Here is an 868,200-nt window from a genome sequence, read left to right as displayed (position 1 = left end):
CCTAACCTAACCTAACCTAACCTAACCTAACCTAACCTAACCTAACCTAACCTAACCTAACCTAACCTAACCTAACCTAACCTAACCTAACCTAACCTAACCTAACCTAACCTAACCTAACCTAACCTAACCTAACCTAACCTAACCTAACCTAACCTAACCTAACCTAACCTAACCTAACCTAACCTAACCTAACCTAACCTAACCTAACCTAACCTAACCTAACCTAACCTAACCTAACCTAACCTAACCTAACCTAACCTAACCTAACCTAACCTAACCTAACCTAACCTAACCTAACCTAACCTAACCTAACCTAACCTAACCTAACCTAACCTAACCTAACCTAACCTAACCTAACCTAACCTAACCTAACCTAACCTAACCTAACCTAACCTAACCTAACCTAACCTAACCTAACCTAACCTAACCTAACCTAACCTAACCTAACCTAACCTAACCTAACCTAACCTAACCTAACCTAACCTAACCTAACCTAACCTAACCTAACCTAACCTAACCTAACCTAACCTAACCTAACCTAACCTAACCTAACCTAACCTAACCTAACCTAACCTAACCTAACCTAACCTAACCTAACCTAACCTAACCTAACCTAACCTAACCTAACCTAACCTAACCTAACCTAACCTAACCTAACCTAACCTAACCTAACCTAACCTAACCTAACCTAACCTAACCTAACCTAACCTAACCTAACCTAACCTAACCTAACCTAACCTAACCTAACCTAACCTAACCTAACCTAACCTAACCTAACCTAACCTAACCTAACCTAACCTAACCTAACCTAACCTAACCTAACCTAACCTAACCTAACCTAACCTAACCTAACCTAACCTAACCTAACCTAACCTAACCTAACCTAACCTAACCTAACCTAACCTAACCTAACCTAACCTAACCTAACCTAACCTAACCTAACCTAACCTAACCTAACCTAACCTAACCTAACCTAACCTAACCTAACCTAACCTAACCTAACCTAACCTAACCTAACCTAACCTAACCTAACCTAACCTAACCTAACCTAACCTAACCTAACCTAACCTAACCTAACCTAACCTAACCTAACCTAACCTAACCTAACCTAACCTAACCTAACCTAACCTAACCTAACCTAACCTAACCTAACCTAACCTAACCTAACCTAACCTAACCTAACCTAACCTAACCTAACCTAACCTAACCTAACCTAACCTAACCTAACCTAACCTAACCTAACCTAACCTAACCTAACCTAACCTAACCTAACCTAACCTAACCTAACCTAACCTAACCTAACCTAACCTAACCTAACCTAACCTAACCTAACCTAACCTAACCTAACCTAACCTAACCTAACCTAACCTAACCTAACCTAACCTAACCTAACCTAACCTAACCTAACCTAACCTAACCTAACCTAACCTAACCTAACCTAACCTAACCTAACCTAACCTAACCTAACCTAACCTAACCTAACCTAACCTAACCTAACCTAACCTAACCTAACCTAACCTAACCTAACCTAACCTAACCTAACCTAACCTAACCTAACCTAACCTAACCTAACCTAACCTAACCTAACCTAACCTAACCTAACCTAACCTAACCTAACCTAACCTAACCTAACCTAACCTAACCTAACCTAACCTAACCTAACCTAACCTAACCTAACCTAACCTAACCTAACCTAACCTAACCTAACCTAACCTAACCTAACCTAACCTAACCTAACCTAACCTAACCTAACCTAACCTAACCTAACCTAACCTAACCTAACCTAACCTAACCTAACCTAACCTAACCTAACCTAACCTAACCTAACCTAACCTAACCTAACCTAACCTAACCTAACCTAACCTAACCTAACCTAACCTAACCTAACCTAACCTAACCTAACCTAACCTAACCTAACCTAACCTAACCTAACCTAACCTAACCTAACCTAACCTAACCTAACCTAACCTAACCTAACCTAACCTAACCTAACCTAACCTAACCTAACCTAACCTAACCTAACCTAACCTAACCTAACCTAACCTAACCTAACCTAACCTAACCTAACCTAACCTAACCTAACCTAACCTAACCTAACCTAACCTAACCTAACCTAACCTAACCTAACCTAACCTAACCTAACCTAACCTAACCTAACCTAACCTAACCTAACCTAACCTAACCTAACCTAACCTAACCTAACCTAACCTAACCTAACCTAACCTAACCTAACCTAACCTAACCTAACCTAACCTAACCTAACCTAACCTAACCTAACCTAACCTAACCTAACCTAACCTAACCTAACCTAACCTAACCTAACCTAACCTAACCTAACCTAACCTAACCTAACCTAACCTAACCTAACCTAACCTAACCTAACCTAACCTAACCTAACCTAACCTAACCTAACCTAACCTAACCTAACCTAACCTAACCTAACCTAACCTAACCTAACCTAACCTAACCTAACCTAACCTAACCTAACCTAACCTAACCTAACCTAACCTAACCTAACCTAACCTAACCTAACCTAACCTAACCTAACCTAACCTAACCTAACCTAACCTAACCTAACCTAACCTAACCTAACCTAACCTAACCTAACCTAACCTAACCTAACCTAACCTAACCTAACCTAACCTAACCTAACCTAACCTAACCTAACCTAACCTAACCTAACCTAACCTAACCTAACCTAACCTAACCTAACCTAACCTAACCTAACCTAACCTAACCTAACCTAACCTAACCTAACCTAACCTAACCTAACCTAACCTAACCTAACCTAACCTAACCTAACCTAACCTAACCTAACCTAACCTAACCTAACCTAACCTAACCTAACCTAACCTAACCTAACCTAACCTAACCTAACCTAACCTAACCTAACCTAACCTAACCTAACCTAACCTAACCTAACCTAACCTAACCTAACCTAACCTAACCTAACCTAACCTAACCTAACCTAACCTAACCTAACCTAACCTAACCTAACCTAACCTAACCTAACCTAACCTAACCTAACCTAACCTAACCTAACCTAACCTAACCTAACCTAACCTAACCTAACCTAACCTAACCTAACCTAACCTAACCTAACCTAACCTAACCTAACCTAACCTAACCTAACCTAACCTAACCTAACCTAACCTAACCTAACCTAACCTAACCTAACCTAACCTAACCTAACCTAACCTAACCTAACCTAACCTAACCTAACCTAACCTAACCTAACCTAACCTAACCTAACCTAACCTAACCTAACCTAACCTAACCTAACCTAACCTAACCTAACCTAACCTAACCTAACCTAACCTAACCTAACCTAACCTAACCTAACCTAACCTAACCTAACCTAACCTAACCTAACCTAACCTAACCTAACCTAACCTAACCTAACCTAACCTAACCTAACCTAACCTAACCTAACCTAACCTAACCTAACCTAACCTAACCTAACCTAACCTAACCTAACCTAACCTAACCTAACCTAACCTAACCTAACCTAACCTAACCTAACCTAACCTAACCTAACCTAACCTAACCTAACCTAACCTAACCTAACCTAACCTAACCTAACCTAACCTAACCTAACCTAACCTAACCTAACCTAACCTAACCTAACCTAACCTAACCTAACCTAACCTAACCTAACCTAACCTAACCTAACCTAACCTAACCTAACCTAACCTAACCTAACCTAACCTAACCTAACCTAACCTAACCTAACCTAACCTAACCTAACCTAACCTAACCTAACCTAACCTAACCTAACCTAACCTAACCTAACCTAACCTAACCTAACCTAACCTAACCTAACCTAACCTAACCTAACCTAACCTAACCTAACCTAACCTAACCTAACCTAACCTAACCTAACCTAACCTAACCTAACCTAACCTAACCTAACCTAACCTAACCTAACCTAACCTAACCTAACCTAACCTAACCTAACCTAACCTAACCTAACCTAACCTAACCTAACCTAACCTAACCTAACCTAACCTAACCTAACCTAACCTAACCTAACCTAACCTAACCTAACCTAACCTAACCTAACCTAACCTAACCTAACCTAACCTAACCTAACCTAACCTAACCTAACCTAACCTAACCTAACCTAACCTAACCTAACCTAACCTAACCTAACCTAACCTAACCTAACCTAACCTAACCTAACCTAACCTAACCTAACCTAACCTAACCTAACCTAACCTAACCTAACCTAACCTAACCTAACCTAACCTAACCTAACCTAACCTAACCTAACCTAACCTAACCTAACCTAACCTAACCTAACCTAACCTAACCTAACCTAACCTAACCTAACCTAACCTAACCTAACCTAACCTAACCTAACCTAACCTAACCTAACCTAACCTAACCTAACCTAACCTAACCTAACCTAACCTAACCTAACCTAACCTAACCTAACCTAACCTAACCTAACCTAACCTAACCTAACCTAACCTAACCTAACCTAACCTAACCTAACCTAACCTAACCTAACCTAACCTAACCTAACCTAACCTAACCTAACCTAACCTAACCTAACCTAACCTAACCTAACCTAACCTAACCTAACCTAACCTAACCTAACCTAACCTAACCTAACCTAACCTAACCTAACCTAACCTAACCTAACCTAACCTAACCTAACCTAACCTAACCTAACCTAACCTAACCTAACCTAACCTAACCTAACCTAACCTAACCTAACCTAACCTAACCTAACCTAACCTAACCTAACCTAACCTAACCTAACCTAACCTAACCTAACCTAACCTAACCTAACCTAACCTAACCTAACCTAACCTAACCTAACCTAACCTAACCTAACCTAACCTAACCTAACCTAACCTAACCTAACCTAACCTAACCTAACCTAACCTAACCTAACCTAACCTAACCTAACCTAACCTAACCTAACCTAACCTAACCTAACCTAACCTAACCTAACCTAACCTAACCTAACCTAACCTAACCTAACCTAACCTAACCTAACCTAACCTAACCTAACCTAACCTAACCTAACCTAACCTAACCTAACCTAACCTAACCTAACCTAACCTAACCTAACCTAACCTAACCTAACCTAACCTAACCTAACCTAACCTAACCTAACCTAACCTAACCTAACCTAACCTAACCTAACCTAACCTAACCTAACCTAACCTAACCTAACCTAACCTAACCTAACCTAACCTAACCTAACCTAACCTAACCTAACCTAACCTAACCTAACCTAACCTAACCTAACCTAACCTAACCTAACCTAACCTAACCTAACCTAACCTAACCTAACCTAACCTAACCTAACCTAACCTAACCTAACCTAACCTAACCTAACCTAACCTAACCTAACCTAACCTAACCTAACCTAACCTAACCTAACCTAACCTAACCTAACCTAACCTAACCTAACCTAACCTAACCTAACCTAACCTAACCTAACCTAACCTAACCTAACCTAACCTAACCTAACCTAACCTAACCTAACCTAACCTAACCTAACCTAACCTAACCTAACCTAACCTAACCTAACCTAACCTAACCTAACCTAACCTAACCTAACCTAACCTAACCTAACCTAACCTAACCTAACCTAACCTAACCTAACCTAACCTAACCTAACCTAACCTAACCTAACCTAACCTAACCTAACCTAACCTAACCTAACCTAACCTAACCTAATAAATAAAATCTAAAAGTACTGCTAAAGACAATCTAAAGAATATCTAAAAATCTGCAAAAAATCTATGAATTCTATTTGCTAAAGAGATTCTAAAAACAATCCAAGACTAAAAACAAACATGACCAATCTAGAGAAAATATTCTTAAACGTCAAAGAAAATCCCAAAATTCAAGAATATCAAAGAAAAATGTAAATATCAAAAAATTATATAAATTATAAATTTATATAAGTATTAAATTAGGTTAGGTGATTTTCGATTAAAACATTCAAGAAAATTTATTCTCACAAATGTTTTTGAATCTCAACTAACAAAATTCATCTTTCTATATAAATAAAATAAATTTTGACAAATGTTTCAATTTTCAAAATAAACCGGAATTGTATCGAACCAATTAAGCAACACAAGACACAAAGCACGACGCCGTACAAACACAACACCACACTGATTTCATTTAGACTCCATCCAACTCGCATTCTATTTATTCAAACTAATATTTTATATCAACTCAATATTAAATTGCAAAATATGTTATGTTAAATAAAGTGTAGTTAAATAAAATAGATGGAAGAATTATTATTACGAGTTTCAACTGAGGCGCAACCTCGTGTACCATTTTTTTATTTTCTACAGCCAAATTCCCGAAAAGTGTCAACTTCTCTCAAATCCTAAATAAATATTTTTCAGAGTTTCCATATTTTCTGTGCGAAAAACAAAATAATAAAACCAAAACAAATATTTGACAAATTGGGAATAAATTAAAGTCTCAACGTATTTTTTATTAAACAGTGAGCTGTTTGTTAGCTTCGCTTCTACTCTCCCGTCCTAGAGGCTCGAAAGAGTAGCAAGTTACTGAGCCACTCCACCAACTTCAAGGTCTTACAGCTCCCAGGAGTGGACCTAACCTAAGCTTACTAACTATAAACATTACAAATCATTAAAGTCAATTTCCTAGCTCTTACAATAAAACTAAAAAAATTACATCAACACATAACAACATAAATATAACATAACACTTCACTTCAACTCCTGCTGCCTCCTTAGCCATTACACAAACTTCCGGGACGCTAAAACAAACAAAAATTAATACAACTCTTTCAATAACTTTTCAAATAAAGCTAATAAAATTTATTTCATTTCCTAATTAATTTTTTGTCCATAAAATTGTTCAAGTAAACACTTACCTTCAAATTAAACACAACACTTTAGTAACTTTACGTTAAAAATTAGTAGTTAGTAGTTGGTTTTCGCACAGAAAGTGGAAGAATTAAATGGAAAGATAAAATCAAAAACATTAAAACACTCAACTCTAGTAATACAATTCCTTACAATTTGTTACAACTAGTTCTTACCTTAAAGTTGACGAAAGCTATAAAAATAGGAATAGATTTGATATTTACATTTTTCTTTGATATTCTTGAATTTTGATATTTTCTTTGACGTTTAGAATATTTTCTCTAGACTTGAGCATGTTTTTTTTAGTCTTGGATTGTTTTTAGCATCTCTTTAGCAAATAGAATTTTTTGATTTTCTTTAGTCGTTGGAATTTAGATTCTCTTTAGCAAATAGAAATTGGATCACTCCTAGGGAACACAAATGAAGCAAAACGAGAAACAATGAGAGAGTTGACTGCATGGATGAATGAGAAATGGAATCACTCCTAGAAGACACAAAAGAGGAATCGAAACAAGGAAGTTTGAATTAATTGAAGGGGAAAAAGAAAAATTATTCGGCTGAATGTTTGATCGAGAGGAAAGATGTAGGTGCAGGTGATGGATGAAAAGCAGGTATAATCGGTGAAACCCCAGGTATTAAGCCTCACAAAACTATCTCATCAACCTAGTTCTTTTGATCAGACTAGAAAATGAGTCGTGGGGCGCGTGAAATTTCTATCAACAATCCCTTTCGCTCATATATATTAACTGCTATTTTTTTATTTTACGCCGAATTTCATTTTTAGTCTTTTCAAAAGGCTCTAAGATCGAAGAGAGTGGAGTGTAAAACAAACTACCTAGGACCAATTACCCAAATTGCTTTTGTTTACATCAATTCTACACAAATCACCAATCCGTATTCCCGATAAAAACAATCAACGTGAATATAATGGAGAAAATTTTGGGATTTTCGTACTGGAAAAGAATGTCAAAGACGATTTGAGGAGACCCACCAACACAATTGGTTTCAAGATAATAGAGGAAATCTTGTGTTTTCCGCACGAGAAAAGCAGAGAGAAAAACAAACCCTGATGAACTACGTAGATGAATAAGAAAATGAATCACTCTTAGAGGACACAAAAGAGGAGTCGAAAAAAGAAAGTTTGAATTAATTGTAGGGGAAAAAGAAAAATTATTCAGCTGAATGTTTGATCGAGAGGAAAGATGTAGTGCAGGTGATGGTTGAAAAGCAGGTATAATCGGTGAAACCCCAGGTATTAAGCCTCACAAAACTATCTCATCTATCGAGTTCTTTCGATCGGACTAAAAAATGAGTCGTGGGGTGCGTGAAATTTCTATCAACAATCCCTTCCGCTCATATATATTAACTGCTAATTTCAATTTTACGCCGAATTTCATTTTTAGTCTTTTCAAAATCCTTGATTGATGGAAAGAAGTGTGAAGAATAGTACCAAGGACCAATTACCCATATTGCTTTTGTTACATCAATCCTACACGAATCACCAATCCGTATTCTCGATAAAAACAATCAACGTGAATATAATGGAGAAAATTTTGGGATTTTCGTACTGGACACGAAAGTCAAAGATCATTTGAGGAGACCCACCAACACAATTAGTTTCAATATAATAAAGAGAAACTTGTGTTTTGCGAATGAGAAAAGGAGGTAGAACTACAACCCTTAGTTGACTACGTAGGTGAATTAGAAATTGAATCCCTAGGGTACACAAAAGACGAATCAAAACAAAAAAATCTGAATTAATTGGAATGAAAAGAGAAAAATATTCAACTGAATGTTTGATCGAGAGGAAAGATGTAGTGCAGGTGATGGATGAAAAGCAGGTATAATCGGTGAAACCCCAGGTATTAAGCCTCACAACCTAGTTCTTTTGATCAGACTAAAAATGAGTCGTGGGGCGCGTGAAATTTCTATCAACAATCCCTTCCGCTCATATATATTAACTGCTATTTTTTATTTTACGCCGAATTTCATTTTTAGTCTTTTCAAAATCCTTGATTGATGGAAAGAAGTGTAAAACATAATACCTAAGACCAATTACCCAAATTGCTTTTATTACATCTATCCTACACGAATCACCAATCCTTATTCTCGATGGAAACTTTCAACGTGAATATAGAAGATGTTTTGGGTTTATAGCCCAGGAAATGAGACTGAAAAGAAAAGGGCTCCTTACAATTTATGTAAATGTCAATGATGATTTGAGACCTTCAACTAATTAGTTTTGATTTTATAAAATAGAGAAATTTTGGGGTATATGATTTATTGTGAAAGAACAACCCTACATCGACTACGTAGATTACAGAGAATATTGAGACGATGACAACAATAAGATAAGAGAGCCTAAAGCAAGTCCAACGGTTCCAATTTCAGAAGGAAATAAAATTACCTACTTCATAGGGGGATACAAAATTTGAATTAAAACAGGAAATTTTCAATTGATAAAAGTGAAAAGAAAAGAAAAACCCATTCTTCAGTTCAGTTAAAAGTTTTATAGGGACATTTTTTGTCTTCAATTATAATAAACTACTTTTATTTGTCTTGCACATAAAATCAAAATAAGGAGTATCTTGAGGTTAAGCATTTCAATTGGTACATGATTATTGAAAATGGTTTAAAATTGATTAAATTTTGGAATCTAGAACATGAAGAAATAAATTAAGATGTGCCCAATTCTTCCGAAAATGGAATAATTTATCTATATTTAAGAGAGTTAATGCTTACATCCCAAGTACCTACCGGTTATCGTAACATTCATCATCAATCTGGGGTATTGATTAAACTAAAATATGTATTTGTTAAAATGAAAATTGAAATCTGGATATTATATTAATGGCAGTTAATATATATGAGCGATAGAGTATTGATTTTAATTTCACGCACCCCACGATTTTAGTCTAATCGATACCTCAAACTGATGACGAATATCATGATGATTTGTAGGCACATAGAAATTTGATAAAGATAAATGTTTTTGAAGAATGAAATGTGAAATGATCAAAATGAGTTCGCTAAAACGTTCATAGATATTTTTTCATTTGTTGTTAAATAGAGATTGAACTGAAGAAAATACTAAGTTATATAGAATAGAGAGCGGCAATAAAATGTCATGACCAATTTCGAAGATATGATTAATTTATGAAATGAAATTGTAAGTAGTTCTTGAGCCCCAGTAGTATTAAGATTATTTTGAAAACAAATATATATATAAGTAGCAACAATACGTATGTCCCATGAAAATGTTCAATATGATGAAATAAGAGAATATTTTGAGTTTTACGTTTACGAGATAATAAGACTGAACTGAAGAACTCTGGAATCGAGAATTTCGGAAAAATTCGAAGCCCTAAATGAATTTGATTAGTTTAAAAATAATACATTTCGAGTATTTCGCACCACAGAAAATAAGAAACAAAAAACGAGACTATGTGTATGACCAACAATTTTGGAAAATTGGCAAAACAATACAATTATTTACTCCCACTTTGGAATCCGGACGCATCGGCACAGCGACGAAATTGGAAACCCTTAGTCCAATTCACGTTGCCTCGATCCGATGCGGTGGTATTTCACCGGGCGATGCGAGTGGGTCACATCTACCACATCAATGGAGGATGAAAAGAAAATAATGGGACTGAAAAACACTCCGTGGAAAATTGGAAATTTCGAAATATGAAAATTTATATGATATCCTGAAAACATGAATGAATAATATAGAGAATTTTTAGTTTGCAGCACAGAAAAAAAATTGTTATTCACGGTTTGAGTTTGTAAATCTGTTTTAATGAAATTATTTAGTATATGTGATATTTGTTTACCAATTATATAATACACAACAGTGAATATGAATGTTTTTTGACATTAAATCCCTCTATTTATCGGTATATAATAATCTCTGAAATGATGGAATAAATAATAAGAAATACTGAGAATCATAAATCTACTCTACTCTACTTATTTCTACTCTATTCTATTCTATTCTACTAACAAAAAAAAACCAAAGTGGCAATCGTTGTCCCCTAACTAATCTCACCTATCCTGTACGGAGTGTGTACGAAAGTGAAGACCACATTCCAGTACGAAGTATATGCGAATAACAAGAAATTAAAATAATACAGGGTGTAGCTAGAAATTAGATACCAATGATTAATGTAGATGATTGAGGAATGAAACCACTCCTTGGGGACACGGACACGATAGACGAATCAAAACAGAAAAATCTGAATTAATTGAAATGAAATAAGAAAAATATTTAGCTGAATGTTTGATCGATAGGAAAGATGTAGTGCAGGTGATGGATGAAAAGCAGGTATAATCGGTGAAACCCCAGGTACTAAGCCCCACAAAACTATCTCATCAATCGAGTTCTTTTGATCAGACTAAAAAATGAGTCGTGGGGCGCGTGAAATTTCTATCAACAATCCCTTCCGCTCATATATATTAACTGCTATTTTGTATTTTACGCCGAATTTCATTTTTAGTCTTTTCCAAATCCTTGATTGATAGAAAGAAGTGTAAAACATAATACCAAGGACCAATTACCCATATTGCTTTTGTTACATCAATCCTACATGAATCACCAATCCGTATTCCCGATAAAAACAATCAACGTGAATATAATGGAGAAAATTATGGTATTTTCGTACTGGAAAAGAATGTCAAAGATAATTTGAGGAGACCCACCAACAATTGGTTTCAATATAATAGGAGAAATCTTGTGTTTTCCGCACGAGAAAAGCAGAGAGAAAAACAACCCTTAATTAACTACGTAGGTGAATAAGAAAATGAACCACTCCTAGGGAACACAAAAGCAAATCAAAACGAGAAAAAATGAGAAAGAACAACACCATTAGTTGACTGCGTAGATTAATGAGAAATAGAATCACTCTTAGAGGACACAAAAAACGAATCGAGAAAGGAAAGTTTAAATTAATTAATGTGAAAAGAAAAATTATTCAGTTGAATGTTTGATCGAGAGGAAAGATGTAGTGCAGGTGATGGATGAAAAGCAGGTATAATCGGTGAAACCCCAGGTACTAAGCTTCACAAAACTATCTCATCAATCGAGTTCTTTTGATCAGACTAAAAAGTGAGTCGTGAGGCGCGTGAAATTTCTATCAACAATCCCTTCCTCTCATATATATTAACAGCTATTTTTAATTTTACGCCGATTTCCATTTTCAGTCTTTTCAAAATCCTTAATTGATGGAGTGTGAAGAATAGTACCAAGGACCAATTACCCATATTGCTTTTGTTACATCAATCCTACACGAATCACCAATCCGTATTCCCGATAAAAACAATCAACGTGAATATAATGGAGAAAATTTTGGGATTTTCGTACTGGAAACGAATGTCGAAGATGATTTGAGGAGACCCACCAACACAATTGGTTTCAATATAATAAAGAAAAACTTGTATTTTGCGTATGAGAAAAGGAGAGAGAACTACAACCCTTAGTTTACTACGTAGGTGAATGAAAAATGAAATCACTCATAGAGGATACATAAAATATGAGTCGAAAAAAGAAAGTTTGAATTAATTGAAGGGGAAAGAGGAAAATTATTCAGTTGAATGTTTGATCGAGAGGAAAGATGTAGTGCAGGTGATAGATGAAAAGCAGGTATAATCGGTGAAATCCCAGGTACTAAGCTTCACAAAACTATCTCATCAATCGAGTTCGTTTGATCAGACTAAAAAATGAGTCGTGGGGCGCGTGAAATTTCTATTAACAATCCCTTCCGCTCATATATATTAACTGCTATTTTTTATTTTACGCCGATTTCCATTTTTAGTCTTTTCAAAAGGCTCTTAGATCGATGATAGAGAAGTGCAAAACATATTACCTAGGACCAATTTCCCATGTTGCTTTTGTTACATCAATCCTACACGAATCACCAATCCGTATTCCCGATAAAAATAATCAACGTGAATATAATGGAGAAAATTATGGTATTTTCGTACTGGAAAAGAATGTCAAAGATAATTTGAGGAGACCCACCAACAATTGGTTTCAATATAATAGAAGAAATCTTGTGTTTTCCGCACGAGAAAAGCAGAGAGAAAAACAACCCTTAATTAACTACGTAGGTGAATAAGAAAATGAACCACTCCTAAGGAACACAAAAGCAAATAAAAACGAGAAAAAATGAGAAAGAACAACACCATTAGTTGACTGCGTAGATAAATGAGAAATAGAATCACTCTTAGAGGACACAAAAAACGAATCGAGAAAGGAAAGTTTAAATTAATTAATGTGAAAAGAAAAATTATTCAGTTGAATGTTTGATCGAGAGGAAAGATGTAGTGCAGGTGATGGATGAAAAGCAGGTATAATCGGTGAAACCCCAGGTACTAAGCTTCACAAAACTATCTCATCAATCGAGTTCTTTTGATCAGACTAAAAAATGAGTCGTGGGGCGCGTGAAATTTCTATCTACAATCCCTTCCGCTCATATATATTAACTGCTATTTTTTATTTTACGCCGAATTTCATTTTTAGTCTTTTCAAAAGGCTCTAAGATCGATGAGAGAGAAGTGTTAAACATAATACCAAGGACCAATTATCCATATTGCTTTTGTTACATCAATCCTGCACGAATCACCAATCCGTATTCCCGATAAAAACAATCAACGTGAATATAATAGAGAAAATCTTGTGTTTTCCGCACGAGAAAAGCAGGAAGAACAACAACCCTTATTTAACTACGTAGGTGAATGAGAAATTGAACCACTCCTAGGGGACACAAATGACGAATCAAAACGAGAAACAATGACAGAGAGAACAACACCCTTAGTTGACTGCGTAGATGAATGAGAAATGGAATCACTCCTAGAGGACACAAAAGAGGGATCGAAACAGGAATTTTTGAATTAATTGAAGTGAAAAGAAAAATTAATCAGCTGAATGTTTGATCGAGAGGAAAGATGTAGTGCAGGTGATGGTTGAAAAGCAGGTATAATCGGTGAAACCCCAGGTACTAAGCGTCACAAAACTATCTCATCAACCTAGTTCTTTTGATCAGACTAAAAAATGAGTCGTGAGGCGCGTGAAATTTCTATCAACAATCCCTTTCGCTCATATATATTAACTGCTATTTTTTATTTTACGCGGAATTTCATTTTTAGTCTTTTCAAAGGGCTCTAAGATCGATGAGAGAGAAGTGTTAAACATAATACCAAGGATCAATTACCCATATTGCTTTTGTTACATCATTCCTACACGAATCACCAATCCTTATTCTCGATGGAAACTTTCAACGTGATTATAGAAAATGTTTGGAGTTTATAGACCAGGAAATGAAACTGAAAAGAAAAAGACTCCTTACAATTTATATAAATGTCAATGATGATTTGAGACCCTCAACATGAAAATGTTCAATATGATGAAATAAGCGGATATTTTGAGTTTTACGTTTACGAGATAATAAGACTGAACGGAAGAACTCTGGAATCGGGAATTTCGGAAAGATTCGAAGCCCTAAATGAATTTGATTAGTATAAAAATAATACATTTCGAGTATTTCGCAGCACAGAAAATAAAAAACAAAAAACAGGCTATGTGTATGACCAACAATTTTGGAAAATTGACAAAACAATACAATTATTTACTCCCACTTTGGAAACCGGACGCATCGGCACAGCGACGAAATTGGAAACCCTTAGTCCAATTCACGTTGCCTCGATCCGATGCGGTGGTATTTCACCGGGCGATGCGAGTGGGTCACATCTACCAAATCAATGGAGGATGAAAAGAAAATAATGGGACTGAAAAACACTCCGTAGAAAATTGGAAATTTCGAAATATGAAAATTTATATGATATCCTGAAAACATGAATGAATAATATAGAGAATTTTTAGTTTGCAGCACAGAAAAAAAATTGTTATTCACGGTTTGAGTTTGTAAATCTGTTTTTATAAAATTATTCATTATATGTGATATTTTTGTGTATAATTAGAAAATCTTTCTCTTCAGTATTACCAATTATATAATACACAACAGTGAATATGAAGGTTTTTTGAAATTAAATCCCTCGATTTATCACTGACATGATAAAACAAATAATAAGATTTACTGAGAAACATAAATCTACTCTACTCTACTTATTTCTACTCTATTCTATTCTAGTCTATTCTACTAAAAAAAAACAACCAAAGGGACAATCGTTGTCACATATCCTGTACGGAGTGTTTACGAAAATGAAGATCTTATTCCAGTTCGGAGTGTATACGAAAATTAAGATCACATTCCAGTACGAAGTGTATGCGAAAGACGAGAAATTATAATAATACATGGTGTAGCTAGAAATTAGATACCAATGATTAATGTAGATGAATGAGGAAATAAACCACTCCTTGCGGACACGGACACGATAGACGAATCAAAACAGAAAAATCTGAATTAATTGGAATGAAATAAGAAAAATAAATAGACGAATCAAAACGAGATAAAAGAGAGAACAACACCCTTAGTTGACTGCGCAGATGAATGAGAAATGGAATCACTCCTAGGACACAGAAGGCCAATTGCAACACGAAATTTTGAATTAATTAATGTGGAAAGAAAAATTATTCAGCTAAATGTTTGATCGAGAGGAAAGATGTAGTGGAGGTGATGGATGAAAAGCAGGTATAATCGATAAAACCCCAGGTACTAAGCCTCACAAAACTATCTTATTAATAGAGTTCTTTTGATCAGACTAAAAAATGAGTCGTGGGGCGCGTGAAATTTCGATCAACAATCCCTTCCGCTCATATATATTAAATGCTATTTTTTTATTTTACGCCGAATTTCATTTTAAGTCTTTTCAAAAGGCTCTAAGATCGATGAGAGAGAAGTGTGAAGAATAGTACCTAGGACCAATTACCCATATTACTTTTGTTACATCAATCCTACACGAATCACCAATCCATATTCCCGATAAAAACAATCAACGTGAATATAATAGAGAAAATCTTGTGTTTTCTGCACGAGAAAAGCAGGAAGAACAACAACCATAAATTGACTACGAGGATGAATGAGAAATTTAATCACTCCTAGAGAGCTCAGAAAGTCAATCGCAACAGGAAAGTTTGAATTAATTGAAGTGAGAAGAAAAATTACTCAGCAGAATGTTTGATCGAGAGGAAAGATGTAGTGGAGGTGATGGATGAAAAGCAGGTATAATCGATAAAACCCCAGGTACTAAGCCTCACAAAACTATCTTATTAATAGAGTTCTTTTGATCAGACTAAAAAATGAGTCTGGGGCGCGTGAAATTTCTATCAACAATCCCTTCCGCTCATATATATTAACTGCTTTTTTTTTATTTTACACCGAAATTCATTTTTAGTCTTTTCAAAATCCTTGAATGGTGGAAAGAAGTGTAAAACATAATACGAAGGACCAATTACCCATATTGCTTTTGTTATATCAATCCTACACGAATCACCAATCCGTATTCCCGATAAAAACAATCAACGTGAATATAATGGAGAAAATTATGGTATTTTCGTACTGGAAAATAATGTCAAATATGATTTGAGGAGACCCACCAACAATTGGTTTCAATATAATAGAGGAAATCTTGTGTTTTCCGCAAGAGAAAAGCAGAGAGAAAAACAACCCTTAATTAACTACGTAGGTGAATAACAAAATGAACCACTCCTAGGGGACACAAAAGACAAATCAAAACGAGAAACAATGAGATAGAACAACACCCTTAGATGACTGCGTAGATTAATGAGAAATGGAATCACTCTTTTAGAGGACACAAAAGAGGAGTTGAAAAAAGGAAGTTTGAATTAATTGAAGGGAAAAAAAATTATTCAGCTGAATGTTTGATCGAGAGGAAAGATGTAGTGCAGGTGATGGATGAAAAGCAGGTATAATCAGTGAAACCCCAGGTACTAAGCCTCACAAAACTATCTCATCAATAGAGTTCTTTTGATCAGACTAAAAAATGAGTCGTGGGGCGCGTGAAATTTCTATCAACAATCCCTTCCGCTCATATATATTAACTGCTATTTTGTATTTTACGCCGAATTTCATTTTTAGTCTTTTCAAAATCCTTGATTGATGGAAAGAAGTGTAAAACATAATACGAAGGACCAATTACCCATATTGCTTTTGTTATATCAATCCTACACGAATCACCAATCCGTATTCCCGATAAAAACAATCAACGTGAATATAATGGAGAAAATTATGGTATTTTCGTACTGGAAAATAATGTCAAATATGATTTGAGGAGACCCACCAACAATTGGTTTCAATATAATAGAGGAAATCTTGTGTTTTCCGCAAGAGAAAAGCAGAGAGAAAAACAACCCTTAATTAACTACGTAGGTGAATAACAAAATGAACCACTCCTAGGGGACACAAAAGACAAATCAAAACGAGAAACAATGAGATAGAACAACACCCTTAGTTGACTGCGTAGATTAATGAGAAATGGAATCACTCTTTTAGAGGACACAAAAGAGGAGTTGAAAAAAGGAAGTTTGAATTAATTGAAGGGAAAAAAATTATTCAGCTGAATGTTTGATCGAGAGGAAAGATGTAGTGCAGGTGATGGATGAAAAGCAGGTATAATCAGTGAAACCCCAGGTACTAAGCCTCACAAAACTATCTCATCAATAGAGTTCTTTTGATCAGACTAAAAAATGAGTCGTGGGGCGCGTGAAATTTCTATCAACAATCCCTTCCGCTCATATATATTAACTGCTATTTTGTATTTTACGCCGAATTTCATTTTTAGTCTTTTCAAAATCCTTGATTGATGGAAAGAAGTGTAAAACATAATACGAAGGACCAATTAACCATATTGCTTTTGTTATATCAATCCTACACGAATCACCAATCCGTATTCCCGATAAAAACAATCAACGTGAATATAATGGAGAAAATTATGGTATTTTCGTACTGGAAAATAATGTCAAATATGATTTGAGGAGACCCACCAACAATTGGTTTCAATATAATAGAGGAAATCTTGTGTTTTCCGCAAGAGAAAAGCAGAGAGAAAAACAACCCTTAATTAACTACGTAGGTGAATAACAAAATGAACCACTCCTAGGGGACACAAAAGACAAATCAAAACGAGAAACAATGAGATAGAACAACACCCTTAGTTGACTGCGTAGATTAATGAGAAATGGAATCACTCTTTTAGAGGACACAAAAGAGGAGTTGAAAAAAGGAAGTTTGAATTAATTGAAGGGAAAAAAAATTATTCAGCTGAATGTTTGATCGAGAGGAAAGATGTAGTGCAGGTGATGGATGAAAAGCAGGTATAATCAGTGAAACCCCAGGTACTAAGCCTCACAAAACTATCTCATCAATAGAGTTCTTTTGATCAGACTAAAAAATGAGTCGTGGGGCGCGTGAAATTTCTATCAACAATCCCTTTCGCTCATATATATCAACTGCTATTTTTTATTTTATGCCGAATTTCATTTTTAGTCTTTTCAAAAGGCTCTAAGATCGATGAGAGAGAAGTGTAAAACATAATACCAAGGACCAATTACCCATATTGCTTTTGTTACATCAATCCTACACGAATCACCAATCCGTATTCCCGATAAAAAAAATCAACGTGAATATAATGGAGAAAATTTTGGGATTTTCGTACTGGAAAAGAATGTCAAAGACGATTTGAGGAGACCCACCAACACAATTGGTTTCAATATAATAGAGGAAATCTTGTGTTTTCCGCACGAGAAAAGCAGAGAGAAAAACAAACCCTGATTAACTACGTAGATGAATGAGAAATGGAATCACTCATAGAGGACACAAAAGAGTGAAAAGAGTGAAAAGAAAAAATATTCAGCTGAATGTTTCATCGAGAGGAAAGATGTAGTGCAGGTGATGGATGAAAAGCAGGTATAATCGGTGAAACCCCAGGTATTAAGCCTCACAAAACTATCTCATCAATAGAGTTCTTTTGATCAGACTAAAAAATGAGTCGTGGGGTGCGTGAAATTTCTATCAACAATCCCTTCCGCTCATATATATTAACTGCTATTTTTAATTTTACGCCGAATTTTATTTTAGTCTTTTCAAAATCCTTGATTGATGGAAAGAAGTGTGAAGAATAGTACCAAGGACCAATTACCCATATTGCTTTTGTTACATCAATCCTACACGAATCACCAATCCCTATTCTCGATGGAAACTTTCAACGTGAATATAGAAAATGTTTATAGACCAGGAAATGAGACTGAAAAGGAAAGGACTCCTTACAATTTATGTAAATGTCAATGATGATTTGAGACCCTCAACTAATTAGTTTTGATTTTATAAAATAGAGAAATTTTGGGGTATATGATTTATTGTGAAAGAACAACCCTATATCGACTACGTAGATTACAGAGAATATTGGGACGATGACAACAATAAGATAAGAGAGCCTAAAGCAAGTCCAACGGTTCCAATTTCAGAAGGAAATAAAATTACCTACTTCATGGGGGGATACAAAATTTGAATTAAAACAGGAAATTTTCAATTGAAAAAAGTGAAAAGAAAAGAAAAACCCATTCTTCAGTTCAGTTAAAAGATTTATAGGGACATTTTTTGCCTTCAATTATAATAAACTACTTTTATTTGTCTTGTAAATAAAATCAAAATAAGGAGTATCTTGAGGTTAAGCATTTCAATTGGTACATGATTATTGAAAATGGTTCAAAATTGATTGAATTTTGGAATCTAGAACATGTAGAAATGAATTAAGGATGTGCCCTATTCTTCCGGAAATGGAATAATTGATCTAAATTTAAGAGAGTTAATGCTTACATCCCAAGTACCTACCGGTTATCATAACATTCATCATCAATCTGGGGTATTGATTAGACTAAAATATGTATTTGTTAAAATAAAAAAAGAAATCTGGGCATTATTATTAATGGTAGTTAATACATATGAGCGATAGAGTATTGATATTAATTTCACGCACCCCACGATTTTAGACTAATCGATAGCTCAAACTGATGACGAATATCATGATGATTTGTAGGCACATAGAAATTCGATCAAGATAAATGTTTTTGAAGAGTGAAATGTGAAATGATCAAAATGAGTTCGCTAAAACGTTCATAGATATTTTTTCATTTATTATTAAATAGGGTTGGAACTAAAGAGAATATTAAGTTATATGAAATAGAGAGCGGCAATAAATATCATGACCAATTTCGAAGATATCATTAATTTATGAAATGAAATTGTAAGTAGTTCTTGAGCCCCAGTAGTATTAAGATTATTTTGAATACATAAATATATATAGATAGCAACAATACGTATGTCCCATGAAAATGTTCAATATGATGAAATAAGCGGATATTTTGAGTTTTACGTTTACGAGATAATAAGACTGAACTAAAGAACTCTGGAATCGAGAATTTCGGAAAGATTCGAAGCCCTAAATGAATTTGATTAGTTTAAAAATAATACATTTCGAGTATTGCGCAGCACAGAAAACAAGAAACAAAAAACGAGGCTATGTGTATGACCGACCAACAATTTTGGAAAATTGGCAAAAAAATACTATTATTTACTCCCACTTTGAAAACCGGACGCATCGGCACAGCGACGAAATTGGAAACCCTTAGTCCAATTCACGTTGCCTCGATCCGATGCGGTGGTATTTCACCGGGCGATGCGAGTGGGTCACATCTACCACATCAATGGAGGATGAAAAGAAAATAATGGGACTGAAAAACACTCCGTAGAAAATTGGAAATTTCGAAATATGAAAATTTATATGATATCCTGAAAACATGAATGAATAATATACCTAGAGAATTTTTAGTTTGCAGCACAGAAAAAAAAATTGTTATTCACGGTTTGAGTTTGTAAATCTGTTTTTATGAAATTATTTATTATATGTGATATTTTTCTGTTTAATTAGAAAATCCTTTCTCTTCAGTTTTACCAATTATATAATACACAACAGTGAATATGAATGTTTTTTGACATTAAATTCCTCTATTTATCGGTATATAATAATCTCTGAAATGATGGAATAAATAATAAGAAATACTGAGAATCATAAATCTACTCTACTCTACTCTACTTATTTCTACTCTATTCTATTCTATTCTACTAACAAAAAAAAACCAAAGTGGCAATCGTTGTCCCCTAACTAGTCTCACCTATCCTGTACGGAGTGTGTACGAAAGTGAAGACCACATTTCGGTACGGAGTGTATGTGAAATTGAGATCACATTCCAATTCGGAGTGTTTACAAAAATGAAGATCACATTCCAGTACGAAGTATATGCGAAAGACAAGAAATTAAAATAATACAGGGTGTAGCTAGAAATTAGATACCAATGATTAATGTAGATGATTGAGGAATGAAACCACTCCTTGGGGACACCGACACGATAGACGAATCAAAACAGAAAAATCTGAATTAATTGGAATGAAATAAGAAAAATATTTAGCTGAATGTTTGATCGAGAGGAAAGATGTAGTGAGGTGATGGATGAAAAGCAGGTATAATCGGTGAAACCCCAGGTACTAAGCCTCACAAAACTATCTTATCAATCGAGTTCTTTTGATCAGACTGAAAAATGAGTCGTGAGGCGCGTGAAATTTCTATCAACAATCCCTTCCTCTCATATATATTAACTGCTATTTTGTATTTTACGCCGAATTGCATTTTTAGTATTTTCAAAAGGCTCTAAGATCGATGAGAGAGAAGTGTAAAACATAATACCTTGTACCAATTATGCATATTGCTTTTGTTACATCAATCCTACACGAATCACCAATCCGTATTCCCTATAAAAACAATCAACGTAAATATAATAGAGAAATTCTTGTGTTTTCCGCACGAGAAAAGCAGGAAGAACAACAACCCTAAATTGACTACGAGGATGAATGAGAAATTTAATCACTCCTAGAGGGCACAGAAGGTCAATCGCAACAGGAAAGTTTGAATTAATTGAAGGGGAAAAAGGAAAATTATTCAGGTGAATGTTTGATCGAGAGAAAAGATGTAGTGCAGGTGATGGATGAAAAGCTGGTATAATCGGTGAAACCCCAGGTACTAAGCCTCACAAAACTATCTCATCAATCGAGTTCTCTTGATCAGACTAAAAAATGAGTCGTGGGGCGCATGAAATTTCTATCAACAATCCCTTCCGCTCATATATATTAACTGCTATTTTTTATTTTACTCCGAATTTCATTTTTAGTCTTTTCAAAAGGCTCTAAGATCCATGAGAGAGAAGTGTAAAACATAATAACCTAGGACCAACTATCCATATTGCTTTTGTTACATCAATCCTACACGAATCACCAATCCGTATTCCCGATAAAAACAATCAACGTGAATATAATGGAGAATTTTGGGATTTACGTACTGGAAACGAATGTCGAAGATGATTTGAGGTGTCCCACCAACACAATTGGTTTCAATATAATAGAGGAAATCTTGTGTTTTCCGCACAAGAAAAGCAGGGAGAAAAACAACCCTTATTTAACTACGTAGGTGAATAAGAAATTGATCCACTCCTAGGGGACACAAATGACGATTCAAAACGAGAAACAATGACAGAGAGAACAATACCCTTAGTTGACTGCGAAGATTAATGAGAAATTGAATCACTCCTAGAGGACACAAAAGAGGGATCGAAACAGGAATGTTTGAATTAATTGAAGTGAAAAGAAAAATTACCCAGCTGAATGTTTGATCGAGAGGAAAGATGTGGTGCAGGTGATGGATGAAAAGCAGGTATAATCGGTGAAACCCCAAGTACTAAGCCTCACAAAACTATCTCATCAACCTAGTTCTTTTGATCAGACTAAAAAATGAGTCGTGGGGCGCGTGAAATTTCTATCAACAATCCCTTCCGCTCATATATATTAACTGCTATTTTTTATTTTACGCCGAATTTCATTTTTAGTCTTTTCAAAAGGCTCTAAGGTCCATGAGAGAGAAGTGTGAAACATAATAACATAGCACCAATTATCCATATAGCTTTTGTTACATCAATCCTACACGAATCACCAATCCGTATTCCAGATAAAAACAATCAACGTGAATATAATGGAGAAAATTTTGGGATTTTCGTACTGGAAAAGAATGTCATAGATGATTTGAGAAGACCCACCAACAATTGGTTTCAATATAATAAAGAAAAACTTGTGTTTTGCGTATGAGAAAAGGAGGGAGAACTACAACCCTTAGTTGACTGCGTATATTAATGAGAAATGAAATCACTCATAGAGGACACAAAAGAGGAGTCGAAAAAAAAAAGTTTGAATTAATTGAAGGGGAAAAAGGAAAATTATTCAGGTGAATGTTTGATCGAGAGGAAAGATGTAGTGGAGGTGATGGATGAAAAGCAGGTATAATCTGTGAGACCCCAGGTACTAAGCCTCACAAAACTATCTCATCAATCGAGTTCTTTTGATCAGACTAAAAAATGAGTCGTGGGGCGCGTGAAATTTCTATCAACAATCCCTTCCGCTCATATATATTAACTGCTATTTTGTATTTTACGCCGAATTTCATTTTTAGTCTTTTCAAAATCCTTGATTGATGGAAAGAAGTGTGAAGAATAGTACCAAGGACCAATTACCCATATTGCTTTTGTTACATCAATCCTACACGAATCACCAATCCATATTCCCGATAAAAACAATCAACGTGAATATAATGGAGAGAATTTTGGGATTTACGTACTGGAAACGAATGTCAAAGATGATTTGAGGTGTCCCACCAACAATTGGTTTCAATATAATAGAGGAAATCTTGTGTTTTCCGCACGAGAAATGCAGGGAGAACAACAACCCTTAATTGACTGCGTAGATGAATGAGAAATTGAATCACTCCTAGAGGACACAAAAGAGGGATCGAAACAGGAATGTTTGAATTAATTGAAGTGAAAAGAAAAATTAATCAGCTGAATGTTTGATCGAGAGGAAAGATGTAGTGCAGGTGATGGTTCAAAAGCAGGTATAATCGGTGAAACCCCAGGTACTAGGTAAGCCTCACAAAACTATCTTATTAATAGAGTTCTTTTGATCAGACTAAAAAATGAGTCGTGGGGCGCGTGAAATTTCTATCAACAATCCCTTTCGCTCATATATATTAACTGGTATTTTTTATTTTACGCCGAATTTCATTTTTAGTCTTTTCAAAAGGCTCTAAGATCGAAGAGAGAGGAGTGTAAAACAAAGTACCTAGGACCAATTACCCATATTGCTTTTGTTACATCTATCCTACACGAATCACCAATCCATATTATCGATAGAAACTTTCAACGTGAATATAGAAAATGTTTGGAGTTTATAGACCAGGAAATGAGACTGAGAAAAAAAGGACTCCTCAAAATTTATGTAAATGTCAATGATGATTTGAGACCCTCAACTAATTAGTTTTGGTTTTATAAAATAGAGAAATTTTGGGGTAAATGATACATTTGTGAAAGAACGACTACATACTATATCGACTACGTAGATTACCGAGAATATTGAGACGATGACAACAATGAGATAAGAAAGTCTAAAGCAAGTCCAACGGTTCCAATTTCAGAAGGAAATAAAATCACCTTCTTCATGGGGGGATACAAAATTTGAATTAAAACGGAAAATTTTCAATTGATAAAAGTGAAAAGAAAAACCCATTCTTCAGTTCAGTCAAAAGTTTTATAGGGACATTTTTTGTCTTCAAGTATAATAAACTACTTTTGTCTTGCAAATAAAATCAAAATAAGGAGTATCTTGAGGTTAAACATTTCAATTGATAAATGATAATTGAAAATTGTTTAAAATTGATTAAATTTTGGAATCTAGAACATGAAGAAATAAATTAAGATGTGCCCCATTCTTCCAAAAATGGAATAATTGATCTATATTTAAGAGAGTTAATGCTTACATCCAAAGTACCTACCGGTTATCATAACATTCATCATCAATCTGGGGTATTGATTAGACTAAAATATGTATTTGTTAAAATAAAAAAAGAAATCTGGGCATTATTATTAATGGTAGTTAATACATATGAGCGATAGAGTATTGATATTAATTTCACGCACCCCACGATTTTAGACTAATCGATAGCTCAAACTGATGACGAATATCATGATGATTTGTAGGCACATAGAAATTCGATCAAGATAAATGTTTTTGAAGAGTGAAATGTGAAATGATCAAAATGAGTTCGCTAAAACGTTCATAGATATTTTTTCATTTATTATTAAATAGGGATGGAACTAAAGAGAATATTAAGTTATATAAAATAGAGAGCGGCAATAAATATCATAACCAATTTCGAAGATATGAATAATTTATGAAATGAAATTGTAAGTAGTTTTTGAGCCCCAGTAGTATTAAGATTATTTTGAATACATAAATATATATAAGTAGCAAAACAATACGTATGTCCCATGAAAATGTTCAATATGATGAAATAAGCGGATATTTTGTATGTTACTTTTACGAGATAATAAGACTGAACTGAAGAACTCTGGAGACGAGAATTTCGGAAAGATTCGAAGCCCTAAATGAAATTGAATAGTTTAAAAATAATACATTTCGAGTATTCCGCAGCACAGAAAATAAGAAACAAAAAACGAGGCTATGTGTATGACCGACCAACAATTTTGGAAAATTGGCAAAACAATACTATTATTTACTCCCACTTTGGAAACCGGACGCATCGGCACAGCGACGAAATTGGAAAACCTTAGTCCAATTCACGTTGCCTCGATCCGATGCGGTGGTATTTCACCGGGCGATGCGAGTGGGTCACATCTACCACATCAATGGAGGATGAAAAGGAAATAATGGGACTGAAAAACACTGCGTAGAAAATTGGAAATTTCGAAATATGAAAATTTATATGATATCCTGAAAACATCAATGAATAATATAGAGAATTTTTAGTTTGCAGCACAGAAAAAAAATTGTTATTCACGGTTTGAGTTTGTAAATCTGTATTTATGAAATTATTTATTATTTGTGATATTTTTCTGTTTAATTAGAAAATCGTTTCTCTTCAGTTTTACCAATTATATAATACACATCAGTGAATATGAATGTTTTTTAACATTAAATCCCTCTATTTATCGGTATATATTAATCTCTGAAATGATGGAATAAATAATAAGAAATACTGAGAATCATAAATCTAGTCTAATCTACTCTACTTATTTCTACTCTATTCTATTCTACTAACAAAAAACAACCAAAGTGGCAATCGTTGTCCCCTAACCTATCCTGTACGGAGTGTATACGAAAGTGAAGACCACATTCCAGTACGGAGTGTTTACGAAAATGAAGATCACATTCCAGTACGAAGTGTATGCGAAAGAAAAGAAATTAAAATAATACAGGGTGTAGCTAGAAATTAGATACCAATGATTAATGAAGATGAATGAGGAATTAAACCACTCCTTGGGGACACGATAGACGAATCAAAACAGGAAAATCTGAATTAATTTGAATAAAATAAGAAAAATTAAAAGACGAATCAAAACGAGAAACAATGAGAGAGAACAACACCCTTAGTTGACTGCGTAGATTAATGAGAAATGGAATCACTTTTAAAGGACACAAAAGACGAATCGAAACAGGAAAGTTTGAATTAATTAATGTGAAAAGAAAAATTATTCAGCTGAATATTTGATCGAGAGGAAAGATGTAGTGCAGGTGATGGATGAAAAGCAGGTATAATCGGTGAAACCCCAGGTACTAAGCGTCACAAAACTATCTAATCAACCTAGTTCTTTTGATCAGACTAAAAAATGAGTCGTGGGGCGCGTGAAATTTCTATTAACAATCCCTTCCGCTCATATATATCAACTGCTATTTTTAATTTTACGCCGATTTCCATTTTTAGTCTTTTCAAAAGGCTCTAAGATCCATGAGAGAGAAGTGTGAAACATAATAACCTAGGACCAATTATCCATATTGCTTTTGTTACATCAATCCTACACGAATCACCAATCCGTATTCCCGATAAAAATAAAACAACGTGAATATAATGGAGAAAATTTTGGGATTTACGTACTGGAAAAGAATGTCAAAGATGATTTGAGGAAACCCACCTACAATTGGTTTCAATATAATAGAAGAAATCTTGTATTTTCCGCACGAGAAAAGCAGAGAGAAAAACAACTCTTAATTATCTACGTAGGTGAATAAGAAATTGAACCACTTCCTATGGGACACAAAAGACAAATCAAAACGAGAAATAATGAGAGAAGACCCTTAGTTGACTGCGTAGATAAATGAGAAATGAAATCAATCATAGAGGATACAAAAGAGGAGTCGAAAAAAGAGAGTTTCAATTAATTGAAGGGGAAAGAGGAAAATTATTCAGCTGAATGTTTGATCGAGAGGAAAGATGTAGTGCAGGTGATGGTTGAAAAGCAGATATAATCGGTAAAACCCTAGGTACTAAGCCTCACAAAACTATCTCATCAATCGAGTTTTTTTGATCAGACTAAAAAATGAGTCGTGAGGCGCGTGAAATTTCTATCAACAATCCCTTCCACTCATATATATTAACTGCTATTTTTAATTTTACGCCGAATTTTATTTTAGTCTTTTCAAAATCCTTGATTGATGGAAAGAAGTGTGAAGAATAGTACCAAGGACCAATTACCCATATTGCTTTTGTTACATCAATCCTACACGAATCACCAATCCCTATTCTCGATGGAAACTTTCAACGTGAATATAGAAAATGTTTATAGACCAGGAATTGAGACTGAAAAGGAAAGGACTCCTTACAATTTATGTAAATGTCAATGATGATTTGAAACCCTCAACTAATTAGTTTTGGTTTTATAAAATAGAGAAATTTTGGGGTAAATGATATATTTGTGAAAGAACGACTACAGACTATATCGACTACGTAGATTACCGAGAATATTGGGACGATGACAACAATGAGATAAGAAAGCCTTAAGCAAGTCCTATTACCTACTTCATGGGAGGATACAAAATTTGAATTAAAACAGGAAATTTTCAATTAATAAAAGTGAAAAGAAAAGAAAAACCCATTCTTCAGTTCAGTCAAAAGTTTTTTAGCGACATTTTTTGTCTTCAATTATAATAAACTACTTTTATTTGTCTTGCAATTAAAATCAAAATAAGGAGTATCTTGAGGTTAAGCATTTCAATTGGTACATGATTATAGAAAATGGTTTAAAATTGATTAAATTTTGGAATCTAGAACCTGAAGAAATGAATTAAGATGTGCCCCATTCTTTCGGAAATGGAATAATTGATCTAAATTTAAGAGAGTTAATGCTTACATCCCAAGTACCTACCGGTTATCATAACATTCATCATCAATCTGGGGTATTGATTAGACTAAAATATGTTTTTGTTAAAATGAAAAATGAAATCTGGGTATTATATAAATGGCAGTTAATATATATGAGCGATAGAGTATTGATATTAATTTCACGCACCCCACGATTTTAGACTAATCGATACCTCAAACTGATGACGAATATCATGATGATTTGTAGGCACATAGAAATTCGATCAAGATAAATGTTTTTGAAGACTGAAATGTGAAATGATCAAAATGAGTTTGCTAAAACGTTTATAGATATTTTTCCATTTATTGTTAAATAGAGATGGAACTGAAAAAAAAAATTAAGTTATATAAAACAGAGAGCGGCAATAAAATATCATGACCAATTTCGAAGTTATGATTAATTTATGAAATGAAATTGTAAGTAGTTCTTGAGCCCCAGTAGTATCAAGATTATTTTGAAAACATAAATATATATAAGCAGCAACAATACGTATGTCCCATGAAAATGTTCAATATGATGAAATAAGCGGATATTTTCTATTTTACTCGTACGAGATAATAAGACTGAACTGAAGAATCGAGAATTTCGGAAAGATTCGAAGCCCTAATTGAATTTGATTAGTTTAAAAATAATACATTTCGAGTATTTTGCAGCACAGAAAAATAAGAAACAAATAACGAGGCTTGTGTATTACCAACAATTTTAGAAAATTGGCAAAACTATACAATTATTTACTCCCACATTGGAAACCGGACGCATCGGCACAGCGACGAAATTGGAAACCCTTAGTCCAATTCACGTTGCCTCGATCCGATGCGGTGGTATTTCATCGGGCGATGCGAGTGGGTCACATCTACCACATCAATGGAGGATGAAAAGGAAATAATGGGACTGAAAAACACTCCGTAGAAAATTGGAAATTTCGAAATGTTTAGAATGTGGGACCCTGAATTTATCAGTAATTTGATTCCTTATTTTTGACAATCCAATTACTGTACATATACAAATAATAAAGTTGAAGCAGGAAATTTCAAATACCTAAATAAAAGTTGAAAGATAAACAAAACCGTTTGATCAGACTAAAAATTTGTCTTTTGGCGCGTTATAATTTCTTCATTCTAACCGCTCAGAATATGAGTAAGTCATTTTTCATTTTTTCATTTTATCGTAAGCCTAAGTGGTGGAAAAAATATTGAAGAGTAGTTCAAAGGACTAACTACCCACACATATTGCTTGACTTTATTGACTATACATTAAAAATTGCCTTGTAGTTTTCCAATAATTTCAAGTGAAATGACGACGCATTTCTATTGAGAAGAAAAATCATTTTATTGAGTAATTAGTTCTGTAGATTCGACCTACCAATTTTGAAAATTCGATTACATACAATATATAATAAAATTCCAAGTCATTATCCTTAAACCCTAGTACTTAGTATTTAAATTATTTTGTATATATGTTTATTGACATTACTACAATCATCAATCATCCATATATTTCAAAGAATTGCTGTGATAATAATAATCAAGTACCTATATTTTACCCTCAAATTAATAATTGAATATTTTTTATATGGTATTTGTAGTAGACTATTCACTGAAATTTAAATAATTACGTATTTGCTAGCTTTCGAATTTCATGAAGAAAAATTTCATGTTGTGATGAATTTGTTAATGACATTTTTAGGCATAAAATGCCGAATCCATTGATATTGTCTGAAATGTCGTTATTCAAATCGAAAGGTCCATATGAATTTTTAAAATATAATAACTGAAAAGTAAGTGAAATTCCGTGAATATTGTTATCTAATGCATAAAAAAATAGCTTGAAATGGTTCATTTTTTTGAAATGGAGTAATTGAACAAAGATATTCCCTAGGTCCCGAGTAGGTACCTACCTACCGGTTATCATACCACTCAACATCAATTTAGGGTATTGATTAGACCAAAATATGAATTGGTTGAAATAAATAATGAAATCTGAGTATTACGTAAATAGCAGTTAATATATATGAGCGATAAAATATTGATATTAATTTCACGCACCCCACCCCACGATTTTAGTCTAATCGATACCCCAAATTGATAACGAGTATTGTGATAACTTAGAATAGAATATCTATCAAGATTAGTTAGATATTAGATTAGTTTTTGAAGAAAAAAATGAACATAAAGGGCTAGCTAAAACTTTGATAGAAATCATTTTATTGGTTGTTGGCTTAGAGAGATGGAGATGGAGAAAAAATTTTCTATTGAGAAGAAAAATAATTTTGAGCAAAAAGAAAATAGTTGGGTAAACTCTACGTAAGTACTAATGGCATGACCAATTTAGGAAATTTGATTAGAGTATGAAATTTTTGCAAGTCGTTCTTCTTCGCCACTACCATCTAAATTATTTTTAATACTAATACTAATGTATATTGGCTAATATTTTAATAGAATATCACGTGACTCTAGTGTTTAATTTTTAGTCTGATCGAAACGATGATTGTTATGAATGATTAAATACAATTTTCTACCTTTCGATGATATACCTCTGGTGCTTTCATGTTTTTCTTGTTGTTCCTGCTGGTGTTTTCTTGTTTTTCTCACTGTTAATGCCACTAAACTACTTAAAATATCTACTAATTACCTTCCAGCTTCTAAATTTTAGGCTTGTGATTGGATGCTATTAACATCTGTATTCAAATTATTGTCAAGAGAAAATGTGTATTACATTACATAGACGTAAATTATCAACTAAACCAACAATTAAAAGTTCAAAAATAGAAAAAATTATAAGAGTTTATTTCATTGAATAGAATGTAGGATGTCGATTCAATTTTCAATTTTATAAAAAATCGTTCAAGAGATTTTGGATCAATTAATTTTTATGAAGATTGATATTTTGTTTTCATAAGAAATTATTAAAATACAATGGTTAAAACTAAATAATGCGCACAACAGAAGATTATTGAACTCAAAGAAGTTGATTAATAATATTGGAAACCTGTCAATAATATTTTAAAAGCCAGAAAGTAATTTAATCCTAGCTACCAGTAATCATTAATCTTAAAATCTGAACTAAAAATTCGTATCATGTGTGATAATAATTCTTAAATACTGTTGATATGTATATATATGATTTTATATGTGTGGATTCGCACACCGCGATTACTTTCTGATAGATGCCAATTATAAGATTACTAATAACTAGGATTTAACTAATCTCCCAAGTTCAGCCAATTTCTGATAACACAAAGTTTTCATTTTTTATTTAATTGGTATAACTAATTGCACGTTAGCATTTTTTTTTCAGGAGAAAGTAAAAGAAAACTACTTGTAGTCCAACGAATATATGATGGAGGAAAATAAATAATTTCTGTAAATAAAATTAGCAAAAACAAAGCGGAGGATTCTAATTGGAAAGCAAGACAAAAAGGATGTATGAAATAATGTGATAGAATTTGATAGTTGATAGAATTTCCAAATTTCCCACGATTTAATTTCTTGCCCTTATTAATGCATTAGAATGATGATGGGTATTTTACAAAGAAATTTTGTTGAGTTAAATATTTCCAAGAATATTTTATTAACCGTAAGTTGTGTGTATGGATATTGTATGGTTGTATGTAAAAAAAAACTATAAAAATTAGTTGGAGAAAAAATTGAATTGAGCGGCTCTCTCTTTAAAAGAATCATGTAGAAAGATAATAGTTCATTATTCGTTATCACTTATCTCATCACTCCTCATCAATCTAGGATATTGATTAGATTAAAATATGAAAAAGTCTTAATTATGGATTTTCAGCACAAATAATAAACGAAAATGATGTTTTTCATAAAGTTGTTGATTGATTGAAAAGGTACAATCTACAATAATAACTAATTATTATTAATTGAGAATAATTTGAAATATTTCTTATAAATGGCAGTTAATATATACGAGCGATAGAGTATTGATATTAATTTCACGCACCCCACCCCATTTTAGTCTAATCAATACCCTAAATTGATGAAGAGCATTGTGATAATTCGTATAACTGATTGATATTATCCAAATTAATGGAAGCGAATAAAAGAAATTATTCATTCATTTTAAGATACACAACAAAAAAAATTATTTAATTATATTGGCTTTTGTCTTGGAAACTATCCTTGCTATATATGAGCATAGATAGGGATAGATAAGAAAAGAAACCCAAACAATTGAAACTTTTCTATATAAGAGAAGGATATAATGGACCAAATTAAATGAATATGTGACATTGATTCTTAATAGGAATTTCACGCTATCCCGGACCCCGAAAATAATTAGTAGATTTCTACCTATTACCTACGATTATGGTATGGCTGGAACTTGGGAAGTGTTATGATGACTGATACCTAAGATTTACCTAATCATTTTCCAACTTTTAAATATAGTAATTCAAGTATACGTAATTTCAACTAATTAGAGCTATTTTTAACAAGACAAGTCGGTTGACTTTTGTTTTTGATATAAAGTGGCTAGATCTAGTTATTTCTTAACGTTTTTGAGCGAATAAATATTCACTAATAATATTCATCTACATATTTAAGAAATATGCTATGCTTTCTAATAAAAAACTATTAAAATTAAACAGGTGAAAAGAATATAATAAAATAATATATAATATAATAAAATTTAATAAAAAGAATGAATTTCAAGTCAGAATATACTTGATTACCTTCTAGGTACTGATCATACCACGTCAATCTAAAGCATTGATTGGACAAAAAATAAAATGGCATTGAAATTTGAATCTAAAGCAAAAAAATGTAAATAGCAGTTAATTTGATATGAGCGTTATTTTCCTTTCATGTAAAAATCAAGCACAAGAGGATAAACCCCATTACACTCGAGTAGTTCGAGTGTGGTGCGCGCCTCGATTGTAAAGCTGATATTGGTTTGAATTTTAATGTAAATTGTATTGTTCGGAAAAACGTGCCTTAGTAGCTGATTCCTCAGGCTTGCACTTCTCCAAAGAAAGGAGTTCCGTTAAATTCCAAAGTTCCGGGCGTCTGCAGACGAGCTCGATATTCACGAGCCGCGTCCGTCGTCTTCTTCCTATCCAGTTTGATTATTGATAGAAATTTCACGCACCCAACGAATTATTTCAAGTCAAATTGATGTATTGGATTGAGTGGTACAATGATGCAATTACTCAGAGATACAAACAGAGTGAAACCGTAATAAACTGCGTATAAATTTTTAAAAGAAAATACCCCATTGAATATCAATGATTCGATAAGGTTAAACTTGAAAATATAAGAAAGTGTCAAATCTATTGAAAAGAGGACAATCATTATGTAGATAATATACGGACGTTGGAAAATAATTAGCTAGCATTCAAGTACCAGTCTCATAAACAACAATGTATGATTCTATTTTATTCGCATCAAAACATTGATAAAAAATTTATAAAGTTACCTAAAAAGTATTTTCCCGTTTTACAAAGAGGATGCTGTGTTGAGAAGCAAAGGGAAAGGAGCCATTTCTCAATACGATAGAAAATATTGATGTCTCATAAATAATGTCCGTTTCCAATATTCATTTCGTTTGTTAATAAATCATACTAAAAGAAAGCCTTAATATTCAAAATTAGAGCCGATCGTACCTAATCTATGGTTTTAACCCAACATTCAGCAGGATCTTTGAGAACTTAACATAAAACCTCATACTCTTGAATCAGCTGCCTACTATATACCTCGGCATAGATAACTCCGCCATCTGGAATAATTTCAATGTACACTTATCTTTCATAATTCCACCAGACATACAACAAGGCTATTCGCTTGAATCGATCTTTTTTTGCAGCGGGTTCTGGTAATTTTCCTTTGTCTAACCACTGATTTTCACGTTTTGGTTGTTTCGATAAATCCATTTTCAATCGCAAGAGCAATGTGTTTAAATAATCGATCATCTTTTGCCAAGATAAGGAGCTGTTTATACACATCTATTCCAAGTTTCGCTTGAATATCGGTTATACCTGTAGCACTGTTCCATAACTTTCATAGATCCTAGCCAATGATTTCAAATAACGATATATGATATCTTCAGAAGCCCTAAAGGAACCCGATACTAGCTTAATTTTCTCCTGCTTCTCTTGTAACCAGAATATTCCACGCAAGTGTACAACCTGAGCGCGATCCGATCGATCTTTAAGTATAAAATCGCCAATAAACAAAGAGAGAGTTATTGAAAAAACTAAAAAAAAGTCGCATTTTTAAAAATTGTAACGTAGGAATTTTGATACATGAAAACAGACTGACTACTGCCCGTAAGCATTGGTCAGGTCCAATGGTCCATTGGTTACTATACAACTAGAGCTTCCGGAGTTTGCCAATAGAAAGAAAATCAGGCCAGGCCTTACACCAGCATCCAAAATTAATCATTTGTTGCGTCGTATCGTATCAAATCGTACAGCCATGATACTGCAAAATCTTACAAAAGCCTCAATGTACAAAATAAAAACTCGTCGAAAATCATCACCTCAAATTTATTCCCACTCCGTCTCTGATATAGAAATAAATGTCCACAAATATCCAAGATAAGAAATGAAAGCGCCTATGTGCTTACATAGATTTTAGGAAACAAATATTTCAACAAACTTTAATCAAGAAGGGCAAAATACTTTTTAGATGACTTTATATATTGTTCATAATCATGCGGATAACTCAAAAAAACTTACCTGTTGATCGGGCTGCTAATATACGCCGTTGATATTTCTACTGAGACATGTTGATCACGATAGTGTTCGCGGCACAACACTTTGTTCGATTACTCATTCACTCGATCGTGAATGAATCAAGACCGGTACGCGGGTTGTAACTTATTATTTTGTTTTCCAATTTTATATAAATTATGTTGGTACCTACTTTATCAGATCTCCTCAATTATAATCAAGCTTTCAATTTATGTATGTTAAATAACTTGAATGTTTATATCCAATTTTATTACATCTTGGAAAAGTGATCGATTTGGATTTCGTGTACAAATTTTCTAGAAAAATTTTTTTACCCCGAAAACTTGAAAATATAATCAACAAAAAAATATGTTTGTTAACTTTATCAACTGAAAAATAGTGAATACAGTCTAACCTTAGTATCAGTTTGTACCTGAATTTATTTCCCACATCGAAAGATTAAAATGTCAAGTTTTTATATAATTTTGAAGTATTAAATGTTTGTGTAGCTAATTAAAATCCTAACTCAACCTAATAAGAAATAAGAATTTAATAATTAATAATATTAATAAGAAATTAATATAATATATATTAATATAATATTAATATAATAATTAATAATTAATTAAATTATTAAATTAAATTAATTAAATAATTAATAATTAATAAGAAATTAATAGAGAAGACTAAATATCAATTATATTATTGGTCAATTGTTATTAACTCCTAAAATGGTGTACCCCGTGATTTAATTTCTTGCCTTTATTAAAGGCACTAGAATTATGATGGATATTTTCCAAAGAAATTCTGTTGTGATGGAGCAGAATATTTCCAATATGTTATTAATAAGATGTGTGTAAGATGTAAGAAAATTATAAAAAGTAGTTGGAAATAAAGTTGAATTGAGCGGCTCTCTCTTTAAAAGAATCCTGTAGAAAGATAATAGTTTATTATTCGTTATCACTTATCTCATCACTCCTCATTAATCTAGGATATTGATTAGATTAAAATATGAAAAAGTCTTAATTATGGATTTCCAGCACAAAAAATGAACAAAAATAATGTTTTTCATAGAGTTGTTGATAGATTGAAAAGGTATAATCTACAATAATCACAACTAATTATTATTAATTGAGAATGATAGATTTTATGTAAATAGCAGTTAATATATACGAGCGATAGAGTATTGATATCAATTTCACGCACCCCACCTAATAAATACCCTAAATTGATGAGGAGTATTGTGATAATTCGTATAACCGATTAATATTATCCAATTAAATCGACGCGAATAAAAGAAATTGATTATTTATTGTGAGGTGAACGAATAAAATTTCATTTATCGAGAGACACAATTAGATTGACTTTATTTTGGATGTTGTCAGATAGAGAGCTTTGCTTGCTGTATGGATTCTGGGTATTGGAATTGATGAAGATAGAAACCTTAAAAATTGAGCATTTCTATTTAAAAGAGGGATATAATGAACCAAATTGAATAAATATGAATAGAAATTTCACGCGCCCCAAGTCTAATACTATTGATAATGTGATTTTACTCTAAGATGCGTGTGACTGTTACCTACAACTTTTCGATTCAGTTTAAACTTTCGATTTCATGATTGAGCAAAGTGTCTTTAAATGTTAGGAATGAAAACCCAAATAAATTCAGAAAAAAGTGAAAATTAATCTGAGATTTTTCAAATAATTAAGTAGTAGGTCATCATGAATTCTGATTACTATGTAAATAACAATGTGACCATAGGAACGGTCGACGACTACGCGCGAATAAACTTTCTATTTCATTTCTAATATGAATCAAATTTTGAAATTCAATGTTTAATAAAGATAATTTAATTTATCCCTCCTTTGTGTCTGTATATTATCTTGTGTGTGTGTGTTTGTGTTCTTGGAGTTGAGACCTTACCACCTAACAAATTTTTAAGAGTTCGATTCATTACAAAAATTTACTAATCGATCATATTTCCAAGCCTTGAAAATATAAGGAAAAACTGAAAAGTTCCATTGAAAATAAAAAATAATCATGATATAAAAAAATGTGATGAAAGCCAGATAATAATTGAGTAGAAAGTAGATAGGTACAGTAAGTTATTCATAAATGCGATAGAGCATTAATAAATCTGTTTCAAGTCAAAAAATAGTTCTTTATAAAAATCTTATTTGTTTATAAATTTTTAGCTGCGAAATTTTCCATAGTGTGTTTCGCTCGATATCTAGCATCTAACTAATCATTTTTCGGTGAATGTCTTGTGGACGAATCTTAAAAACTTAATGATTTGAATTATTTAAGAATTAGCTAGGTCCTAAGTAACTAGTCGAAATTTAACCCTTGATTAGACTAAACCGTAAGATAGTGCATCTTTATTTAATATATATATGTATGTATATATGGATGCAGTTATTGAGGCCTCTAATTGAATATTGCAATTAATTATCATAACTGCCTAGTTTGCCATTGGTTGCTTCAGAGACAGATCCTAATGCCTTCTGAGTATATATTTCAAGTTAATCAATTAATGATTGTATGAATAATAATAAAAGTTTTAAAAATTAAAAATGAAAGATTAAATTTGCCAAATCTCTTGAAAAAGATAATTTTGATTAATAATTAATATTAACGAAATAGTAGGTCATAAAGAAATCTGTGTGTAATGTGTAAAAAATACCGGTGTGACCTAATAAGAGCGGTTGGATCGTTGATAGAAATTTCATGCACCCCACGATTTATTCTCTAGTCTAATCAGAGTCTTGATTGGAAAATTAGTGCGATGATTATTTATTACCAAAAGCAAATTACCAATTTGCAAAGTTGTTGAACATGTATTAGTTTTGGAAGAAACAACGCTAACAATTATTACTCTGTCGCAATTATAAATACAGTACGTGCATAAAAAAATAGGACGTGCATCATTTATGAACTTTGTGAATATAAAACAAATTTTCAAATTTATTTCAACATAATTTGAGAGGTTAATTGTTAATAGAAATTTAATCTGTATAATATAAATCCCAAATTTCTCCAATATTTGAATGACAACTTCAGCAATGTCAGCGATAGGTGGTTAGGTTTCTTCTGCGATCTGCCATATTTCGTCCAAAGCTGTTCTCGGATTTATTTATCACAAGCCGCTATTTATCGTCTTCAATCTTTTAATTAATTCATTCTCCTCATTTATATGAAAATTTGCGTAAAAAAATGAATTAAACAGGTTCACCCTCCCTCATTCATATTTTTCTTCCTTAGATTCCAGTTTTTATTCCAAGATCCTAGTCACGTTTTTCACGCCACGACATGCTAAAAAACTTGTTTCACATGCTATACCCTACGGTAAATGTTACGAAAAATGATGATAAAAAAACTTCCATTATCTTCAAGTCCGCACAATAGAAAGATGGAAGCTATAGACCGGCTGAAAACTGCTAACTGTCGAAACGAGACGTCACTAGACACAATTACCCGACTATGCACCTAAAAATCAAACAAGTACCAGCACCAGCAGCTCAAAATCCAGAACGGCCTGTCAGTAAAGAATCGCAGTCAATGAATTTTTTTGCAGAGAATGATGCACCAGCCCAACCACAACAAGATGTCGCCATTTTTTCTCCAATATTTGAAAAACAAGTTCAGTTTTTTCTAACGATAGATGGTTGTTTTTACTGCGATCCGTCATATTTCGTCCAAAGTTAATTCTCGGATGAATTTATCACAAGCCGCTATTTATAGTCATTATCTAGCCTTTTAATTAATTCATTCATTCATTTATATAAAAGTATAACTTACTGCACCCCAATATTTTATGATATATCCCAAAATTTTTTATGTATAATAAAAATGGTCGACAATAATTTCATAACACAAGTGAGACATTAATTTTTAAAATGGAAATACCAGTCTAATAATAAAAAAAATATTCATTAATCCCTAATACCAAGGACTTTCCAATAGTTTAATTATCCCTATTTTTATTGGCTAGCAGGTAGGTAATTTTATAAAGGGGCGGATAAAATCAGTAAATTTTATGGCCGAAAAGTACCTGAACTGTATTATTCAGAATTATAAACATAAAAATAACATTAAAAATTAGTATTTTGTTGAGTTTCTTCTGTTCATTATGCAAAAAGTGAATATAAAGACGAAAGTGTCGAGTCAAACGCGCCGCAGTTCATTTATGGTGAAAATATATAAGATTTAAAAAAAGTGAAATAATTTTTTTCAATAAATATTTTACAAATGAATATGATTCTGAAAAACTTAACTTAAGTGTTACTATTATTTATTTTTTTCATATTTTCCATTTTATCACAATATGCTATTCATTCTTGTGTTACTTCAAAAACATTTTTTTTGTCGACCATTCTAATTATTCATATTCAGATAAATTTTAAACATTAGTAAAAAAAATAGAAACTATAGAAATTAAACTCAATATAGGGATTTTTTACCAATCAATCTTGGACGGAAAAAACTATAAAAATCAAATTGAACATTTCTATAACAACCACCTCTCAAAAATAAAAAAAAAATATATTAAAAATGCAATATGAGACAATTCCTGAATTAAGAGAAAATTTTGAATTTGTGAATTTACTTCTGGATTTGGATACAAGAAAATAATAAATTTTAATAAATTCTAACGATGGTTTAGAAAATATGTATTCTTAACAAATTTCATACAGATATTATAATGAAAAAAATTGTAAGAACTCAAAACGAAGATGACAAGATCTTCTACGGGAAATAAAATGTATGCAAGTATACAGTAACAATGAATAACTAATTTCAAAATAACAATTGGAAATCTGGAATAATTATACAGTGAAAATTTAACATTTATCCACAAAATTGCACTTGAAATTTAAATATAAGAAAATAATTGAAGATTGGAAAAAAAATTAAAGAAAAAAAAACAATTTTAAAATATCACAATTCCAGAAATAAAAAAATGAAATAAGTCCAAAAGATAAAAATATATCCAGAATATTATTTGAGAAATAAATTTTATATTCACAAAATTATTAAACATCAATAATACAAAAATGAAAATAGTAAAGACAGAAATTACTTACATTTGTAAATGATGCACTTCACAATTCACAAAAATTTTCAAAAGGATTTAGAATAATAAGTTACAACGTTAGCTTAAGCGCCGCGAAAATTTATAATGTAATGACATACAATGGATGAAAACGACGTTTTTATAACAGAGGCCCTTTTTCCTTCACCCAACTTTGTTCTCGGCCAATCGAAACAAGGGTTCGAAAGATGTAGCCAATCCCAACAAAGCGACCAGAACATGTGGGGTGGGGCATTTTTCATTCTTCTTAGTATTTTTGTGGTGAAAGGTTCAAAATTATGAACACCAAGACCGTTTGTCCCAAAAATTAATAGAGAATATTCTACCTTTCAAAAATTTAATTTTATAATATTCTACATTGAAAAAAAAACAGTGTATAATAATTTTATAATTCAATTAAATGTTTCGGAGTTTACGTTAGATATTTATCACATGATTTTATATCTTCAAATTTCAAATTTTTAAGTCGATAATGGAAAAGAAGGATGAACATTTATACAAATGAAGTAGCTGTCGATATGAAGATTGGGAAACTTAATTTTTTACACAAGTTTGCTTCCTATTTGATGGACTTTGGAAAATTTCCATTTCGTGAAAGGTATTTATTATTATTACATACATACTTTCTTCTGTTAACTTCACCAGAGAATATTAAAAAAGAATAGAAGAAATGGAATTTTACTTTCGAAAAATTCAATTTTATAAAAATTTGTTTTAGAAAAAAACCATGTAAGATTTACTTTGAAAAATTTTTCCAAGTCGTTTATATGATAAAATAGTCTAGAAAATGATTTTTTTTCAAATTATTATTAAAAACATGGAATATTAGTTTCGAAAAATTCAATTTTATAAAAATTTGTTTTAGTAAAAAACGATGTATAACTTTGAAAATTTTTTCCAAGTCGCTTATATGATAAAATAGTCCAGAAAATGATTTTTTTTCAAATGATTATTAAAAACATGGAATTTTAGTTTCGAAAAATCAATTTTATAAAAATTTGTTCTAGTAAAAAACGATGTATAATAACTTTCAAAATTTTTTTCCAAGTCGCTTATATGATAAAATAGTCCAGAAAATGATTTTTTTTTCAAATGATTATTAAAAACATGGAATTTTAGTTTCGAAAAATTAAATTTTATAAAAATTTGTTTTCGAAAAAAACAATGTATAATAACTTTGAAAAATTTTTCCAAGTTGCTTATATGATAAAATAGTCCAGAGAATGATTTTTTTTCAAATGATTATTAAAAATATGGAATTTTAGTTTAGAAAAATTAAATTTTATAAAAATTTGTTTTAGAAAAAAACGATGTATAACTTTGAAAAATTTTTCCAAGTCGCTTATATGATAAAATAGTCCAGAGAATGATTTTTTTTCAAATGATTATTAAAAATATGGAATTTTAGTTTAGAAAAATTCAATTTTATGAAAATTTGTTTTAGAAAACAACGATGTATAATAACTTTGAAAAATTTTTCCAAGTGGCTCAATTAATAAAATAGTCCAGAAAATGATTTTTTTTCAAATTATTATTAAAAATATGGAATTTTAGTTTCGAAAAATTTAATTTTATAAATTTCTGCATAAGAACAAAACAGTGTATAATAATTTTATCAATCAATTATCAAAGTAATCCACAGATTTACAATATTTTATATTTTTAAATTTCAGGTCCAGTTTGGGAAAGAAAGACGAAAATTTATAACAAATGACATAGCTGTCGATATGAAGATTGGAAAACTTGATTTTTCACACAAGTTTGCTTCCTATTTGATGGACTTTAGAAAATTTCCATTCCGTAAAAGGTATTTATCATTATTACATACATACTTTCTTCTATTAACTTGATCAGAGAATATTAAAAATAAACAGATTCAGTGTTTTTTTTAAATGATTGATATATATTAGAAATAATTTACGTTTGAAAAAATTTTCCATTTAATTTAACTAACTTGAGCAGAAAACATTCAAAATTAAAAAAGAAACAGATGCAGTTTTCTTTTTTTAAGGGTTGATATGACTTAGAAACAATTGACGTTTGAATAAATTGTTCACAGTCGATTATAAAATAAAATGTCCAGAAAATATGTTTTTTTTTTTCGAATTATTATTAAAAAAATGTAATTTTCATCTCGAAGAATTCAATTTTATCAATTTCTGCATAAGAACAAAACAGGGTATAATTATTTTATCATTCAATTATTATCAAAGTAATTCACATATTCGAAGTTTACAACATTTTATATTTTTAAATTTCAGGTCCAGTTTGGGAGAGAAAAACGAAAATTTATAACAAATGAAGTAGCCATCGATATGAAGATTGCAAAACGGAATTTTTTACACACGCATACAAGATACAATAATTATCACACACATACTTTCAATTTACTTAACTGAAAAAAACAAACATAAAAAGACAAATTCATACGAATATTATTCTCCAGATATCTATAATTTTTTTTATATTTGTAAATTTAATTTGTAAAAAATTTATTACATAAAATTTTTTTTTTTCTGACAGGTTAAGTTTTGGAAAGAAACGTGACACAGAAAAACGATAATAGAAAATAGAATTTTACATGTATTCATATATTCCTCATGCAGCAGCATTTCCATTTTAGAAACACATATATTTGTAATTTAAAATACATATTTGTTACAAAAATTGAAGAAATATGTTTTATTGTTATTTATTCAACAATCACCTTCCTTTTGGCAAACCGCTTTATCGATTCGCACACTATATATTTTTCGTTTCGTTAACGGGTTAAAATTTCGCGTCGAATCGCGCACAAACACCTAAAACAAAAAAAAATAAATTCAAATCTTACATTTTTTAAAATTGTTTGAAAAATAACCTGAGCGTTAATACGAAATCAAATAATTATAATACATAGATATTATGTTTTTTTTTTCAAAATTTCCGTTAAGCAATTTATTTAATCTATTTTGATAGACATTACATTTTGTCATTAGAGTTTTTGTTGTAATATCTAGTTGAATTAATTACAGAGCGTTCTTTTATTTACCTACGATTATCATATAAATTTACCCACACCTCTCAAAGAACTAAAAAAAACCTCATCCTCATGTTTTTATAATTATGTTTCGCTTGTTCGAAATAATTTCAAATTATGGACCTCAAAGACATCTAATAAAAAATGTTTTTGATACGTTTTAAAATGAACCCCTAATATTCAAATTTTTAGCTGCATTGGCACACCCTGTATATCAATATAATTTTATATCAGATACAAAGAGAAGTAGGCACTTAAAAAAAATGTTTTCTACTGAAATTATTACTGAAAAGTAATGAAATACAACTTTTCAATAAGAGGTGGCGCTATTGGGTATTCGACCATCATCAACAGTTCGAAGAGTGTTTTTCAATTTTTAGACTTTTCTATTTACATTTTCTTCATAATTAAATCATTAACTCAATAAAAAATATGTTTCTACACTTCGATACAACTTTAGTTTTAATGAAAAAATAAATTAGTGTGAAAATAGCGGACGCCATCTTCCTTCCAGTTTTGTAAATAGGTGACGAAAAGTCGAGAGTCGAGACATACGAAATAGTAGATATTAATATTAAAATAAGCTCAGTATGAGCTTCTCTGTAAAGATGGCGTTGCTAGTGCTAAAAATCTAAACCAAAAATTATTTCATTATTTCTTTAAACTTCTCATAATAGGTAATTGGTTTGTGGTTATTAAATTAAGAAAATCCAAAATTGTGAAAAATAAACCGTCAAAACTTAAAGCTGTGGAAGCTGGAAAGAAAACTTTGTATTCCAAAAGCATAATACGAATAACCTTCCTAGCCTTCAGATCTGGCATCTTATGAAATTATAATATAATTTCATTTATCATCGTGTAGTTTAAAATAAGTGAAAAATTCGTCCCGCTCTTGCTCGCTCGCCGAAAGGAAATTTCCATGATAAATAAAACAAGAAAAATTATAATTGGTTCTTGGTTATTACAATAAGAAAATCCTGGATACAATATAAACATCATAATCATTAGAAAATAATAAGCATTCTCAATATACACCTAATAAGTAACACAAATGAAATCATTTCAATGAAAACTACGAAACTAACTGAACTTTCATTTCCCAAAATTGAACTTTTGTCAAACTGTTGATGGGATGGGTATCTCAAATTTTTATTTTGCCTTTATAATATGTAAAAATTTAATTTGGTGTAGAGATTATAAATATTTAAATCCTTTCTTGGTATTCTATTGCAAATGAAATTTTTTTACTGTATTTTTCAAATGATAACGCTTTGCAGTAACATTGAAAATATGAAAGCTACTGCAGAAAGTTCGTATGAAAGTTTTACATAAAAGAATGTTGTTGCAATCCAAATAGAGTTATAGAATTAATTGATATTTGAAATTGTCCGAAGGAATCTTGAATATTTGAAATAATTTAACTTCACTATAAAAATTTCTTATAGAATAACCATTGTTTTCCTGAACATATAACTATTGGCTAAAATTACTAATCAGTGAATAGGATTTCATATTATAATACATCTTGAATGATTTTTTGAAAAAATTGAGAGAATGGAGCACGAAAAGCAACATTGGTGTTGCCGTATATACAGGATGATTAGCAATTATATTTCAAAACATAATAGTAAAAGAATGACAGTGTAATATTTATGCTGTGATTGGAAAATTTTTTAAAAATATCATGTGGTCCTCGTTCCTATCTTTCTATTTTTCTTTCAAAAACTTACGAAAATATGGTATGGACACGTATATTGGAAACTATCTGTAACAATTTTCGGAAAATTCATAAACGGGAATTTTCCGTGAAGCTCGTTTTAGTTGATTACCACTAAGATTACATCAAATTTGTTTTTAGCGCTACCGCGTGTTTCAGTTTTTATAAGTGAATTTACATTCAAATTATAGAGAAGAAAATGGTTATTTTCCATATAAAGATACACCTCCATAATAATTCAGGAATTTTGAGGAAACCCCGCTTTATATCAAACTTTATCAGAATTGATTGTACTTTCATATCTTAGTTTTTCCTACTACTTTGTTTTAAAGCCTTATTTTCAATTAATGATTACAAGTAATTTCAAATAAAGATATTATTTACTTGGTGAATGTAAAATTTAGACACATTAGTATCGGGCGGTTATCGTTCTTAAATAACGATTGAGAGGATATAAAATTTTGTAAAATAATAAACATGAAAGGATCAAAAAGGTTCCATCGAACGTGATGTTTCTAGAAAATACATAATTTTACATTTCGGCAACAATAAAAGTATAATAAAGCTGCAATCCCTCAAAATAATAAAAAGGAAGTCCATCATAAAATATTAAATTCTTTTAACTAAATACCGACATCGATAGAACGAATCTATCGGTATACTAAAAATAAGTTTGGGTATTTTTGCAAACTCTGAAACGTGTATTTTTGAAAAAAATGTACAAGACTTTTATTAAGGATTATTGAGAAATAGCATTACTTGATCGTAATAAGAATACTTTTATTATTGATTTATTGACAATTAATTTGATTTGACATGGATATTTTGGACAGCAGATCATGTGTATAGGGTAAGTTACATGTTACAATTCAGTTGTTTCTAGTAAACAAACTGTGCACAAATTCAAAGTTTATTCATAATACGGTATATACCAAAATTAGTTGAACAAATGAAACATATGAATCACATTTTTGAATTTTACACGGAAACTAAAGTCAACTCTGAGAAAAGTTTCATTTACCATCAAGTTTAAAAACAAAGAATTGAGAAATTTTTACCAATAGAACAAAAAAATCACGAGAGGACACAGTTAGGTAATTACAGAGTACCTTATATCAGGGAAAAACGAGAGAAGAGTCCTTAATTGATTCACAACAAAAATTGAAAGATGGGCTAAATACTTTGAAGGAATTTTGAATGGAACAGGAAGAACATTGTGGATCTCGTGAAGGAAACAACAATAAAGACATATCAATGTGTGGTGCAGTAGTACAGCTAAGAGGTGGTGGAATATGTCCAATATTAAAGAAGAAAGAAACGAGGTGTGATGAAACCGAATTTTCATTAATAGAAATATTCGAATAGTTGTTTAGCTGATATGTTCCACTCTTTGAATACAGAGTGTCCTTGTATGGACAATAATTAGAAGTTCAATGCTGAAATATACAAAAATTTTTGTTTCGAGATTACTTCTAGTACAAATAACATTCATTATTTTCAACCATTCCAAATTTTCTCGTCTCCCTGTAAATCTAAATAACCTACATATTTTCTAATTTATTATAATAATCATTAATAAATATAAAGCAAGAGATTTCTTAAATAATATTTCAAACGACGTTTTAAATAATTAGTGATAATTAATACTTATAACTATTAAATGGCTATATGAGGAAATGTTTTGAGCAGCATAGAATAGTAATTTCTTTTTAAAACACAATGTATATACTTTTAATTTTCCTACGATATATCTTCGTTTTTGGAAATAGTAATTTCATGAGTGATTACAGGTACATGATAATGTTTCTTAATTAAAAAACGTAGAATTTAGAACAATGTTACTGACTAAAACAATTTCAAGCTTCAAAAGAATGGCTGCATATGAATCAAAACATTTTTGTTAACTTGGTATTATTTTTGATTGTTTATAGAGAATACTGTGAATTGAAAATTTCCCCGATTATTTATGTAGAATACAGTGATTTCAAAATTTCTCATAGTGTAGGGTGGTCCTTATCTCCAAGTTAAATAAACATCCTGAAAGGATTCTGTTGAACGTCATCTCATATATATATAAAAAATATATATATTCCAAATATTAAGTGAACAAGAAATTCTTTCAACAAAAACAAAGACATATCAGAAGGTGCTTCACGGTCAATTTTCGTTTATTAGTAATAAACCCTCAACATGTATAGTTATTTTGGTATTATTATGAGTATGTATCTAGAATACTGCGATTTTAAAATTTCCCGTAGTGTAGGGTGGTCCTTATCTCTTTAACAATTCTGTTGAACGTAATCTCATAAATGCCAAAAATAAGATTGAAATGTAAATACACAATTCTTCGAACAAAGACAAAGGCATCCAAGAAGGGTCTGCACGGTCATTTTTTGTTATCGGTATTAAACCTTCGATATAATGTAAACAAACTATTCTACAAACAGATAAAAAAGGTTCCTAAACTGCACCGCACGTGTTGTTTTTCAAATATATTATACCTCTTGTAAATTCTCGATAACCAATGTAGAAAAATAAATGAAGGATACTTTTAACAAAAAAAGGGTGTAATGATGGTCCGTAAAATATATCTAAAATAAACATACCAGACTCCATAGTAGTAAACCATTAAAAACATTGAATTCTAAACAATCTACCTTCACTATAAAAATTTCTTATACAATAACCATTGTTTTTCTGAACATATGATGGCTAAAATTACTAATCAGTAAAAAAGAATTCATTCAGATTATAAAAATCCTTGAGTAAATTTTTGAAAAAATTGAGAAAATTTTCCAAAATGAGGTTTAATTTTAAGATCTTTGAGTATAAATCTTGCTTGGTTACTAATTATACAGAGCGTTCATTACTTTTCAATAATAATGTTTGAAGATGGTAAAATTATAAAAAAAATTAGTAATTTGACTTACTATGCAAATATTATAGAAAGTTTATGATTCAGAGTTAGGAAGTTAATTTGATACGTAAAATCGTTTGTACTCACATAACTTTGTCTATATAGGAATGCCCCCATATCCATTTTCCATCACTTAAAATCGAATCGCGGCACACCGAAACCGATACCGAAAATTACGAATCACTTTTCCATATCGCGGCGGTTGCCTGCCTCATTTATGACATTCATCACACAATCATCTCATTAACCCAACAGATTTGTCTTTAAAGTTTAGGAAAATCTCAACAGATTACTCAGAAAGTCATTTGAATGGAAATCACATTTTCAAGTTAGTTAATTATCTAATTATCATTTATATTGATCAGAAGGATCCATGTACTACTATTTCGAATCAAAGTGAATTTGAGGTGTATTCGAGCAATTCTATCATATGATTATCATCATAATTATTCATCAAATATTTACTGGACTTAAATATGTTACAGTAAACGCTGAAAAGAATTGATCAATCCAAAATAACAACGTCAAGATTTTATTTGATCAGTATCATATAATAAGAAAAATTAGCTTTGGTCATAAATATTAACAATCTTCTGTTTGGATCTAAGGGAGTAGTCGAAATTTGGATGTTTGTTAAAACTTTCTGAATGTTAAAAAAGTTATTCAAAAATAAATTCAATCTATTTTTCTTCAATAATTAAAATCTGTAACTGTATTAATCTCAACAAAATATTCTTAGAATTCCCAAAAACACAAAAACCAACAACATCTGATCAAAGTTCTGCTCACTCAATAAGTAACAAAAAAAATCATTTCAATCAAAATTTGATGCAATAATTCGGATCAAAATTTCTAGAAAAATTTGAATACAAAGTTTTAATAACTGATTTTAGTATTTCCTTCATACGAGGTACATCCACAATGTAAGTTCCTTTTCTAAGTCGCAATGAAAACCTATATTTCGAATAGTCATAGGGGATGAAATTTTGGTATCTTACGATACCCCTAAGCAAATTTCGACACCTCGACAACTCATTTCCACCGTTTGCTCCGACGTTTTGCCGTTTGATTTAGGCACATGCGTAGAAATTAAGAAACAGGGCAAACTCCGAGGATTACATGTCAAATGGTTTTTGTTTTTGTTTTCACGATAATGCCCCATCTCACACTGTGACGTGACAAAAAAACCGCTCCAAGAATTTGGCTGGGGTGTGTTTGATCATCCTCCGTATAGCTCGGACCTCACTCCTACCGACTTTCATCTCTTCTTATACCTGAAATCTCTCGCTCATAGTTGAAACGAGCCGGAAGAACATGGAGGAGGCATACAAAAACAAGTGTTTAAAAAATTTTCGAAACTACATAAAAAATTAGGTTAACAGCATGAAAAATATGTTTTTTGACCTGCACGTATGTTCTTTTATAACCAAATGGAACTTTCTTTGTGGATATACCTCGTATATCATATTGAAATTGTGTTACATTCAATTTTTGGGAAAAATGTCAATTTCTCAGCATAAATTTTGGAATAATGGATGGAGAAAAATTTTTTTGATTTAAAATATTGGAAAATTTCATCGTACGTTTAAATGAATTGAATTATCTAGCAGTACCAAGTAGAAACGTAAAATATGTCGTTTGAAATATTTGTTATGAAAAATGGAAAACCATTTTTTTTGTTATTTATCCAACAATCAACTACTTTTTGGCAAACCGCATTATGGAACGTGCACTACATTTACCTTTTGTTTCGTTAACGGGTTAAAATTTCGCGTATAATCGCGCACCAACACCTTAAACAAAAACATGAATTGTAATATTTTTTCTAAATACCCTTGCAATTAAAAAAGTACAAAAAAATTATGCAAATAGATTGTGGTCCCCTTTATTTATTCACGTCAAACCATTCAATCAAACACTATATTTATAAACAGATTGCCCCTGTATATGTATAATAAATGAAAATTATGTAACAATATATTCAGAAAAAAACTTTTATTACTTCTTAAATCAGTCAGACACTAAAATTTTCCGCCTCGTAAATATCAAGTCCACAATTTTTAGATGGTACCCGGTATTATAAATTCAAAGTTATATTACCCAAGATGTTGTAATTTATTCGACTTGAGTGAGTTAGTTATAAATGAAAATTATATCAATAAAATCAAATTTTCAAAATGAACTTCACAAAAAATATCCGTGTTGTAAGCAAAAAAGTAAAAAATCACCCAAGTAATCACATTTGTCGAATTCGCCTTCGTGGTTTTCAACAAAATATAACAAGAAAATTTCTCACGGAAAATTACTTTTTCACTAAATTTGCGATTCTCAAATCAAAATTCCTACAAAATTATACAAAATCATTCTCAATAAAACTATATTTTAAAATAAAATGCTGTTCGCTTCCGAATTCCAATTATACAAAAAATTCCTTTTTTGTTTCAAAACTTGATTTTATTAGTTTTTTTACAACTAAAAGTTATTTTTTTTTATTTTTTGTTATTTAACAGAAATTTTTTTACCAATTATGATATACAGGGTTTTTCTCAAGTATTTTATATTTGTATTTTACGATATAATATTAGAAAAATATCAATCATAGATATGTTTTCCAAAAAAAAATCCGTTCTTACAAACACATTTTTTTGTAAATGCCTTGCAAAGTAGATTATATATATAGGGTGAGTGTTCTATATTTGAGATATAAAAAAAATCATTTTCGTAGCTATTTGAACATCACGGTTACAATCTAAACTTATCTACAGGATAATCAATCAAACCAAATAGACGATCTTTAACTAATTATTGAACCATTCTAAAAGGATATTGATATCTCATGATATCAAAGTAATTTTACCAATTCATGTATAAAACCTTTTTATATCTAGTTATTTATTTTTGTCTTTTAACATAATATAGATATTGAAAGAGTTACACAGAGTGTACCAAAAAATAGTTGTGGTCATTAAAAATCATATTTTGAAATTATCTCGAACTATACAGAATGTTGCAACTCCTTTACAAACCAAACATATTATTTTGTAGGATGGGAGCTCCTGTATAGTATACCGGATTGATCACATTTTTTGAAGAAATGGTAATAATTACGGTTTACAATAAATTTGAGCAATTTACTTATAAGTTTACGTATAGGGAATACTAAAAAAAATTTACACGAAGATAAATTACCGTGTGATACATTCGAAAGAAGAAATAATATAAGAATTTCAATTTTAGGCTCACTTTGTATATAAAATAACAAATAATTACAATTTAATCGACTACGATGATATTGCATCTTATCAAGAAAGTCAGTTAAATTCTTTTACTTAACTTACAATAAGTTACAGAGGGCTCTTTCATTTACCTACCTCTCATATAAATTTGTATACAACTCTCAAAGTACTCAAAAAATTTTAATCTCATTTTCAAAAAATTATGTTTAAAGCATTCAAGATAATTTCAAAATATGGACCTCAAATAAAACTAATAAAAAAATGTTTTTGATACGTATTAAAACGACCCCCTAATACTCAACTTTTCAACAAAATTGGCGCACCCTGTATATCAATATAATTTTATAATGGAAACAAAGAGAACTAAACATTTAACAAACAATGTTTCCCAATGAAACTAATACTCAAAATTTATGGAGCCGGGCTATTCCATAAGAGATGTCACTATTGGGCATTCGACCTTCAACCACTGTTCGAAGAGTATGGGATTCAATTTTTTAGAAGTTTCCATTCATATTTCCGTGATGGTGGACACATTATTCTATAAAAATATGTTTCTTCACTCTAACACAACTTTGGTCTTAATAAAAAAATAAATTGGTGTGAAAATAACGGACGCCATCTTCCTTTCAGTTTTATAAATTAGTGACAAAAAGTCAAGAGCTGAGACATACGAAATAGTAGAAACTAATATTGAAATGAGTTCAGTATGAGCTTCTGTACATAGATAGCGCTGCTAGTACTAAAAATCTAAATCAAATTCATGTTTTGGAGTTTTTGTAAATAAAATAAGTGACGCAATTTGCTAATTTGTGCCCCTTTCCATTTTGCAAATCCATTCGCGAGTATTTCGTTACTCGGTAGGTAAGTAGAAGGAAGTCACCACAGAAATTTCTATATCTCAATTTTTTGAACTTTTTTTTATTTGAAGAACTTCAAATGCAAAATTTTTAAAAATAAACCGTCAAAAGTAGAGGGTATGAAAGCTGCAAAGCAAACTTTGGTATTCCAAAAGCATAATACGAATAATCGTCCTAGTCTTCAGATCTGGCATCTTTTGAATTTATAATATGATTTCATTTATCATCGTATAGTTTGAAATAAGTGAAAAATTCCTCACACTCTTGCACGCCGAAAGGAAATTTCCAAGAAAAATAAAACAAGAGAAATTTCAATAATTTCATAATTTCGTCCTCATTATTATTTGACAATAAGTACAATATAAACATCATCATCATCATAAAAAAAGACAAAAATTTTCATTACACACAATTATACAAAAATGAAAATATTTCAATGATAACTATGAAAATAACTGAGGTTTAATTTGCCATGTATCAACTAACTTCTATAGATATATCACCCTATAGTATAATAAAATAAAAAATACTTAAAACGCCGTTTTATTTGAAACAATTCTTTTCTTTTCTTTTCGAAACTATAGATTCTGAGAGAAGCATAAATACAAATTTGATAATAAAGAAACTAAAAGTTACTATTGTCCGGGTGATAATATCTTAACGATTGCACGAAATTTCTCTGCCTACTGAAATTTGAAATAAAAAAAAAAACTCAATTTAAGATCTCAACATTGTAGTTGTGATATCTCCAAAAAAAAGGTGGAGTGAAAATAATGTTTCATCACTAAAATCCATCTTACTTTTATACAAACAATCATCTCCTATACATTATTATTATTAATATATGTAGATTAGAAGTACTTGAAACAATAAAATAAAACATTTTAGCAAAACCTAGACACATGGTAATTTACACAAAACTGACTCATACTTTTCATGTCGAGTTGAAAATTTGAACAAATAGAACATTTCGTCTAAAAAATTTATCATATATTTGTTATGTTCCATTACTTTCGGGACATCCTATTTGCCAAATAAAAATATACATATTCTACGTATTCGTTTTTAGAATTAGTCATTTCATTAGTGATTACAAGTAGGTACATGAAAATGTTTATTAAGTAAAGAAACATCGTAGAATTTATATAGTGTTAAATTTATTTCAAGTTCAAAAATTTCTGTTTCATTTTCTACGCAGTAATAAATAAAGCCTTTATCAAGAGCTAAATTTTGGATACATTTAGAATATGAATAACAAAAGGAAACATCTAGAAGAGGTATATCAGTTTGCTTAAATAAACAAAAAAAGGGTGGTTGGTTTTCAAAGATATATAATACCTAATTTCACTATAGATCATTGGAACAAATAAAAAGTAGGTAGTAGAGGGTTATTTTTCAATAACACATTTATATTCTTGATATATCAAATGTAGCAAAAAAAAACTAAATTCTAGGAAGGATAAAGAAAGGGTCTGAGAAGGTTCCACAATTTATCAAAATATCGATCATAAATATTACATTTGGACCATAAAATAAACATAAGATTTTAAAAATAGAATAACAATCCCTCGGAAGATATTGAAATATCAAATCTAAAAAATATCTTCCACCTACCTACGAATTATTGTACCCCGAGAAGCTCATACAAGAAATTAAATAATTGAAAAGTGAATATTGAAAGTTTTGACTGAACAGTTTTCAAATTGCAAATCAGTCACCTGAAAAACATTCTTGATAATTTCATTAGCTCAAAATTTTTTCTATTTGAAAGAACAAAGATATTGAAGCAGCAAAGCACTAAATTCAAACAACAAATTATCTTCTCTTTCCTATACCTACCAATTATTGAAAAGACGAAAAAATACCAGAAAAAAAATATTTGAAACCTTCACTTGGAAAATTTTCTATGAAACAGAAAACTCAATTATTAGATTAGTAACAACTCTTTAGCTAATTATGTATTGAGTATCTATCAATCAAAAAAAAATATGTGAAAAACGATTAGATTAAGTTTGTTTTATTAAAAGATCCCCAGTTTAATGCGCTTGAAATTTCGAAGTTCCAAAAGAATGGCCGCATATTACCGATATATAAAAGAAAATAGTTTTCACTTCATAATCTGAGACCAAATGACAAGAAATATTTAAGGTAGTAAATTTAAAATCAAATTAATAAGACAAAAAATCACTCACCAGTTCACAAATGAGGAAATGACCATCTTGGTAGTTAAGAATTTTCTGGGTATCCATGATTTTCACCACACAATATTGTATTGAAACACGGAAAATTCTTTTATTGTTTATTTTCAATCCGTTTCACGAAAATTTTAAAATAAAAACTATTTTTTATCGATATACTGAAAATTTCCAAAGTTTCCAATAAAAATTTTCAACATTAGTCACATTTTTAAAACTAGAAATCGAAAGATTTTTTTGTCGTTATTAAACAGATCCGGGTATCTCTGTATTTTATTTATCTAATAATAACTATTTTGTACTACAATCGAAATAAGGTATTTTAATATTAATATCTATATATATTTTTATATGAAAAAACACATTACAGTTGAAAAGATTTGGCGTGAACAATAATTGCGTCGACTTACAAAGATGGCCGATAAGCTGTCTAGACAGACAAGGATAAACGAACTTTTTGATGCTATATTTTAGATAATCGTTTATTTAATGTTCATAAGTAAATCAATGATTTACACAAGTTCAAATTATCTGTAGAAAATGCTTAATTTTTATTACTTTGAAAATATTAAAAAAAAAATTATAAAACCTTAGCTTTCCATAAAATGTAATACACTGAAATCGTTTATTTCCCTGGAAACTTAACTGGATAAATCTCGTTAATTTTTACATTGAGAGAATTATATCTTACCTATATCAATAAGAAAATAGTTTTCACTTCACAATCGCAAAATTACACGAAATTTTACGATTAGAAAATTTAGCATCAAATATGTCTGCCCGAATTTGTAATACTGTCAAAGTTTCATTATCTCAATAATTAAATGCATTGTTTAAAGCTTGTGACTTCAACATTCACAGTGCGCAGGTCAAAAACAAGTCTAGACATTCGCAAAGAATTCGAAATGGGACAATGATCTGAGAAGGTGTAAAGTTTTTATTTATTAAATAATAAGTAATTAAATATTACATATTTTGTTATGTAATTTCCATATTGAATAAAATAGTGTTTTCAAAGATAAAATAAATAAAGCAATATAAAGCAAGATATATTTTTAATAATATTTCTAAGAAAGTTTTAAATAATTATTGATAATAGATATAATACATACAATAAAATATGGCTTTAATTATAATATGGATTTAATTATTACAATTCACAATAACTTAATATTATTAAATGACTATATAAATATAGGTTGTAGGCAGCAAATAATAGTAATTTCCTTTTGGGAATCTGTATACTCTTAATGTTTTACGACATAACTTCGTTTTTCGAATTAGTACTTTCATTAGTTATTACAGGTACATGAAAATTTTCTTATTAATTGAGGATCGTAGAATTTGAAACAATGTTACTGAAATTTATTCCAAGTTCCAAAAAATTAGCTGCATATGTATAAAGACCAAATCAAAACATTTTTGTTATCTTGATATTGAGAATTCTGTGATTTTAAAACTTCGCATAATGTAGGGTGGTCCTCATCCTATTGAACGTTATATTTCCTAAGAATATCAAAAATCGATTCCAAATGTAAAGTAAATAAAAAATTCTTCAAACAAAGACAAAGGTAAGTAAGAAGGACCATGCACGTATAATTTTTCGGAGTTTCCAGTAATAAACCCTCAATATATATTGTATTATTTCAATTAATTATCGAGAATACTGGAAATTTCTCATAGTGTAAGGTGGTCCTTAACTCCAAATTGAATAAAACAATTAGAGAGAATCGTAGTGAACGTTATTTTTCCTTACGCCATATCTACGTTTTTTAATTAGTAATTTTATTATTGATTACAGGTAGGCATATGAAAATGTTTATTAATTGAAGAACGTAGAATTTAAAATAATGTTATTAAGATTTATTTGAAGTTCAGAAAAATAGCTGCATATGTATAAAGTACAAAACAAAATATTTTTGTTATCTTGATATCGAGAATTCTGTGATTTTAATATTTACAGTTCCTATAGTGTAGGGTGGTTCTCATCCCCAAATATATTTCCTATAAATATCAAAAATAAATTCGAAATGTGAAGTAAATAAGAAATTCTTCCGACAAAGATGAAGTCGTCTAAAAAGTGGCTGTACGTTCAATTTTCGTTATCGGTATTAAACTCTCAACATGTATAGTTATTTTGGTATTATTACGAGTATGTATCTAGAATAATGTGATTTTAAAATTTCCCATATTTGGAGTGGTCCTCCTACCCAAATTAGACAAACATTCACAAAGGATTCAGCCGAACGTTATTTCATATATATAAAAAAATATATATTCCAAATGTTAGGTAAACAAGAAATTCTTCGAACAAAGACAAAGGCATCCAAGAAGGGTCTGCACGGTCATTTTTTGTTATCGGTATTAAACCTTCGATATAATGTAAACAAACTATTCTACAAACTGATAAAAAGTGTTCTAGAACTGAACCGCACGTGTTGTTTTTCAAATATTTTATACCTCTTGTAAATTCTCGATAACCAATGTACAAAAAATAAATAAAGGATACTTTCAACAACAAAAAAGGGTCTAATAATGGTTCATAAAAGATTTCTAACATAAACATACCAGAATTAAAATATTTGGAACCCAGAAATTTTTTTTGGTACAGTTTATTCAAAAGTAATGTTTTGTAGTTATCGAACTTGGTGGGCTTTTATATTCTTTTTCCGATTACTATCGATCTGCATTCGAAATTCTTTATATACTTGTTAGAATTTGCATTTTGGAGAATAAATATTGCGATGTCGAGTAAATAACACTCAACTTTGTTGAAAATTCGTAAGAAAATTAAATTATTATTTTAGAATCAATCAATTTTTATACAAATATGAAGAAAAATGCTTTAGTTATTCGATTGATAAGAAGGGAAAAGAATTTTTTGTGTATAAAATGTGAGAAGCGATTCTAAACAAATGAAGGGGTGATGACAAAAAGTTTATTAAATGAAGAGATAATTTCTAACAGTAACTGTTTCATTGGAAAGTCATATTTTCTCCGTGTATTTATCTTACAGAATGATTTGAGATTATTTCTATATTGTTTTCAGTAAATAAAAAGTGTGTACAAATAATTGATTCCGCACTAATACAAAATGATGGTTATTAAAAAAATGATCTCTATTTCCTCCAAAATAAACACCCCCACTTTGTAACATAGCTGCAATAATATAATCAACGATTTTCTCTAAATTGGATTTGAATGGAAGAAGAAGATGCTTTATTAAACCACTCAAAAGATCTCCAGTTTGTGAATCCTCGAAACTTGATTAATTAACATATTGTTTTTACAAGTTTAAACAAACTTAGAGTTTAACAAGAAAACAATTATAAATTAGAGAAGAATTTTTGAGACATATATTATTTTGGAGAGACGGTAAAAATATCAGCATTTCCTCAAAATTTGATAATCAAGCTTGCCAAATATGATAGTGAACTATTTTCTTTTGGTCAGCTCTGTACAAAATGTAAAACGGTCCGAACCCATAATATTTATTACTTTATTATTTTGTTATCTGTACATTTTGAATGGGTCTTATTGGAAAAATCCATATCTTTACTACCTACTACTACAGAAATAAAACATCTTGTTCACAGATGTGAGAATATTTTTTCGAAAGGGCGTAATGGACTATAACTATAGAAGCCTACGACATTTTTTATAAATTATTAATATGAAATATAAACTAATTTATTTACAAATTTTAACAAAAATAAATTTTGATATTGCCATGTCTTGATACTTGGACAACTTGTTTTATAATTTTGAATATACTCAAAAGAAAAAGATATTTCGATTAAATATAGATGAAACCTAAATTCACCACTCTTCGAATACAAAGTGTTCTTGTGTGAACAACAATTAGAAGTTGAATGCTGCGATATACAAGAATTTTTGTTTCGAGATTACTTCTAGTACAAATAACATTCATTATTTTCAACCATTCCAAAAGTTCTCGTCGCCCTGTAAATCTAAATAACCTACATATTTTCTAATTTATTCTAATATCGTATAACCATTGTTACATTATCATTTTCTAACCTATATTTATTTTCCACAAATAATTATATATAAGTCATATTTCTAAACTGTTACTCCATGTATAAATTATTATTATTATTATATGTAAAAAATAAATAAATAAAATCGTAGCTTTCGATAAAATGTAATTAACTGAATTCACACAAACTTTAGATGGATAATTCTTGTTGATTTTACATAGAGAGAATTATTATATCTTACCTATATCAATAAGAAAATAGTTTTTACTTAACAATCTAAAATGAAATTACACGAAATTTGACTAATAGAAAATTTAGATGTCTGCCCGAATTAATAACAATGTCAAAATTTCACTATTTAAATAAAAAAATGAATTGTTTAAACTTATTGATGTCAACATTGGTAGTCAATAACAAAGCCACGCCACGCCACGAATACGAACATCAAAGAAAAACAAATAACTTTTAATGTTTATTTTCAATCCGTTTCACGAAAATTTTGAATTAAAAACTATTTTCTATCGATATACTGAAAATTTCCAAAGTTTCCATTAAAAATTTTCAACATTAGTCACATTTTTAAAACTAGAAATCGAAAGATTTTTTTTGTCGTTATTAAACAGATCTGGTATCTCTGTATTTTATTTATCTAATAATAACTATTTTGTACTACAATCGAAATAAGGTATTTTAATATTAATATCTATATATATTTTTATATGAAAAAACACATTACAGTTGAAAAGATTTGGCGTGAACAATAATTGCGTCGACTTACAAAGATGGCCGATAAGCTGTCTAGACAGACAAGGATAAACGAACTTTTTGATGCTATATTTTAGATAATCGTTTATTTAATGTTCATAAGTAAATCAATGATTTACACAAGTTCAAATATTAAAAAAAAATAATAAAACCTTAGCATTCCTTAAAATGTAGTACACTGAAATCGTTCATTTTCCTGGAAACTTAATTGGACAAATCTCGTTAATTTTTACATAAAGAGAATTATATCTTACCTATATCAATAAGAAAATAGTTTTCACTTCACAATCGAAAACAAAATTACACGAAATTTTACGAATAGAAAATTTAGCATCAAATATGTCTGCCCGAATTTGTAATACTGTCAAAGTTTCATTATCTAAATAATTAAATTCATTGTTTAAAGCTTGTGACTTCAACATTCACAGTGCGCAAGTCAAAAACAAGTCTAGACATTCACAAAGAATTCGAAAGGTGCCAAAGAACTAAGAAGATGTAAAGTTTTGATTTATTAAATAATAAGTAATTAAATATTACATATTTTGTTATATAATTTCCATATTGAATAAAATAGTGTTTTCAAAGATGAAATAAATAAAGCAATATAAAGCAAGATATATTTTTAATAATATTTCTAAGAAAGTTTTAAATAATTAATGATAATAGATATAATACATACAATAAAATATGGCATAGATTTAATTATTACAATTCACAATAACTTAATATTATTAAAAGGCTATATAAGTAGAATTTATGGGCAGCAGACAATAGTAATTTTCTTTTGGGAATCTGTATACTTTTAATGTGTTACGACATATCTTCGTTTTTGGAATTAGTAATTTCATGAGTGATTACAGGTACATGAGATTGTTTCTTAATTAAAAAACGTAGAATTTAGAACAATGTTACTGACTAAAACAATTTCAAGTTTCAAAAGAATGGCTGCATATAAATCAAAACATTTTTGTTATCTTGGTATTATTTTTGATTGTTTATCGAAAATACTGTGAATTGAAAATTTCCCATGGATGGGGGGTGGTCGCCATCCCCAAATTAGATAAACAATATCAGAAAATATTCTATTAAACGTTATGTTTCTCAGGAATATCATAAGAATAGCTGCATATGAATCAAAACATTTGTGTTATCTTGGTGTAGGGTGGTCCTCATCTCCAAATATCAAAAAGATTCTATTGAACGTTATATTTCCTATGAATATCAAAAATAAATTCGAAATGTAAAATAAACAAGAAATTCTTTCAACAAAAACAAAGACATCTAAGAAGGTGCTTCAGGGGCAATTTTCGTTTATTAGTAATAAACCCTCAACATGTATAGTTATTTTGGTATTATTACGAGTATGTATCTAGAATACTGCGATTTTAAAATTTCTCATAGTGTAGGATGGTCCTTATCTCTTCAACAATTCTGTTGAACATAATCTCATAAATGCCAAAAATAAGATTGAAATGTAAACACACAATCCTTCCAACAAAGACAAAGGCATCCAAAAGGGGCTGCACGGTCATTTTTCGTTATCGGTATTAAACCCTCGATATAATGTAAACAAACTATTCTACAAACAGATAAAAAGTGTTCCTAAACTGCACCGCACGTGTTGTTTTTCAAATATTTTATACCTCTTGTAAATTCTCGATAACCAATGTAGAAAAATAAATGAAGGATACTTTTAACAAAAAAAAGGGTGTAATGATGGTTCATAAATGATAAAAGATTTCTAAAATAAACATACCAGACTCCATAGTAGTAAACCATTAAAAACATTGAATTCTAAACAATCTACCTACACCTTAAGAATTTCTTATAGAATAACCATTGTTTTTCTGAACATATGATGGCTAAAATTACTAATCAGTAAGAAGGAATTCACTCAGATTATAAAAATCCTTTGAAACAATTTTTTGAAACAATTGAGAAAATTTTCCAAAATGAGGTTTAATTTTACGATCTTTGAGTATAAATCTTGCTTGGATACTAATTATTCAGAGCGTTCATTACTTTTCAATAATAATGTTTGAAGATGTTAAAATTATAAAAAAAAAATTAGTAATTTGACTTACTATGCAAATATTATTGAAGTTTATGATTCAGAGTTAGGAAGTTAATTTGATACGTAAAATGATTTGTACTCACATAACTTTGTCCACATAGGAATGCCCCCATATCCATTTTCCATTTCCATGATTTCCATCACTTAAAATCGATACGCGACACACCGAAATCGATACCGAAAATTCTTCAAAGTTTGGGAAAATCTCAACAGATTACTCAGAAAGTCATTTGAATGGAAATCACATTTTCAAGTTAGTTAATTATCTAATTATCATTTATATTGATCAGAAGGATCCATGTACTACTATTTCGAATCAAAGTGAATTTGAGGTGTATTCGAGCAATTCTATCATATGATTATCATCATAATTATTCATCATTTATTTACTGGACTTAAATATGTTACAGTAAACGCTGAAAAGAATTAATCAATCTAAAATAACAACGTCAAGATGTTATTTGATCAGTATCATATAATGAGAAAAATTAGCGTTGGTCATAAATATTAACAATCTTCTGTTTGAATCTATGGGAGTAGTCCAAATTTGCGACATATTCTGAGTAATCTGAGTAATAATTTAGAGAATAAACTTGCTTTAAACACGAGTGAATTATGAATTTTATGCTCAAATGAAATATTTAAATTTAACTTCACATTTCAAAAGATCCCTAAAGATTTCGAAAACATTGTTTAGTAAATATAATTGGATGTTTGTTAAAACTTTCTGAATGTTAAAAAAGTTATTCAAAAATAAATTCAATCTATTTTTCTTCAATAATTAAAATCTGTAACTGTATTAATCTCAACAAAATAATCTTAGAATTCCCAAAAACACAAAAACCAACATCTGATCAAAGTTCTGCTCACTCAATAAATAACAAAAAAAATCATTTCAATCAAAATTTGATATAAAAAAATATAAATTAATTCGGACTGAAAATTTCAGAAAAATTTGAATAAAAAGTTTTAATAACTGATTTTAGTATTTCCTTCATACGAGGTACTTCCAAAATGTAAGTTTCTTTTCTAAGTTGCAATAAAAACCTATATTTCGAATAGTCATAGGGGATGAGATTTTGGTATCTTACGATAATTATGTAACAATATATTCAGAAAAAAACTTTTATTACTTCTTAAATCAGTCAGACACTAAAATTTTCCGCCTCGTAAATATCAAGTCCACAATTTTTAGATGGTACCCGGTATTATAAATTCAAAGTTATATTACCCAAGATGTTGTAATTTATTCGACTTGAGTGAGTTAGTTATAAATGAAAATTATATCAATAAAATCAAATTTTCAAAATGAACTTCACAAAAAATATCCGTGTTGTAAGCAAAAAAGTAAAAAATCACCCAAGTAATCACATTTGTCGAATTCGCCTTCGTGGTTTTCAACAAAATATAACAAGAAAATTTCTCACGGAAAATTACTTTTTCACTAAATTTGCGATTCTCAAATCAAAATTCCTACAAAATTATACAAAATCATTCTCAATAAAACTATATTTTAAAATAAAATGCTGTTCGCTTCCGAATTCCAATTATACAAAAAATTTCTTTTTTGTTTCAAAACTTGATTGTTGTTGTTGTTTACAACTAAAAGTTTTAAGATTTTTTGTTATTGCGAGGACCACATTTTTTATTTCTGAAATTATTTTTACCAAATTTTTTTTACCAATTATGATATACAGGGTTTTTCTCAACTATTTGTATTTTACGATATAATATTAGAAAAATATCAATCATACATATGTTTTCTAGTAGTTTTCCAAAAAAAAATTCCGTTCTTACGAACACATTTTTTTGTAATTATTTTGCAAAATAGATTATATATATAGGGTGAGTCTTCTGTATTTGAGATATAAAAAATATTCACTTTCGTAGCTATTTAAACATCAATCACGTTTACAATCTAAACTTATCTACAGGACGTCCCCAAAATAATCAATTAAACCAAATAGACGATCTTTAACTAATGATTGAACCATTCTAAAAAGATTCTGATATATCATGATATCAAATTAATTTTACCAATTCGTGTATAAAAGTTTTTTTTATCTAGTTATTTATTTTTGTCTTTTAACATAATATAGATCTTGAAAGAGTTACACAAAGTGTACCAAATAATAGTTGATGTCATTAAAAATTATATTTTGAAATTATCCCGAATTATACAGATTGTTCCAACCCCTTTACAAACCAAACATATTAAATTGATAGATAGGAGCCCTTTATAGTATACCGGATTGACCACATTTTTTGAAGAAATGGTAATAATTAGGGTTTACAATAAATTTTAGCAATTTTCTTATAAATTTAACGTATAGAGAATACTAAAAAAATTTACACGAAGATAAATTACAGTGTGATACATTCGAAAGAAGAAATATAATGAGAATTTCAATTTTGGGCTCACTTTGTATATAAAATAACAAATAATTACAATTTAATCGACTACGATGATAATGCATCTTATTAAGAAAGTCAGTTAAATTCTTTTTCTTAAATTACAATAAGTTACAGATAAGATTATTTCAAAATATGGACCTCAAATACAACTAATAAAAAAATGTTTTTGATACGTATTAAAACGACCCCCTAATACTCAACTTTTTAACAAAATTGGCGCACCCTGTATATCAATATAATTTTATAGTGGAAACAAAGAGAACTAAACATTTAACAAACAATGTTTCCTAATGAAATTAATACTCAAAATTTATGGAACCGAGCTATTCAATAAGAGATGTCACTATTGGGCATTCGACCTTCAACCACTATTCGAAGAGTATGGGATTCAATTTGGTCTTAATAAAAAAATAAATTGGTGTGAAAATAACGGACGCCATCTTCCTTCCAGTTTTGTAAATAGGTGACAAAAAGTCAAGAGCTGAGACATACGAATTAGTAGAAACTAATATTGAAATGAGCTCAGTATGAGCTTCTGTACATAGATAGCGCCGCTAGTACTAAATATCTAAACCAAATTCATGTTTTGGATTTTTTGTAAATAGAATAAGTGACTCAATTCGCTAATTTATGTCCCGAGTAAATACTATTGATTTCGTTACTCGGTTAAATAGATACGTAGAAGGAAGTCACCACAGAAATTTCCATATCTCAAATTTTTGAACTTTTTTTTTATTTGAAGAACTTCAAATGCAAAATTTTTAAAAATAAACCGTCAAAAGTTAAGAGTATGAAAGCTGCAAAGCAAACTTTGGTATTCCAAAAGCATAATACGAATGACCGTCCTAGTCTTCAGATCTGGCATCTTTTGAATTTATAAAATAATTTCATTTATCATCCTACTGTTCAAAATAAATGAAAAATTTGTCGCACTCTTGCACACCGAAAGGAAATTTCCAAGAAAAATTAAACAAGAGAAATTTCAATAAAAAGAATATATGGAATGCAACCAATTTTTATTTAACTGTCAAATGTAGTTAATGTAAGTTGACGTCTGTCAATAGATCTAATCAATCTTGCTCTTTTATGTTAAGACTGAAATTACAATAAATTGTTTGTTCTGAAAATCATATCAGTTATTATTTTCAAACCACGTATTTTTCTTTATTGTAGCAGAGCGTGGTTCTGTGGAAATAACAGAAGACTGAAGGAAGTGATTATACAACTGTTAAAATTAAGTTAAGTAATTTGGAAGTTATAAAACTTCATCTTCAAAATGGGTTCAAATTTGTCTAATTTGGAAAAACTAGTCGGAAGAGAAAATTTTACCACTTGGAAATTCACTATGAAAATATATTTACAGCATGAGGATTTGTGGTGTTGTATCGAACCGTCTGATAACAAACCAATTGAAGCAAGTAAGGATGTAAAGGCCAAAGCCAAGTTGATTCTACTTCTGGACCCTCAAAATTATGTTCATGTTCAAGATTGTTCAACTGAAAAAGAGGTATGGGAATGTTTATAACAAGCTTTTGATGATAAAGGACTCACACGAAGAGTTGGCTTACTAAAAGACTTGATAAATACTAAATACTACATTGGAATCTAGTAATAGTGTTGAAGAATATGTGAGCAAGATCATGAATACTGCTCACAAGCTGTGTAACATTGATTTTGACGTAAACGATGAATGGGTTGGTACTTTGATGCTGACAGGCTTACCAGATGAATACAAGCCCATGATTATGGAGCTTGAAAGCTCGGGCATTAAAATAAGTGTTGATTCAGTTAAGTCTAAGTTAATACAATAAATTAGTACATCAAAGTCAACAGTCTTTTATACAAATTATAAGAAATCCAGAAGTAATACTCAGCAAGTTAAAAACAGAGGACCAAAATGCTATAATTGCAATAAATATGGTCATTTTGCTAAACTATGCAAACAACCAAAGAAGTTAGCAAATAAAGGAGAAGGTTCAAGTTTTGTAGCTGCTTTCCCAGTAACTGTTAAACAAAATGTGAGTGATAAATGGCTAATAGACTCAGGAGCATCTTTGCACATGACTTGCAGAGATGACTGGTTGTATAATGTCACTGAGCCAACTGTGAAAAGTGTTACTGTGGCAAACAGAGAGCCATTAACTGTAAAAGGAGTTGGATGTGTGGACATTCAAATAAATCAGAAAGATAAAATACAAGTTAAAAATGTACTGTTTGTTCCTGGTTTAGCTGGCAATCTCCTTTCAGTCAGCACAATCGTGAAGAAAGGGCATAATGTTATATTTTATGACAAGGGATGTGGCATTCAGTATGCTAAAGGAAAGGTTATCTGTAATGCAGTATTAAAAAATAACCTATACGTTATGAACATAAGTGGAGAAGAGGTTCATCTAACTTCAATGACATGAATAACTATGAATTCTAATGACACTTATCTGTGGCATCTGCGAATGGGACACTTGAATTTTTCAGATATTAAGAAACTGCCAAATTGTGTTGAAGGTGTGCTTTGACTTCAGACAAAGGTAATGTGATCACATGTATTTATTGTTGCGAGGGAAAACATGCTCGGTTACCATTTAAAAATGTAGGTTCAAGAGCAGTAAGACCACTTGTACTAATACATTCTGATTTATGTGGCCCTATGGAAAATATTTCATATGGAGGTAAGAAATATTTTATAACTTTCATTGATGACTACACACGAATGGTACATTGTACTTTCTTAAAGATAAAATGAGTGTACCTGGTACGTTCAAAAATTTCAAGTCAAAAGTAGAGAATGAATTGAATTGTAAAATTAAAAAGTTACGCACAGATAATGGTAAAGAGTACTGTAATAACAATTTGGAGAAATTTTTAACCAATCATGGTATAATTTATCAGACATCTACTTCGTATACTCCAGAGCACAATGGCTTGGCAGAACGAATGAACAGAACACTAGTGGAGCGAGCAAGGTGTATGTTGTTTTATGCCAACCTGGAGAAGAAACTATGGGCTGAAGCTTTGGCAACTGCTGCGTATATTGTAAATAGATCTCCTACAAAGGCTTTGGAAGGTAAAACACCTTATGAACTGTGGAAAGGTAAAAAACCCAATTTATCTCATTTAAAGATTTTTGGTTCTGTTGCTATGATACATACCAAAAGAAAAACGTCAAAAATGGGATAAAAAATCTTAGAAAATGTTGATGGTAGGTTATTGTGAAAATTCCAAAGGATATCGATTAATAAATCCTTTAACACATAAAGTAGTAAAAAGTAGAGATATAACTTTTATTGAGAAGTATACTGAAGATAATAATATACTTATACCTTCCGATGTTGAAGTTGCAGACATGGAGGGCCGGTCAGCCAGTAATAGCACTGCTCCTACCAGTAATGGGATGTCATCTGATATTCAAAATCAGGAAATACACACTCAGGAGTCATCAAGTAAGGAATTGGATGAACCTATAAGTAGAAGCGAAGACTCACTTGGAAAGTCTTCTATGAAACAGAAAACTCAATTATTAGTTTAGTAACAACCCTTTAGCTAATTATGTATTTCAAAGTTCCAAAAGAATGGCCGCATATTACCGATATATAAAAGAAAATAGTTTTCACTCCATAATCTGAGACCAAATGAGAAGAAATATTTTAGGTAGTGAATTTAAAATCAAATAAAAAGACAAAAAATCACTCACCAATTCACAAATGAGGAAATTACCATCTTGGTAGTTAAGAATTTTCCGGGTATCCATGATTTCCACCACACAATTTTGTATTAAAACACGGAAAATTCTTTATCGGATTATTGTAAACACGCCACGAATACGAACATCAATCCGTTTCACGAAAATTTTAAAATAAAAACTTTTCTATCGATATACTGAAAATTATAATTATGTATTGAGTATCTATCAATAAAAAAAAAATATGTGAAAAACGATTAGATTAAGTTTGTTTTATTAAAAGATCCCCAGTTTAATGCGCTTGAAATTTCGAAGTTCCAAAAGAATGGCCGCATATTACCGATATATAAAAGAAAATAGTTTTCACTTCATAATCTGAGACCAAATGACAAGAAATATTTAAGGTGGTAAATTTAAAATCAAATTAATAAGACAAAAAATCACTCACCAGTTCACAAATGAGGAAATGACCATCTTGGTAGTTAAGAATTTTCTGGGTATCCATGATTTTCACCACACAATATTGTATTGAAACACGGAAAATTCTTTTATTGTTTATTTTCAATCCGTTTCACGAAAATTTTAAAATAAAAACTATTTTTTATCGATATACTGAAAATTTCCAAAGTTTCCAATAAAAATTTTCAACATTAGTCACATTTTTAAAACTAGAAATCGAAAGATTTTTTTGTCGTTATTAAACAGATTCGGTATCTCTGTATTTTATTTATCTAGTAAGAACTATTTTGTACTACAATCGAAATAAGGTATTTTAATATTAATATCTATATATATTTTTATACGAAAAAACACATTACAGTTGAAAAGATTTGACGTGAACAATAATTGCATCGACCTACAAAGATGGCCGACATGCTGTCTAGACAGACAAGGATATCTATATTTTAGATTATCGTTTGTTTAATGTTTATAAGTAAATTAATGATTCACACAATTTCAAATTATCTGAAGAAAATGCTTAATTTTAATTACTTTGACAATATTAAAAAAAAATTAATAAAACCTAAGCTTTCCTTAAAATGTAATACACTGAATTCGTTCATTTTTCTGGAAACTTTAATTGGACAAATCTCGTTAATTATTACATAAAGACAATTATATCTTACCTATATCAATAAGAAAATAGTTTTCACTTCACAATCGAAAACAAAATTACACGAAATTTTACGAATAGAAAATTTAGCATCAAATATGTCTGCCCGAATTTGTAATACTGTCAAAGTTTCATTATTTAAATAATTAAATGCATTGTTCAAAGCTTGTGACTTCAACATTCACAGTGCGCAAGTCAAAAACGAGTCTAGACATTCCCAAAGAATTCGAAAGGGGTCAATGAACTGAAAAGATGTAAAGTTGTGATTTATTAAATAATAAGTAATTAAATATTACATGTTTTGTTATATAATTTCCATATTGAATAAAATAGTGTTTTCAAAGAAAAAATAAATAAAGCAATATAAAGCAAGATATATTTTTAATATTTCTAAGGAAGTTTTAAATAATTAATGATAATAGATATAATACATACAATAAAACATGGCATAGATTTAATTATTACAATTCACAATAACTTAATATTATTAAATGACTATATAAGTAGAGGTTAGGGCAGCAAATAATAGTAATTTCCTTTTGGGAATCTGTATACTTTTAATGTTTTACGACATACCTTCGTTTTTCGAATTCGTTCTTTCATTAGTGATTACAGGTACATGAAAATTTTTATATTAATTAAGGATTGTAGAATTTGAAACAATGTTACTGAAATTTATTCCAAGTTCCAAGTAAGTAAATAAGAAATTCTTCCAACAAAGACAAAGGCATCCAAGAAGGGGCTGCACGGTCATTTTTCGTTATCGGTATTAAACCCTCGATATAATGTAAACAAACTTTTCTACAAACAGATAAAAAGGGTTTCTAAACTGCACCGCACAGTTTGTTTTTCAAATATATTATACCTCTTGTAAATTCTCGATAACCAATGTAGAAAAATAAATGAAGGATACTTTTAACAAAAAAAGGTCTAATAATGGTCACTAACAGAATATAATATAAACGAAAGATTTCTAAAATAAACACACCAGAATCCATTGTAAACAATTAAAAATATTGAATTATAAACACTCTACCTTCACCATAACAATTTCTTATAGAATAACCATTTCTGAACATACAACCTACACCTTAAGAATTTCTTATAGAATAACCATTGTTTTTCTGAACATATGATGGCTAAAATTACTAATCAGTGAAAAGGAATTCATTCAGATTATAAAAATCCTTGAGTAATTTTTTGAAACAACTGAGAAAATGAGGTTTAATTTTACGATCTTTGAGTATAAATCTTGCTTGGATACTAATTTTATCATTACTTTTCAATAATAACATTTGGTAAAATTATAAAAAAAAATAATAATTTGACTTACTTATGAAAATATTTAAGTTTATAGTTTAGAGCGTAAAATGATTTGTTATCACATAACCATGCGATAACGAAATTCTAATCACAACATGATCAATTCTATCGAGATTAAGAACAATAAATAAAATATTCAAATTTAACTTTATATTTTAAAAGATCCCTAAAGATTTCGAAAACATTGTTTTTTAAGTTTAATTGGATGTTTGTTAAAACTTTATGAATGTTAAAAAAGTTATTCAAAAATAAATTCAAACTATTTTTCCTCAATAATTAAAATCTGTGAGTGTATTAATCTCAACAAAATATTCTTAGAATTCCAAAAAACACAAAAACCAACAACATCTGATCAAACTTCTGCTCACTCAATAAATAACAAAAAAAATCATTTCAAACAAAATTTGATGCAATAATTCGGATCGAAAATTTTATAAAAATTTGAATAAAAAGTTTTAATAAATGATTTTAGTATTTTCTTCATACGAGGTACATCCACAATGTATGTTCTTTTTCAAGTTGCAATGAAAACCTATATTTCGAATAGTCATAGGGGATGAAATTTTGGTATCTTACGATACTCCTAAGCAAATTTCGACACCTCGACAACTCATTTCCACCGTTTGCTCCGACGTTTTGCCGTTTGATTTAGTCACATGCGTGGAAATTAAGAAACAGAGCAAACTCCGAGGATTACTGTCAAATGGTTTTTGTTTTTTTTTCACGATAATGCCCCATCTCACACTGTGACGTGACATTTTTCAATAACACATTTATATTCTGGGTATAACAAATGTAGCAAAAAAAGTAAATTCTTGGAAGGATAAAGAAAGGGTCTGAGAAGGTTCAACAATTTATCAAAATATCAATCGTAAATATTACATTTGGACCATAAAATAAACATAAAATTTTAAAAATAGAATAACAATCCCTCCAAAGATATTGAAATATCAACCCTAAAAACTATCTTCTACCTACCTACGAATTATTGTACCCCGAGAGCTCATACAAGAAATTAAATAATTGGAAAGTGAATATTGAAAGTTTTGACTGAACAGTTTTCAAAATGCAAATCAGTCACCTGAAAAACATTCTTGATAATTTCATTAGCTCAAAATTTTTTCTATTTGAAAAAACAAAGCAGCAAAGCACTAAATTCAAACAACAAATTATCTTCTCTTTCCTATACCTACCAATTATTGAACAAGACGAAAAAATACCAGAAAAAAAAATATTTGAAACCTTCACTTGGAAAGTTTTCTATGAAACAGAAAACTCAATTATTAGTTTACTAACAACCCTTTAGCTAATTATGTATTGAGTATCTATCAATAAAAAAAAAATATGTGAAAAACGATTAGATTAAGTTTGTTTTATTAAAAGATCCCCAGTTTAATGCACTTGAAATTTCAAAGTTCCAAAAGAATGGCCGCATATTACCGATATATAAAAGAAAATAGTTTTCACTCCATAATCTGAGACCAAATGAGAAGAAATATTTTAGGTAGTGAATTTAAAATCAAATAAAAAGACAAAAAATCACTCACCAATTCACAAATGAGGAAATTACCATCTTGGTAGTTAAGAATTTTCCGGGTATCCATGATTTTCACCACACAATATTGTATTGAAACACGGAAAATTCTTTTAATGTTTATTTTCACTCCGTTTCACGAAAATTTTAAAATAAAAACTTTTCTATCGATATACTGAAAATTTCCAAAGTTTCCAATAAAAATTTTCAACATTAGTCACATTTTTAAAACTAGAAATCGAAAGATTTTTTTGTCGTTATTAAACAGATTCGGTATCTCTGTATTTTATTTATCTAGTAATAACTATTTTGTACTACAATCGAAATAAGGTATTTTAATATTAATATCTATATATATTTTTATACGAAAAAACACATTACAGTTGAAAAGATTTGACGTGAACAATAATTGCATCGACCTACAAAGATGGCCGACATGCTGTCTAGACAGACAAGGATATCTATATTTTAGATTATCGTTTGTTTAATGTTTATAAGTAAATTAATGATTCACACAATTTCAAATTATCTGAAGAAAATGCTTAATTTTAATTACTTTGACAATATTAAAAAAAAATTAATAAAACCTAAGCTTTCCTTAAAATGTAATACACTGAATTCGTTCATTTTTCTGGAAACTTTAATTGGACAAATCTCGTTAATTATTACATAAAGACAATTATATCTTACCTATATCAATAAGAAAATAGTTTTCACTTCACAATCGAAAACAAAATTACACGAAATTTTACGAATAGAAAATTTAGCATCAAATATATCTTCCCGAATTTGTAATACTGTCAAAGTTTCATTATTTAAATAATTAAATGCATTGTTCAAAGCTTGTGACTTCAACATTCACAGTGCGCAAGTCAAAAACGAGTCTAGACATTCCCAAAGAATTCGAAAGGGGTCAATGAACTGAAAAGATGTAAAGTTGTGATTTATTAAATAATAAGTAATTAAATATTACATGTTTTGTTATATAATTTCCATATTGAATAAAATAGTGTTTTCAAAGAAAAAATAAATAAAGCAATATAAAGCAAGATATATTTTTAATATTTCTAAGAAAGTTTTAAATAATTAATGATAATAGATATAATACATACAATAAAACATGGCATAGATTTAATTATTACAATTCACAATAACTTAATATTATTAAATGACTATATAAGTAGAGGTTAGGGCAGCAAATAATAGTAATTTCCTTTTGGGAATCTGTATACTTTTAATGTTTTACGACATACCTTCGTTTTTCGAATTAGTACTTTCATTAGTGATTACAGGTACATGAAAATTTTCTTATTAATTGAGGATCGTAGAATTTGAAACAATGTTACTGAAATTCATTCAAAGTTCCAAAAAATTAGCTTCATAGGTATGTATAAAGACCAAATCAAAACATTTTTGTTATCTTGATATCGAGAATTCTGTGATTTTAAAACTTTAAAAATATTCTATTGAACGTTATTTTTTTCATGAATATCAAAAATAAATTCGAAATGTGAAGTAAATAAGAAATTCTTCCAACTATCGATTATTTATGTAGAATACTGTGATTTTAAAATTTCTCATAGTGTAGGGTGGTCCTTATCTCTCTAAGAATTTTGTTGAACGTAATCTCATAAATATAAAAAATAATATATTCGAAACAAACAATTCTTGGAACAAAGACAAAGGCATCCAAAAGGGGCTGCACGGTCATTTTTCGTTATCGGTATTAAACCGTCGATATAATGTAAACAAACTATTCTACAAACAGATAAAAAGTGTTCCTAAACTGCACCGCACGTGTTGTTTTTCAAATATATTATACCTCTTGTAAATTCTCGATAACCAATGTAGAAAAATAAATGAAGGATACTTTTAACAAAAAAAAGGTTTAATAATGGTCAATAACAGAATATAATATAAACGAAAGATTTCTAAAATAAACCCACCAGAATCCATTGTAAACCATTAAAAATATTGAATTATAAACACTCTACAAACATCATAACAATTTCTTATAGAATAACCATTGTTTTTCTGAACATATTATATTGGCTAAAATTACTAATCAGTGAAAAGGAATTCATTCAGATTATAAAAATCCTTGAGTAATTTTTTCAAACAATTGATGTATTATATAGGTTATCAATTATATATTTATTTCATAGCTATCTCGCCACCTTTGTACGAGTCAATTAAAAGTTACAATTAATTGGCTCAACAGGCATGGGGGGTTGAGGCCAATGTTTTGGACTTGAGAAAAGACGATTCCAATACGCGGCTTTTGTTAACAGGTTCTAATAAATACAAGTGGTGTTACATTAACAGATTAGTTTTATTTTAACAAAATAGCTCGGATTATGGAATAATACATGGTGTCAGGTGTAAAAACTTGATATATAAGTTTGAGTAAATTTCGTACATTCGTACTTAGATATTAGTAAGCTGGACTTTGCTGCGCGATATAAGTAGAAACCAATAGCAATGGAATCATACTTCAAACCTCCAGATCCTTTATCCATTGAAGGAAGCCTAGCTGATAACTGGCAAAAATTTGAACAAAAATTCCAAAATTTTCTGACTGCTATAAGTTTAAGTAATGAAAATGATGATAAAAAGGTTGCAATTCTATTGAGTTTGTGATGATGGTCTTGATTTATTTAACTCTTTTGATCAGTTACCGGAGACCCAGAAAACTCTTGATAATGTCTTGAAAAAATTTAGAGATCACTATGAACCAAAGAGAAATGTTATATATGGAAGGTTCTTATTTAACAGTATAACACAAGAAGAGGGACAAAGTTTCGATAATTTTCTGACAGAATTAAGAACAGAAGGAAAAACAACTGGTTATGGTAATTTATTAGAAGAATTCATAAGAGATAGGATAGTGATGGGCATCTACAACCAAAGCACTAGAGAAGAATTGTTAAGAAAATCTGATCTAAAGTTGACATAAGCAATAGACATCTGTAGAACAAGATAAGTTAGTCAAAAACATTCTGCAAATAGGCTTTGCAGAATAAAGCTAGTGTAAGATCTGTAAAATCTAAGCCCTTTTTGAAAGAAAAAAAAAGAAGGGAAATGTGAATTCTGTGGCTATGTACATCGAGAGAAAAATACATGTCCTGCTTGGAATAAAACGTGCGCAAAATGTCAGAGACGCAATCATTTTGCGAATGTGTGTAAAAAAGAGTATAATATTAATCAGTCTGAGAAGAAATGGGAGAAAAAGAAGAGCTATAGAGGATCGGGCAGAAGAAAAGTGAATAAAGTAGAAACTGAAACTTTCAGTGATAGTGAATCAGAAAATATTGAGTGTGAGAGCAGTTCAAATGAGTTATATGTTCAGTCTATAAGAAAAGTTGGTTCTGTTAGTAGCGTAAAGAAACCATTGTCATGGTTGAAGAAAATTATTGTAGAAGGTCATAAGGTAACATTTAAGCTAGATACAGGATGCAAAGTAAGCATTTTGACTTTAAGTATTGTTAAAAAACTAGGGCTTCTTGATAAAATGCAAAAATCTAAAGTCAAACTAGCTCCGTATGGCATTCGTGATTATGTATTCGCTCCATTAGGAGAAATCCAAGAATTTGGCTGGGGTGTGTTTGATCATCCTCCGTATAGCTCGGACCTCGCTCGTAGCGACGTTCATCTCTTCTTACACCTGTAATCTTTCCTTTGATGATCAACACTTCAACTTTGACGAAGAGCTGAAAGAACATGTTACAATATGGTTCCAAACACATGCGGCAACCTTCTATGATGAAGGCATACAATAACTTGTGATACGCCATGACAAGTGTCTCACTAAAACTACTTAAATATTTTAAATAAAATTCGTCCGCTTTCGAATTCCAATTATACAAAAAATCCCTTTTTTGTTTTTTTGTTTCAATACCTGATTTTATTAGTTGTTTACAACCAAAAATTTTACGATTTTTTGTTATTTAACAGAGGCTCATATTATTTTAGTTCTGAAATTATTTTTGTCAATTATGATATACAAGGTTTTTCTCAACTATTTATATTTTACAATATAAGAAAAATATTAATCATTTATATGTATCCTAGTAGTTTTCAAAAAAAATTCCTTACATTTTTTTGTAAATGCTTTACAAAGTAGATATATATATATATATATATATATATATATATATTTATTTATTTATTTATTTATTTATTTATTTATTTAGGGTGTCTTCTGTATTTGAGGTTTAAAAAAATTCATTTTTGTAGCTATTTAAACATCAATTACGGTTACAATCTAAACTATCTACAGGACGTCCCCAAAATAATCAATTAAACCAAATAGACGATCTTTAACTAATTATTGAACCATTCTAAAAGAATATTGATATCTCATGATATCAAAGTAATTTTACCAATTCATGTATAAAACCTTTTTATATCTAGTTATTTATTTTTGTCTTTTAACATAATATAGATATTGAAAGAGTTACACAGAGTGTACCAAATAATAGTTGTGGTCATTAAAAATCATATTTTGAAATTATCTCGAACTATACAGAATGTTGCAACTCCTTTACAAACCAAACATATTATTTTATTGGATGGGAGCTACTTTATAGTAATCCGGATTGATTACATTTACATGAAGATATATTACAGTGTGATACATTAGAAAGAAGAAATATAATGAGAATTTCAATTTTGGGTTCTTTGTATATAAAATAACAAATAATGACTATTTAATCGAATATGATGATATTGCAGTCAGTTAGGTAAATTCTTTTTCTTAACTTACAATAAGTTACAGAGGGTTCTTTTATTTACCTACCTCTCATATAAATTTGTATACATCTCTCAAAGGAGTCAAAAAATTTTAATCTCATTTTCAAAAAATTATGTTTCGCTTGTTCGAGATAAGTTTCCATTCATATTTCCGTGATGTTGGACACATTATTCAATGAAAATATGTTTCTTCATTCTGACACAACTTTGGTCTTCATAAAAAAATAAATTGGTGTGAAAATAACGGACGCCATCTTCCTTTCAGTTTTATAAATAGGTGACAAAAAGTCAAGAGCTGAGACATACGAATTAGTAGAAACTAATATTGAAATGAGCTCAGTATGAGCTTCTGTACATAGATAGCGCTGCTAGTACTAAATATCTAAACCAAATTCATGTTTTAGAGTTTTTGTAAATAAAATAAGTGACGCAATTTGCTAATTTGTGCCCCTTTCCATTTTGCAAATCCATTCGCGAGTATTTCGTTACTCGGTAGGTAAGTAGAAGGAAGTCACCACAGAAATTTCTATATCTCAATTTTTTGAACTTTTTTTTATTTGAAGAACTTCAAATGCAAAATTTTTAAAAATAAACCGTCAAAAGTTATGGGTATGAAAGCTGCAAAGCAAACTTTGGAATTCCAAAAGCATAATACGAATAACCGTCCTAGTCTTCAGATCTGGCATCTTTTGAATTTATAAAATAATTTCATTTATCATCCTATTGTTTAAATAAGTGAAAAATTCGTCTCACTCTTGCTTGCTAGCCAAAAGGAAATTTCCAAGAAAAATAAAACAAGAGAAATTTCAATAATCTCATTTATTTCATAATTTCGTTCTCATTATTTTTTGACAATAAGTACAATATAAACATCATCATCATAGAAAAAGATAAATATTTTCATTACACACAATTATACAAAAATGAAAATATTTCAATGATAACTAAGAAAATAACTGAGGTTTAATTTGCCATGTATCAACTAACTTCTATGAATATATCACCCTATAGTATAATAAAATAAAAAATACTTAAAATGCCGTTTTATTTGAAACAATTCTTAATCTTTTCTTTTCGAAACTACAGATTCTGAGAGAAACATAAATACAAATTTGATAATAAAGAAACTAAAAGTTACTATTTTCCGGGTAATAATATCTTTACGATTGCACGAAATTTCTCTGCCTACCGAAATTCAAAATAAAAAAAAACTCAATTTAAGGTCTCAACATTGTAGTTGTGATATCTCCAAAAAAAAAGGTGGAGTGAAAATAATGTTTCATCACTAAAATCCATCTTATTTTTATACAAACAATCATCTCCTGTATATTATTATCATTAATATATGTAGATTAGAAGTACTTGAAACAATAAAATAAAACATTTTAGCAAAACCTAGACACATGGTAATCTACACAAAACTGACTCACACTTTTCATGTCGAGTTGAAAATTTGAACAAATAGAACATCTAAAAAAATCATCATATATTTGTTATGTTCAATTATTTTCGGGACATCCTATTTTAAATCTTAGTTTTTCATTGTATTTTTCTAATGATAACGCTTTGCAGTAATATGGAAAATACTAAATAAGCAGCTACAGAAAGTTTATATGAAACTTTTACATACTCCATTCGGTTTTCCACCTCCTGCAGACTCTTATATTCCTATATTTCCACTGAGCCGAAAACTTTTGTTAAATGAAAAATAAGGCAAAATATTTCTTCTGTTCTTATTTTCATATTAATTCGATTACTTGCTATAAATTTATTGAAATATATTATAATTAGTTTTTATATCCGGATGGTATGTTGTTGCATGTTGTCCTTCCAATTTACTTTTACGTATTCTCTTTTCCAGAAGTTTAGTGTATAATTTTTAACCTTTATTTATAATACTTTAATTATTACTTTTGCAATTTTGCTTCGGTTACAACAATTTTAAAATAAAACACGCCTGTATTAAAGTTTTGAGAATATATCCAATTACAAATTCATGGGAAACTACTAACAGAAACATTAATCTCATTTGCTATATGATTCAGCTTTTTGTATTAGTATGTATTTCTATATTATCAGGTCAAATTAATGTTTATTGCTTACAAAATTATATTTATTTTAGGTATTTGGCTACCCATTAAATTAGTAATTGTGTAAATGGATATTAAATAAAATTGTTTGTTTTGATTTTAATGATTTCTAGTGGTTTCTGAAGAAACAACAGTTTAATGTAAGAGTTACGATGGTCATCAAATTTATATTGGTAAGTCCTTCTATTTTTCAATTTTCTTGTTTAAAGTTGCAATTTCAAATTTCTTAATTATATCTAATCTTGTTTTTTTATTAATACACATATAAAATAGATCCAATATTTTATTGACACCTTAGACGGAAATTAAATTAAAAAAATTAGGTAAATATTTGATATTGTTTTGATTATAAATCACGAAATATATCTCGAACTATAATTTTCGCCATTTGATACGTAAACGTTTTATATTTTAATAGAACTATTATTTTAAGGTAAAATATATTTGTTGCCACTTATTAATAATAACAATGAAATTGCGTAGCCTTATTTACAATTTGGCCAATTTATTAATTAATTAATTAGGACGGTTAGATTTACGAAAGAAGATGAAAAAAATTTAGTAGCGTGATCATCTATGAATTGAGCTTCTTTTGCGCATGCTTTTGATGAAGCAGTTCAATGCATTCATACTTTGACGAATTATTTTATAATAATATTATTATTATTATTCTATGATAAGTTTAAAAAGTAATAATTTTATTATCATTCATTTCAACGAAAATCGTGAATATGAAGATTTTTATCAATTATTCAAATTAAACTAAGCTAATCCCATATACGAATTCACTAAAATCAAAATTTTTTGTAACCGTACGATCGAAAATAATAGATAAGTAATCTAAGAGGGTGTTTTGTGAATTTGGCTATGAATAGGATAAAAGTTCGAACGTGTTATCCCAAACATGTTCATTTTATAAAGGATCTATCTATTGCAAACGTCAAGTTGATTCAAAGGCGATAATTCTTTTATTGTATTATATTTACTAAATTGGTTGAGCACATTCAGTGTATTCAAGTTTCGAACTTGCAAGTAATTCGTTATCACTGAAGACGAACTAAATCATTGTGCTATTCGTAGCATTAGGAGAATGTATTGATATATATATGTAAAAACTTGTTTAATTATTTGTTGAAAATAAAAATATATGGACAGTAATCAGTGGAAAGTGTGTATAAATAATTTATTTTGTAAAAAAGTAAGTACAGTTTATTAAATTGTAATATCGTTAATAATTGTCCATATTAATATTTTTCATAAATCTATTTCATTTAAATTGAATACTTTGAGTTGCAATTATGTAGAATATCATAAAAACCTGGTAATTCGATATATAATAAGGCAGAACCGGCTTGAGTACAATGTTAGTTTTGTGACCGGTTGTCAGTTTCTTATAATTTAATTTCTTCACATTGTTGATATAGATTCTGAAGATAAACAGCTAAATGGTACGTTCCAATTAACACACCCGCAATGCTCACGTCTGTTAACGTTGAAATTCCTATTTGATTAGTGAAAAGTGTGGCTGAACTTTAGACTATAGTCCACCTAATTAGATATTCATATTTTCATGGCGAATAGTCCATGAGGTAAGGAGTTTATATATGAAATTTTAAAATGTGAAAATAGATTTTGAGAAATTCATTTATGAAAATGTGTGCTTTTCAGCTTTATGTGAAGCGCAACGTACTCGTAACTCGATTAAGACCTCATTTTGTATTGTGTCATATATGGCATGTCCAATGTTGCCATTAATCATTTAGGAGTTGGATCATGTCTTATTTAATGGAATTTTTCCAATAATACTATTACGGTAACAATGCCATACTTCAATTCAGTTTGTAATTTCCATTTTTATTTTACAAATTTAATTAACTGGCCTTTAAATTAAACCCCATTTATAACCCGAAAATTTGACAAAGGGTTTGTAATACTACGGCGTGATATTTTCAGTTTTTATTCTTCTTACTTAGTTGAGAAAGTTGGGTTAGGTTATGTTATTATTATTATTATTATTATTCTGTATTTTATTTAAAACCTCAACCAACTTTATCTAAGTTATTAATCTATAAGTACCATGTAGCCAGTACTGATATCCACTCATTATAATCACAATTTAAATTATTTAAAGAAATGCTTACTTTACAGTGATCTCTCAGCTCTTTCCGAATGCGCAGATAACTTCTTTATGAGACTCCCGCGTCTATCAAACTAGTCATATTGAAATTAAAATATATTGATTTTTATACCACATATATTGGAGAATTAAAATTTAAAATTAATAAATTATGATCTAAAACAACGCTTTAAAGTTGTTAAATGAAACGTTAACATTTGAGCAATTCTGATTTAATATGTAATCAAAGAATTTAACTATGACTTCCATAAGAGTTCATGTTAAAGGAGCGAACTTTGAACTCAAATTTCTTTAGATTTTGATCGATAACACATAGAAAGAAGGGTATCGCTGGATTCGTCAAACTATAAACTATCAAAAAATATAATATCTTGTTTTGTGACGTTGTGCACAAAAGCCTTCTTAATACGTTTGATCAGCACGGATTTATACTCGACATAACCTCACACTTTATATTCTAAATAAACATCCATAATCTATTGTTTTATCTAAAGTTTTACTGTTGGCGTTGTAGGTGAATTTGATTGGAACGCGAAGTTCGAATATAACATGGATTTTGTAATAAGTCAGTTCATTGCACACATCAGGGGTTTTCTATGATCGGGTTAACTTTTATGATCCGAATGTTCGGATCACGTTAATTGTTGTTCGGAAACTGATAATCCTTTTTATAGTTCTTCCAATATCAATTGCAGATTATAAAAACTTATATAATCACCCTTGCCGACAGTTTTGTTTGATCTACCATAGGCGTAGATACCTACTTTTATGAATTTTTTAGGACATGCGTGTACTTTCTACAGGGAGTAAATAAAAAGTAACTTCTAATGATGAAACGAAATTGTATATTATGCTTGGGTTTCCAGAAAACCCATATGATTCTAGTAGAAAGCAGCTCCATTTTTCAACATTAGCCACATATCAATTTTTCGAATATTGATGGAAAATAAAATGCGTCCGTATGAAATGATACCAACTCAGGAAGACTATGTCGTTAGGAATAATGGTAATGCTAGATAACAATGTGAGCCAATTAGAAGATGTATTGAATTATAATGATAACAAATATACACCTCTCGGTCATGTTAATAATCAAAATTGCCCCTATTGGTCTAATGAAAATCATTACTGGATGACAGAAAAACATACGCAATATCCTAAAAAGTTTAATGTTTGGGCAGGAATTATTGGAAATCATATAAAGGTCCCTTCTTCATTGATAACAAATTTAATGGAGATACGAGGATGTATTAATATCTAGTTAGCCTAGACCAGTTCCATGCATAAACAAAATATTGCGTTGCCATAGCAACGAACAATAACTTATTAAAAGTGTCAGTGTAAAGTTTGACGTCAAAAAAATAAACCAGACTTACGCAATAAATTAAAAGAAAAAAGATGTCCACCGAAATTGTGAAAATCGAAAAATTGGGGTATCGAGCTATCAACAAGTACCTGTATTTAAAAGGGTTAAGAGGTAAGCAGATATGCTTAATACCCTTGGGGATCAATGTCCTTCTTATGCGACCGTGAAAAATTGGACTGCAAGCTTCAAAAGAGGTAAATTTCCCATTGAAGATGATGACCCATCGGGATGGCCAGTTTCTGTGTCAGTCCCCGAAAATATCGATGCAGTTTATGACACGATTTTATCACACCGTCGATTTGGGCTAAAACGGATATCTGAATCACTAAATATTTCATATAGTTCACGTCAATTTGGACATGAGAAAAATTGCTGCAAAATGGATCCCTAAATGTTTCAATGTTGACCAAAAGCGTGCAAGGGTAGAAGCATCGCGTTCGATCTGTGCTCGATTTGAAAACGATGTAGACTTCTTAAACCGAATTGTTACTATGGATGACACTTGGGTACATTTCTAAGATCCAGAAACAAAACAACAATCGATGGAATTGCGACACTCTGGTTCTCCAAGTCCTAAGAAGTTTCGTGTCCAAAAATTTGCTGAAAAAGTTCTTGCTTCAGTTTATTGGGATTGCCATGGAGTAATCATAATTGATTTTTTTTGATAAGGGTAGAACAATAACTGGTGATTACTATTCGTGATTTAGGGTTTGAATTACTACCCTTATTTACCAGATTTGGCTCCGTCCTACTATCATCTATTTCCTCAACTGAAAAAAAGTTTAAAAGGTCGTAAATTTTCTTTAAACGAGGAGGTAATAAAAGCAGAGCAATAAGAAACATTTTTGATACAGGGAGTTGCATATAAAATAAGAAAGTTGGTATTGACCAGTGTCATATAACACATCCTTTTATAATTTTTTCTCAATTTTCCTCATTATTTATTTGGCTGTTTCATACCGTATATATTCTTAACATTCTCACATAATTACAATTGACAAAACTTCTACTATTGAAGTATTAATTGTTTTAGGTACAAAAGCAGTAAAAAATATGGATAATATTGATATATCTACCTCTCCAGGAAAAGGAAGCTCGTCATTTAAAGAATGTAAAACTAACGACAAAACAAACGTATCTTATAGAAACACTGAAAATAACAAGGTAAAAGAAAATTTGTTATATAATAGAGCAGCTACAGTAGATCGTATACAAATAAACAAGAATAGACTATCCACATTAACTCTAAATACTGATAGTGATGGTAGATTTATTCAAAATAATTTTGGGAACGATGTCAATCCAAAAGAATCTCATCAGGGAAGTAAAAATAAACGCCCCATAATGGGAAAAACGGCCTTGTTGAGAAATAGCAGTGTGGAATCAAATGATTCTGCAATCATTCAAAGTATTATACTAAATAAATATGAAAATATTTTAAATTACTATGTAAGTAGAATGTACACACGCAGGATTTCAAGAATAAGTAATAATTCTGAAGAAGAAACAGTGGCAAATACAAATAGCGATGAGTGTGGATCAATAAATACATTGGACGGATATTCGTTCATAAAAAAAGATTTAATAGGATCCGCTGATTTTAATATCGAATTTACACAAGATATCTCGAACGATTCGAATTCTTCTGAAGTAGATGTTATTTCTTCTTGTTCTGAATACGACCCAAGAAGTTTTTTGGTCGAAGCACTTGGAGACGCAGCTAGTTTGAATGAACTAAGTGCGTGTAACGTAAGTATTCAATAGATAACTTTACTTAACTCAACTCACAGCGGCGATCAGTCAAAACAGTGAGATCTTAGGATGTTTTTAAGACTATAGAATGCAAATTGCAATTTTTTTTTATTTCACTCACGGATTCTCGTGAGCTGTGCTCTTATTCTTTTGATTTTTGCATATATTATGGCTTAAATATTATAAAATTAAGTTTTCCCGTCATGTTTAGGCTTCTTAGCACATTTTTTTACCTAATACCATCAGGGGATCGCCACTATCAGAACCTTTACCCTGCAAAACACTTAAATCTACTACAGAGTGTTCCGGGACATTAAAAAAATTCGGGAGTGAATAGATGACGTGAAAATAAGCTGTGACATTATGAATTTTTCATGGACATACGTATATCCATCTAGTGTGTTGGAATAACTTGCACAATCTGAAGATAGCAAAAATAATTTTTTTAATCGATTTTTAAACGAAAAGGTTTAGGAGATATGTATATTTTTAGATCTTTGTACATATTAAAGAAACATATTTTTAATTGAACTGCATACTGTCGACCAATGTGTTACGTAAGAAAAAGATTGATATGTAGGGAAATTTAGTTGATTAACCTACAATATATCAAATAAAAACAAAAAAAACTGATAATAAATGTTCGCAGTGGGCACCTTGCACTTCTACACACATCCGAAGGATATTTCTTGGAATAACATTCCAAGATTCTGTCTTATAACGTCACAATGGAAGTTTATTCTATCGTTCCTTATGTTTACCGGTATTGCATATATCAAGCTTTTGTTATATCTCCAAAAAAGTTGATCCATTCTATTTAATGCGGGGAACGCGATGGCCATGCAAAAGGACCTCCTCGACCTATCCATTTATTAAAAATAAGTTATTAAGATGATTTTTTACATCATTTAAGACGTGGGGAGGAGTTCTAGGTTGTCAGACTACTACTATAGTTGCTTTAGTTTTTTTTATTACAAGTTTTTATTAAAAATCAGCATATTTTTTTACATTCTATGGGTTAATTTGCTCGCAAGTGTCAGATAATCTAACATCTATAATGTCTTGGTGAGGCTTACATCCAGTGATGCCTCTTATACCTCATATTAGGTCTATTGGCCTGGTAAAATTTTCAGACTTTTCCTCATTAACTTTTGGGTCTGTGGTGATCTTGCACAACACATTAAGTTTTATCTCACATTGAAAAAAATGCCAAAGAAGCACGCTAAATATTGAAATCTATCTATAAACATTTAGTAGCTTTGATAACTGTTTGAAATTAGAATTGAGTCCGTTGAAGCCAACAAATGGTCGGGACATCCTTTGACCTCAAATATGAAACATTTGCAAAGAAAAATGGTCAATAGCTTTCTTTTTCGTCAAGATAACGCACCTTGTCACATGTCGCTTTTGATTCAGATATTTTCGAACGCTAAAAGTCTTCTTCTCTGCCGACATCTAACTTATCACATTTTGCACATAAGACTTTTAGCTTTTCCGGCAAATAAGAAATATACTGAAAAGTAAACAAGTCGAGATTCAGAAGACCACGACGAGAGTAGAAAGCTATCCTGAAATTATAGTAAATGTAGTACTTTAAAAAAAGTCATTTTTCTTCTATACACCTTGGATTTCAGTCAAATTGTGAAGCTCTTTTGGTCAGTGATACTATATTATTTTATAGAATATACAGAATTGTACAAATTTATATGTCATTTCCTATGATTATTTAAGCGACTTTACCTATGACAAGGATTGTCTTCAGCATAGAATTTTCACACCATAAGATTGATGGAGACTTTAACAGCAGATTTCTCATAAAAAATATGCTAAAAGTACGGCTGCAGCAGTAATCTTTGGCACCATTTCGTGACATATTAATATTGCTTCATACCTCTTTGTCGAGCGGCAGACAAGCAATATTTGTTGCTTCTTCTATATCCATTTAGATTTGGGTTATACTGTCAGCTTGACGTTGATAAAATATTAATGCTTAAGATGCTGTAGAAACCGGACCATAATTTCATTTGAAAAGTATCGAATTAAATTAATAGATACATCAGAATTAATGTTGCGTGAAAAGGAAAAATTTTTTCTACATTTCACGGCATGTAAGTATATTTACTAGTCTTGAACTTTATTATTAGCCCTCTTTATGGCTTGGACGCAAATTAGTCTCAACTAGTAAATGTTACTTACATTCCTTGTAATATAAATAACTATTTCCGATTCGCAAGAGTTTCAAATTCATGTTTCGGGAATCATTCAAATTAATATGAAATTATGGTATTTTTAGTGTGACTCAAACATGGAAGCATGTGAAGAAAGCATTGGGACTTCAGGAATATCTTCTTTATTATCAACTACCTCTATCGGATCTTCTTTAAAACGAATTTTGAAACGTAATAAGTCAAAATGGACGTCTCGTAGTGATGTTACCAAAAATGAAGAGATTATATTTGATGAAAATAAGGATTGTCCATCGCCTGAAAAACCTATTTCCACTCTGGATCAATATAAGTTGGAATTATCAAAACAACATTCTATTATATTTCAAACGTCTAAAGCTCTCAGTTACTGTAAGAGTTCAAAGAACTTCATCGTTGGAAGAGAACGAATAGAAGCAGAAAGAATTTTACTTATTGCGAGTAGGTATTTTATTTATTTATAAAATATAGATAGGAATAATTATGTGATCACTTTGATTATCAAATTAAACATTTTATTAATCGAATTATTACTACTTGTATCTGAAGAAAGTGAGTTTACCATCTTTATTGATGGTGATCTGTTGCTACTACGTATTTGGGTGTTTATTGGGGTGGCTGATTCGAAAGACGACACCAGTGTGCTATGGTCTGCGGCTTTGCAGTTTTGTGAAGTAGATCGTTTATGTACGAAAGAAAAAGAGTAGTATATAAATAAAAATGTATAAAGTATTTATTAAATGAATGTTATAAAAATTTTATAATGTTATGTTAATTTGTGTTAAATTTTGTCTTTCAAATCCTTTTTAAATCACTCAGCCACAGGTTCTAGAAAAAATGTAATATAATATGAATATCAGAAGATGCAGGTATTATACTGAATAGTTCAATTTAACTTTTACACTTCTCACTTTTTTCAGGGGAAAAAATTTATTCTATCGGTTCTGGTACACGTGTAAAACTTGACAAACTGACTTCTGGTTTTTAGTAATGCACACGTGATTTTCTTAGATGGTTTATGCCTTATTCTAGTGCTTCACAAAAAATAAACTTTTATCATCTACACGATTTGTTCCGAAGTATATTCAAATATTTTTGTTTTCAGCTATAACAAAACAAGCACTCGTAAATGAAATAAATGTAATAGAATTTGAATCATATGTCTCAGCTGCCGATAGTAGATGCACAGGAGAAATACTGTTATCAGATGTTACTTTCACTCAAAACAAAGAAACGACCTCGAAAAAATTCACAGATTGTCAAGAATATTTTATAGTCGTTCTGAAAAGTGGAAAATACGTTTTAGATAGTGGGATCATTGAAGATATGGATAGAACCGTTAGTGTACCAAAAACATTCAAATTTTCAAAATTACATCAAGATTTCGACATTACTATTGCCGTCTACTCTTTACTAATAGTTGATGAAAACTGTGTATATCAGGTAAGTGCTAAGATTTATTTAAATGTTTATATTATATGGTTCCAAGAATAGACATTTCGTTCTCAAAAATTTGATAATTTTTACTCAATGACATCGTTGCTGGAGTGTGATGATATTTCTATTTATTATCTCACTCAACATAAATAACTAAAAACATCAACAAATGGAGGCTAGTCACTACCTTAGATTGTCAAAAATTCTATATACAGTATCGAATTTTATCGAGAGTACATTTTTGGTGTGAAATTGAATAACTTAAGTGCTTAACCTAACTTTAAAAGTTATGTTAAGTAGTACTTGATATGAACCGTGTAATTAACGCCCTCTATGAGAGTCAGATATAAAAACAAACGCATGAGGCGTATCAGCTTCCAAAACAGATTCGTATAAAATTTTATAAAAAAGTTTCTGCAAAATTGTAAGAAATGTATTTTTTCAACGCCCTTTATCTTGAATAGGAATGGCATTACTAAGTGAACCCCAATTATTTTCAATTTTCAACCTATTTTAGAGACGCTGTATAGGGCGTTTTATTAAAAAAATCGAATGCTACTTTTGGGACATCTTGTATAGCTTGAAATAATTTTATATGGTAGCTCTTTTCAATTTCAATTGAATTTTTTGTAGAAACTATTTCTCCTCCCATTATTTCAGTAGCTACATTTTTTTTTGTTTTCTAAGGATATTTCTACATATCCTTCAGCGACACTACTGGATTTCCATCCATCATGTCGATATTCAATGGGTTTCCCATCTTATTTCGCAATATGAATCTTTACGACACTTTTATCGTAAATATCTATTAAATGTTCACTAAAATGAATGTTTTTTGTTCATATTCCAGAATGGTAAATGCCCATCTCCGAGAAGTATCATACGATGCAACAAAAATCTGAAAAGCAATCCAAGGAATACCTTTATCCAAACAGAAAATACTGCTTTCAATCTAATTGGTAAATGCAACATACGACATTCAGACTTACGAAAAATTAGTGATGATGGAAATCTGCATGTAAAATGGGATTATATTTGTTCCAATAATCCTCTTCAACCATTCTTCGATGTGAACGTCCAATATACTTATAAATTAACCAATAAACTAACTGGATTTCTCACAGTTGGAATAGAAAACGGCGTAATAACTTGGAATAGAAGATGGTGCATATTGGATGGATTTATTTTACAATACTGGAATTACCCATCTGAAGAATCAACTGTTCCCATTGACGTTGTAGATTTGAGATATTGCACGGAACTCAAGATAACATTCGCCGATAGAAGCGCTTGTGCTCGACCGAGAACACTGTATTTGCCTTTGCGGGATTATCTAGATATTAAAAAATATTTTATTTCTGCTGATAATTTATCAGATCTGAAAGCATGGGAAAGTGAACTGAACTTCGTTGTTCAATCACTTCTAAGTTGGAATGGTTTGAAAAATAATATGTATTCCTAGAAATTATTTTTTTTATTTACTGATTAGTTGTGTTATTTTGTTTGTTAATAGATTTCACTGTTTTTTATATAGTTTCAAATACTGGATTAGTTTTATATATGGGATAACTCCCATATACTTATTACATATTAAACATTTGAAACGAAGTGACACTATGCGATAATTTGTAGAAATTTTATTCATCTTAACATATTAACGACCGAATTATGATTATTTGGTAAATAATACAAAAATGTTTTGATTCGTAGTGTATAGTGTATCAGCTGTAATACAGAGTTATAGTTTTAGCGAAAACCAATGGATATGAGATAAAAGTCTTTACATTTATGAAACACTAGGATAATGTGCAACTTTTTAGAATCAGAATTGACAAATTCACTTCGTTTAGGTGAATAGATTTTCATAAGAAATTATAATTTTTGACAATCACAATCTTGTAGATATTATATTTAGCAGCTCGTAGACTACCATATATATTGAATCAAATATCGCTATAGTCGTAATACTATCTTTAAGTTGCCTTTCAACAATGTGAGTAATATTTTTGAAACAAAGCGTTATCAGGATGTATTTGTTAACCAACAAAATTGAGTTATAATGTAATTTGAAACAAAATTATGAAACATGGATATGAACTATTGTACCATTCAGAAATATTTTCATTTTAATTAATAAAAACTTTTTGGCATAGTAGCATTATCGTTTTTAAAGTGTGTTATGTAATAAAACGTTTATTATACAATCTGTTATTTTTTATTTAGGGTTATTTGTGACTCAATACGATTAGTTGTTTGTATCAAATAAAGAACTTTTGACAATTTACCTACTCCTTTTATTTTCTAATAAATATCTATTAAAAGAAGCTCTAGAACAGAGAGTGAAAAATGGTTTATTGACAAAAGCTTGTAAAAACTAGAAAACAAACATAAAAATAACTAAATAAAGATACTCATAAAATAAAATTTCAATAATGAATGAATAACAAAATTATATGTAAAAGTAATAATTAGTATATGTCTATAGAAAAATTAAACTAGTATGCAGCATGCCTGGAATTAGATTTTATTATTATTAGAATAGAAATTTTCCAGTAAATATGTCCTCAAATTATTTCGAAATGCAGGAAAAGATGATAATGATTTGATTTTAATTGGCAAGTGATTGTGCATTTTTTGCATTGTAAAATATTTAGCCCTTGACTAATTCTAAACGTGGAGTAGATAGGTAAGCTAAGAACCCTCTTGTAGTTTGAAGATTCGCGAGTAGAAGCCTTGGACTCCGAAAAATCTGGTAAGTACTATAATTTTTTCCTATATTTCTATATTTAAAAATAATAGCGATTTTAATATTTTTGAATTGTATCTAATATTTCTGTATTTAGTAGAAAAACGTGAAATTGAGGTAGAGTTAGAATGAGGATGTTGATAAATCGATTGAAAGCGTTCGAACTAGTATTAAACAACACAAATTCAACATCAAACTCCAACTTGAATTATACAAAAAAGATGTGACACATGAGATCAGAGACTTTATCAATTAGCGAATTAATTCTGTTTTTTCTAATGCAGGGAATATAAAAGTGTTAAAAAAATGACAATTTCATTTTTCAGTTGATTTTTATAAGCCATAAATAAGTACAAAAATAAAAATTGAAAATTATAGATATAAAATATAATGTGTATATATAATAGATAAAATATTATGTCATAATAGATAAAACTTGGGTTAAAATTCCCAACTTTCCATCCATCTCAGTCCATGCATGGTGGAATTCACTTCATTGGATGATGGTCCTACCATTCCATAAGCAAGAGGAGCAAATAGATAAAAACTGTAAATTATTGTCGACAGAACTAGTCCTAGAAGTATTTCATACACTATTTTAGATGTGTTTGGTGAAAAATAACTTGGAATTTCTTCTAGCAAGTAATCAATTAATATGCCTAAAACAAAAAAAATTTTAAAATTATTTAACTAAATTTTATATTCACTACATTTCTTAACAAATATTTCCACTGTTGCGAGGGTTGGTGCTACTTAAGTTTTGAGATAGACAAATAAAAACAAATATAATTAGTTTTTTAAATAATTTTTAAAAGATAAAAATTGACGTTTCAGTCTTTATCAATTTAGTCAAAAATGTTAAGAAACCTTTTTTGTATAGTATTAAATTTCTGAAGAAAGATTCACGTGATGTTGCATCAAAGAATACGAGTAGGTTCTTGGATGGTTTGTAAGCAAAAACCGAGTTGGTTTTTATTGAAACTGGTAGTGGAGTAGCATGGGAAAAAGTAATTAAGTTCACAAGTCCTTAAAACTATTAGTTAAAGCTTATCATATATTTAGTAAAAAAACCAATATCATTATTTCAATATTATTATTTAAATTATTTACCTGTTATCATGGAACTAAATAAAAGAGCTGGAAAATAATGATGGAAATAGAGTACACGGCCCATTGCCCAAAACGGTATATAATGTAACAACCATCCTAAAAATAACCAAGCACAAGCCGACAAATTCTTCTTATAGGAATCTAAAATGAAACATATATGCATAAAAAATAAAGGAATAAAGATGAAAAATCAGTAAACTTTCTCCTTTGTCCGGTTCAGGATCATAAAACAGGTTAGTTTAGCGTTTCTGAAATCATAGAATCCATTTATCCAATTAATAGAAATGTTTACTTCCGGTTCGGTTTTTTGAACTGGATTTATTAACAAACGAAAGGTTATTTAGGAGGGCCTATATTTGGGATATGTGGGATTGGATTGTGAGAAAGTTTACTTAACTTTTATTTACATTCAAATGGGGGACTGTCTTATGGATGTGCGTGCGAATGTGTGTGTGTGTGCGCGTGTATGTGTGTGTTATGCCAAGAGAGAGCTAATATTTAGTGAGAGGGGAAGTTAAACTCAATCGAAGAAATATATGTTATGCATCGATCGATGCATAGTCGAAGCTGCAAAATGGAAACAATCATGATTCAATTCGTTATAGTTGCTGTGTATCTTTCACTATGATCTAAATTTGTCAATCTGGGCTAGGCGTGAATGACTATTGTACTTGCTCAACACTCTCTTCACTAACTCTTGATCGTCCTGTATTCTTTCATTTACTAAGTAAAATGATGATACTATCTGTGGATGTTCTTATAGGCAGGAGAATCACTACGGAACTTAATACGAAACGAACGTTGCACAGTAACTATAGAATCTGTCTCTGCAAACCGTAAAAAAATTTCTGTTGTTGTCATTCTCGCTACGGCGCTTTCTGAGGAATGGCGGCGGTAATATTGCACTTTAAACCCACTCTTTGTTTTTGATTTTGTTTTGTTTAAAGCATGTGGTTGGGTGAAAGTTGGATCCGTTTTATTACAATAATTAATTCCTACATTTATTCTTATTTTCAATTAAAGCTGAAGAAATATTTTCATGATACTGTTCCTGTTACTTACCGCTTGAAGAATTTACATATCCTCTTTGTACTTTGATAGCATGGACACCAAAAGCTAATAAGAATATTATAATAAATATCAAATTCCCCCACCATATTACAGGATTTCCAAGCAGATATATTCTAAATTGAGTTCCGGAAAAAAATTGTCCCTAAAAAGGAATAAATAAAATTATATATATATATATATATATATATATATATATATATATATATATATATATATATATATATATATATATATATATATAGACCATACTCTATAATTGATCGGCCATTGCCAAGGACGTGATGTAATTTCTCCTTCTTTCGGTTTTAAACCAGCATTTCCTTGAAACATTACGGCGTGAGATTCGAGAAATCGTTCCAAAAAACTAGGGGCGTATACTTCAAAGTTAACATTCGGTACTAAAAAAAAAGAAACATTATTCAATGGCGATATTTCATATTTAATATCATAACCAAATCACAAAAAAATTAGAACCTTTATTCGACGAAAAAAATTTTGAAAGGGAAGATTTTCTTATAATGTTGCATTGTAGATTGTTTGAGCGAATAGTCACTTTTGGGAAAACTTTATGGATGCACAACAATGAGGTGCAGAGTCACGCACAAAATACCTCTTGGTCATTGATTACAGCAAATCATTCGACAACATCAAACACGACAGGCTGATATCGATATTACAAACTATTGATCTAGATAACCGAATAAAACACCACCTCTATTACAACAAATCAGCCAATATTAGAGTGGGGAGTGAACTAACGGAAGAAATAATAGGGCTGCATATTATCCCCTCTACGCAGAACAAGAAAGGTTTTAGAAAACAGCAAGATTGGACTTTCTGTGAACAGTGAAATATGCAATAAAAGATATGCAGATGACATAATGATATTTGTAAACAGTCTAAAGGCCTACAGACTTTAATTACTCTCGTAGCAGAGTGTAACCAGCAATATGGTGTTAACTTTAATATAATTAAAACTAAGTGCATGATAATTAATAGAATTCATATTACTTACACGAGCTCACAATAAACTAACAATAAAAAAGTGAACGCTGGTAATATTAGGAACATATATAAATTATCAATGGGATCACTCTGTGAAAATAAAAATTCCCATCAAGGCTAGAATATCATCTTTCAAAATTAAAAGCATCATAAATTTTCATATAAAAATTAATAATTTTTATTGTTATTTCTAGATAAAAAAAGTGAATGCCTGTCGTTTTGATTTAGCTCAGTGCTTAATCCAAGTTTAATTCATGAAGATATATTGGCACAAAACACTCTTTTTATTTCGCCCAAGTTGCTCTAAACAGCAAAATGAATTATGGATTCATTGATATAAAGGAAACGCCACCAATTCATGACTTTCCGAATTGTTTTTAGTTTTCTGCTGTAATCGCCTCTTCTGAACGTTTTGTTCAAAAGCATTATCAGTGTTTGTACAGCCATATTTAAGTTCTGCATACAAGTTAATGATGTTAGACCTATTAAGTTCAAGAGAACATTCATTTTAAAAATATCGATTCAAATAACTTATCATAATAAGGAATAGAATAATATCTTTACATGCTTCAAAAATGTTTTCTTCAACGTTCCAAATTCCATTTTGATCTCTCAAATTTGGATTACAAGTGACTTCTTGCTGTTCATAACCCCATTTCGGCAGTTGTTTGCCGGTGGTAGTTAAAATACAGGATTGTAGATAGTGTATGAATTTCAATTTACTAGTTACTGCTGTAACATCTGCTCCGACTTTCGCTCCAACAACCATTATTCGCCATACATCATTGGCATCTCCTGTTCCATTTTCTCCGTATCCGGTAACCTGAAATAAATACAATAATCCGTTTTAAACCCATAATAGTTTGCAATAATTTATTATTTGTGGCAAACATTGCTATAGCTACAGTGAAAACTGAAAGACATAAATAAGTAGTCCATAAAATAGCATTTGTCCATAGGTAGGTCACGCAAATAGCTGTAATAGTCATGTGGTTATGCAATATGGATCTATCTAGAACTATTTGTCAGTGAATGGCAGCATCTGTTGAGTTTGGTATATTTACATTAAAAACTTTTTCAACTGATACCATAAAATAGAAAGTCCATAAAATAAAATTAGGTTTACAGGAGGTCATTCCAATAACTGTAACGAAAGGATTCTAAGTGGACTATACTACTGAGCACTCAAACAACCTGTTAACATCAGTGAATCTAACTAATAAAGAATCGAAGGACCCCCGGATCGCTCCTGATTAAAAGAATGAAAAATTTAGATGGTTGTCACTCATTCATGATTCTTTGTTATAACTGGCAGCATCTGTTATGTGAGCTTGGTATGTATATGTATACATATTTAGATTTGGGGTCTCGTATACCTATTGTGTCCCCTTTCTTACTACGATACTGGAGAACCCTGTGTTTACAGCTAAACCATTAATCCACCCCAGAAAACCATTCCAATAGCTTCAATACCCCTTTAATTATACAATATGTCTTTACCTGAAAATATTTTTTAGTAATTGGAGCTTGTTCTTTATGTGAATGTAGATTTCGTCGAGTAGGAATATGTTCTAGACGAACCAAATCACCATTTTTTACTATTTCAATTCCATCATATGATTCAGAGTTGAATTTTTTTATTAACCATTTGTTGTTATCATCTTTATGGGTGTATGTTGTGATCTAGGAAAAAATAATTGAGGTTAGTTGATATTATAAAAAAAAATTGATATAAAATTAATTTGAAAAATATAATTTCATCCATAGAATACATTTTTTCGAAATGATTACTAAGCAAAAGATCTAAATGAAGTTAAATCATGTAATAAAAATAATCATACATAATTTATGTAGAATGGACAATTTTCATATAAAAAAGAATCTCTAAACTTACATATCAAATTGAAATCTTAAAATGATTTTACAAAATATTGAAATGGGACTATATAGACCAGGGATGGGGAAACTATGGCCCGCAAAGCGTTAAAATCCGGCCCGCGACCAACAAAAAATCAAGTACAGCTTTCTTATTATCAGAAATTACATTATTATCAATTGGCAGTAATAACAGTGCACGTCGCACATAAAACAACAGATGCGAGCGCGGACGGTGATATGAGCGAAAACCGAAAATGAAGCTCGAGTAGGTGCGTATGTCGTCGAACGCACTACCCAATTGAAGCAACTATTTCTGAACACCAGCAAATTGGAATTTTATAAGTCCTCATCTAGGACACAATACCCACATATAGTTGCCCACGCCCAGAGAATAATGGCTATGTTTGGTACAAGCTATTTGTGCGGACAAACGTTTTCAATAATGAAACGTTGATTTAATATACTTGTGATCTATTGATTGATACAATTATATGACCGCAATTGAGTCGAAACATCAAGGATATTATCCATAAAAAAAGCCATTAAAATTTAGTAAAAGTATATAAAACTATTGTGGTAAGAAAATTTTTAATTCATCAATCAAAAATTTCGATCAATTTTCAGAAAAATATATTTAGTATATTTGGTTGTTATTTTTGTGTTGAATACCTTTGTAAAGATTATTTCTTGAGTGTGTAAAAATTTTATTTTGGAAATTAATAGAAAAATAAATTCAAGCATCTTCACCTGTTGTTGCCTGGCTCCAATTCCTTCGGGATATAAATGAAAATGTGAATGTAAATATCCCCCACCGGTACGATGATTTTTAATTGTAATTATCGCTCCATAAGCTACTTGATGTGGCATACTGGCATTATGCAAACTGTTACCTATTAAAAACCATTTTTAACAAAATAAATAATTCTACTAGAAGACATTTTGCATATAACTTCATTCTACGATATTTGAACACTAATTTTTACTTACCTATTAATTGAGACTGAAAAGCGGAACTGTAAAATCCATCTCCATTGCCACTAAAATTTTCAAGAAATATCAAAAATTATCATCAAATAAAAGCGCTATCATGTCTTAAGAAAATTGTTACAAAACTACACTGTTGTTTATCAAAGATTGAAGAAAAAATAAATTCCTCGAAGATGGCGAAAATCTCTAATAATGCTTATTCAATGAAATCAATCTATAAAAAAAATCTAGAAATTTTATCACACTGATCACAATCTTAAGAATACCAAGAAGCTCCATAATAAGATGTTCAGCAGTCAATGCTTCTTTATGGCATCTGCAATGAGTCTAAATCGCATTGGTTGCTATTTACCGAATGAGAACTTGAAGTCTTTTGTTTCGACCTGCTATTGAACCGCTACTCTCAGTACATATTCCAACACATTTTTGGCACGTTAATATCATGCAGACTCATAAAGTTATCTGAAATATCGAAAAGATCTGGGCCTGTAGTAGATTCCTCCATTTCTTTGAAGAATAAAATATCTTCAGCATACTCTTCCATTCGAAAGTTTTTGTCTATCATATAGTTGCGTGATGCACAACAAATAAAAATAATATTGATATTTATAGTTAAAAATTTTGATATTCATATACTGAAGAACATATATAGATAAGAATATAATAATCATAAAACTACAGTCTGTAGTATTATATATTTAGATTTTTGTTTCATCGATATAATATCCTTTTGCTTTCATTTTTTCGATCCACAATTTTGAAAATCTCTGTAGAGGTATTTGATAAATGACAAAAAAAACGTACCTTCTGTTCAAGACTCGTAAATGGATGTAGAAAAATGTAATATACAGTAGTACCGGTAGTACAATTAAACATAGAGCTCTGGCCAATAGATTCTTCAATGTGTGACTCTGAAATTATTGAAAAAATTCTCATTTAATAAAAGTTGAAATATTAAAATACAAATTTTAACGTCGACAAACACCAAATCATTAAAATATATTACATTAGGAAGTGAAACTTCTTTAGTTGCAACTAAAAGAGTATGTAACTAAAGAACTATTATCATTACTGAAGATTTCTTTGGAGAGCTCATTTAAGGAATACTTCTTTAGTTGAAACTACTTTAGTATCTTTGAATACTCTTTTAGTTTTAGTTTCAATCAGCATTCATAACCTGAAAACCGTGGTTTGTGTTGGGTAGCTTTAAGAAAAGTGTTACTAATTAATTCTAACAATAATAGCCGCTTAAATATCTATGTTCAACAAATCAATTAATGAGATTTTAAATGATAACCTGGGCATGAAAACTCAACTAGTGGTAAACAACTTCGAAATGGCCCCTTAAAACTCAGTCGTAATTTAAAAAAATGCGCTAACGACTATGAAATTGAGGATTTTGCTTATAGTTTTACTTATTATTGTGGTTTCGAATACCCGGAATTTTTGCCAGAAGTATAATATCAAAACGTACTTCTATTTAATGCACTGTTGTACAAATGTGAATAATTTTTAGCGAAAGACTTCAAACATTTTATCAAACAAATCGTAAATTTCGTTAATATCACCTTATTTCGTGAAATATTTTTATATGAAAATTATTTATCTAACACAAATATAATGGCTCTTATTATCTATATTCGATAAAAAGAATATTGAAATTTGTATACTGGTCACAGTATGTCACAGTACCCTGTATGTTTAAGTTTTTTTTATAAAAAACAATAATAAGTGTTAATTAAATTGATATTATATTATAAATATGTAAATTTGATTGTATGTTTCTTAAATTGTTGCTTGATGCCTAAACAGACAAGGCCATATGAAAAAAGCACACTGAAAAAAGTCAATGTCAAGTCCAAATGATATAACCAACACAACTTAACCTAACTCGCACAAAGAAAATGTACCCGAAAAGATAGTGGAAACAATTTAAATTCAACATGTTATCAAAGTTAATTACACGAAATTATATCAGATATACAAGAATTTTCGAAAGTAAACTTCAAAATAGTTTATCGGCATTCAATTCCAGCTATACAAATCCCACATTTAAGGAAACACCATCTGATAATAAATCGTTAACTGCAAAATTAGTCAACAATTCACCAAAAAAAGTTCAGCCATATTTAAAACTAGTGAGGTTTGATAGACCTATAGGCACGTTGTTATTATTTTGGCCATGCAGTTGGAGTATTGCTTCAGCAGCAGTTCCAGGTTCTATACCAGACCTGTCCATGTTATCATTATTCGCAACAGGAGCATTAGTTATGAGAGGAGCTGGTTGCACAATAAATGATATGTGGGATAAAGATATTGATGGAAAAGTCGCAAGAACCAAAGAGAGGCCTTTAGTGAATGGTGATATATCTATGAAGCAAGCATTTGTGTTTCTTGCTGGACAACTAAGTGTAGGTTTAGCTATTTTATTACAATTAAATTGGCCTAGTGTATTTCTCGGTGCTAGTTCATTAGCTTTAGTAGTTACTTATCCTCTTATGAAAAGAGTTACATATTGGCCACAGTTAGTTTTAGGATTGACTTTTAACTGGGGTGCTCTGCTAGGTTACAGTGCAATACATGGATATGTTGACGTACCAATATGTGTACCTTTATACTTAGCTGGTGTGTGCTGGACTATTATTTATGATACTATTTACGCCCATCAAGATAAATCAGACGACTTACGATTAGGGATTAAATCCACTGCACTTAAATTTAATGATTATACCAAAATATGGTTGAGTGGATTTGCTTCAACAATGATAGGAAGTCTCATACTATCTGGAATTATGAATTCGCAAACTTGGCCATATTACACTGCTGTGAGCTTAGTATCTTTACACATTGCAAATCAAATCATTTCATTAAAAGTTAATGATGCTAGCGACTGCTCTAGAAAATTTCTTTCTAATTCTACTGTAGGTTTTATTATATTTTGTGGCATTACTTTGGGGATATTATTGAAGAAAGAAAAACCTAAAGAAAATAAGGAAAAGAAATATCTGTTACCATTAAATTTACAATGAGTGTGAAAACAATGTTTTATTTATTTTTTTTATTATTTTATTTTAATTCATCTAATATTTCCAAGTCAAAATAATGTGTCATTGAAGAAAATTAAAAAATAATAATTGTTTTAATGAAATAAATAATAAATTATTGTCCATGTTTCATTAAAAACTGATTTATTAGTAGAGATAAGGAAAATGAAAATTTATTGTATTTCTTTCTTGCCATATGTTTTAGGATAGCTGAAGTTACCCAAATAAAGAAACTGCTTAGTATGCATCTTATATCTGTTTATGTATATAGTATATTGTGTAACTAGTGCAGAAAATATTCTGCGGATGTATGGTTTAATATGATATCCATGACTATTGTATACAGTACCTATTATACATCTGTTTATTCGACTTTAATAATATCCTAAATCCAGTAATCACTGCTGTCAAATGTTTTGTTCATTCAACTATAATATGGTATTGTTTTGCTACAACAAATTACTCCTAATGATAGATTAGATTGATAAATTAGCTTTCCAGTTCACATTTATTCACAATCGATTTTTAATTTTAGATTATTAGAAATAAAATGTTTCTTATCAAAGCTAGAAATTTTATCAAATTACAGAGAAAAATAATTCAAATTATTTTTGAAATTATATTATCATAAATCTTTTCAATTGATTAAATTATTTAATAATTCTCTCTTTTGTAGACTTATTAAATAATCCCCAGTTGTTGATCTTTTGAATAATCAAAGCAACTATCTCTGTAAATTCTTATTTTCATTGTTCATTGGCGTATAGCTTCCCAGTGGAGTGAAGGACCTAGTAACTTTGGTAAAATGATAAGATCACTATAAGTAGTTTTGTGGGTTCCATCTAAATTTTGATGACGAGGGTTATCCATTTTTTCTGTTTCAGTCTATTTCTGTAGCATCTTTCCATATTAAGTTTATCTATTACAGTTCTTTTCCATATTCGTACAGATCACTTGTTGTATAATAATAAAATGATTGTATAGTTATGTTTGTTGCTGGTTGTCATAATGTATGACCTATCCTGCTCCTTTTTCACTTTGTAATCCTTATGTCTATTTTCTGTTTTTTACTTATGTTCCAAAGGTGGCAATTATTTATCCTGTTTGACCAACATATTTTGAATGTAAATAGATAAATGAGTGAACTTTATGGAACATCTTTTTTATATTTTCAAGTTTTCAGCTTAACCTTCTTTGAAATAGTATGACAAATATTTTACTTACCACAGATTTGCTCAAGTCTCCAAGAATATTCCAAAGATCAGAAACAGTCATTAAACCTACTAGTAACACCACAAATAGTCCTACAAATTTGACGGAAATACAACAAGCTAACATAGTTCCAGTGAATATTAGCCAGAACCACCATTTCAATGAAAATTCTTTTGTTTTGCTGGAAGATACTTTTACTGCTCCCATAAAACTGCCCATCATGAAACATAATAGTAGCGGATCCAGTAAAATGTACTGGGAAAGCGTAATAAGACCAACATCTGTAAAAAAGTATTAATAAAATAACTGTAATGATGAAATTAATAAACTACTCTTAAATTTGTGTATTTAAAAAAGCACTAAACACAGTGTCACACACACTTAAATTTGCAAATATAATAAGTTTTAATAATTGATAAGAAAAATTGTTGCTTTGCTATATGAGAAAGATTTTGAGAACAAATATTTTTCTATGAGGTATCATACAATATAAATATGGGTAAATATATTACTTTTGCTTACCAAAAAGGATGAGCAATGAAGAAAAAAAAGCTGCAGATATGTTATCAGTCATTCCCTCTATTGCTACAAATGTCATTGGTACAATAGAAGCTCCAAGAGCACTGCAAAACTATAATCAAACAACTCATCTTGAATCTTAACATATTTCATAGATTAAAAGTAATACAATGTTAGATTAACCCTTTAAACGGAAAATCTGTCTGTCAAACAGATATAATTTTCAGATTTAGTACTAGTCTCGCTAGAGACTGAGTAAAGAGGAAGGGTTTCGCATGTGCATCTGCAAAAAGGAAATTTTTGCACTTTTTAGCTCTTAACTTTTTAAATTTACAACTTACGATAAAAAGTCATATTAACATAATTGTAGTCAAAGCGATTTACCACAAATTAAATCTATACAAATTTTTCATATAATGAATAGTTTGCGAGATATAACGAAAAAGGTCTTTATAGACCTTTTTCTAAAGTGGCGGCCGGGTGACAAGGGTTGCAACCCCACAAACTTGGAGTTAAGCTCCAAATGACCCCTCCTTTGCTTTAGGTTTTGAAAATTCCGCTAATTCTTTAAACACTCACTTCAACACACCTTATGACATGGGTCGCCGTAAGCTTTGCTCATGACGTCATTAGTGCCATGTGTATTTCAGGCACCGAGAACGCTGAGTGGAATACACCTTTGATATAAGGTCTTGATATTATTTCATGGTCCCGAGTCACAAATTTCTATTTCCTATTTGAACATTTCATAATTGAACAGAAGAAAAATATTGACATTCATATTATTACATTTTCAGTTTGTTTATGGTAAACAAAATATTACCAGTTGACTTGACATTTGGCTTCTATCATTGAGATTATTCTTTCCTTATCAAACATTCTGAAGTTGAACCTCTACATCATAATGAGCTTTTAAAAAGGTTTATCTAAGATGTGTCAATGGTCAATAAAATCTATCATTAGTTGAGTTCTAAGAACATGTGTATTGTTAGTTATTATTCTCATCATTCCCACTATCCCCTAACAACATTCAACCAGTGCTGACAAAGCTTCTGTACTTGAAGCTCAAAGTTAAAAACTGTTTTAATTGTTTCCAAAAAAAACCCTTTTTTTTATATCTTGTGCTTATTCAATTGTAACGATTTAAAATGAACTGCTGAATAATATTTTCATTCTTCAAGTCTTCTGTATCTGATTTAAAAATTTTCCATTTTCAGAAATTTTTGAAATTTTTCAATTTTCTACCGTTCCCACTGTTTGAAAGGTTAGCAACTAATTTGCAATCACCGTCTATATTGAAAATATATTTGCCAACTTTATTATAAGATTTGAATTTTTTTAAATGGCAGCAACAACACAAAATCAATTTTGCTGTAACAAATTAGCTACAACATAAAAAGTCATGTTCCGTCTGAAGTGTTAACTATTTTATCTACTTTATTAGCTTATTGGAAGCATTATAATTGACGAAAACTTGAGATTTTATAAATAATGATTGGTGTTACTTACAACTCTCATCCCTAAATATGACGTATTTTCATACTTATCACCAGGCTTATCAAAAGCAAATTTTCCATCATAGCCAGTTAAATAACCAGAAAGACCAATCAACATCTAAAAACGAATAATAACCTACCCTCAGCAGAATTATAAGTAACTTTTGGTAATATTTACACCTAAAGGCGAAGTTCAGTAAAACTCATTTTTTAATTTGAAACAGAAAAAAAAATGACTTTTATCATATTGAGCACTAATTAAAATTGATAAACTTTCCCCTAGGACCAAATTTTTTTTATGTTCTCAGACCCTATATGGAATCTTTTCATTATATTTCTTTGGAGGTACACCCTACTTGCAGTATGGAAAAACTGAATCTTATTTGCTTTTCTATTCTTTGAATGATGATTCATGTTTTTATGTGAAGTATACAAACATGAATGATGTGTTTTGGAATGTAAAGACAGTACAAATTGAAAATTTTAACCAAATATTATTTGAATCATGTTGAAGGAAACAAAAAAATATAAAAAGTGAGGTTGTTTGTTTTACAATCGAGTTAAAAATCATGAAAAAAAAACAAATGGAATAAGTGTTTCAAAGACCCAGGGTAGTCCAACCGAATAGTGAAATATTTAAATATGAAATGAACTACCTCTGGTCTGAGCTGTGGAGAAAGTTCAGTTGTGGACCTATTGACCTAACTGAGGCTCAACGTGTTAAATGATCATATGTAAAATATGATCAATTTTTAGTACCCATACTTTGAAAATATGCTTCTATAAAATCTATGTAGCATACCTTTCCTAATGGTGGATGAACATCAAAAAAGAAAGTTCTGTTAATATACCAACTTCCCATTTTGCCAAAATGGGTTTCATCCCAACTAAAATAGTTAATTACCAATTACATTTCATGGATGTGAAAACTACATTATACATACATATTTGTAATACTTACCAAATATGATCTGGCTCACTAATTTTATAAAATCGTGTAAAAATACTGAGAATACATAGTATTCCAAAAATTGACCACCATGTCCTAAAATATTACAACTAGAGTGGCTAATTATGTTAAAGATATCTTACAACTACCTTGTCGATGTATCATATATTTTTTGGGCCATATTTATAGCCAATATTTTTCATTTGATATTTCAATTTTACAATATGTATGTACATAAATGTAACGTGTATGTATGCGGACGTGCAGGGAAGTTCCGTTATTTACGGGAAGATATTTAGCAGTTGATAAACAGAGGTTATTTCGCTCATCTCAATTTTTATATAACTTTAGTAGTTTCAAACGTTAATAAAACCTTGTTCCTGCTTAATCTCAAGCTATTTGTTGTGAAAATCAAATTGAAGGTTAATATCGCTATCAAATCTTCTTTCTCATATATTTTAATACATAGGCATACTTCATTTATTTGTTTTGGGATTATTTATATTTTTTTGGAAATCGTGGCATAGATCACAGAATAATATCCAGGTGTAGCATTTTGGTTTTGTGATTTCCCATGGATTTTTATACGGCGTCATCTATTTGGCTCTCTATAAGATGTAAGTATTTACTAACAGTTACTGTAAAACTACTTTAGAAACTAATATAACTTCATATAGGTGGCACTCTCGTCTAAACCAATGAAATGGTTTGGAATGTCTCTGTTGATAGTTCTTACTTATTTTATTTACCACTACTTGTAAAATGTCCGGTGCGATGTATATTTTAACCCTTTTTATACCTTATTAATTATCTCGATAACTATTATAATATTTTTATATCTGCTATTGTGTTAGAAATAATCAACTAGTTTTATTGTTAAGGATTTAATTCTAGTGTTGTGGTTTTTGTAGAAGTGTACTACTCGGTAACGGAATTTGTTGATTGATGCCGTGGCCATTCCTGTTTTGTTAATTTATTATTACAATTAGCAAGATTATCTGCAGCCTTCCTAATTAATAATTATCCATATTGTAACGCTTATCAAAATGGTGAGTAGGAAATAAATTACTTTAATCAAGACCAACCAAATGTCAAATAGGTTAGTAAGTCTAAATGTTATCAGTACATATTTTTTATAGGATCCAAAGAATAAAATTATAGGAAACGGCGAAAATGATGTAGAGGTGAGTATTTCATATTTTTAATTAAATAAGTAGGAAACGCATTACATTACGAGTTGTTAGTTTACATTAAATGCTATTTTTAGACCAGGAATCTGTTGAAATAACTTTGCATTTTTAATAGGAATTTAAGTATTTTACTTTTATTTTTTGTGTTCATATCAACATTTCAATGGTTCATACATAACAATAATAATATTGTAATGGAAATCTATTATCTACTTGTTTGGAATGAGCATCACATTTTTGTTATGGCTTGCAAATTTATCAGAACCTACTTGTAAAGTGTATTATGTTGGTTGTTTGTTAATATTGTTTTTATTTTCTTATATAAATAATCCATTTAAGTCATGTATGCTTTTATATTCGGGTGTATTTTTGATAATTATAATTGAATCTTAGATATATTATTTCCTTAACAATGTGATAAATTTCTACACTTCAACTTTGAGTTAAATCCTTATTTTTTATTGTAAAATTTTATTTTTGTCAAATCTTATTGGTGATAATCTAATTGACATAAATGATAATGAGTGTTTAAACCCACAGCATAAATTGGAGAAATTTTTTTATAAATTATAGTGAATAATAATAATCTATTTTCTATATTAACGTATTTTTAGAAGAACATTCTTGACAGGAATTATAATCAAACATACTTTGGAATTTTAATTAATAAACTGGGTTAAAGCGAAATGAAATAAATTAATTATTTCGGTTACTGCACATATTTATAAAAAATCGCAAAACACTAGAAATTTAAATTGTAAATTCACATTCTTAAATCAGTTTTATATAAATTCTCCATTCAAAAATGTTATCAACTTGCAGAAATAAAAATATGATTACATAAATTTGATATACTCAGATTTTTAGTTGGTATTCATTAAAAACACTTCAAATATTTTCAGTGGCAACATCATTTTGTTTAAAACACCTCAGCAAATTGTTTTATAATTATAACAGGCCATTATCACAATATTAGTTTGAAATTAGATATCTTCAATTCTGCAAAATGATTTGATTAACGGCAATACATAAACTGATTGGTTAAAGAGATAAAACCTAAACACAAGTAACTCGCCTACTCCATGAGTAGATTTCCTTATGGAAATTGGATTTTGGCCAGTTTTTCTGAAATTTGGCACAATGATAGTTTGAAGTGTCTTATCGATTCAAATACCCATAAAGCAGCTGGTAGAAAACTATCTTCACTACCAATGTAACAAATTATATTAGTCTCTGTCCTTTTCCTAAAATTAAAATTTATATTAAATATAAAATGTGCTATCAATTGAACTCAAGTCAACGCAATAATAAATAATAGTAAAAAAATCTTTTTAGAAACAAAAATGGAAGATGCTCAAATAACTTGATATTTAGAATTCGATAAATAAGTGAGAAATTATAAATAAAGATAAGGAAATTCATATATTATTCATACATACACAGACAACTGAAACTAAATGAAAACTTGCGAAATAGTTTTCTGAATTATTACCTACCTGATGGATTTTCTAATCCGGTGGAAAGTCCATTCAACAATGCTTCTCTTGAGGATTGTATGAAAGAGCCCTCCCAAATCTCCCATGGAGATCGTGAATATAACAGTAATAGGATAATGGATAGTGGACTTACCCTCACTCCGCTTCCACAATCATTTAGAACTTTCTTTACACTCACACGGGGCCCAACGCGAAAGACGACCTCCTGCCAACTTAAGAGTCTACATTTAAAGCTGAGTAAAAAAAGATAATTGTTTATTACAGTCGCTACGGGATGGGTTTCGTGAATATCGTCCAAAATCGGCTATTGTGCTAGAAAACATCAATGCCGTGCGTAAACTGATATTGCAAGATCGTCATGTACCATACCGTGAGATTGGTACATACTTAGGCACTAGTTCCACTCGCAAACATTTAATATTGCAGCAAAATCAATCGCGGTTATTCAAAAGACGTCTGTAAGATCGTGACAGGCGGCGAATCATGGATCTATCCATATGAAACTGAAACTAAACAATAATCTACTGTATGGTTCTTTCGAGAATAGCCAAATCCAATATTGTTTTGTCGGAATAAATAGACATATCGCCAACGTTCCATTAGAGCAACGTAGAACGGTCAATTCCAAATTATACATCAGCATTTGTTCATCAGAAGTATTCGAAAAAATACGGGAAACCAATCGTAGAAGACGAATCATTCTCCACCATGACAATGCGTATCACACCTATGGTCAAACAAAAACGTTTTTGGAACAGTCAAAAGATCGAATTGATAGGTCATCCGCCATATAGTCCTTGTTTGGCATCCAATGATTTCTTCTTATTCATACAGATGAAAAATAAATTGCGATGTCAACGTTTTTCTACACCTAAAGAATGATGCGTTCAAATCATATGTTGGTAATCGGTTCAAACGCATTCAAAAATGTATTGTAATGGAGAATATTTTGAAAAACAATAAAGACATATCCAATTATAAATATTTGTTTTCATTTGTCTATCTCAAAACTGAAATAGTAACCCTTATAGTAGAGATGGAACGACCGCTCAGTCATGTGGTTTTGAAACATGTCGCAAATTGAGTTTCGCGCTGTTTTTGACTAAATAAGGATTAATACCAACACAAATCAAAAACTGGAAGCTGTTTACGGTGACTTGTGTCCTTCATTTTCAATAATTAACAATCGGTCTAAGTTGTTTCGCTAGAATCATGAGGAGATGACCCACTTGCGGGTCTCCTAAGCAACGTCGAGTAGAATGTTGTTAAGGATTTTTAGAGCTTTGTCGCGAGAATCAAGAAAGTGTAATCCCTTCAGTTGTAACGCATGATGAAACTATGATCTTTTACTATGATCCGACATCCAAAAGATATTCAATGGAGTGGTATCGGAAAAGAGAGCCCGTGTCTAAAAAAACAAAGGTCACGAAAACTCCGTATATCCCTGATCTAGTCCAGTCCGACTATTTGTTGTTCGCAAAGCCGAATAACAAGTTAATGGGCGGTGTACGAATATTTTGACTCTAAAGATGCATCATATTTTTATAGTGGTCTAGAAGCTTTAGTCAGACGTTCTGAAAAATGTGTGGAAATAAAAGGAGAATGTATTGAAAGATAATGACATTTTTTTTTTATTTTTCACCTTTCTTTCTATGTTCGGCCAAGAATTCTTGTGTATATTGAAGTTATAATAAGCATGAATCAATGTTATTATCAGAGGTAATAATTTAGAGGTGTTAAAACATCAAATATTCATTGACTGGCCTATATTAAAACGCCACTATCCCATGGAAATATTTTGTTTTATATTTAGTAGGCTAGTACCTATTTACGCTGTGACTTAGTGCATCTATTTTAAGATTTTGTTTACTATTGGCGATGATATTCACAAACCACAATTTTTGAAATTGATAGTTTTTATTATTTTATAATGTCATTAAGTAGCATATTTCGTAGGCGAAAATCAGTAGATGTGGCATTGGTAATAATACCTAAAGAATGTGCATGCGGCCTGTGTAGTTATAGTTGGTGTTTTTTCAGTCTAAAACCGTTTCTGTTCCTCCCCAGAGTCCTATTAACAAGAACAAAATGACGGCAGGAGCAATTACAAATTCAAGAAAAGAGAAGAGACAGTCCAGATTCAACATTCCCAAAAACCAAGAGTTGGATGTTTTGCCGCCGTTAAAAGGTACGTAGAATTTTGAATGATTAAGTCGACAACTGTTTATATATGTATGTATCGGATTTCAAAATAAATCGTACTGAATTGTTCTCACTACGCCACAATGAGTTATTTATATCAAATTTATTATACAACTTGTTTACTTTGTTGATATTAAAAAAGGGAGTTAAGGTATTACAAATCTATTATATTTCTGATTTACTGAAAGTCGTAAAATTTCAAACAATTCATACTATTTCTATATCTTTAGGATGACCTAGAAATTCATCAATTCATCAACAAACGGAATAAAATTTTAAGATTTTAAGATACACTACCGGTCAAAAGTTTTTGCCCAAATCATAATCTATTCATCAAATTTCAAAATAATAGACTTTAATAAATTTCTCTTTCATATTGTCAATCGAAGATCAAAACGGTGTGTTACGAACCAAAAATAATAGTGTCCATTATTTGTTTACTTTATACGAGCGCTTTTGAGACACAAGCACATGCTGTTGATTGCACCAAAACATGTTTTTGTGAAATTCGTATACGAATTGTTTTCAGATTCAGATTTGGTAGTTTTAAAATGTGTAAAACCAAGGAAATATCGATTGAAACTCGTGCCTTAATCGCGAGTCTTCATAGTATAGGCAAAAGTAACCGTACCATTGCCGCCGAATTATTAATATCTCGACGTACTCTGGACTACAAAGTGAAAAAATATGCATCCACGATGACGATAGAAAAATCACAAACGCTAAAGATTAACTTATTGTATTGATCAGTAAACGTGATCGACAATTCACGGTATAGCAATTCAGATCAATGAATCTAGAGATCTGCCTCTTAGGCCAAATTTTACAATTGAAATTTAAACCTCAAAAGTCGCTTTAAACCACAGGAAGTTAGAAAAGCGTTGGAATGATTGTATTGCTCTTGAAGGAGATCACATTGACGAATAAAATCTATTTTTGGCAAAAAAAGTGTTTTTTTTAGTCACTTGACTTATAGAGTGATGTATTATTTTTCGTTATCCTTGAATTATTTTGTTCAAAATAAAAGAAAAATAGCTACGTATGAGAATGTCAAGATGACGTGTTTTTTACAACTTTGTAGCCCTTCCTTTTCTTTACGCTGCTTTCAAATTGTCAGATTAGTGGGATATACACTTTTGAGCATGTTTTTGACTCACTCTACCTTAATCTGACGCGCTCGAGAATTTCTGGTGATCAATTTTTTTCACTAATATGATCCTTTACTTAACCGTGTACAAGATATCTCCTAATATAAATAAACTGAAAAATGAAAAGTAATCATTAATATAAATAAAATAACCGACGAGAAAATAAATGTCACTGTTCTAAAAGTTACAAAAGTTTCACCTCTATTACAACCCTGTTATTTTTTTCCCATAATGATGAATAAACAATTGTGGATAAATATTTGCATCGACTAGCATCTTCCGAAATGAAATAAAAAATTATCTGTTCCGTTTTAATGATATGCTAATAGCTGTTAAACATTTTAATCATTATATATTTTTGAAATTAGGTCAAATATTTATTTTTACATTTTTTGATAGTTAAAAAAACTCGGTTATCACTTTTTTACGACCTTGACTCTTGCATAAACTTCTGAATTATCATATCACCCATTGCCGTTATTATTGCGAAAGAAAAAAGTTATTCACACGAATATTTTTTGTTTTTGTTAGTTAATCCTTACTTTCTGAATAAATCGGAACTGTTTATTCGATTTCCCGTCGCGACTGTTTATTGATTTTTATTTCTGTTTGTTTAATTTCCACGGAAATAAACGTGTACCATGGAACAAAACGTCACCACGTCAATACCTCATTATCTCACAATATTATTTTATAACTGAATTAGATTGGATCGCGATAAAGAAATTGTCCTATATTAATAGAGCATTAAAATAAATTTTAGGTACGTATACCAAAAAAAAAGCTCACATACAAATCAATTATGACGTAGAGATTTCAAAAATCGAGATAAATTATAGTCCAAAAAAATTAAAAAGGGGTTTACCAATAATAAAACTGAAAAATAAAATTTGTGTAATATTTGTATAAGAATAAAATTACTGAAGAAACATTTTTAAACTAAATTTGCGATTTGTATATCCAATAGATCTAAATCTGATTTCCAATCCGAGGACTGGCCGAATAATTTTTTCAGTTAAGGATTGTTCATAAATTACGTAACGCTGAAATTTCAAAATTTCATGGCCTGTCTGCCTGTCTGTAAAGCTACCGTAACAATCGTACTCTACCCTGTCTGTCTAGGATAACGTAACAATATTGCAAGCTAAATAAATTATCTAATGTCATATTATATGACTGTCGAGATATAATGATACATTTTTTGTCTTATTAAATAATAAGTAAATTTTAGAATGCGGATTATTAAACGTGATTTTGGCGTATCTTAAGTTATACACTCATTTTAGATTAATAAGTAAAACCACTCTTCAAGATTTCTGGAACAGAATTTTTCTCACGTTCATAATATTATTATTTATTATATTCAGATTTTCTATATCAATGTGCTCTTCGTCCACCCACTCGACGTGTTCTGATTCTGCTTTTTTCTTTACTAATATTTACTCTTTCTGATAACGACACAGATGAACCATGTATGCTTTGCTTATGAATTTTGAGATTTTTTTTTGTAGCGAATTACAAGCCACACTTGTTGGGAAGAGCTTGCCTTCTACACAGTTTAACAGGTGAAATTTTCTGTGCTCCTGATACGCATGTACGATACCAACATGTCGTTATTTCGTTCAACATCCCCCGACTAAATCCATATTGCCGGCATACGTTTGAACGTTGTTGCCACATTTCAAAAAACATTTCGAGTCGAATTCTGCACTAAATCTACACTCAACAATATTGAAACTTGAAAAAATTTCTATAATTGTCTACTCCCTTTAAAATGATGGTTTAAGAAAAACTCCTCAGATCAACGCCATAATGCGCAGTTACAATAATTATATCTAAAACAACCTTGTTCTTCGATGACTATGACTGACTCTTACAACCTTCTCAATGGAGAACTACCAACTTACGAGGATATATTGAAAATTTCTTAGCCCACTATAAATAGAACTAAACAAAATTTCAATGTCAAAATATTTTATTACTCAACATATTCTCCTCTTCTTTTCCAATTTGTCTCTACAAAGGAAACGAAGTGTGAATTTGGGTACACATCTGACATCAATTCATGTGTTGTATGTCACAACAATGCGGCGCAAAAATGTATGCAGGGAAACGGATAATGAAACGATGTAAATGATTGCGTCATGCGTTGTGCATTGATGTTCAGTCTGTACGTCTGATTACAAATTGATGACATTATTGTGATTTTGTTGAAGGCTACGGCGTTCTATTCACATATAGATTCTTAATCCAAACAACGTCTCCTTTGTTTACCTTTCTTTTTGGTAATGATGTGATTCATAATGATGAAAACGACACATTTTATCTTTAATTCTAATTCAGCCATTTGGTAGTACTGAAAACACAAAAATAAATAAAACACAGAGCAAGAAAGACCAAACTTGGGTATCTCATCCAACTTCCAAGGTATTTCGCTCTCTCCTTTTGTTCCAGAATATATCCGTTTAATATTACAGTTGGACAGGCTCCTCCCCGCTGGGTATATGTAACACGCACATATTTATTTTCATTTACTGTTATTCTCTAAGTTTTTAGCCAAAAGAAAGTAGCGTCTAAGTTTGTCTGCAATATGTGAGAGGCCATAGCTGGGTCCTGGTGAGATACTAGCGCGGCAGTGTTATCTGCATATATTGCGGTAGTTACGTTGTTGTGTGTAGTAATATCAGCTGTGTACATAAGATAGAGGATCGGACCAAGTGCACTTCTCTGTGAAACTTCTGTTTCTGTTCTGCAGGTAGGATTTTACGATTTTGAAAAGGTTGTGCGGGAGGTTTATACTCATTTTGTATAATAGTCCATCGTGCCAGACTTGTCGAATGCCTGGGCGGTATCTAAAAAGGCAGCCGAATGATATGGCGGTGTGCGCAGCACAGTTACACTATATTTTTCTGCTACATCTTCCACGGCGTATTTCATAAAACGATGTTTGTGTAAATTTGCTGTAGCTAATAGTTCTTTTTTTATCAAATCTTCAAATTCAATACTTTTGGTGGTTAACCAGTCAATAATTTCTTGTTTTCTCCAAGATGAAGTTGGAGTCTTCTTTATGCGTCGAGAATGATAACTTGCGTTATCCATAACTACTACTGAATCAGCCGGAATATATTTCATCATTTCACCAAAATAGTCTTCAAAAACATCCAAATCCATATCCGCGTGGTAATCTCCCGTATGGCACGACTGAAAGGTTAGCAAACCTTCTTTTAAAAATCCATCTTCGCTTCCAATATGGACGATTATTATTATTATTTTCGTCGCCAGCAACCAATTTCATCGCTTTCCAGTAAAAGTGCTTTACGGTTATGCTTTTCCCAGGCAAAATCCATATTTCTCAAAGTGATCCATAAAAATTTTTTAGTTATCAACGGAATACTGTCATCCTGACCAAGCTCCATTGAAATCTTAGCTAGGGTGGGTATTTCTTTTTTAAAATAAAAAGAGTGAAACTTTTCTTCGAATTACACTTTTGGTGTCTTCATTAAGGACTTTTACTAGTCTGGCTGAACTTTTCTTGGGAGGTTCCACTTGGCCTGCTATCTTTCTCCCCCGCAATAATTTAAAAACGGGAACAGTCTTTCGGGAACATCGGTCGACAGTTTCTTGTACAGTAGAGAATTTCGGTTAATCGTATTTTATGCAGTCGTGTACATTTAAAATAATAAGTTTTTCATTCACTAATAGTGGTGAATTATTGGAACATCTTTTCGTTGATGTAAATGTCGCCATTTTATTACTAATCTTATAATATTGTGAAGACTATTTCCGGCTCAACAAGAAATACTGATGCGTTAAACTAAACAAATGTATTATAAAGGTCTAAAAATTTTGGGTAAGGCACCATTGCCCTTACGGCGCATGGTTAAGCCGATTTTATATATTTTTAATGTCATACGTAGACGTGTTATATGTCAGACATTTTCCATCGCACAATTGGGCAACGTTGCGTCTTCGTAACCCTGTCTTCTTGTGAGGTTTGGCTATTTCCCCGTTTTCCCGTTCAGTCTTTGCAGTCGAAACAAATCCCCTTTAGTGTTTTAGTGACAATGAAAATTATTTCATCGGCGATGTATAAATCAAAGTGAATTTATATTCCCGGGAGTGCCGGAGAGTGGCGTTGTGTTCGATACAGACAAACATCATTGATAATAATTTGTGTCGAATATGGTTCATTCAACTTACGCCCAAGGTCATGTTATGGGAGGTCGGGATAATAGTCCTTTAGGTATTCCGAAATCGCCTTCTTTCCATAGCGGATTAGATCTTGTAGCTTCTGCGAGTATAGATTCTCTAAAAGCTGCTTATGATTTACAACAAAACACCGGCTTTCCATGTAAAATATCCTTCTGGGGAAGTACGATGACCGGAAAATCGGCGATTGGACCGATTGATGTGGCGGATAAGATTTTTATTAAAAATTCGTTAGCGATACGTAGTATGCAATCTTTGGGACGCCTTCCTGTGTTGAAAGGTGAATCATTTTTTTTGAAATTAGATCCGAATGACTAAATATCTATATTTAGTGAAATTCAGTGTGTCTACAACTTTTGTTTCTATTCTACGAATTATACAAGATGGTTCATTAATATTTGTAAACATTTCAACTGTGGATATTTGAGCTCAAAAAATTGAAATTTAACCTAAATTATATCAATTTTATTTGATAACTTCATTCATAAGATTCATATGTAAAAAATTTTTTTAAAACATGCTCATATATATACAGGGTGATTGATTACTGTTATAAAAATCAGAGCCTCCTTTGTGCTTTGAGATATCAATTTGAAAATTTGCGGAATTGTAGCCATCATCAATCTTCACATTTTAATACTATTCAAAATTTTACAAAAACTTTTCCAAAAACTTGCATATTTTTTTAATTAAACACCTTCTATTTTATTGCATATTTGGAATCAGTTTGACTTCCCTATCACTGTTCTATTAGAGCAACGTGGAACGGTCAATTCTTGAGCGGCCGCCAATGATTTCTTCTTATTCCCGCAGATCAAAAATAAATTTCGAGGTCTACGTTTGTCTACACCTGAAGAAGCGGTTGACGCGTTCAAATCATACGTTTGGGAGGTACCTCAATCGAAATGGAAAAAATGCGTAGACAATTGTTTTGAAAAACAATAAAGCCATATCCAATTATAGATATTTGTATTTATCTGTCTCAAAACAGTAGTTTCGTTCACAATAAAATAAATGTATTGATTTTCTTCGATCTTATGTTTAATACAGTCATCATTAACTTGCATAAATGATAGTTGAGAATCTTTCATTTATATATTTGAGGGAATTTTAAATATAATCATCAAATTCTTTACAAGGATTCACAGACTAGTATTCTGTTTAATCAAAGCACGTTCGCAAGTTTGACACCAAACTTTTTGGAACATTGCCCAATGTTTCTGCAATTTGTGACTTTCGGGATGGTATATTACATTATGCAAAATACTAGGAAAATATGAGGGTCAGGGTCGTGGAACTCAGCATATTATACTGATGTGTATACGGTGTGGAAAAGCCCAACTCGCTTGTAAATAACTGAGGGCAAAAAAACATCAATATTCATGTGGGAGATATTCAAAATGCTCACGGCGATTTTATTTACCAACATGATAATTACCGCACCGCCCGCATAATTCAACAATAGTTTCGATAAAACAATATTGAGACTTTACCGTGGCCGCCAAAGAGTCCTGGTAAAAATCCCAATAAACATTTCTGGGGGTGGTTGTTAAAAAAATTTACAAAAGGGATTTTCGTCCCAGAAATCAAGAACTATAGGAAGCAATTGAAATAGTGAGGAAAAACCTTAATTAAAATGGAAATATTTGTCGGAATTTAATTCACTTCATGCCAAGAAGATAAGAAAAAGTGATTGAAAAGGCTTACAGACGTTGCTTGTTCCCTGTAATCAATGTATACAATTAAGAGGAGAATATGTCGAGTAATAAAATATTTTGACATTGAAATTTTGTTTGGTTCTATTTATAGTAGGCTAAGAATTTTTCAATATATCCTCGTATATATGGTTGAGCTCTATTGGTACAGTTGAAGTGTACATTATTGTAATCCTCCACTTTTTTGCCCACTTGTCTGTGTTTTGAATTGATAACTGTAGTTTTTCTGTCGCTTCTCTGTGGCTACTACTAGTGTGGCAGTATCGTCTGCAAACATAGATAAAGTAAAATTTCCTTATTCAGACATGTTATCAGGGTAAAAGATGAAAAGATTTAATATTGGAAAATGTATTTAAATTTTTTTTTCGTATAGCTCTTATTGCATACACAAATACCAGTTAAAAATGCAACACCACTTCCATGTATTTTAAGCGTTTCTAAATACGTTGTTTTGAGAAGTATTTATAGTATTTAACTGAACCTTGAAAAATTAAAGTTTATTCAAGAATAAGACGAAATGAATTATTTATCATCAAGATATGTTAATATTTGAATAAATTAAACAAAAAAATTAACAAACTACTAAATTTATTATTCAAAATTAACAAATTCATATTTGTTCTACAACAACGCCGACGTAGAAAAATGTGTATTATGGATGATGTAAAAAACGATCTAATTAACATCGAATGCTACACTTTTTACATTCAATACATTTTTGTTAATACATGTATCAATTTGTGGAATAAAATGCAAAAACTAAATGCTTTAAAGAGTATAATATCTAGAAACTATACGAGGGTTGCTAGTTAAGTATTTATATTTGGTTACACTCACTCAAATATGTCAAATCTGACATTACCATCATAAAGTTTAACATTATTAATGATGAACGTACTCAGAAAGTAATATTTGAAAAATATTTTTTCGAACATATTTTATAAAATTAATTATTTGCTCAAATATAATAATTATTATAAGAAACAATACACTCTTTTTCGATTAACTTTTCATATATTTTCACCTTACTAGCTACGTTTATGTTACTATTTTTTTATCAGTGACCTATAACCTATAAACGTAAATCTTTCGATATTCGATACAACGACGGTTCTGCTAATTTAGTGAGAATACTTAGAAATGCAAAAAAGCTTTATTTGTACAATTCGCTTTCTACGATTAATCAAGAAAGTGATGTGAAACGCTTACAGTGACATAAAAATGAGACAATACGGCATTGTGCCCAAGTTAGTGATATCACAACATTCAGAAATTGGAGAGCTAAGAAGTATGTACCTATATCTTAAAAATATTATAAAACAACAAAATAAAAGGTATTGAATTAAAAAGAAACAGGATAATAATGAGTAGATTTCAGTAAATTAAAATCTAGTAAAAAATGAGTCATCTAAAAAAATATTCATCGTGCTGAAATTACGTGTTTAGTGCGACATGCATATAAAAAATGATGTGACGATCAGAAACGATTCTTTCAGATATTAAAAGATAAATACATCAACTTTTCAGTTCTTCTTTAGAATTACAGAGGATAGGTATAATTAGGTACTCTCCAGAGGTATAGAACTGTTTTTACAAATAATTAATTGGGAGAAGTGTCAAAGTGTCAAATATTTCTTCTTCTTTATTGCATAATAGATTAACAGCCTGTTTTTTCTTCGATATTTATCCCCATCCTAGCTTTAGATTGTCATTCCATCTCTTTCGTGGTCTCTCTCGATCTCTACCGTGTTATAATTGGAGGTTTATCTCTTGCTATAGTCTATTTTTATTAATGCCATTGGCACTTCTTTTAGTAGACAGTTAAAATATTTTTTAAGTTATACCTCAAGTATTTTCGTCTGAAATAAGATTTGTATGAATTTGTATAATTTCTTATTTCTTAGACCTTTTGATATATGTTTATGCTTCTTAATGTTCTTCATTTTAGGTCTCTTGTTTTTTTAATTTTTTTTTATAATGTGACATCAAGAAACTTGATTTTATTATGTTGATCGATTTCGATTGTGAATGTTTTTTTATGATAAGAATTGAATTTTTTTTCAGTTTGAGTCTTTGGTGCGGCAGTAATGCAATTATCTATATATTGGTAAAAGAATGGAATGTATTAGTTTTACCTAAGTAACCTGCATATAACTTCCAAACAACCGAAGGTAGAAAAATGCAATTTTTTTAAAATGTTTCATTTTGACCACACACAGTATTTACCACATCTAGCACACAGTAACTTTTTCCTGTTACCTTGAAATTACAATTGCAGGAGAGAGATTTTTATCAGAGGAAAATGTTGTCACATACTTAAATGTCAATTTTGAGAAGAAAGATGGCATCTGTTATTTGGAAGGGTCTTAGTGTATAAACATAAAAAGGTTGCTATGTTCAAAATTAAAAATGATTATAGATATAAAATGTCTTGTTCCTTTGTTATGCTGGGAACTTTTCACCCTCGTAACAATCGTAAATAGGGTCTAAATTAATATCCTAGCATTAATTTGTCAACATCAGTGTTAACTTGTCCAAGTTAACGAAACTGGTAAATAAGCCAGATTAACAATTGCATGTAATGTCCGCCGTGGTTGTTGTCGTGAACAATAAAGATATTTTTAATGATGAACATCTGTTTTTGGTATCTAGTTTCTAAGTATAGCAACCCACGAATTACCGATATAATTTATACAATATGATTCTGTAATTTGCAATAAATTCAAAATTTAATGTTCATATCCGTCCTTCAGTACAGTGTGTAAAGTTGTACACAACCGCCAATCGCGTTTAGAAAATTTTAAACTAGTTAATGGACAAAACCTTAGAAATATTTCCCTAACTGCAATAACTTAATTGAATTGTTTGATTACATTACTCATAACTTTGTTACTTTTAATTACCTTCCAAATGGAAATTAATGAAATTTTCATTAGCATTCGAAATTACAAACTCTCTCTGTAGTTATATTTTTTACGATTGCATTCTATTTTCATTGTCAAGTACAAAAGATAGAACGTTATAATATTTGTTTTATACAGGCTAATATTTATGTATAGTTGGAACTGCGTAAAATTATATCGATCAGAAAACGTAGATAATATAAATCAAAATTACAAAAATAAATGTGGTTTCCTTTTCTTTTTGATCATCGAATAATATTTGTGATTTAGTAAATGTGGAACGTGATACTGCAATGCATTGCAATATTTAATAACGCATAAATATGCTAACTAGTAACACATTTGCTGATTAGATAATTTGTTTTATCTCTAGAATGTACAACAGCATAAAATTTATAGATAAAAGAAAATATTTTATTGTTAATATACCAGGGGACAGTGGCGGCTAGTGCTAAAAATTTTAGGTTTTCTGCATTGCTTCCAATAAAAACATACCGTGAAGGTTTATCAAAGTTCTATAGAGTTTATTGTTGCCACTCAAAAAAAATATAATATAATATACTTTTATTTAGTTTAAAAAAAATCGCAATATTTCAATTTTTACAAATATCCTAAATAACTTACGATTTAGCACGTCCAGTAATCATATGGTGTAGTAATGTGACATTATTGTACATAAAAAAATCGATTTTTAATTAAAAAATCAATTAATAATACTTCTTAAGAAAATAATCGATGTTGTTATATTTCTCGTTTTTTACTATTGTCTATTAATTTTACAATAAACGCTATAAAAGTAATATCAATAGATATATTAATTAAAAATAAACAACAGAAATAGTTCTTATATAATCAACACAAATTAAAATTTTAGAACAATCAAACTATAAAAGGTTCAAATTAAAATGTTTTTCAAGATCAAAATATTGACGCCAACTACTTGTCGTATTTTATTTTATGTACCTTTCTCAGTTACACTCTTATCTCTGCCACTTCGTTTTCAAAAAATCAAAATGCAACATGATGGTTAGAATCCCTATTTTCTACTTGGGTAATCTAGCATAATTTTCGACTTGAGAAATTTTCAAAAATGTTATATTGGCCATATAAGTACTTGAAGTTTCAATGGATATATTTCATCACTCGCCATATAAACAAGCAAATCCAACGAGAGATTTGTCGTTTGTGTTATCATCAATATTTTCATGTATATAACACACATGAACTACTTCTTAGTTTCAAATTTTGAGGTTAGGAAAAAGTGCTTGAAGACCAATCTGTAGAGAATTTTGTGCTGTACATTTTTTCTCCAGCACTTTTTGTCGAGTTATTCGCGTTTCAAAATATTTTTGAGTCTATAAACTCATTTTAAGATAAAAATTTTGAAGTTATGAAGAAATACCATGGATAGTTTTTTGTAGAGAATTTGGTACTCTACACTTTTTGTTTCGGCAGTTTTTCGAATTCCTCATAGTTTTCGAGTTATTCGCGTTTCAAAATTTCGAAAATCCGTGCCCGTAATTTTGTTAAGAGTTGCTAGACTTCTTATTCAATATCCCAAAACCTCCCAGAATCCAAAAAATGAAAAAATCGTCCAATTTAATTTAAGGTTTTAGCTCAAAATCGCCTAATTTGTCTGTACTAAAATTATACCATCACCAATGCAGAATATTAAATTGATAACCGAACTTAGCATTTTCTGATATTTACTTCAAAAATTCTTTATGTGAAGTTAATGATGTTGTCATGTTGAAGAAGCCCATGATATCGTGTTGCGAGAGAGACGTGCGGATATTAGACAAATAGTTAAAGATAGTGATTTATCATACCATGTGGTTATATACTTACTGCGAGCTGGACGTAGTTACCACGATAGATAAACACAAACAAATTCGGAAGACATTCGCGGTCGTCTTTCAATGCGGTATAGACAAGCCAAAGAAAAGGTTAGTAACAATGGATGAATGAATCAATCACTATATTGTCGAGATCAAAATGCAGAGTGAAGAGTAGTAACATCGAGGTTCATCGCTGGCTAAAATATTGAAGATGTAATCTTCGACAAGGAAGATCATGGTAACTATATTTTGAGATGCTGATGCGTAACTTTAGTAAATTACCTGCAGAAGGGAGTCACAATTACAGGTACTCGTTATGTCAATTCACTTCCAAAATTATTAAAGGCGATGAAAGAAAAACGCCAAGGGAAGTGGCGCAAAAGTGTTCTAACATCAGGATAACGCACTCGATCACAACTCCGCAATTGCTCAGGTAACCTTAGAATTAGTTGAGCATCTGCTACATCACAGACTTTTTCTTAAACTTGAAGTACAATTTCGGTGGTAAACGATTTTCCTCGGATATGCGGTAAATCAGTAGTTCTCAGAGATTGAACATATTCATTTCGATAAGCTTTAGGGGATCGGGAGCAGAGTAAAGGGATGAGCTCTCGTCTTATCTACAAACATTTGTTGAATAACAGATTTGTATAATACTCATGAAATATTATTGCTTTTTAGATGCACCTTCAGACCAAAGGGAAGAACTTTTCATACAAAAGCTTAGGCAGTGTTGTGTTTTATTTGATTTCGCATCTGATCCACTTTCGGATTTGAAATGGAAAGAAGTTAAAAGGACCGCTCTCCATGAAATGGTAGAATATGTCACGACACAAAAGGGTGTAATATCTGACAACGTGTACGGAGAAGCTGTAAATATGGTAATATTTAATAGATTTTTATAAAATTCTTCAGTCAATGGTTTCAGAGTCAGTGATGGACCCACTGAACAAAACGAATTTATAATGCTCAAATCCGACATTAAACTTTATCATAATCATTGTCAGTTTTGAAATTAGTTTGAGAAATGGTTACTAAGTTGGAATTTCTGGAACCGTTGACGATATTCATACTGAATACACTGTTTACACCAACACTTAGAATTACACTGTTTCGATAACCAAATTATCGTCTTCAGAGACTGAGAGTAAACTAAAATCTAGTCACTCGACTTACCCAATAAACTTTCTCCCGCGAAAATTGATTCCAGGAATCTTTACATTTACATTCATTCCTTGACTACTAAACTATAGAGTGAGCTGTAAAGAATTGGCCCTTTGTCCCTATTTAAACTGTTCTTAGATCTTACAATTTCAATGCTTTCAAATGCATCCAATAATTCATTATTGGACACATTTTTCAACAATTTTTCATTATTAATATTTGTTATGATTGTGATCGGCAATACCTGATTTACCGGTCCGTCCATATTTCAAATGAGCTATGTGCTCTTTAAACCGGACCATAACGAATCTCTTAGTCTGCCCAATATACTTTCGGTCACAACCATCACAGCTAATTTCATATATTCCACTCTTTTCCAAAGTTGGTATTTTATTCTTAGGATTGCCCAACAATTGTTTTAATATATTGTTGGATTTATAAACCAATTTAAAACCTACTCTGCTAACTATTCCTTCCGTTCCTTTTGTATCAGAGCAAATCGTAGGAAAATTTAGAAATAAAACGGGTAAGTCAAGTGATTAGGTTTAAGTTTACCTTCTGTCTCTGAAGATGGTAATTTGGTTATCGAAACGCGCGTCAGACAGTATAATTGTGAGTATTGGTGTAGTGGTGGTATAAACAGTATTTAAGTAGTCGTGACTGTGTATCTTCATTCATCTTCTAAACGTTTATAAACCATATTATGTATAATTGTATAATGTCTTCAAATCATGTTAATGAGTGTATGTTATGTATATTCAATGTTTGTTTTATCGGACATAATCTAACATAATAATGAATATTTTAGTTTGCTGTCAACCTCTTTCGGACTCTTCCCCCATCTTCGAACCCCAATGGTGCCGAATTTGATCCCGAAGAAGATGAACCAACGCTCGAGGCTGCCTGGCCCCACTTACAACTCGTTTATGAACTCTTTCTTAGGGTACTCGAAGCACCTGACTTTCAACCAAATCTTGCAAAACGGTAAGTTAACAAAAAACATGTACATATTTTTTAATCTTACTTCAACTTTTACTCAACAAATAGACAGGTCAATATTAACGGAGAAGACTCAGACACTTTCTGGATCAAGTCTATGGTACCATAGGGCAGTGTTCCAGGATCACTATTTTATTTACTATATATATCAGATTCTTCGATGACAGAAAATATTTTAACAGGAACATTTGTGATAATACAGTCATTTTTTACAGCAACTCTGACAGCTCAGCTCCAAAATCTATAAGATTGGAAGTGGAAAATAAATCTGCACAAATAACACAAACCAAAAACATTTTTGATATGAAATTAAGTAAGGGCTGCTAATTTTACCCCCGTATATTATAACATGAATATGGAAGAAATATCCATAGTTAGTCCTTTGCGAGTGCACGAAAATTACTGAATTTCAAGTTTCTAGCAATACTGACATTTTAGAAAAAAAAATAGGTCACCAAAGGGTGATATCTCGGAAAGGGTTGGGCTGAGAAAATTTTGTTATAGGAAAAACCCATGTTAATTTCATTCAAGCAATCGCCTCCTGAATTTAGAAACACTCTGTACGCTCATTTTCAATCCTTATCTTTATTTTTGCATCCCATTATTGTTTTATTTAATATGTAGTTAATTTTTGTATATATTTTCTTGTTTTCTTGTTTTCTGTCAGTATCCTGATTTTGAAAATATCTTCTTTTCTTTTTCATTAAATAGAAATCTGTCCTGTTCAATACTGAATATTCAGCCTGCTCCTTAGTTCTTCTTGAAACGCTGAGCTCCAACTCCAACCATTTTTCTAGAAGTCTGCCTATAGATCTATGTGTTTGATTTCTGTTTTTTATCGATCTGTTCTGTCTTTTAACATAATTTCTCCAACCTCGTTTACAATCTCACCACATGCTTGACATTATTTAGAGATATTTGAAAAAATAAGATTTTCAGTTCACACTTTTAAAAAGTCCTTCCTTATTATTCAGTTTTAGAAAAACATTATACATAAAGAAGTGCCCTTATTTTTGAATATATTTTATGGTCTTGAACTTTTATACACCTTGTATAAATAATCATCTACATATTGTACCATTACTTTACATATCATTCTTTTTACAGATATATAGACCAAAAATTTGTATTACAATTATTAGATCTGTTCGATTCGGAAGATCCGAGGGAGAGAGATTTACTCAAGACTACACTACATAGAATATATGGCAAATTTTTGGGCCTTAGAGCTTTTATTCGAAAGCAAATAAGCAATGTGTTTTATAGGTTTATTTATGAAACCGAACATCACAACGGCATAGCCGAATTATTAGAAATTCTGGGATCTATCATAAATGGATTTGCGTTGCCATTAAAAGATGAACATAAGGTAAATATGTAGTATAACTTTTGTTTGTCTTAGATAGTCAGAAGGAGAACTAACAAGAAATGTCCCGAAGCACAGTGGGACAGATGGAATGAAAACCTGGTCGAAAGTCCAAATTGTCAAGTGTTTAAGGGGGTGCAAGAAAATATACCTGAAATGTCCGCTTTTCTCATTTTTGGTCACAGTACGCATTAGAAGTATGCTCAAAATATTTTGTTTATTTTTGTGTTTTCGATATTATCTAGTTATGGGTGAAAGGAATCTGGCTACTTAGTTTAATATTAACTCTTTGCATTCCAGCCTAATAACTCATAGAGGTTACCAATAACTCCAGCACTACATTAGTTACAAGTACATATCTGTAATGTAGAAGAAACATGGAGTCTTTGCAATAAAACAAAACATTTATTTCCCAGCATTTCAATGAAGAAATATTTTCTAAATTATATTGTAAAAGAATAACATTAATTTTAGAGCTTAAGATTTCTTAAAGTGTGATAACTTTCAAAACAATTACCCATATGTATGAAGTTTCAGCTGTCTATTAGAACACACAAGACAATCAATTTTTTTTCTTACCTCTTTGCAATATGTGCAGTCTTTTGTCCAGGCTTGATTATTCCTTTGTTCAAATTATAATTAACTTTCATCATGTTTTATTTAGAAAATGTGTCTCTTTATTGTTTATGGTACCTCGAATTTTATTACCAAGGTTTTTCTATAACTAGTATCATAGAAGAGATATCAACAATATATACTGCGAAAATTATTAATTGACAAATAAAAAAAATCTTGTACTTTTTGTTGAAACGTCAAGTAGAAACTAAAAGTAATGATGAAATCAAATTTTTAATAGTTCTATTCTAATAAAATTATTGTTACAAATTCATTACTCAAAGAGCTATTCACATATTTTTCAGTATTTGTAATAGAAAATTATTTTTCAATATGTTTTAGCTATTTTTATTGAGAGCATTAATGCCTTTACATAAAGTAAAAAGCCTCTCGGTATACCATGCTCAACTGGCCTACTGCGTAGTTCAGTTTTTAGAGAAGGATGCGTCTCTCACTCAATCTGTAATCCAAAGTTTGTTGAAGTATTGGCCAAAGACCCACAGTCCGAAGGAAGTGATGTTCCTTAATGAACTTGAAGAGATACTGGATGTTATAGAACCAGCAGAATTCCAAAAAGTGATGGTACCTTTGTTTCGACAGTTATCAAAATGTGTCAGCTCTCCACACTTTCAAGTAAGTTTACAAAAGTAGTTACTTCTTTTAAGCAGGGAAAAACTACTACCCAGCCTGCCTGGAGTTGGTTCATCATTAACGGAAATAGAAATTCTATACCAAGATGTGGCAAAAGCTCAAAGACTGAGACATAAATAAAGCCACTGGCGTCGAACCAATTGTATTGAAGAAATGCCCAACCATTGCCAAGGTCATTGAGAAAGTTGTTAACAATCAAATATTGAAATGACGAGTCTGCTGGCATCATCAGCGATCATCAATACTGCTCTAGTAGCTTCATCCATCCATCCAGGTCTCTATGGAAGGACACACCTCTGAAAGATTTAAGGTCAACGCTGGTGTTCCTCAGGGATGCATCTTGTCACGGACTCTCTTTCTCTTGTTTATCAACGATATACTCGACAAAACTGCAAACTCCATATATAGCTTCGCCAACGATAGCACAGGAGTCTCGTTGTTCAAATGAACCGCCTCAATAAACTCGACCAACTTCAGGAGAAGTGGTTGTGTTTATATTTATTTGACGAGTAAAGAAATCACTGGTTCTAGTATAGTCAAGTCTGATAAAAATACAAATGAATAGGACTTTGGGTCAGATACCTCGAAAGGCAACCATAAGCCTATTGAGAAAAACATAGTGGATTGTCGTAAGCTTGGATGTCTAAAAATAAAACCCACTGAGATCGTGTGGAACCATGAGTGCATGCTGTAGGTTTAAGGTGGAGAGGAATGAATTCTACAAGTAATTGGAGCCTTGCCAGTAGTGTTTAATCATTTCAGAAGGAATCACTAAGGAGATGGCAGTATAATGTAATTGGTGTGGTGATTCTTCTTTGTCTTATAACTTGGCATTTGTGTATATGATCTCACAGCTATGATTATTCTGGAGTGCTATTCTGTTTCTAGGGTTTGAAAGACCTATTCTAATTGGCTTTAAAAGCAGAGTAAGTCAAGAGGGAGGGAAGCAATTTGGCATTTGGAATTTTAATATAACATTAACATTTTCGTTAGAAAATTGTAAACTTTAATTTCTGGAATAAGTGGTTGTATTACAATATATTTAATTGATCGATATAAATAAATAAATAGACTCCATTTTTCCTCAAAAAATGGTTTAGCCACTTCGATGTTTGTACTGCCACAATTATACATTCATATCCGCATATCTTCGACCTTGCAATCATAAAGAAATCAATTAACAACAGTATGCAAAATCCTTTGCAAGTTAAACAATAATATTTGTACCACAACAAATTCAAATATTTGATTATTCATTTGCCAATGGCATGCTAATTATATAAAGTTTTGATTTTGTTGTGTAATTTTTTAAAATACTGAATGACTTTTCCATTATTCTCTATGCTAAATATTTTGCTACCCAAGACAAATAAAATTAATGAAAACCACCCTACTATGATCACTGATTTTATAATTTGGAGATTTCAGCTTATTTTCATTTCTTGTATGACACAGCCTAGCATACTCTAAGTAAAATCGTTTATTCTAAATATAAAATGTCTTAAATGGTATTTTTTCTTTTATTAACGATTATCTCTCCTTATACAGTGTTGAACAAAAATTTTGGAAGGAGCAATTAATTTAACTCGAATAGAATTTGTTAAATTTTTATAGACCAAACTATATGTTGAATTTGAATAAATCCAACTGTTTTACTGGATCCTCACCACACTAGTTATTATTAAATGATTATTGCACAAATTTATTATTATGAATTAAAATTTAACCTGAACCACATTAATGTAGCCATATGTCTTTATTCTTTATAATCCTTATTAGTTTTCATATAATATTTCCTATTTGTATTTGATTTTGTGCTCTGTGATATTGATTATAATTTATCTAGGTGGCAGAACGTGCGTTATATTACTGGAATAACGAATATGTGATGTCTTTGGTATCAGAGAATGTTGTAAAGATTCTACCCATAATGTTTCCAAGTTTGTACAGAAATTCTAAGACTCATTGGAACAAGACTATTCACGGGCTTATTTATAACGCTTTGAAGCTGTTCATGGAAATGGATCAGAAATTATTTGATGATTGCACTCAACAGTATCGGCAAGAAAGACAAAAGTAAGAATTATATCATTTTTCTTTTTACAATATAGATTTTTAAAACAAATTTTTTCAGTTTTTGAATGGAAAGACAATGCGGAAGTGATCAGTTTTATTTCTGATTATTTTGACTTATTTTCAAACAGATGTCATATCTATTTAATGATATTTGAATTATACTTTGAAATATGAAATATTAAATTGTTTCATTTTGCAATACTCGATTTTTTGTCATATTTGGTTCAGATAGTGTGAACATGAGAGCATATACCTCGTACTGATGAGATGCAGTGACTGGTGTAAAATTATAAATATAAATAAGTGAAGATATAACAGAATTTTTTGTGTGTCTTAGTTCTTTTCAATACCCAATACCAATTGTAATTTATTTAAAAAGAATAAATATTATCAAAAGAAACAATTACTATGGTAAACTGAAGATCAATTACATCAATACAAATATGTCACTGATAATTTCAGAAAGTGTCTGTAAAATTTGTTGCTACAACTTAATTGTTAATAGATGGAAAGCTTTTCAATCGACCTAAATGAAATATAGCTCATTTTATTTGTTATATCTTCGGGTATCAAAATTAAGAAAAAAATTGAGATACTGTTCATTTCATATTTTTAATGACTGCTTTAACAAAAAATATTCTTGATAAAAATGTTTTTTGTCAAAATGTTTTGAATATCTCGTGAACCATAAGACTGGTAAAAAATTTTATAACGATTTTATTAATTATTTTATTCTCTATCCTTATGTGTTTTTGTTGATTAAATCAAAGATGTGGCTCTCCAGTTATCTGTTTATCATATTTAACAGTAAAACTCAAGAACTAGAGCACCCTATGTTTTATAGGCATTGGAATACCATATGCATACAGATTGGCTGAAGTACACTCTTGTGCTCACGAAGCAGATTATTCAAAAATGTGATACACACATAGAGTTTATCAATATAATAGATGTTTACTGAACTATCTTTCATAGATAACATTAATTTATTTGCTCCAGTCATGATTATATTACGATTTCGAAAATACAATCATCCATCATACATTTTTGCTTAGATCTTTGAAATTCTAATCTTGGAAACATTATTTGACATTATTTCCAATTTATTTTAGAGAAAAAGAAAGAGAGCATCAACGTCAAGAACTTTGGAATAAAGTAGAAGTACTGGCATCAAGAAAACCCGAATATGACAGTGTGTCAAGAAACTATAATTTGATTAACAGCATATTAACTAGCCCTGAAAATGATGAAGACCTAAATATTAATAACTTGAAAGATGAAGATCCAGAAGTAAGTGGTACATTTAATAAGTTTCATTGATCAAATTAAATTGATACATAATTTTAATTTAAATTATTCAGACTGGAAAACTGGAAAAAACATTACATTACCTCACTCTCCAAGGGCAAACTTATAAAATAGTTGCCGAAGAATGAAATTTGTTGCTTCAGCTGATTCCTAATAAACCACGTTAATGGTAACTTAATAAGATGACAAAAATTTTGGAAATACATACAATAATATCAAATGGCAGAATGTGGGGAAATATGTTGCTAATTAGTTGTCATACAACTCATGTGTTCTTTATTGTTTGACATATATCAAGTGTTACTTCCTGTAATTAATTAAATGTAAGGTTAAGGTGTGTGAATATTAATTTCAGTTTATCAGAAAGCATTTTATTCAATAAAATATAGAATAAACTTCTATGGTTCGCTACTCAACTCAACCAAATTTAGTCTTAAAATTATATAAAAAATCATTATTTTTACCTGAAAAGCAACGTTTACCGGCAACCATGTGGCCGGCACGCTGTTAGGGAAGTCATAGAGAAAGATATATTAAATAATCGTTAAATTTTTTTTTGAAAAAATTTTAGAATATCCATTAGTTGAAATAGTAGTACTGTTAAAAATCCATCAATAATTGATAGTGAATTTGCTTCGATGCACTAATTTTTTTGTATTACCTCTAGTTTAAAAAAAATTATTAGATTATTCTTTCACTAAATCATGTCACATTAGTACATGTATCCTATTTAGCGAACGGAAATCGTGGGTTGTTGATATCAAGCACTATAGTTTTTTCTCTTATAAACTATACAATGAATGTATTGAGTTTAATTGATGTATTGTTTGCACCTGATGCCATTGACTATTCAAAGTTCACAAACATTGAGAGTAATTTAAAGTAAATTGATGTTTTAGTATAAAAGTTTGTAATAAATATCATAACATACTGGAGACTCTATAAACTAAACTAATAATTATATAGAAATCACAACTCATAAATTGAACTTATAACTAAAAGCCAAGTTACATGGAAAAATAATAATACAATATACTTAAATTTCCATCTGACATGTGTGCTGCGAGCGATAAACACTGTTTAATTCATGCCTTTTTATAAATAATAAGTAATAATTCACTCGCTAAACATTCGCTATATAACACAGAAATTTTTACTGAAATGTAACAAAGTTGCTGCTTTTCTATGAATTTTGATACTTTTATAATTCTCTAAATTTTTGGGAGTTTATTTAGTCTTTTGTTTTGTAGGGTATAAAATACAATTCAAGAAAAAAAATTAGGTTGGGTGAGTATACATACTTTTTTTATCATTAAATTGAAAATACCCATCCCAGCACCAAATTCGAAAAATCAATTATCCAACTAAAACACATTGTATACAAGAGCAACAAAATCTGTGTTATTTTAGCAAATGTTTAATGAATTGTGTGAAATTCTAAAAGTGTTAAAGAACGTTATGAAAATGTTGAATCATTTTATATTATCAGACAATTCATTTGATTCAATTTCCAGCAATAATAACGCATAATTTCGATTTTAATCTTATGAAATATTGCAATGAATTTGGGCAATAAATTATTATATAGAATTTTAATTGAAACTTCACAAATAATAGATTGATATATTTTTAATAAAATTAGAAACATACTTAATAGTAAAAAATGTTGATGGGACAATAAAACAAAAGAATTTGTTGATGAAAAAAAGAGATTATAGCAAAATGACTGAACACAAAAGACAAGGAAGACTTAAGAAACTTCAGGGAACAAAAGACAAAGAATAAGAGAAAGGAAGTTTGGAAGCTTGGAGATTTATTAAAAAAGTAAAAACAGATGAAAAGCTCAATAGTCCGTTGCAGTTAATTCCGACAAATAAACGAGTAAAACACTACACAAACCTTCTTACGGAAAATAGAGACAATTACAATCATAGAATGGGCTCCAAATCGTAGGTGAAAAAATACATAGATCAAAATGCAGTAAAAATGCAATTAAACATCTAAAACATGGTAAAGAAACGGGACCAGTGAAGATAAACGCAGAACAACTTAAAAGTGGAACCGAAAAGCTGTACCAGAAGATAAAAAATTGGCCTTTATAACATCTATACACAATAAAGGCAACAAATTAGACTGTAAAAACTATCTGTAACTAATATCATATGGAGAGTCTATGGAAGAATGATAAAAAATCTTATAGAAACAGAATGTAAACACCAAAAAAGGAACAATTTGGTTTTAGTGCGGGAAGAACTTGTACAGATAATGTATTCCACCTAAAGCAAATCTATTGTTCATTGACTTACAGAAAGCTTACGATAACGAACTCATTACTAAATTAGAGAAAGTACTCCAAGAAACAGCTAAAAGTCATTCAGAATCTATACGCGAATAAGAAAACTTTTGTAGAAATAGGTAATAAAATATCAGAGCTATTTAGAATTGATAAGGGTCTGCGAGATACATTTTAAGATATATGTGGCAAAGGCACTAATTCAGTGGAAAAGAAAATGTAGAGGAATGGGGATAGAGATTGACGAAGATATCTGCTTCTATACTCTACAATTAGCCGATGATCAGGTGATGTGTGGAATCAAGAAAAAGGATCCTGAATACATGGCCAGAAAAGAGTACGAAAAACGGGGTCTTCAAATCAGGCAAAACAGATAATGAAAGCATTTAATGGAATTCTCTATGACAAATGAAAAGAAAAATAGTAGCTACATTCTAGCAAATTTATATGTTTTTTCAGCAGCAAAAAGTATTTATAAGAAACTAATTTGATTTTATGTAGAAATGTTACATTAACAAAATTAAACTAGTAACCTAATCTTATCAAATGTTTTAACCAAATAATGAATTATACGTTAACTGTACTGGGAAGTATATAATCAGTTTTCTTGTTTTTTTTTAAGATGTTTCAATATATCCCTTAGTTTTCTATTTGTCAACATATATGATCGATCATATAAATTCGGATCTAACAATAATTTAATTTGTGGTTCAAAAACAATAAAGTAAATGAAATTTATTATTTTCTACAGAGTAAAAAACAGCGTAATATGAACAAACCCTTAATCCGTCGTAAATCGGAACTGCCCCAAGATACGTACACGATGAACGCATTGTCGGATCACAAGAGGGTCGATGAGTATTTAGTAACACCTCCAGATGTCAACAAATGCTAGTCTCACTTCACGCTCCCCTTACTTTAGTGAGAATTGTGCCAATTGACGGAGCAAATCAAGATGTCGGTATGTCAACTGCCGTGGCAATCAGTAACCGAACGAGTCACCGTGCTTATCACTGTATAATATTTATTTTGTTAGAAAATGTTATTTTTTTATGATTTTAGTAGTTATTTATGTATATGATTTATACGTCAATGTTAACATCTCGAGTTAGGATTCCACAGAATTATAATTCATATGCCAATCTTTATCTAACACTCTTTTTTATATTTGTATATATTTAAATGAAGTTTCAAAGATGAAACAGCTCAACTTTCACCACTTAATCACATATTCAACAAAATCAAAATTTTTTTCACCCCTGACCAGCATTATTTTTTTGACTATATTGCAAAGTGCATTACTGTACATCGGATCATTCAGCAGCCTGTCAAATTAAGAAATGTAAGTTATTGATATGTAATTTTCAAATATAAATCTTTATATACTTTTATTTTCTTTATACAATGCTTTTAAATAAACTATATTGTATTAACTGTCGATAGATACATGGTGGTATTTCTGTGGATATTTTTTTTGATTTACTGACTGGGTCAGAGTAGGGCAGGTTAATATTTTTTTAAGTGTCATAAGTAGATTTGACTTCGGTAGTCAGAATTTGTAAATGGTCAAATTTTGTCTATAAAGATATAAATGTATTGAAAATGTTACATATTTTTGTAGAATATATATATTTTAATTTAAACTTTATTTTTATTGACTTATTTATCCTTAATAACAGTATAATTAATATTGTATATTTGTTCAACCGTTCACCTTTCTCATTATAATAAATTGCTATAAGAAAGAGAAGGTTCGTTGAAAATTAGATTAAAGCGTATACAAAAAGATAAATTCGTAAACTATTTGTATTTGTATATTTTTGAATGTTTTCACTTGATTTTTTTTTGTTAAGAAATGTAAAATCGTTTAAATACATGCTCGGTAAACGTTATAATAAATTATAAGAATCATTTTGTTTTTTAATATCCTTCAAATTTATATGCTCCTGGTTTATTTGATTTTGAAGATTTAATGTGTTATTCTTATTATTTGAAAAAATATTGTCAAAGTTCGAGGACGCATAAGAGCCAATCTTCATTAGGCCTGTTTCATACATATGCGGTTCCATTCGGTTCGTTTTGGATAGAAACCAAAAAGAAGAAAGACAATAATTTATTGGGTACATCCTCTCTTCACTTTGCGGCAAGAATTTGGAGCACACAAAATCACTGAAAATTTCAACACAAACGTATTTCCATATTTTCTGCGTCGAAGGACATTCCTTTTCTGTATAGAAGAATGAAAAAACAAAGAAGAAATAATAGAATTTATTGGGTGCATCCTCTTATCAGTTTGCGGCAAGAATTTTCCCGAAGCTAAGAGAAAATGAAGACCAAATGAATTTTTCAATAGGCACTTACCCAATTCCACTTTTTTAGTAGTACCAATTTTATCAAAATCAATAAATTGATTTTGATATGATTCTATGAGTAAATGATTCTATGGGTAAATATAAGGAAAAAAGTTGGTATAACAAAACTTCCAAAAACGGTTTATAAGCGAGTTATGGTGAGCGATAGATTTCGCCCGGATTCCAAATTTGTTTGGTCTATACGGTTTTTGAACTGAAAATTTGAGTAAAAACAACATCGTTAAATGTAACGTTACTTACACAGTTTGCTCATTTTTGTTTTGATTTTCATTCAGTAAAAAAAAAGATATGTTCAACTTGCATTTACTTTTTATTTAGGTTGTACACATCATTCTCTTCAGAATTAAATTTTCTGTAAGGTTTATTTGAATTTATTAGGCATTTAACGAAGTTATTTTACTCTAAACGTAGAAAAGTTTATGTTGATTTTTTTGTACGTTACGTCAGTTAATGTAAAAACTATTAAAGTTACAGATCTGAGACCTATTTTATTCAATTTTTCAGATCAAAGACCAAACAAATTTGTATGACAATTTCAGACTCGAAACATTCAATATCACTCACTATAACTCGCTTATGAAGCGTTTTTGGAAGTTTTTTTATACCAACTTTTTTCCTTATATTTACCTATCGAATCATTCCCCGAGAAATTGGAGTGCTATTCCGAAACACCTTGTATAAGCCAGACCAGTTTAACCTAAATGGCGCTGTTTTCTATGCAATAGATTCACTTCTAAAAGTATTGTAATAAAAAATATTAATGGAATGGAAACTGACAATGACAAACTGAGACATGCTTTTACTGTAACCCATAATGCACTAATGCATTACTAAAGTAAAATAAAAATAAATTCGCAAATTTTAATTACGATGTTAATCATTAGGCATTAATCAAAAACATGTAAATATATTCTCAAACTCAAATCATTTGTCAAATAACTTAACCGTGTTATCCGTAAAACAAAAGTTGCTACTGCATCCTCAAGGGGGGGGGGGTAAATATAATAAATATCTGATTTTGAGGAAAATTGAATGAGCTTCAATGAAATGAGTTCAAATTATCTGAGATTTCATACAAAAGGAACACTACTATTATCAATTTTGTCTCTTCTAATAGGTCGCCAAATTAAAATATTGGTAATTAAATATCACTTCAGTTTAATTTAAGAATTAATTTTATACTTTGGAATTAACAAAAAAACCCGGACTTTCTGTATGTCAAAATCTGTTAGCTTTGTCATCTTTTATTAAAAAATATTTTAAGAATTTGTAAATACCATTTACAAGCAGTATTGGAATAATTACGATTCCGAATTTAAAAATTCTAAATCAGGCATACCATTAACAAATATATAAACTTCTGGAACTGGAATTATTGTCTACCTACTTTAAATCTCAATTTTTTGTATATTAATAAATAAAAATTATATTTAATGTGCAAAAATTTAAGTTTGATATTATAACATGTAACACATACGTTTTTTTGTCCATATATTTAATAAAATATAAATAAAAATATGAACGTAATTTTTATAACGTTTATAAATGTTGGTAAGCTTTGCTTCCTTCGTGGTTTCTCGTTTGGTCTCGTTTGGCGGTTTTCTCTGCATGCGCATTCTCCATAGACGCGAAGTTCACCATATTGCCATTTACGTTAAGAGAAAGACCGGATCACTTGCACTTAGGACCGGTTAATTGATAGTTTCTTCCTAATTTTTCATATAAAACGATATTTTACGAGTAATTGCTTGAAATTAAATAGTGCTAGTCATTCGAAGTAGTGGAAAACACAAAATGAGTGCCGAAAACGCAAATCTTTTAAATGTGGAAAAATCCACTGTTATATTACTGGACGTCGCCGGTACAATGGTTTCTAAAACGTTTCTGAAGGTGAGTAACTGTTATTTACATTTTGTTAATTTCTTCTTTGTTTCAAATTATTTCGCAAATAAGAACTTTTATTGATTTTCATTGGATCGTCTAGGTGGGCTTAATGAATTTATTTAATTGTTGACAATTTCCAAATATTTTCTGCGAATATAAAATTGAAAACCTAAAAATAGATTATATTTTTGACTACACATGTTTTCAAGAGACAATGCTCTAGCTTGTCGTCCTTGAATCAGGTAAAAATCAACCCTTGATCCATACATAGTGCGTTCACATCTGTGTACAGTCTTTGCAAAATGTTTGCCACAAATTCGCAGAAGTAGCTCTTTATCAACGGCTCCTTTGTAGATTTTATTTGATTTGACCAATTGTTACGTACTGCATTTGAAAAGTTTCCATGTTATTGTATCTTTTGTTATCTTTTTTTTTCTTAAAGTCTGACACCTGGACCAGGTAGTCTGGGATATAAACTGGTAACACGTTTTATAGTAAACATTTTTGCATTGCATAAATATAAAGAATTAATATTGTTGCTAAGTGGACGTCAGCATGAATTGTAAATTATAATTCATTTAGTTGATATTACATTGATTTTTTATTGTCTTCCATAAAGTGTATTTTTGGAACTTGTTGATACAGGAAAAGGTTAACGATTTTTTTAGTTGTGTAGTATGAGATGATATATTTTGGTTTTTTGTATTAAGAATTTTAGCAAATTGAAAAGCGCTTTGGCAGGTAAAATTTCTTCACAAAGAAAAGGATTATTTATGAATAGAAATTCTATTTTTTCTGGTAGGAAAAATTTTATTACAGATCATTTGTCTAAAAGGTTTTGAATGTCATACAATTTTATTTTCTCTGAAGTTAGTATAAGGTAACAAAAATAAATTTTTGTTAATCATAACTTAAATTTTCATAACAGTTATAAATATATTATTAATATTGAAGATGAGTGTCCTGTTATTTTTAAATTATTAGCAACAGTTGAAGCATAATTTTTAAACCTGTTTTATTAAACTTAACAAATATGCATCACATTTGAAATATTCTTTTTCTTCACTAAACTAACTTAAATTTAGATATTCTAAACAACTTTTTTGTAAAATACTATTTAACCATCCATTGAATTAAATAATCAAACCCTTTATCAACCATTTCCCTAAAACCACCATCATGAAAGTATGATTGGTAATTAGGTCTTACCATTGAATGAATCTGAAGTAGTGAATTTTAGTTTTAATTTTTAATCGTCTGCTACTCCTTTTATTTTCTAAACCACTATTTCCTTTTATTACATTGGAAGGGTTCAATTTAAAACTGGGCTCATTTATTATTTCTCCTCAATGTTCTTGTTCAGTTCCATAGTGTCATGTTTCTACAATCTCAATTTTCTTGTACTCGAATGAGGAATAGAATTGGTTTTATTTGTTCATAACTAAAGATATAATAAAATTCTATACTATTTTTTACTGAACATAAGTTTGGTTACTATAACTATTATTAAAGAGGAGACTATAGGCATTTGTTATTTTTCATATTCGAGAAATATGTTGAGCAAACAACATCAATCTCATACTTCATACAGTGTACGACAACCAAAAACTATATGCAAATCATTTATGTAAATATGAATAGTGCTACTAGAACATACAAAGCATGAAACTATAAAACATGATCATAATATTAGTTTACAATTAGTGGATTAATAAAAGCGATGTATTTACATTCATGAACCTTAACATTGACTCGTAAAAATAAATCTTATCATCCATATTCAAAAGTGTTGTAACCAATGGATTATATTCAAACATTGGAACATTATGTAAACTCGTGCCTAGATGTGACACAAATAAAGTAATATCACTAGCTGTGATTAGAAAAATGACCATTCCAGCAGTTAATGTATGTAAAGCATGAAATAGCAAATCATTTAAAATGATTTTTATTGAAACAAAACAACAAAATATTCCAAAAGTATGAACGTAAAACATTGATATCAAGTAAATAATAACTATTTTAACATTTTCTGTTTTAATTGCTAATAAATTTGATAAAATTGTAAAATTATCACAGGATTTCAGAAATTTGACTTGACTATGTTTAATATACATACATTTAATTTCTGAATTTTAATTAGGAAATATAACAAACAACAGATATTGTTATTTTATTAAGAGTATGTTGTTACATTATTTATCCTACAACCACTAAATTTGAATCTATCAAAGTTTCATTTATAGATAATATTTTACAATGAATAAACTAGTTATTGATTAAGAATATACTTCTTAACCAATTAATTTTTATAACTATCAAAATATTTAATATCATGATATTGTTGAAGCTTTTTTACCTTTATGGAATCGGGATAGGCTTCTTTAGAAAATTAACAAGGAAAAAATTTAGAAAAAGTTTGATCTCAATTTGAGTTATGTTTTATATTTTGTTCATTTTGACTAAGTGTAAATATAAATAACAATGTATAAAGTTCCAAGCAAACTTAAAATTTTTAAATACTGCTCTAAGATGAAAGGTTGTTCATAATAGAAATTTCAAATTATAAACTGAGTTGCTACTTTAGGGCGTGGTGGATAAGTTGCAAATGGGGACTTTCAAGCTACCTTCAAAGGCTAGCTTGTACCTACTAATTCTGAATATGTTTGTACGATTTGTAACTCAAATACACAACCAACAACACATCAGCTGGACAGATAGTGTATAGAGAACTAATTGTGATGCTGAAAGCCTACAAAGTAATTGGACACCCTATACTTCCACGAGATACACCCTTAACAACGAATGGAAAATAATTATACATGGTAGGGTGGAGCATCACCCGTACAGGTGGAAAAAACCTGTTATATGGATAGTAAGTCTTACTAAAAACACCACAAATTTTCAGGCGGAAGTAATGGCGATCCACTACTTGTGAAAGAAATCAAAAGGTGGGCAAGAACATATTGCTTAGTGACCATCTTCACAGACAGACAAATAGTGCTAAAGGCACTCGATGTAATAGAGTATTTGGGCACAAAGGACAACGAAATGGTGAAACAAGTTGTGTCAATGGCATTTGTTGAAATGGGACCTTTCTGTGGCATTGTATAATGAAAGTGCCCACTACTAAATGAGTTCTTTATGGAGAACTCACCAGATCAAAAACAAGGGAAATATTTTATATGACAGGAAAGTTGATAGGGTGGACAAAGGAATCCTTATGTAGTTTCTGATCTGATGGGAAACTTTCAAGCACATTCTATGTCATTTTATCAGTTTGATAAGCTTATTGTAGTTATTAATAAAAGGCGTAGGTGCTGATTTACTTCATGGAAACAGTTATCAAATTTACTACAGGCAGTTGCAACGTTCATTGCTACATATACTTTTTATGGTCTTAACCTTGTAGAAATCTATTATTAGCTCCATTATTCCAATTATTTTCCAAACTTTATATACCATTCTATATCATTTTTTGACAGTTATATTATTGTATAATTGTTGATTAACATTTAATAATTACAATGTTTTGGTATACTTACTGCACTAACATAAAAAACTTTTCCCTATTGTGATTTCAATAATATGATATTGTTATCGAGAAAAAGTTGCTGGTTTGTTTATACTTTAAATCAGAGCTGTCCAATATGAGATCTCGATTTTATCAACCTTGATAGCAGGCCTCTGAATGTACGAATTACCTATGAATATAAGTTATGCACAATTTTTATATCAACTAAAGTACAATAAAATAACTTATTATAACTATTATTATTATTAGATGAATAATAACTTATATTAAGTTATTATTCATCTATTAATTAGTGAAAACAGACATCTTCAAAGCTCCAAATTATTAGTTTGTAATTTAAATAAATTGAAATAATTATTCAAAGGCTTTATTGTGTATCCTATCAGTTGAAATTCACGGATGAAATTATATTTTATAATTTAGCCCTCCAAACTGTCCTGATACAGATAACTTGACCTAGTATCATATATCAACACATGATTATTATAATTTTGTAATTATTCTGTAGTGATTAAATTAGTAATAAATTTTTGCATATAAATTGATACTACATTACATTGGTAAGTTTCCAAATCAAGTGATTTCATTATATGGGTCAAAAATATAAACAAAAAATTGTGTAATATTATCAAAATTTCGTAAGTATGGAATCGATAGAGAATTCTTCAAAGTTCGTATTCATATCTAATGTTTATAAGTGAAAAAAATTGGATTTCACTAGTGTTCTTAAATACGAGACATGTTAAGAGAGTACCATTCATCATTAATTTGTTAATACAGAAGTGAGAATCGATCATTTTTCTATCTTTATCCATGACTGTTGTATAATGTATACATTATACATATTATACGTATTAATAAATCCCTAATCACTGCTGCCAGATACTTGATTCAGCTATATTATATTGTTTTGCTGCACAAAATCGGTTTTTATAAAGTAAAATATTACTAAATAAATATTTATAAGAAATAATATAGTATTATGAGATATGGTATAATTCTGATACTGGATATACTTAAAGGTGGGTGAATTTGTTTAAAGAATGGCAAATAAAAGCACCATTAAATAAGAGGACAATGTATTACAATAAATCAGGCCGGATAAAAAAAGCAAATGTTGCTTTTAACCCTTTGGTTATAAATCTAAATGATGACAACAGTGACACTACACATCGAATAGCCGTCAAAACATTTTTTTAGTAATCAATTAATAAAATTTTCAATTTTACAATCCTATATTCAAGTTTTTATTTATTTTACAATTAAAATATTGGTGTTGTATAATCTAATTTAAATACGACATTAAGTAGAAATAAATTTACTTACGAAGTACGACCCGGTTGCTGCTATTTGCAATTAACAGCTTCCAAAGATTATTGTCAGTTTGCAGGTGAGATAAAATACATTTTTTCAAACAAGTATTGTTTTAGCTTTAATACGGTTAATAAAAGATAATAGTAAATCCACAAAACACCAATTAAGTACTGTGAAGTAATAATTTTTTTGCAAAGACTACATTGATTAGTTTCGAAACTTCTACTCGCATAAGTTGGCGTGATGTTCTTTGAAACAATAGTTTGCAAATTAATGTATGAAACAAGAATGAAGAGTAATATTTTCACAGTCGAAATTTTGCTCTCACCTTTTGATAATTTCTGGTTATTCATTCCTTTTTCATTAATATCTATTTGAACGACACTTTTATTTCCGTTTGTTTTACATTTTTTTTCCTTTAATCTTATATGAGATTCGGCAGTTAATACTTATTCAAATTTTAAGTCGTTAATAACATTTGGAACGATCGACGAATTTATTCATAGTTTCGTTTAAACACCTGTGTTACAGCTGCTTGTATTGATATCTAAAGGGAAGAGAAAATAATCGTGCGATGATAGGTCAGGCGTAGAAGGCGGGCGGTCGATGACACAAAGCAGTCTACCCATTGACTTTTTTTGATCTTACATATTATTTACTAAAACAGTTGCTTCTATTTTGAGATATACGGGTCTAATTTGAACAGTTTGGAAGACAAATGATAAAATTTCTAAATACTATTCTTGATTCTTCATGACCCTAAATATTTTTTTCGTGTCAAGATTTTATAACCCAAAAAAGCGAACTTTCGAAAATAATCGTATTTGAAACCAGCGTTACTGGTACCGACTAAATGCTATGGAATTTAACAATTAAGTACTCCTCAACTCTTAATTTTACTCGCCACAAAGATAGAGACAAGATTTCAGTGATCTTTGTTAGTTTCCTTTGTCTGTGGAATAGGGCTAAACAGCATCATTATGTATAAAAAGAATGTGCTATTTGAAACGAATGTATTATGGGCAAAATGAATATTAAATACAAGTCGTGAATAGATGCCCGAACATTAGCCTATTCCTTATAGACATTTAACTAGGACTTATGGAAAACTCTATGATAGCGATAAACAACAAATATTACCGCAAGAAAACTAAAAGATAAAATATTTGGAGGTCCACAGATCCGCAAAGTTATAAAAGATCCTCAGTTTATTAGAGTTTTTGAAAAAAAAAATGAATATGTTGTGAGTGAAGATTCATTACATTCATTACATTTGAATGTTTTCTATAGTAACATGATTCAAACATTTTTGGACGTTATCAGGGATTATGAATGAGAATGTTAGAGGATTACTATTGGTCTTTATTAAGAGAAACTGGCTCAAAAAACTATAAATAGAAGGCCAAAATTTGTCATTTTTAATTATTTTGATATTGTTGATACCAAACTAACCAAGTTTATAAATAATGAAGTATTTCTAAAACTAGACGTGAAAGAACATTTTTATTATCCTTTCTGGTTAATAATTAACTAAATACACAATAACTAATAACTTTTATTAATAATATGGTATAAAACCATGTAAACTAGGGTAGTTTGTAAGTTTACATTACTAATTTTTAACACTTCACAATAGAGGTCTTATTTACTCTCTTAGTGACTAAAGTCATTGTTTACATGTTTTATATATATATATATATATATATATATATATATATATATATATATATATATATATATATATATATATATATATGTCATTAATTTTTTTTTCAGGAAAATTTATTCTCATATGTTGACAAACAAGCAGAAACTTTTCTTAAGGAAGCCTGGGAAAATGAGTCTGTTAAAGAGGCCATCAAATCATTAAAAGATGATGACATTGATCAAGAGGCAGCTACAACTCTGATTAAGGAACTTACCGAGAAAAATAGTGAAAACAAAGGTTTGAAAACCATTCAAGGTTTAATTTATGAAAAAGGATATAAAAATGGTGAACTCAAAGCACAGTAAGTTTTCTTTTCATTACTACGTTAAGAATTAAAAATTTTTCACATAATGATTCCTTACATTTTCAACAATTCATTTTTCAATCATTATGTTCATAACAGATAGATATTTCAACACTTTGTGATTTGTTACCATCTCTTGAAGTTTTGAGGTTTATCTCGATTATTTTCTTTATAGTATTATGGTCTTCTACCCTATGAATGGGATCAAAGCATCAGAGTGTGTGCTATTTAACAAAATTAACGATATCATCTCTTTTCCATATGTCACTGAAGTTTCTCAGTTGTTTTCAGTGTACAAACATGATGGGCATACCAATTTATATTTCTCTTTGAATCTTTTTAGTTTTTATATCTTTCTTCGTATGTGTCTTCATTTCTTAGTATTTTGTTATTTTTGGTAAAATAATTTCATTTTATATTAAAGATAAAATAAAAATTTGTAAATCTCCCTTAACCAGAATCTTTATTCCTTGGTAAAGGAGACTCCTTTAAATATTATTTTAAAATTTGAAATATATGTATGATTCTACAACTTTGGAAGGAACAAAGTATTTGATTCCAGGATAAAATAATAATTGCTTTAAGAATATCAAGTTTTTAATGAATTTGAATCCTGGAAATGTCTCAATATGTGATAACAGTTATTGTTTGAAATTAAATCTTTACATTACCAGCCCCTTTCAATAAAATATATTAAAATTTTATTGTTGTGACGAGTCTCTCGTTTGAACTGATGATGGAACATGTGTTGTCTATTAAATTTGGCAGGAGCTAGTCATGTGAATGTATCTTCCATATTTTGTTTTCCATAACCCATAAAATTGGATTGTGGCCTAGTGCAAAACTGAGTAAATTAAAAAATACTATGAAAATTGAACTATCCATTAACTGTTTTCTTTTTATTAGTGTATTCCCGGACGTTCCTGCTGCTTTGGATTCGTGGGCCAAAACACGAGTAATTGCTATTTATTCTACTGGTAGTCAAAAATCTCAAGAGCTTTTATTCACTCATACCACCGAAGGAGATTTATCTCAACGTATCTCCAAATATTTTGATCAGAGTATTGGATCCAAAACTGAGGCTGCTAGCTATGAAAAGATATGTAAAGAAATCAATGTCAAACCAGAAGAAGTTGTATTTGTCACTGATGAGGTAGAAGGTAATTAAGAAAATAATTATTTGCAATTATGAACCAGCAACCTGTTCAAGATTTTCTTAATATTTGTTACCAAAGCCCTATATTTATAAATACCAGAGAAAAAATTGATTATTTATCAATGAAATGGTTAAAGGTCAAATTTGCTTTTATTTCCAATTGAAGTCAGTATAACATGAAAGTTCCTACGTTCCATTTACTGATTTGAAACAATTTTAACCACAATTTTTTAAATCTTGAAATAAAATGCTTAACAAAGAGTTTGCTAAATATTATTTAGAAAAGGAAAGCTTTCAAACATAACTTTTTATAATGGAAGTTGTCAATATTACTGTAGCTCTTTTTGCCCTAAAGTTGCTACAATAGTCATTATTCTTAAAATAATACCGTCAAAAATAATCTAATCCTTGAAAATATTTCCAAAGTACACTTGACATAATTTTATTCATTGCTATTTCATAAAATAAGATTTCAGTTTTTCTCATAATAGCATCCATCGCATTAATAATTTATTCTGGTCTCCCCATAAATTTTTTTCAAATTCTCATATTTTTGTAAGTTGATTATTTTCGACATCCACAAATAATCGTTTCAATTCAATTTGAGAACCCGTTTTATAATACTGTTTGATTTTGATGCTAAATAAAACACAGCAAAGAATGAATGGGGAAGATTGAAGTGAGAATCTATTTGATTTTATTATAATTTATCCCTGAAATATACAGTGATAGATTGAATTTTTTTTTGGTTTACAAATTTATTAATGAATCTAAAATCGTATTTTACCATTTTTAGAAGCCAAAGCAGCCAAGACCGCTGGAATTATTGCAATTCTTATTACTAGAGAAGGAAATGATGTTTTACCTGAAGAATCTTCCAAGGAATTTCCTGTAATTTCCAGTTTCAAGGAGTTATCGTTTGACAAACCAACCAAACGTAAAAATGAAGAGGAAACTACACCAACAGAGGTTCGTTCAAACAAATCTAGAAAACATAAGTAGATATTTTTTTTTTAATATTTTTATTTAAGAGCAAAAATTAAAATAAATGCATTTCTAAAATGTTTTCAATTGAAATAAGATTGTTGTTGATATGAAACTGTTCAAGGAAATTTTTGTTCATTAATTTTATAAAGGACAGCTCTAATTTAATAAAGCTAAATGGTACCTGTGTTGTATAATATTTAGTGTCATTTAACATGTGAAAAAGTAGTTTAGTGACTTGCAATATTTTTTTGTAAATAATTCTTAAATAAAAAGTCTATAACTGTTAGTATTTTTCTCCAAAACACTTGGTGTTTCAATTAATAAAAAAATTAATAGATCAGGTATTTTTCAATTGACTGATCCATTTTTATATGCTTAAACTAAGAATATTTGTTGATAATTTGCTTTTTATTTATTTACAGTTCAAGGATAATTATAATAAACAAAACCAATTTTGTCTCTTGTAAAATAAATATATTTTAAATTTTTGAAAACAAAATTTACATTTATACTTAAAAGCACTTACAATGCCTTGAAAACCCATCGTATCTAATCTGAATAAATGAAAAGTTCACCTCAATATATTCAAACTTTGATGATAAGATGTTAGGCAAAAGGATTTAAGTCATATTATCCAAATTCTTGTAAAATATTGAACATTTGAACAATTACCTCTTTTAATTAAATGAAGAGTCATGTAATTATGTTTAGATACAAATTATGTTGATCAATATACAAACTGAAAAAAAATGTCTTGAGGTTTTAAATATATTCATATGTATCTATTTATAATTTATTATTCATTACCATACCAATTTTGCGGGCAAAATTTCATCTTGATTAAAACCATTTGAAAGTGATTGTGGTGAGTTGCAGTTTGAAAAATGGTTAGTGTTATGAAGGTGTAAGTAAAATAATGAAGATCTTATAAGCTTTACTTTAATTAGCTTCGCTTCATATCTTAAATGTTGCTTCTGTTGTGCTTTAGGAATAGAATTACAACCTAACATTTTAATTCCAACCAAACTATGGATCCAGTGCTCTTATTTACAGATTCCTTCAATACAGGTATTTTCAATGACTACAACAGTTGAGGTTATTTTCAATTGACAAATTAATATTTGCTTTGTCTGCATTTACATCCTTTATGATTAATTATTTTTCTGTAAACTTATGTTAGGCTTAATACGTAACATTCAAATAGTTGCCTTCTACAGCTACAGCTGTTTTTGTTTAAGAGGCTTCATGTTTTTAATTAGTTTTTATATTTGTTTTAGAAATTAGTTTGAATAGAGAAAATAGTGAATATAAGACTTCATGTTTTTAATTTTTAAATTTGTTTTAGAAATTTGTTTGAATAGAGAAAATACTGAATATAAGACATTTAAACAATTGAGTTTTTTTACATAAAAATAAATATGAAGAAACCCTTAAAAACTTCCTATTGAGAAATATTCAAATTTTGTTGAACACACTGACAAAATATTCATTCCTAGAAAAAGAATGAATTGCATCTACTTAATTTACTGTTAGAAAATTATTAGGAGCAACCTTAAACTCAGTTCCTTCGAATCGAAACCCTTTGAGTACTGCAATTTTTACATAAAGAATAGTATGTTTATAATGCTTGTACCTGAACAGTAGTCTATATAATTATTATTAAAGTCATTTGGCTTAGTCATTGAAGATACCTCATAGATTATCGATTATGTAGTATCAAATTGTACATATTTAAAAAATGTTTTAAGTAAATTAAAAATAAATTGTTGAATTACATTTATTTGGTTTACCGGCCACCACTTACTTATCCTACCCTTTTTTAAAACTTATTATCAATTTGCGTGTCAAATCTAAAAGTTAGAAATTAACTTGTAATATGATATTAACATAATAAACTAATATCTTACTATGCTTTATTAAATCGATGTTATACGGAAATTTTTTTTACTTTTTTTTTTTAGTTCTATCATTGTGTAATATTTCGTCACTACATTAATGGTATTCTACATTTCATTTCAATTAACATCAGTTCAATCGACAATTTAATTTCATCAAGCATTAACAATTTTCAATCTGAATAGAAAAATTATATTCCCCCATCTGGCAATATTTTTTGGATTGAATATGTGTATTTCACCATTCTCAATTTTAACTCGTTAGACTATTTATAGGTAACTGCTGTTTCTGTCAGAGCATCGCACAATACTTGCAATTGAAAGATGCATAGAAATATGCCTGGAAAGAAATTGACAATGGTTCATTGTGATAGTCAAGCAGCAAAACTTGATGAAATACTCAAAAATAATGGTCTGAACTCCTATCCTTAAAGTAATGAAAGAAAGTTTAGAGCAGCTAATGTGCTTGTCAGATAAAGATTTCCATTGATTGGCCTAGAGCCTTTCTGGAGAGTGCTCCTATAAGAGAAAGTGTAGGAAGTAGAGAAAATTGAGAAAAGAGCACCCCAGCAGTGTATTCCAGTTAAAAAAGTGTTTAGATTTGGATCTAAGCAAAATCAAACCACACTTCCTCACATGAAGCACCTGATGAGAATAGATCTAGCAGAAATTGATATTGTAGATTGTATGAAAGAAGTACAAGCCATTGCAAGCAAATGAAAAAAGTACTTAGGCTAAACCTAAAGAAACCTCATTTTTAGCACAAAACTGGAATTTATTAGAAATCTGGAACTGGAAATATTATTATGTTCGCTATTTTCAATTTTTCCATTCTGTGGAATATTTCATCTCAATAACTGGACATAGACTTTATTGTCTATAAATACTTCTGACACTGCTAGAATATGTAGTAAAAACTTTGATGACTTCCTCTTCGGCATTCACAATGATAATCACTAACTTGCCCTCTCACTCTCATAGTGAAGAAATTTCTCTAATAACCTCTTGTAATCACTTTTTGGGCATTAATCAGTAACAAGTCGTAATTCTACATCCATATTCAAATAATACATACATAGAATCATATAATTTACTTGGTAAAGTTTTATGTATTATCAAATATTCAAAGTTTATAGGATAAGAAATGGATCAAATACCAAAGTTATCTGGTGATATACGAAATAAACTTCTGTTATGTTAGCATCTGTTTTATCATAGTCTAATATATTTTTATGTGCACAACAAATCATTTTTTAACCAAAGAAAGCTAATTAATTCATTGCATTTTGTTATGTTCATTATTTGTCTATTAAATGTATCAAATCATTTTCTCATTTTATCATGTCATCCATCATTTTGATCTTTTCGTTCAGGAAGAACGTCCTTCTAAGATTGCAAAAACTGAAAATGAAGTTGAAGAAAAGCAATCGACAGTTTCTGAGACTCCGTCTACCAGCAAAAAAGTTGAAGATGAAGCCATGGAAGTAGATACACCTCTTGAAGCAGAAGGTAATTTTCAATATCAGATAACAATATTCTTTCCAAATTTCTTCATTTATTATCAAAAATTTATTTAGGGTCGTTACTAAACTTGCATGCATAGAAATGGATTCTCTGTAAACTTTTGACTTTTAACTATATTTTGATTTTAAATTATCAGATCAAAAGAAGAAACATGTGGTTTGAAAAATAATTTAATATGCTTCAATTTGAGTTTAAATTTATCCGCAATACTTATCGTTTATATGCGTAGCAACTGGTAACCAAATGAACGTGTTTATGTGGTGATTGAAAATAACAAATTTGTCATATATTAAAATTGTTGCTTTTGCAACAGAAATTTACATATTCGTTTTTTTATAATCGCACGAAGAGTGTGCCAGCGTTTTGAGGAGAAAGGATCCTTTAATAGGCGACCTGAAACAGGCAGAAGATAATTTACAACGCTCGTGATTATCGCTTTATCGTGTCAATATCATTAAGAAATTGTCTCCTCCTCAATATCGTTCATGTGCAACGACAGCTCTGTGAGGTGCGAGGAGTGACTATTAGTCAGTGAAGACGAAGACGAAAACTGCAGAAAAATAACCTGACCCCTGAAACACATGCGCCCCAAAATTTACTCCAGCCTCATCGGCAAGCACGCCTGTGTTTTGCACAGGATCATCTGCATTGAACGTTGGAACAATGGGGATCTGTTCTATTCTCAGATGAGACCAGAATATGCCTCCTTGGTAGCGACTGAAGAAGGAAAGTGTCCTGAAGACCCAGAGAGCAATTTGCAGACTGCTGCTTTGAACAGTGGAGTGCTTAGGGAGGTTGTTCCTGCCTAATCTGGGGTGCAATTTCTATAGGAGCAGGGGCGATCGTGTTCACGGATTTTAGCAATTCATGTGGTACATAACGTCGACTACATTGGAGACGAAATTACCTTTATGCATACAAAAACTCCAAAGTGCCAACTGTTTCAAATGCCCATGTATCTTTTTCTCAAACTCACTGGAACTCCGCAAATATTGTAAAAACTATTAAACTTTATAACGGCAATGAAATATTAAACTTGAAAACTACAGCGTTGCCAGCTCACAAAACAGAAGTAGTGACCCTCGTTTCTATTTACACTTTGGTTCAAGGTTCAAATATGTTACCTGTACAAGTTCTATACAGTATTTTTCTTACTCCTGCAGTTTTAGTACTTTCTAACTCCACTGTCGTAGAGGGTACACCTCATTGGTTAACTACATGTTTTCGACATTTCTCATTCCCATCAAAACTCACCAACAATAATATCTTCTCGTTTTCACTAGACGCACCCGACTGATTTTGGTGTATACATTGTTACATCGGGGTAATTTTGCTTAGTTTTTTTAAAAAATGGTTTCTGATTGTTCTATAGCTTCTGCATCAAAATATTAAAACTTCTATATCAAATTTATTCAACTTCAATATCAAATTTATTCAACTTCAATTAGTATCAAACTCATTACCCCTGGGAAACAAAATATTAGTGATAAATAATTTATAATATATAGGCAATGTTAACACTGTTTATGTAATCTAAATTGAATTTGCAGGGAATTCTGAAACTGCTAAAAAGACTGAAGAAATATTTGAAAAGAAGACTGAAACTACTGCCACAAAAATGGAAGAATCTTCAAGTAAACTGCAAGTAGAAGACAAATCTATGGAACCGGACAATAATTCTGCTGGAACTAAAAAAGATGCGACTGAGCTACCAAAAGTTGACTGTAATGTCAGTACTACAGAAGTTCCACCAAATATTAACGAAAATGAACCAGATGTTGCAAAAATGGAAGCAGAACCTGTTTCTGGAGAAGCAAATGATAAAATTGAAATTGATAGACCAAAATTAGACAGTAAAGAACAAGAAAACACTAAAGAAGACACAAAAACAGAAGAAGCGATGGAGAAACAACAAATTGAAACTGTCAAAGGGGACAAATTAACTGTAAAAGAATCGAAGGATGCAGCTAATGCAGATTCACAAGAAGAGACGAAAAGTAAGAAAATAGAAGAAGTTAATGTGGCGAATGAAGATAATAAATTGGAAATTAAAAAAGGTGTTGATTTAGAAACAAAGGCAGACTCAAAAGTTGAAACAAAAGAAAATCCCAAAGAGAAAAAAGAAAAAACTAAGGTAGAAGAAAAAGAAGTTTTGGTAGGAAAAAAAGACCATAAAGGTGAAGCTAAAGATGAAACCACTGAACAGGAAATTAAAGAGGACTTAGCAGAAACCAAAAAAGATGTTAAAGTGGTAACTGAAGTAAACACAAATGCACAAAATCCAAGTGAATCTGATAACAAAACTGATGCTAAAAATGTAGAAACAGAAAAGCAAACTGAAGAAACTGCTATTTCTAAACTTGATAAACAGTCAATAATGGAAACAGATGAGCCTAAAACTGAAGAAACTGAACAGTCAAGAAACACAGGATCTGAAGAGGCGTCAAAAATAGAAAGTTTGGAATCAAAAATGGAAACTGAAGAATCTACAAAGACAAAAACAGACGATTTACAGAAGCAGGAATCAAAAGAAGTAACAAAACCCGAAATATCAGAAGAATCCGAAGCTGAAGAATCGGCAAAAATGGACACAATAGAACCAACAAAGTCAGAATTAGATGAAACTAAATCGAAAGCAGAAGGGTCAATAATAATGGAAACAGTTATTTTAGCAAAGACAGAAATGGAACCAACAAAATCTGAAACAATGGAAACAGAAATATCTACGATGAAGGAAGAATCTCTAAAGACAAAAACCATAGAAACAACAAAAACGAAAACTGAAGAATCTATAACTAAAACTAATGAATCAACTCAAACAGAAATGAAGGAATCTAAGCAGGAAAATAGTGGACTAGAAAATAAAGAACAATTAGAAAAAAATCATCCTAAAGTTGAAATTGAAAAGAACTCCACAACGAATGAAGCATTAGAAAAAGTTGTTCCCAGTAATGAAAAAGAAGACCCAAAATCAGATTGCGTGGAAAAGTCTACAACGACTTCGCTAGAAAATGGGGAAGAAGCAAAATCAATAGAAATTAAAGCAGTTACTGAAAATAATGAAGAAAGTAAAATAGAAAGTCAAGAGACCGTATCTACAGTAGTCGAAAAAGAAAATAAAAGTGATTTGGCAAATGGCGTAGACAAAGAAACTAACTGTACTGCAAAACAAGAAACAAACGGCACTACAAAAGAAGAAACCTCCCTAATCACAAAAGATGTATCAAACGGTACTTCAACCACTGAAGAGAAACAAAATGGTGAATCTAGTAAGCTTGCCGATAGTAATGTAGAAGATATTAAACTAAAAAAAATTGAGGAGCCCACTAAAGAAAGCACACCTTCAGTAAGTGTTGAAGTGTAATGTGTGATTTCTTTTCTTATGCCTACAAACTTCTTAATTTTTATTTTATATCTTATTTATTTTCATCAATATTCAACGATTTTATTCTTGATTTATATCACATAAAGAATGAGGTTCGCATTTCTATTTTTGTGATGTAGAATAAAATCTGCAAACTTCACAAGAAACTTTGGGAACACTGGTACAATTATGATAAAATGTACTGTGGAAAATGAATCTTCATTTGAATAATCAATTTTAATGGTAGGTTAAAACATTCCTGTCTCATTTGGACTGAATATTGGATCTCGAAAATTTACATCTAAGACTGAAATGTAAATATGTTGATTATCTTTGCAAACTACTGTATGATTTGAAAAAATGGGTACACATTTGTTCATGTACTAAAATTTTGAAACCAAAATCCATTTTGATTATGAGGGGTTTATTCTTCTAAGATTCCGTCCTTCACTGCTTCGATTAAATAACTATTTAAATGTATAAACACTGTTACAGGATTTTTCACTGAATTGCAATATCATTTTTTTGATTGATTTAATTTGGATGTCTTGTAACATTATTGGGCACATTTCTGGAATCTCTACAGAAGCTCTATGTTGGAATTGCTGGTTATCCCCTAGAGTCGAATTCCGTATGTCCACATCAGTATATGCTTCTATACAGTAGCACTTTGTTTTTAGTTGATAGCTTGGATTTCCTGTCTATGAGCCAGTACATTTAGTCTAGTTTTAGACCTAACTGCTTCTACGTGATGAATATGTGTTTCTGCCAAGTTAGTCTTCAGTCTAAGTAAGGTCCTTAGCACTGTTAGCTAGTGGGAATTCAGTCTCGATTAGTTTTGACGGGTCATGTTTCATTTCAAATTGGGATTTGTAAACTTTAATGCGCCGCAGTTTTAGCAAAATCTGGATTTTACATAGATTAAACAGGGCTTCTTTAGGCAGATAACATAATAAAATAGTTTTGGCATCTAGGCGCCTCATACCTGAAATGTGTCTCATATCTCCCTGACATATTGACGAAAAAATGACAATTACAAAAGAAAACCGTTGCTTTGAAAACATCGTAGAACCTTGATACAGAAAATCTTTTCAACATAATTAAAATGTTTTTCCTCTCTGTAAACGAATGGGGTAACAATTATTCAAAAAACATGAACAAATTGGTACTACATTTATTTTGATGAATCTCTTGTTTGTATTTAGGAACCTTTAATATCGGGGATACTCTAAAAATTGTATTGAATCTGTTTGTGTAGGTTATAATTTCGTATTAGAATAATTAATTTCTATCTTAACTCTTTTCACCAGTGTTTCCAGGTTACATACTTTTGAGTATTACTCATATTTTGTGATCTAAATTGTTCCTGTTAGTGTAAAGGGTAACTTCCAAAAAATAAGTGCCAACAAGTCAAAGAAGACTGGATGTAAAGACTGCGAATGAATTGGCATTTTTTTCTATATCAAATTATCTGTTTGTAATAATTCCCAGTATTTGAGTATTACTCCATTTTAAGACTGTAAATTGTAGCTGTAATTAGGGGAAAACGTTATTACCCCGTATTTAATAATTTTGACGATAACAATTTTTCTAGTTAGTTTTTGTACTTAGTGTAAAAGTAAACATTCCTTTGTGATTATTTGTTTTTTTTTTAATTTGAAAATACTCAATCATTACAATTTTCAATTGAATTGTGATAATAAATTTTGCTGTAACTGTCATTATTCGTATTTTTTTTTTCGTTTAGGTTTTAATATTTTGGTGTAACGATTGGTCTAATAAGAGGCCCTATTTATTGTATACGTTTAAGCACCATAATAAAAATTTTGTAGCGTTAAAAATTGTTTTTATTTGTAATCCCAATCTTTTTAATGTCAAGGATATTTAATTTTTAAAAAAATCTGCATCGCTGGCTAAAATGACAAGGAACATATACGTAGAAAAAAACAAAAAATTAGGAATCATGATTCTTACAATATTAAGGGGGACCTGCTTTAGAGGCTTAAAAACGATTTTATGCAAAAATAATTTGCCAAACTATCCAAGAATGTGTGCTAAAATTTCAGAAGGAATACATCATATACACTGCGACCCAAAGGATCTATCGTGTCCCCCCTTTCTTGCTGCGATACTGGAGAACCCTGTGTTCTTCAGCATTAATCCCACTCCTTTTAAAAAGTCTGAATGTGGGATAGCTTTAACTCCCAGGTGTAGTGCTCTGGAGTTTCTTAGTGTTTCGGTGCAACAAAACCTGCACGCCGCAATATCTGCTAGGTCTAGTGTCTTCAGGTGTTTGTTGAGGCGACAGTGCCCCGATAGAACGCCTGTTAGTATTCCCAATTTTACAATCTTTATTATTCAGTTTCCAAATTTCACTAGAATAATCGTTCCACAGAAGGGACTTTCGAATAAGACTAGAATACCATATATGCAATCAGACAATATTATTTAGAAATGTATATGGAGCTTTTTCGTACGACTCCATATCACCTTTTCTTTGTATCTCTATTTTTATACTTCACATATCTTTTTGCGCTAGCCTTCTCTCTATTTTCGAGATTTTTCCAGTTACTTTCTATAAAACATAGAGGTACTGGGCACTACTTCTTACTATTTTCTTTTGGGTCGTCGTCTCTTTTTCTTTCTGCTGCCCTCCAAGCTATTCTTTTACATCTCTAGCTTATATTTTCCAAATTAATTAATTATAATTGAGGTGAGATACCAATTGCAAAGAAATTTGGAAAAAACAGGAATGTTGAAGGAATAGCTTGGAGCGTACTATAAAGAACGAGAGAAAAAAAGAGAAGGACCTAGAAGTAATTGAAGGTGATAATAATTATTTTCATTTCCTTATACAGTTAATATGCTTCAATGATTATTCTTTCCCAGATTTTGAGTTTAGTTCGTTGTTTATCATCCATAACCCAGGTTCGTTTCCATTCACGAGTCTTATTATTTTTATGTAATTATCTTTGTTTCTCTTGATATTTGTTTGATTTGAAAATCTTGTGCAATCGGCCAAAGCACCTACTAATTTGATTGCAGTTAATACTATAAACGCATTTATTGTAATTTTGTATATTAGTGTGAAATATCTTCTAAGAATTTGTAAAAGAAATGAAACAACCCAGGAAAATGGCATGTATGTATATTTATATAATTATGTATATAGAGTGCATTTTACAATTCTTATACATACAATGTGTTCATCTATTCAACAAAATTTTGTAATAAAAATATCCAATATAAATACAATTTTGTTAAGTTAAAAGATAATAATTCATACTAATGAAACAATTTACAATGATCCAAGACATAAAATCAAGCATGTATTCAAATCAATGTACTGTGCTCTTTATACCTATAGCCTGTAACAAATTAACATGGCCTTAGTGCATTGTTCATTTAAGTATACTAAACAATTATAGTAGTATACTTAAATAAAACAAAGCAGACATTAAACATTGTTAAATGTGCTTGAACAAGTAGTAGTATTGACTATAGGTATATACCTATTTATTTTTTACACCAAAAAGAAGTCAAACTACATCTAACTTGAAATTAATTCTTGTCTCGCGTTCTCAGGAAAATACAATAACTTCGCCAAAGTTATTTAATTTGTAATAGCTCAGAAAACCAGTACTTTAATTTAAACAATGCCATAATAAAAAAAATTCTAAAAAATTCGACCAGTCACACAAAACTCAATACATGCAGGTAAGTATGTGGGATATTTTTGGACGAGTTCACCTATAGAGTACATATTTTATTTGTACAAATACTGGTCATACCAAAGAATTGCTTTCTGAAAAGACGATAAACCATTGCGAGCAGATTTTTTTTGTCATGGATTAATAGTTATCACTATGGCTTGCAAGTAAACTTATTACATCGGATTATTATATTTAAACCTACTTTTCTAGACACAAATGATTCACTGACGTTTTTAGCAATTGAAAAATTATACTAAACTGGAATAAATATATTAAATACAAAACAAAAATAAGAGAGCAAGAATAAATATATTTGCTAATATTTTTCTCATAAATGTGGTGGTTTTATGAACTTTATTGAAAAATAGAATTAGAAGATGTTATAACATTTTTTCTATATTTATTGGACTAGATCGAACCATTTTGTGAGAAGTATATCTACTAAATTTGATTGATTTTAGAAGTTTTTATCATATTTATTATAAATTTTCATTATTCTATGATCCACTTATGTTTCTCATTTATGAAAAAAATATATAGTAGTGAATTAACTTAAGTATACTTTAATGCTATTGATTTAATGAGGCAATTTTGTCTTACCAGTGCATGTTCACTATTTAGTGCATTCGTACAACTTAGCACTACCATTCAATTAAACTATATAAAATTGGCATTTCAAGAAAAAAAAATTGCACACTTTTAAATTTACAAGCTTAAAATATTCAGTAGAAATTAAATTTGTGGCGAGTTTTGTCAAGATTTTGAGAAAATTAATAATTAATTAACTTTTCTACGAGTCAGCAGCATAAAAATTAATATTTTCATTTTTAAAAATATTCTAATTTTTCAAAAGATTTGTGCAATTGTTAAATATTCTCTTAGCAACATGCTGAATCAAAACTTTTTGTTGTGTTAGTTTTAGTTTTTAGCATTAATTTAATTTGAACAGTTTCTATAAAGCAAAGGTTCAATGAATTTTTTATATGCCAAAAGTAACCAGTATTCTGAAAATATGGATTCAGTATTTTAACATATTTTCACACTTTTTACGACGATGGAAATAAATAGAACTACTAAAGTTGGAACGACCAGAAAAATATTAAATTACAAAATTAACCCAATCAACGAAAGCATCTAGATAATTTTAACAATACATCAGTTAGAATAAAGGTAAGAAAGAAGTAGCTTGATTAAATTTGGAAACAAATAAATACTCTAAGTCGCCAGAAGTTTTCAAAACATTCAATTTTGGAAATGAATGTGAACCCAATAAATAATCCATTAATATATGTATTATTCTCGAATAATTAGAATTCATGTATTCAAGACATGTACTTGTCCTTGGGGTATTCCTGTTCCCTATTGTCAGACACTTGTTCACTATTTCATGATTTAAACTTAAGGAAGAAGTTCTTAAGAATATATCAACTGGAGATAAAAATGATACTAATGTATTTATCATGAAATTATTCTTTACTTATTTATGTGATTTCCAAATCTCGTATTTTGAAGAATTTTAGTTCATTTATAAATGTAATGGGGGAGGATTTGCCTTATCATTTCAACGGTTTCCAAAGTCGTTTGGATTTTTAAGTGTAATTGAAAGTTAAACATTTGGTTTAAGACTTGTATTTTCAGCTTTTTTCTTCAACATTTTTCCATTTTACCCCAAGTAACTATAAATAAGGTTTTATTTCACAAATTTTTACTGAATGCAATCTATTTACAAAATTCCAGTACAAAGACTGATGAGTTGGTATGTTGATTAATAAAAATATCAAACTCATATTACATTTGTGTACCCTACTAATATTTAAATCTGCAAGTTTTAATAATTGTTAACTCACAAAATATTTCTGAAAGGTTTTCTATCAAAGGAACTCGCTCAATCCTTATCGAAATTGGGTTCGGCCAATTTTTCACCCCAAAACCCACCCAAACCACCAAAATTACTACTGAAAAGTCCCGTCAAAACTACCCCTGAAGTGTCCGAAGGTACCCTGTGAGGAAGGGAATTGGTTTTGGCTAATTATTCGTGAACTTGGCACAATGATAGTTCCAAGCACACTAATTAAAAGTCTCAATGGGATAGGCAAGTTGCATAAGTAACTTCATAAACATTTCTCATACAAATAAGGCAAGATGAAATAGTCCCGGCCACTTAAGACAATGTTGAACAGTCCCGACTACTTAAGTATGACTATAGCAGTCCAGTCATTTATGACAAGATTAAATAGTTCCGGACTCATCGGAGCTTTTTTCGGGGGTTGGGGGTTTATTGGGTTTCATGTCTATTGAAACTTTTAATTAGCATGCTTTGAACTATCATTGTGCCAAGTTTCAGAACAGTTCGCCAAAACAAATTCTCTTCCTCACAGGGTACCTTCGGACACTCCAGGGGTAGTTTTGATAGTGCAAGTCGTTGGCAGACTTGAGTACTAGTTGGTAGATGATCAAAATAAAAAGAATTAATCCTCTGATATTTTGAGAGAAACGTAGTTAATAAACAGTTGCACATTGCTTAGATTACCATTCTTTCAGTAATGTATTATTAAAATTATGGTTATAATATGTACATTGCTTTTTGAACAACTATTATCCAATGTATTCATTTGTATAGCACATTATTTATTTCATAGAAAGCATTCAGAATAAATTTTTCGCTTATTATTTGCATGTCGTATTTGTATATTTAATGAAACTAATATCAAAACTTATGTTGGCCTATTTAAAAAGCTAAAATCTAATAACATTAATACAAAAATGTTACCAATATTAATACTTATAAGAGAAAATCGGCTGTTTTGTACTAAAAATACAATTCAAATGCATTAAAATTGATAGAAAAAACAAAACAGTTTTGTTAAGTTTATAAACTGCATAAAATCATCTTTCAAAAAATGGCAAGAAATAATACATGGCAAATTATATTAAATAATAAATTAAATCTCTATGGATACAAATATTTTAAGCGGGTTTACAATGATACATATAATTCAAACACTAGCTGAATTTGGTTCATTGGCAAAACATCGGACAGGAAATTATAAAGTATTAAAAAGTAACATAGTGGTTAGCATAAATAAAAACCTTCACCAGAATTGGGTTGAGGAGTGGCTTTGATTTTAATATTCAACATTTGTAACCCATGAAATTATTCACTGAAAAGTATCTACAATATTCACTGGTGATATTGAATTGAATGAAACATTATTTCAGTGAATATATGAAAGTTTCACCATTTTTTATTCCATAATTCAGTATTTATTTGAGGAACTAATCATTTTTAATGTAATGCCCGTTTCATTTTCTGTTAAGTATTTTCTAACAAAATCAAAATTTCTACAATTTAAAATAAATTATTCAAGTAATTATATACCCTTAATTAATATTGCATCTGAGCATTTTTGTCTTTATTTTGTGTAGCAGCTCATATTTACCTACTAATTCTGAAAGGAATATAATAAAATCAAGAAAATAATTTCATTTATAGCTATTTTATATGTCCTTAGAAAGTATATGCATAAAAAAATTACTTGGTTCTTTTTCTTATAGAAATCATTTGTAGGTAGTGAAGGTATATTAGGTTAGATAAGCTTCGGGTAACCTCGACTTAAATTGGTTGGGATTACTCGGAGGCCTGAGGTCCACTATGTTACCATATATTTTCCACAATTTGGAAACTACCGCTTTATAGCTTATTTTTAAACGAAGGTATATAAATTGAGTCTAGATTCCACCACAATTTCAAATTATGGAAAAAGTATTTGTTGAATTGAAAATTGCTGATCTACATAAAGCAATTGTATTTTCTACTAAAAAGAAGAGTGAAGTCTTATATCAGTTTAACTATTAAATGGAGAATATTTATGGAAACTATTAAAAATATTTCGTTTGGATTATAACCTCTATACAAACAATTATAAAAGTACAGATTAGACATATTGATCCATTTCAACTATCCAATATTTTTTAAATAAATTCGTTTCAATAGGAAAATATTTTGTAGGAACATTTGGAATGTAATATTCACAAAACTATGCATAAATGTTTATTTGTATTTTATAAATGGTTTTACATTTACTCTCACTCAACAAACAAAATTTTTGGAAGGAACTTTAAACAATTTTGTCATACTTTTATAAGAGCTCGTTTCAAAGAAATTTTAAATTTATACTATTTTAAATTGTTCGAACCTAAAAAATTAGTAGATAGTAGTTATTAATTATTAATCAAAATCATTTTTTATAGAGGGTAAATATTTCTGTTTATTTTGATATTCAAATAAAATAAAAACAATTCATAACCAATAGTCACACTTATATCATAAATTTTTTTAAAGGTCTAAATTTGCTTTTATTTTTTCTATTATTGATGTATTAGGTCAGTGGAGTTATCTCAAAGCACGAGATAAAGAAAATTATGCAGTTAGATATTCTCACAAGAGTTGAAGGATTATAAAGAAGTTTCAACCTGATTGCATTTAAATTTAATGTTAATACTAACTAGGATTCAGAAACATAAGTGAACTAGCGTATACTGAGAAATTCTCTAATAATACTAATAGTATGTCAATTTGAATAATTGTGACTATTTCCTTCGAAAAATTTAAGCCAACCAAAAAGCTGTAATATTTTATGTTTACCTAGCAACGATCAAATTTCAGCGATAATACTGCACTAGTGCAAATTATCGATAATTTGCACTAGTGACAAATTTTCGTCTAGGATGTAAACTCATTTTGAAATATTTTTTCACGAACAAAACTGTTGACAATAAGTTACCGTAGATACCAATTCAATGCCAATATGATGATCGTCAACTACGGTATAATTTAAAGAATAACAAATTTTAAACACAGAATTAAGTTTATTTTAAATTAAATTTTTCTCAGGAAATAGTCTGCCAAAATGCCCTCTCGTGCATGTCAAATTGTCTCATAATTTCCTCTTGTGCGCATTCGCGCACTCGAGAAAATTAAATTATCGACAATTTGACATGCACTCGGGACATTAATATTGACAATCATTTTTTACTGACAAAATTACTTTTTCTTTATATTATGAAATTTTATTATGAAAATAAAGTTACAAACAACCCGTTAACTTATTGAATGTTTTAAATTCTCCTATCCACAATTTATATTTTTTTTTCTGTCAACGAACAGTTCTTTTATCTCATTGTATGATTTTTTGTTTCACCCCAATTTCAATCACTCCTTGATAGCTTTTTTCCTGTTTCTTCCTTCCAGATGTTCAAACCAGAAGCTTATTATCTGTTTCATAACAAACATTATTCTGGTAGCATTTATTGTAGATTCCTTTTTTTTCCCCACAAAATATATTATGCATTCTTAGGGTTTTGTCAGTCTTCGTAATTTTATTGGTATGTTTCCTATATATGAAAAGATAGGAATTGGTTCAATGTTCCTTTTATGTTTTTGTTTGTAATATAGCATTAATAATATACATATCAAGATTTTCTGGTAACAGTTGACTTGAAATTTTTTAGAGACATTCTAATAAGAGGACTTAATCATCATTATTTAACAGATTCAAGTGGATATTGCATTCCGTATCCACAACTTTTATAATAAAAACTTCTTTGAGCTGTTTTACCAATTAACATACAATTTGGAATGTTAATAGAGAAGTTTGAATACTTCTCACTATTGTGTTTTGTAAAATGTTTCGCGACACCTCAAATTTTTTTAATTAAATTTTTAAAATCTTCAATATTGTTCAAGTCAGACAAAAGCCTTCTCTGTAATAAAATTGTTACACCCCAATGTACCTTTGGCTTTATAACGTTTAGTTGAATAATGTGGTTTAAATATTATCTTTGGAATGCGTGTTAGCAAAACGTCGTTTAAGATTTGCATCGCTAGGTTGAAGAAGATCTCTCATAATAAGTCGTTTAGATGAAGGATTAGAAGAGCTGCATAAAAACCTTATTTCAGTCTTCTGATGTAAAAATAAGAATGAATATTTTAGAGGAAAAGAAAAATTTTATGCATACAAACAGGGTTTGCCAGGTGAAATTATTTTGCAGCGAATATTTCGACACCATTTCTTATTTTTTCAAAGATTTTACATATAGCGGCTCTCAGCTATCTCTATATATAAACAAAGGAATAGAATTTAATAACTATTTGTAAATGAGGTTCGTTTATATTTGTTTCTATTTGAATGTCGTAAGGTAAAAATTATTAGGAAGGGTACCAGAGCAGTAGATGTGCTCATTTTTATTAGAACTTTTTTTCCAATGATGTAAAAGTTTGGATTTTTTTTAGTTTTCTCGTTCGTTTCATTGGCAATAAGATTTTATAATTGTCTTTACATACCTACTTAGGTCTTAACCGCCAATTTTCTAATTATTTGCTTAAAAAAGCCTCCATTGGCAAAAATATTTGTGGTTTTTATGATGTTGCCAATTTTTGTTCAATGTTCAAAGAGGTTGGCAAACAATGATTAACTTTTTAAACGATGCAATTGAGTGTTAGTAAAAAGTGTATGAATCACACAAAAATCCCAGTTTCAAAATTCATCTATTAAAAACCTTCAAATTCTTGTTAAGAATTTCATTGCATTTTGTAGTATTCACTTAAGGTTCATTGGTAATTTTTCTTGATAATTCCAGTCTGAAGGGTGACATTTTTCTCACACTGATCTCTTCAATCCATTAGATTCTAGATAGTAAATTGATCCACAACAACAAATCTGTTGGAAGTGTTTTAAAAACAAAGCAACAAAAATATTTTTTAGATTATAATTAGAAGTAAGACAATATTGATGACAATTTCCAAATTTTTCCATGCACTATAACATTACAACCAAACTGAGTGAGTGAATTTGTATATGATTGAAAAAACTATACATAAGTTTAACTTATAAACCATTATTTTTTTGTAGATGTTTGAAATGGTCAAATAGTCTTATATAAAATAAAATCACAACCATTATTGAAACAAAAATAAGTACTTGCATGAAAATCTGCAAAAAGGAGGATAGAGCTAAAAACGCCAGTAGCCGAACTCTATAAGGATAATACTTCATATATAACACAATAAAAACTAGTTTCAGTCTTCACAGTTATACAAATACGCGGTTATTTCAAATGTTCAACACTGTTTATATACTAAGAAACAATCAACTGACCGAAAAATATAACATTTACACATTTTTTCTTCTTTTTTAGTTCGGAATTGGTCACTATGCGCTCATTTTATTTTACTACGCATAAAAAATTATTATTATTATTGGGTTCAATCAACACCAAAACTGTACACCACCAATTCTTTCAAACAAAACGACAATTAAATGAAAAATATTGTCTAAATTTGGTCGTTGAAATTTTACTCACTACTCAAACTTTAGGCCATTTATGAGATTCTATTCTGAAAGCATTTTAATCCAACATAAAATATTCAACAGCTTGACGATTCCTTTTTTATTAGTAAATTTATTTTTCATATTTATTCTTCTTACTGTTTTCATATTAATTTAAATTAAGAGCTGGGTAAAAATTTATAGAAAAATTCTTAGTTTACATATTAGTATACATAAACATATTGAAACATGATATACAACAATGAGAATATTGAATAAATTCTATAAAGTAAGCAGAATAAACATATTTCTATTATTCAAGAAAATTTTGGATGAAAAAAATTTTAATAACTTTTATTGCTGTTAATTGGAATTATTATAAATTTTTTAAATGCTTCATTTATAAACTTTTCAAATTATTTGATCTTAAGACAACAATAAATTGACTTAATATCCATTCATCTTCACTCGAATTTATTTTACTCGTAATCTCTTTATATTATTGGTGACGTTGGATTGAGTGAAGACGCTACTAAATATCTCAGTTTCCAAATTTGTAAAATAGCCTCATTCTCTTTGCTTTTTTTCAAATTTGTTTTAAATCATTTATATAAGTATAGAATCAGATTATTTTCAATATTGTAGAATTTTCAAAACTATTTGATAACTTGCAACTATATTACATAGATTCTTTTTGACATTAAAGTTAACTTTATATTTACACCTATTTATATTGCATTATACCAAATTTAGACTAAGATTCTCAATTGATTGATACATTGAAAAATTTACTGTAAGTATATCATACCTCAAAAAACGTTTTCTTCAGCTTAAGGAAATATTCTTCCATTTTTTACTTTTTTGCCCTGTGTTTTTATTTTAAAACCAACCAAACAGTAATATTTCGAGTTATGTCTTCAATGCTACTGAAACTGCTTTCAATTAATTTCAATCCCCAATACATGTAACTTTCCATAAATTTATGTTATAATGACTTACATGAAATACTTAATATTTCACCTTATGAAATAGTGTGGAAAATTGTGTATTTTGCACTAGTGTGAAAAGAAATCGCTCCAATAATGGAACTGGGCAAAGTTTTAGTTCCTATAGATTGACTAAAAACTATAGTATACGAGTACATCAAATGTGTAAACTGGATATTTCACACTAGTTGAACAATATATTATTTTATCTTGGTTGAATTAACATTTTGTGTTACCAATAATGAAATAATTTGTTAGCCAGCTTTGGAATAACGTTTTTGTTGGATTATTTTCCTTCAAAATAGTTAAAACAATTTCAAAATAAAATCTCAATCTTCTAGTATACATTAGCCCACTTATTACAAATCACAATAAAAGACATCTGATATGTACATACCTGGTAATTGTATGACCATATCATTTCAATCATACAAACAAATTATACTTCATTGAATACTATTATACTATTTGATAAATAAAAAAAGAATTGGTTCTATCCTGATAAATTATCACTATCAGATATGGGCCACTCATTTTGCTTTAAGATAAAACCTAGCAAACAAAGGCTCTTACTAGACTTTTCTTATAAAACGAACATTTCTATAACAATATTTAATATTGAAGACATCTTCATTAGGAAAATCCGTATGTCAAAAATATTCATTCTCTCATCTATTTTCTTTATTGAAAATTGATAATTTCCTTTGTACTATAGCAAAACTTGATAATTTTTCAATACCTACAATATTTCATGGCTAATTTCATAAGAAAAGTCCCCCATAATGTTTTTCCGACAGATTCTGTATTTCAAACTTCAATGAATTAGTTCAAGTAAATGAAAATCGATTTACTAACATATAGTAAGAAACTATTGTATTTGTTTGTACAAGGAAGCTTATTCAATTCAAAATTTTAATTAACTGAACTAAAATCAAATTGTGGATAATATTGAGATAAAAAAGTATCAGGTGGAATCGATTGAATCTTGCTATATGTGGTTATTATTGATGGAGACAGAAAATAGATGTAGTGAAGATAATGACATTGAGTAACTTTTATAGCTTGATACAAAAATTTGAGGTTGTAGCATAGGTTACAAGTAGAGAAAGTAATTAAGATTTATTTCCAAAGATCTGATGAAATAAAAAAACTTTTGGTATATCTTGTATTGAAAAATATTAGTATAGAATCTGATCATTAATTTGAATATTTTTTTTTTTTTATAAATGGGCTAGAAATACTTTCAATTTTAAATAAAAAGTTTCTTTACATAGTGAAAAATTGTAAATATTTCAAACACCCCGTATACATTAACCTTTATTCCAATTTATTCTTTAATATAAACCATTGCTATTTGTAGATGAGAACAAAAGTTGGCTGTAATGCATTACTATTGTAGTTAATAATAATTTGTTTGTAGTTGATTGATATTATTAGATTATAATAAATGAACTTTTAATAGGTTTAATTCAATGTATTGACACAATAACTAATTAGAACTGTTTCATTACAGATAAAGTATAGATTATTTATAATAATAGTTATTACTTTCACGAAACACGTAATGTTTATTGTGATTTTAATAGTTTGCTTCATAGAGGATTCTTTGAAAGTAAATGATAATGTGAATTATTACTCATATTAATAGTAATACCTACATTACTTCATAAATTGTACTGTGCTGTTTTCAAATAATAATGTGTGGGAGTGTAAGATATTTTCCGACGACTTACACGGAATAATGAATACATCCCTCGACTAGCACAGAAGTTGTGTACTAATAAACCAAAATGCACAACTTTCTGCGTAAGTTCATAAAGTATTTCAGGTATGTCGTCGGAATAGTATATTGTTCAACACGTGTGGAAACTGGATATTTCATACTTGTGTAACAAGATGATAAACCACTCAGGCTCGTGATTTATTGGCTTATCACACTCATTTTCTACACAATTTGCACAATATACTATTTTCAATCCAAATAATGGTTAATAACCAATATGGAAAATTCATATCAAAATGTAACAAAACGATTTCATTGGAAGCCACATAAATTTTATGGAATATGAATTTGGATTTACATTATAAAATTGAGAATTTTTAAGAAAGTTATTGCAATTTAATTAGAGGATTTCATATAATTATTTTTGACATCATCCAGTATATACTATTGAGAAACATGTGTTCAAAGCATAAGAATATCAGTATCAAATCTTTAACCAACTTAATTACAACTTTCCAGTATAAGTAATACTTAACTTTTTCATTAGATTCCCACTCTACTTTACCAGACCATAGTGGTATTCAGCTTTCATTAATTAAACAGCTATCAGCTGAAATATTGTAATTCTAAAAAATGTAATCGAAACTATTTCCTATCGAGAATATTAAACAGATGCAGTTTTTTGAAAGTATGGTTCAAAATGGAGAAGAAAACTTTCTTAAAAACCTTTCTAGATGTGTTTTAGCAAGGCTGTTGTGCTAACAATAACTAAGAGGTTAAATATTATTTGGAAAATACTTTTTAACAATAGCATTATTTTTTATTTTTTTATGAGGCTACACCCAGATCCCCAGATTAATCTCCAAATGAGTTTTTTTCTTCAGGATTATTTAAAATGAAATGTTTATTGACATGGCTTCTTAACAGCTGAGCTGTATCCATATATAATAGATTTGTACATTGTTATTAATAAAAGTGGAGTATTTGAGCTCTTATTACAATATGAATCTGTTAAATATTTCCAAAAATTTCCAATTTTTCTAAACCTCCCTATTGCTTGATACTATAATTTATTTTGATGGTAATAAAATTACAGAAAAGGGTAATCAAACATAATCAAAGAGTGGATTGAGGATCAAGTGGAACAGTTATGTTAATTATAATTTATAGTCACGTTTTAGTGAAATTTGCACTAGAAAATTGGAATTAATTAGGTTAATGATTTTATTGAAATTCTCAATTTAAATATCGTATTAACTATTTGTTGCGGCAATATTCGAGGATACAATAATTGTCAATTAGTTAATGGATCCCAGATTTGTAAAAGGGGGTATTACAATTTGAAAACTTGAGGGAGGGAGGGCCAGAAACATTTATTTTAATAATAATAGTAAGAGTTTTTTACAGGCAATCAGTAAGTGTTTAAATCTATGTACACTGTATTTGCCAAATCATATTTTAGGATACCTGTGAAGAAATAATACATTGAAACAATGTAAATTATAGCAGTAGTTGTTGGTGAACATATTTTGTAAAGCATTAGGAATATTTAACAATTTTTGGGATCCAACTTTAAATTATTGATCCTTGCAAACATTTTCATTGGACATTTACAAGAATATTCAAACAAAATCAAATACAATTATAAAACTTGTTGCAGTGGCAAAAAAATGGATAAGTAATCTATATAAATGGTCAAAATATTTGATAGGTTAAATTTATGGATATTTCAATATTGGATGATTTTAAACATGTTCAGTTACTTAACCTTTTTCACTTAAGTTATCTTTTTTAGGGGGCATAATTGGAGAGTGTTAAGAACTTGACGATGTCTTTTTTGTATAAAATATAAATTATAGTATTATATACAGTAGCCAACTTTTTATTTAATCATTTTTATATTTAGCAAAAGTTCTTGAGAATTTTTATACTTACGTTACTGATGGTGATTTGAGTGTTAATCTACATTTCTATGAAACTTAAAAACGTTTGATTTTGAAAAATAGAAACACACATTGATTGATCAGTTTCAAATGATAGTTTCATACACATAGATATCCACAATTATTTCTCTTTAGTATTTTAGACTTATAGTGTCTTCAATATTTTTAATTTTCACATCAATTGATTTAAATCCAACTTCTGTTTTTCTGTGTGAACTTTATTATAGATAGCAATATTAAAAGAAGTAACAAATAAAAAATGTAGTTTGTTAATAGATATATCAATTCAAATAACTAGATACTAAAAAACTGTTTGGAGGTTCTAAAGATTACAGTTTTTATTATAAAGTATTTTTGATATGATTTCAAAACATAAACACCAAAAAAGGTAATAGTAACAAAAAATACCCGAATATAAATAGGTATTCATTTATTTGAGAGAATATATTTAATAGTACACTTATATTTCAGTGATTGATACCATTCTAATAAATGGTTTATTGAATGATTGTCATCTCTATTATCTGTAAATCCTCTTTAAAGCAGACTAATTGTTAAAAGTAATATATATGTGAAATTGTAAGTTAATTTGCAATAATATAAGACAAAAATAAAAATATAAAATGTGCAGGGTTGTATCGAATATCACACTTTTTTGTAAAGCAGTCTATATTGTAATACCTAATAAATAAAATCGTTGCATTAAAGCAAAATTGCTAGACACAAAAACAGTGTTCGAAAATTTAACGTTTTCAAAACTTCAAGATAATAATGTTGCTTCTATTTATCACATGAAAAATATCAAATAATTAATTAATTGCAATATGCACACTTGAAGCTGTATAATGCATTTCAAGTTTCGCCACATTAGTTTGAAATATAAGCAAATCTTGATAAATTAAACCTCGGCAACGTAATTACCTCTATAAATTCATAAAATGTGAGTCCAAAAACTCTTTTACTTAAAATATAGTTATTATTGAATATGCAAGGTTCCCTGTTGTTCCCATTGTTTTTGCTTACACATGCTTAACAAATGATTTCAAAATACTCTAAGGTCTAAGTACATTAACTCATTTATATGTATGTATCAGTAGCTTTCAGCTTTTGTTGCGAGAGCATTTCTTTGCACACTGTGAGTGAAAATGAATTCAAAACGAAAAGTGAAAACACCAACAACTGAGAAGTTGAAAGCGATCGAAACAGTGAAAAGTGGTTTGAATAGGAAAGCCCAGTTTGTAATATATGAGATTACATTATCCATCATAATAAAAAACGCACCTGAATTATTGAAAAAGCAAGAATCGGGAGAAAGCTTTTATGTAAAAGATGAAGAATTGCTGAATTTCGAAAAGAAATTTAGAAAAGCTGAAGAGTATGCAAGTAATGCTAGTAATTGTTGAATGGAAATTTTCAGAAATCGACGTAATCTGGCCTTCATGAAAGTGCAAGTGTAAGTAAAGAATTTTGCACAGAATGAAACAGACAATTGGAAAGTTTATTTAATGGATACGACCTTCATTACGTTTTTAACGCTGACGAAACGGGACTATTTTTCAAATGCCCTTCTGACAAAACATTAACATTTAAAAATGGAAAATGTCATCGAGAGAGTCATAGCAAGAAACGACCAAAGATTCTGCTTTGTGCAAATTCTACAGGTAAAGAGAAATTCAAGCCAATAATTATTGGTAAATTAAAGAAATCTCGTTACTTTGCGAGCTGCAGATCATTGCCTCTGGACTATGAAACCAATAAAAAGCATGGATAGCTAGAGAACTTTTTTAAAAATAGCTTATTAAAATAGACAAATAAATGATTACCGAAAAAAAAAACATTTTCTTCATACAATACATGCCGGCAAACACAAGATCACAAATTCGAACGCTGATTTAAGATATAACCAAAAATATCAAAACCTTTTTGCAGAAAAGGAAGTGTAAAAAAATGATAACTGATATGGAGCCAAATACAGTTTCTTCTATCAATGTGTTGCAAGCTCGTCTATCTCTATAAGTTCTAAAGAAAGCTCATAAACGAACCTCTGTAAGTGAAAATATAATCCAATAAAAACTCCTTAAAAAAACTTAAACCTTTAGTAAGTAAAAACCTCCATTACTTACATTATTTAACGGTGCCCTTGGTCTTTATTTTATCTAGGTTGTACTGTATGAGGAATTTTTCTAACAAATATTATGAAAAAATTATGACTTGTATTGTTATACAATTATTATAAATATAATAAATGCGAGGAAGTATTGAAATTTTTCACAATTACTAAACATTAATTTAAAAACGCTTTTTACAAATATTATTAAGGGGAAGTGGATTTTTGAAAAGCAAAAAGTTTCCTGGAAATGGCCATTGAACACAATACATCTTTGAGGGGTGAAAAATCATGGAATGCAACAATAGGAAATTTGCCTGCACAATGAAATTGCATGTTAATATACTTAAAAATGTTATTTTATCCTTAAGCAAGTTTGGTAATTAAAAATAACTATATTATTTTGAAGTATTGAAAAGAGTGTAACAATATTTACATTTTGATGATATAAATAGAGATAAAAATTAGTTTAAATAAATATCTGTTTTTGTAGAATGACACCAACCCTGACAATAACATTAGGCATAATATTAGAGAAATGCATTGTAAAATGTCTCAATAAAAGATTAGGAATTGTAAAATTCCAATGACTAAAAATAATTTACCTTACGAATTAGTTACCAAATATATATACAGGGTTTTTGCCTAAGGCATCTTGGAAATATCACAGCTATCCAAAGAACTGGTTTAAAAAAAATGGTTGCAACTTTCCAAATTTTTATAGTTGTCAAAGAATATTATTTTTTTCATCATTATGGTAAACTCTCACAGATATCTAATAACTTATTGAGACAAATAATAATGTATTCATCAAAACGTTCAAACAATGCTGGACATATGACGTTTGCTATACTGTGAAAATTTATTGAACTTTCTCAAAACACATTCATCAGATGTAATATAAAATTAACTATTCACACAGCTTAGGCCTTACATATATACAAATTCAATAAATAATTTTGTATTTATTAAATCAATTCTTTAGAGCCGCAATAAGTACCTAGACGATCGATGGATCTCAAATTTTGTTTATAAATTAGAATAACTTTAGGTCATAATAAGAGTCATAACCTACGGCAAGGGGTATCAGAACACATAAAGTCTTATTGATATACTCAGAAATATAATCCAAAAAACCAACAGGCGCGGTATGTTCGGAAATTTCATATATATATATATATATATTGTATGAGGAGCTGTCAAGTATTTTTTTTATATCGTTTATACTCAGAAGGGTTCTGAGCTCGAATTTCGGGAATTAATCAAAAATTTCATCGTATAAATAACGCCGCCAAGCACGCGACCACTATTAAATTGGTGGCGGTGGGTGCACCACCTCCCAGTGTCAATTCTTCACTTTTCACTACTTCGTTGGGATGTTTGTTGTAAGTCTTAGACTTCTTAGTGGTAGTAGATGACGACACCGTGGTTGGAGTCGTCCAAGTTGTTGAGGACGTGGTGGTACGTGGTGATGGTACGGACCACCAAGATGGTTTCGCCGTTATTGGAGGGGGGACAGCTGTTGCGGGTGTTGATGGAGGTCCCCACACTTTAAAAATTATCTTCATGTTGTGGGTTGTACAGCGACCTCCTATCCTCCTATGGGGATCATCGCTTGTAGATGTGGAAATGAAGTAGTAATCTTGACCTGCAAATATATAATAGTTAAATGAAAATTTTACTTGAAACCTAAACACTAATTTACAGATTCACAAAAATGTTAAGTTGAGTAAGTTTTTTTGATAATATGTATGATGATAACCATCTATAAAGTATACTGAATATACTGTTCATTACCCATCAATATATTTGTTTAAATAGTGCAGTACTTCATAAAAAAGAATGTGATTGTCCTATGATCGGTAAACGTGGCTAAATTTGACAAAATAATAAATTTAATAGATCATGAAAAACTGAAATTATATATAGTTTAAAAAAAAATATGTTAATAAGTTTTTTCGGCATAACAGAACACCTTGTATACTTCTAATTGACTGCAGATGGCCCAAATTATTTGAAAAAACTTTCAATTCATTTTTTTGTAAACCTAACGTAAATAGAAATAACAAATAAATATTATTAATGGAAAGTGTTGTGAAAAGACTGATCCAATCGTGAATTCATGGATAAGTGCCAAAATGAGGATTGTAGTTTGGATTTTTCCATGTAATGATAAGCATATAGAATTTTGGAATATATATATATATATATATATATATATATATATATATATATATATATATATAAACCATACATTAGAAAATATCTGCATGTTAGAATATGTTTATGTATTTGAGTCTTAATAATATATTATTAATAATAACATATAAAAATGAAATTTTTTAACATTCTTTTCTTTAACTATGTCAGGTAAATAAATTAAAGTCGCCTTTGAACATAATAATTCTGGTTATGGTACAAACATACTTATTGTTCAAGGAATTCATAATAATTTATTTAATAATAACATAGAATTTAATTACGTTGTTTATAGTACTAATATTAATTAATAATAGTGGGCAAAGAAAGCTTTTATAATAAAAATAGAATATTAGAGATAAAAAATAAAGAATAAATCCATTTCAAGTATGTTTATCAAGTTTGAAACGGATTTGAGGTGTTCAAGTACTTTGCCAATTCACTTACAAATAAACATCGAAGCAAAATGAAGAACAGAATGTAAATTATTGAAAAAAAAATAATAATAGTAATATTATTTGTGATCGGTACTCATTTTGTAATTTGATTGAAATTCGGATAATATCTCTAGAATGTTGACAAACAAACCACTAATTATATCCCTGTAATGGTAAAGAATGCGAATAAAAAGATTGACCGTAATTAAATAGATATGAAACTGTTGAAAGAGGTCGGAATAATTTAGACCATCATTCATGTGTTGATAACATCAAGATTAAGAACGTTTTTCAGTGATGATTGATTAGGTAAACAGAATGTGGAATTTAAGGCACTGCTATATGGGCGAAACTAACGGTTGCCAAATAAATAAAATCAAAAAATCGAAAAAACAGGTTCTGTATAACATCTCCAAAAATTTACTTTAGACACACACACACACACACACACACACACACACACACACACACACACACACACAAACACTAGTACTCAATCAATTAAAAAATAAATGAATTCGTTAAATGATAAGTTTACTAAGTTTAAAATTGTTTTATATCGCAATATTGGACAAAAAATAATAAAAGTTTTCAACTACTGTTATTTAAATACAAATGAAATAAATTATAAGAAAGTAATATTAAACGGTATAATAAAATGAGTCATGCTATTCACAGAAATCGAATTAGATACATTCTTACCATTGTGTATATATGAATGTAATATCTGCAATTTTTCTCTTATAATAAGTGAAATTAAAGTCATTTCATGCTGTGTGAACACGAGTTCGAAAATTTCAAATGACGTTTGTTTATTCAATTCCGATTTGGTTAGTTGCTTTAAAAATATGTAAGAAAGTTCACAGACATTAAAAAAATTAGCATGCATATAAAAAAATTCGAAATACGTGAATACTCGTATGGCTTAAACAGGTTTTCCACAAAACACAACATGTTGACTATTTAGCATAAATTAATTTGTGGACATAGGTGACTACTTTTTTTGTTCCAAATGAATTTTGTTATATAACGATATTTTATTATTCTAGAATAGTGCGAAATGGGTAAAAATTATATTAGTTGCCAAAAAAATCGATTTTGTTGCTCTATCAGACCCTTAAAAAGGCCAACAATGCTAGTTAACCTAATCTAACCAACATTCACGGCAGGAGGTTCCAACTAAAAACGAATTATGTATAATAATATTTAAAAAAAATTGTCATGCCACTATAACTCTCCATTTATTCATAGTAAATAAAAGGAATAATTTTTTTACTCATAGAAACGATGATTTTAGATATCTCAAGAGTCAGTAAAAAAGGATGAGTCCAACCGGTCTTCTCATAAACTAGCTTAACTATATCCCAATAGTATTTAAAAATTTTGAAATATGTTTGGCCCTGCAACCGATAATTTAAACCACTCGCTTTATTAGAACTCAAAACGTTCATAAACTTTTATTTCCCACAGTTTCGAACTCAAAGTTTTTACATATTGTCTCTTTATCAACAAAATAACTTTATAAATATTTGAAATGAGGTATTTTATAATGCACTTATCCAAGTACCAAAACATTATTATCTTAAAATGATCCGACGTTATGCTAGAAAAACTATTTTATCATTTTTTTACAATCTAATAATTCATACGCCAATTTATCGATTTTAACTAATAAGAGCTGTACAGTTTTCGACCTAACAAAAAAACAAGACATTTTTTCCATAAACACTTTCACATTCCAACAAAGTTTTCTGTATACATTTTTTCCAGCAAATCTTTAACCGGTTGGACTCATCCCAGATATCTAAAATTTAAGTGAGAATCTTTCCACACAAACGCTAATATACTTATATTAATTAAGTTCTGAGATTTTCATGATGAAGTCGGAAATTTTTCAGACAACGCTCGTATAAATTGTCCAGTTATAACAAATAACTTTAAAATAGGATATTTGAAAATTTCCTTTTTAAAAGAAGCTGGAAATGTATCGTAATTTATTATTGATTTGATTTGGATACGAAAATACTTTCTCGGGAGATAGAGTTCATTGAACATAGCGTCTTTAAAATTTGGGTTTCTAAATATATCAAAAGAATATGATACGTTTGAATTTGGTTAATTGATGAATGACAAATCGGTCCTACAACATCCGATTTCTAGGATTTGTTGAACAGAAACAGAAATGAAAAATTTATTAGAATTTATATTTAATTATATCATACATTTCAATATACGATATGTGATACGATAAATCCGATTCTACATGAAGATATATGGTGTTATAATTTGACAATTTGCAAAAATGCTTTCATAAGCTCTCGAATAGTCAATTTGCTGTTTGAACTAACACATTTGTATACTTTTTAAACCGTTCTTGGTTATTATCTGCCTTTTGAATAACTTGTACCATTGTTTTTAAACGTTTACTATATTGATATCACAGACATATCAACACTTCACTGGTACTTTTCACGAGACAAAATTGTTTAGATCAGATTAGCTGCCAAAGATCTTCACCGTTTTTTTCATACGCTCCCAGGTGCAACGCTCTGGAGTTCCGTAGTCCCTCACAATTCGAGAGAGTGGTAATAGAGGTTTCGTCCTGTACGTAGCAGAATCTGCATGTTGCTAAACCTGACGTTATAATTCGTAGATTATTCTTACCTAGGTTGATACATCCAATAGATCTCCTTGGAGATGGTTTGTGGTGTAGTCATCATGGAGAAAACGCCATGCTTTTTCTGTATAGAAAACGAAGGAGAAATACAAAAATGTATTGGGTGCATCCTCTCATCCCTTTGCGGAAAGAATTTAGAATTCTATACTATTTTCCCGAAGTCAAGAGAAAACGAAGACCAATTTTTTAAATACTTCCAACTAAATCGTTTGATGAATTTCTTGGCAAGTTAAAGGACTGTCTTCAACGCCAAAATACATTTATGAGGGAATGTATTCAAACTATTCAGAACATGCTTGTGTCGATGGAGTATTCGGTGCTGTACTGTTTCTATTAGGTAGCGAATAGAGACCAAAGCATCGTTGCCCCCTAGTCGGTTGTGATCGAAAAGTACCCGATAACGAACCGAACTAAATACGTTGGAAACAGGCCTTACTGATGGTAAAGGTAGTCTTGACGTGGAGATATGGCTCGTGTTTCACAAACAAAATCAGGATGTTTATCAGCAATTATAAAAAATAAAAATGAAAGTTTGACAATAGTATAATATGTCAAAGAAAAAACTGTTAATCGGCTAGCTAATGAAATTCAAACACGAATAATCAGTGTGTTTATAACTAATGACGAGTAATTATAATGGTTACAGAGCAGACCAATTTCCTTTTAAATAAAATTGTTGAGACTCTTTACCCAAAAAAAGAATAGTAGATGTATTGCTACAATGAAATGTCTCCAATAAAATAGAAATGTGGTATTTTAGATGACAAAAATCTAAAAGGGGGAGCGAATAAATCGATACCGTGACGGGTAGCTCAATGAATTTTTTAAGTATGGCCTATAAAAAACGCCTTAGAATATTTTCCATTAAATATTCTCTGCAAACATCAATACGATGTGTAATGAATAGGCCACCTTTTCAACATAGCAATTTACTTAATGTTCTAGGTGTTTTTACTTCAAATAGATTTTAGAAATAATTATTAGTTTGTCTTATATGAAATTGTTATTGACATGTACATAATATATTCGGTAATTACTAAGTTTTGATATTTTCTTTCTACTAGAGGTTTCATTGAGAATGTAAAAATGTATAAGCGACATGTTTTTTTAAAGATAATTGTACTACAATTATTAACAAAACATTTCATTGTTCATATTATATAGTTATTGATAATACTTAAAACTAAGCACTACATGTTTATAGTACTCATCATTACTAATAACAACTTGAGATTATATGTCTAGCTATTATAGTTAAATCAACTTTTCATTCTTCAACTTCGTTAATTTAAACATGGGCAGAATCGAAAGATAATTACGGTTAATGATGTTCATAAAATTATTTAAATAGCTACCTTAAAATACAGGTAATAATGCGGAGCCAGGACACTAAAATACAAAACACAAATCGTAATAGAGGAGCCAAATAACAACAAGAAAACAGAGAAAATTAGATCTTCTTCTATCGAACTCTTTTTGTCCTTTGGAGCATCAGAATATTGGGGTTTTAGTTTTCATTCTTCTTTTATCTACTTTTTCTGGGCCTTATTTCCCTTCATTTCTTATATCCTGTTGCTTCTGTCATTTTTCTTATAAGGCTTTGTGGTGTTCTTCCATTTATGTTTCCGTACCGTTCCATTTCTCATCCTGTCCATCCTGTATTGTCTTAGTAGTTTTATCTCTATATTATTCTAAATATTTTTGTTCATTCCCATGTTTCACTTCCATATATTAAGTTAGGTACTGTTATCGATTTGTATACTTTCATTTTTATGTTTATGCCTATTTTCTTTTTCGTGATTATTCACGATTTCTGTTTCTGTTTTTCCATCTTACGTCAAAGTAACTCCCAGGTAATCAATCGATTGATGCAACTTAAGGCCACATTTAAATCGCTCATATTATTTGTAAACAGTCTACATATTATATACTGACATTTTGTGTCTTTTTTTCGAACTTATTTCTTTCCATTTTAATATAAATGCGATGTTCAAGGTTCATGTTTCGACATAGATGCTGCAAGCATGATCTTCCTAAAGCGACTACGGTAGCGGTCTGACAAGTGGGCAACGGGGAAGTAATTGCTGGTTATATATTTCATTCTTCGTATTTTATGTTCACATCTGGTATTTTCTGAAAAGTGTTTTATATTTTAGAGTGGAAATTTGAGAGCTAGAAATTTTTGAACAAATATTATGCAACTAAAAAAAATAACATTTTTTAAATACAAAATATAACTTTTTAATGTAGCGCAGATAAGAGTGTCTGAATATACCTAATTAAATAGGACTGGGCATATAAACAGACATAAAATGGATTTAGTGGAATGATTTAAGGACCACTTTCGAGAAAGAATAAGAACTTTTAGATGAAATTTCGTGAAAGAGTTGAGAGCAATAAAATACGTTTATGACTACTCATTTGAAATTTTTAAAAATACATTTCTTAATGCATTTGAGCAATGAGGCTCAATTTTGTTAATACACGTAACAACTTAAGGTAACAACGGAATTGTTTGTTTGTACTCTCTTGACATTGTTAATGTTAAATTTATCGAAACGTCCGTCAAGCATGTAAAATAAATGATTTACCTTCAGAAGCAGAAAAATGCCAATTATGCTACAAATGACGAGAATATTCTCCAGTAAAAGTACCTAACTTTGACTAAAGAAGATATAACAAAGTTTTTGTAATGAATATAAATTTATTTAGAAAGGAAGCATTTTTAGAATCTAATTTTATTTTTTCCTTGAATTAACATCATTAAAAATTCTATTTTAAATTATTGTAGATAGATATTTGTACTTATAACCAATACATTTAAATCAATGGTCAATGTTGCAGTGGATTGGATGTCCGCTTGGAACTCAGTAGTCTCGAGTTCAAAACTCTCGGGTGGCAAGAATTTTTTTGTAAAATTTTAATTTTAGCTTTTTTATTTGTAGACAGCAATAGCTATAGACGTAGCAGGGGCATGTCGTAGAGAGGAATTGTGAAAGTTAAGAATCAATAATTTAGAGGAATTAAATTCAGCTTTACTTGTGAAATTAAATAACACGAAAAAATATGCTGCTCTTCGACCGATTGATTTGCCAGAAAAACATTTCTTTTTAAATTACCAACAGGTCACTGCTTCAGACTTTCTTCGGCAACAATTTTAGTAAAGAGGAGACATATTAACATTAAAGCGCTACGGCAGAAAGATACGTCGAAAAGTCTGTTAAAATAAAATTAACGTTGCTAAGAAAATCTTCAACTCAATTGAAAAATCACTCGAACCTTTTACAGAAATGGAGACAGAAAATACACCGTATATGAACGATCAACCCTCAACAACATCTAAAATTAACATAACAGAAAATTTAATAAAAAGAAATGACCTTCCAGGTTGAACTATACAAATTGTAAAAATTTCACAATTTTAAATAATATTATTTAACAGTTAAGAGGATACCTTAGTATTATTTTGATTTTACTAATCATAGAAATAAACATTACTTTTCATTACTTTTATTATTTCAATTTGTGCAGTTGTAGAAAAAGTATAGTATGCAACTCGTGTGTTTGCAAACTACCACCTTCGTGAGAAAAGTTGAACTTTTTTCACCTGTTGCACAATTTAATAGAGACTATACTGAGAAATGAAAACTATATCTTTACCATTTTTTTATTCAAGAAAACGCATACGCTGAATTCCTGAAACGATTAGCTGTTGAAATGCGAATACAACTTATGAATTGAAGAAATGTAAATATTCTGACAAAACTATTGATGATAATAATTTAAGATATTATTTTCATACTAAAAAATCATTTAATTATACTTTCATGATATTGGTAATATCGACATATTATAATTAAATATTCTCTAATTGATGAAACTAAATTCAATATCTACCAGTTAAATCTCCGTATTGAAACTCGTATATGATTGAAACATGATTACAAAACCATAACGTAAAGTTTTCATCAATTTCAATTATTAGTAGGTAACTTTATTAATTCCAACTTGGAAACGAGTTAATAACATTTATGTTACCAAATTGTTATACAACTTTATTAGTAGGCAATAATAGTTACGCATTTTCAAAGGGCCTTTGATACATCAAATACCTTTTAATCGGCAAATTATCAGAAGCAACTTTCAAGTACTGAAATTTTTTATCCAATGATTATATCAAATGGAGTTAAAGGGTAGCGAATTGTTTGTATTTTTGTAAACGGATAAATGTATTCTGTCAGTGGGAATAGCTAATTGATCACCAAACATTTCTAAATTAACCAGCAATTTATATTTGTACCAAAAGATCCCAATCACTGTCAGTCATTTCGATCGTATCAGTTAAAACGGTCATCAGTTTTAACTGATGCAACGCATGTGCAAAGTGCATATACTGTATGTTTTGTCATTTATAATGAAAAGATCGGTTCCAACTTCCAAGCTGATTGTTTCGACAGTTTTGTGACATGGATAGCGAACTGGAATTAATTTTGTTTCTATACTGAATGTTTTTTCCGCCTGAGTTCCGATTCTATTATATTCCTGAGTATTCTGTAGTTTTGGCCAGTAGTATCTGTATGTTATTTATGAAAACTGATAGGCATTTCTTTTTTCTTATCGTGTAGGTCACTGGGGATGATTTCTATTCGTTTATCTTTATTCTCCACTTCTGTCGCCATATTTGGATATCCTTTAATATTCATAATTTTTCAAAATACTCTCCATTTTTTCCATTTCGATTGAGGTACCTCCCAAACATGTGATTTGAACACCCGCTTCTTCAGGTATAGAAAAAAATTGACCTGGCAATTTCTTTTTGATCTACAGAAATAAGAAAAAATAAATGGGTACTAAACAAGGACTGTACAGCGGATGGCCCCTCAATTCCATGTTTTGACTATTCTAAAACGTTTTTGTTTGAACATATGTGTGAGAGTTCGCATTGTCGTGATAGAGAATTATTAGTCTTCTGCAATTGGTGTACCTGATTTTTTCGAGCACTTAGGTGAACAAATGCTGATGTACTCGTACCATTCAGAATTAACCGTTCTACGTTCCAAAGGAACCGTGGCGAAATATTCACTTATTCCGAGCATTTGCTTCGAAGTGCTTCGTGCACTAACAACTTTTTTTTGGATTTGACTCGTCTTGTAAAACGCATACAGTCAATTGTTGTTTATTTTCGGGAAAATCATTCTGTAGAGAACCACGTTTGAATTCGGAAAATCAACGAAACATGTCAAAGCGAGTTAATCGGCACACTTCTGTTGATTCCATTTTTTGACACGTATGACTACACGATCTGAGTACGTTCACCATTGAAAATGGTAAACTTTATGGTGGTAATGTCAGATTTTACATATTCACACAGTGTTGCCGAATCTAAAAACTTATATAGTGGTATCGTGAATAGTGTGTTCAGTAGGAATTACCATCGGGTCAATTCCAAATTACATTGCTGTCGTTTGAAGCTTCATAGATGTTTGCCGCTTGCCTATAGCCGTTTGACCGCCAACTGTCATGGGATAGCTTTATAGAAAAGAATCTCGAAGATAAACAGTTAACGAAAACAGAAGCGGCGATTCTATCAATTGATGAGAGAAAATGGGGAGAATTAATCCACGAGACAAATTAAAAATTAAAGTATTTTCACAATATGGCTGAAAATATTATAATACATTCCTTTTTTTTTCGAAAGTTCAGTTATGTAAATTTAAGCTCGATCCCTATTGAATGACTGCATGGATTGATTAACTTAAAAGCATCTTCTATTTTTTTATGTACTCGTTATGAAGTTAACAGAGGACCCCGAAAATATTTGGCGGTTGAAATTGTTTGAGTTGCCTATTAATTTTATGTTTTAATTTATAACTCGGCAGCAAGAGCGCGAACGGCGTGAAAAGTAATTATTTCTAATTGATAATTAGCCGGAATGTGCGATATTTTCGAAATGATGTTTGTTTTCCTGCTCTATGACGAGCTATAAAATCTTTTACTGGTTGTGCGGGATTGTTCCGGATGTAGCATTATACACTTGAATCAGAAATAAAAGGCTATTATTTGTTTGTTTTAGAAACATTCTAGGCTTCTGGGAATTTATTTTATTATCTTTTAGACTTTGTCAAACGTTTAACAGATATCTTTTATTTGATCAATTTTATCAATAGTTATATTACGGCTAAAACTTTGGATAATATTAATTTCGGAGTTTACCTTTCTAAGCTTAGTATCATCCAAATCTCTCTATATAAAGCTGGAGTATAAAGGGAATAAACGAAAAGTTAACAGCAAGTTTGTTGCAAATAATAAACAAAGAAACAATTACTTTACTCCTCAAACGATAAATATTTTACGTTATAAATAAATTTTATACTGTTATTCATCCATATCCATTGTGTCGTTTTACTTAAACAAATTAGTAAAATTGTCATAGAACCTTTTTTTAAAGAATACATCAAAATGAAAATTAATATTCAGTGGCAAATCGAGTGTCAAGGATCATTTCAAAAATTAAAATAAATAAAGGAAAGGATGACAATCACCGAAATGTGAGAGGTTGCATTGTTCTAATGAAAAAGCATTTTCTTTCTTTTTTTCAAATGGTGTCGCTGTTTGCAATTTTCCCTCTACTTTATCAATCATCTTTGCCGTGTTTGGAGTAGGTTTGCCTATCGCAATCCACTGTCTTGACTAATTTTTTCTTTTCAGGAGTGTAGGCATGGATCCAGATATCATCTATATATAAATAAGTTGACGCAATAAATCTGACGTATGGTATCAGTAAGGCCTGGGAAATGTTTATTTGAATGAACACTTGGTCCAAACTGAGCGAACACGGCACTAAACGCGCAGATAGCTTACGCATGCATATAATACTCAAGTCAACAAGTGGCAAAAGCGTTCTTTTGTTATGCAGATAGCACTTCTACTTCTTTGACTTCTTTTACGCCACCAAGATGACTTTGAAATGTGACTTCAGCTTCGTAAATAAGAAACCGTCGCAAGGAGCAATATGGGGATTATAAGGTGAGTGCGGATGTGGATTAGATTGTGTTTTTGTGTCAAAACTTTTTGTAAAAAAAATGAGAAATGGACAAAACTATAGAGGCACTAACTTTGTTTACGAGTCTCGACATAACTTATACCAACATCTTTGCGCAAATTTATCGCATGTTTAAATCTTCGTGTAATATAATGCGAAGGATTTCGCAGATTTGACAGAAAATTGAACCTCAACACGTGAGTCATTCATTTTTACAACGTGCATGATACCTCTGAACGTTCCACCAACGAACCGTAAACTCCTTTTCGCGGGACAAAATACCAATAACTAACTTTACGGCACGAATGATTTTGAAATTTATTTAAAGATTAATAAACCCTAAAAGTTTGGATTTACTGAAAATAGAAAGGTTTCCATGATTATTATCAAACAACTATTTGTCAAAAAAACCTTGAACAAACCACAAAAGGAAAGTAGGTATATTTCCGTCTAACTACAATTTACCGGAGTCAGAATATTTTTAATGAATTATTGATTTCAAGTTGTCGTATCGAATTTCACTCTTCTTCTTTAATTAAAGGACAACATTAATTTTTATTATGTGAGGAACCATTTACTCACTTGACAATTTTATTATCAATAATATTAATTTATGGATATTAATCACAAATTATTGCTATGGATGACTACAAGAATATTGTAACTAAGTGAGTTTCTAAGTGAATAGCTAAGTTACAGACAACTCAGTTAGAGGTTGAATAAAAAAAAACGATGAAAGATCGAAAGAGATGTGGTTAAATTAGTGGTGCGTGCAGAATTATTAGTTATTGACGACTCAAAGCGTAAAAAAATAACTTGAAAGGTAAGAAGATTTAATTTTACTATAATCAGACATCGAAAAGATATTCCATGGAGTTGCTTTGAAAAGGAAAGCACGTAGCAAAAAAGCACTAAAAACTGATGGCTACAATATTTTTGGATTGCGGCGGTATCTTTTTGATTTACTTTAAAGAATCAAATACAATATTACTCCAATTTAATAAGGCAGTGTTTCCAGTAGTATTGAATGTCTGGATCCAAGCTTCAATATTTGCATTGCTTGGAGCTTCGGCAATGTAGTGCAGTAAAACGTAGCGTTGCTCTCCCGTGTAAGGCATAATGGCAACTAATAAACGACCCCCGTCCCTTGTTTGCTTCCCACTCACTCTTGAAATAGTTGGATTGTTTTGAGACACCCTGTATCATATTTATCAATAAAATTTAGAAACCCTTACGTTCGCGCTCGTGACGACGTTCACGTTCACATTACGTTGAAGTTCAGCTATAGAGTTTTTGAATTTCTTTTGTCGCTGGTAATTTAATTGGTTGGCATTATTTGGAACAATCAGAAATGTAATTTCACATAACCACAAAATATGTTGCGTATTTAGATATTTCATTTGTATTGTAGAAGAAAAATATCCTTTCTGCATCGAAAATGAAAATTGGCCGCCCTCAGCGCGAACTCGAACGCGAGCGCGGGCGTCTGTGTTTATAAATAACATTTCCTAATCTGTTTAATTTATTATTAACGCAAACAAAGCCGTCAGAGCCGGCGCGAGCGAAAAAGTTTATAAATTTATTTTAAAAAATATGTAAGTTCCAATTTTTCTAGATTTACTACTCCAGTACTTTCCAAACGGACCATATTTCGGTACAGTTTTAGAAACAACTGTATTGATACGAAGAATTGATAGTTTTAGAAATATGAAAAAATACTGACGCATGGATCAATAAACGGTTGATGCAGTGATAAAATTCCCCTAGTGGATAGGGGTCTCTAAAAAAGAGTAGGTTAATAAATGTCAAATGACAATAAGCCATTGAATAGCTTATGAAAAGACAAATGGAATGAATTGGGGATGTAGTTGAAATGACATCCCACATCACAAACAATTTTGTGGTATTTGTGATATTTATATTTCTATTTTAAATCATGATTTTTATTATAGGATGTGAATTAGAAAAATATATTATGCGTATTTTTGTTGATTATAAATATATAAAATTATTCAATTTATTGAAATGATAAGATCAAGTCAAGTAATCTCGATATTCTAGCAATTTCTTATATTGGAATTCAAACTGAGAATTGAACTATAATATTTCCCGAAGAATTCTTCAACTCGTTATTCCTTGTATCGATTATAAGATCCTCGAAATTTTTCAATTTTTGACTACGAATATGTTCACGAATGCCGTTTAATTGGAAATGTTATTCCAAATGGTCCTATGATCAACTTTGCCTGGATCTGGAGAACCTCCAAAGACTACTGATAGTATAGAACGTCGTTTCAAGGCTTGGTTACAAAAGATAATTTTTCAACAATTCGATCAATTGAAAATGATTGGATGAGACGTGTAGGAGCCAAAATGTGAAGATCATCTATTTATCGATGGATGGGCTACGTTCATATAGTTTATTTTTATATCTTCCTCTTATATCACTTAATCTTCTATTCTATATAAGGTCATGACAAATCGCAACATTCCATGCCTATTGCTAGTAGGCACCTAATGAAGAATTTCTGTTATTAGTGGCGTTATTCTGAGAAAATTATAATGAAAACTAAATAGCTGGCCGCTAATGTGTAGCGATTAGTGAATTTATAGATATGAAAAATCGACCGAATCCTGCAATATTCATGAGTGTATTAGAAGAGCTCTGGTTACAATACTCGTTGTTATTATAATAAAAAAACTTTCATTGCATTAATCACAGAGGTAATTCAGCATTTTGTATTGCATTTAAAAGATCTTGAGCACAAACAATAGCTAATTTCAAATGTCTTATTTTCTTTACACTTTTTTGTATCATTAATATTGTGCAGTTTGAGTAAAAAATAAAAGAGCAAGACCGTCTCTATAAAATAAATAAAAATTTGATCTCAGGCTACAAGTTAAACACCTCAGTGACATTATATAATGTAAAAGGTAAGTAATCAAGTGACTCATGCATTTGAAATAAGAAACCGTGATCTCAAGTTTCTCAACCGCATCTACACACTTTTTTTTATAAGTAAAGGAAGTCGATAAAAAATGATTTGTTTGCTCGATCTCCCCCAAGCATTCTTTACTTCCATATTGTCCGACAATGTTCACCAATGACGTTGATTGTAAAAACAGCCATCTTGTGAACCTTATAGGGTTTCAACACCATACTTTTTGTTCTTTCTCGTTCTTTTTAAAATAAAGGATGGACATTTGTACCCATGGAAGACCTTTGTTTTAATAAATAAAGAAGTCAGACATGGGTGTGAACTTGTGCTCCCTCTTCGTATGGGTCTCATGAAGGGCTTTTACACCATATTTATAATACGCTGCATACATACACTTGGTTGAATTTCAATAAGGCTACCGCTTTTTTATTTTTTAATTACTATAGGGTTTCACACATGTATTCAGATACTTTTTTTTTATTTTATACAGTTTTTATGAAGCGCGTTCAACATAAAAGTAATAAGATATTCAATTACACATGATAGCAATTTATTATTTGAATTCGAAAACTACTGTATTTAATACAAAGTAGGTATTCCAAAATGTTTTTCTCATTTCAATAAGTTATAACTCGGCTAAGAAAATGTGATATACATTTTATTTCACAACAAAAAGGGATCATTTAGAGATAATAACGTTCGTTACCAATCAAATCTCCTTTTCGTACTTCTATATGCCAATGATATATCGTTTCCCTTATAACTTTCCATATTACTACCCCTTACCCGCCCATTCTTTTTTCAAAACTATACTCTTATTTTATATACAAGTGACTAAATTCATATTATCATTACATACCATGCATTATAACAAAAAAACTTAATGAGTAGGTATTTATTTATCCCTTACTAGACAACTAGAGAATTCGAAAACAAAACGTAAGCGAACACCAGCCCTCTCTTTACCCCGTTCTGCTTTGAAACATTATCAAAATGTCTTCCTTCGCGCTGCTATAAAACAGAACCGATAATGTTCTATTACTGGCCGATGCGATCTAATAGTTTTTTTTCCATCGGTTTAAATTTCTTAGCATCGTGCTGTAACCCCACAGAGAAAAATCCATAAAAATGATTCTGCTGATGAATTGGAGTGAGTATGTGAGGTGTCACCATCCCAATAGTAAACCAAGTATTATAATCGAATCCAGCAAAATTACAGAGCTCTGGTATTACAAAATTATTCAACATGTAACAAAGAGCAGTAACCGGAAGTGCAATACTGTTAGGATTTTTAAAAAAATGATCCGGTCTGATAAGTAGCGAGATGCTCATTGCAGTCTAGCCGTTACTTTGGCTTAGAGCAGTGGTCTTTCATTTTTTCATGGACTATTATAGGCAGGGCTATATGGTTTAGGATCATAATGAAAACAAGTAACTTAGTTTAGCATTTTCGAGATCGTACAATCAATTTATCAAGGTCCCGGTTGTCGGAAATAAGTACTGCCAATTTAACTAATAATTGAATTGATTGACTTAGGGAACATTATGGAATTAATTTTGAGGAGATGAGGGCTTGGATAAGAAAAGAAAAGACGTACAGTCAAAAATAAGTGTTGTTTATGATTTTATTTAGTCAACGATCCATAGGAGTGATGTATTTAAGAAGAACATTGGAATCACAATCCAATATATAATACGAAACGTAAACATAAGAGAGAATAATTGAAAATTCAACCAGTATTAACTATGTATGGTAAACACGAGAGAAAATCTAAAATAATAATGGAAAAGAAAGCCGAAGCAAACATGGAACAAGACGATAGTAGGAATGCTGAGTAGGAAAAGAAAAAAAAGGAAAAATAGATATCATAGTAGGGATGAGAAGAGTGGAATAAATTAGTGACACAATAGACCTATACCTATAAAGAGAGTTGTTTTCAAAATACGTAGACTCCTTCTAAAAGAGGTTTCCTTATCTCATTTCCCGAGGTGTTGGCAGTACTCTTCCGAGGCTTTTTATTGGAATGCGTAGCCTATCGTCCTTGACGGGGCAGTGACCTCAGACAGACAGACATCTAATTCTATAGGTATCTGTTCAGTTCGTGGTTGATGTGATATCTCTTGAGGTCACAGTAGAGTTCTCATCAAAAATATGAAGTCGCTGCTCCTTTTTGACAAGGTTGTCTGCTCCATTATTGTCTGATAATCACATTAGGCCACATTGTTTCTGTTAGCTAGTGCTTTTAGAGTTTGTTTATACTCCCACGCTAGCTTTGACGTGCACTTAAAAGCCATCAGGGTCTTCAAGGTCATTTGGTTCGAAGAGAATGTGTTTTATAGCGAAGGAAGAATTATGAGTGATTTTCCTAGTGGTACGGAGTCCAAAAATGCCCAATCCAGTTCATTGTGCTAGCTTTGAATAATCTTTATACGCTAGAGATGCATTTTGAGTTTGCGAATCACGATTGGTGGTCAATGATTATCACTTCTAATGAGAAATAGATTATTATTATCTTTTGGTACCAGAATAACAGCAAAAATATCAAATTGATGAATCTATAAGTCCATTGCTCAAAAATGAATAATTGAACTTACCCGGCAAGAATTCTAATCCTCCAGGTTGTGGGGTGAACGGTCGAAAAGTTATGGTAAAGTACATAAGTTTATATGGCTTATCACAAACCGCTATTATCCTAGGATTGGCATTCGTTATCCTACACGTTTCGTATTCTTCTTTGGAAACGTTGTAAATTATATATTTTTCTATTTCTTCGTCCCGTGTGCCAGGCGAATATACCGGACAAATTAGGTCGACCTAAAAGTTCACAACATAATTAATATCGATACGGTATGTTACATGCAAAGGTCGAAAATTATATTTGACACATCGATATAGTGGACAGAGCCAGGCTAGATTTCAACACGTACCTAAATATTTTTCAAATATTTTGTAGGTTACAACAGCAATTTATGTACTACATTTGAACCAAACAACAATTAAATTTGAAATTAAACTAATAAAAGGTAGAAAGCAATATAATTAAATCTAAACAGTTGTACAGTATAGTTATATCTGAGAATCTGTATATAATTCATATTCAAATAATAATGGTTGAGAAATTTTCTTTCGTATTAAAAAAATCTTCATATAGCACATCGAGCTAAAAGTCTATTGTTTAGTAAACCAAACACAAGTTTTTTAGCCTAATTTTGTTTTATTCATTAATACAATGAGTACAACCCTTTTCCTACATTCCGTGTCATTTTTATAGAACGATTTTCATTGGACCTCAAAATAGGATTCTGTTTAGTATTTTCTGATGCACAATGGGTCTCAGTTCTCCGACCAATCTAGGTAAAAGTTGTCCGTATCAACCTAACTTAACGTACAAATTGAGATTAATGAGTGCGCAAGTTTAATGAAAGTAATAATAATTCAACTTACCTGATCATATTCAAATTTAACGTTATTTCGATTAACGTCAATTACATTGTCAGTATTGTCGATGCGAAAAATGGGGTTCGACGAATTCCAATAAATTGTATAAAATTTGGCGTTGCTTGCTCCTGGCATTGTTGCTAGTGCGAACCAATGACAAGTGAAGGCTAAGAAAATGACGGCGTGCAGAAGCAGCCGGCTGGGTTCACAACATTGCCATCTGGTTGTCATCGTCATGCTGCCTCCTCCGCCGAGGATGAGGGTTTTCTAATTGATGTAGACGCCGCCACTAAGGGTGGTCGTCTAACTGATAACGTCCCCGTCGTTAGTGTTGCCACCGCGTACACCACTCGATTATAATCTTTAGAGACATGGACACCGTTTACATGACTAACAAACCAACCGGATACCTGAAAACAAACACTATAATTAGTAAAAATTCAATTTTCAAACATATGTTGGTTAGATATTATAAAATAATGAATAGATAAATCTAAAATGTTTCATTTTTTATAAATTCTCGAAAATACAGAGTTCTGGGTTTATAAATATCAAAAGTTATAAATGAAATAGACCAATCACACCATCTGGTTCATGAATTCGACACCATCTCATGGATTTTTTCTATTCATTCTATTTTTTCGGAAATAAGAACTACATTCATGAGAGACTACAAGTATATACTTTTTCACTGAATATTTATACTAGAAACGACTAAAGCATTAAGAATATTGAGGAAGTTGAATATCTAGGTTGGGAAAAGTGGCTCAGAGCAACGAGCTCAGAGAAGTGAACGGGAGGTTGGTAAAATGGAAAAGAGTCATGCCAAAAATTTGGATATAGAAATATCAAGAGTTGCACAAAAAAGACTATACAGGATAAAAATAATTGAATAGTGGACATTTAATAGAAAGATACAGGGAAATAAATAACAGATGAAGAAGAAACTGATTAGTGAAATTTTGGGATTAAGAGAAGCAGAATATGTAGAATTGGTCGATAGGTTAAGGCAACTATGCTACGGTGATTATAATAATACTAGAAACAAGATAAGAGAAAAATGCACTAGAGAGAGAAAAAAATGATAAAAGATCGAGAAAAAAATGAATATAATATCGAGAGGACTTTCTATGAAGTATCAAGGAGATAAATCTATAAACAGAAAACATTGGAAAGTTTCGAAACAGTGGGTCTCTAGTACCTACATAAATTATTCCAGAACTAACTATTTTGAATAAGAAAGTTGTTCTTTTTGCGTTTATTCCATATTTCTGTTTTGATTTTGAGTGCAAAATGATACATATAAAAACTCTGAATAAAATATCTGGACTGAAAAGAATTTTCACGATAGAGATATGGAGTTGGAATTTTATTTTCAATAAAATTTTAACTGTTGTCTACTATTATAGGGAGTTTTCTTTGTATCTTTATAGAATAATAATTGTTTATATCTTGTTTTATGAGCTTGAAGAAACAATTTAAAGGAAAATAATAAGCACACAATGTCAGCAATAAAAACAACATTGTTGTGTAGCGTTAACCATTTCTATAATGTAAAGTAAGCAACTTGTTTTCTTTCATAAAAAGTAATATGTTTCCATGTAAAAAATAAAAGTGTAATGTTAGTATAAGCAACAATAATATTATTAATTTCTGTAATAAATATTCATTTTAACAGATTTTTAAAAATTATACGCAATTTCTTTCAGAGTATTGGTTTGCAGACGATTAGTGACTTAAAGCCTTTTGGCAGTAAATTGCAGTGAATTTCACATTACATTTTATGCAACAAGTTTATCCTAATATAATGTTATTGTCCAGTTTAACAGTAAATATTTCTTCGGTGTCTAGAGATGGAAACTTTCAGTTTGAAAATAACATATTTCCACACCAGATTTTTTCGGTTTTTTTATATAATTATGAGAAACAACCACTTTTCTAGCTACATGTGGGTACGAATATTGGTGTAAATGTTCTCTCACAACTGTGGTCGATATATAAATCGATTTACGCTATCCCATCTACCCGTTTTATCTCTGAACTTTTAGACTTTACAATAAAGAATAGTTTTTGTTCAAGTTTATACCTTGTACGTTAAATTAAGATTTGATTTGCATAAGATTAGGGTAGATTAGAAGCCCAAATACGAGAGTCACATCTCAGAATCAAAATGGATCGTGTCGAGGCGGAGCACAGGTATCAGTTTTAACGTTACCTGACATTGTTAGTGTAGTTATGTTCACATCTTTTATATTTCGACCATAAATACAATTATTATGTTGAGTATTTACGTTTCGTTCAATTTTGTTGATGGTTATATCTATAGTGTCTATCCATGTTAAGTTTATATATTGCAGTTTTTCATCGATAGTTCCTCTCTATATTCATACAGGTCTGCCTCTTTTAATTTGTAGAATAATTCAAGGCATGTTAGGTTATGTTTGTAGCTGGTTTCCGTAGTATATGACCTATATATCTTCATAGAGTAGTGTAAACAGTGTGTTCAGTATGAATATCACTTAGTAATAGGCATCAAATGCATTTTCGAAGTTTTCACTCTTTTCTTTGTTCCAATATTATTTTCACTGACGTAATATGGTCAATGCAAAAGTTATCACTTCTGAATCCATCTTGGTTAATGCGTAGTTTGTCGCTTAGTGATTCTCTTATTCTTTCCAGAATAATTCTAGCGATGATATCACACGCAACGTGACGTTTCGCCAGTTTTCATTTTTTGGTGGTTAATAATTGTCCTTCGTTACAGTTTTTTGGGATTCTCTTAACATTCCGGATTTGTATATGAGAAGTGGGTGAAATATTTCTGTTGAAAGACATGTATGTGCATATACTAGTTCTGCTAGAATACCGACATGGCTATCTGCTTTTCCTTTTTCGGAGTAAGTATTTATTGTATTTACTTGGTTATATTTATTACAAAAAGGCGACAAAATATACTGCCTCGCCTTACTATTTTATACATCTACTCGTCTTATCTTATTTCACACTAGACATTTTTTTCTAAACATTTCACCTTATACTTAACTAGAAAATTTGCAAATAATGCCGAATATTTCTTTATGAAGTTTTTTTTGTTTGAATCTATTAGAAAAAATCTTTCAGGTATTGGGTAGTTGAGATTTTATTAACAGCTTGATAATTATCGATGTTACTGAATAGAAAGAGATTATTGAAAATTCCAACAGAATTAATCTAAAGATACCGAGCAACTAATGAACTTCCTCGTAAGAAATTCCGTTGAGACTAAGAGAGAAGAAAATTCTTTAGTAGTGTCGAATAGGGAATTTCAAAGTTTTTTGTTTTTGAGTGTAGTCGATTAGTTAATTAACGAAGCCTGATATCTTAAATCTCAAATGGATCCATTGCTACTGATTGCTTACTCGAGAAATCTCTTGCCAAATCTTTTGTAACTTAGAGGGGCGCTAATCCATTTACCGATTGATCAAGATTGTGTAGAAAAAAAATTGAGAATATTCTGTGGTTACTAAAATTGCAACAAGAGATTTTATGTGAATGAAAATGAAGACGAAGGGATTCATAGATTTGGTGTTTTTAATAGTATTTATAATGATTGTACTTTCATTGTATATGTGTCCGACACTTGAATATAATATAATATTTTATCGGCGATTTATGAACATAAAATATAAGGATAAGCGTATTAATATTTAAAAGTATTTGGCAAAAAACAAGTATAGTCGCAAGAACGCAAACTTTATGCATTGTAAATAGCTGAAACGTCACAAAATGTTTGTGTCACCAAACATCTTATCTTTGAATATAGACCAAAAATTCTTTATTATTGAATATATTAGTCTATTATTTTTGACATGAACATAGAAAAATTAAAAATTATAGTAGACCGAAGATTTTGAAATTTGGTATAAGAATCTAAATTTAAAACGAGAGTAGGCCTATGAAAAACATATTGCAGCACTTGCATATACGGACAAGTATTGGTAAATTGGATCAGGTACTACCACAGTTTCAGTGCATTCTTATGGCGTTATTTACGATCATTGTAAATCTAAAAACAAAATCGGGACGCATCAATAATATTTGCTCGAGTTAAATTTTTCTCGGTGTACTTTTATCATTTTTTCATTTTCTTCTATCAGTATTCAAGCAAAAGATGTATTGACAACAAAAAATGGAACTTTTTTCATTAATATTTTCGGAAAGATACAGAAATCAGAATAATTTTAATCGATTGCTATTTGACATCCGATGTCCTACTTTTTGTTGAGTATAAAACAAAGGATTCAAACTGAACTTCATCGATTTACTTCCTCGAAAATGGTCATAATTTAAATCTCCCTCTCACATTCTTGACATTATCTGAATCTAAGATCTATATTTCGACATTTTTCTCTATTTCATTAACTTTTCAGCTCTCTCAGTATTTTTGGCATGTGTGAAAATCATTCGTTCTCATTTAATATCGGCAGCAGTTTATATCTACATTTCATAAAATGTGTTTTTTTTATAGTTTTTTCTAAAACATTCGAACTAGGATATTCATTTGCTGTAGTCAATAACTGATATAAATTGGATCAAGACTCTAGAAAATAATATATGAGAGCCATTTCTTAGAATAAGAATCATTTTGTAATGGAATAGGAAAAAATGTAGTTATGTACGTAAATTGTATCATGAATTTCAATTTTTAACATAGTTACCATCAATATTTAAACATTCAATTCTTGCACCAGCTATCGCAATTAGTAACAATTTCCTTTGTATCCAAAACCTTTCTCGCCATTACACAAGGCACGGAAGTTTTTAGCTTTTTTATGGACTGCATCACTTCTGAACAATGCTTTCCACAGGTTTGGCATCAGCAGTCATCTCGATAAAAACTCTTGAAAACCCATTTTGTTGCAAGAGTTTCTGATCAAGTTAATGCTAGAAAAATTCTTTGTTGTGTGTGATACAAGGTGGAATTATGTTGTTTCAACAAATCTTGAGCATATTGCCCTTGAATACAATGCACAGACAAATCATGACTTGAAGCATTTCGGGAAGACTTTTTCCGAATGGTTTTCATTTGCTCAATGGTTACAAAACTTTTCTTCCATAGCACATTTTTTTCGGGTGTTAGAGAGTTAGAAATGGTGAGTACCTTTTCAGGAGAGACAGGGGCATTTTTCGGGGCCAAAAACTCGCGATAGATCAATACTCTCACAATCGAATGAAACAATGGCCATTACCTTTATGTAGGACGTTTTTTACAGGGGTTTTTGGGTTGATATATTCCGTTTAGAACTTTAAATTTTCAGTTAAAATAATAGTAGTAAATCCAACTTCCATTTTAATCTGAATTAGGTATCAATTATCTTTTAGAATGTTATGCATGAATCAGTTTGTAATTTCTTCATTAAGCTCTCGAATACTCAATCGCCTGTTTGAACATATGTCAACTGTAACACATTTTATCTGTTTTTTACGTCCTCGTGCTTGACTGACTCATTTTCAATTTCAAATTGTTCATACCATTTGTAAACTAACTTAATACTTTATCACCAAAGAGAGATATAGCATTTCGTGTGCCATTTTTTTCAATTTTCATAATACTACTATAAACACGATGTCACTGCTGTAGCAGCAAACTGACGAGACGAGACGGGTCTTAACTTGTGACTGCTTCTCTCAACATGTGACGACGGTATAAGACATAGTGGCAGTTGACATAGTTTATTTAATGTTATATTTAAACCGAGTTTATTTATAAATCTATCGGTTACTTAATCGATTAATTAACATTTTTCAGATAAGTTTTCTTGTTTTCAAATATTTTTGTTTGCATTAGATGAAAATGAAAATATAATAGTAAAAGCGTTAAATGCTGTTTCAACATTTTGATACGATTACAATCTAATCTATTCTTCGGTATATTAGTTATTCCTTTTCGCTTTTAAAAATATTTCAAGATGGATTTAAAATAACCATTAAAAATAGATATATTGGTTAGATTATCTAACAACAAAACTTTTATTCTTATTGTTGTTGTGTCCTTTCTAACTGAGTATTCCATTAGCATCAATCCCCTAATTGTTTTAAAGATAAATTGAATCGTTTCAGTTTACATTTTAATATTTTACGTTGTTTTAGCACTTAAAACGCATTAAAACTTTTATTGTTTGTTTGCAGTAGGAAATGAGTAAAACGTAATTACGTAAATATTGTATGAACAGAGGATGATTCTTACTGACACATATTCAGAAACATTTAATTGAACTCACACCTCAAATTTTCTATTTTATTTAGTTATTTCACGAAATTTGGATATACAGTAGATTCTTAAGTGATGGATGAGTTCATTTTATGAAACAGATAAATTTTTATATGTGAAACTACACTTATTTTCCTGCTCGTTCAACTTATATTAAAGTGCTTAATAATTATTTCTATCAAATTTTCAAATGATAAGGGGTAGCAGGGGTAGCTGGGTTCAAATAAATTCATAATTTTTTAACACGCAATATACTTCATACTCCATACATATATGCTAGTCTTCTATTTATATTTCTAATAATAACTAAAGTCGTTCTTTTTTATTTTTAAAAAAAAGAAATTTGAGCGTATTTGTCTAGATATCGTTAATAATTATTTATCATTTATCCTATAAGGGGCGCGTAGAATTATTTTAATTCGGAGGGCGTATCGATCTGGAAGTACAATTTTACTGTATATTCTAGTTTTCGATTATATATAAAACCAATACAAATAAACGTTTAATTATGAAATACTTGTACAATAGAATAACCGTAACAAAGAAAAAACCTAAAAATATTATTAAAAATAAAATTAAACGTAGTAAGACCCAAATACTACATTAACACTATTTTATTTTCATAATGTCATAACCAAGTCAACTAGTATAGAGAAAATGGACACGGAATCATTGGTCCGAATTTCATCGACATCGACGTCAATTATGTTGTGCGCATAATATTGCATTTTAAGATCAATATTTTCAAAAATGTATGATTACCAAACTAATATACATTTTTATGTTCATGTGAATCGTCGAAAAAACGATTTCTAAGCTTCACCAGAACCGATGAGGTTTAAAAAGTTTCTTTCTGGACACGGTATCATTGTTTCGTAATTCATGGAGGGGAATCGCAGTTCGTCAATTCCTACAGGGACATTTTCTGAACAGATTTAAAAATTTAAACTCATTTAAAACTGTTGAGACTTGTTTTGTCCTTTAACATAAGTAATAACTTATGCGATAATTATTATTGCCGCACGCCTATGACACGTACATTTTCTTTCCCTTGAACCTGCAAAAGTTTACGTTGAAATATGAGTGATTCTGTACATATACTACATTAGCAAAAAACTTGAAATTTGTATTTCTCTATAAGCCAGGATTTCACAATCATACTAACAAAAAATTGAATTGCACATAAGATGAAAGGTGATTGATTTTACACACCCTATCCTCTGAGTCCACGTTTGTACATTTCTAACTTCAAGAACACAAATAGCAGCGGTAACTGCGGTTGTTGTGGCATTATTTGCGTAAGGTCTATACTCATCAATGCGCATCTGAAGTCGGCAATGATGATAAGGTCAAAAAATATAGGCGAGATTGTACTGCATTGTTCTTTTAAAAAAAATCGGGGGCTACTAACTTTAATCAAATAATGTGCTTATGAAAATTTATGGAGAAAATTAAATCGAAATAGGAATTTAAGTACTAATAATCCTTTGATGTTATCATATATGGTTGTTTGATGTAGCTTTCATTTTACGAATAACGTATTAGCTTTTTGTTTTAATTTAGTCATTTCATTCATCGTGTACATTGAACACATCAATAAATCGTTAAGTTGAATCAAATATAAATTAAAATTGCACCCCATTGAACGTTAAATCTATAAAGTGAATATGAAATAAATGTTGCCTGGATTTATTATAAATAGCTAGTATCTCAATTTAGTCAATAAAATTTATTGTATAAATTCATTTCAGGTCGAATTCTGAATCAAAACATCAAAAAGTATTAATTGTACTAATTTGTCCTCTCAGTTCGAGAGGGACTGTATCATTTGCAATTATTAGTCATAAACTCATCCACCTTCAACGGTTATAAGTTGCATTCATTTAGTTTTGAATCTCTTAACTCGAATTAAAGTCCGAAAGCTAAGCTACTACCTTAGTTCACATAGCTGAAGTAATTTTTCTTATGCGTACCAAACTATGTGATCTATTTAAAAAAGCAGTAAGTTACTCCTCCCTGTTAATAGTGTAACCTTTGCTTTAATTGGGGCGTCTTTTGTCCTCCACTCCATAGAAGCGCGTTTACTATGGTAAGAGAACATGTCCGCGAAAAAAGCTATTGGTAACACTAGTTCTGGGGTACCGAGCATGCCACAAGTTTACCACCACTTTCGGCCCTTTCGAAAAGCGGAACACCATTCATAAACTTAAGTCTTGGAGAAGCACGTATCCCCGAATTTCTCGAGTTATTTTCGACAAATTTCCACGGATTTCACATTATTTTTGATGCGTTGGCAACAGACACTTGTACATCATTCTCGCTTATGGGTAAAAGTACACTAAAAAACGAGTTTTAGGACACGAAATTTTTAGTGCTTTCATTCAAAAATTCCGGTTTATATTTGACTCACCTTCTATTTAATTTTTTTAACAGAGTATATTTAAATGAAATTATCAATGTTCATTACAAATGTAAAGCAAAAAAAATCACAAAGATTTTTTTCGCATTTATTATTTTTTTTTTCTAAGCGAAGGTAGGTACATGGAAACATCAAAGTGTTGATAATCGCGGTAAGAATATGAATGAGTTGTTTTTAAAAAAAGCCAGCAAATTGTAATCGAGAACAATATGGTGCAATTAAATGTTTCTCTTGAAACCCACTAGAGATTGAAATCGTACATTATATTCATATGTTCCCATATTTGATGGTTGATGGATATTAAGTTTGGCGTTGTTTTGTCTTTATCAGATTTCGCAATATAGTTTATGTCTGAAACCGTACAATGACTAACTCATGCAGCAATTTACTTTATGCAATGTTTAATGTCTGTACCATATTTGTTAGAGAGTATGCTGATTAGTTTATATTAGAAATTCCTTAAAGCAAGGAGAAGCAGGCTGTAGGCAATAAGATATAAACTGTTATAGTCTAGCTTTTATTTAAATACATTAAGTAGAGGAGTGTGATCTTAATTTACTCCCATTTTTAACTTATTAAAATAGGTTAACCACTTTCTTAATTATTATTAATTAGGGTAATTGATAAATTTAGTAGTGGTAATTGAAGTAAACACTCTCAACAGGGTTCAAAATATTAAACGAAAATAGACCATGAAATGTAATGATTTTCTTTTGAAGACAGAAATAAACCAACCACCCTCATAACGGTATTATCATTAGGAAATGTTAGAAATATACGGACGTAAAATATTTTTCAATTTTACATCAAGCCTACAATAATTTTTTATATTACAGATCGAAATTGAGCGTTTTGAAAAACAAAATTAGTGTTATTGCGTTTTCAATCTTAGCGGCAGATGTAAACATACTGCTTCAGAAACCCAAAGAGTGCGAAAGATTTTAATAAATCGGCGATTAACCGTTATTTTACATTTATTTAAATGCAAATATTTTATATATTCACAAAATGAATCTTGATTTTAGAATAAAACATAGCACACTACAGAATGAGGTTATACACTTTCTCCCTCGCTGCATTTATCCATTCATTTCTTTTATTCAATTTTCATTTAGCTACTGAAAATATGGAAAATTTACACTTACTGCTTCTGCCTGTTTTGTACCACTCAATACCACAAAAACTATTATGAACTATTTTTGACGATAATTTGACCACATCAAGCATTTTGATCGATTCAGTATACAGGGTGTTCCGGGACTTCATGCAAAAAATTCGGGAAGTGAGTATAAGACGTGAAAATAAGGCTGTGACTTAAAAAAAAGTATCACACGACGAGTTGTCTTTATATCAGAACTTATTTTTAAGTATATTTTCTAAATTATACATTGGAACATTATGAATTTTCAATGGATGATTATGTCCATAAGGTGTCTACTCTGATTTCCACTACATTCAGTAATGTATCTAGCTAGGAAAGGAAAGTTCTGTTACTGCAAAAGTTGAAAATCGGAAGCACACATCCCATTATGTCAGTAGTTGAAAGAAGAAATATGTAACATAAATTTTAGTATGTTTCATGAAATAATAATAGATATCAAGAGAGATATCCAGAACAGATTCCAGGATTCTGATGAATACAACTCCATGGACTTGTGTGTGATTGTAAGGGAAGTTTCGTGTTGCTTTCAAATAAATAGTTATCTTCAGGTAGACCCATTGTACCAGAGTAGAAAGTATGATGTTTCCAAACGTTTTTAAAAACTGAACAGTAATCAAATTTGAAGTACTTTATTAAAATCAAGATTTTGCCTTTCTGAAATTTACAATGACATTAATACATTTGTATCGGGAGAGCAATAATTGTAGAATTTAATAAAATGTTATAGAATTTATTTTCTTTCAATAGAAATAATATAACATTTATTTTGGTATATACTTCAAAGATTAATATTTACAGGTACCTACTAGTTGAGCGTGAAAAGCTGGGCATTTCTGCTTGTTTTGTTTTCTTCCAACGGGCGTCTGTTTTATGTGTTCTAACAATCTATATTTTGTAGTTATTGAATTCAATACCATCACGTTATCACGTTCCAATAATAGTAATAAAATAAAGACGATTAATAAGAGAAATAGTAAAATTCCATATTAGTGATTGAAAGAATTAAAAGGATGTTGATAAGCAAAGAGTAGGAGTACATTGGATTCATTACATATTTTTCGTAGAGAATTGCTTTTTTAAGATGATATTTAGTGTTGTTTCTAGAATTCTAATAATAGTATTGAATATTCCTCCCCATGTTACTAAGTATTTTAAAGAAGGTTCTGGTTACGTATTTAGAGTATAAAGTAGATTTTTTGGTAAACAATATCCCTGAGAACATAAAAATTATGCTTCAAGGTTTCTAGACTATTGCTGACATGAATAATTTGTTCTGACAAGAGTAGGTATTGGTAAAGTATTATACCTAAATATTTATTTATTTATTTATTACCAATTACAATCTATTTTTAGACAATAATTAGTATGCAATCGAATTATTAGATAGTTTAATGATAAGCTAAACTTATTTGTCGCAAAGCTATTTCTACGGCGACTTTAAATCCTTCCCAATTTTTCTTAGTGCAAATAGAAGCTCCTCAACTTTGTCGAATCCACAAAAGCAATAATAATTTATTAAATTGATATACGGACGGTTTTAAGAGCTTAAGTGGTGAAAGAGCAGCGTTTTATATTCCTCATCTTAATTATTTACATCTAATTAAAATTCACGAGTTGTGCAATTGATATAAAAGAAGTTTTGAAACTATATATTCAAAGCAACATCCGAAATGATGTTATTTTAAGAGACTTTATGTCGCTTCCACTGATCATAAACGAGAATAAATAACCATTTTCAGTCTAGTATGTGAATTATGTAATAAGATTTTTGAACCTAATTACATTATAAACATCAATATAACATTTCAAACCCGTTTTATGGCAAACCAGTTGATTATGTTACCGAAGGGCAACTAATAGGTATGTCGTTTTAGATCCAACTGGACGATCTTTCATTCAAGTATTTTGGTTGAAATATTGACTTTTTAGGCTCAGAAGTTCCCGTAATGAAGCTGTACATTTATCTACCACGTGAATCTTTTTGTTTATGTCTTCTAAATGTTTGGTATTATTCACTAGCAGATAGTACTATTACTTATAATGAACAATTATACATTACAGTGAAATTTATTTTTAATCTTATAAGTATAAATTAATATCTTCGAAAAGCCGAGAATATTGACCATGACATATCCAACCTTAATATTTTTTAAATAACAACCAAAATTTTATTTTAATACGACGAAAGTCCTGAATGTAAGTTGTTTATGGCGACAAGTGGTTTTCGCTTTTGTATCAAATGTACGTAATCCAATATTTTAGTTCGGCTCCTGTGACTGGTTTTGCAGTCGTGGTCTTTTGAATACCAATTCTGTTAATATGGTAAATGGTAAATAATTGTCGAATAAGATGCGCTACATGTCGTAAATTAAAGATAATCCAGATTTAAGGATCTTTAACACAAATGTTTTTTTTTTTTGGAATTTCATTTTGATTCTTTATAACAACCAGTACTTGGTGCTACGAAGCGTATTAAAATTGAACAGATTTTACAGGGTGGACTTAACAATATACTGAACAAATATAGAATGAGAAAAGAATAAATTCATTTTTAGTTTACTCTACATATATTTAAATCATAAATTTACTTTCTTCAACGTTATCACAAATATAACCTACAATTTTTTAAATTGGAAGTATTATCTCACGAAATTTCGTTTCAAAAATCTCTTTAAAAACCATAACATTGTTCTCTTTAGAGGAATGTCGTGGGTAATACTCCAGCAAAGTCGGTATGTTTCCTGCAAGATAACAGCACCACTACATTTCCAAAGAAATGTTTGGCAGTACCTCAACACTATTTGTTCAATTGCGATGATCGATAGTGTGGATAGTGGGATTACATGACCTAGTAAGTACCGTTAAATACTTTTAACCACATTGTTACCTTGTACAGTGCCCTAGGAAAACGTAAAAATTGTTCTTCCATCACACCAACTTCTACAAGTATTTACGAGAACAATCCCGTAAGTATTTAGTTCAAACTCCTGATGACGCCTGTATCGTAAGAACAATTTATTGTGTCATGTATATCGTGTCATGTAGATGGATAAAAATCCACAACCTCGTATTGGCAGCCCACCAATTGAAGGTGCGCAAGATAGCTAATGCAGTAGATCATATCCTAAATGAAATTTTGAGCATGAGAAAGCTAATGGCGGGATGGGTGCCGCGTTTGTTATCTCAACAACAAAAGCAGTCGAGAGACTACTCTAAACGCTGTCCAAGTACAAGCTGAAGTTTCTGCTTCGTTTCGTGATATAGATCCACTGGTACAACCCAGAGATCAATGAGCAGTCGAAGCAGTGGTATTCACTTGGAGACTCGCCCAGACAAATTGGTCGAATAAGTCTACGAGCTGCTGCCTAATCCGTCGTATTTTTCAGATGTGACCCCGAGAGCTTTGTCTTTCACAAAATTGAAAAAGTCAATGGACAGTATTTTTGCAGATCTCTAGAAAATGTATTTTTTAGACTTTGAAGCATAGGTGGGTCAAGGGTAACGAATTATATTGGAAAATACTTTTCGAAAACTTTCTTTTGTAGGATAAGTACTTATCAGACCACAAGTTGTAGCACTACCGTATTTTGCAAATAATTCCTTTGTAATGAATAGTAATATTATATTTATTGTTTATTAAGTAGTCTTGTAGGGCAATAAAAATTTGTAATTTATGCTAATTTATGTTACTTCTTCGAAAATTCACATACTACAATCAGTTTGTGGATTTTTTAATGAGCCTCTCTCCATATTTCGCCCCCTAAAGAAAACATATCAACACGAACGTGTATAAATCAATAATAACGCAAAATCAGAGTCAGAGGTGTCACCAAAAAGGATTGAATAAGAATCCAAATAATAAGAGAAGAAGAGAAGAAATGCTTTTGGACACCTTTGAAGAATGGAGATCAACAGACCGACAAAACCATATGGTAGTCTGGAAAAACGGGAAAAAGGAAACCAGGATGCTTTAAAAAATGTTGGGAAAACACAATTGAAAAAAAAAAGAATAACACACACACACGAGACTAACAGCAGATATACATGGGTTTATGACATATATGATTATATGAATATAATACCAGGCATTCCTTTTTTCCTTTTAAGATATTAATCGTGGTGCCTACTAAAAGGATGAGGTGATCTAGACGAAAAATAAATTTTTCTTTTAAGGAAAAACTCATTCTCCTTTAAAAATGTTTCTATCGGTAGTTTTGCTCGAATAATTGAAAAAAAATCACGCGTCTTTTGATTTTTGGCTCCATATTTTCCAGAAGAGAAGAAAACAAAGTGTTTTTTTTTCATGTTGCTTTCAAGATTGACCATAGAGTCGAGTCACTTTTTTCCATTATTTTCTCCACTTTTCTGTGTTGTTTGTTTGTCTCTAGACAAAATTGTGATTTGAATTTTGTGGTACTTAAACACCTCAAATCCATTTCAAACTCAAAATGGATGTTTTTTTGTTCCTTATATTCTATTTTGATCTGAAAAGCTCATTTTAGTCACAATAATTTAATAAAAATGACATTGATGATTGATTTTAAGCCTTTTATATTTAACATATATGAGTAAGATTATTTTGAAACGAATTCAATTTATTTAACTGACGTATTATATAAAAATAATGATTTAAATATATTTTTATATGGTGTTATTATTAATTCACAAAAAAAATATAATAAAACAATTTTCGAATAATAAGATCGTTTAATTTTCTTGTTGGAAATTCCTCAGACTTTTCATATTCATTCGTTGAAATTTAGTTCGGAATTATTAGATACATTCATTAATGCACAAGCAGAAAATAAATTCAACTATAAAATTTATTTTGCACGTTTTTATGGAGTCCTTGGTACCAAAAATATGCCTTAGTAAGTGATGCTTTCAACGCGTACCAAATAAAATATATTTATGAATTAATTGAGCCCAATTTTATCATGAATATGATACTAGGTATCTCAATAAGAGAACATAATTTAATTTTAGAATTAAACTTTCCTAAGCGAGTGAAGATATTTTTATTGCAATATATTGGAATAAATAGTGAAAACATGTAAACCCAGTAGCTGTGCATACATATCCTTGCTAATTTCATAAAATTTTCCATGATAGTTTGAGTGGCTTTCTCTCATCGATGACACGTTGTATCTCGGTCTTGAGCACAGTTAATAGGAGGGTTCAGATTATAACAAGGAGTTCCAGTTCGATAGAGTACTAGAGTTTGATTACCTGGAAATGACGGTAACAAGTGAAAGGGACGAAATTGGAAAATTCGACAGGTCCAAAAATATCTCAAGGGTAGCGATGCTAAGAATTTGCAGGGCAGTTATACAACCTACGGTGTTGTATGGTAGTGAATGCTAGGTCATGAATAAGAGGAAAGCAGGCTAAATGCATGGGAGGGAGGAGTGTTAAGATAGAGACAGATACGAACTGGAACAAGATGAATGGAGGAGAAGAACGAATGCGGAGATTAAAAGGTTATATCGTCAGGAATATAGCAAGAATGGAAGAAAACAGGTGGGTGAAAAGTGGAGACAAGTGAAGAAGGCGCAACCTTCTAGCAACACAGCGCTATAATGACGAGAGGCTACAGCTGTCTGTCTAATGTCGAAGCTTGTTCACTACTATCTAAGTGCCTCAACTTATTTTATCGCTGTTTCAGGGGTAGATAATAAACTTTTTTTTACGCTCCTTTTTTTTAATTTTGTTAATTTTCTTCACTTTTTGAAAAGCCCTAGTAATTTCAAAAATATTATCAAATCAATAAAATTTTATGCTAAAAATGAAACCTAAATAATTAAATATATATACTGTTACTTATAGCTGATTAATTTATTTTATTAGGTTATTAGGTTTGTTAAGCTGAAGTATGACCTGAAAGTGATTTTACCAAATGGAATAGTTTAAAGTCAGATATTTTTATCCGTACTTTATTATGTTGTATTCAACTCTCTCGGCTTAAACCAAGCTATTCTAGAGGATTTCGACATTGCTCTCAAATGAGTACTATATTATGCACTTTGCTGCTCTTGATGGTTTGCGAATTCAGTGGTGTACATCACATATTCAGGATTATTTCTCGCTAATAGCGTTTGTAATTTTTATTCAAATAGAAAATTTGGTTGAAAGCTTTATTACTTCCGTATTTCGTTCAATATTATACGATCGGATAATTTGAATACCGTCCATGAATTAATATTGAAGCTGGTTTCAATATGGCCGAATACGAAATCTACCTACCAACTATTGTTTTGCTCGGTATTGATTTTATTGTCTATTGTTATATACCAAGAACTTTTGAACTAAATTTGTTCGAGTAGTAAAAAATAAAAATGAAAGAATTCCTTTTTCGTTACGGGAGCGTGACTTTTTGGATGAAACCCAGGTATTTGGATTGAAAATCATTTTATCATTCTATGTGCACCTTGTCTAATTTGATTTTGTCTTTGAGCTTTGAATGCGCGTTCGTCACGGGTGTCCACAATTGTAGCAGCTAACATTCGTAAATAAAACGTTTGTTAAAAAACTGGTACATTCTACGAAAGAATTTTTAATAAAGAATTTAAATATCAAGCATAAGATTTTAGATAAACAAGGTTATTAAGTAGTGCTGCATAATGTATTTGAATATATGGCTTTGGAGGCACAGCAAAAAGTTGCATCATTGATCATCATATCTGTGTATTGTCCAAATTTAACTTATCAACTCTCCTAAGTGGTTATCTCAATAAAAATAATTTGAAATTACTCGTACTAGTAGGAATTTCTGGAACTAACCGTTACTGATATTCATTCGATATCGATATCTGAAGAAGTTAACTTTGTTCTCGAAACGCACTACGGACAGTGTAATTGTGAGTGTTAGTGTAGTTGAAAACAATACAATTTCTAGAACCGAGAAAATAGATAAGTATAACTAATTAATTTTTCGATAAATCGTACCTGAGAATAAACAGGAATTGTCCTGCCACGTATGAATGTTTATTTTGATTTTTAATTTCCCCGCACATTTCACACTTTCTTATTCTTTGGTATTCAATATATTAGCTTTCAACTGGTTTCATATGAAACTTTACTTATTCTTAATCTCTACACTTGGCCGGTTAAGTTGTCTCTGATAACAGTTTTGTGCTATATCATTTGTCCGCTGTTTGTACACTTGAGTGATTTTAAGATATTTTAGCACCCACTCTCTTTGTCCATTTATCCATATCTCGACTAATGTCATAGGTGTGTTTATTGAAATAAAAAAAATATCTTGCGGTTACAATATTTACCAAAACTACACAAGCTTCAATTCGAAACTTATGTTATGTATAGGTGACAAATTATAGATGAAAATCGATTTGTTGCATTTGACATTTAAACTCACAGCAAAGGAATTTAGACTTGTATGAAACTGAAAACCAGTACGGGTCGTAGGATGAACAAACGTGGATTAGTTTTTGTACATTATTTTCTATCAATACAACAGTTGAATAAATTAAATTTGTCTCAAGGTAAAATCAATACTTAACATGATAAATATTGAATGGCAAATGTAAATGACTCAATATCAAGCCTTAAATTTATGTATTTTCTTCAGAATTTTTCTTTATGGCGAACGGTTTCCTAGGCGTGTACAACGATCAGAAAATCTACATATCACGTCATCTATTCACTCTCGAATTTTGTGCAACGGAATGCAAGTCCCGGAACACCCTATATATTTTGTGAAGTAATTTTGACAAAAATTAATTAATTTGGTGAAGTTTTTCATAAAATATTTTTATTTATTTCTATATGTTTGAGAATTTAGCAATGGAGAGTCTAAGAAAATTATCATTTGTACAACTTTCCGTGAAAAATTATATTGAAAACTGCTTTAAAATTCGTTCTAAAGTTTAAGATGGACTGATAAATGAACAAACGACAAATTTGATTTTATTTTTCTTAGTTTCTAGTTATGAAAACTAAAATTTTGTTATTTCAAAAAACGTATTTGCAGTGTAGTTCCTCCACTCTGTAGGTATAAAAAACTCGTTTCGCCTCGTATACCATTAGAAATCTAGCATTCACATTCGAGAAGTCGAGAAGGCAGTAATTTTTCATATTAATATGTTCGGCAAAGAGCGTTTTCAGCTTTATATTTTCTTGGAATAATGAGGCTCATCCCCCCAGTAACTAGAAAGACCATTAAAAATCGATCTTTTGGAGTTTAAACTTACTCTGCCACATGCACTCCTCACTTACTATGATAAATATCGCATGCGTTTTGTTTAGAATATTATTTGTATGACGAACTTTTCAAATAAACACATCCGTATGCTCTTTCTCTTCGCAGTGTTGTACTAAATTTGAATCTTCAACGAAATAGAATTCGTTAGAAAAGCATAATAGGTAAATAATATTTATAATTTTTTTGTAAAAATATTTATTTAATGAAGTACGAACAATGAATTTAGCTGATAATAATGTTTATAATGAAAATGAGATTAACACAAATAGAAATGCAAAATTAGTCCAGGGAAGTTGGGAAATATATCGACTCACCATCATTTTCCTGAATTCTCTAATAAATTCTGCTGGAGTTTGCGACGCAGCTTGCATCGAAAATCGAGCCTTTTTAGCTGACAAATTTCCATTTTTGTTCCCGCAAAATAATATAATAATAAGTAGATTTAAAAACAAAAATGTTCCACCCTTAATTTTCCGAAAATTGTTGAATAAGTTTAATATTTTCTTATTTATGCGGCAAGTTAATCAAAATAATAGAATGAAATTAATAAAATAAGAAAATATAGAGAAAATGTTTCTTGAAAGTAGGTGTTTGCTAGGTTTTGAAAAGTCAAAATGGGGGCTGCATAAACTCACTTTTTATAGTTTCGATGTGCCGAGATAATAAAAGTAAAAGTCCAAACTGTAAATTATTGAATTTTTTCATTGTCATAGCATCATAGACCAGGGTCGATAATTTTTGAAACCAAAAGAATGTGAGGAAAAATAATTTACGAGCGATATGAGATCGGGCAATGGAAGGGGGTCAGTTTGAAGAGTAAAAAACGGTTTATCTCGATTAGTGGTAAAACTACAAATTCTGTGAAAAGAATTTGAATAGAAAATTTTTGGGTAATAATTGATTACACTTTTTTCGCATAACATAAAAATTTATGTGAAATTGACTAATCAATTTTGGTTTGTTACATTTATGTTTGAAAAAATTACGAAATTCAGTGAAGAATCACCTTTTTATGTCTAAACTGGAGATAATTGCTGTAATTAGAGCGAGGGGCGGCAACACACGCTATTAGAAATTCATTGGCTGGTTTTAGTTTATGCACCGTTCATTTTTTATGTATACCTAGATGTTTTGTACAATTTTTTTGATATTTTCTATGTTTTGGTAAATCAAACTTTTTGTCCTCTGCAGATTAAACTGATATAAAATAAATGTTGCAAAAGGTGTATCTATTGGTGTTTTAATTCATAATAATAGTAAAATTTGAAAAACAGGCAACACATTTAAAATATTTAAAAAATAATTAGTGATGCGATAATTTTTGTAGGGTGATATTATTTTAAATGGATATTATTTTTGTTCTCATATTTTATTATCATTTTAACCACAATATCTAATTAAAATAAACACTATTATTTCAAAATGGGAATTTTTTCCACACACACATACAGAGGCTTTGTGACACTCAATATATATCATGTTTGGAATTAATATTACTCACCTTTCTTTTTCACTAAATTCAATTAATTTTCTCTTGAACACGGAAAAAAAAAATTCACAATAAACATTAAAAGAATACAATGAAGCTTTTCCTGCCTGTGAAAAATGCTGTGAGTCAGTTTTTATTTCAGTTCAAATATTCTCGGGTCGCTATTAAATTTAGTTTCTATTAAATAGCAATAAAAACATTCCGGCTTTCTTGCCAAAAGTTCAATTAATTATGTTTAAACGTGAAAGTGAAGTCAGCTCTCGTGTACATAAACATGCAGTTCATAGTTTTATCAACGAGCAAAGGTAAAAATCAATGTAGATTAGTGAACATTAATGAAAATTTATGTAAATCTAATTATATATAATCAACAATAAATTTTCTAGCAAAATGAAAAGAGAATTTGAATGAATATTGAACATTAACACAGAACAAACCAAGATGATAATCAGAAGCACAGAAACAGACTCACTGCTTCAAAATTAGAAATAGACAAATAGAGCATTTCAAAGATGTACCAGAAAGAGCAGCAAACGCAGGGAATCTTTCTAACGCGATAAAAACATCTTTTCTAGAGAATAATGAAATACTCAAGGAAATGAAATTTCTAAATGAGTTTTTATACCCATACTAAATATGGTTTCGATACACCGAAACACGCAGGAAAAAGATATAAACATCGAAATGATATTCCCGCGGAAATTTGAGAACCACATCAAAAACAAAACATACAGGTATGTATAATAAATACAAAACCTGCAGAACAATATAAAGAAGAATATCAACTAAATGGTCAGGACATGTGAAAAGAATGGGCGTAGGGAAGAATACAAGAAGAACTCTAGAAGCTCAAACAGTAAGAGCGAGAAACAGTGGAAGACCAAGGAATATCTGTATGGACAAAATCAACAAAGCTACTGAGAACAGAGGAAAAAAGTTACATGAGGTACAACCACAAAGAAAAGACCCAGAAAAGAAGTGGAAACAATTTTGGAAGAAAGATTTGACGGTAAAAGAAGCTCAACCCCACATCTTACGCCCGTAGATAGGGTAGATAGATATGAGAATTAAGTAAGTAAGTAACTTCGTATAGTTTATTTCAGTTTATTCAATATTATGTGATTCTACTACAATCAATAAATGAAGCTTTCCCTCCGTTTTAATTTGTCTTTATAATTGTAATTATGTTGGTAGTCCATTACTGCATTCTTGTGATTCTTAATGTTCCCCTACTCTACATTTTCTTTTTCCCAACTTCCTTGAATAATCGCTCGTTTGTTCCATTTGTTCTCGTCTACAGTTATCTGGATTTGTTTCCAGGAAACTTTGAGACCGCGTCTTTGTCAATGAATAAATAACTTTACCAAGTAAGGTTGACAACTTGAGGTTACGACAAGTGTAAATTTCACAGTATTATATTTAACTTTTTAACATTTTGTTGATTATTAATAGGTGTGAATGATCAATAAGCATCGCATCAAATTAATTCTCAGATATGATTATAATCAAATATTCCTGACTTCTACGATTTCCATTTAAAGGATGACAATTCTAATATATATCTTCTTCTATATACATATGAAAATCGATTTGTACTATTTAGGTCCGTGATTCCCAAAGTGGTCCAGGGCTCCACGGGAGACTCGGCGAGGGTTTACGTTGGGCGTGACACAAAATTGCGGCTGACAATCGTATGCGGAGTTCCATGAAAATGTATTTGGTTTCGATAGTCAAGAACTAAAATGTTAGTTTGGTTTTTCCTATCAATATTACGGGTAATATTTTAAAAAGCTCAACGACTGTTACTTGTAAAACTTTGCATCTTCCATATTCAGTATAACGCGTCGAGACTTACCGTTACCGCGCCGGCCGCCGCCCAATCCGCAACGCTTGTTCAGATGTGCAAATGAATATGACTCGTGGTATATATTCTTACCATACATGAACTTGTTTGATTCTTCACCAATATAATACGAATATCAAGGATAAACATTTCATTAAAAAAGTGCTGACCAATGACGGCATTTGTTTCGAGACTTTCGAAAAGAAAAGTCAGATTTGAAAATTTTTAGTCGTAATGAATCGGCTAGGAATCTACTCCTTCTAGAGACTAAGAAAAATACAAAAACCCAACGCGAATGCTAAAACTAAAGATAAAAAAGTGAAAAATGAATGAGGATAGCCGAACGCGAACAGCAGAGAAGAATGATAAGCCCACGGCATGGGAAGATATATGAGGGCTTTTGCTTTGAGGAATTCATTTTTGGAGGGTTGTGATCATCTCGGGTATGTCCAATATCTGCGACAATGCTTTTTGAGTGTGAAATTTCATGTACGACAGTTTTAAGAAATAAAGAATGTCGTAACCTCCCTTATACTACCCTTCACCTACTTCTAATATTCGGTTATTGTCTAGAATCAACTATAAGTTAAGTTCCGGTACAGACTCTGTCTGAAGTTTTCTATTTGAATAGATTTTCCTGTGGGTGTCTTTCTCTAGCATAGATTTTACTAAAATATTTTGCATTCAAATGACTATACGGCGGATTAGAATCGTAAAATATTAGAGAGATTATTAGATCGCGATGGGGAGAATAAGGTTTCAATGCGACATTACAACACCGATTCAGAAAGTGCGTAGAAATGGTAATAGGGAATATCTATTTTAGTAGTTTAATTTTTTATTATCTATTGTTTCACCATTATTTATTGACAATCAAAAGGGCTTAAGATGTATGGTTTTTCAAAAAACGTTTCACTTCAGTATAAATATAAAAATTCAAATTTCTCCTGAATCGATTAATTTTATCGAGAAGCAAGAGGAAGTTAGCTGTGAACCATACAAGAAGCAAAAAAAATTTTTCAGTGAATTGAGATATTCATCTTTACAGAAATATTCTTGGCATGTGACTCCCGTTATAGGAGGAAAAACTATGGTTTGTTTTGTTAATTGTCGGCATTGACCAAATGCACTTGAATACGCTAGCTCGGAACTTCAATTGGATATCATTTCTCTTGATTACTTTTCCAAAGCTTTTCTTATAAAATTAGTTAGACCACTGGTATATTTTGTGCACCTTTAATTCAAATTTATCAGTACTGAACTCAGGGAATTAACTACAAATCGATCATTAAAACGAAATTAATAAAATATTAATAAAAGTTATTTCAATATCATTGATAGGACAATTTTTAAAACCTAGGAGGTGAACCCCATCAAACGTAAATGCCTGACCATTTCAAAATAGAATGTTTAGCATTATTTGTTATAAAATAAAATCTTTTGTTTTCTTGCTTGATTTAATGAAAAATTCAGTTCCAATAATTTTGATCAACAAAGTCAAAAATATTCACAACTCAAGATTAATTTAAATTTTTAGTCGGTAAAAACTGTTAAGTAAATTATTTTAGACAAGATTCACAAAGTAGAAATTATGGAAAGTTCAAGAGAGGGAGAGATTGGTGATCGAAGCAACAAAGAAGATCGAAGCAGTCTAGAAGAAAAACATGTGGAATAAAATGGAACAAGAGCAGGGTAGCTTAGGCGATGGTAAAACAACGGCCAAAGGTACTGATGAACATGTGGTTTCTGTCGAAACACCATAATCCCTGGGATGCGCAGTAGTCCGTGCGAAAATCAAATCACCCTACTTTGACGGTGAATCGTCTTGGTCTACCTTCTTAAGTCCAATGTTGTAACCGATGCTAATGGATGGAACTACATGGAGAAAGCTATGTAGTTGATAGTTGCTTTTCGAGACGATGCACTAGAAAGTTTACGAAGCATTCCAAAGGGACGATAAAAAGAAATTGAATTCCTGGTTGAACATATAGAACGGTGATTTGGAAACCAATATATGTAATCATTGTTCAGGATCCAATTCAAAAACCAGAAAAAAAGAGCCAATGAAGAAAAGATGGAAGCACCTGGAGGAGTCAAGGTCCACATAAAAATGAGAAGGTTGCCGTTTACTGAAAGTGGAGAGATAAAGAAATGATAGATGCTTACTACAGTTTGTTTTAAATTTTACGAAAGACTACCTCGAAGGAATGACTGCTGATGTTGCCTATGGTAGTTCCAAACCTGGTTAACAATAACAAATAGCAACTAATGTAGCTTCTAAATTAAAAAAATAAAACAATAAATCTACTCGAAGCCAAAAAGATGGACTATGTGAGTAGTTGTGGCTAGAATTGCAAGATGTGGCAGACTTAGAAATAAGGAACATGCTGCGGCATACAACAAAAGAATAAAAAAAATGATTTAAACACTACTAGAATGGTAAATCAAAAAGAAACTTGAAGAGAGAGTACCGATAAGGGATAAGATCATGAAACCGGTTTCGAAGCTTGAATTCAAAAATATTCATTAGAAATTTCCATCCAAATCAGATTTGTAAACCATAATCTACTTATTAATTTTTATTTTAATGAAATGTGTTGTTACCAATTTTGAAATGTAAATTGTTTTCTTAAATAGATCCAATACATTGAATACGAAAGTAAACGTATATAGAGCGTTACATATTACTAATAGACTAAATTGCTTTTGTTGTGTAGAAAGGCAGTAAATTGGAAAACGATAAAATACAATTTATGTTTATTGACAAAAAATGAAAAAAAAATATCTAATATTTCAATATAGTAAGAATATATTTCAGGAAATATACTTGCAGTTGATAATTATTATAATAAAGTGATTATTAACTTTACTTACTTATTGTTTACCTATATGATACGACGGTTATCGAAGTTAGCTAAGTTTGCTTTTCTCCATTTAACTTGTCTTTGTCTAAACTATATAGCTGTCAAATACTCTGGATATATTTTATGAATATAATATTTCTAGTAATAAATGTTCTATCAAAGATAAACTAAGTATCTACACATGTAGTGCGAGTCAATCGGGAGAAATAGTGATTGCTACCGTTAAGTTTTGAGAGATCTTATTTCTCTTAAAAATTTTATGTGGATATGGCTTCCTAATAAAGGAATATTTTCTAATGCAGGGCTAGGTTGAAATGTTTGTTAGAGTGCGTATGCGCGTATGAATTCAGGAATTATTATATTAAAGAAAAACAAATTCTATTAAAAAAAACAAAGCTTAGTTAAAAGAGATAGAGTGAACAAGTAGGGTACATCTACATTATCATCTTTAGTCGATCTTTTTGCCGTTGAATGAGTTCATCAGGGTACAAGGAAAATGCAGAAACTCGACGCGTGGCCTTTAAGATGTGAATTTCATCTTATGACAAAAGGAAAATCGTAGAAGTTGGTGATATGTCGTTGCTAGTAAGAGAAAAGGAGAGAAGGAGAAAAGTATCCTTTTGGGTTTCGAGTAAAGTGTACGTCCAGTAATAAATGGGATGAGAAGTGTGCTTTAATTGGGCGAAGTTCTGTATTCGATTATAGGTAAGATGTAAGTTTTATGAGTTTGAAGAAATTTGCTCCGCGTCGAAGTTTTGACAGTGCTGGAGTGTAAAATATCAACAGTGTGATAATGATTTCACATTTGTTATTGTAGTTTCATTATAATTGCAAATTCTAATAAAAAATTCGTAATGTTTGATGTCTCACTATACCATACTTACGTGAGTATCAAAAATCAAGTATAATTGTAATACTAAACAACAAAGTTGAAATATTTTGAGCCGTTGGTGATATTCATACTGAAGTTGAACTGTTTACCTTCAGTGTAATTGTGAGTGTTGATGTAGTGGTAGTGTAAACAGTGTGTGTTCTATTCTAGTAGTTATCTAAGTTAAGTACAAAACAATGATATATAAATATATCGAAAGTATGCCAATGCAACAAAAACATTTTTTTTTTGTTAATAAAGACAGTTTTATGATAATGGGATAATTCCTTAATTCTTGCAACTAATCTAAGTTCAAAACCCTCGTAAGTTACAATATAAATTATCTCTAGACTCCGAAGATCATTTGCTCGTTACTTAAATAGAAACTGCTCCTCCATAGATCTGACAAAATCATATGAGAAAAAGAGAAGATGTATGGAAAACTTTGAGTACTTGGAACATTAATCAATGAACGTTTACAAGCAAATAAAAAACTATGTGAGAGCAAAAGGGAAGAGATTTAAAATTAATTTGAGAATGGAACAAATATTCCCTCTGAGTTCACTTCTTGTAATGGATCAACACAAAAGAGGGGAACTATATGTAGAACAGTATAGAGATGACATTTAAAAATACATGGTGCGATTAAAAACATGAATAAAAAATATATAGTATGTTACAAAAAATTATAAAATATTTAACACCAAATAAAGTATCTTATCTATTTCTAGTCATTTTCATAGCCTCTGTTCAGTATATTGTTTTTCTCATTGCTCTCCATTCTACAAAGATTCAATCAATTATTTCAATTACAGTTTCTATATCCAAGTCTTCTCTTAGGCTTCAGTTATTATTCGATCTCTTCTTGATCTGTATTTATTTACCAAAGAATGAAATTAAGAATTAATTTGAAGATAAGGAAAGCTAACATCTAAATTTGTATCCCATGTCTTTTTGTTTTTATTGTTGTTTATCAACTGCAACTGTTAATACTGGCCTAATATTCTAACAGTACCATTAAAATACCTATGGGTTGATTGGTCACTTGGTGTTAATTGAATTGATTTGAAATATTATCCGTGTTTTCATTTATCTAAATCACATGAAGAAATATGTAGATTCACTAAAAGGAAACTAATAACCATAGTCGTAGTTTGTATAAATTTTCAGAAGGAATATCATGATTATCGGGAGAAAACTTTTTTCTATATTATGGATAACTAGAATATACAGGATTTCCTACGAGGTTTGGGTTAATATACCAAATTCATGCGACAAAATTCAGGAGGTGATTGCTCATATGAAATTAAGTCTTCCCCACAACAAAAGTCAGCCCACCCCTTTCTGGATATCACCCTTAAAAGGTGGTGACTAAAATTGATTTTTTATTTATTTTCTAAAATTTAAGTAAGTCTCAACACGACCCTGTTACTATTTACTTTAATACTGGCAATTTACAGCTTTGTTGTCAGGTGGTAAGTCAAGAGGAAATATCTTGGAACGAACTATAAATAATTTAACATCGATATTTGCTTTGCTTTAAGATATAAATTCAGATTATAACAAGAATTAACATCGTACCATTGTCTCTAAACGTTACTTTGAAGTTAAATAAAACAATTAGTTCAAATGATGGAAAAGTAAAAAAATCTTGAGCAGTACTTTGTTCTTACACTCCTTATTAGAAAACCCATAAAGAATCATACAATGGCAGAGTTATCTGAGTTATGCAGAGGCATTTACATATTTATATTATGGGTGTAGAGATTTTAGCAGTAAGAAAAGACTCTGAAGATGTCGTACCATAGGCGTTTTGTTTTTTATTCGTTCGATATATCAAAAGAAGAAAGAAAAAGAAATTAGTTTTAGAGCCAGAAGATTTAAAAACCGAATCGGATATAAAATCAAGGAGATGATATTTTCACAGATATAGATACAACATAAATTTGAAACATAATGTACACACAATATATTAAAGAGAATGTCAATATAAAACTCACTTTTCTTCATTCTTATACCCTGTATAATTACAAGTGTAGGTTGATGAATGTGAGATTGTTTTTATTCTTCCAGTTCAGATCAAAAGTTCACCTGATTGTTCCATGCAAGATTTCGCACTTGCGACATTATCGGTTTGGTGCCATTTTTATTGCGTACAAGTTGCAATTCTAGGAAGAAATGAGTTTCTGGTGTGCTGATATTACGTCTTTCGCCATTCTCAAATATAATTTTATACGTTTTCTCGCCCAATTCTATCTCCAACTCATAAGACTCCAAAATCAAGGCAGCAGCTGACCACTTTTTCTTGTTTACTTTGTCGTTGTCTTGCATCATGTCAAGTGGCCTTAAAAATACGTTTTCTCAAGGTTTGCAACGCTAAACAACGTCAAACATAACTCTTGAAGTGGTCTTATGATTGCGTTTGATTTCCGGAGTAAACAAACACGGTACTAATAGCACCAACAGCTTTTTTAGGCCAAAAATTTCCTGTTATCCTTCGTGGTAGACGTGTTCTGGACAACTGAATGCGGCACATCAGAAACCAACAGTTCCCTTCCAAAAGCAAGAATCGATGCACCAAACGATATTGTTCTTTTTCTAGTCAAAACATAACTAGGAGTCCGATCCGGCTAAGATTTCGACGAATGTTATTATAATGACGAATGACAAACTTGAAATGGAACTGGGCTAGTCAAGGAAGGACGCTGAGCAAAAAACATTATGGAGTGGATGAACGTCGCACAGAATCGACACGGATGAATTCAATTACGGGAGGCTTATGTCCAGCAGTGGACTCACATGATCTGAATAAAGATGATTACGGCTATAGTTTGTTTTTTCTCTATTAATCCTCATATGAATATTTTGTAGCGCCTTATAAATAGTGTGAATTTTACTGCCATTGTTTTTTTCTAGCTGTTTCATAATAAATATAGCGTTGATTGTTTGTTTCTTTCAATGTATATTCAAATCTTTCTTAAAATTTTTCTTGTAAATCTCTGATACACTCTTATTAATAGAGTTAATGTGATTCCTCATCGGCTTTCTTTGTGAACCCTTTTTTATGGATATGGTAATTATCCTTAAAATCCAATCTCATAGGGCCTCATGAGCTTTATCAGACTGCTTTTTCTCAAACGGCAATTAGTATGACTGTAACTATGTAGTCTATTTTTATCAAGTTTCGATGTTTACAGTCTTTTGTGTCATATTAAGAATTTACGATTGAATAATTAAGTGATCGATATTGTTCAATCAAGAAAATTATATTAAATTTGGCTTAATTATTTTAAAATGGAAATTTTATATAATGTTGACATTGAATAAGGTGAGGTCTGCTAGTTTTACTCTGTTATAACGTAACACACGAATTGCTGTTAGAAAGTCCTTTGTCGACAATTACCATATAATTTATAAACTTCTAGTCTAAAATTCTAGCAATTTTGCTAAACTAACGTTATTCTTTTCACCACAACGCTTTCTAACTTCGCTTCCACTACATTCTATTTAATAAACGCTGAACTTGAAAGACTAGTATTAACTGTTAAAAGTTTAATTTATTAACATTCATGTGTGAGAATCCAATCAGTTAATTGAATCTTTTTTGTTGTGTAACGTATTCAAAGTATGCCTTAGTGTTAAAGTATTATGAAACTAATTCTTCTCTTCAAAATAACCAACAATTCTTCAATTTTATTGTAAGATTGTGAATTAACTTAATTTCCTTTTAGAAATCAATGAGTTTCAATCTTTTGATATTATAATGTAGTGCTGAATAAAGAAAACATGACTTTAAATAACATGAAATAGCAATTTCGTTATATTTTTGCCAAGTACGAGGGCAGTCTGATAAGTAGTCATTCAAGATCATTACACTTTAGTCTAATATATTCTCGTAGACTGTTATTGTCGCAATTTCAGACGGATCGGATTCGTAGTTGTTTTGATCGCGTGTGGATCGAGCGTATCCACGGATTTTAGATAAATGGTAAAAGGACAACAATATCGGTTGGAGATTCATTTCTTGTTTGAAATCGAGTGGCGAAATCAAAGAGCGTTTGGATGCAGTGTATGGTGACTCTTTCTCTTCGATGGCTACTATCAACAATAGGTACAACGGGTTTCAACGTGGTCGTTTGTCGGTTTTTGATAAGACACATCCAGGTGTCCTAAAATGGTAACTTCAGAACAGCGTTTGACGCTATTTAAGAGAAATTCGAAGAAGTTTATGCATCGTTTGGAAATAGTGCCACAAACGTGATTACCACTGTTATATCAGTATGACTCCTTTTTGTTTCAAAACTTGAGAACTTCACTCGCCGGACAGAAATTTTAATCAACTAAGAGTAGGTCAACTCCGTTGCAGGGATCTACTTTGTAGACCTCGAGAAAACGTATTTTTCAGAGGATTTAGAGAAGCTGAAGTATCACTATACCCAGTGTATCTAAGTAAAAAGATTTATTGAGGAATATTTCGAAACTCTTTAAAATTTTCGTTTTTCTTGTACGTTTCGAATCACTCTCGTATATTTACAATTTTTGAAAAGTAAACCAAAAATGTTATTCATAATTTCTTTTTTTTTTACGTTAAATAACTTTACTAATGGGAAAAAGGTGCTACGGTGAAAAAGCTTGAAATAGACGGCACTTCGAAAATGGAGAAACTTCTAATTTTATTTGTTCGTTTGAAATATCCGTTAATTTGAAATGCTTCAAGGAAATTAAGTTCTATAATGGAACTAAAGTTGCGGACAAGTAATCAAAGTTAAATATTCTCCTTACTATCATTCCGTCTACTACTTAAACTACCTGATATTATATACCATATTATATTTTCGTCGTCCGAGTTTTTCTTCTATTTCTTTATTTTTCTTCAATTCTCTCTCCATCTGTTGTTATATTTGGTCCGAGTATAGTTCTCAGTATTTTTGTCTCTATTATCTTCTTCTTTCTTTTTTTATGACAATTGTTTCATTGTCGTATTCCAAAGTTGGTCTTATTAATGTGTATATATTTTTATTCAGTGTTTTTTATTAACTTTCTTGCTTTTAAGTAAATTTTTATTTTTTTCAAGTGTTCGATATCCTTTTTGTATTTTCTCTCTTATTTTTTGTTTAGACGTGGGTCCGATTGTTACTCTTAGATAATTTAACGAGGATACAGTTCCAAATACGTGTCCTTAGGTGGTCTATTTCTCTTTTGCCTTCTTTTGTTATCTTCATGTGTTTGGTTTTTCTCTTGGTTTATTTTTAGACCGACTTTTTCTGCTTTTGTTTCCAGTTTGTTTGCCTTTATCAGTTCTTCTCTTGCATTATCCAATATTCTTACATCGTCTGCGTATGCTACTGCTTATATTTGATTTGTTTTAATATTATTAAGTTCTCTAAAATCATATTTGTATTGTTTGACTTGTTTGTTTCTTTTTATTTCTTCTCTTAGTGTTTTCAGATACCTTACTTTGGCTTTCTGTTTTTGTATTATAGCTTCTATTTATATCTTTAATTTTCTGGGTACCTTTAGGGTTGCCAAATCTTTTATAATTTTATATTTATTGAGTCAAAGGTGCTTTTAGAATTTATAAAGATTATGTATAAGTCTCTAAGTGTGTTGCCCCCATATGTTTTGGACTATTTGGTTTAATATGTGGATTGTGTTGATTATGGCTCGCCCTGGTATGAGCCCCAATTTTATACATGAAAATAATGCTATAGTCAGAGAACATCCACCCTATTAATATGATTTGGTCATGTGTGATTTATTAATTAAACTAAAGAAACCTAACCTAACCTAAAGAAACATTTACGTCGTCGACGTTTGATGACGAAAGGGGAGATAAATGAAACAATGCATCAATTTTATGAGAACATTTAAAAGATTATTGTCTTCAAGCTTTTAAATTGCATTAATAGTGAATAAATTGAACATAAATAAAATCAGAAATTTTATCAGAAAACCTTGTAGTATATCTCAATAGATATAACGCTGCGTATGTACTCACGTTATAAATATAGCCATCAAAATCTCAGTGTTTCCAATATTAATATCAACGTTGACATCATATTTCTAATTTATTCGAAATTACACACTATCTAAATATAATTTATTATTTTAAATCACATTACAGTGTTCTAAGGTTAATTAGTTCATTAATTATTTGGTACAAAATATTTTCTAAAGAGTAAATAAAATCCCCTAACCCTATCAAATTTGACGCTCATGTTTCACGATGTCTGACTAATGTTTAAAAACCTGATTCACAATTCTCTGGTTATTTTTTTATGATTATCGACAATTCTCTACGGGTTACAACGGAAAATATTCACATTTAAACGTGTCCAGTATTGTTATCTCATAAAGTCATAACATTTTAAAAAATACCATAACTTATGGTTTGGGTAGGCATTCTTCGGATTTATTTTTTAGAGATTAAAGCAAAACATGATGGGATTTTTCACCGTGACCACTCTAGCCAAATGCGAGAGGTGTATGAAAAAATATTTTTAGCAACTTCTTATTTATGTAAATTGTTGAATAGATGTTTTAGATTATTTGAACGGTAAGATTGAAACACGTCATTTAGTCCAGTACAATTTTTGATAGACTCTAATCTTCTTTCTTTAGTAATCACCAAATTCAATACTTTTGAAACGGGTAGTCTTGACAGATTTAACTATGATACGTTGGAGACATTAATTAGAGAAGTATGAAAAAACGTTACAAATGTCTGAAAATTTTCATATAAATTTCTATATTCCTACAAATTTATATAACCTACCTTTATTTAAATATAAATTATTTTCTCACGTACACAATAACAAATTTTATTTATGAATCACACTCGTGTATCATCTCACTCAATATATTCTAATCGTATCCGCAGTAGACTAATCAGTAAACTAAAAATGCTAGTTACGTGTTTTAGTTAAAAAAAAAATACTCCCACACGTACCCCTTTCAGTACTGATTGTATAGATTAGATAGAGCTTGAACAAAGAAAATTGTCGATAGTATAGAAAAACAGACAATTAAAGTAAACAAAATTTACTTAATAAAACTGATAACGTGCTGTCCTGATAAATCGATGATCCCGTTCTTTTTTAACAAAAGGCGGTAAAATAAAGTCCAGTTTTTGAACATTACATTCAATTCTGCTGAATAATAATATCGGATTTGAGAAATATGGCCATTCAATGTTTGACAGGACCGTATATGAGAGAATATTAACATGTTCACTAAGCACAATATTCGATTTTGTTTTATCTTAATATTCAGCGTTGACCGTTCTACGTTGCTCTAATGAAACGTTGGCGACATGGTCAGTTAGGCTGGTCTTGAAAAACCTATACAGTCGATTATTGTTCGGTTGTTTCTTTCGGGTTCATTTATATCCATGATCTCTGATTCGTCGTCTGACCCGATTTATGAAGGTCTTTTGAATTTTTTCAGCACCAATCTACACGAGCTGTTTTTGAGCAATTGTCAAATTATGAGGTATCCAACGAGAAAAGGCAAGTATGCCTCAAACTCACGGTATGTTACATGAAGATGCTTTCTGGTACATCAACCGATTTTAGACAATCTTGAAGGAATTCATCCTTTAGCAAAGTTAGATCACGATTGAATATAGGAAATAATGAGGATAAAATTATTATATAAATGAAATCATGGATATTTTTCTTTTTTTTTCTATGGAAACTTTCTTTTACAAATTTAGATTTTTGTTAATTTTTACTGATTGCTAACGGTAAAAAAAAATCCCTATTGTCTCCCGCATTGAGAGTGCGACGAATATTTTACTTGTTTACTTTTAAGTTTGATCATCTATAAAAGTCTCTTTTTTAAAATCCTCTTCAAACTATTATTTTTCTGTTCGATTAACTGTGTGCGTATTTTTAGTGTTTTTAATTGAAATAAGTAAGTTAAATAACAAGTATTTTCAATTGGTGAGTTGATTACAGATCTGAGATGTTGATGATCTTGACTATATGACAAAATTATATAATTAGTATATTGTCACTGGTTGCCATTCACTAGCACGCAAATTTATCTGGTCGTTAAAAGTGGGAAGAATCTAGTACAAAAATTCCGTTATATGACCTCTCAGTATACCAGCTAAAGATAATCGTTTGAATTTATGGAATCAATATATTATCATCACGGTGCTAGGTGTGCAAAATTTCAAATAGATCCGAAGTTTTGATGTTGAAGCTGATTTAAAGCATGTGAAAAGATATGGTCAATACATTAAGCAGTGGCAGCAACGGTTGTTATGGCGAGCTTTTTAGGTGACCTATTACCAAGTGAACATTTAAATGATGATAAAAATAAAATTATAAGCGACAATTGTATGTTTGCGTATCCCCTATAGAAAAAAATCAAGTCCTCGGGATGTGAAAATTAAAAATGTTATTTCCATTAATCTCTTAAATATCGGTAATACTATAAAAATGAATGAATATTCCCTTCGAAAGCCGGCTTACGTGACAATGCAATGTTTTCGTATTGCGAATTTTTTAACACAAATAGAACAGAATCATACGACAGTTTTAATTTCAATTCTTTTTATTGAACCAACGATTAAATATTATTTTTTCCATTCGGATTCTAGCCGAATTAATAGTTTATAATATTCAATTTAAGTGATGTAATTGAATATTTGAAAGTACAAAGTAACTAATTATTTTCAATTGGCATTATTACGAAGTAAATTCTTGTTGGATAGAATTATCAAAGAAAATTTGCATTCATGTTATTTACATACTAAGAATCGATCTTTCTACGCAAAGGTTGTTTTGTTCGTTTCAGTGCTTACGTCTTTATGAGAAATTCGCTTTTTTATTAAATCAGCAGCTGCTATTTTAGAGAAAAAGATCTCTTTTATGTAGTAAAATCCATACGGGTAAGAGCTTGTAACGTGGGGCGTTGCTAAGGTTTTACATTGAATTGTGCAGACAACTAAGTACATACTTTACTGCTCTATACCTGATGTACTCGTCAATTCAGCTTACCGAATATGATTCCGCATAATTTTCTAGTCATTTCCATTCCAATGAAAATCAGGGATTTCATTTATACTGAGTATTGTTTCAAAGCCTATATTGTCCATTTTCTAAAATAAACATACGATCGAGATTGCTCTATTGTTCGATATAGAGGAAGTATTTTATTAGCACCGATTCGGTTTTCATAAGAATGACATGATATTCGAATAATGAAATTGCACAAAACGCAAATAAAGTTCTAGAGGTCACGAAAAATACGTCGATTTGTTAATTTTTCATTTATTTAGTAATATACAGGAAATCCCCTCACTACACTATTCATTGAATAGCAAGGGTACATCTATTAGGTAGGGTAGTACCTAGCGATCGTGGGGACACAACACCTGATCCAGTCCCCGGTCTGATATGGTCTAACATAAATCATACATCTCTTGAAGTACAGTATGTGCAAAAATACACAATACTGAAATACATTCCTTATTATTTTTTATTTCTTAGACCTTTTGATATGTTTATGATTCTAAATCGACTCATAATAGCTCACTTCTGATTTAAAATAATTTTTTTATATTTGGAAGACAGATAAAGGTAACCTAACCTGTTGCGTTCTTTATCAAAATATGATTTAACACCGACAATTTGCGTATTTATATTAATTAATTTATCACCTTCATCTTGAACATGATGTTTTCACGTAAATCATCACAATTTCTGGGTAGGTGTGTACGACTAAAGACTTCATTCGGCATTATACCATACAAATAGGCATCCTGTGGCATAAGATCAGTGACAGGTAGGTGAAATTATAACCTTGAAAAATAATGTGTCCTCCAAATGTTTCCTGCAGCAATTCTATCGTTTGTCGAATACTGTGACTGTTCGTCCTGTCATGTTGAACCCACTAATCTATAATGTTCCTGGGCAACAGTAACAGGTTTTCCATAATCACCTCAATAAAATCCACATCAATTACACCATGTGATTTTGTTATTTATAAAACAATAAACATTCAATGGGCGTAAGTAGTTTTTTAGCTATTTCTGTTTTATTTTAGGTAATTCATCTATTTGTTGCTTATGAATGATACAATATCAATGAATACTTCTAATTCAGGGTGTTCCATCCTAAAGTCATTGATACTATATGGTATCCATGGGCGTTTTTGGAAAACGTTGATTGAAGATAATTTGATGATAAAAAATACTTCCATCATTTTAGAAGAGGTTTTTCGCTTTCGCAAGTTTTGGGTATGTAAATGACAATGATGACTTGCTCCAAAAGGTTGATGACATATTCGTAATCCTAATGTCCTCACAAATTCATAACCTCACTGGCACCTATTTTGCTATATATTTATTAATACCTCCTATTAATTTTTGATATTGTGGGTCGTCAAGTAAGGGTTCTTGCAAGAATGAAATTGTTCAATAATAAGAGAATTGGAGAAACCCAGTCAGAATAATGAGACCGTAAGTGAACTTTGTTCTTTATAATACGTAAAAATATTCAAATTATTGCCAGGAAGTTGTTGGAGAGACTTTACATGTGCCTTCGACTTCAACAACATAAAAATATGCTTGCAATTTAATCACTCACGACATGTAGCAGACGTAGATGTGCTACAATAGGATCTAAATCTTTTGGTAGAGCAATGTGCTAAAAGTGTCACTACATAGGACATTTATTCCGTATTATAACATATATATTTCGTAATAAAAATGCTTTCAAACGTTCGCGGATACCAGACAGTATCGGAGAATATGAAAAGAAAAAATGAAATAATTTGGACACTAATCGATTAATTGGCTATGTTATCCGCCTGATTTGGCCCTCTTTTGCTACTGTAAGCATCCAGACATGACAAAAATGCTCTGGCCATTTTAGAATTTGAGTATGCCAATCATCTTCATGTTGTAAATATTTTGTCTACCAGTATAATTAAATTTAAATTGACCACTAAAAAAGATTTTTCCCATATAATAATTGTTATCGATTGTAATCCGTCCCTGTTGTGATTCACTGAACGGAAATATTTTAATGTCTTCCCAAGAATCTCTTTTCAAGATTTTTTTCTGAATATTAATTGAAAGGACATAACACACTACTGTATTTGGAGATAGAACCACATTGTAGAGGTATTGTTTGTACTTTTATCGATGTCATTTGGTTCAAATAAATATTAATGCATTCGTCCATACCTGTTATCTATATGCTTGTAATTAATTGAGAATGAATAATTTAATGAAATGTTTGTTGGATCACGAAACCGACGTATTCAGAAATTCTTATAATTTTTGCAAACCTTGCTTGACAACAATGTTTCCATGAGCACTTGCAAATTGCAACCATTAAATGTTATCGCTCGGAAAAAAATTTTTGAAATCTGTTTTCAAGTCAAAGCAAACTTTTAAAGTTTTATTATACAAAGTATTTTCAATTTTTAATGAAAATCTTGATGTTGAAGTTGTCTTGATGAGTAGAAGTATGTTGAAATCAATGAATTCTTGGACATTTGGGATTATACTATACTATAGCCCTGAAAATATAAATAAATCATTATAACAGTTCAGAAGTTTGAAAAATTACTGGATACACTGTTTACACCGCCTCTACACCAACACTCACGATTACACTGTCTGATGCGGGTTTCTATAACCAAGTTATCTTCAGTCGGAGACTGGAGGTAAACTGTTTACCTTTCAGTCTATGAGGACGATAACTTGGTTAGGTTTATTTATTATTATTTATTATTTATTCAGTGTTTAAGATTGTAGTCATTTACTAACAATTTCAACGTTATCGGAACAGATAAAATTTTTAAGCCATCGAAACTTGAATCAAGTTCCAATTAGACTCCCCACAAATTTGTAGCAATTGATCTGATGAGAGTCAACCTAATTGGTTTAAAGTCAACAGGCTCACAGATAAGTGTTTTCACTTAGTGGACTTTTATCATGATTTGGTGCTGGTTTCAGCGGCCAAGGAGACATCATCTTTTTATTTTTCATACTGTCAGTCAGCTACTGTTCAGTCAGTTACTGTCCATTCAATTGTGATCTGTTGAATGCTTAAATTAAATTTCAAAAAAATATGATACGGTATATTGACTGACTTTGGATAAACTGTTTGAACGTATTCACCGTTGTGGTAATTATATTAACAATAATCCTAAATTACAGCTTCAAAATTTTCACCCATATCTTTAACATCATTGTAGTCATCAAGTTGCTTAAGAAGTCTTTTATCCACATCGATTTCAAGCTCACTTCTATACATATCTTTATTTATAAAAGAACTAATCCCAGTTTTTTCAAATTTCATTCTTACAAATCGTGTTGGTTTTTCCATTTCCTCGTACAATCAATAATGTTCTATTGAAAATTTATATTCTCTATTACGAGGCAAACAAATTTGAATTTCTAAAATTGAACCAAACGGAATCGACATTCTCGATCAATGGGGTTTGCGGAGTTGTATCTAACTTTTCACACGTTACATCGGTTTTATGCAAATGTTGCAAATCTGATATAGGCCTTAGTTAATGTCAAAATTTCCAAATAAGTACGATGAAACAGAAACGATGCTAACGAGCATAGTTATAACTAGGGTAATATTTGTTCTGGATTAATACGCTCGAAGCGAAAACAAAATCATTATGAAAATTTCAACTTCGACGTGGGGAGAAACCGAGAATAAATTTCATGTTAACAAACTGTTTCTATGTAGTACTAGTAGTAGTAGAAAGCTGTTTTGGGGGAAGATGTGTGAAAATGAATTATTTTTTACATTCTTTTCTTTCAATATGTCAGTTGAATAAATTAAAATCGTCTTTCACATTGTATACAGTGAGTCCCGCATAAGAAACAACAATGAGCAAAAAAGTATAGGGAAACCCAAAACATGACTATTACTGGCGATTTACCTCTATACAAAATTGACTCTCTGAGAAGTTATACGCCCTCAAAGAAGGACCCAAAATTATTAAAAAAAAATATTTTCAAATCATCGATAATTGAAATCTGAAACTATTGCAATTTTTCTTTTGAAAGCATATTTCTAACAATGTTATTTAAAAAGTTGCAATAAAGTCAAGAGTTGGCTATGCATTTATATATCAAATTTGATAATTTTCAATTCAGTTTTTCAAGTAATTACATCGGTTATAATTTTTTGAATGAGTGAATACGTTATTGGTGTTTATGTTAATTTTTGTGAGAGAAGCTGTAAATAATGCGTGGAAGAATCAAATAGAGAAGAATAACTCCATTAACGTCCCTCAAAGAAAGTAATAACGTTTACTGAGGTCAAGTGATCGGGGAGGCCACTCTTGAGGACAGTTTTCCCTCGTCCTATCCACCACAATCCACCATTATGCATGTTTCAATGTCAATCTTAATGATCGATAAGGTCAACTCAAACATTAATATTAAACTCACGTTGAGAATGTCGAGAAGTTATTACATGAAGGTTTTCATCTGAATACTCATGATAGTTATGCATATTAGTAATACTCTTACGAGTAAAGCAAGTCTAAGCAGTGGAAATAATTTTCTTTTGAAAGTAGATACCCTGACGTAAAATAGATCTCCAAATGTTTGAATGTTGACCAAAAGCGTGCAAGGTTAGAAGCATCGCGTTCGATCTGTGCTCGATTTGAAAACGATGTAGACTTCTTAAACCGAATTGTTACTATGGATGAGACTTGGGTACATTTCTATGATCCAGAAACAAAGCAACAATCGATGGAATGGCGACTTTCTGGTTCTCCAAGACCTAAGAAGTTTCGTGTCTAAAAATCTGCTGGAAAAGCTCTTGATTCAGTTTTTTGTGATTGCCATGGAGTAATCATGATTGATTTTTTGGCTAAGGGTAGAACAATAACTGGAGATTACTATTCGACATTACTGATCACTCTACGGGATAAAAATTAAAGAGAAAAGACGCGGAAAGCTATCCAAAGGTATTTTGTTTTTGTAGGAATTCTGGCAGACAACGCTTTTTCAACTAGACGAAGGGATCCTTTTAAAGTAAGATAAGGTTATGAGGCTATTTCTCCGTCTATCAATAATCGGAAAGATTAGTGAGTAGCTAGAAAATTAAAAGAAAAAATAGAAATGGTTGAGTACACAACAATCGTCTTTTAGAACTCTACTAGGAATCTTGATAAAATAATACGTACATAATCCTTGTTTGTCGCTAACTTTTCAAAAACCAGATAATGTTGATTTGATGCGAATAACTTTTACCTTTAACCATAACAATGAAGTAATGAAAATATCCCGCAACAAGAACTTCACAAACTCCGGCGCCAAAACGAAAAACAATTAGCCTAAAGAGAAAATGTTAGCGGAAAAAACTTACGAGCGGAACTATTGCAAAAACTTATAATTAATACGGATTAGGGATGAAAGTAATCTGATACGGAGGCTGATTATAAAATTTCCCGGAGAAACATTTCTGCCAGATAGTATATCACAAACTTAGAAGTAATAATCCGAAAGCTTTTAATTACTCCCAAGGTGGTTTTCTTATTAATCGTTTATTAACGGCGATATTTCGTGACAGGACCGTCTTGTTAAATGTTAAGGCCCGTTAGTACTAAGCTATAGTTCTTTGAAGTTTAGAAAAATCATACTAACCAACAAATTTGGTTGTCAAAAAGATTTGTTCGCGTTAGGTTCAAAAAAGATCTCGTGTCGATTGGTGAAAAGAAATGCTGAAAAAATTCAATTAAGGTGCTTCAAAATATCTATAAGATCTATGCATATGAACCCGAAACTAAACAATAAACTGTATAAGTGCTTCAAGACAATCCAAATCCAAAGAAGTTGTTCTCGCACAAAGCACTTCTAAGCAAATGGTCGCCTGTTTTTTCGGAATAACTGAACCATTAGAGCAACATAGAATGGTCAATTCTAAATGGTACACCAGCATTCGTTTGCCAGAAGTGTTAAGATCAGGGAATCAGGGAAACCAATCGTAGAAGACGTATCATTCTGCACCTCCACAAAGCGACCTTTACACATCAGTTCAAACAAAAATGTTTTTGAACAATCAAAACATCGAATTAATGGGTCATCCTCCGAACAGTTTTTTTTTTGGCAGCCAAATGATTTCTTCTTATTCCCGTAGATCATAAATGAATTGCAAAAAAATTATTTAACAATTGGTTCAAAATAAAGTTATATCCTATTAAAAATATTTGTTTTTATTTTTCTATCTCAAAACTTAAGTAGCAAGCTTCCTAATTTTATAAATGTAGAGAAAAACAGTATATCGTACCTTAAATTTTGTGGTAAACCTTTACATCCGCATTCACAAAAAAAACGGTTGAATATAATTTTAAAACATGTATTGTTCAAAACTGTATAGTTTTCATTATTTATGACAAGCACTGTAAAGATATACTAGGTTCAAAGTGCTGGAAACGTTGGCGATATTCGATACCGAACAAAAACTACATTAATACACACTAGTCACATCAGACTTGTGAGAGTCAAATCAGTTTCTAAACAATAAAAAAATATTTGATGATGTATCACGTATCTGTTTTTTTTTGTTCTAATCTATATTTATTTCAACATAAGTTTTTGACTCATCTACCGACGTATTTTCTTACGTTTTCACACTAGTAATCATTTTGTTTTTTTTTTGTAATGGCATGACAGAATTATTGAGTAGCTTTGTTTAGAAAAAATGACTTTTCATAATCGTATTTAATAAATATTTATTAAGAAAATGTCAACGTCAACTCATTTTTCACTGTTTGATAATAAGTCGTAATATGCTTTCGAACAAGAAGAAAATTGAGTAATTTAGGTGTTGACAGACGTGGTAATTTTTCATGTCATCACGCGTCCTTAGAAATGGATGGGAAATATATTGAAAAAGATAAACGGTAATTAAAGAGTTTCCCAATAATAATATAAATATATTGGTGATACAGGGTATTCCGAGACTTGATGCAGAAAATTCGGGAAGTGAGAATTTCATACGACCCCTCGTTTCTGAGTTATAGGCATTAAAAGCTGCGTAATCCGAACTTATATTGAAGTATATTTTCTAAATTATTCATACCAACGAATTATGAATGTTCAATGGATGATTACATATATTCATGTACTCTCAGAAACGAGAGTTCATATGAGAAAATTTTGTATAGGAATAAGTAAAATCTACAGTTTTCATCAAATTTTCAACGAATTTCTTGACAAATTCGAAAAAAAGGCTACAAAAAATCTCATTTCAATATATTTATGCTTCAATAATGTTTTGGACTGGATATTCCTGACCTCAAAAATGATAATTGTGCCTATTAACAAATCAAAGAGTATCTGCATACGCTATCACACACACATTTTCTGAATTCATATATGAAGAGTATTCTTCTGTTTCAAAAACCTCCCGATCGGTCGTCTAGATGCAGCATAATTTTTTGCCAATGAAACTGTTCACAAATGTAAATCTTCTTGGAGCGATAAGGCAATTGCAAACTTTTTGTCTCCGTTCTAAATATATGATCGGCCAGCTCTGGGCAAAACCTTTACTGTAGCTTCAAGTCTACATCTACAGTCTATCCCCGCATTCCAACAATATCAGGACAGTGTTTCCACGGCAATAACATTTCTGTTTAAATATGGTAAATCAACAAAATTGGGTGTTCGGACTTCCCATGCTCGGCGTTTTTAATATAAACTCGTTCAGAATTAATACCTACGCCTACTTCATCATGTTTCACCAACTTCTGGAAGTCAATCATGTAGGTGTTGAGGAAACACTTTCAATATAACGTGCTACATTAATTCATCTATCGATAGCATTAATATCATAAAAAAGAATTTTCAAAGATTCATTCACATTGCTAGAAAATTGATAATTTTTTATTGAATACAATAATTTTAGTCATAGTACAAACAGAATAACTGTACAAGGAATTAATATAATATCCACACTAAAGTATCAAGTAATAAGTACGCACTTGTAGACAAGTTAATTGCGCCCTCTATATAAAAATCATCAGTCTGCTTCGTTAATGACGCCTGTCTTGAAGGGATCAATCAATGTTGATTGTTTGCATTTTCGATAGAAAAAATGTTTATTTTAATTTCTTAGACCTTTTGACATTTTATACTTCTAAATGTTCTTTTGATTTAAAATTAGTTTCCCTCATAATTTTTTAAATTTTCGACTGTCATTATATAAGAAACTAACATGTTTACTAGGAATTAAATATAAATTTCATGGAACCAACGGAATAATATTTGAATTGACAACTGAAAGCATTTTTAACATTCAGACATGAGAAAGCTTCAATCTTATTATTGTTTATAGTGAGATATTTTTTTCGAACCAATTACAAATTAAATTGAATTTAGTCAACAATAAAGGTTTTTAATTATTATAAGTGGAATGAATCTTAAACAAGATACGAATGTATTAAGTTTAAACGATTAATATTAAGCTTCAAAAGTATGTATTTGTATAATAAATATTCATTAATAAATAATTGTACCTGAAGTGAGCTTTTTAATCAGAAAATTGGGAATAAAATGATACTTCACTTTGAAGTATTTTCAGTTTGGAATAATGAGATTTTTAGTACCATAAAATTCAAATCAAAATTGTGTCACGATATTGTGGATTCACTCACAAAAAAACAAACAATGGAGCGAAAAGAAGTGTTTGTTTTTAAAAGAATTTCATTTCTCAACTCTCACACTCGTATAAAATTAAAAAAGGGATATTGTGAGATTCCATTTTTCACGTGCTTTTCAATGACCCTACACCTGACATATATTTGCAAAAATATAGGTTACATAATGTAATATCTGAGGGGTTGAAGAAAACAACGTAAAATCAATCGACGTTACTGCTTAGTTCAATAGTAATAACTTTTTCTCGAATTTTCGCGCTATTCTATATTTATCTACGCATTGTAAGGAGTATGTCAAATATATTGACAATGATTAGCAATTTACCTATAACATACGCATATTATTAAACAATAAATACTGCCCCTCTAATTGGAATGAAAGTTTTATACCCTTAATTACCGAAGGTTACGAATCTAATAGTGTCAAACAAGCGTGATGTCGCTGGAGCTGTAGATCTGTTTTTATATCGAAACAATTTTTGAAAAATTGGTGAAAACAAACTATTACTATTTGATTAACAAACAAATTCGAAAGTAAATATCGCTTACCAATAAACGTGACAATGACCGTCTGTCCTTACGAACTCACCTAAAACAAAAATTAAAAATTAGAACTTCATATAAAACATTCGTTATGCAATTTTTTTTCAATTAATCCAATCATATGATTTTTTTATATTGTAGATGGTTTTGGTAGGTCCTAACATAAGATAGTTGGTATGGTTCTGTTTAGTTAATAAAAATTTTAAACAACAAAAATGACAAACCAAATACCCCACAGTTGTAAAAAGTTTTTTTATATTTGTGGAGAATTCATTGTGAGACCACAAGTGAGACCAAATGTGAAAAAGGTATTTATTCCGCGTTTCCCACATTTTATAATACGGAAAATTCGTTATAAGCCTGTACTAATATGGGTTAATGCAAAAACTCAATATTAAGCATTTTTTTTTGAGATCATAGACTCATCGACATATGTTTAAAAACCATGTTATTATATAAAACCATGTTTAGTGACGATGGAAAAAACATATGAAAATATTGGCGTCCATTCCATATTTTTGAAATTAATATTAAACATAATTGTTTTGTATGTGGTTTTCTAATTTAACAAAAAAATCTGACAGCTTTTTCTATTCGATTTTCGTATTTAGGTAGTTTCATTCTACTATTATATTGAAATTGATACTACGGCAAGAATTTTTTTGTCTATTGTGATTAGAGCACAAAGCAGAAGTACTAAATCTATTAATTTGATTATAAGAGCTGATCTTCAAAAAGAAGAACAACACATCTGGTTGTTAAATAATAAGAAAAGCCGGATTATAGTCCATGAAAGACATCTCATTTGATGATGAAATTTATACTCCCTATGAACTTCAAGCACTATCATCTGATCATTGATCGTCAGAACTCATTGAAAGGCCGGGTTTAATTAGTTCTCACCAACAATAATTGATCCAGGAGACTTTGCTACCTAAATAGCCCAAAAAAACGAACTACAAAAAAAACTGAAACTCAACAGAATACCTTTAGCGAGTATTTGTGCATCAGAGAAGTTTATCGAACGAACTGTGTACTTATTATTACTGCCAGTTGTGAAAGCTTATGAATTAAAACCAGAAGGACTATGGTTAAGCAATCAGAACGAAAAAAAGAAAAGAATGCCAGCAAAGGAATTGTTATGATAGCTCTTGTCGTTTCCAGTGAAAATATTAAAGTTAGAAATAAAACTCTGGATTACTTACATGCTTTTTAGCGTAGAGCTAAAAATGAATACAGATTACTTTTGCTACTGTGGACACACAACACACAGGATTTTCTGTGTTTACGTTTATATTGGGCTGACATAGAGAGGTAACATGAAAGAATGAATAGCATGAAAGGAATAGTTTATCAGAGGTTTTGCTGGTTCTGATCAAACTATGAAAAAATGTAGCACAGATTTAGATTCATTTTAGAGTAGAGCTAAAAGTGAATACAGATGACTCTTAAGTGACGTCAAAAATGTATTAAAGGGTTTTATATGCTTACGTATTGGGCTCTTTTGACGTGTTAACGCGTTAGTTGATGAAATCTGTCTCAAAACAAGTATATTAGATGTTATAGATTTTGTCAGGAGTAGTAAGGTCACGTGATTTCTTTTGTACCGTTTCCGATTATTTTATTCTGTTAGTTCTTGTACTAAACTAATCAATTTAAAAAAAATGATGGAATTCAGCATTTATAATGATGCAATAGTACTTAAATGGCTTTTCTTATTGATTGTTCGCCTATTCTCTATACGAGCAACAATTTCTTATTTTGTTTCATCCAAAGAAACTAAAAAAAAAATTGTTTTAAAAAAAGTTACTAGCAAAATTTGTGAAAATATTTTCAGGGCCGAATTTATAAGAACCTAACTCTCGAGAGTAAGCTTCCTGCTCCTAATACATAATTAACTCTTGAGACGGATTTACTCGACCTCATAAAATGGGATCTTAATAACGTTTTTGCTGGTTGGGGCATGCAACACTGATTTCATTTCATGTCCCAATAGTTAGTAAAATAATTTACTACACATTGCATGTTTGGTATATCGAACCTTCAATTTATAACAAAATTTGTGGTTATTTAGATATTTCCAGAGAAAAATCTTATGTTTATTCTTAACATTCTTCATTTCACTAAAAATTTTTAGTAGATATCCAATGAAATCAATTAGTCTGAAGTCAGTGAAGACAACCAATCAATAGATAATACCGAAAAGAGATCCTACGGGCGTTTTCACGTTGCCATGGATAGGTACATATTGATTTAATTCGATTTTTATGTTTCAAATAAACAACTGACAGCTGTTAGCATTAAATCTTCTGTTACGAATGTAGTGCCTTTCGCTACTGTAAACATATCAGTTTAGCATTCATTCGCATCATTGTTCGTTTTTCTATTTCGACAGAAAAATATTAAATGTGAAATTAAGTTATGAATTGTTGCCCAACTTTCAAACTTAATATTTATTTAAAGCAGTATGTAACAATTGTTTTCAAGTGATAAGATGGCCGGGAAGATGTTTTAGATAATTCACCTCAAAAACGGATGACAACATCGTGGGTTGAAAAGTTTTGACCAAACTGTAGAAATTGATAAAATTCTTGTTCTACAACAAGACAAACCGCCGACTCATTTAGCATCCCAGTCTTTAAACATCCGCCTCATTTTTCTTGCACCATACAATTTCTATCTATTGGAGTCCATTGAAGCTTTAAAAGAAAGAAGTCCGCGTCCCGTCCTGTTGAGAGAAGAAGAGTTCCAACACGATTTCAAACAATAGAAGGCTTGAATGGAGGATTCAGTGAAAATATGTAAATTCTCTTTAAAAGATCGGTTACACCTCATATAATATATGAAGCAATACTGATAATTGAAAAATTGGCTTAGAAAAAACAGAAATTGGATAAATTTCACTACAGATTAACATATGAAAATATTTTTTGAGCAAAAGAAAAAGATTCTTTTCAGAATTGGAAAAGTGAACTATAGATTTAATAATAGATTTTTAAAACATAAATGAAACAATATTATTCGCTTATGCAATGTAGAAAAATTAATTTCAATTCAATATATTTAGTAAAAATACATCAAATGATCCCTTAAACGTGTTACTGAAAATCCAAACCTGTACGTGCTCGTGGTTACGAGAAATTAGTCTTGGCAGGCCAGCCGTTAATCGATCGCCTAATTATATTTTCTGTCGATGAAATTGTGCCAACCATCACGTTGCTTGATGGCAAAGCACTGAAAATCTGTCGATATAGTCTATTAATGTAGTGTAAATTAAATATCATTTAAAAGAAAATGAATTATTTATTCCTTAACCATAGTTCAAATAACCAAATAAAGACGAAATACGCTCATTGCCATCGAAGAACAATGTTTTACGATATACCTGACAGCACTATATTGATTAATAATTCAGTTGCAATGGTGATGACGTGAATTTTTATGGTTATACGATTTATTCTACAATATAAAATTCAAATTAGAATCCTGGAGTCCTTGTACTGCCAACAGCACTAAACATGATTATGAGGGCTGATTGATAGTGAACACACTGTTAACATTGCCACTACACCAACACTCACAATTACACTGTGTGTGAGGCGCGTTTCGACCATCATCTTCAGAGATTGAAAATAAACTATACCTTGGTTATCGTACTTTTCTCAATTTATAGCAAATCGTTGGAAGATTCTTTAATCCTTTGGTTATAAAATCAAATTCGATTGAGATATATCAAAATATTTAAGTTGCGAACACTTAACATTGGGATATTTATTTATAAAAACAATCCGAAACTTGACGATACTATTCGGCAGCATGTAGATCATTCTAGCAAAAAATTATACAGATACCTGGATTATGGAAAGATATAGATAAAGAAGTTTGTATGCTTTTGTGTATCAATGAGCATTAATTATTTAAATAGGTTATTTTTTATAGTTTCTCTAAATAGTTCAAAAAAGAGGTTCCATTTATTCAACTCAGAATTTAATAATTATATAACGTATATATATACCACTAAATTTAAATTCAAAGAGCTCATTGTGTCTTGGGAAAAAGATATAACCGTAGAACTACGCGCACCTGAGTGAAGACACAATCCAATATAGGAGGGTTGTCCGAAAACAAGATATTTTTTTCCGTAATCATTTCATTTTTTACCATAGACTTCTGTTAAATCTATAAACAAAATGAAACTTGAAGGTTAGAAAACACAAAAAAAATTTCGCTGGGAATCAGATATGGTGAACACGGTGGGTGGTCTTAAATTTCGAAGTACAATTCGTGAATTACGTGAATCTCTTTCCTGCCCGATGGTACCAATAAAGCCGGTTAATTTTTTTAATCTACTGTTTCTTAGTTTCCAAAGAGTAGTCGTGGATCCAAATTTCTTCTACAGTTATGATAGATGCAAAACAATCCGACTCATTTTGTTTGAACGGCGTTAATAAGGTCAGGAAAATATTCATTCGAATGCTTTTTTGGTTCAATATGTAAATAGCTTCCGCATTCATAATTCTTCAGTTAGTTCGTTTGATATACCGCTTCTGTCTCTCTAACCTCGATCCGTAGGTCGTTCAGAACCATTTGATAAAGTTTTTAGATGGTTGAGGTCGGATTACCATGTTAAACAGAAAAATGAATTCATTTTCAACAGAAAACCATGAATCACATAATATGAACTGTAGGATTAAAGCTGATTACCGTTCTTTATACTTGTTAATATCGAAGATCGTAAGTATCCTCATATAAACAGTGCGGCAACAATTTTTTGGCAATACAGAATATATCTCTCTCCCTCTTTGTTGGCTTATTATAATTGGAAATTGATAATGAAACTACATCTAGTTCTGTTGAAATTAAACATGGAAATATAGACTAATTAACAATATTGATTTTGCAAGGATTATAAAAAATTATTACTGTGCTTCATTTATGAATATTGGGACTCCATAGCCGAAGAATATCTTTTGAATGTATCAGGAGTCTTGTCGCGATATTGCCGCCTCAATGGACGCTAGGTTTGGCAAAGGATGCAAAGTGTAGGGATGAAACATCGGACCTGGGGCGTATGAAATAGCAAATGAAGATCTTTGGTAGCTAGAGCATGAATATTTTCTAAGGAATAGATTAGCTAATAACACAGAGTATCCTCAGTGCCACATCAAAAAATTGAGACACAATAGATCCTTTGGAACGCATATTGATTCTGACATATTCTAACTAACTATCACATTGACAGGATTGTCGAAATTGGGCGGAAACGCTAAAAAATTAGTTTCATAAAAAACACTTTATGCATCAAACTATACATGAATAAAAAAGTGTCTTTATTAAAAATATGAAGGAGTATAAAGAATGAAACAACAAAAAACCTTATGCTATATCTATAACATGGTTTCTAGCTAATACATTACCGGTATCTTCAGGCGGCTTTTCGAAACCTCAAGATGTAATTTTAATATCAAAGCGTTTAAGTAACTTTATCGGTTCATTTCGCTAAAAAACCATCTTTTGTTTGAATTGTTTCGCTGTAATTGTGTTTGTTACGTTAAAACATATGGTATACGTATTCCATAAAGTTACTTGAATGATATACTCGCTCACTGTAATGATGAAAGCATATTTTAGGGCCACATAATGTATTATATTTCCGAAATTACTTTAAATGATGCTTACATAAACAGGGGATAATCTAAGTCGATAAAACAGTTTATGCACGGTAAGATTTACGCCAATAAAAATATCACGTTATAATTTGTGAATTCCCATTCTTTCAAAATCCACTTTATTTACCGTGAGTAAATAGATGCATTTACAAAGTTTGTAATTTGGAGATTTCTAAGAAAAGCGGTTCCAACAGACAATAATACAGTCGAACTCCAATAATTCGAACTGCAAGGGACCGTAGCAAAAGTTCGAATTATCGAGGTGTTCGAATTATCGGAGTTGTGCACATTTACATACATATATGTATGCATTTCGATGCATCTTTCCATTTTATAAATAAATAAATATGTTATGGGTATATAACATGTTTATTTATTTATTTATTTATTTAAAATAATAATTTGTATACGTTTGAAGAATTTTTGGTCCTAAAAAGGACCGATTATTTATCTTAAAATAAAAAAAAATACATATATTTATTTTTTTGTAAAGAAATCAGCTATGCTAGATTGCTTCATGCTGACGATTTTTTCCTTTGAAGCAAATCGAGTGATTCGACAAAATATCGTCGTCTTACCTAGAATCTGAAGATTCGAATTTTTCAATTTTTTTCAACACTAACAGTTCGAATTTTTTAATACCTTTGTACATACATAATTTATACAAGAAAAATTCGAATTTTTCAATTATTCGAACATCAAAAATTCGAACTTTTCAATTATTTAAACGCCAAAAATTCGAATTTTTCGGTAATTAACACAGAAATTACGAATTTTTTTGATAATTCGAACTTCAAAAGTTCGAATTATCGAGGTTTTTTTACATGTGTTAGTAATAGGAATGTCAAGGGACTGACGCAAAAGTTCGAATTAACGAGGAATTCGAATTATCGGTGTTCGAATTATCGGAGTTCGACTGTAAATAGTATTTCCTATTAACTTTATACAGTCTAAGATTTGAAATAAATTTAATACAGGGTGGTTCATACTTTTAAAAATTGAAACTAAGAAAGAAAACAAATAGTACGCAAACAAATTTTTCTTTATAATACAGAACAGACTTACCCTTACATTATTCACCACGTTTTACAACCCTGTGTGAGCCTTGGTCTCCTTAACAAGCTTTGATGAAACGAAAAATGTCTTGATCTTGTAGGAGGTCCATTTCAGAGTTATATAGGATTCTCTATTAATGTCCCACTTTCAGGCGTCCATATATTTTCCAGATGACTTCTCTTTTGAAACTTCTTAATCTTTATTTATCGTACTATGTCAGCGTCCATATTTCATCATCGTATGAGACTACTATGCGAATAAGAATTTTGTAGTTCTGCATTTTGGCGGTGAGGCTTGTTTGATCTTCAGTAAACTCAGATTCGCGTAGTATGCCCAGCTTGTGTTCGCTCCTTGATGGATATTGAACTGTTTGCATCGTTTCTTATCAGATTCCTAAGGTACTTGAAGGTTGTTACTACCTTAAAGGTTTAAAAATTGAGATAAAAAATAATTTTGGTGATGCCAAATCGCTGCTGGAACTCTTCCACACAAAGCGCCAGGTACATTCTCCTGTAATTGGATTATTATTCTTGGTTTATTCACATAGAATCGAAAACTCCAAAACAAATCAGCTAGAGATATGACTGGAGTGCAGGGAGATCTTGGAATATCTCCTCTGCACGAGACAAATATGTTTGAGAATTTTTATGACAGAGTTAACAGTTACTAAATCGTCCCGTGAATTTAAAAAAAAAAGCCACTTACGCTTTTTGAAATTATTACCGCCCAAATCGTCAGTTTGAGAGAATGTTAAGGTGTTTGATGTTTTAATTTAGAGTTTTTTCTACAATTTTGTTTGTGGACATGCCCATTGAATACTCGCCACAGTTTATCAGTTTTGGGATCCGAATTCTTTGATCATTTTTTAGTCTTTTATGTAACAATAGATAAATTATATCACTTAGACGATGATCTGTAAATTTAGATGATTTGTATAATCAATTTTCAACAACAAAATAGTAAGAGCGCAAAAGCGAACCCCTCTACCAAGACATGGTATGTTTAGGTTATTTATATGGTTTATTTGTCGGGAACTTCTTTAATGTGTATTCATTTGAAATTATTTTCAAATGGAACATCATTAATACGTTAATCATAAATAGGTAATAAACCTATAATTAGTTTTTTGGACTTAGCAAATGTAATAAATTCTTAAAAGTAACAGCTCAATAAATGTCAGTTTAACGGTTGTCAATAAATATAATATGATTAAATACACACTACAGAAAGCTTTAAGATTACCAATTATATAACTTGTTTAATAAGCAATTAACTACAATTTAAATATAAAAAATTGAAGTAGATCCATACACGAATTATACCATTCTAGAAAGGGAAAACTTATGTTGAAGCTGACCGGTGATGGACTAGCCATAAAAACTCTGCTCCAAATAAGGTGGAGGTATCGCAAAAGAACGGATTCATTTCATTTAAACGATATGCCCCAGTTGTTTTCAAGATAAATGTCTGTCAGTACAAGTAACATTTGACGCTGGTTAGAATACTTTAACAAAAATCCAGATGATTTGGTGCTTTATACAAAATTAGTTTCTTCATTTGTTTCCAACCTAATGATTTCCGACTGTGATACTTTGTATTATTTAGTTTGAAAAAATATCAAAATACATTGATAACATTCAACGTATCGCTGGTTACAAACACTAAACTAACCTCAAAATCCATACATGCATATTTCTCCAGAGCGCAAATCAAGTGAGGAAGAAATGTGCCATTTTTTCAAGTGTACTTTATCTACGTATGCGTTGTTTTTATGCAGTGCCCGATTTAGGGAGGATCTAGCGGAGGCTGAACCGAGTACGTAGGGGTCCAGCAAATTTACTAATTTCGCCATTCATTTTAGAAGCAATATTGGATCTACAGTAAAATGTGCATTTTTTCCAAAAATTGTTTGGAAACTTGAATGAAATGAATGAATTAGTGTAATTTAATCCACACACTAATTTTTTATTTTATATAATAGTTTTTTATTTCCTTAAGTGGGCCCCGGGTCGATTTTAGCCCCATGCCCCACTACTACTTAATCCGACGCGGTTCTTATGTGTTCTTAACGATGTTCCACAAGATTCTAAAAAACCCAGGAACAAGAATACATACATATATCGGGAAAATAGCGTTACAAGAGGCAATCTCCAAAGAACTGAACTTATCCACCTCCTAACAGTATATTATGCCCTTATTGAGTCGCATTTCCGATATGCCCTTCCCTTCTGGGGTACGTGTGGTGCGTCACAATTTGAGCGAATCTTCAAACTAGAAAAGAGAGCTGCAAGTGCGCTTCTCCAAAATAATAATAAATAGTTTTGTAAATATATTATAAGTATTATCAGAAAAAGTTGAAAGTTTAGAAAGTTGACAGCAATAATAATTGCGCATTGTTTTGGTAGCGTTGTTATGGAAATTGTTTTAAAATGTTTTCAAAGCATAAGTAAAATTTGTGCGTTAATTGTTGGCATTGCATCGCCTAAGATGGAGAAACTGCCGTATCAAATTGATTTGTAACACTTCAAGGAAGATTTGGATTTTGATAACTGAGAAATTAGATCTCTCTACAATGCTAGATAGACATATATATGTCTTCTTTACTAATATTTTTTCGCAAAAGTTCAGTTTATATTGTAAAAAAATATTTCTGGTAGAAATTCATGGATAATTTCTCAAATTTCGTCAAACTATTCTTGTTCTGTGAGTCTTTTTTCCTCCATTTTATTGTTTGTTCTTGGTTTTCCTACTATTATATATATAATTAACTTTAGACATTAGAAGACAGTTTTATTCGAAGTTTGTTTTTGATCTTTAGAAGAAATCTGTGAATAAATATTTTATTTACTCAAGAAACAACGGAAAATATAAAAATCTTCATCCTATTAGTACATTCATTTTTAGGAACTATAATTCAATACAAAAAAAAAAACGACAACGTATTGGCTTTCCAATAATGTAAAATCAAAATCTAACAACATCGCTCGTTATACAAGATTTCGAGTCGATCTTGTTGAATATCAAATATCGTGTTTGATGTAAAATTTGTCGCCTCATATCTACTGAAGTAGAAAAGTGCAACTAAACAGCTATCTCGTGTTACTTGTTTGTTTCTCGAGAAAGCAAGTGGAGCTGTCGAAATGCAACGATTTTAGATGAGAGTCGAGATTTATTAACGTAATGGTTAAGACAAGTTTTTTTTATAAATAAAACATTTTTGAAATTAAATACGCACCAAGAAATGCAACCTGAAGGACAGATGAAAAAAGAATCTGAAAAGCAACCTAAGATTAAATATGTAACCAAAAAGAGGAATGTAGAATTCTATTAATACGTTGCAAGTTCGCTTAGCATCAAAAAATACGGTGAACTATTTTATTAAAATCAAACTAAAACGGTAACGAAAAATTTTCTGCCATAACGTAGCTTTGCACTTATTCACACATTGAGTTAATAACTGGAAGCCGGCTTCTTCGTGATTGGAATGGTGTCAAGCGTTGCTAAATCTACTGAGAAAGTTGTACAGTTGTGTATAGACAGCGACAAAATTAAAGCCGTTGGCCTATTTTTAGGTCTCTTTCTTCTCAAATATTTTCGCGAACGTTGCTGTATAAAATTCGGTTGTTCTTTAGAGCCGAAGAAACCAATTACCTTTTCAATTGACATTGATTGACGAGCTTATTTAGGATGAGGTAAACTGATTTTCAATTGAGAACTCCAGATTTTCACAACAGGATTATGATATATAAAAATATTTGTAATGAAATCTGCTTGAAATCAAACAAACAAAAACGTTAAATTTTGAATGGATGTGAATTGATTAGATGTAGCGAAATTGATTTGTACTACATAAAGTCATACATTATACAATTATTTTATGATCATACATTGTACAAGTTTAAAAATGGAATTTTCTCTTGAAATCACCCTAAATTCTTCAAGTGCGGTAACGGCATTCTTTATACTTTACATAATATCGCAGCGTTGAAGAAGATATTTTTTGATAGACTTCAAATTCCCTTAATTGGCTTTTACGTGCGGAAAACCTTATTATGTACATATATAAATTAATTATGTGAAATATACAAACAACTTATTTAAATTACATTTCTAGAGATCAAAAGGTAAGGGTCTGAATTATTATGGATAGGGAAACAACCAAATGTCATAACAAAACAGGAAACCGTTGAGGTTTTGAAAGGACAAGTTTGCGAAACTTTTTAAACAAACTTATTTATAATAATTCACAAATCGCAGAATAAACTTTAATTAACGTATTTCAATTTAACTTGAGTTATTGAATCTGAAAGTAGCCATTCGAGTGTTTTCTTTCAAGACCACAAAACGAATATATTCGTTATGATTTTGTGCTAGTAATCATCAGTTATAAAACTTTTACATTGACAGAAATATACTAATTATCAAAAAGGGCTATAAGTCTGTAACGCTAAAGGCTTAATCATCGTGGAATTTCCTAACCAAATTGTGATTTGAAGACAGATAGAGAGGGGAAGAGAGACAGAGTATTTTAAAGTAAAGTTAATCTTGTTCTTGTTTTGATAGTGATCGATTTCAATCCCAATAAGAGAGGAATGGAAATTTAGTGGTTTTTAAATTTAAATTGATTAGTAAGAGTAGTGAAACCCGAAATATCGGGATCTACATCAAATTTATGCATTTGGTAAAAAAGTTAGATTATTCTAATTATTATCATTTGAAGAACACGTTCGTGGTCCTTATAAAGACTCTCTAACTAAATCTAATTATGGCGCCATTAACAGTCAAATTTTGATTTGTTTACATGTGATTAAAAGCAAATGGACATTCCTTTTCAATAAAATTGTTTTTAATGTTTTAGAAATCGAATGTACAACTAACAAAAAATGGAAAAGTTTCTACTAGTCAATGAATTTTGCTTGTAAGTTAAATATGACATAACTATGTTCTAGGTTGAGGGAACTTTTAACTTCAGAGTAAAGTTCTTTACATAGTTGTTTAGTATCAATTGTTTATTGTAATAATTCAGGTTCATAGTTTTCTCTACTTCAAACTGTTTATGACTTTGAAATGGGTATCCAACAAAGACCTGGCAATGTTTGGTCTGAAATGGGAATAATTGACTTTCGATTCCATTTTAATCTGTTGTGGTTTAGAAAAATCTAGTCTATCTAATCTAATAGCTGACTATTTAATTGACAATTACATACCATGCCTATTTTTAATATTTCCAGCCTTTTTAAATGATACTAAACTGTTTGATGGTTGTGGTTAATGTCTAGTGCTTCGGCGATGTCTTAACAGCTTATTACATGACGATATATCTGGATCAGTTGTAAAATTTGATCGGCTTTTTAATTGGGAGTCCGGTAGAAGCGGAAACGTTCAAACCCGTTACGCAAATTTCTCTGCGTGTTTTTGTTGCGTTGTAGCCTTCTCTAGAGTGAAACAAGATTACGTAGCTTCAGGAATTTCGATAATATTCAAATGCTTAAAACTTTCACCAGAAACTCAGGCTAACACATCTGTCTTCACAGAAATATAAGTTTGGATGCCACTAATCAATTGTGCGTCAAGTAAGTTCGTTGGGACTAGCGGATACATAGATAATCGAGAAAAAACCATTAATGGTATCTTCGTATAATTAACAAATAGATTTTATGAGATTTGCAGAAAGTCAAAATGAAGGTTTGTTCAAGTTTATTACTTCATTATTTTTTATTCAAAAGTTCCCGTTTTTACTGTATAATAATGTGTTAAAAATACATCATATTACTTATTAATAGTAAATTTTCAAGTTTACGTAAAAATGTTAATATTAAATAATTTATGTGATCTCCGATTTTGCTATGTGAAAATACATTATAGAAATGTCAAAATTTCTTGAAAATACATATCTGCAAGCTCTTACATTTTGCGATTTAGGTAGTTTTATCAATTTCCTATAAAACTTGCAAATCTGGTGGTAAAAGTACGTTTTATCTGTTTTTAAAAGACAAATCACTAGAGTTCTGTGGGAAATATGAGGAAAAGCAATGATCGTAGACTTTTCCGATAAAATTTCCATCAAAGCAGTTTTTTTGTTGAAAAATTTTAGTAGACATTCATATTTTGTGAGAAAAGATATTTTAAAGAACATTGTTGACAATATAGAGGCAATATGTTTGAAAATTGATAACATATATACAACTACAATATTAATAGTAGAATTCAATGGAATTCAGTCTTTGAAGTGAAATCAATTGTATCAATAGAGAGAGAAGCAATAATTTAACTATATTGAGTTATAATACAAATACATAGTGATGATTTATTAGTGTGTAACATATCAATCAATCCCTTCTCTACCACATTGATGCAGTGGCAACAAATACAGCAATCGCCAGTTGCCCTTCTGCCAAAATGGTTGCTAAACGTTAATTAATTGTTTAACTGTAACAATTGGTATCTCTAAAGAACGATTAGCAGTATTGATCATACATGGTATTGCTTTAATCAACGTTTGAGTAGCTGGTGGTGCATAAATATAATTTAAAAAAAAATTCATTGACCAATAATAACAACAAATCCAATAACGCCTCGAGAATATTCTTTTTTTGCCACCGATGATAAGAATCATTTTTTGAATATTAAAATATACAGTAACTCGATGTTTGATTATTATTTACATATTAAAAACCAACCAAAAACTAATCATTACAATCCAGTTTGCAATGATTAAATAAGCAAATATTTGCCATAGTGACTTTTTATCTTTATTAAGAGAGAGTTTTCAGATGCTGCCAATAATTTGATTGATACACTAGTTTTACCATTCTTATCAATAACTGCTTTTGTTATTGAGCAAATAAGACGAAAAAACATTTCAAAGTGTGAATGAAACGTGGAAACCGAGGAAAGATTACGTAAATAGTATCCAACAAGCACGGTTTGTGCTTGCTGAACTTCCAGGACCGTCAATTACCATAACTGTTCCAGAAATAATAAAATCCATGCCCTTATACTTAACGAATCTCGAAGAAAGTGCGAAATATAGCTATCGATATGTATAATTCCAGCCGATTGTTTGTACAGTATTTTGCATTTATTATTATTTTGCATTTCATATGAAAAAGTAATTTACAAGATTGGTGTTGCGAGTTCTGGAATCTGATTAAGCTCTTTTGTATTAAAAATATAAACGAATGATTTTTTTTGTTTGTATGTAGATGAAACTTCGAAACACCTACACTTGAGAAATGAAAATACAATCGAAACAAAGAACTTTATCAGAGGGACATGCTTCTAATAAAACATCTGGTCTCCTCCAATCTCTTTCTCTCCCCAAATCAAGAAACTAAATTGGTGGAAAGCGATTTCGGAAGAATTTTATGTTGAAAAATAAATTATTTAATACAGTGAACTTTTTCATTTCAACGTTACTTTTCTGTCACACCTCCGTCTTATTCTGTCAATTAGTATTCACGAGGGTTGCTAGTTGCAAGCTTTGAGATATGGCAATACTGATGTGAATATGTCAAATCTGACATTGCCATTACAAAGTTTGACAATTTTAATGGTGAACGTACTCAGAACGTGTTGTCATACGAGTGCTATTTGAGTTTATAGATACTTGAAACATTCATTTTAGTCAATGAATGGAATTAAATCGCGACATTTTCCTATGACTTTCGACGTGGATTAAACCAACAGCAGTGTGTCGATCAACTCGCTTCGTTTTATGCTAATGAAGCACCATTTAGAGTCACCATGTTTCGCTGGTTTCCGAATTCAATCGTAGTCGCACTTCGCTACAGGATGAGTTACGTGATGGTTAATAAAAATCGGCTGTTGTGATAGAAAACATCGTGCTGTGCGTAAGTGATATTGCAAGAGGGTCATGTGACATACCGTCAGATTGATGCAAAAAATCATGGATCTGTGTATATGAATCCGAAACTAAACAATAAAAATTATTTCAGGTTTAGTAACCATTTTAGAAAGTTTTCGTTTAAAAAAAAGCGATAAAAAATAAGATGGGTCGATTTATATTATATTCGATTTAACTTATTTGGACATTGGCAGACAAAAGTGCGATCAATTCAACTATAAATTGGTTATTTCGGTTTTGCATGTGTTGTCTTAACCTTCTAAATAGTATGAACCTGTAACGTAACGTTGGAAGTTGTACCACGAATCTCGATTGTCGGGTATTCAAGAGGAAGAATCAGTCGGTTCGGTTGGTGGTTATTTCGCTTCGACGAAGACGGTGCGAATCGGTATGCGATTTTTATCACCTACCGGTCCTGAATAAATGAGAAAATATGTGAAAAGGCTATCCTGTCAGAAAGTCTTGTTGAAATCGCGATTTACAACAAATGAACATTTGCCGTTGGTGGAAATATATTATTACTTTGCTATGTAGCTTCAAAATTGTATAAATTTTCATGTACTTCATATAGTCTAACAAACTAATAATGAAATTAGTCATCATCTACGTTACCGTCACATATAAACATTCAAATTTAATCTATAAATTTGAAGATGCTAAATGCAAAAGTAAATATAAGTAATAAAAGGTTCTTCATTCTGACAAGAGTTATTATTATTTATATGATGCTTCCGGTGACAGATTAAACCTTGTGCTTTTCTTTTGATTACCTCTAATGTGAAGTTAAAAAGTAAAGTAGATAAGTGGTCACCCTGTTTCGGCCCTCTTTTTACTCGAAAACTTTCCAGCCTTCTTTCAGATAATACTTTGATCCACAGTTCTTCGGCCTCTCTGAAGCCTTCTTGATTATGAATTGATCCCAGTTTGATTTTATTATGACCAAGCTAGCAGCAAGTCTTGTTACCTTTCCTATAGATAGAGCATATTATAGCGTTGATCCAATCATTTGGAAACATCTTTTCTTTTTAAATTTTTCTTATCAATCTACAGACCATTTTATACAGCTCTCGCCCACCTATTTTTAAAATCTCCGCTGTGATACCATTTTCTTCTACACTTTTATTATTCTTAATTCGCCATATTTCACCCTTTAACTGACTGAAAGTTCTTCGATTTCCTTTCATCATCCTGCTCTGCTCGCAGTTGTTTCATGATATTGGGAGTTTTCTCTGTTGTCGTTCAGTAGATTATCGAAATATTCGGCCAACTTTCTTAATCTCCTACTGCTCTCTGGTTTTTACCTTGTGCTCTTCTCACCTTCTGGTAAAGATTTCTTATTTCTTCATTCACATACTTTCCTGCTTTTGCCTGTTTTCTTTCTTCATCTGTATTTTTATTTATCTGTCTTGCATGGTTCCTCTACATTATTCATCTGTGCGCCTGTCCTAGACATTCTTGCATGGTTTCTACCAGTGATCATTTTTCATTCGTAAAAAATAACTATTTAGCAGACTTGACCCTCTCCGACTTCATGTTAACTCCATATCTCAACTTAGAACATTACTGAATCGAATCAAATCAAGGGTGAAGATCGAACACCAAAACTTATTCAACAATCAGGTATGCGGATTGTAATAATGGTTTTGAGCTTAAAGCAACTAATTGCAGTTATTCGAAAATAAATTTTAAGTATCTGTATTTCTGCCCACGCCACATCGAGCAATAGATTACGTATATGTTTAATTATTTGTAATTTTTCTAGCAGATTTGCGTTCGAACTGACAACTGGATTCGATTTGAGTACGTATCTGATAGTTAAATATAATTTTTAGTACGGATTACGGCAGTATTTATACATCATATAACGGCAATAATAAAAATGACTTCCAATCAACTCGTATTAATAAAAGAGACTAGCCTATTACAAACAGACGTTAAAATATAACAACAATCCCAACATCTGATAATAAACTGCACATAACTGGTGTTTCGAAAGGAAATGACGATAATTTCAAACGAGCATGTAAGGGGATTAGTTAAAATAGGTTTTAGCTTGACTAAAGAATGCTGACCTATCTGAACCTTAGGCTGTTATACACGGTACCAATCATTTTTTAAAGTTGGTACGCCGCCATATCGTGTAAACAAGTACGCATAGCGAACCAAGCAGGTAGAGTTAAAGGAAGTGAAGTACCTGTTTAGCCCATTAGAATTGCTCTGTCGGTTCATACAAATTAACGAGGCATTTTCTTTTACATGGCTGAGAAATTGTGTAGAGGAAATATTCACATTTAAAATTTATTTTATCGACGAACACGAATAGTGAAATTTTATTTCAGTATTTCCCTTATTTTTTCCATGAAATTATTGATTCTACGAGGCGTGGTAATAGAATACGGTGAATTAATTTATTAACAACAAAGGAAGAATGACAAAATTTGGATCAATCTGTTCAAAGTGCTGTTCTTGATTAGCAATGTACGTATCCCAACGTTGAATATTTAATTTCACTATGAAGGTCGTCTAAAAAGTTTCCTACCTCAACTTGAAGACATAAGCACTTATCAATATACCTTATCAATTGACATTATAGCTCTGTGTGAGCCTTGATCTCCTTAATAATTCGCTTTCAAACTGGTCTGTTCTTCATCAACGTTCTATATCCTCTCACATTCATTGTTTATCATCGTAATCGATTAATCCATCTGATACTAGGATCTTTTTTACTGCAGTAAATTTTGGGCATCCGCTCGTCCTTCACTCTTTGTATAGCCAAACCTTTGCTTCACTGAATCGAGCGATATTTTCATTGATCCAGTCTGCTTCGATTAATATGTTCGAGAATATAGTTACGTAAGCGTTGAGAGATTCTTACCTAAATTTCAGCCATTTTACTCACTTAATTTCCGTCAAATTAAGGTTAGAGAAATAGAAGAAGCTATTGGCATATTAAAAAAACGCATTTATCACATACGGACTGAACAATTATACCTGTATTAGTCGGATTTTTTGTATTAATTCATAATTAAAGATAAAGTTGGATCTACCACTACAATCCTGAAATGAAAAATCAGTCAAACGATGAGGTTACTATCCTCATACGTCGCTTAGTGGGTTCTGTTCAATTTTATTGACGAAGTCTTTCCATGTCCATCTATTTTTGGCTAGCCTCTTACCATGTTAAGTTTATCTGTTGTAGTTCTTTCTCGATAGTTCTTCTCCGTCTTCGTATTCTCTGACTCTCCCTTTTTTAGTTTGAGTTTGTATTTGTAACAAACAATTAATTCATGCCGTATCAATTTGATCAAAATGTAAAGCATTTGCAGAGTGAAAAAAATGTTTCACCTGTTGCTGATGTGATTATTATTTCAATAAATTAAACTCTTAAACTCCACCCTTTTCCGGTTTATTTTTTATCTAGATAATTTCGAAATTACGAAAACAAATTCATTTTTAAAAAATATCTTAAAAACTGTTCCACATATAGAAATACCGATCCATATTATAAATTCCACATTAACAAGACAATAGATGGATTACGTGTTTACAAACAAATATATCTCTAAACAACGAAATTAAAACAAATATAAAATGTACTTCTCACGATGTTCCACAGCATTTGAGGGAGCGGTCAGTTTTATAAGCCAGTAGCATCGATGCAAGCAAAACAACAAATTAAGAAGCTTGGTGATATGTGAAAACTTCTGAAATAGTTGAACTAGAAAAGATTTAACAATGGATTGATGATAATAATAACAATGTTCGAAACATCAATCGAAGAAAGAACCCGAGTAAATTTGTTCACACTGAAAGTTTTTAAAGATGAAAAAAGATGAGAAATAAATGAAACCAGCAAGTAAAACTAGTATAACGTTTTTCAAAAAAACTTTCTACTTCCTCTCGGGACCTATCACTATTTTGGTAGATGGTGTGGATTCTATATTGTTCGAAATTTCGCGAAAAATTATTTTTGAAGTAGCCTCACATTTTCGGGCTATCGCGTTCTGTGTTGGTTCAAATTTGTTCTCAATTGTTCTAGAATATTGCTTTCGAGAAAAAGAAACTATTATCCAGAATTGGAGAAAAGTGAAGTTTTAGACATTTTAAGAAAACTAATTAAATTATTTCACTCAAATTTTTTATCGCCAAAATAAAAGTTCTGCTGAAATGTGACTACGTACTAAGCCAAAATCAAGAGTGTAATACTTTTGTTTCAAACATGATAATACATAAAATTTCATTAGTATTGCAAACTTTGAAATTTTTAATGATTAGAATAAAGTTTCAAAAAAAGGTTTTATTTTTTATATTCTCTTTCATTTGAAATGGTAAGTACGTCATATTTTTTTTTATATAACTATGAAATAAACACCTTATAGACAGAAGTAACCGATAATCGTTTACAAATGGTGTATAATTCAACTAGACTAACGTATAAGTGTAAAAAAGGTCAGGTCGTGAGTTCGTCTTTGAATCCCTTCTTCGTCTTCCGCTTGATCCAATACCAACATAATTGGAAGGTGGAAGATTAATTATCATATTTGATAGATATGTGTTGTAAATTTAAAATAGGAATTACACATTGAAAAATGTTTATTCAAGTACATTGAAAGGGTTTGAAAGTTTATTTCAGTTTGACTAATGCCTGTCTTTCATGACCTCTAATATAAATCAATGAAAAAATCGGTACAGCATTATCATTAACTGTTATTGCATTCCAAACACTAAATTCAAAACTTTCTTGAAAACTCTCTTGTTTTAATAATTTTTCTTGGTCCAATATATGCGGTTATTCTTTACATTATTAGTAAAACGGCTCTCCTTGGAAAACAGAATGTGTTCATAGAAATCCATAACGAAATGTTAAATATATAACACTCAATAACAAAATTCTATCCAGGCTTATATCTCAAGCGTATTTCTCTTCTAAAAAAGTTTCCTGCAATGATTCAACTGTCAATCATTGAATTACAAACACAAACGCACTGATAGATCGATAAAATTACCAGAATACAAACAAGATCATAAGCAATCTAGCAATTCAAGTTAAGTCGCTATTCAATTGTACTCGGAAGAGAAACTGCAGTAAATCCGAACAAGTCAATGGTAAACAATATTATAGAGGGTGTCACATACGTACTAGGTTTTCATATGTGATAATAATATTATTATTAAATAAATAATTAATAATTTTTTTTTGTGAGAAATACACAATGGTGAGGGTAATATTTTTTCCCACTATCAGAAAGTAGAGATTTCGACGAACAAAAAGCTCATCAAATATTTCAAAAAAAGCTTGAAAAATCAAATAAATTACAGCGTATTTGGTACATTAAAATGTAAGTTTTCACCAAAATTTTGAGGTTATTTGAAAAAACTGTTGATACAAAAGTTGTAGATTTTTTTATTACCTACAACTTTGCTACATAACTTTTTTCCATACGATTTGTAGATTTGCCGGAAATCGAGATAAACCGTTTCTTACCCGTATGAACTCACCTCTTTCCCCTTCTCAACCTTGGTTATTTTCCTTTTATTTGTATTACATTATCTTTATTCTCTATTATTTGTTTTTGGTTTAAAAAGTTCTCGACCTTGGTCTATTTGTGATCTACATAAATATGACATTCAACAAAAAATCGAAATTTTAATTTGATTCATTTGAATATAGTGCTAAAGTATTAATGCATAATGGGGAACCTCCACCATTTCTACTCTAAAGATACAATTCAGCGCCATTTAAAATAATTAGGTAAGATTTTTCAAATTTGTCGAATGGTGTCACACGAATTAACAGACGTTCAAGCGAAAAGTCGAGTAGAAGGTTTATGAACAGCTGCCCTGCCAAAGATGATGGTTTTATCAACCGCATTACTTACTTACGATGAAAAATGGATTTATCTAATCAACCTGATCATGGAAAATCATTGGTTAGACTAGGATAATAATCAGATACTGTCGCAAAGAACGGTCGATTCGAGCAGAAATTCTTGTGTCTGGTGGAAAATATATTATTGTACTATGGTATCATTCCAGCTATCAATGTCTAGGTATATAGTGGACAGTTGATGAGAATGTATGTCGTTTATTGGAGAAATACCCATGCGTTAAAACCATAGAATACGAAGGGCTATACTTCGAATATTAAGGCTTTATTTTTGTATGATTATTTAATAAACAACATATCTATATAAAAAATGTTGTTAGCGATATTTACTCTAAAAACACAATGAAAAAAGCAATGAGCATATCTGCTACAAAAAGTAGGACAATTTTGCCAAATAACTTACTACAACTGTGCAATTAAAGAAATTTCGAGATAGCTTAATTCTAATCGGTATACTCGTACTAAACTCTTTGATTTATATTCAGATTTAGAAATGTATACAGAATTCACAAAAAACTTTCAACACTGTGTTAACATACAAGCTAATTTAAATTTTAAATTTAATCCCATATTTGAAATGTTTATCTAATCTTACACAGTGATATTTTATTTCATAACCTCAACTTAATCGTTTCTTTTAATCTTAATTAGTAGTAGTTAACATTAATTAACGTTGATTAGCGATTTAACATGCTGGTTATTACTCTGCATTTTAGTTTGGTTACAATATCGGTTACACAGATTACTTTTTTCATAGTTGAGTGGTTTTCATTGTTTCCAGAATGAACTTTTATCAAATCCGAGTTTGAATTTCACATCTGTGAAATTTGCATGCACTGGAATAACATAAAGATAAAATGAAAATAGTTTTTAGTTTGAGTGGCTAGAAATCAACAAACTGGTATTATCTTTAAATCTTTTGAATATGTTTATTAGAGGTGAGGTGTTTAAAAATCCACATCTATGTAACTTCCAACATGGAGCGGTAGACAATATAAAAAAAAAGTTGTTATCAATGTCAATAGAACACAAGATTACGATACCTACCGTTCTGGATAACGGGGGAGCATTTAACAATGTCTCCATAATTACATTAGTTTACAGGACATCTGTTATCGAAGAAGAATTTTAGCAGTGGATGACTACATATGATATCAAACGTATAATAAGAAGTATCAGCTATGTGGCTATAAAAAAACATGTATTCACAAAGAAAAACTAAGCTAAAAGTAATTAATAATTGAGTTCTGAAAAATTTCGTTTCAATGCTCTTCTCTGATGTGTAGACTTTGGAAAATGACGTATCAGAAATCAATAACAGTCAGACATCATATTCATATTCCAAAAACCCTTGTAGCTGTCTTCCAAGACGTTTAAATCCTCATGCATACGCTATCTCTGGCCGTCGCTTATATCTCCTAAATTTTCCGGAAACCTGTCCCAGTGATTATGAGGGAAATGAATTTTTATGCTTTTATTTCAGCCCATATTTTTCATTGTAGCAGAAAGTTCAATATAATTTTCAGAAGAATTTTCATTTCTGCATCACAGAGACGAATGCTAAGTCTAAGCCTTTAGTTCTTATTTAGTTCTAAATTTATCAAAAATACAAACTCTAATCTTTTCCATCCAGCTACAAATGAATTCTAGAATTAGTTTTTCTTTCCGGGTTCCATATTTTCTCTCAAGGGCCAGTTCCCTCTTACTTATCGCCCTTGTCTAGCTCTATTGGTCCAAAAATACATAACACAGAGAAACTTAGAAGAATGTTCACCATTTTTAAATTGACAAAAACTCAAGACTAGCGAGGTACCCCAACGTATTTAATCCGATATTTTAATAAAATACATTTTAGGTCACGTTTCCAGCTGTCAACGAATAAACGCCAGTCGTCTGTTTTTCATTATTTCGGGCCCATTTTGATCCACAAGTTTTTGATTCGGAAAAATAACGTCGTAATTCTACATCTCTTTCACGATATAATTTAATTATAGTGTCTGAAGAAAACAAATGTTTTCCTACGCTCTTAATATTAACAATTCTGAAGCATATTTATAAGGATTTGAATCTCTGAAAAGATCAACTAACTCATTATCATCTAACGCATTTTTGCTCATTTGACATACCTTCATACTCAGCATCATTTTGTGATGAAATTGGTCTTGTTTTAAGTGGTACTTGGATATAGCAATTTAGCTCGATTTTTAGTGTTTAAGCCGCTTACGTTGGCGCTACAAAAATAACAGGCTACGAGATGATTTCGTGGTTCTCGCCAAGTAGTCAGTGTTGTAAATTTAAAGGCACTTCTTTTACCACATTTCTAATCTTGAATACCCCACACACGACTAACAAATACTATTGGGAGCCTTTTCTACAATCTTTATAATCTACAAAATTCGAGACAACATGCAATTCTTTTTGAACTACTGTTAACGTAGCAACTTACAGAAAAAAACAAAAATTTTAACACTAGAGCTGATAGCATCATGAACGACAAAATTTAAGGTATGAGATGCACACATATAAAGCTCTAGGATTGATATCAAGAACCCTCTTTTGAAGCCCCATATTTTTCAACTTCATGTTGGATCTATTGTCGTAAAATACATAAAAATTTTAATATGATAAGTAATTGATAGAATTAAATATGGCTTGCGCCTATTTTTTGGTCGCCCGAGTACCGTGCACGTGCTACACACCTGCTAGGAATGGTAAATATGCATAAAGCTGCTTATAACAGACGTTCCCGTTTAATGTTTTGTATGTAAGTAAAGCATTCGCGAGCATTAATTTTTGTATTAAAACAATTTAAATTCGTACTCGTGCGCGCCCATTGCCGATTGCTATATACAAGTAGAAATTATTTAAAATTTTTATTAAACGTTTTTGTTTTCAAACCGACCTCAACAAAATATGAACAGTTTATTTTCATTTGAAAATTACTCGATAACGACGAGTACCTACCAACTCGAATTGAAAGCAGATGATTGATTATCATAATATAGTAAATTTAAAGTTGGAAAAAACCGATAGCTGCTGTCGCTGTTTTTGAAAAATGAACTACGGGCTCCCTTCGGTAAAGATGTACTTTATAATATATAAAAGTTCATCTAGGCGTGTCTTTTTTTATTCAATTCTAATTTCATTTTCATATTTAAGGATCGTCGCAAGGTTTTCCGAGATCAAAATATATGATCAACCGGAGAGCATTTTGATTAAGTTGTCTCGTAAATGGACCATAAACAGAGACAAAGAAAATAAAAATAAGTTTTAGTAGATACACAAATATCCTATTTGTATCAAATTTAACAGACTGAAATTCATATTACACCAAACCGCAGATGTATATACAGTGTACGATGGTTGCTAATTAAGTTTTGAGATATGGCAACATAAAGTTTCACATTTTTAATGGTGAACGTACTCGGTACGTGTTGTCATACGAGTGCTATTTGAGTTGTTTACAGACTTCAAACGTGGATTAAATCTAAGGCAGTGTTCCGGTCAACTTGCTCCAACTCTTGGTGAAGGAAGCATCATTTCGATGCTTTTCCGAATTCTGTCGTGGTCGCACTTCGCTACAGGATGTGCTAGAAAACATCCATGCTGTGCGTAAGCTGATATTGCAAGATCGTCACGTGATATACCGTGAGTTTGAGGTATACTTGGGCATTAGTTCCACTCGTATACATTCAATATTGCACGTTAAAAAGATTTTTTCGTGTTGGAGGTCTATATTATTGTGAAAGGCTAAGAATCTTGGGTTTATACATATGAACCCGAAACAAAACAACAATCGACTGTACGAGCCAAGGGACTTTGAGCTCAAATTGAAAATAGCCATTATAAGACCAAGGAGGTACAGATATAGCAGCTTGCACGTCATCCGATCGGAGCCACCACTTTAAAGGACAAGTATGGATTTTGATGAAATAGTGGTACCTATACAAAATAGAAAGATTGAAAGGATTTTAAAACTTAGCTCTCTCCACATTATCTCATTAAATGAGGAATTCATTCGATATTAGCTTCAATCTCGGATTGATTCATTCCTTCAAGTGGATACGCGCATATTTCAAACGATACATCTGTTAAAACCATCTTGTTATGTTTCGCCGTTTGTATCTCACCCAAAACACGTGTTTACAGTAAAAAAACGGAACATCTTATTGTTATTTACCGGCACCTGGTCATAAAACGAAAATAGTTTTATCGTTAACATTTCTTTGAAGGTACATTTTCAAGTAAAGCTTGATTTTTTATGAGCTTATTCGGTAGAAATGATAAATAATTTTATAAAAATTTAGTCAATAAGACAATAAAAGCTGCCAGGAGAAGATAAAAATCAAGTATCGAATTAATGCCCAATTGCACTCCTTCTCACGTTATCTACGATCATAGATTGGTATTGATATTGAAGATAGAGTAATGAGTTTTCGGTAGATTGTGTGATTTATTTATTTAGACGTTGCTTGAAGGATCTATAGCAGCTAAAAGTAAAAACAATAAAACTTGAAAATAGCTCAATGACTTCTGCGACCCTTTGTCAGGTATTACTATTTCATACAGTCAATCCCAAACCCACATCAGAAATGCGAGAGAATTTGTTTGTGAAAAAGAAGTACCACTAGTGTTGAAAATAATGACCCAGTATCCATTCGGCACTTAACTCTAACTTGTTGTGTTATAAAACTTGATGAAACAACATGTGAAATTGGTTGTGATTTACAACTACCTCTACTGAAAAATTACTTTTTTAGTCAGTTTTACCTCTATGAATATCAGTAAATTTCTTATATTTGTGGCATAAAATAGACGCTTTCATTTTTTAACTTGTGTTCAAGTTTTCTTCATTTAATATTGGCAGAATAAATCTATTGTTATAAGAACTTCTTGAGATTTTAATTCACTAAAATCATTAGTTATAGGCTTCCATTGATCTTTAAAAATAATTTCATTTCCTTGTGTTTTATTCCTCACAGTTTTAATGCTTAAAATCTTTACTGACTTATCCCGAGAACGTGTCGTTGCACAAGTCGTGACTTAAGGAAACAAAGAATATTGTAAACTGGAGATTTTTAAGTTAATGAAAAATATGTCGAATTTTACCGAATGTACATAGCCCTTTGCCCGGGCAGCAGCAATAGATCGCCGCCTCTTTTATGCATATTACAATGGAAACTTATCAATCAAGTGCTAAGTAAAAACCAGTTTTATAAGATTCCCAAAATAGTGGCTAATTTTCTTCAACTTGAAAACGCTAACTCATGTACAGCTCATTCATTTTGAAGATCGTCGGCTACACTTTCAGTTGAATCTGGAGGAGACATGATGACACTAAAGAAACATGGCCTTTGGGTTGCAGTGTATAAGAAATCCAAATACATTAAACACCAATCTTGTCATAATTATATAGCACAACATTTATATATTTAATTTATCAATTAATCAATTTATCAGTTCAAAACTCGTCTTAATCGAAACAAAATTGATATTACTGTGAAGGTATTTACTTGCCATGAGGTCCCATTCAAAATGATTGGCCATAATGGCCGTATGACGTCATCTGTTCATATAACGTATCTTGATAAGACTCATAGAGAAACTCACCACCGTTTATTTTCACCCTCCAAATTTCATTAGTGTAAGTATAACCGTTCATACGATACGATGGGGGACAAGTAGGTACATAATTTGAATTCTGTTGGAATCTTTTCATACAATACTGAAATTTTCCATTTAGTAGGGTTTAGGTAGTTTGAGGTTTGAGTTATTGGCAAATGATTCAAATATAATTACTCATCGTGATGCCATCAAGAAGTATATTGACAAATTGCAACTTTGAACACGTTAAATATCAGCGAGCACTTGCAGTTATTCAAATTTCAGTTGTATCGATGTTACAAGAAACGAGGAGGTTTTTGAAGAAGCAAATTTAAAAAGCCAAGTATCAAGCCATTTGGAAAACCTCATTTTGAAGAAAATAATTCAAAGTGTATCTCAGAGTATCGCGGGGAGCTCTTCGATTATATTTGTTCCTGTGATAAAAACAAAATATCTATTTTTTTCTTAAATATAATAAAAATATATACGAGTGAGAATATGTAAAAGATTAACCGAGTGTTGACTTAAAAGTTAATTTCAACGACTATGAGAATATTTCACTTGAGGACAAATTTCACAAATACTTTCTTTTAATTGAATATCATTTGAAACAAGGGTTGTTGGTGGTGGAATTTTCAAATACTCTGTAAATAAACGCACTAATCAATAACTAATTTATTGTAGGAAGAAGCTAAAAGATAATCGATTTTCACCACAAACTAAATAAAATAAAAATAATACAAACCAAGGTTATAATAGGGTGCAAATACTAAAGTTAGAGAACTTAACAACAATGTACCTTCAGAATACAATGGATTGTCTAGGAGTGTTCCTAGAACTGCCTTGAATGGTATGAAAAGCAGGTAAAATATCTGTTATAATAGACAATTATTTTTAAGTTACTACTTGGTGAATAGAATACTAAATATAGATAAATACGTTATTTTAACTTCGCTATACAAAGTAAATGGAAGAAACACTGTAGCCAAATCTATTCACCGAAAGTTACATCGATACCTTTCAACTCAACTCAACAGTCTTTATAGTATAGAAAATGAAAGCTAGTCGTCAACGGCAGAAAAACATAAGAACACTACTTTTTAATAACCATCCGGTTTCAAACTAGGTTTCAGGAATATACAATTTGGTACTGATCACGAGGAGCAATGATCTACAGAGATCGGTATAAGTCAGGTAACAAATTTGCATTAAGAGAAAAAACTCAGCGTCACAACGAATTTTGTGATCGTGTGATTTCTTTTGATATGAATCAAATCATTTTCAAATTTTTTTCAGGATATGCTGTCATGTCTTTCAAAGAGCATATTTATTTTTTGATCTGATTTATAATTTAAAAAAATAAATAGTTAAAGTGGAAAGTTTACAGTGGGCCGATCTTTATGCAAGCAAGTTTATATCATGATGGTATGTATTTCTTATTGCAGGTGTTGAAAGGTGTAACAACTAGTTAACCTGAGTATAATTTTGATCAACCTTTGTATTAAAATTGCCGCAGTATCCTACAGTTTCATACCATATGCCTACATCAGTTTTAAGATGGTAATATATACAGAGCGTTTCAATAAGAATCATCCGATTTTACAGGTTTATAATTCAAAAGTAATGATTATATGGATTTTGAACTGTAGGAAGATAAACATCATATGAGGTACGAAATTCTCGTTGTACAGAAATCACAGACAGATTCACTTCTAGCGAAGCCTTATGGAAGGTAGAGACAAAGAAAAATCATCTGTTTGTATGGAAAAGTGAAAAAATGTGTTAAATAGAGGTGGAGCCAAATTTGCATCAGAATAAATTTCTTTTAGGTTATATTTACTACATTTTTTTGTACAAACACATGTTAAAATTTTCAATAACGAACTAATGAAGTAAATGATAATATATAATATTTTAAATTGGCATTGGTATATTCAGAACATACCCTTCGTCTACAATAGCGCTATTCTGGAAGGTTTTTGAACGATATATCGTATACAGCTAGACATTTATTCACTTTGAGATACTTCACCTTACCTCTACCCTCTATAGAAGCAAATAAAACAAAAACAAAATTTGTAAAATAAATAATTTATTAAGTTCATTCATACTATAATAATTGATTTACAAGGTTATAGAATGATCAAAAGACCAGAATAACTTGATTTTTTCATTTTTGACTTAAAAACAAATAATTGACCAAAGAAATTAACTAAACTAAATCAATCTAAACAAAGCGTGGGCTGTTTGATATCAGTTGGTTCGAATTTTTCATCTTTAGTTGTATGTAAATGTAACATCATTATAAAAATGTAAATGAAACCCACGCTTTTTTACGAGATGAGTATTTGATCAAAAATTAAGTTGTTTTTTGATGTGGCATAACTTATTCTTATAATTTTCACGTTTATAATATGATACCAAATTTTTATCAAAAATCCTGAGTTATGAAGAGGATGTTGGAATGATATATTATACGAGGGTGGATCAAATATAAATCAGAATTTCGCTATAAAAAATTTCATTACACTTACAGACCTGAAATTTTTTACACTTTTTCTATATAGTTTCCGTCACACTCTCCAGAAGCTTTCGGATGGCTTTTTCTCTGGAAATCTCTCGGTTTGTCACGTAACCTTCGGCGCAAGAAAGAATCTACCTCCGCATTGTTTTCGAATCGCAGTTCGTCAAGTGCCTCTTCCAATGGACCAAATATATAATAACCACATGATTATAAATCGGTAGTGTAAGGAGTGTATTCCAGTGTTTCCCAACCCAATTCGTTAAAAGTTTCCATCATAAGCCGAACTGTACGTGGTCTGGTGTTGTCCTGCGGCAATATCGCACAACGGATTGAAATATTGCGTCGTTTTGATATGTAGACAGGTTTCATCGTAATTTTTAGAAGATAACTATGAAGGATTAAATTTGTTCGATATATATCACAAATACATGAAATTACGTCTCAATAATTCACTAAGAAATATTAATATTGAAAATTGCAAAAAGTGTACTTTTATATTAAATATTAATGGTACAAATAATATTTAAGTTAAATTATTCCTAAATACCTACTAGTTCCTAACTTTCTCAATATTAACCGATAGTGTTAATTAATTATTAAATATTTTCCTCTTAAATTACGCTTCTTATTTATCTACACCTAAATAAAACATTTTTTTCATAAACTTAGGAAAAATAATGTGTGCAGCCCTCGACGTGTTATCAAACTCGGCCTAGCGTCCTCTTTAGACAAATTCACGTCGCGTGTAATAAACACTTTTTGCACTTGTTGCATAAATAACTATTAATCAACTGTCGAAAGACAAAACAAACAATTTTCTTTATAAGAGTATTAAAGCCAATTTGTCTGTCAGATTTATGTAAAATTTTGACAGAAACTAACCATAGTGGAAAGGTTGTCAACCTCTAAAAAGTTGAACAAAACTTTATAATATTATTATAAGATCGGGTTTATTCTAGATTACCTACGTAGCATATCAGTTTGAAGGATAGATATAGTACGTAGGTACATTGTCCAAAAATTAAAATAACAATCATCGGAAAAATCTAGTCAAAGATAATACGAGCAACAATCCATAACAAACAAAATGCCGATAATTAGAAAGATAGAAGAAAAATATTACCAAACAGGATGTTTATACATTATGCTTACTGTAGATGTTGTTAGATGATAGTGATCGGGTTAACACTCTTACATCTACAATTTCCAAGTAGATAAATGTTATATCAACTAACAAAACATCTAACTATGCAAATATTTTTCATATGAGAAACTGCCGATGGGCATAATCCTTTTCTATTATATTCTAAAAGAAAAATCATATACGGTGCGCGTTAATAAAGTAACACGTAAATTAAATAAATAAGTATTAACGGAAATCCCAAAACAAGCCGATTGTTTCATTTAATTTACTATTTTTTAAAATAATGATCTATTATACAGGATAAATAACATTTGAGAAATGGATAAATTGGTACGTGGTGAAGCACTTACATTACTGATTGAAAATAAACGTACACTAATAAAAATAACCCAAAAAAGTCTTTTTCATCGAACAATGACTTTACCAGCTAGTTAATTAGTCTGTTTCGCGTCATTTTCTGCAACGCGGCAACTCTGTTAACTTCAGTTAAGGACATTGACAGTCGAAAAATGAAGATATTAATGTTTATTTTCAACATAACTTTCATTCTTAACACGCGAGAAAAACTTTATATAAATTTCATAGTCAAACCTCGAAGCTCTCTGCGCTTCACTCAATCCCCAAAAGTATTACTCAAAGCCCAATAAAATTACGTAGTTTGGAATGTGACTATAAAAATTTCGTCAAAGATCATTTTTAATGTACTTTTTCATTATTGTCATCATTAAAATGAAAATTACTCTTCATTGTATTAGCCCGCAAATGCGATAAGTTCCTGGATGTAAAACTATCATACAATCAAAAGATTGAACGGATAACAAAGTTTAACTGTGTAAAGATCATCATCAGACGTAGAGATGAAATCACGGATAGAAAAAGCAAGGAGCTCATTCATGGAATTCAAAAACGTGTTTACGAACTCTGATTTCCATCTCAACCTCAGAATAAAATGGACAAAATATTAAATATACTATTGTAAGGCTGGACACTGAAAGTTGACACAATAAACAGATTGGATTGGATTGGCATTTGTGATGTGGATCTACCGAAAAATTATGAGAGTTCCATGGACTACAAGAAAAGCCAGAGAAGAAATTCTGAGGAGAATAAGAAGAGAACGTGAATTGCTGGGCGCGATGAAATGTAGGAAAAAAGCATACCGGAGACATGTGATACCATTTTTGCTTCAACTCTTGATAGAGGGAAGAAATGGATTGGGCAGAAAGAGGATGTCGCTGCTCCATAATATTAAAAATTGGTCCGGGATAAAAACCAGGAGAATTCATTAATACCTCCAAAGACAGGATCAAATGGTCAGAAGTGATCGCAAACATCCATTCAGAGAAGAAGAGGCACTATTATATTTATAATTACACATTATTGATAAAAAAGGTAATAGCCTATAATAATATTTTTGTTTTGACACTGATCTACTTAGATTTGAATAGTATGGTGAAAACCCAGTTAATTATAATTTACCGTGACGTTCTGTTGGAATTTACACTGATATATTGCAAGTTAAGTTTTCTTTTCAATGATGATTTATATCAGTACTATTTATTTACCATTTAATGATCAATGATACGCTTATAATACAAAGTAGATATATAATAAACTTGATAATCTGAAAGGTTGATTTTATTTAATTTCGTTTTCAAATCAATTTTTAATTAGAAAAACATTTTAAAAGCAAAATATTGTTTGTATTTTGATTATTCAAAGGGACACATTTTTTGTAACAGAGTGCCTGTAGATGGGGTAACTTATAAGCGCTCCACCTGCCTTCGCCTAGACCCCTCTCGAATCGAACAAACTGTATTGTGTAATCTGACTACTATTATATGATCTAGGGGTGAAAAATGTCAAATAAATTGAGTTGTCGTGTCGTACGGTATTCTTATTGATATATAAAAATTAACTGTGACCAAAGATATTGATTTATTTATTGTTAGAAATATGGTTAATGTTTACAATTTGATTATACCGTACTGCGGCATATACTCCTCCCTTGGGAGATCTGAAATCCAGATAACTGAGTAGAGACAACGCTATGAAGAATAACAGGCAATATTACCATGTTTTATGATAGTATTCTTGAAATTTCCAGATGTTTAAAACGGCTAATTTAGGTAAAGGCACGTACGGAACTCTTTCCCTAAATTCCGGCCTGAGGAATATTCTTCTACGAGTTAGTTAATTTGAATATGTAAAACGTTCAAAATTGTTGAAGTGTTCAATTTCACAAACCAATCAAAATTTCAATAGTCATTTCAAAATACCGCACTAGATGTACGCCACAGTGACTTTCATAAAAGTTGGTACCCTGGTACCTAAAGCAGAGTAATTCATGCTTTTGTGTTTATCATTGGAGCTAATAGAATGTGCTCAGCCAGAGGGCTATCTCGGAAAAGTTCATTTGATGAGATTATTGAGGAGCAGAAAGTGTCGTTCTCTCAAAGCATGTACATCTCATCAGCGAATCATTTAAATCATTTTAAATCTTCAAGGAAAAGAAAATCAAATCAAATATAGATAATGATGAGAGTTGAAGTAATTAGGACTAGCACCTGATGCTCATTACGGCTAAGTAGCTGTACAAGCAGATGCTTCCAGACTGAACCATTCTAAAAAGTTTCTTCAAAATTTTTATAATGTGGAATCTAAGGAAAATTTTAGTAAAAATATGCAATTGGAAATTGCCACCTTATAAAGTCAGATGATGAAAATAGGTCTATCAAAAGCTGACGAGTGCAAAATTTGTTAGAAAGCCAACACAGAAAATGCTTTTATGAGGAAATTTAACCAGTTCCGATTTGGAGACACAAGAAATTTTCAGGTATGAAACATATAGTGAAAAATACCTACCAAAAGGGAGAGTAATATAGTTATCAAGTATTGTGAAATTTTTCGATGGTATTTAAATACATTCCCACTCTTGTTGATATTAATATTTTTTATTCGATTATTTCGTTTTTATTTTATAATTTTTTTATGAGATATTTCTAATGTTTCACTACAATTTTTTAGACTTACTACTTAATGCGTTTTACTAATTTAGAAATTTATTTACCACGCAATAATTTATAATAGCAGCTACTAAGAGTCTATAAGCATGTATGTGCAAAACCATAACGGACAGATTAAAACAAATTTTATGGTAGTTTACCCTAATATTGACATATTAAAATTTCGATTAAGATTCGATAGTGTTTAGATACTTCCCCCTTTCCTTTGTTTATATTCCAAGACAGAATAAATTAACTATATGCATGCGATATTATAATGCCAGCAATTCTATATTTTATACATATTTTGGCCAATTTAGAAACATATTATGCTTAATAATTGAAATTCAGTGATAAATTCAATTAAAAATTAATGCTGTAATTACTTATATTAAAAATAATATCCAAATTGCAAATTCCATGAAGAAAACTCAGTTTCATTTTCAAATATCAAAATATTCCAATACATTTAAAGAACAAAACGGACGGTAGATAGACGGGATATCTCATAATTCGAGATCCAGAGAGTGTATATTTTGAGATACCATGAATCTAGAGGAGTTAGAGCTGGCTAGAAGAATAATTTACAAATACTAACGGTAAATGGATAGAAATCTCTATCCACTTTTTCTTGACGTTTAAAAGATTATGTAAGTCTAGAGCATTACGTCGAGGAACATATGAAATAGAAGACAAATATTGTCAAGAATTGTACTGTAAATTGTAAATATAATGTCCAGGAGAATCCATGTTGATGTTAAAGTTAAAGGCAATCTAATGCAATGGTAAAGTTTCGTTAAGGTATGTGAAATGTTATTCATCAGTACTTTATTCGTTTATTAATATTACTACTATTTTTTTTTTAAATTAGTTCTGAACTCGTTTATAATTAAGTTGAAATTTCTGGACCCGTTGGTGACGTTCATACTTACCTCACAGTACCACTGCACCAACATTCATAATTAAATTCTTTGTCGCGCGTTTCGAAAACAAAGAAAATAAACTAAAACCTGTTAACTTGACCAACCTCTTTCATACTGAATTTTCGAAACAATGAACTTCCTTCCGGGAAAAATAATTCCAGTGGGAAATATTCACATTTATTCCTTAACTATTAAACTATAGAGTAGGCTGTAAGGAATAGGCCCCTTGTCCCTATTCAAACTTATCTTAAATTGAACAATCCCGATGCGTTCAAATTAATCCAACAATTTATTGGAAAAAATTAAGAGGACCTGATCTTAGCTTTGTACACTCTTCAACACAGTTGCTATAATCTTACGCAAAATAGAAGACAGTGGCTAAGAACAATGAAAAGAGAAATTAACCAGCAGTAACCTCAAATTGTCACTACACGACGCACACTGGGACAAAAAGGTTCTATACCTGGCGATAAATCAGGAACTCAGAATTATCAATAGGATGTGTTATTACAACAAATAAATCACATATTCTACATTTTGAGTATTACTTTAATTAAAAAGACATTATCTTAAGATTAAGATATAAATCCATACAAAAAAGATACAGCTATTACATACAGCTTGAACTCCTTTATAAGAAGGAAATTTTTCTTGAACACCCATCCTGATTATGTCATACTGGTGTCGAGATAACTTCGCGTCTACTAAAACCGCTAGAGCGTCTTCACCTGACATAGTTTCTCAAACGACTTCTCAAATGCTTTTCTATATCGACTCGCACGTTTAGAGGTTGTGCTGGTAATATCATCTAATAATTTTGAAGCTTGCGTTTGTCCACTAACTCTTAAACTAATTTGAGTGGCATAATTTAATACATTTATTGATGTAGACTCTCTCAACTGTTTTGTTTTTAGTCGTTTCGTTCGCTCGGAACTAGATTCAAATGGAATTACTGGGCGACCTTTTTTCCTTTTAGGAGTCTCTTATTGTAAATGAAATTGATGTAACAAGCCACTCAGTACGATTTTTGAGAAACCTCTCTTTCTATCCTGAACGCTTTTATCCAGCGCGACTTAAACTGTGATTTGAAATATGATAGTTTTATTTAAGCGTTTTAAAAGCTCTTCACTTTCACATTCAGTTCCCTTCTTTATTTCCTCTTTTAAATAATCAAATTGTTCATCAATTTCATTTTTATTTGAAATTCTGTGAATATTAAAAATTTCTCTCCTTGAAATAAACGTTTGATTTCGTTCCTGAAATAAAATAATGATAAAATCAAAACATTATTCTTACACTATCTTATTTCATCAGTACACAGACATAAAACTATACAATTTTGAAAAGCTAAATATATTTTGGAGGAAAATGTTAAAATAATATTGTTTTATTCTGTTTTTTGTTTTAAATAATATCAAGTAAATACATTAACTTTTCTGAGGATATAATTTTATTAAAATGTTGTTACATACCTGAAGTCGAAGGTTCTATGTTGAAATTCAAACAAAAGCTATGAAAATCCACACAAAAAAAAATTCACAGTACACGTACACTATCCGTAGAAAACTGACTTTAGTAAAAGGATGAGTAATAATGAAGGGAATATTGGTTTTTTCAAAAATTATGAGAAGTAGGTTTTCTTTGCTAATTATTTTTTCGATTTTTTGCCAGGTTTGGGACCTTCCTGCCCCAGTGTGTGACGTCCAGATTATGATGATATTCTTCCAACTAATCAGAATGTCAACGTATCTGTAATAATACAGGAATGTCAGGCGAGCTGATGGTAGTTGAACTTTTTTTCCAGATATCAATACAAAAATCCCGTCACATCTACCTGATCAATGTTAGTATTAATTTTTTTCAGTGTAGCTTATTAAGGGTCTTCGTCCCTTGAAATTTCCTTTTTAATTATCCGGCACTGCGTTCCGAGTACGGATCGCGATTGTATGCAGGCGAGAGAGTTTTTATTTTTACAATGCTTGTCCTCACTTAGAAACGCTGTAAGTAGTAATACGCCATCTGGCCATATTATTTTTCACACATTACGTACGAGTGAACACAATCGTAAACCCGTCCTTTTCTTAGTCCTATTAGTAGTGGGGATTATCCGTCGAAAAAAGGAACAATACTGGCTATTTATAGAAGAGTGCTTTTAATTTGAAAACGGGAAGTACCAAGACTTTCTAACTTCTATTGATCTAAACTATTTTTCAAATCAATATGAAGTGCGATAGAAAATAATCCTTGTTTTATTAGTATTAAACGTACGTGAAGATATAAGAGGTCTGGCTGTCTAAAAGTCGGAAGACGTCGATCCGATGATATCAGAACTTATCAATATAAAAGCGTTAAGGGATTCAAACTGAAATTTCAGTAATTTGACAATGACAAGGGATCAATATTTTCGAAATATTATTGAACCAATAATTCATCTTCTCCGAAATTCAATTAGAGCCAATCTCATGTTGATGGATGGCAATGCTAGGTCCCATCGCACAAGAAGAGTCCGAATGCACTAGAGATTTAGAATATTTGAAGACATAAGCATTGAATGGATCGAGCTATCCGAAACAGAATCAATCCTTTTATCACTTTCCAGAAACTCATATTCGTGGCCAAAGAAGAATGGATACCATTAACACCTTTATTGTTTCTATGCACATTTTAATTCCTTAATACAGAACTTCTAGATACCTAATATCAATGTATTTTTGCTCTAAAGTGAGTTTCTTCTCGATTCGATATTCAAAATTTAATAATAAAAAATTCCTTTGATTTGAATTCCTTCCTATTTGAAATCGATTCAATTTTCATTTTGTTCCTTAACTATATAATTTGGTTAGGTTAGGTTAGATTCTACACATTAAGTGCAACAGATTCCTTCCAAGAAGTTTTTTATATTCAATTTTTAACCTTCAAAAATTCCTTAAATGAGTTTTGTTTCGATGAGCTTTCTACAAGTAGATGAGGATCTTGATGAGACGTGTATATTTGACCTTGTCTCATCAATATCCTAGATTCTAGTAACGTCATCTAAAGAAAAAGTTATTCAAGGAATTTTTGATACTTAGAAATTGAATGTAAAATTCTTCTTGACAGGAATCTCTTGCACTTAAGGTGCACGTAAATCCTGTTTGAATGGATTATTGTTGAGACTATTAGATGAAAGTATGCTCGGTGAAATATCAAAAGCTGGCACCTAACATTACCAAATTATGAGTTAAGGAACGAAATGAAAAATGGAATCGATTTTAAATACGATCATTGATATTTGAACAAGCACCCGTCTCATCAAGACGAACCACTTCTAGTGAGGTCATCGAAAGAACAATCTGAAGAAGAATCTGTTGCACTTAGTAATCATATTAAGGGAAACAAAAGGAACAAAATTATTTTTATTCAAATAGGAATAAAACCTCATTAGGTATGCAAAGGCAACGCAGAGTGACCCAACGAATATTTAAGCCACTTTCATAGTTTGGCATTGATTTCATTGTAAAATTCTTTCTTTTTAACAAGTGCAGGTAGTACCACCCGGGTTGGGGTCAATATATGGGTTTAGCCTATTGTTATCCATTCACAAACACTGAAAATAGTGTGCCAAAAGCGTGCCGGTAGGATACTTGTTGAAAACGTAACTGTATAATCCCTACACAATATTTCGATATTCACCCTTCAGGCCAGAAAATATACTTTTCCTAATTCTCTTACATAATTACTTGAAATTTTAATATTACAAACAATACTATTTCAAGACCTACACCGAAATTGAGTCGAACTGGACGGAATTCCCCATTTCATAACTTTATACATTTCTGAAATAGACTTTAAAAACCTGGCAGACTTACTTATTTTGTTTTTTGTAAAATTTTCAATAACTATAAATGCACCTAATATTTCATTTGAACACCTAAATAGTACCTAAAAAGACTTTTATTTACGATAAATTTTACGTTCATTTTTTTAGTTGTGCCAGTCAAGTTTATAGGGGTATGTCAAGCACTATTTTCATTTTCAATAATAATTTTACTCCACCAATTTTCATTGGAGAACCAAATTAAATTTATTTTGTATTACACTTCTTGTCTTGTAATAATTGTGTCTAATTTTGACAAACATAATGGGGCCGGGGGTTCGAAAAGATCAGTGATGTATTATAACTACTAGTAACAAAAATCGCCAGCGTCAAATTAAGTTTGAAATGAATAATAATCTGTCTGTATTTCGACGCCTACTACACTAACTACTATTTCCATATATTTTGCGTACATTTCAAAGATAGTTCAAGTAACTTTTGAAAAAATAATGAAGCAGAGGTGTCAGAAATTTAGAAAAATGGATAGTGCTTGAATCAATTTCAATAATTATGGGATAAATATTATGAATAAACATATAGTTTAGATGAAATATAAGTTAACTAAACATATTAAATCGAAAGTGTGAAATGCCTTCTAAATTTGAATAAAACAAGTTTTTTAATCGATCTTAAAAAAATTCAACCAAGAGTAAAACAATGGAATGTTTTCCCATGGATATTAAATAACAGGTGATAACAACACGTCTCGAAAAGTCTGCTTAATTGTATCACGTGATTATAATTCGACGAATCAAAACGAATAAAGCATGCTATTATAGCGGCATTAAAAGACAAACAATTATATAGTTCCCAGTTATAATTTCAATAAATTCTTCACTTTAACAAGCGTGATTATGTGAAAAACGGATTCTTCTCTGAATTTAGTACGAGGTATAATTCATAGTGGAAAGTTATTGAAATTTGGGAAATGAAATAGTTAATTTTTTTATTAGCCCCACTTTGATTTATTTTATTCAAAATATGGAAACGTTGTGTAAGAAAACACACTTTATTTACATTTAATAAAGGATGTAAGAATTTTGAAATATGTAAAAATCTTGGTACAATTGGCTTTTAAGAAAGAGAATACAAAAATATGGGAAATCCCGCGCAATCGGACATATCAAAGTCTTTTCAGTTTCTGTATGAAAACTAATTGACTAAATCAAAAATCAAAATCGTAAATATTTGTATTTTATCAGACAATAAGTTTCTAGTCTTCTTCTCCTAGACATTCAGCGATTTCAAAAAACAGTATAAACGTAATATTTCTTCTAATTCAAGTTCTCAGCTATTATTATTTTAATAACTAATCATAGTTAATTAACCGTTAATGTCTCAAAAGAATCATAAAAAGTCATCTTGGACGTCAATTAATTGGAAACAAGAGTTTAAATAGTCTTACAATTAAATAGAAAAAACTAGAACTAAGAAGATTGCATTACACATTCTATGAATTTCATTTGAGGTCTTCGTAATGCTTTTTATCTGAATCCTATTTAATAAAATTATAGTTTGAAATAACTAACGCTTTTATTAATTTGATATAATGAAGAAGAGCAAGTCTTAACATTCCTTATGTGATCATAATCTCTAAGATTATTTTATCGATATTCTCGTAAAATAACAATTTTAAGTAATTCGATGGTTAGTCTCTTAGCTTCAATACACATAAATATCTCGATTCGAGCAGATTTAAAAGCATAAAAACATTATAGCATTATTAAACAATATCCCGAATTAGTTGTCATTTCATGTCCAGTGGTATAGCGATGAAATGTAAGTCCGTCAATTTTGGAATTGATATTTTCAAATTTTGTGTTTGAGACGATACATTAAAAAATAACGAACACGTACCTATATTAGAATTTTGATAAGCTCATTCTTTCAATTCATTTAGGTTTACGGATATCTAGCAGTAGTAAATGGAAACACCTCTTCATTCTCCAAGAATGACATAAAGAAAAGTCGAATCGTCAAAATTTATCTTTTTTTTAAAAACTAATTTTAAAACAGAAGAGACCTAAAATCAAGAATATTTAGATGCATTAATATATCAAATGGTCAAAGAAATAAGGACTCCTGTTAGTATAGTAGGAGAGTTCAATCGCGGTGCTTCAAAAGATGTCTATAAATTTGTGACAAGCGACGAATCGTGGATCTATGCATATAAACCTGAAATTAAACAACAAACGAGTGCGTGGGTCTTTCAAGACAAGCAAAATCCCAAATCCAACAAAAATAACTGGACATGTTGCCACCGTTCTATTAGAGCAACATATAAGGGTCAATTCTAAATGGTACACTAGCATTTGTTTGCCAGAAATCAGAAAACCAATCGCAGAAAACGAATCATTCTCCATAATAACAACGTGAGCTCTCACTCCTCAGTTCGAATTTCCACAGATCAAAAATAAATTGAGAGGTCACCTGAAGAAATTCAAACGCTTGCAAAAGTGTATTTGTTTTAATGGAGTATTTTTTGAAAAACAATAAATTCATATCCAATTATATTTATTTGCTTTTATTTGTCTATATCAAAAATTTAAGTAGCAATCCTCGAAGCTACAAAAATTTTTGTATAAAATCTGAACTAACAAATTAACAAATTAAATTTTCAATATTCAAATCTTCCTAAAGCTGGTACACTAAATATCTCCAAAATATAATATTGGCTAAATGAGAAATAAAAGTTGTTTATTATCAAATATGTGTTCCTATAATGTATAAGCTAACATTCCACCTCCGTCCATGGAATATAAAGAGATGCCGACAATACCGGCTGCGTTTAGTTTTTATAATATTTCAATTAGTATTAAACAAACTCCATAATAGAATATTAATATTTATTTTTAGTATTCATCAAATTTCGTTGTTGTCAAGTATTAAGTTATTGCTATTTAAATTAGACTCTGTTTTTCGTATGCCTGGAACAAAGATCTTCACTACAAAAAATTTTTCGTTGGTACAGTTGTTCTATTCTTACTTAAAGGAGGAAAAAATACGGTGAAAATATAAAATAACAAAGGATTCTGTTGGCTTCAGCGGCGTCCGATAGTTTAGTTACCGTGGAAAAGACAAAGTTAGAGAGGAGCATCGAATATTGTAATCGGTATCAACAGGGAAACCAAAAATCGCCATAATATCGAATTATCCTGTTGGGTTAGCTTCTCAATTTGTCACTATTGAACTAAAACCATTAAATGAAAACATTTCTAATAATAATAATCTGAATTCAAGTCAATATTAGACTACGAGAATATAGAACTCGGCACGCACTCTCTTTCCAGAGATCGAAGGCTCAATCGGAGAAATGCAGAAAGTGTCAAAAAACAACAGAGAGCATTCAACATCCAACATCTGCTCGTAGTTTTTCAACTAATACTGATTATCTGCACCGGAATAATCAAGTGTGCAAAATCATTCACTAGAAACTGGCCAACAAGTTCGGTCTTCTTAATACTTGTACATCTTATTACAAATATCAGCCGCAGAAGGTGCTTGGAAATGACAATTTTAATCTCTACTACGATAGGTACTTTATCACCAATAGATAGGTGACGAATAACAAACCTGGCATCGTAGTTTTGATACAAGAGTCAATTCAGTCCTTGAGATTGAGCAGATGTGGCACAGCGAAAATGTGGAAATAGTCTCAGACAGTACGCAAGTTTAGTATGTGAACTGAGTATAATGCTTTTGATAGTTTTTATTCGGGATAGGTAAGCTGAGTAGTTCAAAAGTCGTTTAAGTGATAAAAACAATATGCTGTCAGTTTTGATCGCCCGATACTAATGAAAAATTCTATCACAGGAATCTACAAAACGAATACTTCTTACCTTCGTAAGTAAGCGTTATTATAGACAAAAGAATATTATAAATGTTATTTTTCAGTTGTCGTGATTAACGTTGCCATTCTAACCACGCTCACAATTGAAACTGATTATTCTAAGCTGAGAAACTATATTATAAATAAATTGCTGTTGCCATTATTGAAATGTTTCAATTAAAATTTAACAATACGTAGGTGATTACAGTGAAGTTTCTTTGAAAATAAAACAAATATAATCTAGGCGTATCTAAATTCTTCCTAAAATGGAGATAATTTGAGAGAAAAATACTTTGGGGATACAGTTGCAACGAAAACTCTTAAATGTATAAATATTGGAGCTTTTAGTGGAATACAAAAAAATATATTAGAAATAAAATGAAATGAATCCGGCAACACTTAGAATTTAAGACGAGTAGCAGGTGAACATGTGATACGCGACTCAAGACCTTAATCTTCAATACTAGATCAAGAATATTGTAGGTATCTTACCTTGAATGTAGAAAACTGATACAAGCTAATAATAAGTTTCGAGTAATTTACCAAGTGGCAATGGTGTACCTCGGGGTTCAGTTTAGGGTCTAGTACGTCTTTTGGTATCCATTAATGATGTCACAGACTTACGAATTAAAGATAAATTGACTTTATTTGCGGATGACACAAATGTAACCTGGAGTGGTCCAGATATAAAAGCTTTACATTTTACCATACGCAAAGTTCTCATTACTATTAAGTCCTGGTCTGACACGAACTGGCTCTGTTTAAATATTGAGAAAAGTTTAGTTTTATCCTACAAAGGATTTTTACAACTTCTAAAACTCAACGATCAAGTTTCTTGGTGTACATATTGACGGGGACCTTCAATATGGTCTGTATATGTAGAGACCTTGGCGAAAAAATTATCCTCTGCTTGTTTAACCATTAAATCTGTGTCTAGATAGCTCGATTCTCGTATTGTGTGTGCCTTTCTGTGGCAGAATTCTACAATCTACCATATCATCATTCAATATTTAGTATGGAGTACGATATTAATATTGTATTATAGTTATTATTAAGCCAAATTGTTATTTTATATTATCTAATATATGTGTCGCTTTGTCCATAAAATTGTAAAACGTTCAATGTAGTCATGTATCAAACAACTCAGCTTGACGAGACGAGTCCAAAGATAATGTGAAAATGTGACAATCATGTACTATTTGTTACGTTAATAATATAACCCAATATAACCTATAAAAATTCAACGTCATTTGTAACGACCTAAAGTGACCTAACCTAACTTTTAATTGGACGGATTACAATTTTGAAAAACCAAAAAATAGCAACAAAAATATTGAAAAATTTACTTTTTTCAATTAATCAAGAATTGAGATGTAATCAATTTTTCACTGATTATTAAATTCATTTGGTTCAAAAAACCTAACCTTCATAAACGACAACACACAAATTGCGAATTGTTGAGCCAAATGATCTGGATATTTTGCATTGATGTATTGAAATCTGAATATTCTGTACTGATAACGGATAATAACCCAAAGAAACACGTTTGTATCTCTCTACAAAGAACATATAAATGCAATTACAATTTCAAAGTATACTTCATGCATCTTTTAGATAGCAAAACAAGTTTCTGCTATTTTAGGATCTTCTTGGTTTTATGTCCTATGTTCAGTGGGTTGCCGAGAGTTTGTGATAAATAGTTTTTGATGTTTATTATCCTGGTTAGATTGGAGTACATTATTTAAGAGTTTATATACATTTGTTCAACACAAGACTTACTGATTTGTTACGAAAAGTATCTAAAACTGGTTCTTTACATATAAACAGTTTTCTTTTTAGGATAAAATCAATAATTTATTCGTAATGTTTATCAGAATAAAAATAGCATAACCTAATTTACCTTTGCATATAAATTTTGTAAATATTTATGTTACACGTGTGAAAATGGTATCTATAACACAATCCCCCGGAAAGTGAATCAGAAACGTCGTTTTCTTATAACCAAACCAATATAAATTTTCGATAAGAGAAGCCCAAATAATTATGTTATGAATCAAACTACATAAAACTTAATCTTTAATTCACTATATTTTTAAAATAATATCATTTTACAATGATTTTTCACAATTGCTTATTTTTCTTTTCAAAATTCAAACAAAATCTAATGTGAAGGTGAAAAAACATTTTATACGAATGCTAAGACGGCATGTTTATTTTACCTCACATTCCTCTTTAGATTTGTAGGCTCGGAAACCGAAGAACTATTCACACCATAAGATCCAACGTGCACAGATACACTTATCATTTTATAATAATCACAAACTTATCACTTTTCACACACGTGTATGTAGTTCACGCCTTACATGTTGAGGTAGGTAGAACAACACCTTTCTAGCCCCGCTACACGAATCTATAATTTCACGCACCGTTAACCTTTAGCGTCTTCGCTAAATTAAAATAAATAACCTCCCCCTATCATCACACGTTTAATACTGAGTCAAAAAGTCGTGAGTTTCTCGTTTACACTACATCCCCACTTGAAACTATTCGCTACATCCCCACTTGTCTGGCTGGTTAGTTGTGGTTCTTAAAATTTCGGATTCGGTATTAAGGTATACGGTTGATTGTATACCAACTAATCTGTACCTTATAATTAAAACGGTTAAATATTTGGAATTTCTATCTATAGAAAATATATTTTCAATTATTATTAAAATATTTACAAGAATAAATCGGTAAAGTAATCGACAGTACACAAAAATACTGTCTGCGGTTTTATTGTTATGTATTTTATAAGACATTGTGATCGGCTGAACCTTGTCTTGAACGCACTAATGGAATGTTGGCCGTCGTCCTTTGTTGAAGTATGAAGATAAAATTATCAGGTTTCAATTTAAAAAAATTAATATAAATGCATCTTTTTCTAAAAGAAATATAATTATATTGTGGGTTGACAATACCAAGAACAAATACACAATTACTATCTTAGTGTAGGCATCTAAATTAAATATGATAAACAAGTTATAGATATACAGAGTGTTACATAAGTTGTAGTATAAAATAAATATATTTTTTTCAACCGAAAAAGGTTAATTGAATTCTAGACACTGTTTACGTAATAGTAGGGGAATTGAGAAAAATTATATGGAAACTAAAAGGATATAAGACATATTATCGAAAAGAAATTGGGATGCTAGGATAAGAATTGATAAAGGATATTGTGTATGGGAGAATATTAGAGATAGATGTTTGTTTTATAATTAACACCTAGCAATATGTAAGGTACAGAGACAAAGCAACGTGGTAAATAAGGAGTTAATTGGCATAATAAACAAAATGGCATTCATAGCAACGCTACAGCGCAAATAACTCTGAGTAAACCAAGTAGCAAACTGGAAATAAAACTGAATTTTATGAAAATAATAAGGATTAAGTACCTAATTGAGAGTAACAAGAAATTATTTTTCGAGACAACAAATTCTGTTACATTTTTAAAACGAACAGTATAGTAAAAAAGTGTGAATAACAAAAGACCAAGACAAAAAGGTAGTCGATGAAAATGAAAAAGATCAGATGGAAAAAAAGAAGCATGAGAAAAATTCCATTATATCCGATTCATAAAATTGACTTTCCGTTTGCTGTATTGTTTAAGTATGGTGATTTATTGAGTAACCATATCCAAAATCTATGGATTGGTAGAGGTGCTAGAGCTCCGATTCATTGGCCTCCTCGGCCTTGTGATTCTAATCCTTTGGATTACACTGTTTGGCGGCAGACTTAACGAATAAGTCTGTACTAAACTGGTTAATTCATGTCAATAATTAGAAAACGTCACTTTAATAACTTGATAGCAAATCACTAAACATTTAGAAGATTAATGTATTCTTTAGAAAAAACGATACATTTGTACATTCGTGAAAACACTTGCCCACTCCAACTCAATTCCATTTTATGTTCTTGGTATTTTTCTTGCTTTCATGTTTGTGTTTAATTAATAGCTGTATCATTACTTTACACCAGCATCGGTTATTACTTCATAATTTTCTAAGCAAAATATTCCGAATCCAGTACACAGTATCGAGTTTTACCAAGACTACCTTGTTACCAAATTATATTACTTTATTACTATATTTCCAAAATATATTTATATAACATTTCATTACAATGTTGCCAGTAGTTTCGGTAAATTCGTAGTAATGGCGTTTTACCAAGCCAATTATTTTGTCAGTTTCCTATCTATCCCAACGATCACCTTTATTTGAAATACCCTGTATACTTGTTCATTTTTGAATAATAAAAACGAGTGTTATTTTGGTCGGTATAAATTGTAAGATTAAATTGCTTCGCATGTCACCATGTCAAAAAAGTTCGTCTTGCTGAAATTCGCTGTTAATAGTGTAATGAATAATGGATATGTGTGTGAATAATGTGAGCTTTCAAATGAATGAAGAACAAAGGTTAACGGACAGCAATCTGAAAATCGTATGTCATGAAAGAAGACTTAATACAAAAAGTTGATAGGAAAATTTGCATACACCACTAACCTTACACCATCAAACTTCTCTATCTGTATCAAAGACTTAAAGAATTCGTTGGTGGAAAGCATTTGGAGAATGATGACAACATGACAAACAAGATATTGCGATACTGAAGCGTTAATGAAAGGAAGCGGACTTACAGAATGATCCAACAGCTTTCTTATCCCATCATAACACCTCGTATATACAATAACAATTGATCCAAAGCATATTTAGACCCAACATTTCATCAATCATTATTTAAATGTCCTATTCTAACTCCTGTACCAATTATCTGGAGTCTATTCAATGAGGTTATTCGAAATCTAAAGTTTATATTAACATCCCAAATAATTTGCATGAATACACCACTGATACCTAACCCATATTTATAGTTCGTTCCAAGATATTTCGTCTTGATATCAGGTATTTACCTGTAAGCATTCCTGAGTAAGTAGTTGATCATCAGAATTAATTCATTGAAATAATCTTTACATAGAAATGAACAAAGATATACATCTACGCTAAGCACAAACTGTACCTAATCTAAATCACGTAAATATTGCAAAAGCGATTGACAATAATGCAGTAGTATACAGAGAGAGAGAGAGAGAGAGAGAGAGAGAAATGCTTTATTGTCAAAAAATTGTTACAATTTGTAGACAAAAGGTTGTAAAAACTAAATAAAGATGAGTTGTCTAAAAAGTTTTAGACCTAACAAAGAAACAAGACATTTTTTTAATAATAATTTTTTAAAAATAATGGAAACACTTAGTTCAACAATACTCTAACCTTTTGCACATTTCCAAATAATTGCTGCATTCTTTATCCTTAAAATAGGAATTAATGTATGCGATAACGTTCTCGTCTGATGAAAATCTCTCTCCTGTAAGTGAAATTTTGAAGTTAAGAAACAGGAGAAAGTCGCTAAGAGTCAGATCTGCTGAATACGAAGAATAGTTAACCAATTCCAAGTGCAATTCGTGAATTTTAGCCATGGCAATCACCGAAGTCTGAGGAGGAGCATTGACCTAATGGGAAAGTACTTGTTCTTCAAATGCGGTCGCTTTTTTGTAATTTCTCCCTATACCTTATCACGCAATGATGCATGATACCTGAACGTCCCAGATCTGTGTGTCGACTCGGTCTCTCAAAAGCCGCTTTAGGTACGATTATTTTGGAAGTTTGGAAGAGCATTTGCCGTGATAGTAGCGATAAAACAGAGTCAGGTTTGCGACTTTTTTTCGATGCTATAAGATGTCCAAGGTTATGGTTCCCATAAGACGAATTGCTCTCTTTTGTTTTGCGTCAGCTATCCCAAGGATATGCAGAGTTCCAAAGATGGACGAATTTGAGCCTTGCGGAAGATAAGAAGGTGTAGCGAAGTATATAACTTTTTGGTCTTAATGGCAAGGTTTACTACACGCAATAAGCGAATTTGCAGTGATGGTGATATTTTATGTCCATATAGGAACAAATCCTGAGCTACAGTGTCAGCCTTCTTAGTAAAAACAGCAGTCTGGGTCTTTGCTGCATCAAACTCAATCAGAATGCTTCCACCACACTTAAGAATGTATTCAAGATCGGTATTGATGGTGGTGATATATTGCTGCCTAAGGAATTGGGTATTAGATGAGTTTATTGGGTCGGCTGATTTGAACTACGACACCAGTATCCTATCGTTGGTGAAGCTACATACCAGACCACTATATTGATAAATGCTGACGTCTTCAGGTTGAGGTTGAAAACTTTTCAGACATCTCTCGTATGTAATTTTTCTATCATATTGTAAATAGAAGAGAAAGAAGAACAAAATTTATTTGTTCAGTACAATCATTTAATCTTTCAGAGATTATTGTCGGTTTACAGGTAGAAAGTTGTAACGAAATATCTTGAAACGAACTATAAAATGAACAAGTCATCCACAAGTGAACAGTTTCTGAATTGATATAGTCGATTATCCAAAAAAAAAGCAACAATACCACCATACTTTCAGCTATCAGTTACATAGGTTAATATAGAGGTTATTTAATATAAATTACCCACCCATGGTTGCAGTTATTTTACCTGTGAAAAAGTGGTTATGATTGAATCGTTTTCAAAATACCACACCGCCAACTCCAAACTTCGAAACTTTTCTCTATACCGATTTCAGATATACGAGGGCGGTTTGACGAAAGAATTTCATGTGTTAATTCAACAATTTTTGGATAATTGAAGAAACCGAGAAAGTTGCGTAAATATTATTCTCAAAATGCTTCGTTCCATGGAATTGTTTGCTTTGTTTCGAAAAGTATTTGGATTTGTCATTTACTTCAACTCCTCCAGAATTTCGAGATCATCGAATTCAAATACCTTTAAGGTAATTGTTGCAATTGCTTAATGCTTATAAACAGCTCGTTCGCATCGCAATATCCTAGAAAAATACAGATTTGCTTTTCTGCTTTTCTACCTAACATTTTCATTGAGTTAGTTTTTGCATGTTTTTGCACATAATCAAATACAAACTATGAATTTGTTCTTTTCCATATTTTTAGCTATAAAATCAATAAAAATAAGGTTATTGATTTCCTTGATTTAAAAATTATTTTAATTGGAAATGGTAAATGAATCTACGCGACGATGGTGTTTATAAATGTACAAAAAAAAATTCAATAAATAGCAATATCTCTTGTCGTATATCTTTTTACTGCTCCGTTCTGATCCTTCTAAACCCATACCCATATATAGCAAATGGTAATTAGAGGCGACCCGTACATCTAGTGAAACAATCTCGGAGAATGGGATGCGAAGAAGAATTGCACACGAACGTGTGAAAATAATCCAAAATGTTAAGGAAGTATTAACACTGACGCATTCGCCATAAAATGAGGAAAGATAAGTTGCTTGCAAATATAATTCGGAAACCATTCTTGCGTTACCAAATTGACAGAATAAGAGCTATGCCATAAACATAGTCTGTTAAATCTTGATCAGAGATATCGATGAAATATTCTTAGAATATGTAGTTAGAAGTAAAATAATAGCAGGTAATTACTTGAACCAACTACGTTGGATACTTTCAACAGTTGGTGGGATTTATGAAGTTGGAAATTGAATATTTGACTTTCCAGTAATCACTTTGCTAATTGCTTTATTTTTATATGAGACTATAATTACCAAAAACATTAATAGTACTTTTTTTAACTCGAGAAAAAAACAGGTTTTATAAAACAAAAATATGTTTACATTATTCACATATTAAATAAAGTTTCTAAAACTTCACAAACATAAAATATTATAATTTATTCATAAATCAGGCGGCACAATAAGTCAATACATTGAACATATCTATCTATTTAATATGAGTTCAATATTAGATTAACTGTTATACTTCGTTTTTCAGTTTATCTGCAGATCATTATAAGTTTAACTTTTAAAGTTATATATTAAAATGAAAAGTCAACATATTCCCTTGTTGTGCATAAAACTATTAACTACCATTAAGTTATACTCAATATATTCAAATCGGTTAAAATATTTTCAGCCCAAGTCACTGACTACCCTAATCATTTAATTTTCATTCTCTTGGTAACAAAAAAATCTTGATTCAGTATGAAATTACATGTTTGTTACACTACACTATTAATACTTTCCCACATTTATGAAGACATTAAAATTAAAAATGATCACCACATTAAGGCTAATGTCCCCACGTAAAATATTGTGGAAATAATGATTTCACATGTTCCGAGGCCTAATGAATGGGATCGATATACTTTAGTTTAAAAGCAGTTGCAGTAAGCACATTTGGACATCCTTTCAGGACAACAATAACGGGATTGTACCCACTATTAACGGAATAATCAGAGTAAAGTACACTTCTTTATAAGCACGCGGACCATCAGTCGTCATCCAACACATTTTATCTCATTATCTGTAATAAAATCATCGATTTAATTAAAAATCTCTTCACCTGTTGTTTTTGACGACAAATACTTGCAAAAGAGCAGTTCTGCTTCTACGCTTTCATTAGATTCAAACCTAACAAAGGCTATTAGATTGGCCTGGCTAGCAATATCATAACTTTCATCAAGTTGAAGTTTCAAAAACCGTAACCACTGACTGTTTTACTTCATCTGACATTTCATCTATTTTTCAGTTTTGCAGTTGTATTAAAAAGAGGAATTTTTTGTTCCTTCTCAGTAAATAAAGCTTCAGATATTATTTGGGCTGATGGTGAAATAATATTCTCCTATTCTCCCCTACAGAGTAAGCAGCTCTAGTTTTAGCTATCGATAGGGATAATTGATATGATGGCTAAAATATTGGCCTGGTCAGCAATATCAGTACAACATAGTACAGCTAAAACAAGCGAAAGCACTTGAGGAAACTACTAACAGAACATATCGGGAGAATGCATTAGCCAGAAAAAATATGTAGGTACAGGTTTTCACCTCCGGTCAGTGCTGTTTAAATGGACACTCGATAAAACCCAAAAGACGACTGTAGATTCTGTAGGATAGAGGAGAAAATATCTATACGTATACTTGTTGAATGCAAGGCATCACATAATTACAGGGTTCGACACCTAGGAGCATGAAAGAAAGCTGGCAGTTGTCCTAACATATCAAATACATTTCTTCTTAGATCTTTTAATTTTCAGTGCATACTCAAGTTTTGCAGAATAACTTATAAATAGCTTTTTATTTGTAATATTGAAAAAACTATTATTATATAGAGATGGGGTAATTTAATACCTAAAAAAATATGAAAATAACCCTTAAAACTATTTTCACTAAGAACGTTTATTTTCTAGTAAGAAGCATCAGCGATAGAAAGAGGTAATAATAAGTGGTAAATACAGTCACGACTTTTCGACTTTGTAACAGTTACCGTCGAGCAAAGTTATTGCTTAATGAATCACAAATGATAAATAATCCCAAATTAAATCCGAACCTTACGTTGCTCCTCCTTCTTTACTACTTCCCCCTTACCGCGATTCCATCATTCCATACACTTTCCAAAGCGTTATGATTAATTAACGTAAAGATGTGTGGTGCGGAATGGATGAAACGCGATTAGAAGTTACTTGTACAACACGATGTTGAATATCAAAGGGAGGAGACAATTTTTTTATTGTTACAGACGGGTAATTGCGGTACACGCGCTCTGAAATTGATTAATTTTTAATAAAGATCTCGAAGTCTTCGTGCATAAAATAAATTACACACTCACTCGTTTTTAGAATTTGGTTTGGGTATTAAATCCCCCATTTAAGCAATATAGGTCATAACGGACCCTTAACTTCGCATTTACCTTTAATTAAATTGATATTATGTGGTAGTGAGACAAACCAATTCATTGTACTATAGACTCATCTATAAATTGGGGGCCCATTAGATACTTACGAAGACAAAATACCCCTCTGCTCTTCAGAAGAGTTAAAAATCGTAATAAAACTTGACATAGCACTTGGATTCAACTGTATTCTACCTGAGATAATTCGATAAACAACAAGTTTGCTGATAAGTCAATGAGGCTTATGAACCATCAACTTATCAAGGATGAGTTCCCTAAAATATAAGACTCTAGTACTACTAGAGAAACCCGCCAAATTCGGAAAAGATTCTTGAGCATCTTAATAAAGCAAAACTAATATTTGAAATAAAAAATGCGGGAGTTCGATTTTACCGGAAGAAAATCTGCAATCAATGCTGTAAATCTGGTTGTAGGTAAGATAAAAGCTTGGCATATATGTACATATAAGCCATTTATGAATCTATATAAAACAAAATAGTGTGAGGTAAGGATAGGGTCAGAGTTGGGATAGGTCGGGGCAGCTGTCAATTTGAACAATTCTCAACATCACCTAACGAAAATATATAATATAATAAATTTATAATTAAACAACGTTTAAATTCGTTTGAAGGTAAGGTTATGTAAGGTATAGATTTTTCTTAAATTTGAAAAACAAAAAACGATATGAAAAAAGTTTCCATCCAAATATAGAGATTGAAAATTTCTACCTTTCAATCCCATGCACGCAACTTCTTATTTTTCCTGAAAAGACAGACGTTTGGAGATTAATTTCATGACATAAGATCTTGATAGAACAGATAAAAACAATTCAGAAGATTAGGTATCAGATATGCTTCTATCATGGATCCAATTTTAGGATATGTTTGTTGCCAGTAAGGGATAATACTTTGACGGAGGTGAATTTAAAGTTTTTCTTCATTCTAGTGTATTTTTTATTATATTTCGTACTAATGAAAATGAGATATTAAAGATTTATTGAATCAACCTTTAAAACGTTTCAAACAATCCAAGTTGGCAAATACCTGGCATGCATTTCAGATATCAAAATTTCATAATATACGGCAGAAGACCTGAGTTCGCACAATTCTTTGAATGAATATCATGAATGAAGGTTTTTGTTTTTGGAATGAATAGTCGACGCCTTTCAATACGAAATTTTGTTTATATCAATGTGTAAGTGGTAAAACAGTTCCCAAGTCTTTCAGTAGCATGGAAGTCATTAATCTTTTTGGAGAATATTGTGTAAAACAATACTCTTTACTAATTTATTTTAGCTCTACAGGCGAATAAATAGAGACAACCCTCGTACTTATATAATTTTCAGAAATGTATAGCTTATCATTTTGTTAAATATTATTAAATCACAAGGAACAAGGAATAAGATGGTGGGATTTAATATTTTATTTTTTTTTAGAAATTTCCTGTCCCTTATTTATATAATATATAATTTTCAAATAAACTATAATCAATTGTACATATTCTTCTCATAGATATTAATGTTTAGGATATTTTTGTTTCCACTGTGTTTTAAATTTTTATAATGAATTTAATGGTTTTTTCTATTTTGTAGTTTTTTAAAGCGCTTATATTTTTTATTTCATCAATAACTTTTAAATCTGTTTTTCAAATATTGAGATATTTGTCCAATTTAAAAAGCATCAAAATTTATGTTTATTCCAATTTGATAATTACTGACAGAATTTGATAAACGGCGAGATTTTGTTATGTAAAATCTGATTTTGTTTATTAACCCATTTATTATTGTACGAGACTATTTTCAATTATTCTCTTGAATAAGTTATCCATCATTTCGGTTAGGTTTTGGTTTTTTAATAGCTATACATCTTAATTTATAATCTACTAGTTGGCTAAACTAATAATCACCGATTTTTTTGAGTGTCAACAAAACCTTTCGGAAACTATGATCGGGGTAACCCGATTATGATATGGTTTTTCGTTAAGTAGCCATATTTTTAATTTATTTTTCTTCTATCAAGGTCTTTAAACTGAGAAGAATTTTGGAGATAATAACATGAAATATCAAGAACAACACACCCATCGGAAACTGTAATGAAAATTTCGTTCTGGATTAGGGTTCTCAATCAGTGATCTTTTTGACCAAGGAACGTAGTTTCCGAAGAGTCCCAGTATTACAAGAATTGAAGTTTAAAAATCTTAACGACTAAATTTGTTTTTTATACCATTCTATTTTTATATAGTGTTATCCAGGCAATCAAAATAAGATGGGGTATTTATGTTAAGTGTCCACAAGATTTTCCATCATTAATTGAGCTATAACACTTGTTATGAATGCTCCCCAAAGTACAACCATAAATTTTTTTATATATTTCATACTACTAGTCTAAGTACGTTGAATTTTGTCGAATTTTTTGTGTAATACGTCTTTGTACATTGTAATTGTGATACATGTAGATTTCACATGTCATTTTTTCTCAAATATGTTTCAAATAATTGGTGAGTGTGTTGAATATTTGGAAGATATGAGTTTCTTCGAGAGACCTAAACTTTTCATTTGTTTGCTAATAGAAGTTTTAAACAGGATTTATTGGAATCTTTTTGTGGTAGTCAATGTGTAGTTCGTTAATTATTCTATTATTTTCAAATTATTATCGAATTACGTAATAATATACGTCAAACATGAAATTTTCTGAATACTTGCATTTACATTACTAAATCCTCTCCAAATTAAATTCTACCGTTATAATTTCAACTAATTGGAGGTCGTTTTATATTTTGGAAATAATAATTAATTAATCCTCTCAATTAATGAGAGTTGAATCTGAAATTGAAACTATTTCATTTATAGGTTTCACTAATACTATAGATGGAAAAATTATTGTTTATAAAGTTGTGGAATTAATTACTCTCATGTGGTTGACTTTTGATGTATAATTAAATTATCTAAATAATAATGATTTCATTAAAAGATAACTAAATATTATGTATTGATGTTTGATATAATAACCTTGTGGAATTATTCTATTAAAACGTGCATAAAAATCTATAGAAAATCCCAATTTTGGTAGAGAGCGAGACTCTTCACTCTATCTACCAATCCCCAAATTTAATCATTATAACAATTTTGGAGGCAAAATACAACTAATGAAAAGCCTCTACAAAGAGAATTTGGATTTAGCGAAAAAGTTACAATAGAATTAAATAAATAAATAGGAATAAATATTAAAAACACCATTTTGTAATCAAATTGGTTTTTAAAAAGGTATTTTTTAGCCAAATTATTTTCGGAAAAAAATTTTTTTACTAAATATACTTTCACTGATTTGTGTTTCAAAATTCTGGTTTTGACAAATCGATTCTCTTTCTCTCCGCGTTCCTCACATTCGTTTTTATCTGCTTTTTCTCTTATTTTTCCTATAATTTTCAGTGCCCTTACATTATCAGGTGCCGTTATTACCCACCGTCTTCTTATCTTCATGCTTTATCTCCCTTCTCTTTTTCCCATCGCCTTCTCAGCTGTCCGCAGTTATCTCTCTTTGTTGTATTCTCTATCCAGTAGTGCCTCATTGCCGCTGTATCCTAAAGTGGGGGTTGCCACTTGCTTTTCGTCTTTGTCCTCTATTAGAGTTAACGGCTTATGGTCGAATATTTTAAGAGTTTTCATTTCATCTCTGTCTTCTGAGGAGTTCTTTCTCAAATCTCCTTCTCTATTCTTCGCCTCCTCTTCCTCTCTTTTTCTCTTCTCCTCCTTGTTTTTGTTTGCTTGATCCATACATGATTCAATGAGTAGGGTCGAGTGAGGGTCCGGCGAGGCAGTGCGTCCTCGCCCCGCTAAGGCAAAGTACTGTGAGAGGTCACCAGGTATCTCAAAATCTACCTTTTTGTATCAGACAATCTGTTTAAATACATTTTATTTAAATTAGACATTCAATATATCCATTGTTGTCCCATGTTTCATTCTTTTATTTTTCAATTAAAAAAAAAAGAATAAGTTTGGATACATCTACTCGTACTAGTTTGTGAGTCATTTTTCATAAAAAATCAATCAATCGCCATATTTTTTGACCACAAAACGTATACCGCGACGTTAGAAGACCTAACTACTATTTTTATTATTTATTTTGATCAATATTCTTCTTCTATGGGGCTACAAACCGCTGCAGGGATTGAAATCTCTAAGATTTCTTCACAAGTTGATTGTGTTCAGATTTGGCCTCTTCCAATGTCGTATCTTTAAAATACTAATTGCGTGTTCTGTGACTTATTCCTGCCACCCCCTTAAAATTAAATTCAAATAGTTTTATGTCTAATAATGCCCTTGCATATTCCGACTATATTTGAATCCATATTATAAGATACTTATTAGGCTGTAGTATCGACTTCCTAATATATAATTAACCCAATTTCATACAAATCGTTATGAAAATTGTTATTTATAGCCAATTTTTCCTAGTAGATCGATTAAATGTTTCTGTAAACTGAGTAATTCGTGGGTGTAACCGGTGGCAGTATCATATTTTTATTTTTGCGCATTTTTTTCTCCGCCGTCGATCCATCAAAGTCGCATCCGCCGCAAATTTATTGTCTGGCATATTTTAGAAGTTCACGCGTCCGTATCCGCACAGGATAGAGTTCAAGATATCCGGACGCTTTCCGGGTTATTTTAATATTGCGAACGATGTACTGAGCACAGGATCGGCATAGTATGTATACGACCTGAGAATATATAACGTTAAAGCAACTTATTGATATTTCCTTCCTTCCCTTGGACAATCAGTTTTTGAAAATGAAACCTTACACAGTTTATATCTATAAAATGACTCTCAAGTTGAATAGATACGCTGGCGAGAGTTGTGTATGAAGTTCTCAGGAATCGATTTAAATTAGTATATGAGGGTTATATCTAAAAAGGTTTGGCCTAAACTTGATGAGGATTAGGGACGGCAAAAAACTGCGAAAATCACGATATCATTGAAAAAGTAGTTTCTGTAGATGTCAATTCCTCCTGTGAGCAGAATGTCAAGAGTAAAATACAACCGACGACGGTCGAATAGTCGCCCAAAAACCGTGCATATATTGGATTATAGCGGCGTTAAATTAACATTCTCCAGAACAATATAAACAATTTTTGTGTATATTTCCATTGATCCTCTTTCAGATTTTTGTCACTCCGTAATAATATTTATAATAATGCATTAATATTGACATACGAAAGGTGTAGATTCATTCGACGTTCAACAAATATCAAGATATTTTTTCAATTTTTAATGGATATATTTCTATAGAGGAATCCGACTCTGTGAATACCGACGCTTATAAAAAGACGCTTTGCGAGAGAGACGTCCAGTGTCACGTGTGCGAATTCTTGTGACGCTGGCATAACAACAAACCTCAAGCCAGGTACGAAGATATATGTGGGAATTGAATCGGTTCATTTTTATTTCTTGGTGTTCATTTCCGGAACGCTTTATTGGACGGTTTTTGTTTTCTAATCGATAAAAACTTTACGGCGATAGCTGATTTTTATATTCTTTCCTATCAAACGAGGCAAACATTTTTCTCAAGGCGACGGACTTTAGAATACAAGAAAACGGAATAGTTTCGTATTTCGTCGATAAATGGTTTTAATCGGTAGATAAAGTTCAATGGTCATTGAAAGATTCAATCCAATTTGAAATTGAAATAAAAATTGAAATGATTTAATGAGTATACGTGAGCGGTTATAGGAGTTTCTCATGTACGAGGGTTGCCTGAAAAATTTCCGGCTCAACAAACAAACATATTTTTCAAGTCTCCTTCTCTTGTACTAGTAAAACTTAGGAAACGTTAGGAAATTGGAAAAGGTTTCTAATAGTATAATACCTGTGTAAACTAGTTGCGTCAATCGTCCCCAAATATAGTAAGTAACGGGATTGAAATAAAATAGAAATTGAGTGCGACAATATTGTAGCATATGTCGTTTTGATGATTCACCTTATATTGATAAGTGTTGACATCTTTATATTCAGGTAGGAAATGTATCAGACAACCCACGTATTCTAAAACTGTGTGATCCAACATTTAAAGCTGTTATGAATTAACCTCTAAATTACTGGTTGTTTAAGAATGTAACCATAAATCGGCTATAAACTGGATATGTTCGTACACCTTCGAGTTTTCTGTTGCTGCGCAAGTGCAAAATATTTTTTGAAAAGATTATAACATTAAGAGATAGAGTGCCGTGGTTGTAACGAAGCTTATTGTTGTTTTACACTTACGGCTCGAAAATGTAGAAAGGATAAATAGTACCAGGTATAAATAGTCCTAGAATTAAGCTTGCTATCCTAATGGGGTCGCAGTAGCTCTTCAAACTCTTATAAAATTGAATCAGAGCTAATATAGGAATGCACACAGAATTTGAATTTACTGCGAGCAAACAACGAAATTTGTCAAAAAAGTTAATCATCTGGCGACTAAAGTAGACAACTTCTTTCAAGGGACTACATGATTTTATAGGTTTCTAAAAAAACCATCAAGTAATGGTCATAAAAATTTGAGAGAACACTGACCAGTGAGTTACCATCTGAGGTACTTCCGACAGATCTTGTCGTTTTGCCAACCAACCAAAAATAACAGCCAGCTACAGTACGTTACATTGAAGCTTTTTCAAACCAGAAGAGTTAAGCTGCATAGACCCCAGAAAGGTAGTCCATTTAGCAAAGTCCTGACTGGTGATACACAATACACATCAATAAGTGAAAGTCTTAGCGATGTAGATTCTTGGCCTTGACGCACTTTGTTGAATTCTAAATATAAAGCTTGTTAGATTTGACCTGAGTGTTTTCAATCAATCTTAATGACTCATACTCTATGTACTATTATTCTAATCCTTCCTTACTACAGATTTATAAAGCGAATATAGTTAAATATATTTGAGATATTTTTATTCATAGTAATTAATATTTCACATTTGACCTTTCGACGATTTCATTGAATTTTCAATAAATTAAAAAAATATTCATTAAAATATGAAATGTGAAAAGTTATGATATAAATAAAACTGAATACTGGAGGTTTTCTACTAATTAATCAAACCTTTCATAGATATATGTCTCATTACATGAAGAACGAAATATGAGTTTTTTATAGTAATGTAACATTAAGAAATGATAGTAATAGATACAGAAGTAACTCTTTAATTGTATATTTTCTCAACTGGCAGAACAATATATAAAGATATCGACTACTGAAACTGTAGTGACCCATTCAACACATAAAAACTTCTTTCGCTTTAAAGCTCCTCATACCTTTTCAAGCGTCAGAGTATTGGGGTTTAAATTTTCATCATATTCTTATTTATTCATCACTCAATAAAACTAAAACTAAAAATTTTTATGTTCTTTAGCCTTCTGCAAGCTCTCAATTTTATTTCAATGCCTTAAAAAGGTTTTCCACTGCCATACTTCCAAAAAGACCAGCTTTCCACTGTACTCAAAAACAGAACCCTAGATTCATTGATCTGAGCTGATATTTCTTGCTGCTGGGTCGTTGATCACGTTTGCTGATAAATACAATACGTTTATCTACAGCGGCTGTGTTTTTTCGTGGCCACTCAGAACGTTTTAAATTCAACAGTTGCAAATTATTTTTATTTATAATTCTCGCTATTTTATGTTGCTCCGCTATTCATAACGTTATTATCAGACATACATTGTAAGTTCGGTAACGCATTTTGGTATAGTTACTGGAAAACAGTGTAATATTAAATTACATAAATAAATGAACTACATAAAACAAAAACAACATAGCCGTTTGTTTTGCAGCGTGTAGCGATTTCAATAGAATTTAATCAGTTGATGGTGATAGGGTTTCTGATATTTTGAAAGCAACCGTAGAGGCAAAATTCCGGTATATACATCGAACATTTTCACTCAACTGCCATTGAATAGAATAAAATCGTATTTACTGATACACGTCATGTATATACCTACACATAAACATTTGGTAAACGTAGCTACATGCAATACAACCGCACAAACTCTACTTCTCCCAACTTATGAACAGGAGTGTGGAAACAAGGATATGAATTGACTTTGATTATTATTATCATACATTAAAACTGAGAAATAAAAAGCAAGATGACGAAGCAAAGTGTTGAAAAAAATAGAACGAACAATATAAATTTGTATAAATAAAATTTATTTTACAAAAAACAGCTACATTTCTACAAATTATTTTTTAAATAATTGTCTCCTCCTATCATATATTTTACTTAACGTTGGACTAGAGTGTAAAATTGATAATCAAGTGATATCCAGTACATTTTCACCAATCTACGTTCCAGCTGCTGCTTTCTATGTAATTTTTTTCGATACTGTACAATGTGTATGTTTAAATAACTCTATGTCCTACATTCATATTAAAGGAGAAAATACTAGTGAAACACTAACCACCAATTTTACAGTGAATTAATAGAGCGGAACTACTCTCCTCAACTTCAAACACATTTTACTATTGAAAATAATTATTATACCGCCAACGGAAAGAAATTGTTTTTTTCTTTCTTCCGGCGAATATACTCTTTTCTTTAAAGAGGAAAATATATTTTTCTCCAAATATTGAATTTTCATTATAAATTCTTCAATCTTTCGTATTTAATGTAAGGAGAAACTCCAAAGGAAATTCTTATATCAACTTTAAATTGATATTTTGTATGTTGAGTATTAAAAAAAATAAATTACCAGTCGATTTTTCATAGTTTCGAAAGAATAAAGTTAGAAGATTTTAACAAATCGAATAAGAATTGCAGTTTATTGTGTTGTATGTAACATGTATGTCATAAAAGCGAATACAAAAATAATAAAAACTATGAAAAAAAAAATGAGAATACTCCATCAACACCATCTCTTGTGTTTAGGTGGATTGTTGCAATTTAAAAAAAGTGATTTGAGCCAACAATTCACCGTGTTTTTGTACATAAAAACCCTCTGTAGGTGACAAAAGTTAACAAACACAATTCATATCCTGTCTACCAGAATAATTTAAACAAGATTATGGTGCAGGTACTTTAGCTGCTTTCCAAAACTGTGGGTACTGAAGAGAAGGCAATCCCATTAAGTAATTAATTCAAGAAGGCAGTATTTAAAAAAAAAATGAATGTTTGGTGTGCTGTTTCTTATGAGAAACAAATTTGCCACATTAAAAACACGTTACTCTACAGAAAAATAGGTTTTTTCAAAAATTCCCGAAGTATACTTGATTTTTCGAAGTTTATATTAATGTTATGAATTATTTTTTTGTCCAGCAGGGCGAAACCTCAGAAAATAAAAATTGGAATCTAATATTTTTTATATCTTACAAGAATCGTTTCACTTATTCGGGAACACACTGTATATAAAGAGCAATATTAGGCAATTGCTTACTTACGAAAATTTAAAAATTAGTTGAAAACAATCATTTTTATAGTTTCGCTTTTTCAGTCGAGCCCATAATATTTTAGAGCACACAATTTATCCAGCAGTAATAGATGTTGATAACACACAACATACAGACAACAATAAAATTAATTTCATTATAAGAAAAAATTAAATTTAAATGTTTATAGCATTTAGGAATCTCTACTTCTTGAAACGTCATTGCCATGAAAAGCAATTATTATTGTTCGACAACGGTATCAATTATCTCATCCGTTTTACTCATACATTACTCTTCTTTGATATCTTGCCGAACACATTTTTTCCATTTACCAGTTGAGGAGACCGTATTTAACGTTTGTGTCAGATATTTAACACCATTCGGTTGTATTTCTCGTTGGTACTTCTCTTTTCTCTTTCACCCAAATCAACTCAACTGAATTCACTGTGATAAGCTCAAAGTACTTTCACCATTTCGTTACTCAGGTAAAAAGCTTTAATTTTTCACAGAGGCTCACTACATAGTGTAAAATAATTTCTCAACTGTAGAATTAAATAAGCATAGTACTACAATTCAAAGCTGATATTATTTATTTATATCTATCTGATTCAATACTACGCTAGAAATTATAAACCAATTCACCCATAAACTCTGTTTTTCGGTTTTACTTAATATGGTTGTGGTAAAAAGTTTTTGAAATGTTATTAAACTCGTGAAACTCCTTAATGTTTCCAAAAGATGCAGCTATGAATAGAGAAAAGGGCTAGGTTAGGTTAGGTTTTTCGTATAATTATCAAATTCGGTAGAGTAGTACTTCTAAATAGTAAAAATATCAGGAAGCTATGAATCATTTTACAAATTGATATACCCCAGGTGGTACGTACCAGTTGGTTTCCAGCTGTAAATGTAAGTATAATAACATACAACTGTAAATATGAAGAAGTTTACAAATTTATCAATATTATATGTATCACTTTTAGGAGAAGATCTCTATGCCGGTTCCCTATTGAAATTACAAGGAATTATCTTTCTTGAGTTTAGGCAGCGGATAAATGAAACAAGATTACGTTAGTTGTACATTATACAGAAACCGTATACGTTGAACATAAAATAAATTAAACCCTTAACGAATATTTTGAAAGCATTCCAAAAGATTATTCTCTTCAAGCTTTGGAAGCTTCGGATACATAAGTGGATTGATGTAGGTAGGTGGTTATTACTTTCAACATAAATAAAATCATTGTCCTCGTAATATAATGAATAAGAGCGTTAACTTTTTTTTCAGTTCCTACATATTTAAAATCTGTAATCTTTGTAGGCATAGCAAAATTTATGAACTGATATTTGGCTCATCTAATTGGTGAGCCTACTGAACTCTAATCTATTTGAAGAAAATATCTGAATAAAAGAGAATTTTCATGTTGATATTTTCCTTTCGTTTAAATTTTCCTCAATACTTAATTTACTACAGAAACCAATAAACACAGCTATTTATGAAAATACTCATTAACTAAAGCATTGAACGAAATTCTTTTTATGAACCACAGCACAGTTGATATCTGATGTTAGCGTTGGCAAATATTAATACAATACGGGCTACATCAGCCCTTTTCACCGTATACATCGTCAGTAAGGTGCGTCCCGCGAGGTCAAAACTCCGAACCCCCTTCAACAACCCGCCGCATATCCTTTCTTAGGCCCTTTTCATTTTCACGCACACAGCGATATTAAAAGCTGTGGCGTTAACGAGCTTGGGGGGTGTAAAAAGTAAGTTAAGAGGTGTCGGCGGATAGGGACAAGCCCGTGAATAAAGCCAGGAGAAGAGTATTGCGTGTAGGTAGTGTTGTGGGACGAAGTGGGGAATGAAGAGAAGTGTTGAGGAACCCTTTGACAGCGCGACAGAGGATGTGATTTGGAGTATCTAACGTACGACAATTATATGAGTAGCGTGTTGTTTGTGTGGTGTGCGTCTACAGTGGCGGATTTGCGAGGAAGGTTTCTAGGGTACTTCTCCTAATCCGAAGATTCAATGATGAAATTTGCCGTTACTTATATACACGTACATTTGAACTTCTACCTAGAAATAACCATTGTTCAAATGAGTTTCTCAATTTAATTGATGATATATACAAATAGAAAGTACAATACAGCGCAATATCTCGTTCAAATTATAAAAGTATCTGGAAAAAAATTACAAACTATTCGATAACTTGAAGAAATTTTTTCCCCGAGTGAAAAATAGAGCGATTTGTCATCCACAGCTGGTGTGTAGGAAGGAAGTGAAAGTTCCCAGATGGTTTAGGTATGATGAAGGAACAATAAGTAGATAAAATATACCGAAATGCTGTACTTTAACGAAATAAATACAAGAGTTGAAGAAATGATTGAAATTGATTGACTGAAATCTTGTTAAAGCTGGAATTGAGCTATGATATTGTTCAGCATATCGCTTTTGATGTGTGCTTTATTTCAAGGTATACGAGGGTTGTCTGAAAAGTATCTGACCTAACAAAGATACAAGACATTTTTTCCATAATCATTTTTTATTCCCCCTTTTACATCTAACCTTTTCACCCCTTCCAAATAATAAGAGTTCAAGTATACGAACGTCCTCGTCTGAAGAAATCTCTCACTTGCAATTGAACTTTGAGGTTAAGAAACAACAAAATCGAAGCGCAGTTTTTGAATTTTAGCTATGACGACCACCGAAGTGTGATAAGGTTCGTTGTACTGATAGTGAAGCACATTCTTTTTTTTTTTTTCAAACGCGGTCGCTTTTTGCAATTTCTCTCTTAACCTATCAAGCAATGATGCTTAATACTATACAACTATTGTTGCTTCACCTTCTATGTATACAAAAAAAAGTAGCCATCACTTTTCCGACCGATAGAACCGTCTTTGCTTTTTTCGAAACAAGTTCGCTCTTTCCAATTCTCTTTCTTGACTATTTTTTGTTTTAGGAGTGTGGTGGTGGATCCAGGTTTCATCTTAAGTCATAAATTGACAAAAAAATCCGACATGTGTCATGAGTCCTGGGACATATTTATTCGAATGCGCTTTTGGTCCAAAACGCGGCACCTAACGCGTATATATATATATATATATATATATATATATATATATATATATATATCATTAGGGAATTAATTGAATGAGAATTGTGAAATTGTAAATTCCTTTTGTTCATAAACAACCTTCAAAACGACAGTAAGACCAAGACAATATGTTATATTGTTGCAAATAACTTTTTGTTTATATAGTCATCAGATAGAAACAAACTTCCTTTCTAATGACAATAAGCCACCTTAAACAATACTTTTTCTATCTCCATTACAGGGTGGACTCGCGGGTATCAAGTTTCCCAACGTTGTCGACGTGCGAAATACTTGGTACAAGATTCGGTTACCGGGACGAACAAAATAAAAAGAGAACGACGTAAAAAAAAATAAAGAAGCGTTCCGTGTCACCTCAGGTAGGCTTCACAGCGATACTTTGATGTGCCACTCACTCTTTTTATGGGGTGAGAAGGTATTTGTATGAATACGAGTGGTTTCCATTGCAGATTCGTCGTATGAGGTGCACCTTTAGTCACCATATTTTAATTAATGCCAACGTCTACACGATAAAAATAAATGCTGCTACATTTGATACGTGATGATAGAAATATATGAAATTAAACTTTTTCTTCAGTTTATTTGAGAATGTATGATAATAAATAGACAGGATTATAGTGCAGAAAAGAAGTAAATATTGTACTTAGTACGTTTATTTTAAATATTATTACAGAATAATCTAAATATTTCCTAAAATTTTCATAAATGTAGCTGAGGTATCATAAGATTACATAGTTGTACCTATTTACCAATAAAAGTTAGAACCTTTGTTTAATTTTAATTCCAAGAATCTTTTCTCGATCAATTTCACCGAAAATACGATTTTAGGTTTTTCCATATAGTCGTATATTTTTAACAGCTTACTTTAGTTGCAACTTGCAAGATGCAGTGTGCTTGTGATCGCCCTGACTAAAATTCGCGAATTGCACTTCGAATTTGTTGATCACCCACCGTATTCACCAGATCTAACCGCCAGCGACTTTTTTCTATTTTCTAACTTCACTTGCAGAAGAGAGATTTTCATCAAACAAGGACGTCATACCATACGTAAACGCTTATTTTGAGGAGAAAGACGACAAATATGTGTATCTATAGACTGAAAAAGATACTAGGTTGGAAAATAGAAATGATTAAGGAAAAAAATGTCTTGTTTCAGATGAGATACTCTTAAGGAAATACTCGTATGCAATATGTTTAGGATTAGTTTCACTTGGATGCCTTTATTTTCCACTGGGTTTAATTAATTTTTTTGACTACAAAAACGGAACGAAGCAGACTGATAACTTATATATATAAAATGCGCAAATGAGTTGTAAGTAATTCCTTGAACGGTAATCCTTTTGTGTTGATCGTCAGCATTATTCTGTTTAATAATATAGAATCATCAATAAATTTTCTAAAAGTGCAAAAAGTGTATTATATCTATTTAATTGACGTATAATAGTCATTTGATAGCTTTACCCAGAAAGTTTTCCGGGAATTTAGAAAATTGCTAATTTCATAGATTTTGATGTTCCCTTTTCGAATTTCAACTTTGCCACTTCGTACTTTTTCCACTCGCGATGCCATATTGTAAAAAGCTAAGCGGCTATAAGCAGTTTTTTGACTATATCTCCTTTTTGACTCGTTTTACGATAAGAAATGTTATATACAGCGTGAAACTGAAGACAATCGTCAACAATTTTTCACATAAAGTCAATAGTTTCGGCGTACGAGCACCGTATAGTGTACTCAACACGCGTTTTGGTCATTACTCATTATCAAGGAGATTTCAGGTATTGACGGTAAACCTTGAGCAATAACAAATGCTAAAAAATTGACTCATAGAAATATGTTACCGGAAATGTATGATATCTAGGAATTGTATACAAATCCTAGGAAATTTATATAATTCCGAAGCTATATAGTAAATGTATAAAATATTGTTTCAAAAACTATTTAATATATAAATGTAATGTATATAAAGTAATAGTTTATAATTCCATTATCGTATTAGAAAATGTATGAAAATGCTTTATTTAATGAAACACGTAGTTAAAATGATAATAATAATTTTAATTAAAGCACTCGTTGAGACAACAACATTCAAGTAACAGTCCTATCGTGAAATATAATAATCTTCATATTATCTTACTAATTAAAGCTTCGAAAATCAAGTATCTAGGAACTTTTAACCATAAAAACTCTATATATACTTTTGAGCACGTTTGTATGTCATCGGATAAGGTGGTATGAACATGAATCACAAGTATTGATTTTGTAGTTTAATTTTCTATATGACGATTTTCATCGTAAAATGTGTCGAAAAGGAGATATTGTCAAAAAACAGATTTTACGCGTCATTTTTCCAATATGGTGCCGCGAACGGCAAAAATACGAAAGGACAAAGTTGAAATTCGGAAAAAGCACATCAAAATCTATATAATTACCAATTTTGAAAACTCCCGAAAAACTTTCCACGTAACCTCTATGTTTCGAAACAAATGACTGTTATAGATAAAGATAAAGACTATTTAGAAATTTATTTTTATGCGGTGTTTTAAAAATATAAAGTTGTTTCATAGAAACCATTGTAACTTTTGTACCAAACATCAGATCCTCATAACAAATTTTACAGCTATTGGATTTTAGTGAGGAAAAATAAATTCTGTCTTCGTTACGGCATTCATCAGACAGAAAACATGGTAGTAGTCGGTATGTAGTGATATGCAAAAAAGATAATGTTTATAAATTAATATATATTAACTGGTTAATGTGTACGTTTACAGTGGAATTATACCATAAATCAAATGAGTTTACTGCACAACATCATTTGCTTGTAAATATTTTTAAATTATTCATAAATAAAGTGTACATTATGCATTTGAGATTCAAGTAAAATTCATTTTGAATTCCATTGAATTTGACCTCAAATTATTTGATCTTTCGTTGAATTGTGCAATTTTGGTAAAAGTTTACTGGTAAGTTAACAAATTTCTTCATTAACAGCTAAGTTTGAATTTCTGGAACCGTTGGCGATATTCATACTGAATACACTGTCACTACACCAACACTCACACTTACTTCTGTCTCTGAAGACGATAACTTGGTTATCGAAACGCGCGTCGGACAGTATAATTGTGAGTTTTGGTGTGGTGGAAATATTGAAAGAGAGTACGTTTAATTCAATAATGTTCTCTGACAGAGCATTATTGCGTATCTTCATTTATCTCCATATCCTGTGCTTCTTCTAGTATATTCAATTATTATAATAATCCATTATTATTGAAATTATTGTCCTTCTTAGTGTGTAATGTCTAATGGTGTTGCGGGATGAGGACTCAAAATAAAACTGTCCATTAGTTTTTTAAAATACCAACGTTTCGATGTTTTATTTGATCTTTATCGAGGCTTTATGCGAGAAGTAATCAGCGAAGGATTATGTCGATTTACGAGTGAAAAAGAATAATCGATTATTTTTTATTTCTCGAGTAGTATTCGTTACGCTATGATGAATGCCGAAAACAACTTTTAAACGGATTTCCGCGTTTTAAACGTGATCATCAGATATCTTGAAGACTCTATTGCTTAGTCTATTTCTAAAGTTGGAGCTGCTATGAAGCAATTCATAGGATTTTTAAGACGTTTTCTGACTTATTGAGAAACTTCAAAAGGTGCTTACTATCGCACATGTAAGACACGTCGCTGGACCCAATTAAAAACCGAAGTGATTGTACCAAGTTTTTAAAAACAAGGTTCGTACAATACACTATATATTTTGTTTAAAATATTACTACGTTTTATAGTACTCCACTTACTGGACAAACCAATCGATCAGTTTTATTGTCGCTTGATTGATTGAATTAGTTGAAGCACTAGTGACGTGTTCGGAAAACGCCAAATCAATTTAATCAGAAGTTTCACGTTCATCAAACTAGAAAAACCTGTAGCATAATTTGAAGTAATATTACAACAATGTAAAGCCATTGCATAAATTAAGGATCACCTCGTAATTTGGATATATTTTCGAAATTTTTTTGGTCGCTTTTTGTTTTCTCATTGTAACACAGTTTACTAATTGATTACTTGAAGTGAAAAGTATTTGTTGATCAAAGTCTATTAATACTAATGAAAATGGACAATTGTAATTTGATTTCGAACTAATGGAACTGAACAATTCTACTTTGCTATAGTTTCAGTTAAAAAAAAGACAAGTGTTTCCTTCTCTAGCAGAAAAAACATCTTAAGTATATCATGGATTCGATTTTAAATCACATTCTATGGGATACTTCCTCAAGAACATCTGACATTCTGCTGGATTAAATATGGTCAAATGAATATAAATCAACTGATATGTAGTAAAGTCTGCATATACCAAATAATCGTAAGACATATGCAGAGGAAACTCTAGCGCACACAAAAAAAAACGAAAAACATGATGAGGGCAGCAATGGAAACATTGAAAGCTTAAGAGATCAAATAAGAAGCAAAGCTATAAGAGAAGATATGAAATTTCAGGATATAGATCGATGAGACAAATGAGCAAAGGATGAAAAACCAACTTGAAGGAGACCTCCTAACTGACTCCCCAAGAAATGGCCCGAAAGCTGGACATCTACTTCTCAAGAGGCCGATTAGTAGAAGAAAAATGGAAAGAAGGAACAAGATTTTATTTGGAGGTCACTTTTGACATAATGATTGAATATTAGTATTCCATTGAATTGAATCAATATTATTTTTCTACTCCCATACTACAATTAGTGTTTCAAATATGGACTACTACCACTTTAATGATATTCTTTAAGATACAAGGTACAATTTTATAACTAATAAATATATGTGAAAATGTCCAATTTCACCAAATATTATAGACCAAGCCACAAGGGCCACAATAGTATATTTCATTAGGAGTTTCAAAATAAGGATTTCTCCGTGAGTGCGTGAAAAATCCTCGTGAGAAGCGAAGCCGAATATGGAATATCTGAAATCTGAAAATAACGCAATTTCCATAGCAATGTTTTATTATCTGTCACTTTAATTCATGTTCGTTTTTAAAAAATTGTTTTTAGACGACGCCATCTGAAAGTTGTTCGTTCTGTATTCATTTACATATCGAAAGTTGCGTTTTGAGTGTTCCATGTAGTGAAAGTGACAGTTCCGAACTGCTAAACACTGCTCTGGAGTAGACAACTTTAATTTCCTTATATGTAACTCTAGCCACTTCAATGTTGACAGTTGACAGTTCCACTTCGGTGATTTTGCATAACCTTAAATTTTTAATTTTCTGAAATTATTTGTTTTATCCGAAGTTTTGTCTAAATTAATGAATGATGATGAAAAACAAAACATCATCGATGAAGAGTTACTCGAATCCACGCCACCTTTATTCACCGAAGAAAGCAATGCGGCCGTTCTTAATTCGTTCCCGGATAAATCTCGTGCGTAAGGAACGAGTCACCGACTCGTCTGTTGTCGTCTCGCAATTTTCAGACTCGTCGCACTTTCAGAAAAATATAATGAAAATTTTTAATTGCCAGTAAAATCGGCAAAAGCACACGAAAAAATTTATTCTCTTTTTAGGGATTGGAAATACAAAAATAAGGTTAGCAGCTTTTCAGTTATCTAAAAAAATTAAATCGCCAAATATACATGGAAAAATTATTCAATTTTAAAATTTAAACTATCAAACATATAGTGGAGACATCAAAATTGTTCCAAAATTTTTATTTTGTAACTTGCATAATTTAAACAAATAATTCTTCAATGATAACTAACAATTTTCTCATAAGTTTAATAAATTTTAAGAATAGCGCATGCAACTTGCATTTAATGGCTATTAAGACACTCGTCAAGGCTCGTGCCGTAACTTCCATAAATCGTGTTTCAATAGCTATCATTAGGGTTGCTATCCGTCCTGGTTTCCCCGAATTTGTCCTAGTTTAGAGGGCATCCGGGGAGCGTCCGGGGAAGGTTTCATTTGTAGACCGGGTTTTTAAATAAAAAAATTTAAAAAAAATTGTGTCGCCCGCGAGTCACGCACTATCTATGCTCGCACACCACGATCAACCGACGAACCAAGTATATTCACCGTTCCCCCGCCCCTCCCGTCGTGGTAGCCACGGTCCGCCGTTCGTTCGTTCGAATTCGCGACGCGCGTCCCGCACTCCGCAGCGATGGTTTGACGAATGCAGACATTGCGTCGTTCCAGTTAAGTGGGTGTAGGTACATGTGGTAAGCAAAGAATATTTTTCTTAAATATCGTAGTTTAATTTTTACAGGTAGTGCGACACTGCTCTTCTGAATGCTATCCACATTTCGATTATACATATGAAAATGAGTCTATCTATTTTTGTAACCTTTTTACACGAACATATTAGGCTGAAATTGCATAAATTAAGCATTGCATTATTTAATGATAGCCTATCATTAAATGCTCATTGCATAATATACTATTAATTGACAATTTATTGTGATCAGTTGTCAATATTCCCGTGGTCATCCTAATCGTAATGTGATAGTTGTAGATAAATATATTGTCAAAATATAATTTTTAAGTGTAAAAATAAGTGCAAATATATAGGTATTTAAATAGTTCCTCTGCTGCTAATTTACAAAAAAAAATGCTTAGAATATAGATAATATTTGATTTTTGTCAATACTAACAATAAAACGATTAAAAAAGAGCTCGATTGCTGATTAGAAACTAATGTTTTTTTCGCTATCTCATTTCAACACCATGAGGTCATAATATGGTTTCCAAAAGAATGTACTACATCATTACTTAATAGACAAGTGTGCGTATTGTCAGTCAGTAGGATAATAGGATAGTTTGTATTCATTAATGAATTTGATTTCATCCAGCTTATGCCACTTCACTTGCAAAGTTAACACATTTTCTAAATAGAATTATATGTTAAATTGAAACGTTTCAATCATAAAGAGGTTTCACATAAACAGTCTTTTTTTGTTTTAAATTTTTTAATGAACAGCTGTTATTTTAAACGTCATGCTGAAATAACATTCCTTTCCGTTTGAAAAGCAACTAGCTCGATTCCAATTTTTATTTCGTCCGTCCTTGTTTTCCTCCGCCTCTTCTTTGACTACTCCAACTCGCCGCATTAATTTATTTCTTCTGTTTTCCATTTTTCCTTTCGCGTTACGGTCTCTGCTGTACTGTACGTTAAAGTGCAAATGTGAGGGTTGAATTATATCAGAGGCGGGTGGATTATTCTTTTCTTACATTTCTAGGGATTAGTCTGTAATACGGGGGTTGCTACTAATATTTTTGGCTTCGGCAACACTCTATCACTTCACATCAAATACAAGATTCTATCTATTAAGTGCGATTAAAATTCAATTTTAAATTTTCAATTGTTTTCCATAACTTTCGACATACACTTGGTACATTCAATGCCTAAACGAGCAACTGAAACATATTTCTTCAATTTAGCACTCGATTATTTCCAGCAAATACGGGACTAAACATGAATTTTATTTCGGTGGCTTGAGGTCTATATAACTGCAACTTCCATTCTTCAAAGTCATCCATGAAGTATAACACCTTGGAGACTGAATCCTTTAGGTAGTTATTTGCCAGTAGCTTTCCTAGTCTTGTGGTGTGAGTCAAGTTTCCCAAAATGATATTCCAAGTTGGAAAATAGGTTTACAATTTTTATCTTTCAAAAATTATTAGAAAAAACTAATTTTAGTTAGATGTCAGGGGCCGAATTTTTAAAAATAGCTTCTTGAGGCTATAGTTACCACAAAATTTGAATGTTCACTCTTCTTTCAATAGACAACACTTTTTGATCATTTCCACTTCATATACGACGAAATACATCCATGCAAGATTGAAAACAACCTTATTATCCTGTAATTATGGGTAACTATGTAAGCGATCAATTTTCATATAATTATATTGGAAGAGGGAGCGAAGTTTCGTTACCAGCGCGAAGTTTAAAGTTTTCTTTTTCGCGGGGATATTAAATTATACTCATATACCCCAAGAAACAGATATTAGCCAGGAATTGTCGATTGAAATAAATGACTCCTTCCATTTCATGGTTACTCAGTCACAAATATTTTTCGAAATCAAAAAATCTTTTATCTTAATAATAAACAAACTGTACGAGTCGAATGGGAACCAAGTTGTACATTTCTTATATAAAGTTTTATACATATTTTCATTTGGTATTATCAGTAATCATTTCTTACCTAGGATATCTCGTATTTATTGTGTTGTAATGTGTTTATTCTAGAACGAAGCCAACAGGGTTATAGCTAACACAGGTAATTTACATTAATTTTATTTTTAAAGTTATAATAAAAAGTTTATTTGTTGGTATTAAACAGCAAACTACAATTTATTAAATTACCACCAAGGGTGACAAATAAATCCTATTATTAAACATATCTTCAGATTTTAATAGTCTCTAACCTATATTCAACTGATCGTCGAAAAATTCTAATGAAATGACAATTTTGTCAATGGAGTGAACCGGAGGGAGGAAACATGTCTATAGCTAACACCTTAATATACTCCATATGAAAGAAAAATATACAATAGTTGCACGATTTCCTTTTTAACAGCTAATAATGTCTAAAAGCTGCCAAGTCCCTCTTATATTTCTCTATGTCCCATGAAGTAGCTTCTAAAGAGAAATAATCTATTTTAATGGGTCAATTATCTACAGTCGATTGGTGCCCAAATTCACTTGTGTAATTATTCCTGAAAAAGAAAGTATTAAGGTTTGAACTAAGAAATTGAATCTTCCCAACAAGGATCGTCTTTAACAAGGAATGGATTAAGACGCCCTGTTATTGTTCCGTTCGTTTCAGTATCCTTCGTCAGGTTATAATCGGTATAAATAAATCGATCGAACAAGATTTAGAGGATCTAGGAGTCACGTTTCCGGAATTTCGAATAATGATGTATGTTAAAATCTCGCAATTTCTTATTTAGAACGATTGAATGAATGTTACCTTTACCGCACAATCAATTCTAGGGCATTAAATAAAAAGAAGAAACTAGATGCTTCAGGTAGGTTGTTAATTGATGAAATTAATAAATGAATTAAGGGGACTTAATTTGCTGATTCAAACACATGTGGTTGAAATTAAAACCTCAAGCAGAAACGTATAGTATGAGAACCTACGGGCAAAACCATGTAATGTATCATTGTTAAATTATACGATTCCGACTATAAGAGGTAATAACAGAAGAAAGTGTAGTAACTTCGTGGGAGGTTATTTTCACTGTGTCTAAAAAAGGAAGTCGGTATCATAGAAACACATCTGGTTGTATTTTATGAACTGTATCATAGCAGTCAAAAATTTTTGTAAACCTGTTGGATTATGAAAAAAGTGTTTCCAGAAATTTTCTCCGTCATCTATACTCCCAAAAATGAAACGAACGTGTCGGAATTGTCTGGCAATCGGCTCAACGCTTGTGGCGGTTCTTTGGCAGGAACAGCTTTTCACTTGTTACGTTGTTGTTTCTCTTCACACTACATAGGCAGCTGTTTTGATTATTTTACAATGCTCACTGAAATTGCTATGCAGTGGGTGGTTGTTAGTTAACCAACTACCAGAGTTGAACGGTTTTATTTTGTACGACAAATCAACATCATTCCGAACAAGTATATTAGGTGGGCTGATAAGTTCGTAGATTCAAACATAAATGGTGGTTCTGATATGATTTCCAGGTAGACACAACCTTCAATAGACACGTGTATAAATTTGACAGCTGTCATATTATTAGTTTGTGAGTTATGGTATTTTGAGCGAAGCTGCTTTTGTTAGTTTGAAACAATGGATAAAAAATAATATCTTGGGTTGATAAAGCATTGCTTTTTGTCAAAAAAAAATACTATTTAAGAAGATAAATATATTCGACTTTTGCTCCAGAAAAATCAATCGATGAGAATTGGTTTGCTAAGTTTCAACGAGGTGATGTGAGTTGTGGTTGCCCCAAAGAGGTAGTCACCGGCGAAAACATAAAAAATTTCCACAGAATAATATCTGAAAACCGTAGAGTTGAGATAGATAAGACCCTAAATATATCAAAGGAACGTGTTGGACATATCGTGAATGAATATTTGAGCAAGGGAAAGCTCAAAGTGGGTGCCGCGTAAGCTCAAAATCGACTGAAAATATATGATTCGGAGCAGTTCAATCGTAATAAACCCGAATTTTCGCGTCGATATGTGATAATGGCTGGCATGATTATGGCATCAGTATTTTGGTATGCGCATACTTTATTATAGTTCGATTATATGAAAAAGGGAAAAATCATAAACACCGACTACTACGTAGTCTTACTGGAGTGTCTGAGGGACGAAATCGTGGAAAATGGCCCTATTTGGAGAAAAAAGTGCTGTTTTATCAAGACAATACACCGTGTCACAAATCAATTGAAACGATGTCAAAATTGCGTGGATTGTAATCTGCCCCCTGTGCAGAAGTTTGGCCTCGATCAATAGGTTATTGCCAAGACTGAAGGCTATTTTGATGGTAAAGATAAATCGTTCTATAAAAGAAAGCTTTTTTGTATGCTTACCTAGGAACTATTCAGTTTACTTGCTAAAGAAAAGAAAATCATTAAAGTTTTCTTTCTTTTCATATATTTTTTTAGAAATAGAGGTATTTTTATAAATAAAAAAATGTGTGTTTGACGACAAATTTAGCGATGAACAGCATGCGGCTTTAAATAATACACTTTGTGGTACCTTGTATAAAATTATACAGCAATGAATTGTTACAGAGCCACAAAAGATGAGAAAATTGTCATGTTGTAATTATATTGTCAAAAAAAATCCCGTCCTCTGAATCTATTTGGCACATTCTCTACCTTTGTGTACACTTTCTACGCGTGGGTTGAATTTCACCAACGGCATAACGATTATAAAGAATGTTTTTGCATGACCAATTTTCTATATCATTACAAAGAAATATCCACTGCTTTTTATTCCGTTGAGCAAAACAAAATTAATGAAAAAAGATAATTTTTTCAAAATTATATAGTTCCATGTCAATTTACGATCATTTTTATGAATGATAAGATATTGAGACCGTTTACGTAATCAATCATTGCATTCAGATTACCATTAATGAGTACTGTTATTTGCGGAACTGATTTGGAAACATTTTACATTTTGATTGAATAAGGAATAAATTGAAAGCTCCACTATAATGTTTTTCTTAAACAAAATTTTCGGCAAAAATCGCCAAAAATAGCATCATCTTTTATTTTGATTATGGCTCTTATTTTTTCTATTTTAGTTTAACATGCCTTGATGACTCTGGTCATTGGTACAGAAACAAAAAATATGAAAATAACTTAGAGGATTACAATAAAACTATGCATAAATTATATTGGATTATATTTTCTGGTAGCTGAGCTGAATAGCTCTAAGACTTTTTCGATATCTGTCGGGGATTTTAGTGTTGTTTAGGGTTCAGGTTAACTAGTATATGGAAGAGTATTAATTAATTAATAAATGTTTGAAAAAATTACCTTGGTTGATGTATAATATCAGCTAATATCGCACATACCTGAAAAGAAAATGATTGTTATTTAATATGATACATTCATTGAAAACCATCAGGGTTACGCGATTCAGAGTCGGAAGAAACCTTCGATTTTAAGTTGAACATATTTGTAGCGAATGAAATGGAATTTTATTTCTTGAAACCCGTAACTCCAACCTACCAAACTGTTTTTTATATACAAAGATCTGTCGTGCGCGGGGTCATTGAAAAACTCATAAACAATGGAATATCACCATTAATAACATTATTTTCTTTACTTTGCTTCTTTATTTTTTTATTTGCGAGTCCTACTAATACTACTATAAAATTTAAATATAATTTTATCTCTAAAACTCAAATTTTCTTGTGCAATAGTCCTTTGCAAGCTTGAAACATTCACTGTATTTTTTGTTGAAAAAATTCACTTCAGCCACAATAATTAATTGAAATTTGAAAAGTGAAAATGAAGGTTTTTTTGCATAATTAAGTACATACATACTTTTGATGTTTGATATTAAATCTTTTACATTTGACACTCACTATATGTGGCTGGATTATAAACGTGTGAGAAATGAAAATCGACTCAAGATGCAAGCTCGCGGTCAAAAATCTGTAGCTTCAATTTTTTTTCTGATTACAGTATCTCAAAGCTATTAGTCTTAGCATTATAATGAGTGGTCTATGTAGTTATAGAGTTATTTTTTTGGCAAAGAAAAAATATCAAACGAAAAGGAATCTTAAACAATGAGAAAGGGTTATAATTAACAGTAAAAAAATACAAGCTTTAATTCATCATAATAATAATAATTTATTTGAAATTAATATTTAGTGTCTGGCCGTAATAACAATCGATTTTGCACATGAACCTGTGCAAAATTTCTAACCCGAATTTTTCTCTTAAATTCATCCCTTAAATGCTCGATAGAAGTCTATAGCGGCAATTTCGACATCCTGTAAATACTGCCGTATGGAACCAGAGAAATGTGGGCGGCTAGAGTCCTATTAGGATGAAGTTTCCGTCAAAAAACTGGCATAGGGAACGGCGTGATCCTCTAAAATTTATTTTATGCATTGGTTCGCTGGTCATAACCCTGTTCTACCCGCTAGTTTTAATAAAACCAATGCCCGCCCAAGTACACCCCGAGTACATAATTACTGGTCTAATCATCGTTTCATATATATTGAATCACTTTTCAATAAGCTCCTATTAGCATGAAGGCTCTATTTATAATTTATAATTTTTTTTTTGCAATCTTTTCTACTTCTACTTCTACGACGTAGGTCGAAACGTCATATTTTTACCTTTCTTTCAAAGAAATTAATTTTCGATTAGAAGAGACTTATTAAATCAAGACGATTTGGGAACATAGACATATTAAAAGGTCTAAAAAATAAGAAATTAACGTAATTAAAAATTTACACTCGTCACTCATTTTAAGATGCCCTTGAAAGTTTCATAAACATAGTTCGAAAATATTAGGGATTTCACCTCTGAATAAAAGATAAACAGCTTGTATAAACCTTTATTTTAACACCACTTGTCTCAAAACCTACTTGCCGCAAGGTGTCTGCGGCTACGGATATTCCAAGGTCAAAAAAAAACGATTGTTCATAAATTTTTTGCAAATATCTCATTTCTCATGGGTTTTATACTATATGTACCCTATTCATTATTAATATTGTAAAGAATTGAATTCTTTATAGCTTTTGTTCAAACATTCAATTATTTTTCAATTCTAATCTTATTTTTATACTAATTACTTCAGAATCAACTGAGAAAAGAAGAATTAAATTTTTAATTATTGTTTTCATTGAAAAATACCATTTCATACGTAGGTAGGTTGAAATTTGAAAAATAAAAACTAATTCTAATTTCAATTTTTTTCCTTTTTCTTAATTATAGTCTTTTCTTGTCGTTGTGAAATTTCAAATTCGTCTCTGTTCTCGCCGTCAACAACATTTGTCTCCAGTTCTTTCTCCCCTTTCGGTGGCAAGAGTAATGTCTTCATTTATATCACTTCGATATGGTGAAGCATTGAGATAATCTTGCTCATTACACAGGCCGTATGCTAAAGAGCACTGCAACCTTGCTTTTCTTATTATTAGTATCAATGAGATTAGAATTAAGAAATAATTAAAGTATTTTCCTATTACTAATTATTATAAGGTATTCCTTACTAATACAATAAATGTGAATGTAAGTCTGTTTGTTACGCTTTCACGCCAAATCTACTTAACCGATCATCATGAAACTTTGTACATATATTCTTGGAGGTATTAGAAATAACATACGCGATACTTTTTGCAAAAAAAATATATTTTACGAGATATAAAACAATAGGTAATAGGATTCCATCCAGAAGAGCTTTTCAAAACTTTATTTCTAAGTGTTACAGATGAGTCCAAGAAATTTTTGATTTTTTTTAAAAAAAAATACAAGTTATGTAGATTTTATATATTTTTTAATAGATTATAACTTTATAAAGCGTGTTTGTAATCGAGACTACTTATTAAAGATCTAAATAGTTCAGAACTACCCTCTATCTCGAAATCGGTTCAAGATATGGCAAAATTGCAATTTAAAGTGTCAAAATAAACATTTATACAACTTTATGGTCTCACATCTCATATTTTGAGATACTCACCCTCATTTGACTATTATTACTGGACTAACAATTTGTTGCTAGGTTACCAGGAGGAAAAGTGAGTTTTGCGCGGGCGCGGCAATGGAATCTAACCGGAAGAGAACAAGGCACTACATTTTGTCCCGCCTATAGGGGTTGAAAAATGAACTTTTCATCCCACAGTAAGACAAAAGAGGTGTTTGTCACAGGGTTCCATTTCAAATTATTGGTCACAATGATGTTGTGACGTCATCTTTGAGTTTTCTGTTATTTGATTCCGTTTTTTCGACAAACGTTTGAACATTTGATAGACTTTCGCTGCTTCATCATAACCGTCAAAGTGACGGATTACTTCGAAATGTTTAACCTTAAATACTTATTTGAAATTGAATATTGTTAAATTATAGAAATATTTTTAGTACCATGCTATACCATTTATAAAGATGGCGAACAATTTTGTGAATAATATAAAAAAAATTATATCAAGAAATAGACTTATGGTGGTGCAATCCATTGAGGTAACTGCGTTAATGAGTGCTGGAGATTTAATTACTCAAACAATAATAGATGGAAAATCTCTCAATGAAATTAATTTCAAAAGAACTATAAAGTTTGGTTCGCTAGGCGCATTTATAGTAGTAAGTAAAACATCAAATTTTCAAAATGCTTGACAAATTGATAAATTATAAAAATCAAATCAGTAGAGATTCCCAGCAGTCAAACTTTTCTTCTATTTTCTCACAATCCTATTATTTAAAATGTTTCAATAGATTTCAAATTTGGGGAAAAAGAATGAGTAACTACAGCCATAAATGTTTAGATTTGAGTTGTGCTGACTGTATATGTACTGTATATGACCCATTTAAACCAGTCATATCTTCGCAACGAACTGTTTAATGCGAATTTACGACTTAAACCTTTTAAAATATTCTACGAAAATCTCCCAATTTGACAAAATTATTTAATTTTCCTTAGTCGATGTACATATACATAAGAAATTGCGATAAAAATCGAGTTTAATAGTGAATAAAATTCTGTTGTGACGAATACCTTAATTAACGAAGATTGGTAAAGTTTATGTCTTATATTCGAACTATTACTTAGAAAATTATTTGTGTTCAAATTAGTCACCATATACATCAACGAATTTGTGTAACCTAATTTTCCACAACTTAAAAGCTTGAAGCCAGTTATCATTTGAATAAACCCTAATAGAAGGTCTTCTTCTCTTGTTCGAGGGTTTGTGTGACGTTATAAATAAAAATTGGGAAGATTTGAGGTACCAATGACCTCCGTTGACCACAGCACACCGATAAGCATGACTATAGTTTATTAAAGATCATTTGGACTGCGAAAAACAGCACGTTTTCAATCACATTTTACCTATTTGGCAGACTGACTTGAATAAAAAGTAACGCATAATTTATTATTGTTTGCATCAACAGTGAACCGAAAAATTTCCGAAACAACAAAAGTTTGATTTCATTATATGAATTTTCAAAAGAATAACCTATTATATAGACTGATTATGCTTATCCCAGGTTAATTCAAACTGTTCAGAAGGTTCTAATGGATCTTTCAATTTCATGATTGAAAATGTCGCAAATACCCAAGTACAACTTTTTCGTTATTTATCTTATATCCTTCGTTAAATAATGTGTCAAAATTCTCGTGAGTGAGTGAAACTGATTGAAGTGAAATTTTAATGATGCTTAGTGTTAAGAGACACGATGAGGACTCGACACGAGATATATACATAATTGATTGAAATTTATCCAGATCGTGAACATATCTCTGAATCCGAGAAGCATAAGAACGAAATATAGACTGAGTAGGCTTTCATGGTGTAGCTGAGCTTCGCTTACCAAAATGCAAAAAATAGAAAAAAACAGATAATTTTGAAGATAATAAGTGTTTCTCTAGTCATGAGGAATCTTAGTCTATAACTATTCACTAAATCATGCATTAACACTTCATTATAATATCAAATTATTTACTGATTTACCGAAGCCTCATTTAAATAGTATTATCCCATTGCAGAAATTTCATTTACTGGAAATCTCTAGGTATTCGTAAACAAATGGATAGGCTTTATTTTCAATAAAAACAGTCACAACATAATGTAAACAGGTAACAAAAAATAGGTAAACAGATCTAATACAAATTAGCCAGCGCATCAGCGAAATAAAACAGGGCTGGCTTCACAGTCCATATCAATGGTCGAGTTCGTAACACGTTTCAGTTGAGGTTGATTCGATACGACTCTCGACAAAGGCTTGTTATAAATATCATATTCTACCTTGGGGATTGACCCAGAAATTGATTGTAAATTGTACAATACTTTTCATTGTACATATATAAATATTGTGGCTTAATAATTTTTTTCTATTTCAACATATTTGTCTATTGCTTTTCTTGACGCATATTTTCATTTTAGGGTCCAAGTACGTCAGCATGGTACAAATTTTTAGCTAGGACCGTCAACGCGAAAGATCCTTATGCACCGATTAAAAAAATGCTGATTGATCAACTTATTTTTGCACCTGGAATGTTACCGATTGTCATGACGGCTGTAGAAATGTACGTAAATAGTTTTACTTGGGAACACACAAAGCAACAAATAAGAGATAAATATTTTGACATTCTCATTACTAATTACCAAGTATGGCCTCTTGTACAATTCGTAAATTTTAAGTTTATGCCGCTTCGTTACCAAGTATTGCTTGCACAAACTGTTGGTTTATTCTGGAATTCGTATTTATCTTGGAAAACAGTTAGTAAAGTGTAGAATCACATAACTATTATTTAAGTGTGAATATTTATTATCAATAAATCACAACTAACTCAAATCAGAAAAGTTTTTCACTTAACCACTCCTTTCTCTAAACTTGTTATGCTTCTATATCAATCATACGGATTATAGTATGCTTATCTTTAGAGTTTTTTCGAAAACTATGATCTTAGATCAACTAGATCACATTTCAGCTGATTGAGGATCCTAACCCAGAACGACAACGACCAACACGCAACAATTAATCTACTAAAAATCAGAACGTCTCCGGGTCCTGAACTTATTACAACGAAACTTCTCCAACAACTACCTAAAAAGCCGGTACAATGATAATATTCATTTATAATGCAATTGCTGAAATAATCCTCATACCTAAACCTGGGAAACCGGATGAAGAAGTTACTTCCTATAGACCAATCAATTTAATTCTAATACTACCTAATTAAAACTTCTAAAAACCACAATAAAACCAATTTTTAATGAAAGCCAAGTTATTCCAAAGCATCCTTTCGGATTCCGAGAGAAACATGCTACCATCGAGCAATAACAAATAAAATCATGCAAGACCTGAAAGATAAAATTACTGCTCCGGTATATACCTGGATGTAAATCAGGCTTTTGATAAAGTCAGGGATTTTGGTCTACTTAACAAAATCAGAAAATTCTGTCCCTAAAATTATTTTGTCATTCTCAAATCCTGCCTTGAAGATCGCTACTTTATGGTTGCTTTCCAAGACGAATACTCAACTGTGTGACATTCACAAACAAACGGTGAAACTGTCCCTCCGTCACAATACTTAAACTTGACACATGGAATCCAGGTATGGGGTTCATCGTATTTACCAAATATAAATTCTATCGAGAGACTTTAATAAAGAGTTCTGGAGATGAGATAGCAAATGATTCATGGTATGTGTCCAATAACATAACTACGAGGTATCTCGATTAAAAAAAAAATTGAAGTGATTAGTAAAAGTACAATAAAAGACTTTCTTAGTTGCCCATCCGGTACCTACATCCTATGCTTCACAATGTACCTACATAGATTCAATAAAGTCTTGATAGGACGCGATTGAGATACTTAATTTTTGTTCTTTTTCATTTATATTCGAGTTATTTTGAGAATACTTAACTAAATATTTATTTTGGACTCTACATTCATTGACTATTAGGAGGAACGATGTTTGATGGATCAGCTATTTAATAAATAGGTAAATGATACTTTATTTAGTTCAATAAATATTAATCACGCACAAAGTCAACATAGAAGAAGAAAAAATAATAAATTTTAATTGTTCAGGTTGGTAGACAATCTAAGCATTTGTCAAAAAAACGATTCAATTAATTGACTTAAGATAGACATATGTCAAAAATTATGTGTTAAATGTTTCGTTACTAAATTGATTTTGTGAGAATTTAAAATAGGAATGCAATAATTACGAACATAAATCATGGTCGTTAGACACATCATACAAAAAGTATTGAAAAATCCGTTATTAGTAAGTCAAGCCTTCCAAGTGTCAACATTACTATGTACTGGAGATCTCTTAGGTCAGACAGTAGTTCTAAGAAAGCCAATAAATGAAATTGATTTTAGGCGAACTTTGAAAGTTGGATTAGTAGGTCTCTTTATAATCGTAAGTGTATCGTTTACATAATTTATCATCATATCATCACTCATATATAATTATTTTGAAAATTGAAATCAAAAGTGCAATCTACCATGAGATTTTTTTAAACGTTTAGCAGCAAATACTTTATTTAGATGTTTAGCTTTTTTGGTGTTTTCTAACATATTTTTACGATTTTTGTTTAAAAAATATACGTGGTTTTGCTATTTTGTTTTTAATCATTATGGTACTCCTCAGCATCGCGTACTGGGATCATAATGTTGATGGTTTCAATTTGCTGACAACTCTTAAATTACTGTGAACGATTTCACATTTTTGTCCTGTTTTTTTTTTTGAATAATATCTGCAGGTGTATTTTCAAACTTGAAATGCAGAAATGCAGAAAAGTACAACATTTTATATATCAAAATATTTAAGACTTAAAGAAAAGTCGAAACGTCAAAGTATATTTCCGCTCCACATCCGATTATGTTTCTCAACTTAAACTTCTTGTTTATTTCATTTGTATACATTTAAACTGTGTAAGTCGGTTTGTAATAGATAATAAATTGTTGGAGAATATCACTTTGGCAACATTGTGTAAGAAAAGTGATTTCTTTAGATTTTCTTTTTAAAATTCTTTGATGAAAATATATGTTTTTCCCATTTTTCTTGGTTTAACACGATATTGAAATAGTGCAGGAAGGTTTGGACCTTTTTGCTGGATTTATTTGTCCGTAGAGTTCAACGTACCCTATAAAATGGAATTCATCTTCTGATCACTATATCGTTTAGCAGAAAAATATACATTAGATACTGTATTTTTTATATTTTATTGCAGTTTTGTTATCTATTAGCGTCGCGTATCTAACAGAACGTGTCTTTTAATTGACTCGAATCACACGTTTTTGATTTATCGTGGCTCACAATCAATCTTTTTAGTTTTTAACGACCTTTTGGTTCAAAAACCGGCACAATAGTTCTAGTTAGAAAGTTCCTTCTTTTTTAAATTAAATTCATATTGGTATCCTGAATTCTTCTTGCTTTAAGTGGTTAGACGTTGTCACCTATCAACAAAAAATTTGAGATAGCATTAATAGTGGGTGTAATAACCGATGTAAATTGAATTTGTCATATTTTTGATATACGAATCAATGGAGTGCGTTCAACATTTGCATCTGTCAAGTTTTATCACTAATCAGTATGATTGTGGTTTTTTTTATAAATAACAACCATTTCCAGTTACGCAAAAACTAACCTCTGCGCTCTCGCGCCTATACAAAATGGATAATAGCATGTCTAAAAACTTATATCATAACGTTGTCTTCAAACTGTAATTACCGATTTAATTCTTAGAAACGTAACCTAAAAGTGCAGACGACGTGCAAAGCAATAATTTTTGCTCGGTTGAATTGAGAAATATAATTTTCACTCTGCTGAAAATTTTGAAAATGCAGAAGTATTGATATTAAGACTGTTTACCTTTTTCAATTTTCCAAAAATAATGAGTACAATGAGTAAAAGAATTAGGTTCAATCGAAAAATAGGTTCAAGACTTTTAACATTGTGTATACACAATTATTTGGTATTCGATGGATTCAAAGATTTCCATTCGTTTCCATACTGAACCAGCCAAAATATTAAGATAACACTTGAAAAGGAGTTTGTTTTTCCTTTGCTGTGTAAATTCAAGTTTGATTCGTGTATGTTATTTGCATAATTTTAAATTTCACAAAGAATTTTTTGCATTTTATCGGGTATATTTTTTTCTTGACATTTTAATAATGGTAATAAAATGTTTATAAAGTTCGGTTAGGAAATATTCGTTATAACACTAGTTGGATATTAAAAAATACATACAAAACACATAAGAAATAAGTGTGACAAAGTAATTATTCTCACTCTAGAGCAAGAATGTTTGCATTCATTCTATTGTTGAAAATGATTTCGAGATTATTCTGTTCACTAACAATCGTGCAGAAACATTTTATACGGTAGAAAATAATGTACTTCAGCGTGAACCTTGTGTAAAAGAGAGTGTCGGAATATGATACTTATACACCTCTGGGTGTCGTTGTATTATTAAAATTTCAACATAATAATAATAATCAGTATATTTGAGAAAAAAATAGATCCTATTTGATGAACTCATAATTTTTTGTGTAAGGTCAAAAAAAAATTCTCAAAAATATACTTAGATAGCCAATTTTCGTCTTTTTTTTCTTCTATTGAAGTTACAAAATAAATGTATTTTTAATTATTAATTATATTAAGCACTATATTTTCACGTGAAAATTAATATTTTTTGCACAAATATATACCTTTAAGACTTGATATTAAACCTTTTAGATGTGACACTTAATTCTCATCAACACATTCAAGGATTGTTATTATTGAAGTTAGATTTAGTTTCTAGTAAACAACAATCAGAAGAATTTTTCTGCACTGAATGTGCAAGCGAAGACTGCTCGTACAACAAAAATTGAAAATTACTTCGCTAAATGTTCGGCAAGCGTCAACAACAAAGCAGATTGATAATTTTCATATGGAATGTCTAGTTGTATGTAATCGCAAATTTTTTGTTTTTTGCTATTATAGTTTTAATGGTAGTATAATTCCTTAAATAGTAATTCTGTTTGTTTAATAATACCGTTAGTAAATATTTCAACAATATGTAGACATTGAATTTAATTGAGAGAAAAGAATGCTTTCAAGAATCAATTTTTATAGTGTTTATACCACCAATTTGTAGTAGCTTTTTGTGACCAGATAAAAACTTTTTATTCAAATTGATAAAAATAATGGATTCGAAAATTATTAATTTTTATCAAATTTAATGGAACAACCTCTTTTAAAATGATTGAGATACCAAAATGAGGCGTTTTGTGTTCTTTTCTAAAAATGTGTCATATACAACAGAAAAAAGGGCATTAGGAGCTAAAAACTTTTAATCTTGATACATTTTTAGTTTTTGTGATTGAAGTCATGAAATGAAATCTTTGAACATTGTGAATAATCGAGTCATGTTTGTGTAGGAACGATTGAATGGATCAATCTCCAATTTTCAATTATTTTTCGGTAAATTTTCATGAGAAATTGAAAAACTTACATACTAATTGTGTAAGAAAATACAGAAATGTTAAATTATCAACTTTTCCTGTAATGTTTATTTAAATTGACATATTGGGTATTATCAAACTACATCAACAGTAAAAAAGTGTATGATACTATAATCTAACAAACTATAAAAATTGAAATTAATTATCTACATTATCGCCAGTGAATTATTAGTGATTTTCTAATATGATTATAATTCAACCATTCAACTCTAAAATATATTCTATAAATCAGTACTTTTGTATAGCGCAGAGGTGAGAGACTGTATCGAAAGAGATTTACCGTAAAAGTATAGCCAAGATGTAACGTAGAGCCGCTCTTAGAATATGTAGTGCATACGGCTCTGTAAAAGAGCCAGTACGAGATATGCTAGTACTCGAACGCACGAAAATGTACAAGAGAATACGTAAAAGGCCGGTGAAATGATCGACAAAACTAGAATCGTGAACGAAGAAAGAGTTGTGATCATGGATTAGTGGCAGCTAAGCTATGATGCGGATCAACGAGGTAGATGGACTGCGCGCCTCTTACCCCATGTAAAAGGCTGGATAGAGAGAAGTCACGGGGAGGCGAACTATTACTTGTCCCAACTACTGTCTGCTTGCCAGATATCCCCTCTATGTCCCTTTTTTATTTCTTCCTTTATTTGGGTAGTCCACCATGGTGTCAATTTTTTTGGTTGTTTTTTTGCTACCTCACTTATCTCTACTTTGAAAAAATTACACGTTTCATCCAAGTTTCCCGGAAGGTGTTTAAGTTCTTTAATTTTCTGTGACTGTCTGTGCGTAATGTTCTGCAACTAATTTCTCCTTCAATTATAATTTCAAAATTTAGTTACTCTTATTTTTGTTTATTATTTCATTTAACATCATAATAAAAAGTATAACGAATGAGTACTCTAAAACGTTCTTTTTGTCGGTACCTACATATATTATTTATAACGTTATAAATTTATGTTTCAGGGTCCGACAGTTTCAACATTTTTCAGAGTATTGGCTGTTACTATAAGTAATAAAGATCCTTACGTTGGTTTGAAAAAAATGCTGATAGATCAATTAGTATTTGTACCTTTTATATTGATTCCGCTTTTTGTAACAAGCATCAATATATTTGTAAATGGAAATTCTTGGGAAAAAACGAAAGAGGAAATAAAAGACAAGTACAAAGATATAATGAAAACTAATTATAAAATATGGCCATTTGTGCAATTCGTAAACTTCAACTATGTACCAATAGCCTATCAGGTACTTGTAACACAATCTGTAGCCGTTCTTTGGAATACGTATTTAACCTGGAAGACTGTACGCATAAATAAACCGGAACCTAAGAAGTGAAGAGTATCTTCGATGGCAATTATTTCAAATAAAAATCTGTTTAATCAATTATATTATGCGTTTCATTCATTTTTAATAACGTATCTTATGTAGGTATCTATAATTTACGGATTCGAATCTCTCCTATAAAGAAGCTTTAACAATGTTGCTATGTTATTTTCTTTCCATCTTTTTGCTATAACACTCTGAATTTATGTTAACCAAATATGAAGGTTAATTTCAGTGCTTGTTAGTGCATTCTTAATATAATGGGAGAGTGTAGTTAAATTAGTTTTTTTTTAATGATCGCCGCTCACAATTTATTACTAAATGCGACAAGGTAATAAATTCCATTCATCCGTTCAAAACTCAAACAATAAGTAATATTCAAATATTATCGGGACCAAGGACCATTGATATTTTTCTATTCCTATTTCTTCCATCCTTTTAAGGATGAGTTTAGGATCTTTTCTATTATCAATAGATTGAATAATGAAGCTATTACGGTAGTAATAAACTCGTTAACGGCCAAGGTAATGTTTAGAATTTTATTTAATTGTATTATATAATTAAATGTATGTATGTATAGATTTGGGGTCTCGTACACACTGCGACCCAAAGGATCAATTGTGATACTGAAGAACCCTGTATTTACAGCTGATCCAATCTCGATCCTTTGAAAAAGTCTAGATTGAGGGATGGATTCAATTGCCAATATTTCGTCTTGTATTCCATACACACCCAGGTGTAGTGCTCTGGACTTCCTTAGTGTTTTAGACTTCGAGTTATTAACTATTTCATTTTCCTTCGTTCCGGAATCCATTGTAGGGTAATTTTGCTTCGCTCGTTTAATTTTTCTGGGCAATCCCAAACGAATTTGGATTTTATGATATTGGAGCTAAAAGCTCTAATGACTGCTTGACTATCGGACAGGATGATGATCTCCTATATGCGATAGTCTAGATTGAGCCGAACACATTTTTCAATTGCATAAATTTCTGCTTTAGGCTTTAAGAGTATTTGGTTCTGGAGCCGTACACTCCTATTCCATTTCCGTCTGCTGTTTTTGATCCATCCGTATATCATTTAATGGCATTTATTGTATGATGTTTGTACCTCAGTTTATTATTGAAGTGAAGTTTTTTTCAAAGCTAAACTTTTTCGATGCAACGTCCTGAAGCATGACCCAAGGTTGGTCATTATTTAGGGACGGGTTTTCTTTGTGGATTCCGTCTCTAAAAACACTAATTTAAATAAAAATTTGTTACCAAAAGGCATAAACAAAGTAAGACTTTTCAAAAAAAACTTCGAATTATTTCGTAGTTAAAAATCTCTTCAAAACATTTAATTCCGTAATTGGTAATCAAAGTGTTAAAGTGACTCGAGACCAAAATCATTGTTTTGAATACACTTTATAATTTGATAGTTATTGACAATTTCTCTTTTGGTTAATTCCAGTAGCAGCATATAGTAAAAACTGGAGATTACACTAAAGTTTAAGCTACAGTTTGAGCTCTAATTTAAACCAAGAATAAAAACTATTGCTTTGAACAGACAGTCAATATTTTATAATTTCGGAAAAATAATCTATTTCTAATAGATGACATTAAAGTGTTATATCTTCAGTTACAAGATGCTCACTAGTTTACAATCTATAGAACATTTTTAAGTACAAAGTAGCGGATATTAGTTAACTCATTCCAAAATTAATCAATGGAGATTCCATATAAAAACTTGATTAATTTTTACCAAAAAGGCAAGCTAATCGAAAATTGTGTAGTATTTATAGTTATAATTAGTTAAGTGATCGCCAGTGCTAGAATTAGTTTACTGTGTTACGTTCTGGAAACTTAGGTCGACCCAACTGTTTTTAAGGTCGATAAAATTCTATTCTTCAACACATTTATGTAAACACACCATATGTCGTCGACCATAAAATAATTTTCAACCGCTTATGTGAGATTGGATACTAAGAGAAATAATGTGTGAAGTAATCGGGAGGGAAGCTAGAGAAAACGTCATACGGTTGTTAAGCTCATATTCACGGGTAGGTATTGCTTAGTGTTTGATGGTATTGGAAGCTGGTGGATTCGATTAATTTACTGTCGAAAACTGATAAGAATAAATAATGCGATCCTTCCATCATAAGAAAGCTAACATATCTTTAGTGACTCGTCAGAAATTGAAGGAGAAAGACGTTGATAGAAATTTTTGAAGCATCTACCGAATAGATCTGACCTTTCTCCGTAGCTCTATCAATTGTTTCAGTCTGTTGATGCGGTTTGTGATAATCACTTGTTTCAGTTGTAGCAGAATTATGATTTTATAAAAAAAATGGCAGAAGTCAAAGGTCAAAACGGCACATTTAGCAATGATCTTATTGAAAATTCAAAATGAATTTTGAAAACAACGAATTTACTGTCTCTCCGAATCAGTAAAATGTTTTAAATGCATCGCCCCTAGCAGTTCAATTTGAATGTTTTTATGTGCCGATAATGTAGCTGATTGACTCAAATTTTAGTTTAATAGAATATCGTTTTAATACTTTAATGTATGTCAACTCTATCTTTTTTAAATGGAAGCTATTCTATTTTCTCTAATTAAATTTATTTCGGGTAGCAAACGACATTATTGGTAGTAAATTATCATCGTTTCTTGTACTACCATGCTGCGCGTTAGGGGAAATTAGAAACTGTAAAACACTCGACGTATTTGTAATACATACAATGTTTCATTATAATCATATGAAAAAACTCATAAACACAACGAAAATAATCGGAAAATATGTATTTTTATCATAAGCGAAAACACTGGCTTGCTCAAGTTTGCATTTTAGTAGATACTAAAATTAAAAACATGCTACAGGAATTGAAATGTCAAACTTTGCAAATAAACTGGTGGAGAGTAAGTATCGTTTGCCAGGAAAACAAAACTCAAACAACAAACGTTGCAGGAAAACAAAGTAAAACTGATGACCGGCAAACAAAAAGTAGTTACCAAGCCCAAAAATATGTATGGAGTTTTACTAGATATTTTTCTTATGGAATATTTTGAAATTGATTAAATATCGAACAGAAATCGATAAGATCCATTGGTATACTTTAGAAATAAAGAATCAAATGTAACTGGAAATAGAATTAATATCAATGACATATTCAATTCAATCGTTTAAATTAGTCATCTCTATTGATATAGAGATTTCTGATTCTAGAGATTTACTGTTGTTCAGTAAACAAGTTTTCAGACTATATTTCGAGGAATCCGCAATCGAACGCTATTGTTCATTAATTTAATTCATTGCTTCAAAAAGTGCCCGGATATTAGTACAATGGCAGTATTCCCCTACTCCTTTGAAAAATTCCCGGTAAACCCTACTTCTGTTTCCGGACAAGTTGACTTTCTTAACTGGTGTGAGATTCAAGAAGTTTTGTTACGGTTCTTGATAATTGGGAATATCATTTGATTCAGCTTGATAAATTAAATCTGCACTATTTCCATAAAGGAAAAAATCGTCCCAATCAGTTGAAATAAATTTAACTTCTAGATCAGATTTATTTTTATCTAATATATAATATAACTGGAATTGGCATAGGAACAGACGTAACATCGGCATATAGAATACTTGACTAATTATTGATATTGTATCCCAGAGTCTTCGTAACACAAAAGTCATAACTTTGGTGAACCAAATGGTAGATATTCGTTATCTCCAGCTGACCGTTTTAGTAAAACTATTCTATAGATCTCACAATACTGTGGTATCCACTTTTTATCTCGATTAACAATAGGACCAAGGGGTGTTTGTTAGCCAATAAAAATATGGCGACCGTTCGTAGGTAATTCCACGTTGGCTACTGTCTATAGTAAGGAATAATCAATGACGGATATTGTTGAAGAAAAATTCGTCATGGAAATAGGACTTATGAACCAGAACAATGCAATAAATAAAGCACACAGGTTTCCATGGCAAAATTCCACTATTTATGCTACTAGTTACTCCCTCGTCATCTGCCCTATTTCCCGAATTCAATCCGTAAGACTATTTCTTGTAACCAACCCTTGTTATTTGATACCGACAATGAAATCATATTGCAACCTAACCAAAAACCTCCGTTTCATTTGAAAAGCCCGCCCTCGTAATATATCCTTATTTGTATTCAATCAATTTCATTACAAATATTTTCGACTAAATTGTAATTTTAATTGTTTGTTTATTTAACCATAAAAGCTGTCATGAACATTAAAATTCAATTCTACATTATCCGAAGTTGTTTCGAATCGTGAGCTTTCGAATACAATTTATAATATTGAAATTGTTTTTTAACAACGCCTTCAACTAGAAGCTGGGAGATTGGAGAATTAATTTTGGTTGGTGCATCCAAATCGTGAATATTATCCATGATTAATGGTAAACGTGTTAAAATTAAAATATAGGCCGATGTTGCACCAAACTCAAAATGTTTTTTAAGTAAAAAGGTACCATCATCAGGAATCATTCACGTAACACCCAGTTGATAGATACAGTTTCCGGAAAAAATGAAACACATATGTGAAATTTTCAAGGAATAACAATTTAGAAGATGGAATTCACTTCATAGAAATGTTGAAGGTTTTTTTGCTTTCTCATCAATCATTATGCCAGTAAAAACCAACTAGTTTACAATTTATTTCGAAACGTTTTGAAATGGGAATCGGATTTTTCTTTTCTTTGTAAGTAATTATAAATTCTTTATTACCTTGCGATATCTTTTATAATCAAATTTAGTACAAAAGTCCAATTATTGTTGAAATCTAAAGAAGTAATTTTTGACATATGGGACCTCAAGAAATATTTTCCAAAGATTAAATTCAATTTTTAATATTGTTTTTAATAAAATTAAAAATTTCAGAAGGTGTACCAACAGAAACGGGACGGGGGTGGTATCTCTATATTTTGATCTAAATAAACCACCTTTGTGCCATGTCCAAATCATTATCAATCGCTGTATATGATATTTTTTATTGTTCTCTTTGCGTTTTCGATTTTCACCTACAAAAATATTTTCAAAATTTGTTCTTAACAAGATATTGAAGGCGCTCAATTTAATCAATTGTTTTGTTATTTATCATGCATAACTGCAAATGAAATGACATCATTTGGTATGGGAAAAGATCGGTAATTGAAAGGCTCGACTGAACACTCTCGTTTTGCAATAAATTCGAATATAATACGTGTGATTCATCAGCGCTCGTAGTGTGGTAAATTGATAAAAGGGTGTTAGAAAGTTTCGTAACAATGAAGTCGTTCATCAAAAAGGTGCGCTTACCTACTTTTCAGTATCTTTGTCGTAACAGTTATTAGAGCTTGCGGTTTTGGAATGCACACTACAATGACATAGCTTTGATGAGATTTTAAAAACGTTTGTATTGACATCACAAAATGATGTATAGGGATTCCTCAAGAACATTTTAATCGTCGTTATGACAATTTTCGAAAAAACCCATTAGATTATAAAAGGATGTCTGTAGTTATACTTTTGCAGCAATTCAGCAGCACTTTGAGATGAAGAGTACACGAATGAGTATTTGTTAGTGTTGGATTTTGACGATTTAATCCACACAACATGAGGTTGATACTGGTCAAACATGAGCGCTTAGCCAAACATCGAAAAAAATTAAAAGAACTATGATCTTATTAATTGTGGTTATAATATATTTTCATTTTATTTCCGCATACTGTTCGGAACGTCTGACATAGTTTCTATGTCACAATAAAAATACGATGCATCCTTATGGAAAAAATGTTCGTACATCGCCAGTTTAATTACATCACCTCTGTTAAATCTTCCACACCTTAACTCTGCCCTTAGCTTTGAGATCAAAAAATAGTCGGATAGGGTTATATCAGGTATCATATATGGTGGATATTCAATCTCTGTTAAGCCACATTCGTATACAGTAGCCTTGGGAAGCGTGGACTGGAGTATTTTCATGAAGTAAGCGCGTTTTTTCGATCATTTCTTAACGTAACTACCTTAGGGAGTCAGAGTAATATGCCGAATTCACGGTTGCATTTAATTCCTTAAAGTAAGTTAATAGGATAACCGCGCAGCCACCAAATATTGTAGTCATCACTTTTTTTGATGTTTTACTTGACAGAGTAGATATTTAAATATTTAATGAACTGCATGAAAAGTTATGTCACTTGCTGAAAAAAATATGCATTAATGGAGTGGAAGAAGTAATAATTACTTAAAAACGGAGATCTGAGATAATGGAAGAATAGCAGGGAAAAACACTTTTTGCAAACTACAAGAATTGTGCAAAACAGACAAAGTGCAGTTTGCAGAGAATTGAGAAGCGATTAAGAAAGCACTTTTATGTCCAACAGACAGATCTATTGATTATATACAAATGATAAATCAAATAAGAGGAAAGACCTAGGAATGCAATATAGACAAAGAAATGTTCTTCATAGACTTCCACCAGGCCTTTAACACAAGTAAAAGAAAAGAGATGAGTTAAGCTTTGAAATACTTGAAAAACTCACCGAAGTTGATAAAACTAATCGACAGGACCGAAGAAAACTCAAGTGCTCTAGTAAAACCACAAAGTGGTGATACCGAAATATTTATAATAACTAAAGAGATGAAGCAAGGCAATGCACTATTAGCAACATTATTTATCTCGGCACTGGATTATGTGACAACAAATACCAATAAAAAGAAGACAATAAAAAATAGATAGGGTAAAGTAGTAGCGTACGCGAATTATGTAGTAGCAAAGAATAGAAATGTTTTAGGGTGATTCTATTGCCAAAATCGTCTTTCACGATTTTCTGAGATGCTATTCAATTTGCTTTTAATATGTTTTCTATCGATCATCACATATAATTTGATTTCATCACTCAATTCATTTGCAGCGCCCTTTTTCTATCTGCCGTACATGACCAAAAATATAACTTGACAATTCTAGGGAAATAGATTATTTACTCAAATTGGCTCACTATATTATGTTAATATATATCTACAATGTAGAAGAAAAGTGAAAAGTATTCAGAAATTGTTCAGGATTATAGAAAAAGAAAGAGGCAATACAATGGATTAGATGTTGGGTCTGTCGGTGTATCACATTTTTTTAAAAATATTTAGGATGTCGCCAGTCTTGCAAGTTAAGTCATTTATCATGAATGATGAAAAACTGAGAACAAATGAGCGCAGATTGTTGTCGCGACAATTAAGTGAAAAATTATGTATGCACGATCTGAAATTATTCAAATTATGAGAAATTCCACCATTCGGATTGTGATAAAAAGCGTCTATAAAGAACTAATGTTTTCTACAAAAAGAGCAACGACATAAAGTCAGACGGGTCTAGAGATTATACTTTACGAAAAAAATGTTTGTAGTATCTTTATTCATATAAACGCAAAAATCAGTTTGCGGGGAATATTTAAAATATAGATGATTATAAAAAAAATTGTATGTATATATGTAATATGGCAACTTATTAGAAAGTTTAACATAATTATAGTACGAGTTATCGAAAACATATTATTTACAAACTATTTTCTTCTATCAATAGAAATCAAAGAGAAGATCAGTTTGAAGTAGCTTTATTACCCGTGTTGTTTTTAGCGAATTTTTGGATTTAACGTATATTTATTGTCACGATCGGTCCTTTTAAGAACTAATTTGTAGTTCTGCATATTTTTAATTTGTCGAGTTGAGTATTATCTGTAAATATTTACTGATTAATGGTTCACTGATTTTTTTCTAATTTCACAAAAATATTTATTTTTATTCATCTGTTGGTAATATATTCATCGAAACGTAGTTTTTCAAGATGTTTACTAAAAAAAAACGTTCTAATATAAATCAGTTTATAAAGTGCAATTTAGATGTAGATGTAGACTAAATGTTATGTCACTTTTGTGAATTATGTACCTAAATATTTCATCCTGTAAAAAATCAGCCCACCAGTAATAAGCCAGCGTAGATAATATCAATTTTGGATAATATCCACCTAGTATACCTATATTTTTATCAAAAGAATTCTGCTAAATACATCAATGTTGGTCACATAAATAAAATACAAACAATTAAAAAGTTGAAGTTCAAGTACCAATTCTTAAAAGGTGCACCAGGTGGAATATTATTCATAACGATTACTTCTACATGTATTGGTAACTATTGGTACTTTATATAGTTTTTCTGTTACTACTACTATTTGAAACGTATCTGAAAAGTGTCCTTAAGTCTAAAAGTTGGCATGAACGTACAGCATGGACGTAGAGCTTGGAGATGACACTTGTACTTCCTGAGGACTGGGTTCTTATTGAGAGGATATAAATGTTAAGAAAACTCAAAAATTAATTGATAAGGGCACTAAAATCTTGTTAACATCAATGAAAAGATGTGCAAAAGTTTCAAATATCTAGGTAAATCATCGATTAATGCAAAAAAAGTAATATCAAAAACGATTAGAATATAGGCGGATTAGAGGAGATGACTAAATAAAAAAATTGGAAAATAACGATGACCGAAGAACATCTGACATTAGCTTTCCCTAGAAAGAAAAAACATAGTATATCACCAAGAAGCGAGACCTTTTTTCTGTCATTTTAGACCGACTAAGCACTTGTACAATTTTCTCTATGTCTACAGAAAAAATTTACATTACTCGTAATATTTAAACAGATATTTTGTATCGGTTTCTATTGGGATAGATATAGTTTTATGCTTCTATTACTAAACCTTTCGATTGTATTACTATTTTCAAATAGTTCGTTATCGCTTTTAATCCGCATGTATGAATCAAAGTATATATATATATATATATATATATATATATATATATATATATATATATATATATATATATGTTATTGTAATTTCTATTTTAGGGTTTCATCTATCATCAATTTTAATCCGTTAAATTATCACAACTACGTTTTTGATGTCTGTGATAGTATTTTTATGAATTATGGATAGCTATTCGAAAATATGGAACTGCTTAATATCTTTTTCTATTATCAAAATATGTTCGAAGAGAGCTTTAGAAACAACATATCTTTCTTTCTGATTATACGTTTATTTTTTGTTCTTATAGAATGATGGTGTGAAGGTGAATTGTTTGTGTGTTTTTACACTTTATAACCTTGCAATAGAAAAAAACATCAAGAGAAACTATAAAACTATAAAACTAGTACGTTTGAGAAGAAATATTTTCGGTTCCAAGAGCTTTTCTTCTTCACTAATCTACAACACAGTTATAAAATACAATGTGTGTAATTTGACACAAATACAATAGTTCAAATGATAAATCGTTTTTGAAAAATACTAAGAACTATCCATTAGTATTTCTAATCGCGATTTCTTACATAATGCTATGAAGTTGAAGACTTTTTAAAAGGTGAAAGTAGATACTCGAATCATTCATCTTGTTCAAAAAATAGAATGAAATCGCGAGCATTTCCTTGCCATGATTCTCTATGACTTTCGACTCAGATTAAACCAACAGCAGTGTGCCAATCAATCACTTCGACTTTTGGTGATGAAGCCCCATCTCGACCCATTGTGCTTTGCAGTCGTGGTCGCACTTCGAAGCCTACTTTTTCGGAATAACCATTCCATTAGAGCAACGTAGAATGGTCAAATCTTAATGGTGTAACAGCATTTGTTTGCAAGAATTGTTCAAAAAATCAGGAAAAATAATTGCAGAAGATGAACTATTCCTGCATATCAAAAATAAATTGCCAAGTCAATGGTTTTATGCACGCGGAGAAGCGGTTGAAGCAGTCAAATCTCATGTTTTGGAGGTACTTCAATTGGAATGGACAAGATGCTTCGACAATCGGTTCCAACGCACGCTAAAGTGTATTGATCTTGATGAAGAATATTTTGGAAAGTAATATCGAATTATGAATATTTGTATTGATTTGTTATCTTAAAACTTAAGTAGCAATCCTCGTATGTATATCTACGATTCGATCTCTTGTGGTTTTTTCGACGATTTTCTATTTGTTCCGCTTTGGAACCTTTATTCTGTATGTCTTTATTGGTCTCATACAAGTCCCGTAAATTATATTTTTTTTGTGTGGGTTCATCTAAAACGCTTCATTCATCATAAGACATATCCATATTCAGGTAAATAAATTGTGAGACTTGTTTCGTTGCAAAACGTTGCGAGTTCTCGATATGCGTCAAATAACTATTGTGTAATTAGTTCAGAAATCTTGTAGCCTATACAAATCACGCATAATATTTTTCAATACCTTTTACTTCAATCTGTGCACGTTTCAAATCATACAAGTATAGGAGAAAATTCGAAAAGTTATTCAAGTGCTAATATGGAACACTGACAACGAGAATTCAATAGATGACTGTAGTAACTGAGCAAAATATGGTAAAACATTCTAATAGCTATAGATGGAAAGCTGATAAAAGCATCTTAATAATATTGTAAATGGGTTTGTAGTTACTTTCCCTTCAAAGTCATAAACAACAAAGCCCCTACTGATCAGTTAATTTAAGATGGTTTTTCACAAAATATATTAACGGTTTACGATATACCGGTACATTTGATTACAAAATGCTTTATAATTCTATTAATTACATATTATAGGGTTTAGGTTTTTATTTTAGAAATAATTCGAATAGGTCTTTAACAATTATTGAGGAGTCACGTTGAAAGGGTCGTCCTCCGCATATAGCCTGTCTTTAAGCCGGTTCTCTTACACACTTTTGTCTCTACATCAACCAAACACCGTTTCGACTTCTTGATTCTTGAATAATGTCTCGTCCTCTCACATCACAATGCCTATTGACACCGATGATTAGGCGATTTCGCTAATTGTTCGACGTTTGTCGGCCTTAATGCATCTTACCATCATCGAGATTTCATCGGTTGTGTATCGTTTCACAGGGACTGTCGATTCGAACGAGATGTCTAGGGAAACATCTAAATTCGCCGACAAAAGAAACGAAATGGATGAGTAAGTAACATCCTGTACCACATCACCACTTGGAGTCACAAAGTTGTTAAACGATCGGTCGTTTATAAATTCGGTCAGACATTTCGACTAATAGTTTTACTAATAGAGAGATACTAGTTGAAATATTTTAATTTCTTCTAATGAAAAAAAAAAAAAAAAACAACTATCAAGATAGCAAGAAATAAATTTCTATTAGTTTTAAACGATTAGTTTACGCATTACGATTTTTTAATTACCACATTTTGTCAGCACAAAGGTAGAAACTCTTCAAATAATATAATAATGGATTTATGTTTTCAACATTGAATAATGGGACCATAACGTTGAAGATTTCCATTGATATTGGCTTGACTTTTCCGAGAAATATACAATAAATATATAATAAATATAAAATAAATATACAATAACATTTTCCTTGTAATTTTTCATTTTTTTAATGTAGCATCAATCTATAAATCGCCATATGGTTTTATTAACTTTTATTTATTTTGACTTTTCCGGAAGCAGGTTTTGAATTACATTGCACGCAATTTTCGTAACTAGAAAAATGTTTTGTAAAATGACGATGACGTTTCACAATTCTTAATTTGCTGTACAAAAATTATTACAATTACAGAATCTTTGATAGACCACACAACACAAAATTATCTAAGGAAATAAATATATAAATGGAAAAGAGTGTCATAGTGATTATCCTATTTAAAAGCATTAGCACTTTTTAGCACTTTTTAGCACTTTTTAGCACTCTTTTGGGTATTAAAATAAAACTTTCATTTAAAAAGCATTGTTCTTTTTCACGTATGTATAACAAATAATTTCACTTATTTATAAGAGTTTTTAAATACTCAATTTTAATTGAGGACGTTGATAAAAAAATATAGAATGGTGTCAGAACCTAATTAGTATTGATTAGTTCAACACCATGTGGCGAATTTAAAAGTTCCTTGTCCGAATAATCGATGATTAGTTATTAATTGAATTATAGGCCAGGACAAATTTACCTTTTCGGCTAGGATAAACTATGTTGGATTATACTGGATTGAATTGGATTGAATTACAATGTACTACATTAGATTAAAATACCAAGTTTTTGGTGGAGAATTTAATTTATTCTCCAATCCACCCTTCCAGAATATCGTAGATTTCAAATTAAATGTAAACTCAATTAAAATTGTTTTGTTATTCAGTCTCCGAAGACGATACCTTCGTAGTTGGCGTAGTAAATAGTGTGTTAATTTAAAATATTATTGATCATAATTATTGATATTATGTAATATCATAAATTTATTGAGCATAAAGAACGCCAAAATGCAGAAAAAAAAAACTAGCGCAAAAACCGCTGGCAAAGTTGAAACAATGTAGTTTTCGCGAAAGATTTAAATACACTTTTTATCGCAGTTTCATTACGTTAAAATGTATGTTATTATATCCGTAGTGGTATTAAAAAGCGGCGGGCTCTGCCAAGAAATTAAATGCCAAGCTGTCAAAATATTATGAAGAAGAATGGACGAATGGGAAAATGAATGTCTCATAGAAAGATTGGAATTTAATTGAAAACGACCTCGAATGTTGCTTAGTAAATAAAATTTTCAAAGTAAAGAATCGTTTATCTGCACAAAATTTTATTTTAAATAATAAGTTTAAAGCAGTTGATAAAAATGTATGTATAATAGTCCACGGGCCCACATATAAGGGATTTCGGTGATTAATAAAAGTTAATATACAGCTTCGTTTTTGACGAGACACCTAATTTTCATCATTGGGCCAAATTTTGATAGTTTGTGACAAAACGCGATGTCTGATAATACCCTAAAAATACAAACTTTTATTTTTATAACGTTATATACTTTAATACAAAAGAAACCAGTGGTTATATGACATATGACGTCTAGTAGGGGTATGAACAGCACTTCTTACACAATACACGTATAAATTAGTCAGTTATTTAAAATGACAGTTAAGTATGTGAATAATCAAGTCCACTAAGAATAAATATATAACAAATATTTATCTCCTTTGTCACAATTTTCATCAGAATATATATTTCCTTTCACATATATTTCGAAAACAATCTTTTAGGGTTAGTAATCGAACGACTAGTTATTTTATATTTTCAACGGTATTTCGTAGAATGTTCGTGTTATTGGCGCGCCACTATACCGCGACGATGATGTAGGTTAAACTCGAAGTAGTAAATCAAAGCATTAACGGTCCGCTGGTTACCGATTTTTTGCCAGTTAACATCCACACATCGAAAAATTGCACCAAAACTAATGTCCGATTGAAATAGAAAAGGGAAACGGTTGACAAAGGGTATAAAAAAGTATCAAGATTTCTTTCGCTTTTAATAAATCTTCGAGACTGTCGAACTGAACAAAATCGAACATTGTGTTATTTGTACCTCAAATAACGAGATGTTGAGAAAAAATTTAATAAACATAGATTTTATTGAGGCAAATAAAATTTGCAGGAACTATTCATTTTCATTTAACAAATGTAAAAATCGCAACATGATTATGATAAATTTTAATATTTAATAATGTCGTTTACGTTTTTTTTGACAAGCTCTGATTATGAATCCATTAGTACAGCATAGTTCATAGTACAGTCACTTTAAATTGGACAATGAATTAACATCAGAATGAATAAGATGAAAGTTTGTTTGAACTTTTTAGTACTCTAAATATTGTCTCATAAAATTACATGTGAGCGTTGTCACATAATCAAAATCACGAAAATCAGTATTATAGAAATATTTTGTGTCATTTCGTCCATCAGATATCAAATGTTTTATGGTTAAATTATTTTTATTTCCGCCAAATAGAGAACGGCAGCTCTTCGTCTGCGCGATACCGGGTCATGATTCAAATAATTACAATTGAAAACACCGATAGTTACATCAAATGCCTTGAACGCCACTAAATTTTTGATGGCATAGAATATAGAAATTTCTGAATTATTTGAGACAGAGTTTTATGAAGTAAAGTCGAAAATCCCCATTGATCCGTTATTGTTCATAAATGAGCAATAATAGTGATTATGTACAATTATATTCAGTGGTTTTGTTACTCTATACCTTTATGAAATAAAATATGGCAACTATTATAACATTAATCAAATATTAATTCTCCGACCTTTTTACTAAACTTTTTATTTTTTAACTAAAAGAGCAGAGTTAATGGTATGCGTCTTCAAACTGGAGGTCTCGTGATCGAATTTGGTCTAGGAAAATTTACATATGTGTGCAGAACAAAATTGAAAATATTTAGTAGTGTTTTATATGCTAAAATAATAAAAAGCCGATTTTCTTTAACAAAAAAATATAATATGGCTAAATCAAGAAAGTATCTGAAAGCAGTGATTCTTGAGTAGTGATTAATGAGTATTATTAAGGTCAAGCAAGCAGACGTATAATGGGTACATTATACAACAGTCGTTGATAATAGTATATTATGTTACTAGGAGTAGAAGGTTATCATTGTTGTTGAGCCCAGATTCTTGCACTACCTAGGCGATAGTCCAGTCTGTGCAAACTCGACGAAATATCAAATTAAATGACAGTTCCTGCCTACTTGGTTGCTATCTTGGTTTCTCATTATTTTGTTACTAGTACAATGATGAGCGTCCATTATTTTACTAGTAAAAAAATAGATTATTTCTACGATCTGTGTTGTCGAAAATAATATTACGCTTGGAGAAAAAATATATTATTAGTATTAATTCTGTGTCAATAGCAATTAGACTACCCGCGTAAGTATTTAAAAGAGTACTTCTTGAAAAGTAGCGTGCCCTACTGGCGAAATATCTGTCCCCTATATAGATACCGTTCTTCTAACATTGCGTTCGGACTCCTAGTATCTTTACTTTTTGGCCTAGCTATTAAAAAGCGATTTCACTGCAGATTTTTATCGACCAATCGACCGGCATTAATGTTTCACTTCACTGCCGGTTTCGAAAAAACAAATTTATTCAGCAATAACGTATTTTATTTTACTGGGACTCTCTAAAAGTTTTGATTACGTTTACTGGATCGGATTTACTTCGTGTAGTTTCAGCTGAATTCAAATTTTGAGAGCCAATTTGCCTTTTCCATAAAAATTCGGGTTTTCGTTCCTTCGCAATATTCTTGTGATACAAAAAGCAAACTATATCTTTTAATAGAAATCACAAAACAATAAGTAAAGCCCTATGGTACTCATATACATTTAATATGATTCCAGCATTACCATTTGTTCAGAAAATATTCATTTCCACGTGGAAATAACATTGATTATTTTAATTAATTATAGTTGCCAAATAAATTTAAACACCGCAACATTTAAATCGCTTAACTGTTCTCATCCAATACTGAGCTAATGTTGAAGATCATTCAAATAGTTGAAAATCGCTGGTGAAAGAATGGAAATAGTTAATTTTCATCAATCAACTGTAATGTTAATAATAAACTATTAAATAACCTGCAAAGAGCAGTTATTTATGATTATCTTCGATATAAACAATAAATGATAAAACTTTTAAAAAACCGCAACTCACATTTTTATTTAATTTACTGTTGATAAAAATTCAAAGAATAAATTAAAAATATGAAGTAATTATACATTTTCTTTCCATTGAATTTATAAAGAATGACTTTATAAATATATAATGTGTAAACCCGTCAACGCTATTAAGTTGTCTCGTGCTGGTGTCACTAATTATGCTAATCATTACAAGTTAACTTGGCCGGTGTTTGTTTGTTCTGCGTGATTTTTGTTTATTTATCAATCGCTATTAGAAGCTTCATTTTGTCAAATTATATGTAAATATTCGTAAATGAAAAATATCAATCAACGTAAATCGTAATGCTTAGCACATTTTAAAATATTTATATTTCCTTTTTTTTTCATTATAATGTTGAGTACTACTTATAGTATAGTAATATTTTTCTTAATAAAATCATTAAACATCCAAAAAAGGATTGCCGTTGTGTAGTGGCATGCCTAACTGCCTGCTAACTAAGTCGACCAGGGTTTAAACTCGCATTCATACGAGGATATATTGAAAAATTCTTAACCTACTATAGAACCAAACAAAATTTCAATGCCAAAATATTTTATTACTCAACATATTCTCCTCTTAATTGTATACATTGATTACAGCGAACCTGCAACGTCTCTAGATCTTTCAAAAAAAATTCTTGCTCTGCAAACCACACCTCCACAGCTTTTATTACCTCCTCGTTGGATGAAAATTTACGACCTTTCAAACTTTTTGTCAGTTGAGGAAAGAGATGATAGTTGGATGGAGCCAAATCTGGTGAATAAGGGGGGTGTTCTAGTAATTCAAATGCTAAATCACGAATTTTCTGCTTGGCAACATAAGATTTGTGTACAGGGGCGTTATCCTGCAAAAACAAAACACCTTTGGATAGCTTACCGCGTCTTTTCTCTTCAATTTTTTCCCGTAAAGTGGTCTGCAATTTCCATAATCCCAAAAAACTGAAGCAAAAACTTTTGCAGCAGATTTTTGGACACGAAACTTCTTAGGTCTTTGAAACCCAGAGAGTTGCCATTCCATCGATTGTTGCTCTGTTTCTGGATCGTGAAAAGTATCCATGAACTGCATCGATATTTTCGTGGACTGACACAGAAACTGGCCTTCCCGATCGGTCATTGATCATGACATTGATCATCAAGGGCATTAAGCATATCTTCGTAAATCTATTTACCTCTTAACCGTTTTAAATCCAGGTACATGATGATAGCTCGATACTCCAATTTTTCGATTTTCACAATTTCACTCTGGTTTACTTTTTTGACACTTCTATTAAATTATTGTCCGTTGCTATGGTAACGCAATATTTTGTTTATGCATGGAACTGGTCTAGAATAACTAGATATCAATACGTCCTCGTACAACATCTAAAATTGAAAATTTGCAATAGCAAACCTAGGTATAATACCTAGGTAGCCTATCATCATTAGCATACGGTACCATCGATTAAATTGTACGTTTATATACAGTATTTGATTGTTTAATTGCGGTGATTTATGTCTGGCGGCTTCTCATAGTCTTCTTCCGTCATATTTCTATAAATATTTATCGCTGTCTGCTTCTTACGTTATTCTGGACTATTCACTTCTTTCTTGATCTTTGGTTTAAGCTCTATGAATGTAACTATTATTTCCTCATTACTTCTTTAATTTTTTCAATCACAATACTCCTATATTCTTTCTTAACTATTCTTCTTAGCATAATCATTTTAAACGGCTTTCCTTTCCTTTCTTCTTCGTGAGACACATAATTATTGGGACATAGGAACATTTCTTTCAATTACTTCAATTAATTTCAATTCAAGATTTTCATTTTTCAAAAAGGATTTCAACCGAATTAACAAACAAGGTTTGTTAATATGACTTTTAAAAATTTGAGAAATTGAAATGTTTCATTACTCCCTCACATCAGTAAAGTAACAGCATGTCTATTTTTTCTTTCAGAACATTTTCCCTTTTTCCAATCTCTTGATTGACTGCCTACAACTTCTTTTCCTTCTGGAGACAACTCAAGCTTCTGCCCTACTAAGTATAATCAAAAGAGAGCGCCAATAATGCGAGGAAATTAAATGGTTAAGGTGAAAATAAAAAAATATTAACAATATTAAGATTACCTTATATTAACAACCAAAAGATAAAAGCAAATCTCATAAGTTTCAACTTCATTTCAACATAACGAAGAAGGCATAAATATGAATATTTTTATCAAGAACACTTTTTAATTAAAAACGATTCATTCTTAAGCTCATATTAAGCATGCTTATGGAATTCGGTATTTATTTCTGTACCAGATTTGTATTTCCGTGTTTGTTGACAATGACTCCTCAATATTTAATCTTCTCTACTTTTTCAATGCTGTGATTGTAATTAATTTTTTACTACCACAATCTGATATATTCAGCATCAGACTGTTTTGTATTCTTTTGTATCCAAAATCTAAAGCAATTCGTTATGGACTATATTAACTCAATATGTCCGAATTCACATTTGCGGTCATGACAACATTTATCAAGTACTTATAACGACTTGTAGATTAATCGTTTTGATTTTCCAACTTTCAATAGAAATGGGTTGTACCTCATAATTTAAAAGTTCCAATTTGCTCTGCTTTCAGATAACATCGGTAATATTTTTGGTAACGATATTGATTTACATAGCGAGAATTAGTTATTATCAGGAGGTAATTCATTTTTAAATTTTAACACATCGGTTATAGGCGATTTTAAATATTTATTGTGTACGGCTCGGTCATTTATCATTTACTACATATGCGCTACTATCAAAGCCGTATCCATTGGGTAGGACTGATAATTAATAATTCTCTTCTATAGATATTACGTCTAAAATGATTTTAAAAATATTTTGGCTAAGATATAGTAACACAAATATAAATATCGTATAGCTGTAGTAGTTTATCTTAGAGTTAACAGTAATTATTGTAAAATTATTCACACAGATTCAAAACTTTGCGGGCCATAAAGTTGGTGAGATGTATGTAGTCTTATACTTTATATTGCGCCTCTTTCCTTTCTTTCCTTTTCTTTTCAATCTGATCATTATTATTAGGCACGCAATAAGAAAAAGACCAATGAATATTTGTAGTTTCTTTGAATAAATAATTTCGAAACCTTTGGCCTGTCAATACTTCGATGCCAAATAACATCTAAATATGTTGATACGTTTAAATTTTTTTCCGCTTTCTAAATTAATCTCGTACTTGTAGGGGGAATGCTTGGAATTTGATGTATTTATATGGTGAGAAAGGTTTTGATCAGTTTAGTACGAGTTTGGGCGCGATGCTGCCAAATTAACGAAGGTTGAGAAATTTTCTGCTTAAATGCAGACCAACGTGACTTTCGCAGTTTTAAAAAGGATCTAAAACAACGATGTTTTCAAACTGTGATGAAAATTTTTAATCCCTTTTCATTTTCGTAAACGATAGTGTTAAATTGGTATGCAGAATTCAAAAAAAGAGACTAAACACCCACTGGCATTTACCACAGGAAACACTGAGGTTGTGAGGAAATTGGTGACCAATTTTCGCCTCAAGAAGAGTGCCTCATTTCTTAACTGATGTTTTCAAGATCGTTATGCGTCCTTAAATAGAAGAAAATGTTTACGTGACTTTCGTATCACTATCCATTATGATTCTGAAAAAGACCTAATATGGAAGATATGTCATTAATCTTTGGTGAAATGTTTTGGACAGCCTTTTCTTTTGTCAGCTACAGAGTTAAATTTTTATGCAAAATTTAGTAGGAGAAGGTTAATATGCGGGGCACCCACTGATGATATTACCTCAAGAAACAAGGAGATGTAAGAAAATTGTTACCCGAAGATCACGATTCTTAAGAAGGGTGACTAATTTTTCAACTGATGCACAAAAACAAGCATGAGTGGATTGTAATACATTTATGATTGATAATGTATTAATGATTGTACAAAAAACGTTTTATATCTCGAGTGATGAATCGTAGTTGTTTGGTGATTTGAGGTGAAACTGCTTCCTATGCTCGAGCAGTATTGAGAAAATCGATTACAATTGTGACTGGTATATCACAAAATTAAAAAAATGCTCTTGCTTGCATTACTACATTTTTTCATCAAACAGTTAGTTAAATTCTTTTTTCTGTTCGGGCCTTCAAGAAAAAGTTACGCGTTCAATGATTTAACAGTGACAATCAAACATTAATGTCTTGTGAAGTGCTAATTAAAAAAAAATTAAAAGAGTGCTGCTCAGAAGTTTTCGATGAATCATTTTATCTAATGAAAAAGGGTATATCTTGAAAAAATTTAATACAATTGTTCAAAATAATTTTCAAGTGTTTGGTATCTGAAAATTTTTAATTATGACCCTTATATTATTATTTGGTTTCGTTTAAAAATTTAACAATTGAATATTCAGAGACAAGATTAAACTTGTCCGACATGCAGGTTTATTTCGATTATAGGCTTCATGTTTTTCCATGCTATATTACTGAAAACATAAAAAGAAGAAACAAGATTAAAATCCTCAAGTTGTGACTGTACACTAATCAAAAAATATTAATTATCGAATAAGAAACTAGTTAAATATAAAGAATTAATTATTTGAATATTGTTATTGACTATTATTATCAAAGAAGCACAACAATAAAAAATTGTCTATAATTTATAAACCTCATAATCAACAAAAAAAAACTTGAGACGAGAAAATTATGTTTTAGTGTCTATTTTTATATCTAAATAGTACCTAACATCTAAACATTCATAAATTTATACCGAAATAATAGCGAAATGAAATAAATAAGTTGTAGTAGTCAAATTTCAGGACAATTAGTTGACATAAAAATAGCTTGAAGTTATATATTATATTCAATTGCTTGTCATGGGTACCATGAATGAATAATATAATCAGTTACCATCAACCACATTCTGGAAGCAATTCATACTCTTCCTTTATGGAAAACCAGACATGCAAACTTTATTTATATGCTTAGGAATATAAAACTCAAACTCTAAGTAAAATATCTCATCAAAGTTTGAAAAGGACGCTATACATTTCTCAACCTTCGAGCGATTGTGTTTTACACATGTGCAATTAAGGATAAATCTAAGGATCTTGAAGATCATGATATGAGAGGAATATAAAACTAGTGGTAGTATTTTGTCTGGTTATGTTTGGTCAAGCGTTATCTTCATGAGAAATTGGATTTTGAAGTTTCTTTAGGTAAGAAATCATATTAGGTTTTATTATTTCTTAATTGTTTCGATGTGTAATGCATTCATGTTGTCCTAGATGGAGGTTATTAAGCCATAAGCAACGAAACTCTTTATCATAACTGCCCACATCATCACAATAATGTTTCTTTTCACATTAATCGTTTTTAGCAGCAGTGAAGTCGATTTATTTGATATCTTTTTACTCGTAATGTTTGGGAATTTGGTACCAAGCCAGATAACATATAACAACAGTTCCCTTTATTAAAATAGAGATTTATTCGAACGACAACTTAGTCCTTTTAAACTCACGATAGCTGCTGATAGTTTCTAATCAGCATAGTCCAGTACTTGCAGTAAAAAAATCGTTATATGAAAACAGGGATGTTAAACATGTTGGAATGTTGGGATATCAGATGGGTGTTCGTGTTTCTATGTCATTGAGTATAGAATCTACCATGAACAAATTACTACGAATTTCGCGACAAAAACTTGTACGATAAGAAAGTTAGTTACTGCTTTTCGAAGGAAAATTCTTCCCTCAAAATATTCCAAGTTTGGTACATGAATAAATTTGAGAGATAATTACATTTGAAGTTGATAATAGAATATCTGACATTTTAGATCTAAAATACATTAATTTATTATATTTCGGGTATGTTTCTTCCAAACAAATCAGTTGTAACAGCAAGAGTCGATTTATTTCAATGACCATTCATCTGTTTTCTCCATTATTTTTATTAGATATATGTTCCGATAAAATTATTCTCCGTATTCAAAATTTTGTTCAAAATAGACACAATGAACGCATTCCGAACCAATATTCTTCCCCACAAAAAAATTTTGAGTTTTTAACCGATAAATCTGGTGTAAACGGTTCTCCTTCTTGGTTCATAACTCGACTGGGGTTTTCCAAACAATTCTGGAACATCGTTTCCTCTTTTCATATTGGTTACAAATTGAATTCTTAAACTTGAAATCTTAAATTCCTTATGTTTCTTTATTGAAAGAATGATCAAGTTGCTTATTATCTAATTTTGTTCTATAATAAATTGTCCGGGTACGACTATGGCAATTACCGATCATCACCTGATGTTCGAATGAAACCGGTTAAATGATAATTAAACATTATACCACCGGTCGACATTTTGTATTAGGGAACGATGATATAAATCTGTTTTGTAATTGGGAAATCAAGCTAAGTGACAAGTTCTCTTAAGAATACTGGCCAACATACTTGCTACATTTCATCGTATTTACCAAACCGTTGTTAGGGATTAAAGATATTTGAAAAATGTTGAAAAAAATGTTTTGAGCAATCATCTTCTTACTGCGATATTTTTTAAACAGGTTACCTTCAGCATTTCAGGAATGCTATAGTTTTGTTTACGACATATTCTTATAAGCCGATAAAAAAAATAACAACAATCATTTTAATTGAAGTACTGAACGACCAATATTCTCTTTTGTATACTTTTCATAACAGTTAGCTGTTATTATTTCAATTTATCCACATTAAAGCCGACCCTTTGGACAGCTGACTGTACCGGGCGGACAACTGAGAACTGAATTTTGGGTCTACCACTATGGGGCATATTTGAAAATTTAAAATTAAAAAAAAAAACAATTTTTTTTAGAATTTATCCAGTTGAGAGACACTTTATGTACGATATCTCTTCAAAATAAGACGTGGGTTAAAGTGGGAACGAAAAAATGCCAATAAGTCCGATTCTGCTTATCCGATTTTCATAAACTTGATGTTGTTTGAAAGAGCTTTCCTCAATACAAAATATACAGGGTAAGCCGGGACTTGAAGCAGAAATTTTGGAAGTGAGTAGATGACGTGAAAATAATGTATGTAAATAAAGTTCTCATACGACTCCTCGTTTTTGAGTTATAGGCATTTAAAGTTGCGATATCATAACTTTTTATATCAATCAAAGTTTGTACAGATTTTAACTTTTTGAAAAATAAGTTCTATCTCTAAGCGAAGCCAAAATTAATGAAGAAATAATTATTGTACAGTCGGATATTTGAAAAATAATTAAGAGTGAAGCATTCATTTTATGCTCGAAAAGTATCGAAAAGTAAGTCCAGACATGTTAATTGCAGTCACAGGAAATTTTTCAGGTAATCATGAATTTGTGCAAATATTTTGGACAATCATTTACACATTTTCCGTGTACTTAGAGCGATTTTATCAGAACAAAGCTGTTATGAAGAATCAATCCTGTATGTTATTCAGGGAAACTAACCATCAAGAAAGGATTTAAGTAAATATCTCATATTTGACAATAATTGTGAAAAGTAGCGTATCATAAAATGGTGGCTTAATACTACAGTTTTCTTCGGCTTTCGACGTTTTGAAGCCAAATTCACTTGAAGAGATTTATGCTATAAAAATTTTTCTTGTTGACTAGTGTTGTTATAGAAAATTCGTACTTCAGTCACACAATATTCTAAAATGCTGCTAATTTATTTTAAACGTAAAAACAATAGTGTGTCTTCTATATTAATACTCTCGGCGAGTATTGGCGTCTACGGACTCATAAAAGTTAACCTTAAGTCAATTGGAATTTAATGCACGATTGTAAATAAATGGTTACCGAGTTGTTTTAATTTTAGACCATCTTAGACATATTTCATTCATCAATTTTATAGTTCATAAATAAGCATAGAATAAGAAGAAGTAGGATTTCTTTTTTACCATTCAAGGTATTAATTGGATTTATTAATTGATTGTTATTGCCAGAGCACCAGTCAATCGGTAGGTGTGATTCCAATATTTACAATACATAGTAGTCGACATTGAGGCTGCATTTTCGCCTTCTTCTGAAGATGCTAACATTTTGTTTTTTCATTGGATATTACTGGTAACTAACCCTAGAAGCTATTACACTTGTACCTACATCTGCAAATACCATAGCAAAAAAACCTACGTAAACGGTGTCCAATAAGATTATTTTAATAAATGCTTGAGGTCGATAACCTACAAAGTAGCCCCAAGTCAATATAAAATGTGGTATACTTTTTCTTCTTAGAAACTCTTCAAATCACTTCACACAACTGTTGTTGTGTACACTTTCTGATTACAGCTAGCATTCTAGTAGTTTTCGTGAAAAAATTCTGCAATTTTAAGGAACATTTCTGTGTATCCTTAATGAATAAATACTCGTAAATGAGTCAGTGGGTGAATGACAAGGCTTTTTGTGATTCCATTTAATGGAAATATACTTTTTATATTCTTTTGTGAGGATCTGTAAAAAGAATCAAAGACTTTCTACCGCAAAACTGTTATGATATACTGGGGTGAATTTTAGAGCATTTCACCATTTCAACAACAAATGTACTACTTATTAATCCTGGTAACAAATCAAAGTGTCGTCAGGGAACGCGTTCCTTGATTATTTTCAAAGAAGTCGTCCCATTATTTGCATTGAAAAAATATTTCCTCCGGTCTAGACTGTTGACAGTGGCGGTCAGTTTTGTATTTAATGCACTCGGGAATTATGAGTGCAAATAATTTAAATTCATGACTAGAATTTGCAAAGTCGAAAAATTATATTAGAACCGTATTGTTCATTGTCTATTTTGAAACTATAGTATGGGTCGTTACTCAAGACAACAGAATCGTTTGTTATTTTTTTTTTCTACCGAATTTTTTGCTCCTTTAAGTGACTATACCCCTATAATATAATAAGTAACTATGATATAGACAGATAATTTTAAAAAACTATTTAGTACTTCAATGATTGCTAGCACTGACCTGAAACCAAGTTTATTTCAATATAGAAGCAATTTTAGAAAGGTTTCTCGTGCAAGAAAATTAGTGTTAAACAAATTATCATGGAATATCCAATATTCCATAAATCGAATGGTTTTGTATTGGTTTAGAAAATAATAATTATTGATGTTTATCAATAGAATATATCAATCAATCTCCTGGAAAAATCTTGTATTTATAAATAGAGATCTGACTGCAAATGATATAGTTTTGATTTTGACAGTTAACCCAGAAAAAAATGGAAAGATAGTACCGCGGTCGACTTTTCTAGAATTTGACTCCAGCGCGCAACTCAAAATCATAGTATATATGAATATGTTCCAGTTTTCATTCAAAACGATAGTGATACAAAAATTTCTATATATTTCATATCAAATGAAACAAGTTTTTGCAAGAGAATGACGTTAATAATAATAATTTTTTGTTTCCGAAGCGTCTTTATTTTACGTCTCTTCTAATATGTCAAAAAGTAAATGTTGTAACCAGTTTTAAAAATTAATTTTCTATCGGAAGAGACTAAAAATTAAGAAGATTTATCAACAAAAACATATAAAACTGATATTTATTATAGAAGTTGCGGTTTGCATCGCATAAATATTCCTACTAATTTAGAGTATTCATACCTTAACTTTTCTAACAATTCGTCGTACATGTCAGAAATCGAGCTTATTTTCTAGTTTAACGACTAGATATAGGTACATGCCTTGAATATATCGGAACTTCAATAGTTTACAGTGATTCACAATATACTTTTACCTTACATTAACTTGTCAAACGTCCAAATATCTATTTTATTCTATACTTTGTTGCCCAGATAGAGAATTGAAAATTGGTGATTCAATAAATTCGTTAAAAGGCGACACCATCAATTTGATGGCTATTTTATTACAAATGTGAAGTATTACATAACTACCAGATATGAAATTGTTATTTTTTATCAATTACAAAAAAAATCAAATTGAAAAATGTCATGTTCTGAAACATGGACACATTGTATCATCATCATCATCATTTTATGAACGCTCAGCAATTCAAATATTTCTGCTTTTCAATCAATTCAATAAAAATTTTATTTTTAAACAGCCTATTCGTAAGGATACCTTTTTATTTTTTCCTTAAAGTCTCCGGCTTCCGAAATAACGAATTTTTAGGAAATAAGAAGAAATCTTTGGTTACCAAACAAGGGACTGTAGGGCGGATGGTTTGACTGTTCCAAAACGTTTGTGTTTGAATTAATGTGTGAGAGCTCGCATTGTCGTGGTGAAGAATTGCTCGTTGGTTTCCTTGATTTTTTCTGGCAACCAAATGCTATTATACCATTATGGATTGACCGTTCTACGTTGCTCTAATGGAACGGTGACGACATGTCTTTTGAAGAACAGCGTTTGAATTTTTTCAGCATTTATTTGCACTAATCAATATACACGAACAAATCTTTTTGATAGCCAAATTTTCATGCAATATGGCATGTGTACGAGTGGAACGAATGCTCAAGTATGCCCCAATCTCACGGTATGTCACATCACAATCTTGCAATATCAATTTACAAACAGCATCGATGTTTTGTGGTACAACAACTGATTTTGGATGACCTTCACGAAATTTATCTTGTAGCATAGTCCGACCAGGAGTGAATTCAGAAAACTGGTGAAACACGGTGGCTCAAGATGATGCTTCAACACCAAAAGTGGAAGCGACCCGATCGGCACACTGATGTTAGTTTAGTCATAGAAAACCATCGCAAGAAAATGTTCGCGGTTAATTCCATTTTTGACCAAGCTAAATGTTTGCAATTATCTGTACACAACTTTATGATGATGGTAATCTCAGATTTGATATATTCACATCAGTGTTGCCATATCTGAAAACTTAAATAGCGACCCTCGTAGGTATATTGAATTTTTGGGTACTGAAGCAAATCGTAAAATTATACTCAATAAATTGTGAGGCACAAATTGTTCTGAGAAAGTTATTAAAATGCGTTTTATAGTGAAAAAATTTTAATGGTCAATTTTAGTATGTTTAGTATTATATTTCTATGAAAATGTATGGAGCTTGATTGTATTTATGTAATATAACAACGTGATTTATGGTATAGAAAACGAAAAACGAAAAGAGAGTGTTGTAGCTAAAAATAAGAGTAGTGAGTGTTCACCCTTATAGTGCAAGTCTTCTGCTTATTGCTCCAAACGTTTAAGGAATAAATCAGTGTAATCCTCTACACTCACTCCCTCGTTCATGGAAATACATAAATAACAGTGACAAGTCATTAACCGAAAAAGAAAAAACAATTTTTTTTATCTACCAGGATTAGAGATGTTTTACTGGGAACAGAGCAATAACTTGAATCAACAGGCAAATCTATTAACTGGTACTAATAATTTACGATCTAATTTTTTGTCAACAATGTTATTCCTTCTAAAGTATCTTAGTTAGTATTTTAATCACGCAAAAATGATCATTTTATGAATTGTATACAACACGTTTTATTCACACAAGCATTCAAATGAGAATTACAAAAATTTTTGCTATGTCATTATATTCAAAATCATTGAAATGGTCACTAATCATTGTCGATAACATACCGACTACACTCTTGTGAAGTTGATGGAAAATGCAAGACGAAAACAGCTGAACTACTGATATAAACACGTTAAATAATTTTCGTAAGTAACCTTTTGGACAGTTTAAAAACTAATATTAAGGTTGCAATCATAATTTCTGGTGCCTGTTATAATATTATAATTATTGAAGCCAAATTTTTCCACTATTATTCTGAATTATAGAAGTGGAATTCTCCATAAGTATCGTGGAGACATGTACGTTCATACGTGCAAGCTTATAACATGCTTGAAGACTTGTACGCTTGAGCTAATTTAACGAGCTTGCGACTGTATTTGACCCGAAGACTTGATATTCAAAATGAGAGAAGCCATATATTCCAGAGCACTGAATAAGCTGTTGCGTTACCACCGAAAAAACAGAAGATTCCTGATCGAAAGGCAGACATGCTAACCTCGACATGCTAATAAAATAGCAGAGGACTTAGTGGACAAGGCAAGGAAGGCAAAAGGACGATTGGTAGGACTCATCGGAAACAGATCCAAGCTGTAACTGAAGTGCATATGATTATGCACAGAAAGTAATCTAAATTTTTGTATGAACATGAAAATCATGTTACAATTTTAAATTACACAAAGAAATTTCTGGTGGGAAAGAAGTTTTATTTAGTGCGGTTACTTATTTCTTGATAAATTATTACCTAATGTCATTATAAATAAATAAAGACATATATAATACGAGTACATTACCGTTTAAAGATTGAATCGGGTCCTGAAGTACCACACTTCGAAGATTATTCAATAAATCATAATTTTAATAAAAAACATACAGTAGATAACAATGGAAAATTTATGTATACAAATAAATAACAGATTTTATATTTTTGCAGACGCCTAGCATCGTAAAGAAATGATATTTCTTCGGAAAAATGAAATACTAAAATAGACAAAAGACGCATTATAACAAACGATGACAAGCATAATCATATTATGTTGTATATTAATTCTGTTGCGATGAAACGTATTTCGAACACTTTTAAGTTAATTCATTTTGTAAAATGTCGAATTTATAATTAGCCATGTAAACCTATCCTCAATGGACCAATCCGTTTCAATTATAAATGTATTGAAAATCATCATGGGGAAAGTACTTGGTCCAGTATTTTTAAAACGAACCAAATATTTCGCATTACATTATTAATATATTTAATAAGAATTTTAATAAGAATAAAATGACGGAAATATTAATTTCCCTTTCGCTTTAAAAGTTTTTCGTTGTTTTTAACTAATTTATTTACATACTGTTTACGCTACCACTACACCAAAACTCACCATTACACTGTTTGACGCGCGTTTCGATAACTAAGTTATCGTCTTCAGAGACTGAAAGTAAACTAAAATCTATTAACTTCTCCCGTGAAAAATAATTCCAAGGGGAAAACCTCCTTGACGGAAATCTTCACATTTATTCCTTAACTACTAAACTATAGAGTGGGCTGTAAGGAATAGGATCTTTGTCTCTATTCGAACTGTTCTCACATTTGATGATCTCAATGGTTCCAAATGCAAATAACGCTCCAAATTTAGTATTTTATCCTTAGGATTACCTAACAATTGTTTTAATGTATCTTTGGAATTATAAACCAATTTAAAACCCATTCTGTTGAAAATTCCTTCCATTCACAAGAATCACTGCGTTTAGACTCGTCGCAAATTCCTAGGCAAGACATGGGGATTTAAGCGTACTGGGTATACCAAAAGGTCAACAAAGCTACAGTCACACACGCATTACTTGCAATGCAAAATATCAGAAAATATTAAATGAAATTCAAAGGCTGATCTGTTTGGATACCACAAGGGCCATGTCAACATGCCTCAATACAGCCTTAGAGGCGTTGCAAAATCTGCGCCCGCTTCATCTGATAATGACAATAGAGGCATTTAGCCGCGCTCACAAGCTAATACACAAAAAAAATTGAAAGGAATCTAACCGGCTACTTACGGATTCCAGAATCAATAAAACTAGAAAACAGTGAGAAACCAATAGATCAAATTTATAGCGTGGTGGACAAAGACATCTCATTAGAAGTGGTAATCAATGACCGTTAATCATGGGTCAATAAAGATCTCCCGCAAGCTCTAAATATCTAAGTCTAACAACAGAATTCGAGGTATATTAGCAGAGTAAGTTTCGTTTCGTTATATGAAAAATATATGTACAGATACAGAAAAAATATTCATTGTACACAAACCTATTGAAACTAGCGGACCCAACAGATGTCCTGTCCCACGTCTTAAATGTAATCTTTTGGAAATTAGCTGTAACAATTAGAGCGTTTTGATGAAAATTTTTATCAGAAACTTATTACAATACCTAACGACATTCATATATATTTATCACAATTCAACCAATCGATAGCGTGTGAGTATGTGTATTAGTATGCTTTCAGAGATGTTGAATTTATAAGCTGTGTTAAATAAAAACTTGAATCCGTGTTAATTGAAGGTGGAAAGATCGAATCTTAAGCTATTCTATAGCGGGTATTTATTCTTAGAGTTACAAATACTGAAATGATCGTAATGCCATTGGATGAACAATATTTTTGGTTAATCCTTGTGAGGTATAAACAAATAAATTCGATGGTTCATACTTGCCATCATTTAATCATCAAATTAAGTTCATTTGACATTTTATTTGAACCGTATTCGCATTCTCTCTTTAAAATTACATAGTTCACAAATTGTTATAGAAAGAAGATCAAATTACTTGAGCTTATAATAAAACTTTTACTATGTTTTCATAATCAGAATGTATATGTAGATACATATATTTTTAATCACTTTTCGTTGACCTACATTCTCTGCCAATCTTGACGATTTTGCTATAAAGGGTTTATGAAGGCAGTAAAATTAATTATATGGTTTGGATAAAAAGAAGCACACCTATTCCATGGAAGCAACTGCGTTGAAAAACATCGTTAAAATGATATAACGGGATAAATAGATTTATTGGCAAACTATGGAAAACATTTGGCATAAAAAAAACTCATTTTATGTTTCAAAACTTTCACGAACAGGTACAAATGAAGAGCATATTCTTCTTTATATTTCGTATTTGTTTAGAATCACACACCAGATCAGCATATGAAATTTTTAAACATGATGTTGTCTTAAGCATGTGTTCACTTTTTCTATTGGCAAATTGAATAATAGAGGATACACTTTATAATTCTACTGGTTTCATTTGAAATTCTTCTAATCTATTAATCGTAATACCAAATCTACATTACCCGCCTTGGAATTACGAAAATTTTAAATTATTTTAGTAATTATACCTATTTTGATATTTTTGCATAAACATAGGCAAATTTTCATCACTTTCTACAAAAATATTCTAAAATCGATAAAAATCCAGAAAATTTACTTACTGGTGAAAGAGTTTTATACTACTGGTGGAAATAAATTGATCAACTAATCTAAGAAAATAGGTCCTCAAATGTTTTCGAATTAGAATAAATAAGTAAATAGCAAGTTTCAAGCATTTTTTATAATCAGTTCTGTGTAGGAATGGAAGAATTAATAAAAAGTGTATGTTATACTACGGCGGTTCCTGATAAACGATAAAAGTTAGAAAACAAAACTTTAGATCAAAGTTGTAGTTTAGTTTTATACAGGGTGCGTCAGTACCACATCAAGCATGAACGTAAGTGTAGTTAATCAATGTTTAGAATAACACCAGTCAGATGGCGTTCGTCCTGATTAATTCATTCTTGTAGACGATTTTTACATCATTCTCCAAGCATGTGTTGAGGAACTCTGTAGGTGCCTGAAGTTTTGTTTGTTCACAAATCTCGTGGGATGAAAATATGCCTCGTCAATCGACCAGAGGCTGTGAGCAAACTCCTCACGTCAAGCAAAATCGTTTTCGTTCAATGCCTAAACCATTTTGTAAGGGCGATGGTTCAAATCTAAAGATCTAAAGATCCTTCTTCAGGCAGACCTGATACGTGTTTACTCGTCTGGATAGCATTACGTCCACAATATTATCTGTTAGGTTTCTAGTGCTAAGAGATTAAATCAGATTATTCTCCATTTACCTAGGACCTAGTTTTCAGTGATAATTTCTCTTCCAATATATGATAAACAAAAACAAATAGAATTCAGAGTTACGTCAAGTTTAACGGGTTTATCTATATTATATGTTCGCTGAAAATCTTTAAACATAGTATATAAATCCACGATATGTTTGTGCAATCACATTTCTTCCAAACGAGGTCGTTCTCGTAACAAAACTGCCGCTAAACTGAAATTTAGTGTGTTTCACGAATTAATCTCACTTACTTTATGTTTGGCAGTGTAACAGGGATTTTTTACAACGTCGTTATTAAACTGATAGTTCAATAGATTTTTAGTGATTAACACTTGAGTGGAGTTATCACTTTCTGATATTCTAGTTATGATTTTTATCGTTTCTCGAGAAACTCCTTTAAGGTTATTATGTTCTAATTACGACCGAGTATAATAATGATATTTTTCAAGTCTCAGAATCTCATTTTTCTTCACTAATTACTTTCATTATTAGCATTTAACGAGATAGGTAACCGAAATATCGATCGATCCTTGATTAATGCTACTATTGGGTCTATTGAGTAATATAAACATGCCTATGACGGCCCTCCTAACGTACCGACGAAACTCCCTAGTGTTTCATTTTTGCTGCAAGATCGGTATGCGCATTTCGACGATCGACTCTGATTAGTGGCAACGAATGGGATAATAGCCAATGAGAGCTGTATTTTTGTTATGCATGTGCTTTAATTAGATAGCAGACAAGCTTACGCTAGTAATGGTGGCTAGTTTCGCGTACGCTTCAAAACTAGTTCTAAACTGGACGTAAGCGGAAAATTTGCTATGTTATTTTGCGTGCTTGTAAATTCGCAGTGACGACGACCTTATAGAAGCAATTAACAGTATCACCTGATACCAAGTATGTAGCTAACAGGCCACCAGAGTATAATAGATAATAAGAAAGCAGAGAGCCTTGCAAAAAGGGAAACGACTCCAAATTTTTGTTCAGATGACATATTAACAAAAAACTGAATAGGTTGCTAAAGGATCAGATGCAGTCTAGCACAAACCAAAACATTCATAACCATATCAGCTAATAAGTCTGAGGAATTTATCCTGAGATATCTAGAAATTATATTAAGCTGGTGGTCGGTCTTCTGAAACTTCTAAGGCTATAGGTACGTAGATTCTTCGAGTATGCCATATAGAGAGAGAAACATCTTTCCGAATATCTGGCCGATTGTAGCAAAATGCAATATATGGTATATAGGTACTTCGAAGAAGAAGTACTAACACCTTGGATAGTGAGACAAAAAACCCCGAGAAAAATAGCCTCCTTTAAAAAAAATCTACGTATTTGGGAGGGAGAACAATGATATGCTGAATTATGAACAAAACGTATAGAGCTAGTCGTTGTATTTAAAGTTTCCAGGTGCTATAATAAAACGGATTTCAAAATTAGCCTTCACCCTTTATATATATATATATATATATATATATATATATATATATATATATATATATATATAATTTTGATATGCTGTTTATCACCGGAGCAGAGGAATACTGATATTTGTATTCCTATGAATAAACGGAAAATATTCAATAAAACTAAATTGAAAATAAATCAATGCGACACATCATCGCTTAAATTTCACAATAATAAAATCGAGTATTCGGACTCTACCAAATTTTCCAATAAAAAAAATTCTTTGGATTGTTGTACGAAATCCTCGAATATTCGCATTATTAAAGCAGAGTTACACGCCGAAAATAAATATAGAAATAAGCCGTTCAACGAATCATGAAAAATGCCGATAATAAAAATGCTAGAAAAAATCACCCTAATCGAAGGCATCAGCTCGTATGCCCCAATATTTTCTGCACACATTCACCCACTCAACTTTTTGAATACGCCTGGCTAAATGGTTGCATCAAAAAATGGAAGTAGTTTTAAAGTGGACCTCTTAACAGGGTCGGATTCGATATATTTAGCAGGAAGGAAAATTTTATTATAAAAACCACAAAACCAAAGACGGATTTAATAAAACTTTTTTCATCGCTTCCATATGTTCGAAACGAAAAATTTTTCACTAATGAGAAACATTATAATGATATATAATTTCTCACTGGTAGTACTTATGATAAAACAAGCCAACAATGTTTGTAATTATTTGCATCTAAGCAAACCAATACAATATTTTGAAATCGTTTTCAGTAACTTAATGGGTTGTTAGATGGTAAATTAATTTGTTGTAAAAAAATTTGAAGAGTTACAATTAGGTACTCGATATTGTACCATATTTATTAAAAACTGTGTTGTTATATCAAAATACGCAATTCTAATTAAAGTACTAGCTGTTAGAGGTATGTTGGAAGAATCTTATTAAAAATTGTATTTTTCAATTTCCAAGCTACTGTACCTATTGATTTCAAAGGTGCATGTCGTTGTAATGAACCTCGAAAATTAAAAATTGATGATATGGAAGATTTCATTTCCCCCTTTTTATCGAAATTAATATCAAATTAACAACAAATAAACAAAGCTTTAACCATAAACGGACAAGACACATTTTATGTAAACGATCCAAAAGTCTGTGAGATTAAAGAAATTTAACAAAATGGCAAAAAACATAAGGAAATTTCTGTGATTACCGAATCTGGAAGTATATACAAGCCGATGGTAATCTACAGCTATTTTAAAGAGAGCAGATCTTTCAACACTACATCATCATGGGAATTGGAAATCCAACAATGTTACTAAATGTGTCGATAACTCTTTGGCTGACAAAATGGAAATATCAATAAGTAGTCAATGGTAATCAATTCAGCCTCCAGAGAAACTAGAGCCTGAATACACCGATGCTGTGGAAACTCGGGAATTTTTCAGGGATTTACCAGGAATTGCTTTACAATTACAATTATTATTCTAAACCTCGTTTTGAAAACTTAATAATAAGGAATCGTAGTGATATAATGATATATTTCTCGCTTTCCAGGACTCTACTCTTCATGTATGACTTTGCCCTTTTAACACAGGAAGATCGGAAGTTATTTTTTCTTCCTTACAGAGTTTAACTTAAGTTTTACAAGTCGTCTCTATCCAAGTTAATCTCTCATATCATCCACGTTCCCGCAGTCTTTCTTTCTAAATCTAGTGCTTCCCTGAATGGTCCTTTGTTGCTTACTCGTTGGTATGATTGATCTACATAATTTTCGATATGTCGGGTCTTACTTCGTGAATTTATGTGGGTCTGACCGAAATTTTGTATATCCTGAGTAAGTATATATTATTTCCTTAGATCTCTCTATTTGTTACGTACGTATATAAAAAAAATGTTTAGTACGACTCTGGTGTTTCAGTGCCAACGATACTGCTCTCTTTGCAGTTATATCCCAATCAAATTTCCATTAAGTGAATTAAAGATGTCTGAATATCTAATTCATCCACTTTGTAATTCGAGAGACGGCAAGTTGCAAATGTAAAGGAATTTCATACTTCTTAAAAGGGATTTACCTAACATCTTTAATACCATTTCTTCTACAGCTTTCTTAAATTATTCAATGTTTTAGTAGATTTTCTATTTTTAACTTCGGTACAAGTGGAATTTTGTATCTGTATTAAGGTAATGGTAGTTGAAGTCATAATAAAATGTGGACTGGGTATAAAATAGTTTTGCTTGAAAATGTTGCGAGGACAAATGTATTTACATACATAACTACATTCAGTGACGCTAATATTTAGAATTTTTGAAGCAGTCCTCTATCGACGCGTTTTTCCTACTCGATCAAGTGCTAGAGAAATTTCAAGTGTACAACACATCTACATATCTTTGTTTTTGGGATTCAAACCAAGACAGGTTAATATTACGAAACAGTGACATATAAATACATAGAACTTATCTAGGAGTTAAACACAAACCCAATAATATTAAATTTGTTCTCGGGTCTGATTCTGAATCAGTTTAGGGACCGATCGCATGCGCAAATTCATCGTGCGGGCGTTAATGAGTTCTGAATTTGTAATAACAGTTCCGAGTTCGGGAATAGTTTGTATTTATTGTTTCATTGTACAGTGAGATATCTCTACAAAATTGAACTACAGACCTATCACTTTCAGTTCACTCTGAGGATATTTAGTTATAGTCCAATGATATAAACGTGAGTTTCAAAATTATATCTTAACGTGGCGCCATCAAGTGGCCACCCGAATTATCAGATTCATATCCAAATGATTTTTCACTTTGAAGTTATTTGAAACAATATTTTTATCGATACGGATTTGAAAGAGCTACAAATCCCAACAAGTTAAGACGAGAAATAATCCAACTCCAATTAGACCAAAATAGCTGAGACATAAGAGTAGCTTTGTCTATTAGATTTGGATATTATTTAACTGATGTTTTGATTGTAATATAATTTTTCGTAATTTATTGTTCATTCAAAATTATACGTTTTAAGACTTCCCAGACGTTCGCAGAATTACCAATTTCTGGGGGTGAATCATTTATTTTACGATGCTTGCTATTCAATAAATTTAAGTTTAACAATGACATTAGAATACGAGCCAACTATTCCGTTGTCAACTTATTGAAACGGTATTTATCATAGAAATAATTTATTGTTAATAAAATTTGTATTGCTTGTAATTAATTAGTCAGTCCCCATGTAGAAGCCTCTACAATATTTCTTATCGCCATTAAATTAAGCATCATACCAATTGTATTTTATTTTCGTTGGACAAAAATATACAGAAGGGTATTTTTAACTTATTTAACGCTATAGAAGAGGCACTGAACTCGGCGGTATGTCTGTTGTAGGTCCAGGCGTAGGTTGGAAGCTCTGCAGTTAAGGTTTTCCTATATATAAAGGAGACTTACAACCAAACGATAAAGAAATCGAAGGTTAATCACTCATGACATGAGACCTCTTTACAAATCAACAGGAAGCTCTGTAAGTAGTTGAGGTCTGCTTCAAACGATAGACTACTCAGTCACTTACAAGAAGACTGTTATTGTAATCTTCACAAGCCACTAGAAATGGACTAATAGCTGCAAGATGTCTTCAAGTCTATGCAACCAATGTACCTACCTGACGGTTTCGACCAATACTAAACATTTGTTATAAATTGTAGGAGCAGAGGGTGCAAGGGTGTGATTGAAAATAGATCGAGTTGATTCAGAGTTTTTGAATACATATCTAATCTTTTTATACATAAAAACAATAATGATACGACGATAGTGCCAGAGATACCTGGTACCACAAAGAAAACACAAAAATTTTGGTTAAAATTAAACTTTCCCAGGGATGTTCAATAAATTCGAGATCCATTTTTTGATAAGCCACTAACTGACGATATCACTTCTTCATTTCATCGCCGAACTATTTTTTCAAGTTTGGGAACAGAAAATAATTCGAGGGGGTATATAGAGTGCATAAGGTAACATTTAACACTTTAATTTATTAATTTCGACCATTGCAATTACGGATGTGTGAGCTGTTGCATTGTCTTGATGAAACAACCTTTTTTTCTTAGCCATATGCGGCTGTTGTTGCTTCATTTCTTTGTTTAAACGTTGCAAAAAGTTCGCATAATACTCGAAGGTGATAGCTTTTCCTTTTTTAAGATAGTCAATGAAAATTATCCCATGGGCATCGCAAAAAACCAATGCCATGACCTTGCCTGCAGACAGAAATCTCTCCTTCTTTGGATTCCTACACACACACACACACACACACACACACACACCACACACACACACACAGGTAGGATTAATTCTTCTTCTCTAATGAAGACTTGAGGATTCTGATCATTCCACTATACGCAGTTATGCCGATTGACCGTACCTTAAAGGTTGCTTCATCAGACCACAAAATGCAATGATGGATATGCGGATTATTCCGACTGCAACCGAGGTACAACTCGCAAAATTCAAATCTGCGATCGAAATCATCCTCGTGAAATGCGTGGTTGCGACGCGGACAGTAAACTTGAGTATTCTTCGTAAAAAACAATCGGATATTTGAATTTCTTCCGATAGCTGGACTGCAGTTTGGTTCAGCTGCTCAACTAACGTTAGCGCCACTGTTTCCATATTTTCGTTAGTTGTTACAGATACCAGTAGTCCAGCGCGTCGGCAACAAAGCTCGTTTTTAACAATTTTTGGTACGTCTTTCACAATGTTGCACGATTTGGTAGCGGCAAGTTCGGAAATTGGTGTTGAAATTCCCCAACACACTATGATTCAGTATGAAATATTTTCCAAATCGTGTGGTTTGTAGATAGTATATTTAACTTGAATCATATTGCTTTTCTCTTGAATAGTGGATGGATGCTTTTATGTTAAAGCCATTTTCATTTCATGTTCAGCTGAATTGGGAAAAAAATAAGAATTTAATACATTTCAAGTAGTGTTTACTATAATCCCCAGTCTATAACACCTTTACAACAACAAACAGACATAAAGTTGATCATAAACATGTAATTTATTAGTTATGGGAAAATTACTGAATTTCGATACGCTAACTGCGTGACAAGATATGAACGAATGGTAATAAATGTTTGTTACTGTGGACTGTAAATAACAAAGCTTCGAGGCGCTCTATTATCAATTATTTTTCACCTTTGCGTTTAATAAGACGCTACATCTTAGAAATTTATTACTATATTTACATGGTAATCCGAATACAGGTTTCTATAATTAGTAACTGCTTAGCGAACTAGCATAGCAATGTCGTTTTTGGGAAATATGAAACAAAAACAATAGAAAAAAAGACGAAAATCGTGTTACTCGATTGATCTTAAAATAGCAGGAGTTAAATAAGTAAAAGGGGAAAGAAGAAAACACGCCAATAGTTTCTGTCAACTTATAATTCCTTATTATCATAATTACACAAAAATATTTTATAAATAACGATGTCTATATAATCCAATAGATTTAAGATACTTATCAACTATACGAGGGTAGTCTCAAAAGTTTCTAAACTCAACCTGTACACGTCAGTAGTTATCATTACTGATACTGAATACTTGCGCAAGATATCCGCACGTCGTGGCCGAGTTTTCTTACTTTGGACCCAAATTCCCCAATCCCGTATTCAAATCAATATCCACCCCATCCTCGTATATTCGGATTGTTCTGATAAAATAAGGTTCAGGTTAGGTACAGGCCTAGTCGGTCATAAATTTGCAGTCTCTTTGGTTGCACTCGCCATAAACCAATTAGGCTCTTCAGAGCTGGAGAAATCTCCGTGCGTCGCTGGTTTCAAAGCAAAACTCTCTCACTAAAATTGTCCTATATGTGTCAATAAAAGCTTGACCTTTTCAGAAGATTTGTAACGTATGTATGTATGTATGTTGATATTGGGGTGTTATATACACTGCGACCTAAAGGATTAATTTATCTTCGTTTTCAATTTCATACGCTTTCAGGTGTAGTTATTCAAGAGAAGCTGAATAGAGGTTATATCCTCTGTGCAACAGAATCTACACGCTGCATTATCTACCGAGTCTAGCGTCGTTAGTATCCGTAGATTATTCTTACTTAGGTTGATACATTCAACAGATTTTCTCTGGTCATAGTTTCTCAGGAGAGTCATTGCCTATAACTTAACGTTGTCTCTACTTCTACTTTACCGAACCGGCATTTCAATACGGCGACCCTACCTGAGTTGTATCTGTGATAACTGACTAACCAGCTTCCTCTGTTACTCAACCTAAGAAACCTGTTCCTATCTGTACTGTGGTCTACCTTGTCTGTTAGTTAGTCACAATGAAAGATCTCTAGGTGTGAAGCATATACTAGACTCTAGATTCGTGGCTCGGGAGTAAGCCTCTACTGGGCACGTTGAAAGTATCAAGAGAAAGGGAACTCTAAGGCAGAGAATGCCAAATAAATAGACAGTGATAGTGCTACTACTAATTTTCAAAAGATGTTATTCATTGGAATCAATATCAAACTTCAGGATACATGGTCAAACAAAAGTGATTGCATGATACCCAGAGTGATTTCGTAAAGGATCAATGGAGAGAATACAAAAAAGATGCTTAGATTCAAGAAACCATGAACCATTGAAGCGATTACTAAAAAACTGTTTCGACGAGTGTAAAGGAGAAGAAGAGAAAGAGCATCTGCTTTGTGGGTATCTCGCCTTGACGGAGAAAGGACAACACACAAGATTGCTTCGAAAAAATAGCAGATTTAGAAATAGAAAGATTAATAAACTTAGGGAAGGGGAAGCTAATTAACTAAGTATCTATCTAGATAGGTGCTAATCCTGGATAGAGCTAAATAGATTACAGGTTGATCCGATTTACAAGAAAATATACTGGTTGAAGAGCCTATCTTTCCAATTTTCTCTCACGAATAAGGTGCTTGTATACGAAACCATAGGAAAGCCCATATTCTGGTTAAATAGAACACAACTCTGGTTTAGCAAGCAATCCGAAAATAATAAAGTTACAGCATTTCCAATACAAATTACTCAGATAGATGGCCACGTACTTCATAGAGATCTCAAAGCTCCAGCAATTATTGTAGAATGTACCAAACTAACAAAGAATTAGCAGAACCAGTTAAGAGTTTGCCCAAAATAAACTAGTTGCACATCTTTATAACCATCAGCCAATTAAGAGATATGACTCTCTAGATCTACCCCACAGATGTTAATTATTATGTTAGTACTTTTGTATGTTGCACGTTAATACAAACTTTACAAATATAGACAATGAGTAATATGTTAATATTTAGAAGTGATATCAGTGGTCTCATTTATCATGAGTCATACCGAATTCTCATAGTCTGAAAAACGGATTTTATTTATCAGGAATGTTAAAAAATTGATTATCCCGAAACATATTTTTTAGTCTATTTAAGTGGGCTACATCACTATGTATAGTTTTGGTGTCTGTTTGAACTGAGTTGTTTTTATATGCATTTACTTAAATATTTAGATTTTAAACTAAAAATAAAATAGGTTAACGACGTTGAGGTGAACATCCAAGTGGCAATTATTGAAAGTATACAATTAAATTTAATGACTTAATTTCTAAGAGAAAGAAAACGTTCGCTTGTGTCTCTTAAATGGACATTTTGTTAAAAGAATATCGCTTAACAATGTACGAACATAATTATTTTCATTTTTGGTTTAATCGACATAATGTAATTTTGTATTGGTTTGAATTGATCATTTTTTATTCAGACTTCGTGTGAATAATTCGATGTAATTCCCATGCGAATTTCTGTAAAGTGATTTTCTCAATTTCTACGTTATACATATATCGTTTCCAATGTATCCCGACCTCTGTCAACCCCTTCAGCCGTCCATTTCGTATTAATATTAATAAATCGTTCGTGATATCAAATATGTTCTACACCCTTTCCAAATTCTATTCGGTTTTCACATCGCTGGAGCTTACAAAATCCCTATATTGGCTGTTTGATCTACTGAATTTCACTTATAATAATCTTAGATTTAATTTTTTTGTTCAATTCGATTTTTCATTGAATATCACAACTTTTACGTGTTTCTGATAATTAATTAAAAGAAATTATCATAAAATTATTTTCTTAATTCATTAATAGTTCTGTATTATCAAACAGAATAATTCTGATCGTGGTATCTATCAAAATAAAATTACTGTTCAAGGAATTATCAGTCAGCTTCGTTATTGATGCCTGCCTAATCATTTAGCCAAAGTAACTCGATGTTAATCGTTTGAGTATGAGATGCTTGCACGTATTTGAGCATATTGCATGTGTATTCGAACTATCTCTATTATGCTTCATGTAGATACTTTACCTTTAACTGGTTGTATCTTCAATTTTTCTCTGTATGTTTCATTTTGCATTTCTACGGGCTCTCAAATATTTTTTTCACAATTTATTTTCATCTTTTTTGTTTCCCAAAGAATCATCGATAAATTAAATAATTTACCCTTCCTAGTTCTTTTATTTCCTGCCTCTTTTCTGCCATTACTTTCTATTATCACTATTATAGCTTTTTACTAGTTCACTTTGTTTTTTTCGGTATTTGTATGTTATGTACTTTATCTTCTGTTTCTATTACTCGCATCATGCTATTAGTTTTATTAATATTTAGTTTCATTCATTTCCGTATCTAATATCTAAGTTATAGGTCTTTTTCTTGACTTCATTTGTAATCTTTGGAAGAATCGGCTGCTGTCAGAGTGACACATCGAATTTTTTTTACATTAGCTGAAATTTCGGCGATTTTGATTCTAAATAAGTTTGATTGTGGATAAACCTTTGTATTCTATGCGTGTTTGAGACACATTTCATTCACTTAAGAAAATTAAACGTTCTAGCCAACTCTCGCGTTTTTAACAATCTTGCGTGAATAAAATGCTATCTAAAACAGTTATACAATGAATAACTATTAAATGTTGCGGCGAAAATTTGAACACAACCAATGACTATAATTAGTACACATTAAACCGATTAAAACTATTCAATTTTATAAATATACTGAGTAGTGTGACTTAGATTTAAGAAAACTATATTAACTTTTTTATAGCCAATTTCAGTTAATGGCTTTTAATAGTTTGCGTTTTAGCGGAAAAGTACGATACTCTATTATCAATTAGGGAAGGTGCATATTGAATTTTATTACTAAGATTAATGATTATAAATAAAATCGCGTTTAAAACGTCTTACGATGTTGTCCGATACCTGATTGCCACTCTCTCCTGTCACTCATCGTTCTCATCGTTCAGATCTCGTACATTCATTGATTTACTTATTACATGCATCCATGATAACCTCGATCTCGAGGTAGAGACAGAATGTTGGGGGCAGGGGCTTTATTCTAAGTAACAAATGGAAAAAATATATACTAGAATTTAAACCAATTTTTGAAAGACTCTGCACTTTAAGACCCAAAGGAAACAACAGAAATATAGTTCGTAAGTATTAGATCACTGATGAAGTCAAGAAAAACAAAAATAAGAATACATAAAACACAAATACACAAACGCTTGTGAGACTTGGATATTAAAAAATGCCGATGAAGCCATGTTGGAAAGATTGGAGGGGAAGATACTAAGAGAAATCTACGGAGGAGTATACACAGAAGAGGGCTGGAGGAGAAGAACTAATAAATAATTGGAGGAACTTTATGGAGAAGCTACAATAAGCTCGTTTATTAAGGGACATAGAGTGAGATGGTTGGGACATGTTGAGAGACTACATAGAGAACGGATGCCAAAATTAGTACTACAAAGAAGACCAATAGGGTAAAAAGAGAAAGGGGCGACCAAGATAGAGATGGTATGTCTATGTAATGGAAGATCTAAAAAATAATAATGTTTAGAATTGGAGAGAAAAAGCTGTGAACAGGAAGGAATGGAGGAATATTGTGTGGAAAATGCAAAATAAAGGACTTTGATCTATAACATAAAAAACTATGTAATATTGCCATTTTTGCAACAAAAATTATTTAGCTTTGAAAAACGGCACCTTTATCAAGTGAATATCAGTCAAAAATTAGTTTGAAAGTTTAGGATGGCTATGGTTGTGAGACGCCCTGAAAATCTGTCCATCAAGTTTAAATAAAACATAGAAACAATCAATCAAAAGAAACAATTTCCGTAATGTTTGCTCTATCCAGCCCCGTGCTTGAAAAGTCCCTTCACATCTAACCTCCGTCACGAGGAAGATGACCCGGAAAAATTATAAATTCATAAAAATATAGCCATAAATATTTGAGGGAACGGGCCGAGCTGTCTCGGTCAGTTAAACTTGCTATGTTTTAAATATAAGGGCAGGGCTTTAATGGCATCCTCATCGACTTTACTCATGGCATTTTCCTAGCATATAAACGACGACGTTTTGAGAAGACTTCGATGCAAAATCGTTTCAGCGTTTGTGTAGTAGGCGGACGACGCAAATCAGTGGTGGAACTATGACAATAATTCTTCAAATTGACAATTTTCTCCGGTGGTTTTCTATATATCAATATAAATATTTGATAATAGTTTGTGATTCAGGGTGCCTGAGATTTAATTAAATAACTAAAAATTTAATAAAATATAAGCGGGTACAAGCTGGCGGAATATAAAAATCAGTAAAAACAAGAAAAAAAAAACACTTTGTTTAAAATTATTCCAGGACTAATAGATTTCAATTTATTCACATTATTAACCAAAAATACAGTAGAACTTAGTTGTCATACAGTAGTAAAGAGCAAAGCTGAACGATCAAAAAATACTTAAGTTCTCGGGTAACAATTTTTCATGAAGAATATAAAATAGCAGTCATCGGGAATAATTTTAGAAACTACTTCCCTGATATCGACGACGGCAATAAAGGGTTCCACTTTACGTTTTTGCATAATTGCATAGGGTAATTCGTTCCACACTTTTATATACAGAATATATCACTTTTCGTTCTAATGCTTCCCATTGGGCCGGGCATCTAATTATCTTTTAATTATTTTCCAGCTTTGGAAATCATGAATAAAATGGTTTTATGCAAATATGTTAAAATATTATCAAAGTTATGAGTGTTTGTGTGAAAAATTATCGGATTAATGAACAAAATAATCAGTTAATGTGATTTTTGTATAGTTTTCTCGCGGTTTTCCTTTTGTAAATTAATTTATAATATATAATAAAATAATAAGTAATACCACAAATATCTATCTATCTACCTACACTTATATATACTGCTTCTGTCTGTTCATTATGTCTTGAGGTCCCATCCTTATGGTAACTGTATGGCAACAGTATGAAGCTGCTGGGCGTCAGTCTTTTTGTCATGATGTGGTCATTCTCTAACCTAGATAAACTTACGCTTCTCTTTTGCGAGAAGAGAACACTAACAAATTGGCTACCTTCAAGCTACCAATACCCACTACCAACGTTAAGAGCCAAGGCACTTCAAGACGGAAGAAATCCTTATGATGCCCTCAGTATCCTGTTGACGTACCTACTTAATAATAAATCAAAATATCGAACATCCTAGCAAGAAGGAAATTGACCGAAATGAGTTCAGCTTACTTTTAGACAAAACTCAGTAATTTAAAACATGTCTATCAAATAGAACAGCACAAAAACTACAACAAAACAAGCCAATTAAAATAAAACACAGAATTGCCGAAGAAAAAAGAATAACATGGCAATGCACTAGATATCCACGTGCCAAATCACGATAAAAAACTGTCTCCCGTGAAGTAAAAAACTTATTAGTGCTCGAAAAACAAATAATTCGAAGAATACTTTAAAAATCTGTCCAGCACTGCTGAGTCCGACTATTCGTCATGGAAAGCTATCAGAAACATAAAATATCTTGATTAACTAAAATTCCATCACACTGGAGTCAAACAGAAGAGATAAAAATTAAGCAGAGAACAGAAACTCACCGCTCCCTAAACTCTTCACGGTAAAAGAAGTAAATAAAATGATTGAAAGCCACCTTCATCCTAATAAAGCCCCAGGTTATAATCTCATCACAGAAAAACTAGTCAAAGAACTTCCTAGGAAAGATATAGTCTTGCTGATCATTACCATTAATGCAAACCTACGTCTAAGATACTCCGCCCAGTGCAAAGTTTCCTAAATCACCCATATCCCTAATCATGCGAAACCTCCTAATAACGTCACCAGGAAAATGCCAATAATCGAAACGAATAACATGTTACCAAACCACCAATTCGTATTTCGATAACAACATAGTTCCACCGAACAAGTGCATTCGAAGACAAAAGCTTTTGTGTAGCAGTTTTTTCTAGATGTGAGCCAGGCCTTCGGTAAGGTTTGGCGCCAAGGTTTAAACTTAAGCTACAGTTCCCACACCATATACCTCATATTAGAGAGAAGTAAACTTTTCCCAGTAAAGTCGGGAGTACCCCAAGGTAGCGTGCTTGGACCTATTCTATACTTATTGTTCACTGCCGACAAGTAGAAATAAAACTACCGCATCATTTGTTGACGACAAAGAAATATGGGAAAACCACACAAACAACAACATCTTAACAAAATAAACGACTGGACAAAAATCTGGGGAATCAAAATTGATGAAGCAAAATCACTACAAACTACTTTCACAAAATGTAGATGAATGACATCTACTGTAACGCTACGTAACTACTACAAGTAAAACTTAACTACGGATTGTAAGAAAGGGAAAGAAAATAAGAAGAGTATGAAGAACTGAATGAAGAAACCTAATGAAAATATAAACGACGAGAAAAATGTTTTTGATGGAATATTATGACAAATGATATAATTTCAACTAAATAAGTGGGTTCATGTTGAGTAAATTGTTAAAACTAAAGTTTTTTGTGGCACCATAAAAATATGATTTATGGAAATCATTTCACGGTTTATTTTAGTTGTATTTCCATGAATAAAAGCATTTTACTTTATATTGCTTACCTAATGAGAGAATTAGCGTTATATTGATTGATTTAGTAGATGTTATCTTCCTTTTTTAAACAGACATACGATTAGCGCTATTGATGATATACGATTAGTTTCCGTTCGAGTTAAACACTACACACATGTAATGCAACTTATAACAATAATTATAAACGATCTACATGTCAGCTATTTAGTATAATAAAAAGATCTGACAGCAACTTATTAATATAATTGTAATTTCCTAAACAGTACTTGCTATATAACTTATTGCTATCGTTCATATTTATTAGAATAATAATGATTCAAAACACTTTTTACTCATAATTAATCATTATTTTCATTCAAATCATATGAGGTGTCCATTAGTAAACTTGAGAGATAACACGCTTGACTTAGTTGAACTCTACTTCCCTGTCCAGTTTCCTCGTTGTGGCTCTTTGCCGATCTGATATCACCCGAATTTATGATCCCCAACGGATCTATTCCGAAACCTATCTATTAATTTTTATTCTAGTGCCCTGAACTGCTCGTAAAAATTGGCTAACTTCTAACTAAAAGACTGATATAACGTGAGTATCTAGTTACAATTCTCAAAATTCTTTCTTAAGGACGTGCATCTCATATTATTTGGGTATGACATGTTTTTTAGTTGATGTTTGGTAAATAATTCTCTGCTTCTATTCCTACAACACTCCATGCAAACCTTCTATTGTTTGAAACAGTGTTGGAAGTCTTCTTCTGTCAGCTCCTTCAGGACGCGTGCCACTTTCTCTCTCACTGCTTCAACGGAATCAAATTTTGTTGCTTTTAATGTATTTTACATATGTCCTTCAGAAAGCTCCGAAGAACAGTACAGAGGAGCCTCTAGCTCGGGTGCAATCAACAACTTAGCGTCCACTAGTACCTAAGCGTGTTGACAATTGTTAAAATGAAATATATACAAACAGCACCTCAAATTGCGACAAACTATCTGAGTAGCAAGGAAACAAAGTATCTCCAATGTTACTTTCAAATCAGAGGACGCGACAAATGACGGTAGTGACAACAATGTAACGAGTAGTCGTCGATTTCGACGAAGATGATATAGTCGTCTCAGATTAGAATAAAATTAACTCTCATCTTCTAAAATTTTTTATATTTAATAGAAATGAGATATCTACAATAAATAATAGGAATATAAAAAATATATTATACATTTGAATGTACCTAACTTGATGATCGGTTTAATATGAATTTAGTATCTAGTTATTTTTCTTTCTTCCAATCATGTCATAGATAATAAGTGAGATATCCCATATGAAATTGTTCCTGTCCCCTTGGACTCGCAAAGATCTTGAAAATATGATTCACTCTATACATTTGTGGTATCCTACTAAATCAGTGTGATATTTTTTAATATATTAAATTTGATATAAAATTAATATATATAGCTGAATAACTTATCCGATTCGGATCTTAGACTACTTATAACAAATATAAAAGTGGCTATAAATTATAAACAAAATAGAATTGACTCACAACTAGCTACGAATAAAATTTTCTAATTTACATGTTTACGTCACTATTTTTATTACGTTTTCTCACTCACAATAAATTTTTACGACATATATTAACTTTTTCTCTCACCAAAACCGATATATGGTTTTTCGGTAAAATCAGATTTAGGGTTTCACACGAGACGAAACTGGGCGATCAATTTGAATTGTATTACAGAAAAAATACGAAGTTCCGTTATCGAGATGTTACAATATTATTTTTCGGATCCTTTGAATAAAAAAAATAAAGAGGATATGATAAAACATTTCATCAACTTACATTTTTTTTCAAATGCTTCTTTTTGCCTTTTAAAAAGAATGAATGTAGAATAATATACACCACAAGAGGTCATATTTTTTTTTATAATTGTCAATCGTATTTAAATATTTTCAAAAACAAGTACTTAGTATTAGGACGACATTATTCATAATAATCTACCGTTCTAAATAATAAGGTTTGATTTTCTTGGAAAAAAAATCCGAAGGAAAAACCTAAACGGGTATAAATTCTTTGAACCAGTCAAAATAAAATATTATAGGTTATTGCATTCTTAAACAACAGAAGTAAATGGAATCATAATTTGTTTATTATATTATTATGGGCTTTAATCATTGTTAATTCGGTAATAGTCTAATAAAATAAATCAAACTTACCGAGCTGATAAGAGAATAAAGAGAAATATTTTATAATAAATTTAATACATTAGAAAATATATTGAAAATGGGTTTGCTAAAAAATATTGGACAAAATATGTTTAATTATTTAAAAAAAAAATGATTTTTCATTAAATGTTGCTTCAATATAATAAGAAAATTTTATCCTGACTTAAGTATAAAACATATAGAATGTGCAGACCCTTTAATGTCCGTTATTATTAACATCGACAAACTACTAGGTTGTCAGGTATAAACAGCTATTACTATAGGTAATTTTTCAAGTATATTGTGATACTTTTATTATGAAAAAAGCTAGAAGAAGAGGAATGTGACAGTATGATAAAACCTCATAACAACTCATCTGCTCTAGTCATTTAGCTGTTTTTTTTTTTTTCGATATTTTGGTAGTTTCTAAAAGTTTAGTCCCTAATCGATTACCAACAAATTGTTTCTAGACAATCATCATCATATGTATTGATATTTAAATAATGATAATTTTTCTTTTTGAATGGAATAATTTGAATCAAGAATAAAATATCATCAGTAGCCATTATTTCTATTAATTCTTTAATATACAATAAAATCATATCTCTTGTGTATGATCAATTGTTTTACAATTTACAAGACGTATTTCTCATATTAGCAATATTTATGGTGCAATATCATAAAGTTATTTATACGTTGAAACATTAAACTATGACTAGTCTAATAAATAAAGTTGAACATATCCTTTTCATGTCAGGCGCAACAATTTTTTTCAACAACTATACTGCACTTTTAATTCAACATTCTTTTACTGTTAGTGATATTTTTAAATAAAACAAACCTATAAATATTTGGTATCGACATAAGTAGTCATAGTACAAGCAAGCAATGTTAATGAGAAAATATTAAACCAATTCTATCAGCAATTAAAATCGCACCAACCTTGGTAATGATTGGTTATTACTGCGTGTTAGTAAAAATTATCTACAATAGAAAAAAATGAAGTGAAAGGAAGATGAATACACGAAATATTTATTATAATAAGCAAAAATTGTAGCAGTTCCTGTTTTTATCTACAACTAATAATCTATAGTACGGGCGCTGGCAGTGGTTCCCGTATAGCTCTTTATGGGGCGCCACGAAAAAAATTATTGATATCTACGTTTTTGGCCCGGAGAATCGATTTTTGGGGGTTGCGAGGCCGGAGGCACCCTGGTCAGTTTTTGTTATTAATAATTTAATTGTTTAAACGGCCATAATTTATTATCTACAATAGTTACGGGGTTTCTGCAAATCTTCTAACGAATATTTCCATTTTTGAATTTTGAAAAAATAGTTATTACAACCAAAGTTATAAGCAAAGTAGTGTAAAAAAATGCAAAAATGCGGTGATTTCAATCGGTTTTATTATGGCCTGGGCAAATTCAATTAAAACTTTTGAGGATCCATTTCAGAGAAAATACGTACATTTTCAAGCATTTGGAACAGTTTTATAGTACTTGGAAGACAAAATTTTTTCTCAGGTTTTTGTTTTTATTATTTAGAGCAGTTTAAATTTTATGTTCATTTTTTATCTATACATATCCTGCTAATGTTTCTAGTTCCTCTCTATTTTTTCAAATTCGCACTTCATTTTATGCATTAACTTAGTTTCATATAGAAAGATTTGTCATAAAGTTTCTAATCATCATAATTATCAATTAGAAGGTATGGAAAACGCAATGTGAACATTGCAAATATAAAAAGTGAAACTCTCCTCATTATTTATTATATTCGGTTAATCTGAGAGTCATTAATAACCCGAAACCTTACATAATGATAATGAAATACTTTTATACGAGACTGTAAGATTTGCAGATTATTTAAAACTGATTAAAATACTTTTAATTAATAATAAATTACAAGATACATTATTTATCTTTTTAATATGATCGCAGTGTTTGTGGCAGCTTCTGTCAAAGGAATTTAATGTAATGGTTTTTTTTTCTCCTTCTATTCCTAACATAATAAATAGTATATTACATCAACAGTATAGGTTATTAGTAATTTGATTATTACAATTACGTGTTACGTAATAAGGATTATATAATCACCCGATGGGTTATGGTTATGGTTATAATTATGTGTAATAATTATTTCTGCATGATAAAGTCTAAAAAAATCAAATGATTAAATGTAACTTGAATCTTGTATTACTATTTGAAAATTGCAACTCCTACTACCTTACAAGAAGCAAAAATTATAGAATCTATTATACGAGAAAAGACAAATGTAGAATATATCAAAAAATTAAAAAAGAGTCTGCATTTTTGCAAAAATGCTTAGTATACGAGGGTTGTCTGAAAAGCTTTCGAGCTAACAAAGAAACAAGACATTTTGTTCTACAATAATTCAAATTTTTCAACAGTCTCCTTACAGCGATGCTTCGACCTTTCGACCTTTCAAAATAAAAGTTGACGTCTTCCTTCTCAAAACATAACGTTCTCGTTATCTCTCTTTTACAAAAGTAGGAGATAGGAAAATATCGCTGAAGGTTTAATCTAGTGAACACGATGTGGAGGATACACCAATCCGAAGTGTAAATCGTGGATTTTAGTCATGGCGATCACCGAAGTGGATATAAGAAGATGTGTTGTCCTGATGGAAAAGCAGTTTTTTCATAAATGCGGTTGCAATGATGCGCAATACTCTTCTCCTCTTATTGTAGGTAGCCGATGAGCGCAATCTCACGACTATACCAAAAAAACGGTCGCCATCACCGCCTATGAAACAATCTTCCTCTTTAATAGTGTGTTCGCCCCTTGGAGTTCAGTATCTTGAGTGATTTTTTTTTGTTTGAAGAATGTTGTGGTTGATTCAGTTATGATGTAACAAATCCGACTCATTTTGCTTAAACCATTTCAAAAAAGCTTGGGAAATATTCATTCGAATGCGCTCGTTGTCGCAGTTTTTGGCCGACTCAAATTGCATATCGTCAGTCAAGCTGATATGGCCACGTTTGATTTCAGCTGCTCAAAATTTTACGGTAATAAATGAGAGTCTCCGTATACAATGTCTAATTCTTCCTTTATTTGCGTAGGAGTCTTGACTTTTAAAAACAAATATTAGATGGCAGTTTTTCCCATTTTCAGAAAAATCCTCAAAACTACTCACTTATACGAGTATTGCTGCTCAAATTATGGGATATACAAATATTTATAATTGACTATGGGTTTCAAAATATTGCGTTTGAATCAATTGCCGGACAATTTTTTCCGTTTTGGCTGAGGTATTTCCACAAAATGTGATTTGAAAGCATTCGGTATAGAAAAACGTTGACGTAATTTATTTTTGATGCGCGAGAATAAAAAGAAATCGTTTAGTGGACTGTACAAAACGTTTTTGTTTGATCTGATGTGTGAGAGTTGCATTGTCGTGGTGGAGAATGATTCGTCTTCTGCGATTGGTTTCCCTGATTCTTTCGAACACTTCTGGTAAACAAATCATGACGTACCATTTAGAATTAACCATTTTACGTTGCTGTAATGGGATACGAACAACTTTTGTTGCATTTGGCTTGTCTTAAAAGACCCATACAGGCGATTGTTGTCTAGTTTCGGATTCATATGCATAGATTCATGATTTGTGGCCTGTCACGATCTTATAGACATCTTTTTTGAATTTTTGCAGCATTCCTCTGCATCAATCGACGCAACGATCTTGCAATACATATTAGTTAACATACAGTTTTTACTAAAAAAACCAAGGACTCTATTTCGAAGGAGATTTTTTCAAATTACATTTTTATTTGTGCTTATATGGAACGCGCTAGAGCGTCAGAACATTCATTCGAACCTGAGGAAGAACTAAATCGAATCTTAATCGTTAATGCATTTGAATTAATTTCAATTCAATAATTTCTAAAAAGTAATTTTTTCTCCAATTTTATGATTAAAAAATCTTTTAATAATAGGAAAATACTTTGTAGCAATCATCTTAGATTCGATTGGTAAGAATTTCCAATTTTGCAAATAAATAACGTGATATTCGACATTGCGTGTTAACATGCAATAACGGAATGAAAAAACCAGGCAGTTATTTTAATTTGGTCTCGGCTTTCTTCCAACATCGACTTAAAAAAACTGAGAAACAATGAAGGTAAAGTTGTATTATAATTGATCGAGTTGATCTGAACAAAAATAATGTTAATATTCAGTCCGAAAATGGAAAAAATTCGAAAAATGAAAATGCTTAGAACACTTGAGGATTGTGAGGATTTATTCAACATCAAATATATATAATTCTAGTAAAATAATATAAAATTTAAGTGTACCAAATTTGAAGAGGGATATTAACACAAATTTTCGAAAACCTGATTATTTGTCTTAAATTAAATAAAATTTTTCGTTTTTCCATTATTATCTCGTTACTGGAACACGTATTAGAAAGTGATGGCCTCAAAGACAATATGTGTGCAAATATCATCATTTGATTCATTGTTGCTTTTGTTTTCCTGTATCTGCTGTTTCCTATATTCGTTTTGTTAATCTATCTTGTTCGATTCTTGTTAAATGTCCAAATAAGTATAGAATTCTCTTATTTATTTCTTCCTTGATAGTTTCTTGTTGTAAGTTGTTTTTTTAATATCATCTAACCCAATCCAAATCTAGAGCAAATTAGGAACAGATCAAAAATTGTTTGTGGAGAATTCCAAATTCTAAATAATAGTTAACATAAAAAACAGCAACAGAATCTAAGCTACTAAGTAAATATCAAGAATCACTGAATATTTGATTTCAAGTCAGTTTATAAATAGATTATGAATTTTAAAGATAAATCATCCTTTCCAGTTATTGGATGCATTTTTCAGTTTTAAAAGAAAAATATCAAAAAAAGTGTTACTGTGGAGAGTCGACCATATTTACGAAACGATAGGAACAATCTTATCGTCCCAAATCCTTTCACAAGAATGTTAATACATATATTTACATCAACTTCGAGAAAGAATTCGATTGTATAAACTACGTAAACCTGATAAAAAATAATGTAAAATATGTTAAAACAATATTTACCTTAAAGCCTAGGTAAACACAAGTATAGGGGTAGAGTATTTCAATTTAACAATTGAGTCACGTTTTCCGGAAAAAGGTAATTCAATATTTGTTGCGACTTATCGCACGTAAAAACCTTTTCAAAAAATATTGATTATGTTGTATGTAAAATCACTAAATTTTTTTTGCCATTTTCTAACAACATAAAACTGAAAGTATTAGGATCCTTTCGTATAAAAAAATCGTTTCTAAAAGGATTTAGACAAGATATATGTATTACTTACTATTCTATAATCACAACATATCCAAAAATTGGAAAATTAATAAGAACTGGTCTGACAATGTATAAAGATAAAAACTAACTTGTTATTTATGTTGTCGTCGATGTATCTATGATATCAACATTACGTCCACACAAGAAATATACCAAAACTAATTTATGCCAAACTATAAATGCAGGAGAGTAATGTATATACCAGCAAAACGAAGATGCATGGTATAATTGACGAGGATTTGAAAAGTATAGTAAAGATTCATGGCATAACTTGTAAATAACATGCCCGAATGAATTCATATTATTATGAAAGTTAAAAGTGATATAACATAATGGTAAAGTTACGTCAGTGTTAGTGGAAAGTTGTTCATTAAAAGTTTGTATCTATTTCAATTGGAACGTTTTCTAAATGATATGTGAAGTTACGGAGTTTTCTCTTTATAAGGACAATAAGCTGGTCCATAAGTCACTTTTATGTTGAGAGTTTTTGTCCGGTAAACTTATTTCTTTATGATATGACTTCTGATAAATTCCAAAATTAGAAGAAGGTTCTCAAAATTAGAGCTTTTTACAAAATCCTTTACTAAGATGAGATCATGACAAAACGAATTGCGGAATGCAGTGAAAAGTATTATTTATAAGATATTAATTCAAATCCTATATTACCCGTTTTCTCTGTTTTTAATAACATAATCACCATTTCGTATACCAAGACCATAAAGACTAACATTAAGTGGCTTAAATTCTTGTTTCTCTATATTTATGATAATAGTTTCCTCAGTCACTAATAAGTATTGAAATTTACAATCGTGCAGCTACTGTTAATCAAGAATTTTGCAAACTATTATTGTATAACAATCATGGATTCTAAATAAAACCTAGTTGCCAGTTCAGTTCAGTAACATATTTACTGTCCCAGAAACGATTATTTTATTTATTTACTAACCGCTCAATTGGAAATGAGTTTCATCGCTTATAATAATTTTCGGTGAGAGTGGCTTAAAGTCACAGTTTTCGTCGTGTTGGAGTCGGACAGCCAAGAAATCTGCGACGAAATTCACGGTGCGCCAACATAACTGATGAATTGTTGCGCAATCAAACCGATTCATGACATTCCAACCGTTTTTTCTGGATTTGGCCACCACACTACTGGCTTTTCGATGTCCAAAGAAAAATAATTTTATAAAAATGACACAGTAAGGTTGTTCGCAAATTTCCAGAGGATTAGTAAAACGCAATTTAGTTGAAACCTTGTTTTATAAGCTCATGTTATTCAATTGCGATTTCAATCACTTCCTCATTTTTCCGATTCTGCTTTTTAGGAGATTTTTGATATTCCTGTTAAGTTAACTGGAGTAAAGGTTTCATTTAACTTCGCCCGACTGCGCCCAAAGTTTATCGACGTAGATAAATTACTAGTCCTGTTGGATTTTGATTTGAAAATTTCTTTTAAAGTTTCTTCAAACAAACTCACGATGTACAATAACGTATCAAATATTTGTGAAAACTCGTTAACCACTTAGTCAATCCCCGTCATCCATTGTGAAACAACTCATATTCCAATAAAATCAATTTCGATTAATTTTTTACAGCCACCACCATTTTAGTTTTGAAACAGCCACGTAATCTATAAAATATGCAAAGGAAAAGACTGGAGTCGATCGAAATGTACAGGATGTGTGACACTATTATTTTATCGAGATTCCCACTAGATGAGATAGGCATTAGCTGTGACAGGATAAAATATTCATCATCTACTTATTTGACTCGAAAGAAGTTTCGACTGAAATATATTGAATATTTAAAATTGTCAGTTGACATTCCACTCCATTAGTGTTTTGATTCAGTCGTCAACAAACTAGAAGGCATCAGAAAACGGTTACAAGTGATAGCTGACTTTCTTAGTAAAAAATATTGTATCTTCATTCAATTTGATAAATGGTTTTTATTACATCACGATTTTCCCTCACACACACACACACACACACACACACACACAACTCCAAACAACAATTCATTCTGAATGAAAAGAACCATTTTATTCCAATTTCGTTGGTATATTCGACTGAGCCTTGAAGAATGGAATGAAGTTTTTTCCTTGACCGTGATTGCCTCACATAGTTCTTTCGTTTTAGTACCCGTTTAGCTCCTTTATATAAATGTTAGGTTGACAGTCTTGGGCCGATAGTTTGCTATGTCTTCGAGCTTCATCCATGTCTTCTCTTACTATATCTCCAAAGAATAATCGTTTCGATCATGTATAGCTTGGTTTTCGTCCCTAAATTTCATCTTCTACCGATAACTCCTATGTCCACGTAGTGGTCCAATATTTTTCAGTTTGTACTGAAATACATTTCATTGGTCTTCTCGTCGTTGATTCTTATCTTGTGGTGGCTTCAATGATCTGATATAACACACGTTTTCCGAGATCAAAATAATCATGACTCCAATCATCTAAGATCTTCTCGAATACCTACAACGAGGACGATTTCAGGAAGATTTGAATAATGTGATGGGTAGACAGCCGCACGCCATCGAAGGGTACCGGCCATAATGTAGTGGAAGCTATAAAAGGCAGGTGACTTCCTATTGCATTAGGTAAACAATTGTCGAGCTTCTTACAAGACAGTTCAGAAAATTTTTACAACGTTCTGGAAATATTGCAAGAGTGAGCCGAAACTCGCATTAATTAGTTGTTAGTGTTAATTATTACAGTGTTTGTGATGTAGTACTTGTATAATTTCATCCGCCTTCCTATAATATAAATGTATAACTGAATAAATTCTGATGATTCTGAGTGTAAATGAATATTTAAATTGAATATTACATGTGTTTGGCATAATCATTCGCTTTTAGAAACTTTTTTTGATATGATTTTGTGCTACCTTGTATAAAATAAAGACCACTTATGACATGATGTTATATGAAATACATAATTTATATGATGATATTACCGACAATTCATGGTATTAATCTTTAACAACTGTAACTACCAATTTCATATCTGTTATTACATTTCAAAATAATAAGTAACGTAAAATGGTTTACATAATAAAATAATAGCGAGTGAACGAACTGGAAATTAGTATAATGGAAGAAAGAATTGTTTGAAATTCATTAAAGTGAACAAATTTTAAAATAGAGGATAAAATAGGGAACTATACTAACAGGTATTTATAAAATATGTTTATTTTTCGTGAAACACGCAAACAATCGTCTCAGCCTTTAAGGTAAAAATGTTCATATTACCACTAATTTTTGACCATTTATTGTTCAATCTAATACTAAATAATGATGTACATATATTATTAACCAAATCCGCAAACTAATATTTTAGTGAACACTTCAATTATATGTATCTATGTAATAACGCCTTCGGCGTATAAAAAATGTAATGAAAGAAACTGTTTTATGATTTATTCGGAGTACTCTGTACCTGAGTAACGAAACTGGAGTCGTTGGTAATAATCATCCTGAGTACACTGTTTACACCACCAATACATTAACACTCACAATTACACTGTCTGACGTGCGTTTCGATAACAAAGTTATCGTCTTCAGATACCGTTTATATCAGTTACTAAGATACGGAATGCTCGAAGACGTTACAATAGGGGATAATATTCTGGAATGGGCAATAGATTCCACATGGGTGTACAGCTTACCAAGGATGTAAACGAAAACACTGAAGAAGATGCAACCAGACAATTCAAGCACATATCACCAATAAAATCAGAGAATATAAGAACATTCTAAGGCCTATAATAACGTGGATTTTAATACAGAATGGAGCATGGAGATTCAAATATAATCATGAGTTTTGTCAGAATACAGAAACTGCGACCATAAGTCATAAACAATTCGACATGCAGGTTCTAGTTTTTGTTGATGGCTCCAATTATTTTGGTATAATTATAAGACTCGAAGGCAATAATCAAACACCTGGATTACTCTTTAAAACAAAAATAATTATGTTTTCTTGTATATTATCTAATTCATATTTCTTAGTTTACTTTACTCAACGATCTTCACTTTTCTAGCTTATGGTTTAAGACCACAGCCACAAAAAAGGACCTAAAAATTACCAGAATTACTTTGAAAAAATATTCAATTTAAAATTTTTTAGAAAACAGCGTTATCTTTTTTAAAACATTCTAACTAATCACAACTAATACGTTTGTTCTTCCATGGTTCGAAACATTGTTGTACATTTTTAGAAATGGCTGACAGATCCTTCATTGTTTGTGTCTTTGGTAACTCTTATCGGCGTTAAGCAGCGTCAATTTTGGGCAAAATTTTTTGAACAATAATGGCTGTGCGTGCAGGTACATTGTCATGGTGGAATAACCATATCCGTGCCTGCCGTAAATCGCCTATTTTTTCACTAACACCGCTTTGCAATATTGAAATTTGTTTGCTTCAGTAGAAATCTAATGAAATCAATTAGTTTGAAGTCATCTGATTGAGGACAACCAATCAGTACAATATTATACTGAAAACAGATCCAGTGGGAATGTTTTCACTTTATCACGTACATATTGATTTATTTCGATTTTGACGTTTCAAATATTTGATACTTTAAAATGTCACGATTTAATTGTAGTACTGACGAGAATATTAATGTATAGCACTATCATTGAAAACGAACAGAACACAGGCCACATCGATTTAACAGAGGGAAATGAACTCATGATGAGGTGCACTATCGATCCTCACGCGGAACAGCTACGTACTACAAAGGTCCACAGTAGTGCTATACCGGTTGTTATTGGATAGTACTATCAAAGAAGTTCCGACAATTTCTTGAAAACTACAAGTTCCTAAATTGCCTTGACTAATAGTTTTCGCAAAATATGTCAAATTATATTATTGTAGTTTTTGTGAAAATATCAAATTTTTCTACTATAACCCATGTTACTCACCGGAAATTCAAATTTTTTATTAAAAAAAAGAATTTATAAAAGTTATTTTTCATCCATTACAAACAAACATGGTACATTCAATTGATTCAAATGGAAATTGTGACACTAGATCTATAATCAAATATTTTTAATCGACTACATATAAACGTTTTTATTCATTCAATTTATACTGAATAATTTATGTTATTTAAATTGTTAGTAGGAAAGTACGCTACGCCCTTGTGCATAAATAAAATTTATAAAACTGCTAGCATTCTGCAAACAAAGGACTGAATAGTAAAGGACCTACTGGCAATGGCGTGCCAAGAGTATATTTCTCAAAATGGCCGCCCTATACGGAGATTCCCCAGACCGAGTAATTGTATAATTTGAATTTGTTTGAATATATTATTCTCATTTTTTTGAAACAAAACGACTCTGAATACCGGAAGTCGTTCATCGTGGGCTTTGGGAAAAAGTTATACTAAACGAAAAAATTGAAAATTAAATGCTTGTTTTTATCAGATGAGGTTTTCTTTGTAAGTACATCATTAAAATGTAATAATATATTTAATATCGAATCTTTGCATTCATAACTATATTATGTATTTAAATAAAAATCGAGTTTTTCTTGAAGTCACTTTTGTTATAAAATTTTTTTTCCCGAAATTGTACTATAAACGGTTCCCGAGATATGGCCGAGAGCCATTCTTATTGGGACAACCGGTACAACTATCAATCATGCATTGCAGTTAGCACTATTGATTCAATAAGCAACGTTTTCTCATGAAATATTACGTGGAATTCAACACGTTTCCAATATCTATAAATAAAATACACGTTTCTGTTCCAGAACTCAGCCAAATCCCTGGAAACCAAAGGGCTAACTTTGCAGCAGCTAAACAATAAACCGAATATTCAATATATATTTCCACTGAATTTTTGGAATAAACTAGTAATAGTGGAATAGCCTTTTCACTCAGCAGAAATCTAAATTTGAATTTTATTAACGATACACATTTCTGATAAATTTTAATTTAAAAAAAAAATGTGACAGATATAGGTAACTTCAATAACAAAATAGACTCATTATATTTTTAGTCGTTAGTTTAGTTTTATTAAATTATTATGGAGAAAACAAGACTCAACGAAGCGAGGGCAAGTGCTTTTCGTATACTCACTTATAGAAACTTGACATTTGAAAAACCCGGTCGATGCAATTCTCGAAATTCTTTTGGTCGCAACTGTTCATTTTGTTTATTCTTTTGTGACTTTTGAAATGAATGAAATTTAGTGTTACGAAACCTTGAAAGTGTATACATACTTCACATCAAACATATTCTCTACCGTAACTCTGAAAAAAGAATTTCCGGAATTTATATTGTCATAAAAATGAATAAAAAGATGGGTGAACTCATTATTATTAAATTCAATATTGTAATGTAGTCGGTTCAAACCTTCAAATTAATGTAGATATGAATATTCCAAAATATACTTTTGAGACAAGCAATTACGCCCGACTTTAGAGCCACTCAGCTACAATCTTTTAAACAAAGATATATTCAATTTGGTTTAGTAATGGGTACATAAATAACCAAAAGTACATGAGCACTGGCAACACCTCCAGGCACTCTTCAAAGAACCATCTAGGTAGTGGGAGATTGTCTCATGAGACTCGAAAGAAATCAGAAAACTCTGGTCATTGGGTCGATTTGTAAGATGTAAAGATGAAATGGAAATCCATTCAATGTTCAGCTGCGATTCTCTCCGAGATGGTCGAGAGCATATCTTGAGAACAAATCGAAAACAAGAAGACACGACTTGAAATAAATCAGATAAGATAAATGGTCAGGTCGATTTCTAATCATCATAGTATTCCGAGGAGTATCTGAACGCCCAGCCCAAATAGATTCCATAACTAAAAATGAGTAACCGTGATTTAAAAAAATGAATTTGTCAATTTCCAACTTTAGTTGGATTCTATTCAAGTAGCAGAATTAACTTTTTAAATTCTGTTCTTTAACTTTTAACTTAACGGAATTATATATGAAGTGACAGTTAGTTGGACATGATATAATTAACATCTCAGGCGTGACTGATTTAATCGCAAGCGTGAATCGTCTTTTCAAGTCATCTTTGTTGAGGGTTTTTATATACAATACTTTTGACATACAAACATTAGTCTAATGGCGTCCGATCAGGGATCTTGCTGTCTATTCTATCCATCCGCGCTTCCCTATCCACCGTTGGTACGACATTATGTTGGAACAGTTCAAAATATTTATTTTCATTCAAGTTGCCATCAATCACCAAGTGCCTAACTAAACATTAACTGTTTCCGAATATTGCATATCTAACATTGCCCCCTCATTTGCTCACAAAAATACGTTCTCCTATAGAAATCGTCTCACACGAACTCCTCGGTTGGTAGCATTATATAAGGATTCATTTGATTTTTATTCGATATTATTCGAAAAAGTGATGTACGTCTGCCTTTGAACAGCTTTTCAACTAAAAGTATGTGGGTTTTCTCAAAACTCGAGCATAATATCCAATTTCGTATCGTCACTTACTGCAACACTTTTATGGAGGAATGGTGTATTGTGATAAAAAGCGAAATTCCGAATCAATAGTTTGATTAGAAAATATACATAACATGAGGAATGTTCATTCAAATGTAAACTAGACAATTGTTCAAATGAAGGAGTTGAATATTTTCATCCTTAGTAAATTCAAAATATTCTACCATCAACATCATGATTTTCATGGGAGAGCGTAAAAATCGTTAAAGTTAAAAATTACGCGTTGAAAATGATACAGCATACTCTCATTCTGTGAACGATTGATAAAATAAAACATGATATAATATAATAGTAAGTTCTCTAAACTGTTACAGTTGCTTTAAATTACCTTAATTATTCGTCTACTGATACTGATTGCGGAAAATTGCTGGGAACGTTTTTATTGCAACGCATATTTTACCTTTTACTCAAGGTAAACAAGACTATCGATAGCTTCTCATTCACTTATTTTTTCAATGTTTTTTAGGTGTTTAATATGTTTTGAAAGCGTAAAAAGGTGGCACTTATTTCATGGATATGTTAATAATAGTTTATTCACAACTATCAATTGATATATCTGACAAATATGCGTCTACGCAGAAAATACCATATAGAATAATTAAATAATAGCAGTTCGATGAAATAACATGACTGCGTCAATTTATTAATAAATTTATTTTACACTTATAAATTAATTGTAAGTATAAATGAATTAGTAACTGGCATTAAAAACATCGTTTATTTCTGAAATTATTATCTTAGTTTATTTCGATAACATGAAAGTTATCAACATTATATGCAAATGATTTTAAGTCATAAAGTACGTTCAATATTTACAGGTTACACAATACAAATAGTAATTGTTTTGAAGTAGACAATTAAAAACAAATCTATATAATTGAATGTGACTTTTTTGTTCTCCAAAATATTCTCCACAAAGATCCATACAGTTTTGCATGCGTTTGAACCAATTGTCGAAGCATTTTTTCCTTTCCGATTGAGGTACCTTCCAAACATGTGATTTGAACGCATCAACCGCTTCTTCAGGTATTGAAAAACGTCAACCTCGCAATTTATTCTATCTACGGCAGTAAGAAGTAATCATTGGGTGCCAAACAAGGACTGCACGGCGGATGAACCATCAATTTGTTGTTTTGAAAATTCAAAAACGATGTGTGAGAGCTCCCATTGTCGTGGTAGAGAATGATTCGTCTTCGGCGATTGGTTTCCCATATAGTCGATTGTTGTTTAGTTTCGAGGTTTATATGCATAGATTCATGATTCATTGTCTGTCACGATCTTATAGACCTCTTTTGAAGCACTGTGATCGATTTTTTTCAGCATTTCTTTGCACCAATCAACACTAGCTGTTTTGAGCAATTGTCAAATTATATAGTATCCAACGTGAACAAATCATATAACGCACAGTTTACGCACAACGTCGATGTTTTCTAATAGAATAATAATAGATTTTGGACGACCTTCACGAAATTCATCCTGTAACGAAGTGCGACAACCATTGAATTCGGAAAACCAGTGAAACACGAAGGCTCGAGATAGTGCTCCACCCCTGAAAGTCGAAGCGAGTTGATCGGCACACTGTTGTTGGTTTAATCCGCGTCTAAGTCGTAGAAAATCATCTCACAAAAAAGTGCGCGATTTATTTCCATTTTTTGACCAAGACGAATATTTTAAGTATCTGTTAACAATGTAATGTCAACTTTGATATAATGACATCAGTATTGCCATATCTCAAAAATTAAGTAGCCACCCTCGTACTATTGGAATGCAGAATGACAATTTTTAGGAGTCTTCTATGTCTTTTATTGTTGTTGTAGTTATAATTTTTTCTACTTCTTGTACATTTGTTCGAACTGAGTTTTCTATACGAAACGTATAATATTACAAGACTCTATTGAAAACAAATATTATGACTAATTAGATGACTGATTAGATACGAAACAAATATTTCAACTCAACTCAGTAAATGCTATGGTAACCACAATATCATAAGCCATGGGAAGAAGTTTCGGACATTAGAAGTGATAAAAGCACCAAACGTGTATTTTACGGAACTAACGAAAGTTTAGTTAGAAAAAATTTCGATTGAGTATGCCGAGTCGATAGCATAATATGATGAAAAATATGAATAAATAATCAATTAAAAGTCACTATCAAACTGCTCGTGTATTGAGTGATTTTTCAATTATCTACTGCCAACTATTATCGACCGTATAGATCATTTTTAACATCCAAAAAAAAAAGTAAATTTGAATATTGAATTGATTACTAAAATACAAAAACTACTTATATAGAATATAGACAATACAATAATTAATATTTCATTTTGTGTGACCAAAAACTGAACATTCAAATAATTATCCTGTTGCCTTTCAAACAATGTAAAGAAGTCGGTTCTTTCATATAACGTAGATCCTATCTATTAGACGTACACCTAACACAAACAAACCTTCCATTAAATCACAAACAATTGAACTTCGATTCAAATCTTCGAAAATTACTAAATCATTCCAACATTCCGAGACCAAACCGATAAAGTAGGCATTAGAGGGGAATCAAAAAAATATCTCGTTCCAAATTGTGATGAATTTGCATAATAACAGCCCATTTTTTATTGATTTTATTACGTTCGTATCCGATTTAGGAATAATTTCCGAATTTTGCCTTCTGATTATATTTGCACGTGAAGAATCACGAAACGCAGGAATGGACTCGACGTTAGATTCTACTTATATAAAAACAGATTTTTAAAATTATAACACCAAATTCAACAAATAATGTAAAGAGTTTATGAAACACGTTTTGCTATAGTCAAACAAATTTGATAACAATCAAATTTTTCTAAAAAAAAAAGTTAAATATTTTTCAACCAATGTCAAGATAAATTTACAGTCAAATAAAAAAGATTTTTTTTTAATTTATAAACCTTGTTTGTTAGTAGTATTAGTATTACATTATTTTACAACAAACACGATAAAGTTCACAACATTTTCATTAACAATATTAAATACGTTTTAATGTTAATTTTCAAATTATTTGGTAATATTTCAAGAAACGATCAAAAATTAGAAGGTCTTCCATCACTTGATTCAATCTAAGATTTATCGAAGACATATCGATTGTCTTCTTCACAAGAACAACTACAAGACATACGTAATAGTTTCTTTAAAATGACAGTAGTAATCGTAAATAGAGACAACGATATAATTTACGTAACGTGAATAAATGAACGTATTAAAAGTTGAATTTGACGTAAGCTTTGTTTATTGTGTTGTTTTTAAAGCGAATTTGTGGATTGATTATGAAAATTAGTTTTTTTCAAGAACTATCTTGATTCTTCATTAAAATTTACATCGGTAAATACATAATCAACTCGTAAACTTTATAATACCTAAAATATCGTTGTAAATATCTGTAGAATTTTCAAAATTGCATAACAAGTGCATGATTATACTTGTAACAGTATATTAACTAACAGTTATAAATTTGAATGAATATTTCGAGATTTCGAGAAAAAAACAACGACGGACCTTTACAATCTCTTTCATCATCAGGAGGTATTAAACGAAAGTTAATATCTATTTAAGGACATTTCTATTTATATTATATATTTCATAGATTGATACCTGCGTTCAAAATATCTGTAGAAACGGTATATTGCGTTAAAAAAAAAATGGAGAAAAATAATCCAACTTTCCAACACCACTCAATCAGACACCTCCATTAGCGCTAAAAATAGAAGGAACCAAAACGGCAGTTCGGAAAATAATGCATATTAGAGTTAATATTAGTGGTAATACAATCAAAGATCTTCTATTGAGCAGGATTCCTAGTTATGAGAAATTTCTAGTAATTTCGGATAGAATGAACTTGTTCATTAATCACGATAACGATTAATGTTATATTCTTTTATTTGGTACTTCAGTTACTATACTTTCGGCTATAATATAGTCTGTTTCGCATCAAATTAGTTTTCCCATAAATATTGAAGAAAAAACATTTCAAAATTGTGTATACCAGCCGTGGTATATTAATGGTAGTCTTGGCTTAAATATATATAAATGTTTTCTGCTAATAACAGCAGTGCAATATTGTTTAGATTAATTAATCTAATTTAATTTCATTAGTATCTGTTGGTAAATAACAGATCTACTTTCACAACTATACTTTTTTATATTCAATATTTAATTCCGATCTAGATATTTTGGATATAACTTTAATTTATTTTTTATTTAATCAGTGTAGTAGATGTATAATTTTTCACTTAACCAATTCTTGTTGTAGTTGTAATTCGAACTTCTAAGACTATCAGTCATTTTTTCTATCCAACTTTTGTAGATAAAGTAATTAGAGAAAAAAGTGCCGAAGAGAAAAAGTCAAAATATTGCAAATATTGGACAGCTTATCTACTTCCTCAAATTCAGTTTACTCTGCTGCATATTTCTATTTAGACGTATTTTTATTCAGCTCACGTACAGAATTTGAGATCGGGAAAACTTTTTCAATGCGCTGACCTGGAAAAGTCCATCTTACTTTACTGCAAAGACAGATAAGAATAAGGTGTTTTCAAAGAAGTATAATAAAAATCTCTTTATCAACTCCAGTTTCTCAATCTCTATAGAAGCTTCTGATTACACCGAAGAGAGGGATGACCTATTGAAAAAATACTTGTACTTTTATGCTTTCAAACTCGAATTCATATTCTTTCATATTGCGAACTAAATTCTTAACGTACACTTTGTTTTCTACCTATTTAAATATTGTTTTTTAAATCTTTTTTCAATGTTATCGTTAACATTAATATGTTGTAAGACTATAATAATTGTAATTCTGAATATCAGTAGTAATAAACTAAAAATTTTATACTATTAGAATCATCAATGATACTTTTGCAGCAAAAAAACAAAACACTTCGGTTACACTATTTAATTAAAATCCATAATAAAATATTAGTAAATCTGCCCAAAATCTACTGTAATAAAAAACTCTTATGACCTAAAAGGTGAGCCCCAGTATAACATTATAATTCAGCTCCAAAATAAACTGTTTACCATACTTTGTTCCAAAATGGTAATATACTCCTGTGAAAATGAAGTTTAATTTAACCGTGCATTTGATACCTTTGGTGGTATCAAAGTTCTTGTACATAAACATTTCAATAGTACTGTTCTGAGTTAAAATATTTGAATACGCCTAGAGTTGAAGAAAAAACCATTTAGAGACTTTTGGAGACAATGAATTATGGGTAAATCAAATGTGGGGAAAACCCATTCAAATAAACGGCACTATAAGACAAGTGAACTATTAGTTCTGGCCTGACGTTATTTTGATTCTCTACTAATGTATCAATTAAATGGAGAAGTATTATATGTTACACTTTTTTGATGATGTAACGGAACTATGTTATTTTGTATCCATATCTTTGTGATTTCAATTGTCCATGTAATTATGGTCCTCCATATTTTAACATTTTTGATACCATTTCATTTTTTCCTGTTTTCTAGTTTTTTTTTAATTTCTGCTTTTATTCCATTTGCTTCCGGTCTACATATTCATCTTCTTTTCTCTTTTTATTTAACATCTTCAATTCTTTCTTATTTTCTCTTCTTTTTTAGAGAGTTTCACGACACATTGAGGGGAAAATTTCCGGATTTATTATCAGATAAGAGTATAAACTGAATTCACAAAAAGTTATTCATTTTTTACTGGAAAACATACTAATTTATACATTTCCATTACATACTATTGAATCACAATTCAGGTAAGTTTATATTTTGTCCTCGAAACGCAAGTGACACAGATGTGTTTTGGTATAATGTTAGTAGACAGCCTATTCAGTATGGATATGGATATAACAGTCAATTCGTTTCAAACTACTAAATCTTTTATCATCAGTTAAAAGCTGAAAAAAAAGCCACAAATTCTATCCAAATTATAAAACCACAAGACCAAAGTTAGTACTTGCTCCACAATATTTTAAACCGACAAATAAAACATAGAGTAGAGGAATACATATACAAAGACCATTTATTTGCGACAAACATAAATTGATTACACATCTCATGTCATACTAAGGTTGTATTAAAGTTAAAATGAAATCAAAGTTCTATATTCTATAACCTAATACCGAGGCCAGTACTAATTAAAACTAATTCAAATTATTATATAGTAAAATTTTTGACAATAAATCTATTCCACTTTGCAAATACAGCCCTGATTCTAAAATAGTATCAAGTTCATATTAAATATTAATTTATCGTGAATTCCGCAGCTTCTGGTTCGTTTCAAATTCACAGAATTGCCCTTGGCCTTAGACACGATTCGCCTTTATTCTTTATATACCATGAAGATGATTTTAAACGAAAGGAACGATTTCGAATCAGTAGCTGGTTTTATGAAAATTCTCGACTAGGTCTGTAATTTATTTCAAACCAAATAACTACTTTGAAGGTACATTGTTCTCTCTGGAATTAATAGGAATACTCGTTTCGAACTTATATCATTCATTAAAATCATTTTTTATTTATGAACAATTATAAGTAAACATAAAAATATAGCATTTTCACGACACTTTTGTTATAATTGTCCCTGCATTTCTTTATATATTGCATGTCAAATTTTGTTCTCAAACAAACGTCATCAGATGTAAACTTATTTCCTGGTCTTTGGTGTTTGATTTGCGATATTCAGTGCATGATTGAAATAATTTTTTCTTCATACCTCGGTCCAAAAGTAGCAGGGACGAAAGTTCAACATTTACTCCCTGTAGAAATTTTCTCAAGCGTATTGTTGCTTGTAACTAGGGACTATTTATTCTGTTGGTATGACAATTGTTAATTACTGTCATTAGTATTGATACCTCGAACCTTAATAAATAATTATTAATGTCATAAAAAGTGAAATTAATAACGTAATTTCGACCGGTTATGAAGAAAAATCGTATAAACTACACGGGCCAAAAGTTAAAATCTCGATCCTGCTCGTCATGATGCCCGAGGCGAAGCAGGGCCGAAAATTTAACTTTTGGCCCTTGTATTGTAATATACTATTTGTTTTTGATCTGCGATACTTTTTTGTAATTTTGGAAGTATCTAATTTTAGAAGTTAACCATTAATTTATAATGTCGAATAGTAATCTCCAGTTATTGTTCTACCCTCATCCAAAAAATCAACCGTGAATACTCCATGGCAATCCCAAAAAACTGCATCAAGAGGTTTTCCAGCAGATTTTTGTACACGAAACTTCTTAGGTGTTGGAGAACCAGTGTCGCCATTCCATCGATTGTTGCTTTGTTTCTGGATCGTAGAAATGTACCATCCATGGTAATAATTCGGTTTAAGAAGTCTACATCCTTTTGAAATCGAGCTCAGATCCTAGCGTCCTTGGGAACCTTATTTTGTAGACAGCTTTAGTATCAGTTGCTATCTAAGTATGAATAAGTCAAATAATTTTTATTGGCCGAATGACAGTTGCCTTCGAAAAATATATTTCAGATCCATTATATTTTGTTTGAACAAAATGGTGGTTCAAAGAATGTCTTTTAAATGGAACAATGGAATTATATTTGATATAATTCATTTATTTATTCTTTTTTTCCAAATTCGTAAATTTGAGTCCCAATATTAAAGGTCAAACTATATATTATATATATATATATATATATATATATATATATATATATATATATATATATATATATCAGAATATATACTTTATTACTTTTTCTCCACAAGGTATATTAAATTCTAGAACATCGGACGTGCGTGCTAAAATTACTCAAAAAGGATTTGTCATATCGAATGGCTTGCTTGACAAGTGTTAAGGTATATTGAATTACTGACATTACTTGAACTCTATCCAGTTTATTTACTAGTTAGGTGGGTAATGTATATTGTTCCTAGATTTTTTTTCGATATTCAATTAACGCAAGTTTTACGCAGAAGTGGGGAATACTTCACACTCACACTTCTAAGGTGTCGTTGATGTAAAGTCCATGAAAAAATTTCTATAGTGAGTTGAAAACATTTTCCTATTGATAAAAAATATTGAAGAAATTTGATTTCTCCTATTCTTTTTTTTTTTTGTCATGAATAATTGACGCAATAAAAACAATTATAGTTTCCGACCTAACGAAGAAACAAGACTTTTTTTCACAATCATTTTCATTTTTCAACATCTCTTCTTAAGTACAAACACCAAAGATGCTCTTATCGTTTTAACTATCCCAAAAAAAGATCGCCATCACTTTTTAGGGCGATGAAACCATCCTAGACTTTTTCAGAGCAGGTTCCCCTTTCGCAATCTACTGTTTTATTTGTTTTTTTGTCCAAGTTCCATCTGAAGATATGAATCGACGTAAAAAATCCGACTAATTGTGTTTAAACCACATCAATAAGGCCTGAAAATGTTCATTCATAATCTAACCAATGAATATTCAACTAACGCTCTAACCTAATTCAAATTATGAAAATTTAAAGTCATTCATTAAGGGACCATCCATAAAATATGTCACACGTTAAGGGGGTGGAAGAGGGTTGAGGAAGTATGACAAGTGGTCCTAAATTTCGTGGCGTCACATATCAAAATCTATAATAATTTTAATGTTAAAACACGATCTTTGAACTATCACTTTACGAAAACCTCACAAACATATTATATAACTATGTATATCTTTGTAAATACAAGATATCAACGACCTGCTTTTTAATATGTTTAATAATTATTATTCGAAATTATTGCTAACAACTACTTTTCTGGCTAATTCTGCGATGGATATTGAATTACAACTCCACTGAAAAATGAGCTGTTTATAAACCTTTTTGTGGTTATCAACATTTCTAATGTTTCGCAATTTCGTCGCTTCAGAGCAGCACAATATCTTCTAGTTGGAAGTCTCTAATTCGAAAACATGATCCTCACTTCCAACTGCGAACCATAAGTCGATCAAAATCTAGAATTTTTCTAATACATAAATATTCATCATCGAAGACTGAAATTATAGTCAAAATACAATGTAAAAATATGTACATTGTATAAAAGTTTAACAATATTGGAAATTCTTTGATCGAGAATTGTGTTGTCTCGATTATTGGATAAATATGAAATACCATGTGAATCAAAATATTTTTTATTTTGCGAAACACAGTTGCTCTTCAAGGACCAACTGTAGTCAGAACTGATAGAGGATGGTGGAATTTTAGAAACGTTGGGTTGCCAGCTCTAAAATATACTGACTGACTGGAATCCTTATCTGACTCGGTTAGATTTATTAAAATTCTTTAGAGTAATTAAAATATCAAGGTTGCCAGAGGCTACAAAAAAAATCCACCTTAACAGCTGTTGGATTGCAAATAATTTGTTCTATCACAGCCAGTCATAAAGGAAACATTATAGCAAAGATGAGTAGCATTATGTGATATAAAATCACTTGAAGCTTTAATTGAAATATTAAGGAAATAAATTAATTAGACAGCACACAAAACAATCATTCAGTTGTAGTATGTGGTGGCATATGGTGCTTTATTTCAATATCGACAACAAATCTGTTTATAAAAATAATGATTTGGCTTTATATATTCAATAAGTAATAATCAGTTTGGAACAATTAATGGAAATTAATATAATTAGTAAAGATCTACGAGAGACATAATTATATACAATTAAAACAAACAACTGCAATTTGGGTATATTACAGTCCATAATGCTAGATGGAGAGACTTTATAGTTGCTTTATCGTTGCTATACGTTGCGTCTGTCCCACTTATGTCATGCTCGATCCTCGTGCCCATGGACTTGAAATGAAATCATAAGATATGAAAAGAGGTGGGGCTTGTCCTTCACCGATTGTGTCTTTTGCCACTAAAGTCGTAGCGCTCGCTAGATAAAAGTAGTCTTACTTTAGGGGAACTAGCCATATTATATATCATGATTATTTAATGTTGCTAAATCGTCTTGAGTTTGGATTTCTCCTGATTGAATATTAGTTCCTAAAACAAGTCAAAAATAATATGATTGTAAACAATATGTTTCAACCACAAGAAATAATTTTTCCTTAATGCTCAAAAATAAGTAAAAATTATTAATTTCTAGCCATGTGATGTGATATATTTTTAAAGATTGAAATAATTGAAAGAAATCAAAGAATTACAACAGACCTAAAATCAAGACGATTTAGTACCTAAAACATATAAAAGGGTCTAGAAATAAGAAATTGAGAGATATATTTAATAAATAATAGGTTTGATATTTATATTTTTAAACATGGGAACACTCACTGTAAGCAACATTTTCGGTATGAAATTTACATTTCATACAAACATAACATTTTTCCATTTAAATTCATTTAGTATTTTTGAATTGAAATGAAAGGTGCAGTTTATAGTCGTAATATTGAATTTACGGGTGGAATGATTTTTCATAAATTTTGTCGTAGATCGAGTCGGTATTTTTTTTTTTTTTCTAAATTAGTACTTTTCGAAGTACGTGTAAAGTTTGAACGCTCTATCTCAATTAATGTGTGATTGTCAGCAGTTTGTTTACGATACAAAAATTTGTCTATGGAACAAAATTTGAGCAACGAGTTTGTTGGAAAGTTTGTGTTTCCAATGGAATCACAGCTACAGAATCGTTGTCAGTGTTGCAGAAGTGTTTTGGGAAATTTACTTCATTCTAACGTATGTATTTGAGTGGCACGAAGCATTCAATAGAGCTCGTGAAGTTGTCAAAAACTTGCCTTTTGCCTTTTGCGAGTGGTGGCACATCCACCTCTTTTAAGAACGATAACATCAAAAAAGTTGAGGAAATGGTCATTTCAGCACCCGAGAGAGAGAGAGAGAGAGAGAGAGAAAGAGCATCAGACCGATTCAATATATTTTGGCTTTTCTTTTCGTCTCAATTAATCCTGGTCCATTCCACACTGCTTTACAGGTTAGGAATTTTCAATTTTCTACATTTTCCTTGAACACCACTCCAGCTAATAAAATCGAGATGGTTCATAACAAATGCCTAAATCCAGAAGATATTCTTTCTATGCCATCTTTCAGTGGCCATCATTTTAATAAATAGAGAAAACTAAGCAAAACAAGTAAAATTATGATAACCCATTGAAAGCCCAACAAGATGAATTTTTGTTCGATAAAAGGTAAAATATTTTTATTAATACTTACTGTCTTTTTATATTGAAATTTGTTCACTTCTTATGTACAATTAGGTCTGAGTTTTTTCTTGTTTTATTTACCTCTATTTGTTAAGTATCCCCGTTTTGTTTCGCTTTCCCATACAAGTTCCTCGGATCAGCATGGACAATTTCAGTTTCCAGTAAAAATCTAATTTCAACAGTGATTGAAATGGGCGTGAGATTTATGAGTTTTTCCGATAATAAGTACGAAGTTGGATAATAAAATACGTTCATTTCCCAGTCGCACATTGAAAATCCAACAACAAAATACGATTAAAATTTATTATCTGTTAATATTTGATGAGAGCAATTTAACGAAAGTCGAATTATCAAAATTGGGTTTGACACAACACGAAAACAAATTATAAATATATTATAAAAATACTTTCTTTGTCTTCAAGTGCGGTCGCTTTTTTGCAATATCGCCTTATACCTCATCAAGTAATGTTGCATAATACCTTTTATTTTTTTGACTTCTTGAATATAATCGTTGAACACCATCCCATGACTATTCCAAGAAACTATTGCCTTCACTTTTCAGTTCTATGAATCCATCTTTTTCTTCATCGGAACTGGTTTGCCTTTTGCAATCCACTGTTTTGACCTTTTTTTATTTTCAGTGTGTAGAGGTGGAATCGCGTCAATAAAGCCTAGGAAAGGTTCATTTGAATGCGCATTTGGTGCAAAAAGCCTCTCAAAATAGACATTTGGATCCGTTGTTAAATGTTTGATAAATTGAGAGTCTAGCACTGTAGATTAGGTACATGTTACAAGATATTTATAAAAAATAAACACTCTTCACTAGTAAAATTTTTATTTCTTGACCAACCTTGCATGTGATACAAGAAATTTGATAGAAGTTTTAGTACATGCAGAAGATATGACTATTTTCATAGAACTAAAAATAAAAAATATTCTCATTTGTTTTCGACGTAATTGGACATGAAATTTAATACCGTGCATTCAACTATATAAATGCAAATATAAAAAATGCAACCAATTTCTATTCTATTTTATTCCAAAATACATTCACATGATTTTCAATGACTTGTAATTAAATTATTCCAGATATTAATGATAACATAAACAAACGCCTCTGGTAATAAAGGCATACAATGCATAACATATAAACATTTTTAAAATAGAATTTTCTAAATAATGCCAATAATTTTAGTTATTATATTACAAACTGTTGATTGTATACCGACGTTATTCAATGCAATGTTCATTCGTTCTTTTTGAAATAGCCTTCAAATGTTTTTCAACAATTTGCATTCAAATATTCATAATTTAATTAAATTGTTTTGATTTGATGGAAAATTGATTTAAATATTGTTTTACTAGTGACATTACTTAGTTTGAATGTTATATTTGAGCTTTGTCCTGATATGATATTTGTCTAAATGAGAGTATTTCATGGAAACTTTTAATGTTTCAATGGTGATACATTTATAATATATAAAAACTATTTATAGGGAAATAATGAGATTACAAGAATTTTGGTTATATATGCAACAAATTTGAATATACTCGGTGACACTAGAAGTTCTAAAATGAGCAAAGAATAACTCCTTGATAATGATTTTTTGACAACATCTAAACAGGTCAGATATTGGTTAAAAAACGCCTTTTCGATTTATTAATTGGTCACCATTAGAAAAATTTTTATCAATGGTTTATAATTTTACGCGGTACATAAAAAAATTTGCTATTTTATTCGCGAAAAAAATACAAAATTGCGCCTGTGCTCGATCGAGATTCATTTACAGATAAACGGTTAGGTTATATATAAATATTTGGTTAATTTAGTTCAATAAAAATGTTTATTTAGAGCTCTCCTTTTTGTATTGAATAATTTGTAAGGACACAACTAGATATACTCTGCATTTTTTTTAATGTCGGTCGAATCTGCGTCCTTTCTTTCACGGTGAGTGTATAAGTCTTTATCATTATTCAAAATACCTCCTATGAAATTACACCTGTTTTTGGGTAACTACAACGTATTGCGATTCTACCAAAATTATTATTTGTTTGGAACGAAGTACCTTAAGCAGACCACCCACTTTCCTCAATACTTTGACATGTTTATAAGGCTTCTTGCCAAGGTTTTTATTTAAATTTTTTATCACATTACCAAAACATCAAAATCCATAAATCATTATCACATCCCCCTATTTCGCGAGTTTTTGGTTTTGTATTTGTTATATACACCTCGCTTTTAATGAGATCAAGGATTTCTAAATTTTGTTTTCATTTAGATAGCAATATTTTTTGATCAACTATACTAACAATTAAGGGTCTAAATAAAAAATTTAAAATCCATTTTCCCGTTTTTCGAATGAGCTCATTTCAATCATATTAGTTATTATCAAAGTAAATAATGTCCACTCCAATAGGTACCAAAACAAACACATGAATATTTTATATAAAAAGAATGGAAGCAATACGAGCCTATACAACGAAATCAATAAATTAAAAAAAATTTTAATAAAATAATATCATTTGATAGTTTTAAGAAGTCGCTAAAATTGCAGAATAAATATGATTCACACACAAGAATACTTTACAATTCTTATCTTCTTATAAACTACTTATAAATGATTTCTCTTTAGTTTAATATTTCAAAAATATGTAGTAGCCATCAATTAAATTATATGTAATTCCATTAAAATTTATAAAAGGATTATATCTCACTCAAATTGTTTTTTTATTATTGATGACTCTTTTTAGGTTATTTAATACCGTTTCAAGAATTTTCATAATTGAATGTATGTTTCTTCGATACTTCAAGATTTGTTTATGCAGTTTCTTTATCGAAGAGAAAAATAAAACTTCTATAATATACATGTATATACATTCTATCAATCGATTATTTATAATAATGAAGTACTAGCTTAATCTACTCGCTACTCGGTTTTGGTTTGGACATTATTCGATAAAACAACAGGATTTTTGATTAATGTCACCATCCACCTCATTTCATATGGATACAGGGTAGTTTTGAAAAAGAAGTGAGAGTCAATACCTGAAATATTTGTACATTTTCATCCATTTAAATGAAATATGTCAGATATTCTTTTTAGGAAAAGAATGAGCTCTGTAAAAACTTAAACTATGCTTCACATTCAATTAATAATGAAAATAATTGTTCATAAATTTTCTTAAATGCACAATCGACTTCGTTTATTAAGCGAGCTACCCTGTATTCATATGGGATGGTGTAGATGATGACAAGAAATTAATTATCCTATTATCTTACAATCGCTCTCAAAATATTAATTACGTCGGCGTCGTCTAAATCATTTGGCAGATAATTAAAATACTCAATTCATTTCTGTGTGAAGAGTTGTACCTTCCTTATTATTCAGTTTTAAAAATAATTTGTCATTAAGATGTACATTTAGTTTTAGCCGTACCTCAACTTAAGAATCTATGCACGAAGATTGTCTGAAAAGTTTCCGATCAAATGAAACGAGATATTTGTTTTCCTTAATCATTTTCATTTTTCAAAGTAGTCTCCTTTTAAGTCTATACACTTTTTCCAGCGTTGCTCTAACCTCTTTAACACTGTACAGTCTCCTTTCATTTGAGTAGGTCTTGTAAGTCTTGTAAAAACAACAGCTCGATATTCAATTTTTTGCATAAAAATCTTTGCGACAACTCATTTTTACGATTGTCAAACTGAAACTAAGACTCAAAAATAGCTGAAATTTAATTTATAATTTCGCAATGCATGCGCGAATATATCTCCCAGAGACATATTATTATATAGAGACAGAGTGGGGTTTCTTCCAATTAGCCGTACATTTTCCTATATTTCAGTCCAAGCTCCCATAATTATGCTTTTCCAAAATTAGCTCCGGAGTTTCAGTACCTTTATATCCCAGAACTTTTCTAATTCCTTCTTATATATAATTATAAAAATTTTCATAAAATATATAATGTCCAATATAACAAATAATCTACAAATATCCTGTTGTTTCTCTTTCCCCTTCCTATGCAACAAACTTTTCAATATTCTTACTTTGCATTTTAATATACCCGTATTTCTACTAAATCATTCATAACTGATTCTTCGAGGCTTTTTGGAAGAAACCTTTTTCATATCCTTTTTCCTTATCAAAATAGCTTTCAATCCGGTCTCAACCCGCCCCAAGTTACCATTTCTACTACCTTTTATGCCTTCATCCATTATTATCACTCTAAAAAGCATCGAAAACATAGAACGAAAATTTAATTCGCTCCCATTATATTTACCAAATCAATAAGCCAAACAGACGGCGCGAATACACCTTTTGAATTTCATCCTCCGTCCGCCGACCGCCGACCGCCGACCGTCCGTCCATATTCTACACCCCCTCTGGCACCTCTCTATTCACCCATTCCAGAGCTCTTTACCGTCCCCATTACCACAAGGCCTTTGAACAGCGGCGACGCTGGAAAGGGAACGGTCTTTAAATTAGACTTAATTAGTCGTGGAATCAGACGACTGGACATGAAAACGATAGATGAAATTCAAAAATGAACAAACGGTATCCTTGCTGCTGAAGTAGATATATTCTCGTTACATATCATTTTATTATTATTATTATAATTTTAACTTTCTGGTACGTTGAGGGGATCACCTCATAATTTATCAATTAGCGAGATTGTATGAGAATGTAATAAATTCAACGAGAGCATGATTATAAGCATGATTTGGAATCCGAAAACATATTGTTGGTACATCTTACACCAACATTTCTTAATCACTAATTAATGCGATGCCTGTTGAGTAGCTCTAGGTGGAATTATGTTGGATAGCTCGGAAAAGCATCAGCCGTGGTAGTGTCGGTAAAAAAGAATCAATCTATACTCTGAGCTGTCCAAGTTTCTGGTCAACTCTGGATCGCCTACAAGTCAAATTGCTCTGCATTTGCATTGGGTCGAGCATCTTCGGGATATGCTTGATGATCGAATGAAGAAATTTGAATTGTTTCATTCGACGATAAGGTCATTTATTTTTTTTTATAATTAAACTTCAAAAGGGGATGTGGAATAGCTTCGTCACTTTGTTAAAATAAGGAAATGAATATATTTTTCATATACAATTAATTGTAAAAAGAATATGAAAAGTTAAAAATTGGTGAAAATTTTAATATATATATATATATATATATATATATATATATATATATATATATATATATATTCGTGACTTAACTTACCTCAATTAACAATTGTTTAATTTTGAGTCAGTCAGGTTTTAGTCACAATTGAGTCTGCTGTGTGTGTGTAGAGACATGTCACTAATCAGTTGGCAACCAGTTGTTACCTTCAGTCACTTTCGAGTTTAGTTTCTTTTCACTTGTGTATTGGTAGTAATAGTTTAATGATCTGAGTTAGTTGGTGTACTCTTATATACCAAGAATAAACACAGTAAACCACTAAAAGTGGTCCAGATGCACCAGGGGTCCACGGGAAGCTCTACAAATGGAAAATGCTTGTTCGCTTGTGATTGAGGATACATGTCGAAATCTGTCTACAAGGAAAAATTTTAGCTTCCAAAAACTCAAAAGCGAGTTGTGGTACATCACCGAAGAAGAAAGCTGATGGTAGGTCTCCTCCTTATTCACAAACATTCCAATACTCTAATCGCGTATTTGAATAAGTTTGTTCACGTTTTACATATCCTCATCTGTTTTTGAACTTGAAGGATGTCCTGAACACCATAGACACAGATTTTGTTGTGTTGTGTTGTTCGAAATCCATTTTTTACAACACATACAGCAAACCTATAGTAGATTTACCAACAAAAATGGGTTCAAACTTGGCGTTGCTTGTCTCAACACACAAAACATACATTTGAAATAGATGGATCGTACTTTTTATCCGACATTTCGAATTCATTTTACAAATTGTTTAGAATAAAATTTGCCTGATGTATTCAACGTTATGTCAAGTAAAAAACACATAAAGAACTGCGAGAAATAAAAATGTAAATGAAATGAAAATAAAATGCAAAACAGTGTGTTTTGATGCTCGCACAAGTCACTTGTATATCACAGGTTCACTTTGGCTGTTGCGATCGTCTGGTCGGAGTCGTTTGTGCGCCTTGCAAACTGCATATGAATACTTTTGCCGGTAAATAGAATCGGTCACATTTTCTTCCTGAATCGATACAAATTTTTTTTATACGCATGCAAAGTTTCAACGCCCTATATCAATTAATGTGTTTTTCAGCTGTTTGTTTACGATGCGGAAAATTTGGAAGGCGATATTGACAATGGAAAAAAACTTGAACAAATGTGTTTCTAATAGAATTGTGGCTACGGAATTGTTGAAAATGTTGTAGGAGGATTACGCGGAGTTTTTGCATCGTAAACGGATATTATTTGAATGGCATAAAGATCGTACAGCCGTCGAAAACTTGTTTCATGCCAGTCGTCCATCTACTTTTGTTTATATAAGAGAAAAATGAGGAAAAGTGCTCAAAAATCGTCGTGTCGGCATCCAACAGATAGCAGAGGATCTCAACCTATCTTATAAATTGGTTGATGTTTTGTATGAGAAGCGTGTAAATTCCAGACTAGTACCAAAGACCTGAATCTTTTACTAAAACACCGTTAAGTGGAAATAGCAAAAGACAAGCTCAACAATGTAGCTGGAGGACCCTACATTCTTCAAAGGTTTCATTACTGGTGAAACTGCCCAATAATAAAGCGAATTGTGCTCCGAAACCGAAAAAAAAACACGTAAGAGAAGGTCGAAAATCAAGATAATGCTCATCGTTTTTTTCGATTATTGTTATGTGGCTCACCATGAATTCGTCATAAACTATCTAATTCGCGTAAGGTACTGAAGGCCATCCCAGCCAAGACTTACAACAAGAGTGTGGTAAAGACGACAATAAAAATTTGTATTGAAATATGTAAAAATGCCAGTCTGCGTAAAATGTAATTACATCTATTTACAGTAAAGATTAAAACACAAATATGATTAATTAAATTTCGGTCTATTGAAAAATAATACCAATATTGATTTTCTAGGGTAAGTTTAATTAATTAGGAAACGGGAAACATTTAGCAAAACAAGTATGGTATGCAGATGCTTAACAGATAATTAAAAAAGATATGGGCTTTGTTTATTTCAACTTGAACGGAAATTGTTCGTGTCCGTACTTACATAACCACCATTCCAGTAAAGTTCAGGACTCTTACTAAATTTATTGTACCATTTCTACCAGGTGTCTAATTAAAAATGTTGTGTTTCTCACAGACTATTTTTCGAACAAACAAAATATTCGACAAAGCTGTATAAGAGGAGTTGATGAAAATTAATTCAAAATGTACTACTCAACCGCTAGATGGTACTTCATTTTTTGGCAATAAATTCACTGTATAATATAGATATTACCAATTTCAGAAAATTCCATCTAGTACTTTCTCTCTATCTTGTGAAATAATTGGTAGGGGTGAGTAAATGTGTAAGAAGTACTGATTGGAGTTGGAAATAACTTTTACAGTTCAAACTCAATATTTGTTACGTATATATTTCATTAGGTGTTATAAATCCTTAAACTCACTTTCTAATCATATTGATATTGAGAAATATTCCATAAAAGTGTGTTCACTTTTTTAAATAAGCTGGAAAATTACGTTTTAATTACAAAGTAATCAGTTTTGATTTCTACTCTTATCTACGCCAGTTGCCTGGAAAAATTCCGACCTAATAAAGAAACAACAAACAACGTTTTTTTCTATAATCATTTTTTTTTAACATAATGTCTTTCTAAGTCTATATACCTAGTGAGCGATGCTCTAATGTCTCTCCTGCAAAAAAAAAACTTTGAAATTAGGAAACAGGAAAAATTCGCTAGTGAATACAATTTGCCACAAACCTATCAAGTTTAGTTCGTGAATTTTAGACCTGGTGATCATCGTATGAGATGTGCGTTGCTCTGATGGACTAATATTCTTCTGTAAATGTTTCACCTTATCAAGGTATGAAATGTAATGTTTTCCTGTCATTGTTTAACATTTTCGAAGATAATCAATAAACTCAATCCCATGACTATCCCAAATGAAGGCCATTTTTGGAGTGTGGTGGTGAATCCAGATTTTATGTGAAACGGCATAAAAAATCCGACGAATTTGACTTAAAACGCGTTAATAAGACCTGGAAAATGTTAACCCGTTGCATTGTCATGTCGGTAAGCCGAACGCGAAACCGCATAGTTATGACAGTACCATCTGGTGAATTTTTCGAGTTTTTGGCCATTCAGAATGCTTCTTTTACGATTGTCAATTATAAACTGAGCGCCCAAAATGGCTGAAATCTGGAAATCTGAAAATTTTCAGATAACCCTTATATATTGTATTAATAATACGTTTGTGAAAAACCGTATTTGGTTTCTTCTAATTTGGTACAGTTTTCGATCGATTTTTTGCAAGCAACTTATGTAACAAATTTCGCAATATTGGTATCAAATACTGCTCGAATTTGTACGCGTGACTCAATAACCGCATATCCGTAAAATACAAAAATATCACCAGCTCGTTATTGATGCTTCAAAAGAACCAATAAACTTTTTTAACGATCCTAAATATATTTGTTGGTCGTCAAATAAATGAAATACCAAGTTGCATTATACCTTCAACAAAAATTTAGTTTTTATAGATAATAAAAGCAATAAATTAAGTGGATCGTGTTATATATTTTTTTTCTGTGTTTCCTGTTCTTAATAAACTAGACTATTCGTCAATAAAAGAAACAACCGTGACAAAATTAATTGACTGTGAAGTAAAACCGCGAGTCACAAGTTTTTTGTTACTTTGTTGTTATATGATTTGATAATTGAGAAAACATTTTACAGTGGCTCACTTAATAATCAATATTCGTAAAATGTTTCGTTATCTAAAATGAATACGATCTTTTCTTTTTATCATAAAGGTCGCAACTGTACTCTTTTTCTTTTGTGGTAAACTACGAGTACACCCATCAATGAAATATCAAATAGAATTTACCGCTAAAGCGAATGACACTTAGGACTTATTAGAAAATATTTAGTCTCTAGATGGGAAGCGGCGGAGGAAATGTGGACGGTGGTAGAGGGTTGGGGACGGCAATCGACAGTCGTAGTTCGTCCGGCGGCGGGGGCGAAATTTATAAAATGCTCTGCTTTATAAAATACAGAGAGATACATGGCAGTTAGAGTGAGACAACAAGTCTAGCCGTATCTTACTGTGTTATATCAAAGCTCTGACGACCGACCAGCGGTGGGAGAAAGCGAGAAGTTTAGAAATTCCATTTGAGAATAATGTAAATATATTGATTTTATAAAAAAATATTACAAATAAATACTTAATACTTAATAATAATTAGCACGGAATAATTCAAGAGAGTCGTAAATAAACAATGCTTGATAGTAGAGTTCTTATGAAAAAGGTCCATCCGAGTACCAAGCTATGACCATTTCAGTATTTCAGATTGAGGGAGAGAGGTGGGAGGTAGTGCGGTAGGTTCGTAGGGTTTTGTAAAAGAAAGGATTTATTATGTTTGGATCTGATACAAGAATTACTCCTCTGGCTTTTGGAATGTAGTTGACGCCCGATTCAAAAGGCAACGGTTCCTCGCAGATATTTTTGTTTGTTTTTTTTTTTGTTATTTTCTATTTTTCTGTTTGATTTTTCTTTAATTGTGTATAGTATTTTCTTTTGTTAATTCAAGTAAGCAGTAAGTAGGGTAGTTGGGTGGACGTGTAAAGCTGCGAATGCATTATTCCCTGTTGTCGGCCATTTGGCTGAAGTTGCTAACTTTTGTAAAAGATGTTATAAATGTCAAGTTGATAAAGCAACATCTAGAAATTTGGAGCCCTGGTAATTACACTTTCGCCGCATAAAGCTTTTGATTTTTATATGTATCGGTGGTACATTGATATATTTGTTCGGACACGTGCGAACACGTTTATGTTGTCACGAATCTGTGTTAACAAAACACGTCGTCATCAAACCAATTCGAAATAAGGAAGCGGTTACAGTTGCTGAAGATTTTGTTGAATGGAAGAAATCAGGACAAATATAGGTACCGAATACAAGAATGGACTGATTCAAATCCTTGTCTAATTACTTAACAATCGTGCACAACACACATACCGATTGGGGCGTATTGATACAACATTTTGCTATTTGTTACAACACAACCTCCAGTACTTATCACAATTATAGATCGTTGGAACTAGTATTTGGTAAAAAGGCAAAGTTACCGGAAATTCTAACTCATGAAAGTCGCCGAACAATTGAGTCGTGTTCGATGGTCCGTATTTAGTCATCTCTGTAGATGATCCAAATTGCACGATAAAAAATGATCGAGGCAGAGAAACGACAGTACACAAAAACTGAGAGTAGAATTGTATACAATGTAAATAAACTTTTCAGACAGGCCTGTCGACCTAATATATTTAAGTAAATACCAACTTTTAAAGGATTAATTTTTATATGTATTATAGTTTTAATAAATATATCATGTCTCATTAATATAGAAAATGTTTTTTGGTAATTATATTATATTTTATTTCTTTCTCTATTTGGTTTATTTTTGTTGATTAATAGTATAGATAACCCTTTACAACTCGCCATAGTGAAGGGGTCTTCTTTTTTTAGAAAAGGGAGGTGCAGAGGATAAATTCTGTCACTCAGTATACACTTGTTTATATCGTATTTATCAAATCTTATCTATTATCACATTTGGCAATCTAAACTAGATCATTTTACTTGTTTTGATTACCTAACCTAACTTCACCTAACCTAACTTAACCTAACCTAACCTAATCCTAATCCTAATAATAACACTCAATAACTAGATTGATAATTTGTAACGCGCTTATTAGGTTAGTAAATTATATTGATGAAATTAAATTATAACGGTCCACTGTACTATACAATAATACAGAACAAGATTGTAATTAATTCACTTTTGCATATGATACTTATGATGATAATTTATTGGCGGTATATTTTTAAGCATTCTTAACGTTTCTGTGGTACCTTAGGTATGTGTCCATTTACTTTGCGAAATTGCATATTGATTTGTTCGAAATGTAGCGTAATTGAATTGCCAATAACTTCATATAAAAATGTATGTCCGATGACCATACTACTAGTTCGTAATTCAACTAGGTACAGCAAGACGAAAATAATTCGATTAGTAATCCGATCACTAAGTAACAGTGAACGTAAGCGAATTTTACGAAACCATTACTTTGAAGTTCGTGATGATAAAATACGTATCTTCGGCATTTTATCGATTATATTTGATTATTTAATGGACTTTAAAATATAGTTAGAAATGATAATGAAGCCCAAAGCCGTTAAAAATACCAGAAAATCACAGAGTTATTTCTAAACATCAATTCAAAGTCAAAAGAAACCTCTCAATGTTTGAGAATATGTAACGGACAACAAACAAACTTATTTAAATGTAAACGTTCACGTATTCACAATATAACGGATTGTTTTTGACCATTTAAATTATCAAACAAATAAATAGTATGTGTTATATAGGTATTTCTGTATTTCAGAAGAATCTATTGCTCAGGAACTAGAGCTGATGAAAATCTTCTAATCTAATAATATTTTTTGAAATAGCACATCATACATAGTCAGCAACAACTAAAATTTCTTAAACGGTATTGTAAACTAGTGTCATTATCATATTGACAAAAATTATTAATATATTTTTTTTTGTCATTTTTCGAAAAAAAATATAGTGTTCTACTCGCAAGTAATGGCTAGATCAAAGTCGTTGAATAATAAAGTTTCAGTTTGTGTTTACTAAATATGCGGAATAAATTCGTCTTACCTGTAAAACTTCATCAATAAATATGAAATAACTTGGAAAATCAATTATGAATTGATCCTATACCTGGAATAAAAAAAATAAAGAATTATTGAAAAATAATCCTAACATTACTGCTTTTTTAATAGTTAAATAAGGTCATTGTACAGTTTATGCATACTGTGCATAATTTTATCACGTCCTAACACATCATCTTACACCCAACATAAAGTGAATATATTTCATAACACGAATTCTGAAAGGCATCAGCAAAAATGTATTCTTATTAATTTTCGCGTATGTCAAGAACATTAAACGTGATCTTATTATTGCATCTCGTTTTTTATTTATATAACCATAACCATTGTTATAGCAACGTTGGAAAAAAATTACATTATACAATGGAAGTTGAAGAAAATAATAAAATTAACTTTTTAGATACTACTTTACATCACAAAAATAACAATATAAAATCAGAATGATAACACCAAGGTAACCTGGTCATCTAGAAACATAAATTTCAACTCAAACCATCCTTTTTCAAAAAACAAATCAGTTATAATAGGCCTTGCAGATCGTGCTATTAAACTTTCAGATACTGGATACTGGATACCGAAAAACTAGCATCGCCAATGCAAAAATGCATTACAATGAGATAATTACCCCATAAAACTAGTTATACAATACAAGGTAAAAAAAATTTAAGGCCTACAAAATAATAATAATAATCAATAATTTATATATCTTCATTTTATAAATGGTCTGTCACAACATTTCCAACATTTATTCAAGAAAATTTGCACTAAACCTAATAACCTAATGTTAAAACACTTTTCTATAATAAAATCAATAAATCCAAAATAAAAAAAGAGCAATATTGTTTATGAAATTCCTTGTAATAAGCGCGAAGCCACATATATTGGCAAAAGAAGCCAATACCTGGAAAATAGAATAAAAAGTCACAAATATGACAAAAAGAACTGCCACATCAGAACGTTTATAAAATAGTGATATTTATTGATATAAAATGTGTGAGTTAATGAAAATGTCTAGGCAGAATATCAAATTGATACGTTTCTCGGAAAAGTTTATGAAGGAATAAAATGCTGAATGTTTTTAATAACCGCACAATAATTGATTCAAATATTCGATTGGTCGCTTTGGTATTGTTGTGGTTTTTACGTTAACAAATGTTTTGAGGTTTGAAAATATCGATTATTAACAGACAGTTTTTTCTACGGAATCGATCAATATGGTTTATTCAACTGAAATATACAAAAATGGGATTTTATGAATGATTTAATTTGATGATGATGTAAGAATACAAACGGTCGTTACGCATCTATTCAAAGAAAAATCGCCACCTATATCGCAACAATAGAATAGAAAGAAATTTCAGGAAAAGCCTATATATCTTTATATATATATATATATATATATATATATATAAAAAAAAATTTCCTGTCACGATGTTTGTTCGCAATAAACTCCGAAACTACTGAAACAATTTTCATCAAATTTTATAAGCAATGCAAATTATTATACGACTCTAGTGTGTGTATTTATCGGTTAGTTCTATAAAATCCCAATAGATGGCGGTTCTAGAGTTAAGTTGCACAGATATCCGGTAGATGGCGCCTATTTCTATTTCTAGATTATAGATAACGCATTTGAATCTAGAATTCGCTTATAATTTCATGCTTATATTTGACCAGTTGGCTTCGTATATTTTTCATCTCAATTACAATGTTCGTTTGATTCCACGTCATTTTCGATTATGTTCTTAACATAATCATACGTCCTTCATCGATCGATATATCTTATAGAAATAAGACTACTTTCCATTATAAGAAATCCTATTATGTATATTAGGCAAATACCTGATAATGTTAAAAGTCAGTAAGACATAAATTGCATCCTTACAAAATTACGGCCCTCAAAAAACTACTAGAAGATGATCCACAAAGGAAACTGCAGTTATGTGAACAAATAATGGATAATTTAGATACGAATTACATCCTAGTAAAGAAGATTAAACTTTTTGATGTATTCATGTTAATGAACGTATAGAATTTTCGATACTGAGCGAATAAGGGAAGACATTACTTGATACTACGAAACAAATTTGAAAGCAGAGTTGGTAGACAAATTACAGTTTGGCAAGTATGTGTGAGATTTTTGATAAGTTTTGTTAATTTTTATTTTTGAACCTGTGATGTTATTATACGTGTAATTACCTCTACTTGGAGATCTGCTAATTCAGGTTTCCACCAGTGGAATAAGTCAGTGGGTATATCTTCTCTTAGTTGAGGCATCCTATTGATGAATGACCTATGCCATGCTTGGCTAATATCACCTTAATTCTAATTAGACCAGTGTCACCGATTTCCTCATTACATATACTCCTCGAACACTGTGCAGTACGCGCTGTTAACTCTCAGGACAGTCAACAGATGGATTGATGCGACCCTCCTAATTCCCGCCTCTGTTTCGCGTCGTATGTAATTTCGGATGTCCTCACCACTCACCCTCACCACAAAATTTTCCTTACTCCATAGACCCCTCTACACTGACGAGCTATGCTTGCTGGGATGCGATCAACTGCTCCTCAACTTACATTTAATTGGATCCTACTTGAAATCTGTACAGCCCTGTTTTGTGCTGGGCTAGTTTAAGGCCAACTGAGTCCATCCATCTAGAAATTTTCTCTAGGATCGTATCAAACGTGAAGTTGATCCCTCTACTTGATTTACAACAATTACTACGTCTACGTTGTTACATCTCCATGTTCAAAAGTAGAGGTATCTTTGATCCACGGTGTTTATTGAAATGTAGGGGAGTTGTTAAATAGAACGGTGAAACTAATCAAGAAAGAAATTAAAAGAAACACATCCAACATTTGGCACAGATCTATACAGTGACTTTCTTCGTATCTCGTTCTAATATTGGAATACGAATAAAAAATTTTGATTTGCTTTTTCATTTCTGCTCTGTCCCGTTTTTATGATGGCTTATCGCAATTTTACCAGTGACATTAATGATCCTTCAGACTCACTTGTATCTTTTTTATTTGCAAAAAAATTATAAATATTTAACAAAAAGTAAGCTATCGGTAAGCAAAATCAGTAATCGTCGAGCACTTCAAACACTGAATGAAAAGAAATATGTTCAAAGAAGTTCAAAGAATTATTTTTGCAATTTTTTTTTAATTTACCCATTTGACCTTCTCATAAAAATTATGATGCTTTTAGATGTCTTATTGTACGGTCAAGATCGTTGATAAATGATCTAGAAAGCGAGAGAAACTCAAATGTGCATTAAAAAAACTCCCATTCACAGTATCATTATCACGTGTCCCTGACAACCAGTCACAGATGAAAAAGAAATTCAGGTGGAAATAAAACGACAGCGATGGACGTTGCTAACTAAAGAATTCAGAGATGGATTACGCTGCCGTCAGAAGAAAGAATTTTTATAAAACGTTCGAAAAACATTTCCAAAGAATAATTTTATCGCTATCGATAATTTTATGTCGTTTCTTTATCATGTATTTTTATGCATGTATTTTTGAAAAGTTTTCTCAAAATAATATTTCCATAAGTCCCCGGGTAGGTCAAACAATTTTTGTAAAAAATTAAAAATTCTCCATTGAAATTTTCATTTTCAACCTGCTTAGTTAAAGACTAATCTCTGACATCTCTTTGGAGAAATTGGAGAAAATCAAATATTTGAATATTTTTAAATAACCTGTGTTTCTCTACAAAAAAATTCGTTTTAGGTGGTTAATACGAAAAAATTATAAATTTCTTACAAGAGAAAGCATTCATTATAAGAAGAAAGATAAAATCGCTTATGATGAAACTGTTGTAGGAATTTTAGTGGAAACTTTCAGCATTTTATGTTTCTAAAGGTGTAATTTTGGTAGATTTCCTGTAAAAGGAAATGCTTGTTATGACAATTCAGTTCCAAAATTACGTGTGGGACATGAAAAAAGCGTCGGAAAAATATGCGTAAAGGTTTTATCTTGCATCTCGTTAACACCCTTAGTCAGTGATCTGAAGGACATCAGACAAATAACATTGTAAACCATCTAAATAAAGGTGATCTGTGGCTATTACTTCAATCCAATATCTCTCAATGGGTAGATAGTGAGGCAAGAAACGACAGGATAGCCAGTACCGTCACCTGATTTTACATTATTTGATTTATTTGTATGAGGATATGTGTAAAAAACGGATTCTTCTGAATGTAATGAGTTAAAAGATGTTTTGTAATAATATGTAATAAAATCTACAACATTTTTGAATAGAGAATGAAAATATATTATAAACGATGTATCAGAAGCTTAAACATTAAATAAATAAGGGATTATATCTGTCGAAAGGGATTGGAGGAAGAGATCGTATTCTCCCCTAGAAGAATGTCCACTTATACTTCAACTTAATGTGTTTCGAATTTTTTCGTAAAAATGTACAGTAACCGCAATGACGAATTTATTTCATTTTGATTTCATACAATATATGTGGAAATCTGATTCGTAATATTTGGTTAGTGCACATCCAACTCCATCCTCCGTCTGAGATCCGTTAATATATATTATACGTCTTGTCAGCAAATTCGGCTAGTATTGATTCCAATAGGATTGTGTTAATGCAGCTAGATTCCGAATAATTAGAATTAAAACATGGTAGACTTCGTAAAGCTCGCTATTCATTGTTATATTCTCTCCGTTCTGTATTTGTTATTGAATTAATATTTTGAATATACGCAAAATGGTAGGGTGAAAAAATAGATAAGTTATTCATATTTCTAAGACAATAATTAACGTCGTGAAAGAAATGAAGTTTGTTAAAATAATTGACCTAATATAAGCACTGTAAAACATTATAACAATTGCAGGAGTTATGCGCATCTGCGGTTCATTCACACATTCACAATTACTTTTTTTATCTCACTATCAACGCCCAATTTCACTTTTGTTTTGAAAATATCATACACATTTACGAATATATTCCTGGTAAAAATTGAAATTTTTTTGTCGCCGTCTATGGTTCATTCCTTTTTTCATTGTTGTTTGGTTGCAGATATAACACTCTCAAGGTGAAGTATTATAATGTTGGTATCATCGTATGAACAGAGGTCATGGAACCTTTTACTTCCAAGTCTTCTCTCATATAGATGGACAATTTGAATGGGATGATATATGTACTTTTTTTTTTCATATTTCTTTTTCTTATTACCTGGGGTCCTGTCGATGGTATATTATTGGTGAAATGGGTCTAAAGTGCCCGGCGTAGAGAACGAGCACTTCTTGAAATATGAGGTGTTTCATAGAGTGTTAAAATATATGAGGATATAATGATAAATCTTAATTTAATCTACCGTTAGCAAGGTAACTCGATTTGATAATAAGTTTGATGGGCGATTTAGTCGATTTATAAATATATCGAGGCGTTACATATATATTAAAATACCGACTATGATATGATGTTTTAAATCAATTTGTTGAAAATACAAATATTTGTTTTTAAATTTTTAATTGATCTAAAATATTACTAGACAATTTCGATTTCATAATTTTAATCAAAAACATTCTTCTATAATCTATTTTTATAAAGAGAAATAAAATGATGAAGCTTCGTAATTTTACGGGTCTAAGCCTTTTTCTATTGTTCTGTACAATTTAAGGCCGGAACACATTAGCGCTACGCCACGTCAATTCAATTGTTTGTGTACATCCTCAGCCCATCACACACCACTCCACGCCACTCCATGCAATCCCACGAGGGACGATACGTGTTAAGACACTTTGACTTTGTCGGAAGTACATAAGATACCGATTAGGATCTGTTTCCAGTTCTCAGAATAATATATGAAAACGTAAATAGGTCGAGGGAGATTTTCGTTATGATCATTTCGTAGACTAGATCTGGATATCTTCACGTTTGAATTCGATTCAAAACTTTAGCGTCTAACTACGCAAGAATCAAAGCCGAACACAGAACTTACAAATTTTACCTGGAATTTAGTACCTAATCCACTTTGTACAGTTGGAAAATTCTAAAATTTATAATGTCCTGCATTTTTGAATTAGTAACAGCACACAGAATAGTGCTTCCCTGGTACCTAACCCAAATTCCGTTTTACCACTAACCTCTTCGCACTTTTTAAATATTCGTTTATGTATAATCTTCAAAAAAGCCTCAAGTGCGTGGCTTATCAAGCTTATCAGTCTGTAGTCTTCATAAGTTTTGACACTGGGTTTCTTCGGGATAGTCACAAAAATGGATTTTAGGGGAATATATCATATATTATGTTAAAGAGTTTAGTATCTATTAATTTTAGTGTTTCCGAGTAGACGTTATCATATCCAGGAGCTTTGCCTTTCTTTAGATTTTTAATAGCGAATTCCACTTCAGCTTCTGTTATTCTTGGGACCGTTGGAGTCTCGTAACTATTTACATCTATCCTTCTATTATAGTAAAATAGATTCTGAATGTATTCCTTCCAGACATTCATCCATCCACAACAGTTTCTATGGCTCAGTTATACTTCTGTTATTAACACTAATCAAGTCGATGGTCTGTTAGTTAGTTTACTATGAAAATTGACATAATCATGTTTCCTATGTAGTTCTTCCACTTTCTCACACTTGTCAGCTATCTACTTGTTTTTTTGCCTCCTTTATTATTTATATTTCTTCGATCTTCCATTCAGGTGAGTATTTCTTCTGTCATCCATGGCTTTTTAACTTCCGTTTTCGAGAACCCTAACTTTCTCAGTTGATTGCTGTATTTCGGTTTTGATTATGTTCCAACTTTCCTCCGCGTTCATGGCTGGTGGCAATTTTTCCTGTAGTTGGTTGTGGAGTTATTTCCAGCGTTTGCTTCTTTTCTTCTTGCCTGAATGGACTCTTATTTTTTTTTCCTTTGAACCTTAAGTTAGCGATTAGTGCAAAAAGGGGAAACTTTTTCCACAATAGCATCCACATCCACTCAATCAATAAGTAGCCACATACTATACGAAACGATTGGTGAAGATGGAAGAATATCAAGAAAACTGCGAGGAAATGCTCGGAGGTGGAAAATTGATTAAATTTTGTCAATCAATTAAAATAAAGATATACTCTTTGTAGCTTGAAACAACATTTTCTGCGGTCGTTGAATGGGAAATAACTGTTGTCAAATTAAATTTCCCTCCTTTTAGAAAATTTTCCCAATTCTTCTAACTAACAAGTACTTAACTGATAACGAGGAACAATTTTCATAAATTTAATTAACTCAATTATAGTTATTGTACTAAAAGTTAGTCGGCTTGAAAATGTAATTTTCAGAAAATCGCAGAGAAAACAACTTGATTTTCTTTTATCCTATGCCATACTTAGTTTTTTCAATTCCACTCAGAAATAATAATCATTGCTCTTTTATCTTTTCATCCTCTTACTTCGTTATTACAAATTAATCGCATTGAGGGATTTCTCAAGAAAATATTAGGCCCCTCTGAAGAGCAATAATGTACAGTCTCAGATAAAACTCGTGAATACTTTTGTAAGGTTTCTTCGATCGAGAATTATAATACAGTCTTTTTTCTTTTAGCACGTGAAAATCTTTGAACATTTTCTCAATAAATGAATTTGTTGTTGGTTTTAAGTACTTTTAATTAAAAATTACAGAGTCAAGATGCAAATTTCTTCCAATATGTACCAATGCTGATTCCTCAAAAAGGATCTGGTCCAAAGTAGATTGCTTTGACCTCTTTTTTCGTTATTTTATCCTTTTACTCCAGTGTGCCCTACCCACTAACACGGCAACAAAGTTCTTCCTGACTCCTGACTACTTCGTTGAGTATTTTCAAACTATTTTAGAACCAATTACAGAAAATTTTGGTGTTTTATTAACTGCATGTCTATCCCACATAATAATTATTCTCTGACTTCTATTTTTCTTATTGATATTGAATTGAGCTCATCACTTAATTGCGTGAATTTTTGCTTGATTATGGTTGGATGGTTGGAGTTTTTCTCAAGCTTTCAGAATACTTACATATTTCGTTCCAAGTCTATACACATCTGTCAGTTTCTTTTTTAGTCTGTTTGTATACCATTTAATGATATTTTTTCCCGTCTAGTAATAGTGTTAAGATACATATTTCGTTATCCGTTATCCGATAAATAGTTATGTCAATAGGTCTTACATTGGCAGCGTACATCCACATTAGGATACTTATAATGCAGTCCAATTTTTTTCTTGCGAGTTTCTCCGTACCATTAGAATACTACTATGTTTGCTTTGTGTTATTTCCTTTTCGTGTTGTTTCACAGGAGTTAAATATCCAGCGTCATACTTTTTGTTTCCATTAAACTTATTTTCTATAAAGTTTCTGTAAAAGCAGTTTTTTCTCACTCTTCCATATGAGGATTTGGGAACATTAATAGATTCTCAATGTTATACACAACATTTATTTATATACAGGGTCTTATGGGGAACGATGTAGGCATACATGTCTTAGTGCAATGTTTGTTGGATTTTGAGATACGGTTAATTTTGTGTTTTATTCTTTTATGAGAGTTTTACTGCCGTTTGTATGAAATAAAACTAAAACAACAAGTTTTAAGTAGTTTATTGCCCATTAATGCGCATAAGGAGTCTCTAGCCAATCAAATAAAAGCTACAATACGTTAAAAAACATACTGATTATCATGGTATAACCTCAAAAATATCAGTTATTTTTTTCGAAAACAAGTTAGTTTTCGTAGCTTTAAAACACGAAAAATACCAATGCCATTTTTATACAAAATACTTTAAAATTGACCGAAGTTAGTACAAACATAAAATTTACACGTTGAGAGCGCTATCCTCGAAGGAGATTACTCAATGCCCAAAGCTCGAGCATGTATTCGTAATCAAGGAAGGTCATTTTGAGCACCAAAGATATTAATTTCAAAAGTTATGTTTTAATTCTGTGGATGTTGAGCGATAAAAACGATCTCTCTGCCATCGCGTGAGGTTTGATTGCAACGTGTGATTTTTATGTTCGTGCTAACTTCGGCCAATGATTTTTGTCTTTTTGTAAAGATAAAAGAACAAAGATGTTTTGAAAGTATTTTGGATAAAAATAGCATTGGTTTTTTTCTGGTTTTAAAGCTACGAAAACTAATTTGTTTTCGAAAAAAATAACTTTCTGATATTTTTGAGGATATTACATGATAATTAGTATTGTAGCTTTTATTTGATTGACTAGAGACTCCTTATGCGTATTAATGGGCGATAAACTCCTTAAAATTTGTTGTTTTAGTTTTATTTCATACAAACGGCAGTAAAACTCTCATAAAATAAAAAACACAAAATTGCACATATCTCAAAATCCAACAAAAATTGCACTAAGACATGTATGGTTGAAAACACTAAATGCCTACATCCCCCTAGGACCCTGCATAATCAAAGTCACACAAAACTCAATGAATCATCAAGAGAATTTGTACAATGTATATCAACATTAAATTATTCAGTTTTGTGTCAACCTAACCTAACCTTGGGTCATCTATAAAATTTGTTTCTGTTCAATATTCAATTTAAAAATTTAATTAATTTGAAATTTTAAAGACGAAAGAAGGAAGGAGATTTTTGTATAGCACTTTATTATATCACTTTGTCATTGAATATTTGAGGAAGAGATAAGAGAATAGAAGTATAATTGTTTTGAGAGTTTTGCCTTTCAGTTATTTTTATTACTAGAAAGATATGACAACGATTGATATAATAATCAGTATGCACTTACTTTCGCGTTCTTTTACTTTTGAGATTTATATTCAAGATAATAGAACCCACTGTACCTGAAACAAATGAAAGTTGAGAAAGTGTGTATAGATAATTGGATGTTGTATCTAATCATAAAGAATAAGATTCTTATATAATATTTTTGTACAATTTTGCCAAGTTGAATAAGTACAGTAAGATATATAGAGAATAAACTGCTTATCAAAACTCTTTCTCTAAAAATATTCACTTCGAAAAAAAAAATTCATAATCAAAATTGGATTTTAATAAAAATGGTTACTGAATTTCATGCTAAAGAAATTAAAATTTGTGAAAGTAGAATAACCCTTAACAGGGAAGATGGGACTTTTAGTACATCATCGGAAAGGTGGCTCAGTTAGGCCAGAGCGGAAAAGAATCGATAATTTGGGCCCATTTTCAGACAATGGATGTGTGACCAAATTATACACTACTTTAAATGGGTATAAATCTTTTCTCTCCTCTATCTACGATGATCACCAGACAACATGGGTAACAAAAAAATTAGAGCGCTTTACAACGTTCTAAGTTACGAATATTAAATAAGCATTGAGAACAGCTATAATTACAAAAACACTCCGATCCCCTCCGAGATGTGGAAGGTCAGTTTTCAAACTAGATGTATTAAAGTTAGGATTAGAACAAAAATCATCTGCCTTTATCTGCCTATCCGATCATAACACCGCGAAGAAAGGAAGGGATCAAAGTACGCCTTCGTTTGTTGCATTACCTTGTTTATCCATTAAGCTTGAATAGTACACATCTTCTCGTCAAAACAATTTTAATTTGAGTTTAGTCTGTCCCATTCCATATACATTTTGACAACTATCCATAAATTTATTAAAAATTAATGAAATTGCAGCTGTTGGATCTTCTTGCTTGTTAGTACCTCTAGTATAGGAATCGTTAAACCTCAAAGCCGAAAAATGATAATGGAAAATCATTTTTGGTTCACCAATGATCGAAATATATCAAGTCGGAGCCATCTGTCGCGAAAAGAGTTTGTTTATTGATTGAACAAAGTGATTCTCAAATTAAAAGCTACAACTTCATCGAAATTTCATAGTTACAATAATAAAATTACGGTTATTAATATAAAATTGCGAACATAGATTACTCCGAGTGATATTTAGAGTAAAATAAAAATTGTAATTCTAAAAGCACCAGCAAACAAAAACAAAGTAATCCTAATGAGGCTTCCAGTTCACCAGGGTATACCAAAAAATACCAAAAGACGATTCCATATCTATGGAACGAATGGCTAATAAATCAAATGGAGTCTTACTGGAGGAATACTCCAGGCCAACGACAATCCAAAATATCCATAACCATATCAGCTAAGAAATCTGAAAAACTTCTCGTGATGACCAAAAACGACATGAAACTGGTAGTCGGTTTTCTGACAGGTCAATGTTCTGTCAAATACTACCTTAAGACGATGTTTCAGATTCTGCGAGCAAGCCATGGAAACCGCAAAGCATTTATTCTTCGAATATCCTGCCCATTCCGTTTAAAGGCTTGAGTACCTCGTAGGAGTAGTACCAACAACTAGGGAAGTGGAACACAAAAACCCCCCAAAAAATTACCTTCTTTGGGAGGAGTCTATGTATTTTGGAAGCAGAACAATAAGATGCAGAGTCTTGTACAAAATATCTATCTATCTAGGTATAGGTGCAGAGTGGCGGTAAATCCAAAGGAACTCCAAAGCACTACACCTGGTTGCGATTGAGAAATAGAAGACGACGATGATCTGCGGCAATTAAAGCCATCTCACATTCCAGACTATTTAAAAGGTGTGGGATTGATGAACCAACTGTAAACACTGGGTTCTCCAGTATCGCAGCAGGAGAGGGGGACACAATAGATCCTTTGGGTTGCAGTGAATACCGGAGAAAGTCCCGGAATCTATAAGTATATTTTGTTCTTCACGTCATTGTATGTAGTAATTTTTAAACATTGATAATTTCAGCGAACAATAAAATATAGTTATCATATTGATTTATCTCTATTGCAATGATCTCTGATACTTATTTAATGGCTTCAATGAGATCGAAGCCGGAGGTAGAGACTAGTTCTTTATACTTTTAATTTTAGAAAAGTATTTCTAAATAACGTCTGCCAACGGGCCTTTATATGATCCGTATAAATTCGAAAAATAGTATAAATTCATTTTGTAGTATTCGTCAGAAATGAGTCGATAAAATTCAGCCGAGTACATGATGATGATCTACTCAATTTAATAATCCTTGTTTAATTGTTTAACAGACGTTGAGTAAATTTGTTCCATCCACAATTGTCGACTAAATTCTTCGCCCCAGGGTTGCCAACTTTCTGTGTACGTATATGTATTCGATGTTCCGGTCGGCATGTTTCAATATTTATTTTAAGTTTCGACTTTCTGATAATCGAGTTGATACGAATCCGGACTATTATTTGTGCAACATGAAATTTTTTTAAAAAAGCATATTTACCATCTAAATATGCAAAAAAGTAGAACACACGTTAATTGATCAGCAGAATAGTCCAAAACAAGTTTCAAGACTCTCTACGTCTTTTACGTCGTTCATATAAAAATTTTATAACTTTGATAACTTTGAATAAATTATCGACTAACCAGTGAAAACTTATTCATACAGTATTTAGGGACACAATATTTTGGTTAATAGGAATTGTCATGTGGAAGATTCCCAAATGAAGTGAAGACGGTGCTTTCATAGATAGTATTTCTGAAACCAATGTGGCAGCTGGGGATTTTGTTTTGTAAGTACTTTTTATTGAAATAAATAAAAACAAAAAGTAAGGTTCTAAATGATCTACAGCCTCGAGAGTAGGTCCTAGGATTAATCCGACAACAGTACCGGGAATAGGGATTTTTCACGACAACGCTCAATCCCACGTTACTCGCAAAAGACAGGAGATTTTGAAGCAGTTTGGGTGCACTGTTATGCTCCATCCCACGTACAGCCCCAAGCTAAAGGAATACTTAGGTTGCAATCACCTCAAGAAGGACGATGAAGTCCGAGTAAAGGTCATACGCTCCCTCGACGGATTGGCGAGATACCTACTGGAGCACCGTCTTCAAACGTGTGTAGTAAAAAGTAAAAATTATGTTGACAAATAGAAAACAGTGTAAGGTTTTCAACGATGTTTGAATGTAAAAAATATCGGAACCTTACGTTTGGTATTTACAACTTAAAAAAAATTGATAGTTTCCAAATGTAATAAAAAAATTTAAGTATTTTTCTCAATTTTTCAATATGACATGTTGTTATGTTGTGCATTGTAAAACATTCTAAAATATTAACATTAAATAATTGATTTAATGATACGAATTAATTTTTATTTTACATTTTATTGGTTCAATGAATATTATGTACTTTCACTTGATACATATTCATATGCCACAAATTTCTACGATATATACGATTTATATCAACCACGGTATTTCAAACGCATTGAGCTCTTTTGTTTGCTATCTAGTTCATTCCAACCAGTCTAATTTCACCTAATTAGATTCAGTTGAATGGGAATTGACTGTTTCATCTAATCAAGTTTATGCCCCAGATCTTGTACGACAAGATGTTTGGTTGCGTGGAAAATATTCCTCATTTAATCAAACATTTGTTGTATAGTAAACTTGGAATAGTTTGTAAACAAACAAGATTAACGATAACAAAATTGTGCTCGTTAGAAAATCATCTTCATATTGTACAAATCGACGTATTAATTTTAAAAGAAATGCAGTGGTAAAAGGACGTATTAAAATAATTAATGAAAAAATTAAAATAAAATGTTTGAAACTCTTCAGTAAACGCCAAAATTGTGTCTGCAGCAGAAGCAGACTTAGGCTCACTGTTGTTAATGAGAATTTTGTCTTTTGACGCATCTTGGAAAATTTAATGAATTGAGCCAATATGGCATTTATTCCGATCTCTACATTTTCTAAGTGGCAAAGAATTTGGATATTTGGATGCTGTCAAAATGCAAATGTGATTTTTGTCGGTCCAACATGGAAAATATGCCTACTAGATGGAAAAATGGTCTTGAGAAGGAATGTAATTACATTATTGATAAAAAATGAAAGCATATTCAGAATTAATTCGTTTGAAATTGTTTAAAGTAGAGAGATCTTCTATAGATCTACCTCTCCATACTGCGCTATAAAAATAAATCAGTTTTGTAATTTGAAGACACTATATAAAGACCAGCAAAACCTCTTTTGTATGAAGAAAACGTTTCCTCAACTAAAAATTTTTATGGTAATTCTCTGGCAGACAATCGTAAATGATTGCCTACAAAAATGTCAAAATTAAAAATTTCCTGTTCAAAAGACATACGCAATAAAAATGACATGATTTACTGTTTGGCCGGAGGTTTTCTATTACTTCCAGTTAATTCTCCGTAGCTGTATTAGCAGAGTGTGAAATATGCAAATGGGCCTTACTCGATGACGATTTGCATCAAATTTAACACACCTGTCTACCGATGTATTCAACCCCCCAGGTGATAGTTACGAAAAGTAATAATATTGTCGGCGTACAAGGTGGCTAATACAAAAATTGGTAAATTTTGAATAAAGAAAATTGTGAAAATTTTAGATCAGTTTACACACACACACACACACACGAAAACGTTGAAACAGTTGTTTCATTCAATAAATAAAAATTAATCATATTTGGATAATTTTATTCGTTTTTTTCTGTAAAAATTCTCGTTTTTCTGTTGACAGGTTCATAAAATATAATTTTATAAACACAACGGAGTTTTAAATTTTCAATATTTTATCCTTAGTGACTTGATAAAATACTACGAATAATTTGATGGCTGCTAATATTTTTGATATTCACGATATAGTTGATTGTCAGTGACAAGTTAAATTTTTATAAAGACCGAAGTAGGTTGTTGTTTTGAACTGATTTTTATAGAAAAGAGACCTAAAATAATCAAGACAAATTTGCACGAGAAACATATAAAAAGATCTAAGAAGTGAAAAGTTGAAGAAATATATAGAAATGTTTGAAGATAAAGATGATTATGTAATCAAAAATCTTCATCATACCCCGATAAGTGGTGAATCCGGTTCAATACTTCAGAAAGCAACCCTTTCTCAGAATTACTTCATTATAATTAAGATATATGTATAGTTTATCTGCGGTTTAGTGGAATCTTTCAAACTCTCTCACTGAAACTGAAAATATATTAAACCTTATCTAAAAAAATGATATCCAAATGCGGTTTCTCGGTACTTTTGTAGGTACTATCAGTTTTCACAAAGGACGACCGTATTTTATTAAAAATGGTTTCTGTGGTCAGTATATCACTAATTCTCACTATATGCTACAAAAAGTAAAAATCTGAATACTCTTGTGATTTCAAATTAATAAGACGCTTCTTTCCTCCAGACTATTTTCCTTTTTGGTTTGTTACGTAAAATCAAATCCGATTTATTTTTCCAAAATATACAAAATCTTCTACTTAACTTGTCACTCATCATTTTTATTCTGATCTGCGTTGCTAGCGGATCGAGAATTCTAAATATTGGCTCGCAACATTTTTCTTCAATGTGTTTCATCAGCCAATTTTCTTTTACACCCGTGTAAAAAGATAATTGCATGAAAACGCAGATCATTATTAACTAATGACCGCTACGAAGTAACTAACTTGAAAGTCCAGTTTGAAGGAATAGTATATCTTTGAGGAAATAATAATTATAATCTGCACGTTGGCAGTAATGTTCCGTTTTCTGTAAAAATATTTTCGAAGCTATTTTCAAGAAAAACGATGACTTGTGTTTTTAATAGACATACAAAAACTAAACTCCAAATAAATTTATTTACAAAATCTTTTTTTTATGTTAAGTAGGGTTTATACGAGGAAGGATTAATAAAAAACTGACTTATCAAGCTTCTTCAAACTTCACAGACTTAGTACAACGAGTTTCTCATTTTTTCAAACTAAAAAATAATTTTTCGGAAGTTCGGCTAAACAAGAGTGTCTGCCATTATTTCTTTATTTACAACAAGCATTTATATATCAATATAGTATCAATAATTTTTCTCCAGTTTGGTTTTTTTTGGAGACAAGTACGAAACTTATTGATTCGATCGTATTTTAGTTTCTGATATAAAATGGTGCATCCAAGTTTCATCTGCTGTGACATATCATTCACTTGGATTCCAATTGAATATAATCAAACATCGGTTTGAATTTTAAAGCAAGCATCAGCATGTATGACTTTGATACAATAAAATGCAATAACATAAAATGGTCTGACAAATAAAATACCTTTTGGGGTAGTGATGATATCATAGGAACTAGAATATAATTAAGTACAACCTGCAAAAAATCACGAAAGTATAGTAGAAAATAACGTGACCATTCGTCCCACTTTGGGCGGGATTGTACCGCTTGGAGACTGTCTTGTCTCGCTGACTCCAACGACAACAAAAATGTTGGCTTTTGCAAAACTTTATTTACTTATCAACAACGTAGACGCGGGATTGATACACAGGAACAAGCACTGTGTGAAATTTTAAATGATTATTTGATAAGTTTTATGTCTATAGGGCAATAAAGCAACTGATGAAGGATTTTTTCATTAATGAATAAAATATAGACCAGAGAAAACACAGTTTGTATCGCAGTTTTAAAAGCCATTTAGTTGCAAGAATGAACTTCCATAAATCTCTATTCCTATATTAAAAAACTAGACTTAGGACTTAAGAACAAGCGATTAGTTTGATGTTAACCACTTAGATGCAGCAATTGGGTTTTTTTCGCTACCTATAGGCAGTTTTGGAGAATATGATATGGTTTTCGATAACATCTGCAAGTGGATTTACCATAAATATTGACTCCGTCCTTGAAAAATTCTATTAGGCATAAGGTCAGATATTTGGTAGTTTTTCGTAATTCATTCGGTTGTTGTCAGTCTTGTCACGATAGTTTTTCCACAATCTTGTTGATCATTCCATTGTCAGAGCTGTACAGAGCTTTTTTTTGGTCGTACATGCGTTTCAGACATCATCGAAAACTATGTCTTTAAAAAGTATTTATGGATCAACATCTTCTAAAAACTTTTGTTGCAAAAGCATCGCGAGAATCTCCAAATAGTTTTTACAATTCCCTTCTCATAACTGGTTTTATTATCTTAGCCAGTATCTTCTAGTATTCATTAGAAGACTTCGCAAGAAATCCTTATTCGCTTTTGACATTAAAGATCTAATTGCTTCACTTATTTATAAAGTTAAAACTATTTCAAAACGATTCATTACGATTTTAAAACGTTAACTGGCTTTCGGGGAAATTTTAAAATATAATTACCATCGCAAGACATTGTTGGGCCTACCTACCTAGACACCGAAGTGACTAAGCAACGTCGCCAAGATATACGCCGTAAATAATGGCTAATTTAACTAGAATTATATAATCACCTTTACTTAGAGAATTCGTTGATGTTGTTAATATGCCAAAGAAAAAAATCACACATTTAATGATAATTATTATGCAAAATATAAAAGAACACTTTCAGTAACTAAACGATTCATCTTCATCAGCTGTTCAAGTTCATATTGGAGCATTTACTTACAAGTATTAAACATTTGAAGCAATATTAGTATATAAACGATATATAGCAGCTGTTTTCCATCATAAGATTAATTATCGATCATCTGCTTTCAATAGTTTCGATGGAAATATACAATTCAAGTTAGGCATTGTAGATACCAAAAAAATAAACTGTTAAGACACAACGTTAATTAGATACAAAGATTAATTAATCCAACCATCCGAATTATCGCGATGTGTTATTAATGGATTACTTGATAGAGCAATCAAACTAACTACAATCCTGAATCGTAACCCGAAATAATGAAGCAAAATTAAAAATTAATAACTACCCACCAACATGAATCTAATTTATAAGAATATAATAACAGATAAAACATTGAAACCGCTGAACTGAATTTCAACGAATAATACCACACACATTTTATGGCGAAAAAACCTGAATAATCAATATATTGTTTGGAACTAATATGAAAGTATGTCTTGTAACGAACCACTATTAAATAAAGTAATATACAAATATTAGAGAATATTAGAGAATGAGCTGGGATAAGAGAAGTAGGACGGTTATCTAGACTAGCTCAAGATAGAGCTGAACGTCAAGGGGACTTGATACCGGTACTCTAAGAAGAAGAAGAGCACTAACATTGAAAAATACGTTTCAAGAGCATTTCTCAGATAAATAAAAAGCAGCCATTGTACTTCAGAAGATTAAGAAATGAACAATTGAGGAAATTAAAGACATCAAAATGAAATGAAATATTGTAAACGATAAACAAGAAATTTTAGTTACCAATACCCGGTGGAAATTTTAGACAAATGAAAATTTTTCTATTGAAAAATGTAGATAAATAAAATATATATACTATTTGTAAGAAAAATGATATGAAAATTTATATAAAAGAAACTAAAAGTAATATAAAACCACACAGTGAATACCAATAGAACTGTGGTTGGATTCTTAGTGGATAACTTTGAAAACTATTCAAATAGAGACAAAATGTTTCATTAATAAATTCCACATATTTTTTTAAATTGTTAGTATGTAGATTAGACAGAGAGTTGGCTGGCAACTTTGTTAATAGACCTTGCATATATGATGATTCCTGCAGGCGTAGACCTTCGACCTTTTAATACGTTTTTGCCGAATCACTTTTCACAAAATGCAAAAAAAAACAAATAAAAAAATAGTAACCTTATGTTGAGAAAACAGCCTATTGGTGAAGATACACAGAAAATAGAATACTGACATGACATTTTGCACAAAATATTTCTTGTGACAAGTATCTTATGAAATATTGAATAGAGCACCAACATATGATTAAAGTAAAAATAATATCTGATACTTGTAATATTATCATCAATTTTAAAAATGAGTTGGTGAAGAAAAATCAACAGATTAATATTGAATCCTGAAATATTACTAAAACCAATGAATTTATTGAAACAAAATCAGATGATTATAATGATGAAATAATGACATTATCGAATGATAAAACAATTTAAGCAGGATCCTACGAGTCCGTATAGAAAAAAATCTTCCTAAAATATATGATCTGTCAAAACTGCACAAACCTGACATACCTCTTCGATCAATTGTACCAAGTCTTCAAACTGCATCAGCTAATTATTTGGAAAAGTCATAAATCGGTCATTTGAAAAACATCTCGTATCCAAAAAAATAAACTTTCGGATCTTAATTGACTTTGGATTCGGATTCAAACCACTCCTTAGCTTCTAGTTTTGATTCAGGATCATGCTGATACACCCTAGTCATCTACAATAGTTATATTTTTTGGTGTTAAGGTCCTTCAGATGGATTGACTTTGAGACCAGTTTAAAATGCAGTTTTACACTGTTGGAATATAAGGCGAAGAGTACTTGTACATTCTTAACAATAGTTCTGATATCACACCGTACAAAACAAAAAGTTTTATTACAGCAAAATATTTCATTATTGAAACAACGGAGAATATAGGAATGAAACTTCACAAGTTTTCATAAAGACGTAATCATTTTTTATTGAGCGACAAAAGTTATTGAAAAACCTCTAAAAATGCATTAAGACCACTGTGTAACCGTTTATGCAGAAAAAGGACTCAAAACAATAGCTAGAGATATTGCTAAGAACTAAATCAAAACTTGTGGATTCAAGCGACATCAGAACGAATATCTTGAATTCATAATTAAGTTTGTAAAATCATAACAAGGTATCGGTTGTCTTAAAAATAATAGAAGTATATAAGAAAATAGCAGCTGGGCAGCTCCGATATTTTCATAAATCTTTGTGCTTCGCTCTATGAAGCTGTCATAAAAGTTTAGGAATACTATTGTTAGATATTTATATGTATACAGAATTACTGCAAAATAATTAGAATTACTATGAAATTTAATACATTAAAACTTTTATGAAATGCATTAGACGAGTAATTCAATACGTTTGAACTTACCCACTATAATAATAATTATGTTGGGTAAATATTAATTTGAAACTGAGAGAGAAGAAGAAAAAGTATGTTTTCACTTATCAAGTAACTATTTTTCCGGATTCTAATTTTTTGAAATATGAACTCATTCAATTCCAAAACAACTAACTTTCATAAAGTTCGTAATAGGATGCAAACTTCCGTTTTGGAAAGAATAGTTTTTAATAAACAAGTTTATAATTTGGTCCTGTATGACACATTTTATTTACGGACTTGTCCTGTCCTAAAAGTTTGCCGACCCCTGGTCTAGGCCGTTCTCGTCGAGTCATTTTTTTGTTTAAGAGAATGTTAAGGTTCTTATTTTCCAATCGTGGTCACGGTATTTTTTATGGGTGTACGTAATGCCCGGTAATTACCTCTTTAGCCGTTGTTATCGGCTGGTTTAACACCTAAAACAATGAAAAAGAGTATTCACAACGAGCGTCAACGTGTCTTGATGCCCATCGATTACAGAGCGGTCCATGTAAAAACTATTTGAATATCTTTTAAAATTTATGACGTAAAATTGTATACTATTGTCAAGTGAATCTTACTTTGAAGAAACCATCGTCAATTGTATCCCTTCTTTTTCTTTGAATTTTCTTGCTGGTCTCACTATTTTTTTCTTCGAATACTGTTATTATTATTAGTTTTTATCTTATGGAAATCATGTTTGTATATTATTAATTATGGAGTTTGTTCTATTTTCATGCAGACTTGTGATTTGAAATACAATAATGAAGTATACAGACCTAAATTTAATGGCAGTTTAGCAGATAAGTAAATTTTCTGAGATTGACAATACTTTTGCTATGATTATTACATTAAAGTAAATGAATAATGAAACATAATTTCTGTGGTTGAGCATTTGAAGAAAACGAGGAAAAGTTACTTGAATATTATTCTGAAAATCATCCACTGCAGGGTATGGTTTGTGAGCGGTTCTCTGATTCGGTGAACATGGATAATGCTGAACACCCTTGGCCGTCATTTATTGTAACTAATCAAGAAATGATTAATAAAATTCGTACTCTTATACTTAATGGATAAAGCTATCTTCAAGGAGGATGTCTTGGTTGCGCAATGCTGATCAAAAGTTCGCTTCCATCGAAATGTTTGGATCCAACGAAGTGACTTAGATGATCTGATTCACATGAGCGACAAAATTATAGGTAATAATTTGTATATAAGTCGATAGCAAAATAAAACTAGTAGGCAGCAAGCCCGGATTACATATTATTATTAGAAGTCCTTTACGTAGCAGAACGCACCTTGGAGAAGCGTGCTTACGAATTAGGCAAACGAATTCAAAGATGAATAAGGAAGGAAAAAGAGTAAAGAAACATCTCCGTAGGCAGAAGAAAATCACTTAATGCAGACACGAATAGGAATTTATAGAAGTTTGGTGTTTGCGACAGAATCAAAGCTCCACAAGAAGCAAGTACATTATTTGAAATACGACTAAATCTTGAACCTTTCTCTAAATCTAATAATAAGCAAAATAAAAAAAAATATAGAGAACTATTCAAAATCAAATATTTGAAAAAAAAAAAGCATCAATATAGAATAGGTTTTATTTTTCAGTTGGCTGAGTTTGGCAGTGATCGAGAAACTGAATTTTATTTATATAATTAAATTAGCAATTCCAATTATTTGAAGCCGTTTCATTTTATTTGAGCAATATGTTATTTATTAAAACATTCAATATATTTGATAGAAATCCAAATTGGATGAAGAATACCAAACACACAGGCCACACAAAATCAGTGTACCAAGGCTGGTATTGTAGGGAATACTTATTTTTCGATATTTATCTGATATAGCCCAGATTTATCCTAATATCCACGATGATTCATTCACTTCCATACTATGCTTCTAGATAACAATGAGACTGTAGAAGATCAATGAATACTGCAAGACAAAGTAGAAATATAATAAGCAAACATAGACAGGGGACGGGCGACAATTAATCTATTTTATTAGACTAAAAATTATATATTATTATTTCACCTGCACCTAATGAAGAAAAGGTTGAAAACAGCTGCTTTGTTCCGAAAAAATGACATATTTTTAACACAACTTCCCAATAATTATAAGAAAAAGCATTTTACACCGAGGATTATGCAATACCGAAACAAATAATGATATTTGACATGAAATGCTCTTTACCAAAACATCTAATGGCAAATTCAAACATCGTAGACCTCATTAATTTATTTCAAAATTAATTATACAATTTATTTATGGGATAAAAACTGTTAACTTAAAATTTTAATAATAACATATATAAATTCCATATTTTGTCCTTAAATATCAGAAGAAAAATAATTATCCAATTTTAACGACATGTATCTTCCTCTTTTCATAATTCTCTGTATTCTATCAGCAGCAGGTTGGGTATAGTCATGCCAAGCACGTTTATAGTGACAATTTAATTGGTATTTATTGAACATATCCAGATTTATGAAATAGCTACTTTTATTATTGGAAATATTTGAAATATGTCGGTTTCGTTAGAATAGTAGCAATTATTCCTTATTCCCGTACTCTGCTGGTACATTTTTACGTTTAAACATGTAAATTGTTTCTATTTTCTATCAATAATTTATTTCAAAATTCCAAATAAATAGCCTTCAATTGAAAATTGTTTCAATTACTAATCACCAAATTGCCGTTTAAGACTTGGTATATTTGGTAGCAGCTCTTCACTACCCATTTTGTACATTTCACCTAGAAAAGAAAGTTTAGTCCCAAAAGTATTCAATTACTCTATGAATTCTCAATAAACGAAATATTCAACTCCGCAAAAGCTCCTACATCGTCTTTTGCATAATGAACAGTTGACATATCTAGCCAAAACACAAAATTCCCCAATACTTATTCTTCATGAACTGCATTAATTTGAAACCATTATAAAATACACTTCTGAATATACTTTCTTGACTTTCTAACAATAATAACTCTTTTTATTCGTTGTTTCACTCCTATCAAAAGTAAAATATGACTCGTTATTCATAATGATTTCAAAATCTTTAGCGGGTTGTCACTGAGACTAAGTTTTGATATTTGTGAGCCGATTTCTCTAATTTTTGAACTACATTCTGTTCTTTTAGAATGTTACTTACACATTTCTCAACTTTCCGCAATCGACGTATTTAATCACCATGCGTAAATAGACACAATCCATTTTGATTATCTCGAATTCGGGCCTCTACTGTGGGCATGTAACAACAAATTCAAACTTGTCGATTTTTGACGTGAGTATCCACATAATAGCTTACAATGTGACATGATAATAAACAACTGTTTCGATTTATAAACGTGCGAGGGAGAGAGCAAAGAAAGAGATGTATCACTCCTTGTATATTGGTTAAGTCTTTGAAGTAAAAGTATTGAATCTCATAACGTTGAACAGTCATTAATGATTCTTCAAAACATATATTAAACAATGTGGCGTTTTTTATTGATGACGTGATTTCTAAAGGCCGCTTGGAATGATGCAATACAACGTGCAATTCAATGCAAGACGCAGTATTTCTTGATCAAGAGCATGCATGCATGAAATTCAGTTGGTTGTTTCATGCAAAATCTTGCACTCGCAACATTATCCATTTGGTGCAAGTTGCAATTCTAGGAAGAGGTCAAGTTACTGTTCGCGTAACAACCAACCTGTCCATCAGGCTCCAAAAGCGAGACAGCAGCAATTATTCACTAACCACTTTATTCTTGTTCATTCAATTAGCACTTTTTTAAACCGCTAGTTCAGATAAATATTATAAATGATACACATTATAATAGTCGGAGAGATGGTCGCTACTTCGACTAAGGTACTTTCCCAAGGCAGAAATTTCACAAATCTATTTTTAATTAGACAATTTTGAGTATAAAAAAAAATTGTCAGATGATTTGCTCGGTTGCAAGTGTCTGTAAAAGTCTACAAAAGTCAACCGACTCGGTAAGTTTCTGGTTGTCTTTATTAGAAAAAAAAACTAACCAATCACTTTAGAATCATTTCTTTAATTATTGTGAAATAGCTTATAGGCCCATAAAATTCGACTTGGAACTTATAACAGCGTCTCTTATTAGAATTTCACTTTTTAATCATGCATTCGGAAGAATATGTAGTTGAAACAACGTACGGAATGAGGAAACAAACTAAAAAAAGAAATTTTAATTACATTTGAATATTGATTAATACAAAACACGCGTTGAAGATCCATAAGTATAAGAACCTTAATTAAACGAGGCGGAAACTAAACATACGGTCAAAAAAAATTTGAAAAAACTGCTATTATTTAGCAACTCACATAGCTGTAAGTTCTGAGATTATAAAGTTTCACATTTTTAATGTTGAACGTACTCAGAATGTGATAACAAGTGTTTACAGATACGTAAACATTCATCTTGGTGAAAAAATGGTTTTAAAACGCCAACATTTTGGTACGATCATTTTAGATGAATTTCGACGTGGATTGAACCAACAGCAGTGTGCTGATCAACTCGCTTCGACTTTTGGTGATGAAGCATTATTTCGAGCCACCGTGTTTGCAAATGAAATAACATCGATGCCTGCCAAATTAAAGTTTCAAGTTGTTTATGTCGCAAAAGATTCCAAATTTGTTCTGAACAGAATTCATTGATTTTTTACTCTTTGTTTGTGGATTTTCACTTTGTTCGATAAATTGTGGCCTACTCAACGTATTAATACCTAATCAATTTTTATTTTAGGTCATTTTTGTATGTTATTTCAGTGTTAGTTAATATTTTTCATGTACACGTAAAAGAACACGAGATGATAAAGATCCACATATCGAAATCAAATAGAAATGTCCACTATACAAAAATATCCTTTCTACTCCACTGATTTATTTCTACCTTCTCATAAAATAACATACAGTCGACGAAATAATACTGCCAATGGCCCAATGAACAACCGTTTGAAATGAGAAATTAACATCACTTAAATTTCTTCGTAATATTTATCACAAGATAAGTATTTCTGATGTAATGTTTAACTTAATGAATCTTCTTATTTTGTATATGTATAAGTTGTCTTAAAGCAACATGTATCTTCAAGAAGATACATGTTTGATGTGAATTAACATAATCATTTTGTTCTTATAAAATCCGCCAAAGTTTTGGAGTAATGTTTGGTTTTTGTCTAATTGAATATCTCTTAATTTTCATATCTTGTTATAAATCTTTAATACAAATCCAGGTTAAGAAATAACGTACATTTGCAGAGAAAAATCAAATATATAGAGTTTGAACATTAAGAGAAATAAAAAACCACACGACCCCAACAAAAGAACTAGACATTGTTCAAGTTGCAGTTCACTCTAAGTAATTTTTCAACCCTTCAAAATAATAGAAATATCTTTCTCCTAGAAATAGGCGTTTACGTTTGTAATGACGTTATCGTCTGATGAAAATATGTAAATCTTCAAAGTTAGAAAAGAGAATAAAGTCACATAGGGCCAGATCTAGTTACTGTGGACGGTCAACCAATTCGGAGTGCAATTCGTAAATTTTAGCCAGGTAGATCACCGAAGGTGCGTTCTCCTGGTAGATAAGCACTTGTTCTTTTTTCAAATTCGGTCGCATTTTTGCAATTTTTTCTTTTAACTTCTCAAGCAATGATGCATAAGGTTTTCCTGAAGACTGTTGATATGTTTATCTATCCCAAAAATGGGCGCTATCACTTTTTTGTTCGGTAAAACCGTTTTTGTCATTTGAAGAGCAGGTTTACCCTTTGAAATTAACTTTCTTCGCTATTTTTTTTCATTTCAGAAACATAGCAGCTTCATCTGCATCAATGAACCGAGGCGAAAAATTCGTATCATTCTGCATAGAAGGCATCTATAAGATGACTTTGGTTGAAAGATGACTTTGGTTGAAAGTTAGCAAATGTGGCACCTAATGCGCGGATAACTTCAGCGTACAGAATTCTTCAGTCATTATATGAAAAATGGGTCATTTTGTATCAAGGTGTAGACAAAAGCAACAGTGAAATTGGATGAACACTGATTTTATTGACAGCTAGATAACTTGAAAAAACGTCAAGTACTAAAAAAGTCATTGCAAACTACGCAGACGCGGTATCATCTAATTACTGTTCTAACTTCACGATGACACATTATGTACCTCGAGACTGTCAACAACAGACAATTGAATAAAATATTTGCATTCGCATCGGCAAATTTTAGAAAAATGACATTCGTTACATCACTAATAGATATGACATATAAAACTCTTAGCCCTGAATTTTTCACTTTCACTGTCGTCCTCATTTAGATTTATAAATTAAAATTCAAATCTCACTCTGGATTTTAACTTATACCACATATTTTCAATAGGGTTGAATATACAATAGTATATAACTTTGTTCGTGGGGCTGAATCCGAATCCGCACTTTCAAAATTGTCGATCGCGGGGACGACAATTTACTTGTTGTGGAAGTTGTGGAAATTGAGTGCAGGGTAAAGTATACAGCCCACAGTGATTCGAAACCGATTATCCCCTGGACATGGCATTATAATATTACTTGAAGAATTGAATTGATGGAAAAGTATTTTGATGTTTTTAATCAAAGGATAAGGTTCCTCCAACACTCAATTAAATGAAGTTGTCCTCAGTTATACACTAACGGTAGTGCTTTCGTCCAATAATTTATTCTATCTATTGTGTTCCCTTTTTTATGTGGCACTAGGGGATGCTCAAATTTTATAGCAGATCTATCACTTCCACTTCATTCACAAAGTTAAGGATATATAATACTTCAAAGTTTCGTAGTCTCTAGTGTTATAGTTTAAATTTCTTATGATGTCTATTATGGTTTTCGGAAAGTCTGTGAAATCTTACTGTGAGATCACGCGTCAGCTTAACATGCAATAGAAGTTTAATGCGAGTTACTAGATTGGTTTTGTGAAACTGTATTTGAAGTGAAATTTTGCAAAACTTCAGCAGACCTACGAAGCTAGTGATTTGTTAAGAGCCTAGGGGATCTCTTACGCATTGTCAGAGTCGATAGAAATTAAACTCTGCAGCAGAAGACCTTCGATAATGAAAGTTTGATAATAAACGACATTGTAACCAAAAAAATATTACTGTGGGTTCTTAATATCTTTACTTGACTAACATAAGACCTTTCCTCTTCCCTAAATTGAAAACTCATCTGGAGGGATGTTATTTTGGGACGGCAAGAAACATTTAAGCTTAAGATTGTAATCGATTCCATTACTAATTTTTTGATGATGATATTTGAATGATATCATTCTCTATGCATCCCATCCCAAGTTTTATCTACACTAGTTATTTGGGATAACCCACTGCCTCTTCAGGGATAACCACAAGTAAGTATCGGATGTTTATTAGAGCCAAGACGAAATATTTTGGAGCGAAAAGTACATTAATACATAATGTACTACGTAAGAAAGTTGATGTGCTTCTTAAATAAATTATTAGTATGGTTCCAACGTTTTTTTTTTTTTCGCGCTTGTCCCGATTCATTTATAATTTTCGTTTGGCTGATATGATTTTACCGATACATTCTGTACATCTACCGTCTACGAACTCGTGTTCGAGCCTTGTCGAAAAGGTATACCTCATAATAAATATTGATGTGTTGTGAAAGATTGTTTTTATTTTCTTGAGAATGTAAGGTAGTTAAAGATGAACTAGATCTTAAAAGATATAAATGATAAATTGTAAATGGGTTCGCCATTAACGTTACTAAGTACTTTTTTGCCTACAATTGTACAAGGAATTAAAATTATTCGTTTAAAAAGTATAATTACCAGACTTCCTCATTTAATATTAAACATAGATTTGCACAAAAATGTAAAAGAAATTTGATAATTTAAACATTAATACAGTTCTTACGAGACGCGCCATACATTAGAATCCAAATGAAAGAATAGAATGATGAGAACTCAAAAACTATTCACGATAAAACTGGTTATTTGGTTCCATTCGTCAAAACACTACTTTCAGTACATTATTCTTCTCCCATTCTTTCAAATACCTTTTACACAGCATCGAGTCTTGCTGTAAGATAAATTTTCTGCCAATCAGCCTTCTTTGGTCAAAATCTCTTCAATTTTTACCAGGTTTACAATCGCCGTTTCTCCAAAAGCCATCATCGATCCTCCACCGTCTTATACGAGATCTGCACAAAAGTACTTTTCTCTTACATCCAAAAACCTCAAACTTTGACTCAGTACTCCAAAACACTCTCTCCCACTCTTCATGCGTCCAATGTTTTTTAGCCTATTGCAACCTATTAATTTTATTTTGTCTTAAAAGTCTTAAAAATATGTTTCTTCGCTGCTACCCTTCCAAAAGGTCTGCTTATCTCAATCTCCTTTTCACTTTAGTAGTACTTAAAGAACGATCCCTAGAATTATTGATCTAAGCTGCTATCTCTTGGCCCGTGAGTCGACGATCACGTTTGTTTGTGGTTGTGGTTTTTCTAAGTCGCCCGAACGATTTATATCGCCATGGCTCCCGGTGAATGAATATTTTTTATTCGGCGGCATTGGTACTGTTATTTCTGCCAAGACTATGGAAACATGCGATTAATTCACCAGTTTCCAACTATAGTTTCTTGGTTTTACCCATTTTATATACTCGTACGAACATCATTTTAAGATGTCTTGGCCCAAAAAGTATAAATCACATCACGTCGGACTGAACTCCAATCATAAACGCCAAAAAAACAATTCACAATTAAAGAATTTTGAGCAAATCAGCCAGTACTTGCAGAACATAAACATGCGGACACTATTATTTTTAATTTGTTAGATACCGTGTCGAGCTTCGCTTCATAATATAAAAGAGAAACTTGGTAAATATTATTATTATAATTATATTATTAATAATTTTCCTGATTGTGATGCCAACAAAAATTATACCAATAATTTCAATTTTGCTTTTGCTTTATTTGTATTTCTACAATAATTAATTTTTTGTAAAAAGGTATTATTTGCATTTTGAAATATGAGGGCATATTTCAAGTGTCCAATTTAATATTTGTTTCATTTAGTTCATAAACTCTTTACTTATTACTTCATCCCCAAAAAGTAAATCGATGTTGTCCGAAAAAAATGAGAAATAAATAAACTCCATTTTTACAGTCGGTGACTGGACTTTTTGAAGCTAATGACACAGATATATCGGGTCTTTTCGAAGGCCTTGTGTACAGATATCATTGCTTCCGCCAACGAAATTGAATTTTAATGGAAAATTTGAAATCCCTATCGATTAAAAATTTTTATTAATTATAAAAACGTCATCCATATGACTTGACTTTAGACATAAATCGAATAACGTATCTAACAAGAATTAATACACTATCATTTAATTGGCGTGTCTATCACAGAAAATAATGAAATGTATATGAAAGTATTTTGATTTGACTTCACTGACATATTATAGGATTATACGTACAATGTAAATATTCGAAAAAAATGTAACAACACGTCAAACAGTTTATTTTATTCTAGTTCTTTTGATGAAACCCTACGGTTAAGATTTTAAATTGTATTGTAAATTCTTTGCACATGGCTATGCTTAAGCAGTTTTCTAATTCAGTTCAGATCAAACCATGAAGGATAATGTACTGTTTGCAATTATTCAAATTTTTTTTGATGTCTCTATTAAAATTCTACTTTAAATTTACCTTCCAAAACGGGGACCATGTTTGAATCTCAATTATAAATACCTCAGTATCAAACATTTCCGTACTATTTTAACGTATTTTCACAAAATTGTCTGTCAACAGACTGAACGAGACGTGGTCGAACGCCACACCATCAACATAAGTACCTGTAGAGAGCGTTTTTGTTGCGACTTTCCAAAAACGCAGACAGTTGAAGTGGTGGGATATACTAACAGTAATCAGCCACTTGTTCTTAGTCCAAACTCACACGCTCACAAACCCACAAACAGGTGAAGCTAATAGAAGCGTGTTTAAAGCTCACAGGTTCACAAACCCATAACAGTTTATTAAACCTAAACTACTTCTTACAGGAATTGTTCAAACTGTGTCCATTTACTATCTGACGTACAGAATTATACGAGTCCTTTCATGTCTAATTCGTACCATTGACCTAGGTGACTACTCCATTTATCTACGTCTTCTAATCTACTTTTCTTCAAACTGGTTATTCAGAAATCGTCCAACATTAAGACTACGATTTGGTAGTGGATCATATTGTTGGTACCAAATACTGGGTTCCAAATTTTCACTATTATTTGGAGTTTATTTTGTTTTTTATGAATTATATCAGTTTTTTATGTGATGTGTTTTAGCATTTTTTTTAAATGAACGTTGTACGTTTTATAAATTTTGTCCGTTACTTTGTCATAACTTCAGATTAAACTGTCATTGAATATTTTATTGATCGACTGATATGTCTGTATATTATTGAATTTATTAACAGGAATCATCTGTAATAACAATCTGTCCTCAACTGATTAATTTAACGATGTTATATAATCCAATAAATACACAAACTAAACGCATTCTAAAACGTTATTTCACACTTCCAAAACTCGAAAACTGAAAAATAAAAACCATTTTCTCAATATGTTGGAATATAACAAGCCCAGTACCTCTGACACAATTATTTCAGCAATAAATTCTACCAATTAGCACTCCAATTATAAATTTATTCGAAGATACACCTTTATCCATAAACCTTGTATCGTTTCCTCCCTTTTATATCATAAGCGTAACGGTGCAGAAATTATGGAAGGTATAGATTTTGTACAAATTGCTTTTCAATAACTAATATGTATATGTTGAAATATATATTTCATTCGACGACAAATGGTGAATTATTATAACAACTAACTAGAAAATAAATTTGAAATCTTTTCTTTGAAATACATTATATATATAATAACATTTGCATTTAGTAAACACGTACACTCCATCATATTTTCCTTACACTTACGTCATACCAAACAAACACAACAGATTTTGTTAACTTTGTTGGGAATACATATTTCCATTATTTTGTCCATTACACATATTGCGTCCTCGCGAGGCTCATTGGTATTCTATATGGCTCCAAAATGGAACGTAGGTAAGTAGGGGCAAGAATATATGGCCCAGGAACAAAGCTCGGTACCCAAATGGGCTCAGAATCTTATATTTTTCAGCTGGAAAGATACGCTAATCGTACGTGTTGATCACCTGAGGAAGGAAGAAAAATTTTTCAAAGATATTTTTTTCTTATTCTTCCAATTGTTCCTAAAAGGAAGCAAATATGAGCTAGGAAGAATTACTGGTATGCCTCACTGCACGCCACAGTCCGATCAATTACCAATATCGTGGAAACTTCCGATAGCTCTTGTCATTTCTGTAAGAAACCAAAGAGAGACCGCCAAACACCTTCTCCGTGGGTACGAGGTTGTCTATAAACAACAACAGTGACTGCTGTGCAAATTATCATAAAATTCATGTTGCTCTAGGCTTTGCAGCATATGTTAACACTATTTTGAACGATTCTGCTTTATACTGGATTTTTTTTCAAGACTCCTTTAACAAGTTCACAAAAAATAATACATATAATGTTTATCTTCAAAGATTCAGAGTATTCAATTATAGTAACATTACTTTCAAAATTACGTAAAAGTCGAAAGATCTGGACAAGTAGCTTTCTTGTTCTTATTGTTCTTTACATAAAGTGCAATTATTTCAAATTTTTTAGCTACTTTTTAATGTATGCTCGATGAATAATTTTATTGTATGTCAAAATTCTGTCATAAATGAAAGCGATTTTTTGATTTAGTACATCCTAGTATTTGAATGAGTTCACCGGTGAGTTCTCAAAAAAGTAAGTTTACAACTGCCTTTAAATCTGCAACTTTTAACGACAGTCAAAAGTGTTAAAAGTGATTGTTCACTGGAAGCATGTTAAGAATATTTTTTTTTGAAACCGACGTTGAAAGTGACAATTTTTATTCAAGTTTTCATGATTGAAAATTGAATTTTATAACAAAGCATGATTATAAATACTTTTAATACTAGTTAAAAAACTAGACTTTCAACAGATAAAAGTAATAAAAGAAATAAATTTTTTTGGAATTATATTTACAGTGATAAATGTATAAACATGGGTAATATAAAATGTAAAATATTAATTAGAAAATTCCGCATATTCAACATTAACTTGTTTTATTAACTAAATTTTAATAACATAACAGCATTCTCTTATTTGCATATAGTAGTATTAAATATTGCTTATGTGGACTCCTTACGAAAATAATGAATTCTTTAAGCATCTTGTATTGTTGCTATTTGGTGATTATACTAGTTCAAAGTGTTGATTATTGCTATTTGCAGATGTTGCAGCTGCTGAAGCAACAGAAAGCTCATCACACAGATTGGAACAGGAAAAAAATCTGCCAGCATTTTTATTATTTTTTCAATGTACCCCTCATCGACCGTTGAGAACCTCCATTCTCCGTGTCGTTTGATCGTCGTCAAATTCGCTCCTGAAGTGAGGACGCTGACGATTTCCGAGAATAGTGACCAGTAAACAGCTTCGGATCGGATGGTTCTAAATACGTAGCAATGTCGGCCGGCATCTTAGATCGTATAGCAGCATATCTCCGGTATTATGTATTAGCAACAATTCTTTTAAATCCTCTATTTTATCTAAATTCAAACTGCATAATTCGACGACATGCATCAAATACACCAACAATTATTGCCGCTCTTATTATCAAATAATCGGTATCTGCAGCTTCATTTAAAAATTTATCGATTTGTTTTCTTGTGAGAATTTTTGATATCTTCGGATGGTACCCCACATTCTGTTGCTTCAATAATGCAAGTAATTTTTAATATTTTCTGGTAACTACATCGATCTAAATGAGTAAACTGGCTTTTATCATGGAATGGTCCTTGAAAAAAGCTAAAAATACAGTTTCACTATGTCGCTTTAATCGCTGCCTGTCACAATGTAGATTTGTTAAGAGTAAATTTTTTTTGTTTTCGTTGTAAAAAGAGTTCTACAATAAATTTTGTATGATGTACGTCCTAAATAGATTTTACTTAGTTTGTGCAGTCTGTACTAACAAAATAAAATCTTACTTTCAACACTCATATCATAAATAACGAGATAAAGTAAAAAACACCTAAACAAAAATATTAAAAGGACGTATTTTATACAAAAGTAGGGCGCATTTAATGTATTTTGATTACCTCTATTTGGAGGACAATTCAAATTTCTCTTAAATCATCAAAATACGAACACGCCTGTAGATTTAAACTCATCATAAATATTTTAACGCCACACATATAGATAAGAACTAAATATTCTGATACATCGTATACCGAAGATTTTCTTTCATGAAGCGCCTGTGGTTGTGAACACACCAATCGACTGACGAGGAATCCATCATTGACAATCTCAATCGAATTATGGATTCGATTAAACCTGCCATTGACGTTTCATTTGTACCGAGTGACGACTGTAGGACGCTCTTAACACTCGTCGTTTTCAAATACATTAACAGACACAAGAGACAAGTGAAGGTGGTGCTTAACCTTATTTCATGTTCGGTATCACACTACTACACTGATATACCTACGGGTCTGCTAACATCAACCATTTTCTACGTGTTTGAATTTAATATTTACATTTAAGAAAAGATTACGCCAATTTGTGTCCATGTGGATAGATTGCCATTCATGTTTTCTTTGAGTAAAACTTTCCAAAAGTGATTTAATCGACATGATTTTGATTCTATTTAAATGATAAAATCACACGGCTACTGTTGTGAAAATGAAAGATTTTTATTACAAAATTCGCATCAACCGTATACTGGTCACTAACGATTCAGTAAAAATTGTTTTATCTATAAATATCAAATTGTATTTAAGTTCTATGATTTCACGTATTGTTCCGAGTGGTAGATTTGATTATCATATTTCTGAGTTAAGAGATGGACATTCTCCGATTATGTGTTTAATAGTCAATTTGCAATTGCAGTTGCTACATTTTGGTTCAGGTTTCGCATCAAATAAGTAGCTATGCGTATCCATGTAGAAAACTTGGCTAAAAAAATAAATTCTCTTCTTGTTTTGTGATTAAATCTGTGTCTGAACAGCTCAACTCTCGTAGAAAGAAATTGGACAAAGATTGATAAAGACATTTCTTAGACTGTGGCAGAATTTTACAATTTACCGTAGACTCAATAAACTGGGATAATCCAATTTAATGTAAAGTAACATTATTATATATATTTTGATCACTATATTGAGTAAAATTATTTTTTATATTTATTTATTATCTAATATGGAATTGTGTTGCTTTGTTGATAAAATTGTACTATTTTCTAATGACAATAAAACTAATCTCTCTCTTATTTTTCCTCTTCAATGTTTCATTGAAGAATGGTTAATACCTACCGTATTTCTTTTAAAGAAAAAGAACCAAAAGAACCAAGAACCATTATTCCAGATTCGTTGTGTTCTTGTTTGTATATTTTTCATATAGATCTCTATAAGTATTTATATCTTATCGATTTTTTCTCGGTTATTTGTTGTATATAATGTTTATTTAGTTACCGTTTTCAAAATAGAATTAAGACGTTATTGTGTTATTGTTAAGGATTTTTATTGTGGGTATACTGAACAGTTACGATCAGTAACATAAATGAAAAAGATGTTGGGAATTAAAAAAAAGAATGTGAATTAAAAATGTGTGCTTTTTATGTTTATAACTATAATCATTCTCATACCCACAAAAGTCTGAAATCAACTGACGAAATTATTGAATAACTGTAAGCATAATAATATATCGTAGTTGATAGTTATAGGCCTCCATCTGTTAGATATATACTATAATTTGATGGGAAAAAATATTTTGCATTTTGTCTACAGAAATTTTTTTATTACCAAATAATATGAACGTGTCCTAAAATTTCATTACATCCTTTCAGTCTCCGAAATTTCCAAAAATACCTTAGTCAGTCGAATAGGCCAGAGGGCACAAGGCCATTCTATTCTTTTCGAATTCTTTTCGGTACCGACTTCGTTAGATTTTTATCTATTGGGCTGTTAGCTATCGGTTCTTTATACTGTGCACGATATCGTAAGGATCATGAAGAGAGAAGTGGTAGTCAATAGAGATAAAAGGGGAGAATTGGTTTTTTATATGGATCATTAGTCAGAGGCGTGCTCGAACATCGAACCTTACAGTATTTTTATCAAATTCTATTATCTCTGTTATTCAATAACAGACATTGATTTGTTGATACACTAAAAGATATTTTTGCGTGAAATATATTAGAGATAATGTTCTCTGACATGGAATTCTGTTGTATGGAGCTATTTATAATTATTATCATTTCTTACAAATGTAATCCTACCATCAACTAAATTGATCAACATCATTAAAAATAATGTTTATATTAGCGAATTTCCCTTTCGATTAATAGATTTTTCTACTACTAGTTTCATAATAGATATTCTTTTTAGTATAACGACAACTATAAAAAAAAAAATAAAATTTCTAGCACAATATTTAACTAAAATTGATTAATAGTTATTTATATATCATGGTTACTAAGAAAATGATTGTGCCCTGAGGGCGACATTCATACACCTCTAGTTGTAGCATAAGCATAAATCGCCGTAGTGTAATAGTATATTACGCACCGCACGAAGTGAAAAATTTTTTTATCACTCTTTCAATCCTAAATATATCTCGCTAATGCTAAAAGTTTTTTAATTGACTAAATTTGTGTAAATAGATCAAATAAATAAAAATTTTATTGCAATTTAATTAAACCAAGAAGTTTTCTTCTCAAAACGCACGTATATGTTATGAGTTTTCATTACGTGCATATTTTTGTTAAATGTTATTTGCGAGGAATGTTGTCAAAAATCGCACTGTCAAAACTTTAATCGTGCTCTCTATAAGAATTTTCAGATAGAAATGACATCTTCAAATGGTCGGGCAAGTTTAAATTCATAATAATGAATGAATGAATAATTTTTTCATGTTTGTGTCTAAAATTCTCGCAGAAGAAACTCTTGAAGATGATGCCATTGATGATGCCACTGATACCATTGAAAATGATTCATACTTATTAGAAATGATAATAAAATGTGACGAATCAGGGTATATAATTTCAGTTTTTCATAATCTATTGAATTACAACAAATACAACACACTTTAGTTTGCTGTTCGAAGTCACTTGAATTAAGTTTTCGAAGACAAACGGATTGGAGGTCGGGGGTAATAGAGGGGCCAGCCAGATATCACCTATAGCCTACTTTTTCTTGGATTATCTAAAAAGCATTGTGTACCAGACAAAAGCTGATAATTGGGATGAGCTGAGAAACAGAATACTGATAACAGCGCGTCAAATAACAAATCAGCAACTGCGTAATTTCCTATTAGCTTTTTATAATAGACTTGGATAAATGGAAAGAAAAGAACGAAGACATTTTGAACAACTAATTAAGTAGAATGGAAAATTTATTTGTTCCTGTTAATTAGTTTTGTTTGAAAATCGCTTATTATTTACAACTGTAGAATAAATAAACAATTATGAGGTAATATGTTATGAGTAAAGAAACTCAAATATGCAAATGGAAAATCCAAAATATGCGCATAAATACGTATATAATTTGGTTGAAAAATGGGAGAACAAAAATTATTTTTCAGTTTAAAAATTTGCCACTTTTTTTTTGAAAATTATTAGCAATGTAGTTAAATAATTTGGTTGATAAAATTAACCTTTAAAAATGAAGAATTACACTATATAAATCAACAGAATTCCGTTTCATAAGTTACCATCCATTACTACAAAGACTAAAACCAATAGAAACGTTAAACCTCTACGAGCTATCATCATTTATATCTCACAACATAATTTGGGGCTACTACCACCTCGACTGGCAATTATACGAGTCGTAACGTTCTTATCCAAAACCACCAGACAAAAAATCAAAACAATAAAGAGAAGGACAAGCTGGAACTTATTACTTCGAAGCTAGAGTGGACTCCTACCACCTTGACTGGTAATTCCACGGTTGGTTACATTGTTAGACCCAAAATAAGAGGCGAAAATCTAAACAATGAAGAGAAGGACAAGCTGGAAGTTGGTTGATTCCTACTTTGACTGGTAATTCCACGAATGGTTACATTCTTAGTCACAAACCACCGACGAAAAATCCGTTGAATAAATTATAATATAACTTAGTTTCTCTGTAGAAGTATTAGTCAGTTCAGTATAATACTTCTGGGTAAATTATTAAAAGATATTAGACAAAAGATATAGAAGAGCTCCAATTCAATTTAAAACAATGATGCAATGAAAAAATCGACATATTTCGAATTTGAAATTACGAATCGATTATAGTTTTTTTATCGAGAATAAATTGTTGGCAAAACAATGAATTTTTTTTATACTTTAATCGCGCTCTCTATAAGAATTTTCAGATAGAAATGACATCGTCAAATGGTCGGGCAAGTTTGAATTCATAATAATGAATGAATGAATCTGATATGAAAGTAAAAAGTACTATTCCTGAAATCACGATTATATTAATGCCGTGCATGAAAACGTTCTACTCCCAAAATCGGGACGTGAAATGCAAATTTAACAAAAATATATACACGAAAGTAATTGGGATGAACAAACCGAGCAAAAAGCAGTTTAGAGTCATTCAGCAAGTATAAAATGACATGGTGAACATTTTAGATTCATTGTATGACGTATAATAGCAGAAAAACTTATTTTCATAAAATTTGTATGTAAATAAATTACCATATACAATTCCCAACGGACCTTATTAGGTAAACTGCGATTTTTAGCACAATGATTTATGTTAAATAAGCTGCGAGATGCTTTTTACTTTGAAATTATATGTCTAAGATCACTGAAACGTCTAAACAAACTAAAAACAGGTTTAACATATTTATCGTATTTTTTAAATTGTCATTTTTTGTTTACATAAATGTAAAGAAAAACAGAGTGGATTTAGAGTTGGAAGGTCCTGAGCAGGCAACAACGCGTTCTCTTTAAAGCAGTTGAAAGAGACGAAAACATAAAGAAATATACTAGTACACCTAATATTTATAGATTTACAAAAGGTCTACGATAACATACCCCATATCAAAATTATGGGAAGTTCTTGAGAATACCAACATTAACCATATTCTCACAAAAGCCATCACGAATTCATAGAAAGTTATGAAATTTGTAAAAATCGGAAATCAAGTATCGGAATCCTTCACAATCAACAAATGTCTAAAGGTGCAACCAGATTAACTGATGAATATTAAAATGGTCATCAAATATCATAACAATATTGTTTATAGACTTGCTTATATTCATTACTTTTCATATCCAAACCAACGTTACATAAAGTAATCACATATTCGAACTAGTTACAGTTACTAGTAAACAGTTTACCTTCAGTCTCTGAAGACGATAACTTGGTTATCGAAACGCGCGTCAAACAGTGTAATCGTCAGTGTTGGTGTAAACAGTGTATTCAATATGAATATTGCCAACGGTTCCACAAATTCCAACTTACTTACAAATGTAGTTCAATTGACACAAGGACAATAGTCTAATATCGTATCACGGGATCGTGATGACAAAAATAATTTTTTAGAAGCTCATTTGCACCTTGATTGTTATATAAATCGATGAAACCGGTGTATATGATGGAAAACAATGAATTAACAACGTAAAGATAATGAGATAGAGACCATACATTTTCGAAAATGAGCGCTGTTCAAGCAGTGAACAAATTGAATGATATTGATTTGCAGAACATGTCATGTTTCAGCAGTAGGATTCCCTACATTCACGAAATAATTCATACTACAACTACAAACATTATCTGGTAATATCTACGATAATAATTGGCTCCTCGATCTAACATAATTGGATATTTTTTACAGGGTTATTTGAAGTAAAATATTCATATAGAAATCGAAAAGCACCTCATTTGAACAACGAGTTACTTAATTATAGAGGCGAGAAACTGAAAAAGAAACTCGTCACTTTATTCCATAATTTTAAAAATATAACCTTGTTAATATCCCGTTAAAACGTTTCACTAAAATCAAATTATAATAGACCGACGGTGGATGCTATATTCATAATACGTTTAACAAAAAAATCAAAAGAGTTCTGTCCAAAGGAGTACAAATGATGACTAGGATATAACATGAAGACGTATTCAATTCACTATTCAATATTATCATGAAGAGAATCAATGAAAGGATCAACAGTGGTCAAAGCCAAAAATCCGATTAGGCGTAAACTAACTGTCAACAACAATGAAATTCAAATAGCTTGGAGTAGCAATATCAATTGAGAGGAATTTAAAAGAGAAAACACAAGATCAAGCGATGAAAGTATCAGCGGATGCTTGAGAGGAATAATATGAAAAAACTGAAATGCAATGAGCACACAATAGACGAGGATTTACAAAAGATAGAAAGCGATACAATTAATGAAGTGAGTCTCAGAGATAGAATAATAAGAAGTCAAGATATTTAAGAATTATTAGGAATACAGGATGTAGTGAGATGGGATAGAGAACATAAACAATGATGGAGAACCATAAACCAAACACACGGAGACCACTAGATGGACCGTTAAAAATAGGATATGAAAGCTGGAGCTCATAAAAAATTTTACAAGCACATGTAGATTTTACAAGAAAACATTTTGACAAAAAATTGACCAGTAAGAATGCATATTTGTCGGCTTGAACGTCTCAAACATCTAGCAAAACTAATATCATGATTGTCTCTTTCAAAGTTGGTTTATTCATTTCTTCAACAATATTTTTACAAAAGTGTCTGATCTGTTTTTATTTTGGACTCATCCAATTATTCAGAACGAAAGAAATACCTGTGACTTGACCTTAGTGAGTAGTACGCCCACATGAAAATATAGACACAATAGTCTATAAATAGTGAATAGCTCCCATTATAAAAATCCTACTACTTTCAATAGTTTCAATATCGACACAGCGAGCTACTAAATTTATTCAACAATGATGAATGATAATTGGAAAATTACTGTAAGAAAAATTATATTTTCAACAAAATGTTAACTGAGAGTGTGGGAAATATTTTGGAGTATGAGAAAAAAATAATGTCAATATCGGAAAGGGTGACTAAAATTCTACGTATCTATATACCTAGTGGTCAAGCGAAAGGAAAGCTTTGAAATAATTCCGTCATCTAATTAATTGTACTGTTGCCATCTTAGTCCCCCAGTGCCGTGCACCTGAAGCGTATTATCGTGAGTTACTGGTCTTTTTTCATCCTTGGACACAAGTAAAGATAACTGGGTGCAAGATCGATAAGAAAAATACAACAGAGAAAATAATAATGTCTGACAGCTAGGTGGTCATTATGGCGCCGATTCCAAAATGGTTTCAGAATGCTTAGGTAAAATTAACCTAGGGATGGATGCTATGGTAGATACCAGAGCATAATGATGTAAAATATACTGAGGGGATACCACGTTAAACTTCTAACAAAGGTTCTAATAAAACATTACTGCTTGAACGGATATCTCTGTTAACAACGATGCAAAATGCCGTACATTAGAAGGGCAAACATCTACCTATATACATGCTAGGCACATCTAGGTATTTGACACTTAAGAGCATTCAGGTAAGAGCAAGTAGATATAAACAAACAATGTTCAAAAATTTATAGCGTATAAGGGACACAGTAGATTTATGAGACAGTCATCTTATCAAGCATACCTACAAGCATACGAAACTTTTTAATATATTTTGTGAATCGTACACCGTCACTTGCTTATCCCGATGTAACTACAAAAAAACTTTTTAACTAATATATCTTTAATCCACCACTGATCTAAAGCCTCAAGTTTTTAACAAGCAATAATAGTTTTCAATAGATTGTCCGTTTTTATAGAATCGGACTAAATTTTTGCTCGCGCAATTCGCTTCCAAACTTTTTGGATTTAGTGTCTGGATAATCTCTATTTTGAAATAATAATAATTTAGTCGAAGTAATCTTCAAAATTCGATTGTATTAATACTAAATTTCGACAATGATGACCTATAAATAACCATCTCATTGGTATACAGTAAATTGAGTAGATTTGGATATGACAGTTTAAGGATTACTTAGTTCTTCAGCTCCGTTTATAAACTACTTAGATAATGACGCAATGACCATTCGTGAATAAATGAAGGCACTTTACCTTTTCCTCTTTTGTTCAATTGAGAATTCGATTAACAAAACCATATTACATTAAGTATAGTTCAAAAGTGTTGATCAATTATCAAAAGAAAAAACTTATGCGTAATAATTGTATCAATTAGTCAATAGCAATATAAAATTCAACATTGTTAAATGTTAATGACTGAAACAATTATTTTTAATGATCCTTACACAGAAATTCTTGTTAAGATTCCACCTCGACACGGTTCTGTTTTCCATGATGAAAATGAGTATGCTGCCAATTTGGCACTACAATATTGAGTTGCATTAGCGGTGCTAAAGAATTTGTTAATTTGGGTGCAAGATTTAACGGCTGCCGTTTTGTAACTACCAAATTTTTATTTGAAGTCGTTAATGTGGCGTGTTTATAGAAATATTTCCTCTCGGTTCCATAACTTGTATTAATTAAATTCATATGTATCATAAATTGTTACATCAATTCTTGAATCAAAATATTTCATTAAACTGATTATAAAATGTTGTTTTATCAATAATTTGATTAATAATGGTTAATTACACGTATGTAAGCCGAAGTTGGGGATGAGAGATTATAGATATGAAAGTTAATGGATATGTGTTTACAGTAGAAACGCACATACAAAAAAATATGTTCAATATTTTTTTATGTAAGCAAAATACCACTAGATTCTGATTGAGCCAGACTACCAACAATTCTGCCATTGTTCCCGGGTCCTACAAAGGACAATTCACGGATTGGAGTAGTATTATGAAGACATACTAATCTGTATTCTTGATTTTGATGTATTCTCTGGCGCTCTTTCCCAGAATGTCTCATCTATTACACCGGAGGGGAGTGCATTTAAAAAGCACGTCGAGTAGATTTTCCCCCTCATTGAGAAACTTGCGTAATACTCATCGCATTTAGGTGCTTTCCGATGATCGGCCTTGATTTGTTGTTGATATCTTTTGAGATGGCTGGCTCCATCCCCCAGTGCCTTTAATATCAAAGGTGTTTCCAGTTCTTCTTCCCATTAGTTTTCTCATGACACGGTTACTGAAATTAAGCAGACTGGTAGCGTTCTCGTGTGAGAAATTTTTCCTAACCCGTCCACCCTTCCATTCCCTTATATCAGAACATCTAAGAACTCATCCTTCAATAGCAAACACTCAATTCTGTCTTGAAGATCGGAGGATCTCTCATTGAAAATATCCCTATTTCTGTATACAGTACCGTCTCAGTCTCAATTACTTTAACCTTCAATGAGATTGAGAACTTTTTCTATCTTACTTCTCATTGTTTCATTTCGACTTGGTCGAAATGTCAATTTTTATCTTTTAAAAATTATTAAAAAACCTAATTTTGAAACAGAAGAGACCTAGAATCGATAAAATTTAAAAACATAAACATATCAAAAGGTCTAAGAAATGAGAAATTAAAGAAATTTATATTTTTTTGTATATGGTTTGTGTTGATGTATTTTAGTAAGTTTAAATTATTGAACTTTGTTTATTGTGCTACCTCTCCACTACCATCGAGACTTTACAAATTAAATTTCAGATTTCTGTGTTCTATAAATATTTCTATAACCAGAGACAAAACTGAATACTTCATTCTTATGATTTAATTAGTTTTAGATATTATGTAGATCAGCGTGAAGTGAAATTGTTTTGAAAGTAAAATAAATTAAAACGGATCTATATTATCCACATTCATTCAAAGCTTTCGTATCTGTGAACATTGTTGAAAGGAATTTCCGATTAAACACAGTTGAAAGTTGACGTCTTTTGTCTGAATACCGACAGACAAACTGTAGTTGCTGATATGGTTATCGATATGTCAAACAATGAAAAACTGTTAGCGCTCGTGTAGTGGAAATATAAAATGTGTTGAAATGGAATATATATCGTCAACGGTACCGAAAATTCCGACTAATGTACTAATGGCAATTCAAAAGTGACGAGAAATATATTTTTATATACAAAAAAAAAAGAAGTTTGTTTAGGAAAATCGTTTTATTTATAATAAAAGTAATAATCGCCTATATAAAAGCACTTTTGTGCATTGAACATTGAAATTAATTATTTCCCATCAAATATATGGATAAAATGATTAAAATGTGTGTATAAAAAATGTATGTGACACGGAATGAAAATCAATTTCAATAATCGCGTCTTTTCTATAGATATAAGATCTGACTTTATGAAAAAATAATTTAGTTTAGGTACATCCGTATGATTTTGAATTATTTCGCATTTGTGCTGATGACTATTAAGTGTCATGGTTAACGGACCAACTTTAAAAAAAAAACAAGATCCAAAATTGCGATAGCCGCGTTTATGCCAATGAAGAAGATTGTGTATGTTTTCAATTCTGGTCAGTTGTAAGTTAACTGATCGACCTAGTCACAGAACGTGACTGATGTATTTGATACAGCCCGAGTTTACACACATTGGAAAAGAATCACTTTGGGTCGAATAGTTTAAATCAATTCTTATACCGAAATAAATTTATTTATCGTAAGCTAAAATTCAATTAGATGCATTTGAAATCAATTTTTTATATCATTGTAATAAAATGTGACATTCGCGAGAACTGCACCATATTCTTGCTATTTTCCTTCCCGTACATGTTATACAATGTTTCCCCTTTGTTAAAGAGATATAATCCGATAAAAATTAAGAAAGTCATAAAAACGACATAAATCTTGCGAGAGTTTAGCCAAGTTGAGAGAGTACTTGAGAAGTTTTTCCTTTTTTATTCGCATTCGCTTTATTATAATTATTTCTTAAGGGAGCGTTTAGTTTTTTCTTTGTAACGCAGTAGCAGATTTCGAGTAATTTATCATTTTAGTACCCCATTATACACATCAAATCTTGAAAAGCGCAGCTATAAAAGCAAGTCTTGATTCTTTGATATTAAGAACGAGGAGAAATATGTATTTAGTATTACATTTAAAAGTTGATGTAACATATTTTCAAATTTGAAATCACTTAGAGTAAGACGAATAAATTGGAATATTCAAATAAATAGCATGCTAAATGAGTAGATGTTGTCTATACAGGGTGTTCAGAAACTCAATATAAAACTTTAAAAACGATTTTATTACGTCTGGGTGATAATGACGAAACAAAGAATACATTTTTATTAAATTATGAAATAATAAGAAAGAATACTGGGCAAAATAAAATGAAATATCATAAAAATATCATTAAGAATTTTGGTTAAAACCTTGAAGCTAATAATTATGTGTGAAATGTACCATCAGCACTTACAATGCTATGTTTTTAAATCAAATAATTGTCTACATATGTTTGGCGCATTGAAACTGAGCTACATAAATCAGGTTGTTTTCGACCTTTAGGCATGGATTACGTTGGCCTTGAAATCCGCTTGGGTTGGTAGCTTATTCCTATAGACTCACGACTTTAGGTAACAAGATGTAGCTGGACAACTCACATCACCTTCAAGTGATAATGACTATAGTTTGTATTCATATGAACCTAAAATATACACTAAAAAGGGATTTTTTTCGAAGACATCGTTTGTTGACACACCCTTTCGACTAGAACTGTAACTCATTGCTGAAGATGATTTCTCGTGAAATTAGAGTTAGTTTTTAACTGCTCCAGGGAACATCCTCGATATCTACTATCATTTATCTTCAGCTTCTAAGTCAATTGAATTGTGTGAGATGATGCAAAATTCTCCACGTTGCTCCAATAAACTTTTAATTCGATAAAACAATTTTATGATTTGCACGAATTTTTAATATTAACGCAAATTTCGGTAGTCTCTCTTTTGATAGATTATATATACAATCAAGCCCTGAAATTTTTGAATTTCACAATATATAGCTGGTAAATTATGCTTGAAGCTTGAAGTCTTGTAACATACGAAATTTTGATATTGATTCTGGAGTTACATTGATATCCCAAGTAAATGGAATAAGATATTTAAATTCTAGATACAACATTTCGTTGGTTCGTGGTCAAAGGGATTCTCTAGATAGAATGTTCATCTAGTAGTCTAGTTTCCACGGTTTTTCTACATCCACCGTATTCTCCAGATCTTTTTACTGTTTTCAGATCTCAAGAGGATGCTACTGGACAGAAATTTTGCGCCGATTAAGAAGTTGAAGCCGCGAAGGCAACTGTACTAAATAATAAAATCAAATTGGATAAAAAAATGATTTTCCTATGCTAACCTAAGAAATTTTAAAAATAGAATGACTATAACAAAATGTGAAATTGCAAGAATAATAAGATAATATTTTTTGTCTTAAATAATACTTCTGTGTCGATTTTGATATCAATTTACAACCAAAAAAAAAAACGAAAAAGGTAATTCAATATAATTTTTTCTATTCCATATTAATAATTTATCGAGTAGTGATAATGATGTAAAGAAATATTGGATAAATTTGTACTTTTATAATACAAATAAATTAATATCGATGTTATCCTCTGTCCAAGTGAAGTTGCAGTTGACAAGAAGTGTGTTTTGTTTACTATACATATAGTTCACACACGACTATAATATCCAAAACGTTGAAATAGTATTGCGAAGGAGTCAACAAATGCTAATGAGTTTCGCTTGTCCGTCATGGAATGAAATGGCGTGACATATGAATATTATTATAGAGGTTATGATATTGTTCAGACTAATGGAAAAATAACACAAAAGCACACATGGGTTTTACACAATGAATGAGAATACAACTGTATTAGATAACACGGAGATCCTACAATTTCAACAGAGTTTTTGTCATTTAATACGATGTACTGTTTTGAACTTATGTCGTTTTTGTTTTTACTTATTTTTTATTTCATATAATATCGATAGACAACACAAAATTTACAATCTTGTTCGCGTATTGTAGCCTTACATTCGAGTTTTTGAATAGAAAGAAATAGTAGAAGTAAAACATATAGGAATAAAAACCTGGATAGACTACTTAAAAAGATTGTACTCACAAAACCAATTCACAACAGAAGAACCGGAAACACCAGAAATCACAACTGATGAAGAGACCAGAATAAATACAAAGAAAGTGAGCTCAGAGAAAACTAAAAAACCTAAAGGCTACAGGCAGTGATGGAATAGCAAATGAGCTTTTAAAAAATTGTGGGAAAGCTATGGGACGGATCTACCTGTGTTGCTGATGGTATAGGACATTAACCTCAGTAGAAAGTATTGCTTCCATCAGTGTCACGAACTACTTTCTCAAGCCTGGCAAGAGATAGTGAATTTTCATAATATTTCTTAAAAAACATTGATTCAACCTTTCGAACTAACCCAAATGTTTTGATACACCAAGCACGTTTTGTAACTAAATATTAACCTCGACTGGCTTCTGTAGTTTGTGAATACGCTTGGGATGCAGCTAATTGACTGCCTCAAGAAATGCAACAGCATAACTATAAATACTGGAAATTACATGGTATTATTACTTCGAGCCGCTCTTGCACTCACTATTAACCATGTAAATTTCGTGGACAATGATTTTCATCGACCGAAGGAGCGCTGAAGGTTTTGTGATACGAATGTTTACGTGAACGGAGTATTTTGAACAATTATCGAATAAATATTTGCAAATAAACTCATTCTTTTTATTCGCAATACATGAATCGTATCAACTCTTTCATGGTTGAGATTCCGATAGTGGTAATGTTTTCTTTTCATATTCAGGACGCTTATCGAGAAAACACACTGTTCAGCAACACTAATATAGCCCCATCATGAGTCTTAGAGCACTAAATCCACATGGAATATCCTGTCATTATCAAATATATAAATAATACTTACACAGCAGGTCGTTGATTATGTGTACGTATTTTGAATTTTCCTTACCCGAAACAAAATTAAATGTAGGTAAAATAATTTTCATTTAGTAATGGCATCTAATATATATCTAAACAACTTTGCATTAATATTTGATAGCTGAATATATTTCTTGTCAAATTTCATGTTTTATCAGTTTGAAACGCTATCCATCTAAATTTATTGAGTCCTTTTCAGAATATCCTTGAATGCATTATTATTAAAGGTCAAGATTTTACGCTCACGTCCGCACCGACGCCCTTGTTCGCGTTCAACATAAAAGGATTAAAAAGCGTGATATAGAAACACAAACGTCCGCGCTCGCGTTCTAATTCGCACCGATTTTTCGCTGGGATATGGCCAATTTTCCGTTTATTCTACTAATGTGCCATACCTTATAATTATTTGTATTCTCAAATTTTATGAATCTGAACCGAAAAGGTATTGGTATGTCGGAGCAGTTTGCGTTGGAAATTATACAATGTAAATAGATCCCGAAAAACATTGTTGAATTGCTTTTGGAAATCATTCAAAATTACGGATTATTAAACAACTTTGAGAAAAAAAAGTTTATAAAAATAATATAATAAAGACAATGCTTGAAGAGAAATTTGAGATTTTTCTTCTGCCATGCAAATAAAATGTCGAAATACGAAAAATATTTTGTAGTTATGTGAAAAGACATTACTGATTGGTCCAAACAAGGCCTGCCTATTAAATCCCCAGCGATAAAGGAAAATCAAAAACTTAAGTTTCCCACGCGAACCCGAACTCGAAGGTAAGAGTTAATAAATCCAACTTAAATGTCATAACTTCAGAAGGCAGCGAATTAAACAGGTTTCAGTTTCAGGGGTCAACTAACCCTCTACAAAACAACAATCATCGAATAAAAAAGTCGTCAATATTACTTTCACTTTTGAAAAACTCATCTTCAGCAATCTCTACGCTATCAAAGTTCTACAGAAAATCTTGTATTGGTATTTCAGCACCAAGTCAAGCTCCAACGCAATTAAAATGATATTAATTGATTCGTGGAGCTAATAAAATTCAGCGTTTAGTTTTCTTAGATTAGGGATTAATCCAACAAGCAATAAAGCCAATTTTCTCCATCATAAGTTACCTTCAGTAGTCTTTGTTAGTGCAGTGATTGAGCAATAAAAAGGACTGAAGCCGTAAGGATTTAATTGGTTAATTATGGTCATTACAATTTTTGAGCACATCAAATATAATACAATAATATTCGAACTTTTCTCAAAAACATGAGGTGCATTCATTATATACAGAGAATCCTAATTAGGCCTTAAAATTTTTCGGTTTTTGACGTTTATACTCAACAAGTAAAAACGTCGGCGAAACTTCCGGTCCAGTAATTCTCATGGTGATTTTTTATGTCTATAAATATTTCTAATTTAAAAAGTTCCTTTTCCAAAATAAAAACGAAAAAAATGATCAAACAATAATTTAGAGCATTGTAACAAGATGTATGTTGGGAAAACGAAGCGATCTGTTAATGTTCGGTTTATACATCACCAAGAACTCCTTCGGTCATAATTTTGGAATAAATAATAATAATGTAAAATTGTATCCAACAATAGATTATTGAATGCTTTTCAAAGAATTATGATTGTTAATTGCAGGAATAGTTTAATTAGTATTCCTCACAGTCCACTTTATAGTTTATTAGTTAGGAAGTAAATGTGAAATTTCTCACTGAAGTGGTTTACCCGCTGGAATTGTTTCTTGCGGGAAGAGACAGACTTCAATGTATATAGATAGATCAAGTTAGTGAGTTTCAATATACCTTCGATCTCTGTAGACGATAACTTGGTTACAAAAATCCATGTCATTGTAATTTTGAGTGTAGTAATAGTAATAAACAGTGTGTTTAGTATAAAATTTTGCAGTTCAAGCTTGAATTTTTTGCCATTTTCGAGAGACAAAACAGGCCACAACTTTTTCCAGCATGGCTCCAATAGATAAGGCATCTTCCAATAATTCCTTTATCAAATTTCTCCCTACATTGCATAATATTAATTTCAGGATAATATCACATATTATCCTGTAAGAGTTGGAAGGTACGTCTCGTGTAAGCTTAGAGACTGTCATGTTAGGAGGTTAAGGTATTACTTTTATAATTGGATACATTTTTTCAAGTTAGCGTGGATGAGTATAGCTGATTTAAGGTCTAGATTCTTTTTTTGTTAACGCCAACACTGGCAAGAGTCCTTCATTTGATTTTTAAAGCACGAAGATATAAAGATCTATTAATTGGTTCAATAACACACTTTTTGCTGACTTGAATTTAGATGCGAACTTTTCCGTTGTATGAAGTATTTTTTTGGCATTGTCTTCCAAAACAGTTTCGTCTGCATCAGCTACCAGGTTTGCAAACTCTTCTTGTGGAAAACTGTCACAAAGGCTGCTTGAATCAAAGAAATAGCCGAACCATACAGCAGCGATATAGCAGTAGATAGTTTAAACATAGTTGTAATAAAGTCTGTTTAATTTTTCTACTAGTCCATCTTGACAAAGGATACCACCGAATCCTTTTTATTAATGTATACCGATTAGATCCACCAACTTCAATTCACAATCTGTATATATTCGATACACATTTATTTCTATTTTTTTTTTTTCAATCATTCTAATCGGACACATTCATTTATTTTAACTTAATAAGAACGATAAGTTACCATTAGTCTACTGATTATTCTATTACATAAATCATTACAGTCTTTAAATTAATTAACGTCCATAAAAAATAGATCGATTTTTTATCTTTGCCGTGATATGTAGATATTAGATAAACGAGCAATGTCTTTAGTTATGCACTAAATAACCTTCGAAGATTATGGCTAATTATGTAATTTACATTTTCAATGTGACGGACCGAAAGTAATAGTTGATAAAAATTAAACTATTGCTCAACATTTGGAATTATATTAATTATTTTTTACTTTCGCTAAATTAGGGACAAATATTTGTGCGGTGACTTATTAAAAATCATTAATATTATTAATATAGAATGGTTCTACGAAAATAAAAATGGATGTGTCGTTTATAAATTATTGGTAAAATGTAACGTCAATTACAACAAGATTATACGATGGTCATTACACACGCTTTTATTAGTTTCATATTTATGTTTGTAAACGACTTTTTTGCCTAGGTTTTGTCCTACTATGAACGATCAAATTCATTTTCGATCAAAATATCTGATTATCGTGATGAGATTCGCCAGGATTCATAAATAAAATACTATTTAAAAACACAGAGAGACACATTTTTAAATTACTAATAAGTGAAAAATAAATCATATTTTAACAGCATATGTTTGTTCTATTTCGAAGAAAATTAATTATTATTCTAGTTAGGTAAGGATGCTTCCTGAATTTATTCATATTTTCCTAGTTATTAGCGATTTTCCAAGAAATTATGACAGGGGACTGTTTTGACCGTGACAGAAGACTGTTACGTAACTCAGAGGACTGTTGTACTTCAAATAGCGGCTGAAGTTTTGAGTTATGGCAAAGTTTGACATTTTTAATGTTAAATGTACTCATAACGTGTTGTCATACGAATGTTATTGTAGTAATTTACAGATAATTGAAACATTCATCTTGGTCAAAAAATGGAATGAAATCGCACACATTTTCGAGCGGTGATTTTCTATGACTTTCAACGTGGATCACAGCAGTGTGCCGACCAATTTGATTTGACTTTTGGTGATGAAGCACCATCTCGAGCTATTATGTTTCGCTGGTTTTCCGAATTCAATCGCGGTCGCACTTCGCTACAGGATGAATTTCGTGAGGCCATCCAAAATCGGATATAGTGCAAGAAAACGTCGGGATTGTGCGTAAACTGATATTGCTAGATCGTCGTGTGACATACAGTGAGATTGAGGCGTATAGATTCAATATTGCATGAACATTTGGCTGTCAAGAAGATTGTACAAAGAAATCCTGACAAAATTCGATCGTGGTACTTCAAAACGTCACGTCTATAAGACCGTGACACCGAATCATGAATCTACGCATATCAGTTCAAACAAAAACGTTTTGGAACAGTCAAAACATTCATGGATAATCCGTCGTACACTTCCAGTTTGGCAACCAATGATTTGTTCTTATTCCCGCAAAACAAAGATAAATTGCGAGGTCAACGTTTTTCCACATCTGAGGAAGGTTGATGCGTTCAAATCAAATGTTTTGGAGGTACCTCAATGGAAATAATGCTTTAACTTGATCAAATGACACGTCTGAAATGTCTTATTCTGTCTGCCTTGTGGTTTCATCGACATCAATCTCATTAATTACGGCAGCATAACGGTATTTTACATTTTTAGTTGAAAATTTCACAAGAACGTAATCTCTAGTATTGTAGCATGAATTCCGAGTGACAATATTTGAGGGGACTTGTTTGGTGTAGGTGTCAATTCAAATTTAAATGATTCAAGATCTTTCGGTTCCGACTCTGTAAATACTTCGCCTGTCCACTGCGTTTCGTTTCACTCAAAAACATATATAAGTATTAATATTATTATTAATTATTATTAATACATTGAAAAATTGTTTTATTTGAAAAACTCATATTAAAATTTAGAACAAAATAATTAAAAATGTACATATATCAAAAAAATCTTGTGTGGCAGTGTATACCTATAATTTTAGCCGGATATGCTATGTTTGTGCTCAAGTGTTTACTTTCCCGAGACCCCACAGTGAACGATGTATCTGAAACGGAGATTCATCCGCATACAATCTGGTTTTTCAAATCGTTTTAGTTTTGTCTTTCCATCATTTCACAAAATTCCATCCGTTTGATATTGTCCACGAGAAATATTATTTGTACTTTGAAGCAGTTTGTTTGAACAAGAATCACTAGTTCCAGCAGCAACACAAACATTTTTTCTCTATTGTGGCGTATTCAACTCTGTATATCGCTATTTTTGAACTTTTGAACCACAAGTTTTAATACATTTTTCAAATTTTCAATGTACTACCTATAATATAGAGACGGTATAGGAACTAGATGAAGCCTCCAACCACTTGTCCAACTTAATTAAAGTAGCATATGGGGTATCAACTGTCCAGTGGAATCAAAGATAACTGAGAAAGAAACTGAGATGTTTGAGGATTGTGTTAAGAAAGCGGTTCAACAACGTAAAGAATACTGGCGATTGGGCAAACTATCGAACAGTTCTAGTCAACTATTTCAAGGAAATTGGGAAATATAAGAGAAGGACTCGAATATAATTCGGGGAGGGAATACATGAGTTCAATCTTAGCCAAAGCACATTTGAAAGAAATTTATTGAGTACCTCAATAACCAAATGGAACAATCTATAGATCCTTCCAAAGGCTTACTGTTCGACTCAGGAACCATAAATGCCGAGAATCATGAGAACAGAGTATAGTAACGAGAGAAATAAACAGAGACACCTCTACCATTTCTACAGAGAAGGACTGTCCGCAAAAAGGAATTCTATCCTCCCTTCTGTGGTCATTGATTATAGACAAAATTCTTCATAGACTTATCAGAGCTGAATTTACAGTTCTAGGCTAGGCCAATGGTAAGGTAGTGGTAGTAAGCAACATATTAGAATGAAAACGGCTGTGAACACCATTAAAAAGTCACGTTTTCGTCAAACCGCTGCTGTCGATTATTACTAGTTCCTTCTTACTAAAACTTTGTGCTATGTAAACATTATGATGCGTGAAGAACAATATGGACAATACTTTATTACTTCTTTTATTTCATATTATTCCATTTTTGTTGAAAGATACATTTTGAAACTGGATTAAATATTGGTTACTTCGAGATTAGGGAATATAGTTTTCAAAATATGCTAATTTGTGCGGTAGATTATTTCGGAATATGTTGATATATTAGTTCCTAAGCACTGAATAATGTTTAAGTAGTTAAAATTACGATCGATGTGTCCTAACAAGCGAAGACAGTCTATATATACATCATGAATTATTAATAAAACATGTTGCAAGGTGGCTTCCAAATAACCGAATTTTGGGGGAAACTACCGAGACAAAATTGATCGATTTACAGAAGAGAGCTTTGTACTAAAAGTGAGATATAAAATGTTTGATTCAGTGGAACTTTCGTATTTTACTTCTATTTATGGTGAAATATTGCATTTGATAAAAAGTATATACAAATTTTAATGTTTAAGAAATCGAAATATCACAGGCACTATGTCAACCTGCCCAACTACAGCCTCAGAGGCGCTATTAAACCCGACTATTTTTCACCTTATAATGAAAAAAGCGTCGCCTATGCAGATAGAAAGATGAAAATAAGAAAATTTTATAGGTCAGATAAAGATTCTAGAATCAATACAGCTAGAAAGCAGAAACTAACCAATTAACAGATACATCCTATTCGAAGTGAGAAAAATAACTCACTAGTTTTCAATTAGAACTGCTAATAATGAACGTATGTAATCGGGAATGCTTGAATAGAAACCTTGTGCACAAAATATCTTTTGAGGTATAGGTGCAGAACGATACGATAGCGAAAACCCAATTATTAAATTTTGAATTTAGCTGTTATGGAAAAGTACCGCAAAATTTCTTTTGTTATTATGTGTCTTTAAGATATTAGTTTTTAACTGTAACGGCACTTAAGGCGGTTGATCAGTGCATATTGTGCGCCCAATCTGTGCATTTTCAACGTGAATTCATGAAAAAAATTTACAAGTTGTATTTTGTTAATATTTTCAAGCTGAGATTGCGTCATCTGTTACTGTTTTTAAAGCCATTTTTATAATTTATTGGTTGAAGACCTAAGAGGATACGCAGCCTTGACCTACGTAGAAATATTTCCTTCCTGATCTTCCGTCAGTTCATAACATTGGCTGAATTATTGTGAGAGAGATTTTTGGTGATTCAATTTTAAATCGGAGTTATGATGGAAGAAATTTTGTTATTAAATTACAGAATTGTTTTTTTTTTTATAGTTTTACTAGATAATCTCACTATACACACTTTTACCACCTCTTCGAAATCTTCCAGATATCTTTGTTGTGAAAATTTGTCGGCTGTGCGCCAAGTTCCTCTTTCAATTGACCAAATAAATAATGAGGATTATGTAGAAAAGTAGATTAAGGTACAGGATTTCATGTAAAAATAAAATTATTGCGATATCTTTGCACTTCTTTTTTTAATTCCAAAATGGTACTTACTTAAAAAATATACCTATATTTAGTGATATCTATGCTCAGATATCTACTCAATAAGGTATTTGTTCAATTTTAGAAATGTTTATTTATGTATTTCTTTTGAAATAAAGCTATGCAAATATGTAAATAAATTGTAAATGCCTCAAAATAACCAAACAAAATGATATACGTTGTCTCCCACACATTGTCAAATTGCGTTCAATTATTTATTCATAATGCAAGCAAGGATCACTTTTTTCAGGTTATTTGTGAAATGCCTAGGCTTTTTATCAATGCATTGTGCCTACGACCTATTCAAAATCAAATCTAGGAATCTAGTGTTTACAGAACTATTTAAAAAATAGTGGATTACTGTGTCTATTTGTGTAACAAACACCAATTAAATTATTTTCGAAAATACGGTGGATATACTCAACATTTTATAGATATTGTTGGTTTTGTCGCCTTGTTAAAGTATTGCAGAGCTCAAGGTAACGATACCTTCTTATATATTTATTTTTTAGTTCTGCAAAGCGAAAACATCTTTATGAAATGAATTATTAGAAGCATAGCAACCAATTTGAAAGCAAACAAAAACAACTTGAGTCTTCTAATTTACTGAAAGTCAAAAAATATATTGAATATACAAAAGACAACGCCATTTTATCTACACTACAGCACGTAAAATGTGTGTGTATCTCAAGTCCCTGTTTGCTGTCAGTTCTATCAACATTTTTGTATTTGTGTCTCGGTTACACTTCATTACGACGTGTTTGTTTTGTTTAGATATCATCTATTTACAATATCTCGGCTAGAACAAATAAACAAAACAAATAGAAGCCTTTCCTTTTATAGCCGAATTTCGAACACCCAACGTGTTTCGGCCTACAGATGTTAATTATAAATTTGGGGTCATAAAAAGTATGTATTCCTTCAATTTTTTTAGCAGTCAAACTTCTTAGAGGTGACTGCTGTATAAATATATGAAAAATTTCGATACAGACTATATAGACTTCGACTCAAGATCGCAGGATAATGTATAGAGCTATTTCGAAAATGATATTAATAAATATGTTTAGTGCTGTTGACAGTGCCATAAATTATACCGTGCATAGTTTCAGAAGAACCTCGGTAAGTTTATTAGCAAATTCTGGAGGAGACATTCTTACTTTATGCAAAGATAAGGGCAGTAATCACTAGCAAAACAGCTAAAAATTTCGAATCAAAATATGGGAGTCACCCAAGTTAATAAGTACTTTCAGGGGATACCAGCTGAATTAATTTTCTTAATGAAAATATCACGAAAATTGCGTTGGTATCACTTCTAGTGATATTCAAATAACCACTGCTCAAAATTGCACATTTAACATTAGTATAAATAATTACTTAACTACAAATTAAAAAAATTTGTATCTACCTCTTAGTTTTAGTTCTTTAATAAATTTTGTTTGTTGGTATCAGGAATAAATTATTTGAAAATGATACGTTATTTGACTGAGGCAGTTTGAAACATCTCCCGCGAGGATTTGGATAAGGGGAAGATCTGTTCCACACATGCTATCAGACGATCAGAAAGCAAACAGTTTTTCCCTTGACTTATTGTTTCGCTGTCAAATGTCCATTATCAAGACAATGTTGATAGTTTTAAGACAACGGTGAAATCTTCCATCAGAAATTCGTTCGTGTAAGTCAAACCGCAAACAATGCATTCTAAGAGGAAGTTTTGAAACAATTGCTACAGTTGAGCAATAATGGACAGTGGGTTCTGCTGCATAATAACGCAATCTCCGTGCGTCAATTCTTGGATCAGCGTAAACTGTTCTCCATCATCTATCGTACTCGTTTCCTCGAATGAAGAAGAGGAATTCTAAAGAGAGTATATTTTGGGGGCGTATAAGCTATTCCACGAAATGTGATATCTATTCTGCATTTGTCAAAAGTGTCAAGGCCAATAAAAGATATGTTTTCTGTTATGTTGCTTCTCAAATACCATTCATCGAACTTTTTGGACACACCTCGTATATATAACGAAAAAAAAAAAAACGTCAAGATAAATAATGTTCAGTAAAAAAAACTGTTCATCATTTGACATTATCTAAATTGCATAGCTGCAACGAAGAATTAATTTCTAAATAATCGTCGGAATAAAAAATCATGATACACGCAATATTATCAGACCCTGTTGACGGCTGACAATATTCATCACTAGTAACATAATGATCGTATAATGATTCTTGTAACGTAACTATCTATTATGTCTATTGTGTCCTCCTTAATTCACTATTTTTTGCAAAAAAGTTTTTCTATGGTAGGACTGGTAGAACCGATTTTATAAAGGTATTCCTTATATAACGATTTATTAATTTTTCATCGAGAAATGCGTAAAGTGATTATAATAGTATAATTAATGTATCAATCATTAATAGGCGTTAATATAATATGTAGATGAGACCATTATGTATTGTCCGGTTTTGCCACAGATTATCTATTAACTAGTTGAACATTGATTGTAGCTTAACAATAAGTTTCATAAATTAAAAAAAATATATAATCCCGAGATGTGTAACTATAAAAGAATGGCTTTTTGCAGACACTAATTTCAATTATGAGAAGATAAAGAATCTCAAAATCAAACAAAGTTTCAAAAATATCTTTGAATCTTAAATTTCAAATTACTCCAATCCACATTAAGTTTAAATTCGCATTGAAAGTTATTTATCTTTATGGTGTGTTTCTAAATGTATGCACGGTATCCTTTTGGAAATTAATTATTCTTTTTTTATGAAACAAGCTTAATACGTGAAAAATAATGTTTGCTCATCAACAAAGCGACATACCTGGGGCTTTGACGCATTTCGGTATCGTGGTCCAAAGACCTCGTATTGATATTTTATGTTACGAATATAGTTGTATTAATTGAAAATTAATTTTCAGTTAATCAATATTTCTGTCAACGTCACTTTGAATAATGAATTTAAAATTTTTACAAGAATTTATATAACTTAAAGCCCCTACAAATCTCAAATAATTATTTCCCGGACGATGAATACATAGTATTCGAAAGCTCGGAAAATATATTAAAGTTAGTCCACTTTGGTGTTTCATTGCCACGTTCCCAATAAGGAACCGCTTATATATATATATATATATATATATATATATATATATATATATATATATGGTGGATAGTCTTTACTGACTAGTTTAGTTAGAGCAAAATCCAAATGCCAATAGCATATGTATTACGATATATTTTTCATTGTCATGAAAAGTTGAGCTTTCTAAATTATCATTAGAGCGAATTAATATATACGACACACGAAGTAATCGTTCTTCACTACTCTTTGAAATAAACTTTGAGTCTATATAACAGTTAATGAATAAATAGTTTTACTTGTTTAGTTCACTTTCATTATTAGTATTTTTTTGAAAATGTCTGTATTATATCGGCTCAGTTTGGTCTTAGTAATATATGGTATGCGTATATAAAGATTTTTTATAGACACCTCGTATAATAAAAAGTATATTTCTCTAAAATAATGGTTGATAGAAAGAGAACTAACACCACATTTGGATTGAGTTGGCTTGTGTAATGAAGTAATTTTTAATTTCTCTATTTTTGTTTACCACCCTTTTTAAGAAACTGTCTCTAATATAATTCGTCTTTTTTTTGTTTTTTTTTCCGATTCATTCCCCATTATATGTAACCTACCGTGTCGTGATGTTAGCGTCACATAAAAAAATCAGTCAACATAGAATGTTTTATGCAAGATGTTCATAAACACTTTAGAAAAGTAAACACGGAAAAAAGCGGGCGTATATACATTCGTTTGTAATTCTATATAAATTGGTAGAGTTGAACAAATTACCGTCCATTAAGGATCCCTTTTTGAATGTAGACGCTCTAATAGAAAATTCCCAAGCAATGACATATCTCCGGAGGCAGTAAATTTAACAAAAATATATTGCTAGAAATATCTCCAAGTTGTAAAAACCGTACAACAACAAATAGAAAGGAAGCAGACGCGGGTCGGACAATTTTCTAAATATAAATTGACTGTCTTTGAGGTAGCCTTTTAATTGACATTTTCTGTTTACACAATAAATTTACGCGCTATTTTGGGAGATACACTTTAATTTCCAAAACAAACTTTCATCAATCATCTGAGTACATTGGGTGTTGAGGTTGTTCTTCCCTTTGATCAAAGAAAAACCACCAATTGGCAATGAGCTTCCGGATGCGGAGTATATAGATATCCGATAAAATGGAGGGGTACGGAAATAAGTTATACGAATTTCAGAAAATCGATGCTTTCTATAATAGTACTTTTCAGATTGCGCGAAAAAGCCTAGCTTAGGATATTGTACATGTGATATTTCAATTAATATTTACATTTGGCAAGTGAGCTTTTGTATCATCATTATTATTAATAGAAAGATATTTTATTAGAAGGTTTTTGATTCCCCCAATTATAATTAAGCTAACATACAAGTGTATAGACGAATGCAGTGGCGATTTCAGCTCCATCGTCGTTAATACTGATGCTCCAGACTACCTACTACCCAAGGAATTATTTAAAAGATTTTGTATTATATTCATGGGACCTGAAAGTTTGGTTTGGTATTTGTCATATAGTTGTGTTCAGGTCTCAAAGATATTTAAGGTTTTTAAATAATTGAATATTACATTTTTTATTGCAATTTGGGTTGAAATACAATAATAACATATCGGGCAATGTATGCTTTTTGTATTTCGAGAAAATAACAACATAATAGTTGCAACCGACAAAAATTTATGTTAGTGCTTGCCAAAGATGGTTCTCTGAGGACAAATTTGGTAATTTGGATATCACTGATTTCTATCTATCACGAAGATTGACATGCTAAAGACACTAGTGGAAGTAATTTTATTTCATACAATCGAGAAACTCTCAAATGCCCTTAACCAAACTTGGTCGTCCCATAACACTTGAAGCAGATTTAAAAAATCGTATTGGTTCAAAGGTGCTTCAATTTTATTTTTACGTGAAAGCCTGTACCTTAATCTACTTTTCCACATAATTTTCGTGAATATTGAGGCACTTGTCATAACGTGGCAGCAGTTTTTGAATACCCTCCTCATAAAGTTCTGCCGCCTGACTTCTTGTTAACCACTGTATCACAACTGTTTTGACTTCGTTATCGTCTTGAAGACGCTGACCGCCCAGGTGTTTCCTCAAGTGCAGGAACAAATGGAAGTCGCCGGGCGGCAGATCAGCGCTGTAGGGAGGATGATCTAGAGTTTCCCATTGAAAAGATTTCATGAGATCGATCGATTAAATCTATCTAAACTTACTAAGTCTATAAAATATACAGCGTTTATCAAATATTCTAAATGGCAAATGTCTTATTGTATTTGTAGCAATTAAATGGATATTCAATACCAATTACAAAGTTTTTTTATATTTTCCTAGGAACTCTCTAAAAATTTGTAGGAATCAATTTTAATTTGGTTTAAGTCTCCAGAAACGTGGTTCAACTTATGACCTACCTTTTTGTTACATTTACAAATATTATAATTATGTTGGAAGTTACACAGTATCGGAAATAGCTTTACGGAACATACGGATTTGTATGAAAACACTTCAACAAACTTATTTTCATTTTACAAGTATAGCTTTCAATAGAAAGTTTCGATAATGGTGGTAATTGTTCCCGCTCCCGTACGGAGAATATGAAGGGGCTACAGCATACGGACTTAGTAAAGGATTAAGAGAAATCCAACGGAAAATAAATATTTGCAATGTATATAAAATCAAATTATTCCTGTTATATTTCTTCCTCTGACATTTGGAGAAAACTAATCCATCGTAGAACAACGTGAATAGAGAGTGAATGTTCAATGACTGTTACAATTCAAGAGTTGAAGTGAACATTTTGTGGTGAACCAGTTTGCAGTAACTGTACAATATACGTTGAGTTTTAAACTTAATTGCTTTCACTAATCTTTCTACGGAAGAAAATTGGGTACACTAGTTTCTTGACAGGCCTCAGATTTTTCGCCATTGTTGGTGTTGATCAATCTTCGTGAATCCACACACGGAAAGTACGAATATAATTAAACGATATTTATCTTTCACCATATTATTTCTAACGATTCCCGCGCGACTCTTACTCGCTCTGCCTCAAGAATATACGACACCAAACGAGGAGCAATTTCTTTCACAAGAATCATCTTAAATTGAATTTGGTGTTACGGATCTCCACCAAGAATTGTCTCAATATCTTGATGGATACATCTTGGATCTTCTGTGATACACCTCACTCTCCCAATAATTTCAACAGTAATCAAAGAACATGGGCTACCAACACGTACCTACCAAGCGTTAGATGACCTCATTTAAATTAGGTATACCAGTGAAACACAGTTGCTCGTGCAATCGCATGTTGTTCAGTAACTTGACCTTGAAGACATAGTAAATAGCGCGCACATGTTATCTTGACAAATACATATTTAGGTGGTAATTCGTATATACCACTATTTACTCTGTGATAATAGAAACTTAAATGCAGACAGAGCCCACTACTTGTGGTACTTAAAAATTCAGTGTGGCTCTAGTGTCTTGGCATCTTAGAATAATAAATTATCATTTTAAAATTCTTATTTGTATGTACTGAACGTACTCCTACACGCTCTTGTTTTGACAATAATATATTTCAATAGGAATAATGAATATTGGAGGGTGAGTTTTATTGAAATTTTTACTGAGAGATTCGTAGAATTATTTCTTAAACCTTACGTTTTTTAATTCACTCTTTCTCATTCTTACTAAGTAGAAATTCAAGAGTCATAACGATTAGTTTGTATTATGTCAAAGTTCTCGATACTATAAGTATAAATAAAGAGAAACTTTGTGATTATCGAAAACGAAACTTACTTAGTTATAGTTAAAAAGCCAAAAAATTACTACTTAAGTTCTGAGATATGGCAACACTGATGTGAATATATCAAATCTGTCATTACCATAAAAAAGTTTGACGTTTTTAATGGTGAACGTACTCAGAACGTGGTCAGAGGAGTGCTATTCGAGTTGTTTACAAATACATTGAAATATTCATCTTGGTCAAAAAGTAGAAATCAATCGTGCAATGATTTTCTATGACTTTCGAGGTTGATTAAACCAACAGCAGTGTGTCGATTAACTCGCTCCGACTTTTGGTGATGAAGCACCATCTCGAGCCACCGTGATTGGATGGTTTTCTGATTACAACCGTGCATTTTGCTACAGGAAGAATTTCGTGAAGATCGTCCAAAATCGACTGTTGCGACAGAAAACGTCGATGTTGTGCATACGTTCAATATTGCATCTATAAAATCGTGACAAGCGACGAATAATGAATCTACGCATATGAACCCGGAATAAAACAATAATCGACCAAACGGGTCTTTCAAGATTAGCCAAATCCAACGAAATTTGTTCGCGCACGAAGCACTTCGAAGCAAATGGTCGCCTGTCTTTTCGGAATAACTGGACATGACGCCACCGTTTCGTTAGAGCAACGGACAATTCTGAACGGTACACCAGCATTTGTTTGCCAGAAGTGTTCGAAAAAATCAAACCAAAACCTTTTTGAACAGTCAAAACATCGAATTGATGGGTGATCCGTCGTATAGTCCTTGTTTGGCACCCAATGATTTCTTCTTAATCCCGCGAATCAAAAATAAATGGCGATGCAACGTTTTTGCACATCTGAAGAAGCGGTCGATGCATTCAAATCATGTGTTTTTACGTAACCACAATCGAAATAGTTCGACTATTGGTTCAAACACATGCATATATTATGTAGTGATGATTTTTATTTATATTATGCTTATGTTTTGATTTCTAGTTAAATTATATTTATAATTATAATATCTATTTTTATATTGCATACCGATCCATATTTTGGATTAAAATAATACTTTTAAAGCTTTAACATTTTACTTCAGACACTCAATATATATTATAATATGTTATAGGAACTGTAGCTAGATGCTTAGACAAGCGTCAATAACGAAGCATTGATTATTTTTATAGAATATGCATTTAATTCAGAATCATCAATAAATTTCCTAACAACGTAGAAGGTGAAAATTCAATTCATTTAACTGACTTTTTCACAGTCTCAACCAAAGATAAATATAACTTTCGTTTTACTTGGAATATTAATTGAGGATCCCATCAAAAATTATTCATTTGATTTAACAAAATTGAGTAGTCATCAAGTTTATACAGACTCTGTAATAATTCGTAATGTCAGTAAAATGTAATTTTAGTTATCATGTAAAATACTTTGAAACGTACGAGAGCCGCCTTTTTAAAATGTAAAACAACATCATAAAAAAAAAACGTTGTCAATCGTATATATAATAAATTTTCGTTCAGCTAATAAATGCTAACCATCTGACACAACAAATGTCTACAAACACAAGAGGCCCGAAAATCAAACAAAAACGAACCGCAATAAAAAAAAAGAAAAACCAAAAAAATATGACCGCTTGCTCCCCCGACTATAAAAAATCTCGGATTACGAAATTCCGAAAACGAGCATTTCTGCCGCATTTAATTATATTATGACGATGACAGTTTCTCTCTTGTTGCTGGCTGGATTCCGGGGAGACGTTTAAAATTCAGACAACTGTCGGTTTCCAACTAAAGAAACTACAAAATGTTTACATCAGGTAAGGGTCTCACAAGAAAACAGGTAAAATGGCTTCATATTATTCTTACTTGGATAGGACTACTGCTCGCTTCTGGTACAGTGGCGTTGTTAGATTCTTTTATTATTGTCATGTCTACATTCGAACAAATCACAAAGGAATTAGACCAAGACATTTTTTAGCTTCAAAAATATTTACATATTATTTAAATAAAGATGGTTATTTTCTTTAGATAAATTCGATATTTGTTGGTCAAATATATTTCAGGAGATGTAAATTGGGGCAAATTAATAACCTGACCTACAGTTTCACTAAGGTCGTTTTAAATTCACTGGTAAATTCGGCCAAAAAGCGTCACAGGTATCTGAGTATACGAGGCAGGTAAGTATCTGAAAACGGAAAAGAAAGAATGGTTTTCACTAAATCCATACACTCTACTTCACATTTTAATGCAATAATATAATAAAATGCCTAAATTATATTTTTATATATTAGATAAACGATTTTTAGAGGTCTCAGGTCGGGTCTCTGCTGCATAGGATAATATAGGTTTGATTGCGGTCTTGTATATGCGGGCTTTTGCTTCAGTTCGAATGTATTTATTTCACCAGATTGTGTCATTTAGGTATAAGGCTGCTGCTCTTGAGGCTCTTGTAACTTGGTTTCTTACTTCCGTCACCACGTGCCCGTGTCCACATATTTCGATTCCCAGATATTTAAATTTCATTTCCTGGTGTATTATTTTGTTATCCACCACAAGCTTACATCTGATCGGTGTCTTGGAAGTAACCATTAATTTTGTCTTTGCCGCTGATATTATCATATTGAACTTTTTTGCTGAAAAAACACCAAATATTATTAAAATTTAAAGGTGAATTTTCTTTATCTGTTACATCAAAAAAAAAAGTAGCATTTTCTATGGTAGTTATTCCCATAATGTTGTTAATAATACTTTGTATGGTACATTTATTCTTATTTCCACAATTTTGCTTCCTTGTACTTCCTTGATATTTATGTTGCCGTTGATGTAATTTTCGGTAACTCTACTTGATAGCTAATACATACTACAAATACCTTGCTGATGATCGAATGAATGAATAAACTCAACCTTTCGTCCTTGAGCCATAAACTACAATTATTTGTTATATTTGACATAAAATTTTGTTGTCTTGAATTGAACGAACGGCACTGTGAAAACTTATTTGAATTATCAAAGTACCCATATTGATGTATATATGTGCTACTCTTGGACGGAGCTCTGTATCTTGAGCTGTTTACCCAAGATCGGAAATTATACAAACAGGTTTGTTGAAAAGTCTTCGGTCGAATTTATAAAATGCTATATTTTCAACATAATCTACTTTCAACTTGAAACAATCAGTAGATCAACGTTTACATATATGTTACAGAAACCCGTTCCAAATCACCACCAACTTTTTTTATCTAGTTTGAACTAGTTTTCACTGATTGCCTTTGTTTCAACTAGAGAACTGTTACTTGAAAATGAATATATTGAAAACTAGTTCTAATTAGATAAAATACGTTTTTTGGAAAGATTAATTTAAATTAGTTAGAATGCGTGGGGAATCGTGCGTTAATTTGTACTAAGTTATTCCGATTTAAAAGATATCGACTTCAACTTAAATTGGGAAACGGAATGGAAACGGGAACGGGTTATCAGGGATTGGTGAAAAGAATACCACTTCAATATAATTAAGGAAGGTCAATTATAGTAGATAAAATCGAAAAGGCGTAATAGTTAATAAAAAAATCTCTCTAACAGAACAGAAGATTGTTTTTTATGACTTAAGTAATCAATATATTTATAGTCTTCTTCTTCTACTTCTTGGAGATATGTCGATCTGTTAATTCTGAAGCTGCCTCTGCATATTTTCCTGAGAGGTGGATTGCCAACTATCTTTCCACCTTTTAGGTGGTCTCCCGGGATGCCTTGAGCCGGGCGGGTTGTTTTCCAGGACTATTCTCGGAAGTCTGTTCTAGTCCATCCGTCTTACATGGTTGTACCACTGCCTCTTACGTTATCTTCCCCATCTCACAATGTCTTGTATCCCGCATTGCTCTTTGACATCCGTATTTCTTACTCTGTCTCTTCTTGTTTTCCCCACTATTGATCTCAATGTTTTCATCTCGGCCACCCTCAGCACTTGTTTCGTCTTGTTGGTGTCCTCGCGGACTTTCGTGCCGTACGTCATGATGGGTCTGATACAAGTCTCGTAGGTATCCTGATGCTTTGTTAATCTGGCTTCTTAGGTCTTTAACTGGGTACTTGATACGTCTATGCCCAGAATTGCATAACTTATTCTAAGGTATTTGGTTTTGCTGATAGAAATGTTCATATTGAGTTGGCGGCTTACCAAAAAGAACTGGAAGAGTTGTCTCTGTAGGTCGTTTTCTGATTCGGCGACAACACAAATTTGCATGATGAACTTAGCCCAAAATGTGACCTTTTAGGTTAAAGGTTATTTAAAAACAGCGTTAAATCAAATATCCAAATTTGCAATCTGCAATAACACCTTTTTCTAACAAAACAAAAAAACGATTTCTTTTACTTTAGTCAACAAATTCAAAAACGATGCAAGAATATTTTAATTGATACCAAAAAATTGAAAGCATTTTTGACGTTCAGATATGAAAAAGCTTTATTGTACTCTAGTACTGCTTATTGTGATATTTTTTTCTTGTATTCAGAATAAATTGATGGAGAAAAAGTATCTATTTAAATTTAATCCTCAATATCAAGCGTTGAAAATACGTAAATACGTATTTGAGCAAAAAATATCCATGTACATATTATTCAATTTATTGTGACTAGAGGAATGTTTTTTTGATCAAAATTGTATTTTAGAAATCCTTTTTAAGTGTTTTTCTATTAAAGATTTGAGTTGCTTAATTACCTTAAATATCAAATCAAAAACATGGAAACGAAGCGAGGTAAAGAAAATAAAATTTTTGAGATTTAATATGAAATCTATTAGATTATCATTATGATAATAATAATAACCATTGAAGATTTTTAAATTAAAGGGTAAGTATTTTTAAAAGGTGATATAAACTAAAAGACGCTGTTCAACGTTTTAATTTGTATATTCAGTAAACTTTTGACTAAGTTTGACAGCCAGACTTGTCAGGAAACTGGTTATACCAAATGCCACTTCCAGCCATCAAATTGATATATCTTTATATCTATCAATCCATCGCATTAGGTTTATCACTTTCTTGCTTAGTCATTCACTCCACGTAATAATATTCCACAAGATTCATCATGACCCCTCATTCATACATATGAAATCTCCGTCCTTGAAACTATAATAATTACATCCAACTTAGTGTAGATGACACCGCACTAATCACTTCTGTCTTTAACATCCACTCTCACCATGTCCAACCATAAACATTAAACTGTTTTCTAACGTTGGTGTCAGAAGTGGGAAAAACCATTAATTTCCAGAAAAATCGTCTTTAATGTGAACCTATAGAGAAATTCTGCGAATAAACCGTTTAACAAATTCGACAACACTGTTGGTCCACAAAAGAACTTTTCGAAAACTATGATCGGGTTAACTCGATGGAACTGATGGAATCGATCGGGTCCCAGTTATATGATATGATCATTTCTATCCTGGTAGACCGGTGGGTAAATGCGATCAGCAAATGGGCTGTTTCATTTGTCAGTTATTTATTCCCTTCAAATGACTGACTACTATTAATTCTCATGAGCAGCGTAGGTAGGTTCTTGAAGTTTGCGGTTTTCATACGTTTCGGCGTTTCAGTTTAGGTTAGGTGGGAGTAGGTAAATCGTTGATAACTGTTCAATAATAATTATTAAACATTTAGAATCTATTATAACTAAATAAATATCGTACAAGAATTAACGCACAAAAAAGTTTGTAATTTCTATCTAAAACTGAACGCGACGTTCGGAAATTGTGATCTAAGTCTCCTTCTGGGTTAGGATCTGCAATCAGTTGATAGGTTTTTACCCGAACGCGGATTATAGTTTTCGAAAAGACTTTTAAATTCTCTTTAACTTTATATTGTTAAACTACTTGATCATAATTTCGTGAAAGAAAAAAGGCAAACATTCAATTTATCACACAGTTGAAGTTTAATAAGTTTATGTTGAATTGATTTCTCATTTTGCTCTCTCAAGATTGTGAAAATATTGTTTGCCTTTATCCTGCCACGTTTTTTTATTTAGAGATAAAATCAGGTATATGATTGCTTACATATCGTGTTAACTATTTCCACGATGCTTTGTGGAGCATCTTTATCAATGACTTGGTCAAATTCTGCATCAATCTGCTGTGCTTCGACTCCATCTCCTCCTCCAGTTTTCATTATCTTCATCGTCATTTTGATATGCATTATTAATGTCGTTACCAGAAAACGGATCTTCCTCTTCCTAATTCATTTTATTTCTGGATTGTTTTATTGAAAATTTGTACGAAGACTGTGATAATAAATATAGATTACTATTAGTGAGTTAATGAAGTTCAACAGATATTGGTGAGGCATGCATACTCCCTCGAAACTTCAAGTGAGAACTACATCTCACCATTTAAACAACTATCTATTTAATGAGAACAAATACAATCTAAATGTGATCGAAACGTATTTGAAAAATTCTTATATGTATAAATATTATAAAACGAAATATTTTTGTTAATTCTATTCCGGAAAACAGGTAAACCCGGAAACGATATGGTTGAAGATACTCAGATTTAAGGTTTAAGCCAAAGTAGTTGTATAACTGCACGATTGTATATTTCGTCCATATATTCTTAGCTACTTATTTATGGGTACCATCTAGTCTTCGGTAATAAATTATAGCTCATAACCGCAATATTTTAGGGGTAGTACATAATCCCTAGTTTAAAAAATGTAGAAATGTGAAATATACATATAACTAACAGATGGGAGAGCTAGTTAGTGGCAGAACGTGACAGAGATGTATTCAGATCAACAGAAGTGCTTCTACGCAAATACTTTTATTAAGCTTTTTTAATATGAATTTATAAAACTATATCATCTTCCTGTTGTAATTGGCCGAATAACAAATGTGAAAGTAAAATTGAAACAATGAATGGAGAATGAGTAACTATATAGTTTTGAAATCGCTTTCTACTCTACATACATACACACATATTCCATTTTGTCCTGTGTCTTTTGTAGTCTCGTCATCTTCTATTGTTACCATGTAGGAGTCCCGTTGTTGGTCAGTCCAATAAACTTCTTTGGCAGTGTTAATTTGGGGCCCGTAGCTAGGCTTTTTGGCTCTAGGTAAACTGCCTCAAGTCTTTTTCTGAATGTCAAGCCATTCACAGCTACTCCTCGTATTTCTGTGAGCTCTTTGAACATCAGGTACTGATCGATTCCTTAGCGATGTGCTGATAATGAATTGGTCATTACTCTCGGATGCGCCAGTTACCAGTCTCTTATTAATAACGGTAAACTCTGGAAACAACAGAGTCGCGGTTGAAGAAGAAACGGTTGATGCATTGAAATCGCATGGTTTGAAGATACCTCCATCAGAAAGGAAAAAATGCTTCGAAAATTGATTCAAAAGCGAGGGTATATTGATCTTGAAGAAGAATATGGAAAACAATAAAGTCATATCTTTTCTTCGCTTTGCTTCGTTGTTGATATGTGAATGGATCTGCAATCTCGTGTCACAAGTTTGCTGAAAAATGTCAGCCATTTTAAATGCTTAAGTTCTGCTTGATGAAGTCGTTTCAAACTTGATCAAACAAATAATCACTATAACTTATAATAGGTAGAATTATCGAAAAGTCATAAATAAACAGACACATAGTCCCAATGATAAAAATCTTTTAATTCTTTCTTGCTTTTCCGATATATCTGCGGCGATTTCCTGTTTTCAAGTGCAAAGATTACTATAGCGACTTAATGTACTCCACTTTTTGAGTATCTTATATTTTATTCAATAAGTAAGCATCAAGCAAATTTGTTTCCTGACATCTTTCGTTCATTTTGCATTTTTTTTCGCGTTTAAAAACGTAATCACGTAATCCTACCCCTAGTTCCACAGAACGGTCGAGTACGCACAACATGCATCTAGATAAATTACCAAGTCAAAAGTTATATGTTACAGATTTTCTGCAGTTTTTTTGTAGCTTGGTGAACTTGTAGCTAGATCCGCCTTCTGCCTACTCTAACTTTCACTCTACGACGATTTATGTTAACAAGCCATTCGTGAAGTGATAAGGTTAACTATTACTTACCCAAATTTCAGCTTTCTTGCTATTTTTTACCAAGCAGATTTTTACATGTATGAAAGGAAAGCCGCTGACATGCAATCTACAACTGTTTGTTTATATAATAATTTAAGTACCAAAGAAGTTTTAATTTTCCCTAATTTTACAATGGGTGTAGTGCACGTGTGTGGCTGACTATTGCGACTACACCCACTGAAAATTTTCAAGCTGATGGTCAACTGTAGGCCAACTGGCTCCCGGACTAAGAAATATTAAGATTTTTGAGAGAACGTGAAGGAATTTGGTAACAACAGTTATAAAATAAAAGTTTATTGTAAAATATTTTTAATAAAAAAATTCGGTATTATTATAATAGGAAACAATTAATTAAGTTAAATTAAAAAAGGAAAAAATGAAACTCATCAAAAACCCTTGTATTGCTCGAATAGTTTCTTGTTTATGAATATGTAATACCAAGTTATTTACAATGGGAAAGTTGTATGTGTACATCCAACAAAGCGAGGTTGGAAAAAAATAAAGTGACATCTAACGGGTATGTTAATAAATTTTAGTTATCTTTTCGATCAGTAAATGACCACATTTTTAAATAGCAGCAATTCTAGGTATTACACAATAAAATTCTGAATGAAATTTATTTAAACTATTCCAGATATTTACCGAAAAATATGTAGATGTCGGGTTTATTTACCTCTTCAAAGTAGCAAAATTGTAAAGTTACAAATCTTGTTAGTAGTATTTAATTAATTACAATTATACTCTGCTTGAACACATCTTATAAGGAATCGTCTAGTAAGGCTGTTTTTTTTTATATTTTTTCGGATTTTTCTGACAAACCATTGAAAGAAAGTAATTTCTTCACGAATGTGGAGGGTCTGATATAAACAATTATATCAATTATACACTCCGTGGATGAAAATATCAATAAAGTTGCTTCTTTTTGAAAACCTCCTATTTGTCCAATTAACAAAGCTTTTCGAAAAACTATAAGTCCTCGTCTCCAGATGATGTATATTATGCAAAAAATGTTAGAAATACGCGTCATATTACGTAAAAAAAATTTGCTCAAGTTTGGACATAATGGGTACTTGTCAGTGAGTAAAGGCATACTTTTTGTCACGAGTAGGACGGTTTGACCGGCAATTCCTACGAGTGAAAAAAAATTACTTCACTCATGAGTTTCATAGAAAAATTTTTCTATGCCCGTAGACTTAAAAAAAATTCGACAGAACTTTTATCAATTTTTATTTCGTAATAGTAATATTAAAAATGCAACTGTGAACATTATTAATTTGAAGTGAAGATAAATAACATCGTCTATAGTTGTATTAGTACTTATTGGATTGTTGGTAGGATCGTGAACATTTACAATGTTGCTTGAAGTCGAACTAGTTGTTCCTCTTAAAATTTTCACTGCGGAATCCATTTTGTTTTTTATCGAGTCGTCTACGAAACCCTCCGCAACTGTGTTGGATTTCCACCCAACGTGTTTCTTGAATTGAATTATATAACCACCGGAATCCACTAATAGAGACGCCGAAGAGCATCGAAATGTATGCCTATTGTTGTTTTTTGTAAATTCAAATATGTTATGATATGCGAGGGAATTTTTGAAAATGTATTGATACCTACAGCTTGAGATTTGCGTTTTCCATTTCTATACTGCAAAAAGAAATTATCATGTCTTAGATTTTCTAGGTCTATAGAAAACTGATTTATTTTTCAAATATGCAATGAGTATTTACTGATGTCTACGACGTTATTTAATATTAGGGTGCCTTCCAGTTTTGGGTAAGTCGACCAAAGTGTTGAAGACTTTCACATTTTGGATTTAGTTTCAAAATAAGCTAGTAACATTCTTTCTGTGAAGCCGTTTATGCCTTTTTTAGTACGCCACTCCATATATTCCTTTAAATACTTGCTCTCTGGATTTCTCAGGGAGAAGATTCATAGTCGCTGCAGTTGCCGATTCAACAACATCTTCTGGTGTGCAGTTTAAACTATCTTCTCTATTACTCTCCAACACTAATAATAATACTACATACACTACTTTTAATTAGACACGAAACGGATTTTCTTGAACGAATATCGAGAAATAAAAGTGTGACAGTTTATCGGAGAAACAAATTGACATGAGAAAGATGATTACGTTACGGCACTTTTTTTAACGCAAAAGCATGAAAAAATGAGCCACTTCGGTACTTTTTATCACGCTATTTAACCGATTCAAAAATTACGTTCTTTATGAATGCAAATGAATGAAAAAAAAAAAAACGTAAATATTATAACGGACGTGGGAAAAAGACATTACGTAATATTGATATGTTTTCAACAAGCAAATGATCGCTTGAAAAATTACAATTCCAATTAAATAATCTTCACCTGGCATATTCTTTTATCAAATTTTAGTTAGTTTTAGTTTCCAAAAACTCTTTATGTTATATGGGAGTTTTTATTATTACAGAGAAACATCAAAATTATACTATGTAATATTTTTTCTTGAAGGCATCATCCGTAATCATCCTGTAATGTTCCGAAAAAAAAAACTAGTCGGTGAGAATAAGCATTAAGCACCAAAAATGGCTTATATAAATAGCACTAAAATAAACACAATTTTATTTCCCTTTACTAAGCTCTATTTCGATATTATAATTCATGAATGCCAGATTTGTTTGCTTTTGATTTAGCATAAAGCGAGATAGAACCTCTGTTTGCGTAACTTCTAATGTATTGATATATTTTCTTAAATAATATTTGCGATAATCTAAGTTGAAATACTGCCAGAATATATAGGGGACTAATCATCCCACTCCCATATTTTTTAATATATATATATATATATATATATATATATATATATATATATATATATATATATATATATATATATATATATATTGCATCTTGTTTGCTTAACCTTAACAAAAGGTAAATAAAATTTGAGAAACTACACAAAATTTAATATAAATAGTAAACTTTTGAGTTGATGAGATTTATATTATTTGTGGCACGACTTTAAAATTCAATAAATGTTACAAGGTATGTACTTTCAAACATTTTTATAAGCCTTAAGCACTGCACTATGGAAAGGAACAGTTTCTACATAATAAATAGTATAAAGCACCAATTCGACAAACCTGTGATCATAGAAAACCCAATGGTAGGTTACGGATGGGTCTAAAATAATCTCTAGCGAAATAACAGGTAATGTACGAACTAACGGTATTTGTCTTTCAAACAATCGATATTTTATACAGCTTTTAAAATAATATAATTACGTGTACATCTTGTGAAAGATAAAATTTCGTATATTTGTAAAAAATATGAAGTAGTAATTGTGATACTTCATTATTTGCATTTTGAAAACATTGTTAACGCAGTATACGGCAACACAATTGGATAGCGGTGGTCAAGTTGATTTTTAGAAAAGTTTTTGATCGCTTGGGTAATGACATGAACCAACATTGGTTCAACTGATTCATTTACCAACTTTTTTATGTCATTCCTCACGAATAGAGAACTTAGTTACTTACCATGGTTTTAACTCCATAGAAATTAACGCGTCTCTTAGAGTGCTCCAGGGCTCAGTACTTGGGCTACTATTATTTTTAATATTTGTAAATGACTGTCTTAGGATTAAATGTTCTCATTTACGCAGATGATCTGAAGCTATATCATTCCATATCGAATATTGATGATTGCCACTTACTTCTATCTGAGATAGATACAATTTGTGATTGGTGCGATAAAAATGCACATCCTATCAACATTTCAAATTGTAATACCTTAACTTTCACTTCATATTAATTAATTCAAAGATCTTTAGAAACCTCGGTTTCATACTGAGAAACTCTAGGCAGTTTACCGAAGTTAAAACCATATCTTTACTTTTTAATAAATTCGTTCTTCCAAAACTAGAATATACTTCTCTTTTATGGGACCCAAGCTACCAAATTCATATCAGAAAAATAAATAATATTCACAAAATGTATGATAAATATATGTGGTTTAGGTCTGACAATATTTATCCACCACAAGGAGTACCCCAAAACACAATGGTACAACGCTTTAACTTGAAGAATCTAACAACTGGACGTATGTGCCCTTCTTCTTAATATTCCTTCACAAAATTGTGATGAATAAAAGTGACTGTTCAGAATTGCTAGTTCTTTTGAGAATAAATACTATATAAATAATAATTTTTGTATGCATGTTATTCACACTTCACCTAAATGTACCTACCATTGTTTATTTGTAATTTACAACTTGAATCGTTCAATTGTTAACTCTTATGTATGTCTTTCCCATCTTTTAATTGACCCTCGGGGTGTGGGGTGGTGTAAATAAAATAAAATAAAATAAAATATAAATATTCTATGAATTCTGCCATATTTTCAAAGAAAAGAAACTTGAATGAAATGAATTTGCCCCTATAATACCGTCGTTGACTCGTGTCTTGATTAGGAAGGCCATAAAATCTCTCGATACACACAAGAACAACTATAAATATTTGATGAACCACAAAAAACTAGTTTATTTAGGATATAACAGCCGTGAAGGTGAGATTACCTAATGGACGACGGTCTCACTGGTTTGTATAAAAGGAGAGTTCGTTGTAAAAAGTGATGTATGCGATTATGTATTTATTTTCACAATCAGATTTGTGGACGCCTGGTTATTTTTGATGGAAATATCAATTTGAATGCGCAGAATAGATGCAGAAAACGGCTAAAGACTTTTTGCTAAAAGTTGCATTATTATCAATAAATATTTCATAAAATTTCAGTGACAGCTATTTAAAATTATTCTGAACCCAGCGGCGTAGATATTTTTTATTCAAAAATTTAACATTTAAAGTTAAAAAAATGATTTATAATATAATCGGTTTCCAAACCAAAGTATATAAAATCAAATTCCATAAAAGAAAAAATTTCTTGGTGTCGAAACAGATCCAGATTTAAAAACGAAATCGACAAAATCATCTTAAAATATTTGACTTACCTATTTTGTAATAGTAATAGTTGGGTTAATTTCATTAGGAAATCTTATTCTTTCATACAAAGAAACATTAATAATAATTTTATTCACTGTTCATAATTATTATTGTAATTATATGTTAATAAATAAATATACTGATAAAATTGTCGTACTAATTGAACACGATTTTATATTATACCTACTTAATAAATGCACTTGCCAATTAATAAAAAAAACCTGTTTTATTAATTGTAAAATATTTTAACGCCAAAGCAATAAAGATATCAGAATTTCAAACGGGGTTATAAACAAGCTCATTAAATATATAATTATTAAATATTATACGCGTCACCAATAAAGTACGACTATTTTGTATGGATATGGACTAATAACTGATTATTATAATTTTACAACCTTACATTAAATCTGAATTAAGTGGAACATAGGTTGACACATTCTGTACTTTTTGAACGACTCAATATAGAAAAGATTTAAAATCCTGTTCTATAGTGCTAAATCAACGGAATATGGTTTCAGAGTTGGTTAGTATGACGAGAATGTGGATATATGGAACGTCCATCAATGGTGGACTTACTACACAAATCGTCACATAGAAACCACAAACTAAATACCACAAATGAAAATATTATAAACGAAAGGTTTAAAAAAAATGTGACTCCAGTTATCTTCCTCCAAAATGTCTGGTGATCGTATATACCATAAGAAATATAATTATTGTAAAAAATGATGTCTGTACCAGGATGGTCCCAGAAGTACCTGGCCTGACCTAGAGATAGCGGTAGTAGCTTTAAAAATATCACTGTATTGGAAAGGACGCCATCTATACAGTATTTATTTGGCAGCCATCAATAGTGAATTTGTAAACATGGAAAAAATTGTGTGATACAATACTTTTATTTGAAAAGCATCAGCACAACCAATATAAAAGCTGAACTAGATTCTGCTCTGGGTGAAATTGTTCCTTCATTATCAACAGTAAAATAATGGGTAGCAGAAATGTTGAAGAAAATCCAAAACGTGGGTCCATCACTTCATATCCGAAACAAAAAAACAATCAAAACAATGGACTGAAAAGGGAGAACCGGCTCCAAAGAAGGCAAAGACCGTTCCACCTGCGGGCAAGGTCATGGCGTCGGTTTTTTGGAATGCGCGTGGGATAATTTTCATTGACTATCTTGAAAAAGGAAAAAACTATCAACGGCGAATATTATGCGAAATTATTTCAACGTTTGAAAGAAGCAATCATGCAAAATTGGATGCATTTGTCTGTTCTTTCATCAAGACAATGCCAAATTTAGCCCCATCGGATTATTTTCTGTTCCTATACTCAAAAAAGTGGCTCGATTGTCCTAAATTGTCCAACAATGAAGAGGTGATGTGATCAAACTTATTGAACATCGCTGTGAAAAGTGTATGGAGCTAAAAGGAGACATATTTTTTTGAAAAATTTTTGTGTTTTCTTCAGTTAAACTATCCTCGTTGATTGATATCGGAAAGCGCAAAATAATCATCTGTTTACAATGTACGCCATTTGACGAACCTAACTATTTTGTTTCCATGGATGCCAAAAATACATGGTTCTTTTAGATTCACTTCTAATATAATAAAATAATTCACAATTATGTATCTGAATACAAGAGGAAAATTAATATTCTTGCCATATCTCTATAAATTTTTTTGTGTAAGAATTTCGTAATATGCAATATTATAGTTACATTAACTTTGTAAAATCCCAAGTTTTTCAATAACCCGGTATGTTTGTTTTATTTTTTAAACCTTGAAAAAATCTAAATATTTTCTATATTATATCTACATTGGCTACCGCCAAAGTTAAACTGATGCATTCAAATTATTGAATAAATTAGTTAAATTTGAATATTTTTTAATAATTTATTTCATATTATAACAAGACCTGTTATAAATATGGGATGGGACCGCTATAATAGCCACATTAACACTCTCAATTACTTTGTCCGACGTGCGTTTTGATAAGCAAGTTATCTTCTTCAGGGACCGAAGGTAAACATACGATAACTTGGTTATCAAAACGTGCATCAGACAGTGTAATTGTGAATTTTAGTGTAGTGTTAATAGTGTATTAAATACATAAAATCAAACCTTTTCGAAAGGCAGAATTTGGCGTGGGTCACAAAGTTTTCCTTTATACAATCAATGTGCTTGTAATCTTGTAATTAACATAAAGCACCTATTTTTCATCCCCTGGTAATAATTTATTCTAAAAACGGCCATCGGTTACTAATTGAGTTTATTTTTGTTTAAACTGATGTTTAATTGATTGCATGTGATTTTTGTGAATAGTTTAAAACATATATGAGGTTTTATAACCAATTTAAATCAACACATAAAATATTATAAATATGGTGCTTTTACCATTGATTAAATAACAAAATCATTATCAATACTTTCAAAGGGAAAGAGTATGAGTACAAAAAAGCAGAGGTACAAGAAAATTTTAATATAGCAATAGTATATATGCGAGAGTTGAGATTCTGAAACGAGAATTCCCTTATGTATATACAAAAGCCTAATAGACACATTGAAATTAATTTCAAAACAACTAGGTGTGGTAGTAGATTTGTATAGTACAATTTATAACCCTTTGTCAATCAAGAATATAATACGGGGAATCATCCCTAACGAATAGCGTCAATCATCATTTATCATTTACGTAAGAAATATAATGTAAAGGAGTGTAATGATCAAGGTAATTACCCTAATGACCTTTGAATATACAAAGTAAAGAGCGTATAGCAGAGAGAATTTTAAAAAGAGACCTAGTAAATTTCAGGATATTCTTCACTTTTTTGCATCTAATAGATTAGATTGAGTGTTTTTGAAATTCTTTCTGAAAATATCGTTTTTCTTTTAGTAATAAGAAATTATGAAAATAAGAGCGTAGAGACAAATGTCCATGTTATCGAATAATAATAATATTCTGAAATCTTTTTAAATAATTTTTTAATCAAAAAGGTAATTATGTATGTACTTATTATAGCCGTTCCTTCAAAGCGTCTCCAAAAATTTCCGATAAACAAAACGTCAATAAAAGAAAAATATTTATCAAACTATTATTATCACATTTTGAACCACACATTCTGGGAGCAAAAACAACTCAATTGAACTTACTGAAATACACACAAAAAAAGTCATTCACACATCTTTCTATAATACCACGAAATTTATAGAGCCCATGAGAATTTTAGGAGGTTTTAGAGCCGCTAAAATGAAACTTTTTGAACCAAGGGCCACGAATCTGGAGTTGAAGCTGACAACACTGCATTTTCGTCACTTCTATGACAGAATAAATGCCATCGAAAATATCGGATTTGTCAAAATTTGAATTTCAAGATGATAGCGTGTACATGAGCGAACTACTATTATTTCAAGGTTTTAGGTGGAGAAAGTCTTGATCGGTTATAACGAGCATTTGGTGATGAAAGTTCTCCATGAGCAAGTGGGTTCACTGATGTAGCGAATTTAGATGGATATAGCTTGGTGACGAGATACGTGCTGCTAGGTGTACAATTCTTCAGTTACCATTGGAAACATCGTAATAATCAGACCAATAAAAAATAGGTCACCCGGACACGAAAGATAACCTAATTTTCTTAACTGTACCTTTGACTTTGTTAGTAGAATTTGGTTTATTTTGCGATTTCGATTTTTGGCTTATTTTAGCAGCATGTGATTCAACTTATATTTCAGATTGTGTATATTGTTATTGTTTATCCTATCATTGTTATAATGAAGCAATATCACGGATCTATGTTTAATTAATGCAAATAAATAATCAAAACCGTGCAATTTTTAATAAATACAACTAACTTAAACAGTATATTGATATTTTAGTTAAAAAAGTTTTGCTAAATATTATCGATGTTAACCATATAAATCAAAAATAAGCAATTAAAAAAATTTTCTACTGTATATCATACCATAAATACTAATATTTTGATGAGACACATTTGGTTATCGTCTTATTTCGGTAGAAATAACCTGCCCTTATATTAGGACCCTTGTTTAATATATAAATATATATCTTTGGATTGTAATTTTCGCCATATTCCGATGTCACAACCGAAAACGTAAATGATAGACAACACAAAAAAAACAAACAACAAAACTTTCCATACATATTGTCATAATGTAAATTTATTCTAATTTTATCGATGATTTGTTACTTTCTTAACATTAAAGTTTGCTTCTGTATTTTTGTAGAACGTACGCCTCTGTCGGTTATTTCTTTTCATCGACTCGTTATGGGTCAACAATCGCATAAAAATCGCTGAAAAAATCGTGTATCACACTCAGTCATAATAGAAGATGCTTAAAAAATTTCAAAGTTTCACAATTGTTCGAGGCAAGTTCACCTGTTGGCCGGGTCTACATTTTTTCATTCTCACCGTACGGCAAACGATGTTAAAAAACTAGATTCACCTAACGAGAACTGTTTCTGGGAAATAGTATACGTACCAAGTATATGGTTATTGTTATAATAATGTATAAAAAAAGAAATTAAATGATATGAAACAAGAAAACTAACTGTTATTAAGATATTTTTGGAATCAAGTAAGTGCAAAGAAAAACAACTTTCATGTGTATACATATTGTGAAGCCAGAAATGTGGTTTTTAAAATTACGCTCATTAAAAGTTTATAGTGTATATACTTTACAGTTGTCAGTATATATAATCTTTGAAACAGCCACTGATAAATCTTCCATAATAAATGTAACTGATTCGATTGGATCAAATTATGTTCATATCAAAGGAACCATTTGAATTATTTAAGCAATAAAAACTGAAACTAGCATAAGCACCACGTAAAACTTGAATAATATTTCATTAAGCGTTTGCCGATGATATTGTTACAAAAAGCAATCGCTGAACAGTTCAGAAAGATAATCAATATTATATTCGTCAGTTTGTAATTCCTATTTTCTCATATGAATTTTATATGAATCTTGATTTTAATCCACTAGAATCAACAAATCCCGGAATACTTAATACGTAGAAAAAATCGGGGGATGTAAATTGAGCTAAATTAATTATCTGATCTTCAGTTTCACCAAGGTAGTATCAACTTCAAATTCGGCCAAAAAGTATCACAAGTCACAGGTACCTGAGTACAGAAAGAAGGCAAAGAAAAAGGGACAATGGTTTTCACTAAATCGGTACACTCCAATTTATATTTCAATATAATAATATATACACAAACATCCCTAAATTAAATTTTTATATATTAGATAAACAGTTAGTTTGGCCGTAACATAAGAATAAAATTTTTGGAAAATCATAATCATCGTTAGAGCTCTCAACACATAATGTGTTTTCATACCTATTGATGTATGAATGTTGTAAATTATGGCGTCACTAATTCAAAACATTTCCAATAAAAAAATTGTACAAATACCTTATTTAATGCAAATGTGTAGGTTGAAATTACGTGGTGGATAAATTGTTATTAAAGCTGAATATGATGATAATATGAACCCGTAGTGAAGCTAATTAATTTTTTATATATTTTTCCCATAAATTATGCATACTAATATATTATTTTTTTAGTATTTGTAAGTAGTTTTAAACATAAAATAATAATTAATATCGAATTTTTGATTAATTATTTGTATAGCAACTAATAATTTAGTTTTTATTCAAGATCAGAAAAATCTGGAAACGGTGCGCGGTTAAATATATTTACATACACGATAATATTTAATTTTCAATAATATCAAAATATTTATTATATGAAATTGTACCATAACTGACTAATATATTGTTGTGAATTCAAATAAAAATTATGATATATACTCAATTCTGCTCGTAATTGAATTCAGAAAGTTTCGAAACGTCAAATGTCAAACAATAGTTTATTATTCACGAGTGTATAATAAAGGTTATTATTCACGAGGTGAATATTACTATCACGAGCAGCGAGTGAAATAAATCACCGAGTAAAATTAACAATCAAATTTGGAAGTTCCGTAAAAAATTGAAAGTGTATTATACTTCCACACAATGCTAACTCCTCCTAATGTATCGGCAATATTCACAAACCAAATATTCACCATAATATCCATGTGGAAAAGTATATGAAGCTGCCAACGTTTTTAAGAAGCCACTTTGGAGGCAATCGACCAAAAAAACTATGACTTTTACACCAAAGAAACTGAATAAATTTGTGAAAGAAACACTTGGTATATTTATCAATATACCTGTGACCAAAACAAAGACATCCTCATCGATAATATCTGACTGAACACTGAACTCTTTGTTGCGTTGATTGAAAATAGCGATTATGTAAGAAAATATTCCAACATCATAGCATTTTTTGGAGAAGAAAAATTTAGATTATGGACGAAAAATTTCTTCACCAACCCCAAAACCACAGCTGACAATGCAAATTTAGATGTCGATTGTTTTTGATCTTTTATAGAGTAGATATTCCCGAACACTACGCTAAGAAGGAAAATAATGGAAAACTTGGCCCTAAATACAATTGACACTAGAATTTTACAAAATTAGATCCTTAAAGGCAAGGTATATATGGAGGCAAAAGTATAAATATGGTCAACCAATCAACTCTTCCACGAATTTAGAGTAGTATCCTTATTTAACTCAAATTTTAAGCACTAGAAGTTTTATATAAATGGAGAAAAACAAAATCTATATATTTATGAATATCCACATCGCGTGATTATCTTGAAACTCTTATACAGTTTTCCTTTTGGCAACAACGCCACCAATATTTACATTTGTCAAGAATTATTACCGGTCTAATAAGAATATAACCAAAATCTCTGAAGCTTAGCAAAATAAATATTTATATATGTTAGGTGAAGGTTATCCAATATTAGTGTGACGACATTTGAAAAGGGCGGCAAATTTTTCTTTTGATGTTACATGCCGCTTAACAAGGTGTGAAGAAAGCAGTTTATTTGAGACTGGAATTAGGTAAGATGGTATTTTTATTCCATTTTAACATCTTTCGACAGCGCTGGACATAGGCATAGGAACAAAAATTATATAAATTTATAATATCACATAATTATATGTTGTGGTAGAGGTTGTCGAACTTTATTGATCTCTAGTGGGAAGATGGCAAAGTATGTAAAAGAAAAAGCTTTGAAATATTCGGGAGGTTTAAATTATCTTGCTGGAAATAATTCAATAAACTAATTTCAATTATATTATATTTTGTATTATGTTCCTTAAACCAGTCGCTGTACGCAATCTGGTGTTGGCTGTTTAAGTGGAAGATGAAGACTTACTGTTCCAACTTTTGGATTTTAACTTTGATCTACATAAGAGGCGTAGAGACATGGACGGTCGCACAAAATCTGCTCAACCGTTTGAAACATTTAAAATGTAGTCTTATCGCCGAATATTAAAGATAAGTTGAGTCGAAAAAGCGATATAGAATAATTGCACTCCTGTAAAGAACGATCTTCTTCACTTGATAATGCAATGTAATGGAAAGGGTACGAGAAGTATAGATCCGCCAACATTTTGGTTAAAAAATATTCGTCAAGGTTCGATTCGAGGAATCAAATATTCAGCCAGCTATTCCGAGCAGCACTAAATGAAGCAATGATGCTCAATATAATAGCAAATAAGGAATTCGACGATTGATAACGGTCACGGCACGCGAAGTAGAATAAAATCCTTTCATTTGTTTTACTTTCTATTTTCATTCGTGTTCTTGTTCATGGTTTTATTCATTCGCTTGTTGCTTTGATTGGTTTCTTACGATTTTTAATTTTATATTGTCGTTTCATTTATTAATTTCTCTCAACAACATATATATTTTTGCCATTGTTTATTTTTCATTACCTAGTCGATTTTTGTCCTTTTGTTTTTTGAAAAAATATTACCAAAATATTCGTATGTCGTTACTCTTCCTGAAGTATTGTTTTTTTTTTTATTTTATTTCTTTATTCTTTCGGCTGTTTTGATTCTCATAAGTAATATTTCATTTTCCTCCTTTAACAGATTTTAATATTATTCTTTCTCTTAGTAAGTAAGTAAACCATTAGATAATTTGATTTCGGACCAGTTCGCATATTTCACATTATTTTTTATTCGTTCCCTAGACAACAAAATATTTTTATTTGTTTGGAACTAATTTGTCAAGTAGATGTTGGACTACTCGTAGTTGAATTGGATGAATTAGACATGACGTGAGGAGCAATACCCCTGTGTACTAAATTAATATATTTATTCCTCTTATATTTCTACGATTTAACGCAACAGAATCCATATTTTCATCGAGAATATTTACATTGTATTGGCAGTTGATGAATAACTAACTATTCGTAACGTATGTTTAACGTGTAAAATAAAGCTCGTTACAAAAAGCCAATTGAAACAAAGTTATAATAAATTTAAATGAGGTAATACACCACACAACATATTAATTAAATATTATATGATTTTAAAGCTTACCGCGTCTAAAACACTTTAAACTTATATTAGTAAAAATATACCTCTTCGCTGCCTTCTATAACAGCGACTCGTAAGTTAAATATTGAACAGTTTTATGGCTCAACATCTTAATACAGAGTTGGTAAATTAAAGAAAGTCCTTAAATAAATAAATACAAAGCCGTTGCGGTTTTATTATGTTTACACGAAAATTACTTCTTAGTTACGGTAAACTGGTATTTTTAATTATGTGTCATCAAATTGATATTATACACCGACGGACCAGATGTACAAAATGGGTGTTCTGCATTCTTTGAATATAACTGGAATGTAAAAACAATGATTCAAAGAAAAGAAAAACAGGATGCTATGAAATAAACGAGTAAATTGGAAATTGATACTGTCGTTATAAGTGAGATGCAATAGCCGGGAACATTCTGAAACAGATAAAGACAATAACTTGCTCCGATATAATTCTTTAGAAAGTAGTTGTAAGATAAGTTGAAAGACATGTGCTCGCTCCAAATTGTTAATCGAACAACGGGATTGGAAAATTTTTTTTTAACGAAAATAAATACAACAAAGTTTAGAAGTCTGGATTTATTTTATGCCGCCCGAGATCCGTTCAAAATAAATACTACGTCATCAGCGCCGATTGTGTAGGAGAGCGGTTTGACCAAATGCTACTGGCTGGAGTGGCTTGTCGCCATTTTGACGACAGAGTTGATTAGTTGATAAAAATGGTGCCGCGTTTCTTTAGTTGTTCCTCAGTCAACTTACCCAAAATAGTTTCTCTTGATTTTGATATACCAAGTGTTAAAATTTGAACAAAAATAATTACATTTAATTTGGAGCAAATTCAACTTCGATTTTGTTGGACTTAAGGCATTCGAGTAAAAAAGTGTCTGATTCTCATCACAAAATAATTGAAATGAAATAGAGGAATACTTTTGTTTGCTAAAACTACCCCTAGATTTTATTAATTTAATTTAGTTAATGCCTGATAATTAGCAAAAACCAACTTACATAAAATTTGTATTATAAATTTTTTATTGAAAAAAGTATATGAAAATCTTTATTTTTTACGATCAAATTTGCTCCATGTTAAGCGTGAATTTTGAAAATTATTAGTTCCTAAAAGCCCCTGTAAACCCCTTTTTTCTATAACATTATAGTTACAATAATACGTCAAGCTACCCTGTGTCGGAAGTTTCAAGTTTTAAATATGCTATTTAAAAAATGTAAGTACCTGGAAATTATCTTCACAACAAAACCGATAAGTTGTACTTGATAAAACAGTATTCCTTTTACTGTCCCTTTTCATTTTACTACATTATTTTTCCGTAACTTTTCTTCCTAAGGCATACTTAAAAATACTTTATTTGGTGCAGTTATAGTGGTAATAGCACATTTTGGCCTAATACAATATTTCTAAGGACTCCCGACAAAAATACAACTTTACGACACGTCGCGATAAGAGGGTAAAACAAAATAACGTGGTGTGGATGCTGCTGTAGCTTGTCGGATAAAACTCGATCGGCGCTGGTGACGTAAGCAAGCGATTGGCGCGTTGTACGGAGAAATAAAAGTATTCCACTTTCAGAAATTTGTATCGGCGCTATTATGAGTGCTAGAAACGTGCGGTGAATTGCAAAATTTATGATTATAATTATGACGTGCCCAATCATTTGAAAATATAAACCCGACAACGTATTCAGATAAATTGAAGGAGTTCCTACTAGATAGAATAGATGAAAATAAAATTCAAGCAATCAATAATTATTAATAGTTGAATTACTTATTAGTCTTCGGTAGATTATTGAAACTAGGGCTCGATTACTAATGGTAAATGAAAACTTCATTAATAAATAAATTTAAAAATGGCCAGTTCTAAGGACGACGAACATTGAAGGTAATGGAAGATAATTTCCTGATACGAATTACCACATAGGAAAAACGGCCTCTAATAGGAGTATTGTGAAACTGAAGAGTTCGTTTGTTGGAAAGCTATAATAATATAAACAAATTCTGCATTCGTTTCGATCGATGCCTAACAGTTTTACGTTCCGCTCTATTGATCCCAATAAAATTCCCTCCACGCTGTTTGACCCCAACTGTTTCCCAGAAGCTAGATCCATTCTTTTCGATAATATGGTTGGAGAGTGAAATGTGTAAAATATGCTCAACGCTTAATTATTTCTAAATGCAACTTGCTATAAGATAGGAGACGCTGAAAGATGGGATACTAAGTAATGGGAGGTTTGCTCATAAAAGAGAAATAGCCGAACTGCAAATTGTTGCTACGTATTTTCTTAATGGACAGTAGTGGATTCCCTCAACCCCTCACCCTCAAACATGCCGGCGAAGCAGTGAAAACTCGAGACAATCTGACTCATCCCGTAATAGGAGCTGAAAATTAAATAGTTGATTTCCAGGGATTGTTGATATGTTTTTTGAGGTTGAAAATAGTAGATTCCTACAACGATGAAAATTATTCTCGTGTTTAATAATGTCGGCAGAATCGCGAAACATGACTACACCAAAGTGGCGAATAAAATTCGTAGGGTAGCTTTCTGCGGTTTCTTTCCACTCGTTTTCAAGTTCATATTCTTGCGATAGTTATTTTTTATTATTCAAACATTTTTGCAAAGAAAGCAAACGTGAACCCGTAATCAACATACGAGGATGTATTGATATCTAGTTAGCCTAGACCAGTTCCATGCATAAACAATAAATTAGTAGAAGTGACAGTGTAAAGTTTGACGTTGAAGAATTAAACCAGAGCTACGCAATAAATTAAGAGAAAAAAGATATTTTTTCAATTTAGTTTTAAATTGCCTGAATGGTTTTAGTTAAAAAACTTTTATGGAGCTAAAATGAACGGTGTTATAGATATTTGTCTCTAAACAAAAGTCTGCAAGCACGTAAGTAATTTACAAATTAATTAATTATTCATTTAATTTCGAATAATGATTAAGCGTAAGTAGTTCAAAACAAATAAAAATAGAATTTGCTTCAGTGGCGTAAAAAATAGGGGGATAAAAATGACAAATAACACTGACAGCGCGCCACTGGTTAAATTTTTTTCAAATTTTGTTTATGTCAAAATATTACTTTATTAAGGAGCATATTGGTTACCAAATTTCCAAAAAAAAAAAAAAAATTTAAAGGCGTTCTTGATTTATGGGAAATATTTGATTTTGATTTAAAATTTTCAATATATCTCAGCAACTAGGCCCCGTATTCCTATATCAAAATTAATCATTTATTGAGATTTCTCTGTAGTAGACCAATGTCGGTCGAATATAGAAGCACCCTGTATGAACAAAGATTATTTTTTTGCCAAAAAAAAACAGCGTGTACAGGATTTGAAACCATTACCGGCGAATCCGGAGGTTAAAGAGCTAACATTCAACAAGTCACGAAAGACATTCTAATTTATTAAATTTTACTGTCTACATTTTTTTCTTAAGAAGATATTACTGTTAAGTGCCTCGCTGGAGCTATGTCACTGATTATGATGAATAAAGCAAAGCCATAATTCAAACAAGTAAAATTTAGCCACATCTTTTTGTACCTAGACCAAACTGGATAAGCAAATCGAGCCTAGTGACAGCGGTAGTGCATATTTTCTGGCAAGTTAAGCTTTGGTGCGAAAAAAATTTTATAAGAGGGAACTTAAATACTACAAGTGTAAACAACCAGGACAATATACATGTACCTACATGTGTGCAAAATAAAACAAAAACGTCGAATGCTTTTAGTACGGTTTTTTTGACAGGAACATTCAACAAGTCGGACTGGTAAGTGGATTGGAATGGATTGAAATGTGCAGCAGTGAAACTACTATCCAAGAAATTAGGAAAGTAGGACGCCCAAACAAATCTTTGGAAAGCACAATTTTAAAACAAAAACGTTAGGAAATGAAAAGCCTGGAGAAAATTAGTGTAACATCTATTATTTGGTTCATTTTTTAAAATCCTTTTGTACCGAATATTAATTTTTATCTTCTAATGCATTTTAAATGAGCCGTCTTTTTTAAAAGAAATTCCACTCATTTTCTTTTTATATTTCCAGACTGATTCAAGTTGATAAAACCAGCCACTTCTTAATAACCAAATTCAATAATATTGTATGTATTGGCTAATAAAAAAACTGCTAACACTACTAGAATTCAGAAGTTAATTAGTACGCAACTTGACATTTATTACTCTGAAATATGGGTAATTTATTCAAAAAATTAAAATGAGATTTTACAGATGATTAGAGAACGAAAAGGTGTGGCAAACTTTTACTTGTTTGTCTTATGGCTTTGCTTTATTCGTCATAAGCAGTGACATAGCTTCAGCGAGGCATTTAAGAGTAATTCTCAAGAAAAAAATATCAATTTAATAAATTAGATGTCTTTCGTGACTTGTTGAAAAATACGAGAAAGATTAATGTTTGCTTTGGAACTGAATACTAATAAGAAATAACCAATATGTCACTCAAATTAGCTGAAATGTAAGAAAAGAAAATTCGTACAGGAGTTTTCCTTAAAAATAGAATTCTAGGCGTTTGCCAACAGTGAATATCTCACCTGAAACAAATACAAACATTTATTACTAAGAAACTATAATTCGAAACATTACAAATACACATTGATATATGATATTGAGAAAATAATAAATTTATTTGAACCATGAAAGCATGTATTTGTTAAGAATTTTTTAGGCTAGCACAATTTTCTGCTGAATTCTCCATTTGCCATTTGTATCTCAATTAGAAAAGCAGCTATGCTAAAAAATATTTGTTGAGTATTTTTAACACCACAAAGATTTAATGAACATTGACGAGTGCTGCAATACTCAAGCCCTTAAAAGTTAAGTGCTTCCGTCATTACACAATTCTCTTTTAGAGCACTCATTTTAAGTTAATGAATTTTTTATTGTGTTGCTGGATAAATACTTGCACTAACTAAAAAAGTCCGTTTAAAGAATGGAAACCCAATATAAGATCCTAACCAAGAACGTCCTTTACTTTCCAACAGTAGAAAATGATATTTTATTGAATGAAAGGGTTGATAGGGTTACCCACCCAAAAATATTCGTGATTATAATAAATTAAATTTATAAATTGTTTTTCATGCTGATAGCAGCAGGTTAAAAAATGTCAATCAAATCGAAAGACAGAAATGTTTTGATAATTTTACTTGGCCAATATCCTTAAAATTCGAACTGTAAAAGTTGGCTTGCAGATTAATTAAGCTACTTTTTGTTTTGAGATACGGCAACACCGATGTGAATATATCAAATCTTCATCTTATTCAAAAAATGTTCATGCGATGATTTTCTACCACTTTCGACTCAAATTAAACCAACAACACGGGTTTTTAGAATTCAATCGTGATAGCATTTCGCTACAAGATTAATTTCATGAGGGTCGTCCAAAATGAGAAGTTGTGCCAGAAAACATGCTGTGCAGGATCGTCATGGGACAAATCGAGAGATTAAGGTATATTTGGGCATTAACTTCACTCGCATACATTCAATATTGCATGAGCATTTGGTTCTTAAAAAGGTTAGTTCACTTTGGATACCGCATGATTGGAATCGCTTAAAAATGCTCGTGTCGATTGGCGCAAAAAAATGCTGAAAAAATGCAATCGCGGTGCTTTAAAAGACGTCTATAAGATCATGACAGGCGAAGAATCATGGATCTATCCATATGAACACAAAACTAGATGAAGCTCTTTGAAGAAAATGGTCGCCTGTTTTTTCGGAATAACTGGACGTCACCGTTCCGTTACAGTAACCTCCGAAAAATTGTAGAAATCATATCAATAAAAATGACATATATTTATCAAAATAACAATAAACAAAAATCGAAATTAAGAAATTTTCCCAGTTGATTTGGTCTATAAAATAAACAAAAAAGATTAAATTTTAATATTTGGAGTGACTATTTTAACGCCTCGTTCTGCAGCATCGTTCACTACTGACAAGTTTTTAACATCAGCCAAACAGTCTTGATAATTAGAGTATTTTAACCAGTTCTAACATTTTCATATAACCAGCTTGTTTTTAGTCCAATATTATGAAAAAAATTGATGTAAGTAACATCAACGAACTGTTCTAACCCGTTCTCAAGTATTTTTGGAATAACTGCAGGCAGAGATACTACAGCCTTTCTGAAAACTCGTTCATTATCTAACTTATCCAGTGCATGTGCATCGGGTATTTTTAAAAAAGGCATTTTAATGAAAATAACTCATACCTAACTGCCTTCAGACGTATAAAAAGCCCAAAAATAAAAGAAAGATTGAAGCATGAGCTTGAATGACGAAGTATATTAAGCTTTAAGTTAAAGGTGTTTCATTGTTAGCTATTTTCAAATGTCAAAAAAATAATTATTTCAAATTTAATTGGATACTTTCAGGGAAAAAATTATTATACCCAAACATTAACTTGGATTGAAGTTTATTATAATATACAATTCTCAACGTGTGTATGAAAATAATCGAATTACCGTAGTTGACAAAGTACCGAAACTGCAGACTTAATTATAATGAAATACTATTTAGATGGCAACAAAGCGATTACGTACAAAGAATACGTTTTCTAATGTTCTAATCTAAGATCTTTTACAAGGTTACGTACTGAATCGAATTTTTTCTTGGTGCATAACGTGACAAAAGAACTGGCATGATATTAGTTCGCAGTCTTTTCTTAAGGATGTATATTTGAATTCGTAAAGAGACAGACATTTAAATGAAATTTGAAGGAAACTAATCGTAGTAGCAGCAGTAACTTTCAAATTATAGGATCTAAGAATAATGATACTACTTAATTTAACTATGGCTGTCTTCGGCAGCCTATATCTTAGTAACCCTATCACTATTTTTAGCATCGTAATTTCATATACTGATTTCGGTAATGAGTTTTGTAGGGGGCGATTCTTGACTCGATCTTCTGCCTAGAACCGTTACTTCTTTACTAAGTTTTTCCAGAGTAATTCTTCACATTACCCGACAATAAAACTTCGTGATTTTCTCTGCGCCCACAGTTCTGAATATATTTTTTTTTATTTTTAGTTTATCTGTAGTGGTTTAAAGTACTGCCAATATTCAACCCCAGCAGAAGACTTCGCATGTATTTATTTTCTTTTTACGATCCAGCATTCCGATCCGTGTAGAAAGACTAAAAACGGCAAACTTCTGACAGGGTTTTCATCTTGGTGTTGAGGGATAATTGGTAACTTTTTAAGTTAGTTCGATCATAGATTTGTTTGCTAATGAACTTTTTCTCTTTATTGCTTCAAACATATCAACAACATAGTAACAACCCATTTACCTAAAAACAAGTTCAAGATAGGAAAGATGGATAGATAAAGAGGATATTTGTGAATAGCTCTATATATACGGTTAATATTTATGTAGATAATAGTGAAACATCCTGGTGCTAACATTATGTAGTTAATATTTCTACAAACAACAACTTCTTAATGCCACGTTAGCTAATTAATTTTCTTTTGACATGAAAGAACTTTTAAAATATGTAACGACTGACTGTTGCCGTCTCAGTGTCAAAATAAACGTGCACAACCCATTTATTAACATATTTTCAGTAATGGATTTGAGGATTTCAGTTCTAATTTCAGCTTCAGTTACTCTCTCGAACGGGCTGGAGTTGAGCGAATTTTCCATTCCATTTCATTCAATAGAAGTCGTCGAAATAAAAAAATCTGTAATACAAATGTCCGTCAACAGAAATAAAACTTTCGTCCATGATTGAAAATATAGACAGTTTTTTAATGAATTGAAAACGTCCTGTGTTTGGATTGATAAACTATTTTTTTTTGTTGTTTGATGTATATCGATGTTTAACGAACCATGAAAATTGAAAAGCAGTATTATATTAAGAAAAAACATGAACAGAAGCTGTATTTCGATCGGCAATTTATTTGATGTAAATGGTACCTGACTTGTAAATCGTAACAAATTTACCATTTAGCACCAGCTAAAGCTTTGGTCACCAATGTTACCAGTGGTGGACAAAATGATTCCTCAATATTTTCTATTCCAAGATGTCTAGCTCCTAAACCGTCAAAGTAAGATTAATTCAAAAGTAGCCTGAATATTCTTTCCTTATTAGCCAGGAACAATTCGCGGGCAGAGGCGCTGAAAAAGCTGTTGAACTGACAACTTCTCCGTATGAAAATAATTTAGAGATCCCAGCATAATGCTAAAGAGCCTAGAAAATTGCCATTGCAATTATAAACCGATCAACCAACTCTTGTTGAATAAAACAAGAAACTTAATGATAAAACAACGCAACAAGAAAAAGATAAAAATTGAAGTCAGGGAAGAATCGACTGAAGAAACAGTCATAGTCTTTGACGATTCCGAGTTACGATTCAGAAGATAAAGAAAATGATTGTGCGAAATGTTTCTCTATTCTCTATTTTCTTTCGCAGTTGTTTGTAGTACGAGACATGTTTTTGTTTAGTTTTATAGGTAAGTTTTCCAAATCCAAATTACCAACCGCGTGTTCCTACCGGTTGGTTAAATTGAAATAAAAAGCTTTTGAATACTGAATTTTTTAAATTATTTATAAATTTTGGTGTTTTTATTCTTTAATTGACTTTTATTTAACGAGATCATTTTTTCTTTTTCTTTGTTGATATATTATTTTGATTTTTGTATTGACTCATTTTATTTTTATGTATTAAGCCTCAGTTGTTCATAGATAACGACCGAATAAACGAGAAAATTTCCGTTTCAAACATATATACATCAAAAAAATATGTCTACAGTCTATAATTTAATTATATTAGCCTAGGTAACTAGACCATGCCCAGAGGCATTCAAAGAATGGTAGTATGTGGGGCAGATGGTTGGTAACCAACAAAAAACAAAGTTATCAGCTGTTTGTTTCTATGATCATAATTAAATAATTCCTTAAAGGTGGCAGACTTTCACGCTTAATATTCCGACACTTCCATTCTTAATATTAACTATAATCTACCCAATATACAGAAACAAACGTTCAAACGGTACGTATTTGTACATTGTAACGTGTTGTACCTGCTGACCGAAGAGTTAAACTCGTGTTGGTCCTATTTTCAAATTACCCAATTTGATTTGAGGTTCTTCTAAATTCAAATCCAAATTGTCTTACTAACAAACAAACAAAGTAGCAAACTGAAGAAAAAAATGTAAAAAAAAATCCACTGTTTAGAAGCTTATTAATGAAAAACTAAGTGATACAATGGAAATCTTCAAAATTAATCTAAATTCGTACTAATAAATAAAATTACTTCAAGGAGATAGACAGGTTTTATTCACATTTGTTTTACGTTGTCAATATATGCGCATGACCTTCCTCCAAGTAAAAACGAAAGTAATTATCATTTATGTTGCCGTGCGCCAAACTGCCGCAGATATAAAGCAGATAGATAAGTAGTTTTTTATTTGGGTACTAATTACGAATCCACCACGGAATTATTATAATTATTCAACCGATACCAACATGTCTAGTTCATGTCGGTAAGTAATGTAAATATTTCTTCAATACTTGGTCTTACAATAAAAACTGCTCGGTCAAACTAATAATAATAATAATAATAATAATAATTTGATTTTAGTATTACATATTTCTAAGAACGAAATACAATTTGCATGAATTAAGAGCTATTGTTTCTGCTTCTTCTTTGTCATTCGAGAAATTACCATTAATTTGGAAAATAACCTTTTCAATAAATGGACTGTTTTGTTTAAAAGTATCTATTACATTTACTATTACATCTATTACATTAATCAATTAATCTAAAACGTCTAAACAGAACAATTTATTATTAGTCCAAGATCCCAGAACCCCAGATTTCATTGATTTTTGATTGGACAAAATATATAGATTATAGTGTGAGTGTGCTGAAGGCAATTCTCAGTTACGTACAGTACAGTACAGTACAAAACGTAAAAATATTATTCATCGTACTAATTTTTACGTATGTTGTTAGAAATATTGTGTTGGAGTATTGGAGACTTTGAATGTCGGAAGCAAAAACAACATTATCTACAGCTTTAAACTAAACTCTGTCGTGCAAAAAAAACGCAAGACCGCAAGATTTTTGCATGCTTGGTTTTAGTCTTAAGTAAGTCTTGTAATTCTTAACTGTGGTCTTGCATAGCGTCGGCTCCACACATTGATTGAGGCCAATGTTGGATCCAACGTTTGGATCAACTTAACTATATTCGTTGGACGTTTTAAGAGAGTGCCCACACGTTGACGCCAAGGTCATTTTATTAAGCATCAGGCCAACGTTAAGATGTCTAGGCGTAAGAAAGAAATTGCGTTGTGTGCAATCGGGGGTTCCATAGATTCGATTCCGCTTGATACAGTTCTAGAAATTCCAAAACTAATTCATTTGTCTAACACGAAGCTATTCAAATAATTCATTTTACATGTTTAAACGTCTTGAACGGCAAAACTAACGATGCTTTTTCTGCAATATCAAGACCACGTCTTGCTCATGATTAATCATTCGTTTGGGATTAATTGTACTTGGACACCGTGCTATTAGACTAAATTTTATTAATTTTCCTTTGTGTACTAAAAGAATATTCTACAATAACCAATATTAGCATACGATGAAGTTTTTTAATATCTGGCTATTAAAATGCTGTCAATTATTCAAATATTCACAGGTCGTTGCGTTCACAAACAATTGAAGGAGTTAATTTCTTTATAAATAAATTGATTAATACCTCATAAATGTTAAATATTTATTGGTAAAATTCATAAATTACACTTCCATAACAAGGACACTTTACACACGATGGCGCCCTCAATAGCGCTTTGTTACAAATTCCCGAATTTTGATAGAGTCGCGCCAGTAGTTTCGCAACTGTACCAACACTTTACACATAGAGAGTTCTCTTTGTTTCTATATCAAAACATTGTGAATTCTTCCCCAAAAGTTTAATTAATTGCGTTTAAGCACAAAAGTGAAGTCAATAAGTTAAGTAACATGTACATAAACATTCAGTTTATGGTTTAATCAACGAGAAGAGGAAAATATCAGTGTAGATACGTGAAAATTAATGAAAATCTGCGCAATTCCTTAATACAGAATTACATTAATAAATTCTCTAACTATCATTTTAAAGAGTCATTTTTATATGGTGTTATTTATATTTGAAATACGCTTTTAATAAGTTAAGCACAAATCACTCTTGGAAACATCGACAAATGTACAAATCACGGTCCCACTTACAGTAACAAACAAAAGTATCTAGTGGACACGCTTCAATGTTTCCGCATATAAATATAAACAAATATTCAAACGGTCCTTATATTTAACATCTTAATTGTTGCAGTCGAAATTAAAATTAGTGGATAGCTAATAGAGAAAGCTAATTCAATCTTTTTAACACACACGATATAAAACAATACTTCATTATTTATAAAGTGTTTAATGGACCATGGAACCACAATGACTGTTTTTTTTTTTTATCCGTAAATCATTAGAATTGACTTGTTCGGATCATTTCTTATGTAAAATTGATTTAAATCGATGTAGCGTATTACTTAATATCAACTGACTTAATTGAAATTAGCATAGGATACATCATTATGCTTGATTTTTTGTTTGTTGAAAAGTTGTATCGTACTATGTCAGGTACTTACTGCAATCACCAATTCAAGTAGTATACAATCATACAGAACAGAAACGACTTTGTAGGCAATCGATTGGAACTAAATTACAAACTATCAACGCTTGAATGTTTTTCGAATGCCGGTTTGATATAAACAACTGAAATTTAATAAATCTCTACCACAACCAGTGATTTTCTCAAATAACGATTCAATTCGGACTGATTTATTATGTTATATTAAATTATATACTTCTTTTTATTATTAGTACCTGAGTTATTCGAGAAAAATGTGTGGAATATGTCTTTGAATCTCTAAAACTTTTTGGATGGGAGTCGCTTTATCTAGAAAATTTAGATTTGCCTGTTTTGCTCTCAGATAAGTTTCCAAGGAACTGAACTTTTATAACCGTTTATTATGCCCTTTTTGAGTCGCATCCCCGATATACCCTTCACTTCTGGGGTACGTGTTGTGCGACTCAATTTGAGCCAAACTTCAAACCTTGGTCCTAAATGATCAGTTCCGCTGCATCTTTCAGGCGAGACGTTTGGAATCGAGGAGACATTCATTCTGAATCAGGAGAGCCTACATCTCAGCGGAGCTAGGCTGTTCCGTTGTGCTAATTCTCCTCCATCCACAACTCTAAGATTTATAATAATGCATCTAAAATCCATATCGTGTCTCACAAGATAGATAATAGATCGATTATCCCTTCTATACTTTTTTATTTCTATAACAATAAATACATTCTTGATCGGTTTGATTCAATTGTTGCATTTTTTTTTTCCATTTTAATCGATTTAAATTCTATCTGAGAGAAAATTCTCCACAAACTTGTACGTCCATATTAGACATTAGCGTCGTGGTTGTTGATTATTTTTTGAAATGAAATCCTCTTTTGAACTTGTCGACACAATTTAATTATATTGGCGTCACTTCTTTGTTTGAATACTAATTAGTTTCAGGTCGATATCTTATACTGCAGAGATTTAAGATAATTCAGCGGCAATTGTTCCCAAATGGAGACAATATTTATAGTGAAAAACTAAAAAACTTTCACAAAAAAATAGTAAATATATACAAAATGGGACATAAAATTCCTCGTTTCTGGAAAAGTTAGAATGGATTGTTTGAGGAGAAAACAAGGCACGTTCTTATTTTACCAATTACCCAACAATAATTAGTGTCCACATGTATGTCCTATCAAATCATGGGTTGAAAACTTCGTAGCAACCGCTACTACTATTAATGAAAAACATTCCTTTGAGGAACAGTTGGTGCAAAGAATTGAAAAATAATACTATGTTGAAGCGGTTTCGTCAATTTAAATAACATTTTTTCCCTGGACAAAGCCTACGTTCGAGGATTTTGGGAGATCCTAAATTAAAACACTACACATTCTCCAAAAGTGATGGTTTTTTGAAAGGGTGCACAGCGATTCAGTAACTACGTAAGAATGCTACTAGATTTTTATCAACCCCAGTTACATGTTGAAGATTTCAACAATAGAGCATAGATGCATTTCATACATCTAACGAGATTTTACCCAAGGGTTAAAGAAAAGTTCCCAAACAAGTTGATCTCGCTCAGAGGAGGTCTCCCAACAGCTCAGACCTTTCTCCGGCTGATTTATGTTTTTAGCGTCGAGTTTATATGAATAAACTAAGAACAATACTTCGTCAAGAAATACCCGGTGCTGTGTCAAGTATGAAAGAATGTAACCGGCAAAATAGCAGCCGATATTATTTCAATCTTTATTAAAACATAATATTGACACTGACAATTTGCGTGTTTTTATTAATGAATAAAATGACCGACATCATGAAAATCAAAATAAGAATAAAATGTCAAAATAGATCTATAAATTTGACTTTAATTATTCAGTTCTTTTCTATCATTTATAGCTACAATCAAGAGCATTTAGAGGCATAAATATATAAACAATTTGATTCGAATAGTGATATGATCTGCAAATCAAGAAAAACGGACGGTATTTCATATATAAAAAAATTTTTGTGTCTATAATCATAGTTTTATTCCTTGAATACATGATAAATTCATCCATTTCATGATTTTTTATGCTTTACTTTATTGACACACTGTATAAGTTGTCTGAGTCTAGAATCAGGTCTGATTTAAAAATTTTAACATTTTTAAAAAGTGTCGTCCTTGATGTGACAACGGACAAAATATTGTTACTGCTGCTCAATTGAACGACTAATTCATATAAACACACTATACGCATTCCTAAGGATCGAATAACATTTAAAAATCTTTTATCAAGATCAATTTATCAAAATAAATCCCGAGTGTTTTACGCCAATCTGACACCCATCTTGACGTTCAATCAGGTCAATTTTCAACTCATCAATAACGCATAATGCACCTGATATACCACCAACCGTTACCAACGAAAATAAAATTATTGAAAAGGAAAAAAAATCCGAGGTAATTACACATCCTTATTACTGTAACGATATCTTTGATACATATTTAATAAAGACAGATACGGAGTTAGTGTATTATTCGTAATAGAATATTTAAATTATCGTGCATCTAATAGAAGTAAAGGAATATTGTGTCATAAAAAGACTGTGGTTGGTTCTACAATGAGATATTTTTCATTCGTTTTGCTGTTTTTTGTGTCTAGTTGCATTATTAAATGTATTAAAGTAACCCTCTTCCGTTGTGTTCTTGGTAAATAGTAGTTGAGTGTTATTCGGACTCTGCCTCATTGAAAAGGACGATTTGTTATTGGTTTGCTGATTTTAAACATAGTCGTACAGACACCTATGATGGTTCAGGTCATCCAACTGAGGTGGTTACTCCAGAAAAAATAAAAAAGGCCCCAAATTGGTTATATCTTATCGTAAATTGAAATTGCGTAATATAGCTGAAGCCGTAAAGATATCAGAAGACAGTGTGTTAACAATTATGCGTGAACATTTGACCATGAGAAAGGTTTTTTCATCATTCCACTCCGGAATCAAAACGAACATCATCTGAGTGGACTGAAACCGGTGAACCAAGTCCGAAGCGTCCAAAGGCAAGGAAATCAACTGGGAAGGTTATAGCTTCAGTATTTTGGGATTAGCATGGAATAATATTGTTTATTTCCAAAAGGGAGAGACAATCAATGGCGAATACTACATAATTGTTGGATCGTTTGAATGCAGAAATCAAGGAAAAACCACTATTTCACCAAGACAATGCACTGATTCACAAGTCAATGGCAACGATGTCGATGGTTAAATTGAACAAATTACAAAAGTGTATTATTTTTGACGTTTTCAAATCTTTGTTTATATTCATACTAAACAAACTACTGTTATTGTCGTTGTGAGTGTAGTTGTAGTGTAGAAATAACATTTCATTGCATCAAACAATATCCATTTCACAGTTCAATAATATCAAAATTTATTATCTATTATCCCTCAGCTCTCTACCACAATGTTGCAAAAATTTTTCGTGAATCGTTAAAATTAGTATCTCCTTCAAAGCAATGCGATTAAAACAATTATTTTAAAAAGCCCTGACCACTCTGTAACTCAAGACTACAGTCAAAATATTGCTCGCACTTCCTAATGAGATGCCTGAGGCTTCTAATAAATCTCTCTCGGTTAATCGACGATCTTGGGTAATCTGATCCTGCATTATTTGCTGTTTTCTAGCGCGGATGCACATAGAATACCTTTTCAATAATTGTTCATGGATCGTACTACACTTTCCAAAACTGAGATTTATAATAAATGGACTAGAAGTTTTTCTATTGAACAAAAATACTCTGATGCGTAAATTCCGAAAATAGTGTTTATAAATTAGTTGGAAATGAGTCTGGTGATTTGAGTGGCCACAAGATAACAATAGTTTATTTTGAGCAGGACAATCATCTTGGTGGAAACGAATCGTTTAAGGCTGGGGAGCATCAAAGTGACACACCAACATGTGAAACTTGTAACGAAAATCTAAACGTGAAACACTTATTGTTGAACTGTCAAAAGTACAAAAACGAATGGCTAATTAACAACTTCCCAAACACCATGATCGCTCTACTGAGCAATAATTGCAATATTCTGTGTAACCATTTTAGCCTAAATATGTCAGAACTCATCTACATAACTTGAGAAACATATTTGCACACGCGTTGAGAAATTTTACAAAAATTTCAACCAGATGTGATGCTTACTTTGTGGTTGATATAAGTGAGTCGTTGTGTTTAATTCAAAAATACATTATACCTTCAATTGCTAGAAGCACAGTAAGCAGAACTGTTGCAAAATTTAATGGAACGTTAAGCATGAGGGATGCTCCAAAATAGACACATATTCCGCTGTGTCAGACAACTTTCACGCAACAATAACAGAGCTTGCCTTACAACAAAATGTTAGTCGTTTGTACAAAAGTTTTTTAATGGAGAAAAACTGCACCAATACAATGTTCAACTCCAACTTTCGGGAGATGATCCAGGACAGAAGTTTGAAATTTTATGGCATTTTTTAGTATTTTTAGGCAAGGCAATCTTTGGTTCAAGTGGTAAAGTAAATCGACACAATTGTCGCTACTTGGCTTGGGCGAAAGTCGTCAGAGGAAGATATATTGATCCTTATTCTTTTTCGCAGGATTTCAACAACTGAGCGATATTTTTAGTATTTTCCTATAGTAGTGCTTCTTATAAAAAAATGTTTAACGTGTTTTACATTGTAGGTTCTATGAATTTTGTGCATTATTTTATCATAACCCTAAATATTTATTACGAGGGTGGTTCAAATACAAACCGGAATTTTTGAATAAACGAACCAAACAATCAGTACCGTGAGAATGGATAGAGAAGAGCCAGGACCGCGTAACGTCGATTTATTTTAGTGTACCTATGAGCGAGAGGGATGTATCAGTATCCGCGGAAATTTATCTAAAATTACTCAAGCAATTTGGAGATGAGTGTTTCCTCAAGACTCAAGTGTATGAATGATCTTCCGCTTTCGAAAAAGCCGGGAAGTGATAGAAAACTTACCACTTTCGTATCGAGCAAATTATTCATGAACGGCTCGATTATCGCAAAATTTCAGCCAGATGAGAGCCAACACTTTTGAATTTTGAGCAGAAATTCATACGATGAGAAGTTTGTACGCGTCTCTTGCTTCGGTATGAAGAGGAGGGAGAAAATTTATAGCACCCAATATTCATCACAGGCGATACGTGGGTAGACCACTATATTCCGGAGAGTAAACACTCGTTTACGGAGTGGATATTTTAATTCGCAATGAGATAGTGCTACAAGACAATACTAGATTGCATACAGCACAACTTACGATTATAACGTCAAACAAATTTGGTTGGGAAACATTGAAAAACCCTTCTTGTAGCCCGGATTTGTCGCCGTTCGACTATTATTTATTTGGTTCATTAAAATATAGAGATTCGAAAGCACCGCGCGGGTAGAATCCTTCGTGCGTGAATGGTAACGTGATAAGCCGAGAGATTTTTACGAAAAAGACATACAAAAGCTTCCGGAGAGTTGGCAAAAGTGTGTAAAGTATGACGGAGACTATGTAGAAACTCTTATATTTGAATCAACCTCGTAAATTCAACAGCTATGTTGTATCTAATTGAAAGTAATAAATAATACAATCATTAATGATTATTTGTGAAATTACCGTATATTCACTAATTTATTCAACGAAACTCCGAACGGGCGAGTTAGTATCTGTACCAAATCTCGACGGGTAACACCATATGTCATATGACGTATTTTTAACGTCGCTTTGTCTCGGCAAATCGATAAAAAAAAGTTATTAAGAAGTTCCCGGGGTTTGATTATGCGATTAGATTTCTGTAATTAAAGATGATCTATGATTTCTTGTAATTAGTTTTTTTCGTTTTCGTTAAGGTGTTGAAATATAATATGGCAAGCTATACAGTCGAGTCGGTAGATTACATATATGGTAATGCAGAGTCGAATGAAACAATAGAAAAGTCATATTTTAGTTTTTAAACGAGACAGTTGAAATTGAACATGTTGAGTTAGTGTTGAGATCGAAACTTGAATAGGAATATGACTTACATTTGTATAATTGAACAAAAATCCTTTCATGTGCATAATGTGTAACAAAACTGTTTATTTCGTTCATAAAACTGAAGGATTAACAGTAGGGTGGAGCGATGAAACATTTTTATCACTTTGCTGTCTTAATTACAGAAAGTTGCGATTAGGTCCGTATATTAATCGTACAAAATTTTGTTTCATTCAATTAAATAATAATTATTATTTTTTTTAATTTATATTTAGAGGGTGATAAAAGAAACCTTGAAAATATCATATTTTTTTTTTGTTTTAATTGACGTACCTTACATTCTATATTTATCATAGGAATACTGTATAAAACAACACTGCAAAAGTGGATACTAGGACCATGCCTTCAGTATCGGACTAACAAAATTGTAGGTGATGTAGTAGTTTAAGAAGTAATTGCAAGAACGGAAACGCAGAAGAATTCAAATCTACCTCTTATATTTTGGACTACTGTTATCTTTGCACAGAGGATTAACTATTCTAAAACTTAGTAAATAACTCATAAGGATTCGTACAATGCAAAAAAAAATGATAAGTTACGATCCTGAGCCCAAAATTCTTAATGGGAATGCAGTGACTTTTCTCACGCGGCGATAAAAATGGAACATTAAGGTCACGGTAATTGTTTTCCACAATTGTTGCTAATGTAATCTCTGAAATTTGTAAGGGCGTACTGGAACGTTTACAAAAATATACGAAGAAAAGTACCCGAAAAAGAGGTTAAGGACTTTCTTCATCGATTTTTTGACGAATTTTTTACTGCTAAAGGTCTTCCTGACTGTCCACATCCACCTTACCAGATTCTAAAGCATTCTAAGAGAATTCAGATTCAATGATGGGTTAAGTGTATTGCTAGCCGAAGGTGAAGGAAAATAATTTGTGTCAATCATTAAAATATTAATAGTGACCACCCATCTTGGTATCTTGGTATCTAGAAGAACATAAATATTATGTTGAATGTATTGAGTATCATTTGCCTTCGTCATTTTATAATTTAGCAACTATCTTGAATATAACTTATAATTTTATTGGAAACTATCATCATTGCTCGGGGCATTCTGAAATATCCGCAAAAGTTGCATAAAACAAAACACGAGAATAATTTTTTATGCGAAAGACAATTGTTTTAACTAAATATAAAAATCTTTCAAAGCAATTAAGAAATCCGTTACTTATTGAAACAAATCTCAATAGTTTGAATATTAGATTCCTGGCTTGCGATTTAAAAGTGATAAAAATCGCCTTGAAATTACACAAAAACGTTTTGCAATTAAAAACCAGTTGTACCTAATATGAAAACAGTTTTTATGGAGTAGTTGGAATGTTAAGTACACCCACCTCACAACATTATACAGTAGAACTCATTTAGGTTGGAAGCACACGTTAGGTAAAATTTCATTTAATTTCATTTAATCTCCGATAATAAAACATAGATATAATCATTAAGGCCGTTACAGAGATTTGTGGAATTTGTAAAGTAGATAATAAAGAAAGTAGACAACTTGAACCAATAAAATTGAAGAAGATATTGAAATTAAAAAAATACGAAATATATTTGCTAAAAAAAGCTTTAGAAATATATAATATACAATAATAAAAAAAAGAAAAACAAAATTTACTTTGGAAATAAAAATGATAATATAAAGTATTGACATTTTTTTTAAAAAAAGAGAAACCTACAATTGATTTTCTGTCAAAAGCATATAACAAGAAATATCAATAAATCGAAATGATCATAAATATATGGCAAGAGCATAAATATACAGTGAATAAAAAAGAAAATATCACAAATTATATAGGAATTGTTCACTAGGAATATAACCCTTATTGTCATGTTATTGATTCCCTTCCATTGCTACCACAATTTGTAGCCTATGGACGTAGAAATCTAAAGCCCTTTTCAAAAAATAAGGTCACAATATTAGATACCGAAACTGCAGGCAACTAATTCCAAGTTATTCTGGTGTACAAAACCATTTTTCCTCATCCAAGATTGGACCATTACTAAAAGCATCAGAAACAAAACATATATAAAAGAAAGTACCCAAAAAAGAAGCTTTGAAAACAGCAAAATAATAAATATGTAACAGGAAGAGTTAGGAAAATAGTTTTAAGTTCTGGCAAATAAATGCTGGTATACAATTTAGAATTTACCGTTTTACGTGGCGCAAATGGAACGGTAGCGATGTCCAGTTATTCCGAAAAAACAGGCGACTATGTGTTTCGAAGTGCATCGGGCGCGAACAATTTTCAATTGAATGAACAAACCTTTTTGATAGCCAAATGTTCAAGCAACATTGAGGTTTGCGAGTAGAACTAATCGCCAAGTATACTTGAATTTCTCGGTATGTCACATGACGATCTTCAAATATCAGTTTATGCACACCATCGATCTTTTCTGGCGCCACAGCCGATTTTGAAAGACCTTTCCGAAATTTATCCTTTAGCGAAGTATGACCACGACTGAATTCGGAAAATTAGGGAAACACAACAGCTCCAGATCAGCACACTGTTGTTGATTTAATCCACGTTGAAAGTCATAAAAAAATCATGGCACGAAAATGTTCGCGATTTATTTGCATTTTTTTAACAAGATGAATGTTTCAAAAAACTCTAGTAGCACTCGTTTGACAACCCGTTCTAAGTACGTTCACCATTAAAATGTCCAACTTCATGATGGCTATGTCAGATTTGACATATTCACATCAATGTTGCCATATCTCAAAGTAAGTAGCAGTCGTCTTATACATATAAAATAAATTACGATCTAGCGTTTTTTAGAATATATCAACAGCGACCTGATATTACAATTGAAATTAAGTTATTTTTACAACGTATTTAGTAATAATTTTTCACTGATAATTACTACTTTTATAATTTTTCCTAATTAGTAAATAAAAAATATCGATTTAAATTGATTAATTGGTTAGTTTTAAAAAATACCTTACCTTACTTTAAAAGTACTACATGAGTGAATTTTTTTACTCAAAATAATACCTTTCAATAATAATTCTATGCCACGAAAATAAATATTTATATGAAAAATAGAATTTGGTCTATTCAAAGTTTCCACTTTGTATAATCATTATTTTTATTTTACTAAAATGAAAAGCCCTATTTTGATACCTAATGAGACGTTAATAATTTAAGCCTGTCAGTACTCCATAACTATTCAAAAAATATCATATGGCAACCCCAAATTGAAAACTGAAGCCAAGTAAAAATACAAGAAGTCCACATTAACAAAATATCAAGTTCAATTTTTTAAATGAAATTCGATCTAGAGCTATATTTGAAATCACCCTTCAAAAAAAATGTTTCTATTAACGAGGGAGCGACGCACTTAGAAATACATTATAAATGTACACCTCCATTCAAGACCTTTTCCATCCCTCGAACGTTTTAAAGAACAACTACCTCAATAAAACAATTGGCCGCTCAACTGACCAACCCCTGACTCATGGAAATCCAAATTACCTTTTCTATGACCTTCCAACTATTGTAACGGCATACAATTAACCTAATTCTTCTCCAATATACCTTTTAGCACTTTTCGGATGAAACCGACATACCAACGTCCTTCTTATCTTTCGCACTATTTTACGTGGAAATGAAACACCAAAGTGGACTAACTTTAATATATTTTCCGAACTTTCGAATACTTACGTATTCATCTTCTGGGACTGAATTAGAAATTATGGTCAAATACAATATGAGAAATATGTATAAATGTATAACAATAATAACTTGCTCGAACAATAAACAATAATTAATTAAGATTTTCTACTGATGCTTACATAAATTTTCAAACTCATAGAATTCAAAATTCAATAATCAAATTGACGTTGATAGGAATTAATTGAAATATTGATTCTGGTTACTATAGGAATTTTCAATAATTTTGACTTGTTAAAATATAAAATAAAAATAAAATTGAAATTTCTAAAAATTCGCTTTTTCGTGTATATATAAATATATATACGTCAACATAGTGGGAATGTGGCAAAATTAAACACCAAAGTGTATTAACTCTAATATATTCCGAGCTTTCAAATACTTATGTATTCACCGTCAGGGAAATAATTAGCGAAGAATTGCGGCGTCTTGATATTGGTTATTTATTTTATAAAACATTAAATTCATCGATGTCAAAACTCAATATTGAAATTGACGTTTGATAGAAAAATGTTTCTATGTTGTATACTAAATAAAGAGACTAAAAAAGTTGGGAGAAGAAAGGATAGGAAAACTTTTTTGAGTTTCGAAATAATTTTTGATAAAATTTTCAAATAATCTGTACTAAACCTTGTAAATGTATCACTTTTACAATAAATAATAAATTTTTAATACACATTCAAGCACTTTTCAGGAATTTTCAAACGTTTCTCGATTTTGAATGCAAATATTTTATTTTGCACTAATATTTTCTTATTTTCTCTAATTTTTCTTATTCTAAAGTACTCAATTTAAATTCTGGTTATCGTTCCTCCTGCAGTTTTGGACTAAATACACTGTCTACACCAACACTCACAATAACACAATAAATTTTCCCTCCAATAAACTTTCGCCCGCGAAAATTAAGTCCAGCTTGAAAAACTCCTTGGCGGGAGACTAGACATTCATTTCTTGACTACTAAACTATAGAGCGGGCTGTAAGGAATTGGTTCTTTGTATCTGTTTAAGCTAATATTACATCAATCAACAATTTTACATTATTACTATTTATGTCATGATTGTGACTGGGGGCGTGATCAGCAATACCTGATTTTCCGGTGCGTCCAAATTTTAAATGAGCTATGTGCTCTTTAAACCGGACAATAACGGATCTCTTAGTCTGTCCAATATACGTTCCGTCAAAATCGCCACAGCTAATTTCATATATAACATTATTTTCCAAACAATTGTTTTAATGTATTGTTGGATAAAACAGGTTTGTGTTTGTTCTTTAGTCGATTCGTTAAATATCGTATTTAAGAACCTGATCTATTTTTTTCTTCTTCAAGTAAGTGAAACGTTCTCAAGAAAAGCAGATCAAAATAACTAAAATTAATCCGATTAAGATTAGAAAGGACCCCTATGACATCTGAAACTATTATTGTCTGGTGAATCTTTATACAACTTAATTGAATATTTTCCTCATTAAGGTCGAGAAAACAGGATATTTCTATTGATGGAATACAATAGCGACGAAAACAAATAGAGGAAAATCTAATTAACAATACGGGATAAAACAAAAATAAGCTTTATTCCGATTTCTCGTGTATACCAAGGTCGTCCCTCGACAGGGAGGAATTAGGTTTCTATTAAAAGAATATAATTATATCAATTTATATGTTATATAATGTACTAAGACCCCTTCTTATAATATTAAACCATCAATTATCCACTTGGAAAGTAAAAGCAATGTTTATTTTTCTTTTTACTTCGTCTTTTCATTTAATTTCTCTTTAATAGACGTAAGTATTATCATAACTAACTTAAAGGAAATGATATAATATTCCTTTTTCATCCTAGAAAAATATAATGACAGAATTCACCGCTGAAATATTCTATCCCAACTTTTATATATAACTTTGCACTGTGGAGTTGGAATGCCACTATTTGTGAGATTTCACAAGGAGATAGAGCTAATATATATAATGGCGCGTTCTCGAGGGCGCGATTCACAAGAGTGACTAATAATTCTAAATTATTTTAGATCGTGACCCATACGAAAGTGTAAAATAAATGGAGAGTCCACAAGATATTGCGTTCGTACTACTACACTATGTTTCACAAGTTAAGTTTACATCATAACGTCGATTATGACTGAGCTAGTTATTGAAAGCTGTGCCGTTATCATTTCTCAAAAAAATTGAGAGAGATAATAAACAAAAATATTAGGAGCTTCAATTTGGTTAATACATCATTAAAATGCAGTTTTCCAGATGATTTTAGAATCCTTCTGCGAATGGCTGAATCTCAGTTTCAATATCTTCTTACAGCGTGTTTTTGGAGAAAGAAAATAAGTGAAACTCATTATCAAAGAATATGTCAGAAATTCCCACACCATTCACTTTATGAAGTATAAGTTCTATCCCGACTAGAATTTGTTGTGAGGATCCGATAACGAACTCATCAGGTATTTACGCAACCTAGTAAAAAGATAAAGATCAGGATAACCTGACAAGGACCTGTTGATAACGTAAAGCAGATTACTAATGAGGTCCTGTTTAGATTTACCTTATATGGTCCTTACCAGGATTACCTTATATGGTCGTGAGCATACGTGCCTCATAAGATCCTCATCAGAATTACTTTATAAGGTTCTGATCCGGATTACTTTACATAGTCCTCATCAGATTTGCCTTGGACTGTTCCAATTACGATTACCTGATTAACCTGATAAATAATGTCATGATTTTTCAGGAAAATGAGGTAAACATTCTAGTCGGGATGTTGATAGCAGTGATGTTTTATCGGCGCAATATCAACAACAAAGCCCAGAAGCATAAATGGTTTCCGTTTCCCGACGAACTGCCGCTCAGTTGATAGCAAATTCAGAAGCTTATTATAATTCAGTTATACAGCTTGGAGGATAACGTTCCAGTAAAATTTCGGACGAATTTCATATAGCACAAGATGATGTCAACAGTAAAATTATTCATAAAACATCTGATGAAGATGAATCATCACAATATAATCAAACTGAATTATGATGCCATATAACATAAATGTCACCAACTTCGAATACAGTTCATCAGGTCAGAAAAAATTAGAATATTGATTTTGGTTGCTGAATTGTCTCGATTTTAGGTCTTTTAAATTGAATTTAAAAACAGGTAAAACATCGGTGTTTCCACCTTTGTATGTCTCTATCAAAATATCTACTAAGAAATTAAATTAATAATAATAAATAATTATAAGCAAAATAACAAAAAGAAAACAACGATTACAAAAATTGTAATTAAGTTAAGTGTTAGATTTCAGTAAAAAAATAGATAAAATCTATTTAAATTTAATTTGAAATTCGGAAAACATGCAAAGGAATTCAAGTATAACTCAATGGGGGAAACGGCCCCCCGTTTGTTATGATATTTGAGGACGATCTGTTCGTTCTGGCAAAATTGAAATTTTATAAGTTTCACATTGACAAAAAGCTGCTTTCCTCTGTAGGGGAGTGATGTACTTTCTTTAATACTTGGAAATGACTATAAACAAAACTTTACAAGGTATGGAAAAAAGACGAATTTGAAATATTATTTTATAAAATTGTGTTTTGAGTAGGTTTACTAAATTACTCCTCAATTTCCGACCTCTGTAAACATTGAAAATTGCATGCTGCAAAATTGTACGATTGTACTTTCAATTTATTTATTCGTTTTAAAGAGATTTATTGATATGAACGTAATTGCCATTCCTCGTAGGTTTGAACAAATTCCAATATCAACTACTTGTTCACACGTCCTTTCCGAAGCAAAATCACACATAGGGTAATTGAAATTTCCCAATTTATTGGTTCTGATTTCATCTTTACATTTATTTCAAGCTGCCACTAATTCCCAACCATTTTTTTACTATTTAAAACGACTGCATAACATTTTTTATAATCATAATGAGTATTTTTGGAGTTTGATATACAAGTAAGAATTGATCTTGAAAAATTAGGGTGAGTTTGAGGTGAATCATCTAAATATACGTTAGTCAATATAAATAGAACGACAATAATCGATCAATTGAAATAGTTTGTTGAATCATAAACCCGTCGTAATCCCCTTTGTAATTTATTAAATCGACTAATGAGATTTTATCACATTGAAATGATCACAACTCAAATTACGTGGCTTCTTCAAATCAATAAACTAAAGAAATCCACAAACGTGTATTCTCACCGATTCTATTAATAGGATTATGGTAACAAGTTGACAGTCTTGAATTATTAATTCACTATGAGTCTAAATGCGTGGTAAGTGGTTCATCACATTTTCCTTTTTGACAAATTAAACTGCTTTACAATTATATAAGTCGGACTCTATTATGTTGTCATGATATTATAAAATATTTACGGAACTTGGTGCAATGTAATCAACTTTTCAAGAATAAACTTTATTGTGTTAGGAACGGATATTGAGAAACAGCAGTAACTACAAAAATAAAACTCACAATTTATGGAGACAATAGAAATAGTTCATCATCTTCCCTACATCTTCCCCTACAAGTCACATTGTTTCGCGCATAACCAGTGTAAGATTCATCATCGTCATTCATATCATCGAAAGAGTCATCCAATATCTGTAGTTCCATTATCCTCGTCTCAAGATAAGCTGGAAACTTTTATATTTTCCCTTTTTCTATTTTAGATTTCATTTTATTTTTATTAATATAATTTCGTTTTTTTGATTTTCATGCCGATTTTTTCTTTCATTCTGCAAATCTCGTATCTGCAGTTGATATTTCCACAAGCTGCTTGCTCATTCGTGGAATGGAAAACATTAGACCCAACTGGAACAGGCGAGATGATATATAATATTTAGCTACAGCAATGATGTTAATTACTATCAGCTAAAGCATCGGGACAACTTTTAGAAATACCAGCAGAAATCTGTTTATGTTGATATCTACTAATTTACTATTATCAGTACTATTTTCAGTCGAAAAAGCATCATCTAGAATAGCAGAAGGTTTAAATAACACAATTCCAAAGTCTTTAATGTTAAACTTGCACTATTTATAGTTGCGATCATGTTCCATCTTTCATCTCTTCAACCTGTGAGCTAATGAGGTTTCATCTCGGATTATTTCAATTCTCTGGGAAAACACTATTTAGAGATTGCAAAATTACGTCCTAGAGACTTGGGAAGCAAATAATTATGGTGTTATGTTCAACACAGTATTAAATCATCCCCCACGCAATTAGAAACATGGTCATCAAGCAACCGATAACAAATTAATCTTGAATTCATTATAAAACTATGATATTATTAACATGGACTGACTACTCCGAGATGTACACCGAATATCCTGGGAGCATAGCATCCGCAAACCCTCGTTTTCTATATTTGCCTGTCATTAAACGGATGAATAAAAAGCTTTTCTTCGTTAAAATATGTTATAACCGTGAATCACGTCCATATCAAAGATATGTCCAGATCTTCTCTTAAGATTGTTTTATGTCAAAGTATTTTATAACAACTTGAAATAAACCTGAATTTTTTTATTAATTCTTAAGGATCGAACAATGCAAACCCTTCTGCTTTCCTTAATGACAACTTCTGTCTTGTCTTCAGTAGATTCATCTAATGTAGGGGAAGGTCCAAGAGGATTTGATTTGATATTTCAAAATTCAAATCAAAATTTTGTCCCAAGATTGCGAATTCATTAAAAAAAAAAACGAAGCAAAGTGAATCCTCTCGAAAAGAGAAAAATAATAACTATCCAATATGATCTTGCTTTTCTGAAACATTTTGATGTCGAACTTTGCATTAGTTGGAGCAAAGTTTTTTCAATATAATTTTCGTTAGTCCGTTACCGTTTAGCCGAACTACCTTACGATATATTACCTCATCTGCCAAAAGTACTTGGCCTAACAAGAAAAACACAAAAATTTTGGAACAAAATATAATTATTTTTCAACGTAGTCTCCTTTTAGCTCCATAAAAGTTTCCGAGCGATTTTCAATAGTTCGATACTCTTTTATGATAAGAATTTCATTTTTGGAAAATCTTTGACCACCGAGCCATTTTTCAAGTCTGGGAACAGAAAATAATCCGAGGGGGCTAAATCTCGCGAATAGGATGCATGAGGAAGCAATTCAAATATTAATTCATTAGTTTTGGTCACTGCAATAACGATGTGTGAGGTAGTGTATTGTCTTAATGAAACAACACTCTCTTCTTAGCCAAATGAGGCAGTTTTTGCTCTTCGCTCAAACGCATAATACTCACCGTTGATAGTTTTTCCTTTTTCAATAGTGAATAGTCAATAGTCAATGAAAATTATCCCACGCGCATCCCAAAAAACCGATGCTATGACCTTGCTTGCAGATGGTACGGTCTTTGTCTTCTTTGGAGCCGGTTCTCCCATTTCAGTTCATTGTTTTGATTGTTCTTTTGTTTCGAGTGGGAAGGAAGTGGACCCACATTTCATGGTTATAAAACGGCTCAAAAATTCGTCTATATTTCTGTAAAACATTGTCAAATATGCAGATTTTGTTCCGTTGTGAATAAACGCGGCACCCATCTCGCGCATAGCTTTCTCATGTCGAAATTTCCATTTAATATGTGAAAGAGTTCGTACACTTTCAGTCGACGATCATCCCGTACCATTTTGTGTATTTTCTTCAACATTTCCGGAGTCGTCATCTCATCTTGTCGACCAATGCGATACTGGTCGTGCGACCTCGTTTAAACTCTGCTACCAAATATTTTACTGTTGATAACGAAGAAGCAGTTTCACCCAAAGTATTGTATTGTATAAGTATAACGATGACCAATTTTTCCATGTTTACAAATCCAATGAATACAGTAGTATTTCACAAGCAACTACTGCCATCTTTAGGTCAGGCTAAGTACTTCTGATACCATCCTGATACTGTTCTTGATAATAATAGATTTACAATACATCCAATAATCGAATGATCGTTAATTATTAGTACAGTATTAAAAAAGTGAACCTCATAAAAATATCAAAATGATTTGTTTGCGTCGATGGTAAATTTATTTGAGACGATACCCCATATAACCTACCGCAGATTTGTAAAATTGTTAAGCTGCTGGTTCATTTCATAATGGCTCATCGGGCATTATGAAATGAACTTTGACAAAGATATCAGAATACGTTGTCACCTCAAATTACTGAAATTATTAATCTTTTACTCAGTCACTTAAACTCAAGAAGAAATTAAATTTTTATAAATATAAAATTTTGCATCGGATCATAATAGAATAATACAATAGTGAAATCATAACATCAGATAAAATTTTGAAGTTTCTTCAAATGATTATGGATAAAATTATTTACTCGCTCAAATTCTATTCTTGAGTGAATTGAATGCTATTAAAACTCCTACACATACAAATTTGAGTAGTGATATAAATAGCAAAAATAGTGATTGTAATATGTAATGTAATATTTGTAAATAACGAGCGAAATGAAATAACGAATTCGGCAAACTTGTTACAGTTAGAACGCTAGAACTATTTTTTGTTTGTGCGATCTTGTTATAATACCAAAGTGTTAGCAAAAAAATAACCACTAACAAAACTAGAAGATGCCAATTTATTTATGATATGTAATGGCAGAACATGTAAATTTATAAATGTATTATTTGTTTGTTGAAGAGGTTGACAATGTCCTAACGAAGATTATAACCCAAAAGTAATTAGTTCCCGAAACTACCGCATATATGTGTATATGGCACGAACATAATATGTAAAATATATTATATTCTAAAAACACGCCATCTACCGATTTTTAAACATAAATAAATTGTTCGTATGCACGATCCCATATTTTCATTTTACGTATTTATTGTGATAAGCTCGCCTATTTCTAGTTCTTTATTGTTACTTGTATATATGTATTCATAGATAAAATTTAATAGAGAATACGTCTTTCGAATGTATTCCAGTATCAAAATGTCTAGATAATTATTTGCTTTCGAAGATCATGTATGGAACTCGGAACTAATATTCCTTGAATGGTAAGAATTTGTAAACTACAAATGAAAGATTTTCTGTACTATTTTTGTTTGAACTATAAACAAACCGAACGACAACTGAGTTTATGTAAATGTTTGATAACAAAACTGTAGTTAGTTCGTTTTTCGTTTTAATTAAATTACATTGAATTTAAAATAAACTTTTAATTGTTGTAGCGAAAACACATCAGTATATTCTAAACAATCCCGAATTCAGAAATGCGATACTAATTTTTTTTCTTAAAGTAGCACATAGCTGATAAAGTGTTAATCTTGTTAATGCCATCAATATAATATGGATACACATATTACATACAACGATATAGTTAACTTAATGTGAATAACTGACTGTACTAAAAGTTGAAATTGACGCGAGCTTTGTTTACTGTATTTTTTTTAGCGAATTTTTGGATTTAACGTGTATTTATGGGTGAAATCAGCTTTTTTCATAGCTAATTTGACTCTTTATTTAAATTTACATCGATTAATATGAATATATATATATATATATATATATAACACATCATCAACTCGGAAGCTAAAATGTCGTAAAACGGGAAGATTGCAATGTTAATTTTACTATTTATAAGTTGTAATTAGAAGTAGAACTCTCTAAATAGCATCAAGTGTCTAATTATACTAAATTTTTGAATATAAATCATTCATTCGTGCCCGATGAGCCATTCACTTTGACAAAGATATGAGAATAGAGACTAACAAATACGTCATTTTGAAAAATTAACCACAACCAACACTATACATAATTGAAAGAACACGAACACAACACAACAATAATGAATCATCAAGAGATACTGCACATTGTGTACATTAAATTATCCAATTCTGTCTCAAATTCGCCAACTTGGTATATAGTTATGCTAGCAGATCATAAAGTGTGAAGTAAATTATTTTTGAATATCATATAACGTACAATTATGCTATATCTCTGTTTATTACAAAATTAATGAGGGGTCAAACTATCCAATGAAATTGTGAATGTTAAAATTTTTAAATGCTTCGTATGACTATTCGTGAAAGGCTTCTGATTTAACTGGCAATAAGTCGCTTTCTTTGATGCGATATTTTTATCTGGAATAGATAGCAATTTCTACTACGGACATTCCAAAACCTGAATATCCATATTTTCAACTCATGAAACAAGCTTGACATGAACAACATATTAAAAACCAACCAACTCTCACTTGACAATTAATCACAACGTTCTCATAGTAACGAAATCAAATAGCAATTGAAAAAAATGGAAAAACTGGGACCGGAAATAGCTTTTGCCGGTCTCTGACATTCATTGTCCGATTTTAATCGGCATAACGTTATTTTTTAGATGAAAATTATGCAGAAAGTTGTAAAATATTTTTGTTTCGTAAAAACCCAATTGGAATTGAGGCGATTGGCAGAGTTCTTTCCGAAAATTAAATCTATAGTCGTTTTATTAATGATCAAATTTATTTACATCATAGCATGCATTTGTAAAATTTATTTCGCTGATTAAAAGGTGCCTTGTCGAAAGTACCCAAAAGTTTTACACTGTTTATATTTAAAAAAGGTTCATGACCTCATCGCCGCAACAAAGGCTTAAGAAAATCTTATTAACTCTACATCAATAAACATTCTTACCAATAAAAATTATGATTAATGGCTTCCACAGAATGAACACTACTTTTGAAGAAATGTATTTCTTAGAAAAAAAGATTAATTTACTTGGGAGAAATTATGGATTGGTAAATAAAACTTATATTTAAATTAGTGTTTTGATTTATCTTTAAATCATCACCAGGAAACGTTTGTATACGGAATAAAAGTCAACTAACAAATAGATATTTATATTTTCATAAATTTTCATCTATTTTTTTAATAATATCAGAGTGTCATGAAATATTGTCATGACAACCTTCAAACATTTATTCAAATTTGTAAAAAGTCAGGTGTTTCCGTTAATAATATTTATTGTACTGCAACAACAAAGATGAATAGTGATGAAATCGAAAATGAAGCCGGACATTGTTGTTCCGTTGGATATCGAACAGGCAGCGAACAGAGCGACAGTGGATCTGCTGTCTCAGAAATTGAAACAATTTTTGGCTTTTTCAGAGGAAACATCGAAGGTGTAGAAATCTTGAACAATATGGTGCAACCATTCCATGATAAAAGCTAGTTTGCCGATTAAGATTAATAAAGACATTAACAAATATCACAAATAACTTGAATTTCAGAAGCGACGAAACGTCTCATAAGAGAACAAATCGATCAATTTTTGAATTAAATGGTAATAATAAAAGTGGCAATAATGTATTTAGTAGATGTCGCCGTGAAGAGCTATGCAGTTTGAAGTTGGATGAAATAGAAACGAATTAGAAAATTCGTTTTGTGAAGTAGATACGCGTTAACAATAAATGCACTATCCAGCCAGTTGGAGTAAACACGTTTGGTAAGCTGCCGGCCGACATCGCTATTTATTTACAATCATCCGATCCGAAGTCCTTTACTGGTAACTGCTTTCGAAGATTTTCAACTTCATTACTTTCGAATTCGGGAGCGGTTCTGACGACAATCGAACGACACGGATGATGGAGGTCGTCAACGGTCGCTGATTGCTACATTGAGGACTTCATTGTAAATCTTAGTCAATAAAACAAGTTAACGTTAAATATACAGAATTTTCTAATTGTTAATATACATTTCACTGTGAATAAATAAATAAATAATTCAGCCAGTCATTACTTTTAATACTAGAATTAAATCATCAACTTGCTTTTTTAAAAACAATTTATTTAGCAACACTCGGCAAAAATTGTACTATCCAGAATCTTTGTAAATATTTAAACGACATCAACATCTTAACAGAATAAAACCCATTTATAATTCTTGTCACTAATTACCTAAGTAATAGAGGCGACCTGCTTGCAAAATAAAAATAAGAAAAAAGTTAAAACATTCTCGAAGCAAATTTTTAAATTTATTCCTTGTATTTTCTGAAAGATATTTTGCACGACAAATAATTTATACATGGGGAGTTTGTTATTACGCTTTTATGTATATAATAGTTATAAATAATAAACATCCGCCGTTTCTAGTAAATTGTAAAAATGCTAATTTAATGCAAAAAAGAGTTAAACTTTTATTGCGCAGATCTTAAAATTCTCCAGCGTAGCGAGGGACAAGTGTTTCAGTGTAAAAAAGCGTGTGGTTAACAAAGAAGTAGCAAAAGAAATAATATTCAACTTATTTAAGTTTTCCAAAAATAATAACGATGAACTAGACCAAGATGTAAGCGTCTTGGAATTTAATTTGCCAAGTCCACATTATATGGGAGTTTTTTCCTAATTATCATATTTTAATAACAAAGTCTTATGCTGTATTAAACTGTATTTAAAGTTTAAATTTTCTGAAAGACTGCAAAAAGGGCAACACTTGCTAAATGCAAGCATTTTTACCATTTAAAAAACGAGTCAAAAGGGTAATCATTATATCTCTAATCCAATATCAAATGGGAGATATTCGGTACACGATTTTTATAAAACACAAAACTGTTGAGTTAGTGTTAAAAAAAATTAAGGAAAACACAAAGAAATCGAAAACTTTTTATTCGAAAAACTGGTATCAAATGGAGATTAGTATTCTGAAATGATTTCTTCAATGAATTAAGACAAATAATAATGAGATAAACTGCCTGCTAACTCCATAATCTTCTGTGAAAATGTACCTCTTCACTCAGTGAAAGTTAATTCAGCAATTTACCGAAAGATAAAATGTTTGAATGGCTAATAAAAAAAATATTATTTCCATTTTAACAGCTAAATACCTGAGTATGTGAAGTAATCAAATTATATTAGAATAGAATTTGACGAACTCCATATGTAATCTCACTCTCTTGCATTTCTTCCCATAAACATCTGATTTAAATCCATTAGAACTTATTTGAGGTACCGTAAGGAAAAAGAAGGCAATTAAATGTAACTTATGAACTAGAGGATTTCGAAAAACTAGTTAAATTTGCTTTTTCTAAGATTAACTCAGGGGAAAAAGGTGCAATCATGTTATTAAAATAGATAAATATTTCCAACGAGAATTACAGAGGCTTATCAAGACATTCAACTAGTTATTAATTTAAAAAACGATCCAGAAGACAGTGATTTTTTAGTCTTATGAGAATTAAGGTTGATTTAAAAGTTTCATATACTAAAGTAATATAAATATATAGAAAATATATAATTCAAATCAATTTTTTTATTCAGTCAACACCACTTGGAAGGCGGATCCAATACAGTCATATTTGATTTTATTTGATACATTTACACCATAACTATAGAATTCAAATACAGTCTTGTTGTATAGCTTCCCGTGGACCTCTGGGGATCCACCTGGACCACTTTGGGAATCACTGATTTAACGTAACGTAATCTTACACCTTAAGCAATGGAATATCTATTGAATAAAATGTTGACTTTAGCCCCAAATATATATTTTGAATCAATGCTTTCCTTTCTTCTTGTTAGGGGCTTTTTTGTGCCTCTATATATTTACAATAAAGGCAATAAAAGTTAGAGTATGTTTGTGTGTTTTACTGGTACAATACAAAATAGATATTTAAGATGACATGGAAAAACTGATTTAAATTTTGTACAGCCTGTCAAAAAAACAGAAGCAGTTGATAACAGTGACTATACTTAAATATATTGAAAAAAAAAAGAAATATGGGGAAGAGAAGAATTTTGGCCCAACAGCAGTTTTCATTCATTAGTGATTCTAAAAGTACCATCAGATACTTTACAATTGATACAACATTTCGTTTCTCTTTATTTCTCTTTTAACGAATATTTAAAATGATTATTATGGACTTAATTACAGATAGACACAATAAAGAAACTACTTGTATGGTTTTATTGGTCTTCCAGTCGTTCAATAAATTATGCTTTGAAGAATAAATTTGCTTGTCTTCGATAACGATAAGACCCTAAATAGCCCTGTACGAAATAAGGACAAAGTTTTTCTTGATCTTACTTATGTAAGATCAATGTATGTAATAAACTATTAATTTCAAGTTGTTTTTTTTATATAATTTTTCACGTGCTTAGAAATGATATATTCCAATGTACGACGAATTTTTGTTCAAGTTGGAGGTGTTAGGATGTATAAGGATATTTTAAATTTGATTTACTGTTTTTTTCTAGATATAATAGGATGTTCCTGACATCTTTCAAAGTATTCGGTGTATAAAAAACGTGTTAACATAATTTTATCATCCGAAAAAGATATTAGTTTACATGTTAGGATCCCTAAAAAATTATCAAGATATACGACCTTGTCTTCTACTTCTGAAATATGATCCGCACTACAGCAGATTACATTTTGCCAGTCAGCACGTTTCTAATAATATTCCGAGAGATCAAGTTCAACTTGTTATTATAAGTTGTCGATAGTTATAGGGAGAAATCGGAGCAAAACAATTAATCGAACAAACAGTTCGTTTCAAATAATACTGTTGTGTAGTTTATAGATACGAACAAGGTTTTTCACCGATCAATGCTAGATAATACACATTCAAGACATAAATACCATTTTGAATGTATACAATTTCATGAAACTAATTTCAATGTCAGCCATCATCTTCATTGTTGATTAGAACGAGATATTTCAAAAGGTCTGAAGTTGCCGATACAAGTAGCAGTCGTGTGAGATTAAATACACAATTGTTGAAGCTATTAATACACAATGTGATCTAAAAGTAACCCAACTTTTTATGCGCCGCAATTGCCTCTCTGTGTCCTTAATCATTATTTATCATTTATCTTAAAAACAATTAACTAATTGTTATACAGAGCAATGTTATTGATAATTAAATTGTCGAAAATCATTCTGTCAACCAACAATTCACAAAATTCTTGCCTTTTATCAGGATCATCTTCATTTGACTCCTGAACAAACTGAACATTGTAAGGGTTGTATTTTTCTTTATGCAAAACCCTTAAAATAGATGATTTACTTACATCATTATCGGTGGCAAGTTCTCGAGTTGTCTCGATCTCAATCCCTAGAAGTACATCTAACTTTTTCTTATCAGTAAATTGGACATTTCTACCCGGTTTTTCAATATTTTTAACATGTCTAGTTTCACTGTTTTCCAACTTTGCTAACTGTAGACTGCGAAACGTGTTGATCAGGGTATTTATTATTAAAAATTTCGCAAACTGACTTCTTTTATTAAGTTTCTTTTGTGATAGAGACGACAGGTCTGTTCCAGTCTGATAGTCGGGACTGTTCTAGGAACGGTTACTGGAAGCGTTTATAAATATTTTCTGCGCAATCTCCTGTTATGCACGGTTCTTTTAACAGTATTTGCTATGAACTAAGTATCGAAAAGACCGTCTCTGAAACGGTTCACCAACGATATTTGAGTCGATTGGAACGCAAAACAGAATCGTTCCTATAACGGTAACTGCCCGGTTGGAACACGTAGAATCGTCATCTTAATAATTAATTTTCTCAGTTTTGATTGCACCAAATTTAAAAACACTTTTTATTGCTTAACAGAGAACTAAAATCCAACAAGATCCCCTTACTTATTTAGAATTTTCGAGGGGTGCTTATAATTACGAGGATGTGCTGTAGGGGGATAATATTTTCATACTGTAAATTGTCAATTTAAAAATAAAAATCGATTTGTCTCAAGTTTTTTTCACATAGTGACACAATAAAGTGACAAATATTTATTATTTCGGATTCACAGCAACTAGGGTGAAGAAACGGTAAACATTTAAGTTCCTACTAAAGTTATATAACTAATAATTATTAATTGGCAATTATTAGAACGCGAAGAAACCCTTAAAGTTTCAATTTAATTCCCTAAACAATGTGGAAATATTTTTTAAATCTTGTGACGGGGAGGATCACATATTGTTTTGTATATTAAAATCAATTTTTTAACGGCTAATCCCTTTGCTTACGACCCCTTAAGTCAATAGCTATTAAGTGGAATTTCTTAATTTTAGAGAGCTTTAAAAAAGCCTTAAAAAAGAGCGATAATTTAAAAATATAATGTCGATACAGAAGCACTACAGAAATACTAAAAATTCTACCTAATTTTATAGAGCTACCTCAAAACCCTAAATGTCACAACTACCGACTTAAATAAAAAAAAAGGCGTCACATTCATAAGCAGAAGTAGCAATAACAAAACACTTAAATTTCTACGGCATTTTACGATCTTGGCTCATTATGCTACTGCTGACCTTGGAAGTGAAAAATCAATTTTTTAAAAAACTTTATAACCTTAAATAAAATTTTTTATATCGTTAAAAATAACTTTAATTTATTGTAGTGCATAAGAAGCATACAAAATTTGATTGAAGACAGGAGATGGGGTTAATTTGATCCACCAGGGATACGTCTTTTGTAGTATTGCGAATTCTCTGATTCAAATTAAAAATTCGTATAGTTTTAATTCAAAAGAAGTATACCTCAGAAACTATTTATTACTAGATTTTTAATTATTTTAAGTAAGACTTCCATATTATGCCGCAGCAAATGGGTGGATTTTGGTATGTTGTGTTGGAGGTTTGGGCTAAAAATATGCAACCGTTTATTGCAGAAATGAAAAGGAAGGGAGTTATGAAAAAGTGTATCTACATCTTTAATTAGACCAAAAAAAAGGTACTGAAATAAAAAATTCGCCTGAATGGCGTATAATTTCAAAAGAAATGGCTCGAAATAACTAAGAGAGTTAGATTAGATTCGTTCTTACCTAACTCAACCTAACCAAAAATTTTTTTGAATCTCTAAAGTTACAAGAGTCTACAAATTCATCTAAAAAGTCTTGAAACTTGTCGATTTCATTTTTCGTACACTAACATCGCCATTGGTACTCAACTAACCAATCAAATCGACATCACCTTTTTCCGCATTCCGCAATAATTTGAGGGTTTATTTACTGAAAAGTGCCTATTCTGTAACCGACTTCTATTCTAATAATAATACTTAATTACAGGCATGCTACGTACTGTTTTACTTTTGCTATGGACTTATATACAACTTATATTATATTATATTATTTTTATGTTTGTTTTTCAGTTTTTACGAGCTTTTGTCTATAAATTTTAACAATAAAGCATGTGTCTCTCTCTCTGACTACGTAGTCGGGGTATGTTTCCCTTACATTACCCCTACGGAAGTATGCACACATTGGTGTGACATGAAGCTTCAATTCTTTGTGTGTTTATTCCATCCTGGGACATACATTCTCGATCGTGACAAACTATTTTACGGAGATAACCGTACATAGGCAAGCAGTTTTAAGCACACAACTTATATCAACGTATCTTTGTACCGTCTAATCGAAATATTCTGAACCATCCCCAATAACTCGACTTTTATGAATAATTCAATGTCTGTCTTAGATTATAGCCAGGGAGCATCTATTTTTCTTTTCTCTATAGGGAAACTTTTATACATTTTGTTATAACAATTTAGTATTAAATGAAAACATTAGATTTCACCATTTTTATTCGGTTACGCTTGCTTTCCAATACAAATATCAAATTTTATTTCTAGTTTTACAACGTCAGTAGGTATTAAATTAGTAAATTTAAATCACAATAACCACAGTATCATGGAAATTTAATAATTCTTCAAGAAATTCCGTTTAATTTTCACAGAGACAGAAAAAATGGTCGGAAAGGACTTCATCATCGAATTTGGAGTGATATATCGCTCAGCTAGAACAAATTACATTAGATCTTATATTTATTCAACAAGATAAGTAACTATATCGCTTTAACCTCTTTATTTTATCTACGAATAAATTGGGAAAAAGAACCGGTTTTCTCAGTCGCGTCCAGATTTTTTATGGGTTTATGATGGCCGAGGTAGCGTCGAGCTTCGCTGGGAATGGCAATTTTTATGATTTACATTGGAGTTTCCAGTTTGTAGGTAGTTTGAGTAATCTAATATGTTTACGAGTGCGTTTAATTGCTCAAGGTTGCGTTTATAACGTTTATTCTTACTTACGGATAATGTGCTTTTCGCATAGCAGCTGTTACATTCAGAAGGAGCACGTATCAGTCCGCTTGAACAATAAAGTACCAGATATCAAGCATATTTGGGATACGATCAGTACAAAAGTTAATTCAGGGTCCAGACACATTAGGTTTGGGTTCATTTTTCTCCATACAAATCTTGACTGTTTGATGTTTATGTCGTATTAAAAAATAACTTGTATTTTTATACTATCCGAAAGAGAAAAACAAAGCATATGGACGTGTAAAACCAGCTAAACTCACTTTAATTGTTAAATTGTTAAAAACAAAAATGCGCATCTGGACGTGGCTTATCCAAAACCGGATTACGACCGCATTGAAACTCGTTGAACACTTTGTTGAAAGTGGACATCAAATGAGAAGTCATCAAACGCAGCATTCCAACGCTCCTTCAAAAACATGGATCTAATCACCAACCAATATTTTTTCTATTTTTTCGAGGATAAATCCGCATTCACATCCAATTAAAACAAAACTACGACAAAACTCTTGCCATCCTCGCGCTACAGGGTGGTGCTGCTAAGTACTTATCGGACCGCCCTCGTACAGAATCTATTTCGTTTGGTAAAAGAGTTTATGGACACCCTTCATATTATAGATGAAAAATTCACTGTATTCGACAGTTATTTGTAATTTACGTTATGAATTTTTGAATTCGTTTTGATTGTAGGTTCTGAATGTGGTTCACTATAGATCCAAAAATTCCGAGGCAGCTAGTACTCTTTGGAAATAACGGTTAGTTATTTCAAATTTTCAATCAAACGTCTAAATACTGTAACTTAATATTGTGTAAACCTGCAGTGTTCAGTTATTATTTATTACGAACCAGTGTTTAACGTGTGCGGGTACGATTTATTGAGATTCCAGCATCATCTTCAAAGCGCACTGGATCTTTTAGAATAAAATTTGGGAGGAATTGGTAAATGCATTGTATCATTAGTTTACGTATGATAAATTATTTCCAGGAAAACTTGGATATAATTTGAAAAATAGTTTGAAAAAATGTTTCCCATTGGATATTTTTTCTGTTAGATATTTTGTTCAGGCATACAATTCAATTTTTTACACGATTAATTAATCGATTCAATTATAAATCAAAACATTGATGAAATACATAAATAACAGATATATTTGGCTATTTGTAGAATTTTTGGAAGCTGTCTTTAAAAAGCAAACATTATTAAGTATTCCATTCCACTTTTCGAATTATTGAGAAAATATCTTTAAGCAAAAAAATCTCGTTCAGCTTCTCCACTTGTGAAAGTAATATTCTATAAGTATCCGTAAGGTATGTGTAAATATTTTCTTTTTATTCCAACACTTTCAGATACTCTTTTTTACATAAGAGGCGTTCGCCAAAATCTTTGTTATTGAGCATTGGATTTTTTTCTGACTACTACATTTTCTAAATCATTGTAAATGCTAAGATTTTTAATTATTACCTCATTAATATTCAGATTATGCAAATGAATATTTAGAATTATCAATCAATTTGTTAAAATATGTACCTATTAGGGGTTCTTGAGTACCTGGCATCCATTTTATTATAGGACAACTTGAACGACTACTTGAAAAATTACAAATGAGTTCAAGATGTTTCGTTGAAGATAAGAATCACGTGCTGGAGGTTCTGAGACGATAACTACTTCCAGAAAACATTAAATTAGCGAATACTATGTACATAATGCCTAATTTTTATTCTTTTAAAATAAAATTTTTTCCTCTTTACAATTATCCTACAGGCACGCTTTTGGCACACTATTTTCAGTGTTTGTGAATGGATAACAATAGGCTAAACCCATATATTGACCCCAAACCGGGCGGTACTACCTGCACTTGATAAAAAGATAGAATTTTACAATGAAATCAATACCAAACTATGAAAATGGTTTAAATATTCGTTGGTTCACTTTGTTGCATACCTAATGAGGTTTTATTACTCCATACTTTTCTGAAATAAACTATACATATATATATTTCCAGATGGTTAACGGAGGAGTTTGAAAACCTACCCATCAAACCTGAGAGTTTTTCAGGGAATTTATCAACAAAGAAAAAACCGGAAAGATCACAAAGCGTGCAGGTTCTTTCGCCATTTGACATCGATAGATTTATAAACAGTTCATAATTTTTCATCAGATTAAAATTTCATAATTATACGACAGATCGACAAGTCCAACAAATCAGAAACAGTTCAAAATTTAAGGGTGATAAAATCGGACGGATCACAAAGCCTGCAGGTTCTTCCATTATTTGATATCGATAATTTATTAACGCCACTTTAAAATATCGTGGGGTTCATTATAAAATAACAACCATAAAACCGGACAAATTATAAACCCTACAGGTTGTTTCACGATTTAACATCGATAGATTAAAATCTATCCAGAAATTTGTAAATGGTTCATTGCAGTTAACAATTTTTTGTCAGTTTGAAATGACCTGAAGCTCATTGTAGAATAACGATGTTCACAATGATACGTCAGTATTTTTACCATGAAGTCCAACAAATCAGAGACAGTTCAAAATTTTAAAGGAGATAAAACCGGACAGATCACAAAGCCTGCAAGTTTTTCTCACGATTTGACATCGATAAATTAGAACCTATCCAAAAATTATGCGTCGATTGTAAATAGTTGATTGCACATTTTTCATCAAATTTATTATTAACTTACGACGTTCGCATCATACTGTGACATAACTACTTTAATTGGGCACATCTATAAAAAAAACTTACGTATACTTAATAGTTGTATATATTACATTATCTCCTAACCTGAAACAAAAACAATATATCAGTATCTTTTGAATGTTTTTCAAAGTATACAAATGAATTTTATCATACAAAATTACTCGGATAATAATCTGTCTGAAGAGGCAACTCGATTTAATAAGAAAATATGTAGTTAAAGCCCTGAAGGGTAATAAATCTATGTAGGTAAATGTGTTATTCGATTTAATCTTCTGGTTGTAAACACAAATTCTAATAAAATCGTTTAAATGGAAATGTTGTTGCGCTAAAGTCTTTCCATGTTTGAGGATTTGCGTAAAAGATTTTTAAGAAAAAAAATATATAACAAACAGCGAGTGGCGAAATTGGAAAAAAGTAATAAAAAGTTTTGGTTTCCGCACATAAGAGGAAATGTAAGTTAATAAGAATATAAATTGAAAAATATTCAGATAGATTTCAAAAAAATATAACTATATCGTTCACAGTTCACGGCAATATGCATGTAGTTTAAATTCACTTTATTATTTTCTCGCAATTGTTCGAAATAATTATTAAAGAGTGTGATGTGGACGGCTTTAGCTACTATAAAGATCTTCGATTTCTATTTCATACTGTACCAAGTGTAATGTTTCGTATTTTGTGAGTACTATGGTAGTTATTTCTTGCAAAAGAAAGTTGAATGGATTTATAAATCACATATTCTCGATATAAAATATATGTATGTAACGCATACATATATTTAAATTCTATTTAGTACTATGCCGGGACGGATGACTAGGGTAAATCAAGTTCAAAGAGATAATATTCTTATTCAAAACATTTTTTGCTTCAGTAGTTAGTCAATGTAACAATATTTCTAATATGTGCAATTGTCTTGAAATAAATGTGGATATAAATCGATGTCAGACCGCCATCGTTGAGATTTTTTCATTATAGTTAACAAAAATCAGCATGTAGGAAATATGAAGAGTATTTTTAAGATGTTGTCCAGAAGTACATAAGCCAGATTTGGTATTTTAATTATAGTTAAGTATTTCGAGTGCTATGTCAAAAGTAAATGAAGGAAACTAAAGATTTGAATCCTTTTTATTACATGTTAACCAGACGTAGTATTTCATGAATATAATAAGCAATATAAAAATAAATTTGTATTAGACTTTTGTATATTTTGTTGAAAACAACATTATAGAGAATACATAAACGGGATTAAGAATATTAAGATAATATATGGAACCAAATCTAAAATTGAACAACGTATTTCGCATACAAACTATTTTGAGGGAAAATAAACATAGAAAAATAAAACAATTCTCTATTTAAAACTTTATTTTCCAGTGACTTTTAAAGGAAATATTCCAGGACAAGGTTATATCACAAAAATTTGGGAACAATGCTTCGAGTAACGAGTATCATTTAACAATCACCAGAACATCGGTCTTTACAAATGTAATATTCTTAGTTGAATAGTTTTTAGGGAATGGAAATCTTCAAATAAATATCTTTTTCATAATAATAATAATAAATCACGTTCTAGTTACAAAATACATAAATCTCTTTATCTACGCCTTGCACTGTAAATGTCAAATACTGTACTGTCAATAACACCAGTAAACATAACTGTATTGTTATGGTAATAAAATCGTACGACATTTTTGTTTTTTCTACGAGTCGATGTAGGTTTTCAACCGTGAATTTCCGAATGATTATTGTCTTTGTTTTGTTTAACTACACAAACCAAATAGCAGCTCTAACTAATTCGGATTAGAGACTCCGTTCGAGAGGTTGCTGTATCACTCTGATGAGACTCAATAATTGGAAACTAGTAAGCAATTACGTTCTTGTACTTACAATTGCGGGCGGAGGGAATGTAAGTCCATATTCGTCGCGGTATTAACCGGAAAATTAGAAAATTACTTGTTTTCTCCTTTGAATTTCTTACTTTTTAGACCTATTTTTCTTGATAAATCGCCTTGATTCAAGTCTCGTCGCTATTATTTGCAACGGTGTGTCTGTAATGGTTTTATGGAGCGCGAATTTTGAAATTAAATTGAAATGATAAATAACTCCAGAGTACCGGGAGTATTTAATCTTTTGAAATTTCCCCATCTTCGAGGTTCTTTTTTTTTTTCTATTACTACAAATGAAAAATCACATTTTTTTACGTAGCAAGGTCAATCGAAATCAACGATCTATTGCACCTATTTTTCTATTCTATTGAAATAAATTCGTTAAAGTTTGTAAAACTGTGTGTAACATGTCCTACTACAAATTTTAGGATCTTGCGGTGCCGATAATCGTGAAATGATTAAGTAAGATCAATATATAGGAATATAGAATGATCTCAAAGCATCGGGAACGTCATTACATGCAATTAAGTAAATGCTACAACAACAAGTTCTTTCTCACAAAAGTCATGCTGTTTTAACGTTCTTAACAATACAGATCGAGGTAACTTGCTCTGACTCACAGTACTAAGGATTTATAAAATCATTATTATGTAATTAACAGTTTTTAGGCGTGCAGATTTCCACGCCTAAGAAACCTCTAACATGGAGCATAAGAGGAGAAGCTTTTACAACAATAAGACTCCGCGTCAACCACACCAAACTTTGTCAAAGTTATTTGATGTTCTCAGAGTGTCGTCCTGTTTGTCAAAATTGTCACGTTCTTATATTCGTCAAGCACATTCTCACTGATTCCAGACAATAGTGTACCATACACCAACTGAACCCACAAGAAAATATTGGATTTCCTCAAAGCTCCCATAGAACAGAATTCATGTGATTTTCACATGTTTTGTTTCTGTGCCAATGACCAGCACTGACAAGGCACGTTAAACTGAAGTAAATAAAAGAGAATTTAGATCTATCGTTCTTTCCAAATAAATATTATTATCTTTTCAAAGTATGTTGCCATTATATTAGAGATAAATGAAGGTAAAGCTGTCGAAAACCATAAAATACAAAGGGGCGCTTGAAATAGTCCCTTTCACAATTTCGTTCCAAAAACGTTTTAATTTCGAAGTTTTCTTTCTGGTGTAGACATTAGACAAATCGTATGCGTGTTATCTTATCCATAGAACGTCCGGCGCGACACTACAATCGCCTGAACAACACACCGAAGGCGACAAAAGCACTATATACCTACCTACTATTTTCGATAAATTCGAGAATGGATAAGAAAACAAGAACGAGACCACCCCGTGCATTTCTCCACGTGTTTATCGTTCGGGCGTTTCGAGTACTTGGACCACTCGAGATATTGGTGGCTCGAGTATGTACTCAAGTGTTTCAACGATGCGTGTACTTTTCACAGACGGTTTTTGGTTGCATCGTTGTCACATTTCGTTTATTGTTGAACTATTTCAAGCTATACCAACTGTATTGGAATTAAAATTGTCTGTTCATTCTTCACTAGTAAAGTTATTTTATGTTTTACAGATTCACGCAGACATAACATGAAGATAATCAATGTGACTCGGAAAAACCTTCAGTCATTGTCATACAAAAATATAAATCATCAAAATGGTTGTTGGGTTCTCGCCATATCATTGGAACTGTTGTATGAAGCAGCTTTTATTAGATTGAAACTACACAGAACCGACGAAAATATAAAAGAATTAAAAAACGCAGAAGCAGGTACACTCTTACGAACAAAAGGAATGATTGTTGGAAAGAATTTATTTCATCTTGAGAAAATATCGGGAGTAAATCCCTTTTCTGACCAAAAATGATTATCGATCGAGAAGAAATTGTAGACATAGAATACAAATTGAATTCGAACAATGAGAATTACATGAACGACTTTAAAACATATAAAGAAGATATAGAAGGGAGGCCGTTTGACAACGACGGACACGAAATTGAAAACCTTGATCTTCCCTTTTCATTAGCAGAACTTTCCGAAGCTTTAAAGTCTCCTAAAGACTCAAATTCCGGTCTAGATGATATATCATTGTCATTCTTATTACTTAATTACTTTTTCCAACCTCGTCTTAAACCAGTATTACCTTTTCGGAAACCAAATAACCTCGAATCATACAGTCCAAAATCCTCAACCACTACCGTGATAGTTTCGAAGAATAATGATGGGTACGCCAATTTTTGACAGATTCTTTCGAATTGAGATGTTGGCTCATGCACAATAACTTTGCTAAATATCATCACATGATCAAATATATAGTTTAAGATTCTATAGAGGAAATACAGACAAACTATCTTTTATTTATATATAATGGTTGTGTAGTTTGGCTGCTCTTTCGAAACTATGTCCATATATTTTTCAAGATTTAGTTTATGTCTGATATCAAGACACCCAAAACATTCTCAATTCATATCTCCTCGAATGATTAGTAGTTCCTAATAGCGGCCATCGAACACTTTTCAATAGGCATATAAAGCATTTTATTACGGTTAAATTTAAACAAATATTTCACGCGGAATTGTTATTTAATAGGGCTTAGACGCCGACCTGTTACAGGGCGCCGGAATTGATTAATATATTTAAAAAAAATAAGTAATTTCTTTCTGATAAGGAGTAACTATCAGTTTCCTTACTTGCCTTACTTACAACAATTGACGAACAGCTTTCGTATCACCCAATATGAGTAATAATTAAGGGGCTAGATTCACTATTTGGAAATTTTTTTACAAAATATCCTGTTCCATCCGAATAAAAAATTTGTCTTCTTTTCTTAAATTTCGAATCTCTCTCAAATATTGCTTCCTGCAACAAATAATTTCATCTTTCTCTATAAGCTTAGATTTTCATCGTTTTCTCCCGAACGAAGTATAATTCAAAAAAATTTGACTCTTTAATGTTTGGGAACTTTTCCACTCCATTAATGTGTATTAAAAGTTTATCCAAAGTAGATATATAAATATACCTACTTTGGTGGATTTTGTAAATGGGTTTGAGTGGGTTTTCTTCCAGTTTATGTTTTATAGGCTACTGTGATACTCATATCCTTTGAATGCTTTGAATGTCTATAAAAGGTTGTATAAGAAAAAGTTATCGAGTTATTTGTTATGCTCTAATATAATTTGAGACATGTGCGGTAATGAAAAAATTAATTTGTTATTATTATAGTCTTAATTTAACGACATTAAAAACAGTATAAATCCCCTCAAATAAGTATATTTGATGACTGTTATCATATATATTATTATAACTCGAGATTTTTTCTCTTCTATTGTAGAATGAACATTCAGTTTATATTTATTCCTTCCAAATATTAAAAAAACACCTGCCCGATTATTCATAATCCTATTTGTTACCTAAAGAACATTGTAGCAGCATATCTTCTTCTTTTCAATGAAATAATAGAACTTCTTTAATATATTTGTTTCATTTACGTCATGCCTGGAAAATTTATTCACAGTATTTCAAAAAACATAATAAATTATGTCAATCTTGAAGAAAAACGTGGGTTTTATTTTAATTCAATTTACGTCAACCTCATTTCTGACGTAAAATCAACGCTGGTACTGTGTAACTGATGCATTCCATCCGAAACTTGTCAAACTAATTTAGCCTTCAGTATAAGAAAATGTAGACTTTAGTAGGGTCCGTCCTTTTCTTTAACTTAACGAAAAGAGTTGAGGTTGTATAAGAGAAATAAATTTCTTCCTTCCACGGGTGTGTTTCTTTTGGTAGCTAAATTTCCAAGCGTAGTTTTGAATTTCTTCCCCCAAAATTCATTTCAGAGATCTTGTCTTCTAATTTCGTCATTTCTTCATTCGTTCTCTTGACCTAGTTATCAATTGTTATATATTTATTTGTTTGTTAAAATCACTTGTATTACATATCTATTTTATTTATACAATAATATCACAAAGTTAGTTTCAAAACACATGTATAAAATTGACGTTTCTTCATTAAAATATTTTGGGTTACAAAGCAAAACATATCATACTAATGTCTAAGAAGTAAAAAGCTCAGGATTTTACAATAATATTGTGTCAGCTTATTTTTTCGTAACAAAAAAATAATTACTAACTAAAGCGAAATAACTATATTTATATTCGGTTTAACACATATTAAAATAGAAATTAAAAAGAGATTCAATGCACATCTTTCTGAATCATACAAAAGTTATAATGAAACTCTCATATGGTGATCCTGTTGCGATATGTGAAATTAAGAAGTTATATGTTACCTTTCACGAAATATTAATTCGCCTTTTTTTTTTTAGAAAGAAAACATAAAAATCATAAGTTTAGGATTCACTTTCCTCCTTTTTATGTTCCTTCAGTATAATATGATGTGAAAAATTGATAAAAACCTATATTTTATTAAAAATAATGAGGATGGAGTTGAATGTTTAATTGGTTAATATGATTGAATTAAAAAAAAGGTATAAGTCTTATTATTCACGGGAAAAATGCCACTCAATAATTTTAAATAAGATTCATTAAATATTGAATTATATACTGTCGTTTTTAGAGATAAAGGAAAGCCATCTAATGTGGTTCCTATCTTCAAAGTGAAATTTTCAAACCTTCTTTATATATCTAAAGTATTTGGAGAAGACGGCCATTAGGATAGTCGCTGAAGTTATCAGATCCTAATCTTCTTATCCCAGCGTTTTAATGTAGTTAGTCGTCGAGAATTTTCGTTCTCCATTCTTTCCCATATCAGTGGTCATAAGATTTTTAATGATTTGAAAGTCATGATTTTGTATTTGAATCTGACTTTTTTACAAATTTATAGGAACTAAGATGAGAAATAAAAAATAATAATTTCATTTTAATATTGAACGATTCATAAAAATTGAAATATATCTCAAACTCAAACATTAATGCCTATTGGTTGATAGAAATCGGCAGTGAAATCACTTTTTAGTGCCTAGGCACTGCCATCCACTTCTTTCTCAATCTTTTAACAGATTTTGAAAAAGTTGCTATAAAATTTTTGAGGATTTATCAATGTTCGAGGGTTATTCGGATAGAAAACTTTTTTCTAATTATAAAAAAAAAATACAGAGCGAAAACAATTTATTCGCAGGTATTATAATTAACAAAAAACAATTAGAAAAGTTAAGTGAAGATGGCAGACTTGTTAGTTTTTATAACTGATGAATATGTATGAGTTGGCATTGTTGTGACCCGTAATTCTTATAAGCTCTTGCTCTTGTATTTGTACACTACTTTTGGACTAACCGCGGTCGATCTAGTGGAGTGTTTACTAATTTTTTTCCTTGGTATTCAAGCCAATCGCTTCGGCAGACGATTTTGTCCAATTTGGAATCCTATTTCGCAGTAATTCTTTTCGGATTTCCAGTGACAATTTATTCTCGGAAATGTTAGCTTCCACAAGGTTTTGACCGTAGTTTCTTTGAAATCTTTACCATCTTTTCTGCTCATGTTCACAGCTCAATCCTTCAGCCGTTTGTCTAATTGCAAAAGTCCATAAATGCTGTCCATATAAATTTTTTACTGTAAACGGTATTTTTTGGTATGTTTAATTCCATAATTTCTGTTTTCAATACAATGTTGTACTGATCGGTTGTCTTCAATCAGATAACTTGAAATTAATTGATTTAATTGGATTTCTACTTGAGCATAAAATTTTCCTATAAATTATAACAATAAATTAATTTTATTTCCGTATTTCTAGAGTACGCCAATGGATCTCACTGATCATTGCACTGATTCACAGAGATAAAAAAAAGCATAAAAAATAATTCCAAAGAAGGAAATTATATATCGAAATAAGTTCAAATTATTTCAAACTATGTAATTATTTTCTCGATAACTCTTTTCATTCGTTCTAGATTTTTTCATCGGCAACTTAATTTTTTTGTGCTATTTCTTTACGATTAAATTTTTTCATCAAAAAAAAAAAAAACTAACGACAATGCAAACAAAATTTTTGTGTAATGTAATATACAATTTAGCTGTTAGTAGAAAATATATACGAATACTTTATAAATGTCCGATTCAGTACATAGTCAAATAATCTACTTCTTTTCAGCAATTAAATTTCCTTGATTGTTGACAAATAATACTGGAATTCAGAATACATTCAATTTGAATGAACTCGTAATCGATTCATGATTGTAACTATTGCAGACTGCTGTTCGAATTATATTCGAGTATTGCTTTTTTCGGCTTGAGTTTCTCAATTTTTTTGAGAAAAGCAGTTTTGTATGGATCTCCTGGTTATCTCCTGCTTATAAGAACAGGACATCAATTTACTGAGAGTAAAGGCATATTTTGTTGTCTCTAAGTGATCTAAGTTTCTTCCTCTTACAGTTTAGGTGTATATTATCGTGCAATCTAATGAATTGTCAAAATCAGCTGATGCCCGTTTAAAAATGGCCTCGGTGGGGTAAACACATGCTTTTGCCGTTAGTTTATGTGTGGTTTGTGAAGTTATTTGCTAGATTTTAGATCTTATTATCCTCAGTTTTATTGGGAAATGGCTGTAGGTAAGCGGTAAGTATAATCTGAAAAGCAAGAATAATGGAAACTGGCGAGAAATGAGCAGGATTCTTTTCATCTAATGTAAATGGGTTAATTTCACGTGAAGCTTTAAGTTTGTCCGTGTACCTTTTAGCTGCCACTAGATTATCACTTTTTTCGTTTTATAAATGTAGTGGTGGGGATCCATGCTTCATCTACGATGCAAAAAATCAGACTCATTTTGTTCAATAAATTTTATACGATTGCTTAACTTCTGTATGCCTACTGTTCGCAGATAGCGTCGTCAATGGCTTTTTGAAACTGATCCCAAGCATGTCTATGTGACTTGGTTGAAGAAAACCATCAATAAACATGAGGTGGGTAGGTATAATAACATGAAATTGTCGCAGAATATTGGCCACTATTAGATCCTTCTAATACCTCTTCTGTCATATGTCCAATCGGCACAAATTTAATTATTTTCTACCATTAAAGAGACCGCAATTTCTAAAACACGAAGTAATTATATATAGAGAGTTTAACTGAAAATTCCAGGTATATAATAGAAATATTATTTTTGTTATAATTCCTATTCAATTGTAATTTATTGTTCCGCAGCGACCCCGCTGTCAGAAAACTATTGATTCGACATTAATTTATGTATCTCTGTACCGCCTACACCTCATAATTAAACCTGAATAAATCGCAACGATAAAAAAAATACGTTTCGATATCTTATATATTGGTATATGTACTCCCACACATAACAACAACCAAGGACATCGGCCTTACGAGAAGAAAGAATGACACCGAAGCGAACAACACCCTGTAATGAGGCTATTCCATTATACTACATGAAAAATATTATAACGAAACATGTGCAAATAGAAAAATCGCGGGTATTGGGCTTAATTAAATTGTTTATTCTAATGTAATCTTGGAATGGAATCTATGAAAATGAAGGTTGTTCTTAATAAGTTTTATACAACAGAAATTGAATTGAGAAGTGTTACGTCGTTGGAATCTTGCAACATTAATAATTATTGTCAATCAACAACACTACCTTCCAAAAAATTGCGAAAGTATAAATTCATTTGTTTGTAATTTTAACCAAACCACGTGAGTACTATTGATTTAGCCTGCCACGGATTTAGAAACTGGTTATCTATTAAACTCAATTCATTTATTTCCTCTAAACTTTTAACCTGAAAATCGGCATGTTACATTTTTCGTCAAGTATTTTCCCATATTTCCTTGATTAAATATTGTAAGTTATTAGTCGCTTCTATGTAAGCCACTCAAGTTATTAGAGATATTGATTTGTTGTCGACCTTCCACTCTATTCAAAAAGTGTTGAAACGTTGGTACAAATTCAAGTAAATTCAAGTTAAATCGTGTTTATATTTGCTGGAAAAGTTTTTTTCAAAACTTTTTAACTTTGCTTTTCATATGTAGCATTAACAAAATTTTAATTTTCTTTAGCGATATTTCGTATATTTTAGAGCATAAGCTCAGATTTGCTCTCCAATAGTTCCCTGCCGTATTTCCGTTTTCTTCTCTAATTTTTGCCGCAGGTTTGACCATATCAGAAGCACAAAAAACTCAACTACAATTTACTACACCGACACATCATTAATGGCGTCGTCATTTCCGCAACTTAACCACAGTCGAAAACTACAACCATCCCGGCTTTCCTTAGATAAGCTCGAATTCTTATCACTGACATATATAAGTCTGATTTGCTTTCAACTGTTGTGTTTCTTAAATGCGCAGCTCATGTGAATTTAATAACTGTTTTTAAATTTATTATTTGCTGAAAATTTTTCACATTTTCTATAAATCGTATTTCGTTTTGTTAAAAAGCTGGTTGCGTTCAATTTAACAATTCAACCCATCTGTAGTAGTACTAGTTATGTTTAACTGTGGCCGAATATGAGGGTGTTGAGGTACGGCAACACTGATGTGAATATGTCAAATCTGACACTGCCATCATAAAATTTGACATTTTTAATGGTGAACGTACTCGGAACGTGTTGTCAAACGAGTGCTATTAGAGTTGTTTACCGATACTTGAAACATTCATCTTGGTCAAAAAAAGGAATTAAATTGCAGTGTACTGATCGACTCGATTTAATTTTTGGTGACGAAGCACATCTCGAACCATTGTATTTCCCTGATTTTCAAAATTCAATCGTGGTCGCACTGTTTCCGCATAATTTGACAATCGCTCAGAAAAAGCTCGTGCCCATTGGTGCAAAGAAATGCTGAAAAATTCAAAGATGTCTATAAGATCATGAGAGGCGACGGGATACAATTGTCTGTATGGTCTTTCAAGAAGAGTCAAATTCAGCAAAAGTTGGTCGCGCACGAAGCACTTCGAATAGTCCAGGATGAATCGACGCATGAGTACCGAAAACTATTACACCTCAATTTTTTTTCCCTTCCGATTGTCCTACTAATGATATAATATTTTAGAAAGCAATTAGAACCAATGAATCATTAAAATAGAAAAGAAACAGTTTGGATATATAAGTAGAATGAGCCAACAAAGAAGAGGCAGGAAATGAAGGAGGTAGTTACAATTAGGAAGACCAACACATTGTATTGACCAGGTAGATGGTATAGAACTAAATAACGGTCAAACTATGGAAAATGAGGTAGAAGAGAATACGGAGTTCTGATGCAATGCCCGAGAAGAAAAGAAGAAATGTACATACTCGTAGAAAGAACTGTGCTAAGCGGCGTGCGAAGGTTACATTTCAAGTTTTTATGTTCAAACAATTGGTGGCGTTAATGTGTTGTGGCACCACTGCATTTGTGAACCTTGACAAAGCCAGTGGGAATTTAGAAAATGATTTAGCAAGTTGATAATGAAAGTTGAAAATCGCCCGTGAAGGCTCGATTATTTTTTATCATTTTAAGAAAGGCCCTACTCAACAACAAGGCATAGAATGGCTTCACGCGACTTTTGGTACGATATTAGCTTTAGAGAAGAAAAAATGTGTCCAGAATTGATTTGAGCGTATCCAATTATGTATAAAACACTTTGTTTCGTACGTTTCTGTTTCACTTTTTGTATAAACTTGAAAGCATCCGTGATAACAGTTTGTAAAAGAAAAATACATCTAATTATTCTAATTATCAATTTAATCTGACGTAGGTATATTTTTTAAATTGAAACTCCACATTTTCAGCAAATAAATAATTATTCAAAGCATTTTGACTTCATTTAATTGCCTCTATACCCATCACGAATATTTTCTACATTGAATCGAGTTATTTTTATAGCTCTTTTAATTATTATATTTTGGAAATCTTAATTGATAGACAAATAACATCTTAGAATTCTCGATCAATACTAAAATTGTGTAACACAACGTATATATATATATATATTTATATACCCATAACAGGACTTTGTCAAATTATACCTACCTAGTCCGTCACATTAAGAAATGATCACGATTTCTTATTATTCCAAACATATTATTACAGTAGATCAGTTCACTTTTGACATTGGCTTAAGTAGTTGAAGCAAATAAGTGTTTGTTTATAATAATGCTCTTTTTTCCTTATATTTACACCAATCGTATATATTTAATTGACTTGTGACAGCGCAAGACGCGAGCGATTATCTGTGGGTGTACAAACAACCTACAATATGTGTTGGATGTTCGTATGTGCGACAGGATTATTACCAATTACGCCTTTTTATTTTATTATATTAACATTTCACTCTGACATCAACTTATTAGTTATCCATCCCACTCCAACGGACATCACGCATTTATCACAGATAAACCGACCAGACAGGAAGAGTAAAAATAGTCTTGAACAGATCTTGAATCCTAATAGACCTTGGTGCTTTTATACTGTTATAGTAGTTCTATTCTCCTTTCTTGCTTTCTCTCACTTGAGTTATGAAGAAATCTTGAAATTAAATGATACTGAACGACCATCAGATTAATGTTAAAGAGGTACAAGAGGCTATCGCTACATCAAAATGCGTTGGGTTACTCACTTTGGATCAATAACGAATTCGAAGAAACATTTCTCAGATCGTATTGATGTACTCAAGCAAAATGAATCGAAATCACATCTGTCAATAAAACCTGGATCCACCACTACATTCCAAAAACAAAAAAAAAAAACATTCGAGACAATGGATTTCTGCTTCGAAAAAGGCAAAAATGGTTTCATCGGTCTGAAAAGCGATCGGAGAAGGACTAAAAGTATAAACTTAAAAGAAGATTAAGTTTAGAAAGAAAAATGGAATGGAAAAAGTGAACAGAAGTTTTTTAGATCCGATGGAGTACTAAGAATTAAGTACTTGTACTTGCTCCCGAAATGTTGGCGTTGGATATTTAGCGATCAAAAATGAAAACCAAGTTTTATTTATATTGGATGAATTCTAAATGAATTCCTTCTATATTTCCTTTTACATTTTTTCAAATTCTGAAATAAATACTCATCATATACTCGTAAAAAGAATGTCTTTCAACAAGAATTCAATTATATCAAATTTAATTTGATATCAAATCTCCTGCTGGAAATGAAAGCAAAGTCAAGTTAATAAAAACTGCAGACGTATGATCAATTCAATTGAAACAGAATGAATAATGTTAAAACGAATCCCAATATTTCTCAATTAAGTAACAATATAGAAGGAAGATAATTAAAAATGTTATTATGTCCAAGATTTGGACATAATATTAAGGCATGTGATACCTCACCCCAAGCAAAGTGTAATTAGTTGTGTTGAAATGAATATTTTTTATTAAATCAGACGTTTTTTAATATTATTATTAGTAGGGTTCACGCCAGCATGGCGACATAGCGACAATTGTCGCCAAATCATCAAGAAATGTCGCCAAAATCATACACATCGTCGACAAATTTGTCGCCCAAAATATTTTTAAAAAAACCTACCTATGTTTTATATTTACTGTGCTGTTTTTGCATAAAAGAATTTATATATGCCGTAAAAATATGTATAAAAGTGTGTGTAGCATGCATATGTTAATTTTTTTACTTTTGTCTACCACGTTATATTTTTGGACCACTAAATCATAACTTAGGTGGTCCTTTTGGACCACTAAATTTTCATTGCTGGTGTGAACCCTAATTATTAGAAATATTGTGTTGAACTAGTTACGAAATTTCCCATAAAGAAACCTGAAGATATTAACTGGAAATCTTGGATTGATTGATTTTGATTTTGTGAGAATCAAATTCTGTGAAGAGACTGTCAACAATACATTATCGTATTATGATTTAAAAAAATTCCATTATGTGATCGTTGAGGATGAAACTTTTTAATACAGTTTTTTAAACGGATGCATAAAGATTTTCAACAAAATTCTGCATAACGCTTACGATTTCTCATCATTATTTACGGTTCTACTTCATCCACTTTCTCAAAAAGTTTCACGAACTGTAGCTTCAGGAATTTGGTATTATTAACTAAGCTACTTCATCATAAGTTCTTTTACGATCATCTTTATTCTCTATTTTTCGGTAATCTTAGTCAAATTTGAAAATTTTAATTTGGAACGACTGTAACTTCGAAGCGATTAGACGTATAATTATGCAGTCTTTATAGTCTATGATCCGGGATGATTAGAAAATTATATTATACCTCATCTGTTAATCAGATGAAACACTTTTTTTATAGGCTGATTTCAATAATATTAATTTATAAAAATCCACCATAATTCTGCTGCAATTAATAGTAATTAATGAGCAACTGTATTATTCATAATTTTTACCTTCTCATGTTAATTACATGACGTAAGCTGAAACCGTCAATATTTCTCTATGTTTGGTATACTTACCTGCAACCAGGTGAGAAAAGGTAGATAAATTTATATCATTTCCCTCACGCGTTGATTAAAAATGACAAGCGAAAATTAAAAAAAAAAAAATGTATTCTGATTCTGACAACTGATTTGTTGTGCAAGAGACAAGGATACGACAGCGCAGCGCTGCGTCGCGCAATAAACTGCTTCATACATGTTAAAACATAATCAAAAATTTCATTTGCTTTTTAAAAACTGATTAATGAATTGTTACATTTCTAAAAACTAAAAATGACAATTATACTATGGAGATGTGCAGTGAAAATGTCCGCGTCGTTAACGAATGATGCAGATCTTTTCTCGGAAAAAAATGGAAGCTCCTCAAGAATTCACGTCTTTTAATGTCGATATATAGTTTTTGAAATAGATTTTTCGGCTGTTAATGATATTCAATTTCAATACCACCATACGGATAGTCGCTCAAACAAGTTTTGCGAACGATATTCTTTAATTCCATGTGGTGGAGCGAACTGTATTAAACTTAATCCGTATCAGTTTGGTTAGTTTATGAATAATCACTTGAAACCTAGATGGTTTGTTGGAGACGCAACTCCGCTATAAATTGATAATATTTTACAAGAGACATGCGATAATAATGATGATGAGAACGAAAATGGAGCAAAAAACTCAAATGATAATGACGGAGAAAATTCGCCGTGCGATAACCGAGATTTCGATGATTACGGTACAACTTCAGATAAGTCGAACCAAGAATAAATAATTGAATTGAATTGAATAATTTTGATTCTCTTGTTTTAAAATTTTTTAAATAATTCATTTCAGCGTATAAGAATTATAATTGAGGAATTCTTTTAAATTATAAAAAATTTTGTAGGCAAAATAGCAAAAATAAAAGTAGCGTGGGCACAAATTAGTCTCCAAACCAATAGAGCTGCTCCATAATTTGGTTTTATGAAGCCAGAATTGGAGTGGGTGATAGAAAATGTATTATTGGAATTAAAAAAGCGTTATAATAAGTTAAAATTAGATTTGAGGACCCATCTTAGCTAGTGCAGTGGAAACCTTATACTTCGGGAAAGGTATTATGAATGATGATGAAAAAACAATATTCCCAGTTTTAAAATATAAGTCCAATAGTCCAAATCTCTTATGGCATAACATGAAGAAAAATCTCAGATTAAATTGGAATAACTCGATGTTGATTATTAAGAAAGCTGCGGAAAAATGGTAAAAAACTCTCATTCCAGTTATTCCAAAATATCTCGAACGGCAAAGTTCCTAACTTCAATTCGAATCAACAAATTTATTTATCAAAAATGTTTTCGAGAAATTGTAACACGTGATGTTTTTACGCTAAAAGTATTATCAAACATTAAAAAAGGACATCTGTCATTATCAATTTATGGTCAATCTTCACAATATGAAAAGATGCTCACAAAAAAAAAACTGCCGTTTTGTACGTTTAATATAGTGGAATTTAAAAGATATCCCTCGTTTTATTTATCCCAAACCATTAACTTTCCCTCTGCTTCTGAAATGTTTTCTACAAACGGAATAACATATTTTTTTCACGTTTGCTTAGCGACCATATCGGCACATTCATAGCCGCTTATTCCAAAATACGATGTAACTTTGTTGGAAAAGTGATTTGATATTTTTGAATAATTCTATTTATGTTTTCATAAAAAGATACTATGAAAAGTAGGACAACTCACATAATAAATCTTAAATCAAAGTGATTTTTCCGTAGGATGAATTTCGAGAGCCCAATTTTGATAGATTTGGTAGCAAAGTCTTGGAACCTGTAATCATATCTTGCATACTTTACGGATTGAATAAATTGTCGATAAATATTGGAATAATGAGAAAATAGAAAATTAACAGAAAAGGACGTGGAATTCGCAGGGTCTCGGGTCTCCCATGATTTTGCTCTTCCCTATTAATTATTTAGAGAAGGACTTTATCCAACATGGGGCCCAAGACCTTTCTGTTTGCAACCCAACTTTCCACTGGCGATGTCCTTATTAAATAAGGATGTAACATGAAATAAATTTTTTTTAAATAATTCGAAGCAGTTTCAGTATGACATTAGCAATTGCAAGAACTAGACTTTTAAAAGTTGCTCTCAATTCGAGAAATACATGGTTTACACTGGGCTCAATACTAAGAAACACATAGCTTTGCGAAAGCCGATATAAGATTTTTTTAAGTCAAATATAGATGTTGCCACCTTCCAATTTTTCTCTGGTCAAGAAAAACAACAATAGTTTCCACTATTTTAATTTAAATTTGCGATCCTCCGAATGTAGTAGTATGGTACTCGGAAGAATAAGTAAATTCACGAAAAATTAATAAATTTTTATAATATGCTTCTCGATTTAAAAATTTTCTCCCTATATTTGCTTCTTATAATAAAAATGCGCCGTAGAATGCACTCCAAGCATGAATGCGAGATAATCTTTACGAATGGGTGGAAATTCATACGAGATTAAATTAGGCCAAAAAAAAAAATTAAAATTTCGCTACTGGAATTCCAATTTAACAATATTGAATTACGTTTCTGAGTACGGGAGCTGTTTGTGAAGTTTGTCAAACTTCTAAAAACTGTTAGATGACTCTTTGCTTATAAGGTTAGCTTATCTAAAATATCTAATAATTACACTTTCCAATTCTCAAATTGTATAGAAAGTGTTGGGAGAGTATATCTGGGTGATTCCGTTCTAACTGTGATATTCAATGTCCTGTATTGTTTTTTTGTACTAGTCATTAATTAATAATCAATTAATAAAAATTTTGTGTTAATTGAATAATTCTTAAGATATTTAAACATTATTTTTATACAATATAACTTGCCACTTAAAGAAAACTTATACTACATCACTTGAATGTCAGTACCGTGTCATGTCCATTCCTAGAATTTACCGATAAATTATTAATTTTTTTTTGTCGTAACAAATGATTTAAACTAATTACCTTATAAATTCTAATGTTTATGATCAAACTGAGGAAAATTGATGCACTTGTTGCTTAATATCTTAAGTTACCATGTCAGTACCGTGGATAAATGAGTCAGTACCGTGGAACTCAAAATCCGACATTTGTGTCTTGCTCGTGATACTTTGAAGTTGTAGTAAATTCCTCTTAGAGTTTTATTTTTACAGTAAAATAGATGAATAATATGCATAAAAAAGTTAGAAAAGTTAAATTTTAAAATCTTGAAATTTTGAATACAAAAAATCACAGTTAGAACGGAATCACCCATCTATCGATAAAGGTTTAAAGCATTACAAAATCAATCAATCAAAATCAAAATATATATTTGTTGCACAGAGTATGATTATTAGAAACTATCAAATCATAATAAAATGGAGAGCCAGTGTTAAAAGCATCCTTCTTCGACGAATAATCCATTCCTCGAACTTACTCACAAATAATTCTCTTCTCTGTCTTCTATTGCTGGAAAAGCAACAGCAAGACCACCTTTACAATGACCAAGACCAAGGCCTAGTATTATACTGTTTACACTACCACTAAATCAACATTGAAAGTAAGCTCAAACCTATTAACTTGACATACCTGTTTCTTACCAAATTTTCCCACCAATAAACCTTCTAAAATTCACAAAACAATTTTCTTGATGTCACATTATATAAAAGTAACAATAACGTAAGAACAGAAAGGCATACAAAACCAACTAGATCCTCAAGATATTCATATCATTCATTGTCACAATAAAGATCAGTGATAATGAGTTTGGCTGATAGATTTATCCAACTATCAGATCCTGAATTTAGATGATTAGCTATTCAAAAAGTAAAAACTGCCTTCAAAGGAAATAATTATCCAGAAAATTGATAAATGACACATTCAAGAGAAGAATAAACAGATAATACAACACGCAATAAGTCGTGTGACTGACACATAGACGGCGCTGCCATTGTCAAATCCATATGACGTTTATGAAGTACCAACTTTCAAAAGACTGTGTGGAAAATTTCATAACATTCGATTAGTCACAAAAAAACTGATACTTTTGTTATTTTCTAAACAATGGATTCACAACAATTTCGTGTGTTAATTTTTTATTGCTTCTTAATGAAAAAAAAAACCAGCTTAGCAATGGCTTCAAAAGTGTTACTGCTACAGACCCCGATGATCGTGAACGTTAAATTGATATGGTTATTCCAGGAAACAAAAAAAGTCTATAAATAAAGATATCAGAAGGCGGTATGGTTACAATTATGCATGAACATTTGACAATGGACCATGGGTGCCGCGTTTACTGACAGTTAATCAAAAACAACAACGTGATGATGATTCAGAGCAGTGTTTGGCCAAGTTTACACGTGGATGAAGTATTCCGGAATCAAAACGATCATTATCTGAGTGGACTGCAGCCGGTAAACCACTTCCGAAGCGTCCAAAGGAACAACAGTCAGCTAGGAAGGTTATGGTTTCAGTATGTTGGAATGCGCATAGAATATTGTACACTGTATAGTTCAGATCTGTCCCACAGTGACTACAGGCTAATTGCTAATGTCAATAAAATTGCTCGCCGGTAAAAAATTCAGCACAAATGAAGAAGCAATTGATGAAACTGAGGCAGAAGACATTGACGAATAAAATCTTTTTTCTTCTTAATTAGTCACACGACTTGGAAAAACCGGAATGTGGAAATATTTAGTTGGTTAGCTTACAACTAAATAAAACCAAAAAAAACTTATAAATGTTCGAAGTTTAGCCTATCGATCATCTCGTTTCTTGGGTTTATCGGAATTGTATATAACAAGCTTTTAAGATATCCCCAAAAGGAGTAGGTATTAATACATAATCAAAAATTTCTTGGAAATAAATAAAAATTTGTACTATGTACTATCGAAGATCATATTACTGACACAAAGAAAAACTTGGAAGAGATTAATGATATTTTTCATCTAGTAGGCTAGTATCAAGTAAGCAAATGTTGTAAAAAAATCATCCTAATAAGTGGATTGCCACCGCGTTCCCCTGAACTAAATACAATGGATTCATTTTTTTTTTTTTTTTTTTGATATCTTAAAAGTTCGGTATATTCAACACCGGGGTAGATACAAGGAACGAAATGAACTTTCATTGTGACACTATGAAGCAGAATATCGGAATGCTCTTCCAATACGATGTAATACCTCCTGTAATTATTTTCAATAAATAAATAATTACAATTCATAATAATTTTCTTCAGTATCTACAGTCTCTGCATGACGAACGGTTTCTTTGGAATGTACAACGACCTAAAAATCCACATATCTCCTAAACCATAAATTTTATCGAGTTAAACCTTTTTGTTGAAAAATCGATTGGAAAATACGTAATTATCCATTAGAAATTCATGATGTTCGAATGTATAATTTAGAAAATATACTCAAATATGTTCTAATTTCGCAGCTTTAAACGCCTATAACTTACAAACGTATGAGAATTTTTTTTTAGGTCACAGCATTATTTTCACGTTATCTACTAGCTCCCGAATTTCTTCATCATCAAGTCCCGGAGTACTCTGTATAGGATTTAGAATAAAAACAGACTTTATAAGTCATGATTTTGAAGTTTTTGTGTCAAAATCTTGGTGAACTGTACTTTTTGTAAAATCTGCTCTCTATTGTAAATCTTTGGTCTTTAAATTAAAACAGAATAAAATTATTGGTCCCCTGATAGTCAAAACGAAGCAAATGGCGTTAATTGGACCTCGGGAGGACGATTACTATTTAGTGTAGTCACTCCCATCTGATTGATAGAAAATTTAGAAATTTAATAAATTCATTTCATCGAAAATATGGTTTTAACAAATAATAATTCAGAATCAATATAAATTTATTTCTAACCATGGTTAAACTCTTTATTCCGCGATCACAAGACTCAATATTGCCAACATCCAGATAATAAAATTTATATTTTCATGCCTATATAGTAATTGTACCTACTTAAAAGCAGGTAAGTATTTCAATTTAATCTAGAAATAAATATTTCTCGGTTAGACTTGGCTGGTTTGCAAAGAAGAGTAATACCGTTTTCGATTATGTAAACACGGCGTTTATAGAGGTTTTTGTTGATAGCGTAATCGTAACTATTCAACTCGATACGCTCATTCAAATTTATGAAAAAACCGTACATTAACAATGTATCGTACAAACAAAAGTTTTTTACGAGTCTGGTTTTATTTTGGTATAAAATGGATGAACAATGTAATTAAGTTAAGGTTTATTTTACTGAAACGGGTTGTTGGGATTTGCACATCGTAAAAGCGAAGTTGGGAGTATTATTAATTTTATTTTAAAAACGTATCCAACTTCGTTGAAGTTAAATTTGTAACACAAATTAAAACAAGTTCAAGTTTCAATTGCTTTTATCATATTAGTTAGAGAATACATTACTGAATAATTTGATATTTTTATCTTATTAGGGTGAGAAATGAATTTGGCATTTTTCAATTCTTTCATTTCTGTCAATTATTTTTCTCTTAACAAATTCGTTAGGTATAGTTTATTTGAAAATGCACTGTAGCATAGTTTTTTGAGCTATATACATACTCTAGTTATAGCGGATTTCCTTGAAAATTTGGAATCATCTTACCTATTTCATCAGGTTTACAAACATGATGTCTGAGTCTTGCTCTTTAGGGGTAAAACCATCCTTTCTGATAAAAACTAAGAAATAGACATTCAATGAGATGAATTCGTATACAATTGACCCAGGTAATAAGTATCTCAATTCATAATAAAAATTCAAATATCAAGTATCGTTGGTACAAGAGTTGTTAGATGAGGATTTTGATATGACGTGAAAAGTTTGCAGACCTAATGATCGAAAAATGTTAAATCAAAACGATCCAAGTTTTTAAGTAATGTTTTGACATGAGGCCACTTTTTGTATTACGTATTAATAGAAACGTAAATCGGCATAACTGTAGATACTAGTCACGTAACAATCCTCGTTGGATGGGTGAATCCCACAAATAATATCCCGAAAAACTGAATGTATGGTCTGGAATAATAGACGACAAAATAATTGATCCCTTTTTCATGGAGGGTAACTTGATAGACCGGCGTATTTAGATTTATTGGAAAATAGTATTATACCTAAGTATAATATAAATCCAAGTAAGAATTTTCAATTACATTTAAAAAAGAGGTAATTATACACTTTCGCGGTCACCTGGTTTTTTGGGTCTAGAAAATCGAAAAATGGATGGATTTTAATGATCTTGGTCTCAAAATGTTCCATTTTACGGCGGATTTATAAAAAAAATTAGTAGAAATAGCCGGAATGAAAATTTCTCATAGTTTTACTGTTTTAAATCGTAAAAAAATTACAAAAAATTATCTCATTATCAAATAAAGTTCTTATATTTTTTTTGTATTCTACATAAATTAATAAACAATTTTTAAAAAAAAATCCAAAAAGAATGATTTTTTTCAGTTTTTATAGTTTAAAGTGAAATCGATGAAAACAATCAATTTTCGTGAATAGTTTCGTACTATATTCTATATAATCCGCCGTAAAATGGAACATTTTGAGACCAAGATCATTAAAATCCATCCATTTTTCGATTTTCTAGAGTCAATCTAACCTAACCTAACCTAACCAAAAAAGGTAATTATACACTTTCGCGGTCACCTGGTTTTTTGGTTAGGTTAGGTTAGGTTAGGTTAGGTTGGCTCTAGAAAATCGAAAAATGGATGGATTTTAATGATCTTGGTCTCAAAATGTTCCATTTTACGGCGGAATTATAAAAAAAATTAGTAGAAATAGCTGGAATGAAAATTTCTCATAGTTTTACTGTTTTAAATCGTAAAAAAAACGGTTTTGCAAAATAATCCTTTACAAAAAATTATCTCATTGTCAGATAAAGTTCTTATATATTTTTTTTGTATTCTACATAAATTAATAAACAATTTTTAAAAAAAATCCAAAAAAGATGATTTTTTCAGTTATTATAGCTTAAAATGAAATCGATGAAAAACAATCAATTTTCGTGAATAGTTTCGTACTATATTCTATATAATCCGCCGTAAAATGGAACATTTTGAGACCAAGATCATTAAAATCCATCCATTTTTCGATTTTCTAGAGTCAATCTAACCTAACCTAACCTAACCAAAAAAGGTAATTATACACTTTCGCGGTCACCTGGTTTTTTGGTTAGGTTAGGTTAGGTTAGGTTAGGTTGGCTCTAGAAAATCGAAAAATGGATGGATTTTAATGATCTTGGTCTCAAAATGTTCCATTTTACGGCGGAATTATAAAAAAAATTAGTAGAAATAGCTGGAATGAAAATTTCTCATAGTTTTACTGTTTTAAATCGTAAAAAAAACGGTTTTGCAAAATAATCCTTTACAAAAAATTATCTCATTATCAGATAAAGTTCTTATATTTTTTTTTGTATTCTACATAAATTAATAAACAATTTAAAAAGAATGATTTTTTCAATTTTTATAGCTTAAAATGAAATCGATGAAAAACAATCAATTTTCGTGAATAGTTTCGTACTATATTCTATATTCTATATAATCCGCCGTAAAATGGAACATTTTGAGACCAAGATCATTAAAATCCATCCATTTTTCGATTTTCTAGAGCCAAAAAACCAGGTGACCGTGAAAGTGTATAATTACCAAAAAAGAACTTCATTATTAAAACTTTTTCAGGCAATAACAATATCCCAAACGACAATAATTGGCTAAAAAAAGATGGTGCCGCAACTCACTATTCGTGTGTGATGAGGCAATACCTAAATAATATTTTTCTCAGAAGATGGATTGGTTTTATCGTGGTTTTATCGAATGGCTCGCGCAATCACCCGACATGAATCCTTTAGACTATTTCCTGCGGGGTGACTTAAATAACGTCGTTTATAACTAGCCAATATTCAGGAATTAAAATATAGGAGTATCACAGAGATAAGAAGAAGGGATGTTGCAAAATGTATTGCAAAGTTTTAAAAATCGCATGGCTAATTGTTAATTCAAAAATTCTCGTTTACAAAACGTTCATTCCCAACCCAAGTCAATGACTTACGTAATATTTTAAATTTCAAACTCTTAACACACGAAAAAACTCAAATATTGCCATATTAATTGCATTCATTCTGCTGCTGTTAATTTGTGGCATTTACGAAGATGCTACGAATATTAAACATTTACCTTATTTTATCTTCATCTATTAAAAAATGGATATAATGCATCTCAATAATTGAAAAGGTGATGGAATAATTCGTTTTTATGATTACAAAAAGTTACTTTGCAATTTTTTAGCATGTTTTGTTATCACAGTTACAATAACCCCGAGCCAATCGATTTGTTACAAAAATAACAATCCTCAGAATTCGCATCCAGACACATAAAAAAGAGATATCAATATTTTATTTCGGTACCTACAAAGGAAATAAAAATGTTAGTGATCGACGTAGGAGACTTTTTCCCAATTTATCACTCCTTAAAAGTTTGGGACGTCCCCTTTTATCCTCTCAGAACTATAAGAAACATTACGCATAAAACATGTGCATATATGTATAGTCTAAGGAAAAAACGGGACAGAGACATTCTTCTAAAATGTTCGATAGTTGCCGAAACTTTCGTAGCAATTTTGACGTCTCGTTTTGCTATAAGAAATCAATCGAACAAAGCATAAAAATAAAATGAATAATCCATATCCTTGATATTGAAGAGTTAGCAATTAAACCTTTTGAGTTGGTGAAGTGACACCTTAGTTACAAAATGGTAATTTCTTAACTGTAAGTTGCTGTTTGATCAAGATTGAATGCCGCGGAAGGATATATAATTGTGTATAATTTGTTGAATAATGCAAAACTTTGCTTATTAATTTGCTCCAATTTTATGAATCGTGAAATAATAATAGAAAAGACTGGAGAAGCAAAAAAAAAACAAACAAACAACAAAGAATGTGATGGCGAAGTGCGTGAACAACTTTTCTGCAGGAAAAAAGGAATCTATCTTGAATTTATTGATACATGTGGATCCTGTCTGTGAAGAGAGAAATAAGAGAATCTAAATGAAAAAAAAAAAAGAAAATTGTCCGAAATCATATGAACAAAATAGAATTACACAATGCATCGAACATGTAGAAGGAACTTACATATTGCGGTCCATGAGTTCTTGGCTTCATATACTGAAGCTTTACACAAAGTTTGAACTTGCTACTTCGATCCATTCAATTATAGTTGAGCTCATTTAAATTGTTCTGTGAAATGTCTCAAATTGAGTTTCGCGCTTTTATAAATTTCAGTCTATAGAAGGATTAACACCGACCATGACAAAAAAACAGAATGGAGGCTGTTTTCGGTGAACTGTGTCGATCATTTTTACTAATTAAAATTAAGTCCAGGTTGTTTCGCTGGATATGAGATTCGCCGGAAGATGTGCCACGTGCGGGAAGTCCTGTGACGGTGACTACTTCAGAAAACAATTAATTAGAAATTATTCGATGTGGCCGGTGTCTATTGTCGAATTGTCAGCGCAGTGAAAAAGCATAAAATGTCGAGAGATTTTTTGCTGCGTGGACTAAAAAAGGATAATCCGATCATTTACAACAGGCGATGGAGCTCTAATCTATGGCCATAATCCGACATCCAAACGAGATTTCATAAAGTAGTATGAGAAAAAAGAGTCTGTGTTAAACAATGATTAACTTTAAGGAAAGATATACAACCGTGAACGCAACGCTTTAAGGCAATGCTCCAGTCTACACTGTTTCGCTTACCAAACTTAATGTACATTAATGTGGCTTCACAGAGATTAAACAACTACCATATAGTCCTGATCTGGCCCCGTCCGACTACTATTTGCAAAGCTGAAGAACGAGTTAAGGGGTAGAATATTTAACAGCAACTTTGAAATTAAACAAGCTACGTACGGATATTTTGACTCATATTTTTATAGCGGCATAGAAAAATTAGTCAGACGTTGTGAAAAGTGTATGGAAATGAAGGGAGAATATATTGAAAAATAATCACTGTTTCTATGTTAGTTAAAAATAATTGCAAAAGGAGGAAACTCAGTTTGCAAACGTACAAGATTTACGGCCACAAATCAATGTGGGTGGGTGGTCGGTCTATCTTTCTAAGTAGTTTATTTTAAAGAAATATTTATGAGTTATTTGTCATAACTGAAACTGAAACAGGAATTAATTATAGAATTGGCGACATAATAGTGAGGTTTCAGCGAAACATGATATTCGAGTCATAAGAGAGAAGAACTACCACAAACTAAAATGGGAGACGCTCACTTTTTGTTATAGCAATATAGCACAGTGACTCTTCTTTTACTAATTCATCAATGGTTTAGTTCTTTGAAGTTTAGAAGCATGAAGATTGGGTTAACGTGGAGCTTTCCTCCATTTCTAATAGCTTTTTTTTCATCTGGGATACATGTGATAGGATAGTTTCTGTGCCTGGAACAGTACAATATGTCACAAGTCTGTACGGGATTCAAAACAAAAAAATTAGTGGTTTGATTTTAAGGAAAAGCCGTGATCATCGTTTTTGAGGTAAATAAGAGGATTTACTAAAAAGAGATATATAACAATTACAATAAGAATTATCACTCTAATCATTCTAATGTTTACTCGACTAAACTACTAACCTTGGTCGAACCATATTATAGAAATAGGCTAAAATACACTCTACTCCTTTTAATATATTTGTGAACAGCTTTCATAGGAATTCTTTAACATTATTAGATGTTATTATTCATTTTCCAATAAATAGAATAATTAATCATTTCAACCATACAATTTGGAATTAATATCGTATCCCCCTGGTATTTTCCTTTTCTTATTATCTTCAAAAATTTACTCTCTTATCTTTATTTAGTGACGTCTAATTTATCCGTTACATTACTCAACATTAACGTCGTTTATCTACATACCATACACTAAAAAAGCTCTTAACAAAATCAATCTCGAGCAATCAACTCCGAAATAATTTTTTTATCTATTCCTAAGACACCAAAAGTGTTATAGCGGCAATTTCAGAACGAGATATATATTTTCCGATGATGCAGACCACCCTGTGTTAGGTTCGGTTATCTCTCATTGTTTCTCAACGAACGGATACTTCAGAACCTTTAAAATAATATAATTGGCATGTTTTCTGAAAAAGGGTCATTTGAAAGGTGCATAAAAGTAAATAATTACAGTTGAAATGTACGAATAAACAATGGATGAAATGTGAATAATAATAGGAAAAAAATAGCGCAACAGTTCTAGAATTCTATAATAACTCTGCCAAGGCATTAGCGCAACCAATATGATAGCTGATTTAGATTTTACCCTGGGTGAGACTGCTCCTCCGTTGTTAACAGTAAAATATTGGCTAGCAGAGTTTAAACGACCTGCGACGATCAGCATCGCAGTGGTCAACTGAATGAGGGGACAATTCCAGAAATGTTGAAGAAAATCCACAAAGAGGTACCAGATGATCATCGACTGAAAGTGCGCGTATTAACGTCTTCAAACTTGAAGCATAATGTACTTTACACTATAGTGGCAACTCCGCGATCTCTATACGAGACCAGGTAGTTTTGGGAGCATCCTCGTAGGCTATGCAACGTCAGAAGAAGCTAAAAAATAATCGGAAAAATTCGAACACGTAATGTTGGAAAGATAAGTTTATGTGCAATAAATATAAAACAACATAAGAAAGTATAATATAACTAACTGTCCATATTGGCAATCATTCACAATTTAATCTCATTGTTCTATTATAATAGAAACTTTCATTTTTTATCATTAGAATCAATATATAATGTTATTATATAAACACCATGGTATTTTTCATTTTATCTTATCGCATACATCATCACTCATAATCCGATAGGTAATTATAAAGTTGTGAAATAAAGCCATCGCCGTATTTTAACTTTCATTCATCGCCGCAATTAGATAAAAGAAAGCACGTATTGTTCCAATAAATTATATTCAAAATTAGAACTTAACCCAAGTTTTTTCAAGTTATTTATCACGTCATCAAACGATTAACGTGCTCCTCGAGTGTATATCATTGTATCTTGATTAATTGAAGCCTATTTATTTAAATACAAATGCAAACAACGTCAATCCGGATAGAGTATCTACTATAACAAACGGCATTTAAAAATTATTAAATATTAATAAGTTTATGGTTGATATGTCAAGTACACGAAACGATTTTTTATGGTATCCATTCAAGTAAGTAGGTCATTAAAAACTAATTTCAGTGTATAAAAGAGAAGACAATAAACTGCTTCAGTCTAAAATTATAGTAAAACTTTTCAACCCGGCAATACATTTTGTCTGCACTAGCACCATTTTTGGAGTTTTTCCAAATTTTCTCTGATATGAGATACTCCTCCTCACCTCAACCCGCCATCTGTACACGAAATAAACGTTCATAAACATCGATGTTTCAACATCGATATCGAAGCCTAAAACATTGGGATGTTGTTAATGAACGATTTTTTTGAAAACGATGTCATCTACACACACAAACGGGCCCGAAACGAAGAAGTCTTCGGAGACAAAACCGAAAAAGCAGAAACAGAGTTGCATATGTTTCATGTTCTACTGTTACTCCTATAAAAGGAAATGCGTTGGAGATGTGGGCTGACTTGAAGGGTTATTGCCCAAGCGTAATAATTTAGCTACGACTTATTTGGCTATTGTGGCAACTTTGGTACCCAATGAGCGGTTATTCTCTGAAGCTACCGGTAATTATACACTTTCACGGTCACCTGGTTTTTTGGGGCTCTAGAAAATCGAAAAATGGATGGATTTTAATGATCTTGGTCTAAAAATGTTCCATTTTACGGCGGATTTATAAAAAAAATTAGTAGAAATAGCTGGAATGAAAATTTCTCATAGTTTTACTGTTTTAAATCGTAAAAAAAACGGTTTCGCAAAATAGTCCTTTACAAAAAATTATCTCATTGTCAGATAAAGTTCTTATATATTTTTTTTGTATTCTACATAAATTAATAAACAATTTTTAAAAAAAATCCAAAAAGGATGATTTTTTCAGTTATTATAGCTTAAAATGAAATCGATGAAAAACAATCAATTTTCGTAAATAGTTTCGTACTATATTCTTCAATGTTAATAGTTTTTGGACCATTAAAAATCGAAAAATAGATAAATTTTATAATTTTGGTCTCAAAATGTTCCATTATACGACGAATTTATGAAAAACACGGGGGTAGTGGCTGAATTTGCGGTTTTCAATAGTTTTAAACCTTAAATAGTAGAAAAACTTTTTTTTTCTAAATATTCATTTTTTTATATAAATTGCGAAAAAAAATATACCAAACAGTTACGAAGGATTAAATGTAGAAAGTCATTTTTTTGCATTTAAAATCATGAAACTGTAAAAAATATTTATTTTTTTTTTAATTTTCGTTATTTTTTTTTATAAATCCGCCGTAAAATGGAACATTTTGAGACCAAGATCATTAAAATCCATCCATTTTTCGATTTTCTAGAGCCAACCTAACCTAACCTAACCTAACCTAACCTAACCTAACCTAACCAAAAAACCAGGTGACCGCGAAAGTGTATAATTACCCTTTTTGGTTAGGTTAGGTTGGCTCTAGAAAATCGAAAAATGGATGGATTTTAATGATCTTTGTCTCAAAATGTTCCATTTTACGGCGGATTTATAAAAAAATACGAGAATTAAAAAAAAATAAATATTTTTTACAGTTTCATAACTTTAAATGCAAAAAAATGACTTTCTACATATAATCCTTCGTAACTGTTTCTGACGTCGTGGAATCAAGTTCGTATATTTTTTTTTCGCAATTTACATAAAAAAATGAATATTTTGAAAAAAAAAAGTTTTTCTACTATTTAAGGTTTAAAACTATTGAAAACCGCAAATTCAGCCACTACCCTCGAGTTTTTCATAAATTCGTCGTAAAATGGAACATTTTGAGACCAAAATTATAAAATTTATCTATTTTTCGATTTTTAATGGTCCAAAAACTATTAACATTGAAGAATATAGTACGAAACTATTCACGAAAATTGATTGTTTTTCATCGATTTCATTTTAAGCTATAAAAACTGAAAAAATCATCCTTTTTGGATTTCTTTTTAAATTGTTTATTAATTTATGTAGAATACAAAAAAAATATAAGAACTTTACCTGATAATGAGATAATTTTTTGTAATTTTTTTACGATTTAAAACAGTAAAACTATGAGAAATTTTCATTCCAGCTATATTTCTACTAATTTTTTTTATAAATCCGCCGTAAAATGGAACATTTTGAGACCAAGATCATTAAAATCCATCCATTTTTCGATTTTCTAGAGCCCCAAAAAACCAGGTGACCGTGAAAGTGTATAATTACCGAGATACCGCTTACTGGGCACCAGGTTGTCAAAATGAACTTTGACGTTTCTAACATCGACGTTTAGAAAAATTTTGTTTTCACGAACGAAGTGTGAAAAAGGAAATGTCTACTGATTACATTTTTCATTATTCCATAGTAGAATGATTACTCCATTCATAAAAACAATATATACAGTTCGTGAGGTCTTTTAATAATATTGGGATAATATTATCTGTTTTAGTTATAGTATATTATAGTGCAGTAATTTTTGACTAGTTTATTGTTAGTTGATAAATATATTAATAAGAGACGTGTGTATATAACTTAACCCCACTATAAAAGCAGTTTAAATAAATTACAAGAAACAGGAACATGAAATGTCAATAAATACATACACCAATGACAAAAAATCAATTTAAATCCGGATAACAGATTCCACGTTATTAACGAATATTAATTTTTTATTTTAGTATTATTGGAATTTGGTAAAAAAATATTTACATAATCTTCTGAATGAAAGGTAAAATATATAATATTATATTTCGTTATCCCTGCGGACTTATTCTACAATTCATTTTTGCACGAGCAAGTAATTTCAAGTTTATAAAAATGTAATTTTAATGAAAGCTGTTTTACAGTTTCGCAGAAACCTGTTTTTAACCGGGGGCTGGAGATCGGATTGACCGATACATTGATTGATGGCCGAAATGGCGGAAAAAACATTTCAGTCTCCTGTAAAATCTTTAGCTCCTCGGTAATTTTTTGTAAATTTACGTTAATTTTTGTGCTGATATTTAATAGAGTCTTAGGGCATTCACAACAATTAACTCCGAAACGGTATTTGGTGAGACACGTTAATCAATGGTAAGCTTATATTTTCAATTCCAATGACGATATTTTTTATTGAAAAAAAATGTGACACTTTTTTCATACTTTGATTTTGCTTAATTACACAGGTTTGCAATACATTTTTTTCAGCTCCATCACGTATAGTTTTTTACATAATAAAAATACAATAATGATAAAAGTCAACTATTTATTCACACCAATCAACCATTATTTTTATTATTTAAATTTATACGCAGCTTCATGTTTACTCCTTTTTCTTGTAAAATCGTTTCTTCTTTTCTTTGATGCTTCTTTGAATTCGTTTTTGGTTTCCTTTTTTGGTTTCTCACTTCTCCCCATCCCATCTTCTTTTGAAATGTCTTTCCATATCATGTGGATCCTAGTGAAATCTTTCAACTTGTTCTTCACTGTAAGCACCCAGATTTTTGGGAAAATATTTTATATGGGAGTGTGAGAAGTGAACTTTTAAGGTCATCTTGCACCCTTGAGGTTTATACGTTGTCAGCACTGCTTAATTGGCCTCAATTCAATATGAAGAGGTGTGGCAATGACTTTCCAACTCCAGTCATTCGGGAACATCGGTCGACTGTTTCTTGTACAGTAGAGAATTTCGGTTAATCGTATTTTATACAATCGTGTACATTTAAACTAATAATTTTTTAAATCATTGATAGTGGAGAATTATTGGAACGTCTTTTCGTTGGTGTAAATGTCGCCCCTCCAAAAACGTCCTATTTTCCTGGTCAGCATCTCAGCATTTATAGTAATTCTAGACTAATCGAAAATTATTTCCGACGAATGTTCCTGAATTCGTTCGTTTATTACCCTATGTACTTTACGAATAGAGTATAAATTAGAATTAATTAAACGATCTCTTCTAACCACGGGGCGGATGAGATACTAAATAGATTAGTCTATTAGTTATCTTTTAGCTAAAATATATTTTGGTTAACTAGATACCGACAATAATTTCATTTTGTAGAAGGTCCTTTGGCCACAATAAATAGTGGAATAATTGGAGATATTTTTTCGAGGGGACATTACGTGAATTACTACGGAATCTTTTAATTTCTAAAGACAACAAAGAACATGATTTCAAAAATATGGAATTACACCAAATGTGTAGCAGCAGTTGTAGTTTGTGACGATACGCCGCGTATATTTTTAAAGAAAAGAGCAGCACTCATATTGAGTATAGTATTTGGACTATAATTATTGTGAATTATTTCATTCTGTGGCTTCATTAATGAAAAGTGATTTGTTTTGTTATCACTGTTTAAAACTGCTATTTTGCTCGATTGATTATTGAAAACCTTTTCAAACGCGGGATCATACACTACCCCTTTTTTATTCAAATATTTTGTAGGTGTGGTCATAATCGTTATAGAGTGAATCATTTGGACGCAAAATGCAATTTCATATACTCATAAGACCCGACACAGAGTAGAAGCGTATAAGGGAGCCCAAAAATTTGACGATCGGGGGCAATTTACCTCTATACAAATTAACGGGGAATTAAAGGGTCTCAAAATATACCCCAAAACTTTAAAAAATTGATTTCTTTTCAACCCTTCAACTCAATAATTCCAAATTTGTATGAGACTTTTATTCCATAGATAAATTGTGTCTTTGTAACTTTTTTATTCTCGCAGTTTATTTTCCATAAAATCAAAATCCAAGAGTTGGCTATGATTTGATACATTAAGTTTTTTGTGAAGGAAAGTGGAGAAGAAACGTGGGAGAATATCGAAGGAGGTTTAGTAATCGAGTGGTTACTCACAGAGAGACATTTTCTAATGTTGAAGGGGGGCTCGAGAAACAGGAAAGTTTCATAGTGTTAATCGAGAACGTTCTATTCAAATTTGCCCAAAAAGTGCAAGAGATGTTACATCTCAAGACTCGGCGAGTGAATCTCTGTCGATTTATTTGTCAGGATATTAATTTAAAAAAAAAAAACTGATGAGATATTACAAATATGCACCACCTATCACTCGGTCTTACCTATCATTTTTTGATCAGATCAGTTATTTTATCAAACCGGCGAAATTTATTTGGATTTTCTTCATTTTAGTGTCACTGTTGGACACTTCTTAAGCCGCCAATATCCAAAGTGGATTTAACGAGGAAATAATTGTGCTCAATATTGGCCTCCCCATTCACCGGACGACAATACATGTGATTACTATCTTTAGGGGGTGTTGAAGATGCATTACAAAAATTATTATCAATTTTGGGCAAAGAATAATTTTATGTTCAAGAGGAAATGATCATTTTCAGCAATTTTCCATTAAATTATGAATGTTTCATTAAAATTCATATCAAATGCTATGCGCAAATAATATTTATTTCGAATAAAATACCTCAAAACCCTCAAAAGGTTTCGATCAACTTCTATCTAATATCAATTAATGCCATTAAAAATACCAAACAAATCATCACATTCTGGATCTGGTGGGATCTTATATGGAATTGTCGAATTTGAAATATAAATCCACTGCCATCTATTGACTTTTTTCCGTAATAACATAGTTTTAAACATGTTTTCCTTGAAAATGACAGAGTTTTATGAAGAATTACAAATATATAGAAAGTTTTACAGTTATATTATCCATTTCATGAAAATAAATTCTTTCAAAATGTAAGTTTAATTCAATTAAACACCCAGAATGGTTCGTCTTCTACTTACTGTTACGAACCCGCCCACCATAAAGTTATGATAAGATTTGGCGAATGCGCCGGTTCTCAGAAACCGTTTCATTCTTTTTCTACATATTTTTATATACATATACAGCGGCGATTCGTTTATATTATTTTTTAGAACCAATTTCTAGGAATACCTTTTTATTTTTCAGAGAATTCAGTAAATACTAATTCGATGTCATCCCTAACACATCGATATAAAGTAGTAATTTGTTAAGAATTAGATAAGTGTAGTATTAAGCGTTAGTGGATAATTTAGTGAATAGTAGATAGTTTAGCTTACGTAAGTATAAATACGTCCTACCGCTAGAAATAGTTTAAATAAATAAGAAAAGCAATACATTACTTAACCATATGGACATACGGCATACAGTAACTCCAATACCCAGGGTAATCCCCCTATAATCTGTCAGAGAAACCTTAAAACGATTTTTATATAGTAAAAGAGTGTCAGCGCATCCCAATGTGCTAGCCAGTTAGTGCTCGACAATGGTGGCACAATAAGATTGAAAAGTTTGCTGCCATCCGATCTGAACAACGAACACAGATCAGACTTAGATTGAGATTCAAGATATTACTAGCTGGAGCGATTTTCCAAAAGTCATTAATTAATTTAGAGTCTCACTTTGAGTTTCTATGGCTCCTCTGGGATACAGCTTGCTATAGAAGTAAATTGCCCCATATTTTCGGCTCCCCCACATGCCTCCGCTTTGTGTGATTACATTCATAATTACGTAAATGGATTTATTTAGGATATATTCTATATTAAGTTGTAATTTCTTTGATTGCAATCAAAATTGATATAATCATTAAAATTATACAGAAGGTGCAACAGAAAATATTCACATTGATATTTTGCAGTATTTCGTCGAATTTTGTTTCTAAATATCACATCGTCACGATATAGACATCTATCATTTGTCAACCCCTTTCCTTTCCGTTCCTCAACTACTTATTTTTGAATAGATAATATGTATACCGTGTGTGACACATCATTAGAAAGACATTTAGAGGGAGTATTCGCTTGTAATATTTTTTCATGATTTTCGCAACATTTACACCGTCGTTGCAGAAAAAATCTAATCAAACTGCAATAATGGAATAATGGACTCATGATTCGCTACTGTTTTATTCTTTCAAAAGTATGTTTGAAACAATATTATAATTACGTCAAACTTGCGGCCGTGGAGTAGACAATTGTTCACTCGTATGTACCTGTGTTAGTTTTTCTTGGTTTTTCCGGTAGTGACACTTGTTTTGTATTGTTTCATAGTGTTAAGTCCTTAGATACATTTTACATATATTTCAGTGTGAATAATATAGCTGAAACCGAGTTTTTTCCAAGTTTTTCTTTTGGACATTAGACTACAGGTAACATTTCAAGCTATTACAAAATTTAGCACACTTGTACTAATTTTGTGATTAAGTTACGGGAGTTTTTTTGACATTAATCTCCATTGATGTGTTCTAAAGTTTTTCAAACATGAGTATGTTGTAAAATGTTAACCCAGTTGCGGTCTAAAGATACTAGGACCCCTTTTCGTTAGGTGCAAAGCGCTTTAGTCAGAATCCAACTCATTTTCCACAAGTTTCTAATTTACTTGCGTTTCAGATTATATTTACCGCTTGCCTACACTAAGCATAACACTGTATAGTGGACAAAAACCGACAAAGCCTCATTGCGGGAGAAAATTCCACACTTCTTTTTGTAGAAACTTTTTAAGAAGCAATTTTGCAAAAAACTATAAATAATAAGGTTTAAAATCGATGAAATAAACTCACAAATCAAAAAAACTTACGACACAAGCATTTGTTTACCCCACGGCAACATCAGATAATTTTGCCAATTCCGTGATTGCTCAATTGTAATAAAACGAACATCAACTAAATCAAAAATAACGAGGATATATTGAAAAATTTCTATGTCAAAATATTTTATTACTCAACATATTCTCCTCTTAATTGGATACATTGATTACAGCGAACCTTCAACGTCTCTAGACTATTCAAAAAAAATGTTTCTTCTTGATCTGCAAACCAGACCTCCTCGTTGGAAGAAAATATACGACTTTTTAAACTTTTTTTCAGTTTAGGAAAGAGATGATAGTCGGACGGAGCCAAATCTGGTAAATGAGGGGGGTGTTCTAGTAAATCAAACCCTAAATCACGATTTTTTTGCATGGAAACATGAGATTTGTTTGCAGGGGCGTTGTTCTGCAAAAACAAAACACCTTTGGATAGCTTTCCGCGTCTTTTCTCTTTAATTTTTTCCCGTAGTGTGGGCAGTAATGTCGAATAGTAATCTCCAGTTATTGTTCTACCATTATCCAAAAAGTCAATCTTTTGGCAATACCAAAAAACTGAGGCAAGAACAGAGTGTCGCCATTCCATCGATTGTTGCTCTGTTTCTGCATCGTAGAAATGTACCCAAGTCCCATCCATAGTAACAATTCTGTTTAAAAAGTTTTCAAATCGAGCACAGATCGAACGCGATGCTTCTACCCTTGCACGCTTTTGGTCAACATTCAAACATTTGGGGATTTATTTTGCAGCAATTTTTCTCATGTCCAAATTGACGTGAACTATATGAAATATATCGTATGAAATATTTAGTGCTTCAGATATCCGTTTTAGCCCAATTCGACGATTTGATAAAATCATGTCATGAACTGCATCGATATTTTCGGGGACTGACTTACTTCCCGATCGGTCATCATCTTCAATGGAAAATTTGCCTCTTTTGAAACTTGCAATCCAATTTTTTACAGTCGCATACGAAGGATATTGATCACCAAGGGTATTAAGCATATCTTCGTAAATCTGCTTACCTCTTAACCCTTTTAAATACAGGTACTTGATGATGGCTTGTTACCCCAATTTGTCGATTTTCATAATTTCGGTAGACATCTTTTTTCTTTTATTTTATTGCGTAGCTCTGGTTTACTTTTTTGACTTTACTTTACACTTACACTTCTAATAATTTATTGTTTGTTGCTATGGTAACTCAATAATTTGTTTATGCCTGGAACTGGTCTAGGCTAACTTGATATCAATACATCCTCGTACAAATAATATTATGAATTAATATTGAATTTATGAAATAGGTGTTAAAAATGGTGTCCATCGACGTCATGGTTCGAAATTATATCCAACGTTTCGAAAAATTTCAAAGGTTATTATACTGCATTCATATACTATTCCCAGAACGCTAAATTAAGCCAATTAATAAAGCCTCTTCTTTTAGTCCATAACCTAGAAAAAGGTTTATTAAAATATTGCTTTATACCTGTACCGTAATGTAGAGTTGGTAAAAGAGAACATCTGAGTATCCATCATTTTCGAGAACGGTATGAATCTAATAATGCTAATAATAATAATGTTTTTACGTTCAAATATGTAACAAAATGGCCCAACAAATACGATCCTCATAAATTCCTGTCCGACAGTCATCATATCACTGTAGTTGTCTGTCTGAAACATCCTCAAATATTTCCTGTACTAAATGTATCTGTTAAGGACGGAATTTATAATGTTCCGCATCCCAACGTGCAATAATAAATAAAGCTTATTGTCATGTAACAGGTGAGTTATTGGGAATATTCATAATATGTACCAAGTCCGAAAAGTTACTAGAATAGTATGGACCAGGGTTGCAGAATCCGGGCGACAGAAATCCGGGACACTAAATCAATGTATAAGATTTTATAATCACCAAAAATTAATAAATGAACCAAAAAAATGGATGAAGTGCAGTGCAAAGCTATGAGAAATTCGGGTGTTAACAAATCTGCGCAGCAGTGGCGTTAGAAGGAAGGATACTCAGTACACTGGGCACAACAGTTTTTATCGCATCGAAATTCGCTTCTTTGGTACTAGCCAAAAACTGACCCTATTATCCTGAACTGTCAAAGTTAAATGCTTGCTAACAAAAAACTAGTTTTATGTTGATGTAGTACTACCGAACCTAACCAAATATGCTGGAGGACTATTGTTGGGTACTTAATCGCGAAACCGCTCCTGGCGAATACAAACGACAAAAGAAAACCAAATGAATTATTTACAAGTTCGCTTATAAATTGGAATGTTCATATTTTATATTAAACTTTTTCTTAAAACTTGTGGGCGTTAGGGAGAAACCGAATACATATCACACAATATACCAAAAAAGCCCAAAAAAAATTCGAGAGGCGACAAAACGTCTGCACGATTATGTTTTATTTCTCCACGTACTTTTTAAATAAACTATAGTAATATGTTTTGCTTTGTATTCGAGGTATGTTTCTGCTCAATTATAAAGAATAAAATTATAGATATCACTAAATGGATTAAAAGTCTGTTCAATGGAAAAATCTACTCTCCAAAAACATTGTTCGTTCGACTTTGACCAACATTTTACGTTTCAAATAGATTTTCGTTGAAAAATTACAAATACTCGTAAACATTCAGATAATATAAATAAAGGTCTATATATGATTGGAATTTCTTTCTTACTACTTGCGACTTACGATACATTCTTACGTATGTTATTTTTGTTTAAGTATTTTCACTTCACACATAACTACGATAAAAATAATCACTGGTACATCAGCCTTCGTCTGTCTGCGTTTCGTCTAGGAAGAAATTCGCCAGAAATTAGACCAGTGGAGAAATCACCAAAATACACACGATTGTTAATCATCAGTTTAGCTAAAGACCTCTTATTCATTTTCCGCAATAAATTTGATAAATAAGCAAACCAATAATGATTTTAAAACCAAATGAAACAATACTTGAAATTGATGGTTCAACTTTTGCGAAAACCAAACCATTATGGACTTTTTAGTTGCTGGAAAACAATCGTATAAGTAATTTTTGAATTATCGTCAATAAATATTTATTTTTCAAAGGCAATTTGTTTTCGCAAATGAAAGAGGAGTTGAGCACTGTGTGCGGAAACTTTGCACCATCATTTACGATCACGAATTCGACCGTTGTCATATCAGCTTGACTGACGACGAGCCTCACCAAACAGAAGAAGAAGAAATATGCTTTATTGTCAAAAAATTGTTCAAAATCTGTAGACAGAGCTTGCTAGATATGGTCCTTTGAAGTTCCGTGCCATCAGGGTTCCTCCAAGAGAAACTATCCTCCGCAAAAACACATATTTTCCTGCTGATGTCGTTGAAAAACAGAAAAAACAAAATAGTACTGAGCCTTGAAACACTCCACATTCTATTGGCTTGTAAGATGGCATCGTAACAACCCTTAAAAAAATAATCAAGAAAGTGGGGTGGCAAAGGGGGACCTAATACGAGAGGCAAAGAAGGTTTCATCGGCCGGAAAAGTAATGGTGACTATTTTTTTGAATATTCATGGGATTGTGTACATTGATTATCTTTAAAAAGGTAAAAAAGTGGCGGGAGAGTATAAAACATCAAGAGAAAAATAGCGAACAATCGACCGCACTTGAAAGAAAATTTCCATCATTAATTGCACTTCGAATTGCATGACCACCCACCGTATTCATCAGATTTGGCTCTCGGCAAATTTTTAGAATGAAAATAACATCATACTGTTTCTCAAATAGAAGTACCCAATTAAATAATATTAGAGTATGATTTGCATTGACAGTGATTGTAATTGATCATATTTTACTAGCCTATTACTTGGAAAACACGAAATCTAAATTTAACCTCTAAATAAACGTCTCTCGAAGACTTCAATGTAAACATCCAATAAAATTTCTAGGATTTTCTAGTATTGACTATGTTTGTGTACGTTTACATGCATTTAGGTAAGTAAAGGAAAACGAACTAGATTTTGTCTAATGATCAACAAACAAGAGAGTTGGATCAATGCGGTTGAAATAAATAATATGGGGATGAAGATTCGGAAGTCTTCGTTTCTAAGTATTTGCGTGGTTTTTTACACAGAGCCCTAGAAAAAGATAAGATCGATATGTAAGTAGAATGTATGAATCATCCAAGTATAATATAACGAAAATGTTTAGAAATATAATCTTTGGACTGCGGTGTACTTACTTTCTCCCCGTTATTTTCACCTCTTAACAAATTTTCAGCCTGTTTATGGCATATAGACAGTTCACAATTCACAAAAGTGGTACAAAATTTTATAAATGTACTTTTGTTTATACTGATATCTATATCGGAACTTTTTATTGCTATAATACTAGATTTTATGGCCAAGTTTACGTGAGGAATGTTGTAAGATATAAATATGGGAATGACCAGAATCTACTTGATTGACTACCCAGAACACATTCAATAAATTACTAGATGGTCTCTCTCGCTGGCGGCTACCTTTCAATTCTCTATTTCAAAAATTCTGGGTCCTCTTTTTACGCCGTCCAGCCTCCCTACTTTTCTTTTCCCAACTTATTCGGCATTGAAGAAATTTACTTTAAAATTACCACAGCCTCGAAAGTACATCTTAATTTACTACTTATATGTCTCTCTAGCAAATTCTAGATTATGATGTAACCTCCAATAGTTATTTTATTTGGCATTTGGCTGGATTATATACTGGGTGTCTCTGGATTAATGGGAAAAAGTCGTGAGCAAAGAATTATATGTTAGTAATTCATATAAATTTTTCCGATACATGTCCTCGTTTGGGAATTGGGAGTCTCCAAACTAACTAATTTTTTATTTTCATCTTCCGTACTGTTCATTTGATCTTCATAAAATTATCAGCGTGTTTATAATGTTATGTTCATATTGGTATGGTGGGAAGTATTGTCTTGATTCCAGAGACGGACTATTCGTTAAGATTCAAAATTTGGGGATGACACATTGAAATGTAATCTTGTTGGAATTTGATATTTGGCTGATATTTGCCATAATATTAATGCACTTCGTACCTTACTCGAGAATATAAATAACAATACTTATGATGTTATATAAACCGGTCAAAACTGCCCATAATTTCATGTGAAGAGTATCGAATAAGTTAGAAAAATTCTAACAACCAGTACTTTATGTACGCGTCAGTGACAAGTCTCAACAAGCTTTACATAAAGTTTAAACTTGCTGCTTCGAACTATTTTATTATAATAGGGTCGAAGGACCACTGAGTCAAGTTGTTACGAAAAATGTCCCAATTGAGTTTCGCCCTGTTTTTGAATAAAAAAGGTTTACAACGTCAATACAAATCAAAAACAGAATGGAGGCTGTTTACTGTGATTTGTGTCATCATTTTCAACAATTACAAATTGGTCTGAGTTGTTTCGCTAGGGACGAGAATAATTAGAAGATGTCCCACCTGCGGGAGGTCTTGTGACGGAAATTGTTCTAAGTGAAACAAAACAAATTGCAGCACAGACCAGGCCAGGCAGTTCCAAAACAAATTTTTCAAGAATCCTACATGAGCATTTAAATGTGACAAAAATTAGAGCAAAATTCAACTCGAATTTCAGCGCAGTGCAAAAGCAGCGTCGAGGAGAATGTAAGCGATTTTTAGAGCTTTGCCGCGAGGACCAAGAATGTGTAATTCGATCGATTTTAACCTGTGATGGAGGTATGGTTTTTTTATATGATCTGACATCCCAAATAAATTCAATGGAGTGGAAAGGAGAGCCCATGCCAAAAAGTTGTTGGCTACTACTTCATGAAAATGTTTCGACGATGTAATTAAACAGGTTCTAAAGATGCATAACATGTTTATAATGTTTTAGTCAGACATATATGGAAATGTAGGGAGAATATATTGAAAAATGATCATAGTTTCTTTATTTATGACCTTTCTTTCTATGCAAGGCTCGAACCGCGTATTTACTTACTTCCATTATAGTATAAATATTTCCATTTTATATCCAGAACGCGTGAAATCCAATATATTGAGGATTTCATCCATTTTTCCATGTGTATATTCGAGCAAAAGCTCTCAGTGCATGTAAATGCAAGGCATTCGATATACACAGTATTTTTCATTAATATATTTCCCAATATATAATTAGAATTTCTCTAAATCTTCTTTAATGCTTAATTCTAAAACGGAGCGTGAGTCGGAGATGGATAGCGATTCTTCAAGGTAAGTTGGTAACGCACCGGTACAATAAACAGTTAAAAATTATATATACAAAACAATTTTTTATAATATTGTAATGTTTTTATTTATTTGAAAAGTCTTTGATTACAAAACAGGGGGAGGAATTTATATGCACGGCGTAATCTTACCTACGTAATTCAATTATACACTAACACTTGCACTAAAATATTCACTTCACCCTAAACTATTCACTTGTTACATAATTTATTTACATCCATTATTTAGGCCTTCTTAGAAATTGTTTCTATATAAACAGTCACAACATAATGTAAACAGGTCACAAAGAAATAACCGCATGGTGTAAATGGCAGATTTTACCGGAAACGAAAAATATCCGGCGTATCCGCCAAACTTTAGATTCGATTCACGATCTACAACTGTAGACACTTTAGAAACAATATCTGGGAAAATATAAACTTTTTTCCAAAAAGTCATAGAACTTTTCAAATAGTATTTCATTAGAGAATATAAAAAAATAATTTGTAGTCATTTTTTGAACAATACGGCACAAGATTGCCACTTGGCAACACGTACTTATATCATCGATGGAATAATTTAAGGATTAAAATTGAGGTGGGATAATTTTCGGTACCATAAGAAACTTTTGTATCATGTAATACAAGCTAGTTCGTCCTTGACAGTGGGGGTCAATTTAATTCGTCATATTCTTAATTTCGTTTAATGGCACCTAATCGACAAGCTTCCTCGGTATTTACCAACAATTCAAGTCGTGAGTACACCATAGTGTTTATTGGTCTGTTCAAATTTTGTTACAAATAAAAATCGTAACTTTCATTTGACACAACTACACGTTGGTAAATATGTAAGATATTTATACGTAAAACATCAAAGTCGCGTATTTTCTGTTTGAATTAAATATGAGAACAGCCAACGTTGAAATATTGTAGAATCCGAAGAATGTCTGTTCTTCTCTTTCACGTTGAGGAAACTTGAATCGGTCGAGAGTTAGTGTACAGTAGTAGGTGAAATTGCAAGTCATACATTTACTTATTTTAAATATTTTGACGTTTTTTTAAAATACTTTACCGATACGAGGGTTGCTACTTAAGATTTGAGATAGACAAATAAAAACAAATATTTATAATTTTATGTTTATTTTATGTGGGTCTCTTTACATAGAATAATACAATAAAATTTAAGATGATTACCTGAAACACTTTCATCTCATTTTTTCGACTACATTTTCCTAAAAATTTTGTACGGAACGCTAAAAAAAAGTATTTTAAATTACACATAACAGCTCAGATATACGTTTATGATCAAAGTTCCGCAAAATTCAAATATTTGAACAAAAACTAAAAAAAAAAAAAATGTTTGCGTTTCGTATCAGCCACTTGCTTCGGTTGTTTTCAAGTATATCACTTTAATCATGATGTAAACAAGATCGACAAATATTTAAACTTTGAAAATAATATATTTACATATAATATTAGTTAATATTTATACACCAGTCTATTATATCCTTCGTTTAGTTAAATTCATTGTTAATTAATATCATTTGCCAAAAATATGAATATATTATTCAACTAATTATTAAATTCTATATAATTTTCTGCTTTCGTGTAGAGGATTGTCATAGGAAAACGGAAACGAACCATTATAGGAACCTGTAATTTTTACCCTTTTCCGGTATTTTTTTGCTTCGGGAGTAGACTATAGTCCAGTCACCGAAATCGCAAGAATGAAAGCTAAATTTCTGTACAGTTGTAATAATTGACACATCAAAACAAAAAATCAAAGAATCCATCTTGAGGGTTGACAGCGCGAGGGTAAAAACTACCACTAAGTGGTATATTTCCATATTTTTTTCTGTCAACGACGGGAAATGGCGAATATGGCCCGATACATAAGGCAGATTTCTCAATATTCAGAAAATAGATTAAAAGGTCATCAATACGATAGAAAGAATAAAACTGCATCTTCTACAGCTTCTAAATGTTCTTGGTTTTAGACGTCTTCTGCTTTAAAATTCTAATAGAGATAGAGAGAGACAGATAGTCCATCCGGGAAAATAATTTAAAATGACAGATAAATGCTAATGTGTCGCGGGGTCTGTGAGAACCACTTTTTCAGCTGCAATGGAAATCTTGCTGAAGTTACCATCCTCACACACACGTAAGACTTCGACCGATCTGTATAGCACTGATTAATAAAGATAAAACCAACAACACGCAAAACAGACCCATAATGTGATAGATCAGATAACTTTAATAACAAACTTAAGATAATTAGACCAAGAAGATGGCTATGCCCATACAGATAGAAACAACCTGGTATAAATACACCTCAAAACGTAGGAAGGCATAGGTACAGAAGTATTCGCACTAAAGCAAGAAAGAAACCACAAAACACATTCTATAGCACTTCGATAGTGTTACAACAGTAAACGTAAGAAAGTGTAATGAATGTAATCTAGATCTAAAAAGGTCGCAGTGGAATTAGCCAAAACCTATCTACGTATTCCATCAAGAAGGAAGCGAATTTATCACAAATGATTTGAAAGACCTAGACCAAAAATACAACAAAAAAATATGACCAGAAAGACAAATCTAAATGAAATTTTTTTGCATTACTGTCCTGGATTTCAAAATTAATTTCTTTGAAGTTACGATATTTCAGAATATCTAAAATTTTCAACATCGCATGAATAATTTGTTGAAATACAGATATCATTTAGTGCTGAAGGAGACAGTTAGTAAATAGATTAACGCCGCAAAGGTGCTATATTAATAAGCTGGCAAAACGCCCGACTACCGCGTTTGAAATATTATTTTTACAATTAGCTACAATCATTATTTATCGCAATAATTTAGATCCACAAACCAGTTCCGAACATCGAAATACGAGTGGAAATTGAGGAATTATTATCTTTGAAATAAAAAAAAAACAAGAAAATCCATTAAAAACGATTCTAATTCGCTATACTATAATTTTAATAAAATTATTTCGTCCTAAAAAGTTGACCAGCGAACATAAATTTATGTTGAAACCAGGAAAATTCTATTTTGATGTATTTTCGCATCAAAAACGATTGAACAGATTTAATTTTATTTAACAAGCAAAGTTTATTTGGGCAAAATGCGAAAAAAGATCGATTTTTAATCCAAGGAAATCATATTTTGATCAAATTCTCAAATTTCATGCATGCCTTTCCTTTATTTTGTCACAATTATAGATCAAATTCGAAAATGGAAGATACACCAAGTGTGAAATATATTTGAAATTAGACAATGTATTAAAACAGCTGATCCACGTCAATCCGGCAGCTTTAAGGTTTGATTTGATTTTCTCGTAGTGACAGTTATTTTGTTTTTATGTTTCATTGTATTAAGATCATGCAGATGATGTTGATGCAGATGATTTACGAGGAAAACTACCGTGACAGATCAGTTTTTCAAAGCTCTAAATATATCTCTCTATATATATATTGTCCAGATCTTTTTTTATGATTTTGGTCATGGTTTATCTTTATGTTCACCTGTTACTTCAAACTGATTTTTTATCAAAAGAAACCTAGAATCAAAATAAATCATCACAAAAAAATAATTTTTATTTCAACCAGTCCACGTTTGTTTTTGAGATCTCGTGATATACACTATCCCTCGATATGTGGAACCGCGCGTTTCAAAGCAGCACTGCCGCAAATGCCTAAGAATTTTGCAGCGTAAACCAGCGCAAGCCATAGCGACAAAACAATGTTTTCACTCCACGTTTCCCTACTTCCCGCCGCTCTAACTGGAATCGACTGCTACAGTAAAACTGTTTAGCTTAACTAGCTACTTTAATTTGGGAGAAGACCACCAGATATAACCAAATTCAGAGATGTTTGCTTAGATTATTCGGTTATTTAATAGCCATACCTCGTATCTCAAATTAATAATGCTTCAGAATAATGTATCAGAACAATTTGAATAACAAAAAGGTTTCATCCCTCGGAATTTGAATATATAAAGTAGAGCGATTGAGAGTAACTCACAATTTTAAAGAAAGAAATTCAATATTCGATTCAAAGCAAATTTTGTTACATGAAAATTATCGGATGGACGAGTTTCCTGGCCAATTGTGCAGGTAACTATAGTAATTCCAACAAAAAACGGAGAGTCTGTAAGAAAGAAATACTTTTGTCAATTTTTCTCTACGTTACAATGAAAATATGCTCCGTATTAATAAAAAGCTCACTGCAAGTAAAACTTCTTCGGAGAGTCATGATCGAATGTAACTTTTCAGTCATGAAGAATTCTATATAGAGAAAATATAATTGTGCGACAAACTGACGTACATTTTATAAAATTCAGAATGGTAAGTTATGTGTAATTATTGTTTACTGTTTACTGGGGAAAATTCTATGTGAAAATCATATTATAGATATAGAAATAATGTAAAATTCGATTGATTTTTGGTCTAAATTTACCAAAAAATAAACAACGCATCTTGAAGGACGAATTACTAAAAAGGTATCGATTGCCCTTGACGAAGGCTTGTAAGTCAACTAACGCTGGGTGGCAATAATTTATACCCTTTTAAACATTATCTTATTTACTTAAAAATATCATACAGGGTTTGTCCGGAAAGTAATAGGACTGATTTTCTTCCGCCGCGATTGTACTTCAGAGCGTGCGCGCACCGACTGGATTCGGTAGAGGGCGTTCCTAGCTAACAAACGAGCGGCTGGTCAGTTGTCTCCGAGCACCTGTAGAGTCAGGACAGGCATTTTCGCGCGACGTGTTTCTGTGATTTGTGCAAGCCGAAAATGCAGCGTTCGTTAGAGCAGAGGTACGCGATTAAATTCTGTGTGAAACTCGGTAAATCTGCGACAGAGACGTTTGATATGATCAAGCAGGCTTACCCAGATGTTGCTTTAGCAAGAAGTGGTGTGTTTCGGTGGCACCAGGCCTTTTTGGAGGGCCGAGAAGAGGTCGCCGATGAAGACCGTGCTGGAAGACCTTCGACTTCGACAAACACCGACAATGTGACTCGTGTGCGCAAAGTTTTGAACACAGACCGTCGACTAAGTATTCGTTTGATTGCCCAGATGTCAATCGGGTCCGACAAGACAAGGCTCACACCGCCTTTCTTGTGAACAGCTACCTGACTAAGGTCGGCATTCCAACGTTTCCGCAGCCGCCCTACAGCCCAGATGTGCCCCCCCCCCGGACTTTTTTTTGTTTCCTCGCCTGAAAAGGCCGATGAAAGGCAAGCATTTCGAGACGACAGAGGGGATCCAAGCAGCACGCACCGCGGCTCTCAAGGCTATTCCGGAGAATGCCTTCCGTGACGCCTTCAATGCTTTGAAATCGCGCTGGCAGCGCTGCATCGACGCAGAAGGAGCCTATTTTGAAAGTTTTTAAAGAATTGTAACGATTGGCTCAATAAATTTTTTTAAATCGAATCAGTCCTATTACTTTCCGGACAAACCCTGTATATTCAGTAGTACACACTCATAGGAAGTTATCATTTTAAGCATGAAACTAACAATGATTTTATAAATTTGATACGTTTCCGCATACCTCTTCCTCGATTTATCTGGCAGCTGTTATTCAAATCCATAATTTCATTTTCTTTCCATTTTTGATAATAAACTGCCAGTTTGACATTGTTACAATGCTTACGATGGTACAATAGAAACTTATCGAATTAAATTAATAAAAATCCAAGAATAAATTCTGCGGAAAGGAGAAAAAATCTTATCTTATTTGAGAGGATGAATATATTTATAGTACAAACGGTGGATGTCTATCATCACGTGATTCAATCTACAATTTGTCAAACACATATTTTCTACATACTATCTTCTTCTATTAACAGAAATCAAACGTAACAACATAAGATCGATTGTCTTCTTCACAAGGACAACCGTAATAGTTTCCTTAAATTAAATCGTAAAAAGAGGCGACGATATAATTGACATAACCAAACTAACTGACCGTACTAAAAGTTGAAATCGACGTGAGCTTTGTTTAACGTCTTGTTTTAAGCGAATTTTTGGATTCAACGTATATTTATTATCAAAATCAGTCATTTAAAGAGCTAAGTTGACTTTTTATCCATTTTTACATCGGCAAGTACGGATATCATCAAATTATAAACTTTTGACATTCCCCAAAACCAAAAATGCTGTGAGACGGGCAGATTACTGTACTTATCCTACTATTTATTAGTTGTAAATAGTATTCGTAATTTTGTACAATTTGTAAAACTTTTCAAAATTCCATCAATCAAGTGCCTCATTATACTTGTACGGGCATATTAACCAACAATTATTTCCAGAAATTTGCTCCAGAATTCACGAGCGCAGGTGTTTGTTATACTTTTGATTGAATATTTTGAAAAATAATAAAAAAAAAACAACAGCGGACCTACTAAGCCCCTTTTATCTATTCAGGAGGTATTATACGAAAGTTAACATCTATTTAAGGACATTTCTATTTGAAATGAATGAAAATATCTGTAAAAACGATGTGTTTCGTTAAAAAAGCAAGGAAAATAATCCAACTTCTTAACACTACTCAGAGGGACATTTTAATGTAAGTTTGATCAAAGAAGTACCGAGTCTTTCGTTTCATGAAGTAATCATTTAAGCCTAAACTTGTAGACAAAATTGGTATTAGTGTTACTTCAGCCCGTTAAGTATTGAAAATAGAATAAATATATTTAGCTATACAAATTAGTAATTTTTCAAGGGAATCGTAAATGACGAACTGAAAAATAAGGAAATTAAGAAGTACCTCTTTATTAGAGTTTATGAAATATTTGGGATTAAAATAGAAAAAGGAAGTTAACAGAAGAGCATTAATAGAACGAACAAATATTGCTGGTCAAAGAGAGCAGCATGTTTTTTTCAAAAATATGCAGAAAATCATGTATTTCCAAGACAAGATATATTTGTATATGAAACAAAGTTCTTGGTAGGAAAATAACATCAATTTTTTTGGAGTTTTTTTATTAGTGTGATCAGATCAAATGAAAAATGTAAATAAGGTTAATGGAGGATTCAAAATGAACAATCTGATAAGACGACAAAAGGAATGAATATCAATTTAAAATGATAAAACACAACTATAGTCTATTTCAGAAAGGTGTAGAGTAATAAAATGGGGAATTCCGTCCAGTTCGGCTCGATTTCGGTGTCGATAGATGTAGGTCTTGAAATATTGTGTAGGGATTACTTAGGTAGTAGATTATACAGTTAAGTTTTGCGTTTAGCAGGTACCTTTTTACCTTCTATTAGTGCCTCTGCCTAATTCCAACCCTATTTTAGATTATGCCAAAAAGTAGCTGTTAGTAAAATGTTTTAAACTTTTAGTTTTACGTCTAAAATAGGTTTTGGATGAATATTGTCAAATATTTCGAATGATATTTAATACGATGGAAATTTTTTATGCATATACAAGGGTTCATCGTTTCCAAAATTGTCTTCAAAGTTTCATTAGGTCTAAAATACGCAAATAATAAAGTAGAGGCTGTGTAAGTCATATATTCACAAAGTGACAGATAGATTTTTGAAGTAATAAGGGGTGAGTATCATTTTTAAAATGGGTAGAGGAAAAGTTATTGATCAAAAAATTCGATTAATCATAATAAACTTATTTAAAAATGGGAAAAAGAACTCAGAAATCGAGAAAATTGCAAGCATGTCAAAATACAGTGTTGTATAAAGCAAATGGTTCGATTGTCCCTAACGCCGGTACGTAAGAAATTGTCAGAAAAATATAAACGAACGTTAAAAAGAATAATTCGACGTGCTAACTATGGTCAACTAAGTGTACTTTGGAGTAATGCAGTGGGTAGGCGGGTTTCAAGATCGACATGTCACAGACAGGCTCAAAAATTAGGATTTCGGACATACAAGGTGAATTTTGTAACACCTTAGCTTAAAGCATATTTTTCTAAATTTAAATTCTGTTTACTTAGGCTAAAGAAAAGCCATTATTGACTCAAATCCAAAAGAAAAATAGACTTAAATGGGCCAAAGAGCATAAAAATTGGAATTTTGAACAGTGGAGCTGTATACATTGGAGTGTTGAGTCTCGTTTTGAAGTTTACGTGGGTGACGATCGAAATAGAGTTATTCGACATAAAAATGAAGCTTTTCATCCAGATTGTTTGAAGCGGAAAGTAAAATTTCCGGCATCTGTGATGGAGTGGGACTCGATATCTGCAAGAGGAGTGGGAAAACTGCATTTCATAAACGGAATTGTCAATACTGAAAAGTACCTGGATATTTTAGAAGAATCATTGTTGCCAACAAGAGTAACTTTAACCGCTGGGAAACCTTTATTTTTCAGTAAGATGGAGGCCTTAAAATGGTTCTCAGACAACAATATTCCACTTTTAGAGTGGATTTCAAGTAGTCCAGATTTATCACCAATAGAAACACTTTGGCAGTTGCTTGCAAATCTAGTTAGAGCAGTCATGGGATTAAAAGAAAGACTACAAGAAATTTGGGATAATTTTACTCCCGAATACTGCCAGAATTTAATAAACACAAAGAATTACGGCTGTTATTAAAAATATGTTACGCAATGGTAACTTTTAAAAGTTACATTTGGTTTTTGTTTTTTCTGGGTTTGTGATTATAACATATGTTAAGACTTGTAACTTCTGTAAAAGTATCTAAAGTGTATATAGAAAATATAAAGTGCTCAAAACGAAACAATTTGCCGTTTTTAAATAGACGAAAAAGCGATAATTAGTAATTTTTTTCAATTGGGTCAACTGAAATGGGACGGGGCTCGTAACTGTTACAACAAACTGTGACAAAGTTTTTCTTTAATAACAGTGGTCTAAAGCATTACACGTTATCTATTGTTTTTATTTTACCTTCTTTCGTTTAAATCGAGAATAAGTAATTAATTTTATGAAAGTGGGTACCAGCCTCCTTCAAAGATTTTATTTCGAGATAAAGTTGTTAGGTACTAATCTTTGAAGAAGTCCGTGTACAGTTACAAAAAAAAAAAGGAAAAATTTTCAGCAGTGTGCATGCAGTTCATTCAACTTTGTTATCTGAAAATCTAGGTATCCCTTAACTGGCAGCGAGATTTTGCATACCAACGTTTTTGTGCAATATCATATTGCATTGTTCGCCACATGCATACGTACATAATATATAGATAAGTTTCCTGTATGTAACACCACACTTCAATATATACTTTAACCGGTTAACGAAAGATAAATTAGAAGAAACTTTCATCGCGGAATTTCTTATTCCTCTTTTAAATCTCCTTTCAAAAACTTATTGAAAATAACAAAAGAAAATTGAATAAGTGGAGAAACACAGAAATTTCTGAAAGGCAGGTATCAAGATAATAGAGTTAATGAAACTTCAAATTATAAAAATTTTTTCATCAATAGAAACGAGGGGAACGGTCGAAAAATTGATTTTTGTCTTCGTTCATTTCACATAACAATTTATTTATACCATAAAATTAATCGGTATTTACATTAAAACTTGAATAAAAAAAAAACAAATAAAAACGATTCAAGTCATCTGACATGTCAAAAGACATTTGATTATTAAGCCGATAAACAAACATTTATGAATAAAAATACATATTATTTTAAGCAAATCATCAACTAATGCATTTAACAAACCATTACCTAATCGATAAATCAAATTCTATTCATAAAAAATATACAAAGGTGAACGATAAGACATGGCTTACCTATTGTTAAAAGTATATGGTACATAATTCGCAAAGAAACCGCACAAATTGATCCAAAACCAACACACACAAACACCGACACGATTCACTATATATTAAATGTTATTTGTAGGCCACATTTAGTGAAAATTTAGGCGAAATTCCACGGAAAATGTAACGACAACACTTCACAAGTTCACTTCTTGCAGCAACATTCCATTGCCATTTTGTCACTGCACAGCTTCTCTGGTTACGACCGTGGCTCCACCTGAGGCCAGTGGACGCAATCATAGTTTCAAGAATCTCGACGGTCGATGCTGCCATCACTGGAATTATTTCAGGAGAATTGAATACTTTATAATAAAAATTATTAGATAATAATTGAAAATGAAAAAAAATTGAAATAATACTTCTATACCTAGTAAAAAATACAATAAAGACAATATTGAAAATCAAACAGATTTTCTTTGTTTAGTATTCTCGTAGTTTTGCAAATATGACAAGAATTCGTTTTTAGTCGCTCATTATTATAATTTTGAAATAAGCTATTAAGTTTTATGTTGAATATTCTATAAAAATAGAATAATATGTATACAAATGACTTATTCATAAAGTTTGTATGTTTTTTAGGTGATTGGTTGATTGATTTTATACAAATATTAATTTAAGTATTTATAGAAATCGTTCTATTATACAGCTCACAAATATTCTTCATATTAACTGAGTTAATCATTTCGCAAAGCGTTATCGTTATCAGTCGTTATCAAATAATTATAGAATTAGTAGAGTTATTTGTCAAACCTAGAATTATCCCAATTATGAATACAAAAAAACAACTTGGTTTATTCGTTCAATGATTTTTGCTTCACACTATTCTTATGCTCACACGCATATACGTACTTGCACATGTATATTTTCGAAAATGTTGGTTTAAATACTAAGTTGACCTTCAAACATTTGGTGCTTATTAAAGCTGGAGTTTCACTTTTGCCGATTTACGAGAATCTTAGTTTTGCCGAGAATAATTCTTCGACTTATAATTAACAATCACTTTCTTTTGTTTGTTTTTTAAGAAAATACGAGGGTTGTCTGAAAAGTTTCCAGGCTAACGCAGCCTAATACGTTTATCAATGAATCATGTCAGTTGAAAATTTTACTTTTTAAAAATATAAAATTACCAATATATTTTTATTACAAACTAATTGAAAATTACAAACTATTTGAAATGTATACTTCTATATTGGACAGTGGTAACTGCTAATACGCTTATTAAATACCTATAATTTCAATATACGTAATGAAAACTGTATGAGACCTAATCTAAACTGTTAAAGATTATTCTAAGAGTTAATGCCAACGTGATTATTGCTTATATTAAAACAGTGGTGTTGCTGGACTTGCCCACGGCCTCGTACTTAAGAAACTTTCCTCGTTTATTTTTGAAATATTAATGAAAAATCTAAACTTTACTGTATTAGTATAATGATGAATTGAGAATACAGTTTTTCCTCAAATTGACATAGATAAAACGTAATTTCTCATTTTATGCTTCATAACAACAGCCTTTATCTTTTTCCAAATTATTTCGTGTGACTCGATTATAGTTAGTCGTTTATTTATCAGTTGCTGATTCCACGATTTTGTTTTAATATCGCTGCTTCGCTTTACGAAGAACAAGGTACTGCCTGATGCCTATAAGTACAACTTCTGCAGAAAGAAATTGATGTTAGAAAGTATCGAAAATAATTTAAGAAATTTTATGAAGCAGCACCAACTTTTCAAAATTCTACCATAGCGTATTTATATTTTTTTCGTGAGTGGATATATCGTGTCGAAGCATGTTTGGCAAGACTGATTTATTTGGTAGACCTTGGGTACGAAAGGAAAGGTGCCTTGTTGATTCGTAGACAATTTAGAGACATTATTATTTTAAATTGACTAGCTACTGATTTGAAATTGTCTATCACAATCGAATTCCATACAAATTAGTTTGTTCACCATAATCAATACTTAGTATATATGCATGTTTTCAGATAGTGCCTAATCTCTATTTTTTACCTTGAATAATTATAATTCCAACGGAAAATAGGAGCTCAAAAATGATTTAAAGAGACACAATGATCGTATTTGAAGTGAGTACTATATCGGGACACATACAGAAATCTAAGAGACGCTTTCTGGCAGGTAGATTTCGTATAAAAGTCTATTTTATCATTCCTTTGACTATCGGTTTCCTTGCAAGTCTATAGTCTATATAAATTAATCAGGAGTCAGTTCTACAACCACCACTAACGCGAAAAGGTTTGGAATTTGATTGCTTCCAATTATAATGTTACTAAAGCTTGTCAATATTTAGATCTAAGAATTTCCCTCTAATATCTAATAGTCTATTCGAGCTCTTAATATGCGTAACAAAATAGGTTTGAGAAGGATGAATAATCAAAACTTCGTCTGATGTAAAAACGTATCAGTTGGTTACTCACTTGAAATCTTGATGACAATCAGGACCAAACGTAGAGTTATTTTACTTGCCAGTGTATCTGTCAGAAATACATTTGATATATTGTTGTTCTATGAACACATAAAACGATCATAATCTTTGGAACATGATTTAGTAACATGTTAGATTTTACACCATGAATACAATAACAAAAGTATCAATACAAATTGGTGATAAACACTTTACGCGACTTTTATCGAGTCCCTATCATGAACGAGTATCATGAAGTCTTCTAAAATGTTCTTTAATTTTGCTGCTAACTCACTATAACTATTTCAGGCTATTAATCCACCTGACAATGCTACAAGACTCCAATAAATTCCATGTTTATTTAATCTCTATTGTTATGAGACTTTCCTATAATTTTTTGGGTATTTAACCAAAGGTTCCTACAACAATGGGTACGATAGTGCTGGAGTTCATGTGTCACAATATATCGTCGTGGATTGATATTTGTTTATTTTCTCGGTAAATGCTTTCAGTTTCTTCTGCAGGATTGCAGATTCGTTATTTCATATTATTGAGGTTTTCCTTTATAATGTGCTTCTTGTCAGATGGTTTTGCAAAGATATGATCTTTGATCGCTCAAATGATTCTTTCAGTTTTGTTGAAGAAGTTGCCTTGTGAGGGATCCGAAAGTGATGCAGATCTTTTTGTGTAGCATACTTTGTTTCAATTTTTTGGAGTATTGCCTCAAGCTACAAAGTTGTAGATGGTATCTGGTTTTTAAATCTAAATTTAAATCTAGTATCCTTTTATCCAGTTTTCGAGAAAAGTGAAATATTTGTGTTTATAGAATTATTTTCTTGTTTTTATATTCAAATATGTGTATCCATTGTCTGTGAATATCTAATTACTTCCAAGATGTGCTTTAATGCGAAGACGGTGAAGTTGTTTACTGTCTTTGCTTTGTTTTGAGCTGATAGTAAGGATCAGTGAATCAAACTTGTCCATTTTAGCTATATGTCTGTAAGTTTTTTATGATCCATACTTCTGACCTGATAACTTATATTTTTCCGCCACTTCCATTCCATTTGTGGCGTTAATTGGCCCTTCTCCATACTATATATTTGTCGAGGCTATATCCAAATAGAAATCCCTACCTATTTACCCCTTCAATACAAATACTTTGTCATGATATATGCCAAAAAGGTATCTAACTATTTTGTGCAGATCTATAAATTGAAGCAGCAGGTATTTATAAATAATAATATATTTTTTGTTGTTAATTGTTGCTACTGAAAATAAATTCATTTCATTATAAGTTTATATTTATTGTTTTAAACTTGTGTGTAAACATTTGTTTGTATAATAACTACTCAAACTAATATCCGTTGCCTCACATGCATGAACTGTCTTTAAAACCTTATCTAGGTAAACTTTGTCATATCATAGTTCAAGTCGCTTTATTATTGTGTTCCCATATCGAAATATTATTCTTAATTTGCAGGTGTAAATATATAAACAAACTTTATAGGTAATAAATATAATTTTCTAATAACTTTTCTGTGCACATTTTTAATAATAATTTAGTACCTTTGTTATTTCCGCTGTTATTAAATGTTATCATCAAATGAATATACATTTTATAGTTTATATTTATATAAGCAACAACACAAAATAACATTTATTATGATCAATATATTTTTCAGGCAATTAATTTTAATGTTTTGGCAACAGTTAGTTGAGCACTGTCGTTGTAAATTCCCTAAGTGTTATTTGTTGATTTATCATTCATTCAGAGAAAAGCTATATTTATAACAATACATCTTCATAATAAATTATCACCTTAAAACGCCTATAAAACTAAGATTATTTCTGATTGTGAAGACTGTCAATAGGCAATTCCTTATACATATTTTGTATGATGGGTTGCATACAAAAATTCTATTGTAACGATGTAGTTCTTTCATGATTCGTGACGACGAAATATCAGAAGGATAGAACTTTCTATTCATTTAAATCACATTATTACCTGGGAAACAAACCTATTACGTAGGCAACTATCCATCCCATTATTCACGTTTGAGTGGAATGTACTGATTTTAATAAGTGACAGGAGAAAAAATTACCTTCAATAATTAATCCAACAGCAACCTTTTAAGCTATTGCTTATAGGTAAACGATAGTTTAAATTTAGTAGACAGTCGTGTACCTACTGACAAAAATGCAGGTATACTTGGTACATTAAACGCTTACTGCCGATTTGATAATGTTAACAGATGCAAACTCGAAAAAAGGTTTGCAGTCTTGCATCAGAATCACGCACCCAGTCACAGGTTCTCCACCTCTATAGCTCAGACTTTGAATTAGCTCAGCATATTCTTCAGGTTTGGCACCCAGCGATTACCGGCTGTTTCAAAAATCTAAACAACACTTGTATGGTATACGGTATTATTTGGATAATGAAGTCATATGTGAGGTGAATGAGTTATATTCATATATTGGGAACGAGGTAAAGAAACACCAAAGTGGACTAACTTTAATATATTTTCCGAGCTTTCGAATACTTATGTATTCATCATCTGGGACTGAAATTATGGTAAATACAATATTAGAAATTTGTATAAAAATAATAAAATTTCTACTTACAATAATTAATTAAAATTTTGTTAATGTTAATTCTTATAAAAATTTTAAATTCATAGATTTCAAAATTCTATATTCAAATTGACGTTGATAGAAATATTAATTAATTGAAATATTGATTCTGGTTACTATAGGACTTTTTATTAATTTTTAATTGGTTATATTATGAATGATGTTTAATTTTTATTGGTCGTTATAGGTGAATTTGAAATTTATAGGTTAAGTGAGGTTAGTTGGTTGTTAATGGTGTTGAATTTTTATAGAATGTTTTTTCAAAATCTAAACGATATGCATAAATTACACTAATATCATTTAAATCAGTTTTCTTATTAATGCATTGATCATTTTGGGCAATATATGTTGTTTCTAAAAATAGACGTTTTTTGTAGTTTTTTTCAGTTGTGAAAACTTTGGCAGATTCATAATTCATATTGTGTCCTTCATGATAGGCATGAGTCGCTAATGAACATTCATGAGGATATAATCTGCTATCACTCTTGTGGGAAGTTATCCGACTGATCAGTGACCTTTTCGACTGACCAATGTACTTTTTGTCACAATTTAAACAAGGTATTTCATACACTATGTTGGGCAATTTGTTGATTGGTGTTTTATCTTTCACTTTAGTAAAAACATATTGAATATTAATATTCAATAATAACATATTTTCAGTGTTTTGAAACTTCATGTTCTTATATTTGACAGTTTGATAGTTTCCTTGAATTATGTTCTGATTCTTGCAATTTTTGGTTTTTTAAATTGAATATCTGTTAATTCCATAAAATACAAAATATCTAGGATTGAAACATTGTTTATTTACCTATATGATTCGCTCAAAAAAATAAATTTAATATACCCACAACGGAAATAATATTGAATGAATCAATAATTTTGCTATATCTCTTTCTCTTTTTTACGGAACAGGCAGGAAATTATATTCTTTGTAAACAACACGCCACCTTAAGAACGAGGAATTTAACTGGTTAATTCAATAACCATATATAAATAATATTTGTACCAAATATTACTTTTTAAATTAAAATCAAACTTTATAACAGATATACAGAATACATTATACTTCACAATCTAATTCGATTGTGATGTCACATTATGCGGGAGAGATGGCACGTGCTTGTGTATAAGCATATCGTATTTATGCGTGTCGTGGACTAGTCACGTTGCCAAATTAGCTAGGCAGCTTCACAAACACTTTAAGCCCTCTTAAAGACAAAAAAGCTATATACCCCTCAGCAGCTTCTAATCCTATACGAGGCCCAAATTCGTCCAACGAGTATTGCTTACACAATTATAGCTCGGCTCCCTAGCATATCCTTAGAAGCCCGACTCAATATAGAAAAGAGCAATTCGACTTATAGACGATCCAGAAACTTTAACAGAGTCAGGTAGCTGACCGTTACTTTTACCGATACTATCACAGCAGATGCTATTTTGAGCTGTCTAGCATAATTACACCTAAAGCAGTATTTGAAAGACATACTTGACAGGCAGACGTATATCATGATCACAGATTTCGCCTGCAGATGCCCAGAACTTGCTTTTTACATAAAAAAACAGATTCTCGAACACGTTCAGTCAATTACTAAACTTATCAACGATTTCGTAGACATACAGTATTGCTGCAAGTGGTCGTTCGGCAGTTTGCCACTGATATATAAACATAGGCTCAATACTTTTGGGCTAAGCCTCGTAAATATAGGTACTAATATATAATTCGAATGAAAGATTAATCTGGAATTTCTCATATTTTTATTTCTAAATACAAAATAAAAAATCACTTTTACAATTAAAACTTAAAAAAATATAACCTAAATGTAGTATATTATATACCTATAAAGAATTATAGAAAATACACAATTGTTTAAGATAGACTTTCAATCAAAACCATTTATCTCCGAATCTTTATATTATACATATCCCAATAAATTTTGATTACCTTGCAAATTATTTACACAGTACCTTCAGAGTTGAATCTTGACTTCTGCACATAACGAAGGAATTATTATCGCATTATAGCACAGGATTTGAAATTAGGAATTTATATACTGATTCAAAGAATTTTTGTTTTTCAACAATTCATTTTTTAAAATATATTTCATATCAATATGATTTTATTGAAGATATCAATTTAGAAATCTATATCAATAACAATATTAATAATTGTTGAAAATGGACTCTTTATTATCTATAATTATTTGCTGGTTTAAATAGGATAAAACATACAAAACAATCAGTTTCTATCAGTGTACAAATTTATGTATAATGTCGAAAATGTATACATTCTCTCGAAGTGTGAAACACTACAAAACTCCAGAGCACTATACCTAGGAGCGTATGAAATAGAAGACGCAGATCTCTGAACTACAGTCAAACAACGTTCTGAAATTTCTAAGAGGAGTGGGACTAAAAGATCAGCTGTAAAGACTGGGTCCTCTAGTATCGCAGCAAGGAAGGGGGGCTACAATTGATCCTTTGGGTCGCGGACACTCCAATATCTACATACATTCACGCCTACATAACATTTTTTTTGATATTTTATATATATATGTCAACATACATTCCTTAAATCTAAAAATGTTATAAAAAATACTCTCATATTTTTTTCTTCAACCAAATCATTTTTTTTTCAAATACCTTGATTTAATATTGTCAATTCTTACTTACGTCCTATATTATCTCGTTTCAGATGTTATTAAAATTTCAAATATAAAGGATAAACGAGATCTGATTATTTTTGTTATGTTTGTGGACAGTTGATATTTTGTGAAAACTGTAGAATTGTTTTACTAAAATAGTCAGCCAAAGATACCAGTAAGTTACATTTACAGTTTACCAACTATTGTACATGGACATTCGTCAAACCGGGGTCTTGATATGTACACCCAAAACTAAAAGATATGTAACCCTTATGTGAGTCACAAATAAAATACTTTTATCAGAGTGACGAGGTACCCGGGTACCTTCATAAAGTTTATACGTAATGTAAACAATCAAGACCTGCTTCTACTTTCAATATGATTGTATTAGTTTACCCAAAGAGTTTTGCGACAATCAAAGCGGTGGAGAGGCTGAGTGCGATACATGGTTATTGGGGCGCAATAAAGACAAAATAAGATCTCTCCCAGACCACTATAGCCATCACTCTCGAATTTTTTGGGGTGGTGACCAGTCCTAGTTTGTTTTAAAAGGTTAAAATTCTATTTTTTTAATTCATTAAAGTGATTCATCGTTGATTTTTGATGAGAGTTATAAATAAAGTTTAATTCTCTTTATAAATTCAAGGTTTAATCAAAAAAATTTCTTCCCAGTAAAGCATTAAAGTTACTAGCCCATCTCCCCCGGAATTACTCTACTTATTGAAAGTTTATTAATTTCTATTTAAAGCCAACACTGTTGGAAAAATGTGTCGAAATGGCATAATACATTTATTATGGAATCTAACTTTACGCCAAATCACTAGAAGGAACAGTAAAATAAATGGAGATGTGTGATAGCAAAAGAACCTACTGCATATAGATGTGAATTGTGAATTAAAAAAATATGGAGTAACAAATAAAACATATCTACAAACTATTCAACAAAGTATGTTCATATTTTAAAACTAAAAAAGTGGAATCATTAAAAATTCAAAATGATTTCAAATAAAATAATGACAAAAACTTTTATACAAAAAAAAGCTTACTAAAAAAAGAAAATATTAATTTTTCATCCTCTTTGGATTTCTCCAAATGAATAATAAAACTTAATAGCAGACACTTTACGGTACAAATGCAAAGTCAAAATATATAAAACAAAAATGAAAATTCACAAAAGCTTTCGTTTCTTCAATTCTTCATAAACTTTTGGTAATTCTACATCATATGTTAAATCATTTTCATTCTTTATGGTAACATCGACATTCTCCCCTTCCTGTACTATATTCCTTATTTCATTTAGAATTTCTGGAGTATGCGGAATATCTGAAAATGAAATAATTAACTGAAAATGTGGTTCACAAAGACTTAATCTCAGTTTATGGAAGCATCCAAAGATCATTGTTTCATAATTATGAAATCAAGTATATTAACATAATACGAAATAAATAAAAAGTTAGGAGCTAATTTCATTATAAAACCGACAAAATACCATTTTTCTACTTTTATAGAAGTGAATTTTCATTTGTATGTATTCACTTATTTGCTATATTTTTTAAGATTATAGGTTGTGGTTGCAAATATCCACATCTACATTATCTGCGGTGCGTTTTGATAACTCAAGTTCAGAGGTTTGTTTATGTACATTTTGAATAATTCTCCTTTTTTATTTTCATTCCATTTAAATAATATTTTTATTTTGACAATTAAAGGTATACTTTTTACTGTTAGTTCCTAGATCGTAGGCTTAGCGATGTAGTAGCTAAGATGGGACACAACTGGAAGTAAGAAAGCAGTCCCCTATAGATGATCTCTCAAATTTATTATTTCACTGATAATCAATTGGGACTTTTATACATCTCGTGACTCCCATTATTTATAATTAGTTTGTAGTGTTATTTGTCTACACTTATTCTTAATTACATTTATCTGTAATGACCTCTACTTAATCTTCACGTCCAAACAGCATATTTATACTAATAATTGAGTATCTTGAACATCAGAAACTTACTTATGAGCTTGCAGAAAATTCCTAACATAGGAATGTCTTTCAAATGAGCAGGGAATTTTCTTATGTCTTTACTAGTGGTAGTAACCAATATTCCAAAATCTACCATTGATATGGTATATTTGCCTTCGTTATCCAATACAACACCCCTATACCAAACAGCTAAAAAATAATTTTATTATATTTAAAACGAGTTTTATTGTACAACTACTCAATTTCTCTTTACAATTCAGTGTATTGTTAATTTATTATCTATTTTACTTCGAAAGTAATTTAATGAAGAAAAATGTTTAATGTTCAACATATCTTCATTGGCGATTTAATTATGTGGTTTGGAAAATGTGCTGAAATATTTAAAATAATACGGATTGGTTTTCGTCCCAGAAAGGCCATTGAAACAGCGTGGGAAGACCGTAATTTAAATGGAAATATTTATCCGAGTTTAATTCACTCACATGAAAAAGATTAGAAAAAGTGATTGAAAAGAATGAAGCTCTAATTAATTAATGTGGTTGTATTGAAAATTTTAGGATATGCACTAGGTATTTACCAAATGAGATTCTAATGAAGATATGTAAAATAAAGAAATTCGAGATTTGTGCTGCTGCTAAAACCAAAGATCATTGTTAAGCATATATATAACTGCTTGGAATATTTTGAAATTAAATGCTTAGCGTTGTCAGAAAATTATTCCTGAGGATAATATAAAACAAATGCAACTTTGTAAAATTATGATGAATTACAGAAATTCTTTTCATAAACATGTAGTTTACAAATGAATTTAAGTAGTATTTGATATACGGTGAATATAACCTGTCCACTATAAAATATTGTGCCCAGGATAATAAACATAAAGGCATCCCCAAAAACTTAAATTTTGAGTTGGAATTTTAGGGAATTATATCATAGACCCCTTCCAGATTAATAGAAATTTAATGGGAAGTTGATATTTGAAATTTATACAAAATCAAATATGTCCTACAGTACAATAATTTCTTATTAGTTTTATAGGATTTGTTTCCGATAAGATGGTTGCACTACTCACAATAAACATGAGGTTAAAAATGTTGCTCATGTGATGTCTTTAATGTAGCCACTTAGCCACAATCATCTCATTTTTTTTTCTTTTGGAGTTATTTAAAACATAATGTAATGTAAATATAAGTGTTAAACGTACTAAGGCATATTTTACAGTGACCGAAAGATATTCTATAATGCGGAGTCTTCTTCTAAAATTATTTTACTTACTTTCAGATTCTTCTGGTGTTTTATACAAGAATACACACATTTCAGATACTTCAGGTTCGTATGGTTCATCATCATTGATTTCCTGTAACCAAATGATGTTTAGAAAATCATAATAATCATATAACATAACAGTAATGAATGATTTTATGAGTTTTTGATTTTCATTGGTTTCAATAAAATCCTTAAAAAAATTGAGCTTAAAAATCTTTTTACATATTAATTAGAATTTCTGGATTTATCTGTCGACATTCCTGAACAATTCAATGACTTTAGTCATCTATAACTTCCAGTAAGTGGCATAAATTTAACAATATGTTTGTATAAAATGAATCTGGCGGTTTATAGAATGATCTAGATGACCATTCTAACAATTGCCAAGAAAATAGTTTATAAGATTAACATAACTAAGACTCACCAGATTATAAATACTTTCCAAATAACTTACAGAATCTTCGTCTAATGAAATCAATACTACTTCTGATAAGTCTTTTAGTGTATAGCAGATATAAGTATCAGTTGAACCAATTTTTGGTTTAATGTAATCCATGTCACATAAGGTAATTATACTGTTGTCTGATTCTAAAAAATGAATTCAGTAAGTTAGTTTGTTAACATAAATAAAATAGAGTTAGACACTAAATCAATAATTTACTGGACATAAAGTTTGGATGATAGTTAGCTTTAATATTTATATTGGAGTAGATGTAGTCACTGGTGTACAAAACAAAAAACCTTCAAATGCGTCTAATTATCTAGACATTAAATTATTAAATCGAAAGACAACATGAAAATTCTAAAAGCTAGTGAAAAGCAACGGATCTAATTTGGACAAAAAGAATGATGTACAACTTCAAATTATTTATTATATTTGAAAACCTTACCTGGTTTTACTTCCAGAATTGCAGATTTCAGAGGTGTGATTGCTGCTTCCACCGACATAGGTTTTTCGAGTTCATTAATTTTTGGAGAATTGTTTGAATCGTTAGGTACTTCTGATTTCTCTAAGTCTAATAATTTTTGTGAAAGAAGCGATCCATCTTCTAATTTCAAATCAAAAGCATTATCATTGGTGAGTACCTACAATGAAATTCGAACAAAGTTAATATGAATATAGTAATTATTATTGATTTGAACAAAATATTTTTCCATTTCTAATAAATCAAAAATAGATATATTTACGTTCAAATAATGAGTATATAAGAGCATTGTCTAATCGAATTAACCAATCCTGTTAAGGGTTCTGTGAAGATCACTGCTGCAACAAAAAAATGGAGTCTGATGATTAAATTGAATCACTCCTGACCATTGTGGACTCTGGATTGGAGAATAATAATAATAATTGAAATTATTTATGAAATAGAATTATAAATTTTACCGTGACTAGTGATCAGGTTTTTATTATTATTTAACTTCTCACATTCATATATCTCTAATAATGGTTTTCTTCTTATTTGATTCTGTATTCAAGGCTTTATCATTTTCAAAATCAAATGTATGTTTTGTGCTATTTCATGGTTGGTTAATATATATTTGTTTAAATCTTATACCCAATAACAGGAATACATGAACGAAACAAACAACCATTATGAAATATGGATTGATATCAATATCATATACAATTGGAGATGCTTTTCTGCAAAATTGTACACTACGACTAACAGGACACTTTTACTGGAAGTTTTAATAATCATTTATTAGATGAAAGAGTATGACATGAACTGTAATTTTTTTAGCAAATTAGATTAACTAAAATATCATTCTCTGAAGTCTGAAGTCAGATGAAAGCTGAGCTGCTGTTAGAGTTTCAGAAACACAAAAATGACAACTACTTACCACGTTTGCTTTTTCTTTCTTCTCAATCAAGGCCACAATAAAATCAATACCAGTTTCTGAAATTTTATTTATAACTTCTATGTCAGGAGTAAGCAATAATGTAATAGGTTGTGATGCTAAATATTCATCAACATTTCTAAGAGATTTAATCGACAAATTTTCGCTGCCCGCATAGTCTAAATATTCTATAGTAACCTGTACAGATGATTGTTTTTTAATTACAACAGCTCTACATAGATCAGGAAGACCATCTTTACTAGCTAATACCATCTGACCTACTTCCACTTGTTTCAAAATCAAACCTGCAATGTAAAAATTTTTATTGTCAATTTATAAATGCAGTGGAAATAGTTTAATTTCAAAAAGAATGTTTTATAGCCAATTAATAATAATAAACTTTTCTACACTAACAATAAGTTCAGCAAAATGTTTGCCTGCCTCAGAATCGGGCCCTACCAGTGTTTGACATACATTTTAGACGCCCTAATCACATATTGATACTCAAGCAATAAACATTAAAATTTGTTCATTTAACAAAGATAATTTCGAAGTATACAGTGTAGATAAATCAGAAAAATATATAATCATGACATTTTCACATATATCAGCAGATCTTCACTGCATACTATCAAACATCAAATTACGATACTAAACAATCTCTATTCTACGCTATAATTTTCTAAATGATATGGAAGATAATTAGAAATTAAAAATTATGTGATTACTTTTACTTGGATCACTTTGTAAATTGACTTTTGAGAGAAAATATTTTGACTATAAATTAACTAAGATGCAGGTGAATGAAGAATACCATATTCAATTTAACAATTCATTTAGCCTCGTTACAAAATAGGCACAAAGAAACGATTTTGTTTTTTTTTTAGATCGCAAAAAACGTGTTCTATTTACTTACTTGATTTATCAATAGTTTTGATGTATTCAAGCAGCTCTTTGCTTTTCTGAGCACATTCTTTTGTTTTGACAGCAAATTTATTACCTACCATATCTAATAACATCACTTTATCATTATTTTTTAGTTTAAGCAAAGGTTTAGGTAGATCAACGTAGCACCTTTCTTTTGATTCAGTTTTAAATTCTTCTATTGATTGAGCAGACATTTTACTCTTGGGTACAGATTCTAGTGCCGACTTTTTAGAGTTGTCTTCTTCTGTAGATGTAGATTTGAATGTTTTATCCAATTCGACAACGTATGTATCATCGCTGTACTAAAAAATAAAGAGACATTAGGACGTCTAAAGCAGAAAAAAATTTTTTTAAGTCATACAAATATTTATATAGTTAATAGGCTGAATAATAAATTTAAATTATATCCTCTCTAAGAGATTGGTAATATTGCAATGATTTTGAGTAAAAATTTCACAGGTATAAAATTGTACCAACAAATTGAATTGTAGGAAATAAACTTTTTTTCAGTTGAGGAAAGAGATGATAGTCGGACGGAGCCAAATCTGGTAAATAAGGGGGATGTTTTAGTAATTCAAACCCTAAATCACGAATTTTTTTCATGGCAGCATGAGATTTCAGCGCAGGGGCGGTGTCCTGCAAAAACAAAACATCTTTGGATAGCTTTCCGCGTCTTTTCTCTTTTATTTTTTTCCCGTAGAGTGGGCAGTAATGTCGAATAGTAATCTCTAGTTATTGTTCCACCGTTATCCAAAAAATCAATCGTGATTACTCCATGACAATCCCAAAAAACTGAATCAAGAACTTTTCCAGCAGATTTTTAGAAACTTCTTAGGTCTTGGAGAACCAGAAAGTCACCATTCCATCGATTGTTGCTTTGTTTCTGAATCGTAGAAATGTACTCAAGTCTCATCCATAGTAACAATTCGGTTTAAGAAGTCGAGCAAAGATCGAACGTGATGCTTCTACCCTTCACTTCTGAAATGTACTAACAGTACTATATAATAGAGTACCAATTATTTTCTTTATTTAAATAAATTAAGTATCATACCTTCTTCTTCACCTTTACTGTCAAATTCGTGTCGGTTTTTGGGACAGGACAGTTTTTGTGAATAGCAAACCTAACTGCTAATGCTGGAATTTTTCTAAATTTATCTGGTAATTCCCTAATCTCACTCACATCAGCTCTATTGCCATAATCCACAAAAAAAACATTAGTTGGTTTCAGCGACATCACTTGACATCTGCACCTAAAAATTGTTGACCTTAGCGATACAAATTAAGAAAAACAGAAGATAATATCAGTCATACATTGTTATGTTAGTATAAGAAAAGATTGAATTTTCTGAAATTAAAATTGATTAACACTTTCAGATTGAACTGAATCAAACCGAGAATTCTGTTTTACATCTTCTATTAATTGGAAATTGGTGCATTGAAGTGGCAATTTGGCATTTTAGAAAGAGAGCAATAAATACTTGATATTATTTGATGGGTTTCATTGGGTTTCTGACTATAAATTCAATAATAAAATGAATTATTATACCTAAACAATCGTTTGGTTATAATGGTAAAAATGGATTCGTGGGTTTTTCCTTTTTTAATAGATTTATTATTACTGAAACATTTTTAGTGATTTCAGCAATTTATATTAATTTGAAGGATCGTTTTCGAAGATAAATTTTCATATGCAATTTTATTCCTTTAAAATAATTTCTTGGGTGCAAATAAGTTTGAATTCTTATAAGATTTATTATTCTTTTTATCGGTAATGAAAAAAATGTTAGGTGAGTTTAGTTATCTGATTGCTTTTTTCAAATTCGAAAATTTACAAATCAACAACCAGCATAATTGGACAATTCGACACTATGTCTCAATATTAATTCAGTAAATTAAAATACTGTAGTGTTCAAATTGATTTGTTGAATGTGAATGATATCTTCTGGAATCAATGTTTCAATTATACATAAATAGACACAGTCAATGTTTTGGAGAAAAGACAAAACCGAAACAAATAAAAATAATACAGAGAGAAAATCAGTAGAAATTTGTGAAAAGATAATATTTACCAAAGATTTTCGAATTCGGCTAACCCCAGTTGTCCTTTATGTACATTTTCAACTATTTTTAAATCTGATCCATCTTCCAAACATAACTCAGCTAAGTCTATTAATGACTTAGTCTGTACGGCCCAGCAGATGTTATTTTTTTCTACTTCAGTTATTTGTACCTTACAAAAAATACAATATCAACATATTTACAAAAAATATAATGATAAATAAATATAGACATATATTCTCATAAATAAAAGATCTTAATTTTGGAAATATTTTAATCAATAATATTTTTTGAAATAGGAAATATTTTCTACTGTTCTGTTTTAAACATACAATTTTTACGATTCTTAATTATCTTATTAAAAATTTTAAAATACAATAAAGAAGCAACTATTAATTAAAAATTTTATAGTTACATCGAAATGTGTAAAATAGAATTACAAATTTCACTCTATTATCAAGATATTTTTATTTTTTCAAATAAATATAGGTTTTTATGCTATTACATGGTTTGTTAATGCAGTTTTAGTTTTCTAATCACATTAATAACTTCTATTTTTTAATTATTGAGATGTTGGTCCTATGTAAACAAAAGCACAATTATTCAAACTACATATATCCATATTGGGTCTATTGGCCAACTTTTTTTCAGTGTTTTCGCGTTTCATGGCGTTAAAAACTCCTCTAGTAATGGATTTGGTGGTATTTGATGATCTTCTCTTGGACAACTTCTTGTACAGTGGGCACTCCCAGGTCCACGTGAGTTACATACCATGGAGCATCTACTAGTTGGCGGAGTATTTTAGATTGGGATCTCTGAATAATATTTGTATTAGATTTGGAAGTGCAACCCCACAGCTCTATTCCATACGTCCATACAGGCTTGATGACAGATTTATAGATAAGGACTTTGTTTTCAAGTGAGACTTTGGATTTTCTCCCTATCAACCAATGGAGTTCTTTTGCTTTTATATCAAGTTTTCTTTTTTTGTGTGTTGTGATGTTTTCAGTTAAGTTTTTTGTCTAGGTGGATTCCTAGTATTTGGCACTATCTGCTTGAGGTATTTCTGTATTGTTTAACTTAACTGGCGGACATATACCCTTACGTAACGTGAATGTTACATTTATTGATTTGGTCTCATTAACTTTAATCCTCAATTTTTGTAGCCACTCCTGTAATTGGTCAAGATGAGCCTGGACATTTTTTGCTGCCGTTTGTGGTTCTTGATCAGTTTGGCTTAACAAAGAAATCAGTTTTGGTAAAAATGTAACTTTATCATTTTATATACAATGAAAACTAAAAATATTGAAAAACCATACAGAAATACTAAAAAATAATAATTAAACGCAATTGATGAATTGGGACAGTTTCGATAGTAAAAGCATATAATATTGGGGTATACTTAGCATTATACTTACATCATATGATTGGTTAATTTCCAAATTAACTTTCTCTAAACTGTCCATATGCATAGTATCATTAATTTGTGATTTGGTGTCACATTTCTCCGAGTCAGTTCTTTTATCAATGTTTGAATTATTTGTAGCATTTTGTTGTCTACTTTTACCAAATTGAGAATCTCTAAAACAAATAAATTAGATGTAATAGAAAATTTATTACTTGATAATCAAATCTACTCTGGGTCTAAATTTTTAATAAAAAGTATGTTCTCAAACATATTGGGATCTAATCGATGTATACAAAATAGTTTTATATAAAAATTAAATATAACTTATAGATATAAATGAAATATTGCATTACCATAGCAACGAACAATAACTTATTAGAAGTTTGACGTCAAAAAATGAAACCAGAGTTACGCAATAAATTAAAAGAAAAAAGATGTCCACCGAAATTGTGAAAATCGAAAAATTGGAGTACTGAGCCATCAAGTACCTGTATTTAAAAGGGTTAAGAGGTAAAGAGATTTACGAAGATATGCTTAATACCCTTGGTGATCAATGACCTTCATATGCGACCGAGAAAAATTGAACTGCAAGCTTCAAAAGAGGTAAATTTTCCATTAAAGATGATGACCGATCGGGAAGTCAGTCAGTCCCCGAATATATCGATGCAGTTAATGACATGATTTTATCAGACCGTCGAATTGGGCTAAAACGGATATCTGAAGCACTGAATATTTCATACGAACGCGTTTATCATATAGTTCACGTCAATTTGGACATGAGAAAAATTGCTGTAAAATGGATCCTCAAATGTCTGAATGTTGACCAAAAGCTTGTAAGTAAAGCTTGTAATTTTTTGAAATTATGTTTCAAATTGAGAGAATCCACTTTTTTCTGCATTACTTACTTGGAAAATTGTTGAGACTGTTGTTTTGGTTCTGTTTCATCATTATCCCATAATTCTTCATTATTGCTGTTAGTACCTGGCCTGAAAAGAAAAATACCCAATATTACAATCAAAGTATGAAATACTGCAAATAATCTACAAATGGTGAGAATAAAAAATGCACATTTCAACATTGGCGTTGATATAAATTAGACCAAATTATTCTGCTAAGGAAAAGAGAGAAATAAAGAAAGAGAAGTTAAAGACATACAGTGACATGCAGAGACAATCTTAACAATCACTACTGTGAGGTTAGAAGGATTTAATACAATTTAAATATATTACTGTTAATATTATAATATAAATTACTGCTGGCACTACACAAATATTAACAATATGTAAATTCACTGAGAATATATTAACTAAAAACTCAAATAAAAAACATCGCAATGTAGCAGAAGAAAATTATTTAAATGTTTACTGCTTACTTATTACTTCTTTGTTTAGATTTCGGTCGTCCATTACCTCTATTTTTGTGTTTGCTGTTTCTTGATATTTGCCTAAACCAGTACATAGAAATTAAAATGAATAGGAAGAAAGACTAAATTATTTCTATTTTTAGTAGCATGTAAAGTTGGGGGGCCTGTTATCAATAGACCTTTTTTACAACCTGGCATGATTAATTACAAAGTAGTTGTTTCGGATTTTTATAAATTACAAGTTATAAATATTTATTGAATTCATTGAATATTTTTATCATTATACACCCTATTGTTAGATAAACTCATGGACAAAATTGTACATTGTACATGAATTTTCTTTAGAATTTCATGAAGAATCCAAAAAATAAATAATATACGAGGGGTTGCAAATAAAATAAAAAAGTTGGTAGATTGGTAAGATAAATACACACATAGACATATAAGATAAAAAAGTTTTTACCTTTCATTTCGATTTTGACCAAATCGTTGACGGTTATTATTGTTAGAAGTGCCATTGTTATTTCTATTAAACGTTGAATCCCTAAAATAATATGAATATTTTATAGCATGTCTATTCTATAAAAGAATTTGTGACACTTCGAAAATTATATTTATGTGTCTTTTACCTATTTCCGGGCGGTGTCCCAATTGCGACGCAACTTTGAGTATGTATTGGTGTGAAACTATTGGATGGAACTTTCGGTGTTGATACATAGTCTAATTCATCAGTAAATGAGTTTTTATTTTCCAAAGGATGTTCTGTTTCACGAGGACTGCCAAGTGATTTATCTTGGGGAATGTGTTTGTTTGTATCTCGAGGAGTCGGTGAATTTGGAACACGTATTTGTATATTATTGTTTGACTGAGTCACAATACGATCATTAAGTTTATCATGAGAATCTACTAATAATTTCATACGGCACCTAAAAAAAAATAAAGTTATTACAAGATCTTCTTTATTAAAAGAGAAAAGCAAAATTATATAATGATTCTTCAACGCCCAATACTAAACTAATATGGTACAATACATATTTCTTCTTCAACAGATCTATCAAAAAAATTCTCAATAATAGAAAGTAAAACAAGTTAGATAACATTTTAATATTTACAATAAAAAGAGGAATGTTCGTAAAGTGATACAGGATTGATTTCTCCAATTTTTTTTTTATTTCACCGGGACTATTTTCTGATATAATCTTCTCGATTTCCCAAAAACTTTGGATATGGAGGATCCTATAATGAATTGTGATTAAAATATTATTTGTTTCTGCCTAGTTAGTTATTGATCTATTTAAATTTTTAAATACTAACAACTTAAGCTTTCGTTTTTTACAATGATAAGATTTACAATAAATTCTGTCAATAGGATAATTTGAAAACGAAAAAACTAAGAAACAAAAAATTTATAGATATGGGTTATCAAGTGTGAGGATAGGTTTTATGAACGACTTCTATACTGATATTTGGATATCCTGCGACGGTTTCAACCACTTTTTAAAGCTTTTGCTAAGCTTACACAAGAAAATATAGAAGAATAATACTCTGTAATATTAATTTGTTGTTTTAGATTGCAATGCCTAGGCAGATTCGTGCTTACTTAATGAAAAGCAACACTTTGGAAGAAACTATCGGTTCATATTCGAGTAGTTCATTCTTTTCAACAAGCTCAGCTATTATCTTCCAATTCAAGTATCAACAAAGTTAAAAACTTATGTAAATCCACAGATGATGCACTTGAGTACATTGCAGAATATTGAGCTAAAAAACATATAAAGTTAAAAGTGATCATTCTTACAATATTCTGTGTTGGGTACAACAGTTTTTTGGTGGATTTATTAAACCTTCCAAGTTCTAGAATAACTCGTCATTATAATTATATACAACAGATGCTTTGAACAAGAAGCCTGAAGGAGCGAGAGTCTAGCCTTTTTGAAACCAACATATAGCTTATTAGAAGTCTGAAACTGAAAGGCAAGCTGTTGAAAATAGCTCTGATTGGGAGCATACTAAACTTGAAAAGTTGAAGAGCATATCAATAATAGAAAATAAATTTGTATGATTGTAAAAAGATACCAAAGCATAGGTAAATAAGTTAATCTCTATAATTGATGACTTTAGGATTGTTTAATTTATTCGATTCTCTTAGAAAAATTTCAAATTCTATAATAATAATCAAACTCATATCACTTACCGTTCAATTGTGTTTAAAATTTGTTCTTCCTTTATGAATTTATGAAGTTCTTTATTTTTATACAGATAGGCCATTGCCTGAGATAGCATATACTGGTGAAAGTCGTTCAAAATAATATTCCTGCAATATAAAAGTTTATATCAATCAACATTTTTAGGACAGAAAATGAGTCATTAACAATCTATTTTATTCACTAAGTCTTACGAAGCCACATTGTTTAATATTTGTTTGGCAGCCATCAATAGTAAATGTTTTCAGTGAATTTGTAAATTATATGGAAAAAATTGGTCATCGTTATGTGATACAATACTTTTTTATTTGAAACGCCTCAGCCCAACCAATACAAAATCTGAAATAGATTCTACCTTCGTTATCATCATTCAAATATTAGGAAGCAGAGTTTCAACTAGGCCGTGCTACCTGTGAACAACTAGAAATGTTGAAGAAAATTTACATAACTAAGGACTTAGTAAATACACTCAATAGATATATAATGCAAAAACAATTGAAGTCGGTATAGTAATTATATAGAAAAAATGGATAGGTTCTATGCCTTTACCTTTTCTCCTCTATAGAAAAATTGTAATCTTCTTTTGAGTATACTGCAAATCCAGTTCTTCTTACATCGTCAAGATTAACAAATAAATTGCCCATATCATCTTCAAGAGATTCTATGCAGTCTCCATGAACAGTATACAGCTGCTGAGAGCTTTGAACATCAATTTCGTCGTCACAGTTCATTCTTGATGTACTACTAGCTCTGAAATGTCTAGGTTGAAAATATTATAGCTAAAAGTTTTAATTCTAAATAGTGATAACTCAATAAATACTTAGTATTAATATAACAACATACGAGCAAGGGCGAATAATGATTTGAATGAGAGTATATAGAAGACAACACAGTGACTCTTGAGTACCCTGTATATTTTTTAAAGATCATTTAAAAATACAAACCGACGTGTCCAAGCGTTTTCCTCAACACACCCTTATTTATTTATCAACGAATTCAATCCATATGACTGTTACACAAGAACTTAATTTCAATATTTAACAATACTGAATGATTATAAAAACACTGTTTTAATTTAAATGCAAAAAATTGGAATCATTATTAAAATTTAATTATATACTTACTCAGAACTACTATATTTGCTATCTTGTTGGACTGAGACTATCCAACCAAATATATTTTGCTTCAAGACTTGAACAGCTCTTCTGGCAGAGCTGAAAACATTCAAATGTAGGTCTTCTCAACAATGATTTGTTAAATTTGGAAAATGGAATATAATGATTAAAAATGGAGTTTCTATCCATTGTGATAAATAATATATACAGTGTTTAGATATAATGCTAATCAGATGATCAATAACCTCTCATATTACAAAATAGTATGGTTTTGTAAGACTTCAACCAGTCAAAACCTCCTTTCAAATCAAATCAAATCCTTTCAAATTGAGAGCAAAAGTAGATTATTTAAATCCTAATATCACACCATAAATATAGTAGAGTTTACCCTCTTATGCTTGATGCTTGCTATTTACATAAAAAAAACGTGGTATGTTGGTGATAATGTGGGTTGTTCCTCGCACGTTACAAAAAACAATTATGCAAGTCACTACAGTTTTCAAGTTTCAACATCAATATTTTCACAAAATATAGTAGTAAAAACTTACTGGCTATCAGTAAAATATATTTTAGCAAATTCTCTTGAGGATGGTATAAAGATTTTTCGAATTTCTCCAAATTTTGATAGCTCCTTCCTCAAAAAAAGCTAAAATCAAATCATTTCCATTTATTAATTGAATTAATCAGATCGTTTTAAGCAAACAATGTGCATACAACAAAAAATCATGCTAAGAACCTAAGATACCATTTTATGATAATTTATTTCCAGGAAATAAAATATTGTAAGTTGTGATAGAAATAAAAAATATGGAGAGAAATTCTAATTTTACAATAAATTTGCAAATAAAAATAATACATTCAAGTTACCCACCAAAAAGGATGATAAAATCAACTATTTATTCTGTAAATAGAAAATAAAGATACATTTTAAAAAAATAAGAATTTGATATACCATTGTTGCATATATTAACAGTTTTTTCAATACTTGCATAAAAATAACTAGAAAAAGTATCTGACCTAATGATGAAATAAGTTTTTAGCAATTTTTCATTTCAAATTATTCCATCAAATAGATATGAATCAAATCTTCGAAGTAACAAATCATTTACAATTATCTGCAATATTATGATATTATCCACAAATACAAACAATTCTCTCAAGCCAACAAAAATATTTCAAATCATCCCAATGTATCCCTTCACATTAAACTAATTATATTAAACTAAAAAAGGTTTATTTACACCATATATAATTTAAATTTACTAATGCATTTAAATGTACTTGATTTTAGGACTCTTCTCTTTTAAAAATAGTTTTTTTGATAATTTTTTTTCGTTTTTCTTTAAGTCTTTATCAAAATATTTTTATAAAGACTTAAAGAAAAGTCTAAACGTCAAAATTTATCTTAAAAATTATCAAAAAAAAATAATTTTATAACAGAAGAGATCTAAAATCAAGAACATTTAGATGCATTAATATATCAAAAGGTGTAAGAAATAAGAAATTTAGATTTACTTAGCTTACTTGATTCTAAGTATCAAATCTGAAAAAAATGATTATTTTAAAAAAACACTTTTAAACTTTTATCTTAAATAAAGGATTTTGGTTACTTTGAACTATAGCAACAATATATTTATTCTCTAATTTCTCCTCATACTCTAATAAAATAGTAACCTAATCACCCAATAAATTGGTATTAGAATAATAATCTAACCTAACCATTTTGTGTTATGAAACTGCATTTAAATCAGACTTTCCTTCAAACAATAGCTGCAGTACTCATATAGTTTGGTATAGTAATCCAACGAGTCATTTATAAGACCTATATGTGTTAGTAGTAATTAAAATAGAAATAAATCCAAATATGAAGAAATAAATATATGAAATACTTACCCTATCTGTATCTTCAGTTAACCCAGATATGTGACAATAATCTCTAAAACCATGAAAATGAATAAATTACAACAGATATACCACAATACTAAGAAAAATCATGATCATTTCTTCAGGGCCATTGATAAATATATTTATTGTTCAATTGAAAAAAAAATTTTCTTGGTTATTTGCTAACTAAAAGTTTCAATTTAAATCAAATCTGTAGAGATCCTTACTTAATATACTTCATTCTTTTTAAGACTATACAGTGATTTGAAAGAAAATTTAAATGTTATGTATCAAATATATCAATGATGCCTAAGTTACTAGAAATTTAGAGACAACATCTTCCACTAGAGTTGCGTCAATACACAATTTTACCACTAAATACTTACTTGCCACAGGAATAAAAATATTGCTCTTAAAAGATAATAATTGGATTGTTGTTATTAAAGTTCTGTTCGCTGCAAATCACAGAATAGTTCATACGCTTAATAGAAGCTAGTGGTGAAATTAGATAATAAAATCACGGTTTCGTTTATTAAAGGTAAAAAAATTTAAAATGACATACCATCTTTCAACGAACTAGCTAATAGCAAGACTAACATTTTTAAAATAAAAAAACTAAATAACATTACTAATTACCAATAAGAGGTTTTTGTTAACTTTTTAAAAACGTGCTTTTGTGTTAAATAAAAAGCGTTATAAAAAGTGTAAGCTGTTTTTATATATTCAAGGAAAATATCTTACGTAGTTTGCAAACTCATTTTATTCTAGTTTCTAAAATGTAATAAGCCTTATATACCCAATAACCATAAATATGATATCCTTAGTTCAAAATCTTATATTTCAAATGAAAAGACAAATGACACATTCTTTTCCACCACATATTGGTCATGTTTTGTTAGACGAGTCAGCAACTTTTTAAATTTTATTTTCTATATTGTTGTATCAAATAAGAACTGAAGTAAAGAGAAATAGTTATACCGATGTTCTTTCATTAACATTCTTCTATTTACACTGGAAAAAATTCTTTTCCATATAAAAAGAGTTTAAATAAACATTTGCCAGTACACACAAGAGAAAATCCATTTAAATGTAACATTTGTTTAAGGTCTTTCTCACAGAACGCTAGTTTAATGTGATATTTGTATGAAATCTTTTCCCCATCAACAGAGTTTATACAAACATTTTTGTGTCCATACAGGGGAAAAGCCATTCAAATGTGATGTTTATTTGAAACCATTTTGTCGTAAAAATAGTTTAACTAAACATTCATGTATTCACATCATTGTTCCAGTGGACAGTGTTATAGAAGATATGATAGGAAGTTTGTTCAGAGGTGGAATAATGGACATAAAAAATATATAAAAAAGTATATTCATTCTTTACGAAAATAAATAAATAAATAAATGGTGCACATGTAAATTAAAGCCAATGGGATTAGTATAAACAAACATATAAAGTTTGGAAGTCAGTATTTATTTTATACGGCCCGTGATCAGCGCCGATTGTGTAGGAGAACGGCCAGCGTGCTCGCAGTTCAGTCTTCGCGACATACTAGTGCAGGAATGGGACAATCTTCCGCAGAATGTGATCCAAAGCATGCCTCGTCGCTTGCAAGCTGTTATCACTGCCAGTGTAGGAAATATTCGATACTGAAAACCTTAAAATTTCTTTTGTTTCAATGACAATCATAACAAAGTAAAATTGATGATTTTTATTACATAGCAAAAATTAAAATTATTCATTTTCATTACTTTCAATAATCTTTTAACGACAGATACTAATTTTTTATTCAAGCAACTAGACAGCAAACTATGTTACAACCGAAAAAAAAAATCCGAGAAACAAAATTTTTCAAATAACTTCAAATTACGGGGTGACGAGAAACAATTCAACAAAATAATATAAATATATCTACATGCGGATAGTCACAAGATGAAAGCCGTTCAAAGGTAACAAACAACTCATTATAATTAGCTTTTGGTAGTAATGCCAGGGAGTTGTGGTGAAGTTTGATTTTTATTTTTATTGTTATTTGTTACACAGCAGTGTTGATTAAAATCAATCTAGGTCTTTATATACATTTTATTTACATCTTCCTATATATACATCATCTATCACTTATATCTTATAAAACCAACCATGTGCTAAAAACCCGGTAAAACCATATATTAACTTAACCTTACTTTTACAATAATAATCAACTACAAAAACAAAACTATGTACATAGAACATTAAACTACTAATTCTACAAATCAAGCGCCATCTCTATAAGAAAGCATTAACTTAAAATAACTCCTAAAGATTTCTATTATAACAATTTTGTAATATAATAAATAAAACTGATGGAAGTTTGATTTTTGTTTTTATATACCCACCAAAACCTGTTTTTATGGCAATTTTATCTATCTATTTATAATTAATATCTATAATATCGTAGAAACTTTCTAACGTGTCTAGAAATGGACAATTTCTGCCCAGTTACTATTCACTTCTATACTCCATTCGGAAAGGATGTTGAGTAATAAATCAACGCCTCTCCTGGCCACCATAGCCGTAGTCACATTTATTAAATCATTTTGAATCTGTGAAACGCCAAAAAGAAGAAAAACTTGGTATTCTATAAACTTCACAAAGACAAAATGTAGTGAACCAATCAGTAATTACTAAAACAAATGTTATCAGATTTTTTTTTTTGGTTAAGGACCAATCAAATCAGCGGAAATCCGTTGCTATAGAAAATTAATATCTTCATAAGGACCCATTAGATAAATTTTATGTTTAATAAGAAGCAAATACTGAACATTTAATCTCGTAGCGATATACAGAACTTGGGAGTTGAAGCCGCGATAGTAAAGTTCAGAAAAATAGTTTTAGATATGCCCTAATTAATTGTCATGAAATAACTTTAACCTGTCAAGGGTAGGAACATTAATTTTTCAGTTAGATAAGTTACTAGATTATAGAAAATATGTTTTTACTAAATATTATTGTCAACCTTAAATGTGGGATACGAACCAGGAACATATTAGACCTAAACATATAATGATGTCGACGGGTTTGAATCAAATTTATATTGTTTCAAGAGGTACTTTAAATCATGGAAGGTTAAAAAACAGATGCAGGACAAACACGTTTAATGTCCTTAACAGCTAAGTATTAATGCTCAGTGTCTTCAAATTTTTTTTAGGTGTACAGAAACGACAAACCTTGTTTTTTTCTCAAAATGTACGTTCTTTATAGAACTCTTACCGTGGTACGTGACGAGGTTATGAATCATTTGAGACTTGACTGTGGTTTTCTCCTCACCTTTTTGAAAAATTTGGTGACTTCAAAACGAATTGTCATACATTTTGAATTATAGATATTACGTTCTAAATTCTATGATATAATTCCATCACAGATAAAAATATTAACTACTCAATTAGCTAATACATTTTTGGTTTGGCATTTTGGATATTACCTTGAAGTTGGTATAAAACTTTACATCGTGTATCGATTTATTTTTGTTTTAACATTTGTTGTGCGACCCTGCAAGAGAGATAAATTTATCTACCACGTGTTACAAAAGCTATTCCAATTAGGTCTAGTGTCAAGAATAAAATAACAACCAATAAATCGTCACCTAAATAAATAGTCACATGATGAATAGAATTAAAAACTTGACATTTAGAAGGTGCGTTACACAAGTATAATAAAAATTGGTCGAATCAATGTTAAATGAAGGTATTCGAAATTAAAATACTAGATACTATTTGTAATTGAAGTAGATTTTTAATCATATTATCGTTTTTAAATGACTAATATCTTTAAAAGAATTTTTTTACGGAACACTAGTTGAAAATTTCAAAGTTTACAATTAATGTCTGCTAAAAAGTAATTAGTCAGGATGACTATTTCTAGACACTTATCAAAGGAAATTCTAAAGATACCGTTAAATAATTCGGTTGTCTACTCCTTAACATTATAATGTAATTGGCGTAAGCTACAAAAATAAGTTCAAGTACAAGGGATACCCCACCACCACAATGTATATTTTTTTGATCAGTTGTTTACCGAACCGCGACTAAATCCTATAGAACTGACCTCTTCGGTTTATTTTCGAAAAAGTTTTTTAGTGGCGTTTTCTCGAAAAATCCATCGAAATGACGCTCAATGTTATGTTGCAATTATGTAAAATCACGAGGGCAAGTAAACTTTTCCAACGCAACTTTTATTTGCCATTGTTAAAGCCTCTATCGCCCAAAGATGCCCTTAGACGCCATATAATCACCGGGAAGAATATCCTCAGTAAAATGGAACATTATATTCCAGTTTTAGAAGAATACCAAGCACGACAGTATAGAAGAAAATATACTCCAAGAGGTTTAGGAAAGAAGAGGCAAAGAAAGAAGCCAAACAAAAAATACGTTATGCCTTTTTTCGACGAAGATATGGACGGTCATCCGAGACTCCTTTCGTTATTATCTAGAAAACCTAAAGGACGTGGACAGTGTTATACTTATGAAGTTCCGGATAAAAATTGTACACTTGTTTTAAATTATCAGTTTGAAAGAGCGATTCGCGATAAAGAAATAATAGATGTAATGATGGCTCAAAGAACAGAAAAAATTGCGGTCGTTTTAAAAGATGGTTCGAAAGTAAGTTTGCCCATAGTCACTTACGATGGTAATGCGCCTTTCTATAGAGGCGAAGGATGGACTAGAAAGGAAATAGAAGAAACCCATCATCACGGTAAAGAAACTATGTCGGTCGCAAAATTATTCGAGGCTAAGGAATCCGGCGTCGAAGAATGGGAATTGGAAATGATGAGAATGGCCGCCAAACGCAAGAAAAAACACAAAGGAGAAGGCACTGCAGATTGGAAAGCTATGATGGCAGCTCAAGCAGACAATATCGATTGGGACAAATTTGAAGAAGACGCTAAACAAATGGTAGAAGAACAACACGATCCCGTTGACGATACGCCCATACCTATGGCTGTTGATGATATGGATAAAACGAAAAACGTTATAGAAAAAATAAAAAATGCTGGCGAAGAAATAACTAATTTGTTACCAGTAATGCCCGAAATTCCCGAAATAATTAATATAATCAAAGATGAAGGTGAATTGACGGAAATTGCGAATGTATCAGGTTTAAAATTGGAATTAAAATCTTCGAAACAAGAACGATTTGTACCGGGACAAATGGTGAAATCGGAAGACGGAGAACTTTTCGTTCCAGGACAAACGGTAACGAATGAAGAAGGTCAAGAGGAGTACACCCCTGGATTTACTGTTATGCTCGAGGACGAGCCCACGCTTATTCCGGGCTTGGTAATGGGCGACGATCCAAACAAAGCTGTATTCTTGCCAGGTGAATCTACTATTACGCAATCTGGCGAGCTTCAATTTACTGAAACCGAAGACGACTACAAAATAGATTCTTCCCCACCTTTGCCAGAACTACCTGAAGTGGAGGAAGTCGAGTTAGAGGAGGAGCAAAATAGTGAAGACGAGGAGATAGAAATTATTCGGCCGCCCCCCAAACGAGAAAAGAAGGAGTTCGTTTACGAGAGACCGAAGCGACAGTTCACACAAAGTATGGGTCCTAAGCGTCGTGAAAGAGGCCCAAAAGGTCCTAAAGGCGGTAAAAAATTATCGGTTCCGAATGTCGAAGCGCAGCCGGTTTTGAAAAAATCCGCTTCCGGGCCGGTTTTGTACGATTTATCTGTGCCGCTCCTGGAAAAAGACTTGCTTCAACAACAAAAAGAACGAGTGGAAAATTTTACGGAGAAGAAGGCTAAGGAGGAGGTAAAAATAGATAAAACGAGGTTAGAAATAAGGAAAAAACTTAGAGAAATGGCTGCAAATAAACCGCCGAAACCAAAGTATGTACCCTTAGAGCCAGTTGTGAAGAGTGAAAAATTAAAAGAATTGGAAAGAAGCATAAAAAGGGGCAACTTTTTTGACGTCGATCACAAAAAATATTTAAGTAAGGAGAGAAGCGCGCCTTTCAATTGGTTGGAACCACCCCAATATCGGAACATTTTCGATTCGGTGGGGATATGGCGTCACCGCATATGGAAGTCAGTTATTTAGACATGGCAGCTGCCAATTATATCAGTCCATGGTGCTATTTTAAGAACAATTAATCGGGCCAAGTATCGATTACATACAATCATCATCCGCATTTATTGAAATCCATTTGAATTTAAAACATCTAGTTCATTATCGCTGTTGTGCTCGATTCGCGCGTGGACAGAGTAGTACTTAACTAGTTTAACAAAAATATTTAACTGAATTTATATTCGACTTGGAACGGGGTCGTCAGGATGCCTATCAATGTGAAGATATCACTTTGCAAAATAACCAGAGCCAGCAAACTCTTCCAACGGAACTATTATCTTCCTTTATTGAAACCATTGTCTCCTAAAGACGCTTTGAGAAGAAAAATAATAACGGGACAAAACGTTCTTGGTAATCGAATAGAACATTATATTCCGGTTCTTAAGCCGCACGACGAGAAGCTTGCCGAAAAACGAAGAAGAGGAAAAGGCGCGGTGGTAGTCAAGAAAAGAATAAAACGACATCAAAACGAACGCTACGTCGAACCATTTTTAGATGATAATATGGAGAATCACGCCGTATTACAGAAAATTTTGAGTACCAAATCAAAGGGCAAAGGGCAACATTATATATACGAAGTAGTCGATAAGAATTGCACTTTAGTAATTGATTCCCAAATGGAAAAAGCCGTCAGAGATAGGGATATTGTTGACATAATAATGGCTCAACGTAGCGAAAAAGTCGTTTTTAAATTGAGTAACGGAATCAAAGTTACTCTCCCATTAGCACCGTTCAACGAAAATGTTCCGCTCTATCGCGGTAGTGGATGGACCAAAGAATATGTTGAACAAGAGCATCATCACGGTAAAGAAACGATGACCATAGCTAAATTCTTCGAAGCTAAAGAATCTGGCGTTGAGGATTGGGAATTAGAAATGATGCGACTGGCGAATAAGAGGAAGAAGAAGCACAAGGGCGAAGATAACGTTGATTGGAAACAGATGTTATCCGGATGTCTGGAAGACATGGATTGGGATAAATTCGAAGAAGAAACCAAACAAATCGTCGAAGAAAAAGAAGAAGTCGTCGAAGAAGAAAATATACCGATGGAAGTTAACGATATGGATCACACCACGGACGTAGCGGAAAAATTGAAAGCGGGCGGAGAAGAAGTTCTCAGCCAATTACCTGTAATGAAAGAAATACCAGAGGTTATAAAAAATCTAGAGAGCGGGGAAATGTGCGAAATATCAAATGTATCCGGAGCTAAAATTATCCTACCTAGTAGTAATAAAGAGTGTTTCGTTGTTGGTCAGATGGTTAAAACCGATGACAATGAAGTTTTTGTACCCGGACAAACGATTGTCAACGAAGACGGCAATACCGATTATACTCCCGGTATAACAATCAATGACGATAACGAGCCAACCCTGATTCCCGGTCTTGTAATGGGAGAGGAAGAATCTCCTGCGATGTTTTTGCCAGGTGATTCGACTATAACCGAAGAAGGACAGTTGAAATTCGAAGCGACCGAAGAAGACCGACCGAAACGATGGCGTCAACTCTCCGACAGTCCCCCACCTCCACCTAAGCCGAAACGAAAACCAAAAGTCGAGGAGGAGATTGTCATTCGTAGACGTGTTATTGAAGATCCACCCGAGCCACTTATAAAAGAGAAGGTTAAAAAGAGACCTCCGATTGAAATTAAAAAAACTGATTCTCCTCCAAGACCTATTGTTAGGACGCCGAGATTACCTATGGAGGACCCGCTGAAAGTTTTGGAAGAACAAAGAAGAAAACGAGAAGAGGAAGAAAAAAAGAGGATGAAGGAAAGGTTGGAAGAAAAAATTCTAAAAGAAGAATCGAAAGTAGATCAATTAAGGTTGGATATGAGAAGAAAATTCAAAAATATGAAATTCGAAAAACCCAAAGAGTATGTTCCCATAGAACCAGTCATAAAAAGCCAGAAGCTGAGAGAGTTGGAGAATAGCATAAAGAAAGGTACTTTCTTCGATGACGAAAAAACGAAGGATATCTTAGAGAAAGCGAAGAGTGCGACAAGAATGCTCAAATATCAAAATGTCCTGAACACTTATGGTAACGACTTTGGAAAACGATTTTAACCGAAGCAGTTAGAGCGCCGCCCGCTAAACATCCCGACGACGCCACTTCAGTCACATCGACGACGCGGCGATGGTAGTATCTGACGTCGAACGAGCCGAATCGAATTCGAATCCTGTTTGTTTGATATAAATAATAATTGTTACAAACAAAAATTGTTTTATATATATGTATATATATATATATATACAAAAAAGTGTAGTGACGACGCGGTCATCAGTTTATAAAACTCATTCATAATTAATATCGCTGTAAACGTTTACATTATTTGTTGTAATAAAAATAAATAAAGCTGGTGTTAAATTTTATTGAAAAAAAAATGGTAAATTACGTGCTATCTTTCTGCAAAATTACTGGAGCGAGTAAGATTTTTAAAAAACATTTTTATTTACCTCTACTTAAACCACTTAATCCAAAAGAGGCGTTACGTACTTTAAGGATAACTGGAAAATGGCTTTTAGGAGCTAAAATTCAACGATATATTCCAGTGTTGTTGAACCACGCTCAAAAACGATCGAAAAAAGTAGAAAATTTTGGAAAATTGCCTCATTTTAAATCATGTGATTACACTTATATGACACCGAGCTTAGATTTGGAAAATGAAAATCATAAATTGCTCCTCAATATTCTAGAAACTAAAGAAAAAAATGGTTGTTATACGTATACAGTACACGATAAAAAATATAATATCGTCTTTGAATCAGATTTTGAGCATGCAATCAGGGATGGAGACATCGTAGATATAATGGTTTCCCAAAAAACTGATAAGATTTTAGTGAAGCTTAAGGATAAGAAAAAAATTCCTATAGAAATTCAATATTTCGAAGGAAATTTTGACAAACTAATGTGCGGGGAGGGGGCGACAACGGAAGCCGAAGAAAAACAACACCATTATGGTAAATATACAATGAGTATCGCCAGAATATTCGAAGAAAAAGAACTTCGCGAAGAAAAATGGGAAGAGGAACTTAAAAAAATTTTGAAACGCAGAAAAAAACAGAAATGGGAAAATTCGAAAGCTTACAAAGAGATGATGAAACGGACTATGAAAAATTTAGATTGGAACAAATTTGAAGAAGACGCTAAAAAAGTTATAGACGAAATTTCAGATCCTACAACTGAGATTCCAATAGAGATGGAGGTAGATGACTTGGAATCGACTAAAAACGTTAACGAAACTCTTCTAAGCCACGGCCCAAAAATCTTGGATCAACTTCCGACTATAACCGAAATACCGGACTTAATCAAAAGTATGGGAAATGCGGAAATTGCCGAAATTGAAAATGTACCACCGGAGGAAAATCAAAAGAAACGTAGGGTAAGTGGAGTCAAAGTAAGACTATCTTCTGGAAAAGAATGTTTCGTAAGCGGCCAGATGGTACTGACTGAAGACGGAGAAGTCTTCATACCCGGACAAACTGTACAAAATGAATACGGCGACGAGTATGTACCTGGAATAACTACCAACGTTGACAATCAACCGACGTTAATTAGTGGTTTGATTATGGGTGAAGATGAAAAAGAGCCGATGTTTTTACCATCTCAAGCAGCTATAACCGCCGATGGACAACTTACTTTTGCAACCACGCCCGAAGAACGCCCTCCACCTCAGGCGGAAAGCGAAAGAAAAGTGAAAAGAAAGAAGAAGCCCAATATTCCAATCGAACCACTTGAAATAATGATAATTGAAGAAGTTGCCGAAGAACCTTCCGATTCTGAAGAAAAATCTACAAGTATCTCCAGTGTAGAATTGAACAATTCAGAAATAGAAGAGCTCGACATGGAAGCTATCAGATTAAATCAAGAACAACACAGATTGGAAATGGAAAAATTAAGAATGCAACTATTCGACAATATGGACGATATTATCGCTAATCTAGAAGATAAAAAAGCCCAATTGAAAAAAAAGCTCGAAGACTTACGACGTCAACATATGGAAAACGAAAATAATTTAGTTTCGTACGCCACCGAAAAAGATGCGTTGGAAATAGCTTCGAAAATAAGTGACAATCAAGATACTATTAATAGATTGGTAGACATACTTTTAACAATGACTAGAAGAGCATCGACTTTTCGCGATAAAAATAGCGTACGAGCAGATAACATAGACTTGTCGTATTTAAGTACAAACGCCGGTGATTACGAAATTAAATTTCATTCTTGTTCAAACAAACTTAAAATACTCTTTAAAACTGCTCTTGTAGCTGCTAATGATGTATTTAAAAATAGACCGAAAGATCAAATACTCGCTCTTACAACTATCGGAGGAATTTTAGCGCAGTCGATGAAAAATGATATTAAATTAACTTTGGAATTAACTAATGTTATGAAAACGCAATTGGATAGAGATGAAATTTGTGAAACGGCCTTCAAACAATTAACGAGAATAATCGAAGATACAAAAGTTTGTATAATTGCGATGATAGTCGATAAACAAATGTCGATATCCGATCTAATCGAGAGTATTGAAAAAGTTTTGGGCGGCGAAAATGTGATGCATATTGCTTTTGCAAAAATACTCAAAATAAATCCAATTATAGTTCATTACCTTGTCGAAAATCTTGAAAATCAGTTGAAAGATATAGCATCTGAAGAGGACGCAGTTAAAGTTCTTCAAATATCTATCGTCGAAACGATAAGGTTTACACTCGTTTCAAATTTGGAACAGGTAAAGAAAAAATCAACATATCCCGAATTAATAAGAGAAGCTTCCAGTTTCGCTAAAGCTTTGGGGCTGGATGATGTAGTTGAGGATCTATCTAATCCATCACAGGATTTTCTATTAGAAGAAAGCATCAATATGCTTAAAAGGATGACTCTTATAAAGCAACTTTCCGAACGGGATTATTCTTTGAAAACGGCCATCGCAAGAATTAGGAAAAATCCCGAGTGTGCTAAATCAGATCCTAGAATTCGACAGTTAATTCGAGAGAGTGCAGTGCTTATCTCAAATCCGTCGCCGCTATTAACCTCTAGAAGCATACCTTTGCAACTAATGAAAAAACAAAACTTACTCGCCATAGAAGATTATTTAGTAAAAAAAACCAATATAGAATTTCCCGTACTTATATCTCGCGGAACATTACAAGCGGTTATACCTAAAGACGCCTCCAGAGGGGTTTTGGCTGGAAGAGTGCCCTATGTTCTTATAGATGAAACCGGAGTGACAAACTTTAAGCCCATGCATATGATGTCCGCCATTCACGTTAACAAAAATCGCGAAAAAAGAATCGAGGATTATTTAAGTGTTGTGCCGGATAGTGACTCTTCCAATTATTTCAAGACTAAAAACAATGTAAGGAGATTAAAAACATTAATTAACCGTACAAATGCATGAAATCTTTTCAAAATCCTTTTTATACACTTGTAAATAAAGCTTGATCCGATTATTAAAATAGACTAAAACATTTTTGTTCATACAAATTAATTGTGTGTTTCCGAGTGTCTTGTGAAAGAATAAACAATCATCTATCACACCAATTCATATCCTCATCATATCAACTTTAAAATGTTACATCAACAAATATCTACTTCCCACACAACACGTATATTTGGAATCAACCAAGTGGAAGGTGAGTTTATGAATCATAAACCTTTAAATACATTTGAACACTTTCTGTAACTAATTTTTTATTATTGTGCGTTTTTAGTTATCTAATAGATTAACAAAATTTTTGTAAATATTTATATTTTTGGTGTTAATAATATTACAGAGTATTTCTTATAGTAGTTATCACAATAATTATACTTTAGTAGTAGTAAATATGCGTATTTATACCTCTTGAACTATTTTATATGGTAATGAAGAATTTCCACAGCCCACCACTTTCGAGATATCACCCTTAAAAGTTGATGACTAAAATTGAGTTTTTCTAAAATTTCAGTAAAGCTAGAAATTTGAAATTCTGTAATTGCACTCACAATAGACGAGTCTTTTTTCCATATTCCTGTTACATTATAAGGGTTTGAAATTAGCCTTCTTGACTACGTCATTCCTGCTAATTGCCTTCATTAATGCATAAACTTTCACAAATGATTTTATGTCAATAACTTTATCATAACTTTATTGACTGAAAACAACAGTGCGTTTTTAGGAGCACGTTTCTTGGAAGAAGTCCATTATTTCAAATGTATTTTTATTCCTTGGATATAATGGTGTACCCTAGTTTGATTCACTGTGACATAACTACGAAAAATTTAGGTAAATCAACTTTTGATTACCATTGAACAATAATCGTACCCACCTTGTGTGTACCCAGCTTTTTCTATGTATCCTTTCATACTTCTTCAAATGAAGTATTAACTTCACAACTATCTATCATACGTATTTTTATTCAACGATCACTAATTACAAGGGCATCTACCATGAAACAGAAAACCACCTTCAAATCATTTCCCCGGACGAATCACTTTCAGGATAATATTTACGTAAATTTTCAGTTTCTTCATTTATTCTTCCATGCAGTAAATAATTTTTTCTACATCCACATGTATGTTTATCCATTATCTGCACAATTTAGAAAATGGAAATGTAGGTCATTTCAGTTAAAAACAGCATTTGCGTTTAGTACCCATCAACTCTTCTTTTTTAATTTCAAAGTAACGTCAAAATGAATTGTCAAAATTTTCCTATAGTTTTTAAAGAAATTATTTCTAAAAAATTAGTGAGTCCAGTGATGAATCAATAAATAATACTTCACCAGATATGCAAAGGAGACGTATTACACATTATTACGACAAAATCAAAAAGTAAATATGAACTTTGTTGCAAAAAGTTCATAGATTGGACTCTGACAAACGGAATAAAAAATATAACAGAAAATGTCATCACTGCTTATACGAAAGAAATATCTACTAAAAACAAGCCCTCGACTCTTTGGACAACACATCCAATGTTAATAACAATGATAAATATTAAAAGTAACATTGACTTTTCAAGTTACACTAAATTGCGTTGATTTCTTAAATTACAATTTACCGGATATAGTACTAAAAAATCAAAAAATTGAACTCTGGAGCAAGTAAAAAAGTTTCTACTAGAAGCTCCGGAGTAAGAATATTTATTTAGAAAAGTAAGTTTAAATAATCCATACAAATATACAAAACATCAATATTAATCTATGGTTGGCTCAATCTCCGCTGCAGGTGTTTTTATTGATAATAATTGTATTATGGAGTGTAGACTCCATAAATTGTATTATAAATAGTAATTTGCATAAAATTTTAGGTAGTGTGGATTTTTGAGGATATTGTTGTCAAGAAATGAGAAAATTGAAAAATAAATCATGTTACAATTTTATAAAATGAATTTCAAGTTAAATTAATTGATATAAAAGCAAAAACAGAACGATTCTTTGTAATTCCTGGTATGTTTATTGAAGTCTCTAGAACAATTTTTTGTTAATTACCAAAAATTAAAAATGTATCAAAAAAGTAGTTAGAATTAACAAAATTGGTAATCAGCCAAAAATAATTTCTGTATTTTTAAAATTACCAAATATAATTTACATTCAGGATATTATTTCTGTCGTTCAGAGGCTACTATCCTTGCAGATGCAGGAGATGATGCCTTAACAGTGGAAAATTTCGGTGGCTGGAAATCAAACGCAATAACAGAAACGTATATAGAACATTCCTTGAGTAAAAACAGACATTGCTAATACTATTGTAAGGTCATTTGAAAAAAACACGGAGCTATGCCATCAATATTGATGCAAAATATTCACCGAAACTTTAATAGAATCAACATCTACCTATAATAGTATCAAAGAAAATAACTACGCAGATTTAAAAAAGGAAACTGTACCATATAAAAATTGTACATTTAACAACTGTACGTTTATCACATAAAACCAGTGAAAATATAAAATTGAATTGGTAAAATTATAGATAAAATTGTTAAAAAAAGAAAATAGAAAAAATATATTGTTCGATTCGTGTGGATATCTGTGCATGTGTTTGCAAAGTGATTACCAGTGGCAGCTGAAAGGTACAAGGACAAACTTAAGCTTTAGGTAAATTTAACCACTTTTCATTAGATGCAAAGAGCTTGAGTATATGTTGAATTATTCCAGAAGTTTGCCAGAGCTTTGGTTGACGTCATTGTTAATAATCCGTATTCGATAATTTCATTATCTCATAACAGGCTTAAGATAACTTCTAATGAAAGATGTAGTTTACAGTGTTGCCACAATTTAAAAGCTGAATGTAAAAATTGAACTAGAAAATGTACTAGATTGTACAAACTTCAAACAAATTTAATAAAATTATAGAAAGATGTATAAACATAAGTTTAAATTAATTTTTTTTTCCAAAAATGTTATAGACTGTGTCAATTATTATTTTTTATAATTTTCCAATTATTGTTACAATCTAGTACAATTTCTAGTTTATTTTATTAAACTAAAATATAAAATAACTTTATATTTGCGAACGCAAGGAAAATGTATTAGAAAAAAGGAAAAATGTACTAGCGTATAAAATACACTAAAATTGTACAATTGTACTAGCTCTGGCAACACTGGTTTTGGCTGTTATGAAGACGACGGCAATATGGAGCGGTTGCGCAGTCGACAAGGAACATGTAGCACGCGGAAAGGAGTCATTTATCACTTTTTGTTCTTTATAGCTACAGAAAAAATGTATGTAGCATGCGTTTTTATCACAATCCTAAATGTTACCACACTGGAACCAAAATCACGTGAAGTTATTTGATATAAACCAATATTTTTTTGTTAGCTAGTGTTATCAATAATTAGTTTAAGTGTCCCATTAATAATAATTATAAATTATTGTTACCAAATAAATCAGTCTATCATTATTTTTATGGGAATTATAACCGATAACTAGATAATTATTTATTCAGAATAGCTACGAAGTATGTTTTATAATTATAAGATTTTACCATAAAAAACTGTTTCTGTGTTAATATGAATTTACATAAATTTTTGTTAGACTATAATTAACGTCATAAATACTAAGATTTGATTCCAATAAATGTTGAATTTTCTTTTTTTAATGGTTACATCTCGCCAAGATGAACTTTATTCTAGTTTTATTTTGGAAAGTTTTGAATATACCGTTGGTCGTTACTTAATCCCAGAATACCAGCACTGGTTATTACTTCAACTTTTTTAAAGCAAAATATGTAGAAAACGGTACACAGTATCCAGTTTTGCCAATAGTACTTTTTTGGTGTGACAAAAAATTATGTTGATTTGAATTTTTGATTAATGAATCAAACCATCAAAAAGTTATATTGAATACTGCTTGGTATGAACTATTGATCTCTACGAAAGTCGGGTGTAAAAACAAATTTATGGTATATATCAGATTTCAAAACATATTCGAATAGAATTTTATTACAACGGTGCCGGTAGTTTTGACAAAATCGTAAAAAATTTTTTAAACAACCTGTTAGTAATTTCTACACAGAACTATAGCTTTGAACAAAGAAAATTATTTTTTTTTTATTTCAAATGAGAGAATTGGTATGCGTATATATGGACTGATTAAGTGATTTTTAGCAGACGAATTTTTTTTAATTAAATAGTCCTTACTGCGAAAAAAGAAACCTGCATGCAATAAACAAAATTCATTATTGAAATTGTCATATTGTAAAGTCAATGACGAGAAAATTAATGTCGCCGTTCTAAAATTCTTTATTTCACTTGATAATTTTTTTTAATTATATAGAATGATCATTGAACCAAAATAAGGGAGCGTCCTTTATTTATCGAAGTCTAAACAGGGTGTTGGTTGTGCTTGGAAGAAAACTCTTGTTCATTTTTGTGTTTCTAAAGTGTTTTCAGATTCTGATTATTCTTCTGATATCAATAATCATCTATGATTAGATTAGATTATACATTGGCCGAGGTTACAGGAGTAAAAGCACTAAAATGATATTCACAACAATACATAATTTTTAAGATACTTCTCACAACTTTACACCTTTTCATTTTTGTTTCCTCATAATATAGTTTTCACACTCTGCTATAATACAATACATACAGAACGGTTTTACAACTTTTTGGAAAATGGAAAAGATTTCGGAAAAACAAACGTCTTGTTTCTTTGTTAGATCGGAAACTTTATGAAGAACCCTCGTTTTTTTTAAATTGGATTAAATACAAACATGTGTTTTTAGTGTTTTTACTTATCATTTATTTGTAATCAGGTCGTATTATGGATTATTTCACACTCTAATCATTTCATCTAATGTTTCACCGTGGGACTTTGTTAATCTTTAACAATCAAGTTTTACCCTAAGTGTAACTATTCTGTCCTACTTTATTCTCAGTCTCACTATAGGTATGTCCATAACCTCTCAACTGCTGTTCGATATTTTGCACAACACTACACCGCCGTCAATGTCTATTTACTCCGTTGAACCTGATGATATTGGTTCGGAGATAGGATGGAATTATTAACTCGATGTTTTGTTATTGATGCTTGGTAAGTGTGATCAGTGGGTGAAAAATGAAAATCGATTCCAATTATTCCGTTACATAGTCTCCTGATGACCTAGCAGGGTTAATTGTAGAAATTTATGAAATTATTATATTATTGATATATGTATATGATTGAATTTATTAAATTATTCATTTCTTTTGGTCCTTATGGCAAATTTCAAATCAATTCGACATTTCTAAGTGGGAAAAATCGAGTTCTTGTGTTAATACAGATTCTATATTTATTTAAAATCTAAAAATCAAAAGTAGACGTTCATTTAAATTCTAATTATGCGAATATGGGTCATTCTTTAGAATGAATAAGCCGCGAAAACAGTTTTATAGATTTACAAACAAGAATAATTGTTTTTTTTTAACTGTATTACTGCCTGAAATTAACCGTATATTTCGAATGTAGATGTTATTTTTACTTCAGGGAACATTGTTAGCGTTACACTTCTTTAGAGAATAATACCCAGTAGTAATTAATTATAAACGTTTGCCAGGAGGTTGGGATCAAAATTAACTTGTCTACAAATAGATTGTCGAACTAGATATCTGACTTATTCTTGTCCTTAATTGTCATTCTTTAAGTAACCGTTCGACGTCAAGTTTGTTAAATATTTATTTTGAGTGTGCCTTTAAGTTATTTTTATTCCAAACACATCAAAATTTGCCCCCCTCTCGAGCCCCTCACGGAGATCTTGAAAGGTTAGAAATCAAATTGTATTTTTTACACTTATTTTTTACTAATGTAATGAAAATTGTAGATTCTTCACACTGTGTATCCATTTTCACGTAACTCAAGTCTCATATCATATTCTTTATTCATATTTATGATTATTCCGCCATGGTAATTGTAGTATGTAGACAAAAAACCATAGAAATGTACTAGAACTTTTAAATATAAGTATCCGATGATATATTTTCCTTTTGCTAGGTTTTCGGTGATAAAATTTTGATTCTATGAACAATTTTCTATCAACAAAAGTAATGATTATACAACGTGTCCCGTAAATTAGTACATTAAATTAGAAGAATAGATATGAATCATTTTTCTACCAAAATTTTAAATTTTGACAAGTTGCATGGTATCACGGGTGTATCTAATTTTTTAAAATCATATTCTTGAATCTACATTCAAAATGTACTTCCTATTTTTCACTTTCTATTACAATGAAACACTAGCAATTTTCACTGGTTAGATTAAATTCTGCCTGGTCTTCCAATTTGCTCCTCCGACCGAATATAGTATATCCTAGATGTAATTTATGTTTAAAGTATTAATTGGCTTTATTGTTTGCCTTTGGATTACTAGTGGTTACAATAGTTACCTCTTGATATATATCGCGAGTTTGCATCTTTTAGGTGCTCTAGATACTGCGACGACTCAGTTCATGAATATTTATATATTCAACAGTTCTTAGTAACAGTTTTTTGGAACCTATAAAGAAGCCTCTGTGAGTTATCTTCATCCTCAGGTTACTACATCGTCAACTATTTTTCCTTTTTTTGTTTATCCTCTATGATGAAGATATAAACGATTTTTATGAAACTACTCTCTAAGAGTGAGCGAAAGAAAAAGGTTTTTTTATATTTGTAAAATATTAAACAGTTTTTGTTAGAACTTACTCACTTTTTTATCAACTGATACTGAATTTTTCTTTCTTATTGGGCATCAAAAATCAACGACTATTAAAATACACTTTTTAGTACAAGATAAACTAGTAATTTGACATTTCAAATTCCTCATATTGTTTTTTCTGAGCTATGAAGTTTTCGAAATATCTTCCCCATTCAGTGGGCGTAATTTTTGTATATTCATCTATACAGATCGTTTCAAGATTGACTCTGTTTCTTACATATAGCAACAATAATTGATAAAATACTAACGTTAAACATATTTTTCTTGAGTTATTTTATGGACAATACATTACAAAATTTCACAGTTAAAGGATATATTAATGTCTTTGAGAAAGTGTACAGCTTTGGTTAATTTACTTACACTCACCTCCGAACTATATTTCTGTGGCTGATGGACTTAATTTCAAGGAATTATCTTTCACACACACACACACACACACACACACACACACACAAAACACCGAATAATATTCTAAAGGCTGAAAGATAAGTCTGTAGGCCTGGCCTGGATAATTCATCGAACCATTCCTCCCATAAATTTAGGGCAATAATGTGCCGAAAAAAATTAAACTTGGAGCACGTAAAGTGTCTATCGACAGTCTTATATATACAGCGTTTCATTGCCTAATGTGTGTCGAAACAAATAGTTTAAGTTGAACCCGTCCCTGCTTATCGGTCATCTACTATGTCACGTTATGAGATCGTGTAGATGCAGTATCTGTCGTGAAACGTGGATCTCGAAGACGTGTTAATATTAGCTTTTTACAATAGGACAAAAACATAAGAAACTAACTTAACCTTATAAACTGTCTGTGATGATAATGTACTAACTTGTGTTTAAAGTGATTCATGGTTTGATTGGTTAGAAACCATTGCTTTTATTGTTGGTATTCGCAGTTTCAAGATAGAAATGAGTGGATAAATAAAAGGAAATAAAAAGATGAAAATGTGTGAGTAGTTCCTGAAATCTATCGAATTATATTTTAGCCTTTCAGTGCATTATCTTTATTTTTTTCCAATACTCTCTTCTTATAGAGCTAAAAAGTTCACAAGGTTTATTGATGAAGAAGTTTTTACAAGGTGTGAATAATGAAATATATTTTCTATTAACAGCTCAATGTTAGTCATCCAAATTCATCAGAAAAAAGGACAGAAATAGGACAATCGCGATATTTGTCGATATAATAAAGTCATTGTATAAATATGTTGCAACGAAACAATTGTGTATATCTTTCTTTTGAGAACAAATGCAACTTTAATTAGTTTGTATCTTTAACAAATAAGGTGAAAATATAATTATATATCAAGTACTTATTTACGGGATACCGTTTATACCACTATTAATGATAAGTAAGAAACATTGTTGTACAGATCTGGTTTTGATTGAGCAGTTTTGAAAAATCTATCAAAACGGAGCACGTTTATCCCCCATCACATCCCAGGTCTATGCTATATAAACCTGAGCGTTCTAAATACCATACAACCACTATGCAGGAAGCTCTAATTCCTATGGGCAGACCTGCACCATCTCCACCGCCTGAACCAAGAGCTCCTTCACCAACCCAAGCGGCTGTACCAGAATATCAGGAACTAGAAGAGGAAGAAATGAAGCGTTTACCGATGTTAATATCTAGGTAATTCTGTAAATCATTTTTTTTCTCAAGAATTTCTAGTTTTTCGGCTGCTCTGCAGACCACAAAATTATTCTCTGACCGAAAAAGATTTAGCAAGGGGGCCAAGGTGGTAAATATAGGTCCTCACTGATTTTTATAAATAGATTTTTTGGGAATAAATGGATAAATTCATAGACGAAGCGTTTATCATACCTTTTTTTGTACAGTTTTGAAATTTTATGGTACAATTATTAAACATAGCTAGAACTCTACCTAAAATAAGGAAGTAATTCACATTATTACTGTTCTCTCTAAATTTAGATGTTACTATTTTGTTCTTCGGTATAATACTTATAGTATTAACATATTCCAAGACTCATTTGAAGATTTGCATCCCCAATGCTTATTTGAAGCATTCAACAAAATTGTCTTTGAGAACCTATGATTGTAACGTTCTATGTTTCCATATGTTAATGAATAATTTTCAACAATTCGGGGTATTTTGATAAACAACAAAATTTTTTTAGTCGACGTATATATTCCATACAATGGCATACCATAAAATATCTTGGGGTCTGTTTATTTTATTATCCAATGTTTTAATAAAAGATTCACGTATAACATCTTCAATGCCATTCAATTTTTGTTGATATAAGTCATCACAACGTTTAAGATTCTAAATGTTCTTTACTCAATTTGTTTACAAAATGTCATTTTGATAAAGCACCACCTTCTATATTTTGGCCCCTAGAGAAAATTGAAAAATGTGCAAAATCACGTCGCTTTATTTTTGAGTCGGAATTTTTGTACATTGCTTTTCAATTAAATTTTGAAAAAAGTCTACTGAAGCTTCAAATTAGGTCGTTTTTTATAAAGAATGTATTTTAAATTTTATTACTTTATCTGATAAAGGATCTACAACTGTCTTATTTGATAGAAAGTAACGTGTTCAAATTAGTTATAATTATGATGGATACACAGCCGCACGCCCGTTAACTGTGCCGGTCATAATAGTAGAAACTGTTCAAGATGGTGAGTGACTTCATCTTTTATTGATTAACCGTTGAACTAGATGTTTCTAGAAAAAAGAGTGATCTCTAGTTATATCTACATAAAGTGAGATTAACTTGTACAAGTAGAAAAGATTGAGTAGTTGTATTCTCGTTAATGAATAGAGGTTCAATAATACTATTTCCTGTAGTAACAGCCAACAGTTCTCTTTCTTCGTAAACTGTGTAAGAATTTCACTAAAAAGTCGAGAATTCCATCGTTCCAATAGCGATAATTTTATTATTGGTTTTCAATTATAAAAGCCATCACTGTTCCGAAATTAACCATTCAATCATTTCCAAAAAGCTGTTAATTTTTGCATTTTATAGGAGTGAAATTAATTTATTTTACTATATTCACTGTTTACAATTTGACGGGCCATAAAATTAGTTTTTTCACCTTATTTTGTATGCGTTTCGAGTGCTAATCAAATTTGATTGAAAACCTACTAAAACGGGGCTACTAACTGTATCCCTCATAAATAGATGCGACGTAGGTTCTCAAAATACCTAATGAACTTTAAACTTTGTTCAATAAACGCATTTCTTAACTTGTTTGGTTATAGTTGTCATTTTAGCGTACGTAGAAAGACCGAATTTCGAATATCTTGTAGTATTAATATAACTTTTTCCGTGATAATAATTTCTCGGCCAAAATCCATGGAACATTTGTTAGTTTATTCATATTCTATCGCGGATTTTATTTAGCAATATATTACAGAAGCAGCACTACGTTGGAGTTCCGTACATTTGAAATCATCATCACTATCTATTTAAAATTTTTTTTCACCACAATAAACAAACAGTGAGGGTCAAGAAAACAATTTCATAAACAATAAAATGGCAATGAAAAATTTTATGCACAATTATTCTGTAATTTATGATTATGTTGATCTCAGAAATAATAGTATGAGTACTTCCTAGTAAAATCATATTTCTGAACCGGAAAAGTATCACTTTTTGATTCTCGGGTAGTATTCGGCGGCGACATTTGGCTCCAATGAAGTACCAAAGGTCGCTTGTTAACTAAAGCTCCCCTCTAAGCACAATATTCGCTAGGCTTTTCCTATGTCCAGACTCTTTGATGAAATATCGTGCCGTTTGGGTCGTTGTCCACATTCTTTGAATGCCAAGATGGTTCTTATCTCTTTATTATCAATTGTACATTGTTGACGGCTTTCCGACTTCACTCCTCTACTGGCTGCACCACAATCACTTGACTATCTTTTTGTTTTGCCCAGTAACAGTGCTTGCTTCCAAGCTCTTCTTGAAAGAGTGTCATCATTTCTGTGCAAATGGTCTTTACGGTATTCAATCTTGTACTCATCTTCTTGGAGTTGTTCAATCCATCGCGATACTTGTCCCTTGTTCTCTTCTTCCGACGCAGTAATTCTTTCCAGCCTATTCCAATATTGCTCAAATTGGGATTTCCTATAAACTCGCAATCAGTTTTCTCTGGATCAGTTTTTTGTCCTAGGTAAGGTTTGTCTTCTTCTCTGAATAGATGACATTTCTGTGGGCAAAGTTTCAAACCCACAGAAGAAAATTTCGCCAGAAAGTCTTCCAGTTTAATCCACGCATGACGGTCATTCATATATTGCTGGTGCGTTACATAACCCGGCATAACGTTGAACTGTCATATTTGATATGGAATGTACTTAAAAGTAAAACTGAATTCCATTCAAATTATATCAATTGAATATTATTACTTGTCAAACTATATCATAGTAATACTGTCCGGCAGCGTTTTGCTGTTTGGTGAATAAAATATCCAATAAGTATATTTCTTTTTTCAATTAGTTATAAAATCGTAGTACCGGCTGAGGCTACAAAGGACGTACTGTCTGGTAGAGTACCTTATATTCTGGTTGAAGATGAAGGAGTTACGATCTTTAAGCCCGTTCATATGTTTGCTGCTCTAAAACTGAAGAAGGAAACGATTGAACATCTTGAAGATTACAAATGTATTGGAGCACACGAGAGATTTCTGGAAAAACGGCCCAAGAAGAGAGTAGGGCTAGGATATAGAAGAAAATATATTTCTCCAGAATTGATTGGAAGAGGAATTTTTGTAAGTTATGATTTTAAAATTGTAGAATTCCCTATTTATCATGATGAGTTTCCACAGCATTTCAATTATTACATTATAGTTTGTTTCAACCATCACGCGCGGGAAAATGACATTATTGACGCTGTTACTATGTTACTGTTGCTACAATTAACACTAGAGTCTTATAAAACAAAAACATCTATACCCAAATCATATTCAAATAGTTCAGCGACTATATTCTGGAGATGGAGGTTGGAATTTGTAGATGGATTACAATCATCCACCAATGCTGTACAGGTGAAGTCCAATTTACAAGAGATGGGATAAATTATTCCTTGAATCCACAAATCACACTGTAAATTAATATAAAAGAGGAGTTGACTCCGTTTAGTACCTACATGATGTATCCTCCCTGAGGAATTCTACTATATATATGGTAGAAGTTCCTCGTGACTTACTCTGTATAACTGGACAATAAATCAATATAATAGACTTCACAACTGAAGCAATAAAATATCAAAAACATTTATAATTTGGTTATATGTATACGTTAATTTTCTATTTAAATAATAAAATTTGTATCTCAAAAATAAAATGTATTCTAGAACTATACTCTGTTCTAAGAATTCCCTTTTTTACATTTGCAATTCATCGACGTAAACATTATGCCTACTCAACAAGCAATAATGGTCTTAATGAGCATAGTCTACACAACATTTATACGTTTCATTATCATAATATTGTTCGGAAAAGTCAGTTGAAATTACAATTGACATAGAAAATATATTTAAGCGTACCATATTTAAAATATTTCTTGCAATGATGGATAATATACAACATTGTCCCATTTCCTAATAGGATCACTGACATACATACTTTTTTTTCAAATATTCGCTCTGTCATACTACGTTAGCTATTTAAAAAAAAAAAAATTTCCAATTTCAACGCATAACGTAAAGACGGAGGGGTGCCCATTCTCTCTTTGCACCTGTCCAACAACAGGTGAATAGACTTCTTTGAACCATCTCTCTCTCTTCTTAAGCTAACAACACTCAGTTGCGTTCAGGTATTCATGCGCGGATTGTCTAAACCATTTTCCTGTTATCTTCATCTCGTTTCGACAGTTTTTTGACGGTTGACAAGTTTAGTGCGCCACTTATATTGTTTTTGTTGGTGTGGTATTTCCGAAGATATTGTTTTTATTCCCTTGAGTTGACACAATGTAAGTAAGGTTTACTGGATTCATCATTTTACCTTTTGATTCGACAAGTAGGTATTGCTGGCATATTCGTGGAATTTATTAAACCAGATTGTTTGCTAGGAAGAAACGCCTATCTATAATTACTATGAATTAATTCAGAACGCCTTTAAACTGTTTGAATTGATTTAATGTAGAAGTTTTTGCAGTTAAAGAATGCAAAGCCATTAATATTATCTTGGGTTCGTATAGTTATAGTACATCATTTAATATGTAAATTGAATAATAAAATAAAGTCTTCTGAAAGTATCATATGTTTGACATTCAACAAAATTTTCAAGCATTACGTTTAGCTGATTCTAGTGGCTTGGATTTATGAATATGTTTGTTGTTGCTTGTAAATTAAATTACAAATGAACTACAACTTACACAATCGGTATTCATTTTTTTTTTTATTTTGGACTATTTGCTTCACTGTGCTATTAGTTACTTTATTCCTGTGTTATAAAAAGATTTTTTTTGTACACTATGTACACTATAGTTCAGACTGTGTCAACCTCCTTTGGTAGGAGCAGATAATCAATATTCAATAATATGTAAAAACGATAAACAGTGTTTTTAATGGAAAGAATAATGTTGTATTTAAAAAAATTATTTATTTATTAGAGTTTTAAAATATATATCAAAATTAAAATTGAAAGAGATGCCTCAATCGCTCAATAGGTATTTTTTTCGAATCTTTTCTCTTAATATTTCCTGAAGTAACTAATGAACTGGACGAAACCAACAAACTTCGTTACCACGTGACATCCGTCTGCGTCTTCTTTTCAATTTGATATACGAAACATAGTTTCTCGCGAAGAAATTTCGTTAAGATCTACGCCTGCAGCCGTTCGCTTAAAACTCCTTTCGTAATATAAAGATACGTAAAGGAATAGCAATAATTTACAAATTGTTTCAAATCTCCAATCCTTTTCCATTTCAAAACATTCTATTAATGATATTTCAATTGGTTAATAAAGATATAAAATAATCTAAAATTTGTTTCTTTTTGAAAAATCTATTATTATGTGATACATACTCTACGCGTCAATTACCAAGTAATCTGTTTATTATTGAAATAGCTAATTTTATATACTGAACTTTCTCGTAGCTCAAATTATTAATTTGTTGCACTCAATATTTTCACAAAGTTTATTTAACTGTATATATTATACTTTACATATTTCCATAGCAGCAAATAAAGTTTATAAATAATAAGACGGGACAAGAATCACATCTCTGATTAAGTCAAATGTGATTTAACAATAAAAAAATTGTTAACTACAAATCGTCGTTTTTATTCTGTAAACGGATACAGTGTGTCCCTATAGTGGCCTATTGATTCATTCAAAGTGCAGGTGTTTGTTTCTCTAAAATATGCGAGTTTACTTGATTTAAATGGAAAAATAATAAAAATTCAATCAATAATTAAGTTTTAAGCTATTTATCCTGAATCAGAACCCCTAGAAGTTCATTAAGCTCAACTTCAAACTTATATAATCAACTTCAAACTTGAATGCAAAGATTTGGAGGTTAAATGCCGGGCAGCTCGCAACCATTCATCAAGTAATTTAATTTGAAGCTATAAGGAAAAAAAAACAGAATATTTTTGAACATTAAACTTGATTCAAGATTAAAATCGGACTTTTTTTGTATTCATTAGAAGGAGATATTGTCCAAAACTGTAATAAAGACACTTCTTATATCTCTAAGCATGTAATTTCGAATTAGAAATGAACAAATTACAACGCACAACACAATTAGCAAGTTACATTTTACTTTGAAAAGACTTTATTGAAATATTTGTATGTGTATATATTTAAAAAATATTTTTGTGTTTTTGGAGTAAAAAATAATTTTGTGATTCATCTGTATTAATTTTAGTCCGAATGAGCAATATTCTATTTTTCATGAGAAATAATAACGATGCTAATGACATAATATATTAATTTCCATGAGTAATGAGAACGATATGTGTGAAGAGGAGTTTGTAATTTATAATTAATAACCCGGGTGATATATTTTACGAATATAGGTTAGGTTAAGTTAGGTTAGGAATACAGATACATGTACTATGTAAGAATATTTGAAACAGGAATTAACTTAAAGTATAAATAGTGAATTATTTTAACTATTATTGTACTAAAAAAATAGTATCAACTCACTTACGTAGAGTCCGAAGTAAATGGGCCACGACAAGCACGGATGATGCGCGGCGTTCGCTTGTTGTCTTTAATTAAGGCAGGGCCGAACACCGTGTCAGGGGCGTACGTATCGTCATCGACATTTAAAATAAATGAATAAGTTGAAGAATTATAAAATAAAAAAAATATTATTAGTTATCTACTCTTAACATCAACGGCACTAAACTAATTGTAAAAATCCATTAAAATATGCAATATCTCGAGAACCGTTTACCGCAACCACAAAGGGTTCAAAGTGATCTTCAATTTTGAAATTCTTTTTAGAGCTCTTGATAGTAAAAAACTCGATTTCAAACGGTCTTTCTATGGATAGGATACTTTTGGGATGAGATAAAAAAGTTTCGTAGTTTTGATGAAAAAGTCAGGTGCTTCCAGGTAATGGGAGACGTGTCTGGTTTAAAAAATTCGTATATATGCAAAATTCTGTTTTTATATGGCGATTTGCAGGAGGGTTTTCGATGCAGACGTGTTTGGGGACGGTGCAATTTGACATTTTTGTTAAATAGCTGATATTTGACATTTTTCATGACAATTTTTTGGCTCATTTAAGTAAATGGGTGACTTGGGATCAGCAAATTGGCATAGAAACGATCATACTGATTTTTTCTGTTTTGCACGTTTTCCTTGAATTTGAATTTAATTGAAAAATTTTTTCTATTTTCAATATTAACGGCGTTATATGGGATGTCAAATATATTGACTCATCCTACGTATTTTTAATATTTTAATGATTAGTGCATAATTTTAGCACTAAACTAATTATATCGTGCTGTTGTGTAACTGTCAACACTTGATTTTACTGTACTATACTTCTAATACACTTAACTTTTAAGCACAAAATAATAAATAGAAAAACACTTGAACTAAATTATTCGTCATCTTACAAGCAGTTATTAACCGAAGGGTTACTTATTGCTCAGGTTAATTAGACAATCAATGAACATAGTTTAAAAAACAAATCACAAGTAGGCAATATCCAAAAAAAAGAAGTTATGGGAATTATTTGCACTGGAATTGGATGAAATACTCTGATACTCATCCAATGTGAAAATCCGTTGAAAGTGTATGGAATAGCATATAAAAAAATCGATTAATTGAACAAAACTAGCCAAGACAAAAAATGAGTCAAACATTTTTTTTTTTTTTTTGTTTAATTCGGTCTTGAATAATTTAAAAACAAAGTTATGTTTGTTGTCTTGACAGAGGAAAGATTTTATTTTAGCTAACTGCGCATTATTCTAACAATTGACTTGAAGATCAACAAACTTTTGTAGAAATATCACCTAAAGTATTTACTAACGTAGATGCAACAATCTGAATTCAGGCTATTAAGGACTGTTTCTGATCACTAGAGAAGCAAAAATTTTAAGTATTTAAAACCATAATCAGTATCTGAGAGCATCAGTTATGTAGTCATTGATAAGAATTCCATGTAAGATTATTCGTTATATTTATAGTGCTATCATAAACTGAATTTCTGAAGTAATTTAAAACGAATGAGTTTGAGGTTAGATTTCATAGTTATGTTTAATTAACTACCAATTCAATTGAGACATTTTCATACGTACAAATTTACAACTTTCATTGATGTAACCAAATCTGAATTTCAAGTTTCATTTCTAATTTTTGATAAACATCCTGTATTGTTTACTAATTCTATATATTTATTTTAAATTCTACGGGAAATGCTTTGCAACTCGAAGATGTTTTGTCTCGGTCTAGAGCACAATTTGAATCTTTATTGTTAGTACTTGTATACCACCAAATCAACATTTTATGCTTGGCGTACTTCGTTCTTACAGGGTGAACGGTGAATGTGAGAGTTTTATGTATTTTTAAAAATTAATATAATTTTGATTGCTTATCTGTAACATGTATTCCGAACTTAGGATTCCTTATTTATTCATCTTCGGCGACTGGAATTATAGTCGAACTATTCGTACATTCAAAGTCCTTAATTTTCTTTTATCCCCCAAAATATTTTGAAATCCATGTTCTGCTACCGTGTGTGGTGATATCATTGTTCCTAATTTTGGCTACTCTAGACAACTCTAGAACTTACTGTCTAATCTTATAATTATCATTTCAGTCCGTTCTTCATTTTTATTCGATAGTATTGCTCCCAGGTATTCGAATTCAGAAACTTTTCCTATCTTATATTTTCCTGTTTTTACTGCTTCAACTGCTATATGCATTCCTTATCACCAACCACATTCTGTCTTAACACCATCTACTTTGCTTTCTGTTCCTGCTCCTTCCATTTCTTTCTGTGTGGGGTTGATAAGCTTTACAATTTTTTTTCGAGATTCCTAGTAGATTAAAGGCGATATACATTTTTATCTCCATTTATTATTGAGTTGGAATTTCCGGAACTGTTGGTGATAGTCATACTGAACGCACTTTTCACACTACCACAGAAAGTGAACTCATTAAGTCTCTGAAGACGATAACTTGGTTATCTAAACGCGCGTCAGACAGTGTAATTGTCGGTGTTGGTGTAGTGGTAGTATAAACAGTCTGTTCAGTAACCATTTATTTGTCATAAGCCTGCTTAAAATGTAGTATTAATCTCATTTTTTAACTTTTTCTTGTGGATACGTTTCTTGGTAAAAATTCTTGTTTTTAGAGTGCTCTCACAACTCTTCCATCTTCTACCTTCGCAGTTTTCTGAATTTAACATACTTAGTCTTCTTCTGAGTATATCATTGACTTCATATGGTGTATATTATGTGCCAATCTGCTTTGTTAATTCAAATGTTTCATAAATCCTTCTAAATACTTTTGTTCCCCACAATAATGGGGCCTTGGTTAGAGTCCAGTTATCATCGCCGTACGTTATCATTGGTCTCATGTCTTTATTTGTAATCTAGCAGCTCTTGAGGTCTCGATTGGCAAAAATATGCCTCATTTCCTAGCTTTATTCATCTTTTCATGATCTCAGTTGTTTTCCCTACTGTCCATATTTTGTCATTTATCTTCTCCATATGGCGCTAATAATTTTGTATATTCTTCTTCAGTCTGATCAATCCCTACCTCTAGCTTCCAAGCTGCAATTTTGTATAATGCCAACACTAATGCTGCTAAGTTATCTTGGATACCAATCATGGCTATATTGATGGCTTATTGATATGAATAATAATAATTTCCAAGTTTTCCATTGAATACTTCAACTTTGTACTCTCTATTCTGATTTGATGTATGTTAATATCGATGTTATACTAGTAACGGTAGACCGTGTCAAGGAGTGATGTGCCTCGGTAGTTTTACTTACTTAGTTCCAACTTTAAGGCTTTTTTATCCATATCTACATTATGATTACATTAAAAATGTTATGAGTATTGAAAGAAAGGGAAAAGTTTATCTTACTTTCAGGTTAATTAGATATTAATATGGCGTTGGCATTAATTACTTTCATTGATTTTAAATTCAAATCAAGAGAAAAGTGATAAAATTTCTTGTGAATTATATAAGCTCGTTATGAATATATTTGCTTGAATCAAGGGTAGGTAGCAAAATAATCATTTTATAATTGAAATACTTTTACATCCTTAAAAGGATAAATCAATCAATTTCTGGGGCAAAACACTAATATCTCAGTATCTCAATAACTTTACTGGGTGATGGACAATTATGTGGTGAATATCTTAAGAATGGATTATATAGAAGCTTCAGAGAAAGAAATTTAACAAAAGGGAACTCTACAAACACGTGGAAAACATTTTCAGAATTTTAGGTCCACTACTAGAGGTCGTATTCGAAAATTTCACAAGTTTCAGTCTATAAGTATCTAGTATTTAAATAGGAGGTGAGTGAGAGTGAAAAGTTGTTGTTTGAAAGAGATTATGTCCCTCAATGAAAAAGTAAATCATTAGCAGTTTACTTAGCATGTGAAAGCTGAAGGGCGTTATTTCATATATTTAAGATATTGGGATTTCGCTAGAAAAATTTGTTTAGGTCCTTTAAAAATAAATTAAATTAACATTAAAATAGTGCGAGTCGATATTTTTTTTACTGTCCCGACATATGTTGATAAAAACGGCGAGAATTTTCCTTCAAACTTCTATAAGTCGGTTAGCTCAAACGAAAACTGCAAAATTATTCTTGACGGAAAGCTCTTACGAGGGCTGCTACTTAAGTTTTGAGGTAGACAAATAAAAACACAGATTTATAATTAGATACAACTTTATTGTTTATCAAAATATTCTCCATTGAGATCAATACATTTTTGGATGCATTTGAAGCAATTGTCGAACCATTTTTCCATTCCGATTCAAGTACATCCAAAACATGTGATTTTCCGCATCGACCGCTTCTTCAGAGGTAGAAAACTGTTGACCTCGCAATTTATTTTTGATCTGCAGGAATAAGAAGAAATCATTGGGTATGAAACAAGGACCGTACGGCGGATGTCTCATCAATTCGATGTTTTGAATTTTGAAAACAGACTAAAAGGTCATCAATACGAAAAAAAAAAAATAAAACTGTATTAAAGATCGATGAAATATCAAAAAAATGTAAATTTAATTATAAAGTGAAATATTTCACATACCACAGATTCAATATATGAAGAAATTAAAAATATTCGATAAGCCCCGTTTCATAAAATACATTAAAAACTAAATAGCGAAAACCAGATAGTGCACAACCCACATTTTCTTTGTCGATTCCTCTAAAATGACAAAGTTGTCGAGGTCGTTCACCCAACGACAAGGTCGCCTTACGCGACTATTATTATTTTCCATTTGATTCTCCGTACGTAACTTCTGTACATCTTCACTTCAGGGTCGCTGCTCAAAGACCACTAGATGCTGGCTGGCGCGAAGTTAATTTTTTTATATTGAAAAGACTTGTGTGATTTAATCATTAAATACATTTATCTATTTTAAGAAGTTATGGTTTATTTGCCTCCATGTTTAGTGAGAACGAACTAACTATACACTAGATTTATTTAACTGTTTCTTTTCATCCCATTCGTCATAATCCAAATGGAATTTAGTTTCCTATACTATAGAGGAGAGTAAGTAGCATTTAAGAGTAGAGAACGATTGGAACTGGAAATAATATCGCGGTGCAATTAATTTTTCCAAGCGTGTGAATTTCTTTTCAAAATTGAGACCTCTTGACACCGATCTGGCTGAAATTATGCGATTACCGAGCCGTTCATGAATTATTTGCTTAATACTACCTAGACAGATGCCCAATTTTACAGCCATATCGCGGACAGTACTGCGGAATGAGTTTTCAACAGTGCAAACGTTCTCATCGGTAACACTTGTTATAGGGCGCCGCGCTTTTGGCACGTTTGTCACCGTTTTTCGGCCTTAACGGAAAGTGGAACAACATTCATACACTCAACACTTGGAACGACACTTATCCTTGAATTCTTCGAGTAGCTTTCGATAAATTTCTGCCAATTTTACATTAGCTTTAAACAAAAAAAAATAATATTGCATTGCAACAGTCCAGTCTAATATTCAGTGCAGCCAATTTTACACTGAATGTTTCGTGCGTTTATTAACAAATTCCAGCTGATATTTGTACCACCCTATCAAATACTCAGTACTTATATTTCATGTTTAAGACTTGATAATAGAAAAGTACAATAGTGTAACGTTTAGATGGTCTCCATTAAAAATACATTAAACAATTTCTGAGGTAATGTTCGTTCAAAAAGTCTTTGTAAATTGTTTTTTAAATAGAAGTTAGCAGTGCTGAATCTTCATTCAAATTTTGTCAAACTCAAACTAAATCGCTTGATTTAGATGAACAAGAACGAATTACAATTCGCTTCATGTATTAAATTATGTAAGAAGACTTTTGTTCAAGATAAGGATGCTACCAAGACGATCTAGTTTATTGACCCTCGTTACATTTTACGTTACGAACAAATAAATTTCAAGATCTATCCAATCGGTTTCAATCCAAAGAAATTAATGATTATAAGCAAAATATTCAAGAAAAGGATTAACAGATACTACAATCTACTTAAAAACAAAACTGAAACGAAACATCAAAACATAAAACATTTTTCTTACCATATGTACGAGGACTTTCCCAACAATTATCGAATTATTTCAATAAATATGATATAAGTATAAGTCATAGAGGACATAATAAATTATGCAAATATTTCACTAAATTAAAATCTAAAACAACAAAAAATAAAAGAAGTAATGTCATATGTCAAGTGTCTTCTACTAATTATGACGTTGTCTATATAGGGCAAACATCTCAGTATTTAGAAAATAGACTGAGAGGTCATCAGTACGATAAATAAAATAGAACTGCATTAACGAACCGTGAAATATCAAAAAAAAAAACATAAATTCAATTATAAAGATTCAAAAATTCTTGAAACGGAATCTAATACACGAAAAAAAGAATATTTAGATATGGTTCACATCTATAGGAACGAAAGTTATAGTGATAAAAGTCTATAAGTGATAAAAAAGAAGTAAATAATTTAAGTAAAATTTATAGTTCTATTTTGTGAATTCTAATAAAACTACAAATAATTCAATTGAGTAATGCTACATATTTAAGATGAAAGGACTAAGGAAAATTCATTTTTTCTTATTAGAAAAACGTTCTATTTTGATTTTATTCTTATTTTGATATTCATGATGTAGGTAATCTATTGATCAATATAAACACGCAAATTGTCAATGTCAATATAATATTTTGATCAGGGCCGGATTAAGATTTATAAGGCCCGGGGCTAAAATAATGACGGGGCCCCCTTAAAGAATTCAAATACCCGGAAAAATTCACAAAATAATATCAATACATTAGATTTGTGGTATCAACACATCAAAAAATACAGAATGATTTCCAAATGATGGGGTGCGGGGCTATTTCCCCCCCAAGCCCCTAGCTTAATCCGGCCCTGATCTTGATAAAGATATCGAAACGTCAAAATTTATCTTTCTTTTAAAAATTACCGTTACACTACTTTACGTTTAGGTGGCTGTTGTAAATTTGGTCGTGCAGAAACCGATATACTTACGATATTGTCAAGAAACTAATTGTATAACAAGTTTTTCAATGATATAACTTGTCGTTATTCAAAAACTAGTAAAAAGGACATTGTACATACTACATAAATCGATTTCCATGATACATATTCTTTAGAATATACTCCTTTTTACAATCCTCTTTGTCCGTTATTGATATCATTGTCTAATCTTTGAATCAAGGAATTTATAGAAACTATACTTGTGTTGCATGACAACATTCAATCATTTATTATATTTACAATGGTATTATTAAGAGCCGTTATAATAAATAAACTATGTTGTTGTATTAACTTGCAAACATGAGATTCCGTGATAAAATCTGGGCCGTATGCACATGTACAAGGTGATCCAGAATTATTTATAAGAGTAGATAGTATGTTTAATAATAACTTTGAACGAATCGGAAGTATATCGATTTTGTGAACGATTATAAGATATTAATATATCATTTCCTCACCTACCCTATATAAATACAAGGTGGTTCGCATTATAAGACAAGTATTTTATGTATTAAAAAAAGGAAACATTATTAATAGATGACAAATAATGATTAAAGTTTTACATCAATTTCTGTCATCATCCTCTTGATTTATCGCATGAATCGCAATAAAATACAGGTAATAAGTGCATGAATATATATAGTTTATGTATTAAAACTACTTTTTTGAATTCGTTTAATATCGGAGCTCGAATTTTTTTACAGATTCTGGATTTGTTTTTGATCGAATGAATTTGAAAGTCCAACATGGAATAATAATAATAATAAAAAAGATCAAATATTGATTTTGCTGACACAATATTGGCATTTTGAATACAGATATGACTAATTGAATATGACAGAAATAGACCTCACCTTCCAAAAATTTTTTGTATTCAACGGTGACACCCAAATTGTAGAGCTCGTAATAAAAATCCTTTGGCAGGCATTGGAAAACAATATTTTTAATCCTAGCACTCTACATACTGCAATATATGTTAAGAACCCGTTACGGTTTTAGGTTGTCACTAGAATAAAACATCCTCCAGATAAAAGGTTTATTGATTTTTGGTCAAAAATATAACACAACGTGGTGAGTGAAAAACTACTAGCTAACCTTTCAATTAATACATCATGTCGCGCCAAAAGTGCCAATGAATGGATCATTGACAAACTGCATTGTTGCCAACTCTATAATTTATAAAATCCCAACAATATATTCAATATTGGACCCAACATCAGTTCTAGAAGTTATTGTATATAATTTTACACTCAGTATTAACGAATATGACATCTATTACAAACTCGAATAAAGCGATATGGTTAAATATGATTGGCTCAGGAAAAATGCCAAATTTAAAAATAAAACTTGAGCATTTCTTTTCTTTCGTTTGTTTCATTACTGTGGATAAGTGCTAGACATTTCACCTAAATTAATTTTAGCATTGAATACCAAAAATGTGTATTTTTAACGTAGGTAGTCGTATTATTTTAAATACGAAATTAAATGGCACTGTTTTAAGTCTAGAGTGCGTCCTCCAGTTTCAAAGCTCTAATATATATATATATATATATATATATATATATATATATATATATATATATATATATATATATATATATATATATATATATATATATATATATATATATATATATATATATATATATATATATATATAAGAAATATTAGTATATGTGCTGACCTCAAAAAGATCTTCGCTTCTACATTTATGTAATGGAGGAACATTTCTTCCAATTTACGGAATCTTCACTCGTCAGTTTCTGCTAGACATTCTCTTATCGGTTGCTTGTTTAAAGCATGAAGGTTTGGCACTTTGGGTAGATTTCTATATTCACTTCCACCCATCAGTATTTCTTTCTGTAAGTACCAGTACCAAATACTCCAGCGCCAGCTCCGTTGTATATATTTTTGTAGCGTCTGTATACCATCAAATAGTATTTCTATTGAAAGTTTGGGTGGTGTATTTCTCTTTCCAGTCTGTCTTTATACTTAACAACACATTTAAAATCAATTCTATGTAACGAGGTGTCTACAGAGTTAATCTATGTGTGACACAAATTGTTATGATGAGAAATAATGTATCACCTGGCAAAAATATATTTACCAAATTAATGAACAAAACGAAATTTTGTTACATTTTCCCCACATTCAGGGATATAAACTGCCGTTTGGCATCTACTTTTCAGCTGATACGCATAAATTGAAAACTGGTCATCTGCGAGGATGTTGTATGAGGCTTTGGTGATTGTTCTATTTTTTATTGAATCAAATAAATATTTTTTTTCTTGATGTCTTGATATTAGATCTCTTAATATGTATAAAATTAGTTTCAAAAGAGATATAAAATGAAGGCAATTTATCAAGAAAAATAGTTAAAAAGGTCAAAGAAGTAGAAAGTTCACACACACTACGTGATCCCTGATTTCAATCATTACTATTATCGGGCCGCTCATTACAGAGAGTAATCACGTGCATAGTGCGTGAGAGAGAAATTGAAAGCCTGAATCACACCATACACAACACTAAAAGGTATTTAGTGGCAAATTTGAATTGAATTTTAAATGCTTTTTTCAAACTAACATTTTTATTTGAATTTTAAATACTTTATTTTAATATCATATCATATAAATAATACTTTTATTTATCAATTGCATAGCATTCATACATTAAAATCTTCGTTCACTTAGTTAACTACTAAATGTTATACCTACATATTTCACACGTTGCCTTGATTTTTTTAAAAGTATCTATAAATATATATAATTATTATTTTAATCGTAATTTTGTTTTCCCTAACCTTAAATAGCTAGACGGTTTTTCAAATTTATGGTATATTAAATAAAAATGTAAGGGTACCTAATAATACTGTAAAGTAATATCTAAGAAAGAAATGTCGTGCTATATGTTTTATTCAAATACGTATCAAAGGTTATAAAGTAAATTCATACAAAACGCATTTGAATGTGACGTGCTTCCTCAAGTCACGCCCACAGCCAGGCGGAAGATTTGAAACTACCAAAATGTTTTGCAAAATAAGAAGCGCAGCTGTTACATGAACGACCTTAATAAATCAGAACAATAATTTTCCCCGAAGGTAATGCAAGATCGTGATGTGAAGGAACTTATCAGTATTTTTAGGGATGGAAATGACCTAACCGTAATTGTTGATCACCGGATGATCACATTCCATTGTCAAAAACAGTGTCACTTTTATCCAATACGTAAACATTATAGTCTTGGAATATTTTTTTACCCACACTAACCAAAAGATTGCAACTACAATAAAAACAATAACTTGGTTGCAATGAGGAAAATCGCTCAAGTTTTTATAAATAATAAATATTTATTATGCTTTGTATCGTCAGATGCATTTTGTCAAAATTCTAAAAGTATTAAAGCAATGACGCGTTTAGAAATGATTGTTCTTCAGATTAAATAACGTAAATAGACAGTTTAAATTTAGTTCTATGAATATCACAGCCATTTTTAACAATAAAATTTATTTTAAAATAGAGGATAGTCAATGTATAAAATAACTATAATACCACATATTAAAGAATAATAAAAATTAAAGTACATGTTTAACATGCCCTATTATACAGTCACATAATTCGTACTGTAAAAGCGCATGTTAGAAATGTAGTTTAATTTTTAATTTTTATCAAAGTAAATAAATAACATAATAAAACAAAAGCTTAAAATAATTATTAATATAAAATTTTTAGAATATAATAATAATAATAAATCAATGTAACGTGCAGCTGTGTAAACTTGACTTTCTCAGACATTGCTTCAGCCAATACGAATCGTTATAAAAGGTATCACTAGCATCCCATGAGCCGATCACGCGTGTTTATTACTCTCACTACCGACCGGCCATATTTATAACAGATATTGATTTTCTCGGTATTCTTTTCTATACAAATTAATAATCAACCTATCTCAAGCTTATTGATAACTTAACAATATAGATTGTTTGAACTACCTTATATCTCTTATTACAATAAATGATAAACTTGATATTATATATCAAGATTTAAATTTTCGTAATGGTTATTTTAAACGTCAGTTTGGTTACTCGTCTTCCTGATGTTGCATGGATTATTTTAGCTTTTTAGTCTTCATTGGTAATACCATACACACAGCTGTTGTGGTTAGAAAGATAATTGTTTCCTTGGTAGGGTATTAAGCTACTATAACGTTACCTGATATTTTTTATACTGGGGCAGAGCGGGGTCACTTAATCCGTATTCTGTTTAAATCAGTGTAAGGTGCTTTCAAAGGAATAATTTGGAAAAAGTTCATTTTAAATCAGTCGATTATTTATTGAGATGAAAAAACTTCAACAAATCCGGTGTTTACTATACTACATTTTGCTTAAAACAGGCTAATTACCTCATAGGAGGGGTTTTTTGAATCACCCAATGGGATCACCAGAACCACTGGGTTATTAAAACATATGAAACATAGAAACAAAAACAAACATAAATTGGGGAAAATAAACCTAAACATTTTAGTTACTGTCACAGTTCGTGCAAACATAAAATGCACTGACACCAAAAGTGCAATTATCATGAACCCATTTTGGCAAATAGGTACGATGCAACTCACTCTTTTCCTGGGAGACTGACTGACCGAGACCCAGCGCACACTAGACAAAAATAATCACCTCTACAGTAGCTGGCAGAAGTTGTGCTTTCTTTACATGCTTCTACTACTTCTTATTAAACTTTTTATTATTTTTCTTAACACAATAATTGGTAATCTTTAAACTTCTTCAGAGGAAATATAAATTTACCAGGAACTGAGTTTCTAGCTGCCGATACGACAGCAAGTACTGTTATATTAGTTCCAAGTTCTCCTGACGTAACAGAACCAGCAGTTTGCTTTCCTTTGGCTGCTATTATTTTACCCGGTTTCAAGTTACCCTGTTGGAACACTAATTTCGTCGATGTTTTATATTTTGGAAGCTCGGAATTGATACTTGTCTATAACTGTACTCAGCTTGTTATAAACCAAACTTGTCTATGTTGTTTATCTTTAGCAGTTTTGCAGATGCTTAAACCTTCAAGGACTTCATCTACAGCTTGTTTTATCGATTCTTTACTGATGTGTAATTTCGCATCCTAAAATTAAAATCTTGTTAAAATCGAAATACACTTAATCCATAACCAAAGGATAATATTAGTATTTCTCTTTTAGCTCTTAACTTCCAATATCACGTGCTGTCACTTAAAATGGACGACGGCCGGTGACTTATCCAACAGTAGCGGATCCCTCAACCTCCCGCTTTGTTTTATATCACCCCCACCTTGTGCCAGACACTATATGTGGAGCATTAGACCTTGCAGGTCAAAAGACCCCACTCTGCCCTACTTACTTTTTTTGAACATCTTAAAAATATCTTTTTCCAATTAACATATCAAATATCATAGAATAAAACTACGAAATATAATTTTACATAAATATTTATTGAATACAACATTCATATTCACATACAACATAGTATGAAACTTTGATAAAAAAAAATTTAACTTCTACAAAATCCAGGTAGAAAAAATAGATCAACTATATCCAGACAAAAATTCATTCACATTGATGCTAAAAAAAGAATATCAATGGAAATGTTTGGGGTGAATATTTGGGGAGTATTTGTTAATAAATAGTTATATTTTGTGACAATTTAGAAGTTTGTACAAATAGTCAATATTTCTGCCAACATACTATTTTGTAATGTACACAATTAATCTATTTTAATAGTCTACATAAACTGTGTGTTATGAAATCGTTAAACCATTGCTCTTGTTTTACAACTCGACAACTGCATGGACTACATTGGTGTACTGAAAATAATATTATATATAAATATTGTGAAGAACACGTGAAAGAAAATTTAGTTTTATAAATTACAAATAAAATTATTATATTTATATACACGGGGTGTCCAAAGAATAATTGGCTCTGGGTCACATATCAAGAACTGTTGAAAGGAAAAAAATTATAACAAATGTAGCCACGATAAAAAGTTGGAAATTACTTTTAAAATCATTTAAAAAGTTTAAACTCCGCCTTTACTCAACTGATTTTTACATTCTTGCTGAATGATTAACATTCACGCTAGACAATGTTAATTACTAGTTATGCAGTTCTTTTGGAGGTTTGTAAAAGAAGATGAGAAGCAATATAATAGCAAAAAACACATTTCGATATATTTATCCATTTTGAGATATCTATAAGTGTGAATTTTAAATATTCTCCTTCCTTGTCTTATACTACTTTGTCTCCTTCATCTTCTCTTAATAGTATGCGTAACGTCCTATCAATGTTTGTTTTCATTTTCACGCAATCCATTCTTTTCAAACTTCTTATACTTCTTGTTTTATTGTCTTATTGTTCATCACCACTTTTTTTATCCTATCTCCTTTATGCATTCAAAATTATTTCTATCTAATCAGTTGCTATCAGTTACTATCAATAACAAAAAATTGAGGTTAACTCTTAGAGCCTGTTAATTTATTTGTATTTCTTCAAGTTTATTTCTATTATTACACGTGTTTTCTTTTCATTTAATTATTATTATTTTTTAAAAGTTGTCTGTAATTATTTCTCCTATAGTACTTCTAATGTACCTCATGCACAGATGAAAATATTTTTTATTCAGTGGCTGAGTGAAACGCCTATGAAGAGTCAAAGTTTTTCGTGGGTTGAAATTCGGGCAAAAATAGCTATTAGAGAGGTCAGTAGCTTCATAGTAAATTATACAATTATATTTATATAAATATAGTACACTTTGTATATCTATATCCTTATTAACGTGTTCCGTGGTGGTATTTTTAAATTCCAATGCTAAATAGAAATACAATGTCCATGATTAAACAGTATGTATAAATAAATATACTATATCTAAGTGAAAACGCATGTTTTAAATGAAAATAAATTCAACTATCTATGGATATAACTCACAATAGTTATTTATAATAAAAGCGTGCAAAAATACTCCAAGCACGAGTATCATACAATATTTTATCTTCTACCACATTAACTTGTCCTTAATTATATATTACATATCGTCGGATTCTGAAAAGGACATTATGTAGATCCAATAGTTAACCGGAAAGAGTGAAAAATAATTTGTTGGAAACTGAATTATAAGCATATATTTGTGACAAAATTTTCCAACTTAAGTTGCATATTCTATTAATAAAAACTGATTTTAATTCCCTTAATTAATATTTACACTGAAATCTGGACAATTGTTTATGTTATTGATTATTACATTTTGGTATTTTTTTTCTTTCACAGTAACTTCGCTTCTCAAAAACTGTGACGTTATAGTTTCTATTTTTGATGCTGGAAGCGCCTCAGTATCTAGAAAATCGACGAGTGTCGATTTAGGCTCTAGTTCCTCTAGTGCAGAAGTTTCTGCTCTGGGGATATCTTCAAATTCTTGGTTTTCGACATTAAAAATATTTTTGGTCGTCTCTTTTTTATTCTAGAGAGAATGGTCGATGTAGTCTTCTGCGACAAAGTTTTGCTTATAAATTGAGATTCAGATTTTAGTATGAAGCAATTTCTGAAAATGAATTTAACTTTTTGACCATTTTTTCGTAGATGTTTATCACATCAAGTTAATTGCAATTTTTCTTCTTTCTTCTTATTATACTCTATTACCAAGAAATTAGATTACTGTTCGCATAATGTCAATAATTAAAGTGGAGTAAAGCGAAGAAATTTCTTAGAAAGACCTAACCTCAAAATAAATGAATGGATGATTCAATATATTGAAATTATTATATCTATTTCATACAGAATTTCTGTTATTCAAATTCTGTGTAATTCAAAAGACTGTTGTCAATGTAATGTAATTTCCCTAATGTATATTTTTAACAATTTTTCTATGAATAAATAATGTGAATACAAGCCGAAGTAGAGAAAATAGTATAAACTCGTAACAGAAGGTCATTCCAGCTTCGGCTACTCTCGCTACGCGCTCGTGTCCAAATTCTTGCTGGAATGGAATCGTTAGGAAAAATTTAACACTGTTAATTTGAATAATTGTTTTTGTTTGCATCATATGAGTATATATTGGTTTACTTTGGTGCCGATTTCTAATATTTTAGTGTTGATTTATTTTTTGCATTTGAGCTTTCAAATAAAAATAAATATAAAAATGAAATTGTCAAAGTATAGTTAGATTATACGAATGTTCTTTAAACTTACTGCAAACATCTCTTGCAGTAAAACGTGGTTTCTGATGTTTTATGATGTTAAGGGTCAGTAAATGTAAACTTTCCATTGTCAGAAATAAGCAGAAAACCTTTTTTTGTGATAAAAAAAAATTACTAATTAATATTTGATACGACAGTGTATTGAGAAATTCTTGAAACGCTATGTTTGTGACGTTATGATGTTGAAGGAGTTTCTCGTTAGTACAGTGTCAACGGCTTCTATAATATATATTTAAAATGACTGAAAATATTCCAAATTTACTGCCAAAAATTATTTATACATACTTTTATTCATTCGTAAGTAATAAAGGATTTATAAGAATTAATTTGGCTGAAGTTCAAGCGTCAGGTAAATATAAAAAATATTAGAATAATAAATGTCCTGTTCTTCATCAAATGCGAATCATTTATTATCATATACTTGAACCTTCTCTATAATTCACTCTATTTATTGAGAAAAATCGCATAAGAAGACATTCTTCATCAATTTTGGAGTTTGGAATTTAAAAAACTTTTTTGGAAAATTGTTTTCTTGGTATTTGTATATAATAGTACGAATAAAGGATGATAAATATCATTAATGCATCTAAATATTCTTGATTTTAGATATCTTCCGTTTTAAAATTAGTTTTCTTAATAATTTTTTGATTTTGATTCCAAATTTATTAAAAAAACTAATTTTAAAACGGAAGACATCTAAAATCAAGAATATTTAGATGCATTAATTCATCAATATATTGAGGATAGTTATACAGGGTGTTTCTATATTTGACCGAAAACGCTCTACCACAAAGAGATCTGAATAAATGATTAATTTTGATACGGGAATACGAACCCTTACGGGGTTAATATAGTTACTGATAAATATGATATGTTGTTTCTTGCTTGAAGTATTTTAGATAGTTATGGTCTTTTCAGTATATCTACTACGGATAACTTACATGAACCATTCTTAGTCGGAAAGAAAGAAATTTTATTATTATTGTTATTATCGATTCAAAAACATTTCTTTAATGTATATTTCTAAGAATATATATAGGAAATATCGGCGTATTTTAAATTTATAACGTTCATTGGAATAAAGACATTAAATTTAATACGAGAAACTATTGACCCCGACTTTATTAAATTATAAATAACTACATACTGCCAAGTAACGAAAGTAACTACATCCCGAGCTAATTTTAACGTCAGCTTAATGTAACCATAACGTAAACAAGATACATTTACGATTATTTCAAAATATTTCCAAATCTATTAAAATCCATTACCGACAACAAAAATAAGGATTATAATATTAGTTTAATAATTTGAGGAAGTAATGATGGCAATGACATAAAATAATAGATTTCAAGATATTGTAATGAAGAATTGAGGTTATAACAGCGGTCGGTTGCAATAAATGCGGCAATGTGGTTGTTGTTGCTGACGATCAACACAATTGTAACGATCGTCACATTTTTGTTAAGTCAATAATGTTATTTTTTTCCTATTTATCTCTACTCAACCTTGAAGAGGATGCTCAATTGGCCGTAATAGTAGAATTATTTTCCCTCTGCGTATTGAAGTTTACATTATCTTCAAGTATTCATGTAAAAATATTTTTTCAGATGAAATTGGTTTTTCACTGTTTATTACACTCGTGACTAGTTTCAGAAAATCACTTCTCATCTAGTTTTTCTTTGTTTTTCATCGGATTAATGACAAACAAATAGTTAAAATGAAAATTTTTTGCTCCAGAGGAAAACCAATAAAATTGAAGTCGTCTAATTGAAGACAACCAATCAGTACATTGTACTGAAAAGTCTTTTTGACTTTTCAAATATTTAATATTTCGAAATGTCACTATTTGGTTGTAGTACTGAGAATATTGATGAAACTTTAGAATAAAACATACCAAAATTTGTATGAAATCATTTATAGACTTGTTAATGATAGAAAGTATCAATTAGATTTAAATCAGACTGCGGAAGGACGAAGTTTTAATGAACTAAAGTCAAAACCAAGTTGACCTAACAAGTGAGCTGTTACAAGACAAATATTATAAAGGAAAAAATGTTCGACTACATTAAGTTTCGAAAAAATAACAAGATGGGAAACTGCTACTTTCTTGATTTTTATGTATCAAATCAAAGAACAATGGTTTTGTAACAAATCGACTTGAATATAACCCTGTACTCAAAAAGGTGATTTAAATTATTTCTTATAAAAAAGATCCTGAAAATGAGGGATGAAAACTATTTTATTACTCATGAAAATTGTTCATTAAGTACTTGTGATAATACAAACGATAATTTGTAAGAAATTTTAAATTTATTGTACGCTTTTAATAAAATTAATAATTAAACTTATTGTAATAAACAGTTATATTATGTTGATACTTGATACTTTTGATACTACAACTTGTTGATAACTAACAAATTAGTAACGGATAATAAAATTCTTTTAATATACATTATTGTAACACACAATAACACTTTTTAGTTTTTAGTCACTTGATAAATATTGCTTTTTCAGTAACTAATTATAAAAATACTGTATTGACTTTTACACCACTATACATCATAGAAAATAAATTATTATATCAAAATATTTGCAAGATCATTTCCAGTAAAGCTTCGTTTTTCAGATGTACTTTCATTTTCTTTGTTACTAGTATCTAAATTATCTTTATTAAAAAGATATCAAAGTTTCGTCGATGTTCCTCAATTTCTCTCACATGTCCAGTAAGAACAAGATTTTTACCCTTGGTCATAGTTTCTGGTTGAAATTTTATTTGATGGCCGAAATCCTGTTTTTATAATAATATCCATTTCTTTGGTTTAACTAAAAATAATGAAAAAATCAATTAATTAAGCAAATATTTCCATATCCCATTGAAAAACAGTTTAAAGCAACTTAACCTCATATTATGTTTACTGCATTCTGTTATATATTTTATCATTATACATACTTGTGTTTTTGGCTTCTCAAGAAAATTATAAAATTGTAGTAAGTATTAAATTGTCACATTTATTTTTGACGACTAATTCATTACTATTTATCATACTTTTTTTCCAAAATTTTTCTGTTTACTATTGAAAAACGTAATAAAACATGATGCTCTGACAGCCTCCCGTAGTTCATATTCACTGTGGCGCTGCAGTCACAATCGGAGCGAATACCGAAAGCAAAGTTTTAATTGAAAACGACGAATAGCAATGTTTGTCATCAGATTATTCAAAAGATTGATGTCCAAATGGGCCCAAATATTAAAATCAACAAATTATTCCTAAGAATAAATCGTTACAAAACCATTTGCTGAAGCGATTGGCTTGAATACCAATAAAAACAATTAGTAATCACTGCAATAGATCGACCGCGGTTAGTCGATTGGCCAGAAGTGGTGTACAAGAGCAAAAGCTTATAAAAATTACGGGTCAGAACAATGCCAACTCAATGAAACCCTACTTGAATATTGAGGAAGAATATAATAAAATTATTAACAGTATGCGTATTGGAAATACATTTTCATCAGTTATAGTTTTTCTAATTATTGTTTTGTTAATGGCTCCTTTAAATAAATTGTTTTTGCTCTGTATTTTTTCTATAATCACTGTAGGGTTCACGCCAGCATGGCGACATAGCGACAATTGTCGACAAATCATCAAGAAATGTCGCCAAAATCATACACATCGTCGACAAATTTGTCGCCCAAAATATTTTTAAAAAAACCTACCTATGTTTTATATTTACTGTGCTGTTTTTGCATAAAAGAATTTATATATGCCATAAAAATATGTATAAAAGTATGTGTAGCATGCATATGTTAATTTTTTTACTTTTGTCTACCACGTTATATTTTTGGACCACTAAATCATAACTTAGGTGATCCTTTTGGACCACTAAATTTTCATTGCTGGTGTAAACCCTAAGAATCAGCAAAAAATTCTCTATCTTAATAACCCTCCATCACTAATAAATGCTAAAAACACATTTCTTAAGATTGTTGCTTATAGGCAACAGACATTCTTTCACTACTTTGCCTGAAATCTCGATTTATTTCAAAAGTTAGAATATGTTCCATAATTACTTTTTGAGTACTTTCAAGAAGCCGTTATAGTAACGAATGAAAGAATAATCTCACGATTAAAGTGTTCATAAAACGAAGGTAATTGATACATTGCAAAGGTTATGAACAGGAAGATAAAATAATCGCGTAGGTAATAGTTACATGATTATTGAGTAATAGTAAATTTTGAAAAAATATTAAACGCTGTTATCCTTTAATATTTTTTTCAAATTACATGTTATTAACAAGTTTTTGAATCATTTTAAACGGAAATTTTGTATAAAAATTAATAATAGAATTGTGTATTTATTATTATATATTGAAAAATTAACCTCGGATCTATGCCAACCTTCTCCTCTAGAAAAAGTTATCGTATATTGTTTCCGTGTTTATAATTTCGATTTATTCCTGTCTAGATGAATTTCCGAGAAATATTTTGAGATTTTTGTTTTGACGTTACGATAAATTAATTAGCGTATCTGCAAATACATCGGGATATTTATAAATAAAATTTTGTAGAAAGTATCATGATTAATGTAGTGCACCTTTCACTCATAAATTACAATCATAACAAATTACTAAGTGCAATTCATATTTTTAAAATTCAATTTTGATAAAAAAACAGCGTTTATTAAAAATTACGGTTAAACCATAATAATTAAAGTTCGGAAAGGATGAGGTTTGACTATTATTTTCACAAATCAAGAACACTTTTTCGCCGTTTTGCAGGATTACAATAAAAATGACTAAATTATATATAAATATATTTGAACATAGCTTTGCTATATCTCAATGTTATTTTGCCAAATGGTAAAACAATTAAAATGTAAGCAGTTTAGTTGATAATTGTGAAAACTGAATAATATATGTAGTATAATTTAATAATATTATTTGTGAATCAATAATTTTCTATTCATTCCAAATCAAGTACATTATTTCTCTACGAAACCAAATATTACCGTACAAGCAATAACTTCTAATAATCTTTTTCTTCAGCCCCACTTAAATGTTTTCGAATGCAAAGGTATCTCATGTGTAGGGACATTGAAATCATACCTTCTTCTCCCACCTAAGCGATTATTGAGAATAATAACTTTCTATCTTCGTCTAAAATATATGGCGGGCCACTTCTATACTAAACTTACTATGTTTCTCAAACATGTTGGAGATCTTATTAACAGTACCCTCTGAAATATGATATCCTGTATTTGTTTTTATTGAATAATACACACACTTCAATTTAACTGTTTTTTCGACAATTAATAAATTAGATTTAATTCAGTTATACACAGGAATGCTAAAAACTGATCCAAAATATTTATCAAGACAAAAACTCGTCAAAAAATACGCTTTTTTCTTTCTTAATGTATACTATTCAAAATCTTTGTGTTTTTAATGAAATTCCAACCGAATTAAAATTATTTACAAAAAAAAAATATCAGACTATATCATATCTCCTCGAATTTCTCATGAAAAACTAACTACGTTTTCTAATTATCTAGAACGCAGTATTATTCCCTATTTGAATTTAGAATAATTCCCTCCTCGTTTGTAGTCGAAATGACATTTATTATGTCAGATGCGAATGTTTTGCTCAGCAACAATTTCTTACACATTCATTAAGGCGGTAATGTACGGCCGACGAATATTTTCGTCGACTGCACAACGAAAGTTCGGAAAGAGATACCGCTCTAAAGTGTAAATGAGCGTTGTGTAGCTAAAGACATGAGACGACGTAGAGACACTTTCAACTGAAATACAGATGTTCGACTCACTTTTGTTGCGCGCGACTGTCCGCTTAGGCATGTTCATTCATAATCAGGTTCTCAATATTTTCCTAGTATATACAATTTCATGAATTCTCAACACTACGATGAACAATACTGTCCAACAATTGAAGAGTTTTGCAAGTTTTGCCTTACCTTCGTTTAACCGTCATCTATGTCCAGGCAGAATATAACTTTATCTTCCTTATTCCATGTTAAAACGAAATCAAATTCCAAGCTTGTATTGATATATTTATAATAAACATGTACGTGAAATATATTTGAGATAAAATAATATTTACTGGGTGTCTAGTTTCTATACCACTTTAATTTTTCCAATAAATAAACGTGATTTCGTTCGAAATATAATCACCATACAAATATATCATTCCACATTCATTTATTATTTAAAATTTTTATAATACTTTAAGATGTCGAACGCCATGTGGTGAGCGGTCTATAGAGTCTAAGGCGGTCAAAAGAAATTTAAAAATTGATGAATTATTAATATTGGCGTTTTTTAGCTTAACCTATAAATCATGGTGAAATGTGAAATTAAAAAAGATGGCCACATCCCGATAATTTGAATTTAGCAATATGTTGAATAAAAGTTTCTGCATTCATACTTTTTTTATAAAATACAGCGCTAGCACCTTATATCCCCGGCAGGAGACATATTCTCGGCGTTGTCGACAAAATAAACTAGAAGAATATCATAACTTACAGTTTTAACTTTTTGGAGATCTCGCCATTCCATAAAAATTTGATATTCGTGTTCACATCTCGACCTGGATTTTGGTATTAACTAATCAGCACTGGCTTGTGCTGCTAGCTCTAATATGTTTTAAGAATATTTGGATTTTCTTTCAAGCATTTTTTCCAAAATTAATAAGAATTAAACTGACTGAAAATAAAACAATACCTATAATAAATATATCGTTGCTATGGTAATGTTAATCGTGTTTGGTTAGGTTTTAAATTTAATTCTTATTTTTAGCGTTGTTTTCAGATAACTATAATAAAAATTATCGTTCACAACACGTCCAGAAATGGAATTTTTCGTATCAACATGTGTGATGACTCACACGAAAGTTCCGAAATCCTCATATCCAGACTCTTAATGAAATATACTATTTTGAAAAACGTAAAAATATTGACGTTTCGAACTATTTCGGTCTTTATCAAAATACGATTTGACATTGACAACCTGCACGATCATATGAATCAATAGATCACTTAAAATAGGTGAACTAATTCCAAATAACATTTAACAAAAATTTGACAAAAATGTCTCATTATCATTACCCATTTTGTAAGCTTGATACCTCCGAAAAGGGTGGTGCGAGAAAATTTTATTATAGGAAAGAGCCATCATATGAAATTTGTGATCACACATCTCAATTATAAATATACTATAACTGCTCTTTTAGTGACACCTAGTAGCCAGAGCTAATTTTAACGACCTCATATTCTGTTTGTGGGAAGGTTAGTGTTGTAATCGTATGTGATTTATCCACTAAAAAATTCGTCAAGTATTAAATTTGTGTTCTGTATTTTATATACACACGATATTTTACGTCAACTAAACAAATTTTTGACTGGCAAGCTAAATGTTTTAGATGAAAAACTACTCAACTGAGAGTCAACCTGCTATTACGTAGTAGTTAATACTTCTGTTTAATAATTGAATAAGATTTATTAAACACTGTTTTGAACGCACCTCGTATATATGTATATTTCTTGTTATTAATCTGTTCGCCGCATATACTGAATTTTGTTACCATGGCAACCAGCCGTATTGTGGTTTCTTTTATCAGACCTTTTTTTGCTTGTCTAGTCCGTTAACAATGGGCCGTAAGATAAATAGAAAAAGTGTAACACTTGCCTTTTGGCCTTGGTGCGTGTGATTATTAGTTCGCTACTATCTTATAATATATTTATATATTATGTATTTTGGTTGATGTCAATTAGCAAGAGTGTATAAATGTTTTAGTTTCAATGTACAATTTAGTTAAACAGTAAATACAGTCCACTACTTATTGGTTTATAGTTTAATGATGTAGTAAAGGTGAATAAGAAGAAAGTTTAGTGTTTTATTTACCATTATAAATAAACTAAAAAATAACGTAATCAGGAATCTCCTGTACAAACACATCATCATCTCCCACCATCCGTTACTTTTTTGTTTCATTTGTGGTATAATGCAAATCTAAATTTAGGCAACTCTTGGTGTTAGATATGTAATAGTAGAGGCGTATATACATTTATGAAGATTGACCAACATCAAAAATTGCAAAAAAGCAAAGGCCTGATCAATTTTTTCGTAGTACAATATTATTAGTGGAAGCAATTCACATTCATCTCTTATTTCTGCTATTAATATAACTATTACTTAACTAGAAATAAATTCACCCAGAAAAAATGAATAAACACAGAATCATTCCATTTTATTAACGCAAAATATGTGGGGTATATAGAGACATTTCAAATAATTATGGAGACTTTTTGCACCTAGTATCTCAAGGAACATTTACTCCTATAATCATCAGTTTTAATTAATTTATAGTTTTCGAAGTACTTGCTTATTAATCAAACTTTACTCCATTTAATTTAATGTGCGAATACATATTTTTTTGTTTTAGGGTTCAGAGAATAGCAGAGGAACGATGAGCTCAGGAGCCCTTTTAAGGGGCTACGGGCCACGTGCCTAACATTATGAGGGAAGAAGAACTTGAAGTGGCCCTGAAGGTAAAACAGTAATACCTCTGCTTTTGCTGAAAAAAACTTTAGTAAAGAATTCTAAATATAATATCACTTGTTTAATAACAACATTCTTCATGTGAGAAATACGTCAATTAGTGATTTAAGTCTAAGTGAGCGGTCATATTTTCTACTATTAGAAATGTAGATACATGTTATGTAAGCCAGTTTCACGTTATTGCGCCTTTTCAGCACAATAGATGTGCCTTTCTCGTCAAAACTTCAATCCGAGCAAGTACCAAGTTACGAACATCTTTAAGACAGACTAAAGTTGACCAAACCTAAATTATAGAACTCGGTCTGACTCGAGTATATATGTTATACATAAATTGATAATTTATGAATTTCTGTATATAAATGAAACACTTTAAGGCATATAGTTTTAAGTCTTTTGATCCTATTTCGAGGAAAAAAGCTATTTTTGACCAGTTATATATTTTAACGGATGTTGAATTATTCTCCAGAAAGCATGTTTTGACATTTTTGTCGATACACACCAAATTATAATTTTGATCATTATAGAATATGGAAATAGTTTTTATTTATAGTACCTACTTATATAGTAGTAAAAGTTTTTTTTAAGCCAAAATTGATTTATTTTGATACAAATCATCTTAAATCTTAAAGATGGTTTCAATACTGTTGATGGTGAAAAACTTGAAAAGTTATGGGTAGAGAAATGTCATAGATTCTTACGTTTAACCTCAAAAAGTTAATGTTGTTAATTATGGTTGTAATGTTTGAAAAAATTGTTGATCAGTGAATATACATAGTACTACCATAAAGTATGAGCAAGTTAAATAACTCACTTCACAACTTTCTAAAATGTTATTTATTGAGCAAAAAATATAAATGAATAAAGTGGTTTCAATAATCTGACGACTGCACTCGTTGATGTCAAGACTATTAAGAACACACTATGTGTGAATATGCTCTATTATATACTAATCTTATTGTATATAAAAGGACACTTGAAATCGCTTAAATATGACCTTGACTCTCATTAGGAACGGTCAGTGTACAATAAATCTGAACGAATACAATAGTAACTCGAAGTTAAATAGGTAGATTTATGATTTTTAACATTAATATAAAACAAATATTAGGTTATCCGAGACAATATGTTAATGGACGGTAGAATAAGGGATACATGGTACCAATTAATATATTATTAACAGATCGTAATGGTTCCCATTATCACATTGTACATGAATTTTTAATTTTACTCAATAGCGGATTTTTTAGCTAATTATTAGACAGTTATAGTTTCTATTTATGACCAAATTTTATTTTTATTTTTGTACATAAATGTTCACAATATTATTCTTTTTCAGCTCTCATAATCAACATCTTAAATAATTCTTGTAACATTAAAATTTTTTTAAATATTTTTATTTTATTCTTGTCAGTTTTATAAGATTAAAGTAATGATTCACATCCCTAATAAGATTTGATAGATCATGAACTGCGGTCACAGACTATCAAATAGTTATGAAAATTGTGAAAGTAAGTCAATGAAAGATACTATTATGGAATGACAAAAACTCGAACTCTGTTTCATTTAAAAATTTAGATCATTATTTAACTCAGTATGATTGGAAATATCACCAATTCTCAGTTGTGTCATGTATTGTCATAATAAAAAATAAAACATTCTGAATTACTAATAATTCATCATCGTACCATACCAAAAACAGTAATTAATTATGAAGTAGGATCCGTCTGGGATATTATTGAAATTAATTTTTCCTTGATAGATGCGTGTTTCTAAAATAGATAAGCTTTGGACAAGTATTATCGGCAATTTGAACGGAAAAACTATTTAAATTTTTTGATCAATCAAATAGAGAAGCAATAAAAAATGGTTTCAACAGGATGGTATATCATAACAATTTAATGCTGTTGTTTCAAATTATTTTTGGAGAGTATTTTCTTCAAAGTTTTTAGAGCACTGAAAAAAAAGCAACAATCCTGGAACTAAAAATAGAAACAAGAAAAATGAGAGTAAAGCTTTTTTCATGCTTCACTTTCTAAAACGAAAAGAATAAATGTCTAAATCTGATACATTATTTCCACTTCACAGACAAAAACCAACCGAAAAGTATTGTTAACTAATCATTACCGTATTCGTTCTATTAGCTTATATTTTTTCAGTTAAAATAATATCCGGGTATAAACACTCTATAATTGTGTAAGTGAATCAAATTATACAACGACCAACAGTTGTTTTAAAGTAGATGCAATTATACGAGGAATGTAAATAATGCCGTTGTCCCGTAATCTCGATAAAACGTTTTTCATGAACCTGTTTCTTCATAATCATATACATCCGTCTGGAAACGCGTTTGATTTATTGAACAATACATTAGTCCATTAGTGATTATCAAATTTATTCAACGATCACTATAACATAAAATATTCAATATTTCAATAATGTCGAATACCTTTTAATGATCACATTAAGGTGTAGAGCAAACATAACAAAACTTGTTTCATTTCACTATCTGATACATCTACAATAAAGTATGTATACATTGTCGCGTTTGCGAAAACAGAGTGATTGTCTTTTTTTATGTGGAATTTTATAACGAAATGTAGGCTGCTTAAATAGCATTTACGTAGATATGCATTACTTTGTTGGAAAAAATAGAAGATGCTGATGTCAGGCAAATGAATATCAAGTCTGTAAATCTGTCATCTGTCATAAATAAAGGTTTCTCTCGGCTACGTGCTGCTTGCATTCATATAATCTCGCAATTCTACAAAAAGCTCTTTCCAAGCATTATACATTATGCATATGAAATCAATGGTAGACTCCATTATAGAAATACGAGTGCTTTTGAATGAATAACGGGGTTTCAACGCTTTTTATTATAATAATTATTGTATTAAACTTGTTTAATGTCACAAGTGCGCATGTGCAAGAGATGTTTCTGGTGTACACAAAGCGTTTTGCGTTTTAAAATTTGCAATCTGTAAACTCTGTAGAACGTACATTCCATACTAATTTCGGTTGTGATAGTTCAGTGATGGAAATAACAGGGAATGACCAAGACTTAGTGAAGAGATTCATTGACAGCTGTTTTCAAGGAGTTAAATATATTTTCTAAATTATATATTCGATTATGAATTTTTAATGGATGATTACGTATGAAATATAATGTAATATGTAATAAAACTAGCTTAATTTAACCGAGATATTATTACAAAAATTATTGGGACTTTTTTGTTAACAGTAAATATTTTTTATGGAGTTATAATTATATAAAAAGTGTATTGAAAATATAAAAAAAATACGTGCATATTCTCTTTATAACTGGTTTTATTCGTGGTGCCCTTTGGATACATTTAATATGCAGTTGATGCTAATTATGTCGGGAATAAATATATAACACCAAAGTGGACTAACTTTAATATATTTTCTGTACTTGCGAATACTTATGTATTCATCATCTGGGACTGAAATTATGGTAAAATACAATAAACGAAGTATGTATAAAAATAATAAAATTTCTACTTACAATTATTAGGATTTTTGGTAGTTTTGAATCGTATTCTTGTAAAAAAAATTAAAAATCATAGGTTTTTAAATTCAATATGAAAACGGTCAAATATCTAGGATTACATCTGGATACGAAACAAAAGTGAAAAGAACATATCAAAAAGAAAATAGAGGAACTGAAACTTGGATATGAAAATCCATATTAGTTACTCTGAAGAAGCTCACAACTTACTATTGAAAAATAAGGTGCTAATATACAAACAAATAATCAAATCGGTATGGTTTACAGCTATGGGACTGTACAAGTGAAAGTAATTATGTTGGCCTGCAAAGAATCTAAAACAGAATCATAGAGTTTTTTCAGATAGAGTAGGCATGCTATAGGCGCCCATACAAGTGGGAGCGTCTGGCCGATAGAAAGAGAGAGAGAGAATAATTTATGTATTGCTGTCTCTGTCTAATGGCGCATGCGCGTTGATTAGATTTCGTGTCAGAACATGAATTGAAACAGAATAAGATCTTTCCTGCAATACTGTTGATAAACGAAATCTAGTGCAATGAATAGGTTGAGCTAATGTACAAATCATTAGGCTAAGCCCCTCAGCCCACAATTTTTTGAAGTACTTCACAGTATGTATATCCATGAATGCACGGTGGCCGAGGTGTCAAGATCTCAGCCTTTAGATTTTGCTTTTCTCGGTTCGATTCCCGCAAATGCCAATTTTTTTAATGTTTTTTTTGCTAATATATTTATAGGAATATTGTTTTGAGAGAATTTTTTGGTATTCTTTTATATTTTATTTGTGGAATTAATTTTGCAAGGCTAATTAATTATCATTATAACTGAAAATTTATTCCTATTGTATCAATCAAAATTTTTTATTGCATTCCATTAAGTCAACATTATTTATCAGTAGTGCACGTAATAATTTGAAGAATAAATTCAGTTTATCAGTACTTAAACAAACTGGAATATTCTGAAGGACCAAAACTCAATTACAATTAACTAAAACACTTTATTTACCAATTATTTAATAATAAATTAGTACAACTACATAAAAAGACAGTACGTATACTAATATTACTTCCGGCTTTTCAATAAAATCTTTTTAATTGGGTACGATACATTCGATTATATTATATTTCAAATCGTAAGTCATGCACATCAGCTATTTTTTGCTACTCAATAAAATGTAATATACTCAAGTTTTCAAAAAACTTGTGTTTACTTAAAACTGTAAGTTCCTTCATAAAATATTTGTCAGCAATAAATAACAGACGACTATCCATTTTTTACGCTCATTATAAATTATTTCGCACAGTATTTTAATAATGAGATTTACAAGAGTCGATTTGTTTTATCTATATCGAGATCCATAACAAATATCTGATCTTTAAATTTTATGAAACCATACGGCGAAGATTATTTTAATACAGTCTTCGACTCATCACGCTCAATGACTTTAGAATATTTATCATATATTTAAAGTGACAGTCACTTCAGTCAGGCAAATATAATATTTATTTACAGACGTACAGGTTACGTACGCACTTTACCGTTGCCCGTTGAATCAGAGACACGCATGCGCAGTACGCAACAAAAGAAAGAGATAGAAATACATAAATGATTCTCTTTCTCTTTTCATTCGCGAGACGCTCTCACTTGTAGGTATGCCTACTCTATTGGTAATATCTCTATGAACAGAATACTAAGGAATATAGTTAACGGCCCGAGGTATGTCCGCAATAACTATCTACACCGAGAACTCTATATAAAGTCCAAGAAGAGATAAAGAAGATTGCTAAATGTCACAGTAATTATATTTTCAATACTGGTTCAACATCTTTGAATAATTCACAGTATTATTTTGTTTCTCACTTTTCTATTATGTAACTTAATTTCATTTCAAGTTATATCAAACAAATTGGATTGGATAATCTCTTTCCAAATTTTTATACAATTTGCTGTTTACTGAAATTTTATACACCGGTATACATCTTGTCAATTTTTATAAAATTATTATTTTTAGACTATATTGTAAATGATAATAGAGTAAGTACTTGGAATATAAATTAGTGAGTGTAAACTGTTTATGTTAAACAAGAAAATTATGCATTAGATTACAGAATTTTGGCAAAACAAACTGGAGTATAATTTAATTGTTTCACATCACATAATAGTATATAACTGTCATACTGTTGTTAAATATACAACAAATCAATTAAATTTATGTCTTGGAACCAGCTGTACATTTAGAAATTTGTTTTTCTATGGAAATTATAGCACTGTAAAGATCAAATGATTCGAGATCTGACGAAAAGAAATATTTGTAGCTGTTTGGAATATGCTCATTCTAATTGTACTAGAGGTAATAATCTGCGGAATATTCAAATTACCATTGTTGTACGAACCTCATACTAGACGGAATGACTTCAAATTTTGTATCTAATGGTACAGTTACTATCCAAACTTTATTTTATTCAGTTTATTAAAGTTGCACATATTAAAAAAACCCTCTTTCATCAATAATAATTTACACATACAATTAACTATTATGTATGTGTCATATTTCAGTTTTTAATTCAACCAATTGAAAATATAGGCAGACTGAAATCACTAATAAGTAATTTTCCGATAATTTCGAATCAATATTCCAAGTCATCACAATGCAGTGTAAAATGCTATTTGATTATCTATGTTATTGATTGGTGCGTGTCTGATTCCTTTATTCACGGAAGTAACAAGAATCAGCTCCGTACGTGATATTCATTTGTGGTTTTTGTATAAAAATTTGATCTTTCTAAAGCCATTTTATGATGGTCTATATCAGCGTTACTCAGAGTACTCCTCAGATTAGAGTGGAATTTATAACAACACTATACGTGGGCGGGGCTACGAAATGAGAAGTGGGAGTCGAAACGCCCAAAATTTTCCGGTTTAAGTTGTGGCTTTGTGGCAATCGAGCACCGAGATGTATTTTGTGTTATAAATTATTTATTTGGTCTTAAACCCCACGTTACAAAAGGTTCCACGCACGCCCGTTATGAGGTTTCTCAGCCAATTTTTTGATATTATATTTGATACGTTAATCCTGTTGAGGAAACTATATGAACTCTGCCTATTAAATAATGTTAACCAATTGCAACAAATTGCGTAGTCACATTTGTATTGGGAACACATTTTTGGATCATTGACACAACTACTGGAAATATGTATTCTAATCTATTTTCAATATTACTGAGACTTTTATATCGTGATTTGAGGAGTTCAACACAATATTATTGAACGTGTAACCAAACCAGTTATTCCTAAGTTTCAGTTTGTTTTGTTACAGTGAATCTGTGTTGACTTGAGTAGGATAACTCCATCAATTGTTCTAATTTACGGAAATACGGAGAAAATCCGGTGAGAGAATAATTTGTTAATTAACAACTGTCTATCCAAATACCTTTCGAAACTATTAATATTCGTCAAATCCAAATAACGGAACAAATATCTTTTGAACCCACTAATGTTCGTCGAATCCAAATAACGGACCAAATAATATCTGTCGAACCCATTCAACAACACATATTTTACCTGGCCTTATAATCTTTATAGCTAACCACTAAAACATTTTAAATTAACATTAACTATATTAGTTGATTAGTTATTTGATTAGAAGAGGATTAATAGGGTCGAGTCGACGAACCTTGCCATTTTTATGTAAATTATTATACTGCAATTAACTTAGATATTATTGCAATAGTAGTAGATAACACTATAATATTAAACAAATTAGTATAAAAATAATTAGGCAACATAATAAACAATGCAGTTAATGAGGTAGTCTAACTCACGGTAATATCATTACTGTTGTTTAATAATAAACAATAGCTAAAAAAAACTCGTAAACAGTTAAATAATTAATAAAACTAAAATAAATAATTCTTAATATGATAATAATGAAATGACTGACGTTAATGTCACTGTCCTAAAAGCGTGAGGTGATCAACATTACTTAATGGTTTGTATAAGCTATAAAAGTGTATCATTTATTTACTTCTTAGTTTAATTCCTTAATTTTGTGAGGTTATGAGTACAGAATATGTTAGGTCAGTCTGTATCGATGGTATTGTTTAGTTTACAACATCCTTGTTCTTTGATTATGGAAATATTATTCGTGGTATTTTGATATTTTAGCAATGCTAAAAGTCAACAACGCCCTTAAGACGATGGAACGATTATAGACAGTGTCTGTTTCCACATTTGTATACAAAAAGGACCCATACAAGGAATTTATATTGGTTTACCAGAAACTTATAGTTATTCTCAATTCAATTTAATGTTAATTTCAATTTATTTTTAATTTTGGCTGCATAAACCAACCTTTATCTAAGTATAAGTTACATATTCTGAAGCATTGAACACAATCTGTCTATGGATTTCTGGAGTTTTATAAAAACATTTATAACCAGCATACTCGGTTAAATGCAAGATATGACATTTTATAGTATTCAATGTTTTTTCAGATACTTTTAACTTTTTAAAAAATATTTTATTTACAATAAACGACTTATAATTTCTACAGAAAATAACTTTACAGACAAATCAATATTTTATCAATGAATGAACTCGAATTTAATGCAATGAACTTATATTTATTTGATACGTATTTTGGAATCCGCTGATCGTGTGGCAGTGTCGGGGACCTTTCACATTTCTCCTCCCTCCTTTGGTGTTGACTTCATCCTCGAAGACTCTGAGAACAAATCTCGGAGAATATGGATTTGAGTGGGTTGTAGCTTGGGACCATATAAGAATCTGGAAATTCTTTTTCGATTCTTTACAGTGACTGTTATTAAAATGGCTAAAATAATCAAAATTGTAATTAAGGAAACAATACTGAGTCCTACAGAAAATTGCGACAGGAGTGGAATTGGTTCAATGGGTTGAACTTGTTTCGAAGTTATGACTATGGTTTCTTTATAGATATATTTTTTTTTCTTTTATACATTGAAGTTATAAATCTATCATCATTGTCTTTATAATAGTCAAATGTCTAATAATATATATTTTATTCGCAGGTGGTCATCGTGGGTAATGGTGGGGTGGGCAAATCAAGCATGATCCAAAGATACTGCAAGGGGACTTTCACTAAGGATTATAAGAAAACTATAGGTGTAGATTTTTTAGAAAGACAAATAGAGTAAGTATGAAGATTTTGTTGAATAGCATGCAATTTAATTGATTACTGGCATCGAGTTACAAACGGCACTCTATAAGCATTTTCTACATACAGGGTGATAAAGTTCATGCCTCTTTTGTTCTTTGAGAAATCAGTTTGAAAATTAGAGTAATTATAGTATATTTATTTCGTTAATTTTCATTTATTATGATACAAGGTGAATAAAAACACTAATGCATTATTTTCTCGGTTTTTTCCAAATGAATCACCCTTTATTTTATGTGAATATAGAAAAGTACTACCAATATACTTCTTTTTGTTATCGAGCATTCCCCATACTTAAAATAATTAGTTCAAAACGTTTTATCACTGCTGTTTGGTATTGTAGAGGTTGAATTGCAAATATACAGAAAAATCGAGTATATTACAAATAAATTACAGGAACAAAACAGTAAAAAACTAACCTATTTACCAAATTATACGTACACGTCTTGATTACCATTAGGAAACATTCCAAAATTCATTCCGTATTCTCTCCATCATGTCATCTCTTGTTACTGGAGGTATTTTGTACACTTCATTCTTAATATGACCCCAGAAAAATGAGTCCATGTTATTGAAATCCGTTGAAATAGTTCATTCAATTCACCATTAATTAATTGATTAAAGTGAGCAGGCACCATCAGTGTGGACTTCTTTCATTAAAAGAGGTAATTGGTTTACTACAAAATCTAAATACATCCCAGCATTTAAATGTTCCTCAAATTTGAATAAGATGGATAGTTCTCATTGAAATGCTTTGTATCATAATACTTATAAGGGCATGAATGTTCATGTATAGTTGTTATTTTACCCAACTTATATTACAATTATTAAAACTTCAGAGTAGATGGCGAAGATGTTCGACTTATGCTGTGGGATACTGCGGGACAAGAAGAATTCGATGCCATTACTAAAGCTTATTATAGAGGAGCACAAGCCTGCGTTCTTGCCTTTTCAACTGTAGATAGAGATTCATTCGAAGCTGCACATTCTTGGAAACTTAAGGTAAATTCAGTCATATACTGAACGAAAAGTTTTGTCATTTTTATTTAATAAAAAAACAGTATATTGAAGCCACTATTTTTACTCTAGAATAATAAAATGGATAATTCGTTGAATTCTTTATACTAATGAATATTATACTAAACTTCATAAACATTCATAAACCATTTTGGTAGGATATAAATAACAAAATAATCGAAGATTTTCAAGTAACAAATAGAAAAAATATATTTTTCAGATCATAATTACGGAGTTTAGCGATAATATTGTCACAACTGAATTGTAGTTAGTCCTAACTCAAAGTTACTTGCCACTTTGATCTTATAATACCCTGGTATCAACCTTCAACTATGCTTAAGTAACTGACAGAATGTTTCCGGATATCCAAAGGAGCTCTGCCTATCAGTGGTATTCGAAATAAATGGATATAGTCATACAAAGGTTATCTGAAAATTTTACAGACTAATAATGGAACAAGACATTTTTTTCTTCAAGTACGGTCTCTTTTCTACAATTTTTCCCCTTCACCATAATATGTATGCGTAGTATTTTCTGGTTATTGTTTCAACCTGAAGATAATCTATGAACACAAACCCAAGACTATCTTAAAAAACGGTCTCCAATACTTTTCTGGCTGATGAAACGGTATTTGCCTTTTCCGAAGCAGATTCTCCATTAAAATCCACTGTCTTGACTCTTTTGTCTTTTCAGATAGCTTATGCATGCAAAATACTTTAATAAAAATTATGGCAAATGCGAATTTTTACTGATAACGTCTAGTTAGTACACTTTGGTGTTTAATTTTGCCACATTCCAATAGTTATGATGTTATACAATAATAATTAGAAATTGAATTATAGACTGCGTTATTCTCTGCTCGAAAGTAGTGAAAGTTTTGGTGTGAACTATAAAATTGATACTTTTATTTATTCACTTTGTTCACTGACGTGTTATATTTTTGCCAATAAATAATAATGGCTGCTTTTCATGGGAAACATAATGAGGATAATAATAATTTGCATATGAAAATACAAAATAACATAACACAATCAAAGTTCTTTGTTTCACGGAAATACTAACTGAAACGACTGACTAATTAGATATCAGTATGGTATCTACAGATATTGGTATTTTTTTAAAGATTAAACAGAAAGTAAATCATTCATATTAATACTTTCACTAAAGTTATGTACCTACCTGTTTCCTTTATATATATTTCCTTTTCAAGTTGAAAACTTCATATTAAATCCCTCCTTCTATACCTGAACATTTTTCAATACATTTTTGAAATTGCTCTCTAATAATTGATCGAACTGCGACTTCTTACATTACGTACTTAATGGAAATTGCCTATCGACAGTTTTGGTAAGAGGGAACACCATGTGTGGTGTAAGTAATTTCTAAAAACAAACATATCTGTAATCACCATCTTCTAATGTGTGACAAATTTTGACTTTGTACAGATAAATTCTGTTTGCTTTATGAATTATTTGTGGTATACTTTTGTTGTAATTACACATTTCTGACATTTTGGATTGAAATTAAAGCGATTAAAGTACCTGCATCATATCATCATAAACTTTTTAACCTTTCCTCTCATAATGAGTGCTTCTTGTCGTAAAAATCCGTTGATCAAACCTTTCAGTGAAAAAAGTAATAAACACATTTATAGCCTAACCTAACCTAACCTAACCTAACCACTTAATCCCATTTTTATGTTTACAGGTAGAAAACGAGTGTGGCGAGATTCCAACTGTGATTGTACAGAATAAAATCGATCTATTAGATCAAAGCGTTGTCAATCCGTGAGTATTTTAATGATTCAAATACCTAAGTAATTACAGTGCTATTAAATCTATAAATAGAAACACCTACACAAGCTATTATACCATATATTAAATTATTTTCATTAATAATAATGTTTTTTTATTTGATTAAAGTACAAAAAACGAAACCTTCTGTTTGTAATACACTGGGTCAAATCATTTACATTTGACATCAGGGATTTCAATCCAAAATTTTGATATATTCCATCTGTTCAAATACACTTAGAACAAAATAGAAGACTTAAAAATAATTTAGAATATTCTCTAGCTATTTATGTAATCTACAGAAATAAGTATCATAATCTGTTTCTATTCAAATTTCATTCAAGTTATTTTCTGTTTTTATTTTAGAGAAGAAGCTGATCTTTTGACCCGTGCACTAGGGTGTCGACTTATTCGTACGTCCGTGAAAGAAGATATCAATGTAGCAGCTGTTTTTAGACATTTGGCGTCAAAGTGCCTTGCAGAACTTCGAGATCCTCGAGATAGTGATTATTTCACACCTACCACTACATTTCACGATGCTCTTACCATCAGTAAGTATAACTGGGTACAAAAATCATCATTTCATAATCTCAATCTCAACATTATGTTTCCCGTTGAATGTTCAAGAGTTATTTGCACAAAGAGTCAATTAAAAGAAGAGCAATAGTGAAGGTTATTTATCGTTTTACCTCACCATATTTAAATCTAATAAATATTGATCCAAATCAATCACAAGAATTTCATCTAAATAGTTTTCGTATTTACCATAGAGCCATGGGGACCAGTTATACACTGTTATACACATTTGATTCTAGGTGTAGCTATTCTGCTATCTTTATCAAACTTACTAAAAGTTATATCTCTCCACCTCACTCGTCACTGAATTTAAAATTTTTATATATTCTCACGTTACATCTGAGCTATCTTGTATAGTGTATTAATTAAACATGCATTTATAAAGAGAATAAATAAAAACTTATTAATTATGCTTTATCGAATTCCTTGCAGAATGTGGTTGAAGAACTCAATTTAATTACGCAACATCAAATAGCTACTAATAATAGTAACACTGTTCCTGATACTAATAAAACTTCTTCCCCATTCTTAAATGACCTAAATTCTTTTCTTTCACTATAGATTCGACCTCTGATATTACAAATGTAGATCAACTTTTTTTAATTGTGAGATTTGTTCAAGATAATGCAGCACCAGTTGAACGGTTCCTTTGTTTTCTGCCAAATATTGGTACAAGCTGTTACAGATCATACACTTCTAAGTCAGAAGATTTCTGCCCTATGGCAGCATCAGGCTCACTGTCTTTGTCGAAGTGTATTTCTTTTTCATTATTTGAATCAATGGGACTATTATTAGACTTGGTTTTCTCTTTTTGCTGTTTTTCTTTGGTTTTTCTTTGTGTTTCTTTTTTTGGCTTTGATAACCTATTCTATTTTTCATTCTTATTAATCTTACTGTCATTGAGTTTTATATGGAGATGTTATTATTTCAGCAGTAGTTGCCTTTCTTCCTCTATTAGAAAGTTTGTTTTTATATGTAGCACTGGACTGATTTCATAGGGCGACACCAGATTTAGAGTACTGCGAGCAAGCCTGGAAGTTGAGAGTTCTGGATGAAATTCTGTTTCTTTTCTTCGTGTAGAAGAAATTTCAGTTAAAAATACTTTTTAGATGAACCAAAATAAGTATCAGTTGTTTTTATCAATTATTATACTATTCAATTAGCCATACTACTTGACTGCTCACGTTTCGGTTGTGTTATCGGTCGGCAAATTAGAAAAATAAAAAATAATCTAACTTATATTTGTTTTAGGTGCATTCAACCCTAGTCAATCTTCCAAAAATCATAACGGAACCATAGTTCTACGACCCAACAAACAAAAAAAAAAGAAAAACGTATTGCGTAATGCCTGTAGGATATTATAATTTGCAATAATTACTAACACAAGTACCAAAATATAATTTGATTTTGGACAGTTTGCCATGTATATGTCATGATAACTAGTTTTTTTGACTGCCTTATTTTTATCCCTATCCTTCAAACAATATATCGACGGCGGTATAACTCAGACTTAATTTTCTGTAAAGAATAGAAGCAATATTGGCGTTTTTATTGAAAAATTTATTGAAACAACAATTCAATTATTGTTATAATATAATAAAGCTCAATCTTTAAAAAAATTATCGAGGAATTCTGAGTCACACTGTTCGTGATATCTTGTAACAATATGTGTATGTATATTTTGCCCCAAAGGCCACTGGTGAAGTGCTAATATATTTTACTTTATTGTAGTACCTACCTTAGTTTGTATTTGTTGACTTTGAACTTGTATTATAAAGTTAGATAGTAGATATCTTAATGTTTTTAAGAATTGATTGTGAAATTGATATTCTTATTTCAAGTTCTTTACAAATGTAGTTTGATTAATAAAATTTCCGTCAGCAAGTGAGATATTATTTGAAAATATATATTTGAAAAAATAAATGTTAATTGTATTTAGTCGGTACCTGATTATTCATTAAAATGACTCTAGAAAAAATAGGGAAAAAAGTAATGGTGAATTTATCTGATCAAATTAGAATTCCAAATTTGACTCTATTCTTTGTTAGCTATATTTGAAACATTGTTTGCAATGGGAATAATATTCATTATAATTTATAACCTCTGTATTAATGATACAAAGTGACTAATCGTTAATTTTATCTGTGGACGTACATTACAGTATAACAAAGTAAATTAACTATATTATTCTATCTATCAGCGAGTAATGAGGGCTATTACCATGAGCGAGTAATAATAAGATTTAAAACTGTAATGTCTCAATTTCAATTAGTTTTATATTTGCTTTATATTAGTGCATTACATAACTACAGTTGTGTTATATAAGTAAAAGTCGAATTAATTTCTGCCCATTGATACGAAAGTGAACAAAAATAACTTTAGCAAAAAGGTTACAAATGGAAAGTCATATAGATATCAAAACAACAACAATCATTGAGAAAAAGAATTTGAGATAACCCATTTTTTGACAAATTTAGAAGAATATTGTTTTGAAAAATTTGAGCTTTTGATAATTTCTCTATCCTAGAACTCTGGATTTTTATGACGGTTATTTTTTTAAATTAAATCTTGATATAATGGTCGATTTTCCAGTACACATATTAATTAGTCTCCCACTAGAATTGGCACAAATTATGTTACTGAAACGTTTATTCAATACATTGACAAACATCGATGTTTTCCTAAAAGAACAAAATAGGATTAAAAAAAAACAATTAAGATCATATTTTCATGAAAATACGAGAGAAACGTTGTAAATTAACTGATTTTTCTGTTTGTAAATTCACTGATTCTGCGTAATAGCTGATAGGTAAATACAAATTTCGGAATCTTCATGAGAAAATACATATAACCACGCGTTTTTTTCGATACTTTCCTATTTCTGATGAGATTATTGTTTTTAAAAATATCATATTTGGATTCTCTTAAGAAGAGGCAACCAATCATACATACACTATTTTTAGAACTGGTAGACTATTTATAGATTCCGGCATCGCTCGGTAGACGGCGACAAAATCGTAAAATCATAGAATAAGTATAAGTATTGAGGTTCCATTTCAAAAAATTAGAATTTTAGTTTATCTATGCGAGTCGTATAACGGGTTGCGGATATGAAAGGCGCTACTTAAGCACGTGCGTCTTCTGTACCGGATTGTCTGAACGACATTTTCAATTCGACACAGTTCTCACTGTATAGTAGTGTAGAGAGAAAAGTTTTTATCTTGTCGGGCAGATGGTGGTAGGTATGATAGGTTTATGAAACTTTTACATATAGGAAATGTTGTTCCCATCCAAATAATTAAAGTGATATAATTAATTGGAAATTGAAATTGTCCAAGGAAATCTTGAATATTTGAATTTGTGATTAATTAAAAAAATTAAATTCTTTGAACGATAAAGAAAGGGTATGAGAAGGTTCCACAATTTATCAAAATATCAATCGTAAAAATTACATTTGGACCATAAAATAAACATACGAATTCTAAAAGTAGAATAACAATTCCTAAAAACTATCTTCTACCTACCTACGAATTATTGTACCCCGAGAAGCTCATACACAAAATTAAATAATTGAAAAGTGACTTACCACTTCATTAGCTCGAAATTTTTTCTATTTGAAAAAAAAAAGATATTGAAGCAGCTAAGCACTAAATTCAAACAACAAATTATTTTCTTTTTCCTATATCTACCAATTATCGAACAAGACGAACAAATAAAAAAATATTTGAAACTTTGACATAGAAAGTTTTTTATGAAACAGAAAACTCGATTATTAGTTTAGTAACAACCCTGTAGCTAATTATGGTGTAGTATACAGGGTGTAAGATCGCTAGTGAGACGTCTATTACTTATAGTGATATTCATACTAAACACACTGTTTAGTATGAATGACTGTATTAATCTAACAGTCAATTCAGTGTTTGTGCTTCATCTATGGCAATAAAAAACTTGTGGTTTATCTATGTCCGACTAATGAATACATGACAGTTCTGACAGTAGACACGAAATAAGTGTCATACGAATAATGTTAGAATTAAGTTTGTTTATGAAATGCGATGTAGAAAAATAAAAACAGTAAATAATTTTAAACAATGAAAAAGGTTGTAAGTTAAAAATATTTACGCTTAGTGACAATCCAGCATTAATATGTACAATGCTACAGTTTTTGAAAAAAGGCAACAAAAACGGTATGTAGGTTGTTATTTAAATAATTTATGTTTATGAGGTAATTTTAGGTCATCAAAAACACTTGTCTGTTGTATCGCTTCATCCTCAAACAACCTTTAACTCAGTTTTACCTGAATCTGAAGGGAATACATTTAAAAATGTTAATGGGAAAAATGCAATTTTACCATTATCTTCATTTGATGATGAGGGATTATTTGACATTGGTAAGCATTCTAAATAATATGATTAATTAAAAGTAATTATTTGAAATAGATTATTGATATTTTTATATTTGTTTTACACGACAATAATTTATAGTGGTTATGAAATATGTAAAGATTAATCATCAATACAAGTGTTAATTATGGTAAAATTGTGAATTGTTTAATTTTTTAGGGGAATACGACTCTACCAAAGAACAATCTCGGTTATCAAGAACACTTGAAGATATGTTATTGGACAAAAATGCTCTTGAATATTACATTCATTATATGGAATCCAGAAATGCCTCAGATTACATACACTGTTGGTTAGAAATACAAACATTCAAATCATTATCAAGAAACTACCACAATTCACAAAATACAAAATTACTCAACACATATTCAATTGTGCCACATGGTCAGGGTGACCACGATAGTTTATCCGTTAGTACAGATTGTGACTCTTATACAGCAGATTCTAATAGTCTTTGTGACTATTCATCAAATAATACAATATCTGAAGGAAAAGCCCCTCGTGATAACATTTGTGATGAAGAAAGTGATGATTATAATATTAATGAAAAGAAAAATGTACAAAATATAATTGATAGGGCTTTAACAATATTTAAAAAATATATTGCACAAGAAGCATCTTGTAACATTAAATGTACAGAAGATATTAGAAAAGAAATCATGGAAAATATTTGTATAACAGAGAAAGTGATGTCAGTTAACTGTTTCGATTCTGTACAGAATCTTGTTTACAAAATAATGCAGGAGGATTACTATCTTACATTCTTAAGATCTGATTACTTTTGTAGATATCAAATTGACTTGTTAACTAGCGGAAATGTTATTCTAGATGATATACTGTATAATGAAACTGCTTTGTTTTATTTTATGGAATTTCTAGAGCAAGAAAATCAACGGAGCTTATTAGAGTTTTGGATAGCTGCTTCAAACTTTCAGCAGCAGCTAAACAACCAAAAAGATTTTTTTGATCCTATCGAAGCACAAACTGATGCTGTGGTATTATATGATAAATATTTTTCTTTGCAAGCACATTGCCCATTGGGATTTAGTGATAAAGTAAGGATGGCAGTTGAACAGAGCATTTGTGGGGAAACCGGCTTGATGCCTGATTGCTTTCACTTACCGTTAAAAATAGTTGAAAAAGTATTGGAACAAAATTACTTGAAGTTATTTTTGAGTTCACAATTATTTTATAAATATCTCTCTGATTTAATAAACACGGTGCAATCTGTAGATTATTTGAATGTTGAAAGATACCGTAATGCCGCATCAGATTGTAGTAGTGAAAGGAGCTTTAGTCAAAGTACATTTTTAGCTCTAGAGATACCTTGTGAAGATATTAGAAAAAGTGAGAAAACCAATGACATGACAATAGATACTAGAGAATTATATGATCCCGACGCTCTCTGGAAAAGAAAAAAATGCTATAGACTCTCTTTAGGTCGAGTTAATGAGTTGGGAAAATATGAAGCTGATTTTGAGCCAGAGCCAGACAAGAAACAGTTTAAATTGAAAGATTTATTTAGAAAAGTGATAAGTTTAGATGATGAAGATAAGAAGAGAGAAGATATGGCATGGCAAGTAGCAGAGATGATTGTAAAAGACATTACAAATGTTACATTGAGACAGCAGGATAATTGATTGGTTAATTAATCAATGAATCAATTGATCTTTTATATTTTTTATTGAAATGGAATGAAGGATACAGAAGTAGATCAGCTAATTTATTCCTCAGTCTAAAATTAAAATTCATTGTTAAATTTATTATAATAATAATTGAAAAGAAAATAATTAATATGGTTATATTAATAGTAAAAATTGTGCCATATTAAAGGAAACTAATTTGACTAATATTAATTTTCTGTTTTCCCTTTGTATCTTTCATAAAATATATTCAATTTAATTTTAAAAATATTCGTATATCCAGATGTACATTTTTTTTCTAAATATTTATTGCATAAATATATATATACATATTAAAGATTCTAAAAACACATCTAATTTTTATATTCAATGTTTTCATGTATTTAATACCAACAATATCTAATAATTAGGAATCTGTAAGATGGAATTAAATAACAGAACAGAAATATCCAAAATTATTTAAACTTCATATTTGTTGGAATGGCACTTTTACTTTTTTTCTCGAAATATCTTTCATGTGAAAATTACCACAAACGTTCTGATTACCTAGAAGATTAATTCTTTTATATAGATTTGAATGGAAAAATAGTAAAGTGATTGAAAAGATCAGACATTTTAAAAACATTTCTCTATCTAGAACCATATAATATAATAGAAAATCTGAAACTTTGTATTGTCGGTACACACAAATTTCCCCTATTATATAGTTACTTCCATTGTTTCAATTTATTTTTCTTTACAACAACAATTAAGTGTTGATTTTAGTTAGAGACAACTTTGTTCTTTATTGCATAGGTTACTATATTTTAAGTGAAGCATTCCGCTATTTAAAAACAAACAGTAGTGGAAATCTCTTTTATACAAACCATATTTAGATATATTAAAATCTTATACTAATAATATTGAACTTTAAAAATTAAGTTTTAATAAAACTACGCCATTGGATCAAGGAACATAATAAAATTTGTTAAAATATGAATTTGTGGTTATATTCATAAAGATATACTCTAAAATTTAAAATCAAAGCAATTTCAAATAATATATTATTCAATTTTCAGGAAAATTTTGTTTATATTAAAAAATTTCATTAAAAATTTTCCAAGAATAACGCGGCTTTGTTAGGAAATATGCAAATATACTTTGTATAATATGTAAATATGTGCAGATTATAATTTAATTATTTAAAAATTTTGTTAATGAGTATATGATTGTAATATAGTATGAATAAATTATATTTATATAAATAGGAAACGTCTATATTTGAAATTAGCTTGGCTCAATCCAGGTGATGCCTTTTTACCTGTTGAGGTGTATCATTACGTGGATTCCTTTATCCACAGCTGTTCCCATTATTTCCTATCCTGTTCCTCGTTTTTCCTTGCTACCTTTAGTTCGTGTTTCATATATTTTATGACCAAACTATCTTAGTAACTCTTTCCCGATTTTGTTTGGAATTGATTTCAAGTACAAATTTATAACCTTATTCCTTATTTCCTTACTGTACTCTGTATTTTGCTTTTTTGTTTCTGTTAAGTCAAGATTGCATGTGATACTTCGATTAAATGATTTGATTTGAAATTCTTCTGTCTCTCAATTTTTATAAGTTTCTATTCAGAATACTGTATTGAACTATATTTATGTATATTAGCGTACATGATGTTACAATACAAAGTCAATTAATATAGAAGAAAATTTAAATTGCGATGTTGTCAAATGTAATTTTTCCCGAATGAAATACGTAAAATCCATTTACTTTCTCAAAGTTAATCGACTTAAGTTAACGTTGTTTAGCCCCGTATCATATTCAAAACAAAATGTGTAAGTTGTTTAGAGTATTCATAAAATTCTAATGTACCAAAAAAACATTTCAAAAAGATACAACGCGCATCCTATCCGTATATTTTTAGAACGAGAAATTAGCAGTAGGTCTGTTGCATAAATATCTATATGAAATAAATTTCAAGTAATAATAATTTTTAGTTTGAATAATGAATCAAGGGTGTTGGAAAGTTGATGATAGCGATGAAGGTAAGAGTTCCCATATCACAAACAACACAAATACATACTTTACTAACATACAGTATCTTATTTTTGAAGCACAATCTTGTCGGTTCATTAGATAAACAAAATGTATTATTAGCAGGTGCCGGATTACTAAGATATTTTTAAAATATGTTTCGTTGTTCTCAGGGTCAAAATATGTTTGAAGAAATTCTAACAAACAAACTTGAATATTTGACAATGTAGAATTATTGCCTGGACATATCCATATATATTGTAACCAAAAAGATTATTCAAAATGTTATTTTCCGCGATTTGACTACCTAACCAACTTTTACCAATTGGTAAAAAACTTCAAATACTACTAGTACTGTTTCAACTATGAAAACGGATTTCTTGAAATAAAAAAATAACGTGTGCATTTTCATTGTCATAAGATATTGGAAAAAATTGATTTTTTTGTTATCCTTGATTTATATAACAGGATTATGTGACTTTTAGCCATTTGACCGTTGGTAATACATTTTTCATAGTAAATTAAAGTTCATATTTGTTTCTTTCGTAGATATTTTTATTGTTATTAATATATCTTCTTATAAATATTTTTAGTTCATCCAACCAAATCTGATAGACACCATAACTTTTCGAAAATACTTTATAACAAGTTATACTCTTCAAAAAATACTGGTTCTAAAGGTACTCTACTCTTTAGGGCGATTGTTTTTAATGTCTTCATCACAAGTTGAACAACAACTAGTTGTATGGGATTTATTCAATGTCATTCACGTCATTAATTTGAATTCGTCTCTTCTTGCATATTATCTTTGCAAAGTTAATAACAAAAGTTTATATACGATTATCAAAAACATGATACGGAAAGGTTATAGATATTCAATATTAAAACAAAATACTTGACTAGAAACTGTTAATTCCTTCGAACCAAAAATGTATCTTATTTTCCAAGTTTATTATATTGAATCTTTTTGAAATAATAAATTTTATATTTCTTGTAAAACACGTGCGTTAAAGTACCAGTTTTTATGACCTCTGGTACTTGGGTTGTTGTTTAGAAGGCCGTAGCACATTGTATTAATTGCAAACACATATTTTCTGATAAAAGAGGTAAAATATAAAGCGACAACGTATAAGGAAGTTTCTAAGACGTTAATTTTATATATTCTTTCACCGTTACTTGTATTTAATTACGTAAGGAATATTTTTTTCTTATAATTAAATAAATTTCTCATACTAATAACAACTAAGCAAAGATATAGATGAAGATGCGACATTTTCAAGTTGAAAACACCATATATTTATACTTCACTTTTCACATCATACCTTAGAGCCGTTCGAGTCTCAGTTGTGTTATAGACTCCACAATGTTTGTTCTGTATTTATGAGTGCATTTTATTAATACAACTTACATTGTAGGTTTGTAAATTGTATTTTTAATATGTGGTCACAATCAAAAAGACATAACCTTAAACCTGAACTATGGGCAGAGAGGTATGGGGAAAAAATTACAAGCCCAGAAGGTATTTATTAACAGCTTGTAGTGTTTCGCTTTAACCAATACGTTAACAAAAAGTAATCGTCAAAATTGTGATATAATAGCATGCAAATATACTTGTAATTCCCAAAATAAATTGTTAAGATTCTACATATATTCGTCGAAAATATATGAGCAAAAATTATAATGTAAACATTTTAGCTGTTTACATCGATATCGAAAATGTTTCGGAAGATGAAGAAAATAAGGAATATTCAAAATGGTCGGAACTTCCTGATCTTTTGCTGGAAGAAATTTTTTCCTATCTAGAAATAAGAGAGAAATATTATGCTAGTTTAGTTTGTCGAAATTGGTATAGAGCTTTTCGCTTACCTTACGTATGGAATCGTTTTGTTTTAAGAGATAACACACTGACCAGAAGCAGATTCAATTACTACAGTGGATGGCAGGTAAACATTTTGTTTTTGGTGTTTTTTCAATAATATTCAATAACTTTGACGTCACATATTTTGGAGATCAAACGAAAAGAAGCAATCATTGAAGTCCAGAAGAATAAATTGTTTATTAATATGCTCAACTATAAAACATGTTTAATATTTATGTCGATTAATAATTCTAAAGATGTATGATTTTGACCTATTCAGGGCTCGATTTATATATTTACTTTTGATTATCCATTCATCACGTAGGATTTTGTAAAATCATTTCTTTCTTTCGTCTTTTGTCGGATAACCCAAATAATCGATTTTTTTAGTATGTTTTAGACCACGTTCGTTGTCAAGCTTGTCTTGCAGGATTTGGAAAACATTTTAAACACTTGACTATAAAACCAATGTTGAATTTTTACAATCTTTACGAATTCATGAACATGATTTCCTGGTACACGGAACAAAGGGAACAGAAAGAAAATGTAGAATTGGGCGTTGGAAGCAACATAAAATTTTTTAAATTTACGTTTCCGTGTGATATGACATTGGAGGAAGACGATAGCGAACGGAATCGATTATTTGGTACTGGTGGTAAGTTGTTCATAGGTTCGTTCCAACCCATCAAAAAATCGTCCTTGGTACGGTGACGATTCTGCGCAATAGAGATAACGTGTTCCAGCCGGGCGTTTACCGTTATACATATGATTCTGTTTTGCGTTCCAACCGACTTAGGTATCGTTTATAAATCGCTTCAGGGACGGTCTTTTCGATAATTAGTTAGTTTTGTTCCAACCTGCTAGTCTGAACCGTTCTTGAAACGGTTATCGGAAGCGTTTATAAATATTTTCTGCGCAATCTCACAAACGATACCTAGGTCAGTTGGAACACAAATAAGAATCGTTCGTATAACGGTAATCGCCCGGTTGGAACACGTAATATCTATTGCGCAGAATTGTCACCGTACCAAGAACGGTTTTTTGATGGGTTGGAACGAACCTGTGACTAACGAATTTAAATTACATTGTAGCTCTTCGAACGTATGGTTCAACAGAACTTTTTAGTTGCACAACTGGTAGACAAATAAATAGTCTTTATGTTTAACATTAATTTTTTTTTCATATTTTGTGTAACGGTCATTATGAATCATAGTGAAAATTTCACTCAAAACTTACTTATTTTTTTTCTTCTCACTATTTAGGCAAAATACTTCAAGCTATTAAAAGGTTGATGGGTAATTTAAAAAAGTTGGAAAATTTACAATTGATTGATTTGATGCTTGATCCCACCGAGGCACAGTATCTTTTAGACGAAGTATGTGAATCTCGTTGTTTAACCCTAAGAACGTTGTTCCTTATTAATACCACCAAAGTACAATATGAGCTTTTACATGTTGGAGTATTTTTAAATCTGAAGGTAATTTTCTTTTGTCGAAAGTATCGCATTAAAAAATAGAATCCTTTACACAGAAAACAGAAAAATTAAAAAATTTAATGCATATAAAATTCATTTCAATTGAAATTGTAGTTTTAGGGAAGTTACAATTTTTTTTTTAAATCTTGCATATTCCAATGATTATCTAACTTGTTCCATTAACTTTTTAATATTGGTTGCAAAGGTTTTTAGCTCATAAATGATCCAGTTATCACATTTTTACATACGTCTCATTTATTCAAACATCAGTAGGTATCAATGTTTTTAAAATATTCTGTTTTCTCACCAAACTGGGTTTACCGTTGTTGTAGTGGACAAATTTTTTACACGTTATCATAGTTGTTTTGCAATATTAATTTAAAAATATATTTTTTATTTTAATAGGAATTGCATATAAGTCCTCAAAATCTAGGAGATAACTTGGTAGAACTACTCGGATATACTAAACTAAAGCACTTACATATAGTTCAAAATAAATATACTTCTGATAAAATCAATATAATGCCCGTTTCTTCACGTAGCTGGAAAAAATGCCGCACAGATAATAATTCTTTGAACGTACATTTGGAAATTGAAAGCATTGACACAAAAACTATGATTTGGCAAGAAAATGCTCCTGTCAGGTCAATAACTTACGATTCTCCACAGATTGGGGTAAGTAAAGTTTGAAATTATATCCTTACAATTAGAATAAATTTTCTTTTCCATATTTTTATTCAAAAATACGTTCACATTATAAATATTAACTATTATAAACTTCTTTTCATTTAAATTTTTTCACACGAAACATAAATCTATTACGACTACTGCTGTACATATTTATTTACAGTAGCGACACGAACTGCATTCGTAAGAGCAACAGCAGTCCTTTCTGCAGCACAATCAGTTTCATACCTGTAACGTCCATTAATAAATGAAATAAGACCGTGAATTAATTTACGTGCTCTAGAGTATATAATTTTTATAATATGTAATTAGGGCCGAACCTCAAAGAAAATTATATTCCCGTATTTGTTTGAGCGTATTATGTATATTATTATTTATAGGTGAAACTGGATGCGATAGTTACAGCTATAGATTTTTATGGAAATGATTTAAGAATTTACGGTCACAAAAATATACCTATGTTCAAACAATCAAAATTAATTACCGAAAGAGCGGACGAGAATTTAGTAATGTTAGTTCAACAATGCACATATTTATCTATGTTGGTAAGTGTATTTATATTAATTAGTTTCATCTGATTCTATCGTTTTATTTATTTCAGATAGTTACTGAGAGGATATCAACTTGTACGGTTTTGCTTTTAGCTTATTACGGAAGGAATTTAAAACGTTTATATATTCGTGGTGACGCTGTGATAATAGAAACTGACTGGAAACCGAAACCCGATTGGACTGACGAATTTTATTTTTGGTTGGAAACTAATAGTCAGACGTATGAATCGGTCGAAAAAGAAGTATCGCAAATTTTGGGATACAAATGGAGATTCTTAGAAGATGAAGAATTTAAAAGATTAGACATTAATTTACACGATTACTAAATATATAGACATATTTATATGAAAAGTTGAGTTTTAAATGTTTTTCGGATCAATTTGTAAATATTAAAACATTTTTATTGTGACGTGATATATTAGAGAAGATTTTCAAACATTTATCCATACAAAAATTTCCGAAGCTTATTTTTGAACGTTATCTTTACAAGTTTAGGTACGATTAAAAGGATAAAAAACACTTTTACTTATTGCAAAATACTTTCTATATATACAATTTTAACTATAAAAATGATTTTTTTTTTGTAAGAGAATGTTGAAATATTGTTGAGCTTATAAGTGCACTAATATGCGGGGCTCATAGAAAAGACATTCAATACAATGATAGATTTTCTTTCATACAATATGAAAAACAAAATAAACAGCATGCATAATCACAAATACCATACACAAAAGAGACCGCTTAATCTAATAAATAAAAAGAGCTTAAAAAACAAGCTTAAATATAACAATATGTAAAAGACCGTCTGATACAAGAGTTTTCAACGATTTCACAATGAAATCTATTATATCTTAGTTTAAGTTTAACATTTGATTCCAGTGTAACTAAGTAGAAAACTTTTCTCACTTAAATCTGTTATGTGATTCTTAACTTGAAAAAAATTGTGCTGAAATAGATTTTCTTTATTTGGTTAGTGGCTCAAACTAAATATTTATTTGTGTGCAATATTTAGTTTTTCGTCAAAGAATCCTTCTAGAACAAAATGAGTAAGAGAAAAAAAAATAAAACGCATTGATTTAAATAATAAATCTAATACTAAAATTATAAATTATATTCCAATCTAAACAATTAGGAATCATGTGAAGGTACATTAATAAACATCTGTGCATACATATGACCTAAAGACTTTATATTCCTCTGCATTATAATCCTTAGAGTATTTGTATAAATGTCCGGCGGTCTAGCGATGATGGGATCTCTCCAATGAACTCCATTAGAATCACAACCAAATAATGCGGGAGAGGGAATATGATCTCTCAAATAACACCAAACGCATTCTCTCAGAACAGCAACAATCTGAAAAACATAAATTAGGTAATCTGATAAATACAAACCATCTCAAAAGATAAGTTACCTCGAAAGACTTTAGATATGGTAAAACATCTCGGATACTAGACAGAGGAGGTGGTAGAAGTTGACCCAGTGCCATTATATCTATTAACTGAATTGTTGTGTACATTAAATTTTTATAATTTTCAGAATCGTCGTCTTTACTTTGTTCACCCATACTCTTCCACTGATTTATCAAAGTGGCCGTTAAAGCCCTTATTAATACCGAACAATAACAAACTGCTGGACGATAAACTGCTACAAAACTAAGTATATCCCAAAGGAGTGGTGTATTAGTAAAAAGTCTTCTAATAAATAAATCTCTTTCCATTGTTACCTAATTAGATAATAGAAATTTCATATGAATTTAAAAAATCGAATGCGGATTTATTAGTATTTTACCTTTGAAAATTCCTCCTCTGGCCACGGTAAACCGTTGTACATAACATCAGGACTCACAAATTGTACCAATAATAATGATAAAAGCGTCATACTATCCCAAGACATATCTGTATACTTGTGTTCATCTGGTAAAGCGCAACAAGCTTTGATGGCATTTATTAATTGAATCTTATTATGCGCTATTGTCTGAGAGGGAAGTGTGTCATAAGTTACAGACTTTCTTTTACCCGTACCGATTATACCACCATTGAAAACAGTAGAATGTTTTGTAAGAGGTATAGTTTTGCTCTAAAAATAAATTAATCTATTGTATTAAGAAGAAGTAATTACCCGTATTCAACATACAATTTTTTTATTTTGCTTCAGAAGCATTTTTTCATTGTCGTTATCTATCTCATTAATCTTAGCACCAAACAGAATATTATCACAACGAAATAAAGCTCTTTCCAATAGCTCTCTAAGAGCTAATACTTTAGCAACCTTAGAATATAAACACAATCGTTTAAGTATGTTGTTTACTTTTTTATATCCCTTCAACTTTGAAGCAGTACCTAAAAGTATGAATTAGTTAATTATCTCATTGCAGATTTGATATAAAAGTGATTAATAATATAATTTTGTACAAAAATATTTGTGTGTATTCTTACCATTGTCCTTACAACAGGCGAAGAAATAGTTTACAGTTGATTGAGTCAAATTTAAAACCACCGCTATTGGTGGATTGTATGAAGCATTTAATACAGGTATTTCCATGGTATCCAATATATCTGCTATAACATGCATATGCAATACTTCATTGCTCAATAAAGCAGTTAAATTTGTCAAGTTAGCTTCCAAAGATCTTGTAATTATTCTAGATTTCAAGATAGGAGCTTTGTCACTTTTTTCCCACCTTTAGTAATTAAGAAAAAACTTTATTAATACTACATTAAAAAACATATGTTTAATGACAAATAAATCATGTACAACCCAATACTGTTATTTTTAAAATCATGAAGGCTTGATCTATAAACTAAAGAATTCGATCAAAAATTGAAAATTACTGACATTCTATATAGCAAACATTCTTCAGGAATAACGAAAAAAATCAATCCACTACAAATAGAAACCACAGGTAAATATATTGGGATCCATTCTCAATTTTGGTTCAAGGATAATATCCCACAGTATAATATAGCGAGTGAAACATAGGAGCAAATATAAGACATGAGGACTTTAGGACTTGATTAAATTAAAATAAACGGTTGGCCTGCAAAGTCCCAGTTTTAATATAGAAAATAATGTTGGCGGCTACAATGTTACAATTAATGCTGAGATTTAAGATATACATTGAAAAAATTATTTAAAATGTGAGTATTAATGACAAAACAAGTTTATAAATAACAATATAATCTCACCTTAACAATTTCAAAAGATTATGCCACATTTGGGATAAATCTAAATTTTCTTCATTTGATGTACAAAACTTTTGAATATTACGATTTAATATTTGTTCAACTACAACAGAAAAATGTCCTCCTTTTTCTGAATAGGGCAACGCTGTTTTGTCAATAAGATCATTTGTTAAAATTTTTAACAGTAAAATCAACTGGTTATCAGTAGTAGATGATTTCAATAAACTTTGAATGATTGTTATCAACAATGATGGGTAAAGATGACCTGAAATGAGTGAATATTAAATATAAATAGATCATTATAAAATAAAATTTAGGATTTGGAGATTTTCAATATACATTTCAATAGAAAAAGAAATAATATAAATAATTGCAATATCTTAGACCTTTTACTACATCAACACTCGTAATAATAATGTCTAATTTGCTTCAAATTAATTCAATTCAATTCAACAAGCAAATAATTCTAAATTTCCTTTGATCAAAATCTATGAAAAACATTTTTGTGAAGCGCTCAAAAAGTACTACAATTAATTTTACTAACCTACCTAATAGTACAACAATTTGTGCGGCAGTATCGGATATAACTTTTTCCGTACTCAGTAGCATCTGTACCAATTCTGTACTTTCCTTTGACAAAGACTGAATAAGACCAACTGCATTGTTATGTCTAACAGATTCCTCCATTTCTTGTAATACAATCGCTAAAATAAGACATAATTTCAATTTTACCACAGATTTTATGTTGACAACTTACTAAGAAGATCTTTGGTTTTATCTACTATTTCATTTTTAATCTCTTCATTTGTTTTAATATTGTCTATTAATATGCATTGAAACATGAGCTTTATTAGCTGAATACCATTATTCTCACAACGAAGGATTAAAGATGTCACTAATTCCTACGACACAACGAAAATTTTTGCTAACAGATTTCACTTAACAAAAAAAATATTTTCTCAATTATATAATGTACCTCTAGAGCTTCTGGTGTTCCAAAATATTTACACCAATTTTCAACAAAATAATACAGCCTCACAATAACATCTACCGTCACTAAAAAAACAATAATATTTATTAATACATAAATTCAAGATAAATACATGAATAAATAAATACTTACAAAAATTTCTAATATCAATACAAATTGAAGAAAGCAATGTTGATGACAGATATATTAGTTGTAGAATATATGGCACAGTCGCTTTTTTCTGTAATCTTTCTATATCTGTGTCTTGTAATGTTTCCCTAAGGCTCCACTAAAATAATGATTACATTAATGTATGAAAATATAATATAGCAATGGCAAAACTTACAACAAACATATCCAAAATTGCTTTTCTAATATCTTCTACGTGGCTACCGGCTAAATGGCCTAATATACCAACAACAGACTTTAATTTTGGTGCATTACATTCTTGATCATAGGATTTATTTTGGCAGAAATCTTTCAGACCAACAGACAATACTCTTGTTATCACTGTATTGGGAAAACAACTACCAACATGAGCGACAACCCAATCAAAATGTGGCGAATGTTTCACAGAAGTATCTACAAGTATTTTGAAACAACTGTTCAATAAAAATCTTTTTATAAAGAATATGAAAAACTTTTGCGAGATATTACAGCATTGGATGTTCAAGTTAATGATATTTTAGAGTTGAGTCTCTTGAATTTTATAATAGTTATTTCCAACATTGGATAACATCAATTGAATATTATTATTAAATTAAAGCAAGTGACCATCACCAAGTAATTAACAGGTGCACAAAATAAAATATCGAACATAATAATGTTACAAAGTCAATGGAAAATTATTAATTAAAAATAATATGAAATATTATTTTGATTAAGTTTGTAGAAGGTTACATTTGCTATTATTTTACTCTGTGATTTTTCATTCAAAGTTATTAAATATTTCAATTTCATTTCCTAGTATGGAAATAATCATACTACACTTGTTTACAGATTTAACAGTATTTTACAATATATGGACAATTTTCATTTTTCCATCACCCATTATATAATATAAACCAAGTTTAAGTTTTTTGCATTCCATTTTTTATTACATCAATAATCAAACAACAATGTAACAATCAACCAATTATTGCATACCTAAAAGCGCACTAATACATGCTTCTGTATTAGAATGGATGAGACTAGATAAACATTTTGTATTGATATCCATCAATGTTCTAGTTCCTCTACAGCTCATCCATAATTGTAAAGTTTCATTTAAATCTAAAAAAAAATAATTTTGTTTATGAGAACATTTTTTTACTCAATCAAATGGATACTTTTAATATATAACAACACAAATTAAATATAACAGTACTTGATGAAAAATGTGCTCTCCCAGAATATTTGCTGGAAATTTCCCCAAGTAATTCTAATGACCACGAACTTATCAAAGGTGCCCAAGCAACTGGATTATCAGCAATTAAAGTCGAAAGAACTGAATGTATATCTGATACTATCAATTCATCATCTTCTGAAGAAAGCGGCGCTTTTCCTGTATTTATTTCAGTCTAAAATAATATAAGATAGAATATACCTTTATATTTCGATGTTGTTGTTTACCTCAAGAGCTTGTACATATATTTTTGCCGCGTTTTCAAAGACGCTACAAAGATATTCTAAAACAGCTATTTTAGTAGAAGGTAGGCATTTTAAAAGAATGAGTGCTGACTTAGTCAAATCAATTTCATTACATAGTTCTTTCTTCGTAACACCTTTTAAGAAAAAATTCAATTCATTCATCAAGTCTTGTTGTGGCGCAGTTCTAACTACGGTAGTTATATTATTCTGCGACATTTAGATAATATTCACTATAGCTTGATAACTATAAAAATAATATTATCGGCGATATTTTTTCATTTCTAACCATAAAATTTGTTATTATTTATTCTGTCAACGTTTTGGATACTTTTGTCAAATATTTAAGTTTAATTTAGGCATATGTTAGCGTAAGGCTTTTACTAATTTTAATACGTTTTCTATTAGTAGCTTTTAAAAGAGAAATTATTGAAAATATGAATTGTAAAAAAGAGCTATGATTAGTTAGAAGTTTTGTAGAAAGTGTAGTTACCGCTAATTCTTCAATCAAAAGCGACCTGGTAAAATTGGGTTTAACTTACTTGTACTATTAGTGCAGAATTTTGCTCGATAAACTTTTACTTGACGTCATTATAGAATCGATTCCAACAAAGTGTAAGAATTAATATGGATATGGTTTGTCACTATTATTTATGTTTAATTATGGGTACTTGTCTTTATTTTAGGTCTCATTTGATAGATTTTGAAACATCTAAAGACCAAAATATGACGAAACGTCAATTTTTTACATATTTCAAAATCTAATTTTCATTCAGAAATACGTAAGAGTCTAAGAAAACTAAAAACATCATGAGTACCTACTTTTATACAATTTTATTAAAAATAAGTACATATAAGTAAATATATATCCAAAATATTGTTTTGTTTCGAGTTTAGATCATTAGTAAACAATAATTCCAATTACTTCTTAAATTTCATCGTGAGCCATTCTTCGCAATTTTTTGATATTGGCTAATAAATAAGGTTCCGTTACCAAGGCTCTTGATAAAGATTCAAAAAGTAAATTTTCTTGAAAAAACGGTTCAAATGGCATATCTTCTAAACAGAAAACATGTACATTTCCATCTACATCACCTGTAAAAAAAACATTAATCAAATATAGGGTGTAGTGGCAAAAGTGTCTTATTAAATTTCATAATGATTATTAATGTTTAAATAACAAAACTTGTTATATTCACCTACAACTAGACACCTTCCAGTTTCAGTAAACTGTACTGTAGTACATCGCGCATTCGAAGGCAAACGCGTTATTGATTGGGGTTCGTATACCTTTCTTTGGAGATCCCATACTTCTATATATTGTGCACGAATTGTTACCAATATTGTGGAATGTGTAGGACTCCAATCAAGACCTTGAACGCTTTGTAAGCCGGCAAACGATAAAATCGGTTCCGCCATTCCTAAAAAAAAAACAATTGTAGAAAAAATAACTTTTACGAATTTTCTCTCTACGCGATTTAATTTTGATTAAAGTACCTTCTGCCCAAATCCTTGTATGCCAATCGTCACCACAAGTGGCGCTAATCTGTTTAAAAAAAGGGGAAAATTTCATTTCATGTACCGAACCTTCGTGGGCAAGAAATAAATCCAAATGTTGACTCAGATAATTCAAAGAACATTTGTGAATAGTTCCTTCGTTAGTTCCAACGAAGTAGATGCTGGGATCTGAAAAGGTATACAGGGTGGGTGTATATACATATTGAAAAACTGATTATACTTGTCAATACATAAATAGAAGAACAATTATATTGCAAAATATGAATATAACAAACCTAACGGGTGTGGCCTAACAAATAGAGCCGCGGAATATCTGGACACAGGGATTGTTAGACTAGTACATTTCTTCATTGCATCGTAACCTTTAAGTTTTCCATCTGCTTTCCCCACTCTCATAAGTTGGGACATCTACGAAATCGAACATTGTTAGTTTTTATTCTACCAAAAAACTTTAGGAATCAAGTGTTCAAAAAATTGATAAACCTCTATTCTCACCTCCAATTTTCTTTGAACAGAATATGCACAGATTCTTCCATCATCAAACGTAACCATAACAAGTTCTTCATCTCTCTTCTCATTTCTACCAAATTGCCAAATAATACTCCAAACTGGTTCAAAAGTAGGAACGTTTTCTCCTATTATTGTTATGTCTCTACTTGAGATGTTTAAAACCTTAACAGAACCGTTATAAAATCCTACAGCCAGCAGAACTGGATTACTATTCGAAAAATGCAAAGCGGTTATTGGCTCTTTGAATACGTATTTTCTTTCGGGCTGAACTGGATTTTTTATATTCCATATTAAAACTAGTCCGGTTATGTTGTCGTGAAAAAAGAATTTTCCGTATCCTACGGCCAACAGATCTTTGTTTCTAGGGTTCCAGTTGAATGAATTCACCGATTTACCTTTAGAAAATGTACACTTGGATTAATTTACAAGATATATTCCGCTACTTATTAACAGGATCATCTCAATCATTATCAATTTCATTTGACGAAGCTGGAGTGTATATATAGTAAAATGTTGAATTGATAACTTTTACATTAGAAGAAAATAACTGTAACTAATAAGTCAGTTTGCAAAATTCATTTAAACAGAGTTAAAGTAGTAAAGAATTTTTCGAATAATTTGATATCTATTTGATACAATTATTTACTATTTTATTACACATTTAGGTTGGAGGAGGAAACATATTCCTATAAGCGAACTCGGTACACATACAAACACCCTGTATAATATTTATATCTAGGTATACCTGTAGTATCGGCATTACTGAACGTCCATAATAAATCTAATCTATAATTGAATTCAATATTTTCCCTAAATGGATCAGGAACAGTCAACCCCCTAAATATTTTCTGTTGTTCATTATAACAATTGTTTGCCAACAGTCTTTCAGTAACACAAACAGCTTCTTGAAATCTGGGATTTTTTATCAATTTACTCATTTGTTTCTCATCAACAGATAGTTTGTAACTATCAATAGACGATTCCTCGTCAATTTTACGATGGCCTATGTCGCTGTCTTCAGACTCATCACTCTCTTCAGTTTCACTTTGAACGTCTTGAAAAGTATCGTACATGTCCCAAGCAGATGCAAAAGCGGTACCAACTAGTGTTTTCGTTCTTAAGCAAGAAGTGTTTCTAGTTTTCATTACTAGAGGAACAGTCTGAGTTTCTGCATTTAGTACTTTTCTGTTTTTTCCTTTTCCAACCGTTAAATAATCATATAATTCATTATCTTCTTCCACCATATTACCTGAAGCCAATAAAAACAAACTTTAAAAAACATTCTAAAATGTATTACCGAAGGATTTTAATAGATTCCAGTATGAATATACTTAAAGGCGTTTTATGATGGTTGATACCATTTATACTTTGTCATAGTACATTCAACAAACATAGTACAAACATTCAAACAATCAATAGAAACTTCTGACTATATTAATTTATTAATTCCCTTTGAGAAACCCCTTCTTGGTCATATTACTTTATCATGGATTTGTCATAAATATTATTGAAAGCTTTAATCCCCATTGGTATACAGATGTATTTTATTGCCTTTTCTTTTTCTATACCCAATAAAATTAGGATAGTTTCTTAATACATATACCTAATAGGTAGATATACAAAGAAATTTTCCTTTATCAAATATTGTTGTGAATCACGACTCAGCCTTTCCTGTAATGTAATCAGTTAATTGTTATTTCAGGCAGTTGCTCAAGAGTTAATCTCATATGTAGTTAGTTAGATTTATGTTATGTTATCCGTTTTATTTTTTTCATATTTAATAGAAAAAGAGCCACTAAATCTCAATTTATAGCCCTACATCAAATGATATCTAGTCGAATCATCAATGAAATAAAAACTAACCTTCATCTGTATCTTTAATGGCCGTGCAGCTTGGCATATCTAATAAGAAAAAAGTGGAAGTCTCTTTTAAAATCAAACTTATTGTTGTGGGAATTTGTTTCATTGTTATACTTAGTTTATGATCGTCACTGACTACTGATTCTGTTGGTGCAACTTCGATTTGGCTATCCTGCGCCATAAAAATGTCAAAGTAATAGTTGCTGGTTTCGTAAGGAATACTTCCTCTAATTTGTACAGAACTATGCTGATGTTGTCGTTCAATGTCATGTTTGAATCTTACAGTAGATTGAGACTTGTAAATTTGTATAGACATGCTCTCTGATGCTCTAAAAAATCATTATTTCATTCAATTATAAATGAAATAATTATATTTAATTTATTATGTAAAACAATTAAAAAAAAAAACAAGCAAAGCACATTAAAACATATTCGGATTTTTCAAATTGAAAAGAGAGTATAGATACACCACATTATACTACAGTTACATAGTTTTAAATGAAAAAATTGCAGCTTATATATCTTAAACGAATTAAGAAATAGATATATACCTACGTGCTTTACTTAGTTTTAATGGTACATTTAAGGAATTTTTACTTATAATCTGAGTAGCGATCTCGATCTCCAATATCAAATACGCTGATTTGTCTCTCTCTGCCTCCTGCATAAATTTCTGGACTCAAAGGTTTGGGAGTTACATCTTTACCTTCATAAGTTATAGCAAGATCTTGAAGTGTTTTTTGTCTTGTTACCACTAAAATTGGTTTTCTACCAAGATACCTTTTTTTTGCCTGTAATCTTTGAGAATATTGTGGTATGCTATTATCCATTTTCAAATGATATCTATTATTATTATTAAAAAGTTTCTTACCTGCTTGATTGTCCCGAATTATATAGAAATCATGTTCAAATGAAAGACATTTTGTTTGATCAATAAGACATTAATCATAAATACATATCATGTCAAATTAGAATACATTTATTACAGTCATAATTAATTTCTAGTATAAATATTAGTATGAAATTATTAATAGTCGATTTTATATTATACAAAAAGGATTTTTATGTTTAAATTATATTTTTATCGGTCTCTATTAGGTACACTGTTAAAATCTAAAGCGACTGTTTACCATCATAACTTTTTAGCTGGTTAATACAAGATACACGACCACAAAAAGAAAAAAAGTAGATATTGTTCAAAATAATGAAAATGCCTTGTAAAACATGAACATATTACAAATCTAATTTCGATAAGATATAAAAGCTTTCACATCACATTGAACAAATACAAGAAATATCATATTTTCTATACACAGACTATTTTGGTTGTAGTGAGGAAATAGGATTCTTTCCGAGTTGAATTGAGCCTGGTGTTCAGAAAATTAGATTGGTGCGAAGAATTTTTCAACGAATATCCTATAAATGCAATAATTATTCCAAGCATTCCGTATGTATTGATTATTTTAATAAGTATTTTATTAATTTATTCATGAATAGGTTTCAAATTTCAGAAAAGCAACTGAATATAATAATATTAACGCCTCTCGATAGGTTAATTCTATCAAATTACTCTTTATTGGAATTTACATTATATATATATATATATATATATAAACACTATTGTTAAAAGATAATTGTTATTCCGACTGGATGTTACAGTATAAAATTAAGGAAGTATATAAAACCGGTTTTAAGCAATTCTCTCATATTATACAAGCGATTTTTATTCATAGTTGGCTTTTGACGAGATTATTGTGAATAACATGAAGATTCTCACAGTTTTGTTGTTATTGTTTTGCCATGTTTGGTGCAAACCTCCTACGTGTGAACAAATTCATATAGATAATAATGAGTTGACTGGACAATGCTGTCTTTTTATCAAAGGAGGCGTATATGACAAACAAAGATCAATACAAGATTTTGTGAATAGTTTAGGTAAGCCTCAAATCTTTTTTATACATGGAATAAATTTAGTTAAAAATGAATGTAAATGTGAAGTTAAATTATGTTTTTATGTTTACTGATTATGTAAAATTATAAATAAAATGCTCCTTTAAATTAATTCATAAAGAGTTGGTGAGAATTAATCTTAAATATAGTATTCTCTTCATAGATACTTGATCAATTTGATTTCACACTGATATAAAGTATTTCTACTTTTAATTGATACTAAGAATATTGTTTAGGAAAGGAAGCAATATATTGAGCACATTTTTTTCGAATTTCATGTTTTTTCTACTTCTGGCCATAACATCGGCCAAGACAATTTTGATTTGCCGGAGATAAATGCAAATCGAAATCAGAATATTTCATTTATTTTTTTGGGAAATGAGAATTACTGTTAATATGTTTCTAATTTCAAGAAAAATATGTGTTATTTAATACGATAACTACTAATTATTCCTGTATTTGTCATCAGATTCGTTTAGTACCAAAACGAAGAACGTCGAAAAAATAATATATCCAGACGATGACGTTAGACAATGGAAACCTAACAAAAACAATAGAAATATGAAAATTATACCACCTGTTGATTCAGCTACCACTCAAAAACCAATGCATAGCGAAGAAAACAATAATAAAAATGTTAGTTTAGCAAGAAGAGTTAATGTAGATGTTCCAGTCACTTGCACTCAAGGAAAGAGAAAAGATGCCGATGGAGAATGTGTAACGGAATTTCAATAATTAAATACGACTGCTTCTAATTGTTAATAATTATATATACAATAAAATATCTTTTATTTATTTCAGATCATTCCTATATTATTAATCCCTATGTAAAAAATGAGGATCGTCAAATATTTTTACTGGTATCTACTCGATTAAAGTTTTTTTTAATTTATGATTTTTATTTATAAAAATCAACAACTTGAAAACTTGTAACAACCTAATAATTGATTGTTATTATAATACACAAACGTTTTTATTTGTTAGAATAATAACTGAACTAGCCTTGTATTTGGGAATTTTCTGTTGACATTATTTTTTATTTCAAAGAAAAACTAGTCGCCGTATCATCATTTTAATCTACTCGAGGTCTTAGTTAATTAACATTCAGTAATCGTATAAAACAATGCAATAAAATTTTAAGCTATAAATAAAACTGACGATTACAATAATACATTATCGCATACGGTAGATAAATCTTAGAATTGACATGTTAGTGATTATACTAGGAGTTGTCTTAACTTACAGAAGTAGCTCATAAAAGATGATTACGATAACCTCGCCGATATTACTTCGTTCTGGACTGTTTAGTAGTTCGCGTTGTACATCTGACTTACAATGTAAAGACACCTTTAGCTTCTTAACACATTTAATGAATTTTAAATTGATACATCGAAACTATATTACTTTTATATAAAAATTTAAACTTTAATAAATACGCTATATTTCAAATATATCAGTCGATAATATTGACTTTAAACACTGAATGAATTTTACCATCTATTTACCAATTTACCAACATTTTATACGCTTTTATATAAATTAACACTATTTGTAGGCGTATTATATAATAATGGATACAATTCTTCTCTATAAGAAGACGATTTCGAACTGGAGCTACTTTTGACATCATCCGCGCGTGCTTCTAAATGACGCCAAGGTAATATTACTCTTTCAGTACCGCTGCTCCATCTTCTGTACACAATGCAATTAAATACGGCTTGAAGGGGATTTACAAAAGCCTAAAAAATTAGGGGATTTAATCTTAAAATCCTTCATATATTGGTATTATTCTTTATCGTCCTGTTGTCCTACAAAGTAGCTCTTATTTTTATGGATACTACGTTCCCAGCAGTATTTCTACTTGCTAATGAAGTTTTGGAAATCAATTATGTTTCCTTTATGTCACTTTGCTAAGAATTATAACCACCAACAATAAACTAGTTTTTCCAACTTGAAAATATGAAATTAAACTCAATTCTTGAGTCTAGCCTGGTATATAACCTACCTCCAAATTATTGGAAAGGGAGCTCCTATACATTATTATGATAGGAACCTTCTTTTCTGCATTTTTGGCATATTACCATATAGAAGGAAAATCGTTCAAGACGAAAAATGATTGTTATTGAGTACAAAATGCAAGACTCGGAGTGCATTTATTCACATCAACGTCTGTCTTTTATCTTATATATTAAAAAAATTGATGATTTCCATTCAGAGTCCGTTCAGGCGTTCTACCCAACCGATTTGCTTGATTTTTTCTTTCAATGTAAGGTATTGATGCACAGATCAGCCATCAACCATCGGATTTCATCTAATTTTCACCATTCTCAAGTTATACTCAAATGCGATTTCCCCCTGTACATTACTTACGGGAGTTTTTCACATACACACGTTCTATCCTCAATATCTCGGGTTCTAATATAGCTACAGAGTTCGTTCTTTTCTATTATAATGATTTCTGATACTTATTTAATGGAAATATTATATAAAGCCTATTATCTATTGGATACGAGCCTCCTGTAGTTTTTACAGATATAAATTTCACTTATTCTATTTAGAATTTTTGAAATAATAATTTCGATAGCTAGAGAAAGAGAAAATTTGTTTCAGTTACTTACCATAAGATACCAAAAAGATATAACAACTTTAACAGGAAGGTGGAACCATAAAGCCCACAGTAAAATACCATTTATTATGTTAGGTATCCAACAAATGTAAAATACTATATTTATCACGAAAAATTTGATTTTTATTGATTTTATCATATCTCTTTCTTTCAATGTGAATTGTCCCGATGCGCTAGTTATTATTCTTTCCATGTCCTTAGTAGATGATACGTATAGGCAAGGATTTGCCATCATTACCGTAGCGATTGGGACATACGTGGCAATATAATTGGGAAGTACTCGAAGTAGCGTGTCTCCAAAACTTAATCTACCGTGACAACTGAAATTATTAAAATTTAATCAAGGACAAATCGGTCAATAATTACATCATATTCATAACATCCGATAAAAGTGATAAGTAAATCTGTTTCTTACATATTCTGTAATTTATAGACAATACAGTCTTTCTGTAATTAATTTTGAAATAAATTTGTTTTTCAATTCCAATTATCTATGATAATTGAATTAACTTATTTTGCGATATATTCAATTGAAACATGGTTTAATTAATTTTTTTCACCTCCGCTAATTCAGCATTAAATTTATGTCCTTAATGAGTTATACCATTGTATAAAGAATAGGATAGGTTAGGTTAACCTTATGCGGATATCATTTGACGAGGTGAACGCCACCAATAAATGGCAGCGGAGAGTTCTACGTGTTTTCTTAGCTTTGGTTGCCGAATTACCCCAATAACAGATGGCGCCAAAATTATTTAAATATTTAATAAAATTATTTAAAATACTACATTTTTGGGGTTTTACAGTCGTCTTAACGGAGATTCAGGTTGTTTAGTAGATTTTGTCCATTTCTTTCTGTGGTCAAAATCAAGAGCTACTTTGTATATATTTTCTTGCTAACACTTAGTCCAAATGGGTCGGGTACTGGTTATAAAAAAAATAATTTCCAGAAAACAAAAATATTATAATGTGAATAATGTTCCGAAGCAACTCTATCATGCTTTTTAACAAACATTTTGAGAATTTGAAAAAGTTTTAGAATTACAATCAATTCACTCAATTCGTTGGCCATTCAAATTTCCCGCTAACAATGTTGTAGCTGTAAAATGCACAAGGAATATATACAGGACCGCACTAATTGTAGTTTCTGATAATTTTTTCAAACGCTCAGTCTATAATTGTTATAATTATACTAAAACTTTGAGTGTTTTATTTAGTTATTAAAAATGAAGGATGCAATTACCTCCGAGCAAAAATCCGTGATTCCTGACGTTTATGCCAAAATCCAACATTTTTTTTATTTACATTCATTTATTTCAATTTATCTTTCTATTGTAAAGATTCCTATAGAAAAAAAAGTAAAATCGGCAACAATGTACTGTCGGTTCGAATTTCGAAGATAAAGAAAACTTCACATTCAGTTGGGATCTTTCCAAAAAAATTTAGTTTATTTCAGATGGCACTAAGCTACGGGTCATTTTTATGAAGAACGAGCGTAAAAGTAACTAGGTGGCGTGCAAAATCGGCTCAAATACTATCCTATTCTTTATACAATGGTTATACTATCATACTCTCTGAATTATTCTATTTTGAAACTATTGCCTTCAATCGAATGCCTTATCGAAGTCAATAAAGGCTAATTAAAATGATATTTCGTATTCTTTTATTCAGCTGATAATCTTTATATCATTGTAATGAAGCTACTCGTAAACCCACGCTATTCTCTCGGTTGTGCAGCATCTAGTTAATTTTGTATTATATTGTTAATAATTTTTATAAATATTTTGTATACTACTGGTAGAAAGCTTATTAAACGGTCGTTTCTGATGTCTGTGAGTCTTTTATAACAACTTAACCGAATCTATCCTAAAATTTTACATATTTCAAATTTAAAATACATTTGAATAGCAACAAGATTAAACAACCTCCATATTTATGTCAAGTGTCATTTTGAACATTATATTTTGAATCGCATGAATTCAATCATTCATACAAAATTTCAAGACACTACAATTCTCTGTTCAATTCGATAAACTAAGTAATTTTTAATATTCTTATACTTTTAATACATTATACATATTTTTAAATTGAGTTCCAGATGATGAATACAAATGTATTTGAAAACTCGAAATATATATCAAGAATAAGGAAAAAAACTAATAACGGTATAATCAACCAAAAAAATTGAAAACTTCAAAGATCGCGTTTTATAGGTCCATCCAGTATATACATTTATTAAATTCGTTAGTTCTAGCATTTGAATCATTTCTGAGAATAAATAAAACAAATATAAAACATAATGCTGCCAACATATTACATTGAAATATACTTTACAATTGGTTAACAATTTTTATTCCATATAAACATGTATCTTTAATATAAATTTCTTACTTTGCATCTGGTGTATACAACAACATTAAACCTATTGCTGTCAAGAAAGCGGGTATGATCCAAGATGCCAAATGGAATAGTTTTAAGGGACTTTCCTTCTGTGTTAAAATAAGTCTCATATCTATAGCATAACACAAGGTCCAAACCCAAGTTGCAGTGTAGAAATATTGAGTGAAAGCCTTAAAATATTTTTGTTGCCATTAATAAAATTAATATAACCTCTATTAATTGTTTAAATATTCTCAACAGAATTTATGCTACTTACCGAAGACAGAGCACAAAATATGACACTTTCGCCATCCTTAGATGAAGGCATTATGTTTCTTAAACTAATCCATACCGTCGATCGAGTCATTACACCTAATTAATATAAAAATAAATCAATTTCACACAGGAAACAATGAGGAAATAATCATATTTCCAAAAAATATGAGTTGCAGTTGTTTTTGAAAAACTGAAAACGAACTGTAAACAACATCTATTGGAAAATACATTTGTGACGAAGCATTATTTATAGAAATGCGATTTACAATATGAAGATTAAATTATGTCCAAAAAGTTTTGTGTTTATGCAGTTCAAACTAACCTACAGATGCTAAAAGATCGGCCACAGCTAACCAGACAATGATATTGCGTCCTCTTTTAGCAGAAAAAGATAGCCATCTGTGGTTTTGTGTAAATTCTTCTCTAGGTAAAATCTAAAAAATGTCCTATTTCAATAACACATGCCTATAATAAATTAATGTAGAAAGTTTTGTGTTTATTATTGACAAAAATTATATTCAAGATTAAAAGATAAATTAATAAAAAGACAAAATAGGGCATCAAAAACATATCATTTATAATTTGGACAAAAAAATGATACATAATATATTATACCATTATTTAACAGTTGTAAATTTTAAATATTTCCACTATTTACACCACCTTTTATTACTAATTTATGTTTATTTATTACATATTTTCTTTTATGTATAAAATTTGTAAGTTTAGACTATAAATGTATTTCGATACGTCACTGTCTTGCTTAAACAAGTAAATAAAAGCAAAAAATTTACCTGATAAAAAGCTCCAATTATTCCTAAAGCTGATGAAAATAAACAAATACTGTTGTAAATTTCCGTGTTGAATTCTTCCATAATCATAACAGCCATATCAGTTCCGTTACCATGATAACAACAAAACGTTTGAATTGTAGGATCTGCCATTTTTGGATTATTTACCGATAAACTACTTTACTCGCGAACATATTTTGGAAGCCATAAAGTTGCAGTTACCGGAATGAAATACACTTCACTACTATAATATTAGAGTATAGATGTATGTATCTAGGTGTAATATATATCGTACGATATTCCGTATCACATTTCTCGAACGAATTCGATTACACCTTTTGAGAAAATTTCAAACTTATTTTATGTTATCACTGTCTGCAGTAAAAGATCACGTACGGGGTCATATTTCTTAAGAGAAATTTAATTTTGGTGATAATTAGATAATTATTTTTTCGACTCATCAACATATTATCGTAACTTTTTATGAAAAGATATTTACGACGATTAAATTTATTGGAATCTACTTATTTTGAATTTTCAAAAATTTGAAGGAGGAATGAAACAGGGAATTTTGTATCTTTAAATTTAGATAATCGTATGAAGGTTAATTTTATAAAAAGGGGATGATATAATGTCGTTTTACAACGAACCAAGCGAATTAACTTGTAATAAAGTTCAATCAAACCGAAACCAAACGAGCTTAAGTCTTTGGCGCTTTCTATTATGGTTAAAAAATCGATATTAAGCTAATTTCACTCAAATTTCGGAAGAAACTTTAAAATCTCTCATCAAAACAGAGAATTAGATACTAATTAAGTGGAATTAATTGATAACTTTTTAGCTTTGATGGTACAACCAAATTTATTGAGAAACGTTATTTATACATAAACTACAATAAAATATATAATATAGACATATATAAAAATCGACGGAAATACTTATATTGAGCAGTTTCTTGAATTTCAAATTATTTAGCAATATATAGCTTTAATATTGATGTACGAACATTTTTAAATTAATTATTAATTAATTTTTAAATGTGAAATTAACTTTAAAATTTTATCCGTCTCAAATTTCTATTGGTTTTCAGTAATGGAAAATGTCTATAAAGCAAACCACCTTGAATCGGCGAACCAATCGATTTAGCGGAATAACAATAACTGTCAACTGTAACTATTCCATGCCAATTGTCAATAGCAATTGTTCCGTGTCAGTTATCATTAACAGTCCTTGTTTTATACTAGCAGTTATCGTATCAGCTGTCAATAACAGTTGATCAGTACCAGCCATTGATAACCGTTAATTTCATGTAACAGTTATAATATATAAAAAATAACTATCTAACAACAAATCAATAAAAGCAGTTTTATGTCAGTTGTCAATTCCAGTCATTTTTCTGTGCCAGCTGTCAACAGCAGTTGTTTTATACTGGTTGTTACTAGCTATTGCTCCATGTAAAACACAATTTTTGGTTGGATAATGTTTAAGGTAGAAAATTGATATATTTTGCACATATAAAGAGAGTTGCTTCGAAGAAAGGTTTCAGTCAAACGTTGTAGCTCGATTTCGAAGGATAATTTGTGTAAGAATATTTTTAAATATTGAATTAAGTGCAGTATTATCAAAATTTTAAATTAGAATTCATTCTTTATAGATTTTTTGACCCATCCGTCTCATTTATTAGTAATTGGTAATGATTTTAAAGCAAATCATTAGTTGATGATTTAATTACTATCGAACTTTTTACAGTCAAAAGTTTTTAATTTCATGCCAATAACATATCTTCAATACTCAGGTTCTACTTTATCTGTGGTTATTTTATGCAACAATTGTTCTGTACCAACTGACAATAACAAATGAGAACAGCTATTGTTCTGTACCAGTTATCGATAGCATCTGTTGTTCTGTGTCAATTGTCAACAAAAAGTGTTCAGTCACAGTTTTTTGGCTAAAGGAAAAAATAAATCAACTAAAGCGATTTTGATAATATTAAAAATAAAGAATAATGCTCCAGATGAACCTAAAAGTATGAATTGTATTTTTAATGCTTTATTTTGATAGTTACTTTAAATTTTAATGTAATATTCCGTGAATTAGATGTTTGGAAATGAATATATTTGCGTTTGAATCGACAAGTCGATGTGTTTACCTTGAAAAAAGTTTTTATATTCTTATGGGTTCAGATTTTAGAAAATTTTCCATTCTACTAACTTGTATCGGTGTATTTAAGACGACCCAAGATTTATTGGCTCTATTGATGAGTATTGGAATGTGAAAAACTGCTACCTCCACAGAGGTTTGAAGGTAATTTGACGCACGAATGTTAATTAATTAAAACGACAACTAGTTCACTCCGCAGTTATAATAGACTCCGTTTCTCAGGACGTCTTCGGAAAAAATTAAGCCTTTTGGTGTCATGTTTTGTGTTCTTGCACCTACTTCGCAAGTATGCAAAATTTAAATTTATTTGATTAAAGTGAGAAAAAACGGAATTCAAAGATTCCGTTACACTCTGTCCCAGTGGTTCCAGCAAATATAATAGCATACATGGTATAAAATTATTTTAGCATCAGTTCTAAGAAATTGTGTTTAATTTCAAAGCAATTTGATGTTTTTAAGTAACTCTTTTATTACATAGATAGATAACTATCTTTATACAATTGAAGCTAATGTAAATCTCGATTAGTTTCAAATGATACGACTAGTTCTCTTTGAAGTTTGAGTATTCCGATAGCAACTAATTATTAAGTGTTTAAAAAGTTAATATAGATTAAGCAGTTGCCTAGATTTTACCTTGCCATGCTCAAAGTATTTCAAATATTAGAAATTCTCACATTCTAATTCTCTATGTACCGATAAGTAATATAAATAAAAAAACAAAAATAATTTGCAGCGTTTATTTTCAACACAAATTTGATTATGTTTGATTAATCAAATATTTCTTGACACTCTCCATTTTCATCTCTCTTATATCCTTCTTTGCACTTATTTGGTATATCAACAATATTTTTTCCTAATTTAGTAGGTCCCTCGTCATTACTTTTTGTTTCTTGGGTATCGCTGGGTAGTTGTCTAACCTTTTCTTCGCTTTCTGAAATGATAGTAGAAGGTTCTGATGAAAATAATTCATAATAACCTTATATATAAATATAGCACAAAACAAACATTTCTGTTTAATGGGAAAAAAATTATTCTCAAATATTAATTTAATCAAAAAATAATAATTCTAGCGTAATGGATTCAAGAAAATTAAAATTTGCAATGAAAACTTGCGAGTTCATACATTTAAAGTTAATTATTTCTGTTCCACAGCGACTGGAAAAATCCGTTTGAAAATTTACTAACATGGGCTAAGGTAGAACAATTAAAAAAGAAATATCATTTTAGATGAGAGGTAGGTTAGGTTAGGTCAGATTGATAGTTTTCGATGCAAAAAGAATGTGTTGTGAACGCACCTCGTATATATGTATATTTCTTTCGTGTTATGAATCTGTTCGCCGTATATACTGAATTTTGTTACCGTGGCAACAAGCCGTATTATGGTTTCTATTTTTAGACCTTTTTTTTGTCTAGTCGACCAACGCTGGGCCGTAAGATAAATAGAAAAAGAAATGTAACACTTGCTTTTTGGCCTTGGTAGTGTGCGTGTGATTATTATTGCGCTACTATCTTATAATAATATTTATATTTTATGTATTTTGGTTGATGTCAATTAGCAAGAGTATATAAATGTTTTAGTTTCAATGTACAATTTAGTTAAACAGTAAATACAGTCCACTACTTATTGGTTTATAGTTTAATGATGTAGTAAAGGTGAATAAGAAGAAAGTTTAGTGTTTTATTTGCCATTACAAATGAACTAAAAAATAACGTAATCAGGAATCTCCTGTACATAATGACTATATAACTATTCTTTATTTATAGCCGATTCTAAGGGTAGCTATAAGAACGAAGGAAAATCCTTCGGATGATTTGTATGATTCGTCTCTTTTTCAATCAATTTAAAGTAGTATTTTATTCATAATTCAAACCTTAGTCACATCAGCTTATTACACGAATACAAAACATTTGTTCTTGCTCTTCCAATTAATTTATAATATACTAAACAAAATTTTTGAATCTTACCGATCCCAGAAGCTTGTGCGTGAGCATCCCCTACCATAAAGAGGCAGTAAAAAGAGACTACCAAAAGAATTGGGAAAATCTGCATATTTTCTTGTTAACTAGCAATTACGATCTATTACGACTATCAAGTATTATTAAAAATCGGTTTTATATACTGCCTCAACTTGACACGTAACATCCACTCTAAATTAAACAATTATTTTCCAACAATGGTCAATAAATTTAGTTAGTTCTAAAACAATATTGAACTAAACTGATAAATTTTATTATTACCACTTTGAAAAATGCACTTTCTGCTGAGAATTTATGTATTTAGCCGCCGCTCTTCGATAATCGTGTGAAAAAAAAACAACGTTTAATATGAAATACCACTTCATAAACGATGAATGTAGTGTAGAAATTTTGCTAAATTTCAAATTAAAAGGATGTAATGTTAGCTGTCCGAAAATGCCATATGCGCGAGGTAATATTGTGGCTAAAGTATTTAACCAAATTAAAAAAAACACTTGCATATTGCAGCGAAAACAATGCTCTATGCCGAAGCAAAGACCGATTAGCAAAAAACAAAAAAAAACAGATTTACAAACCACCGCACAGTATGTCTCAAATATGAGCGCGCACATCACTGAAATGTAAAAGAATGTACATAAAAACACTGCTTCGGAGTGAATTGAAACTTTGCAGTCATCAACTGAAAAACATAAAATGTTGAACAATGAGGTCACAATTTAACCCCTACGAACGGATGTTTATGTAAAGAAGGTTGCCTAGTCACAGGCGTTGAGCCCAATTTTCATTAGTATCGGTATAAGTGTTTATTATCGGGGCGGAGTCTGCTACACTGTAAATTGCATGGTCGGAAAAAATATTGTTCAGCATACGCAATTACGTGAACAATAATGTATGGGATATTACTCCATTAATAGAGGATGCGGTTCTAAAATATATTAGGTATCTTAAACAACAAAATATCAGATACAGAAAAAATAAATTTCATAAGGTATCAATAGATTTATAACAGAACAAATACTTATAAATATTTTCTCATCTTCTAAGATCCTTAATACGTCTTTTGTTAATATGTTGCTGATTGATGATTTCTGGTAACAAACATTTGAAATAAAACTTCTCTAGATGCTTACACATTTTTTGGTCCCAGAAGTTGTCATCTCGAAATATCTAAAAAAAAAACAATTATGGTAAGTATTAGTTATAATAATATACTTACTGGATAAACTTACAATTTCAGACTCAATTCCAATAGGTGTCCCCAAACAATAAAAATACAATAACGACGTTGTGTTATATGGAGCTGCCCTTGTACTTGATAAAAGTAATTGCTGCTACGTTTTAAAAACATACGTCCTTCCCGAAGTTCTGCAAATTTAATAATTTGTTTTTGGATGGCGTCTATAGGTGTCGTTTTAGCTGCTGAATAAGGACACTTCACCTCAATAATGCCGTTATCTCCTATTAGACCATCAGGTGTAGCTGCCAAATAGGGATTTTCAGCATCAACGAATAAACCGCATTCAACACTTCGAAATCCCTGACGATATTCACTCACTATTTCTAAATTCTCATTTCTACAATTGAAGATGTCTACATGTTTAAAGTTTATAATGTCATTGAAAAAATTTTTCACTTTGAATTGTAACTTTTTTTGAGGTCCTTGCAGTAGGGTGGGGGTATGTAAACTTTCTCGCTGTTTTGGAACACCATCTTCTATCTGCAAATACGTGGAGCTTGTTGACGCAACTTCGACTCGTACGTCATCTCTAAAAGGTAGTGGTGTAGCACTACTACTACTACTACTAGCTGCAACTTCTTCTCGTACATCCTGGTGTGGTGGTGAAGCACTACTAGTAGTACTTGGAATGTTTATTTCTTCTGTAGCCACGTTTATCGGTCTGGGAGTTACATTTTCGCCACAAAGTAACTGCCTTGTCCTGCAATTAAGTGAGTGGAATGTACTTACTGTATTGTTTTTATTCAGTTAAAATACATTAAAGAAATTTTTTCGGAATCATTTCCGTAAACACATCATAACAAGAAAAGTGGTATTATATGTATAACTGAATAAATAAACTTATAAAACAGGTGTTATACCAAATCTGACATATGTATCAAACTTGGCGTTAAATTTTTGTTGTAAAAGTATTAAATTTATTTAATTTTACTTCAACTGCATTCAGTATTTATACAATTATTCAATTCATGTAAATTAACATAATTCAATTAATCCCAAACACATTTTTCCAAATCATTTGGAATCTGATTTAATTCGTACCAATTCAAATGCAATAATTTTCAGAATTCAGATTCAATTCTTACGAACTCAAGGTCAATCTTTACCACTTCAAATGAAATCTTTACTAATTTTAATTCAATGTTAACAATTCGAAAAAGTTCCACCGTTGCATAAAAATTTACTTCATTTCAATTCTTTGTAATCTAATTAAAAGCAGTTCATTGCAATGCAATAATAATTCTTTTTCCGAAGTGATAATGAATGAATCTCTTTGTGATTGTACCAACCAATTCTTCAGTTCTTAGACCCCCGTTTACAGTTTTTTGGAAATGATTACGAAAACTTATATTCAAAAGTTGATAAACAAGTGCACCTGCAAACCTCGCCTTCGGCTCGGTTTTTGACACTTTGCGCTCGGTTTGCAAAAGAGATCACTTATTTATTTTAGTTTGAAGCACTTTCACCTACCTTTTGCTATCACGAATTTTTTTCATTCTCTGACGTAACTTTGCTTGCGTCCATTGCCAGGAGTTAAATTGGTGTTGTATTTTGGCATATTTGCTTGAATAAGTCTCGCCACACAAATAAAGTCAAATTCACTTTTGTGTTTTTTGCACTGCACTGCACTGAACTGTAAGATAATTTCGTGAAAATGCTAGAATGAAAAGACGTGTTCTCAAGACAAAGTTCACTAAACGACTGTCCCTTATAAAACAAGGTCAAAATCTCTCCACTTTATGCGGGGAGTTTGTTTATATTACGTAAAACACTTCATCTCTTATCATTATAGCTTTGGTTCTCACCCAAGTGCTTTCACCAAAATCGTGCATCCGACTAAACAACCGGCCACGCTTCCCTTCGCGTTGATTTTACAAACATTCAACGTCCACTTTTATTCGCAATTTATCGGGTTTATATTGTTAATAGTAACGGACACCGATGGGAAATAAAAAACTGTTTAATAGTATTAAATTAATAGTTAAAATTAGTAGTGTGAAACTATATGTACCTAGATAATTAGAAATATCAATATTTTTAAACTAAGTAAATATTAATTTTTGTTTTCTATCCAGTCTGTTTAGGCACCACCCTGATATTTTCAGTATATCTATTTAAGGAGTGATCTTCGGCATTTCTAAATTACTCACTTCTGTGAGTAATTATTAATAACAGTGTAAGGGACAGTCGCGCGCAACAAAATTGAGTCGAACATCTGTATTTCAGTTAAAAGTGTCTCTACGTCGTCTCATGTCTTTAGCTACACAACGCTCATTTACACTTTAGAGCGGTATCTCTTTCCGAACTTTCGTTGTGCAGTCGACGAAAATATTCTGTTACGTAGATAGATAGCAATTATTATTATACAATCGAAGCTAATTTGAATCTCGAATAGTTTCAAATTATACGGCAACTAATTCTCTTTGTGTATTCAAACATACCCAAAAAATATCGATCAAGTGAAGACGCTCATAGGATTTGAAACTATTACATTCTAATTCTCTATGTACCGATAAATAATATAGGGGTGGGCTAAAATAAATAGAAATAATTTGCAGCGTTTATTTTCAACACAAATCTTGATTATGTTTGATTAATCAAATACTACTTGACACACTCCATCATAATCTTTCATTTGTCCTTTTGGGCACGGATTATTATTTCTTACTAATTTAGTAGGGCCCTCGTCATTTACTTTTGTTTCTTGGGTATCGCTGGGTAGTTGTCTAACCTTTTCTTCGCTTTCTGAAATAATAGAAGGTTCTGATGAAAATAATTCATAATAACCTTATATATAAATATAGCACAAAACAAACATTTCTGTTTAATGGGAAAAAAATTATTCTCAAATATTAATTTAATCAAAAAATAATAATTCTAGCGTAATGGATTCAAGAAAATTAAAATTTGCAATGAAAACTTGCGAGTTCATACATTTAAAGTTAATTATTTCTGTTCCACAGCGACTGGAAAAATCCGTTTGAAAATTTACTAACATGGGCTAAGGTAGAACAATTAAAAAAGAAATATCATTTTAGATGAGAGGTAGGTTAGGTTAGGTCAGATTGATAGTTTTCGATGCAAAAAGAATGTGTTGTGAACGCACCTCGTATATATGTATATTTCTTTCGTGTTATGAATCTGTTCGCCGTATATACTGAATTTTGTTACCGTGGCAACAAGCCGTATTATGGTTTCTATTTTTAGACCTTTTTTTTGTCTAGTCGACCAACGCTGGGCCGTAAGATAAATAGAAAAAGAAATGTAACACTTGCTTTTTGGCCTTGGTAGTGTGCGTGTGATTATTATTGCGCTACTATCTTATAATAATATTTATATTTTATGTATTTTGGTTGATGTCAATTAGCAAGAGTATGTAAATGTTTTAGTTTCAATGTACAATTTAGTTAAACAGTAAATACAGTCCACTACTTATTGGTTTATAGTTTAATGATGTAGTAAAGGTGAATAAGAAGAAAGTTTAGTGTTTTATTTGCCATTACAAATGAACTAAAAAATAACGTAATCAGGAATCTCCTGTACATAATGACTATATAACTATTCTTTATTTATAGCCGATTCTAAGGGTAGCTATAAGAACGAAGGAAAATCCTTCGGATGATTTGTATGATTCGTCTCTTTTTCAATCAATTTAAAGCAGTATTTTATTCATAATTCAAACCTTAGTCACATCAGCTTATTACACGAATACAAAACATTTGTTCTTGCTCTTCCAATTAATTTATAATATACTAAACAAAATTTTTGAATCTTACCGATCCCAGAAGCTTGTGCGTGAGCATCCCCTACCATAAAGAGGCAGTAAAAAGAGACTACCAAAAGAATTGGGAAAATCTTCATATTTTCTTGTTAACTAGCAATTACGATTATTTGACTATCGAAGTATTATTAAAAATCGGTTTTATATACTGCCTCAACTTGACACGTAACATCCACTCTAAATTAAACAATTATTTTCCAACAATGGTCAATAAATTTAGTTAGTTCTAAAACAATATTGAACTAAACTGATAAATTTTATTATTGCCACTTTGAAAAATGCACTTTCTGCTGAGAATTTATGTATCTAGCCGCCATGCTTTGATAATCGTGTTAAAAAGTAACGTTTAATATGAAATACCACTTCATAAACGATGAATGTAGTGTAGAAATTTTGCTAAATTTCAAATTAATCTGACATTTTGAAATAACGATTCTGTTACGTATAGTTTCAAATGATAAGGCAACTAATTCTCTTTGAGTATTAAAACAGACTCAAAAAATATCGATCAAGTGAAGACGCTCATAGAATTTGAAACTATTACATTCTAATTCTCTATGTACCGCTAAGTAATATAAATAAGAATAATTTGCAGCGTTTATTTTCAACACAAACCTTGATTATGTTTGATTAATCAAATATTTCTTGACACTCTCCATTATTATCTTTCATAGTGGTGGGTGGTTGTTACGTATATCGTTTGGATCTGATAATTGTTAAATTTTCTAAAAGTTTATCGTGTACGACTTTATCAAAGGCCTTCTGGAAATCAATGAAACAAACATATACATTTTTAATGTATTCTCTGCACTTTTGTATAGCTGACCTGGGTTTTATCTAGTTGTTTTTCACATTTTCGATACATTCTCCGCTGGATTATTTTCAAGAGTTCTTTTAGTGTGTGGCTCATCAAACTGATCATCCGATAATCGTCACAGGACTTGGGATTGTTGTTTTTAGCCAATGGAATGAATACTGATTTAAGCCAGTCTGTTTTATAGATTTTGTCGAACAATTTTGTAAGTCTAGTTCAAGAACAGATTAGAGATGGGATTTTAAAAAAAACTGAGTGTATAAATATAACTGAAAACATATACTTTTTAAACACTTTTTAGTTTAGAATTTGTCCATCTCGATGAACTTTATAATTCTATTCAAGTAAAAAAACATGAATCCGATGAATAATGAAGGAACAGTACATTATTTGATGGTAATTAATCGAACTATTATATTTAGATAATTTCTACATTTCCTTTACAGACGATGTATTTGTATTTCATATTAAACGTTTTGCTACATGATTATTATAAAAATATGGCGACTAAATGGAAAAATTTAATTTCAATGTGGCAATAATTAAATTAAATATTTTTAGGACCTAATAAATTAAGTTTTCAATTGAAAAATTATTACCAAATATATATTGACTATTGTTAAAAAATAATTGTTTAATTTAAAGTGAATTTTACAATGTGGGAGTACTTATATAAAACCGATTTTTAATAATAAGTACTTTCACATGAAAATATGAAGTTATTCGCAATTCTCTTGATATTTTCCTTCCATTGTCTTTTTATGGAAGGAGATGCACGTGGATTAGATTCTGTGAAGAATTTAGGTAAGATTCAAAATTTTTGTATACAATAGTGCACTAAATAACTCTGAGATGAATTATAAAATGCTACTTTCCATGGTTCATAACTTCGTTTTGATTTATAATGTTTTAAATATAATATAAAATTGAGCGAATGATGGATAAATATGAATAAACGTTATAACGGATTTTAAACTGGTCATTTCTTTGTTAATTGGTTTTAGATAGTCGATGTTGTAGATTTGTAGCCTGGAGATCCGGTTCACCGGCCAAATGGCAAATAACAAAAATCCTCACCACTTCTCCGCAGAACCGTTTCTTTCTTTTTCACTTTCGTTTCTCATTGTTCGCTTTTTATTTCTTTTCCAGCCTTTTGCAGTACACGTCACATTACCATCTACCATAACTCCAGCCCTGCAGAAGATTAATTCCTATATCAGCGTCAAACCCAATAAAACCGTTTCCTGGAATTTCTCTCTCTTAATTGACTTAGTTTAGCATATGGTTGGATACTTATTTTTATAAAAATTGCATAAATTTAAAAATGCATACGGTAATCAGTGGTGTTGTCGATCCGGAACGCGTTTCTGTCCAAAAAGGAAGTACCGCAACGACGTTCGGAGCGTTCCGGTGGCCAATTTACGGGAAATTTTTCCCGTAAAAGATCGATGGTTTCGTTGCTTGTGTGGCACGTAGCGCCGTCGTCTTGTTGAAAGTAAACGTTGTCCAAATCAATACCATCAAATTCCGGCCATAAAAAATCATTAATCATCTCTCGATAGCGCAATCCATTCACCGCAACTGTTGCTCCAGCCTCATTTTCGAAAAAGTAAGGTTCAATGACACCGCCAAACCATAAACCGCACCAAACAGTCACGCGTTGAGGATGGAGAGGATTTTAAACAATAACTGTTGGGTTTTCCGAGCCCCAGATTCGACAATTTTGTTTATTGAAGGTGGAAATAGGCCTAATCAGTTAAGATGATTTTTCGATGATATTCCGGATTATTTTCATGCATTTCAAGGACCCAATCAGCAAAGACACTACGTTAACTGAGCCTTAAGACCCAAGTCTTTATGCAAAATACGGTGTAATGACGTTTGTGGAATGGCTAATTCCAAAGAACGACGAGGAATGGACAAACCTGGGTTTTCTTCAACACTTTGGGCTACAGCAGCAATATTCTCAGTTGTTCTTGAGCGACGTGCACGGGTTTTATTCTTCATATCACTAACTTGTCCCAACAGCTCAAATTTTTCCACCAATTTTTGTATTGCGATCCGACAAGGTGCTTCACGTCGACCCAAAAATGTTTTAGTTTTACGAACCGTCTCTGCCAAACTTTCACCATTTTTATAGTGAATTCTAATAATTTCAATGCGTTGTTGAAGCGTGTATCGTTCCATTTTCATTAATGGCGTAGTTTCTACTTGTCAAATGTCAAAAAATGACAGCTTCAAAAGTGACATTTACCGAAATAGCGGGCTGTTCAAAATAACACCTCTTATTGGAAAACCCAATTATATATATATATATATATATATATATATATATATATATATATATATATATATATATATATATATATATATATATATATATATATATATATATATATATATATATATGTCTGTCTATATAATTATATATACACGTTCCGGTAAAAAAAATTAGCACAACACCATTGACGGTAATTACTAATTTTGTTATTTGTCGTCAGATTCTTCTAGTATCGAGGTAGAAGAAGACGAGAAACTGATTCTGGGCGAAAAGGTTAGACAACAATCAACCAGCTATAATCAAAAAACAATAAATAAGGACGAAGACAATAATAATATGAGACAAAGTATCATATACGTTCCTACAAAATGTCCAAAAGGACAAGAAAAAGATCCCAATGGACAATGTCGAGATATTTCTAATTGAAACTGCTTTGTTTAAAATAAACAAAACAAATTATTTCGACTTATCTTTTATACAATATACAAGGATCGTAATTTCTTTTAATTTAAAATTACAATTTTGTATTCATTACTCAATAATCGTTTTTCGAACTATATACAATATTATTCTATGATACTCTTAGCGCTATCTATAAGCGAATACCCAAATTACGAAATTGGTTGAGGCGATCTATTAATAAAATACCTTTTATGTATTTTCGACCACCCTATACTACTTATCGGTATGCAGAAAATCGGCATCCAAGTATTCAATTCTGATGTTACAATTCCTACGGAAGTATCCAATTAATCATTTTTTTTTGGGTTTGTTTTAATATGAATTTTAAGCAAATATAATATTATTTTATGATGTCGATAGCGCTATCTATAAGTAAATACCGAAAGCTCCCATTTTGAATTGATAAAGAAAATTGAGCAAGTGGACACGCCCCTAGGAATTAAAATATTAAAGGTAGATATTTTCTAATAAATAATATAGAAGTGACCGAAAATATATAAAATGGATTGTAGTTATTAATTTTCTCTAACCAATCATACAATGGTAACATTGGATATTTGCCTATAGATGGTACTGAAGGTATCATAAAATGATTTTTAATATAGTTCAAAACGCATATTTAAACATACCCAAAAAAATAGATAAAGTAAACAAGCCTGTAGGAATTAAAACATTAGGGGTAGATATTTTTGACATATAGATAAATAATATAGGAGTGGTCGAAATACATAAAAGGTATTGTAGTTAAAGACTTTTTCGTCCCGATTCTGTAAGGGTAGCTTTGAGTGTTCGCTTATAGATGGCGCTAGGGATATTATAAAATAATATTGTATATTTTATAGCTTTAAACTTATATCATTTATCGATATGTAGAGAATCAGCATGTATATAGTTATTCCCACAGGAATGTCCAGGTAATGAATTTTTTTGGCTCTGTCAAATATGAGCTTTCAAATATATAAAATATTGTGACACCCCTAAAGCCGCCATTACAAAATTGAGTCGAAAAAAGGGATCCTTATATTTAGATGGATCACGACAACCAAATTGACGTCGACTAGGGGTCTAAACTTGAACTATTTATATGACATCCTTTATAATATCCTAGCGATTTTAAATTTTATTCACGGCGCGTAATTTGAAGATAGTTCATACTTTGGAACTAATGAATTTTCAAATTTATTCTTTTATTTATATTTCTCAAAAAAGCATATTTTAAGATACAATCACAAAAGATGAAATTTTGAAAACTATTCGCCAGCTTGGTATGTAGTTATGCTAGCAGATCTATCTAGTGATTCAGCTTGAATTACTAAAATTATTCAACCTTGTTATATGTTCAAGCTATTGCACATAAAAACGTTAAGAGGTTTAATGAAAAAAAAAACTAATAAAAACTGATAATTGTATTTCTTCTTCATAAATATATATATATATATATATATATATATATATATATATATATATATATATATATATATATATATATATATATATATATAATGTCGAAAATCTTCAACATGGTTGATATTAAAAAATATGTAATCGACCAATTAATCTTCACGACCTACAACGGATAACAACAAATTAATAAAAATAACAACAATTAACAACGTCCTAAGGATCAAGTATTTTTAATTGATTTTAGCTGCCTTTTTTTGTTTTTCGTCCTGACCTGGATTTGCAGGATACTTGTATACCAGCCATAACTGTATCATGCACAATATTAGACCAATCACATTTTGAACCTGAAATTAAAAATTTGTTTATAGCATCTAGCTCCTAATTAGGTAATAAAAATTTTCAAATAAATGATTAAACTATGTCCTTCAACTATTTTAAGTTTGTGGTAAATCCTACTAACCCATATAAAAATATCATTATTTCAAATAGAAATACCAAGGGGTGAAAATTCTGTTTGATTATTGGTAAAGAAAGTTTCAATATTTGTGTGGTATCTAAGTTGGATTTGATAAAGAGTTATTTGAACAATATTACATTTTATAATTAGTTTATGTATTTTTAGTAAATATTTAATCAATCGTCAATATTATACACTGTTTGAATTATTTGAGTAAATTAGTTAAGTTTCATGAATCCGACACTGTTTATCAACTTTTATAAAAACGCAAATATTTATGTTAATATCTCACTCCATTAAATATTGGAACATTCATTATTTTAATGTGCAGAAACATGTTATTATATCTATTTGTTGTTTTTCTTCTCAAGGTCGCGAAATAATTTACAATGTGAAGAAATTTACTAAAAAACAAGAAACAACATAATGACTTTAAAATACTTTAAGCGTTCTTCAAGAAAGGGTAGCTACCCACCATCAAATACTATAAACAAACTTTGAACTTCTAAAGGGCCAATGGAGAAAAATTTGAATTGAAAAACATAATATTGAAGTAAAATGAATTGAAAAATACATTCAGAACTTACATATCTGGTACCTATTGAAAAATCGAAAAAATAGCAGTTCACTTACTAAAGGTCGATCTGATATTGTACCTAATACTTCAGTCATAGTTAAATAACATTTTGAATACTATTGTATATTCACAAAAAACGTTTCCAAATCAATATTCAGATCATATGTATTTCAAGGTGATACTTAAAAACAATAATTCAAAATGAAGTTTTATCGATAACCAATTCACAATCAGAGATAAAGTTGAAGGTTCTTATAATAGGAAACTAAAATTGTTCTGCTTGTTTTTACAAATTTATTGAATTCTACTACTAAATATATTTTCTTTTCAATTCAAAATCAACTGTATATATAATAATTTATCTTGAATTGATTTTTTTGTAATTCTGAAAAACATTCATAAATTATTCATTCAATGTGGCAATCCCGTACCAGTAACAAATATTTGTTTCTGTTTTATATACAAAGAAAATAAATTGGAATTGTATATATATATTTTAAATATTTAGTATTTTCAAAATATATGCTCAACATGAATTGTAAAATTATTTTCAAATACTTACAACCATAAATATATTCATTAATATTATACCATACAGAAGCCATAAGAAAGAGACTATAGAACCCATAAATGTTAAAGGAAAAGGTATAGAGGAACTATCCTTCTTTTCAATGATTCCTTTCTGAAAGCAAAAAGAATTGATTTTACGGTTTTCCCAGTACTATTTTACAGTTGGAAAACAAAACTTCCATCTAAACATAATACTTAAGTAATAGTGAAGAAAAACATACCACATCCATAAGAGGAGATCCAACAAGCATCAACATTAAAACCGTTACTAGTAAACTGTATCTGAATTCAATTTGTGCAGGATCTTCTATACTGGCGTATCCTAAAAATACTGCCATCATTCCTATTGCTACACTAAATGGTTTCCAAATTTCATTGTATCTATCTTTTGAATAAAAGTAATAGAATGCAGTATATAATGTGTTTAAAATGATTGCTGCTATATTGACTTGAAGCATAGCTGGATCATCCATCAATAGAGCTAATTTTAGCATTAAGATACCACTAAATAATATGAAAAATATATTAACATATTTATGGCATAATCAATAGATAAGTACTTACATTGTCAAACCTCCAATGAAAGGAACAGCAGGAATACCAGCTGTAGATTTTTTATGGTAGATCTCCTTACATATAAAAGTACCAGAAAAAAACTGAGCTATTGTAAGAATACTTGCAGCTTGTCCAACAACATTTTTGTATGGCTGGAGAGTATTTGACAATTTTTCCATATTATTGGTTGCACTGAGTATGTTTCTATTTTAGAAAGTAATTGATAATGTACACTTGGAATTTGGGAATTTTTCTTTTTTAAATAAAGTATTATGTCAGTAAAACAGACGTATGAGTGTGAGTGTATGTATGTGTATAAGATCAACTTGACAGTTACACACCACTTAGACTAAAAATGTGTTAAAAATTATTTATTCAGACTCAATTATCTCCCACTCCGACAAGTGTGATAAGTATTTTATTGGTTAAACTACAACTTTGAAAGGAAGTTGAAAATTGATAAAACATGATAACACACCAGGAAACAGAAACGATAGATCCGATGTTCGTTTTTAAACTTTTAATTAATTACTTTTATAAATAAAAAATTCTAATTACACATGCACGAACATATTATTAAAATGTCATTAAAAACCACGGAGTAAAAGGATTAGATATGATCATTGTATGGTTAACATTATCGTTGTGTCCTGTTGTAATTAACCTAAAAAATATATGTCATAGCTGATAAAATTAAAATCATAGATATACATTCTTATAATTCTATGATTTTCACAAGTATGTTATATAAAAATTAGAATTGCTTAAAGGTAATAACTTAGGACTAAATTTTATAAACTCATTTGAAAAATTTGCTGCAGTTGGTTACGAGTAAATACATATTATTAGGCTTTAGCTTCAATATTATTTTGATAATAATTTTATTTTTTCAAGAATGCATACAATTATTGAAAACTGAATATAATATATTAATTATAATGTAAGTTCTCAAATATAAAATGTTATTTAGATATCAAACTCACTTCTTTTCCAGTTTTTTTTTTAAATATTTAAGAGCTCCTCTGGAGTTGAAGATTTAATTGTAATTTCATCTACTCCTTTGCTCTTGAACTTCTCTAGAACTCGTTCAACTGCCCTAGAACAGCTATTACATGTCATATTCGTGTTAAATTCATAAATTTCAGACATTTTCAGATAAAGTAAGTAAGATTGTATTATTACAATGCGGCTGCTTATCAAACACTGAATTTAACAAAATGTTACAAGGTTAACAGCTATAACAAATGTTTTAATATTTTTACACATCCGTCATAGGTAAATTCGTCTACTCCGTCCCTGCAACATATATTTTTATGCTCTTTTGGTCAATGGAAGGTAAACCATTGAAACCTATGCCAATAAGAGTAAAAAATTTTAGAGTGTGAAGAGAATTCAGAAAACACCTATAATTTTTGGGGTAATAAAGATTTATCAAAACCCTGTGATAATCTGAAAGAACATATTTTTTTTATTAGAATATCCATTATCGCTATTATCTCATTAGTATTCGATTCGTTCTGCAATCGAACACTAGTCATTCAATCATCGTGGGATCGAATGATTGTTCTTATTGTTACTTTGACAAGTTAAATGTAAATTATTTTTAAACTGTTTATAATAATTGCATATATTTTCGAATATGTCTAAAGCAAAAAACTCTCCTAGTTCAACTTCTCAATCTCCTTCCGCTGTTGCCCAGAAAATGTGGGTAATGTCTAACAACGTAGAAGTTGTTAGTTCGGTTGATGAAATATATAGGTATGATAGAAAGCAACAACAGGATATATTGGCTGCTAAACCGTGGGAAAAAGAGTAAGTTTATATTCTTATGTTTCTACAGATTAATTATTTTTATTTTCAGTCCACATTTTTTTAAAGATATCAAAATTTCGGCATTAGCTCTTTTGAAAATGGTTATGCATGCAAGATCGGGTGGTACTCTTGAGGTAATGGGATTAATTTTGGGTAAAGTTGATGGCAATACAATGTTCGTAATGGATTCTTTTGCATTACCAGTAGAAGGTACAGAAACTCGAGTAAATGCCCAAGCTCAAGCTTATGAATATATGAGTTCATATATTGAAGCTGCAAAATTAGTATGTATTGTATTACTATCATACTATTTAAATTTATATATTTAATACATTTCTGTGTTTAGGTTGGCAGACAAGAAAATGCAATAGGGTGGTACCACAGCCATCCTGGATATGGATGTTGGTTATCAGGAATAGATGTTAGCACACAAATGTTGAATCAAAACTTCCAAGAACCATTTGTTGCTATTGTAATAGATCCTGTGCGTACAATTTCAGCTGGGAAAGTATGTTTAGGTGCTTTTCGAACATATCCTAAGGTAAGTGTTCCGAAATTGTTAATATTAAATGATAATATTACATTACTTTAGGGATATAAACCAGCCAATGAAGAACCATCTGAATATCAAACAATTCCCTTAAACAAAATCGAGGACTTCGGTGTTCATTGTAAACAGTACTATTCTTTAGAAGTATCTTATTTCAAATCTGCTTTGGATAGAAGATTATTAGATTCGCTATGGAATAAATATTGGGTCAACACACTTAGTTCTTCTAGTTTACTTACTAATGCTGATTATACAACGGGACAAATTTTTGATTTATCTGAAAAATTGGAACAATCTGAAGCTGCAATAGGTCTGTTGCTCTTTATACACTAATTAGCTAATACATTTCAGCTTCCAGGTATTGTGTTATTGTTACCTGTAGTATCAATTAGTGTTGTAGAAAAAGTTGGGGAAGCTACCAAGTTATATAAACTAAAAGTAACCCCATAAGTTTTTTGAATAACATTATTCATGTTTCTGTACATTTATATATGATTTCATATATTTACTTATGATTTGAATTTATTACTACTGATTCCATTGTACCCTTACTTGTTATATAGGTTTTACAGCCTATAAAACCCACCCTTAGAAATTAATTCATTTTAGGACGTTGTGGTTGTATTGTAGGAGGAGAAAAGAGAACTGAAGATAAACTCTTGAAAGCAACCAAGGACAGCTGCAAGACAACCATTGAAATTATTCACGGACTTATGGCTCAAATGGTGAAAGATAGATTGTTCAATAGCGTTGCCCCAGCAAGTAGCAGTAATACAGCATCTCAATGAAAATTAGTCAAGTGATATAAATGTCAATATTTATAGAGATTGGAGTGACTAACAGCTAGCTGTCGACTTATCATTATATGTAATCACTATCTATACCTTCTTACCTTCCTCCTGAACTTTTCTTCTCTAATTTTTCCATAGTCAATATGCATTACATATTATGGTAAACAACAACTAGATTTTAGTATATCCACAAATAAACTCTTCAATCACAGATTTCACTAAATATTACTGTTTTTTATGTTGTTTGGTTTCGATGCTTGTATGGTTGATAATGTATAAAACTTAATTTTCAAAATAAATTTTTTTTATAATGAGAAGTCTTAATACCAAAAATCCTTTCGATATACAGAAGTTTTTACCATCAATTAATTAGCCTATTAAAAAAACTTTATATTTTGAGTGGTTTTAAATATTAGAACTTTTCAGAATGTCCAGCACATAACTTCAATCAGCTCACAAGTTTTTCCGTTTGTTAATGTTCTTTTCTTTATTAAAATTTTGTGCAAAAACTGTGTGAGCCTATAAATTGTTCAATAACAATTATTAAAAATCTGGAACAATCTAGTAACTAGCACGAAAATACTAACGCTCGAAATAAGAATAAGTTTAACATTCGAAATTCCCACCAGAAATTGAAGGCGTCGTTCGGAAACTGATCAAAATCGCATTCTTCGATAGATTCCTTAATCAGCTGATAGTTGGTGATTAAGGGTCAGAGTTTCGGAAAAGCCCTTATGACGTCAAAAGAAGTGACGTTAGTGACAGATGTCAAATAGTTCACAAAAACAATGAAAAACGTTCATTTTTTTCATTCAATGAATACAAGTCAAGTGTGTAGGTAATAATTTTATGATTTATAACCTATTTGTTTACAAAATGTTTACGTTTAAGTAATAAACGCGAATCATTAATAAAAATGGCAACAAAACTAGTAAGAACTAAAAATATATCTAACTTATTAAATAATTCGATTTCGATTTATTTTACCAAAAAGACTAGTTTAACAAATTTTGCTAAATACCAAAATAATTTAATTTTAAATAATAGTTGTAAATTTGGTGTGAGCTCAGTGTCGATGGGAACTGCAGGTCATGCAGAAACAACAAGTACCACACAAGGTTTATCAAAGCTCCAAGCTCAAGAACTTATTTTAAGACTAAACGGAGAAGAGAGAAACGTTTTGATGACCGCACTACATGAATACCAATCAAAATTAGTTAAAGACGAATACGAAGGTAAATAATAATGTGTATTTATTAGTTAAATAATTTCAATATATTAGTTAACCTAAAATATAACATAATGTTATTATACATCAGATGATTTATAAATAGACGCTAGAAAAATCACATTCAATTCTATATCTATATATAATTTTAATAGCCTGTAACTTATTCAAACTGCATTTCTTACAAATATTTGTCCAGTCATATTTATAAATTTCTATGATTTATAATTGATGAATTATTAATGAATCTATCATCATCTATTGAATAAAAAACTGAATTTAATTCTAAAACCAAACTACAAGCTTTTAAGTCAACAGTGTAATTGTGTGATTAATAAAAGTAATGTGTGAAGAAAATACGACAATAGTATACCAATTTGTATAGATAGGTATATTAGGGAGTGTCTGAATAATACTTTATTAGCATTATAATGTTCTTTAGAGAACAATAGAGTCCAGTATGAATCCAGGTTAATTTGCCTTTGGAAACCTGGAAAACTCGAAATTTGAAATCAATTTGCTTAATTAAAAATTTGCAAACTCTTGATGAATTTTTAATTTTATTAAATGTGTTCTGTACATCATAATTGAGTATTATGTATGAATTGTGAGATTAGAAATAAATGAAAACTAGTATTTTGTTTTTATCACATTTCTCTCGAAGTATCTCATGAAACAACATATTATTGCTCATTCAACATAAGGTTTCTCTGCACAGGTTGTTATCTCCTCAAAAAGGCTAGGGTAAGTCAAGTTTCATGAAGGGTCGCTTTTTTTTTAATTTGGACAACAACAAACGTTTAATCAAACTTTTCACTACCAATAAAAGTTTCATGTAGCCTAACAACTATTAATTATTAATTCCTTCCTATTTTATTGCCCTTTTTTTCTTTTCCTTAGTATTTGAAACCAATCTTTTTAAATTACTATCTTGTTATGTCAACCAGAAGAAACTTTTCATTTTTCTTTTTTGTAAAAATGAAATAGGGTTTTTATTGAGATGTAATTTCCGTCCTATTTCCTTTTTGATTATGTCTGATATAACCTAAGATATCTTCCTAACCCGCAAAATCCAATAAAAACCAATTGGTCTGCAAATATTTTTGTTCAAATTCGTATATTAATGGAGAACATATGTTTGACCTTGAGATGCAAACATGTTCTAATATATTTAAAGACTTGCAATCTGATATAAGAACCTATGATTTTTATTTCATTTTTTTTCAAAAATATTAAATGATACCTCAGATTAACATATTCACTAGGTATATAGTTTTTAATATTACTTGAACAGTTGAAGCTAAATCGTTAGAATAATTAGCGTTACCCTTTATTAATACGGGGCTGTGAGTTTATTCTGTATCCAATAAGTCGTATTTCGATTACTTTCTTTGGGGCTGGTCAACACATAGTGGCTGACCCTATTCAGAATTCAATGGACAGGTTTCACCATCGTCTGGGAGCCAGTCTAGTAGAGATTGAAGAACATTTTCAATATATTTTGTGTCTATAGAACTAAAAGGGTGAAAAATAGCTTAAAACAGAAAACACGCTTTAATAATAAACCAAACTAAAAATTAGTAAATAATTTTTTAACACTCTAAATAAGGGTACAGTGATTAATAAAAGATATAAATAAATTTTATGTAAAAAATTGGTTTTTGAGTTTGTTTTCTAAAATTTTATAATGATTTCATTTATATCAGTCTCGATCAACCTAAATTATTTTCATCAAGTTACTGGTTGGACAGAAAGAACTTTATTTCAGACTTTCACGCAACTCTGTATATTTAAGTTAAGAACAGGAAAGAATATTCTTGTTCTAGCATGTGAAGCAACAAAATTAACAGCTGTGTTAGTAATAAAAAAATAATTATTATAATATCTATTGAATTGAAAACATTTAATAGAAAAGATATTTTATGAAGGTTAAATACACTCGAGATTTGACGTCAATTGCTATTCCTCAATCACAACAGCTCGTGTTCGTAATAGTCGAAAAGCAGCAGGTATTTATTGATCGTACCGAATTTTATTAGGTCAAATTTTTAACTTCTCCCGCATGCTTTTCCTTTATATTTCGAAGTTTGAACACGAATGGGGCATTAATAAATAGACGTACACAATAAATAAAATATCAGCTCCTATTAATACAACATTCTTTTGATCATAAATTAGATACCTACAATAAAATTATATTCATGAAAAAATTGTGAATTATGTGGATACAAATAGAAAATTTGTTTATATTCTTAGATGATCATTTTTCCAAAATTTTATAAAACGTTTTAAACTTTTACCAAGTAAAAACTGAAATGGAATTCATTAATTGACTGATTGTGTCGATAGTTTTTTTGTATATATTCCAATTAGCTGAAAGACCGAAAACGGCCAGTGGCTGTTTTGATATAGCCAGAGCTCGAATGAAATTATTTTAGATTTAGAAGACATCAGCTCACGTAATATAATGCTGCAGATTAATAATCATTTGGTAACAAAATAGTACAACACTCATTATTTGAATAAATGTTTAATGACAACGTTTTTATATCCATATGGTCAATAATTAATATAACTAACCTAACCTAACTGTGTCAAACATCGAGTTCAATGGAATAAAAATGCCACAACAATTCCTAATGCATAAACAAGTAAGTGGATATGCAGCTAAAATTGATTTTAGTAATATAATTTTTTACATTAAAACAACTGTTAATAATTTTTATTGACCGTTTTCGGTCTTTGAGCGTAACATATATACTTTTGTCCTCATTTCAACTATGTGGATTCATTCAACTATATTATTGCAAATATTATAATTATAATATAAAATATAGTTTGAATTATTATTTTCCATTGCGCAGCCAAAAATAAAATGAACTATTATTATTTTGATAATAGTCGTGTGCGTACTGTATGGATAATTTTTGTTTATTTACTTTATACTAATTATTATTTATAACTAATTTTTTTTCTGTTCACCGTCTGCAGTAATTAATTAAAAAAAGGCTTTTTGTTAATACACAACTCTATTATTGAAGGTCAGCTAGCAGCGTCTAGATGGAGAAGTATGTACGGTAGGCCTAGCAAACTTCCCAGGCTTGGGGATGTAGATCCTACGGGATCCTATTGTCCTTTTCCAGAAGACTGGCTTAAGAAAAAAATTGGTAGGATTTTATTTTACTGTTGCTGGTGGAGGCCTAATAACGCTTACTATATACTAACATTTTTATTTATTTTTCTAATAATTATGTACTCCTCTTAGTTAATCATATTTTTTGCGGCAAACCTGAAAATTGTGGAAATTTTGATCCTACTGTAGATATTATAGGACGCTTTCTCTTGATAGGATGGTAGTGAAATTAATGACTAGTTCATTATTATTTTTACATTTATCATCTAACACATCAATCACACATTCCTAATGAAACTGAGAATGTTCGAATAAGTCAAATTTCTAGATAATAAACGCTTTGCAAAAGTTAATTCGTTTGGGTTATCAATGGGAAGAGAAAATATATTTTTTATATTATGTAATTTGTTAATTTCCAATTTTTTTCACAGCTGCATCAGTTCCTAGACCAACAACAAAAAATCTTATAGATAGTAAGTATCTAAAATGTTTAAACTTTCAATTATTTAAATGACGTTAAGATTTATTTATTTATAGTATTAAATATAATTGTTGAAAAATTTAAAATTTTCTTTCAGTTGGAATAGCTAATTCCATCCCGTTTATTGGATTTGGATTCCTCGATAATTTCTTCATGTTATTTTTTGTAAGTAAAGTTGTTTTATATACAAATTGATTTATATTCAAAATCGAACGCCAAGCTTGAAACGATTGATCGAAAATTATTTTGGATCAGGTCAAAAAGAAATTCAAATTACTTCTATAATTTAATAATTTTCCGTAAATCGATTTAAACGACACAACTGATATGCTATACATTTTTAAGGTGTAACTATAAGAGGGACAAGTGGAATTTTAACCTCAAACGTCAGTTTAAACCACAAGGATCGTTTTTTAATCGTTTTTTAATCGTTTTATAGATGACGTTACTGACAATCTTCGGTCTGGGGGTATTTTAAGCTTTAGTTCAATAAAAATGATGAAGTCGACGATGATAATGATGAAGAAATTATGAAAATTGTTGCAGAAAAATACGAATTTTGATTAGTTCAAATTTAATTGTAGAAGCTGCCTTGAAAATATGTTAACCGAAAGCAATACTTCATCGTTAAAGAAGTTTCATGATATTTTTTTTCTTCGTTTTTGTTTATGCACCTTTTTTAAGCAATCAAAATTTAAAACCTCCTGTCTGAAAAGTTATGTTATATTTCAACTGTCACCCTGAAATAGAGCAACTTTACGATTACCCCAGGTTGTAAAATTAATTTTTTAAAACAAATAGTGTATTATATATTGATTAATTTCGGTTTTCGTTCATCCTAATCATTCAAAAACATGCTTAAAACATTTTATTTGTTTTAGGGAGATTATATTGACTTATACTTAGGGTCTTATTTTTGCCTGTCGACGATGGGTGCTGCAGCTTTGGGCAACACTTTATCGGATATCATGGGTATCGGTTCGGCATTTTATGTGGAACGTCTGGCTAACAGAATCGGTTTTACGCCTCCCAAACTTTCTCCAATTCAGTTGGATATGAATTGTTGTAGAAATTCCGCTAACGCCGGTAGAGTTTTGGGTGTAACCTTGGGCTGCTTATTAGGTATGTGTCCGTTACTGTTTAGAAGAAAAGAAGACACAGAAGAAAAAGAAGATGGTTAGGCTAAGTACAACACTGGTAGGTTTGATTGTAGTTAATTTATAGCCAAATACTTCTTTTTATTATATCATTTTTAGAATTGTTGGTTTTAACTGTTAAAATATATTATTTATTTGAGAAAAAATCTATTTTATATTTTTAGACTGTAAATTTTCAAGTAATCAAATCTACAGAAACAGAAATCTGTACATAAAAGTAAATTATATTGCAATTGTTGAATGGTGCTATATTGTCTATTACTACTTTATCTATTCTATGGAACTGTTGATCGATTTACACTGTAAAAAATTTCGGTTTTTACAGGTATTTCATAAACCAGATTTTATTACAATTTTTGATTTAATTTGTAATTTCTTTTGAGTATTTTCGTTAATACATCGAGCTATTTCATAGAAATGATAAAGAAAACGTTTTGACTTTTTCTATTATATTATTTATTTACATTGTTATCGATTTTTGATTGTAGATTTCAACAACTTTTTAATTTCCTCCTTGTAAAAATGTGTAAATTATTCAATTTCATTACCGTCATCCTCGTGTTGAAATAATAATCAATAGCTTCGTAATTATTAATTAGTTCTGCATTTTTGTAGATCAAAATAAAATTTTCCATAATGCTTATGGATTTTACATTTTTCATCGCTGCCATCTGGAATACCAAGTTTGTAATTCATCCATACTATACGATATCAAGTAACTGCACAAAAAACTTTGTAATTCATTTATCCAAAGATAATTTGTTCCAAAAGTCGAATTAAAGTTTTTATCATTTTTTTTTCTTTATTTGTAAAACATGATCGTTTTAGCGACAAAAAGAAGAAGAAAGTGTTTATAAATGGGTTTCTTTAATTTTTAGACTTATCATCTTTATAAATGAACGTAAATTATAATGGACCACCTTATATAATTAAAACATTGCTATTTAGTATCACAGTTTGTATATACAATTCATACATAACTCTTGAAGAAATTGTTATGAATATATAACTCAAGAATACCGTAAGGAAATATTTTTGGTTCTCTATTGTGTCATTTATTTCCAGCTGATGTGCCCGAATATATTAATAGAAACATTTTCATATTATATTATTGCAGAAATATCGAGATAGCTACCTACTATTAAACGTATTAACAAGATAGGATTAGAAAAGTAATTGGGGTCTAAATATTGAACCAACTACAACGGTTCCAATAATGTAAACAGCAAATCGACATGAAAAAGGAAATTTGTTAAGCTGAAATTTTTGGAACCGTTGGTTATATTTATACTGAATACACTACAACTACACCAACTCTAACTGTTTACCTTCAGTCTTTGAAGGTAATAATTTGATTATCGAAACGCGCGTCGGACAGTGTAATTGTGAGTGTTGGTGTAGTAGTGGTATAAACAGTTCAGAATAAAAAGTATAAGTGTACACAAATCCTGAAACTGAATATTTCATAATTAAGCGGTGCACAGAATGAACGCGAACATGACGCTGGTTCGTTAGTAAACATAACCTTAAAATTGAATGAATATAAAGAAATTCGAACAGTGATCAACGATTTTGAATTATTTATAATGTATTATATACTTACTTTACTATATGAAATTTATAAAGAAATATATACAGAGCGATATTTGACACGGCGTTGGTGGGTGAGACTCCAATTTGAATACAAATATCTACAGTTACTTTACTACGACATATTTTAAAATGAACGAAATAGATCGACACGAATTTTGGATTATATGATTGTCGATTAGATCGGGAAGTTAATCACCAGTTCTTATCATAGATTAATTTTTCAGGGTATTTGCAACTACAAACTACTTTAGAAAAGTGAGGTTATGTTTTTGATGTTCAACGACGATTAGCGCGTAAAAAATAGAAAGTTGGTTAACTTCAATGTCAAGAGCGAGTACAAGCGCGATCATTGCGTACGTTATCACAGTTTCTCAACAAGTTGAACTATCTTTGACATTTATGAAGGTCTAGGACTTGTCATACTTACGTTTATTCTGTGTACCGCTTATGTAAAAAGATTGTTGCAGAAAATACATTCTTCAACTTTCGTATACTTCCAAAACAAAACAAAAAATTGTACTTGTACGATGATTTAGAAACTTTTATTTGTATATATGATTGTAAATTTCTATTTTAGCTCTATACATTAATACTATCACTTGTAAAGTTAGTTCGAAATTATCTATTTTATTAAATATGGAGATACACGTAATTGTTGTCCAAAAAAATTAATGTTGATACTTTAGCCGGCCATCTTTCTAGGACCAGTAATTATAAACAAATGTAGTCCGCAAGTAGAATCACTATTTTTCTACAACTTCTTCACAAACTATGTACTGTAGATACTAAATATTTAAATCGGCTTTCAATAAAACTGATTTTACCACACATCAAGTACTTCAACAGTTAAAAGAAACCAGTTGTAAGATAGAGAGAAGTAGTTAAAACGGCCACGCAGAAGCACTTAAGACAGGCTTTTCTCCCAACAAATACTTTTTTAAATTTGTGACGGAGTTTTTCGAACGTGAAAGCTTTCAAGTTTGTCAGTTATCTGTGGTAAAGTCCGCGGTTTTGTGAGGCCCCATTTCACACACGGGTAGCGGTACAAAAATAGAATGCACTTTAGGAGTCATATATCATTCTTGACAATTAAAAAGGAACCGTTTGTATCCATTGTTTTTTTCTAAATAACTCTTCAAGATCGGTTTTTAGAAAATTCTATGACGTGATGACGAATAAATGTTTTATTGAAAGATGAATTAATATTACTGAAAAATGTAGTTAAGGAAGCTTAATTCTTGCTCATAAAAAGTATTAGCTAAACTAGTTGGAAAAATAAATGTTGTTTGTGACTTAATGGAGTTTTATTTTACCTTACAATTTTAAAAAAATATTGTTCCACAAGGTTTATATTTCTTTTGAATTAGCCGTTTTCGAGTTGCAATATTCATAAGATTTCAATCGAAATATATATAATTTTCTGGAAGGTACTCAAAAATATTTTCTGTAAAAACCAATTATTCAGATATACATTGTTACTACTATTGGATAGTATTTCTTTTTAATCAATTTTAAATAAATTTGAAAAAAGTCAGAAGAAGTAAACTATCTACTAACATTTTAATGAGAAAAAATTGTACTTTCACTTTTGGGATATCGCAAAGTTTCATCTTTTTTATACTTACGTGTCATGACGAATTATAGAGAGTTGATTTCAAATATTTTTGTATCGCTGAAGATAGACAACCAGTATTACATTAAAAATCGATTAATTCTAATTTTTCGATTATATACTCGAAAGTAACGCGAGGAAAATTTAATATTGTTAAAACGATGTAGATGATATTTATAATAATGAGTAAGGATATTACCTTGCTTATTCTGAAAATATGTGCACTAAATTCAAAAGATAATTAGCGTCAAGCTTATTAGAATTTGTTAAATAATTTATATACATTCTTATTATAACTATTTTTTTGAATGACATTCATAAAAAAATTAGAAAATATAGTTATCCCATTTTTATAATAAATTGATTTTCAAATGAATATTTCATCAATGTGATAATTCGTAACCGATTACAATTTTGCTTTCGAAATATAAAAATCGATTATTGTTTTCCACTTTCATTTGTGATACATTCTCCGGTCGCCAACATCATCGGTCACGTGACCGTTGTGCTGTGCTACGTGTACGACGTGTAGGCTAGAATTAACTCTAGAAGTACCGTAATTTCTTTCTAACTTAGAAGTAGAAGAGACGTGACAGCTCCCGAGGGAAGTTTAATGAAAAAAAACTGTGATTTATAAGTGAAATTGTAGTTTAAACCCTACAAAATGGGTAGTAAGTACTTATTTTATTAATTTAATATTCTTTTAACTTTATGTTGATTATTCTGAAGAAGTGAAATTCTTTTTGGATGTTATCCAGAAAGTTACTTATTTTCGTTTTCCATTTTTACAAGACTTTCTTTATTTTCAGTTAAATTTTTGGAAGTTATTAAACCGTTCTGTAGTATCCTACCGGAAATAGCGAAACCAGAGAGGAAAGTGAGTACTTTTTACTTATATTTCTTAGGAGTTTCCTGATTTTCCCACTTTAATCCTGATGTAATTGCTTATAAACAACTAACAGCTGTTACACTGCAAACCTAAGCGTTTTAATGTATATTTTTCAACATTTTCATTCATATTTTGTAATCCATCTGTTTTTATCATAGTACATGTGGCATTATATTTTCTGTTATAGATCCAATTTAGGGAGAAAGTACTATGGACAGCAATAACATTATTCATATTTTTAGTATGTTGTCAGGTGAGCAAATTAAACATATTTTAATAATGAAAAGTTGATTGATTGAATTATTTTCTATATTTTGATTATATTATTCAAATTAGATGTGTTCAGATTTATTCAACCTTCATCTTTAATACTTCGACACTGATATTTCAATTATTTTTGATAATTATCTCATTATATGTATCAATTTTGTAGATTCCATTATTTGGTATAATGAGTTCAGATTCTGCAGATCCTTTTTATTGGATTCGTGTGATACTTGCATCAAATAGAGGTACTCTTATGGAACTTGGGATCTCACCAATCGTAACATCAGGATTGATCATGCAATTATTGGCTGGTGCAAAGATTATTGAAGTTGGAGATACTCCTAAAGATCGGGCATTATTCAATGGTGCCCAAAAATGTAAGTTCTGAAATATCTGTGATTTAATGGGACATTATAAAATGCATTCAATGAATTTTGAGAAGTAGATAATTTGACAAATTTACCTATGTATGTAGTTATTGGGGTATCGTATACACTGCAACCTATTGTGTTCCTCTTTTTTGCTTTGATACCCAGTGTTTACAGCTGATCTATTAATCGCACTCCTTTTAGAAAGTCTAGAATTAGGAATGGCTGTAGTTGCCTATGTGCAACAAAATGTGATAGGTCTCCTGTTAGTATTTGTAGATTGTTCTTACTTAGGTTTATACATTCAGCAGATCTTCTCTGGTCTGTGCATGTCTCAGCCCCTGTAGAATGTCCTAATAATTGGTTTTGCTTCTATCTACCTTCTTTTCCAATGCTTTTTCTAAAGTTGTATAGCTGATACCACAGAATGGTCCCATGATGGGCTTGCCAGCTCCAGCTTTATCAAGCTTATCAGCTATCCCTTCACTCAGGTGTCTTCCAAAATCCATTCTAAGGAAACATATTTACATAGGTAGTACATTCCTGTATAGTTTGAGTGACTGTTGTTAACAAATATACAGTTACTTGTATATACAGGTAAATAATTCTGAAAGAATCAAGTTAAAGTGATTTATTTTTCACTCTAATTTCTTTCTCACATTTTAAAATTAAATATAAATCGCTTTGGTATCAGATTAACACAGTGAATTTCTTGATATTATTGCACTATCTGTATTATGCCAAAAAACAATAATACTTTCTTAAACAGACATTTATTTGGTCAAATTATTGAACGTACCTTTGAAAATGCAGGTTTTCTGTACTTTTGTACTCATTGTTTAGATATTCTATGATTCAATAAACTCAATAATTTCTATTTATGTCTCAATTCATCTACCAATTTCTCATACCAAATGTTGACACAAAATCTTTTATTTTACTCAACTTTCCAAATTATTTGAGTACATCAAAATAAATATGTTTTTATACTGTTGAAATATAATTTAATTTATTGAGAATTATTTTTTTCCAGTGTTTGGTATGGTTATCACCGTTGGTCAAGCCATTGTATATGTAATGACTGGTATGTACGGAGACCCAGCCGAAATTGGAGCTGGAGTGTGTCTGCTTATCATTATTCAACTTTTTGTTGCTGGTCTAATTGTGTTACTTCTCGATGAACTTCTCCAAAAGGGATATGGTCTAGGTTCTGGTATCTCCCTCTTCATTGCCACCAATATTTGTGAAACAATCATCTGGAAAGCATTCTCACCAGCTACTGTTAATACAGGAAGAGGAACCGAATTTGAAGGAGCTGTGATTGCTCTATTCCATTTGTTGACTACCAGACAAGATAAGATTAGAGGTTTACGTGAAGCTTTCTACCGTCAAAACCTTCCCAATTTGATGAACCTCTTGGCTACTGTCCTCGTTTTTGCTATTGTAATATATTTCCAAGGATTCAGAGTCGATTTACCAATCAAGAGCGCCAGATACCGTGGACAGTATTCCAGCTACCCAATAAAACTTTTCTACACTTCAAACATTCCTATTATATTACAATCTGCTCTAGTATCTAATTTGTATGTAATTTCTCAAATGTTGGCTGTTAAATTCCAAGGAAACTTTTTGATTAATTTATTGGGTGTTTGGGCTGATGTAGGAGGCGGCGGCCCGGCAAGATCTTACCCCATCGGTGGATTATGTTATTATTTATCGCCACCAGAAAGCGTTAGTCATATTCTCGAAGATCCCATACACGCAATGCTGTATATTGTCTTCATGTTGGGATCCTGTGCCTTCTTCTCTAAAACGTGGATCGAAGTATCTGGAAGTTCCGCCAAAGATGTAGCTAAACAATTGAAAGACCAACAAATGGTTATGAGAGGACACAGAGACAATTCGATGATACACGAACTAAACAGATATATACCGACAGCTGCCGCATTTGGAGGACTTTGCATAGGAGCTTTATCCGTATTAGCGGATTTCATGGGAGCGATTGGTTCAGGAACGGGTATACTTCTCGCCGTTACTATTATTTATCAATATTTCGAAATATTTGTTAAAGAACAAAGTGAAATGGGCGGAATGGGAGCATTACTCTTTTAGAATAAATGTTGTATATATTATATAATCTTGATATCATTAAGCCGTAAGCTTGACTGATATTGTGATTTTTTTCTTTTTGTTTAGTAAATAGTAACTATTGTGATGTTTATTATTTGTTTATTTCGAAAATGTTCACTATAGTTATTATTTATTTGTAACAATGTTTCATGTCATTTTTCACTTTGTGTGTGAAAGATTTTTTGTACTAAAATTGAAATAGATACAAATTATATCCAATTATATCCGTATATTTTTCATTGTACATTTTTACATAATTTTTATTATGTTTATCATTTGAAAATGAGAAAATATAAAAAATATAATTTCCACATATTGTGTGGATGTGTTCCATACTATAATTTAAATTTATTTTTACGTTTCATCATCTCATGCAGTATGATTGTGTGTGTATCGGTCATTTATTATAATATTCGTTGTTAGAAATAATTTATTTTAAATACAGAAATTTCTCAAAAACTGTCTTTTTATTGAATGCAAAGAAAAACATTGACACATACTCAATTATAAATTGGAACACAACTAAGTTTGTACTGCCGCTAAATCAGAAACCGAACGTGATTTGTAAAACTGTATCCGTAGTTTAATCTTCACTTGTAAAATTGGGCCTAATGGTATAGATTGTTGGTCACTTTAAATATTATGTATTTCAATGATTTTTTATTCCTAGATTTCTTGATATAAATTTTTTGCAATATATTGTCTCATCTGCCGTCTCGATGAGCTTCGTTTTCTTTCGTTGACTCCGGGTCTGATCAGTAATAGTCTTTTCCATTGTATTTCAAGCGGAGCTACTAAATCAAAATAACGGTAGATCAAAAGATTTGTACTTGTTGATGGAATAAAAGCTGGTTAGGTTAAATTAAATCTGCACAATTCAATAGTTATATTTGTTCATGGTGCCATTCTTCTTCTTAATGTACCGCGGCTCAGATGACGTGACCTTAGCTAAAATATTCTTCTTCCAATAGATCTTTTCCCATAATTCAGTATTATGAGTTGCAGGATCTCATGTTGTGGCAAGTTTTTTTATTTTCTCTTCATGGTGCTGAAGTTACTCGTCCACAATTATACAGTTGAAAAAATTGATGATTAGTGTAATGGGTGTTTTCAAAAAGAAAGCCGGATACTCGTATTTGGCGGCCTTTAAACATACCAATAGTCTATAATGTAATTGTTCTGAATAAATTATAATGATTACACAAGATAAATGATTACAATTAAAGTAATAGTATGTTGAAACGTCCACCTTAAATTTACGATTTCGATTAGAAAAAAAAAAAAAAAATATGAACCAGACTTACTAATTGAGAAATCATATCTTACTTGATATCATTTATTGTACACAATACGTGACCTCTACCCTTAACTATTGACTTATAATTAAATACGACTTTTACGAAAGATTTATTTCATTATTAGCCACAAAATGTACAAGACAGTTACTCGCCATAGTGTTTTTCTAAAATGGAGTTTGTTGAAAAATTTGAGGTACGCGAGTGCGGGACCGCCGCGTCCCGATGGACCCTTGTTTCCTAGAAATGACGATTTTCCTGCCAGACACATAGGACCTCGAGAAAGCGATGTCAGTACTATGTTGGATACGTTGGGATTCAAGGTACACATTTTTTTTTTCTTAAAAAAATAGTTATTAAAATGAGATATCCAAATTTATAAGAAAAATTACTTTAATTTCCATACTATTTATCGTTATCTATAATCAAATATTTGTTATCTGCTTTAAATTCGGACATTATTTAAACTTCTAATTGGTATTGAAAATAAATAAAAATATAATGAGACACAAAATACTTGGATATCAAAACCACCTAAATAAAATTAAAAAGAGAATTAATTTTGTATGCTACATGTGAAATAACTTCAGTACAAGAAATTGATAAAAAAGATGGCAGTAACAAAATATATAAAAAGCTCGTGAATCATTTTTATTAGAATCAGCCAGGGCCGGATTAAGATTTATAAGGCCCGGGGCTAAAATAATGACGGGGCCCCCTTAAGGAATTCGGTAACCCGGAAAAATTCACAAAATAATATCAGTACGTTAGATTTGTGGTGTCAACACATCAAAAAATACAAAATGATTTCCAAACGCCCGGGGCTATAGCCTCCCCTCCCCCAAGCCTCTAGCTTAATCCGGCCCTGGAATCAGCAAATTAAAATACTTTCTATTAACGTCGATCTCATCGGTTTCAGAATTTTTTTATGTTAATTTGATTTAGATTTGGATTTAAAATTGTTCAAAAATTTCTTTTAAAGCCAAACATTTTAACTATTCAAGCGTGAGACAAAGAATAGTTAAACAAAAGATACATTATTGACAAAATATAAATTTTTCTACAGAGTCTGGATGAATTGACAGAAAAAGCCGTTCCAGAAAGAATTAGGTTAGAAGGAAAATTAAATATCGATGATCCTATAAGTAAGCATGAAAATATTAATTTTTTCAAACTAAGTATCTTATTGTTGAAGTCTAGAAGTTTATCCATTTCATTATGATCTGTTGCAATTAATATTTCCATGATAAGATCATTTGGAAAGTGTACAAATGTCCGGTTACTGTACTTAGGGTTATATCTAGATAAAAAACTTACGTCGAAGATACATTTCAAAAACAAGGTCGTATGAAATAGAACTATGGAGCTGCGAATACGAATCCACTCGACATTTAAATACAAAACACTCATTATTTTAAGTAAAGCCCCTTGGCACCCTTTTGGAACCAAACAAGCAGAGAAAAAAGTGAAGAGACTAAGGCACACAATGAAATCTCTAAAACTACCGTTAGAGAATGGTTTCTGAGTCACGTTAATGACTAATTAACCATTTTCTTACCACTATGTTATGAAGTGGATCGTAAAAATGCAGTGTATCAATAAAAAAAAGCCGTGAGCAGCAGAGCTCCATCACGAAAGTCGAATTTAACTAATACACAAACAAATCTTTCGATAAAATGAATTTCTTGGAAATGATATCAATTCTCAATCTTATTTCTTTATATGGAAAATTTGCTATTCCTAAATAACTTTTCATTTCACAAGTTAACTCTCTCTCTCGAATGAAAATTCATAATTTCAATAGACCCGGTGGTCTCGAATCCTCTTGTTCAATTCCATTTGACAACAAAGAAAAAATTGTCGTAATGATAAGAAATTTCGAAAATGGGAAGTAAAAAAAAATCACCGTAGCAACGATCATACTCGTATTATTCATTTAATAGGAGGCGGTCCAGTTCGGGCGTTTTGTGCTAGAAGAACTGAAGAAGAAAACTTTGAACTTGAGAAAGACAATTCTTCAACATCGCCCCTCTACTTGCATGCGAAGTTCGAACCCTCTAGTTAAACTTTCTCCGGCCAAAAAATGAGAAAATATAACAAAAATCACCATAAAATGGAGAGGGGTGGAGATGGAAAGTTTCGACCTTAGACAGGAAATCATCTCGCAACTAATTTCATTTTTCAGTCGCTTTTCGTTTGACCTGCAGAGGTGAGCAAAAGTCAAAAACCACTTTTTTTTGCACTGCGACCCCTCGAAATATTCATTTGTTGTCAACCAAACTCTAATAACATCAATCCGCCGCCAAAAAAGCCACGTATGCTAATTTTGAACCAAATCGAACCCATAGCAATTGTTCGAGAGTGTTCAGGAGGTCTCAAAACATGGGGAAAATGATGTGCCCCCCATTTTTCTTCTAGTCATGCCTACCGTAAGAATAATAACTTTTAATTATATATGTGGCGTAATTAAAGTACGTTTTAGTGTATGGAAAATATCCCTTTTTATTTTTTCAAAATTCTATATAGCAACTGATTTATTTCAGTCTCACGTACGATTTTGTTTTTGCTCGATCAACAAGAATACAAGATAACATTTATCGGATTTGTCCATAGGGGGTCTAGAACATGTTATTTGTCAAAACATATTTTTGTTTTTGAATGAGATAACAGATTATTCAAATTTCGAAAATTATAGAATGACGTTAATTATTTTATTCATGACCTTGTAATTTTATACATTACGATGTTTATTACAAACAAACACAAAAAGCTATTTAAAGGAAAACAAACATTTCGGTACATAATTATTTTATCTGTATTATCAATTTCTTCACTACCGACGAGAGAGATTTTCTGAATATCTAATCGTTTAAATACTATGATGAAAAACTTGTTGCTATTGAAAACCAAAAATCATATAATAATTTAATTTAGCCACCACGTGCTTTTATGATCAAATTTTGCTAAACAAAAATCACCAGTTTCGTAATAAATAATAATATATTGTAAGTAAAATTCGCTCTCGTTTATTTACTAAAAATAGTGAAGTATTAGTGTTTTCTTTTTGTTTCCTTTAGGCGAATACAACCTCATCAAAAGAATATCTAGTATAGCAGAAAAAAATCAAATATGGAGATCGTACATCGGTATGGGTTATCATAACTGTTGCGTGCCACATACTATAATGAGAAATATTTTTGAGAATCCTGGTTGGACTACTCAATATACTCCGTATCAACCAGAGGTAGATAGGATAGAGAACTTATAACTGGAATTGTTCCTATGTAAACCGAATTTTTTAGGTGGCCCAAGGTCGATTAGAAGGTCTATTGAATTATCAGACGATGGTAAGCGAGCTTACTGGTCTGGAAGTCGCAAATGCTTCATTATTAGATGAAGGAACAGCTGCAGCGGAAGCTCTCTCTTTATGTTACAGGCAAAATAAGAGGAAGAAGTTGTTGATATCCAATTTACTTCATCCTCAAACAATTTCCGTTATTCAAACAAGATGTCAATCTTTAGGATTGACCGTAGAAGTTGTCGATGTATTCGAAGCCGATTTTTCGGGAAGAGATATCGCGGGGGTGCTGTTCCAATATCCTGATACCGAAGGAAATATATTAGATTTTGATTCGGTAGCTGACGCAGCACACGCGAATGGTGAGTTTGGATAAATCGAATATAAAGAAATTGAAATACGAATTTTATTCTAGGTACTCTGGTTTGCTGTGCAACAGATCTATTGAGCCTTACCTTACTGCGACCTCCTAGTGAAATTGGGGTTGATATCGCAATTGGTACTTCTCAAAGATTGGGAGTTCCTTTAGGATATGGTGGTCCGCATGCAGGATTTTTCGCTTGCAATCAATCATTGGTGAGCTCGATTACAATTTTTATTTTCCAAAAAAAGAAAAAATTGTTTTTTTTTTTTAGGTACGTTTGATGCCAGGTAGGATGATTGGGGTAACGAGAGATGCGGCTGGAAGAGACGGTTATCGTCTCGCTTTGCAAACAAGAGAACAGCACATCAGAAGAGATAAAGCTACTAGTAATATTTGTACAGCGCAAGCTTTGCTGGCTAATATATCTGCGATGTTTGCAGTTTATCACGGACCTCAAGGGCTCAAAGATATTGCGACTAAAATACACAATATGACATTGGTACGGAAAATGAAATAATACGCCGGTTTTTCAAATTATTGTGTGTATTATTTTCAGGTATTACATCATGGCTTACAACAAGATGGAAACGCAATGTGTAACAAGCTATTTTTTGACACATTGAAAGTTTATCCAAAATTACCAATCGAAGAAATTAAAAGTAGAGCAGCCGTTAAACGAATTAATTACAGATATTACGAGGATAACGGCGTCGGTATAGCTCTAGATGAAACCGTTTCATTACAGGACGTAGACGACATATTTTATTCCTTCGGATGTACACAAAATGTAGAAAATATCATACACAGCCCAATGGTTAGAGAAAATGCAATTTATAAAAGTCCTTACAAAAGAACCTCTCCGTTTTTGACTCATCCGGTATTCAATTCTCATCATTCGGAAACAAGAATAGTTAGATACATGAAAGTATTGGAAAATAAAGATGTATCTTTGGTCCATAGCATGATTCCATTGGGCTCTTGTACTATGAAATTAAACTCCACCACCGAAATGATGCCGTGCTCGTTTAAACATTTTACAGATATTCATCCGTTCGCTCCGTCCGAGCAGTGCCAAGGCTACCATCAATTATTCGAAGAACTAGAGAAGGATCTGTGCGCAATAACCGGTTACGATAGAATCAGTTTTCAACCGAACAGTGGAGCTCAAGGCGAATATGCTGGTCTAAGAGCTATACAATGTTATCACGAAGCTAGAGGAGAAGTTCATCGAGACGTATGTTTGATTCCCATAAGTGCCCACGGTACTAATCCGGCCAGTGCGCAAATGGCTGGAATGAAAGTAGAACCGATAAAAGTTCGTGTCGATGGAACAATTGACGTAAATGATCTTAAAAGAAAAGCCGAGAAATTCCGAAATAATTTATCTTGTTTAATGATAACTTATCCTTCGACTAACGGGGTGTTTGAAGAAACGGTGGCGGATATTTGTGAGATAATACACGATAATGGCGGACAAGTTTATTTGGACGGTGCCAATATGAATGCTCAAGTAGGACTATGTAGACCAGGTGATTACGGTAGTGACGTTTCGCATTTGAATCTTCACAAAACATTTTGTATTCCTCACGGAGGGGGCGGTCCGGGTATGGGTCCTATCGGGGTTAAATCTCACTTAGCTCCTTTCCTTCCCGGTCATCCAGTAATTATACCTCAAGGACACAACGGTAGCTCTGGTGGTGCCGTAAGCGCAGCACCTTATGGCTCTAGTGCAATATTACCTATATCATGGGCGTATATAAAAATGATGGGACCGAAAGGCTTAAAGAAAGCCACCCAAATCGCTATTTTAAACGCCAATTATATGTCTAAAAAATTAGAATCACACTACACGACGTTGTTTAAAAGTTCCGCATCGGGATTAGTAGCCCACGAATTTATTATAGATACTAGAGAATTTAAAAAAACCGCTAAAATAGAAGTGGCCGACATCGCTAAGAGATTAATGGATTACGGTTTTCATGCTCCGACGATGAGTTGGCCCGTTGCTGGTACTCTTATGATCGAACCCACCGAATCTGAAGATAAACAGGAACTCGACAGATTTTGCGACTCGTTAATATCTATAAGGGAAGAGATTAGAGATATCGAAGAAGGAAGATCCGACGTTAGAATTAATCCTCTGAAAATGGCACCTCATACCCAAGAGCAAGTTATTAGTAGCTCTTGGGAAAGGCCGTACAGTAGAGAGCAGGCGGCTTTCCCCGCACCTTTTGTTAAACCCGAAACGAAAATATGGCCGACTGTGGCAAGAATTGATGATATATACGGCGATAAACATTTGGTTTGTACTTGTCCACCAATATTGGACGAATATAATTATTAATGAATTATTTACAAACGTTGTACGAAGGTTGCTACTCAAGTTTTCAAATAGACGTTAATGTTTTTCACTACAGTGAAATTAATGCGTTTGAACCAATTGTCGAAGCATTCCGATTGAAGTACATCAAAAAAAAAATGTAAAAAAACGTTCACCTCTTAATTTATTTTTGATTCTTGGGTGCTAAACAAGAACGGTACGACGGATGACCCATCAATTCGACGTTTTGACTATTCAAAAAATGATTCATGTTCAGCGATAAGTCTCCTCGATTTTTTCGAATATTCCTGGCAAACAAATGCTGGCATACCATTCAGAATTGATCTTTTTAGAGACATGCCTAATTATTCGCTTCGAAATGCTTCGTGCGCGAACAACTTTTGTTGGATTCGGCTCGTTTTGAATGGTCTTGTTTTTTAGTTTCGGGTTTATATGCATAGGTCGATGATTCGTCACCTGTCACGATAGAAAACCAACGAAACTCGATTGCTCAAGATGGTGGTTTATCGTCAAAAGTCGAAGCGAGTTGATTGACGCATTTGCTGTTGGTTTAATCCACGTTGAAAGTCATAGAAAAAGTTCGCGATTCAATTCCATTTGTTGACAAAGATAAACGTTTCGAGTATCTGTAAACAACTCAAATAGCTCAATGTCAATGTCAGATTTGACATATTCACGTCAGTGTTGCCATATATCAAAACTCGAGTAGCAACCCTCGTATTACCCAGTATTACCTCTCTTTGAAAGGAAAGTTCTATTATATATAATAATACTATATGTCTAAGTTAATTAACGTTTATTTTTGCATAACAACTTTTTGGAAATATATATTATTTGCTACAAAATATTTTTAGAACGAACGGACCTGGCACAGCGCAAATAGTCTCAACAAGGATATATTCACTTACATATCTATTATATGATTATTTAACATACTGTAGTTCGTGCTAATATTATTAATTTTTTATTTATTCATTCCCCTTTTCTATTCACTTTTCGTTTAAAACAAAAATTATAATCAAACTAATCAAAATATTTAATTCAGAAATTACGAATGGAATTTTAAAATTGTTAGTACCGCAAACAAAGCATGCAGTACATGATGTGGCGACGAGAAAATTTTAGTAAAAACTGTAGTAAATGCTTTGGGTAAATGGCACATTATATTGATACTAATATTCGATTTCTAGCAAGTCAATTATTTACAATTTTTTATTAAACAGACTGTTTACTGCGACCGTTACACCAACACCCATAATTATACTCAGAGACAGAAGACGAAACGTGGATCAGACAGTGTAATTATGGATGTTGTTGTAGTGGTAACAATAGACAATATGAATATCACTAAAGTTCAAAAAATTCCAACTTCGTAACGACTTCTTACAATCATAAAATTGTAGAAAAAAGGGTGTATAAACAATGCTAGCACTAACTGAACAAAAATCTGAACTGTTTCCAAATGGATTTTAGTACGTACATGAAAATTATATTGCAATGACATCGGTTGATAAGAAAAATTGATCAATTCCAAATTTTGAAAACAGTTGATGCTTCTATGAACTGTTTTAAAAAATATTACCAATTATAATATATTAACTAACCTAACCTGTATAGAATTATTTGTAGTTTACTGTTTTACAATTTATATCTATACAATAAAGTGTTAAAGGTCATAACAAGAAGTTTTATTTCCATCCTTAGTAACCGAATCTATATAGTTTGTTGTTTCAAACGTATACAATTAAAAATAACATTAAATTACGTATCGTTAGATGAAACAAATTAGATCCTTAAGGAAATTTATCAGAAGTGCCGGAATTGCTAAAAAATACAGAAAATATATTTTTATTCTATCAAATTATCAAGCAAATGTGAATTATTGTTTTTTTCTACGCCCATGTCTGTAAACGTCAAAAATCGTTCTGTCAACATTTCTTGTAAATGACATTTGACATTAATATGCACGTAATGAGATCTCATAACATACACGTGCGTTTTGAGAAGAAAACTTAAACTTACTGGTTTAATTAAATTGCAATGAAATTTCGGTCTATTTACACAAATTTAGTCGATTAAAAAACATAAAGACTTTTAGCATTAGCGAGATATATTTAGAATTGAAAGAGGGATGCCTCTAAATGTAGGCAGCACATTATGCAATTTATTTAAAAATAGGATACGTTTTCTTAAATAGCGTGCTATGAAAATGTCATTTATATTGTCAATGTCTTGAACAATATATGATTGTATCCGAACATTTTCTCAATTTTATCTACTTATATGTCTGATAGTAATAAATAATAAGGCACAATCGAACTATTATAATAAAATTTAAATAATTGCGATGTTTTCTATTTAATGGAAAAAAATTAATGGGCGTAGAAAAAGTATAGTACGTTACACGATTTGTAAGCCCATTACGTACTCATGAAATTTGTTTTTTAGACGACGTCATCTGAAAGTTGAACGCTCTGTATTTATTCATTCACCGAAAGTTGCGTTTTGAGTGTTCCATGTAGTGAAAGTGACAGTTCGGGACGCTCTGGAGTAGACAACTTTGTGACTCTAGCCACTTCAGTGTTGACAGTTGATAGTTTTACTTCGACGATAAGTTAATAAATATATTAAGGGAAAAAAGGAGTTGATAGTTCCGACGTAAGAATAATCGAAAAATTATATTGACGCCAAAGAGCGGAACGGAAAATCGACGGAAGAATGCAAAATCTTCAGAGAAGTTAAACAAGGTTGCATACTCTCACCACTGTTTAATTTGAGTAAAAATTAACGATAAACTTAAAAATACAATCAGACACGCAGACGATACAGTTGTACTTTGTGACGAATTGAATGGACTGCAATGCCTGGGTCGAAGCATTAACTGTTCTAAAACAAAATATATCGTATTTAGTCCCTTGCCGTACCATGACACACAGCTACAGGTAAACTGACAAGAGATCCAGAGTGTCTTGGTTCCTACTGAACAACTGGATCCCGATAAGGAAATAAAATGTATAATTGAGGTAGCTTATGGTAATAATTTCAACTTTGGAAACGGGTTATCAAATGTTACATATGGTCAGTTCTCTTATATGGTATCGAAAGCATGGACTTTTATCTATCTATCTACCATTAATCGATTAGAGGCTTTTGAAATGTGGTTAAATAGACGCTTGCTCGAGATACTTATGCAAACAAACGATGCAGTCCTCAATAGAACAAACTTATTTGGGAGAGATAATGCTTGGTAGCGGATTTAATATCTTCCGGTTGATTATGATGGGTAAAGTTGAAGGTCGTAGAGGAATTGGAAGGAAACAAGCTTCTTGGTTGAAGAATATTAGTTAATGGACTGTGATAAGAGAAGAAGAACAGTTATTTAGACTAGCTCAAGATAGAGAGAGTTGAAACGGCACGCTAAGAATAAGAAGAAGAAGATTAATAAAAAAATGATAACAAAAACTCCATTTTTCTAATTACGAAAAAGTTCCCTCAAGAATTTGTAATTTTTAATGAAATTAAATTAAAAAACAAGTCAAATATCAAAACCACATTTTTACACTTTTTAATTCGCTACGACGTATTTTTTTTTTCTTATTAAAAACTAGATTTTTTTGAAAATACAACCAATATTATCCAATCAGTATGTCTTTAATATCAAATTTTAATGATATAGTTTGTAATCTATCTTATCAAACTGTAAATTTTTTTCTATAGAGAAGTTATAGCAAAATTGCTACTTTTTGTACAAGCCGAGTTTCAAAGGGACTTCTTTACTTTGTCTGGAACAAAGCGGTACAGGAAAAGGATTAAAGTTTTGATTTGGAGATCTAAACGGCGATTTTGAAGGAGATAGGGGAGTTTTCGAAGGTGATTTTGGATTGGAGCTAGTACATGGTACTACGTCTAAGTGAAAGGGTTTTGTAATTGGATTAATATCACATTTTTCTTTGAACTTGTCTATCGATGATATTCCTTCTTCATCAGTGGTGAGATAACTATAACAAGTGGTTGAAGGAGTCCATCGCAAAGGACTATTTACAATGTTGACATCGGTACTTACATCGTAATTTTTTAATTCTTCTAATAAAATGTCGTCGTGTATTTCCGTGGCAAAAATTGAATCCTCAGTAGTAGAAACGTCATCTGAGCATTGATTTGTTGATAATATGTTTGAGGTAACTTCACAATTACTCAGATGTGAATCTGTAGGATCGAATATTGTCGATTTGCATTCTTTCTTGGGCGACGCTGAATCGATTTCGATTGGGAATTGTCCGGATATATACGGACGATCGAAAGTGAATGTTGTTTCTGGTTTAGTGAAGTCAAATTTAATATTATTCGGACTTAAATTGGATTTATTATAGATAGTTTTGATATCTTCCTCGTTCAATTGAACATTGTTAATGTCGCCCGAGTTTTCTTCATTAATTGTAGTAAATATCTTCGGTTCGATTATCATTTCCTTTCTGAAATCATTGTTTATAGTGCTCAATCCTTCAAACGTTTTAGATGTAGGTTTATTTAATATCAGTTCGTTATATTTTTCATCTAAACTTTTGCTTTTTTCAAGTATACTGGTATATTTTGATCCGTATTCTGGAGATTTAACATCCTCCGTCTTACCCATATCGATTTGATTTTGTGTCGCGTATTTATTACTATAATAATTATCTACTTTGGAATAATTTCCGCCGAATGAGTTGTCTAATGGACTTTTCACTGGTTCTATCGTCAATGGAGGCGAAGGAGATAATCGAGGTTGACATTGCAAAATTCGGTGTAGTATTAAAGAATTTTCTTGAATAATCTTCAATGCTCTTTCGCTATTTCTTCTAGAGTAATCATGTTGTTCCTCAACTAAATCGTTGACTTTTAATCGATCCGATAAAAATTGTTCAAAATCAAAATTCTCATCATCAGATTCAGTTTTAAATACTATTAAATTATCGTCACTTTTAACATTGTCAGTCGTCAGTAGTGTTTCATTTTTGGAAGGTGAACTATTTGTTTCTATTTCTACAGTGGCACTTGTATTGTCGATTTTCATAAGATCATTATCGAGGGATAGGTGGTCTAATTGACATAGTTCTTCTTCATCGGAAGAACCATTTTCTTCATCACAAAGTTCCGTATCGCTGGAACTGGAGCTCGAAGTTTGCTTTGGGGCATCTTTCCAATGTAGTGTACTGGAAGATATTTGCCTAGCAGGAGGTATAGCACCTTTTGGAGGTCCTAATCTTTTAGCGGGTATTAGAGCGCTTTTACCCAATAATAGGTGGTTCATAGTAACCGGAGGAGCTGGTGGAGACTGCCTAGAAATAGCTGCGCTTATAATTATATGTGCCTGCCTTTGTCTCTGTTTTAGTTTAGCGTATTGTTTTTTTAGTCCACTGATGTCTAACGCGATACTTTGTTTTGGGTACAATTTCAATTGTTTGTCAACTGTTTGCGGCAAAGTAGCACCCCACGGATTTATATTATATAAATAGTGTTCCCTAAGTGTGTTCAGTTCCGTTAAAGGTCCGATATCTACGACCGCTTTGATTAGAGTATTACCGTCTACTAACTCAAATTCTAGAAGTTCCCTGGTCAAAACACCCATCATACAATAAAATTCATCGGCACTTCTTACTGTAAGGATTTTATCAGCTAACACTTGCCATATGGCCAACGCCGTACGTAGAAGAACTTCGTTTCCTTCAAGAAGAATCAAATCCCAGACGCGAAGAACTGTTGGATGAGGCAAACAGTTGCAAAAAAGTGTAAGAAACCTGCAAACAAATCGAAAATAATTATATAAGAAATACAACATAGTACAATACTAAATACCTATTAGTGAATACTTTGTTATACCTGTGTAGATAATCTGATGTTTGTTGGCACTTTCTGCTTTGTCGGATTGAGTATTCGGATCTTTAATAATATTTTTCTTGTAGTTATTCGTGTTAATAACTTGATCCTGGATAGCTATCATGAAGCCTTCGGTCTCTGCAGAGCATCTGTTTGAAGCTTCTTTGTCAACAAGCGGTTGGTTGAGATCGTGATGATGTCTACCAATACATTATTTAAGTCAGATTCTGTCGATGCGAGATTGAGGGGTGAATAATCCTTCGGATATAATCCGGTGAAGAGTTGATGTAGATGAAGAATTCACGTAGTTTCATTACCTGTCGAAAGTGCAGGTTAATAAAGTCAATCAAGCCTCTCCCACTCTCTTTTCTTTGATGTTCTTCGTCATCTTTGTTCGTGTCAACTTCTGAATACCCTCTAGCTTTGTTTTCGTCCACTTCAGGATTCCAAAAGAGTATGTTAAAACAGGCGTGGCATAGTTGTTGATTGCTTGGACTAAATTGCCTGCATTTCATTCGGATTTCATAAGTGATTTAACCTTTTCGGTGTATTGATCCTGGATTCCTAGCTTTAGTTTTCCATCGCCAAAATAATACGTAGAAAAAACATTAGGAAAGTATTGAGTTTCTCCCAAATAAAAGTTTTTCTCTGTGTATAAAAGCGACCGAAATATCTAGACATATTATCTCTATATTCGCACATCTAGTTAATTAAATTGAATCATAGTTTATGTTTCGAATCTTCCCACACTGCTTTCAATACATTTACCTTTGTATATTCTTCATACAATGCCTTCACCGTCTCCACATTTCATTCTACATTGAGTATTTCATTGTATTATCGAATGAATACATTTTACGTTTATTTCATTGAATGCCGAACCTCTTATCTATATAATTTCGAGTATTAAAATAGCTATTTTTCTAAATAGAATTATTATCCGACTCCATTTCGTCGAATGGCACGTTTCCACAGTTCTGGAAACTAGTTTTTGGAGCAAGCATATTGGAACTAAAGTTACTAAAGGTGATATAAGACGGGTTCACTTTTCGGTTCTCTCACAAAATGGCAAAACAATGAACTTTATACGTTAATTTTTCGTTCATTCGGAGTGCGATTTATCACTCTTGATTCATTTAATGCTTAGACGTTTTATTCTTAATGAAAGATGCTGAATGAAAGACAGAAATGGATAAAAAGTGACCGACTGATATCACCTTAAGGGATTGTACGAAAGCTGGAAAATCTTTACCGACTTGTTGCTTAATTAATTATTGCCGTAGTTTCGATAAATGTTTTGGCAAAGTTTTAATATAACTGGATCACGCAGTCTGTTCTATACTTCAACATTCTGGATTCTGTAGTGATCAACATCATCATAATCAAAGAAAACTATGAAAATATACGTAAAATAACGCACGTCGTTTACCAACGACGCCGACGTTTCGACGTGAAGATATAGATGTAGATTCGATACTTTCGAGACAAACCTCGTATATTCTCTCGTTTGAACAGAAATAATTAATACAATACAAAAGAAGGAACAATATTTAGATATTTTTTCAATTATCAATAATTTAATTAGACGTATAATTTATTGACTGTTGATAGTCAATCACAACGTTCTCTACGTATTACTATGAAAAAAAGATTGTGAAATAGAAATTTTAGAGACTTATCTCGTAGTTTTTTTGAGATTTCTTAAAATCTACTGGTCCGAATCAGTTCAAATGGCACTTAAAATCAAGTTTTGTCAAGCCTTTTCGAATGGTTCCAACCGCGATGGAATCGATCGAGCCATTCAAAAGTTATGAGAGATCTGATGGAAACTCGATCTTCGAAAAACGGGGTAAAACCAATAACTTTCTCTAACGATAACTCACAAACAAATCAATTAATTTCGACGAGACTGGAGGCGATCGACGTGGTTTTTTGAGGTTAAAAGTTGATAAATTTTTGGAATCGATCAGTTTCAAATTATTTCAAAAGGCCCACAATTAAAAATCGATTTTGTTGCTTATTGTTTTAATAATATATATATAAATCAATATTCAACTCAATATAAAAAAGTGTATAAAGTATATATAAAAGTGGTAACTTACCATTGCATTGTGAACACATTAGTGAGAGGTGGTTCGTAACTTCTACTCCCATCCTTAGCTGCATTCTGAAGATTGTCTAAATGTTTAGAAAGTCGGGGAAATCTGGTACGCAACAGCTCCCTAAATACCGCCATATCGACCGATAGTCCTCGCAAGCTGTCTGCGAAATAAGAATCCGGAAGGACTCCCTCTATGAGATATATCATTAATTTCAAAGCGTCACTTTCGCATTTTTCAGTTACTTGAAGAATTAAAGCTGCCAACATGTTGAATCCTTGACAATAACCTATGAATTTATTGAGAAATTTCATAAAAAATGTTAATACAGAATTCACAAATTGGATTTTTAAATATTAGTTGGTCAAAAAGGATTGTGTTTTTATGAACGATTATCTAATTTTTTTCCATTTACTGGTAACAGATTTAAAAGTAGTATTTTTTATAAAAAACGAAATTACAAAGCTTTCAATTAACTTTACAAAAACAAAACATCGCAGCAAAATAATAATGCCTCCATGGTACGTACGAATAGCCATATATTTTTTATAAAAGGAAAACAATTTGCTTTGCTGTATGAAACGCGAGTTTTTCACAAATCCATCTTTAATTTCAATTAGCCAAAGCCCAAATATCAGTCCATTTAACGTAATGAAATCAGTATTTATATCAACTGTATTTTTTTTTAATTGACTGTGTATCCATATCATCTAGTTATAATTTAATGATTAGTCTTTTAGCTAATGTGTTAATAAAACTTAAATCTAGTCGCAGGAGTAGTAAAACTAACACATTTCCGGAAAATAATTGAGTTGTCGAGGCTACCAAGAAATTAATTGAAAACTAGGGATGAATTTCAACTACGAGGAAAACATTCAAAATTGTTTGCTTTTTAGATACATTGAGATCACTTATGTAAAAGCCCAACCAAATGTTTCCTCATTCGTATTTTAAAATAAGTTTTCGTTTTTCTTTTTATTATTAATTTATTTATATGTATTATAAACTTACCCACAACTTTGTTCCACCTTGCGTACGCCAAAAGAACCCTTTTAAGAAGTACCTGGTTCTCCTGTCCGTCCTCTCCGCAAAATAAACTACAACCAGTCCTGTGTAAATCTTTAACTATTTGAACGCCAAGTTCTGCATCTGCAGGATGAGACCATTCGCTGAAACAGGTTCTTTCCACTTTAGGCCAATCGACTCCTGTAAAAAATAACGCTTTCAACAATTATCTTCATATCAATTACGACAGTTACCTTTTCCTAACAAATGTTTATCTGCTAATGTTAACCAGAGTCGTCTTCTGAACTCTGGTGGTATCCCACCAGGCAATTGAGCTACCATTTTCATGGCGTTTGCCCATTGTGAAAACCCAGTATCACCTGGTAAAGGGTGGATACTGAAGCGCCTATCTTCGGAAGAATCGCCTTCAGGCACACCTACAACGACAATCAAAACATTTTGTTGAACGTCAAAAAATTAACCGTTAGATTTTCGATGTATTACAATTTTTGACGCTTATATTTTTTTTTTATTGGCTACTTAGTATACTACATATTTTTATTTCAATCGTATCTATTTTTTATATAGCCAACTTTTAATGTTTTTTCGCACTTCTATTTTTAATTTTTAATGTAATAAATCTACATGTTGTACGTAATTTAGAATTCCAAATTGTAATTGTGGATATGATTTGTCGAAATTTCAATATTTTAACAAATCTTATCGACAAGGTAATAATCGGAATTCAAATAGTTTTTCGACAAATAATTTCTGTAACAGGCGATCGGAAATATTTGTTATTTAAATAACCAAAAAATATATTCAGATTTTCAGGATTATTCTCGATTTTATGAATATTTTGAGATATTTAACAGTCGAGGTTTTGCTTGTCAATAGAATGGATATGTTTATAACCATTTTTTTTTTCAAATTTGTGATATTTTTGAATATAATTTTTATTTTTGTTCGATATTAATAATAATTTTTGTGTTTAATAAAATTCTCTTTCTATATAGGCGATTAACGGTTGTTTTTTTTTTTATTAAAATTGTAAAACATAAAGCTAAATTATAATTTTTATTATGAATTGTAACGTCGAATTTTGTTTTGTTATGTAACTTTAAACAGAAATAATAAGTTCGTACCAGGAATATATAGAATAAAAGTTTTTGCAAATTTATCAAGAAAATTATGTAAAGAGTTCATTGTACTTTTCGATTTATCAAAACAACTGAAGATAACCTATATGTTTATAACGAAAACAAAAATTATAACGGTGTTAATAAATATTAAAATAATTCTGCATTATCCTCATTAAAACTGTCCATATTTCTTAGATAAAAACACGCAATATGCTTGTAATATATCAATAAGAAAAAACTACCGAGCTTAAACAATTATATAAAATGAGTTTATTATTGATAAAAATATATAAACTTACTGGAACAACCCGAACCATCAGTACTCGAGGTAGTAGCTTTACGTATTGAATTTAAAAAACCGCTCATTGGTAAAACATGTCTTTATCCTGATCATAACTTGTTCAAAACTAAATTGTATACATTTTATCAGGTGAGTTTCAAAATCCAGAAAATAGAATTGCACGTTACGGTTTTCCATTCATCTTTGTCATACGCATGCGGCTAGAGAAAAATAGAAGCATGCTGTCTAACCGATTGATTTTTCCGGGACGCAGCGACACTGGATCAATTGGGAATTGTGGGTTTTCGAGGGATCTTCCAAATTAGCGCCGAATCGGAGCGTATGACAGTTCACAAAAAATTTGTCGTACAATCGATACAATTTTACCCAAGTTGTTATAAGGACAAGAATCATTGACAAAAGTAACTTTCTAAATATTTTTTTTTTGGTAACAAATAATCGATAAAATTTTCCAAGTAGTTACAGTGGAATTTTGACGAAGGAATGCGACGAGAATCGAAATTTAACTTCTGTTATACATCGGTTAGGTTTTAAAATATACTTTTGGTAAAAAATTTGTTACTAAAGCAATTGAATGTACATTTATAATCGTTTCGCGTAGTCACAATATTACCTCTTATAGAATACTTAGCGACTGGTCTATAATAAACGCCACTATTGATTTTGTACTTACATTTACCAAGATGTTCGGTTATGACGTCACAATACGCGTCTCTTTGACGGCGCAGGGCGTCGCGTCGTTTCAGCTGTCTAACGAGTACACTACCCATGCGCTCCACGTAATTCTTCAAACATGTTAGATACGTCAACAACTCGTCCAAATCTAAAATAAAGTTATAACCGATTCACACGTCTTAATTCAACAGACAAAAATTATTATTTGATTTATAGGTTTTTAACTGTACAAAGATACTTTTCTAGCATTTGGTTGTGAATTAAGGCTTCCTAATAAAGTAAATTATTATTTACCGAATAACCAAAAATTCGGTGTCTTCACCTTCTAATAAAGTAAACCTCCGCGTGAATCGAATTATTTGCCAAATAAGTTATTAGAACAGTAACAAGAGTTTACTAGAAACTTAAACTTTAATATACATCAATCGTGGTTTGTTTGTTTATTATACTTATATTTGATTAGTTAATGTTTGGAAATATTCGTCACACAAATTATTAAATATTTAATATGGATGCTTTTAAGGATTTAGAAGATTTGTTTGATGAGAAATTGATTGAGGAAATGAAATTTTTTTAGATACCGTTTTCTTTTTCCTTTCCTATTCATTATTTTCAATATAAACTATAATTTTCAGACCAACATATCTTTCCCCAGCTAGCGACTACCTCAACGTTAACCTTAACAAAAAACACGTGCGAATATAATTACGTACAGACAGTGTTGCCATAATTTAAAAGCTGAATGTAAAAATTGAACTAGAACAGATGTATAATCATAAGTTTAAATTAAATTTTTTTTCCAAAAATGTTATAGACTGTGTCAATTATTATTTTAAGGATGAAAAATTTATATAAAGTTTACCGATAAAATTAGCAATGCAGTACAAAAATCTCACGATCTAAATATAAATCAACTTGGTTCTGTTTTCTAATTATTGTTACAATATCTAGTTTATTTTATTAAACTAAAATATAAAATAACTTTATATTTGCAGAAATCAACGATAAAGATAAAAGGTAAGTAATGAAATAAAAAAATAAAATTTCAGACTCAAAAATAAAATTGTATTCTATTATAGAATAACTTATTGGATATCAACGCCTCTGGTATAGTACATGCTCCCAGTGGGAGAAATTGGGAGAAAACGAGGAAAATGTATTAGAAAAAAGGAAAAATGTACTAGCGTAAAAAAAAACACTAAAATGTACTAAAATTGTACAATTGTACAAGCTCTGGCAACACTGCACACAAAAGTCATTTTTTAGCTTATTTCTTTCTTTATTGAATACATGGACGATTGCTATATAGACATCTTTTATAATGTTACCAACAGTAAACTATTTTTTAAATACATAATAAAGTGACAAATACTTATTAGTTAGTTCAGATTTAAAACCAACTAGGGTGAAGAAACGGAAAACATTTATTTGACAATTGACAGTTCCTACTAAAGTTATGTGGCTAATAATAATTTGCACTTTATTAGAACGTGAAAAATGCGATTCTAAGTTAACTGAGTCGTGAGAAAACTCAAAGTTATAGAGCCTAAGACGCAAGTGGCAGCCACGATGCAACGTAGATAACCTAGTGTAATGTCTACGTGCAAGATTCATCATAAGCAATAATTTGAGCTGCGTCTCATTAACAGTTATCTCTTTCATATGACTACTAACCGTCCAATTTGAAAAGTTAAGTAAATAACCAACCAAGAACCGTATTTTTCGAAATTGTGCAGTTGAAGTAAAATGATTTTACCACAATTATCGATTTCGATATTTTACAGATTGTTTCGAACTTAATTTAAAACAGTTCATATAACTGTAATTGATAATTAGTGAATAGAAACAAAAATAATTTCCCCACGAAATGGGAAATGGTTTTGGAAATAACGTTGTAAACAAATTACCGTTTTCTCTGAAGTATGACAGAAAACTGGATTCTCGTATTCAAGATTTGAGAATACAAACAGTTCATTTGAAAGGATATTAATTGATAATAGTGCAGTCAAATTCTGAATTTCTTCATTTTGCGATCAAATAAATGTTATATTTTTCATAAAGAGTAATGTAAATTAGAACGATAATGAATTTAGGAATTTATCGAGTTTTATATGTGAGGAAAATTAGTTGCCATTATTAACGACAGACACTGTCTAAACTTTGCTAAAAAGATGAAAAAGATCCATAGCTAATGTGTTAATAAAACTTTAGTATGTCGTAAAAGTCATAAAATACATAAAATCTAGTCGCAGGAGTAGTAAAATCAATACATTTCCGGAAAATAATTGAGTTGTCGAAGCCAACAAGAGTTGAATTGAAAACTAGGGATGAATTTGAAACAGTTATTATAACTGTAATTGATAATTAGTGAATAGAAACAAAAATAATTTCCCCACGAAATGGGAAATGATTTTGTAAACAAATTACCGTTTTCTCTGAAGTATGACAGAAAACTGAATTCTCGTATTCAAGATTTGAGGATACAAACAGTTCATTTTAACATTGACAAATATTCCATCGTCTTTGAAAGGATATTAATTGATAATAATGCAGTCAAAAAAAGCTGAAAAAGATCCACAGCTATATATTCGTTTTACGAAGAAGCGAATAAAACACGTGTATCGGATTACATTAAATGTACGGCAACGAGAAAAGCATATAAAAATGAATCAATTAAACGTTATGTATTGAAGTGATTTCGATATAATTATTCTAATAGGTTTTGGATCAAATAATAATAGAAAATAATGAAGAATGTTTCACCTTTATCCTCTAAATTAACAACTTCGGCCCAAGAACTTTTATGCGATTTTCCAGAAGTAGAGTTATAGTCTGTTGAGGTATGAACACTATTATAAATATCCATTAAAAGCTGGTCCACTAAAGCCGAAGCTCGTCTTTTTTCACTTTCGTCACCGTTTTCCATCACTTTATTATACGCGGACGTTTTTTGTAAACCGATATCGTACGCTAAAGACATAATAATTTTCCTAGGGAAATTATCTGTTGTAAGATTTGGAGAAGTTAATATAAGATCTCCAAACATCTCACGATGACATTCTACCAATGGTTCGATTTTATGTGTGGTCATAATATACAGTAACAGTAATTGTGCGATAACAATTTCCGCTTGTTGATATATGTGTATAGGTACCTACTTTTATTAGTATTCAACTTTTGCTACGAAAATAGAATGTTGTGATAACTGATATTAACTTTTATCAGACGCGTTGTTATAATTATTTTGGGTTAGCTTTAAACGTGTTTTGACGTGTGTGTCAATTGAATTATTAAATCAGGTGCATTTGTTTATATCTGTCTATAATAATCTATGTCTTAGTCAAACACCGGATTATCTACAACCATATGGTGACAAATAAGTATATTTGTGATTTTAGTCAAACTGGACACCTGTTGATAGGATTTACATACTCATGAATAACTGTTCTGAAATATTTATATTGTTTAAATAAAATATATTCAAAAATTATTTCTAATTTGATTAAAACTTTTCAGTATCGGTTTATTTTCATTTAACAGTTTTCCATTGGAAGAAAACACACATGAAATTCTTATCGTTTATTTCAATATCCATCAATGTAACACTATACAATTTGCAAATTGAATTTTATATAAGCTGATCTACTACAATCTCAATTACCGTTACCTCCAATTAAAATTTAAATGAAAAATAATCAATTAAACAACCACAAAAATCTTAATATAAATACCTTTTAATTTTATTGCTATTATGAAGAAAATTTCATACTACACTCTTAATATTAAGGTGCCTTTCTAAATATACAAGTCAAAAAATATTTATATAATGCGGTGAAAATAACAATTACAGTTCAATATTTTTTTTCTTCCTCAACTGAAATTCGTGGGCAAGAATAATTAATCATTTATAGATATATTTTACTTATATAACATAAAAAATGCTACTACAATTATCATTTCAAATATATAAATTCTAACAAGATGATAATTCGCATAAATTTTCTTTTTTATGTTTTTACACACACTGTTAGAAATTTATTTGGTAATCTCACCATAAAATGTTTTATTTATTTTATAACAAAACATTTTATAAAATTTATTAATCGGTACTAGAAAATTTTATTTGCAATTAACTTGGGCTCAATTTGAAAAATAATTAATGTTTTATTCACTCTACAACAAAGTGATAAGTATTTATGAAAAAGTTTTATTTTTACATGAAATCCTGTCTTCTTCTAAATCAGAAACAAATTTCTTTAATCTCCAAACATGTTAAACTAACCAAAAAAAAAATAAATAAATTTCTTTTGAAAGATTTTTATTGAAAAACCGTAAAATTACACCTAGTCTTAGTAAATTTTCTCAATATTGTGTAAGAAAATAAAAAAATATTAAAATTTGAATTCACGTAAACTGATTATTAATTTTAGCCATCATATGTTTCGCATAACAATAATAATTAACAAAAAAAAATTGTAGTTGCCACTTTCGAATGCATAATTGCACTTTCTAATAAAAATAAGGTTTGAATAATAAATTTATCAGGTTTATATTTATACAGTATTGCAAGTCTTGTAGCCTACGACCTACTTACTTGTTTTTTCTCAATTTTTTCATCCGCTACAATTCAGGTCACTTTTATCATTAGGTTTAATAATCAGTACTAATATTTCATTTTTATACATGTTATTACACATGTTTTACTGATCTAAGTACTGTAACAACATTCAAATCTTTTAATTTTGTTCTCATCAATGATTCTACATCCGTTTTTCAAACTATTTTCATTTCAGATGTCTGTAATAAGTTTTTTTTGCTTGGAGGTTTCTGGTAGAGTATTTACTACATTAGACGATGATTCGTTTAATTGTTTTTTAATTCCATTTTCTGGTGGTGTTTTCTCATAAACATCATTAATTCAAAATTGAAATTTAAGACATTAACAACATTTTATCAATTTCATATACTAAGCTTAATCAACTTTTATTATATGACAATAATCAACTAACAAATATTTTAACAAGTTATTGAATTTACAATTTCAAATAATAAAGACAATATTTGTAATACGAAAATACGTATTGATTTTAAAAAATTAAGTGTAGAGATAACGAAGAGGATTTCACTACCTTAAAAACTAAGAAAATGATATGGCGACATTTAATCACTTGAGGTAAACCCTACCGTACAAACTGCATCTAACCATAGCCTGTAATTATATAATTGATCCTAATAATATTTTTTCTTTTACCAATTAGTATACATGATTAATATTTATGTCTTTAATGAAATCCACAATACATTTTAATTTTATAACAGGCAAATCCCTTCTAATATTTCACTTGTCAATGTCATTCGATATTATAGTTTTCTTTCCTCATGTTTGATAATTTTTATTACCATAGATGTCTCTGCAACTAGTGTTTCAGCTTGTTTTGTTGAATTTAAATCACGTTTATAGTGATTTGGATTATGTTTTCATTGTATTTTTGGGTATAATTTTACAAAAATTTATTTCTGCTGCTGTCGGAAGCAACATTTTGAATTGGTTGAACTATTAAATTTTATTAGAACCAATTATAGTCCGGTCAAATTAGACCAAATAATAAGAGTGAAGCTACATAAATTCCCATCAAGCTGAAAATCAGTAAAATTGCACAAGAAATAGCAAAGCTGCATATCAACATCGTCGAACTTTAGCAACATTTTTGTCAATTGGTAATTTATTTGATGACAGTTCCAACCAGTCAACAGAAATTTCTTACAACTTTTTGAATTATTATATCTCAGAAATATTGGCTTGTAGGAAAAAAGTATTAATAAGTTTTTTGTAGATAATTTTATGATCTACAATTTTTGTATAAGGTATTTTTATGATAAATCTTACCGTTTTGCTGATAATCGCGAAAAACTCATTTTTTGACCATCGACTTTGATAAAATTGTTTCTAAACACGGAAATGATGGGGAACATTCAAATTCTACGTTCAGTTGTATTTTTTTGATCTATGTAACTTCGAATGTCTAAATTGACCGTACTATTACATATACATCCACCAAACAACCCTATATTGCTAAAGGAAATTAAATGGAGGTAATTATATTATATTTTCTTGCTACTTTCCACAAAACTATAACTACGTATCATGTAAAATCTATATATAATAATTTGTTACAGTTTTTAAAGCTTATTGGCATATTGACAGAGCTCCAGTGTATTCACAACATGTGATTTATAATATATTCACCGTAATACACCGAGAATAAAGCCACGTTAGAGTTCGTTTTAGTTTAACACTGCTGGTTGCATAACTAAAAGGGATACATTCGAAAAGGTTATCCTCAAATTTGGTGTTTTGATTTGTTTCAGTAATATTAAATCGAAGTATTCATAACTTAGCAAAGGTTTTGGATAATCCATCTTCGAATTATATAAACAAAAATTCGTTGCCATATATATATATATATATATATCCATCGATGCACACAACATACCTTATGTTTTATTTATCTTTATTTTTTTTTTCAAAAATTTCTGTTATAGATTACAGAGGACATAGAGAGTAGATCGAAATATTAGGACACACAAGTAATATTGTCATTTTATTTTTAAACACTACTTAAACATAATACAAAAATTTGGATTATTTTACATTTAGTACGACTAAATAAGAATTCAAAGTTTGGTAAGAGTGAAATGTGGTTACTTGAGACGCGACTTGACTTGTATTTACGAAATCTCCATGAGATGGTAACTAGAATATAAATTAGTTTATCTTTTAACAGCTTTTGGGTGAATAAATTTGATTCAATCTGTACATTATGAATAACATGGGAAATTTCTGGTAGAATTTTAATTTTGTTAACATTACCAACTTAAAATAATGCTAATAACTTTAACGACCGTCAAAAAAATTCAATTAATGTTTTACATTCACATCAACAATGATAACTTAACAAGAGGTACCTGTTGGCACCTGGCCCAAGGCAGTGAATAACATACATCAACATATTGCTCAGCAAAATTCACCAACTCCACAATTCAAGTTAAATAAATCATTCAACAATCTCTTCAAATTATTTATAGCAAAAAATCTCAATTATTTATCATTATTTTCTTGCATTATTAATATAAAACGAAATGAAAACTCCATTTCCAGAACATGAATATTTAGAATATGTTTTGTATTTTCATTAGAAAGAATAAATTGCTATTATTTATCATTCGTTTTATTCCAAGAGATTGTAGATTGATACTTGGGTCAACTGTCCTAACAATAGAAACAAATTTGGTAATTATCGACATGTGGATTTTAATGGATAAATTTTTACATGTCTCCAAAGATGCCGGCAAAAGTTTTTCTGAGATTCTTCATTGTATCTTCTGTATCCTCAGCGAGAGTTTGGGATTGGCTACCTTGACGTTGAAAACCTGGTCGGGGTGGAGGATCTGGAAGACGTCCAGTGCTAGGAGCACTGCTTATTGTGCTTGATTGAGATGCTGGTATAAAACAAGATACATTAATTTAGAAATATATCAAATAAATAACGTGATATCATCTATATTTTTCCTTCATCTATCAACTTGGATGGATTATTATGGAAAAACTTACCTTGACTGTCTCTTCTACCACCGCTACCCAAGGAAGGAGCGTCCGAAGCAGCGGCGCTAGGCGGCGGCGTGTCAGAATGCGTAAGGCTACTGAGGCTTCCTAATATTCCTCTAGGACCTACTGGAGGCGGCTGAGGTTCTTCAGGAACAGGTGGTGGTGTCCTAGGTCTACAAATAGCCTGCATTCTGGAAGTTACAAGATCTGCTATGTGTCTTCTGTCTTCCTCTTGAGTATCGCCAAGGAGAGTCAGGGCACTATCATTTACCTGAAATAATTATATTAAAAATTGATAAATTACAAAATAAAGAATCGAAAATTTTTTCAATTTTCATAGAGGCTCTTTTATTCATAAATTGTAATTTTTCAATTTTTCCCCTCTAAATTTTCTGGGCTTCGAGTGGACTACTCACCTCAATTATGTATTCTCGTCCATCTTTACCGACTACAACCTCTAGAGCGCAAATATCCAAACCTCCAAATAAATCGGATACATCGTCGACCCAGTTTTTGTACCTATCTGGCATCGATATTTGTTCCAACATCGCTGAACCAGTATTTGTTTTCCAACAACCTGAAACGTTAAATCATCGACATCATTCTCTTTCGTAAATTCAAATTACCACTCAAAGACACCAATTTGTAGTCGATTGCCCAATGTGAATAAGGAATTCGAATGAATACTATTCGATTGAATGTTTCTCGCTTTTTTTGATGCTCTAGTATTTGGCTTATACCGAAAATTATCAATATCATTTCCTATTTTATAGACATTTTAACAAAGATCTTGTTTAATATTTACCTGAAATAGATTTTCTCATGAAAGCTTTGTAGTTTGTTCCAATTTTTTGCACATGGATGTCATACTTTGAATCGATGTAAGGCTCCACAGTACAATAGGTATTGGCAACAGCTACGACGCTAGCCATATCTTGGAAATCGTTCAAGTTATCAACTTTAACCTTGCCGAGACCTCCATGAGCATGATCTATTTTAATAACTACTGGGAATCGAGAAGCCGTTATCTGGAACAAATATAATTTCTCAATAAAACAATATAAATAATTATCACTATGTTTAATCTAAAGAAAAAATTATTCGCTTGGTGACGGTATCTTCGCATGGCTAATAAAAGTCAGTTGTCAAACCGATAATTTGTAACATAACCTCTAAAATCATGATTTTAACTTTATTGAACAATACTTTTTTATAATCTTTCCCATTCTTGATTTTTCATAAAGATTGGGAGAGTACGTTACGTAATTTCTGAAAAATGAAACATAATTTCATCTAATCGCGTTTGTCCCAAGTTTAACGACATATCTGAAGATTAAAATTTCACAATTATTGGTAACTAAAGTTGTCGATGCAATTGACAGTATAGAGTTTTGTCGAAACGTCATATTTTTTTAATGTGTCAACTTTTTTTCGTACAATTTTTTTATTTATATAAAGAAAAACATATTTCGAAGTAAAATATAAATTTGATAAAATAATGGCTGCTAATCCGTTTGGCCCTCCGCCGGAGCTATACGGATATCAAACATTGTGGCACAGTATAGGTAATTACATGGCTAGACTAGAACAATATGAACGATCGATGCCCTTTTTTGACGAAGCTGTTTTAAAATGTCCAAACGATAAAAAAATCTTAGTCGATAGAGGTAAAACGTATATGATATATCAGAGTATCGTCAATACCAAACGATTTAATCATTAATCCTTGATATGACCAAAGTATTTTCTTTAATTTCTTATTTCTTAGACATTTTGATATATTAATGCAGGCGAGAATATGATTTCCGTGGTGCCGCGATTTAATAGCGTAATTAGGCCAAAATTAATCGAAAATGAAGTATGAAATTTTTCGATATCTCGGTTCGTTTTAGAGATATCGATATTTGAAGTTATAATCAAACGTTAGTTCAAAATTCGCTTTATCGAAGCCCCCCATAAGAAAAAAAAAAATGATAAAATAAAACTAAAATGATCCTCACGCGAAGAAAATTTTTTTTAGACAATTTTGGCTGTAAAAAATTCACGATTTTTAAACTTTTTACACCCAAAGTGCACCACGAGAAGATTAGGTTAGTTTTTCCAACTTCAAGTATCGATATCTCGAAAACGAAGCGAGATATCGAAAAATTTTATTCCTCATTTTCGACTTATTTCCGATTTACAAAATGCATCTAAATGTCCTTGATTTTAGGTCTCTTCTGTTTTTATTTTGATAAAGACTTGAAGAAAAGTCGAAACGTCGAATTTTATCTTCCAAAAATTATTAAAATAAACTAATTTTAAAACAGAAGACATCTAAAATCAAGAACATTAGTATTTTAGATTAATTATAATCTGCAATTTTTGCTATATCTTGGTAGATTCAATTCAATAACTTTGTAGGAAAAGTATTGGGCAAGCTGTGTTTCTTCAAAAGAGCTTTAGAAGATATAAACAAAGCTATAGATTTGGATCCGGATGATTTGGTTTCCTTGGCTGAAAGATCCCACGCGATTTATCTGAGCTGCGAATTCGAAGATGCTATCGTACAAAATTACAGACTGCTGCCATTGCGAAAAAAACCGGATCATTTTTCGATGGGAATCAGAAAATGTTCCATAGCTATCCAGAATTGCTTAGGAGATGTTGCTGGTTGTCCGTTGAGGGATCACTTCCTAATAATAAGGAAATTAGCTTGGCTTGAGAATTTCAATGCCGGTAGACGAGTTGCTTTTGTAGCTAAGAATAAAAAAATTAAAAAACCCAAAAAGATGATCCGTAAGCAAAAAAAAACTGATACGGGAAAAGAGGATGTGGATGAAGAGATGAAAATATGGGATAGCCTCCACAGTCACGAACTCGATAAATTTGCTATACCACCTTTACAAAAAAGTTTCAATTTTTCCCCGCTGCAGAGATATACAACTAATATCGAAAATTACATGGCAGAAACGTATTTGGAACGAATGTATAAAGAAAAAGTGTTTCTTAAAGAGTTATCTGATATACCTGGGATAAAGTGTCCCAATGAAACAGGTTAGTATGAAACATTATCTCAATACTCTTTTATTATATATTATAACTGGTTTGTAAATGATAAAAAACGTATCTTATAATCGGGCAAATTTCAACAAATAGATTGACCAGACCAGTTTATATTTGTAACTCATTGGTAAGTACGAGGTGCAGTCCAATATTTTCATTAATCTGGTTCTGGGACGCGTTCTAATTCGAGCTCTATCTGCAGTCAATTAATTTCATTGCAGGTGTGAAAAAAATCAAAGAAATCATAAAAGATTGTTATAGCACTGTGTATGGTAAACAAGAAGTATTACGAACGAGGCGACCTTTCTATACCGTAAAATACCAACAAGCTAAAATATCTGGCGCCCTTAAAGACAGATTAGAAGCAGAATTATCCCTTCATCAAGATAATACTAGAAAAGAAGCGGACAAGATTTGTGTTAGACTCCGTGCTGCTTTAAAAGAACGCAATCTTAACGGTCTTCTTGAACTCGTCGAAAAACTAAAACTGTATTGCGACAACAAATCGAAACGATTACTTCCCGAAAAGCAATCGTACCTAAATTTGGTTTACGAAAGTGTAAGGGACGGTTTCTATATGTTAAATAGACTCAACCCAGATCAACCGAAATGGGAACAAGAAAAAAGGATTTTGTTATCGTTAGGGCAACCCATTAGTAAAGATCCTTCACGAGATTCGGTTATTGAAGTTTATCGCGCGCCGCTTATTGATTACAATCAACAAATTCAGTTGTTTGAAAATAGATTAGAAGCAGCGGAAAATGATGATGAGACGTTATGGTATTATTATGAATTAGCGAGGTAAGTTTCAATTCTATATAACTTGTCATTTCCCTATTCCTGAATTCTTTTATGTCGTGTAATATGACTTATAAAACATCACAATTTGGTCGACTACGATAAAGGGCCTCAAGCAGTATTTAAGTTGAATAAATTGAACATTATTAATTTGTTGGTTTATCCAGGGTTATCCACGGGAACCGGATGTTTTTGAAGTGGATTACAAGGCTGCTCATGGTGAGATTTCCCGTGTTTTGTTCATCGAGATTTCCAATTGTTATCGAGCGGAGAACTGAAGAGAGAACTTTGTGAGAGTGCGTACCGAAAAGAAGTTTTCACACCCATACTCCACGAGATTCTCAGCGAGATTCTCGCGTGAGTGTTGAGGGGCCATAAGAGATGTCTTTGTCAGAAGCCCACGCCGCTCTATTTAGAGGCATTCAGTAGTAGCACGAGCAGCACAATTTCCATCCGTCGTGCTGCAGATTCTCAGCAGCGATTACAATTTTGTCGACAAATGCCATTTTTGAAGAAAATGAAAATTGTAAAGAGTGACGAATTTCATTTATATCTGAATGTACTTCGGAGGACCTAAAGATCGCAATTCGTCGACACGTCACCCAGATTGATGTAAACATGCTTCAAATAATTGAGGACAGTTTCCGTCAAAGGCTACAACAACGTATTGCCCAAAATGAACTGTGTAAGTGAGTAAATAACAAGTGGTATGATTTAACGAGTGTTCCTGTACAAAAAAAACTTTTTTAAAATAAATTTCCAATTTTTCATGATCATTTTAAAAACATCCGGTTATCGTGTGAACCCTAAAGCGTTGAAGTCTGGAGGTTTCTTCTTTGTGGAATAGATATTTAATATTTAGTTAGTTTAGGTTTAGAGAAATAGAGAAAGAAAGAAAAAAATGTGGAAGTGGTAGTGGAAACGGTCGAAAATTTTCTAATTTCAGGTATCATATGATGGCGAAACATTACGACGCAGCGAGATCATATTGTATGAGAGGAATAAATTTATCTGAAAAAAATGAAGAAAATCGTTGGTATGTAAATTTGACTGTACTAATGATGAGGATTTGCATAAGGCAATTGAATAAAAACGACGCTATAGCAGAAGCGACTAAAGGCATTGCCGCCGCTAAAAAAATTGCAGACCAGAAATTGAAACAGTACTTGGAAAGGTGAATTTCCTCACTTTCTATATTTTTATAATCAATTTTAAATGTTCAAATTTTTCTTTAACGATATTCCTCAGGTGTATAGCTGTTATAAATGAAATCGAACTGGACGACTTGAGCGGAAAGAAACAATTACAAAGAAGACAAGCGAAAATTTTGGCGATGATGCAAAGCGATAAAATTAGATCGGAATTTTCACACTTATTCCGTACCATGTCGGCTTTACCAGCTAGCAGAAGAATGAACATTATACCAGGAGCGTCGATAAAGAAAGATAAGACCGATAAAGTACTCGACAGAAATAGATCCAATAAATCGTTTGCGATGGAAGACGAAAGTTTCAGTACACAGTCAGCACCTAAGGGAGCCAATTTCATTAGTTTAGTGCAATATCATATTTAAAAATACATAATTATAAATAATTACAGGCGCAAAATAAAAATATTATGTCTAATTTGTCAATACAACTGATAATTTGTCACATGGAGCATAATTAAAGCAATTAACAGTCTCTCCGTTATAGAAATTGAACCCTTTGGCTGATTTTGGAAATTCTATCAAATGTGGCTTGATTCCTCGAAAACTTGATTATGAACATGCTTTTCTCAATTTTATATATACCCAATAGTGAACAAAAAGAAGGAGAATAATATTAATATTCGGAAAATGTATGTGTTCTTCAAAATCCCTTGTCTATCAACAATTTACTCTAAAGTTTTCTCTTCATTTTCTTTTTCACTTTTATATACTACATAAATCTACGAAACTAAGCTATGTACCAGAGAAATCCATCTACAAATACAACGAATTGCTAAAATAGATCAAGAAAATGAACCCGTAATTTGGCTGGTAGGTACCTTTGCTATAAATGGACTAAACTTGCACCATAAAGATAAACCGTAACTCTGAAGATGGTCATCATCGAAACGTGCGTTAATTGTTTGATTGTTGTCAATAAAAGAAGTTAGAAAGTTTTGTAAACATAGTATTGATGAGAATACACTGTCTGATGCGCGTTTCGATTACCAAGTTATCGTTTTCAGAGACTGTAGGTAAACTAAAACCTAATGATTTGACTTACATGTTTTATACTAGAGTGGAACATCTTATTTCTTGCCAACTAGACTATAAAATGGGCAGTAAGGAATTAGCCCTTTGTCTCTATTTAAGCTAACAATTTCAATGCATCCAACAATTTTACGTTATTAATATTTATGTTATGATTATGGTAACATCATCGCCAATACTCGATTTTCCTGTCCAATATTTTAAATGAGCTATGTGCTCTTTAAACCGCACAATAACGGATCTCTTAGTCTGCCCAATATTTCATATATATTCTTTACCAAATTTGGCATTTTATACTTAGGATTGACCAACAATTGTTTTAATTATTATTTTCGATTATGTCTGATCTGAAAAATGAGGGTTTTAATCCCCCAATTCCCCAAAATTAGTTAGGTTTAATGACGCAACCAGCAAAAAATGAATCGCGGTAAGCATCATCGACAAATTTTCATCTGGAAAATAAGGACAGGGAAAATGTTATATGTTTCCTTTTACGTTGAAGGAAAATAATAATTCTTAACAAGACCGAGTTTATAAAACATCGATTTAGCAGAACAAGATTCACAGGTATCCGTTTTGATTTGCACATTTACCAATTTGATTATGACAGTTTTTTGTAAAGTAGTAAAATTTATACTTTATGATCATCTTAGACGATTTATAAAGTAACATTCACAATACAAAATAATTTTAATTAATGTGTACGATTACGTATCTTTTTCGAGAATTTATGGTATTATTAAGAATGAAATATATGAACGCGTTCGTGCTTAAGGTAGGTAATGCGATTGTGTGAGTCATATCTGGTCTTCTAAGTATTACGATTATGTTTTTACAACTTCATTTTTGGATTCCATTCATCCCACGACAAGCTGTCTAATGTACAAAAATGGATGATTCACAAATTGTATCATAAAGTGTGCATACTGAATCAAGTTTTTATATTAGTAGTAATCCCGATTTTAGTCAAATGTTTAAAATACTCAATGATGTAATGCGTAGGTGTAAATTTTACACACTCTTATTATAAAATCTATTACGCAACACAGTACGTTTGTTTTTTATTAGTTAATTGCATTCTCTATTGAATGATTAAATTAAAACACTGTGCAATGTGGTTTTTTGGAATTTAATACCAAATACCGAGAAGCAATTTTCTTTGGGAAATGAAACGCTTTATATTTTGCATTTTTCGTCTACAAGGATCCAAAAATTAAAAAACGGTTCTATATGTAGCCGTTGAAACAATACGTTTTATATGATTGATCGGTTAGCTCGGATCTATTTGGACAAATATGGGGAACCCAAAAACTTGCTCCGATTATTTTTCAAATTTGTAGCTGAGGCTCTTGGAGGTTGCCAAGATTGGTTTGATACTTTATCGATTTTCTGACATGGATTCCTTGTCAAAAGGAGTCAGTGAGATCAAAATTACCTTATCTGACCTTTTAAAACTAACTAACTAAAACAAACGTTTCATGCACGTGGAGAAACATCCAAAATATTTTCGGTTGCGTCTGTGGAGTCACCACCTTTGAGAAACTCGGATATTAGCTGGTATTTAGATGATCTCACCTCAAATTGTAAAAAAATCTAATAATTGAAGCTTTAGAAATGGACTAGTCTCAATAACTTGACAATGGTATGACTTCGAAGTATACAAAGCTAATGAATGATAATCAAATATCGAGATGCTCAGAAATGACATTACAAAATGTTTTTTAGAATAGTGGCCGCCCTCTAAATGAAATTCATTATATTTAACTATAAATTATATAACTCTATCCGAAAATAAACTCTTATTTGAAAATATTGGCGTAACTTTTAGATGATACAATAATTGAATTATGTTAATTATAGAATTTTTATGGTAATTACTGAAACGTAGAAGCTCACGCGTAATTCCAAGATTCAATAATCTTTAAAATTAATTGTAATATTCCAACAAACATTTTTTTATTTTTAAATTAACGATATTTGTTTATTTATTAAATCGGCTTTATACTCGCAATATTGTTTATGAAAAATATATAAAATTATCAGGCTGGAAAATATCATAAAACAAATATTTACATATTAAGTTAGTCCAATAAATGGGCCAAAAAATACGTCGTTTCAACATTATATACTTCGGTTTTTACAATTTTGGAAAATAACTGTGTGAATGTGATTGATATGACGTTAGAGGCTTCAAAATTTAGCATTTTTATTTGTCCTTACTATTTAGAAGATGTATAACCACGTATATATTAGTAGTGCCTTAAAACGTTTTGGTTCATTTAACTATAAATCCGTATATTTATTTTAAACGTAATTTACGCCACTATTAAATTTTATTGGTTCTTGTGTTGAAACACACAAGATAAGTTAATGCTCCTATTACGATTTTTAACAGATTGCTACCAGAAATATTCAGTCATTTATATTTTCGACTTCATTGTGGAACTATTTGAAAATTTAATAAACAGGTATTATAGTTTTACATTGCCCGTTTCGGTATTTTTTCATAGTCAGACGGAACTAAAACTTTTTACGATGACATTTAAGTAATGGCTAATGTTAATAGTACGAGGTTTGCTCTGAAAGTACCAAGCTTAACCCCATGGGGCTATCCTGGAAGTTAGTTTTCTCAATTATCTTGAATACATTAGTTGTTGTCATTCCAAGGATGTTAGTATTTTCTATACTCACTATATAATCGTTTTTTACTGTCAATTTTTATTTTTCTTCCATATCTTGAACACATTTGTTGTTTTAGTTTGTTTATTACGTTATTTTCATTCAAATAAATAATAGATTAAAGATTGATGACCCATTTCAGATTCATAACTTTTGCAAAGGGGTGACAATGTAATTCTGTTTCTTTGCAATTTAAAAATAAAACATTTTCTAGCGTACAGTAATAATTCATTTCAATTAATGACCTTTTAGATTTTGATAATATTAAACGTTTACATTTTCAATAATAAAACCGTTTAAGGAATGTGCTAAAGTTGCTGTACAGTTTCGTGAAATATAAAACCAAAAATGAATCTTTTCACTTTCGTTGACCGTTTGTGTTTACCTAATTTTCATGCCCAATTGGGCACAAATATCTCGTTAGTCCTTAGGTGAGGTAGGCATATTTATAACCGTGTGAAGATAGCGCGAAACGTTTTCAGTTCAGTTCGAATTTCGTTGTGTATCGCTTCGGTCGGTTTTTGTTGAATTTTAGTAACAACACACGTGGTTCGAAAATACTTTCGTCGATGATTTCGCGGTTTTGGATTTGATCAATTTTCGGTGACAGTTTGCCCAATTTCTCGTAAGTATGTAATGAAAAAAATTCGAAACTCGTATACCAACAAGATTTAAGATATTTGATTAATTTTTATTTATAAAGAAAATTTTTATACTCAATTCAAACAGAATTTTTGCAGTGGTATTTTGATAATATGTAATGGATACTTAATCGGAAATTATGATTAAATGTTCACTTTGTTTATTGAATAATTATGCAAAAACAAAACCTTAATAATCGTGTTAACCCGAGCTCTTGGAGACCTTGGTAAAATCATTCTTTGGGCATAGATGCAAACATTTTCCACATCTTCTTTGGATTCAATTTTGGTGTGATAGCTGGACAGCTTGTCCTTCAATTTTTATTTCATTCGTTAAGTTCACAAATTTGGAAACAAATTTAGAAAAATAACATGCAAAGGAAACAAATTTTTATACGCAGTCATCATCAATAATTTTTTTATTTTTAGACGCAAAAAATCTATTGCGGCAAGTCGTTCATCTTGGGTGGTCAGTTGAAAGAGTCTTTTCTACATGATGAATTGCATTTCGGTTGTTGAAATTTAACGAATCATATGATTGCGGTTAATATCACCATCATTATTCTGTGACTCGAAAAGATTTACCGACAATATTAATCTTATATTTATTAGATGATGAATGAAGTTATGAAATATTAGCCAAACAATCACGATTTAGGAAGTCATAGTCAAATTATTCATAAAAATTCTTATGTAAATACAAGTTGGACAGGTCAAAAGTTTATCGTCTATATTATCTTTTCAAGTACAACGCTTATATTTTAACAATAGGTATACAGCAATCATGATTCAAGAAAAATTTAATGGCAAAAATGAGACAAAATGCTTCTTATTATGACGAATGTGTAAACTTAAATAAATGCCTCATAATAAGTCAGTGGCAAATGGATCGGGAACGATTTTAGTACTTAAAATTTAAGTATAATAAACGTGATGAGGTTTTCGAAAGTTTCAATATCATTATTCAAACAAGAACGAATGTGTTGAATAATAATAAATAATTGATTGATATTGATTATGTAAAATCATGTGATTTATGCCTACGGTATAAATCGAGAAAGCTGCGCAAATTGTAGTGTGTGAATAATATTAAAAACAATTTATTTCGGATAAACAAAATTACGATCTTTACCAACTAGAAATAGTTTACTTGCTTCCAAGAAAAATTATCCGACAATACTGTAATTTGAATTACGAAATTTCTCTGAAAAAGAAATTGTTGTTTGGGCGGCGCCAGACATTGGATTTAACAAAAAGGTGTGTACCTATTATAATCAGTGATTTTTTAAGAGGTATAGGATTTGTTTGGGAAAAAAAACCACAAAAAATTGATTGGAATCGATAGACCGATCAGTACAATTTCATCTATGATGATGATTTCATGCATATCACGAATCATCATCATCATCATCATCATCATCAAGCTTTTCAATCTCATGTGGATTACTCCTCGTTTTCTAATTTTTTATAGTTTGTTTTGGGTGCTTCTGGCATTCTACTCTCCAGTTTTCTATATTGAGTGCTCTTATGTCCTCCTCTATTTCGTTTCCCCAAGTCTTTCTCAACCTGCCTCTTCTCTTTGGCATCCATTGCGTTATTCTTTTGATTATTTCAATTGGTTTTATTTTCATTATGTGCCCGGCCAAGTTGAGGTTTTGTGCTTTTATGTATCTCACTTTATTCTCCTTCCCCAGTTCACTCTCTCTCTCTCTCTCTCTCTCTATTTCTTCTTTCTCCTTCCTGTGTTATCTTTGGGCCTGTTATAGTTCTCATTATCTTTCTTTGGGTTCTTTTAAGTTCTTCTTAATTCTTCAATTCCAAGAAGAAGAGGATGAGACAAACCCTAACCCTTGAAGCAGGTGTAGAAAACCCTAACCTAACCTAAATTCAAATTTGTGAACCTTCACGTTTGTTTTTGCGAAGCCAGTGGCAATTTAGAAATTGATTGTGGAAGTTTTTGATGGTGAACCATCAGAGAAGAGAGAATGAAAAACATCGATGCCATGCGTAAAATTATTGACAAGTGTTTTAAAAAAAGGTAGATGAAAATATGTTCAAGATGGATTCCTCATACCATCTCCCATAAAGCACGTCAAACTAGTAAATATTTGAGGTAATTCGAAGCAATGTTACACTCGATTTATCGCTGGGTGTCTTCTTCTGATTTCCACTGTTAAACAATGATGATTTCCAACACCTCAGAAAACTATTGAAGACTTTCAAAAAGCTACGAAACACTTTGTTACCAACTTTCTCGTTTCTGTGTAAAAATTTGAAATGTTTATTAATTATTTGAGTATTCTATTTGACAGCTAGCTAGGCATGGGGTTTTGGATGGTGTACGCTTTCTTCGCCTGTTAATTATCATCTACTTTGTGGGGTGGGTTGCGTTATTTTCGCCACACCGCTGAAGAAAAACTACGAAATGCTAAATATGAAGTAAACCGCTGGGTATTTTTGTTTTCCGTTGATGGCTTCATCTGTTTTGACTTTACAGATTAGTGACAATAATTAAATATCCTTCAACTTTTATTTTGTTTAAGCTTAACGCGATATTATGTGTTTTAATGATAAAATTACATTTATTTGGTATTTTCTTTTTACTTAACACCTTTGATAAAAATAGGCGATGTCGGAATTTGCACCATTTTAGTATCTTTATTGGTTAATTCAAGTGGATTTACTATTCTAAAATTACTTGGTATGTCTGGTAGTTCGTTTTATTTACGTAATCTGTACGTAAGTCGGAGTAAGTTTATTTTTTATCTATTTTTGTTCGATTATGTTAATAGCATGAGTTGAACTTGACACGGTTTTGCAGATGCACTAATGATGTAATATAGACCGATATAGTGGGCGGCGTGAAAATTATCAATTCACATTTAATCGAACAATGTAAATTCGGGATTTTATACCTTGTGACATTTCAAATTTATTTTTGTAGATTTTGGTGGCTTTTTTTATTTAATAAATCCGTTGAAAATAAATCGTAGATTTTAATTAAACATTAAAAAATAATTTTGGTAATTATACACTTTCACGGTCACCTGGTTTTTTGGTTAGGTTAGGTTAGGTTAGGTTAGGTTAGGTTAGGTTAGGTTAGGTTAGGTTAGGTTGGCTCTAGAAAATCGAAAAATGGATGGATTTTAATGATCTTGGTCTCAAAATGTTCCATTTTACGGCGGATTTATAAAAAAAATTAGTAGAAATAGCTGGAATGAAAATTTCTCATAGTTTTACTGTTTTAAATCGTAAAAAAAACGGTTTTGCAAAATAATCCTTTACAAAAAATTATGGTAATTATACACTTTCGCAGTCACCTGGTTTTTTGGTTAGGTTAGGTTAGGTTAGGTTAGGTTGGCTCTAGAAAATCGAAAAATGGATGGATTTTAATGATCTTGGTCTAGAGCCAAAAAACCAGGTGACCGTGAAAGTGTATAATTACCATAATTTTACAATAAATGCATCTGATTTTAATAAAAATATTATTTTATTGAATTTAGTTTGACTACAATTTTTGCCAAGGGTTTCCTATTTTTACGCCGGTTTTCATTTTCATGACATCTTGCAGTAAAATCTGACGCTGATTCTTTAATATGTATACAGGGTGTCCCACGAAGTGTTAATCTATCTGTATATGGCAAAATACTAACAGTAAAATCATGAAAATTCCTACGTTTGGATTTTCGGATACGATCTTTCTAACTAAATTATTTAATACTATAACTTTGTTATTTTAAATAGAACATCCTGTATATTCATACATTTTGATATCTTCGTGAATTTTTAATATACTTTTGTCTAAAAAGTTTTTTCGAAAATGCATACTTTTTGAGTTATTAATTTTTTTGTAAGTTTCGGTTTTCGACTGTAACTTTGTTATTTTAAATAAAACACCCTGTATTTTAATACATTTTTGAAATCTACGTAAAATTTCAGTATACTTTTGTCTAAAAACTTTTTTCGAAAAATGCATACTTTTTGAGTTATTAATTTTTTTGTACGTTTCGTTTTTCGACTGTAACTTTGTTATTTTAAATAAAACACCCTGTATATTAGTACATTTTTGAAATCTACGTAAAATTTCAGTATAGTTTTGTCTAAAAACTTTTTTCGAAAATGCATACTTTTTGAGTTATTAATTTTTTTGTAAGTTTCGGTTTTCGACTGTAACTTTGTTATTTTAAATAAAACACCCTGTATTTTAATACATTTTTGAAATCTACGTAAAATTTCAGTATACTTTTGTCTAAAAACTTTTTTCGAAAAATGCATACTTTTTGAGTTATTAATTTTTTTGTACGTTTCGTTTTTCGACTGTAACTTTGTTATTTTAAATAAAACACCCTGTATATTAGTACATTTTTGAAATCTACGTAAAATTTCAGTATAGTTTTGTCTAAAAACTTTTTTCGAAAATGCATACTTTTTGAGTTATTAATTTTTTTGTAAGTTTCGGTTTTCGACTGTAACTTTGTTATTTTAAATAAAACACCCTGTATATTAATACATTTTTGAAATCTACGTAAAATTTCAGTATACTTTTGTCTAAAAACTTTTTTCGAAAAATGCATACTTTTTGAGTTATTAATTTTTTTGTAAGTTTCGGTTTTCGACTGTAACTTTGTTATTTTAAATAAAACACCCTGTATTTTAATACATTTTTGAAATCTACGTAAAATTTCAGTATACTTTTGTCTAAAAACTTTTTTCGAAAAATGCATACTTTTTGAGTTATTAATTTTTTTGTACGTTTCGTTTTTCGACTGTAACTTTGTTATTTTAAATAAAACACCCTGTATATTAGTACATTTTTGAAATCTACGTAAAATTTCAGTATAGTTTTGTCTAAAAACTTTTTTCGAAAATGCATACTTTTTGAGTTATTAATTTTTTTGTAAGTTTCGGTTTTCGACTGTAACTTTGTTATTTTAAATAAAACACCCTGTATATTAATACATTTTTGAAATCTACGTAAAATTTCAGTATACTTTTGTCTAAAAACTTTTTTCGAAAAATGCATACTTTTTGAGTTATTAATTTTTTTGTACGTTTCGTTTTTCGACTGTAACTTTGTTATTTTAAATAAAACACCCTGTATATTAGTACATTTTTGAAATCTACGTAAAATTTCAGTATAGTTTTGTCTAAAAACTTTTTTCCAAAAATGCGTACTTTTTGAGTTATTAATTTTTTTGTACGTTTCGTTTTTCGACTGTAACTTTGTTATTTTAAATAAAACACCCTGTATATTAATACATTTTTGAAATCTACGTAAAATTTCAGTATAGCTTTGTCTAAAAACTTTTTTCGAAAAATGCGTACTTTTTGAGTTATTAATTTTTTTGTACGTTTCGTTTTTCGACTGTAACTTTGTTATTTTAAATAAAACACCCTGTATTTTAATACATTTTTGAAATCTACGTAAAATTTCAGTATACTTTTGTCTAAAAACTTTTTTCGAAAAATGCATACTTTTTGAGTTATTAATTTTTTTGTACGTTTCGTTTTTCGACTGTAACTTTGTTATTTTAAATAAAACACCCTGTATATTAGTACATTTTTGAAATCTACGTAAAATTTCAGTATAGTTTTGTCTAAAAACTTTTTTCGAAAATGCATACTTTTTGAGTTATTAATTTTTTTGTAAGTTTCGGTTTTCGACTGTAACTTTGTTATTTTAAATAAAACACCCTGTATATTAATACATTTTTGAAATCTACGTAAAATTTCAGTATACTTTTGTCTAAAAACTTTTTTCGAAAAATGCATACTTTTTGAGTTATTAATTTTTTTGTACGTTTCGTTTTTCGACTGTAACTTTGTTATTTTAAATAAAACACCCTGTATATTAGTACATTTTTGAAATCTACGTAAAATTTCAGTATAATTTTGTCTAAAAACTTTTTTCCAAAAATGCGTACTTTTTGAGTTATTAATTTTTTTGTAAGTTTCGGTTTTCGACTGTAACTTTGTTATTTTAAATAAAACACCCTGTATATTAGTACATTTTTGAAATCTACGTAAAATTTCAGTATAGTTTTGTCTAAAAACTTTTTTCCAAAAATGCGTACTTTTTGAGTTATTAATTTTTTTGTAAAAAATTTGACCGTTGCAAACCCTTATAAATTATTTTTTTACGAAGAAACCCTTAAAGATATGAAAATCGTTTCTGTTTGGCTACTTTTAGCAAGGTCAAACGTATTTGAATCTATGTTGAAAAACTTTTCTATTGATACAGGGTGTATATAAAAAGTGTTCAAAGTTTAACTTCATTTTAATAAAAAGTTCATCGAATTAAACCGTTTATAACAATTTAATGGAAAATTAAATCCAAAGGAAAAAAGTCTAATATTGTTAAAAAATTGCTCCTTTGAATTTAAATCCATTTTTCAGCCCTTCTCAGTACGCCTTTATCGTCGCACGACTTATCATCATTTCAGAAAGGGAATTGAAGGAATTTCGAATGCTTAGCCCACAATCTTCTCTAGTCGTTAAGTCTTGTTTTAACCCAAACATAAAAATTTTAATGATTTTACTATAAGTATTTTGTCATATACAAATATACCGAGTGTCCCACGACGTTTTTATATTTTATATATAGACCAAATTATACCTACGAATTCTTCACGCCTATTAGTCTTTGGTTTTGTTCTGGTTTAAATAATACGCCACATGAAACAATTGAGTGTGGTTATACAGATTCTAATTAACCCCAGTTAACACACGCAAAAACGTCATTTATTATTTACCACGCTGTATATTGTCGGAATGGTCAGTTTCAATATTTAGAACAAATGTTATAATATAAAATTTTATTTTATATTGTAAATTTTAAGATAGTTCTGGAATTTCCTGTAACTATATTAATTATTATATATTTTTTCAAGGATTAGTTTGAATGATTATTATTTTTTACACAACGTTAATGACCTCTTTGACAGTGGTATAGATTGTGCGTAAAATTTACATAATAAAAACCTTTCCGAGAAAATGAAACGTTTCAGGATTTTCATTCATTCGTAACTTGCTGATGTCATCGCTGTAAACGATTCTAAATTTATAATGAGATCTTTGTGCGATATGCGTCTTAGATCGCACTACATCTAACTTTAAGTGAAAATGAATTTAGCGAATATAACGAGTGATTTTTTTGCTGGGACATTTTTGGAAAGATGACGAATGAATCGTGTCTTGTGAATCATGATTCGACTTACGAACGAACAACAGTTACAAAGTATTGAATTTCACTATCAAAAGATTTGGATCTAAAACCTTATAAGATACGGCTGGTGCTAAAATTGAAGCCGCTGGTAAAGTTGGAGGAAGATCCATTTTTTTATCGAAAGCTCATTTCTAGTTGAATGGATACGTCAGGTATGAAAATTGTCGTATCTAGAATGAAGACCAGCCCCAGAAATATTGCAAGAGCTACCAATATATCCCGAAAAAGTCACTGTTTGGTGTGGATTATGGGTCGGTGGCATCATCTTCAAAAACGACGATTGCCGGAACGTTACTGTGTTATGATTGACGATTTTTTTGACCAAAATGGAAGAATTAGACATGTGAATTCAACAAAACGATGCCACATACCGTACGGCCGAATTGAGAACCGTCTTCGGTGAACAGTTTATCTCACGTTTGGGGCCCCTCGATTGGCCGCCTAGATCGTGTGATTTAACATCTTTGGACTACTTCTTACGGTTCTATGTTAAGGCTAATGTCTACAGGAATAAACCAGCAGCGATTGACGTACTGGAAGCCAATATTGAAGCATTTATTCGTGAAATATCGTACGATATGTTGGATAGATTGTGCCAAAATCGGACTTTGGTCATGGGCTAACTAAAGTGGAGCCGCGGTCAACATTTGCACGAAATCATCTTAATACATTAAATTATATTGATCGTTCTATCGATTCCAATAAAGATTTCATCATTTTTTTGCAAATTTTTTGTGGTTTCTCTCAAAATCAAATCCTATACCTCTTAAAAAATCAGTGATTGTATGTTTATCGATTTTTTACGAAACTATACTGTATATAATATCTTATTACATTTTGTATTAACGTACATTGTTAAATAAGTACTGAATAGAATAAAATAAAAAAATATAATGTAAAGAAAACTAATGTAAAACAAAGTCTTGTAGAAATACCGGCAAACCGTTCAAAGCTTTCAAAGATTTCTTTAATTTTCCATTAGATTTCATTCGTGACTGTCATACCTGTACTTGGGCCATTCAACTACATGTATCGACATTTTTCAAATATCTTTTAAAATCGCTTCCTCCACACTCAAAATCATAAGGTGATGTCATTCAATGATTATGAATACATACCTTGTCATTAACTTGCAGATACCGATCTTATTAATACTGTGTTGAATCCATCGATGTTTATGTGAAATCAGGTCAATATTTTCTTTCGTTACAGCGATTGTCTCATACTCAGTTAATTGCCGTATATCGAATAGACAGAGTGCTTATTTGGTGTTAATATCGAGAGTTATAATTTGAACCAAGACAGACAAAAGTTTTATTCAGAAATAAAATGTTTATGATATCACTACCAGTTGTTTATTTTAATGAAAATTGATTTTATCATTTTCCTTTGATTCCGAATAATAAAATATTATTAGAACTATTTCAAAATTTTATTTTGCAAAAATTATTTCTGTTCATTTGTTTAATAACACTTCTCGTTATATTTATTATTGGTGTTGAATCTGGTTTAAAAGGTTTCGGTATGAATATAATCAAAACTATATTTACATTTTTATTACATAAATTGCGGTTTTTAATTTTATACACGAAAAATATTGCAATGCAAACTAAACAGAAGGTTTCTTCATGTTTTTCATTCAATAAAGTTAAGAAACTGAATTTTTATAATTTTCTTTTGCTGCTAATAGATGGCGATTACTTATAAACATCCGTAGACTTGAGAGTTCGAGTATTTAAAACATCGAATGAAGTCTAAAAACACGAAAAAACATGATTCTTCTTTCTGTGGTACATTGCGATCGCGGGCCTTATTGATACGGCCCCGCGGGCCGAAAGCAGCCCGCGGGCCATATCTTTGACATGACTGGATTAGATGGATCATCAGCTGATTGCGGATATTAAAACAAAACATAACAATTTCCGAACGTTTTTATCAATTTTTGCTGGTCAAATGGACCTACATGATCTACAAAAATCTTTTCTGATTTTTATTGATGTGATTGGTCACATTTTGTTCCAAATTTTAATGCTTAAAAGTATAAAACCCGAAAGCTTCAGTACTCTATCAATTATACTGATTATGGGAACTAATTATAGACAACCATATAAAAGGAATTAATAATGTTGAAGTTGAAAAAAACATTAACAAACGAAACAATTCGTCAGCTGTTTCCATTGACCCATCGGTCTGCCAAGGTAGAAAGGATCCTATCAAATGATAACGATCCGTTTCCGAATAACCGTGAACGTGATCCAGGTTGATTTCCAGTTTGATCATTATCATAGTTTCCGAAAAGTCGTTATCCTCAAGGGCAGCAATTGTGAATGAATATGTGATTGACTTTTTTGAACAAAAATAATGATAAATTAAATTGAAAATTTCACAATATGTAATTATTACCATATATATATAATAAACTCGAACGATTATTGATTTTACAAGGTAATAGCGGAGATATTGACAAAATTTCAACATTATCAATACATCATTTGAAAATTAATGTAAATGCAAATCTTATATATTAAAAAAATTGATGATTTCCATTCCGAGTCCGTTCAGGCGTTCTACCCAACCGATTTACTTAATTTTTTTTTTCAATGAAAGGTATTGATGCACAGATCAGCCATCAACCATCGGATTTCCTCTAATTTTCACCATTCTCAAGTTATACTCAAATGCGATTTCCCCCTGTACATTACTTATGGGAGTTTTTCACATACACACGTTCTATTCTCAATATCTCAGGTTCTATTCAAGATAGAGACTTCGTTTTGGTTCAAGAACACTCGTTGAAACACCTTCTTTCTTTTGAGTTTTTGAACACTTAAATCGGTTTAGTTGGAGAGGAGCTAGGCGCGGACATTCAATGTGGAGTTATGGATTTTTGTAGGTTTTTGGCAATTTTTCAACATTCAAAGATCTATATCTCAGGTTCTAATTTAGCTACAGAGTTCGTTTTGGTTTAAAAACACTCACTGAAACACCTTCTTTCTTTTGAGTTTTTGAACACTTAAATCGGTTTAGTTGGAGAGGAGCTAGGCGCGGAAAATCAATGTGGAGTTTGGATTTTTGTAGGTTTTTGGCAATTTTTCTACATTCAAAGATCTATATCTCAGGTTCTAATACAGCTACAGAGTTCCTTTTGATTTAAGAACACTCTCTGAAACAACTTCTTTCTTTTGAGTTTTTGAACACTTAAATCGGTTGAGTTGGAGAGGAGCTAGGCGCTGACTTTCAATGTGGAGTTACGGATTTTTGTAGGTTTTTGGCAATTTTTCAACATTCAAAGATCTATATCTCAGGTTCTAATATAGCTACAGAGTTCGTTTTGGTTTTAAAACACTCTCTGAAACACCTTCTTTCTTTTGAGTTTTTGAACACTTGAATCGGTTGAGTTGGAGAGGAGCTAGGCGCGGAAAATCAATGTGGAGTTATGGATTTTTGTAGGTTTTTGGCAATTTTTCAACATTCAAAGATCTATATCTCAGGTTCTAATGTAACTACAGAGTTCGTTTTGGTTTAAAAACACTCACTGAAACACCTTCTTTCTTTTGAGTTTTTGAACACTTAAATCGGTTGAGTTGGAGAGGAGCTAGGCGCGGAAAATCAATGTGGAGTTTGGATTTTTGTAGGTTTTTGGCAATTTTTCTACATTCAAAGATCTATATCTCAGGTTCTGATATAACTACAGAGTTCGTTTTGATTTAAGAACACTCGCTGAAACACCTTCTTTCTTTTGAGCTTTTCAAAACTTAAATCGGTTGAGTTGGAGAGGAGCTAGGCGCGGACATTCAATGTGGAGTTATGGATTTTTGTAGGTTTTTGGCAATTTTTCAACATTCAAAGATCTATATCTCAGGTTCTAATATAGCTACAGAGTTCGTTTTATTTAAGAACACTCTCTGAAACACCTTCTTTCTTTTGAGTTTTTGAACACTTAAATCGGTTTAGTTGGAGAGGAGCTAGGCGCGGACATTCAATGTGGAGTTATGGATTTTTGTAGGTTTTTGGCAATTTTTCAACATTCAAAGATCTATATCTCAGGTTCTAATATAGCTACAGAGTTCGTTTTGTTTTAAGAACACTCGCTGAAATACCTTCTTCCTTTTGAGCTTTTCAAAACTTAAATCGGTTGAGTTGGAGAGGAGCTAGGCGCGGACATTCAATGTGGAGTTATGGATTTTTGTAGGTTTTTGGCAATTTTTCTACATTCAAAGATCTATATCTCAGGTTCTATTCAAGATAGAGACTTCGTTTTGGTTTAAAGCAACCGCTTCTTCGGATGTACAAAAACGTTGACTTTGAAATTTATTTTCGATATATGGGCGGCAAAAAAGTTTTTTTTTGAACTGACGTGAGAGAACTCGCATAGTCTTGGGGGATAACGATTCGTCTTCCGCGATTGGTTTCCCTGATTTTGTCGAGCACTTTTGGCAAAAAAATGATGTTGTACCATTCAGATTTGATCGTTCTACATTGCTCTAATGAAAAAGTGGTGACATGTCCAGTTTTTCCAAAAATGCAGTCGATTGTTGTTTAGTTTCGGGTTCATACGCATAGATCTACGATTCGTTACCTTCTTTGAATCAATTATACGGTATCTAATGTAAACAAATCTTTATGACAGCCAAATGTTGCTGTTGGTTCAGTCCACGTCGAAAGTCATGGTATTTTTTGACCAAGTTGAATGTATCAAGTATCTGTAAATAATTCAAATAGCAGTCGTATGACAATACGTTCTGAGTACGTTCACCCATTAAAATTGTCGGAACAGATTTGACATATTCACATCAGTGTTGCCATGTATCAAAACTTAAATAGCAACCTTCGTCATAATGAAATTCTTCGAGTCGTCGCATTTTTTATCCACTAATTTGCTTCTATTTTTATCAACAGTAATAAACCAGATCGTAATTGGCTTCCTTCAATTGCATTTTCTTCGTGACATAATTTGATTTACATTAATGCATAATATTATTGAGCCAGACGTTTATTCTTTACGTTTATTACAATTATCTTTTATCGATAATATAAGCAGGCGTTTATGAATAAATAAGATCATGAATAATCAATTATTTGTATGTTACGCGTAGTTTCGATATTTTTACGGAAATAATTGTAAAATATTTCTACAGTTTATAACGATTAGAAAAATAATAATCCATCAGAAGAATTCGTTAATGGTACTGTAGTTCTTCGGAAGAGTGAACAATTGAAAAATTGCTTAATACCCCAAAAATATTTTATTGGAGGTTTAACATCAAACCCTTTCGAAACAGCAACTAAAATTTCTGGTATTTTTGAGAAAATTGAATGAATTTGTAGGAGATTCCTCAAGAATTCGTGGCAATGAAACTTATTCAAAAAATAAATTATTTGATTTATTGAATTATTTACAATTTTCCACAATTTCAAAATTTTGATTGCATAAAATTATGTTACGCCAATAATTTAAAAATCTGTATAAAAAAATTGATCGAACTTATCGGGCGATATAAGTTGATTTTGATCTATTTATTTTTGTGCTTAAATTAGATTTTGTCCACAACGAAACGTGACAGAGAGTTGTGTTTATGTTATAGCATCGGCGCCTCGCTGTTTATCAACATTTTCCAAAAATATACTCGACACACTAAAATTAAACAAAATAAATTCCTTCATTAAAAATTCTTCAATATTTAATTATTTCACCACACGTTGTTGTTGTTCTTACAAACCCATATATTAATTCATAAAATATTTCCAACACTTCATTAAAAATTTTTTTGAGTTATTCGTAGTTTTATTGTATTAGTTTTTTTCAAATTTTACAGGAAGTTACGAGGATGATTAAACACGTCGCAGCCAAATTTCCGAACGAGTTTTGTTTGTCATGTTCACAAAATGAGATCGGGGCGTTATCGTAATAAAAAAAAAGGATTTAAAAATGGCGTATATTTCTTCTGCTTCAGTCAAAACAACAACAAAAATAGAAACGGGAATTATTTGTGGATATACCTCGTAGATGCGTCGTTACTATCATAGCTTTAAAAATAATAATAATTGGAATTCGTTTATCATTAAAAACTGTGAAATTAAACATGAGTATTAGCACATAAATATTTATAGATTTATATAATCAGGGGGACTCTGGTAGTTTTAGAATTGCAGCTTTCTTTGTGAAATAATCAACATCAGATATTATACACGTCTATTTATAATCATTATTATAATAAAAGTGATTAATTAGTTAATGCTTTTCTATTTGGATAATTTAATGGTAATACCGAAAAACATAATGGGAGATAATAAATACAATGTGTTCAAAAAATAACGTAACGCTGAACACGAACGTTCTTTTTTAAATCTCTCGTATTTCTTTTGATATTGTTAAAAATAAAAAAATTGAAAACATTCTCATGGAATTGAAAGTTATAAATATACGGAAAATCATTGATTGATCTATTCTTTTCGTCGTCAAAATTCAGTAATATCTAAGCGGATTCGGATATTATACAAAACGGTCAAATGTACCTCGAACTCATACTTCAAATATTGAGTAAAAAAAGTTTGTAATTGAATACAAAGGCTATTAAGTTTGAAAAATCTGGATACATATACATTCCAAAACATTCAACAGCTGTTGATTAAAACTAGAGTTTGTCATGACACGTTTTGTTTATCGATAGTGTTTGATTTACTGATTTACGATTTGAAAACTTGGAATAACTTGTGCGATATATTCTTATCAACGAGTTTGTCGATTCAATCCATTCTACTGTTTAATATCATGTAACCCGTCGAAAGGTTGTAGTTACCTTAACCCAATGTGATTCATAAATTTGACTGCTTGTAACAAAATTGCACAGAACCAAATTCAAAACATATTGTACTAGATTTAAAGCGTACTTTAGATAATTTTAGTTTCGTTGGCGGTAGATAATTTGGATGTTAATTCGCGGTAAATATCACAAAAAGGATCAATGCACATGCGCCAGATTGTAAATCCTTACCCATGTCCGGGGATACATTCAGAACACGTTCGGAATTAGAAATCTGTGCTGCGCATTTCAAACTGCGCATGAATCTGGTGACAGAACATATTCAGGACATCTACCGCGAATAAGGCTCTTGATTTCAGATACTGTGGTTTTTCCTTTTATTTGAACGAATAGGCAATAAAATCATTTTTAAAGGATGCCTTACAACATAAGTACAACGTTGTTAAATTCTGGTAAAGAGAAAGCAGTGATAAGAAAAATTGATGATATTGGTATGATTATGTTCCTGTGGTAAATTCTATAAATGACCTAAAAATCAAAGGTTATTTAAGCAAGAAAAACATGATCGAATAGGATAACGAGTAAAGTATATTTTTCCATCTATGTTGTACGAAAAAATATTCTGGTACGTCGACTCCGATACTGGAAATAAGTAGATACTCACTAACAACATATAAATGCTAAATTTCCCCGATTAAAGTAGTAAAAAACAGAATTAATTTACCGTGAAAGTACATAATACCGGATACGAACTTTTATGCGAATTAAAAACAATTTGTCAATGTCTTTTCGATGACAAAGTTCAAAACGTCGCGCAGACACAATGGAATTTATTAGATATTCAATTTCTGATGATAACTTCCCATTGAAACAATTTCATCAGAGATTTAACGTTGAAAATTATCTTCAATGTTACATATGGATATGAGTACTATTATTTCACGAGTGTGTAATTTCAAACATATTTTTTCACGTTCAGAACTTAATAGATATTATGGAAACAAACACCATCCTATTTGTTTTATAAATTTTCGTCCGACTTTTTCTCTTTAAACTTAAAAATATTCGTAAAACTGATTTTACGAGAAAAAAAAATATTCTAAACTGTAGAAATAATCGATTCCTATGATGAAGAAGGAACTTGCAATTAGAAACTGTTTTTTATGAAAATCAAACTCTTTTGTCTTTGAAAATTGTCTTTTTCAAAAGTAAACCTTCCTGCTCTTCCGAAACTGTTATTTTGAAAAGTAAACTGTCCTTCTAAAGACTGTATTTTTCAAAAACAAAACAAAATCATTTGCCTTTTTTTAAACAAAGCTTCATTTTTCTTTGGAAAACTGTCAGAGACAAACCTACATTAGCCTTTAAGAACTGAATTTAAAAAAAAAACATCCGTAATTCGTCTTTAGAAACTGCATATTTCGAAAACAACCGTCATTTGTCTTTAGAAACCGTTTTTTTGAAATATAAACCTTCAAATGCCGTTTCCAAAAACAAATCGCTATTTGTCTTCATTTTTGCTTTTAAAACCTTAATTTTTCAAAAAAGAAACATTTGTAATTTGCCTTTAGAAACCGCATTTTTCAAAAACAACTGTCATTTGTCTTTAGAAACCGTTTTTTTGAAAAACCAACTATCAACTGCTCCTAGAAACTGATTTTTTGAACAATAAATCTTCAAGCGTCTTTAGAGAACTGTATTGTTCAAAAAAAAATCGCCATTTGTATTAATTGTCTTTAAAAACTTAATTTTTCAAAAAAGAAACATTTGTAATTTGCCTTTAGAAACAGTATTCTTCAAAAATAACCGTCATTTGTCTTAAGAAACCGTTTTTTTGAACAATAAACTATTAGTTGCCCATAGAAACTGTTTTTTTGAACAATAAACCTTCAATTGTCATGAGAAAAATGCCTTTTTCAAAAACAAATCGCTATTTGCCTTCATTTTTGCTTTTAAAACCTTAATTTTTCAAAAAAGAAACATTTGTAATTTGCCTTTAGAAACCGCATTTTTCAAAAACAACTGTCATTTGTCTTTAGAAACCGTTTTTTTGAAAAACCAACTATCAACTGCTCCTAGAAACCGTTTTTTTGAACAATAAACTATTAGTTGCCCATAGAAACTGTTTTTTTGAACAATAAACCTTCAATTGTCATGAGAAAAATGCCGTTTCCAAAAACAAATCGCTATTTGTCTTCATTTTTGCTTTTAAAACCTTAATTTTTCAAAAAAGAAACATTTGTAATTTGCCTTTAGAAACCGCATTTTTCAAAAACAACTGTCATTTGTCTTTAGAAACCGTTTTTTTGAAAAACCAACTATCAACTGCTCCTAGAAACTGATTTTTTGAACAATAAATCTTCAAGCGTCTTTAGAGAACTGTATTGTTCAAAAAAAAATCGCCATTTGTATTAATTGTCTTTAAAAACTTAATTTTTCAAAAAAGAAACATTTGTAATTTGCCTTTAGAAACAGTATTCTTCAAAAATAACCGTCATTTGTCTTAAGAAACCGTTTTTTTGAACAATAAACTATTAGTTGCCCATAGAAACTGTTTTTTTGAACAATAAACCTTCAATTGTCATGAGAAAAATGCCTTTTTCAAAAACAAATCGCTATTTGCCTTCATTTGCCTTTAAAATCTGAATTTTTCAAAAAAATATCTGTAATTTGTCTTTAGAAACCGCATATTTCGAAAACAACTGTCATTTGTCTATAGAAACCGTTTTCTTGAACAATAAACCTTCAATTGTCATGAGAAAAATGCCTTTTTCAAAAACAAATCGCTATTTGCCTTCATTTGCCTTTAAAATCTGAATTTTTCAAAAAAATATCTATAATTTGTCTTTAGAAACCGCATATTTCGAAAACAACTGTCATTTGTCTTTAGAAACCGTTTTCTTGAACAATAAACCTTCAATTGTCATGAGAAAAATGCCTTTTTCAAAAACAAATCGCTATTTGCCTTCATTTGCCTTTAAAATCTGAATTTTTCAAAAAAATATCTGTAATTTGTCTTTAGAAACCGCATATTTCGAAAACAACTGTCATTTGTCTTTAGAAACCGTTTTCTTGAACAATAAACCTTCAATTGTCATGAGAAAAATGCCTTTTTCAAAAACAAATCGCTATTTGCCTTCATTTGCCTTTAAAATCTGAATTTTTCAAAAAAATATCTATAATTTGTCTTTAGAAACCGCATATTTCAAAAACAACTGTCATTTGTCTTTAGAAACCGTTTTCTTGAACAATAAACCTTCAATTGTCATGAGAAAAATGCCTTTTGTATTCATTGTCTTTAAAACCTGAATTTTTCAAATAAAAAACATCCGTAATTTGCATTTAGAAATAGCATTTTTCAAAAACAACTGTCATTTGTCTTTAGAAACCGTTTTTTTGAACAATAAATCTTCGAGCGTCTTTAGAAAACTGTATTGTTCAAAAACAAATCGCCATTTGTATTTATTTGCCTTTTAAACGGGTATAAGCTAGTTTATATATGAAACTAACAACATTCCAACTTTTCATTGACTATATCTCTTGAGTCAAGCTTGTAGTGACATGTCCCAGGGGAAATAGTATTTTTATTGTCAGAATATGACATTTTGTTTGAATGTATTGCTGATCATTATATACTTTTTAACAAAACTCTCATTTATAGCAGTGAAGGATGCCCGGGTAATTAATCTAAAAATTAATAACGGAAACAAAAAAACATGTATTATTTTATGGACTTTAGACAATGATTTTAAATAATTTAACAAATAGAAATTCAATGAAAATCGTTTTAACGGTTTTGTGCACAATTTTATATGTTTAACTGATGTGATGTCTTTACTGTCAATATTATTTTAGGGATTTCTATTCAAATAATTGCGGTAAAAACGCCAATGTGGGAATTTAGAAAATATTCTAAATAAAAGTCATAATTGCTAAACGAAACTGTGAATGACCTGTTTTACATAATCGAATTTTTGAATAATACATCACGTTTTTTATATAGGTACCGCACCCAATAAAACAACGTAAACTGTTATTTTATCCATGAGAAATGTTGAAAAATTCCCCGCAACAAAGAAAACACAAAAATTTTTCAACATAATCTCCTTTTAGATCCATACACTTTTCTCAGCGACACTTTTCAATAATAATCGTCAAGCTACTGAAAATAGCCATTAACTGCTTACACAAAAACATCTTTTTTTTGAAATGTCTGCTTATGCACTTCCAATCGACGATCACCCAGATTTTCTTCAACAATCTGGAGGCGTCACTTCATTTGATGCATAGTTTACTATTTATAACGAAGCAGTCTCACCCAGAGTAGAATCTAGTTCGGCTTTTATATTAATTAGGCTGATGCCTTTTGAATAAAAGTTTTACATCACATAACGATGTTTACATAAACGTGGTGTCTTCAAACTTAAAACATCGACTGTACCATCTCTAGTACAGAGCAGGTACTTCTGAAACCATCCTCGTAAAGGGTTTTGACAATTTTAAAACTTTACATTCTATATTATTTAGAAAGCTTGTTGATACAACGATAATTGTTAAAATTATTTTCAAGATTGAAACAATATTAAGTCATTTCCAAAGTGGATTATACCATTTATTGCCTTACCACCTCATAAATTTTGACATATGTTCGCAAATGTCTTTTTATCATTTATCTTGTCGAGATAATTCTCCTATAAATCAGATTTTTAATGGAAGCAACGATATATAACCTTTTAAATAACCTAATATAAGCATGAATCAAGATAATTTGTAGTTTGCTTTGGCTTAGAAGGTCAACCCGAGTATCTATAGGTTTGATAGATTGCCTTAGTAGCTATATTTTTTCAGAAAATTATTTTGACATTGATATCCAGATTCTAAATATACGATATTAATTTTTTTTCATCTGATTTTTTGAGGTAGAGAAACAGGTACGAACTAATATTGTAGTACACCCAGTGTTTTGAAATTGTAAACTTTGTTTTTGAAATATTTGTTTAGAAAAAAAAAAGTAAATTACAAGAATTTGTTAATATATGTTTATTTGGACCTAAACAAATCTATCTATTGTTAAAATGACGCTTATTTGTAAACTAATTTCAATTTTATTTTTTTTTTGTGTACATATTGTGATTCAACTCGTGTTCTAAATATAATGTTGATATTGCGAAGATGATATAAAAACGATCCCACTGCAAATTCTTTATTTACAAAACCGCCCACATTTAGATTTTTGTATTATTTAAAAGGTTATAAGCGGGTCAACTACCTTATTAACTTTATCATTTGTGACAAAAACGCCTTATAAAATGAGAATTATTGAACGTTGATGTCAATATTATAAGAAGATAATTATATTGAATTTCCAAATACCAAATTTTGTCATTTAACTTGAGATTACGAACTTTAAAATGGAAGTTTTATTATAAATATCAAATAATTTTTTTTTCTAAACGAACTTTCACTTTCCTAGAACAAAACGACGTTGACCTGAATAATAATTGATGGTATTTCTAGGAAATCAATACAGTTGAACAGCATATTCTGCATTTTCAAGATATATCTTTGTATTTATTATGTGAAGTTGAGAAATTCCGAACGTTTACCATGAAACGACATTAAAAATTCATACTATAGATAAAAAAATACACAGATATGACACATGATTACGTATTTGATAAATAAAATTTGATTAATGAGTGATACTTTATAAACGTTTAATGATTCCTCATCTCTATTAAGAATTATCAGATAATCATATCGAAACTATATTTAAATAACCGATTAATTTAAGGAGTGTAAATTATTATTTTTGTCGGTAGTTTCAACGTCTTCAAAAAAATTACAATCATTGGAAAAAGGTGGATAAAATTTAGTGTATTAATCAAGTTGGATTATAGTGATTATATTAAAGAGGTACTGAATAATTTTTTATTTTATATACATTTAATGAATGAATTGTATTCGCATATCATTACTAAAAAGCTTAATAATCATAAAATGAATTATTTAAACACCATAGACTGAAAATTTACTGAACTATGCGGTAATTATACACTTTCACGGTCACCTGGTTTTTTGGGGCTCTAGAAAATCGAAAAATGGATGGATTTTAATGATCTTGGTCTCAAAATGTTCCATTTTACGGCGGATTTATAAAAAAAATTAGTAGAAATAGCCGGAATGAAAATTTCTCATAGTTTTACTGTTTTAAATCGTAAAAGAAACGCGGTTTTGCAAAATAATCCTTTACAAAAAATTATGGTAATTATACACATTTTTCGATTTTCTAGAGCCAACCTAACCTAACCTAACCTAACCAAAAAACTAGGTGACGGTGAAAGTGTATAATTACCAAAAGGGTAAAGGTTAGGTTAGGTTAGGTCAGGTTAGGTTAGGTTGGCACTAGAAAATCGAAAAATGGATGGATTTTAATGATTTTAGTCTCAAAATGTTCCATTTTACGGCGGATTATATATAGAATATAGAATATAGTACGAAACTATTCACGAAAATTGATTGTTTTTCATCGATTTCATTTTAAGCTATAAAAATTGAAAAAATCATTCTTTTTAAATTGTTTATTAATTTATGTAGAATACAAAAAAATATAAGAACTTTACCTGATAATGAGATAATTTTTTGTAATTTTTTTACGATTTAAAACAGTAAAACTATGAGAAATTTTCATTCCAGCTATTTCTACTAATTTTTTTTATAAATCCGCCGTAAAATGGAACATTTTGAGACCAAGATCATTAAAATCCATCCATTTTTCGATTTTCCAGAGCCAACCTTACCTAACCTAACCTAACCTAACCCAACCTAACCTAACCTAACCTAACCTAACCTAACCAAAAAACCAGGTGACCGTGAAAGTGTATAATTACCATAATTTTTTGTAAAGGATTATTTTGCAAAACCGCGTTTCTTTTACGATTTAAAACAGTAAAACTATGAGAAATTTTCATTCCGGCTATTCCTACTAATTTTTTTTATAAATCCGCCGTAAAATGGAACATTTTGAGACCAAGATCATTAAAATCCATCCATTTTTCGATTTTCCAGAGCCAACCTAACCTAACCTAACCTAACCTAACCTAACCTAACCTAACCTAACCAAAAAACCAGGTGACCGTGAAAGTGTATAATTACCATAATTTTTTGTAAAGGATTATTTTGCAAAACCGTTTTTTTTACGATTTAAAACAGTAAAACTATGAGAAATTTTCATTCCGGCTATTTCTACTAATTTTTTTTATAAATCCGCCGTAAAATGGAACATTTTGAGACCAAGATCATTAAAATCCATCCATTTTTCGATTTTCCAGAGCCAACCTAACCTAACCTAACCTAACCTAACCTAACCAAAAAACCAGGTGACCGTGAAAGTGTATAATTACCATAATTTTTTGTGAAGGATTATTTTGCAAAACCGTTTTTTTTACGATTTAAAACAGTAAAACTATGAGAAATTTTCATTCCGGCTATTTCTACTAATTTTTTTCATAAATCCGCCGTAAAATGGAACATTTTGAGACCAAGATCATTAAAATCCATCCATTTTTCGATTTTCCAGAGCCAACCTAACCTAACCTAACCTAACCTAACCTAACCAAAAAACCAGGTGACCGTGAAAGTGTATAATTACCATAATTTTTTGTAAAGGATTATTTTGCAAAACCGCGTTTCTTTTACGATTTAAAACAGTAAAACTATGAGAAATTTTCATTCCGGCTATTCCTACTAATTTTTTTTATAAATCCGCCGTAAAATGGAACATTTTGAGACCAAGATCATTAAAATCCATCCATTTTTCGATTTTCTAGAGCCCCAAAAAACCAGGTGACCGTGAAAGTGTATAATTACCATAATTTTTTGTAAAGGATTATTTTGCAAAACCGCGTTTCTTTTACGATTTAAAACAGTAAAACTATGAGAAATTTTCATTCCGGCTATTCCTACTAATTTTTTTTATAAATCCGCCGTAAAATGGAACATTTTGAGACCAAGATCATTAAAATCCATCCATTTTTCGATTTTCCAGAGCCAACCTAACCTAACCTAACCTAACCTAACCTAACCTAACCAAAAAACCAGGTGACCGTGAAAGTGTATAATTACCATAATTTTTTGTAAAGGATTATTTTGCAAAACCGTTTTTTTTACGATTTAAAACAGTAAAACTATGAGAAATTTTCATTCCGGCTATTTCTACTAATTTTTTTCATAAATCCGCCGTAAAATGGAACATTTTGAGACCAAGATCATTAAAATCCATCCATTTTTCGATTTTCCAGAGCCAACCTAACCTAACCTAACCTAACCTAACCTAACCTAACCTAACCTAACCAAAAAACCAGGTGACCGTGAAAGTGTATAATTACCATAATTTTTTGTAAAGGATTATTTTGCAAAACCGTTTTTTTTACGATTTAAAACAGTAAAACTATGAGAAATTTTCATTCCGGCTATTTCTACTAATTTTTTTTATAAATCCGCCGTAAAATGGAACATTTTGAGACCAAGATCATTAAAATCCATCCATTTTTCGATTTTCCAGAGCCAACCTAACCTAACCTAACCTAACCTAACCTAACCAAAAAACCAGGTGACCGTGAAAGTGTATAATTACCATAATTTTTTGTGAAGGATTATTTTGCAAAACCGTTTTTTTTACGATTTAAAACAGTAAAACTATGAGAAATTTTCATTCCGGCTATTTCTACTAATTTTTTTCATAAATCCGCCGTAAAATGGAACATTTTGAGACCAAGATCATTAAAATCCATCCATTTTTCGATTTTCCAGAGCCAACCTAACCTAACCTAACCTAACCTAACCTAACCAAAAAACCAGGTGACCGTGAAAGTGTATAATTACCATAATTTTTTGTAAAGGATTATTTTGCAAAACCGCGTTTCTTTTACGATTTAAAACAGTAAAACTATGAGAAATTTTCATTCCGGCTATTCCTACTAATTTTTTTTATAAATCCGCCGTAAAATGGAACATTTTGAGACCAAGATCATTAAAATCCATCCATTTTTCGATTTTCCAGAGCCAACCTAACCTAACCTAACCTAACCTAACCTAACCTAACCTAACCTAACCAAAAAACCAGGTGACCGCGAAAGTGTATAATTACCATAATTTTTTGTAAAGGATTATTTTGCAAAACCGTTTTTTTTACGATTTAAAACAGTAAAACTATGAGAAATTTTCATTCCGGCTATTCCTACTAATTTTTTTTATAAATCCGCCGTAAAATGGAACATTTTGAGACCAAGATCATTAAAATCCATCCATTTTTCGATTTTCCAGAGCCAAAAAACCAGGTGACCGTGAAAGTGTGTAATTACCAACTATGCATTTTAGAAGCGCACACGGAAAAGTTTATGATCGTTAGAAAAGTTGGTTTGGTTATGAACATGTTGGAAGTTTTTTTTTTTGAAACGAAACGTCATTTAAAATCATCAAAGATTATTGTTTTATTACGTGCATTATTACTTGTGATGAAAAAATGTATTTGTCTAGACAATTCGAATATAGAAAATCGGTGGTTAGACAAAGATAAATTACTAGAGCTCGTCGTCGCAAATATTCAATTCGAGCGGAAAGTCTTACGTGGGAAAAATTTTCAATTCAAAGATGTGCGATAATTTTTTGCAACTAAAATCAAAGAATGGTTTTATCAAGATCTTGCTGAAGATTATTTTGAAACCAGAGAATACATTATTGAGCTATACTTGGAATATTAAAATGGAAATGGACATTATTTATAAGACAATCTTTATACATCTTAACGCAAGTTTGGTTTATTTCTCATAATTGTTCAATTTAAAATAACAAGAGACTGAATCGGAATATATGAATATCAACTTCTAGATTCTCCCCTTCTTGGTACGTAAAAAAACTACTCACATTTTAGAGGCTCAACGATTTATACTGCTTCACCAAACGTAAATAATTGGTTACATCATTGTTCGCAATGTAATGAAGATAAGTGATTATAACTTGTCCATCTGTATCTGTTATTTTTTGCTCTTCAATCCAGTTGATAAACCATTTTTTTGGAGTTGTATACAAATATAAATACAAGGATATATTAAAAAATTCTTAGTCTACTATGGAACCAAACAAAATTTCAATGTCAAAATTATTACAGCGAACCTGCAACGTCTCTAGACATTTTTTCAGTTGAGAAAAGAGATGATAGTCGGACGGAGCCAAATCTGGTGAATAAGGGGGGCGTTCTAGTAATCCAAACCTTAAATCACGAATTTTTTGCATGACAATATGATATTTGTATGCAGGGGCGTTGTCCTGCAAAAACAAAATACCTTTGGATAGCTTTCCGCGTATTTTCTCTTTAATTTTTTCCCGTAGAGTGGTCAGTAATGTCGAATAGTAATCTCCAGTTATTGTTCTACCCTTATCCAAAAAAATCAATCATGATTACTCCATGGCAATTTAAAAAAACTGAAACAAGTACTTTTCCATCAAATTTTTGGACACGAAACTTCTTAGGTCTTCGAGATCCAGAGAGTTGCCATTCCATCGATTGTTGCTTTGTTTCTGGATAGTAGAAATGTACCCAAGTCTCATCCATAGTAACAACGCGATGCTTCTATCCTCACACGCTTTTGAACAACATCCAAACATTTGTGGATCCATTTTGCAGCAATTTTTCTCATGTTCAAATTGACGTGAACTATATGATGAACGCGTTCATATGAAATATTCAGTTTTAGCCCGATTCGAAGGTCTGTAAAATCGCAATATTTTGTTTATGCATGGAACTGGTCTAGTCTAACTAGACTCAGACTCCAAGGGTGTCGTTGTTCATTTATATTAATTCTTCAATATTTTATATTCAATTGTAGACTTAGTGTTTTAATACAGTGATTCCCAAAGTGGTCCAAGTGCATCACGGAAAGCTCTACAATAGGAGTGTCCTTGTGTAAATGCATCAACTCAAACTCTAGTATTTTGAAAGTGATTCACGAGGAAAAAAAGTTTTGGATCTTCTGCTCTAATCAAACCATTGTAATACTAAGTTTAATAAAGTATATCATCTATTTAACACCGAAATTGAAATCCATAAGAATGTCATTATGATACGTTGGAATATGAATAAAATAACATTATTTTGTAACTGTTAATTGACACACACACACACACACACACACTTAGTTTAAATACATTTCGCAATACCTTGTTTGTTATTAACAATATATTTTTATAGTTGTAACACGTTCTATTTGTAATTCCTTTTAAGTCCTCACGCTGTATTTGTTCAAATAAGTCGATTCAGACCAGGCGCCTGTATTTACTCCTTGTCCCCGATCTTGTAGCTCGGTCAACCGCAATATACACAGATTTATCATTTATCTTGGATACAGTACTACAAACAAGACCGGACAATCAATTTTGTTGGAATTTTTATTTTAATAAACTGGAACTCGAAGAGGTCGGGGCGTCGGATATAATTCTAGCCACCGTTAACTAATTGGTTATTTTGGAAAAGAAATAAAAATTGGAAATTGGAATTGCTTGCAAAGTATTTTTGAAATTGTCATATTGTTTGAGACGTTTCAGTCTATAATTCATAATTTCATTCGGAACTTGAAAATAATGCCTAAAATAAGTCGACAGGAATATTTTTCGAATCTCACTAATTTTGGTGATGTAATTGGCAGAAGAAAAGTCGATTTTCAACTCGATTGTAATGATTGGATTTTAGTTATAAGAACGAGAAAGTTACTGCCGTTTGTTTATTGCAGATAAGGACTTATGGTCCGTGTACATAACGTTTATTTTTATACCACGCAAGCTAATAAATAGACAAATTTCTCTCAACAAATTGATCAAATTATGTTTAGTTATGATTTTGATAGTGAGCCTATGGTGGTCGCAGAGTCTTCATATATAAAGTAATGACATGGGTTACCGATCTTTTTAGATGGAAACTTAAATGGAGTTGGTTACATCGTGAATATGCTAGGACCATTTTTTAACAGGATAACGCGCGTCCTGTAAGCGTTTTTTTGAAGAAGTTAACATTGCCATTATCCCATAGTCTGCTCGATCTCTTAATTTAACGGTTTTGTGCAAGTAAAAGGTGTTTTACGACACCCTTCAGATATATTACACATCCTTTAACTAACGATCCAATAAGCTGGTTATGTAGTCTAAATAACGGCAACTTTTTTCAATTTTTGTTTCCAAATTTCAATGAAATTTCTCAATCAAACAATTCTTGTCTTTTAGTTCTAAATATAACTCACACAAATCGATAATTCATACTCTGTATTTCTATAGAACGAATTCGTTCAATTGTTGGTGTCAACTAAAGTGAAATGACATATCATAAATCATAATTTGACATATAACCTCAAAAATATAATGCGTTTTCACAATGTCGATAAAACGAAACAACTTAAAAAACACGTTATTATCCAGGCTTTTTTAGCTCAATAAATATCTCTCAGAAAGCTTCGATGCATTAGTCATACTAAATGGATGCCAAGTTTTATATTGAACAAATTTTAATCGAGTTATGTTTGATAAGTATAGGGTGTATTGAACTTTTCTATTTTTATCTATGAAACGCCTCAATTATCTCGAAAACGATTTTTATAAATTTTTGTACGCGAGGGTTTTGTGGTAACGCCGGTATTATTGTGGTATCTACAATGTTGTCAGATCTTACCTTTTTCCGGAAAAATAATGAACATTGTTGTATCAAATGAAACACTCTGTATATTTATATGTCAATTTCGGAGTTATATCTACATTTACAGTATCTCCACCAAAGTTACAGTAAATATTGTACATTCAGGCTACGATTCTCATTCAATTTGAATATTCTTTAATAATTTATGTGCTAATACAAATTTCGTAACAAGGTCTAGTGTCCAAATCGAAATCATGCTCAGAAAACATACAATAACTAAAGATAAATCTTTAAATGTTTATGTCATGTTATAAATAGATCCAAGTTTGTGATTACAGCAGATGCTGCCCAAAATTTTGTCCAATGCTCAATTCCTCTTATCTCTGCGGTAATCCTATCTTTTAATTCCTGGATATTGTCAGGTTTTTAATCCCACAGAAAATAGTCTAAAGGATTCATGTTGGGTGATCGCGCCTTCGATTCCATCTTCTGGGAAAAACATTATTTAGGTATTTACCCCACCACACATCCATAGTTGGGCACCATCTTGTTGTAGCCAAATATATTGTCGTTTAGAATATTGTTATTGTCTGAAAATTTGTAATAATGAAGTTCTTTTTTAAATATAATTGAAAATACTTACTTGGATTTTGTCGCCTATTATTTCAACGCATATATTTAGTTTTTCGAGATATTGGGTGTGGGATTCACGCATTCTACGAGGATTGTTACGTGACTAGTATCTAAAATTATGCCGATTTACGTTTCTATTAATACAAAAAGTGGCGTCATCGCAAAAAATGACATTACTTAAAAATTTTTCCAGTTTCCATACATAAAATTAAATCTGTATATAAAGTTTTCCGATACTTCATTGGGAAATAAATATCGATGTCTTTGTTCGAATAGTTGTTTTAGATATATATAGGAAGTGAAGGATCCCAAAGCGGACATGCGGGAAGAGAAAATTTTGAAGGAATGAAGGAAACAAAATCTAACAAAAGAGTAAATTTGCCAAAAAAATGATAAGAACATAAAGCTTTAACACAGTAGAAGAAATTGAAGTTAAAGAGAAGATTGTGATAACAATTCTCAAATGGATAAAATAAAGAGCGAAAGAAAATAAATTTTCTTACCATATCTCGTATATCTGTTTCTAATAATTGAGTTTTTATTTTATATTTATTGGCACAATTGATGCAGTTTAAGTTGAATATAATAACACCCAATCACACATGCCATGTGACGAGATCAAGTTATTTTCATAGGATGCACTAAGATACTGTTTATAAACAATGTTTATAAAAATAAAACTTGTAGTTTTGCGTCACTAGTAAACGGCGCCAAATAAAAAATAATTAGGTTATCGTATCTACAGAAATATTTATTGCATAATTTGATGATTATGTGTCAAAAAAAATCCCCCATCGTTTAATGCATTCCCCATAGTAACTTGTCCTTCAGTTTGGATTGTGTAATATGTAGACATAAGGTGATTTTGTACAGTAGAATGTAGAATTTTATGCATTTTTTAGCCAAAGATTTATTTACAATTTTTCGAATATCGACATTTTTATTAATATTACTGTTAATGCTAAAGTAGTGAGTTTGAAAGTTGTTTGGTCTTTATCATAATTTGGTTTTTGTATATACCTAAAATAAGTACATTTTCTCGTATTTTATAAAACACTCAACGATTTTTCATTTCAAAATCAAATTGATAAAAACATTAAAATTCAATTTTCAGCATTTAAAAACACGAAGCGATTTCAAAGTGTATTTTTTTGTATCATGTCTTGTGTCAATTTTTTCCGAATGATGGATCTGCATAGTAGCAAATATCTCCAATATCAGTAATCTTCGACGGTTGAAGGATGCACACTTGATTATTTTTTCAATGATCGATGTGGTTATACATTGACATTGAGACATACCAAGACTTTAAAAAACTGCAACGGTACCCTTGAAATAATCATTCTCTTTTTCGCTATACCACAGTTTACAGTGAAATTAATATTTACTAATATTTAAATGAATGAAAATTCAAACTAGTAGAACACTCAATAACATTTATTCTAATTTCTAATTGTCATATATACAGTTTATAAATTGTGTCTTGTAAATCAAGCTACGAACCTGTTTTATATTTTCTGTTATATTTAATTGTTTCAGATTATGAATACAAACAGGCTTCTTTTCACTTTTGGATGTCTCTGTAGTATTATCGTTTATTCAAATGCCTGTTCGTGCATGCCTCAACATATGCAAGAAAGGTTCTGTGAGTCTGATTTTGGTAAGTTTTTTCTATTAAATAGTGGTCAATAGTCAAAAAAGTTTATAACAAATTCATTGTATGGCTAGTCTCGAATTACCACGAACTAATTCTCTTCATAAAAACACCAAAATTGATGGACAAGAACTTTGTCTATCAAAAGAAATTGCAGAGGATGCTAGAGAGGATGCAGAAGCAATGCCAAGTCTGTAGACCATAGAATTGTTCATAAAAGGAGTAGCCTCTAAAAGCGCTTTTCGGTTGAGCAGCAAAATAATTATGAACACACAACTAAACTGCAGGAAATTGATGGAAAAATAGTAAAGGGTCTTCTAGATGAGATGAAAATCCATCATAAAGGAGGTGCTACCAACGGAACTGAATCTCCAAACGTCTAAAAACTAAAAATAATGGATTGGGATTAATCAAACGGAAACAATCTGCAAACACAGCCTTTAAAACCTTAGGAACAATTACATCAAAAACTATAAAACCAAGAAGTGTAAGCAATTTGAGTCACTGGCTTCCTGTACTCCATGAAGTGAAACGGATATGCTTGCTAGAGTTGAAACAGGGAAAGATAATTCCGAAAGGACAGTAACAGTGCTATTACTGATGGAATGGTTAAAATATACTATCGACTCGGAGATCGGAGTAAAGTATATGTCGAGTCAGAAGTAATTGCATGGTGCATCCAGAGTGATTTGGCCATGAGATGAATTGGAAACAACAATAATAATAAGATTAACGAAAAAGTGTAACGGCAAAAAAAGACGATCGAGCGTTTGCTCAGCTGGTGCTTTACGTTGAAGGAGAAATTACGTGAAATACTGGGAAACGACATAATAGATTGATGGAAAAAACATCAGGATTAGGAAAAGGAGAGGAAGGAAAAGGAGATAAAAGGTTGGTTGGCTAGTAAATAAGTTTACAGATCGTGGATAATGAAGGGTACTACCTCAAGCCTCAGCCTCATCGATTTTATCCGTACGAACCTAACCTAACATACCTTCAAAAAGGCAGTTAATATGTTAGCGTACTCACAATAATTTAAAAATGTATCAAAAACTACCCCAAAAAGACATTTTTGAAAATGTGATAAGAAATATAGAAGAATTTTCAATAAAAGATATAGAAATAAATGACTTTGTGGAAACTGAGATGTTTGCAATGTGCAATTCAGCTTAATACCTCATCGACGTTGAATATTGGAAAATTTATAAAACAAACATAATAAATGTGAATGTTAAAGTCCATTTTGTTGTGCTCAAAGTTTAGATATAATTCAAGTAGCGCTGCAACGAGTGAAAAGTAACCCCATGGCGTGACACCCTTGGTAGGCCTCAATTTGCGAATAGCGTGTACAATTCTCATATATTTTAAATCAACTTGATCAATTCGGCGATGAATTAAACATTATAATAGCCTTTATAAACTGTATTACATTTTAATAATATAACGTCAATTTTAATACTGATCAAAGACCAAAAAAGTTTAAACGTAATAATAATCCTACAACCATTAATTTGGAATATTTGATCCTATCTCATCTCCGACTGTTACATTATTTTTGGTAGGAATACATAATGAATATTCACAAAGAGATTGAAAGATACGATTGTTCAAAGCCGTAGAAAAAAAATAACAAATTTTCGACAGTGATAAATTCCCCTCAAATAATGATTTAAATTAATTGGATGATTCATGATTTGCTATTTTTATTTTCATAGGGCAAATATTTCGACAATTTTCCTGCTGGAATCGTTTGATTAAAAATAGGCTTCAGTTCTAGCAATTTCTTTTTTATTTGACCGGAATTTATCACCGGCAAGCATATTTTTGAGATCAGCGAATAGCCATTAGTCACTGGGGGTTAGATCTGAACTATACGGTGAATCAGGAAGCATGTATAAGTGTAATTCATTCAATTTAACCATCGTTGCCACCGAATTGTGAATCGATATATTGTATTGGTGAACCAGTGTTTTTTTCTGCGAAATCTGAGGCCGTTTTCTTTAATTTTTGATTGTATCTGCCCTTACCAGCTGATTTTTGTGCCTTTGGACGCTTCGAACCTGGTTCACTGGCTGTAGTCCACGTTGTTGTTTTTGGTCGACTGTGAGTAAACGCGGCACCAACTTTGACAAAATTTTTCTCACGGTCAAACGTTCATTCATAATTGTAAACACACTGCCTTCTAATATCTTAACAGCCTCAGCTATCTGAAGCAATTTCAATTTACAATTGCATTTGTGTAGTTTTTCGATATTTTCTGGAATAACCACCTCAATTGAACGACCAGAACGTTCACCATTAACGAATGGTTCTTTGGAGCCATTGTTTGCACAATTTTCGTTCTTCATCAACGATCGATGATAAATTAACCTACGAAATTGTTTTGAATTTTATTGAAAATAACAAAAGTAGCTTCACTTCAATGGCTGTCATTTTTTTCTGACTAATGGAAATATCATGAAGCTTTCCACTTAGTCTTTTGAAAGTTGGTACTTCATGAACGTCATATGGATTTGACGGCAGCGCCATCTGTGTATCAGTCACGCGACTTATTGAGTGATGTTATATATAAAAGTTATTAGTATCTAGTAGAGTGCAACGCATTTTCTAGAGATGGAAACTCATCGTTTAAGTATCCTTCGGATGAAACATTTGTTGCATACCAACATGTATGTGGGTATAAAAAATCCATTAATACGATGATGATTGAATTACGATTTTTTAATGTTAGATAATATCATAATATTGACCTTTCAACGGGCCCCTTTCGTATTGAAAATGTGATGTGCTTACATGACATAAATATGCTACTACAAAACCTTTATGCTGTCAGTTAATTCACTAATGGTTACATTGGAAATTCAAATCAATTTAATTATAATCTACCTGTTAGATAATAAATTCCGATGTTTGACAGTACACTATAAATTGCCAACTTAATATATCAACATATATTCAAGAATGTCCAATTAGATACCAAGTTTGAAATGGTTTTTTTTTTGTCTATTGTGCTTGATAACAAGCGGATATGTTGTCTATGTTTCTATCTAGGAATACAAAACTACATAATATCCTGCTGGACAATTTTATAGGGCGGTTGTGCTATGTTTCTAATGAATGACTAAAAAACTCATTATCAGAGAGATTGGACAATGGAGGGGCCCCAAACGTGAGATAAACTGTTCACCGAAGACGGTTCTCAATTCGGCCGTACGGTATGTGGCATCGTTTTGTTGAATTCACATGTCTAATTCTTCCATTTTGGGCAAAAAAATCGTCAATCATAACACAGTAACGTTCCGGCAATCGTCGTTTTTGAAGATGATGCCACCGACCCATAATCCACACCAAACAGTGACTTTTTCGGGATGCATTGGTAGCTCTTGCAATATTTCTGGGGCTGGTCTTCACTCTAGATACGACAATTTTCATAGTTGACGTATCCATTCAACCAGAAATGAGCTTTCGTTAAAAAACTCCAACTTTACCAGCGCCCATTCATCAATTGGCTTCAATTCTTGCACCAGCTGTATCTTATAAGGTTTTAGACCCAAATCCTATCACGTACTGGAGTACCAGAGGCTGATTTGGCGAGAACGGCGGCGAATCGACATTTCACTGGCGGATACAGCCGAAATATTGAAATATTTTCTTCGGTCCTCACTGTACGTTCGCGTGTTAGTGGTTTAATGTTCGATAGTGTAAACTGGGTTCGAAATTTAGTGACAAGTTTCCGAATAGTACCCTCAGTAGGCCGACCAAACTGCCCACAAATTGGAAGAAGTGCGCGTAACCGAGTATGAAATTTGATAGTGAAATTCAATAATTTGCAAGCGTTGTTCGTTCGTAAGTCGATTAATGATTAAATTATAGACCAAACTAAACGAGTTTGACAATGACATAAGACACGATTCACGCGTGATCTGTCAAAAACAATGTTAAGAAAATGATACCAGCAAAAAAATCACTCTTTATTAATAAATACGAAAAAATTCAACTATAGATGAAAATCGTTTGTTTTTTCGTTAAATGTGGAAATGTAGCTCATGGATCTGTATCGATCAATAAATCTCGAAGTTTTCTAACAGCCATTGTTATAGTAATCTCTTTGTAAAGGAAGAGCTAAAAGTATGAAAGAAACATTCAATTGTCTCTTTTATACACAATCACTCTTTTGATCTTCCACTTGTTTTCTTAGTAAAGCGAAAAGTTTCTTTTGTATTCTGGCCTATTATATATAAAAAGAGTATCAACATTAATGAACTGACCGAACTAGATTCAACACTTTACCTTGAATTTATTATTTATGATTGAAGAGGTAGACAGACTGTGGAAATTCAGGTATAATTTATAGAAAAATATCTACAAATGATGGTTCAAGCTAAAAATTAGAATTTACAAATTACCTCCCTCAAAAATTGTTATTGTTGTTGTTTTAACGTAAACCTGAAAACATGCTGGTGTGGGCTGAACGAAAGTAATGAAATTAAATCATTTATATGTTATTTGTATTGGCTGGCCAACCATATATTTTTTAAAATAGAACATGAATTTTAAGGTAGAATTCACTTCGGTTATAATTTGATAAACTCCGTGTTTTTTCAAGCTTCAAAAAATATAAATACAAGTCTAAAGTTTTGGAATTTCAGTGGCGTTCCAATAAATCTTGCAAAACGGGCACATCAATCATTGATTTGGGTCCTTAGCATGTTAAGGGTGAGGAAATGAATTAGTCATTTGCGGCAATAATTCAGCGTAACGTAAGTTTTTTAGAATACAATGTGGCAAGACATTTTTAATGTTGAACGTACTCAGAATTTCGTGAAGATCGATACTGTGCTAAAAACTGTTAATGCAAGATATTTGGGCATTTGTGCCACTCCCATACATTCAATATTGCATGAAAATTTGGCTGTCGAAAATATTTGTTCGGCATAATTTGACAATCTCTCAAAAAAAAAGAAACCAGCATTTGTTACCAGTATTCCAAATTAAAGACTTGTATGATTGGCCTTTTTTTTTTAACTTTCAATTGTTACGTAAAATATTTAACTATATTCCAACGAAAAATAATTAATTTTGAATCAGGAAATTTCGAATTTTTGTCTGTGGTTTGGCGTTTTTTCCCACATTCTGTCTATTTATGAACAAAACTTGTTTCTTACAGTCTTATATATTCGTTTTTAATCCCGTAGGCAGTCTTGTCGAGACTAAATTTTTTACTTTATATTATGACGTAAATCTAAATTGTGTACTTGAAATGTAATTTCAGATTATGAATGTACGTCTCCCAACTAATTTGCCGGTATAGTTTGTGTCTGCAATGGATAAAACTCGGATTGAAATTTATTGGGATAATTATATGTTTGGGATATTCAAGGATAATTAAAATATTTATACAATTTAAGATGTAGATAATTATGCGTTGCTACATTTATAAACGAACTAATTTATTAATTTTTTTCACAACATTTCCCTTTGGAATTTACAACATATCTTGAGAAATATCTCTTAATATTATGTAGAATAATATTTAATGTAATCACCATATCATGTATTCAACTATTATTAGTTATTTTTTTTTTTCATCACTATTGTCTGAATAATTTTATATGTACTACGAGGGTTACTCGAGATCAATACACACTTTTGCATGCGTTTGAACTAATTGTCGAAGCATTTTTTCTATTCCGATTCAGGTACATCCAAAATATGTCAATTGAACGCATCAACCGCTTCTTCAGGTGTACAAAAACGTTCGTCTTTCAATTTATTTTTGATCTGCGGGAATAAGAAGAAATGATTGGGTGCCAAACAAAGACTGTACGGCTGATAACCTATCAGTCGATGTTTTGACTGTTCCAAAACGTTTTTGTTTGAACTGATGTGTGGAAGCTTGGTGGCGAATGATTCGATTGTTTTCCTTGATTTTTTCTGGCAAACAAATCCCGATGTACCATTCATAATTGACCATTCTACGTGGCTCTAATGAAATCCAGTCCGGAAAAACAGGCGGCCATTTGCTTAGAAGTGTTTCGTGCGCGTCCGACTTTCGTTTGATTTGGCTCAACTTGAAAAACTAAACAGTCGATGGTTGTTTAGGTTAGCGAGTTTATATGCCATAGATCCATGATTTTTCGCATATTACGATCTCATAGACGCGGAATCTAACTCGAAAAAATCTTTTAGGCAGCCAAATAATCATGCAATATTAAATGTATGCCCCAATTTTACGGTATGTACGACCGTGATTGCGTTCGGAAAACTAGCGCAAAAAACTTTCCATATTCATTCAATTTTTAAATCGTTGAAAACATAATTATTTAATGTTTCCGTGTCTCAATAAAATCGAATTGATCTGCATTCTCCCAACCTAGCGATCGTAAAAGAAGCATTCGAAACGAGTAAAATATTAACAGCCCGACTAAAATTGGATAGAAGCAACATTTAATTTGACCTACTTCGTTTGTATTGTCGATTGTTGATGTTGACTGAAGTATTTAAAGTTATAACCAATTGTTATGAGAGTAATAGACCATTCAATAGCTTTATTTATGTTGTTGGTCGGAACAAAAATAGAAACGTAATAGTTCGCTATACCTTTTACATATTTTATAGTTTATTATAGTCGAGTTATTGTCACATATAATTTTTTCTCGCAATATTGTCGTCGACAAGTTGAGTCTCATCGCCCAAAGTAGTGAAAAATTGGGAAAAAAAGTTATTTACAAACATACAAATCGTCGATTTAAATCGCAAACCTCTTAACACCAAATTGATCAGTAGGCACAAAAAACTTGACGATGAAAAAAAAATGGATGAAGATTTTTTCAATAAGGAATTGAAATAGTAGCTAGATATCAAATTTCTAAAAAAATATTGAAGGAAAATAGTTTCAAGTGAACTAAATGTTGATTCCATAGAAATTTTCTGATATAATCAATGGATGAGATATTTAAACCAAGAATATTGATTTTTTTTTGTTGTTTACTTTTGATTTTTTTCAGTTATTTTGGCTCGAGTGAAGAGAGAACACATAATAGGAGACAGAAGAGTGTATAAAGTTAGAGTAAAAAAGGAATTCAAGACATCGGAAAAAGCAATAATAGCTTTGAAATCAGGAAAATTGATGACAGCTGCGCAAGATTCACTATGTGGAGTCAATTTAGATATTGGAAAAACTTATGTTTTATCAGGTATTGGCATTATATACATTATAATTTCGTCGTGTGATTTATATAGTTGTTAGGTCGAATCTACGCGTTACGAGCACAAGTAAATTTGTGCGGTATTCATACTGAGTGGCAACATTTGACGAAAAGACAGAAGAAAGGATTAAGATTACTCTATAGACATGGATGTAATTGCAAAATACGAAGATGTTTCTACGGAAGATGCCACAGACAAATCGATAGTTGTACTTGGAGGAATTCTTGCGAATCCAACGAAGTGAGTATCTCAACGCTCAAAAATTTAATTTTATTCGAATAGCACTCGATCCCTTCATAGGATACTAGCTCTAAAACAAGATTTTAGTTCTTCGGTTCCCAAGTCATTCTGGTTCTCATTAAGTCACTAAGTTACTGACGCAATTTTGGTCAGATATTAAAAAAAAAACAGTAATAGCTAGAAATTGGTTGAATGCCTTCTCAGTATGAGATTATTGTGAGGAAAAAACAATATTAGACATTGAATTATAATGATCAAGATGATAAATCTACACCAAACAATGCGTGAAGAATTTATTGAGATCTAAGTTTTGAAATTTCAGTTTTTATTTTCATTAGAATTATTGATTTATCACAGTATTTACTAAGGTTAGTTCTTATTAAAGAATATATGGAAGACATGATTAATTTTGAGAACTAATTCTTTTGTTTGAAAACTGTACACGATCTATAAATCATCTGAGGGGTATCTTAACCAAATACTCTAATCAAATCTGGGATATATTGATTTATTTTTTTTATATTTCCAGGGAATATGTCTTCGTCAAAATAACCAATCGTGTATGTGGGCTAAAACTAGATTGCTATCGACATGTACGAAAGAATGGAGAAGGAATAGCACCATCACCGCTGCTCGCAATCACAGATTCAACTTGAATTTTTCTCACTAGTTTTGACAATTGATATATAAAAAATATTCGCAGAATGTTCATTGGTGTGTTTCACTTTTATTGAACAACTCAAACCAGTTGAATTGGTCGCATGGTATTCAAATAATAATTTATAATCACTGCAAAAGACGAAACAAAATCTCAAAATTGTATGACAGTCACATCTTCATGTTTTTTAGCAGTTGTACAAAAACCAAGTAATAAATTCAGATAAACTAGTGTGAAAATGATTTCCTGCACAGTATTAATTAACGAGGAAAACGCTTAAATGTTAATTGAAGTTTTGAAATTTGATTTAATGTATTTAATCAAAGACTTTTTTTACCTTTAGCGAATCAGAACTAATTCTATAATTCTAATTAAGTTATTTTTCAAATAACTATGTAAATATAACTCATTTTGTTAAATAATTAAGTTATTATTGTTATTTGAATAAATTTATTTCTACTACTTTTTTTTTTGATTATTTATTTATTGCATTTGTATTAATACGACAACATATTGAAGCAGGACCGGCTTAAGGGTCATTCTCAGTGGACTAGTTCGTAACTGTACGTATATATAATACATCAAATTTACCAAGATATTAAATAGATCAAAATTAGTAAACAAAAAAACAATTTTTCTATTAAAATAATAAAAGATCAATAATATTTTTGGAAATTAAAATCGACAAAATGAGACGTTTAATCACGTGACATTAAACACCAATCAGAGAAACGCATGGAAGCGTGACGTCGCCCCTCGTGAAACGCCATGTTGTAACTGTCATTTTCGTATAGAGTGTTTTCGAGTTTTCAGCAATTATTGTTGAATTAATACGGTTCGTTTTTAGTTTAATCTTGAAAAACAGGTATAACAAGCCAGGATTTAACAAAGCTAACAGCAGAGAGTCGTATTTAACTACCGTGGAATGTAAATACTGATTTTGAGGTTAGCGAATACAAAGTTTTAATAACGCCATGATAGTCTTGGCCTTTTACGCGGTCAATTTCAAGTTCATTTCTAAATTAAATCGTTCTTAATTTAATATATTTTTGGGATGAAATAGATGCTAAGCTATAGTTTTGAACTTATTTCCAAATTTTGTTAACTAGCCTATTGTGAGAATTGTAAATGTTGAGAACGAATAATTATCTGTACTATTATGGGACTGAAAAAGGATAAAGTTGTAAACAGAAGAAGAACAAATACAGAAATAGAAGAAGTGCTGGGAAAAGTTTGACGCAAGATGGAAGACCGAGGTTAAAATGGTTAAAAGGAAGAAATCAAATTAATTTCATATGTATTTATGGAAAATACACGACATTAGTTACTTCGCTGTGCCTTTTCGACGTTATATAAATAATTTTGTGTGCTTGTTGTTATCAGCATAAAATTCATTTTGTTGGGGTGTATGTGTAGAAATAGTTTTTTCCATAAAACAGAAATTTAGACACGCATGTGCAAACTATTGATTTTTTTTATAATGATATTTCAAAAAATTGTTGAAAAACTGCTAAACACTTTATTATATCGAAAAGTATCATTTGTTTGGAGTTGCTAAATTGGTTTGTTGAGGTGAATTAACTTGTAATAAAAAATTTATGATCATAAAATAACAATACCCTTTCAATATGAGTCATATGTTATAAAATAAACCAACAGTTAATATTTTTAAAGTATACAGTGGAACAAAAGGATATTTTACAACAACTATCAATAATAATTAAAAAAAAAAAAACACGTCATTAACCTCGTTATTATTGGACTATAATTCCACATTGGTATATATAAGAATTAGGCACTATGCTATTCAAAAAATCCTAATTTCGACAATCAAAAAAAAGTATGAATAAAACAGCTACTGGAAAATTGCTTAAAATGATGTGGAGTCTACAGAAATAGAAGATAAAACTGAATGAAGTTCTATGACATTGAAAAATCTGGATTGGAATCATCCACACAATAAGAATGTACCAGGTAAAAATTAGTACAACGTGATTAAGGAGGAAATATTTTCATTAAAGAACGAAATTTCAATTTACTTTAAAAATTTTTACAAGAATTAATACAATTGAAAACCACCGAAAATCTTCCCAGACGATGAATACATAATTCGGAAAATATATTAAAGTTAGTCCACTTTGGTGTTTCATTGCCACGTTCCCAATAAGAAACCGCTCTCAATATTGTGTCTATATATTGGTGATATTGAATAAAATTATTTTAACTCATCCAATTAAAATTCTCGATCAATTCATATCATTTGGAAACATATTAAGAATCAATCACCATCGACCATAAAACTAAAATTTCCTGAAATGAAAGACTCCTTAAAAGCATGGTCAGTGCTAGGCCGTAAGCGATTGACCTATAGCTACTTATTTGATGCTAAACCTAAACCTAAATGTGACAGCTGCAATTGCGAATTAACTAAAAAACACATAACCGCAGAGTGTCTATTTTTTAACGGAGAAAGATCATCATCAAATGTACCACACGGAATAGTATCTGATATTTTAAGACCTCTGATGTACCTCTGACTGATCTGAACAAATATCTGTATCAATATTCAATTTGTACTGTTAAAAAACTTGAATTACTAGTAACCAGTATATGGTTGATCCGAATTTTATAATAAAAAAAATCACTCACCATTTCCCGATGATCTGGATAGAAAGTTTGTTCGATAAGTGGAAAATTTTCTTTACCTAAACGTCTTTGAAGTTGTACCAAATGGCCGAATACCCAAGGTTTGTCCTGAAAAAATTAACATTTAAAAATGCCAACGTTTCGAATTTTTATTTGATCTTTATCAAAGTTTCAACATTCGAATTAACTCTGTGCCATATGTGCTTTCGATAGATATGAAAACCCAGATGTCATTCTTCACAGTTTTATTTTGAGTCCTCAATCCACATACTATTTGAAATTACATACTAGGAAGGACATTAATACCAAGATTGACTTCTTCACCTGGGTTTTACAAACCCATCGATAACATATATGGCATAGAGGTGATTCAAATGTTGAAGCCTTCATAACGAACAAATAAAAGATCGAAACGTTGGCATTTTGAAAAAATCTTAGACAGTCCTCAACACCATTCGAAATTACAAGTTTACAATGTAAAGTTTTTTGCATTTCCTATTCGTGGGGTGAATTAATAAACACAGTCTCTTAATTTATTTACACTTAACTTATAATAATTTACTTATAAATATCACTTTTAATAATTCCTGCGATTAATTTTACTAATTCGTTCTTTTTACTACGACTAATTATTTAAAACTGAGCTAACTGCACTACATATATACTTTTATAACTGTCCCAGAAGAATTTTCTTGGTTTAGAACAAAAAGAAATAAATAAATAGATTTTCCTAGAAATGATTCAGAAGAAATACTATAAACAAACCGTCTGCTATTAGAAAACTTACACAGTTCGGCCATTTATGAGAAATTGAAAGCGCTGCGCGAATTCGCCGAACCTTTTTGCGAACTTCTTCGTAACAATATAAAGAATGGTAACAAATAATTTTTTTCTTAGTGTTCAGTATTAGAAACATTGTAATTCGTATTTATCAATTTCAAAATTGATAAATGTGATGACAAGTTAAGTACGATGACTAGTCAGCTTGTAAGGAAACATTAACTTTCGATGTTTCGTTGCCTCAAGTTTTATATCGGATAATAAACTACTAAATTCAAAGATTGATTGAAAAATATTGATTTGATTCATAAAACTATATACTTATTATTGATCTTACCTGGAAATTGAAAATCGATGTCAAATTATTAATGCTTGGAACTCCTCCAAACTTCAGAGCTAGTAATAATTTTCTGTAATCTTCTCCGGCATCTTTCAAATTTTGCCTCACCTAGAATATTACTTCCATATATATCGCTCGTACTTTTAAAATTTTCTGATTGACGAGAAAGATTATCGGAAATATTGATTTAAGAATAGTTACATTTCGAAATGAATTAAAAGTTAATAATTATTTTAATTTAATTTTCATATCTTGCTTATGAATATAATCTGATAGAAATTTACATGTTAAAATCAGATCTTCAATTTTACTCACTAGCAGGAAATCGGGCCGGAAAGATCTTCCAACTCTCGTGCCTCCACGAATAACTGCCATTGAGACAGTGGCACCCTCGGCTGTCGCCGTTACCGTGATTTCCCTAAATTCGGCTTGTTCGACTCGAATGTCGTATTCGCCGATTTTCCTGCCTCTGAAATATTTACTCCAATCCGTGTTTTGGTCGTCTATAACAAGGAGAGTCAAGTGTCTTCCTGATACCTGTCAAAATGAAGGATATACATCGATTTTCGATTAAATACACTGACAAAAATATTCTCTTCAATACATACATAAAATATTTTATCAAAATATAACCAAATATCAAAATAAAATCAGTCAAAACACAAATTTTAACAAACTAATACGAAGCAATTATCAATTTGAGTTACTACACTCAAATTTCTAAAAATTTTGTTTGTATTTTATAGTTTATTAATGCAGTTCTATTTTTTATCGTTTATATAGTATCTTGATGTAGTTTCTAATTAAAAAAATGGAGATTCTATGTAAACATTATCAGAATTATTATTTGATTACCTTGATGTGGTTTATATGGATATTAAAATAACAAAAATTCCCGGAAAGCCAATTATTGGTGGAGTGCGATATTTCAGGAATGATAACTTTTAGAAAAAAAACCATCGGAATCATTTTTATAGAGAATTTCACGATCTACAACTTTGATTTGAGGGTTGTTTTTGATAGAACTTACCGTTTTTGAGAAAAAACCAAAAAACCTCAAGTTTTGACCATTGATCTTTTGTAGCGCACACAAACTTTATTTGTAATGGTAGACCCCAGTAGACTTTCCAAAAATTCTTGTTAGTCGCTATTTTTATTTTACCTTTTGGAAAAGTTTTTACACGTTCAGAAAAATTATAAAAACCTGTTCTAAGTAGAAGTGAATTATTCTAAAAATAGTTATCGTTATCATATTTCCAATTCTAAAAATTATTAGCCTCTGATATTGGTATTATTGGTTTTTTCATGTTTTGTCACAGTTTTCTTAAAGTACTAAATTTTCGAACGTCTGATTTTCTACATTAAACCTGGCGCTCCCGCCATATTATGTAACTATGGTGCTTCCACCAAAATTTCAAATTGATTAGAGCTAAAATTTTCATATAAACAGTCTAAATAATGAGGGAAACATTATCCACTAATTATTGGATGAACTGTAAATCATGAAATACCCATTTACACATTCGTACTTTCCACGAGAATTCCTAAAAATTTAATAGAAAGCAGATTCATCAGATGCATTAAACCCCAAAAATGGTTTCCTCGGGGACAATAAATCTCCCACAATTAATGAACCTAGCTAACGAAAATTTTTTATTTGAATTGAATTTTATGGTGAATCAAGTTTTGTTCATAAGATAACACAAAATTCGGTTTCTTTTAAAAGTTGCGAACGTAAACAACCGATTTGTATTTGAATTTCAAAGAAAAACACAAACTTATGAACTCGAAATCTACATTAAACTAATATAAGCAAAATAACTAATTAAAGACAACTTGAAATAGGTAGAGATGTGAGAAAGGAGGTTCTGAAAATAAAAAGCAGAAATCCAAAGATAAACAACAAAGTACAGAATATATGGTGCAGTTCATGTAGATGTCTTTGAATATTGATCTTGAGCAAAGAAAGGTGTACCAATAAATTGACGTTCCGGGCTTCTGCAGACAAACTCAGCTTTCATGAGCCTGCCTGTTGAGTAGGTCTTACAAGAACTGTTTAAGGTGGATAGCTCAAAAGAACATCTGCCGTGAAAGTATCGGCAAAACAGACTCAGGTCAGCGATCTTTCTTCTATGTTCGAAGCTGTTTCTGGTCAACTCTTGATCGCCCATTAGTCGAATTGCTCTCTTAAGGTATTGGACCAAAGATCCTAAAGTTCGAGCTCCAAATAAGCGAGCAATATTCCAAAGGTAGACGAATCCGGGTCTTGTAAAGGATCAGAAGCTATTACCATGTATTTGTTCTTAGAGACAGCTCCAAGATTTGGTGAAGATAATTAAAGTAATTCGACCACTTGACTATGTCAGGATATATTAGTATTATTATGCAGTACCAGCCTTTGCTGCATTAAACGCAATCAAATCGCTTCCACCCCATCCCATACCCAGCGTTAATCTCAAACCTTTGTGAAGAGTGTCCATCGATAACGACCTGGATGGAAAGGTCTTTGAGAAAGCTACTAAGCCAGTCGATAAGTGAGGACGACAATCTGTACGATCTTAATTTATTTAGTCAGTTGATATTCCAAACCCTGTCAAAAGCCTTCGATATGTCCATTGCGATTGCTATGAGGATAAACAATTATAGTAAAAAAATTCAGAACATATTTTTGGGATTTTTTACTTTATTCGAGAATCGCGCTGGTAGAAGAAGTTTTTTCCTCGGTCTAAATCTAGATCAAACGATGGTGAAGGTGCTGGAATTAGTAAAAGAAGAATATGATAAGCACATTATCAAATAATGAGAGGAACGATGAAGGGAATACAAAAGAAGTCTTCCGTTAAAGAACGAAAATGAGAAGGATATTGAAATAACACAAAAAAAAATGATTCACGTTTTTGTAGTCGACGATTTTTAGATATCAACACATCGAAAATTTAATATTAAAAGTTGTCGCTTTAATAAATTAATGAAAAAACTTGATTGTGATTTTCTGGCGCCGAAATTTCCTCATTCGATCGCCGTGGCGTCGAGTTAATAAGATTTGTTGCCACGAATGCTCTTAATTCGCTATAAATTGCTCAACGTGTGGAATTCTCATCATTTCTTCTGAATTTTATCGGTTCGGGATTATGGCGTTGTAGCTACTTTTACGAGAAAAATATTTTTAAATTTCGTAAAGTGGATGAATTTTCTTTTATCATAGACAAGCTCACAGTTGTAGTTTTATTAGAATTTACAAAATACAACTATAAATTTCACTCAAATTATTTTTTTTATCGTATTGATGACCTTTTAGTCTATTTTCTAAATACTGAGATGTCTGCCCTATGTAGACAGCGTCGGAATTAATACAAGACACTTGATATATAATATCCTTTTTTTTTTTTTGGAGCTTTAGATTTTAATTTAGTAATATATTCGGATAATTTATTATTGGGAAAGTCCTTGTACATATGGTAAGGATAAATGTTTTATGTTTTGATGTTTCGTTTCTGTTTTGTTCTTTAATTGATTGTAGAGTCTGTTTATCCTTTTCTTTAATATGTTGTTTATCATTTTTTCCGGATAATTATTTTCTTTGAATGCAGTTTTTCCTTTTCGAATAGCTAATCATCTCAATTCAGGATCTGATAGTTGGATAGATCTAGCAGCCAAACTTGTTGTCACTGATCTTTTTTGGTGACATAGGATGACACGAATTGAAGTTCAAATATCTTGAAGACCAAGCTGGTTTCGTACACCATTCTATTTTCATGTTATTATTAATTTTATATAATGTGGTGTAATTTGGTCCCGTTTTTTATCAATATATTTTTCACAAATTTATATAGAAACAACGTTTGAGGAAATTTAAACTTACCGAAGAAGTTACTCTTGTTGCGCTTGAAACAGCCGCTCCCAATATAGAAGCTCCTTGATCGCGAGCTTGTCCAGTAAGAGACTGTACTCTTTGGAGGAGACTCTCTCGTGATTTGGCCGGCGAACTAGGTGCAGAAGTTGTTTTAGAGCCCGGTTTTAAGTTTAACGACAAATCCCCGGCGGTACTAGATTGCGATGGTGGCGGAGGAGGAGGTGCCTGAAAAAAAAATAAGATCACACGCTATTAACAGCGATCGCTGTTCCGGAAGATCAATTAAGTAACTGGAAGAATGTTTAATACGAGAATAAACCTCTTGACAATAAAAGACACATGGATGACGTCAACGAAAGTGTAATTTCTGACAAAACCTTCATAATTTGGATAAAATAACCAAAGTTCTTCTTTTTTATAAACTCGGTGGTGATAACAGTGATTTAACGTTAAAACAAAAATAATAACTTTTCAAGAATAAGATAAAAAGTTGATAATTTTTCAAACTTAACAATACAATATCATTTTATATCTTGTAATACATTTTAAGACGCTTATTTCTACTTAACTGCAATAATGTAATAAAAAAATAAAGTGAGGTTATGAGTAAAGAGTTTACGCGGATCACCTGTGGTTGCGACGTGACCGGTGGCGGTTTGGAATATGGATCCACGGGAGCATCTCCGTCATCGCACTCCGAGGACAAATCCCCGGAGCTGAACCTCCTCTTTAAGTAATTGACATTCGAAGTGAAAGACTGTCTGAAGCTGCTGAACGAAATGGTGGGGCCGTTTGCGGTAGGGCCGCAATACTTTCCACAGTCGCTAATTTTGCCGGTTCTAAAGGTACTTCTACCGCAGTACGTTCAAACGACGACGCGGTATTAAATGTCGACCAACTTGAATGTTTCAATATATCGACGCGATACACTCTGAAATAAATAGAAAATCATTCAAAAATATTACTTATTGTATGTTAATTATTTTATTTACAAAATGTTAAATTTAAAATATTTACTGGTTATAAAAAAAAGGGGGACACATTAGAGACTATTTCTATATAATATTAGTCGCATCTCGTAAAAGTGGCTTTATCAAATTACAAAATATTATCATTACAACAACCTCTGGTATATTATTCTATGAAATTATGTATAATCCGGTCAATTTAGTTACATAATCAAGCTGAAAATTGGTAAAATTGTTTAAAATACAATTGAAAATAAAATTTGAATGGTCCCCATTATTTCCGTGAGTGGAAAAAATTTTAATCAAGGTCAAAGGTCGAAAATGAGTTTTTCAGCCAAACGTTTTATCGTAAAAATTTCTTACAAATACTCACAACAAGTCTCCGTTCATTTCAATGTTGTAAGAAAAGTTTACTGCTGAAAATATTAAAATTAAATACGACAACTTTGACAACTTTTTGAATCGTTATATCTTAGAAACGGTGGCTCGTAGGAAAAAAGTATTTACACGTTTTTTGTGGATAATTTTATGATCTACAATTTTCGTCAAAGGTATTTTCATGATAAAACTCACTGTTTTGTTGATAATCACGAAAAACTCGTTTTTTTGACCTTTCAAATATTCAAATTTTATGTTCAATTGTATTTTAAACAATTTTATTTTTGATTTTCAGCTTGATGGCAATTTATGTAGCTTCACTCTCATTTTTTGGTCTAATTTGACCAGACTAGTTTTGAAAAACGACAATACTGTCTCAAACATACTTCATTCCGTCCCAAAACAATGTTAGATTCTGTGATAATAACCGTTTTGTCGTCGAATATAAAATTATGCTATTAGGGCTGTCGATTTATTTATAAGGATCATCACCCTTAATTTGAGCAGTAGAAACATCGGCTCCTGCATATAAAACTTGTTAATGCTGCGTTAATAAGTTGCGGCACCACTAAACATCGAATTTGACTGAGTGAGTTGATAGTGAACGTTTAAAACAAGTAAGCCTGTATGCTTACGTTGGATGATTATTTTTGGTCTTTCTCAACAACAATGCTTAGAAAGACTTTTTGTCTTTGCGTCCGTCAGTGGTGCAGTTCTATTTTTTTATCGTATTGATGATCTCTAAGTCTATTTTCTAAATACTTAGATGTCTGACCTATTTCAATTTTATCTATCTTTCAAAAATTATTAAAAAAAGTAATTTTATAACAGAAGAGACCTAAATTCAAAAATATTTAGAAACATAAACATATTAAAAGGTCTAAGGAATCAGAAATATTAGTTTTTTGAGATTTAAAATGAATCTGGCCACTGGATTACCACTACACTAAATTCTGGATATTACTGTGATATTTTGGTTTAGTTGTAAGTCAAAATTCATTATAAAAAACCTGGTTTACAACAAAAAACATGTTTCGTCAAGATAATGAACTCTTCGATAAAATTCAAATAACCTTTCTAAAATTATTGAATTAAAAACTAAACTAAAACATCTGCCGTATTTAGCGGACTTAGTTTACTCAGATTTCTGACTATTCCAACATATATTTCGACAATCTTCTATGAATTAGAATACAAATGGAAATCGTACATCGTTCAAGAAGAGTATGATGAATAAAAAAACTGTTTCAAAACAACAAAATCTTGTTTTTAATATCGTCAGATAAAATCTGTTGAAAATTCGTAATGAGCAAACATTTTTTAACTGAGAATATCCCACTTAATTCAATTGTATAATTTTACCTGACTAAGCACAAGTAGTGGTAATTAACAAAATGCCCACGTTCGCACAATCTCAAGATAGCTAATTATGAGCCATCAGATGCCAGACCTTTTTCACAAAGCACATTAAGCTTCTTTTGTATGTACGGTGGAAAAGAGGAAACTTCGTTAGCCCATTTCTTATTTGAACTTCGTGAGCAATTACCTCCGTGTATTTACTTGGTACGCAATTGAATTGGATAATTTTCTGGAAGAATTTTGAGGAGTACGGAATTATAACTTTCGACACACATTTTCTGATCTCCTTTGAGACAAAATTGAATATATGGATCGCGTTTTAGTCGATAAAAACCAACAATTGAAAAGAAATCTTTCAAAACGTCAATTTCAATCTCCGTTTAGTAGATTGCTATTAGTCAAATTCAAATTATTTGATTGAATTTTCTGGTACTGTTTTTATAGTAACTTTTAAAAGGTTAAAGATGTCGTTCTAACCGAAATATCCTTTGTGGATATCCTTGTTAATGGCCTGCAAAAGGAAAAATTAAAATGTACATTCTCCCGTCATTAAACTTTGTGTAGGGAGTTTGTATGGATCAATACGCAGTGGAATCGGGAGAAACGAATGGTTTCTGGATAACGGGATAACATTAAATAAAATGGCTGTTGAGAGTTACTACTTCAAGATTTTTTTATTATTATTTTTATCTGCGCGTTGACGATCGGTTGACGACACTTTTTTTCAACAAAGAATAGTTTTTAATCAATTATATATTTTCCCTTTTTGCACAAAAGTGAACCAAGTGTGATTGAAGGTCATCTTCATTTGTGAAAGTTTGACCATTCAAAGAATTCAGAAAAGTTATCAAATAGTGCGAGATCCGCGCTGTATGGGGGATATGGCATCACTTCCCAGCCAAGCCCCAAAAGTTGCCAAAGATGTGTGAGGCTTTGCATAATTCGATTTGACAATTCTGGTCGTTTTTCTTTGATTGCTTTATCTAATTTCATTGATTGTTGACAGTAAACATCAGAATCGATCGTTTGGTTCCTTAGAAGCAGTTCCAAAAACACAAAAACTTTGTAATCCCACAAAACTAACAGCATGAGTTTTTTTTATTGTTTTTCAGCTTTCGATGTGGTTTGTGCTGGTTCATATTTTGGTCTATTTGAATATGCATTCTACTAAGAATTGTTGAATAGCAATAGTACTGAGATTACCTACCCGAACATCAATTTTTAAATTATGTTATGTTGCCGCATCCATCTAGGTTCAGCATCTACAATTGTGGCAATCATTTAATATAACTGTAGCTAGGTAATTCCGTGCTAGCGTTACTTTTTTGATTATATGTACATTCTCTACAAAATAGTTACAGTTTTTGTTTGGACAGTTATAATGAGATTTTTAGTTGAACCCACTTTTTTCAAAAGTTTCCCAATCTCTTAAACCACAGCTTTGGAAAGCTGGTTGCGATTTAGATCACCATTATTTATCAGCCTATCTTATCCACTGTAGGACATAAGCATCATTTCTCGGTCTTGGTTATCTTGGATCCAGTTGGAAGGTATTCTTTTCAATCGTATATCAATTATCTGACAATCTTGCAGCCCTGTTCCATTTCAATTGTTTTAATCTTTCAATTGCATTCTTAACTTTTGTTTTGTCTTCGAATTTTATCTCATAATGTCATTCCCAACCTTTCCATGGCTCCATGATTGAGTTATTCTTATTGTATTCACAGATTTTTGAGCCATAATGGATGAAGCATTAGTCAAATAACTTTCGTTTGAGATATTTCGGTATATCTGTCTTAAATACGTGTCTCAGCTTACCAAATACGGCCCAAGACAGTCATATCCATCTATTTTCTCTTTCCATTCGGATGTCATGTCCAATATATACAGATAGGAACCAATAAATTATAGAGATAGCACAAAATAAGTTTCTGACGATAACCATAATCTAGAATCGTATTTTTTCCTGTTGGTTAAATGTTTGTTTTGCAAACTTTGGAACTATTAGATGTAGATTCTTATTATTTTGAAAGTTGTATTTGTAATTTGATGAAATCTGGTAAATCTACAGGGAAAAATATAATAAAGATTCATTAAATCCACTTTGAATCTATATTATTAATCGAGCCCCCAAAGAAAGATATTTGGTAACTGACTTTTGTAATATTAAATTAGATTATTGTAATAGACAAAAACTTTGAGAAACTTTAATTAATCAAAAGAAAGGTGTTAATAAACTTGACGCAATGGAAAAAGTTCCCGAAACTCAACATATATATCATTATTTCCAACAAACGTTGGTTAATGGGGGTTGGAAATCGGTATAGCATAAGGCTATTGTGATGATTAATTATAAAATATATTGAATTCCATTAAGGAGACTCCATCATAATTAATATCAAGCCTACTTCGCAAATATAACTACCAATGATTTGTGTTGATAACCTTCTATTAATTATCAGAACTGTTTTAGATTCACAATTCATTTTGTAAAGAAAAAATCAAATTTAATTCAATAGTTATAGAAAAAGTATAGTATCCTACTGGATAGTAAAGGGTGAGACTTATAGCACAAACTTTTTCCAAATGACCCAATTCTATCATTACGTGTTTGTTGAATAATATCCTGTAAACCTTGTTAAAAAGATTCATTTTATAATCAGTATATTACTGTTGTGAATTTTAAAAAAATTCTAAAGAAAAAAATATATTATCACACGTACCTACACAATTTGAAGTAAAATTCTAACTAGATAATATTAACTATTGTATCTGCAACACGTACTACATAAAAGTTTTCAAACTTGCCTATATATTTACCTCTAATATCGGAAAAACAAATTTGAAATATTCGCACCAATTTTCACCAACAATTTTTGAAATTTTCACGAAAAAATCAAGTCTGTATGAAAGTATGATTTTAACTGAATATCGGGCTTCGAAAGGGCGGCGAATTTAACGCCGTACGGCGGTCGTTTCACAAACTATTTCGTCGATAATAATACGCATACCCTCTAGTTCGACTTGGGGTAGTTTTCGAAATTCTTGTTGAATGCGGACACACTTGTAACTGTTTTCACATTGGAGCGGATATCGACCTTTGTAAAAGTGGAATAAATAGTCAAATATTGAACTAAAGAAATTAGATTTTTTAAATTCCAAAATATGGGGTTGTATAAAATCTAAATCTAAAAAACTTTTAGGGTGAATTGAAATAACGGATACCCGAAAAAATCTTTATTAAAGGATTATAAATGATAATAATAATTTTTTTTAAAGACCCCAAAACTGTATCTATGAAAATACTAATTTGTTTACAGTGCACAAATATTTAGATAATGGATTTCATTCCTCAGTATTTGTAACTCACTTTTCTACAATTTTCCGATATATCGGGGTCAGTTAGTATTATAATTGATGGGAAAAATTAATCAATAATAAATAAATTATCGTTTTTATTGATGGAATGTACATTTTTGGTTGTTATAATTAAAACATATTGTAGCTTATATTCATGCAAAAACTACCTATACAATAAACAACGATTTTCCACAAAAATTGAAAAAAATAGGAAATGAATTACTAAACGTTGTTACAGATATTGAAATTATGCAGATCATAAAGTTATTAAATTACAAAGACGGTATTCAAGATCATAATTTATAAGATTAATATTCAAAATTACGTCTTGGACAAAATATTTTATATTATATAGTCAAGAAATGTGGAGAAAAATAAAAAAAATCAGCATAAATTACCTCTTGAATCTAAGGATAAAAATATTACGTAGTCTGATTGGAAATTTAGGTTAATAAACAAAAAGGATATACTGAAGAATACATTAAAAAACTTTGTAATGTATTTTTTTTAGGAATTAACTCTTTTTTTTTAGATTTCTCAATAAAAAATGACGATACCAGTTTATATAGAATAAATATCATCGAAATATTTCTCATAAAATTTAAAATCGTGATAATGAAATGTAACACATCATTTTTACGAAAGTTAGTACTTGCCCAATGAAATATATAATTAGGGGTGTCAACTATTTGAAAAAAACTAGTTTTTTTATCGGAATTCCAACCGTAACGCAAAGCTTCCTTTACAACTGTAGCACAATTATTTCTCAATAAATCGTAGGTATTTTCATTAAGATATCGATTCCAAAATTGTTTGATTCTCGATTGGGTATCTTTGTTCGCTGGTATCTGGATGATTTCATCGGCACGTCTTCCTTCACTCAACGCATCACTTAAATAAGTTTCTTTTCCGTTAAATTTAGGGTCGAACGTAAAGTAAGTAAAAGGCGGCCAGAAACTAATGTAAGTATTATCCGACAGTTTCATTGATATATGACCTACGTACGGAAATCGCGGTTCCCATTTGTAAATTTTGATCATGTTAACCACCGGAGCGTCGTCGTTAAACATCCTAAAAATCATTTTTTACTAAACGAAATCATAAATTATTACAAAATATGAAAATATTGAATTATACATTAGAGGAATTGTATAATATCTTGAATACATTTTTTTTCTATGTACAATTATCCTGTAGGAAATTTCAAAAGGAATTAATTCTTCAAAAGTATTATCCTTCAAGAGAAAATCAAGGTGGTGATTCAAAAGATTCCATTGACACAGAAATTGAGTAATTTAGAGAAGGATTAGTGAAGAGAATACAAAAAATGAATCAATTTTCATAGATGGATTGGAAACAAAATATGAATCAGGAGCCGATGGGTTTCCAAAGGAACTAAGTCTCCAAAAGTATTATCAAGTTGGTGATTCAAACAGAATCACAACAAACTACACGACAGCCAAGCAACCTTTAAAAGAATCGCCAAAAAAATGTGGTAATGACCTTGTTAAAAAGCAATATCCTGGATTCGGGACACCGGAGTAATCCTCGGTTGGGAACCTGGATACTATGAAGTGGAAGGGAGCTCCAAGGCAGATAGATTTGTTAAAATACGATGGGATTGCACGCCGAAAAGACAATAACGTTGGAGTTAAAAGATTCCATTGACACAGAAATTGAGTAATTTAGAGAAGGATTAGTGAAGAGAATACAAAAAATGAATCAATTTTCAAGGATGGATTGGAAACAAAATATGAAACAGGAGCCGATGGGTTTCCAAAGGAACTAAGTCTCCAAAAATATTATCAAGTTGGTGATTCAAACAGAATCACAACAAACTACACGACAGCCAAGCAACCTTTAAAAGAATCGCCAAAAAAATGTGGTAATGAACTTGTTAAAAAGCAATATCCTGGATTCGGGACACCGGAGTAATCCTCGGTTGGGAACCTGGATACTATGAAGTGGAAGGGAGCTCCAAGGCAGATAGATTTGTTAAAATACGATGGGATTGAACGCCGAAAAGACAATAACGTTGGAGTTAAAAGATTCCATTGACACAGAAATTGAGTAATTTAGAGAAGGATTAGTGAAGATAATACAAAAAATGAATCAATTTTCATAGATGGATTGGAAACAAAATATGAATCAGGAGCCGATGGGTTTCCAAAGGAACTAAGTCTCCAAAAGTATTATCAAGTTGGTGATTCAAACAGAATCACAACAAACTACACGACAGCCAAGCAACCTTTAAAAGAATCGCCAAAAAAATGTGGTAATGAACTTGTTAAAAAGCAATATCCTGGATTCGGGACACCGGAGTAATCCTCGGTTGGGAACCTGGATACTATGAAGTGGAAGGGAGCTCCAAGGCAGATAGATTTGTTAAAATACGATGGGATTGAACGCCGAAAAGACAATAACGTTGGAGTTAAAAGATTCCATTGACACAGAAATTGAGTTGAACATCAGGATATATGGTCTAGCATATCCTGAGTAATTTAGAGAAGGATTAATGAAGAGAATACAAAAAATGGTTCACGAAACACTCAATCCAGAAGACTATTGTACTGTTGGTACAGAAATAAGAAGTAACAACGGACAATTATTGTACAGAATGTAATGAAGACCTGACGCCAAATGCTGGAGGTTGACATCATAAAGTGCCTCGAAAAAATAGCAGAATTAGAAATAGAAAAATTGAAAAAACTTCATTCTGGATTGGAAATGTTTAAATAAGCTATAGGAGAATGGTTAGCTAGTTAACTAAGTTTCTAAATCGTGGAAAATAAAGGGTAATACCATGGGCTTCAAAGTGAATCACGACCAATCCAGATCGATGTTACCACTACTAAGTTAACTTTTAAATTTTATCATATTTTATTTACCTAGGCACTGGACATCAACCCTCAACTAATCTTAAAACTAAGATTATTAGAAAAAAATTTAGGGAATTTAAGGATTTTCAATAATTTTTACCGATCCTATTTACTGAGCTCCTATTTTCAATTGCGATAATTAAAAAATTAGAATTAGGTTCTTCAATTTTTGAATTAATTTCAAAATGAATGAATCGAGTATTAATCAAATGAATGTACTAGAATGTAATTTATAAAAAAAGTACTTACATGTTAAAAAATTGTGAAATATGTTTGAAATACTAATAGTTAATGAGGTCTAATAGGTAATAATGGAGGAAAATAGTTTATAAATGTTATGATATGTTATCGATATTATTGATCAAATTGATATACTTATATAAAAAAAATCACCGCAAGCAGTGCGTGTAAAACCATATGTAGATCCTACAAACTAATTACGAATTTATTGCAATTATATTTAATAAAATTAATGAATTATTCTAGATGATACATCACTCATATATTTGAAATACTTAAAAAGACAGCTTAAATTATTATCATAAAAATCTAATGGAATATCTGGACTTAAGAGTCTCCAGAGTTTGCTAAGGATCAGTTATTCGGTATGATTCATAATCGTGACGGATGTCTAAAGTCAAATAAACAGAAAGTGATTGATTTGAGAAGCTAATTGTTCAATTTTTCTGTATATCAATGTAAACAATAATACTATGAACTATCTGTTAAATTACGTAGAAAAGAATGCGGTATTTATATCATATGACATCTCTGGTTCATAAGTAATTCGGGAAAAATTGTACCTTTGTTTCAAATATCTATTCTGCTTAAAGTTACTGAAATCGCTAATGACTTATAGCTTTTAATGAAACTTCTATTTGAATTATGCAGATCGCTCTGATTCGACTGATATTGCGAAATTGCAGTGAACGACGTTTGCAGTTTTTTGTAATATTTCAACCGCAACAGAAATCATGGAAAGTATCGAAACGAAAATAGGAGTATGTGTGATCTGATTCACAACTCCTAACGTTAAAATTTTGATAAAAAAATGTAACTATGCCTTTGAATTATTAGTTCACTCGAAACGGTGATTCAAATGTTTTCAGTATGTTTTATTCCAGCTGTTGAATGTTGAAAAAGTTTCGATAAGCTAACATCTTCAACTACAAAACGTATATTTCACTTTCTCAAAATATGAAAAAACAAACATTAAACAAAATCTATCCAATTTTTCAAACCAGAAAAACCACTATTTTCCAGACAATATTGATCTTCTAAATACATGGTTTTTGGTTTTCATTTTCACAAGAACGGCATCTATAATTCGATTATATTCAAATCAAAATATGGATACAAACTATTTCAAAAACAGTGCCATAAAATATTTATTAGGATTTCTAATAATAAAACTGTAATGTCGTAATATAGGTACAGTCCAAAATTTACTTTCTAATAAACGCGCGAATAAAATAATATTCAGCATGAAATTTCAATCTTTTGAAATATTACTTTATTTCAAGTTATTTTATATCCTATAATTCATCTTGAATTTGATCGATAACTTTATTTCTCTCATAAATAAGAAGCGATTTCGTTGCAGCGAACAAATTCGAGGTAAATATACTTTTCCGATAAGTTATCTCGAATTTATTTTTATTTCTGTTTCCCGGATATGATAAATAAATTTTTAATGTACCAAATATGATTTATGTCTAATCGGAATTGAGTCGCAATTATCTTTAAAAAATATTGGAACGCGTAATATTTGTTTCGGACCACGTTCTAACTTGCAAGGCCCGCTGTTCCGCGATCGCGAACTCTCATCGACTCTTTCATCGATTGTTGATGAATAATTCTTAGTGGAAACATTCAGCTGAATTCTTTAATCCAACTAGAAACCTGGTGATGATGGTATAAATTTGATTTGTTTTATAAGCGTAATATTTACCAAAACGAGCGCCAATAGTCTAAGAAATATTGCAACTATGAAAAAAAAAAAAAAACGATTCTTCAAAATAATTTGGAACAAATTACTTGGAATGTCTTCAAATAGCAAATCAGATATTCCATTTGAAGTACGATAGTTTGCAAATGCTTCAGGTATTAAACTACCTGAAGAATCAAGAAGTAGATACGTCCTGGTGTACCAAACATTTGAAAAATATCCACCCCATCCAGTACATCCAACTCGATATATTAATTTTAACGTCAAGAAACATTTTTGATTCACTCAACATCGATATCAAATAACTAAAACTTCAAATTGTTATAAAAATGAAAATTTATATATAAAACTATAAACAGACTTTTTTATTTAATATAATTCATCTCAGGGTCTGTAGATCAATGTCTTTTTCTGGGATATCCATGCTTGATGCCACACAATTGACCTCTTGAGCGATGTCATTGAATTTAAATATGTTAGACGCAAAAATCGAGCAGGAAATTGATCTTAACTGCTCCGGAATAAAAATGAGGTGAATACGTAAAATTTATACCATTCATTGAGTACGAATACACGGAGTCCGACGACAAGTTAAAACTATCCGTATATGTCAAAAAAATAATGAAAATTTCTATTTTTGGATTTTCGGATACGATCTTTTTAACTAAAATATTTAATACTTTAATATGTTACTTGGTTATTTGGAATGGAACATACATATCTGCATAATCTGCATACTTTTTGAGTTAATAATTTTTTTGTAAAAGATTTGACCGTTACAGACCCTTATAAATTATTTTTTTACGACGATACCCTTAAAGATATGGAAGTTGTTTCTATTCGATTGCTTTTAGCAAGGTCAGACGTATTTGAATCTATGTTGAAAAATTTATCATTTTATACAGGGTGTGTATAAAAAGTGTGCAAAGTTTAACTTCTTAAATATCAAATCTCTTTAAAAATTTACAGAAAACGTTTAATATCTGTATAATGGTTAGGTTTAGATATAGGAAAGTATACATGAATTTACTTTATATTTTATCCCTGAATGCATTAAAATATAAAATACCGGGTGTTTCTATTTAAAAAAATAAGGAAATTTCATATTTATGAGGTTAAACTTTAAACACTTTTTATACACACCCTGTATCAAATGAAAAATTTCTCAACATAGATTCAAATACGTCTGACTTTACTAAGATCAATTGAACAGAAACCATTTTTATATCTTTAAGGGTGTCCTTGTAAAAAAATAATTTATAAGGGTCTGCAACGGTAAAATTTTTTACAAAAAAATTAATAACTCGAAAAGTATGCATTTTTCGAAAAAAGTTTTCAGACAAAAGTATACTGAAATTTCACGTTTATTTCAAAAACGTATTAATATACAGGGTGTTTTTATAATATTTTGTCATATTCACATAGTTTTAACTCGTCGTGGGACTTCCTGTATGAAAGTCAAGTTGAAATATCAATATAAATAAATACTGTATCTATATAAATCGTCTTTTATCATTAACACTGAAATATGCGGTATTAGGTATTTCAAATATTTATTCATTAACTGTGATTCACCGACTCAGAACACTGTTCTAAAAGAACAAAAACAAGCCCACGTTTCATACTAAACAGCGTTTCCAAATCGAACAAACGTATCAAACATCAAGTTTTAACAGCAATCGAAATCAAAATCCAGCGAATTTACTACAAAATTTCTTGGAGTTATTACCAGTTACAAGGTTTTAATGGTTATTGAAAAAATCCGTATTATTATGAATGAATAGAAGCTGTTTTTACAATTTATATCGACACTTTTATGTTACTCCCACATAAAGTTCATCTTCTAGGAAATTAACTCTAATCAATGTGGCAACACTGTCGCTATTGAACATGGAGAATTCAACGATCGTATAGGTAACAAACTGAACTCAACTTTCATTCTTGTAGTCGCTTCTCTGGTTGTTCGTTGTGTGCGGTCCAAAAGAACAGAAATTCATTCTCTACCATTTTCGGTGACAGAACATGTGATTTCGGTTATCGAAGAGTGCTTGTAGTTTTGAAGGCAATATTGTAGAACAAAAAAAATGCGTGGTATTAGTGTCAAGTGTAGGATTTTTGTAACAGTTCTAATAATTGCACATGTCAGAGAGGTAGGTGTCATCATTTCTTTAAATAATTTGAAATAGAATCACTTGGTCAACAATGTTTAAAGTTAACAATGAAGTACAGAAATCCCACATTTATGAAACTGTTAGTTTGGTACCGTTTGTGAGATGATTTTATAAATTATAATAAACTGTAGTTATTCATCCAAATATTATGTTTACATTGGGTTAAAAATATAACGTAATGACTTAATAGCTTTATTTTTGAAATATTTACTAGTTCATAAGTATGTCGACTAAACAAAGCTGTCAAAATATATAGAAACTTTTATCTTTCTGGTTAAAAGTATACAATAAAAGAAATGGAAACAAATTTACGGCCTATCTGATGCGAAAGGACATGGTAGATCTGAACAATCCCAAGGTAAAAGGTAAAAACAAAATCTAGAGATTTACTATTGACTTAGAAGCAGTAAATATTAGTCCATACCTAAAAGCTATCTTTTATTGATTACAAGAAATACATTGTAATCTTTTTTATATGGATCTAAGTAACGAAATTGGGACGTGATTCTCATTAATACCCTTCTGAATTCATCCAAGGAATATGAAGTTACCATAACCCAGAAATATCCAAAATCAGATCACACCCAGTATAATACACAGAGGGTTACATTTTCTAAGTAATTTTACGAGATTGTATGGGGTAAATACTGTACAATATAATAAATACTCAAAAGTTTTTTCTATTTCTTCATTGTCAAGGAGCTGGATTCCCTCAACATTGGTATGGTGAAGAAGTTTGGTTAACAGTGTCCAAATCCAGATCCTTGTAGACTTTATTGTTTCGAATGTACATCCACGATTTTCCTTAGTACCTTGCTGTGAAATCTTTGGATGATCTGTACACTACTTTGATTAGCACAGCCTCATAGCTAAATATCATCATCAAATATCAATTTTTGCCGCTCCTTCATGGCTATTTTTTACTGCTAACGTCTGCAAAGGTAGCTAGAGTGTCACTCCTGCTATAATTTTCTTAAGCTCAGATAAGACATCCTCTTGTTCAATTCTGAAATGTCTGCGTTAGATGTAGGATTCTAAGATAACAGAAATCTGTCTAGGCAAGTACATCTTGTATTCCCAGCTCTTATGCCAAAATTTATCGAATGCCTGCGTCAAGTTTTCTCTTCTAACGACTTGACATGAATTTAGAGTTGCTTTCTCTAAATCCAAAATGATAATTTGGTTTATAAAAGCATTCGTCCTGAACGACGAGCTGGTGTAGATCCGCGTGCCATACTTTACACAAATTCTACTTTAAAATTTAAAGCAAACTTGGATCAGGAATGGAGATATCTCCCATAAGTCTCTCTCGTTCAAAATATCTCTTATCAGGTGGAGAATCTCATATCGCTCTTGTCCTAGGTACTGCAACTTTCTCTCCTTGATTGTCGTGAGAAGTTACCCATTTGTTGTAGGATCTCTATGTTTGTCTTATATTTCGTTCAAGATATCCGCAGCATCAATTTTCTTCTCTGTGGCCGCATCCATGGTCCAGCTTTCGGATCCGTATAAAAGAACAAGATAGGTGTAACAGCAAAGCATTCTGGTGCGGAGTTCCAGGCTGCAATTTTCCAGAAGTGTCCAAATCTTTGTATTTTTGAGACTACCAAATAGTTTGGTCTTGGACGTATTCATATAAAGGCCGAATTGTTCACTATATTCTACAATAACGTCCAAAAGAGATTGAAGTTCTGGTAAACTACTGGCGGTTACCACGGTATCATCTGCGTAACGAAGATTGTTTATAATGTGTCCATTGATAAAAAGGCATAGAAAGTTTTATATTTGCTGGGACAGAATGAACCAATACTTGACAAATATAAGTATAACCAAAATAGGCAGTCAACAATATACAATAACACTTAATAACAATGCAACAATAGTATGACCTATAACTATGTTGAACCTCAAACCACCATGAACAACCTTCCATGTTTGTAATGGTATATTGTTAATACAAAAAAGTCATCGTGCATTTATGCGATCAACTGTGAAAATTTACGAAATTCGAATGTGTAGTTTTTTTAATAACATAATATTTAGTGACCATTATTCGCTTTTGGTTATGGTGAATTCTTAAGAAAATAATCGTTTGATAATTACAACAAATCATCTGAGGTATACCGCTTTTTTTTATTCGAGTCACACTATTTGACAGATTTATAATCAGCACCAACCAAACCCCATTAATTTCTTGACTCGTTTCTACTTCGTTACATCTTCTTTAAATGTGCCAAACATTTTATTTATTGTTTCTCTGATAATCGCAACATATATTTTCCATCAGTGGAGAGTTTAAATTGGATACGAAGCACAAACGGCTTTTTTTTAAACCGTTATTTCATTACGTACATAAACATTTTTGAGGATTCTGATTTTGCATGTTGTAAAGTTCACGTCTGTTGTGATATTCTTTATTCCTGTCCACTTAGATTCTAGATGCTTTATTTATTTCGTCTTACTGTCATCTGATATTTTTTTCTAGTTAGCTATAGTAATAATACCTAATTTTTAAAGCATCTAAATGTTGTTGATTTTAGGTCTCTTCTGTTTTGAAATTAGTTTTTTAAATCATTTTTGGATGATAAAATTTGACTTTTCGACTTTAAGTCTTTATCAAAATATTTTGATCTCAATATTTTTGATTTTAGGTCTTTTCTGTGTTGAAATTAGTGTTTTTAAATCATTTTTGGATGATAAAATTTGACTTTTCGACTTTAAGTCTTTATCAAAATATTTTGATCTCAATATTTTTGATTTTAGGTCTTTTCTGTGTTGAAATTAGTGTTTTTAAATCATTTTTGGATGATAAAATTTGACTTTTCGACTTTAAGTCTTTATCAAAATATTTTGATCTCAATATTTTTGATTTTAGGTCTTTTCTGTGTTGAAATTAGTGTTTTTAAATCATTTTTGGATGATAAAATTTGACTTTTCGACTTTAAGTCTTTATCAAAATATTTTGATCTCAATATTTTTGATTTTAGGTCTTTTCTGTGTTGAAATTAGTGTTTTTAAATCATTTTTGGATGATAAAATTTGACTTTTCGACTTTAAGTCTTTATCAAAATATTTTGATCTCAATATTTTTGATTTTAGGTCTTTTCTGTGTTGAAATTAGTGTTTTTAAATCATTTTTGGATGATAAAATTTGACTTTTCGACTTTAAGTCTTTATCAAAATATTTTGATCTCAATATTTTTGATTTTAGGTCTTTTCTGTGTTGAAATTAGTGTTTTTAAATCATTTTTGGATGATAAAATTTGACTTTTCGACTTTAAGTCTTTATCAAAATATTTTGATCTCAATATTTTTGATTTTAGGTCTTTTCTGTGTTGAAATTAGTGTTTTTAAATCATTTTTGGATGATAAAATTTGACTTTTCGACTTTAAGTCTTTATCAAAATATTTTGATCTCAATATTTTTGATTTTAGGTCTTTTCTGTGTTGAAATTAGTGTTTTTAAATCATTTTTGGATGATAAAATTTGACTTTTCGACTTTAAGTCTTTATCAAAATATTTTGATCTCAATATTTTTGATTTTAGGTCTTTTCTGTGTTGAAATTAGTGTTTTTAAATCATTTTTGGATGATAAAATTTGACTTTTCGACTTTAAGTCTTTATCAAAATATTTTGATCTCAATATTTTTGATTTTAGGTCTTTTTTGTTTTGAAATTAGTGTTTTTAAATCATTTTTGGATGATAAAATTTGACTTTTCGACTTTAAGTCTTTATCAAAATATTTTGATCTCAATATTTTTGATTTTAGGTCTTTTCTGTGTTGAAATTAGTTTTTTTAAATCAGTTTTGGAACATAAAATTTGACTTTTCGACTTTAAGTCTTTATCAAAATATTTTGATCTCAATATTTTTGATTTTAGGTCTTTTCTGTTTTGAAATTAGTTTTTTAAATCATTTTTGGATGATAAAATTTGACATTTCGACTTTAAGTCTTTATCAAAATATTTTGATCTCAATATTTTTGATTTTAGGTCTTTTCTGTTTCGAAATTATTTTTTTAAATCATTTTTGGATGATAAAATTTGACTTTTCGACTTTAAGTCTTTATCAAAATATTTTGATCTCAATGTTCCTGATTTTAAGTCTTTTTTGTTTTGAAATTAGTTTTTTTAAATCATTTTTGGAAGATAAAATCTGACGTTATGAAAATATTTTGGTAAAGACTTTCAACAATGATTAAAAAAACTGATTTTGAAACAGAAAAGACCTAAAATCAAGAACATTAATATGCATTAATATATAAAAAGGGGTAAGAAATCATAAATTAAAGGAATTTACTTAATTTTTTTGATAAGTTTTTCTAAAACGAGTACAGACGCTTAAATCCTTACACGAATTAGGCGTCGCCTTGAAGGAGGGCAATTATCAAAATATGTTTTAAATCCTGCAATTCCTCATTCCGATTCTATAACCCGCCTATGATCACTCGAATGAGCAGATATAAATAATCGATGGTAGTATGGCGAGATAAAATGAAAAGTAATACCAAAAAAGTTACATAATTAAGTCGGACAGTTGCGTACACTCCTAAAAGGAAAAGCTCGCTTAATTTCATCGTCGGTCGAAAGATAAAGAAGCATAATTTATAACAACCATAGATACTGATCATTTGTCACTTTCTAGGCTGTGTAGTCTGAAGGATTATCTTGCTTGCTTGCCAAGACGTTTTTTTTTAACTCTCTTTGTTCATAAGATCTTAACACTAATTTATATTCAATAATCTGTCTTATCGAAAAGCACTTTGAATTAATTGAATAAAGACATATAATGAGAGAATGAGCCAGCAAAGGATGCCCACGAAATAATAAAAGAACTAAGAGAAGAGATAGAGGAAGTAGGACGAAAAGGAGAAGGAATGCCACTTTGATAAACGCAACACTTAAAACACCCTCATTGATGTGTTACCGCTTCTTGTTTTTCTCATTTTTCAAAAAATTCTACTCTCCGATTTCGAAATTATTGTTTGGGTTTGAAAAAAAATAGTTGAGATTGAATATTATTCATTATACAGTATGTACAAAACACGTGGCGGCTTTAATAACTTGATTCTCGGTAATTTTATAGAAAAAAGCTGAAAACAAATATTTTTATCAGTAATATTTTGAGTTTTTACATCATATGAGAAAATGAACCAACAATATAGATGATTGAAAACTCCACATTTGTCTAATCGACGATATTTCTTATCTTTATTGTGATTTTTCAATGTTTTTTGTCTCTAAAAATACATTTTTCTCAATTTTCCTCTCCGATCTTTCGATTCTGAATACATTAACTTACATTCTTTATTACGACACGGAGGGGTTTTGAAAAATCGATTTAACCACAACTCGTTGGCTTTTAAATTTTATTAAAACATGGATCAAAGTAAATCGTTGGTTTTTCGTAAAAAACATTGTTTTCTTAAATTTTTTTGTAAAAAAACCTCATATATATATATATACAGGATTGTCATTAAAAATTCAATATCATCTATGTGACTAAAAACTGTTTAACGCATCTAATACTTTGGATATTCAACTATATCAAATTTTTTTGGTAGAATTCGGTATGGTAAAAATTCCAGCAGCTAAATGAGGTCGAGATTCTATGTACTATATCATCATGAAATTTTAATTGATTAATTTTATTATTGAACAAAAATTTGGAATAAATCTTTTTGATTACGTAAAAATATGTGGTCAAATTTATTATTCAACCCAAAATTTGAATATTCCAAGTAACATTCTTCGAATTTGAATATTATATAAAAATTTTCAGTCATATAACGGTAGTGAGATTTATTAGAATACTAGTTTTGATACGATGTTTCCAAGTTTCATCATAATAACTCTATGGGATTGTTTTTACATTATATAAAAGTCGAATCGAAATATTATCTAAAATGTTCTTCAAATTTTTACATCTTTTTATAAGTTTTTCTTGATAAATCGCCTTAATTGGCGATTGACAGTTTCAAAAATCAGGTAAAAAATCAGGAATTGAGGAACAAAACCGAAACTAAGAATCAAAACATTAAACATTTTTCCATATGTACAAGAATTATCCCAATAACTATCCAATTATATCAATAAATATGAAATTAAAGTATGCCAAAAAAATACTTTATCGAAATATTTCTCTAAACTAAAATGTATTATCAAAACCAAAAGATTGTGACGCTGTTTACATTGGGCAAACATCTCAGTAGTTAGAAAATAAACTTAAAGGTCAAAAAAGCATAATTTCAATTATAAAAATTGAATATTTGAAACAGAATCACAAAATTGAAACTTATATAGTTCTATTTTATAAATTTGAATGCAACTAGTAGTAATTGAGTAATTGAATTGATGGCTGTTACATATTTTTGGAAAATAACAGCGAAAGAAAAATTATGGTTTGTGGTTAAAACAGATTTTAAATTTGATATTCTTTTTGTTGGCGATCTATTGATTAATATAATTATGCAAACTCTCATTGTCATGTTTTTTGAAACTAATTTTTTATCAAAAACTGACCTGGAATCAAGACGATCTATTAAGAAAAATATATTTCTTCTTGAAAAACTGATTAATAGTTAAATACGTATAAAAAAATATAAAAAACAAGATTATAACTTTTTGTAAAATGGAAAAAATTTGTTTAAATATTCGACTGAATATAGAGTTTTTCACAATAATTAAATGCGAGGTTATTTTATTTTTTCAAATTTTATAAAATATTGATAATAAATGCTTTGAATCAATTTATACGACGTGGAAAAATAAACAATGTAAACGATTTGTTTCACAATTTCACTCCATTAGGAATTTTACACCAAACTCGGCCGATAAACTACACAAAAAAACCATAATAACAATTAGCTCGATAAATTACCTAATTCGAGACAATGGCAGTTAGAGATATTAATGTTGACCTTTCAAATTTTTGATGGCAGTTTGGGAATTTAAATGATTTTCGAGATAACTTTCTTCGGCAAATCTTGATAAGTGATATCTCGAAATGTTTATTAATACAAATATTTTTATAAAACATAAGAACCTTCTTGTTTTCTAAATACCTTAACCTCACTTTGACTTTTAGTCTTATTTGGACATCCAGTATATAGTATTTAATTAATTCGAGCAATTTAAATAATAATTTACGTTACATACGTATCGTGGATAATAAGAAACAGTTAGAAAGTAATTAGAAATGCTCTAATCGTTAATTTGAATTTAATTGTTAAAAAATATATAATAGCTGCATTGAATAATTAGAATTATTATTTATTAAGAGCAGATAAGTTCGCTTTATCTTTATCATAAACATTTTATCTTAAATTATAAGGTAATTCATTACATCTTATCGCGTTCACTGAACGAGTAACTTTTAACTAAAATTTTTCTAATAATTCACGCAGCGCTTTATGCAATACTTGCATGTTTCGCTACACACGTTATTTTAAATAATACATTTTAATTTGATTACTTCTTTACCGTTGCTCACGTCGTCCTTGTATAAGTTTATGAATCATGTATGAAGAAAACTTCCGTGATATTATCTGCATATCGGTTCAATGAAAATCACTATTAAATTTCGTGTTTGTACTAAAATATTCGTATTTGTTGATTTGTATGGTGATTTATTCGTTTACTAGAACAGTTTTCTCAGTGTAGAAATGTTTAATGACGACAGTTGACGTTTAATATGGTTTTTTTCTGGCGCATTGTTGTAAATAAGTATAAGTTTATGAATCATGTATGAAGAAAACTTCCGTGATATTATCTGCATATCGGTTCAATGAAAATTACTCTTAAATTTCGTGTTTGTACTAAAATATTCGTATTTGTTGATTTGTATGGTGATTTATTCGTTTACTAGAACTGTTTTCTCAGTGTAGAAATGTTTAATGACGACAGTTGACGTTTAATATGGTTTTTTTCTGGCGCATTGTTGTAAATAAGTATAAGTTTATGAATCATGTATGAAGAAAACTTCCGTGATATTATCTGCATATCGGTTCAATGAAAATTACTCTTAAATTTCGTGTTTGTACTAAAATATTCGTATTTGTTGATTTGTATGGTGATTTATTCGTTTACTAGAACAGTTTTCTCAGTGTAGAAATGTTTAATGACGACAGTTGACGTTTAATATGGTTTTTTTCTGGCGCATTGTTGTAAATAAGTATAAGTTTATGAACCACGTATGAAGAAAACTTCCGTGATATTATCTGCATATCGGTTCAATGAAAATTACTCTTAAATTTCGTGTTTGTACTGAAATATTCGTATTTGTTGATTTGTATGGTGATTTATTCGTTTACTAGAACAGTTTTCTCAGTGTAGAAATGTTTAATGACGACAGTTGACGTTTAATATGGTTTTTTTCTGGCGCATTGTTGTAAATAAGTATAAGTTTATGAACCACGTATGAAGAAAACTTCCGTGATATTATCTGCATATCGGTTCAATGAAAATCACTATTAAATTTCGTGTTTGTACTAAAATATTCGTATTTGTTGATTTGTATGGTGATTTATTCGTTTACTAGAACAGTTTTCTCAGTGTAGAAATGTTTAATGACGACAGTTGACGTTTAATATGGTTTTTTTCTGGCGCATTGTTGTAAATAAGTATAAGTTTATGAACCACGTATGAAGAAAACTTCCGTGATATTATCTGCATATCGGTTCAATGAAAATTACTCTTAAATTTCGTGTTTGTACTGAAATATTCGTATTTGTTGATTTGTATGGTGATTTATTCGTTTACTAGAACAGTTTTCTCAGTGTAGAAATGTTTAATGACGACAGTTGACGTTTAATATGGTTTTTTTCTGGCGCATTGTTGTAAATAAGTATAAGTTTATGAACCACGTATGAAGAAAACTTCCGTGATATTATCTGCATATCGGTTCAATGAAAATCACTATTAAATTTCGTGTTTGTACTAAAATATTCGTATTTGTTGATTTGTATGGTGATTTATTCGTTTACTAGAACAGTTTTCTCAGTGTAGAAATGTTTAATGACGACAGTTGACGTTTAATATGGTTTTTTTCTGGCGCATTGTTGTAAATAAGTATAAGTTTATGAACCACGTATGAAGAAAACTTCCGTGATATTATCTGCATATCGGTTCAATGAAAATTACTCTTAAATTTCGTGTTTGTACTGAAATATTCGTATTTGTTGATTTGTATGGTGATTTATTCGTTTACTAGAACAGTTTTCTCAGTGTAGAAATGTTTAATGACGACAGTTGACGTTTAATATGGTTTTTTTCTGGCGCATTGTTGTAAATATGTATAAGTTTATGAACCATGTATGAAGAAAACTTCCGTGATATTATCTGCATATCGGTTCAATGAAAATTACTCTTAAATTTCGTGTTTGTACTAAAATATTCGTATTTGTTGATTTGTATGGTGATTTATTCGTTTACTAGAACAGTTTTCTCAGTGTAGAAATGTTTAATGACGACAGTTGACGTTTAATATGGTTTTTTTCTGGCGCATTGTTGTAAATATAATTAAAATTGTTTTTAAAAGTAAAAGTACAAGCTAAATATGATTTTAATATCACTTTAATTACAAAATACTTCATTTTGCATTTACGTTGTCATTCTATAATGATCGATCTTGATTAACATTAAGATACATTTTAATAAAGGCATTAAAATAATTGTTAACCCTTTAATAGAGCAACTAAGAGTCAAATACCTATCGAAATTATCAAAACTTCTTCTCTAAACTTCTTTATGCTCTTTCTATTGTCAGAATATTGGGGTTTTAGTTTTCCCTCTCCTTTTATCTATTTTTGCCACTCAATCCGGTCTTTTACTACTTCATTCGTTTGTGATGTTGTTTTTTCTCTTCTTCTGAGTTCCACTTTCTTAATTTTCTTAGTCTTTTTTCGTTTCTGTCACTGTTTTTATCAAAAAAAAACGGTGTTATTATAAAAATCATTCTATATTCGAATGCTCCCCCTCAAACGTTGTTTCTATTGATGGAAACCTTCTTTAGTGAGGCCCTTTAGGAGCTCTGCCGTTTTTTGCTTTACCGCTTCCATCGACTCAAATCGGGTCCCTTTCAAAGCGGATCTTTTTCTAACCTTTCAAGGAAACCAGATCTGACCCGTTGACGCGAGAGCTTTTGATCAGGAATAAGATTTCTTAGCACCCACTTCGCACAGACTTGTGTCATGTAATTCCTGGTGTAAAATTTTCTTAACCGTTAACTCTAATCATTAGATCTTTCTCATGTTCCCTTTTTTTGGGTTTACTATCCGCTTTTTTATGCTCATTTCCATTTTCAGGATCTTCTATTGTCAACATCCATTTGTTTATTGTTTCGTATGTAATCTATTTGTTTCCAAAATCTTCAGAAATGTGGTACGTATTCAAATCGACACCTTATATATTATAATTTAATGGTTTCGGGTTTTGTAATTACGTACAAAATCGATTCTTGTACACCAACGGGCTAGTTTACTAGGAAAGCGCGTTTTGTAATATGAAATTTCACCGAGAAAGAAAAATTATTGTGTGATTTAGAAAAATAAATCTTTCGTTTACGTAATAATTAGTTTTAAGCTGAGTTTAAATAACTTACAGCTGTTTAGTTTTTGTTTTGATAAGATATGCAATTTTTTCTCAGTCGCACACTTTTCTAAATAGAGAAAACACGTTGCTTATAAGGAACTGAAAGAGTACCTGATTCGATTGGATGAAAGTATTCGATAGTATGAATCAAGATAATTGTAACTATTTTTTATTTTTACGGAATTCATTTACGACACCACTCGCTTTCTCTTATTTTAACAATTACACTAGAGAAATCACTTGAAATTTTAATATTATCAAATAAAATTATATGTTAACTAAGTTGGAATTTTGGGAACCGTTGATGATATTCATAATGAACACACTGTTTACACTAACACGCGTCAGACAGTGTTATTGTAAGTGTTAGTGTAGTGGTAGTGGAAACAGTGTGTTCATTATGAATACCACCAAGTTATCGTCTTCAGAGACTGAAGGTGAACAATTTATCTTCAGTCGAAACGCGTGTTAGACACAATGGAATTGTGAATGTTGATGTATTAGTAGTATAAACAGTGTGTTCAGTAAAAATTGAATGTTGTACTAATATTATTATATCTTTCTGAAAACAACCACAGAAAGTTATTGATTCGGGATCATTAAATTGCAAACTTTTCGAAATTTTACTGATTTGTTAAGAAACAAAAATGAGAGTTTGAAGTAGTGTAGACGAATATCCTTAAGAAATATCCCGGAAGCTAAATTAACCTGAAGCTTATCAACAGACGGTAAATTTAGCAAGGAAAAAATAAATAGAAATCAATCGCTTATAAGATGGTCTGGTCAAATCAAACAGTCAACGACTAACTCCTTCACTAGATGATTGAGAAATATACAAAGAGGCAATAAAAAATAGGAATAGAAACATTCCAAAGAGGTTATAAGCCTCACGATTGAGGAAACGTGCAGACAGAGAGAACGAGGGAGAAATTAACGATAAATACGAAATAAGACTCCCCATTCAAATTCCTGAAATCCATTTTTTGATATTTTCTGGCCTAATGCACTGTAAAATATATTCACATCAACCAAATTCACACAAAAATCAATTCACGGATTTCATTGGTGGTTTATTTAAACCATAAGTTATATAAACATTGAAAGGTTAACAGATTTAATTAGGTGTTAAATTTTTCACGAGCACTGGTATACGATATCCAAAGTTATTATTTAAGGTAGCACCTTATTGGTAATACACAGAATAGTTATTCAAATCGTACGTGAAAAAATAAGTACGATAACAGTAAAACTGTACTTAAATTGGGTTATTGAGAAAATTATCATTGAAACAAGTCTGTTTGTAATATTAATTAGCTAATTTCAATACTTTATATGCAAAATTTTAATAAAATAGTTTATTTTACGACATCAAGCGTATTTAGTTGAATATTATTGTGAATATTTCTATAGATTAAAAAAGAAAAAAGGATATTTTAGGTAACAAGTATTTGTCTACGATTGACGGCTATATTTGACTGATTATTTTCATCGGATTCAGTAACTACTTCTACCAGTTCGCATGGTAAAAGAAACTTAGTGGGAAGAAGTGATTGAGGAAAGTTGAATCTATTCAAAGAAAAAATGAAAATTTAATAGAAAATACTAAATTGTGACCAATATTATTCGATGGATTTTAAAATATACAAAGTCAATGTTCAATTGTAATAATAGATGGCCATTAATTAGAAAAAGATGGCAAGTAAATTCATTATGAAATTTTTTCGAATATAACTTTTGTAAATTCTGTTATTTCGACAAAAATATTTTGTGAATACAGTTAAAAAATGATGGTTTTATATTTAAATAACTTTATTTTGTTATATATAACAAACTTTATATACTTTATAAATAAATTATTGCTCTTTGACTATAAACAGTCATAGTATCAATTGCAGATTATAAAAATCCTTGTTCGATCTACCATAGGCGTAGATACCTCATTTTATAAATTAATAATTCTTATAAATACTTTTAATAATAATAATATATATATATAAGACAATTTCCAATATATCTGTGGTTTTGGTGACACAGTCAATCAAACACAATTGTGTTTCTCTGTAAGAAAAGATAATTTATTGTTATTAACATGTAAACTAAAAATTACATGAAACAAAAGTATGCACCTATTTAGTACTAAACAAATATTTCATACCTGTAAGAAAAGAAACGACATTTAATGTTATTATTAACAATGTCTGTTCCAAAATCACAAATTAAAATAAACTTAAAAATGAAATTGTTTTCCAGCACACAATCACACAACACGACATTCGAGGTTATGCCCTGCTTCCCATCGATGACAGTGACAGATCATCTGTCACAAACGGACTTTATGTGATGTACGGCAAAATAGCACGCAAAAGAAAATTATATTTTTCTTTACATATATATATATATATATATCTTATGTGAGAAAGTATTCGTTAAAAGACAAACAAATCATTATAAAATGGACGGTATTATACGCACTTAATTGTAGTCTTACTTGGAATTTGAAAAAAAATTGTTATTATACTTCGTTAACTTGCTACAACTAAATATTAAATTATAAAACGTAAATAGACGAGTAAAATGTACCTTCTTGTAAGGGAGTTTGGTTTAAAAAGGATACCAGACGTGAGCTGAGTCCTTTTTGTACCCCATTCGTCTATTAGAACTTCAAGCTGACGCAAATATCTTGCAGACAAAACTTGACGCAATGTTTCTAAACTGGTATAATTGTATTCTGGATAATCTGTTACCTTTTTCTAATGTCGCAATTTATCTAATTATAAAAAGTTTAAAATCTTGATCAGTTTGTCAACTGATTTCAGTTTTTCTTTACATGTTTTTCGGTTCTGTGAATCATCCATAATCCGTGCCTGCTCGATAACGGATAATTTATTTATTCTAGTTAATTCAGCAATTATTATTATGCATTAACAGATTATACTGTGCAATTTCATTGGCCCGTGGTCTAAATAACGCAATATTTTCTATTTATTTAAAGAAATTTATGAACGCCAATGCTTCTCGCAAGCTGTCTGGCAGGAATATTTCGAAAAAATTGTGTACATACACCTTCGGCCAATAGAAATGCATTTTTGTTTACGATTCGATGTTTTGATTGGTAAACAGTGGAGATGATGAGTCCACGTGGACTGACGGTTTGTTAAATGTTTACCGAATGTTATACGGGGAGTAAACATTATTTTTTATTTCTTAATGAAAAATGAACTCAAAAATGCCCTAGATTAGACGTTTAACGTATTTAAAAACGCTAAAACTTTGAATATTGAAACGCTAGGCTTAGCTTTCGACTAGTTCATACGAATTGAATCATTTAGTATAGAAATATGTGGTTTGATATTAATTTCCTCCCTATATTTTTCTGTATTGAAACTTATTACTAATAAAACTGAGAGATTATTCTAGAATTAAAAAAATAGCACGAGATGTGTTAATTAGAAACCTCACGCGATGTATTAACATTTTAATTCGTTATTAGAGGCGGCGGAAAACTTGAAATCTGCAGTTTTTTCAAAATTACTTGATAGAGAGATATAAATATATACCAGGAGACGAATTTTGGTCTTTTCGTCTATTAAAATATTTGATATTATTTCATTCAAATATTCATTGTTTTTTGTCGCTGCACTGACTCTACCCATAAACTGATATTACCCATAAGACATGTGGGAAGTTGATACTTCAGATTTGAGCCTACTTACCGTTCGTTCTTAGAGGTCAGATCACTCTCACTTCGGCCGCTCCTTTTAAGGAATCGAGACTGTAATCCTCATGTGCATACGTTATCCAATATTTTTATATGATTATGTTTTATGTAAAAGGTTTTAAAATCTTTTTTTTAAATTATAAATATTGTCTGTTTACTGCGATATACGTAACCGAAAAGTAGTAAATTTTGAGGTTAACCAGAGTACCAATAATAAATAATAGAATTTCAAAATTGTATATGTATATAAAAAACTGTTCAATTAAAATCCTTTCAACTTAATTTTTGTTGTGGGCAACGAAATAATTTAATAATTATGTTAATTCATAGGAAGTATATTAAATTCTAAAAATTATGTGTCAATTATTTATTCACCGAATTATTTCCTACCGTTCTATAAATTATTATTTAGAAATTAACCTACAAGAGAGAGGGGAATGAAGCAGGTTTGATAAACAGTGGTAAAATATGTCTTTTTGCAGACTAGTTTGTCTTAGAACAACCCTGATCTCACGGACTACATCTAGTGACCTAATCACCCTTAAATCATGGTGCGATTCAAACCTTCTCTGTCTCAATGTTTCTAAAACCAAAATTTTATCATATAAAAATACATCGCAGCCTTTTTTATTAAATAACATCAACATCTGTAACATTTTTATGGCTTGTTGTGGGTAAATCCTCGAAATGGGAGTTTTCAAAGAACTGATCTTATCCATCTCCTTAACAGTCTATTATGCCCTTATTGAGTCGCCTTTTTCTTTTGGGGTACGTGTGGTGCGACTCAATTTGAACGAATCTTCAAACTACAAAAGAGAACTGTTAGATACTTACTCGGACTCACTGCAAGGACTTCTTTAGAAGATGAAAAATTTTGACTCTTACCATCTTACCAATCATCAGTCTGTATCTGATGCCTGCGATGATAATCCTTGTTCTGATCTCAATCACATTTTTTTCTGATGCAACAATCACATTCATAAAACAAACAATTTGTTGCAGTTACTTGTTAAACAAAACTACTCCCAACCTCTGAACCTCATACACCTTGTGAGCATAGATAACCGACAAACTTTAGAACTATTAGTAAATTTTATCAAGGATATTAAAATTAATATCTAAGAAGTATCATTGAAAAATTCTGTGGCTGATGGCCTTGCTTCCAATCAATTTCACAAACACACACACACGCTTCTCTAATTTTAGAAAGATCTTTGCACGGCTATCCACGGCTCAATATTTTACAATGCAATAAAATGCATAATCAGTTTTCAATTGAAATATATCATTCCGCAATAATTTGAGGGTGTATTTACTGGAAAGTGTCTTCTACTCTGTAAACGATTTCTAATCATAATATTTGACTCCGGGCATGCTGCATACTGGTTTAATTTTTCCTAGGGACTTAATAATTATTACCTATTACTATTACCTATAATTTAGTTACTAATTATGGTTTTATTCTGTACATTGAACTTTCATTTAATTTGGCTCATTGAATAAGGACTTGATTCCTAACAGGAGGTTTACAAAAGTTGTTTCTGATTTGATATCACTCAATAAGACATGTGACTGACAAACAGATGGCGCTGCCATTGTCAAATCCATATGACGTTCATGAAGTACCAACTTTCAAAAGACTAAGTGGAAAATTTCATGACATTTCGATTAGACAGAAAATAGTGACAGCCATTGGAGCGAATGGATTCAAACCAATTTAGTCTGTTAATTTATCATTACTTCTTGGCGAAGAAAAAAACTGTACAAGCTCAGCAATGGCTTCAAAAGTGTTACCCAGACTCTGCTCTATCGAAAAGAACTATTTGTTATTGGCTTGTTGAAATTAAACGTGGTCGTACAGACACTGATGATGGTGAACGTTCTGGTCTGGTCCATTTGGGTTGTTTACTCCAGAAAACATAAAAAAAGTCCACAAATTGATTTTATTTAGTCGTAAAATGATATTGCGTGAGATAGCTGAGGTCATAGAGATACATTTGACCATGAGAAAGCTTCTTTCAAAGTGGGTGACGTTTTTTCTCACAGTTGATGATTCAGAGCAATGTTTAGCCATGTTTAAACGTAATAAATTAGATTTTTTGCGTCTATATGTGACAATGGATCCTTTACTTTACTCCGGAATCAAAACGATCATCATCTGAGTGGACTGCAGCCGGTGAATCACATCCGAAGCTTCCAAAGGCACAATAATCAGCTACGAAGGTTGTGGCTTCAGTATTTTGGAATGCTAATGGAATATTGTTATATAGCGAATACTACATGGAGTTGTTATTTGTCATTTGAATACAAAAATCAAGGTATAACGGCCTCATATTCCAAAGAAAAAAACATTGTTTTACTAATACAATGCACGGATTCACAATTCGATAGCAACGATGATTAAATTGAACGAATTAAACTTCGAATTGCTTCCTCATCCACCGTATAGTCCAGATCTGAATCACAGGGACTAATGTCTATTCGCTGATCTCAAAAATATGATAAATTCAGCTCAAATAAAGAAGAAATTGCTGGGGTGTTTGTATTGCTCATATAGGAGATTACATTGATGAATAAAATCGATTTTTGACAAAAAAAATGTCTTTTTCTTAGTCACACGATTTATTGAGTGATATCTTGAGAAACAACACCGTATTTTATGTCTAATTAATGATGTTTTCTGGTTAAAAATAAAATTATTAACTTGAAAATTGAGTTAAATTAAAAAAAACTGTACCAGCATTATATGTCTTATTTTTTTCAAGTTCTTTGTTATTTATTATAAGATATTTTATGAAATAACATTCACTGTGAATAAATGTCTCTTTCTCCTTCATCAAAAATCATTCGTATCACGTTGCACTTTATAAATTCAAGTTATTATAGAGAAAACTTTGATTTAAAGTTCATGGCAATGCAACGTGCTGATTGGAAATCATAAAGCGAATTAAACTATACAAAGAATTAACGCCAACAAAGAACAAGGTAGTTACGATAACTATCTTTTTCGATAACTTGTTACAAGGCCATTACAATCTTTTTTTCAGTATTAATTGAAAAATATAATCTGCTAAAGCACCACGCAGTTTTCGTTACTATTGTTCAGCTAAATAAAAACAAATAACTTTCTCACTAACAACTGACAACCCAAACAACAAAGCAAAAATATCTAAGGACACTGCTGAAAACAAAAAGGCAACCGATACTAGGGAAATGTAGATAAATAAATAGTTTATTATACCGCAGAGTTAGCGCATACAAAACAAAATTTCCGCACCCTGCAGGTGGTACAAAACAAGTGCCTCCGTGGCTATTAAATATTCATGTTATCCAAAACTTCGTGGTTACAATACATAGCCCACATACCCACTGTGAAAGATTTACAATTATTGTCTCCAAAAGATCCTCCTCCTCGAAAACTAAAACCCCGATCGATATTTGAAACCTTGTAAGTAAGTAAATTGTATCTACATCAAACTTGTGGAGGCTCCGTGCCAAGAAACCACAACCAAGCATCCAGATGTCAAAGATACGTCCCGCAGAGGAAGAATCATGTTTTTTACAGCTTTTAGACTTGATTCGATTCCCCTACGGTTTTTTTAGGTACTCCTACTCCCAAGTCTACGGCGTTGTAACTAAATTAAGAAGAAAAATATCAGGAAATTTCGTGGGATTTTACTGTATATTCAATCAGGAATCATTGGCATCCAAATATTTAAAAATTTTATAAGGATCAGAGTTCTAAATCACTGACAGTTCAGGCAGTTTCTACAAGATTTGGACGAAAAGTTTTCTGAAGTTCCTTGTCTCAGTCGAGGAGTAGTTTTAGAAAGATTTTTTTATATTACGTGACCATATTCAAGCTTTCATTGATTGTGCCTTTTTGGTAGATATCAATAAATACTTGACAGATCTGAAAATAAAGTTACAGGGTAAAAATCTGATTGTCACTCGAATGTATTCATATATTCAAAGAAAAGAAGTTGAGGCTGTTGGAAAATCAGGTAAAAAATCAAACTTTAGACCATTTCCCTCATTTAAAATCGTTTGGCAAAGTAAACAAAAAAAAAATTGATTACAGAATTCAACAATAGTTTTGAAGACATTCACGAAATGAATGAAATGGAATTCAACAATCTATTCAATTTTGAAACTTCACAGGCACCGATTCATTTGCAAATGGAGTTGATAGATCTTCAATCTTCAATATTTTGAAAGAAAAATTTAATGAGATTAACGCTCTTACATTTTACACACAATATTTTAAGAGTTTGGATAATGTGAGCAGAATAAATAAGAACAAACATCGCACAAGACTTACGAATGTACATCTCCGTAAATTCTCAAAAATAACTACAACGAATATGATACCTGACATCAATGAGCGTGTCAAAAACAAGAGAAGACATGTATCTGGATCCTCGAGCTCAACATAATAATTTATCATCTTTTATAACTTTGATAAGATTTTCAAATGTTATAATAATTCAGTTCATTCTGTTTTTATTTTCAATCTGGCCCAACTACGAATCCAAAATTTAACATATGGCCCTCTGCAAAATTGAGTTTAACACCTCTGTATTAGATGAAATAAAAATAGGGATTAAAACTGAAAATAAAGACATTAATAATAATAGTATACCGCAGAGTTAAAACAAAAAATGTTGAAGATGTTTTTTTAGAGATGAAAATTTCATATAGTTGGTTTAGATAAAGAAGTAATGCATAAATCCTTTTGATTAAGAACGTGAACGTAGACTCTTCAGCTAATGATGATAAAACAAAACTTTGGAAAACTTAGAACCATTGATATACTAATAAAAGTTAAGAAAGTAGTGGGCGTTCATATCTAGACCTGGTGAATAATTATATTCACTAAGAAACTACACAATGAAAATCCCTGAGTGATTAATATGATATTTATCATTCCAAATTATGAAATAGTTTTATAAAAATTTACGTAGTAGTCTCTTGTGGCGGTCTAACTAGTGCCATTCGTGAGGATTAGTTCTGATCGCGATTTCAGAATAAGCTTAATCTGTAAAAAACTTTTTTTTTCAATAGATTTTTTAAATAGCCGATATTCAAAATATCAACAGATTGAATTGACAGTTCTAGGAGGATTAAGCTTGAATTTTTAATGTGTATATCGAATATAGAATACAAATTAGCTACTTTGAACATCAGGATATTTGGTGTTGTTCAACAAAGTAGGTTACTGATTTGAAAAATAACAATTAATTGTGTTTTTGAGTATGTTATTTGAGATTCAAATTTAAGATCAGGTAATGGCGCAGGCCGTTCTATCGATACCATTTTAGTATATTCTGCTCCTGACTTAAAATCGGTTTTGTAAAAAATTGGAGGTATACACTTCATTCTAACCCGTATCAATTCGAGTATATTCATTTTTCATATCTACCCTTAACCATTAACAAGGTTAAATAACTTCGATTCAACTGTTAGAAAAATGGTGGATATAATAATACATGGGATGGGATTCGTACGAAATGATATTAATCATGTTTTCTTCGAAGGAACGTTAAACGGCCAAGATGTAGTAATGGAACTGCAGTTTGATTCAAGGTTGACTTCGTTCGGACTGTACCATTCACTTGCGAGGAAAAATATCATTAATTTGTACTGTACTTTTAATCATAAATCTTTTGCTATAGGGTGTATAGCATACACCATAATAATAATCTTTTTATTACTCAACTTGAGTGATATTTATCGGAATCATTGGTACGAGTTATTAAAAAAAATTATATTATTCATGCCGTAATTTTTGATTTAGTTTGATCCGTTAGCTTATTATTACCACAAATTTTCCCTATTTTTGTCTTTGCTAGAATTATATAACTCAATCGCTTTTTATAAACCACCCACAAAAATTATCGCACCACTAGTATTTTAGGATATTTTTAATATTTAATTTTACTCTTTTGGGACAATCTGTATATGTATCAACTTAATAGATATTTCTTGTTTCTTATCATGGGCAAAAAAATGCTCGAGTAAATCAATTCTGTCTTGGAGAATGCATTGAGATCGAGAACTTTCTAAGCAAATTGTGTTATTGTATAGTGATAATTAAAATTTATTTTAATAATTGATGTGCCTGAACGTTTAACAAGACATGTGACGACTGAAGAAGCCGCTAGAATCATCGCGCAGCATACAAGATGGCCGCAGTCAAAGATACGTTGGAGTTCGAAAAAGCACCATATCCAGAGTTGTTATTCGCTACCAAGAAACAGGGCAGTTAACCAGAAGACGGGGACAAGGCCGCGGAAGGGTAACTTCGGTAGTAGATGATCGTTATTTGAGGTTAACGGCCTTAAGAATTAGGCATACCACCGCTCGAAGGCTGCAAACAGATCTGTTGGTAATGTCCGAATAAGCCTACAAACAGAGTGCCAGCTAGAGGTCCACCAGGAGAGAACATCGAATAGCAAGATTGGAATATTCAAGATTGGTCCAATATTTTATTCACGCATGAATCAAGATTTTGTCTGTATTCATCAGATAGGCGTGTACCAGTATATAGGCGACGTGGTGAACGGTTAATTTTTAACAAACTGAAAGCTTTGTTGGTGGCTCTATCATGGTTTGGAGAGGAATTTCTTTCGAGGAACGCACGGTGTTAGTACCAGTGAATGATGGAAGACTAAATGCTGACAGGTACATAACCAATAACCTAGAACCCCATGAAGTGTCCTATATGCCTCATATCGGTGACAACTCTGTGCTAATACACGATAATGCTGCTTGAGTGGTTCGGCAGTACTTAGAAGAGGTCGAGATACCCATCCTGAATTGGCCTGCACGTAGCCCGGACCTTAGCCCAATAGAGCAGTCTGGGACCATCTAGGATAGCAAATTCAGCAACATCCGGTACCAATAAGAACACTAGATGGTCTTCAAAATGTTCTTTTCAACTTCTGGGAAAACCTGCCGCAAGGATACGTCCAAAATCTGTCTAGAAGCCTTCCAAGATGAATGAAAGCTGTAATTAGAGCGAGGGGCGGCAACAAACGCTATTAGAAATTCAGTGGCTTACTTTAGCAAGCAAAATATACGATGAGAGAAAACCGTTTTTGGCGGCATTTTTTTGTTAAAGCAACTAAGTAGTTTCAACCTCCGATAGGCTATAAATAAAAGTCAAGTTCATATAAAACAATAATTTTATTACCAAAACGGTTACTTTTCGACTGAATCACTTTGAAAGGTCCTTGAAAGAGACCTTGAAACTTCTGGAAACTGCTGTTTTCTTCAACCATCATGTACATCATTACGGCCATCTTTAAACTTTCGACACCATTCACAACGACTCATTCTCCGATGGTTTTTTGCAGCCTGTAGAAAACATATCGAACTTGGTGGGGGCATTAATAATGGCGGACATGTTTACGTAGCTGTATCACAACGCCGACTGACGCCTGAATGTCAACAATTGCGGAGTGTGTAGTGCGAGAGCTTCGCAGTCGGCTACAGCGCTTTCTTCTGCCTGCGTAGCGTCTGCACGGAGCGATCGGAGGTTGAAAAAAACATTCTCTCGTATTAAAGCTTGTCAAAAATTTAGATTTAGATAATTGGCTCGAATTTTGATGTTTTTTTTGCCAAAAACAAGCTTTGTTATAGAAAAATTTAAATTTAAATAAAAATATCGATGTTTTGATTGTTATTAAAACATATTTTACTTGAATCGGAGTATTTTACGATTTTGAAAGTTGTAATACTCCTGAAAATTTTCATAATTTTCAGAAAGAAATCATTCAAAGGGGTTGCTTATAATATAAATAACTAATAACATAAATATGTTATTAATTAAATTAACAGTTTTTGCCGTTTAGGTTTCTCGGTAATTCTAGACGCTAAAAGGATGAAAATAGTTAGTAAATACGATAAAAGCCAAGCCCCCTCTATATTAAAAATAAACTGTCATGGTATTTATTCTGAGTTACCTGATATTGAATGTAACCCAAATAAAGAATGGATACCCTTGTAAAACCAAAAGCAAACACACCATTTGGTATTATTTGAAATTGAAATAAGTATGTTCAAGTATATATTTACGTAGCTCAATGTCATCGTGAGTAAATACACTGACGTCATTATACAAACATGGTCGGTAAGAAATGCTTAACGTTATTAAACATCTCTTGAAATTCTAATGAACGCGACCGCTAAAGTCAAACTTAGTCACCATATAAATCATCACTTTTTTATTATTCGTGTAAATATGTCGAGAATTTTTAAACAGAAATTCATTTAGATTGTTTATTTATTTTCAAGAATTTGAATTTATTAAAATTATATGCATGCATATATGTCCCAATCTGCAAACAAGTCCATTAATTTTTATGATAACTGCTTTAATTAATTTAATTAACAGATACGAATTAATCGTACTCGTTATTTATGTTATTGATTTGAGTTTTTTTCGATTTGTTTTTTGTATTTATTGAAATTTTTATATTGGACATCTTGACAATAAGAAGCTTTTTGTCTCAGAATTTATTTTATCATTTCAATCCTCATATCAGTTATATTTTGATATCGAAAATTGATTACTATCATATATACTGGGTGTCCCACGACAAGTTAAAACTATCGGCTCAACCGGAAGTCGACTGTAACTTTGTTATTTTATATGGAACATCCTGTATATTAATACATTTTTAAAATCTACGTAAAATTTTAGTATACTTTTGTTTGGAAACCTTTTTCGAAAAATGCATACTTTTTTAGATAATATTTTTTTTGAAAAAAATTTTACCGTTGCAGACCCTTATAAATTATTTTTTTACGAAAAAACCTTAAAAGATATGAAAATGGTTTTTACTCGGTTGCTTTTAGCAAAGTCAGATGTATTTGAATCTATGTTGAAAAATCTTTCATTTTATACAGGGTGTGTATAAAAAGTGTTCAAACTTTAACTTCATAAATATGAAACTTCTTTTTTTTTTTAAATAGAACCATCCGGTTTTTTCAGTTTCATTGCATTGAGAGGTAAAAATACGGCAAATTCATGTATACTTTCCTATACCTAAACCTTACCGTTCTCCAGATATTAAATGTTTTCTGTAAATTTTAAGAGATGCAGGTGTGGTCTAAATTTTATTTTGACCCGTTTATACAAGCACTAATAAATAAAAAAGATTTCTTTATCTTGTCAAGGTCTGTAAGAAAAATTAAACCAATATCCTAACTTAACCCTTGAATGCATTAAAATAGAAAAAACCGGGTGATTCTATTTAAAAAAATAGAGAAATTTTATATTTATGAAGTTAAACTTTGAACACTTCTAATACACACCCTGTACAAAATGAAAAATTTTTCAACATAGATACAAATACGTCTGACTTTACTAAAAGTAATCGAACGAAAACCATTTTCATATCTTTAAGGGTGTAGTCATAAAAAAATAATTTATAAGGGTCTGCAACGGTAAAATCTTCTACAAAACAATTAATAACTCAAAAAGTATGCATTTTTCGAAAAAAGTCTTTAGACAAAAGTATAATAAAATTTTACGTAGATTTCAAAAATATACAGGATGTTCTAATCTGAACGTAGAAATTTTCACGATTTTACTATGAGTATTTTGCCATATGAGTTTTAACTCATCGTGGGACACCCTGTATATAGGTTTAACCCGTTCATGATCTGAATATTCAGAAAATAAACTGAACACACTGTTTTTACTACAACTACATCAACACTCACAATAACACTGTCTAACGCGCGTTTCGATATCCAAGTTACCATCTTCAGAGACAAAACTAAGTAAACAAAGTTCTAAACGTGTCTCAGACAGTGTAATTGTGAGTGTTGGTGTAGTGGTTACAGTGTGTTCAGTACGAATATCACTAACGGTTCCAAAAATTGTTGTTCGAAAGCTGATTTCATCGAGATTGGTGTGATGACGGGTTGTTTCATTTGTCTATGGTTTTGTGATTTAAAAAAAATTCTTATGAGCAGCGTAATTTATAGGTTACTGATGTTTGTTCGTTCAGACAACATTCTACGTTTTCCAAGTCTATTAGCAAAACCACAGTGGACACAGAGCTGAAATAATTCACAGAAAATGCACTTGCAAGGGTCTCAAATAGAGAAGCACCTTAAGGATCCGCAATCAAATGATTGATGATGGAATGAAATTGATATTTTTTGTACAACTTCTCATAGTTATCGACACAAATTACATACAATGGATTATAAAATCAATTGTTAGTAAGAATATCAATTGAAAAAGTTAATCTGACACTTGACCGAAATCAAAGCGAATTAATCTAAGTCAAATTAAACAAAATACCCGGTTACTCAATATCCCGATGATTACTCAAGACTAACCATGAAGAACAAAAGCGATTTTGGAATTGGAAAGGTTTGTTTTATTTGAGCACAACAAATCAAATGAAATCGTACGCATCAACAACATTCCGTTTCTAATAACATTCCAATAACAATTATCGTTTATTACCTACACCTTTTGCTCGATTTTACTTTCATTCATTTAAATAATAATTTGTTATACTTGATGGATATAATTTCACAGAACATGCTTTTTAATTATGCAATTTCAAACTCAAATATGTCCACTGTTTCATATTTTGCAATATCGGCGTAAATAAGGTACAAAATAATTGTAAGAAAGTTCCACATCAAAAGATATTCATGATCATGATAGTGGTTAACACGTTGAGCTACGGTGCGACTCCGCAGGCCCGCAACTGCACTTTCCCCACTGCCAAGAGCTGTCCTATGGACCGCACGACGTATTTTATTTCGAACCTTCTCCGCGGCCCAAGGGACTATATTAAAATGCGTTTTATAGTTTGGTTTAACAGTCCTTGGTCCTTGAAACAGTACCTTACACTTGGTCCTTTTGTTTTTTTTTACTGTACCCTACACAATCTTTCCTTACCTTGTGACTTGGATCTTCTTTCTTCACTAGGCAATGGGTTTTGTTGGTTTTGGCGTCTCTTAATCAGCAACAGCCGTAGTTTCTTTTGTCGCCAACTTCTTGCTACCAACACTGATTTGGGATTTTCTTTACCAACTAAAAACTCAATAACAATTTTCCTATGCCTCTTCAACGTCCTTCTTAAAGAAGTGTTTTAGCTTGGCATTTGATCAGACAGATCTATAGAAAATTTGCCTTTATATTATAGTCGACCACGGCTTAAGGCTTTACAACCATTTCTGATCTTCTGTCAATGCTTATTGTCTCATCAGCACACTTTGTAGAAAGCATCATTATCCTTCCATTTTAGTATTGTTATTCCTTTATCGTTTTCTTTGCTAGTAATTTCATCTCTTCAGCTCCTTTTGAACAATGTCTATGGGTAGTCCTAGTTTTTCGCAATTTCCCCAATGAATGTGTTTGGCCTTGAATCAACACCCCATATGGGTCCTGGGGAAAGTTTATCAATTTATCAACAGAAAATAATCCGAGGGGGCTAAATATGTCGAATGAAGTAGAAATTCAAAATTTAATTCATTAATTTTGGTCTTTGCAATAACCGATGTGTGAAACAGTGCATTGTCTTGATGAAACATTTTTTCTTAGCGATATTAGGCCGTTTAGCTTGATTTCTTCGCTCAAACGTTGCAATAAGTTCGTATAATACTCGCCGCTGATAGTTTTTCCTTTTCCATGAAAATTATCCCACGCGCTTCCAAAAAAACCGACGCCATTAACTTGTCTGCATATAGAACGATCTTTGGCTCCTTTGAATCCGTTTCTCCCTTTTCAGTCCATTGTTTTGATTGACGTTTTATCCATGGTTATGAAACGCCGCGAAAATTCCGTTTTATTTCTGTAAAACATTGTCAAACATTCGATGGAAACATCTTTACTACAAAGTTTTCGTTCCATCTTGCAAACAGCTTTCTCTTGGTCGGGCTAATACCTTTCAATAACGATGAATAATTTTCACAAATTCACTGAACATTTTCATTATTGATGGCTTCCGAACGAATACTAAACAACATGGCAACTTCAATAATCAGTTATGAGTTTATATATCAAATTTGACAATTTCTTATTCAGTAGTTGTTTTTTGTAAAAGAAATTGTAGATACATGGAAAACTATTGTAGGCGGTTTTCTAATCGCGTGGTTCCAGCTCCAATGGGTATGCGAAACAAAGAACTTATTTTGGACTCCATTTTGTTTTGGATCAACGGTCTAGAATTTTGTCTAAACTGATTGGCATAGCAAGATCATGTCTACCGAATTATAAGACGTAATTTATTTCATGTGCAAAAGTTGTTACATTAAATTGTGTGATTGGCTAAATGGCAAGACTTATTTTATTTTTTCTAATGTATTTGTAATGTAAAGAACATGGGAGTTCTTCTTCAAATACTACAATCTCCAATCGTGACTGACATAATTAATGAAGATGTTTTGCAATAAGTTGATTCCGAATATAATAATTGCAAAATATTTTTATAAATTGTAAGATACGCCCATATTTTCCATTAAACAATTCAATTACTCAACTCACGAGTTTTGTAACATAATAAGAATTCAATTAAATCAACAATCATTATAATTTTGTAATCATTCCAGCCCCCACTTTGTGGAGACGAAATGTAGATCCTACTTATTTTGTAAATTAATTGACATCATGATTACCTCAGAAATGTATAATTACATGGATAATATTTCAATCTTTCTTTTATTAAGAATTAATTAGAAAATATATATACAGTGTGTCCAATTTTGACCGCGCCGGTGTTTCCAAGTTCGTACATTACCATTAAAAGATAATTATATCGAATATTTGATGAGACCTAATGTTTATATCTGGAAGGACCTTAGTTTTTATCGTAAAGATCCTACTGTAAGTTTTAAAATCAAATTTTAAATCAGTTTATAATGTTTATTATCTATAAAAATGCTCTCATACAAATATGGCAGGTAATTAATTCTCAGTAACATGTTTAAACCTTCCAGAAGGTGGGCGGCTTAAAGTTTTGACTAAAAAAACCGAAAAGATTGACTAAAAAATTGGTGGAAGATGCAAAATACAAATTAGGCATATCAACTCGAAAAGTTGCTACTCGGATTTCGGGTTTCTTATATGACCTTCAGCTGAGACCTAAAGAAAAATTAAAACATCGGACAAGGAAGAAATGTCCGAAATATACTGAAAATCAGTTGCGCGGAATTTCGATATAAATTAATAAGACGTCACTTCACAGAGAACAGACTCGTGATCATGGATATTTTACCACACGGAAAACATAAATCCAAAAAAAAATTGTTCTGATCTGGCGTCCCATATCCCATTTTATAACGAAGTTATCTAGGTATTTGTTATAAGAAGTATATTTTATAAAATATTTTTATTATAAAAAAATTACGAATATTATTTTGATTCAAATTTAACCCCTATTTTTTATTAGTAAAATCGATTTTACTCTCAACAAATTCTCAACAAACTAATTTCATGTTTTGCGCTTTCTGATTAACACGTTGTAGCAGGTTTTCCAATAAGAGGTGTTATTTTGATTAATTCAAACGCCATTTTTTGAGATAAATGATCGGATGTTTATTTCATTATAAAGAGGAAGGTATGTCGTTAATAATGGAACACAACATCAGCCAAATGGCCGCCACGACTGCGCTTACAGGACCATATCCTTTTCATGAAATTTTCCGTAACCAAATTGCAAAGCGGCTGCCCTATGTCCTCGATAGCCTCACGAATTCCATATTTGAGGTCTTGAATCGATGCTGGACTGTTGGCGTAGACCTTATCTTTCTTTGTTGGCCCCAAAGGAAAAAGTCGCAAGGTGTTAAATCACAAGATGGTGGCCAATTGAGATAACATGGTCCGGAAATTTTTCCCGTAAAAGATCGATGGTTTCGTTGCTTGTGTGGCACGTAGCGCCGTCGTCTTGTTGAAAGTAAACGTTGTCCAAATCAATACCATCCAATTCCGGCCATAAAAAATCATTAATCATCTCTCGATAGCGCAGTCCATTCACTGTTCGTAACTGTTGCTCCAGCCTCATTTTCGAAAAAATAAAGTCCAATGACACCGCCAGACCATAAACCCCACCAAACAGTCACGCGTTGAGGATGGAGAAGATTTTAAAGAATAACTCTTGGGTTTTACGAGCCCAAGATGCGACAATTTTGTTTATTGACGTAACCACTAAAGTTGAAATGGGCCTCATCAGTTAAGATGATTTTCATGCATTTCAAGGACCCAATCAGCAAAGACACGACGTTGTTGATGATCAGCCGGCTTGAGTTCTTGTATTAACTGAACTTTATAGGCCTTAAGACCCAAGTCTTTATGCAAAATACTGTGTAATGACATTTGTGGAATGGCTAATTCCAAAGAACGACGAGGAATGGACAAACCTGGGTTTTCTTCAACACTTTGGGCTACAGCAGCAATATTCTCAGCTGTTCTTGAGCGACGTGCACGGGTTTTATTCTTCACATCACTAACTTGTCTCAACGGCTCAAATTTTTCCACCAATTTCTGTATTGCGATCCGAGAAGGTGCTCCACGTCGACCCAAATATGTTTTAGTTTTACGAACCGTCTCTGCCAAACTTTCACCATTTTTATAGTGAATTTTAATAATTTCGATGCGTTGTTGAACGTATTTTCATTAATGGCGTAGTTTCTACTTGTCAAATGTCAAAAAATGACAGCTTCAAAAGTGACATTTACCGAAATAGCGGGCTGTTCAAAATAACAACCTTTTATATGTAGATACGAGGCAATATTTTTGTTATTTGTTCCTAAAAAAATGTGATTTTTATTTTTGAGTTATTTTCTAAGTATTTATGAACAACGTGTCTGTACCAATTAGTTAAGTAGATGCTTTCAAATGAGTGTGAACAAGAATTTATTATTATTATTTCATTTTTATATTTTAGTCTACAAATAAAAATGACTTTTAAAGTTCAGTTCTTTGCTTTATTTCAAACACCTACCTACCATAAAAAAAGATAATTCAAAGTGCCTTAAGGGGCGCTAAAATCCTTTTTTGCGCCAATAGCCATTACGGGGGCCCTGGGTGGATTAACATATTTATACAGGGAGATGCCTTCCAGAATTGGTTTTATTAATACACATCATTGACGAAATGATATTTTGACCTGATTTAGTCTCTTGTCAATACGACAGAATAACCAGACAATGTTCCCAATGATCGCACCCTATTGAAGAGTTATGTTAAGAATAAAGTGCTGGATAAATGAATTATTAAATGACATTTTCGATGCTTAATTTCAAATCTACAGAAAGCAATCGAAAAGACATTGTATCTAGTTTTATATGAACGTCATTTCTGGAACGAATCGTGTATAATGTATGACCTATATTACCAGTAACACGAACCCCTGGAATTTAGGCAATAGTGAAAGTTATATTGATGATATTTTATTGGGTTGATAACCATTTAAAACGAATTTAATAATCTGTTTAAATAAATTAATATTTCGAATATCATTTAACAAATTTTTTTGGCAGGTACGCTTTCACAAACAGATTTAAATCAGTTTCACGATTTCGACATATTAATAAGACCATAAATTTTGAGATTCTAGTATTGATAAATGTTATACAATGTAATAATAAACTTTCCCTTTATACAGTTCGATTAAATTTTATAGTTACAGACATTAATATTTGTTGTTATTGATACTGATCAAACTGAAACATCAGTACAAGAAAAATTGATTGTTTGAATTTGTTTTAATGTTTCAGATCGACATTTATGAGACGTATCACATTCATTGGTTTTAATATGTTTATCGACAACAAAACATTATTGTTTGCAAACAAATATCAATAACTCACATAATTAAGTTTCCATAAAATTTTAGTACGTGTAATTACTTCGAAAACTCAATCTATAATCATAGTGTTCGAAAAAGATACAAATAAAAACTGACATTTTAAATGTAATTTGTTTTTAGCATACATTACGGTTGTCGTTCAACTATTTGGACAGTTAGAAAAAAATATGTAGCTCCCTGTAAGCTTTTATCGCCCGTTCTATTGATTCAACATTACGGGAATCGGATTTTTTACTTTCTTGGTGGAAAAATAATTCGTTTCGCTTGGCGCTTCTCACTTACATAACGGTATAAAACATTATAAAGATCCACTGCCCAGCGGTGTGTGTTCCCTGAACCCAGAACGATCTGAATAATATCCAATAACAGCTGCAACAGAGATGCAATTACATTGTGTCGGGTTATACTGTATTAACTGTTTCAAAGAGTCACTCACCTACATACATTGTAATTAGATATTAATACAAGAAAATAACGATGACACTTTTTTCTAATAAGTATATCAATGATAAAGGATACAGTTCCGAAAAGATTAGCCTCCCAATATTTTGACTAAGCTTTTACCTACAAAGCTTCCTTCCCCATTATAAGTCATGACAATTTTATTAATTATTTCCAAAAAGATTGATTTTAGAGAAAAAAGTTACTATTTGGGAATAATATTTATTGCTTGAGCTCATAGTGCAGCCATTCAAGCTCAAAATGTCGTCAAACCTCCGGACTCTCTCTCCGATTTTCCTGAAAATTTAGAATTAAGCTCATCCTACCCTCCATATCAATATCTACATGATCGCAAGGTGTGCAAATTGTTTTTAAGGGGCGAAAACCGCCCTTTATCGAAAAATACCAATATTATAGTTTTTCCTACTTTTTTTCAATTCAAATGTTTTTCGTTTATGCAGCATAAGTATCTTAACATATTGTATAATAGAAAAATTATGTATTTTGGAGTATCGACCCTTAAAAATCGTTAAAAACTACCCTTCTGATGAAAATAACATAGGAAACAATCTTTTAACTATTTAAAACGTTGCAATTTCATTTTTACTGTGAAAAATTCATAGCATTTTAATAAAATTTAATTGGTTACCAATTTTTATTATTCAACCCTTAAAAACTACCCGTTTGTAGAGAATGAATAAATCTTATGACTGCCAACTTTTAGATTTTGCATTCTTTTTGATATCAAAGTTTCTTGTCTCTACTATTTTGATTTTGAATTGTTGCGATATTCAAGTGTATTTTTCAAACTGATTTTTCATTCCCTACACCCTGACACCCCTTAAGAACCACCTTTAAATGTATAACACAGACTGAAACAGCAACTTTCAAAATTTGAAACTTTTTCATATACTATAAATCACAAAAAAAATTCAAATTCTTATTTTTTATGTAACCCCATTAATTTTGAAGCTATCACATCCTACAAAAAACAATTTAAAAGATAATTTTCAGGGCTATAAACCTATGTATGCTAGAAGGGGTTGAGACCCTTCACATTTTATTAATAAAGGGTCAAAGGGCTGTGCAATCCTCGCACTATAGTGACAGATTAATTTGGATATAACTCCGTCAATTTTTATGCTACAAAAAAAATAAAAAAAGCAAAATAATTGTCATAAAAACTGCTCTAATCTGATTGATTATTTGTTTTTGTATCTCTTATAGTTACGGAGAAAGAACGAGCAAAAAAAATTTTTTTTAAATCAAAAGAAAAATTAGCGTTAAGCCCATTTTTTTCAAAATTATTCATTTCTAATCAGCCAAACTTTCAGGTGTCGTAAATAACATACAAATAAAGTATTTGGTACAAGGAATAAGCTTTATTTTGATTTTCAATGAAATGGCGTTAGTTTCAGTGCAATTTTTTTAGCTTTAACTATTTTACATCATACCTCATTGCAATTTCAGTCGAAACGATCGAGTTTTTTTGAATATACGATTCACTATAAAAGCTTGAGGTAGCGATTTAGCCCTAGGTAATCATCTCAGAAATATTTTCAACAGCTTTTCTTTGCTACTTTACTCTACGACGGTAGTTTCTGAAATGTAGTACTATACACTTTTATCTAGTCACTCGGTATAAATAGTTTGTGGTCTACTTATTATTACAATATTATTATAAAATCTTTAACGTTTTTAGTGCCTCAACAACAAAAGATCAATCAACAAATAACCTTGAGGTGAACAAAGTAGGCGAAGCAGCTTGAACCAATTAGGAATATTACAACAAATATGTAAATAATGATTCTCACTGCTATTGTGTTTAATATCAATAATAAGTATCGTTAATAAATAAATTGATAACAGAAAAATATTTTGAATTCGATTATTAAAACGAAGATATATTTTAATGAAATTTGTAAATTGACGCGAGATGATAAAAGTTGCAATTGAAAATTGATATTTCGAAAACTAAATTTTCTATATATCGAAAGTCTAATGTCAAATTGAGCTTAATCTATGGTTGGTTGGTCATTTCTTCTATAAAGACTCTGTACAAAAATGCTTGTAGTTGTCGTATCATGTATATTATATTCCAGTGATGCAAATTAGTCTAGCAACTCAATTTCTCCAAAAATGTTCATGACCAGACATACAAACGTTTGAAAATGATGCTCAGATTTATTAGAAAATCGTTTTTTTTCTATAACTTCCCGCAACATAACCTCAATTTTTCCAACAACCGGTATAACTTTTCTATCTTATCGTTCTATTAGACAACAATTTCAAATAGTAGAACTATTTTATGTAAAAATGTTAAAAGAAATGTTAAAAAAGTATCTTGGATAACTAATATACTTATTATAACAGTGTAATAGATTTTTTCAATTAATTATCTTCCAACTTCCAACGAGAAGTTGCTCCGTCTTACTGCCCCTATATTGTTGTTCCTTTAAGAGAATGTTTTAAATTAATTTTAGGAAAACTAGATTATAAACTAGATATTTTTGATAAGTTGAATGTGGCTAAATAGTCTCTATCTCATGTCTACACTTTACTATCTTCAAAAGACATTTCATAAATATTACCATCAGTGTTTATAGCTGCCGAATTTAAAAGACGCCAAGTGAAATATTTCGAAAAATGGGATTGCTTTTTAAATTTCGAGATATGGCAATAATGAAGTTTGAAATTTTTCATGTGAACATACTCAGAACTATTTGAGTTATTTACAGATACTTGAAACATTCATCTTTGCGAAATAATGGCGCTGACTTTCAACGTGGATTAAACCAACTCGCTTCGACTTTTGACGATAAACCACCATGTTTGTCGGTTTTTCCAACTCAATCTTGGTCGCACTTCGCTAAAGTGAAGGTCGTCCAAAATAGACTGTTGTGCCAGATGCTGTACGTCCTTGGACATCAGTTCCAATCGCATACATTCAATGTTGATGAACATTTGGCAGTCAAAAAGATTTGTTCGCTTAGAAATATTTAATCGCGACGCTTCAAAAAACGTGACAGGCAAAGAATCTTGGATCTATACATATGAACCCGAAACTAAACAAAAATCTCCTGCATTTTTGGAATAACTGGACATGTTACCAATTTTTTATTACAGCAACGTAGAACCATCAATTCTGAATTGCCAAAAGGGCTTGAGAAAATCAGGGAAACAATCAAAATATCCAATTGATGTGCTGTACAATCCTTGTTTAGCACCCGATGATTCATTCTTATACCTGCAACGTTTTTCTACAACTGAAGAACCGGTTGAAGTGTTCAAATCACATGTTTGGGAAGTACCTCAATCAGAATGGTAAAAATGCTTCGAAAATTGATCCAAACGCATTAATCTTAATGTAGAATATTTTGAAAAATAGCAACTCTTTGAAAAACAACATTATATCCAATTATTAATATTTTTTTCTTTCTCACAGTTTAAATAGCAACCCTTGTATCAAATCGACGTAGACTACACAGGGTCGTCCTTCAGGACGAGCTGAATCGATACGTATACGGGAAAGTACTGGGACTAGTGCTCTGAAAATTTGCATGGACCCAAACTTCGTAATTTTAAGCTATAGTTTTTATAAAATTTTTGGACACATGCAGCCCTCCACTAAAAAAATTATATTTCTAAGTTTAAGTACGTCAGGTCTAATATGGCTTCCAAAATCTATTAAAACCTTGACACAAATGTATATAGGGTGTTCAGAAAATGGTGCCGAATTTCGGTATCTAAAAACTTCGATAACTTTTTCTTTTCACCATTGGATTGTACCCTCTAAATCAAGGGGACTTGGTTGGTAAATTCATATGTCTCAAATTAACGGTTTTTGTAGAAACTTGAAAAAACTGAATTGCGTAATGCAAATCAAACCCGCGAGTCTCGATTTTGAAACGGTGACATTTTCAACGAAGACTTCAAAAAGTCAAGTTCATGCAGATCCTAATGTCAAGTGTTTTCAAACATCACGTTTTAACTATATTGTGATAAAATAGAAAGGTAAATATATATTACGTAAAAGAATTCTCATTATTTATGTGACAAGTTCAAAATCTTGATAGTCTCTTTCGTTTGTAGGAATTTAGACAAATAACTGTTTCGTTTTTTGGTTTGTCTTCGACAAAGATAGTCTTTAAAAGACTTTAAAGACGGTTTGTTTTTATAAAAGAACATATTCTAAGCCATATAATATTTGTTTATATGTATAAAAACCATCAAGGTAATTTGCAGTTACGTCAAAGTTAACCACAAATAACAATTCGACAACTTAAAATTTATGTTGATATTTTTGACGTAGATCTCATTCCAATTGGAACACCCTGTAAAATAACGATGAGTCGATGAAGTTGCATTGTCTTTCAGACAAATCACGTTATTATTACCTACTTATAATCCTGGTGTAACTTGGAAATTATTATTTATTTCTGACGATGGACGATCATATCTCTTACACAATCTTCTAGAAACCTGTACTTAAATAAGCTTCACCGGTAATTTAAATTATGATCCATTGTATCAATCTTCAAGAAAATATGCAGTTTTAGATTATTTAAAGATTATTTCGGTATTAAAATATAACTAATTATCTGTGGAACAAAAATACATTATTCTAAACTCCAGTTTATTTAGTTGTCCTAAAAATACCTGGCTTCAACTAAAGATGGCAGTAAAATACCACTGTACATCGCACACCAAAAACGAAATATTAATCAAAACAATGAACTGAAGAGGAAGAACCAGATCCAAAAGAGGCAAAGACCATTCCATCTGCAGGCAAGGTCATGGCGTTGTTTTTTTTAATAAAAGAGCGAAGAAATCAATCTAAACGGCCTAATATGGCTAAGAAAAAAGTGTTGTTCAATCAAGACAATCCACCAGCTCACACACCTGTTATTGCAATAGCCAAAATTAATGAATTAAACTTCGAATTTCTACCTCATGCACCTCCGTATTATTTTATATTACCAGACTTGGAAAAGGGCTCGATCTTTTTTATATTTCCTTTATTGGGCTAGGTACTTCTGGAAGCATCCTCGTATTTTTTCATAAGCTTTGTATTCACTAATTTTAATTGGTGTAAAGTGAAATTTTCTATTCTTTAATTAGTCCCCTCTTGTTATTTATATTTTACAGAATTCTCTTACAAGTTACCATGTATAAATCATGTTTCAACCAAAACACTCCATTTCCTGAAATAAAAAAAAATGCAAATTAAATAATTTTTGCGGATATCCGCTTACTAACAGCTGTTATTTGTTCTCGTTCAATCGAAATTACTATATTATAGAAATGATGTTAGTAGTTATGTAATACATCTGACAATACCAATAACAAAAGTTCGAAAGTAAACATCTATCCTTTCGAAAAATTACTAGAGGGCTCCCTAGGCATTGGGTATCTAGATATTTTGTCTATGTACGCCCCAAATCACGATTCCTTCACTATTATACTATTTCTGCAGTAGCTGTTTGAAACGAACGTGTTTTTTCTCGTGCCGAAAACCGTATTAATCCCAAATTTCTCGTTAAATTGTTGCAAGAAGCCTATGTGGGCAATTCTCTATCTCGTACGCGTATTTTTGAGTGGTGTAACCACTTTTTATAGAGCTCCGAAGATGACCAGCGCCCAGGTCGCCCTGTGACTGTTTCAACAGTGACCAAAATCAGCCAAATTGTGCTTGTAGATCGTCGAATGATCATCCGGATGATTGCCGATGCTGTAAACGCCGATGAAGAAACGGTTAGAAAAATTCCGCGCGAAGTTGGTGCCAAAAAATTTGATTGACCGACAAAAAGCTCTTGCGGGTCTGCTAAGATTTCTTCGAAAGGTTAGAAAAAGATCCGCTTTAAAAGGGACCCGATTTGAGTCGATGGAAGACTTCCAGCACTGCTTCGATCAATGGAAAAAACGTATGGAAAGGTGTGTAGCGAGGGGATTGTAGTATATTGAAAGGGAGCAATCTCTAAGTGGAACAGAAGAATGCAGAGTTATGGGCATAGGGATTGAAGACGTTACTTAAACTCTCTACAATTTGCTGGTGATTAGGTTCTTCATTACATGGTGAGAAACTTTAAAGAAGAGTACGAAAAATGGGGTCACTCAATCATATTCATATTACAAAAACATCTCTATATTGGTGAAAAAGCCAAGGATCTTGATCTGGAAAATAATGGAGCAATGAAAAAATGTGATAGGTATCAGCGTCAATATTAATAAAGAAGAGACGGATAACGTCTGAATAGAATCGATAATAAACAAAGCAAAGTACTAACAAAAAAATTGAGAATATTCGAAGGAAAATGGAAGCTCGAGATTGGAAACAGTGATGGATACCACCAGAAAACCAAAAAAGAGAAAGACCAAGGAAACTATGGATCGAAAGATTGAAACGATGATAAAACGAGCGAGGATTAGGAAAGGAAGACGCCGCAGAACGTTCTAATATAAATTGTCTATGGAACAAAAAATGTTTATAATCCCTTGAAGCCTTTCATGATATTCTAGGATAAATTCTAACTTTGGTAGGTAATATAATTTTCTTTTCTTGTTTCAGACATGCGGTCAGTTAACAGAAACAGACTTCGTTCCACAAGTTTCGGCTACGTGTAAAGGAAACCACATGAATATTCGAGTGAATTTTAATAACTCGTTTAGTGGAGCTGTACACGCTAGGGATTTCCGGACGACGTCTTGTATGAAATATGGAGACGGCTCAAAATCAGTTACACTCGACATCAATTATATGGCTCAGCCTGGAGCGCCAGATTATTGCGGACTGTTTGTTAACAATGTAAGTAAAATTTTTTGGGAAACGAAAAAAAAAACAACATTTTAGTGCTAAAAATATACAACTAGTAAATGAAAGAAGCAGATGGATGCTGGAAAATGACTCGATGAATTATAATTTTCCAATAAGGACTTGACAACTTTTTTTCAAAATAAAATGAAAACCATTTGAGATATTTCAAAAACTTTATTGTCGGGTCGAAGTACATTCAAAACATTTATGAATGGAACTCGACTTCGCTCTCACGACCACCGAGGGAACATTTGCACCGGTTGATTCTTCGGACCCAATTTTCCATGACTCGGCCACACATTTCGGCGGCTATTTCGCGTTCAATGTTGGCTTTGAGCTCTTCCAACGTCGTACGTCGTAAATAGCACGAACGAGGCAGCCAATCGACTGATCCATTTCTTGAGATAACACGCTCATCAAACTTGTTCTTCAATAAATCGATTGTAACGCTCAATACCACATATTTTGTTTATTGACAAACCCATTGAGCCACAAATGAGTTCCGGCACTGAAGATGATTTTGCGATGAAATTGATCATCTTCTAACCATCTAATCGGAGAACGTACGTCGCATCGAACGGTTCATCGGCTTCAATTCTTGAGTGAGCCTTATCTTATATGGGTGTAAAGTGGACTTGGCGATGCCCAACTCTTGAGAACGCCGCGGAATTGACTTATTTGGATCATTTGCTACGGACGTTTCAACGGCCGCGATATTTTCGACACTTCGACCAAACAGTAGTCTCATGAATATGTAGACTCAAACTTTTTTACTAAACTTGTCTACTAGATCGAGAATTACGACCGAGAATTTCTGTAGTAAATTTTTAAGGTTAAGATTAAATATCTGTAAATAACTCAAATAGCTCTCGTCTGAGTACGTTTACCATTAACAATGTCAAACTGTCGATGACAGATTTGACATATTTACATCAGTGTTGCCATATCTCAAAACTTGAGTAGCCACCCTCGTATTTACTTCAAATAGAATAGAATGTTTAAGTAATTGAATAAGGAATAAAATTTCATTCATAATATTTTCAATTAGCTAGCGACAAATAAATAACAATACACGGTTATATATATATATATATATATATATATATATATACAAGTCATAAATATGTTAAATTTACAGTTTATACATTTATATTATGTACGTTAAACCACTCCTTTGTATTCAAACTACTTATTTATCACATTAGACACAAATACCACCCATTCAAGCAGCTGTGCCGTATTTTAATTATGCCGACTAATTGAACTAGTTCATTACAAGAAGCAATCCTGAAAGGTATTAAGGTTTAACGTAATTTCGAACGGCTTCAGTATTGCCTACTTCTTTTATATTAAAACGTACAGAATAGATAAGATTCTTCATTATTTAGTTCAATTATAAGGAGAATTGTACAAAGAAATTTTTCCTTCTAATTATTATGTTCAATATATAACTCATTCGAAATGTCAAAAGGAAAAAGTTTTAATTTTGTGAAGCAAAAATAATCATATATAGAGAGTCGTGATGATTATGTAGGTCGATGACATAAACCTGTTTCTATATTACAAATACCTTTTTATGAGACAAATAATATTTTTGTAGGAAACTAATCTCGATCAAAAATATTACATTAGATTGTTTTGATGAAACGTTTTCAAGATACCAAAGCCTTTTACTATTTGACGTTGCAGTGACCTTTCAGAAAACCAACTACCAATTTAATGTCGCTTCTGGACAACTTCTTAGCTGGTATGATTATGAATATTTTGGTCTGTCTACTTTTGTTAGCTAGTGCTGTCCTGCACTAGTTTGAATGTGCACTCAATAGCTTTCAGGACATTCAAGATCTGAGCAAACAGTCCTGAGCACAATTCTTGAGTGGGCTCCAGGTTTCGTCTTACTGCACATGTAGATGTGTCTCAAAATTTCAAAACCAGTCACCTTAAAAAATGTTTCGACGTGTTGGATGCGTCAGCTTATTGCTTAGAAGGATTATTTTCTTCTTAAGTTTGGTTCTCATTCAAATTATATGAATTTTTATATTAATATTGACTCTGTTTATTGATATATTTCTAAGCACTGGTTATCATATGTTATTTGTTTAATTCACTTCGCTACAAATTTGATATTGGACTTTATTTTCAAGATATAGGAATCCTGACCTGAACTAGACATCATATTCGCAACCACGGGCAGTTTCATCAATAATAACATGTAATTATGGAATATTCATTGTCAATTATTGTATATCACATAGTGGGGCGTCATAAATTATGTACATACATATCATTCCCAGCAGCGACTACATCGATATGGCAATTTGTCTAATATTTATGGATGTTCATAAGAATTATCATATTTATTTTCATATTACCCTTAAAAACTACCCGTTTGCAAAGATTGAATGAATCTTATGACTGCCAACTTTTAGATTTTGTTTCTTGTCTCTACTATTTTTAATTGTCTATACCGTGTATATTTTTTGATTTTGAATTCTTTCGGTATTCAAGTGTATTTTCCAAGCACGAAGTGATTTTTCATTCTCTACACCCTGACACCCATTAAACACCACCCCTTTACCAAAAATATAATAAAAAAGTATCGTTCAATTACATTCAATGATTTGATTATACATTTTTCATGAATGAAAACTCTTTTTCAAAAATTTCGATTTCTTATTTTTTATATAACTACATTCATTTTGAAGCTATCACATCCTACAAAAAACCATTTTGAAGATAATTTTCAGGACTACAAGCCTATGTATGTTAGAAGGGTTTTAGACCCTCCACTTTTTATTAATAAAGGATCAAAGGGCTGTGGATAAGCAATCCTCGTACTAAGTGACAGATTAATTTGGTTATAACTCCGTCAATTTTTTTGCTACAAAAAAAATAAAAAAAGCAAAATAATCGTCATAAAAAATTCTTTATTTTCATTGTTTATTTGTTTTTGTGTCTCTTATAGTTATGGAGAAAGAATGAGTAAAAAAACAATTTTTTGGAAAATCATAAAAAAGTATTATTTAATGCTATTTTTTTCAAAATTATACATTTCTAATCAGTCAAACTTTAAGATGTCGTAGATAACATCCAAATAGAGTATTTTGTACAAGGAATAAGTTTAATTTTGATTTGCAAGGAAATGGAATCATAAGTTTTACTGCATTTTTTTAGCTCCAACTATTTTACATCATATCTCACTGAAATTTCAGTCGGAACGACTTTTATATAGCTTAATTTCTTTATTTTTTCACAAGCTTCATTTTTGTTTATAACATTTTTCTCGATAAAATGCATCATTACAGAGTTATACGTAAAAAACTATTAAAAATACGGTTTTTTCGACGAAAAATCAAATTTTTCAATTGCGAATAACTCAAAAACTATTGATCTGACGAAAAAACTTTATATGACATTTTTTACTTTAAATTTACGGATCTTTCTATTTCTGGGGTTATTTTGGATGAAAAATCTTCCACCCCTTTATAGGTTCGATGCTCTTGACCTTCTAGTTATTTATTATCTCCCCTTTAGGGAGGATTTATCCGTAGCGTCAGTACCTTCAGCGTGCTCAGTGTTTGTTATTGCTTAAATCGTTTTTATCTTCACCATTATGTCCATTTAAATACTGGTTTCCCAGTGGATTTTCATTCTCTTCGTCCTTATATAACTAATCCCACAATTCCTTTTCATCCAGGTGGTATTTTCGTTCATATAATAATTTTTCTTTCTGGGCTCTAGAGTTAACAATATTCAAGGTAGAAAACAGTTAATGATCGAGCATGTACTAGTCATTCGAAGCAAGGTTTATCACCAACAAATAAAAATTCACTTCTAGGTCTAGGTTATAATTTTTATTCATTTTCAGAACAAAATTTGATATTGGAAATTGATTTACCACCGCTAATTACCTTGACAGGAAGCGGATAACTTTGAATAAAAAAAAAATTGAGTTTTCTTCATCGGATGTGGTTTCATTCACTTGCTGTTATTATTCAAAATATCGTGATCCGATAAATCGATGATCATCAATCAATTTTAAAGATAAATACCGGTTTGCGTAAATACCATCACGGATGAGAAAACTGAAAAATGAATGGGGTTAGAACGCTGGTGGCACAATTTGTTGAAATATGTCAATTAGCTTCATAAATAATGTAAAATTATAATTAAATGATGATATCCAATTAGAGTCAATATTGATTGATTTAATCATTCGATTAGAGCTCGCTCTATCATCATCAAGTAAAAGTATTCAACCAGCGTCTAATCCCAGTCCAATCAAGGATATGAATGAAAAAATAAAAAAAATATTTGGAACACAACAAAAGATAATAGTACATAGTCCTGTTTGAGAATCTCATTGGTTCGAACGACCTAAAATCTTCGACATTTGTTAACCTCAATCCCCGACCACAATGTACCCACGTCGTCCTACTTGCTTCCCCAAAAATTTTAGAGCAATTGGAATTTTGTTTGTTTTATACTTCGAGCTCGAACATTTTTCCAAAAAGGTTCAAAAAATAGTACACAATTTAGAGCCAAATGAGGATATTTAGTATCGAGGGTAATTGACGAAAAATTCTACGAGTCGAGCGATTTGAGTTTCTGGAAACGGAGACAGAATGAATTTTCCCTCGATGCCAAACGCCTCGCCTGGGTCCGTGTACCCAATGCAACCCAAATTGTTGTTTGCTCTACTGGTTCTTCTATTACATCATATAATGATTAACAAAAATCCATTGTGAACAGTTTTTTAGGAGACCCCCAACTATTTCATCAATATTATTAATTCATTAATGATAGAAAGAATATTGAATATGTAGACCTCAAACCACATTATCAAGGTTAAACAGTTTTTTTTCTTATATATCATTAACTTTGATGTAAAAAAAGTTATTCGTTGGGAATTTACACAGTTTCTGTCTTACTTTATAATGAAATTGCAACACTCGGTATGTCACAATGAATCAGAAACATGCAGGTATAGATAATAATATGCATTATTTGTTAATTGTGAAAATACTTAATAACATTGATTGCGAGGAAGCGATTTGTAATTTCGAATTGTTTAAAGCAATTTTTACATATCTATCAATTATTATGCAAAAATAATCTTGTAGAAAAAGAAGTCTGGCATGCTGAAACTTTTAACTATTACTTTATATTCTAATTTAGATTGATATGGCAACATTGCTTACAAAATTAGCGTTAGTGGCATTTTATTATTGTTAGAACAAAACCTGCAAAAAAACCAGACAAGACAAATATCGAATAGTTTGATTCTCAGAAAAAAATTTTAATTGTTTTTAGCTTCTTATAAGTTTTTAATCTTGACAGATCGGGAAAACACAGTTTCTGCTCTACGAGGATGGTCCCAAAAATACTTGCACTGACCTAAACATCGCGTGCAACAATTCTTACAAATTCACAATAATTAATCAACATTCAGCGTTATCTCACAGTAACTTTTCTAGGTTAAGTTTACAAAATTATTTTGGTTACTTTGCTTATTTCAATCTACATAAAATAACTAAGTTCATATGATATCTCGTCCGACAGGGGCGCCAATCTGGTCAAATTTTGAATTATAGTTTACCTTCTACAAGCGGACAGTTTTTAAGTTAATCCCCTCTATGGTCCTCCTTACCTCTACCCTCCATACAGCATATGTTTCAAGTTTGAAGACTCCATATTGTTTTAGTATTTGTTTCGTTATTAAAAGTAAAATATTGGGTAGAAGAGTTTGAACGAGGACGTACGACTTGGGAAGACCAGAATCGCAGTAGTCGATCAAATCAAAAAGGTCAAAGAACATCCACGAAGCGGTACTGGATGATCGCCGACTAAAAGTGCGCTAGACACGAGAAAGCTGTGCACAAGATGGATGCCGCGTTTGCCCACAATAGAACAAAATTAGTGTTGTGAAGATGTTTCTATGGAGTATTTGGCAATGTTGCACAAATTTTTGCGTATTCTCATAATCATGGACGAAACAAAACAACAATCAAAACCAACTCCAAAGAAGGCAAAGACCGTTCCATCTGCAAACAAGGTTATGGCGTCTGTTCCATGGGATAATTTTTATTGACTATCTAGGGAAAGGGAAAAACTATTGACCGAACTTTTCGAAACGTTCCAGCGAAGAAATCGAGCAAAAACGTCCGCATTTCCCAGATTTGAAAAAATAGCTCGGTAGTCAAAAATTTTCCAACAATGAAGAGGTGATCGAACTTATCGGACATCGTTGGCAAAAGTGTATGGAGCTAAAAGAAGATTACATTCAAAAATAAATATATGAGACCCACCGATTTGATACCAACTAACCTTCAACAACTGCAATAGGTGTTAATGAAAAAATTTGGATCAAAATTGGAGGTCTTGGAGGATCAGAAGTATGCCAAGGCGTTCTTGTGATGTGATTAGAGCACGTTGCTATAAATGTAAATAAAATGGTTGATCTATATCATTGCAACGATGAGAAATCATGGTAAAGAGATGCTTTTTGGGCGCGTAATTTGAAAATGAATAATAAAAAACTAACCAACTAATATGGACAAATCATAAACAACGTTGCTGTTAATTCTCTGTCTGACCTATTGTTTAATAATTAAATTAAATCAACGTACGGTATCACATATCGTCATGGTTAATTTCAATTGCTTAATACATTATAAATAGTTGCAAGTAGGTATCACGATGTGTATTTATTCTTTTGTTTGGTATTCAATGCGTGGCTAACACGATTGAAAGAATTTTTTTTCAATCATAGAACGCGGACTGCGGCGCAAGCTTGAAAGACTGAACGAACTGACTGAAGAATTTATGTCATGAGCTTAAAAGATGTGGTATAACCGATAAGCGATGCTTCCTCGCACACTTGCAAATAATTTATATTCGTAATTTGTTGTCGTGAATCAGAGTTCTTACTAGTGACGGTTCATTGAAATTCTTTCTGAAAATATTACTTAGTCGAGGATAGAGTGATAGGTAAATTATAGATTGGCCGATTTTAATCTCGAAATAGCTGATCTCAACTATTTAATTGGGTATTTTCAAGTTATAAGTATATCAGAAAGTCTACAGCAATGTTCTGCAACACTATTGTCTATTAGACCACAATAGAATTTCTTTAATTCTGTATTTAAAAGAACAAAAGTTGCGAAAGAGAAAACGGTCGTTTTGAGTGTTCCATGTAGTGACAGTTGACAGTTACGTACTGCAAAACACTTTCGGGACGCTCTGGAGTAGACAACCTTAAATCTGACTCTAGCCACTTCAATGTTGACAGTGGACAGTTTCACTTCGATGATTTTGCGTAACCTTAGAGCTTATATAGATGACTCAATCACAAACAACATTGAAATTGCTAACGCAATACTTCCTTCCACCACAAATACGAATCAATCAACGAATTCTATCGAAGACACAAACACATTTACAAATTGTATCTGAAAGTTGTTCGTTCTGTATTCATTTACATACCGAAAGTTGCGTTATGAGTGTTCCATGTAGTGACAGTTGACAGTTACGTACTGCAAAACACTTTCGGGACGCTCTGTAGTAGACAACTTGAATTTCCATAAATGTGAATCTAGCCAGTTCAATTTTGGCAGTTTCAATTCGCGTTTTCTATAAATGTTTCTTTAGTTGAAATCTGTATTTAAAAGAACAAAAGCCGCGAAAGAGAAAACGGTCGTTTTAAGTGTTCCATGTAGTGACAGTTGACAGTTACGTACTGCAAAAACACTTTCGGGACGCTCTGGAGTAAACAACTTGAACTTCCATAAATGTGAATCTAGCCAGTTCAATTTTGGCAGTTTCAATTCGCGTTTTCTATAAATGTTTCTTTAGTTGAAATCTGTATTTAAAAGAACAAAAGCCGCGAAAGAGAAGACGGTCGTTTTGAGTGTTCCATGTAGTGACAGTTGACAGTTACGTACTGCAAAACACTTTCGGGACGCTCTGGAGTAGACAACTTGAATTTCCATAAATGTGAATCTAGCCAGTTCAATTTTGGCAGTTTCAATTCGCGTTTTCTATAAATGTTTCTTTAGTTGAAATCTGTATTTAAAAGAACAAAAGCCGCGAAAGAGAAAACGGTCGTTTTAAGTGTTCCATGTAGTGACAGTTGACAGTTACGTACTGCAAAAACACTTTCGGGACGCTCTGGAGTAAACAACTTGAACTTCCATAAATGTGAATCTAGCCAGTTCAATTTTGGCAGTTTCAATTCGCGTTTTCTATAAATGTTTCTTTAGTTGAAATCTGTATTTAAAAGAACAAAAGCCGCGAAAGAGAAGACGGTCGTTTTGAGTGTTCCATGTAGTGACAGTTGACAGTTACGTACTGCAAAACACTTTCGGGACGCTCTGGAGTAGACAACTTGAACTTCCATAAATGTGAATCTAGCCAGTTCAATTTTGGCAGTTTCAATTCGCGTTTTCTATAAATGTTTCTTTAGTTGAAATCTGTATTTAAAAGAACAAAAGCCGCGAAAGAGAAAACGGTCGTTTTGAGTGTTCCATGTAGTGACAGTTGACAGTTACGTACTGCAAAACACTTTCGGGACGTTCTGGAGTAGACAACTTGAACTTCCATAAATGTGAATCTAGCCAGTTCAATTTTGACAGTTTCAATTCGCGATTTCTATAAATGTTTCTTTAGTTGAAATCTGTATTTAAAAGAACAAAATCTGTGAAAGAGAAAACGGTTGGTTTAATTAAACAAACACCTGGTTTTTTGCAAATAAAAATAGTACCTATATGGTTAGGTTAATTACAAAAAAGGTTTATGTTTATTCGATGATTCTGCAATTTCATTACACAATCATGTAATCCGTCTGATTTATTAGAGAACTTGTAATTATATTTTCAATTTAAAACTTTGTTAGCTTTTTAATGGAAGCGTAAAACGTTTATAAAAACAAACTATAGAGGTATCAAGGCTGTAAAATCAATTTTTCATACGAATTGTTTTATTAGTAAGCATAATATCATCAAAAATTTTCTCACGAGTATAACTAATACATTTTTAATACGCTTTTTCTTTGGATATCATGATATTCTCAACTAAACATCTTTGTTAGTAAAAAATTTTGATTAATTGTAGAATTATCAATTCACTATGATTTCTGATCATTGCAATCAGATGGTCTAAAACCTTTAAGCCTGGGGTAGTATTCTAGAACAAAGGGATGTGTGTTATCATGTATTAACACGAAGCCATTATCTGAGAAATGGGCATAAGAAACAACATGTGGTTCTAAAATCTCGCTAATATACTTATGAGCAATTAATTGATTAAAAACTCGATTTTGAACATGTATCCCCAATTTTAGATAAAAATAAAAATGTAAACTTTGTACTCTAGATCTGTAACGAACAAAAATTGATAAGAAAAATTCAATTAACATGTTTTTTCGAAATAAAACTTTTATGTTTGTCCAGCCTCGTTTTTTTTTCACTTATACCAATTTTGTAAGCAACGTTGCCATCTTTATCAATTAAGTGATAGTTTCGGGGGGATTTTCTAATTAATTCTCTTAATCGTTTTATATACTTCATGCAAACGTCTTAATCAACTTCGCATTCGCCATTTTCCAATTATGTTCTCATTAATTTACGTCTAAAGATAATTTTATAGTTTGGAGTTTTGTACCCGACCGCAGAGGCGGTTCGCTCATTTCGAAGCCTTGCGAACGAACAATTTAAAATTTAATTGCCAATAAAAACACAATTTCAATGTATAACATACTTCTAGTTATAAATTCTTTTGTATACTCGTTGACCATGACGAATTGTTATAAAAAATTTCTGAAGGGAATTATAGTATATTGTTTTGAATAATGAACAGATATGTCACCAGTACTTCCAGTACTAAAGCGAATATGATGCCTAAAAAAGCATTAAAATAAGTCAAAAGCACAAACATGATAATTATAGACAGTCAAATTTTTGAAAATCAACCGTCCCTGGATGCAGTTATCTTGACAAACTATAGAAAATCAAAATTTTTGGTAATTATAATGCCAGATTCGTATAAATACGACCGCTAGCAACAAATAGAATTTAACCGAAATTAGGTTTAAAAAAAATCAATTTTTTAGACGACACCATCTGAAAGTTGTTCGTTCTGTATTCATTCACATACCGAAAGTTGCGTTTTGAGTGTTCCATGTAGTGACAGTTGACAGTTACGTACTGCAAAACACTTTCGGGACGCTCTGGAGTAGACAATCTTAAATGTGACTCTAGCCACTTCAATGTTGACAGTTGACAGTTTTACTTCGATGATTTTGCGTAACCTTAAAGTTTTAATTTTTTGAAATTACTTGTTTTATCCGAAGTTTTGTTTAAATTAATGAATGAGTATGAAAAAGAAAAAAATTAATATTGACATTGCAAATATCATTAAGTACATTATATTGTTCAATAAATAAAATATTTATAATTCTGTATTATTTATTTTCTTTCCTCAGAGTAATTGAAATAGTTTCGGATCTTATGCGTCGTCTAAAAAATGTTGTGTACGAGTCCAACAAAGTAGCACTTTCAGTCCTTGGCATACAAATAATCTTTTTTTACATAAATTAATGATAAAATAATTTCCATTCGGTTACAGAAAACGGAAGAGCGTTCAGTACCTATAGCAGTACGTATTCATCGTACACTCGAGCTGGCCGACGATAAATTCTACGTTATTACTTGCGGAAAATTGGGCTTTAGAAATTCCAGAAACGAAACTTCCTCGGTATCTTTGAGACTTATTGAAAATAACCGAAAAGTCACCGAAGCAGTTTATCATCGACCATACACCTTACGAACTGAAATATCCAGACCGGACGGTATATATGGATTTAGGTATGATCAAATTGTCCACTAATATTACCTATGCAGGTATTCTCTTTTAATTGTGCCAGGGAAACTAGATTTCTTAAAGTAAATTTCAGATATTACGTAACCCCTCTTCTGGAAATCAATTTACCAGAAAAAATTCCACGAACTCCTGGCAGAAATCTGTTGGATGTGTGTGAAGTTGCTGCCACCCGCTGGAACCTTATTCATTGGATAAAATCATTAAAATTTTGCACTTCGGGCACGATGATCCGCATCCTTAAAAAATGTAGGCGAATGTAGGGGAATCTGATGTCGTGTTTTGGATTTGTTGTTCTTTTAGTAGTGGCAAAATCTCCTGAGGTTTCAATTCTTACACCAACTGAACTTTGTAAAAGTCAAGCTCGTCACCAAAAGACCGTCTAACAATCTCTACGTTTTCGAATCCATCGAGCGCCTGCTGCATCATTACAAATCATACAAATGTAAACTGTTGATTGTTCATAAAGCGTGTCCTTTTTACTTTCTAGAGTTAAGAACTGTTTTGCTTTCAACAAACCCAATGACACCGTACTACTTTTGGACGACAGAGGATGTCCGATAGACGAAGATACACTTTTAGGTCCGTTTGCTTACGATATCAAAACAGGAACCGCGAATGCGCAACTCAAATCGATGTTCAGGTTTCCAGATAGCTCCGAAGTCCATTTTCAGGTGATTATATTAATAAAAATAAATCATTTTAGAGCGGAATTTAAAAATTTAAATATTCTGTTTCAGTGTGACGTATCCCTTTGCAAAGATACTTGTCCTCAGTTAATATGTAGCGGAGATTCAGTAAAATCTAGAGCGCTAAACGCAGACGAAGGTGTACTAATGGCAGCTACAAGTGTCTTCGTTGTAGATCCAGCCGACGCTCCACGGATACAAGAATTATGCGACGATGGAAACGTACATCCTTCATGGCTACTGTGGTTATGTGTAGCACTAGGTATACTATTCTTATTGATGTTGATAATAAATATTTTCCTATGCTCCGCCATGACTTGCGCCTGCGCTAGAACGGAAATTATCGAGAAGGAACCTAGTATAATAGAAGATTACGATCCTTATAGAAGTTGGCACGGAAGTCAATACGGATCAAGGTATTCCTTAAACGGAGCGCCTCATAATCCAAAAGGATACGCGTCAGGTGGTTCGACAATGAATTCAACGCGATCCGTATCTTCACACAGCGACCATTACGCCATCGTCCATTCAAGGCCCGGTAGTAGAAGTTATAATTCCAAACCACGAGGTCCTCCGTCACACATCGGAAGTCACTATAGCAACAAATAGAATTAAATAAAGAAGATAATAGGTACCTTTGAATGTGTTCACCAAATCAAAATGAACTACCATATAGTCGCACTAAAAGTTTAAGTGAAAATTTTCAAGAATGGACGTGAAATATTGGAACTAATTAGTTTTATAAACCGAAAAATGAACAATATTAGACGATAAAAGTGTAAAACGCATCAATTATCTTATCATTTCGACCATATCCTTCCCTTCCTTACCACGCTTATTATTCTCTATTCTCTCTCTAAGGAGCTACTCGAGATCCTGGTAATCATCGTTAACAAGTCTTTTAATATCCTTTATTCTTCCAAGTTACCTTCTCTGTTGTAATACATCATCTTCTTCATCTAGATATTGAATCGAATCCACAACTCTTCAAATCTTTTCCTAGTAGTGTCGTCCATGATCTATTGACTCTAATTCTGATCCATGTTTTGATAGATCTACTCAATCCTGATGTTTCAAGATGTATCCTTGCTTCATACTTGTTTTCTATGCTGCTTGAGATTTCTTTTAATGGAGCAAAGGACCTCTATAATGTCCGTTTCAGTAAATGAGCTGTAGAAGAAAAATAAAGTTACCCTTCGAAAAAGAAGGTTTGAAGAGGTCTAAGGGGGAGGACAAGGCGACAAAGACGCTCCTGTCAACCCCTTGTCAATGGACACTTGAAGACGCTAATTCCAGCAGACAATGCACGTGCAGATTCTGTTATGTATGAAATAGAAGAAGAAGAACAGCTTTAATTACATATTGGTTATTTGCTGTTGCTTCAAATTGAATATTTCTTTCCTCAAATCCATACTTCTTGTACATTGTACACAAAACAAATCATATTATTAAAATCAGAACATTATCGTGTAATTTCGTCACTAATTATTCTAAAATGAATTACAGACAATAATAGATTGTAAGGTAAGATAATAAAATTACTAATTTAGATGAATGTAAGTTAATTTAGATGCGTGCTCTTGCTCTATCTCTAATAAATTGTATTGAACGATTTCTCTAAAACTGACTTTGCTTATTTGAACATTTGTCGACCTAGTATTGACGAGTAACTTTATAATTATGCTTCAATGTTTTTTTCAAATAAGAAATTAACTATATACTTTGTTTCAAACCACGATAAATACTTTATATAATTCTTCAGCGTCCCCTTTACAATTTGAGTTAACTAAAGTTGCAAGCCTTCAGTAATAAATTATCACGCAATATTATATTTTTGTTTTTCTTTAATTGTACACACTTAACTATTGTGATAAATACTACACATCAATTTTAATAAGTTTTAATGTTATTTTGATCCTGCTATAACCATTAATATTATTAATAATTATCGATGAAGATTTTTCAAAACTAACAAGAAAAAAATATTATCTAGTCCATTAATTGACAGAAAATAAAATTCTTATTATATAATAGAAAGTATAATATCTAACTGAATTTAAAGGAATTTGAAAATGTAAATTATATTAATATATAGGTTAATGATCGATTGTTAAAAATTGTAAAGAAAACTGTAATCACCTTTGTAAATATTATTATACAACAATAAATTTGTGATTAATTCTCAATTGTTTCAATAATTCATCGTATTTTATTCCAAAACATCGGAAATAGTGATGCCCACGATATTATTGACGAGACTCGAGACGATACTTTTCCTTACGAGAAAAGACGAGACTGTATTGTCTCAAATCTCGCCCTACAGTCTCGCAAAAATCTGAAAGTTTATCTAATTATCAGGAATTTTGTTAAAACATATTTCTTTCCGAGATAATACCACTAGCTCGCGATATTATTGACGAGACTCGAGACGATACTTTTCCTTACGAGAAAAGACGAGACTGTATTGTCTCAAATCTCGCTCAACAGTCTCGCAAAAATCTGAAAGTTTATCTAATTATCAGGAATTTTGTTAAAACATATTTCTTTCCGAGATAATACCACTAGCTCGCGATATTATTGACGAGACTCGAGACGATACTTTTCCTTACGAAACGAGACGAGACTGTCCAAGTCTTATCTCAAATCTCGCTCTACAGTCTCGCAAAAATCTGAAAGTTTATCTAATTATCAGGAATTTTGTTAAAACATATTTCTTTCCGAGATAATACCACTAGCTCGCGATATTATTGACGAGACTCGAGACGATACTTTTCCTTACGAAACGAGACGAGACTGTCCAAGTCTTATCTCAAATCTCGCTCTACAGTCTCGCAAAAATCTGAAAGTTTATCTAATTATCAGGAATTTTGTTAAAACATATTTCTTTCCGAGATAATACCACTAGCTCGCGATATTATTGACGAGACTCGAGACGATACTTTTCCTTACGAAACGAGACGAGACTGTCCAAGTCTTATCTCAAATCTCGCTCAACAGTCTCGCAAAAATCTGAAAGTTTATCTAATTATCAGGAATTTTGTTAAAACATATTTCTTTCCGAGATAATACCACTATCCCACGATATTATTGACGAGACTCGAGATGATACTTTTCCTTACGAAACGAGACGAGACTGTCCAAGTCTTATCTCAAATCTCGCTCTACAGTCTCGCAAAAATCTGAAAGTTTATCTAATTATCAGAAATTTTATTGAAACATATTTCTTTCCGAGATAATTCCACTATCCCACGATATT

The 868,200-nt window shown here is 31.0% G+C and overlaps 28 protein-coding genes and 8 long non-coding RNA genes across 87 annotated transcripts; 20 read left to right on the top strand and 16 right to left on the bottom strand.

The window, feature by feature from the left end:
• Positions 1–42,501: 42,501 nt before the first annotated feature.
• LOC130891353 (uncharacterized) lies at positions 42,502–66,965 on the bottom strand. Its single transcript, XR_009058887.1, has 2 exons — positions 66,453–66,965; positions 42,502–42,737 (listed from the first exon to the last, which is right to left on the bottom strand). It is a non-coding gene; the product is annotated as an uncharacterized LOC130891353 (long non-coding RNA).
• LOC130891351 (anillin-like) lies at positions 64,214–88,804 on the top strand. 5 transcript variants are annotated; one of them, XM_057796004.1, is made up of 7 exons: positions 64,214–65,660; positions 77,657–77,797; positions 80,543–80,767; positions 82,161–82,876; positions 85,173–85,524; positions 86,189–86,526; positions 87,371–88,798. In XM_057796004.1, the coding sequence occupies exons 3-7, from the start codon at positions 80,701–80,703 to the stop codon at positions 87,980–87,982; spliced, it is 2,085 nt and encodes a 694-aa protein (XP_057651987.1). In that variant the 5' UTR covers positions 64,214–65,660; positions 77,657–77,797; positions 80,543–80,700; the 3' UTR covers positions 87,983–88,798. The 5 variants fall into 5 exon arrangements, with proteins under 5 accessions (XP_057651987.1, XP_057651991.1, XP_057651988.1 ...); XM_057796008.1 differs by lacking the exon at positions 64,214–65,660 and adding an exon at positions 77,566–77,591 and having other exon boundaries at positions 82,161–82,291; positions 87,371–88,804; XM_057796005.1 differs by lacking the exons at positions 64,214–65,660; positions 80,543–80,767 and having other exon boundaries at positions 77,665–77,797.
• Positions 88,805–89,579: 775 nt separating this feature from the next.
• LOC130891541 (protein O-mannosyl-transferase 2) lies at positions 89,580–103,005 on the bottom strand. The gene is made up of 15 exons (XM_057796360.1): positions 102,687–103,005; positions 102,550–102,633; positions 102,391–102,475; positions 101,602–101,706; positions 100,096–100,204; positions 99,586–99,854; positions 96,122–96,228; positions 95,318–95,367; positions 95,078–95,220; positions 93,953–94,135; positions 93,017–93,275; positions 91,697–91,845; positions 91,439–91,589; positions 90,377–90,517; positions 89,580–89,925 (listed from the first exon to the last, which is right to left on the bottom strand). Exons 1-15 carry the CDS (start codon positions 102,716–102,718, stop codon positions 89,708–89,710), a joined length of 2,085 nt encoding a protein of 694 aa, XP_057652343.1. The 5' UTR covers positions 102,719–103,005; the 3' UTR covers positions 89,580–89,707.
• Positions 97,144–98,613, top strand: LOC130891542 (4-hydroxybenzoate polyprenyltransferase, mitochondrial). Its single transcript, XM_057796361.1, has one exon. It carries the CDS (start codon positions 97,261–97,263, stop codon positions 98,344–98,346), a length of 1,086 nt encoding a protein of 361 aa, XP_057652344.1. The 5' UTR covers positions 97,144–97,260; the 3' UTR covers positions 98,347–98,613.
• A 214-nt stretch (positions 103,006–103,219) lies between the features above and the next one.
• Positions 103,220–131,621, top strand: LOC130891019 (serine/threonine-protein phosphatase 2A 56 kDa regulatory subunit delta isoform). 13 transcript variants are annotated; one of them, XM_057795486.1, is made up of 11 exons: positions 103,231–103,586; positions 103,677–103,721; positions 107,291–107,411; positions 119,920–120,119; positions 121,211–121,386; positions 122,509–122,770; positions 123,725–124,015; positions 125,880–126,109; positions 127,222–127,399; positions 128,668–128,704; positions 130,462–131,621. In XM_057795486.1, the coding sequence occupies exons 1-11, from the start codon at positions 103,584–103,586 to the stop codon at positions 130,464–130,466; spliced, it is 1,548 nt and encodes a 515-aa protein (XP_057651469.1). In that variant the 5' UTR covers positions 103,231–103,583; the 3' UTR covers positions 130,467–131,621. The 13 variants fall into 13 exon arrangements, with proteins under 13 accessions (XP_057651466.1, XP_057651465.1, XP_057651469.1 ...); XM_057795485.1 differs by having other exon boundaries at positions 103,270–103,586; positions 107,264–107,411; XM_057795483.1 differs by lacking the exon at positions 128,668–128,704 and having other exon boundaries at positions 103,220–103,586.
• Positions 131,622–133,694: 2,073 nt separating this feature from the next.
• Positions 133,695–151,417, top strand: LOC130891770 (enolase-phosphatase E1). The gene is made up of 6 exons (XM_057796732.1): positions 133,695–133,972; positions 140,592–140,824; positions 141,734–141,987; positions 142,780–142,952; positions 146,239–146,374; positions 147,940–151,417. Exons 1-6 carry the CDS (start codon positions 133,877–133,879, stop codon positions 149,751–149,753), a joined length of 2,706 nt encoding a protein of 901 aa, XP_057652715.1. The 5' UTR covers positions 133,695–133,876; the 3' UTR covers positions 149,754–151,417.
• A 14,444-nt stretch (positions 151,418–165,861) lies between these two features.
• LOC130891767 (ephrin-A4) lies at positions 165,862–574,373 on the bottom strand. Of its 7 annotated transcripts, XM_057796725.1 has the most exons (7): positions 574,130–574,369; positions 523,273–523,311; positions 409,465–409,519; positions 399,712–399,774; positions 186,293–186,696; positions 185,443–185,662; positions 165,862–169,201 (listed from the first exon to the last, which is right to left on the bottom strand). In XM_057796725.1, the coding sequence occupies exons 5-7, from the start codon at positions 186,521–186,523 to the stop codon at positions 168,825–168,827; spliced, it is 828 nt and encodes a 275-aa protein (XP_057652708.1). In that variant the 5' UTR covers positions 186,524–186,696; positions 399,712–399,774; positions 409,465–409,519; positions 523,273–523,311; positions 574,130–574,369; the 3' UTR covers positions 165,862–168,824. The 7 variants fall into 7 exon arrangements, with proteins under 7 accessions (XP_057652708.1, XP_057652711.1, XP_057652705.1 ...); XM_057796728.1 differs by lacking the exon at positions 523,273–523,311 and having other exon boundaries at positions 574,130–574,347; XM_057796722.1 differs by lacking the exon at positions 409,465–409,519 and having other exon boundaries at positions 574,130–574,340.
• Positions 299,330–310,259, top strand: LOC130891769 (mpv17-like protein). 2 transcript variants are annotated; one of them, XM_057796730.1, is made up of 3 exons: positions 299,330–299,480; positions 307,822–308,040; positions 309,840–310,259. In XM_057796730.1, exons 2-3 carry the CDS (start codon positions 307,846–307,848, stop codon positions 310,188–310,190), a joined length of 546 nt encoding a protein of 181 aa, XP_057652713.1. In that variant the 5' UTR covers positions 299,330–299,480; positions 307,822–307,845; the 3' UTR covers positions 310,191–310,259. The 2 variants fall into 2 exon arrangements, with proteins under 2 accessions (XP_057652713.1, XP_057652714.1); XM_057796731.1 differs by lacking the exon at positions 299,330–299,480 and having other exon boundaries at positions 307,721–308,040.
• Positions 311,543–316,303, top strand: LOC130891768 (mpv17-like protein). Its single transcript, XM_057796729.1, has 2 exons — positions 311,543–311,830; positions 315,883–316,303. The coding sequence occupies exons 1-2, from the start codon at positions 311,645–311,647 to the stop codon at positions 316,252–316,254; spliced, it is 558 nt and encodes a 185-aa protein (XP_057652712.1). The 5' UTR covers positions 311,543–311,644; the 3' UTR covers positions 316,255–316,303.
• On the top strand, positions 569,218–569,547 carry LOC130891794 (protein GVQW3-like). The gene has a single exon (XM_057796758.1). It carries the CDS (start codon positions 569,218–569,220, stop codon positions 569,545–569,547), a length of 330 nt encoding a protein of 109 aa, XP_057652741.1.
• Positions 574,374–580,947: 6,574 nt separating the features above from the next.
• On the bottom strand, positions 580,948–598,853 carry LOC130891580 (uncharacterized). 9 transcript variants are annotated; one of them, XM_057796402.1, is made up of 20 exons: positions 598,635–598,853; positions 597,903–597,945; positions 596,558–596,655; positions 596,019–596,108; positions 595,444–595,653; positions 594,885–595,004; positions 593,320–593,616; positions 593,154–593,234; positions 592,700–592,771; positions 592,233–592,313; positions 591,338–591,500; positions 589,931–590,091; positions 588,913–589,111; positions 587,851–588,163; positions 586,938–587,239; positions 585,986–586,181; positions 585,550–585,683; positions 585,105–585,186; positions 583,860–584,018; positions 580,948–583,174 (listed from the first exon to the last, which is right to left on the bottom strand). In XM_057796402.1, exons 1-20 carry the CDS (start codon positions 598,649–598,651, stop codon positions 583,020–583,022), a joined length of 2,973 nt encoding a protein of 990 aa, XP_057652385.1. In that variant the 5' UTR covers positions 598,652–598,853; the 3' UTR covers positions 580,948–583,019. The 9 variants fall into 9 exon arrangements, with proteins under 9 accessions (XP_057652385.1, XP_057652384.1, XP_057652382.1 ...); XM_057796401.1 differs by having other exon boundaries at positions 585,520–585,683; positions 595,444–595,644; positions 598,635–598,848; XM_057796399.1 differs by having other exon boundaries at positions 585,520–585,683; positions 598,635–598,847.
• Positions 598,854–601,931: 3,078 nt separating this feature from the next.
• On the top strand, positions 601,932–656,821 carry LOC130891793 (uncharacterized). The gene is made up of 5 exons (XM_057796757.1): positions 601,932–603,964; positions 604,171–606,054; positions 606,366–609,356; positions 648,017–648,122; positions 656,704–656,821. Exons 1-4 carry the CDS (start codon positions 602,036–602,038, stop codon positions 648,083–648,085), a joined length of 6,873 nt encoding a protein of 2,290 aa, XP_057652740.1. The 5' UTR covers positions 601,932–602,035; the 3' UTR covers positions 648,086–648,122; positions 656,704–656,821.
• Positions 609,733–610,691, bottom strand: LOC130891575 (uncharacterized). The gene is made up of 2 exons (XR_009058922.1): positions 610,306–610,691; positions 609,733–610,247 (listed from the first exon to the last, which is right to left on the bottom strand). It is a non-coding gene; the product is annotated as an uncharacterized LOC130891575 (long non-coding RNA).
• On the top strand, positions 610,828–611,408 carry LOC130891578 (uncharacterized). Its single transcript, XR_009058924.1, has 2 exons — positions 610,828–611,133; positions 611,289–611,408. It is a non-coding gene; the product is annotated as an uncharacterized LOC130891578 (long non-coding RNA).
• Positions 628,476–632,383, bottom strand: LOC130891579 (uncharacterized). 2 transcript variants are annotated; one of them, XR_009058925.1, is made up of 2 exons: positions 632,181–632,383; positions 628,476–628,666 (listed from the first exon to the last, which is right to left on the bottom strand). It is a non-coding gene; the product is annotated as an uncharacterized LOC130891579 (long non-coding RNA). The 2 variants fall into 2 exon arrangements; XR_009058926.1 differs by lacking the exon at positions 632,181–632,383 and adding an exon at positions 630,347–630,749.
• A 494-nt stretch (positions 656,822–657,315) lies between the features above and the next one.
• LOC130891577 (uncharacterized) lies at positions 657,316–659,531 on the bottom strand. The gene is made up of 3 exons (XR_009058923.1): positions 659,408–659,531; positions 659,046–659,248; positions 657,316–657,535 (listed from the first exon to the last, which is right to left on the bottom strand). It is a non-coding gene; the product is annotated as an uncharacterized LOC130891577 (long non-coding RNA).
• A 4,698-nt stretch (positions 659,532–664,229) lies between these two features.
• On the top strand, positions 664,230–667,718 carry LOC130892105 (A-kinase anchor protein 10, mitochondrial). The gene is made up of 3 exons (XM_057797350.1): positions 664,230–664,422; positions 664,471–664,626; positions 664,799–667,718. Exons 1-3 carry the CDS (start codon positions 664,389–664,391, stop codon positions 666,277–666,279), a joined length of 1,671 nt encoding a protein of 556 aa, XP_057653333.1. The 5' UTR covers positions 664,230–664,388; the 3' UTR covers positions 666,280–667,718.
• On the bottom strand, positions 666,304–667,939 carry LOC130892107 (uncharacterized). The gene is made up of 2 exons (XR_009058986.1): positions 667,583–667,939; positions 666,304–666,374 (listed from the first exon to the last, which is right to left on the bottom strand). It is a non-coding gene; the product is annotated as an uncharacterized LOC130892107 (long non-coding RNA).
• Positions 667,940–667,945: 6 nt separating this feature from the next.
• LOC130892106 (uncharacterized) lies at positions 667,946–673,936 on the top strand. 3 transcript variants are annotated; one of them, XM_057797351.1, is made up of 9 exons: positions 667,946–668,204; positions 668,263–668,310; positions 668,893–668,979; positions 669,995–670,242; positions 670,548–670,812; positions 671,420–671,634; positions 672,037–672,306; positions 672,699–672,863; positions 672,920–673,936. In XM_057797351.1, exons 2-9 carry the CDS (start codon positions 668,271–668,273, stop codon positions 673,193–673,195), a joined length of 1,566 nt encoding a protein of 521 aa, XP_057653334.1. In that variant the 5' UTR covers positions 667,946–668,204; positions 668,263–668,270; the 3' UTR covers positions 673,196–673,936. The 3 variants fall into 3 exon arrangements, with proteins under 3 accessions (XP_057653334.1, XP_057653335.1, XP_057653336.1); XM_057797352.1 differs by having other exon boundaries at positions 668,072–668,208; XM_057797353.1 differs by lacking the exon at positions 668,893–668,979 and adding an exon at positions 669,715–669,818 and having other exon boundaries at positions 668,177–668,310.
• An 8-nt stretch (positions 673,937–673,944) lies between these two features.
• On the bottom strand, positions 673,945–678,992 carry LOC130892104 (integrator complex subunit 5). 2 transcript variants are annotated; one of them, XM_057797349.1, is made up of 15 exons: positions 678,745–678,845; positions 678,636–678,691; positions 678,391–678,583; positions 678,171–678,296; positions 677,371–677,606; positions 677,178–677,313; positions 677,031–677,110; positions 676,812–676,956; positions 676,603–676,758; positions 676,058–676,319; positions 675,308–675,552; positions 675,006–675,211; positions 674,661–674,948; positions 674,284–674,595; positions 673,945–674,225 (listed from the first exon to the last, which is right to left on the bottom strand). In XM_057797349.1, the coding sequence occupies exons 4-15, from the start codon at positions 678,268–678,270 to the stop codon at positions 673,998–674,000; spliced, it is 2,394 nt and encodes a 797-aa protein (XP_057653332.1). In that variant the 5' UTR covers positions 678,271–678,296; positions 678,391–678,583; positions 678,636–678,691; positions 678,745–678,845; the 3' UTR covers positions 673,945–673,997. The 2 variants fall into 2 exon arrangements, with proteins under 2 accessions (XP_057653332.1, XP_057653331.1); XM_057797348.1 differs by having other exon boundaries at positions 678,636–678,992.
• Positions 678,993–679,465: 473 nt separating this feature from the next.
• On the bottom strand, positions 679,466–684,073 carry LOC130891385 (dynein axonemal intermediate chain 4-like). Of its 6 annotated transcripts, none has more exons than XM_057796097.1 (9): positions 683,136–684,073; positions 682,653–682,867; positions 682,542–682,580; positions 681,424–681,927; positions 680,664–681,073; positions 680,444–680,576; positions 680,148–680,336; positions 679,850–680,071; positions 679,466–679,745 (listed from the first exon to the last, which is right to left on the bottom strand). In XM_057796097.1, the coding sequence occupies exons 1-9, from the start codon at positions 683,366–683,368 to the stop codon at positions 679,579–679,581; spliced, it is 2,112 nt and encodes a 703-aa protein (XP_057652080.1). In that variant the 5' UTR covers positions 683,369–684,073; the 3' UTR covers positions 679,466–679,578. The 6 variants fall into 6 exon arrangements, with proteins under 6 accessions (XP_057652080.1, XP_057652081.1, XP_057652083.1 ...); XM_057796098.1 differs by having other exon boundaries at positions 682,542–682,867; positions 683,090–683,336; positions 683,410–684,073; XM_057796100.1 differs by having other exon boundaries at positions 682,542–682,867; positions 683,136–683,336; positions 683,410–684,073.
• On the top strand, positions 683,745–685,288 carry LOC130891387 (uncharacterized). Of its 2 annotated transcripts, XM_057796104.1 has the most exons (3): positions 683,745–683,985; positions 684,272–684,473; positions 684,958–685,288. In XM_057796104.1, the coding sequence occupies exons 2-3, from the start codon at positions 684,302–684,304 to the stop codon at positions 685,221–685,223; spliced, it is 438 nt and encodes a 145-aa protein (XP_057652087.1). In that variant the 5' UTR covers positions 683,745–683,985; positions 684,272–684,301; the 3' UTR covers positions 685,224–685,288. The 2 variants fall into 2 exon arrangements, with proteins under 2 accessions (XP_057652087.1, XP_057652086.1); XM_057796103.1 differs by lacking the exon at positions 683,745–683,985 and having other exon boundaries at positions 684,116–684,473.
• Positions 685,289–685,836: 548 nt separating this feature from the next.
• On the bottom strand, positions 685,837–690,949 carry LOC130891386 (G-protein coupled receptor 143-like). The gene is made up of 6 exons (XM_057796102.1): positions 690,564–690,949; positions 690,092–690,203; positions 689,771–689,865; positions 689,506–689,684; positions 687,107–687,434; positions 685,837–686,227 (listed from the first exon to the last, which is right to left on the bottom strand). The coding sequence occupies exons 1-6, from the start codon at positions 690,711–690,713 to the stop codon at positions 686,009–686,011; spliced, it is 1,083 nt and encodes a 360-aa protein (XP_057652085.1). The 5' UTR covers positions 690,714–690,949; the 3' UTR covers positions 685,837–686,008.
• A 2,494-nt stretch (positions 690,950–693,443) lies between these two features.
• LOC130891643 (uncharacterized) lies at positions 693,444–698,125 on the bottom strand. Of its 2 annotated transcripts, XR_009058934.1 has the most exons (4): positions 697,405–698,125; positions 695,927–696,634; positions 694,686–695,864; positions 693,444–693,651 (listed from the first exon to the last, which is right to left on the bottom strand). XR_009058934.1 is itself a non-coding variant. In XM_057796492.1 (3 exons), the coding sequence occupies exons 1-3, from the start codon at positions 697,428–697,430 to the stop codon at positions 695,816–695,818; spliced, it is 783 nt and encodes a 260-aa protein (XP_057652475.1). In that variant the 5' UTR covers positions 697,431–698,125; the 3' UTR covers positions 693,444–695,815. The 2 variants fall into 2 exon arrangements, 1 of the variants encoding a protein (XP_057652475.1); XM_057796492.1 differs by having other exon boundaries at positions 693,444–695,864.
• A 3,081-nt stretch (positions 698,126–701,206) lies between these two features.
• On the top strand, positions 701,207–724,134 carry LOC130891406 (uncharacterized). Its single transcript, XR_009058905.1, has 3 exons — positions 701,207–701,333; positions 703,031–705,096; positions 724,119–724,134. It is a non-coding gene; the product is annotated as an uncharacterized LOC130891406 (long non-coding RNA).
• On the bottom strand, positions 704,907–707,135 carry LOC130891405 (sugar transporter SWEET1). Its single transcript, XM_057796134.1, has 4 exons — positions 706,845–707,135; positions 706,502–706,784; positions 706,273–706,392; positions 704,907–705,020 (listed from the first exon to the last, which is right to left on the bottom strand). Exons 1-4 carry the CDS (start codon positions 707,012–707,014, stop codon positions 704,907–704,909), a joined length of 687 nt encoding a protein of 228 aa, XP_057652117.1. The 5' UTR covers positions 707,015–707,135.
• Positions 707,490–710,299, top strand: LOC130891402 (COP9 signalosome complex subunit 5). Of its 2 annotated transcripts, none has more exons than XM_057796126.1 (5): positions 707,490–708,647; positions 708,697–708,931; positions 708,994–709,188; positions 709,240–709,507; positions 709,828–710,299. In XM_057796126.1, exons 1-5 carry the CDS (start codon positions 708,475–708,477, stop codon positions 709,983–709,985), a joined length of 1,029 nt encoding a protein of 342 aa, XP_057652109.1. In that variant the 5' UTR covers positions 707,490–708,474; the 3' UTR covers positions 709,986–710,299. The 2 variants fall into 2 exon arrangements, with proteins under 2 accessions (XP_057652109.1, XP_057652108.1); XM_057796125.1 differs by having other exon boundaries at positions 708,178–708,647; positions 709,807–710,299.
• Positions 710,678–718,877, top strand: LOC130891404 (transmembrane protein 65). 6 transcript variants are annotated; one of them, XM_057796128.1, is made up of 6 exons: positions 710,678–710,826; positions 711,036–711,223; positions 714,258–714,383; positions 714,781–714,822; positions 714,928–714,995; positions 715,712–718,877. In XM_057796128.1, exons 1-6 carry the CDS (start codon positions 710,777–710,779, stop codon positions 716,009–716,011), a joined length of 774 nt encoding a protein of 257 aa, XP_057652111.1. In that variant the 5' UTR covers positions 710,678–710,776; the 3' UTR covers positions 716,012–718,877. The 6 variants fall into 6 exon arrangements, with proteins under 6 accessions (XP_057652111.1, XP_057652115.1, XP_057652116.1 ...); XM_057796132.1 differs by having other exon boundaries at positions 710,708–710,822; XM_057796127.1 differs by having other exon boundaries at positions 710,773–711,223; positions 715,712–716,027; positions 716,603–718,877.
• Positions 719,653–723,305, top strand: LOC130891401 (protein transport protein Sec61 subunit alpha). The gene is made up of 5 exons (XM_057796124.1): positions 719,653–719,863; positions 720,002–720,069; positions 720,269–720,334; positions 720,515–720,725; positions 721,750–723,305. The coding sequence occupies exons 1-5, from the start codon at positions 719,857–719,859 to the stop codon at positions 722,826–722,828; spliced, it is 1,431 nt and encodes a 476-aa protein (XP_057652107.1). The 5' UTR covers positions 719,653–719,856; the 3' UTR covers positions 722,829–723,305.
• A 22-nt stretch (positions 724,135–724,156) lies between the features above and the next one.
• Positions 724,157–731,664, top strand: LOC130891400 (glycine dehydrogenase (decarboxylating), mitochondrial). Its single transcript, XM_057796123.1, has 7 exons — positions 724,157–724,464; positions 725,208–725,286; positions 727,219–727,385; positions 727,444–727,801; positions 727,855–728,015; positions 728,075–728,302; positions 728,360–731,664. Exons 1-7 carry the CDS (start codon positions 724,276–724,278, stop codon positions 730,145–730,147), a joined length of 2,970 nt encoding a protein of 989 aa, XP_057652106.1. The 5' UTR covers positions 724,157–724,275; the 3' UTR covers positions 730,148–731,664.
• LOC130891399 (uncharacterized) lies at positions 730,926–744,477 on the bottom strand. Of its 2 annotated transcripts, XM_057796121.1 has the most exons (6): positions 743,986–744,477; positions 741,221–741,370; positions 739,359–739,541; positions 739,111–739,305; positions 738,103–738,388; positions 730,926–735,921 (listed from the first exon to the last, which is right to left on the bottom strand). In XM_057796121.1, the coding sequence occupies exons 1-6, from the start codon at positions 744,311–744,313 to the stop codon at positions 733,881–733,883; spliced, it is 3,183 nt and encodes a 1,060-aa protein (XP_057652104.1). In that variant the 5' UTR covers positions 744,314–744,477; the 3' UTR covers positions 730,926–733,880. The 2 variants fall into 2 exon arrangements, with proteins under 2 accessions (XP_057652104.1, XP_057652105.1); XM_057796122.1 differs by lacking the exons at positions 741,221–741,370; positions 743,986–744,477 and adding an exon at positions 740,546–740,749.
• A 311-nt stretch (positions 744,478–744,788) lies between these two features.
• On the bottom strand, positions 744,789–810,058 carry LOC130891792 (synapsin). Its single transcript, XM_057796756.1, has 11 exons — positions 809,633–810,058; positions 803,811–803,842; positions 803,540–803,762; positions 802,921–803,136; positions 799,374–799,595; positions 799,056–799,166; positions 797,942–798,046; positions 749,634–749,856; positions 749,245–749,405; positions 748,835–749,099; positions 744,789–748,722 (listed from the first exon to the last, which is right to left on the bottom strand). Exons 1-11 carry the CDS (start codon positions 810,056–810,058, stop codon positions 748,550–748,552), a joined length of 2,157 nt encoding a protein of 718 aa, XP_057652739.1. The 3' UTR covers positions 744,789–748,549.
• Positions 750,228–754,296, top strand: LOC130891396 (uncharacterized). The gene is made up of 5 exons (XM_057796116.1): positions 750,228–750,495; positions 751,232–751,864; positions 752,095–752,674; positions 753,618–753,845; positions 753,920–754,296. The coding sequence occupies exons 1-5, from the start codon at positions 750,327–750,329 to the stop codon at positions 754,242–754,244; spliced, it is 1,935 nt and encodes a 644-aa protein (XP_057652099.1). The 5' UTR covers positions 750,228–750,326; the 3' UTR covers positions 754,245–754,296.
• On the top strand, positions 757,952–795,345 carry LOC130891397 (tissue inhibitor of metalloproteinase). 3 transcript variants are annotated; one of them, XM_057796117.1, is made up of 5 exons: positions 757,952–758,214; positions 787,071–787,191; positions 794,193–794,381; positions 794,435–794,634; positions 795,164–795,345. In XM_057796117.1, exons 2-5 carry the CDS (start codon positions 787,074–787,076, stop codon positions 795,302–795,304), a joined length of 648 nt encoding a protein of 215 aa, XP_057652100.1. In that variant the 5' UTR covers positions 757,952–758,214; positions 787,071–787,073; the 3' UTR covers positions 795,305–795,345. The 3 variants fall into 3 exon arrangements, with proteins under 3 accessions (XP_057652100.1, XP_057652102.1, XP_057652103.1); XM_057796119.1 differs by having other exon boundaries at positions 758,065–758,218; XM_057796120.1 differs by lacking the exon at positions 757,952–758,214 and adding an exon at positions 778,013–778,135.
• On the bottom strand, positions 784,986–786,162 carry LOC130891398 (uncharacterized). Its single transcript, XR_009058904.1, has 3 exons — positions 786,035–786,162; positions 785,542–785,641; positions 784,986–785,488 (listed from the first exon to the last, which is right to left on the bottom strand). It is a non-coding gene; the product is annotated as an uncharacterized LOC130891398 (long non-coding RNA).
• Positions 810,059–815,686: 5,628 nt separating the features above from the next.
• LOC130892082 (uncharacterized) lies at positions 815,687–867,130 on the top strand. Its single transcript, XM_057797314.1, has 5 exons — positions 815,687–815,953; positions 853,135–853,371; positions 864,004–864,242; positions 864,746–864,929; positions 864,996–867,130. The coding sequence occupies exons 1-5, from the start codon at positions 815,888–815,890 to the stop codon at positions 865,551–865,553; spliced, it is 1,284 nt and encodes a 427-aa protein (XP_057653297.1). The 5' UTR covers positions 815,687–815,887; the 3' UTR covers positions 865,554–867,130.
• The last annotated feature ends 1,070 nt before the right edge of the window (positions 867,131–868,200 follow it).

The sequence above is a fragment of the Diorhabda carinulata genome, chromosome 3 (genome assembly GCF_026250575.1).
Source record: "Diorhabda carinulata isolate Delta chromosome 3, icDioCari1.1, whole genome shotgun sequence".
Taxonomy (NCBI): domain Eukaryota; kingdom Metazoa; phylum Arthropoda; class Insecta; order Coleoptera; family Chrysomelidae; genus Diorhabda; species Diorhabda carinulata.
The sequence above is the reverse complement of the archived record's forward strand: the minus strand, read 5'-3'. Positions and strand labels throughout refer to the sequence as shown.

Bases quoted from the DNA above. Each gene is read 5' to 3' on its own strand.
- LOC130891351 (XM_057796004.1), top strand. From the start codon at position 80,701: ATGGAAAATAAAATGCGTCCGTATGAAATGATACCAACTCAGGAAGAC. The intron at 80,768-82,160 runs GTAATGCTAGAT...TAATTGTTTTAG, and splicing joins CTATGTCGTTAGGAATAATG to GTACAAAAGCAGTAAAAAAT. The intron at 85,525-86,188 runs GTAGGTATTTTA...TTTTGTTTTCAG, and splicing joins AAGAATTTTACTTATTGCGA to CTATAACAAAACAAGCACTC.
- LOC130891542 (XM_057796361.1), top strand. From the start codon at position 97,261: ATGTTATCAAAGTTAATTACACGAAATTATATCAGATATACAAGAATT.
- LOC130891541 (XM_057796360.1), bottom strand. From the start codon at position 102,718: ATGGCCCAAAAAATATATGATACATCGACAAG. The intron at 96,229-99,585 runs GTAAGTAAAATA...CAATAATTTCAG, and splicing joins GAGACTTGAGCAAATCTGTG to AGTCACACATTGAAGAATCT. The intron at 91,590-91,696 runs GTATGGTCTATA...ATTCCTTTTTAG, and splicing joins AATGGCCGATCAATTATAGA to GGACAATTTTTTTCCGGAAC.
- LOC130891019 (XM_057795478.1), top strand. From the start codon at position 112,756: ATGGTTCATTCAACTTACGCCCAAGGTCATGTTATGGGAGGTCGGGAT. The intron at 122,771-123,724 runs GTAAATATGTAG...AATATGTTTTAG, and splicing joins CATTAAAAGATGAACATAAG to CTATTTTTATTGAGAGCATT. The intron at 127,400-130,461 runs GTAAGTGGTACA...TATTTTCTACAG, and splicing joins TGAAAGATGAAGATCCAGAA to AGTAAAAAACAGCGTAATAT.
- LOC130891770 (XM_057796732.1), top strand. From the start codon at position 133,877: ATGAGTGCCGAAAACGCAAATCTTTTAAATGTGGAAAAATCCACTGTT. The intron at 133,973-140,591 runs GTGAGTAACTGT...TTTTTTTTTCAG, and splicing joins TTTCTAAAACGTTTCTGAAG to GAAAATTTATTCTCATATGT. The intron at 141,988-142,779 runs GTAATTAAGAAA...TACCATTTTTAG, and splicing joins TGTCACTGATGAGGTAGAAG to AAGCCAAAGCAGCCAAGACC.
- LOC130891767 (XM_057796721.1), bottom strand. From the start codon at position 186,523: ATGACGATGACAACCAGATGGCAATGTTGTGAACCCAGCCGGCTGCTT. The intron at 185,663-186,292 runs GTAAGTTGAATT...GTGAACTTTTAG, and splicing joins TTAAATTTGAATATGATCAG to GTCGACCTAATTTGTCCGGT. The intron at 169,202-185,442 runs GTAAGTTCAATT...ATATATTTGCAG, and splicing joins AGGATTAGAATTCTTGCCGG to GTCAAGATTACTACTTCATT.
- LOC130891769 (XM_057796730.1), top strand. From the start codon at position 307,846: ATGGCGAACAATTTTGTGAATAATATAAAAAAAATTATATCAAGAAAT. The intron at 308,041-309,839 runs GTAAGTAAAACA...TTTTCATTTTAG, and splicing joins CGCTAGGCGCATTTATAGTA to GGTCCAAGTACGTCAGCATG.
- LOC130891768 (XM_057796729.1), top strand. From the start codon at position 311,645: ATGGTCGTTAGACACATCATACAAAAAGTATTGAAAAATCCGTTATTA. The intron at 311,831-315,882 runs GTAAGTGTATCG...TTTATGTTTCAG, and splicing joins TAGTAGGTCTCTTTATAATC to GGTCCGACAGTTTCAACATT.
- LOC130891794 (XM_057796758.1), top strand. From the start codon at position 569,218: ATGCAGCGTTCGTTAGAGCAGAGGTACGCGATTAAATTCTGTGTGAAA.
- LOC130891580 (XM_057796399.1), bottom strand. The intron at 588,164-588,912 runs GTATGATACTTA...TTTATTTTTTAG, and splicing joins CAGTAAAGGTGAAGAAGAAG to TACAGCGATGATACATACGT. The intron at 584,019-585,104 runs GTAAGTAAAATA...ATTATTTTTTAG, and splicing joins AACACCAGAAGAATCTGAAA to CTGTTTGGTATAGGGGTGTT.
- LOC130891793 (XM_057796757.1), top strand. From the start codon at position 602,036: ATGACGCTCAATGTTATGTTGCAATTATGTAAAATCACGAGGGCAAGT. The intron at 603,965-604,170 runs GTTATTTAGACA...AAAAATATTTAA, and splicing joins GTCACCGCATATGGAAGTCA to CTGAATTTATATTCGACTTG. The intron at 609,357-648,016 runs GTAAGGAGATTA...TTTTTGTTTTAG, and splicing joins ATTTCAAGACTAAAAACAAT to GGTTCAGAGAATAGCAGAGG.
- LOC130892105 (XM_057797350.1), top strand. From the start codon at position 664,389: ATGCTACAGTTTTTGAAAAAAGGCAACAAAAACG. The intron at 664,423-664,470 runs GTATGTAGGTTG...AGGTAATTTTAG, and splicing joins GAAAAAAGGCAACAAAAACG to GTCATCAAAAACACTTGTCT. The intron at 664,627-664,798 runs GTAAGCATTCTA...TTAATTTTTTAG, and splicing joins TGAGGGATTATTTGACATTG to GGGAATACGACTCTACCAAA.
- LOC130892106 (XM_057797351.1), top strand. From the start codon at position 668,271: ATGAATCAAGGGTGTTGGAAAGTTGATGATAGCGATGAAG. The intron at 670,243-670,547 runs GTAAACATTTTG...CGATTTTTTTAG, and splicing joins ATTACTACAGTGGATGGCAG to TATGTTTTAGACCACGTTCG. The intron at 670,813-671,419 runs GTAAGTTGTTCA...CTCACTATTTAG, and splicing joins TCGATTATTTGGTACTGGTG to GCAAAATACTTCAAGCTATT.
- LOC130892104 (XM_057797348.1), bottom strand. From the start codon at position 678,869: ATGTCGCAGAATAATATAACTACCGTAGTTAGAACTGCGCCACAACAA. The intron at 677,314-677,370 runs GTAAGTTTTGCC...TCATTATTTTAG, and splicing joins CAATTTTGGATATGTTTGTT to TGGAGCCTTAGGGAAACATT. The intron at 676,320-676,602 runs GTAGGTTAGTAA...CACTCATTTCAG, and splicing joins ACAAATTGTTGTACTATTAG to GTCATCTTTACCCATCATTG.
- LOC130891385 (XM_057796095.1), bottom strand. From the start codon at position 683,368: ATGGATAATAGCATACCACAATATTCTCAAAGATTACAGGCAAAAAAA. The intron at 682,868-683,135 runs GTAAAAATTCCT...ATGATTTTTTAG, and splicing joins GATCGCTACTCAGATTATAA to AGCATCAGAGAGCATGTCTA. The intron at 681,074-681,423 runs GTATACCTAGAT...CATTTTCTAAAG, and splicing joins CAGTAATGCCGATACTACAG to GTAAATCGGTGAATTCATTC.
- LOC130891387 (XM_057796104.1), top strand. From the start codon at position 684,302: ATGAAGATTCTCACAGTTTTGTTGTTATTGTTTTGCCATGTTTGGTGC. The intron at 684,474-684,957 runs GTAAGCCTCAAA...ATTTGTCATCAG, and splicing joins AGATTTTGTGAATAGTTTAG to ATTCGTTTAGTACCAAAACG.
- LOC130891386 (XM_057796102.1), bottom strand. From the start codon at position 690,713: ATGGCAGATCCTACAATTCAAACGTTTTGTTGTTATCATGGTAACGGA. The intron at 690,204-690,563 runs GTAAATTTTTTG...GACATTTTTTAG, and splicing joins TAATTGGAGCTTTTTATCAG to ATTTTACCTAGAGAAGAATT. The intron at 687,435-689,505 runs GTAAGAAATTTA...TAATAATTTCAG, and splicing joins TTGTATACACCAGATGCAAA to TTGTCACGGTAGATTAAGTT.
- LOC130891643 (XM_057796492.1), bottom strand. From the start codon at position 697,430: ATGAAAAAAATTCGTGATAGCAAAAG. The intron at 696,635-697,404 runs GTAGGTGAAAGT...ACTTAATTGCAG, and splicing joins AAAATTCGTGATAGCAAAAG to GACAAGGCAGTTACTTTGTG. The intron at 695,865-695,926 runs GTAAGTTTATCC...TTTTTTTTTTAG, and splicing joins TTGGAATTGAGTCTGAAATT to ATATTTCGAGATGACAACTT.
- LOC130891405 (XM_057796134.1), bottom strand. From the start codon at position 707,014: ATGGAAAAATTGTCAAATACTCTCCAGCCATACAAAAATGTTGTTGGA. The intron at 706,393-706,501 runs GTATGTTTTTCT...TTTTGCTTTCAG, and splicing joins GATCTCCTCTTATGGATGTG to AAAGGAATCATTGAAAAGAA. The intron at 705,021-706,272 runs GTAAGTATTTGA...TTTTAATTTCAG, and splicing joins TAATGAATATATTTATGGTT to GTTCAAAATGTGATTGGTCT.
- LOC130891402 (XM_057796125.1), top strand. From the start codon at position 708,475: ATGTCTAAAGCAAAAAACTCTCCTAGTTCAACTTCTCAATCTCCTTCC. The intron at 708,932-708,993 runs GTATGTATTGTA...TTCTGTGTTTAG, and splicing joins ATATTGAAGCTGCAAAATTA to GTTGGCAGACAAGAAAATGC. The intron at 709,508-709,806 runs GTCTGTTGCTCT...AATTCATTTTAG, and splicing joins ACAATCTGAAGCTGCAATAG to GACGTTGTGGTTGTATTGTA.
- LOC130891404 (XM_057796127.1), top strand. From the start codon at position 710,905: ATGGCAACAAAACTAGTAAGAACTAAAAATATATCTAACTTATTAAAT. The intron at 714,384-714,780 runs GTAGGATTTTAT...TTTTTTTCACAG, and splicing joins CTGGCTTAAGAAAAAAATTG to CTGCATCAGTTCCTAGACCA. The intron at 714,823-714,927 runs GTAAGTATCTAA...ATTTTCTTTCAG, and splicing joins AACAAAAAATCTTATAGATA to TTGGAATAGCTAATTCCATC.
- LOC130891401 (XM_057796124.1), top strand. The intron at 720,070-720,268 runs GTGAGTACTTTT...TTTCTGTTATAG, and splicing joins TAGCGAAACCAGAGAGGAAA to ATCCAATTTAGGGAGAAAGT. The intron at 720,335-720,514 runs GTGAGCAAATTA...TCAATTTTGTAG, and splicing joins TATTTTTAGTATGTTGTCAG to ATTCCATTATTTGGTATAAT.
- LOC130891400 (XM_057796123.1), top strand. From the start codon at position 724,276: ATGTACAAGACAGTTACTCGCCATAGTGTTTTTCTAAAATGGAGTTTG. The intron at 727,386-727,443 runs GTAGATAGGATA...CGAATTTTTTAG, and splicing joins ATACTCCGTATCAACCAGAG to GTGGCCCAAGGTCGATTAGA. The intron at 728,016-728,074 runs GTGAGCTCGATT...TTTTTTTTTTAG, and splicing joins TCGCTTGCAATCAATCATTG to GTACGTTTGATGCCAGGTAG.
- LOC130891399 (XM_057796121.1), bottom strand. From the start codon at position 744,313: ATGACCACACATAAAATCGAACCATTGGTAGAATGTCATCGTGAGATG. The intron at 739,306-739,358 runs GTAACTGTCGTA...TATTTTTTACAG, and splicing joins TAAACATTTGTTAGGAAAAG to GAGTCGATTGGCCTAAAGTG. The intron at 735,922-738,102 runs GTAAGTTACCAC...ATTTGTTTGCAG, and splicing joins AATGTGTTCACAATGCAATG to GTTTCTTACACTTTTTTGCA.
- LOC130891396 (XM_057796116.1), top strand. From the start codon at position 750,327: ATGGCTGCTAATCCGTTTGGCCCTCCGCCGGAGCTATACGGATATCAA. The intron at 751,865-752,094 runs GTTAGTATGAAA...ATTTCATTGCAG, and splicing joins AAAGTGTCCCAATGAAACAG to GTGTGAAAAAAATCAAAGAA. The intron at 753,846-753,919 runs GTGAATTTCCTC...GATATTCCTCAG, and splicing joins TTGAAACAGTACTTGGAAAG to GTGTATAGCTGTTATAAATG.
- LOC130891397 (XM_057796117.1), top strand. From the start codon at position 787,074: ATGAATACAAACAGGCTTCTTTTCACTTTTGGATGTCTCTGTAGTATT. The intron at 794,382-794,434 runs GTATTGGCATTA...TATAGTTGTTAG, and splicing joins AAAAACTTATGTTTTATCAG to GTCGAATCTACGCGTTACGA. The intron at 794,635-795,163 runs GTGAGTATCTCA...TTATATTTCCAG, and splicing joins ATTCTTGCGAATCCAACGAA to GGAATATGTCTTCGTCAAAA.
- LOC130891792 (XM_057796756.1), bottom strand. From the start codon at position 810,058: ATGATTTTTAGGATGTTTAACGACGACGCTCCGGTGGTTAACATGATC. The intron at 799,596-802,920 runs GTAAGTTTAAAT...TCATTTTGACAG, and splicing joins CAACAAGAGTAACTTCTTCG to GTATCAGGAAGACACTTGAC. The intron at 799,167-799,373 runs GTGAGTAAAATT...GTAATATTCTAG, and splicing joins TCCGGCCCGATTTCCTGCTA to GTGAGGCAAAATTTGAAAGA.
- LOC130892082 (XM_057797314.1), top strand. From the start codon at position 815,888: ATGCGTGGTATTAGTGTCAAGTGTAGGATTTTTGTAACAGTTCTAATA. The intron at 853,372-864,003 runs GTAAGTAAAATT...ATTCGGTTACAG, and splicing joins GCGGACTGTTTGTTAACAAT to AAAACGGAAGAGCGTTCAGT. The intron at 864,243-864,745 runs GTATGATCAAAT...TTTACTTTCTAG, and splicing joins GACGGTATATATGGATTTAG to AGTTAAGAACTGTTTTGCTT.